Source organism: Anomalospiza imberbis, chromosome 13 (genome assembly GCF_031753505.1).
Source record: "Anomalospiza imberbis isolate Cuckoo-Finch-1a 21T00152 chromosome 13, ASM3175350v1, whole genome shotgun sequence".
In the NCBI taxonomy this organism is placed as follows: Eukaryota; Metazoa; Chordata; class Aves; order Passeriformes; family Viduidae; genus Anomalospiza; species Anomalospiza imberbis.
This window is the reverse complement of record NC_089693.1, coordinates 10,651,022-11,633,702: the sequence shown is the minus strand read 5'-3', so window position 1 is coordinate 11,633,702 and position 982,681 is coordinate 10,651,022. Positions and strand designations below refer to the sequence as shown.

General features: G+C 39.4%; 7 protein-coding genes and 10 long non-coding RNA genes across 56 annotated transcripts; 9 read left to right on the top strand and 8 right to left on the bottom strand.

The window, feature by feature from the left end:
- Positions 1-54,574: 54,574 nt before the first annotated feature.
- LOC137481939 (uncharacterized) lies at positions 54,575-178,121 on the top strand. 2 transcript variants are annotated; one of them, XR_011003786.1, is made up of 4 exons: positions 54,575-54,764; positions 102,203-102,304; positions 104,279-104,401; positions 177,976-178,121. It is a non-coding gene; the product is annotated as an uncharacterized lncRNA (long non-coding RNA). The 2 variants fall into 2 exon arrangements; XR_011003785.1 differs by lacking the exon at positions 177,976-178,121 and adding an exon at positions 107,909-109,677.
- A 30,402-nt stretch (positions 178,122-208,523) lies between these two features.
- LOC137481938 (uncharacterized) lies at positions 208,524-248,698 on the top strand. Its single transcript, XR_011003784.1, has 4 exons — positions 208,524-209,003; positions 225,442-225,599; positions 240,619-240,659; positions 248,196-248,698. It is a non-coding gene; the product is annotated as an uncharacterized lncRNA (long non-coding RNA).
- A 4,664-nt stretch (positions 248,699-253,362) lies between these two features.
- On the bottom strand, positions 253,363-711,365 carry LOC137481935 (uncharacterized). Of its 12 annotated transcripts, none has more exons than XR_011003772.1 (8): positions 711,324-711,365; positions 708,274-708,354; positions 674,054-674,129; positions 670,641-670,743; positions 600,287-600,573; positions 595,071-595,184; positions 593,578-593,723; positions 575,736-579,999 (listed from the first exon to the last, which is right to left on the bottom strand). It is a non-coding gene; the product is annotated as an uncharacterized lncRNA (long non-coding RNA). The 12 variants fall into 12 exon arrangements; XR_011003779.1 differs by having other exon boundaries at positions 593,578-593,701; XR_011003778.1 differs by lacking the exons at positions 600,287-600,573; positions 670,641-670,743; positions 674,054-674,129 and adding exons at positions 253,363-253,373; positions 575,515-575,697 and having other exon boundaries at positions 578,197-579,999.
- LOC137481932 (uncharacterized) lies at positions 269,932-282,448 on the bottom strand. Of its 2 annotated transcripts, none has more exons than XR_011003769.1 (3): positions 282,031-282,448; positions 278,947-279,085; positions 269,932-270,285 (listed from the first exon to the last, which is right to left on the bottom strand). It is a non-coding gene; the product is annotated as an uncharacterized lncRNA (long non-coding RNA). The 2 variants fall into 2 exon arrangements; XR_011003770.1 differs by lacking the exon at positions 269,932-270,285 and adding an exon at positions 276,458-278,567.
- On the top strand, positions 287,954-342,525 carry LOC137481931 (uncharacterized). Of its 2 annotated transcripts, none has more exons than XR_011003768.1 (3): positions 287,954-288,554; positions 288,734-288,819; positions 341,788-342,525. It is a non-coding gene; the product is annotated as an uncharacterized lncRNA (long non-coding RNA). The 2 variants fall into 2 exon arrangements; XR_011003767.1 differs by lacking the exon at positions 341,788-342,525 and adding an exon at positions 294,484-295,429 and having other exon boundaries at positions 287,955-288,554.
- Positions 345,028-364,019, top strand: LOC137481575 (uncharacterized). The gene is made up of 3 exons (XR_011003555.1): positions 345,028-345,103; positions 354,483-354,606; positions 363,857-364,019. It is a non-coding gene; the product is annotated as an uncharacterized lncRNA (long non-coding RNA).
- LOC137481937 (uncharacterized) lies at positions 571,410-575,446 on the bottom strand. The gene is made up of 2 exons (XR_011003783.1): positions 572,793-575,446; positions 571,410-572,694 (listed from the first exon to the last, which is right to left on the bottom strand). It is a non-coding gene; the product is annotated as an uncharacterized lncRNA (long non-coding RNA).
- SEMA6D (semaphorin 6D) lies at positions 575,542-588,126 on the top strand. Of its 9 annotated transcripts, none has more exons than XM_068203925.1 (18): positions 575,542-575,676; positions 576,057-576,168; positions 576,768-576,828; positions 576,942-577,004; positions 577,091-577,192; positions 577,413-577,503; positions 577,781-577,900; positions 578,347-578,435; positions 579,167-579,384; positions 579,493-579,624; positions 579,821-579,976; positions 580,058-580,231; positions 580,940-581,080; positions 581,182-581,259; positions 582,080-582,141; positions 582,487-582,543; positions 584,355-584,522; positions 586,614-588,126. In XM_068203925.1, the coding sequence occupies exons 1-18, from the start codon at positions 575,568-575,570 to the stop codon at positions 587,915-587,917; spliced, it is 3,237 nt and encodes a 1,078-aa protein (XP_068060026.1). In that variant the 5' UTR covers positions 575,542-575,567; the 3' UTR covers positions 587,918-588,126. The 9 variants fall into 9 exon arrangements, with proteins under 9 accessions (XP_068060026.1, XP_068060025.1, XP_068060028.1 ...); XM_068203924.1 differs by having other exon boundaries at positions 582,050-582,141; XM_068203927.1 differs by lacking the exon at positions 582,487-582,543.
- Positions 711,366-712,073: 708 nt separating the features above from the next.
- SLC24A5 (solute carrier family 24 member 5) lies at positions 712,074-720,142 on the top strand. 2 transcript variants are annotated; one of them, XR_011003763.1, is made up of 9 exons: positions 712,074-712,193; positions 712,451-712,630; positions 713,904-713,987; positions 714,075-714,178; positions 714,483-714,583; positions 715,350-715,633; positions 716,206-716,412; positions 717,988-718,155; positions 719,155-719,266. XR_011003763.1 is itself a non-coding variant. In XM_068203911.1 (9 exons), exons 1-9 carry the CDS (start codon positions 712,100-712,102, stop codon positions 720,125-720,127), a joined length of 1,479 nt encoding a protein of 492 aa, XP_068060012.1. In that variant the 5' UTR covers positions 712,074-712,099; the 3' UTR covers positions 720,128-720,142. The 2 variants fall into 2 exon arrangements, 1 of the variants encoding a protein (XP_068060012.1); XM_068203911.1 differs by lacking the exon at positions 717,988-718,155 and adding an exon at positions 719,805-720,142 and having other exon boundaries at positions 719,155-719,256.
- A 342-nt stretch (positions 720,143-720,484) lies between these two features.
- Positions 720,485-737,923, bottom strand: MYEF2 (myelin expression factor 2). 2 transcript variants are annotated; one of them, XM_068203921.1, is made up of 17 exons: positions 737,650-737,923; positions 732,857-733,086; positions 731,597-731,649; positions 730,321-730,328; positions 730,116-730,209; positions 729,060-729,251; positions 728,258-728,411; positions 727,805-727,854; positions 727,655-727,718; positions 727,403-727,504; positions 727,154-727,204; positions 727,010-727,078; positions 726,635-726,733; positions 724,336-724,407; positions 722,917-723,119; positions 722,762-722,813; positions 720,485-721,017 (listed from the first exon to the last, which is right to left on the bottom strand). In XM_068203921.1, the coding sequence occupies exons 1-17, from the start codon at positions 737,850-737,852 to the stop codon at positions 720,854-720,856; spliced, it is 1,860 nt and encodes a 619-aa protein (XP_068060022.1). In that variant the 5' UTR covers positions 737,853-737,923; the 3' UTR covers positions 720,485-720,853. The 2 variants fall into 2 exon arrangements, with proteins under 2 accessions (XP_068060022.1, XP_068060023.1); XM_068203922.1 differs by lacking the exon at positions 724,336-724,407.
- A 7,327-nt stretch (positions 737,924-745,250) lies between these two features.
- On the bottom strand, positions 745,251-745,867 carry LOC137481929 (uncharacterized). The gene is made up of 2 exons (XR_011003765.1): positions 745,702-745,867; positions 745,251-745,663 (listed from the first exon to the last, which is right to left on the bottom strand). It is a non-coding gene; the product is annotated as an uncharacterized lncRNA (long non-coding RNA).
- Positions 745,868-745,881: 14 nt separating this feature from the next.
- On the top strand, positions 745,882-751,286 carry CTXN2 (cortexin 2). Of its 6 annotated transcripts, none has more exons than XM_068203918.1 (3): positions 745,882-746,242; positions 749,498-749,578; positions 750,839-751,286. In XM_068203918.1, the coding sequence occupies exon 3, from the start codon at positions 750,893-750,895 to the stop codon at positions 751,139-751,141; it is 249 nt and encodes an 82-aa protein (XP_068060019.1). In that variant the 5' UTR covers positions 745,882-746,242; positions 749,498-749,578; positions 750,839-750,892; the 3' UTR covers positions 751,142-751,286. The 6 variants fall into 6 exon arrangements, with proteins under 6 accessions (XP_068060019.1, XP_068060017.1, XP_068060016.1 ...); XM_068203916.1 differs by lacking the exon at positions 749,498-749,578 and adding an exon at positions 748,979-749,034; XM_068203915.1 differs by lacking the exon at positions 749,498-749,578 and adding an exon at positions 746,823-746,951.
- A 1,927-nt stretch (positions 751,287-753,213) lies between these two features.
- On the top strand, positions 753,214-799,383 carry SLC12A1 (solute carrier family 12 member 1). 4 transcript variants are annotated; one of them, XM_068203904.1, is made up of 28 exons: positions 753,214-753,360; positions 755,184-755,780; positions 759,812-759,946; positions 760,146-760,221; positions 764,729-764,824; positions 765,445-765,540; positions 766,130-766,269; positions 766,727-766,837; positions 767,784-767,895; positions 768,383-768,510; positions 771,017-771,101; positions 773,052-773,203; positions 774,759-774,866; positions 775,619-775,742; positions 776,649-776,750; positions 778,609-778,764; positions 780,466-780,565; positions 780,651-780,762; positions 783,116-783,256; positions 785,059-785,165; positions 785,995-786,077; positions 788,252-788,395; positions 790,306-790,437; positions 790,671-790,782; positions 793,147-793,233; positions 795,379-795,514; positions 797,466-797,533; positions 798,277-799,383. In XM_068203904.1, exons 2-28 carry the CDS (start codon positions 755,370-755,372, stop codon positions 798,410-798,412), a joined length of 3,390 nt encoding a protein of 1,129 aa, XP_068060005.1. In that variant the 5' UTR covers positions 753,214-753,360; positions 755,184-755,369; the 3' UTR covers positions 798,413-799,383. The 4 variants fall into 4 exon arrangements, with proteins under 4 accessions (XP_068060005.1, XP_068060008.1, XP_068060007.1 ...); XM_068203905.1 differs by having other exon boundaries at positions 753,348-753,500; positions 755,181-755,780; XM_068203907.1 differs by lacking the exon at positions 764,729-764,824.
- Positions 757,840-795,466, bottom strand: LOC137481928 (uncharacterized). The gene is made up of 6 exons (XR_011003764.1): positions 795,343-795,466; positions 768,318-768,504; positions 766,659-766,814; positions 762,799-762,941; positions 759,659-759,866; positions 757,840-758,348 (listed from the first exon to the last, which is right to left on the bottom strand). It is a non-coding gene; the product is annotated as an uncharacterized lncRNA (long non-coding RNA).
- LOC137481930 (uncharacterized) lies at positions 798,767-804,306 on the bottom strand. Its single transcript, XR_011003766.1, has 2 exons — positions 802,140-804,306; positions 798,767-799,972 (listed from the first exon to the last, which is right to left on the bottom strand). It is a non-coding gene; the product is annotated as an uncharacterized lncRNA (long non-coding RNA).
- An 873-nt stretch (positions 804,307-805,179) lies between these two features.
- DUT (deoxyuridine triphosphatase) lies at positions 805,180-811,900 on the top strand. Of its 2 annotated transcripts, none has more exons than XM_068203913.1 (7): positions 805,180-805,316; positions 805,874-806,036; positions 807,481-807,572; positions 808,651-808,695; positions 810,086-810,160; positions 811,058-811,128; positions 811,556-811,900. In XM_068203913.1, exons 2-7 carry the CDS (start codon positions 805,876-805,878, stop codon positions 811,610-811,612), a joined length of 501 nt encoding a protein of 166 aa, XP_068060014.1. In that variant the 5' UTR covers positions 805,180-805,316; positions 805,874-805,875; the 3' UTR covers positions 811,613-811,900. The 2 variants fall into 2 exon arrangements, with proteins under 2 accessions (XP_068060014.1, XP_068060013.1); XM_068203912.1 differs by having other exon boundaries at positions 805,273-805,491.
- A 24,115-nt stretch (positions 811,901-836,015) lies between these two features.
- Positions 836,016-982,237, bottom strand: FBN1 (fibrillin 1). Of its 7 annotated transcripts, XR_011003760.1 has the most exons (67): positions 982,138-982,237; positions 981,448-981,719; positions 967,886-967,968; positions 966,908-967,006; positions 960,287-960,382; positions 958,652-958,747; positions 930,491-930,688; positions 927,104-927,229; positions 922,585-922,710; positions 918,688-918,846; positions 915,659-915,817; positions 914,183-914,323; positions 913,295-913,414; positions 909,769-909,894; positions 907,533-907,655; positions 900,995-901,117; positions 899,939-900,091; positions 898,655-898,708; positions 897,643-897,768; positions 895,687-895,812; positions 895,033-895,152; positions 893,974-894,111; positions 892,930-892,980; positions 890,270-890,395; positions 889,224-889,448; positions 887,930-888,055; positions 887,708-887,836; positions 887,132-887,257; positions 886,878-887,003; positions 886,013-886,135; positions 882,185-882,310; positions 881,254-881,379; positions 873,008-873,130; positions 872,338-872,460; positions 870,422-870,547; positions 868,752-868,874; positions 868,077-868,199; positions 867,036-867,200; positions 866,570-866,638; positions 866,328-866,453; positions 864,937-865,059; positions 864,668-864,826; positions 863,721-863,792; positions 861,359-861,484; positions 860,488-860,610; positions 857,564-857,689; positions 856,731-856,847; positions 856,259-856,387; positions 855,877-855,996; positions 855,303-855,428; positions 853,184-853,333; positions 851,750-851,815; positions 850,931-851,047; positions 850,452-850,571; positions 848,715-848,837; positions 848,158-848,289; positions 847,425-847,550; positions 846,978-847,036; positions 846,670-846,876; positions 845,955-846,080; positions 845,617-845,739; positions 844,574-844,690; positions 843,675-843,803; positions 842,737-842,856; positions 839,271-839,502; positions 838,032-838,206; positions 837,082-837,294 (listed from the first exon to the last, which is right to left on the bottom strand). XR_011003760.1 is itself a non-coding variant. In XM_068203898.1 (66 exons), exons 2-66 carry the CDS (start codon positions 981,612-981,614, stop codon positions 836,905-836,907), a joined length of 8,595 nt encoding a protein of 2,864 aa, XP_068059999.1. In that variant the 5' UTR covers positions 981,615-981,719; positions 982,138-982,237; the 3' UTR covers positions 836,016-836,904. The 7 variants fall into 7 exon arrangements, 6 of the variants coding, with proteins under 6 accessions (XP_068059999.1, XP_068060000.1, XP_068060001.1 ...); XM_068203898.1 differs by lacking the exon at positions 846,978-847,036 and having other exon boundaries at positions 836,016-837,294; XM_068203899.1 differs by lacking the exons at positions 846,978-847,036; positions 966,908-967,006; positions 967,886-967,968; positions 981,448-981,719; positions 982,138-982,237 and adding an exon at positions 963,095-963,179 and having other exon boundaries at positions 836,016-837,294.
- Between the last annotated feature and the right edge of the window lie 444 nt (positions 982,238-982,681).

Here is a 982,681-nt window from a genome sequence, read left to right as displayed (position 1 = left end):
CTCTTAATTTCAGAGGCAGATGTTTCTGTCCTTAAGGAGGAGATGAAAGGTGTTGCATGAATTTACAGAGCAAATTCCTATCCAGGAACTGGAGGACCCCAAAGGAAGATTCTGGTTATAAATTTCTAATGACTGTTTTCAAGCACAGCCAGGTCTTCAACATCAACAGTTTTACAACCATCACAGGAACAATGCTGCTCTGAAGGCTGAGAAAGGCTTGAATTTAAAACCCCTTCTGAGAGACTTGTGCCAAAATATTTTGGACTGACATTTGAAAAGCTTCTTATGAGTTTAGGTTTGCGTTGCTTTCTTGGTAGCTCTTGTACTGGGTATTTCTTCAACTTCAAGGTGCCATTTTTTGAATGCATCCCATGTTATTGGGAATCTGCAAGGGAGGAATTTTTCTCTTATGCTATTTTCTTTTAGCTTTCCATATGGTACCATTCTTGAATTTTCCTGGCACCTCTATATAGGCTATTTTTGAAACAACACGCAGATCTGCATGTTTACATTCTGTGGGCTTTTTGCCTAACACTTTCTGCAGGTACTTGAATGCATCCTTATCCAATATTTTCAATACTCACATGCTTTTGGTAAGACCTTAACTACCTGAAGGCTGTTGTAATGTTATCCATGCTTCCAAAGACTGTAGTATGGGTTTTTAAATTGAAGTAAAACCAACCAAGCTTGTAACATTAAAGCTGTCAGTTTTGTTTCCTTTGAACTGCTGATGCAAATAATGTGTGCAATCATGTGCATTTAGCTGCTGAAAGTCACTGTGAACCTCTTATTATATTCTTCTGTTTGCAGTATTAAAACCCAATAAAGGTTGTCTTTAAAGATATGTTTGCATTTGGAGGAAGGAGAGTAGAAAAAGTATCCACACTGCTTATTTGTTTCATTCTTTAGATGCTCAGCAGAGGCTTTGGAAATCAAACCTCATGTAGAGTACTTAGCTAGGTCTTCCAAAGTGCCCCCTGGAACATCTCACCATTTTCCTGTCTGTACAGGGAAGATATTGTGAAAAGCAGTGTGCAAAACGAAACTGAATTTTCCCCCTGTGCAACATGTCACAGTTAGGTGTAACTGAAGCGCTGTGTGCCAGTTGCTGGGGTTTAGTTTGGTTTTTTGAGGCTTTAATCATTAACTCTTAAGTATTCCTGTCTCTTGCATAAACACTCAAGCTCAACAATTGCTAATTAACCCAATGGCATTTTCTTGTGCTGAGCTCAACAGTGCAATTTATCTCTGTGGGCTGTGGCTTGGGTGGTGTGAATGTGTTTGCTGTGGGTAATTTGGAGACCACAAGTATTTTATTTGCTTTATGCATTTCCAGGCAGTCTGTCAGGACAGATATGAATCACTTGAAGTGAAGTAGTTATCAATATTTTATCTCATTATCATAACTCTGAGGCATCTCTTCAGCTCTGCTTAGTGTGGAAATTTATTTTGAGATGTTGAGGAAGTTTCTTATGGCTAATTGACTTTTAAAAAGCTGGGGATATAAACCAGACCACATAGGTAATAATAACTGGGGCTGTATGAAAGTCTGTTATTCTCCTCCATATCCTCCACCTCCCAATCAGGGTAAAAAGTTCAAAATACAAAGTCTTCTGGAAAATGGAAAATTAAAATAAAAAATATTTTTAAAATTCCATACACCCCCGATTTCAATTTGGCTGCCTTGCAGCTGGTCTTGCTTTAACACCTGCTCATAATTTGTGTCCATAGAAAAACCTTTGAAAGTTTCTTGCAATAGTACATAAAGAGCATTAATATTTAAGGTATATGCAGTATTTGAATAGTGGCATCTGTGGAGGATATCTTGAGAACAGAGTGCTATCTATATATTCAGTTGCTAAAATAAATAATGAATCATGTGAGGCTTCTAAGAGGTAGCAGCAAGTTTGACAGGTGATATGCAAACCTCTATTGACTTCATAGCTTCAAACTGGCAACTGAATTATTTGGGATTTGTATTACTTGTAATAAATAATGAAAAGCAAGTAACTGTTGACAATATTTTACAAATAGGATTTTATGAGCAACAACTCAGTTCTTTGTACCTTCTCTCCAGGGAATGTGAGAGGTCTGTAGAATTTCTAACTAGAAATGCAGAGACAGTTGAGGATTGCTGGGTCCTGTGTCAACATATTGGTGAGGAACATGTGGATTTTCTCTGGTCTTCAAACTGATCTGCAGGATGCTGCAGTACATGTAAAAGTGAAATTTACTTGACTCCTCATATTATAGCGTACTGAGAATCTTTAGGATTATTTTGGGATGTGAACTGTGTGTTCTGATCTTGCAGACAATGCTGAGATTGTAATAAAGATGTATGCTTGTGAAAGACATCCTCTTCTTCCTACAGCTGCACACAGGATATGAGAAATGAATGTAATGCTGGCCATGGTTAATTATGTTCTGCAACAAATACACTGAAAATGCACTCTGCTATTCAGTCGTATACCTTAGGGCAAAATAAAGGGCGAAATCTGGGCCTAAATAAGCAAATCATTTTTCTAGTGCATTGACTGCTGGGAAGAGTATAAGTTTTCTTAAATTTGTGTATATTTCCTTGAGATTTTGTTGTGGTTTCCTGGTTCATGTCCCACCCTCCCATCAGTTTCCCTTTTCCCCTTTCTGTCTCCCTAAACTCCTGAGTTCCCTAACTCAGTGTAAACAAATGCTGAAGTCCCTTGTATATATTGAGGAAATTCTGGACAGCATAGAGAAGATAATTTAATTAGGACCTCACTGGTGGTAAAACTGTGGTGAAAATATGTCACAGGAGAAAAATGGATGTCAGTACCTGCAGTTAGTGGAAGTGATGTTGTTAAAGAGAAGATTGATGTCACAAGGGCTGTGGCAGGGCAGTAAGTAGGGGACTAAGGTGGTAGCCATGGACAGGCTTTATTCACTGCACTCTTCATGTAACAGCTCTTCTCACAGAAGGGGCTCCTCTCGTTTTACCAGCCTAAAGCCCAGACCAGCTGTTTTTTTGTCTAAACTAGAATGGCTGAATTTGGGTTATCTGCTTTTGCCTGAAAAGCAAAGGGCAATGTTAATTCTGTAGTCGTTAAAGGAGAAATGAAAAAAACTCATCGCGTACCATACAGAGAGAAGCCGGACCTGAGCACTAATTACTCTCAAATGGTAGGTGCTGAGCACCTCTGACAGGTAGCAATGTGTCCATGTGTTGTTAGGGTGTGCACAGGAATAAATGAGTTAAATGGTGGTGATATTTGCCAGCAGCGTGATATGGAAATGCTGCCCACTGCATCACACAGATCTGCTACCATCTGTTCACAAAGATTTGCTACATTAAGAGAAGCAGAAAATGGTATCATTTTACTTATGTTAAAACTTGTGGAAAAACTTGCTTTTGTTTTTTCTCTGGATGTTTATTATCTCTGAATTCAGGTCAAGTGTCTTTATTTACAATACTTTGACATTCCATGGATATTGCAAATTTAGGTATTGCACAGCTAAGTAAATAATACCTTTTTTCTATATCTCATCAATATTGATTTTTTTTCTCAATTCTAGCAAATACATAATTGCAGAAATTAAGGCAGCAGGACAAGCGTTTGTTACGTGGATTGTAGAATACTTTTTATATCTTATTGATGAAGTAACCACGAGGGATCATTTCCGAATGACCTTGTAGTCATTGTTATCAGATAGTCTATATTTTGATTTTTAGTGTTAAGCAGATCAAATAGAATAATTACAATTGCTGCCATGTTTGTTACTAATGGGTGTTTGCCATTATTCTTGGCCAAACAACGTATTTAAAACATTTTTGTTTTGAGTACTGGCTGTGCAACCCTAGTACGTCTGTGGTGTGGTCTGTTTGTAGAGGGTCTCAGACTTAGTGTCAGACACTCTATTGCAAAAAGCTGTTTGGGCACCAGCTGTGCTGGGCTACTGAACTGTGCTAAAAGATCTCATGCACAGCGTGTGATATCTGTAGGAATTACATTCTGATATACAAATGCTCTCTGATTTTTCTCTATCCTAACACTTCTTTGTGCCTCATTAATTTGTTTTGAAGTCACCAGCTTCCACTTAGCTAAAGAATCTGTCAATATTTTGCTGGCAATGAGAAGAATAGTTGGTATGTCTTACCTGTTCTTTCTGGAGGTCCATGGAGCAGGAAACATCCAGGATGAATTTATGTCTGTTCCAACAGTTTTTTACTGGTAGCACCATGGTACAACTTGACTGTTCCTGAAAGCAGTGGATTAGGTAAACCTTGAATTTGGCCTGCTTTGTGTCAAAGAGTCAAAGTAATCCTCACAAGCTCAAAAGCAGCAGAATAGTTTCCATTTGGTTCTTGTATTGGGCCTGGTTCCAGCACAAAGATTAATTATTTCCATTATGTCTTGGTACTAAATAAATGCATATAATGTTGAAAAGGAAAGATGCTTAGGAGAGTTGGATCAGCACTGCAAATGATTGGATTGTTTGGTCTTGCCATTCCCAAGAAAGGCAGTAGATGTAAATCACCTGCTTTGCAGTCTATTTATTATGGTTTGTACAGCTTAATTTGATGCTTGGGTGCTTAGACCTCTAGCACCAGTGTAAATTCTCCATATGTGCAGTTGTACTAATGTAAAGAACCCAGATAAATTTACAGACCTGGCTGTTGAGTGGAATCTCTGTTCTGAAGAAAATGGAAACATTTTATTGAGAAATAAACCAGAACTACTATTAAACAGGAATTCAAAACCTCAAAGAAATATGAAATAATTATTTTTATTATTTTGAGTACTAGATGCTGAACTGTTTGGAATGTAATTTCCTTCCACCCCCAAAAGTGAGTAACTTAGGAAACCTGGGAGCTGATGCTGGAAAAGCACCAGGAATACTTTCCACTTCCAACTGCAGAGACTAAAATAAACTTTAATATTTTTTTAAATTCTTGAAAGATGTCTATGGGTTTATATGTTTTGCATTATAGAGCCCAAATGCCCAAGAGAATTATTATGTTATATGCATTTTTGTTCAGTCCTTTTACAATCCTGTTCACCTGGCAATACAATTTTTGGTGATAAAAGACGTATTTCCAATATATGTATAATTTATCAATGCATTTAAAAAACATATCTGCAATATGAGTCCATTTTGAAACTCTAGTCTCTTGACTGCTCCAACTACCAAGGAACAGAGTGGCTGAATGTTGCTGGCTTTTTCTCTTGTTTCCAGCTGAGTGAAACTGAACAGATGGGAGTGGGAGAAAAAATGACGAGCCAGTGCAGACAGTGTGAATAATTTGTTAGATTTTGCTGTGGTTTTTTTTTTTTTTTAAATTTTATTTTATTTTTTATTTGCAAGGACAGTGCATTTACTGCAAAAGGTCAGCAAAAATATGCAGGTGTGTTTGGAGTGTTGTTTTTCCATGCCTCATAAATTTCTTCAGTTGCTTCCTGGATGCAGAGGGAAGGGAAATAGTCTTTGCTACTGTATTTAGCAAGGGTTGTATCCACAGCCACCAGAGTTTCAGAGCTCTGCCAGATGGCATTAGCTGTGAGTGAGTTCTGTGATTTATTTGGTAAAATATTTGTCATGGCAACTGAGGAGCCTCTGACTCATTGGTCCAGTAGAGGTAGAAACCACCACTGGTCTCACCAGATGTGAGGCTGGACATAAGAAATGTCTCATGAAGCTTTTCAGACTGGTTACTTTGCTCAGTGAGATGTAATTGAAAATTCTTTTCACTTGTATTTCCATCTCAGGGTTCAGCAGGCCTTACAATTTCTATTTCAAAAACCTAATATGTCTCCTAAAAAAATCAAAACATTCACTAAATTATTTTTTATCTTATGATTATAGTAACTGATCAAAAGAGAATTTAACTTTCATTAAATCCTCTCCTCCCCTTATTTGAACAAGCAGTAGGAAGATTAGCCCAGGAATGGAATATCTAATAGAAGAATCAAAATGAAGGGGTGGAGGCTGGAAAAATGCTGGATTCTGTTCCTTTACTAACTCTTAGGGGATAAGATGTGCAAGGTGGTATTCTGACAATCTATGCTAGCCAAACAACCCACAAACCATCCTTTTTGTGTGCTTAGTTCTCAGTTATTCTGTTCTCAGACATTTATACTTCAGTTTCTAGGTTAGTGTCCCAAAATTCTCATCTGTCCCTCCTTGCTAGTAATTAGTAAGAAGCAATCTTGCAAAATAGATCAGAATAATTTCTGAAGGAATGCTTGGTAGCTTCCTTGGAAAAATGAGTAATCATCCTCAGAGGCAGCCTCACATAACGTGTTATGTTTCAGGAAGGACACACTGACAGAATGGATGTCTGGAGAGACACAACAGAAGCCTTTGACACATTTTATAAACTTTTTTAAATTAAAGGAAATATCTAGGGACATAGATGGCTGTAAACCCTCTCCCCTCCCATCCATAAAATGAAAGAGTACAAAACCCATAGAATATACAAGGCTCTTGCAACTTAAATAGTCAGAATCTCTGTTTAGGAATAGGGCTTCCAATGTTGAAAACTTCTTATTCTCAAGAGGGAGACAAGGTCTTCAGCTTTCTCTGTTAGTACCAGTGAGGCTTTTAGCTCTCTTTCTTTCCAGAACTATGTGGGTTTTGCTCTTTGGGAATGGATTGATGCCAGAGAACCTTCAGTTATGAAGTCTTTTTTCTAATCCCAGAGGATCTTCCTTCATCCACTAATGAAGAAAAATGTTTTTGGAATGCTATTCTCTACCAAAGCGATTCTTAGGACTTTAGTGGGTGTGCAGTGTACCACTTTGTTGTATTTGATTGACCTCTATCTGCTTACATCACTTTAGGATCATTCCCCATCTCATAGAAATGCCATTCAAGTATATATCTCTGTTTTCTTTATACATATGTAGGTATCTCTTCCTTTTTGATAGAAACATAACCAACATACTCTAATGGCTAATGAAAAACATAAGTATGGATGAAATTGCAGGATAACTTTGTTAACTTACCTGTGCTTTATTTTGACCAGAGTGCTTCTGTTTGTGTCATCCTGCAAGGTTTCCTGGAGTGAGGGCCATGTGCTGGATGTTGCAGTGGCAAGGCACTGTGTCAGGGGAAGCAGTAACATACAGAAATGGTTGATGTATGCATACTTTACATTTGTGTTGCTCTGACCCTATCGTGTTGCATGTCAGCCATCTGCTGTTAAAATGAAATCAGAGAATAGGAGAAGAAAGGGAAAGAAACGTTCTGTCTTCTGTCAGTCAGCATGTAGCTTTCATGTGGATGGGACTATGTTGGAATGATGTATGGAACAATGGAGCTGCTGGTGATGACGTAAAACTACACTGAGGTGTACTGTTGTGAGTGTAACTTTTTTTTATTTCTTGTGCTTAATGTATTCTAGAATGATTACGAAAAAGAAGTGAAAAATTAATTCATTTAAAATAATAATCTATTTTCAAGAATCAAAGAAATGGGTGATGCTCTACTTTTTTCAGACTGAAAAGATCAAAGAGAATAAAAATCAGAATTACTAATGAGAAAAGGAAGTGCTTAAACTGCAGTGATAAACTTGATCTCAGTAGTTTTATATTTGAAGTGATGTTTTCACAGGTGATCCTTCCAATACAGAATCAAAGGAGCTATTTAGTATTGCACTTGGAAAACTGAATGTTAAATACAGTTCTACTCTGGCAGAAACGGTATCCTTTTTTATAGTGAAAACACTTTTAAAAAGGTTGATTTTTTGTCCTGAGTGATTTATTATTTATTATGTGATTAGAAAGCTGGCAACCTGACACTTGAAAAAGCCCTTTCCTAAACCTGATGAAAGGAAATCTTTTTAATTAATTTGCTTTATTCAGGCTAAAATAGAGCTTTGCTAGTGGAAAGTTAAATTGCTGGCAGCATAAAATAAAGGAACTAGTTTATAGAACCTCACCTCTAAACCTCACTTACAGATCAACCCCACAGACATACAAAGCACAATGAATAGTTCTTGTCAGTGCTGGATTTTTGTATCAGTTGATAAAAAAATGATAACAAAGGATCTCTTGATTTTTACCCTGGGAGCACACTGGCTTTGTTGTTCTATTTGACATCAATTAATTAGGTTGTTCTGTTCTCAGAATGACTGCATAGAAACAGTTGCTTTCATGTATTGTTGTTCTGTGGCAGGATTTTGTTGCTCGCTAAATTGAATCATATTCAGTCAGAGTTGAGGCAGAGATAGTATTGATTCTCAGGAAAACACAGACCTCCTGAGAGTCTGTGCTCCCACTTAGTCATCTGCTTGAATTTAATGCTGGTCCTAAATACGTGGGTATTTTATGAAGGCTCGGGGATTGCCAAAGCATATGGCAGTAATTCCGCCAGAAAATAACGTGGGAAATGCAATGACACGCTGCGTTTTTTATAGAGCATTAGTGACACCCAGTGGTTATATTTGGTCATAGACTAATGGACTTTAAAAAGTTTATTCTAAACTTATAAGATCTTATAAAAACTGGAGGTCAGAGAACCCAAGGAAAAACTGTTTGTCTGTGGGTCGTTTTCTGGTATATATGCTGCTTGTACTTCAGGCTCCAAAGTTTAAGTAAGCTTAAATAATGAGAATGAAGGGGGGAAAGTGCACTTCAAATTTGTTATGAAATAATTCTCATTTTATCATGGGCTTAAAGACAATAGAGAAAGTAAAAATTTTGTGCTGTGAGAAATGAAATCCTTTTCCTTCTTCTTTCTTTTTCTTTCCTACCTCCCCTGTTTATCTGACATTATTATAAAATAATACACTGAATTAATGTGTGATTTATTCTTCTCTTCTGCTATGGCTTAGGTAGCTCTTTACAGAAAGCTTCTTTGTTGTTTTAGTCTATTTTCATTCCCCTTTTTCATTGCCCTCCATAACTGGTTTGCTAGGACTTGATTAGTAGTTTTGCAAATACATTTAGCAACTGATTAATGTTTGCAAGGTGTTTTGAAATTATAGGTCATAAATTGTTTGTCTTCTTGTGTCAACTCTTGCCTTATTCACAAGCAAAACCTGTTCCTGAAGCCAGTCTTACTAAGTTCCTTAGGATTAATTATTTTTATTCAACCTGTAGCAGGAGGTCTAAGCATTTGTACAAAACCTTAAAATTACTGTCCTAAATACAGGTGGTCACAAGGACAGTTATTCCAGCAGAGGATAGAGAAAGGCCAGACAGCAGGACTTTGTACCCCAGTAACACAAAGATGACGCATTCTTACTTGTACTCTTCTGGGCTTTGGAAAGTTGAAGGAAGAAAGGAAAGGATGATTTGGGGTGGGGGTGTGAGGTGGAAGGTAACCTAATTAATATTGAAATTTAGCTTCTGAGCCTATCTATGTCCAGCTGGGGGATGATGTAAACTTTAGGCTTTATGAGGGAAAGTCGGGTTCAGTTTCTTACTTTTAAATGCAACCTGTATAGCTCTAAATATGTCTGCTCCTGATGTGCAATGTGGTGATATCAGTGTTTCCCAAGCTTTCAGAATAAATACATTAAAGCCTAGAGACAGTATGGAGCCAGGCCAGTGCAGTGTGCACATGCTTGATTTGGTGGATCTAAGCTGTGCCTTCTTTCTCACTGAGAAAGGAAAATAAATCTTTTACTGGTGGGGGATAAGGAGTAGCTTTATGGAAGAGAGAGAATGTTTTCATTGATTTTCATCAGGATGAAATCCTCCTGTGTTTAGGGAACACTTGCCTAGCGGTATGCTAATCCCTTTTTAGGAGATGCTAAGGGCAATCTCACAGAGCATGGCTGCATTTTTCAGCATCTGTTTCACGAGAGATGATGTTATGAAGGGGCTGGTTTTCAGTCTTGGAATGGGCAGCAAAATGCACTGACCACAAAGTAGAAGGCCACTCAAATCTCAAAGTTTGTCTCTCAAGCACATAGTATCTATAGCCCTTACTGTCCATTTCTGTATAATATTGATCAATTTAGAACAGGTAATATTTCCATTCAGACAGGCTACTACCCTGCTTTATGATTGCAGAGGAGAAACCATGATATTGAGATGAGACCAGTGGGGGATTGATTTTTCTCATATCTGTCTAGCTTTTTCAAGACTTGAGCTGAAATATTCAAATATCATGTTTTTTTCAGATTCATACCTTTAAGTACAGAATATATTTATCATGTCTCCCAGAGAAATGAATAATACCAAGAGCTATTTAATCATGAGCATGGGGATTACTCTGCAGATTGCGGTGCTCTGACAGTGCCAGTCAACATGGAATAAGAAAAATTATTCTGGGAAACAAGGTGTCAGAGTTGCAGTTACTTACAAAGCAGTAAACATAGCCCATACTTTCCAAACAATACAGAGATATGAATAGAGAGAAGCAACACCATCTGTTCTTATTAATTAAATTTAGAAATGCAAAATTAAAATTCTAACTTGTAGTTATTTGTGATATCTGATAGATCTCACATATTATCAATACTGTGATCCTGCCTTGTCAGGGAGACTGGAATTAAGAATATTCTGAAGATGACTGAGTTATTTAATCCTCTTTCACTTTGAAAGAGCATGTCTTCAGTTAGGCTATCACAGCTGATAGACAGTCACAGTCCATCAACTCCAAACCTAAAACCTCTCAACCTTAAGTCTATTGTGTGTTTTAGCAGCTCTTGGTATAGTTGCACCATGTGTTTTGTTTTGCTGTCATGTAAAATCAAGCTGGTATCAGCTGCACTTGTGAAGGTGTGACATGTGTCTGTGTGTTCCAGCGAGGCAGTATCCACACAGGTGTGATGGAGTTTTCTTTCCCATAGAGATGGCCTTAGGCTATCAGCCTGGAGCTTACAAATGTGAGCACTCCTGTGCATGACAGGAATTTTAGTAAAAAAGATGGTGCTGTGTGGGAGATGGCTTAAAGACAAAAGATGAAGGAATGGAAGATCAAGGGCAACAACATGGCTGTGCACCTCAGCTGGATAAAGCAGTGATGCATTGCAGTGACACTACAGGAGTTTGTTGCTCCGTGTGATGTTTCTCAGTGTTACAAAGGCAAACAGTGCTCTGGTTGTGTACAAATTTCATCTGATTGCCAGATCTTTCAAGAGAGACCTTCCTATAATATAGAAATGAAATATCTGCCTGCTGTTGATCACTTGTTGTCACCAGAAGAGTATATGGATGTGTGGAGGCCCACCGCTTTTGTGGGACGAAATGTTTTTGCCTTATCCAATGGCTGAGTGCAGGTTTGTGCTGAGAGAGATCAGCTGCAAGGCAGACAGCTTGGACAGAAGCACAGGTCTCAGTTCAGGCAGCACAGACTTATTGCCATTAATGACATAACATGTTTGCTCTGCCTGATTGTGTGTGCAATTTCTAAGTTTAAATTGGATTTTAATGTCTCTAAATAAGAGCCTTTCTCTTCTCAAATCATGACTGATTAGAAAAATTTAAATAATCTGACAAGAGAATTTCTTCTTTTGCATGAAAAACCTTCAGCTGAGGAGATGTATTTAAAATTCTTGGCTAGTTTCAGCTATTTGGAAGGATGGAATGTGGGTAAGAGACTTTTGGTGACTGAATCCACACTCACAGAAGCCAATGGTAAGAAATACAAGAACATGAGTGTGAAAAGGAACAACTGTGAGGAGGAGCAGGAATCTTCAACAGCACCTCTGCAACAACTTTCTATTTAAAACTGAAACACATCTGAGTGGTGTAGTCTGAATAACTTCTTATAAGGAGCTTGTGGGTTATTTCAAGAATTTTTAGGCTCTACCGATATTTTAAGTCTTAACTAATGAGCACTCAGAACATAATTTTTAAGTGTTACTTTTTTTGGAGTCCAGTTCAGACATAGGCACCAGCCAGCAGAGATGAGGAAGCTGGTACCGAGGATCCAGTTTTCAAGCAGTGGTATCTTTCTGTAGGGAAGTGTTTACATTTCTTGGCACTAGCAGACAGATAAAGAAAATGGCTGAGGCAGTGAGGTGGGTTTTTTCTTTGGCCAGATTTCATTTTTGGATCTAGAGAATCTCTGAAAAATTTCAGCCCCATTCTTAAAAAAATTATGCATATAAGAATTGTGGTATGTAAATCAAATGGGTGGAGTTGTTCTGCTGGGTTGGAACAAATGCAACAGTCTTTTCAATTTGAGTTCTAAACAGCTTCTTGGTCTTGCATAGGACATTTCTATTTATTTCTGCCTTCAGATACACCAGACTCCAGTCCTTATTGTATGAAGGAGAAACACACGCATGCATGGAATGTGGATTGGCTACCTTTATTTGAAACTATTTTTCTTATTATCATTCTGAACTCAGAAGAATAAATCATATTGTCAAGGGGCAAGTTAGGTAACAATTACAGCATATTAAAGGGAGAAGAATGAAAAGCACACAATTCTTGATCGATCTTTAGGCTCACATATGCATTCAAATGTTCATTCATTATTCACAATTAATAGTTGCTCAATAATATTCAGTGGGAACAATTCAGGAAAAAATGGTTTAAACTAAGCAAAGTATTTCTTCATTACAAATAATATCATCCTTGGTTTCTGATGTATAGAAACTTTCACAACATAACAGTCACTGCTAGAGATTTCTTAAGTATTTATTTACATTTAATGCATATTTCTCAAAGTGAACCAGCATGCTGAGTTACAAAATTACAGCATAACTTACAAAATTATTATTTTTAAAAGAAATATTAGCACTTATAAAACACAGCAGTCATTTCAAAATACATATGCAGTGATGAAATTAAAAATAAAAATCAATCTCAAGATTTAGATGTGAAGTAGTCTTTAAAAAAAAGAATTCCAAAGCTGTTCATGCATACACAATCTCCTACTGGAGCTAATAATTATGCAATAAGCCCTACTGCTTGTTCTGAATTTCTTCTGTGCATGTTATGAAAAGAAAATATATGAGATTTAGTCAAGTGCATAGTCACAGATTTACCCAGCCTGGGAGTAGGAGCTGAGTGCACAGGTACTTTTATGGAGAAAAATATTTCCAGATTTGAAAATGTAACATAGAAACCAAAATGATGATGGTACTTACAATTTGGATAACTTTGATAGATATTCTGCTATTAAGTAACAGAGATTCAGCAAATAATTTGTCTTATTTGTATTGTATTTTAAAATATTTACTGAAACTCTTGAAAAGCACTTATTGGTAGAACAAAATCCATTAATTTGGTGTATTTTTATGGCACATTCCATTATATCTTACAATAGTATTAGGAAAAAGCTCAACTGCATTTTTGATATTGGACCTCAAGCCAAAGACTAATTAAATAAAAAAAGATTGATTAGCCATTTTATAGGATTCTTCTATACTTTAATTTTTGGCATCACTCCAGAAATTTTTAAAAGCTCTAAAAATTTTGTGTCACAAAAGCTGTAACTGAAATGCGCATTTGAATTATTACTTCTTTGAATTGCAGGGCAGCCACTATGACACTCCCTTGAGAAGAATCATACTTGCAATAGAGTGCTTATATAGGATTGCTAAATGGATTAAACTTCTAATAACTGATGGCTGGTTTTAGTCCTCCAAAAAAAGAATCCTTGGAAAAAGAGCCCCCGTTGAAGCGACCATCCCTTTTTAATTTGGAAGTCAACTGGCCATGCTTTAAGGTAAACCCTCTAAAAAAGGGGTGTCTACAGGAAATGTTCAGATTACTTGGATGGACTTCTGTTCTGTTTATACAATCTGAAAAAAGATTGATTTAGAGGAAAATTGATTTTATTTTTAAAAATGACGAAACTTGGATGCAATAGAGGGGAACAAGCTGAGCAGCGAAAAAGAAATGAAAATCATCAGTGTAGTTCAGCTGAAGAAGTAGCTTTTTGGGTTTGGGTTTTTTCTTGTGAAAACTGTTAGGTCAGTGTAGCTGACAGACCTTTTGTGGTGACTTAGAGGGAAATGTAGGCAATGCCTAGACTAGTCTTGTTTTCCAGGTACTGTTTCAAAGTACCCTATTTTTTTGGATTTATTCACATTTTTGTCAAAAACATGTGGCAATTTTGCCAAAGCACTAACTTTGTTTAATGAGTTTTGATTCCTGTTCTAATACCTTACTTGAGCAAATCTGAGGTCATTTGGAACAACAGAGACTGCCCTGAAGAGCAGCTATGGAAACTTCTTCTGGCATTTTAAAGTGGCAGAAAATACTGTATTTTCTTGTATTCTTTAAACAAAATTAGTAAAATTCTAACCTGCAAACTTCTGCATTTCATGGCTGGAACTTGCTCTGAAACAGCTCTGCAGAAGTATCCTCTGCTCAGAGGTGTCTGTTTTTAACATTGTGCAGCTGTGTGTGAAACTTGCAGGTAATTTATTTTCTATTCCTCTCTGGTTTGGTTTACTTTGCATGTTTCTGTTGATATTATCTCAGTTTTCAGATCTTCTTCATTAATTTTTTAGTTCCCCTACCTATTGTTTCTGAGTTGAATGAGTCTGTGAATACTTTTTCATTTTGTTTTGTTTCCTGTTTCCAGTCTATCATACATCCGTATTCATCAGTTTGAAACTCATGCTTAAGAGCCATTGCCTGGGCTGAGAAAGTACAAATTGCAAAGGTGCCAATATTCTTGGGTGTTCTCAGGTACTTCTCCAGTATTGCCTGTGTTTGTTCTGGTGGACCTTGTTTGTCAGTCTTCAGAACTGCTTACTTTGTGTTCCTTGTGAGGATCTTCCACTTGCAAGAGAAAACTAGTGATTCAGACCGGTTTAAAATGTAATTTTGTAGTGTTTAAAGGTTATTGCTAGAATAGAAGTATTTTTCTTTTAAGGCATCTGGAGCAGAGATGAGATTTTTTACCTGGCTTCAGCTGAACAGGATTTCTACACTAAATACTGTTTGTCATTCCCCATGGGTCCCCGTGGTCTGCAATAGAAAGCTGTCAGTATGGGCTGGCACACCCAGTCAGCCCATCCTGCCGGGCTCTTTGCTGCCATGGCCCGCGGCAGCTGAACCCAGCCCTGGTCAAGGGGCCAGGCAGGGAGTGCCAGCACTGACAAAGCCCAGCAGAATGGGCATGGGCTGAAGAGCACAGCACCTCGTACATGCTGGATGCTTCACAGACTGAGCAATGCTTGGGGGCACAAATAGATTTGGGCCCCCTGAGTAGGACAGTTTTGTCTTATTAATGGTTTTTGGGTTTATCCTGGGACCTGAGACCTGGGATTGTCACGAGACTTGTGGGATCCAGGTTGAATTTGTGTCTGACGTTTTTGTTTTTTGGTGAACAGCAGACAATATTGAGACTAGAGAAAAATGAAAATATTTGAAAATGCTAGTGTCTTAGGGCTGAAGTCCTCCTGCCCTTTTAACCTCTCAGCAAGAGACCTGGTAGAAGGTAGGCTTTATCTCAGCTGGCTGCATACCAGTGACCCATGGCAGCTAACCCAAGGATTTAAAGGACTAGAGAGCTGGAATGATAATACATTTTTCTCTTAGGTGTTTTGTTTTTTTTTTTTTTTTTTTGTTTTTTTTTTTTTTTTTTTTTTTTTTTTTTTTTTGTTTTGTTTTTTTTTGTTTTTTTTTTTTCCCTTCTGGGAAGAGTCATAACACAGGAGGGTGTCTGAATTGGGCCTTGCTAATTAAAAGCAATTCTCAGAATTTCATGGGGGACTACTCTTCCATTTAATAAGATCTTATCTTTTTGACTTGCAAGTAGGCTAGTCTTTTGTGAAGCTCATTGCAGTTTGTTATTTTCAGAAAATGGGTTCAATCATGATGCAATTTAGATAACTAAGTTGAAGACTGTCATCCTAAAGTGTGTTATGTAGCTATTAAACAAAATAAGTGCACATTTAAGGAATTGTTTTATGGTGTGTTGTTTTTTCCTTCTCTGATTGTTCTTCTGATGAGTTGAGTGAAATTTTGTGATTGTTTTTTGCAAGCATTGGAATGGTTGGAAATCTGGATGCACATCCAACTCAAATTCATCAATATCTGGATTTTGGCAGCAAACACTTCCAGCAGCATAGATGTGTCTTAAAAAATGAATGTATGCATATGCATTTCCTCTGTTAAGAGGTTTGCTTACGTGTGCTTACCCAGAACCTCTGTGCTTTCGTAAGTTAGGGAAGCCTCTTTGCAGTGTTAAATAGTGGCATGGGTTATGCTAGTTTTGAAATATTTCCACAGAGCAACTAATTCCACCCATCCTTCATCTTAGTAAACAGCTTTCTCCAATTTAGTTTCATTACTTACTGCACTTGTTACTTGCTCCAAACATCAGCTGGCACTTAAGCATTAGTTTCAGCTTTTATAGAAGCTAACATTAAGAGTTTTTCTAGTATGTGATTATGTGTGGAAGTTCTTAGAAAGTAACTGCATACCAACACATTTTTTTTACCACTGTGATTTAAAAAAAAGGGCTTATACAATTTTGCTGAAATACAGTATTCTTTCCCTTCTTTCTGAAAAAAAAAATCTGTCTGGAAGGAGACAATTTAACCATGAAAATTCAAGCATGATAATTTTTAAAGTTGTCATCAAGAGTTTCAGTAGCAACAGTTACAATCCCTTAACTTCAGATTGCAAGTCATTCACAAAAATGGAGCACTTACCCAAATAAATACATTATTGAGGCAATGCAGCATTCATTTTAAAAACACTGTGCTGTGTTTATATTAAAGTCTTTACCTCTCCCAGCAGGAGGAGTCAGAGAAGTATTTTATAATAATACTTAATCTTTATACGTTTTTAGATTGTGTAGTAGGATGGATTTTCCAGCAGAGGGAGAAGTATACTGTATTATCAGGAGCTGAGCTAGACTTTTGCTACCTTTAGTTTAATGAAAATTACTAATACTTTGCTTAGAAAACATTCTTATTTGTTCTGACTGCTGTTGTTTTGAAATGACAATATATCTTCCTGCCAAATTTGTTATCAGTAATTTTTATATAATCATAGTTTTGGTATTTTTTAAAATATAATTGAATAGCTACATGCCTGTTTCATAAGGGTTTTTTCCACATCCATAATAGTCTGGTTTAATGAGTTGTACTTCTCACTGATTGCAGTGTTAAATGTTTCTTAATTCTTAATTAAACTATGTTAAAATATGCATTAAGGGACATATGTGTGATAACATTGTTTGTCTGGTCATTATCAGAGCAATCTATGGATAACAGCTGTAAAAAACCCAAACCACCAAAACCCAGAGCTGTGTTGGAACAGTGTGCTATTGGAAGAGGAATGTGGGTGAAGAGTACAGCATGTTTCAGATGAAGAGCAAGGCCCTGGATGTGCCGGACTTGGTGTGTATGTTTTGTCATCACTGCTTCCTGTAGTGGCCTCGGATCTGTTCTTTTCTGTGCTGCTTGCTCTGTGAAGCACTTTATCCATGTTCTGTTACTGCTGGTTGGTGATTTGTCAGCAGTGTGTGGTTTAAATGATCTGTTTTAGTCTGTAGAGCAACTGTATGAAGCATTTTAGGTGCTATTTTATGAGAAAGAGTAGAGTCATCACCAAAGACTTCTCAGCAATAGAACATTCTGTTGCAGAACATGATAAATTTTGATCACTGCTGTCTCAGCAGTTTCAGCTTTGTTTAAGAGACTGTCAGAGAGAGAGAGGCTGATGGAGGCTATTTAAGCTTCAGTGAGACCGCTTTTACTCTCTGTAACAAAATTAACCAATATGGAAATAATTATTCTGCCATAACTACGTGTTCTGTCCTTCTTGTGAGAGTGGCCATGTTGAGCAGTGAAACTAACGGCACTGGGAATATTGCTGGATAACTTGTCCTCAGAGAGCAATTCATGTAACACTGTCAAATTACACAATGTCAGTGCAAGGTATTGAAGAACACATTACAGTGACAAATTAGAAGTGCAAGGTCCTTTAAATAATGTAGTTTCTTTGAAGGTGGAAACTCATTTCAGAGTAGCTCTTGGGATTCATGGGCTATTTGGGATTTATGAATATGGCAGATATTTTGCTTTTCGAGTCTGAGGGGACTGTAGCAAGGCTCTTGTTTATGTAAGATGAACTTGCCTATTCATACAAAATGGCAATTTATCCCACTGCCTCCTTTCTACAAGAAATTTGCATGTAACAACTGTTTAGGTAATTCCAGGCCTTTGCAGGGATATATCTTTGGCAGATACTGAGTATAGTAGCACTGACCAGGTATTCGATCTCTGTTAGGGGGCACTGAAAAATTTCCTAAAATCATATTGGGAGCTGGGATTGGGGAAAAGAAGATAAAAATCTGGATACATAAAAGGATTTAGGTGTCTGGTCATAAATTTTAAGTCCTTAGGGAAAAAAAAAATCTCATTTGCTTCCCAAGCTCAGTTTCAACAGTCTGCTTGAAACCCAGACAAAAACCATTTTTGTGAGTAAAACCCATGTTTCTCAGGCATCCTTGGTCATGCTTTAGTTCAGTGTTCTTGATAAAGTAAAACAGTCTGGTGCCTACTTTTAGTAGCATGTCATCATTTGGGCCCTTTGAGGCTTATTTCAAGGTATATTCTCAGACTAGACCTAACATATTGTGCTTCTCATTGTTTCAGAAATATTTTCCTGGGCAGTAATTTCCCTAGTGAGTAAGCATTTGCTACACACACACACTGCCCAAATTGGGAAGAAACTATAGTGCAACACTTCAACAATAATCTTGATTTTCAAAAGGTCTTACTGAGCACAGCTTGCCATGCTCAAGGCCTCTTTATATTGTCTTGTCATCCATAGATTACTGTTGTAACTATTTGTGCAGGAAAGCTGCTGTGACAGCCTTTGGCAAATGGGAGCAATGCTCAGAGTAAGTGCAGGTTAAGTAGAAGCTTTTAATTCTTTGGGCTCCATTTATTTTCCCTTGAAGTAGGTAGGTACTAGATTGAAGAGTCTCTTGGCCAGACCATGATCATCAAAAATTAAAGCAAAATGTCCTTGTAGATGTTATTGAGGTGTAATTGTGGGGGATTTGGTTATTAATCTCAAAGAAACTATTTAGGTAGAAATGATAGGAAAATCAAACTTGCAATAAGATGAGGAAAAGGTAAGGAAACCTAAGAGTTTATTTTAATGTTGCACCAGACCAGCAATATCTGAAGTTCAGCTGGAGGATATGTAGAGTACCAAAATCCCTTTCTCTTTGAATTCTTAGTGTTTGCAAACTTATTTCAGAAAAACGCCTGTATTGTTTTATGTAATGAAACAGCTGACTGAATTCTAATGACAACATCACCCTCAGTGTGTGGGCACCTCATATGATTGATAAAAGAAGTTGTACAGCTTTTTGGGTTCTGTATACTATATTCCAACAGTGTCTGGCAAAGTTCACTTGTGGGGAGTGGAGGTTTTTGTTAGTGAACAAGTATAAAATTGAAAGATTTAAAATTGCTTTAGTCAACAGCAGTGTTTTGTTTTATTTAATTGAAGTTTGGAACCTTGTTTAAAATACCAGATCAATTTAAATATTTGACATAATATTTTCATTCTTAGTCCATGCAGAATGTTTTTCTTTCTTTGGTCAAAAATATTTGATCTATTCTTGAGTAGTTTTGATTGACCTGAAGCTGGCTTTACCAGTGATTCTCTTTCTTTATGCAATGAGGATTTTTTCTGATTTTACTCAGCATTCTTATCAAGAGGATAGACTCATGCCGAGTCAAACTTGGCCTGAATGCTCTTTGGCAAGGCAGAGCAGAACCAGTCTGCGCTACTGTAAATTTAAAGGGAATGTAAAACAAAAGGTGAAGATAGTGAAATAGCAATCCTTTGAGGGAAGACAGGAGGAAAGGAAGGAAGTAAAGGGGAGATTTTAGCATCCTTAGTGCTTCCTTAAATATTTGGTAGGCTTTGCCAGGAAGCAGAAGTGGCCTGAATGCCTTGGTAGTACTTGAAGAAGATGGATAGCCCTGCCTCTCTGAACTCCTTCTCTTTTCTTCTCTGACCTCCAAGCTTTTATTTAAGCCCAGGAAGTCATGCCTGGGCTTGTTGAGCTCATCATTTGATCTCACAATCTCTCTCTTTCCTTACACACAGCTCCACTAAACCTGGAATAAAATCCTGGCTGCACTGCAAATGTTGGCATGCATGGCAGGAAGTTGTGTGTAAAGGTGTGACTGCATTGTCATTCTCTTACACCAGTGTGCTATGCGAGGGAAAAATACTGAGGTCAGGGTAAGGTTTTGCTGTTCTTTGTAAGGCTTTACCTGCTTTCCTCTTAATTTTCAGTATGTTGTCATTATTGGTATTGAAATTCTTATAATTCAGTTAATTTTTTACTGTTACTAATAAATTACTGTATCCAGATTTGCAGTTATGTCTGGGAATGTTGCTGCTCTTTCGTTTTGTAAATATTTTACTTTTTCTTTTTGCTGCTTTCATTTCTTGCACAATATAGAACAATCTGCAGCTATTTCCGCCTAGTCACACTGACTGCCAACCAATTAAACCCTGGCAGTTTTGTTCTAGTTAGCATCTGCATGTGTTTTCATGTTTTGTGTGCTTCATCTGTACATAAAAATCTGCACTGTAGCCTGATCTAGAATATTTTTTCTGTGTTTTGGCTGTTTAATTCATGGAGAGATACAATTTCCAGCTTGATCTGCTGTGAGATACAGCATTTGCGTTCTGAAGTCTTGGCTAAGAAGGCATAATGAACATTTAGTTAAATGTCCACCAGTCACATCAAATACTGCTCCAGAGAGGTTACATGTAGCCCTTGCTGTCTCTGTTATCAGGAGACACGAAGACCTCTGACATTGCCAGACTGTCTGACTGCCAGCTGGCAGTGCAGACCCATCACCTCAATTCAAGTGAACTTCAATGTGCTTTATTAATACTTTGTGCCTTCCCTGCTCTGTGAGTTTCATTATGTAACTGATTTCTCATCCTGCAAAATGAAAATGCACCCACAGGCACCTCCTTTTAAAAATGTACGTTATTGAGTAATTCTGTAAATAATCCCAGGAACAGTTTCCTCCTCTGTTAGTCCCATTCCTGTTCTCCCAGAGGGAAAGTGAAGGGTAGGGCTGCAGAATGGGGAAATGTGAATGGTTCCTTTGGCCAATGTGGCTGGACAGAAGGGCCTGCCACACTACCACCCAAAGCAATTGGGAATGAGAAAAGGCATTTTGTTGACTGCCCTTGGCTAGAACAGATGCTCCCCTGTTCCCTCTGGGAAAGATGCTGGGCTGAAGACCTTGTGAAGTCCGTGTTATTTTATTTTGACCTCATCCTCTGCTCTTGTGTGCTGGGTGATTCTTGACAGGACCACACGTGAACTGGAAAGGGCTCATGCCATGTGCTAGCCTATATTGACTTCTGAACAAATAAACAGGTCCTGATGTGATGCATTTGTGAGTACTTGGGACCAAAAGGATCCAATTTGTATATGTGTGGCTGTGGTGACTGAAATGTGTATTAATTTATCTGAATTCTCAGTTACAGCTATGTGGCAGCACAGAGCTCCAGGCAGGCTACATGCTCTGTAACCAGTTTAACAGCCCATTTTCTTGCACTAATTCTGCCCTTGCCTGATGCTCTTGGCAGCTGCAGAAACTGCACTCTAGGTATTTCCCAAGCTACCACATGTGCTGGCTATAGAAGGAGCTCTGTGCTAGCCAGGGATTCCCTCTGTTCTGCAGGAATGCTCAGGGATGAGAAGGTTGAGCACATTTCTAGCTGCTTTTTGCCATTTTGTAAAGAGTAAAACTCTTGGAACCAATTGAATCTTGTTCTCATGGGCTCTCATTGTCACATTGTTGTGAGCAGAGCAATTTTTCTTAGCCTAAATTCAAACTAGACAAGATTTTTACAGTGAGGGCAATGTAAGTTTTTCAGTAGAATTGCTTGATCATATTTTTAATGGGATATTTCACTTTTGCATATGGCTGAATAGGTATTAAAAGCTGGGAGGTAGTAAAGTATGAATGAAATAATTTTGACTGCAAGAGCTATGTTAGGGACAGACTATCAAATTGTATTCCTCGAGAAAAGGATTAACTTTGTGAGAAAATCTAGGTGTGGTCTCAGTGATAAAAATGTGTTTGCTGGTGCAAAACTTTATCAGTCACTCTTGCAAGTTTTCTCTGCTTAGTGTGCTGGATTACCTGAGCAAGAGCCTCTTTCTGCAGTTTCTTCATACAAGCTGTGACTATATTATATACATGGAACAGAAGGAAAGATATTTCAGAGAAGTTTAAAGATAAGAAAAACTTTTATTTTGGTATTTCCCTCACCGACCTAACACTTTAGGTTAGTGACCAAATTAGTACTAATCAGTTTTATAGCTCACTGGTTACCATTTGAAGTTGTCCATACCTTGCATATTACAAAATAAAGTTAAACTAATCTATATTTGAAATAGCAGCTATTGGGGTTTAGCTTGAATTGTCTCTGGAGTAATAACTTATTCCTTGGTACTTGTTGCAAAATGAACTCATATAGTTACCTATTCTTGCGAGTGCCCACTCCTTGTTTATCTGAGGGGGAATACCTCTGAATCGAACTGGATTGCTCTTTCTCGTGTTCCTAAGTGAGCATCTACAGAAGAGAAGAGAAACATGTGATGAATGAAGGAAAATTGTGTGATAGAGGTGAATAAAGATGAAAAACAAAGTTTGCTTATGACAAATGGACTGCTTCAGTTATTTCTCACTGGCATCTCAGAAAGAACAGATCTCCTGGGGCCTTGATTTTTCTCTTGGGCTTATATAGAGCTCACAGACTGGATGCTTAAGTAGTGTAAATCAGCATAGTGCTGCTGAAGATGAGAGATGTGGCTGAGGAACTGTTCTGGGAGGAATTATTCTGGTTCATATGTGCTGTAAGTAAGATGAAAATGATGTGTGCCTTTATTTAGATCAGGTCCTTGAACTAAGGGGTGGACAACAGATGAATAATGTTCTTAGTCATGCCTTCAGCATGATGCAAGTGATCAAAAGAGCAGAAACATGGAAATAGAAGCAGGCAATGAATGGGGTAGAATCACTAAGCAAGGAACATTTTGGTGAAGGCAATCAATACCTTAAGGTAAATTACAGTCAATGTAAAGGAACCAGAAGTGTAGGAAATACCTAACAGTGTTCTTAGTCTGATGGTATTGTATCTCTGAAGCAGCTGGTCTTTTGCTCATCCCAGAGCTTGTAATGTGACCTGCCTCTGTTGAAAAAAGGTTCCCTGTACAATTATGTATCACAAACCAATTTTCATATAACAAGATCTGCATTTCAAGTGCATCTGAAGGGGTAACTGTGCTGTTTGAATGTATTTAAATGATCCTTCATCTATAATTTATGTACATTGCTTGTGTCAGGTATGTATTGATTCCCATTCTATCGGGTGTCAGTTTACTCTCTCCAGAGAAGCACACAGCAGAGCAGAGAGCTGGTCCTTCCCTTGGAGCTCTATTACGCTGTAATGATTTGCAGTCATCCATACCACAGCAGCTGTGTAAGGTCACAGAACTCGGGACTGGAGCAGGCTGACCTGTGCAGTCTGGAGTTCAGCATCTCTGTGGAAATGCTTTGCTGTTTCTTTTTACATATCAGGGACACTCAGACATGGAGGGTATTTAGCTCCAGAAGTTCAGTTGCACATACCTGTGTTACTCGAAGATTTTAAATGTGGGCAGCTGCTCCTTGGAGTTATGGAGTCCAGTATATTCCCATATCTGGCTAGGCAGGTTTATGACCTGGATCATGTTTTTTAAAGAATCATAGCATGCGCATCCTTTCCACTCCCTTTCCCTGGTTAGTCACAAGGTATGAAATCAGCAGTCTTATATTGGGGGTTTTTCCTTCATTTTTCTTCATAAGCAGGAAAGGTTAAATATCTTCAAAATATTTTTTTAAACTTTTTTCAAAGTTGCTGTGTCTTTAGTTGTTACTACTTGGTCTTTTATATGCAGTAGCACTGATAGTTTAAATGAAGGGATTGAATGTGCAAAATTATATATAAATACAAAGCAAACCCCAGCTGATTAGCATTAAAGGGTTTATTATCTGGATAGAATGAAGGGCTGACATTGTAGGGACTCTCCCTGAAATGCCACAAATCAGTCTGTTGCCAGCTGCATGTAATTAATGCTATAAAATCCATACCTGTAGTGGACAACTGCAAGTAAAGTTTTCCCTGCATTGTTTTGAGTATTCATCACCTAAGGAACTGATTTTTCTGTGGTCATGTATGCCAAAATTGAAAGGGCATTATGACCAAAATTCTGGAGGCTGCAGTAGTTTACCACTACTGCCGTAGTTTACCACCAGGATGCAACATTTTGGATGGCTTTTTTATACTTTTTAGCGAAGCTAGATAAATATCTCTGGACTGTATGAGGCAGGTTTCTCTTGCAGTGGGGAGCTGTGCAGGTGATGCATTTTGCAGAGTTTAGCAGGACCTGTTACCCTGAGTGCAGCACTGCACTGATGCTCTCACACAGGCTGAGACTCTGCTATAATGTGTAGAAGTGCTGCTTGGATCAGCTCCCAAACAAATGGTTCCTTAACTCCCTGTCCTCACTGCTATGAATCCATTAAGAGTTTTTTCAGACTCAGCTTGTCAAGTAAGAAAAGCGGGTCTTGTCAGGCATTTGGGAGTGCTTTGTACTTTTCCATGGATGAATTTTTAGTATCTGAAGTGCTGAGTCATGCAACTTGGTAGATCAAGTTCAATTAGAGTTAATTTTGTTTTGCCTCCAGTCTTGACTGCAATCCTGAAAAAAAAAGCTTGGATTTAAAAAAATTTTCAAAACCATATCCAGAGGGAACAAATACCACTGATTAACTTAATAGGTGAATAAGCATCATTGCGCTACAGAAATATGCCTCTAAAGTGGGTTCTCAGTGCTAGAAATCCAAGGGAAGGAGCTTGAAAATGACAGGTATTTTCTCTGTGTGGTTTATTTGTAGACAATGCAGCAGTTGTAGGTTTTGAGTCTTTTTTTTTTATGGGGTTGTTGTTTGATTCTGGTAGTTCTTTTCATTGGGCTTTTTTTATTTTTATTAAGTATTTTCTAAAAGTAAGGGAAGCCTGAGTATTTCTATTCATTTCTTAGACATTTATTTATGCTTTGAATATTCAAAGTCAGGAAGACTGTTATTTAAAATGAAACAGAATCAGTGTAAGATGCTGGGTGTAGGAAAAGTGGGAAAATGCCAATTTTTGTTTGGTGCCATTTTTGATGTTTCTGAGACCCACATAATTCCCTGCAGCGTGCCAGCGAGGGCTGGTTGTGTGTTGAAGTTCCACTTCTAGCTGATGTCTCTGTGTTTTTCACCAGTCATGCTTGGACTTCCCTGGGCCTCTTTGGTAACCCAGCCAAGGTTGCCACACTCGGATTTGCCAGTGTCAGCCTGTGCTGTGCATGGGGAACCTGAACACTGAAATCACCCTTCTGGTGATAAATGCCATGGAACCATCACAGAAAAAGAGCTCTAACTTCCTCAATTTGCTCATTTGGTGGCTTCCTAAGACAAAGGGATGCCTGATATCTGGGTTTCAGGAGCTTCTAGGCAGGCATGCAGCAGGCGCATGTCCCATGCGCCCTGATAGAGGGTCTGGAAACATTAAGTAAAACAGAAAGACTGTTACAGGGTTATGTACCAAATTAAAATCTGGCTTCTGAGCTTAAGTTCTTTACTGCATCTAGCCCTCCATCTCCTGCAAACAGTATTTTATAAGCACTGGGACATGTTACAATTTCTTAATTTTCAGTACATTTTACCTTAACTTAGAGACTATCAAATTATTTCAGAGATAGGTTGTCTCTCCATCAAATATTTATTTGTTTTTTCCAGATATGATTGTAAATATCTGAATGATATAGAAATTTTTGTTTCTGGTACCCTATAATGAAGTATCACTTCTTGTTACTGTGCTCAACAAACCCTTTATTTCATGCCTGAACAACACCTGGAACAACTCGCATGAGAAATGCTAACACAGTTCTAACTTGTTTGAGATTTGCCCTTGACTTTTTGTTGTACATCTACAGGCATTTTCCTCTGCTTCAGGGAACTCAACCAAGTGGCTTTTGGAAAAAAAAGGGGTTGTTTTTCCCTTTCACACTAAGCTTTTGGGATAATATACCTTGTACTTGTGGAAATCCAGTGAAGAATTTCCTTTTTTGCTGCATAAGTTTTATCTGCAGCCTACCTGAGCAAAGACGTATGTTGATAATTTCTGGTATTTCTGCACCAGTAAACACCCTAGTTAAAGTTGCAAACAGTCTTTTATTAAAGCCCTCTTTTTATCCCATCAACTACATTTAAAAAAAATTCTGTCTCAAAACTGCCATCATTAGAATCACCTCAAAAGTTTTAAAGAAGGTTTCAATTAAATGCAGTTAGCTACTATGCAAGTGAGAGGAGAATAGAAAATTTCTATTACTTTTGTTTTGCACACAATCACTTGGTAATAGTTACTTATGTACTTCAACTGTGGTGAAGTCAGATTTACACATGCAGAGCTGTTAATCCTGTCAAAGCTTATAGTTGGATTTTCTTTCTTCCTATCAAAATAATTGAAAACTAAACTAACCTAAAATCCTATCAGGTTGTTTTCCTCCATTTTAGAAACATTGTTATGGGGTGGGAAATGTGTTCTTTCTATTGTATGGGTGGATTAGAAAGACATTCTGGAGTATATCAATTTATTTTTTTCAAGGTATTCTACTAAGTATTATTGGGACAGGACATCATATACCTTTTTATGTTTTCCATGATTTCCTGACATGTCAGTAGTATAGGTACAGGAGAAGATACACCTGGGATATTGCACTGGGATACATTATGTCCTTTTGCTGCCATTTCCTGACACAGAAAAAGACAAGCTATTGTATTTTAAAATTTTATTTATTTATTTTATCTGATATCCACGTCTTAGCACTCACTGTACAGCAACATCCTGTAATTAAAATCAAGATCTCACATTTGTATTTGTAATGACAAAATCTGATATTTTGACATTTGACTTGGGTTTTTTTTTTTTTTTATTTTATTTTCCTGAAAAGACTATGATTCATATTAAGCTTTGACTTTATTTTGGAAATGGCATATTTTTTCCAGACTTCAGTTTGGAAAATCATTCAGTTCTGTCTTCTTAAGGTGGGGAAGCAAAATAGGCAAGTTTTGATGAACTCTTTTTGTAGCACTAATCTGTAGATAAAAGGTATTCAGTACATTTTTTAATTACTTTAACCATAATACAGCTACAGAATCCTTGAACTTTACAAAGCTCACGCTAGTATTTAAACTTAAGTGTTTAAGTATTTAATTTAAGTGGTACATTACGAAGACAACAAGTGAAAGGTAGATTAACTACGTGGTTTTTTTAAAATGCTTTCCCTTCATTTTTAATATGAGATCAGTGTTGATGATAGTGGAGTATTCCATTTATCTGCTTTAAAATTAATACTATTTACATTATTTTAGGTATTGGGAGTTTTTAAGAAAGTGAGCTTGCTGTAAACTTTAAAACTTTTAGTTCACCTTGAATATTTTCTAATGCTTTTAATATACAATGTATACCTGAATAACAAATACACCCGCTTTTAAATCTGGCAATGTTTTCTATGGTGCCCAGATGTTTTTCTGCAGAAATGGCTTGGTATTCAAGGGAGTGAAGGAACCTTTGTGAATCTCTGCAACACATGACATGTACCTTGTTCTGGATAGTGGTAAACTGAGATGCCTCCTTCAGGTGCTGAATGTTGGATCTGTTTGCAGAGCAGATATTTTCCCTTTTCAGCACCTGTCTGCCTCTTTCTTTCTTTGATGTCACGGTCAGTCAGTATCTTCTATGATGGCAATTTTTCTTAATAATCTGAGCATGTTTCTGCATTTGGTTTTCAGTGCCCCAGACTCTCAAAACTCTTTTATTAGTTGCTGTCCTTGGGCTGGTAAATGACAGCAAATATTCCCTCTGTGTCCTTTCCTCAGTGCCAGCAGTGTGTTCCCCCACTGGCTGGGGGAATGTGCCCAAGCAGGCAGTGCCAGCCGTCCAGAGCCTCAGCTGGGGCTCCTGAGGGAGCAGGACTTGTCCTCCCTTGGTGCTGCTGCAGCCCTGAGGGACACAGGGACCGCTGGGTGCTTGACTGGCAAGGCACATCTTCTCAATGCCTCCATCAACCTGCCCAAAGTTACAGACACTGGGCCCTGCCCACACTGAACAAGCATGGTGTTGGTCCCCCTCTTACAAATAACAATTCTCTCGGTTCAGTTTGCATGTGTTCCTTCTTTTGCTTCAGAACTATGAGATGCATTGCTATTGGCAGTTTCATACATAATTCCTACTCTTCCTACCTTTTAGTGTTTCCTGATAAAATTTGACTCACAAAAGTAAAATTGTACTTTATTAAAGTATGACCTTCAAGAAACAAAAAAATCCCTATTTCAAGTACACCTAAACAGAAAGTGTTTTCCAGATGCAGTACATTTCTGCAGATCAGAGTCCACAGCTCTACAGCTGAAACAGCTGCCCCTTGGTGGCATTGGAGCAGGTGCTTCTCATCACTCAAAGCCAACCACTTGACATCTGATTTCCAGATCTCTTAAATGGATCCTTGTAACAGGCTATTTTGTGCAGTCCTGCTTATGTTCTTATCTTTTATTCACTGTTTTCAGGACATATATTAGTTTCCTCTTACAGAAAATAAAAAATTTGGATTTGAACGAGCTCATACAGCTTTTTAGGATGTTATAGGATGTATATGATATTTACATCAGGCTGCAACTTCTGAAGTTTATTTCTGTGGCTACAAATGATTATACTCATGGGGTGGGCATCTCAGCAGTGCTTACCTGCAAACCTTTAATTTCATCTGTCTGATTAGCACTGTTTATTTTTTCACCTGGCACCCTGTTACTTTTCAAGCTTTCACCTGTGTTTGTCCTCTGAGATGTCTCTAATTTCTCTCAATTTTCTTGACATCTACAGCAGGTGTCTTTAGCCTGAATGCTCCTCAACACCTGCTACCTTCTTGCTGATTCCCTTTTAATACATATCTCAACTGCTACATGTGGGGTGGGGAGAGTAAGGTAATTGTTTTTATGTTATGTGAAAATTTGTTGTGATATTTTTTTAATAGACAAGCTAATCTTCCAGTGGAAAAAGAATGGATTCCTTCCCCACCTCATTTTTGCTGGGTGTTTTTTTCTTTTTCTTTCCTGTCTATATGTGAAAAAACCCCAACACTTTTCAATTTTATCCTAGTAAATAAATGGGAAATGACCAATGAGAAATAATATGCTGAGAAAGGTTTTTTTCTTTTTTTTTTTTTTTAACTTTCTTCTGCAGGAATGAAATGCCACTATTATTTTGTTTTGCCTTTTCTTGTTTAAAAGATAAGATGTAAAATATACAGGTTTTTGAAATGCCTTTTCCCTTGCATTGCAGCAGATGAAGAAAGAAAACCTTGAGGCTTTGGTTTTCTATCTGCTTCACCAAAAATAAACAATACAGTTGTGTAACATTGGGAAGGTTATACTACCCTGAGATTCTGAATATATAGTTGTTCCTCTGTGAAACAATAAGATAGCAAAAGAAAGTTACTGCAGGTTCTAGATACGGCAGTAATGTTGTGTCAGTGGTGGCCTAGGATTTAAGAATTGCTATGTTCATAGGGACAGATAAAGTCTTTTATGAGATCAGCTAGAATATTCTCCTTTCCAGCCTCTCATGACTGCTCTAATAAAAGATAGCTTATTATTACAAGTCTCTAGACCTAGGCCTTTTTCCAGTTTTTTCGTCCATCAGCCTCTGTCATTCAACATGTGTCATGAACCCTTTCTCTCAGAGCAGTGATGACTCCCACGAATTTCAGTGAAAACTGTTTATGTCCAACACCTCTGAAAAGCAGTTCTGTCCCTTCTGTCCCAGGCTGATCACATAGAAGCCAAGAGCTCATTCTCCTCAGTTTGAGAAGAATTATGACATTCCTCCCCATTGGAAAGCTTCTGTCTCAGCAGAATTTCCCTCCCCACTCCCTGTGATACTCTCAAGCTCTGAATCTGCTTTTCTGAGACAGAGAATGGGGAAAGTCATTTCCCGGGTAAACTAGATCTGAAGTTAATTGTAATGATAGATTTATACAAATAATTGCATCTGTTTTCAGTTTATTTACTTTCAGAGCTCTGATTTCTGGGTCCTTTGGCTTTGGGGGCTGTGTGGCTTGTTTGAAGCTGGAGTATGGAAAAATAGCTGCAATCACAAAAAAGAATTTATTTTTTGCAAAAAAACCCTCTTGCATTCTAATAATTTGACACTTTTTGTTTTGTTCACCGAAGCCTGCAAAAATCCTTTGAATAGTAAATCTATAATTTGTGCCCATTCCCTTGTCTTTCAAAGTTAGCAGACATATAAGATAGTAGTTTCAACAATCAATGATGAGGGAGAATCATTAGAGATCTGTTCCTAAAGAATAACTTCATGGTATGTAAACTTTTTATGAAAACAAAAGCAAAATCAAAAACAAGCAAAAAAAAGAAAAGCAAAAGTTTTAGAACAAGCCAAGATTTCCTCCCCAGACCAAAGTTGGCAAGGGGGAGATGGACATCTTTTATTTTTATCTGACACAACCAGCTCTGTGCAGACCTTGCTACAGAGTTTTCTGAGCCCTCTGTTTTCTCACAGGGAATATTTTGATTCACAACAATAAATGTTCTACTAGTATGGTAGTAGAGAGAAATAAGGGGGAAAAGTATGGGAAATATCTGCTTCATAACAGTGTTGTAGTTTGAGCAACATGTCTGACTGGTATCCATGTGTTAAATAAACAATTTGTCTCCTGAATGTTTACAGAGAAGTAACGCGCCTGATTTATTTTGTGAAGCCACTGTGGTTGCTCTACCTTGTCATCAGAATCCTCATGGATATGCTATGCTAGGTCAAAAATGAAGAGTGTTTTTTGATGGATCTGGAAGGAAAACATAACAAACAAAAAACCCAAGTGTGTGATTTGCACTCTTGGAAGTTCTAAACTCTGAGAGATGTCATTTAAAAATATTTCCTGTTTTCTCTTACTTAGTCTCAATACGTCAGGCTCAGCTAAACGAAGAACTAAATTAAAACTGTCATTTCAGCTCATAAATAACAGATGTCTCACCCATTTAATTATTTATAGTCTTGAATCTTTTAAAAATGAAAATGGCTATACACATTTTTAATGTAGTTCTTGGTAATTTGCTGCATGAATGATAAGATTCCAGATAATCCCAGCTCACAAACATGAAAAATAAAACTTTGACTGACTCACTTATCTTATGTGACTGCTTCTTCAATCCCCTGTGACTTTTTTTAAATTAAAATTTAAGTGAAATCTAATCACAACAAAATGATGTTCATACACTTGCATTAATAATTTATCTGCTAGAGATCACAGTGAAGGTAGTATGGACATTAGAGATTCATTTGCTGCCTGAAAATCAATGCTTTCTCTTTTTCCTAAGATTTATCTTTTCATCTCTGTGAACTGTGTTTGGATGGTTCACAAGTCTGAAATAACAATGGTGAGAGAAATTAAGACTCTGCCAACATTAAAAAAACAATACTCTACCCCCAGGAAAACCACCAAACCCCACTCTCCTGCATTCTGTGGCTGATGATAAAATTAGGTCGCTTGCCTTAATGACTTCTTCTCCTTTTATGAACACAGCTAATCTAGTGAAAGATGAACTCAGTGGATTAACAAGGATCCCCTGGCAGAGCACAGTGTGCTGTGTGTGAACTGAGAGAGGAAACATATGGGTGTGGAGTGATTACAGAAAATGCAACCTGAGTGCTCTGGGGAAGGTGGGATTGCCAAGGACAGGAGAAAGATGTCAATGAGCTGAGGACAGCTGCTGGGCCTGGTTTGTGGATGTAAAAGGCAGCTTAGGTTTTGAACGTGAGTGACTGGAATATCCACATAAAGTGATTAAGACTTCCTAGGTGCTTAATCAGCTGAACCAATTTTGGTGAATAAATGCATAAAAGTGTTTCTATGCATGCCAGGTGTCAGAGCCAGAAAAATCAATATTTTGCAATGGATGCACCACCCATCCAAACTTGGCTTCCAGCTCAGTGTGTTTTGTAAATATTATGTCAACATGATACTGCATCACAAAAGAAAAATAATAAACTGGCATCCATTTTCTCAGCTGTAGGGAAATCTAGCTGGCTATTGTAATTGAAGAATGATGACTCAGGATTACAGATTTCTGTTCTTAGAAATGTTTGTGTAAGGATTGACAAAGGTAAGTAAAATAATGATTTAAAAAATCTGATTCAATTTGTGGCAGTGTCCCTTTAATGATGTTTTGTACCAGTGCAGAATTGCATATTGCAGGTTCTTACTAGACACTGCCCTTTGCAGCTTTCTAGAAAATATTTTCCATCATTTTGACATTTCATTTAAAATGAAATATAGAAGATATTAGAAATTCATGTTCATGACAGGTATTATTTGTTTGACTTTGAAATATACAGAGAACACACATTAATGCACAGTGACTGAAGTGTTACAGGGATGTGTGTCTGCATATTCATGGGACTCTTCTTTACTCCACAAGCAAGTGCTGTGGAATCAGAAGAAGACTGACCTTTTATAGAACTAAAAATATGTGTGTGCAACAATGAATAATTTAAAAAAAGGGCCAGCTGAAATGCCCTCCTTCCCTACATACGTGTGTATAACCAAGAAAGAATGTTGTTTTTTTCTTGCAAAGGTGCACAATTTCACCATGTTTTCTAAGTTGCTTTTGTTTATGCATTCAGCACAGAAATTCTTATTCAAACAGTTTTGCCATTTTGCCATACAGTTATATTTGCTCTTTTTGGAGTTCCTCATGGGGAATGTGAAGGTATTATACATCTGGGCTGGAAAATGGGTCATTTTAAGTTTATACTGAAGTGTAAGCTGAGGGTTACTAAAGTGGAAGTTTCTGTTGACTTTTACTTTTTAATTATTTGAGAAAGATTATTTGATTAGGAGTCCTCTTAACATGGCTCAAACTCTATTTCTTCTATACTAGAGAGGAAACAGGGACACTTTTCTTATTAAAATGCACTATGTACATATATGGTCAGAACAGCAAGTAAGTTGGTTGAAACTGTTAGGAGTGTGAAGGAGTTTTGATTGACAACCCCTGTTTGTTGACCAGAGGAAGAAAAAGCCTATTTGAATTTGAACTGACAGGTGCCTTTCTTTTTGGATTAAGTGCTCTGTGAACAGCTAGTCTACACACTTTTTGATTACCTGATCCACTCTTTCACAAATCCAACACATTGCAGGGTGGTGAGGGAGATATTTTCATCTTTCCCTTTCTTCATATCAAGCATTTCATAAAGGATATATTGTTACTGCGGAAAGTTATTTTGATTTATACAGCTTTTTCCTCAATTTGTCAACCATTTGTATTGAACCTTGAGCTCAGCTGAGTTTCACATTTAACACAATCACAAAATTTAGTATACAAATGTAAAGCTTTCATAATGCTGATCCTGAACTTATGCCTGTGAGTGCTGAACTGCGTGGCCTAGCATCCATGGTCTTTGTAAAACTTAGAGTGGGAAGTTTGTTTATGCAGCTGGAAGAATCACAGGCTTTCCTTCTGAGCTGAGGTTTTACTCCTTTTTCCTCCTGAAACTCTTGTCTGTTGAATGGGAAATTCTAATTGTAACTGATCAGCACTTAAAGAGAAAATCTGTTTTTCCTTAACTATTACTGTTAAACTCTTATTCTGTAACTTGACTTTGGAACTTTTTTAGTTGCCATAAAAGGTGCAAGACTAATTTATTGTATTGTATTGTTGAGGCAACTGTCTCAACCTGCTGACACTTCTTATTCTGTCCTAAAAATGTCTATTTAATCATAGTGCTTGCCATATTATTGATGAAGGCCAGATTTTTTTCTAGTCTGTGTATCCCTTTGCCTATGCAGTTATTGCAACTGCACATGAATATTGAAAAATGAGCTGAATCAATTATTAACTGCTTATGTGCAACCCCTAAATTTACAGTTTGGCAATACCCTGCTTTTGGTAATGCCTAGGTAACATTTGTTTGTGATGTGCATCATAGGAGAGACTGCATGAATTTATGCATGAACTGACATTACAAGGATGTAAAATCAAACAGGATTAATAAGTAGATATATATAACTGGGATATAATTTTTAAAATGTTTGATGGAGAAGGAGCAGGACTGTTTCCCAGCCTGACTGTTACCATCTGGAACTGATGTCTGTCTTTAGCTCTGACATATTTGTAGGGTCCCCAAGAACTGCTAAATAAAACAAAGAGTGGGTTGGGAAGGGACTGCATCTGTCTGGTATTCTGGTAGAAGTCAAAGATGGTAAATCTATTCTGCAAATCTGTGACAAACACCCATAGACCAAACCACTGGATTAAGTCAATAATCTCTTCTCAGTCTGACGCTTATAAATCTTGTGGGATTGTATTATTTTGTTCAAATTCAAATAGTATGTTTTCCAACTTTCCTTTGCTATTTTCCTGGTGACTTCAGTTTCTAGTTGCAGTTTTCACAGATTTTACACCTTGAAAGCCAGTGCTGGATTTTTTCTCAGGCAAAACGGTCTGTGATCAAGAGCAACTGATTATGTACTCTCCCTGCATGCATCAGCATGTTAATTATGTGAAATCTCACGAAGAATTACAGTCAATGCCAATCATTGTCTAGCTGAAGGTCAAATTTTACATTCCTCTACTGATGTCATCAATTTTTTTCTATAGTAATCTATAAACCATGTAAGGAAACCCTGGAATTAGAGTTGTTCTTAACAAAATGTATTTATGCTTTTGACTACTGTTTTGGCATGCAAAACCAGAGTTCTGTTCTTGTTCAGCATGCTATTTCTCTAATGTTTATTGATACCCGAGAAATGAAACACTCAGAAGAGCCCTGGGGCAAGGAGTGTTTAAAGCTGAAGAGTGATGCTCAGCTATTAGGCCTGTTTTGTGCAAGGCATTGCATTGGCTAGTGCAGAAGGATGTATCCCTGCTCAGAGCAATTCCCATGGCATTATTCACATTCATTTTGAATCTGCTTCTGCTTGAGCATCTGGATTGTGTCACCACTGCAGATGATGCTTTGAGGGATTAGTGCCACGTTTGTGCCCTAAAAGTCCCAGGAGCACACCTCACTGGCTCAAAAGAGATTGGCCAAAAAAGTGTGTTATTCAAATATCCCGACTCAGTGCTATGTGTTTAGTTTATATTTAACATGTCTAATTAATTGCTACCTAGCAATTGCTTTGTATTGGGCTCCCACATGAAGCAGTCATGTGTCTGGCAGATTGAGGCAGTCAACAAACACTTTAATAGGCTTGATCAATAGAAGGGTGTCTTTGTGGAAATAGCCACACAGTGTAGTGACGCACTGTTAACTCATGAAATGTTTGTCTAACTAAGCTTGTAGGAGACTTGGAAAGCCAAAAAATTGCACAATAATACCCCTACACTCCCAAAAGGAAAAGATCCTGGAGTATTCATTTCATATCAGTTTCCCTGCCCATGAAATGTCAAGGCAAGAGATTTTGAGAAGGCAGTTAAGCTGTATCATATATGTGATGTCTTCACATTAACTGTAGGTGGGTTATCTTACACTAATATTGTTTAATAGGGGGACTATAAATGTAGTATAGGAAGATTTCTGTTCTGTACTGTATTTCTATTCATTTTAAATACAAAACTGCTCTGTCCCCCACCCTTATTCCCTGTTATCACCTATTTAAGGACTAAACTTTCCCTTCCAGTTTCTAATATAATAATATATACCAGCGCTCAGAATACAAAGTAAGTAGTAAATCAATTTTGCACTCTTTTTCATAATGTTATAGTAACCTCTCTGTATCTACAGTGTAGAAATGTGCATTTTCCCTGGCAAAATGGATATGCTTTTATTTTGCTTCCTGTCCTGAAGTACAGCTGTGTACAATGGAGAGCTCACTTAAAGGGCTGGCTGGAAACGTTGTCCTAATGAGGTTAGGTAAGGCTTTGTGCCCTGAACATGGCTCTGCACATACAGGGACCTACACATTGGAGGGACTGCATTCAAAGCTGACAATCAGTTTTTGCAGTGGGATATGGCTAATTCAGAACTTGGAGAGTAGAGGTGAATAAAGATTGCTATGCAACATGTCTCAGTCAGAAATGGAATTTTAGTGCAGCTTTTGTCTTCCCTTGGATGAGATGTGGGTAAAGAACACTCTAATGACTTGACCAGTATTTCTCTAATAGATCATGGATGTATATTTTTGTGTTAGATGCCTTAATGTTGCTACTAAGGAAGAAGCTTGGTGTATTTGAAATATCCACTTTGAAATCACTCTTAATGGAAGAATGAAGTTTTATTATTTTTTACTTTTAGATAATTTTCAGCATGAGCTGGAAATAAATTTTCAAAAAATCCCAACACTGACCAAACCTGAAATCAGTTTGAATTACAACTGCTGTACTGATATATTGAAGTTGTAAGTTGGATAATTTTTCCATCCATGGTAGGTTTTATTCTCAGGTTTCAGTGTGCACTCAGTTGATTAGAGCATGGTGCTAACAGCATCAAGATGATGGATTCAATCCCTGTAAGGGCCATTCTCTTAAGTGTTGGACTCAATGATCCTTGAGGATCCCCTCCCACTCAGAATATTCTGTGATTCTGGGATCAGATTTGCAGTCACCAGCTCCCTTTATTAGAAGGGAAAGTGGTGTATTATGGGAGGTAAAATCCATCTGGAGGTACCATTTCACATTTGCTGACACATCCTCACAGTACCTGAGTACACCAGCAGTCATGCTCTAATAAACATTTTTCCTGTGCTCAGTAGTGGAAAGGAATGGATATTTTACTGAACAGTCAAGATTTCATGAAGAAGAGACATTTTCTTACAAATTATGTAAATACCAGATCTTAGGCTTCTTAAAGAGAATGTGGTAAAATACCTATGTATTTCTTATGACAGCAAACTCCACAGAAATACAGGTTCTGTTATGTGTCAGCAGCTGTGGCCAGATGGAACCCAACACTGTTTTCCTTCAATTTTATAATAGGATTTTACCTAAACAAAACATTTATACACTAATAGAGATTTCTCCTGATGTGATTTATGCCAATGTGCTTCTTAGCATTGAACTGATTTTCAGTGGAGAATCTTGCTTGTTAATATTTAATGCTGGTATGAAAGAAAGGCAGACATAGTATTTATCATTTATTAAATTGTATGGTCAAATTGATGCCATTCTAAGAGAGATGGCATTTCTCATTTAATTTCTTGATTTGCATAATTTAAATATAAAAAGTCAATGTGGTAAAGAGTGTGGTTCCTTAGTGTGGTCTCTTTTGGGACTTCTCTGTCCGGTGTCAGTCAGCAGGATGATGGATATGTCTGTAAAATCCAGAACTGGGAATTCAAGATTATGGATTTCTTTCAATTTAACCATTCCCAGGATTACATTGTACTTAGCCCAACTATCCTGGCTTCATGATTTGAAAAATTAGATTTGAATTCTTAATCTTTGTATGGAGACAGCGTTGTTGTAATAATTATTTTCTTAACTTGGGGAAATATCCCAGGTCACAACTGGAGGAACTCATATCTTTAAGAAAAGCAAAACAAAAGTAAATAGACAAAAAAGTTAAAAAATTACTGGATATGTGAAAACGTTCACTATGTGTTTCAATTTTAACCTGAATTTTGCAAATAATATTTGTGTAGTGAATTTGAATATGATAAAATCTAGTGCCCTATCTTGGCCAGAACAGACAAATATATTTTGCTGGATGAGATCAGGGAATTTTTCTACATATGATTTTCATTTTTCAATGCATGTAATAATGCTTATAGGAAGCTCTCATATATTTTTTGGTCTTTGAAAACATTCTTTAACTTTTATAAAGAGCCTACCTGGCTCATGAAGTTGATCTCAGCCAGTCAGGACCTCTGCATCCAGGCCAGGGAAAGCTGTGCAGCAGGAATCTGCAGCCTCATCCTGAACTAATCTTTTCTGAGTCCCCACCCTTAGAAAATTTACAGATTTTTCAAGCAGCTCTAAATTATCCACCTTGATCTGTGTCTAGAATGTTCACACTCGTTTGTGTCCTGGCACAGGTAATTTTGTTCTTAAGCAGTAACCTGTTCTTAAGCAGTGCAAACCTGCTTCACAATGGGCCAGACTTCAGATTCATATTAACTTTAGATTCATATTAAGCAGACTTTCGGTTTCGTGGTTTTTTTTTTTTTCCCTTTATTAAAGGGAATTGTCTAATCAGGGCATATCAATAAAGCATTTTGTATAAGCTTCTGGAAAAATCAAATTGTGAATATGTAATGAATAGACTTTTTCCCAGGATTAAGCAAATCGCAATAAAAGACTAAAAGACTGTTAGGAAAAAAAAATCAAAATGTAGAAGTGGAAACAGTCTATGCATAGTACTCCTTAAAGCAACTCAATAAGAGTTGAATTTTTTCGTAAGTTATTTCATCAAAAATTATTTTTTGTCAGAATTTAAAATTACTGCTTCTGTACTGTAATTGAGCATGCATATACCTTGTGGCTTTATAAGTATTCTTGTCAATTCAACTTCAAAGACAGTGATTATGGCAGATGGCAAATCAAAGGCTCTCAATGCTATTCCACATACACTCACAGAAGATGGGTAAGATGAGAAAAATATCACTAGGTCATACAAAAATTCTATCCAGTCCAGCAGTAGATTCTCACAGAAAAGTATTGGAAGACCCTTTTGAGAAAAGGGTCATTTTGCATTCTTACAGCAATCAATAGTTTAAGGACTTCGAAGTCAAAAGTTATATCCGAACTGTCATATCAAATCTCCAGGATAGACCTATCCTTCAGGAGTATGCCTAAACCTTTTTCAATACATTTATAGTTTAGCCCTTGCAACACCTGTGGCACAGATGCAATTTCTCACAGTTCAGTTGTATTTTTTGTAAAGAAATATTTCTCTTGGTATGTTCTTATATATACTTAATACCTGATAATGCCTCATAACCATAGTCCTGTTCATCCTCTCTGTGCCCATTTCCTTGCCCTGCTCCAGTGTGGGCCAGCCTGGCCCTTGACAGGGGACATGTGCTTTTAGCTGCTCAACCAACAGTGGTGAATATTTGGGCTTGGCTTTCATCCTTTTCTCTGTCCTCATAGATATACCTGTTGTTGCTGGGATGTGACACTGGTCTTCATTGGGATTACTAAGGATGAAGGTCTGAACATTCTGAGACTGAAAACAGTGCCTGTGATTTGCATATTGCTCAATATGCAGATTCTACTGCCTTAAAGACACTAAGCTGCATATTTGCACCATAAACACTGTGTGAGATTGTCCCCTGGGTCACTTCATCCCCACAGCCCAGCAGATCATTTTGACTGGACAGGCTTTCCCCTTAAGCATTTATTTTTGCAGATATGCAAGTTTTGCCTCCTAAGTCATTATTTTCCTTGAGGTTGCTCTCCTCACAGAGGAAATTATTTATGGCTGCAATAGCTTTGATAATTGTTAATGGCACATACTGCATTTATAAAGTGTTTTTTCCTCTCTCCCAAAACATTTTGGGATAAATTGTTCATAGTTCCAAAAGTCCCTACCATTCTCCCTGTGCCAGGAAGACTCAGGGAAGAATCAGTGTTTCTCAAAAGCAGCTTTGTGTGAAGCTGAGGATGAAACTGCGGATAATGTGCTCTTTCTAGTTCAGCTCTTCTGGATCACTATACAGATTTAAGCAGCTGCACAAAATCCTCACTCAATCCACTTTGGGTTTGACTCAAATCCTTCTAGAGAATGATTTCACAATTTAGATGATATTTAAAATCATCCTTACTCTGCCTTATTTCATCACATATTTGGTTTGGTTCAGTTTTTCCACCTCCAGACAGGTTCATTCCAGGAGAACACTGTCTCTGAAATGAAATCACCCAGTGCGGTCCAAGAATATTGATATCACAATGAGTTTCTATCTCAGTATTTAGCCAGAGGAGGATTATCCATTGAAGTGTAGATTGGTTTTTACTGCTGGCTTCAGCAGGAATGCTTCTGCTCTGCAGAGTTTTATTCCTTTCTAGAGTATTAGAAGGGAACTAAGTATGAGTCTGTCAAAATAATGCCACACAAGGAATATGTAGTAAATACCTGAGTGGACCTGTGCTCATCTTAATAATTCAAAACTTTCATGATATATTTCCATTTTATTGTTTCATATGATATGCCCCAACTTCTAATTAAAAATGTTTCATTTCTAGTACTTGGGGATAATATCTGAGATGTAAACAGACACTGACTTTGGTACATATTATTTAGAATTTCAATTTCAGTTTCATTGGATTTTTCTTTGTGTGTAGTTTGGGGTCTTTTTTTGTTGTTGTTTTCTTGTTTATAATTGCATAAATATCTTAATTCCATAAATTCATAATCCAGTCAATTTGAGAGACAGTTAAAGTTAACACATCTTTAAAGTTTCGAAAGTTGCAGATAAGAACTCTGTAATGCTATTGTGGCAGCATGGAATAAGGAGTGAATTAGGAAATCTGAATTTAAAATAAGCAAATTGCTCAGTATCTGTGCTTTGCTAGTGGGTAATTTGAAACATTACTTATTTATTGCCATAATAATTTATTAATTAAAATGTTATTTATTTATGACATATCCCTACATTTCCTAGGCAACTCATAAAATAAGACTGATATTTACTAAGAAGTGCTTATGTGCTTAGATTGCATAAAATTTCATATTGATAAATGGTAAAATATAATCTGTAAATCCAGGATTTTGGTGATGAATGATATAAAGCATAGGAAAATGCAAATTTTTTCTTAGTAGTGGAATTCTATTAATTTAACTTTGAATTTCTTCTTCATCTTGTTTTCTGGTTCTTATTTGATCTCTTTGGACATTTTTCTTAATTCAATACTTGAATCTCATCTTTACACTGTGCATTGCAGGGAAAAAGGACACTCATTTTTGTACTTGAAGCTAGAAATGACTTAAAAAATTGCTGCATATTTTAATGAAAAGTTAATTCAAATGACATTGTATTCAATACTTCTTAATCTTAGCACTTCAAGCACAAATTTGAGACAAAGAAAAAGTTGAAAAGCTGTCAGGTAAGGGTATTTTGCTTGGTTGGTTTTATTTCGTGTGGTTTTTTTGTTGTTTTTGTTTGTTTCAATTTTTTGGGGGGAGCATTCTCTAGTGTTTATTTTGGGCCAATGACTAGAAAAGTGAATGTAAATGGCTATGTGATTATCTCTTTGTATTTCAGTAAACACTGGGTTTTTTTTTTAAAGACAGCTTTGGTCCATTAAAATGAATGCTGTGAGAATTTACTTAACTTTACATGTTCACATTTTCAACTGATAAGAACACTGGGACTGCTAAAATCAGGCTTCCTTTCCTGTGGCTCAAATCTTATAACAACAGATCTCTGCCTTGATATTTAAATAATTCATTTTTTATATTTTAAAAATCACAGTAAAAATGCTGTTTGTTTTAAACTAAGGTTTCTAGTAAGAACCTAAGTTGTTTTTCAGAAGGCACAGTTTAAGTGTAGGTGAGAAGCAGAGGGAAATGGTAGGTGGCAGGTCAGAGTACCCTGTAGTTTTCAGTTAGGATGATCATTTAGAGGCTCTGGAACAAACCATATTATTTCTGCCTTGTTCAAAAATCTTTAATACAAATCTTTGCATTCCAGATAAATCCTTCAAATCTGATCAGTTTCTGTGTTTATAGATACACTGAAGGAATGTTCCATCTGAGCTACTCTTAAATGTTTAGGATGGCATTAATTACTGAATTCTATTGACTTTTAACTAGATTTCTATTTATCTTGAAGGGTGCTCAGGGTAAGAAAAACCTACAGCCTGTTTACAGAATGTTAAAGCTATGCTTAAATGACCCTAATGGTGATCTGTAAGTCTCAAACAGTGAGTTTTATTGTGTTATCATGTATAAATCTCCAATTTCCTTCAGATTGATAACCATGTAAGAATCTAAAATCTATCATTTTAAATTCATGTATGGCTACCTGATGATCTACTGGCTGAATCAAATCTTCCTGTTGGATGACATGGACAGCCCTTCATTTTGGTGAGACAGCTGGGAGGCCTGGGACCTTCAGCTGGGAGTGACCCAGTGCTTGCTCATAGCCCACAGCTTGGGCTGACACATTTGGTCACCTGGTCAGCTGGTGGGGACCTTCACTTCAGTCAATGCAGTTCATAGAAAACTTTGTGACTGGCCCTGGTAGGGGAACAGGAGACATTATTCTGGTTTTTGGGAAAGACTGGAGGATGGAGGTTGCTGAATCAGTTTTGGACTGTCCTTGGGTAGATTTGTGTTCATGATATGGCAATTGTTTGCATTATATTTTATCTGCTATGATAGTCAATAGCTTTAATTGTTTATTTTATTCAAATTAAATGATAAAACTAATTTAAATCCACAGAATCTGCCCCTGCTCTTTTTCTTTTCTAAAGTTAAATTGATCAAGAATCAAAGAGATACACAGTTAAATACAATCTTATACCAAAAGCTTTTGCAAATAGGTATTTGTTTCCATGACCAAAGTGGTTGCCTGAAGCCCAACACAATCATAATCTGAAATGAAAGAGTAGTTAGTTTCTTCCTTGCTGAGATGGGAATTCATTAACACTGTTAACAGACTTTGGTGCCTACTAACATTACTCTAAAATTATAAAATAACCCATGAATGTATGACATAATCTGATGTTAAAGGCATTCTAGTGAAAGGAAATTCTTCTTTAGGTTGTATCTTGTGAACAATTGACTATAATAAATTGATGTGTTGTATGTTGCATGGCTTTAAATATTGTAGCAGTATGAAATAAGTTGGAACTTGAATGAAGGAGAAGACAGAAAGGATAGAAAAATAATAGAATCACCCATGTCAGAGAGAGAAGGAATGTGCATTCAGTGTAGCTTTCTTAATATTTGACATAGATTTTGAATGTTTTCCAACATTTTTGCAGCTTCTAGCCACCTTATATTATTTACAATGTAGCACTTGATAGAGAATGCATTTAATAAATGAAATTCATTTAATCATTGACTATGCTAATGCCAAAACAAATCCACATTACGACTTATGAATCACAAACCCACTGGGATATATCAGTCTATCACTGCCACAAAAGTTCACAGAAAAGATGGCCTTTGTAAAGTGCCTTGAATGTTAATAAATCAGGCCCTAAATTTTACAAAGCCAGTGCAGTTGGAAATAAACATCATCCTTGACTGACATAGTTCTGTTCAGGCTAGGAAGTCAGTTCTCACCAAATGAGAATTTGACTGACTGAATGTTAGGTTTGTGATCTAACATCTCATCTGCTGCATTAAAAATGTTTACACTCTTGCCCTTCTGATGCTAGGATCTACCTGTGTATCTTTTCCTGATATAATTCCAGTCTTTAAATATTTATATGCAGGCTCAAATAATCTCTTTTTTTTTTTTTCCTAAAGATATTATGGAATCCTCCCCTGGCAATTTCTGAAACCAGTACTTGTTCTGGTCTTAAACAGCACTGGGGAAATTAAATAGAAGGAATGGGGTTCCTGTGTCTGATGTGCTGGGCTTGGTGTGCTGCTCCAGAGTGTGCCTGGGAAGAGGCTGATGGAGAAGAGTGGAAGAAATCCAGTGGGTCTTTCAAGGTATCAAAGAATTGCAGATACAAAAGAATGTAAGAATGTAATTCTCTTACATTCGTTTGTAAACCCCGTCCTCATAAGATGTAAAAGTCATTAAATGGCAGCATGATTCAGTGTTCTATGTTTTCAAAGCATGTTTCACTTTGATGTTATATCTGTGAACAGAATTGTTCCTTACTGCCAAAATCACAATGGTACTTCAGCTGTGCCAGTGCTGCCTGATGAGCTTGACCAAAGAATGCCCAGGGTGAGGGAACCCGCACCCCACATTGCACACTGAATTTCACACTGCAGAATTGTTTCCTGGTGGTTTTCAATCCTCCTTCCTACAATCGACATAGGATCAGAAAGTTGTTTTTAGAGGTGGTAATTTGGAGGTAAATTTAGAGGTGGTTTTTAGAGGGGGTTTCATCAAAGCCTTACAAGAATTTTTGTGTATTTAAAACCAGCTATCTTAATAATAGTGTATACTTTACTGGTGTTCTCGCAGCCATTCTTTTTTTTTTTTTTCCTTGATTGTACATTTTTGTGCTAGAATGACGACCCTGTCTGAGATGTAAATTAGATGCAAAGGAAACAAAATATAATTTCTGAATTCCTGACTAGCAAGCAGAGTGATAATGCAGAGGATAGAGAAGTTTTAAGGGCCATGACATTGAGAATCTTGGGCATCTGTCAGTACTTCACAGTGTCAGCTGGCAAGACTACAAATCGGAATGTTTTAGCTTTTGGTCCTGGATCTGGCCAGGACTGGGTGGTACAGGGGAATAAAATTAGCCAGCTTCTCCATGGGTAAGTCATGGTAGGATTAAAAAATATTTGGTCTTCCTGCTCTGTGTAAGGTTTTCTGTTGCAATCATCCCTGTTCAGTCTGAGTACAGAGCAGCCATGTGCTCATGGAGACCATACACTCTGCTCGCGGGTGACAAAAGTGCCTGATGAGAATGTGTGCGCTACTAAAATGCAAGATGTAATTAAAACACATCTGCCCTCACTGAAGTCATACAAAATGCAAAATAAAAGCTGCTAATGAAAACATTTTATCTTTATAATTGTTCATTCATGACCACAGACTAATGCAGCAGAGCCAGGGACAAGGGGCAAGATATAGGAAGACAGGATGATAACAAAAGTATTGAAAACCTTTTTTCCCCCCCTCTTCATTTCTGCACAGTAACACCACAAGGCTGGGCCTTGTTTATAGGAAGGAAGTAAGGTATTTTGCCATTTGAGCATAAATATGTTCAATTTCCCAGTTATTACAAAGTTGCCAACTGTTCTTTCTGGAAATACTCTGCTTGTTTTTATCTGCAAGACAGGCATTTTGAATGTTTCTGTCGGTGGTCATGCTGTGGTAACAAGATGCTTCCACCTCAAGGCACTCAGAGTTACCCACAGTAACCAATACCAGCATAATTACCCTGGAGACAATGCTTCCTTCTTTTTAGGCCCTGTACAAGGACAGAAAGGTGAACTGAGCTCTGCTTATCTCTGCTTTCTCACACAAATGAATGACATCTCTATGTGAGCAACAAAGGCAATGCTAAAATTGTTACAATTAATCAGTCATTCAATCTGTGCTGAAGGAGTGAAGGCAATTCAGAGGAAAAGGGAGAAAGCAGAATGTGCAGCTGTCAAGAACTGAGGACACAGATTTATTGAATGAACTCATCTAGGAATCACATGTATAGTAGAAATGTGCCCCACTGCATGAGAGGCAGTGTCTAAAGTTTTCCTGATCAGCAGTTACCACATAAGGAAGCTGCAACTGTTACTGGTTTTTGTCTTACCCTTGCAGCTTTGTTGTTGATCATTAATCTTCTGTATTATAAAGGGGCCTGAGTCAGGACATAATTTCAGCAGACACTTGTACAAACATGCACCACCTCCCTGCTTTTTTGTGGGAAGACTTTACCATTACTCTGAAATACAAAAGGGCTGGAAGGAATAGCCAGTAAGGAGCAGTTAGGGACTTGGGGATTATCTAGTTTAGAGAAATGAAGACTGAGGGGTGACCTCATTGCTCTCTACAGCTTCCTGGGGAGGGAAGGTAGAGAGGGAGACGCTGAGCATTTGGAGCCTACCACAAGCAAAATTCTGTTGTGGAAATTGCAAGTTACAGAGAACTACCATGCCCTTTGCTCTGAGTGGAGGTTTTGTAAATGTTGTTGTTGTTTTGTTTAAATTTAAAAATAATTGGCTCGATTTAAAATAATTTTTTTTGATTTATATCACTTTGGTGTTTTCAGTTTGTGTGCAGTGTTCTAGAACATTACTGTTTGTGTTTGAGTTCCTTTGTACTTGGCATATCCTAAGGGTGCACTCTCTCTCTGTAGGAAAGGAACATCCTACAGCATCACAAACATGCAGTAGGATGTCATTTGTCACCAATTCTTGGATGACTTCCAATATCACTTATCTGAATAGAATTATTCTAGGCTTTAAATCCTCTTTTTTTTTTTTTTTTTTTTTTTTTTTAAGGAAATAGGTTATTTTGTGTGGTCTCTAGCTATGCTGATCTGTTTGACTTTAGTATATTCCTCTGCCTAGGCAGACCTAACTTCACTTGCAGTGTGTTTGAGCTTGAGTGACAGAGGGCCCTGGTTTGAAGTGAATGTGGCTGTAGAGCAATGGCTTCATTCTGAGTGTTGCTGCCCTTACTGTGCATGGACAGCTGAGAGAGAGCTTATCAAAAAATTACGGCATCAGTGTTGTTGCATGGTTCCTGAACTGCCTTCAAACAAAACTTCTCATCCCATGGAGACTGAGGGGCTTCTTGTCTGTGTGGACTCTGAAAACAGCATCCCCCACTTTGCTGCTCGGGAGCTGGTGGACAGCCAGAACTGGTCCCTTTGCCATTGTGCCTTTGGAGGTGGCATCAGCTGACAGTGCTTCATAAATAGTACTCTGTGTTTAACAGCTGCCCAGGGGTCTGCTGAGGTTTTGAAATGAAGGATTGAAGGGCTCTCTCTAGAGGCTTTTACAAAAGAGATGAATGAGTAGTGAACAGTACTGGTGGGGCGGGGATTCTTGTACAAAGAAGCAAAGCTGGATCTGTAGCAGTCAAAGACTCAGATAATTGGTGACAGTGTGTCCTGTCCCTCATCTGCTTCTGCCAGAGTGCAGCTCGTGCTGTCATCTACTCGAGGCAGATTGCAGTGTCCTGGAAGTTTGACCAAGCTTCAAAGCTTTGACTATCACAGTGGAGAGCGTTGCCCTCGGCAGACATCCATTTCCTTCTAATGTGGAATACAGTCTGCAATGTTAGTTTGTTCTTTTTTACAGAGTTCTGGTCTGCAGACATGTTCTCTAAAGAAGTGCCATGAAGCATGATGATAGCTGCTGGCACAGCAAGAGAAAAGAGAGAGTTTAGACTAAACCCGTCAAATAAAACAATTTAGTAGAAAATCTTTATTGGTGTTTTTTAATTTATTAGAAGGAAAACACCGTGTCAGCTCTTTTAAAATTGTACTTTCAAAAGGGTGGCAGAAAACAGTATGGTATTTTTTCTGCAGGTTCTTTCAGAGTTGACTTTGAATAGATAAAATACATTTGTATTTTCATCGTTTAAATGTTGTTAAAATATGGGGCTGAAGTTTTGCAATCAATTTCTTATGCAGTGCTTTGAATGGGTGAGAAAGCATCCTAGATCAGTGTGATGGGTTATGGCTTCAAACCCCAAGGACCTGAGAGACTGGGTGAATAGTCTGTGCTACGTTCTGTGCTAAGATGCTGTCTGTCCTTGTGGTACCTCCTTTTTCCTTTTGAAGGATACCAGCTTAATATATGATATTCTGTACTCCTGAATTATTTAAAAACACACAATTATGTAGGCAAGGAAAATAATTCAGTCTGAATGTTAATTGCAAGAAAGTTCTGTTAGGTTGCCTGTTTGATGCTTTTTCATACTCCCTTTCAAAAGAGATAGTATGTATGAGAAGGGATCCACCTCAGATCCTGCTCTGGTGAGATGCTGCTCCAGAAAGGAGAGTCTTGGTTTTAAAGACCTTATGACTCCACAAGTTCTGTGGGTTTCAGCTTCTGTTGCTATGTTTGGGGTCCAAATCTCTATTTGGAGCTAGGAAAATGCTGTAAAGCCATGTGAACTGCTGTTCAGCCTGGCACAACTGAAAGCCAAAACTTTCTGCTTGCATCAGCCACACCCCATCTGTTTCTCCTTGCCACCTTCACCAGCTTTATCAGCCTAGATAAAATATGAAAAATCTCACCTTATTGCTCAACCATGGCAAGTTGAGGCTTTCTGAAAATTCAGACTTGTGTTTTTCTATCTAGATGGGTAGCTAGTTCTCATTTATGCCTCTGTAAACTTAAAAAGACCATAGAGTATTTAATTAGACTTTCCAATATGTTACTTCTATTTAAAGGAGAAGATTTGGGTAATGAGGGCTGTAAACCTGGGCAGAGAGGCATAATGCTAAATTTCAACACACCCACTGGTCCTTTGAGATTGCTTTTATCTTTATCTGAGTTCTAAGCTTTTCTTTTTTAATGATACCTGGAGATTCTCAATTTGCGATAACTTAAATAACCAGTTCATGTAAAGTAAAAAAAAAATAAAAAGCCAAACAATAATTTCATTGATAATCACTTAGCTGAAGATTATTAGTTGTCAATAATTTTGGGCCTAAATTTGTTGTACCTCAAAGACTATATTATACCTCAAAGACAAATATTATATAATTCAGACTTTTGAATCACAGGTTCTTCTGGAAATCTGAAGTAAAAATCAGACTATGAATTTGCAAGAAAATTTGAGTAATTCAGAGAATCCTGACATTGCTAACATTGAGTGCAAAAATACTAAGGACCTTATTGATTAAAATTCATATCAAATAGAGCGGGACTTTCTGATGTGACTGAGTGATTTTTATTACATGGGGGTTTTTCAAAGCATATCTTTCTTGTAGACAAGTAGCTCAATAAAATACATGATAGTAGGGCAAGTATCAGAAAGTTTCTATACTTTTCAGAGTGGTCATTTCAGTCTAAATGGTCAAGACCATTTCCATTGCATTCTGTGTATTTTTATTTCTGGATTTCATTGTCCTGCATTGAGAATGTCTGGAATCACAAAGATAATGACATTCAAGTAAATGTTGTTAAAGCACTTTAAGAGCTTCTGGTAAACTGATTTATATGCAGCAGCTGTGGGGTAAACTGCAGCAGTAATTGACCCCATTGCCCTTTTCTGGTTGTTCAAGGTGGAGTAATCTCAGGGGGACCTGTTCATCTCTGCCCCACAGTGCAAGATGACTGCAGAGTCATTGCAAGGAATTCGGGTTTAGGCTTATAAAGATTTGTCACTAGCCACTGGATATCACTGGGCTCAATAAAATCAACAAGCTTATAATTCCTCTGAACTATCTAACAGTAACCTAATTTAGAAATGCAAATAAGAAAAACATCTACCCTAACATTAAAAATGTCTTAAAATATTACAGATTCAAGTCACAGGAAAGAGTGCTGATCTTTGAAAGCTTGATGCCAATTATGTGCTTCACTGAATTAAAATGAACTCATATTATTAATAAAGACTCAAATGATCTAGTCTGCTAGTCCAACCTTTCATCACCTCATATTTTCATTAGAAACGAACTTTTCAATTACGAACTGTCTTCCAAAACTTAGTACTGAGTTCCAAAATTAAGTTTTCCAGACTGTGATTCAGTCACATGAACTTAAGTAATACAGAAGAATCTTGTAGCATTTGACACTGTTACATGTCCTTCTCTCTTGCTGCTTCATGGGTCTTTTCACATTAAGTGATCATCTTGTTCGGGCCACTGACAGTGAAAACTAAATCCAACTGTGCAGGGACCTTTAGAAGAATAAGGCTCAGAAATAATCCAGATATATACAAAGAATAACATCTGTCAAAAGCAATATTGAAATCTGAAAATTGAAATGCAGCTGTCAGCTCTTCTGATGACTGCCAGAAGCAATGAATGGAATGAAAAAATATTTGAGAATGCTTTGTGCTTTTTTTTCTAGTTTGAAGAACATTTCCTAATTGGAATATTTTATCCTAATAATCCTAAAGGAAATCCTGTTGATTAAGTTAAGAACATATGACATGTGAGCTATTCCTGGACTTAGAGGTATTCTTGTGCTGGGAATTGGTAGATGAGGTTTCTACAGCTAATTTTGTACTGGAATTTTTGTTCAATGTTGAACAAAATCTCTGAAAATTTATATAGATATTCAAGCACCTGCAACACTCCTCATTACTTTTACTGTCTATTTTTTATCAGAATACTTTAATATTACACACCAAACTTGGTGGGATTTGTCTTAGGTGGGTCAGATACTATTAATCTGGGAATTGTTTTAGTTATAACCAAACTGTAGAAAATAAAAATTCAGAAAGGTTGTCAACTAGTTATCACATACATTTACACCCACACCTGCTATGATGCTTAAGGAATCATAAAAAAGGAATGGAAATGTTGGAATGTTTTGCAAAGAGCTACTCAGTATCAAATAGCTCTGTAGAAACACTTGAATTTTCTCTCCCAAAGCAGTTTAAAACTGTGTTTGAGCTAAATAGATTTACTGTAAAATTAATGGTGATTTATAAAGGAGAAAACAAAGAAAACTTAATATGGTGTGTTCCTGGAAGTTTCTTTGAGCTGAGTTCATGTACACTCATGGAAGTCAAAATTTTTATTGAAAGCTTATTTTTTAAACTGAATGTTGTATTTTCATTTTAAAAAAAAAAGTAAAAAAATTGTCAGGAAACAGTAAAAGGCTTTGGAAAATAATCAAATATATATATACTTAAAAGGTAAGCCAAAAATACAAATGCTATTTGCCTCAGAGGAAAGTAGTAAGATTATCTAAATAATGAATATGATCAGAAGTTGGAGAAAGGAAGGAAAAAAAACCCCTAGAACAAAAGTTTTATCATTATATAATGATATTAAGTTGCAGGGTGTTTTGGTTGGGGGTGGAGGGGTACTGTAAGAGACACAGCTTCTGTGTCTCTTACTTCTCCAACCTCATTCCTAGATATCTCCTAGCTAGGAGTTCTTCAACAGAATTTTGTCTTCCTTCTCCTGGATTTTACTCAAGTCTCTCTGCCCAGCAGCCTGCTTGCTCACCATTTGTTCTCCTTCTTTCTTCTGGTCCAAGTTTTTTTGGGTCTCAATCTGTCTTTTCCCTAAACTTACACAGTTTCTTTTTCATTCCTCAAGCTCTTCTTCTTCCCAGTCTGTTCCCTGAAGGATCGGTGCTCTCCCTGGATGTTTGAGTTTGAGAGCTGCCTCTCGCGTGTTGCTTGGACTTAGTAAGGAAAGTATTGAAATAGCAGCAAAGACCTCTTGCCTTAGTTCAGATTGTTCAACTCAGACTTGGCACTGAGCTGTAACTGCAGAGAAAGACCTTCTCAGGCCCCTGGAGCATGTCCAGTACAGACAGAAAGGTTGGGAAATACAAGTCCAGGAAGTGCTGGCTGTGCACAGACCACAAGGCTTGAAGCTGGACTTTTTTGAGTGGCTTTTCATTGAAAGAGCCAAAGGCACAAGATCTCTGCCAATTTGGCAAGTCCTTATTCTAAAGCATGGGACTTTTTAAAGAAAGGTCTTCAGAATCTTTTGCTTTCTAAGCAAATGCTATTTCCCATTGCCTTTTTCTCAGGAATGGCTGCAGTATTTTGACTGAAATTTTCCAGGAAATTCAGGCTAGGGGAGACACATCACCCAGATGATTACAGCTTTCTCAGTGGTGCAAGTGATTGAGAAAAGGGTCTTTACTAGGGACACAGCATCAACATTAACTGAAATCTGTTCTGTCAGGGAAAGTTTTTTTCTGTTTTTCTCTGCAGGTGTTTATTTCTTAATTCTTCTACTTTTAGTACCTGTTCCTTAAAGCTTGTTATTCTCTTCATGTTTCAGTAAGCAAGCAGTGACATGAAAACACTTGACAGTCAAGTCTGACTCTCACAGTTGCATTTGAAACCCAGCAGAGGAAACTTTGTTATCAGAGTCTTTTCAAGCAAAAATTATTATTATCTGGGAGGAGCTCAGCTTGATTATTAGATTGCCAAGCTTTGTGCAAACCTGCTTACATTTGCAAGCCAACAAAATTGATGTGGAACACTGTGCTATATAACCAAGAACTGCATTTTTCCCAGTGTCTTTCAAGATAGATTTTTCCTGTTGTCTGTATTTCATTAAAAGCCAAATAACTGCCATTATTTATCAGTAATTTTAGAAAATGTTAAAGGTTATATTGGTGAAGATTTTTTTAATCTGAATTTTAGGTTTGTTTGTAGCACCTTTGTTCAGAATTGCTGCTTTCATGCTGGGAACACTTGAAATCACTCCTAGATACAGTTGCATTGAAAATATGTATGTATACATGTTTAAATTAGCATGTTTGTTTCTATTGTAATGAACACAACTGAGTACAGCAAGCTGGTGTGGCATGTGCTGTTCCACATGTGGCTGTGCAAAGCAGTCAGCGCTCCATTACCTGTGTGAAATATCTGGAACACTTTTATGGAAAGATATGAATTAGAATAAGTTTCTAAATCCCAATTATAAAGTTTTGGGTTTTTTTCTGTATAACCTGTTTTGTATTTCCCTGCACTTGAAATAGCAAGGAAGTCAGAGTAAGCACAAAGAATTTGGAGGCACAAGCAGGACTGAAAAATCCTTCATGTAAAAAGTACAGATTGAAGATTTGGCAATGGGGTACATGGGCATCTGTTCCTAGGCACAGCCTGGTGTTTAGGCATGGCTGACAGTGAGTGAGTTTGGTAATGCTTCTGGTCTGCAGTTTGTGTAGAGCCACCTAAAGAGGACCAGATCACCTGGCACTGATTGACACAATGTTTAACTGAGACATAGAGGAATGAGAGGATGTGGAGGCTGACTGACTTCCCCACAGGGTCCATATCCTTGAGCTTTTTGGTAGGTTTATATATTGAAGATAATGCACAAAGTTTTTCTATTCTATACTCCCTGTGTACCTAAATGAAGTGTTTTGTCATCCAGAATTATTACTAAAAGTTTGTTCCTCTACTTATTAGTTGTTACCTCATGAGAGGATCTGCTTTGTCCTGTCTTCATACTGGGTTTTCCTATTATCAAAATGCACCCTAACACCATTATAAATAGAAGATAGAGACTGAAAATGTAGTTTTTTCTATTATTTTTTTTTCAACTTTATAGCATGGTTTTCTAAAAGGATTAAGGTATTTGGTGACATTTACTGGATGTGGAAGGAGTTGGAACTGGTCAAAGATTTTAACAGAGGATGGGGAGCTAATGCATCATAAATTTTTTCATAATTTAAAGTATATAATTTTGGGCAAGTCCATCATATAATTTAAGGTCATGATGGCACCAACAGTTAAAATGCTTCAGTTCTTATTATTAAATTGTTTGAGCTTTAATAGCAAGTGGCTGTGATGCCAATTTCCAGATCTCCTGGGAAAGTGTGGTATGATTCAGGAATGTCAGTCACCCAGTGCCATCTTATTTATGCTATGGATATTTTTTTCTGAGTAGTAACACTTGTTTGGGATGGCCATGTGAATTACCCCTTAAGAAAAGACATAAAATATTTCTATCATTTATTTGCAGTTACTTGTACTAAAACATTTATTGTAGCATTCGCTATTTCAAAGGCACTAAATGGAAATATCTGGGGAAAAAAATCATTATTCACAAAAACTGTTTTTGGAGATGTTTATGGTCAATCAATATTTTTTTTTCTATATCATTTACATTAGAAATGAGTACATGCCTGGAAGATAAAATGTTGTGTAAATTCATGACTTCCCATAGCTGGCAGTGGAAAAAAGAGCATGTAAAGTTTGCAGCATCCCTCCTGCCTCCATTGGGAACTGCTTCTCCATATTGAGTTTTTTATTCTGGACTCATAACTCTGAGCTTCCAGACTGATTCTTTGGGTTGGAACTGCCAGCTGATGGGCAGGGAGAAGGGAGTTTATCCATCCATATGCAATATCAAGTAACATCCCAAGATGTCACCTATTTACATTTTGCTCAAATGCCATGATATTCTAAACAGTGGCCTGAAGAAGCGTGCTGAAATGGAGCCTTCTGCAACTTTGCAGGCATCTATCAATGGTTACTGCTGATAAATGACAGTGAAAAAAATGGCTTGATGAATTGCAACTTTTTCTCAGTGTAATACATTCTAAGATTTGCTGCTTCCTCTGATAAAGGTTTTTTTTCTGTGTATGCTTTGAGCTGAGTACAGGCACTCCCTTACTGCCCTGAAATGGGTGTTTATGGTTTGTGCAGGACAGGAAGGCCTTTTATCCTGGGCTATGAGCTCGTGGGCAAGGCCTTCTGAGAAAATTGTCAGTTTGTGACATGGGAAACTTTCCCGTGTGTGTTCATACCCTGATATACCCAACAAGATAAAATGCATTTTGTTTTACTGAGAGATAAGCACTTTCACCTGTTCATGAGCTGAAAACATGCACAATTACCATAGAATAAGTGATGCACATTAGTTTTCTCTTTAGCAAAGTGTGTATGTGTCTATTGTCTCTCTGATAAAATTGCTTCAGAATATAGTACTATCAGGCAATTATGGAACTAATATGGGAAAGAAAAGTTTCTCTTTAATCTTCATCAAATGGTATTTATACAACAAAGGGATATCAGTTCTAGATTTATTTTTGTAATGCTTTGAAGCATGAGGTTGCATGCTTTTTATTCAGTTCTTACTAATAAATTTGGGTTTCTCCTCATTATCCATAGATGTCTAACCTGTCTAGTGGCTGGTATGAATACCTGAAAGAAGAAAATTAAGAATTCTGTGTTCTTTCATGCTGATGAAACTCAATGAAATGAACACTCATCACTCATTCAAGCAAAATACAAAGTAAGAAGTAAATTTTTGAAAGTTCAAATGTAGTTAAAATTTCAAATCCTTTCTTTTACTTTTTTCTTTTTGCAGTATTTGCCATCTCTCTTAGAAATCCAAAGAGAACATATTGGTTATCAGGAAATGGATGAATCCATACCCTCCAGAGGCAGAGTTCAATTGGGGAAAAATTTCAAGATATGGAGAACAGATATCAATGAACATAAACAATACTGCTGTGAGAAGAGAGAGCTGGGACTACTCATGGCTCACATGAATTCTTACAGTAAGTACAGCTTGAAGGTTAAAGGGGCTCCTTTGGGCAGAAAAATCTTTGAATAATGTATTTTTAAACAAAATCATTTTCATAAGTGTTCAATCGGAATCTCAAAGCCAACTTGATCTGTGTAAAATTCAGCCAGAGGATATCCTAGAAAGTTCAAAGTGAGGCTTAATGCAATTGCACCTTGATGAAGAAACCTTTGGCATTTTTGTGGCTATCAGTATTTTAGGAGCAATATGACATTTAAATAAAATCATTAGGGAGGAAATGAACAGTGTGAATTATGAAATTCTTTGTTTTTTGGCAATACTGAAAAGCAGATGTGAAACACATGGCTGAGACAGATATTATGCAGACTTTTTGGGGGAATTTTAAAATTTAAATAAAAACAAATTCAACTTTTTTTGTGAAGGGCAAATCTTTAAAGAAATACAAATATGAGATGTTTTCTTTGAAACAAATAATACATTTAAAAATAAAATTTCTACTTAGAAATGTTAGAAATTACTTCAGCATTGTTTTGATATTTCCTTCTTTTTGTTTTGACTGGTCCACACTTTTTCAGTCAAATCACTGTCCAATGAGTGGGGTTTTTTTCCAAATTGGTTAAAGTCTGAATGAGACTTATTTTTACAGCTAGGCCTATGAGTCTTTATGATATGAACTCAAGTTGCAGCAGCTAAACATGATTTTGGTTTTTGTGAATTGGCATATGAGGGGCAGGTATACTGCTTATAATAAAAGTTTAAAAAAAAATTCCTGCTTTTCTAGAGCAATTATCCATACTCATAGTACAGATCTCTGCATTTCAGTTTGAAAAGCAGTGGCCTGTGACCTTTTACTCAGTAAGTGATTTAACCCTAATTTGTGGTTACAAACTTCTATTTATTTTAAAACCCCAGAATGACAAAACATCTGTTTTCAGCCACCTGAACACAGTGTTCTCTTTAACAATTTTCCATCAGGGCTGCTGTGATATGAAATCAGTGAGAACTCAGTAAGGTGTGACAATATGTGAGAAAGTCGCTGAGAGTAGAAAGTGCCAGATTAGTTGATTTCCTGTAGTATTTTGTATCACAACTGTGATTTGAAGGTCTAAAGGAATATTTGTTTTCCATCAGGTGCTCATGTTTTGTTTCCTATGCGATATCTGTTTGGTTTTTATAATCTATTTGCCTCTGCTATAAAGTGATTATGTATTTAGGACCTCAGGATAAACCAGTAATTATCCTGAAGGTGTCATTGACACTGAACTGTTATGAATACCCAAGACCTGTTATGGTAGGCACAGTGGATCATCTGCTGCCCTTTTTATTAAAGAACCCCAGGCTTTTTTATTGGCTTTTTAATAGTCATATATGTTTGGAGAACCCTTTTTGCCTCATGGTTAGAATTACGTTCTGCATTGTTATCTCTATCTTTTAATTATATCTCCTATGTGTGCTCTCCCGTACAACTGTAGCACTGCTCCTGCTTTAGACCCCCCTAGTGTACAAACATAGGACGATGCTTTTGGAAGGCAGTTACACCTTGGGAAATGCTAATGGACATCCTAAAGCAATTTGTGTCCTTTCTTGTGTGACAGAGATATTGATCAAATGCCTGGTGAGTTAAATGGTTGCAGCTTAATCGTGTAAACTTGTGCATTGAGGATTCTACTGCTGGGAGTCAGTGCTGTAATATTTCTCTACCCCGACTCAGAAATCAGAGTCCTGATTTCTGCCTATCTTCCAGCTGATTTTTCCAAGCTCTGTGCCATAGAACAATATGTAATTATGGAATACTTAAGAGATTTTGTTGCTGTATTTTTTCTGGCTGCTGTAGCTACAGTAGCCTGTACAGATTTGCCTTTCCCATCGTTTCTGTTAGCTGTTCTGAGAAGGGAGAAAACCTTCCTGCTGCTAAGCATGTTATCTGCAGAGTCGATCTATCTGAAGAGTTCTGAGAAAAAGCCAAATGACAATATGTCAGCTTTGCAGTTTTGGAGAAATTATCCCACATTACCTTGGCAGTGGTAATAGTTTACAATGTTCATGGGCTGTAATGGGCTGTTTGCCTTAAAGGGCTTTGACAGTTTTGCTGAACTTAACATGTACTCAGCTACGGGATGATCTTTCTTCACTACATCACTTGCCGTTTGAATAGGTCACATTTTGATAAGATGTGTTTGATTTACTGTGAAACTGCTGTATAAAACCTCCTTTTTGCTTACATATTTCTCAAAAGATTTACTGTATTATTCTGAGAGGAAATACCTAATTATTTGCTGCTGAAAGCCATGTAAGAACACCTCTCTATTTCTGAAATAGTTTAGTGATATCTACCACAGTAAGTTTACATCCAAAATGAATAATGCAGTGGAAAGTGATTTCATTTTATGGGTTTGTTGAGCTGGAGTCTAGCTTTGTCATAAGACAAAAAAATAAGTCGGAGCCTGGTGGAGGAGATGTGTGTTGGGGAGCTGTTGTCAGGGGCTTCTTTGACTCCATTATATCCAGGTGTGGAACTGAGCATTTGCTGGTGCCATTGATATCAGATCAAGCTGTATAGGTACTTCTAAACCTTTCAAACACAGGCCTCCTCAGAGAGTGCCTCTGAAATAGTTTCTTCTTACAATGATATTTCTTCCAATTACATATAGCAAAAGATAATATTTAGAAGAAAAAAACTGCTGCCATGATGGATGGAGCTTGCCTGTGCTCTTCTAACCAGCATCACCAGGTATGATTTGTAGAACTGCCAGAAGAACTGTTTTTGGTAAGAGTTGCACTGCAGAATGGTCTGGACTTTTCTGCAGGATTTGGATGTCTCTTACCGTTTTGTTCAGAGAGGAAGTGCTGGTTGTGTCAGGGCAGGCCAGCACAATGAGGTGATGAAACATCAGCACCATGTCTGTGATTTTAACACCTCTACCAGGATACTTGTATAGAGTTTAAGGCCTATAAAAGTTTGTGTAAAGAGAAAAAGCAAAATGAAGAAAATATCTTTAAGAACATCTACTGTCATGTAAAATTTCTCTTATGGTGGATATAAGGTTAATATAAGGCTCTTCACACATAAGCATTTGAAGCAAAGTTGTCTGAAGCTGTCATGACAACACTAAGCTCCAGAATGGCTCATTTTGTTTGCCATTTTGAAGATGATCTTAACTGGGCGCCACCATACTGTGATCATGAATGATGAAAAGTAATGCTGTGTGAACATACTGCACAAGAGAAGGTAATAAGTATTGTAATGCTTAAGGAAAGGTTAATGACGAAGGTAATGAAAAAGCTTTACAACAAAGAGTAAACTGTTTCCCTGAGTTGGAATCTAAAGCCCATGCATAGCTCCTTGGCTGTGTCTTTGGCTCTCCTCCAGTTGGCAGAGCCACTTGTGAATCGTAGCTCTTTGTTTTTAAATGTATATAAAGTCCATATCCCAACTCCTTTGTCTGCAAGCAGAGCAGTTGAGCAGATCAGCCCCATTGTCTGAGCATCTGACAATGCCCATAAAGTATTGTAAGAAAATGATGGTAATTCTATTCCACCTGTTGTTTGGCTCTAAAAGCGGAATTTTCTTAGAATGGGCCTTCAGCCATCCATGCTTATGTTTGAGAAATGGTAACAGACATTCTGTTTATCACTTGTGATAGCTGCCCATATGCCATGTGTGAGGTGTCAGGTGGAAGCATCCTTACTGCTCTGTATCATAGCAAGACACACCGTGAATTTCAACCTGGCTGAATTTAGAACCCACAGAGTATGTTCATTCAGCCAGAGGGCGTCCCATTAAGTGGCATAAGGAAAGTCTCTTTCAATTGCTAAAGACCTTTCGTGCTGTAATCCCTGCTGCTCTTGGGAATTGGATTTGGGAAGTTAAACCAAACCTTTTTCTGGCAGCTCTGTGACAATGCCTCCAGGGCTGCTAATGTATTAGGGAAAAATTCTGCCAAGCTTTCTACAATGTAACATTTTTGTTCATAAATATACCAGCTGGTTTTAATGACACTTGTGAGATATTGATGCAGAAAGTCAGGGTGGCAGCATCTTTGTTCATGGGTGGCAGCTCATGAACAGCTTTAATTCCAGCTGCTTAGAAAGGAACAAGAAACGTCTGAAGTTAGACATGAATCAAAGTTTTTGCAGTTAAATGAAACACCTGACTTTCCCTTCCACTTCCATGACATTCCTAGTGATCTGATATTTGCTGTACCAGGCAGATCATCCCTGTGAGCTGATGGGTGAATTCTTTATCTGTATGTCCATTCACAGTTCTGCAGCTGTTTCAGTTTCGGACACAACTAGTGTTGATATTTCCTCTTGATGAGCTGTTTTATTCCATATCAGTCTAGCACTTCCATAGTCATCAGGAGTCTCAGTAAGAGATAGCTGTTCCTTGATAAATAGTAAAGAACACATCAGCTGCTGGCATCTTGCTTTATCCTCTTGAATCATATAGGGAAAATTTTATATGTAGCAAACTTTAATTAATGAGTGTCTTTCCTGGGTTTATTATCCATTTCAACTTCCATAATAGGGCTGCATCTGAGTGAATGGCATATTTCCATTCTGAAAATGACTAGTGAGATTCATGTGTTTGCTTTCATTCCCTCTGTGTGTCTGCCTCTGCTCACCATTCTTTCATAACAAAGCTGTCCCCAGCTTGCTTTTTAGTGTTTCAGATTACATAAAGGTGCTGACATTCAACACAGATAGTACATTTGTTTATTTTTCAGTTTACTGAATGCATCTCCCAACATAAATTTCAGTAGGTGAAAAAGATAACAGAGAATATTGAGCATAACAGAAACAGTGCTACAGCAAGTGAGTTCACACAATCTCTTGTACCATAGCTAATGGGATGCCCTTGCAGATATGCTGATAAAAGGGCTGTTTTAAGTCCTGCCCTATTGTGCTACCACAAGCCATGCTGACTGCGGGGTGATGGCCTCCAAACTCTGCAGGCAAATGCTCAAAGGGCAAGGGCAAACCACAGTTACCTACTGCAGGGACTTGCAGCTGCAGCCATTGATTTCCTGGTGCACAAATGAGAAATGACATCAGATGAGCTTTGTGCTAGAGACTTGATTAAATTGAATGCTGCACCAGGCAGAAAGGATTACAGTGATGTTAGGTTTCTAAGAAAACGAAGCACGGAAGTCTAGGCTGTACCTCTGTCAGCTGAATCTGACAGCATTGGTCTGCCAGAAAAACTTCTGAAGGTAAAGACTCCAGTCTGATGTACTTTGTTTACATTGAGCTTATGGTTGTTTAAAATCTGGGTTTGGTGCTGCATATGTTTGGATAGAGCAATCCAACTGACTTCTGGTATTTCAGATCTTAACACTGATTTAGCTTCTTATTACATATGCACAATCCACCAAGTGCACATTCCTGTCTAGGTGCTGTAAATTAGCTACAGTATATGAATCTCAGCATGTAATGTGATAGCATTTTATTCATGTTGGAAGTAATGACTGCATTATGTATTTCTTGCCCAAAGAGAAATAGCGTGACTTCAGGCAACAGAAATTAACAGTATGAAGCATTATTATTTGTGATGTTGTTGATGTTTTAATTGCTGATCATTAATCTGTGTTCTTCAACTCCAGTGTTGGTGAAATTATAATTAGTCCAGTGTGTTTTGCTGAAATGTAGAAAACAATCAGTCTGCCACTAATGATAGGGCATGTGGGACTCTGGAACTGAGTATCAAGTCAGTACTTCTGTTCCACAGTGCATAATTTTTTAAAAATATTTATATATCTGGAGCAAAATGTACTTTTCACATAACTTACACTAACTTACACTATAATAACTTAATACAATACAATAACTTACACTAACTTACAGAATTGAAAAAATAATCAAACAAAACCTTGCATATTTTATTTATTTCCATCTAATTGCATAATGATGTAATTCCAGTACAGGGGAAAAAACTTTGGACATACATCTTTCTGGAAAAGTTAATAATGTCATAGTTGATCCTAAGCGTGGCCTTTACTCTCTCATATGCTTGCTTGCCTACTCAATTAGAAGTACATATACTCCACTTATTGTATTACTTTTTTTCAGGCAAAGATCAATTTAATCACAAGTTGACTGTCATCATAATACATGTGCACATAAGCATTCCTGAAATTTAAAACTGTGCATGTGTTTCAGGATTATTTATGTTGCCAATCCAAATGTAGCTTTGCTCTAACACCATATCACATTCACTTACATCACTGCAAAAGGACTTGAAAAACTGCAAATTTGTTGTATGCCTGTACAACTTGATCCATATGAAAGATGTTCACAGAGGAATATCAAAGGGCTATAAAGCAGCAGTTGTGATTTTGCATTGTCTGTAGTGGCTGGGCTTAGCCTCTGTAGGAAAGATGCTCCAGCAAACCAGGGTGTGACTGTAAACTTCCAAAAGTGAGTGGATAGAAATGCAAGTGTGGTAGATCCTTATTTTATCCAGTTCACCTGAAATCAACTGGAAACAGGTTTTAATTCAACAAAACAAAAGAGCTGTTCAGAGGTGACTGATGAGTGTCCCGCTGAGGGCTTTTCACACTGCAAATACAGCGCTTCAAGTGCACTGAGCTCACATTGCTACATTTTGCCTTTAAAGCATCTATAACCTGGTCTGGGTTGAGATGAAGTCAGTGAGATGTTGCCACCTGCTACAAGAGAGAGGCTTGAATCATTCTTTTAATGAGACGGGGTAACTCTCATTTGACAAAAATCTGTTTCTAAATAATTTATCCTGACTAGGAATCCATGCCCTTTCATTTAAAGAATAAACTTATTCCTTATTTAATACCAACTCTGTAACATTCCACTAAGCTACTTTCTCTGGAAAAAAAAATGTATTTTGGTTTAGCACAGAAGCAAACAAGTGTTTATGGAGAAACTATTTTGTGTATAAGTGTAAACCCAGATGTTTCCGCATTAATATCTATAATCTGTGAATGACATGCCTATTGCCACAAGACACATGAATGTCAAGCTCTAAATGACTTCTGCTTAGAAGTGTCAAGAGAGGGGAACAAATAGCCTTGGCTATTGTGTGACTTAGGAATTGTTAAAAGTTGCCCACTGTTGGTGTTAATCCATGCCAGCTGCAAAGATTGAGATGGGGTAGCTCTTCAAATGAAAATTGTTGTTGTAGCAAACCTTGACAGATGTATGTCTTTTGCTGATGTTGTGAAGACAACTCTCATTTCATTGATTCATTCAGTATTATGCTGATTAGAGCTCCTGCAGAACATCTACATAACCTAATCACTTCTTTCCTTCCTTGGCAAGTCCATTTTTTGTGTTTCTGTGAGATTACCCAGCTCCCTGAGTGCTGAACAGTGCCATTTCTCGGCAGGATGTGACATTGCTTTTAATAAGATACACTTCAAAGCATTGTGCCACACCACACCAAATATCACTTGAAAACAGCAGAAAACCTTTCACTTTCATTTCTTTGCTTTTCATTTTTTTACACCTTATCTTGGAAGCATTAAAGGCAACCAGCTTTTTGGCTTTCATGCCTGTCTGAAGATGTAAGTGCCACAATGCTAATGCCAAAATCACTAAAGAATCAGAATGAAAAAGTCCCTGAAAGGAGAAAGGGTGGGAGGGAAGCAGGAAAATGAGCAAAGAAGAAGATGAAAAGGGAGCACTGAGGAGAAAAACTATTTCTTAATTACACTATGAACTTTCTCTTGTGAATCTTGGATCTCACCCTAATTAAAGTAATTGGCATGTAGCAGTGTGATACAGATGGAATTCAGACACATTCTGTACTGGGCAAAGAGGCTTTAAATTTGCATTTGCTAGCTAGCTTGCAAAAAGCTCTTTTTTTTTTTTTTTTTTTTTTTTCTCTTCCATTATGTGCAAAAGGAAGAAGGGGATTACATGGCTGTTCAGAAAGAGAAGGCACGTGAATGCAAATATCTGAGTTTTTCTTTAGGCTCAGTAAGTTCACCTTGCATTCAGAAGGAGTTAGAGCTCCTGCAGGATGTTCCTTTGGTAAATCCTCAAAATATCTTAGACTATTTTGTTGTTCAGGGGAGCTTTTGCCTAGTCTGGAAGTGTTGAAATAAAATACCATGAAAAGGTCAAAATTTGACTGAAGTATAGTGCAGGACAAATAAAAGAACTTATTAATAACTAAACCTGCAGGAAACAAGAGCCATGACCCAACAAGTAAGAATAGGAGGACAAAATAAATCAAACTACAAATCCAAAGAACAACTTTGTTTGAAATTTGTGCTCATTAACATAAGATCCCTTCAAAGTCAGCTTATTCTGTGATTCTGTGAAAATACCCACCCACAGGTTGCCCTTACTTACAAAAACCTCTTCCTCATTGAGTGTGAGTGGCAAAATGTGTGCATTGTATCTTTAAACAGATGAGGTTGCAAAGACAATGACCAGAGCTTTAGGTTGTTACACATATGGGAAATATACAAATTTGTATTGTTCCAAGTGTGTAAAAATGGGCACCTGGCATAATGGAAGTGTGCTAGCTTTGTGGATCCTCCACTTAACACCCATCTCTGTGCAGATGTGAAATGAAATCAAATATCTCAGCTCTGTATGGACCAGCTTATTGCACAGGGTGGAAGAACCCTTATTTGGTACAGCAGAAGTAGACAGGAATAGCTGGGGACTAACATACTTAGGTCATCTCTGTCCATGAGTTAAACACAGAAATTGTGACCAAACCTACAGGACAGTTTCTTGGTAAAAGAGGATCATTCTCACAAGTGGCAGTACCCTTTTTCTTCCCCTTTTAACAACATTTAGGACAACGTGGTGATTCCTTTGAAAGGTGAGGAATTTGAATATGGGTTTGCTCCTTTAATTTCATCCTGTCACCTGTGCAGGGGCAGAAATGCCAGGAAGTGCACTCTTGTCTCCTGTCCTTGTCAGCTCTTCTGTATTTCCAAGCAAAGGAAACCTTAGCTTTTTCTTCTTCCACTGAGCCATTGTCAGTTTTTCATTTCCCTGAACCTGTTGTGAGATCAAAGGAAGGGGTCATTGGATGGAAGAGCTGCTGCAGTGCAAGCTCAGCAATGGAAAACCAGCAGAGTAGCACAGCTTCCCTGTGCTCAGTGACCCTTCTTCCAGAGGTGAGGTCAAAACACTTGACCCTGCCATAGATGTACAAAGCTGAAAGGAGAGCTTGCACTGGAGTGCCTCGAAGGAGGCTCAGCTCTCCACCCTTCTCACTAGGAGCTCTGCTGAAACCTAGGGCAGCTAACCAGGGGTTTAATTAAAATTACACTAATCTAACAAACTACAAATTCTGATTAAGAGGTAAAAACCTGTGTGTAAATCATTATTAAAATTATTCTCTCAGACACTGTTCCTTATTAAATGTTTTCTAGACTTTATTTTTGATGAAGCAGAACCAATGGTGATTAGTGGTAGAGGTCACACATGCTCTGTGCAAGTTTAGCATATTTCCTTGGTCTAATTCTTTGTTAAAACTGCAGATGGGTTTAAACTCAGTTGGAGCCAGGAAGATACAGACTCAGGTGTACTTTTGTGTGTTTTTTTTCTGGCATGAAACCGTATATACAGATGAGATTTTTCTTGTGGCCATGCTGCACATATTTTTGTAATTTCATTAAAAGGTGTCCATGGTTGGCACTAAAAATTGTTTTATTTTAAAAAGTTTGAAGTGAGTTGAACAGGTGCTCCTAGGATGCTCCATGCTACTTACAGGAAGTAGTTACTGACTTGATTTGTGATCTGCTGTTGCAGTGTGCCTTGGCTTGGGCATCTACAGAGGTAAGCAAATCACACTTACTGTGTGCAAAGTGAGTGTGTAACATCTGGTAGGCTAGGTCTTGTAGGTTTTGGAATGTTTGGATTTTTTGTTTTGTTGCTTTCAATGACACTGTTTTTATGGTACTTAGAGTTCTGAATCTAAGCAGAAAGCTGTGAGGTGAATAGATGGTGCTCTTGGTGCTTAGAGCACCATTTCCTGTTGTCCTTTTGTGTGTCTGACAGGTCTGGTATTTTACGGGGGGAAAAGTTATAATTTTTTTTTAAGTAAGGAAAATAAGTCCAATGAATCCTGCTAAAAGGCAGTGTCATACTGTTGTCATTAATGGCTCCCCCTGAGAAACTGGCAAATTGATAAATTAAGCTTTCCCTCTGTGACAGCCTTTCACACTCTCAAGATGTAGCCCTATTTTAGTCTTCAGCAGCAGTAAATCAATCTACTACAGAAATACTTTGCTTTTCCTACCCAGGTACAAAATGTATCTAGAGACTTGGTGTGTCAGTTCTCTGTGTTTAGCTCTAAGTCATTTTGGCAATCACAGGAGGCATAAATTTTGTATTTATGTTGAAATGCATCCCTAATTGAGATGTCTATATTGCTTCAAGCCTCTCTTCTTGAAAAGCAATTAATAAATTTCACACTAGAACACAGTCTTTTTTATTAAGACTCAATTAAGGAAGATATAATGAGGCCAAACTAGGTGAAGCTTTTAGTGTGTATTATACACAGCAGATCTTGAAAGATAGATACAAAGTCAAATCTCACTTTGAACCTGCTTTCATCTAGCAGCAGTAAAAATCCTATATGGTGCCTGTACCAGCAAGAAGTTCATAAATAAAAAAACTAAGCAAACTGAAATTACCATCCACAAGTATAAGATGAATTTTACTTATGTCCCCTATGAACATGGGAAACTGATCCTTCTGTTTCAAACTTTTTTATAAAAGCTGATGTCTTATTTCATTAACTATTACCAGTTACTAGTAAATTATTATAACTTGCCTGCATTGCCTTTTTTTAAATCTCCTCCATTTGCAAAGACTGTTTTAACAGTTGTTTAGCTAAATTGTCTTCATATAACTATCAAGATGTAGTATAGTTTCTCAACGTTGCTCTTGTTCTAAAGGGATTAATTCCTCCCTAAAATGTGGTCTTTTTGAAGACATGATATTGAACATTAGCCTAAGCATGAAAACAGGGGTGACATTGTCAGAAGCATAAAGAATCTGAGCCTACAGGACACTAGGTGCCAGAATAACTTGAAATTTTCAAAGGGCTTATGACTATGTGTTAGTTTATTGATCTTAGCATCATGGATGCAGTGATAATTATCACTGATTATAGTTCTTTGATAATCAATGAGAGACTTCAGGTGCAAAAGTTCTTGTATATATCAGTGCCTTAAAAGTATTTGAAGACAGGGTTCTTCATCTCTCTTATTTGAGGAAAAGGTAAAATCACATATGTTAAAAAAATTCTTTTGAAAATATGTAATGCATATGTACATTGCTAATAAGGATCACTGGAGTGAAACTAGGATAGCTGTAAATCCATTTTCAAGTATATAACAACAGAATTTCCTTTTAGGATACTATTAAAAGTAATTTAAAATAAATAAAAATATTAAGGAAAGTTCCAAAAAGTCTCAGTCAGTATAGTTAAATGAGTTTTGTTGATAAATACTTAAAGGGCTGTAGAAGGGGTAGGAAAAAATCATCACAGATTTCTGACAATATATAACAATCTATTTAGCAAGATTTGAAAGAAAGCACTTTGGCCAGATTCCTGAGGTACAGTGGTTTTGTCCTGTTTAATTACACATTTTAGAAAGTTTAATTATTTTCCCAAGCCCTAATTTGATATTGACTTGTTAGATCTCTTGATGACATATCCCAGTATCATGAGATTTTGGGCCATTTTTAGATAAGTGAACCCAGACTGAAGCAGTTCTTTCAAATACCATTATGGAAGAAGGACACTTTCCAAGATGATGTGTGTGGCTACAAAGAAAGAGGAAACCAGGATTTTGGAGTTTATCATTAAATAAACTTTGAATTTTCAAGTGTATGTTCATTTATTTGTTTGATTTAGCTAGACTTTAGTAAAAAAAAACAGGTCATTAGACCTTCACCCAGCGAGGCACTTGCACACATTTATAACTTTAAATACATGAGTAACTGGATTCAAATCATGGTCTTAAGTGCTTTGTTTGAGTGGGAATCCATTGATTGCTTTTTGGCACCAATCTCATTCTTTCTTTAAATGAAGTTAGCCAAGAAATTAGAAGCCTTAGTTCACTTCCTTGTTCAGAGAACAATGCCACATGTAGAGCTTTACTGACAGAGCTTTGGGAGGCTGAGCAAGACCTTTTTTATTGAAGAAAACAGTATTGTACATGACTTCTATTAATTAGTGCTTGGGCTGAAGATCCTTATGGTTTGCTCAGCTTGAACTGGTTCCAGACATCATCCCCTCAAAAAGAATACAGCCATTTAAGATTCTGATTTTCAACTTCAGTAGAGCAGTTACTCCTTATCTTTTGAGATTTCTTAAGGCTGTGGCTGGCAAACAGTCCTTATAAGTGCTTCTGGCTGCAAGTGTCAATAGTTTGCTTCATAACTGGGCCCAGGAAGTAATTTTGAGGCAGTTAGTGGCTTTTTAGTGTGGCAAAAATGGGCTGTTGTGGACAGGGGTTTATCCTGCCTTATACAACTTCCAGATTTTTGGACGGGTTGTGGTGGCAAGCTACCTCAGCTCCTCTACAGCAGAGATGTGTCTCATTCCAGGGAAGGTCATGCAGCCCTTCCTCTGTTCCAGAGATTTCCATCATGGTGAGACAGCCAGATTCCTTCAGCCTCTGAGCTCCACCCAGCTTCCACTCTGATCATCATTACCATAATGTCTCCTTTGGTGATTGCAGGAGGCAAGAGGTAGCTGCTATATCTGTGAGCTGCTTGGCTTCCTTTTCTGATATTCCCTCTTCACCTTTCTTTAAACAGCTTAGTTTAATTACCTAAATAGCTCATGTGAATCAGATTAGAGAATTTGAGAATCTTTCCATATGGCAGAATATCTGGGTTTGTTTTCTGGTATGATTAGACAGTTTTTCTCTGAATCATTTTCTGAAAAAAATTAAAGAAAAATATTCCTGGCCCACCTCATGATTCTCATTTTCAAGAATCCAGCTAAATACAGGAACTCATCCTGAGTTTACACTATTATTTTGCTTCACTTTCCTTCATTTTAAGACAGTGTTAGGGTTCCCCAGGAGCTGTGAGCATAGATTGGTTTGTGTCCCTTTGCTGTTCCTCAGCAGCCCAGCAGTGCCTCCTGCACATGTGCACAGGTGGGAGCTGTTGGCAAAGTGAGGGAGCCATTTTTCATTGCAGTACACATTGTGGAAGAAGAAATTTAGAATTATTTTTTAATATTTTTCTATTTTGAGGAAGATATAGAAAAAGCAATAATGGACAAGTAAAAAGAGCATTTTGTGTTGGAAGAACATTGGAATTCTTTCTGTGTGACTTAAAATTTCTTTGCTTATTTTACCACTTGTGGTTCTGAAGCTGAGAATCCAAAAGGCAGCTTTCTCAAGTTTCATTACAGGAAACTGTTTTAATGATTCTATATATTGTGTCTGTGATTATTCTCCTTTTTTCCCTTAGTAGTGCGTGCATCTCTTGACAGAATCTGCTCCTGTCTTGAGAATAAGCAGAAAATGGAGTGAAGATACAGTCTTTGATCTGAAAGACCAAGGTATCAGTTAAAAGACAGAAGCCCTTGTGGGTAAAATTTCCTCTGGGATACATTTCCAACAAGGGTAAGAACCCATGTGAGAAATGGATCCCAGGGGAAACTTGGAAATGTTTTAATAGCCAATTTCTGCTGATTTCCTAATGAAGATAATTTCTATTTAGATAGATGGTTTCACTAGACCACTGAAGAATGATTTTAAAGGATGTTTCCCATGAGAAGGTCACATTTATATCTTTAAATTAAACACATCATTAAAAGGTCTTGGCTGAATCAAGGCTAGGGAAACACAGGTGAGTGACTTCACATTCAGACCTGAATACTTATGAAGTAAAATGTGGGAGGCTTCTGAAGCTTTACTCCTAATTTTTCCATTTAGTGCCCTGGTTGGCAGATAACTAACTTCTCTTTCAAGATCATTGTTTTTTGAAATGTGGTAGCAACCTAGCTAAAGAAACTCCCCATGCTTACCAATCAGTTTCCCTTTTTTTTGTGTTTTGATTTTTTTTTTAATAGATCCAGAAATTTTTGCCAAAAATGTGCTCTTAAACAGACAAATGGGACAATACTGGGGCTAAAAAAGCTGTGCTCACTGAATGTATTTGCCAAATGAGTCAGGATAACATATTTGGAAGACAGGGATCAGTGCATTATTGGCCTGACTGGGGATTTATGCAGAAATGATTACAAACTGTAAAGAATGGGAGCTAGTGGGCATTGGAACTCTATAAGAGTTCAGTAAGTTGTGTAAAATCATGGCTATAACCCTTTATATTTCAATTAGTGGCTCACTCACTCTGAATGACTTGGATATTTACCTGCCTTCTCTGGCTGTTTTGGGGTAAACTGTGCACGTCTGCCTAAGCTGGAAGTTGAAACAGATTGATTTTGACTGGATAGAAAGAAAAACACATCTCATTTTGAGGGCAGTCAAACTTTGGGACCAGCTTCCTGGAAGATTGTGTAGTCCCAGATTGTGGGGATTCCTTGGAGTTTTCCAAACCTGGCTGGGAAAAAGCCTGAGAAGCCTGGTTTGAGTTTATAGTTAACCCTGCTTTCAGCAGGAGATTGGATTTGGGCCCTTCAGTGAGCTCTTTGCCAGCCAGAACAAACATGTAATATCTATAATTTGCATGTGCTCATGGTGAAGCAAATTCTCAGCCATGAGGATTTTGCATGAAAAGAATTAGGGTCAAAGATGAAACTCCAAAATCTTTACAGGTCAGATGTCATCATTTGTCTCTCTAGGTAGAGAGCTTAAGTGCTTTTTCTTGAATTGTTGTGCTGTGCCACACCATTTGATCTGTTGAAATGTTGTCTATAAAATATTTGCTGAAACCACCCCAGTACTAAGCCAGGAGACACAAGTTCGGTTCTGATACTTGTTCAAAGATGGAAAACATTAAGACTGAAGAGATTACTGGAGCTAAGATAATGATCTTTGGCTAATGAGATCTTAAGATACTCACAGAGGACTCTGCTAAGTAAGTTAAATTTGTCTGTAATTTCTTTCTTCCTTTTGAACATAGATGGAATCCCTGCTCAGTATATAAAACTGGCTTGGGGGGAAATAAAAAAGAAATAAAAAAAGAAAAGAAAAATCTTCTAAAAAAGTATCTTTGGCTAAGTTTGAGAGTTATGAAAAAATTACTTTCATTTATTTTCTGATTGGTTGTGGGGGTGGAAAGTAATTGCAGATATTTCAACAACAAGTTGCCATTTAGATTCTGGACACTAGACCAGCTGTTCAGTCCCACATCAAAATTGTGTTAGAAGGGGGCAGTCAATGTTATAAGTCACTCTGGGCTCTTATGTAGAAGAAACAACAAAAGAAAATATTTTTCCTTTTACCCCCTACTTCTCTTCCCTTCATGCTGCCTGCTGAGAGGTTTTTAAAAGCCTATCTCCATCACAGGCACATGGTTGGGTTTTACCTTTATCAGGCACAGAGGAGGCAGGCCAGCCTTTTGAAATTTCTCAGCAGTCAGCAAGAATAAAGTGGGCATCCTAGTGGTAGGAGTAATTTTCAGCTTCCTGACAACAATTGGCAGAATGCTGGGAAAAGCTATTAAAAATGAGGTTCGATCACCAAAGTCTATTTTGGCCTATATTTAATGAGATGTGTCAGCTAGAATTTACAGTAAGTGGCTAATTGTTAATAATGTGCCTGTCTAAGACCCTCTGTGACTTCAGCAGATCTGCACAATACAACCACATGTGCTTGCTACGTTTTTCTTTATTGGGCATTGCAGGTCAACTTATCACTGTAGTGAAGGAACAGGATGTGACAGGGAAAAAAGCATTGTTAACTCTATAAAAGTTTATTTATTATATATTACTGAATGTATTATATGGGTAAATTGCAACAAATAATTTCAAACTTTAAAATGAAGATGTGACCTTAATAAAGCACTGGTGTTTCATTTCCCTTCTTAATTATGCTCAGGATCAAGGGGATGTTTGTATTTAAGGCATTGAATGGCTTGGTTGCAAAGGTTTCTTACTGCTCTGGGCAAGTTACCATGTATTTTTGTGCTTTGTTTTTTAATCAGTATAAAACTTCTTTCCCCAGCAAAAGTGAAATACATATGCACACTGAAGTGGCTGAGGGATGGTCATAAGATCCTATAAAAAGGATTTATGACAAAATGACTTCATATGAACAAATCTAAACCTCACTTTCTTAATATTTTGAAAAATATGGTTTTGAAGATGGTTACATCTCTTAAATTAAAAAATGCCCAAGCTCCCCAAAAAGGAAAAAAACATTTAAGAGCATTTTGTGGGAACATGGCAGTCTGGGTGCCTTAGGCCAGCACTCAGTACATCCCACTGCAATGTGTGTGTAGAGCCAGTCTGGGCTGCTGTGCTAAGGCTGTCTCCTGACTGTGCCCTGCCCGCAGGGAACTTGCTGCCTGAGATATTCCATGCTTCCAGTTTGCTTCTAGAAGGATTCCAGAGCTTTCCTTTCCTTTCCTTTTGCTCTTGTCTGGTTCACAAAGGTTTTTTTTTTTAAAAAAACAGGCCTTGCTTAAATCCCTTCACCATCATAAATAAATTGGCTACTGTTTCTGTCTGTGCTTCTTGACAAACATCTTCCTCTTGTGAAAACAGAAACTGCATATAAAGATTATTTATTTCCCAATTTTCTTTATCAGGGTTTTGCAGTTTCTGATAATGAACACAACCTGGGAGACTGTTTTCCTCATGTTTCCAAAATGCATTCTGAGGGTCTAGTGTAGCTTTTATAATCCCATACATTGTAGCTAATGTCAGAAAGCAGAGTGTAAATGGTCTAATACAAGTAATAGGAATTGAGAAGGTAAATACACTATTTTTCATCTTTTAAAGAAACCAGACCTGTGTGTTAAAGGGGTTGGAGAACAGAGAGAACCTGTAGGAGCTTTTGTAATGGTACCTCATGGAAACACTGGTGGGCACTGGTCTAGCTCTGCATTTCTCCAGTAGGTACCCAGGCATTAAGGATGCTGGGAAATCACCAACTGTGTGAATAGGTTTATGGGGGCTCTGCAGGCCAAATAAAGTGCTTGGATTAAACACTGAGCTTGGCAGAGAGATGGCACATCTTTATAAAGAGCTGCACATGGAAATGGATCTTGGTAGTCGAACATGAGTTCCAGTACTTCAGTCACCTTTCTTGGATATATGGGATTTTTCTTGCTAGATTAGGTAATTTCTGAGCAATAAGCTTTTACCCCTCTTTCCACCTTCTGCAGCTACCATCTTCCTCTTAAATATGATGAGTTTATAAACCTAAGACAGGCAGAAGAAAGGAAAAGAGATATAAAAAGAGAAGCTGAAGGAAGGTGGCCAGTTTTGGAGCCAGTCTCCTGAGTGTCACTTGGCAGCTGTTCCAGTGGTCTGTCCCTTGCTGTTGATTTCCCAGCCCATGACATGAGAGGGCACAGGGGCCTTACAGTGCTCTGTAGAATAAAGCAAGAGACACAGTGGCATTGCTGCTTCTCTGTTACTCTCCTTGCAAGTGATACATTCTGAGCACTTTTTAGTACATTATTTACTTCCTTAATTTTATTCATTTTCTTATTGCAGGAATCCATTTAATTTTTTTAAACATCTGACTAAAATAATCAACCATCCTCCAGATTTAAAATCATAAAATTAAATTTGATTTCTTGGACTACCATACTATCTGGACTATCTGTTTCTTATCGCAGAAAAAGGTGTTCAGTTGTTTATTCAGTCAGCACCTGTCTTTAAAAAGTATTTTTGTTAGTTTATGAATGTCATTAGAGGAAATATCCAGGAATACTTTTCCACCCTTCTAAAGCATCTTTCTCAGCTTCGCAATTAATGCATTTTTGTAAAGCAGTCTAGATAGCATCCAAGAGATTGTGTTTCTTTTGAGCTAAAAAATGTCTTTGTATGTTTATTGTGTGAGAAAGGTCCACAAGAAGGTTCTGGTCAATTTAATGCCTTCTCAAAATAAATGTCTTCTTGGGAATATAATGAACCTCTCAACTCCAAGAGTAGTCAAACGAAAGAATTCTAGCAGAGATAATGGTAGCCTAAAGTGTTTTGGTTTTCTAACCTAGCAGCTGCTGCAGATAGGTGGATGTTCCACAAGGATCGCAAGAGTTTTAGACCCTAATAAATAGATTTATTTTTCAGAAGATCTGTTGTAATAGGCAAGGTTATTTGCTGTCTTAGCAGTTGGTACAACATCACATCACATGGTGGTGAACTAAGCAAGTGCATTTGAAATGCAGTTTAATGATATTGCCAGGACAAAAATCACATTGGCAGTATTTTCATAGGCTGAAATTTCTGTGGTGATTTTTTTTTAAGGTTTCTTTCCAGACAGCTAGTGTTGCAGCGTGCTCCTCTGATGGTGGTTAAACTCAAACTGCTTTTTAATTAATTGGAAAAATTTCTAATGATGCATATTGAAGCAGCATCCATGGTGTCAGTATGTCAGAGGGATGCCAGGAACCATTAGTAGAAGCTGATGATAGTCTTTCAGTTTTCCTTGTCAATTTTTTCTTGAAGAAATCAATAACAGGTATTACTCATATACCAAAAATATTAAATAGAGAGTATAGATGAGCTTTTTTTTGAGCCAAGATCATTTTAGTGTGAAGGATAACAAAATGTCATCTGCTTAAAGGAAAAGACAGTGATTCTCCTTAATAATGATTTCAAAATGTCTGATCCCTGTATTGCTGTCCAGTCATGTGAAACTGGGGCACACTTTTATTCTAAACTCCTGTGAATTTGTGGTGGATATCTGGCTAATTTCCAAGTCAAGCATGATTACAGTACTGCGCCTTCAATAAATTTCACAGAACTAATTTAGTCTTCAAAGGCATGAGGGGTTAAAGCTAGGTCAACTGACATCCTTCTTGCACAACAGTGTGTCTTCAGTTAATTACGTTGCATCTATATGTGTGTTCTGTGTTGTCATACTGACTAAACTAAGCCTAAAAATACTATAAAGGAAAACATGTAATTGATGAAGATGAATGCCCAGACTGCCAGCATGGCTTATGTAATAGCTTCTTGAAATGTATTAGTGAGGAGTTTCAGCTCAGAGCCCATTGTCCAATGCTGCAGCAGATCTGTCCTGCACACAGAATCTTACCAAATGTTAATAAAGATAATAATGTTTTTTCAGGCTAAGCTTGAAACCATTAGAATGTATCAATTCAGCTGAGTTAGATTTCTAACAGTAAGAAGTGTCTACAGAATTACATATTCATTATTTTACCACATCAAATGGGTTATAGCAGCAATCACAGAGCTTTTTGTTAGCAGTTAATCCAGTACATAGAGAGTTCTAAACTGTAACAGTGCTGCATCATTTAAATGACACTGTTGAGCCCTCTAGAAGTAGAATGAAATGTAATAAATTGTCTTGGTGATGATATAGAAAAGTAACAATATAGATATGGATGTATACATAGTAAAAATAAAGGCTTGCACTCCAGGCAAACCTGTGACACTGTTGGTTTCTTGTTTGTGTGAATCCTGTTCATGCTCATACTGGTCTGAATGTGCACAAACACAGCAGTGTCTGCTCGAGAGCATCAGATTAACTGTTCTCTCTACCCCTGTTTGTACTTTAGATAATCTGCTCAAAGCAATCATTAAGTGCTTGTTCAGGTATGAACAGGATCTCCTTTCACACCAGTGAACTCAGTTGTGTCCCTGAACATGTTTCTATTTATGTATTCATGTCACTGATCACCTGCTTTTCTACCTGATCAGTTCACAACCTCATTGCAGCACAGCTGCACGTTGTGGGACAGGACTCCAGAAAGTCTGCATGCCTAATCCTACCATTTCACCTTTCTGTGTTTGCCATCCTGGCTGTGGCTCTCTCCTGTGTACTTCATTGCCAGCAGTGGTCCTGCTGAGATTGTTATCCATCTTTGCTTTTCAGTCCTGCAGGATCATCCCAATGACAGCCAGGTGAGCACAGTCCTGGAGCAAGGACTGCAGGGCATATGATTCAGCAGCTGCAGTTTCCTCACCTGCAGAAAAACTGGAGTATATTGCAATGTTAAAATGAGATTAATATGATCCAGAATTTTTTTAACAGTATTTTGCTTCTGTAATGACCTGGACATTTCTTGTCAGAGCTTCAGATATTCCTGGTTAGAACCCCAAACACAGAGCTGCCTGCCTGTCACAACCCTGTTTACAAAGAAGGTGAATTTTAAACACAAGGAAATAGAAAAAAAATACCACACTAGAGAGGTCCAAGAATGGAAAATAAGTAAGACAAATAATAAAAGCTGTGTGTCAGATGATGCTGCATGGGATGTTGTTTTCCTTGGTGTTCTGGGAATGAAATTCAAAAGGCCTGTTTATCAGTGGATCCAGGGTTGCCCTCACAGCAGAAGACTTTGAATAGCTATGTCAGTCCAGTAAATACTGCTTGGTATTTCTAGTTTTGGGGGACATTTTTGTGTTAAGAACTCTTCTGGTGTAATGCAATGAGAAATTCTGGCCTTTTGGGGAAGGATTAGCTGATTCAGGGTAAAAGCCATATGAGGGGCTTGTCCAGGGGCTGTGCCCCTGCTCTGTGCTTGTCAGGCTGGATTGCAGCTGTGGGGCTTGGGGCAGAGCACTGCATTTGGCAGCACTGTATTTCTAGTTCTGTTTGTATTGCATGGCCTAAAGGATCCATCTAAAGCACTGAGTAGTGTCTCAGTATATTAATTCTAAGTTTCTTATGCTAATTTAATTATTTACTTGTAAGTAGATATTGTTTGAAATTCCATAGCTACAATTCATTAGCAGCCGCAAACCGATTATCACTGTGCATTAGCACATAATGAGCTATTTATTATTTAACAAAAATGTAGAACTATAAAATAGCCTATTAAAATATTTGTGCACATCTCTGTTTAGATATTTGATTAATGAAAAAGTCTCATAGACTAATAGAAATGAAAGAGCTATTTGATCATCCAGAGGTGCTTCCAACACTCAGTAGCACTAATAGGAATGTTCTGTAGACACTGAGATCTGGATGAGCCCATGTCCATGACATGAGCAGAGAGTACAAGTAGTGCTTCTGTTACTTCTCCCCAGAAATAGAGTCTGTGCCTGTATTTTGTTTTGAGATTGCACTCAGAAGAACAGAAAGAGGTGCACATTGAAACCAAGATAATGTTCAACATTACTTCAGTATCATAGATGATGTGTGAAGCCATTCATTTCATTTTTCTGTTATGAGATAAATGTTCTGCATCATAGAAATGAACATGCACATATTTTTGGCTGATTCTTTTTACTACAAATTCAGATTAAAGCTTTTGGTGCTTCAGTCCAAAAATAATCCTGCAAAAAAAAAATCCTAATAGCATAACTTTTTTGACATTGTCTAAACAAAGTTCTCATTTTGTTCATTCATTTTTTTTTCTGAAAATTTATTTTAACATTTATTACTTTATTTATTTCCTGTCTGCTGATATTTCTTCTTTCTGAATAATTGGCTTGAGCCAATAATGGAATGAGTGAGAACATTAAAATCCCTGATAGTTTGGAACAAGAACTTGCTTTGCTGTGGTAGGAGGAGCTGTGTCAATAAGCTACAGATGCTGAGTTAATGAGGATGTTTTTGTTAAGCAGGTGGGTGGTGGGAGGGGTTCTGCATACAAAACAAAGAGAGGACTGGGAAAGGCAGTGTGTAGGAGGGTGGTGGTTGGTGCTGAGTGTGATGTTGGTACTTGCTATTACTTTGGATTGAGTAATTTACCATTATGTGAGGGTTTTTTTGATAGTTTCATTAAGAAACCTATTTTTCTTTGGTTTTCATGTTGTAATGAGTGTGCTTTGGAGATGTATTTAGGAGACTATGATAAAGTAATTTGAAAATTCTAAAACGATTCTCAGTGGAAAGAATGGGCATTGAATGGAGCCTAGAGTGATGGAGTGATCCTTAAAATTGACACAAACATTGAATATTAATTGAACTTTGTTATCCAGGGAGCTTTGGTAGTCCAGATTTTAGGAGGAAATCCTGCTGAAGAGAATAGGGATGGTGAAGTTTCATTTGCTACTTCAAGAAAAGATGGTGACAAAGTTGTTGGTGCTATACCTTATAAAAGCTCTCCTGCTAATCTCCAGAAGGTCTTTAGTTGCTGATGACCTGAGGATGGCTACCTCCCTGAACCCAAAATGTAGGATTTAGTAACTGTAAGAAAGAAAAATGCAATATCTGCAATTAGTGTAATTATTTAAACAAAGAAGGAAGAAATTAATTTTACCTTAAGAGGCAGGGAATTTCTACTAAAGCATTCATATTTTGTAAGCTCTTTGGATTTACGTAAATTTGTAATTCATTTGGCTACCACAAGTGATGAGTGAGGCACAGACTATTTAGTCTGTATTTCCTGATAAAAGTCATTCCAGGAAGGGAAAGGGCTTTCATCCATCCAAGAGAAGGGATGCAATTTTAAAAACAAACAAAAATGTAACTGTCAGAACTCCAAGTGTTGGCTTTGATTTGTACATTGTAGTTCCAAATAAAAGACAAAGATGGGCTTTTTTTTTTAATACTTCTGCCTTGTCTCTTCATAAAACAAACAGATTTGTAGAAGAGCAATATTTGTACCAACAGCATACATTAAATAACCTTAAAACAAGAATGTATTTTGAGCTTTGAATAAGGAAACTGGTTGGATTCCTTGACTGTGCTTTTAACTCTGCTATTGAAGGGGGAAAATGTGCAGTTAGTCACCTCTTTGCCAGTTTCTTCTTAATCTATAATTAGACAATACTGTTACTAAATTTATGCTGTTGCAAACACCAAATATTTTTGGATTCTACTTGTTGGTTTAATGAGGTTTACTTGGCTAAATCAAAGATGGTAGAACAGTACATGGCTCTGATGGACTGCAGCTAGCTGAGCCTCCCACAGATTGTCACCTACCCTGAGAATATGCCTTTTAAAGGAAAATAATTTTCTTTTTTCTTCAAGAATTACAGACTATATAAAAGCAGTTTTGCAAAATTCATTCTCTACTGTGGGGGACAAGTCACATGAATGGATGCTTAGAAAGAAGCACAGATTAAAACATTCAGGATACCATTTCTGTAAACTATAATTTGGAAAGCTGCAAGCTGTGTTCTGTAATCAGTGAAATTATAAGCATGCAATTACTGTTTTCTTTATTAAGCTTATATTTCAAAATAGTGTTGCAAATCATCTTGTCACCAAATAATATCAACAACTCCTCCAACTCATCAGGACAGTGTTCAAATTCATTTCTGCCAAGGTCCTCTGGCAGACTTGTCTAGGGGAGTAGCCACAGGAAAAGTGGGACAGTGCAGAAATTGTATTACAATGTCCAGTGGTTATGAATTTGACCCATCATGGCAGGATGTGCAGATAAAATTATTCTTCAATTAGGCTGCAGTTATGCATCTTTCCCTGGGTCTGCCTGCAGTGGTTGAATATATTTGTTTTCACAGCACAGACTGGGAAAGCGCCTGAATCTGCCATAATCAGTGCCAGCTGCTGTAGCTCAGACCATCTTCAGTGGTGCACTTGGCTGATCATCACTGCTCTCTGCTGCCTCTTCAAACCTGCCTGCAAATCTTTGTGCTTGTGCTCCATAACGAGTTTCCACAAAAGTGATTTAGCAGATGCAGGGACTTTAATCTGTTTGATAAATTGGTTGACCTAACCTGAAGTAAATTAGAAAGTTGGTCTGCTTGCAAATTGAAAACAAGTTTGAAATAACACTTCTGTTCACAACCTGAGGGGTTGCATTCCTAAGAAAGATTTTTGTCCTCCAAGAAGTTATGTAGATCAAGCCTTAATAACCAGCACAAAATCTTCCTCAGATTCCCAGAGAAGCTGGCACCGAATAGTACCTTCGTGGGAATTCAGGGCTGATCAGAGGTTTTGTAATCACTGTCATGAGCAATTCTTTACTATCAGTCAAGAGATAAGGTTTAAGGCACTTCTAGAAATTAGTTATAAGATGTCCTGAGTTGAGCAACTAATAAATGAGACTCTTTAGGTTAATGAATGCTTTTAAATACTCGGGGGTTTGTATCCTCCGGAAAGACTGCAAGGCCTGCCAAGGCTGAGGCTGCTCCAGGATGCCTGGCATACACAGCACATGTAGTATTTCCTAATTATGCACACCAGAACTTGGACTAATGCTGCTTTTACCAAATGCCTATGTGGTTCGATTTTGTTAGCTGAAGCCTTTTAAGAATGCTATTGAAATCCTGATCTACAGGAGTCAGTGCTTTCAATTTCTTCCGCATACATTAGTCACTAGACTGTTGCTGCAAATTTCCAAAGGACGACTCTTATTCATATGCAAACTAAGTTAGGGGTTGAGGCATGAGAACATACCACTTCTTTTTGCATTGAACTTTCAGGCCTGAGAAATCCTAATGTGCACAAGAATATCTCGGAAGTGTTCCGAGCTGCACCCGCTGGGAGAATCAGTACTCGGAGATTCATCAGCAATAAACTCTTCTGCCATCACCATTTGCTTTAGAAGACTCATTTTAACCGAAAAGTGGCAGAGTTCCAAGTGGAGTTAAAATCTAAAGTAAAGTCACATATGTATAATGGTATGGTATTAAGGAAACCTAGAAAAGATTCCAATAGGTTTAATAATTTTAATGTTGTTCTGCCCTTCAACCCCAAATTATCATTTTCTCTTTAGATAAATGTGCTGCTGTTGTGAAGCAAATGAATATAGGTGTTTGCAGCCCTAGATAATATTTATCAGTTGGTGTACAGTAGGCAGCTTCTGGCTTTGAATGGCAGCAGTAACAATACTTGGTATTGCATCGAACTATTCACTGAAGAACTGTGATGATATAAATGCCGACTTTGAAATAAAGGGAAGAAGGAAATGTTGATGTGAATTTAAAAAGTGGATGGGTTTGCTGCCCTTCCAAGGTTTGTATTGCTGAGTAGGAATGACTTGTTTTAGTGTAATATTCACTTGAAAATATGTGTTTAGGCAAGTTTTGAAATTTTGGATGTATTGAGCAAGCGCTAGGCTCTGTCAACTTGTTCTCAGTTTTGTAAGGATATATTTATTTCTTTGGAAACTCTGTTTATGTTTAGATGTTGCATTGTCATGTTCTACCTGGCACCTGCTGTTACTCTTTTTTACTTAACTTCCCTTGCAGTTTGTGGGTTGGTGGTTGTGATTCTAAATAGGTGGGAGGATGATGAAAACAAGGCTCCCACAATCATTTAATTCAAATTGCTGGCTTTAGCAATCCCAACAGTCCTGTATCCTCGAATTTAGGTCTATTTTCAAGAATGCTACATGGCTTTCTAAGGCTTTCTAAGCTCTTGTTGATGTTTCATTAGAACACATTTCTCAAGTTCTGAATCTCTCCTTTGAAATAAGTTTCCATTGTTTATCATCTTTCATGAAAAATTTCAGATTATAGTATTTATAAATGTACAAACTGGACTCATTAAATTATATCTTTGATAGGTGTCAGAGGCATTTAAAAATATTAGTATGTCACTCAGGGTGGTTGCTTTGTGGTCAAGGCAAACATCTGTGCTTTGATTGTGTGCCTGCAAAATCCTGTTTGTTCTTAATTCTTGAGGATATTCACAAGAGCAACCAGACATTTTGAATGCTAATGAGATTGTGGCCTTAATTTAATGTCCTTCTCAAGCTCTGTCCTTAAAAATGGTTCTCAGACTTTTTTTCCTTTGTTCCTTGGTTGTTTCTGTCTTCTGTGTGTAATATAATCTTTGCCTGCTTTTTTTCAGAATGGAAATAATTCAGGATTTTTCCATTGTGACCATTTTTAGGTAGGGAGGCAAAAAAAGGATTTTTTTCTAAACAGGATTAGAAAATGTGCTCAGGTTTCTTGGTATTGAATTGTTATTGTAATATGTCTTTTTTAACTCAGTTAAAACCCTTTGAGAAATTAAGAAAGCACTCTTTCATAATAGATTTAGTCCTGAGATACCTTAGTTACATTACACAGTTTCTTTGTAAGTAAAAAATTATTTTAATTCAGCAAAAAATGGTGACACCACGAGTGCTTGAAAGCTGAAACTAGACAGGTTGAGGTTGGATGTTAAATATGAAATGTATATGGGAGAGGGGGCTACTGGAACATACAGCTGAAGCTCTGGGGTGTGGTGGATTCTCCACTGGTGTTTGCGAAGTTAAGATTGAAAATAATGTTTTAATCACATACAAGTTATTTGGCCCAGTGCAGGAATAACTGGCTGAAATGTAATGGTCTGTGAAACACACAAGGTCAATATGATCTTATGGATTTTTCTGGCTTTATATCCTGGAAATGAGAGTTGTAAAAATGTATTACTTCAAGTTCCTCTATATCAAAATAAGGTAACATTTTATTCTGTGTTTTGTTCAAAGTTGGAGTGGCTTTGCTTTTTTTCACCCCTCCCCTGCAGAGCCAGTACTGCTCTCAGATTCATATATCTGTAAGATGTGTATTGAACACAGAAGTAGCCCCAGGCCAGTAGCTTTTGTAATTTCTTCTGGGCCCTGGTGGTCCATACAGGAGGCAACTGAGACCTTAATAGACTTAACAGGCTTGACCCAAGCATGAAATGTAACTTCTGGCACCAAAGGCTTTATTAACCAGTGGATCATATAGTTAGAAACCTATACAAGCTACCATAAAATACCTGCTGGTATTTATTTCTGTTATTATGTTAGGTGTTGGTTTGAACCAGTAATCTAGAGAGAAAGTTCTTCTTCCATGCTTATCAAATCTTTGAGCAATGAAGTGACCCCTAGTAAAATGGTTTTCAGCCACTTCAAGGTTTTATGTATTGTTTACTGCTACTAACTTTCTCACTTTGAATGGAATAGACACTTACAAAATAATTGGTAGTAATTGTTGTACTGGTGTCAGTTTTAATAAACCATTCAAGTAGAAAATATTTTAAAGATTCAGCCATTTCCTATGTGTCACCAGATAAAAGTTTCACATCCTTCAGCACCTGGATCTTAGAGCTAGTACTTCTATTTTTCTTTCATGCTATATTTTTTTTTCTTGTTAATAATAGAGCTGTCATTTCTAATAAAATATGAAACAGCCATCCAGGGAAATAACCCTGGTAAGAGATAGAGCAGGCTGAAACACTAGACTGAATGAACACAAATGCTCAATAGCTTGGAATATAATTCTGTCATTAAATGGAACCTGTAGAAGGAGTAGGACCAAATGCACTGGAGTGAAAATGTTTTGCACTTCGGAGGCTCGTTCAGCTCCTCTTGGAACTGTTCTGGCTGTTGCCATCAAAACAGCCTTCTGAGATTTGAAGGAAGAAGTGCTGTCAAAAATCAGATGCAGTTAGGGAGATCCATAGAAACATGCACCAGAAATGGAGTTCTTTTGTGAGCCTCTCTACCAAAAGACTCACTTTGTCACCCACCTTTTTGAAGAAAAGGATGTCAAGTTCAATTGGAAGGTTTGCACACAAAGGGATCACAGGGAGGTCTATAGATTCTGTGTTTTCTTTGGTGTTTGTCATTGGGATGCAAGACAGAGGGAACAGTGCATTAGAGAGGCCTCCATACCCCTATTCTGCTTTTAATGAATGTTATCTATGTAGGAAAAATCTTTTCCATGTGGATCTGAGAACTGTATTCTCTCTATTCCAGCTCTGTGCTGTAAGGTTTGCTCACTAACTCAAGATATACCCCATCAGCCACATGGTGAATTGTTTCTCCTCTGTGTGTTTGTTTCCTCCATTCCAAAAGTGGAAATGAATATATTTCTTTTTTATCTTTGCAAAACACCGTGACAGTTCTGGATGGACAGAGCATTAGGAGACTTCAGTATCACTGTTATTGTAAACAATGTTGTTTCTTTGTCCCCAGATATTGAACGCAAGCATTTTTTTGGGGGGGTTTGAGTGGAAAAGTAAAACTGCCTATTTAAATGATAATTATGTTCTTCTCATCCTCCAAGTAACAGCTAAAATGTCAATGTTTTTCTCATTGAGCAGTCTGGTTGGCTAATGGACGATGTCTATTTGCAGTTAAAGCTATTTCAATGTTGACAATTAAGCATATATGTGGAGCAGGGTAATCAGTAGAATGCAGTTTTATCACCAATGTTAATTATCTAATATTTTCCAGCTTACAATTATGTGAAAATTCTTTAGGCATAAATGGAAATGAACCCATCAGTTACAATTTTTCTCAAGATAGCGGCTGACAGAACATTTGCTGCCCCACAAAAAATGGAAGCAAGAGCAAAATTAACAAACCAGTTGTTCAGGGTCTATAATATATAAATGTAGTCATATGTTACATGATGTGCATTCTTATCCTCATGGCAGAAAGCTTCCAAGTTGGAAGCTGGAATTGCTCATAGGAATTTTTCTTTTCAAGAGGTCTCTATATGCATCTATTTCTAAAATTTCTAAAGGAAGTGCTTTCAAAAGGAGCAGAACAAACCCTGATCTTGAATGTATATTATGAATGAGAACAAAATTGATCTAAAAGCTGTTGTTTACTAAAATAATTATTAGATCTTCACTACACCAGTGCCTAGGAGAGTATGTGTTGCCTTATACAGAAACAAGGCAAGTACTCTCTGGCACGTCTCCTGTATATTCCTAAACAACTTGGCCTTTTCATTTTATTTCTCATCAGCTGAATACTAATCTCAGTTACAGTCATTCCAATCAGACACTCTCAAGTGACCTTTAAATACTTAGGAGAGCCAATGAAGATTATTTGTTAACCTCCATCTTCCAAACTTGAATAAGCATCCTAAGTTAACAGGGAGTGGGAGAGACCATGAATAAGCAACATTTTTCAGGAAAATGTATCTTGGCAGTTCTACAAGCCCTGCTATCAATTTTTGTTTGTAAGTTTATCTTCAAATGAAAATGGAAGAAACTAAATTACTCTCTTAAAAAAAAAAAAAGCTGGGATTGGCAATGACTTTTAAAAAGCATTTAAGAAACTGAGGGACAAAAAGCTGAGCTCCAAAGGGAGGTGCAGGAGTTTAGACACTATATTCCAGTATATAAATATTTGGATTTTAATTTGATCCTATCTCAGCTTCCCTAAGTATTTAGGTTTCTTGAGCAAACTGCGAGAAATGGGCTTACTCTCAAGAAAAGTTCTAGGCAGGGAGCTCTTTCTGCTCCTGAAACCAATTTTAGGCACCACAGGTACAGGTCTTGCCCTCAGTGTGTGATGATGTAAGTTGAAATGTAAATATCTGAACTATGTTCCTCCAGTTTCAGAAGAGGGGGTTGAGATTACACAAAACTTGTGGCGGAAGGAATTAAGGCTGTTTTCTCTGATAATCCGCAGGTCAGGTTTAGCTCAATTTATGATTGATTTAGAAATTCCAGGATTTTCTGGGTATGGAACAGAGATATTACATCTGATACCAGTAACAAAGCAGGTTAAAGCTGCTATTGACTAGCAATGCCAACTGTTGATGTAGGTCATTATGCCACTCTGCCTGTGATCAAGGCAAGGAATTATATTTGCTGTGTTCACTGTGAGGCACTTAATGATTCTGAACAATCCTAGATGACTGAGCAGGCTGAACAGACAGTGATTCTCCAGTAGACATCAGGTATTGTTTTGTTTTGCTGGCAACTGTGAGAATCTGTTTTTACGTGTAAACTCTGAACAAGGGATGGACAGAAGCAAAATACCCATTCAGAGATGGTTTGGTTTTTTACCCTCTCCATCCTCACAGAAAGCACATTAGCAAACCTGGTCTCTGGAAGATAATGTGTTACCTTCACTTGAGGAATACTGACATGTACTATGCTCACCAAAGAAATCTCTCTGCCTTAACATGGAAATGAAGCTGATTCTTACAGAGTTTGAAGATCCTAATTTTGGTGGAGATGCTGTCAGTGTGGTACAGAACAGCATGGCCTTGCAGAGCTCTGGTGCTAACTAAGGTCGCTGACACATGAAATGGAGATTTGATGGAAGCATTCCTTGCAGTATCTCAGTCTAAAACTTGATAGTTTTAATTCCTTTAATCAAATTTTTAATCAAGTTACCATGTGGCCGCACTGTGACTGTAATTGCATATATGGATTTATATGCAGCATATTAAAAGCCTTTCAACAAAACCAATAATTTTAAATCTTTCTTTTCATAGAGGAATAGTCTTCCAGCTCTTTGCTATTACACAATTGTATGTAATTGCTTGTCAGTAGGTGTCTGCTTAGGAGATTTTTTGCCCTGATTCTAAGGAATCATTTAAAAAACAAGCCCACTCGTAATCTTATTTCTGCTGTAAAGAAGTATTAACAGTTCAGCACAAATTGAAAACACTTTGAATAACTTCTCACTTTTAACTTTCATATAAATTGACTCATCTTCTGGACACCAAACAGCTTTAATAGATAATGTAGTTGATGTTCCTGTAAGCATAGGCTTATCCCCACAGAATAGTTTTTTGTATTTCATGCATCCTCCCTTTAAATAACTCAAACGGTGGACACATTTCCTTCAGAGACTAATTTACAGGCCTAAAGATTTATTAAACAAGTCAGCTGTGGCTTATTGACTACTCTGAGTATTATCTGCACTGTGACAGCTCATAGGGCTTGTTGTGCTAGCCAGTCTGAAGCCATGTAGCAGAGCTGTTCTTTGTTTCCCTGAGCCAGGTGGGCTGTGAAACATCAGCTTTGTCCCTGGTGTGAGAGCTGTGCTGGGGGATGAGGCTGATGGCCACAGCTCTGTCCTGCCATGGTGCAGAGGAAGCTCTGCCTCCTCTCAGCACCTGGTGCTTTCTGCAGGGATGGCTCTGCTGCCCACACCACCTTTGCAAACAATAAAGTAATGCTTGGGCAGCTCTGCCAATACTGAGCACTTTTCTGGTTTCAGCCACTTTTTGGATTGTTTCCCCCCCCCCAGTATATTGAATTATCATTTTCAAGTCTCTCAGTTTTTTTCTGAAATATTGCTAGGTAACATGCCCATGATTACAAAGACAAAATTCTTCAAACTTTTAAATAATTCAAAGATAGATTTCCAGGTAATTTATTGCCTCTTTTGCTTTGGAACCTATGTGACTAATATGGCAGATAGTAGCAATCCAAAAGACTTAAGGAATCTTTTAAAACCAAAAATAAAAAGAGCCATAAATTTCACTACATTTGAGCAGCAGCAGGTACCTTATAGCAGTATTTCTAGTATCATATTATATAAATTTAATTATCTTAATACTGAAAGAAACATATTAAGCTTGGAGAGGCTCTGATTTCCATCAGTATCAGTTATAGAACATGGTGGTCAAATTAAGGTAAATAAATATGATTTTTATTTATAGGTTAGTATGATTTTATGAAGAAAAATACTAAACCATTAGTGCTATAAAATGAACCACAAATTTCAACAGGAATGTCAAAGTTCAAAGGAATTTAATGCATGTTGATTTGTTTGTAGACAGGTTGAAGTTTCTTCTACACAGAGATTTGTCCCTTGAAGTGCAAAATTTTTCAATACATCAGAAGAAAAAGGCAGTGAACAAAAATAGTTTGGGCTGTCTTCTTTGAAAAACAGTTCCTTAATCCCTTTTTGAGTTTTCAGCTCATGTTTTAGTCAGCAAAACAAACACACTGCTCAATGTTGTAGGCAGTGATAACACCAGGGTAAACAGAAGAAATGCTTTTATTAATGTGATCTAAGCATTTAATTGCCTTCCTTGTAGTTTAATCTTATCTTTTCACATTGAAGCAGTGCATATTGTACATTTCTGATCCTCAAAGGACAGCTATTCATATGGCATTGTAGAATAAGACATTATCACCAGAAACCTGACAGGCCTGTAATGTTGCTTGTCAGCTGAGGGGTTAGGAAGTTTGTTATAATTATGAAGGAGATGTACAAAAGATCATGATTTGCAAAAGGCAGTGCTGAATAGCATTTTATAATTAAAGAGAAGGGGTAAAGTCAAGATGTGCCATGAGTGCTAGGTAAGTGTCAGAATTCAGTAAGCCCCAAACCAGAGAGTTCAGCCTCCAAATGATATATTTACAATTAGCTTAAAATTAAAGAAACAGAGCTTTAAATTATGAGTTATAAAAGGACTCTAAGCTTAATCCACAACTTTGGAGCCATGTTTATGATAAGCAATGGTTCTCATGTTCAATTTAAAACCTTTCAGATTAGTTTTTCAGTCTCTGTACTTGCATATATTGAAGAACATCCATCAAACTAAGAAAAGAAGCTTGTTTTTTTGCTTTTTTGCAATAAAGCACTGGATGTTGTACAGAATTCAGGAAAAAAAGACACAGAAATGTGTAGGATTCAATTTTCACTCTGCCATTAGGCTATACACCTTCCCTTGGGATGTGCTGCAATTTAGGCTGCTGAAGCCCAGGAGCCAGGCTGCACTGCTGCACCCCTGTATAAACTCTCCCAAAATGTCCTGTCTCAAGATGCATGGCACTTGCTGATGTATTAGGTAACATGCATGCAGCTGCATGCATATGTCCTGAATTCATATGCCAATATGCAGAAAAATAGTTAAATAACTAAACAACATTTCTCTCTCCTCTTCAAAATTTGAAATAAGCTATAAGTATTCATTTTATATATTGTGAGCATATTTGTTTCGAACCACAATATCTTTGCCAATCCCCTAAGCACCATTTTTCAGTTTGTCTTAGAAATACTATGCTAGGCAGCTAAAAAAAATCTAAGAGAATTTAAATTATGTATGTCTTGGCCTCTTCATCTATAATTTTCATGCAAAGGCAAAATTGTATAGCACATTTATTTCAACTTAAATCTGCTACAGGCCAATATCTTAAATTTACACGACTGACAAAGTCTGTTTTAAATGTGTGTAACTAATTCATTTGACGTAACAGTAAACTTATATTGTTTAAGAACAGGAGCATGTCAGAGAAATTTCTGGAAAGCTTCTGATGTGTGACACTAAAGTTCAGAGAGAATCTTGTTTTTATCCTTTTACTATTTTTAACAAATAATTGAGAACTGGGATCTCCTTTTGCATCTTGAATTTCTAGGGTTTATTGCCTTAAAAAAATAATCAAGTGCAGAGATATCCTTAAATATTACTCTGTCTCCTCATAGCTGCTGAAGCCGACAATCAGTTTGCTTGTGTCATTTGTAACACCAACAATTTATCAGTATATTTTGGACTATTGCCTAAATTGTTCTGCATGATTATTCTTTTCCAGCAGATCTGCAGTTGGACTCTCATTAGCTTTGATAAAAGCAAATAATATAAAAGAATATGACTTTAGAACCATTAGGCAGGTTCCCCTTGAACTTTCTCAAGGCCAGGAACCTGCCCTGCTTTTCCTTTTTCAGATTTATGTGAGCATGGCACCCATCACTTTTAGGGGAATCACTTCTGATTTACAGTAATTGAAACCAGGCTTTAGGGTAGAATAATTGACTTGGTAACAATGTAAAACAATAAGCATCTGCTCTGATCCCTTCTGTGTAGATTTCTATATGATAAAAGCGAGCACTTGGGAAAGGTGAAGATGGTATTAATATTATTGTGTGTGTTTTTCTGTATGCTTTCTGCTTGGTTTTTGAACTTGAGGGGTCTATTGGGAAATTTAAGAACTCTTATCATTTACTCTAATAATAAATTCATCAAGACACAGCTCTTGTAATACTTCATTCTTGGTTTTGATTCAATTATTTTGACATTACTGAAATGAACCCAGAAACGTCTCTCCGCTGGGGAATAGAAAGGCAAAAAGAACAACGCAATAAAGATGCCATGAAGAAAGCTGTGTGAAGAGCCAAGTGATTCAAGAAACAGACAGGTAGAATGGTTCTCATTTCCTGCTGGCCCATCTCAGTATACTTCAACAAGTGAACCGTATTTTACCAGCAGTGTCTTTCACACAGCTACAGCAGTTTTGCTCTGATCAGTGATCCTTTGCCTTTTATTGAGCTGAGAATAAAGGATTTTGAAAACAGGTTGGAGGAAAGGAAAGCTGTGTGTTTCTTCAGGGAAAAATAATCTCAAAAACCACTCTGTCTTAGAGGATTACTGGAAAGGCCTGTCTGCTTTTACCTGCATTTCATGCCATTCAATGGAATGTAAAGAAATTATAGTGGAATGAGATAGGGATGACAAAAGAGTTGAGGGGAGGTGAGGATGTTTGGTCCCTTCTGAACGTGGGAGTGAAAAGCTTTGTATAACCTTTCACATGATTAATAGAATTAAGTTGTAATAATGCCATTATTAAGTACCAGTTCCTTGTAGTCTGTCTTCTGTTTGACATCACAGCCTTAGTTCAAATCCTAAATACGTTAATTTAACAGACAGATGATAGCCAGGGGAATTAGTTTGTGTAACAAAATAATCATCGGTACTTATTCCATCTTAGCAGAGAACAGAAGCTTTTGCTAATGATCTGAACAACTGACTCCATATTTAGATATTTAGATTGTGTTCTAATTTTATTGTGCATGGTCCATTGCAGCTTGGCTTCTTGGAGGAAAGAAAGTCTGCTGTAGCTCATCTGCATTTCCTATCTTTAGATTGTTGCATGATAATGAAAAGCTGTTAGTCAATTATGATATGGCACTGTAAATACATCTTGGGCTTTTCTTAGGTTAGTGGCAGAATTGCTCGCAGCAGGTTAGTTTTAGATTATTTATCCTGTGTTTTCAATTGGCTTATATTGGCTTTATTAGCTAGTTGTGACAACAGGCCTGGACTGCTTTAGGCACAGCTGCTGTACTGCCAGCATTCCTGGACACGTTGTCTTTCTTGATGAGAAATTCTGCTACCATGGGGATTTTCCATTTGACAATATTTGACCAGGATTTCTGAGAGTCTTGCAGCATGGTCCATGTATCTGTAGCCATAGTTTAGATGAAGTCTGGATGTCTTGGAGTTGTCTGGTTTGTGCTCAGGTGCCTTCTGCTGTCCATGGAGCACAGCTGGTGTCCTGTCAGCAGGACTGAGTGCACAGAGCAGCTGCTGTGCTGTGCTGGGGGCTCGATCCACCTGTACCCGAGCTGGGTGTGCAGGGCAGCTCTGCCACAGCCCAGACTGTGCCTTCACTGAACTATAGCCCACAGTGCACGAGAATGAATTTCCCAGGGGAATCTTGAGTTATTTCATAAACCACAATTTTGGGTTCTAATGTGTTTTGAAGTGCACATCTCATTATAAAAGCTGGTGGCTTCCTGGATCCTGTGAATTGTTAATCTGCATGGGTGAAAAGACAACTCTTCTCAGGTATGCTGTTATACTGAAATTAGGGTATCTAATATAATTATTTTTGCCTGCAGATAAATGATTGTTTAAAAAAAAATCAACATATTTAGAATTTTTCAAATGAATTAAAAATATGTTGACAAAAACTTAAGATTTTCTACTAGCCTGACTGTACTTCTAAAGGTAAGTTGGCCAGGGAAAGGAATATGTTTGAAAAACAACTGTAATTGAAAAGGCAGTACTGTCAGGGGTCTATAGCATGGTGAAAATTACCAAATTAGCAAAAAAATCTACATCCATGGAGAAAAATGCTTGCAATTTCAAACCTGTTATGTATAACTAAGAATATCTTGGCACTTTTGCCAAGCTGTTTAGTGGTGTTTTTATGGTTTTATGGTTGCTTTTTTTTTTTTTTTTTTTTTAACAGTGTTCAAGCTCTGAGATCTCAAATAGATAAAATTCTTTCTCTCTCCTATTCGTGTCATCTTTGTATCAGGTTAAGGTCACTTCAAAGACAGCCCCAGGGACCTTGCCTTGTGGCTCTATGCTCATAGAGCTGACCTATTGATAAGCAGGGGAGTTTGGTGCTTGGATGTGCCAGTCTGTGGTTTGACAGATTTTTACTCAGAACTGAGAATAAAAACAATACATGAAAACTGAGCTTTCATTTCTTTTGGGATTTGCTTCTTGTCTTATTTTGGAAAACTCCATTAAAAGCTTTTCTTGCACAAGATATACTGATGATACAGTTGGGTAAGTCAGATCTGAGTGCATCTAAAAACTATTCTGGAAAAAGTTATTCTGGCTGGCAGCTGAGAATTGTAAGAGTGATAGTGAGATATGGCTGGTGTCACAGCAAACCTACAGATGATCTACAGCAAATGCAAATGAACACGTGGAGGGAGCTGCTGTTTCATCACATGCCTGTGGTGAGAAGTGCCCTTGCCTGTGCAGCACTGTGTGGGGTGTGGAGACAACAGGAATCCCTGCCTGGATAGGAGTGATCTCAAATGACTGCAGATGGGACAAGACCTTTGCATTTCTTACCCAATAAAGGGTAGGTCCCCATGGCCCTGCAGCTGGGACGCTGAAGACTGCTAGGCATGTCCTGTGCTACATCAGTGACTGAGTGAGTGCCATTATGTATTTTAGGCTTGGCCAGTTTCTGGCAAAGCAGTTTAATTCCATATAACTTTCTATTGCTATTACTAATTTAACAACTGTTCTTATTATTTTTCAAATTAGGTACAAATAAAGAAGATTAACTTATTGCCGATTAATTTGTTGATGGTTTGTGTGAACCATCTATCAAGGTGGTTCCATCAAATCTGTGTGATTTCATAGATAACATCTGACCCAAAGATTTGCAAATATAACAAAACTGGAGACTTTTTTTGTATTCTGCTTTGCACTCTCAATCATATTCTTCCTCTCTGTTATACTTGAAAAAATTAGGATGTATAGAATCAGAAAGATTAATTATATTCCCTGACAGGTGCACAATTATTTTATGCAGGATAGTTGTGTGTGTGTGCATGTGTGGTGTAACTTTTTTCTCACTGGAGTAATTGCAGACAACACTAAAGTCTATAAATTATTCCAAAGCCAAATCCTGTTGTAAACAAGCTCATAAGATGTAGGAGCTTCTTAGATTATTTCTGTCCTTAGATGTTTAGCATAATGACTTGTTTCCAATGAACCATTACTTGTGCCTCTGGAGTTCCCATAGAGGAAATTAAGCATTAAATTTTAAGTGTTTTTTTTTTATTTTCCACCTGCCATCCTAATTACAATTTTCAAAGTTTGCTTCCAGTGACAATGGAAATGTAGATTAAAATAGAAAAATAGTTAAAATTAATAAAACTAAGGGCCATAACACCAAGCAGGAGTGGTTGGAACTGACGCAGTTATGGCTGAAACCCAGTGCCTGTGGCAGGGCAGGGCTGTAGTTTGGCTGAGCCTGTTGCTTGAATATGCATTATGTTTTCCCTGGTATACAGGTCAATTAGGATTTGGATTATCTTTTTCACTTACCTGGCTATTCTTCAGGTAACACAATTCTGTATAAATAATTTCAGTTTTTCTTTGTTTCTTGTAATACTTTGGAGCCCTAACTACTGTATCAATAATATGTTTTACTCCCTGAGCCCTGTGAACTATGATTGGTAATGGTTGAGTTTGTCAGTTCTCATGATCTTTTACAGAGAGAATGCCTTTGTTCCTTGAAATGAAGGCTAAACCTGTCCTTGCTTCACTGTAGTGTGGTGTCATGGTGAAATTTTATGCTGGATATTTGAAGCAATACGCAGATTTATTAGGGTACTTTTTTTTGCTTGGGTCTGAAGGATGGGCAAGATGAAGCAGAGATAAGCAGTTCCAAGTTCTGCTCTCTGCTGTTGGATTCTGTCCTGTAAGAATGTATTTTGGTGAAAGGCACACTCCTAATCAGACATTCCACGTGCAACAGTGAGCAGAACACCAGCAATCCTCCTGTTTCTCTCACTTCAGATCCATGGGGTGCTTTTAGATGACGGGTGATCCTCAGAACAGCTCTGTAAAACAGGAAATCACAGGTACCATTAGTCAGAAGCCAGGTGGAAACTGGGGCCCTGGGGCATCTGGTGCTGCAGCTGGGAATTCCATTTAAAGCAGGTTGTGCCTGTGGAGTTTTGCTTTCTGTGAAGTTAGGTGGGCCTTTTCCTCTTCAAGGAAGTAGTGGTTTTCCATGGATTTTTATTGGTCTCTTGAGACCTGGAGACATTGGAAAAAAGAAAAACCTGAAAAGTTCAATAAAATAATGGGAAACAAATAATCCAAATTTTCTCCTGTAAATTCTGAGGATGGAATATGTTTGAGGCCACTCAGGGATGTATAGAAAAGAAGTGTCCTTTAAAATGCAATTTTAATGTAATCACTTTTTTTCCCCTTTTCAATAAGTCAGCATTATTCCAGCAATCTCTGTGCTCCAGGCAGTAGCATGTAATCTGCCTTTCCAGATACATCTCTCAGTTCCCATCCAAGCTTCCTCTGGCGGAGCTGCAAGCACTGCTGGAGACTGGGCCAGGTGGCTTTAGTGAATGGAGAAATGCTCCAGGGAAAGGGACCCACCCTGTGTGCCCAGGGCACTGTGAGACTGCTTGAGATGTTCTTAAACCTTAATAGAGCCCAGGGCTCTCTTCTGAGGCTTTCTTTGTTTCTTCCTGTATTAGGTGCTGCAGAGGTAATTGAACAACAGTAAATTCATCTGAATATATTCTGGAATTGGTAGGCCTGTTTATAAAATGATTTTGCCCATTCTCCTGTGCCCACGTTTCAGGGGGACTTGGCAAACCTGCAGTTGAAGTGAACCGCATTTGCACTGTAGGTATTAATTTTAATATGCATGTCATGTTTGAAAGTGTCAGCAGAAAAGCCTGAATGATACTTGTTGCGTTGAAATCTGAAGTACATAATTGCTCCAGCTGACATGTATGAATGCACTTTCATTATCGTGTCAAGAGGACACTTTGTGCTTGCAAATGAACAATGTTTGGGGTTGGCAATAAAACGGGAAGCACTTGCTTAAATAAAGTTTATTACAGCTTTTAAGAAAAATGTAATTATGAAGTGTTCATACTGAATTAGAAAACTGGTTTTGAAGTGTTAAATTTAATATGAAATGGAGTTATGGATTAAAGGGGAAGAGTGCATGGTGCTGAGGGTTTACTAAAGTGAGCCCAATATAAATGTGAAATCATGCTATTTGATTTGCATGGCCACACAATATTCAGTGGGTGTGTGAGCTGGTTTCACAAAATAGTGACTGACAGACAACCTCCTGCACTTTCTTAAATCAGTTTGCTTAATTTAGTGACCGCAGGTGGAAAATACATATGTAAATGTAGAGATTCAATCTGAGAATTCAAGGTGAAGGGTCTAGTGTTTCATTAAAACTAACAGTACCACTAACCTTTACCTGCAGAAAAGATTCTCTGTTTAAGAACTAAAATGACCCAAGCACAACCAAAGAACCAACCAAAAAACAAAAATTACAAATCACCAAAACCATGTTTATTGGATAAGGATGAAAATCAGTAACATGGAAAGTTTCATTCAGTATGCAAACACCACCTTATCTTACAGGGAAGCTTAACAGGGATGGTGAGGCAAGGACTGTTATGTTGGGATGCTCATTAGAAGTTATTTGGAAACCTCTTATGTTCACTAGTACTGTTGGACCTCCGGCCTGTTTGTGGCTCTGTAGATATGACACATTACTAAATATGGATTTCTATGTCTAGTATAATAAAAAAAAAATATTGGGGTTCTAAGCACAGCTTTCCAGCTTGCACAAGGAAGACTCATCCAAGGCTGCTGTAAATTGCAAGGCAGCAGAGGTGGTACTCAAATTTATGAGCTGCTGGCTACCAGCCACTTGCCTGGTGTGTTTATTATGCAGAACATGGGAGTTAGGTATGATTCTGACCTGTGTGTTGCTCTGACTTTAAATCAAGAACTGGTGAATTATGGGTTGTAATCTCTGGAGAGGCACTGGATGAGTCCCCTGTGCAATCTGAAATGTCACCCTGCTGTGAGTTGGGCAGTGCAGGGAAATGTAGGACATGCAGCAAGTAGGAGAGGTAGTGGAGGATGTAGTCTCAGATGATGGTGAACAGCATCAACAGCAGCTGGCAGGAGCTGGAGATGCATTCATTCAGGGGCTGGAGGCTGAGTTTAGCCTGGGAAGCTGCAAAATTTATTGATTCCTCACCTGCACGAGACAGTGTCTGCCAGCAAGGTTGTGGTGGAGGCTCTGCTAGCCACTGAAAGCAGAAGCCCTGAGGGAGTGTGATGGAAGTAGTGTTGTTCACTGTGATAATTCCTCCCTGTGTGTACTTTTGCACAGCCCTGTGCTGCAGGAGTGAATCTGACTCACGTGGCATTCAGGAGTTCACAGGAACTTGTGGTTATTTAGTATTTCTAGTGGTTTGTAAAGATAAGATATTACTCTTAAGAGAATATTTTAACCTAAGTTTCCCAATTCCATGTTTTCCTTTGTTCTTTAGGAGATCTTTCAGAAACTCCATCTGTGCTACTGTGTTTAAAAGAGCATTCATTGTCCCAGCAGTGAGGGAGATTTTGCAGAAAGGAAGTAATAATTGAAGTCATATGAAAGCTTTGCTTTCCATCAACAGAGAGTCCAGATGCGTTTCCCTGCAGCTCCTGTTTTGTTTGCATTTAAAAATAGTGTGACTTTAGATGCATTTCTGCTGTATATTTTTTTTCTCTTTCTCTTTATTTCTTAGGAAAAGAAAATAAAATAAAGTCACTTTAAGTCTTTCCTCCTTTTGGACAGGAACTTCTCAATGAAATCTTTTGTTCTCCCCAGCTTCTCTCTACTGTTCTTTCTCTCAAGGTTTTGATAACCTCTTGGAGGGCTAGAGATGCTCATGTAAGCCTGTTCTGGCAAACCTTATGCCTGCAAAGTGAAGATTCTCATAAGAGAAGATTACTTGTGATGTCCCTGGAACTGTGTATCTTCCAATAGCTTCAAACTTGTTGGGCTCTGAGGGGTTGTAGAAAGGTAAGACACGGCTTGTAGCTGTCTGTGACCACCCTCCAGTTTTCAAGATGTTAAACTAACAATGAAAAATTCACATTCTTGTCTATTTGTCTGCTGTTTATTTCTGGAATGCCAAAGCATTGCTCTCTAGTGAGAGCTGTTTGTTGCACATCAGGAAAAAATTGTTGAAAATGACTTAAAAATTATTATGCCTTTTTTTTTTTTTTTCTTTTGTATTTAATTATGTGTGCAACTGAAGAAAGGCAATCCTCTCATACAGCTAGTTTTATTTCCCTGGCTGAATCATGCAGTAGCTGCAGAGATGGAAAATGCAATAATCCCCTTAATGGAATTTGGTGTTTATTGCTAAACATGTAATATTTTCCAAGATTGTGTATTGTGTAACTTGGATTGGTTGAAGCACAGTTGTGTAGCACTGGAGCTCTCTCTCCATCCTTAACTTGCAGGATATATGTGCAGTGCCTTGTCCCTGACATCTGAGATGCTATTTAAACTCTGGGGTTTAAGCACAGTGATGAGAAGTGAAGATGGATCTGCACTTAGTTCTCAGTACTATTGGTATTTTTAGATTAGATAGCACTTCTGTAAACTACTGGGGTTTGTGTGCATTGCAAACTATTCCATGTTAATTTAAAATAAGAGACAGTAGAATGGGCCTCTGTTGATGCAACAATAGCAGGTGTACTATTGTAAGACCAAGGAATTGGTAAAAAAAATCTATTGACCTTCTAATGTTCCTTCAGTCTGAAAGAAAAGCTGTCCCCACCAAGATATTGCACTGCTGTTTACAGGAAAGATTGAAGACTACTTGGAAATATAATAGTGATGGAAAAAGAGTGGCTGCAACACTAGGTATTAGCTTAATGCTTGTGTGTGCTTAATTATTTCATTATTAGCCCCTACTGTGCACTTGAAAGAGTGAGAGATTCATGGATAGAAGCTTTCACTTCCCACTAATGAAGAAAGATTATTAGTTTGCAAATTTTTTTTCAGTTTTCTGCACATAGACTTGTACAGAATAGGATAGATCTCACATGCAATTCTCCATTGGCAGAAAAGGGGGAGGGGAAATGAGTATTTTGCTTTGGGAGAAGAAACTTGGAGGACAACATCTCTATAGATGTGTATACAATCCGTTTTAGTTGCAAGAACACAATAGGAAAGCTTGACTAAATTGTGAGCATAACTAAATTTTAGCTGGTATGCTGTATGGATTTATTTACAAATTGATCAGGGGCTTGCAACTGATCCAGAGCGGCTCAATTCTTTATTATTTTAAAGTTTTTTTTTTACTATGTTTTAATAAGTTCTGTCCTGGCAAAAGCAGATCTGAAAATGTCAGTCATAACACAGCTTTTTGCCAAGTCACATGTGTACTGAGGTCTTTTAAGCACATCTCTATGGAAAAGATGATTTAAAAAGATTAATATTAAAATGGAACAAGTCATTTCCAAACAAGATTGTTTTGAGCAGGGAGCCAGGTAATTGCTATAGTTTCTTCCAAATTCCAGACAGAATGAGAGCACCATCATTTCATAGCTGTAGTGTTAGTCCTGGTCGTTTTACCCTCAGTAGCTTGTGTCCAGTACCAATGCACAGTTTGTGCAAAAGGGGATGTCTTGCTTTCTACAATGGATGACAGGTGTGGAATAATTATTTTCCAGTGTATTTTATTGTTTGGGGGAGGAGAGTTAATTTATGGAGGTTTTTTTGGTTTTCCTAATTTTATAAAATTATTATTACTCAGGTGTTTTGATTATTTTTATTTGGCTGCAAATGGAAGAACTAAAACATGCCAGATTTCTATTCCATCAAGAATATAAAACCATATAGATATCACTTTAGATTTTCACTACCACCTCCTCCCTCTTCCCCATTCAAAAAGCTTCGTATTTTAAAAATGTTAAATATTAGAAGATGATGATGATAAATTCTGAGCTATCCAACCTGAAGAAATACTTTAATTCCATATATAGGTTCTAATGTTCTTCTGGTCAGATTTTTCATAGTTGATCCATAACCCCAGTTAGCCTTGACCATCAATTCTCATATTGCACCACTGGACAATGTCAGCATCAATGAAACATGATAATAGTGGTCAGTGAAATTGATCTTTTGAATCTGGACAGAGCAAAGGAACAATGTGGGATGTGCTATAGTTATTGAGGTGGTCAGAGAGAAAGACGTTAAGTAGGAGGTATTAGAGTGTGCTTCAGTAACTGATCAAAAAAAAAATTAAAAAAAAAGAGAAAAAGAGGAAAGGAATAATTTCCAGATGTGAGAACTGCAGGAAAAAGGAAGCCAAAAGAAATCAGCTCTGCATGTTTGGGGGGATGGAGGTAAACAGGGATTTTTCAGTTTCAATTTTGGTGCATAAGAAGTTACCAGCCATGAGGCTGATGTGGCAAGCAGGTGATATTAGAGACTGAATGGGACAGGTGCAATGTAGAAAAGTGCATTATTAACTTAAAACAGTCACTGCACATTAAATCAATTACTGGTGACTGCTGGGCACATTTCCTCTCTTCTGTGCTGCCTGTCTAAAGCTGATACATCTTGTTTTTAAAGTGCACTTGCCTCCTTTGACTGTTATCATCATATTGGCTTAATATGTGTTGTAAAGTGACATTAGTGACAGCACTGCCAAATTAGGGAATTTTCTGTTTTAAAATACACATGTGATATATAAAGAAAGTATGACAAATGCTAGGTCCCTTTTTGATTGGGATTTTTGGGACAAAATGTGCTTTTGGGGTCATACACCAATTGATCTAAGTAAAACAAATTTTTTAAAAGTGTATGAGAGATATTGAAATTGTGTCTCAATGCTGATTGCTTTCTGTCAGAAATCTGCATGGTTTTCTCAAGGCTTTCTGTAGGGCCAAAAATGGGAATGTTCTTTGTCAATGGGATGGAAAAGATTAATAGGAAAAAAAGAAAAATTCAAGTAACTAGTGTTTATGAAATAAGAAGAATTACAGTTTCTGAAAAAATCATTTCATATTCAACTAGCATAAGATCAAATTCCAAGAGTTGAATAATATTGTGAATCAGAAAACAATAGGTCATGTTTTTGATCTTTTGTTTATTTATATGCAGAAAAGATGCCCTCTGACTTCAAAACTCCTTATTGCTTTCCTAACATTTTGTTTCATGTGGCATTTGAGCTACTGACCTAGTTAAAATGATGAGTTAAATTTGGTATATTGTAGGTTTTATTTCTAATTAGCTGGAATGTAATCACTCCTTGAACAAATCTCATCAAATGACTTGGGACTGAGTTGCATTTAGCTTGAACAAACAGAGAATAAATCTGTCTCTGATTTCATTAATTCATTTTGATCATCCCATTTACCTGAACTCAGTGCCAGTTTCTCATATTGAAGTATTCTTTAATTTCTGAGTGAAAGGCTGACCAGCTCAAGTGTGATGGAAAATAAAGCACTGAAGTCTGAAGTAGACACAGGTGGGAATTCTAAACTTCACCGCTGAAGTTTCTGGGTTAGAAAAACACTTGAGCTTAGTTGAGTCATTCCTGTCCCCCAGCCCCATATGTAGAGACCCCAGACTGTTATTTCAGTGTTTCCTCAAGTTACCACTGGGAACGAGGCCTCTGACACTTTACATGACTCTCAGCCTGATGGGTCAGAGTACAGTGGGAGATTTCTTCAGCCCTTTAAGGAAAAGTCTTCCATTTCCAGTGTCCCTTGCCCAGCCAGTGAATATCCTCATGGGGCAGTCAGATCCAGGCAGTTTGTAATCACAGCAGGGCATTTAACTGAGCACCAAACCCCAAAGGAACAACATCAGGGCCTTGGCTCAGCCAGAGCTGTTCAGCAGCGACAGAAGCACAGCCCCGTTAATGTTTGACTCGTGTTGCTGGCTCTGTTCTGCACTGTGGAAGTCCTGTCCCACTGCATGTATTTGTCTTAAGAGCACTTAGAAATTCTAACTGTACAAAGATGTGTCTCTGTTCTAGGGCTTTTGTGTGTGAGACTGCTTTGTCCTCACCAAATGAGTGAACAATTATGGTCTCCAAAGATGATTTAGAGAGAGATACAATATTAGATGAGATTGGAAATAATATATTGGTAGTGAAGGATATTGAATTACTCAGGTTGACTCCTGGAGTGTATTCCTGCATTTCTGCATAATGATTTTGGCCATTATAATGAAATAGTATATGAAGGGAATAAAAGATTGTCAATAAGGTATTTAAGCTTCCACTAGTGAATGTAAAATACTTAACATTTTACCATATAATACCAGCTAGGATGCTTCACCTTATCAAACTGCAATAGATTAGGAGAAAAACTGTTCCTTCAGTGTTGTATATCACCCCTAGGGTGAAGGTAGGGTTAAATTTCACTGTCTAATGCACATTTGTTCTCATCGTAAAGCTAATCTTGTAATTTCTCACAAGACTGGCAATCTTGGGAGAAATGAGCTAGTACTGAGGTTAAATTACCTCTTACCCTAAAGGAGGCAAAGGATATTCTTGGATGAATGGCTCAGCATGATACACATTATAGATAACTAAGGTGTTGCATAATGTAAGTCTTGGCTTTTGGCTGTGGAAAGAGCTTTAGGCCTGTTTCTAGTAGCATATCTGTCTGGAAAATAAGTCAAGGCTTTTTGGAATAATTCAGTTTTACTGAAAGTCTTTAAAATTGTACTATCTCATTTTATATTGTCTGTTGACTACTGATCTCAGAGTTTTCAGTGTTGGCTGGAGCTATTAATGCAGTCACTTGCTAGCAGAAAAATGTATAGTGCTGACTTTTTTGATGAAGTGTGCAGGATACTGGAATTTAAGTAGTGTGGGTTTTTTTTAATGTACATGACTATAAGCAGTAAAACACCTTTTTCTCAGCATAGCTATAGAGCGCTAAATTTTTGAAGACTTTATGTCAATGCTTACAGATTTAAAGACAAGAAAATGTAATGCTTTCAGCACTTTAATATTAATTATTGAAATGAATGAATCTAAGAAGAGGTAGATAGAACTCACATATTTGCTCAAAACAGATTTTGCAATCTGTTTTTGATTGTTTCCTGACAGCATTATTCTTCTTTTCTGAAACAGACTAAATTATAATAAAACATAAAGCCATAGAAGGAGTTGAAAAATAATCCTGGAATAACTTATTTAATGCTGGTTACACAATTAGTTTTATCTAATAATAAATTATTTTTCATCGTTTTCACCCATTCCACATGAGAGTAACAAGAAATGGTAAGCTCAGCAGAAAGTAGGGACATTATAATTTATGAGTGGTTATTAAAAGCATCAAGAAAGGGAAGTATTTAGAGGAAAAGTCTGGATTTAAGTGGCTATAAAGATTATTAATATAACATAACTGTGGCTCATAGTTCAAATAGCTGAGTGTTTCTTGAGTGTGCAATATCCCTTCATTTGCCAGTAGTGCAGAGTTAAGGGGAGAGATTCATTTTACTCAGTGCTCTTTGATATATCTGTGAAGAAATTAAAAAAAAAATCAGAACATTTTTTGGGTATGTTTTGATTGGAGGTTGAAGACACGGCACTCAAAATTGCAGAAAATTTAATACAGAGGCAAGATGAATGCAATAGGTAACCAGTGGAATTATAACTTTATAAAATGGGCTCTAACTGATAACAATGTTATGTTATGTTATGTTGTTGGCAGTCACAGATATGAACAACTTCTGTAGGAATGTGTAGAAGATTTCAATAAAAATAATGGTTTGTGGGATCAGGTAAATAAAGGAGCTGGGATATATTCATGAAATGTTATGAACTGGAAGGGACCCACAAGGATCATCAAAGCTCAGCTCTTTGAATCAGTTGAGTTTGATTTTAATCTCTTGTTTAGTTCTGAATCCCTTTTGGATTATCCCTAACTACAGATATAAATTAATATTGATGCTGATCTATGGTTTTATGTTGATGTGAGACTTGGATACCTCTTGAGAAGTCATAGAAAAAATAAATTAATTTCAGCAGGTAGTATTGAGATGAATTTTGGGACTAGTAACAAGCCATATAAAATTTAGAACTGATTTTTTTTATTAAGAAAAAAATAATTACAATGTTACTGAAATGACAGCAAATTCAGTGAAGAAGCTAAATAGATATTTGTGTGTGTACATTTACCCAGAAAAGAAGACAGAATAACTTATTTTAGACAAGAGAAAAGCTGTCAGTATGCATCTTCAGCAGCAGGAAAAAGGTCTTTAACAGAAGAATAGCCATTCAGCATATGAGGAAAGTGGCAAAATCCAAAGAGAGAGGAAGGGGAAGAAAACAGAAGGTTTCTGCCCTAAATCCTTCAGTGACCCCCATGCCCACTGAAGGAGGGGGAAAGGAGGGGGTGAAGGGAAGGTGAGGGTCACCCCCAAGTGCATTATTTCCTTCTGTGTACCTACTGAATGAAATTGACAGGCTGTCCTCTGTGATTTATTTTGTAATCATGTGCTTCTTAAGAGTAACTACTAACAACAGTAAATTATTAGCACGAGTTCCAGTGCAAATTACAAAATATCATTTACATTCTGAGATAGAATCATGAGCACCTGATTTTCCAACAGTATTCTGAGACTGAAGTAGACAGAGATGTGCGCTCACAGTCATTTTGATTGTATTTTTTAAAATATTTTATTTTAATCTGTGCTCTTTCTTCCTGTAGAGGGAGAGGTTGGCTTGTGTCATCTGTTACATGAGTGAAACTATGAATTTCAAACATCACTTCCAGCATCTGGACTTCGTACAGATGTGTGACATCTGAGCTAGGTAAAGAATACATTTAAATTACTTTCTTAATTGCTTTATTTAGGTGCTCAAAGCTATTAATAAAAATGGCTTAAGGATGAATTTTTGATACTATTTGAACAAAGAAAAATAGATATGGTTGGATGGTGTTAAGAGGTAATAATAACAACGATCATAACTCTGGAAAGTTCAAGAAATTATTGTCCTCAAGAAGAATAGGTTTTATGGAGATGCTGGCATCATTATTCTTATTTTGAGAGTTGTTTGTGTCATTATGTGCTGTTAATATGAGTAAGTGAAAACTCTTTCAGTAGCATCTCCACCTGTGCTGTGTCTGTTACCTGAAGAAATGGGTATGTGAACAAGCCACATTATCAAATTAGGAGTCAATTTCATGCTATTCCCACTTTTTCTCTTCCAGTTTTTGATAACTTCAGGGATGTTTCTGATTTCTGCCACCTGCAGCAGCAGCACTGGCAGCACAGGGAAATGCCAGGGACCCCTCATCACAATGTTCATGTCTTCAGACATGAGAAGGACCATTAAAGTTAAAACTCCTCTACACCCGCTTTAGACGTGTCACTTCTTGAACTGCCTGATATGGTGATTGCATGGGCAATTCAAAAATAGCTTCCCTACCCTGCAACCCCATTTCCAGAGGAGCCATGTTTTCAGAACACTTTCTCTTACTCTCTGCAAATCTCTGCCTTGCTCTCTAATTTAAAAAAGATATTCTTTGTGTCTGCCACCTCCCTGCTAAATGTAGATTGTGTGTCAGGGGGCTGACACACAAAAGGCCTCAATCTCTTAAGAAGCTGCCACCAGAACACCTAATAGACTGTCAGTTTGAATGTTTAAATGAGACACAGCAAGGGAAGGAATAATGCTTTTAACAAAAGAGTGGTGGGTAGACTAGGAAAAAAGCTCAGCTCCACTGACAAGGTGACTGGAAATGTAGTACTTGCAGTGGAATGGAGATATTGATGAAAGCATCAGTAACAGGTGAAAAATGGTGCTCAGACTTGGGCTGCTAATGGGGAATACAGCAAGCATTTATGGCTGTAGAGAGAAGCAGGTAAGGAGTCAGGTTAGGACTAGAAGATTGGCTCCTTTGTAGGATGCAGTTCTGTCATCTCCCCCTGTGACAAGTGGTACTTTTAAGCTACATCTCTGTATGTAATACAGATTTGGGCATAACTGAGCCCTGAAAATTAGTATTTGTACATCCTGTTTATGTTTTAAACCATTGCAGGTAGCTACATCTTTGAAACTATCCATGACATTATTTGGGTTAGGGATTCCAAACTGAATTCCTGCATGTCAGCAGCATCTCAAATTGCCTTGCTCACAAATGGAAAGCAGAAGGATAGAAATTGCAGGAGTTTTGCTCTGTGTTGTGCAAGTGATTCATTTGAACACTGCCACTATGAAAACTTATTTATTTTGGCACACGCTCTAACCAAAGACTCTTCTGCTTTCTTCAAGAAAGGTGTAAAGAAGATCTTGGTTCCTTCCTGTGACAGTAAAAAACTTCCTGTTTGGATTTGTTCTTTGTTTGGTTGTCTTCCATAAAAATGTGTCTGTCTTTCCAAAATTGAGTGATTCAAAAAAGAAGCCATTTCAAGTCAGTCAAGTCAGTCATAGTCTCTTTCTTCCTCCCTAGTCCTAACTAGGATCCACTCATGCCTTTGGCTACCTGTTTGCCAATAATTTTCCAATTAACAGGTGGCAAGCCCCACGTTGCTGGAGGTTATTAAATAAATGGCTTTCCAGATGGCTGTAATATTGTATCTTTAAATAAAATTACACAAGCTTAGTGTCAGCACCTTATTTATGGAATGCTTTTGGCTCCTGAACTGCTTGTTGAAAATGTTGTGAGCCATTTGGTCACTGAGAAGCAATTGTGTATTACTGTAGACAACAAGCTGTTTGCATTAATTAGCAGTCCAAGCATATTGCCAAATGGGGAATAACATGTCTTTGACATCTCTGCAGATCCTGGTAACTGAAGCAGTGCAAACTCATGGATTGTCTTTTGCTGCATGTTTATCGTGTGAACTTCCAGTCTGCCCATCTGCAAAACCACCAGGGACACAGCTAGGAGAAATAAAAGCTAAGGTAGGAGAATCAGTGTGTGAAGGTACAAGGAGTTTGTAAAATGTCATTGGTTTTTGCAGCAAAAGTAACTCCTGTGATCATTTCTAGTGGCTTCCAAACATGGGAAATGGTAAATGTTGTCTTGCTCACAGGTGCTATTTCACCAGCTAAGGAAGAGTGTAAGTTGCTCAGAGGTACCCTGAACCAGCCTTAGGGAAGCACAGTACAGCATGATAGAGGGGCAACCTTCTGAACACAGCACAGTAATCCACCTTGGATGAGGCCATGGACAGGCCAGATCTCATGGAATTAACCTCAGAAAGAATTCTAGCCATTCTCTGTCTCTCCCAATGCACTTTTGAAGGCATAGGAGTGAGGCAGCAATGCCTCTACATTTGGGTGTAGAAGGTGCCCTTGGCTGAACAGCTAGAAAGGATATACTTTTATCCTCTTTTGTTGGGTTTGGGAGGTTTTTGTTAAAAATAGTTGAAAGATCATGAAAAGATGGGAAAAACTGCAAGAGAGCAGGAACTTTGTTCCATGTGGAAAAAGAAGGGTGTAGATAAAAAAGATATCTCTATAGAGTTGACACTAAAAGTAATGCTGGGAGGGCTTTGCCCTTTGGCCAGTTATCTTGCACCTTCTCTTGAAAAATAATGTTCTACAATATCAACTGCATCCTAAATAGCAATTGTTGTGATAGACACTACGAAAACCTTAGTATTCCTGAAAACATAGTATCTCCTGTGTAGCACTGTTTTTTCTTCCTCAAGGCTTTTTGAAAATGTTCTCCTTAGTAGGAAAGTTTCATGTGAAAAAATAGGAGTAAAGAACCCAGAGTTGTCTGGACCCAGGGGCAGAATAGCCATGGGGAGAGTGGGAACTGTGTGTTTTAAATATTAGAACTCTAGCTCTTCACATTCCTCCTTGCTTGGGAGTCCCAGCTTGATTTTTGATGACCTCGGAAGTCTTTGTTGACAAAGGTGGTCAGGAAAAATAATTTTTTTTTTTTTTTTTTTTTTTTTTTAAGGAAAAATTACCTGCATGCTGCATCTAGTTGTCTTTTAAAATCAAATTACATGTGTAGGCATAAGGTGGTTTTAAGAATTACCTTCCTGGACCTAAGCTAATAAGTGCACGTGTCTCTGAAAACTCATTTGCTGCTGTGGTGGATTGAGATAATTTTCTCTATGTGTTTTGTAGTGCAAGTGATAAAACCAGTTTTGACTCCAGTGTGCAGATTTGTACCCCCTGAGCTAGGAAATGTGGGTGCTTGAAATCCAGCAGTGGTTCCTGCCTCTTTTGTCTTGTGTAGAGAGCAAAGGCACAATGGGAGAGAGGAAGGAAAAATACATTCAGGTGCAGGTCAGTGCTTTGCATTTTGACTTTTTGCAGGAATGCTTGTACTGGTAAATGCATTTTTTCATTTATCCTGTGCTTAAGAATTAGAGACATTTGCTACTAAAATGCCAGGTCCTCTGAGTTATTAAGCACAGTATAATGAACCCTTTGCAGAAAATAACTAGAATGTGATCTATGTCTGCAGAGGAAGGAAAGGAGCAAAACACATTAAAAAATAAATTAATGTAATTCAAAATAACCTTAGTTCCAGTGCACAGAAATTTATAATTGCACTGATCTTATTAAGCTGCTCTTCCAGAAGATGCTGCACATTCTGTGCAGAAGTACAGTATGGTGATGAGTGTCATTCAAAATTAGGATCTTTCATATTCAGAGGGTTTCACACGCACATTTGGCATGTACAGGTAGAGACATTTCAGTGAAGCAAGATATCATCTAGACAGGAACTCTTAACAAACAATTCCCACCTGAGGCTTGGGGGATGCAGTTTTCTAGTGCTTCTGGGTTTTGGCTTTTTTATTTCATTTTTTCTTCTCTAAGATGTACTGCTTTTTGTTTACTTTCAAAAGGCAGAGCATTGACATAATCTTTTAGGATCTCCTTCATACCTCCAGGGTTACACTGGAGGTCAGGGCTGCATTCTCAGCTCCTGGTGGCTTGATATGAATAAATTGATTTTGAAATAGCTAAATAAATTTCTGTGATAGGATAAGCAAAGATAAAGCATTTTCACCAAAGGGTTCAAAGCCAGCATAATTGGCTAATAAATAAATAAGAAAAATCTCTTTGCTGTCTTTCAGAATAGCATCTCTCACACAATGTTTTTCACAACTGTAGGGTTCCCTGGCCTTAGCCCTGTGTGACTTTAGTTACCCAGTTGAGATGTGTGAGTCCTTAGAGTTTCCAGGGGAAACTGATGTCCCGTGTGCTCCCCAAGGCAATGTGCCTGTGAGCAGGCAGCGTATGGTGATGGAGGCCATTTAATAGGGAATTGTCTGAGGGGACTTAGTGCCAGCAGTGCATGCACTTGGAAGAGGATCATGGATTCAGGCAGCTCTCTTGCCTGTGCAGGGAGATGTACAAAGCCCTGTGTAAGCTTGGAGTTCAAGCAGATTGGACAAGTGTGCAAGAGGCAACTGAGCGGCTCCTCGCTGCCGGGGCTGCAGCGTGAGAGAGGAGCTGCAGAGAAGGGCACTGGAGTGGCTGGCCTGGGTCTCAGCCCTGGCTGGGGCTGCTGGGTTGGGAGGAGCGGAGCAGTGGCAGCCTGGCCTTGGGTGTGAGGCAGCCCTGGGACATTTGTGTGCACGTCAGGATCAGCCTGTGTGCAGAGCTGCTGCTGCTGCAGACACTCTTCACGGGAACAGGCTGGAAGGAGAGTGCCATGCTGCCTGGGCAAAAGAGCCTCCAGCTGGGGCTTGACAAGAAGAGGTGTTTGGGGATTTTTTTTTGTTGTGTTAAAAATTTTTGCCTTCTGTTATTTTGCAAAACTCATTGGACATTTTCAGAATGACTTTATTTAGTCTATTTCTTCTGTATATTGACCTGAATTAAAGGGGGCAGAGAGTGAAAAAAATTATTTTAAAAAGCTCCCATAGTAAGTAAACTGGACTTTTAATTTTTGGTCAAAGCAAAATTTTTAGGTAGTGTTTCACTAAATTTGACTGCACTCCTTTTTTCTAAAGCCGTGTTTATTTGCATGGAGGCTGAGTTGTGAAAGGGGAAGGTGTGCCTGAGAATGAAATTGAGCAAGATGCTTTCAGCTTGTCTGGCTTTGATTACTTGTCAGGAGCAAGTGTTGCTCCGCTACTGAACCTGTTAGTGTTATGCAGTTCTGCTTTTCCTCAGAAAACTCCATCAGATGTATTTCCATGTCCCCTTGGATGAAAGCCCCAGAGCTAGGCAGGGGTGCCCCTGCTACCTCTTGTACTGTGAAGTGGTTGCAATTTTGCTTTTGAACCTGGAATAATATTTTAGTCTTGTATCAGTGTAGGGTATTAATCCCATATAAATCTTCTTGGTATGGCTCTTCAGCCATGAAGACTTAGCCTTAAAAATTTCATTTAATAGTTATTTCATTAAGACAATGCCTGCATACTTTTGTTCCCTCTTTGTTTTTCTTGTCACACTTCATTGAGGTGAAAACAATTTATTTGCTTCTCTTGCCAGGATATGTCAATCTGACAGTGAAAATAAGATGTCATTTTCAGTGTCTCATCTGATCAACAACATAGACAGCCATCAACAAAATATTTACATTTTCCAGTGATGATTATGGATGAGAATGCATAAATCAAGGTTGTTTTATATTTTATAATCTAAATTGACACATATGAATTGATTCTGAAGTTTCATTAGGACTAGAAAGTGCCAAAATGATTCAGTGAACTCTAAGAATAGCAATAACCATTGAAAACAGTCAATATCAGGGCTATTCCCCCTTTTATTAATTTTTTAAACCTGTTTTCAGCTCATTCTTGCCAGTAGCTCCCATTGATATTTGGTGTAAAAAAAGGTAAAATGTTCTGATTACTGTTTCTAATTTTTTGCTCATAATCTAAATTTCTGCATTAGGCATATTACCAGAGAGTTGCTAATAGGCAAAGTTAAATCTGCTTTTAGTTATCCATATTTTTTTACTGTCGAGCCCATTTATATATTATCTACAGTTTTGCATTTATCTGCAATTTCCAGTAAGCTAGGTCATGCTCTCCATTCTTTTATTTGATGTCTTCTTGCCTCCTAAATACTCTGAAAACTTTGGTTTGATACTATGTCTCTTAGATGTAAACTCTGCCAGATACTGAGTCACTAAACACTTGTGAGAACTTTGGTGATTGCAATGCTGTCAGCTGCCTTTAAACTTTTTGTGCGCTTTTATAATTATCTCATTTGTTCTCACAGGTGCTCTAATAGCCTTGGGTCCTTGTTTAATGACCTATACATATATAATTGTAGAATAGTCAAAAAGAACATAATAAAAGACAGTTAAATACCATATATATGTCTTAAAAATTCTTTAGGGATCATTCAGTCACTGCAACCCCTTGGGCACAGAAGCAAACAAGCTGCCTCATAAGCCAGCTCAGTTTTTCAACTGGGGAATGGAAGTTCTTTCCCACAATAGAAAAGAGCATTTTTCAAGTACAGCTGGTGTGATGGGGATGTGGTGCAGCAAACACAGACAGGAAGGAGAGGCCATCCATCATTTGACATGCTAGTCTCTTGGTCTTGCAGGGGTTATAGAAAAGCAAACCAAGGTATGGAAAAGCAATCATTTTATACATTAGAAGTGCCAGTTCAAATTTTACTTCTGTTATTTGTATTTTTACCTTCTATTTTGATGCTGGAGTGGAAAGTGTTGTGCAAATAGCCAGCTAAGACAGAACAGCAGCTCCTTGTTTCTGCTGCTGGGAAAGCCCAAATGATGCAGTTACACTTGTGCTGAATCCAGGAGCAATCCATGACATAGATGTAGGGTCTCACTCCAGGGTGACTTTAGTAATTCTTCTTAGGTGCTGTCATCTCTACTTTATATACCCAATGCAGTGGGCTGAGACTTCCATGGATTTGGAACAGTTTCATGGATGCAGATGTCCATCTGCATAATGGATCCATAAAGGATCCCAGCTTGGTTTCCTTGAATGTTTCTAATGTTTCTCAGAAAGGGCATAATCTCTATGCTCCCAGATGCTCTAAAATGTTTGACTGTTGTTTTAACACCTCTCCTAAACAGAGAACCTTTCCCACACTGGAAACTTAGAAAGCAAGTACATGGGACCTGGATCTGGTATTCCCAGTATCCAAATAAATAGTAACACACAGTGACCAGAAAAGTGCTAATTTCTGAAGGCAACAGGCTTGTAGACAGCATGAAATGAAGTATTAAACAATTTTTCAAGCTGGTGACCTTTTACAGTGGGGAGGGAGGATGTAAAACCTGACATTTTTTCACTGATCACCTTTCACAAGAATTAAGAAAACCCACCTTTAATCAGTGAGGGATAAATGCTCTTTTTTGGTTTTGAAATGTTCTACGATTGCACACACTAACTTAGAAAAATTGCTACAGACTCATAATGACAGGATTTATCTGAAATTATGTAAAATTGGTTTCAGTATTTTTTTAAAAAGAAGAGGTTTCATTGTCTTTAGGTAGGAGTGAGTTACTTCTCAGTGTGGGTAATTGTACCTGGTAGTCATTGGTAAGGAAAGAAAAAATGCCTCCAGTGTTTTTTGGTCCCAGTTCTCCCTTCCAGTATGCCCCCTCACTGCTTCCTTTTTCAGCCAGAGCTGTGTTAGCATGGAAACACAGTTACCAGGATGTCCAACATGTGTCAGTTTTATAAAGTGTAATTCATGAGCAATGCTGAAACCCAAGTTGTTGAAGGTCATAAACACAGGGAGCTAATATTCTTCAGGCAAATCCAAAGTTATTTTGATATAAGACAACTTCTGGCAGGTTACCTTCTGTCCTTCTGCAGTAAAATAATGGCTTTTGTCACTTGTTTTTAATTTCAAACTGATGTGCTGGAAGTATCTATTTCAAAGATGAAGGAAAAGTAAGACAAAAAGAGATTGTTACTTTCCCCAAATCAGTTTGATTTCTGTCATTACAAAACAATACCTTTCCAGCAGATGTCTTTGAACACCAGCCAGCACTATGACAGATAACTTATAGCTGCTGTGATTATTCATGCAGATATCAGCAGGTTATTCCAAAAGGGCTTTATTTCATATTGTTAAAGCTATTCTCTAAAAGAAACAGTAATCTTTCTGATGAGCATGGGGAACAATTTCTTCAATACCAGTCCAATTTATTTGGACCCTCTGATTGGAGCTTTCAGCTAGATCTCTAAGCACAGTATTAATTATTCATTAAGGTACTTGAAGGGAGAATATTTGCATAGCCATACTGCAAAATTGATGAGGCTTTGCCTATGAACCATAGGAATAGCTTTCAACCTAGTGCTAAAACTAGAGATGATGCTAATAAAATTATTTTTAAAAATTATCTAAAAAGCCAACAATAATTTGAACTTTCTCATAACCACAGAACATTTATTTTTATAGCACCCAGATGTCCTATTGAGAGATCATGAAAATATTCTTTCTACAGCTGGTCATGTGGGTATAGAATAAAAAAAAAATCCTCAAGAACCTTTGTATAATAAAAGGTCATAATGGGGATAATAGATAGTAAAAAGGGAGAAAGAGCTTTTCTGTGAGTGGGAGGAAAGAGTAAGGCTGACATTTAATGTACTTATCTCCACTTGGAAACACACAGACTGGGTTTATGGAAAATGGTAGTGTTCTGTCCTTAAATGGGTAGAGGGTCATCTGCTCACTCAAAGGTTGGGGTGCTCCTCTTTGTGTGTGCATGTTAAGGTGCAGTTACTTCTAAAATGGCAAAATAAAAAAAAATCAAAACCTTTAAATTCAAACTTTTAAAAAAACTGTAAAAACTGAAGAAGGTCTTGGTAACTGGGAAAGCTGCAAAGGGGCTGCACTGTGGCCAGGCTGCAGTTCCCACAGCTCTTCTGCAGATGAGGGAGCCCGGCTGGAACATGTTTAAGCTTTTAATCATCCCTTACTCCTTTCTCCCACACCTTGAGCTGTACAGGGGAGAAGCTCTTGCTTCACACCCCATAGAAAAATGGAGTGACTTCAGGAGCTTGTGCCTGAGTTTCAGGATTTTCTTTCACTTTGTGTGAAACACAGACTGCTTCTTACTCTCCAATCTGGCATCCTTTTTGGCAGGGAAGGAAGGAATGTTCCCAGTTTGGGAACTTAGGGCAGCAGTGCCATCAGTTTTGGTAAACATTGAACTGGAATTGGTTGTTTTGTCAAAAAGCAGGCTTACAGCCCGTGATTTAGATAGCTAAAACTCTGATAGGAGAGGTGGGTTTCCACTCACAAGGATGGAATAATGTTTGTGGGATTATCTTTCAGAAAGTACTGAGAGACATATAGGAAAAAATGACCACTTGCTGGAAATGGCAACAGGGAATCAAGAGCAATATAGTTCATTTTTTGTTCACTGCAAAATTTTAAAATTCTATTTCTAATCTTATTTCAACACCTTTGGAAAAATAGTAGATTTGCAACACTAAAACTATTTGAAAACTAGAATATGGTTTGGTTTCAATACAATTCTGCTGAATCTAAAAATGTTTGAATACACTGGAAAACTAATTTTAGTGTAGATTTACTGAGAAACCATTTTAATGTAAAGTGAAATACTGCCAAATCAAGTGCCTTTTAATCATAAAAATTAAATAAATTAAACAGAAAATAATATGCTTAGGTAATTTTGTAATTCAGCACACAAAGAAATTAAAATTATTCCTATTTGAGTGTCAAAGGGCTTTTTAACTGCCATTTGTTCTGTTTTAGGAGTCGCAGAGAAAATATACTTGTTGATGCACTGATGATACAAAGTTTGGAAATGTCTTAGAATGCCAAGATACAAAAGATACTGTAGGTAATGAAGCAGGTCATCTTTAATTTCAAGTCTTTTTCTTTTGAACATGAGTAAAATGTTTTTGGTCTCTCTGAAGGAATTTGGATGTTCAATTTGCATTGTAACTAAGGGTAATTCAGCATCCCAGTCTCCTGAGAATCTTTGAAAATATGATAACCTTACCTAAAATCTTACCTAAAATCTCATTTGCTTTGTTTTTACCTTTAAAAATTCTATACACAACCTGGGCATTATTAAAATGCCCTTTAAAATGAGCCTGAAAATATTGGGATTCCATTTTGAAACAGGCTGAATATAATTGAAGGTATTAGGAGAGGGAAAGACTGATATGAATGGCAGAAAAGGCATATGTGCTAGTCCTGTGCTGGAATAGGAGGCACTAACAATGGGATTGGAAAAATACAGTCTACATTATAAGAGAATATGAATTTCATCAGTATTCATAACATATGTTGATATTCCATCAGTGAAACGCTGCTGTAAGCATCAGGCCATTTGCATGCAGAGCAGTGCTCTCTTAAATAGGAAAATAAATGAGGAGTTAGTCCTGATACGGGAGTGTTTCAGACTATTTCCTTACATTGAAAATTCAGCAGCCTTGGTATGATTGCTGATTTCTAAATTTTTTAAGAGATAACCATGAGTTATAAGAAGTAACCACAGGTGAAATCAAAATAAATATTTCAAGGCAGTTTTGATAAGCATTTGGGACTTCATCTGAATGTAGTGCTAGACCTCAAAGTTGTTACAGCTCCTGCCCTCTTTTAGTTTCCCCCACTCATTTCTCTCAATGTAGTCTTTGGAAAACATTCCCCACAAGATATAGCACAGTCCACAATATCAAAAAACATTTTGGATTGCCTCTGCTTGGGTTGGACAACTTAAGCTGAATTTTCCTCTCTGATACACATCAATTAAAATGTACAAACCCCATTTTACTGCTGCTTGTACAATTAGTACTGCCTACACCTCTGTGCTTTTCCCAAAAGAAAATATTTTTTTTCCGCATTTCTTCATATTTATTTTGGTTTTGTGTGATTTTTTTGGTTGTTGTTTGGTTTTTTGTAGCTAAACCATACAGATATCTCAGAATGGGTGCAGATAGGGCAGAGTCATCCTTAGCTTGTCCTCAGTCACCATGTTAAGATTGATGACCAGTAGCTGAAGGCTGTGGCTGCTACACCTTCTAATAGTGCAGTTTTACATTCAGGCTGAGCTTAGCCTGCAGAGTTGGTTTCACCTATTGAATGAGCTCCAACCACTTTGACTGAAATTGAATCTGACATCAAGAGTCACCCAGTTGTCCATTAGGTAATAGGAAAGTGTGAACTGAGTTTGCCAGCGAGGAAAAGATACATGCCTACACATAGGTCTGTCCTTTAGGTTTAATAAAATGGGGTATCAGGACAAAATTCACCAGAGGTATCTAAAGACATGCCTGTAATAGTAGTGAGCAGCAATTTCAGTGCTCCCTTTTGACTGTGTAATAGAAAAAGCCATAAAACTGGTGTAATTTAACTGAGAAAAGAAATCTGTGCACTTTTGCACATTGTTGTTCATTCACTTAATAGAGTGCACCTAATGGGCAGCAGATGAGCTGAGGACATGAATATTATCCTTTAGTGAGACATTTTCTTGAAAATAATTCAGCTTCTGTTGAAATAGTGTCTATTTGCTTTAATATGTTTTTCCCTTGGGAAGTTTAAGTACATAACTTTTTAACTGGTGAAGTTAATGATTGTGTGTATGGAATGAAAGAGTTCTAAATTCTGTTATCAGCCCATGCAAAACAGGGATGATTTGACATGAGAACAATTGGATGTTTCTGTACAATTCTGTACTGTCTCTCCAAAGCCTTCACTCAGAACTGGACCTTCAGAAGAGGAAATATCCGCAATTATGGAAATAATGTGAATTTTGGAACATCCCATATTTTGTAGTCATGATTTGGTGAAATGTCAGTGTCCAGAAGGGTAAAAATTCTGGATCATAGAATCATTAAGACTGGAAAAACCCTCCAAGGCAGTCAAGTTCAACTTTTAACTGAAAACCACTATTTGCACTAAACTGTGTTTGTTCAGTGGGTATGGTGAAAGTGGACATGAAGAAGCCACAGAGCCTTGTCCTACCTGCCTGAGCAGGTTTGTCCTTCCATGTTTCTTCTGAATATATCTTTTCCAAAGACAGATCAATTCCCACAGTCCCTCAAAAGACCCCCACAAGAGTGTTCATACAACCAAACTTCAGAATATTGCTACTGCTTTAGTATATACATAATTTCCAAAATTAACTGTAGCCCAAGGTATGCTTCAAATCTAAATACTCATTTAAATCTAGCTTTCTCTGGGGCTCTACTGCCTCTTTGACATCACCTTCAAGTGTGGTTCAAATGTTTCATGTTTAAAAGTACTTTGATTTGAGGGAAAAACATGTGAAACTTTGGGAGGAAATACCTGCACTGAGCAGATTTCCTTTTTAAAACAAAAGATTTTCATTTAAATAAATCTGGAAGAAAATATGTCTGTGTAGACTGTACTCTCCTGTTTCTGCTAAGGATGTAGTGGTCATTACAATTAACAAATTCTTAGTAGCCAAAGACAGAGCAGCTAACCTCAGGAAATAGTGTGGTGTGTTTTCAGACAGATGCTTGGGAGTTGCTGGAAAAAATGAAAGGTTAAAACAGTTGGGTCTGCAGCTCCAACAGTCAGTGTTTCCTTCCAGATGACCTACACTTCCAAAACTACCCTATTTTCCCTTTTTCTTAGCAGAAGCTGAAGAAAAGCACACATTTTTTAACTGAATGTTCAAGAGAGCTTGGTTGTGATCTTTTAAATTAGTTTTTTCATCAAAAGAATCTGAGTTACATCCTGAAAGCATGTTCCCTTAATAACTGAATAATGGTGCTGCTCTGATGGCTTCTGCTGATGGCTGAATCTATCTTGATGTTGTTCCCAAAGCCAGTGCTGCTTTGGAACGTTCAGATAACACTTCCATGGCCAATTTACTTTATGCCATGATGCAGTATCGAGTTAAATAGGTTAATTATTTTCTTCTTTTATTGTTATTGCTTTACAACAAGTACTTATCAGTATTTGAACAGAAGGTTATTAAAAGTCACAAATGCAGCTAGGAGTCGAAATATAGGTGGGAAAATAATGATCTTCAGGAAGGGTTCTCTTGTCTTTCGTACCAACTGGTGCTCACAAATGCAGTTTATCTAAAAGTCATCTTTAATGCTGCTGACTCAAAGCTTGTCTATGTAGTTTGGTAGACATGCAGCAGCAGGATGATGATATTTCAAGAGACTTTTTCACTGGTCCTCAAAAAATGGTTAAGGCAGTGTCAGTTCTTTTATGTTCTTCAATCCACACTCTCTTTGCAAGTTATCTAAGCAATAATGGAGCCTTTATCTGTCAAGGTCATAGTAACCTCCCTAACATTAGAGTTGTGTACTTTCCAAGGTTACAGGACTCAGATTTTACATAGATCTCACAAAGCACTAATGCTGAAGTAGATTAATATTTTAGCTGCCATGGGAGATTATTCCTTATCCCTTAAATCTCTTTTATTCAAGCAAAATGACCATTATTATGATCTTACTCAGCTACTGGAAATTAGAAGGCATTATGAAGAAATAAACAGGACTTAGGAATAGTTTATGAATTTTACAATATCAGTTTGCTGTTAAAATAATAAACCCCAAATGGGAATTATGTGTGCTGTGCCTTTTGCAATATATATGTATTTTCAAAATTATATGTGAGTTGAAATAAATGAATATTTAAAAAAAGATATTTTTTTTAAAGTACAAGTAACAATTTTTCATTAAAATCTCACTATAAAACACATTGAGATTTATCTAGTCCAGTCTGTTCTGTTGAAGTTGTTTGATGTTCTATGAATAATAATCTCTGGAGTCATGTCTCTACTCACCTGCAGCACAGCTGAACTCCCAAAAGTCTTCACTTTTCTCTGTGGTCCAGTAAATATCTTATTAATTTCATTCTGTCAGAGATGATGGATCTGAGTTTGCTTTCTGTCTGGAGCATCAGAAGAAAAGGAACCTTTGTTATGAAGAGTTTGGAAATAGGGAGAATACAGAAAGGGGGTTCCAAAAGGCCTGCCTGCCTAATGGATCTGGCCCTACAGGGAAGCTGGATGGTGGATGACCTAACCTATGAGTACTGTTCTCATCCTTGGCGTGAGACAAGCAGTAGCCAACTTAGTTTTGAGCAGCCTCAGGCTCTGTGTGCTTGTTCAGTGGCTGAAATGTAAAGGATTTTATTGGCAGGCACTAAAGTGAAGCAAGTGTGTCCCCAGGATGTGACCAGGTGTCGCCCTGCTCTTTTAAAAGTTTTAAAGTTCTTTTAAAAGTTTTCTATGCCTTCTAATGTTTACATATTTCTGCTAGATTTCTCATGCACTGTTCATGTAAATAATGATTGTTTTACATGCTTCTTTGTGTGAGGAGAGAATTGATAGACTGTTAGTTTGACCAGTGTGGTTGAAGAGATAGCAATTTTATCCTCCAATCCACTGCCACTTTTAGAATTCTATATATTGCGAAGTCAGAAATAAGAGTTACTTCCTTTTATTCTTTTGATCTTAGTGTGAGTACATGAGTTATTTCGTGTCATAGTGCAACAACCAGGGTGTTTGAGGGGTTGAGTTCTGCTCTTGCACCTGAGCACTGCAGATGAGGACATGCAGTGTCTCTCCCGTGAAATAATGTGATTGGCTGCTAGGGGAAAATGTGTCAGGTTTGTAGTGCTTTGTCAGGGCTTGGTGGGCATGATACTGCCTGGGGTTATTTTCTGCAACTTGTCCTACTGCATCACATCTGGATGTGGTGTCTGAAAACATTGTTGTGGTGCCAGGAAGCTTCCCCCCACCCCGGCCTCAGATTCTGTGTGAACTTTTCTGGAAAGATATTCTGCCAAACAGTAATTAACACACATCAGCAAGTGTACTGGCTGCTGTGCTCGTTTCCCTGATTTCATAGGTCTGCTCCAAACCCCTGCAGGATGGTTGAAGTAGCTGCCTTTTGAGCCTGCCTCTTAGTATTAAACCTTAGTGGACTGACTTTGTGTTCAGTATGGCCTTCTCCTGGATAAATTCAATCTGTGGTAGAGGAAAGGCACATGCACAAAAAAGAGTCCTTGGGTGAAGCCAAGGCATGACTGTCTGTGTTAAGCCATCAGCTGATTTATCATGAATCACCTCCTTCCCTTTTCAGACAAAAACTTATCTGAGGGGTAAGCCCATTCTCTCATTTTTTAATTGTGTTAATTAAAAAAAAAAAAATTCTGGTAGCAAGAGAGCTACCACAGGTCTGAAATAATAAATGGGTTTTACATCCATTACCAGGTTAATCTAGAGTTTCTTGTCCTTATGTCCACACCAGCAAGTGCATATTGATTAGTGATGGTTTAAAAATTACTCAAGGAAAAGAAATCACATGGCATTTATAAATAGAACCATTTCTAGAAACTGTTTATTCTCCCCTTGTGCAGAATACATCCTGCATTGAAAATTCTGAGAAAAGCAGATGTGATCTGAACTGGATACTGGAAACAAATGCTAACCAAGAAGCAAAATAGTTAACGAGTAACACAAAGGTCCCAGCCTGCTTCCGTTCAAAAGGATAATGTTTTGTCTTCATTTTTGGGTAGCTTGTAGCTTTACTAACATTCTTTTTCTGGATATAATTTAGTATCTTTTCCTTGCCTAGAAAAAAGTTATGGCAGAATCTCTGATTGTTCATGAATTAGTGAAAAATACAGAGGCCCAAAGACACATTTTGATATTAGCCACTTGCCTTAAAGGTCCCCTCTCTACTCCTGCGTTAATCAATTTAGGATTGTGTCATGTCCTGTCCTGTCTCTCCATCACCCATCTCTGGCTGCAGATTCCTTTCCACTTCCCTTGCACTAGCTCAGTCTGTCAAACTGACAATCTGTGGGCAGTCCAAAAGTCAAACAAATAGAGAAAAACAATCTGTCAGCTATGATGCTACATCCTAAATGATTTGTATATTGTCTTCATCCCATCTACAGGAAATCTGCAGTTGCTCACACCTCATTCTTAATCAAAAAGGCAGAGAAACCTCCAGGTACTGGGTATCTGCCTTAGTCAGCATCTTTCTCCTTGCCTTGAAATCCTCTAGATGCAAAGCAGCCTCAGCATCATAACCTCAGGTGTGATTTGAACTGAGAGAAAGTTTTGGTCTGATAGTTCTGAAACACCATTCTGAACACAATAAGTGTATTTGACAGGATATGAGCCCTGAAATGCAACTGACAGTTGAATTTGTATCTTAAATATATATTGCTGAAATTTCTAATGGCACATCACCGTCTTGTGAGCCTGCAGTGCAACAACTGAGACATGGCTGGATCTGTCTGTAAGTTGCTATGCTGAGTGTGCCAAATGCCTACTTGGAATTAAGGGCCCTTTCATTTGGAGGCACTCCCTTAGTATTCTCAGCTTTGGTTGGGTTGGCATAAGAAATTTTTCACTGTCATTCTCACAGTAAATGAAAAATGAAATTTTAGTTTCTTACTGATCGAGGTGCACTGAAGGATGATCTGGGGAGTAACTAGCAGTGTGTGGGAAGTTTGCACAACTTCTAATTCTGCACAGAAGGATGCTCTGACTGTTAACAAAATTTGGAAAAAGAGCTCCTTTGCTGTTAAATTGCAACTTTTCATACATTTGTTCTTTCAAGAAAAAGGTAAAGGTAAAAAAAAAAAAAAAAAAATGTGTAGCTCAGTTCTTCATTAACTCAAAGGACACCATTGTAGCAGGTGAGGAGTAGACTGCCAGTCTGAATGTAATAGGGGCAGTTCTTAACTAAACTGGATGTTAGTGGTGAAGTCAAATGAGCCAGAAATGATGGTGTTGGAATTCTGAAGAAAAAAGTACATCAGAAGTTGAATGTATGAAACCCAAGAGTAGGACCTTGACAGTAATGAATGAAATGTGTGAGGAAAATATAAAGAAACAGGAAAGAGAGCTTTATTATAGCACCCTATTGGCTAAACTATATATATGGAGACTTGGTGTGATCACAAGAACAGAGTCTTTGGAACAGAGAGGGACAGGACTGGTAAGAGTGTCAAGAGAACACTCTCAGGGAAGCTTTTGTAAGAATGTAGGAGGGATTGAAATGAGTCTATTCACATTTCATTCTTTTAACAAGGGTGACAAGATCTTGAGAACTCATATAATGGGAGTTGAATGAGGAATATAGGGAAAAATCTAACTTCCTGGGAACACCGTAGTGGAACATTTGCCCCATCAATTATCTGAGTGCTGATTAATTAGGTACCATCATAGTTGTCATTTTTACCTCTGTACTGTGTTCTATTCGATAGATGAAAGAATAAAGGACAACCTTTAACCTTTATGCTAAGATGTTATAGGCTTTTTAAGAAGAATTTGATAAATGCCTCAGCATCCTGCCTATCTCAGATGTGTCAAGAAAATGGTTTTTTCATTGTGTTGATTATGAGTCCTTGTAATAGACACATTCATGCCTGGATATCTCAATGTTTAGTCTCTGATTTTTTTTTAGATTTTGTTTTTCTTTCTAAAACAGTAGGGATCTATTCTTGATTGTCCACAGATAAAAGAATTAAACACTATGCAGTCTGACCTCCCTCTCTAGGATACTCTGACTTCCAGAACAGTGCTTTCCTCTAGAGTGCACTTTAGATTGAGTAATGGAGAAATATCCCTTCATCCCGCAGCTGGAACTATGGCTCTTCATGACTTTGTAAGTCTCCAAGTGGTAGGAAAATGTGGTCTAACTGGTGGGCTGCTCACATCTTTGGCCATCTGGATGTGGGCAACAAACACAAACACTTTCTTAACAAAGTGATCATTGCCTTGAAGAACATTTTTGCCATTAAGATTTACAAACTAAATGTTTCTCAGTGAAAAGCAAAGAAATAATTTTATATATATTTCTGTATCTTTCACGACAATATTTGCATACAGACAATGTTTTATGATTAACATGCAGTTAGGAGATATAGTATCTGCATGAAATCTATATTTACAATAAATTTAAGATGAGCATCTCTGAATATTTCTTTCTGTGCATTAATTGATATATTTTCTTCATGTATATTAGGGAGGTTTTTCACTTGTGTGATCAAAATTTGCTGAACTGTGGTTTATAGCAGACAATTAACAGCTGTTAAATAGGATTATTGCAGGCTGTTATCTTCACATAGCATCGATTCAAATGCTAATTTCGCTCAATTTACTTCTCATAAGGCCACCCTACTGCCAGGTAGCTCTTCTTGTGATGAATGAAAAAATATATCTGGAAATAGTGTAACCTGTTTCAGCAGATTTCATGTCCTGGTTTGCAGCTCCTGGACACAGGTGAAAATTCACGAGTGGTGTGTGATGCTTGAAGAAGTGGCACAATCAGGCCTAGCCCAAATGAATTGTTACAAAACAACATTTTCTAGGGTTTTTTGTGATTATAAATAGAATTTTGGTAATGGAAATGAATAATACTTTTCACCTTTTGATTGTTTCCCCTCTTGAAGAATGTCATTCATGCTGGGGGATGTGGTAGAAGGAGTCACCTTTGGGTGGCTGATGTGTTATCTCACATCTGTGCACATCTGTCGATCTGTAGGTTAAAACTCAAATTACATCTTTTTTCATGCAAAGTTAAGTATTACTTCCCCCAACAACATTTTCCTCCTCTCATCTTTCTCATATGGCTTCACATTAGATGCTTCCCTCTTTACAGGTTAACTTCAGGATGCAATACATTCCTGAGCTTTGCTGTTGGATGATGTTGTCGTGGGAAGACAATATCCTCCTTCCTGCCCTTTACCATCTATTTCCCTGTCAGCCTTTGGCTGGCAGCAGCAATTATACATGTTGATCCAAGCAGACAGGAAAATGATGCCTTGGAAAGGCATTTCTGGTGAATTAGGTCCCTGCCTTTTGTCTTTGGGTAGTCACAACTCAGTCAACAAGAATGTGTGGTGCTTGGACACTGGGATTGTTTGGAACTGTAGGGGCTTAGACTGGCCCCTCAGACTCAGCTGGGAGGCTTCATCCTTAAGCTCTCCCTTGTCATTAAATCCTGTTTCACCTTTTTACAGCTGGTATGTGATCCCTTGGTACCCACACTGCAGCTTGGCCTTGGGTCTGTGGATGCTTCTGCACAGGAGAGTCCTGGGTGCTTTAAAGGAGTTTGCTTGTTCTGTGTAGAAATACCATACACAAACACTTCTTCCTATCTCTAATGCTCATGAAAACAGCAAGAGACTTAAACTGTTAGGTTTGAATTCTCTGCTGTTGTCCCTGTTGTTTGGCAAATCTTACCGTTTATGGATTAGTTAATGCTTTCAAATGTTGCATGAGGAGAATTTTAATTGCTCTCTGATTAGGAATGAAAGAAAGAAAAAGATTGTCTTATGCTTTCAGTTTTACTGTTGTCTCAACATGTCTTTCATATTTAAACAAAAATTGTATAAAGTAATAAGTTTATTGCTACTGCAGTGAAAGGACATGCAATAAAATAGCATATCTATTCCATTCACTCTAATTATTCATCTGATCAGCAACTTGGAATGTATATTCTATATACCTTGCATATTCTATAGTTAAATTTTAGATTTGGCTTTCCAATTAAATCCTTGACAACTATGTTAAGTGAAAATATTAAAAATAATTTAATTTTTCATAGTCCTGTGTAGGCCACAGATCCACAAACATACAGCAATAGTCTTTCATGTAATACTTCTCAGATTCTTCCTACATTTTATTTAAGTGGGTTACAACAGGGGAAAATAAGAGCCTATCCTGATAAAATAATAATACAATTCAAATGAAGTACCACTGGAAAGCTTCAGCCATCTCCAGTTTAAATAATCAATCATGTCAGTATCACATTTTCTTCATCAAATAGGCAGCAATGAGTTGTTCTTAATTACATCCAGACTTGTAACCTAGGAAAACAAATGGCTAAGGGTTTAGAATTGCTGTTAATGCTCAGAAGGACTAATTATGATAAAGGGTTTAAAACCTTCTGGTTTTCATATGGGTCAATATTTATAGTGGTCTTCTGCCAGCATGTCTTAGACTTGCATGACAGATGTTACAGTGTTCATCCATTTTCAGGACAATGATAAAGTAGAACATACATTGTTTTGTGGGTTTTAACAGTTAAGAACAGAAACATAACACGGGATGATGAATGGATGGCTGTCTGACCATTAACTACTGTAAAAGGAATCTACTCAATGAAGAACTTTGCATTAAGAAATTTTCTCACTTGCTCTGCAGAGTAACAAACAATTATGTTAAGTAAAAATTATTCTTAAGTAATCTCTATTTTAGAATACATAAATAATCATATGTTTTAGGACTGTGCCACTTGTTGGCCATAAGAGGTAGGTAAATCATTATTAAACTACCAATTTTCTGATAAATCAAGCCTGTTTTCTGTTCATGAAATATCCAAACTGACTTAGTGTTCATAATGATTTGAAACCACTTCCTTACCTCTGTGCTGATTGTAAGTATTTGCTTTTTTTAGAAACTATGTTTTGCTCATAACATGTTACAAAATGAGTTATGGTAAAGCTCACTTATTTTCCTCTGCTGGCAGAAGACAGAAACCTTTTACACTAATGAGGAGCGAAATTATTACTACTGACAGATAACCATATTTCTCTCAAAGTTCCCCACTCCTATCTGAAACCCAAAATGAAAAATAGCTACTCTCCAATATATTTGGAACCAAAACTCACATTGCACTCCTGGCAAAACAAATACGTCAAACTTCAGGTACAGCTGAAAAAAAACTTCAAGTGCAGAACTGACCAGAGGACTTGCAGATAATTAATCAGACTTGCTGTTAATTAATGTTTATTAATGTTCCCATTGAAGTAATCTGAACCCTAGCTTCAGAGAAATCTTTGCAAACAGAGCCTCTGGAGTGGCTTGTAGTCTGATGAAGTGTGTCTTGGGGATGACCAAAGTGCTGCAGAGACATTTGGCAAAGGCTGTGTTTGGAGCAGTAGGATGTGGCACTTATCCCATCTTGAGACATGCAAAAATAGCTAGTTTGGAATAGTTTGTTCTTGTGCCTTTTTGAGTGAAATCTTGCCCACAGTGGCTTTTGGAGCTCATTGCCAAATTCTATGAAAAATTGATAGTCTGGAGCCTGCCTTCATATATTTGTCCATCGGTCCCCTTGACTTAGTAGCCTTTGAAACTCTATCCTGTCTTAAAATGCAAATCAGACTTTATTACTGTCATAAGCAGATAAATTCTAGCAGCAAAGACCTGAAGAGAAAATACTGTGTGTTTTAGCATTACCAAAAGCTCTAAAATCTTTCTGAACCAATAGAGAAATGAATAAATACAGCTCCACAAAGTTATAGCTGCCTCTTCAATCTGCAAACTGACACTTTTCACTCAGAGAGGTAATGGAGATGCAGAGCAAATAAGCTTATGCTCAGTCCTGCATTCCATGGTGGCTGAGAGCTGGAGCTGTGCCACAGACAAAACAGGTGGGGGGTGAGGAGTCATCTTTTGATCTGCACTAATCAGCAGGGCAGCAATAGGATTCTGTCAGCAGTAATTGTAAGTGTAATTAGGAATGTTACATTCTGTGTCTGCATTGGGTGGGGCATGGCTCAGTGTGGAAATACCAACTGGAAATGTGGTGAGAGTACTGAGACACAGGGGAGAAACAATACTGGCAGTGAGGGCATCAGAAAAGTGATTTCAAATCTGGATTCATCTTATTTTCTGACCCACACAATAAAAATTTTTAAAAAAAAGAAGAAAAAAAAAAGGTAAAATCCAAGTTTTTAAATTATTAGTGTTTTCAGAACAGTGATTGCTTCTACTACATGTTCATACAGATCTAGAAAATGTCAGGGTCATGTTACTGTGATTTCAAAATGAGAAGTCATTCTTCATTAGAGACCCTAAACAGAATCCTTGAAAGGATGAATATTGCATGTTATAATGGTAGCTGGCAGAGCAGAGATTGAGGATGAAATTCCAATTTGGCTGACTTTATTGTCAAAGCTCTCGGTGATTTCAAGGTGGCCGAGATTTCAGCCTGCATATTTCAAAGCACCCTGAAGAACACCTCAGACTGTTATCACTAAATTGATAGTGGTGTTCATAGGTCCTGTTGGGGAAGGAAAGATACAGACAGAATTGCTTTTATTTGTGTTTATGTGATAAAAGTGTGTATTGTATAGATGAGTAATTACTAAGATTAATCAGTTTATCTTTGTTTCTTATACAAATGTTTCTTTTTCTGTGCATGAGAGTGCAGAATTCAAAATAGAAGTGAAATTAAATAAAAAAGGGCAAGATTTGACTGCAATCATAGTAAAAATACACCATAATTTATGAGCAACACATCTCTGTGCCACGTTCTGGGCCATTTGTATTGATATTCATTAATAAAGTGGAGTTGATATGGTAGTATAACAATCATGTAATATATATATTCAGGCTCATGCTTATTTTGAAAAAAGCCTATAAAAATAATGGAGCAGTAAAGAAGTATTTTTCTTGGTTAAAAATTTTATAATAACAGTATTTGTAAGTGGGTTTGTCTGGTTTTATGGCGTTTGGGAATGTTGGATATTGTGGAGACACTATGTTTTGGAAAACCTCCCTCTTTACCAGAAATTATTCTAAAAGCTAACCAACAGACACCTGCCCCCAACACATCCAGAAAATCTTATCAATATTCTTTATTTATTGTTCCTATGGCCCTTGTTATGTATGTGTTGTGCATCAGATTAGAGTCAGAAATGCAGACATGCCGTGTTCCTCCCCAGGGCTCTGCTTTCTGCAGACTGGAGGGTGCTGGAGCCAGGCAGTGCCTGCTGCAGTGTCTGTTGGTGCTGGGCTCACTCGAGGGGTTTTGCTTGTCAGCACTGGAAGGTATCACCACAGAACAGAGACCTCCAAAATTCTCTTTCCTCACGTGTTTTTTAGAAGCTACTTAATGTAAGCCAACAAGGCTTTAAATCACTATAACTTTTAAAAATTACTCACAGAGGTGTCTGACCTCTGGACAGCCCTTTGACTGGATTTTTTTTTTTTTTTGAGAGATAATGCAGAAGCCAGGATGGAATTTGAACTCTGAGCTATCATCTCATCAGCGTTCAGTATTGCTGTGATAGCACAGAGAAAGGAAATAATGTTAGAAAAACAGGAATTGGAAACCAGAATGCACTGAAACATGTTAAGCATAATTTGTAAGTAGTATTGTGGGTTTTTCTCTTCCTTCTGGCTGTATTCACACCCAATAAAGCAAATGCCATATGGGAGGATCAGCAGTGACTCACACGGCATTGTGCAGAGCTGGTTTGTGAGTGCCAGATGATGTATTTGCTATTTATGTAGTCAACAGACAGTTCTAGGAAGCTTCTAAAGTGGTTCAGAGACAAAGAATGATTTGTCACTGACAATCAGTGTCTTATGTAGCAGCTTCTAGCTGGGGCAAATGGACTAATCTCATTCATTCCTTTCCGAGTCTTAATAGTTTGTCTGGAAAGTTAGAGACTATTCTTACACATGGAGACCCTAGAAAAATAAACCAAAAGCTAGAATTACTCTCTTAGTAGTAAAAACAGGTAAAAAAAAAGATCATTAGGACAGGCTAGCAGTTCAGATGTCAGCACAAAAAATTCAAGCTTTAAATTCCTTCAAAATTTACAAAAAAATTTTATTCAAATATTATGATTTGAACCTTCCATCACCTGCATAATTGCTCAAATAACCAAGAACAGTCTAAAACTTAATGCTTGTTAAAAAAATCTACAGAACCACAAAAATAAAACAACAAAAAGCCCAAAACAAACCAAGCAAGGCCAAAATATTTATTTATATTGCTTCAGTGAAGTAGAGATATGTCTTTATGATGTCAATAGATTTTTAAAACTCAAACTTTCAATGGTTTTATGAATTTAAAATGCTCAGATTTTCAGTGTATAAAATTCTACTAGAGTTGGCAATTTTTTCTATTTTGTCTAATTTGCATCTTTAATGTTTGAAAGATAATTCACTGCTTTTAGAGAAAATTCATAATTTCCTTGCCTGTCATTCTCACTTTTCAGAGATGATGTTTTCAAAAATTGCACAGTAAGGAAAAAAGAAGGAAAAAAGTTAATTTAATTTTTGGTGTGTTCACAGAAATCTTTTGGACAGATCCAGCCAGATCGTTAATCTTCACTGATTATTGCTTTTAAATATTAGAAAAATGAAGCTTGTCCTTGTTTCTTGGAGAAAAATCACCCTCAATTTTTTTTTTTTTGGCTGTCACTCTTGTTCTGGTAGGTGAAACAGCTTTTTGTACTTTCACATGCTGGTATTTCAGTCTTCTCAGAGGGGTTTATGAGAAGCAGAATGTGTGATGTGGAGTTGGCTGGTAAAAGAGAAGAAAGAAAGACCCTAAGCCTTGTTTTAAATCTTGAAAATGTAGAAGTTTTCTGTCTCAGAATGGTCCATGCCAAAGCATCAACACTTTACTTTGCAAGTAATACAGTGCTACAGACCTCTTCTGAAATGAAGAAGTTTATCTGAGGAAGATCAGTGTACTAACTGGGGAAAAAATGGTACCTGAAATCTAAAGATTGAGGTTTAAAATGATAGCTGATTAAAAATAAATTAGTAGAGGATGGAATGTCTTCTTTTCTGAATGTTATGGTAGATTTTGGAAAACTTGAAAGCATTGCAGCTTTTGTGAAAGACTTTATAAATCTTGTAGTAGTGAGACTGGCCTAAATTTCTTCAAAAGTAATAACTCTGGTAGGGAAAAAAGAGAACAAGGGTTTTTATTGTCTTATACCTCTTCAGAAGTTCTCCCCCCACCAAAAAAAAAAAACAAAAAAACCAAAAAACAAACAAAACCAAAAAAACAACAACAATCTAACAATTGAATGGTCAACCTGAAATTGTTTTTCTTATAAAACCCTGCAAGTTTCTTTGCTTCTTGCTTCTTTAGGGTGGTCTGATTTTTCTAATCGTATGTGTTGAAGATGAGGATTCACCCTGAAACTGAAACCTCATAACTGTAAAGTTCTCCCCTCTGTGTGCCCTTGCCCTTTGTTAGGAACTTGTTTATCTGTCTGAGGGTCACAGGTGAGTTCCTCAAGAGCAACTGAAAACTTTCAGTGATGTTTTTTTTCCTTTGAGAAATCAATTATCCTCAAAGCTTCTTGGGATGCTGCCCTGTTCTGTCCAACTGGGAAAACTAATTTCCACAGCAAATTATGTGTCTGCTGATCTGCATTACATATTGGAAGGAGACTGCATGAGATTCTGCCCTTTAGGTGGATTGAATTTGTCTTTAATTTCTTGGGTTTTCTTCTTTTTCTGCGGTGTAATGATAGACCTTGCCTAAACTGATGAACTGCTGGTTCCTGGCCAAAAATTTAAAGTGCCAAGTGTATTTTCCACTAGGAGAGTTGATATTAGCTCATTAGCATCTTTCACAGCTGAAATAACACAGGAAGCCAATGTGAATCAAAGGTTCCCAGGGGGATAATTTCCTCCCACTGATTGGAGAGTGATGAAAACAAAGAATAAGAGGTTAGACTGCATCTAATTTCAAAAAGTGCCCTATTGGTGGGCAGAACATCTGAGATCACAAGACCATCATCCAAGTGTAGTCCATACAGACCTGGTCTGTGATAAACAGTGAAATCAGCCATTATAACAATATTACCATTCATTATTTTAATGCAGCTAATAATTTTCCCCCTATGGCCTTTTTTTGCCCTCTACATAAAATCCATACGTGTATTGTTAAATTTCTATTGATATTTGAATTGATGAGCACCCTCCTTGGCAGTTGCTTTGCAGCTGAACTGACAGCATGCACTGTCACCAGAGTCAGCACCACTGGGGTGGCTGGCTGATAAGCACAGCGAGCGTCTTCGTGTTTCAGGTTCCCGAATAAGGCTCTTCCTCCTATGGCGGGCCCTCTCTATCATACAGCATTTTTGGTACATTTCCTCAGCTGCTCAAATGCCTCTGATATCAGAGAAAAAGAAATAATTAAAGACTAAAATTCAGCACAACAGATGCACAAATGAATGTTGGGATGAATATAGCACGGGCTCAGAAGTTAACTGTCATCACTCCCCATTGCATTTTTTCTGTTCCATGTGCTGTGCACCTGTGGCTTGCAGACAATGGCTTTGATTGCACTATGGAAAACAGGCAGTCAAGTTAAAGCTGCTGCTGCCTGTTGCTGTGTCTTTGTTCTCTCCTGTGAGCTCCTTGTAAGTTTCTCTCCCCTTTTTTATTGCTATTATTTTTATATTACCTCTGTGTGGTCTTTTAATTATTATATTCATGCCCTTTGCTGCCACTTTTGAGATACTCTAAATGTAGTGAAGAGGAAAACCAAGGTTAAGTGAAGGCAATGTGGATTTCAGACAGAAGAAAACATATATTCAGCAATCTGTGAAGTACACAAATACAGGGCCAGTGTTGTACTGACTTGAGTCCACCAGGCAGCAGAAATAAATTAACAGCAGACTATCCCCTCCTCCAGATCCTATCATCAAAATTAAGTGAACACCTGCACTAAATAAAATTGGGCTGAACTAGTGTGAATATCCAATTCTGGGCTTGATTTACTGTTCCAATACTCCAGTTTTATGTTGGCATAAATTCCCTTTAATAGAGTTACATGGTTATGAATTGGGAGTAATGTGGTTGTGAATTAAGTAGTTCAGGTTCTTTCCTCTGATGTCAGGTCTTGTTTGCTTTGGAGTCTCAATACAGATGCTACTTTATGTCCTTTCTGATAGAAAACAGAGTTGGAGAAGTACAGTGGCAGACTACCTAATTTATGAGAAAAGTTTTTTGTGACATTTTCCATTGCTTTGTTTCTCTAGATTCTCACACCCATAGAAGATTTGGGTTAGAAGGGGCTTTAAAGATCCTCTCATTCCACACCCCCTGCCATGGACAGGGACACATTGCTTTGCTTCACAAGATTTTTCAGGTGTGTAGTGGGGTTTAAGGTCTATGGGAAGCTCAGTTTCTCTAACAGCTCCTCACCAATGGGCTCGGTGGATCCCCTGCAGCAGGGACAAACACCCAGAGGTGATGGTTCCTGTGGAGGGGCTGCCTTGGGCCTGCTGGGCACTGTCTCCTCATGCAGCCATTTGTACACAGCTCTTTCATGGACCATGATCCAAGATTACAGAGGGATTTGCACAGAATTCAGTATGAAACTAAAGCCATGGAGCATGGAGAGCATCTGCAGCACTGCACCCATAGCTCCTCTGCTCTTCCTCAATTTGCCTGGGTTTGGTGTGCTGAGAGCCCAGGATACCCCGTGGGAGAGAAAAGCCCATCTCAGACTCATTGGCTTGGAGATGTTAAAAGAGCTTGGGCTAATTGTTTTATAAGAATTCTTTTGTCCATCCTAATGATGAATTGTGTAATTTTGCATGTTGTCATACCCAGCCTAGCCACTTGGTCTATAGTACTCATCCTATTTTCCTTTCTTTTCTTCTCTGTGATAGAGCTAAGTGTTTTTTAAGGAGAGAAGTTTTAAAAATAGGGCAGTGGGAAAGATGCAAGGAGATATAGAAAGAGGCATGCAGCTGCAAGTAAAAATGCTACCAGATAAATAAGCTGAGACCCTCCCCCTAGTCCCTTGTCTTCTAGGGCTTAGTCTCAGGCCTTTTGAGGACTTCCATGGACTTCAGCAGGCATTGGGTTAAGCCCTTAATCCTTTATTTTAAACTTGGATTGACCCAGAGGGTTATTTAGTTTTTTTCAGGAATTCTGTCTGGTTTTTTATTTTCCTTTTTCCTTCCAGGTGCGGGGTAAATAATTTCTTCTTTTTTGGATTATCAGGACTACCTTATCCTCTCATTGAGTCATATGTTTATTGGTGATTTCTCTATTTATTATGAGTTGCACACTATCCTGGGCAACTTGTAGAAAGATAATACTTGGTTCCGAAAAAAAAAAAAACATCCCTCATTTCCTCCTTCTGTAGTTCACTTTTCTGTTATGGTTTGCATTCCTTTTTTTTTTTTTTTTTTTTTTTTAGCTACCTGCTCTATTATTAGCTTAAAAGTTCTTCAGCAAATTCTTGCTGTACTAGACTAGGAAAATTTTACTTAACCATCCTGTCAATAGCATTCAGCTTTTATTGATATTTCAGATGCTGGTAGACAGGATGCTGTAATAATCAGTCTGCCATGTCCCAGTAATCTTCTATTCAGAATTCCTCTTTTTCACACATACTGCTGACTCTATGTGCAGGTTTCTGTCGGTGCCTGTTGAATCAGACACAGTGAATTTTTAGGGTGAAAGATACCTTTCCTACAGATGTTATCTTTGTCCCTACATACCCAAATCTGTGTCCCATATTTGAAAAGCCTTGGAGTTCTTCCTTTGAAAAAAGTTTCTTGGTAGGATACATGTAAAAGCGCTTGAAGTTTTTAATGTGGAAAATTAAGTGTGAGGTTGGCAAAAATCAATTGAAAATCCAAACTTGTAGTAGAAATAGCATCAGGTGAATAGAATATATAAGAAAGTAACAAAAAATGATCTGACTTTTAGTTCTTAATACTTTGAAGCAAATTAAGATTTTGCTTAAAACAGATTTTATTTCAAATCTGGGCTTCACAATATAAAAATCTATGAAAATAAAGAGTTACTTTCATATTTTTTTACTTTATTGTGTGCACACAGAAATTTAAAGTATTCCAAAACTTTTAATAATTATTTAGACTTGATTTTGAGCTTTTTAAACAGATTCTTTAAAAATAGTAGATCACCCTTAGCTATTCCTGCTATTGATTAAGCTGGTATTGAAGGAATAAGGAGTAAAAGTATTGCACCCAGATTTGTGCAAAGCACTGATCAGAAGTGTGGCAGAGTCATTGACCACGGTGTTAAGTCAGAAGATTTTCTAAATACCAACATGTTACCAAAGTGATAAATGTGAGCAGCAAATGATATGAAGGCAATCTGACCTCTAATGAATGAGTTTAGTGGGGTAAATAAATAACTGCACAAGGTTTTGCTAGTCAGCCAGAGATGTTGGGAGCTGTAGAGACTGGACACTTTCAAAGACAGCTTTCATTTGTTCTGGGGCTCCAGCAGTTGTTCATTCCAGTTGCTGTGTGTATTTGTTCTTTATTTGAAGTTGATTCTTCCATTTATTTCTGCATTTGCTTCGCATCCTCCAGCTGTTACAGTCCTTGCTTTAGTCCTCTTTAAGGAGTCTTAAGTTAGGCAGTGGCAGCTGCTCACTCCTCGTTGGGGTTGCTTTGGGATCAGGGAGAGGTTCCTTATGCTGTCTATACAGCTCTGGCTTTCCTGGCAGGTACTTTGGCTTCTGTATTTCAGCCCCTTTGACCCTTTTGGCTGTACTAGGGAGGAGCAAAGGGAAAATGATTTCCAGAACCAAACTGGGCTCCGTAACAGGAAACTGTGTGCCTGTGTGCCCAGACATGCCAATATAAGATGGTTCTGACTTTGTGTCCAGACATTTTGGTTGTCTGTGAGACTGAGTTTTAAAAGAAGTACTGGGCTGTGTTGGCTTTATAATTTTAATAGCCAAGCAAAGCATACAGAGTATAAAGCTCATATCAAACTTCTGTTCTTGCCAACACAGTGTTGAGTGCAATAGTAGGAAGTGCAGAATAGTAGGAAGTAGGTATGGAGTTCCTTTATTCATTAACAGAAATAATTGGGGTCATCCTTGTATCAGCAGTATCCTTTCATCTAGTGAATGATTATGTACAAGTGAATTTGAAGTGACCTTATTCTTTAACACATAGATGCTTATGTGTGCTGGCTCTGGGACTCAGGTAGCTGCTGATGGGAACTGCAGCAATCTGCAATCGAGATGGGCATTTGGGCTTGAAATGTTACCCAAAATCGAGGTGTGATCTGTGAGCAGCAGCTGAAAGCTGGAATGGTGTCCCATGCGGGATTGTAGTTGAGGAGGTGTAATGAAACAGCCTTTGGTGCTACTCTTCATATGCTCTTTCTTGTCCATAACTAATGGACCTTACTGCTGGGAGCTGTCAGCCCTGAACACTTACTTACAGATAAACATAGTTTTTCTCCTAAAGAAAGAAGAGTGGTGAATGTAATGGAAATTTCGTCATTGTATAGCAAGTATTTAGAGTTTTAATTTCAACAATGCTGATTTAATGAAAATTGGCTCCTGCTGCTGGGAACTTGTTGAGGCCCTCCTTCTTGACTGCAGGTGGGTTTTAACTTGATGGTTTCAAAGCAGGCACTAATACAGACTGTCAATTTCTACTTAAAAGAAGATTGTTATCAGTCCCCTTGATACTTTCTTCCTGACAGCTAAACTTCTTCCTCAAAGAGGTTAGATATACATAACTAAGAAGTAAATACCCCAATGACACATCACAGTGCTTTACAAAAAATGGCAAAGAGAAGGAAAGGCTTAATCTACAATACACTAAAAATTATGTCCTTGAGCTGCATATTTTTGTCCCAGACAGAATGTCCAGGGAAGTGAACCGAGGAAATGTCACATAAGTTGCAATCTGCAGAAGGCAATGCCTTGACATAGCTGAAAAAAAATGCAGCTCTCAGTCTTGAAAATGTTGCTTTTGCCTAACACATCAGCAAAGCTGGGAGATGGGCCCCTGTTGTGATTTAACCTCAGCTAAGCACTCCTTTCCTCCCTCCTATGGGATGGGGTAGAGAATTAGAAGGGTAAGAATGAAAACCCTTGTGGGTTGAGATAAAACCAGTTTTAATAGGTAAAGAAATAGCCTCTCCCAGAAAAAAGGAGAAACAAGAAAAAAGGAAAACAAGAAATTCACTCACCACTTCCCATGGGCAGTCAAGTGTTCAGCCATCCCCGGGAGAGCAGGGCTCCACACACCTACTGGTGACATAGAAAGACAAACACCATCCCTCTGAGCATCCACCCTTCCTCCTCCTTCCCCAGCTTTACACACCGAGCCTGGCACCGCATGGTCTGGGACATCCCCTGGGGCAGCTGGGATCAGCTGTCCTGCCTGGGTCCCCTTCCAGCTTCTTGTGCATCCTCAGGGGTGGGGTGAGGGGAAGGAAAGGCCTTGGCTCTGTGCAAGCTCTGCTCAGCAGGAACTAAAACATCCCTGTGTCCTCAGCACTGTTCCCAGCACAAATGCAAAGCACAGCCCTTTATTGGCTACTGGGGAGAAAAAACCTCTACACCAGCCAAAACCAGCACAGCCTCCATTGACAAAACTGTTTTCTGTATTCTTATTTAAAAATGTAAACAGATTTATGGGAACAATATGAGACTATTAGAAGGTAAATCAAACAGGAAAAAATAGATTTATGTATAGGGAACTCCACCTTAATTTTCCACCACTTTGAAAATGTAGGTGGATGACTCGAGGCAGAGTGCTAATCCAGTCAGTGCTGATGGGAGATATCCTGTGCTGCTTTAGACCTTGAAGTTATCTGATTCAGACTCCCTCTGTTGTCAGTGGAAAGACATAGGCTTCTGACATAGTTCTTCTCTTCTAGTAGTAGGATAATATTGGTAGGAATTTTTCACCCATTTTTTGCTAATTATAATGATAAACTTTATATTAAATGTTGCTTCCTTGCCCTATGGAACATTAATATTTGCTAATATTTTTAGATGATGCCCTAATACCAGAAATGAAAATTGTCTTTGGCTAGTAGAGTTTTTACAGTATTTTAATAGTTCTGCAATGTCAGTGATGTCAGACCAGGGATGTCTCCCAGGGTTCACTTGTTGGCACATTTTCAGCTGGGGATGTTGGTCATGCCCAGTTCTGTACTTATCTGTGCTGTATATGCCATGATCTGCGGAGGCACAGCAAGAACATGAGCTGGATACTAACATGAGCTGAATCTTGCTGTTCACATGATAAGTCTTCTGCCCTCCTCCCCCCTCAGTTTCAATTTATAGTAAATTCATGTAATGTAAGACCATATAGAGCCTTGAAGAATGACTTAACCTGCCTGTTAAGTTAGAACCTAATTTTGTCTAAAATGGCATTTCACAATCTCATGGTATTCCCGAGGGACTCACATCTCAGTCTAATGTTTCACATTAATATCAATGTTTTCATAATTGTAGAACACCATTTTGTGCACTTCTGGTGAAAGATCATAATTATATGGACATCCTCAATTAACATAATTTTTTTCAAAGCCCTGTGAGCCATCCTCATTGTCATCTACATGGGATGGTTCTCTATGAGGTGCACATGCCTCCTTCACTTTCCAGTTTTGAAACCATGCAGCAAAGATTCATTTGTTGCTCACACACTGTCTAATCCTTTCCAAACTGGCAGGAAAAAGAATGATTCTTTATTCCTTTTGAACCTTTTCTAATTCCATAAACTTTAACTTAATTTTGAAATGTGTAGATGGCTTTAAAATATTGCAAACTCATGTTCATCTAATCCCAGAACAAACAATTTTAAAAATTTATCTGCCTACATGAATGGAATATAATCCCTAGAATATGTGTTGCTCTGCCTAGAAAATAGAGTGGGCATGTAACATCTCTAAACTAAGTTAGCTATTCAGTAAAAAGCAACCTTTGCAATCTTGTAAGCTGTATGAAAATGAGAAATGCTGAACCAAGAGGCAATCTATGTTCACACATCATGTTCTTAATCACATTTTTCTCAAATATGCATTGATGGCTTTTGTATTTAAAGCTACTACTGTTGTTTATTTTTCAATTTCTTCATTAATGCCAGTTTCATATGACATTAGGCAATAATTTGCTGAAGTACTGGCATATATTTTATTGCAAAATTGCAATCATGCTTGTCAATTATAAAACTGATTGCATTATATGTCCAAGTTACTTTTGCTTCATATAATTTGAAAGAAAAAGAGGGTCCCTAAATCTTCCTGCAGCAGAATAGCTGAAAAAATATTTCAATTATTCATTAGTCACACTAAGATTAATAGCACCCAGTCATTGACAAAATTCTGTCCTGTAACAACGTGCAATTGTTCATTACTGAAAAGGATGTAATTCTGAGAAACCCATCATTTGATTAATAAAGCTTTATTTGTGTGTCTTGAATCCAAGTTAGCAAGATTCTGCTCTGTACCTTAAAACCCTCCCAATGTGGTAAAAATATTTTACTGTGTATGCTGAGAATGATGTAATCATTCCAAAGAGAGGATCATTGTCCAGGTCATTCCATATGACTAATGTATGTGGTACATCACTATGATTTATGCTATGTTAGACAGAAAATCCAGTTTATAAAATGTTTTAGGATATTTTTAGTTAATTTATTTGAGAAGATTTAGCCGTTGTTCTTATTCTTTTAGTCTTGCTGTACAGGGCTCACAGCAGTGAATACTGAAACTGAGTTTTGTAACTTTTGAGTTTCAGAGCAGCATGAAAATTCCCAGTAATAAAAAACTGGGAGTCTTTACTCTGCGAGACTGTATTCCCCAGAAGGCACTGTCAAGGTTAGCTACAAGGCATCAGAGTGCTGGGCTCGGGTTTGAATGTTGTGTCAGGTCCCAGCCTATGGCTTTTTGGTAGCTGGTGAGTGGAATGAGGCAGACTCTGCTAATGGAGGCAGCACATGGGAAGGGGAGAAGAAAATGCTCCTGGTGGAAGCCAGCAGCAAAAATAGTCCCTATTTAAACGTGCTCTACTTATGCAGTAGATTAGTGGGCAAAGTTCAGAGCACAACACAGAGGAAAGGTTTGCAATGCAGAGCGCCCAGGTAACATACGTCAGAAGTGTCCCTAAAGTTGTATGGCTCTAGAATAGTCCTGTGAAAAACTGAAGCTTCAATTACAGGGCAAACACTTTGCTGGGAGAGGTCTTGTTCCATTCTGATATGTACCAGACCTAGAAAAGCAGCTGGAAGTGAATCAGGTGTCACCTTTCTTGGGCTCACCTACAGGTAACTTAGAACTTACAAACTGTGTTTTAAATTGCAGTTCTGTCTCTCAGAGAAGAGGCAGAGGATAATGGGAAGGATAACTCAAGCTTTCTTAAAGACTTACTGAGGAAAATATTTGAAGAGATGGATGTAATATGTTGAACTCAAAACCTGTGTCATTAATTCCTCTGTAGTGTTTAACATTACCCAATGTAGAAAGGGAAAACAGGCATTCTGGTCGGGATTTTGAACTAGAACTGGGATAGATCCTACTGGTTTGAGAAAGTATAATTATTTATGGCTGTGGTTTCTGTCTTGTAACTAGATGTTCTTCCCAACCTTGCCTGGGATTTTTTAGAAATGATGGGTTTTGTATTTACTAGCAGAACACCTGAGGTGGGCTTGTACTGAATGTGTTCCTTTTCTCAGGAGATCGATCCACAAGATAAAAAATAAAAAGGGAAACAAAAAACTTGCAGCTGTACATTTTTTGATGTGAAAGTTTTACAGGGAAACATGATGAGAGGACTTTTGCTCTGTGTCTTGGGTCAGCTGCAGACTAGTATTTGCAGATGAGTCTTCCTAAAGACTGTAAAAGGAAAAGAGAGTTCTGAGTGAGTGGTTATTATACACATGTTTACACAAAGTGTGGAAATTATCCTTGCAGTCTCAACTTTCCTACTGCTAACTTGCTGGTGGCAAAGCAAATGTTTCTCACAGGGTATTGCTTGGCTGTTTGCAAACAGCTTCTCCCAGAGACATTCCCAAGAGCATGTAGGTTGCTTGTACACCAGTGTCTTTCTCCAGAAGTCCTTGGCTCCTTTTTTAACTCCAACTCTTGCACACCCTATTTGAAAGTTTCATTTCTCCTGAGCGCCTGTCTGGTTTAATTATGATAATTAACTCTGCAACATGAGTTTCTCTATTTAATACTATTTAAAATATATCTTGAGTTATCTATAGCAGTAATGTCTAGTAACTGGCAACATGAGTTTCACTACAACACTAACACAAAAAATATTCACTGTATGTTAGGAGGAAGCTACTTTTGTGGACCTAAAATGATAGAAAACTGAGGGCATATCATATCATTATACCAAGACAGTACTATTAAAAGAGGGAAGTTAAAGTTTAAATACAATATCATGAAATATATTAAAAGTCTTAGGCTTTTGGGAAGTAGAGTAGGAAAGGATTTATCATTATTATCTAAATGAATAAAAATTTGAAGTTTCTCTGTATACTGGGAATTGAAGATTTTAGCTAGCCTTTTAACAGGAGATCTGGATTCTTTTCAAGTTTCCTTACTATTACAGCATCCTGTTTAATGTTCTGCTTTCCCTCTGTCCAAGATCAGGAAAATATCTCACTGTCTAGCTGGCACAGTGAGACATTTACTAGGATGGTGAGATATTTTACTAGAATAGTGAGCAATTAGGTGTGACAAATTAAGCTCTGCAAGTACTTTGAATTTCTCATGTGAAAGCTCCTATTGAAATATGGGCATTGTTTTTTTTTCTGAACAGGTGGGATAGAAGACTGCTTGAATTTTGAAGCTCTTTAGCAAGGAAAACCAGTTCTTAACAGCACCTTTTCTATCAGCTACTTGTTAGAAAGCTTGGAACAATAACCATATTATGGATTTTCTGTAGGACCCCTGATTTTAAGGGTGTATCATGTGATTTAAGCCTTCTGTTCTTGCTGTGTTCAGTCTCAGAAATAATGGCCTCTGTACCGTTTCCCTAAAGTCTGTATTAGAACAAAGTGTAATAACATCAGTGCTCAATTCAGAAGGTGGTAAGGCATCAGTGCCTGCAGCATTATTCACAGTATGAGCACTATATCTGGTGCTGACTGGCTCCTACTATATCACAAAGTGACAGCAAACTTGCTCGACTATGGTTGATCTAAAAAAGCTCTCTTGAGCAGAGTCCTACAGGAAAGCACAGAGAATTGTGGTTTGTGATTTATATTCACCCAGTTTGATGATCTATGTAACAATACTTCATCAGTTACTTTCAGGAGACAAAATATTTGTTGTTAAAATTATCTCACCTATTTTGAAGAAGTAGCAGGAAATGTGGTTACAGAATCTTTTCAAGATGTCTTAGCTCCCAAAATGGCTTATGGGGTAGGATTCCACTCACCAACTGCTCTTTTTGCATATATACTGGCATAATGCAAAGGGCAGACATGAAATCAAGGCTGCACTGAGATCCTTAGTCAGATATGAAGATGACACCTACTACAGTTGACATAAATACATATTATGACAAGCCCATTCTTGATCTTTCACAGTTTGTCCTTTTAAAGTATCACAAGGCTCCCCCAATTATCTCCCATGAAATCAGTAGAGTCTGACATTGATTTCCATGGGATCAGAGCAGGCACACATTATAAAGACTGTTTCATTCTGGTTGTGAAAGGAGCTGTTCTAAAACAAAGAGTGCATTTGTCTTCCCCTGTGTGTATGTCCCTGCAGCCCCAAAGCCTCTCCATTTTTTAGACTTGTGTGGAAGAGGAATTGGAGAGTGGGTTTAGCAGACCCCAGGAAAGTTGCTGGTGATTACTGTAAATTTTTGGCTTTTTTCAGGATGATACATTCTCACCATTACTGTGAGAACTGTCTCTGTCCTTTAGAGCAATGCAGTCTGCTTAAAATTGTCTGGTTCCTCGACAGTGTTCCAGCATCCATCAAAACTTCTATTGATTCTCTATATTTAAATTGGGTTTCGCCCATGAACAAGTCTACTATTTTCTAAAACATACTTAAGAGTTTATGTTCCAAGGTGGCAAGGAGATAAACCCTGATTCCTGATCTAGCTCCTTAGATTAATGGTGCCTTCAGCTCAACTGATGAACAAATACCAGACCATATAGAACCCAATCCCTTTCTGCCTTGTTTGTTTGTTGGGACTGTGGTAGAATCAAATCTGAATGATCCAGGGCAAATCAATTCATGACCGACGGTTTGAATTTTTGAAGGTTTCAAAATTACTTGAAACCTTGGACTCACAGTCCAAGACCTGGGATGCAGTTTGGCATGGCTGAGGAGTGAGGAAGCTGTTAAGGAGAACTACAAGAAGCAGCTGGAAGAGCTATAGGAATGTTTTCTCTCTTACACGAGTTAATTGAATGAGTTTATAGAAACCTTTTTCTTCCGTAGGAAAAAAAAATCCTCAAATACTCTAAAAAATGACATTTCTAATTTTCTTCAGTAAGAAACAATTGGTTCTGTGTGTGTTCGTGTCCCAGTAGTCCCAAAGTCTCTATAGACAGCCAGAAGATTTATATTTGAGTGAAAGCCAGTGCATCACACACAGGAGCTTGCAAAAGTACAGTAAACATCCTTCAAACAAATTCTCATGTGCCCTGACTACAAAGTAAATGAAAAGCAATACACAGGGTTGGAAAGAAACCACATTTCTAGGTTGGTTTCAATAGACTCTTAGTTTTCCTGGTGTATTAGTACTCACTCCGAGTCTGCTGCATCCTGCCTTCTCCCCCACAACACAGCTGAGCTGCACTTTGTCTACCACTGTGACATTTTATGGAAAACCAGCATATCAAGGTTTATCTTTAAAACAGTAAAAATAATAACGATTGGTACTTGTGTGAGGTCTGGTTAATTTAATATCTTTAAATTTAGTCAATAGCAACATAAAAATAACAGTTTTCTTGCCATGCTGAAGAAGCAGGAAAGAAAGTAGACTAAAGCAGAGTCCAGAGTGAGTTTAAATATGCTGAGCTATATCATGGCATTGATTTTTGAACAGAAATCCCCATTGAGTTCAGTGGGGATTTCTACTTAAAAATCAATGGTGCAAAACAACACCCTCAGATTAAGATAAAAAGATGGAGGATGATACTTAATTGGTGCCTCCTTGCTGGGATGGGTTTCCCCTATAGATGGAGTTGCTGCTCTTTTCATTAAACAATAGTAAAATCTGGAGGAACTTCTTGCAAGATGATTGTTATTCTATCCTATTCTTACTGCAAATCTTAACGTATATTAGATTTCATTAGTTCAATTAAAATGGACATAGACACATATTAAAGTTTTGGTTTTGTTTTTGTTTGGTTTTTTTTTTGGTTTTTTTTTTTTTTTTTTGGTTTTTTTTTGTTTTGTTTTTTTGGTTTTTTTTAAGATTTGAGGTAATGTCATGAATCTCTTTTGGAAGCTAGAGTGTCCTGCCTGGGAGGAGGGAGGACATAAGAGCATAGCCCATGCACTCTAAACACCTGATAGACTGAGGAAAAAGCTCAGACTTTTTCTGTGGTGTTTTCTGCAATTAGAGTCACTTCATACCCTTTAGTGAATATCTATTGGGATCTGTAGGGAGGCAGCACAGATGGGGAAATAAAGCACAGCATTGCTGCCTGACTTGCCTGTGTCCTTTCAGGAAAGGGATGGCAGTGGTGGTGGCTGAAAACTCTGTCCCCTTCTCCTTAGACAAGATCTGCAGCCTTCTCCTTGGAGGAATGCAGGGCTGCTTCTTCAGAGGACACATTTCATGTGGAGAAGAAAGATAGCCACAGCATTCATTTTAAGAAAGCTAATTGCAACTATTGTTGTTAAAAAGTGAATTAGATGATGAAAGGTCTTTCTAAAAATTCTACAATCATAAAGGGAAAAATAGGTTGTGTTTGAAGAAAAAAAGTTCCTGTAAATGACTGACAAGAAATGAGATAAAAGCCAACAGTAGAGTTTCAGGCAGAATTCTTATGACTTTTTGCCTATTCTTATCTGCTTGTGATTAAGGAAGCAATGGTGTTTTGAATTAGAGCTGCAATTCATCTTATTGGTCAACAGGCCAAACAAAAGTTTGGTGACTTATTGCCATTACAAGAAGCAGTTCTGGGCATTGCTCAGAAACAAAGATATTGTGGTAATGTAAATAAAAGAGAACTTAAAGATTCTGACAAAAATTTTGACTGGAGGGTGGTCCTGCTGAAACAGATTGTGTGATCTAACTACTCTTGACTTTAAAAAAAACCCCAGCAAATTACTGTTTTCCTGAAAAGAAATTACAACAAATTTGATGGGAATCATGCAGTTCTTATAATCCAGTGATGGACACTTTGAGACAAATTCACTGATTCTTGCATAGCCTAATCAGATCTACTCAAGGTTTATTTCCTTAAGCAATGTCAATTTTTTTCCTTAAAATAAAACATCTCACATAAAAAGGTGCCTGTCTCTGGTTTCTGCTACTTGAATGTAAAACCTCAAAATTTTTGTTTCCTGAAAAGACTAGGGCAAAGAAATCAGTGTTTATGTAAAACTTAACAAGAAATAGGTATAGGTAAAAATAAAGGTTTTTTATTTTCTCTTTCAGTCTTACCCATGTTCTCATGCTTGAAAGCTCCTGTACGGTGTATATAGAATTTAATTTATTAATACCAAGAAATGCATGTGTAAGATACTTTTTTGCTCTGAGGGCATCTTGACTTTCCTGTGAGCAGCTTTGCCTGAGGTGTCACTGTACTACAGGGACAAGCTGTCCTAGTCTTTGCCTGTGTGGTTTCATTTACATCATGTGCCATGTTTTGTATGATTTGTTTTTAACTGGTAATTGAAAAGGAACTCATTCAATGGGAGAAAAATGACTTCTTAACTATGCTGTTGACACTGGCTCAGATGCATCCCAGTTCAGCCTCAGTGAGGTGACTATTATTTGCCAGGTCTGCATATAGCTCAGCAGTGGCTGATGCAGCTGTGCCCATTTGGCACACAGGTTTTTAATTTTGTAATTGGTAGCTGGCCAATAACCACCCGTTCTGTACGTTTTTCTTGCAAATTGGTGGGGAAGGAGTGACCCACAGCTTCTGTATGTGCAAAGAACATGCAAGGATACGGGGGCTGTGTTCATCCCACTAGTAGCCTTCAGGATTACAGTGGGGGAGCAGATATGCAGTCAGGGAATAGGCAGGTGTAAGGGTTGGAATACTGGCCTGAGTTCTCTGTTTCCTCCTGTAAGGGGTTGCAGTGTTTGGTTTCTAGCAGCTGACTTCCAGTTGAAGAAACTGCAAAATATGATAGAACATTTTTGGGGTTTTAGTTTTTTTCAAGGTCCTTTGACAAGCCAGATGTTTTCCAGACGGTTTCCTTATGAAATTGCACAAAATGTCAAGAACAGAGGATTTGTGTACTTTAGGAAGTATAGTAAAATAAATTGAAGAGTGCCAAGGCTATTTTATGATATTATCCGAACAATGTGTTCTAGATCTGGTGTTTAGGACTTTGTCAGTCAGTGCTGGAGGTTGTTTCTGTCCAGAACAGGTCCCTAGAATGTGGTATAGACATTACAGAGTTTTTTTTCTCTGCTTCTGTAGACAAAAAAATTCTTACATCCTCATAGAGACATCTTTTCATCTTGCTGAATACCTCAGCAGGGCATCATTACTCACAGAAGGCTGCACTGGACATTAGGAGGCATTTTTTCATGGAAAGGGTTGTTAAACATGGAATGTGGTGGAGTCACAGTCTCTGGAGGTGTTCAGGAAGAGACTGGATGAGACACTCAGTGCTCTGGTCCAGTTGACAAAGTGGTGGTGATCAGTCAGAGGTTGGACTTGATGATCTCAGAGGTCTTTTCCAACCTAAATGATTCTGTGAGCATGAAAAATAGAAAAGGGTTACTTATGCAAGGCAGTTTGTTCCTCTCAGATGAGATGTGATGACTTGGAGTGTGTCTGAGGCTGCATCACTCCAAGAGTGAGCTTGGGCAATCCCTGTGTGCCAGAAGAAGGGGCACAACTGTGATGTGGCACAAAATATGCATCAAAAAATTTGATGAGTTGTCAGTAAGGGGCAAAGAGTCAAAATGTAGAGATCTGGATACCCCATCTTCTGCTGCAGTTTGTGTGTTAGAGAAAGATGTATATGTTTATGTTTCTAAGGCTGAGCACTGATTATCTTGTGATTGTTATTTATTGCTATTGTCAGGTTGGATTAATGTCTGAGGGTGCAGCATCTTTCCATCTTTTGTTTTATTGTAAAGAAAAGTTCCTCTAGTGACTTTGCTCTGTTCATTTTCTTTTCTTAGATTGCTGGTGCTCATAAAAAGACCTGAAGCTGTGAAAATGCTCTTTTTAAAGTTAATTCCATTCTGAGCCATTATGTCTTTTCAAGGCTCCTCAGCACTCAAGCCCCAGGTCACAGTGCAGTGATAAAAAATATGTATGTTCATAATTAGCTTATAAATAATGCAGTTTTCTCATTCAGACTTCATCCTTTCAACATGCCCATGGATTATTATTCTCTCTGCATTTTAAATTTCTTAGCACTCTGTGGCCCAATTTTTCTGCCATTTGGTGGGTTAATTCTCTGTTACAACATGCTCAAATCCCAAAGCAGTGGTGGGGAGTCTGGGCAGGCATCGTGTCTGGTCTTCATTTGTTTTTGTGTCATGAATGTAACAGATACATGATATGGTTCTTGTCTTCAGGTACGAGTTTGTGTAGCTGAAGTCTGAGCTGCTGATGTAGTTAGACTCATACTTCTCTATCTCAAAGGTTTTATAGTATAGATAGAACTAGATTGAGCTTGTTTGAGGCTGGGATGCTCTAATAGGTGGTTTAATAGAATTAAGAGTGTGAAAGGAGTCCAGAGTTCACATTAAATATTTGAACATAAAAATGAAAGCACCCTTCAGTTTCTTGGTAAACAACCTCCAGTGACTCTTAAAAACCTTGAAAGGTTAGCCCATTTGAGAGGAAAATATAAAAAACCAACCCAAACTTGACAATATTTATTAAAGAGATACCTTTCCTTTGACAGAAGTTTGCTGGCCAGCTTTAACAATTTGGAATTCTCAGTGGCTGCTGGTACCTTGCACAGAGAAAGAGAGAATACATGGCAAAATTCACCCTAATTAACACTCTGCATATATCTTTTGTTGAATGGGTGCTGTTGCTCACTGAACATGGACCACACTGTCATTTTCAATGGAGATTTCTGTGGCAAAAGGGCAGAGGGACAGAAAAAACTCCTTGATGAAATGCCTGTAGTTTTTTATTGTGCATCTTTCCAAAGGCAAAGCAATCAGAGGGATGGAGGAAAAAGGAAGAAATTGCTCTCAAAAGCAACAACTTGTAGTGTCTCTCTGCCTCCACTCCTCAATACCTCTGTTCCCCCAGGAAATCAGTATCATGGTGATCCACAAGCCATTTTATAAATACAGGAGCCCTCCTCATGCTCTGGTGTGTTTACAGAACTGGTGAATATCATTGCTAGTTCTCAGTCTCTTTTCAACGCTGAATTGCCTTTCTTTTCCTTTTGTGGAGCTAGAAAGGTTTGAGATCTAGGCTAGAGCAGGAATGCTGCTGCAGACTCAGGCCATTACTTGACTTTGAAGGGTTACAGAGCATGAGTTTGGAACCAGAAGACTGGAAAAGATGAAATGTAAAACCTCTCATGAAAATAAAAGGGGCAGACAGGGAAAGGAGCCCATAAGCAATGTCCTATTCCTGTTATTTAAGTATCTGAAGTAGAAAAATTGTTGAAAAACTGTTTGGATAAGATAACCACAGCATAGTTAACAAAGAAAAGTTCCTGGTCAAAATTAAGGGGGTGTAGGTAAAAATCCCATCTCGTGCTGCCTTGATTTGGTTTTATGCAGTAAACATAATGAATAATGATGTAATGAAAGACCCAAGTGATGGAGCAAGGACTAAGATTGAGATTTTCTGAAAAGAATCATCAGAGTGGGAGGAATAGCCAACACTTTGCAGGACAGAATTAAACCTCAAAATTGTCTTTGTTGAATAAAGGCTGGTCTGAAAAGGTAGGATGAAATTTCACAGGAATAAATTGTGCTGTGTTATCCAATTTACACAGAAGTAATCAACACAAGTAAAAGAGGAGAAGCTGCTAATTTTGGTGGATGTGTTGGTTTGGGTTGGGTTTTTTTTTTGTTTCTTTTGGAAAAAAAAGTGATGAGATTATGGTGGTTTATAAATTTTCAACCTCAATCAGAGGTCTTATACTTTTATAAAAAGATGGAACACAATTCTGGAATGAAAAAAGCATTTCTAAACCACACATTTCATGAGCCATGAAAGAAGAGACCGTAGCGATACTACACACTATAAGCCTTAGCTGTTGTCCAGCTTGGAGGAAAAAAAAAAAAAAGTTGAAAGTCATCTGAGGAAGATATAGTAATATTTATGTACATAAGGATTAGTGCAAAATGAAAAAGTTTATGTAGAATTTTGTGGTGATTTAAGTCTATTGCATAAAAAGCCATAGACTTAAATCAGAGCAAGATTCTTTAGGGAATGCTTCCTAAATCAAAGATAATGCACTCTTAGGGGAGTTTTGAAGTTTCACTTGTTGGAGTTCTCTAGGTAAAGGATGGGAAAGTGTTTTAGAAATGACAGAGGTGTAATGGATCCTGCCTTGGGCAGCACAGCCATCAGTGCTGTGCAGTGACCTCCCCAAGCCCCCTGGAGCTCTGGGCTGTTATGGTTTTATGTGGTGGTGTGGTGAGAAGTGTTTTGGTCAGAGCAGCTCATCCATTTCTCTAGGACAATCTGCATTGTTCAGAAAGCATGAAAATGTGCCTTATTCCAGCACTGGAATTACTAGCCAAGGGTTCATTGCATTGTTCAGTATAATCATCAGTGCTTTTGATAAAACATTTCATCTCTGAGTTCCTCTGAATTTATTATTATATGATGAAAGACCAGTTTGTGGCTTAATTCACAGATTAGACAGCACTCTGTAATGGAGTTCCTTCAATGTGTGAGTGACACTAATGTGTTTGCTGTGCTGGTGTAAATATTCATAGGGAGATTTTTTGCATTATCTAGTCTGTGCACAGAGTATATTGTGGTCTTGCAGAGATTTCATAGGGATAAACAGAGACTGAATGCTTCAGCAGTAGAAAGTGATGGTGAATAAGAAGTGAAAGCATTCCACTTTCTTTGGTGTGATAAAAAATACTTTAAAATTTTTCTCCGTTGTTTTGGATGATTTGAGGGTCTTTGTTAAAGTTTATTTAATCTTTAATTAAGTGACTAACTGCAAACATAAGATAAAAGCTTTCCTTTTTTTTACAGGGAGAATTCGTTCAATTCCATTCATACAATGGACAAAATGGATTAAAGTTAATGCAAATATTAAGTTGTTGAATTGTACAGGGAGGCAGAGTGAGATGGAGCTCCTAAAGTATGGCCACTATACACTGTAAGAAACTATTTCAGATTGCAGTGTTGACAGTTTAGACCTTTCAGTGAATTGCTGTTTCTGTGCAGGAGAAACACAGAATTGCTGTGCCTGTATTTGAATTGATGTTAAGGATTTGTGTGTTCCCAGGAAGTCCTGATTTTGGTGAAATAAAATCTGAAGCAGCAAAAATCAAAACTTCTCATCTCTGTAATCTCTGATTTAAAACTTTTATGTTTAGATGCATCAGGGCATTTTGGGGGACATTATGTAGTTAGCTTTTGGGCTTTTAGGCTTTTTTTTTTTTTTTTCCTTGCTGCTTATATGGGAAAAACCACTATTCTGCTCCATAGAACAACAAATGTTAAAGGTTGAAGTTCCCCTGGCTGCATGACTCCTTCCCCTGGCTGATGAGACAGGTCATTTCACAGGGTGCTTCCTTTAGGTAGAACTAAGAACAGTGATATCGGGGGGGGGGGGAACCCAATAACAAAGCCATGCTGGCTAGCCTTTGTGAACAGCAAATGTGCAGTAATTCTGTCTACAAGATGATATCTTACTGTCGAGGTCTTTGATCTGTCTTGGTATTTTAATTGCACTTTTTTATTTCTGAAATGGCTTTCACGGGCAGAAACCTCCATAGGAAGTTTTTTTGGTTTTTTTTTTTTTGGCCATCCTCAAAGGCTCTTTTGTCAATTTATTATCACAATAGCCAGATATGCACGTGGAGTAAATCAATGTAGGTTAACTTTTTAATGGGAAAGGCATTCTACATTTTTTGGCATCAGTCTGTATCTTTTTTTCAATTATAAAGTCTCTCACTGGGCTAAGCATTTGTCTGGTAGGTGTATGTATCAGTGACAACTTAATATTCAAAGGTCAGACTGCAAAGATCTGGTCAGTGTGATGGCATCTTTGCTCTTTAATAATCAGATGGGATGTCTGTGATCTCTTGAAGTGCTTCTTCTAGGTGGCAGTGTACCACTGCAGCAGTTAATTGCCTGTTAGCTTCTTGGATCAATGTAAAAGAGAGATGTGAAGATTTTTCCAAAGTCTCTTTTCTTTTTTTTCCTCCCAACACAGCTCTATTTGAACACTTTCCTCTGATTTATCCAAGAATAACCTGACTATGTGAAAGGAAACTTCAATACTCAATTTAGGCAGCTGCCTAGGAGTTTTTTTTCCTAGAGGCTGGTAAAGGAAAAGGGGAAATTTTGCCTGCTCTGCACTGGAGGTTGATGGTTATTCATTACATAGGGTCACTGAGAAGAGGTTTGGTTTCTCAGCTTCCCCCATGTGCCTTGGTGTTGTGCCTCCAGTGGGGTCAGTGATTCTGCATAATTTTTAAGCTGTTTCCTATGGGGGTCTGAATTAACTACTAATGTATTCTGCAAATATTTTGGAGTTAATGGAACCCTATAGGTGTGTTTCCCTGTCCACTCCATACTGCTTTTTTCTTGATTCCTCTCTCTTTTCCCTCACACATGGAATGATTCCATGTGCAGCTGCATTTGTTACCAGCTGAGATGAGCAAGCTTATTTGCTGGACTTTTAGAGCAGGCTTTACTAAACCACCCCTGACCTTAATGGCTATTACAGAAGTTATGTTTTAATGTTCAGACGTACCCTGTCTGAGGAATAATTTGTATGGATGCAAATTTCTGCCACTGTGGGTACAGTATGAGCTGCCCACAATTTGTATCTGGGGCATTGCACCCATTTTAGGTAGATATTGTAGAATCATAGAATAACTTGGGTTGGAAGGGACTTTAAAGCTCAACTTGTCCAGTGCCTCTGCTATAGGCAGGGTTGTCTTCAACTAGACCAGGTTACTCAGATCCCCATCCAACCTGACTTTGAATGTTTTCAGGGAAGGGGTCAAATCAAATCCACATCACATCCAGAGAGAAAACACCTCACTCCCTTCCCTTGTCCCCTGATGCAGTCACTCCGTCAGAGAAGGCCACTGTTTTGGTCAGGCAGGGCTTGCCTTTGGTGAAGCTGTGCAGTCACAAACCACCTCCCTGTCCTCCTTGTGCCTTAGCACAGCTCCAAGAGGATCTGTTCCGTGATGTTCCTGGGCACAGAGGTCAGGCTGACAGGTCAGAGGTTCCCAGTCCTCCTTTCTACCTTTTTTAAAAGCAGGTGCAGTTCCTTTTTTCAAGTCATCCGGGACTTCACCTGTCAGCTGTGACTTTTCAGATAGGGAGAGTGGCTTGGCAACTATATCAGCCAACTCCCTCAGAGCCCTGGGATGCATTTCAGGTCCCACAGATTTATGTATGTTCAGGTTCCCCAGGTGTCAGAAATCTGGACTAGTGGATGTAACTTAGCTAGCTGAGTTATAGCTCCCTGAAAAATCTAAGAACTGTGGGATCCCAACATTTCAGCATCTCTCATCTCTTTAAGTTCTTTCCTTGATATGAACTTGAATCTTAACATAAAAAAGAAATTTAAGAATTAATAAGAACAGTAAAAAATGTATTCAGGCTTCCATCTCTTTAAAGATTTTCTTCTGCCATGGTCACAATTCCCAGGAGGCAGAAAACAACAATACTTCAGACATCAACTTTCACCCTGTTGGGTTTTTTGGCCACAATCATGTCATAACATCCAGTGTAAATGTTGATGTTGATTTGGGAGAGTCCCAGTAGCTCACAGCTGTTCTACCCCCTGCAGAAGGAGGAGCTCTGAAATAGAAGAAATTAAACAGTGCAATTTGCTAGTTTGGGGATCTATTTTACCACTTCAACATTATGAGGAAAAAGTAATCTTGTGCTTGCAATTTTTCATTTTTCCCTTTTCACAAGCTGCCAGAATGCTATGACACACATAACAGTGGTCAGCATTGTAACAGAAGTTTTGCCAGGATGCCTTTGAATGCCTTTCCATCCTAGGTGACCATATATTTCCAAATAAATATGCCTCAAGGGAGAAGGAAGAATTTAAAATGAACCCAGTGTGTATGTAAGGATATGCTATGCTTATAAAAATAAAGTAACTTTTGGTTATCTTATCACTATGAAACTGATCAAGTACTTTCAGCAAAAGACTCCAGACACATCAATGTACCTATGTGAAAGCTTTTGAAAAATTAAGGCTGATGTGTTGACAGCTGTAATACCACTAGCTTTTAATCCTCGGTTTCTTTTTTCATTATTAGGGATTCCAGAACATGGGTAGGGGAAGATTAGGTTTATCCACTAACAATATAAAATCCTGTAATCCCTTGAAAGTTTAAAATCTTCCTTGGGCTGAAGAAGGAACACTTTATCAATATGTACAGCTATGGCCTCTTTAAAGGATAAAAAACACATCTCCTAACTTAAGGGAAGAAGAATCACTTTATATTGGCCTAAGGAAGTTCAGTTTTGAACCTGTGCTTCAATTCATGAGAAAGGCTTGATTGAAGCTGATATTATTATAGTGTTATTTTGATCCAGGGAAATACCTGGTTTTTGACTCATATATTGCTTCCTACCTGTTTCTTCCTAAGAGCTTTACAAGGGTCAGTGAATGCCATGGAACTCTTCTGTCAGATGTTGACTGGCTGTCACAGGGGCCTCTGTAGTCCTTACTAAATAACAACCCACAAAGGCACAAGAACCATCCAGAAACTTGGGAAGATGAATTTGATTGTCTCAGTGTTGTCTAAGTGATAGTTTCTTGCTTGTAAGAGTTAATCAAATGCACTTAAGCAAAAGGAACTTCTTTTGGAGTGCTGGAACCATGAGAACACGCCATGAAGATTTGCCACACAACCAACTCCAATGCCCAAACACCCATGTAAGGCAGTTGTCAGCTGGTTGCTCTCTCTTCTGGGGTGATGGCACACTCACAGGTTGACTCTGAGGGCACTGGTGAGTTTCTGTGACCTTTCAGAGACTGGCCAGGGAGGTGGGATCTGATCTTGAATCAGCTGGAACATGGAGGTAGGGCTAACTGGTGTTCCTGCTTAGAGTGGAGCTCAAATCGGCAGGGCTGTCAGGTCTCTAAAGTGGTGTTTCCTGGGAGATATGCTGTACTGAACCTCAGCTTGCCTGAAGCAGAGGAAAAGAAAAGTTTCTTAAATGGTTTTCCTCTTACCTTCTTTCAGTGAGAGTCCTGTCCACTGACATTTTGGGGTGATGTCCTGCTTTCTTTCCTAAACTGAAAGCCTTTTAATGTCTGCCTGCACTGCAAAAAAACTCTTCAAGGACCCTATGGGTCTCTAGCCTAGGTGTCTGTTTCAGTGCTCTCAGTTTTGGCCATTTCTGCTCTTCCAGGTCCATCCTTAGCACAGGCTGATTTTCTGTATGCCCTGCCCCTTCACCACCTGACCTGCTTGTGCTCTAGAATATCTCAAGGCAGTTCTACTGATGTTCTCTCTGAGAAGACAGAGTGCATCCTTCCCTGTCCTTTCCAAAGACAGAGCAGTCAGTTGCAGGTGACCAAGCAGCCTTCCTGCTGGTGACCAGACATCTGATTTTAAGACTGTGCAATACTGAAAGACTACACAGCAAAACCCGAATAAAAGGCACAGCAGGAGGCCTCTCCAGACTTTCGAATCCTGGTATTTCTCATTAGCCACCGTCCCTTGTTGCCTCTCATCACCATTCCCATCATCCTGCACCAGAGGAGCTTGTTGCTCACTGCTCCCATTGCTGGCTGGGCCCCTCATGGTGCTCCTACTGACTGCACTCATTGCTGGGCTCCCCCCTCTGCTTCCTCCATCAGCTGCTTCCATCCTGCTCTCTGCAGGGCTCTTTCCATCACTGTGAGGGCAGGGAATCTGCCTGCCCACTGCTCTTCTCCTGATGCACAGCCCCAGGAAGGTTCTGCAGAAAAAGTCCAGATTTCTTGTCATGAAGCAGAGGCTTTTAGGATGGAGCTTTTCTGATAAATCCCGTGACCTTTGCCACAGTTTATTTGTCACCAAGTTGCAAGATGCAGCATTAAATCCAACTGACTCCTTCCCCTGAAGCTCATCTGGCACCATTGAGCTTTTTTGCCTTGCACAATGTGATTACAAATGAAATCATTCCTTCAAATTCTCAGTTTAGACATTTCTGTCATGAAAGTCTCAAAATATGGTATATCAGTAGGAAAGTGCAATGCTCCTGTTAGTATTGTTTTCTTTTGTTTCTGCTAAAGGCCCAAAATTTTTCCTTTCCACACCCTCTACCCATTGGATTTGCTTTTCTTGCTAATATATTTGTTTTGCTCCAAGAGAAATAGAATAATTTGTCCAGTGAACATAGTTAACAGCCAAATACAGGAGAGATACCAAAGCTTATGACTCTTCAGCATCTCTTTTTAGCTGAAATACTCGGAGGCAGATCTCGGAAGCATTCATCAGTTTAATCCATACAGTGGGAAAGTGTAACTGGCAGCCAGTGCTGCTGGGACCCCAATGCCAGGCTGTATAAAACAAGAACAGGGAGCCATCAGCAGTCTGAGAGCCAAATACATCCCTTCCTGCAGCACAGCTGCTCAGCCCCTGTGCCCAAAGCTGGCTGAGCCCTCTTAGCTGCCTGCTGCTCTTGAACTGACCTTTATTTTTTACAGAAACCTGTTTGTCAGGTCAGTGTTCTGAAAAAGCTCTGATAACCTAATTTTGCTATCTGTTAGCTTTATTAAAGTTATCCCTCATGCTTTATAAACAAGAGCTGACCCTATTTATGCAATGTAGAATGCTAACTGAAGATTAACGGGGAATCCATGTTTAAAGCAGTTTTCCAGTGAGGAAGAAAAGGTATACACAGCCTGATTAGTGAAATGAACTTAATAATTATTTAAATATGGTTTCATTTTTAAAATGCAACTTTATATATCAGTTTCCAAAATGAGTTATCACATTTAAATGATCAAGCCCAAAGCATAGTTGTATGTTTTCTTAGCTTTGCCAATTTTCTTATTAGGAAAACAGTCTTAGGGGCAGGAGAGCCAAGGACATGTAATTCCCTCCATGGAACAATTTCCCTCTTGATTACTTATGAAGTTTAAACTGAGATTTTTCAGGAAAGCAAGTCAATCTTAATGCCTAATATAGGCTTCTAGAACAGGGGGATTAAAGTATTTACCTCAAACCTAGACTTACTGCAGCAATAAATTTATGTGCACATCAAAACTTAATTCTCTTATTCCCATGGATAAACATATGGTTATTTTGCTAAAACAATGCCCATACCATGAAAATGCTACTGCTTTGTGTGAGTTGAATTTTTTTTTCCTGTAACTTTCTGAGAAATTCAGGCTTTGGAGAAAAAAAAACCTTCTACAATTCTTTATCGCTGGGCTCCTACAAATAGAGGTGACATGTTTATACCTCTCTGCCTAAGGAGACTCTAGAAGCCTCATAGAATTCCATTGTACTTTTTGTGTTTGCATTTATCATCAAAGCAGCAATAGCTACAGACTGAGATGTCAGAGAAAATATAATGTCAGCTTACAAAGAAGTGTTATAATTTGTTTTGGAATCTGGACATTTTAATTTGTGTCAATATTCATTATATTCATAAACAAAACAATAGGGGGCTTTTCATGTTAGAGAAAACAATTATTTTATGGATTATAATTTAAATAGAAAAGTTTTCTTGTGCCCTAATACAAATTGTTGAATCTGTCTTTAGAAGTCAGTAATTTATCTTTTTTTCGAACCCGTATCATTTTTGAGACACATGGTCATATGATCCCGATAAATATCTCTTGGACTCTGTGGGACCATTTCCAATCACTGCACTGGGCAGTGAAACAATTTCATTTCAATCTCTGTGCTTTTCAGCCCATTGTTTCTTTTTTCAATACAGTGAATGAACCGTTCTCAGTTTCTCAGTAATAATGAGCCAAGGCTGCAAATGCTTATTTGCAAATGCACCTTCAGCCCTGGGAACAGCCCTGCTGAGCTCTGGGAGCTGGGTGTGCACTGACATCAGCGCCTGCACTGTCATTCCTGAGGGACTGGGACCATAGCTGTGGAAGTGGATCAGGAGAAAGTTATTTAGCAATCCCATTGCTTGGCTTTCTTCTCTGAAATACAGTACTAATGGCCAGTTCAGAAGAAAATTTCTGAGATAGCAACTAGAGAGAAAGGGAAATCACACTGCACATTAAATAAAGTTGAGCAGTAGAACTGTTCCAAGAATCCTCTTAAATGTATTTGGATCAAACTTGAAGTTTCAGTATGAACATCCTGAACTGTGTTCCCTGTAAGGCTCTGCCATCTACATTTTTAAAGCTTTGTAAATTTTCTCTGGTTCTACCCTCTTTGGAAAAAATAAACCATTTAGGTGCATAATAATTGTCTCAAAATAACACTCTGTGAATTAAAAAAGAGAAGGGTATCAATAGCTATTCCTTCAGCTTTTTAGAATCTTCAGACATTAGAAGTCTGGGTGAGACTGCAACCTGTACGTTGTCTTTGCTTTCCTGGGTATGGATACAAGAAAAAATATTCTTATGTAGTGCCCTTCACAGAGAAAATCATCACCAGAAGAATGGCTTCAGGCTTAGCAGGACTGTGCTACTGCAGATATTTCTAAATATATTGTCCTCTGAAAATCAGTATTTTCTCCAGTTCTACCTTTCCCAGTCTGGAAATAATAGGGTTGTGCCACTGATTCTGGCTCTTGAATAAAAACCTGAATAAAAAAATATTGCAATTTATATGGAATAATGATGTCTTTTTCTCTCTTTGTCGTTGTAAGTGATACTATAAACTCTACTGCCAAAAATGCTAGGCCTTGTGTACTGTTTAAAGTTCTGGCAAACAGATATTTCCTTGATTTCAGCTGCAGAGGAAATCCTCACTTATTTTCATTTCTTAATTTCTAGTTGTTCAACTTGGCAGGCATGACATTATTTTGATATAGATAGGATGTGATATATGTATGTATGTATATAAATATACATACGCAGATGCTTATGTGTGCATAAACCTTGTATAACCAGTTGTCTCTGAAAGTATCACTCCTCCTTTTAAATTTCCTGTGGTTTTCCTGTGACACTTTTGTGCAGGGAAACACACTTGTTATTTCTTTGCACACTGGTACACTGGTGTGCTGGGTGGGTACTGCCAGCAGTAGTCCCTTAGGGCTGTGACACACACACCCCTGTGCCAGCTGCCAACCTCATCACGTTCAGAAATCACCAGTCAAGTCCCAGAAAAAATTAGAATTACTTAAATATTATTGCCCTTCAGAGAAATCATGCATTTGTGGATCTCTTGCTTTGTCTGTTTCTTAACTGATGCATTTGTGGATCTATTGTATTGCCTGTGTCTTGTATTACTCAGTGCCCTGTTTTTGTAGCTTCTTCTTGCAACCAAGAGGCTGAGCAGCACCCTTCCCTCAGTCATTATCAGTGGTGGTTGGTGTTCTGTCCTGCTGGCTCCCAGCAGTGGAATTGGGGTGCAGGCACTGCCTGCCTTCCCTTCCCCTGCCCTGCCCTGTGATGTCCAGCTGAGCACACAAACTTGTGCTCCATTTTGCTGTAACTCAGTTTAGTGTTCTCTCCTTCAAGCAGTTTTGCTGCCACTGAAAGCCTTGGTGGTATTTGGTGGCATACACAGTTTGTGGGCATTTTCCAAATACAGGTGGAAAGGCCCTGGATGGCCTTCAAGCACTTGAGTCATAAGGCCAAGATTCGCAGTTCTCATGTCAAGAAATATTCTTGTCTTAGCTTGGGAAGAAGGCAGAGAGATATTTTTTAATTATCTTGCTTTTTTGTAGTTTATCCTAAGCAAATGTTTGAGCATCTGAGACATTTCTAATTTTGGTGAGTAATAATGTCAGTCTTTTTTGCTTCATTTGCTTTTCATGTGAGATTCTTGCCAGGCAAAAGTAAAATATGCAGGTTTCATTTACATTGAAAATTACTCTCTCATGGTTTAGGGGGAAAGAGAGTTATTTTTTTTTTTGACAGGTGTTCTTTTGTTGATGATGGTACATGCAGCCATAAAGTGGTGTTCTATGAGGCTTTTATGCTTTTCATAAGTGCACTGCTAGTCTTTAAAGACTGTAAATGTTAAAGACCTCTTCTCCAGAAGAGGAAAAAAATGAGTGTCTGTCATTGGGGAGAAAATGACCTATGATAGCAGAGTGCTTTGATTGTGCAAGTTTAAATCCTTGACAGATTCAATCATATGAGAAATATAAGAAGCAGCTATAGGTGAATTTTATAATCTTTTAAGGATGAGCATCTAAAAGTTGAGATTATTATCTGCTACTTCTTGACCTGTGAGTTTCGTAAGAGAAAACTTTACTAGTGTCACTTCAGGTAGTAATGCAAGAGAATTAGGATTTCAAGTATTTTTGAAGATATTTCAATGACTGACTGTGGCCAAAATAATTGAATGTTTTGTATCAGTATTTTAAATTTTGAGCTGTTTCAGATTTTGATGATGTTTGATTTGACTGGCTTGAATTTTGAGTTTTCCATGTTTATCACTTCTTTCAGAATGACAGATATTTGTATATATTTTTTTTTATTTTTAAAACACCAACCTGCCACATAGAATTTTTTTTCCTTCAACAGAATTTCCAAAAGTGAAAATTTTACACAACAAATATAGGGAAATCTTCAGTGATAGGAAGGAATTCAAGTATCTTTTAGGTGATTTTCCAGGTAATCATTACAGCATGTTTCACAGCTTCTGGAGTCCTCAAGTGTGTAGTTTTCTGGCTGTCAGATCTCAATACCAAGAACCAGCAAATGGGAGAAGAGAAATGTAAAATAAGCTAAAGAAGAATTTCAATGCACAGAGCTCTTCAGGAAGTTCACAAGCTCTGGAGAACCTTGATTGGCATGTGGATTGATTTTATGGGTAGGAAAAGTTTGATACTGGGTAACAGAGAAAATGCCAAGAAGATCTTTGACAAATGCAAATCCTTTGGGACTGGAACATGGGAGAGGAGATAGATCATGAAGTACTATCTGTATTTGTGCTTTAAAACTGTGAACTTTAGTCACTACCTATTGATTGCAGTGTTTTCAGTTCCCCTGTTGTGCTGCCATCAGCTGCTCACATCTTCCTGTATTATCCTGCTTGTCACATAAATTGTTTGATCTCTTCTTGTACTTTTGTCACAAAAGCTACTCTGAGCTGGACGGAACACGTGCAGTGATCTTGCCAAACTGTGTGTGTATGACAAGGCTGACGAGTGACAAGCTCACTTGATTTGGTCCCTGTGCAACACTACAGGGGTTGGCCTGGAGAAATTTATTGGATCTTAAAATGTTTCTGCTTTGATGATAAGCAGAGATGATAAGCAGACAGTTGTATCTGGATCTATAAGCTATAAACAAACAATTTTATTGGGTTCATAAAACTATTACCATTTTCTGTTGAAGAAGTGATGCTGGTTTGTGGTACTGAAATTAAGAATGGATAATGATGATGATGAAAAAATTACAGACCCACCCAAAGCCTGAAGCTCTGTTGTGATGTGAACTGCTTTGTCCTTTCACATGAAGGAAAGTCTTATACCCCAAATTACAGCCTTTTTTTTATGACCTTATGAAAAACATTTGATTTTTAGAAAAGAAATTGTGTTCAAATGGGTCTTATCAGCTACCACCAGGCTCTACTAATTTCCTTCATCTCTGTTCAGAAAACAAAACAGTAAAAGCTGAGTTGGCTTAGAAGCAAGAGAGGCTTCTCACCTCTAAATCAACTAAAGGGTGGGAGATGGGCACTTCCAGTGACTTGTAACACTACTCCTCTTTCAGCTATAAATGTCATGTCCTGCAGGTGTTTTGTGCTGTCAGTGCTCTTCAGTGCAGAAGCAAAGGACTAATATGGGGTGTTAAATCAGATTGCCCACGTGCTGTGGAAGCACAGGATTTGTCTGAACCAATACCTATGGTTTCACTCAGGATCTATAATCCTTAACTCACTGACTGGGTCTGAGTCTCTAATCCTGGCAACATTTAAGGCCACTGCATGTTTGTATTCTCAGGTTTTCTCTGTGTATTGTTTGAAACATTTCCATGATCTGTTGCTACCTAGTGTATCTAGAAGTTATTAATGATCAGCTGATTGTGGCAAACTGCTGGGTTTTATGCATTGTGTTCCACCTTATCAATGAGTTTTATGATTGTGCTCTCTGATCCCTCTCCAGCTCCTACTCTTGGGGAAAGGGATGCACCCACTGCATAAAGGCCTGGGGGAACACAGTAAAAGGCTTCAGGAGCTACAAAATGGAGTGGCACCCGTGGTGCTCAGGCAGTTTTTCTATACATGGATGCCAGGCATTTCACAGATAAAGGGTCTTTAGATAAAATCCTGAAAGGAGCCCTGATAGCTAGCACAGGCAGTGCTCAGGCAATAAAATGGACCTGGGTGAATCTCATTGCTGATTTCCAGTATTTTTGTAACAGACCACAAAGCAGAAGTTGCCTGTGAGGGGATTTTACCTCTGTAAATACCTTTTCCCACAATTTATTTCCATTTTAGTGTCCTGTTTAAGGATGAAGTGGCTTCTCTTAAGGATCTGATTTCAGGATGACTCGGGCTGTAACACTGTGTCTTCCTGCTTGTGCTTGACTGTTATTCTGAGACCTAACTGTTGGCCCTTGAGACACTGATATATTTAATTGGATTGTGAAACATGACAGAAGCTCATTTTTTAGACTTTAATCTTGGGAAGTTTCCAGTATGTACTCAGAGTTGTAATTCTCAGTAGTTCCAGAGGCCTAACAGATTCTAAGATCATTAACATTACGTTCTTTGTGGCAGAGGGTGTGACCATAAATTATGTTGGTATGAGCTTGAATAGAACTTTATGAGCTGAATTCTGCTGAGGCCCTCAAACCTTGTGCTGTTACAGTTGTAAGCAAGGATGCAAGAACTAATAGAAAGGAGGAATTTCAACACTAGTGCAATTTGTCAATAGGATCTGGTAGTTCAGTGGAATTAAAGCTCCCTCAAAATTACTTTTCGCTTTAATTTTGTTCAATGGCAGTTTAACCTTTTTTTTAATATTGTGGTTTTATTTATGCTAATTTTTTTTTTTGCCTGTGAAATGTTTGTAAGTCACATGACTTTCTGGTGATACTATGCACAAGTAAAAATATTTGTGCTCCTAATTGCTCTTTGAAAAATAGATCTTTCCTAGTCATGTGTACTATAAACATAATTTCCCTCTTCAGGACAGAGTCTGATTTCAGATTGTGTTTTCATAGAGGGTAAAGATTAGTGCCTCCTTTTTGGTGTTGCTCATATCCTTGCTCTATATTCTTTATTGTAACTGGTAGAAGATGCTTCTCAACGACTGAGTTCTGGAATTGTAAAATCAAGTTTACATAAGCTGAGGAATCAAAATGCCACTTCTACAGTCTTAGGAGTTAAACTGTGCATTTGCATTTGCCTTGACCCAGACCACTCATTCTGATGCCTAGTTTAGAAACTTTCAAAATCAGTTTGAAATCTTTTATTTATAGGCTCCATATGCTCCAGTCTCTTTTTAAAAATTATTTTCACTGAATTGCCATGATGAGAGGAATGTTTCTGAAAGACATCTCTTTGTTAGCTGCTCTGATGGCTGTTCTTCCTTGCTCTGCTGTATCAGCACCGAGTGGGCTGCAGAAGTCCATGTTTTGCCAGGTGCATTAGGCTGTTGTCAGACAGCTCCTCAGATCCACTGAACTCACACCACTCTGCAGGGCCAAATTAGATTTGTGTGAAATGGTAGCTGAGCCAGCAGCACTGTGCAGCTCCAAGTGACTACGTTAATTAGGAAGCAAACCATAAAGAGTAGAATCTCTGCAAGGAGAATGCTGGCATGCTAACTACATCTGTGGCAAATTGAATTAAGAGAAATCCCATTATCTTGCTTGGGATTCTGCTTTCTACTGACAACATGTGTCAGTGTTACTGCAGGTCAGTTACTGCAGAGATATTTCATTACTGTAAAAGGTTCTCTTAGAACAATGCATAGAGACAAAAACTAAACACAGCTCCTGTGAGTGATAGTAAGAATATTATTTGGAGTTGAACTAAAGAAGTAGTTTGGCTCTTTTCGTCTCTGTATTGCTCAGGTGAGGTGAGGTGACAGAGTCATCAAAGCAGATGGAATGTTCATAATTTTGATGCTGTATCTAAACACCTTTGCTGACATGCTGTTGCCAAGCTAATACCAGCATGCTCTTTCAGAGACAAGTATTTGTCATAGTACTTATAACTTTGTCTTGCTCTGGGGCTTGTTTTTAGCAGTTTGTAAAAATTTTCATATGAACCAATTATATTCAGCAGTATATGTATCTATTTTACAATCTTTCATGATTTTCTGCAAAGAATACAGAAACCATTACATTTTCAGTTCCATGAGTGAGCTAGAAGATTGAGAGTGAAGGACAGGCACACAAATAAAAGCACATGTAAAAGTTCCTTATGTACAACAATCCTAGGGTTAGGGATAAATAGAAGCAAACAGGAACATGGAGTTATCCCTCTGTGTCTCTGCTGAATTGGAATCATTGTTTCAGTTTGGTGGTAAACTGGGACAATAGAGTTGCATATTTAGCTAGGCTTTGGCACTGACTTTTTCCTATAGGGAATAAGAGACTGATTTGATTTTAAGTATGTAGTGTTGATGTCTTAAACATTAAGGATCATGTACTTTTTTTAACATTAAATGCATTAGAACCAAAATATCCTAATAGGGACATAAGCTTGGATATCAAGTACTTTGTCTCACTGAATTTTAATTAGGAATTTTCCTTAAAGATTTACCAATGAAAAAGAGCCTGATATACTATTTACATTTTTGTATAAAAATAACTAAGGAGTCTAGTAAACCAGTCATACTGTTTCAGATATCCTAACTTTTCAGACTGCTTCTTCCACAGAACATCTTCCACTGTATACCTTCTTCCACAGAACTTCAATTGAGTTCATGACATAAACTTCAGCATTACCTTCTGTTCTGATCCACATCTTAAATTCTATTCAAATGTGCTCTGGTGTTTTACTTCTTTCACTTTTGATTTAAAACGGAAAAAATATGATAATTTTAGAAGGGGAATGTATTCATCCATGAGAAAGCAAACCCTTTCCACTCTCCTGGTATGGGCTACCTACTGAATCAGTGTAGTAGGTACTACATTTCTTTTTTTAACTTCAACCCTAGAATGGAGTCACAACTTGGACAAACCTATCATCAGGATTCTCTAGCCATCATATATAGTGCCATTACATTTATTTCCCTTTATTTACAGGGAATATTTCAGTTTCACAAAAATACCAGACTGAGAGCACAAAAACCCATAACACCAGAACAAAGCCCCTCCTTTTAAGTCTGATTCTGAGGGATTAACTGTTAAAAACAAGGAGATGTAATAGCCAGGGATGTTTGCCAGTTGCTGTTATGCAGCAATCTCTTGGATGCATTGCTGTGCTGAGTACTGCACAGCATGTGTCATTCAGTAGTGTGGTACGTGACAGTGTTGGAGCTCTTTTCTTATCTTGACTGGGGTTCTTTTGGTTCCTACATCCATTTGATATTTGACTTTTGCTTAGACTGCTAATGATAAATGAAAATTGCTGTTACCAACTGTTCTGATTATAGCAATTTACCATCACCATTCTAAAAGTGAGAAAGTGACCAGTACCTGCTGCACTTCCCCAGGTGCACAGCCTTTGCCAGAGCAGAAGTGTGCTCTGCTCCCTGCACTTGTTCTGCAGTGCTGTGCGAAGGTCCCACTCTCAGGGCAGATGTGCAGCACAGCCAAGGAGAAAGATTCAGAGAATCAGAGATACCAGGTTGGAAGGGCATGGCAGGGATCATCTGGTTCAGCCTTTCCTGGTTGAACAAGATAACCCAGCACCCTCTTCAGCTAGGTCTCAAAAGTATCCAGTGTTAGGAATCTATCACTTCCCCAGGGAAATTATTCCAGCAGCTAATTGTCCTAGTTGTAAAAAAATGTTCCTTTCATGCCAGTTGTAATCTCCTCAGTAACCTGTACCCATTTACCCCTATTGCTTTGATAAAAAATAGCCCAGCAATGCACTTTTGTGTCCCAGCATGTGGAACCCACCCTTTGCAGCAACAGCAAGACAGGTTTTGGTTGTGGGCAGTAACTGTATGCTGCAGAGAGTCATTCTCTTAGTTGCTTTCTGGCTTTTAGGTGAATATCCTCTGATCCTGGAAATTTTTAGATTTAAGCTCCCAGAATTTAGGCTCTTTTTTTCCATATGCATTTACATAAGATTTTTAATTTCTTGGATTAATTTTCTTTTACTGCTAATAATGCCTCTTACTCAGCTATTAAAATCTGTTAGCTTAGTAGTCCTTTTTACCAGCAGATATAAATTTACTCTGAAACTCTAATACCATGCCTTTAAACAATGTTTGTGCCTCTTTGCAAGAATTTTGCTTTCAGCTATTTTCCTTAATAAGCCTTCTCTCCATTAAAAAACTTTTAAAGAGATGATTTGTTACTGACAAAGATGTTTTTTCTTTCTTCTTTTGGCTTTTCCATCTGCAGTGATGCTGAATATGATGCCATTTAGTTGTCATTATAGAGCTAATTTTCGTATTTAGTTTGTGAGCCATGTTTTTTTCACTGACTGGGACTAAACAATAAATATTTCTTCAAGACCTTCCCCTAATGGATCAGATTCTTCCTGTCATCAGTATCCCAGGTCCTCTAGACAGATGATGTCTTCTCTGAACCTTGTTTGCTCTATATACAATATTTAAAAACATAAAAACCCGTAAAATCCATCTCCTTTCAAATATTTGGATGGAATATTTCAAGAGAACATTCCGTCTGTGTGTTGACTGAGGTTGACTAAGATCTATCCTCATCTGAAAAGCCCTAAACACATCTAAAAATACATCTAAGCACAACATGCTTGTATCAGTTGCCGGACTATTATTAATGTCCCAAGTGATCTTTCACTAACCAGGGTTTCAGCTCCATGGACACCTGGAGCAGTGGCTGGGCCTCAGTCACTCAAGGGCAGCAGGTTCCTGCACTCTGGGCTGGGGCTGGAAAGAGCAGCTCCCTGCAGAGCCTGAGGAAGGCTCTGCTGGGGGGATAATCCCTGTGTTTGCACACCCAGGGCTCTGCCTTCCCCACAGGCTCTTGGTGCAGGAGCGTTCCTGGACACACAGACCCCTGGACTGGGGCACACGAGCGTCCTCCTCAAAGCACCGAGGGAAGGAGGAGAGGGGAGCCCCAGAAGGGAATGTATTTAAAAGAGCTCTGTAATACTTGCTTATATCAGCTAATGCTCAGTCTCGTGAAGCGCTGCTCTAAGTACTAGAAATGATATTAGACATGATGTATGCATGTATATGTGCAGGTTCAGAATAATCACCCTGGTACCTACAGGAAACCCAATTTCCCAAGACCAACCAGGAGTACTTTGTAAGTGGCAGGTGTCATAACCTTTGCACATCTGAACTATGTAAAGGTTAATTATATTCCACTCCACTGCAACTATGGTTACATTCATGGGACTTTGTGTTTAATGCTGCTTTCTAAATGATGTGTTACTGTAGAGATGAATTAATATGAATGCAGAACTAAAATTATTCACATCAATTACAGTAAGTTATTATACTTAAAAAGTAGAAATAAGAAACATATTTGTTATAAATTATTCTGAATAGAGTACTTTCTGGTTTGCAAATATTTCAACAAATGATCTTTATTTTCTGATAGTGCATGCTTTATTTTTTAAATATTTCCTTGCTTGTCTCAACAGCTAGTTTTTAGCATATGGATTGTGATCAGTAAACTTTGACTGTTTCTTACAGTCCAAACAGGTCCATGTCCTTCTTATGCCGGGACACCAGAGCTGGATGCAGCATTGCAAGTAGGGTTTCAGCAGAGCATAGGGGCAGAATCCACTCCCTCACCTGCAGTTCTCTGCTCTGAATGCAGCCCAGGACATGTTTGCCTCTCTGGGCTCTAGGTCATATTGAGCTTCTGGTCAACCAACACCCCCAAGTCCTTCTCCTCAAGGCTGTCCTTAATCCATTCTCTTTCCAGCATGTATTTGTGCTTTTTGTTTATGCTGTCTTTTATTGTAGCAACTGTCTCAAAAACCTCCCTGTTTGAGCATGTATTTTAGTGGTGCAGTGTGGAAAATCATGAAGGCAAAGGAGCAGCTACCTGTGGAGATAATGACCATGATAAAAAGGAACAGTACTTAGAGCAAAGACAGGTGCTATTGTTAGGTGTACGCGTGGCTCTGCCTTCCAGAATCTCTGTATGTGCTTTTCCCTAAGGAAAGGCTGTCTTTTGTCTTAGTCTCTGCATTGATAATTACCAGTCATCCAGTTATGTGATGTGAATATCAGAGCTCACTCCTGAGATCATGCTGCTACTACACGTTCACTTGGACAGTTAAATTACCACCGACTGGGTCATGACTACTGTAAGTTTTTGTGTATTAGGGAGAATAAATACACAGGCATGGAATGAGCAGAACTGGCTGGCAGCAGTGAGAGGCCTTGGAGCATCTGTACAGGGAGCAGCTGTTTGTGGCTTTGTTCATTTACAGTTCTGCTACTAAAATTCCCCCCTCTCTTTCTGTTGCTGATTGGAAAGAGTTATTGTTGCTAAGGTCATTACAGAATCATTGTGAGTGAGAATGGGAGCCAGGTCCAAGCCATCTAATTGTGTGTTAGTGCTGAAGAGATGAGCCCTGAGGCCCTGCTGAATCTGTACTTGGTTACCAAACAGCTGCTGGTATTCCCACTAGCTCCATGTGAAACCCTGCACAGGCCATGGAGCTTAGAGGAGTGATAGCTCTCAGGATGCAGGGTGCACCCTGGTACTTCTGCTGCAGTATTTCTGTTACTGACACTGCAGTGGGATCTGAACTGAAACCTAAACTAAAACAGGAAATCAGACTTAAAAAGAACAGACTTATTTCATAGCTTAGGGGCCAGCTTAAACTCAGAACTTTCCCTTATTCTGTGGTTGAATTTGTTAGATTTCTTGAAGGGTTGTGGTGACTGCTCCACTGCAAGCCATGCTTCCAAACTTTATGGAGTTTGCCCCTCAGCTTTCTTCACAGGCTTGTGTACTCCTCATGAACTCCTCATGAACACCGAATTTGTTAGAAAAAGCAATGTTCCCTTGTCAGAAAGTTACAATGTCAACAAATATTAAATCTTTCAAGTGTTGCTTTTCAAAGGCACGCCAGAGAGAATGAGGAGTGTTTAACAAAACCAAACAAGTTGTCAAACTGATATGAATCTTGAGAATTACACTTCCTGCCTTGAAATGGTGCATAGACTCTGCCAGGTGTTCTCTGCCCTGGTTTTGTTACCTACTCCGTCTAATTATGAAGGAATCTGAACTCAGTGGTAACACCACAGCATGAGACTCGGAGTCATCGTTCATCCTGTAACACTGAGGGAACAACTTTGACGTCAGCTTGCTTAGTCCTACATCCCGGATTCAGGAATATGTTCTCTCAGGATACCTTATGGCAAAAGAGTGTGCAGTTTGCCATTGTGCTGCAAAAACACATTCCTACTGATCTTCCAGCAGCATTATAAATTATGCAATCACTATGATGCAGTATCATCATCTGCCATGTCCTGTGTGGGATGCAGCTTGGATGCAATGAAACATTGCAGGTTTGCAATGGAGTAAGCAAGTGTAGACCCATAATGTGTTTAATTAGGTCATCTAAATCCCCAGTTCCCCTAAGTTTTCATAAATGAATTCACATCCTTTCTATAGTATATCAAAATTCATTCCTTTTGTTTTGATTACACCTCTCTTAGTCTAGGAGCAATGAAATAGATTTTTGCAGATATGAAAAAAGGCTTGAATGCAGTGAGTTTCTTTTGATTCAGAAAAATGTTAAACTGTCAAATCTCCAAAGGATCAAATTCTGATCTCAGCTGCTGTGGATTGCAACTTGTGCACCACCATTGGCTCCCCTGGATTTACTCCTGCCTTTCTCTGGTGTGCATGAGAACAGCTAGAGCATTTCTGTGTTCAGTGTGACTCTGTTGGGGTGGTTTGTGCAGTTTAAAATGGCTGATAGCTCCTGGCTCGCCATTCATTTTCTGTATCAGGCAATTCAGGATTCTGTGGCATTCTAGTCACGACATGTAACAGAACCCCAAAGACAGATTATGCAGTCACACCGATGAAAATTGATTACTAAGCACTCAATGAGTCATCTGCCTCAGGAAGTAACTACTTCAATCTATTATTGTCGATGTCCTGATGGGTCAACCAGGACGTGAAAAGGAATTTGCATTAAATTGATTTGAGTGTTTTTTCTAGAAATAACATCACTCAATCAAAGGAAACATTCAGACAGAGCTAGGAAGGCCTGACTGAATTTGATTTGGGAAGGCAAAGCAGAAAGGGATGAGCAGGCTGATTCAGATAAAAATATAAATGGGATTTAGAACACCATAAATCTGCCATTTCAGAATGAAGAGTTGGAACAATTCTTAACAATTTCTGCAATGCAGATTGTGCTGCACATTTTGGAAATCCTTTATTTGCTTATTGATCTGTGTGTGTACATATCTATATACACAGATCACCCAGTTATGTGAACAGTGTGTTTATGCAAATAGTGTGCTTAAATTTGCATTCACCATAACCAGTTGCCAGCAGGTAACAGAACAACATAGCCAGCTTCCAGTTCTCCCAGGTGACTTTGCTGTACTGAGCTCATCTGAAAACTGGAGAGTGGAATGTTTCTCTTCAAATATTTTTTCCTTCTCAGAGCTGAAGACCTTCCGAGTGAGCAGCACACCGCTCAATAGAATTCAATGAGAGATGAATCATAGTGAAATGTCACTTCCTTCTCATCAGTCTTAGTCTTAAAGTGATTCATCCTCTCTCCCTCATGCTTGTAATATGGGGTGGGTGTGCTGGCACCTGAAATTGGAGTGAGTTTCTGCTATCATGTTATTCCCAATAGCTTTGTATCTTCTTCCAAGATTACTACTCATCATTTGAGGGTCCAATTAAAACTTCACACTTTAGAGAACTTGCTCCTTACTGGATACATGATTTGTGAATTCTTCTCTTATTGATTTTTATACAGTCAGTCTTTATATCAATTCCAATAAGTTCTATCTGAATAATGATTTTGTGATTTGGCCTAAGAAATTACAGGAAGATCTTTTAATAAAATTAATATTGACTTGATTTGTTTCAGCTTTTGGCTTTCCACTCTGAGACATTTATAAGACTGTGATAGCTGAGGACATATATAATTATTATTGTTTCAGAGAGCCAGGACTCTTGGAAGTGTCTCAGTCTGGAACCCCCAAAACTGTGGGATTCACAATCACTGCCATAGTTGAAACTGCATTTAATAAATGAGGCTTAACCCTGAAGCAAGAAGGAAAAGGACAGGGAAGGATGTTGGAAAGGCATATGCTAATCCACTATTGAAACTGCACAAGAACCAGCTCAGTGGGCTGGATACAGGATGAGCAAAATCTCTGAGAGAATAGAGGAAGGACCACAATCACACTTTCCTCTGAATAATCTAGAAATGTTATCTCCTTCTTTAGTGGATTTATGCTTATCCTTCTCTGTCAAACAGATCCAAAAAAAGCAGAGAAACTACCCCATAAGAGAGGGGATTAGAGAGCTGCCCACTATTTCAATTCACTATTATTTGCACAAAAGACCAAATTATATCATATTTCTCAATACAAACCTGAAGAGCTTTTGAAAAGGATTTTACCCTCTGTATATGTTACATAACTAAATTGCAAGGTATTCCTGTCTGAGTTATGATGTACATATATTGAATATACAGAAATATGCACTTTATTGAACAAAACCCATATTACTTTAGCAGTCAGGAGCCTAGGAGGTAGTAAAAAGTGATCGTGCTGTTTCCAGATAAACACTTCTGCAGTAATATTCACATTTTTCTGACAAAACCAAAACATACCAATTGATGCCTTGATGGCATATATTGTTATTCAGTAAGGAAGAAAAAAGAAAGTGTAAATTTAAATGTGTTTCTTCTGTTCTTGCTTTATTTCACTCATCATTTGTTCTGGTAATAGAATAAATATTCTCTCCCCCTTTCTGACTGCAGGTGCTTATGTTTCTCCTTCAGGCAGTTAGTTGGTTGATATTGATGAAGATGCACCAGTAATAGAATCTTTATATTTTCTTCTAATTTACACATCTGTGAGATTAAGATTTAGTTCCAGGCATGTGCATGGAGAATTGGAGTAATATGTTTTGACAACACTGAACATATCCAACAGTAATTAATATTTGGGGATAAATGGAAACTCAATGTCAAGCTGCTCAGAATGTACGGTGGGCCAGAGATTACTGGGTAGTTCTGCAAAGATCAACATTGCTGCTATTAACTGCCATAGCTGCACGACTTTGACTTCATTTCCCCTAAACTATGACATGTTACATGAGCTGAAGTTCCTCTCTCTAATGGTGTAGCCAAATAGCTCATTCTGTAGTGTCCATTAGTTATAAATAGTAGTCATTCAAGGAAGATCCTAGAGAAAGCCTTGTAATTCCATTTTGTGCTAAGCATTTTACCAGTCTGTAACTGGAGACAGTGTCTGTCTGGCATTGTCTTACAAATGTTAAAAACAGCCTGTGAGCCTAAGAGCCCAATCACTGAATGGAGTTAACAGGATAATAATCACTTCTGAAACCTCCACCTGCATGGAGTAAATTTGGGGAAACAGGAAAATAAATAATAATGGTTCTTTCCTGCACTGGTGAGCTCAAAAGTGCATCTGCATTAATGTTTCAGTTTGGCTCAGAAGAAGAATCTCCTGAGTGTCCCTGTTTATCATGCTTAGGTTTGCCTTGGAGGATGGCCTTGGAGTGAACTCTGATTTCATTCCAATGAAACTGGACTGAAAAAGTGAAATGTACCTAGAAATGTACCTTATTCACTCCAAATGCTGATGAGCATTAAATCCATGGGACCAGCATAATCTAGCCAAAGTAAATCTCTGAAGCCTGTAGTGCGGAGTTGAATCCTCGGAGCTGTTCCACTCCACAGGAGCACTTCTGCTGGCCTGCAGTACCTGCTCATTGAGGGATCTCATGGGCCTGCACAGACACTTGTGTCCCAGTTCAGCAAAAGAATTGAGTACACGTCTACTGTTAAGATTTTTTTTTGATGTATGGTGGTTGATGGTTTAGGTTCCTGACAAGAATTAGAACGTACAAGAGGCAAAATGAAAAATGCTTAAATTTTACCAGAGAATGATAAGGGATCAAGATAGACAGTAATCTAAGACTGAGCACAAGCTCCAAGATGGAACATAGGCATTGATCTGTTCCTATAAATAACATGGATGAGAGGCCTGAAGTACCTTGAACATAACAGTAAAACTTTTAAATTATATCCCTGATCTTAAAAAAGAAAAGAAAAAAAGAAACACAAAAAATGACACGAAGAAAAATGTCGATGAATCTTCTTAATCCAAGAGGTAATATGATCAAAATGAATTTCAGGACAGCTAAGTCAGGCCAGAACATTACAAACAGCTTGAGTCTGACAGACTGAAATGCAAGTAGGTCAAGCAGGAGGACAGAGGTACAGGGAAGGGAGAGTCCTCTCTGAGATTTGAACTTGGAATTTTTATTTTCCTGTATTTCCTGAGTTTAAAAAGCTGATAATCAAGATAAAGTTTGGTTTGTGGGAGAATTTACAGCTAGTCAAATACCTCTGTAAAAGCATTGTCTTGCCACCTTTACACAAGAGTTCTGATACACCACAGGATCCTGTAAGTACTATGCTCTGCCCTCCTCAGCCAGAGATGGAAAAGGAGATAACTTCCCAAATTCAAGGAGGTTCACTTCTGCCACTGCAGTCTGTGTGAGAAGCCAACTGCCTTCAGTGCACGTGCCTCAGATCAGTCAGCATCTGAAAAGTCTGCTCTTGAGTAAAGCCAGAGTTCGGGGACAGCACGAAGACAGCCAGAACCGCTCTTTCCCACAAACAGTATTTTTTTAAAAAATCAGACTCTTGTAACTCATTTACTCTGAAATTCCTTTAAGATTCTGTCCAGCTTGTGCTTGTGGGAGCATAACCTCAATCACACCCCTCTGCCTGCACACTGTTATTGTGGCTGGCACATCCCTTAATGAAGAGAGCATGAAACTTGCACAATAACAAATCTATCACGTAAGAATTGATACTTCAAAATTATGCTCACTTGTATTTAAAATAATAAAGTTGCCCGTGGATAAGTGAAGATTGATAGCTGAAGATTGGCTGATAAATAACAAGAATTAATAATTTTATTATGATTATTTTTAAAAGAAGTAAGTGGTTGAGAAAGTGTCTGGCTCCAAGAAGGCAATTCTTCATTAAAAAATGGGCTACAAGGGTTTTTATGGCATATTCTTTGTGGAAAATTTAATTTCCCAGTTATCCAAACTGAAAACACAACTGAACCCAGCCAGAATAATCTCATGCACCATCTCTGCAGATCCTGTCCCAGTGAAGAGTCATAATTCTATTAGCAGATCTATTAGCATCAGAGTCAAAGAAATTGAAAAAAAGAAACTTGATCAATATCTAAAGTGTTAGGACTCAATGTATACAAATTGTTGAAGTTAGTTTTGTTGTGAAGAGTTTGAAAATGTTTGAACAGTATATTACTCAAAAAAAAAAAGAATTTATTGTTCCCTGACATAAGCAATGTAATTAGAAGAGCATAACCATGACTTTATAATGGCTAGAGTATGAGCTGGGATAGGAATGCTGATGAATTTTAAATTATGTAATTTGAAGCGAGCAAGCAGGAGTATGACTTTACATGATTCCTGAAATAAAACATTATTTAGATTGTGTCATTAAGTGTGCACAGGTTCTGTCCAGTCAAGTTAATAAAACCATCAGCTACCTGATGTCAGTAAGTGCATTGCATTTGTAATCAGAAATAAAAGAAAGCAGACAGGAGATATAAAATAGGATTATACAAACTATCCTAAATTTACTTGTCCTCTGGCCCCTATAAGAGTATGGTCAACCTTCATGTAGCCCCATATACAGTCCAGGACCTACTGGACCTCCTGGAAACTGCCACCAGGGGCAGGGGAGCAGAACAGGGCTGGCAGATCCTTAAGGAGATTTTCCAGAGTGCCAGAGCCCTCGATGCACAGGGGTAAGGAATTGGGCAGGAGGGCAAGTGGCCAGCATGGCTGGGCTGAGACCTGCTGGGCAAAAGGAAGGGTGAGGAGGAGGTGCACAGGCAGTGGGAGCGAGGACACGGATCCTGGGAGGAGCATAGGATGGACATGAGCTTCCAGGGGAAGTAAAGAGTAACAGGAAGGGCTTCTACAGCTGGGTTGGACAGAAAGGGAAAGTCAAGGAAAGCATGTGCCCCAACCCCTGCTCCATGGGCAACACTGGCAAACAGCAATGGAGGAAGTGAAGTCTGAGCTACAACTTCTGTGCCTGCACCGACTGCCTCTCCCTGAGCTTCCCTGAGGGTGGACGGACCACAGGGCAGGGACGGGAGGAGTCCCTCCTGCTGCCTGTGAAGATCAGGTTCACGACCTCCTGAGGAACCTGAGCATACAGAAATCTGTGGGGAGAAACACCTCAAAGTTCTGTGGGAATGAACTAATGGAGTTTCCAAGCCACTCTGCATGATATTTGAAAAATCATGGCAGTCAGGTGAAGTCTCTGGTGACTGGAAAAAAGGGAAACATTGCACCTCTTTGAAATGGGCAGAAAGAGCTACTGAACTCTGTGCCTGGGAAGATCATGGAACAGATCTTTCCAGAAGCTGTGCTAAGGCATAGATCCCTATTCTTGGCAGGAGGATTTAGAAGCCTAAGAAATAATACAATTTAAATACAAACAAAACAAATGCCTCAGACCAAATGCTCATTACTATTTATTTTTCATTAAGACACTATCAGCTCAAGAACTAATGCAAATTATTATGAAATTGTTCATATATTACCTCAGTTCCAAATAGCTAAAGTTTTTCCTATCAATTTATATAATGCCTTTTAACAGATTAAAGTTTTCTGAGATTTTTTGCTCCTATGGACCAAGTAACTGTCATATTGTGCTTTTGGGTTGTTTTTTTTTTTTTTCCCCACTCTCACCTTAATGCTAACTTATCAGGTTCAATATTGTCTTATATGTTCCATTTTCTGTTTCAGCAGCTCACAATTTTATATATTTTTTCAGGGGGGAATTCTGAAGTTCTAGGCAAGCTATTTTTTGCAGTTTTGTTCCCTAAAGTATGAGGAGCTTTATCCAATACCTCATTGTTATCTTACAGAATTATATTTTTTTTAACGACTGACCTGCGGCTGATAACGGGTAACAATTGCCAAGTTACATGAAAGTAGACAGTTTAATCTATTGGGGAGACCATTCCAAATTCAACAGGTCCCAGTAATTTGCTGTTTGTTGTTTCACAGAAAAACTATGAAAAATATCTTGCTACTAAATAATAGGTCTTCAAGGTCACTTTGTACTTCAGCAAGGAGTATAAAAAAATGATAAATTTTAGGTCTTATTAGAAGCAATACAGCAGTGCTTGGTACTGTCTTGATTTTAGAAGATGCATTTCCTATTAAAATCTAGAATATATGGCTCCAGTAAACATATGGAAGTAGTTAATTTACTCTCTTCATACAGAAAGAAATCTGTGAATGTCTCTAATGGATTCACTGCATTGTTTTAGAACAATCCCACAACTTTTTGGGAATACAGCTATTCTAGTAAATATTCTAGTAAGTAAACATTTACAGTAAATAAACATCTAGTATATTCCAATATATTGCTGTATTATTATAGTAAATAAACAACACAGGAATAATGGCCTTAATAGCTCCACGATAATGGAAGTAAAGGGAATACTCATTTAACCTTTCATAAAAATTTTCTTAAATTGTATATAAACCTTTCTTATATTAAGTTTTCCCTAAAAATAGGGGTTTTTTGCACTAAGTGTCCTCTGAAATGTCTGCTTTTTACAGCTCCCTTCAGCAATATTCTGTTCTGGCAATCATAGTCTGAAAATAATGCTTTGCTAACAGAGTTACTGAGGCAAGGAGCAGAAAGTGACCAGAGGGCATGACCAAGCCAAACTGCCCAAATGGCAAATCCATTCAGTCATTTTTAAATTAAATTATTAGAATCTTCCTTTGATTGTCTATAAAAAGAAAAAGTGGCACAAAGTTCCTTAACTGAAACGTTTCTGTGGAATATTCATTCCACTGCAGTTATAAATAGATTGCCCTGTGGGTTTCAGAGGATGCAGATGTCAGAAAGAAGAAGAGACCTGCAAGAGCTCTGAAATATAGGAAGAAATGAGATGTTTGTAACACTCTTGAGATTCATGGATACAAAAAAGAAGACACATATAGGTTAAAAAAAAAAAGGGGAGATGAAGCCAAACATTTTTAACATTTTAATATATGCATCTGCTTGAAATACTAAATTTTCCTTAATGTGAAATGGGCATTTTTCTGTGGTCTTACAATTTAAGGCTTTCTTATATAGTGCCTGTCTGCCTTGCAATATCTTCATGAGAAAAGCTCAAAGGAACGAGGCAAAACACAATATTGTCAAGGGAAGGGCAAAGTGGAGGAGTGGTGGTGATACTGTCACCACCCCCCGAATACTGGAAGAGATGAAAGCAGAGGTAAAGTCCCTGTCCTATACAGTTATCTTAAACATATCAGTAAAAATGGTTTACCTGCTATTTATGAGCTTGCAGGGCTACTTCTTGCAATGATTAATGGGAAGCAGCTGATTCCCTTTCCCTTCCAACCACTCATTAAGCATCTGAGGCAGATGAGAGTAAGTTTCTGCAAAGACATGGCTGTTAATAACCTCACAGCTTTCATCCCTTCAGGCTTAAAAATATTGTCTGCAACATTAAGAGGTAATCTTAAAATTTAAGTACAGGTATATGAGGTTTTGTTTTTACAAGCAAACCCTCTGGCTGTACACCCAGCTTCCTTCCTCTGGATGTGCAGGTTCAGAATTTTCAGAATTTTGTTCTGACTGTGTGGAGTTACTCATGTTTTACTTTTGAACAGGAACACTTGCAGTGTTCTCTAGGTAGTTAATGAAAAGTCATTAATACATATGGATATCAAGAGTTCAGGAGCTTGTTGTCAACTTGTGTGTGGGGGTAACTGATATTAAGAATAAAACATGGATATTATTTTCTCCTGTGATGTTGCTCTTAAAGAAATTATTTTGCTGTTTACTGGACAGATCTGAATTTGCCCAAATTTTGAAGGGTTTGGTTTGTGCTGGCAAAATATCAGGGTGAAGTTAGTTTTGATGGGTAAAATAAAATCCTTTGAAGGTTTTACTTCTGCTAAATGATCTTGTATTAATAAGGTGCTATGGCAGGTAATGCAACTTAATTATTTAAGCTGGGAAGCAAATTGTTCTTTCCTGGCTGGTTTCTTAAATATGCTTTCATCTCCTTCATGCTTCAGGTCAGGTAGTTTATATCTATATAGAATTCAGAGGGATGCTTTCCATTCTGCTGAAAAAGGTGCTTTGTGGCAGTCAGAAGAGGCAGTGGGAAATGGAAATGTACCAGTGTAGTTAATCTGTCTCAGCAGATTTGTTCAGGTAACATATGAGATTGTCAAATCCCTTGTCATCCTTTGGGCTAAAACACTTAATAGTTGAGTCTAGACCTATTAAGGTGATGGGGGAACTTTGGATTTCACAGTGTGGTGGTATGAATCCTGAGGGGAGGGAATATTTCCAGAGATGCCCAGGGGTTATGTGGAACAAAGGCAATGAATAAAGATATCAATATGTTGTTATTGAGCCGAAGTCCCTTAGCTTTTGTGTTCACTGAAACTTCACAGGAAAATCTCTTTCAGAGAAGCTCATGTTAATGTTGTGTCCCTTGATAAAGGCAGGGCATCTCCATAACCTGCAGCCTGGTGAGGCTGGGAGAGAGAAGTGTGCAGCAATGCTTTGCTCCCCTCTTGGTGGCTGTGCAGGCAATGGGTTTTTATCCAGCTTTGTGAGAGTGCATTGGTCACCTCTAGCTACAAGGCAATTTTGATAAATCAAAATTCAAAGAGAAACACTGTAAATCAGTTGATTTTACTGTTTGTGGTATGGCTCTGATGAAACAAGAATGATTCACACTTCATCTGCACCCTTGCATTTTAATATAGCATTTTATTGTAGATCTTGCTGATGGGTTTTCAGTAGCCAGTTGAAACTGACAGAGAATATTTTTAACTCTAGTGTGAGTGAAAAGGAAGAAATAGATGAGGACAAAAATTTATAAGTGGATGAGTTATCACATGTTCCTGAGGTTTTCTCTTCTCTGTTAGCAGTAACAAATATTTTATCAAGAGATATAATGCCTCTTTAGCATTAAGTCCTGTCAAAAACTTCTTAGTTTAATTTCTCTGTGGAATAAGACTAAAGATTATATGCAGTGGCAGTGTTAATGCATATGCCACAGGTAAAAATAGACTCTAGGTTATGCTGGTTAAGCACAGAGTGAAGTGGGAAAATTGTTATTCTCCTTCATTTATTTATTGAATATTTATTGATTGAAAATCAGTTATTTACTTGCTGAATATTCCTGGCAAACCTTTAAAAATCTATGGCTTCAAGGTTGCTGTTGCATTACTTTAAAAATAAACTCTTTTTTTTTTTTTAAATAGAAGAGAGATGCTCTTATTCATGTTTTCATGTCTAGAAGGTCTTTGAAACACATTGAGAAATTAACTAAGTACAGTGTGATTTAAGTCCTCTGCTGTGGTATTCCTTCTGCAACAAAAGCTTGAACAAATGAAATGTTAGAAAAGCGTTGTTGAAAAAAGAATGCTGGAGCTATCTCTGTACCCTGGAATTCACAGAATATGATATATTTATTCTGATTATTTGACAATCTCTGTGAAAGAGGATAGTGGCATCTTTCATAGCTCTATATTTTTGTCTTTACTTTTAATTTACTCTTGTTATTCCAGAGCCTTTCAATATCCTTATTTTCTTGTGGGTTATGAGATAACCCTGGACTAGGGTGGGATTCATGTGGCCAAAAGTAGCTGTCCAGATTCCATTCATAGTCAATAGGGTCATTAGGGGCAGGAGTTTGCCTCACCTGGGAGAGGACATGCAAAATATGGGAGGTGAATTGATCCTTTAAAAAGTGCAGATAAGTCCACGCTGAGCTGAGAAGAGCCCCTCTCTGATTAGCTGAGATGTCCCTGCCTGCCCAGCTCATGTCTAATGCTAAGGGAAACAAATCTTCACCCTGCTCAAGTGATAGCTCTGTTATCTTACTCTGGCAAGCTCTCTGAAAATGAACATCAGCCTAGTGTGGGTGGCCAGAAAAGGCTTTCTAGGGTGCATTGAAGGACAAGGATTTATTTCTGCCCTTTTCCTAGAATATGATTTTCACTCCATCTTCTGGCTGGTGATTGCTACACCTGGAAAAGGTTAATCCATATAGTTTAAGGTTATGTTGACTTTAAGAGTTTATTTTCAAACTTTGCAAAGAAATGAGAAATATGGTGCTATATTCCTTTAGCAATGCATTCTTGTTATCAAAAAGGATGAGGTACTCTTCTATTCCATTTTGTATTCTGTCTTGCATAGATCCACAATTCTAACCCTCTCCATGAAAAATCAGATCTCTTAGGAAAAGTGATTATTTAATTTGTGCTTTTCTTTCATTGTGCTGCCATCCCCTTTAAAATGCTGAAGATTTTAAATGGCATAAATTACTTAACTGGTATTGTAGAAGAAGAATAGGAAAAATATCAAGTTGCAGTGGGATTTGGAGTTTTTCTTTCTAAAGAACTGATTATAGATAATCCAAAAGTATGGTTGAACAGTCTTCATTAGAGTCTCTTAGCAATCTGAACTTAGGCAACAGACTTAAATTGTTTTCATCAGTTTAGGACTGTTAGTTGTTTTTAGCTCTTTTCTTTTGGCATCCATCTGTCAGTAACATTCTCCTTCTGGCTAGCCACAGCAAAGCACCATTATAATTTCATTATATGCTAGGACAGGGGGGAAAATAGAGTCTGTGGTACATATTTTTAAGATATCCTTCAAATCCTTGGTCCTTCTGATAGCCCTTATGTCAAATGTCAAACATATTTGTGTCTTGGGTACTGCAATGCAAGGATTATGGAATTGAAGGGGAGGAATTGAAGTTTTAACATATAATGATACCATAAATAAACATTCATTGATTGTTCAGGAAGAAAGATGAAGTTTTATCATGTATATCAAAGAGGACGTATTAGAAAATGAGGCAAGGAAATGAACTATTGGGAAAATGGAAATGCTGGTTGTTTATGGATATTTAGAACACCCTGCTCTGATGAGCAGAATGTAGCAAGAGATAGATACAGAGACTTCCGTTAGGTGTCTTATAGTTCTAATGATCAAAAGAAGAGTAGCCAAAGGTGCTGGCAATGCTGTTGTGCAGCCATGTGGCTCATGAGCTCCCCACCTACCTGCTGGAAAGGATTGCAGATTGCCCAGTATCTGCTTGAAACACTTTGCAGTCAGTTTTCAGAATTTCAGGAATAAAGAGTTAAAGGGAGGCTCGCGGATTGCATTTTGGTGGTTAAAGGTGAGCAGGTGAAATTGCAAAAGTAAAAGGTGGGGTTCATGAGAAAGTTTCTGAAATATTGACATTTCTGATACAGAAAAGGTGGGGAGAGATAAGAACAAAATTAAAATACTGGATTTAATAAAGGAATACTTAATAGCCTTGGGTTACTGCTATGGATACTGTGTGAGAATGAGAGAAAAGTCTTTCAAGAACTGGCAGTTCCCAAGAGACTTTCTAGCAAGGCCACAGACACGGACTGTCCTCATGAGAAGGTCAACCAAATCGTGAACTCTTCAATGATTTAAGCCACAAGGAGGAATTGCATAGAAAGTGGAAAGTAGGTCAAATGGCTAAGAATGACTGTCAAAGGGTACAAAAACTAAGTAAGGAAAATATGAGAAAAGTTAAGAAGAACTTATGACCCAGGAGCATAAAGTAGTAGAAGAAAACACTCTGCATGTGAATAGCAAGGAATCAGTTATTTTTGTCTGGGCAGGGAAGGTGGCAGGAACTGCCCAGAAGGTTGAAATCTACTTTTTACCTTAATTTTCAGCAAAATGTGTTTTAAACAGGTGATCAAAGCTAATATAAAACAATTCATTATTCTGACCTGATTTGCATGGATTTTGTCTAGTGGCTATTTTAAAGATCCTTTAGTTGGCAGACATTTTCTCTAGGGCATTTAGAGCACTGACTAGAAAATCTTGGAGCCGCTTGTGTGTGGAAACTTGGAGAGAGTGACTGAGGTGCCAGCAGCTACATGTAAAGTTCTGGAGCAGCTTTATGGAAAACAGAATGAAGGATCGTTTTCACATTATTGATGAGGATCTGCTTGGCTGCAGATTTGGATGCTTATTCCACCGGCAGAAATGAGTGGTTTTACTCCACTTCCCCCTGCTCCATCCTTTCTGTGCTGGGCAGGATGATACACAGCAATGATCTTTGGAGAAACTTCTTGTGATGTACCCTGTCTTAAAAGCTCGTGTAGTTACAGATCTACATCAGCCACAACGGGGCATGTTCAGAGCGTTTGGTATTTCTGGTGTTGGTTACCTACTGTCACAAGTTGTTCTTCCTAACACCTCCTGTCACAGCCTTTAAAGTCACTGACAAAAATATTCCATTTTTAGATTAAATTGTGCTTTTAAGGAGAGCATGTGGAGGCAAGAAGAATAAGCATGTAGGGGAAATGATGAATTTTAGCCTAATCATGAAAATAGGGAGAACTGGAGGTATTCAGATCTTACAGCACTGTGGGACTCCCCTGTCTCTAAATGTTTATTGGATTTTTTGCAAGGAAGCTTTTAGCAGGTGAATGCTGCCAATTTACATCAGCAGGCAGGCCATCCTTTTGTTCATGTGAATGCAAAGGTTGTTGTATGGATATAGGTGTTGATGTCTGAAGGCTTCTATTCCTTTCAAAAATAAAACCCAGACTCATCCCCAAAACTGTCACATTTCATGTATGTTTGGTTCTTTAGGATATTTTCATTATAAAATTCCCCCAAAGTATTCTGTTATCAAAATTAAATTGCATTTGATTGTCATCAGGTTGAGTCCTGAGGGAGAAACACCAATTCAAAAGTACCCTGTTAAAGCACTGTAATGGGTCTCTAACGTAGATCCTGCTGATTTTACCTACAATAACTCAAATTACATCTTTTATTGTTCTATCTAGCAAATGTTTTATGTAAAAAATGTTGCCTTTATATTGCTTTTTTAATTTAATTTGTTTTCATCTCTTAACCCTTAAGAGCTCCTGCCCCAGGAAGTAAACCTTGCTCACAGTCCCTTGACTGGCAGAGTGGTAAATGCAAATGTTTTTCCATTGAAGTCAGACCAGCTTATGTTTGTATATATCTATTGTCCATCTTTTTTCAGTGGTGTAGCTGAAATATAGACAAATAGTGAATAAAACATTTTTTTCTATAAGAATGTTAGTGAAGACTTCAGAATTAAAATAGCATTCTTGGCAACTGTCTTTTCCAGAAAACTATTTTGAGAATGAGTTACCAAGTGATAATTAGATATTGAAATGTGCCCAGTTTCACATTTCAGTGCTCCTTTCCAATTAGAATGGCATTAGAGTGAAAGTGTAGCTATATAATTGTATGAAGAATAGATCCAATTTTCTCAATGTCACTGCAATATCACCTTTCAGTAGTAATGGTACTGAATGATTACACATATCATTTAGTAATAGTATTTTACCCATTTCACAGTGGTATCTTTTTTATTAATTTTTTTTTTTAAGTGGACATGCGATCAGATTCTAAATGAGCATATAGAGAGGAGGCCATGCTATGTACAAATGTTTCAGTGCAAATGGTGCTGCATTCTGAGCTGCTGGCAGTGAGATGACACAGTGTCTGCTAACATGCAGCATCTGCAGGCAGAATGCACCTTAACTGGCTTTTTAATGGTCAAAAAAAGCAATTGCAAAAACGATCTTTGCAATGTCTTTGTGGTCTGCTGTTGTATGTAACTACAAAATGAGTTCTGACATAGGTTTAAGAATAAATAGTGCCATTAGCCTTGCTGGTTAGCAGGCATTTTGTATTCATCCTTCCCTCCTGGTCTCTATCGTTCCATCTTCCTGTGGAGCAAAGCAGGCTGCAAAATGGATAATCCCTGTGAGAAGGCAGTGCTACAGAACTCAAATCAATCATGCCAAATGCTACTAGAAATATTTCTTATAGGTCATGATTGGAAATTTATCCAGCAATTTCCATTTAAATGGCAGCTGCTAGAAGCAGACTGTATAGAAATACTGTGTTTAGGCTTTAAGGTCTGTCCCTTAGGACTCTGGGAAAACATGGGCTCTTTAGTTTAACTCCATAAATATTAGTCCAGCAGTGTATTGCACAGTTGAAGATACATTATCAGCTTAATCAGAGGCATCTGAGCAGGTTAAATGTGATGCAATGTTTGTTAGGTGGTACTTCCAAGATCTGGACAGCCAGAGATCTTTAACAGCTGCTACAGAAGCATATTGAGATTTAACTTTGTGCCTAAGCTTTTAGATAAGAGTTTTTCACATTTCTGTGGTATATATTTCTCTCTCTGGTCTCATCTCCTTGTCATGCCTTCTTTTTAAATGCCCAGATTTGCTTGAAGCAGTAACAGTCTCTAATTACGTGTGTGCTTGTTTCTAGAGCTGCCACGACCCTTCTGAATATGTTCTATCTCAGTGTTAATTCTTATTCTTCTATTGGATCTCAAATGCCACTGAAATAAGCCAGGTGTGAAGGTTGCCCTGGCTATACCTCAAATTTCTAAAATAATCCTTTGGCTAGTCCTGCATATGCTTTATTCATTTAAAAGTTCCCTGAAGTCATATCCTGTGTTATCAGTACAAAACAAATAGGCCATTTCTGGTAGCATTTTGATAAACCAAATTTTAAATTTAAAAAGGGTCATGTTACAGTTTTAAGTGAAGACTCCAAAAAGTGGCTTTTGCCTGTGTCTGATAGATTGTTTGAAAGGCCTAAGCATGCCTAATGGATCTTCAGGTGGTTCATTTCTAAAGATATCTGTAAATGATATGTCATTATTTTCTCTAATTATGAATGTAATAAACTAAGAGGATTCTGAAGGATGTTTTCAGAAAATAATGGTCCTCAGTTTTTGAGAAGCTGGAATAATTAAAAGATAATTCTTAGCTCTAGGGTGTAATGAGACAATAAAATTAGGCAGAAAAAAATGCTAATTTTTTCTTAAAATTACATTTTAAAAATCCAAGGTATTAAAATAAAATTAACACTCTGTGCAGCTGCTGTTTATACTTTACACAAGAGCAGATTGAGAGCAAAGATGTATTTATTGTCTAACCTCCATGAATTTTCTGCCTTTCCTATTGTGACTAGTGACTTGCTTTATCTATCTTTTTGGTTTGGGTTTTCTTTGTTGTAATTGTGATCATTACAAAGAAAAATGTAATTTATACAGTTGGAAGTATCAGCAGGGTTCTGACATCATTAATGTTTTATTTGCTTATGATATTGAGAAACAAAACATTTTCAAAGAAGATTGTACTCAGACTGTTGCAAATTAAAAAAGAAAATATTTTGATCATGGAAGTCTTCCACATTAGTGTCTAACTGAAACCTGGTATATGATTGTGCCAAATTCATATTAAATATTGCAGAGTACGAACATCAATTTTTATTCTTCTAGTACTGAAAAATTCTAATGGAGACCTTCTAGAGATTCCTTTTCTTTGTGGAAAAAAATTTGCCATTTGTTTCAGTCAGGGCAAACTTGGTACTTTGCCTCTTTGGAAATGCTATGTCAGAAGCAAGGACTTCAGCGTGTGTCATTGTGCTGCTGCCAGAAGTAAATCTTGTACTTATCATTGTAGACATCCTTGAATTCAGCAGCAAAAAGGACAGATGGCCAGTGAAGGGGACTGACTGACTTGAACAAGCTGAAACCTCTCAAGACTCTCTGTGTTGATTTGGTTTTTATTTTTATGGTCATATTTTCTGTCATTTGTGATGGAAATGAGGAATGCAATCCAGCCAGAATATAGTGATGTGTCACGGGCCACCAGAGTAATGGAGTTTACAGTACATAAATTGTCCTTCATGTAACAAGGGATTTTCCCAGATAAAGAATAGGTGTGGGTGTGTTATCAGGCTCTGCACACTGCTTTTGTTGTTTGCCAGAGTTAATACAGGCTTGGAAATTCTATTCATCAGCATTTGCCCCCAGTGGAGCCTGTCCAATATGCTTTACCTTAATGTATTCCAAACATCTGCATTCAAATAATTTATTCATAGACTGAAATCTCTAATCCCAGTCTGAGGTGCAGAAATGTTTACTTGGTCACCCTCACTCCGTTAATCTGGGACAGTGACAGGCAGGTCACACAGTGCTGTCCTTTCACATGAACTTTGGGAACAATGGCTTCTTAGTCATTTTCTCAAAGAGCAGGTAGAGGCAGCAGTCTGTGTGGATGTATTGAGAATCAGCTAATGGACAGAAAGTACCTGCTCCGACACATTAATTCCCTTCCCTGTCAGGCTGCATCATTGTAGAGTGTGCATGATGGGAAGCAAGGTCCCATCGCACTATGGCACCTGCTGCTTTTCCATCTGCCGAGCGCAATAGCTCCTTTGATTGCCCATTTTTCAGCCTAATGACTTTATTCCTTTTCTTTTTGCTAAGTTTTTACATTTTTATTGTTATTTTGATAGGCATGGTTTGTAGGTTTTTTTTAATTTCCTCTTCTCCAGTGGGCACTTGGAGCGTTGTTAAAAGAGTGACTAACAAAACAATATTCCAAACCTGTGCCCACATTCTGTGTGCCCCAAGTGTTGTGTTTCATAATTTATTCTGATAAAGTTGTCATGGTGATAATGTCTCTTGAGAATGAAAGTGCCATGTGCCTGGCTGATTACAGGAAACAGCTCAGATGGTACATAAACTGGTAAATATTGAACCCATGGGCAATAACATTAGCTGTATTTTGTCCATTTATTTATTTATTCAATGTAGCTCTGGTCAGCTTGATTATGGAAAGAGTGTGACAATTCATATTTTACTTTCTGTACACTTAGATTTATGAGGATGTGAGACAGGCTTCTGCTGTGGTTTTGGTTTTGTTTTTTTTAAATTCAGTGACATAAATGTTGGCAGAGATCCCTGAAATAGCCTTTGAATTCCATCTAAAGCTGTTGATTTGGCTGGATTAGTCAAAGAACCAGATCATTAATACATATCGAACATCTGTCAAAAATAGAACTTCCAATTAACAGATGTATCATCTGTAAATTGTGACTTCAGATTTTGTGTGAGAGAAGTGCCTATAGGATTCCTGATAAATGCTAATTTCATTAATTTCAAATATGAAGATAAAAGACACACATTTAATTATGATTCTCTTCCTTCAAGAAGAAAACAGAATAATGTGTTTTTCATTAAAAACATTGCTTGTGACAATATCAAAGCATACTAAGGTACTCCTTGGAGTTCTTCTGGGAAAAATCTTTCAGTAGTGAATTTTAAAATTACATATTCCAGCAGGGAATGTTTAGATTGTGATATGCTTTTTCTTTTTTTTTGTGCATTTGTTGTGTGGTGTAGTCTTCAATCTGCATTTGAGAAATGCCAGAGAATAGCGTACAATCTTTACACAAATGTGAGCTATAAATTAATGAAATATTGCAGTTCTTTGTGTGTTTTTCCATGATATTTTTGTTTGTTTCTGTTAAGTGATTTAGTAAGGCATCAGCTACATGTAAGTGTACAGACTTTGTGGGTGGGGGTCTGCTGCACCTGACTTCTACTGGAATTTTAAAACTATCTCTCACTTCTAATTGTAGATAGAGAATTTTTTAAATAGTCCTAAAGCACTTGGTGACTGAGCTTTACATAGTGCCCTTTAGACACCTTGGGAAGAAACTCTCCCTACAGACAGAAATTTAAGGCCTGACACCTAAATTTGAATGATGTATGTAAATGTTCTGGTGAGCGGTTTTAAACAAGGTCCATAACTTACCCACATCAAAATAGGATTATGCAGGGACATGGAACTGGTTTGAGATTCCCCTGAGCAGATGGGAAGTGGTATTAGAGTAGTGTTTTAACCCGTGCTGCGTGCGGGAGCCAGGAAGAGAACTGCTGGCCAAATGCAGAGGAGCTGGTGGCCTTGAGAACTGCTGGCCAAATGCAGAGGAGCTGGAGGCCTTGAGAACTGCTGGCCAAATGCAGAGGAGCTGGTGGCCTTGAGGACAACTGCTGGCCAAATGCAGAGGAGCTGGTGGCCTTGAGGACAACTGCTGGCCAAATGCAGAGGAGCTCTGCATGCAGAGGTGGCCTTTCAGGTGGTGGGGAGCAGCTCCTGAGCAGCCTGTTCACCATGGTGCCCCTCAGCGTGGAGGGGACGTGCAGGGAACATGGGTCACTCAGGGACACGACTGTGCAAGACCAGGCCTAGGCCTACACTTGCTTTTTGTGCGTGCTCAACAAAACAGAGCAGGACAACAGGTTTTCCAGGTAATTCCTGTCTAGCAGGGCAGCACAGGGATGCCATAGATGTGGCACTGGAATCTCTCAAGGTCATGTCACTATGAACACAAACTGAAGTATTGTGTGAAGCACGTCCCAGAGGCTGTGATTCCCTGTTTCTAGTAGATCCTGAATTTCTAGGAAGGGTCTAGATGGAGAACTTTCTGCATCTTTCATTGATAATGACCCGTCTCCTAGAAAGCAATAACTTCTTCGTTAGTATAAGATTTGTACCAGGGGCCCTGTCCCAGTCATGGTTGGAGCATGTATCTGTTTAGTGTGGCTTCTTGCCTGCAGGGCCTGCTGACAAGAGAGGGGTCTGGAATGCACAAAGCCAGCTGATCACTGAGATTTGCATCTCTGTGCACAGTTTTGGTTACGTAGACTGGATGTCCTGGGCTCTACCCACCTGTTTCTCTGTGGCTGAGTGACTGAGATGTCACAGCAATCACAGCACTAAGGCGTTCAGCGGTGCCTGCAGGATCATGAAACTGATGCGGAGCAGGAGGTGTCTGCCCTTGAACAGAAACACCCCGACTGTGCTCAGGGCTTAGAGCAACGCAGAGCTTCAGGAGACACATTTGCTGTGACACGACAGGTGGTGCCAGGCAGGCACATGCTCCTCATGCAGCGCCGTATCCTCGAGTGCTCTCACTCAGCTGCTGCACGATTCCTATAAATTCCAAGAGGAGCCAGCTCCCTACTACTGTTCCCATCGTTCTGAAAGCCTGCTCTAGGGAGGGCTGCTGCTCTGCAGCACAGATGTATCACACAACTAGCACAGAATGCCTTGTGTATGACTACACAGTTCAAATGCAAATTCTTTGGAACACTGTGGCAGGATTATATTGCAGAATTATCATGCGAAGATAATGAAGAAGAGAGGAGGAGCAAGGAACTGAATTTAGGAAACAGAAGGCTTCTATAGTAAATGTGAAATATGATTTCATAATAGGAATGTGAGGCTTAACCTTAAAAACTCTATCTGGTACCCATGTTTTCCTTTGTTATGAACATGGTTCTCAGTTCACTTCTTGACCACCAGCTCTGGCACTGGAGCACATACTTGGAACAGGCAATTCCCCCACTTTTACTGTGCAGAGCCAGGCTTTATAGCTGGCTCATATCCTCCGAAGTTGTCTCTTTCCCACATCTCATTCCCTGCTGAGTCAGGGGACTCACCTGACTGTATGTTTCAAATGCAAATTTCTAATCCCTAATATAAAGAAAAAAAAATTTATGATTTGGTGCATTATCATGAGAGGACCTGGGTATCATGGTTGCAAGGTAATCTCTGTCATGGGATGCAGAGCTTAGCACCTCTGCTGTGGGAGCCTGAAGAGCTGACAGACCCTTAGGCCTCTTGTTATTTCCCAGACTTCCTACTATACAGGCATGGAGCCTGGGAGGCTCAGTTTAACAATCTCTTAATTCTTCTTGCAAAAATTCACCATCATTCTGCTAGGACTGCGGGTGAAAGGCAGTTGTTCAGGATCCTGATTATAACTGTGTTTATGTTTTGTTTAAATTAATAAATTTCCCTTTTTAAAACCAAAATATTGGCTTCTATTGATAATTCACTTCTTAATCTATGGCGTAACTACAAATTTCTCCCTAGAAATTTGGAATTTCTATTTTGAAGATACCCATTTTTCAACAGTCCTTTCCTATCACTGGTCAGGTCAGTAAACCTTTCATGAATGGTAAGGTTTTTCATACATTTGGAATTTAAACAAATCCTCTCATTTTTTAATGTTCAAGGGAAGTCACATCTTCTGCCCTCCCAACATGTCTCTCAAACTCCCAGGGGAGTAGCATTATTCAACAGGGCTATTATTTCACCTGTGTCTGTGCAAGAACAAATTGATTCACAACCCTGAGCTACTGTACAAGAGGGGAAAATTAACTGCTTCTGCAAGTCATGAAATTGTTATAAAAAGCCCCCCAAAACTGGAAACTTATTTTAAAGTCAGTGTGAAAAGATTCAGTCCCTGACACTTCTCTGTTTCTTGTGAGAGCTTGCAGTATATTTAGCTCTTTGACAAGGTTATACATTACACCTAAAAGGAAAGGGGAAGGAAACACTCCACACTGCAGACAAAGCCTGGAATTATCTTTAATAGGTGAAAGACGGCTGTGACCCCAGCTCAGTGCTGTGATGGAGAGCTGCTGGTGTGACAGCTCCTTTCTGCACTCTCAGATACAATGAGACAGATGGAAGCAGCATGTCATTCTCCTACTTCCCATTCTGCAGGAATCAGAGACAGATTCAAACTTGGTAAAAGCAGAGTGAGATGCTTTCAACCTACTTTCAACTTGCAGCATTTGAAAGGCTCAAGTTTCTATGTTATCTGAACACCGTTGACAGGAAAATGAGAAAAGGGGGAAAAGCTGATATATTTCTTCCTACAAATGACTCAAAATGCTGGAGTTCACATATTTTTATTTTTGTGCTCAGTTTGTGAAAGTTTGAGGATAGCTCTGTGCACAGTTTTTCCAGAGAGAAAAGGACGAAGGGGAATAGTCATTGAAGATCCAGAAGATGTATGAAGTAAAAAAATACCAAATCCATCATTCTCTTTCAGCCTTTTTTTTTTTTAGGAAGGGTCTGTCGTCCATTGCAATCCCTTCCCACCTCTCCCAACTTTTAAATTCATTCTGCTGAAAGTCCTAAACAAGAACTATGATCAGTAAAATAGACTTGCCAAACAGGCTGGTCAAGCAAACAGCCCAGCTGCCAAAACACACCATCTAGATTTTTAAAGACCTGTGGCAAAGTTATCAACAGTTGTAAGAGCTCTGGTAACATGCTAATTAAAAAGCCATGAAATCAGTTTGGAACAGGTTATTATTAAAGGATCAGTAGATGTTAAAAATCAGTAAAAGTTTGATCAGTTTGAAAGTCAAGTCAGACAGTTTTGAGGGCTTAAATTTATTTTTAAGCAGAAATTAAATGGCCCAGTTACTGACGTGTATGTGACAATAGACTCAAAGAATCATAGACAGTGCTTAGTTACACACCACGTGTTTGGTTCTAGTGGCACCTCTCCCATGGGCTGGTTTATGAGCTGAGATTTTAGCCATCTGTAGTTTAAACCTTTTGGTCTTGAAGCTCTTACTTGGTGTTTGAATCAATTCAGTTGGTGGTGTAGGCTTGCACACAGTGTTTCTCAGAAAGTTTCTAGGTGATTTTGAAACCCAGAGCAGATGTCTCCATCCTCTAATAAGACATTTTGATTTTAAGTGGTCATAGCAACAAAATGCCCTCCTTGGCCTTTTAGAAGAATACCTCCATAGGAAAAGCATTTTAATTAAGAAAATACACTAATTAGCTACCACCTGAAGTGAAGATAGAAGTTTCACTTCATTAACAAGGCTGGGTGTGTTGGAGAAACTCACCTGGCAACAAGGGGACTAATTTTTCAGGTTCTTTTCAGTATTTCTCTTCCTGCAGAGAGAAGGCAATCTTAATTAAAACCTGTGAAAAACAGGGCATTTTTAGCTGTTAATTTACAGAAGTTTGAATAAGTGAAAAGAGGAAAAAGCACCTTTGGCAAATAGTGCATATAGGTGGCAAGCCTGCACATAGGAACAGGAGCTTTTTTATAAGCCTGAGAGAGGCTGTTGTACTGCTGGAACCACAGGGTCCTCCTGAGCTGAAGCCTGGGGTCAGTGGTGTTCATGAGTGTGTGTCCCCTGACCCAGACGTGGCCTTTAAACCCTTCCATCCCATACAATTTGTACTACAGACTATTTGCATGCCTGTCAGAAATCTGTGAAGCTAAACTCAGAATTTCATGGTCCCATGTGCAGTCTGTGCATACGTCTCAGGGCTTTTCTGCCTAATTCCAACATCCTTCTGCCTTTGCCCCCAGCTTTTTTTGTTGTTGTTGATTTCCAAGTATTTTCAGATATTCATGAAAGATGGAGGAAGAAAAGAAGTTTGTTTTCAGTGGTTGAAGCTTGATTTGTGGCCTTTGCTCTCTCAGTCTCATACTGGCTGCACACCCAGCCTGGGGCATGGCTCAAGCATGCCCTATTCAGCCCTCCTGCCTCCGAGGAGATCCAGTGCAGTGTGAGCTCATTCGGGGCCATTCTTTCATCTCAATAGCTCCATTTGGTGCCTGCTCCCACATCAACTTGAATTTTTTCACTTGTGTGGGTTTCAATAATTTGTGTTTGTGGGATTTCTCTGCCTCCCCCTTTTTTGTCAATTCGAAGTACTTGGTCGTCCTTGCCAGCCAAATGACCTCGTTCTGCTGCACGATGGGGGATTTTTGGTCCAGAGTCACCATGTTTTGACAGGACTTGCTGCTGGATTAGAAGGCCTGGCAGCATTTCAGCTTGTTAAGAAGCCTACTTTAAAATTTGCACTTTGTTAATGCTGAATTGAGGGATGGTCTTTAAATAGCTGTTTCCTGTTGCGGGTTATGAGAGTTATACAGACTGGAGATTTCTGGAGGAGCTCAGGAACAGCCAAGCAAGACCTTGGTTTGAGTCCATTACAAGCTTAGTGAACCTCAAGATTTGACAGTAGGAGAACCAAAATTCCTCTGTGTTCTACCCTACTTAAATTAATTACAAATCTTCCAAATTAACAATTTTCTAATAGGATATAGTGATGTTGTCGTTGATGTACATCTAACACAATCGTTTCCTTTTCCTCTCTTCATCAGTATTACTTTCAGAATTGGCAGCAATTTAGATGTCTGGAAAAAATATAAATAAGAACATCCTTATTATGTGGGTGACAACAGAGTCAGATGTTTTTGGCAATGCTATTTATAGTAAAGCTCATATAATTGTTCAATTAACATAAATACTTCATGCTGCTGGTCTGATATATTCTCTCTATTTAAAGAAGGAAAAATAGGAATTTTTTTAAGCATCAGTCAAATTAAGCCAGATGCATAGGCACTGCAGAAAAAACAGTGATGACATTTCTTTGTGCATTGTGGATTCTGTCTTCAGCAAATATCTGCTAGAGCCAAGTAGTGTGGCACTTTGGCCCCTAGCCAGCTAACCCTCAGTACTTCAAAATCAAGCACAAAATACACTTAGTAGTAGCATACAGCAACTTTTTCGTGGTTTCTATTGAAGGTGTTTAAATGATGTTTCTTGTAAATGCCATATCTGACTAGGTTGTAGAGCTCTTTTTGCTTCTAGAACTCTATTGATGCTTTAACTTCACCATTGTTCTGTATTTTAGGCTGGTGTAAAAATATTTTGCTGTACATTCATCTCAATTTGTGGCACAGTCATTGTGAGGAATGCTCTGAGCGATCCAATATTTAATGTTGTTAACATCCAAGTTGTTGTTCCTTTCTTTAAGGTACCTCAGAGTAGGTGGTAAGCAAGCAGGCTTTTCCCACTCTCCTCCATTGCTGAGAGGTGATTCTATGCACGTTTTTGCTTGTTCAGAGGGACAGGACTGCCTGCTGCTGCCTGTCTCCCTCTCAGCTGGGATCAGCCCTGCAGTTCAGGTGGGATCCTAAGGACTTTGTTGGCTGGTGTCATGTGCCAAACCCAGGAGCGCACACGTGTCATGGACAGCTGGGGCTGCTGGTGTCCGAGCAGCCCTGTCCTGAGGTGCTCCATCAGCACAAGCACTTCAAATGTCCTTGCAAGATCAGGATAGCCTTCCCTGGGATATCCTTGGAGCTCCCCAAAGCATTCACAGTAACACACACGCTTTGGAATGATACATGTCGATGATTCTTGGGAGAGCACAGTCTGTACTTGGTAAGAGTCTGTACAGCGATGCAAGTGCTGTGTGCTTTCTTCCTTCAGAAGAAGTTATGTACATCCCCATTCACAGGAATAAATAACCATTTTGAATAATTACCTAAGTATTAGAGTCAGGGCTGGCTGGGTGATACACTATGCCCTTAAATCAGCTGGTTTTACTTACCAGGCAATTGAAATCTTTTACAGTCATAAAATACAAAGCCTGTTTGAAATAAGCAAGTCACTGAATTTGCTTAGTCTCCACATGAGTAATTTTGTTTCACTGAAAATAATACAGCTTTGCTGGAAGCTCATGTTGGAATTTAGGAGAATATTAGCATAACTTGTTTGAAAAATATCCCTGCTCTTAACCTTATTTCTTCTCTCTGTTCTTGCCATTTCCATATCTTAGCATAAACACATGTGAGCACAATTTTTCAGTATTTTGAGTGAAGCAAGGTTTATGAGAGAGGTTAATATCTTTTATTTGCCTAACTGATATAGTTAGGGAAGATCAGATAGACTTTTTTGGCATACAGTCCCTCAGATCATTGGAGATAGTCTTGAGCTTCTGAAATCTTGTTTGTTTTCTTCTAAATATGTCATTCTAATAAAAAGATATTAAATATACCCACATACTTTGTTTAGAGCCTTAGACTCTAACGACATTATCATTTTAATACATCATAATTGTATATGAATAATACATTCTAGACAAATTATCCTCAGTTTTCTTGTAGAACATATTGTCTGGAAGGCAGACAAAGTGCAAACTAACCTAATTTATTCTCCCTCAGTGGAAAAGCAGTGCTATGTGCTAGGTAGATTCTTACCCAATTTTTTTTTTCTATAGCTAATAACCAGCCTATTTTCCCTATCTGGGAGAGTCTTCAGAACTTAAATAAAATTTAAGTATCCATTCAGAAATACCCTGGCTGGGGGTGCGTCATGATTCTCCAGTTGGCCCCAACTGTAAGATTTTTATCTCATAAAATGTCATATTGTGTTGTGTCATGAAACAAACCCCTGTCCACAATCAGCAAAGGAGGATTAAAGCTCCTTTGGTTGTGAACCACAGCCAAAGAGAGTGTGCAGCAAGATTCCAGCAGTGTCCAGTGCTTCTCAGCTAAAATGTGGCCAGAGGCAAAATCCACAGACACAGAGCTGTGGCTTAGGATCTGAGAACTATGACTTGGGGTAAAGCAGAAGCTACTGCATGTTTCCACTGCTAATAGCAAATTCCAAGACATGAATTAGTAAGTTATGTTAAGAAACTCATTAGTGGACTGTCATTACAAAATCATTATATGTTAAAAAAAATAGGTGCATATGCATCTATAAAGTAAACCTTTCCTCTTGGTGCACATACATGCTGGAAGTACATCAGTGGTGTAAGCAAAGTGGAATTAATTTTATAGGAACCTGAGAATTACTTCATCTGAGAGGGGTAGCACCTCATTTACCACCTGAAATGGTCACTGCTGGTGGCATCTCTTTGAGATGACACTGGTGAAGGTGTCTCTAGGGGAACAAGAGTGGAGGGGCCACTACTGCTGGGTGGAAGGAGCTCCAGATCCTGTCTCAGATCCAGACTGCCAGAGACAGGAGTGCCCATCCAGCTGGGTGTCAGGGTTATCAGCAGAGGTAGCTGAAGTCTCTTTGTCTTATCTGGATGTGCCAGCCATGCCCTTCCTCTCCAGCAGTAGTGCTGTGGTGCTTTACCAGGGCATTTACAAGGCTTGTAGGGACAAGGGGTATCATTTATTGATTGAGATTGCCTTGGCAGCTGCTCCCTTGTACTTTGCATTGCCTTCCTTCCTACTGCATCCTAGCTTGGAAGCTCCTAATGGGAAAAAAGTGGAATGGAGTGTGACAGCACACTAGAAAACAGGAAAGAAAGTAATTTTTGCCATAATACCTGCAGTTATTGGAAGATTAAATGAAAATCATCTTCCCTACTTCCAGGAAAACCCTACTTCCCTGGCTTCAGAGGATTTATCATTATTTCTAATGGCTCTTCTGCCCCAGAAAGAAAAAAAAAAAAGTAGTCAGAAAGTAGAATTCTTATTCTGAACAGGAAAGTGAAAAAAAGAAAAAAAAACATGTAGGGCAAAATCTGAAATTTTGTTTGGGGATAATTTGAAATGATACTTTCATTCAGGCATAGCAAAAAGTCTAAACAGAATCAAACAATACTGTCTGATTCAACTTCTAAAGCTGCATTCAGTTACAAGAAGTTGTAATCATAGCATTTCAGTCCTGTATTGCTAATCATAACCCACAAATACTTTAATGTTCTTTAAATATCAGATGAGTGAACTTCTCTTAATGAAAAGTTTCAGTGATTTGCCAATATGTTTCATGACAAAACCTTCTACAATTCCAAAATTCTTTAATTTTCTTTCTCGTGGAAGACCTTTCTTTCTAGAATTTTATCTACCTCTGTCTGCAATGTGATGGACTTCTGGCTCCAAATATTTTTGCATTATGCCCTAGTGAAGTGCTTTGAGAGATATTTGGGTGGTGTTTTTGCATCTCTGAGGTCTGGGTAGATCCAGTTTAAAGCCTGGATGATACTAAAAATTTATGGGCTGACTTTCAAAGCATTTTGAATTCAGTGGATTATGCTGATTTGATATTAGTTTAATTTGGTTTTGACTCAGTCTGGTTTTAGATTTGATCTCTGTATTTAAGATGCCCACTGCGTGCTCAGTGATTGGGATATATGTGAGCATCTAGGAATACCAACCCTAATCCAGCATGATGTGTAAGGACTTTTATAACTCTAAGAATATGAAGAATTCAGTTAAATTATCAGTGTTCCTATGGTCTAAGACATGGGGACATTTCAAATTAAACCCAAGGCCTTCAAGGAATAGAGAAAATGCACTGATAATGTTGGACTTTGATAAAAGGCAGAGGTTTTACTCAATTTTATCTATTTTATTCTGCCATTTTTCCTGTTTGCAAGATGTTTGCAAAGGTTTTTCTGAAGGTATGTACCATAGGCTGTTAGCTTTATCATCACTGTTCATGTAAATGCAATGATTTCTATCCTGATGTCACCACACTGACCTTTGCTCTGGTCACAGGAATGCTTTAATCATGAGGTCTAAGTGTGGTGTTAATAGAGACTTGGTAGCTTTTGTCTAAACAGTGCTTAGATTATTGACTGTTGTAAAATGGGACCATTTGAAAAGAGACTTCTCTTTTGGAGTGACTACTAAATTAAAACTCTTACAGAAAGAAGCATAAATGCACTTTTCTGTATTTGTCCAAGTCTTTTTGTGATGACAGCTGAAGGTAGAGTGAGCACCTCTCTCTCGAGATAGATTTGGTGTATTATGGGTGAGCCCAGTGAGCATTTTCCTCTCATTGCCTCAAATTTGCCATGATCATTTTGAGGCAGAAAACAGGCTTTTTTTAAATTCAAAAAGGTTCAACTGGTTGGACTGATTGCTGTAAGTAGAGTGATGTCATTGGGACAGTTTTAAATGGACACTGCCTCCTTAAATTCTATGGGAGAGTATTTGCAGGTTTGTAAGAACTGATGGTGCTGTACAATCATTTTATTTGGTGACTGGCTATATTAATTTGGGGACTCAGCTAGATGGTGATTCAGTTCAGGATCACTGTTAATCTAATGATTTTTATTGACTCCATTTCAATTCTGACCTTTACTTGTATCATCTAATTTAATTTTAGTAAAAGTTTACAGAAGAGACTGTAGCAATATATTAGATATTAAGTTCTCTCCTTTTTCAGCTTTTAAAAAAGCCTGTGAAAAACAGATAGAACCAGTTATTCTTCCAACTCAGCAGCTTGAATGAAAACTTCAAGGATCTAAACAAATGAGGCAAGGGATCTGAGGGCCACTTGGATTATTGTCACAGGATGTATAACTTGGTATACCTGGGTTATCAGATTAGAGACTTTCTGTCCAAATCCAGTGTGGTAGAAAATGCCTTCTGTAGCCACAGAGCTAAATCAGAACTGCTTAGGCTGTTATGGAATTATGGCAGTTTTAGAAGGATGTAAATCAGGTTTACAAAACTTATTTCCAGCTGTAATTACTTCATAAAACAGAGTGATACAGTACTGCACCTAGGCAACAATGCCAAACTAACAGGGCAGAATAAACACGCAAGAGAGAATGACACATAGGAGATAAGTAGGAATAATTTGTTTGCAGACTTTGTTTCATGATTCTGTAGCATATTTATCGTGTTAAAAGCAGAGGGATTTCAAAGCAGCAATTCTGGGCACTCCTCCAGAATTAAGTGCAGCTGTTTATGCCTTAAAATGAATTATTTTTCTTGTTTGTACTCTAATCATTCATTATTTGTAGATGCCACAAAACAATCCATGAAGCACTGACAGAACAAACATTATTCCCTGTAGAGTTTTTAGAAAATATTTATTGTATGTTTAAAGTTTGTATGAGGTAGTTCTATGACTTCAGCAGTACTGAAGGTGGAGAGGGCAGTAATGTGTGAATTCAAAGTCTTTTAGCACTATTAAAAATCAAAGCCTTATTTATTATTAAAATCACTTGGTTAACGTTTTCCCTTTTCTTCTGGCACATGTTACTGCTGGGATAAATCTATTAACTGTGGGCTGAGTCAGTGTGAATCTGTTGCACTGTGAGCCATGTCAAGTTAATATTTCAAAGAAAGATTTATTTCTGTCAGTATAATTGTACAAATACCTTCATCCATTTGATGCTCACTTGCCTGCCACTGGATCTTCACCTTGAGGATTTCAGGAGTGGGTTAGTTATTAATCAAGGGCAGTTGTGATCCTTGGCTACAATGAAATAATGCTCACAACAATCACTATGGTATTCAATTTAGTATTGTGAGCTTTGAGTAGCTTGAGTAAAAGCCCAAGACATCCACATTTTTACAAGCATTAATCCCAGAAAGTTGTATCAGACTTCTTGCCTGAAATATGTTAAAAAAATGGCTCAGGTAGGTCCTTGTGGGTCCAGCCAGTTCAAAAGACTGTACCAAACAAAAACAATGGGTCCCTCTTGATGACCAGTCTGGATTACATCAGCACCTCTGTCTTTGGTTGTTAGAGTAGGGTGTCTGTACCAGGGATATGAAACTCTCCTTGTAGAATCTTGTGGGACTGGCTGGCTGTATGATGCAAAGGATGAAAGCCCTCTCTTTTGTTTCCTGCTGCCTCTAGTTCTGTAAAAGCAGAGAGCAACAGGGGGAATAAACAGTCTGGTTATGTTGTGCCTGTTAAGATTTAGAGCTCTTTGTACTGGAAGAGAGAAGAAATTCACAGGCAAAAGGGCCAGAGCCTCTAGTGGGACAGGAACAGCTTAGCATTGTACAAGGAATGAAAATAGAAGAGGATGGTACGTGAATAAAACAGAAAAAAATCACGGGGAGAAGGAGGAAATATGTCCAGTAATAGAGAAATGTGTAAGAGAATAAGGGGGACAGCAGGAAAAGTCCTGTCTTCTACTTGACTGCCTGTGTTTTGAGTGCAGACTGCTTTCATGCAGTAAGGCCTTGGCATTTGGAATTAGAGTTCCAAAGGACTTAAAGGCAGCTCATATTTGAAAAGCTTTATTATGAACCCATTCCTTTTTTCCTATTCCAATTTTGATTATTTCAAAAGAGAGACTGATCTTGCTTTTCATTTGGGTATGAGACAAGCAGAAATTTTTCACTGGAGTAATCAGTTCATCAGTAGCACTGAAGGAACCTAATTCAGCTTCTACTTTTCAATGTAAATCGGGGAAGATGCAGATGAATCAAAATGAGTGTGAGAGAGGAATAAGAGCCTGAACTTTCTGCCCTTGAAGAGGCAAAGAGTGAGAGTGGCCTTGCCCTCACATCCCTGTCCGTGCCTAAACACAGGTGGCTTCCCTGTGAGGTGTAAGAGAATGACAGCCACTGGCCACATCTGGGTTTTTGGTTTGGTTCTTCTTTTGGTATTTTAGTTTCCTGAATCTGTTTTTAAGGGAAGGCTGGTGTTTGCTTTTGAAATGGGTAGCAAAAGGCTAAATTCCTTGCAAAGAACAAGGTGTGTGCTGAGGCAGAGCATGACTGATCCAAGAGAGGTAGCTCTGCTCCCCAGTACAAGCTGTGCCATATCTTGGTCCTTTAGGCTCTGCTGTGCAATGTCACAACTAGGACACATGTCCAAGGTGCTTTAATTTGTATCTCTTACTATTCAAGTAGATAATGCACCAAAGGGGAAACGTACCAAAATGATAAACAAGGGCAGACTGCATGTTTTCTGGAGAATTATTCCGTTAACAACCAGCATATTCAGCTTTGAAAATAAGCTTTGCACAGGGACAGCAACTGCCCCTGGGAATTTTCTTGCAGGTGAAACCGCCTTACTTTAGTATTGATTAAAATGTTGTTTAAGGCATTTTGGGAAAATGAGTATTCAGAGGACAGTTTAATAATTTAACCAGCCAGCTTAGTCCTCTCTATCCCTCACAAATTCCAAAAAAGAAATACCCATAAAATACAAGTCTGAGAAATGTCATTACAGCATTGGCTTATATAAATTGCTTGATGCAGCAATGTCAGTCTAAGGATGAGTGATTGCTCTGTAGATAAGTGTTTTCATGACTGAAATAAAGAGATGCTGGGGGCTGAAGCACCTGCAAAGTGATGGGTGGGTGGATTGAGGACTTAGATGCCAGCCTGAGTCTGGGACATGCCCAGGGATCATAAATGATGTTGCCATGTAAAGTGAAGGATTACAGCAGCACTCAACCTTTGCAGAACATGGACAGGATACCATTTATTGTAATAATTCTCATTAAAAATGTGTTTCTACTTTTCACCCACTATGAACATTAATGTGGGTGTAAAAATACAGCAAATTAACACACAAAGAAATGTAATTCAGAGCAGAGTCTGTGGGATGGGCAGTGCTGCTGCCTTGTGTCTACCCATAGCATAGAGCTACATTTGAATCCTGTGCTGATCCCATAACTATGAACCTATCAGCTTTCATAAGTGCTAGTTTCATTTAGAGGTAACTGCTTTTGAGGAAAAAGAAGAAAATGAGCCCTCAAAAGAAAGCCACTATCAATTCATTCAACTGATTGATTGAGATAGTAGCAATGTTCATCAAACACAAATACTGATTTTGTTTTCTGACAAGTTAAACGCTCAGAGACTGTGGATAATTCTGTTTATGCTTTAGTTTCAAATAAAGTACAATCCAGATAACGTCTATGAATCGAATTCTGGCCTCAGTCCACTCAAACTGGAGATATTCAGCAATCTAAGGAGAGCAATTAGAGGCATATGCTAGTGTGAGGGGAGATTTTGGCCAGGTACCTCTGTAGAACTATTTTTAAAAGTATCAAAGTGATTTAAATAATGTTCAACAGTGTTTAGGTAAGCTCATCCCATAGTTTCTTTACATACTCTTAAGGTTCCAAGCATGAAAGATAAAGCACAGAATGCCAATTTTACCTCTGAATTCTCTGATTTGGCTGCCAGGTGTCATAATGACCTGAACATCATTTAGGCTGAAAAGAGGGGAGTTTTGTGTATGTTAGTCTCTTGTGGCATTATATCATGCATTAGATACAACATTCTAGATGTGAAGCAATTTATCTATTTTTATAGAGGTGGTAGCATTAATTTTAGTGTTAGCCTTTGGTATGACATAAACTTTGTCTTCATTATTCTGAAATATAGTTGGAACCCTCCCCCTCCCCCCCCCCCCAAATCCATTTATGTTTTCAATTTGCTCTGAAATATTTTTCAACAACTCAGGTCAAGACCCAATTTCTGCAGCAATCTTCAATGTATTTTATTGTTCACCAGTGACTTGTACGTGATTAAGGAATCCATCAGGAAAATTCTCTTTTTATTCTTTCTGCAACATCTCTTTCCAATGTCTAACTTGCAGTATTTTTATTTTATTTCTTTAGTATTGGGCCTGAAATAAAATCTGAGGATGAAAAATTGATGCTTTACTTCATAAATCGGTAAGATCATTTCAAATACCTCCTTGGTAATTTGGCATTTTGTTACACAACACTATATTTCAATCTTATGCATGTGCAAAAACTCATTCAAATGTTTGCAATACAGTGTCTGCTGGAGTTGTAATAAGGCACTACTGTTTGTTTTCAAGCCTAAGAATCTTGCCAAAACTATTCAAGCTGGCAAACATCCAAGTGACCTGATTCACAAATTCATCTGTTCACAAATACACTTATTTAAAGAAATATATATATATATATATATATATATATATATATATATTTATGTCTGCATGTGCATGTCTCAAACACAGAAGCCAATCCATTTCTTGAGGCTTAAAATGGTATCCCATGGTATCCCCTTGTATCTCTGACACAAGGGATGGACTGTGTGCTAATTTCAACTGTCTTGACTGCATCGTACCCATTCAGTCCAAAGAAGTCTCACTGCAAGGTGATTGCACAGGAATCAGCCTTTACAGACCAGCTGCTGACTTGTTTGATGCTGTGAGCGAGCAGGAGTGTTTTTAGACTGATGCCCCAGTCGGGGTAATTATGATGGCAAAAGTTTTTTCATGGGCTAAGACCCAGCGCAAAGAGCTCAGGGAATTTATTTATGGGTAAGTTACTTTTAGAAGTAGCAGCAGTTCAGGAATTGAGGAACTGTAATTACTTGTTAAAGCAATTCGTATATTTTGGACCCCACTTAAGAGGTTGTTGAATCCTTGTGGATAAAGGCATGCCAGTTTGGGGGAAGGTGGTAGGCAAAGCAAGGAGGAAGCTGTGCCACACACAGCCAGAAACAAGGCACAGCATTGCCTTAGGAATGATGGCACCAGAGACATTCATCATCACCCTCTCTTTTCCAGGCTTCAGGGGATTTTATATGTTTATGACTTCATGGTGGCAGAATCAGTTTTAGCAGTCTTTTTCCTTTCCTTCTCATTTGGAGCTCTTGTTACCCAGGCACTCTCCAGCTGACTTCCAGCACTGGCATATCTCAGAGGGCCTGTGTTTCGCTCCGTGCTCCCAGGCTGATTCCTTCTCAAAACTGCGTATAATGCAAAGAGCTGGTACCAGCACAGCACTTATCAAGGTTAAGATGAAAAATCCCTTCTTGGGATTTCTCTGAGAATACACCAGGTGGTGCCACGGATGTTTGCTGAGACAGTGTGTAATTACTTTTCTTGTTCTGCCAGAAAAGCTTAAAAAGGCCACATGAGTTCTACTTTATCACTTGCCCCCCTCTTTTCACTCATGCTGCCTGTGACTCACTTGAATGCTGTTCTGGAAATGCCTCTGTGCTCTGTGGATGTGACCCCAATTACTCCTTCTTATTTTTTTCTCCTTTTCTTTCCCTCCCCAAATGCTACTGGTTGTCTTCTTTACATTTCCATTATGACTAAGAGAAATGACCCCCTGCCCTCCCCAATAACTCGATCCATGAATCTGCAATCTACATCTGATATTGAACATTTTGAGCCATATGGAACTGCTCTGTATCCTGTTGTCTGTTAATAGAACTGAGTTGACAAGATTAAAAATAGATCTGCCTTTTAAAGCAACAGTAGCTTAATTTTAAATGAAAAAGTAGTTTCCATTGATTCTGCCCTTATTGTGCTGGAGCCTCCTGATTCTATCCATGTCTAAATAAATGCAAGCAAAAGGTTCTTGTGAATAGTAATGTGTTTTCCACAGTTGCTCCTTGTCTTGCTGTCTTGTAGGGTCCCTTTCCAGCCTGCCATTGTCCCTCTTCTCTGCAGTGAAATGTGAAATTGCAGTCTTCTGCACCAGGGGTTTGAGTGGCTTGTGCTAAAGCAAGCACTGGAGTGTGTAATGGCAATGGCCATGGAAAAGGAGCCTTGGCAAACCTCCCTATGCAGGAGCCATGGGAGAAGGTCCTTGTAGGGCTGATGCTGGGAGTGAAGTTACAGTTTATGTCTAAGAAATATTTTGTCAGACTCAAGACTGCAGAGGACAGTTGTTGCCTTTTCAAAGTTCTTCACCAGGTGGGGTGAAGGTCATGTTCCTGTCACTGATCACTCCTTGACTGATGGTATAAATATCAATTAGATATCTTTCACAGTATACTTGCATGCATCTGGCCAAGTAGCTGTGACTTCCTCAAACAAAATGTCATCCATAACAGACTTGCCATATGCAGAATTTTTTTAGGCTAGAATTATACCTAATTGCAAAGGTATTCAGCAAGCACTGGTTTGAGTTAGCTTACATAAATGGTCTCAAGTTTCCAAATTGTTGTATGTGAGAAAGGTATTTAAGTTTCAAGACCAGTTAAAGTTTCTGATAAATAGCACTCTAATAGCAAGAAAGATCTGAAAAGACAATTGGGCAAAGGGCCATTCTCTCAGCACTCACTCACAAATGTTTAAGGACATTCCCTTATTTCTGTCTCTTTCTGGAACTTTCTATCTTTTCCAAATATGTCCATTGGGAGGAAAAGAAAACAGCAAAGCAAATCAACCCCAAACCCTGCTTTTGACTCTGCATCTTCTATTGTAAAGACCACAATGGTGCTCAGCGAGTTGAGTTCCCTTTAAAACTTTTCAGAAAGTCTTTTGGTGTGGTGTGAAAACAGCTGTGTAGTGTTTTTTCCTCAAGTCTTCTCTCTAACTCAGCTTTAAAACCTGTTTTCCTTGTGTTATTTACCCTTTCTCTGATTCTTTCTCAGCATTCTCTTCCACATGGGGCCTCTAACCAGGGATATTTACTTAGAAATCAAACTTTCAAATTCACAGACTCACAGAGGCTTTTAGCTTTAGTTTAAATGAGCTCACACATCCCTAACAAGAAATATTTTGTACTGGCATGTAAGCCTCATGCACTATTCAGCCTGGTGATGAGGACTAAAATAAAGTTTTAAAGTTTTATAAAACCAGCCCTGTAACCAGGACAAAATTCAGCAACACTCAGGATAGGGAGCAGCTGGAGCTACTGTCTGCTGCAGTAAACAGTGTAAAAGAGGTCTTAGCCTGTCCGTGAATCCATCCATAGTGGTAAAAATAGAAGTACACTGGCAGAAGAGAAGGAAAGGAGGTATTTAAGTGCTCATCATTACATGTGTCTGTACTGTCTGAGGCACAGAGGAGATGTCTGTGCTGCATTGGTGGCACTGTATATTTTCCCAGGTATATCTGCTCACCTGGCTGACAGCACAGAGTTAAATACAGGAGTGGTGTTGGGAAAGGGGAGCTGACAACCCATGGACAATGAAAAAGAAAGTAACTCTGAGGGGGATGGCAGCATCCTTGGAATAAACTGTCGGTGAGGTGATAGTGTTTGCATGTCGTGCTTTATGAAAAGGGATATGATATTCACTACATACTTTAATTTGGAATACAGAAGCTTGTTTAGAGAATAAGATCTGATTCTTTTGTCTCCTATGCTGCAAGTGTCCTTCTCAGATCACATAACAAGCTATTTCTTCAAGGAGCATTCCTTTTTCAGCACAAGTCTTGGAGCTCACCTGTCTCCTGGAAATCTTGGTCAGTTCACACCAAGAAATGGCAGTCACTGATCTCTGGGACAGATCTGTTCATGTGGAGCAGAAGGCTTGAGTTCAAAAGAGAAGCATGGCATGAAACTCCCTTGCCAAGGTGAGCTGTGCTGCTGCAGGTGGTGCTGCATGGAGTGGGTCTGACATTCCCTACCGTGCCCCAGGGACACAGTGCAGTGCAGGCTGCAGCACTCAGAGAGCTGGAGTGCTCATCAGGGCTGGGGAGCCGAGGCAGCAGCTTCTGCACAGTGTGTGACAGAGAAGCTCTTTCTTCAATTTGGGCAGAAGAGGCCAGGGACAGGCCACTCAGAGGGATCTGGCAAGTACTTGTTCCCAGATTCTGTGTTTATTTGCACAATAATATGTTTCAAAAGGTTTTTTTTTAATTTCTGAATGAGTTTCTAGTCCCAGGCAGTTGAGTTCCCTCTGTTAGCACGGTATAACAAAGTGAGGTACAACAGCTTCATCCAGAGAGAGATCAAATGAATGGGACGTGCCACCTGGGATTGCATAAGGTAAAATGGGAAGGTAGTGAGGCTTTAACTACAGCAGGCTGCTAAAAAAACCAGACAAAGGCCTCTAATATGAAAAAAGCACGGTGTGAAGGACCTCAGGTGCAGCATCCCCTCAGTCCTTGCACACAGATATTGTGTGCACTCCCAGGAGCAAAGACACGTTGCCTGTACACAAGAAGGGACATTGGAACTGGGACCTTTTATGGCTCATCACAGGAAACGTGACTCAGAGATATTGCTGCAGTATCAGACACATAGTTCCTTCTTTTGTGAGTTTTCTTATAAGCTGATATGATCTCATTTTGGTATTTTTAGTGTATTCTCTGCTCACAGGGCCAAGGGAGGAAAGAAGAAAACCTTCCTGTTGCACATACATTGGCATATAGATAAAGCCCCACATTCTTCAATCAGATTTTTGAAATTGGAATTTAGCTGCTGCTGTAGTTTAGCCTCAGGCTGGTAATTTGGTGCTTGATTTCTGTCACTGGGGTTCCTAATTGGAAAATGTACAGACGACAAAAGAGTCAGGAGGGAAGGGGTAGGGGTGGAAATGGATCACATTTTTACCAAATAACCAAGTCCTTCAGCACAAAAAATCAACCAAACTTTAAATATCCATTTATTCCCCTGAAGAGTGTAGAAGAGAAACAAAGTTATTAGACTCAGATGACAACGTCTCTAGAAAAGCATAAAATCTAATAACACTGCCTTTCCATCCAACCTCTCACACACATATCAGAGGAAAATGTCCCTTGCTAAATACAAAGAAAGTTCAGTTGGGCAGGGTTATTTATTTTCTTTTTAACACTGCCATTCCCACACATATGAGTATACTCGTTCTATCCATTCACATATCTATGTAGATACATCACTGATATGATTCACATAATTCACAGAGGCTCAGTACAAAAACTAAAGAATTTTCTCAATTTTGGCTCAGTTCTCAAAACTGAAAATGAGCCATACCAGGTCTTCCTACAAACTTTTTCTCTTGATATGCGTGGATGTCAGTAAGCTCTAAACATCTTTGGATGTTGTTAGAAGGCTGAAGGTTTTCCTTTCAGTCTGTGAAAGTTGTTTTCTGGAATAACATGCCCTTAGGAGCCCAGCATTATGTGAACAGGACTTCTGGGATGCAAGGAGGGAGGGCAATCCTGCCTAAGTGGTGTCTCACATTGTGCCCTTCAGGTGAGAAGCTTCTATCTGGGCTGCTTAACAGGCTGCAGGCAGCTTCTCTGGAGACCTGCTTTGTTGCTTGTGTTATTGTGGCCCTGAATTCCTCATCTCTCCAATGTGATGAAGCTGTTGCTGTGGCACAGGAGCAGCATCTCTGTGGGTGCATATGTATGGGTGATATTCTACATCTGCTTTAGCAAGGGGGGAATTGGTCCAACAGTATTCACCATCTAATAGAATATGTTAGTATTCTATTAATAGTGTAGTAAATCAGATTTTCATAATACACTGTTGTAAGCAGGTGCCTTTAAAATCCAAGTGTTGTGGTTTTTGTTGTATGTGTAAGCTTACTTAGAAACTTGTATTCTTTGAAAGGAATGCTTTTACTTAACCAGGAGTTATTGACTGCTTTGCAAAAATGTGTACTCTACAAAGCTTAAATTACATAATTGTTCAAGAAGGACTAGTACCTCCTGTGGCATCTTCAGTTAGAGGAAAGAGATTGTTGCATTAGTCATGACTTCTGAGGATGCTGATAAAGATAATTCTTTTCTAATGTATTGATATAACTCTCAATTGTTTCATATTAAACTGAGAAAACGGGAAGAGTTAGAAGATGGTACATGTTTTAATAGAAGCAATAATTCTACTTGAAGGCTTTTCTGGGTGCTGTGCTGGGGAAATGAAACCAATAGATCTCATTTTACAGAATGTAGCTGTATAGGAAGAAAAGGTCATAATCCTGGGCCTAATACTGTTAGTGATTTAAAGCTGATGTTAGTATTTTTCAATTTATTTTATGAATTTAAAATGGGGTCAAACATATGAATGTAACAATTATGGCAAACTACAAGAGATTTGTTTATATCATAATCCATAAGCTTATTAGCCTGCATGACTCAGCTGCTTTCTGCTGTCCACTTGTCTCTCAGTTTGCACCAGGTGTAGGTCCAGCTCACAATATTTCTTCCTGCTGCTGATTATTTGGTGCTGATGGGCTGTTAGCTATTATGGATACTCAGCTGTCTAACACATACTGCTTTCTTATCCAGGACCCTTGCTAAGTGAGTAGTAACAAGGTACTTTGAATGCTCATGAGCTGAACATTGTGGGTCAGCTTCTCCTTTAGTGCAAGGCACCTTTAGATCCATGGCATTGTAGAGCAGCCTTATTGAGGGCATAAAACATCCTGTGCCTTTTGAGGAACAGTGCCATGTGATTTCTCAGCGCACTTTCCTTTGTCATAAGCACTTTGCAGCCCGAGCCCGTTTTCCTTTATGTTGTGTCCTTTGGGGAAGTCTGAGGGGTGAAATCTCAGTGCAGGCCTGTGGCTGGAGCCTCTGAGGCTGGGAGCAGAGTGATCCCTGCCAAAGCTCATTAGCGCTGCCTGTCAGGAGGAGCTGTGTCACCAGCTTGTTGTAGCTGCTACAGGATCTGCACCCCTTTGAGCACTGTGCCAGCTAGCCAGGGTGCTCAATAAATAATACATTATTGGTTAAACTGCTAGTTGAGGAGATGCTTACAGCTTTTAATTAGTGTCTTCCATTACTCTTCTAATTAAAAAGGAGCCCAGAGCTTGATTACCATTTATAGGATACAAGAACTCAAAATACTGTAAATCCCTCAAATTATCATTATTTTCATGCAACTAAAGTTCTGTCCAGCTTAGAGAATTTGAAGTCATAGGTAAGTAAAATCATCACAACCAGTAACTGGAATGTTTTTGACTGAATATACCCTACACTCTGATTTTCACATTTTTCTCTATTCTCATTGAGCAAGACACTGCAGAGAACAATCTGAAAGGTGTGTTAAAATACCTGATGTGGTGGATGTAATTCCTTAAAGAAATCCTCTCCACTAACTGTGGAGCAGTGCTGTTGCATACCTTTCTACAGTTATAAGGCCATGTTGTCTAATTGTTTTCCATGAGAACAGAACTGAAGAACTCTCGACTTCAGATCCCTTGTCTATTCCTAGCCCATTTTGTGTCCTGGGAAAAACTCTGTCACTACAGTTTTACCTCAGAAAAATTAATAACTAATTAGCTCAATTTAAGAGGCTTTGCAGAAATTGCTGTGGTCTTTAAAAAAAAAAAAGCTAGAAAATAGAAGTGCTAAATGTTCTATAGTAGTATCTGCAATTGTGCTATAAGCTTAGGTAGGGAAAAAAAAAAAGAATAACCAGACCTTGTAATTCCTAATATCTGAGAAAGAGATTTCTTTTTAAATTTTTTGTTTTATATTCCCACATTTTTCTTTTGGTCCACCTTCTCCTCCCATGCCATTTATGGTCTACAGACATTTACATTATTTGATAGGTATACCATGTTCCTTCCCAAAGATTCTAGGAACCTCTTGTTGAAAAACACGTTGTGCTACCACTACAATATCTGTATCTCTTTCTGTGACTGAACAGAGGACTTTATTCTTCTGGAATATTAGTCTACTTCATTTCATAAGCATCAAAATGAAATGAATATTTGCAAAGGTCAAGTTACAGTATATGGCAGGAAAAACATGCCAAAAACAATTAAAATTACTAGGGCTGCATAAGAAAGTCACACACAGCACATATTGCTCACAGGTGCTCCATGTGAAGCCCAATCCAATAAATGTCAGTCCAGTCATTTACACTAGGAGAGTGCCAATCATGTAAAAAGAAAAAGAAGGACAGATGCTTTATGAGAAACAAACCAAATACAAATAAACTCAAAACTGATTATATTTTAAAAAATCACACTAAACAAGTATTAAAATGCTTGTGAACTACATTTGGGATTCTGTGAATATTTCGTCTACAATTGGGATTCAGTGAATGGTTTGTAAAGCAAGAGGCAAATAATTCTTAGTGCTTTCTAAGTCTTTTGTAGCCTCTCCTTCACAGTTCTGTTTATGTTTTTAATTTTATTTTAATCACACTGACTTTTTCCCCATGTTGTTTAAACTTTGGCTTTCAAAAGGCCAAAACATCCACAGAAGTGAGGTAAAGTTTAAGAATTTCATCTGGGGAGGAGGAGGTGTTTGTTTTTACTAAAGTGCTGAGGAGTTATGGTTCTATCATGCGTTCTGAAAACCTTACACACCCACGATTTTTTGGGAACTAGGGCTGGCTTTAAAATCTTCTAAAAAAGCGAGTTCAGTGGGCTTAGTGTTTATTGTAAACATTTCTGCCGTTAAAGCGATTGTCGCTGGCAAGAGAGAGCCAGGTTCATCTCCGCTCACCCTTGCCCTGGGCAAGTGCTGTCCGTGTGTGCTGCTGTCAGGGCTGGAGAGCCCAGCACAGGATGAGAACTGCCTGAGTTACATCCTGCTCGAGTGCAAGAGCTGGTAACTGTTAGATAAATGTTTCTGGAGTCACTTCTTTTTTTTTTTCCTTCCTTTCTTTCTTTTCTTTTAAATTAATGTTCTGCTTCCTATAAGCCAAAGATCTCAAAGAAGGCTATGGATTTTGGTCTGTTTTTGTTGGTTTTTTTTTTTTTTTTTTTAAACTGATATTTTCAGTAGTGCAATTTAATGCAAGGCACATGGATATAGGCACCTCTGAGTCCAGTCTACAGTGCTGCTGCCACTTGTGGCCTGCTGAGATTTCTGAAAAACTAGAATCAAATGCAGCTGAGCTGAACAAATTTTTAAAGGGAGGTCAAATGTGGATTCTATATTTTTTTATTCTATCCAAAATAAATGTAGGAGCTGTAAAGATTCTGAAATATGTAGACCTCAAGCTTGAAATTTTATACTCATAAAGACTACTACAGAGCAGGCAGCAATAAGAACTCACCAGATAAATTGTCTCAACTCTGACCAAAGAGACCACCCTTCTGGAGAAAAAACTAACTTGTGTTCCTAACTCGTTTAATCCCTTGCTTTTCTGCTGAAAGGGTTGACAAGGGACTCATTCTCACTAGCAACTGGGCTGAAGCCACACATTCATTTCATATATGCCATGAACAGGTCTGTGATACTAATGATTTTCAGACTTTATGAACTGGAGTTGGATCTGACCCTGTGACCTGGAGGTTAAAGGCTCCAAATCCAATTACTGAACCCCAGAAATACCAAGTCACTTTTGCTTAACCATTACCCCAGCACTGATGAAAAGAGTAGTGAGCTATTGTACTCAGCCAGGTAGACCAACACCATGAGGGTGAGTTGCTAGGATATGCCCCTTTCAGACAGCATATTGCATTTTTTCTCCTTTTCCAGACAGAGGATTCAACTTTCTTCAGAAAGAAGTGTTGAGCACTTGAGAAGGTTCCTGTGAACATAGAATCTACAATCCCATCCTTGGCACTGTGCTTATGTTAAGTATTTGAAAATACTGGGTGATTCCCAAGAGAGAGTGTGACGACTGCACATCGTTTATTCATGGCCTCTCTACGGCTGACATTTGATATTCAGGATTCAGGCTTAGCAGCTGGCTCATGCCACCTCTTGGCAGTCATCTTTTTGCCAGTGCTGCTGTGCTGTCACCACTGAGAGTGACACTCAGGCTGTGTGAATGGTGGCTGACAAAATTTAAATTTACAGGGCAAGAACAGGAGCAGTTCTGCTTCTGACTCATCCCTGGTGCCCCCGTCCTTGTTCGTGTGGCTCTGTGATGGCAAAGACCCATTTTATGGGCAAGGAAGACTTCAGTTGTAGGCATGTTCTGTAACAGTACTGAGCAAGGACATGTTTTGCTGGAACTAGACTTTAACTCACAATTTGGGAAGAGCAGAGAGAGTTAAATGGAAAAATTAAGAAAAACAAAGCAACTCAGGAAAAAGTAGAAGCTTAACAATAGCAGAACCAGTGAACTGAAATATCACTTTAATCTGTCTGAGGTGTTGAAAAATTTGTAGTTCAGTCACACTTTGTACATCGTTAGGGCTTTTCTTGAGCACCTCCTATAGACCTTTCATGTTGCTATAATATTTGAGATAGACTAATTTTTGCTAATTTTTTGCTATAATATTTGAGATAGATCATATTTTGAAGATAGACTAAAATCCCATCAAATTCACTAAGAATGTTTTACTGTTGTCACTGAGAGGCAATATTGTGCAAAATCAGCCTGAAGAGCCCAGTACTGGGTGCAGTCCTTCAAATGAAGCCTCACCAGTGCCAAGCAGAGAGAAAGGAGCTCCTCCCTTGGCTTCCCTCTGTGCTTTTCCAAAGGCTGCCAGGATTTGTGGCAAACTTGCTGAGGGTGTGCTTTGCAGGTCACTAATAAGATTGTTAGGCAATATTGATCTCTGGGATTCTTGCTTCCAGCTGAACATTCTTTAGCTGATCACAAGCATCCAGGCCTGGTCATTCAGCCAGTTTTCTCTTGAACTCACAGCACACTGGAACTGGAGAGGAATTGGACAAGGGACTGTTGGCTTATGTGATCTCAGAGTGGAAGGTATTCAGAATACAAAAGCTTTTTTTTTTTTTTTTCAGGAAGGGTTCCTTAACAAGATGAGCTCCCCAGAAGACTATAAAAACACAAACATTAAATTTTTGAACTCTGATAAATATCTAAAAATTAAATTCTATGGTTGTTGAGCACATTCTCTTTGCTGAGACATATAATGTAAATAGCAGTAATTATATTGCTATAAATAGTACTGTATTCAGTTTTGGTTTATAAAATAATTTTAGTCTCTCTGGACACAAGAAAGATTTGTGTGTTTACAATCAAATATTTTACTGCGTTCAAGTCTATGGAGTTGATGCTGTCCTTTATAGGCATTACTTCCCTTCACGTTTTCTGTGATTGCACAGACTGGGACATAGAATCACAGAATTGTTTAGTTTGGAAAATACCTTTAAAGTCATTGAGTCCAAGCATTAAGCCAGCCCTGCCAAGTCCACCAGTAAATAATGTCCCCAGGTGCCACATCTACAGGTCTTTTAACTACCTCATGTTCCCAGGAGCTGAGCAAGGGCTCTCATAGCAGCAAAATTGCAACAGATGTATGTAGCACTTGTCAGAACAGAGTGCTGTGTGATAGGCAGCACTGGTGTGAGCCAATTAAAGTAAACACATCTGAAATAATCTGCCACAACTGAGGAACTTCATTGTTGGCTCATTGTGAATATTACACACAGAATTACTGATTCTTACTTGATTTCTTGTGTTTTAAAAATAGTATGCTGCCTTTGGAAAGGCTCTTTGCTAAACAAACTAGAAAACAAAGCATGATCTTCTATTAATTATTTCCTAGACAAAACTGGGCCTAAATGCCCATTTGCAGAAGAGAAGGGGGTAAGTTTCATAGATGGTGTGTATATTTTACACTGAGATAAATTTCAAATGAAGAAATGAAAAAAAACCCAATATATTTGCTTTACAGAGCTACATGAGGGTGGAGTCTGTAACAGTAGGTGAACATATCTGGTTTGGTTTCTTGTTTTGGGAGTTTAATGTTAGATACATCCTAGAGACTTCTGGGGATTAAAAAAAAATTAAATTTTCGTGATGAAGGATTTTATGGCATTTCTGAATTATGAAATGTTCTCAGCCATTGCTGCAAGCTCAGGTAAACTTAACATCACCTCCTCAGCATGATTGGCTATTTCATTATGCAATAGAAAAACAGTGGAATTTGCTTAAGATTTAAAAAGAAAGCTTCATATGCAAGGGGCAATTTATGAGGATTTAAATGTCTCTAAAGGAAAGATTTGAACATGTATAGGAAAACATAGACACATTTTCTCTTTTACCATTTGTAGCTCTTCACGTATACACTGTAAATCTCCAGAGAAATATGTGCAGAATTTCATTCCAGAGAGGTGTACACTGTAGGTTAGTATTTTAGCTTTTGCCTGTGAGAAAAAGTGGAAAGAAAACTATTGCCTTCAAAAGGAATTGTGCTGCATTAATGACTTTAGTGTTCTTTCAAATACTGGTGCAAACAGTGAAAAGAAAAAATTGTATTTATTTTTTTGATATGTTCTCTCTAGACTAATATTAAAAAAAAAATCTACGTTAGTGATGTTTAAATTTTCATCACCAGGTGCCAGCTCATGTGTCTGTCTCCATTGTAATTTGCATGTTGAGGAGCAGTCTCGGTACCCAAGGCAGGTTTTAGTGGGCAAACTATTCCTAGGATCCAGTGGATCTTCAGGTTTGCACTGTGTCTACCCAGGCCACATCCACTGCCTCCCGTTGGACTTACCAGCACCAAGCACAATGATAACAGGTAGAGGGCAGAGGGGTCTCAGTTGGTCCCAGAGCATCAGGGTTTCTGTAATTTATACCAGATAGACAGGAAAATACACAACCTGTGTGAATCAGGGAAGCACAGGGTTAGCCTGAGGTCGTTCTTGTGCTGTTTATCCTTTCTCTTGCTTCCATTTCTGTACTGGAAGATGCTCGACTCTGTTATGAGCAACCCCTGTACTTTGCTTTAAACAACATGGAGACAAATGCACACTTGAATACCAAATTTCGTACAGCTGGACTGAAAAGTCAAACCTTTCTCCTCTGGCATGTAGAGTGCAGACTGAAAAATGCAAATGCAACCCAGTCTTTCTCTCTTCTCCAGTGGTGAGATACTGAGTCAGAGTGTCTAAACCCTGCTGGTGATAAGCTCTAAACTCCTGAGCATGAGTCAGGGGGTCACTGCTATGCTTTGTGATAGAGTCTCACTGATGAACAATTAACAAATCTTCTTTCATGCCCAGAAGTTTAAACACAGGATTACACATAACAAGATCACAGAAAAATCTCCACCCCCTCGGGTGTGAAATACCACCACTAGGAAATCCCAAACACTGGCATTTGAGAGTCTAAACCAGGAAAGACTGTTGGGTTTGATTAGATGCACATAGAGAAAGGGATGACCTGAGCTGGAAACCAGAATGATTCAAATGCCAATGTGGGATCCTTCTGCAGATGCTCTGTGATGCCAGAGCCCTGGGGAGGGCAGGTGGCTCCTGCAGGTTCAGCCTTTAGAGACATTGAATCTCTGTGAAATACAAGTAGTGGAGTTGTGGGATTAAGATTTGGAATCAAGGCTGAGATTGTCATTTTGTTAATATATTTGTTATACTTCAGGGGAAAAAAAGAGAGTTTTTTTTTTTTAGTATTAAACTACTGAATGTTGGAAAAGGCTACATAATTAGCATGGAATGCTCACAGAGAAATTAATCTGTACCTTTTTTTTCTCCTTCCTCTCCACTTTTGTACACATAGGTGATGAAAAAGCCTCCTTTAACTCTGCGTGAGCTGTGGGGTTTAAGGTGCTTAATTAAAACCAGTGTTTTGATGCTGTTGCACAGGCTACTTAATCAATTAGCTGTGTTTGCAAAGCACTTTTAAGGACTAATTATGACCAAATAAGAAGTGGATTTCTTTTATTAACCTTCAGAAATGGAGGATGCCAAGAGGAGAGGAGCCTTGTGTCAGAGCTCAGCAGACAGTTTCTGATCCTGTCTCACTGATTCAGGGCAGAGCCCTGACACAGAGGCAGGTTTACTGCAGAGCAGGGCAGCTACACACAGAGCAGCTGTCAGGCTTTGTGTTTGGGGGTGCGCTTGGTTTCTTCTGAGTGGACTTGGTTTGGTGTGGGTGGGATGGGACATCCATCTCACACTCCTGGGAGCTGGTTCAGGCACCTTGGGCTGTGGTCAGCTGTGTGTAGGATGTGCCATATAACATGGCAAGCAGATCTGGCAGGCTCCTCTCTATTTTCTCCTTTCTGGGAAGACACAGTAAAATTTTGTGGTGCATTAAATGCCACCTGATGGACACTGGAAAATATATTCTTAATTTAGGTGCTAATATCAACACTGCATGATGTCTCACACTGTGGAGAACATGTACCAAAGGAGTTTTGTTCTTAAAAACATCCCAGAATTAGATATTAAATCATTAAATTAAGGCCTAAAGATCCAATCCTGTCTTTGACTGATGCAACAGCAGAAAGCTGAATAGTGCTTCTGGTCCTAAATACTTATATTCTTTTCAGTGGGACTCCTTGGGAATTCAAGGACTCAGGTTTTTAATATTAATAGGCAGTTTTTTTGCTTTTGTGACAGTTAATAGGAAGTTTAACATCTGTCATATGCATCTACCGTGGTTGTTTAAGGCTTTGAGAAATAAAACCATAAAATAATACGGAAAGGACAATATACATTGTGGTGGAAATGAAGGTCTTGTGTTTCCATGTTGATACAATAAGGTTACGGAAGAACTATTCCAGTTAATAGTGCAAAAGCTTCTGCAGATAAGTGGACTGGTTGCTGTGATCTGTTACATCCCTTTGCACTATTTCAACTGCACCAAAGAGGAAGTAACTTTAGAGAAACACCTGGGAATATGATCTGAGTGCTTTGTTTTCTTATTCCCTAGACCTTTATAGTCTTCAGCATAGTAAATATAAAGTTATTCCCAGCATCTGAACAGCATGCTAGGGTTCTAATCAGCAATAATTTTGAGCAACTATGCCCCTTTTCTAGTTTACATCATGGTTTCATTTCAGCAAGCCATATTCAGATATTGACAATTTCCTTTTGAAACATTTTTATTTCAGTAATTCTACTGTTTCATGGGTGGAAGTGCTACTTAGTCCAAGCCTAGAGGCCTCTATTCTTCTGTTCATTAATAGTGTGCCTGGGGCTATTGCCTTCCCCATGAATATGAACTCAGTTTCTATTAATGGATATTGTACATGCTAGACAGTAATCACTTAGCAAAAATAACGTTAACTTGCAAAGCTGGTGTTTCTGTCTGGGTAAGCAGACACCCGCTACTTGTTTCATCTAATTGTCCTCTTAAGGAACCACAGATTTCCATTCTTGTGAAATCCACACATGCCAGATTTCAGCCTGAAACACAGTTTTACACACAGGTTACAAAGCCTTAGAGGAATATTCCCGTTGAGTACGGCACTGTGAATTGTGCTTATCTTGGATTTAAGTGCTGCTATTTATAAAAGTCTTGGTGTTAGATGCTTTCTTCCATTAAGACAGATGTAAAGCAAAAGTAGATGAATGGCTCAGAGAGAATCAGTCCCACAGGCTTTGAGAGGCTGGAAATGCACAAAAAGTCCTTGCACTGAAATTCAGCTGATTTGTTCCCATCTTATATATGAACTTGGAGAGTCCATAAAAGCACAGCTGATATTTGATCTCCTTATGGATCAGTTTGCTTTGTCATGGTCTCCTGCAATAACTTTGCTGAGGAGAATTTTAAAATCCTCTTCAGTATCTTCGATTGGACTTGTGATAATCAAGATTTTATACCGCCCTTGGAAAATGAGTATTTAGGACTCCCTGTCTTTCTTTGGAGGGAAAATGGGGTTTATACACTTTCAGGTGCTGGTCATCTTTTCTTTTTATTTTATTTTCCTTTTGGTGAAAAAATGGTGACTTCTGACACATAAGTTCATAGTAGTTTTTCTTTTCACTTTCTAGCTAGAAAAATGAAGCTATTGCCTTAGAATAGAAAAGGGATCTTTCCCCAAATCCTCTTGTCTAGAGGTCAAACAACAAAAATGTTTTAAAGCCATGAACGCTTTTAATGAACACACACAAAAAAGGGAAACATTGACTTCAACATTATACTTGTTACAGACACTGTTGTGGAAGATGTCTCAACTGAGCATCATCCAGTGGAAAAATATTTGTCAAATTTTGCAACTTTTTTCATGCCTTTGACCCTCCTCAGAGGTGCTCTACAATATCTAACATTTGAATTCTCTCCCATTTGTTTGAACAAGTGGCCCTCATTGGAATTCATTCAGTTAGCTTTTTAATGTGGCAATAGTGAAGAGAAAAAGCTTTTTAAAATGTCAGGGGATAATGTGAGAGGAGCAGTACCTGAAATTGCTCTTTAACTTATTGACTTTAAAAGCCATGTCATCTTGGGTAACAATTAAATAAAGAGCAGATGAGGTAAATAAATCAAATACTTTGAATACTTGCTATAGCCTCCTCTGCAGTCTATATATGATCAGCATTAACCCTTCACTCTGAATTCAAAGGAAATTGTAGGAAAGCCCAATGGCAAAAGATTCATCCTGAGATCAAATTAATAAAGAAGGGATAGTTGTTCAGAACTTGCTTATATCTCATCATGAGGAAAGACAAGGAAAGAAATCCAGACACAAATTGGCACAATTGAAGGACGTATGTTTCTGAAAGATTCCAAACTTCATACTTCCCTTTCATAGTATAGCAGTCAAACTTTGTGCTCAGGGAGAATTGTCTCTCTCATTAACCACAATTGCCAGTGCCTACCCTTAGACAGCACAGAATAACCAGGGCTATCTCCTAATACAAAGGTCTGTAGATAAACCCACTGTTCTTTGAAATAAAAAAAAAATATTATAATGCAGTACTTCTGAGGATAGTGCATTGTTGATTGGATTTGTCTCCAAATAGAAGGATATTTATTTGGAATTGCAGTTCTCTACTTTTTTTCATTCACAAAGTAGCTTGGTAAGAAACATGAAACTTCTGATTTTCTCTTTATAGAAAGCCAAAGACCTACCCCGGGAAGGCATTAATTAATTGTTTGCATCATTGATTCACTGCAATAAATGTGGTTTCTGATAGGCTTGTCTTTAGTGAAAACAGATTATCAGTTACTATAGGTAGGAAAACTGGCAGTGTCCTGCCATTTAAAGACCAGATGATTTCACTTCTTCTTCTACTAAGTTTTTATTAAAAACATAAAGTTGCAAACTGCTGTTATTTTTGTTCCAATCTAACTAGCAGCATTAATAACAGAGCCTCATTTACATGATCACTTGGTTACTGGCAATCTGTGCCTTGGAAAACTTGGACTCTGAACAGCACTAATTAACAGCAAAATGGAGCTGGAAATTAATTGGCATCAAACTAGGTGGAGAATAGAACTGTCTTGCAGTCCAGTTCCTGACTTGAAAATCTGTATGCACAGCAAATATTTCTCTCTTACCTAGGTTAGAATAAGATTTTCACCAGCAGTGTGGATTTTTCCTATTTTTAAGTTCTTATGAACTTTTTACTAACATTTTGATATTTAATAACCTTTAAGCATAGCCAGTAGTCTTTTCTATATTTGATTTTAAAGTATATTACAGTAATAAGAAGAAAAATGGCTGGGATCTATTTGTTCCTTTTAATTTCTCAAAAGTTCTGTTTGGTGTTTGTTTCTTTCCTGAACGTATGTTAGCATTAGGTTCAAGGCAAGGAAAGAAGCTGGAAATGCTGTGGTACATTTCTTAGATTGGAAGTGATATCTTTGAGGTTAATTTCAACCCAAAAAGCTGTGATGATCACTCCTAAAGGCAGTAAGGACTGATCTTTGTTGTTTACTGAGGCTGAAGATTTATCACAGAATTAATTAGTTCAAATTACTTTCTTGGGACACCTGGGAACTTATTTTCTAACCAACACTTCAGAGTCCTAGAAATGTATGGCTTGGCAGCTATTTGAAGTATGATTTCCATAGGGTTGGTTTGTGTCTTTTGCAATGTGATGTGGTCTGACATCTGCACTGGGGGACTGCTGGTGATAGAAAGATCAGGGCACTGAATTTAGGTGTTGCTTTCAGCCAGTGACCATCAGATCTAAATGGTTTTGGTTTTACTGGTTTGGGCATTTTTCAGACTTGTCTGGATCCTGCTATTTTGGTTGCTTCCTGTCACATCTGTTGAAGCCCCTTAACTGTGCTCTCTCCACAGCAAAAATGTATTGTTGGGAGACTGCCATAATTTTATGTAAAAGTAATTTTAATAAAATTCCTGAAGTGCAGCATTACTTTTCTGCTTCTTATAAAACCCCAATACTTTTGAGTTTCTTCATGTAAGCACAATTTGAAAAATAGTAGGAAATGGAATTATTAGGAAATTAGTTATAAATCTGGCAGCCTAATATAATCTTGTTTTAAAATTTATGGTATTTCCAGTGATCAAAAGGACTTTTAGCATTGCCTGGAGTGCTTCATTCATGGGGACTGATTGAGGAAGTAATTACAGGGAGTTACCTGTTCAATGCCGTCTGCAAAGACTAGATTAAAATTACATTTATAGACCAGAAATTGCTACCAAAAACAAAAGCTAGAGCTTATGAGGAGAAAATACTAAAAGTCAATCCACAATGTCAAGTATAACTTTCTGTGTTGTTTTGGGTTTTATTTGTATAGCCATTTATGTATAAAGTTATAAAAAATAGCAATGTATTTTCTCAGTATATCAGTATCTCAATATATTTCAACAGAAATCTTAGCTGCAGCACAATCCTGCCTGTTGTAAGGAAGGAGCTTCCAGTCTAAAGATTATTTTAAAAAATTTTAGCAGGTTTTTTTGATTCATGCCTTCTTAGAGAGCACATGTATCTCAAGGAGTGTGCTTTTGGGCAGCAGAAGGGAGAAATAGAATCAAGGTTATTGGAAACTAAAACAATGCACAAAAATTCTGTATCTTTATCCTCCTCAGCTCCTCGAGCACCGTGAGATCTTAGCTTTTCTCTCTTATCAGAGGCAGAGCTGGCACTGATGCCAGTAAGATTCAGCAGTAATCACCATTTATTTGAATATAGGGATTATTCAGGACCTGAGAGCAAAGGAGCTTAGTAGGGAAATCAGTATTCTGTGCCAGGTTGGTTTGGTGCAGACACACATCTGCTGAAGAAATAGGTATTATTTTATCCATTTAAACATAAAGCAAGCAGTTTTGAATGTCAGTCTTGCTTTTACAACAGAAATATCCACTCTTATCTGTATGTGGGTAAAATGGATATTTAAAAGAAAGAGAAGACCTTCTGGGATGTTGAGTCATCTGGATTTGCTGGGACTGATGAAATCACTCCTTTCCTGAGTACAAGAACTCTGCTCTCTTTATTGCATGAATGTTGCATGCAGCCAGGCACCTTAATGCAGCAATGGGCTGTTAAAAATGGTACTTCTGGAAAGGTAATTTTTTTTCCAAATCACTATGCTTTCACTGCGGGGAAAATTATTTATAATAAATACAGTCACCATAAATTTGTTTTTATAACCCCTTGTCTTCAGTCCAGAATAAATTAATCAGCATCATAACAGGCTAGGATATTGAGATTTATGGTCTGACTTTATCCCCAGTGTTCAGCCTCACACCAGGAGTGACTCAGATCAAAGTGTCCATCCTGTGAGTTAGAGAAGGTGGGGAGCCCCCTTCTCCCTTTCCATTATTAATCACACTGTGTTGCCTCTACCTGGAGAAAATCAGTCTCTTTACTGTGGTTGCTCTTATTCTTCCAGCATTCTTTCCATTGTGCTTCTGAACTTTTCCACTATGCCATGTCATTTTGTCTTTAAGGTGAAGGCCCTGTGATAAAAAATTGATAACCCTCAGCTTTCTCTACAAAGTAGCTCAGTAGTAGAAGTTTGAGGAGCACTGCTGGACTATACATCGTTGAATTCTTCCTACCTGTCAGCTGAAAGAATGTCAGTAGACCCAGTCCTTCAGTGCTTGTTTGACAGAAATCTTAGTCCCCTTTTGTTGTATCAAACAAGTTTTTCACTGATCTTCAAGAGCTGAAAACAGCAGAAAAATGACCTCCTAACCTGCCTGAAAGCAGATTGTTTTGGAGCTGCAGGATTGCTGGTGTTTAATTCTCCATGTTGAACCCTTTTTGTGACTCAGCTCCTTCCAGAAATTTAAGACTTCTGACATTTGGAAATTCTTTCCTTTTCCTTTTCCTTTTCCTTTTTTCCTTTTCCTTTTCCTTTTCCTTTTCCTTTTTTCCTTTTTTCCTTTTTTCCTTTTTTCCTTTTTTCCTTTTCCTTTTCCTTTTCCTTTTCCTTTTCCCTCTCCCTCTCCCTCTCCCTCTCCCTCTCCCTCTCCCTCTCCCTCTCCCTCTCCCTCTCCCTCTCCCTCTCCCTCTCCCTCTCCCTCTCCCTCTCCCTCTCCTCTCCTCTCCTCTCCTCTCCTCTCCTCTCCTCTCCTCTCCTCTCCTCTCCTCTCCTCTCCTCTCCTCTCCTCTCCTCTCCTCTCCTCTCCTCTCCTCTCCTCTCCTCTCCTCTCCTCTCCTCTCCTCTCCTCTCCTCTCCTCTCCTCTCCTCTCCTCTCCTCTCCTCTCCTCTCCTCTCCTCTCCTCTCCTCTCCTCTCCTCTCCTCTCCTCTCCTCTCCTCTCCTCTCCTTCCTTCTTTCCTTCTTTCTTTCTCTCTCTCTCTTTCTCTCTTTCTCTCTTTCTCCCTTCTTCCCTTCCCTACCTTCCCTTCCTTCCTTACCTTCTCTTTCTCCCTTCCATCTCTTAAACCAAGTTTTAGAGTTTGTTTTTGTTTTTAAATTGCAAAATTCCTTATAAAAGAGAGTGGTTATGAAGGTTTCCTTGTCCACAAAGAGGTGTGAAGAGAAACATTCTGTTACCTCTACATCAAACCTATCTGCTTTAATCTGAGTTAGCAGACATCTGAAGAGCAGAACAATTGATAAGGCTAAATTGCATTTGTGTTATTGTTATTAATTATATAATGCTAGCTGTCAGTTTTGAACAATGTAAAAGAACTTAGGGCAGTATAACAGCCCTAAAAAAGAGAAATTTGTTAGTTAAGAACCCTGGATGAATCTCTGCTCTGTAGCAATATTATCACCAATTTAGATTCATTACAGTGAACTGCAGGAAAATTATTCCTTTTTAGATTTCCTAATCCAGGTATTATAGTAAATATGGATATAACAGAGCCATCTTAAATTCTTCTTTTCTACTAATATCTAGATTTTTGTAATAAATCTGTCTTCTTGGCAAAGAATCAATAGTGCTAAACATACTTTTAATAATTAATGCATGCTTACACTGAAGCAAAAATATATAGATTTATAGGATTCTCTACCGTGGTGGAAATGCTGAGGTAATTTATTTATTCCTTCCTTTGAAAACCTGTGAAGTAGTAGGAGGAGTATTTTGGTTTCATAATCTGTTTAGCTCAGCCTACTCTACATGACCAAATCAACTGTGAGTGTGCCACTTGCTTTACATTTTCACTCCTTTCATAATTTTTTGGGGACCTTTGCAACTATCTTGATTAATACATCAAACCAAAGGTTGTGAGTGAATCTTTTGCTTGCTACCTGGAGTATGAGACATACTGACACAAAATGAGCTTTAGATTCAGATGGTTTATTAGTGCTTTTTTTTATTTTTGTGGTGAAAGTGAAGTAGCAAGATGAGTTGATGACAAAGAGACTCAATTGATCAAATTATCTTTCAACCAATGCTGGGCAAGAAGCTGACCCACAGATGAGAGTCACTGCTAATATGAATGTTAAGCCTTTCACTGTAAGTCACACAGAAGAAAATCCAGTGGGAAATAGACCTTCATGTACAGGACTGGAGTTAAGGTCTTTTAATTAAATTTAAATTTAAAGATTTTCATCCTCGTGGGAAAGGATATAATTAGCTAATTTCTGACAACTATTTGACCTGCAGATGCTGGGATCACCAGTCAGAGGAGTGCACTGAGAAGTACCACTAGATCATAATTATAAGATTTTTGGGAACTATTAATTATTCATGTGACATCTTGTTTACTAACTGCTGGGATAATAAGTTAGTAACAAGTATCAGCATCTTGTGTTATAATAAATATGTGTTTTAAATTGATGGTCAGACTCCAGAGCTGGCTTGAACTGAGTGGTTGTCATGTGCTGGGATCACTGTTACTGTCCTTGTAACTGGTACCAACATTCTGAAATAAAAAACCAGCTAAAATTAGTATAATTTTAATTAGTATAATTAGTATAAAGGAAGTAATGCAGTGAAGAAATATCTGCATTGACCTTAAGGAGACCCTAAATATAAGAATATGGCCAATACATCACTGGTTTTGCTTCTAACTTAAATGAAGTTAAATCAGAAGGGATTTTGGTCCCTGAGCTTTGTGCACCTGAGTCACATTCTAATTCAGTCTAGTTTAGAAAGAAGCCTTGTATTTAATTTCAAATTGTGTTCAGTGCACTCCATGATAATCTCTCAGTCCTTTCATGCTGTAGACATCACAGCTACTGATGTGGGCAGATGCCAAGAGCTACATCCCCAATTGCTGAACAGTTCTGACAGGATATTGATAAATAGATAGAGAAACCAAATACATGTCCCTCAGCACAGCAGGACAGTGTGTTCTCCTGTTTCTAGATTGAAGATTTGCTATCAAACTCATTAATTTGAATACACCTTCATCATGTCTTAGTAGGTGTCAGCTGCCATTTGGCCATCAGCAAAACTACAGGGCTGGCAAATTCATCCAGTGTGAAGGGAAAAGACCCCAAAGCCATTCTGAATTATTCTTGCAGGAAGTGCTCTATGGGAGTGGGAATCATAAAAGTTGTGCTCTATAGAAATTAAAATTGCTTTGCCTTCTCTGCACTGCCCACTTTAGAGACACAGAAAAGTACAGTGCACTCTGAGAATGCCAAAGGAAGTGCATTTGAAAGCAGGACATCTTCCAAGAAATCTAATGATTAATGTACTTGCTGTTGCTCTTGACTCCTTTGTGTGTTAGAAATGAGCTACATTTAAGCAAGTATACTGAGGATTTTATTCTAACTGCTCAAAAAAAAAAAAAGGAGGTAGTTTGTTTATTGAATAAATTTGCAGCTACTGTCATTTTAATCCTGAAAAATTGGTTTAGCAAAAACACCTGGTTTTTCCAATGTGCAGATATAGAATGTGAAGAAGCAATTACAGACACCTTCTTTCAGCAGGGATAATCTAAAAGTGAAGCCTCTTTTTGGACATCTTCTGAAGACAGAAACTTTACAAGACAAATTTGTTACCTTGTTTTGTTCTAAAATGCCTTGGTAAGGGCAGAAGTCACCTCATCTGGATTCCTAATCTGGTGAGAGTCTTTAAGCTGTCATAGTTAAAGTTTCTTTCTACCAAAAAACAGTTTATATATTTTTTTTTTCAAAAGTAGCTACCATTCAACCTCAAGTAGAAAACTGCAGCAGAACTGCAACTCTGAAGTGGCCCAGGCAGGCAGTGGCTGAGCTGTCAGACTCTGCTCCCTGACAGAACCAAGGGGTCTGCGCCCTCTTTGTCTGCTGGATGCCCCGACGGGTCGGGGGGATCAGTCACCAGCTGTGCTTTTACAGCCCCTCTGCCTCACCTGTCTGTAACTTTGGATGGTGAAGAGAAACCATCCTGTGGCTGTGCTGGTCCCTACTAGTGAGAATGCTACAGGCACCCAAAATAGGAGCATTCAAATCAGCCAGCATGAACAAATCTATGTTATTTTCCAAGCAAGAAAATCACTCAAGTTATGCTTTTTTGCCCCAAGCAAGAGATTAGTATAAAACACATATGCACATATACCTATATGCAGTTAAAGGATTGTTTTCAATCTCTGCCTCAGGGCCCAGATCAGCACATATTATCTGTGCATGAACATAATTTCCATTTAATTTGAGCAAGAACTGTGAAACAGATAACTTTTTTTGGTTAGTTGGCTTAGTTTTCATGCATTTGTACTACAGCAATTTCAGGGTCTGTAAACTTAGGGTAAAGCAATAGGAGGACTGGTGGGAGCAATTAACTCAGTACTATTGGCTTTTCTATGGCTAGACAGCGAACAAAACCAAACATTCATGTCTTTTCTGGGAGTTGAGAATAATGTACGTTGCTGGACAAAGTGCTAAAGGTTGTAATATAAACAAGACTCTAGTCTAGGTTTGACAGCTACGTTAAAATTGTAAAACATTAAAGATGCTACCTGTACATAATGTTCAAATGGTTTATGAAACTTCCAAGTCAGCTGGTAATGTTCAAATGTATAGTTTTCTCTTGCAAATGCAACCACAAGCAAATTCTGAACTGAAGGTTCTGAATAGTTTGCAAAAATGCATTGTAAATGAAGAATTTCTCTTTTCAAATACTCAGAACATGCATTTTTTTCCTGGTTTTGTGACTACTTCAGTCTTCCTGATACAGCATCCACCCACAGTGCTTTTCTTCTGAAGGGAACAAACAGCTGGCAAACACATGAATGTTATTCTGTTTAAAATTCTAGTTAAATTTAACCAGTTGCCTGTGCTCTCAGACAACTTCAGATGGAGAAACATAAGGCTACCGTACAGAGCTGATGCTGATTTTGAGGAGAAATTTTGAAAAAGAAGTGGTGATTATTTTTTAATTATTTGTAGTAGCTTTGTAATTTTCCCGCTAAAATAATGCCTCGAAGCTGCTGGCACTGTGGTAAAAAATGTACACATCAGTCATTTGAAATGCTTTCCAAACAGTAAGACACTGCTATTCGGAAAATAGAGCCACAAAACAGCTTAGTGATTTATCACAGAATCCTGGAATGGTTTGTGTTGGAAGGGGCCTTAAAGATCATCTAGTTCCAACCTCCCTGCCATGGGTAGGGACACCTTCCACTAGACCACTAGGTGAAACTTCATCTAAAGTCTCATTTCATATCTTAAATATCACTGACCTCTTCACTGCTGTGCCCTCACACTGGCCATGATGACTTTTGGCCAAACCACACAATCTTGGTTTAAGCAAAATTCTGTGCTATGTGACATGTGCCAGCACATGCACACTGCAGCACCCCTGGCTTTGATGTCTAGGGTCAAGAGAGGCTGTCTGTCTCATGGAACTCCAGCAGGACAGTAGGACCATGGGGGATGCAAGAAAGGCCAAGTGCACAGCATATCTTGCACCTGATGCTCGCTCTAGAAGGTGTTCGTGTGTCAGTGTAGGTTTAGGGCAGCGTCTCCTCTTTATTTCCAGAACTAGGGTGCAATGTGTGTACTAAACAGTGGGCATTTTCTGAGTAGGTGATTTTCTCAAACACACACTCCTCTTATCAATCAGGACATTTGGTAGAGAATTTGCTTTGATTTACAGAAAATTGAATAAATCTGAGCAATTCTTCAGTTGCTCTGAAGAGGAGGCTACTCCTGGTGTTTCTTAGAAGCCCTGTGAGTTAGTAGCTGTATGTGTTGTATTTTCTCAGTCCAGAAAACTATTAAATAGGCGGTATGTAATGTGGAATTACTCATAGTACTAGAGAATCAGAATGAAGAGAGATAGGCCTACCTTTATTAATTCAGGAAAAAAAAAAAAAAACAAATTGATGCAGTATTTAAACTAGAAAATTGCTATAATGACAAATGACAACCCTGTAGCCTGCAAAATCTGCTAATAAAGTGTCTGCTGTGGCTGTTATTAAAACTAAACTTATGATCCATGATTATCTAACCATTAAACAGGAGTGGGGGCGGGATATAAAATGGATATCTGTGTCAGATGATATTTCAATGCTGTGTGGACTGAGAAAATTATTCATCAAATTTGATTTCTGATGCCTCCCTTCTCTGAAGATTAGCCCCCTAAGGAGTTTACAGGCATTTAGAAAGATTCCTTCCTCCCTCCCTCCCTTTGTGTCCTTGTTCTCTTCAGTAATTACACTGTAAGCTTTCTTCACGTTTAATTTGTAGACTTTTAAAAATGGCTTCTGTAGAACAGCTGTGCCATGATGAGGTGTCTGACTGCAGAGCAGCTCTGCACTGCCAGGCAAGCATCTCTCCTATTTGTGTGGAATTATTCTTGTCCGGGTGAAATTTGCTGGACCTGTAACAGCAGTAGCATAGGTCTCTCCATCAGTCAGGTTGTGTGGATATTTGCAAACTTTTGCCTGAGTTACACCAGCTGAAATAAAGTTAAGCAAAAGGCACATTCAACTGAGGTAGTTGTTGGCACATTAGACTTTCTTTTTGATTGATGTGTGATACGTTTTTTGTTGTCAAGGAAATTGTTTACACCGTTTGACTAATGGGATGGATGGTCTGTTTGGGAGGGAAAACAGACACATATGGCAATGGAAAAAGCTCTTGTTTTGCTGGATTACTGCCCACATGCCAACAAAATGCTGCTTCAATTCCAACTTCCACTGGCTCCACTGTAGCCAACAGGAACTGAAAATTGTGAAAATGCTTATGGCAAGAGGGGAGCCTTACTCACTGAGACCAGCAAGCCACATGACTGCTGTGCATTCTGCTTTTATTCCTGCTCCTGGAATGGGGTGAAGATCAATATATGTTCTGTTAATTCGTGCATGGCTCCTCACCAGCTGATTTCTTTCTAGAGGCTGATGCTTTTCCCTGTTTTAGCAAATATCCCACTAGCAAAGGAATCCAGCACTGACCCTCAGATAATGAGGTTGCTAACATAAGATCAAATCCCTCGTCCACCAATGTCTGAAAAAGTGTCATGTTAAGTACTAATTGCACACTATGAAAATACTTTCAAGTGACAGGATAGGTAGATTTTCTGCATAGATCAGGGTTTGCTGGAATGCTTAATTAAAAAAAAATGCTGGAGAATGCTTTTTTTTCCCCCTCCCTGAATCAGGAAAAATCTTCTGTTGCCTGTCTTCGTGGCAGTGCCAGCTCTTTGCTGCTCTCAGCCTTCTTTTAGTAGGGCAAATAGGAGGCTGGAGAGGGTTCTCACCAAACCAGTTTTGTTCTGCTGCAGACTTTTATCTGCTGAGACCTGAGGTGGGTTGACAGCAAACCTGCGTAGTTTTGAGCATGTAACTTGGAGGAGAAGGTATCTGCATGTATTATACACCCTTAAACCATTTAGATTTATTCTCCAATTTCTGTATAGCAATCATTCAAATTACAGAGCAGAAGGTTTTGTGAATGATGTGCAAAGTACTACCAGGATTCTTTTAAAAATCTAACAGTCAATAAAGTATTCATGCTTTCTGGAATGAAGTTGGGCCTTTATATATCACTGATCCTTTTTTAATTTCATTTTAAATACCACTATCCTGATTCACTATGGAAGCATCTTCCATTTTCCATTGCTCTTCTGTTAAATATCCAAAGGGAGAATTTTCTGCTTACAGAAAAAGTAATTTCACAGATGACCACAATTGCTGAGGGCCAGATTCAAAAAATTATCTTCTCCTCCCTTTCTCCAAAATTTCCTGTCTTTTTTCATTAGCCATACACAGCAAGAGATGAAGCAAGCTGTATGAAATTTTGTAATTGGGTATCTCCCACTGAGGCCACATTAATATGTCATTAGACTAATATCTTTTACTGACACACTGATACAGTTTTCAGAACAGATCTGGAAACTTGACAATCTGGATATTGTATTTTAAAAGAATAAAATTACTTATAAATGTTTTATTTTAAAATGTCCTGATTTGCAGGGTGCCTTAAAATCTGGCTGAGAGCCTCCCATGTTATCACATCACTACAGAGAGCAGGTTGCCAAAGCTACAGTGAAGCTGTGGAGCTCTCAGAAGTCCAAGCAAAAACAGTACAAAGGTCTTGCACTCCAAGCCCTGCATTCCCTGCAAGTGGGGTGTCTGCAGCATGACTGCAGCACTGCATGGGGCAGACACTGCTTGCCTTGCATGGGGGCTTGCAGCCAGAAATATTTCACTTTCTGCTTAAAGTCATCAAGCAGCACATACTCCTGTATGAGGACAAAACCCAAAATTCAATCACCTTGTGTTAGTCCATTTGCAGCCCTTCTACCAGAAAGTGGACCACAGCTGTAGGGTGGGAACTGTGACTGTGTTGGATTTCTTTCCAGCAGAGGAATACTTGCTTTAAATCCTACATTAGTCAGAAGGGGTCTCAGAGCAGGAACATCAAGGTTTATATGTGGGGCTCATTTTTCACCAACAAATTTGAATGGGAAAATGGGAAAATTGGGGTAGATTTCTGTCTTTTGTTTTTGGGTTCGTTTTTTTTTTTTCTTTTAGATGAAGGGCAGATGAAGAGCCTCTGTTGCAGTGAACTCAGAGCAGAGACACTGTCTTCATTGTCTTGAAAAAATAAAACCAGAGAGAAGTACAAAGAGAATTTGAAGAGCCCTATGGTCCCAAAGGGCTGTCTGCCCCTTCTTTTAGCAGCTTTCAAGGTGAGTCGTGTTTGATTTCTTTTGGCATATCTTTATGCTGAAGAGCTGTGTCGCTGAGCCGCATTTAGCAGAGCGTGAGCACATGGAAGTTGCCTTTGGTACTTTACATATCTGTGTCTCCTTTCATCCCAGATTCTGTTAGTAAGATAAAAGGTCCTTGTAGGAGTTGATGCAGGATTAGGGCATATAGTGAGAATGGCACAGAGATCAGAAGCAGAGCTCTTTCAAGGCTAAATGGGCCACAGCAAAGACTACAAGCTAAACAAAACACAGGACTCGATCGAAAACATGTTAGTGGTCTCTCTCCTTTAAACTATGTCGATCTTCCCTGCTGCAACTGTGGCACTGTTTAGTTTTTTTTCTAGTGAGAATGAGAATTTAAAAAATCTATTTAAAGTGTTTAAGGAAGTGAATCTTACACCTGAAATAAATATGTTTTCACGAAGATTAATGTAGGCTTGTTCTGAGAAGTGAATTGGGTGAACAGAAAACAGACTGAGAATGCAGATACACTCTATGCCACTCATGAAATTTTATCCAGAGAGCTGCAGCCTGAAAATATTCACATAACTTTAAATTTCTGTTCCAGATTGTCATGAAGTATAAAGAGACTATTAGGGGAATGTTAAAATATTTGATTAAAGAAGGAAAATTGGGCATTTCAGAGATTAAAATTTACTGTATGTAATATCTTTCAGATAATTATCAAATCATTAATTCCAAAGTTCTTTGACCTGAATTTAGTTCTACAGCATGCATTATGATTCATTCATTATAAACTAATTGAGGAACAATTAATTGGTATTTGAAGGTATTAATTTTTTTGCTGTTGTTTAAATTCAGTTATTTTGTCCTATAACATAATAGATAAGAGGCAAAGAATATTGCTTTTTAATATTTTCTACAAATAAATTACAAAATTAATTGCTGGCTACACTTTAAATAAGAAGATGTCAATTACAAACCTTTATTTTGGAGGGTTATAAATCAGTTATACAAGTTCTCCCCAAACGCAATAAATTAATTAGCAGACATTGTCCTAGCAGACAAGCATGTTTATTTGCATCTTTAATTATCTCAGGAGTCTTAATCATTTAGCATTTTCTATGTGCCTTGAGACCCTTGAAGGATGGACACGGAAAAGTGCAAAGTTTTATTAATATTCTGTTTCATTCATTCATTTTAACTATATATGCCATGAGGCTATTTCAGCCAGTTGTGTGTGCTAGATCCCACAGTGTATCCATTAGCAAATTTCCATGGAAATTATTAAAGAATCATTTGAGAGCTGGTGATCACTTAATTTGAGAAGCAGAAAAGGTAAAAGCATCCCTTTAAGGGGAAAGATGAGCCACAGGACATAAAAACTGAAAGAAAGGATTTCTGTTATACACACCATAAACTTGAAAAGCCTGGTTAAAAATATATTCACATAAAGATAAGTATCTGTCTTTATAGATACCTCAGAGACAAAAATAAACACACCCAGATGGAAGCAACACACACCTCTAAATAGGGTCCATCATTTAGCGGTCATTTTGAATCACTGGATTCAACCACTTAAGGATATGCCAGTTCATATCATACCTGAGCTGCTAAATGGGGCTGTTAATCCCTTCTTCCTCTCCCCTGCCTCCATCTGTGTTCCTAGGCTTAATGTTAGCCTTGGGCTGAGCTTGCCATGCTTATTCCTGAAGTGCTATGGGCTGGTTCAGGAGCTAAAGACAGGAAGCAGTTTGGTTTGGGAGGGAAAGATTAATTTTCTACAGGTTTAGATACCTGAACCACCCCACAATGGGTCCAGGCAAGTACTGGAGCAGTCAGATGAACAGGAGAGGTGTGAAAGGACAACAGCTTAGTTCTAAAATCAGATTTTACTGTTGATTGAGACTTGTCCCTCTGCATTTGGTGGTGGGAGCCAGACCTTTCCAAAAAGTAGGGTGCACTCAGACTGTGTGCAAGTCCCCTTCTTCACTGACTACAGAGGAAGGATAAGGTGAAAACACTTCTTTAAAACTTAATGCCTAAAGTTAGATCATTCTAATTTAGGACAAACAAAATCTTGGTTAAATGAAGAATATGTCTTTTCATGGGGTTTTAGGATTCAAGTTAAAGAGGAATATGTCCATTTCTCTTGGGCTTTAAAGCAAAAAAAAAAAAAAAACCAAAAAACAAAAAACAAAACTTAAATGTTCATCAAGTTTGCTTTGAAAGCTATTTAAACGTCTGAATAAAAGGAAGATGTATTGTTATTTAGAGCTCCTTGGAAAATCTCCAAGCTTTAATTGCACTTCACTTTCATTTCAGCAAGAATGAATCTGAATGAAAGTGTCTCTGTCCTGTGGTGCTCTTTCATTCCCCATCTTAGTTCCTGCAAAAATAATGCTCTGCTGAAGCCAAGCTCAGCCAGGGCTGTAGATTTAGACATCTCTTTTGGCTCCTGGCTAGTTTTCTCTTGTTTTGAGACTAAATTAAAAGCACGTTTGAAAGTAGCAGTGTCAATTTTCCTAATTATCTGAAACGTGGAGACTATAAATACTACACTACCTATTAAACAAATACATTCAAGAACATTCAGTAGATGATACGCAGCCAAATTGACTTTTTACAGTGAATCCAGTGGTTTTCTCTGAAGTTTTCAGGCCAGATGATGTGGGCACACTGGGTGCAACATGCTGTTTCTGGGTATGTTGGACTTATGTTTGTGAACATTCACTGAAAATTGACTTTGTTTCCTGAGAACTTGCTGAACATGATCTCTGGAGTGTCTGTGCAAATGCTACAAGAATCAAAGAAAAAAATGAGCTGAAAGACAAGACAGCTCTGGAGAAACCCAGGTCTGGTTATCTTTTATGTGGGTAGTGAGAGGAGGACTCTTTCTCTACCCTGTGTCTAAGCACACTTGCTGAGATCTGTGGCAGTGCACTTTGAACTCAGCCATCAGCTTTCCCATGGGCACTTCTTAATTATATACACCTATGTGCTGAGCCATACATGTATTTTCATACAGTATCAGGAATTCCTCATCAGCTGAGTGAGGATATTATGAGCCAGGTTGTTTAGTACCTGCAGGCCACTCAGACTTTGGCTTACATTTAAACAGACATTAGGAAATTTAGGAACAGACTCTGGAGTCAGAGTCTGTGTACATTGTTATACTGGATCCTAGATGTAGGTAAAATTGCAAAGCAGGAGAAAATTGGGCATATCTATAGCTGTCATTTTAACTCATATAAAGAAAACAAAGAAGGACTTATAAAGAATGAGATTCTTTTTTCTCTATTAGTCTCTAATCCCAGTTATACTGCATTTGAATTTCACACACTTAAAGAATTTTAAAAGTTTTAAAATCAAATAAAGAAACTTATAAAAATCTGTAATGGAAACTTTCGGAATTTTCAAAAGCATAATATTTTCTGTGTCAGTAATAATACAGTGAAAATATCAGTAATAATCAGTATTCTATATGCCTGCTTTTAAAAGGGAACAGTACTATTACAGGTAATACACATTTGTACTGACAGTAGCCAGTCAACCAAATAGAAATGAGTCCATTCTTGTACTTTTTTTCTTCTGTTCTGTCAATGTCCAGTGACAAATCTTGCATATTTTTGCATGTTGGTGTGAGGTTGTACATGTACATATTTCATATGTGTGGAAAAGGAATCTAGGGAATAGTTCCCATTCCTTTTCAGGAAATGTTAAATGCATGGAGAGTTTGCAAGAAAACTGGACATTTCCATAGGACTTACCTTCAGAGAGGAAGGAGCAATCTCTGCTCTAATCTCTGTCCTCTAATGATCTGATATTGTCCAGTGCTGGCTGGCCCAGCTGTTGGTGGTTATGTTTTTGAACATCTGGACTTAATCTGCTCAGAGAAGTTTTTTGTGCGTTTTCATTGTGAGGAAGATGGAGTCTGCACCATTGACAAGCTGTGGGACTTGAGATTATAATTTTGGCAATTTTTATCTTCTATTTTTAGTAGTGTTGTTCAAGGTATTCTCACACATGTGAGGAAGTGTTGATGCTATTGGGCCTTAAACACTGTGTGCAGCTCCCTGCTAACCTTCTCAGGAAAATGATATATGGAATAAAGAATGGCTGCAGGGTTTTGGAAGCATGACCTATGAAAAAAAGCTGAAAGATTCTTTGCATTGGCAAAACAAAAGCTGAAGGGGCTTAGACTGCTCTCCTTGACAGCCATGAGGGTTGAACCTGAGGCTTCTCATGAAATTCAATATACACATCTTTGCATTGAGGTGCTGTGAGCCTACAGACCAGATTTATTCTATGAAACTTAATTTTGCAATTTGCTCATTACAGATTGAAAAAAGTCTCTAAGATGCGTTTATACTGCCAAATATTTCACAGAGATATTAGTGAATTCTTGAATTAAGAAATGTCTTCCATATGCCTCACAAAATTTAAATCTAAATACATAAACTGTCAATGTATATAGATTAAACAGATGTATTTTGATTTTCATTATGCAGTTGTTTTTCTAGGATTTTTTTTCTAATTCTGCTTGCTTCAAAACTAGTACTCTCATTCTTGATTTAGCATTCCTACACTTGATCACTGTTAAAACTTACTTATAAATGAGATGGATTTGCTGAAGTTTTATATAAAAGATACTTTTTTAACCCATGTAACACCTAATGTTTTCATCATCTCTAAATGAAGTAAATTCATCTTTTTGCAAAATCTAAATGCAAGGCTACAAAGTTGTATATAACAATTCTTTTATAAGCTGTGAATGCATTGTTCAGTTCATCTACATGCAGAGCTGGTAGTGGTAGTGGTATTCAAGAAGCATATGCGTGGGCTAATTGGATTTTCCATTTTACATTACTTCTTTGTTGAATATGTGCAGGCTTAAAAGATTCAGGGTAATAAAACCAGCATAATGCTACATGTATATGATTACCTCTGTCTTGTCAATGACTTAATCTCAGAGTTAATGTCATTTATTTTTCAGATGTGAGAATGAGTCATCATCTATCAAAATATTAAACTGATTCTCACGCTACAATATTGATTGGCAGAACTGAAACTGTCCTTAAAGTTGTTTTTTCGAGTTTAAAATTTAATGCAACAAGACCTAGTTGTGGGTAGTATATGGCTTTTTCTCCTGTGACATATTGTTGGAACAACTGGATGGGTGAGGGTAGCCAGGGAGTTTTTTTAAAAGTTGTCCTTTTTTTGCTGAACGCCTTAGTAGGAGAACATTAACAGTAGTTTGATTTTGGGATTCTCTTGTGAGACCACTGATTCACCTTATTTGTCTCTCTTAATGATGACACATTGTTAAGATGCACGAAAAATGGAGAAAAAACCCACTAAATATAAAAAAGAAAAACTGTCTATGAGGATTAAGGTAGATTGGGACATTTAGGCACTTATTTTTACTGAAATTCAGCAAGTGGGGCATAGATATCAGAATTTAGTGGAAACCTTTGAAACTGTGTCCCTCCTTTTCACGACCTCCCATTTTGAAGATACTGGAAGGATGAGAACTAGATACCAGCATAACAAAGAATCTTATCCAGCAGTGAAAAAAATGGGTGGAAAAACGTTGGTGTGGGAATAGAGGCATTTCCTCTGGGTAGAAACAGCAATAGGGCAAAGAAGCTGGATCTGCCCCTAACATCATCTGGAGTCTGGGAACAGGCCTACAGGATTTTCTGCATTTCTTCTGTACCTGTCGCCCTGTTTTCTTTCTGTTTTTGAAGGGGAGTTATTTACTTGTGGTATAAACATAGCTGGGTTTTATTGTGGTAAGGCTGTCAAGTATCACACCAGCAAAAGTCCAGAAAAATCCCCAAAAGGCCACCGCGAGCATTCGTGCAAGTAATCAACAGTGATAAATTTAGCATGGAACATTTGGTGGTGTAAGCTGCAGATTGAGAACAATGGATTTCTCCAGCTATGATAGTAGGGACTAGCTGCCCCCATCCACTAATTATCTATGGAAATGAGGGTTGGGACTTGCTAGCAGGATTAATTTCTTGGCAACTGCTGAAAATTACAGTGATTTTGAGAAAGTAGCAATCAAAGAAGATGATTGTACATGTTTGTTTGCCAAAAATAGCACAGCTAATACTTGGCTGAGTTTTGAAGTCTTGAGCAAAATGTATCCTCCCATATCAGTACTGCCTGAATGCTGAACAAGCAACATGAACACTATGGCATCCTGAGGTAGTAAAAGCATTCAGGAGACATTTGAAGATGTCAAAGCATCTGCTTTCCCCTCTTATTTTGTGAACTTGTGTTAGACAGAGGCTATGACATGGAGGTGGGCTTCTGTCTCTGTAGCCGTGATAGTCTTCCGGTGTTCCTGGAGATGGTCTGGAAAGGGGAGCAGAGCCAAGGGGAGCTGAACAGTAGAAATATTGCAGAGATTTGTTTCCCAGGACAGGCTTTCTATGCCAGATGATAAAGCAAGCCCATATTCTGTTCTTACATGTGGTAGAATTTTGTTAAGATTATGGAAAGGTTGGTGATTGTATTAATGGTTTCATTGATTCTAAATTTCACTCTATCAGTTTAAACAAAGGCTTAGTCATCCTGCTCACTGTCTAGAACTGCACTTTCTCCAGAAGATATCCAGCTTTACTAATTCAGGAAAAGGGAAATATTGGAAACAGAGTGAGAGTTGTTCAGGTCTTTGTAAGCCTGCTCCTCTGTGGAGGCTGCAGACTACAGGTCACTCCTCTGAGCTGGCAATTCCCAGGTTTTTCTCTTGCTGGTTTATCATTGCACAATTAGTCTAACTGCTTTTATGGAAGATTTGTGCAAAGCATACTCAGTCCTTTGTTTTATGGATAGTTGTTATTACAAACTGAAATAGCCTCAGGTTCTTAGTAGAAGTATATTTTAAAAAACAATGAAACTTGAAAAAGTCACAAATATTCATAGCTCCCTTAGCGATGATCTTGGAAAAATTTCAATATATCTTTATATTACACTGTACATCCTTTGAGTCAGACATCTCCATCACATGCAGACCACAGTATATTAGACAGCACACTGAATTCTGCATTAATGACTTTAAAATAGTCCTCACAACCCAGTATATTGCTTGAGCTGTGGGAACAGTTTTCTGCGAGGCTTACTGCCAAATCTTTCACTTTTGTTATTCTGGTGTGAAACTCTGGCAATTTAGTACAAGCCTGTACTAAAAGCTCACATTTGATATACTCACAAAGTGCAAAAATCAATGCATGAGCAGGCAGAGAAATACTAAAATGCCTGTAATCTGAAAGCAAGGCTACCTGCAATCCTATTTCATCAGTCTGCCTAAGTACCCAAAGTCAAGACGCTTATCTGACCCATCCAGACTTCCTGATGATGAAAATCTCACAAAAACAAAGGATTTCTGAGACTTTGTCATTTCAGTCATTCAGAAAATACAAGACATACTTGTGCATCTTTCATATTTCATCTTTTGCTGTCTGCAGACAAATCAGAAAATGAGAACACTGAGCAACTCCTAAAAAAAAAAAAGTAACCTTTCAAAAAAATTCTTAACATTTTGGCTCATGTCTAATGACAAAAATGAGGTAATTCTGTTCTTGCTTTTGACACAGCTGATTGATCCCTGCTGGGAGTGCATGTTCACACTTGCTTGCTTGATTAAGTAAGACATGAAAAGGATTCGGGGACCAAATTCCAGACAGGTGTAATTCTACTCAGATTGTGAGAATTTTTTACCCTAGAGATTTTTAGAGCTTTTCACAGTTCAAAATTAAGTGACCTTTCTGATTCCACTTTACAAATGTTTTGTAATGAAAACAGAATTGGTATGAAACTTCATTATTATAGAAAAGCATTTCATACTGTGACAACCCAGTTCCTTTCAGAATAAATGCAAAACATTGTCCAAATTGAATGGCAAAAATGCCTATTCCTGAAGGGGCTTCAGCCCTGAAATTTTCAGCTGTAGGGTGTTTCCTGATCTGCCTACCTCCCAATAGGTCTTTCACTTGTCAATACAAGTGTTTTGTCAACCTGTCATTTTACCAAGAGATATTCAATCTTTCACATTCCAATTTACATATATACTGCAGTGTTTAAAGAAATATTTTTCAAAATATGTGCGCCACTGAATCATCAAATATATTAACGACCACACTCAAAATGTACTCCACTTGCAGGGGAATTACTGGTTCTGACTGCTGTTCATGGCATAGAGATCTTTGAAATGATTGCTCACTCACAAAACGTCCTGGACTGCAGCAGCAGAGAGAAGCATGAGCACATGGTATGCTCCTCTGTTCTCCTCCTATCTCCCATCATGAGAACAAGTCCTTCTAACTAACTTCTTGCCACTTTTCATGAGCATCTCAGACTATGAAAGATTGCTAAAAGTGATCCACAACACAGTTAACAGATTGTCAGCTAGAACAGTCTCCTCAGTCTGAAACCCAGCTTCAAACAGAGAAAAAAGTTCCCAGATTTAATTTTCTCTTGTTTTGACATTTGTGTGTCCCTGCATGGTTTTAATGATACAAACTTTAAAACATTAACAGCCTAATGATATTAAAATGAAAGAATAGCTTGTAAAAAAAAGCTAAGCCTTAATAATATTAAAATGAAAGAATAGCTGGTGAAAAATAAGCTAAAAGAGTAAGTCTTGTTCCTATTTTTATTTTTGAGAGAAAGGTTCAAGCCAGGTCACAAAGATAAAGTGCCAGAACATTTACAAAAAATGACTCATCACATTGTGTCCTAAAATAAAACAGCATGCACTTCATGCCTCCTGACAGAAGTGTGTCCTGCAAATTTCCCAGGCTAGATTTATAGACATACCTTAAAGCCAAAGAAGCACTTGAGCTTCTATTTGCTGATCAAAACCAGGGCAGGGCTCTGTTTTCAGTTCAGCCGCCTCTAATCAGTGGAAGTTTAAAGGGCTTTTGAAAGACTGAACAAAGCACATGTGGCTAAGACGAAGCACTTGTCAACTCCAGGGAGTAATCCAGCCTTGCCAGCCTGAGCCAGTCTGTTCCTTGCATGACAGCCCAGGCACAGCTGCCAGCAAGGGCCGCTCAATTCACTGAGAAGTGTGGAGTCAGCTATGGCCAGAGTCAGGGAAGCGTGGTCCTTCCTGTCTGAGGTACCTGCTAGGAAGGACCTGTGCCATGGCCATGTTTAGTGCTCCAGATGGCAGTTCCCCATGGCATGGTGAGCTGCAAGCCCTTCACATTCATCCTGTCACCTATTTCTGGGTTATACATCTCTAGTAGTAATGTTTGCTTCAGCCAGTAAAAGCGACTTTCTGAATGATGCTGCAACTATTAACAAAGAAAGCATGGATGACTATTTCCTGTGCTTAATTTCATTCCAATATACTGTAACCAAGAACAGATTGCAGATACAGAAATTCCAGTGGTCAGACTTTCCAGAGCCAGTGTTGCTGTTCAGTTTAAATCTGTATCCTTCCTGCTCAGGCGTATGCATTTTTATTTACTGCTATACTTTTACCACTGGACCCCAGCCACTCTCAGTTCAGTGACTGTGATTAGATGTTCAGGGTTTTCTTCTGTCCTTGTGACTGACTATGTCTTCAGACCCTGCTCTAGAGATAAAAGTAAGAATTCTTCTATGCACTTTTCTATGATGCAGATCAACTGGCAAATAAAATTTCAGACCAAATTAATAAAGTTTGGCAGAGTAAAATGGTATTTGAAAATGTGGTTTAAAAATGTGAAACATAAAACAGCACATAATAATAGAGGGCACTACCATTTCCACCTGTGCTAAACTTCTGACTTTGAAATCTATTTAAAGTGACCTCACCTCTAGCCCATTCCAGTTTTGCCTGTTCCAGGATAGGTCAGCAGGGGTAACAGAACAGCAGCAGTGTTAAGGATTGCTAGATTGTTAAAGTCTAAGGATAACTCTGAATCAAACTGACAACTCATACATTAAGACATCTACCAACTAATTCCTAGAGCACCTGATGAGAAAAAATGCATGTTTTCAAATGAGTTATGACTGGGAAAGTGGATGTAGAACAGAAGCAGTAGTTGCACCTTTAAGTAGAGTTAGGCAGATGTATCCTTTGCTGTGAATGCTTGGCAGTGCCACCAAAATACAAAATTGTCTGCTGTGACTGTGGTGTGATGGAAGATGTTCTAAACATTGTCAGTAGTATGTAGAGATGTGTCAAATGCCAACTATGAAGAAAAAACGCATGTTTCATGCAACTGTACATAAATAAATGGGGAGCTTTAGTGCCTGTCTGTGCCTATACAGATGAGGAAGTTAATCCCTCCAGTCCAGGGAGGCTGCAGTTTAAAAGTCTTGCTGTTAATAGTGCAGCTTAGAGCACTTTGTTCTCCTGCCTTTTTGTCTGTGGTAATCCACCTCCAGAACAATATTATAGATCAGGCACTCTGAATCAATAATATTTGCATGCATTTATGTGTAGTTCATGCTAAGGAGAGTAACCCAGAGCTAATTAAGCTAAAACATCATTTGTACACTTGGCAGCTCTCTGTTAATTTTGAACAGTCCAGTACATAAAAGCACAAGGATCAAAAGATCTAGAACTGAAATAGTAAGGACAGCTGGTTTTTAAACTGAAAGACTGTAAAAGTCAAGTGCCTCATGAAAGCATTTGGGTTTCTATAAAGCTAAATGACAGATCTTACTAATACCCAAAAGCAGGCAATAAATTATCCACAATCAGATGATAGTTCTCAGATTTCTTTAGCAATATCTGAATACCTCCCATGTATTTAAAAGTCAAAATTATTCTTTTTCAGAACTGTAGGAAGAACAGCTTGATGGATATCTATTATTTATTTGATCACAAGTGAGAGCAAAGATCAGCCTCTATGCTAATCAGGTTTTCCTAGTCTGGAACAAGATAATTTTTCCCATCAGCTTGATTTATTTTATTTAAGATGCTCACACCAGGATACCAGATACCCACACCAAGCTGCAGCTTTATTTTATTTCCCTGTATAAAAAATGGCACAATCAACAGTGCTTTGAACAAGGGCATCTCATTAATTAAGTAAAATGCATTTACAATTATATAGGTTCTAGATTTGGGGGAAGGGGATGTACGCTGTGCCTGCATTTATACATGGTACACTTTCCTGTAAAGAGCCTCTCCTTATCACTTGAAGATATGTAGAACCTATTTGTATGTGAACGATTTAACCCTTCTGAACCTCATTTAAATTTTCTGTCACTCTGTAGACAGCTCACAGCTTTAGCTCTGTATTTCATACCTGTCCCGTGCTGCTCAAAATTGGTCTGTCTTCCAAGCCCCATTGCTGTCTGACCACCAGCTTGAACTGAACAGGGCTAAAACAGAGCTGTTAATCTTTCTCTCTGATCTACCTCCCTGTCATGTCCTTCAACACTGCAATCCTGCTTGCTACTTTAGGCCAGTAACTGGAACATCATACTTGTCCTGTAATGTTTTCTGTTCTTCACAGTCACATTATACCTGAATCCCACAAGGTTGGTTTGGGTCTTTTTAAAAAATCTTAGATCCTGCCCACAAAGCTGAAATGCTCATCCAGAAACTGTTCATCTCCTATCTTGATTACTGCAACATCCTTTTTACTGGCGTTGCAAATGCATTTTGCTCTGTCCACATTCATCTAGAACATTGCTGCCAAGACCATTTTACTAGCTTGCTGTTTTAACCATATCCTTTAAGGACAAATGCAGACAGTGGAGCTTAATTTGGCCAACACAGAATTCCCTTATATCTCATTTACACCAAATAAATGAAGGTACCTATTTTATTTGGCTCTATTTGACTTGCTTCCTTCTCCTAAAACATGCAGGACAGTGTGGATTCTCTTCTTGCACCTCTTTCTGCTTTCTAGAGGCTGGCTTGTAGTGGTTGAGCTCTTGTACTCCTTAAAGGAGAAACCAATGTGCTTTTCTCTGTTCTACTTATACATGAGCAGCACTGTCAGAGGGATTTCACAGAGCTGCTTCCTCGTTCTGCTTGGATACGTAAATCACCATCATCTGAACAAAAATAGATGTTGTTCATGTATGGTGCTGCCACTGATCAACCTGACAAATGTTAACTTTCTAAGCTTCTCTGCTCTGCCTGAGAACATCTTGACTCTTCCCTTAAACACAGATTGTGTTCTCCCTGGGGCAAGGGCTGTGTCTGAGACATGATTAATGGCACAAAGCACCCACTGGTGTCTACTGACTGCAACCAAAAAAAAATACATTGTGTTTGTATATTTGCTCCTATTTGGTGTCCTGTGACCTTCACTAGTGTTTTTAGAGTAACACTTCAGCAGGTACACACAGGAAAAAATGATCCTTTTCAACATATATGCTTGGAGGAATGTGCTTACAGTTAATAGATACAGTAGCCATCAATAATAAGGTGCATGTATGGACAGGTGAAGACAATATTTGGAAAGAGAAGAAAACCTATTTCTTTTAGTATGTATAAGAGTTCTCTAAATACCTTTATGATTTTCAGTATCAAATACAGTGACAGCAATTATTATGAATCTCAAGAAAACATTTTTTCATTATGAAGAAGAGAGAAGAGAGACAGAAAACTTAGATCTCTTGCCAGCATTCACTACAATCTTCAACTAATCGGATCTGGGGAAAAATCCAAAATTAATACTGTCAAACTGAGCAACAGATGTTGAAAGAGAATCAGGCACTGCAAGAAAATTGATGTGCCAATGAAAATTAGATAGACAGGAAATTCTCACTAAATAAAACCCAGCAGGTTACAGGGGCTCAAAAAAAAAAAAAAAAAATTAGATCATCTAGCCAGTTCATCTTTGTGTAACCATATTACTAGTGTTTTTCTTTTTTTTTTCACTTGTTATATTTGTGTAGCAAAAAGAAATGTGTATGCTGTTTTACCTTCCTGCAAAACACCTTTTCTCTGTTCACTCAAGACAGATTGGCTTCATCTTACTTGCAAGACTTTCTAGGTTGTGTTTTATCTTGTCAGCCCTTGCTTCTCTTCAGCAGCCATTGTTTGCCTTTGTATCTGGGCGCAGACAAAGAGGCTTCAGTTGATTATTTGCAAGAATGTGAAATAAATTTACATTCATCAGAGTAATGGGTTTCCATTTCCAGAGGCTAAGCCAAGGAACAGCTGAATTTAGAAGCAGACTTGTTTGTAGGGTGGCTACAGCAGCATCCATCTGTAAGTGGTTTTGCACAGCATAGGCACTTTTAGGGTATAGACTTTGTTATCCCTACATTGCTCAGACAAGAGCCCAAATATTGGAAGGTTGTCTGCAGATTTGGAGATTCTTTTGCCAGCTACAACTGCCAGGCCCCTCATTTAAGTCGGTAAAACACATGTGATTAGGTCAAATATTTTTGAGCCAAAAGCTCAACAAACATAATAATTTGAAAAGAAAAAAAAAAAAAAAAAGACTAATCTTCTGTGTCTTCTAACTCATCTGATGTTTTCTCTCAGATAGCAGCTGCTGCTTTAAGTTGCACACAGCATTATTATTTTTGTTTCCCTGGTTTGACTCATTTCTTTTGGAAAGAGATCTCTTAGCTTTTTTTTTGGCAAGCAGAAATCTGGCCTGACTGTGGATTTTTCTCCCACTCTCACTCACTCACACATGCTTTCCTTCCTTTGCTGCTTTTCCAGCTCTGTAGCTGTTCCTCCCTCTGTTGTACTTGCAACAAGCACAGGGGGTTCATGCATTAGCATTAGGAGGTACCTACAGTCTGACTGTGTCCTGATACCTATGTGCTGCCTCTGTTAACACTTCAACAAATAAAAGCAAGTTAAGAGATTATTTTGTTTTTAGGGATGTGGAAACTAACAAAAAAAAAAAAATCACTGTTTTGGTGTGTGTGTGCATACATGTGTGTGTTAGAACTGGAAAACTGGAACTGTGATGAACGGGAACATTTACTGGCTTTGGACTGGTGAAATACCTTAGCTGTGTGTAAGCCAAGCCCCTTACCAGATGGCAACACTTCAGCTGGCACGGATTAGGATAGGTAAGCAACATTGTGCAGACTATTGAGTTTCTGAGCTTTCCTGTCCTTGTTTAACTGATTTTTCTTTTTAATTTAATTTAACAAGTTTTCTCTTGTTTTCTTGGGATCTCTATGAGTATCTGTTGTGGTGGTGCAGACTGTGGTATGCCTTGCCAGAGATGGAGACAGGAATCCACACAGAACTGGGTACAGGTTTCCCTTGGAGGCAGAACAATGGAAGATCTCCATCAGGAGATCAGGAGTAGGGACTGTGCTGCTGCACCAGTAATTGCTTATCAGGGCAAGGAAACAGGGTGCTTTTCCTGTCTTAAGTCCTTTACATAGGTATTGTGCCAACAGCATCCTACTGTCTCTATCATCTGATAATTAGCTGCAAGTTTCCCTTCAATGCCAATCAATTCCCTGGAGATTCTGCAATATGCTAATCTCTTCTTCCCAGGTCCATCACTTCATTCCATGGCATTCAGAGCAACACTTAGACCAAGCTTCACATGAAAAGAAAGTAAAAATCACTAAGGAGAAATTAAACCCTGGGTTTGGAGTAAAGGACATCATGGGAGTAAGGAACAAGTAAGAACCAAGTCCACTGGGGTTCCAGAAAATGTTCACCAGAGGTCTTCTCAGTTCTTGTCCATCCCTTTGTCTCTAGGTTGCAGCAAAAGCAAACATAGCAGGTTTTATTAAAAAGGTGATACAACCCAATGGATCTCATAAAAATAAAGCAAACAAAATACCCTAGGAATTGTAATCTGATTTTCATATAATGTAGTCCCTTTAAGTTCTACTAATGTTGTGAAATTTTAGGCTCAGATCTGAGTTTTCTATTTTGATGAGTCTGGAACAGCAAGGGAAAGAGATGGATGTAAAAACGAAGAATCCCAGAGCAGCTGTAGGTACCCAAAAAGTAATGCAGACCAAAGTGGCTCATCCTGAAGACTCTTTGCTAAAAAATTGGACTCTGAAGTTGCTGTAAGGCTTGGAGAGTGGCAGGTTGAGAGGATGGTATTATTACTTTTTCTCTTCTTCATTACAGGGTGTTTTCTTGAATTGATTATAACCTAGTGTAGCTGCTGGGTAAGTTAATGAATTTAGTGCGGTAGGGGGAGGCACAATTTTTATGTATCCAACTTCAGATATGAAAACAGATTTGATATTCCTTGTCTGAGATTCAGGCCACTGAATGCAGAACAGAGCTGACTGGAAAAGCATATATTTTGCTTCAAGTGTTGCTTTGTGTTAAGGATGTACTTAACTCTCTTCCCAAACTGGTACTTCTCAGGTTTTATTAGCACTCTTAGCACCCTAAATAAGATTGGAGTAAAGAAAGGAAGGAAAATTTCTTTGACGAATATGTCAGCTAAATGTCTTTCTTTTTCCCTGAAGAAGGTTGTAATGTGGTTTTTTATCTGATCTGCAGAGGAACTGAAGTGATACATGAGCACTTAGCAATAAACATTTTTAATGGAGACCCCTATCCCCAGCTTAATTTCTGCCCTCAGTCATATTCCATTAATCAATACTAGTGATGTTCCTAGTGGTTCCATTGCACCCTGTGAACAATTTTGCTGCTTGGAATTAAGAAATGTGCCTTGGGTGCATTTTGATACTCAGATTTAATAACAGGGGATCCAATATTGATTTTAATGGGAAATGGTTTGTGTGAGTGTGTACATCTGTGTTTTTCTGTGCACCAGTTTCCCGTGCATGCAATAGTCCTGCTCCTGCCCAGGTTTCTGGCTGTTATAGGGCTGAAAGATCATCAGAAATGGTACAAACCATGGCAATAGTGATTAGAGGAAAGTGATTAACTGCCTAATATGATCTTGCTTTCCGACAAAAGATGTACAAGTTTCCCATATGTCACATTCAGAGTTACTCACACACAAGCAATTTCCACCAAGCATTCTTGGCAGCATGAACATTCACAAAATTTAGTTTGCAACACTATCTGTCATATGATAGTGCTACTTTTTGTTTGGTTGAGTTCAGGTCTTAAATCTGGGCTTCTGAGGCCAATATTTGTAGTTACTTGCAATTCCTTTTTTGAGTCAAATGCACCCATGGGCAAATGGGGAAGAGGAACCTTAAATGTGCAAATAAATCTGTGGACTTTGAATGGGCTTTCTGCTGGTAATATTTACAATTATTTGAAATTGTATAGTTAAATTTGATTTCCAGTGAATCGTGGTATTTCACCAGCAGCCAGAAAGAGACATTTCAAGCCATTTTTAGTGGGTCTACATAAACCATTAAGACTGCAGGGCTGTTCAGTCCTGGAAAACAGCCTTTGCATGGTGTCTTGCTTTCACCTAAACAGAACAAAGGGCTGTACATGGGTCCTAAGTTTTAACCGAGCTCTATGAAAACACAAGTGAAAAGTAATTTCAAAAAAATTCTTGAAGCTATTTCAGCAGTGTACTTAAGCATGTATTTTAAGAGTTTTTCTCAGACCATGCTAAATGGTCTGAGAAAAGCCACAGCCACAGAAATATTTATGAGTATGTGTACTTAGTCACTACTGTGGTTCCAGTGAGAATACGCATTTGACATTCACAGAAAATTCAGCCTGGATATTTCACAGGCTGATGAGTTGCAGTATTTAAGGAAACGTTAGGGGTTCTTAGGTTTAGAGGAAGCCAAATTAAGGAGGAAAACTAAAATGGTTGGTCAACTTTAATTTTTAATGGTTTGTAAGTTTCCGTACAATAAACACACCTCTTTTTTTTCGAAAATGAGGGCAGTTTATTACTTGGTATGTGTGATCCATGTGTTCTTAAGGTAACTTTCCATTGAACAATGTAGTTGTATTGGGACACTTTCACACAGTCCTTCAAAGCCTTGCTCACCAAAACATATCAGGTCAACACACCTTTTGAGTGGGTCAGGAAAATACCACTGCTTTTCTTTTCCCTTGTCTGCATGAAAGCAGTCAAGGACCACTGTACTGAAGCTGGTGATCTTTCACAGGAATATGGCCTTAGACCCTCTGCTTTCTGTGTAGGTTAATAGCAACCTCTTCCTGCAGGTAACAGCCATTTTATGTAAGGGCATTTTTTGTCATTAGTAACAAAACCAGACATTCAACAGCTATATCTATATGAATTATTTCATACTGCTCCTATAAAAAGTACTTAAATTAAAATATAGCGTGAATAACTGTTTGCTTTAATACTAATACCTTATATTTATTAAACATGTCTTTAGTTACCACACCTTCCTGTGACTTTTCTCAGCCATAAGCTTTCAGCAAAAAAGACTATAGCCATAATTTATGTACTCCCGTCATACAGATAAAGTGTTTGTGTTCAATTTAAAAACTATTTAAAAAATGATTTTACAATGAGGGTGAATAAATTGTTAGAATTTGCAGTATCACAGTACACATAAGATTTCTAAAAGGGCTATACTCAATATTAATAAAATTAAAGGAAGCCTTATTAAATCACAGAATCTCTAAAACTATGGATATAGAGTGCTGTCTTAAGCAGTATTTACAGATGCACTTTTGTATATAGACTGTGATAATGAAACTAATCCTAGATTTTTGGATAGTACATAGCACAAACTGACTTCTACGGAATCACATTTTGCCATTTGGCATGACACATTCGGAGCAAGTCATATGTATCCTGGGGCTCCCAGGTAACACTGGTTCTGTACGGTATTATGGCAGCAGCAGGAGCTGCCACTGAGAGGGATCTGCGCATGCTTGTCCATGGTGGAGAAACCAGGGACTGCCACCCCATCAGGACACAGCCAGGACCCACCCCTGTGGCCATGGGGGTGGGTACCCAGAGCACTCTGGTGGTTGATCACACTGACACCTGTATTTTACTGTAAGCTGTAAAAGCAACTAAACACTTCTCCACAACTCCTGTGAGTTGCAGAAGGTCTAATGTGTCAGTCTGGCAAGTGAATTTAGACGTAGAGAAACATCTTCCAAAATATAGACAATTAGGCACTGCAGCTGGTTACCTGGGGATGCTGCAGGGAATGAACCAACACAGGCTTTCAAGATCATGATGGACAAATTACTTTCAGGCATGGCATAAGAAGAGGTGGTCTTTAGATTTGGCCTAGGGTCAAGATTAGATCATTCTTAGAGAGTTTTGTTGGTTCTGTTCTGTGGGTTCTGGCCCAAGAAAGACAAGCACTCAGTTTACGCTGAAAGTCCACTTCCCTTTCTTCTTCTTCATTCACAGCTCTGCTAAATCAACATCTGTCTAGTTGGACAGATGAGTATTTACATATACACAAAAGGGACACAAAAGGATTTGGGCCCTCATATTGTAACCACATCTCACAAAAGTTAAAAGGGGAGCAGTGTACTAATGAGACTGATCGTCAGGAGACAAGGCAAATTAGAGCTGCTGAGATTGAAACTCGAGTCGGCAGAGCAGATCCAGTCTGGTCTGCTGCCAGCAGTAAAACAGGCCCCAGTCGGGGTCACCTTTTGTCCCCAGACCCAGAGGCACGTAGGAGAGGTGACCCTCTCCGGGAGAGGACGGGATCACAAAGCATCTGCTCTCCCTCACGCCATCTGGGCGGGCAGCGCTCCGGAGCTGGAGCCGCACGGCAGCTGCTGCCAGCGCTGCTGGCTCCTTCCTCCACCCGCGAGAGCATCCCTGCCGCCCCTCCCTGCCCTGCCCTGCCCGCGGCTGCAGCGAGCCCGTGGGCACTGGGGCACGCGAGGCACGGTCTGAGAAGTGCTTCTGTTCCGATCTGAGCTGTTGCTGCGCGGGGATCAGAGCGGCGATGAGCCGCTCCATCCCGCCGGGTCAGGAGGCGGCCCCGCTGCTCCCGCGCTGCCCGGTCGGGCTCCGCTGGCCCCGAGAGGCAGAGCTGCCACCGGAGAGGGCTCCAGACCCTCTTCCCCCTGGTCAGAGCAGGGAAAAAAGGCTGCACGATGAATTCTCAGGAGATGGAATGGCCTTGGCAAGTGACACAGGCTCTGTGACAGGCTCGAACAACCCGCAGAGCCCCCCTTTAGCTGGCCATGATGTGGAGTTTGGTCAGTGCCCCCCGGCGCTGGGTTTGAAGGGTGCCTTTGCCCCATTTGAAGGGAGACTTTGCCCGGTGTGAAGGACAGGCTGTGCCCGGGGTGAAGGACAGGCTGTGCCCGGTGTGAAGGACAGGCTGTGCCCGGTGTGAAGGACAGGCTTTGCCCGGGGTGAAGGACAGGCTGTGCCCGGTGTGAAGGACAGGCTGTGCCCGGTGTGAAGGACAGGCTTTGCCTGGTGTGAAGGACAGGCTGTGCCCGGGGTGAAGGACAGGTTGTGCCCGGGGTGAAGGACAGGCTGTGCCCGGGGTGAAGGACAGGCTTTGCCTGGTGTGAAGGACAGGCTGTGCCCGGTTTGAGGACAGGCTGTGCCCGGTGTGAAGGACAGGCTTTGCCCAGTGTGAAGGGTAGGCTTTGCCCGGTGTGAAGGGCAGGCTGTGCCCGGTGTGAAGGACAGGCTTTGTCCCATTTGAAGGGCAGGCTGTGCCCGGTGTGAAGGACAGGCTGTGCCCGGGGTGAAGGACAGGCTTTGACCGGTGTGAAGGACAGGCTGTGCCCGGTGTGAAGGACAGGCTTTGCCCGGTGTGAAGGACAGGCTTTGCCCGGTGTGAAGGACAGGCTGTGCCCGGTGTGAAGGACAGGCTTTGTCCCATTTGAAGGGCAGTCTTTGCCTGGTGTGAAGGACAGGCTGTGCCCGGTTTGAGGACAGGCTGTGCCCGGTGTGAAGGACAGGCTTTGCCCAGTGTGAAGGGTAGGCTTTGCCCGGTTTGAGAACAGGCTTTGCCTGCTACACCACCCGGGAGGTGGAAAGGGCACTGCCCGCAGCTCCAGGTGGCTCCTGGCAGCAGCCTTTTCTCCCCCTCTTCTGGAAGGCTCTCAGAAGCCCTTGGCCCCACCAGGGTAAACTGGTGACCCCCACAGTGTCAGGAAGGTGGTAAGCCTCCTGTCAGGTGGGCAGGGATGAATTAAAACTGCTTGCCATAGCAGTGGGTCACTGGGGAGGAAGATTTGGGCCAAGGACAGTGTTAAAGCCCAGGATTTTGGGGGCAGAGTTTCGGTAAAACAGGAACCACCTAAACCTTCAGCAAAATAATTCTTTGCTGCTGGTGGTCATCATTTTGCTTGCCATCATTGACAAAATACTTTGGAATAGGATGTGTTTACAGACTTTCTACCTGCACACTGAGCATCCTCAGCATTTCATAAGCTCCAACAACCTCTAAATATTTAGGTGCTTACACAAAGTATTTGACTTCTAGAAATGAGCTTCTGCTACTATTGGCCCTGTCTACTGAAGCAGAACAGGAAAACCCAAAGTCTGCAAAGGTAAAATTCAAGTTATTAATCTATTGGTTATGTTTCTCAGAATGAAGAAGTATGAATTACAATTATTTCATTTTTTTACATCTCTACCCTTGGCAATTGCTGATACATCTCTCCCAGTGAGGTCAAGCTGGGATCTTACAGGATTTCATGCAAATTAAATGACTGTAATTCTCAGAGTGTTGCTATTATCTAGAATCTATTCCTCATGTCACATACCTTTTGATTTTCCTAGCAAGTCCTTCTGTTATTTAGTGTGAACTATTTTTTCTTGCTGTAATTGGCAGTGATGACTACCTTGTACCAACTCTATATGTAGGTTTTATCTCCCCTCTCTTGTTTCTTGATGCCAGGGGGACTAACATGTGCCATGTTAGTTAATATTTTTTTTATAAAATCTCTTTTTCTTTTCAATCCTACTCCATGCAATTCCTATGACTGTCATGCTTCCCCTGTAGGTTTCTTGGTAACAAAATTGAAGTAATCATTTTTCTTGATGAATAGTAAATTCACAGATAGTTGAATATTGAGATCAAATTCTTACCAGTTTTAAATTGAATTCAGAGAATAGTTTAAACTGATTAGCATATGGAAAAGCTGAAATGTTTTAAAATAAGTATTTTGGCATTTAGAAGTTGGGTTTTAGTTGAAAAATGAGTGCAACTCAAGGTTTAAACAAAGCTTTTAATCACTGCAAAATATTAGGGCCAATGGAACACTTCATAAGGACTGCAAACAATTCTTCTGCCCACCCCAAAATGAGGGATCAGCTAGACTGGACACCATTCTGCAGGGGGAAGGTGCCATACATCACAGCAAAACAGAAAATCTGCAATGCTTGTCGTTGCTGTTTGCCAGGTGGTGTGGCTGGGGACAGGCTCCCCCCTCACCCTGTCTCAGTGTCTGATAGATTGTATAAGTCTGTTAATACTGTGTTGCAAAAGATACCCTACTTGACAGTGCATTTGAATGTTTGAAGGCATTTACACAGGAGCAAAATCAGGATAAAATGAAACTAAGTCTATTAAATTGGTTGGTGTTTTAGTCTTTTTCTCCAGGTAAAGATCCTTAGTGGTGTAATGTGGCTGCAACTCATTAGAGCCCAGCTACACAACTATTATGTTAAAGTATATTGAAGTCAGTGGAGTGATGCAGCTATGCTCTGGCAGAGGATCTGCTCTGCTTTTTGCCATCATTTGCTCTGCTGAGCTGAGTAAATATGGCAATTTCTTGGGTTGTCAGTAGGAAGGTCACTTTTACTCCTCAGTTCCTCTTCATCCACTCTAATTCAATCATTCAGTTCTAACTTTCAAACTTTTTCTCTTCAGATTTGACTCTATGGACAGTGAAGGGGAAGAAAAGTTCACCAGTACATGTAAAACATACATATGCCCATGGCAAATAAAGGAACTTCTGGTTATGTTGCCAAAAGCAAACAAGGCATGCATGCTGCTTCCAAGTTCAGACTCCCATGGTCCAGGTGCAGTCCAAAAAAGAGCTTCCTTCAGATCAAGACACAGCTTGCAGACAAGACCAAACCTCATGGTGACATGGAGAGCCACACTGTCTCTCCAAGGCTCCTTGTATGAGATTCAGTTGCCTAAATATAGGATTGCAGTGGTGTTTTCTCATCCCAGGCTGTGTGGATTTCCCCTGGGTCTTGTGCCATACTTGCTAGCTACATCCAGATGACTTGGATATTATAGGACATTTAAATAACATTTGATTTGAGGGTCCTTTTGTCCTTGAATATTAAGTCTTATGGTTCTGCAGGTTTTGGTGCAATATCCCCTCAGCTGTCTGTAATAGTCCTGTGATTTTCACACGTGCTTGCAATCATTTGTGCCCCTGACTTCAAAGCCCATGTGCTCTGCAGCCATCCCACTGCCTTTTCACTCACTCCCTTTGCATTCTGTACAGGGTGGAGTCTGTACAGCTGCAGGATGCTTGGCAATCTCCATCTGCTCAGCACAGAGAAGAAGCAGGCAGGTTAATCCCTTTCCTCCACTCCTTATTGTGCAATTAGGCCACTAAATAAGATCTGGTTTACTGATACCTGAAGAGGCTGTGATTTACTGGGTCTTGTAATAAATTTGCATTCATAAGGAGATAGCCAGAGGCAAGTCTGGAGTTTTAGCAGTGGCTAATTTGTAGCTTCACTCTTGGGATGGGAACAGAATTTTAAAAGTTCCCAATAATAAAGCAATTTGTTTAAAATCCCCAGTCCAAAAAACACGAATGCTTGCTTTAAAAAACTCTACAAAAAAAAAAAAAAATCCTCACTGTAGGGCCCATCCTTGATGTAATTGGAATCATTATCAGCATGGCTATAACTTACCCAGAGTGCCTCTGTGGGGGCTGTGCCTTTTGATGGGGTAGAGATAAGGCAGCTGGAGTGGTCCAAGGGCTGGAACAATGCTGGTTTCTGTGCCGCTGCTCCTTTTTGGTAAGAATTTTGCTTTTTGCTGTGAAATGTTCTGTGTTCAGGGCCAGACTGATTCCTTCTCATGTGGTATCCTATAAAAACCTGCTATACCAGGTAGAAATTAACAAATGAGTTGTAACTATCTTTGTACATTTTACAGGTTATAAATTGCAATATTATGTCATTCTGTTTTTAAAGTTCCATCTTGTCAAGCAGTGTTCTCTAGAATTATCTTGCATGTCTTCTAACAAATGCTGACTACGTCTGCTGTGTTTTAATTCTGTGCACTTCCAGTAGAGAACCTCAAATTGATCCATTGACTCGAAAGTGGATTTAGTGTCCGATTTGAAGTAGCTGCTTATTCAACTCTGGGACAAGAACAGTAATGACTGAAGGTTGTTATTGGTTGATGTTGCTGAGTGGTTTAAGTGAAATGAGGTTTTGGAGGATCAGTCAATTTTCCTGTGCACTGCTTTCCATGTAGCACTTGGCAGCCTTGCTGGCCCCTGCTAGAGCAGTGTTCAATGTACCATGGAAAATCACCCTCCTGGGTCAGGTGTGAGGAATATTGGCAAGATGGGGGTGGAGAGGGGAGCTGCATTGTTGTTGTTTGTATTTTAGCTGTTGTTTCTATGCCTGAAGTCCTTTAGCAAAAACCTCAAAGCATCACTCGGGAAGACTACATTAACATAAGGTATTTACAAACTGAAGGAACTCTCCTTCCATGGTTGTTTTAGAAGTGTTATCAATGGTGATATGTAAATAAGGAAGCAACCAGAAGAACAAGTAGCCCAGCTGACTTCAGTTAAATTGGAAGTATTACTAAAAAAATGGGGATGGAGCATAGTTAATGAAAGGAAAAGGACAAAATGGGTGAAAAAATAATGGTGATTTTAAGCAGCTGCAACAATACAGGCTAAAGAAATTTGCTTTTATTTTTTCTTTTTTGTTTGGCTAGTTTATTGGTTTTATAATGAATTACACAGAGATACAAGAGAGAAAACAACAGCAAAGGCCTGCAGTGAAATATTGTGGATATTTATAATGCTGTGGAAATGCACAAATGCTCAAATACATTGTCCCGTTCTGACTGCAGGTTCATGGCTATAACCTGGCTTATCTCCTTACATCTCACACCAATGAATTTAAGTCTGCAGAGGATAAAAATGGCTGTGCATTTTGCTCAAGCACATTTGCAATCCATCTTGTAAAATAAGAGAAAAACCCCTCTCAGCTATGGGAATACTCAACAATCTCGTTAATTTTCGTAAGTCTCCAGTGGGACATCATTTTCTTTTATCTTCTCACAAATGGCCTATAGAATCATATGCATCTTTTGCTGGTTTGGTATTGAGTGTGCTATAGTTATATATTATTTAACATTTTGGCCAAGTTTTGGTTTCATGAACAATTTATCTTCTACTGTGCATTTCTGCCCTTATGATTAATGAAGGTTACCAGCCTATGACTGCAAAGTGCCCTAGGTTCTCTCTCCTACCTAATCCTCTTTAAGTGGATTTTGGTCTAATTTTTCTATTCCTTCCTTTGAGCCAATAATTCTCCTCACAGGTGCTGAATAATGTCTTCATGCTGCATATTGCTCTGCTAGTGTCCATAGGGAAGCTACAAAGCTCACTGATGCTGTCATGCCCTGTATTTATTGTCAGGAATTCTGGTAATGCAAAGTGCCTGGGGTCAAAGGGGCTATGGCTTTTAGTTTATATTTACAGAAATTCTGCAGCTGTTCTGATTTATTGACTTTTGTGATCTGTTTAACCAATGAAGACATACTGAAACCATACAAGAAATGATAATTTTTTCAGTGTCATAGTGAACCTTTGCTAGTGTAGGGTGTTGTATAATAGCCTGTTATTCAGCTATTCCCAGTTTCCACAGGAAAAAATAATTAGTGTTTTAAGACTAACCTCCTTAGGCTCTTTCTTAATGGACTACACAAAGTATATTTGCCTTACTTTCACAGCTCAGATTAGTCAGAACAAAATAGCATCTACAGTAAGTATTTTATAACCTGTGAAGAATGATCCTGATGTGAGGCTCTTTGTTTTTCCAAGTGCAGATGTGGTTTTTAGCACTTTCTTGGTTGTAGTGTAGGTGGGTTTTTCTCTCCCTTTGATAGAGCTCTGCTGTTACCTTTGTCCCAGGATGTTTGCAGCTGCGTAGGGGATTTCCGTGAGATTCTCGTGTAAGTTTCTCCCAGAACGAAATAACAAACTGAGGCTAAACTGTAAAATTAGTGTGTAAACCAATTCAGCTGGGGCTTATTGGTTAAATGGTAGAAGAGAAACGTCCAGCTTATATTTCTCTGGAGTGAGCTTTTGCATCTCACTTAAAATGAATGAAACCACACTGATCTGTGCAGACTGAGAACTGGGCCTGTGCTTTATCTTGGGAGCTTCCCAGGCCTTGATGAGAGGAGCTGCCTTCTCTGTACGAGTCAGCTACAGGGGTTCATCGGTGTACGTGAGTCATCACTGCCGGAGTCCCAGGGTGATGGGGGTCCTTGGTTCAGCAGCCATTGCCTACAGCACCGACCATGGGCAGTGTAGCACTTTGCATCTCTCTGGTTTTGCTCTGCACTCCTTGTTTTTCTATCAACACATGCACGTGACACACCCCCATGCACTCATGTGCACATGCAGTGTGTGCCTGTTTCATGAGGCTGTAGGAAAATGACTCAGTTGTGGTTTAAAAGTAGGTGGAAATCCAAGCATCCACACAAACATCTGTCAGGCAGGTGTGGGAGTTGCAGCCTTTTCATAAGTAAGTTATTACTCTCTCACTTTTTTGAACAGCTTAATAAAAAAAATCCCATTCCACCTTGTGAGATGATGTTCAGAGCAGCACAGAGTTCTAATGGCTGATTTCAATAATAAAGACAACAGGGGACTAAAAGGTGCAGTGCAGGAAGCTGGGAAACACATTCCTTTCCCCAGAGGGTGTACTTAGCTCTGTGCCTTTGATCACTTGAGAAGTATCATTAGAGCACAAAATGGCAGGCACTAGGGTACATTATGGCAATTATAATGTGAGAGTTAAAAAAAAAAAATCAAAAGAAGTTTAGACTTATTTAGGAGTTTACTCCCATGAAGGTCTGATCACAGCTGAAGGATAAAATTCTCTAATAGATAAAATATAGATGCTCCAGTGGGACTATTCTTTGGATATTGACTCCCAACTTAGCTCTGGTACAGAACAGGTTATATTTACACGTTCAAGAAATCTAATCTGTGTACACACTTCACCATTACTTGCTATTTGTACTGCAGTAGCACCTGCAAGCCCTTGTTACTCAATGAGATCCCATTGTGCTAAGGACTGTAGAAATACAGAAGAAAAAAAACCACAGGCCAAGGGACAAAAAAGGCTCAGAAAGGCTTTAGACCATGAGGCTGCAACACAGTAGCTAGCCCATGGCAAATCAAAGTATTTGTCTTAATACCTTGCAAATAACTGTACAAATATTGCTGTGTCTTATTATCACATGCTGTTATGGAGTGGGTTTGTGTTCTGATTTATTAGTTCTAGAGAACAGAGGAATTCAAACAACAGTGCTTATTCTGAAGGGTTTTTAGTAGTGCCTTGACAACACAAAACCAGATTTTGCTCCACTATGACCTCGAAGAAACCATGTTTTCAGATAGAGGAGCTGCTCTAGGTTGGGGCAGCAGGCCACCGGAGGTAATATTTGCATACATCCCTGCAGTGTCCCAGGATTTAAGCTGACAGAAAAGGCCATACCCACTTTCTCCTTCCTGGGTGCAACATGCCTGTTCTAGTAATCAGGAGTCTGTCTGTTTGTAGATGTGAATAGGAACAGGAGCTAGGGATTTTCACACACCTTCAAGCTTTCTCTTCAGTGTTCTGAAAACATATTGTATGGTGTTAAGTAAAAAGTCTAGGTCACTAATAGAGAAAAATGCAAGACTAATATAAAACAAGACAACTGCAGACTCAGAGGGGCCTTGTGCTTTACCTATAAGATGTCTAGAGAAAACTGGCACAAGCACCAAACTAATGCAGCACTCTTGTGTCACCTGCATTCTCCTTGTCTGTACTGCACAAAATCCAATAATAAGCACAGCTTTTAAATATGCCTTTTACTGCCTCGGCACAAGCTGCATCGATTGTGCTCACATGCAACATCCATAACATAAAATACATCAGAGTTAAAATGAGAGAAATAACCCAATTTGCTTCTGCAGACGGTGAGTGGGGGGTGTTAAAGTTCCAATTGGGCACATATGGAACAAATCTTGTTGTAACATAGCAAAAGAAAGCATCTCAAAGAAACCATCTTATCATAATCATCAACCAAAACAGGCAGCCCACACAGCTTTGGCGTCTCAATTTTCTGCTCATTTTCTTTTGTCTGTATCAGATGTGTTGCCTATTTTCAGTAGTTCATAGATGTCTCACTGTGATAGGAGCTTGGAGAGCAGCAAGCACGTCCCATTTTCAGAGTTAGAATTGTTTCTCCTTTTACTGGTCCTCTCCCCTTCCCCTTTCTTTCTGCAGCCACTCAAACGTTGTGGAGTTGGTGGCATATACAGCTACATAATGCTTATCTTCTGGCTTACTCACTTGACTGAGAAGACTTCCTGCTGGAAAACTGTTAGCATTTCATAGGGAATGTCTGAAATGTGTTTCAATACTGGTACTCCATTTGCCAGAACTAGCTTCACCTCGTCTTCTTGCCACTTCTAAATGGCAAATATATGCAGTTGGTTGGTATATAAGAAATGTTATAGAAGAGGCTATTAGTTATGGAGGTATCACACACATCAGCACCTGATAAAGAAGCAGGAGACTGTGTTTTTCCAAAACAAGTCTCTCCAAACTTTTACTGTAATGACAAGTCACTTGCTTCTGTTTGCATTGTTTCTGCCTTTTATGAATGGGATATTTCTTTCTTTCTTTGCTTTTGTGCCCTAGTGTCTCTTAGTAATGTATTTGTTCCCATTACCCACAGCTTTTGGATTTTTGCCTTTTACGCATGAATGGTCTGAAATCTGCAGCCTCACTTCACACTGAGCTCCTGTTTTGGTGTCTAACTTACCATATGTTCCAGTGGGGAATTAATTGCTTCTGTATCTTTTTGGGCCTGCTGCTGAATGATTTGCCAAAGAGACACTGGAAAGTACAGTGAGCTATTTCTCCAAGCTCTTATCTCCTAACTGAAGGACTGGATCACACTTCACCACTCACAGTATCATAATAAGTTTTAATTTAGTAATGTTTTTGAAAGATCTTGTAAACCTCTTAGGAGCAGAGCTTTGAGAGTACGAAATATTAGTTTATTCATGAACTTCTAAAACCTTTCGTACTTTGAATTCATTTAAAAAAGAATCACAAGAGAGACAGAGAATGTAATAGAAGACAAAGTTGGACAATTGCAATCTCAATATTTTAATGTAATTAGGGAAAGAAAATAGATACTGGGAACATGGAGTCATTCATATGACAGTGTAAGAGTGAAAACAGACTGAGCAAAAATGGTAAGGATACCACAGTGCTGCCCTTACACAAATTCAGGTTATTTCCATCGGAAGTATTTTCATGTTAATTCTTTTTCCCTCACCAGATTTTAGAGGCATGAGACAAAAGGCCAAGGCAGTCAGGTAGCTTACTTCAATCTGGAAAAATATAACCTTTGCCATTAGCACCTTCTGCACTGGAATAATTGAAAGGAAATTGTATTGGAGCTCAGGACTGCTTGTTTTAGAGGACCAGAAGAGGACAAATAAAGATCATGGAAAAAGCCTGAAAAACCAGAGGTTTTAGGAAAACAGGAACCAAGAGTAAACACGTCCAACATCTTTGGAAGCTGGAGAGGGCATAGTCCTAAGTCTTGGGAAATGTTCTTCATCAGCATTTCTTACTTGAATATAGTTCACTATAACCTGCACTCTGAAAAGAGTTTTTCTGTCTCTCAAAAAACCCCAAATTTCAGGATGCTTTCTGTAACACAAAAGGAAACTGCAACAGGCCAGGGCATAGCTAGCTGCTGCCCTTCTTCAGCCATGGCAGGCTAAAAGTTTAAGAATTTTTCAGGAAAAAACTGTAAGTGGAATTGGCAGTACCTTGATTTTTTTAGAGACATTCTTTCTTTAAACCTAAGGGACTCCTCTTCAGTGTATGGAGCCGTGTGAAGCAGGCTGCTGCAGATTCTCATTTGGAGTACATTAGTACAGCCTGATTTCATGCTGGAATGCTCATTTGCAATAACTTCAGATAGGGTCTTCACTGTACTGAAATAAAATTGTGGGATTAAATTCAACCCTGGAGTAATATTTTTCAACATTTTTACATTTTGGGAGCCATCAAAAGTGAGTGAAGAATCATGAAGTGAAAAGCCAATTAAAAAAGCGTTTTTCAAGTATGAATGTCCCCACCTCACACCCTGGCATTGGCTCACTCCTAGCTAAGGAAAATACTGACTTCAAGGTCACTTTAGCACATACAGACTCCAGAAAATAATGCTAGATTACAGTTTCAGGCAGATTGGTACATTCTCCAATTTGCCAATTGTGCCTTGTCCTTTTCCAAGGTTGATATCATTGAGAAGTGTTTCTCTTAATTTATTAAAGGCTTTGCAATAGATCACTTTGCATTTCACTTTCAAATTACTAGCACTTGCCTGGAGTGATCTTCATGTCCATACTTGAAATGAAGCCTCTTGGCTTCATTTATGTCAGCAAAGTTGTACCTAATGTTGTCAGCATCATCAGAAAATGAGAAGTAATGACAATACTCATTTGTTATACTTTGTAATTTTAACTTTGATATCTAGAACGTCCTGCATCACTCGTCATGGAACAAAAGTATGCTCCTGGTATCATATGTGAGCAATGGCTTCTTTGACTAATAGCCATAATGGCAGAATGAATTTTCCTTGTGAAATGAGATGCCTGTGGTGGGAGCTCTGCCAACACACCAAATCGAGCGGGAGGGCTGAGTGCAGTGGAAACGGGTGTTCCATATGCTCGAGAGACTTTTGGAATCAGCCCAGCCTACATATGCTTCTGTTGGCAAGCTCTTGAATAGAAAGGAAGATATTGTCCTCACCCTACCTAACATACCTCCCACTCATTTGAAATGCTCATTTGCAAATGGAGGGCACACAAATCTGAGAATGATAATGGTACAATCCAGTCTTGCTACAGCTGGATAGGAGCAAAATAATGTAAAAATCATTGAGTAGATTTTTAAGCAGAAAATGTATTGATGTAAAACATGGTAAAAAAAGCATCTGAGATGTTCTCCTATCTGTGGAACAGAAAAATAAATTTTACCGTCACATTAAGGTTCACTAGCCAGTCCAGGCAACTGCAATTGGCTGAAAGATGCTTTGAAGAACAAAACACTTGAAACAATAACATCTTCCCCTGCTTTTCTGTGATTGCAGTGCAAAAGCTATAGTAGAAAATGGTGCAAATTAAGTTGAGGAAGAGGATAAAAAATACAGAGAGAGGATTTTAAGCATATTGCAGAGAGGAAATGGGAGATGTGGAATCCCTGGATAGAGGGATTTGCAGAGATTAAGCAGAGTGGTGGGTAGAGGAAGAGGTAATGGAGCAAACTTACTAAGTAAACAGGTTTTCCACCAGGATGCCATAGTGTCATGAAACAGGTGTAACTGTTCCATCTTCCTCCATTTTGAAGTTGTCTCATGAGTGCCAGGCATGCATAAATGTGTGCTTTGACCTTGATCTGAAAGTTCCCGCTTCTCCTTTCACATGGAGAAAGTGATTTTGTGAAAGAGCTGTGGGGACAATGGTGAATGGAAATTCAGTGAACAAAGCTATCTTGACCAAGAACTTGATCATTTCTCCTCCTCCTCTGCTGCCCTACTGCCTTGCTCATCACGTGCAGTGGAATGGCAGGAAGTTTTTCCAGTACCTGATTTGCAGCACAAGCCTTTCTGCTCTTACAGGTGTGTTCTCTGAAGCTTTTCAATGTTGACCTCAAGATGCAGAATGCAGTTGTTTTTCCCAGCTTCAGCAGTGGTGTTCCCTGCCACTGAAAACTTCCATTATATGTTCTTGCTCCCTGTTTTATTCTTGTGCCTTGTACCCATGACAAAGCCCCTTTCCCCTGCCTTCCTTACAGGAGTGTAATTGCCATTTACTAGGGGTTTGACAGAGTCCTGGGTTCTCTCTGGTAATCCTTCTCAAACCTTTAATTTATCCACCTCTTCTTTCCTACATGTCTTTGTAACTGCTTGGTAGTTAAATAGCAGGAGTGGGAAGAATATTACCACAAAGCCTATGCTGCAATTTCACATCTTTCAGTCTTTTGATGGTAATTCTGGGTGAATTTAAAAGAACCCCACCATTTGTGTGAAAAGAACATCAAAATATGTAATTTACTAAAAATATAATAATCTGGTGTCTTAATGGATATTTTAAGAAAATCTTTTAGTACAAAATTAGATTAACATATGAGGAGGACTACAGAGGGCAATTCCAATTATGAAAAGGCTTCAAAAATTGTTGTTATTGAAGGTTTGGGGAAACTTGAATCTTTGATATATCTTCAAAACTCTGTAATATTTATAGCACAAGTGACAATGTAAGGCACGAAAAGATCAGGGGAGAGGTCTGTAAATCAGATGAGTTTGCTTTAGATTTTCTTGGTGTGGGGAACAAAGTGATCTTCCAGTCACCCTGTGAACCCTTTCAGATATAAATAGTTGTGCTGGAAGAGTGATTTAGAGAAATACCATTAAATGTGTATGTATGTGTTTATGCCACCGGGCCTTGTGCCAGAAGTGCTCCAGGAGGGTTGTGCATTGTGTAAACCACCTTCAAAAACACTTACATTTTCCTTTAACAACTGTAATGAAAGGAATAAAGGTGCGTTTATTTGAAACAACTCAAAAATTGTTGTTTAACTGTTTTCATGGAAAAAAAATTGTTGATTTTTCTATGAAGACTTTTTTCCCCTTACAGTCCATTGGATTGTAGTAGAAACAATACAATTTGGTGCAACTAAAATGGCTCTGAGAAAGCAAAGAGCTACTTCTGTGAGTTTACTGCAATCAGCAGTGATTCTAGCTTTGAACCATCTCTAGTCCAATTGCTTTTGCTTTGTTTGGGTTTTTTATTTTTCTTTTATTCATACCTCTGTAATATTTAGGAGGTGGGGGAAATCTTGGGTTCCTGAGACTGGCCTCCTGTTCATAGCTGGGAGTGTGTGTGTGTGTATATATATATATATATATATATGTATGTATGTATATGCATATTTATGCCCGCATTCAGGCACATACACGTAAAGTCCTCCTACTCGCCACTGCCTCTTCCCTCTATTCTTTGCCCTTGTTTATGCTTTTCTTCAGAAACACAAAAATGAAACCATTTGGAGCTTCATAACTCTTCCACTCAGAAGCAGAAGGCCCTGGCCTGCTGTTCCTCCTCCTACCCACTGCCTGAGACTCCCCATTCTGGGAGTGAGACGTCCAAACATATGTCACACAACGCGGCACAAATACCATAGCAAACAGATTCTTCTGTGTGGGTGGCAAGTACAAAACCCAGCTTCTGGCAGCAAAACCCACTGCCTTAGTCCTCTGGAAAATGCTAAGGAAGAAAAATTGCACCAGGTGAGGGTAGCACCCAATAAAATGCAGGCCTGCCAGTTTTGCCTCCTGAGCAGGACTGAGGGATTCTTGTTGACTTTGGGTGTTTTCAAACCTCCTGAACCATTAGCAAATCTCACAGGATCTGCAAAACCAGTTCCAATCCATGCTGTATTTTTCTTCTTCTTTCCCTGAAACTATAAACTCTTGTGGTTTCCAAGGACAATTCAATATAAAGGAAAATAAAACTATCTAATGGGGGAGTTTTGTTGAATTGAAGGCAAAACCAAAAAAAAAAAAAAAAGGCTGGCATGAGTTTATGGCCTATGTATACATAGGATTTATACTGACAAGCAGACTTATCCCTGCTGGCATGAGTCCCAGAAACTACAGTGGCTGGCAGGTCTGCCCAGAAATGGATTGCACCAACAGTGTGAAATGCCTGTTCCCCCTTCTCCTGGGGAGAGCTCCAAACATGATAACTGCAGAGTAATGGGATTTGATGGAAGAAATTAAAAATTACGCTCTCTCAAGGGAGAGGATGGGAGATATTTGCAGGAGAAGATTCAAGCTGTCAAATCTTTTTCTTAATTTGAAAGTTTTCTTCACTGTTCTTTATAGTCTTTTTATGCTTTCTATCACCAATTTACATCCTATATGCTCATTGCTAATCTGTTTTCACACTTTACATCTGTTTTTTTTCCAGGTCCCTTCCAGGCACCCAAAGTCTCCTAACCCCAACAACAGCCCTGCTAGGAATTAGCTTTGTAGGCTATTACATCAGCAGGTTTAAAATGGATTAATGTTGTTAGGAATGGAAGACTTTTATCATAAGAAATTTCAGAGTATTCTTTTCTTTTTTTTTTTTTTCCCCTGGATGTCCAAAAGTATCATCTGGTTTTATAGGTTCAAATTGCATGTGGATTTCTTAGGTGCCATGTTAAAAAACCAAGAAAATCTAACTACTGTACTAAGCACTGTACAGGCTGCTAACTCTTTTTTTTTTAATCTTCTTTTCAGTTAAATTAGGAAAAAAATATCTTTAGTGGTAAAAAACTGAAAAATTATCATTTTAATAAAGTTGTGCCTTCAATACCTATCGTGTCAGTATACTCATACTAAGAGGCAGCATCAGACAGTACACCAGTGCTAGGTTTGCTCAGGTGAAATGCAGGGACCTTGTGCTGCTTCTCTGTGACTTTGGAATCACAGGATGTACAGGCTCAGTGCTCTCACCCTGCCCTGGGGCTTGGCTCTCCCCTCGAGTGCTCCCTGAAAGTCAGCAACACCTGTCTGAAAGGTCTGGTGGGCTGGCAAGGAGGCAGCACTGGTATCTTTCCCCTTCACACCTGTGTAGGAGTTTGCTCAGGCTTTAATTTTGTTCTATAAAAGTGAGGTGACTACACCAGCTCCTTATCAGAGGTGAATTTTGCAGCTGGTCCTCATCTACATGAAGTGAGGATCAAGAGGCTTAGGTGTGTGACTATGGGCTTTGAAGATTCTAGCAAAGGAGGAGAAAGTTCAATTGTAAGCACTAACATTTTTCTTTCTGCTTCCCACGCACTCTTCCCACCACACAGGTGTAGCATTTCAAGTAGCTTTTCAATAAATGACATGTTGTTCTTTCTTCTGTTTAGACTGAAGAAAAATAGTGTGAGGTCTCTTGTTTTTTGCTAGATTTTCAGTACTCAGTGATATTTCCAAAGTTCAGCACATAAGAAGAAGGTAGAATGAATTCTTTCAGGACTTGGAGAACTTGGAAATCTCTTACTGCCCTCTGTCAAGCTTGGCATTGTGTGTTCTGTCTTTCCTGCTGCCTTCTGTTTCAGACCTACCACAGCTGCTTCTGCAACCATGTGAAGCAGCTAAGAGTTTAAAGTTGAACAGGTGACAGTCATCTTTATTTACAGTTTTCAAATCAGAGCACAGATGATGATTCTTTGCAGGATATTAAAAAAGATCTCAGAATTGGAGTGGAATGTGAAGAGCAGGTCAGTCTCATTTCAAATCCATAAAGGCACCTTGCTAATCAAGAGGTGGTCCATGGATTGAAATATGTTACAAAGGAAAAAAAATAAAACAACCCAACCTGTTAACACTATCAAAGCTGAGCTCCAGGTTCCATTCCTTTCACAGGGCTGATACTCACAGGCCTTTGAGCAGCATTATTATTGAGTCTTAAATATGTGGTCTAGTCCTTTGTACTTGGAAAATTCCAAGGTTTTGTTTATTATCACCTGTCTGCTCTCTTGGTACTTGTTGAACTTGCCTGTTGCTACGAGAAAATAAATTATTTATTTGTGAGCTTTGTATATGCTGTAGTGAAAGGAATCTACATGCAGAAACTGTCTGAGAACAAATATTTTCTGAAGATGTAAAGCATTTGTATCTGTCAGTTGAGGCCATTCTTGATATCATTTTTGGTGAAAAAGGAGCTCTTTAGCTATGGTGAGAAATATCTGCTTCCTGGAAGTATTAATTTTACTCACAAGCTTTTACAGTAAGGAGTGAGTAAAAGGAATTGGAGAGCTCTGTCAGTCCTCTGTTATTTCTGTCCTATTTTTTAATCCATAATATTAGTTGTAACTTTTGATTGTTTTTAACTTCCAAACTGATCTGTGTTTTATATTTATTTTCACCTTTTTAGTTATTTTCTTAAATGATGTGTATTTGCTAACTGCCTTAGTCACTTGTGTGTCCTTTTGCCTGAATTGAATGACTTTGGCTCTTCAAATTTCTATCATGATTGAAAATTCAATTTTATTCCAAGGATCTCTATTCCTGAAGTTCTTGTTATGGTGAATTTTTAAGCAAGTAAAGTTATTCAATTCAAGTAAAGAAAAGAACAGTCAGTCAATTTATCTGTTTAATAGTTTCTCATATGAGTGATTATTCCTGGCTGTATAAAAATAAATTGCAAGACCCATGAAACTACATTCCTCTGAAATTAGGGTAACCTCTCCAAAAGCAATGATTAGATGATCATTTTCTTGGAATTAACTCCTTCCTCTTTAGTAGTACTGTTAGGAGATATGTGGAAGAATTTGATGTGCGAGGTGGATGTTCCAAAGCTGCCATTTCACTTAGAGCTGTGAAAATACTGGAGGGAAAAGTTTTCTTCTTCTATTAGATTTTCATCAAGCTTTCAGATGCTCTTATGCCCTTTTTGCTTATGTCTTACAAAAAATCATATTTTTCTAGATTTTCCTCTCCCTAGTTCCAAAGTTCATCACAGACCATGATGGAATGAGATCCTAGTCATGTTTGCTGATTGTCAGGAATGAGGGATTTAGGTCACTCAATCACTGTCAAAGGTATTAGCAGAAGCATTTTTTAACAGGAATTTGTAAAAGTGTGACTAAATTGGTTGACAAGGTTCACTCTGTTTGTTGCTTTTCTGTTGCTTCAAAGGATTCCTAATCTAAACTCAGGGCAATCTGTGGTCAGATTTCTACATGTTACCTTTTGTGATGTGTCAAATACACTTTTTCAACAGATCTTACCTATTTCCAGCTATGTTTGCCTTTCAATAATGTTTTTTTCTTTCTTTCCTTCTCTCTTGTTTTTCTATATTTGTCTCTGTATCCATGTTGTTTCAACTGCTGTTCTTTTTGCTTTCAAAAAAGTTTTGTTGTGTTTTTTCCCCCTGGAATTATTATTTAGCCCTTTGTGTACCTGAAAGAAAGCAAATTGTGTATCTATTCTTACTCACATCCAAAAGCAATTTATATGTATATGTACAATGTTTGAAAACTTCTGAAATTTAGCAACCAATAATTGTAGTTTGAATACACTCTACACATTTGAAAAAAGGCAGATTTGGTGCCTTCTCTTGCTTTCTTGAATTCATTGGTAGATTTACGATTGATCTAGAGGAGCATGAGCAAGAATTTTAATGCAATAAGATGGAATATAAAACAGAGGACAGGACTGACATGCATTCATTGCTCAGCCTAATTTTTCAATGGGGAAATATCTCAGACAAGCTTTCATAATTCTGAAATAATTATGATTTTTGTTGTTTGGAAAATTTCTATGGTTTGGTTTTTTGTTGTTGTTTTGGGTTTTGTGATGTTTAATTTTTAGTTTTGTTTTGCCTTTTTTTTTTAATAGAGATCCTTGTGATTAAACCTGGTCTATCAGCTCATTATTGCACCTCCTGGCACCACTGAGCAAATAGGCTGACACAGCACAGCTCCCTGCTGACCTCCCAGCAACGGCTGATTGACTTTGCAAGGATTTTTCATTTCAGAAACATTTGCAATTTCCTGAAATGACTCCAAAGAATCACATCATTTTATTTCATATTCGTGTTTGCTTGCATCAGTTATTTTGGGGGTAGGAGAGGAGGGGATTAAATTGTTTTATATAAATAAGCTGAGTGTATTTCATAGCAAGCAATGTTCTGACCCTGGCACTGTTGCCTTTCTACCCTTCTATATTGAAATAGGATTTCATTGTGCTTGGATATCTCAGGTTTCCTAGAATCCCACCTGTTCCATTTGTTTTGCTATGAAAAAGTATCATTATAGCTCACTTTATGCCTTTTGTTAAGAATTAGCACTACTGAAAATCAAAAATAAATATGTGATTGTTCACACAATTAAATAATTGCAGGTATTAACAATGAGTTGTCCACCCACAGGCTCAGCAGGTGCTGGAGCAGTTGGCTGGAAAATGGAGTATTTCTGGTACACAACCTGCAGATACTTTTGTTGTTTATTTTCTTTAGAATCTTGTTCACAAAAGAAATACAGTAAGAGGACTCTGAGCCCAGCTGGTTGAAATGTTTGAAAGATCTTAGAACTTCCCAAATTGTGACAAATTTGATATACATTCTTCCTCTTTTTCAAGGAAAAATGTTGTACAGAACCATGAAAAACACATTATAATCTGCAGTGGGCTTGGGCACAGAAGTGTCCAGTGTCCTGAAAAATTGGTCAGTTTGATTGAGGTACACTGAAAGAAAACCCAACATCAGAGGTTTAGTGGGTGTGAGACTGAAATAGAAGTTGGTTGCTCCTTCTGCCTCAGAGAGTGATCTCTGTTCTCCCTTTCCTCAGTAGCACCACAAACACGATCCTGGGAACATGTAATGAGTTTACATACTTCAGATGGAAAATAACATGAGAAAACGTGATTAGGAAAGGAATTTTTCTCTTCTCCCTTGTGGCTAAAAATTGTGACATCCTTGGGCATGTTCTTTCTAGTTCATCACTACAGGCAGTGAATCTTTATTTTCTGATCTGATTATCTTTCTTTGGGTGACAAGTGACCTGTCAATTTAAAGGTGCATTTTCTAGCTAGATGGACCTGTCATCAGACTAGAATTTCTTGTGTTGGATATGGCATTTCAACCTGAATTTCTGAGCTGAAATAATAGATACCTTGTAGTCATTAAATATGGTTGGAAGTACTTGGTTTCTGTAGACATAAGTGCTGCTGATAGCTTGGATTTAAGTGTTTCTTTTTGCAGAATTCTAGAGAGATAAAAAGAAGTATTCACTCCTTCATCTGTGGATCTGACAATTCCTTGATGCCATATCCCATAAAAATCCGTGTAAAGCACTTGCCCTTTGCAAACCTGACAGAAAGCTGGGCCCTGGCAGTAAGGGCATCAGAATGTCCATGTTGATGGGCTTGGCCAAGAGTGATAAAGGTCACACAGCAGACCAGAAGCAGAAAAGAGAATCCTGTGTCAATCTGAGGTTGGAATGAGAATTACTGCCTAGAGAAAAAATTAATGTGGACTTAAGCTGAACTGATTTCAGGTAAAGAAACATGACCGTTTATTAGTGTAGAGCCCAGGACAACAGAGTCTAACTGTGTGCTGTCCTTGCACCTGGACTATGACACATTATAATCCAGGCACTGTGGAAACCCAGCTGACAGTAGAACTTTTATCTTGCCGTATTCAAACCAAGGAAGTTATCTATGGCCATTATATCTGTACTGTATATTATACATATTGCCAGAAGTTATATAAGGTATTTTAATATACTGGAGTCAGCAAGAGCACAAGGAAAAGAGGCATTTTTCATTTATGATATTAAATCTTTGTGTATTCAGAGTCTATTAAATTGCATGGAACAAGTGAAGAGGAGTCCTGCTGCTCTTTATGACAAATCTCAGATCATTTGGTAGCACCAGGATTTCAGAAAACAGCCTCCAAGTATTCCACTGGTTGCTAGCAGTAGGGCTGAAGTAACTTTATCCAGGTTGGTTTGATTTTGGTTTGTTTTTTAACTTATAACCTCTTTTAAAAGATACTGATCTTGTCCTTTTTAGGACAAATGCAAAAAACACCAGTAAACTGTAAAAAACTTACACTGACAAGGGAATGCTTATGCCTTCAATCTGAACAGACATTCAGAAGAGCTTTGTTGGGTAACCTTACTAGAAAGCCAATATGTTCACATTACAGCACAACTAATCAGTGCAGCATGTTTTAAGATTTTTTAAAATAATATTGTGTCCAAAATCAATGTTTCATAGTGCAAACAAATGTGTTGTTTTTGTTTGGATTTTTGTGTGGTTTTTGAATGTGCTATATTGAGGGTTTCAAAAACAGAATGATCTAAACCAGGAGAGTTGACTCCATTTTACTGAAATGCAGGAACTGGATAAAATATTGAAAACTTAATGGTAATGGCAAAAGTCCTGAATTAATAGCTAGAGCATGAAAGCTGCCTGCCAGGATACATAAGAAATTTGGGGTCAGAGGATGAGTAAGAAGAGAGGGAGAAAAACACTGAAATGTTAGCAATAAAACAGCTTTTATGGGCAGGAGTAGAAATGCAGACTATGTTGGAAGCAGCTCAATCCTGTGTGTTCCAACTGCTCAAGTTCCAAATGTGTAATAATTTCTGTGACTAATTCTAAATACTTAATCAACCTTGCACACATATTCACAGTGAAGATCCAAGCAAGCAGAAGCACCATTTCCTCTGAGCAGCAGGCCAGATGAGCTTGGCATCTTGAATTTCTTCAGGAAGGGGTTTTGGGGTTTTACATGACTGGCAAAAGGACTGGTGTATGCAGGAAGGAATTTTACACAGAAGGAGAATATACTCGACTGATTATTCAGGTTTTATGACATTTGGCCAGGATGGAGTGTAAAGAACTGAGAAGGGTCCCTGAGACTAATGAGAAGCAAAAGCTAGAGTGTGTCCTATCCACTTTGTTGGACATGGTCTGGAGTCCCTTCTGGAGTCCCTGAAATCATGTCCTGGCAAGGGCTCTAACCACAGTACCACTGAATGGAAGAGGAAATCCTTCCCTGACTCCTTCTCAGTCTTCTTCAAGGCTGGTTTATGTGCTGCTGTGGCAAGAGGATTCAGGGCTTAGAATAACAGTTTGACACCAGTACCTCTCCAAGGCCTGCCTCTCCTTGTGCAGACAGGGAAGGATTTAGAGAAACTTCTCCCCCCAAAGCTCATTTTCTGCTCTGTAGCTGTGCTCAGCACGAGTTGGGCCTCAGGAATTCTCTTCTGGATTCACTGCACAGAGGGGCAGCACTCATCACCTGGCTCAGACCTCTGTGTCACACCATGGTGTGGGCCCATAAAGCTCTTAGGTGTTGCCCTGGCTGAAGTCTAACCCAGCTTTGGGATGCAGGTGTTCCTGTGCTTATAAAACTCTATCTCAGAACCACAAATAATGGTCACAGCAAGAAGGTCTGACTTGAAAGAAATAAATTGGCCAGTAATTATTTATAGAGAAATGCCACCTGAATATTAATTGGAATCAATGGCAATTACTGTGCTAGGAAGAAACAACTTAAGATTAAATCAATTATAGGTAGTGCCTTGAAGGAAGGACAGTGATATTTAATTTAAATTGTTTTAAAGGGTATTTCACAGTCCTAAGTCGTTTTTTCCATTAGGTTGTTTTAAACATTTTACATTGAAAATTGAATTGAATTTTCTCTTCAAAGGCAGAGAGTAAAAGGCATATTGGTTGCTTGTTGTTCCACAATCTAGGAATTACAGAACCCACACTTTACAGTTCTTTGCAAGTAAAAAAAAATATTTGTGGGCATGTCTACATGGTAAAAAACCATCAAAGACCTGTTTGTTTTTTGGTGGTGGGGTGATGTTGGTTTTTTTTCCACTCATGAATGACCTCTTTAGATCCAGTATCTACCAAAGTCTATATGGTCCCTTTATTTGTAATTTTTTATATTTAGAGCTGAAGTTTCTAAAGTTACATATCTTTGTTGTTGTTTAGCTTCTAAACATGGAAACCTGGAATATTTGCATCCAAAAATAGTTGCTTCAGGGTTTTATTTTTTTTTTTTTTTTTTTAAGGGGGAAGTAGTGGATGGAGCAATGTCCTGAAAGAGAACCATGTTCTATAATTGGTCTTGGTTTTGACTAGCTCCAGATTGGTTTTCAGCATGTGGAAAAAAAGGAGGGGATATTTTCAAAATGTGTTAACTACTGCCATCCCATGGTCCCTTTGCAGAGATTTTAACAGTACTTGCATAAGCTATATAGCATAATATAATCTTTCTCGAGATTCCCGTTTGTACTGATGGAAGAAATGGCCTTGTAGTAATAATTTCAAGGGAAATGTTTCCTGAATGATGTGGTGTGCATGTTGCTCAATATCTTGTGTTCCTTCTCTTTTAATGACAAACCTCTGCCTTCATTCTCTTCTGCATGGTTTAAAACATCTTGGCACATGTGCTTGCTTGGATCTTCACTGTGAATATGTGTGCAAGGTTGATTAAGTATTTAGAATTAGTCACAGAAATTATTACACATTTGGAACTTGAGCAGTACTTTCTCCAGCCCTGTGCTCAGACTGAACATTTTGGAACAATCTAATAGTGGCTGCCTTAGCAGAAACTGTACTGGGATGGTTTGACATTGACTGAAATTCTGATGTGGGAGGAGGGGAAGGAAGCTCCATGCAGACCTTGGTTCATGATTTGCAGCAGCTCAGCCTCCTCTGTGGGTTAATGTGCATGCAGCTGGTTGGAGGGCATCACATACTATCCAGGGCTTTGTCAGGTACAGCATTGTGTGGAGAAGGTTGGAAAACATCATCCCAAGTGCATCTTTTTCAGACTTGTTCTGCGCAGCACATCAATCTTCAGTAAAGTCACAGCAATCATTACACAGCAAAGCTATAATTACAGGTACCCTTTTTCTGAAGCTTTGCCCTTCCCTGGATGATGCTCATTTTGAACAGGTCAGCCCACGTGCTTGGGGGATCCCAGCAACTCAAGCTGCTTTATTGCTTGAATTACTTGTAGTTATTACTTAGGCTTTTGGTACTGTCTTGGTGTCAGTGTTGCACTTCAGAGGTTTAAAGTTTGCTTTGGAGCAGGTGCTGTGTTTCTGACATTTCCTGCCTTTGCTAGCAAGGTGAGGTAGGGAGGTAAGGATCCTCTCCTCAAACCCAGGGAGCCTTCAGCCAAGTATCACTGCAGGGCCACAGGAGCTCTGTGCACCATTAACCAGCAAAGCAGCTGCTTTGCCTAATGCAGACAAACTGGTGTTTGGGCTCTGATCATCTGCAGGACATGGACTGTGCAGACTAGTGCTCTGTAATTAGTTATTTATAGCAGTGCAGCAACACTGTATTGCTTTTGGCTGAATTCAGGGAAACAGTTTTCTTTTTTATTTAAGAAGGGAGAAAAAAAGGCTTTTCAGCTGTTTTTTACCTTCCTCCTTTTAGCTAAGCTTTAAAAAGATATTGCTTTTGATTTGCTCTCTGTAGAAAGTTTCTGTCATGTTTGTTAACACATGAAGAAATTAGTTTAAACAGTTTAAAGGCTTCTTAATTTATTAAATAGAAATGTCATTAATACATTTGGGAAAGTGCCTCCTTAGTTGTACTTTGAGGTAAAAATCTGTATAATGCCCAAATAATCAATTTAGACTTCAAGAAAGATTGAAGGCTACTTCTGGAGTTGAGAGCAGATTTTGCACTGGTGCAACCTCTAAGAACTGAGTCCTTCTGTAGTAGTAAAAGATCTGGTCTTTTTGTAACATCATGTACTTGGAGGTTTTCTGATTCACTTAAAATACTTTCTCAGGGATGGTGGGTGCCTAAATTTCATTGTTATTGCTGATTTAAACATTGCTTAAATGCATGCATAGTGTGGTATAGAGTATACATGAAAATTGCAATGACCTTTCTTTTAATAGGTTCAGCAAGGTGTTTATCAAACTTTCTCAGTAAACAGCAATTAGGTAACAAACCATTTCACAGAATAATATGTCATAAAACTCTTATTGCTATAAGTTTTGAAGATTTCCCCACACATTTGGTGCAACATTTGTAATGGGTCTGCATGGGGTTTGTATTTACTGTGTATAAGAAAAGTGATGTTTACTGCCTGCACAAGCCTCCAGAGAAACATTCTGTATAGCTCTAATTCAAACTACACCAGCTGGGCAGATAAATCATGGTGTAAAAATACATCATTTCTATTAGAAGATTTTGAAGAAATGAACAAAAGTAGGTATGCTTCCCTTCATGAATTTCCCCTAAAAATGCAGAATTTTCTATAATTAGTTTTGTTCTCTACAGAAACGGTCATTTAGTAGTAACACTATTAAACAAGTGAAACACAAATTACAAGTGACATTTATATGATCATAATCACTCCTTTCTGGCTGCCAGGAATATTTTTTTTCATAGAGGAACCTGCATTTTTGCAGATGGCATGAAAAAAAAATGAAGCTTGCAGAACACACCATTATTCCTGCGAGGCCGTCAGTTCGTTAGTTGAAGCAGCCAAGACTTGACGAGCTGCAACAGATCAGCAAATGGGAAATGAGCAGGAGTATAAATTCCCAGCAAACTGAATCATTAACATTTGCTGCCTGCGTCCTGGAAACACAGTAAATCAAAAGTGTCATGATATATCAAGACAAAATATCATTACTAATTGGGATTAATTTCCTGCTCTGGGATTGCTGACCTTTACTGAAAGAAAAAAACACCTGCTTGTTAACTCCTGTTACTTAATTTCTTTTTTGTTTTTCTTTGAGGATATAGTAAGATTTTAGGATACTAAAAAGTACCCTTCTTGTATTTTTCCTTTTTGGTGGACAAATATGATGTTTTCATTTAAGAAATAACCTTTTTATGGATGTGAGGGTGCAGAGGAAATATTGGATAACAAAGATGAGATTTTGTATTACCTTAAGCAATGTTAGATGGACTTTATTTCTTTCACTCATGAAATGGAGGAAGATCCACTGTAAGCTCCATTGAGCAATTGCTAGTGTTTCCCAAAATGTTCATTGATATTTTCAAAATTTTCTGAAGTGCTCTCATCTGAAAGTGTGCTGCAGCTGCAAAGCCAGCTCCTGTCTCTCCTCTGACTGGAGCAGGAGTGCCATGGAGGTGCTGGAAGGGCAGCTGGAGCCCACTGCAGTCCTCACCTGGCTGCCACAGAGTGTCCTGGGGACTCAGCCCACAGCCTGTGCATGCCTGAGGGAAGCATGAGTGTAGAACAGGCTCCCAAAAGTGTCAGTCCTCTGCCACCCCCCTCTGCCCCTACTGATACACTCATGTAAGGTGTCATGATTTGGGGTTGTTTTTAACTCCTTTGTGCTTAAGCAAGACAGAGGACATAAGAGACAAGCTGGACCTTGAAGAGGAAAGATGGGACTAGGCCAGGCTGATTGAGCACATTACTGATCTGAAAAGATGGATCAAGTGGCTGAGGAGAGGAACTGTGATACGTGTGTGTGGACAAGGGGTTGGGCTGCCCGGTATGTCCCAGCTGCATAGGAATATAGTTTGGATCCAAAATTGGCCCAACCCAATTGACCTGGTCTCTTTTGTGTACTCCATCCCTATTTGTGATAAGACACCAGGGGCAGTGGAGGGAGGAAAGTGTGGCGAGAAACCTGAGAATGGAGATGTCCTACCCCCACTGCACTCCAGATCCCGTTTCCTCTGTCTGCTGACCTGCTCAAGAGAGCTATGGGACTGCCACAGGCTTGACTATTCAGCTTTCCCACAACCCATTTTCCATCCTTGTGCTCATCTGTACTGCTCTGGTGTTGTCCCTAAAGCTGTTCTTGTGCTGGTTCTTTCTGAGGAGATAGTGCATAGTCAGTTAAACTGACAAAATAATCCTCTTGCTCTTGCCACCATTAGGAATTTTGGTGTTTGTTTCAGAGCGTAGTCACCATATGCTTGAATCCTTTCCTGCTGATGAGTTGCTCCCACGTCTCCCTTAATATGTCCCCAAGCTCTCACCAAATTGTAGTTCAGCATCTATTTATTCTGTCAGGTTCATGCATGTTCTTCATTAATTTCTGACGCTTGCTCTTTTGTAGTGATTTCTTGACTCTCCAACACAGACTAAATCATAATGTCTCTGTAAATACAGGACAATATGAAGTTATTATAGAGCTCCATTACTGTAATGGAAGTAGAGAATGGCACAGTTGTAATGTATTTCTCATGTGATTTATGTTTCTAATGCTGTAACCCCCTCCTTTGACTGTCTCCTAAACAATAGTAACACAAAAGGCTTTTGCCATTTTCTTCCATTTCTTTTGTTCTGAGGTCATTACTCCGTGTTTATGTCCAAAAAAGAGGCCTTGTTTTCCTGATATAAGTGAACCTCCTCCCCTTCCCCCCACCCCCTTTTTATTTTTCTATATAATGGTGGGAGAAGCTGCACTGTATGCAGAGATCAAACTAGCACACTATAAATTGATATCCCCAGGTTCTTGCATCACTCTGAGACAACATTACTGGAACTGTTATATCGACTACAATAATCCAAACATCCACACTGACACTAGAAAGGGAGAAAGGATAATGATCTATAAATAATTAAGAGAAAAAAAATCATTTGTTCTCTGTTAAATGCCCAGAGATAAGCTCCCATTTCAGCTGTAGACATGCGACTGCCAAAATTGATATGTTAGTGGGAGTTTTGCACAGAGGTCTCCTTGAAATAATAATCTCCTGGTCAGAGAAAAGGACTAAGACCAGCATTAGGATAAAGGTAAGGCCATAACATGGGGCCTTGTTTTAGCTAATGCCTCTGTGAGCTCTGATGTGAATTTCTCTGGCTCTGTCTCATGTTAGGTGAGTCCACAGTGGTGAATGCAGGAAATAAGAGTTCTCCCATGGCAGAAGTCAGATTGGGCCACTGCACATGCTGTTTTCCCACAGTTTCTTGGTAGCTCAGTGGAATGGGGGATCTTGGCTAAAAATGGAAAGACATATCAGAAATATGAGAGGGTACTATGACAATTTGAGGTTGCTTATAGAATTGGCCTGTTTGGCTTTGCCTTCAAAGGATGCAAAAATTTTGGACTGATACAGGGTCTTTTTCAAGTCTTCTCAAGTTGAGGAAGGCTGTACTTATGCAAGTGGTACATTCAAATGGGGGAAATAAGTTTATGAGGAAAATAGAAGTCTTCAAATTAAGTAGCGTGCCAGGAAAACAACAGCCTTTGCTGCATCTTAGACTGTGGTGTGAAAGATGTGGTGTGTGAGAGGATGACATTGCTGTTCATGGAAATTAGTGAGCTTATCACAATAGAAGATGAATATGAAGAAATCCTGTGCTTCTATCAATGACTAAATGGAGACAAAACAAAAAAAAATCCTCTTATTATAAAGTGCTGCATTATACTTATGTGACTCATTTGTTTGATGTCTGCATAGGATGGCATCACATGCATGATAAATGACCCATTTGCCTCTTGAGCTCAAGCTGACTTCATTATCAACACCAGTACAAGTACATACACAGTACAACATGAATTTAAAATTACAAAGCTGCTTTAGTTTCTGCAACTCAACCTAAAGTCCTCATTGCTTAGCTCCATGTTCAGTCACCTGCAGTGTCACCGTGTATTCAGAACTGCTCAGTGGCTCCCTCCAGACACACAGGCAAACCCTCCAGTGAGCTCTGCTTTGGTCTTGGGTTCAGACATGTGTAAATAGACAATACCAATGGAAAGACTTTTTCAAGTCACCTCGATAACACTTTAACTGAGCTGGTAGTACTCCACTGTATGTAACACAGATTGCTGCAGTGGATGGCTTACAACTCCTGGTTCTTCCAGTGGATCACTTCAAATCCATGCACACACATGCATATGAATACATTCACATTATTACAGTGCAGCAGGCTATTTAAAATCCTTGTCTGTTATGGACTTTTTCCTTTCACTCAAGCATAGCTATTGACACAAATAATTGCTTTTTCAACTGATTTCTGCTGTATCAAACAATGGCAGATGACAGCAGGTGAACACTGCTCTTGCCTGGGGAAGGTCTGGTTTAGCAGAGCCTTATCTGTCTGCTCTCATTTTGCCATATTCAACCTTCAAAAGTTCCTGCTTTAGAATAAATCTGTCCATTTTGGAGTCACCTGTCTGCTTGTCCTAATGTGCTAAGATGAGCTTTGTTTGCAGAGTAGTTCTGCTTTGGACCCCTTCAGTCTGCGTATAACCCTAATATTCTGGTCTTGAGATTCTGCTTTTGCATCTTGTCTCCTGTTGACCTCACTGCCCTCTTGCAACTACTGTGTTATTGTCAGGCCAGTGTTGGTTTAAGTCAGTCAGGAATTAATAACTTATGGAAAAAACATCTTTCATGTGTTGATTTAATGCATCTTCCTTTTCTAACTTGACACAGTGCAGAATTTCACATGGGCATCATTCTTGAAAGCTTCATGTCTTGAGATGAACTGGTTGGTTCATTGTTTTTCATAAATGGATCGGGATGCAATAAATCCATAAATAGGTCAGGCAGTACAGATCACTCATAGTGTTCCACACAAAAAACCCGGCCTTTTTTAATCAGGAGTAGAAACCCCTGAGAGGTGCCATGTGAATGTGCTGGAGAGTTGCAGGCATGAACTTGAGCTTTTAACCACCAAGGAAACATGTGTCTTTATATTTTCCATAAATGAAAAGAAATGCTACTTTTTCATTGTGACCTCTGTTATTAAGGAAATAACCCCTATGAAAAACATGTGAATTCAGCTGAATGGTTTGAAAAGCAGCAATGAAAATGCAAGTATTGCTGATTGTAAAAATGAAACAGAACTATAGAAACTGTATTGTTTTTCTGTTTTCCCTAATCCTTTTTTAATAAACTCCCATACTTTTACCTGAGGGTGGTGAGGCCCTGGCACAGGTTGTCCAGAGAAGCTGTGGCTGCCCCTGGATTCCAGGAAGTGTTCAAAGCTAGGTTGGATAGGGCTTGGAGCAACCTGGGCTGGTGGAAGGTGTCCCTGCCCACAGCAGGGGTTTGGTACTGGATGGTCTTTAAGGTTCATTCCAACCCAAACAATTCCATGATTCTATAAGAAGCCTTGATAAATAGTTTTACCAACAAAATGTAAATATTTTTTAGTCATTACTCTTTTAACAAAATGGCCAATCTAAGAAAGTACAAATGGATTTTTTTCTGGGATGACTGAGTATGTGGTGCAGTGCAGTGTGCAGGCAGCAGCCTCCTACAAATGGAATGAATTCACATTTAAGACTTAAGCTATAACTATGAATGATTATGTGGTTCTCAACGGTAAAAATCAGCTGGTGCCACATGCAGCATGCATCTTGTCTCCTTGCTGAAATGGAAAACTTTTTTTTTCCCAGTGACATGCTGCAGAGAAAAACATGTAAAATTTCAAGAGTTTTCCTGAGCACTGAGTTCCCCAGCTTGCTTAAAGGTGATGAAATAATTAGCTGAATACTGAGAAAGACTTTACCAATAATTACATTCACTGAACAGTCAGCATAAATTACTCTTGATTTTCTTGGAATGTTTTCTGGAAAATCTCTTTAAAAATAAAAAAAATTAAATCCTCTGCCTAAGATTCTTTCAATTTTTATATGTTTTTGTCTGTTTGTTTTTTGCTGTAGGTTTTCTGTTTGGTTTTGGGGTTTTTTTTGTGCAGATGAAGAAATGTCTGCTTTCTTTAGAAGACTGGGGTTTGTCTTGCCCTCTCTTACAGGGTTGCATATGGCTCCCTTTGTAAATTGTATTCAAAGGAAGAATTCTCCTGGCAAGCATTTTGCACCTCCAGCTGTCACCACAAATACTGTGGAGTCATTCATAAAACAGTTCATGAATGAATCTAGGGGACTATCGTCTATCCTCACATTCACAGCAGATAAGCACCAGGAAATGGAATCAGGTTCATCTACTGAAACTTCCCAAAGGTTCCCCACGGTGGCACATTCTCTCTGTTAGAAAAGAAGCTTTTTTTTTTATTTCCTTGATTATCTTTATGTATATAAAATTAGTCAATCCATAGAGAATATGAAGTCAGGGGCAAAATGTGTGTCTAAATCTCAGAGTTGATCATGTTTGTAAATAGGTAATTTTTAATATATTCCAATAACTTTTAAGACTACTTCTGAACACAATATGGTACAGATATGCATTTATCCACAGCATCTATCAGTATCTAAGTCAGTTGTTATATTATTTTATTTGCAGTGTATCCTCACAGTCTTAAGAGATGCTCTATTGAACTCACCGAAACTCACACCAAACCTTGATTTCCTTCTTTGAAAATGCAAAGTTGTCATTCGTTTTTTAATTGCTTTCGGTGAAGCGACAACAAAGGGAAAGGGCAGGTGTTAACAAAAGGGAATGTGCTATAGAACAAGATTTTCTTCTTGCAGAATCTTGCCACGATGCTTTTGACAGTGCTTTTGTTTCAAGCACAAAGCTTTGCCAGGAAGATGCAAGAGATCTGATGATATGTTTGTGGCAGACCTTTTGTTTCTGCAGCTGGATCCCAGTTAGAGCATATTCATTTTATCTCAAATAATGAGAAGTAATTTTTATATCACTATCTACTTCAGGAGTGAGCTAACTTGAAGATGTATTAGTAATCCCTGGCCTTTAAAGGAAACGTCTAAATTTTTGTCAACAGACTGATATTGCAAAGATTTTCAGAAGTAGCCAATCAATTTCATCAAAGCAGTTTATGTATGTGCAGACAGTGCTTTCTGTTCAGTGGAATTAAATACGTGCTGAAATGGCCAGAAATATATTCTTCTTCATTGGTTATAGGAAAACATGCTGGGAAAAAATGATGAGGAGGTAGGTTGAAGGGGATTTGGGCTGATGTTTTGTTTTGGAGATTTTTTGGGGTTTTTTGGGGGTGTGTGTGTTTGTTTAAAATAACCAAGGTTGTTCCAAATCTGTGAAAAAATGAAATTGTGGTTCATCCTAAACATCAAAAGCATTTCAGGTCCACATCTTCCTGATTTTGAGTAGCAGTTGGTAGAGGGGCTGAATTACTTTGCTGATGTCTATAACATATTAGATTTTCCTGCAATTTGAAAGCTTTACCTGGAACTTATATTCACAAATCCTATTGCACAAGGAGTTTGACAGCAAGTTTCCATTACATTCTGTGGTAACCATATGGCAAAGCTTTACACAACTGGGTGCAAATTTATTCATTTTTCCATGCTGATCTCTAAAGACCTGACTTTTCTAATTGTTTGATGCATTCAGGTGTGGCAATTCTGGTCTGTAGAAATACTCAGTTTCCAAAGGGAAAAGCTCAGGTATGGCATGTTGTTAATGGAGCTCCAGCACCTCTCAGTGCTGTGGCTTTCACTGGTAAAGCCATTGCTTGTTTAGGACCTGCTGCTGCTTTTGCTCTGAGGCTTCCATTTGCTTGTAAAGTTTCTCTGTCACAGCACATACAGTGGTGAATGGCAGGCTTCAGTAACTTCTGATCCCCTGGAAACTGAAGAGTCACTCCTGGCTTAGTAAATTTGTGGAAGTTTTACCATTATTTTAGCTGAATTGGAAGTACCTTTTTGTTCTTACAAATGAAAATGAACCAAAAAGTAAGAAAGCAAGATTGGATAATGTGCTGCTGTTGCTGCTGGACAACATGATAATCTTTATGGTGAAAGTACATTTTGAAATAGTCAGAAGACTCTCCTTCTCTTCAGGAAGTGCAGTGTAGACCCATCATTTTGTCTTTTGTTCTATATTGTCCTTATATCAGGTAATGAGCTCTAATTATTGTTATTGCCTTCAAATGGGGCATAATTTCATACACCATAGAAAACAGTAAATTACAATTCTCTTCAGGTTTTGGGATATTCATGATGCATTTTTATCAGTCATGGCTTATTTGAGGGACATTATTTTTGCAAATGTCTTTAACACTGGAATATTTAATAATAATTTACCTTTGTAACTCTCATATGTTTGCTCATTCTATCAGATATACAAGCATGCATTTTAAAGAGGGCAATGTTCATAAAATAATTGCCTGCTTTTGCCACAATATTTAATGGACTTCTCTGAAAGTTTGGCTCATGGTACTTACTAAGAAATTGATTAAGAGGACTATCCAAGTTTCGAAGTTGAATTTCTTAGCTCAGCTGCTTGAGTATCTTCACAGGAATAGAATATTTGAAGTTATTGGTGCTAAACAAAAAACTCTTCAGAGGACTTTTAGGTAAGGCAACAATATCAAGAATGGAACAAATATGGCCACATCCACCACTGGCTTCTGTCTGTGTAGAAAATGGTGAATGCAGGGTGCCCAGAAAACGGGAAGGGCATCCAGGAGGGGAGAACTAGAGAATAATCACTGATTTCTGCAGAAACAAGACATAAAAGGAAAAAACAAAGTTATTTTACATTTCCTAGAGTGATATTAATGCAGAAGAAATCTGTTCTTCAGGCTCTAGAGTAGATAAATGGTATATTATTGATAAAAGGGATGTATTTTTAATTTGTTGGAAGAGGTTTTTGTGCCCTGGTGTGCTTTTCATTGAGTGTGTTAATTTTTCATTATCATTATATGTGTAGCTCTTGTGGTACCAAGGGGGAGTATTTTCTACTTTGATTTCTGAGCAAATGAGAATGGAGAATGATGCTGCAAATAGTCAATGAGATGTGAAGGATTCGGGTTCCCCAAAGGCAACCTCATTAATAGTGAATCCAAAATGGAGAGAAAAGTAACTTGGAAACCACCCCCTCAAGAGGTGACTGCTTGGGGTGGCTGGCTGCTGCTGCACTGGTTGTGCTGTGGTTCCAGACTCTCCTGTCTGATGTGAATAAATCTCCCTCTACTCCCACAATCCCAGCAGTGTAGGCTGTTAGATATTTATAAATGTTTTACATTTTCCTAGTTAAATACTCATAATCCAGTATCTTAAAATAGTGTTCCTTTCTAAAATCCTAAAACAGTTTCATTTTAATATCTGCCTTCTCACAGGGAGGCCAGTATCCTGTTGCACTCAATTTATCATATTTGTGAGAAGATTCCTTTATCTCTCCTGTTCTCGGAGTTAAGAGAAGGTCAACATTTTAAAAGACTTACCATTCTGGTCATTGGCTTGACTCAAGGCATGAAAAATTTCTGATTTCCTGCGAGTCAGATTAAAATCTCAGAACTTCATACAAACTCACAGATGAGCTTAATATTTTGGCATACATTTGAGTACGTTTTTAAGGTTTTTGGGGAAATGTATTTGGAAGATGACCATTTCCTGAAGTCTACCAAGGAATGGAGCTGATGCTAAGCCACCTGTGTTATTACCAGCTCTTTAGGAACATTTTTCACCATATCCTTCATTGTCTTTTGTGTGTGTGTGTGTGTGAAAAATGTACCAGGGACCCAAATGGAACCCACACTGAGCAGTTATAATCAGTGGTCTTGTAGTTAAATTGATAATTGCTGTGGAGAACTCTAAATGTTTTTTAATGGAACTATCTTGCTATGAATTTAAAATTTGTATTTAGCTCCTGTAATTCCCAGAGCTCAGATTTTCTAATGAACTAACACTTAATGTAAAGATAAATTCTCATCACAAAACACAGCTCATAACTGTTTAAGTTCAGTTTATGGTGTGTTGATTGGCTAAAGCCAAGTTAATTGAAAGTAATTACAAATAGACAATTTGCAAACTGCAGAAAAGAAAATCACAGTGAAAAATTAAGCCTCTATGGTACAATTCAGTGAGTCTTATGGCTGGAAAAAAGAAACTGTAATACAAACGTAAATCCTCAACTGCAATGTTTTTCCCACTGTTATTATTTGAAAAATAGATGTAAACTGATACAACACTTTCTACTGAACAGCTGGTCCTATTGCCACTAAATCTCTCTTGCTTTCTAGACTTGTCCTAAATGTGATTCCACACTCTGCACCCAAAACTCCTGCTGAAAAAGCACAAAACTTTAAAAAGAAAGTGTCTTTCTATGTGATTGCATTAATATCACCTTGGGCTCATGGCGTTGTTTATTTAAGGAAGCTTTTTGGGATAGCTGATTCAGAGAGTGTTTGGATTGGGAAAGGTGATGAGCATTTATCTCACAGTGCAAACAGGCTCAGGGTTGTTTATCCATTATAGGATTGGGCTGTTCAGAGGGAACCAAGCAGGATGAGAAACGTGTCTTGGCATTGTTTCTGTGCACAGCTTGGGAGAGAGCAGGGTCTGGTGGTTATGGAGTGACACTGGAAATCAGGGAATGTGTAGTCTGTCATGAACCCAGGAGGAGAATTTTGGCAGATTGCATCATTTCTCACCTTAGCTAAACCTGAGAGCCTTAAATTTTAGGTTCCTCATTAATGGGATTGCCTCTGTCTGTTGCTAAGCTGGTCAGATACCCATGACTTGGATTAGGCTGGAGTCTCTGGGAATTTTGTAAAGTAAATAATGTGACTGAGGAAGTATTAAAGAAGACTCTTGTCATGTTCTAGAAGTTCATGAAACTCCAGACATAGCCTCAGTGTGATAAAAAGAATATGGTATGGGGCAAGTAAACCAGTGGCGTAAGGGTTGATGTAGACGCCAATAGTTTCATTATGTATATACTTACTCTACAAAGTGGTTTCAAATGAGCTTTCTACCCACTCACCTTTTATGCTGACTGTCAAAACATCAATGTGAACTTGAACTTCATAAGACTTACATGAAATCTCATGAGCCCTTGCCTTATCTTACTCCTTTCATCAAAAGTCATCATAACTAAAGAGAAACTTCATTAACAGGCACCAACTACATGCAACTACTTGGATGTCTACAGCACTGCACAGTGCCATCCTTTTCCTATGAGAAGGACACCTTCCAATTTCATCCGTTGGCTTTGCTATCACACAGGTCCTGAAGTGTTGGCTTCCTTCCATGCTGTTCCCAGGAACATTCCTGATTCTAAAAGAAGCAATATTATTCTACAAGAATAATACAAAAATCTAGAAGCAGCCCTTTAACTGCTAACCTATCATTCTGACATTAAAGAAAACAACTTTACATTTGGAAGAGCTCCCTCAGTGGGCTCTGCATGTCTGGAATTGATAGAGATAGAAAACCGATGGATTTTGCAGGCTATAAAACAGTGGTTTTTACAAATGCATTTGGCTTATATCTGCAGTGAGCCCAGAGCCACAGATATTCTGTAGGTGAGATCAGACCTCTAATTGCAACTGCAGAGTGCTAATGGAGAGCTTTGGGAAGATTTGCAACCCACCCTGAGTTCATCTGAAAGTCTTATTTATAGATTTCCACATCTGAGGCTCTGCATCACCCTTCCCTTTGCCAGCTCTATCACTCTGTTGCTGCCACACTACCTTTCCCTGCTATCCTCATATGCAAACAAAATTGAACTCCCAAGAAAAAGAATTTTGGACTTTATAGACCCTAATTCAAACCACACTGTATAAATCAGTGAGTTGTATGTATAGCTTTAGATTTAATTTATTTTCATTTTTCTTCCTTCTTGCAGGCATTAGAGGGTTTGTGTAGCCCCTCTGTCAACCAGTAATTTAAAGGCAAAAATCCAAACACTGCACTACTGAATATTTCAAAAGCTTTGTATTGCAGACTTTCTAAAAAAAAAAAGAGTTTTACAAGAAAATTGCACAGTATGAGGAAATCATGTAATTTCTGAAGTGTAAAAACTGATTTTCAAAAACGCAGATAAAAATAGAGAGCTGGATCTGCCTAGCTGTGCTTGACCCCATTAACCTGGGAGCTGGCAAACCAAGTGTGTCCAAGAATACACAGCTTATTCCTAAATTGAAATCAGATTCTCATCAAACTCGGTGAGGATACTTTTATAAGTAAAAGAGCTGAAGAATCTCTCATAGGTGATAATTTCTTCCATATATTTGCCATCTTTTCCTCTTTATGTGATAACTTCTTGTATGTTGTTTCAATCATGCTGGTAGAACTTAGTCTTCTGTTTCATCAAATCGAGGCTATTTTTAGTTTGCTGGGAAATATTGCAGCAATTTTCTCTTTAAGAAACTTCCCTTGAGCAGCTGAAGTTCATGATAAATGGAGGGCTTAAAACTACTGATGTTTCTTAATGCATAGCATAGACAATCATTAGATGTAGAGATGGTCAAGTTTATTTTTGGACTGAAGATAAATTTCCTGCAAAATGTAAAATTTGTAGGTTGGTGCTTTTTTTGGGTAGGGCAGGGGGTACTATTAGTAATAATTTTTCTTGAAAATGATATTTCACTAAGAGCACATTCCCATTTCCTATCTTACTTTAGGACACATTGGCATTGAAATCATGTGCATGTGGCACCTGCAGGCAGATGTGGTTTGTGAAGCTCATTCTGGGTTCCTTGCTGGTTTAGTTCTTCCAGCCCATCCCAGGTGACCAAGAGACATGGCCATGCAGCCAGGTCAGGTGCCACTGAGCACTTGTTTGAGGTTTGCCTTGCTGAACTTTTACAGAACAAACACTCAAGCACAGATGACCCAGGACCCAAGCATGGAAGAATTACATTTAAAGAAAAATCTGAAGGTGGCTCAGCTCTTTAGGATTCTGGGGCTAAGGATTATCTGAATCATAGTCATTATTGCAGCATGCTAGAAAATGCAATTTAACTATAGTCTAATTTGAAGGGAAATACCATACACTTCTAGCCTACACAAGAGCAATCAGTATTTTGGCATAGCTTTTTCATTTTTCTACTTGTTCCTCAGAACCTTCTACTTTCCCCTCAGCCCTTTCCCCAGAAAAAGAGCAGATAACATGAGCATTCTACCTAATCCAAAAGAAAAACTGTACTAGAATATTGAAATGTACCATGATGCAAAATTTTTTAGTTTCATCAAGCTCTGTGATAAGCATGTTGAAAATAAATATTGTTGGGCAAGATATTTGGCTACCTTTAGTATTAGTTTGCATCACCAAAACACACATTTCAAAAAAAGCCGTGGTTGTTATGAGGACTTTGACAATAGCTCACTTTCAGGAAAGTTGAGTGATGTACATTAAAGGATGGTAAGAGGCATTTTACACCATCTAGAGATTAAAAGTGTGAGTTTAAAGCATCAATCTGCAAATAAAGCCATCTAATAGCAAGTAAAATGAGAGAGGTGATAAGAGTGTCATGATTCATGGCATGAGCCAACTGCATTATGAATGATCAATGAACATTATCATCAGAACAATGTCATAGTCTTACAATTATGGTGCATCGTAAATGCAAATATAATTGCTTTGTATGTAATGAAATACAAAAGCCACATTTAAATAATAATGTTAAGGTTGTGATCCAAACTGGCAAAACCTTGAATAGTCAGCTAAGTTGACATGATCTCATCTTAACCTTTTCACTGCTGTCAGAGCAGAAATGGGGTTAGAGAAAGTGTGTTTCTGAAATATCAGAATTTGCTGATGATATTGGAAAAGCCTGTTTTTTCTTAGCAGATGGGAGGCTAAAGCAAATAGATATAATTTCTTCTCCTCTATTTTGAGGTCATCTTATTGATTTTGCAGTTGCTTCTGTGTGACTGAGAGGTGAGCCAAGTTGTGGTACAGTTGATTATTATGGTGGTGGGGAAGAGGCTGCAAGAATTACAGTCCAGTAACAGAACCAACAATAAAAGAAATGGTAGCAGATGCCAAGAATCACTGTGTACATCCACTGAGTTTCTGTTTCATTCATCATTCCAGTGCAGATGTCATACTGCTAGAAGCTGATAAAGGGATATTTTAATCTGTCCCTCATTTACTCCAAGGGTGCACTCCTGTACTGGAGTATGCACACTCTGCAATCCAGGTGCTTTGCCATGCTACTTCAGTGGGGAAGGAGTAGGGCTGCATTTTCATACCACTGGTTTAAAAAGCCACTTACATGTTTCTAATATTAGCTTGTGTAAATAACCCCAGCTTGGAGAGGGACACACAATCAACTGAGCCGTCTAGGCATATTCCATTCCTTTTGTTTAAGGAGCAAAAAGAAGTAAGGAACACAGCACCGATGAAATCTTGGCATCAGCCAAGCTGATTTTCAGAGGGTCAGGAATTCACATCAAGAATCCTTCCTTAATGGTTTCCTCTAGTGCTGACATCACAATGTCACCTTGTAAACCTTCACAGTGTGATTCTCAGCATTCCTCATGTTGCTGTGCATTCCTCTTTCCTTGTTTACCCTGATATTTTGATATAGGCATAAAGTAATATTCCATTTTAAGGTAGAAGTACATGTATTTAGGAGCTCTGAATGTTATCATGGTGTACAGTGGCCTGATTTCTTGATGCAGCATGTTATTAAAAAAGGTCAAAATGCCTCATCTGGTTGGGGGACTGGCAACTGCTGCATCCATACCATTCAGCAGGAGAATGATGATGTCATAGTTCAGAACATGTATTTTGACAGATTGTACAGAACTGTGGCATTACAAAGTTTTCATCTGCCATAAATGGCTCCAAATACATAAACATCATAGTTAGTGTCCACTCATTGCTATGGGTTTTAATAGCAATGTTTTCTCAATTTACGTGTAAATATTTACAGACCTAGTGAAGGGCCAAAACAATAAATTTATCAGGAATTCTCATTAATGTTCTGCACACAGGGATCTTAAAAAATGCACAAGATCTATGATCACCTGATGCCCTACAAGGACACATCAGTGTAATTTTCCTGTGCAGCCAGAAGAATGCTGCCTGTTAGAAATATGGTTAATAAAAACAAAAAAATGCAGAGCTGTGATGGCTGGGCTGCTTTTCATGGCAGTATGTTAAGTTGTCTAAAAGTCTCCATTAAACTTTGCATGAAAACCCTTGACCCTTTATTATTATTAAGACTTACTGGATTTTCAGCATGTCAATGACCAAGCTGGAAAGAGCAGTTAAGTTAGAATAAGGCCTTGCATGAGGATAATACCTCTATCTATAAAGTACAAGGAAATTAGACTGCATATGGTAATGAAGTGCTTGACCCTTCTAGTTCTTCGGTTTCCCTAAGTTTTTAATGCTGATATTAATAAAAGCATTGTCATTACCAGGAATATTTTATTTCTAGGCAACTTTGGTTTGGTTTAGAATGTATTCTTAAAATGTTAAAAAGTTTTCATTGCTGTAAATATACTCTAATCATGTAATTTATACATCTCCTGATATGTAATTCCTGTTGCTAACTCTTCCTTAAATTGGGAAGGTGTGATACAAAGTTAGTTGTCTGTGACAGGGGTCTGGCAACAAATAGAGAGAGATGAAAATTCCATAAATCTTTGCTGCTTGTCCTAAAAAAATCGTGGGCTGAAATTGGTAGGTATTTAAAAACCAGACATGGGTTAGGATTGTTTTATGGGACAATGGCTTCAGTTTCTACATCAGAGCATTTTAGGATGATCAGATTCTTCTTGGGTGAAACTTCTGAGAGACATAGACACGAGTAAGGCTGGAGTTACACTTAAAGACTTAATAGCCTACAGATGATACAGTCATGGTGTCCATAAAAACAGTTACTGCAGATCAATGAAAAATAAGAAGTCTCAGCATATTGAGTCACCAGATCTGCAAGATACAAAGCATGGGACTAGAAAGATCTCCTGCATTTTCCTGTTCTGCCTACTAGTCAGTTGTTAAGAAATCCATATTTGTATTAAGCTCTACCTGAAAACTAATGAGCTTTTGCATATTCCTCTTATTGGATTGTTCAGCAATGGGGGTGTCACATCTCTGATACTGTCTTCTAATTTTTAAGTTACATGTTTGCAAGCAATTTAAATCTACTTACAGTTCTACCAGCATTTCCTTCTCAGATCAAATAGTTCTACTTCTTTAGCAGTTTCAATCCCTAGTGTATTTACAGAATATTATTATTTCCTTATCTTTCTAATTTGCTAGAGTCTCATTAAGACCACGTTGACTTATCTGAGGCAGCTGTAGAACCAGAACCAGAATAATTCCAGGGTGTGAAGCCCCAGTTATTGCAGCTCTGCTGCTTTCAGTGCCCACGTTAGCACAGTGTTGTGCCCCGATAGGTGATGTGTATGACGTGATGACCACATGTATAAGAGTGCACCTTTGGGAAACTTCATGTGACATGGCTATTATTTATGTCATGTTCATGTTATAATGCACCTTAGATGTGGGGAGGTTTCAGGCATTCAGGAACAGACACTGTTGTCAGGACACTCACAGTCTTCTGTCCTGATCCTGAGTAAAATGAAATAGTTTCTCTCCTAGTGCTGGCTGATTCCTGCAGGAACCCGGGAGGACACGGATTTTCACCTTGGAAATATGCACTGAAGGGCAGATGCATAGAAAGCCTGGAATATTAGCAATAGAAGCAAAAATAGCCAAGGAAATTTTGCACAAATGAACTCAATTTTCTTAAGGTTTTGAAAGAGACTTTTGAGAGGGCAACTGTATAAAAAATTATTTCAGATAAGAGGAAGAGGAAATGTAGCAGAAAGAATGATTGTGGTAGAATTATTTTCAGTTTTTCATAAGTTATATGAGTAAATGAAACCAAAAGTTCTTCATTCATACATCATATACATCACCTGCATCTCTCACTCCTAATTGGTAGCAGATAGATGTGTGTGTACACATATTGGTTTTGATTACTTCTCATGCACAGTGCCTGAATTGTAGACCCCAGTCAAGCAATATCTGTTCATTTTTTTTTCTGTCAACACCTATTTCTTTCTACCATCTCTTTCCTTCAAAGATGAAAATTTACATGAAAAATAGAGGTTAGGGAAGATAGAATTCAATCAACACAGTAATTCCCAGTAGCAATAAAGCATTTTGTGGTTGCTCTGTCCTTGATATATAACTATCATTTAACAAAGATTTTTTTGCATGGAAACTTGCTTATCTCTAATAAAGGAGAAGAAAATGCAGACTCGATTTTCAGTGGCCCCCAGGATGAGCTTTGTGCAGCTCCCTGGACTCACAAGAAAAGGCTAAGCTTTTATGAAACCACAAGACTCACAGAGGTTGGGGTTACAGTTGTACTGTCTAAGTGCAAGTTCTAGGAGGTGCATTTCTCTTACTCCTGTGAGTCTGTAGCTTGTGACCAAAAGCCCCATATTTAGAAACACATCTGAAGCCCATTTGGAAGATCTGTATGCATTTCACTGTACTGAATTCCTCCAAACACTGGAGGTTTACCTACAGTGTGCCTCTACTTTCATGTCATGTTATTTGTATGATGTGGAACTGATCCTTGTGCATTTATCTGGGAATGTTTTCAGCACTCTTTTTTTCTTTAACACCACCACAAAGGAAGTATAAGTTAGTAGGTTTTTTTTTCCTAGCAAATCCACAGCTAGTGTGGAAATGTCAGCTGAGTTTAGCATGTGCATCTTGGGAACACAAAGCAATTTGCAAAGACTACAAGTGAGCTTGTATTTTGAATGTAGCTTCTGGGGATGCATCCAAGTGCAAGTTTAGATCAACTATTCAATATCCCTTTTCCCTGCTTCAAACTGAGCTGAGCACCAAGCATGTCTGTCTGCCACCTTCTCACCCACCACAGAGAAGCAGATATTGCTGATAGACTTGTGGTCAGGTTTTTTCTTGTTTTGGTCACATATTTTGTGTGTATCATATGATTTACAGTCTGTCCTGATGCTTGACTATGGAAGCATCACTGCAGAAAGCTTTTAAATTACATATGAACTGCAAAATTGGTCTGTATAGGACAAGTGTATGTAAGTGCACAAAGGCAGATATTCACCATCGACTTCACAAAGCTTAAGCTTTTTGGTGGGGGTGGTTTCTTTCAGGGGGTGTGGGCTTTGATTTTGTTTTGTTTGGGTGGTGGTTTTTTTTTTTTTGTTTTGTGTTTTTTTTTTTTTTTTTTGGTTGTTTGTTTCTTTCTTTGTTTTTGGGGATTTTTTTGGATCTGAGCAGATTTCAGCAAGGTGAGCCCCAAATATTCCTGAAAACCCTTTTCAAGCTGTTTACCTTGAAGGATCAACCTGTTGATGCTTCTTCAGGAAAATGCACATTTCTCCTATCCTAGGCTATCCTCATTCTTTCTTGCTTTTTCAACTTCATCAGGATGACTTGGCCAGAATCAAAACAAGTTAGCTATCTTTGGGGTGGGAGAATCCCAGACAATAAAGTGCTATGATTTGGGAGGGGGAGGGGTGTGGTTTTCACATACTTCTTGCTGCTTAAATCCTGGTTTTCACTTTTCAAGAAGCATTGGGATGTTCTTATTCAACAGTTGTTCCAGAACGGGAAACATCCTTTCTCCCCAGGGCTGGAGAGAGAAAGGTTTTGGTGCTTACAGTGCTGCTGTAGGGAGGTACCTGGGAGAAGTAAAAGGGCTGTTCCTCAGTGTTCAATACTAAGGAGTAAAAAGGGCTTTAACCATTTCAAGTTCCCTATAACAGAAGCACTGCTGCACTTCCCCAAGGACCTGTGATTCAGATCATAAACCTGTAGTGCCACTTTATAAATCATTCACAAAATATGCACTGTGATTCATTCCTTTCCTTATGGAGAGTATTATGAGAGAATATAAAATAAATGCATTTTTAATAGGGGCTGAAAGCAGAGCATTGTCTCTTTGGGAGAGGCCAGAGTACCAAAGTAAAACTGCTTGACTGTGTGTTAATTAAACTGGCCCACCTCCTTTGTCTCTACTTCCCTTTTACCTGTTCATGGATAATTGGCTTCTGGGAGTAGAAAATTAAATTGGAAACTAGTGAACATTGTGAGGGATAGAAAAAAAAATTGTGTCCAAACACATGGAAGTAGGAGGAGAGAGAGAGAGAGATGCCATTTTCATATGTATTTGTATGGTTTCTTGTGATTTTTTTCTTCCTTTACTTTGGTCTTCTTTGTAACTGTTCCAAAGACTATGAGACAGGCTATTCTCCAGGTGTTCTGGGTTCTGTTGTAGTCAAGAATTTTCACAAAGAAGCCAGATTTTCAGCCTAGAGAGATTTAGGTGACTTAAAGTAAATCTGACCTAAAAGTATTTAAAAGATTTTTATCTAACCTCAACCTATAAATCTCTCTAACTTTCATCTTTGCCTCCCACACTCTGTGTTGTGAGCTTCTACACAGCCTATCTCCTGCTTCACTTGCCTTTGGGATTCAGCATCCTAAAGGTCATGGTTTTGTGGCTATGCTTTGGTCACTTAAATGCAATAAGTTGTACCCACAGCTATTTATGCCCAAAATTTCCCTGGTTTCAGAAATTCAGGCCCCAAACCTGAGTCAGAGTCCAAATTACTCTGTTTATGATTCTGCATCCCCTTGAGTATGATTGTTCTTTAATCTTAGATAAATTTCAGGTCATGGCTCTGAACAATCGTTCCATGACTGAGTGAAGGACTCTTCTTCCTTGGCATTGCTGTACATCAGATACAGCAGTTGTATCTAAAAAGCCATTATTTTGTATACTAGACTTAGAGTCACTAAAGTAGTGAATTACCAGAGCCTCTGCCTCTGAAAACCAGCTGGTTGTGGCAGGTGTCTAGACACACAGAAGTTTTATCTATGTATGATTTCTATCTCTTTATTATTTGAACTAGCATCTATATTACTCTGTTGGATTGCTGTATGACTTTCTCTGATTTTGGATGCTTTTATTATTATTTTCTTTCAAGGTAATTTCCATGAAAAGAAATATTAAGTTCTATGATCATGATGTGTTATTTGTGATTTCCACTCTGCATTATATTCTGCATTTTATATCCTAACACAGTCCCAAATCTGTATATTTAGTGCCTGATCTAAAGGCAGTTCAAACCTGTGAAAGTCTCCATGGAACTGGGATTCACATAAGGCATTCACAATGCTGCTAAAAGATACTGCCTGATTGAAGGTGTCTGTGAGCAGTAATTACTGAGGAGGAATTGTGGCTGAGGGCTGGGCAGAAACACCTGGGGCTCATCTGGAGCTAAGGAACATTTGTCACCTATTGTGGAGAAGGTCTGTCCTCCCCAAGATACAGGTAGACAGACTTCAGTGTTTGATGCAGTCTTTGAAATTGTGTAGCAGATTTTTGTAAATGCACAAAGTTCTGAACTAAATGAGCAAGAGTTTACTTGGCACTGTGACTGCTGGGCTCTTTTGTGAGCTGCTAAATAGAACTGGTTTTATCTGTCCCCATTTTTGATGCCAATGTGTTTTGAGCATTTGCAAACAATTTTTCTGTTACAAAAGCTGCTGAGGAGAGATGAGTGAGGGGGAAGGGTGGTATCTGAGGGGGTGCTGAATTGTCATGAGACTGTAGCAAGCACACAGGCCACAGGTGTTCTTAATATCATCAGCACTGAAACAGTTAACAGTGTGGGGGTGGGGGACCTCAGGGTTTCAGTTTACAAATATTTAGAAAAACAGGCTATTCTCTGCTTCCCAGGGCTATCACTTCAAGCAGGCTATGAAGAAGAAAGCTGAGTGAGTTTACATGTCTTTCATGTTTCTGAGATTGCTCTTAGAGCTACAGGATCTGGAATATGCCTAAAATAAATAAGTAGTTTTGTGGAATGATTTGTGGCACGGAATGAAGTTTGCCCACAAATTCCAGTGAATAGAATGAAGCAATACAACTCTCTTAATCCTGGTTTCATTCACAGTGTCACTTCCATGGGCCCTGGGATTGTGTCACAGTGAGTACAAAAGATGCTCTTCCATGGAGCCAATTTTTCCTCGTACCTGAAAGGTACCTGCTTTTATTGTCCTGTACTCCGTGGCTTATGAAATAACTCAAGGGAACAGCTACATAAACACTACAATCAGAGACTGGGAATGAAGGAATAGCCTTTCAACCCCCTGTGAAGGATTTACAGGGTGAGGCAGCCTTTAGGAACTTAGGTTGGAAGGGAGCTCGGCTTGTCCAGTCACCTTGCACTGCGACAAGGGCAAGTGCTGCTAGACCTTCCCTTGAGAAGGTTTTGGGAGCAAACATTCACTCCTGTCAGACTGCAAGAGCCAATAAAGCATTGGAATAACAAAAAACTACCTTTAGGATGCTATCTACATCCCTCACTCCTTAGTATGAAGCCAGTATTTTAACGGGGTATCTTGAATTTGTATCAACTTTGCAAAATCTGATTCTTCTGAGTTTTTCCTAATTCTCAGTAGATTGATTGGTAAAGCAAAGTCTAAGTAGTAGGCAATGCAAGTAAAATAAATAAGTAAAAAATATTAAATTTTAAAATGTATGGAAAATCCATCAGAATTCTCTGACTGCTACCGCCATTGCCCCTTGTCTTTCCAGTGCAAGACTTTCTTTACCTGACTGGAAAACCTGTCTTTGGTTTGATCCAGAAGAATTGTAAAACAAGTTATAAGAAGCAGGCAAAAGACCTGTAAAACTAGTTTTACTTCCAAAATAGGGCAAGTGCTATTCATTAAACTCTATCAGCAAACTGATGAAGCAGCTACTTTGCAAAATAGCAAGAATGTGTAAGTTGAGAAGACAGGTGGTATAGGAGAAAATATTTTATTCCTGAAGTTTATTTGCCCAAAGAATTTAGGATAGCTAGTTTAAACAAAGTAAAAATCACTAGGAAGTAGCAGTCATTCTATTTTACAGAAAGAAGGAGATAAGGAATGGGACTGTTCTGTCAGTAAATAAAATCAGCTGGCAATTGAATTTAAGAGGATCGGTTTTAGAGATACTGATTTAATTCCTTACTGATATATATGTATCTATCTATCTATATGTATATATGTGGAAGAGCTTGGGGGAGTCTAATTTGTTTGTTTTATTCTAGCTGACCAGTTTTTTGAAAAAGAAATTCCTTTCTTTTTTTGAGGGGTAGATTTTTTTTGTGTAGGTCGGCAGTTTTTTTCATAGATAGTCTTATTTTTTAAAAAAAATAGGTTTTGTATATTCTTATACACATTCTTTCTATATCAGTGAGATATAAATGAAAAAAAAAAATTCTTTTAAAGCACTTCTGTTTTGCATCTTTGCATAAAAGCAAAAGCAAAGATAATAAAATCAGAATAGAAGCATGTTCTACCCAGCCTATCCTGATGCAATTAATAATTAAGAACAAATGGCTTGTAAAATACCTACCAGTATGGTTAAAATGCTAGGAAAAGGTTGCTGTAAGAATAATTGCTTTTTGTTTAATGTAACCAAAAACCAAATCCGTGGTTCAATATCTTTTGTGTTGTATGTTTTCTGTTTTTAAAATTAATGTGACATAAGGCATTCTTTATGCTAATGTTATAGCTCCTTGGACGAGTTTAACACCATTATCTTCTTTAATGAATAATTCATTCCCTGTTGAAAACTTAACTATATCATTTTTACAGTGTGTAAATGAAACTTTGAAGTGCAATTTAACGTTAAAGAACTTCAGATTGTAGAAAATTCTTGTAAATCAGGAAAAAGTGCTGTGCAAGGAATTCTGTCGTGTACTGAACTGTAAGCATGTTGTGATGAGCATGTTTGCAATTTTTAATTTTGCTGCTTTATTTAAAATGTTTTGGAAAGGGTTCCTGACTGGTTTTACTTTATTGGTATTTCATACACTTTTAGTTATGTCTTCTTTTTAAAAATAAAAATACTATCTGTAAGCGCAGCAAAGCTCAAATCCTCATTGTTCCTAATAATTCAGGAAGAACCTCTGGGGGAAGGTGGTAAAATGGGAGCAATACTCTTGTTTCCCACACTAGATTCTTGCCTTCATGTAAGAAAACCTCTGACAGTCTCAGTTCTTGGTGCAAGTGAGAGCAAAGCTGGATCCTAGGAACTTTTCATATTTCTTTTTTATTCCAATAGTCTCCCCTGCCTAGGTAGGCAGTGGCTGAAATTTCATGTGGGGTTCTTTGTCTGTGGTGATCTCTACATATTAGCTGGAACATTAGCTATGACATCACAATTTTTTAATTAATGTGAGTAGGGGATAAGTAAAATGGGGCATGATAATGCTCAAGAATCATTGGCCAGTTAATCAAAATATTATGTTGACCCTGAAACTTGGTCACAGTACCTGATAATTGATTTCAAGTTTCATGAGAAATATTCAATTAATAGGTGAGTCCCACACTGTCTTCTTAATGCTGGAATGTGCATGTTCATGTGTGTGCATCGCTCTTGAATTCAATTACAGGCTCTGTGGATTTTATTCCATATAAGTACATTCATATTAATTTCAAAATTCTGGTATCTGATGGAAAATTGTACTGGGTCATCGAGGTTGTTAGATTACTGTATCCAAGGAAAGCCAGTTAACTGCAATATGGATTTATATCCATGTAACAGGGCCTTGTTTCCTGATGCTCATTGACTGTCACCTGTAGCGAGACAGGATTGATTGCTGTGCTCTGTCAATAACGTGACTGAATGGGGCACTGCAGGGCTGGGGGATCAGACAGGAGTCCTCCTGGGTGAGAGGGTAAATGATATAACAGGGCACTGTTTCAAGAGAGGCATTTTCCATGCACTAATTTCATCCTAAGCCAGGTCTATTTTGAAAGTTTTCTGGTATCTCTAAATCAAATCTGGGGATGCATCTTACTGTGTAAGTTGTTTTTATTCTCAGTGGAGTACTGCCTTCTGGGTACTGGGGAGCAGCATATTCTTCTTCTTCCTAGGGGAGCATATTATCAGCTTTATTTTTATTATGTCCTTGCAGCAGATTTTCATTTTAGACATTTTAAGACTGAGAGCTGCAATATTTTATAAAACCCTACTTAGCAAGCACGTTTCTGGTTTTCAGTTTGTTTGGATTTTTTTCCCCTTTCTTTACCCTCCCCTTCCTTTTTCCATGGTGTCAGATCTTGTGGGTCAAAGGAATCTAAGGAGGGTTTATTGTATGTCAGAGAGCAGAAAGGAAACAGGTACCTAATTTATTTATTTATTTGTTGTATTTCTTTTCCCAGTGTTAACATAAGTGGTGATGTCCTGAAGCAGGTACCTGTCCAGATCTGTGTTATTTTACTGCCTTGCATGCTCTCCTCAGACACTCCTTGTGGCTCTGCTGTTGCTGGCTAAAGATAAATCATTTGTCAGGGATTTTATCCACAGAGAAGAGCGAGGCTGGGGCAGGGGGAGGTATGAATCATAGCACTTTGTGTAATATGCTATCCCTCTGAACATATCTGCTGTGGACACAAAACAGTATTTCTTCAAATGAAAAATAAATCCTGTAGTATTATAGGTGCCTAACAATGGCAATTCAGCAGGCTTGGCTTGACATCCAGATTTGTGGTATTTTTGTTTTATTTCCATGAGCTATCATTACTGAAAGCTGTGCGCTTGTCCATCTGCACATTAGGAAACATGTGAGCATTTTCATCTTCCTCTCAAGTCAATCGTTTAATATAAGAAACGCTTTATGTTTTTCTAACAACTTTGGATTGTACAAAACATTGAAATAATCAGAGTTTATCCTCCTTTTCAATCCAGAGTTCATGCTCCTGTCTCCTCCTTTATCTTGCTTTCTCTTTTTTAGTCAAATAAAATCTTTTGAAGTTGAGCACATAGAAAAATTCATTTTTACCTTGAATAGCACAAGCATTCATCAACATCAACTGTTACTTTGGAGATTAGATTTGTCATTAAGAGGAATAATCCCTATAATACTCCTATTCATCAGGTAACAGTTAAATGTAGAGAATGTGTGCAATGTATTCCATGGTCCTGGCAATTTTATTAGAATGTTGTATAGAACTTGGGTAGGTCGAGTGAAAAAAATAATTAGCACCCCTTTTTTCTCTTTGACATTATACAGTTTAAGATGTTCAAATGTAATATACAATGTCTCTTCAATAGCTGCATTTTCCATACCATTACTGGGCATTTTCTGGTCTCTAAGATGTATTTGGCTTTCTTTATTTAGAGGATTTACTGATCTGTGATGTCTCACTGTTTTCTTCAAATATAAGCTAAGGCTGTACAAATTTGTGATTATAGAAGGTAATTATTCTGTCATTGTTTTGATACCAAAAATATGCATTCACTTGAAAATAGAGGTGTCATTTTCTCTGTGCTGAAGAATTCTGCTTTAATAAGATGGGCTGTATAACATCTGCCTGCAAACTACAGGAGAATGGTGGTATTCAGTGAGTTGAGGTAAATGCATACTGATGCAGAACAAGCACAGGTTAATGTGAGCTGCAGCAGCCAAACAGCAAGACTGTGCATAAATTGTTAGAAGATCTGGCTTGAGGCACTGTGTAGTCTGGAGGGGAATGAGATTTTTGTGTGCAAGCTGCTCATCTGTGCCTGATAACTTCTGAATTTGTTGGTCAGTTTTGACCAATGCTGGAGGAAGAGCCAGTTTCAAAGGCCATCAGGTTCTTACACAGGTCCTGAAAAGCAGCAGCAGAATAGAAGAGGGACCTGCCAATGGAAGCTCCCTCCAAAGGGGGCTGGCAGGTGTCGGACACTGTGGGTGGTGCAGCCGCCACCGCCCGGCCTCCTGCTCTGCCAGGACAAGCCAAAGGAGCCTTGGCACGGGAGATGCTGTGCACAACGCAGTGGGAAGCTCCAGGGGAAGAGGAGTGTGAGATACACATCCACAGGGAAAGAGGGAATGCCAGTACCAATGCTTATTTGTTTTATTGTACAGGCTGCACATTAAGCATGGGCAAATATCTTGGTCAAGCTTGAACCCAGAGCTGAACAGCAGCAAAGCTGTGAGAGAAGGGCTGCACATTGCACATGAGCAACCTGGGAGTGTCACAAGGAGTTTCACACAGGTTAAATCCTCCTGGAGTTCCAGTTAAACACGAAAGAATTACATGTAAGAAGGACTAGTGCAACAATAGCAATCCTTGTAACTGGAAAGGAAGGTGGCTGAATCAAAACTCAGCCCTGTTTACTGAGGAATAAGAGCATTCTTTATAAAGTATTAATTTGAGACCAGTCTAAAAAACAGAGGGGAGAGAGATCATGTAATTATACAAACACAGCTAAATTAAAGGTGAAGAAACATGTATTTCAACCCCCTGTAGAGCAGTGATCATCGTGAAATAGGAAGGGCAGGGAGGAGGAGCCAATACTAAAATGGAACTTAGTCTTGGGACTTGGAGAGTAGAAGTTTCATATCTGGTGAGCAGTAAGAAAAAAAAGAAAGTGTTAGTTTTCTCGTTTTCCTTATATTTTTGCCTCACGGCTGCTGATGGTATATTGCTGTTTGACTGAATACCTTCTAGCTGAAAAGTAATCTTTCACTGTTGATTTATAAGAAGAATTTAATTGAAAAAAAGTTGGCAAGGTGACTCAGTGGATGGAGACAGATTCATCTGTTATGCTCTGATGCAAGTCCTGGCAGAACTAGTTACATTATCATTATCTTTCTGGTGTCAAACAGCCAGTGTTCAGATTTTTTGACCTTAGTGGTATTTTTTTTTATTTTTAGAGAGTTATGTATGGCTTGTTGATTGAGTTCAACAGCAGGGAAGGCAGCAGTGATCAGTTTTGCCCTAACTGAGAATCATTGCAGTCAATGGGAATTTCTGTAAGAGGTTTCCAGGGACAATCTGCCAGCCAAAAGGCAAATGCAGAACTAAATTATCATAGAAAATTGCAGCAAACCTAATTAAGCTAGGTTTGTGGAGAGAGACATTGGTTTTAACCACATGAATATCTATTATCTGCAGTCACTAAAGATGCTTACAGCACAGCCAACTCCAGCAAATCATGCAGGACAGAGCTAAAATCTGCAAGGACTCTCTCTCGTGTGCCTCCGTATGGTAAAAGGTGTTTAATATGAATCCTTAAGACAACGAGGTTTTGTGGCATTTGAAAAATGCTCCCATATGCTCATGGTGAGGACCAATATGGCTACAAAAAGCCTGTGCAGTGGGGATGACACAGCAATCTGCTCCCTCCAACGGGCACTTTGCAGCACAGAAAAGAAAGATCGGGGAAGTATTTCCTGAGCCACTGCAGAATGCAAAATATTGTTCCTTCAGGAACTGGTATGTAACACACTGAGAATCCCATACACCATTTATCACGGGCTCTCTCTGCTAGAAAGGGAAGACAATAAAATCCCACTGTAATATTTTCATGGAGGTGGATGCCATAAGAGACAATGTGACCTTATGCTAATCAGAGACTCTATCAGTGTTGCACAGTCTCAACCAGACTCTTCACTGAGTGAAGAATTGATTCTCTTTTGCCCCTTTTCCTTTTCCCTGTGGCTAGGATTAGCATCACTATTGATTAATGATCATTATGAAAACACTGTCCAGAGACCCCTGTGAAGATCAGAGCTCTATTGCTAAGGGCTTTTCTGTCCTGAGGATTTTACAGATGGTGTAAAATTGTCTTCATTCTTATTACAAGCTGATCTATATGCTGTTGTGCAGTCAAGACTGGTTGTCAGCCATTCTTGTAGTGTTTTTCCCAATATATTTATCCTGATCTAGAGAATTGCAATCTTATAGCATCTGCAAAAACTCTAATGTACTGATAAAGGTGATCAGTTGGGAAACTCTGCTGCAGCCTAAATAACACCAAAAATGGAAGATTACCTGAGTTCTATGATTCTATGAAACCTAAACACCTACTATTTGTTAATTTCTAACTTGCTTAGAACTTTTGGAAAGAGGGAGAAAGGAGAGCTGGAAAAGATTAATGGGCATCCCTCTGACTTCCTGATTTATTGTTTTTCACAGGCCTGTGTATTAATGGCTCTGAAAGCCATTGCCCTGCCTAGTAATCACAAGAGGACAGCACAGTCTGGTCCAGTTCTAGGTTTGTTAAGCTGAGAGCTGGGAAGGAGGGGCACTAAACTTAGTACTGAAGTGCTCATATGACTTTCACAAGTTTTACAGGAGTACGTCTTAGGCTGGTCACATTAAGAGTTTCTAGAGTGATCATTTTCTTCTTTTTTTTTACATTACACACGTATTTTGGAGACGAGAGTGTCATTCCCAGAGCTATTACTCTTGGCCAAAAAAAACCTACAAAATTTTGTGGACCTAGACTCAATGAAAATGTTTACAAAATGGTAATTGCAGCCACATGTTGAAGGAGTTGAAGTTACCCATTGTGTCCCACAATGAAGATCTTTCTGTCCCTTGTATCTATGCAAAGCAAAGTTAATAAGTCAGCATAGCCCTGTCAAAGCTTCTAGTGTCTTGAGCAGCCATAGTTCAGGTCAAAATATAATACACACAATGTGCTGACCAAAGAAAATATCTACATTGTCTACCCCCTCCCACATTCATTCTTGTTTCATTGTTAAGGATTGCACCATAACTTCATTCTTCTTTTAATTCAGACATAAATTGCTATAAAAGATTCATGTAATTTTAACAAGCCTATATTGTTGGAGCATAGCCTTGAATTTACAGTGCACTTTACAAAAGTATGTGATTCTGACAGTTTAGAGGGTTTTGTTTTTTGTAAAATGTATGGTCACATGAAAATATTTTAGCCTCTTAATATAGCATCAATATATACATATGTGAATGTAGCCACCTAAATACTAGATGTGCAGAGAAATTTATTCGTACGGAAGCGGGAGAACTAGAGGTCTTTTCATGGTCTGACTCCTAAAAATGTGTTAATACAGGATATTACAATACTTAAAATAATTCAAGTGACCTAAAGTGATCATTGAGTCCAACTGCCTGACCACTCCATGACTGCCCCTAAGGTAAAGTGTATTATTTAGTGCATTGTCCAAATGCCTCTTGAATGCTGACAGGCTTGGGGAATGGATAACCTCCCTAGGAAGCTTGTTGCTGTGTTTGAGCACCCTCTTGGTAAAGTAATATTTCCTAATGTCCAGTCTAAACCTCTCCTGATGCAGCTTTGAACCATTCCTTTGTGGCCTGTCACACCAGGGAGAAGAGCTCAGCACCTCTTTATCCCATCTGCTCCTCAGAAAGCTGCAGAGAACAGCAAGGTCACTCTTCAGCTTCCTTTTCTCCAAACGACACAAAAGACAAAGCTTGCAGGGAATTCCAGTAAAAAGCTTCTATGTGCCAGCTAATGTTTAATAAATACAATTAGTTCTTTAAACATAAGTGGGGGGGAAAGACAGCTCATGAGGTCCCACAGGGAGAGGCCCATGACAAGAATAACCAAAGGTCTGTTACACTTGCTGCTGAGGGCAAATCTGCCCTGTAGTGCTCAAGCTGACTGATGAGATAAGGTGATTTTGGCTTCCTGAAGGGTTTTATCTCAGCTGAAATCCACCATCTCTATCAGGACTTTGTCTTAAATACAAGGCCAGTATAAACACACTGTCACATTGAACACAATAGCTGTTAAAAAGGAATCAAACACTTTTTTTAAAGGAACTCAAGTCATTATATCTATACTTGCTGAGTAGGAGACTTGACAGTACAAGCAACTTAAGAGGAAACATGTAAAAGGCAGTAATTATAGGTCAGTTTTCTGAAGGCTACCTGGAAAATACACAAAGTAGATGGCAGTCATACTGTTACTAAATATTAGGGGCTTTTTTCATAATAAGGCTCCTCTACTTTAAAAAAACAAACAAACAAAAAAAAACCCACCACAACAACCTCTCAAACTATAACTCTAAAATACAAGAGTAGACAGAAAGTGATGACCTTTGAGAAGTATATAGAACTCCAAAGAGATTTGAAAGGATAGATGCTACAAGATGATTTGAATTTATGTCAAACACAAGAACAAGTGGTATGAACTAAAGCCAAGGAAGAGTCAAATCCTAGAGGAATGCTAATACAGTGTGTCTGTGCACAGTGCAGCCATGCTGCATTAAAAATAAGGCAATCATATGAATAGTCATTGCAAGAAATAGGCAAATGTCTAGGTAAACAACATAATTGTGGGATGTAGCAATTAGCTTCACAATGCAGCGATACTGAGGAGGATTGATGGCTGCTTCTGATTTCATAATTGTCCTGCAGTTTGTATATTTAGATTAACTGTATTTCTGTTAAGCAAGAACTGCTCTTCCTGCTAGGAGACATTGCCATATGTGCAGTACTGGAAGAAGCAATAGTGTGTGTTTGTGCTGTTTAATAAAACCCCAACCTTCATCCATGTGCTACTGTTGGGTAGAACCTGAGCACGTGTAAAACTCTCTTTGCAGAATGTACTCACAATTGCTGCTCCTCCAGTGCATTCATTGCTGCACTAGACTTCTTTATTGCAGCTTATTGAACTGAGGTTAAAAGCCCCCTGCAAATTCTCTACCCCATCCATGTTATGCTGAATGCAGGAGAGAAAGCTGGGTAACTCCCTAGGTAACCTGGGAGCTTTTAGGAAGAACTCATTTCCAGTAGACTTGCAGTGACCCCAGAGTTCCCCTCACTTACAATGTCTGTCTCCACTGTCTCTCCCACTTCCTTCCTCAGGATCACGGGGCACTGCAGAGCTCAGTGGAACTTTGTGTGACATTATAGATGCCTTCTCCGTGTGTCCTTGGTTTGTGCAGGGACAGGGTGACAGACTACAGGCCCACTGGGGACATTTTGGATTACTACATTTCTAACAAATTAAAATCAAAGCAATGATGAAGATCTTTCAAGAAACATGATAATTTCCAAAGACTGACTGTGCTAGTAAAAACACCTTGCAAAACAAATCACTTTTCATGGCATAGACTGTCCGGTTTAATGATTAATTTGCACTAAACATCTCATTAATAGCACAGATTGTTTTGCCAATGCTTCTGAACAAATATAATTGGAAAATTTATCAAAAATTCCTTAATGTATTTAGTGCTGCAAAAGACAAAATAGAGAAATTAATAGCAATAGCTAATGATTTATTTGCATATTATAGTGTACTCTTTTGTGGCTGGGATCAGATCTATATGATCTCTAGATCTATATAGCTTGCCAGTTCCAGCAGTGGGTTTTCTCCTAGCAGTGTTTTGTTCTACCCACTGTTCTACATGAAACAAGTCTTTTACTCATTCTTAGAGCTGAAAGAAGTTGGTAACACTCCCATTATCTCAAGGAATGCATAAGGAAGCTGAGTAAGGGAACTAGCTAGTGCCCAAAGCAGAGCCCTGCTCCTCTAGTGAGGTAGCTCAGGAAGCCAGCTCTGACTTGGGCAGCTGTCTGAGCCACACTTCTGGCCTTGAAGTATGAATGGAGGAGCATCACACCCACCAGAGTGCCACAGAGCTGGGCACCAGGGTGTGGTTGGTGTGCTCACCTGGCATTGGTATGCTCACCTGGCATCACAAGTGCTCCTGCATCTGTCCATTTGGAGCTGGAGGTACCTGTGCTCTGTGTTGGATTACACACCACAGATGAGCCCCCAGGAGCTGTTTCAAATCTTGCTGTTCCTCCAAAAAAGCCTGTGACCTTCAGAAGTATCTCATTTCTGTTTGCCTTGGTTTTGTATCAGCAAATAGGGCTCAATATCTTTATTTGATGGCTTTCCTGGTTTATGTGGTTTAAGTTCTGTGGGATAGGGATGGTCTCTGGGTGCATAATGTACAGAACTCTGCAGGAAGACATGCAATTTGAGGTCACTGGCTTCTATAGTAGGATGCATAATTTTACTCAATAATATACTTAATGGAAGAAAATTATTATTAAGACTTTTGTAGATTGTAACTTTTGGGAATTGTTCTAAAAATAACGCAACAGTGACTGCACCAGTTAATCAAGTTGACCTGATATTTTACAGAGTTGAAGACACACTTCATTATGCCAGAGAACTAATATAAACAGCCTATCTGTTAGTGCAGCCAGCTGAAAGTTCACAGAGATTCCAATTCTGAAGTGACAGCAGTGGGATTCAAGCACATCCAGAAGTGCAGTGTAAATAGAGGTGGATGCTTTGGGCTTACATTTTTAACTGTGGTTATTAGCTCAGAGGCAGATAATGAGATGACTAGGTATTCATGCAGCTTTCTTCTGGAGATCTCTAGGATCAGATATTAATCTTCAGACAATATAAGGTAGTCAAAATGGTGTTTTCTCTTTTTGATCAGTATTAGAAATTTAGGAGATGCCTGAGCTGCTATTAAATCTCTACATCTGTAACTGGACAGAGAATAGGATCTCAGCTGGTTTATGAGGTTAACTACTGCAGATAGCTTTACCAGTTACAAACACATTATTCTATACTCCTATTTGACAACTAGTACATCTATGCAATTTTCATATCTTATTCTCCTTGCTGAAGAGCATTTTACATTGTAGTTTTCCTGCTAGCCAGAGACATCATGGGAGTCTCTTACATGTTCAGCACCACAGCTTAGATATAGGTAAGGAGGATTCTAAATTGATAGCAATCTCTGCAGCTGCTTTAAAATCAATGGCCTGTCTAAGATGATGCACATCAGTTCAAGTTCTAGCCTCAATGCATTTTCTGACATAGTTTTGACATGTTGTCATTGGAAATATTTTCCCAGTAATTATATTTTACAGCACTTATGCCACAAAGGTGCTGATGATTTTATAAAGTAACTTTGGAAGTTCAGGCATCATCAGAGCAATACTTGAATGGTTTTGACAACTTTATGGGGGTTTATTAACAAGCCAGCCTGTGGTGTTCCTCTTTATCTACAGCCTATGAGACTTTATATTTTGTGCTATAGAAAGAGATTTTATCATTGAATCTGCTTCTCACAAGAACAGATGATTCCTTATTTATGGATGGTATATAACTTACTAGCATCCCTGTGTCAGGTTAGGAGCCAGAGGCCATCTTATTGGAATGCCACAGTAGAAAACCATAACTTGGGTAGAATCCTTGATATTGTACCTCAATAGTGAACTTGGGAACAGAAGTCACAGGGCTGCCTGCAGGTAGAAGAATATCTCTTGAGAGCAGTCACCAATAAAACACCAGTCCAGGCTGGAGCACAGTATGAGGTCAGTAAGGCATCCCTTTTTCCTCAAAATTCAGACAAAAGAACAGAGAGGCCTCTATTTGCATGAAAATTCATTAAATGCTGGACATAATTTAACAAAGACTTGTCCACAAAGTATGTTTGTCACTCAGTGTGCTAAACAAATAATAGTTATAACAATTAACTATTCTCATTGCTATTTCTGTGTAGCAATATCAGAATAAAAAAACAAACCCTTGCCTCTTGAAAAATCATAAATACACAAAAGAAAACCATTTCCTCTAAACTGCAGAGAGATTTTTCAGCCTTATCTTTGCTGGACATTCTCCAGGTCCTTCAAATGATTGATCCCTCTTTGCAAAAACAATAACCAAAAGGGTTTTGCATAAAAGCTGGAAAGACACTTTTACTTAATTAGAAAAGAGGGAATAATTTTCCCCCAAAAAGGACCAGGAGTCTTGGTTTTCTTTAATTTCATTGTGCCACCTTCCATGCCTTGGTTCTGCTCATTATACAGATAAGGCTGGGAGAAGAATTCAATGCTGACATTTTGCAGTCAGACTTGGGTTCTGCTTTTGCAGTCAAGCTGTCTTTGCAAGGGTGAAATTCAATTTGCCATGCATTTTCTAACACTATAGGAAAAGTAGCATGAATTCCATATTTTTTTTTTTTAAATAGGAGATCTTGAACTTAATTGAAATTGAGTGCTACAGGGATTGGCTAGATTTTCTTGCAGTTTTTGATGCTGCGACTGCAGATTTTGCACGTGGTTAAATTGTTGTACGTGAAATGTGAGGTGGGTGGTGCTTCCAGGGGGAGTGGGTGGCACTGTAGACTCTATTAATGGTGTCCAGTGAAATGCATATTTTGCCACATTTCTCTGGAGAATTGTGCTGATGCCCTCCTTCATTATAGCAGCCGCAGTGACCCCAGCTGTCTGTGGTTGTTTCCAGATGTTGATCTCAGAATATAGGAAATAAAACACCCATACTTAATGTTATACCTTTGCTTAAACATGGCAGTGCAACAGAATTTTCTCATCAATGACTTTATTGGAGGAGAAAAAAGAAAGATGGCGTACATCATTAAGACCTACTAGTTAGAATTTAGGCCTTACAGAGGCTCTGCATAATTATTCATTTAGTTACATTTATCTGTCTGGAAGTGTCTTTTTTCCAGTTGACCAATATGCACCTTTAATATCCATCCTTCTTCCTTCTTCTTTTAATGAAATGTATTTATTAAATCTTTACTCCAGGTGATTCTTTAAACTTATAGTATGAGGGGAATAGAGAATATTTCACAGTGATATTTTATTGCACTTGTTCCTTAAAACGTTCAAGCCTGTTATATTGCTCAACCCCCCGGGTGTAGAACATGAACTCCTGAGGTTGAATAGAATGATTCACTTGTTTCACTATGAATTCAAAGTGGATATGAAGCATAAATCCCCTTTTTCCCTCTGTAATATAGTAGCCATGAATCACAATGTCACGCTGAGTCGATCATAATCTTAACACTTCACGCCTCAGACAACAACTTGATTTGTCAAGAGAACAGGCCTGCAAGCTGCCAATAGCATTGATTCCCATTGGAAAGGAAAGGATAATTAAGTCCTCAGTGAGCTAATTTCTTTTCTTTTATAAAAATAACATTTACTTCTATTTTTTAAGTAAACAGAAATGAGAAATACTACATATGGATAGAATCAGTTAAGTGTTTGCTTTCCCCCAATAACTAATATGAGTTTTTGTCCCATTTTCATCTGATAAAAACTTCTTGGGATCATTTTAATTCGCCATACAATAGCACATTGTGCTACATCTCAATTAGGGAAGCTAAAATTAATTACATGCAATCTGCATGCTGACTGGCCTGCAACAGGATGCCACCATTGCTGGCATGCAAGTGTGAAACTGTCTGCCTCTGAGCTTGGTGATGGGCATGAATAATCCTTGTGTTTTGTTGGAATTCTAGTCTTTTGCAGTGAGGTAATGAACAAAATGTGCTTTGAGCCTAATGAGGCTCATGTGTCCTAAACTTGCACAAAGGTCATCACACATATTTTTAATATCCTGTGATATGTTTCCCATATGGAGATGTGGTACATGAATAGATTGGTCTGTTACAAGAAAAAAAATCTGTTGTTTCTTGAGGAGGAAGGATGCTTTGATGCTTCTATTTCCACTGCTTGTGAATTTAGGCAACAAGTGGAGGCCTCTTTTTGGTGCAGGGAAAAAACTTATACAAATAAATATCTTGCTAGCATGCAGATTGTTATTTGCCTGTGCCTATGAATATTTACATTAAAATTAGATTTGGTTCTAGCATTTGTATCCCCAAGGTGCTTGGGAATTTATGAAACACATATTAGTTCATGCACATAGCCTGGATAAACCCATTGATCAGACTGTAATAGATCCTTCAAATATTTTTCCTTTTCATTGTAGAAGAGAACAGCCAGTATTCATCCATCAGGGCCAAATCACTCCATCCTTCTTACTTGCTAAGTTTCCTGTTTGGCAGCACAACAGAAAAAGAAAAGCACAGAATTCCCAGACATAAGGTTGGAAGGTTCAATGTAGTCATCAAGTCTAATTTCCTATAATCGTAAGTAATATAGCAGAAGACTCCTAGATTACCAGGGTCCCTGCTTGCTGTAGCCATAAAGCACTCCCCAGCATCCTGGAACAAGCTGCTCTTACAATAAATGCTCAGGATAGTTGTCAAGCTGGAAAACATTCTCTGAACTTCAGTAATACAGAGCAATCTGCATCTCCTCCTTCTGTGGCTCACATGTATTATAGCTGGAATACTCTCTGCTACACCCTTTTATGATCTTTCCTGGGGTGGGCATTTCCTCCTCTGTGGCAGAGGCAAGGAACAGTTTGTAACTTTTTCATCTCTGGGCATCATACAGTCCCAAGAGAAGCGATGTAAAGTGTTCTTTGTATTTGTTCCAGCTCCTCTCCTAGCAGCAGAAAGTACAAACCTAGAGAGGCCCTCATTTGCAGCCTGACAGCAGAGCCCAACTTACTTGGTTCAGCATGGTTATTAAAAAAATTCTGGTCATTTAGGGCTTAATCCTTCCCTTCCTACTGCACTGAAATTGGATATAGGTTACGGTATCATGTAAACGAATAAGCTTTTATCCTCCTAGTCATTTTACTTTCTTCCTAGAGCTCTATCTCTTAACAACCACAACCTGGTTTTCCTATTACACATTCTAGAGTTGCTGGGATACATGCCATTCATAAGTCCCCTGAAACAAACTGGAGTTTTTTGGCATTGATCAAGCTTAATGTGGTCCAATTGTACTTGCCTTTTTTTGAAGTATTTGCTTGGGTTGCATTGCTAAGATACCATGTCTTTGTGCCCTCTTTTCTGCTCCTCTGGAACAGAATGCAAACAGGTTCTTTGACTATGGCTGCTTTTCCACTAATATATTATCTGTATTTGTTTTGGTTTTTTCCCTTAAAAGCTAAAAATTTCCCCAGCAACCCAGGTGCTATTCAAATTAAGCTGTATACAAATCATGCTTGGATGGGGAATTGAAGTGGAAATTTATTTTGACATCTGTTTAAATTTTCTCGGATTTTGTTTGTGGCTAAAAGCATTTTAAAAATCTGTCCAAAAAAAAAAAAAAAAACAAAACCTAAAAAACTCATCATCCTCTACGCATCTGTAGCTCTGTGGAAAAGCAACATAAGTTAAACCGAATTGATGAACTATGACCACCATGTGTTTGATTGGTGTTAGGAAGCTATAAAATGTAATTGTAAATGCTATCTACCTGTTACCAAGTCAGAATCACTTTATTCTTACATAGCAAATTATTTCTAGCAATGTGTCCTTACTCTTCCTACCCATCTGAGCGATGAGTGTGCTCTTTTGGACAGGGTACCCTCTTAAATACATTCTTATAAGGCACCAAAGGCAGTTTGGCACTGGTTCTGGGTGGTCCTCAGAGCATAAGTGCATGTATTATGTATGGATTGTCCAGCACAGGAGCTTAGTTCCCTGCTAGAAGTGGTTTGATGATTTTATATTACTAATAAAAAATAATATGGGATTGAACATCTTCTCTTAGTCATTTACATAGAACGTGCAGTACCTGGATCACTCATAGACATCTGCCATTCTTAGAGGGATGTATAACATCAGCTACAGTGACATATGTCAGAGAATGGGAGGAGAAACAGAAGTTAAAATCCAAACATCTTAATTATTCTCAGTTCTATTAAATCTCCCTGTTAACCTCAGATTTACTCCTGTCTTCTAATAGTCCTTCTAAGATCTTTGCAGTTCCTTCAGCAACTACAGACATTAACTTTACTAAAAGACCTGCTATTTTCTCCAAATTGTTTCATTACTGCTGTAACTGACTAAAAGCTTACGTAAAAATTCCACTTGCCTCAGTGATGTCACCCTGAGTGAGCTGGGGGAGGAGTAGCCCAAAATACATTAGAAAAACTGCATCTGAGAACTGATTTCCCTTTTGGGTCACTTTACAAAGGATATGAACACCATGGTGGACAATATGACCCTTAGCAACTTTTGAAAGATATTTTCAAGCAATATGTACAAAGTGTTTTACGCAAAAGACATCTTTTATTTATTAGTTGACAACTGCAAGTGTTGTTTTTTGTTTTTCATTTAGTGTCTCTGAATTTCAACTAAGGCAGAGATCAGAACATGAGTAACTCCAGCTAAAAAGCACTTAATAATAATCAAGTTCACATCTTATATAAAGATTTTTTCCCCCCATAGTTCATCATCTCTCTATGGAAAATAACAGGACCTTGAAGAGAGATGTGTTTGAATTTGGGACACAGAATTCTCATCTGATGTTTTGACTTGTTTGTGTAATGTCACAGACATTTTTAGGTTGTCTTCTGGGAAAAAGCTATATAAGCTTATTCAGTGCAAAAGTTCAATGAACATTAGTATGCAAGAACACATCTGAATTACATGGAAGTTGCCCTTCAGTATCTATGCTTGTCTAATGTTGTTTTGGACTATGAAAACGTCCACATTTGCTCCAAGTATAATTTTAGCTAAAATGATATTTCTTCTTTTTCCCCTCAACAAGACAACCAGCATTTTGTCACTTAGGCAAAGGATATCATGGAATTCTACCACACAATGTAACAGTATAGTTCTTATCAATGACACTATATTGACTCCCTTGACATATATTTTTAATATTATTTTTACTTATTTTCACCTGGGAAAACTGCTTTTTGCTGATAGAAGGAACTCCCAATAGACGACATGACAGTAAACCAGTAAAACCTAAATATACTAGAAACCCAAATATGGTATTGTAAATGATAAGCTTCTTTGCAGCTTACATCAGCTAGAAGTGTGTGGAGTCACCAAGGAATGCAAAAAGGCATAGAGTACTGCAAATCCCTCCAGTTCAACCCTTCCTGAGTTTTCCCTTGGTCAGGCAAAAAACTTTAGCAAGTAGCTAAGTGGATTTGTCTGAAAAGTCTGAAAGATCATGGAAGCACAGTACCCACAACTGTCATGCTAACCTGGATAAAGGTATTCTTTGGCTATCATTATCCTGTATTTGAGTGGGTTCCAGAGAGGAAAGAATAACAGGCCAGAGAAGATACTACATGAAAATGCAGGAAAGAACATTTAAAGCTGAGCATTCATGATGGGATACACAGTTTCCAGGTTTTTCACCATTTTGATTGCATTTGACTCTTGGTTTATGGAACCTTGGGTAGATACTGGAATAAAAGAACTTCACAGAAAGCCCAAAAGCTGGGGAAATTAGGATTTGGTTGAAGGAGTTGTTTCCATATCAGTCTCATTCAATAGCTTTCTACAACCAGAGCACAGTATGTGCACAGAATACCCAGGTAATCCTTTAGGAGGGTCCATTTGCAGTGTCTTCATTCTTCATTGTGTTTAGTTTTATTTACCCAGAGTAAACTGCTTTTGCCTTTTTGCATGCCATTGTTCTTTCTCTGAGGGGTCAGTCTGACTTCAGAGGGAGCTTTAGCTCAGTGAAATCTGCAAATGCCATTTCTGAAATCCCTGCATTCCTTCCCAATCTTCTCATGCAGAACAAATGAATTTGCTTTGTCTTAACAACCATATGTCAATATGAATAAATATGTAGCAGAGGAGAAGATGCCACAGCAAGCCACCCCTAGACATGAAAATCAGAATTCCACCTTTGAGAGCAAGGACTGATCTTTAATGAGATGTCCTCACAGAGCTTATGCATGCCAGGATTGTGGCCCACACAGAGTGATGTATGGGCATTAAAATTCCACCACCCATCTACACTCCTGAGCACTTCTGAGACTCTGTAGAACACAATTTCCTGGCATGTTTCCAAGGCATTAATACCATAGAGTCAGCATCTCTGACAATAAGTATAGTGGTCCTCTTTTCCCATAAAAATAGTCAAGGTGATTTAATGATGTTCAAAGTTCTGCTGAGGACAAGGAAGATATAAAAGTCATACATGGCCCATTTCCTAAACTTTGGAGTAGAACATAAATTCAGACTGATAAAAATGGTCCCAGTTCCTCTTTTAAATCTCAGGTTACTCTATACATTCTGCTCAGTGAGTTTGGATTTGCATTGGTGCAATTGACAACAGAGTATAAAATGCAGGTGAAAGGAGACAAAATTATATAAAATGTGATTTTTAAGCTTCCTTTAAAAGATTTCTGATGGAGGTGACTTTGAATGAATTCTTATAAACACATTTTGTCACAGGAGTAAAGCTCTAGTATGGTAAAGACTTTGATTCTGGAACTTAAAAACCACTTTAGTCTGTCAGTTGCTGTTTATCTGACTAGTCTTTACTTATGCAACACGTAGACATTTTCAGCTGTTTGGATTGCTCAAACAGAGGGTACCTCAGGACCAGATGTAGATTCTTATATTTGTGAGAGAATCTTTACAGCCAGAAAAGTCAATTGCATTTTTTTTTCTCTGTAACAAGATAGATAACCACTGGTAGTAAGTAGGGGTTTAGTTCAGTATCAAAACATGAAGAGAATCTTCATTTTGAGCAATGTGAATTACAGTATTAATTCAATTAAAAGAACATTATGGAACAGCATTTTACAATTTTCCCTCTATCTCTATTAAATATGCTTGAATGATAAACCAGATTGTGCTCTCAATCCAGATTTCTACCTGAGTAACTCCATTGACATCCATGAAATTGCTCCCAATTTGAATCAGAGCCAACAAGATCAAAGGAAGATTAAAAGCTTTCTTACAGGCAGTTTTATCCTGTATTTGGTGAGCTTATTGTTTTGTTATGGCTCTATTAGAGTAAGCTTGTTACCTATTTCAGTTTTAGTTTGTGCACTTCAGAGCCAGGGCTGCCTTGTGCTTCTCTCAGAGTACCACCAGCACTGTCTGCATCACCCATTCCTGAAAGCAAATTTGCCAGGTGAAATATTGCCCTCAGAGTCAGAACAAACACTGCAGATGATTGTTCTGCAAAGTAGATGTGGCAAGAAATTGCCTCATGGCCTGTGTTTGTACAGTACCTGCTGCAGCAGCTCTCTGTGCACAAACGGGGTCCCAAAGTTTCTCATAGTTTCTATAATGACTGCTAATTGCCAAAGAAGAAATTACTCAAATGAAAAAAGAACATATTTCCTAGGCTGCATTAAGGCTGTTGGAATCTCCAAACATGCTGAATTTTGAATGGGGGCAAAAGCCAGGTTTCCCATGAAACAAATTTTGAAAGAAATCTATTTCATGTCTATGTTATGCAAAATGTTTCTCCCTTTTTCTGCAAGAACGGTCACCAGCCTTTATTTTCCCTTCAGAATGTTTTCTCAAGATGTACATGAACCTGGAGGAGAACAAGTGTGGCAAGAGTAGGTTTGCCCAAAAAAAACTTTTCTGGTGGTTCAAAAGCTCAGTCAGTTTAAATGATATATATGCAGAACAATCTGAGTGAGGATGTTTAAATATTCCTGTGATGGACAAGTGTCTGAAATGGAATTATACTGTTTATTTCATAATGAATGACTGCAAGTTTTCATTAGTTTAACTAAAAGGGCAGGTTATATTTTGATAGCTTGATAGAACTCACTGACTTGTGAGTTTTTGTAGTGCAATTATTTTTGTCAGACTATTTTCTGCTTTGATGAAATGAATTATTACTTTTTAAAGTTCATTCATGAAAATGCATGGGTGCTTTTCACAGTTAAATTTATTAGACTATTTTCTTCAGACCAGACACTTCCTTTAATTATATTTTAGAGGCAACTGTATTTAAACCAGACCATCCATATTGGTCTTATCCCAACAGATATGTAAAGAAGCTCATCCAATTATCCTACTGTGATTATAACAGTGAAGTATTAGAGGCTACATATTGTTCTTCTGTTTTTCTAGGCAGCATAAAGAATATAATATTTTTATTATATTCTTTATAATAAAAAGGAGCAAAAATATAACATTTTTGGGGGGAGTGAAAAAAAAACCAGAAATTTTTAATTTGTTGTCTTTTGAGAACTACATATAGTCAGGGATAGAAAGTGTTTGAGAAGGAAACAGCTTGAAGAGGAAAGAAAATGCAGCCAGGCTTCTCTGAGGGAAACAGTTATTCATCTGTCTGAGGAACCCAGAGAGTTGCAAGGGGGTAGCCTGGGCAAAACCTTGAGCAGAATGAGACAAAGATCTGAGTTATACAAATGAGAGAAGAAGAATGAAATTGTAAAAGGAATTGCACCTTTTTTCCAAGATGATAAAATAAAAAAGTTACTGTTTTCATTAGAACACAGACCTCTGCTGTATTGGATGTAATGTGCTTGTATCAGCTTACCCAAATCTTTCAAAAATGCAATGCAGTTTTGTTTAGCATTTGTGTAGCAGCCAAAATTATTTTTGTAATTTTTTCTTTCCTAGCACTCATAACACTTCACTGAATAGAATAATCCTAAGAGCTATCACTGAAATAAATCAAGCCCTTTGATTTAATGCTAAAGTTCAAAATCATCCAGTTCCAGTCTCTACTTCCAGACACCATTGCCATCCATTCAAGTGAAGCAATATGATTTAGAGATGATGCTGCCACCTTCTCAGTACATCAGCGCATTTGGAGCAGGTCCTTGAGGTTACACTGCTGTTGATGTGGCATTTTCACCGATGTCTAATCTAATAGAAAGATCCATCCTACCATGTGTTTTTTATTGAAGCTGCAGCCGGTGCATGCACAGAGTGTCATTTTTCATGGTAGAGACCCATGGATCTGAGAGACTACTTGAAATTAAAATTCACTCTCCAGGACTGTGAGAAAAAACAACAACAAAAAAAAATCTTTGTAAAATGGGATGATTTAAAAAAAAATAAAAAGCTGATCCACTCAGCAGCAAAAGTTTATGTTGACCTTAAGTCTGTGAAATGTGACATCAATTTTACATTGGTGTAAGAGGGGTCAGAACCAGGTCCCAGTACATAATAGTGACAGACTCATTTATGCAAGTTAAAGTTGGATCTTTGCTAAAATTGTCACAGGATCAAATGGAATAAGGAAGAACCTGGGGATGTTTTTTTTGATAGGATGTCAAAGTCTAAATTCTTCATCACTGACACTGATTGGAGAGGAACAAGAAACTCCTTTTTCTTGTCTGCCATCCACCCCGAGGCAGGAGCGTTCTAGACCATTGTCTGCAAAAAGGAGAAATCAGGCTCTGCACATAGTTAACTTGATGATGTTTTGATTGTCTAAAGGAAATAGCTTGTTTTGGAAACAGCCTCCAAGAGGCTATTAGCATTTTTAATTACACAGATTCTGTTTAGTGCCACCCTATTTCCACTTCCCATTCTTCTCATCCTCTTTATTCCCTTGTGTGGAAATAGCATCTTGTTCTGCTCAGATGCATTGTTAACTCTACTACTACTGCCCAGAATTAGTCTCTATCCTTGGTCTTTCTGCCAGTTTTGTTACAAAAATACAAGTCTGTGCCACACTTTCATCAAAATGATCTCTAAATGGACATATAGGTGCATTTATTTTCTCTTTCCTCACCACTGTCATCTACTGTCCAACTAATGTGTTGTCTTGAGAATGAAAATAAAACGCTTGGTTCACTTGTTTTGTTCCAAATGTTTGTGCGTGCAGCTGGTGATGGTTCTCCACTTTCTAACTCCGGGTAGGCTGCCATTAATGTCCTGTCATTGTGACACCTCATTAGAATTCCTTTTTTCAAGCATTGCAATGATGTTGGAAACCAGAGAACAAGAGTCATTCTGCCGATATGGTTGATAAACCTGCATTATTGTGTCATGGACAAATTACTGAATCAATCTAAGAAAAAGGGTAAAAAGATTAGGGGGAAAGTTTGTATGGACTTAATCAGCTTTCTTCATGTCAGTGGGCATCTCTGAGATGTTTGCGCTTGTGCAGATATGTTGTAAAGAGGGATATACCAAATTCTGCTGTAACTGGTATCCCACAGGGCACATGTAGCAGTTCCGGGAATGGAGCAGGCAGCTGTGTGGTTGTGAACATGTCCCAGGAGAACAGAATTTCCCTTCTCCATTTTCTCTTCTTTCGTATTTTCTTCCCACAGATCAGTGGTGCATTACTTGCAGTGCATCTGAAAGAAGCACAGGATTCCTGGGTGCTGAGTAGAGCTTTTTTTTCTCCACTGTTGTTATCCTGTCTCTGTTGGGATAAATCCTGAGTTGCATTAGTCATTACTGGACATGAAAAGAGTTGACTCTTGCCCCAGTGTTTAAGATCCCAGAATGATGACAGGCATTTTAGGAAGGTGGATAATAAAAAAGAGTAAAACAGATCTGAGTGGTTAGAAATCAAGAGAAAGACAAGCTGTGACCAGTGATGTTAAGACTGTCCTGGTACACAGGTTTTTAGAAGCATCTAGGCATTTGGAAACTGTAGACATCCTTGGGAATCAGCAGTTTCAATACCCAAACTCTTAATTCTACAGTGAATTCTTTCAACATTGAGGAGGGAGCATTTTTCTCAGGATAATATTTTTTTTTCTTTTTGTGGGATGTTTCTGTTCTCAAAGCTTTCTACAAAAATGCCTGTGCTTTCAGTTCATCAGACTGAAGCTGTAAGAAGGTAAATTCAACTGGGTAAAGAGGCAGATGCAACTTAAACTGCCTTTCCTGTGACAGCCCTTTCAGATATCCCTTTCCAGCTATTGCACAGAAGCACACCTCAGTGCACCATGAGCCTGTGTGTTTATAACAGTCAGAGGAGAAGCCTTTGGTAGTGCCATAACTGGAAACAGATGTTAACTGCAGACAGACACTGAAGAAAATGAACAAGAAGTGCTCTGCAAGCTGATAATTTGAAGGCTTAGTTTGCTATGGGCATTCATCTGTGCATCAGTGGTGATCATCGATTCTGGTCCAAGGTTTTACTCAATTCCTGAAAATGTAAGGAGACTACATCAGCATCTGAAAGTGCTTCCAAGCAGTCTTCCAGATGTAGGAATAAATTACTATTAAAATGGCCTGTTTTCATGCTGCACAAAGTACCTCAAGCCAGCTTACATTTCACGAAGATTATTCATCCCAAGTTAATAATGGAGGCAGTGAGTAAAGAAAAAAAAAAGAGGCAATTCTGTGAAATACTGATGATAATGGAATTAGATACCTGTAGTCAGGTAAAAGAAAACATATAAATGAATGCCAGCCTTCAGGAGTCTATTGTTTACAGTGCGTGCCGTATATTTAAAAGGTTCATTTAGATGCAGTAATGGGCTTGTTTTCTGGATCTGTCTCAAGATGGCAGAGTAAGAGTAATTACTCACCACAAGAAAAAAAAATGCTATGCAAAAGATTTCTAGAATAATAGAAACAGCATTTTGCCAGGATAAAAACAAACTTGTTCATCTGTATCTAATAAGATTGGTTTAAAATGATAGTGTTTCAAATTATAAAGAACTCAAGTGAATATGTGCATACATCTGTTTTCTTTAAGGGGAAGTTTGTGATTTAAAATATTCAAAATGCATTCCAAATCTGGATCCCAGGAGTCACTGGCACAACTCACAACGCATTAGGAAATGGGCAAAACTTGGAAGGCTTTCAGTTGGGTTTCACTTCAGATAAGTCTGCAAAAGTCTGGAGGCCTGCAGTTGATGCTGTTAAAAAGTTTGCATTTGGGAAAACTCTGATTCAGCAAAACACCATATTCAGCAAAATATTTCAAGTTAAACACAATTTTATTTGTTTTGCCAAAAAGAAAGAGGCTTAATCAGGTGCTTATGAGTTTTTCTCGACAAATGCCCAGGTTGCTATGTAATGCATTCTGAATATACAATCACAGTTTCCCCTCATCTATAGCAGGAAAGAAATGCAGTTACATAAAGTACATTTCTGAAAAAATAAATTGCATTCTGTGTTGAATTTTGAAAGCAACTTGTACAATGATGATGCTCTCTATTGTTGTAAGGGACCTCTCAAATATCTTTGGATTGAAGAATCTGGGCCATTGTTTTCTTTCAGTACAGCTCTTGTTTTTATTGAAGTATTTGTCAATCTCCTCTCAAATCTGCCTTCTTAATGATGCAGTTTTAGTGTAATGAGTCAGGGTGCTACTGAAATATGCTCTGTTCTTTGTTGTTCTCAGTCTTTTTGAAGAAATGCAATGGTAACAGTGGTTCTAATATACTTGACAAGGTGATAAAATTGTGCCCCTAGGTATCCTGCATTTATAAACTCAGGAATAAAACTGCCAGTCACATCACTGGGATTTTTTTTTTTTTGACTGTAACTAAGAGATTAATTTTTCCTATGTTTTTAACATTGGGTATCTTTATTTAACCTTAAGACTTCAACTTGCTCTTTCAGATCTTGCTCTCTTTTTTTTCCCCATTTTGATTAATGTTTTCAAAACGAAGTCAGCCAAATTTGTGTCGCAACAATTATGTCTTCTTACTTGCCATCTCTGTTTAAAAATGTTGTTGCATCTGGATGAAATTTAGCTCAATAAGCAAATAATTTCTTAAGCCTTCAAAGTGACTTAGTTACTGACTTAGAGAACATAAAGTATTTCCAGCATTTGTGCCACCATAGTTTAAAAAAACTTGAAGATCAGGAGATATCTCTCTCTTGAGAAATCAATGCATTTTTGTTTTAAAATAAATATGTATTTATCATCCCTTCTTTAATAGTAAATCTTTAAAAAAAATGTTTATTGAGTATCATTTCCTATAGTTTTCTTTCTGAGACTAAAGCCTGGCTATTACTGTAATGTATTTATTAAAATGTTTAAATATTTAATGCATTCTTCATCAGCATAATAACTACTATTTTAATTCATGTGCATCATTAGCAGAAAAAAACACTTCATTCTACTGGAAAATACTATACGCCCACAGGAACTAGATCTACTTAATTACTAAAGAATAAGCTCCACCTGGAAGATCTGTCTTCCCAGTTCATTTTAAAATAAGTCTCCAGATAATCTCTGAAACAGTCTCTTTAAACACACTAAGGTTTCTATGGTTATTAGAAGTAATTTTGTTGCAAAACCAGGGGAATTTTATTTAGCGTGGTGGAGGAAGCAATGTCATTATTAGTTGATTAGTGTGAACAATCTTTGACAATATGTAGTACCAGCTATGGTTTCAACCACTGACACCTCATTATTCTGATTGCAGTTTGATTTGCAATGTTAAGAGGCAACAGGAAAAAGCAATCATCCAAATCTACCTCTATCAGCTGAGAACAATGGAGGGAGTGTGTGTGCTTCACGGTATTCTAGAAATTTCCTTCCCACAAGAAAATAAAACCCGTTAATTGACAAATGACTGACACTGTTTACTAATTAGCAGGCACGCTGCCACGTTTCTAACACACCCCATTGTGTGCTCTGCTGTGTCAGGATTTGGTAACGAGATTACAAGTGCGGTCTTGTACATGTTCTATTCTCCTGAAGCAGATGATTTTTAGAGCAAAGGTGGCAGGACTCAAGGGGTTACAAATCACTCATTCTGTGATTTGGATATGGCATTAAATGAAGTATAAGATCCTTTAGGCCAGACTGCTCAGTCCACATGGGAATGTGGGTGGCACGACCCTGTTAGCACCACCCTTTGTCTGGTGGTCACTGGGAGCTGGCTGTGCCCTGTGCTAGGGCACAGCAGTGGCACTAATCATCTGTGGGCCCTGTGCAAAAGGAAGGCATTTTATTTCACTGCTGTTTCCACTGGTGCATTGTCAGGAGTGAATCACAGGTTATCATCTCTGTTAGCAGGACGAGATAAAAGGCTGCCTGTGCTGCTCTGTGGAGGGAACTGCCTCACAGAGGGAAAGTAGAGCAGACACATGGGGCAGGTCATGCAAACACTGCTTCTGGTTTCTTGGCTATTTGGGACTAGGCTTTAATCCTGTGATTTTATATGTTTGATGTAGTCGTGCTGTATGGCACCAGTGTATTTCACGGTGGCATTTGAAAGAAAGTAAACCAGTTTACATTGCATGCTTCTATGTGTACTTATTTGTCAGCCCACGGGGCAGGAAGATCTATGTTTTTCTTGGGTCATTACAGTCAATGCTTCTCACATTAGCTTTCCCCTTAAAAGTCCCCTGCGCTCTAGGGGATGTAAACAGACCTGTTTAGAGCTCAGTTCTCTAAAAGCTGTTCTGAGGTTTTATTTTAACCCAGGAGGACATTTTTGCAAAATGAAAATTCTCTGAAGTCATGCTAATTTGGATACTAATTTAGTGATTAATAAATGCCTCCATCGCTTGTCTTTCCCTCTTCAAAGAGCACTGATTTAGATGCTGTTTAATACTTGTTTAATGTGTTTGCCATCATTGAAACAAGTAATTAGAGCACGTGGTACAATCAGTAGCCAAGCAATAGACTCTTTATTAGTAATCTTGGGGGAAAAGGGGAATGAGGACATGGTGCTTGTATTACTGTCTGTACTAATTTGGACTTAGGAAAATCAGCATCTGTTCAACCTATATGTATTGGCAGGAGCTAAAACTGAGCTCAGAAACAGAGTGGTAGCTTAGCATTAGAGATTCTGCCTCTTTGACTTTCAGTAAGGACAAGGAGACTGTTAAAAGATGTGATGTTAAAATGACAAGCCATGCCTCTCAGCTTTGAAAACTGTTTACTGGGGTAAAGTCCCCTCTCTATTGTGTAGCAGGATTGTCAAGGTACTCCATTAAATTAAACAGACTCCCTCTGCCCTGAGCTGCCAAAAAAAGCAAGAGCATCTTTTGGACACAGTTCTAAATCAGATAGACCTAAAGCCCTGTTTTCACAAGTGCCTCCTGGATTCATAGGATACCTGTAGGCTGGGGATGCACTTTCAATTAGATATCAAATGCAAATTTTCAAATGCATCTAGTTCTCACACTGGAACTGGACTGTTGGTAGTAATAGCAGCAAAATACAAGGATTTAGATAATCAGCTAAGTTAGTTATTCATTCTCTGAATTCTATTGATTAGAAGGTACTTGAGAGAATGAAAGATATTGAAGTATATACTGTGTAATTCACAGTGCTAGCCTGATTCACAGTCTTAGCCAACACTGGAAAATGAATGCTTATTATTTTGACCATTGATAAAAGAAGTTGCACATGGAATTATCTTTAGAATTTAAAGACAAAATGGGAAGAACTGTATTGTTTAATTTGCTGCATATGATGCAGAAGACCACCAAAGCTGCTGCCAGCAGCTGCCTGCCAGCGGGCCTGTGCTGCGTGCTGAGAGGCCGGGCTTCCTCTGACAGCAGCACAGCTCTGTCACATTTGATGTCAAGCCAAGCTGGATCCTGCCTGAAAACTCCTGGTGTCTTTGAATATCTGTTGTTCTTACAGAACTGTATTGGGCAAAGGAGAAGGACAGGAGCTTAACTATTTGTTCCTGGTGGTTAGTGATTTAATACAGAAGCATGGAGAGTCTTCTCTTCCCCCAGCACCCACCACCACTCTGGACTGTTTTCTCCAGCTTCAGGTTGATTAAATGATCTTTCTGACAATGCTACACTGTGTGGCTGCTTTATTAATGAACTAGTTTGAGCTCTACTGACAAACTTTACTCAATAATCTCATAATTATTTGGACTTATTTCTATGTTGTGAGGAGTACTTAAGAGTAGCAATTCTGGCTGACTGACAGTGACATTCTACCCATATCCAATGTTCTCTTCTTCTTTTATTTATGATCATAAATTCTCTTTTAGAAGAAGATTTCCCACTCTGTGCATTTCTACAGAATTACTGCATTTCTGAGGTGGTAGAGTGCTCTGGTTTCCAAATTCCCATGTCATAATGACACCTGAAGAGTATTGTAATCACTCACGCACCACTGCCTGTTGTAGCTCATTGCTTAAATACAGTGTATGGATTTAAAAGGATGTAGAAAACAAAACCTGGTGTGTGGCTGGGTCCAAATACAGTTTACTGGTTGAAATTGACTCAGTACACTCAGATGATGGCCCTTGAAAGGCAGGAGAAAGAAACTCGCATCAATCTGAAGGCAGAAAATAAGAAAACATGTCAGTGAATGCACTCATGCTCTGCTGAGTGGAGTACAGACACACAGTGAGGTCTGGGTGACTCCCCTGGGACACCCAGGAGCCCATGGAGTGCTACAGAGCCGCAGGTACTCAGCTCTGGAGGTTCAGAGTCTTGTAGCAATCCTGGTTCTTTTTATTGCATTTGAAAAATAAAAGTAGAGATTTATTTTCTTTTCTTTTTTTCAAATGACATTGAATCCACTTGGAGTCCCACATCCCTTTTTAAAAAATATTTTTCTTTTGTCTGTGCAGCTTTGCTAACATTTTTGGGGTTTTACAATATCATGGGCTTTAGGGGCTCTGGGATTTTGCCAATGCATGCTGCTAGCTGCTGCAAGACAAGAGGGGTTTTCAGGAAGGGTTTTCTTTGGCAGCTCAGGCCAGTAGAGTGACTTAAGTGATTAAGCTCATTGCAACTGGGGACTCTAACACCTGGAGTAGTACAGTGACTATGTTTAAAGAGAGAGAAAAAAAACCAACCACTGCCACACAGCCCTCCCCCACAAGAAAAAAAAAAAAAAAAAAAAAAGAAAATAAACGACCAAACACCAAAAAACAAAGTGCTTAATCAAATTTCAGGTGAACCTGAGTTAATTTATTTGTTTAGGTGGACCTGGAAGCTTGGCAAGTTCTTTGGTTTGGGTTGAAACTAAGCCAAACTTCAGGTTTTACTGGGCAGTAACCCTGGCGATCAGAAGATATACACATGGAGACAAACCTCCCATTGTGAGGCCACACAGACCTGTCCCTAAAAAGCTGTATTTGGATAAAGGCAAGAGCATGGCTTGCTGTAATTCCTCCTTTTCCCCAGCCCATTTCTGTGGCTGAAGCATTTGGGCCTGTAGGAGTTTTGCTCTCTGCCCGGTGCTGGCAGCCAGATTTCTTTCTAGGAAATGGCCACATTAGCCCCAGCCCAAGCTATCCCACCTGGGAAGTACCTCCAGTGCTTCTGCTACTGTCAGCACCAGTGGGGAAACTGTAAGGGGATGTCACAGACCTCCATGCTGTTCATCCTTAGGCAGCCCCAGTCAGGCTCCAGGGAGCACCCACTGATTCAGCCCTGGGAGCCTGAGCAGGACTCAGGATGGGCACAGAGTTGTGCTGACTTTGAGCATGAGTCGGATTTTATTGCCTGTCAGGTCAGTTTTTGTGGCTTTGATATGTCTTATTCAGACTTTTTATTCTGTACATATTTTATGACTATAAAAGAAGTCTGAGCATGTAGTTGTATTTTTTGCTGGATCTGAGCAGGCATTCCCAGAAACCTGGTAATTGTGGCAACATGGATTTTTGAAATGCAGACCATCAGAACTACCAAACATGCCCTGGAACAGAGAATCACTACAGTATTGTTACATGTAGTATTGAGCTTTTTTTTTTTTTTTAATAAACTACTTTTTTTTGTTGATCTATATAGTACTTAATCAAATTCAGGGAAAAAGGTGAAGCATTGATCACACATTACTGATCATGTCATCTGCTGATGTTTCCTGAGATTTCACTTCTGCATACTAATAAAGTCCACTTGGAATTAGCATGTTCAAGTGGATGTGAAATAGGTTCAGCACACTCATGTTTGGAAAGAATAACAAAATGTCTTACTGTCAGGGAAGCCCACGCTGTGGAGCAGGAGTCAGAGGTTGCCATGTTTGCTATTCTGTATGAGTAATAAGTAGCTGGTTAGGTATGTTACAACTGAAATGTGAAATGCCAGTTTTTATTAGTGAAAAACAGAGTGCAGGACGAGTGATGAAGACTGGCTTGGTGGGTGTTCAGAGAGGCTGCTGGTGCTCAGAGCAGGAATCCAACTGAGGGATGTGCACTGGCTCCAGAATTTGTAATTTGGAGGGGGAGGAGAAATGCAGAATGAAACCTTGCAACAAAGAGAGGGAAGAACATTAAAAGAGTTATTAAATCACAAATAAAGGATATAATTCACAGCCCATTGAAATCAGCGGGCATTATCTCATCTCAGTGGGTGCTGGATTAGGCCTCAAAAGGGTTGAAGCAACCCAGTGTTTGTCAAGCAAATTTCCATTAGTAGCAGGGTATGAGAGCTATGGTGTTCAAAATAAGAGTGTTTTGGAGTGAGCCAAAGCACAGCCACAGCCACGTGATCTTGGTCAGTCTCCTTCAGTCCATCTCAGCTTGCTCAGAGTTCAGAACAAACCATGCCAGTTCTGACAGGACCCAGCATGGACAGAGCACAGAGGTGGTCCTACCCAACTGTTTCTTGGAGCTGTGAATGTCCAAAAGGATTCTTAGGCTTTAAAGCTGAAAATCATTAGAAAACCAAAGTGATACATGGCAACAGGGAAACACTTTCAGCAGAGAAAACTCAGATGTGCCTGGTGAGAGATTCAATAAAAAGCTTTCAGGCAAAGCTTACCCTGAGCCTGTTCTGACCTTGCTGAGGACAAAAGAATGAGCCCTCTCCTCCATCTTTGTTTTTTTTGTCTCTGAATGTCCACTTTTTTTCTGGATTGCAAAAATTCTGACATCTCTTTGGCGAGACCTTTGTAGACCTTTGGATGCCTCAGGAAGTTTCTGCCTATCAGTGACTTTTCCAGCCACCTCTGGGGCTGTGTTTAGCAGTCCCGTCTGAGTTTCCTAGGAGCAGTCTCAGTCTTTCTTGTGCTCAAGGTTTCTTGTATATTGGCTCTTTTCCTTTCACAGCCTAGCCTGCCCTGTACTCCAGAAGGATCTCCAAAGACAAGTATTCCTAATTTCTCTTCAGTAAAATTTTCTGTCATCCCTTCCTCCAGGCAGCTTCTCCTGACCCAGACTAGATCAGGGAGCAGGAAGTTTGGGCTTTTTGTCCCGACCAATCTTTCTAGCAGAATTTGCTTTGCACGGTGACAAACTCCCTTGTGAACAAAGAGATCAGAGGTAAGCCTCAGACCAAGCTGTCCCATTGACAGACATGTGAAGGCTGCGTTGGGTGGCACACAGGATGTGTGACAGGCAGTGGAGAAGTAGAACTGTGTTCCTGTGCACCCCTTGACAGGACACACCTTGTCAGCACAGGCAGGTGTGTGTAGAGACCTTTGTCAGTAGAACCCAGGGATGTGCTTTTCCTGTGTTACAAATTGTGTATCATGATTGGAAGCACAGAGCCGTTCCCAGATTAGTGATAATCCCTTGTGGTGGTTTTGTTTCTGTGCTGCAAGTGCCAATAGATCTCGCACCCAGCTGTGTCATTACTGTCTGTCATCTGCATACAAGTGTCTTGCCACAGGTGATAGACATTGTTGATCCTAATGTCTTTCAAATGTTGAAGCTAGAGAAATGGAATATCTATGAGAAACGATCTGTGGTGAAATTTCATTTTTTACAAGAAAGATTGTTTCCTTTTCTGCTCTGGGCAAGTTTATGACGGTTGCCATGTGTCTTTAATGCATACTGTGTGTACAAGCATCTCTACAGCACTCATGCTGACCAACAGAGCAGTGCTATGAGCAATGAAAAAATGCAATTTCTCTTAGCTCTGTTAAGTAGTGTCTATTCCAGATCTGCCTGCAAGAGTTGCCTGCAGCCAGCTGCCATCTCAGAGTAATGTATGTACCACCGCCCTTGGATCTTGCAGAGCAGTCTTATATTTACCTCTCACTGTTCTCATTTCAGAGGCAGTGTTTTTGCAATTGGTACAGAGATAACAAAATACAATGGATTGCTGATCTCGGATCAGCATTCTTGGAAGAACTGCTGTGATGAGTCAGCAATCTGAGGGCAGACAGCATCCTTGGATCAGAGACCAGGCCAGGCCACAGAGTAATACAATAATCCTAATTGCAATCTATGCCACTTTCTGATGAGTTACAAAGTTGTCTGCTTTTGAATATGTCATCATATAGAGCATGTACGACTCACAGCTAAGATACTAAACATGGTATGCATGTATAGCTGGCGCTGAAAGTGCAATTTGCTGATGTGAACTTGTAGATTTGCTTCCAGATCAGATAAAAGCAAATGAGCAATGACCTTTTGAGGATGTAGAGAGGGAGGAAAGAGTCTCACTAGGCTTCATCAGTTTCTAAGAGAAAGGAAATAATGAGTTTGAGGTGAAATAAATTATTTTTACAACTGTCCTGGAGTAAGTATGCAGAGGGAGTGCACAGAGTTGGAGCTCCACCACTGCCAGTGTTCTGACAGCTATATGACTAAATGAGATCAGCTCCCACCGAACAGAACATCGGAAAGAGTTCAGGGATTGCTTAAGATAAAACGAATGGCAAAGAAATGAAGTACAGGAGCTTCCTTATTCTGAGGTGTGGTAGGCAGAGAAACCCCATTATTTTCTAATAGCATTTTACACCTCTCCCTCACCATTTTGAAACTTATTGGAACTGTTCATATAGTTCAAAAAATGCCCTTTTTGGTTGTCTTGGGTGGGACATCCATCTGATTTACTTTGCTGCATGCAAGTTAGTCAAAAGAACCAGGACAGATGGCTCATGGTATTTTCAGCAGATATTTAGTTTCTTCTCTGCTGCTATATTTCTTTTGAAGGAGATAGTTTAAAAAGAAAAAAAATGTTGCTAGTCTACAGGTCTGAGAACAGAACCCACAGGTACCCCTGTCTTTAATCATTCAGCATGCTCATAAATATTTCACTGAAAGTAGGGAGAAATTAATCGTTTCACAGATGGGTTCAAGCATGTGTTAAGTATTCAAGAGCTTTCAGATGAGATCTAACACATCTAAATGCAATTTCATCCATGTCTTTCTACTCTGCACTGAACAGCTCATTGCCCTGTTCTTTATTTGGCCTTGTAGTTGAATTAGCAACCACAGGACAAATCCATATGAAGAGGTGAAATTTTTAGATCCTATTCAAGTAGCATGAGTTGCATTTCAGTAAGTTTCACAGGTTGACTCATACACTGAAACTTTCAGCTGTGTTTTTTCATGTAGTTTTAGTCCTTGAAAATCCTTTGGTTACAGCTCAGATTTCTCTTTAAGTAGCAGAATGAGTGCAGTCATTCTGGTTGCCTGTGTAGTCTCCTTTCTTGGAGGACATGTCCTTGTACTATAACTCTTCTCTGCTTGCCAGGCCTAGACAAGGTGGCTCTGCTGAAAAGCTGTCACTACAGATCGTCATTGACTTCAGCAGAGGGATGACTTTTCTCCCCTTTGTCATTTCCATAATGGGATTACGAAGATGCACAGAGTTGCAGTGTTCCAGGAGACCAGATAGCTGGACTAGAGTCAGGGCCCTCCACGGGTGTGCTGTGCACTTTGGTTTAATAATTGCCATAGTATTTTTAATTAGGATGGAGCACCATATCCCTGTGAAACCACAGAAAACATCTTGAGGGTGTAGTGGGTTTCAGCTGATGTCTGGTGGTTATTCTTACTCAAATTCTTCCAGTCTGGGAAAGAAAATTTGTAGAGGATTATGGTATCTCTAGTTTTATTTAGCTAGAACATCTCTGTGCAAGAAATTACTTATTTGAGTTACTTAACAGGAGTTACTTAACACCATTTCTTTTATTTTTTTTTCTTTTGGCAAGGAGAAGTGTAAGTAGTCCACAGACCAAACTATAGGGGCTACTAATATTGCTGAACTGTTTTGACCTCACTTAACTGGGTGTGGGTGAGAACAATGTGTGGAGACAGCACATCCAGTGTTTGGCTTGTTCTGCTGCTTTTTTTTTAGGGTTCTTTAACTATTTTGCAGAGAAAAGGTCCCTTATGACAAAAACCCTTTAGCTTTCAAACAAAAAAACCTGGCATAGGAACTAATGCACTGGATGCTTCTCTGAGATGGCCAGATCCCCCCAGGAATGAAAGTGTAAGTCAGCCTTCTTCCCCCGAAGTCACATCAGCTGAGAACAGCATGTCACCTCAGTGCTCTGTGTTGGACAAACCCTTTCCCCTTTGCTCCCTCACTGCAGCACAGCTCAAGGCCCACGTGTCCCCAGGGACATGGCCCTTTTACTTCCAGTAATGCTGCTTTGAAGCTCTTTTCAAGGCTGTCCTAAACTCCGAGGGCTATAGTACTGCCTGTTTTGGGGACACAGTGCAGAAATGATGTGTTTTGAATTACATGACTACCATCACAGAGACGAGGGACATGGCTGACTCAGAGATGTGAAGTGGCATATTTGTTCAACTGAGCTTTTGAGGGAAAAGCAGCCACTAGGGTGCATGTCTGACATACTTGGACTGTCTAGGTCTACCTTGTACTAGAGAGGTCAGTATCAACTACAGGACAAAGTGGTGTGCTTAGGACAGTTAACCTATAGAACACCTACAGGACAGAACAGGGCCCAGTGGCCATGCTCATTACAGCTCTTAACATGTTTAGAAGAACAGGGCACCATTTCCTGTCTATCTGAAAGCTGAAAGCAATGGAAAGGCACCCCTTGTCCCACAACACACACACACACACACACACACACACACACACACACGTGTGCTACATTTCACACCGGGGAATGAGTTATCTCTGCAGAAATGAAACACCTAAGCATTGACAGTTCCATGCCAGCAGCCTTTCAGAAGTGCCTCTTTGCTATCTGTAGTCATTGCGCTTGGTCTGAACGTGGCAGAGCTGCCAAAAGCCTCAGAAGAACTTTATCAGCATCCTACTGGAGTTGTCTCAGGATTTTAGTGTGATCAGATTTTATTAAAGCAGCGCCTCCTGCATTTGTTTCCCTTAATGTTTTACTCTTCAAAGTAATAAATACAGATGGATGTTCTGGACTCTCTTGTAAAGAACAACAACCAAAAAAACCCTGTACAATAAAAGCCCACCTTTTAAATAGAGAAACTATAAAAGGGCTCTACTTTCCAAGTATTATTTAATGGAAATGAAGAGAGCGTAAGATGAGCTACATTGGAAAAGCAATAACAGCCGAGTTGCTGTACATGACATCTAATTCTGTATCAATTGATTTACCTGTTATTGATATACTATGGTATTTATATACCATGTCCCCAAAAATGAAACATTAGGTATGGCAGGTTGCTCCTCCTTGCTGAACACCAGTGTGATTAGAGTCTTTGCTCTTGTTTGATTACTTTGCTAATAGAATAGTCTAAGCTGAATTTTTTACCCTTAATTTGGGAGTATCTGTAAAAATGAGGATCATCTGCATAGCTGGCTAATGAGCCAGGTAGCACATGGCAGTAGCTTTGTAGAGAAGCTGTGATAAATCTTGTATTGCTTGAGGGGACTGTGTTTCAATCTGTGTGTGTATTTCAACTAGGGGCCTCAAAAGCACTTGGCCTTCTCTCCCTGAAGTTGCTGAAAGCTGTTAGGTGACCACTGAAAACAACTGCTAAACATCTCTCACCCTTCTCCTGTAAATGGCAGATGGGAAACTGCATGGCTGAGGCGAGTTTTGGTACTGGGTCACTGGTGAAAATATGATTCAGGTCCTTTAGAACAGACAAGTCATTGGTGTGCAACAGCTTTCCAGCAGGTTTTGGTCTCATTCTGGTATCTAATGGACAAAGAAATCCTGCCAAGTGCTACGACTGGTTCTCCTCTTGGCAGTCAGTGCAAAGAAGCAGAGATTGTAAAGGAATGAACAAGCATGAAGCTTAAATCTCTCTCTGTGCTGGGTTATTGTGAAGGTGAAGCTAAGGCACATTACTAGGCAGCAGGAGGGCAGCCTGGCTTACTGCAGATTCTGCTTTGCAAATAAACAGTGACATCTACTTCTCACAGTGTCCCACTGCTACCCCTCACACGTACCAGGGTCACTCACTGTTTAAGTGTAAGAAATGCTGTTATTTCGTTGTTCTCTCACATATTCCCACCTGTGCTACAAGAGTACTCAAAGTCATTTCTCCTGCAAGTTGAAGTTGCATGCCCACAGCAGAAGCAAATGCAGCTCTGGTTTAAGTGCACAGCATGTGCAGTCAGGGAACTTTGACCATATCACTACTGTGCACATCGCATTCCCTTCACGTGACTGTACATTTCAGAAACTTATTTTTTGCTGATCCAAACTTAAGGCTGCAGTACCATGGGCTTCATTACAAAAGCACAGGTAGATTTTAGCCTTGCCTACACTGTTCAGCAGCCAGCACTCATGGGGAAATTACAGACTATTGTGTTCAGCTGTGTAGATGCTGTGCAACGTTTCAGAGCTTACTAAGGACTATTTTTTTTCGATTCAGGAGAGAAAATAGTTTACATTGGTATGTTCTATCAAATTCAAGCTGACACAGTCACTCTATAAGAAACATCCATATATTCTATATATTTATGACCAAATGTTTCAACCACCACAACCAGAAAATGTAAAATAATTCACTTAAAAGACAACAAATCTGGAAGGTGTTTCAGCTCTGTGCTGGCAGAAGTTACTGGAGATTATGTATGGACATGCACAGTTAGCAGTGCTGCTGTTCTAACAAAGAGAAAAGAAAGGGCCTTTAAATAGACTGCAATACTTGGATAAGCTAGAAAGCTGAAAAGCAGCAAACAAACAAAGAAACCCAAACTTTTTTTTTTTTTTTTTTTTTTTAACAATGGATTCAAAATATCAGGGCGAAACACATCACTGGTCCTGTGGAGAGGCCAAGGTTTGATGCAAGGAACACAAAGCAGCTTTCAGGGTGGCACTCAAATTTTCTCGTGCAGATTTTTTCTTTGTCTGGTGTAAAAATTACAGATGCTGTCTGCTGTCCCCTGCACATCCTTAATTTCCTTGCAGACACCTGGCACACTTCACCATGCCTTTACATACACCTTTCCCACTCAGTGCTGCACTGAATTTCTGTCTCTGTATCTTCATTAGGTATGTTGACAAATATCAATAATGTGCAAATATTTAAAAAAAAAAAAAAAAGGACCTACCCAAAGCTGACCTGAACAATGTTAAACCATTCTAATTGTCTCTTAATTAGGGCTGTGTTTTCTAAAAAATAGTTATATTAATACACTACTTAGTGGGGGTTCAGTTGTATTAGCATGAATTTAATCTTTACTCTGCAGGAATAAGCAACACTTTTATGGTTTGGGTTTTTGGTTTTTTTTTTTTTTTTTTTTTTTTTTTTTTTTTTATTTATTTTTAATATACCAATAGAGGGAGATACATAGCTCTGATTGTATGGATGTATTGAGGCAGCCCGGGAGGTGTGTTTGTGTAAGGCTGAAATCCACAAAGGCAACTAAATATCAAAGATTTAAATGGAAGCCCAATGTCTAATAGCTGTGGTAGCATCCAAATCAGCTGTAAATGCTTGTGATCTTGTGCAGCACCTGAAAAGTTGTGAAAATCACCACAAGCAAGAAACAATTGAGGTTGTGACAGTTTCAGAAAATTATTACAAAGACACTTTATGTATCCTTTTGCTATCAACAGCGCACATGCTTTGTGCTTTGCAGCATGTCATCAAATGCTTCAGTTAATTACTCACTAATTATAACACTGTTGAATGGCTACACTGTGGCAACCATATAATTATGGAGCATAAAGTACTGAGCAGTTGCAAGGCTGAGCATATTGACTGATTACAATAAATCTCCTGCTTATTGTTGATATTTTTCACCTGCTTAACAATTGTAATGTTTGCCTATCATACCCTCAAACTCAGAGCCGTATATGAAGTGTTAGTAGCCGAAGTTAATTAAAGTGGAAAGCAGGAAAGCTGTGCTGAAATGGTAGTGTATGATGACAAATACGTGCTGAAACACAAGACCTGGAAATGGCCCTTCGCAAAAGCCAGGGCACAGCATTCTTCTCACACCCATCATGCAACTCCCTCACAGAAAGAGGGAAAAGGAGAAAAGAGGTAACTGATGTATTAAAAATACAATGAGGTGAGTCAGAATCTCAGGGCAGCTCACAGAGGTGGAGAGGGAGTTTCAGCTTGCGTGTGCTTCCAGGTTTCCAACATCACCAGAGGGAGAAGGCATTGAAAGAGCTGCTGGAAATGCTGCCAGCTAATGAGCCCTGCAGGGACTCCCCTGGCACGCTGGGGCTGGCTGGAGCACCACGTGCCCCCGCAGTACCAGCGGGTTCCCCAGCTCGGGCTGGTAGGGAGCAGATGATGCACAGCTGGCTCAGGTTATACTTCCCAAACAGACTCTTACATCACAGGAAATGTTAAGTAACCATCTTAGGGCAGTTGCCTGGGCTGCTTTATACTTGCTGGTACAAAGTGTAACTAAAGATCTTCATCTACTCTTTTTATGTTTAAGGGAAGACACAAACACACACGAAAATCCAGCCCTGGGATCATGTGCATTCCACAAATCATTTTTGCTGGCCCCTCAAAATACATTGATGTTCAGGATCTGGGGAAGTATGTACTAAGCTGTCCTTGCCACTCATATCTTGCGCTAGAGCCAAGAACAAGATACAAAGCTGTTCAGCAAAAGACACTGATTCATTAAAACTCAATGAAAGCCTAGCTTGCTCATGCTGCTATGAGTAGTTATTGCTGTGTTGTCAGAATGGAATGGTAAAGCAGGAAATGCCTGATCAAAGAGTTTTCCACTTCATATTTGGGAAAGTGAGTCACTCCACACTGCTGTGGTTCTTGTTCTCTCCAGTGGCACCTGCCATACAAATGTGCACTTGGAGGAAGGCTCAGTGATTGTCATCTGCAGAGCATTGAAGTGCTACAAAGCCAACTTTTCACTTGCAAGTGAGCAGGAAGTTCTTTCCACAAAGACAAACCTTTCTTAAATCATGCTGCTACTTCCTTCCCTGTGAATAGAGGCTGCCTCTTGGAGCAGCCTTGTCTTTCTCTAGATTTAAGGCTCTGAAAGTTGACAAGAAACCTAAAGGATCTGTGTGAGCTAATAGCATAAAGGACTCTCAATACACTTTGGAACTTCTGTATTTATTGTTGGTGTTCATTATCAAAAAGAAAGAAATGTTTTAGCAAAATATGATAAATTAATGCCATATAGAAAACTGCAACAATTACTGAGTCTGGATTTGGACTACATTAGGAAGAAGATAATTGCTGGTGTAATTACACACAACTCCAGACAGTGGTGTGTCTGACCCATGGTCATTTTTATGCCCATACTAAAATATCAATAATATCCTGCAATAGAATGTCACTCTGTTTACCTCCCTAGATCCTCTCAGCATTGTTACAGCTGATAATGCATCTGCAGTCTGCACATTTTTCTCAGTGTTTGTTTTGGAAGTGTTCCATTCTTCAGTCATCATATAAACTTTGGCTTAGGTGATAGCCTGGACCTGGAAGAGTTTCAGGACACAACAATGGGGGGCATTTACTGATTTTCAATGCCTGTTGAGAACAATAGACTGGTAAGTTCTTCTGTGGATGATATATGTAAAGTGTGTGGCTGTTTGCCAGCATATTCAGTATATATAAAGAAGCAAGTTACTAAAAAGGGGACTCCAGAGAGACAGAAAGACTGTTCATACTTTATTCCTGCCATAGTCCTGGTCTCTCCTTTATCTTTTTATTGTTTCTGAATTCAGTAAAGTCTATTGTATTGTTGTAACTGGGCCTAATTGTAGCCAATCTGTCATGAATTCTCTGATATTTGTGCATCTTTGAGCTTTTTTTACTAATTCAAGGCAGCATTTCCTTTGAAATTCCAAAATAATTTGTCCCTAGGATAATTTTATTGCATTCATTTCTTTGACATCCACAGGGTCTCACCAGAGAAAGGGTTGGCTCTGTTCTTTTTAGTGTGTCTCTTAGGGAAATATGAGTCATGGCTTTTAAAACTCCTTTTGTTTCATGAAGATGTTACTTTTAGAATATTGACAAGACGAGTCCTGGTTACCCGCTGGAAACAAGAAAGGATGAACAGTTCTCCCTTTACCATTCTTGTGTTTTCAGATTTTGAGCATTTTAGAAGGGCTGGTATGAATCTTGCTTCTCCTCCCTCACAACTCTTTTTGATCCTTAGAAGCTCTTGAAAACACAAGTTCTCAGACAATCTCTCTAGTCTTGGGAGCAGGGATTTGTAGGCAAAAAACATTCATGGTTTGTCTTTGCAGAATGAAGTGCAGGGAGATGTGTTTCAGATCATGAGCCGCAGTGGAAACTGCAGCATTGCAGCCCTGCACAGACCCATGAGGAGTGCTAGAGATAGCGTCTTCATTGAGTAGAAGGTCAAGTCACACTTGGAAAACACCACAAAATTGCAGGGGATCAGTCCAGCACTGCTGCAGCAAATAGGAGCTTTGTGGTTTATTCATATAATGTGCAGAAGAAAAAGAACCCTGGACCAAAACACTGCTTCTGGTTCCCCTTCCATGAAATGTGAGTATCACTCAAGTGTTGCTATGAGCTGTGAAAAGCTCAGCAGTCTGACTTTTGCTAGTTGTAGAATTCAGAGAAGGTGACTCTTTTTGTCAAGGAGCCAGAGGCGTATGTGATGTAAATCTGCTGTTCCACTGATTTCAGGAGAACCCAACAGGCTTGTGCTGCATCAACAAATCTGATGGGAAATAATCGACAAATGATATTAATCAATTTAACCACTAAAAAGCCAGAGCAGCATGCAAAACTCACAGTGAAACCTATGCAAACCATAAGCACATAGCTTTGAGGGAATTGCTGAGGCTAACTGTGAAAAGTGAACTTAAAGCATTAGAAAGGTGGTGGGTGGATCTGCTGTGGGTGCTGAAAGTTCACCAGGGCCCTGCTCTTCACTCAGGCCCCTTTCGCACTGAAGGTGGAGTTCTGGGGAACAAGAGGAGCTAGACTAGAGGAATGAGGTTCTTTTCAGGTCAGGAGAGGAGCGATTGTCTTTGTAAAGACATTTTCCTTTCACCGTGCCAAGGATCAGTTGCTAATTTAAAAGAAAGAACATTTCCCTCTTTGAAAGGGACCAAACAGCAGCTCTGTTTCCTCTGTCTAAGTGTGGTGGTGTGCAGGGGTAGGCAGGTGACAAACAGGCAGCCTGTGCCTGAGCAGCCCTGCTGCTAAAGGCACACGCGGGGCCGAGCCCGTGTCAGAGCTGCAGAGAGCAAATGTTGGCTGCACATGCTCCCTTAGTCCCATCATCGGCTTGTGATGAGCAGGAGAAAAGGAGCTGCTTTGTGGCACGGCTACTAGCGCTAACTCACAGTGTCATTCACGAAGGAAATTTAATCTCGCCTTTGCAATTTGATTCAGACTTATCCATTAATCATTTTTTTCCTGCACAGATATTGCTGCGCGCCGAGTGTGGCTGCAGGCGCTGGGCCGGGCCTGCGGGCAGAGCGAGCGCTGGCAGTGGCCGTGCGGGCCCGGAGCACTGAGGCAGCCATTCCCTCAGTCCGGCCGAGCTCTGTCAAACAGGCTGATAAAAACTGAAAAACACGGCTCCCCCGAGCCTGTACCAGAGAGGAATCAGCTCACAGCCTTTCCCCAGCCACTGCTCCTGGGAGAGAGACCAGCACCGTGCAGGGGCCTCCCCATCCAGGCAGAGGCCAGAGGTGGCTCTGACAGGGCAGGACAGGCAAAAGTGGTCACGAAGACAAGCAGGGTTTGGGTCTCCGTTATTGCAGGCAGCAACAACAGGGGATGGTTTATCCCTGACCTCACACGCACAGTAGCACTGGCACAGGACACATTTCTCTCCACACGTGGCTGGGGCTGCCAGGGAACTTGCCAGGGTGAAGCAGAAATCAAAGCCAGCTTCACCTGCTGGGAGCTGTGTGCAGCAAGGCCTCCAGCCTGGAGGGCTGGACCAGCTTTTACCCTCTTGGAAGTGGCTGACTGAGGGGGTATAATGCTACAGCAGCGTGGATTTTCTTTTATTTTAGCAATGAACAGAATTTCTGATGTCTAAAAGTAAAACTGGGGACAAGATGAGTAATTTTTTTAAAGGTCAGGGTTTTTTTTCCAATAACATGTTTTCACCTTTCTTTATTGGTGAAACACTTTTTATGATCACACAAACCTCTGTTAACAGAAGAATAAGTAAACTCACTGGGTTAACTGAAATATTATTTTTCTACCTCAAACAAAATAGTGGTTTTTTGGTTTTAATTTACCTGGAATCTTATATTTTTTCATAGAAAAAATGGCCTAAAAGGAAATCTGAAATTATTTTGAACTGAACTCATTTTCTCAGCTTTTCCTTTCTCTTATCTTTGTTTTTTGTTCACATGCTTTCCTCTTTACTGACTCTTTCCTTAAATTCACTCCATGTTTGTATTAGATTTTTGCCCAGAGTTGCACAACACAAGCAGAGCTGGTTCTCTGACCTGCCCAGAGACTTTTGATACCATGGGTATTCTTTAATGAGACTTATGTCTGCCTGTTGACCCATCTGGGCTCTGACTGAGCTGCTACAACAGGGCCTTAGGGCAATGATGAAATAGGCATAGGATGCTAATCCACATCCTCTGCCACTTTTCACCATGTGCATTGCAGATCAAATCCAAACCCAGCTTTTTTCTACCCTGAAATTCAAACAAAACAGCAATGCTGCTATTGTAGGGTTCTGTTTTTGTGTTTTCCTTCCTAACAAAGCAAGAATGGGAAATATATTTGCCTTTAAACTTGTTATCAGTTTGACACTTAAAATACTGTTTACTAACTTATGATAAAAGCTGTTGATTTGGTTCTTTCAGGAAGATCTAAATTACTAATGACCAAAAGATACACTAGAGAAATTGCTGTCATTGTCTGCAGTTTTCCTCTTGTTCTTTAAATTTGCAAAATTGTTTTTCAAATTTCTGCCAATGAAAACAATATCAAACTGGTTGAGACATAACTGTGTGGAGAGCAAAGCCTCTTACAATAGGAAAGGGGGAAAAAAACATAATAGATGACTGGGCTGCCTTCTTTCATTTTTTGACCTTTAATTGAAAGATTGAAGATAAGTAGTTCCTGGGAGAAAGCAAAAGGCTGATTCACTTACCCTGTAGCTTTGAGTGGAAAAGCTTCCTGGAAGCTTTGCTATATATTATGAATCATCCTCTTGTCATTCCAAGAAGTTCATAGACAAGTAAAATGTTAGAAATGGATTGGAAGTCGAGTGATGGGCAGTAAGGCCTAAGTGAGAGGTTAAAGGTCTCAAGATAATACATTCAGGCATCCCTCAGGACATTTTTGTAAAACTGACGTTTCTGACCTCAGGGATCCTTGTCTTCATGTATTAGGATTCACTGCTCTCTTAGAATAATGCCATTTTGAAAAGTTCACTTGCTTTATATGAAGTTTTAAAAACGAAGACTGAGTTTTCTTTCAAGGAAATCAGATGGAGTCATCACTGCTTCATGCTTATGGGACTGTAGAGCATGTGGGGTTGACTGACTGCCATTTCAAACCCTGAAACATAAATGAAATCAGATATAAAACAGATTTGATCACAGTAAGCACAAAGGAATCAATTATTAAATCCTCGAGGGTGTCACAGTATACTATAGGTGGAAGAGAATAAGCTTTGGCATTTCAGGAGACAGAATGAGGTAGGAAGAGTAGCAAATCCTCTGCTTGGGATGGGAATCAAGTGTTTCACAGTATGGCAAGAATTCAATTGACCTTGAAAGCGCATGAGCCCCTTATTCTTTTTCAGAACCACATCCTCTCAGGATACTTATTAGGACATCTAATCCTCACTGTTGACGTAAGAGTTTGTTACATATTCTTTCTAAAATGTAACTTTAAGATATGTTTTTAATCAAGCCGGTAACTCAGTGACCATATCTTAAGCTAACTACTGAAAAATTGTGTGCCAGGGCACCAATGTTGCTATGTTCAATCCTTTTCTGCCCTCATATGTATGCAAACTGGGGAATGCTGCATGTTCTGTAGCTGTTCACTTTTAACCAGCGGTGTCAGGATGAGCACACCTTTTGCTCTGCTGTAATCTCTTCCATAATACACATGTGACCAATGTGCAGTGCTTCCAAATCTCTATGTGGTCAGTGCCACAAACCCTAGTACTCTGCAATGAGGGATGAGGAAGAGCTCTCCCAATGGCAAAAATACCCCGATGTTTTAATGCTTTTCTGAAAGGCTTGATATTTAGGACTGGCATGATGGTACAGCTTCACTGATGTGTTCCCAATTCACATGGGAGCTGAAACAGACTGTTTCAGAAACAGTGATGTTTCTTAGTTTGAGTGTCCTGGTTTCAGCTGGCACAGAGTTTATTCTGTTCTCAGTAGCTGGTACAGTGCTGTGTTTGGGATGCAGTTTGGGGATGATGTTGGTGTTAGCTGCTGCTGGGCAGAGTTTACTCTGAGCCCTGGATGTTCTGGTGTCTCGTGCTCTGCCCATGCAGGGCTGTGCAATAAATGGGGAGGGAGCACAGCCAGGACAGCTGATCCAAACTGGCCAAGGGGACATTCCATGCTGGGAATATAAACTGGGAGGAGCTGGCCAGGAGCAGCTGATGGCTGCTTGGCAATGAGATGGGCGTTGGTCAAGGGGTGGAGAGCAACTATTGTCCATCGCTTGTTTTTCTTGGGGTTTATTTTCTCTCTCTGTGTCATGTTCATTACAGTTATTATTATTGTTGTTATTTTAGGATTATTTATTAGTATTGTTAGGATTCTTGTATTTTACTTTGTTTCAATTAATAAACTGTTCTTACCTCAACCCTTGAGCTCTTTTTTTAGTTCTTCTGATTCTCTCCCCCAACCCACTGCAGGGGGGAGACAGACAGTAGCTGTGGTACTTCATTGCCATGTGGGGCTAAACCATAACCCTGAGCATTTAAAATTATTGCAGCTTGGAATTTGAAATAAACACTTCATTGGGATGAATACAGTGGGGAAGAGTGAATGCTTCTGTGCCTTTTTCTGCTGATATTGTTTAGCTGGAGACAGTTTTCTGCAAGACTGGATTACCAGGGCAAGAGTGCATTGATTTACATCCTGAAGGTTATCTTTCTAGTGAGAACAGGCACAACAGTGTGTGTGTCTGTTTTTATAACTGTAGATTTTGAGAAGAAATATATGCTAAAATAAAACAAGAGTTGAGGAGGAATAGCACTGTGTGGATTTCTAAATAGTGAACTTTAATACTGGAGGAGAGAGGGTTTTATATTCTGGTTGACTTTTCTGTGCTCCTGCTCACATGCTGGCATGCATCACAATAATGTATTTTCACCCTTGCATTTTGCTTTAGCTATTGACTCATTGACTTGTTTGTTGGTAGAAGACAGGCAGCTGAACGAATCCCAGGAGGGGGTGACCAGATTTTTTGATCAATAATGGTGCAGTACCTCAGACCCCTCTATGAGGAATGCCATTTGATTTGATTTGTATAGTGAAGAGTTAATATTATATTATCTAAAGTGCTTTTTAGGATTGATTTATATACTGCTACTTTCACATTAATTGGGAAGTATCTATTGTTATCTCTCTAAAGGTCAGCTTCTCCTTTGCTTACTCACACGAGTAATGTAATTGATGGCACTGCATCTGCTCAGGAGAATAAGGAGATCCTGATTTGATGCCATGTTGAATGGAAATAACTCCACTAAGTCTGAATGTAGATGCTGAAGAATACTATAACTTCAGAGAAATACACTTTATCTCTTACATATCTCAGCATAATTTTCTTTCTTATTTTGTCTGACTAGAATACCATCAAGAGTAAATTTGAGCTCTTTTAGAAATAGTTTTCAAATTTACTCATAAGGAGATAATCCTGGACAGGTTCAAATCCTCTACCAAATATTCTGTTCTGGTTATCATCTGCTTAGAGCAGGACTGGACAAGCAGTTACTTGGGAGTTATTCTAGCTCTGGATTCTTCCTTTGCTGTGCCAGTTGTACCATCACAGTGGAGTAACTCGGAAATGGCATTTCTACATCACTCAGCATTATTCATGTTTTGTTGTTCAACAGAGAAGGAAAATTAAGCTAGGAGTTTTAAAAGTACATATATAAAGAAGGATGTAAAAGGATTGCTTATTGGAACTTATATTAGGTCTTTCCCTGTACTCACACTTCTGAAAATCATCCTATAATTCTTCCTCCCTGTCGTTCTTCTGAAGTGAGTGATGACCATATGCTTCTTTTTTGTTCAATTATTTTTGACAGTGTTTATTTCTGACATATTAACCAATGCTTTTAGTCAAAATTATCTCAAAGGACTTGGAATTAACATTTTAATAAGATATAATCTGCTTCCATTCATAACTTTTGGCTTTTAAATTATAACACATGCAATACTTTAGTGCTGAATAATTTGAGGGATTCTACAAAATGTAGAGATAATTGAAATGAGGATTTAAACTTGGATTATTGAAAGGAGGATTAAATTCAATCTGTGAACAGCTTGAAATGTTTTATGTTAATGCAATCACAAAAATTCTGTCAGATTTAGATTGTAGAGAACACAGCTCATTCAGAAGGAAGAAATAGATACTTTTTCCTGTATATTTGAAATATATTTAAACCATAAAGCGGGGAAAGGAGGCTATTCACAAATATGGAACTACAGGAAAACAAAGTTTAGAGATTTAGGAACTCGTGTACCCATCAACAGAGTTTTTTCAATTACAAAAAAATAAGGCTAAAAAGTACCTTTATACATCTTTTAGTTCATCTTTGGGCTTCAAAGCAGGATGTGCAGCATACACAGAATTCTGTCAGTCCTGGCAGATGTTTATTTACCTAACTTCATGCTTTGGATTTTCAAAAGTAAGGCCCTTGTGGTCCCCCCAGACAAGCTATTTCCAAGCTTTATTATTTTTTATACCAAGAAAAAAAATCGTCCCACAATTATACACCCTGTTTATGTGGACCCAAACTTTGTTTTGCCTTCTTCCTGGCAACTGTCATTTGTGTTCTTCAAGACTGTTCTCAGTGTCAAACATCCTCTCCCCTCATCATTTCTGCCTGTGGGTTTGCCCTCCCAAATTCCCTGTTGTAGGTTACGTTCCCTGTGTGGATTTCTGGTATTATCCAGGTAGCAGCTGTTTTTTTTATTTTTTTGCTGTATGATACAGTTCACTCATGCTCACTTCATAATCTGTTATCTTATTTTTTTGCTCTCCTCAGACCTGCCTCTAGCATACCTGCAGGCCTTCCTGCTTAGGTGTCATCTGCATCAGAAAGCATTTCTCCCTGAAAAATCCTTGAATAGAGCCAGACCCATGATAGAACACAGCTTCTTCCCGTCTTCCTCCCCTTGAAGGAAATAGACGATTTTTTGAAACAATTTATTCTTGCAAAATCCATGTCGTCTGCTACCTACCTTATTGTTATCTTTCAGATGCTTGCAAATAATGTTATTCATTCCTATTTTTTTTTATTCCCCCAGGAGCTGGAGTTAAGCTATCTATCTATCCAATAAAATTTTCAAGCTACTCTTTTCATCCCTTTCTGTATTAGGACTGGATTTATCATTCTAGTAAACCCTTGTCTCTCCAAGTTCCCATAATTACTTCTGAGATTTTTTTCAGCTTGTTCTCTGCATATTTTATGATGAAATCATCAGGTCTAGACTGTTTGAATCACCTTAGTTATCAAAATATTCTCTAACCTTTTAATCCTCCTTTTTCTCCGAGATATTATCCTTTTTTTGGCATTTAAGACACCTGACTTCTACTCGTGGTTGGCTCACCCTGTTAGTTCAGGAGGTGCAGACCCCTCTTCCAGGTCCCTGAATATTTCCCTCACGCAGTCTTGCTACCGCAGAGCTGGGGAGGTTCTGAGGATTCTGCAGCAGAAGTTTCCCGTGCCCCACCCGGCTCTGAGGACTCTGTGAGCTGCAGAGCAGGAGGTGTCTCTGCTCCAGGGCGGCTCTGTGGATCTGCCTGGCCCTGGAGTGGCAGGCTCAGCCCACACACTGGTGCCACCACAGCTCGGGGACAGCACTGGGGACAAGCCTTCCCTGAAGGGCTGCTCTACTTCTGCAGGCAATGCAGTCCTGGCTATTCTGTTTTCTTTGAGGGACTTCCACATGCCTCAGTACAGAAGCAGAATTTTTAACTTAGGTATGTTTCATTATTGCGTTTTCTTCCTGTAACACACCTCGGTAGCTTGTGATCTGTGTACTGATCATAGATCATGGCTAGTGGGGATGTGGAGAGGCATCCTAACCAAACCCCTGTGCAGGGACAGAAGTAAAAATTGAAGTGCTTCTGATGGATTTTTGCCTTATCTGTTCCTACAAACTATGCGACCCTCCTAAGTAGTTCTTTCAGTGTCCTGGTAGCTGGGAAGGGTTTGCTTGTGTGCTCTAAATAATTCTTGTTGCATTGTAAGCTGTTTATTTTCTGTGCTGTCCTGTCCTGTCCTAGTGGAAAAGCTGAGAAGTTTATTATCATTCTCTCTGTGGAAATTGCGAATGTAGTGGCAGATTGCTGTCTCATGTCCAGGCAAGGTGTTCTTCAATATTTACACCATTTCCCTTGAAATGTGTTTTAAACATGTTGAGGACAGAGAATAGCTTGTTCAATTTTGGAGCTGACAGAATGTGAAATCATCTATTGATTCTGTTATTAACCTAAAATATGTTTGATCAGCTTTTCTTGCTTTTCACAGCACAATCCTCCATAATGCTACACTTTATTTTTTATTACGTTTTGATATTGTCACAGGTACAAGTTTAAACAGGATCAAAACAGAACCTATGGAAGAATCAAATATCAAAGCAAATATTTGATTTTTGTGTAGTTTCCAGAATACAAAATTATTCCCCAATGTGAGCAGACACAATTCTTTGGAATTAATGGGGATATGCAGAGTTATCATGAGTCTGAGCAGGCTTTTCACAGCAGTATTGGTTCTGCATGTGCCAGTAATATTCAGGGAAAATATACAACATATTTAGGACACATATAGGTGGTTCCATGTTAATGTTGTCATAATAGAACATAAACTGAGGCTGGTGGATTAATAAGAAGTACCAGATTTCTGTTTACAAGATTAATCAAGAAAACATATAGTTATAAACCAATTTGTAGAGCATCAGCATTGCAGGATTCTCCAGAATGTGGGGTAGATAAACAGTTTAACAAGACACATGTGCAAGCTTCAAGCTGTGACTGCAACCCACAAGGTCGACCAAAATAAGGAAATATTGGGATAAACAGAATTACATCTCAAAATTTATAGATTGATGGGGTGAAAGGAAGAATAATAGCAAACAAGAGCATAATTCATCAGAAACCAGCATCAGATACTGATCCTTCACCCAGCAAAGGGTAAAACCTGAGGCTAGAGGGCTCAGCCAGGGGAGCTGATATTTCCATATAGTTTCATCTTCCCACAGTTATAAATATGAGCACTCTCAGTGGTATCAATGCCTTGCAGAAAACTGTGCCTCTGAAAAAGAAAGAGGAGGAACAGGTAACAAAGGAGATGATGGTGGAACAGGCTCCATCAGCATCAGACTTGCAAAGCTGATGCATTTCACCTGGCATGAATTCTGTATTGAGGCTAAATTCACTCTGAAAGTTCCTTCTCTCTCAAAAGGCAGAGTGGACACATGTTTTGTGTTTGCATAATATCCATGAAATTTTAGATTTTATTATATTTGACTTTTTCTAACTGCATGACAAGCTGGATGTAGCACTGCACACCTGTGCAGAGCACCTTGTCAGGTCCTGCCTAGGCACGCCCCTTGAGGTGGCTTCTAATAAAAATCCATAACTCTCTGCATCAAGTGCTGTGTGAAGTCACACACATTCCAGCATGTTAGGGCTTAGTAGTAATGTTGGAATTAAAAATGAAAGGTATAAGAAATGTAGTTCTTGTTATAATTAGAGTGAAACTGGAGCTTACTTAAATACTTTTGTCAAGTGTCAGCATTTGAATTTTTTGCAAGATATATGTCTTTATGGAGTGAATAGAATATCTATACTTCTCAGTATACTAAAATACTGAGTTTTCTTTCCTATTGTTTTTCCTCTGGGTAATATCAATCAGACTACAGGATGTGATCAGAGGTTGCTGTTAGTACATAGCATCTCAAGCAGATGCAAAAGGTGGCACAAAAGATCTCAGCAATAACTATCACATGTAAACTCTGCTGGGCCTCCATAGCAGGAGAAACTTGCAAGATCCTTTTTGTAATACTGTGCATATAAGAGCATCCCCAAAACTTGCACATGGAAGAAGATCTTTGTGGGAAAAAGGACATAGCCATTGGCATATTTGAGGTAATTGAAATCAATGACCAAATGCTTGTTAAAAGTTAGTTATTAATATTTATGCTGAGAATTTCAAAGGAGCCTAAGGGAAATGTATGCTCCTGACTCATTGAAATTCACCAGGAGCTGAGTGCCTAACTCCCTTAGGTCCTGCTGAAAATCCCAGCCTTAATCTCAGTGTGACAATCTGATTTTGATGTTTTACAAACCATACTACCAATAATAAGGATATGTTGAGGAAGCTGGGAAAACATTGTGAGTGCTTATATTTAGTGCCTTTAAACAATTATGTCAAAATAAAGGGCTTTAGTTGAAAATTTGTGAAGTAAAGCAATTTCCAGCTGAAAGCCTCATGGCATAGGCTTCAGTCTGTGTTAGTGATGTAAACACATGCATTAAACTTTGCAATGGATTTTATGAAACTTAATGGGCAAATTTTTATTGTGCTCTAATACCATGTTTAAACTATCCTTGTTTCTTTGTTTTTCTTTGCCTACAGCTAGAAATAAATTTGACATGCCATATTATTACATTGTCCTAGTTCACTGTAAGTTTATAACATGACCTAAAACTAGAGCCTTTATGTGAAATTTCTGGCAAAAATTATATTCTCTCATGCCTTCTGCTCAGAATGATATATAAAATGCACCCGATCATTTTAAAAATAAGTTGATGGCATATTTTTTATCATATTTATTTCTAATGTGGTTGCAACTGTGAATCTCCAACTAAGACCAGTCAGCTCTGTTCTTCAGACTCACAGTAGCACTGAGAGCAAATACAAACAGGTATTGGTAAGGTATCAATGGCTGCTTTTGTTCAAACACTCTAAGATCTGTGTGACTATAAAAATTCTCAATACTCCTGCACTTCTACTGGCATCAAGCTGATTGCAGAAGTATAACCAAAGAAAAAAGCTTCATTACACTGATATTTCTGTCAGCCTGACTTCATAATCCCAAACTACTTTATTTATAAGACACCCAAGGATAGAAATAATTTAATATTTCAGCATGTATTTCAGCTGCCTTCCCAAAAATGGAGTAACCCACAAATCCCAGTTCTTTTTACATAACTGGAAATTTTACCAGTCTTTACTGTTGAAACAGGTGAAGGATTCCTCATGGCACCAGAAACCTCCCCACCTTTAGTAACTTGGCTTCTTCCACATCATTGTTCTTGTAAACTATCAGCTTAAACCACAGGTCAAGTGTGCTTATAGACTCATAAAAATGTCCTGTAAAAAAGAAACTGATTGCTAATCAGTGAACTATTGTAGTTAAGCTACACTGTGTTATAATACTGGAGTAGGATCATTTCCATCTTTCAAACAGTATTTTCACTGTGATGTTTCTTTCAGATGAAAGATGAATTTTGAACCTCAAGAGCTGTAGAAAAGCTAAGACAAAATATGTAAAATTCACATTAGCAAGCTGTTAATTTTTAGAAGCATAAATGGTAAGGTGACCAGACAGATGTAAACACCACACCAGTGAGGGATGAACCATTTTATCTCTCTTGTATGTGCTGAACAACAGGGCTGCACAAAGGCCCACAGACTCATGGACAGTTTGGCTCCAGTGCCATCTGTGTGGTAAATAATATTTGGAATACTCAGCGATATCACACTTCAGTGTCCTGCTGAAACCAGCAGATTCCTTGCTTCCTTAAAGAAACACTTATTGAAATAGACCTTAATCTTCTTCTTCCGTTATTATGGAGGGTCTCAGTGCTTCTCTCATGGTGTTCTTTGAGACTGTGTTCACTGAAGGCAAGATGTTACTGGCATAGCTCAAGGTCCACTTGGCTCAATTAGTTGCAGGATTTTAGTATTCTTCTGTCAGGTAACAAGCAGAGCTGGTTGAACTTCTTTCCATGAATGTAGGAAAATATAGGAAAAAATAATCAAACTGAAGAAAATTGTCAACTTTTTTTGTCAGCGCTTCTCCCCCCGCCCTCCTTGATTAATTACGACACTCTTGTTTTCCAAATTTGAAAGTTTAAAGGAAAAAAAATCCAAAATTTTGTATCATTCCATTCTATTGTGGTTTTGGCTACTCTGCCCAAGGCATGAGAACACAAGATTTAATAGAGACCACAAATGATAGCATTGGTTAACTGGCTTCAGGAGCTTCCTTCAGCTTCTCCTTCGAAGAGAAAATCTCTGGCAATTACAGATCCCACTGTGAAGTACTAGCCCCACTGAAGGCTCCAGGAAACTCAGTTGCCCTTACTAGTAACAGAGTTTACCAATCTATTTTTATGATAAATATGCCCCAAAGCTGTATACATGCAGGTTTTCTTTACAAACTTTTTAAAGCTATTTCCTTACAAACTTTTAAAAGCTGACTATTGAACAATTCATTATCCAAGGTGTGGAGAGCCTGGTGAGCATTACCAATCCTGTTAACACCATTGTGAGGAACACATGTGCAGCAGGAGTCATCTGACAACAGGCAACAGGGCAAACCCTCCTTAGAAATTCACCCAAGTGTCATCTTTGGTTTGCAAGTGGAATGGCACCTTTGTCTTCAGAAACGTGTCAAGTGTCACTGCCTGAATCATCAAGCTGAGCCTTGTCGTGCCGTTTACACAAGCCTGATTGTGCTGTACTAATCTACAGGCTTTGGAACTGCTTCCTTTGCTAAATCCAGCTGAAGGCTGAAAAGTGCTTGATAAATCCTTAGGGTGCTTTAATTTTGAAGAATTCTTTTGCAACCGAGACAAACAGGATTAGTACATGAGGCCTTCCATAAGGGAGCTCTGAGTCTCCCTTTCACTCATAGAGCATCCCTTGCTATTTTTTTCTCCCATTGATACCTCTTGATCAGAAAGGTAAAAAGATCAATAGGTTTGTAACAGCGTATTTTTAGCCATAATGAAATATCTTTTGAACTCTGTATTACAAGACTGTGATTCAGAGCTTTCTAATTTAGCTATAAAGTATGTTCTGGGCAACATTTTCTGATAGGAAAGTGTGCTGAAGTCAGTGGAATGCTTTCCAATAATTTCCAGAGGCTCTGGATCAGGTTTTAAAATTTTATCCTGTTTTTATTTTTTTTTCCTATGGTGATGTGGCTCCAGCTGCATCACTAAATATGTTCTACTATTTTAAAAAAATTACCAATAAACCAAAGCTTTCATGATCACTGTAATTAAGGGTTTAGAGATTGTTTGGCTCTCACAAGTGTTTTAAATTACTATTTTCAAAATGAAATCTTGAAAACTGCTGAAGGCTAAGCAGTCTGTGGTCCTTTGGCAGGTATGTGCATAAGTGGCTTTTACTCTCCATTTACTGAGATTACTGACAACCACCTCTCCTTATATTCAGAGGAGAAGCAGACTCTACTCTGGCATCTGAGAGGTGTGAGCAGGATGAAAAATCAAGGCCTTTTACTCTCCATGCCTTCCAAATGTAAATGTGTTGTGACCCAGTTTGCAAAAGCAATGGAGAACCATCCTGGATGCTGTACGTTGTCTGCAAAGCTGAGAGGGATTGTGCTGCCAGGGAAAGTGCCTGGCAGGTTACCTGGAAAGTTAGCTCATTCCTTTTGGAAGGGTTTTAAGTCCATCAGAAAGAATTCTATACTAGGACATGGAAATACAAGTGACTGAATCACAAAAAAAAAAAAAAAAAAAAAAATCTGATCTCTGCTCAGCCTGGCTCCTTTTGAAAGGCAGTCTGCCCATTTGGGTTGAGCTGAGCACTTGCTTACCCCTGCAGCCTGTCTGGAAAGACATACAAGGTGTTCAAAATGAAGACATGAGCAGAACACATGAGCACACACTGACAACACCAAACTCAGGTGTGATCAATAAGCTGGTGTGCTCTGAGATTGGTATGGCTGCTCCCAATCCTTGTGTCAAGCATTGCTCTAGAAAGTGTGAGACTGTTTCCCGTGCTCTTTTCAAGCTGAGGAAGATCAAAGCCTCATTGCTGAAGGAAACACTGTCACACCCACACCTGGGCTCTGTCCAAAGTTAGGGTGCCCTTCACCCCTTAGGTGAGATTTGGGCTGGTGCATAGCCATCTTTCATAGGATCAGGCCCAGAGAAACCAGAGGTAAATAACGTGGTGTATGCGAGCAGAACACTCACCCTGCTGAGAGCAGCTCAGGTACCAAAAGCAGCATAGCGATGATGCTTCTCAGCAGAGCAGTTGATTGCAGGTGGGCTTGAGTGGCCCTTTCTCCTACCATGGAATAGATATTCATAGAGAAAAGCAAGGCTTCAGAAATAATTCTCTTCAGAAACAATTTAGCAAACCCTATTCCCTCCCTTAGGTGTCTTGTTCCTCACTTCTCTGTCTCCAGGGAATTCCCTTCGCAGCCATGATTAGGGAATTCTGCTGCCAGGGTTAACTGCCTCTGGGCCTCACTCGCCTGTGTGGTCTCTGGCAAGCAGTGCTTTGTGAGTAACAGCAAATGCTTTGGCTTGCAACGTTTTTCAAATCATGTTTAGCTCAGAGGAAAAGCATCTTTGACAGCTCTGCAAACTCAGTCTTGAGATACAATAGACTTTTACATCGCTGCAGTTTAAAAAGTTAATAGCATATGGTTTAAAAGCTGCCTACCTAGATAGTAACATGACAGATTTTAAGCAGCTTTAAGCCTCTAAAGTAAACAATGCTAATACTAAAAAAAAATGTTATTTCAAGTTCTTTCCTTCCTTTTTTTTTTTTTTTTTTCTATTTTGTAAGGGGAAACCCTGCAAACATGTCAAATGTGTATCTTTCCCGTCACTTCATAGAAAAGCAGCAAAACATACAGAAGAAAAGCCTTTCTCTCTGGCAGATTTCCCAAATGTACTTTGAGTTACCAACCACATTTAAGAGGCTGCTGGAGCTTCTTTGTACAGTGAGAAAGTGCTGAAACAGAAAAAGCATTGAGCAGAATATGCAATGACTTTGTCACAATTATGGGCATCAAACACAGGGTTTTCAGACACAATCCTTTATCCTGCAGATGTTTCAGCTCAGTGTGTTGATCAGCACATTGCCCTGGGAAATTGCCTTGCTGATCAAAAAGTGTCTGTGTGTGCTCCCCTTGCACATATGTAGCTTAGTCTCTTCAGGACAACCACTAGTTTCAATATTCAGGAGATAGCAAAATTGTAGACAAATAGTGGAAACACTCCACTGGTGCACCTTGACTCATTAGAAATGCTGCATCTGTAGTAAGCAAAAATATTCTCCATCACAACTAAGATTCAGCACTTAGGATGTGTATAGGAACACAACCTTTGCCTCTTTGTTTAATGCTCTCCTTTGGGAAACAAATGCCTTTTGAGATATCAGGAAATGCAAGCTCAGTCATGGTAACATTTAGTTTTCCTTTCAACCTGCTGTGTATAAAATCTGCCAGTGAGTGAGAATTTTCTTGGTAGTATAGACCTGAGGTCAAATGCTTTCCTGTTATTATCTCTTTTGTTTAGTTGAAGTCATATCAGAAGAAAATTTAATTTTAACTCTTTTTTTTTTTTTTTTTTTTTTTTTTTTTTTTTTTTTTGCTAGAACTGTGCCTGAAATAACTTTCCTTTTTCACAAAGCTGATCAGTGGATTTGTGCTTCTCCTTTGGCAGATACCTTGTGCTGCTTTGCAACTGAATTTTGAAGATGTCAAGGGCCAGGACACTCCTGTGAACTTCACTGACAGCTGGATGGACTTGGCAGAGAGAACCCATCTGATAGGTAGACACTCAGAAATGGAGTTTCCATTGTGTTCTGATAGTGCCAAGACTCCAAACCACAGGCTGTTCCCCCATTAGTTTAATGATTAAGAGCTGAACATTTGGATCTGGGCTCACCCACTTAACACTCTGGGTATTTACCCAAGCTATCAAGTTGATTGTTTAGCAAGTCACAGCTCTAGGAAAGGTTTGTTTGGCAGGCAGGATTGTCAGTCACAACTACCTCTCTCCCCCATTCCATGTCCTCCTCCATGCTGGCAGCTCAGGCTAGAGCCTAACACTAGTGAGAAGACTCCACATTCACAGTGTGTCAGGGGAACCAGATTTGTGGCAAAGAAACACAGGGAGGAACATAGGCTGGACTGTCTCTTGTGGACAGGGGAACAGTGACTCTGTACTTCCCTCATCAGCAAAGAACAAGAAAGGATTGTATTCTTCTCCCCAGTGTCCTCACCTAATGTCCTTCCAACCCAGCTGAGCCAAACCAGAGGGAAAATTAAAGAAGTAAAATATTCTGTGCCTTGCAAAAGGGAATAGGAAAGTGTAATTCTTCAACCTGCTGTTTCATAAAGAAGCAACATGTGTCCATAATTCAATCTAGTTCTCCCTTGTTAGCTCTACAAAGCATTTGAACTTTCATTCAGAAATTGGATTTGGTAGATCTGATGGGTTTTACTGTGGACCAGAAGGGAAGTTCATTAGAAAAATTGCAAGCCTGAGTCCTTTTTACCTCAGAACAAGCTTTTGGATTTTGCTAATCAGATACATTTGTCATTTGCATTGAGGATAAACATTTAACAAGTAATCTGCTCTCGGAGGAACGTGATTTACTGCTGCAGTCTGGGTTTGTGCTATTAATAACAATAATAATGTTTGGCACCAGTATAGCCAGTTCAAGCAGAGGATAGGATAGATTTCCCAAGCTCCGGCTGGCTCAGTGTGGTTTTCCGTGTCCTGATGGGAAGAATTTGCCAGAAACAGGATTGTTGGGATCAAAAGGATGTGGAAAAGCAAGAGCAGAGTCTTATGCAAGTTTGTCACTTTGTTTAAGAGTGACGTTTGACATGATTTCTTCCATTTCATTTCTCTCAGATGGATTTAATTTAAGACTGAGATTTTCAGAGTAGTGCTATGAAAATATTTCATTTTTGAAGTTAATTTTGGGTAGGATTCTGAATAAATTGTGTTGAAATTTTTCTCATCAACATTTTCTTGAAGTAAATTAAGCATTTGTTAAGGTCATGGTTGTTTGGCATTGTATTTTTTGTTTAGAAGTTGTTTTTCTTCAAAAGCAAAATTTGTTTTCGTTACAAAAATGAAAACTTGTAAACTTAAAATATTTAGTTTGGTTGTAAAATTCCACCCCACCCCACCCCACCCCCCAAACACACATACTCTAATAATCAAAATTTTGTTGTATTCAAACAACAAAACTTGCAGTATTTTCAGGGAGGTAGGAAGGAAGATCCAAGAAAGGAATTTCCAGAAACCTCTGGTATCTGTGCATGTTTTCCTCTCTTGCAAAACCGTCTTTAGTTCAGATATATTCCTATATGCAGTGAAAATAATTCCTTCCAGGTCCATATCTGCACTTCTGGGTTGCTGTTCACTTTTTCAGCAGTTGGGACACAAAGAATCAATAACTTCCTTTCCAACTCAGTTATTACAGAGTCTGGACAAGATTAGGAGCTGTTTGACTGACAGCAGAGCAACTTTGCCATTAAACAAATGTGAATCCTTCCCATACATGAGTGCCCTTCTCCCAACGAGGAGGAGCAGCCACTCAGGGCCTTGTGCACTGGTGTAGTTTCCTTCTTATGGCTGATTGCTTAAATAGTGTAGCCGAGACCTGCATGGCCCTGCTGGTGCAACGTGATAGGTCTCAGAGGGCAGCAAAGGTTACTTGCCATTTTGATGATTTTATTCTGTTTGATTCCCAGCTTTTCAAAGCTGCAGCCTAGCCCATTGCTGAAATCTTTCTGAGAGCTGTGTCATCTCAAAGAACTGTCACCAACATTTTATTCATATATTTCCTTTTATATTGAAGAATTGTTTTTCTTTCAGGAGTGCCTGTTTGGAATGAAAATACTATTTTTGTAATTACTTGAGTGTTTTTCATTTTGGGCGAATACAAAGTTTAGACTCTCTTTTCATCCTTTATTTTGCAACCTCTGTAATATATTTGATTGATAGATTTTATTACTATGGTTACTCCAATTTTACACAGCAGATTTTATTTGTGAGAGTAGCATCCTGCTCTGTCCTCATTCAGCCTATTTGGTTTGTCATTGTTTACTGGGGAGAGGGAGAGGAAGATGTTCCACTGCTTTCCTTGAAGACAAGCTTGGCACAAATAAGGAGCTTCTCACATCTGTAAATCCACTGTGTTTTGTACTGCTACCTTACAGAGAGAAGAATCTTATATACTGAAGTACAAAGAAATTTCACTGTCTACAAGAGTTCAGAAATCACAATCACACAGAGAGCTTCCATCTTATTACATGGAGCTTTTTCTTTCTTTTCCCTTAATTTTTATTAAAAAAAAAAGATTTTGCAGTACAAGTCGCAGTGATTTACTTGCATGCTGCAGGCTGATTTAGGATGCTTATTCAATCAGTCTGCTTCTAATGATACTAGAAATACTATAATGGATGGAACATTCCTGTCTGCACTAAATTGGATTAGGTGGTTTACTAATGTAATACTGGTGAGCCAAATCAGCCTGTGATGCCATGGGGATTAATCTATAGGGAATACTTGATCTCTCATGCCCATGTGCTAGTTGAAGTGCAGTCATATCTTTTGATTTAATAATCCATTTTTGTATTTCCCAACAGTATAGGTGTATTTGAACAGGATGAGCTAATTGGTAGAATTAGCCTTTTTAAATGAAACTTCATAACTTGCTGCTAAATAGAAGAATAATAAGTACTTCAGTCTTAAAAGATTTGGCTGCTGTTTATGCAATTTCTTCTGAATAGTTTAAATGCTGAGGACCACACAAGGATATAGAGTGCTCTGTTAAGAGACAAAACTAAAAATTCTGATTTATCTTGGAAAATATTATTTTTTATTTACTGAACTGAGCAGTCACAAAATGTACATATCCCTATAAGTCCAATATATTAGATCTGCTTTTATTCTCATCATCACATGCTTTGTTTAAACGTTAAACCTTGATAAACAAACATTTACAGATTGACGATCAAATAAATTATGGCAAAATAGGTTGAGGAACAAAGAAAAAATACACAGCGCCATGTTCTTGGTGTCACTTGCTGGTCCTGTAGTGTTTGCTGAGGTGTTCACTCAGATCTGTCTAAAATTTGGCTGGCAGATAGCTTGTGCAGGGAGCAGAGAGGCACAGGGACGGGGAGAACTGCAGAATTGCAAAGCAAAGACTTCCTCTCTGTGTCAGTGTGTGCAACTTCGTGCACCTGTACAAACTGATGGCTTTTACCAAAGTGAATGTAAAGTGTCTGCATTATGCCCAAGTAACTTTGCTGTTAAATAAGTCATCCTACACCAAATGAATTCCACTGTAAAGTTGTGATCGATTTTGTGGGCAGACAGGAAGTATTTTGGTTCAATTAATAAATAAATGCATATATATGATACGTGTATTTCCCAGGTATAATTGCCTTAATTCAAATAGCCATGACATAATGTATAGAGACCTGGAACAAAATCTTTCCCCTTAAGCCCTATGACTTAGCTGCTTCCATGGCTAATATTTCAGACTTCCAAACAAATTATATAATCATGAAACAGTACCTACCATGACATGAAAATACATAATTTTCCCCACCAAATTATACATGCCACACATCTAAGACAGACACATCTTTCCCTTTTCCAGAGCTGTGACAGATCCTAAATTGAATATCCTGACTAACACCTGGGTTTGGCACACTTCCTATATTCCATAACACAGCTGGAATGACAGGATTTCCAGTTACATGTTTTGAAGTATGCGCCATGTAGAAGCATGTGTTTCTAATCTTGGCTATGCAAAAAATATCAGACCCTAAAATAATTACATGCATTGAAAACAGGAAAAATATTTCAGATATTTTTAATGGTTTAAAAAATTGTTATTACTGACATCTTTACACAGTAAATAAGCAAATCTATTTGAAAAGTGCTGTGACAAACAGTACTATGAAAGCATTAAAGTTTCTACAATATTGTCTGAAAATATGTTTCAAGAACCAGCATAAACAGAAATCATGAGACTATTTGCTATTCTGTATCAGATGTTTTGGACAACTTATGCAATCTCTGTGCAGCTAGATATCAACATATCAGTCAGTACAATCACCAGTGCATCATTCTCCATTAGAAACTGTCTCTTCATTCTCTGGATCACTGGTAATTAGAGTGGGCTTTCAGGCCTATTGCTTCACATGATGATTTACCAGATATATCAGACAACATAAGAGCATATTGTTTAGCTTTGCAGCTGTTTTTGGTGGATGTTTGATCCTTTGCCACTGAAACTTGTCCTTCTAAAGACATCTGCAAACATTACTGTATCAGCTGAAGTATTTCTGCAGGCTGGAGTTGCCTTATCCTTCTTTAAACCAGTTGTCTTCAGCTGACCTCTTTAAAATAGAATATTTCTCACTGGCACTGAGTCATCTTGATGATGTACCTCATCCCTTTAGGTGAAAGTCTGGTCTCACTACAACATTCTGCATCCCTCTTTCTCACTTTGTCTTGGTTTGTGGGCCAGAATCCCACTATGTGCTAGTCTGTGTGTATGAGGAGGCATAACAATAAGTCAATACTTTTAGAAGTTATTTCCCATGGCTCAGTTGATCAATCATTATTTTTTTCCAGCAGGGAGCTTTCTGATGGATGTGGACAGCTGGGTTTTGACTTAGGCTACTAGCTATAAAGCATTTCTAGCAAAGGGAAGACACTTGTGGTGATAAATCAAGTTTAGGAGAACTGGCATGCATGATTTAGTGTGTTTGTATGCTACTGGCATGACGGGACACCTTTTCAAATACCATGGCTTGAATTGTGCACAAGTATTTCCGTGCAGGAGCAAAGACTGAGCTTCATGTTTAAGCAGAGCTTTACTTTTGTCTGTGCATGAACACTTGCCGACTGCTCTGTGTTGAGGAGGTGCATCTGAGATGTTGCTACACTGGAAATCTGACACTGAAGGATATCCTTCATATGTGACGTGTGAGTGTTGCTGTTATGCTGCAAATTTTAGCAGAGTCTGTCAGTTTAGAAGAAGAGTGAAGTTAGAAATAATTTTATTACTTAAAATTTACTAAACATGCCAGATGCAATCATGAAATTAATATGTTTGACTTAACTATTGAATAATGAAAAATAGTCTAAATAATAGAAATAGAGTGATGTTATGTATTGGAGTATCTAAGCATGTTTTACCTATTGGCATAATCACTGCATTGTGCAAACATTCCTGGGCACACAACCTTTGTAGCATAACTATATCTAGCCCCAGGAGTCTGTACTCCTGGAGTCTCAGTACTTAAAAACTGCTGAATAAAATTTCAAAACCTACCGATATAATTATCTATCCCATGTATAGTGACTACATACATTAAATGAATGCATTTATTCAGGATGTCATGTACTGATTTGCAAGTAATAATGACTTTGAAAGGAACTGAAAATAACAGGAAAAAGTGCTAGAGTAGTTTTAAATGCCCAACAACATTAAGACCTCATTGGTTCAGTGACTGGAACACATTCGTCTGTATCTAATAATTCCAAAAAGCTATTATTCTGAGGGGCTTTTTTTTACAATTTTAAGTTCTAATCATCCAGCTTATGTCAAGCTCAAAATGAAAGATCAGCAGGTTTTGAACAGTGATAGAAATTTTGTACATTTCTGATTTCAAACAATACTAACAGCAGTAGAAATAAAGACATAGTCATTACACAGCTATAAATATATAAAAAACATTTATTTTGAATTCAGGATTCATTTCCCTGTGAACTGTCCTACACAGTTTAAGACCATACCATAAATCTATCCCTGATATTTTCCACAGCAGTTTAAAATTATGAGAAAACAGGCTTTGAAACCTTTGCTCACCCATGTATGCACATAAATCTCTCCTGGCTTTCCTCACTGTCAGGCAATTATAACTTGTAACTGCTTCCAGAGACGCCTGACTTTCCTGATGAAGAGCTATAATAATAAATTGTTCCAATAAACATGATGACACTCAGAGCCACATAAAGGTAGTCAATTAAGAGCAACAAACAAGCAGTGCTTCACCACCACTATAACCCAGCCTGTGCCACCTCTGAGAATGTTATGTTGTGTGCTCAGCACACCCTGCCTTGTGCAAGAGAAGGAAAACTGTAGGATGATGGTGATGGCTTAGAACGGCACAGAAATAATCTTCTGTGTTTGTATTCCCCCGCTTTGTACTCCTTGACTTTCAGAAGCGACCATTTCATAAAAATCGTATTTGCTTTCCTTTGATTTACAATTATTGAAATTTTAATAAGGATTGTGCAGCGACTCCAGACATCACATATTGTCAGTGAGAAATTATAACTTTATTGCAGCACACACTGACAGCCAACTCATAAAAATGAATGACATTCTATATCATAACATCTCGTAGGCTGTTCAGAATGTTAATAGCTCACTTCATCTTTCTTTAGCATAATGAGGCAGACAGTGTACCAATATTCAACGTGAAAATGAAGATTAGGAAAATTTGAATTGAAGCAAGAAAGTAGCATTTAGCAAAGGTTCAGGCAACATTCTGATAAAAAGTTTCAATTAAAGTACTCTTAGGGAACCTTTTATCACTTGGAGCAAGGCTTTGTTACCAAATACCAACACTTACTACAAAAAATATCATTTTAAAATGGCTTTTAAAATGCTGCTTTGAAACAGATCTATAGTCTTTCTCTTCTCCCATACAGTACTCTATTTTTCTGTAGACTCAATTGTATAGGGTTGGATTGGTTTTGAATAATCTATTTTTTCTACAGCAGATCAAGATAAAAATGGAAACAATATTTAGTAGAGATATTTTTACTACTTTTATTAGCAGTTCCACATGTACCTACTCAAATATGGGCAAAACTGTCCAATTACTTATCCAAATCTGCCATTATTGTTAATCAGAAACTCTGTAGTCACTGAGAGCCATGGTTAAGATACCTATAGACCTACTACATCAACTATGAACACATTTCTCAATAGTGTGAACCTGAATCAGCCAACTGTTTATGAATAAAATTATCCAGCAAAATAATGCACCTAAAGTTGCTGCTACGAGTTTTAATTTTGGTGATGATCAAAGAAAAACTCTTACTTTAGCTTTTTAAGGGCTCCTTCTTTATCTCTAAGTATATCAAAATTAAAGAAATTTGAAGTTTTGGAGAATTCCTTAACCAAAATATTTATCTTTTCTTTTTCAAAGTACATGCACTTTTGAAAGAGTCTTATGGCTCTACTTTCTTAGTGCAGTGCCTGAGGCAAATGTACCCCTGGACGAGGAAATATAGTTGTATCAGTTGGAAGGGGAATCATCCCGTGGTGTGGATAGAGAACAGTAGATTGATATTCCTTCTAAGAACAAGATGGCAGATATGGTCCCTAATCACTCAGGAGGGGATTTTCTGTGGACTGTGAAAAATGTCAGATCTGTACAATGTTTCATCCATCTCAGAGATATTTGTGATTATCAGCTTACTTTGGGGTCCACCATCACTAGCGGTGCAGGTTGTTGGTGCTCAAGGGCACCAGTCCCAGCCAGACTGGGACTGCCAAAGAGAGCCCTCTGCTGCTGAAAGTGGCCATGGGTCCAGGACAAAACTGTATTTTAATAAAATCCCAATGATAAAGGGGATAACTTAATCTTCAGGATTGTTTTTTACCATCATTCAAACCAAAAAGTAATTTCTTTGGAGCATTCCCCTAGTGTCCAACACCTGCAATGCTGTCACTGAAGTACATGAAATAACAGGAACGTCCTGGAAGCACTACTAAAGACACATCCAATTTTCAGCCAATTTAATTGAATTTTCTATCCCCGTTCCAAGTACAAAGAAATTAGCACTGTATGTTCCAGCTAAAAGAGACACTCCTCGTAATGCATGCTCTCCATGGAGATCTGTCTGCTCAAATTTAACGCTCCTCCTCTGTTTGTCTGAGCTGCTTTGGCTACTGCTTTTTTCACGCTTTTGATTTTGAACTGTTATTCCTTTGGCATACTTTTCAGCTCATGCCCTTTGGGTTTTCTATCACAACCAACTATTCATTTTGATTTGTTACTGAATGACCTAAGCTGATTCCTGATTTGATTCTTCACTCATTAGCACTTTTCATTATAGGTGATTTTGAAATTTATTCTGATATTTTGAAACATCCACTCTTACAAAGGTTTAATGATTTGTTGTATCACCTCAGTTTATCACATTATGTTAATTTCCCTTCTTGCAGAATGGACCATACATTAGAATTGAGTAGGTTACTTAATCTTCATCACAGTAATATACTATTCTTTTTTTCCTTCATATTTATTTTCTCTGTAAAATATTTATTTTCTTCTGTAATATTTATTCATATATTTATTTCATATTTATTTTCTTCTGTAAAACTGAAGATTTCTCTCTCTTTCCTTGCTTGACCTCTGGTACTTACCAGCTGCCCAGGGCTCAGTGGTACATTTAAATCAATGACCCTGCATGAAGACAGCTCTCAGAGCCAGGCAAAGCCCCTTCTTTCTCCCCTCTGGTTGTCTCCTCTGTGTCTCCTCCTTCCCTCAGCAGTATGGGATTCCTGCTCAAATTTCCTTTCCCTTAATTCATTTGGTTCAATATACTGCCGAGCACACAGTGCTTATATTGATATTTATTGGGTTTTTTTCCCCTCCCCCCACAAAATTAAGATTTACTTCTTTGTGTTTCTTTAAATAAAAAAGGTTAGACTACTTTGCTGTCTTTTGGTGATTTGCCTTGTTTTCAGTGTACTGTATCCATTCCTGAGGCTATCAACCTCTGCTGAATATTTCTTTGCACTCAAGGTCAGTTCCCAGCTTGCTAGAACACAAGTGCAATTACGTTTGGAATTAAGAAAGCTTGGCTAGTCTGGTTAAATGCAGTGATTCTTAATCCAATCTATATCAATTCCTTTTATTTCACTGGCAGTTGAGAAGGTGGTAGTGAAATAGCTTTTGCAGCAACTTCATATATTTGATTTTATCAGTAAGTCTTGGTTTCCACATCTGATTGCTCATTGGAAAAGCTCAGAAGTAATTCCTAAATCTAGTGAGTTTAATTTATCCCTGTGTCATAAGTAAGTTCAGCTTGGCACTAGGGGTCTGGTGCAGATAATGCTACTTTAAAGGTTATCTGGCTTTCTGCAGGGTTTTGGAAGCTCAGCTGCAGTGGAAAGTAACCAGAATGCAGCCATTGTCTGGCAATGTCCTGGGCACCAACAGATTTACTGGAGGAAGTACAGAGGGAGCCATACACATCAGCTGATGACAGGTGGGGATTGGCTCCCAGGTTGATGGAATCACATCTCACACCTGCAGTGTGGATGTGCTGTTTATTTCACCTGCTGGCAGGCAGGGACTGTCTCCTGGCTTGACAGAATCAGCTCTCACTCTTGCAATACAAATATACTGTAAAGCAGGATTTGTTTGGGAAAAAAACTTGCACACATGGGAGGGCTTCATGTGCCTGGTTATTTTATTTGATTGCCTTGAATTCATGAGAGTTCGATTGTGTAAATCTGGTGCAAGCTGAGTAAAATTTTATGGATTGTCTCATTTTGCACCAAATCACAGAGTAGCTGGTAGTAGGCAGCCAAACAATTGCTCTACCTGATGTCTCTATTTTCCATTTATCAAATTTCTTTTTTATGATTCAGGTACCTGTGGTCTTTTTCCTCCTCACTTGAGATTTGGACTGGTTTATCAAATTTTGGTTTTCTGTCTTCTGCTAATATTTAGCTCCTGCCATTTCTCTGAGAAATTATTACTGCAACTGCTGAATGCCATTTGTGGTCACAACAGCATAGTAACATTATTCATATACATCATCTGTGGTGTCACTGGCATGCAGAAAATACATAAATACTCTTTCCAGGCTTCACAATCTTGAAAAATAATTGATGCTTTGCATAATTATCTGATAGATACCTACAGATAGATGGCTTCATATTCCTTTACACCCTCTAATTTCTATAGTTCTGTTCATGATCACTTGGGTTTAGTGCATATGAAGCCCTGCTTCCTGGGAAGTGGCTGGACATTGCCTGCTGATGAGAAGTAGAGAATAAATCTTTTGTTTTCATTTGCTTTCACACATGACCTTTGCTTTTGCTTTATTAAACTGCCTTTATCTTGACTCACAAGGGGTTTTTTTCCATATTATTTTCTCCCCCCAGTCCTGCTGTGGAGGGGAGTGATAGAGTGGCTTGGTGGGCACCTGGCATCCAGCCAAGGTCAGCCCACCAAACAAGGATATATTTCTAACTCTTATTTTAGAAACGTGGTATTGTGCTGTTACCCTCGAAAGCATTGACTAAAACTTCAGTTATGTACCTTACTTGTCTCTTTCCTCCCCTGTTCAATGAGGTCAAAGCTCTCCATGTTTCTGTTAAAAAGAACATTTAAGTACAGAGGGAAAAGGACTTTCTAGTAATTTTAAAGATACAATTTTATTTAGAAAAAAAATCAGAGAAACATTTGGCATGGTATATGCTGATCAAGTATGTCTGTGCTTTAATATAGCATATCAAGAAGGAAAATGGGAGTTGCAGGATAATTGCATAAAATCCGTAATAAATGTCCATACTGAATATGTTGTCTGGAAGAACTTCATGATAACTTTCTTGATTGTTAAACAGCTTGAACAGAACTGAGACCAACTCAAGGAAGGTCTTTGTCTGTCCATGTCTGTTTGCTCAGGGGTAAACAGGAATAAGAATAGTTTCTTCCTCAATATGGTGTTCCAGATCTCAGTTAACATGCTTTCATTGTCTCAGCAATAAAATGTTTTGTCCTGTTGATCTAAATCCACTGTAAAAGTTGCACATGGGCAACAGCAGAATTAGACTCTATGGTATTATTAGAGGCCTAATAATCATAACTCAAATCATAGTTAATTTAAATTAGGGCATTAAATTTACAAAATAAAAATATGGAGCCTCTTTTGTCCATAATTTGAGAAGGGGCGATGCGAGAAATGTGAGATTAAACAGTTGCTAAATTATTATCAACTAACAAATGCAAACCTTGTCATACTGACAAAGCATTAAGTAGCCTGGAACTATTAAATTACAGTTTTCAAAATGTTTGTGAGATAGGAAAAAAAAAGCTTTTCTGGGTAATTGCAAGAGAATTTATATCACTCCTTTTAAGATAGACCCAGTGAGAAAATACACTGATCTTCAGTCTGCAGATGTGAGTGTTGTTATAACTCTAGTGTTGTAAAATATGTGCTTTTGATTCATGACATATATTCAGTGTTTCTTCCATATAGTTCTGGGGCTAATTTGATTTAAAACACTATTATCTGAATGGAGCATGTCCTAAAAAGCAGAACTTAATGGATGTTAAATATTGACTTTTCAATTGGAAGGATATATTCATTATACAGCTGGAGTTAGCCTATCTTAAATGTTCGTAAAAAAAAAGAGAATCAAAAAGCTATAGAATCAGTCTTGAAAAGTACCCGTCTTTATATCAGTAATGATCTTCTGACTCTGCTTTTTATTACTTCTACTGCTGTCAACTATCTGATGTTAGAAGCTCTCTTTCCTTTATGGCTTAAATAATGTTAGAGACTCATTTAAAATTGTTGTGCACAATAAACTGTTCTGATAACTGCTGTTATAGGTTTTCTGTAGGTGGTCTCACATATTCTAATTTTCTGATAACCAAAAAATGGCCTTGAAATATTTTTCCTCTCTCTTTATTTAAAACTTCCTAGGTTATATGGAACTTACATTGCTCAGTAATCAAATCCCTTTTCTTTCTTCTTTTTTAAATCCAGTTTTCACACAGGACACTTTAAAAACTTGTTGGGCTAGTTATTTATATTTATTAAATTCCACTTGGCTTAGCAGGCAGAGTAGCAAAGGAGAGTATAATCCAGTGTTAGAACTCCTCACATCCCAAGTTCTCTGCAGGCCAGAGCAGGACAGATGCTCAGGACAGCCTGCTCAGTACAGAGCAGTAGCCGGTGTGGAGACCTCTCAGGCCCTGCCTCTGCTGGCCTCTGTCATTCCCAGTGCACATCTGTTTGCAGATGGGGAATCCAACAATCCAGCTATCCTGGCTTTGTCTCTGCTGGATTTTCTGGCTGTCTCTGTGTTGCAATGCATATGGGACTCAACCAAGACCAGGTGTTATGTCCATTCTATATATTTCCTGCACTGTCAAACCTATACAAGTTTTAATTTTTGCTCCAGTTCAGGTCATTCTTTGGCTGGGGTGATCACAGTTCATATTTAGTTCTGACTGGAGGAAAAAATACTGTCTGAGACCAGGGGTTTTATTTGATTCCCAAACTTACTTCTGTTCTAACCACCACCTATTGTGTCCATCCTTCTTTCACTGAACTAATAAATATTTATAAAGTGTAAGACTGGCAACTGTCCCATGTGGCTGATTAGGGTACTTACCTGGAATATTACCCCTGCTCCACATAATGCAAAGCAGAGGCATGGTCTGGGTCTCATCTAAGTGCCTCAGCCACACAGCTATTTACTACTTGGAGTTTTCCTGTTATTGTTTCCAGGGCACACATTCCACACCAAACTTCAGACATTGTTTTAGTGAAAGTATAGCCTACCAAAGATCCTTGACCAGGTTTAACCTTTAGCCACAACAGTGCCTGAATATTCAGGAACCCTTCTACCATTGCAAATGGGCATGTCTTGCATGATGAGAGTAATTGCAACCCTTGATAAATCCCTACAGAAGTGCTTTTCCTACAGTCATTATTTTTATCCTACCTTCAGTGGGCCTGAGGCTGTGACCTTCTGTTCAGAATCTTTTCTGGAAGAAATTAGAAATTGAAAAAAATCAAGGTTTGATTAAAATGTAGAGCTGAGTCACTTCAGATAACACACATCCCTAACAGTCACTTCCCTTGGCATCATATCAGCTTTAGTCAGGTCAGGGTGGGGAGAGGTGGAGGAACCCTTTGGGAGGGTGAGTTTTTTAGTTATGTGAACCAGCAGCTATATTTCTGATGTCTTAGATACCAGTTTTCAGCTTAGTGGAGCTGAAAGTTTTTATTTTAACAGCTTTCCACTCTACTTAGCTTCTTGCCAAGTCATAAAATCTAAGGTACTGCAATATTTAGTCTATTCGTGTCCATATAGAGAGTTTATACTTGCAATACCCAAAATAAAGGTGGCTCTGCATGACTCCTGTTTAAGCAGACGCTTGAGGATCCCTGCAATAAGTGCAAGAAGGATCATCCATCGTGTAACTGCTTCAGAAGGTGTAATGCATTTCTTTCCTACATCCAGGCATCTTTAAATGCTGATTATTCCTGACTGTCAGTATGGCCTGTTGTTGCCACAGGTATTGTGTATAATTGAGAACATCCATCAAATATCTCTCAATTCTAGCACAGTACTACCCCTGATCAAGATTAAAACTGGGTGACAAAAGGAAAATTGTGATGCAGCACTTTATCACTGCAACATTTTTTTGGATTTAAGTTGATTAGAGCATTTCAGAGTAATCTATTTGCTTTATCAGTAATTACCATCATAATAGAAAAAATAGCTTAAAAACAACATTCATTTCATTGAGATGAACTCTCTCTACAAAACAATTTGACATTTCTCCAAAATATTCTTGTAAATTTCTTTAATTCGTTGGACGTTCAAAAATTTTTACCTTTTTCAGATTCAGGAAGAAAGGAAAGTTCATAATATTGACATATCCTTTTTAGGAATTGTACAGTTGAAATTCTCTGGTGAAGAACTTTATTAACATATTTTGGATGACTGAAAATTGTGGCAGAGATATCACAGAAAGAATGAAGCTGTTCAGCACAGTTTGTGATTTGTATGAGAGGGTCTGCTTGGGGACCTGGCACTTTCTGTAGAGATTTAACAGCTCTAAGGATTGATATAATGTTGGACACAGGAATCACAGGACTAAGCCAGAGGCAAAAGCAGGAACCAGGAGGAATAGGCTGAACAGACAGGAATGGCAACACCTTTGATGTCTGAAAAGAAAGGAACAAGTTCCTTATCCAATAGAAGTGGGAATACATTTAAATAGAAAATAGCAAATAGAAATTGTTAAAAAAATGTCCTATATGGTACAAGCACAAAAAACCCCACTCTCATTTTAAACCCCATACATCTGTGTGTAGTGAATCTGCTAGAAGTTTTGCTTTCCTTTTTAGAAAAAAGCAAGCAACAACAAAATGAATAGCTCAAAATAACTGCATCTTTACAGTTACTTGCAAAACAGTAAAGAATAACCTCAAGAATATTCATTTTGATGGTTTTTGCCTCTTAGGTAGACTCAGGTGGTTTAAACAAGCCCAGGAACAGGCAACCAGTATTATAAACTCCTTGTGTTTGTATGGTATTTCTCCCTAAGTGCTTGTGTACTATTGCTAAATAAACTGTGCTTTAAGAATGTTACTGATCCCTTCTCCACACTGCTCACAGAGCTCCAGAGAGAAGGATTACAGCACATTTTAAATGTGATTCTGTAATCCAGGATATATCTGCATTACCAGGAATATTCATACTGGTTTTATTTTACTGTTTTTACTGACTCAAATAGACACTTCCAGCAACATAGCCAGGAGACCATAAGTTTAACATAATTTGGGGGAAAATAAAGCTAAACAGTTTGAAAAGGGAGACAGAACCCCATCCTGGGAGAAACTGTGGAATAAGAACTGATTCTTCGGGGACAGTGGGGAGAGGATTACAGTTATGCAGTGGCTGTGGAATTTTTTCTTTTTAAACATTGCTGTATTTCAGTTTTTGTAAAGTAGATGACTTTTTTCAAAGTAGTTGCTGAAATTTTATCTTGATTTGATTGTGTCTGGGTTTCTTTTATTTGTGAATATTCCAACATCCAGCCTTTGATGTTACCTTTGAGCAGAGCCTTATCAAGTCCTGAAAATAGCTTCACAGATGAAATTTTTTTTCTATTGTATTAGCCTGGTTTGAAAAGAACCTAATTGACCTGCTATAATAAAAGATTTGACTTTAAAGTTTGATCCCAGCTTACAAGGGTTTGCATCTCTTGGTTCTGCCTTTTGAACACTTAAACAGGAGACATTTTTCAGTTTCTAAAAGCCTTTCAGCTCATCCACATATATGGACAGTACCTAATGGACCCTACCCATTTATTCATTGGTCTCCACAGCTGTGAAATGTGATTCTTTTTACATTTTACAACTTCAAAATGCTTTCTATTTTTAGGTCAAAATGAAAAATCCATTTGTCTTATTTAGCTTTTTAAATATTTATTTTATGGTATTTCACATTCTTTCTGCTTTTACCCTGGGGCATTTCTTCAAAACTCATTTTAAAATGTGCACATGATTGATTTGGTTTTTGAGACAGGCAACAGGAACCAGGTTTCACTTCCTCTGAAACTGTAGAAAAGTGATGGGTCCTTATTAGAGAAAGGGACTATTTCATTTGCCTTGTAAGGAAGAAGAAAAGCTGTGCTGAAAAGAATTATCATAATGGAACATGAAAAAAAGTAGGCTGAATTCTTTTTTGGATGTGCTGGCTCTGCAAGGTGAGAATCTGGCCCAAGAATTTTTGTGTAGTCTGTAACCTGAGAGAAGCATGAAAAGTAAAGCCAACATTTTATTGTCCATAGATCTCACCGCCCCAATGGAGAAATATGATGATTTCTTATTGAGAAGCAGAAATAGAGTCTGTATTTGCAATGTCTCTCCTATTTCCACTCCACAGGTCTGCATAATCGAACATGTCAGGTCAAAGGATGGAAAATTTTCTTTCTGGAGGAAGGCAGTGATTGAACTGCTGAAGGCTGATTCTGCTGGCAGTGCTCAGGTGCAGGGGTTCCTGCTCTCTTACACAGACCTATTGATGAGAACTGGAGCTCTGCACTTTACAGATGCTGGGCTGGGGCTGAACAACCCGGCTCCGTGTTTATGCGGTCAAAATTCTCACATCAGTTAATGGGAATTGTGTGAGAACAAGAATTTAGTAAAAAGAGAGAATGGCAGGATTTGGACCTGTACCAAATGCTTAGGAAAAGGCTGTGCTTCCTGCCCTCTCAGTTAGAAGTTGGGTGTTGTGAAGCAGTCAGTAATGCCAAGACAGTTGGCAAGTGAGCAAAACCAAAATAATAGAATTAAAGGAGAGAAGGACTTCTTGCAATTAAAATTGCATGTACTGGCATTTCTAGTATGTGGCAGAGATCCTGCACATTTTACTCCTGAGTAACAAAGAACAGAGCTGTGTATGTCACCATGGAAATGTAAATGGAGTTCTTTTGACAAACAGAGAAATGTATGCCATTCCTTTATGCTCAGATGAACTGCTCATAGTGGGATGCAAGGGAAGAATGGGATGTCTGTTACAGAAAAGATATGAACATGCAATTGTAGTACCTTGTTCTACGTTCTGTTAGATTTTCATTAGGAGCTTAAAACATTGAAGGAGAAAAAAAGAGAGTGATTTTTTTTTCCTACTTAATTATTTAATACAGCATTTATAGCAGGCAGTAAAAAAATAATAGTGATCAAACACATGGCAAAGAGCACAGAGGTAAAAGTGTAGATTTGTACACTATGCTGCTTCTGCCTGGGATGTCTAGCTGCTTCTTTTTCCTTAAAAAAAGGATGGATATTTATGAATGAAAGGAAATTTCAAAAGGGGCAGGAAGCTTTGTTACAATATTATGAATCTGATTGAAGATTTTTTTTGTTTAGTTTTTATGATCAACAGATGTTTGGGAATTTTTGTTCTAATTCTGACTGCATCATTCTTTCCTTGCTTGGGACATGAGAATGTATAGAGTGCACGTTAAAAAATTAACAACAACCTATACTTGGAGTTCAAGAATTCATAACTTCTCTAATATTCTGAATGTATCAGCTTATAATTTTGCTCTGTTCCATTTGGAACAGAGAGCTAGGTAAATAATATCAAATATTTTCTGAGTTTTATGTTGTTGCTTTAACATAAGTTTGTGCTTGATTTCACCAAATACTTCTGAGTTCAACTCCCACAATGAGTCTGAGAACTCAGTGTCTGGCTCAGATGTTTGGATATTTGAACTAGAAATGTTTTCGGAGATCAGGAAAGGGAGATGGAGTTGCCAAGCCAGTTGCTCTAAAGTCAAACCATAAAGGCAAAGAAAACAGAGAAGGATTTAAATCCAAACACTCTATTTACCTGTTTACCCCTCTTGGAGTTATGTTTTGTGACTATCATAAGATGAAATAACTTTAAAATCTTCAGCAAGCCAATAAACTTTGCAGTATTCTGTTTTCTCCTTCGGAATAAGGATGAGGTTTCTGCAACTCAGAAAGGAAAAATTTAATGTCATCTGTTGTTCCTTTAAATTTGCTTATTTTAATTTATTTCTAATAGAAACCAACCTGTCACTTTTTTAACCCATCTTCCTGATTTAAAATAATTTATTCAGAGCAGTAATGATGCTTCACCCAGCTTGTTTTGGATATGGAATCTTAACTATTCTCGAGGAAATTTGTCATATAGACATAGAGTGCTCTTTGTAAGTTACAGAAGATATTTTTTGAGTAAAGATAATGGAAAAAATTAATGGAAATCATGAGCAATCTGAAGATTTTCTAATAACAGAAAAGGTCAGTAAATTAGTAATTGCCTGTGAAATATAATCATAATACTGCCTAGTGACTAAATTGGCTTATTAAAATATGCTCAGGAGTGACGATTAAAATATTATTTATGCATTATGAATTAAGAATCTTTTTTTTAATTTGGAAGAAATTAATATTTAGGAAAATTATGAAAAAAGCAGGGTATTCAAAGATAATAATAATCATATCATTTCTGTAGATATCAGGTGAAAAAAAAAGTAAGCTAAGATGATGTTCTTTGTTTCCTTGGTACTAAAATGCAACTGATTTTAAAATTAAAATGATGCCAGACAGCAACACTTCACATTCACTTGGAACAGAAAATACCCAGCTGACCATTCAGGATTGCTGTAGGGAGGCAGAATATTGGGCAGTCAGAGTGAAAACAGTGCTGGAGAAAGGACCATAGTAGAATGTGTCTTCATTTCTCACAAGGTATCTATTTTTCCCTCAAAAGTTAATGTTTCTTTAAAAGTTGGTATTCCCCATCCAGGCTAATAATCCTTCAGGATAACTTCAAGGTACTTGTTTCCCAATACCTTCTGAAGGATCTAGTACCACTTTCTCCTTTCTGACCACCATGTCTCATCACCTGGATCTCACCTTGATTCCTGCTGAATAACAGCATTTTGATGACTGCAGCTTCCTCCTCCCCCACCACATCTGTGTACGCTGATAAATATTGTACTCCTTGCTCTTATCCTTTGGGCTTGTTTTAAGGGAGAAGTTACCTAAGACTGGTTTGTTACATCTTCATGCAGTGTTTAACTATGAAGGAAGTACAGTGCTCTCTTCCTCCATTGCCTCCAGTGACTTGTTTGCCAATCAGTGCAAAGCTCTGCGCTGAACCTGGTGTTCTGGGAAATGTCTCATTGCACAACTTTTTCTGATCTGCTCCATTTTCTGTTTGCAGGGATGTGGATGCTGGGGGGTGGTTACAGCAGGAGAAGGAAGAACAAGTATGTAAATTTGAGGAGATATATTTGCAGGCCTTTACATGGAGCAGTTGCAATCAGTTGTTTTAAAGAACACCCCAGTTATGCAGGCATCCCAGGGGAGCTGCTTTGCCTTGCATTGTGCACCCCAGAAAAAAGAAAGCTCTTCATCTCAAGTTCTTCTTTTAATGACATCTACAATTCAGCACAAAGCACACTACAAAATTAATAGCATTCTGCAGTGATTGTTCTAACCCAAGGGGTTCAAACTACCCTGCATGCCCATAGCATGACCTTAAAGTCTCCATGCTGTTTGAATTGTCTCAGGAGCCTAATTTGAGCTACTCAGTTCATAAACCCCATCTTGAACCAAAACTGGATGAATATATGAAACTGATAGTTTTAACATTGCTTTTGCTCTCTCTGTGGCTACAATAGACATATTTGCTTTGTTTTATCGTTGAATTATGCAGCCATCTGCCCCACCTTGTGCTGAGTTTAACAGTGGGAAGATGAAGAGAGCTGGTGTGCATTTAGGAATAGGGGAACAGGCTTGCGAAAAATCTTAAGGGGGATGTGTGAGCAACAAGTGTGCCTCCTGCTTTTAGGATTTGTTACTGCAAGGACATAAAACTCACAGCATTAGGTTTATGGTATTTTGATGCTATAGTGAGTGACTTGGGAATAAGAGGATTAAAAGACAACAGGCAGTAGGAGACTTGTAGCTTTTAACTCTTCCTAAAATGGTGATGAAGAGCTGGATACAGAAAAATTAGATTTAAATTCTTCCTTGTGCAGTTTATGAGATAATGCCATTCACTATATTTAATAATAGATCTACTTCTGTTGTATAGATTTTTACTTAAGGATTTGGTAAATCTCTAAATCGACCACGACAGCATACAATTCTTTACTGTCTGCAGACAGAGGCTGTGATCCAGGCCACAGGTACCACAGGAGCTGGCCAGGAGCTCATGGATGCTGGGCATCCCTTCCAGCAGGGAAGGAGCACGTAGGAAACAGTCACACATTTAGTTTATTCTAACAGGACAGAATAAAAGTTCATAATGCCTCTTGGTGTGACCTGGTGAAGGGAAGTTTTAGCACAGTTCCTCTTATTTTCAGCTCTTTTTTTTTTTTTTTTTTTTGGCAAAGCTTTTCTGCTTTGCCTCACTGCTGAGGTCAGATTTGGATGTCTGCTTTTCATTTATCTTTACTGAATTCCACAGATGCTTTCACTTTTTGCAAAAGACAGGTACCTGTCAGGTAAGGACTGGTTGAGTAGGTCTCCAAAAAGATGAATTAAACCTGGGGCATCTGGTGCATACAGAGGCACACCACCAGTTTTAAAGGGGATGTGACACTTGGTTATATGAACTCTGTTCTACCAGGGGTCTAAAATGAGCTTCTGGCTGTAAACAGCCTTTGAGCAGAGACAAGAAAATGAGTCCATATGAGCCCAGAATTGCTGCAGGTGCATAAATGCCCTAATTTGAGATACAATTCTGTATCGTAATCATCAAAATTGAGTAAAAATGTATTTTTTGGTTGCCTAGAACAGAGATGGTAAATGGTGTTTCTTGTGTTCCAGGGGGATTACTCACATAGAAATAATATGTCAAAGATTGGGCTTAGATTAAAAGGATTTTAAGCATAACAGAGCAGTCATCCCCAGCTCTCTGTGAAACTGGTAGTTTCAACATAGTTCCTGGGATACTCTTGTCATATCATAAAAATTAATGGAGTTTATACTAGCTGCATTTCAGCTGTCAGATTCATCAGGGAAATAGTGATTTGCAAACTGAAGCAGTGCTTGGTCCAGAATGGAGAGAGCTCCTGACCCAGTGTGGGCTCAGGTCATGGATCCCTAAGGGAAATCTCACACTGCAAACTTTGACTGCAAGTTTGGTGTCCATGTACAGAAAGGTGGAGCTTTTGGGGCTGTCAGTCAGACACCATTCACAAGGAAAGACTTCATTTCAGAAAGGGAGAGAGGAACCTGCCCAGCACAGTCTGGTTTGGAAGGCCAAAGAGAGGAGCCAGTTTTGTGCATTGTCTGCTATGCAAGGATACCGTGAAAGAATCAGTGGCTTGGCTTTCTGTTAATGCTGAGGAAGGTGGCATTATCATATGAGTCTCAGCAAGTTTGGCATGGGTTCTTTTTTTCAAATATGAATCCCAGTTGTACTGTATTCAAAAGAAATAGCAAGACAGCCTGTATTTCAAAACACCACTTTCAGCTAAAGTCTCACTCTAGGCAGAGTAAAAGAGAGGACTCCGTAATGAAGAGGAAATTACAGAGATGGAAGAATTCGAGCTTTCTCCAAAACCTTTGTTAAAAAGACTCAACTTACAAAGCTGTCTGTATCAGTTTTGATAACATGGCTCTTGAGGACATCTAAAATCTCATTAAATATATGAGGGTCCAGAACAGAAATGTTCAAGAGAAAAACTAGAGCAGATTTCTCTAGGAAGCACAAAAGGAAAATTCTAACATAATCTTTTTAATTTTCTAAAGAAAAGTTTTAGCTATCTTGATAAAATGAACAGCCATCCTTGTAGGAGACCTGCTGTGCATAGAATTGTTGCTATTATTATTAATATTAGTAATAATATTATTACTATGGTAATATTGCTAATAATATTTGTAATAGTATTATAATATTACCAATATTATTTGGTAATATTAATTTATTATTAATATTACTAATAATAACATTAGCAATAATATTACTGGCAATAATATTATTAATTTGGATAATAATAATTACCAGAAAATCAGGTATTGATCTGAATTAATATTGATGAAGCTAGACATAAAAGTTATACTACTAAGAATAACCTTTTACCCAACATTTTCTGGAACATCAGAAAAAGCTCATGAATCAAATGAAGACTTTGAATTTCAAAACACGATATTACTGCAAAAATAGAGCACAGGCAATTCTCTCTTTGCTGTGTTCTCTGAATGGGAGTTCCTACATTTGTAGGCTGCCCTTCAGCAGGGTGAGATGCAGCACAAGCACACATCTCATTTCCCAGCCTGTTCCTACCCAGTATCAGAAACATCATGTTCAGCACTACCTTTGCTGGTCTAGACAGGTCAGTGAATGACAATTCAGCAAGCTAGAAAATCCTCAGTGAAGTAGACAGATGGAGAGCTTATCACAGAAAAATTACATTAAAAGATTCCAATTCACCAAGTCTTTTTTCCCATGTGCTCAAACATCTGGAATACAGAAGAGCTTTCTCTGTGTATGTATGTAGCCAGACAGAATGTTGTACTGACTTCTACCTACTAGAAATTGGTATATCATTTCTTGTATTTAGATGCCCAAGGGAAACACTACATTCAGGAGCTGACAGGTACCAAGGATCTACAAAGATTTATAAAGAAGAGCTTGAAAAATGTGTGAAAATTATGTAAAAAAAGGAATAATATATAATAAACTGATTCTGTTCTGATCTACATCTGTGTACACCTGAGTTAATTTATGGCAATCATAGCAGAATTCTAGATTTGTATTTTGACTAAGTTTGATTAATGCAGCAGATACTGATCTTTCTATAAAGTTCTAAACCTTCCTTTTACAAGTTATTAAAGAACCAAAAATTCTATATGTTATTCACCAAGTGATGCTAATGTTGCTACCTTTCAAAGGTTTTTTAACTAATTTTCCAGTATAAAGTACTGATTCACAGAGAATCGCTAATAAAACTGAAAATACAGCACGGAATTCTTTTATGATGCCAGCACTACCTAGCAGTGGTCTTCACAAAAAAATATTCTTGTCTGATAAAAGATTCCACTACTAAATTAATTCATAAAATTAAGATTGAACAATTTTCTTGAATCTCTTCTACTTTCTGGAGGGGTCATGACTGCACTAATGAAGGTTAAATAGACTGAGGAATGATCGGTAGAATATCTGTGGGAGACCTCAGAAATGTGTAGCTTATAGAAAAAGCATTATAGCACCTACCACGTCATCTGTCATATCAGGTGAAAAAAATCTTCCTTCAATTCCCCAGGCATTTCAAAGATAATTACTCTAAATACAACGGGTGAAGAATCCTATTAGTTACGAGTCAAGTATTCAAGCTCATTTTTTTCCCTCCTTCTGTTTTATAATATTTGGCTGGTTTTTCACCATCACTTTTTAAAATGTACAACTGTGTCGAGTCCTATATTGAAATTACAGTTGAAACTGAAGCCACAGGAACATATAAGACATGCAGTGCCCCAGGTCAGTTTGCTATGCATGAGCAGGACAGCAGGCAAGGAGCCTTCTCCTGCCAGAGGCTGGTCCATGCCCCACCTGCATCCTCTGGTAAAGATCAGTGCTAGAACTCCCTGAGCAGACAATGGAAAGTAAAAAACTTTGATGTGTCCTTGTATTTATAAAGGACAGATATAAGGACACATTACAGACTTGTCCAGACATGAACTGAGGAAGGACATGTTGTGTATTGTGAAAATATTTCAGCAAATATGGAGACATCCCATGAGAATTTAAGACTGGGCATGTTGACTGTGTGCAGAGTACAGTTAGCTTAGTAGTGAGATGTCTGCATCTGAAGGGAAAGAATAATTCATGATTGCCATCTCTTTGCAAGTTAAAAGTTAATACCAAAGCTATACATTTTGCTATTTTTGCTGTGGCTGTGAACCTACAAAATTTGCTTTGTATTAATGGAAAATCCCATGACAGACTAGCAAAAGACTTGACTGTGGCTGGAGGAGATTGACTTCGTGCAGAAAAAATATCTGTCAGGGAACCAAACTAAAACATGAGGTTTGTTCATGAAGAAAGGATCCTTGTCTATGTTGGCATGAAGCTGGTGAGGTGTAAGTACATAGGATGAGCACAAGAAATGCTCGTCAATCCTGGGAACCTGGGATTACTCACTGTATTTCCACTGCTCATGTATATGGTGATTTGTTGTTTAAATGACTTTTCTGGCCAGTATACATGTCTCCCAAATGGGAGAATGCCAAAAAGTGCTTGAATTCAGGTGGACAGAGTGCATAGTTGGGTTCAACAGTTTCTCAGCAGTTGTGACATTTCTTCCCAGAAGAGACAGCTGGCTAGGAGACAGGTCTGAAAGCTCAGAAAGGAAGCATGTCCAGCTAACTGCATATCCTTAACAGTCTCTTCATGGGCTCTCTGCAGTGTGTGTCCAGCCTGAGTGCATATCTTCAAGTCCTAAATCCTGTTACACCTGAGATTTTCATCAGATTAAAGAAAACCCAATGTCTCTTTTGCTCAGAGCAATTGTGGGCCCAAACTTCTATAAGAGACTGACTGATGATGATTCTTTTCTCTGTTGGTAGGAAAGTCATAGACATTAAACCACTATCAACCTTTAGGTCAATTTGTGAGGGAAGACACACAAAATCAGTCAAAAAGGGCAGTCAAGCAACTTGAAATCACTGATGCCAAATCAAAACCCTTCAAACTCAGATGTTGAGCGAAATAGTCACATTGGAAGGCAACATGCCTTAGCAGTCATATTAGTAACAAAGAATTCAAGAGGAAACATATTAAAAATAGGAAATATGTTTGTAGCAGAAAATAGAAAGGTAGCAAAATATGAAAAAGTGAAAGTCATGCAGCAGTATAACAAGAGTGAGAGTTTTAAACTCCATTGCAGTCTTGCTGCTAACATATGGCTGGAGAGCTGGAGCTACTCAAAATGTAAAATTAGACACCCTAGAGACTAAATGTCTAGAAGAGATTCTGATTCTAGATAAATACACCTTTAATCAACATGAAGAGATAAGAAATCAAAATCAGCAGCCAGCAGCCTGTCTCCATCAGTATGGAGAGCACACTTGGTAGATGCAGTGTACTTCAGGTGCCAGGACACAAACACTCACCCAGAGCTGTCATAGACTGACCAGTGTCACAAAAAGAGGCCATGCAAGAAAGCCCTTGGAAAACCCATTAGCAAGCAGGAGGCATTAGCAAGGCAGTCACAGCTCTGTAAGGGCACTTGGACACAGCAGCAAATGGCAGCAGGAGAAAAGACTGTTTCTGAGCCATTCACTTACATTGGCAAGGAGTTACTGAGGCAAAGGGAGCAATCATTAGAAGTGACCACATCCTTAGGTCAAAATAGCTGATTCCTTGATGAACTCAAGCAAGCAGAATCTTCTGCTAAAACTTTGAAGTCTCTGGCACTCTCAGCTAATCAAATCTACCTAATAACATCTTCATCATTTGTAATATTATTTTTGCCAGAGAACAGAATTTGTCAGAAATCTCTAATGCTTTAATTGTATACAGGAGAATAGCAGAGAAGGGTTCAGTGTGTCCCAGTCTACTTGTTACAAATGTCTCTCACGTCTTTGACACACCAGCAATCTGTATGAAAAATGTAAAATATTATCTTCCAATGTTTTGAAAGTTGGAGGGATGAGAGGAGCTGTAGGGGAAGCTGTGGCAGGAGGGTGGTGTAGAGGAAGATCATTGGCTTCAGCAGAATGGATGTTATACATTTGCTAACGGTTTGGACCCCTGGTCGCAGGTTACAGAGAGAGCGCAGAGGCTGTAATCACAAAAGAGAGCGCTTCCTTTGAATTTGAGTGCCCTTCATCTCTTTCATCCAACATATTTTCAGTTTCTTCATTAGATGTACATAAAGCTCGTAGTGAAAGGCTCAGTTGCTTTTAAAAGCTTTGCTAAGCAATTCTGCTTTGGAAAAAATAACCTGTGAAGTAAATAAATAAATAAACCCGACAAACGTGTTTTTCCACAACTCTGCAGAACTGCACATCACCTGCTGGCACTTCTGAATTCAGTGTGCTGCATATCTAATTGTTTTTGCTCTCCTGTATTTTGTTCCCTTTCAAAAGCTTTTCCTACTTCAATTGGTAAAACATCTTGTGGGCAATTCCTCTGCTTGCAGCCTTGCCTGGCACATTGTTTTTCCTTCACAAATGTTATAAGGAAATAGAGAATGACTGTCTGGGATGATATAGGTTCTTTTGTTGCTATTACTTGTGGACAGACTTGTGTTGTAAACAGGCTATCACCTGTTTTCTTCTGAAAATGAAAAAGCAGTTTCTTGTTTTTTATAAAATGCATGCAACATCTAATTATTTTTGCTTGTATACACTCATTTACATAATAAACCATATAGAACCACATACTGAAATCTTAACCAAAATCCTCAGTAACCCATTAAGACTTTGTGTGTGTTTAATAGTATTTTCATTATTTGGAAAGGGAGGGGGTGTAGAGTGTCACACTGTGATACCAAAGTCAAGAAATCCTGCAAATCATTCACACTCAGTTTTGGAGTGACATCTCTTTTGTAGCACTGTCCATGCCCTCTCAGATCAACTCTTCTCAAATCTTACAACTTTGGTGTTGGTACCATGGAGTTGTTCTCTTGCAGATGGGTTGGGCAGTATTGCTTCCAGCATTTATGCATGTATTTCTCCTAGAGGATTTGGAGTTTGACACACATTGGCCTGTAGAGACTAAGAGGGTGTACTACACCTCCAGCTCTGCAAAATCAGTGGGATCTGTTGTAGAACGTTTAAAGGTTTGTTGATAAATTTTGGAATCTGGAGTTTTCACTCTTCACTCTTTCACTCTCTATCTCAATGCACAAACCATGTTTAAAAAATGTTGCTACCTTCTGCTCCATCAAAACATTGCAAACTCTTTCTATACTGTTTCAGCAAAGTATTTGTCATATTAAGAGCTGTAAGACATTTGTGCCTCAAACACCATTCTGCCTTGATCGAGGAGGTATCAACAATTTAATTAACAATCAGTCACAAACACAGAAAAAGAAAAAAAGGGAGGAATGCAGTGCGGTACTCAAGGCCGAGCACAGATAAATGGAGTTTAATAATCTCTGGAGCCTCTCTGGGCACTTTGAAGGATTTTAGAGAAGGCCATATGTGAGTGTTAAATTGGCTTCAACAAATCAAAATTATCTATAGCAAAATTTGATTTTTAAATCTGTTTTTTAATCCAAAGCACTCAAATTTCAAATAAAACAAGTGGAAAAGAAACTGTCATTTTTAGGACAGAAAGCTGTTTTTTTCATAGAAAGTAACTGCTTCCTACATGTTTTTCTGAAACAGTTACTCTCCAATTAAAAAGATTGTCAATAATGATTCATAATCTAACAGTTAAGCCAAATTCTCTTCTTCATTTAAATTCTGAGGTGGTGCAGTATTATTCTGACCAGGTATGAGCCTCAAACCTCTTCAAAAAAACACTTTACAAAGAAAGATAAGTTTGGTTCACGTCAAGTGACTAGATTTCATCAATTCTTTTCCCTCCTTGGGGATAAAAGGACCTGTGGTTTTTAGCTTTTTTAGCTCCAGTGGCTAATTCTCTGAGTTCACCCCTACTCTCTCACCTTCTGTGAGTTTCCATGTCTCAATATTCACTGCAGTGTATGAGGAGTGGCTGAGGGAGCTGGGGGGCTCAGCCCAGGAGGCTCAGGGGAGTCCTTTTCACTCTCTACAACCACCTGAGAGGTGGGGGTCGGTCTCTTTTCCCAAGGAACAAATGATAGGATGAGAAGAAATGACCTGAAGTTGCACCAGGAGAGGTTCAGATGGGACATTAGGGAAAAGAGTCTTCACTGAAAGGGTTGTCCAGCATTTGAACAGGCTGTCCAGGCAAATGGTGGAGTCACCATCCCTGAAGGTATAAAAATGTCATGTACATGTGGCACTTAGGGACATGGTTCAGTTGTGGACTTGGCAGTGCTGAGTTAATGGATGGACTCAATGATCTCAGAGGTCTTTTCCAACATATACAACTCCATGATTCTGTGAGTCCACCCTAAATTAATTCCAACAAGGTAACTGGTTAATTATGTATTTCTAACCAAACACTTGTGCCATTTTAGAGGAGTATTTTTCCCATGGTGCTCGTAAGTTGCAAAGATAGTTAGCACTAGGCAATTACTGTTTTGAAGAATAGATGTTGTCACCATTAAAAGTGGGTACTTAGAACATATAGTAGCAGTGTCACATTCATCACAGCATCTAAGAGACAGGATGCTGAAATGCAGTGAGAAGGCTGTTAATGCAGAAATGTTTTAAAACTGCCATCAGATCTCTTGTAGTCAATACTGGTACTTTACATAAAAATTGCCTGCACTCATGAAAAGGTAACTTGTCTGAGCTTGAATCATTGGAGAACAATCAAATATGATAAATGATTGCCAGCTGCTGCCATTTTCAAAGTAGAGACAAAGAGCTGAGATAATACAGCTGAGACAATTCACAGGAATTTCAAAGGAGCAACCCCTTCAAGTATTGTGTCATCCCTGACACTCAGTCAATGTAAATGATACCTTTTTTTATAGGCAGTAACAGGTTTATTTTCAATACACCCAAAACCTTCTGTCTATATTTAGTAGACACCACCTATATTGAAAAACAGCATTATATATCCAACTTGTCCATAATTATTATTTAGAATGCTCATTATAGAGACTGACATAAAATATTATCAGACCATCTCTAGTGAGCAATTGAAGTTGTTGGTGACTGTGTTCATGGTCAAGGGTACAGAGCATTATTACAAAATGATGCCTGACTGAACTTCAAATTCAATGCATTAGCAGAGTAGGTACATGAACCAAAGGATAATTTTTATTTTATAATAAAAAGTTGTTATAAATATTGTATGTGTTTATATTCAGGAAATTTCCATGAACTTACATGCAGCAGGGCAAAAATATACCTATTTTTTTTGAGAAGAAAGGAAACACCTGTTTGGGGACCAATTAAGAACTTCATAGAACTATCAGTCCTAATTACTAAATAGCTACAGGATTCTCATTTAAGCAAAATCAACCATACTTGAAAACTAAACTTAGAATGTAAATGATGCAATCATTCATAATTCATTCTGCCAAGCACACAAAAGCAGAGCCTGCAGTAGGCTGTTTTTATATCTTTTGTGCAGATTAATACAGCCTATACTAGATTTTAAAAAGCTGTTAAAGAGAAACAGATCTTCTAAGGGTACTATTTTTTATCCAGCATTTTATTACTAATCTTAAGCTTAAATACATCTGCTTTAGAGGAAAGACTTAGCAGAAAAGGTAAAGTTATAAACAGTCTCTGTTTGAAAAGAGCATTCTACATTTCCTGCTCAACAGAAATATTAGCTGCTCGTCAAAGAATGTTGTATGGCCATTTGCAAGACTCATGCTTGCTTGTAACTGTTCAGTTAAATCTTAAATCTGGCCGTAGATAATATCTACTGCCCATACATTAGTGGAATCAATGATCCAAGGTAATCCAAGGATAATTTCTCAGGCAAGCTAACTGAGGGCAGGACCTCAAGATCTCAGGTGCAGCTACAGCTCTCCTGGGGACAAAGAGTAGACTTTAAATATCAATCCTTGGTTTGCAGGTCTCAGCCCTTTTGCAGGCTAGAACGACCACACAAATTAGTTGTCCAAGCTCAGGTTACTGTTGCTGTTACCCTTATCAATGGAAACTCACTAGAACAGGTGAATATCAACTCATCTTACATGGCATTTTTATGTGAAATCACTTTCTGCACACAAATAAATACCACCCTATGCACACATAAATATTATCCCCACAGAAAGCTGGTTACTTAGTACAACACATTGCAAAGCAACAATTTATAGTTGTTTAGACAATAACAACAACAATAATAACAATAAATAAAATATATAGGTTTATAGTGTTATTCACTTATCAAAGTGCAGATTTTAGCTGAAGCTGAGCAGTTCAGTCTGTGGTGTTTCTGTGTACCTGAACTAAATACTTTCTAAGCTACTATTAATCCTATGAGTAGCTTGGGAAAGAATTTGCAGTATAAATTATATTTATAAAATTTAGTTTGCAATTGCTTGAACCAATTGTGAAATTCTCTTTGCCGTCACATTCTTTATCAATTATTGTGAAGAGATAAAACTGAGCCTACTCATTGATCACAAATACTTTGCTGATATTGTAAATATATATAAATATAATGTATTCCTGTACATATAATAATTTTATATTCCACCTCTGTGATTTATCACTTCACAAAATATTATTAAATTCCCTGTGCCTTAACCTTTCTTTGACAAAAAATATTATGCTCCTTCAAAATCCATTTCCACAGCCATTCCTAGCAATCAAACATTATACAATATAACCTCTCCCTAATTTCTGTCTTACTCTACAGGATATACAGTTTCATGAAGCCAATAAAATTCCTCTGGATTCCACACTATCTCACCACTGGGACTCTGTTTCTCCCGTGGGGACAGTGTCCAAGCAGGGGTCGATGGGATCCATGCTGGGCTGGCAGTCTCAGTGATCCATGTGAGTATAGCACTCACGGGGATGGCTGGGTACACACTATCCTGAACAAACTCTTCACCATTAAAGCTGATTTAGGTCCTTCTGTTAACTATTGTTTACTCCTGATTGTCCAGCTTCAGTCTGGTAATATCATGTATTGCTTCCCTCTTTTTATTTGCACTGGTAAATCATATTAAATGGGGCTTTCTGCAGATGGTCACTGTGTGAGTACATCTTTGGATGAAGATGGATGGTAAGAAAGGAAGTTTGAAATTGCAGCAAACCATGGATTCTTGTCCCTCCTGTCATACTGAATACCTATATATTCACTCAAGCTTTTACTTGAGTTGAGGTTTATGGAGAGTTGAATTCCCTAGAGTGTTTGCTGAGATTTTTAATTTAACGCTCATTACTTCAAGAAACACAATGCATTTGCATTTACAGGGCAGGAAAATAAATGTTTAAATGGAACTTAATCCCATATTTTGAAAAGCTGCAATTTATTTGAACTCTCTTACTGCTCACTTTGGATTTCATTAAAGAATGATGGCATAAAAAAATAGGAAGCCACAGTATTCTTTCATAATTTGAAAATACAACATTACAGGTAATCGAATATAATTGTCCAGAGATTTAAGGAAGTGTTTCCACAGACAATAATTTATCTAACAAGAAAGAAAACCCCATTGTACACTCAGAAGGGTTAAAGGTGAGGAAGTGGGAATATAAGTTATGCTATGCAATCAAATTCTTGACATAATTGCATTTGTCTTTGTGTTTTGTGTGCAAAAACCACATTAAAACACGTTCTAAGAGTAGTATTTACTTTAAAGAAATCTTTCTGCACATGTATTAGGAAACATGAAAGAAACTATGTAAAAGTTCAAGCCTTCAGCATGTTTAACCATTTATGAGTAGTTTATGAATATTTTATTAACTATTGCTTGAAAGAACAACAAAAGTGCTGCTTGCGAATTCAGAGAAAGTAAGTGATCTTTAGTTTAATGATTTAACACATATAAGCTCTATGAAATGTGTTTGTTGCTATGGTACACATGCATTTCTCTGACAGAATAGATGGGAAGGTAACAGGATGCACATGGCATTCTTTTCTGTGAAGAATTTCATTCCTTTCGGACCATTTTGACTCTGACTTTCTTCTTCTACAGGCTTAGTTTCCTCCCTTCACTCTTTTTTACTGAATAGTATTCTTTGCTCTAGGAAAAAATGCACCCAGCAATTGAATCATCCCCTTTTTAAAAGTGAACAACCTTGTGATGCACTTTTTTAAAGTATCTGTTGCCTTTACAGTAGTTGAACTGTGACATATTTTGAAAGATTCTGAAAAAATATTGCATTTCTGTGGGAAATGTTTCATGGATGCAAGAGCTGTACTGAAAATTGAGCTCAAATTCCAGCTATACAGGGTATTTTTACCTCTTTGTATATCAAACACTATATAATATAACCCTCTCCCTAATTTCTGTCTTACTCTACAGGATATACACTTTCATGGGCCATTCATCATAATAATAACTAACTGTGAAATAGTGATTGTTATTTTGGCTATGATTGTTCTAAAATGTCAGGTAAGTGTAACAGAATGTGCTTTCTGTGTAGACTCTGAAACAAATTCTCAGTAAAGGAGGCAAAACTGAAACATCAAATCATTTGTATGATTAACACTAAAATCTGATTGGAATCTAAGAGATATAATATTGATAGGAAACTATCAGAGAGGATGACATGTAATAGGATATTTAAATATAGATACAACTCAGAAGAGAAGAAGCTGAGGATATAATAGATGCATGTGTTAGCTAGGACAAGGAATTATGAAGAATGATACTTGAGACACTGAAATGGCAAGTGTAGCTCGAAGGTTCAAGTTAATGTTTCTATTGGTGATGCCAATTTCTATTTCCTGATGCCAATAAGAAGAAGTAATGAGGAAATGCATATTTAAATTACAGGCCTAAGAAATCAGCCATTCTCCATTAAAAGTATGGAGATCCTAAGAGTTTCTACTTAGATTAGATTGTCTGTGAGACAATCTGTTTCCTGGTTAAAGCAGAGGAGGTTTTGTTTGGTTTGTACTACTATAAAGACAAAAACATAGGCAGTGCAAAAATAAAGTCATCTAAATTTTGCAGGAAAAAGATCATGTAAAAAAAAAAAACCCACAATGTAAAACAGATACAGTACCACCAAAAGAAGTCCAGGTAGAAGGACTGGGACAGAGACATAAAGACTAATTCAGTGCAACTCCAGTCAAGAGAAAGAAAATAGAAATATCAGTGAGGCAAAACTAAGGACTTCATATACCACTGCAGTAACCATCAAAAAAAAAAAAAAAAAAAAAAAAAAAAAAAAAAAAAAGCGAGAATTCCAAGGAATAAGAAGCTATCTGCCATATGACTTGAATTGCTTCACAAGCTCTTGATTTAAATGCTCTGCAGGAAAAAAAGGCTGCTATATTTGCAATTGAGTTATTAGATCACAAACCAATTCAATTTCTGCTGAATCATGGGACCAGATGCAATATGAGCCTCAGAAATATTGATAATATTACAAATATTACACTAGAGAAATGTAGCTGAGAGCTGGTGATACTCAGTATATGCACTATGAGTCCTGTAAGCAGAAATAAGCTGTTAATAAGAAATCTGTGAAACAAGCAACATTATCTCTCAGCATCTGTAACAGCTGACAGGCAGGAATACCTTAGTGAGCAACACTGTAGCATAAAGAGCAATTTGCCCAACAAGTGCCATCAAAAGTACTTCAAACTGAAATATCAAGGACAGCAGCATTGATAGGAATCCTCCTCTTCCAGCAGCCCTAGGAAAACAACTGAAGAAGAAATAAGCATATCTCCTAAGGGGTTACATGTCAGAGCAGCACGGTATGGATCTGCCTCCAAACAGCACTGACAAAGCCTTTTAGTAAACTAGACATTGGCATTGGCTTAGAAACTCTTAATAGTGAAGAAGAACATTTCTCACAAACAACCTCTGAGGGTTCTTGCCAATATTCAAGAGTCACTATATTGTGGTAAATTATACAGGCTTTCCTGTCTTCTGACAGTCTTCATCTTGTAGTAAGTACCTCCAAAGCCAAGTGACTATGGATGCTTCCAGGAAGCATTCTAGTTTACACTGCACTTGGTATAAACTGAGGCATTAAGATCAGAGCAGATAAACCTTTTATTTTAGGAAATTGAAAGGGCAAGGAAAAAGTAATGCAGTGCTATGACATCAAATTACAGTACTGCTAGCTAAGAAAAGGGAGAACACAAGGCTGAGTGGAGAAAAGCTGGTAATAAGCTTCCCTACTTTGGACAATTTCTTTGTGCATCCAAACCTTAAGAAAGCTACCAGGAGAAGTTATCACCACAAGAGTCAGAAACACCTTAGACCTCTGGGCTTAGTTCCCTTTCTTGTTAGTGACTCACATCCACATTCCCATATTTGGGACCAGTGTTCTCCACCAGGCTGCAAAGCAGGGTTCCTCCTGCCTCGCTCGCTGGAGCACTGTTGAACTCCATGTGGAAATAAATATTGGTTGAGAAGTATGAGCAGGACTTTAGTCTCCTGGTTTTTACCAGAGAGGAGACTCTGATCTAATTCCTCCTTTAGTTAATGTTATTTGTACATATTGAAAAACTATTGGCAGGAAAATAATCTTATTTTCTCTTTCTTTGCACCCCCAAATAACTTAACAACTTAGTAGATGACAATGAGAGTTGAAATTCACTCAGGCAGAGAACGGAATGTGATCTGAATCTCCTTCATGCTTCAAAATTTAGCCTTTAAGATAGTAGAAAATGGAAGATTGATGAAAATTACCCATTTGTGAATCTTTTCCTGAAAAGACACCAAAAAACTATTCAGCAAAGGTAATCCAAATCTGTTAAGTATTTGAGGGGACTAAGTGAAGTTGCATCTTTGTTGAATTTAGTGCATGGAAAAAAAATCACCCACCATTTATCTACAATTCTGTTTAAGGGGAACTAAGCATAAATTCCAGGCAATTTAATAACTGATTTTATAAGACAGATGCATGCTTGCAAATTGAAGCAGGTATTGTCAAGAAGAAGCAAGAGAGGGGGAGCATTCTCTTTTCCAGTAATGAATGTTCAACTGAGATCATGTATGGGACAGAAAGGGAAGTGCAAAGAGTACAGTGATTGACAGTGAATAGAGATTTCTGCCCCATGTGGTCACAGTGTAATTGTACAAAGGAGGCTGCACGATACAAATACACAGGCAGACCTGGCTCCAGGACATTCACACAAGTATTGTAATCAGAAAACTGAAAGGTGCTACTGTCTGCCAAAGTGCCCTGTTCAGGCAGTGTTGCACTGCAGTGAAATGGGATGATTTCCTGCCAAACGGGCATTTCAGCGTAAGAAATCTGACCGCTGTACCCTCAATGCCTTCTGCAGAGTCAGTGGGAAAGGCAGCCAAGAGCTGGGCGGTGATGGCAGGACGGACAGAAGAGGAGCCCTGTGGCAGTGCTGGACCGTCCCAGCACACAGAGGTTTGTGACAGCCTGAGCCGGAGCTGCTGTGCTCCGAACAGGATTGTCTGTCTCCTCCCCAGCGCCTGACGGCCCCGCCAGCCCGCCTGGCCACTCCAGCGCTGTCCTCCTCCACGGGGCAGGGGACACAATGAGGGGAAAACGTCATGGATCGAGATAAAACCAAGAAGATCACTGACCAGTTGCCGCCATAGGCAAAATTGATTTGGGAAAAATTAATTTAATTTATTGCCAATTTAAAATAGAGTCGGAATAAAGTTAAAAACACTCCGTCGTCGTCGTCGTCGTCGTCGTCCCGACCCCTTTCCCCTCGGCGGAGCCTTCACTGCCTCACCCTGATCCTTCTACCTCCTCCTGCCCTGAGCTTCCGTGAGGGGCTCATCCCTGCCCTGGCGGCGCCGCTGGGAGCCAGCCGGGACTGGCCGAGTTCAGCCGGGACAGCCCCGCTCGCCTCACGGGCCGCCCCGCACCTGGAGAGGGACACCCGGGACGGGGCAAGGTGCGCAGGGCAGCCGGACAAGGAAAGCACAGCCGGGGCAGGGCCCAGCGGTGCCAGGGCTGCGTGGGGGAGCCGGGCTCCTTCCCACTCGGCAGCCACCCGAGCACTGCCACCAGGTCACTCCTCCTGGCTCGGTCTGGTTCGTCGTCACAGTGACAATGAAATTAGATGCAGTTGCAAAATTATGGCCGACAGTGAATGCCTCCGAAAACCAAAGACAGAACAGGGACTCTGAGTGCTTCAGCTCGTTCAGAAAAGTAGGAAGAAATGGGGTTTGGAAACCTGAAAAACGCCACCAAGAATTAAAGCAGCAAAAATACTGAGGCAAATGCCCCACACAAGTAATCCCCCAGTGTCAGACTGACACACGGGTTTCCATGGCAGAGTGAGAGAATGGCTGAGCGGGACAGGCTGTCCCTCAGGTGGGCTCCGGGCAGGCAGGGCTCAGCAGAACAAGTGACAGAGGCTGTGGCACTGGACCTGCACCTGGCACTGATAGAAAAGGAAGGAAAGAGGGTTTCAGAGAAGATATCAAAGCCAGCTGCCTTGCTTATGGCTATAAGCCAAGCTGCTGTTGCAGAATCTGATAAAATTTGCACTACAGGACTGTGACCAAAAAAAAAAAAAAAAAAAAAAACAAAAAACCAAAAAAACCAACACCAACCAACCAAAAACCCAGTATGTAATAGTGTCCTCATCCCCACACAAGTATCACTTTCCCGTATAGCAAACTTATTACTTATTTGGAGAGGAGCCTGTACCTGGAGAAGGGTTTGATGTTTTCTTTAATATATTATGCTTGAAGATAAACTGCAAAATAGTTTCTCATCTCTATGCTTTAGTTTCCACTATTTTCCAAAGAGAATATCTGTTTTCTGAACTCAGGTTAGGACTAACCAAAAGATTTTTATTTTTCAGTAAAAATGAGAGTGAAGCATTCAGATTAGACATTAGGTTGCAACTCCACGAATGCTGGCCTTTAATAAACAATAGCAAAAAACCCCAAACCGAAAACCAAAACTCAGAGGCTGCAAAGAAATTAGCTTAGATTTTTTTTTTTTTTTTCAAATTCAAAGCCAGCTATCTCTGGTGTTGGCTGAGGGAGTGTTCTGAAAAGTAAGCGATGCAAAATCTGCAACGACACAAACCCAAACCGAAAAGAAAGATTTCCGTTTCATACCAAAGTCAAGACCTGGGGCTTTTGTTGGAGAAATTGGAGCCCGTCGGGAGTGACCCTGAGCTGTGTGCTCTAACTGTGCTGCAGGTGTTAACGAGGAGCGGAGGCGCTCTCCGAACGGCGGTGCCTCGCCCGGACGGGACCAGGCAGTCCCCGGGAGCCAGGTGAGCCCAGGGAATCAGCCCGAGTGCCACGGGAAAGTTCGCCGGGGTGCAGAGCAGGAAAAGTGGCAGAGTTACTGTGCAGAGGACAGTCTCCGCTTGCCACCTTTCCCCGCAGCTGAGTCAAATTACTTCTGCATTGATCGCTGCGGAGCGTTCGCAGCGCAGCTGGGGCCGGGCGGGAGGTGGCTGGGGCAGATGCCAGGTTGCCCAGACGCGGCCGCGCAGCCCTCCAGGGATACGGGAGAGCAGCCCGGGGGAGCGGGCCCGCCTCACGGCCGGGGCTGCGGGGTCAGCGCGGGCTCGCGGAGGCGCCGCAGGGCCGCGGGCAGGTGCGCGGGGCGGGCGGGGCCCGCGGACAATGGGCGGGGGCGGGCGCAGGTGCGGGGCGGGGCGGCGGGGCGGGCCGGGGCGCGGAGCGCGGCCGCGCGGGGCGGGGCGGGCCGGGCTCCAGCCGCGCCGCCGAGTCCGCCGCGCCGCCAGCCGCGCCCGGAGCCGCGCAGTGCCCGCCGGCCGCCGCCGCACCCGCGTAAGTCCGTCCCTCCGTCCCTCCGGCGCGGCCGCGCCTGCCCGCGGTGCCGCTGCCCGGCGCGGAGCGGCGGTGCCGGGGGATGCCGGGCGCTGCGCGGAGCTGCGCCGGGCGGGTCTCGCCGCCCGCCCATTGTCTGCGGCTTCCCGAGCCTGGGGGCGAGGTGGGGCCGAGCTGGGCCGGGGCTTGGGGAGGGGGGCGGCTCGGAGCCTCTGCCGGGGTGATTCCACGGGTGTTTTCGCCGGCCCCGAGCCGAGGGACTGCCGCCGGGCTACGTGTGTCTGTCCGCCCGGCACTTGGGGCGATTGCGAGCTCGGCACTGCCGGGGCGGCCGTTCCCGTTAATTCTTCTCAGGTGTTTCTTTTTTCCAGTTTTGCTCCCAGCTGGAGCCTCAGACCTTTTTACTCTTGGAGTGAGGAAGGGTTTATTTATTTTAAATGATACTTCTTCTCGGTTGTCTTGGAGCAGAAGCGCCCGTGCTGGTACAGGTCTCTCTGCGCAGCATTCATGAATCCCCTTTGCCATCGTAAGACATGTGCATCTCGAGTAATCAGTGAGATGTATGAGGCGAATGAATATTCTCTGACAGGGACTCGCCGAGCACCGGCACCTGCGAGCATCCTCTCCTCTTACAAGTCTGTATGTGTCCTGATCACTTTGTTTGCTGCACCCACAAAGGTGTTTTTCTTTAGCTGTGCAAGGTGGCAATGATTCAAAATCTGTCATGTAAGAAGTGGTACAGCTCGTGACACCAAACTGCTTGCGTGCATCAGGTGGTGCTGGGTGCTAATCTCAGTGGACCGACCGAATGTAGTGCCTGCCTTGAATGCTTTTGTTTGATGATCCTTGGTGGACTTGCTATGTGCATTAGTCTGTTGAGGCTTAGAGTTTCCTTGCCCTCGGGAGCAACACATCCTGTGAACACCTCTGTCTAACGTAGAGTTTGATTTCAAAGGGAAGCCCATAATGTGGAACTGGCGTTGTGATTACGGAAACTTACTATATATTTTCCTTAAAGAAACAAGAAACATTATAGTGGTTTAAAAAAAATTAATACAAGGTTTTTACAGGAATAAAATGCTTGCATTATCCCTCAATATAGCCATTTAGTCTCTCTCTACAACAGTAGCAATTTGTTTTAATTTTCTATTTTTATTTCTCTTTCTGTAATGATTTTCTCTTGATTCAGTTCCTATTCTTTCCTGTCACTGTGGATGTTGGTCCCTGATCCAATTCTTAACAGCATTTGTAACTACAGTTTATGCCCTCATCTCAAGGAAAAGAAAAAACCCAATCTTATAGGCAGCACCCCTGTTAATTTCACAACTTTGAATCTGTAAGATTTTCTTTTACCTTTATTGGTTTTTTTTGTGTTCTCTTTCAAATGTTAATATAACTTGGCCCATTTCAGGCAGGTCTTGATTGAGAAACTGACATAAAAATACACTGACTCCCTTTAATGACCATTTTTATTACTGCCATTGTGTGTTCCCCAGTGTGACGTGAGTTGTAAGTCTCGAGATCTCTTCTCCCCTTGTATTATTCCTCTTCACCAAAATATTTAGCCACCAGGAAGCCCATTTTTCACATAAGTCAAATTTGGTTAAATATGGTGCTAAAATACATAGAATTGCTATGGTGTCTTTCTTTCCCTAAGAAAAACAAGAAAGAAGTTAGGATGTGTATAAGGAAAGGTTTAATACACAGTGGAGAACCAGAGATTTCTTTGGAAAAGAGCCTTTACCAATCTTTATTGAATTTGCTCGTCTGCATGAAGAAAAGAACTGTTGTTTTGTTATCTAGCAGCTGTAGGAAGATTGACAGCTGCAAATTGCAAATCTATGAAGGATCTCCCCATGACACAATTTTTAGTTCATTTAGATCGTTATCCTACACATCTTGTCATTTGCAAAATTATATAAACAAGACCAGTAAGTTTGTGGAGAAGATGTAAATGCAGTGAATATACTGTAAAGATTTTGAAGCTCTTTGGGATAATTAGCAGAGGCTTGCCTGAAATATGACATTACTACAGTAAATTTAATTCAAATAGGAACACACCATTGAAAAAATTATATTGAAGAAAAGAATTACATATTTCAAAACATGCTAGCTCTGTCAGAAGAACATTAAGTGTAGTAGTCTTTTTGTTAAGATAAAGAGAACATCACTGATGTTGTGGCGTGCTTTGCATTTCTAAATAGAATCTAATGAATTACAAACATTCATTATGCTACAAGCAATTGCTGAAACTTCTCAGCACCCCAAAATAGAGATTTATTTATGTGCTCATATTTGCATGTTTTCTGATTATGGTGTCATTGTAAAAATAGAAATAAAAAATAAAAAAAACCCCTATTGTTCTGAAATGAGTTGTCTCCTAGCTCCAGATCTTTGATTGGTCTTCCTCTGTCTTGGAAATTTATGTTTAAATACCTCAGTGTGTTCAGTTTATGGAACTTTCTGTTGGTAAGTGTGGGAGAGCTACAGGAGGGGTCTGAGAGCATTCTTTGTTGGATCCTGGAAGAGTTAAGGGCATATAATCTGCAGCAGCAGAAGGTCAGGTTTACCAAACATCTGAGAAAGAAGGTAGCTGAAATTTTCAAAGGTCAAAAAGAGCAATGTGCTAAATTTAAAGGACATCTTGCATAAATATCACTTTTCTTAACATCTTAAAATGTGAAAAAAATATTTCTTGGTCTGTGTTTTTATCTAAATGTTTAACAACTCAGTCTTTCTTAAACATGGTATTTGTAACACGGTTACTGTTTTTCTAATGCTGCTTCCTTTTTTGTGGGCTCAAGAATGAGCCAGTGGAAAGGGTCTGTATTTATAGGCCCAAACCAATTTAGAGCTTTTGAATGCCTCAGTTCATGGCTATACTTGGCACTGTACACTGTGGACTGTCACTTTCCACAAATGGATTTCTTTGAAACATGTGGGTCTTTGGAGTTCAGTTTCATCCCACCTCCTCCTGAGTGCCAGGAGAGCACAGCAGAGGTGGTGGCCACAGCCAGGGATGGATGGAGTGGAGCCCCTCATGTGTCCCCTTGTGCTCTGGCACTGGGGCTGCCATGCTGAGGGTTGAGACAAAACTGGGTGGTTCCTTTGGGGATGTGGATGGAGTGGGAGGATCACATTCTCTGCTGTTCACAAGGAGAGGTACTGAAAATTTATTATTGAATTCTGCTGCTCTTTACAACTGGTTTTAATTTATTTTTAAATACTGTCTCTTAAACCTTTATCTTGGGAATTAATTCCTGCCTTGGCACTGCATTTCTAAATTAACTCAAACCCAAGTGGATTCAAAATGCAGGAGACCCTTTTATAAATGACAGTGTTAATGACAGGTGATGAAACATGGGCTGGAGAATACATAGCAATTTATCTGTTGGTTTTCTGTGCCATACATTCATTATTCCTGATACTCCAGGTGATTCTCCTGGAACACATTATGGTGAAACAGAAAATTGCAAAAGTGCACATCTGCAGGAACTCTAGGTCTTAAAGCCAGTCCTAGGTTTGATCTGAAGTAAGCAAGTATAGTTGGTCCCTCAAGGAAGTGCTTAATGCTCATCTCTTTTCCAGACAAGGATACAGTCAGTAAGCATGGCAGGTACAGGAAGTTTTAAGGGAGAAAAGTCTGTGTCTCAAATTATGTTGATATTGTGGATACATTAATTGTGAACTAATGTAAATGGTGTCCAGAAAATCAGACAAATCTTCAACATAATTATTACTCAAAGTAAGAGAAGGGAAAAGAAATATGAAGTATTTTTGAAGGCTGATACTGGGTAATGTCTCACAGCTAAAAATGAATGTTATTCAGTGAGAGAATGAGGGAGGGGTTTTGGGAGAGTTTTTTTTATTGGTGGTATAAAACAACTATTTCTTTCCTTGTAAGCTGAAGGTCATCTGACTTTATCATACAATTCAGATATTTGAGACTAGCCTTCTTTGGCAAGGAAGAGTCATTGTTTTTCTCAGTGCATTCTGCTCCTGTGGCAGGCCTGCAAACGCAGTAAGTGCTTATGCTGCTGTTAGACAAGGGTCTGCTTCTTTAGCTTAAGTAGGAAAAATCTCAGCTTGGAAGAGAAGCTTTTGAGTCCTTTCTTCCAGAGCAGGAGGAGTTCCTATCAGTTTTGCAGTAGTACTTTTAAGCAGCTTCAATTACATATTCTTAACTTTGTTTCACTAGCAGGAGATCCCCTTTCAGTATCTCTGACCTTTTTTCGGTGAGGTTAGCTTAGCTTCTGCTAAATCCATCCTGCCTGTTCTGCTAGGTTGTAATTCATTTTACAAAGTCCACTTTTACCTTTATTTTGTGACTTCTGGTTTTGATCATATTCCTTCAATTCTCAGAAATATTTTGTATTCCTTAATCCTTATGTTTCCTGCTGATACACCACTTCTGGCTCTTTTAGTCCATCCAAAGAACCCAATTCCTTGTACTCCAACTGTTTGGTTTGTTCACTAGCTCTAAGGTCTCTTTACACCTACAACTTTTTCTTCCACTTCAAAGCTAGTCATGACAATGTGACATATTTTCTGTATCCAGCTGTAGCATGTTTCTGAACTGGTATGTTTCTGAACTTGAATTTTCATGCCACTAACACTGCACGTGAAGTTTTCTCAGTGGAGAGGGTTCATCCTGACAAATAGTGTTACTACGAAGGCAGGTGATACATCCATGTTCTTGAAAACAGCAGAATTGCATCCTGAGGGTGAGAGCAGAACCATTGCACAGAATGGCTGAGACATGTGATCCTAATTTTCTTTGTTAAAAGGTAACTGACTAACTGCTGATGAATTCTGTTTGCTTCTAAACCAAAAAGAGCCGTGTTCTTGAGTCAATAGCCTTGTTCCTTTTCCTTGCTACGCTTTCAAGGTTCAAAACTTTGATACCAATTCCCTTCTACAGAGCTTAGTTTTGGTCTACAATGTGTTACAAGTCTCTTTGGGAGAGACTGAAGTACAGATCTTGGCTGTTTTTGTAGTTGCTCTAAAAAGGAGTAGTCCAGCCCTGCACCTCTTCCTGACTAGTAATGTCTTGCTTGTTCATAATGGGAAATACTATTGCAATTCCAATACTGACCAAATTTTTTAAAATCTCCTTTAAAAATGTTTTAACCTCATTTCTTTGTTTATGTGTGGTAAGGAAAAGAGTGAGTTCTTCACATATAATGAAAATGCACAGTAGAGAATTGGACATAACCAACCTGAAAATGTCAGATCATAAAGTTCAGCATCTTTGAATTGGGGTTGAGGTGAGGGACACCCACTTATACTTTGTCATTTCAAGTAAGTATTACTTTTTTCACTTTCCCGTAATCAAAGAGCAGGTGAATGAACCTGTCTGGAGCTGTAAAATTAAAAAGAAAAATTGTCTTCAGAAGGATTGGAAATCAACCATTTATTTCACAAAGCAAAAGATCAAGATGAGACTTTTCAGCTATAAACGAGAAATTACATAAACATTATTAGCATGAAAACGTGTGTTTATAGTGTGAATTCTAATGTGGTAATAAATACCTTTTTGTTTCATAAAATAACATAAAAAGTGAAAAATCCCAGCATATAAATGGTAGTCAAAAAGTCAAGTATCCAAATCCAGATTTTTTCTAAACTAAAACTTAATGTTTTCTAGGCAGTCTCCTTAGATATCTCACTCCTTTTATGGCAATGAGTCGAATCTTTTTCCTGTTTGAAAATGGACAAACTCCACTCTTTCTCCAAATTGCTTGAGGAGAAAAGCTTTTCCTGCTCATTGCCTGGATAGCTCCACCAAATTTAAAAAAAACCCAAACAACCAAATAAATCTGGGGAGGGTTTTTCCATGTCCCGGAATATGTAAAATAAAATGTGTTGAACACATGCTGAATTTCCAGAGAAAACAGCTGTTTAAATCTAAACTCAATGGAGAATTTCCCACACTTACAAAGTAGCAAGTTTTTCTTCTTCCATGAGAAGCATGAGTCTCTATCATGAGGACACATTAAGAATTATTTTGTTTTGATCAAATGTCAAGTCTTTTCACCAATACAGGAAAGCCTTCAGATTTTACAAGGAAAACATTACTTGTCCCTGTTAAGGCATTCCCATTTCGTCTTAACAAATTACATGCAGCAAACTAAAGCCCTTGCTTTATCGTACATCACTGATGAATAATTTATTTTAAAAACACGAGAAAGGGAAAGAAAAAGCCTTTATGTAAAATCCATGTAATGACATTTGGAGCAGGAAATGTTGGGCAACTTTGGGCAGGCTCACAGCTCCTGTCCTGTCTTGGGCAGACCATGGGTAGACTGGAATCTTCTGTGTGCAGATCCCCAGGCCTGCAGGGATGTGTCTGTGCTTGAAAGCCAGCTAAGTAAGAAAAGCAGTGTGAATTAACACAACTGGAGCACTCCACTGCTACAAGGACTCCTGCATAGTTTGAGATTTCCCACGTTATACTTCTGCACACGGTGTCCCTGCGAGTGACTTTGTCTTGGAGGATGGAGCTGTACACTGAAACCATTACGCTGTGGGCATGGAGCTGGCATGTCTACAAGTGCATGGGTTAGGGGGAGAAATTATCTGGTGATGATGGCAGCAGAGATTTCCATAGCAATCCAGCCCAGGATGACTGCCTTACTCACAATGGTGATGGATGGGTGCAGAGTGGAAGGGATTGGTACGAGTGAAGGTATTTATTGGCTTGAAAGTAAGCTGGAGTGAAGATAAAATGCAGTTAAATCTGAGAGCACTGCAGTCTGAGAAGTAACACTGCTCTGCAACCACACTACCTTGTAGAAATGGTCATACACATGGTTCAGCTCATGCTCTGTCAGTATGGAATTTCTGAAAATGGAAATTATTTCCAAAAGGGGATTTACCTTGTTAGGCTTTCAGTTGTTTAAAAGAGTTTTGTAGTGTAACTTTGGATGTGATGAGAGGAAATACATAATTTTCATGGGGCTTTTTGCTTTATTGAAACTGTAAATGTAGAGCTCTTCTTCCTTGTGCATTATTTCAGTGTGCTCTGAGCATCTACCAGACATACTCATTGAGAAATTGTTGGAAATGTTTTCACCACTTTGTTTTCTGGCAGACAGTTGTAATCCAGTTTGTCAAATGAATTTTCTTGATTGCCTTGCAGCATATGCAAAGTACTTAAAATTGTTGTAATTGCGTCTGAAGAGTTGGGGTGGGGGGAGAGAACAACACAAAAGAAAACAAGCAAAAATCCAGCTTTCTATTATTATGTAAGTATAAAAGAAAATTGTACTGTATAAAGGCAGCAGAAAAAAATACAACAGGGGTAATATAATGACAGCAATCAAATCCTTCAGAATTCTGTAAAGTGATTGGTCAGGGCTGGGGGTAACACAGATTGCTGTGTAAAACATTGAACAAACTAAACTTAGACTGTCAAATGCATTTACTGTCTAACTTTCATTCAAATATAAATATTTTAGTTGTCAGTTCTGCAGGACTCTTCCATGTGGGGGATCTTGCTGAGGTTCAGGGGTATCCCTCTGCCTCCAAATCTACTGTTCAAAACTGCTATAATCAATTTCACTTCCACTACTGTGATATTTAATGTATTTTAGAATGCTTATAAGCAATTATTATCTCTGTCTTTCTGCAGAATTTACACTTACACTGAGTTTGTTGCCCACTCCGAAGGAGGGAAAAATGTTTTTTATGTGTTATGATGATGTTTGGGTTATAGGTAGTCTGGGTTTTTTTTCTTCTATGTTAACTTACATTTTTCTTACCAAAATCATGCTTACAATATTTGTCAGGAATCCATGGAGGGCAGAGGTATAAACTCTTAGCAAACAGACAGGGCTTCATAGTGAAGTGATAAAACACTTTGCAAGATTCATGGTATGAATTAAGCTTCTAGTTGATTAGCTTTTGCAGCAATTTTTCCAACCACTCAAGAAAGGCCAGTGTGTGGTACAATAAATCCAGAGATCTTAGAGCTGATGTTCCTGTATCTTAGCCTCTTGCTTTCTAAAATGCCAGCAGTCCTTGTAAATCAGGAGGTTCTGCTTGGTATTCTGGGCAGTGTGCCTTTGGAGCCAGGCTGGAGGGAGCACCATGATTGTTGCCTTTTGGCTGAAACCCTCAAGAGTTTTCTGGAGAAAGCAGTGTGGGAAAAGACCTTCTCGATTTGTTGCCAGGAGGTGTCACTGCAGCTCAGGAGTAACTATTTCATCCCTTGAGACCCGTTTTTGTGGTGTCAGGGTCTCCTGAGTGCTGGTGCCATGGGGCGCAGCAAGGCCTGGCTCTTTATCGCAGCACTGAAACTGTGCGGATTATTAATTGACATATAGACAAGTAAAGAGAAGATGCTGCTGTGTACTAAGTGTGTTGCTCCCCAGAAAGGCCCTTGCTGCATCCATAGTGAATATGCAGTGCTGTGGTACTGGGGCCTCCTGCCTTTGGGAATTTGTGTGTACTTGGGGCTACCTGGGGCAGCTGTTTGTGCTGCCCTGGTCCCGTTCACCTCTCAGGGCTGTAGCAGAACTTCAGCAGTCACTGATCAAATCTGTCCTGCTGGACTGAGCATGGCAAGATATCTGGTGAAAATGTCAGGCTGAAGAAGATGGGGCCATGAGTAGTTTTGGGAATGGTATCCTTGAATGCTACTGATAGCAATCTTTCAAAACAATTTAAATAATTTATTTTAATGCATGAGGAGCTTTTTATTAACAATCAGTTTTGCACAGCATATTATATGTATTTTATACAGCCTGCTAATGAGCTGAAGACTTGTTAATTATATGTGTGTGGAATGGCATAGCTGCTGAATTATGCACATTATTTTTCTTTACAATGGAGCCTTCCTCTTAACTGTATCCGTGCTGCTTGAAATGTGCACCTCTAGCTGCTGATACAAACTCCTCTACTGTCACTTCTTTATTGTAAATCTTCAGGTTTTGGTGATATGAAGGATTAGTCTGAAAGGTGGAAGAGTTGGTTAGGCAACAAGACGATCTACTGTTTAAAAGCAGCTTCCTGTGCTGCATAAAGCAGCTGTTGGGAATTTTATATCCCCTGAAATAAAAGAAAAAAGTTTGATAAAGGAGTATAAAATCTGTAATGGTTCACTTAATTTTCTTTCTTCATCTGTCTGGTCTGTAATTCATTACAGTTTTCCTATTAAATGTTGTCTTCTTGAGGTGGAAAACAAAAATAAAAACCACTCCAGGCAAAACTCAACTACAAAAACTGAGATTATAGGTGATATTTACAGCAAAATATTTTGTAAGACCAGATCAGTGTTGTGAGAATTGGAATATACATAAAGATAGGTGCCCTGTTTCCTGAATTTATGTTTACAAAATTTATAAAATGTAGTGGCAAATCTGATCAGCTTTTTCTTACCTTGGTAAAATACAGAACACCACAAAAATATGCAATGCTGGTGATACCAGTAACTTACTGAACAACACATTTTTATGTAAACTTTGTGTCTAGTATAGAATTTAAATCATTACGTGGAAGTAAGATTTTCAAAATCCCTCTGTCTTTTACAATGAATTATTCATATTAATGAACACTCATATCTAGCTCAGTCTGTTGAATGAGAATGATGTTTCGTTTGCATGTACTGGAGGTCACGCTCGTAGATCTTGGGGAAACATGGAACCTTTGCTTTTGCCAAGAGCTTTAACCCTCACACATATTTACACTCTGGAGCTGCTAAAGTCTGGCCACGGAGTGCTCTACAGTGTGGTGTGTCCTGGAAGCCTCCACCCGTGAGAGATGGGCAAAGAAACTGAGACCCTGGAAAGAAACTGAGACCCTGGATGGAAAACTTGGAAAATGCTGTGAGCTGGATGTTAGTCACCTCTGTCTCTTCTTCTCATGGTGCTTCCAGGTTTCATTCTGACACTCAGTGTGGTGGTTTGGACTTAGCAGCCTTGAGCTGATGGAGATCAGGATGTGTTGGCAGCTTTTTCAAGTCAGTGTTGGACTACCCAAATTACTGGGCTGTGTCCTGAGGGGTGGGCTTTGTGGGCTGCTGAGGAAACACTCCTGCATTTGTGCAGGTGCTGTTGGGAAGCAGGGGGAGTCTGAATCAGGATTTCTGTCATGTTGAAAGTCCTGAACTTTAACAGTGTCATGATTGCAGCAGGACTGATGGGCGGAAAGTCTGAATTGCTTTTCAGTAGCAAACATTGATGGCATTTTTGTGTTTGTTTTTGAAAGAAACACCCAAAAAACAAACAAACAAAACACACACACAAAAAAAAAAAAACAACCTCCAAAAAACAACCCAGACAAAAACCACCCCAACAAAAACCTCTCAGTTTCCAGTTTAAAAAAGGTTGGGCTCCTTAATTTTTTTTTTCTTTATGATGATAATTGTGTTGTAAAAATCCAAATTTGTGCAAGTGGGTAGCAAAAAGTAATTTTGCTGAAGATTGCTGAAACTTTGTGGGGAATGGAGAAGGGAAGAAAAGCAAAGCCATAGGAGTAATATTAATACATTTAATGAAAGGAAATACAGCTTAATTTATTGTCGTGCATTTTTGAGGTTTTAGATGAGGGAGTTGTATATGGCTAAAATAGGCTGAAGAAGATTAGTAGTCCACCTTGATCACAGACCCAGTCTACATGAAAATCAGTACTGCCTTCAACAAACAAAATATTTGTAAAACTTTCACCTAAAGAACTGGTAAGTAGTTGTTCATGAGAGCAGCATTACTGAGCTTCAGGCTGAGCATCTTCTACATTTTCCTCTAGTTATGGGGATAGTTTTATGATTCACAAGCTGCATTCTGGGTATGTCCATCTTGGACATGTACTCTTGGGGAGAGGAACAGGTGCAAGGAAAAGCCTCCTAAATTAGCCTGAAGGTTTCTTCAGTCTTTGCTATTGTTTATACGGGGATTTCGGGAGATATTATTTGTTGTGCTAATGTCAGCTTGTTTCAAACAAGCTGTGGAATGACTGTTAGACAGATTATGAGCCTTAAAGGATTATATACATCCTTCATCTAGGTGCTGCTGCAATATAAGCACAGTAACAATAATCAGCTTAGTTAAGTTCAGACAGGTAGTCTAAAGGGAAAAGTTCATTTTCCCTCCATCCTCAACAGTGGAACATACGATTATATAGAAAACTAGAGAAATTTCTTAGGGCTGTTTTCAAGTCTTATATTCTAGGGAGCCAGGGTTGCTTTGGTTTCCTGGGTATTCTTTTAACACAGTGATTTTGTGACATCATAACATGGCATGGACATGAAGAACTTCCATTTCCTTATCTGCTTTGTAAAGTGGTATATCACGGCAAGATGGTGAGTGGATTTCCCTTCCTAGCCAGCTGATGACCTTGCACTCATTCAACTTTTGGTAATCAATCAAATAGCTAGTTTTGTTTTTCGGGGTTTTTTTCCTTTGCTGTACACAATATTGATTTTTCTCTTCCTGCTTTGGAAATGTAGTACCTTTGTAAGTGAAGAGAATTTTTCTGTCCGTGGTGTGGAAAGCCATGGGAGCATCTTTCAGGAGAGCTGAGCTGTGACTCTGGGCAGCTCCATGGCTTCCTCCCTTGGGTGAGCTGCCTGCTCCAGACCCGAGGGGTGCTCAGGGTTATCTCATGTGGAACATCTTTGTAGTTAAGGCTGAGGGTTAGCTCCAAAATAACTCCTAACCACTGCACCTTTCCCAGTATCTTGGGACTTCTGCTTCAACAAGACACATTCTGTTTTTCTCAAGTTGCTAATGTCTAAATTAGCTTATCTTGGAAATAAACTCCTTGCTTTGCGTATGTAAATGCCAAATTAAAGGGACATACCAAGTGTTTTTATACCTAGAGATAACTGTAAAACCAGGAAAAGGATATGGAGCTGTGCAATTATTTGTGAGGATTCCGAGACTGAAGGAGTTATTTTTGAGGATTCCGAGACTGAAGGAGTTATTTTTAAGCATTTCATTACAGGGCTTAATGCCAAACTTGGTAGGTTAATGTCAATTGTTCACAACCAGTTTGGAGTACAATTTATTGTACTGTCTTGGAGAAAATTCATGTGATCAAGAAAGTGTCTGAGGTAATTGTTTCTGTTGTGATTTAGAAATATTTTCTTTCCAACAGCCTTCCTTTGGGTGCTTTCTGTGATTGGTATGAAACCATGTTAGCTTTTATTTAGGGAAAAGGTATTTCCTCTAAGAACATTTATGGCAAAATATAGTAAAAGTAAACACACAAAAGAGGCACAGTTTTAAGACTCTGAAATAAAGCCATAGAAATTTTGGTTAATTGAAGGAATTCAGAATGCCTTTTTTGCTTTTGTTTAGAGTTTATTGGGGGGGGTGTTTACTTTGGGTTTTGGTTTGTTTGGGGTTTTTGGTTGGTTTTTTTTTGATTGTTGTTTGGGTTTTTTGGGGTTCTTTTGGTTGATTTTTAAATAATGATTTAAAACTAGCATAAAAAATTACATGGAAATCCCTTGACCTACAGCTCAAAAAAATTGGAGGCAGTAGGTGCTGTAAAATAGGCACATTTCGTGGATTTGTTTGGGACAACCTTTAGAAGACTATTCAAGTCTGAATATTAAACTTCACATAAGTAAATTTCAAAGTAAAAGCCCAGGAAGAATTTGTATTATGTTATAAGAAACCCTTTTGTATGCATGAAGACTCTAGATATGGAAAAACGATTATTTGCTATAGTATTCTGAGCTCATTTTTTCATTTCACCAGGATGAGATGAAAGTACATTTGGGATGGTAGATTTTCAGACTCTTTGTCATTATCTTGTTTTTGATTCTTTATGGATTGTCCAGATAAAAGTGTCAACATAGTGCTTTATTGCAGAGAGCATCAATATGTAAAAAATGCAGGGAGAAAAAAAAAAAATCTTTTTTTTCCCTGTGCTGTGCCAAAAATAAATTGTGAGAGAAATGAGCAAGAAACTGATTCCACTTGAATTGTGGTTGAAGAAGGGCATTTCATCCTTCTCTCTCATGCAAATCCAGTTTGATTTTTTTGGAAATGCTATTACCCTCCAAAATCTGTTCTAGCTTTCCTCATTGCAATAGCTTTTGCTTATAATAATGCACAACATACTGTATCCTTTTGGCACAGATTGATCTGGGGGAGCAGAGTGGAAACATACATTAGTGAGACAATGTAAAGATTTCACACTCCTGCTGCTTCTGTACTGCTTGTGTTTGAGATAAATGACAGACTCCAGGACACCAATTCTCCCCCTCGTTCGCACTTTCTCTAGACACCGAGGAAAAGATTCAGGAGCCTAAACATAGATATCTAATGCCATTTTAAAGGCTTTGGGTACCTGAGACATCTGTCAGGGCTAGCAGGTGTGACAGATGACTTAATGCCTTTTTAGCAGCGGTTGAGAGCCAGGGTGGGATGCCCTCAGGCATCTAAAATAGCACCAAATGTCTTCCTTTAGGTACCTGCATGGCTCCTGAATGCTCTGCTGTGAAATGAAGTGGAGCAGGTAAAAATGGTTTAAACAATTGTATGGGCATATTTGTATGTGGTTAACCTGGGTATGGAAGTGAAAGTGATAAAAGTGAGATTTATCTAATTTTTCTTTTGTATCAATTTAAATTCCTTTAAAACTTGCTTGTAGTACAACCTCTATGCAAATTTGCACTTGTACAACAAGTGAGGCAGGGACTTTGTTTTTTAAATGATCAGTTACAAAGCTCTAGATAATCCCTCCTATTAAGCTTGTTGTGTTTTGAACTACAAAGGTTGCTGCTTGCAAGCTAACGAGTGTCAAACTCCAATCACTGGATCAGGCAGGTTTCCAGCAGTTTGAACAGAAAATGACTGTTCCCATCCAGCTGGTGCCAGTGTGGAGGTGAGGCTGCGGTTTGTGGAGTGCAGGGCTGTGATCAGGCAGAGCCTTTGACCAGGTGTGTGCTTGTGGTGAAGCTGTGCCACGAGCGGTGGCCTTTGTGCAGTGCCCTCACTCTCCTGGGCCGTACCTGCCCCTGCTGTGCCCTCCCCTTGTCACAGGCAGGGACAGGGAGAGCTGAGACTGAAGTTCTCTCTGCAGCAGAGGTGCACTGAGGAACCTGCCCCCACCTCACAGACCATGCTCTGGATGTGCTGTTAGTTCAGAAGTTAATGCAGCATCTCTTATTTTGAGGTGTGTGGTAGCTGGGCAATGCAGATGCTTAAATAAATTCAGTAAATTCTAAATGACGTGTTCTGGAAGCAGTAGTTACCCATTGAGCTCTGTGATCAAAAAGCAGTGTTTTGGTATTATATTGGGTGTTAGCATTCTCTGTAGTCAATGTGTAGTTAAACAATGAGGCACAACAGGCATTAATCCATTTTAAATGTACGCCTGTCATGATGTCAGAGGTGTCGTTGGGGATGTGCTGAAGAGTGTGGTAGTGTAACTACCTCAGTGGTACAATAGTCTTTCACGAATTCATTTCTGGGGGCATCACATTGCTGCTATGAAACAGAAATTTAAATAAATAAATGAAATCCTCAGGGAGTTGCTCTGCAGTTTATAGGGGATTTGAACTGACGTTTGGCCTCCCTGCTGCTGCATTCTGTTTCCATGAGTGTTTGCTTTGTTCATGTCCATGTGAACATGACGTGAATGAACTTCGTTCATTCCAGTGTGCCATGATGCCATCTACCAGAGCTACCAAAGCTGCAGAGCACACACACAACTGCACTCGGTGATCCAAGCAACTTTTCCAATATGTGCTATCCATAATTTATTCAAAGCAAAGCCAGAAATAATTTGTACTTTAAAAACAGCTTGAGTGGTGAAAACCAGAATGCAGTGCAAGTCATTTTCTTCTTTTTAATAGCACTTGACACTTTCCAGTATGGAACATCTACCTAAGAGTGCATTATTGCAAAGTACAGGAGGAGCAAACAAAAATAGGAGCAGACTTGTTTCTTGGGTTTTTTGGTTTTGTTGGCCTTATATACAATCACAGTACAAGATGTTTTTATTTTAAAATATGGAAGTGTATATATTCATAGGTTTTAACATCTGTTCATTTCTAATTGTTTTCTTACCAGCTATTCTTAAATGTTTCAGAGAAAACCCAAAGGCTTATTAAAATTTTAGTGAGAAAGCTTATTTTTTAGGGCATACAAGATGTTACCTCTAAAGAAATATTAGTGAATTACTCCTTTCCCTTGACTTTAATGACTTTATAATTATACTTTTTCTTAAAGGAAATCTACACAGGTTCACTGTTTTTCACCTTCACTGGATAAAAGCTGATCTTGCCCTGGAATGTGGACAGATGAGGAAAACCATTGTAACCATTAGTTATGACTGCTTCTGTGCAGAAATTGTTTTTAACTTGATTTTACTTTGAGAAGGAAAACAAAAAAAATCATCCACATCCCACCATGTTTTGGTTGCTCTGTGTGTGGTGATCAGCTGGAGGACAGTGACCTAGAGCATTTTCATAGGCTGGAAGCATGACTGCAAAATCAACATGTTAAAAATAATGTGGTGTTAAGAAATGGCACAATTAAGAAGCAGGCAAGAATGTATTCATTTTGTTTCCTTGTGAAGTAATATCTTGCCAGGTATGCACTTGAGAAGGGTCTTTTCTGCTAGGGCCACTGAAAATTTTTCTTGTTGTCTTTATTGTGAGGTATGATCTGTTTCTTTGAGCTATTTAGAATATTTCTTTTATTTGGCTATTTGCACATGAATACGAAATACAGAAAAAGCCTTTGGTTTACCTTATAGAGTGGGGTCTTTTTCTGACATCTGGGATTTTAATGCTAAAATCTTATTTTTCTCTTATCTCTGCTTTTGATGGTTTCAAAGGAGACTGGGGAAGGGGATCCCCTTGTGGAACTGGCTTGATAGTGTCTCTTACAAGCTGCATGTGATCCTGTGAAGCCACAGTGATTTCTCTTCCTGCTTTTGTACTATAGTGCTGCAGCACCTAATAAATGTGTTTAAAAAATAAAAGCAAAGCAGCCAGCAGTACTGTGACAATCATAAGGGTGAAGGAAAGATAGGAATTTTCACGTTAAATCTAACATCAAACAGAAGTGTCTAAAAATTTGCAATATCTCATAATAAAGGGCTGATCCAAAATAGAACAAAATTTATTCCTTATCCTTTCCTGAAGTTTAGGTATTTATATATCTGAAGTTTAGGTTTTTATATATCATCTGTAAATTTATGATATTCAGCTAAAAAATGCTGTCTTACTATTTATTTATTTAGTTATCTAATTCTTAGTCCACAGCTTTAGTATACCAGGCCTTGTTCATGCCCTATGGAAACTCAATATTACTGGCCTTTAAAGCCTTCTTCCTTGCCTCTGATCATTTCATTGCCCATCCCTGGACCTCCTCAATGTTTTCTGGTGGTGACTCGTCTAATTGCATTATTGTATTTTCAATGTTTGTTCTTCTCCATATGCTAATACCTTTTCCCTGTGTGTTTGCAGTTCAGATTGAAGCTAATGTGTAAGCAGGACTGTGCAGGGATAGTTCTAGCAAATGGCACTGAACCTCCTTTAAAACATGGGTTAAAAACCATCTGCAGCAACCTCTGCTGCCTTTCATACCTTCCTTGCTCTGTCTTCCTTCTGACTTCAGCTAGGACCCAAAACCACCTCCAGTGCAGAAGGAGGGAGCTAATTCTTGTCCTGGCTGCTAGACCCTGGGGGTGTCACTGGCAATTCCAAGCCCACCTCAGTGCACTTTGGCAGCCCCAGCTGGTGTGCTGCCTAGGAACTGTTGAGGAAATTTCCTGGCCTGGATTCTCTGCTTCCTCCTGCTCATAAACCCATTGTGAGTCACATCAAGGACTTTAAAGTGTGGAAAACGGGCATGTGCAAAATATTTTCTTTTTCCTTGTTCATATCTCCGAACTGGCTTAACTGCAGGGGTCATGCTAGGGGAGGGCTGAATAAGCTCCCTGATAGCAGGCAGTTGTTAAAGCTGGCTGGTTTTGTCCAGCTGCAGCCAAAGAGCAGTCCACATTGTTCCCTCTGAAGTGCCCTGCCTTGTGCTTGAGCTTATTAATTTGCTATACAAGTTTGTTTTACAATTTACCATGTCTTCTACAGAGACAGGGCAATTCATTATGTCACTCTGCCGTCACCTCTTTGTGCCTTGGTAACCACACTGGGATACTTAGGAAGGGAAAGACCTCATGGTACATTTGCTGAGGGTCTGGATAGTAAACCAGAAAACTAATTAGGTTAAGAACTGCATGTTTTCACTCACTAACTCAATTCACTTGTGGGTTTATCAAGTTTTGTTTTGTCTTTCCTTCACTTTTTCCAGAACAAGAAAATTCAGTTGGTCCTGCTTCTTCAGCGAAGTTTAAACCTTTCAAATCCTCTCTGAGCTGCACAAGTAGCAGAATTAATGCGTATAAAACTTAAAATACTTTGTCTTTCAGGATAAGAGAAACAAGATAGGTGGCAGAGTTTTATTATAGACTCTACCAGAGACCCGATTAAAGCCTGCCAAATCTTTGTCTGCAGAAACCCTTTGGAAGGCTAAGCAGTCAAATCAGTTTTATAGGAACCTTATACCCCACATTTCAGTAAATGCTTTTTTGTAACTGTTGTGTATAAAGTGAATTCAAAATAATTGCCAAAATAAAGTGGCCACTGTAGCATATATACTGATGCATGTCAAATGAATCCTTTAAACTGTTCGAGGGCTATTAAAATTGTTCTTTGCTTTCTGGGTCGGATATTTCTCTCAGGGAAAAAAAAATCAAGGCCTGAAATGTATTGAGTGTAATTAGCTGCAGCTTGCAGTGCCAGCTCTTCGGTGTTCTTCAGCAAGCTCTAATTCATTTCCCCCACACCTGATGATACTGCAGGTGCTGAAGGAACCTAGGAGCTTACGCATCACTAAGTGCTTGAGTGGTAAGAGGTTTTGAAAGATTTAAAAAAAGGAAATGTAACAGGAGAAAGTAACTCCTGATGATCTTTATAAATATAGATACAGGCATCCTACACAATCCATCCTGTAGTATTCTGACATATAACTGTAGAATGAATAACTTGGCCTATGAGTGTATATGAAGTAATTCTTCTTGTGACATGATTCTGCTCTGACTATAAATGATTTTAAGATGCAAGAGACTATGCATTATTCCTGCTGTAAATATAAAATTATTATTAACTGTTGGATCTTCCTATATTGACAGACATACTGCTATTCAGCAGTTTCATTTTATTATGCATGTAAATGTGTATACAAACAAGAAAAATCTGAATCATAATTGTGAATCCATATGCTAGAGACCTTCTTCTGTGTTTGTCATTGCAATTTTATTGAAGTAGAAGACAAAAAAGCTCTTTCACCTTTGAGTGTAAATCTTATGTATGGTGAGCAATTCTGTCTGAACTGTGTTTTATTTTGTACATGCATATACACATAATACCCATCTCATGGAGAAAAGGGGTGGGGTCACATTGTAAGCACAAAAGAAACTCTTACTTCTTCCATGTGGCAGGAATGGATATTAAGGGAGGGAAAACCATATTTGAAGTAGAGGAATAAATATTCTGTTCTTCTAACTTAGTGCACAGAACTGACCTTTCTCATAAATACTTGACTCACTGCAGAAATTGCTTATGTGGTGCCCACAGGGCCTCTGTAACACATACACTGCTAAATGAGGGGGAAAATTCAATGGTCAATGGATAACACCATGGACGGGCTAGAAAGGTAATAATTTTTGCATGTGCAGGTGTTGAATTTTTCTCAGACTTCCTTAGTAGTTACTGGTCTGCCAAAGACTTAATACAAAGAGTTTAGATCCTAGACTAAAATATGGAAATTGTAGTCATACACTTTGCATGCAATCAGTAAATGCCTTTCAACACTTGCTCTGTTGCTGAAAGCAAGTGTGCAGCTCTAACTGCTGCTTAGAGATTACATTCAGCAAAAGTAAGGAAGCACATTCCCAGGGGAAGGCAGCTGAATACAGAGGGGTGTGTACAGGTGTATTTTAAGGTCAGTGGTTATCTGTGCAGGGCACTGCATGGCATCCAGACTGTGGCACACTTCAGGTCCTCCTTTAGGAAGGAATTATACAGTAAACATTAAGGTACTGTGTGAAGATGGCAGATCAAAGTTGTTATTGACATAGGCAGAATCCCACAGACACATCCATTGTGAGCTGTGGTTTTGAGGCTTGGTGTTAACTCTGAAAGGAGCGAACAAAGCCAGATGAGCAGAAAGCAGGGCGGCACATGAAATTGATTTTTGACAAGTGAAAAACTGCTCACACTGGAAGAGCTCCATGTACACATTTCTTCTTTCTTTCCAGTCTCACATACTGCAGTGCTCCACCATCAGCTCTCTTTCAGGTGATAAATCATTTTGAGGTCTCATCTACTTACTGACTTCTCATGTATGTGGAATAAGGTGGCAGAATCTATCCCTGGTAAACCTAATTATATCTCTGTGACTGTGAGAAATCAGCTCTTTGTCTCAGAAAAGATTGCCTGTATCTAACACAACCTTACAAAGCCACAGAAAACCTGGGGAGAGGGGGGGGAAGAAGGGATCATGCCAGAAGCACAGTGCTGCCATTTTAAGGAATTTGCCTATCCACATAAGAAGGGAAAAGCACTGGCTAATCTCAATGTTTGTGTCTCCTCTGTGTTCTCACAGGAACTGGGAAGCATTCAGATATTCTCAGATATCAGATAGTCAATCTATCATTAAATGTGTCCTATTCTAAGGAAATGTTCACCAAATATGAATTTCAGGAATTTTTGTCTTCATTGAAACAAGGCTTCACATGTCATAAATCACTTTGACAGTATTTGCTAAATAATTGTATGCTGTAGAAATAGCATACATTTCAAAAATCTGAGTTGAGAGCTTGCCTTTAAGGAGAATGACAAACTGACTTCAATTGGGTCATTTTTCACATGGAATCTCTAGGGTGCTAGAACAGGAGAAAAAATAGTTTTTAGGGAAAAAAGCCCCTACCTGAATGAAGTACTGAATTTGAAACTGATGGTGACCCAGTCTTAGTGTTCGAACAATTGTTAGAATTCTTTGTTAAATTTTCTTGTGTTTTTAGAGGGTTTTTTTTCCTCTTCATTATTTGCCTTTGGCTTGCCAGTTCATTGCATTGAATGTAGTCTGATGGAATCATGTAACTTTTATGTTTGGCTTATTAATTAAAATTAGAGTTAAAATACAACTGCTCAGATCATAAATCATTAGAATGGATTTTTTTTTTCATTTATCAAGAGGTGGCTTTATCTTTTGCATGTCCCTTATCTGGCAGTTGTCCTCATGCTCCCACTGTCAGTCATCAGAGGTGTGATCTTTAGTCTGCTCTTGTGGAAGAGAATTCTTACATTTAAGAGGCAAAATGAACTGGTTAATATCGTCAAAACATTTGTCAATTTCTCAAATTAGGTGCAAAATAAAAGAGGTATTTGCTAAGCAGATCTACTAATAGGAGCTATATTAATAATGAAAGGTAATTTAAAAGCATGACTGCACAAGCAGAACAAGGCTTTGAAAAGGTCCAAACATATGCCTGTGACTGAATAAACCCATTAATTCCTTACACATTTCCATTCTTATTCCAGGCAATCAAAATGAAAATATGCAACTCTTTAATAGCAACACTTTAGTGTAGCAAAGGAAAATGTGTTATATGCAGGATATCACAGTGCATATGTGGTTGCCTATAAAAAGTCATACAGACTGGCAACACGTTATTTTCCTCATCAGAAAAAAAAAGCATGGATTCTTATGGAGGATGCTTTGCTAACAGAACTTCCCTTACTGATGATGTTTTAGTTGCATCATGCTCAATGTTTAGCAAATCAAAGTTAATAATTTACAAATCATGGCAAACACACCACCTTGCTGATTTATGATGTGCAACAGGGAAAGAGAAATAAACTACTGAAACATTGTAGCTTTTGTCCTACTGTGGGTCCAGCTAGTCTTGCATGCTTTTAAATGTCCTTGTATAACGTTGGAGGAGTCACTCAAATATATAAATATTTACTTGAGCGGTGCTGCTGTGATGTGTTGATTTGCAACAATTTTTGTTTTTAATCTTTGTATAGGAGTTCTGTCAGTAGTCAGTAGACCTGAAAGGACGGATCTTGCTTAACAAAGAACTGATGGACTGTTCTGGCTGGATTTGCAACGAGTAGGGTTAGATAACAGGTCCTGTAAGTGATCCCTAACCTTTCACTGTCCATCTCTGACCTGCTTTAACTGAACCAAGAACTTATGACTATCACTAAACAACTCTGCATGACTGGAGTTTGTGTTGCTGTTCTCTTTCCCAGCTATTCTCTGTGTAAGAAAGGGCAAAAGTCCAGTACAGGTCTTATTGATGGGCATAGCAGTTTTACAAATGAAAGGGAATTCTTCCCTTGAGATCCTCTGCCACCAATGCTGAAATATGTGATAGAGGAACTTGCCTGAATATTTGGTAGATGTGAATACCTTTGGTATGATGAGGAGACATGGGGACAGAAAATAGAGAACAAGAAGGACTATTTCAAGGGGAGAAATGAGGAATAGGAGAGAAAAGAAGACATAAGGAAAAGAATAGAAAGGTTACAATTGAGGAAGGAAAAAAAGGTGATAATGAGAAGAGATACACTTTTTAAAGAATTGTATGAAAAATTCTACACTGAAACCTGTAAAAGGAAGGAAGGCAAGAAAAAAGAGAAATTGAAAGAGAATGGCTATTTCAGTCTCTTGAGCTAATAACTTCTCAACCACTGCATTTAAAAGAATTCCTTTTTAAATTCAAGGAAATTAGAGAATACATCAAAAAGAAATGCTGTGAAAATGGCTGACAGCAATCAGGAAATTCAGAGTTAATGCCAGCACTATCTCTACTGGCTGTTGTACTGCTTTATTGCTGGGGTGGCTCACACTTGTTGTCCTAATCTTTAATACAAGATGTATTGTGCTTCCTATCAGAAAAAGGACACACTACCCAAATTGGTACACCCATTACTTCTCTTATCACCCCCTGTTTAGACTTTGCTTCAGGTAATTTTAAATGAGAATTTCTGAAATCTTGAAATTAAACTTTAGTTATTAGACATGATCCTTCAGACCTTGTGTAGGGAGCAACTCCCCCTCATTCTGAGTTAGATAAATGCTTCCCTGCATATATAATAGAGCAGCCCTGAATGAATTCACATTTGCTTTTGCCTCAGGAAGAACAGCAAGGTTAGGCAGGTGACTCTTAAGTAAGATCCTTTGCCTACTGACATTATTTTTAAACACTTCTTCCTCAGGCTGTGGCAATGTGTACTAAATAAACAAACATCACACCTAGCAAAGCACACGCAGCCACAGAGGTGAGTCCCAGGTGGCTGAGAGCTGTGTGTGTGAATTATTTATTTGGGGAAGGGTCTTGATAGTGTTATCCTGTCACCAGTTTTCTCAAACTACTAGTGTTTGGGTACTCAGTGACGGAAATGGTTAGTATCTAGCTTATTTTTAAACAATTACAATTAAAATCAGTAAAATTCACTGTTACACTGTGTCTGAACCATCAGAAAAACCCCCAAGAATGGAATAAACTGCTGCCTTTCCAGGCGGCTGTATTGGTTGTCCTTAAGTCATATCCCAGACATTTTTGCCTGGAAAAGCATAATGTTTTTAATGGTAAAAGTGCTAATTTCTTGTCTGATCAAACAGATATGCTAACTGGTGGAGTACTCAGCCTCTTCCAATGGCCAGTTTCATTGCTTACTTGCAATAAACAGAATACAGTTAGGTACATAACCACACATAGCAAACAACTTTTGTTAAAGAAGTGAACTACCTTGATTCCAGCTTTAGCTGCATAGATAATATTATCTGTATCTATCAAATTATCTGCAGGATGTGTGTCTTTATTTTTCTATAGACGCCAAAGCAGTTAATATAATTTACCTACTGCTTTTACAGCAAAAGAGAAGTTCCATATGATAACTGCGGTGTTCTCATTCTGAAGCCAATCCATTAAACTGTGGGAGAAAGCCTGTCAGGAAGGTCACTTGGAGGAAGGAACCAATGTTGGCCAGTTCTGGCTTATGTTACTAAGGGGCTCAGATATGAAAATGGAGCAGAAATTACTTGGGAGTCTAAGGGGATTGATTATTCCATTGACTGTGCCTTTCATGTTTTATGTTTTGTGCTGTAAATATTTATGGCTCTCATATTTTGTTTGTTGTTTTGAAACATAATGAGTTTTTGTAGCATAAGCAACCTCCCTGCTCTGCCAGCCCAAAAAAGAGACAGTGAGTGCAATGGAAGTGTCAGGAGAAGCCTGGCATGGCTATGATGTGACACTTTGTCTAGTACATTGCCATATTATTCCTGCAGAAGTTTGCTAATTAGTCATTAAACTAAAGATACCCCTACAATCTTGTCCAAAATGTCACAATCTTGTCCAAAATGTCACATGGATAGCATTGATTCAGAACCAACAGAAAAAAATGATAATTTTTTTCATGCTGTCTGCATAATATTGTATCATTTTATGTGGTGCCTTTCAGTCCCTGAATGGTATGTGCCCATTTTAGCGAGTGCCACGAGCTGGCTTTGGAGAGGGGAAACAGCCCTAGGGCTTGCATGCTGGAATGACAGACCCTTGTGCAGCCAGGGCTGCTGTGCAACTCCCTATTCTTCATGTGCTGATGATGTTCTTACAGTCCTTGCTAGATTGGGTGCAAGGTTTGTGTGGGGAAGTGACTGGGACAATACGCTGGCTGTGCTTGTATTAGAAGTTGATGGTGCATATGTCACACTGTTTTCTGTGCTTTAATGTTATTAAACCCCTCTAAAGGAGCAAAGAAGTAGAGCTTAGGAGGCAGGGGCACCCATGTACCAGCCCTGTGAACTACCTGCAGAGACCTGGGCTGACTGAAGTCATTGAAATGGGGACTCAGTAGCAGATGCATGGTGTCCACACTTAGTGGAATTTCTGGTTTTAGTGCTGTTGTTAACTGAATTAAAAGCCTGGTAACTTGCTGCAAGCTACAGATGTTTTTAGTTTGCCCAAGGGGACAGACCTGTGAAGAGTGGCCAGTGTAATCCCTAGAGAGATGTTAACTATTCTTAATTATTTGGCTGTCGCTTAGAGAGCACTGAGACCCATTGGGCCCCTCTGTGTGACAGGGCGTGCAGGGGGCTCGTGTGGACATCCAGGAGGTTCCTCTGTCCACAGAGCTCTGACCCAGCCCCCTCCAGTGTGAGCCAGCCCCAGTTTCAGGGCCACAGTGGAAGAGAACTGAACTTCCTCAGTCACCTCAGCAAGGTGTAACATTTGGCAGAGTTTTGTGTACTTTTTTTTCCAGGAGAACTCACCTTTGAAGATCCTGTCTCTCACTGTAAAGTTCAGCTGTTCCCTCAGTTGGGTCATTACAGTGCTTGGCTGGGTGGCTGTATTTATGAGTTGTGTTGGGTTTTTTTAACAAAAGTGAAACACCACCAAAAAAATACTCCAACAAACCCAGAACAATGCAAAAAACTCCCTTCAGTTGTCACCAGTTTTTAATATTTCAAATTTTTAAATGGGGGTTCTTTACCCTAAACCAGCAAGCAGTTATTGTGTGTTTATCCATGTTTTGTTTTTGAAAAATGAATGTTGTAAAAAGTTCGGTGGTGCATAGACCTATTTTAGGAGTGGGGAAAACACTGGCAGTGAAACCAATTTCATAAGCCAAGCCAGCACATTTAATCAAAAGTTTATTTGAAGATAGTTTAAGATGTCTAATTTTTTTGTAGGCAGGAAAAAAACAATATATAGAAAGGGTACCTTAATTTGGAAAGGGGCAAAAAAAGTTCACATCTGAAAGAGAGCTTTTTTGTTATTGTGGTGGGTTTCTTGTTTTTATATAAGTAGGTCTGATTAACAATTAAAATGATACATTGATAGATGCAGTGAATTTTGTAGGTTGTGGTGATGTTGGTTTGGAAGCATGTGCTTGAGAAAGTAATTGAAAATGCTGAAAAGGTATTGTAATTGAAAAGAAAGTCCTAGGCTTTGTACACTACCTAAGGATCACTTTTTCATGCCCTTGTAGGTCACAGCAGAGGAACCATTGTGTTACTCAATATGAGGCTCAATATAGTTTAATTGGAAAGCAGATACTTTGGTTATTAGACTCGTAATTGAATTAAATGAAGGTCAGATTTAAATAGCTAATGGCCTTTCTGACTTAAAACTCAGATGAGTGAATGGTAGTAGCAGTAAACTCTTCTAAGTGATGCTGGTAGTAGCAGTACCTCTCTTAAATAAAAAGTTATTTGAATGTGAAAATCTTAAAATCGAGGAAGATCTAAGTGGAATTATAAGCTCTTTAATGTTCTCTTGGCCTTATTGAGCAATTGAGAAACAAGTTTGTAGCAGCCAAGAACTCTTACAGTAACTAGAAGTGACTGGGAAGTTGAAACAGATCATCCCAGAGGCAAAGATGGAAAAAATCAGCCCCTATGGAGAAGACTTGGAAGTGATCAGGGTTTTGTGGGAAATGCATTTCTCTAAGAAAACCAAAATTTTCATTTCAAACCTGGTTTGTTCTTTCCTTTTTGCTTATATCCAGATAAGATGCTGCCTCTTCATTGATTTGACCTATGGGGAGAAGTCGAGCTGTAAGTGACATTTTGAGAAAAGTTGGATCCTAAAAACTGCTTATGTGAGTGACTGGCTGTTGTGTGCAGGGTCTTTACAGAGATGTTGAGATCTGCTGTTGTGGAAAAATTGTGCAGTAATGTATGATGCAGTGTATTTCTCAGTGCTGTGTGTATGCTCTGTGTGGTGCCTGGGAGATGGACATTAGGCTCTGTGGGAGCTTCAGCATCACCTTCAGGGAGAGCAGGGTATCAGGATTTGTGCATAATCATTTCACAATTTATCCAAAGGCTCGGGCAGGCATTTGGGCACCTGATTTCAGCACAAGGCTCTGGAATGGGAAGCTTGCAATGCATGTCTGATATTCCTTTCAAAGGCTTTTTAAGTGATGTGGTATGCTCTTTACATGATTACTTCTGGGCCTCAACCAACAGACATTAATATGTGGAAAAGCTCCCAGTGACTTTGATTAGGGCTGGCTTAGTCACACACTGAACACTTCATTGCTGTCTGATGCAAGGCCTAAGTGAGAGGTACTTTATAGCTACCACAGGTAAACAAATATTATTGAATGCTTTATTTATAAGTAGGAAGTACAGTTGTCTGTATAATTCTTATTATTTTGCCCTGTTATTTACTAATAAATAAAATAAACTTTCATTTAAACTGTTGAGTAGGTACACCAAGGCTGTACTTTAATATAACACGAGAGTGATGTTGCCTGATTTGAATTTTTAGAGATGGAGCCCCAAGGCAATTTTTTTGTTTTGTTTTGACTGTCTTTATATTAGATTTATGAAAGGTAGAATGTGTGTAGCTCTGGGTGGTTCTAAAAATGAACTTTTCATTACTTGCATAATTTGTCTTACTGATGCTTCTTTTTTTGTATTAAAATATTAAAGAATTATACTAACTTGTAGTGAAATGGAATAGAATGCTAATTTAGAGGACTTCCCTTCGTACTCTGAGCTAAGTCTGGGACATGCCTTTTGGATTCTGTAATGCCTTCCTCAATTACATTTTGCAAGAAAAAGGAGACTTGTCCCACAGCATATGACAGTTGAACAGACTGTGGGGCTGTATGCATGTTAAATTCTTGTTAACATTAATCAGAAATACATGTGCACACTGAAATTAATAAACCAGCTGATATTTCCTCAGATACCTCACAGAAATGCCTCTAACTCCTGCACACAGTACCCATTCCTCCAAAGGGTGCATTCATGTGGAATTCGGGAGTTGGATGTGATGATGAAAGAAAATGTGGGTACAGAATGCAAAGATGAGAGCAGCATGACCAAGGCAAAAAGCAAGCAAAGTAATTTTTGCTGCAGAGTTATTAATGAATAAGCTCAGAAAGGGCATAAACCCACCAGGAAGAGAAATGATGTAATGTGGAAGTCCAAGCCCAAATTTTTAATTAGTGAATGAGAAATAGCATGTGGTAGATGTTGCATTAAACTTGTATGTGACTTGGTTTAGAAAGTTTTTGGCTGATAGTGTTGGTTAGATTTTGTCATTTGGGGTAAGGAGGATAGGTTTTCCCTCTTTTTAGATGAAAGGATCTAGAGGTGGGTAGTTTATCTGTGACCCCTTGGGTCTGGTATGGCAACCTCAGCCCCGAGTGCAGACATAACTACACAGACAAGGTACAGAAGAGGAAAGAGGTCTCAAAGGTCATAAGGTTCTTGTGAAGGGCATCCTGAAGAGAATTAGAGAGGTAGAGAGAGAATCAGGAGAAAGCAGGGCTGAAAAAGGGAAAAGACACTGAGCAGAGTCTGATCTGTGTTTTTAAGCTGGATCTGAGGGTGAAGGAGAAGGTGGAATATTGAATGTTACTAAGCTTTTTGCTAGAAATTAAGTTATACTTCCAGGAAGAGCTGCATGTGTTAGAAGGCAAAAGAGCAGGACAGATGTGACATGGTGGGGGAAGTGGCATGGGGATGGCAGTGACATTGAGGAGGAAGAGTTACTGGAGCAAACAGGGGATGAAGTATGAAAAGTGATGAAAAACTTACATTTTTATGTAAGTTGATGCTGAAGAGATGAAAGGCAACAAAGAATGACATAAGGAAAGTCAGCTTCTAGGCATATATTGTCTGAAGAAATCATTAGATACAGAGGAGAAAATAATGAGAAAATGATACCAAAAAGAGGAGAAAATGGTTAAAACCAAAAAGAACTAGCATAAAGAAGTCTAGGATTACAAGCATACAATTCTGCCAGGGCAGAGAACAAGAGTATTTTAACGAGGAAGATTTCAGAGCTGAAGGATAAAAACATTTGTAGTTATAGATGTCAAGTTGGTCGGTTCTCTCCTGCCAGGAATGCCCGCAGCAGGACATAATAGTCAAGAAAGCAAATGTTGTGCATGAACTGTGCCTGTTGGTTGGAAAACCAGGCCTCTCATCTGTAGGGAATTAAGAGAGAGCTGTGGTTAGGAGTAGAGCCTGGAGGAAACCAGAGGTTCACAGAAATAGACCTGAAGAAAAATAGGAAAGGGAATATTTGGAACAGAAGAGAAGTCAGCATTGTGCATAAGCTGGAAGTAGTTACACAGATAAGTATGAAAGAGGGGCAACTGGGAAACATTTTGGATATTAAGAAAATTGTGGGTATTTTGTCAGAGTCTTTCCAATTTGGGGACAAGTTACGTGTTAACAAACACCAAAAAAATGAAACGTAAAATTGGAACTGCTTTTATGGGATGAAAAAAAAAGGAGTTGTGTATTATAGTGAAAGTGTATTTATTTAGTACCTTTTGGCTATATAAAATTGGTTTTGGACTGGTTTTAGGATTCTTCATAAAACAAAGACTTATTAAATTTACTTGGCAGCTGTGCAGTAAGGTAAAAATGAAATAAGCTGTGCTTGGTTGAGTTTTTCTTTTTTTTTTGCTTTCCTTTCAAACAGCCTTTGGCAGTTTTCCAGTTTTTATTTTAAGCAGATTAGACCCAAAAACAGTGATTACATTTAACATCTTTGGAAACTTTTGATCATATTTAGCTATCATGAGTTGTAGGGGGCAGTGTCCTGGAGTCCAGTTTGTGACCTAATTCAGTGTAGGTTTAGTGAACGAGCTCTGCTGTCTGGGTTAGCTGGGGTAATTAGGGCCCTGAGAGGTGGCACAGTTTCTCTTTTATCCTGTGACATGGGGACTGTGCTGTACTGAGGAGTGTTAATGAGAAGGGGACTGTGCTGACTGAATTATTGCTGTTGAGCCTCACAAACTAAATTAATAGAAATCTAAATAATAGTTTTTTGAAATGTCACTCTACAGGGATTTTAAATATGAATGGCTGCATTGACAGGTCAAAAAATTTTTTCCTGAACTTTTATTTTTAGGAATAAATAGTCATTTCCACCTGTTACTTTAATGAAGAAATTCAGATTTAAACATTTTTTGTTCATTTGCAAGGATTGGCAAAGCAATTTTCTATATATAGTATTCAAAATATGATGCCACCCTCTCCAGTAGGTGTAGCATTAAGTAAATAAAAATATTTGTATGCTGACCTGCCATTCTTGATGGTAACATTGGAAAAATGAAGTAAATATATATGGACCTTACAAATACAGACCAGTGTTTTCAGAAGAACAAAGGCAGTAGGGTTAAGAGAAATTAGCTTATAAAAGGTACTTGGTGGTGATTTTCAGTATTGCTATCTATGTAAAACCATCCTTTTTTGCAGAGTTTTGGATTCCTTCTTGAATTTTGAATGTTGAAGTATTTTCCATCCTCAATAAATTTTATTCTAGAGCTTGACTTCTTTTTTCTTTTTAACTTTGACTATTTGAGCATAGTTTAATTTTGTATACCTATGAGATTCTGCAGAAAATTTAAATTTCTTTCCTTTTACTGGAATCTTAGCTCAAACCTCACATAAGTTACATGTTCTGCTTCATTTGCCATCTGACTGAAAAAGAAACATTTCATCTGGGCTTTTTGTTGTTTTGTGGTGGGTTTTTTCCCCCTCTTTTATGAAAGACTCAGATTTTAGTACCAGTGCCCATGCTGCCTGTGTTGGCTGAAGGCTGTAGACTGCAGCAGTGGACTGCACTTCAGATCTGACTTGTTAAGTGAATGCTTTCTTTAAATGCAGCCTTGTAACTTCTTTGATGTTAAAAAGTGAAACTTCTGGAGAAGTGCTTCAAGTGGAGAGGTCATTGTTCAGCTGGAACTAAGCTAATTCTTTGTGATCATAAAGATGATGTGTGGAGTTTCTGACTTTCACTGGTTTGTTCCTGAATCTTTTCACAAATGCACTAAGGGCAGGCTATTTTACTTTGCTGTTAATTTTATCATTATTTTCATGTTCTCTTTTGAAAAGTTTCTGTTACTGCTGTAAATTGCTTTATTCATAATAATTATGTTGTTATGTTGAACTTTTCAAGGAAAATCTGTTCATCTTCAAATTGAAATACAGTTTTCAATTTGTTTACAAAAGAGGAAAATTCACTGAGCACTTGAGACAAATACTGGTGGTGACTCAAGGAGATTTTTGTGAAAGTTGATTAGGTCTGTGCTTAAAAACAACAGTTTGTTGCTTATGTATTAGAAATTCTAAAACATGGTACTTGGGCAAATTGAATAGCTGCTTGCAAGATGAAAATAGATAAAACAGAGTCTTACATTGCTACAACATTTAAATAAAATCGTGTTTATTCTGTGATGTTCTATGCATTATGGCCTGAACCTTTAAATATTTGTGCCTATAAATAACTGTTTATTTGAGTAAGTGTTCCAATTTGTATATATATATTATCAAGAAAAGATTCTTGCTTCTTAAAAAAAAGCTTTACAGAATCATTGTGCAGATATTATTATCTTTTTCTAAGTCTTTTATTTCTCTAATCATTAAAATATCATGTAGTATGTGACCTATCTTAACAAGCACTAGATGTATTGGATTCTGGCGTTTTCAAGGGTAAATGTTTTCCACCTGTGTGTGAGCATCCCTCACCCTGGGAGAGATTTATCACAGGACAAGTTCAAAACTTTGTAACTTGATTTTTTGTACACTTGGCTATTTTGTTCTAGTGCTTAAAATGCAAGGGGCAAATATAAAGGCAGGCTCACTGAATAATTGCCTCCAGCTCCTGAAGGAAGTAATTCTGAAGACTAACTAAAACAAGAAAGGGGTTTTAGGACTGAGTAACACTTCAAATAGCCTATAATTCAGAAAGGCTACCTGTGAGGAAGGAGCAGATGTCATGAAAGGGAGGCAAAAAAAAAAAAACCTGAGTGTGCCACTAGCAGCTGGGAGAGTGATGAAGTACTAAATTGTTCCAAAACATTTGAAGACAGAGCTGTAGTATACCTTAGTGCCATAATGCCTCTATATGTATGCAGCTGTCATAGGAAAAATTATGGATGACCTATTAAAAGTGAGAGAGCTCAGAGAATGCCCAGCAGAAATCCATCTAGAAATGCAGACAGTGAAGAAACCATCATGTGGAAATTGCCTGATCTAAGGGAGATTAAAGAACAATGTTTGTTTGGTTTTTTGGTTTTTTTTTTTTTTCCAAAGGAATCAAGATTTGTTTTTCTCACTATGTATGACTCACTATGTCCCTTATGCAGGGAAGGAGGTGAACTTTAGTTCCAACAAAGATACATAGTCCAGAATGCTCACAACTGGGCTCTTTCTCCTCACCCAGTTATCAGCTGGCTGTGTCCAGCTGAGCGACAAGGACACAACCAACAAAAAATGTTATGGGCCTGGGACTGCAGTGCTCAGAAAAACTGACACATTTATCTAAAACTGTGTAGAAAAGCACTGTCCTTCCAAACATGCCAGTCACTTCTGGCCTCTGGAGTTTTAAAGTTTTAAGGGATGAAATTAACTCAAGGCAATATTGTTGATTGGCTCTCATGTTACTCTAAATGCAAAAGCCTCAAAATTGTGTTCACAGTGTTGGTTGGTACAGTAACGCCAATGTAGAGTAAAAAGGTTTTACACTGAGGAAGGAGTGTCTGCAAATAGATTCCTGTTGAGCAAGTCTCCCCTCCCACAGATGTATTTTTCACTCTGTTCATGAGTTGGGCAGAGGGAGGCTGTTATGTACAGCTGTCATTATGCCAGGTGGTCCTGGGCTTGTGCCACAGACTCAGACCTCGCTGGTCTCTCTCTGAGTAGATGTTGGCAGCTGCTTTGCCTCTCAGAATCACCTGTAAATCTCTTTCATCTCAGTTCATGGCTCTATTGGTGTTGAAGACAATGGGGGTCCAGTTGCATCACTGGGGATGAAGCTGCAGCTCAGACAACTGAGGGCCCTGTGGGTCTGCAAAATCTGATGAGACTGGAAGAGACTAATTTGATTTCCCTGCTTTAGTTTCATTTTGAGATCTAGCAATGAGTGGATGGGGGAAGGAGGTTGGGGCATAGCTATGGGCAGGGGGAGATCACCTTGTTACCTGGTTATATTATATATATAAAATATATATTTCCAAGGGACAGGACACATGAAGCCAGGCAGGGCTGGTTTTATAACACAGAAAGCTCAGTAGCTGCGTAGCCACATAATACTTAAGTGTAATTAATTGGAATTTGAGATAGTGAATAGAAAATAATCTGAGTGAAAAATTTTAAGTATAAAACCATTTATGTGTCTCTATAGTTTACAGCAACATATGAAATCCAGAGCTGTATGCAATATTTTAGTGATAATGTTCTTTTAGAACAGAATAATATATTGCTGTGGTATTATATTATCAAAATGCAAGACTTTTGAAAGGAAACAGTACCTTTTGTTTAAAAGATGAGTAAATACCTACACAAACTTTCATGATGTACAACCTATAAACCTGGAATAGACAATTATCCTTACAGTGTTTTTTTTAGCACCTTCATTTTTCTATTAAGAGACATGAACGTAGTAAATTCTAAAGAGGATGGATGATGAGAAAAGGGGAGGAAACTGAAAATACTAAAACGTGTTTTCTTTTTTGTTCCCATGGTAGTAATGAGAAATCTAGTAAATAGTAAGAAATGGGAGGCACTATAGTCACATAATCAAGGTTCACAAGTCATGAGCAAACATCTCAAACTCATTGATAGAAACCTTTTTTTTTTTCTTCTGAGTTCTCCAGGGTCTCAGTCTACACAGTTTTTAGGGTGGTTTTTAACATTCTGGGGCACTGCTGCTGGTCATCCTGCACATCTCTGTGGGAGCAGAAGGGGATGGGGGACACTGGACCCTCTAGGCTTGTGGCAGCTACTCTCACCAACACAAGTGAGCATGCAGGGGGTGAGGTGTCTGCACGACGGGAGCTCCCTCCCCAGGTGACAAAACCCTTTCAGAGCTGCCTGTGACCTGCAGGGGACACTTGGTGACATACTGCCTATCCAGGTGCTCTGTGGTGGCAGTGTGACAAGGCTCAGGCTGGGATCCACGTGGGGACTGTGTGTGGTTCAGGCTCCAGACTCTCCAGACCAACTCTGTGATGTGTAACCATACAATCAAACTTAGCTGCAGTTGGAAACTTGTGTTAGTTCATGCCCTCATATTTGTCCTGAGAGATTCACTGCAATGTATCCTACATTAAGATTTTCAGCTAAATAATGTTGATAAATACTGTTGGAATTGGTTCAGGGGCAGAATTGGTTGAGCAGTGAACAGTGAAAAGAGAGCCCTGTGCCTTGAACCATGAGGGGTAAAACTAAATCAGAGCAATCCCTCAGGTCCCCAGCATGTGAATGGAATTACAGAAGTAGCAAAACAGTATTTTTCAATGTAATTATTTTATTTACTTCCAGAGCACAGATTTCTAAGCAGAAATGAATTTAAAAGCAAAAAAAAAAAAAAAAAAAAAAAAAAAAAGAAAATTCTTGCTGTGGAAGCAGAGCTGTATTTTACCTTCCAAGAAAGGCAGACATATTCTGGTGCTGTGGAAACATAAAGGCTACTTCTATAAAACTAACTACCACATGAGTATGTAATCTTTGAAGGCTGCATTTACTTTGATTAAAGAACAAATGCTGCACATCCATAATTTTATTTAATGCAGTTTTGATTGCTTTGGGTCATTTATCTTTGGCAATAAAAGTAAAGTTGATCAGTGAAGCCAAGAAACAACAGGTTTTTTGGTTTGATCAGCATGAAAGCTTTGTTATGGGCAACAGATTTAAAAATAATTCCAGGAGGTGGGATGAATCTGGAGTAATTACACAAGTGTGTCATCTGTGTGATTTAATAATATTCAGGTAAACCAAAGAGGAAAAGTAGTTTATTGTCACAGATTATGTTGCAGCTTTGTTCTTGTAATACAGAACTGGAAAGAAACAGGACTCCTCATCTGAATAGCTGTGTATTCTCTAAAAAATCTCTGCTTTTATATTGCAGTGTATTAGTTAACAAAAGCAATCATGCAAAACCAGAGTACATTAATGCAGCCAGATAATTTCTTATTGTGTACAGCTGTACAGGAAACAAATACAAAGTTAATGTTTAAATTTATCAGATATTTTCCATTAACTTTCTATTTAACAAATTATCAGATACTGTGTGTAATATCCAATCTCCAGAAGTCTTAATGATCATGGATGTGCACAGTAAGAGATTAGCATAAAATTAGCACTGATGCAGCTATTAAAGAATCTCGAAAGATTGTGATATCCTGGTATATAAATTGGGCTGCAGAATACATCTGAGCTTTGTCAAAACCCCCAGGCTAGCTGAGTTCAAAAATACTTCTTTTCCCCTGGGGTGCAGTCCCTATGCTCCTTCCCCCTGTTTATTACTTTGTACTAATCTTCAAATTCACAGAATAATTTTTAAAGCTGTAGGGGGCCTGCTTCCAGCTGGTGCATCTGTTAGGATCAAACCTGAGAAAGGAGGCAAATTGCTGAGTGAGTCTTGGGCTTCTAAGTGTTTTCATTTCCATATTTGCTTTTTTAGCACAGTGCTTGGGGTGGGAGTTCGGGGGTGTCCTTGGTTTTTTGGGGGTTTTGTTGTTGTTGTGTTTGGGTTTTTTTAAACTTTCTGAAGTTTGCACTTTCTGGGACGGGTGCAGCAATCTCACTGTATATCATGTCAGGGTGTCTATATTATGGCTTCACATCGTCTGGTACTTACTGTAAATCAGTCTTTTTAATTATATTGTGATAATGTCCCATTTCCAGTCATTTTCTTCAACCCTGCTCTTATCAGAGGGTCACACTGAATTGCAGCTTTTTAGCCTATTTCATCTCTCTACTGAATGCTTCAATTTTTAAGATATCTAACAGGGCTCTCAGGGAACCAAGCATATTTTTAAAAGGATCTCTTAGCCCTGTAGGGAATATTGTCACTAAAATGAAATATTTCCAACATGAAGCAAACTCTTTAAATAGTCTGAAATTAATTCTGAATCTTTTCAACACCAGAATTTGGGATGATGTGTTTTCTTTCATATTCCTCCTCCATCTCTTCAAACTGGCTCGTTTGTCCCTTTTGGATACAACTTCCTTCTACTTGCAAAGCAGTAATTATCCTAATTACGCTTCAGCATTTAAAGCCATCTCTGGAAGATGATTTACAAGAATTACATAAGAGATCTATATACAATGACACACTTGCTTGTTTGGCCTGAAGCATTTTATGTTTTCCAGCTTAATCAGAATTCTTATGATGAGTAGAGAAGTTCTAATGAATTTCTGCATGAGTTTGTGCCTGAAGATGCTTTCAAAATTGTACTTTTTTTCTCTCTGAACAGCTGAAGTAGTAAAGCAATGCTTTATTACTGTGACTTGCTCTAAGGTGTTGTGACTATTTGAGATCACAGTTTCCACCACTGTGTGCAACAGTTTCCAGTAGCTGAAAAGGTAAAAATGAGCATAGACTGAGTGGAAGCTAGAAATAGTATCAAGAACAACAGGCATATTGATGCACTCTGTGAACCAACACGTGATTCTTGTTCAAAGTGCAAAATTTAAAGAAAATATGAACACAAGATAATCTACAAAAACACTGAAGTTTTTCTACCTCTGCTTTTGATATCTCACAGCTGAAGCTTGGGACATAAATTTGGTCCTCTGGGTGATGGTAGAGGAAACAACAGTGGATTTTTTTTTATGAGGACCCTATGGCAGCATTTGGTTCTCCTGTCTATTTATTTATCAGATATAGTTATCAGATCAGCTGAAAATGAGTGGTGGGGCAAGATATGGCAGTAATTTGATTATGTCCATTTGGAGTTTTGCAGTTCTACCCAAGATTAATCTCAACTTTATTCTGCATTGTTATTTTGGAAAATTGGCCATTGACAGACAACATACATAGTGAACTGATAGTGCAAGATAACACAGTGATGAGAGTCATGATCCAGTGAGCTTGAATTCATCCTGAAAAGCCCACAGGAACATGGCATTATGGCTGATGGTTTAAATTAGCAGCCTGGTTCAAAAGACTCCCATCACAGATAGAATGCTTTCAGTGGAAAATGTGTTCTAAGTAATTTTCTGAGCTTCCAAACTCTAATCCCTATAACATTTCTGAGGTGCAGTGCTTGCTTACAGTGCAGTACTAAAAACACAATCTTCAGAAGCTGGTTTTTCTTCACTCTACAGAAGTCTCACAGGAAAATTGAGAATTTATTCCAATCCCATTTGGCTTACTACATCTCTATATACACTACTAAAAGTATGAAGTATCAACATAGAGGGGTTTAATATACATTTAAAATTGATTATAGAATCATCCAGGAGCTTCGCTTCTTGTAGCTTTTGCATCTGCCTCTAAAATAGCAATGGGAATGTGGTTCAGTACAGAAAATCTGGTGGCTTCTTGGGGTAAAACTGTTACAGCAGAAGTGCTTGTAATGAAGAGGAAAGTAATTGAGTCATCTACCATAACATATTCTACTTTCAAAATGTTGAGGTTATGATGATGCAGTCTTGTCCTAGACAACATTTAAGTTTTTTCTTGGGATGAGACAGGCTGTGCCAAGCTGTTCTATTAGGTGAGATTCCCTGCTCAAAGTATGTGTTACTGCTAACACAGGGAATGACTTATAAAAAAATAAATGAGTGGCTGATGCTTTCTTAAAATATAGCATCAGATATTAAAACTTTCTTGCAGGGCAGGTTTTTTGAACAGACATTTCAAGTGAATTTATGAAACTACAAAAATGCTTCAGCTGCTGACCAAGCAACTGGAAAGGTTCACCTGTGCTTCAGTGGTGGTTCACATGCCATTATTCCTATGACCTTAAGTTACTGGGTAGGGACACTTCAGAAACCTCAGTGTGGCAAAATTGGGGTATTGACTGAATTCCACTGCTGGATATTCCTACACCAGGGAAGGATTTTGTTATTACTTCTCAAATTATATTACTGCCTTTTCATAAAAGTCTGCAAAGTAATTGTGATGTAAATGACCATACAGATTTCATGGATCTGGACTTCATTTGGACTCATCTCATGTTTTGAGAGGCAGAATGTAAAAGGAGGACTTCTGTCTATATGCATACTAATGAATACTAAATTGTTTTGGGAAAGAATTAGGTCTTCTGATTATTGTGCCATGTTGTTCAAGTCAAATATGACCTCAGAAGCTTAGCAACCAAATTATTTTCCAATGCTTGCTCTTTAGACTGCTTTGATGTTCATGCATAATGTTTTCCTAGGTGGGTCAAAGTTTCTTGTATTGTGGGAAAAATGGGCAAAAAGTAATTAATTTTTAGATTATGCTTTTATTTGGGAATGTGAATGTGAAGGAGATTGTGTGGCTTAAAGCTCAGCTAGTGGTCAGCATAATAGAAGGTGAAATGTGATATTGACCAAGGAAAAGTTTTGCAAATTAAAGTAGTTTCAACTGCTCATAGAGATTACAGGAGATTATCTGTAATCACTCAAGGGGAAAAAATAGCCTCGTGGAAAGGTTAAATAGATGTATCTTTGAAGCAGAACATGGTGGTCAGGAAAGTTCATAACATTGGATAAACCTAGAGAATGGGGTTTTGGAAAATAAATCTGAAAATACTGCAGCTCTGTATTTGGAATCAATTGTCTACCACAGTTTTAAATCTTGTATTCAGTTCTGTTGAGCTGTTCTAAAAATGATATTGCAAAGAAGATAAGGATTGGTGGGTTGGTATTCACTGCTGTAGCATATCATTGTATCAAAAAGCTTAGCAGGATTCAAGAAAGGATTAAACATTTCCTCTAAAAATGAGAACATCCATGTTTATGAAAAATAGGGTAAAAATTTGTTGGAAATATGTCCTGAAGCTGTAGGGCTGAGAAGTCATTCACTGACTGGAAGTAAACAGAAAGCAATTTCTGTTAGGCTAGTTTCCTGATTGGAAAACCAGTTTCCCTTGCATTTGCTGGAGCTGCAGTGCTGGGAAGTAGCATTGTAAACAAAATATAAATGTTGTTTAGCATAGCACAGGGGCTCTGTAGCTCTCTCTAGTGTATGAGAGATGTACATGTGTGACAGAATTGTGACAAAAAATACACTACCCTGACTGCAGATGTTACATGTTTACATTTTTAAAACAGACAAATGGAAGCTTGAATTCTTCCTGGAAGAGATTATCAGCCCAATCCAAGGAATTCATGAAGGAACTCAGATTTCCCAGTGGGTTTTGACATCTCTTGCTGAGGGTACCAGTGTTACTAGCACTATAGCTGGACATAAACTTTAGGAAACAAAATTCAACAAAAAAAAATGTCAACATGAAATCACACAGCCCAGATCCTAGTGAGATTTTTTTTTTAATTGCATCTTTCATTTCTGTAAAATTTTCCGGAAAATCTTTCCCCTTGTTCTCTATTTTGCCACTATTTTTATTATTTGTTAGATTTAAGTGTTTATACTTATACAATATGTGGGATTTTTAGTTCAGCAGCAAAACTTTAGCTGCATGTGGCTACTAAAGGTAGGAAAAAAAATGGCACCAGTGAACAGAATATTTCTGCTTGAGACTGTGTGCACTCATTAATAACTGAGCCTCCAGGAGGGAGTGGAGATACTTTATTTGCTTACACTTTTCCTGTTTTCTTTCTGTAACAAACTACCTGTATTAAAGATTTTATCACTTAACATTGCATATGAAGGGAGTGTGATTGCCTAAATCATATTTTATAGTGGTTTTGTTCATCATACTCATTCTAATTCAGTGAAACCCTGTTTTTGCTGAATTAGCTTTCCTGGAAACAATAAGTAATATTCCCTGTCAATCACCTGGCAGGAGGTGTTTCCAAGAGTGCTGATTAAGCAACACATGGAACTAGAGCCTGCAGGAATCACTTAAAACCAAAAAAAAACAAACAACAACTCAATAAGAACATTTTATGAAAATTCTTTTGGTGGGTTTGGGAACCTGAAGTGTGAACAGCAAGGATGGTAATGCTTGAAAGCATAAGAGAAATAAGATAGGAATGGAGAGAATAAATTGAATTTTTTCTCTTCAATTTACTCTTACCTTGTACGAGTCTTTTTGAGTCAAATGTTGAAGTTTTCCATTTCCTGTAGAAACTGTTATGGATTTATGTTGTTGCTTTTTTTCTATTAACGATATTGTCATTTTTCTAGAAGTCTGTCAGTCTATCCTGATAACATCACAGGTTGATGCCCTACCAGAAATCTATGATGTAGAATTTTTGTAACTTACTTTATTAAATGCAAATATGCAAGCCATGGAAAAGGAGGAAGCTTCAAATGCTAAAGACACTTATGTATTCCCAATATCCAGTTTCCAAGAATTGCTTCTAAATATAGAGCATAACAGAGAAAACTTCTCTAACACCAATTTTACATTAATAATAATAATTAACAAAAAACCAAACAAGTAAATAAAAGCAGCCATTTGTCCTTGTAGAATCCAAAAACTCACACTGTTGGAGAACTCATTGACCTGTGCATAATTGCACATTTTTAATCCCTTAAGACCAAGATTATGCTCAATGTGATATTAAATAAGGACAGCTGTATGGAGCCCTACTAGAAAATTGCATCTAAATTATTCAGTATTGTAGCCATGCTTATCTTCTTTCAAAGAGACAGGTAAGATCCTGATTATACAAATTTCTTAGTGCTTTGTGCCAACTACCTTTACCTCTTTATCTTTAAGACATGTTTTTGTGTTGCCCTCAAATTACTCTCAGACATAAACCCACACTGAAATATTTTATCAGTCATATTTTGTCTCTGTGCCATTGCTGCTCAAATAGTTTGAAGTGCTGCTCAGTGTTGGCAAGGGTCTCCGATGAAGAAAGCAGTGGAAAGGAGCCCAAACCAAGAATTCCCAGGGTGGGAGGGAGATCATGTCGGTGCCAGAAGCAGGGACAGGGCCCTCCTTGTGGCAAACTCAGGTTGGTGCTGAAACCTCTCAGAAGAAGGCAGTAGTTAGCACAATTTGCAGCAGGCAAAGGCCACTGACACAGCAGGTAAGAGACAAAGCCTTTTCCACAGTTCTCTCTTGTCAGGAACCAGAAGGGCTTGATTTCATGAGCTGGGCAGCTGGAGCTGACAAGACTGAATTTCTTGGGAATAAGTAAGCCAAGAACTTGTCATAATCACAGAAGGGTTTGGGTTGGAAGAGACCTTACAGAGTGCCTAGTTCAACCCCCTGCCATGGGCAGAGATACCTTTCACTGGAGCAGGTTCCTCAAAACCCCATCCCACTTAGTCTTCAATGTTTCCAGGGGTGGAACAGCCGTAATTCCTCTGGGTAATTTGTTCCAGTGCCTTACCACCCTCAGAGTAAATTGGAACTCCTAATATCTAATCTAAACCTGCCCTCTGTCAGTTTAAAGTCCCCCAGCTTGCTGGCCACACTCCTTGGGATGCAGTCCAGGACATGTTTGGATCCCTGGCCTGTGGGTGCACATTGCCAGGTCATGTTGAGCTTCTTATTCGCTGCCACCCCCATGTCCTTCTCCAGAGGGCTGCCTTCAATCCATTCTCCACCCAGACTGTGTCTGGGCTTGGGACTGCCCCAGCCCAGCTGCGTATATAATATATACTACATTGGTGTTTTCTTCAGCAGTTTAATGGAATGTGTTTTCTCAGCATCATGCTGAAGTGGCATACTTCAGAAGTAAAAATGCTGGGGTCTTTGAGGCTTGTGAAATTGTAGGCTAGGGCTTTTTTTTTAATCCCAAAAGTTTGGAAAATACCAAAATTCTGAAGGTTTTATTTGGACATCTGAAGTTTCTACTAAGTAGAGCCTTTGATTGCTAGGAGGGTCAGTGCTGTGGAACATACCTGTGCTCAGCACACCTACACCTGTCTGAGGAGGGGCTTGGTGTCTGTGGTGCTGAGAATCCCTGGGGTTTAAAATGCTCATTTGTCAAGCAAAGTGTAGCAGAGCTCCAGACAATGCAAATCCACAAGCCACAACTGCACCTGCTATTCATTCAAGGTGTAATTAATGAGAGTTTGGAAAATCAGTAGTGTATTAGATTTCAAAATTAAATTAATAATGGTGTATTACCTGTGTATGAAATCAGAGGAAACAAGGAGCATCTTTTGATGAATAAACATCTGAGGCTTTCATTTTCTGCCCTTCTTACAAAACTAATGCCTTTTCCAGGTTTAAATTTGCAATATCAAATAAGTTGCAATTGCTAGAAGTCCAGGCTATTTAAAAAGTATTCAATTAAATCTGGTAAAATTATTAGAGTGAACAAGATTTATTTTTTAAAAAGTTTATATGTAATGACTGCATTGCTTGCTCTTGCACAGAGAGACTTACTCCCTGTGCAAGAGTATACATCAATCATCTCTTTCTGCTTCCTTGGAGGAGAAGAATAATGGGTGCTTTGGGTTTTTTGTGGAAAAATCAGAATGGTTTCTCACTCCTTGGGTAAAGAAGAGCTGCTGCCAGCTTTGTGATAGATTTGGCCTTAAATGGATAAAGACCCTTGGCTTTTTATTGGGAACTGAGGGAGCCCAGAATTAGCCTCTAAACCAGGTCCTGATACTGAGTGATAGATGATTCTGTCTGGAGTGCCTACAGCTTCTCCTATCCTTTCCCTGCAGTGACAGAGAGAACATTAATTTTCTGTAAGTGTGTTGCTACAAATATGACTTTAATATAATTTTCAGATGTTTGACTAAAACCCTAATGTCTTCCAATAATTCTGTTCTATAATCCTGTGTCACTGATGATTGTAGACAGTGACAAATGCCAGATCATGCCTGATGGTTGTCTCCTGCCTCCAGTTACCTTACTGGTTTGGATAATGTAATATTCTTTGTTAGGCTGTTCTAAGTTCATTATCCTTCATAGAACAGCAGCACAGGGGCTTGATGGATGGGTGAGTGCACAAGCAGATCCAGAGAGCTGCAAACCACCATGGAAGGAGGGACAAGAGCTGGAGGCAGTGCCCACTGCAGCTGAAGGTACAAATGAACATGTGCTTTTGGCTTAAATGGGCATGGTTTTCCCCCAAAACATTACATTGCAGAAGCCAATTGTTTGGTGCTTTTTCCCATTCCTTTCCTCTTTGCTTGCTTACTACACAGATATCTTGGTATTGCCCTTCTGCTGCAACATAGGCTCCATTTCCTTTACTTCCACTTCCATCCCTGAAATCCAAGTCATGAACCCTGGGCCTTTGTAGAGTCCTGATGTCCCCTCAGTATCCAAAGTTGCCCTTGCATTTCTTCTCCATTCTGTGTTTCAACCTGTGCTTTGTCTGCCTTTTACTCAGTGTCTGTAGCTGGCAAAGTAAATGTAGAGGAGGGTAGAATTACAGTGAGAAAGTTTATCTGCTGTGATTCTTCTACTTTGTTTAGCATCCCTGCTGAAGAAAAAGACTCAGAAGTGCTACATTTGTGGCATTAAATGGTGTCCCAGATACCAAGAGAGTACTCATGTAGTCTCTGATTAGGTTCTACCAGTATAATTGAATTTGGATTTGCAGGAAATTTTGAAGGTTTTCAGGAATTGTAGCTGGAATTAAATTGCTTTGAACATTAGGGGTACAAGCAAGTGCAGTGACCATTTGCCATTATAAAAAGCCTTTATAAGCAGTACAGCATCAGAGAGGCACTGCATCGTGAAGAAACATTAAGGGGAACAGACTTTCAAATGCAATTGCCACTAATTTCTTAGCTAGTGGGCAGAAAAATCACTGGAACTAAATTTCTATGTGTTCATACTTAAATTTTGAAGTCAGCAGCCACTGTGATCTTATTACTTCAGAGAATTTAATAGTAAATTTTGTTTTGATTTTTGACTGAAGAAAATGTACTTGAATTAGTAAGGAATGCTGTGCATTTCAATGTCTGTGAAGAGGAAAGAAATGCTGTTTAGTTACTGGCTTGTGAAGATTTGCTGTGTTTCTCTAATTATTGAAATAGTTTTGCTGTTGACCTCTATAAATCTTTGACTCTTCTGTATGTAGACTGAGATATCTAAACCAAACTCTTAAAGTAGGTTGGGTTTTGGGATGTTTTCTGGTGGGTTTTTTATTTGGTTGCTTGTTTGTTTGGGGTGGAATTTTTTTTGTTTGTTGTTGGTTTTTTAACTTTTTTTCTTTTTTTTTTTTTTTTTATTTTTTTGGGAGGGTGTTGATTGGTTGATTGGTTTGGTTTGTTGGTTGTTGGGGTTTGGTTTCATTTTAAGAATATGCCCTGAATCTGCCAGAGTCCTTTCAACCTGATTTTAAATGGGTATTGTCAGAACACCCTTGATCTTGGCCGGGTAGGTTTTCACTTTGCATCCTCTCATAGCTGTGTGATAAGAGACAAGAGGGGGAAGTGTCTTGTCCAGTGGGCCAAAAGGCTTGTATGGTAGCAGGAAGGTAGCAGGAAAAGTTGAGAAGTGGTGTTGCTGAACTCAGGACTTGCTTCCTACAGAAATTGCTTTTAGCCTTTGCTGCAACCTTTTCCGGGTTGCTTTTTCTGCACCTCTCTTTAGACAACATTAGCTGTGAGAGAGGGGGTTCAGACCAATATTGCCACCAAGGGCATGGCTGTGGTGCAAGAGCAGGGAATAACAGAATTTACAGAGGGCCAGATTCACTCTAAAGTTATTTAAAGCTGAGAATAGAGTTCATGTTGTTTGCAGACATCTTTTCTGTCAGTGGCAATCTCTCTCTCTCTCTCTCGGTCTCTCTCTTTCCCCTCCTCTCACCCCCAGCCCTGGGGAGTCAAAAGGGGATTTACTGGCCCTGGCCAGAAGAAGTCAGAGCAGCTCTGAGGATTGACAGGTGTCACAGTGCTTTGCACTGGGTCAGAATGCAGTAAAGATTGCAGTTCATTAACAAAATGAGTTCATGAACAAAATTAGAAAGAAGGAAACAGGTAATCAACTTTCTAGTAAGGAAGGAGTGTTTTCCTACTATAGCTAAGCACTGACAAAAGAGGATGATGGCATTATTTCCAAGAATTCCTATAATTATTTCAAGCTTTATGGCTTTGTACTTTAGTGATAGGTGGTGGCTCTTTTCTAGCTATCATTGGCCTTTCTCATTGGGAATAGTAGAATTGAAACTGAGTTTGTATTTATCTGAAAGTGCAATGTCTTTTTGTTTTGGTCTTGTGACATTTGTCTTGCCACTGCATTTGTTGTACCATGGTGTCATGAGATTGAAGAAGTCCATCACCTTGATCTTTACTGTTATTCTAACACTGGTCTTGATATCTCTGATTGCTTTATAGACATTGTTTTCTTGGCATAGGGCTGCTCCCAGAAAAATGGAACAATATGCTATGGTTGAATACGGGTTTGAATCCCATAATTTCCATGAGCTGGCAAACAATAGCCCCTTGCAGACTGAGATGCATAATTTAAATCAAAACACATCTTCTGTAGAATTGACACATACTGTGTTAAGGACTGCAGCTGATAATCTTCCACAAGACAATCCTGGTGACTGTATGAATGTGTGTGCTAATGCTGGCACTGTTCTTCTGCTGAACCGTGGCATTTTATTCATGGAATCCTATTGCTTTTATTTGAATAGTTTGATGAATAAGGGAGGAAAAGAGCTTTCTTCAGAAGGACTAAGATGGCAGCATCAAGAACAAGGATTAAGCAATGCTGCTTCAGGGAGGAGCATTAGACCTTAATATTTGTGTTATTGCCACTGAGGTATCTTAGGCTAAATTCTCAAAGGTTTGCAAAGGGTTTAACCACACATGCCATTCAAATCAAGGGAGTCACGGAGCTAAAACCCCATGTAATGTTCCATGAATGTATCTCCTGGGTGTTAATTTCATCATCTAAAATATATAGCATAATGGATAGTTGCTGCATGAATACGAAGTTTTAGGTCCCTCTAGGGACTCTGCTAACAGCACAAACCATGAGAGTGTATCTGAGTTGTTTATGAACAGAAGCAGAGTCCCAAGAGTGAGACACAGCTATAAATTCACTGCAGTCTGTGCCTATCTATTGTTATTTGTAATAACTGAGAGAGCAGTTTTGCTCTAAAACTACTTCCTTTAAGAGTTTTAACTGAGAAGCTCTGCTTGAAAATCACTCCTGATAGTTGCAGAGCTTTGCTGGAGAAAAGACTCCATTTTCTCTATCAGTGTTTGTGGATTGTATCACACTTTCATTTTGTACTCAACATGGTTATTTAGTCAATTCATGTGAATGTGTCATTGCAAATGAGTTTAAGAATGCATTTTATTACTGGACCTTATTTGGTAATAGATAGTCTATTAAGACAATTACATGTTTCATTAAAATGTGGTGTTAACACATAAGGTATACGGACGTGCTTAAGAGACTTTACACAACTCAAATGTTGTGTTGGGTGGTTTTTTGCTAAGAAAGAAGAGATGAAATGTCTGATGAATTGTTGGAGTGTTCAGTTCCTCCCTTTTTCTAACACCAAACGCAGGTTAGGCCCAGTCAAAGCAAAGGTACAGCACAATGTGGAGGAGAAATTTCATTTTCAACCTTGGAATTTACCATAGTATATTACTGACAAGTGTTTTTATGGAAACAGAATTTTTATAAGGTCTGATTTTTATTAAAATGGCCAAATGGTGCTGTAGCTGTCATTAGAGTGACCTAAATAGTAGCATATTATTACTTTTGGTTGGTATATTTATATATTTTAAAAATATGTCTTTATTTAAACAGTATGCTTGTTTAAATTCTCATAATGCTGGCTGACAGGCATACCTATGCAGATATGGTTTATTCTGGGGCTGTGGGCAGGGACTAGGCAACACTGACTGCCTCTGTGAAACATTAGATTGAAAAGTTAGGAAAACAAGGGCTCCTAGTAGCAAAGAAAGCTGATAATACTTGTGACAACACAAGTATCTTGAGTCCCTCAGAGAAAAAACCAGGAAATTTCACACATTGCTTCTGTATTTGATAAGGAAAAGGCTCGGATCATTATTCTTGTCCTGTAATTTTTGGCTCCAACCTAAAATAATTTACCACTTCTTGCATTTGACAGAATTTTGGGGAGTTAAAAGTACTGGTGGAAGGTTTTATTTGGTGCCTATAGGACAGTCTTGTCCAGCATAATTCTGCTGATAAACCATTTGAACACCAGGGTGTGGTAAGCGCATTTCTCTCTCTCTCAGGATTTTTCATAGAGGTGCACAGAGAGAAAGAAAGAGAAAACAATTTCTATTTCTGCTCCTTGTTTTTCCTATGTGGAATATGTTTGGAGAATTGTTTACCTGCAGTTATTGCTTGATTGGATTCTGGTGAGGATTGTTTGAGCCTGACGGCCAATCCAATCCACCTGTGTCTGGACTTTTGCGAACAGGGTCACAAGTTGTTAGTAGTTAGATATGGTAGTTAGAAAAGTAGGTATGTAGTTTTAGTATCTTCCTTTATAGACCATATTAATGTATTATAGCATAGTTATAATAAAGAAATCATTCAGCCTTCTGAACTGATGTTGGACATCATCATTTCTTCCCATTGGGTTCACCTGCATTTTACAATACCAGGGTTTGTTCTCTTGCTCATTCTGGACCTGTTTTGTTTGGGTTTGCTTTGTTGTTTCCTTTGCTGCCAGAGGTCTGACAGCACTGCCTGCTCACTGCCCCTGCTGTGTGGGACTGTTTCACCTGAGGGACTTACAAAAGAAAATGGGCAGAGTAAATTCCCATAGTGTACTTAGTGAAACTAAAAGCAAACAAACAAAAACCCTTGGAAAATGTCAACAAGAACCCCAAACCTACCAAATTTGCAGAATTTTTTGAGTTTAAGTGGGATCATACTGGGGTTTTTTTAACAAAGAAATGTAGTTATCATGGCCCTGTCGTCAAAAAAGAGGAAGCTTTAAATTCATTCTAGGTCAGGAGCAATGGAAAATTTTTGTGGTTTAGAATAGATATGATTATATCTGGACTTGAATTTCATCAAATTTTTTTTGTAAAATGTATTTCTGCAGTAACTCTAGGAATTAAGTTGCAACTCCATGGATTTGCTGGCTATCAAAACAAACCTTCTGTTCCTCAGAAGCAGCATTGTAGGAAAAAAATAATAAATGCGTCTGTTCTTGTTTCCTGGCAGTTGGTTTTGAAAACAATGGAACCCATTTCAGTTCATCTCCCTGTTGTTTCTTAAATAAGAGTTATTCTCCTGAAATAAGCAAGTGGCCCTAAAACAGTATCATTAAAAAACTTCATTTGGATTGCTATGTTTAGCTTGAGGGACAGGGATTTTCTTAAAGAGGCTTCTGTGACAATACCACAGTTGAGAAGATGATGTTGGTAACAGCTCTTCTGAGCAATTTACTTGACTGCGCATACAGCGGTTCCTGTTTTGTCCTCCTGTGAAGAACGGGGTATAAAAAAAGTGTAAAAATGGTGATTGATAAGGACATACATACACATTGCAGTCAAAAATATGTGCAACAAAGTTTCATATCTACAGAGCGTTTCAGACCGTATAGAAAATCAGTAAAGTAAAAAATGTGGCAGGTTTTTCCTTCGGTTTTTCAGGCCAGAATCCTCCTCTGCAAATCCAAGTGCCCAAGCAGCCAGGACAGGAGTTGTTCTTTATATCTTGGCTCAGTCTTGCCTAGGATCTGACTTTTCGAAAATTCAGTTATTCAAAGGAGGCAGCTCAAACCATTCTAAAACTAAAGATGCAGTCAGAAAAAAAAAAAAAACATTCAAGGCAACTGAAGGTTTCCCATTCACTCCAGAGCTTGTTAGCTTGGGCTGCATGCACTTGGCACACTGCCTTTATCAAACCCCAAAGGCAAGTAAATTTCCTGAACTTCTAGAAACCACATGATCTTTAAAAAGTATTGCTTCTTTTCAGCTATGCAGTACATCTGCATTTTTAATGCTCTATTAGTGTGTCCTTACCTGCTGGCTCTTGTACAGGAAGCCTTCAGTGAAGGCCACCATCATATTTTTAAAATATGCATGTCTTGAGAATCTCCTCCATTGAAGTCAAGCTCCCTCATTCCTATGAATGATATGTGATACTAGAAAACATTTGTGTGTAACGATGTGTTAGAATAAAAAATCTAGTCAAAAAGCCAAGTTATACTTGTTTTTCTCAGTAGCCCTATGTTTGGATGAAAGCTGAACTGTTCACAAGAGAGCCAGGAAGGGTGCAGTGTCTCTGATCCTGAAAAAGCAGCAGCAGTGGCTGCCAGGCCCCTCCCTGGCTGCAGTGCCCACCCTGCAGCCACCACAGGATGAGTGACCCAGGGCTGCAGCAGGAGTTCCAAAGGAAGCACCACTTGCCCACCCCGTGCCTGGGCTGATCAGTATGGAATGAGGTTTAGTTGCGTTTTGTTCTTCTATGTAATCATGAAAAGCAGTCTTGTGTTTCTTTTCACAAACAAAAGAAATCCTTCAGTATCTCTAGTATGTGAGGGAGGAAGTGTCTGCTCAGTTCTATGAACTTCTGCAAAGTTTGGAAACTGGGCAAAGCGAATAAATTGGATCCTTGGGTTGATGACTGTAAGACCTGTGAAACCAAACGTATGCAAGTGATGTGTGACACTAATTTCATCTCTTAACCACTGCACTCAGATTTACTTCTTTTAATTTAGGCCATTAGCACAGTGAGAAAGGTTAAGCTGACTATTCTGAATAACAGGTCTCAAGAACATGTGTTCCAAAGGCTATTTGAAAGTCCACAAAATGTGCCTTAAAGGAGTCAATTCATAAAATATTATTTGGTCTGTTTCCATGGGATTCTTGAAGTATTTCCCACTGATAACCATTCTTTGTTTACAGTTTCTAAGACAGTTTTCACTCTCTTGGAGTTTTTCCACAGTCTTCTGTGCTTGTATTTTTAAATAAGTCCTGTCCCATTTCCCCTGCAGTTCCCTGCAGGGAAAGTTTGTATCTCTCAGCATACAGTGATTTCTGACCTTAAAAAAAAATCAATCCTGATTATTTTGAATTGCCTTTTTTAAAAAAAAAAAATTGATTGCTATTGCATAACCTTTCTTTTGCACAAACAATTTTGCACAAATTGTTGAGTAGGTTATTGAAAGCTTAAAATAGTATTCAGTACAATGACAGTACAGTGATTGGTGTGAAGCAGGAAATGAGATTGTACAGCAGAACTAAATAGGGGTGGAGCATTTGCCAATATTCACAATTTTGGTTCATCACACTTGTAAAAAAATATTATCTGCTCTACTGCTCCTTTCTTTCACATGACACTAAAATCTTAAAAGAGGTAAATAACTGTGGGGTTTGTTTTGTCTAAAACAGACAGCAGTGCACATCATTAATAATGACAGAACCTAAATGGACATATAGACAAATGACAGAAAGGGGAATTTTTGGGAGCCATATCTGAGCCTGGGAGCTCATTTCTGCAAGAGGAACTTGTTCTGGAAATCTGAGGTATTTCTGTAGTTTTGTAACCAACTGAATAGGAAAGCTACATTTGAGGAAAACTATAGTTTAATCCAGCAATATGTAAATAATGATTCGTAGCATTCTGTGATCTCTCTGAAGTGATTTTTTTATCTCCTCTTAGACAATCTTTTTTAATGTAAAGAACATAACTAATATGCAATCATACCTTGAACATAGAATAAGCAAAAGAACACACATCTAAAAATTATGCTTTCTTTTACCAAAAGGACACAGAAAGATTTACCCCAAATATGTTATTTTTTACCTAAGTGTTGACTGTTAGCATAATGTTATTTACCCAGGAGATATCTTGTATGGTTGTCGTCTGATATAAAGGCAGATAGCAGTTATAGTTCGAAATGGCTGCCTGCCATTCTGCTTAAAAGAAGAACTTGTGTTATTTTTCTAAAGGGCTTAAAATCCACATTGAACAAACCTCTAAAGCTGGCAGCAACAGTGTAGGAAAGAGAAACCAAATAGGTTTATTTAAGAGTTTAATCTGCCTAAAATGTGTGTGTCCAATTGTCCATCCCCTTGGAATGAAAAGGCTCAGAAAGCAGGTTCTGAATTCATTCCCAGTTTATCATCAAGATTCTGCACATCCCTGAAAACCTATTTAAGCTAAGAAATAGCAGGAATGAAAGCAAAGTTAGAACTGATTAAAGATGGCAAAGGTTTAGATTTTCCCATGTAGAGTACCTGAGTACTCTTCTTTCATGCAGAAATAATCTCAAATATGTGTAAGATGTGATAAAGAGTGAGTTTGTGATAAGGCAGACATTTGGAGAGAACAAAATCTCAAGATTTCTGATATTAATATGAGTAAAGAATTAAGTCTCTTTTGCCATATCTATTAATTTTATGATTTACTGCACTCTCTTTTCCCTTCCCTAGTTATTCTGGAACAAAAGGAAAATAATGTTTTTTGTCAGCGATTGTTTTCCCACATTGAACAGTATCTCACTCTGTGAAATTGTCATATTGAAATTAGAATCTAGGCTGAAAAATATGCAGCGTGAGCAAGCCTGGAAAAAAAAATCTATTTTTATACTTATTCTAATCAGTTAAAGAAGTATGACTTAATTGCTGGTCCATTGATCATAGACAGCCCAGTCCATGAGCAACAAATTCACTGCATTACTGTGCTTGCAAAAATTAATCCCATTTCTGTAAGGAGGGAAACTGTGGAAATGGAAGTAAACAATGGGAAGTCAAAGCTTAGGCTGATTGTTGCTTGGCTGTAAATGCAGGCCACTGTATGAAATGATCCAAAGTTTTTTGTTGCATAGACTAAAAAAAACAATGACCTGAAGTATGCCTGCTCTTGAAATGTCTAGACATTGCAATATTATTTGAGAATGAAGAATAAAAGTCATAAGCTTAAAAAATTGCTCATGTCACAGGGCATTGTTGGTCTAAATGCTGACATTTATTTCTGGTCAATTATTTTTGACCCATAAGTTCTGGCTTGTGTAGCAGTTTGGTATCTCAGGATGCTCCATTAGCATTCCAGCCCAGAGCACACTTTGGAAGTGGCTCTGCCAGCCCTTCTCCGTGTGCTTTCCCTGCTGACAGGGCAGCTGTCAAGTGGAAAGTGAACACCTTTTGCCTGCTACCACTCAGAGGATGCACTGCAGGTGGAGACCTTGTACCTTCCAGCTGCTGGCTGCTCTGTGGTCCAGGGGACCAGGATAGGACGACTCAAGTGCAACAACGCAGAATAGATGATTTGTAGAAATTTGGTTCTCACCCCAAATTCCAGTGCCTGCAGCTCCAGTTTCCGTGGTTAGACTGTACTTTCTCGGATTGCACTTCCATGACTCCGGGTGCACTCCAGGTTTGTTCCGGAGCTGTCTCCTCCTTGGAACACACAGCCTCCCAGGAAGGCCATAATGGAAGAACAAACAGGAGTAAATCCCCGTGGTCGTGTCTGTGAATTGAATACTTGAGGTTTCATATTTCTCTAGAGCTTAGAAAATAAAAAAGCAGAAAGAAAGCTTTTATTAGAACAGATTTGATTTGGATGAAAATTCAACTTAGTCATAATAAACAGTTTTGTTGGACCTTTTATATCAATCCATCCAGTTACATGCCAAGGTAAATGATACTCAGATACTGTAGTTTCATACTGATTGCTCTCACAATTAAAGGAAGACCAGAACTTGTATAGTGTTTCCTTTAACTATTTGAGTCTTACTAGGAAGACAGTGATTTGAATGAATTGCCCTGATTTAGGCAGTTCCCTGGCTTTCATAATGGGGGCATATTTGGTTGCTTGGTTACCCATTTGAGATGACTGTATTTTAGATAATCACTGATGGATATGTAACCCAGAAAGTGAGTGAGCAGCATGATGCAGATTTTCAACCGGACACAAATGTAAAAATAGATCTGTGCTAGCAGAAGAGAGATTGCAATAGATAGATGTAATTTACCTAGTTCTCCACACTTGCTGAACACATTTGCACACCATTTGTATGTGCCACTTTTTTGTTGCTCTTGCATCTTTAGGCTGAAAGACAGTGGAAATCACAGAAGTGTGTGCTTTAGATCAGTGGGAATGGTGATAATGGATACCCCATATAATGCTGAGAGAAGAACTTGAGAAAGTGCATAGAGAAATTGGGCTCTTGTAGCTGATTAGACATCCATTTATGCTGAAGTCTGCAGCGGCTCAACCAATCTTTATTTTGTAAGGAAAAGTTAATTTGTTTATAAAACATGAGAAGTGCAATCTTGAGTATGTGAAATAAGATTCATTAAAATGTTGTTTCTGATGAGAGGTGCCAGCTGCTGACTTGACATGGGGCACCAGTTTAAAATTAAGCCTGCCTAGAAGTGAAGCCATGCTGTACAATAGAGTGACATGGGGGGTTTAAATGTCTCACCTCTGTTTAATTATTTTGATTTTTTTTTTTAATCCAAACTTACAAAAAACAAGTACTGCTTTTGCTGTTCAAAGGGAGTTTCCACAGAGATGAATCAGAAGAGTTAAGGAGAAGGGCATAGATAGTGCAGGTGACAGTTTTCAACTGCTTCTACACCATTAAACCTCAGAACACACCAGTGTGGTCAACACTTGTGACAGTGGCTCTTTTTTCCCCTGAGTCTTGAAGGTCTGAGTGGGTCTTCAACCAGCAAAGAAAACTTCTCTTTGATGGCTGAAAAGAAGTGCATAAAAAGGCAGAGGAAGAGCAATTTAAAACAAACTCGGAAAAAATACGATTGTCTTAAAGACAAAATTTTAGAGATATCTTCAGATATCCATACCTTCTGTATCTGTCCCATTAAAAGTCCATTGATATTTAAATAGTTTAAACCTTGTGTTATTTTAATCTGAAACTGATTTAATTTATTTAAATTTTAAGCTGAGATGCAGATATCATTGCTTTCTGCCCAGAAATACTGATCCTGAATAATTGAGGAGGCAGAAGAACAATTTCCAATGCTTTTGTGAGGGCTGGCTGGTTGTAGGAGCAGCTCTTATGTTCTCCATACAGCTCCAAGTCTTACTTTGTCAGCAGTGTCTTTCTGTGACAACATCTCACATAAGATACTGTGCATTGGAAAGATTTTGCCATTTGATGACGACTAACAGCCATTTATAGGTAAACAAAAATGGATATAAAAGGGAAAATAGGATAAGAATATTTGTAGTTGTTAGCATTTTAAATTTTTGCAAGGGAGGGTCGCCAGAGTGTGGCAGATAACCCAGCAATGACTAAAGGTTAGTGTTCTGCAGTATTTTCAGAAGGGAAGGTTGGAAAAGGCTTGTTTTCTTACAATTCTAATATACATTATTCCCCAACTTATCAGATTTTTTTTCTGTTCTTTTCCTCCAGATGTGAACTGTTTGCATTCCAGCATTTGAGCTTTTAGGCTATACTCTGTTTTTAAGCTCTTGCATCAAAGCTGCAAGAGCTCATAATTCCATGCTTGGACTTTTTCTTGAGCAGTTTAAGATTTTATTTTATTTTTAAGAAAGCGGAAGTTCTCATTTAGTCAGTTACTTCCAGGATATTGCTATTTCAGGAAAGAACTAAGTACTCAGACTAGGCAATCAGAAACTAGAAACTAGAATTTAACAATTTGAAGTCCAGTTATCCCAAAATCTGTGAAGTAGTATTCTGGAACAGGATGAAACATCATCATTCCAGGGATGGTCTAATGTAATGTGATATATGAGGCAATAGCACTAGATCAAAAGTGGAGTGTATATTCCTGTGAACATGAAGTTCTTGAACTGATTCAGGTGTGTCCAGCTGGACTGTGTCACCCTCTGGGACTGAGGAGCAATGTTTGGATAGTTGATGTCCACATTCCATTTCATGAAAGGGTGAAACCTAAGGTGGTAAAAGCTGGAGATGAACACAGCCAGCACAGTTCGGGTGCCTGAATCTTTGTGATGTACCTCTCTTATGTTCATCTCTTTTTCTTTCTTGTTTAAAAGCATGTAATTATCCACTCTCCTTGCTGACTTGTGATACCTGGTTTTCCTTTCAGCCTGTACCTTGGTAGGAAGAGATTTCTACTAAAAACACATCTCTCTAGTCATTAGAAACCCCACTGCCATATAGCAGCTCTTCAGTGTTTTAACTGCAATAGTACTTTGCCTTATGGGTCTTTGTATTGATTTTCCTTGTGGGAAATTTAACCCCATCATTCAAGAGTAAATAGTGGAATCAGCTGTTTACAGAGTGAAACAACAACTTTTTCAACACTAGAAAGGGCAGCCTATGTTGTGGCTGGCCTCTTGCTAGTTTTATTGATGGAGTTTTGGGGAGCTGTTATGTACAGACATCAGGGCCAAGAAACCCGATGGCTTTGCCAGTGTGTCCGATGTGCTCTGCATTCCCTGCGTGACCTGCAGAACAGACGGCACTGGGTGGAGCTGCCTCTGGGGCAGGTGGCACCCTGCTCCTGGCAAACAGACTTTGGTTACAACCCTGTGTGTCTGGACAAATGCACATGTTCATTTTACTCTTATTTAGGATGCAAACTTCTGATCTGTAATTTTGAACCTGTTCTTTGTATCTTAGTATCATTACATGACTAATTCAGCCCCACAAGTCAGATTTGGGACAAGGAGGTCCTGAAATTCTTAGGCCAGCAAATTCCCACTGATTATAGTAGAGCTGCACTTTTCTGGCCTTTCACAGAATTAGGTTGCTCTTGGTTTCGTTCTTATTTATTGGAAGTTACCTATATAAAAACTTCCAACTTTTAACTATTTTGCCTTTTTGTATTGTGGCAGAACATTTAACAGATGTCATTTCTTCTTCATAGCAGTGTGGTAACACACATATGCCATCGTTTCCTAGTAAAGGAATATTAGTATATTTATATACGTGTGGTATTAGATGGAGTGGTTTTGTTTTAGCAAAAGCACACTTCAGTTTTGCCTTAAACTCTTATCTGACTTTAAAGCCTGAATTTACCCATCATTCAAGTCATCATGGAAGAGACTTTACCTAGGATTTGAGTCCTTTGGGCTTTATAAAAATAGGATTATAGAACATCTGGCTGCACAGTAGGAATATTTCACTCTGAAGTACAAAAAATAAAGCTACAAAAGATAAAGAGAAAAACATTCCTGGCAAGAAATTAACCTTTTCTTTATGTTTCTTGTATCCATCAAATACTGGCCTCTTACAGATGGAAGGCAAGGAGACAACGAAAGAAAAATTGAGAGAATTAAAGGGCCACATCATATCATTAATACTTTGGCAGTTTTGACAGCCATGAGTAGCAATGAAAAACACTGCTGTTTCAAAGCCTGAAATAAATAGGGAGCTTGGTACCTTCTCCAAGTCAGGTCCTCAGTTCAAACTCACAGAAAGTGAACACTCCACTCCCTTACTTGATGATGATATACTTAAGAACAGAAAATTAAGAAGATAAAAGGTGTTATGAAATAATACATGGAGAATGTATTTTTTTATAGTCTGTGACTTCTATTAACTGAGAGGTTTTTAAATTAAATTTAAACAAAAAGCCTGACTTTCAGGAATCATTTGTTCACATCTTTAACAAATGTTTTTACTCTCCTATTTCTGTCTTTTGGTAATCATAAAGATATCGCAAAAAATATGAGGTTTGCTTTCTTTCCATTAACATCGTCTCAATACAAGAGTAACTTGTCATGACAGTTGTTGCCTGCATAAAATAATAGCTGTTGTTTGGGATATTATTTAAATATTAATTATGTGGCAATGGGGCCATGAAAGTAAATTTAAAAATAATTTCTTAATCCCAAGATAAAAAACAATAGCTAGGTATATTAGTTCTACAAAAAGTTAACTAGATAATATATTTTATAATTAAAAAAATATTTTGTACCTCAGAGTTGCATTGCCTTATATCTGATCAAGAAAAATAAACTTGCAAATGAGATATTGTTAAGGTAATATAGCCTAAGAATATGATATAACAAATCCATTAAGTGTGTCATGATTTAAATAATTATTTTTTTGTAAAAAAGGGGCAATTCAGTTTTAGGAAAAAAAAAATCAAAACAAACCATCCTCAAACAAACCAACCAAACCCCTAAACCTTTAAGTACCCTTTGTACTCATATCTCTACAAAGCTGAGCTCCACAGCCCAGTCTAAAGAGGTGTTGGCTTGAGAGTAATGCAGGCATTAGCTCCTTGGTACATTTTACTTGTCCTTTGGGATGGCAATCGCGAGGTTTAACTGGTACATGTATTTAAATTCCCATTCTTTGCTTTGCTTGCAGGCAGGCCACTGGTTGTGCTATTTCCACCGTTGACTTTCAAGCCACTTCTGGTTGCTTGTGCAGCAAAGAGAGTGAAATGCTGTAACTCACTCTGATAACACAAGGCAGCTCCTCTTCTTGTAGAAGTCAGCATTTTCCATGTTAAAGCATGGCAGAAGTGCAGTATTAGATAAGCATTTGCCTTGAGTTGCTGGAGCTCCAGAGGCTATGATCAATTATTACTTCTGTTTTTAAAGCCAATTCCTCTGGAATCAGGTCCGCTCAGCATTTGTGCCTATGCAGTGCTGGCTGCTTTAATGATTGTCTGCTTGGGGTGAAGGGAGATTAGAAGCTCTCAGCAGGCACTTGTACAGTGTTCTCCAGTGCCTTCCCTTTTGTAAGAGGGATCTGAAGCTGGGATCTGTCACTTTCCCATGTTAATGTTTCACTGGCTTCAGGGGAGGAGGAATGTGTTTCCCAGTTTTGTGTTGACAGCACTAATATACATCAAATGTTTCAATTAAATAAGTTAAAACAGTCCTGGGCCTTTGTCTCATGGCCGATGACATGCTTTTGGCTCGTTACCTCTGAACACAACGAGACCCATTACTTCCAGGAACAGGAATCTTGGAAGCTTGATATCCAGCTTTCCTGCACTAGTGTGTTTGCTGCCCAGCTGCTTGGGCATCGTTCAGTGTAACAGGAAGATGGCAGAGGATCTCAGCAGAACCTGTGTTCCTCTTTGCAGAGTGATGCTACAGTGGTACGGAGTGAGACATAAGCAAAATGCCTTGCTTGTTTTAAGCAAGCCACCATTATTCCTAGAACAGATAGGATCTTTTGAAATTATAAGGAATTTTATGTAATTTCTTTAAAATTATTTTATTATCTTTTCAGTATATTAAAGATTTGCTAAGGAAAGACTGAATTTTTTGTAATAGGTGTAATATCTTCTTAATGAATTTCCTTGCCTTATGTTTTAATTTTCCATGATGGTTCACCCACACTACTTAAAGAGCAAATCAAAAACTGCTGTTGTGATTTTAAATTCTTTTCAATTGCAGTTGGAAAGGTAGATTTTTCCTTAATACTAAAAGATAGCAATTATCATGAAATGAGGTTCAGACTGCATCTTGCTGATGATTACAGAGATCACACTGCATTTTAATGCAAGCATAAAGTAAGCATATTAGAACCTTTTTTTTTTTTTTACTTATGTCTTAAATATACTAAATCTTTGGGGTTTTTTTTAAGATGGGCAGTTTATGTTTTTAAGTTTTTTCTTGTTAGAGGCAGTAAAAAAATATTAAATATTTATTGTACACATCGACCTGGATATGTGTGAGATACATATCACACCAGAAGGGTTTGTGATACATCAATACAGTGATGAAAAAAAAATACTGGGTTTTCATTATTCACTCTATAGTATTTATTTTCTACATTGAATATCATTATAGTCTTACCTCTTCTAATACTTGTCTGCCAGGGAGGGCTTTGTGGAATAGGTGAGGGCACAGCCATTTCCCAGCTGAATGCTCTTGTACCTGCTGAGCTGCTGTGTGTGAAGGGGATTTACTGTACACAGGGATTGTCATGCAGGTTGGTAATTTACAGTGCATGAAAAAATTATACGTTCCCCATTAGCTACTTAATAAAGCCATGCTTAGGATTGTTTTTAACTATTTATATTACAGCAGCTCACAGAAGTATCCAAATTACCCAGAAAATGGTTTAAGATTGTAGTAAAATGCAACCCTTACTCCTAGTCCCATAGAAGTTAAATGAGTTGTAAATATAGGCAGGACACAAAGACATCATATGAGTTGTTCACAGGTATATGGGAAGCATCGGAAGTGTCCAGTAAAAGGATTTTGGTTTCCTGTAGTACAGGAATGCAGTGCTGTGTGCAGGCTGCTCTTTGCACTCAATGCAGACAACACAGCCTTGGCTTGTTTTGTGTGCCCACAGTTCTTTCCACAGCCTTGTGAAAGCATCTGTCTGCAGTTCTCTGTCTCTCCTTCTACCCTCGTGACCTGTGAACCAATGGGCCAGTTGTGGGGACAAGAAGCAAAAGAAGTGGAGCATTTTGGGATAAGTTAGTTCTTCAGTTGGGTAAAAGAGATACTCTGTGACACAAAGTGAAAAGCTATGGAAGGAATTCCTACTCAAAGGACAGGTCTCTGTTTCATAGGATTCGTGCCCTGACTTACGGGAGGGATCAATCAGCAGTTGAACTTTACCAGGCAGCTAAAAGCTGAAGACATAAGTCTGCAGAAAACCAGATTGCCCTAGCTGAAATGCTCCAAACTTCTCTTCATTTTAAAGCAAACTCTATGTGTGTATTATGGACTTCTTATTTCAACCAGATCCTTACGTAGTACCTGAAAGGAAGCCTGGGCAAAGATGTATTTCAGATGATGCAGGTCCAACTCTCCCATTTCCTGGAAAAGTGACCAGGGCACAAGCTGTATCATAATGTTGCATGTAAGGAGAAGGGGAAGTTTCATCCTGTGGAGTTCATGAGAACTACAAGAAGAGAAACATGGAACCATGTAGCATGCAACAAAGAGGAAAAGGGCATATGAACTTACCTTAAAAAATTACTCAAAAGCCTGGTAATCCACCCAAAGTGACCTGTTCTGCAGCCCCTGTTTTAAAGAATATATAGCCTTCTAGAACAGAGCCACTGTTTCATGTTTCTACAGGGGAAAATATTCCAGTGATGAGGATATATTAAACATTGCTTAGTTCTGTGCTGGGACAAAATCTCACCACCATGCTGAAGTGCACTGGAGTCAAGTGAACATTTTCCAGGAAAAATATCTGTCACATAATTTAGAGACCTATAAATTGGAACTGCTCAGTAAAATAACCAAGGAGTCTCTTAATGCCCAACTTGTGTTCCTGCATTCATTTTTTCCAGTTTCTGTATTAATCTAGTTAAGTGAATATCCCAAAGAACTATTCTACTCACTAACAGAATATTAATAGGGAAAATGTATGTGAATAAGCAGGTAATAAAAGCATGGACTCTAGAGAAGCTTCTTGCAGACAACCATCTAAATTATCATTAATTCCCCCACCATTTCTGTTTTAAGTATTTGTCAGGAAAGGCTTCATCATCATATAATTGTGTTCAAATTATTTATTTTTATCCTCTGCTGTTATTTGCAATTAAATTCTAAAGAGAACAGACGTTACTGTTCAAGGGCTGAGTGCTAATCTTGTACTTAAAAGGACTTTTTTCCTTGGCAATTGAGTAAGCTCAGCCAGACATAGAATGCTGTAAAATTTCCAGAGCATCCACTCTATGCCACAGTTTTTATATTACTCTGATTTTATGGGTTTCAAACTTTAAAATGATGGGTTTTACATCAAAGAAATTGCACAATGCAGAGGGATACAGAATGCTAGAAAGAACCTGCTGCAAAAAATACATGTTGCAGTGCTGATACCACAAGTTTGCTAAATATTGGGGAAAGATCTGTTTATATATCAGGTAGGTATGTCAGTCCCTTGTAGTGTTCTTTCTAATCTCTTAATCAAAACTTTTAGTAGTCATAGCAGTGCAACATTTCCAGCCTGGCTGCAATAGGCATCACATCATGGTATATGTATCTTCCACAGTCGGGTCAGAATCAATTTATGAATGTATTACTTTAGCCTTCTCTTTTGTCTCCTGTGGAGGCACTCTGCTGTTGTATCTGTGGCCATCCATAATTACGTAGGCTGCTGTTTCTGGTTCAGTTGAAGTATCATTAACAGGTATTCTGGAAGTGCCTAAAAAGAGGATCCAATCTTTCCTGCAGCCTCTTTACAGTTAGAGATTTTCATCTAACATGGACCCAAGCAAAAAATTTTGAGAGTAAATAAGTTGCTGCTAAGAAAGAATTTTTGTGATCCCTCTGTTTCTAACCGACTTAGATCTGCTATATTTAGAAGCATTCTGTGGTATTTGTGTCTGTCTGTTTCTTGAGGCTTTGGCTCTGCAGGGAGTTACTCAATAACAACAATTTCTGAGTGCTGATTGCAATCTAAACATTTTGGTTAACTTAGGACATCTCTGAAAGAGTAGTATTAGGCTATAGGTATCAGTTAGGGAAGAGGAGGAGACAGTGGTACCATCTTTTATTCTCTGCAGAAGAAAAAGGGTAGCCTTGTAATTTAGAAGACAGAAATTTTCAGAACATCAAGACTCCAGCATCTAATTCTATGACTGTTTAAATGTTTTGTACAAAAAACAAGTGCCTTTCAGAGAGCAGCTGAAGGGGGAAAAAGTTCATTCCTCTCTATTATCCTAACATGATGTTTCAGCTTGTCTCTAGCTCTGTCCCAAGTTAGGAAAGAAGGGATTTTTTGGATGGGTTTTCTCCGTCAAGCATGATTGACATGAGCACTAGCTTAAAAAAATAATGCATCCAGTATTATGAAAGGCACCTCAACTGTCATGGGAGGCTAAAAAAGCTGGCTTGAGAAGTCCCACTCTACCCCATAAGCAGTGCAAAGACATTTTGCACCATTGCCAGAGCTGTGTTTTCAGTTCTCTGGACTGACCTGTACTGGGACAATCCCAGCACAAGTGGAATGCTCTGCAGGCTGCGTTAGTTGCTCTGAGCTTGCTTTTGCTCCTCGAAGTGCAGACTGTCAGGCCTGCTGGCTGCCTGTGGGACCCTGAGAGCTGATGGCATGTTCACAGCTCAGAGCTGTGCTGACCTTCTGCTGTGCCTGCTCAGCCCAGCTGCAGGGCAGCGCTCTGTTTAGAAGGGGTGCATGAGTATTCTTGTTGAAACTCAGCTGGTGTCTCTCCTTGTTACAAATATTTATTGTTACTAATGTTGCCAATACTTATTATGGATATTTTTGTTTAATTCATGAACATAACTGTAAGTTGTTAATGTAGAAATGTAAGCTGATAAAGCTCTCAGATGAACATGTTTAGGTTGCAAGCAAACTTTTTTTTCATTCTGAGGACGTGAGAGATGCACAAATCCTGTTGTTTCAGAAGTGATGCCAGATCCCTAGATAATGTCTGCCCGCAAGAAATGTGCGATACATCTGAGCAGGATAACAACAAAGTGCAGCAGAGATAAAGATGTGACGTTGTTTGAAAGGGATATCCAGTATCATTTTCTAAAAGACTAGATAACATTAGCTTCAAGCCAAACACAAAAGATAGCAATCTTTTTTAAAAGAGGTGACCATATGTTTAACAGCTGATCAATTTGCTACAATACAAAGAATTAGTAGGAGGAAATTAGGAAAAGTAGGGGAGCTTTGTTGGCTAATCCATGTTCTTTTTATGCGCCTTTCTAATTCAGTTCTCCATTTTATATTACTCTTTATTTCCAATTTTTTGCTCGTTACTGCACTGTTACCTTTATTTCAATTTCATTAATTCATTTTGATCTTGAGCACAGTTGGTTGCAAACTGCTGTCTCTCTGTTACAAATTGATTTGTCCTTTAAAAAAGGGAGACAGACAGAAATGTCAGACTTGTTTCACAACGGGAATGTTGAATGTAAGACTTGGCTCCAATACAGTGTCCACCCAGTGGTTCTATGAATAAGTGTTTATAGATTGTACTGAGCTTTCTAGCCAACTCCTAGTGTCTCCTATAATTGCTACTGTAGGAAACAAAAATGTTCGTCTGAAAAACCAAACTCTTCATTTAAGCTGTGCAGAACTATTATTCTGCTTTATGTGTAGTTTTCTAAAGGACTATAAACTTATTTGTTTAAAGAATGCAGAAATACAGGATTGACTCACTACAGATTTCTTTCAACTTCAGTGATGGTTGACAATATGGCTCTGGTTTACTTGACTTCTTTTAGGGCCTTTCTGGTTTTTACTATTTTGATGGGGGTTGAAAGAAGTAGTCCATGTACTGATCTTGGTATTTTGTGAGTGTCTTCTCTTAATTGTTGGTTCTACTCCAAAACCTTCTATCGTTGTGTCTACATACATTTTTTCCATTGTATATCCTGTTGTTTAAAACTGTAAAGAAAATTAGTTTAGAAGAAATGGAAATAAATAATCTGAGAAAAATCCTCACTATATTGACAAAAGTAATGATTTGCAGCAGGCAAAGTAGCCAGGAACAGCTGTAAAATGTCTCTCTAAAGGGCAGTGGAAGAATGTGCAGAAGTACATACTTGTGTCTGGCATATGGGATCATGCAAGTAATGAATGATGGGGTTTTTGTTGTTATTTGCATTAAGCAAATGCACATGAATTAGTCCATATAGCTTTAGCTTGATTGATATTGGTAATTGCTCTCTGAATGTATTAATAGGGGCCATATGCTAAATCTATCACTAGCTTAAAGTCATAATCTCTAAGTAAAACTGTTACTAAATGCTACAGTGACAAGAGTAATTAAAAACTCTGAGATACATGTTGTAGAAACTGTCATTGTTCTACAGTGCCACTCTGCTTTTTAAATAAGGCGGGTCCTATCTAAACACAAAAAAGCTATACAGCAAAAAAAGAGGGAAAATAAGGAAAAATTGTATACCACCTGCTGATGTGTGAATTGGATAGCATTGCAGGAAATGACATGTGTTAAGTTACTCTGATGATAGAAGGAAGAAAAGTTAGAAAGTAAAAGATTTATTTCAAAACACTGAATTAGAACATAGCATGTGTTCAATGTGAAACACAAAAGCTGAATTCAATATAGTATTGGCCACTGTCACTTAAAGTTTGAACAAATTCAATGGCTCTAAAATTTAGGCATGAAGTAATAGAACATATTGCTATAATGTATGCAAAGAATTAAAGATTATACTTTATTATATTTATATTCCTTGTCTGAAAGCCTTTCAGCCTTAAAGCCCATTTGTATAGGAGCATGTGTGCAGTAATGTGTGTGCTTGTGCATGAAAATATAATCAGAGTTTTCAAAAGCTCCATGGACATTGCACTTGTGGCTTTATATGCAAGCATTAGGTACAGATTTTTGTACTGCTTATACACAGGAAGGTAATTTTTTAACTTTACCCTTTGCATGTGCTATTCAGCAAAAAATGGAAGGAGAATTCCAGAAGCTAATGTACTCATTTGTGTAATGCAATTCCCTCTATATTTATGATCCTTTAATTGAGGCATATTGCTGTGTATCCAAAATGTCAAACTGCTATTTTATATTAGAAATATTAGTCGCAAATCTTGGCAGTTAGTGATATCTCATCACTAAAGGAGGCAGCCTTGGTCATAGGAAAATGTCTTTCCAAAAGTCTGTTTTGCTAAGAATTTGTCAATGTGAAATTTTAGAGTGTGGGGGTGGTGGGATGACACAGGACAAAAACAGAAGTTCAAATCTGGATTTGCTCAGGAAGAATGCATTTAGTGTCCAAAAAGTTCCAAGTGTTCTTTCAAGAATGAGCAAAGAATTGGCTTAAAAACTCCTTTAACTCGGGTCTGAACTGACAGCTGGAACTGATAAGAAATTAACAACAAACCTTGTAATAATGGAAAAAGTTATAGTAATCAATATAAAGAATTCATAAAAGAGAAAGTTGAAATGGAAAGGTAGAGTTATCAGGAGAAAAAATATAATTGATATGGCTACAAAAATGGGTCACTTAGGAAAAGGTTACATCCTAGCTGTAATTCTGCCTGTTAGTCAACAGGAGTTGCAAGATCACCAATAAAGTACTAAGAATGCAGTGTACTTTTACTATTTATTTTCTGTCCTGGGAAGGATGCAGGACAATGTACTCATTACATTAAGAATAGTTTGAAGTCATTTAGTAACCAGTAAAAATATTAACCATGATTTAGATCTAGGTAATTTATATAATATCCATGGTTCTGCTATTTGAATGCTCTGTCTAGTACAGAAGCTCAAATTTATGTGCTGTGACAATTCAAAAAAGGTGCTGAAAAGAAAGATAAGATGGTTGTAGTATTTCCTCTCCACAAGAAAGACTCTTTATTCCATGTAGTTATCTCATCCAGGAAGTAAAATCATAGCAAGAATCATCAGTTGGAAACTGAAACATAATAAATTCAAATGAGAAATCAAACAGAAGATGAATCAATCAATCAGTGGTGCTGATTAACCTTGAACAAACCTCAGTGAGTGCAGAGGTTTTCCAGTTCTTGGCAAGCTGTGGTCAGGACTAGGTGCATTTTTGGAAAGTCACACACAAGTTTTTAAGCTCAATACTGGAGCAACTAGTGACCTGTGGTATATAAGGCCTTGTAAATGCCTCTGACTTAAAACATTGCAATTTATTAATCTTGGAGAGGGGGAAAGGAAGTTGAAAATCAGTTTTGGTCGCTGAAAGACAATAGGCAAAAGCCAAGATGTTTCTCTGCTGTAGGGAGGCAGCAGGTGAGGCTGGCACAGGGGCCTGGGGATGGCAGCCAAGGGGCCGTGCCCAGCTGGCACTGCAAGGACAGAAGCAGCTGGCTTTTCGAGGGGTGTTCTTCAGGAGCTTTTCTCTTAGTGGCTGTTCCTCAGGGCTGTCCTGCTCTCCTCTGGCTGCACCTCTGAGCATACTGAGAGTACTGCTGCTCTTGTGCATAGTCAGAGTTGTGGAAAACTTTAAAACAAACATCTGCCAGCAACACATCATTTCCTGTGGTTGTCCTAGCCATGAATTTTTTACGTTGCTCTGGCTTCCCTCACGCACATTGGTACGCTCTGATCATGCTGCTTCCCTCCCCTCTTATTCACTGGTCCAGGTTAGCTTTAATGTAGAGACCAGCTTGCACTGCTGATCACTGAGTATTTTTTTTCCCCCCTAAACTGTATGGAAAGATTAGGTCAAGTTGCTCCTCTTGTGCTGGCTAGTTGTGCTCAGTATGTGACATTCCTCTACAGTTGTTCTGATTGTGCCACGTCCTACTTCATTCCTTAGACTCTGCAGAGCCAGATTTCAATAGTCTCCTTTTCCTCTGCCTTGTTTCATTCAGACAAGCAGATCTGCCCATCATCCAAAGGGTAAGCATTGACATATCTAGAGCAGTGGTAATCGGGCTTTTTACTGCTGTCAGCAGCTCGGATCATCCAACACTCTTGTGCTGTGCACCCAGCAATGAGAAAATGGGGAAACCACAGAAATACAGCTGTGTTCCAAGTAACTCTTGTTTACCACTGTGTATAAACATGCATGGCTTTTCTATTTAGATATGCTGTCTCTCTCTCTCTCCAGTATTCTGGTGGTTTCTACAGCATATCACAGGAAAAGACTTTAAATTGTGCAACTAAAACTAATTTTTGAGTTCAAACACATGAAATGATCCAAAGTGATGATTATTTGTTACAAATCTATATATATACAAATATATTTTTGCTATTTTTGCAGGGTTTTGTTTTGTTTTGTTTTAACTCCAAATTAAATTTTTTGAGGCATTTGCACTAAAAGGTCTGGGGAAAAAAAGAAATCTCTGACTGAATTCTAGTTCTTCTGGCAAAAGTGGCAAATAAGATACTCTCCAGCCCATTGAGCTCAACGATTTCATGCTTAACCCACAAAATAGAATGAAAATATAGGCTAAGAGTCTGGGAAATGGAATTTACAGAGACTCTGTGAAAAAGTCTGGGATGGGTAGGGCAGGGTTTAGTTTGGGTTTTTTTTTTCCTTCTCCTTGGGAGCTTGTATTTTGGAAGAAAAGATGGATGGAGAGAATGGGGTCATGGGGAATGCATAGCCCTCTGAAGTATTGTACTCATAGCATGAGGGAGTGTAAAGGCTGCTCAATAAACAGAAGAATTTGGGAAACACCTAAAGAAATAAACAACTGAGCAGCAGGTATACCACAACAATAACAACATTGCTGTCCCTGGGAAATGGAAAAGCAAATTGTAATTTTGACAACACAAAAAATAATGAAATACTGACTCCAGAAATGGGTGGGGCTTTGTGGTTGGTTGGGGTTTTGTGGGGTGAGGAGAGGAGGAGATGGAGTGGTGGTACAGAAAATATTAGACAATTGTGAATCATTCACAGGTTAATGTGAGTCCACCCATTTTACTGATGACTTGAAAAAGCTGTTGCATGTGGAGGCTTTTATTGAGGAGATTACAAAACTGTTGTATCCTACACAATGTCCATATTTCCTTTTGTAACTGGCAGAACACATAGGGTCCTGCATGACAATACTCAGCTCAGGAGGGGGCCTGTGCATCCTAATTTTCTTTAGTACAGTAATGATCCAGTCTGAGATAAGAACTCGTGTTTAGCAATTCTGATTTAATTTACAACTCAGCTAGAATATAATTATTTTCTGATTATACTTCGAATTTTGTAATAAAAGATAGGTTTTGAAGTTTGTCGGAAGAGGAAATACTCAAAACCTTTTGTAGTCAACATTTTTTTCTAGAAAACTGATTTTTCTGCTAATACAGAGTAAATGATGATTTTTTTTGAGTTTTATTTACCTTAATGTCAGAATTTATTTCAAGCTGAATGTAGGTAAGAGCTAATTACAAATTTTAAACCATAATGCCCACACAAGAGTTTTGTTAATTTGTACTGATGACTGAAAGATTTTCAAATTAGCTTGTAAATATTATTAGAAACAACACCAAATTATCATAAAAGGTCAATGCTTTCATCGCCAAAGACTGCACGGGATTTGGATATTTATTATGAAGCTAATGTATTAGCAAATATAGAAAATAAAGACTTATGAGACATCAGTTTAGCACCATGTTGCTGCTCCAAGCAGTTCTTATATTCCTGTACCTCTACTAGTGCATCTTTCAGATGGCTTTTTCTCTTGTGTCGTTGCCAGCAATATCTCTGAGGGGAATCATGCAGGAAATGTGGGAGACCAAGGATGGGGCTGGGGGGGCACAGAGGGGCTGTCACCAGGCTGGAGTGGAGAGTATGGAGTGTGTGGGAGCAGAACCATCAGACAAGTGTTAAAGGCAGAGCTCGCCTTTGTCTGGTGGTTTGAAATAGAGTCAGGGACTCCCAGAGATAAAAGCAAACGCTTTTGCATCTGACAAGCCACACTTAGGTGCACTAACAACATGTCTTTGTGAATTGGTGCTGAGGGAGGCTTGTGAGATGTGATAATGGTTTCCTCCAGCCCTTTCCCCTTCTTGGTCCAACTGAGTGCGCTGGCCACCCTGCAGTGCAATACCTCGTTGCAGAAACTCAGAGGTGACTTTATTCACAAGGATGAAATTCACCCTTGGGCATCACCAAGTGGAATTTGAGACTTTTCTTCACAGAAATGAACTTAACCCTGGAGGAATAGCAGCTTCACAGATGATGCCAAACTTCATTTTTTTTTCAGACCACACAGTTTTTCTGGGGAAGCAACATGGTTAGAAATGGAGGAGTGACAGCAACAACCTATGGGCATGGTTATTGCATGAGAAAATAGTTAACAGTGTTGCTATTTACATGAACTACAACTTCCTGATGACTCAATAACATATCCCCATAGCTAATTAATAAATATTTTGAAGATTATTACGATGTTGTCACTTACAGGCTTCTAACAGCTCCCTAGGGATAGGACAGCTAGTTAGATCAGCAGATCTTCCTCAATTAGGCCCCAATTTCACATCAGAATTAGAGCTTCTGTGTTGAAGATATTAAATATTAATTTTGATCCATGTAAGGGGTGAATCCCTAGTCTGCCTGGGCTTCCTGTTGATTTGCATGGAAAAATTGTAAGGATTAGAGAGAAATCTTGCAGAAATACTTACGTGTGCAACGGTGTGCCATTCAGGCAAGCATCTCAAATGTCTTCATTTGTCTTCTTGTTAGAGAAACTTGATTAAAATTTTCAGTACAGAACTTTGAGTCAAATAAAAAAGTTGATTTATTAAGTATGTCTTTACATATTTTAGTGAAATTAATGGGAAGAAAATATTGTTACCTATGTTTGAATATGTTACTCTTTTAAAATAATGTTAATTTTCAAACAAGAAGTGGAGTAGTAAGACACGTGGTGTTAGAAGTTAGTAGATGCTAGAAGTACCTTTCATTTTGGTAATGCAAGCCTTTTCCTGTTCCTCCATTTAAAATGGTTGAATTAGATTACTGATGTCTCTCAAAGGATACTTAATCTAATTGGGAAAGAGCTTCTCTCCTCCCAAAAGGACCTGATAGGGTTGTCCCATCTGCCATGTATTATTTGCATTAGCAAAGAGAGCTTCTAGTACTACTTAATGAGAAAGGATAATGGAATCATATATATTAATGGCCAAAGCCTGAGTAAGAGCTGATGCCCCCGAAACAAGTTCTGAGTGTGTCCTTTGGGAAGCATTTTCTGCACAGATGTTTTTATTAAATGTATGTGGAAAATGTACCAGGCAATACCACTCCCAGCATTAACATGTTCGTGTGCTCTTGTCATGTAGTAAAGGCAAGGTCCTCAGACCCATGGCATCCATAGCCTACAGCTTGTACCAGTTTCATTAAAGGCTAGATCAGATCTCCATGTATATCATAAATCATAGCTTTCCACTTGGTTACAGCAACATGAGTTTTAATAGGTTTCTCTAACTAAAGCAAGTTGCTAAGCCATACCCAATCGAATTTGCTACTGAATGCACCTCTCCTCCTTAGAGTTTCTAATGGTTAATTTAAGAAACAGGGAGTTGTATTTGTAACTCTAATTTGCTTTGTTTCAGCTTCTAGCAACTAGATCTTATTATCCTTTGCCTCTTGGTATTAAAGCACCTCTTTGTAACAAGTATTTTCTCAGTTATGGTCACCAATCTTCTTTTGCATACAGTTAACAGATAAAGCTCTTGAAATAGTGGAGGCCTAAAAACCTCTCCAGTCTTCAAAACATTTCTCTTGTTTTCTTTCGTGATTCTTGGTAACTTAGGGTTTCTTAACAATTTATTGATTCCTCATCTTAAAGGAGAAAAAAAATCTAATCCTTTAATATATGTGAGAGTGCCCCTGTGCAGAAAGTACTCTGATGACAAATATAGTTGTGAAGTTTGTCCAAAACCATACTACTGCTCTCACTTCATGATTTGCAGTAGCTGCCAAGATTTCCTTTTCAGTTCATCCTTCAGCCCTTCAGGGATGAGGGCTGGGTGAAATAGGGCACACCTTTTTTCTCCCCCTTAGCTTTGTTTCCTAGTCCAACATGTGACACCTCATTTTCACTGCCTTGCAAATGCTGCATGCATCTGTTTCTTTGTGTAGCAAATCTCAAGGTTTACATAAGTAAATAGCTTTCAGCACTCTTGAAGCCACAACAATGTACAAACATGTTTGAAATTGTTGAACTAAAAATTATATTTGACTGCCTGCTGGGAATAAAGATTTCAGGGACTGAAAATTTTATTAATGATTTCAGTGTAACATCATACCGAGATGGTTAGGCTGACAGGTTAACCATGTATGTTGAAGTTTTGGGGCCTTGTTTTTAGTATGAGCTTCTCCTGAATGAGTTTGAACCACACTGCATTGCCTTCATTCATCTGCAAAAATGGTGGAGAACCAAGGTAGTCTGTGAGCAGGAAATTGTGAGATATCCCAGACTCCTCAAATAGTTTATTTTCATAAAGGGATTATTAAAGACATGATTCTTACTCAAAACCTGGTGTGGTTTTATTTGGCAGTGTAAATACATCTTCATACTTGTACATGGGGAAAAATATTCTAGAAACTATACGTGTAAAAATACAATATCACTGCCATTAAAGTTTTCTTACTGGGGGAAATATCCACTGCTAATCTGATGATGGCACATGTCCATTTTCCTCCTGCCTTTCCACTATCTAGCTGTTGGTTTTTTTATCTGACACAGCTAATTTAAGAGATGATCCCTTTAATGGTGCTCAGAAGGCACATGTCACATATGGGGCACTACAAGGTGTAACATAATAATGATAATCAGTCCCAGAACTGAACTGATGTGATAGTAAACATGAAGCCTCTAGATTCCCACTTCCTCTAAAACCTGTCAGTTATCTTTAAGTAGAAGAGCTGGACTGTAAAAAGAACATAAAAAGAGCTTCATGTGATAGCTGCAAAATGGAAATAAATGCCTGGCTATTAAAAAGAATAGATGCCTATTTTCCAAATTATTTCAAGGATATGAAAAAAAAACAATAAAACCTGTTTACAAGTCCACTTTAGCAAGCCTCTAATTTAGACTCATGGTTCTTTATCAGTGCCATATGTATGTAAACACATGCAAATATTACCCATATTATGATTTTGCTGGTAATTCTTTTCAGTTATTATTTAATTATACATAGTCCTTAAACACTTGTAAAAATAAGATCTTTGAAAAAAAATAGAATGGTTTCAGAAGGAATAAATACTGTTCTGCGAGTTCAACCTTTAACGTAATGTGCAAACCATTGGATTAAAAGCAGTGGATATCACAGGTCAACTGCACTCACTAATCACTGCCTCAGCAAAAGAGATTGACTTTGTTGCTAGCTGGCTGCAGTAAGAATAGTAAATCACTTCATAGTCTTTATATTTATTCAGTTCACAGCTTGATCACCACTGTTTCACCTTTCCTCTGAAAAGCAGTAATGCTCTCTGCTTTGTCCAGGAAATAGAAATTGTTCGTGGAATCTCCTCACTATTTGTTTTAAGTGAATGAGCAATACAGCTTATGCCCACTGGTTCCTGAAATGAAGCACTGTCATAGCATGAATATTTCTGTTGAAAATTGGAAGGAGGTATTTTTGCTTGGGTTTTTTTAGACAGCCTCTGACAGACAATTGTGCTGCTTTATGCATTACAGTTTCTGTACTTTGTTATCTGTGAAGTCTGCCATAATATAACTTTGCAGGTAGAGCTGCAGGCAGGCATCTTCTGAAGGATGAGCCTCCTGGGATACTGATTGTATTACCATGCTAAACAAAATTGCTGTAACAAAAATGTTTAGCCAAATCTGTATAGAAAAGGGTAACGTTCATTCAAATACATTTTCAAAGGGAATCTTCTGAAATGGACAAAGTACCTAAATATGCCTTTGAAGTAACTATATATGCAGATGTAAGATGAAAAATAAATGTTTGTTGACATACTGCTTCAAGCTGTACAGTTTTAATTTTATTAAGAATGAAAGTGATGTGTTAAATACTTGCACAAATGTGTCTTTGTGCCAAAAACTCAAGTCTTTATGTCTAGAGCCAGATTTGGAAAGATAGATTTGGAGAAAAAATTGAGTCTATAGCAAAGAACTGCTATGCTGAGGCTGTGGGATTGAGTGTTTCTGTGGAAGGTACATGGAGATGTGGGCATATCCTTCTGGGAGCAAATACCCTTCTCCATTGACGTCACTGGTTTGGGCTGTCTTAAAAAAGCAAAGGGCTGCATCAAATATGAGCTACATGCAGGTCTGCAAAACCAAGCCGTGTAGTAGGTAGTGTGTCTAGATAAAAATAAGTAATTTGCTGCTTTTATGGTGGGTGTTTCTTCTCTAACTGTTGACCTAATAAGTTCTACGTATAATTCAGTGTGATTATCAACATGTGGTTATGTGAGCTGACTCCCTTGTAAAGAGGGAGAAATGGTTTCCGTTTAGAAGTATTCTAGTTCACAAAATGGGGTTTGGAAGATGCTGAATCCTTGCCTGAGTGCATATTTCAGATCCTGTTAACAGCAAAACATGCTGCTATTAAACTATGAAATTCAAGGGGTTTGCTAGTCCTTTGTAAATCAGTGGCAAGAAAAAATGAAAGTACAAAAAATTATTGTTAATTTAAGCTGGAGTTTCCAAAGCTATGTCACACATGCAGTTGCATTTAAACGAGTATGTTCTACACATGCAATTAAGTTGGTTGGGGTGCAGCTAATGAAATACAAGCATTGCTTTTCACGTGCTCATGAGCATTCAGACTTTAATATAATGTTATGCTTAAGGCGTGGTCTTCAAATATGGGAGTGATGTTACTGTCTGTTAGTCTCAAACACAGGAAAACATGATATTGCTTTATTGATAAGATAAAGACATCTTAAATCAGATGTAATAAAAGCTTTTCAATTAGCTATTATTTTAAATGATAAATTGTAGCATATCACTGTTACAAAATAAGTAAGTAATAGTCATTTATTAATCTGTCATGTGTCATTATTTTGGGGGGTTTGTGCTTTTTGATAAAATGTACCTTTTCAGTAATTTTGCTTTGTGTAGAGGTTTCTCTGCCTTGATAGTTTAGCGTATTTCCATCATTCTGAATGACTGGGCTGGGAGTCACATTAAATTTGTGCATTTGATAGTGAGAAGGTGTGAAGTTTGCATCCTTTTGGAACAGAGGCTAGGTAGCAATAGCAGTGAAACAAGCTGCATTATGGTAGAAAGGGACAATTTTTGTAAAACTGGGGACAGTTACATTTTGGAAAAGACTACTAATATTTGACTGGAAGAGAATACAGCTTCCAATAGGTCCAGGGGTGTCTGACCTGGGGTATCAGCTGCTTGATGCTGACTGAGACAACATAACAGAAAACATGGGCATTTACCACATGCATCAGTAGTAAATGAATCAAATGGAGGAATCAATTTATGTGGCAATGAATAAACATTTATATATGCCCTTATGGAGATAGAGATAAATATGTTTATAATTAAATGTTTTTTTAAGAATTATGTGGGGCACATCATGCTATAATGCATATTCAGACTGGGATTCCTACACTTTCTTGGGGATCATGGATAACTCCAGCCTAATAAAAGCAAGTCCAAGGAGAAAGAGCTATCCATGCAGGACAGAGGCAGACCTGCACATTCCTCTCTTCTGTGGTCCTGGGCTTCTCTCCTGCAGGGTGTAGGACTGCAGGGGCAGAAAAGAGCTATTGTGTGAAACCCTGCACCTCACCCATGTTCTGTCTTTATGGGGGAGTCCAGATATTCTTGCTTTAAGTCTGTCTCTGAAAGCCACTCCCTTTTTCTTGGGGCCATTACAATAACAGCCAGTAACTAAAGGGAAACAGGGCACTCTACTCTTTGGGTGGGAGGGAAAACTAATCTATAAAATGTTTCCATGGTAGTGGTTTTCTATCTGTCTTCCAGACCCTCAGAATATTAGTTTAGTAATAGTTACTATCTGCTTCTACTTCTTCTTTCTCCAACTAATGTGCATTACAAATGTTCAGTTATCCACCTGGGCTCAATGGAGCTTTATATACCATATGTACTTCTGTTAAAGTCTGAAACTATTTTTATATTACTTCAGGTTTTCAATTAACCTTGCTTCCACATATTTCACAGCATTAAAAGCATTTTAGTGTTAAACAGAACTCACATCTCCTCACACCTCCTCTCCTTCCCTCATAAGACATTAAAATGCAGCTTTTCTATACTGTATGAAACCTTGTGACAGCTGAGTTATGTAACCAATTTGATATTGGATTTACATTATTTTGAGGAAATAACACCAGTAGTGGTTTTCCAGTGTTTCACTCCACTGTTAGATGTACTAGTAGACATTGCTACACCAAGCTGCATTTCTTCTTAGTTAAGCATGAACATCATTTCAATGTGGATAGATGCAGCTTTTTGATGTATGCATATACATCTGAAGAATTTTAAAATTATTATTACTATTTTGGAAAATTCTGTTAAGTTCAATGTGTTTACATGGAAATAGATACAGAGTAGATTCATGAAGGAGAGGAAAAATAGTGAAAAATCTCATGCTAAACTGTTATATGTTTGGTGCTACTGGATTTCTTCTGTTGTGTCGTGGAAATAGTTTGCACAGATTAATGATGTGTAAATTAATGAGTATTTTATGATAATCTATTCAGTCAAGTTAAAGTGTAAAATTAAGCATTGGGTTCCTGCAGAATTTTTAGGGCATTACCAGTTCAAGCATTAGTTTCTTATCTCTAAAGTTTTGTGAGTGTCAATGTTTGCTTGAGAATAATGTTCCTCTTGCTAAGGTCTTTCTCTTTGTTGTACTGGATACCATCTGTGACACACTCCTCAGCAAGCTGGAGTCATGACTACCATCACAGATACTTGTGATTTACAATACAAGTTTCATTTTTAGGGAAACATCAATTATGTCCTCTCAGCTGATTTTTTCCCTCTAAACATGCATTTGGATGTCACTTGAAGATGTCTTTTTTAAAGCTTTTTCACTTGAATTTTTTGACCATTTTTCTCATTGTCGCTCCTTTAGTCTCAACTCCTGACTTTGCCAAAACAGTGTAAAATTTCATCTGAATCCTTAGTATGAAAATATTTTCATTTAAAAAATATCTATTCTCAATGTCTTACAGTAGTTTACTTTCACTAAGCTTTCTGGACCACTAGTACCACTGTTATCCCCAAGTTCTCTTTGCTTCCCAGGACTATAAATTTGCCTCATAGAAATCACAGCATTAGCTTTCCCAGACATTGTATCATCCATTTGTTTGACAATATTTTGAGGGGTTCACTGCTGCCTCTGCTCAAAACTCTGTGCTGAAAACCATCTGCATTGCCAGAAATGTGTTATGCATCTTTCTAGCCTTAGAATGGCTTGAGCATGAAAAGTATGGAAATTGAGCCCAAACCACCAACTCTTCATGTCCTCACACTGAAATATGTCCCATGAATATGAAATATTTCATATGCTTTTCCTCAAAGTACAAATCATGGTATTTTTCTGAGATAAAAAGCATAGTGGAACAAATATGCCCTCGGTGTCATGTCTGAATATAAACCAGGTATTCAGAGACCTTTTGTGGATCTGCAGTCATTTTTGAAGTGCTGGAACTTCATGGTATATTAAATTCATCCACTTGTGAAGTTCTTATCAAGTTCTATTCACCTGTGACAAATACATGAGTGTTTTAAATAAAGACCCACTTACTATATGGTCTAGCAAGGGTGGAATATGACCAGCAAGCCATTGTCTCTCCTCCTTCTTGCCCAAAAGCAAGTGATGTTCTTGAACTGATTGAGTTCAATTTCTGCCTTCTCTCTGAATCTGTCAAAGCCACCAAGACCACTGTTCCTATAGATATTTCCAGCAGAGAAACTCTGTGACCAAGCCGACTCCCTCCATGGCAGAGACACTCTTTTTTCTCATTTCTATCAGTTGCCTACCTACTGTAACTGAAATCTTCACCAGAGCCCTAAAATCCTCTTCAGCACCTTTGACTCATTCTTCAAAGCTTCTTCTCCCACCACAAATTCTTTTTCTCAGGAGGATCTTGACAATTTTTCCCTGTGAGAACTGATAAACAAATGATCTTCATAACTGCTCCCTTCATTGGCTGCTCTGTTTCTGAAACAGTCCTCTAGCCTGTCACAAGTTATAAAGTTTTCTAACTGCTGTCCTCTGCTCACTCTCTTTATGCTTTTTCCCATCCAATCCCTTTTTTCCTTCAATCTGTCACTCTCTTCTTTCCCTTTTGTTACAAATTTTCAAGCTTGCCTTAGCCTTTCACTTATTCAAAATATCCCAGTGTTTACCCAGCTTGTTCGAAGAGGCTCTCATCCCTGAATGCATGGAGCAAGCTACAGTCATTTCCATCCAATTCCCACTCTTCGTAGTCAATGGGAACTGCTCAGACCAGTCTGCAGTAACTTTCTGCAGTCTAATCAGAGTGGGTACTCCACCTCTGACCCTGTGAATCAATCAGCTGTTTTAACTTCAGCAATCACACTGCAATGCTTTCCTCTTTTGGCTTCCATAGCACTCCTCTTTCCTCCATGTGCTCCTTGGTCAATTTGCCTTCTCACATCTCCAGTTGTGGAGACTACAGGGAAGCCAAAGATTACCTTACACAACTCAAATAATGATGTTAGAAAAGTAATTTTCTTAGTTTCTTCTCTATTTTTGGCCGTATTGTTTACTGACCATGGGAATCAGGTGATTCTCCCATTTTTTTCAGCAGCTCATTCGTCCCTTCTCCACTTAGTGTCAATTTCCTCCTCAACTCTTGTTTTTAAGGCAGCACCTTTGTGCTTTCTCTGGAACACTTCAGATGCTTCTGCAAAGCTGGTTCTTCAAATTTCGCCTCAAAATGTGCCTTTACCAGGTTCCCTGAAGAAAGTCCTGCCTGTCATAATGGCTATTAGCTTGGTTTTTTTCCCTCTTACTTCATACTGACCTATTGCCTTTTGTCCTCAATCCACTCTACACATTCTGAGGAGTGTTTCCACTGTGCATTTAGCAAGGGCTGATGCTGTGGAGTCCTGCTCCGTGGGTAGAACTCAGAGGTTCTGTGGTAAAGAGCAGTGGAGGAACAGTAAAGGCCAGGAGCAGTTGAAGTCGTGGCTATATCTCTGCAGAATGGGCCTGGCACACTATTTTAACAGTTAATATTTTTGGCAAAAATATAGATATGGAAACTATGTCCATGTCCAGATGTGCATACAGAGAGCTGCCAAAACAGAGTAATATGCACTGTAACATGCTGTTTTCATATGTATGAAGAGATGCGAGTCCTTACCTTGGAAAAAGTGAAATGCTGAATAAACTCTGGGATCAGCAGCTATGGTTCTGGGGTGCTTAACCAGCTAAGTCATTCCCTCCAGCACCCTTTCGTTGTAATCCCCCTCCAAAGATATTAAAAATACAGAAACCTTGGCCAGGTTGTGGTCAATCTAATTTATAAAACATTTTCTGGATATTAAAAGCTAGGGCAATGCACTTTTAGCTTTTAAATTGTGTTAAGTATACTGAAAACTCCCTGAAAGAATCTTTCATTGAACATTATTGTATAAAGATTTGAAGATTAAAGTGTCTAGATTAAAGATTAATGTGAAATGCACTGGGATATTGCTTGATGTATAAGGAGCTATATAGTATATTTATACATTTTTCAAAACTGCCTGGGGGAATTAGACACCCAGTTCCCTACATGTCTTTGAAAATCTCCCTCTAAGGAATTTGTTGTTACATATGAAAATGGTCATATTTTCATTGGGAGCTTGAGTCAAAGAGGAAAGGAGAGATGTGGAGACCCTCTGTATTCATCTAGGGCTTGATGATGGCTCCTTACAGTTTTTTTATCATTTTGAATTTGCTCTGTCATTGTAGAGACAACTTGGATTTGAGTGTTATGAGATCATAAAACTGGTCGGATCCAAGAACATTGCACCACCTGCCTATTTCTTGTTATCAATCCCACTTCTTCTTTGCTCTCACTTCAAGATAGTTTCCATGTTCTCCTAAACAGAAGTAATTTAAACCATGCAAACATTAATGAAACAAATGTATACATGTACATATCTGTATTTACAGTAACATATGCAAATTTATGCAAAAATAATTATGTTATGCATGTATTTTTTTTTAATAATCCTTTTGCTGGAGTTTTTCTCCGTCTATTTTTTTGTCAAGAAACAGAAATAATTTAATTAAAGAAACCTTCCACATATGGTAGAAATTACAAGTTTTCTTGTTCCTGAAGTGCTGCAATACAAATAAGCTGTTAAATGCCAACTCTGAATGTTATTTTTCAGATGTTAAGAGAGATAGTCCTGTACTAAAACTATTAGGAGGCAAATTTATTTGAACTTCAAAACCCCTTTGATCTGAAAGGAAAATGAACTGCATATGAGTTGTACGCTTCGTTAATTTAGGGTTGGCCAATTCTGTGCATTTTTGTTTGTTTGCTTTTTTCCGGGAGGCATCCTTCTATTGAAGTTTATTAAAACTAATGCTTCAATACAATGTTACTTTTTTCTGGTAAAGTATGTTTTCATGCTTTCATGAAAGGACAGTTTTTCTTCAGAAAGTACCCTCTGAGAATCAGTATTCAGGTTCACAGGCACTTGAAAAGCCAATGTGCAGGTGTGTTGCATTCACAGCTATTGTAGTGGTCTTATCATTAAACCTGCAGTAGGCATTTATAAAGTGAGGCTTTCACGGGTACTGGCTAAGTGTGATTAAGAATAATCATCTGTCTGATGAATATTTTCCTCTGACTTTTGGCAGGCTAACCCATCTGAAGTTGTGCCAGAGTTTACAGGAACACTGATGCCAGCAATTTAAGGATCTTCACATTTGGTCTCAGTGGTAAGTTCTAAAAATGCCATAGAATTCCATGTAAGAATTTTATTCCTATGGAATATTCTATTCCATGTTAGAATATTACTGGTGTCTTTTATGTTACATTACAATTGAATCTGTGTGAAAAATGAAGCACTTCCCCTTGACCAATACAACAATAGAGAGATAATAAGAACATATATTGATCTGTGAGAGATTGAGCTCAGGAGCTCAGGACACAAGTTCTGAGCAATTTTCCTCAGTTTAAAATCAAAAGGGTTTTTTTATTGTCCTCTCTACTAATGTAACTGCTCTCAGAAGGTTTGACATTGTATATTTTGGAGAATGCAACCATTGGGCAGACTCCAAAGAAAAAGTAAAATGCACAAAAAGGAAATCCAGTGGCTTCTTCTTGCTGAAAACAAAGCAATAAGTTGTAAAATTACAAATTATTTTTCTCTTCTAATGCATTCTCTGTTGTAATTAGTCTGATTCATCAAACCTTGAGTCAGATTTTCAAATACTGCTATGGAGAAATTTGTAGGGAGACATAATCTGTCTGCATCTTGAAGCACAGAAATCCTGCTGCAGAGATGGTTCCCCAGGTTTTGTAAAAGAAGGGGAAGAGAGGGTAGCTGCATCCTGCTGTACTTTTGTGTCATTTGGAATAGACCTTCTACAGTAGCTGGGTAGAGTGGAATAATTCTTTAACTGGAACTCCAATTAGTGCCTAAGTGCTCAGCTTTTTCAGGAAGAAATGCCTAATTTTAGATTATATTATTTGTAATAATATTGTCGGTCAAAATGATTCTCCCTGTTATGCCATATACCTCGTGGAGTGTTTTGGGCCCTGGCGAGGTGGGAGGCGTGGGAAGTCACCCAACTGCATGTGACACTCCTGCACACAGCAGCCACTCAGGGCCACTGCTGGAGGCAGGGCCTGGCCAGCCCTTGGACTCACCTTGGCCAGTCGTGCTCATGCTGCTTTTAGGTCACTGTAATACAGATGTCAAGTACCAGCACTTCCAAGTCCTTACAGTTACACGCTATTGAAGTATATATTTTTTTTGAATTAGATTACAATGTAAAAGCAAGAACTTTTCTGACATAGAAATATTCCTCTAGCATTACCAATAACCAAATACTTCAATAAAATCACTGCTTCAGTTTAAAGATGAATTCAACAACAATAGCAGTCCTATTCAGTCATGTTCTATTCATATAAAAATGAGCATAATGCTGTGTTATCATGAATCCTCAAGACAGATTACACTTCATTATTGCTGGGTGACTTTTATAATGTGGGAATGTGATTCTAATAAAGGACAGTATCTCCCTCAGAGCATACTGTTCTAGCAATGTTCTTTATTAGAAATAAAAGAATACAGCATTCATATCATGTTTCTTGATCACATAACCAGTGTGCAGAACAACAAATTATCAAGGCAGTTTTCTAAGGAAATGATATGATCCTAACAACACTATTCTTAACTTTTCAAATTGTTATTTGCCATTACTAAAATCTGTAAGTGCTGTGACTTAGAGAGTTGAAAGTCAATGCTGTTCTGACAGACAGAATTCATGAAAGCCAGAAGTGACTCAACTAAACTACTAGATCTTTTTCCCCTGAAAAAAAGCAAGACAGTAATGACCTATCATAGGAAAATAAGAGAGCTGCATTTGTTGTCTCTTAGCTGAGGCAAATGAAAGTCCATTATAAGTCATCTGAATCCCAGCCCTGTGACAAAACTCCCATTCACTTCAGCAAGAGCCACTCGGGTAATGGACATTTAAGGACTAAGAACCATAACCGGGTTAGATAAAGTCCTTTAGGATCTAGGAGAAAAATTTGGCGGACTAGAAAGACATAGAGGGGGAGAGAGAGAGGAACTTGCATGTTCATGTTATCTGTAAATACACAGCATACGCCTTGGAAGGAGCAATGACCTTCAGAGCATACAGATGACCAGCTCGCTTGTTGAACTCTTATGGAGTTTAAAAATAGTTCAGTATTCTCTGCAATTAAAGGAAAGTGTGTATATGAACGTCTGTTAAATTAGAAAAAAAACAGTGTTCCTTCTTCCTGCCTTTCTTTATTTGACCATCCCTTTACACTTCATTTTGGCCTTTATATGGGTTTTCTGTTCATAGTTTATTATATTTTCTTGAGGCAAGAAAGATTTTCAATCAGAAGTTGATGAATGTCCATATTAAATTGGATCCCTTTTTTAATTAAGTTCATCTAAATTTAATTTTGCAGTTTTACTTCAGTAAACTCATCTGACTCCAGATGTTGAATGTGATTTTTCTATTCCTTCTCTCACATAAAAGATTTGTAAATCTTTTTTTGTAAAAGATTTATGACTTAGAGAGGCATTTCTGAGCACTTTTGAGTGTTTTCAGCATATGTTTTATGATTGGCTGGTACACATGACCAAATAGCATCCAAAAATACCACTCTGCACCTAGGCCTTCTTTCAGTAGAGTGTTACTTTTATTACTTGTATTTTAAACAAATAATCAGCTTTTTAAAAAGCATTACCAATGCATTTTAAGTTATAAGGGGATATTGAGTTCTACAAATATTTCAAAAGTGAAAGAGTAGTCTTCAGAAGCTACAGAATTCCATAAGAAAAAAATGTAAGAATGACTCACTTTGATTAAAGGAAATTCCTAACAGTCTGGAGGGGTGGGTTTGGACCCTTTTCTCTCATTACAACTGTAGTGGTAAATTGTTTGGAGCATGTTATTTGGACTTTTTAAGCATGGGAAACATATACTGAAGTGCCTATTGGTCTTGAATATTTATGATTTACTATTTTTTTAAGATTTACTCATTTCACTAACAAGAGCAAAGGCATTGCAGATTTAACTGTCACTGCATACTTTTCATATTCTGTCATGGCTTCTGGATCAGTGTGAATGGCTCTAATTTTAAGAATTGCCCCGAATCTGCTCCTTAAATCTGGACATATCTAATAACTGTGTATGTGACACATACAAGGCATTGTATCATGAAGGCTCTGCTTCTCATCAAAGAAGCAAATACCCCAATTAAACTTTCAGATAATACTAAAAAGAGAATAGTCCAATTGTAAACAAAAGGGTGGTTGTATTTTTTTTTTTCCTTCAAAATGAAATCATTTTCCTTGAGATTTTTTCTGGTGTAAGCTTCTTGACATAATAATTTGAAATATTTATCCATGAAGTCAATAAATCCAGTTTTGAACATTTGTGTCAGTTCAAGGTTCATGGGATGCAAACTGCTGGGGGTATGATTGGCAATGTGCTGCTCCAGGTTTGCTTGGAGGCTTCTTCAGAGCGAGTGGAGTTCCCAAAACCAAGCAGCAGCAATGCTAATATGAATCAACTTCTCTAGTTTCTCCTTTCATATTCCTCCAAGCCTCCATAATAGTACTTGGCAGTGACTAAAGGATTTGAGGAGGTGTTGTTATTGCTGTAGTCTGTGTGTTAGGGAAGGGAAGGGGTGAGTGACCAGCTGGGAGATGTCAGTGGCAAGTCTGTAGAGATGTGTCTCTAATGATTTTCCATAGAGTGGGGGAAGTCAGTTGCAGGGAGCTTCTCAGTCAGAGCAAGACCATAAACCCTGGAAATTTGGCTCTTCTTTTGTACTCAGATCGTGTCTTTCTGGTGAAAAAAAATGACCTTCTAGTGAAAATCTCACTTCTGTGAGTGTTAGGTTTCAGCATCTTTCTCATAATGCATTTTACTACCTTTATATTAATTCATCTGTGATTCCTAAAAGGGCTTTTCTCCATTCATCAATAGCAGGTGTGATTTGCTCATTTTTTTAGCAGGAGAAAGAAACATAACAATCCTCCATTGGGTGAAATGCTTCTGAGCTTGAAAGGCTTCATGTGTGAGTCTGGATGGGACCCAAAGAAGGAACCACTTAGAAATTACAAAATGACACATTTTATGTTTTTGTTAAATTGTCGAGATTTTCTGTATATTTGCCGAGATTGTAACCATACAGGGTGTTTCAAAGACACTACAGAAGGGGATGTTAAACCTCCATGGAGTTAAGAATTCCTAATGACTGCCTGCCAATGCGGCTGAATCCTGCAGGGTAAAGGGGGGAATGCCTACCATGTAAATATAAAGGGGGTTATTTAGGAGACCCAGTGAGCTGTGAATTATTGCCTAGGTTGTCACAAAAAAAAAAAAAGGAAAATGAGTTGTGAAGAGGAAGGAACGTGTACTGAGTTCTGAATAGCTTTATAAGACTTTTTCTGAGATAGATGGGGGAACTTATATACACTCTCTGCAAAAAGAGATATCTGTTCTGTCAGATTGCAGATGCGTCAGCCACCCAGATTACTGTGAAAAACCCATTAAAGAAACAAAAATGGGTTATTTTTATGCCTGAAAAATGCAAGAATCAGAAGGAAATAATATTAGTTCAATAGTTGAATTTAAGGTCTTTTTGGATGTGGTTTTTGGTGAAGTCAGGGAGAATGTTTCCGCTGCATTTAGTAGGACCTGGCCTGGGCCCTTGGAGATTAAAGAGTTAAGAGCTGGATTGATAGCAGAGGCTTCCAAGCCTGGTTGTGTTGTGCATCATTAGCACAAAATAATTGAAATTATAAATTTAGAAATACTTCTAAAAATTTTCACTTAATGTGCTGAAGCTCATAATCTGTATCCCAAATGGATAGTCTGAAAATCTACACTGTGCACTTTTATAATATTACATATCTGCAAATATTTAATATTTTAATGGGAAAAATTTCATCTAAATTTTGAAACTCATCTTTCTTCACTTCAAGCACTTTGCCACAATTGAGGCAGAAGACCCTAGCGAAGTAAAGCTAAACAGGACATTGTATTTACTATACAAAACTCATACAATCTCTGTAGTTTTTGTTCCACTATATTATAACAGGAACTTAATTACCCTCAGCGTTGTATCTGTTTAAATGGAGCCTGTGGGTTTATAAGTATGGTGACAGAAAGAGCATATGAAATGAAAGAAACTTATGTCAACTGTGTTAAGTTTTTGCAGCTAGTTTCTTTAGGCAGATCTGGCTAGGAAAAATGCTTTGGTTTTCAAAATATAAACTTTCTTAAATTTTTTTAAAATCGCACTTTCAGTAGAATAAATAAAATTTTATGCAAACAAAGGCTGAATAAAAGAGGAAGGCTAAGACCACAGAATTCTAAGGAAAGGGTATTTCTCAAGGAGTTGATTTTTTTCAAGAGAAAGAGGTTTGATATTTTACTGCTGAAAATGAACAGCTGAAATTAACAGAAAAAGTAAATGGTTTTTTATCTACATTTGAAGGTGGAGTAGAATTCTTCAGATCTCTCAGTAATTGTTGTTAAGAGCTTTCCCTTCTGAGCTGAGTGGTTCTAAATTAAATTATTTGTTTTTCAATATGAATAAGATTTTGTTATCAGTTAGCTTACATATAATCAACTTTAACACAGTTTTAGAATGAGATGAACCATGTCAGAGTATTTCCCAAGATGAGAAATGAATAGCCGATGAACTTCATTCTTCCAAGATAAAAAAGAATGCATTGCTTTAACATTTATTCTTGGTGATTCTGTTAAGTAGGGTGTTGGTTCTTGTTATATGTTCACCAATATACTGACACTTCTTGTAAGTCTATTAGTAGTGAAATATCCCCAAATACCTTTAAGGACTTTTCCAACAGAGGTTTTATCAACAGAACTGTTGGAGAACATCAAAATGTAATTAAAGGCAACAAATTAGGCCAGCCAGAAAAGAAAATTTGGTTTTGAACAAAACCAATGGTTTTGGAACGTGAAGTATGCATATATATTTGAACCATTGCCTAATTTTTCCTAGGTTTCACCTGGCAAAGGTAAATGTGAAACTGTAGTCTGAAAGTAAACCCAGGCCCCAGGGAGAAGGGAGAGATTTTTGGTAGTAAGACAAAGTGAGGTAGTGCAGGGGATTTGGCATCGAGCTGAGTTCTATTTCCTCCAAATAGACTGTGAGATGACAGCCCAACCTCCAGGAGACATCTTGGAAGGGTCTGCAGGCAACTGTTTGGGTGCCTTCCATGAAGTGAGGGTTAGTCCTTTCTCGTTAAAGAAATATAAAATAGGGTGTTTGGAAAAGAGTACAATATAAAGGCAGGTCACTAAGAATCTTACATGACACTGGTGCTTTGTGGATATATGTTACATGTGCAGGTAAGATCACTTCAGAAACAATTCCCCTTTTTACCAAGGTCTGAGCTAATAGCTGATTGGATTTCCACATTATGGAGTGATGGGAGGATACTGTATTCCATAAAAATTGAGTCATTCTTCATTCATGAGAATTACCAGTATACAGTACAATCAACCCATTAATAAGTTTCTTTATTTTCTGTTTTACTAAATGTTCATAGTCAAAGTGCAAACAATAAGTAGTAATTTAAAACAAACAAACAAAAAAACTCAAAAAAAAACAAACAAACAAACAAAAAAAACCCACAAAAACCCTACTGGTCCTTCAGTTGTATCTGTTACATGCTAGTGCAGAATTACTAATGAGAACATGTTTAGGTATAAATAAATCTTTTATCCTCATTATAACGCCACTGTGTTCCTACAGTGAAGTCATCCACACAGAGCTGATTATGTGTTGAAAGCCTCAATAGCCTCTTTTATTTATAATAAATATTGCATACTAATGTTAACAATGTCATTGTGCAGTGTCTCAATAGAGAATTATGACTTCATGTAATGTTAGCTTGATGTCTCTCCTCTCCTGTAATGGAGTCAATTTTCTTTACAGAGGAGATGAGAATCACTTTTTCACAAATCTTGTAACAAATATTCTGTGTACCTACTGTGTTAACCCAATATTAAGGTGGCACAATGAAGCTCAAAGACAGGAACCACAGAGTTGAAGTTTAGTGCTTAATTTTAATTTACCCCTGTTGTGTGCACTGATACGCTCTTTGAAGTTAAAAGTCTCTATTTCCCCCCCAGATACTTGAAATGTGAATTACTATATTTTTAGGTGTAATTCCACAAATAGGTGTGTGGAATATTCCTAAAATGTGTGTGACTGTAAATAACAGAATCATAAACTTGATTTTGTGGCACACAGCTCATGCAAAGACAGGATGAGATCTATTTATATTAATGAGCAAAGAGTAAGGCAATCTTCCATCAGCTACCAGAGACAAACAGCACACTGGGGAATAAGGACCCATCTCAGGCAGCACTTAGGCACATGCTCAGCCTCAATTATGGCATCAAAAGGACTTCAGAAAAATCTTAAACTGTGGAGAAAAATAAACTTATGCATTGGCATTAAAACTCATATAATAAAACAAAATACTGAGTAAACGATAGCACAGTCCTTTGATGCATGTATAGAGATATTGTGTAATATTAACATAACACAATTGGATGCTTAGCTCCTGAATGCCTTCAAAATAATTTATCTGAGTGCTCGTGAGGGAAGTTCAGGCTAAGATGAAAAGCATAAATCCACCTAGCAGCTAACAAATAATTCACATTAACTGAGGACATGTGCAGAATGCAGGATTTTATGATAACTAGAGGTCAGAATATTACAGCTCTTGTGAAAATAACAGCTCATATTAGTGCAAGTCTGCAACTTAACATAAACAATAAAATTAAACAACAGCTAGCCTGAAACAAATTTCAAATAGAAACAGAATCCTTTTTAGTGGAATAGGATCTGGTAGGAAACCAATTCTATCATCCCAGTTTTTCACATCTGTACAAAAAATAGATGTCACACTGCACAGACCAGTGCAAGTACTGAAAATACAGAGGTATTTCATGCAGAGAAAAGAATGTTTGATATTTGAGAGACTTATTTCCCACTTAAACTAAACTCATGTCTATATTTTCATTAGAATATCACTTCTAACTGCAGTATAATGATGGGCTCGTGTGTGCACAAAGGAAATTGGTTAGGAATTACCTGATATTTTTGCCTGTAGTCAGGGAAGTGACAAGAGCACAAGACTGAAATGAGTGTGAAAGGAGGGGAGCAGTGAACAGATGCAGTTCCAGCTCATTGACAAAGGAACATTTCAGGGGAGGTGTTAGATGCTTTTGGTGCTCTGGTAGCACGGATGTGTTTACTGGTGGAATTCATTACCTCTGTGGTGTTAGCTCAGCTAAAAACAATGGACTTCTTAAAATTAACTCCAAAAAGACAGGCCTTTGACTTCGTGCAGGGCTCTCTGTAGGATCCGTGGAGTCCTAAACATTTGTATTACTTCTGATTCAATGTTGTGACCCTTTACTTGAGTGGGGACTGTTCAGCTGGCCAGTCCCAGCATCTGTTCACAGCGCTTCGGGGCTCTGCCCTCGCTGCAGGAGGGCTCAGGCACAACAGTCCTGGAGTTTTGGTATGGGGTAAATAACCTGACAAACGAGAGGCTCGGCCATTTTCACAACATAAAAAAATTCCAGAGGGATTGTCCTTCAAACTTTACAAATACCTGCTGAATCATGCAACAGCACAGCACAAAAGCTACAGCTTTTGAGAATTTAAAAATGAGTGAAAATGGGGATTTTTGCTGAGATCGTATTTCCAGTTTATGGGATGCATTTCTAACTGGACTTCCGCCTCTTATAACAAACAGGGGCCAAAAGTTCCCTCTGAGTGAGGGAGTTCCCCATTTCTGCAGGTTCCCTCTGGCCATGTTGGTAGACATGCATGGAGGAAGCTCCATGAAAAGGCCCAGAGCTCTGGCCACTGCTGGAGGCCACTGAAGGATGGTCATTCTCTCCCCTCTCCCACCCAGAAGTGATGCTAGGCACACATTACAGCCTCTGCAGTGAGAGCCACACATCAAAGGAGTCCTTGTAAACGATAATTGACTTCATGTTCAATTATATGGCCAAAAATTGCCTGAAAATCAGTGTTCCAAAAAAAAAAAACCAAAAAAAACCAAAAAAACCCCCCAAAAAACTAGTTCAAATTTTGCTCTCACTATACTCATTACAAAAATCCCCAAAAAACTGTCTCTTGAATAAATAAGCCTCTACTTAGATGAATAAATGAGCAATATTTAGATTCCAGTTCAATGTGTAGGAGAAATTTGGCAAATCTAATGTTTTCAAATCAATTTGGTATGTGTTATGAGAATAATGCCAATGGAAAGTTGCTTTTTTAATTTTTCTTCTTAAAAAATGTAAAGGAGAAAGAAGAAAGTTGGCTTTGATAAACAGAAAAACAGTGCTTTAAATAGCTAGAGCAGTGATAAGGCAAAGAGCTTCTAAATAGATGAGGTGTGAAAGGTTGTTTTTTTTTTAAACTCTAAATGAAAGTTCTGTATTCATCAGAACAGCTTTAAATTTTGTGAAACAGGACAGCAATATATTTTACAGTTTTGAGCAAGGAAGCAGAGGCTTGCCATATTAGAATATGTTAAACATCTCTGCAAAGACAAATATCAATATATAAAGCACTTTCACCTTGACTATAGAAATTCTATAAGATAGAAGTAATTTTGATTTTGCCAGATTAAAAGGACACTGGAATCTGGAGTTTGATAGAATTGTTCTGTTGGCTGGGAGGTTTGCCTTTCAGTTGTGTTTGATGTGATATTCGATTCATTTTGCCAGAATATTTTATACCAAGTTTAATTGCTATTAAATCTTTTATATTGCAGAGATTTTTGTCAACAGACACATAAGATTTGAGTTTTAAGTGGAGTTAATCATTGAACTCAGAGAAGGGAAACACTAGGGGAGTTCTCTTGTGCAAACAAACCACCATGCAAGCTTCATCCATTTCTATAATTATTACCCCATTTTCAGAATAGTGTAGGTAAAATATCAAATCTGTCTCTCCCTCTGATCTCTATTCATATGTCTTGTAAAACCTATTAGAAGAAGCAGATAATTAAAATAGAAAAAGCAATGTATTTGCTACAGCTACTTGTGTATTGAGTCTTTTGAAGTTTGCTTTAAGCAATTATATCTGAGCTCTTCTTTCAGAAGCCTAAGAAATAACATAGGATTTTCTAAGATATTTTTGTTTTCTGACTCTTTCAATTCTTTGTAAATACTATCTAACATTATAAGGAGAGATTAAATGTTAATTCATGTAGCCTTTGAAAAACAAATTTTAAAAGGAAAAAGGATTTCCATAGAAAAAAAGTAGTGTCCTGCCTTTTTCCCTGTAGCCTCCAGCATGTCCAAAACAGTGAGTTTTTAAAATAGTCTTTTTAATTGGTGTTTGTGGTTTCATTTTACTATTTGATTTGCACTGTAAATGTGGGCATCTCTTAAATGGTAAATATATATATTGCATCTCTTCAAAGGTAAATATATATTGCAGAGGTGTGGTTCAGTGTTTTTGTTATTACTGTGCACTCAGGAGTGTGTAATCCCTGAGCACAGATTAGCCGTGTAATGGAAGCTCCTGATATTTGCAGCCATTTGGCAAGTGATCCCTTCCCATACTAGAGAGGAGAAGTAAGGGCAAAGCTGCACATGGGTTGTACTGAGTAATGTTTAGCAGATTTTCCTGTGGTATTACTGAAACTCTAGCGTATAATTCTTAAAGCAAGATCTACGCTCCATCACCAAAAGCAGTGAGGTGTGGTAGTCAATTGTGGTTGGGATGTGGGAGAGAAAATCTGTGGCCCAGTCCAAGATAAGAAATAGATCATAGCCTGACAGGAGGGCAGCTCTTGCTACCTAATGAAGCTACAGTTCCTAATGAGCTTGTCCTCCTGAACCATTGAGGATAATGGATCTATGCAATTCTGGAGTCCTTTCCCTATTTCACAGAGCCCAGGCCCAACTGGGAGGCACTATGACATTTAAGGATGACTGCCATTTTCCATTGCTGACACTTCAGTTAAAATGATTTGTCCTTGTGTTTCTTATTTTCCATAGTAATCACTGCCATAACTCTGTGTCCAGTGGCATTTGACTGTGAAAGTGACACCCACACCAGGGAATATGTCTGGGAAAGAAGCAGACAACATGGCAACTGTTGCTAAAGTAGCATCATCCCTGGTGGGTCTCTAGCCCTCTACCCCAAACATGGAAAAAAACTTACAGCATGGACCAAAGATTCAACCTGCTCAGGCCCTGCAGTTCACCAGGCCACTGCTGGTGTGGATTTGGTATGAATAAATTGTTAGGTAGTGGTCCTGTCTTCCTTAACACCCGTCTGATCAGGAGTGCCAGGTGGGATCTCAGGTATCCTTTAGGACTGGTGGTAGAGTACAACAGTACATGCTGTTGTTCATTGCCTTTCTTTGGGTAGGCTGATGGCTCCTTGATACAATTGGCTTGGCAGCACAGCACAAAAGTCACAGTATGGATGCCACAGGTCTTACAGGAACTGCTCTTTGGATGCTGCATAAGAGTTTTACAGGAACTCTAATCTGGCAGCACCCAAAAGTATTAGTTTTCCCCAGTACTCGCTTCGGCTGCTGCTGTTCCTGCTGAGACTATAACCAGCACCAAAACCTGACAGAGCCTGCACCTGCCAGCTCACCATGCAGCAGAGAGGAAGGTCAGGCAAGGAGTAATCCCAGTAAGACATTGTTTAAAAAAATTCTGTGCCACTTGTGCAGCTCCCTGGATATGACAGAAAACACTCAACAGTGACTCTTCCAAAAAAAAAAAATACAATTCCATTTCATGTTATTTTAAGGAAGATGATGAGACTATCTTAAACTTTTGGAATGTCTATAAAAGAGTATAAATAACAGCTCTCTGAGCTGTTTTAAGTCTATTAAAATTTGTATTAATCACACAGATTTCTTTAACAAACAAACAAAAAAAAATCCTTCCAGCAGAGAAACTTCTGTTGCAAGTACTCAAAAATAGATCCCTGCACTGAAATTTCCAAATTGGAAATTTTATTTCCATCATGATATTTTTTTTTTCCATCAGAGGAAACTTAATAATTAGACTCAGTGCTAACCTGTAAGTGCAGTACATGGTGTGGGAAGGTGGCTCTTCCAATGCAGTGCGTGACTCCAGGAGATGGAGCTGAAGAGCAGCAGGATGAAGGAGATCACCGTGACTCATCAGCCCACCCACAGACAGGAGCGGTGCCTTGCGTGTGCCCTGGGGCTTTAGTTTAAATTTAAAGTATTTCTTCTGAGGAAGCTCCCCATGGAACCCCGCATCCTAGATCGCTTTGTTGTGCACAGAACCACTGCTTGTGTGGCCCATGGTAAAGAGCAGAACCTGTGTATTTTTAAGATAAAGGAGAAACACAGTCCAGTTTATTACTCAGTCCAACTAGCAGCTGTTTTGGGGACAGTACAAGGACAGACATAAGGAGGATGATGTTGACAATATGGTCAGTTTTATCCAGGGACACATTTTTTCCAGGAACATGATGTGGTCTTCAAACACTTGCTTTAGTCCAGCTGCTGACAATCCTGGGGTACAGAGACTTCATGTAGCCAAGGCTTCTTCACCTGTCATTGGTGTGGAAGGAGACATTTGTGAATGTAAATCCCTGGATTCAAGTCTTGAGAAGCCTAAACAATCCAGGAGTGACTGGATCTTGCACCCCTGTGAGTTCCCAGAAATTAAGGCTTGAGTCTATCACCAGGAGCTCTTACTGTTCTTTTAATTTTTGCCTGTATCATGACATCCAGATGTCCAGCAGATACAGTAGTGCCGTGCTGGCTTTGATAGGTAAGGAATATTTTTCTTAACAGAAGTGGAAACAGCTGCTCTGTAATGGTTCTGAGTTACCTTGAAACATGAGCAGAGAAAATGCAATGTGTCTCTTGCCTACAAAGTCCCTCTGAGGCTTTAATTTTCAATCAAAAGGTTTTACTCTCCAAAAATTACTCCTCACTTAAAAAGAGGAAGGATGCCCTTTGCTGCTTTTGCCTAGAGCCCAATATCTTCTGACATTCCATGGCAGCTGTAGCAACGCTCTTCTTAATGCAAAGAACATCTGGGCTGCCTGCAATTCTGGGAGAGAAGTGTCAAAAGTGTCACAGACATCCTTGAGCAAAGAAGGATCTTCACTTTTATTACACAGAAGTGTCAGAAACAGCATTATTGAACATCAGGTTGCAATTTGGCAAGCAGAATGTAAGTCTGAATAGATGTGACAAAACCCCTTCTACGAAATTGCTACTTAGTGTTATTTTTTCATCGTTTAAAATTAGCATTTAAAGGAAAAGCACAAATGGGAGCCCTCTAGGTAACCCTGACAATGACAGATCCCAGCATTCCTTTTTTTTTTTGCTTACTTCACAACCTCATTGCTGTCCATTGAGTGACTGAAATTGATTAGATCATTGTCATCATCAGTGAAATGCACTGCATTGATCCAGCCTCACTCACAAAGCCAGCTCATGTGACAGCTAATTTGACATAATTGAAAGTTCCAGCTCCAGAAGGTCACCAAGCTAGACTCAGTTATCATTTTATCCTTGGAACAGGGTCAGCTGTCCTGAGAAATACGATGGCTTTTTGTCACACTCTTAATTGTTTCTCCATGGTTTGTATACGGTAAACCCAAGCTTTCATACTTTGATTGAATTTTTATGGTGGACAGAAGATAATTATCACCTCTTAATGCTAAATAATTTTTAAAGTCAGATTGAGCTCTTTGTTTCTTAGTCAAGTACAATTCTACTAAGAAAAGCTTTAGATAAGGACAAATAAAAGTCTTTAGATAGGGATGGCAGTGCGAGACACATCATGAAGTACTTAGCTTCCCAAGGAAAATATGGCACTAGTTAAAAGTTTGTTGGAACAGTGTTGAACGTAATGTTCCTTTCTTTGTTGCCACATCACTCTTTCCCACCTTCCCCTCTTTTCCCATTTTCTGCTGTTCTCTTCTGGAATTTGCTGCAGTTGAGATGTCAGGCTGAACCACGTCTGAGGCTGTGGAGTTGAGTAAACTCAGAGGTCACGCACAGAGAACAGAGGAGTTGCAGAAGGACCTGCAGACAGGCATCGAGCCTGGCTTGTCAGCATCTGAGCACTGCCAAGTGGTGCAGCAAAACTCCTCTGAACAGGGTCCACGTTCCTGGTGAAAGGTTGTGCCTTCAGGAAAATGGCCATTGGGCCATTTGCTCCATGCTTTAAGATACACACCAAAATCCCACACCACTTTCAAAGATGTCTGGTTTATGTAAGCAGTGCAGTATGAAAATGCTTGTGTAAAAATTCTTTCTCCTAAAGAGAAACACCGAATGTTTGGAAAAAATTGTTTCTTTTTACTCAACAGAATTCAGGGGGCAAAGCTAGGAATTTAAGTAGGTCTTACAATCTGTGTCATTGTTTTGTTGGCCCTTTGCTCAGAATCAAATTAGCAACTAATCCTTTAGTTCTTTCCTTGTATTTGCTGTGAAAAAATTGGCATATCCCAATAGCGCCCATTGCTTCCCATTCCAAATGCAGGTCAAAATGCCAGCTTTCTAACAGTGAATGTCATGTATAATTTTTCATAGAAAAGAAAGTGCTTGATAAAATCTCTGCAACTGTTTCTTCTTGTTTTGTTATTCACATTAGGGTTTTATGTGTTCTCAGGCTTTGCTGGTTCCTCGGGTTTTTGGTAGTGTTTGTTTGGTGGATTGGGCTTTTTTAATGGAAGCTTACCTTTGGTCATCTGTAAAGCAAGCAGAAAAGGAGAGGCAGCAAGGTGCTAAAATCTGAATAAATAAAGGGAAAGACAGGTGTGGTACTGTTGTGGGACAGAGGCTTGACACAACTTTTTGTGATGAATTATTGTATCATAATTTCTGAGTTGTTCAAAGATGATTTGTGGGGAAGGATTTTCATAAACCGAGCAACAAAGAATTAATACAAGTTTGGCAATACAACATTTTTAATGATGATTAACAGAACAGTGAGTTAAGATACCTGGTTTATAGAAAGACATAGAAAGTAAATATATCTTTATAGAATTTTTCTTTCAAAAATCTTGTATTTTGACGTATGCATAGAAACAGGACGTACATCCATATTAAATACCTAACTCTCCAAAAATACAGGTCTAATGCAGGCCAAAGGTAAATGACAAGCAATAATTGTTTTATCTTTTGTAAGTCTTTCAAAAGTTTCATTCTAGCAGCTTTTAGAACATAACTTGCAATTGACAAATCCCACTGGGCTGCTATTTATAGTATCTTAATTTTCAAAGAAAGCAAATCAGGCAACTGTTTTTAACATGAATAATATTGCTCCCAGCACTCTGTCTCCAGCCCACACATTGTGTTTTTTGGCATGATCGTGGCAATTAAAAAAAATAAACAGCTCCTTTTAATTTTTTTATACAGCCAATGCTGACACAGCTGGCAGAGAAACTCAGTGAAAGGTAAACATTCTGCTCAAAATACAATCTAACATATTGTTGTATTTAGTTGTTAAAATGTAATTTTCCTGAAAGAATATTTTTAAAGCAAGTTCTGTTTTTTTTTTTTTAATAGAATTTTTAGTATATTGAAATTTGATTACAAGAAAGGTTGTTAGTCTTTTAAAGCAATAGCACTTGTGACATTGGATATTTCAGTCAATGGCTTATTGAATTTTTAAAAATATTCTTAACAAAAATCAAGAACAAAAATTAGGTATGATTCTTCATCCTTCAGCAGAATATAATAGTCTGAGCTAGTAAAATCAATTTCTTTTAATAAAATTCTGTCAAATGAGAAAGTTGAATAATAAATGTCTTCAACTATTTAAAGGGAAGAAAAATTCTAACAGAATTAAGAATAATTTCTGATTTGCTTCAACAACAACAAAAGATTGTCTAGTTCCTTATGGTCTCATGCTCATAATCTGACCTGATTACTGTGAGCATGTATGAAGTGAGATTATGGAATGATAAATATTTCACTAGAGAAAACACACGAACATATTTCTTTTAGGCAAGGGTCATAGGTAAGTAATTATCTGTCACACATGCCCAGAAGTTCTCAATATACTTTTATTTTTGTGTGATTCCTTCTGGTTAGGATGCTGTAGTTCAACATTTTAGTGCCTGTGAGGCCAATGCAGAGGCAGCCCAGCAGAGCTGGGCTCGTGGGACTCGTGTGCTCTGCAAGGCTCAGGAGGATTCTGAGCAAGAGCCGGGTGGGTCCTGTGTGTTGCAAAAGCCACCTCTGCCCCAAAGCCTGACCTGCTGCTCTTGGGACAGCCCCGTGGGAGGGGTGCATAAACAAACAAGTGCAGGGGGCACCCAGGGTGAGGGCTGGGGAAACTCGAGGGTTTGTTGTGGCTGCATGCACAGCAGCTCAGCACTTACTGAAACTCCTGGTTTGCTCACCTGAGGAGTAAGAACAGGAGATGTGCTTTGTGCTACCTGGGCTGTGGGACTGTGTCTCTCCCAAGCCGCCAGAGTGGCCACCATTATCTGGTGTTCCTGTCAGCTTGCATTCAATTGTTTTTAAAAGGAGTTTTTTTAAAGGTCCACCTTTTCCTCTCACTGATTACCAATATATCCTTGGTATCAGGATTTTCTAACTCCCAGTTGTTTCTTCTTCTCTCAGACTGAATGGTAAAATGAGCAGGTGTGCTGCAAAAGAGGTATCTGCTTTTTATAATCTGTAAATTGCCTTCTGGGTACAAAGTTGGAGTATATGGATTTAAGCTTATAAGAGCAACTGAACAGTCATTTGTAATGTGTATAACATGAGGTGAAGAGAAGCATTTAAAGTCTAGAGCGACCTTCAGTAGAGAAGAAAATTGTCTGGTGACTGCTATTGTTGATCTTGGAATGTGTTTCAGATGTTAGGTGTGGACTTTATATCACCCTCGGGGCACTTAATAACAACTAAACAAGCATTAACTGCTGAAGTCAGTGGAGTTTTATCAGTGTGAATCCAGGGGCATTGTTGTCTTTGTCTTGTCTCAAAATAAGTTCAAAATAATGGTGCAGAAAAATAAGTGGAAAAGAAACATTCTGAGGTGTGCTTGTCCAGTTGTTCCATCCTGTTACACCAGCACATTTGTGACCACGATAATTGTGAACTAAACTTGTCCTGACTAGGAAAAATGTAATGCAAAACACTTCAATTAAAAAAAAAAATCTTTCTAGTGAAAATACAATTCAAAGAGGAAGAGAATTTTTACATGGTTGGTGCTAATCCTGGAATATTTGTCAGCTAGGCTTTCAGCAACCTGCATGTTCTGTGTTCGTGGAGAACATCATACCTGGCTTAGTACCATAAAAGTAACAAAAGCCCAGGAACATGATGCATTTGGTTCATAGAAGACTCAGCTGCCCTGATCTGATTCTCATATAATAAAAGATGTTTCAATACAACCTAAACTGTTTGAATGTGGGTATCTAGGGGCACCCCCACATCAGGTTTTCTATCGATTCCTAATCTGAGTAGATGTGCCCCACACAGCTGTCCCAGTGCTGATGCTGGTGCACTTGAGAAGAGTTGCTGTTCTTACTAAGTTTCAGAGCAACCTCTTTGCCAAATGCAAAACCCAAACACTAGGACTAATAAAGTGAACTGTGTTGTATGCTACAGACCCTCCAGGAGCAGAACAGCTGGAAGTTTGATGTGCCCCGGTCTGCTGGCGACAGCACCTTTGGCCAGGCTTTCAGAGCCATTGATACCTGTTTGTCTGCTCTCTGCTGATGTTCTTAGCAGCACAACAGGCTGCACACTGGGAAAGGTCGCCTGTGCTGGGTATAGTCCTGTGAGCAGATCAGCAGCTCTACCTCCTCCCTGATACTTCCCCGTGAGCAGGCTGGAGCTCCCTGCAGGGCTGCCCACGATGGACAGCAGGCTGTGCTTTTCAAGTCTAGCCCAAAACCAATAGGAAAGGATGTCTTATGCAATGAAAAAAATGAAATATTTTGTAATATACAGCAGTCTGATGATGATTATTATGGACTCTGTATCAGACCCACGTGATATGAAGTTGTTGATGTTAAACACAAAAATATCAGAGATAATTTTACATCCATTCAAAACAAAAGGGGAGGGGGGAACAAAAAAGGGAACAAGCAAGGGATTGATATTTGTTTAATAGAAAAAGACAGCATCTGTAGGGAGAAAATTATAATTCTAGGGTTTTTTTAAGACTATTAAAAAGAATAAAGAATAAAAATAGGGAGAGCTGGAAAAAGCAATAAAATCCATAAACATTAATTCATGCCCAGTTTTTTTGAAGTATATGACATTTTTTTCCACAAATCCACTAACAGGGTTCTAAATATGAGTGAGAATAGCAAATTGCTTTTTCCATCTCTTGGATCTATAGCTTCACCTCTACACTTGAATGAAAACATTAACCATGAGGCAGATACTTATTTCTTTTGTTTATGCTCAGCCTCAGGAATTTTTCAGCTGAAATCAATAATTAAAATGTTTAATATCCATGATAAGTGTTATAAATGCAACTTTGTTAAACATAGATGATACATACATACATACACATATATATTTTCATATATATATATATATATATATATATCTTGGATAACTGAGATATTTATGGCCCGATTTTTTTTAACTAAGTAATAGAATTTCAGAGGAGAGTCAATGTTTAACTTCATATTTGCTCAGTTTATGCTTTATTTACTGAGGATATTCAAACAGTGTGGTATCTTTTTATTTTCTTTCCATAATAGAAAGCAATAATTTGTTCTTAAGAAAAACAGATTCACATAGGCTTTATTTCAGGTGCTATAGAAAGCATGGGATTTAGTGTACAGTATGTAAAAGATCATAGAAGAAATTATTGCAGGAAGTAGAACTCTTGATGCAATGAGAATTTTGAATATCCATCTCTGATTAGTAAAATATAACACAATACCTGTCTGAGATTACCTATGTAGTTTTAGAGATGCATATGGAGCAAGATTTGGGTGTCTATTTGAAAAGAGAGAATGAGAGTTTGAGTCCATGTTTTGGATAAAAGAGGGATCATGGGCCCCTGCACAGTCCTCTGCCACAGAGGGGCAAAGGTTCAACAGACCCCACCTCTGTTCCAGTTCTTCCCATGGCTCTCTGCCCAGGAGCAGTACTATTGGTAAGGAATGAAAAGATGGTTCTTAATTGTTAGGCTCTTGGCATTGTAACTCTGAATAGAGTGAAGTAGACCTAAAGCTTCTGGAAGCTGGAACACCTGTATTTTTAGACACCCACAGAAATATTGATCTGGTGGGACTTGATTTTTTCAGCTTTCCCTTAACAATTCCATGATACCAATTACTTTTTCATGATGAAACAAAAAACAGTTTCCTCTTGTGGTTTTCTCTGAGTGTGTCTATCTCTGAAGTGGAGCTGCACATCCAGCTGCTGAGGTGCTGGCCCAGGGTGCCACTGCTCCTGCTGCTCTCCTTTGTGTCCAGCAGCAGTCTCTTAGTGAGAGTCAGTGGACTCTGCTGGGTTCTCCCTCCCAGCCACAGGACCTAAGTCACAAAGCAAAATCATCCAAAATGCTGTGTTGCACCCTTGCTCTTCTCCTTACACCAGTTGTTCTAGCATGGGGTTCTTTATCCTCACATGATCATTATTTTAACTCTATAGCTTTTCAAGTAAAATGCCTTAGTTTAATGAACATATGAAAAACTCTTCTTCTCTGAATATCTCCTTAAAGAAATGTCTGCTGTGATACCATGAGAAGTCACACACAGAGACAGCAGGGGTTCTGTGATAGCCAAAATGAAAGACGAAGATTTTTGTTAAAACCTTTCAGATTATTTTAGAATCATTAAACTGTGAAATAGCTATTTTGTTAGCTTACAATTTCTTCTATATATAACATTTATTCCTCTTCATCATCCCTTGTATTTGCTTCTCATAGCTATTTGTTGTATCCTGCTTCCTATGAAAGTGCAAACGCTGAATAAGCCTCAAATCTTCTTGCTCACTGACCTAGCACAGTAAAGCCAACACAACATCCCCATCACTGCAAACAGTAATCAGCTCTCCCAAAGAAGGCAAAGGTAAGCAATGCCCTTCTCAGTGTGAACAGTCACCAGGCACCTGGGTGTGGTTTGTGCTGTCATGCAACATATTCCTTAGGAATCACATTCTGTGAACGAGACTTTATTATGCATTTCTTAGAATAAAGCAATTAGCCTGTAAACCAAATTAATGTATCCACATTTTAAAAGGGAACTATTTATTTGAGTTTAAACACTCTGGTTTTTGTTTCCAAGAGTGGTGAAAATCAAGTAATAGGAAAGCCATTATTATCTATCTGGCATAATAAACACTAGCAACAAATTTCTAAAGTCCCTCCAGAGTGAGCAGCTATGTGCCCTCCATTTTGTTCTCATTTATGGCAGTGCTAGTACCAACAAAATCCTTACAGTCCTTTGAGTCTGATTCCTCTGAGTTGTGATCAGAGCTGGGCTTTTTGTTATTATTGATACTAACCTGACCTTACTAACCAAGGTTTCTGACTGACAAGAGGCTCTTCCAAGTTTTGCAAAGGACTGAAGGACTGGATGTCCACTGTACTTCTGCAGTCCAAGGCACTCTAGTTGTGGAGCAACAAGGTTAGGATTTTTGTGTGTTTTTTCACCTAATTGTTAAAATAGTTATCCAGAATGAAGAAAAAAATATTTATACTGTATGGAAACTGTGAGATGAGTGCAATTTTAGATACTTCTCCCCTCTTTTTTATGTCAGCTATGTCAGGGTTAGTGTAGCGAAGGGAAGTGCAAGGCTGATAGACTCAGCTGTATTTCCAGAATACTGGATACATTGTATGCAGCCTGGCATACAAGCAAAAACATTGCAAAAGCAAACACAAGCAAAATTCTAACAATAATTAATAATTCTATGCTAAAGGACAAAGGCTGGTGTCTGGTGAAACTACAAGATAAGAAGGATACTGAGCTCCTGCTCTGCCAGATGGAGAGAAGATGGGTTTGAATATGCCATGGCTTTCCTCACTTGGCTTGGAAAGTGCAATTCTGTGTGTGAAACAGCCAGCTTGCCTGTGCCTTCCCATGCCAGAGTCTCTTTTGACCCTGTTCAAAAAGGAAAACATTTATTAAATGAGAAATAGAAGGTAGGACCTCAAAAATATGGCCAAATATATGTTAGTCTAAGTATATAATGAGTATGAGAGGAACTCATCAGCATAAAAAAGATCCTTTTTTTGTTTTCTAGATTCAGTACAGACCCTGGAAAAGGGAAGGTTAATCCTTAACATGGATGCCTGGTTTTGGGATACTGTGGTAGGAAGTAGCTCCTTCCAGCCTAATTTCATCTAGGTTAGCCCGCAGGGACCTCTGTGCCTGTAGAGCTGGACTATTTCTCATCCAGAAAAACTCAGTAAAGGGGAAGGTGTTCCATACAGGGCACTGGTCAGGACTGGGACTTTTCATTACTACAGTAATACAATTAATCCATTATATGGAGTCTTTGAAAGAAAAATGTTTGACTGTATGGAGCAAGTAATGGTGTTTGATGTACCTCCAAAGGGGTAGTCAGCGGGTGAGCCTTGCAAAACTCAGCTGCTTTTCTCAGCAAGTTTCTGCCTTGTAAATTGTGCCTTTGTTTTTTGTGTATGTGGGCTCTGATGCCTTCGATTTCCCTTTGATGTATGAATGAATCCAGGGCTTCACAACAAAACTCAAACTGGACCTGGAAAAGCACAGAGGGATAGAAGAAAGAAGGGGAATGGAAAAGGTTCTTTTAAATATCCACACTACTAAAGTTGGTGAAATGGTCTGTGTACAGACAGGATGATTGTGTATTTGCTCTTTGTGGCCATTTAGGGTGGTTGAGGTTTGTGGGTGTACTTGAGGTTGGATGGGTGGGTTTTTTCGTTTGCTATCACCTATGTGTATGAGCAGTGGCAACACAAAACAGTAAAAATTATGACCAGTGACTCAGTGACCAGAAATGTCTGATTTGTACTGTCTGAAGCTGTGCAGATACAGAGCATGAGTGACAACAGAGAGCTGTAAGAGTTCAGAGGCAGAATTTATGTGCTTTCATCTGCCAAGTCACTCAATGCAGCAGCTAATTCAGGTGATTACAGTAACCTAATCTTGGATGAACTGCAAGAGAAATGGGCTGAAGACCAGGCTGCCATGGCCTGTGTATGGCAGGAGCAATCTGTCCTCTCCTGATGGGGAAGAAGGATGCCTCTTTGCTTGCACCTGTGCATCCCCTGGCTCCTGATCTCTGACGGTCTTTTAACTGTCTGGTTATCCCATAAGGAAATGGAAAAGAGGGGCTATGTCCTCTCTTGCCATTGCATGTCTCTGTGAGGGAGGTGGGGCTGTTCCCTGGGCTCAGTCTGGCAAGGCCACACAGGACAGTGTTCAGGACAAGCTGCCCTTCTCCATTAGGTTTCAGAATTGTGAAACAGAGCCCAGCTGTACTGGCCTTCAGTTTGTCTAATAAAGTTGTGTACTATAAATGGATTGGCCAGTTGTGACTGGAGCCACAATCCTCAGAGAACCATTCAACAAATCTGGTTTGAGTTTCAAGTTGCAGTGAAATATGAAACGAGGTGGGTTTCATGGGGTTTCAGGTTTTGTTGAAAATGTTTCAACCAGCTCTAGTCAGTAGCTGTTGCTTTTTCAGTTTCCTCCCTCTAACATGTCTCTGGTATTTCTAGTTGAATATGCCTCAGATTAAGTGTTAACAGGAAAAGGGTTGGAAATACAGCCCCTAAGTATGACTCAACTCACAGGCAACTCAGAAAGGGTGCAGAGGATGCCCCTTTCCTTATTAAACCTCTTTTGGTCCCCTTTCTTGTGGAACCTTACCAAAATTTCATGTTTGTGTGGAGATTTTTGGCCTGTTTCACTAGCTGTGATAATAGCACTGTAGATCACTCCTAACTGGCTGGGGCAAGTGGAAAAGGAGCCCTGCAGATTCAGTTTGGCAAGTGCACAGGAGACCTGGAGAAGCAGTCAGATTCCCAGCTGGCTCCCGGCGCGCTCAGCCGGGAGCGCGGTCTGCGTGCTGCCTGCCGCGGAGCCGCGAGCAGGGAGGCGCTCGCTGCCCAGCTGGCAGGGCCTGCAGGAGTGGCTGCTTTCCGTTTGGCTGCCCAGGTTGAGCGAGAGGCCAAGAAATGAGGTTCAGTTCCCATTAGTCTGTCTGGTTCTTGATTTGCTTCCTTTAGTTAAAAGAGGCAGAGAATACTGATGATGTTTTGCCAGGCACAGGATTGAAGCTGAGTGGCATGGAAGAATAGAGACTTAAATAAGCACAGCTCGCTGTCTCCACTTGCTTTTGTCAGTTCGTGTAACAACCTTGCTGCCAGCAACCTTCCTTGCAAAAGAGAGGAAAAATCCAGGGTCACTGGGAGGTGATTGTGCAGTTCTACATTTGATACTTAAGCTTGTTTTAAATTATTACAGAACTATTTAAATTGGTATAAATGCATTGTTAGCCTAAGCAGTGATGTTTTAAATATTTAGAAAAAGATCGCTAATTTAGTGATTCCTTCCCAGGTATATTGGAAAATATATTTAGTAGTTCATGTGTTAAAAGGTTATTTAAATACATCACAGACAACTGAAGTTTCATCTCCTCTGAAGGCATATTTGTACTATATGAATTCTTTTTCATACACAGCAATTATGAGAGGGACAACAAGAGATCTTCTGTTAATGTGTGGCTAGCGCCACTGTAAAACCTGATTTTTAATTTTTTCCCCTCATTGACTTTAGTTATTCCTTTGGAATTTGTGGTCTGTTTTTAAAAATCATTCCTGATTTCTGTGCCAGCCTTCATTGGAGTTTGTAATAACATACTGTAATTTAGGCAGCTCTGAGAAGGTCCTACGTGTAAAGTTATCTGTGTAGCGCCTGCATGGTCAGAATCCAAGACAGCCCCAATTTCACTGAGTGCAAGATATTCATATTTTAAAATGACTTCAGATCCATGATTCAGTAAAAACCAGCAGAACCTGGACTTCAGGGCTCCCTGCACTGCAGGCTGTAGCACATCTGTTGCCTCACTTGTAACTGTGCTAATAGCCAAGACTCTGGGAGCACATACTTCATCTGAGAAGCTCCCAAAGCCTTTGGAAGGTATGAATGAGCAGCCTGGGCTGAAGTTTGTGCTTGTGCAGTTCCCTCTTGGTACCTGAATTGGCCACTGCGTTTCATCCAGGACATTCACAGGTGCAGCTTCACATTTACATCTGGTCCCAGTGTAGAGACACCATGAGATGCTTTAGAGTTTTACTGTCTATTTTTTCAGATAAAACCCATCCACACACATAGCCAGTCATCTTTTTTTGAATCCCCTTTATAGCCAGGATACTTTGAAAGCAGTCTCCCAGCCTCATCACACCCCAGCCATATCCAGGGCCATGAATGGACTCACAGATGTAGTGACTTAATGGGGAACTATCACCAGGTCTGTCTAGGGAAATGTGTGTATCTAAGGATGTCTCCAAGGTGCAACACAGAATTCCAGGAAGATGGAATCCAAGCTGGTTCAGGTACTGCAAACAGCATGACCAGCTTTCTCTGGCAGTCCCTCTGGAGTCCATGTTATTCCAGGCCTGTGGGTCCTGAGTTGCCTTCTGGCCCTCATTCTGGGGGATGAGTCACTGGTGAGAAGCTGAGACTGTTCTTCAAACCCCAGTGTCTTGAAGCAGCTGATCAAGGAAAGCTGCTCCTGGTCCAAGTAGGAGGAGTATTGCAGAGAGCTTCAAAACATAGTGCTGGATGTGACTAAGCAGAACCAACAGATAGGTAATGTACTCACATTCTCTCTCTCTCTACTAAGTTATGTGTAGAATAATGAGGGTAAACTACAGTCCAAAAAACACACTCTCAAGCCTTCATGGACCCTCATCAGTATGATTTTATTAAAACACACAACATCCATGAGGAGCATGAGCAACCTGCCCTTTGAAAGCACTTGAAAACCTTTTTTCAGGAAGCCAGCTCCAATGACATTTGAGGAGAGAAGAATACATTACCCTGTGCTCTCTCACTGGGAGCCAAACACAAACACAACACAAACACGGCCCAAGAAATTCAAGAGGAATTCGTTCCAGGTTCACACTTTGCATCCCAAGCTGGACTCCCCCGCTGCCTTGGGGAAAGTGGGTTTCTAAAGCTCAGCACGTTCTCAGTGTACAGCTCACTCGCAGAAGAAAACATGTATTTGCCTTTACTGTTGTAAAGTTCCACTTTTTCCATAATCAGTTTTAATCATAGTACTTATAAGTTGTTTCATTTTACTTTTTTTTTAATAACAGTTGATTGCCATGTTATATAGGCAATAACCTATAAACTGGAATTGCTTTACACTCATAAAGGCTTAAAATAGCAAGTCTGATTGGTTTATTAAAAAGTGATAAAAAACAGACAATGCCCCATGCTGAGACTTCGTACACCACCTTTCAATTCTATAGTACATCTTTATAGCTGTGTTATAAACCCTTCATAAATGGGTTTTGTAGTAAAAGTGCTGACACAACTTTAACTATAGAATCTTGAACAGCAGCAATGTAATAAAAGATCAAACTGTAATGCTAGATTATAAAGAATCATGATATGCAAAACAGAGCAAAAGGTTTACAGTAGTAATGGATTCTAATGCAAAGATACTAAATATTGATGGAAGAAATAATCTGAAAAAGTTTTAAACCAGCCTTTGGAACATTTCTCATTTGACTTTAGTCAAATGAGGGGCTGTTAGTGTGCATTGTTTGGGTCCAGAGAATGGCTGAAGCTCATTTCACTCTGGTGGGTTTGTTTTGCCCCATTTTGGCAAGAACAGTTGACTGTGCATGAAGGACACTCGGTTTGCACTGCAGAAGGAATCACTAAACTGGTGACCTGAGAGAAATGTGCTTCTTTGAGGGGTCTTTAGTGAAACAAATCAGGTGTAAGACATTCCTGCAGCAATACAAGCTGGTTGCTGTCTATCCGTGTTCCTGACAGCAGCTAAAACAGCATCCAAGTCAATAGCAGTTGTTTGTGTTTCAAGAAAATCCTTCTGGGGTAGCATATGCCAAACAAATTTTTACTATTGCCTCTTATTTGTCAGATTAAAGGTCTGTGAATTAGTGGGATTCATGAGGAAAATTATGACTTCAGCCAAAGGAAGATATCTAGCAATTGTGTATTGTAATGGAAATGGTTGGGGGGCACTTGTGGAAGCGTTCAGACTATGTCAAGTCACTTTGTTGTTGTTCAGCTTGGATGTACCTGTAACATAGTTTACCTCGTGCAACTGAAAATCAATTTGTCCTCTTCAATTCTAAGCTACCTCTCAAATTAAGCGCTATAAAACATTTCAAATAGAACAAAGAAAGCTGGCTGAAATAGTATTTCATCTTCTGAAATAAGGGTTTGTCAAAGCCAGTCGCTTTACACGTGGCCAAGGAGAACAGTGCTCATTTGAAAGGCTATTGAGAATCTGAGAGCTCATAAGTTCAAGTCCATCTGCTGCAGACTTCATGCACTGCTAGCTATTACAGTAGCTTGACAATAATCTCAGCATCATCTTTTATTCCGGTCACAAAGGGCTGTCAAAAACCAAATAGTAAGAATTACTATAAACAGCAATGATTCAGTCTCTGTGGCAATGGCTCTCTATATTCTAGCAGTGTAATCTACTGCTCTACCCTTAAATTGGATATAGCATATGAAGTCCGTCAGCCATGCAGAAAGTGAAAATGTATATTGTCAAGGCCTTTGCTGTCTGTGAAACTGCTGATGAAGAGTCACAAAAGGAGTTTTAAATGCCCTAGAAGAAATTTCAAGTAACATTAAAGTCACAAATAGCAAATTTGACAACTCCCTCTGGACCAAGAAACCGCCTTCAAAAGTTTTATATTAGCTTCATGCATCATTGTTATAATTTATTAATGTACAGTTTTTAGTTTTTCAGAGTGCATGGCTGGGGAATGGTAACTGTAACTTCTTTTTCATGATAAACAGCTGTTGAAAGATTTGCCAATATTCTCTCCTCTTATAATTCAAAAATGCATGCATTGCTTTTCATATTTCTGCTTCCCCAAAAGCATAATAAGATACTATATTTATTATTTAATCGATGAAACCTGTTCTCTGTGGATATTACTGCATTGTTTAGTTTGCTAATGTGCATAGTTGCACCTAATCTATTAAAAATCAGATATCATGGCTGCATTAGGGCATACACTGTGTGAATGCCATCTTTAAGGCTTTGGCTTTTTCAGTATTCAGTAATTCTCTGGCAATTCCTATTCATCTTTGATTACAATCTCAGGAGCCTGGAAGAAAGAAACAAAATTGATAGGCAGTAAAAATACAGAATTTTGAAAAGGTCACCTGCTAGCAGGATTAAAACTTTGAATCCACCTGCTCATTATAAAGAATGTACCAAACTCAAAATGGCATAACTTGAATCTGTTCTTGCAGCAGCAATTGGTTTATGTGACTACCAAATGTCATTTACTATTCTTATGGCAGTCTGTGTGCAGAGAAATTTCTGCCCTGGCTGGGTATTGATTATGCCAACAGCTGATGCATGTGCTGTTCTAAGGAAGGATATTTTAGATGATTGTCCAGCCCCTGTAGCTGCTGAAATTCTTAATTCAGGTCTGTTCCTGCCCCCTCCAAGTGCAGTGTCTGTCATGCTGGTTTGCATCCAAGTTTCTCCATGACCCATATGACTCTTATTTCCAGAACTCATAGTCTGTCCTTGATCTTTTGTTCATCTCTGTGTATCATGACAACTGAAAGACCATGGTGTTGTTTCTATGAAATATATGAGCATTATGGGATCTTTAATTTAACCATGCAACAAAACTCAGCTCTGGTAATATTTGCCATATTCCTTCAAAAGGAAAGTGTTGTTCAGTTAGAGGCCTGACTGAAGTACTTTAGAAGTCAATTAAAGGTAATGATCTTCTTAATATTTATTATAGTCAAATTTTTCATTTGACCTTAAGCAACTCTCAGGGTAGATTCAGGTAAATGGTAAGGGGGAAATCTACAATTTCCTATTAAATTACACCCAAAGTATTGCAAAGGCAAGATAGCACATGTGCTAGATTATTCCTTCTAAACTCAATGACAAATTCTTGACTTTATTTCATCTTTTGTGTCCCAGTTATTATGAACAATCTCTTTTTTGGTAATAGTTATTTGAAATCCTTATCTCTGTTGCTGAAATAGAGTGCTGTAACTGGCAACAGTTGATCCATGGTACAGTGTGATTTAGTTACTGATACAGAAATGTAACACTTTTCTGCTTCCTTGCATCACTGCACATAACACTTTCTGCTTCCTCTTGTGCCTCCCTCAAGGATGGATTCTTGTGCTCCTGTAACCCTTTACTAGTGTAAGGAAGTTCAGGAGGTAGCCCTAAGGATTCCGCATTACAAACCCTGGGTTTTGTCTACAAGCTCACATTGTCCTAAAAATGGAGTGAAATTTATCTGTATCGGAGGAGGGTTAGAGAAGAAGTCTTCAAAAGATAATTGAAGGAGAAGTGGAGTCACTGTGCAAGGAAAGGTGAAGTGGGAATGTGTGTGAAATACAAAGAGTGACAAATACTTTTCATTCTTTATGGTCTTGTTTTATATACCTTTCATTTCATGATACCATTACAAAAAAAAAAGGAAGGTGGAACAACCCCCACTTTTGGGCTTTGACACTAAGTCATTGTTCTGTAAAAGCAGTTATCTAATATTCCTGGCCCCAGGCTGTTCCAGCACATATCATTACACTGATAGTGGAGAACAAGGATAGAAGTCATTTTAGCTTCCCTTCTGCCATAAATGAAGCAATTCTAAATGTTTCAAAATGTTTGCCCAGTACCTTAGATCAGCACAGTAACCACAGCTATCTTAATAATTCCTCAGGGACAGATAAACTAAGGACACAAGGTAATGTTTGCTGTGTAGGCATTTAGGCAATGGTAAGTTATGATAAAATAAATATTGTATTTTTCAGTGTTTTCATGGCACTGGCCTCGGGAATTGCTGTGCACCCTGCAAATCCATCCTCTACCATTAGGAATATACAGTCAAGACATGCTGGCATTTCTAGCCAGAGTTCATGTTCTGTTTACACTGGCCCAGTTTTGAGGTAATCCTGTTGATTTTACGGGACCAATTGCGATTTAAACTGAATGGATCTTCCAGGAGCTTTTCTTCACATCAGGGATTGGAAATGTGGCAAAATATCCTTTAGATCTGCCTGGATGTTGCATCCATTAACACTCCCTAACGCAGCAAGTCTTGAGTTTACTGAGAGATTAAAGTGAGACAGTGGAAGAAAAATACCAGTTGAACTTTATCATGACTTCTTTAGGACTGTGTCTTGGTTGGTGACTACCCAATCTGAACATAGCATAAAGGTCATAAAGGCTTTTAATTACATTTCTGTAAAGCATCCTACTCCAAAGGGGTTTCTCCTGACACTCCAGCTGTGTAAGAAATTCTCTTTGTTTTCTTGAGGATATGGGTAGATCACAGAGAAGCCAGTAGAGATACACAACTGAATTAGGACTGTTTGGTATTTTGCTTTCCATGTGTTCTGTCTGTTTATTTTCTTGGACCTCATCACTTTCTTTCTAGCCTATGTCACTATTTTAGAGGGACAGGAAGCACAGTCTGCTTTGATTTGAGCTCCATTCTGCCTTTATTTTAGAAATTGCTACATAACAAGGGATACAAAAGAAATGAAGGCCATAATCTGTTCACAGTCGCAAATTAAGTAAAATGACTGAAATTTTTCGTATAAAAGAAAAGTGGCTTTGACCCTATTGTGAAGTAGTAAAAAATTACAGGAAGTAATGAGAAGTTTCACATGTTTAGATGGATACCTTGACCTTTTACCTGTAAGAGTCAAGAAAAAAAAAGTTGCATAAAATCTATTTTATTGAAAACAGGATGACAATCTGGACTCAATTGGCATGAATTCTGTGATCTATAAAGTGAATTATTCCTTTACTGCTGAAAGAGCACCTGACCCTGTTTCCTTATTTCACCTCCCACCACCCTCCACCCACTTGCCAAGGCAGACAATGCATAGCTCACACCTCCACGTAACTGGAGATACAGAAGATGCCAGGAATGCCCTTAGTGAATTTCTGAAACCACTTTGTATCTGCCACTTTCTAATCTGTGTATCCTTGTGTTATGATTGCAGAACAAATAATTAAGCGCACTACTTGGTATTGTGATAGTGCTTTGAATTTAAGTATTTTAAAAAATAACAAGTAGCGCTCTGAAGTTCTCCTGTGGTTCACTCCATGTTTTGTTTTGCCCTCCCATTAAAATCACCTTTGCTGATTATTTGGCATTAATTTTCTTCTCATCTGCAGTGCTCTCTCTGTTTTCTTGCTGCTGTTCTCATTGTTTGTCGTGTTCACTGTGGTGGCTCCTCTGTGGGGCTGCCCCAGGTGGTCAGAGCTGCTGTATTCTGGCAGTGCGAGTGTGCAGATGGACAGCGAGCTCCTTGGGAGGGCTGGGATGAACTGTGGGATGTCACAGGCAGATCTGGGCACCTTTTGATCCAAGGTTACCTGGTGTCCAGGCTCAGGGCATTGGAAAGCAGAATAAAGATTTACATAATATGAGCAAGCACTCTCAAAATAATGATAGTTCTAGGGGAGATGAGCTTTCTCAGAGAATTCCTTTTTCCATTCAGCTTCTCAGTCCTGCCTGGTTGAAGTCCAGCCACTCATATGGAATGAATATGTCTGGCCAGGAATAGTTGCACACAGCTGGAAATTGGTTCATTTTTTCTCACCTACTTTCTAAAAGTTTCATGCTGATAAAGAATAACCTAGGGAGAATCCTGGGCCAGGTGAGGGCTTTGAAGGTCAAGAAACAGATGCTTGGGAAGAACCCTCATTAAATACAAATGGAGCAAAACTTTTCAGTGAATCAAATCAAAAGCCCATGGAAACATCAGGGACAAATTAATGGTGCAACATATACAATAACTGCCTCTTTACACATGTGACACAGTTCACAGCACAACAGCCAGCATCCTGTTCAATGAACCCAGTGTTCAGTAAGAAGCCTTAGAATAGCCCTGGTCTTAGCTTTCCACATTAAGAATTTTGTTTGGAGTGGGCAGCTGAATCCATACACATATTTATGCCCTTTTTTTAGCTTTGTATCAACACTGCAGACAAGATGGAGACTGACCATGCCACTTGAAGGAGGTTTGCAGAGTGACTCACTGTTTTATTTCTAATTTGGTAGTGTATCATTTTCTCTCCACCTGCACTAGGGTTCTATTGTAAGCAGCTGAAATGATTGCTTGAATAAGCAGGATAATGTCAGATTTCCCAGACTAATTCATTGAAATTTGCAGCACAATCTTGATCCTGGAGCATGAATCATGCAACAGAAAATATAATCTCTCCTAACTAAATTATTTTTCTAAGAACTAAGAAATTATTTTTCTAAGTGATCCAGAAGAGCATTGCCCAATTACCCGACCATAGGCCTTCTGTGGTTACATCTCATGGTCTCACCACCATGTAGGCAAAAAGCTGAGCCAGTAAGTGTGGCTTCAAAAGCTGTGTGATTTTAGAGCGCATTGTTCCTTTCCTGTGGTTTCATTCTAGGTGAGTGCACATGAGCAATTACAGTTCTTTCAGTAGATAATTGGCTTTAATGGTATTCTTAGTTGTAATTATGAAGCAGCACTTTGACTGCTCGTACAATGGCTGTAGGTGCAGTAGTGTCAAGAATCCCCTAATCTGGCTGTAAAGCAATTCTTTCAAGATAAGCTTTAATGCTCACCATGCCTGTACATCATTTTCCTGTCTTCTGCCATGTGAAAGAAAATCAAAACTATTTGTTCATCTTAAACGAATGTAGTTCTCATGTTGGTTTACAGTATACAGTACTGTGACTGTTACTGATTTACTGCATTTCAAGTGCCTGGTGTGGTAGGTGTGAATCACAGAAAGTACTGACAGCTCGTTAGAACTGGGCCTGTGCTTTGGGTTTACCAGGCCTTTGCAGGAGAAGATACAAATAATACAAAGTGAAAACACTTATTTTTTGTCTTACCCTGAATAATGCCCAAAATTATATCCCTTCTTATTATTTCCAGTTGTTTTACACAAAGGCTGTTATATTTAAGGCCAGAATATGTGGAGCATATGTTAAGCTATTTATAGATTTACAATTACCTCATCAGACAGAATCAGGCAGATGGTAAACATTACTACTAGGCATAAGTACATTTAGAATCAGACATTTAAATAAATTCAGAGCTGTCTCAAGCTTATTTAAAGGGTTTTATCTCTTAAGCCATTTGAGGTGTCTGGTTTTGCTGAGTATATTTGTATCACATTCAGATATCAGGCTGTATGACAAACAGCCTATAGATAGCCATAGCAATCAGATTATATTAATTCTTGTTATTTGAATGTGACATGGCCAATTGAGCTAGTAAGCCAAATTAATTTGAAAATAAAGAGAATAAAATGTTTAGATTGAAAATGATAATGGCTGACTTCTTTTATGGTGTTGAAAGAGTATACATGCTTCAGGGAACATCAATTAGTGTCTCTCTAAAGCTGAAAGATGGCATATAGAGATTAAAAAACTGAGAAAGATACATGCCAGAAGGCCAAATTATAATCTTTCAACTTCAAAACCCCAGGCTATAGTTGTTTTTCACATAAATCTTGCAGAAGAACAAAAATAAGAGTTCAAACTAGATCTGAGAATTGAGTGAGCATTTTAGTTGAATGTGATTAAAGTTCCCCCAGATTGCTTAAAAATGTTTGCATTCTTCAAGGTTGATATTTTTTTAAATATATGTACAGTTAAATTTTGTTGACAGATGAAACCAGAAGTCAGAAAAGCAGATTTTGTCATTTGAATTGAGTTACCTGGGTTTGGGCATTCTTTTTCTATCTGTCAGGGCTCTGTGTTTCTTCAGAACTCCTCATCTGATGCACTGTGATGCAGATCTGTTAGATTGCTTTTTCTTTGGGTGGCAGGAAAAGAATGCAATGGTCCAAATTCTATCCTTTATTACTACAGTGCTAATCCAGAACACTGCAGTGAAAGTCAAAGCAATTCCTTCAGAACAGCTGCATTGTAGCTGAAAACAGAATTTGGCCTGAGGTCTCTTCAAGACACAGTCTGGGCCAGGGGCCCAAAAATACAATAAAAACCAGAGGAAATACAAAATTATGTATCCAGAAATGAGCTCTCTTAAGGTAGATAGTATCCCCCCAGATGCTGGCTGCAGGAAGGGGATGTGTGGCTTCCACGTCAGCACTGGGTAACATCCTCACGTCTGAGCAGCTCGTGAGACAGCAGGAGTAAAGTCCTGGCCAGTGGGAAATTGCTGCTGCCGTGGGGCACACTCACAGGCTGCGGGGAGGGAGCCCTTCCAGCAGGGACAAGATCTCAAAGCTTGTCCAAGGTGCCTGTTCCAGCCCTAGCCCTGGCCAGACCGGTGAGCTGCTGACAGCTACTGGCATTTTTTTAAAGCATCAACTGGATTAATCTACAAAGTGCCCTGAAGCACTGCCCTTGGGCACCAGTAACAGGGCAGGGCTGTGGGAGCCTGCACAGAGCCCACAGTGCTCCTCCAGGCTGCCAGTGCTGGGGGCAGGGAAAAAGGTGAGCACAACCTTCACCTCCATGGAAGAGTTCATGCAGTTAATCCTGTCTGTGCTATCACACACAGCCCTCTTCATCAGCCTTAGGTAAGTATTTCTTACTGGTAGCTGATCTGTAAAATGAATATCCACTAGGACATGCCCACAGGCTGGAGCTATACCTCACTGATCAGTCAAATCATCCAGCCTTTTGAGATACCCTCTGGATTTTTTCAGTTCTCAACTTCACTGTTAAGTTCAGGATGCACTCCACTCTCTACTTGGAGGGTAATTGTTTGTACATGTCTATCTTCAAGTATTTTCTGAGGCTCTAGGTACTCTTTGAAAGGTCTCATCAGTATCCCGGAATTATAAGGCTCAGAGTAGTTTTGCACACCAAGAAGAAAAGAAGCAGTGATGTATTTGCAAGCATTTCTAAGATGATTATGGTAATTTGCCATGCTATCTACCACATAACTGCTAGGGTGTTGGATTTTTTTTCCAATTTGTCCTGTAACTTTGTTCCAGAACCTAAGCTTTTTCTGTAACTCTAAACCTTCAGCTTTTACAATGTAAAAAGAAATCTTTGAAACACTAAATTTATCTAAATGTGTAAGGGGATAGTGAGCGTTGTTGTGATAGCACAGGGATTCAGAAGGGTGATGAGGAAGACAAGCATGAGTGGGGACACTGCTCTGTGACAACAGCCTCTGCACCTTACTGTGGATACCTGCAGAACATTGTCATTATCGCTGAGAGCCACAGAACAGCTCACATTGGAGGGGACCTGGAGAGATCATCTGGTCCAACCTTTTGTGGCAAAGGGAACCTAAAAGAAATTTTCTGGCACCCTGTCCAATCACGTCTTGAAATTCTCCAGTGACAGGAACTCGACCTGTCCTGGGGAGGTTGTTTCCATAAAAGATTGCTCTCACTGTAAAAAATTTATTTCTTACATCAAGATTAAATAGCTTTTAATTATATATTGGTAGAGACTGCACAGGACACACAGCCATCCTAGACAGCCTGTGGACATTGAACAGCAGATACATATTACCATCCCTCTTCCTGCATATTATGAGATAACTCACAAGATACCTTTATTTGGTCCATGAGTGTGTTAAATCCTAGACAGAATTGAGTCTGAATACAAATAATCTTCATACTGCAGCAAGTGATAAATATGAATTGTTTGTTCAGCACTGTCTTATCTGTCAAACTCTATTGTTAAAAATACAAAGTAGAGCTAGTGTGGGGCTCACTAATGTGTTTAAATGTTATACTTGATTTCATTAAATATACTTGCAGGTCTGTCTTTGAATATATAGAATTGTCTGGAGGTTTTAGACCTTTTTATTCCATATAGCATTAACATGCTAGCCCTAATCTCTCCTGCCAAAAATGAAGAATGAACATTCTTTAGGAGAAATTGACTGCTTGTGGCTTGGATCATGTACTGTTCACTGTGTACAAAAGACCTGTACATGTGGCACTTGGGGACATGGTTTAGTGGTGGATTTGGCAATGCTAGGTTAACAGTTGGACTCTGTGATCTTAAAGGTCTTTTCCAACCTGAATAATTCCATGATTCCTTAACTCTTATTGTAGCTGTCTCAATCCTCATTTCTTGTTGTTTGAAATTAATTCTGGTCTTGTATTGCTGTACTTTAAAACTTTATCTTCAGCTTCCATTGCCTTTTTAATAACTGAAACCATATCAGGAGGGTGTGTGGGGGGGGGAAGTAAAAAAATAATTGAACTTGCAGATAAAAGAAGCTTACCTCTAAAATCTCCCTGATAGTAGAGATAAATCATGGTGAAATAGAAAGCTTAGTATAGTCTTGCTAATTTTAAATGAATTAATACTGCATGTAGTCAAACCCTGAACATTTGGGTTTGTGGTCACACTGTAGTGTGATCAATAGTATCACCATACTGATATGCAGAAAACATAATTTACAGAGTCATGTTTTTTCATGGTCAATTTATTTCTGATAAGAATTCTGCTTTTTCTTTGCTGGTAAGGAAGTTCTTGCTAAATAACCAAACCATCATTTCTTCATTAATGTAAATATAATACGCTTCACTTTAGAAAAAGCTGGTCAGTATTATTCAGTCTTGCTTTAGGAAGTTGTCAAAATAATTGCTAAATGTAAGTTAATAATTTTGGTCCTTGATGTGTTTAGCCTGTTTCTCATTAGTTGCTCTAATTTGTTTTTATGTAGTTAAGAGCAGGCTGCTTTGATCTGAGATTGCTCTATTTCATTCAGTATCTTTAACTTCTAATGAGTGTAATTTCAGTGATAAAAATGGTTCCTAGCAGAAGTGTTGTTTCAAAGTCTTTATAAGGAAATTAAGGAATTTACTGTTTGTGAAGAGAGCTAATTGTAGGGTCATTTTGAATCTGGAAGAGAAAGGGTGGAAGTTACTGAGTTATCAGCAAACCAGCAAGGGCCCTTTTATCTGAGCTTTTGAATAAGAACTCTGAAGAGAAAGGAAACTTTCTGATTATAGATCCAAAAGTTTTCTGAGGAATACAAAAAAACTATGTATGGAGAAACTGAAGGAAACATTTGTGTTTTGTCAAATAATTATGAATACTTCAAGTAGTGTAGCTTCTGGATTGCATTCAATACAATATAGACTTGAAATGTTCAAAACCAATAACTGTTTTCAAAGGAGTTCAGCTCATTTCTAGGTCCTTAAGTGAGTGGAAAGTTTGGAAATCTGGCTAGTGGTGTCACACTGAGAACTTCAAGTGGTTAAATGCTTTGAAAGTCTGTCCTTAAACTTGTGCCAAATGGGAGGTGAGCCCTTTTGATAATTTGGCCCAGAGTTTTGTAGTTAAAAGATTGGTTGCAAATCCATTTGGAAAAGTGGCCTTTAATGAATTTCCTAAACTTTATTCCCATCTTTTCTCTGTTACCAAATGCAGTGGTAGGAACAGGAAGCTTTCTCTAATGCTAAGATTCATAACTAGTCTGTTGAAAAAAGTTCTGGGGTTTCTTTCAGGTTTTTTACAAGATATACAGTGGAAATGAACTGTTCTTGTACGGGAAGCAGTAAGAAGCTGTGGGTTTTTTTTTTTTCCACAATTATACAGGCTCCATGCAGAGCATAAAACATAAATCAGGAGAAGAGTTTGCATATTTTGTATGTCAGCTGCAGACATGTGCAAGAACAATTTACAGAAATTCTAGGACATGAAGCCAGAAAATATACCTTTTGTCTCCAGCAAAAGTGTTTGATTTTAAATGAAAATTGGTGAGAAGAGATGAAAGAACAAAAGAGCTGTGAGCAATCTCTTTGCACTCTGTCTGCCACAGAATCTAGGGAAAGTCCCTGGGGATACAAAAAGATATGAAATGTCTTCTGTACTATGCACAGTTGCTGCTGAAATTCTTGGTGCTATCTTTTTGCCAAAAAGGTCTCCTATGATAAAAGTGACTTATTTGCTGTATTCACCAAAAGTAAGGTTGCTTGACACTGGCAGGAGAAGGCTGGTGCTGTGCCCCGGAGGAGCCTCACAGATGAGTTACATTGTGCCTATGTAATAGAACAGGGATGTCTCAGCTGTGTGCTGACAAATGGAACATGGCATACACATCAGTTTGGAGTGAAAAAAGCCTGTTGCCATTTTGGCTTTAGATGTAATAACTCATTGTGCTAGTACAAACCAAATGTCTTCCGTGATAATCCAACCTGCCCTACTTTTCAAGGCTGGATGGTAACTTCAGACTCTCAGCAGGGCTTTCTCTTGAATATATTCCTGTTTATCTAGATATCACTGATGATACCAGAGTCATCAAAAAAGGGAAATATTCAGCCTGCCATAAGGAAAAGTATGTGACAGGAACATATCTTGCAATAGGGAGATTTCACAGCTGGGAAAAGCTGAGCACTGTTCCCAGAGGCAGGGCTCCTTGCAGAGGCCTGGAGATGGCAAGGCTGCTGCTCCATGTCCCAGTAAGCTGCACATGCAGCAATAAATTGTGCCCTAGGATGGCTGATTCTGTTAATTGGGATTGGCAGGCACAATGGGGCTATGATCACAGTCACATTAAAATGATGCATACTGACTGGGCTGAAAAAACACCCACATCAGGACATGCCCCTAGTGACATTCCTCATTTTTAAGGATATCTGAGAGGACACCACTAAATGTTTCCTGTGTTTCCTTCATGATTACTAAATAAGCTAATTAGAAATGTTAGATGTAGGCTATTTTATTGCTAGGGATTTAACAGCACCTGCAAATAATTGTGTGAATAGAGGCATGTGTTGGCCTGCCATATGTTTACAGTAAACAGAACCTTTGCAGAAATGTACAATTACTGAATTCTAAATTGATAAAGAATTAATGGCTATATTTAAAATGGTCATCAAGGAAAACATAGATTGGTTTTGGGACTCAGTGTTTATGTACTTTATTCTGGGAGGAAAGCTGAAATGTCATGATGGTTAGAAGAGGTCTCCACATGAGAGGTTTTCCAGTGCATTTTTTTGTTAAAACTCAAGCTAGTGGGTGACACCACAAGCAGATGTATCTGTAGAATTTCTAAAAGTGTGGAAATTACAGCACCAAGGTCATGACTGCATGGTGGTTCAGGAAAGGGGAAGCTGGAAACCTCTGAAGCTAGCCTTGCCTGTGGAAACACTGTCACATAGGGCCTACTCTGAGGCTCAAGCAAAATGCATTTTGACATTTGAAAAAATGCACATTCCACTAAACAGAAATCCAAACTCTCTACTAATGCATCTTGCTCAAAAGAATACAATTCACATAGATAAAACCAGTAACATTACAGATCATTTGGACTGTAAGGTAAAAACAGCTGATATATCTTGATATTTAGGTAAGTATCATCCAGCTATTTAGCTGTGGGTCCACACTGTGTTACAGGCTTCCTCCACAGGAAAAAAAAAGTGTTATTAATAGATCAGTGCCATTTCATTATTGTTTCATGACAAGTGCAGAAATTTGCAAGTTCTCCAGTGGTGGCAGGTTCTGCCACAGCCCCTCACTGCATGGTCACACAGTGACTCAAACAACTACACAACACTTATGCTTACTCTTACTTCACTCTTTAGAGAAATGTCAGCACCTGCTGAAATGTTCAGTTATCCCTAAAATTAGTCTTTGATGACTATGGCAGCACTCAGGGCTTCACAAAGAAGCCACCATTGCACATCTGACTGCTCACAGCAGACGATGAGTTGGACACAAGATGGGCTCCAATGGCAGCTGGTACTTGCAGGTCACCACAGACCTTTGGACCCAGCTCCATTCTCACAGCCAAGATCCAAGTGTCATTCTGGGCATAAAGGTGCCCAAAGATGGGTCAGGATTACAAGGCTGGCACCTGAGGGTGTGGAGTGTCTGTGGTCTCAGAGGCCATCTGTCAGCCAAGCTGTGGAACCTGGGATCCTTCAACAGGCCCTCAGTTGAGCCCCAGCACATACAGTTCTTCCAGTTCACACTCAGAATATTCTGAGTTGGAAGGGATCCACAAGGATCATCAAGTCCAGCTCTTCAGTGAATGGCCCATGTAGGGATCAAGCCCACTGCCTTGCCATCATTAGCACTCTGTCCAACCAGCTGAGCTAATCCCAGGGTCCAACATGGCCACAAGAAAGGGAGAATCTGGGCTTCTGTAACACAACATTAATGTGCTAATGTTCATTCAAGGATTGCAGTTGCACCGCAGAATAAATTAGACTACATTGTGAACTGATCTCATGGCTAATTTCAAGCACATGAGTAATGCCAGTGAAGATATCAGTGCTTTGCAGAATGGGATTCTTGAAAAAGTTTGGATTTCTGGGAAAGTTTCTGCTGTTTTTTTCTGTAAAGTTAGCTAGATTCACTGAGGCAAGAGCAATGGAGCAAGTGTAACTTATGCCAAGTAAGGGCAGCAGTGTATATTGCACAGTCACAATGTGATCTTTAAACACTAGAGCAATTAAATCGGGGCTGAAAATCAAGATGTTCCCATCTCTCCCTCTTCCAAAGTAGATAATTCAAAAGAAGGCAATTGGTTTTGCTTCTGCCTTTCTCCAGGCTATGGCCAAGCATAGAAAATTTTAGCATAAAAGGACTTTTGAAGGTCTTTTAGAATGTGTGAAGTCACAAGGTAGAATGAAAGTGTTGCCTCAGCCGTAACTTTCAAGTCTTTATTAAGTTACATCTTGAATTTCTTTTTAATTTCTGTTAACTGTAAAGTGTCAACATTGAAGTTTTAAATTATAAATAAAATGTTTGGTTTGACATATTTAATACGATCTCATATCAACAGCCTGTCTGAATTGTTAATAGTTACCATAGCAACTTCAAAATTTTTTCTCAGCTATTATTTTCAGCCTTTGGTCACATCATTTTAAGTTTGGTTTCTGTGATAGCATAGCTTAGTTGCAAATTTATTCATACCATTCTTTTTTTTTAAAGGGCTACCCATTTCCTGCAGAACTGTCAAAGTTTCTAGCAGTTGAAAGCAAACTTGCTGTTGCTTTTACAGAACTACACAGGCAGTGGCTAAAATAATGGTTTGGGACTAGGGAAGAAGTGAGCTGAGTCTGTGGTTGATAAACTGGCTGGTGGTTAACTCTTGATAACCTTGAAAATGTTCCAAGTCTGAACTGTGGCATTATCAGATTTAGCCTTTAATGTCTGTAGATTCCAATTTTCCATCTATAAATACTTAAGGAAACATAAATCCTTGTATTTACAACTGCTTCCCCCCCTATTCCTGCTCACTGCTTTGTGTGTTAAACAGAATATTTCAGAGAAAGTATCACATACCCACCTCATGTGGTCCTTACTTCAATCACCTCTCTGGGTCCCTCTTTATGTTTCCATCAATCCAAGCTCCAGCTACCCAAGATACATTTTTCTTTTCTCTCCTTGACATTTCAAGGCAGTTGAGATACTTTTTGAAATTCAGGAGTAATTGTCACAGTTCAACAGAGGAGATTTTGCAGTAGTAAAAAACCATATTTGAAATGGTTTTGCTAAACTCCATTTGTCTCAGAGTATTTGCTTCATGCCATTTGAGAAACATCCAATTAGTAGGCCTCTAAGGGATGTGCCATAGTCAAGATTTCTTTTTCTGAGCATTGAGGTATTTTTGAAGGGTTGGGGTTGGATTTTTGTTTAGATTTTTTTTAATGTAGTAGGTGAAGGCAGTGGTTCTTTTGATATTTGTTTTTGGTGGAATATTATTGGCAGTTATGCTGCATTGATTGAATAAGGAAAGGTTTAATTATTAATCTGTGAGATTCACATATTTTTCTTTGGAGACATGCCAACTATGAATGGATGTCTGTAACTAAAAGTGAATATGTGAAGCAAATAAATGGCACAGTCAGTGAGCTTTACTTGCTGTTTCACCTCAGATGATCCTTTGGCTCTGTTCCACTCCTTGGGGTGACAGCACACTTCATCCCTTTTGTCCTGCTATTTTTCAAATCTCACACACCCCCAAATGTTTTAGTACTTACATCTAAGACATTCTTTATGCATACTACTTCTGGCATGTCCCACTAGTTCCCTTTGTATTAATTTTACTTTTGTCTTTGATTTGATGTCCTTGTCTCTGTGCCTGTTGTCTTCCAGTAATGACCAACATCCATTCACCACTCACCTATCCCACCCACTTTCTCAAATATTTTTTTGCTGATAGACAAAATTATTACAATGTGGATATATAAAATCTTCCAACTCAGCCACATGGATAATTTTATTCTAATGATCCCAGGTTCTTTAAATCTTTGACCTAGCAATGTTTAAGTATTTTTATGTTGTAATGTATGGAATCCACAAATAGCTAGAAATACATTATATTTTCTTTGTGTTTTTTCTCTGCATATTTATCAACACAGTGGTATCTTTTTCAGTCTTAAACTAGGATTAAATCTCCTAATAAGCAGCAATAGCCTGCACATTGTGCTGTCCCTAAGATGCAGAAATAGTAAGAAATAGAAATGCTTTCAATGCACCTTCTCTGCTATATACAATAGCAAACATTTTCATTCTTTTTTAATGCTCCTAGAAGCATGTGAAGGCAACTCAAATGTTGGGCGTTGAGTGCTGGACCTGTTAGCACATGTTGCAGTAAACTTTGATTGGTTAGCTGGATTTTACTGGCATCCCACTGACACAACAGATAAAACAAAAAGCAGAATGGGCCCCACTTCACCCAGATTACCAGGACTGAAAGAACACTCAGGTGCTGCTTCTTAGAAGGGCTGGGTGCTGGAGGGGAAAAGCCCGGAATGACCTTGAACTGCATTGCTTGTTGCTTGCTGATTCTGTTCCTTCCCTGGCACGAATCCATCTCGGCATCATTGCAGTCCTCCAGAGGGTGCTGCTATGAATACAGGCAGAAAAGAGCCAAGTGTGAGGTACAGAAAAAGGGAAACCTTTGACCAAAACAAAGAGCAAAAATGTGATGGGTGCTATGGGTACTACTGGAACTGCTCTACAATTTCAGTTTAAGTCCTGCCACAAACATAATTTTCTACTGCTCTTCCAAAAGTGTTGGAAAAAAAAAAAACAACATAGCCTTTAAATAGCTAAATGTTACATCTGCAAATCATCTGTGGAAATAATCTGTCTGTGTTTTAAAATGGAGAAGTATTACCCACGTCTGTTTCAAGAGCACAGGTTTTAAACTGTTTTACTCTGCAGCTGTATTCTCCTAGTCCCCCAGAAGAAGAGCCAAGTGTGAAATGAGACAAATGAACAGAGTTAGGTTTGCATGTATTCTGCAAAGTGCTGCTTTGAGTATAGACATGGAAGGGTATCTGAGTATTTTAACAGATCTGATCTTCTTCCTGAATATCTTCACTCTTACAGCTGCTTTCCCTCTAAAATCCTCACATAAGAAATACTTTCCATGTCTGTTTCTTTCTGCACCCTCACAAGCCCTTTAAGGGCTTTGTTGATTAAAAGACTATGCAGTAATTACTTTTGTTGCTACAGTACTGTGATAGGTGAGACTAGGTTTAGCTCCCATACAGATTCACTACAGAAAGGTACTGTTCATATTCGAGGACATTTTCAAGATTATTTTCCAAGTGTAAAATCCCACAGAGCTCTATGTATCAAGTCTTGTAATTTTGTGTCTTAAAATAGCTTTGACCAAAAAAAAAAAAAAAAATTGTCATAGATCAGCTGGCCTGCATCACGCAGGAGAGGACTATCAACAGCCTGTTCTCCCCTGCCCCTTGTTAAAATAAAAACACAGGGTAGGGTAGCAAGAACAGCCTCAGCTGCAGACCCAGCCACAGAAATGGCTGAGCAAAGACAGAGTGCTGGGGAGCCACCAGTGAGTTCCCTCTGCTGTCCTGGCCCAGGAGGGGTGTGACAGCCCTGGCCTGCCGCCCTTTCCCAAGAGCTTCTGTGCCACATGAGCCCTGCTGCTCTGTGCAGTGTCACTGGCCAGACGTGACATCCTGCACACGAGGTCACCACAAAGTGCTTGGGAACCTAAAGGCAGTGGGATGGTTTGTGTGCTTGGGTGGGAGGGATGAGGGCAGCCTGCGGGCTGGCTCTTGTTCAGATCTGCCTGCATTGCAGTCATTTCTTTGAGCGATAAAGAGAAGTTCACATGTTGCAATTCCAACTCATCCATAAATACTCTCAGGCCAGTGCCAGTCAGCATCCATGGCTTCCCAAAGGTGAATTTGCACGCAGCAGTCATTTAAGCACTAACACGTTGCTGACATTGCTGTGGTGCTGTGCTGCCTTTGGGCTTCTCACCCTTCTCCCCAGGGGACAAACCCAGTGCACAGCTGGTGCTGGGTCTCGGGAGCTCAGGCAGGGCATGAAGCTGTGTGTGCAGGGCTGCACGTCCCACCTGCAGGCTGCATGGTGGCACAGCCTGGCACAGCTCCAGGGGCCTCCTGGCCGTGCCCAGGACAGCTCCCACAGAACTGTAAAGTTGTAAAGTTTCCAGTGTGCAGGTGGGGCTGGCAGTTCCCCCTGTGCATCAGTTTATTTTGATCTGAAATAAAAAAGAGGTGTAGGAAATTGATTTGCAAATTAAGGTAAATCAACCTGGCTTGCTACACTATCTATCATTTTTGTGAATAAAGTGGACATATATTGATTTACATTGTATCTTCTGAAAGCTCTTCACCGCTCAGAACTCTGTATGTGACTGGATAGTCAGTGTCCTGTTCTTGACATAAGTTCTTCTTCAGACTTTTCATATCTTGTTGTGTTGCTGATTGCCTTCTGTCATATCCTTTCATGTTACATCAATTCCTATGCCAGTGTGGCTGAAGGTCAACAAAATAACATTACATAGTGGTAAAACCAGGAGGCAAATAGGCCTGTCTTTGGATGAAATATTGTACCTTCTATCAGCTCAGATAGCGCACAGTCAATCCCAGTTTAAGGCAGATAGTTAGGATTCTGTTATCTGCTAAAAGTGGGTAATTTTCTCTAACCTTGAACCATCCATGGGGACTGAATACCTGTCCTTTCTATCTCTAATTTGTGCACTGCAGATGTGGCCAGTAGTTTTGTACATTTTTCCCCCACCATGAAAAATAAAGGAAAAATAGTTATTGCATAACAATCATCATTGCACCTCCTCAGCTCCCCAGGAAGGGACTGAGCACGTGTGCAGTACAGCCCAGGCAGCATGAAGAAACCTTGGTGTAAGGGAGAGAGACTCTGTCCCTTTCTGCCAGCAAAAGAACAGGAAATTGGACAAAATGGTTATCATAAATGCATGCTGACAATGGAAAACAGTTTGCAATGATGCTTCCACCATTAGGCCTCATTCAAGAGCAGTCTGTAACACAAAAGTCATTTTGGATGATTGCTTACTTATTTTTCTGCTCTGTGTACATTAGCCAGAATTTTTAATATGTATGTGGTGTGTTCTTTGGGGTTGGGTTGTTTTTGCTTAGTTTGAGGAGGGTTTTTTGGGGAGAAAAGGGAGTTTTGCTATTTTTCTACTGAGGATGATCCTTGTGGGTCCCTTCCAACTCAGCATGTTCTGTGATTTTGTAAAATAATGCAAACAAGTCTAATGGAGTTGTTGAAGGTACACATAGGACCCTGTAGATAAGAGCCCCCAGCCCAACAACGTTGAACACCACACCTTCAGGAGTCAGATTATTTTCAAACTTAGTAAAATGTAATTTCTTTTCCCCTCAGCCAAAACAGACTTCACAGAAACCTCCCACTCCACATGCAGTCCCTCAGCCTTTGTAGGAACCACCTGATCTCTTCCCACCTGGGCATGATAATTGAAGAGAGCTGGCTGGCCCCAAGCCCTGTGGCTCTTTATGAGGGAGACCACCCTCAATACTCATACTTTTTTTCAAAACAACTTACATTTTTTGGAAAAGGAAGAAACTCTTAAATGAAAGATGGCAAACACTGTAAAAATACCAAGTTCCAAAAACATGTCTGTATTTTTAGGAGCTGTAAGATATTCACAGATGGTTTTTTGGAAAGTAGACGTGCATAGCACCTGTGCATATTCATGTAGATGCAGGCACAACTGCTTGATGGTACTGGTGGGATTCCCGTGAGGAGTCATCAGGTGAAAGCCACAGGAGTTGTATAATCCTCCTGGTGTTTCAGGCATATAAATGCAGACCTACTCACCTCTTTCCATTTTGTACTGCTCTAATAATAATGTCATAAAAGTTTCAGAGAGATGGAGTCCAAATTAAGAAAATTTGATGGCCTGTCCCCCTCCCTTTCTGACTCTTCTTAGCACTGTCTTTCATGGCACCAAAATGAATTGGGAATGCTGCTTTTAGCTTCTAAGGGCACAATATCAGCCTCGTTTTCTAACCTAGTGATTTTCCCATTTCAACCTTGGCACTCTCCTTCTTTTATGGAAATTCATCCCTATGAAGGAAAAAGGCACCAAACTATTCTATAATTATATACAGAAATTATAGAAACAATTGTACTTAAAAAACTCTCAAGAGGGGTTCTGATCCTGGTAATACTCTGTTAAAACACCCAGGAATCCAAGAAAAGGACAGGTTTAACAAGGCCATTTGTTAAGTCTAAGAGAAAAAGAAAAGGCAACTAAAAGAGAGCATCCAAAAGTCAGTTGAAATCACTTCCAAAGTTCAAAGAAGACAGGAGGTCAGTAGTCAAAAAAATGACATTTTGGCTGTAAAAAGACTTTATTACACCTTGCTTCTGTATCACATGAGGAATGATAAAGGTTCCTTTCAATGGGAATGTCAGGTTTGCTTGTCTCTCTCCTTTTTTCACCTTGCTTTAAGTGTATCTCTGCTGATTCTTCCATGGAGGGGCCTTGAGTTGTCCCTGATTACTAAAGAGATATAACTTTGCCTCACATAATTTCTTTTCTGGACTGTGAATCCAGAAGACCTTGAGGGTATGCATGAAGATGAAAAGATTTATCCCATCCTTGCTCCCCTTTTCCATAAGGCCTTAGGAAGGTGTCAGAGAGCACACTTCATTGGGGTGTCTGCCACAGCAGCATTTGCTAACAACAAACCAGAGACAGAGATCCCCAGATAACCCACACTGGAATATCTTGGTTATTTTTACTGGCAAAGTCAACAACAGCCAGTTGTTCCTTTTCCTTTTTTTCTTTTTCTTTCCTAAAGGAAATTAAATGTAAAAGATACATTAGCACAGCTTTAAAGCTGAGATTTAGACATGTTTTCCAGTGTTATGATTCCCACAGCAATTGTAATTCAACTTCACTGCACATTCTACTGCAAGGCATAAAAATTAACATCACACTGTACACAGCAGAATATATTACCACAGCACTCAAAAATACTGTAGCAATTTGAGAACAGCATTAGGTTCTGTCCTCCAAGCTCTTGAATGAGTGTGTAACTTTCAGCATTAATACAGAAGTTACTTGGTTTTGGCTTGTGCTTACAGTCCACAGTCCCAGGTTAGGAAGATTTTGTACTTACATGTAACTTGCAGCACATGATTTTTGATTGGGTTTTTTTGTTTCTTAGGGATTACTCAAGTGCTTAAAATCACATGCCAGCTTAAATACCAACCTTCTGAGACCAAGACTATTTCCACTCAGGGGTTATTTGAGCAGCTGTTTATATCTTTTGGATCTCTTGCTTTTCAAGCAAAAATTTCCCATCCTTGGTGAGTCTTTTTTAGTTGCATTTTAAAATTAATTATAATAAAGTTTCAGGAAAAAATAGTTTATTGTTTTTTGAGAATGAGGTGAAGCATAAAGGACACTTTCTCCATTATAAAAATTGCATGGGACTGTTAATGAACAACACAAAAGCCACAGCAGTTGGGCTAGGAAGCTTAAATTTGGCAGGTGTTTGGGGGAAGAGGTGCCTTCAACTGTTCTAGTAAAAGTTTAATTTGCTTTGCTGAGCACTTGGAAACCATTGCTCAGTCACACTTGGAAGTCCTTTAGCAGCAGCCTTCTCTCTCTGCTGATGTTCCCAAAGCAAATGGCCTCCATGGCCAGTGAAAAACAAGTCCATTAATGGCTTAGGTATGATAAATTTATGTACTGGAAGAAGTAGAGATGCGTGTCATTGCACCCACTTTTTCTGCTTCTTCAGCTCTCCCTCTCTTAATCTACTGTGGAATCAGACCTTATGCTAAGTATGATTTTATACAGCCACGCCTGGCATGTTTCTCTTACTAAAGGGCATAAAATATTGGCAAGTCAAAGTTTCTTGAGATTTGAGCCACTACTTTACTGCTCTAGCAGACAGAACTTGAAAGTTCTGTTTTATTCTGTATCAATTGTGTGGTAACTCAGAAGCTTACAACTACAGCTATAGTTGTAGGCAGTTTGTAGACCATTACTGATTTTGTATTTGACGCACAGAATATGGAAGGCTAGGTTTTTAGAGCAGAGCTTATTATTGCAGCATGTGGAGACAGCTGGTGCTCTGCTGAGAGGACTGCTGGTTTCTGCATCTTTTATTAGCACAGAATACATACTGTAGCCAGAAACACCTTTGCCTGGACTAACTTCATTTGTTTTTCTGGCCTCTTCCTCCTTGAAGTGTATGAATATCCTGGGGAATGTGCACACATGGCAGCGAGGACAGCTGTACGTGTGAGGAGCACTTGGTTGTTCGTCCTGCTGTCTGTCCCAGCAGTGCTGCTGGTGACGGAGCCGTGCGGAGCCGGAGCCTCATTGACCCTCTGAGGGGTTCTCCTCTGCCTCAGACATGGATCAGCCTCCTGGGGCAGCACGGGGCACCTCAGAGCCTGGCTGGGACAGGGACTGTGAGCACACCCCCTGAGAAACCACCTCCAGACCAAACCAGGATGGAGCACAAGCGATTCCACAGAGAATCTTATTACAGTAGATCCAGGACCCTGGAAACACAAAGTGTGGGAATTGTTAGATCTTAGGACAAGATGACATGAACCCTTTCCCATTTGGAATAGTGGCTTCCTCTGTCATAATCATCTGCAAGCAAATAATTCAAATATTTCTTCATGCATTGTTTGTAATTAGAACATTTAATATTAAAATAGTGAAGTGAAAATAATCCAGTTTTCCATTATATTTCTCTGCAAAAATGAGGAGGAAAAGGCAAAGGATGTCAGCAGTATTTTAGTCTCCCAGTGAACCTACAGATTGCAGAGTTCACGAACAGATGAACGAATAGTGCTTTTCCACAGTGGAATACAATGCTTTTGGAATTACAATAGCATATGAATTTAATATCTCTAAGAATAACACATTTTCATTACTGTTTGGATGCAGAGAACCAGAATTTTTCAGAAAAGGCTGAGAATGTGCCAGTAAAAAAAGAACAGGCTCACAAGGAGGTTTGTAGAGCTACAGGCAGTCTCCTCTGGAGACTCCTCAGAGCTTGCTCCTGACAATAGTAAATATGATATGATTAAATAGATGCCAGTTTGAACCCTGTTGAGGCTAATAAAGGTAAATAATTATTGTGATTTGGGTTTTCCAGGCTTATCTGCAGCAGGCAACCCCCAGCCTCCTGTGCCAAACATCTGTTTCAAGAGCCAGGTGCTCGGAGACCTCCGAGTGCTCATTGCTGGGGAAGAGCCAAGCGTGGAAGGAAAAGCTTCCCAAGGAAGCTCCCACTGAAGCATTCTCATTGCAAAGACAGGAAGGATCTGGGTTTCATTCAGCTTTCCAGGGGATAAAATCAGAATGGATAATTACAGTCAGGCGAAATATCTGTGGGTCCAGGTCAGAATAATTTACATCTTAAAACTTACTTTTTCTAATTCTTCTGCTATCTCTCATATCTGCCTTGACTGAAAGAAAAATGTTCAATCACTGCATCCCAGATTTGGAAAGAAATCCAGTTCTGGAGATGTTTGAGCAAGCCAAATCATCTAAGAAAATAATTGTGATATTTATACTTTTGTCATGATTTTTTTTCACATTTCTGATATTCAAATTATTGTTTCCATTATTGTTCCCCTCTCCAAACTAGTATCAGGAAACAACATTGTCCAAAAAGTCACATGGAGTTAAATTTGCATCTCCACAGTATCTCAAGGAAAGCTGATGAACCAGTCTTTCATGTGTTTTGGTGCTGTTACAAGTCAGGTACTCACAGGCATCTACTCTTAATATACTTCTGTAGTTTAGGCATTAAATTCTACTCGTACCTCTGTGTTATACAGAGAAGCTTTTTTAACATCATTTCCAGTTTGAAGGGATTCCATCTGAAAGATTTCTTCTAGCAGCATTTATACTGTAAGTCAGTGTTTATTCTGTGGTGCTCTAAAATGCATTGGTATATACAGATTTTTCAAATTTGTATTTCTTATTACTGTTGAAAGTGAAGTAAGTGGGGCAGACTCAGAATCATTAGATTTAGGGAGTTTTCAATATTCAGATAAAACAGCTGAATTCTTCAGCAGATTATTATAATAATAAATTCAGTTTTATGGAACATCTGTGCCCAAAGGCCTCTTCAAAAGCACATTTAAAATGTTAGCATATTGCAATCTCTTCTGCTTCTCATCACATTGCTTTGAATTGGGAAAGAACTGCCCACAAAATACTCCTGCAAAAATGTCACAACACTCAGTTTACTGGAAAAAATAATAAGGTAAAATACTAATGGTTGAAATATATATGATTACAGAAGATTCTTTGTTTCCATATAAACAACACACTATCAATGTAAACTGCCCAAAAATATTGCTAATGTAGGCTCAAGGTTGTGATGTAATGCTCTTGCCCTGTGAGAGCAGGACATCTGGCTGGAGAGCAAGTGGGACAAGAGCACTGATCTTTCCCTTCTGTTTGGCATTTCTGAGACTGCATCTGGAACATTGCAGCTGCTTTGGGTGCCTGAGGACAGCCAGAGTCCGGTGGGGAGCCAAGATAGGACAGTCAGGGGTTGAGCATACAATGAATGGAGGAGCTTGGTTTGTTTGACCTGGAGAAGGCTGAGGAGGGGGTGTAATCAGTGTTACACTGCCTAAAGAAAGGGCTACAGAGCACATGGAGCCAGAAACCACCCAAAGTGCACACTGAAAAGACAAGAAGCTGTAAACACAAGTTGCAGCAAGAGAAATTTTAGTTTGGCATAAGGAAATAATTGTCACTGTGAGAGCAGGGAGCAGGCTGCCCAGAGAGGCTGTAGGATCTCTTGTTTGGAGGTTTTTAAAACACAGCTGGGCAAATCCTTGAGAAACACGATACAACTTTGAAGTTAGACTTGCTTTGAACAAGAGTTTGGACTTGATTATGATCTTCAGTGGCCCCTTCTAACCTCACTTTTTCTTTTCTGTGGTTCAGTTCAGCTAAGGTACAAAGTGACCCCCATAGCTGTTTACCTATAGATGTAAACCCAAAAGAGGCTCCAAACTCAGCCAGGAATTTGTTCTACTGCTAAATACCCACCTAAGCTGCCACAGCACTACTGTTGGAAATGCCTGTACCCTAAGTGATCTCATATGTGCTTTGTTACATTTAAGACAAGTTTATACACTTTCTGTCAGGAAAAAAATGAGATAAATATTCTATGATAGTGCCTCTACATTGCCAACATTTCTAATTGAGTGGGTGATGTTGGCTTTAATCAAAATAGGATTTGTGGAGTCTTTGGGATAAAAAGGGTAATTAAGTCTTGATGGGCCTCATAGATTGACTTACAAATCCCAACTCATCTTACCAGTATATCTTGTCATCCTACAGAAATAAACATGTAGAGCTCTCATTCTGATCTGGCAGCATTTGACACTGGCCTTGCAATAGGGTAAATAGCTGCAGTGGCAGGGGGTTATGAGTTAGACTCCCAGTATTTTTTGATGGACTGGAGTTATATAGAGCCATTAAATAAATTATCTCAAGAGATTCTAATTCACTGAAACATCCTTTATGTTAGAATATAGCTAGGTGAAACTATTGCTTCAAATTTTTTAGTGTTCACTTAGCTACTTCATCCAGTAAATCCCTAATAAAGTAATCACAATGTGATATGCACAAGGAGATAAAACACTGCCATCCTAAGCACAGCAAAGAACCAAGATGTCTGAAACTATTACTCTAAAACTATTATTCAGTGGAAGGCAGGAGGAGAGTGGGGATTTGTATTTTTGTGTTTTTTTTTTTTTTTAATAGCACGTGTGGCAGCCTTTTATGAAGCAATATTTTACCTTCCACTGCAGGACACAATGTTTTCAAACATCCAGATGAAAGCAAACAGGGCCTGAGGATCTGCTGCCTCACTTACGAAATCAGTTTTAGACATGTAGATAAGCTCTTTCTTGCAAAGAAAGGCATGCCTACTGCCTCATTAAATATAGCTGGGATAAGCTCTGCATTCACTGACTAAAGCACAGCAGAATGCCAAATGGAGTCTAATCACAGTGCATTCCAATTTATAGAAGAGATGAGCCAGCGACTTGAGGTTGCCCTCATCAAGGAGTGCTGATATTGTTGTTAAATCATATTTACTCATCTCTGACATTATAATCTGAAATATTTTTTTCTCTGTTTTTTTGTGAAGGGAATCAGATATGGTTTGAACGTCCTTACCAGTTTTAATTGTGCTTCCTTGCTGAAAATTGAGCCCATGGGTCTCTGATTATAAACCAAAACAGTGGCTCTGGGAACTAGGAAAGGTTTGTGCTTTAACTGCACAGTTATTCACTATGTTTAGCTAACACAAGGCATGTGCATGTGTGCACACCATTGAAGGGTACGAATGAAAGGGAAATGTCTATAAGCAAAGTGCTGGTAAGGACCAGAAATGTGACACCCATCTCTGACTTTTTTTTTTTGTCCTGGTGTGGTATTACCAGTCACCTAAATTTGTCAGTTCATAGATGGTCCCTGTAGCCACGGATATTGAGAGCACAGAATACCTCCTGATGGGTCGTGACAGGCTGTCAGTTTTCCTGTAGGAAAACTTGATTAATCTATTTTTACATGGCACATTATGTTTGCATTAGCATGAGCTGTTAGGCAGGCTATGTTGTTACTGCCCTCTTGAGCTATTACTCAACCATATATTTAGTGCATTTTACATGCAAACTTTTTCAGCTTGAGCTTTACCTTTCGTTTAAAAGGTCATGAGTTCATTTCCCAGTGAGAATGACTTTTCAACCCACTTACCTGAAATACAGTGTTGCCATTTTTAGCAGCACTGCAATGTTCATTCCACCCTAGAGGAAATCATCTCGGAAAAGCAGCTAGGAGTAAAACAAAGAGCTGACCTTACCATATTCAGCTTTGTAGGAGCTTACCTGGTATCTGTGTAAATGGTCCCTATAGCCACAGCTATTGAGAGCACCGAATACCTCCTAATGGGTCACGACAGGCTGTCAGGCTTCCAGTAGGATGCTAATTGATTATCCAGCCTTCAGACTCACAATATGTTCATCCAAAGCCCAGCATTCTACCTTTTTGCGTGGAACACTTTTCAGTCACACCGTGCTGGGTTTTATGGCTTCAGAGCCAGAAAACAGACCAAGGTGCATTTCAGGGTTTTTAAAAAGTATATATTATTTGAACCTAAATTACGTGTTTTTGCAGTCAGCTACTGTGAAACTAATTATAAGGAGTCTATATGCATTCAGTTCTGGTTCTTTAAACATGCAAATAGCTCTCTTGTCATTATTATGGTTCAGTGAATAGGAACAGAGGCAAGGAGGGAGTTTAGCTATTGATTTTTGCAGGGCAGGAACTTCACTACAGAGCTCTCACTTTTCTGACTTGTGTGGAAATTGTGTAAGACCATCATAGTAATTATTCTCATCTCTGCTATTTCAGCAATGTTTAAACCTGGGCTTCAGGTTCCCTAATTGCAAAATGGGGATGGTGATCTGTGCCTTGTGCTGAAGAGGGTTTAGGACCAATGGGTGATTTTTGCATACGTGCCAGTGGTTACTGCTTAGGTGAACAAGGTGAGCAGGATCTGAATTACTCACTGTGAAATACCAGATTGTTGTATTCTCTGACTTGCTAATTCTTAGTAGTGTGGTACTAAGGCTGTCTCTCACCATATACAATCAAAAGAAGCTGCAAATTATAGTCATCATAGTAGCCACAATTAACTGAAATCAATTTGCATGTTTTTCTGAGAATTTCTTCTTGGGATTTTTATTTTCAGCAGCACCCAGATTTATAATTAATTTCACAAACCTGGCATGGACCAGAGTGCACACAGAATTATTACTGGTCTCTAAATAGGGAAGCAGCCAGTGGGAACTAAAACCTATCCCTGGCTGAATCCTGCACCCTGGGTCTGCTTCCTCAGCTGACCCCTTGCATTTTTCAAGTGTTGGATTTTCCAGTGTGAATTTACTCAAGTGAGAATTACTGACCCAGTAATACCCATTATTGGAAGTGAATTGAGAACCTTCAGTCATGCTAGAGAGAGAACTGGCATACCAAAATGTCATTTGTCTGCCTGGAAAAAATATTTCATACAAAAAGACCTATATTTTAAAATATGTCTTGTAAACTATGTATTTGTAGTGTTGACTGTCACTTTTCTTGAAATACAAAAGGATGTAGCTCTGTTTCTCCATCAGGGGGTAAAGAGCCTTCCCTTCCCCTTTGCGCAGGGAGGCAGAGAGCAGTGAGCCCTCCCTGGTTCCCTCAGACCAGGACTGGCTGCTGGAGCACAGGGAAGCTGTCTGGAGTATCTGCCTGCAGGCCCAGGGCAGAGCAGGCCATGCTAGAAATTAGGGCTTTGTAACTGGCTGAGTACCAAAGTGCACAAGCACAGGACAAGTGCTGATTTGAAACAGGGTAGAAATGTTAAATTACACACACCCTTAAGGACTGAGAGTTCTGAGGGACCATTTTTTCCTGTGCATCAGGCTAAAGGAAAGTGGAAGCTTTGTGATAAATATACAATAAAGAATACTAGTTAAACCTGAATTATAAGGTCACGTGGCCATTCTTTGAATCCATATTACTAAATGTTCTCATCTTAGTCTTTTGCATCTGTTTATGTCAGCTCTGAGCTATTGCCTGAAGAAAGCCTGATGGGACATGACACTTGTTCATGTCACCTGGTAATGCACTCTGAAAGGGACCCTGATTTTTTTAATGTGTTAAACTTGGAGATTGTTAATTGCAAAGTTTTACTGGTGTATTATTTTGCTGCTAGTTGCAGCTGTAACAAAAGCATCCAAGATTTTATGGCTAGTACAGTTCAGCTTTAAATTTATATATCCTATAAATGCCATAATATTGTTATTTTAATCTGTAAATCAGGTTTGTCATGGACTACATATTAAAAATGGCTCCTGTGTCCAATATAACTCCTAGCAGCCCGAATTTTGGTGGATAAGTGTTGATTTTAAAAGGACTCTTATGCCCTGAGCTCATCATACTCCTGACTGACACAGAGCAGCCATATTGTGGAAGATCAAGAGGGAAAACTAATTCTGTTAGTGAAATATTTATTCTTGGCAGGCATTGAAAGTTTGCTGGATTTTCAGTTCTATCATTCCCCAGAACCAAGACATCAGTCTTCTTTTTTAAAGCTGGAACAAGTGAGAGTGATGGGACCAACCCAGGCAGTTCTGTGCTATTTGATGAAACTCCTCCACAAGGAACTGTGAGCCTGGGGGTATGCCATAAGCACTGCCCATGCTGGCCAGTTACAGCCCAGCTCCACTCTGAAAGGTCAAAGCAGAGCTCTAAGCCCAGAGAAATTAGCTTTATTCTGAGGCTGGCGCTGCTATCTCAGCATTGTGCTAACATTGGTGTGAAGCCTCGAGAGCAGAGCTGGCCTGAGTGCAGCCAGCCTGCAGTGTGGAGAGTGCTAAGCTGAGCAGAGTGGTGTTCCACAGAAAGATGGAAAAAACAGCCTTGGTAATTTCATATGAACTTGGGTCAGTGAAGGGTCAAAACTTGCAGAGCAGGAGCCACACAACACAGGGACCTCCTATGGCAGAGCTCATAAGGCAGAGTATGAAAATTCACCCTCTACTTGCAGGAGCAAGGCCCAGGTGAAGACATCTGGATACCAAAAGCTGGGAAGGATCTAGGGAACAGAGGTTAGCTCAGATATTACAAGCTGCCTCTAAGCTTTGGCTCCCACAGTGGGTGAATATGTTGGCCATGTGTTGGGAGATGGCACCTAACAAAGTGTGACACTGGGGACCTGAGAGAGAGGAGGCTGCAGGAAAGACAGGAAAGGGGCAGGTGCAGTGAGGATGTGTGTTTGCTGCTATGTCATTTGGCTTGCCTGTCCTGGAGAGTGTGACATCCCGGAGCTGCTGGATAAGATGTCATCTTATCTAACAAAAGCAATGGGAAACATCACAGCCTGCACCAAGGGGACAGTACTGCTGGAGCAGAGCAAATGTGTTTGTTTTTGCCATCAGATCTAGGTGAATATATCAACAGTTGTTAAGTGTCTTTTAGTTGTTCCCATGAGTATTCGAAGATTCTCCTGAATTAATTTTGCATAGTATCTGTTCAGAAGAGGAGGTTACTTAGAGAAACAGGCTGGTTCCTGGTGAGTTGGAGTGAATTAAAAGAAACATTGCTGCTCACAGGTATGAGCTGATCATGTGCTTTCAAAACTTTCAGGGAGTCATGTATTTTGGAAAACTTTAGCCTGTCTTTTCATGTTATTGATGCTGCCCCTTTTCCAATCTCTTTACTAAAAACCTATCCCACCCGGTCGGACAAGGAGCTTTACATTTTTGGGGCTTTTCAAAGGAAAAGAAAAAATTACTTTCCAGCCAATATTTTTTTGGATAAGATTTATGGAAATGGAAATGCTCTCATTTCCCTGCAAAAGGGGATACTGGAGAACAAAAAGTAGTGTAACTTTCCCTTGATTTCCCAAGTTGTGCATGGCCTTAGTTACCAAGGAAAAGTTCCACTTAGTCTGACGGTTTCCTTCCCTAGAAGGACAAAGAAGGTGTTTTGCAGTTGCTGATGAATGTTGCTCTGGTCACAGCTGAATAGAGCACGACACCATTCATTTGAGTAGCGAAGCTAATCCTGTTATTCAGGACAAGGCTCCTTCATCACTTGGGCTGAAGGAAGATTCTCCAGACCTTGGTTCCTCTCCCACACATACTCACAGAACTGGGGCAGCAGCAGCAGCCCTGGCACCTGACCTGAGCCAGGTGCTGCTGCCTTTGCCCATAAGTGATTCAGTGAGAAGCAGTGGGCATGAGACCATCTTCCCTTCTGCAGGTCTTATTAGTTATTTTCCATTCAGGCACTAAAGAAAAAAAAAAGTATTTCTTCTGATATAATTTCGTTGATTTTCCAGTTCAGATACAATTTCAGCAGCATTGAATGCAAAATAGTAGCGCCTTTGGACTACCCTGTTAGTGGGAAGGAAACCAAACCCCTGTTCCTAATGTAGGACAGGTTTTAGATGTTTCAAACTAGAAAAGAACTTGAGTTACCTCTTTGTAACACATTGAAGAATAAAAATCTGTGCATTTCCAGTAGCCTGCTTTTGCAAAGGTTCTGATCATACGGTGTGGTGGCAATAAAACAGATTGTGCCCTGCCTGTGCACCCAAATCTCAAATGCTTAATGATTGTTTTGCGTTCTGATGCCAGCATTCCTTAATGCAGAAATTCTTCTCCTGCATCCAGATTTCAGAGCAGGATGTAGGACATGATAGATATGCTATTAACTATTTATACAGTAATTTCCCCTTTAACATCTGAGTGCAAAACATGCAGATCTATCATGTGGTAGTCAGTGAAAAATTTGAATGGGCACATGTGGTGCTTGGCCAGAGAAGAGAGCGAGAGGGAGTGTGAGTGCCAAACCCCAAATGTGTGCCTGCTGGCTCTCAGTGTGAGGAGCATGTCACCTGCACTGCTCTGCTCTGCAGGCAGCACGGTCACATCCTGCTCCCTTTGACTTAAGTATGATTAACAAGGGCAAGGTTTGCCCTCTGAACTGCAGAAACCCATGTGCAGTAGTCTTTTAAAAAGTCTTCTCGTATCTGCATTTGTGGATAATTTTGGTATTTTAACACTGTAAATTTCTGTGCTCCATTACTGGAAGATGTGTCTGACCTTAGCCCTCTAATTGTGCAGTAATTAGCATCTAAATGCCATGCAGAACTCCCTGCAAATCAACCAATTGGAATATTAATTCTTTATCTAAATATATCCTCTTAAAAAAAAAGAATTGGAGAAGTGCAAACTCAGTCAGTAGAAAACTGTTTTCTCTGCATCTGGTATTTCTGTGCAGTGAGGGTGTTTTTATTTCAAGTGTATCCATAGACACAGGAAAGTGTCTCTGAAAGTGAGTGGATCTCGTGCCTCTCTCCAGTGTCATGGGTTTAGGCCTAGAGCCCCAAATACTTTTATTCCATATATACTGACTCCAAGCAAGAAAATCAAAATGTGAATCAAGTCAGATCTTAGATTCCATTATTATTGGCCATAACCACGTGGCACATCACAAGTCTTCTGAACATAGTAGAGCATGTGTGGTGGCACCGCTCTTTGTGACAGGTTACAGTCACAAGTACTAATCTCCCAGGACATATCCAGGTGATGAGTAATAAAACCAGGACCTCCTCATCTCACAGCTCATGGAAATGCAGCCAAGGTAGTCCTTCCCACTACCTACCCATGAGCTAGAGGAGCTCTCACCTGGTGGGTGGCATGGCCCTTCACATGGTCCAGATTCAAAGAATACCATGGCTGTGATGTTTTAGTACTGAAATAATGTTATGAACAGAGAATTAAAATTTTTTCCTTTTAGCTTTTTATTTTTAAAAAGACAAACTTTTCAACTGTTCACTAAAACTATCAAAAATGTTCAAAAGGCATGGACATAGGGGAAAAAAAAATTAACCACAAAGGGGAGTCAGCCTCAGAACAGATAGTGCCTAAGGGAATTTTCTTCACTGAGTGCAAGGTTAATTCTAAAAATCTAGACTTGGAAATTGAGAGAAAAACCCACAAATGTCAACCTGTAAATAAGAATATTCTTTCCTATTTTGGGCTATTTTATCAGGAGGCACGCCTAATATTCATTACTACTTATGTAACACGCAAACACGCACACCCCACTCCAAAGCTGTGCAAGCTGATCTGTATGTACATTATGATAATCAGCAAGGTTTGGGAACTCTGGTCACTTTAATAATGTGATTTTATTTAATATATGCAAGAATGAAAGCTTTATGTTGTCAGTAGCAAAACATGAAATACTATATGAATTAGGAAAAATCCAATAACAAACAGCAGGATGCTCCATGCATACATATCACTGTTGTGGTTATGAGCAAATACAAGACTGTACATGATTAACCACAATTTATCCTTACTATAAACTCAGCAGACAGATGTAGAAGACATACTATAATTGCATACACATTTCCTCCCAGAGCTTAAAACCAATAAAAATATGGTAATTTTGTATAACTTAAGACACATTCTTTACCACTTTTAAATAAATAATAGGGGTTTTAACATGCTTCCATTGTTTTGTTTTTGCAGTTTTTTAAATAGACTGTGTTTTGAATGCTGGTATGTGATGAATTAGAAACAATATTACCTACAGGAGACTGATATTGCTGTAAAGATTTTCTCAGTTAAACTTAGCAACATATAAGGGGTTTATTCTACATAGTCCCAGCTATTTTAACACTTCATAGTTTCTCTAGTATTCAGAGTTTTGACTGTGGTGGTGTTTTTGCATCATATTTTGCCATCTCTGGATAGGGTATTTTCAATTGCACAACCTGTCTTTGAATAAAGGCAAAACAAATGTCCAACCCAAAATCAGCCTCCTGATCTCAGAAAGTGGATACAAATTTTGACAGTTATTAAAACTATGGAAATATCAATTGTTTCAGTGTTATTTTAAACTAAACATTTCTATACGGACTCCAGAAGTGTTATAAAAGTATATCTAAATATACTGTTAATTGCATCAAAATAGTGCATCCATCTGTGAGTTTTGTTCTAAGCTTGCTGAGCGAGTTGAAAATACAGAATGTGATCTGCAAACCAAGCAAGTTACTAAGTAGCTGTGGAAAACCTATCTAAAGTTGGTTTGCTGAAGTTTCCTGTTGCAGCTCTGACTGTAGCCAAATGAAACTATTCCAGGACGGTCTCAACAAATTCACTGTTTACAAGACAAGTGATTATAAGAACTTGACCCTCTTGCCTCTCCTTTCCTGCTTCCAATTTCCCTGAAGATTTCTTTCCCTGGGTAAGGTAAGCACCTCTTGAATATTCATTGCCCGGGCCAGTGCAGATGAGAAACTTTCCTCAGCCATCCATGTCTTTCTGCTGTGCCAAAAAGGATCTCTTCACAGGGCGTCAGTGGGAGGCTTCTGGAGTCCACAAAGTTACTCCATTTGTTTGTGTTTGTGAACTGGGGATCCAAACAAATAAAATTGAATGTAGTTGCTGAATACTCAGATCTTTAGCTGGAGAAAGCTAGTTTTTGTCTTTAGTTTTCCAGTCTGATTAATCCTTTTATAAAAGTGAAAGCTGCTAACCTCTGTAGCTGGATCACATGGCAGCGCTCTTTTGTCGGCCCCTCTAATGCCGCAGTGCACCTTCAGGAAAGCCAGTTCTTCCGGGAGGGTTCAAGCAGGTTTCCTCCACAGATCACTGTAATGGTGTGTTTTAATTATGGTTTGCCATGCACTTCAGACACTCCAGCAGGACTGCCTAATTAACAAGGTTGTTCAGCTTTCACATAGTATCAATCAACTAGTTGCTGAAAATGTCTTGATCTCATATTCTGAGATTAAAGTATAAACGAAGGACACTTTGCTCCATTGTTACTAAACTAAGGCATTACCATCTGGTTTGCAAATGTGATATTAAAATCTCTGGAAATGTCTGAGGCCCCAGCTCAACGAATCAGTAAGCACATGCTTACCTTTGAAAACGCAAGTAGAGCCATTTATTTCAATGGAATCACATGCGTAAGGTTGAATGTATGCTTAAGCATTTTCTTTTAATCAGGATTTCATAGACTCATTTTGAAATAACAAACTTTTCAAAATAGACAGCAGTGAATTAACCTATGTGTATCATTCGGGAAATCATAGCTTAAATAAATTAAATATCCCAAATAGCTTGTATCATATAAGGCTCAGTAACGGTGCCTGAAAAGATAATGTAAGTTTATTTCAAAAGTATTCCACTGTGTTTTGTATTTTCAGTCAAACTGTTAAAAAGGTAATTGCAAATCATACATAAAAAAATGAGAATGAAGAAAATGGTCATTATTAGAAATATTTTTATCCAGAATATATGATATCCAAACATTTACTTTTAATATCTGTTTGGAACAGTAAAATGCTGCTGAGGATTGTTATTATACTAGCGATTGATGGTTGAAGTGGATTCAAACTAGGTTTTAGCTGAACTATAAAACTTACCTCTCCCTTTTCCCCTCCCAATTTGCTACATTATTCGGAAAGTTCTGATTTGTGAAATAGTCACAGATTATTTCCTCCAAAATCTGGGGACAGTGTGTGCCACCAGCCCCAAGAGGCAGCACACTGGATCCAGGGGAGTGCGATGATGCAGGTAATCAGTGCAGCTCTCACCACTCAGCTGTGGTGCTGTAATGTGCCCCTGCCCTTTCCCTGGCACAGCTCCCCCTCCTCAGTGGTCCTTGCTGGGCACGTGGAGCCCTCCTGTGATCCCGAGTGCTGCCCTGGGCCAGCACAGCAGCAGCAGAGGCAGCAGCCTCCTGCAAGGACCACCCACCCTCCCCCGGCGAAGCATCCCAAGGAGGGCACATGCAGTGGAGACAGATGGTGCTCCTCTCGCTGCAGTGCCATCCCTTGGCTCTTGCAGAGAAGAGTGTCATGGAAACCTGGATTTCAGTGCTGGGAGCTCCAGTCCACCTCTCTGCAAAGAGCAGGACCTCTCCCCCACGAACGAGCCACTTCAGTTCTGTTGTGGTGGCCTACGTGTAGGCTTAAGTGGTGCTGAGGGACAGATTTTACTCATAAAATCATAAATGGATTTCATTAAACCTACACAGTCTTTAATATATCAGACATAGTTGAGCCTCAGGAGTTTAAAAAAAAAGAGGAAGGAAAATAAGAGAAAAAGTTATATTAGTTCATTCCCCTCAGTCCTCTCTCCCCCAAACATGAATCATAGATGTTTCTATGCACTGAAAAATAAACAAGATTAGAATAAGAGCTGCATAAAAAACAAGGTGAAGTGGCCTTCCTGGGAAAGAGATGTTGTTAATACGTGTATATAGATGCAGTTTGAAATCAGCAATAACGTTTTTAAACCTAATTAAAGAAATACATAATCCTTCCTCAAGGAAAGCGAAAACAAGAATCAACAACCAGAGAAGGCTGAGTATTCAGTGAAGCAGAACAGAATATTGTCTTTAATAGTTTCACTGGCTTTGAAAATAAGTGTTTCAGCATCCTCTTACTTTCAGACACACTTTTTCCCTTTAGTTACATTCATTGTTGATATCTTCAAACCTAAATCAAAGGTCAAATGCATACTATTTCCTTTTTCTTAGTCCTTGCTCTTTGAACTAGTTTTTACAGACACAGCATGTTTCCATATTACATTGGCTTTTAAAAAAATAAGGAATTATTCCTACATTTAATGCATGGTTTGAAAGGACAACTTTTTTTGTAGTAAACACTGATACGTTATTAATGTTCTGCACATGAATATTGGAGCAAGTACTGGCAAATGTAATGTGCTGTATAGTTAGTAACTGTTTAGGTTAAAAAACCTCTTCTGTTTCTATAGCATGGCTATCTTGAAAAACCATGTAGCTGTAAAGCTTTGTGGATTAATGCCTTTGAATCAGCCAAACTGCTTCAGATTAACAATTCTTTTAGCCGGTGCCATATTTTTTTTTATTCTATATAATAAAAACATGATTAGCACAGAAGTACCATGCTCTCCAGAACCTGTTTGTAATTGGGAGAATCTGTAGTGTGTGTCCTACAGTCCATCTCACGCTGAAGACTGAGGTGTAATTACAGTGCAGGCAATCTCATCTCTACTAATTACAGCTGTCACCATTGATCCAGTTAACCAGGATAACAAACTGCTGAGCCAGAGCTGACAGAGCTTTCTCCCTAAACCCAGATTGCTGTTTAAGAGGGGGTTTTGTGGTTTTTGAGAATTTCTGATTGTCGAAACACTAGTGCTTGAAAAAGTAGATAAAAAATATTGTGGATTATGGATTAGAAAACAGAAAGTACAATCCGATTTTACTTCATCCTCAGGATTGGGGCACCTCGCATCCTCAATTGGGGCATCTCACCTTGCAAGGCAAACAATGAAAATGAAGGCAACCCCTTACATAAATGAGTTGGGTGTAGCAAGGGGCAGGACTGCTTGCTGCTGTGCAGCTCAGGGACGTGCCTGGTCCCCACAAGGGCAGTGCAGTGCAGAGAAGGAGGCACTGCCTGCCAGAGGGCACATCTGCAGAGTGTGGAGACGGGGGGGCAGGGAGCCCCAAGCCTGTCAGACCTGCAGCCTGGGGTCCCTTGCAGCTAAGGTCTTTCCCAGTGCAGCTGCAGTGCAGATATTACCTCTCTCTTTTCCCTCTCTGCAGTCTGATTTCTTAAAGTTGATTTTAAGTACTCATCAGTACACCGCAGTCTAAATTGTTTAAAGAGGAAGACAAACCTCAGTCTGTAAATCTGGAAGTCAGAGTCCTAAAGTATAAGTTTTAAGCTTGGTGGAAAATAAAACCCAGAAGTCTTCTCAGTTATGACCAGGAAAGGAAATAGTTCCTTTTCAAAAAGATATTAATATTTTTCAGAAGTTTAATAACAAGAGTACAACTTCCTCCACTATACTGCAGTACAATTGTTTCCTTTCTGTGCTGTAACTCAAAGGCAGCTGAAAACTTCCCTATAGGCAGCTACTGCTACAGATCCCACTGTGTTACAAACTTGCCTTGCACCATGTTGGCTGTTATGCTCCAGATTTAGGATGACAAATTTTGTGTAACTGGGTAACAGTGCCATCACAGGGGCCCATAGTGAGTTCACTGGGACCACTTGAGGAGTAAAGCACTCTTCAGTGGGTTTAGACTAAATTTTTCTTAACACAGAAGAATTTTGCATTCTTTGTATCAGGCACTTTTCCAATCCCAACGTGGACTGTTAGAATATAACATGCTTAGGCTGCCTGACTTAGTGTAAAAACAAGTCATGAAGATGTAAGTGAGCAAGTAGCTTTTTTCAGAAGTCTCCAAAGTATTGCTATGGTAGGCTAAAGGCTGCAGTTTTGTGTTTCCGTGTCTCTGGCTTTTTAGGAAAAAATACAGGGTTTGAGAAGATTTTCTCTTTTAAGAATTTTTCCTAGTTTCCAAAACTACATCTTGAGAGAGGCTTGGAACAATTTAATCTTTTCCTCACACAGTTTTATCTAGATCTTACTAAACCAAAACCTTACTAAACCACTCTAAGATATAGAGAATGGGCGTTATACCAGTGTTATCAATGAGAGTGACAACTGTAAACTCTGAAGCCAGAAAGTTACAAAATAGTTCATCATCAGGCTTAACACATACCAGGAAACTTCTTTCCAAAATGTCATCAGAAGAAAACAGAAGAAAGTGGCAGATCCAAAATTTGTCAGAACAGCATCCCTGACCATAGTGATAGCAAGACAAAAAATACTGTAGGTAGATGGTTGCCTTAGAGAATGCCTCAGAAAAACAAATTTTGGAACACATTGGCTATGGAGAAATTTACCTTTCCATGAACAAAGATATAAATTTATTCAGTATGCTGTAAGACAGAACGAATCCACACAACCAAAGTCCCCAGCATCTTTCACTCCTCACTAAAGCAATATATAGGCACCTTATGTGCAGTACTTTGCCTTTACTTGTATTTATAGCCCCATTGAAGAAAAAAGTCTATTGGATGTACTCACTGTGGGACCATATATACTCCAGCATCTGAGCAGGATATAAAATTATCCACCAGATGCAGTGACTGGCTGTGCACTATGCAGTCATCTCTGTGTAATACAAAAAAAAAAAAATATATATATATATATATATATATAAAAAAAGAATTGTGAAGCCATGTCCCATCAATAATACAAGCTATTGTAAAAGGGCTGTAAACTGAGAGAACAGCTTGTTGGTTTGGTCTTTGGTTTTGTTTTGTTTCTTCAGTGAATGTGTTTGTCCAAGAAAAACCTTGCAGTGAATCAGTGTTGTGGTGGTAGCTGTATTTTAAGAAATGTTTCCTAGCTTTTCAATGTGCAGCACAATGAGCAGCTGGGTTTAATAAAGAGGTGTTTTAACATCCGTTCAAATCTTTTTGGTTTTCTACCTTTGTATACAGAAGACTTGTAATAAGGACACTTTAGAGGTGTGATTGCTGTAAACTGTGCAGCCTTTCCTTGCCCTGTTTGACCCTTTGCTGTGCTGCTGTAGCATCAGTCAGAGGGTCTTGAAGCCTTTGGGGAACACTGATTAATTTTGCCAGAGGAGAAGGATGGCAGCTGGTAAGAGCCAGTTCTGCTTCCATGCATGCCAGCAGTAGAACGCCCATTGACTTCAGCAGAAATGGAGGCATGCTTATCAGGAGAGAGTATCTTCTTCCAAAGAGAAGAAAACAGTTGCATGAACTTGCTCCCTTTCTCAAAAAGCTGTACACAGCACAGTGATAGATAGGGTCAAAAAATCACATGTGGAGGATGTGACAACCCAGGGCTGAGCCTGTGCTAGTGTTGTAGTTTAACCACCATCTCTTGGTGGACACAGGACACTTCTAGCTGGCTTTATTTCCTCTGCTTTAGATTCTCTTTCTTTTAACTGGGCTAACCCTGTTAAGTGATACAATTGTCATGTGCTTGAGTGTTTACAAATGCACCTGCAGCTTGGACTTTTTCAGGTACATTCAGTGTTCTACATAATGTTTGTGGAGCACAGCTACCACATTAAACTGCCTCTGCAATGCCATGCTCCACTGTGCATGTTTCTGGCTGTATGGCTTAGTGTGCATGTTTTATTGATATTCAGAATGAGATCTGTAAACATCTTAACAAATTCTGGAAGGGAGGGGGGGAAAATATGGTCCAGTATCTCTTTGTTTAGGTTTTCATTTGAAAAAAAATCTACAACTTTCCTTTTTCCCAAAATATAGATCCATATCCTCTGTAAAAAAATACTGTCTTTCCCTGTTCTGCACAGCTCATTAGCACTTCCATCCATACACTTATTTCTGGTGCCATTTATTTTTTCTGATATCATATTATGCAAATGTAATACACAGCCTTGGTGTATAAATAAGAAGCCTTCCTTAGCACTTATTTCTTTTTTCAAGCTCTACAAAGTGTATTTCACAAGCACAGTTGCTCTAAAACAATTGCATAAATTGGGTAACAGATTAAAAATATGTGTGAGAAGAAAATCCCCAAACAGTTAATCTTAAAGGTCACAGACTAAAGTAGTTTAACTTCATAAAATGGGATCCTGAGTCCTGAAGGCTGGCCAGGAGAACCTTGGAATGTCTTATGTGAGGAGAGGTGAAAATCTTTGCATGTCTAATGGCATATTTATGACTAGACAAGCTCTAAGGATGTCTGTGGTTGGTTTTTTGTAATCCTAAACACATCTGTTTTGTTAATTGGAAAGAGCTTTTAATGAAACTGAATGGTGGGTGCTTTTTAAGTAACCCAATTCAATAACTACATCCTTGCTTGAAAGCTGAAGCAAAAACTGCTGCTTTTCCCAATAGTGTACATATTTGGAAACAATTGTTCAGTTTTATACATTTATCAGACATGTCAAAATTAGAGCTGGATTTTTCTGCTTGTGTCTAGCCTGGAAAGAATATATTTAAATGTCAGTCTCAGCTGACACAAAACATTTTGCGTGACCTAAGAGAAAGAACTTGATTTTCTAAGAGAGTTGTTTATGGGTTTTTCATCCCAAAAACCAAATGGGTCTGTCAGTTTCAAAATGCAATGTTATTTTGGAACAAAAAGTCAAAATATTTCACCTAGAAAATGTCAATGAATAACATTTATACTTCTCTGAATTTACTCTTTTGGCCGAACTGTTTTACAACATGATCTGACCTTCTGAATAGTTTCATTCCCTCTGAGACTGCATATCTGTAAATTTTATGTACCCTGAAAATATTTTCAACCCCCTCTACTTAACATGCAGGTACTGCTGAGATCTGTATTAGCTTCAGTATCACTCTGCAAAGGTGGTATCACATCTTCAGGTGGTGAGGTCTGCCCCAGGCTATGACCAAGGGCAATCCCTGGGACAGGTTGTCTGTAGCCAGGCAGGATCAGGCCAGGTCAGGGTCTCTTGCTCTCAGAATTCATGTGCCAGCTTGCTCTGCAACTCTGATCCTCTTATCTCCCCACAAAGTTTTGCTTTCCCTCATATCTACACATATCTAGGGCCTTATCCTGGAAGTTCTTGCTTGTGCCAGTAAATTTCATTGCCAGGAGATTCCTCTGAAGGCAAGGAACTGTTCCCAATGTGACCAGGAATGGGCAGGAGCAAGCCTACAACCCATGCACAAACACCCTTGCACTGTATTTGTATATGTTCATCTTTTACAGTGCTAAAGAAGCTGTGCTGGTAAAGCCCATTTTCCTTGAAGATTGTCAGTCTTAATAATAACTAAGCAACTAGAACAAAGCCATCATGAATTCTAATGTATTTGAACATATGGCCCTAGGACCTGTTATTACCATATCAGTCAGATAAAGGAGTGGGAGAGTGGTTGCAACAGCACAGAAGGAAAAATGTTAACACAGCAAAAGGACTCTTTTAATTTTAAGGAAATATTCAGTCTGTGAATTTAGTTTCCAACTTTAAAAAGTCTTGTGGATAGTATCAATTTCTTTCAATTCTTACTCAAATACTGTTTTTCATTATTGTTGAAGTATTTATTTTCTGTTTAAAATTGAGGTTTTTTTGTAAATTTGCCTTTAGAGGGAAGGGTGTTTGAAATACTGTATTTACTCATTGTTCATGGTAGGCTAGGGAGGCAAGTAAAATAATCTCAAGCAAAAAGTAAATTCAGGTCAGAGTCCATTTCCAAGGCACATCTAAAAAGCTAATCAGTTCTTTTAGTCTCTGTCCTCCAGCTCTGAAATGTATATCAGCAGCAAATGTACAGCTCCCAGGTCCCCAAACAGCAATCAGCTGATCCTGCCAGTTGCATATGTGTGAGAGAGAGAGGGAAATGTGTGAAACCATTTAATTATATGTATCTGGAGCAAGAACTGGACCTGGGGCTGCCACGAGCTTAATGAGAGGTTTAATCAAGTTTGGCTGTAACTCAAGATCCTCTAGAATTCCCAACCATCTCAGACATGGATAATGTGACATTTTCATGTTAATCCATTGTAGGCATAATAGTATGTACAGAATTTTTGAGGAAGCAAAAAGTGTATTAAATAGATGTATACAACTTGCTGTAGGCATGAATGCCTGGCAGCAGGTTAGGGAGTCGGGATAAAAGGTCTGGTTGAGTTTCCTGAATGCAGATGGTACAGAGCCAGGATGGATGGTAGTGTCTTGTGATGAACTACTACTACCATGTTCCAAAGCATTGCACCATCTGGATTGTGATAATTTCAAAATTTCATGGTTTATATGTCATTAAAACATTTTTAAAGCTTTACTTGGGTTTTATACCAATCTTTCTGCTAGGTTTACAGCTGAGCAAATACAGAAACATTTGGATAATTGTTTTTAATACTTGCATTAGCCTGCATCAGCTTTCTTTAAAAGGATTTCTCTTTGAAAATGTTCCAGTGTCTCCTTTCTTTACACAGATACCCACATAAATCAGTTTGCTCAAGATAGATTTATCCTGTATAGAGGACCATCACAAAGTCTGCATCATTTAAGTATTGTGTTTGTCTTTGAAATAGACCTGAAGTGACATCTAAATGCAGCTTAAGAGATGTGCAGGCTTTGAGATGAACATCCTCACAAGGAGAAGTGGAAGGGCAGGTACCAATCTCTTCTCTGTGGTGACCAGTGACAGGACTCAAAGAAACAACACGAAGCTGAGTCAGGAGAGGTTTAGGTTAGGTCAGGAGAAGGTTTTTCACCCAGCAAGTGGCTGAGCACTGGAACAGCCTCCCGAAGGAAGTGGTCACAGCACCAAGCCTGAGAGAGTTTAAAAAGCATTTGGACAACACTCTCAGACACATTATGTCCTGAGACTGTGTGGGACTGTCCTACATAGGGGCAGGAGTTGGATTCAATGATCCTGATTGTTCCCTTACAACTCAGTATATTCTGTGATTCTATACCCACCTGTATTTTATCCAGTTTGATGTTTAAGAATTCAGGTAGAGCAGAGCAGAAAGTAGATTATTCTCTGATTCACTGGTAAAATTGAGAAACTTAGGGTAGTCATTTTGACCAATGACAGACTCTTTATATGAAGGCTACAGTAGCAATCCAGGAATGTTTAAGGGTCTGTGCCCATCTGGAAGGATGCATTTAGGACATTAATATTAATAAAATTGAGTGATAAGAAAATTTCTGCATTGTACAACCAAGAGCAAAGAGCAAGCTGTGTGGTTTTAATTGTTTTCTATTATTTCTAAGTTCTAAGTCTATTTTAGCTTCTGCTAAAGGAGAGGATGAGGAAGGAGCCTGGGAAGAGCTGAAGTAGTTCTTGCATTAGATCTGTTTTCCAACAGCTCCAGCATGAAGGAGCGTTGATGGTGGATTCTGGTTCTGGGTTTGCCATGCTCACTGGGACTGGCATCACCCTGCCTTGTGCAGCATAGCCACATGTCATTAGGAAGTGTAACTTTTGCACTGAAATGTACTCACTCAGTCACAGCTTCTGTCAATAGCATTTTCAGTGCTACCTTTTATCAACGGGATTTAGGTTTACACAGTAAGGAATATGATTTTAGCTTGGAAATGAAAAAATAATAGAGTTTTTCCTACTATACTCAGGGTTACACTGAACATCTAAGCACTTTCTTCTGTTAAGGTTTAGTCAAATAGGTTTCACAACAGGCTAAATCTCACTCTAGGAAAGACCTTAAGGCTACAAGCCTGATTTTTTGGTTCTGACTCAATTTTGCAGTTAAATCTTACTGCAATGCAATGTCCATTGGTTTTGCTGAGCTTTTTTTTTTCCTTCGACATCTCCTTTTGTAATGTATGTTTGTGACTTTATGATGTTTTAAGGAAACATTTCTCATTACCCTCAAAAAAGGCAGGCAGAAAGTACTGTGTAATGCTGAATATGAGCAAGCTTAATACTAACTGGAATGTAGAAAAAAGAAAGAGATGAACGCCTTCATGAAAATTTGTCAACACCTTGAGACTGGAATATCCCAAAGACTTGCTAAAAACTCACCACATACAAGTATAGAATTACTTGCCAAAAGCTTCTGAATAAAGCAAAACAAGCCATAAAATATTCACTGGCAGATCGCAAACAGAATGAGAGGCTAAATTTGTGCACTATAAATTCACTATAATTTGTTTACTCAGCTTCAGCCAGTTTATAGGTTATGCTGGAAATCTGCCAGGTCCTGGTACAGCTGAGGCTCAGTAATTCAAGAAGAAACCTTGTTACTGCTTATGATAAGAGGTTCTGAGTGCTCCTCATGATGGAAAGTCAAAGGAAATGAAAGTAGATTGATATGCTGCACACTGAATTTCAGTGCTGCTTGTGGGCAGTCAGGTCAGAACATGTCACTGGATGTGTGCCACCAGTAGGGCTTGGGGGCCAGGCTGAGGGGCGGTGCCCTGTGCCAAACACCAATGTCCAGGAAAGAACAGTGATACCCACACTGAAAACACAGAAACAAGGAATGGCCTAGGATGTTTCCAAGAGGATTGTTACAGGGCCTCATGGCCTGAGAGAGCTATGGCCACCAACTGTTGAGAAATTTCTCTTTATGCCCTTGAATCATGCCCAGCTTCTGCATGTGCTGGAGAGCAGATTGCTGGTAATGCAGCAGAGGGCAGCAATGGAAAATGACCCTTGGAGATTCCATGCTCTGTGTATTTTGCAAACAATAAATAGGCACAGGGTAAATAAATCATAAAAAGACCAGAGCAGAACAAACCCTAAATAGATCCTCTAGGAGTAATCCTACAAAACCAGAACATTCAGGCAATGGTACAACTTAGAAATTACCAGAGTAAATATTCTTTTCTTCTTATCCTTAGCCATAAGCAAATCTTCTACTAAAAGAGTGGGGGCCACAAATCAAATTGCCTCTGGGGCCCTTGGAAGCCCGATGGTTCAGTATCATGCTAGTGCATGAGAAATACTGTGTGGAAAAGATTGTTCACTTTCCATTGTCTATGCAAGAAATATGAAGAGAGCATTTTCATAGCAGCGAGAAACAGAAATCCAGTATTCAACATCTGTGCACAGTAACAATTGAAAAGGGTGTTAACACAGATGACCAGCTGATACAGCCTCTGTCCTTCTGATGGGTTTAGCTGCCACTTGCTGAGGAGCAACCTCAGCATTCTTGCCATGCCCTTAAAAATCCAATATTTTTCAATGAGACAATGTCCCTTGGTTATTGAAAATAAATTAAGTTTATTCTATCAATCTGATACATTTTAATCCGATAAAATTTTAAAAACACTTCTGTGGCTAACACCCAGGTTTTTAGGGTTAAACAATTTTCAGCGAGTCAGCTAAGAGTAATCTACTACAATCAGAGCTCTGGATAATGGCTATATTTCAGACATACATTATGTGCATTTTAAGCACATAAGTGTTAAAAAACAAAGTTGAAATAGCCTTCTTGTGAACTGTGCTAATACAGAATGAGAAGGATAGCCTAACTGTGAAACTTGAATAAAGGAGGAAAAGAGATCATTGAAAAAACTTAATTCTGAAATGGTGAGTGTGCATGAGGAACACAGGAAGACAGAATTATTACTGTGTCCGAGCTCTTTGTGCCCTGCAGAAGCAAAGAGGGTAATTTGGATCCATTTTCATTTACCAGTCATGCCTTTTGAAGTGATGGAGTTTGGCAAGGGTGTTTATGACTTGTTTAACAATTACTAAATGAGCCTTTCTGTTAAAAAATCAAGCTGACTGTGAGTCAGTAACATCTCAGATGCTACTGCTGGTTGATTGTATTAGATTGAATGATGTCTTGAGACTTGCATGGCCCTCAGAGAACTGTCATTTACAGTATTTAATGTTTATTCAATGAATAAAGATAATGCTGAGCTAGAAAACAGTAAGCAAAAAAAAAAAATCCTGGGTGATTATAAAGATAAGTGTGTCAGTATTTGATTTGGAGAGGTCTGATCTGTCTGCTCAGACATGCAGTGGAGATTTACACTTCCTTCCCAAATGTTCTTTTGGAGATATTTACTGTACCTACAGCAGACTTTGCTGAAATCACATTCTGGAGGATACACGTAATGTGATTTGAAATCAATAAGATAACTCCAGTGCTTCATTTTAAAGATGAAACTGTGAATTTTAAACAAATTCTAAGTAAAATGCACTCACACTGCAAATATTTCATAAATCATTCCCCAGTTTTATCTTGACTGAATGGCAACTTGTTAGCACCAGTATTTCTCAACATATTTGTTTCATAACCATATAAATGACAGAGGAAAACGATGCTTGTTAAATATACACATTGATATTTTTTACTTTCTTTTGCTTCTTGAGGTAATCTTAAAATACATGCTTCACCTTCAAATGTGACAGCTGTTTTGTTTTGTTTTTCTTTGAGAGCTTCAACCCATATTAGATTAGTCAGTCTTTGGTGTTCTGCAGAAGCTGTCTGTATTCCAGGCTGCTAAAACAAAGAATATTTTGTATCTGGCATATTAAAGCCAGCATATTATAAAATCAAGCACCGTATCATCTTTACAATATAAAACGTGTGAATCATTTATACGTTTTTGCTGTCAAATGTTGTTTGACAATCATCGCATGATAATGAAATGTATAATTAATAATAAAAATGCCAACATCTGTTAGATTGCTATTACAGACTGATTCTAAGTGTACTACTTGGAATATGTCATCATTAACTTAATTAATATTAAAATCCTTTAAATACAATTTGTTTTCATTAGTTTCTAATTTAGGAAGATACAAGGCATACAGAGTAGGTTCTGTTTTTTCACTTTGTCAATAACCAAACTTCACAAATGCTTTTCAAACTGTTAAATTAATGTAAATGTCCTATTAGCAGATGAATCCAGTTAGATGAATGTTGGGTGATTGACTCAGTCTTTGCCTTAGCCAGGTTCGTCTTTTTATGGGACCCTCTCTCTGGGGGACGTTGTTTTGCCTGATGTCCTGCCCAGTAACCTCTTTAATTGTTCTTTTTGCTGTCAAAATCAGACATGTTTAGGTGCTCATTCCACTCCTACTGCAATATGCAGGCCCTTGAGCTAATATTATGCAGTTATACAATGCATGTTTATAGCCCTGAGACATTCTCCTGCTCATTGAAGAGAAAAGGTTCCCCTGGAGGTCTGATCAGCAACTGAATGGAAAAAAAAAACTCCCCATGAATGTATGTATGTGTATATATATATATATATGCACTTACCTGTGTATGTGTGTATCTATTTACTACATTAACACTTGCCAGAAGAATTACTGGGCACTTGGAAGATTGTGTGGTGAACGAACAGAGGCTGTTCTAGAGAAGAAATTCACATTTCTTCTATCTTGCCATCTGCAGGGAAGGTCTTATCTGTGGGACAAACTGTGAGGGACTGCAGAAAAACAACCTATAAAGCAAGCCTGCCTATCTTTTAACATGCAAATTAAAGTCATCCTCCAGTAGTCTGAGGGCAGTCTAGGGATTTGCTGAGGCCATCTGAAAGCTGCAAAGCTGCTCAGTAATGGGGGTGAAAACATCTGGCCATGGATGAAGATCTCCCTGAAACATCCCATTCTTCTGGTCACAGCTGAACTGGGAGGCGTTTTTTAATTTTTGTGCTTGGAGTCTGATGGTTGTGTGTGTCCCTACCATCTTTCTCTGAAAAGCTACTAAGGCTATTGAAAGCAGTAGATCCACATAGACACATTTAATTTTGATTTAGGAAACTGATATCTAAATGTTTGTGATGATTGATAATTATGTTTAAATAATCCCTACATTTTTGCAACAGTGGATGTTGCAAATGTTCATAGGAACAATGCATAAAGCAGAGACTGACCACATTGACCACTTGATATGCAATTAAAGCTGTCCACAAAAAGTGTCCAGATCTCCATTTTCTGCCTGGGAAGAGATCAAGCTGGAATAAGTGAGAAACTACTTTTTTTTCACTTTTTTTCCTTTTCCTCTTCATTGAGTTCTTCATCCACCACTTTTTAGTGAATGCAATAGAAATCCGTTATTACTGTTTTTGTGGAGTTACAATAAATAATTCATGAGTTGGAATTAACAGATTGTGAAAATACGCTAGTTAGGAAAAGAAAAAAAAGAAAAAAAGAAAAACCAGCATTTATGCTGACCACAAGGATAAGACAGTTTTCTTCAGTTCACAGTGATGTTAAGGAAATTAAAATCATCAGTGAGGCTTTGTACATAATTTAACAAGAGCAATGCCATATTTCAATATGAGCTGTAATACTTCAGCCTCCTGTAGTACCTTTGCTTTTGTAGCACCCTTCCATCTGCAGGAGAAAGAGGCAGGCACCTTCTCAAATGAAACTTTCCAAGCTAAGCTGGTTCACTTTGATTGGCATAAATTTGGGGAGCTCCCAGGTGCAGCTGAGCTGGCTGACCTGAAGGAGCCTCCAGGAGGGGGAAAGGAGTGACTTTGTGATATGTGCCGAGGGCACCCATCTCTTCCACCAGGACTGGGCTCTATTTCTGTAAAATCCCTTCAGCTAGATGGATCAGCCCAATGCCTATGGCTGAAGTTAGGTGAGTCACACCTCTTGTCTTCATCACTCAAGGGAAGAGTGACTAATTTCTCCTAACCACACTCGGGAGCCAACAGAAGTTTAAGACACAAGTAATTTGTTACAGCTTTAGTGAACAATAAAGCAAGCAAAAATAAGCCAACACTAAAAGCAAACAATAGAAAGGGATGCGAGCAGGAGGTTGCTCCGAGGCTCTGTTTTCATGTGAACAGCTTCCCTGTTGTATGATCTGTGTGGAGCAGTAGGATGGAATAATATTTTCAGGCAGGCTATTAGCAGTGGGTCAGAGATTTGGGGTTGGTTCTACTCCAGAAATTTTTAATAGTGAATTGTCATTCAGCTCTGGATATAAAGACTGCCTGAGTCAATGATTATTGAAGCTATTTACTTTAATGAACTTCGGACTGGATTTTTATGTGAAAATCTGGAGAAGAAAAAATAGTTTTTTGCATTTAGTTAGTTTTTTCCATCCTGATTTTTAAAAAGTCACAGTTCTGGGCTCACATCCTCTATGGACTCCAGCCTTCTGTTCCAACCCGACTGCAAGAAGTGCTCCAGTGTGCCAGTGGAGCTGCTGTGACAGTGCCTCCCTCCTTCCTCTCAGGCAAAGCAAGTCCTTGCTGTGCAAAATGTGCAGACTTGGGGGTTAGAGGTGTGGGTTGACTGTTGAAGAAGCTTAGCTGGTTGATCAGAGTAAGCCATTACCTCTGGAACCAGGAGTGGAAGCTTACCCATGACTAAGTGACCAGACCAGAAGCAAGCTGAGGATGTGTGAGGATGTGTGATTCCCCCTGTGCCTAACCCTGTTAGTCCCTTTTCCCTCAGCCTCCCCTTCCATCAGTTTATTCAACAGGAGCAGCTTGGTATGCAGCAGTTGATATTGGCATTGCTGCTGTTACAGTATATGTGTGCTTTCATTTAAAAAAATGAGAAACTAAGAAATTTGTAAAATCTCTGATCTCACTAAACACATTTTTGACATATTTGAATATATTACCCTTTAAATAGTTCAGCCAATAAGTATGCTCTAAAGTATTTTCTAAATAAAGATGAGCACCCTTTAGCTGGCCACATGTTTTATGCAGAGGAGATCAATAGTATTTACTAGTCTGCAAAAACTAGATAAATACAGTATTCTGCAAGCAGTGTGCTGGGTCTGCACACTGATACCACTGAAACCAAAATTAAAATGTACTGATTTTAGTGGGAACAAATTTCAGCTTTGATAAACAGAAATAAGGACAAAGCCAAATCAGTTAGGTATTCATCAAAGAATTTTATAACACTTATTGTAAAGGAAACAAAATATTCCTGCCACAACTGGTCTATAGTAAGTGTAATATACTAATGCAAATATAATATTTGCATTGGCTCATGTATCCACTTTGTTTCACACATACAAGAATTGCATATGCCTAATAATCTGTGCTTTTAGCATGAGAGAAGCTGGGTGTGGTCTGGCTTCTTTCTTGCAGAAGTGAATCTCTCCACTGCACTTCTTCCACTGTCATTATTATTTGTCTATCTAATTCCCATCATAAAAAATGCAAGCAAAAGGGCCTCTGATTTCTGCATTCTGTGTACAGAACTGTGTGCCCTCTACCCTTTCCCTAGTCCAGGTAAGATTGTTATCTTAGATAGTATTGTTTAATCAGTGATTGAAATGTAAACAAATCCCATTTTCCCTTTGTGCTGGTAATGGTTATAGTGCATCTTTGCAGCCTGCCTGGGCTTTAGAAGACAATGAATAGTTTCTGTGCAGAGGGTGAAGTCTTGCACTTTGAGCATGTACCATTAGCTGTGTGAGGGTATTTTATAAAGCATCCACAAGGTTTGAAGGAGAGAGCCCATCACATGGGGGACTGCAACCAAACAGGTTTCATTTCTGGGTGTTTTGCAAACCTCCTCAAATCCTCAGATTTCAGTTTTGTGGCAGTTCCAGAGTACTTGTATTATCATTTTATTGAAAATAAAATAAAACAGTAATACAAGCACTCATTCAGTTCTATGATTAGATATTCTCTCCATACATTCTCAAATAACAGGAAAAGTTCAGTGTTCAGATGTAATCAAATGAAAGCATGCATTTACTAAGAATTCTGAAGCTCTCAGAGGTTTTGCTAAGGAAATAAACATTCAGGTGAGAAGGGCAAAGTGGACAACCATGTTATTTACATATCTGAATTGCTTATTGAGACCAGATTTGATCAGTGCTTGTGAAATACAAACCATTGTAGCTCTTTAGCTCTTCCCTGATCATAGCAATTCCCAACCAATGGTGTAGAATAAAACATACCAATGGGCTGGCAGCTAAAATTAATAATTTTGAGAGTTGCTTCACCCTGTAGATAATTTCTGTAAGATTTTCAGATTTGTCTCCCTTGGAGGCAGGTTTGTATCATGACTTTGGTTCTCCAGCTAAAAGCTATACAATATTAAAATAAAAGGACCCTAGGTGACCCATTCCCACTCTTGGAATGCCCCATCACCCTATTGCCTTCTTTCCCTCCCAAAGTAGATGTAGCTCATATATTTCTAATGCTGAATGTATTCAAAATTATGACAGCAGTTTTCTAGGGCTTTTAGGATTACCTCTGCTCTGAAAGGAGTCAGATCACATGCTTAAGTGGCAAAGGTTCAGCTGTTTTGGGAGATGACACCAAGTCCTACAGAGAGGTGAATATGAACATAATCAAGCAAAGAATATGTACCTCGGTGAGATACACCAGTGCCAAAGTTTCTGTCTGGCATCAGCAACATGTTTTGCCCCTCAGTATCTGGACTCAATGAATGAATCTTAATTCATCCGGTAACTGAAAGAAGCCTCTGATCAAATTTTGAAAACCACAAGCCAGTAACAGCTGTGTGGGTAGATGAGAGGTCGGATGTGCATCAGAGTAAGACTTCCTGGGTGTTTTGATATTTCATAACAAAAGCAGCAAGTGTAACAAACCACATCAAACTCGTACTCTTGAACCAATTAAAAACATCAGCAAGTCATCTGTGCACTGAAGTCCATAAAGGTTAGTGAGATGAATTATTTCCTCCTTAAGGACCACCACGAAGTAGGGGAAACTGGTCAGTCTTCCTAAACAGGACACATAGTATTTTCTGCATGTCTGAGTTGGCATGGCAGCATGGAGCTGAAAGCAGAGGCAGGAAAAAAGGAGTAAAGAGTGTCAGTATTCATCACTGTGGATTTATTTATATCTTGTTAGTCCAGTGCACACTTTTCACTTGAAGGCGGTATTAACCGAGGGACGTATTCATCATCTCCTTTGTTTGACATAAGATATAAATCTGGTCTAAAGATTGCTTAAAGGAAATTATTTTTGAGGATTGTGTAAAAACCGTATTGGTTTGGTTTTCATCAAGGCTGCAGTTCTGGCCACAAATAGCTTAGCAGAGCACCATTTAATTGGGCTGTAACTGGCAGCACGTTACACTGCCCTTGCTCCAAAGCTGCGTCTCGGGCCACTCTCTCCCGATTCTGTCACACACATTTAGCTCGTGATGGCTGCTCAAAGAGCAGATAAAGCAGTTAGCACCACTGTATTTATTTTTTGAGTCTAAACTTTGTGCTTACAGTTTTCCTTGAGAGAGTAATATTTTCTATGTAAAGTATTCTTTACAATGTATTGGAATTTAACTACAGAGATATATACCTTCATAAGTGCAAGCTATTAAAACAATTTACTAGTATGTCAACAAGTACCGATATGTACATAAAACCAGAATAATTTGGTTTGTTTTAATGCACTGAGCCAATCCAGCAGTGTGCTGTCAAGTGCTATTGAGAATCACTTTGCACTAACAGGATGACATGACTGGAATCACATTCACTGCACATCTTAGTTCTATTGAATGATGCAGAGCTGAAATGAATGACTGACACTTTGTGAATAAAAGAATAAAGCAATTGTGCCATTCACACTGCATTAAGGGTGAAAATTTACTTTCATTATATTGGGTGTTAAGATTCACTATGTTAGAGTTCATTAAAGTAAATGGGAGAAGGGGACTCAGTGAATAATTAACAATAAGTCATTTATCAAGGAAATCTAGTTTTTCCTTCTGTTTGTAGAAAATCCATAAATAAATCACAGCTGCTTAAGAAGTGTTTGCTATGCAAACTTATTTTTTAAATTTTTTTCCCCCAATTCTTAGCTGTTTGGATTGATTGTAATTTCTTTGTGAGGCTATAAGGCACTTGCTAGTCATATAGCAGTGATTAGCTAGTTTGTCAGAAAGGTACATGATTAGCTGTCTCCCTCCTACTCAGATGTGTTTGCCTACTTCTCTAGAGCAAATACCAGCACATGAACATGCAAATGCAAATTTTTTTCCTCATCACAATCTCAACAATGACACTTTGAAGGCTATTTGCTATGAATGCTGGTGCAAAAAAAGTGCCATTTCTTGAATTTCTGTGGAATGTAAACAAAAAATCTGATGTACAAGTAAATCAATTTGACATAATGTCAATATTTGCAAAGTACTTCTACAATATTTCACTTTCTTTACAAAGTTGTATCTCTGCATATTCAAATTTGAAAGAAATTAGACAAATAAGCCAAAGAGTCAAAAATAATTAGTCTGACATACAAAATAAGCATCAAATAGCAAACATCTGCATTACAATGTACGGTGCTTTGTTACAAAAGGCATATTTTGAATACAGAGACCGTGACAATATTTTTGCCAAATCTTTTTTGTGTTTATGGCTCCACTGAAGTAATTTTGCCATTAAGTGCAGTGAGATCAGCATGTTACCCAAAACAATTGACCACTGTCCTTTCTAACAGCCCAGTGCACATTTTTCTGCAGGCTTCCTCCTTCAAATGATAGGATCCCTCATGCCACCAATTTAACTTTCCTCTAGAAGTAAGTGCCAGTATCTGGTTGAGATCAGTGGATTAAAAGCTTTACACGAGTGCTGAGAATTATTATTATCTTAGTTATCACTATTTTTCAGAAGTATTCCCCAGGACTGGAGACCTGGGGCCTCTAGATTGCAGGGTCAGACAATGCTGAGTGCCTGACACTATAATAACAAGAGAATTCATTCAAATACAAATGGTGGTTTTCTCCCACTAGTTCTGATAGCTGTCAGGTAAAGGAAAGATGTCAAAGGATGCGTGTGGGAGGAGATCTATCTACAACCCAAAGCCATCCATAAAGTCAATAAAATTAATTCCTCATTCATAGCTTATAGAGAAAAAGATGCATTTGCAGTAAAATATAGGTATTGAATCCCATTAGCAAAATAGCACATCTCTTACACTTAAGTATATATAAAGCCCTCTTTGAAGCCCTTTTCAGAGCTCATGTTGCCAGCAGTTATGCCTGAAGTCTTTCATGTGACAAACTTGCCTGCACACCTGGCAAGGCAGCGGGCTGTGCTCCCTGATGGGTGTGGATTGGGTTACCGGGGGGCACTGCCAGGAAAGTCTCAGAAGGGGTGGCTGAATTATTTTTTAAGAAGAAAAGCTTCAAATGGAAAGTGTAACCCAATGCTTTCTAAATGTGGAGACATGCTTAAAGAGCAGTGCTATTTAGTTTCTCTCTACTTTGGAGAAATTTAAATCCTTGGTAAATAAATCCTGCTCTTCAAGTACTGAACAAATGAAATTGCCTGATTAAAATTTAGAAGAGCTCCTGCTGCATGTTCCAAAAGCAGGAGGGATGACAAGAGAGTCAGACTTGCTAAAAGAGAGCAAAAGCTTAGCCTCTAGCCCACAGAGCTAAATTCTGTCCTTGGGTCAACTCAGTGGAGCTGGGATAGCCTGGGTGTAAGCTGAGAGCAGAGCCTCACCTTCCTGGAGGAAGATCACAGCCAAAGTGAAGACACTCCTGTATAGAAACAGCTGCTTTCAGAATAAAAGTCTTCCTCAGTTTGAAGCCTACAGGCATGACAAGCACAGGCTTAGCAAAAATAGACAAGGGGAGAAAGACTGCAAAACAGAAGATTATAGGAATTTCTTTAAAGCACCTAATGTACGTAGAAAAATTCTTTCATGTTGGTGTGCAGTTGTGATCTCTAGGCACAGGTGTGAGCACAAACACATTCCCCTGCAGTGGAGGCTGCCAGCACGGGAGAGCAGCTCTAACTGTTCATGCTGCTGAAATGCTCTTCGAAAGCACGTGGCTGGGACATGCTCTCATAATATTTGTGCACGGGTATGATCAGGTCTGTGGCCAGAGAAGCAGCGGGGATGTGGTAGGGCTCATCTGCCCTCTTTCAACAAACAGTTTGGTTTAGGGTTTCTTTTTTTCAAAGAAAAGTGTCAATCAAGCAAAAGCAATCCCCATCCAGCAATTCTGTTCACTCTGATGAGTCACTGGACCAGAGACTCAAACCTGCATCATCAACACCAAAGGCGAATGCTCAAACTTGCTGGGTTGTAGGATCCATCTCTCATTAAATTGAATAATATTTAATTATTCCTAAAAGTTGGAACAGCTCAAGAGTAACAGAAAAATCTCCTGTCGAGTGAACAGCTCCTAGTAGTCAGAAGAGGTTTGTGGGATGTAAAAGTTCATGTTTTGAGTTCTTGCTTTGACCCATCCTGAGCAAATTTGAGACCATGAGGTGAAAGATCCTAACCATGAACTTACTGGGTAACTCATTGTCAGGCCTTCTCTCTACTCTTCTAAAACTGAGAGAAGATGTAGTTCCTCCTCATATAGCAGAGAATAATTGGGAATCTCCCTCCCAAATACTTGATAGAAAACCTTTTATGCTGCCCTTGCTCCAGGTAGGAGCACAAGTACATATTTCTACGAGGTACAAGGAGGTCCTTTAGGTGCAGGGTAGCTTGGACAAACACAAGATCCCATCTTGCAGAAACCACATTTACACATCTGTGAGGAACCCAGCCTTGCGTGGAAAGCTCAGAAAATGGCTTCTATAGTATTTGTTTCATCTTTTAAGCCAAGTAGGGCGTTACCTTTACCCAGTAAGATCTTTTCACCCCATTTCATGTCCCATTCTACCTTCTGTAGCAATTTTCTTCATTATTTTATCTGCTGTCATTGTTCAAGATGAGATTAGTTGGGAATTAAAGCCAGGGAAGAAGATGCAGATGTATGTAACAGTGGTACAAGACACATGCAAACTAAACCCATTCTGCATCCTCTTATGGCCCTTAAAGACTATTGAAAAAGGGCCAAGAGAGGTCCCACAAGACTGAGGGGCCTTCAGTGTATTGTTCATGTTTTTCCCACAGATAATTTGGAAGAAATACAGTGTATTTTGCATGCCCCCAAAGTAAAATTACAACCAGCTGATAGAACTATCTCAGCAGCAATGAGAGTCAACTCAGAAAGGCAGGTTTTGTTGCCAAATAACACAGATTGTTTATAATGAATATAAACAATTACACTGCTGACCAGATTCCCAGTACACTTCCATCTACAGAATATACAAAATACTGCTCTGGCACTGGTCTCTCAAATATTTGCCATATATTGAGCACTTTCAATGAATGAAATTCAGTGGAAATGACAAAGAGGGAATTCCACACCACACTGTTCTCATTCCCCAGCATTTTTCATTCTACATAGTTATTTTTGCCTTTCATATTACAATCCTCCAAAACAAAATGCTTCTTGATGCACCATGATCTCCCCCTAATTCTTTGATCCCACATTGATTTTCCTTGTCTTCTCATGTAACAGGTTTAATATGTGGCACAGACTAGAAGACAAGGGGAATTGTTGTGGTAACTCTTGCAAGTTTCTTTCTTACCTCTTTCTGTGTCACATCTTGATGCAGATCTTGACAACATGACTTGTCTTTCCAAAGATGAGACCAAATGTAAATTGGTGATGGTACAGAAAAAAGGCTTTCTATTGTAGCATACAACAGGTGGACTGAGCCTGAACACTGCCAAGCATTTATCTGAAAGCAGAAACTTCAGAGGTTTCTAGTGCACTGTAAAATTTTAAACCCTCCTATGGGACAGTATTGAGGGAACTAAAGTATTCCCAACAAACAAGAAAAATCTTGCAAAAGAAAACTCTTTCCAAAGACTTGGTGATAGAAATACATTACATATGATGTTAACACAGGTAATTTGCAAGGAAGTTCCATAAATCATAATTTCAATGGGTCATGAACTTCAGACTGTGTATTCAACTCAGCAATTTCATTAGAGCAGAATAACCTTATTTCCATACAAAAAGCAGTCATGGTGCTAATTCTGAGGTAACAAATTGTCCTTTTGTTTCAAAACTTATTAGTGCTGTCACTGACAGATACAGGGAAGAAAAAGGAACCAAAACAACTGAGAAAAGCTGGCATTTTCAATGTTGTCCACAGAGGGGAAGTTGGAGAATGATGAAGACCACAGCACACTCATTGCAGTTTTCTGTTGGAAAGAAATGTGTTTTTCTGGCAGAAGATAAGTTGCTTTAGTTATTACTGGAGTCAAAAGCAAACTCTGTGTATACCAGTCTGAAGAACAACTTCTAGCAACTGCTTACAGATCTCAGTACTGTAGTCCCACATCTTTGGGGCTTTTTTCCCATAGAAAGCCACTAGTGCCCAAAATGTTTTTCTTGTAAGAAACAAGAATTACTGTTACACATTGGAAAAAAAAAAAGGTGGTTTTGTCAAACCACTCCCACCAACTTTATCATGAGTGTTAGGAAGACATCTGGATTGAAGCTGCATCTGTCTTTCCAGAAAGCTGCACCTGTGATGCTGCCCCATCACCTCATTGCTACCCCTCTCCTTGCCCATTCCCACCTGGCACCCCTCTGGGGTCAGGCAGTCAGCAGCAGGCTTTGAATTTCTGACTCTCATCTCAGCTAAACTCACTCTTAATACTGAACTCACTCTTAATAGTTTCAGTTTTACTGAGTTCAGTAGTGAACTTACTAAAGCTCATGACATTGACTATCAAAACCAGGGCTGGACCTGTGATGCTGTGATTAAAGTTCTGGGTTAAAATACAAACTCCCTTGAAAACAATGAACTGCCATATAATATTAGGTGCTAACCAACCAGACAAGTTATTTTCTGGCTTCCTATAAAACTGCAGGGCCTTGAGCATAGCAAATATGAGAAAAATAATGATAGAGTATGATACATTTGAGTCTGGCCTTGAAAATCTGCAGTTACTGCAGCTGTGGGTGCCTTACACTAACTACATCCTGTTTATAAACAGCCAGCATAAAAATGTCACTTTTCTGATTTGAAGCCATTTGCTGTAGCCAAATATGCATTTCATGATAACAAAAGTGTCTCAGCCAGTTAGAACTCGTTTCTCTCCCCTCAAATAAACAGCAGTCAGCTTGCCATTGGCGGCGGTGGCTCAGTTTGTGTGTGCAGCTCCTGCTCTGAATATGCAGATCTCCCCACTCTCATTAGTTCCTGAAGTGCCTCTGTTCACCCTTCCTGCTGGAGTTGGTATTTCTGAGCTGTTTGGATGACAATATCACAGCTAAAGACAAAGATAGCTTTAAAATGTATATAAAAGCATTAAAACATACTATGTCACAAATCAAAGTGACTGTTGAACACTAATGAGAAATACTAAGAAAGAGTGGTAGGAAAACAGCTCTTGCAGACGGAGGGACCTTATCTGTGAGGATTGGATAAAGCAGGATCTTGTCCCATGCCAGTAAACCTGGTGGGAGTGTGTTTGCAGGGCTAGGTCTGAGCATGGCATGTCTCAGAAATGAAGTTTATTCAATGTATATGCTCTTGCTCTCAATATAATAGTCTGCCTTCCCAGCACTGGCTGGTGCTATACTTTCGATGTTGTTCTAGTTTATTTTTTAATAAAAGAGAGTTTAGCATCGTGTTTTAAAATTAAATTTAAAAAAAAATGTTTTTGTTATTAGGAAAACCCTGAATCAGCAACTCCTTGTAGGCTTATACGCAAGCGGCATGAGCAGGTTTGTGAAGGGTGTGTACATGCTGATCATGCAGAGACTTACATCTGAGTGTAACCCATCTCTCCCTCCCCTTGCCCAGTAGTCTCAGAAAAGTGGTTGTGAAACCACAATATCAGTTAACAAACCCTTACTATGGTTAAGGCATCACTGCTTTACTTTTCCCAGCTACCAATTGAGTGTCAGAAATTTCCCCACATTTATTCAGCAGAATGGTCGCCAAGACTTCTCCCTGTTTTTCTGCTAGGCTGTTATGGCTTCAAAACTACATGAGGTTTAAATAGTTCAGCAGGTGGTTAAGCTGCCTGCCTGCTTTTGCCCAGAGAGCACAGGGAAGAGGCACGTGCTGTGTTCTGCCAGCAGTTATGGGGAGCAGTTGCTTGGCAGAGGGGCAGTAAAAAGCAGCTGGGCCTGGAAATGAGCAGCAGCACGTGGGAAGGAATGTGTGTGCTCAGCCTGAGCCTGGGCCTGCCCTGGTGCTGGCAGACTCCTCTGCCCCAGCAGAACCTCAGTGCTGCACACTTTGGGAAGTCTTCTGGCTCATCTCATCACAGGACTGGAAGCTCTGGTCTCAATCGGGAAAACTGCTCAGAGTGTGTCAGTGGTCCTTGAGTGCATGTTCATGGCTTAGCCACCTGCAGAGGGAAGGGAACATCCAGGGACTCAGCTAAGCCACAGGACTTCGCACTGAAGCAGCTGCCGAAGGCTCACACACCCTGCTCCATCCACGCCTTGGTGGGACACAGTGTCTGACAAGCAGGTGGAAACAAACAGCTCGAGGAAACCACTGCATCTGCTTTGTTAAGTGAGCATGTGTCTGAGCCCTGAATCCATCTTTCAATCAAGTCTTTAATAGGAAAATGTAATCCTGAAAATTATATTTCTGAGCAGGACCCAGTAAGGAATAGATGGACATTTAGGTATGATTTAGAGTGAAATCAAACCAAAATATTGAAAGTGGTGTTAAAAGGTCCCATGGTGCTGAAAGCAATCACAGTTACACCAATCAATTATGAAGTTTGAAAGTGGCCAATCTCCTTGGCTAGTTTGACACTTGCAAGGTTGAGTCTATCCTGAACAAAGAAAATCAACAGTAAACCAAAGAAAAATTATGGGGAAACAGGTATCCAGTGTTTACATTTCCATCCCTTGCACTGGGCTATGATAAGGGAGAGACTAGAAAAATAGGGATTGTAAAATACAATCTTATCTTGCTACTCCCCTTTTAAGATTGATGAGTTATAAAAGCAATTATCCAGAAATGTTTTTAAAACTTGTCAAATACATTATTTGACAAATATATTAATAAATCATGTATCTAGTAACAAACTGCATGAGCTCTGAAAACTACCTTATCATTTTAAAGCAACTTGAAAATCTCATTTCATCCATTGATGAATCACCTGCCCACATTAGCAATAAACTGGCACAAGTAGGACAGAGACATTTTTATCTTTCAAATCATATGAAGTGCATTTCAGGATACTTTGCTAAATTTAAGCAAAGGCAAAAAAAAGGTACACATGCATGTGTTTTGAGATAGTGGAGGCACACACATAGATTTGGGGAAATTCTCTACACCTGTGAAACTGCCACTCTGGTTTCTCTGCAGGGAGTGGTGGAGGTCCAAAGCTGAATCTCTCTCAAATGATCCCCAGCCCACCTGCAGCTTCTGAACTGGGAAAAATCCCACTTAGTCCATTAGACACCCAGAAAAAGAAGTTACTATAGGTCAAAGTTTACATTTTTATCAGCAACTTCAGTCTCAAGCAGGCAGGTAGCTCCATGCAGACAGCTCATGCCAAGAATCTGTGTCACCTCCAGTATAACCCAATAAATGCCCTTTAGGAAAGGGCCCTTCCTCCTCCCATCTAGGTGGCACACCTTGTGGTTGAGAAGCTCACTGCCCTCTCACTCCCCTTCTTCCCTCTGGCTGAGGTCTTGTCAACAGCTGAATTTGATAAAAATGAGAAATTTAAAATCCATATTTATTTAACCTTTTGTGTAATTGCAAAAGTGCTTTCCCTGCACATTTCACTGGCAGTGGCTTTCAGACCTGGTGGATGCTTCATCTGGCAACTCTTTTTTTGCCTCATACACTGCTCACAATGCATTGTCCCTAAATTGGGTTGAAATAAAATGAACAGAACCAATCCAATTCTCCAAGGTTATGGACTCCTCTCTGTGTACTGGACTGTAGCACCAGGTTGCTTTGCACTGCCAGGGGATGTACATTGTGTGCTTGGTCTGGTGCCTGTGCAGCATGTACTGAGCTCCTGCTGGCTCCTCAGGGAGCTCCTCAGCTGTGGCCAAACCCAGCTTCACCCGGTACTGCTCCAAAAGAAAAGTTAAGTTCTCGGTTCCTTGCAGTCTGAAATGTAGCCATGCATGGCACATCTCCAAATCATGGTCAGTTCGTGCTGCTCCTGTTATCCACCATGAGAAAGCTCATCATGTGTTGTGCTTTTTTTCTGCCATGTACTCCCTGACATCTACAGATGAGATGGCTGCAAGTATGATGTCTTGGTGAGGGAGAAACAGTTCAGAGGGCCACAGTGGTTATCACAAAAGTTTCATCTGGAAAAGATTTGGACTAGTAAGAAGGGAAAGAAAAAAGAAAAAGTCCTTTATTCAAAATTAAATACCCAAAAGCATGGTTTTTGGTGAAGAGATGAGTGGGAACCCACTACTTAGTTTCTCAGAAGTTTGTGCAAAATAGAAGTGTTGCCTGCTGGATCATTTTCTCCATTTCACAGACAGAATGTCAGGTCTTAGCTGAAAAAGGAACACAAATCTTCACATCTTGAACAACTGGTACACATTCTCTTGCTTTTTCCTGAGCATTGTTCCAGCTCATCTCTAGTCATTTACAAGAAGCCATACTATATATTAATAGACAACTTGGCCTTGGAATTTATTTTGCAGGTTGTGTTATTGCCTCATAAACACAGATTCTTTAAATTATCATCAAAATACATCACCATAAAATTACTGAAGCAACAGAAGAAAAAACTTACAGTACTGCTACACCAAATTCTATTTCAAGTATTGTGCTGCTCTTCTGTGAAATTCAGTGTTCTTGCAGAGATCTAACAGCTTTGCCATATTCTTTCACTGATGTAGGTAGTCCAAAAGAAGCAATCACACCTTTAGCAAAAGCTGATTTAATTTCCATGGGACTGTGGGCTCCAATCTGCTAGGACCATCTTAACTCTTTTTAGTGCAGCCAGCACTAACTGCTGTTCTCTGCTACTTTTCACCTTAGACAGACATTTATGGCTGAGTAAAGTGGCTGTAATTTATATCTGAGCAAAGCAGGTCTCTTGATTTGGAGCATTTTCCATGGGCGTAAGTGACAAGCCCAAGGCAGCAGCAAATCCAGCCCGGGAGATACAGCTAGTCCTCTTCAGGGAGCTGGGAAATGAAACTCTGATTATTGTGATCTGTACTGGGTAGATGTTGCAGGCTGTGTGACACTTTGCAGGAGAGGAGAAGGTTGGTTTTGCTGAGCCATACAGAGCCTCATTTCCCACACCCGGCATGTGAAGGGAACACCAGGAAGGGATTCCTGTGCTTCCCCAGGTGGGAGCATTTCCACAAGACTTCCTGCACCTCACTTTGAGAAGGGCTTCGGGAACCTCCCAGATGCGCAGACACAGATGATGTTAGGATAGGATCACTGTGATTCTCGGTAAATAAACTCTTGGGAAATGGCAGTACCCAATTAGATGGCAATAAAGATTTTGTTGTTTCAGTTTTATGCATATTTTAAGACAAAATCTGTGATGAACTGCATTGTGTATGCTTGCACCAAAATAAAGAGGGTAGCACAGCATATAAATAAGTTTAGCATTAGACCGGTATGTTTTTCCAATTATGACTCACTAACAGAATTTTACAGCAATTTGATTACAATTTTACTGCATGGAGGACTCTTTTGCATCTGTTTCACTGATATCAACCTTTTAAATTTTATTTAATTTGTATTGGTTTTTCCTGCACTTTCATAAGCAGGCATCACACATCTGAGCACACACAAAAATGATTACTTAAGTGATGATTTTAAAAAATGGATGTACATTAGCACATAAATGATTAATTCCTTTTTGTGAGTACAAGCATCCAGGCTATGGTTGAGTAAAATATTGATGGTACAAAGGAAATGAGCTGTTTCTTAATTTAGTTTTGTTCTGGTAATGTGTAACTAATGTTGTTCCCTTCTAGCAGTATGCATTTAGTGACCCTTTTAAATTTTAATACCTAGTGATAGCTAAACTAATAGTTTCATGGGACATATAAGATGAGATTTTGAAAAGATGCAGGTAGAGTTTACATGCTTTAATTTGAGACTCTGTAAGACATATAACACAAACAGGCACTACAGAAGAACCCAGATAAAGTCCACACACAGGCTGGCATTTCACTAGAGAGAAGAGGCTTTTTTTGTACAAGGCACATTGAAAGGTAGAGACTTCATTGTCATATTGGTCTCACGAGGCTGTGGCATATGCATCCCAGTTCATCGAGGCCTGATGCTCTTGTGAGGCACTTGAGAGTGTGGGGATTTCTGAGGCTGGAACAGCATGAGACTGCAGAACTGCTCTTTCCACCTGACACGCGGGCACCTGTTTACTCTAAATGTAGGGGGACTTGAGCACTGAGATTAACCTCTGCTGGACTCCTGCAGCTCCACTCAGAGGTACCTACATTGTAGTTTTTCACTTTTCCACAGTCCTTGAGGTCTTTCTGGAAGTTTTTGACTTGATTACAGCACCCTGAGGTGTTTTCCCACATATTTGCTACTAAATGCCAGTGGGGAGAAAGGCAGTGAAAGCCAAGTGCTGCTCACGTGGTCCTGCCCACACCTTCATTGCAGAGCATGGCAGGCCAGGCTCACCCATCCCAAACTTAAACCTGCTGCCAGTGGAACAGAGCAGGATGGGCTGCAAATCAAATAGAAACCTTTCAAATACTGCATAGATGTGTGTGAGCAGCAAGGTGTGTAAGGACACAGGTTAAGGTAGAGCACAGCTCCAGGCTTTGACTTGCTCAGATGGGAATACAACCTTGTTACTCAAGGTTGATATCCAGACTGGATTGCTGGCACTGCCTACCCCCTGCCCATCTGCTGGAATGGCACTTTGCCCACAGTGTGGTGACATGCCAGGTTTCATCTGAAGTAGGTGTCTTCTAACAATGGGTTTAGAAAGCAGCCTGTTGAAGACAACAACTGACACTTCTTTCTTCAGTAGGCTATTTTTGGAGTGGGAACACTTGCTGGCAGCAAGTGCAAAGGGCCTAAATCAGTTTCTGCTAGTCAGTTGCAAAAAAGAAAAATCTCATTTGCTACAGAAGGTTTGGACTAAAAAGTAAAGTGATTGCTTCCATTTGCTCTTGTGGGCTTCACATGGGAGTGTTTATTGTGGATACTTAATCCTGCTTTACCAAACTGCATGGCAATTTGCAGGTGAGAAGGGGAAAAGAGGAAGAGGAATAATGTATCGCTTTTGAGACAAGAAAGGGTGCTGCTTTGTTTAACTTTAAGCCATGATCCTTTGATATTTTCCACTGCTGCAATGGATATTATATGGTAATCCTGCCAGGACATTTTATATGTGAGGAAGAGTTTGAGGGTTGGCTCCCCAGGATGACATTTGAAAAGTACAGTTCACATTTTTTTTGTTTTGGCATCTGAAAGAACAGAGGGATCTTCACTCAGTCCCAAAAAAAAAAAAAAAAATCAACAGGCTCTCTGTCATCAGACCTGTTTGAGAGGTTTTTGAAGATCCCAGGGAAAACACAGACTTAGTCACTGTCAAAAGTTCATGAAGGGGTGTAGATCAGAGAGCAAGTTAATGCATGCAGTTCTCCTGAGTGCCATTCTGGATACAGGATGCCTGAAACGTGGGCAGGGTGTAAAACCACATGGCTTTAAGAGCAGCCCAGATGGCCAGCAGCCCCAGGAACACATGCACACGTGCTATCCTGATCCTTCTAGGAAGGATTTTGAATCTAAATTGTCAGCCTGACATCAGTGCCATGACATTACTGATGGGCAGGACTGATAGATGATTCGCTTTGCAGAGAGCTCCTCAACTGGGTCTGTAGTAAGAAGTCATATGGCCTCTTCTGACATGTCCAAAGCTCATCTGAGCTTGAGTCCTGGCAGTGTGATGTGATGGGAGTCCAAGGCTGACCATGGCCCTAATCTGCTCTCCAAATCCCCAGTCAGCTGGCTGAGCAGTGGGCAGTCTGCTTTCTCCCCCTTTACAGTCTCCCCCGACTCTGGCTCCACTCCCTTCCTCCCCTGGCAGTGCAGGGGACTGGCCAGGTGGCAGGGAGCCTGCTAAGCCTGTGCCTTATGCAGCTGGTCTCCACATATGGAGACTGTTTCTGCATGGTCTGGCTACACCACAGGTGGAGACCTTTCCATCCCTCTCTGGTTTGGTGCGGAGCTCTTGGCCTGGTGCACATACATGGGTAATAATGGCAGGGAGAGGAATCACCAACTAGGCATTCTCTGCAGCATGCAAAGTACATGCACAAAATAGACAATCACTGAGATTCTTCTGAACGTGGGAAGCTATTCAGGCAGCATCTGAAGTACTCAGATAAAATATTCAAGTCTGAAACAGCTTTTGATAAGAAAGCTGAGAATAACCTGTAGTTATCTTTGGCCACTGGACAGTAGAGACTTTATTATAAAATTATGTATTTGCTATAGCATGACTGCTAAATCCTGGCACCTATTATGCAACTAATTTTAAAAAAAGTCAAATCTATAAAAGGAGCTGGAAAACTTTGACTGGAACCACAAATACTGTTTCTTCCATTGCTTCCCAAGTAGTGAACCGCTTTTCATGCCCTCCTCTTCCCCACAAAGACAGAGAAGAGAGGAGATACGTAGCTAACAGCGACAGCAGCTACGACTGCATCACTCCAAGCAGCAGAGGGAACAGAGTGCCTGCAGCAGTCTCTGTGATTTGCCAAGAATGGAGATGTCACAGCTTACTCTTTTTTCCAGCTATGTCAGAGAATAGTGTTGGCATTCCTACCTGAGCCTGTTTTTCCAAGTCAAGCACCATCCAGAGTATTTAGTTATAACTTGATTATTACTGGCTGTTGCTTTGTTGTATGTTTTTGCAATGTTAATCCTTCCAGTATGTGATGCAAATAGGAGATTTTGTAGGATAGACTAGGTGCCATGGCTAATTTATATTGCCTTGGATCCAAAGTGCTTTCTACACTTTTGACCCCACACACCCCCCTCTCCTAGACCAAGCCTCCTCCCTTGACAGCTCCTTTGCATGACTGTTTCCTGCATGAGTTGTCACAGACAATGGTATTTCCCCAGACTCTGTGGAGCTTTGCATCACTCAAGATTAGTGGGCTGACATGCACAGTCATACAAGCAGCTGGCATACTGTGATCAGTGAGACAATGTGGGGCTGAAATGGGCCACCTATCTCATTGTCACCTACTGTCACCTCAAAGGTGAAAATGCGTCATCTTGCATTCTCCAAAGGAAAGCAGTAGGATATGTCCCTGGATCAGTGACTTCTAGACACTGTGCACATTTCAAATGTTGATGGGGGAAGGAGCAACAGTAACTCCAAAGGATCAAACAATCTGCACTCACTTCTGCCTCTTACTATAGAGAATAGTAGAATAGACAACATATAGAGAGAATATATAATATATAGAGAATAGTAACTGTGTGTGCTCACCTTCCGTAAGTGGAAATTTTTCTTCTGCACAAACATGCAAAGCACAGAACAGAGGAAAGGAAACGTTTCATGGATGGCTCTTTTACTAGCTAGCTACTCAACAGAAAGGATTTTGCAGCCCACAGCCAGCACACAAGAAGGAACTCTGAGGTACATCAAAGCTAGAAGTAATTTTTTTCAAACAAACAGTAATGTTAGATAAGGCCATAAGTGTCAAAAGACTAATTAAAGGTAATCACCTGTGTCTCAAGAACAGAATATCCTGGGCTGAAGTCAGATACTGAGATGTTGAGGGGCACACACTGAACAGAAACTCAGGGTAATATGCCAAAGGCAGCAGCTCCTGTCATTACTGATTGTGTGTGGGCCATGGACTTTCTTGTGTGTGTCACAGAGGTAAAAGTAGAGTTTGATCATCTTTCTTCTAACCTAGGATAAGAGGCTACCCTCTTACTGGATAGGAATGCCATATGGTAAGGCTTTATTTCAGAATTCATTCAGATACAAATTTGCAAGCAGTTTGTTTACCTTTCTATTCTTAGTAATTAATGGTATTAACTATTTTCTAAGCACCCTCCCTACCTCATCCAAGGATAATGTCTGTCTGATCCTTTACAACTGTTTCACTGTCACCCAAATGAGGCAGGCTTTTGGCTCCTGAGTCAGTGTTAGGCTGGACAGCTGCTGAGCTGTGACAGCCCAAGGAGCTACCTCAGGCTTGCCCAAGGGGGATTCAGACTGTACTAAATTACATTCTTAGAGACTTATTTAAGGCCTTAATCCGTGGAGTTATATTTGGTGGGCCAGTGAAGGAGAAAGGTTTATGTGTGTCTGTGTGTGTCTGTCTGCACATGCACACATGTCCAATTACTTGTTTTCTGTAATTTTAAAACCTCCATGACTATAAAATGTCATCAGCTGCTACCTGTGGACTCACCTTTGTGTAGGATGTGATTGTTTGTGTACAAAGTCAAGCCAATTCATGTTGGATTTTATGGCCTCTGGAATGAGTAACATGATACAGATCTATAGATAAACTGATCTGCTGGTATTTATAACCAGTGAGCAATTGCTTCATCCCTTTGCAAGTTTTGAGATGTGACAGTTACAGTAGAAAGTAGCTTTACTGTAGTTCTGAGCTGTTTGAGAACATGTATGATTGGCTACATTTCTATGGGAATATTTGATTTACCTTAAAGAAACATCCATCATGTCTTTGGCCATTCTTAGTGATAGGGAGTAATTCTTCTTCTTCTTGGTCAAGTCATAAAACACTTAGAATTCTGAGCCCAGTGAAATAAATAGACAGATAAAATCATCTGCTCTCATCCTACATTATCTTGTAATTTACACATAAAAAAACAGTGAAATAATGGAATGTCTTCAGGCCCGTTCCTGTTCTGAAGGTCAATGGGTCTCCACAGGACAACAGGGACTCATCACACAGAATCAATTACAGGATTAGGTAATCCCCTAAAACGGGACTGAAGAGTGATTTTGTGTAACAGAAGTTGCTATACATAATATATAAATAGGTAACATTAAGTGTCTTGTCATCTTGTGATTATATGCCATAAACACAGATTTGTTACTAATACATCTTTTCATCTGTCTATGCCTGGAAAAGTCAGCACATTTTACTACTAGTGAAGAAAAGTGTAGGTTAACACTGTGATGGTGTATCTGTACTGAGTAGCAGTATGACAAATGAAATTTTGGAAATTAAAATTGTAGGCTGTGAGGAAGATCACCTATTAATCTTGGAAGTGTGCCATTAAATCTAATTACAGTATTTTGATGATATTACCTTAGATGTTTTGAATTAATTCCCCATCAAAAGATGGATGCTGTAATACACCAAACTGAAAAGCTAATAATTGTACAGAAAATGGAGTTTGTTTTGCTTTCAATCATTCCTGCAGACATTTAGAGTGCTGAGGGGAGTGAGCAATACCAGGGCTCTATACCTGGACCCAAAGGGCAGCATGGCAGTGCCTTCAGCTTGGCTTTGGTGTTGCCAGCTCTCTGCCCTGTACAGCTGTCCCTTGCTGGGGTTATTTTACAAGATGATTCTTTTGCAAGGACCAGGAATTAATCATGTTTTACTATTGCAGTGATCTTTGTGTGAAAGTGCCATGGCCAGAACCACTGGCCTGAAAGAGTTGCCTTTTCAAGGTTAAGCCTGATGAGGAGCTTACAGGCAGGAAAGACCAGTTTTACAGCACTGTGCCCAGTTACATTGATTGCTTGAATCCCTTTTACTGGCTTTGACGTACAGTCATCCAGATTTCACTCTAGGCACATTTCAAGTTGTAAAATACATGGGACAACACATTGCAAACATTGTGTCTATGTCTCTTCTGTCTTTGCTGACATAGGATTCTCTCCACAGCCTCAGCAGAGGAGGAATTTCTGGCTTTCCACTGTCTCAGGTTCTTCTGCACAGGATCCTGCAGGATCCCTGCTGGCTGACCCATGCAGTGTACCGACAAAGCTTTAAAAAAATTGTTTTCCAATTATTTTTATTCATTACTGGCACATCTCCTCTGCCTCCTCAGAATACAGATGGGGGAGTGGGAGAGCCAACACATGGAATTTCAGCTGGACCTTTGCCTGAGAGCAGCTATTAGATTTATCACTTAAATATTCAATATAGAGATTGTTCTGTGGGCTTCTCAAGGCAAACTGATGTCAGATGATGGTGGGTGGTCATGAATAACAGTGTGAACCCATTTCTTACATCAGCCAGAAAGCTAAATCACAGGAATGAAAGCACATGCACATGCTGGTGCTTTACAGAGACAGGACAAAGTTGCCAAGTTGGGGTGCACAGCCCAGCGTCAGTATTGGCAAAAAAATTATCACTACACCTTCAAGTGACAGGCATACAGCATGAGATTTCTGCACATTCCTCTAAATGAGGAGGAAGATTAGAAAAATATTAAAAAGGGAACGATGACGTTGCTAATGGTTGGACTCAATGATCTTAAAGGTCTTTTCTAACCTAAATGATTCTATGTTAAAGTGAATTCTTGACAGTCAGAAATACTTTAAACACGACTCTCGATACAGAACCCAAGGAGATGCTATAAAAAAGTGTTGGAATTGTTGTCTCTCCTCCCAATATTTTACGAAATGGTAATTGCTTAAAAGCACCTCCTATAATTTTCTGACAGCTGTCAAGGGTGAAAAGAGGGGTCTTCCATCATTTGGAAAATATGAGAAAATTATCTTCTCTCTTTTAAGCATTATAAAGAACTACCCTCATGTGATACCTTGGATACTGTTTACAGGGTAAATTCATTACATCTTTTCTTAAACTTACCCCTATTTGAATAATACTTGACTTATGAACAATTATTTGTCTGTATCAACACAGCACAGGCTTGTTATGTTAGCAATTTGCTATTTTTAGCCACTTGGTGTAAATCATGAGCAACAATGTTCTGAAATGTCTTACTTCTGACTTGCATTGATACGGCTACAAGCTCAGGACTCAAAGAAGGAAAATGGTTGGCTCAGCTTTATTGCTTTGCCAGCCAAACACTGGGATTTTCACCGATATTCCCCCTGGCAACAAGGTTTAGGATGATTGAACAGGGATATGATTTGAATGCACTCGAGCCAGTTTAAAGACCCATCTTCTCGGGATCTAAACCATGGGGAATGGGGAAGAATAGGGCAATACCTAAAAAAATGCCCTTAAAAAAAGGGCAATACCTTCAGAAGGGGTTCATGGAGATGGGGTGCTAAAGCCAGGAATGGTTGGCATCCCTCTAAGAGAGGTGAGCATTAGGAAACATGGAATTCTGCATTGTACAGGCTGACACCATAATGAGTTATCAGTTTCAGCTTATGTGGCTTTAACCCTGTTCTGGTCATGAGCTGTGAGGCATTATAGCTTGATCTTCCTATTTTCAACATTTATGTTCTTAAAAGTCCGAAGGAGAGAATTCTTCACCAATCGATAGAGATAAAAAGCCTGTTTTTCTTGGAAATTGTCCTACATTTATTCACGTATTATACATGCCTGCCCTGCCCTGTGCAATGGCTCCCAGGATATTGAGAAGACAAGAAGACACATAAAACCAGAGCTGCATGAAAATAACTTTTCTAGGTTGTTAATACGAACAACTATTATCAGGCAGACAAATGTTTACCCTTTCTATGGGAGCATTACTCATTGAATAGCACCTTAAATTGTCCAACTAATTTTATTCACTCATAATAAATAAATTCTATTCTCTTTTACTATCCAACTTAATTACAGTAAAGGTAAGTCATAACATTGCACTTTGCAATTTAGATTTAAGGATAGTGAATATAAAAACTGCATGTCTACTTCATCAGGAATTATGTATCGATCCATATTAAATTACCTACCAGTTCCTCTACGCAATGCCTTGCACTAGGCAGATGTCTGTATGCACTGGCAAAAAGAAGGGAGGAAGAAAACATTTAGCTAAAACAAAATGAGTCTTAGGGTATAACATCATCACTTCTTGGCATGGCTATGATTTGACCATCCCCCTGTAAATGACATTTGCTATTTTTATTGGAAATGACACAGCTTAAATGAACATGTCCTCAAAATGTAAGTTTGATATTTCATTCAGAAGCCATTGTGTCCGTGCATTTGCATGCTGAGTCACTGATGGAGCTCTGGCTCAGCCAGGGGGAAACCATCAATTCCATTTCCCTCAGTACTTGGTATTTCCTAGGGATGTGCCATTTAAGCTAACTTTTCCTGAGCTACCATGATCTGAAGGTGTTTTCCCAAACTTGCAAACTGCCCTGCACTGTGTACACTGGCACTTCCTCACCAAATCACCATGTGGCTGAACTGGTGATGTCAATCAACACACCTACTTGCTGAAATCAGTGCAGCTTGGGTTATAAACCCAGTGGAGGCATTCAAACAGAATGAAATGTCTGATTTAAAAACCATTTAATATTATCTACACTTAATGAATTAAAAAATCAGTATGTTATTCTGACAGAGTGTGCTTCTGTTGCCAGTATGTAAATTTTTAACACTTTGCTTATATTTTCAAATTCATGAACAAGAGTTGCTCAAGTCTGTAAAGCACTTAGAGGGTGAAAAGTCCTTTGGACAGTAGGAATCATCCATACACCCTACCCATGAGACCAGGTCGGTCTGTTACCACCTGGGACACAGGGACAGTCTCATTGAAGCCAAAGGTGGTCCTCGGGCATTCCTAGCTCTTGGGCTGACAGTCCATTTTATTCTGCCTCTGTACTTTCAGATTCTGCTGATGTGTTTCTTTGGCAAATCAATCATTCTAGGGGTAATTAACATTTAAAAGCCAGGTTTCTTTTAATTCCATTAGTATATTTGTGACAAGAAATGGGTTGGCAGAATCCAAAGGTTAAGAGTTACAATGAAGAACAAGTTTTAGGATAAATGAAAGTTAAGGCCTAAAATAGCCTGACAATACCCCATTAATCTGCTCACTATTGACACAATAGTGGTCTGTTGTGTCAATGAGGATTTAAGAAGCTTTGCAGCACATGTTACTGATAGTTTATCATATCAATAGGAGCCTGCATATATTTGTGTTTAAAAACCTGTGGCTGTGTAATTCCCCGACTGCACACATATTGTAAATGCACATACTTTAAATCGTTCCATAAAGTGGTTTCTAGCCAGGCAGCAAATTTTGAAATTATAATAAACTACCATATTTAAGTGTAGACACAAGATATTAGTCTTGGCTGTACCAAAATCCTCTAAAATGCTGTACTTCTAGCTGAAACCCTTTGCCCTACGGGAATGCGATCTGATTCTCAGCATTGTGTCACCTGCCTAATTGAAGCAGAAGGAGATTTAAACCATATTAATCTTTCATCCTGATATATGGAAACCTTGAGTCAGTTTGTGGCTTGGAGGTATGGGCAGGGAAGAAAGGTCCCTTCCCACAGGCTGCCCTTCTCAGAGCAGAGCGGAGCATGCAGCCACAGCCGAACCAGTGCTGAGGGCTTGGCATCCGACACCCCCACGGCAGGGACAGCAGAACAACATTGAGGAGTAATTTCTACATGGCAGTCAAAAAGGGGTGTATTGAATGAAAAATGAGTGGTTCTTCCAATGCTGCAGTCTTCCTGGCTGGCACTACCATCAGGAGTTTCAAAAGCCAAGGAGCAAATCCCACATTTTTAATGCCCTGGTGTGGGTAGCCTGCACCTAGGCACCCATCCATACCCACCATAAATCCCCACACAGTGGGTCTGCTCCGGGTGTCTCACTTCCAGTGCAAAGGCCACAGAGCTATTCTGTGAAACAAATCCTTCTTTGGGAAGCACTTTCAGCTTTGTTCTCCTGAGGTTGTGATTCAATTCCTAACCAAGCGAGGAGTCTCTATCGCAGCACTTTCATGCGCTGTGCAAATTTTGATGCTTTTCAGATTAGGGCTGTTCATGAAAAAGAGAAAATAATGTCCTTACACCTTTAACCAGGCAGCAGCTCCTGGGGTGCCACATAGCTGTGCTGTGTTCGCTGTGAGGAAGCCCATAATGATCTTGCCTTTAGCCTGTCACCACTAGGAAACATCAGAGAGAGACAGCCAAGGGGGACTGAGTTGCCAAAAACGTCCTATTCCCATGGCTGGGAGATTTTGTTGGCACCATCTCTAAAGAGAATTTACTATGGGCCAAATCCTGGCGCCCTTACTTAGATGAATCAGTTCTCAAGAGGCAACGCTCCCGCTGTGAGTGGTGCGTGCGTAAAAACCTGCCAGATCAGCCCAAAATACTGCTTGGGAGTATCAAGTGCTTCTCTTCCAGAGGGGTAGGAGCGCTGTGGGAAGCAACCAGCCCAAGGCTGTAGAGACAGTGCTGAGCTAAGGGGCAGGAATTTGGGAACTGCACGTGAAGGAAGGATATATTCCCCAGCAAAAATCTCTGAATGTCTTTTACTTGGAATTTTTCTTATTTCCCATAAAACAAACACAGATGAAACAGTCTGGCAAGTAATCCTTTATTTTTTTTTTTTTTTCCTTACAGGGGCATCCAAAATACTCCATGGTACTTTAAGCCTTAATTAATTTATCTTTCATGTGAAGAAAAATGAATTAGTGACAGCTATTTCCTGGACTTCATTTCTGGGATTAAACCCTTTGTTTCTGGAATATCTGAGGGGATTTTGGACAGGCATTTAAAAATATGTCATTTCAAGGACATCGCCCCCAGCACCACACGCGAAGTACTCGTCTGCAAAATCGAGTCTCGTTAGCCCGCAAAATTGCATTGCTCGCAATGACTTTTTCTTCCCAAATAGAAATGAAAATTTCTGTCTTAAGAAGCGAAGGTGGCGTCGACGATGAACAAAACAAATTCTCGATGGCTTCGCCCCAGCTGTTTACCTCCGCGGCCTCGGGGCGGGGGCAGGTTTGCCGAGGCGGGCTGGGAGGGGTAAAACTACGGGCGAAGTTTGCCGGAGCTCCGCGCCGCCGGCCGGGGCCGGGGCCGGGGCCGGTGTCGGGGCGGCGCCCGGCGCTGCCCGCGGCGGGGGAGGCGGAGGCGGGGGGGCAGCGGCCGGGGCGGTGCCGGTCCGCCCCCGCCCCGCCATGGCGCGACTCGCCGAGCTCCGCCGGCGGCCGCGGGCCGCGCTCCCGCTGCGGTGAGACCGAAAAGTTGTCCGCGGTAGCGGCGGGGCGCGGGCCGGGGGCCGCCGCGGTGCTGGCGGAGGGACGGGCGAGAATAAATCCATTCGCGGGAGGTGGAGGCAGGGGTGGGCTCTGCCGGGCGCGCCTCCCCCGCGCCGCCCCGGCTCCCAGCGCAGCGCCGGGATGGGGCGCCCGGCGGGGGACGGCGGGCGGAGCGGGCCCCGCCGGCGGGCGGCGGCCGCGGGCAGCGGCGCGGCGGCTGCAGGTACCGGGGAGAGCGGCGGGAGCGCGGCGGCGCTGCCGAGCGGAGCGGGCGGGAGCCGGCGCCGGCCGCAGACGGGGCAGCCGAAGCGGAGCTGTCGGGTTTATCCCCGGCGAAGTCGCCCCGGGGCGCTTGGGGTGAGTTGGGGCTGGCGCCGCGTCGGGGGCCGGCCCGGCCCGGGGCTCGGCGCTGCCGGCGGGGCGGGCAGCCTGGCGAGGCGTGATTTACGGGCTCCCCGGCAGCAGCCGGGCGCTGGGAGGCAGAGGGAGCCGCGTTTCCAGCTCCCCATCAATAATGGATGGAAACAAATACTGGAGTCAGTTCTGAATTATCCCCGTGCCGCGGCAGGGGCAGCTCCGCGCCCGCCCTGCTGCCGAAAACAATGCTCAGGTGCGGAACGGGGAAACTTTTTTTTTCTGGGGGGTGGGGGCGTTTCATCACTGCAGAAACCGATACAGCTGCTTTCAAGGAGTAATTAGGAAGCCTTTAGAAATTAGAAAGCCTTCTTTATTATTTATAAGGATAAATGGAAATGAAAGGTCACACTGATATATCTAGGTGGCTATTACGCCTGTGTTTTAAAGGGCCGTGGGGTGGTTGTGGAATTTTTTTTTTATGGTTGTTGTGTTTTATCTTGTGAGTTGAAAAATGCGATTAACTGCTTTAGGTTGATGTTTTGAAAAAATTGTAGTTCCGTTGGAAATCCCACTTGTTAGCATGAATATGGCTAGTTTTAAATTAGTGGGTTTCTGCCAGTCTCTCAGTTATTTCTTACTTCTGGTCAAGATTATGTCTGTAGCACAGGCATTAGCCTGTGAGTAATTTGAGCAAAATTCAGCCCTCAGTGTGTAAAGTCATTTGTATTTGTGTGTGGCTTAGAATACATTTACTTTTGAGCATAGCAGCAGCAATGATGGTTCATAATGCTCACATATGTGGCACTTGCTGTACAGATGGTATTGTAGCTTATCCATGTACACACACACACACGCTTCACACATAATGTGCAGGAATTACAGCAAACTTCCTCCAGAATACTGTTCAGTGCTCTGTAAATGTGTGGCATTTTTTCCCCTGGTTATTTCCTTTGGGGGAAAAAAAAGCATGCATCTTTATTGGGATACCTTTGTGCTTCAAGTTGTTGGTCTTACTAATGTTCCCTAAATATTATTTGAAGAAACTGCTTCCTACTGTCTTAGAGGCGTTTACTGGTGGTCTGTTGCTCTCACATACAAATACTTTCACAGAGAATTTTCTGAGGTTCTCTCCTTTTTCCAAGTCCAACAGGAAGCTCATTGTAAAGCTTTGCAATTACTTTTGTGGCAAAAGAGAATAGACGTTTTTTCCTGCTTTATTCACGCTATAAAATTCGGTGTACCTCTAAAGTCTACTTCAGTTCCTTTCAGTAAATTAAGCTGTATGGAATCATGTTTAATGTTGTAAGTGACAGGCATATTTTGTTATGTTGGCAGATATTGTATAAACATTTACTCTGGCTTAGATAAAAACAAATTGCCAGCTTAGTGCTCTGATTTCTTCTCTATATAATTATAAACTTCAGCAGTTTTTGTGTTAACTAATATAAAGTTCAGGGTTTTTTTTTTTAAATTGGGAAGGAAAAGTTTGTAGTAAGAATTTATTAGGATTCTGAATTATGTAGCTCAGATTTGTTTTCAGAAAGGCAGCCAAAAAAGTATAACCCAGAGGCTCTACGTTGGTTTATTTAACCAGCTTCTCACTTTCATCTGCACCTTTAGTTACAGTGAACCTTCCTCCCCCATATCCTGCAGTCTGTCACTACCTGCTCTCCTTTATGGTGAGATGCAACAGAGATAACATCATTTTCTAAATGTGCTTTGTGTGATGCAGGAGTGTGTGCCAGGAATACAGTGATGGCCCTGTCAGAGCTCCACAAACCAGCTGTGTGGCTGCGGGTTTTCCCCCCAGCCTCTCGTGCCCTTTGAGCTGGACCATCTGAACGTTTCTGGGAATGGCTGAGCTGAGCTGACTGTTAGAGCAGATATTTTAGCCCTTGGAGCCACCATAACTTTGCTGTCTATTTGTGAAGAGCACATTTGGATAGAATGCTTAATTATAGATGCAATTCACTCAAGGTTGATCTTTGATCCAATCAGTCCCGTCATGAGAGGGGTGTGAAGGAGAAGTCCACCATGGAAGTTCAGTTCAAAGTGTATGTTAGGCATTTGTAATAATGTGTCTTCTGGTCTTACTACAGCTGATCACATTCAGGTTTCAGTTCTGTTTTTTTATGGGTATTAAATTCTTTCAAAATATTAGAGCACTTAACAGAGGACTCAGTATCCCCTGAAGTCAGGTGTAGCCATTTAGATGGACAGAAAGCCATTGAAATGTTGAAATGCTATGTTTGTTTGTCCTTCTGAAAAATAAAAAGCAATTTGAAATCAGAAATCAAGTGGAGATCAGGGGTGAATATGGTCAGTTTTCATCAGGTGTAGAAAAGTGATATGACTGAGACTGTTTCAGTTCTAGTCTTTTTTGGTAAAACAAAGGAAACCGGTACTTCAACAGCTTCTGTTCCTGTATAAGCTTATGTGGAGGTTACTTACATTGCAGTCTCTGATATTTTTCAAGTCTCAGACTGTGTGTTTGCTAACTGAACAGAGGAGATGATCGTAGATTACGTACTGATATGTTAAACATACCTCTAATTCCAGATTGATAAAATCAGATACTTTTCCACTTGATAAAGTAACAATTTGCTCCACAAGTAATTAAGAAAAGATGGAATAAGGCATATTACTGGCATTGGGTAGTACAAGTTATTTTCAGTCTTAGCAACTCTGTATGTAATTAAAACAGTTCAAATGTTGCTTTCGTCAAAACTGCTGCTCGAACAGATGATCCCTTCTTATGCACCCGATAAGCTACTGCAGTTACTGTTAAAATCCATCTAAGCCATTTTATTAAGCTGTTATTTGTTCTGTGAATAGCTGCCAGCCCTGAGTTCAAAAGAAAGTGGGTTCCGATTTGTTCCCGTGTCACATGGAAGAGGTGTGCAGTGAGAACAGTGTTACTGCTCTTTCGGGGCTGTTTGTGGAGCTCTGTGTGTTGTCTGCCATAGCCTGCTTTCCCTCGTTGTGGCTTGACAGTAATTACAGTACAGCTAATATCAGAAGTTGGTTCCGCTTATTCAGACAGGACAACTGTTAAATTGTCCCACTTCCAAAGTCAAATGTTTGTGTTAACCACAGAGATCAAATCTGTAGTGCATATATACAGCTTATGAGTAGTACTGATTTCCCTAACTTTTCTTTTCCATTCGACTTTTGTTAACTAACCCAGATTAGCATTTTAACAACCCTGAAGTGAACTTCTGCCATTCTCCCTGCTTGGACAGTGTGTGTAGACCATCCATCATCCTGTCCTTGGCCACAACAGGCTACTGGCTCCATAACCATTTGGAGCTACACAGAAACCACCCGACTGTGAACAGCACAGCTGGCTACAGCAATTTTTTCTTCCACGCCACTGGCAGCATTGTTTGGCTATGGTAACTAAAGTTAACATCCAGAACGTGAAGTTTCTTTCATTCTGGCGCCCCTGCCCAGCCCCACTGCAGCTCGGTGTGCACACCTGCAGAAGGAAGGGCTGCAGAATAGCTGGGAAGAGTGAGGCAACCGCTGGACTCTTGCTTTTCAAGGCTCCAGTTTGGAAACAGCAACCTGTTGTTTGGAGTGGGATGGCATTAACTCTGTCCATACTCGAGAGGGAGTTTCTGGCTGCATCCTGTGTGTGCTCAGTGTGCAGATCGGGGTGAGCTTGGGAAGCGCCAGCTACAGAAACAGAACTTGCCACTTTAACTTAGCCACACAAACTGCCAAGGAGCACAGAAAGAAATGGAGAATTTCGGCTGTGTATTTCACACATTCTTGTAGAAGCCTTTTTAGTTCCACAACGGAAACCATGTGATTTCACAGGATCTGTGCCCAGACTCTAATACTTGCTACAGATGCTTTCCTTGGTTTGTTTTGCAGATCTGTGAATGCAATAGGAAAGAAGTTGTTGCAGGATTTGTTGTTTTAATTCTGACGTGTACTTTGAATGGCAGGTAACCAGCAGGTGAATGTACTTGTGACTCTATGCTAATTTTACTTGTTGAGATTTTTGCATAATTTAAATAAATTGGCTTAGCATGGCTGTCTGTCATGTGTGAGACACTGCTTTCTTGCTAGAAGAGAACTTTTGCTTTCAAGAGCAAAGGAGGTCAAGAGGTATTAGTGGGAAGGGAGGGGCTTGGTGGGAGCGGAGGAGCAAAGAAGTGGTGGTGGAAGAGGAGGAGCAAGGAGCTCAGGCAAGCAAGTGACATTTGTTCTGTCCAGAATGGTTACAAACCTTGTAAACGAAATCAGTCCCTGGACAGCTTTGATTTATATTCTCACACAGCAGATTGGCCTTGGTCTGCCTGCCCTTGGTAACATAACAGAGGTCGTATTTGCACACAGAGACTCTCCGTGCAAAAAGGCTTGTTGTTGCCGTTATTTATTTTTTTAAACTGTTACATCTAAGAGCCAAATTGCAGCCCAGTTTCTAATTGGATAGGCACTGGGAAAACACAGAATGAAAGGGATGGATCCTGTTCCCACGGTGGATGGTTTAGAAGAAGAGATGGCAGATGGGTACAGTCGGGCAGTGGCCTCCAGAAGCAGGAGAGCCGTGTTGACCTGCATAATCAGCAGCTGTGCTGGTGCACAAGCCACCTAAACATAGCTGAGCTGCGTGTGTCAGGGACAGGGGGCACACGCTTTGGCATCAGAGGCAAAGGGGAGCTTTGAAGAGGGCCTGGGATGAGAATGAGGAGTTAACTGGCAGATGCCTGCTGGGGGGCTCTTCAAGTGTGTGAGGGACAGCGGGGAGGCAAGCGCAGAGTTCCTCGGAAGAGATGAGAGCTTATCAGCTGGTCACTCAGCTCAGCTGTTACTGCAGCAATAGGCTTTTCTTAATGTGTCCTACGTAGTTCATCTTTATTTTATCAAATGCTCATGGCAGCTGGGACTGCTTTCTCAAGCAGTGGTAAAGTACCAGCTCACACCTATGTTGGGTAGGGCCTTCCTCAGAGTTTTATTGTGGTATGAATAAAAAGGTATTTCCCTCAAGTGCTGCTGCCTGGCTTCCCAGGCGCGTGTAGGGGTGCTGCTGGTGGGCAGGGACTGCAGCACCAGCGCAAAGTGTTGCTGCTATTTCTGTGTCTGTCATGACAGATGCACTTTGAGGTTGAAAGAAAGTCTTCACACTTGTATGTCAAGCCCTTATTTATGCTGTGCCTCCATTTAGGTGCCCCTTCCCATGTTGTCTGAACCCCTATGTGTCCAATCGGGCTGTGTAACAGTTGTGTTTTGGGAGACCACAGAGAAGAAAAATGTGTATTTAATTAAAAAAAAAAAAAAACCTTCCAAGTATAGTTAAGGCTGCAGTATTGAAATTTTAGATGGCACCTGAATGTAGCCCAGCGTGAGGGAGCGTGGCTGTGCCTGTTGGTGTGATGGTAGCCAAAGCAAGAAAGGGCTGTGTAGGCAGTGTGTGTTTCCTGAGCAGTGCAGTCCCAGGAGTGAAATACCAGAGCACTGCCTGGTGGGTCAGTGCCCTGTGGAAACAGCTTGAACCAGCCAACCTGGAAGGCAGGAGAGGGCCCTCTGGCTCTTCAATGGTTGCCCAAGAGCCAGCTTTGGCACCCCTTGCAAATATAGCTCTTTTGTGTATTGCCACCTGGGGACCAGTGCTGAAGAGAAAGGAACAGATAACAGAGGAAAAGCAGTAGTGGGAAAGCTGTCAACAGTGTGTGAACAATGTCCCCAGGTGCCTCATGAAAGGAGTAATAAGGGAGGGGGAAATAATCTTGCAGAGTTGAATGGTTTCCTTCAATTTGCAAACTTCTCTCTGTGACAGTTTCTTTAACCCAGCACGTGTTTATCAAAGATTAACACCGAAAAGCCAGCAATTTGTTTTTGCTCAGTAAATCATATTTTCTTCATAAAGTAAATGCCATGTGGATATTTTTAGCATTATGTAGTTTTTTTTTTTCCTTGATGATAACCTCAGACAAAAATAATCAAATCTCATGCTTTGGGGATTAATCTGATTTCCTGCAAGGGTATGGATAGAATTTTTTTTTTGTCTTGCATAGCACTATACAGGTTTTACTGTGAGAGTGGATTATGGCTTTTCCTCCCCCCAAAGCATCAGATTTTCATCCTCACCAAAAACATAACAAACACTGCTCATGGCTGAACAGTGGTCTTCAGCAGCAAGCTGTGCCAGCACAAATCTAAGTATTTGGTGCAGATGGGTAAGAAAAATAGACCTGCAGATGTAAATAGTGTGGGGGGTAGGTATGATTATCTTGTCATGTTGTTACACTAGCTAACATTACTAGTGACAACCCAAGGATTTAAGGAAACATTGTAATTGTACTGGGGATCTGGGGAGGCCAATGTGGAAGAGACAATGGGACAGGCTGTAATGGAAAGCTTTAGAGCCCTAAGTCTCATTCCCTCATTTGGCACAAATTTCCTTCTGACCTTGATTCAAGCACTTGCAGTCCATGTGTTACTGATTTGAATTTTTTTTTTTAATTTTACTCTGAAAGGTCTGATCTGTGACTTCTCTGTGGCTCACAAGTCAAAATGCCAAAGTATTGTGATGCAAATATTTCCCTGTCTTGCAAGAGTGAATGTTATCATGAGGCAATGGAGCCCAAGTAAAACAGAGAGGAGGGGGAGCTGGTGCCCAGCATGGCTGCATCCAGTTGCAAACACTGCCATGGATATGGCACTGCCCACTTTGCTCTGTGGAAAGTGGGCGGTTCTGTGGTGCAGAGTTCCCCAAATCAACACAGGGATGTGCCCAAGCTTGGGACCCAGAGCAGGGAGAGCCATGGCTACACATTCCACCAGTCTTGTCTCCAGCTCCAGACTGGCAACAAATAGGTGTAGTGTACCTTAGTGCATTCATATCAGTTTAATAACTTCAGCAGACTGCAGGGCCAGGGATCAGCCAGATCAAATGCTGCACTAATACATCTGATTTCTAAATAAATAAAAATAAATATTTCACCATTACTCTGAGTTTCTGGTAAGCCAGGTCCCTCCAAGAGACCCTCAGCACAGGCACCTCTCAAAGCGTGTCCCGGTCCCTCTGACCATCCCCCAGGTCCCACAGCATGAGCACCGGTGTTCCCCCCTCCCCTGTGAATATGTATATACATACTTTTACAAATACACACTTGGAGACTACAAAGGCAGCAAATGTGATAATGTGATCCAACTGTTCAGTGCTAGGCTAGAAAGAAGTATTTTTCTGCCATTATGTGAAAATTTAGCGTGACTGGAACAGAGTCTGCATTTGATTAGGCAATTTAAGAAATGGAACAGACTTCATACTATAGGGCAGCACTGCAAAACAATTGCTCGGAACATGTTCTAAAATTGGTTTGCTTTCACCAGATTTCCATGTGTTTCTGCACGACATCTCAAATGAAAGTATGAGCAGTCACGTGGCAAGTGACAACATTTTGGTATTTTGGTAAATAAAAGCAGCAGTTTAAACAATTACTCCAAATCCTGAGAAGACTTTGAGATAAAGAAAAAAAACCAAACTAAAACCAGGAAAACAAAACTCTCTATTTACTGTAAGCCTGGGAAAGACATTTCATAACACATCCTTTTACTGGCATAGTTAATCTTTAATCCTAACAAGATAATAGTAATTGTTAACTTTGAGCTCAAGGTTCCTCCAGGTTTTCATGCCTGTGTTTTGTACATGTAATTGATGGTGCCCAGGAAAGGGGCAGAGCACACGCTTTGCATATACAAGTAGGTAACTGGGTGGCCAGCTACCAGATTTGTCTGTGCAGAAAAAGCAAGGCTAGTTAAAAACACGTTGTTGCCCAGGCTCTGTAGGCAGTATTCCTGCAGGCAAGGCTGGCTGACCGTTCCAGCCCTGAGAATGGCACACAGAGGATCCCAGCACAGTGTTTATGATCTCTCATGTGCTTCTTGCCTGTTGAGTCCTCTCCTGTCTGTCCCTTTGCATTTTCCGCAGCCATTTACCTTCTCTCTGAAGTGAGAGCAGTGACATGCAGCAGCCTTTTCCCCAGCAGCAGCAACTCAAGCCAGCAGTGCTCCAGCAAAGCACAGTGATGAGATGCTGGAGGGATGTTTGTAGCAGGGGAGAGTGGTGGGTGGAAAGAAGTGATGCTTTCTGGAGTGAGCTTGACAGCAACATTGTCGGAGGCACAGCCTGTTGAACAGCAGATGTGCCCTTTCCATAGTGCAAATCCCTTTTCCCTCCCTCTGCCCTGCTTGTTGGTGCATATTCCTTCCCCCAAACCTCCCTTCCATTTCAAAACATCCCATTCACTTCATCCAGTAGGCAAGCCCTGACCTCCTGGGCTCCAGCCAGGACTCAGATGGGCAGCACTTATCTCGGATCGGGGCTGCAGCCCTGCTCAGGGGGAAGGCTGCTTAGACTGCTTTCTGCAGGGCTGGCAGACAGCAGGCCCGGGGTGCTGCCAGCAACTCCCCTGGCTGTGGCGTCAGCTGGACTTGTGCAAGTTGTGCCTGAGACCTTCATTACTCCTCACCTGCAAGTACTGGTTTATACCTGTCTCAGAGTTACCTTATCAGATGATGCCTAATCATGCTGAAATGAGTGGCAGTTTTGCTATGTAAATCATGTTCTGCAGGCTTCCAGGAAGAACACTTGACTTCCTTCACTTACAGCACTGACCCACACTTGTAGCCAACCCTCCTAGAGGGAGGAAAAGTGATACTTTGGTCTAGGTTTTAGGCTTTTGTTCCAGGCCAAGGGGGGCAGTTTGGGTGTTACTGAACCTGCATCCAAGCCTGTGTGTACTTCAGGAGGTAATTAGGTCTTTGCCATTATGGTATAAGGGTTCTCCCTAGTTTTCAGGATAAAGTATTTTGGTCTAAAACACATTAATCAAAAGCATCAGACACCTCTGACACAACTGGGAGCTGGATGTGCTCAGGACTTTACCCTGATGAGCCACAGCTGCTCTCCCCAGCAGGGTGGCTTTGCTTTTCTGGGGTTGGGGTCCGGGCAGGGCTAGGAGTTCCTGCTACCCGAGCTGTCCATGGCCAGGAATTAATGGAGGATCAGTGCCGAGTATGGAACAAAGGTCACTGTACTGACATTCTCTGCACCAGTCCATGGACACCTCCACAGATAAATTCAGTATATCCTAGGGCAGTCCCAGTTGGGCATGAGCAGTCTGAATTAATGAAATGCAGGTCTGCTAAAATGGTGGATCCAGAGCACTGCTTAAGTTAAAGCACCTTGCATTCCATCACTGATAGCCCAGCCCTGGCAAGCTTGCAGGAAAGCATGTCCCGCAGGAGGTTTGCAAAACAGAACAGATTTGGCCATAGATGTGAGCTGAATCAGGTGCAGGACTTTCATGTCACCCTTGTAAGAGAAGGTAGTTAACATTCAGTCTCAAAAATTAACTTAAAATGACTATAATTGAGGCAATCACTTACAGTTTGCTTAGCATTTTATTTCCTTTCCTGCTGAAACTATCTCATGTTCAAGTAAATTTCTGATCACAGGAGAATTTAGTCCTCAAAGTGCTTCTAATCAACCACTAAACACTTGCATCATTAAAAGTCACCCCAGCCATTTTGCAAGTTCTGTCAACTCGTTCTAGAGCAAGAGGGGTGCGCTTGCTGCAACGTTCAAAGCCTGCAAACAACTGAAGTGTAGCTGGCAGTGCCATAAGCCAATTAAGATGAAAGCTGTGATACTCACTGGTAGGGTTTCATCACTTTAATATTAAACTATCTTTTTTTACTTAGGCATAGATCAAGAGGTGTTAATGCAGAATCCTTAAAAGAAGTCAAGTATTATCTTAAAATAACAGACCTGTTATTTGCACTTTCATGCTCAATTAATATCTCAGCTCTAAATATCCTAATTTTTTTCCTCAGAGCTGCAGATTTAAAGTTGTTATAAAAAGTAAGGATGGCTGCATACTGCAAGTTTACATTTGGATGTACGTTTATAGGAGAGAAATAGTTTTTATTACCTATCCATTCATACAAAATCATGTCTTATGTTCCTGAAAGGGACTACAAGAATTAAGTACCTTTCTTTCATTATAGCCACAAATATTTTCCTGTGTTATTTGATAATTAGCTGAAACAATCTATCACCAAATTCCGCAACATGGATTTATCACATCATAGAGACTCTCTAAGATTTGAATGTACTGTAAACCTCTGTGTCAGGCATTGCCTTCAGGAACTTTATTGAAGTCAGACTTCATTAGAAGAAACACATACTGGAATGACATTTAAAAGAATTATAAATAAAATCACACTTGCATTGATGCTGGCTGTTGTATCCCTGTTTTGGGAGGACTTACCACGCTATAGTGCAATTGCATCACTGGAAAACCTATGTATAGATATGACCTAAAATGGGAATCTAATCCCCTGCCTTTCATATCATAAATACTGATACAGATTTTTAAGGCAAATGTTGCATTCCATGTGGAATACTTTCTGGCTTGTAAGCAAATGATTCATCATACACATTTCACACAGTAAGACATTGGGAAAAAAAAAGACCAAGACAAAAAAATAGAGATAGGAAAAAGAATTGTTGGCTCCTCCTTTAGAGTTTGAATCCCCTGGGCCATGCTGGTCTTATATTCTGACTCAGATGGTACAAAAAGGCTCCATTTTCATATTTTGATTACTAAAACACCCTTTTGCCTGGCTCCCCCAGAGTGTGGCTCTGCTCTGGAGTTATTTTATTCCAGTCACAGCAGGGATTAGGTGCTATTCTGGGTGAATGTTCTGGTGCATCGGTGGTTGCCAATGTGTACATTTCTACAAGTCTAAGGCGCCCCTGAAGGCAGCCTGTACCACCTTCATATGTTTTCTTCTGAATGTTTTATCTTCTGAAAGGCTTGACCTGGGTGACAAACCGAAACTGAGCAACACTCTCCCTTTCTGTACTCTGCACTCATTGGTGAGCTGTAGTCTCTCTGCAGCTGGCTCAAGAAGTTGAACTCCCACCTGGCAGCAGTTACCATCAGCAAGTAAACTCAGGTGCAAATCCTTAGCCCCCTTAAGCAGAGTCACTGCCAGCAGGCTTTTCACTTCATGGAGCCCAGAACTTGAACCCTTTTCAGGTAGTGTTTTTTAACTGCTGTTAAAACTGCTGTAGACCACAAGTGATTTGTACATCAAAAAATAATCCCTGAGGCTTCAGTAAACAAGATTTTTAATGTTTGCATCCAAAAAAAAAGGGGGAGAGGTGCTAAACACAAGTAAGCTCCCATTCAGCCTTTATTTGGGTGCAGGTGGAATCTGTGACTTGCTCTAGCCTGGCCAGTAGATCTTTGTTGCTTGAGTGTTCTTCTGGTTGAAGAGCTTCAAGGCACTGCTTTGGCCAAGGGCTCAGTGCCTGAAGCCACTGTCCAGGGGTGCCCTGTGCCCCTCAGCAGGACTTGTCCCAGGTGCTCACTGGAAGTTGCTGGGTTTTGCACAAGATCAGCTTTGTTCTGCATCAGGGACTGAAGTCTCAGCTGTAGGCCCTGAGAAACTTGTTGAACATCTGTGAACAAGCAGCAGTAAAAGATTTTTTGTTCTGGCTTAACTTTTATTATAAGAGTGTTTCATGCTCAAAATTTCAGAAGGTACCATCTGAGAAAGATACTAGTCAGTGCCTTTGCACTAATTAGTGCCCTCAGGGAGCCACTTGCATGCAGGAAGAAACAGAGGAAGGACAGCAGGGATTTCCTGATTTGTCTCAAGTCCAGTTAGCTGGGATTGTGGGAAACCACATCAACATAAATTGACTTAAGCTCAGCGTATTACTAATCAATTCTGCCTGTCCCCCCATAACATTATGTCCAACTTGGACTTCCAAGCACAGAGGGGATCCTTGGTCTCACCTAACAGCCCGAGTCTGGTGGAGGAAGAAGGTGATGCAGTCATTTACTCAGCTTTTATTATTGCAACCCTATCTTCCATTCCTTGCCAAACTCTCCACAAGTGAGCTAACTTTTAGGATGTATCTTTTGTTCTGGCCTGTCGTGAACTTGAGCCTGGATTTACTGTACTGCACTCCTGCCTGTGCTTAGCATTTTGGGAAGCATTTATCATGGTAAGAAGATTTTTAGGAATTTTTTTTTTTCAGTAAGTAGAAAATATTGCATCAGTCTGGTTTGAAGCCATTTTATATGTTGCTTCTCCCCAGCTGGCTGAATGCCCTTTCCCTTCCCCCTTCTCTTTTACGTGGCAGTGCACGGAAAGATGATTGATGGAGCGTCACCAGCACGTTGTCAAAGGCTGGAATAGATTAATGGGCAAGAAACACCAGCCTGTTCCCCTTCATGTGTGATTGTTTGAAGGCAGGCTCATATTTTACCAGGAATTATATCCTGCTTCTCTGGATTCCCCCAATCAGGAATTGAAGGATGGGATTTCTATCTGAGATTGAAAGGTGGCAGCCACAAAGAGCCAGTTTATTACTTGGGACAACTGCCTGCCTCCCATCTGACCAACAGCATCTCCCTGAGGCCTGTTTCAGGCAGGTTGCTCGCCTCCTTAACAAGGTGGATTTTTGCCACCAGTTAACATTTACACCTCTAGTTCTTTCTCCTTGCAGACACAACTCATTATGGCATAGGCCACGTGGAGCTCTGATCTGTAACCCAGTTTTCACCTGAGGGACACTGGTCAGTGTGCCTGTGCTGCAGGGAAGGAGCACATCTGACCCCAAGCAGCTCAGAACCTTTTAAAAGGCCTTGTGGTTGTTGGCTTGGGCCACAAAGTCAGCCTTGATCTGTGCCTCAATTCCCCAGCTGCAAAACAAGGATAGCAATATGGTAATTTCCAACATTGCACTTGACATGGATTGTTTTCTAGCAGAAATGCTAGGAATGCAATTTATAAGAGAAATTAGTCAAAGACTGGGCAAGGGAAAATAATCAAACCGAGAGTATTCATGTTTTCTGCATTTTCTTGAAGGTAGACATTGCCAGCATTTCATAATCAGCTATTTCAGGCCTAACAGATATTTCAGCATTGTTATTTGTAGTCCCCAGAAGTGGCCTCCACTAAGAGGTTTGAATGTGGCAGGAATTACGTCTTTCACACCGGTCTATCTGTGTCTACCAGAAGGCTACACCTGGCTGTCATAAACCCCTGCTCCAAGGGCTAGATGGAGCCCATTTTTCTGATTATCCAGGAAACAGCTGTTCTTCCCAGTTTATTCTCTCTTCAGTGGTTCTGATCTCACGCCTGTGTCCAACCAGATAAAAGCTGCATTTAAGAGCCTCTTGAAGCAGGTGCCTTTTCTTTTCATATGTAACTGGAAAGCACAGCTACTGTTAATATTCTTTTAGTAATTTTGCAAGCAAAATAATAAAGAAATCTGTACTTGTTGCCTGGCTGGTGAGAACTGATTACCTGTGGTTTGCTGATCCAGTGCAGCTCTCTGTCTGCTTTTCTGTCTTGTTGTGACAAAGGTCTATGCTTCATGTCACTATTTTCTTTGACAGAGATTTGCGGCAGATGATGTTTAGTTAGAAAAGATAGCTGAACGAAACTATTCCTGCCCTGTATGTTCTTGGGGTTCATCTCTGGAGTATCCTGAGATGTTTGGGGAATGTGAGTTTGTTTCTGCTCTGGATGCAGCCTCTGGGGAAACACATTCTCTGGATTTACATTTACAAAACTTAGCATTCTTTTAGGGAGTTTGATACCCTGCCTGAAATCTGAATCTGTTTGAGAGAATTGATACTTTGTTTACCTGGCAATTCAGTTGTTTCCTGTTTGCTTTTGTGACAGTTTGCTGCATATTGGCCACGATAATCATGACCTAAAATCAAGTTGCAATTGTGACCGAAAAATAAAAATCAATTGCCCTTTTTTCTGCAGCCATTTCCTGGAGTCCAGAAATCAGTATCTGCCTCTGTAAGGCAGGTTACATGGAAGTTTTGTAATTGTGGCTCCAGTCAGTTCTTCCCAGATGGAACACTGGAAGAAAAAGGGAACTTCCTATTACATGCCCTTTCTTGGTACAGGTGGAATTTGTACAGTTTGCAAGTTGTGTGCAGTTTGAAGCCAGGCCAGGGTCTCTTTGAGTCATGATGTGGGCCACAAGCAGCCTCATCTTCTATGCTGACTGCTCCCAGCCTAAATGTCTGGGAGAACTTCTTGCTCTTTGGCAATTTGTATTAATTTGTTCTCCATGAAAACAAGGCTTCAGGGAAGACTTTTACTAAGCACCTTATAGATGTTACTGTGCACCAACTCAACATGCAGTTTATGTGTCTCCTCTTTCACTGGAAAAGGAGTGGGCTGGATATTTGGAGCCTGCTTTTCCTTACAAAAAGCCCAAAAAAAAAAAAAAGATTGTGTAAGCATTAACGATTTGTTATTGTGTCTGGGAGCCACAGTGCTGCAGGACTTTGCTCTAATGGTGCTTTCACAAGAAAGAACTAATTTGACTAACTTTATTAATTCCAGTTTGTTTTAAGTTTGCTCATTAGTAATTTAACGCAAGATGCTTCAGCTGAAGAGGCCATGTCAGGACAAGGAAGAGCAGAGGGAAAGTGCCAGGAATCATTAGTGTTTATTAACCACTGCACTCATCAATCTTGACTAAGAGCACAGCCCATTCGTTCTGGACTGGTGGTCTGAGATACAGAAATATCATTAACAGTGGAAAATGCTTCTTTCCAGGTCAGCCTGCAATGGGCAGGAATCCAGACAACACCCCCACCCCCAAATGTTCAGCTGGTCTCCTCACAGTCCAGCCCAAACTGACAGCTCAGCAGCCTCTGGAAGGAGGAAGCCCTGCCCTTAGCCAGCCATAGTATCAATTAACAAATACAGCATTTTCGTCCCCCATAAGCATTACTGACAGGTTAAGTGTTTTTAAGAAGGGGTTTTTTAATTGCTTTCCAAATTATTAAATGATTAGTTCTTTTGTGCTTTGCTGGATCAGGTCTGGCACTTTGTGTTGGCAACATACTCTTCTCACTGAAAGTCTTGAAACATTAAAATGGAAAGGTTTCTCTTTTTTTTCTGTTTAGACAAAGCATTTAATAACAAATTTCAGCAACTGCAAGGCACTGAGCTGATGACTCAGAGCTCTGACCTGTGAGTCGGGGCTGAATGAATGCATCCAAAAGGTTGGAAGAGGGAATAATACTACATTTGCCAGGTTTCTAATGAGAAATATGACCCCTGCCCAGTCCACTTGCACTCATTAAGGATCACATTTCACTTTGAGATGTGTTTTCTTGCATCCTACCCAAATTGCAACTTGAGTGGTTACATTCTGCTCACTAAAATATCCCTGTGGTTTAATTGAAGAAGTTAGGTTTCCCTTCCCCTCTTAAAAGCTTTGTTGTATAATGTTGTGGTGCTGTCATGATCTGTGCTGTCTGATCTACAGAGCACACACACACAACCCCCGGGTGAAAGCCTCTGAAGCCTTTGACAGTAGGAAATAGAATAAGAGGGAAGTGGCATCTTGGGAAGGTGGTTCAGCATTGCATCCCCATTTGAGTCTCTTGCCACCCTTATGAAGTGTGTGACAGTGCTATCACACTGCAGGGCAGCATTTTGCATTTACTTTGCAAATGTGTTAGTCACTGCAAAGGCAGAGCATCAGGTGCCTGCCCCTGGGCATCAGGTCTGTGACAATGGGCACATTGGACTGAGCACTGTGATGGCACAGCCTGGAAACAAGCAATGTCATTAAAACACAGCATGGATGTTCAGACACATTGTGTGTGTCATGATGTTTTGTGGATGAGATTTAGGTACTTTATGGGAAAAGGGTTTGTATTGGATGACATTCGGTGATTGAGGGGATGGAAAGAGATTGCAGTTTAATTAAAATTCTAATCCCAAGTTTGACAATTTTTCTTGCCAGGTCAGCAGCCTCTATGTCCTATTTCTGATTCTGTGGGCTGAATTAAATGGGCTGACAGTCGTCAGCTTCTTTGGAAATGCCTGTAAATCCAGCTAAAAATTAGCAAACATCAATATGTTTCAGAGCAGCTTCGAGCAGGGCTGTGTCACACAGCAGTTTCCCATCAGTGTCCCCTGCTGCCGGTGCTCAAATCCGAACTAAACCCCTCTTGTGCAGCAGGAAGTGGCGCCGGTGTCCCCTCACCGCTGTGTCCCTGTTGGCAGGTAGTTGAGCAGTGCTGTCACCTGTGCCCAGCCATGAGGCTCCCCGTGCTCTGTGCCTTGGTGACGCTGCTGAGCCTGTCCCGCTGCCGGGCCGTCAGCTTCCCCGAAGACGAGGACCCCATTAACGTCGTGGACTACCACTGTAAGTAATCCGCATGAAGTGCTGCTAAACACCAGGGAAAAAGTTCTAACGTTGATTACTTTCTTTTCCTTTGCCCCCCCCCTCCAAGGGAAATTTTTAAAAAATCTGATTCCTTTCAAATTGAAATGTGTTTACTGGCTTTGTATCTTTAATAGAACACTTAATCATTTTCTTAAAAAAGCAATCAGAAATACAGCAATAACTTCAGGAAAAAGAACATTTGCTGACATTAGCCATCTTTTCCTCATTTATATTCAAGACATTACTCAAGGAATTTAGTTTAAACCCTTCTACACCTAGTATATACAGCTAATCAATGCCATATATTGATTTTTAGCTCTATAATCCTGAGTGATGGTGTAGCCCATTTTTACTTGCAGATTCAAGGCAATATCCAGTATTTAGAGGACGCCCTTCAGGCAATGAATCTCAGCACAGACTGGACTTCCAACTAATGCTGAAAATTCGAGACACACTCTATATCACTGGCAGGTAATTTTCCTTCGCTCAGTTCATTAGATTAAAATTCTTTTCTCTTCCTTTTGCATTTATGTGAAAAATTAATTTAGAAAAATGTGCAGAATATGGTAAAAATTAGAACTGGGGCAGAATTTCCCAGAGAAATATACCATATCTATGGCCAGTGCATGAAAATTGGATTTGAAGGCTGCAGTTACTGTAGTTAAGCTTAAACCAATGATCAAATGCTCTTTTCCCTCTTTTATATTACTGCCCTGCCTGATAAAAACCTCTCCTGATCATTTTAAACTTGGACTGACACATCAGGGCTGTAGGACGTGAGGATAACACGTTTGCATATTTACAGCCCAGGTCAGTCCTCAGCAGAATGGGCAGACAGGGATGATCAGCTGGACGCTGCAGGTGCTATCTTAGGACCACACCAATAAAAATCAAAGCCACCCCGTGTTACATATGAACAACCTTCTCCCATTTATGTTAAACACAGAAAATCCATAAGCATTTAATATAAGTTGTTGGTCAAACATAACATTCTGAAAATAGACTTAGCTTATCAAATAAAGAGGCACAGAATTAATGAATTTACTTCTGTCTTTTTACTTTGCAAACAGGGACCAGGTTTACACTGTAAATTTAAATGAAGTTCCAAAATCAGAAGTTATCCCAAGCAAGGTGAGTAGATGCCTGCCGGAAAGGGACACGTGTTTTCTTTCGTTTTACTGGGATGTTTTAAGAATTTGCTGTGACAAGGAATTAAAATGTTCCTTTCTGGTCTGCTTTAACAGAAATTAACATGGAGATCAAAGCAGCAGGACAGAGAGAACTGTGCTATGAAAGGCAAACATAAAGTAAGTTTAGCACATTATAGAGAAATGACACTAGTATTTATTATATACATGGAGTTTGTGATTAATATATCTTACTCTCTTTTCAGGATGAATGCCATAACTTCATTAAAGTCTTTGTTCCAAGAAATGATGAGATGGTGTTTGTCTGTGGAACAAATGCATTTAACCCTATGTGCAGATACTATCGGGTAAGAGTACTGAAGATGTCATTAATCTGTTACTGGTTTTGCTTGCACTGGTTATGCCATAGCAAATACATCCAGTGTGCCTGGAGAGTGCTTCAAGGTGAAATAAAAACAGACAGAAGCCAGTGTGCTGAATTAAGTTTTGTGGAAAGACAATGTTTTGCTTTTGTGCCAGTGCACAAAATAGAAATGACACTATCACCCATTTATTTTTCTTCTCTAGTTGAATACATTAGAGTATGATGGGGAGGAAATTAGTGGTTTGGCAAGATGCCCATTTGATGCCAGACAAACCAATGTCGCCCTCTTTGCTGGTAAGAATTTTTACTTGTAATGAGTCTAAATGATTAATGACACCAAAGGAGACAGAGAGCTTTTAAAGCAAGCACAGGAAAGCTAAAGGTGTCATGGTGCCCCTGCTCTTAAATTTTTTAAAGGGCCTCCAAAGGATTAGAAGCTGACCTGTTAATAAATAGGTTACAGCAGTCTGGGGAAGTGTGACAGTAAAGAAATGGGGAAAAATACAGGCTAGTCAGAATTCTCTAGATTATTAAAGGCCTCTTAATACCATGTTTTCAACTTCCATTTTAGATGGAAAATTGTATTCGGCAACAGTAGCAGATTTCCTGGCAAGTGATGCTGTTATTTATCGCAGCATGGGGGATGGATCTGCCTTAAGAACAATAAAGTATGACTCCAAATGGATAAAAGGTAATTTGGGGAGTATTTTCCCATACACATGGCAAATATAATTTCAGTGGCACAGAAGGTTAGATTATTCACAGTCAGCCTGGTTTACACATATGCTACAATGTCAGCATATATGAGGTTTCAGAATATTAAGAAGATGCATAATGAAAAAAAAACAGACAAAATTTTTGTTGAATTCTTCAACAAATGAATTTGCAGTAACAAAATACCTTAGTTGATATACAGTTTCTGTGGGGCCTTGTTACAGTCCATTAGCCAATGCTAAAGACTTCAAGTTCATTTAAACTCCAGTGCACTTGTATTTGGACATCCTAAAGTATCTGGAAGACTGGAGCTCACCTTGGCTGGTTTGGACCTGGGGAGGAGCTGCCAAGTCTCACAGTGTCACTGTCGTGTACCCCCCTCAGCAGTTCTTTGAAGTAACTTCTCCTTGCTTTTTCTTACAGAACCACACTTCCTCCATGCCATAGAATACGGGAACTATGTTTATTTCTTCTTCAGAGAAATTGCTGTAGAGCACAACACTTTAGGCAAGGTCAGTATCGTCACCGTGAGCGTTGAGTCACGGCAGAAGGAGCTCATCCTAAAGCAGCATCAGGAACGAGCACAGTTCATAATATGAAGAAGGACCTAGGACAAAGCTTGCAGTTTTACCACGGTTATAATTTACAGAGAGAGGAGAAAAAGAGAACTAGAGCAGTGCATTCTTCAACCAAAAAGCTGTTTCTGTTCTCCAGGCCTCGCTGTTAGTGAGCTCACTACAGGTGTCTTTCAGTGTGCTGTTGCCTTAACTCTTATGCCAAGTACTGGAAAAGCTGAGGGTGTTTTCATGCTTATTAAAGAAACAAAAGAAAACAACACAAAAGGAGAGCTTCAAAGAAGTTTCTCTAATGTCCCTGAATATTGAATAATTCAGTCATGCCAGTACAGAGTATAATACTCATGCCTCACCATGGAAGGATATTCTACAATAAATTATTAAATCCCTTACACATGGTTAATTAAAGTCTTTAAATCTCACTAACAATATGATTTTGAAGGTGAAAAGGGTGGGAGCAAACTGTGGAGATGCATTTGCTTGGTGATACATTAAGATGCCTGTGCACTGCAAGCTGAACACCATTTGCTTTCATCTTCTCTGTGCAGATAAATGGCAGCTTCCTGTTAACATTATCTTGGTGTTTTATTAAGAGCTCAGAAGCAAGCACTGTTTCCCTTGCATCTCTCATGCCTCTCTCCCTTTTTCCTTCTTTTTTCCTTTCACAGGCTGTGTATTCCCGTGTGGCACGCATCTGCAAAAATGACATGGGGGGCTCCCAAAGGGTCCTGGAGAAGCACTGGACATCCTTTCTGAAAGCTCGGCTCAACTGCTCAGTTCCTGGGGATTCATTCTTCTACTTTGATGTTCTGCAGTCTATCACAGACATAATAGAAATCAATGGAGTGCCCACCGTTGTGGGTGTATTCACCACACAGCTCAACAGGTAAGAGATGAGCAACCTTTCATCAAAGGCAGGTCTTGGGTTCTCTTTTACACTGAGATTGGTGCCATTGTAATCTGAGTTATTGAAACTGTTTTTTGAATTTTACAGCATCCCTGGTTCAGCAGTGTGTGCTTTTAGCATGGATGACATTGAGAAAGTCTTCAAAGGGAGATTTAAAGAACAAAAGACTCCTGACTCTGTTTGGACAGCTGTACCTGAAGACAAAGTACCAAAGCCAAGGTAAGAGGTTCTTACTCGTGTTGTCATAACATTGTCCCTGTAAAGAGCTACCTTAAATCAGCTGCACTCTTGAGTGCCTTGCTGGGTAAAACCCAAAGCAGAGCTTGATGCTTCAGCCATAAGGATGCTCATTAACCGGCTGCCTTCTCTCATTAACCAAAATATCAAGAGGAAAACAATATTGTTCTCATTTCAGACCTGGCTGCTGTGCAAAACATGGCCTAGCAGAGGCTTACAAAACCTCCATTGATTTCCCAGACGAAACGCTCTCCTTCATCAAATCTCATCCATTGATGGACTCAGCTGTTCCCTCAGTCACTGAGGAGCCCTGGTTTACCAAAACACGTGTCAGGTATGACAGTTCAAAAGTAACACCTGTGAAAAGGAAAACAGGACAACTTGCTGTTAATGATGTGCCTTCCGGTCTTGCTAGATACAGATTGACAGCAATTGCTGTAGACCACGCTGCTGGACCCTACCAGAACTACACAGTCATATTTGTTGGCTCTGAAGCAGGAGTAGTACTTAAAATCTTGGCAAAGACCAGGCCTTTTTCTTTGAATGACAGCATATTACTGGAAGAGATTGAAGCATATAATCATGCAAAGTAAGTATTACCAGCTCTTCATCTAGTCCTTGGTACCTAGCTAAAAAAGATTATGGTAAACTAGCTCATTACCACCAACATCACCACTTGTTTGTCATTTCATCGTGTTCCTCATGTTGAATAACCTGAAAGTATTTGGTCACTTGCCATTTTGCATGGGTTGAATGAACAACTTAATTCCATTCCAGTGACGTCAGTGACATGGTCTAACTCTCCCACAAATACTTCTGAAACGTCAGAAGTACCTGGTGATGTTAAAAAGAAATTATCTGTGCTTATCTTGAGGGTTGCTCAAGAGTGGCTGATAGTGTATAACCTGTATCTGATCATTTTAAACTTGCTTATTTCTTGGCACAAAGAATTTGGGGGTGGAAACATTCCAATTAGACTCTACAGCCATCCAATACAGGATTCCTCCTCTCTTCTATCATGATACTTATGCTGACTGAGAGAACAAAGAAAATGGACTTGGATTTTTCTTTTCTACATAGTTCAGTGAACTTCTCACCTAGCTGTTAGCAGGAGCCAGAAGCCAGCATTTGATAACTCAGAGGTTTGTTTAGCAATGTCTCAGCAAAGAGTAGTAGGTTACATTTATGCGTGTGGAAAGTTTCTGTTCTGTAGCTACACAGACAATAAATAAAATATTTACTGTACAGAGTACTACAGACACTAAAGCAGTGGCCTGCCCTTGTTTTTGCTGACCAGGTGTAATGCAGAAAGCGAGGAGGACAGAAGAGTCATTTCCCTCCAGCTGGACAGAGACCACCATGCTCTGTTCGTGGCATTCTCCAGCTGCGTCGTTAGAATTCCCCTGAGTCGGTGTGAGCGTCACGGGTCATGTAAAAAGTACGGCTCCATTCCTGAACCCCCCTTTAAAGCAAGGGCACCAACATTTCCTAGGAAGGAAGTAAAAAATGCATGATTTTCTGGGGTTTTTCTCTTGCAAGGGCATGTATTGCTTCACGGGACCCTTACTGTGGCTGGTTAGACCATGAGGCGTGTGGAAGAGTGACACCAGGCATGCTGTAAGTACTCCTTTTCAAGTTAGCCCATCATCTCTAAATATGCTTTACATGAGCTCATGCCCTGTGCCTCTTCCCTTGCACACAGTTATAAAATCTCTGTTTTTTTAAGATTTTTTTTCAGTGCACTGTATATGTAAGAGAACAGAATGCTAAGTCTGGCCTAATTCTGGACTCTCTGGGTGAAGACTTGCTTTCAGTGGGAGTTTTAGATGTGTAGGAGGACAGGCAGACCTGTAGGAAGAGCAGTTGGAAGCAGGAGAGCAAGCAATTGCAGCATGCAAACCTGAGCAGCTCCAAGAGGACAGGACACAGTATCTCCTCCCAGGCATGCTCATGGTCAGGGCACAGGCAATTGCAAATATGAAAGCACAGGATTCACAGTGGGAAGAGCAAGGTTGTGCCTCTGTAGTGGAGCTGGGGTGTTATATATGCATACCAAAGGCATTTTGCACAAATCAAGTCTGTAATATATGGTGCACTAGCAGCTGTATCTTAAAAAGAGGCCTTTGTAGCAGGCCAGTGCAAACATTAACTGGTATAATTGGCTGGTTGTATCTAAACCCAAGAGCATGCCCAATGGAGAAGACATTAAGTAGTTGTTAAAAAATGGGATTATTTTTCTTCTATTTCCTGGCATAAGCACACAGAGATAGTTTTAAAGCTGGACTATCCTGTACATTTTGTACAATCCTTTGGGCCATATACTGGTTGTTGTGTATGTTTCCATGTGCTGCTTCCAGAAAAAAAAAAAAATCTCCATTTGTATCCTTACTAATACTGTTAATTGCAGGTTCTCTTTGTTTGTTTCACACAACCACAGCACTGGAGGATATGTACAAGATGTTGAATACGGCAACACAGCACAGCTTGGGGACTGCCATGGTAAGACACAGTCACTGCTGCTCCTTTGGAATGTCTCACCATAGTCTGTGGCCACACCTCACTGTGGATGTTAAATTTCTGATGAGCTTTTCAGTAACGTGGTGAACACATCACCTGGTGTTACTGTGAATGTTCACAAAGCTGAGCTTTTTAGTCCTGGGTGGCAGAGTTTTTTCTCTTTCCTTCACCACTTTACAGCTATTTGGGGTCTACAGCAAAGTATTGAAGAATTTATTTTTTGTAACCAGTGGTATTTTAGTTTTTATTTTCCATTACTCAGGTTTGAGATCTTTTGCTTTCTTTTTGTTACTTTTTACTGATTACTTGTTCCTTTAATTCTTTTAGAAATTTTGCCTACTACAGCTACACCAGATTACAAAATATTTGGCGACCCAACATCTGGTTAGTTTTTTTTAATTTTTTTGAATTAATGACCTTTACTTTCCTTCAGTTCAGCATTTTCAGCCCTTTTTTCCCTCCTTTTGCACAGTTGGCAATCCTCCATTTTTGTGCTTTTACTCATGTTCCCACTGATGGTAAAGATAGTCAGACTCTTCTCACTCAGCACTTCACCCTGTGTAGCCGCATGTTAACAGCTCATTATTTATTGAGACATCTTTTATTAAAGAGCCTGATTAACATAGATGACATCTTCACTGCACGAAGTCCACTAAGCTTTACTCTTGATCCCCAGCCATGCGTTTGTGAATGCCCCTCTTGGTCATCTCTAGTAGATGAATGGCAGAACTTCATCATCTTCTTCCTTACCTCTCCTTGTCTCTTTTCCTTCTTTCCCAGCAAGCTTTTAGCACAAATACACATTTTCTAAAATGTGTATTTCTTTATTTTTGAAATGCTTTAAGTAGTTTATGCTAATGGAAAAAAATTTAACATCACGAACTGTGTAGCTGAATGAGAAATTATGTAGACAAAAGTGGCTTAGAAAAAATGTTGTGCATTGTTGTCAGATGGACTTTTGCATCCTTTTCTCCTCCAGTGATTTTTCTAATACGGTGTTCACCACCAGCCCCTGGTGTTCAGGGACACCCAGTGCTCTTCTGTTGAACTCAAGAGCAGAACCTGTGTTGACTTCAACAGGAGCAAGACTCAGGCCTTACTTTCCAGGCTTTGCTTTTGGAACTTGGGTCTTTGCTTTCAAACCAAGGGCACATTTCTGACTGACAAATAGGACAATAATCTGTTTGTATTTTAAATTTGTAAGAGTGCAACAGGAACATTATTTGTGGTTTGTTTTTTGACATTTTCACTTCTGTAACTTGACAAGAAGTAACGTTCGAGACAAATATTTTCCAGATCTATTTACCCACAATGCAAGTTAGACTCACTTAAGGAAACAAAACAAAACTGTCACACAGAAATGCTGCCTGGCTTTATGAGTGTTTATCAACTGAATTTTCAAAGTGATATTTTATGGCACAGATACAATTGAACCTTATTTTCAAGTCCTGAATGAGTGTGCTTTTGAAGTACATTTCACAAGTCTGATCTCGAGCCATAGACTTTCCTGCCTAAACCTGCTGGGACAGTGAACACAAAATACTCAAGGGTGCAAATGAGACTGGACTGTAAACCCAATTTTATGAGTTTCCTCCTCTGTGCATTTTCATGTAGGCTGTGATGGGTCTGTTCAGCAAACATATTACAGAGGAGCCAGAATCTCTGCAGGATTGTTCCTTAGGAACCATTACAAAAGAGGGGTTAAAAACATTCCTTTTATCCCCACCTGCAGAAATGGCTCATTCAGCAGTTCCTGGTATACCATAATAGCAGTAATGGAGCTGATCTGGTTTCTCAGGCATAACCTGTCATGAGTGTGCATCGTTCCAAGTAACTTCTTTTTTTTTAAAGATGTTTAAAAGGCAGCCAAGTATGTTGTCTCCAGTGAAGAATATAGCAATTAAGTAGACTAAGTTGTGCTTTTCACCCCCACAGTTGCTTACTTTAACTTTTGCACTGCTTTCACAGTTGACTTCTCTGGCTTTTTGGCTAGCAGCTGTTGAAGTGTAAATGTACTATTTTCATACTTCCAGTTTTCAAGTAATTGATTTTAATCAGCCATCTGTACTTCTGCAGTGTTTAGGGGGGGGGGGGTCACATTTTGCTCTGACATGTAACTCCCATAAAATACTGTGTCCAGCTATAGCTTAGATGTGCCATGAAACACATTAATAAAAATCTGTTTGCCACCACAGACATGGAGTTCTCCTCAGCTTCCATTACCACAATGGCAAGTATCCCAGTTATATCACCTAAAGTGATTGGTTCCTGGAAACCTAAAGTGACTGGCTCTCGGAAATTTGTAGTTCAAGATGACCCAAACACTTCTGATTATTCTGATCCATTATCAGGTGTCCCAAAGGGTAAGGCCTTACCAGGGAATACATTGCAGCTGAATGGAAACCTGATAGTCTCAGCATTGTCTAAGGCTTAAGTTAAATGTAACAGCTATGATTTTTGGGCTCTATTTTACACCCATTTCCTGTGAATATGCAGACAGTGCAATCATGTTTTTCATACCTACTTATCCCATGGACAAAGTGCTACCTAGAGCTTATAATGGGAAACACAGATACTACACTCAGCTTTTTAATCCTGGAGTGGGCCAAAACTCCCATTGAAATCAATGGCAGTTCTGGATACATTAAAATATTACCTTCTGCACCTCTGTTAAATCTTAAACTGTTTAAGCAGTAACTTAAACACTGGCTTAGACTGTTAGTCCTCATGAATGGTTGCTTATGTTTTGGGTTTTTTTCATTTGGGTTGGGGGTGGTGGCAGTAAAACAGAACACAAAGCAGAGCTCCATGAGACATCCATGTGTTAAATGGGGCATATCCCAACCTCTGCTTGCCTGGAATATTGTCTTGAACAAGGGTCAGAGTAAAAAAGTGCTCTTTAATTTTTATCCTCTGGATATGAGCATCAGTTTAGAGATGATCTCAGTACCTAGTGAGACATCCAGAGGTTTTAAGCTGAACACAAGAAACCTATTCTGCCTGCAGTTCATCTTTCTCTAGCCATTCTTTCAGCTAAGTGAGCCTTTGATTAGGCTCTTATGGCAACTTAGACTTCAATAGGACTACTGCAGTCAACCACAAGATTGAGAAGCTTCCAATTCCCCTAACCAAAATTTAACACAAGTCTCAGTACATAGCACAGCAAAGTGACAGACATGTTTGCACAATTCTGTATTTACTGAAAAAATCTCACCAGCCAAAAACCATTTCTGTTTTATTACCATTCACCAAAGCATATCAGGTTTCCTATCAGCCATTATGGCCGTGCATTTGTCATTTTAATTTGTCGCAGTTATTTTCTGTTTGCTTTAAGTTTTTATTTAAGTTTTTATTATCATCTGCTCTTGGTTCTCAGTCACATTTTGTGTCATAGCTATTAGTGAACTTTACTCATGTTTTCGTTCTGCTTCTGCACAGTGCCATTAAATCCTGTAACCCTGAACATTAACAATATTCAAAGGCCTTGCCTCTAACAAAAAGTGGCTCTGTTCCTTCCCTCTTGCTCTTTCATGTTAACATCTCTTGGGATAGCAACAGAATTACTTTCATTAAAAACTAACATTGTCTTAGCTGCAAGATGTCTGTGGTTGCTTTAAAAAAATCTAAAAAAAAAATCAAAGGGAGCTTGTTAATACCCAAATAAAAAAATTAATCAAATATTCAATTTCTTGGTCTAAGCTAAAAGTTTCTAAGTTTTAACATTCTCTAATAATTTAACCTAAGTTGTTTTTATAATGTTATGCAAATATTTATGTTTGTTATTGGTAAAAAATAAAAATCAGTGCTCTAACAGGATCACATTATCTTCAAACTTGGACATGTATAATGAGTGCAGGTGTGCCACTCAAGGACTAGCAGCCTGGGAGTGGAGTAGTTTACAAGTTTTCTACTGTATTCCATTAGTGTGGCTGTAGCAATGCAGTATATATGTTACCCATTTTTACACAATATTTGCATAATCTTGTATCTCCTTTGATACAGATTTATGAGTTGGGCAGGAAAGTGAGAGAGAAATCCATCCATGAGTTATTAATTGCTGTCTGGCCAGTAGGACCTTCTAACCTCAATTTTCCAGCAGAAATCATTAATGTTAATAACATAAGGCCCCTATTTGTGAGCCTTAAAGGAAATTTGGGGACAGGCTAAACAAAACATAAGGAGAGAAGCTGTGACAAACATTCCTCATTATCAGAGAAAATGGACAGTCTTCATTTAGTCTTGTCAGTGTACATACAGTCATTTTATAATTTCTATAAAATTATTTGCATTCACCAGTGGAGCAGATTGCAGGATCCTACTGAGTTACACCAACACCACAGCCAGAGCACTTAAAAACACTTAATAGACACTTCCACGAGGAAGGGTGCTTTCTTCTGAAATGTGTCAGTATGAAATACCTGTTGATTTGTGATATCCTGCCTGTCTTTTTGCAGGTGTGAGGTGGGAAGTACAATCAGGAGAGTCCAACCAAATGGTACATATGAATGTCCTAATCACTTGTGTCTTTGCCGCTTTTGTCCTGGGAGCCTTTATTGCGGGAGTGGCCGTGTACTGTTACCGGGATATGTTTGTGCGGAAGTCCAGGAAAATACACAAAGATGCAGAATCGGCTCAGTCCTGCACTGACTCCAGTGGGAGCTTTGCCAAACTGAATGGGCTGTTTGACAGTCCTGTCAAGGAGTATCAGCAGAACATTGATTCACCCAAACTGTACACAAACCTGCTGACCAGCAGAAAGGAGTTGCCTCCAAACGGTGATACCAAGTCCATGATGATGGACCACAGGGGACAGCCTCCAGAATTAGCTGCACTTCCAACTCCAGAATCTACTCCAGTTCTTCAACAAAAGACTCTGCAGGCTATGAAAAGTCAGTCGGACAAAGCGCATGGTAACCTCAATGCTTCGCGAAAGGAAACCCCACTAAAAAGCCCTCAGTTTTTTCCTTCTAGTCCTCCACCCCACTCTCCTCTAAGTCATGGACATATTCCCAGTGCTATTGTTCTTCCCAATGCTACCCATGACTACAACACATCTTTCTCAAATTCTAATGCACACAAGGCAGACAAAAAGATGCAACATATTGATCATCCACTTACAAAATCATCCAGCAAAAGAGACCACAGGAGATCTGTTGATTCCAGGAACACCCTGAATGATTTTCTGAAACACTTAAATGAAACTACTAATAATCCCAAAGCAATTATGGGAGATATTCAAGTGGCCCACCAGACTTTAATGCTGGATCCAATGGGCAATATGTCTGAGATCCCACCTAAGGTTCCCAACAGGGAGGCATCTTTATACTCTCCTCCATCAACTCTGCCAAGAAACAGTCCCACAAAACGAGTGGATGTTCCCACCACTCCTGCAGTACCAATGACCTCTTTGGAAAGGCAGAGGGGTTATCATAAAAATTCTTCACAGAGGCACTCAATATCTGCCCTTCCGAAAAATTTGAACTCACCAAATGGTGTTTTGTTATCCAGACAGCCAAGTATTAATCGTGGGGGGTACATGGCTCCCACAGCAGGCACTAAGATGGACTACATGCAAGGGACGCCTGTCACGGTTCACCTCCAGCCTTCCTTGTCCAGGCAAAGCAGCTACACGAGCAATGGCACCCTGCCTCGCACAGGAATAAAGAGGACACCCTCCCTAAAACCCGACGTGCCACCAAAACCCTCATTCGTCCCTCAGACAACGTCAGTCAGACCACTGAACAAATACAGCTACTAGGACATGTCTGTGCTAAAATGAGTGTGGCACTGACCTGTACAGGTTGTGAAATGATGTTGTGGTAGGCACTTAAGGCAGAGACTTGCTTGTTACTAAGGAGAACAAAGTGGCCAAAGAAACTGTCTTTACTTGAGCAACATCTGTGTCTTGCCACATGTAGCTGTAGCAAGACTTCGTGTACTTGCTACAAGCAAACACAAAAAAAACAAAGGAAAGTGCTGGTCATTACATTTCTTTTGTTTGGAGCTAAGGAGACATGTAGCACAATGGGGTGGGGGCTACGTTACTGTTCTAAATAGCTAAACAACAGTTGTTGGGAAAAAATCAGTAAGCAAATACTTGAAAAAATGGGTTCCATTTTAGACTGCCATTAAGTGTGGTCATTCCCATTAAATGTGAACATTTTACTATGTATGCATTCACCTTGCCTCTTGCACAAATGTCAGAAAATGGTAATGTCTCAATGAATAGCTGGGTTAATAATCAATTTGCTGGAATTAAGTCTCTGGCCCAACTGTAGCATTATTTTTTTCTCTCCATGTGTGTGGCATTTTGTTTTTGCCACAGATAAAGCTGTGCGTGTGTGTGGATGTGTGTGTGTACTGTACACACTAGGATGTACTTAGATTCCCATTGCATCTTTTATGCTATGGAATTGTTTACATTGAGCATGACTGAACAAACAGATGACTCTGCCTTCTGCAGCCCGCTGGGCTCAGCTCGGAGCCAGCTACGGATGAACTGCGCATCTCTGACAGCCTTCTGAGGGGAACGCCTGGATGAAAGAGTCACCCAGTCAAAGAGTGCAGATATGTTTAATTCTTCATAACTGTTATGCTGCTATTGATTCAGAGCTGTGCATTTCAAATCTAGTGTTTTGGGCTGGAACGGGGGAGTTTTACTGTGTTTCCACAGTGCCTCCATCCAAAACCTGGCCACTGTGAACTTGAGCCCCTGTACTTCTCACTGAGGGCAGCTAATAGTCAGTTCACTTGGCAAATGCCTGTGTAACTGGAGAAGGTCACGTTTTTGTTGCATTTAATAACGCCCTACACACTGATAGACTCTTGTCAATAAAAAAGGAGAAACATTAATTGGCCTGGCAGAAGCAGTCTGTGAAAACTCAACAGTAGTGCAATCAATTTGTTTTTGTTGTGTAAAGTAAGGTTTGTTTTTTTCCAAAGTCATGCAGGTAATGACAATATTCTGTAAATATTATGTGTGAGTTTACCTGAATCTGTGCATTTTGTGCCTTATTCATGCAAATGATAAAAGTACTAAAAAAAAAAAAAAAATTAAATCTGTCAAGTGTTCTCACTATAGCACATATCTCCCGAGTGCCAGTTGTAAAACCTCTCAACAGCACCCGAAAAAAAAAAAAGAAAAGATAAAACGCAAGAATAATTAATGGTAACTAAAGGCAGCCTACAATCCAAGAAGACAGCAGCATTAAATCACCTTACCATGATAAACATTCCACTCCAGCTCTCTGAAGGATCAAACAGTTATAATGTGAAATCAAATGAGGTTTCTAGGGTAATGGAACACCTGCTAAAGTTGTGTAAGCTATTTAGTAGGGTTTACAGTATCCACTTGCAGCTGATGTTCAACACAGATGGCTATTTTAGCTTGCAAACTACACACTACCACATTGTTTATTGAACATAACTATAGAAATAACCATGGCAGAGGAATATTCATGAATTAGCGGGACAAACAACTGCAACGGGTTTCAGAGACGGTGGAGATTTATATTATGTGTTCAAAGGGGAGAAAAGGTTAGTCACTAAGAACTGGATCTCTGTTACAGAACAAAGAACAAAGGATAGAAGTAGTCATTTTTTTCTTGTAAGGCTGTAAGGGACATTTATTTCCTGAGACCTCTGGATCCAAAAATCAATGATCTTTCTTCCTAAACACTTCTGTCTTGCAACTAAAACACTACAGATTAATAACTATTAAAATGTATTCAGTTGTCAGAAGACACAAACTGATCCGAATTCACTTTACAAATATTAATACAGACTTGTGTGACCCGGAAGATAAATGTATGTGAACCCTGATAACCTCCTGTAACATTGTGCTGCCTTGTAGATGGTAATGTGAGTTCTCTCAGTATTTATGTTGAAATTTCTAACATTCAACCTAGTCCTTATTCTGTTAATTTAATAATAAAAGATGCTTTATCCATTTGTGCAAAGGTAAACGCAGATTGTATCTTTTTTAATGGTACGGCATAAAAAAAGTAACCCTTAAATGAAGCTGCTCTATTACTATAGAGTACTTTAACATGTATAGATATCTTGTAAACTTGTATTGTGGATGTGTAAATAATACGTTCTTTGGGTTTTTAACACCGCATGTAAAGTCAAAATAAAATATTCCCATGTACTGAGTGTGTAATTTCATTCTTAGTGCAGATGTGTTATGGGATTACTGTAGGGGAAGATCTCTGCTTGCCTTCAGCAGCTCTGCGAGGAGGGCGCAGAGCCCTCGGCCGCTCCCTGGCCTGCGGGACTTGCAGAGGTGGGGTGACACACCCCAGGGTCCTGTGTGTCCTCTCCAGCCACACTGAGCTCTGTGTCCCTGGGGCAGAGTCTGGGTCTGTCGGTGACTTTCAGCCTCCTGAGGCAAATACAAAAATCAGAGTAACCAGCATGTGGTGTCGGGGCTGCCCACACAACACCAACACCATGCGCTGAAGCTGATCCCTGGAGCTCCATCCAGGTTTCAGCTGGGCTCTAGTTCCTGCAAACCTTTCTTATTAAGGTCAAAAAATACCAATTTTGTGCAAATACAGTACAGTTTTGAAAGAAGGTAGTGTGTTCCTTCTACAATGTAGATTACAAAAGGTAGAGCTAATTCCTGGCCAAATTAATTACTGACTTACATAGCAGGACATTCCTAAATACTTATTAATGCTTAATAATTGAAACTCACATTTCAGGCAGACAGTTAAAGCCCAACAGAAAAATAGATGCTGTATATTTAGTATGTGCCAACATCCCACACAATTTTAAAATAAGGTAATTTAGTATCAGAAAACAAATATAACATTCTTTTAATTAAAAGTTGATTTTTGATAGTGGGTATAAACGATTTTTTACAAGATTATGCTGTCAAGGTATTAATCATTTGAAATTGCTGTGCATGTTATAACACTACAATAGTATCTAGTTGTATCTTACAAAAAAAATTCTGAAGGAAAAAGAAATATGGTGCTTAAAAAGTTCCAAGGCTATAATGGCGCTATATATTTTCTAGTACCAAAGAAAATTTCTATTTTTTTATTAGTATGGGGTTTTCTTCATTGAATGTCTTCATTTATGAAATGAAGCATCAAACCCATACAGCTCTCACAACATGCTGCTTTAAAATTAACTCTGCCTTTGACACCAGTGTCAGCCAGTGTGGCTAAAAGCTTTCCCTCTGGAGGGGCTGTGCCTACCTGAGTCATCTTCAGCCAGGCATTAAAGGTCATCATGAGAAAATTACAAATAGCTGTTTTAGTGATGTTTAAATGTGCATCTGCAGCACAAACCAGGGATATTTTTTGTTCAGAAAATGCCTCTATTTTATCTAAAATGTGTCAAGTGATCATTTTCTGGGGTTCCATGGTTTGGTCTGTATTGAACCAGCCTTTCCTTAACCAATAATGTGGTGGCTGGATGGGTGTAGCCAGACCATTATCCCCCAATATGCTCTGTATGCTACATGGTGCATGCAAACACCATGTTTTATTTATTTATTTTTATTTTTAAATAAAATAAATAAATATTAAGAATTTGTTAAAAAAATAAGTACAAGAAAACTCACCCTTTACTAATAGAGATGACTTGTATCCAATGATGATGCCAAAGCAGTCACCTACAGAAGCCCCATTCTGAAAGGGAACTTCAGCAGTAAGAAAAAGCTTAGCAAGAAAATGGAGTTTTCTCCTCCAATGCTTTCCTGGGTCAGCCAGTTGGCTTTAAACACCCTAAGGTCTCTTGTGAAGAAAAATCCAAAGCCACAGGTGGTAAAGGAGCACATGAAGGGTGCTTGATGTGCCCAGGGTCACCCCTGCAAGGGGAGATCCCCGCACTGTGGGATGTGGGGCAGGGCAGCTGTGGACACGGGAGGGAAGAGGAGAGGCTCCTGCTCAGCTCTGCCTTGCTTTGGGTTTTGTAGAAAAGAATAGTTTTGAACAGAACACAGGCAAAACACCAAAGGGCTGCAGGCCTGTGCTAGTGAGATGATTGCAAGAAAACCAATTTGTAAAGCTGTGAGTAGTTATCTCTATGATTGCACTGCCAGAACAAACCTATGGCCTTTTAAATTGGGGTCTTAAAGTAATCATAGTAGTTAGAAAAATCAGGATGCCTCTGTCTTAGTGCTGTCTTGCTAATGAATCACTCTGTGACCCTGGGAAGATTATGCAGGGTTTATGCTGTAAAGGCTCCTCAGAATGCAGTGGGTTTAGTGCAGCTGTTGTGATCTGTACGGTTTTCTTCTTAATGCTTCCTTCTTTCTCTGTGATTCTGAGCACTAGCAAGGACATCCTGCAGGTAAATAAAGGGAAAGAGAAATACCTTCCCATCTGGGAAAGGTTAGTATTAGCAGGAGTAGGGAAGAGTTGGTTGGTATTTCCCCAGGTGCCTATTAATTTCATGGTATGGAAAAATATTTTTGAAAAATTGATCACGACAAAATACCTCATAAATGCAGCATCTGGACTTCAGCTGGGATGTGCAAGCTTTTCATATAAAAAGTACTACCAGGAGACCAACATACCAAGACTGCATTTGTTGTTCAAATGTCATCATATCACAGTATGAAAAAGCAAGAAAGCAAAGGATTTGGGAGGAAGAAAAGCCACATTAAATATTTAATTAGATTCAGCTTTGCTCAGAGAAGTAGAGGATCTCGCCTTTTTATTCAACCCTGCTAAAGTTCAGCTGGTGTGAGGACCTGACTCTGGTCCAACCATTGCTGCCTGCTTGCAAACACTTCCACAGGCATATTGCATTGGCCTGACACACATCTGAAATTATAATCTGTCCCAAGCTCTCAACTGAGAAACTGTTTCTACTCTGCCTGAAACAAAATTTATTGGAAGCTCTGATTTTATTAGTGCATTCTGAATTCATCTGAGGGCCTGATTTATGGTCTCCTCACTTGCTTTTCTCTGACAGTCACTAATAACTTTTCTGAGCTCTTCCCATTAAAATTGTAACTACATCCCAGCCTGTGTCCTACAGTGAAGGCTGCTGACCAGACCACAGATGCTAGAGGGTCCCCATGTTTAGGTAAGGATTGAGAATTCCTTGGGCTGCAATGGTGGCACTGCATCCTTCCCTACCAGACTGGTGCCTCTGCCTTTCATGTCAGCCAGAAAGAGTGTTGCTTAAGCTACTGTAAGGGTAGGGGAGGAGAAGAAAATCTACCACATAGACAAGCTGTCCTGGCCATTTTCAGTAATGATCCCCTTTTGTCAACATAAAAGGAATTTTATGACAGAAAAACGTAATGGCTAAAAAAATAAATCCCAACCCCAAACCGACCTGCACGCATCTTGCTGTCTTTGAGAATGAGAAGCTGTTTTCCAGGGCAGAGTCCCACTGCACAAAAATGAGCAAAAAATACCAGTTCTCAATGAAGGCCCTTCTGTAGGATCATACCTGGCTGTAATAGCTGTTTTGTAACTTTTTCCAGTAGCTGACCTTAGCCATTGGCAGAGGCAGACCATGAGCTCAGTGGTTTGCTTCTGCAGCAGTATTGACAGCCTCTAACATATGTCTGTTCCTGCAGAGAAATGGACAGCTGCCTAGTAAGAGAAGAAAGGTGGCAACTGGCTTTTAATTTGAGTCACTTTAAGCACAGGGTTATTTCTAAAATCTTTTATTTACAATACTGGCCTCACATGAGGAAAAAATAATCAGAAACAGATCAGAGCAGATGAATCATAAAAGCAATGCATAAGCTAGCTGCTCCTTCCTTTTCTGTGCACTGAATATCCATGTGATTACTCTGATTTCCTCAGGAATACATGTTGGTCAATTAACAGCTTGAGATGTTTTTTTCTGTTAGAGACTAATGGCAAATTTTTATGATCAGGCCGTGTTGCATAACTATGAATGGCCATTAGTCACAGGTTATCGTGCCTGGACAACAATTAGGTGAGAGAGAAGCACTTCCAATATTAATGTGGCATGTGAGAATTGATTTCTGTGAAAGCTTGTGCATGCAGCTCTAACATTCCATCTCTGTCACTGCTGCTTGGGTGAAATACTGCCTCCATCGAGGGAGATGGCAGAGCTGCTTGGGGCCAGGCCTTTGCCCTCACTCACTCAGACGTCCCCAGAAAGCAATTCTTAAGGAGGTGTGAGCAAGGCCAAAGCAAAGCGGGATGCACATCTGCAGGAAAGCATTTGCAGCCCCCAAGATCATCTCTGGCCACAAGTGTTTGATAGGGATCAAGGCTCCAGGGTAAGAAAAATGTCGCTGTAGGAATTACCTTCTTTTTCTGGTTGTTGGAGAGTTTTGCAGCAGGTACTGTCACAGGAACTGAACAGGCTTGCTTGGGTCAGCTGACATTTTGTGTGTGGAATCCTCTTGCCATCCCTGGACCACCGTGTGTGTGGCTGCAAGTCTGCTTTTAAATTCGCTAGCAAATCCCATCAAATATTGGACTCAACTGGGACATAAGGTGCCAAATGCTGAGCTTCCAGGCACAAGAGAAAAGCCAGGTGAAGGTACCCAGAGAGCTCATTGAGACTGCTGGGAGGGCACTCCTGGTGCTAACAAAGCAGAAGGCGGCATCTTGAGTTTGTTTCAGTTCTGATTTGCCAGTAGAATGGTAAATCAGGCACATCTAAATATAAAAATCACAAAATCACAGAATGATTGAGGTTGGATGGGACCTCTGAGATCATCTGTTTCAAGCCCCCCTGCTTAAGCAGGGTCACCTGGAGCTACTTAAACATTCAAGAAATCACTGACCTGAGCTAGGACCCTGGACTGAATAACAGTAAAAATGATAATTCACCCTTAAAACCCTTAAAAGAAGAACTTTCAGATTAGGCAGGTCTTCTAGCAGACAGGTGAAGTCTTCCTTCTACCTAGACTGAGGGGAGTTTAGCTATTCAACTACTCTTTTTATTGCAGCACTTACTTGTCTTTGACAAGCATAGAGTGCACATCTCAAACAGCCCTTCTCTGTTCAGATCCCAGAGGATATCTGCCGATCCTAATGCACAGCGCACCGTTCTCCGTGCGAGCCTTTCATCTGAAATGACATCACGATCAAAGGCAAGGTTATACAGAGTGCAACACACTGAGAAAGTCATGTGATATTTCAGAGCTGCTTCATTACTGGGACGAGAGTTCAGAAAGTACTCGAAAATGACATTTTACTATACATGATATGTTCCATATTACAAGCATTCCTTGCTAGTCCCTGCTGCTTCAGTTAAACTGCAGTACTTGGTAAAAGACTGGATTTGCTCTTCCACAGGAACCAAACTCCAGGTAGAATTACTCCCCATACTCTGAGGGAGGGGATACATCTCAAAAGGCTCTAATACAAAAGGTATTCTAGACCAAGAGGGACAAAATATCACATAGGACACAAAGCAAGATCAGTTGTCAAAAATATACTTTTTGTCACATTTCAGATGAAAACCATTTAGAAACCTGTCATCTCAACTTGATGGCGGGAGGGAGGAGAAAATGTTTGCCCTGAAACTGGTTGACAGAATGAACAGCTTTTTGATGTTGGCTTCTAATAAAATCTTGCACAAATGCCACCCAGCTAACAATGTCAGCAGTTTCTATCTCAATCCAGTACTGGAGCTTTTACTCTCCTCCTTGTGTTATCTGAAACACAGTCTAACTTGCTTTACACAGAACAATAACTAACCTGTCATGAAGCTGCACTTTACTATTTTAGTAGTGGTTTGGTTTTTCATAAACTCCTTCCAATGAAGGCTTCTCTCCTGAACTGCTCCTTTGTAGGATACTCCAGCATCACTTCCCTCTGCTTCAGATGCAAAGTGAAGTCAGGATCAGAGGAGCTCAGCTTCAAAATGGCAGACTTCACCTTCGTTGTGCCACCCAGTCTCACACCCAAGCTTGTCACAGCATGAATGACAAGGCAGAACCTTCTCCAGGATGGTTCCCTATTAAGTCCTTCCTATCAAGCATGAGCTCCTTCATCTCATCAGTGTAACTCAAGTATTGACATTTGTCTCTCTGAAAATTTCCCCAGATCTCCATCAAACACCCATAAGTAGCTTGTCCATAACAGGGTCAGGGAGAGAAGTGAGGCAACAGACCCAAACTGGGGGTCTGAAAGCAAGTTTGGAAAACTGACAGAAACCAGCAGAGGATACATGTCTAAATGCCACTCATGCCTTTGAAAATCCCCTCAGCTGTTAGGCCTATTTAATACTTGCTCTCTGTTCAGACATTAACAAAGACGCCGGCTCTGATGTGTAACATTCACCCTGTAGACATGGGGAAGACCCATGGCATCACTGGACAAGACACCAAATCCCCTAATCCCAGCCCTACAGACACTGACTAGCTAATGCCTCCTGATGACAACAGAATTTCAACCAATAACCACAGATTTACAAAGCCCCTAATATATTTTTTAAGAATTTCTCTACTATTCAAGGTTACAGAATCTGTTTCCATTTTGGGGGCTACTTTCCTCGCTGGGTTTTTCTGCTGTCATGGCTGTTGTTTTAAAATAAAGCAATTCTGGAATACTAATAAGTCTATGTGAATTCTTTTCCCCCTAAGATTATTACAAACGTTGACATTAAATGTACTAGCCTGAACTCAGTTTCTGTCTGATTTAATATATTTATGCCAGCCAACCAGCAAGTATTTTTTTTTTAATTAACCCTGGAGGTTAAATGGAAGTTTACTAAAATGAGAATATGTTAAATGAATAATTTCTCTTGCCTTCTTTCAGGAAGTCTCTCTCTTACCCCAATAATCAGTTCAGCTGCAAAGAGATCAATAAGGTCTTTCAATTCAATGAGTAGAAGGCATACATTAAAAGGTTGGTAACAAACCTGATATACTGGAGAAGATATTTCAGCTTTTATGGGGTTTTTTGACACTAAATCTATCTGCTAAAAATTCTCGAGAAAAGGTTACTGCCCATACACTAATATTGCCAAATAGCATAATTTGTTAGCACTGCTTGGGAAGATATCCTGGCATTTATCCACAGACACAAGTCTTGTCTGTTAAATCCTCATTACAGAAGAGAACACACTTTTAATCTTAAAGCATAAAACAGCTTCAGAAGCCAACCATAGTTGGCTCTTCCCATGCCATAAATGAGCACAGCAGGTTACACTTTCCTAGACTGTAAAATCCCAGTTGAAATCTGCCCTTCCCATGAAGGAGACTCCCACCTAACAGCTCACCAGGCATGGTGTGTGCAGCCCAATACCCTGCACACACCCCCATGACACTTCTATTAGGGACCCATCTCTACACAGGAACTGGGTATTGCTCACCCCAGGAGTGGTCACTCACTACAGTTCAGTGCAGATCATGCTTGTGAGCTAAGGTTAAATCCACCATGATTTAGTGTCAGTCTCACTGAAGGACATGGAACAGTATAAAATCCTTCAGTTGTATCCTCTTTTGGGCTGTAATTATACCGATATCTTTAGATCATTAAATGTACCCATCATCATACGTCTATCGATCTCAAGCCAAACATGCAGGCTCCCAGGGAGAAGGAGTGAGTTTTTAAGAGAGCTGAACTGGAACAAGAACTCAATGACAGCATCCATGCAGAGCAGCAGAGCTGAGCTATGCAGCTCCCAGCAGAGCAGCCAGCATGTTTACATCCACTGCAGGAGGATGTGTTCTGAGAATTTCATGCCGCAGAATCCTCTCCGTGGATTTAAATCCTCAGAGACACAGAAGTCTTGGTTTATTCCTGATACTTCAGTAAAACAGAAATCACCTGGCAGATGCTTCTAGTCATGTTTGACAGGAATTTACTATCACTGGTTCAGTTCTCATCACAGTCTTGAGCTCTCCTCAGTGGCCCCATTTAGTTCTTGTTAAGTAAACACAACTAGCACTCAGGAAAGTGCTCAAAGTAAAGCACTTTATATGAGGTGCCTGACTGAAATAAGCATTTCAATTAGATTCATTAAGTAAGTTATTACTTGCTAATTGAATAGCAACAGACTGCTAAGGATCACTTACTGAGGTCTAATAAGTATGTAAGAGTGAAATCTACTCTTCATGTAATTCCATCAGCAATAAACTAGTATAATTAGCTTCTTACTAACAAACTTAAATTGTGGGGAATGTTGAGGCAGATAATTGGCACTTAGAAAGATACCTATAGCAAGTTAGTGGGGTATCAATTAACATACTTATGAAATGTCAGTTTAAACTCTGAACAAATAATTTATACCAATGAGCTTGGGTTACTTACTGAAAAGCTATTTAAATGCTTAAACTTTCATGTTCAGAAAAAAAATTAAGTCCTCTCACTGCTCTTTTTAAAAAATTATTACATATACTTCATTTCCAGGTGCATAACCTATGAATTATCTTCAATAACCATCAGTAAGGACTCTGGGGGTGCTGGCTATGAATCCTGACATGTGAGTGGTTCAAGGACCTGTTTTCCCAGGCTGCTGTCTGCTCAGGAGCATGCTTGCCTTTCACCCCTCACTCTCTCACACCATCTGAAGCCTATTTAGCAATCTATTTTCACAAAACCGTGCTTCTAAATGAGTGTTAATCACCTAGAAAGAGCTAATCCCTGGTCCCTGCACTTTAAGACTTAACCATCATAGGACCTCACCTTAGTTTGATCAAATTAGGGTTCATACCCCATGACTGTGAAGTCTCATTTTATTACATAAAGAATCTGAGGCACCAAAGCAGCAACTTTTGTCGAGAGATGACATGGAAAGACCTCATGGGATCAATTCCTTCCCCAGGAGCTATTAGATAAAGTCTATGACATTTGGACCAACCAACATGAGTGAGAGTACAACAAACATAGTAATTGTCTGGTCAGGAGAAGCAGCAACAGAACCAACAGTTATGCCTCTAGCCCTGTGACCTTACCACAGCTCCATGTTTTCCTATAGACATTCTCCAGATGTTCTAGAAATTCTTTATCTTCATGTTAGAAATTTAAATCTCTCTGCTCTCTGATTTAATATGCAGTTTGGCTGCAGGAAATGAAGCATTTTGCAATGGCACAGTGTGTATGGAGCACTGCTGTTTGTATGCAAAGTCTGAGCCCTCAAACCTGACAGAGGCCTTGGGAAGAAGGCAAGAAACTCCCACTTCAGGGAGCAAGGGCAACTCGTGGTGGCAGAGGTTTTGGACTGGAGCCTCAGTGCAGGTGTCTGCCTGCAGTGAAGGTGGAGGCAGAGGCACGGAGGCAGGAGGATGCCAGGGCAGAAACCAGGCAGGAGAACTGAGGACAGCAGGCAAGAGTCCCCAGCTGAGCACACCAAGGTGCGGAGCAGACAAGGTGGAAGGGAAGGGGAATACAGGACTGGGGGCTGAGCCTGGGTGAGGAGGACAGGAGGGCCAGGAAGCAGGAAGTTATTGGCAAAGGTGGTAGTACTTGCCATTTAAAGGGTATCTGTGCAAACCAATTTTAGAAACTTCTATTTTAAATTGGGTTCACCCCTCCCCCTTCCCCACATACAGAAACACACACTGATCCATCATCTATTTTAAAAAATTGTCAGCATATCCTCGACAGCTAGCTGTGATTTTTTTTTTTCAGCTATGCTAGCAAAAGCCCTAATGTAGACACAGATATAATATGAGCAAAAGGGAAAAAAAAAACTTTATTTTTGCCAATACAGCTTCTTTTGCTCAGGCAACTGATACAAGGTGTTTTTTTTTTTTTTTTTTTCCTAGTGTAAGCTTCTGCACTCTGAGTGATTGCACTGTCAGTGCAGCTGTGCACTAGGTTCAAAAAAGGTGTCCACAAGACCTTAAATTGTGCTGGGGAAAGGACAGCACCCAGCACTGTGAAATCCTGTCAGTGCCTGGAGCTCATAGGTAAGGATGAAATAAAAATACAAAATAATCCAGAATTTCAAGTCCACCATTCCCAAGCTCCAGAGTAATGGCAGCTAAATTTTCCTCATTTCCCAATCTTCCCAAGAAGCAGCTTCAGCCCAGTGCAGCACTGCAGGTAATCAATGCCTTCTTAGAGTAAATTATATCCTAAAACTTAGAGCTGGTTCAGTGTCCAGAAGCTGAGAAGTATGAGAAGGAATTTTCTGTTTTGTATGAATGGAACAAAACTTAAGCATCTAGAGGGAAAGGCAATCTCAAATTATAAATAATGCAGAAACTCCAACATACCTTTTAAAGCCTCAGTCCCTTTATAATTTAATGTTTGAAATGCTATGCTATTCCTTTGGAAGCTTTTCTCTCTCCACTGCTGATGATGGTCCATCTTCTTAGACACTTGAATAATGTCTCTCTTCCTCTTGTAACACCTTTTTTGACTGCTGCTCATGCATAGTAATGCTAATAATCTTGCAGCTTTCAGCAACATTTTTCTTCCTTTAAATGAAAGCCTGGTTTTATGCAGGGCTGTTTTGTTCAGTACCTTGTCTCCTGCATGCCCCTTTCACTGCACAGGGTACCTGTGTACATACAAATGTCTATTTACTGCTGCCCATTATGAGCTGTTCATGTTCCATTTAGCAGCACGCAGGAGAATGGGACTAATTGATTACCTATATTGTATAAATTTTGGCAAAGCATAAATGATACAGTCAAGATTAGCTTGCCATTATATTCACTATTTTCCAAATCTCTATGTAAGCATAATCCCTCCCAAAAGAACTTATACCATCATTAACTAGGGACCTTGTGCATGTGAAATGGACTTGATACCCAGCAAATTATACAGCAGATAATACCATGTGCAGTCAAGTAGAAGGATATATTTTATACTTCCTGACAACCACAGAGTTTTACAGTTCTCTCCTTAGAGAAGATGAATTCAGATCCTATCATCTCCTAAATGTAATAACGTAAATATAGACAATAGATAAGTATTAAGCTCATTTGTCAAGGGGAACTAGGCAATTCACCTCAGGTCATGAAGCAAGAAAGGACAAGAAAAGCAAACAGAATCCAAAATTTAACTGTTAGTCCAGTCCTATAACTGGTGGGGACCGCACTAATGTGCTTTGTGCTTCTAAGTTATTTTTAAGCACCTTCTCAGCCATCATTAAATGTTAAAAGGATCTTGTATCTTTTGGAAAGGGTGCAGTTGAAGATCCTGGCTATTTCCAAAGCTTCCTGAAATAGAAATCCTCACGTGTAAATGGCCAGTATAGAATTACAACTGCATTTTATATAAATAATTCTGGTAGGAAACCTGGAGTAAAATCATTCTAATGACTTTGATACAAGTGCACAGTTGGTCTGTGAACTTGCAGCCAGTGCAAAGAGTAATCACATTAATCTGAACACTATTCCAATGGCAGCTGACAACGAAATGAACACCAAAGTAGTCAGCTCCGGCCTCTCCTGCTTATTTAACCAATGTTCCTGCTGCACTTAATATTATCACTGTAAAATCCAGAGAGAACCCTTCTCCTTAAATATAGTCTGGAGACAAAGTCGAAGGCTGCATTCTCAGAAACAGTCACACACTATTAAAACAGAAGAAGCAAATTATAAACAAGAGCTTAGAATAAAGGTGAAAAACTCAGACACCTTCAGAACACTGAACATGATTACAGCAAGTGCCATCATTCGCTTTCCCTTTGAGTCGGTGTTAACAAGTAAAGCATTTTACTTGTCTTTGTTTACCAGGAGAACATAAATACTGCATAAACTACATCTTCTTGCCAACTAAGCTTTGTCTGCAGGATGGCAGTTTGTTCTAACTATGCTTACACTTTCAAAGAGTTGAAAGCTGAGTGGCTGAGCAGGAAAAATGTAGAATGTGAAATGCATTCTTCATTAAATAAGTATTTGAGAAACCTTAAATAACTCAGCTGGAGATTGCCCAAAGGTCTGCAAGGCTCATCAGGATCTATCTCCAACAAGTATTTCATGAAACACCTGAATTTGGAGCCTAGATCCTAGCCTAAATAGAGGCTTCCTAGGGGATTTGGAGTCACCCTTCCTAGGAAGAGGATTACAAAAGCTCTCAGGTCTTTCTGAGGTGCAAATGCACTACTAGAGAATCCAACAGTGCCCTGCCTAGGCTTTCTGTGCGTTCTGGCTTCCCTAATTTTTCCCAGAGAAGCTCCTCTTCCTCGTGTACAGAGTGGCTGCCCAGAGCTCTGCAGGCTCCCTTCAAGGAGCCAGCTGCCCCATGCCTTGATGCACTAACACCAAAGCAGCTGGGATCCTGGTGAAATCTTCCTATTCTGGGAACAGCATTGCCAGGCAGGGCTGTATAAACACTCACAGTGCCTACAAGCTTCACAGGGCCACACAGCTAGTATGGAATAATTTTATACACAAGAGCTTCAAGATGGCTCTGAATGCCAGCTCAGCCACAGCACTGAGTGGGCTCCTCGTGGATATTCTTGCAGAGCAAACATCGAGTGACAACAGGGGAAGGTTCTTGCATTATTGTGTGCTATTTCATGGGGATAGAAAAAAAGCCCCATCTGTCCCACCAGGCAGGCAGGGGGGTTTCAGCCAATTCAGCATGAGCTGATCTAAACTCAACTGTTTCAATGTGCCTATGATTGGCTGGTTCTGCCTCCAGAGCTGCAAGCTGGCTGGAGATCTGCTATTAGGACCTATGGATTGAGAGGAAGGAGGAATAGTTTCTATTGGGTTTGAGCAAAGATGGAGCTGGGCTTATGAAAGAAATTATATCAGAATTTGTCTGTCAATCAACCCAAGGATGAAATGCCCTGAGTGTATTTGTCTTGCTTGAACAAACTAATTCTGATTTCCCATTTCCCATGGAAGCAAAACAAAAGAAATTATACGCCTAAGCATGGCTCTTCTATCTAATACAAACTGAGCTGTACTTCACAGATTGCTGGATGAAAAATTAGCATCAAGTACCAATATGCAGCGTGTAACATCTGGAAAAAAATTATAGAGCCATCCTCATTATATTTTAGAAGAGAAGAGAAAACTGTAAATTGTAGAAGGTAAAAGAAGAAATTCTAACAGATTGCACATTGTCAGGCACTCTATTTCTGGCTGTGGAAAATCTGATAATAAAGCACACTATCACCTCATAGTTCAGATATCAGCAGAAACAAGGCAGCCCCCATGGAGAGCTTCCATGCAATATGGGCTTTCAAAATGGCAGTTCCCCACAGGTAAGAAGCAGTCTGGATGCTTTGGAGAAAGTCTGAAAATGTTTAAAGGATCAAGGTATAGCCTTGAATAAGATATTCTTTTTTTGTATCTTTGGGGGACATTTTCCTTGTTTTGTGCATTACATAAAAGAGAGTGAGGACACTTTACTTATAATAATATCCTCGACAAGCATATATTCTTAGGAGAATAAAGCAAGGATGATTAGAAAGCAAAAACAAAGGAGACAGGAGGAATTCTAGGGACAAAATGTTCTTGACTGGCTGTGGAGAAAAAAAAATTCAAGAGCTGCAAAACAGCAGCCCCTGTTATTTGCAAACACGTACCAAGGAGGCTGAGAATAGATCCAATGACAGCTGCAGCCTAATTGATAGGAGACTCGCCTAACAGGTTGTCAGACTGCTGCGTGGCTTCAGTCCAGGCCACGCTGCTGGAGGCGCAATGTTAGAAATACTGACAAACGTTTACTAAAAATAAATAAAAAAATATTCCAGGGCAAAGGGAAATATGGCTCCAAGTGACTACTTGCAAAATTGTGTTAGATCTCTAGGAAAGAGGAAAGTAAGCGGCAAAACGTGTGAGAGTCCCCTCAGGGCCTGCAGGACAGAGCAGGCAGCCTGCCAAGGCACTCCAGGATTGTGCTGCCTGTCAGGAACGTTGGCTCTGGGTGTGCTGAGAGCAGCTCTCCACAGAGGCAACAAAAATAACCACCAGATCAGCAAAGAGCACAATCAAGAGAGTTGACTGGCTGCAAAAGAAAATTATATTAGATGTATAAAGATGGATCTGTTTAATGGTAGGAAGGAAACCACAGGGCCAGTCTTCGAGCTTTTTTTTTACTTACCAGGAAAAGGATGTATGGTTGCCTTGGCCAGTAGGAATGGGAAAAACTATGAGAGAGTTGAAAATGAGTTAGGTGGGCCCTCAGCCCATCTCATGCAACACACAGCCAGTCACATTTGGGAGTGTTTGAATGCATTCAGCTACATGCTAGGACAGAAAACTTGAAAGAATCCTCGGTCTTGAGCTCCCAAGGCAGCAAGGCATCCAAGCAAGCTGCAGAGCAGAGAGGTGAACAAGAGAAAGCTAAAGCAGAAGGAGGAGGGGGGAAAGTGAGAAGCCACATGGATGAAAGCCTGCTAGGACTGTGAAGGCTGCTCTCTTTGATGGAGATCCAACCTTGGTAAAGCTGAGACTATGTGGGAGGAAAACAATCTTCTGAAGGTAACACCTCACATTTAAGAGGCACCTAGGGCAGGAATATTGCTGTGTATCTGTGCACAGAGGAACAGTGGGACGTGAGTACGCAGTCCCTCTGGATTTACTAGGACTACTGATCAGACAAGTAAAGTCGATGCCTGAAGAGAACTGGGAAAAACAGCACTGGCTGAGTTCTCCATCTCTTCTCATTGTCTTGGGATTACTGCATTTGACACTTCTCTGTTAATCTCTGGTGATAATCAGCAAATTAACACATTCAGAATTCATTCCAAAAAAAAAAAAAAACAAACTTCATTAATTTCTATAGAAAGGAACTTGGGACCAAGCACTTCCTTTACTTGGTCATACCCTGATATTAATTTCTGTCTCTGAGAATGTCCAAAAATATTGTGAAATACCCATAAACAATGTTATGCAGAACTAACCAAGTAATTTGAAATAACAATAAACTCAAAAACCTCCCCATCTTCATACACTACAAAAGAAAGGCAAAATGCAGCCAGGAATCATTTGCTGCTTTCTCCTTTATGGAAATTGACATTAGGTCTTTATCATCCCTGAATTTAAGCTCAGAAGGCACTGAGTTTTTCCACAGCAACATACAGAGATCTAACAGAGGGCCACCATGAAAATCAGTGGAGAAGCCATATGGCTAACAACTCTCCAGGGTACGTTCCATATATACTCCTCAGCACTGAACAAATCCCTAGGTAGCTAAGGAGAACAAGAAAATTACTCACAAGTCAGGGCAGTCTGGATGAGGGGAGCTCACTGCAGCCAAGGCTGCTGCTACATGACAGTGAGGCACTGGCAGAAATGGGCTTCAGAGGTAGGTTTCTGCAGAAATCTGAAATCCCAGCCTTCTCATCACAATATTCCCCTGAAGAGCAACTGCTAGGAGACTCCTTCTCCTTTACTACATACGTTCAGAAACTGTTTCCAGTATGGAAAATAGCAAATTACAAACAAGAAACTTAGAGCAAGAATCATGAAACAAAGTTACTAATAAATGGGGCCAAAATTCTCGAAAATTTTATGCTTGGCGGATGCCTGTGCACATACAAATACCCAGTTTATGCATGCTGACAGATCAGAAGACTGATAATTACAGCAGGAGGTGAGCCTATTTGCAAGCTTCACAACCAAATCACCTCTGGATTGTGCACGTTCTGAGAGTCTCAAATTAAGAAAAGGAAATCACACAAAACTTTGCTACACATTCACAGCCCCAAATCTGGCTTAATCTATTAGTTACCTCCTCTGCTGTTAACTTTAATGAAAACCCAGTCCCTCAGGCATGGGGAATATAAAGTTCTGCATCATAAGGCCTAGTACTCAGTACAGTCCAAGGTGCTGTGTGGGAGAGAAGACTGTAGACAGAACCACTATTTCTGTATTGTTTATGAAATAGGCTCCCTGAAGAGTATCCTTGCATCACATTACTGCAAGAATGATATTACAGCTTTTGCTGGAAAACAAGCATCTCGATTTTTCACATGAAGTTTTTTCCCCCCTTATAAAAGCTTCCAACTTGGACTGGGTGAAATTTAGAAGCATGATCCCCTTATTGACCTTAATAGAAACAAGAGTGAGCTCTATAATAAGCTTTTATTTTAAGGCAGACAGGCTCTTTTGTACTGTGGTTTTGTAACTTCACTAGACCTTAGAAAGCATTAACTTGTTTTGAATTCACAACACTACTCCTTAAATAGTGGACTCTCACCCCAGAGAGTAAGGATGCTGGAACACTGACCTCCCGCATCCAGGGACTTTGATCATGAGTTTGCATCCCAGAACTGAAGGTCAGGTTTAGATCTCAGCCCAGTATATGAGCACATAGTGGGAGTGAGGAGTTATTTTCTAGGGCACATGAGTCAAATGCTCCATGCTGATAGAGAAAATGGTATGGTTACTGAATGTAAAGGAGTTACTATTTCTTTACAGCCAGCCCACTTCAACAGAAACCTCTGCAGGAAATAATGTGGAACACCTTCTTACTGAGCAAACTACTGAAAAATCTTGTTTATTGACAGGGAGCAAGAGATGTGAGATAGCAGAGCACAGGAATATGCAAATACAGTTTGGAGTTTTACCATAAAAACATCTTTCTGCTTTTAAATGGAGCAAACTGTATTTAGTCCATTTCCCCAGACAGTACAATCAGAATTTTTGAAATGCCATTAATTATTCATAAATTGCATCTCTGTCATCCCAAAAAAGCCCATCTAGCCACAGTGCTCAAAATTCAAAAAAGGGCCGCACATGTCAGAAGGGGATCCAAAGCCCCATGCACCAAACTGCCAGAGCACAGATATGCACATTTGAAGCTCCATCCCTTGTTAGAGCATGAATCCTGGGCAAAGCTGCAGGAATCTTCAGCAGGGCTTCAACACTCAAAGTGACTACAGTGACACTGTATAGTTTTTTTGAGCTTTCAGGCACTCACCTGAGCTCCTGCTATGCTACAACCAACCAGCATTTGATTCACCTTTCACCTAAAGAAAAGTGTTTTCTACTCTGCTTTCAGTAGTGTAGTTTATAATTAATTCATAACTCAAGTGATTTGAGTTTCAGTTACCATTATTCAAGGCTGACATACAGCAGGGATTTGCACCACAGGTCAAGGCCATTTGTTGACCATTCCTGACACTCTCCAACATAGCAACAGAACTGCTCAGGAACATACTCTTTACAATTTGAGAACTGCAATCTCTGACTATGTTCCTTCAGCAGGTTCACACTTTCCTTTGGCCATGACAGTAAAACTCATCTCTGTGGGATACTACCCAGGACAAAACTGTGCAAAGAACTCCCCAGAGCCACAGTGCCTTACAGCCCCACTGTCTGTGCTAAACGTATTTCTAGTATTAAATCCAAATCCCAGCATAGATGACAAGAGAACAAAAAAATCCAACTCCCTACTTTAAGCACCCTAAACAGCCCTCTGTAGCCCAAGTGACTGTTGTTGGGAGGTAATAGATGATACTATTCACAACAGACAATGATTTCAGGTACTATTTGGAGAAAGGGCAAAAACATTATACAGCAGAGCACTGCTGCCATATCCTACAAGATCATTAGCACAGCATTCTACCTTTGTCCTTTAGCACTTTTAGGATCAATTCCACAGGTTTTACTAAAGCAAACAGACCATAAAACTAAGCCCACATCAAGTTCTTACTCACTATCATAAACATTTCCAGGTACATGCACTTTCTTCCACCAGAAAGGAAGAAGCCCTGTACTACCAGGGACACCCCAACCAGCAAACCACCCTCTCTGCACACCACTGAAGTGGCCTCAAAGAAGGCACTGGGAAATGCTGGATCAGAGCCTTTCTTCATTCTTCCACAGTCCTGTATGCAGTGACTAAAAGTTGTATATTGCCCATCAATGTTTTGGCACTGTAGGGTTGGAGTCAAGCAGCTTTTGTTTGGCTACTGTTCACAACCCCCCAATTAGTGGTTTTCTTAATCATGTGAATAACAGCTGTTTTGTCAAGGAGCATTTTTTAATCACTATCAGTTCAAATAAAGATTTGCTAATACTTCAAGTCATACAAAACTGGCAGGTCACAACTGTTTCAGGGCAATCTTTTATACTTACTGCTATCAGAAAGGATGCTTTACCTGAATTGTTGGTATTGGAACTCTTACTGTTTAAAATATTCAGCAAGGAACTGTCTTCCTCACAGGTGCTGCAACACCAGAGATTACATGTTGGTTAATAAACTTCAACTGCCACATAGGAAGATTAAGCATATGTACTAAACATAATTTGTCCAGCTTTGGTCTTATAAAGTACACCTAACAGCCCATTAATGATCAAGTTGTCACTATTATTATTTACTGAAAGCAAACACCTTGTCATTGTACAAAGGGAAATAAGATCTACTCCTTGCCCCACTAAGTTAGAAAGATTCAATCACTTGGCTTCAATGAAGAACTCAAATGGGCTAATGAACAAGTGAGTGACACTTGCCATAGACCATGCAAGAAACCATTCAGTAGCAGAAAGGTGCCTTGGTAAGTTGTAAGGCTATAAAAACAGAGGTGTAACCTTCAATGCACATTAATCCTAACCAGTTAGACTTAACCTGACAGTAAGTACCAAGCACTAACAATACAAGAAGCCTGAAACTGTGAGAAGGCAGACAAGCCCTTACCAGTCTGCCTGGTCCAGCTTCCTGGCTTCAAACTCCACCCCTGAAAGCCTTTGTGATGGCCCAGGTTGACTGACTTTGAGAGGAGTGCTGGTGGCTTAGGCAGACATTAGATTGCAGGTGAACAGTAGCAATGGCCACAACTACCTAGGTCCCAACAGGATCACCAGCTATTGTTTTTGCTAGGCCCTGTTTCATCAGGATTATTGTGTAAAGGAACAGCATAGAGGGTTAGCAAAGGAAAGACAACCAAGAAATTCAGGTCCTTTCTGCATGACCTCAGCAACATTCTCTGCCCTGCGTGTGTTTTAGTCCCTCACTGGTAAACAAGGGCCAACCTGAAGGACAAAAGTGCTGTGTGATAACCCAGTGAGCAATCTGTCATTTTGAAGGTGTCTAACAGATTGTATGTTATACATTGTAACATATCCATTTTAACGTGCTAAGTTCAATTTTGTTTCAAATGTCTATGTTTTTTACTGTCTAGCATAACAATATTATTATGGGTCACCCCTTTACCACATGGATATATTCCATCATTCTATACTACAGTAGTAACTTTCTGTGTACAGTATGACAATTATGACTATGTTTCCCAGAAAAATTCCCGAAGAACAAAAATCTGTTAATTATTGAAATTATTTTCTCCATGTGTGTCAATTCACTTAATCCTGTGTACAGCTCAGCAAGCTTTAATCCTTCTGCGTATTTCCAATTCAGTTATATCACCCTTTTAGCTACTGCATTTGCTCTTAATAGAAATTTTCCCTTGTGGCTCATTTATATTCAAGAGACTATGCAGGTCACCCAGTGCAAATATTTTTGGATCATTGGCAATGTCATTGTCCAGAATCATATTCACTCTATTTCCTCCATTCCCAGAATGAATTTACTAGGTATGGGATGCTGGAAAAAAGCTCTTGTTCTCATTTCATATTTTACTGAAGAAGCAAAAGAGAAAATAAATGAAGTCTGATTTGCATGAAATCATGCATTCTGTACCTTAGTGTTGAACAAGAACACAGGCATTCTTTGAGTTATTTCATGTCTGTTTTCTATATTTAATTAATCTCCTTCTCATCTTCTGTTAAATTAAGGGAATGATACATTAAGTTATCAATAACTTAACATCTTCCACTTCATCTGGCTACTAACCCCACCCTAACAACACTGCCTTCCTTCAAGCTGGAGATGCAGCATTTGTCTCTCAGTACTCACAATCCTTAACAACCAAATGCAATTTAACCTGTTGAAAAATCCACAGAAAGAGGGAAAACAGGGAAGCTCATCCTCCCTGTTGGCTTTCCAGTGGAGAGCAACAATGCATTTATATTCTGCAGCTCCTGCTTCAGAGGACATTGTGCTCCTTTGCTCTCTGGTGCACTTTGATCCCCCAGGCTGAGCAGTGCCTTCTCAGCCACTTCCAAACTCTGCTGCAGAGATAGCCCCAGACAAGCCTGTCTCCTGGAACTGCCAAGTGACAGATCAAAGCCAGAAAATTGCCCTTGTTTCCAGTGCTGCTTCTGCAGTTAACACTTTGCGCTCTCCCTGCCAGGCACTTGAGAGGCCTCTCTGGCTCCTCCAAGTAAAACCTGGAGCCTGAAATCCTGTGGGTGTGAGAGACAGCCCCAAACATACCCCTAAAGGCCCAACAATCAGATGATGTGCCAAGTTACATGAAATTATCTCCCTTGTTTCTCTTAAAAGAGACAAAGGAAATGAAAGCCGAGCTGGAAGCAAGGCTGTGTGTACCCCCTATTCCTTATCCGGCCCCTTCTAGACATTATTTACAGCAGCACTGGAAGTGCTGGAGTCTGCCTTTTAGAGCTCACTGAAGAAGGCAGTGGGAACCCTTCCAACAATTCTGTGGCCTTGCTGAAAATTGCTGAGGTTTGGTCTGCACTCCTTTAAGGCTGCAGTGAGAGTATGAGTGGTGGGACACAAGCTAAGCTGAAACTGCTGTTGAAGGAAGGGGTAGGGGAAAGAGACACAACACCAAACTATTCTCAAAGTTGAGAAAATAATAATTAAAAAAAAAAAAAAAAACACCAAACACCTTCCAAGCATTTTTCTTCAACTTTAAAGAGCAGCTGCAGCTGGAGTGGTGCCCAAACTGTGCAGACTCACACAGGAGACACAGGCTGAACATCACAATAACTTCGGGTATTGATGGTTTTAAGACCTGAGGAGCCGGAAGATAGTGTTGCCTTTTCCAGCCTCTTAACCCTCAAGCTGCTGCAGAGGCCAAGGAATACCTACTGCCACAAGAGGCACAGGTTTAATCCTCGCACAGCCAGCTCAGCCCTTCATCTTGCACAGACAGATAACTTGAAAATCCCACAATTCATTGAGCATAGGCTGTCGTGACACAGCATTAAAAACAGACTGCAATGGCTTTGCAGCATTTTTCTAAGTGTGTCAATTTGCCATAGCACTCCCTGTCTCTCCATTCTTTTGTAGCATGCTGGATGAGATGGCTGCCATTACTGCCATGTGCCAAATTTCTGTGACCTATCAGAATTAAAACAGCTGCATAAACATAAAATGACAGATAATCACAAGTGCCTGCAATCTTCAGATAAAAGCAGCACACAGAATAACAGAACTTTTTTTAAATAATATGATTTTGATTTAAAAATGCAGCTTATTTTCCCCTGACACCGCTGCTCAGATGGACAAACTTTACTCAAAGGCAATCTGTTTATTGTGGGTACATATCTGTCCATGCTTTTATTTAAAGAATACTTTGCTCTGCCTGAGTATCATGATTTCACATCTCCCGTATTAAAAGAGGGGTTGCCTGGTACCACTCTTACCCTGGTGTGAGGGAGAATCCTCAAAAATGGCCATGCAGGAGGAGCAGCACTGCAAATCTCCAGCTAGCACAACCTTCAGCAGCAGATGTATTTGAGGGGCATGTTAATTAAATCACTCCAAGCAAGGACAGAATGACATGATGCTGTGCTGTCACCCAAAGCCTCTTACACCCTAGTGAACCAGGTATCCCTAGGACAAGCACTGCTTTTGCGGGTTTCAGTTTGATATATATTTTCCTACTGCAGTCAGACCAACACAAACAGCATTTCCTGTATTACTCCCGCTGCTTGAAGGATGGTGTGGAAACTTCATCTCATTTTCCGGATATGTAGGGAGAGAAACAAGGAGGTGAATATCTAGAGAGCTGGCAGAAGTGCAGTAAGAGGAACTAAAAGCAAGCCTAGGGAAAAGAAAGCAAAAGTAGACTGAATGCCCCGAACTTGCACAGTGGTCAGTAAACTGAATCAGGTACTGTGGGAGAAGGGGAGTTAAAACAGCTTTGTGTGGTAAACACATCCAATGCAAGTCCCCAAAAGAAGGAGATCTTCTAGGGGTGGCTTTTTTTTCCCGATTCCAAGGGAACCAGCAGAGCTCAGCAGGATAGGGCAGCAAGGAAGCAAAGAGATTAGTAGAAACTGAACAAAGCAAAAGGACAGGGGGTGAGGGGGTGGAAGAGAAGGATACAAATGAGGAAGGGAATATTATTTTGTAGAGAAATACAGTACTTTTCTGGGTCACAGCCAATCTGAACTTACCTTAAACTCCTATTTCCCATTCTCTCCCAGCTGGAGAGATAATTGCCTGACTCTAGAAATATATTAGTCATTTTTATGTCTATGATCTCCAATGCCAGCACAAGGAGTGCTGTTATACAAAGCCATGCCTCACCATAGGCTACAAGTACAGAACAGGACCCCCTTCCCCTCCTGTATCTGAGATCAGTGTCTAAGAAAAGCACAGGAAACATCAGGAATTCCCAAGGATCAATGGGGTAAGATCTTCCAATGGTTTCAGGCATATATATTGTATTCCTTCCCCAAGACTTTCATATGCAGCCTGATTTATTAGCCTTAGTCAGCATTCTGTCTTGTACACCTGCCAGAAAAGCACAGTAGGATGAAACATCTGGTAAATTTGTTCCCATTCTATTATGAGATATCTTCAATTCAAGTTTTAGTGAAAAGTAAACAAGTAATTGTCTTTAAAAAGTGCTTTGCTTTGCTGTCAGAAAACCCTGGCAATCAGCAGTAGGCATTAGTCCTCTTTTCAGGGCTGTCAAGGGAGAATAGCTCCCATTGTGAACCACTCTGGACCAGGCAGAAGATCATGTGTATCACTGCTAGTTCAGTGACATTTGACTTGTTCACCAGTGTCTGCTGCAGCGGTGCCATCCAGTGACATTTGCTTACACTTTAGGAGCACCTGGGGACGCACAGAGCACACAGAACACAGCAGGCTTCTCCTCCCTGCAAGGCAGGGTGCTGAGGAACCTCCCAGCTCAGCTCTGAACTGACTCCAGATCTGGTGCAATTTGACAATGTGCAGGTTCAAGCCTCCCTAGAAACAGCTTGGGGGTTTCTGACAGTACACCACGGTGCCTTGCAAGTGTCACCAAATGCAGGCTGTGGTGATAAACAGGTACAGCCTATTGAGCTCCAGGCAAGAAAAGGAGGTACTTAACAAATGCTTCTGTATTCCTCCATGCTGGCTCCACGTGTATGCAAACCCATTGGTCCCACATTATCCTTCCATATAAGGCAGAGGCCAGAGGCCATTTTTTCAGTCTCTAAATTGGAACAACACCTATAGAGAACCTGCTCTTCGTTTCTGCAGGTGAATTCCAGCTCTCTTCAGTCACTTGGGCTGTTTGTGGAGAGAGGTGAATGTCCCCCACCAAAGGAGTTTTTAGTGGTAGTTTAATTCCTAAAGAGAATCATTCCCCTCTTATGGTCAGCAACTTTAGTAAGTGGCTGTGCTGCAGGAAATAAATGTATTGGTGGATCAAACTACAGCACTTGACTGTATTGATCCACAGGGGATATTTTTTAATTGGTAAGGAGCCCTTCTAGAGCCATCTGACTTTCCTACATACCTATGGCGCATGGTATATTTGAGACAGATTTAGCTACAAAAGACCAAATCAAAAAGACAGTGAACACATTAGAGATCATTACAGAAAAGAGAACTGCATTAAGAATTAGTCCATCTGTATAGGAGCAGATACATACATTCATGGCAGGTTGTGCACTGAATGATGGTATAGCAGAGAATATGCTTATCTGTGCAATCCACACAACACACTGTCTGCAGTCAACACATTCCTACGTGCGCTGGCATGAGCCATTCGAAACTGATTTTCCATTAATGCCAGTTCTCATGTTACACCATGCCAGGGTGCTGGAGCTTGGACACTGAATGAGGCAATCCCTGCCACCCTCTTTGGCTCAGGGTAACTTTGGGACAACACAAAGTACTTGGAGTAAAACAAGATAAGACATACAGTGAAAAAACAAACCAATTAGAAGTGCCGTCGGAGCTGGAATTTCTCTGGGAATGTGTGATACAACTGGAGAAGGTTTAAAAGTGCTGCAGACAGTAATGTGTCTGCCAAAAAGAAAGCAGCTGTTAGAGAAGGGAACTTTTTTGGGTCAGGGCTAGTCATAAAGAAGATGACATTTTTTGCAGTTCTCATTTAATCTGGGCAAAGAAGGCTGAGTGGGGAGAGGTGACAGAGACAGGAGCAGAGCTGCAACCGTGGAAGATTAAAACATTTCAGAGTTGTGTTTAGAAACAGTCTGCAAAAGAGGCTTCTGTCAACAGAGAGAAATTTTGGACCAGTCGAATAACAGCACCAGTAAGGGGTGCTTCTGAGAAATCCTCTTGAACCTGCCAAGAAGAGGAGTTCAGTCAGTCCAGACCACAACTGATGGGGAGAGGACAGTCCTCTTCTGTTGCAGGCAGGAAAGAGAATGAAGAACGAGACTGGAAGAGAAAAGGTGCAAGGAACCCATAGCTGGAGCTGAGTGAAAAAACAACACATGAAGCTACAGACAATGCCTATCATTTGGAGAAGAGGCACAAGAATGTGAAGGAGCTCATTTGAATGGGATCACAGCATGGATATTGCAGGAGTGCCAGAAACAGTGACTTCAGCAATGAAAGAACCACCACAGATACAAAGCAAATGGGTAAAAAACCCTCCCATTTACCAAGCAGGACCCTTCACTAATCCCCACTGTGGGAGGATGTGAATTGTATGCTTGAATAAATAACGAACTGGGAAAGAAAGAATATGTGATAAATAGTACCATGGAGAAAAGTACAGACCAAGGGTAAAACACATGCCAAGGTCCTGGTCTCAACAGAGTGAACCAAATGTGGACAGAGGGGAGCAGAGCAGCTGGGGATGCAGTGTGGGGCAGGCTAACTGCTGGGCTGGCAGAGCTCTGCCGGAAACCAGGGACAAAAGCAGGGAGGAGGAGGAGGGATGAGACAGATAACAAAGCTATTGTAGACTGTTTCTATGGGGAAGAGCCAGGACTGGAGGAACCTTGGTCAGCCAGTACACTAAATAGATGTGAAAAGTTTTACTTCTCCAGTGAAGTGTGTAACTAAAGTCACCACAATGATAACATAAGGTAGGATTAAAATACTGTCTCTTTCATATTCTGGTGAATTGTGTTTTGAATTAAGTTGTTCTCCCTACCACAAAGAAAAATTCTTTTTGTATAAGAAAGTAATGTAGCATTTGCTGCATCTGCAAGTAATGTGTCCTGATCATCATGTTTGGAGGAAGCAGACAGTAGCTCCCTGCAAATCTGCAACATGGATAAAGAGCACTTTCGAAATGTTAGAATTACACAAAGGGTTATTGCCTTGTTCAAGACAGCATCATTCCGCTCTGCCAAGCCATGCTAACAGAGCAGATCAGACCTGTCACCTACTTGCCCATTCTGATATGGCAAGGGACAGCTGCAATCACACTGCCCCGGGCACGCTGCAGGAGCCTCTCTCTCCCTGTACCTCTTCCTCACCTTTCTGCCCTGCTAGGAAGAAAAGGCCATGAAGTAAACTAGAAGTACAAGCTGTAAGAAGTCTCCCTGCCAGGACTGCCAGAATTCAGCCCAATCCAATGGGTCAGCAGAAATCCAACTTATTCCAGGCTCAGAGACTCTAGGAAAGAGCAGCAGGGATAAGGATAGGGACACAGCGTGGGTAGTGAATAAATGAGAGAGGTTTGTGAACAGTGATGTGGAACAGCTTTTTTTCTGTGAGTCCCATCAATGTGGGAGCCACCTCCACACTCCAGTTGTCATACTGGGCTCTAGCAAGCAACTTTTTTGTTACTTTTTCTAGCTGCTATCTCAACAGAACATTGTTTTCATTACTTTCCCTATAATTACACTTTATTCTAATCAATAAAGTTAATGATGAATGATCAAGAAAATACAGCAGAGAAGAGAGGAGAAAGCTGGTTTTTTGCTCCGAGTGGGCTCTGATAATCAATGGCAAACTGTTTAGAAGCCCAGTCCCAGCCATCAGAAAGCAACCCCTCAGCCACTCCACCCTCTTGTTCCCTTTGCCACCCTCAGCTTGGGCCAGCCTCTGGTGTTGGGCTGCATGGGTAGTGACAAGGAAAGTGGGAGGCAGGATAGAGAATGGAAGAGATAGACAAGCTCCATATTTAATCTTCTCTGTTCCTTGTAAAGCTACCATTGCCTTGCTCTTCAACATTTTCCCCCTCTTCTCCATGGCTTAGAAACAATAACATCTGAACAACACCAAAAAAAATGTAATGCTTTAGGGATATAATCAATATAAATTAATGGATTTTTTTTTTTTTTTTTTTTGCCCTAGGGAAGCACAGGCTCCATATTTCCTTCTGTCTTTTCTTGCAGCTCCCAGGCCTTTTGTCCTGTGGCAAAAACTTCCCATTGAAGTGCATGGCATTTTCTGGGCACTATATCTTCAGTATATTCTTTTCAGCAGTGTATTTTTTTTGATAGTCACTTGAATAATCAGCAGTCAGTGTTAGAATACAGCATTGTACATTGACACCCATAAGCCCCAGGAAGCACCAGAAGATGAAGAGGGAAGCCTGCAGTTCTTCCTGGCCTCATTTTCTTTCCTAGAGAACTGGTTCTTTCTTTCCTACATACAACTACCCCACACAGTTAAGGCCAGCCCTAGTTATCTACATCCAGCTCTTGTTCCCATCCCTAATATCATACAACTGGACCATGGGGGCTGTTTAGGCCAGTAAGGGAATAACATGAGCTTCTAAAATTGTCCCAGAATGAGTCATTTGCACAACAGCACTCTGTATTTCAAACCTGAACCTCTCTTTAGATGTCGCAGTACTTAAAAAGGCATGTAGAAATTTTTCTTTTTTAGGTCTAAGTTGATTTTTTAAATGTTACCACAGGGCTAGTAAAGAATCTGGCTGCTTTAGGTCCTACCCTTTGAATACCAGGATGCATTTTGTAAATAATTTAACATGACAGCAGAAATTAAGGAAGGAAACACAGAGCCAAGTCAGAAGGAAGGAAAGACTGTTCTTTTATCACAGCTGAAACCATTTACTTTTGTTACATGTACTTATATGATTTCTTAAGTTCTCAGCTCTTTTAATGTTAATTCAAGCTTGCTGTTTCTTGCTGACAGCCAGCCATATGTGACCTGCTGTTCTTTATAAACATAACACACCGTGCAAGATGATTATGTGGTTGCAGACAATGGGTTTTTTCCTCTCCTGCAAGACTAAATTCTATCATCCTGAACCACTGGCTTTCTGCCTCCTCTCCTCTCCTGCTCTGAATTTGCAGCATCAGAGGCTGAGATGTAAAAGATTTTTCAGTGAGAAGCGCATCTTATTGGAGACTTCTTCTGCTTCCCTGTAGTTTCAACCTGTCCTCTTCCAAGAGTACAGCTGTTTAACCAAAAGTTAAACTGAAAACCAGGAGAGGGGATAATCCCACCTGAGACCAAGTAATGGCTTTCACAGGGTTTGTGGAAGTACCATCATCCTTCTTTAATCTCCCTATCTGGTAAGCAAGAGGACTTTTGAATGCCTCAAAACCTGCTCAATTAGCTGCATTGTTGGAAAGTCTGCTTGTGGCCCACTGTGGCAGGGTTGAAAAGAATAAAATCACAAAAAGAAGCCATATTGGCATTTTTAACTCAGGAATTTCTGGTTTTGTGATTGAGTTCTGCAAACACATACAGAGGCCTGATCAGGAGAGACACAAAAACTTCAGACAAGACACTGCACACATACCAAGCAGAAGCTGACCCAGAAATCACAGGGATGGGGTTAAGGCTGAAACAGAGTGAAACAAGGCCATGTGGAAGCTCTGTCTTACCATAGGCAATAAGTGCACTCAATCAAAGCATCTCAGAAAGAGAGGGAGAAGGAGAACAAGCAGGCTTTTTTGGGAAAAAAAAAAAAACTCTACAAGCAAACTGTGAGTTTGCCATGAAGGAATCTGGGGGAGTATCCCAGATAATTACATTGCTCCTGTTTCACAGGGAAGCAAGTGCTGTAGTTTAGCTTTAAACATGATCATGGTTTCACTGAGGACAAGCACCACCAAGGGTCTACTGCTTGCTGAAACCCTGCCAACCCTTCTGAAGTTGTTCCTTTTAGATATACAATGCACACCAAACCTTCGCTATTTCCTTTCTCATAGGTTTTTTTCCTTGGACTTGGAAAAGCCAAAAATTGACTGGAGCATTGTGTGGTTCAGCGGATTTACAAGAATAAAAGCCATCCAGTGAAGTAAAATACAGGAAAAATAGACACCAAAAGAAAAATTAATGCATGTGTAACTAAAAGTTATGAAAGGTGTATGAGAAAAGGGACATGATATCAATAAGTGAGCAAGTGCTGGAATAAAACTAAAAGAATAAAATCTGGCTAGGAAAGGCTGAAAGGAAGAGTAGAAAATATTTTCAAGGAATAAAGACAAATAAGAATTTTTCAAGTACATAAGACACAAAATGTTAGTGGGGTTCTAAGAGAGTACTGGGGTTATTTAGTAAGAGATGAAAAAGATTGCAGAAAAATGAAATCTTTACCAAGTGTTCATAAGAAAGGATGTAGGACTGAAGTAGGAGAGAGAATTACTTTTTCCATGAGAGAGGAAAAATGCTCAAAGAACTCTAGGCACAAATAGAAGGAATAAATAAATTACAGCTCTGCATAGAACAGACAGTCCCCCTGCCAATCATAGGTAAGGCAAGAAGGTCTCCTAAGAGTGAATTTTAAATATCTTCTGTGAGAGCCGAGAACAGAAGAAAAATGGATTCCTATTATATTCATCCATTGCACTCATTTGTCCAACATGAAACAGAAATCTGTACAACCTTCCAATCTTAGGTACTTTGAGAGCACAGATCATCCTCAAGAAACTATAGTTATGCTATTTAAGTCCCTCTTATGCTGCAGTGGTCAGATAGGGAAAGACTGGTTTTGTGTCTAGCCCTTAACTTGTATACAATTTCATACTTTATATTTAGCTTTTGAAAACTAAGTGTATTGGCATAGGGTTGCTGTATTATAGCATTTTAGGGAACACTAAAGAAGTAATAAATATTGTCAGATACTGATCCTTTCTCCTTAAAGTGTTTTTGCTCAAACTTGACTTTTCTTTCTGCCATATCTCTATGCTTTCTGTTAGAACACAAGGTGACCTTTCCATGCTTAATTATCTGAACAAAATACACAGAACAATAATGCCAAAAATGCCCCTTGTGCATTCAACTACATTTGCAGATCTTTGAAATAATCTAACCTAATCTCTTCTTTTTCAGGTTAGGGTGAATGTAGTGTGAAATAACCAAACGAGTAAACAAGGGAAGGGAGGATGGACAAACACATGTTGACAAATATAGGCCAAGCGATAGAGTCTGTGTGTGAATACACAGGAAACTGCTCCCCTGCAGAGTTTGACTCTGTTCTGAAACAGACACTTAATAGCGCTTTGCCTTTATATAGAAATGTTCATACAAGCATCTAAAGGCATCTTTCAAACAGTCACATGCAGCACAGTGTGGCAATCAGAAACTACCAAGAATAATCATTTTATGGAAGAGTGAATTGATTTGTATAGTCTGGATGATTTATCCTCCTTCTTCACAAAAAAAAAAAAAAAAAAAGGTCAGTGAAGAAGCTGGGAGTACAACATGGAAACCACTACTCATGAGGCTCTAATTATCATCTTTGCTCTGTGTTCTTCAGCCTTGCAGACTGACAACACTGCATAGTGTGAATTCCCCACTCTGCACTTGGGAAGTATGTGCTTCCTTCACAGGAGCACACCTCTACCTGAACACTGCTTGGAGCACACATTGATGTATTTTTGCTAGCAGGAACTGAAGCCCCACACACTCACCTCACTACATGTAATTTGTGGCACATTCAACTGACCTCTGGTACTTGAACTTCTCACCTACTGTTCATGTGATGAGGCTATTTCACATGACTGGCAGCATAGCTGTGCTGGCACAGCCGAAAATGGGGCTCCAAATCCATTCTTGCAGGAAGAAGTGAAATTGCAGGTACCCTGAAGTCCAGTTGGGCACAACTATGCCACGCTGGAATAGGAGAAACAGGAGCTAGTACCATGTCTTATCCATGGACAACTTCCAGAGCTCCCCCAGGATCAGGTTCTGAGAGAGATGTGTGCCTTGGGGCTCTCAGCTAGATGAAGTGTTAGGTAACAGCTCAATGTATCATGCAGCTCTCCACGCAGAGGCCTTAGAAAACTCTTCAGTTGGCTGGAAGCACAGTAAAGCTCAGGCATACGACACAAAAATGTTAGAACCTATTTCTATATGAAGAGGTACTTAAGTAGTTCAGCCAATTAGACTACTTGATTGGCTGTCATTCCAAACACTTCCATTTTGCACACAGGGTGCCTCATGCATGAATGAACTGAACATGGCATTTGAAGGCTTTGCTTCTTGTCAGTGCTTGTATGTTTCTTTGTGGAATATTCTTGTGCATATTAATTTCCCTAACATTTTTCTGTAAATGCTCAGGGCATCTAATAAATTAAATTACTGTTTATTTAGTTACTGCTTGGTTATTTAAGAACTTAAGACAAACATATGTAGTGACCTGAACTTGAATTACAGAATTCCTCATTTGCAGTTCAGCTATCAAGACAGAATAGTTCAGCTTCTCTTCACAGTCCTCTAGCCTGTCCAAGTGGACTCAGAAGCAATTGAGATAATTCAAATGGAGACACCCCCAGGGTGTCACATGAATTTAGAGAGAATTGAGAAATAAGAGGAACCTTTAATCCAGGAGAAAAATGTCCCTTAGGCAAAAATTTCACTAGGTACTAGAGACTTGTGGGATTATCCCTTTCCTCCACAAATGATGCAGTTCAGTCTTCAGCTCCTTACTGTACAAGCAGTCCTAGAAGCTTTTGTACACCTGCTCTCTTTCCTGCATGCTAGAATTAAGATGCTCTTAATTATGCAAATAATTTATCTTGTCTTTCACTAGAATACTGCTAAGCATTTATACAAAATCCTTCACTAAACTCACTCGTGACACATTCAGAGGTTGGCACTCACCATCTCTCTTTCCTGGATGACAAGAGGCATGGAAAGAACAGACCTAGATTAGGAATTACTTCTTGAGTTTTCATGCTGGATTCAAAATAAGAAAGGTTGTCTTCTCACTTTTAAGGTGTCTGGATTCACACAAACCTTTGCCATCTCACAGGGAAAAGTAATTTAGCCTGAGGTACCCAAATTTCCAGGAGAGTCCTTGGGTACAATTCTGCATACACAGGTGTACACAGACCTCTATTTCTGCTCCACAGTGCCTGGATAACAGCCTAACACAATTTAAACACCAGTTCACAGCAGGTTGATCTAGTACACCTCACCCTACCACAGCACTAGTTCTGTGAACTTCTGAGTGATGTCCCAGCTAATGGCTTAGCAACTCATATGAACTCTTGCTTTCCACTCTGACTGGAATAACCGTCTTGAAATAATTAATTATTTCAGGAGAACATAATGATACTCATTGACATATTTACTAGACATATTTACTAGTCCTTTAGGACCTGCATTACTCCAGTAATAAATCTCTCCAGTAATAAATCTCTTCGATCAACCAATGTCAGATTATCTACAGAGGTTTAAGAATAATTAGTCTGATTTACCTTTACGTTTCTTCATTTCTAAGCTGATTTAAAAAATTGCTTCAGTGCTACTACAATCCCAGAGATGGAACAAGGTTGAACTCTGCTTTGCAAGAAATCTGGAATAATACAGTATTTTGGGAGGACTGGTAAGGAAAAATGTCCAGTCAGTGGGGCCAGGATTTAAGTGGTCCTTATTTGTGTCTCATGCTCTTTGAAGGGTCAGAATCTCACAGAATTGCAGAGGACCTCCAGAAACCACCTCCTGCCCTCCTGCATGGTGGGACCAGTGCACCTCTGACTTTCTTGACAGATGTTTGTCCAATCTGTTCAACAGTGCTCCAAATGAGCCAAGGACTTGGTCCTTGCCTTTATCTCAATCCCCAAGATAAGTGAGAAATCAGGCATGTTTTCTGTATATGTCAGAGAAATTAAAAACGCAATGGATTTTCATATCAGACTGTTGAGCACTAATTACAACAGTGTTTTCCAGCAAACCAGTGATTGTAGGCTAATTTTCTGTTATGAAACAGAAACCAGGGTTAATGAGGCTAATTGTGTCTACCAGTGTTTCAAACAAAAAGGAAGCCAACTCAATTTTGAAGCAAGTTCTTTGTCAGGAACAAATTGAGGAAAATTGCTACAGTTGTACCAGCATTTCCTAAAATTGCCTAGTACCATGCCTGGGAAACCAACACTATAGAGCACAAGCTAGTGGCACAGAAAATGAAGCTTATTAGACAGTAAGTATATTGAGTTTCACATGCATGGCTGTGTGACATACCGTGATGGTTGAGCTGTTGAAAGCAATGCAACAGGGAGTCAATAAGAGAATGAGTGACCCTCATTCCAGCTTTACTGAGGCACTACAAGGAGAAATCAAAGTATGTAGTAATATATGTCAGAAAAACAAAATCTTCAAGTTCTATGTCTCATCTGCAACTGATTAATTAATTACACAAGCTGGACTGGTAAAAAATGAATGCATTGCCCGGCAAAGCAAAATTCACCAGCAGAAGTCCTTTAAAAAATAATCAGTTTAACCTCTTTTGCTATGAGCTGATAATTGTATTAACTACTCAGAAGAACTGACTGACTTCAGTGACAAAAGACATAAACAATATATACAGCATAGTACAAACTGGTGCTGCTGGGGAAACCTCATCAAATGCACCTCAGCATTAGTGCCCCTGCTATTCCCTTCCCAGTCCTTGTTGAATCCCCAGCCAGGCCAACCAGCAGTGCTTTGAGTTTGTGATGTAACCAACTGGAACTAAAATGCAGCCACATTCATTTGCACTCCAGACTGGTGCCCAAATCAAACCAGTGTGTGCTAGAAAGAATATGAAGGCTTTCAGCTACAAAACATGCAGGCACAATGCCTGCAATTTGACCTTACTGCAAAATTCAGGCTGTCTTGCTCCTATATGTGCTGAAGGCAGAAGCATCCTGGGATTTACAGGAGAGCCTTACTCTGCAGCAGGAGACCTTATGTGGGTGAGATCTAAAGAAAATCCACATCTATACATATGGCTGTGCAAAGAGGAGCTCCTTAGGATGACAGTGCATAATAAAAAATTATGCACAGCAAGGACAAAAAACAGGAAAACAGGCAAGTGGAAGAGGTCCTGTGGGGAAAAATGTGTCACTAAGGAAAGAAAAGAATTAATGTTACAATACATCAACATAAGAGAGAATAAAAAACATATGGAAGAAAGGGAGAATCTTAAAGATTAAGCACAAATAAGGAGACATAGTCATTAAAAAAAGAAACAAAAACGGGCATAACATTAAGGTCAGTAAAGGTCACCAGATCCTTGAACTACATTTCCTATCTGAAAATAATTTCTGGGGAAAGGTGGCAAGAGAAAGGAAAGAAAGTCTCGAGACAGGAGTGGGAAGCACCTGGCTGAGATCTCGACTTTTATGGTGCAAAGCCCATTTGATGTCACTCAGTTTAAAGTTACAGCCAGCGGCTACCCAGCTCCAGTGGCTTCCTGATCTGGGGCCTTTTGCATTCTGTAAGGTGCTCCCTGGAATTGAAGCTTCTCTTTAGAAAAGTGATGTCTGCAGCCCTTCTGGTGTGCCAAGATATAGCCTTCACTATGTAAATCAGTGCTGTGCTGTCTTGCTGAATCTGCAGCCTGAGGTATGAACATCTCCCATTCATCTTAGTGGGATATTAACCTCAAAGCTTCATTGTAGCTCTCCAGATGTTAACACTATATTAAAAAAGTTGTTTAATATACAAATGCTGGGTTTAAGTCATTCACATTTGTACAGCATTTGTGTAGGAGAACTGGATTTTACTTTGATTTTGCATCTGAAAAATAGAACAAAATAAATACCTGAATTTCCAGTCACTGGTCATTCTGCAAATCAGCTTTATTTTGGTTTAGAGATGCAGGGAGGGGCTTAGGCTGAATGACTGCTGTTTTTCCTATTTATCATCTCCAGCTGACATGTGATTCTTCTGTTTGCTTCCAGAACTTCAAATCCTTCTCCTAAAGCTGGTGTTCATACCACTTGGGTTTACAAACCTTTCAATTCACTTTTCTGCACCAGCTTCTACACTCTTTAGTCATGCTTTTGGCTCCTCAGAAGACCTCAGCAAGGACATGGAAAGACCAGCTCAATGATGAGGTAGCATGGGACCATCAGGAGGTACCAGCTGCCCTTTGCTCTCACTGTCCAGCTGCATGGGCAGACAGATCCAGCACTGGAGCAAGGCAAATGCTCCATCTTGCAGTGCCCACAAGGGGTGAAAACCAAGCTTCTAGAAATGGCAGGTAGCTACAAATGCTGTGTACTCACGTGTCAAGTGGAATCACTTCAAATTTTGGAAATTGCCAATAACCACCCTGAAAAACCTTTAAAAGCCTCGCAGTTAAGCAGCCAACACCTCTGGTCTCTGAGTTCCCCATTAGCTCTAGGAAATTGTAGGTAAGAGCCTTAACCAGAAACCACTATCAAGCCCCCACACTTTGGCCTTGAATAAAGACTTCAGTACTTGGCTTACTACCAGAAGTGAATGCACATCCATCAAAAAATAGATCAAAAGACAAATGAAACTGCCTGCTCAGATAAAGCCCTTTTCAAAAAGTTACAAGGGGGAGGGGAGGGCCAAGCGAGAGGATGCAAAGAAATGTCTGTTGAAAGATAAAATAAGCAAGATACTGTGATGAAGAAAGTGAACAATGAAACAGAATCCAGTACAGAGAGATCAAGTGAAAGAAAACCACATTACTATTTACAGTAAAGATCACTCATCTAACATGTAAAATTAGAAATTCACACACTAAGATAAAAGTGACCAGTGAACACTGTTGTAATCAAAAATAATACAGCATTGTATATATTTAAAAAAAACCCCTAACACTCTCCAAAAATAGGAATAATGGGTCTCATTAATAGAGTCTTCATCTGAACTAAACAAGTTCCCTTTATTCACACTGCAATTTTTCCTAGCCTGCCAAAAGAAACCCTCTCGAGAAGTCGTCACAGTGCAGCCCCCCACACACACACATCTGGGCCCCGATGAAGTTCAGTTGCAGACAAGACAATGATACCCAAAGAAACCCATTCACATTGCAAAGACTTTAATTTTCACATGAGTTTGCGTTGCTTGGGCTATATCTGAAAGAACAGTACAGCACTTGGATTTTTCTCTTTGTGCAAAACAATGGCTCACAACACTTCAGCAATCCACTCGGTGCACACACATCTTTGGCTGAAACACAAATGTTCAGTGAATATATGGGACAACACACTACAGTGGAAAATCCTGAAGAGCAAGGAGTACTGAGAGAAGGTAATAATTTATCAGGACAATTTGGAAGACGTAAAATATCTGCTTAGGAAAGTGTCTGTTTTTCTTTAAAAAAGAAAATGAAACAAAAATTAAAACCAACCAACCAAAACCACAAACAAAAACCCAAAAGAAAAAAAAAAAAACCACACACACAAAAAACACCACAAAGACCCCAAAAGAAACAACAAATAAACCCCCAAACATCTTTTAGCAATGAAAGCAAGTGCTTTTGTCTTGGTTTCTTGGAATTTTAATGATAGTCTGTTATTACCAGCATGCCAGTATCCCAAGCAGACACAAGTCAGAGACAATTGCTACTTGGAACTTGTAATTGAGTAGAGAATCACACTTCCACACAGGTGACAAGCAAGATGGTTTGTAACCAGACAGAGTCCCATGAGACTCACCAAAAATTCAGCCATGAAAGCAAGCAAATCTGTGAAAGGCGACATAATCAGATTGCAGCTATATTATCATAACACAAGAAAACTACAACTGACTATGTTATTTACTATTCTTTCCAAATCTGATAATATGCTAACAGTACCTTGTACTTAACAAGGTACTCCCAAGGGCATCCACAACCGCTGACATTGCACCATTCAATCTCTGCCTAGTGAAATTATGCTGGAAAGGCCATAACCTACTGAGCTGGGTTGCTTCTGGTCTCCCTGGGCTGTAAGTCTACCAGAAACAGTGTGATCTGGAAAGCTGTCACTGAGCAGCTGCCAACTCTTCCTGTTGTGTTACAAAGGACAATAAATATTGTTACATGGCCTGAGATTTATCCTCATTATGTCTCTTAGGTGCCATTTTATGCTACAAGGAAAAACACTTGTTGAGTAAAAGGATTGAAAAAGAAGATGACATAAAATACCTCATCTGTGGATTTTAATTTGACTTTACTATGCAGGGTTTCCATGTTTGAGGTTTTTTTAACATAAGCAGCCAAGTGTTCTGCAGATTCATCTGTGGGGCAAAGAGAGATCTCACTGGTGAGCACCTCTGAAAAGCTAAGTTAAGAAGCTAAGTTGTGTCCTACAGGTTTCATATTTTAGGCTTATTAGCAAAGAAAAGAAGTGCCAATAAATCTCTTCATTGTTGTCATCTACATCTTTATCTTTTTCTTAAGTCAGCAGTACTTTTAATCTAAACCTTTTTTTTTTTATTCTCCCAAAGTGGTAAGTAATAATTACATAACTAGTGCAAATCAGAGGCAAATATAAGACAGGAACAGATGTCTAAAACTTTCAAAATATATTTTTATATTGTCCAATCAAACATATAGTATACCCCAGGCATTCTTATTATTATCATTCACCAGCAGCCATCTCAGCAAATATTCACTGAATTCACACCTTAAAAAAAAAAACAAAAGAGAGAGAGAGAGGAGAGATGCAGACAGATGGAATACATCAGTAAGTCAGGAAAACAACTATCTAACCTTGAGTCAAACTTTTTTTTACAGGAAACAAAAAAAGGGATTTCTTACTTTCTGAAACAGTTTACAACATACTAGCAATTATTAGAAACCTTCCTGCACAACAAGTCTTTATAAACATTTTCTTCACATCCGAAAGTCTGCAAGAAACCTGTGGTAGAGAAATGGTAAGGATGGAGAACAATAAACAATATATGAAGAAGGGCATGGCAGTTTTATATGCTGTCCTAATGAAAACATGCTACAGAATTGAGTAGCAAACACCTGAAGTTGCATATATGCTCCAAGAAATATCACAAAATCCAGATAGCAACATCTGAAGATAATGCAACTTTCTTACTGAAGTCAACAATACTTTTACCATTAACATCACCAGGAAGACTAGGGCCAATAAATTACCATGGATGCTCCTGAGGAAGGACAGCACTTGCCTGTAGTGGTCTGGATGAGCACTCTAAAAGAAGACCTTTTTCTTCCAAATAACCTGACCTAAAAAGTTCAAAACAGCATTTCATAGGACAGGAAATAAAACTCTAAGTCATTAAAATACCTATCTTCAAAGGACAAAAATAAGATTCTCCTTATGTTCTTCAGAACAGAAAAAAACCATACATTTAAACAGAAAAATATTTAAGTCACTTTCACTGGTTTAAGTTTTTTGCCATCCTGCTGAAACATCCCTCAATGTTGTTCTGAATTTGCCTATACAATATGACTTTAAATTAGCATATGATCACTCACCAAAGACGTCAAGTGCATTATCAAGACGAGCCAAGTATGAAATAATATGGAGGGAAAAATATTTCAAAGAAGACACAAACTGACCTAGTTTCACAGCCTGTTGTTCCAGATTATCAGGATTTCACTAATGATTGCATTTGTTTCATCTTGTCAGAATGACTTGCAGCTTATGAAGTGCATTGATCTACTGGTGAGAATTAATTGTAGAACCCAGTGACTTCTGTCAAAGTAATATACTTCGTTAAAACCTTTCTGTTGTACATCTTTGTTGGTGTCTCCAAAATTAAAATTCAAAGTTAGCAAAAGCAGAACTCCCTAGGAATCTCAAACATCAACTGAATGCAACAATTCTTTCTCATTTTGTATTCCACTCTAAACCCAAGGTCAGTTAACAAAATATATTCTGTGAATAAAAGCATAATTATTGGTGTAATTTGCAGTGCAAATGAAAGAAAATCATTACTGCCTAATTAACAGTACATATGTCAAGAAATCAGTAAGAAAAATACTTAGAAATAAAATAATAATATTTTTTAATTATAGAAGCTTTTTATCTTCTGCTCTGAACAGAAACCTCAAGCCCTGTTTGTTGCCTAATTTCTTTTATAAATCATTCACTCCAAATTGTGGACATTTTCCATAGCAGACATTTAAATCTCAAGAAGGATTAGTGCACTAAAGAGGAGCTTCATTAATCATTCTCTATTCCTTGAAGCCAATTTTAAACTATGGCTTCTTGATAAAGAAAACATTTTTTTACTACCAAGTTTTGCATGAGAGCTTTCAATAAAAACTCCTCTAGGATGCTGCGACACTTCTAGAACTCTGTTTTTTAAATTACTACTTTCTAACAGAACACTTACAAATGGAGATATTCCATGAGTGTGAAGCTCTTGATGAAGGCAGAACTACACTCAGTTGTCAACAAACCACACAGTCATTGAGAGGGTCAGCTTCCCAAATTAAGGTAATTCTGATCACTGGCTTTTTCAAAATAAAAATAACAATAAACACAGCTGTAATATTATGACACAAAAAGGATTACAGGATGTGGCCCTGTAGGCTCTCAGGTAGAGGAATACTGTCTGCCAATAATTTTGTAGCAAAGATAGTATAATCAGGGTAAAACAAATTTTGGACCTATCCCAGAAGTGAGAAAATTCAAATAAGAGTTTCCAAGTAAAGAAATACAGTTATGCAGTTGATTTGAGAACTTTTTTAAAAATAATATTTTCAGCAATTGTTTTAAGTATCACAGAAGTTGCTTATATGTAGTGACATATGACTTTAAAATGAAGACTTCCCAAAAACAAAGTTCTAGACTAAGCTGATCTAATAAAAGCCACAAGTTAGAGAAAGATGTCACAATGATTAAATTCCAGTAGAATTGTATCAGCAAACAGGTGTTATTGAAGATAGTTTATCCCCATCAGTGTACAAGTCAGTAAAGGCTTGCTTTCCTATCTCATGTCCTAGGGACTCCACCAGCACTGAGCACCATGGTGACCCTTCCATTCCCCCATGCAGGTAAATGTTTGGGTTTGACTTTTTTTTTTGGTTCCCCAATCAATAATATCAAAAGCTTATAGGCAAAGCGAAGAAAACAGAGACAAGAGAAAGCACAATATAACAGTTCTGTAAGAAAACAAAGCCTGTTAAAAATCACCCACCCAACCTCACCATAACAGATGTGACATGCCACAAAGCAAGGGGAGAGCACAGACTGAGGGACAGCAGATTGCAAACTGGTCTGAAGAGGCAATATTCCCTGGGTGAAACCACAGGGTGGCTGTGGATCGTTAAAGCCTTGTCTAGAGATATTGAACTCTTCAGAGGACAGACACAGCATTAGGAATAATTAACTGCATTAACATTCACTACACTGCCAAGCATTGTTCATCCCCTAGTAGAATGAACTTTGGGTTTTGCCTTGATTAGCCGCCACAATCAAGGAAAACATGTCTGAAATTTGCAGACAATTTTCATGCTTGAGGAGAGAGCACTGTCTTATTCTGCAGCACAAGTGCTGTATTATCCTTCACTTCTACAGAAGAAGATGTCAGTATGAGACACACTATATGTGACAATTTAAATGCATGCCCTAGGGCTTAAATCAGCACAGTGCCAAAGTCTAGAGATACTCTCAATCACAGACTGACTGACCTCAACTGCAAGCCGCAGAAAATGGACTACATTTCCCAAATTCTGAACTGGACAAGGCCTCTTTATAAAAGGTCCTGGGAAGAAGCTCATTTCTCTTCTTAAATTGCATTGTCTGTCAACAACTACTCTCAAGCCTGAAAGTAAACAGAAAATTTCCTTGCTTAATTCCATTGGTTTTCTTTTAATAAAAAATATGTTGTTTAACAATTTTTTAATTGTCTCCATTCAAACAAGGAGATAATGTACTATATGGTTTCTGAGTCAAGCAAGCACAAGAAGGGAATTCAAGCTTCTCCAAGAGACTTTGAGGGGTGGGGATGGATAGACATATGTATTTTTCCACAAAAATTGGAACTACAATTACAGGATTGGAGTGGAGCGGGATGGAGCTCCCTGAGAAGCAGCAGTCCACCCCAGTGACGGATGCTCACCCCTGCTGCAGTGCAGACCCACTTTTCATGTCGGCTGTTTGCTTGGACTGCAGACTGCTTCTCTACCAGCATTGCTATTGCAGTTAGGTATGCAGTCTGGAGCAGCAGCGTGATGTCTCCCAACACAGAAACAGCACAATACTGATAGAAAAAATGGCTTTAAAGCGTCATCACAGCTTATTCTCCTCACATGAGCTCCTTAAGGGTGGGATCACTACACAAACACACAGTGTTATTAAGGGGTTACAAGCTTCTTCACACACTTACAGCTATATAGTTACTGCAATATGCTCCAGCTATTCTTGCTGAAGAACCAGGTGGTGTCTTTCCAAAGCAAAGCCTTCCGAACTCAGTCAGTCATCCATCTCACACTCTCAGATGGCTGTAATCAAATACTGCTCATTTTGCTGTGCATTTAAAAGGAGCTCAGATAAACTCTTTACTATGTTCTCTTCACATTTGCACTTGCCTGGACCTCAAAGAGCAAATCCATACCTCCCATGTTATTTCTGTCAGAGGCGTCACATCACTTCCAACGTGCCAGTGAATGTGTTGATATCTGAATTCCATGGCTATTCCCACTGTGGGCTCTCCCTTTGCTGCCATTTAACATGTAGTTCTAGTCAGTTAAGGAACATGGTCTGGGGCCAGCAGAAGAAAACTTCTCATCATTAATCTGCTACTGTCAGCTCTTCATGTATGAAATTAGCACAACACAGGGAACTACTCTAGAGGAGAGCTCTTTGCCTTAGAAACAACAAACAGCTCTGGATATAAAACATATAAATATGCACAAATCTGTACACATTTTTCAACACAGATGAAATCCGTTTAGAACTAACCATCTAACCCACTAACCATGGGCTGGGGGGTCTGTAGATCAGAACTCACGGAGCATCTTGGCAGCATTCTGCTTTTGCAAACCCTCAAATCTGGTTCTCACACATGTGCCCATCTCACCAAGCATTGCAGGGACTGTATGAAATTCTGCATTCTGCCCATTCCGCCCAAAAACTTCCACAATGGACCATGTTGTCTGTGGCTGTACAGCTATGTGAACTGTTGGGGGCTGTGTCCTACACACAGTGATGATACAAAGCCAAAGTGCTCAGCACCTTCCAGAAGAGAGGCATTACAATTCCATCATTTTATGGCAGTGCCGACAGACTTGGCCAACTCCATGAGCAGGCACACCAGCTACTCCGAGACAAACGGGCTGCCTGCATTGCATTCCTCCTGTTCTCGCCAGCCTCTGTCTATCATCTGTTTTCCATTTCAGCCCTCTACCTCCCATTCTTTTAACATATCTGGAGGGTTGAAAAGTATCTGCTGGCTTCCTGGTCTCTGCTGCTGGAAGCAGAGTTGATTTTGTTACTTGTTCCAGAGAGCAGGCCAGAAGCCGACAGCCAAGAAGAGCATCAAGCCAAGAGGTGGAGTTTTAAGGGGTTCATGGGTTGTTTTTTAACTTCTTGTAATCTCTGCCTTCTGCCTTGAGATTTTCCAAGCATATCCAGAGCCAAGAGGCCTGGCCATGACATGTGCTCAAGGTTAGGCCACATGGTCATGATCACAGGCTGCTGTGGATCACTGAGCTGGGAATGACGCCCTCCTTCCTGCCCTCACTGCTGCCCTGATTCAGTTAAAAAATTAATTTATTTTAATTCAAATAATGCAAATTCCTACATGATGCTCTCAATTTAGTCTAATAGTTTACTTAGATTTATCCCACTAGCACCTAACCAATTAAATCAAAATAAGCCATTTTTGTGCTTAAATCAGTGCTTAGGTTTAACTAATCCAGAGCTGGTTTGTCTTTCCAAAAGTGTGGAATAACAAAGAGCATATGAAGGCATGCAGAGAGTATTAGCTCGGACTGTGAAATACAACATTAATCTGCCACCCCCGGACCCTGTGCTGCATGGCCAATATGTCAAACATTTTCACTCTGCTTAGCTCAAGCACATTTTTTGCACTGTGCTCTTTGTCAAAACCATTCAAATAGTTCTCTGCCAGTAAAAGTCACAACATTTTCCTGCCCCAACGTTGCTCCCTCCACACTTTTCTCCTTGGCACCAGCCATTAAGGAAAATTTAAATGAAAAATATCGACAAGATTTCATTGTTTTTAAGCACACACAAAAAGAAACTTCATCTGCTTTTTCCCTTCTTTGAGGGGGAATGTAGTGCCTGCAGATTTGCAGTTCCAACTTTGTCTTCAAGTCACACCTGAAAAACTGAAAACTTGCTTTTATGTGGGTTTTAAGAGAACAACTTCAGAGCTTCTCAAGAACAGTTTAACTGAATTTCAGCAGTCCTACATGTGAACAATTTTGCGAAGAGCTTTGGGATCCTTCAGCAGAGGAAATGCTCTGCAAATGGACAACATTTATCATTTGTACAATGCACACACAAACACAAAACTGACAGAAAATATCTCTTATCTCTAAGGCCGGGCAATATCCACTTCTGAAGCACAGCTTGTCACAGCTGCTCCTCAGCCCACTCTACTGCCTCCTACCACAGTGAGAGAGGTAGCCTGGGCAGGAGGGGTGAGTTTAAGCTTCATCTTTTGGCTGGAAAGTACTTATTTTAATATCACTGAGCGCAAGAGGCACAAGAAAAAGGAACCAGCATTGTTTGATACCTTTTCGGTGTGAGGAAGAATGGCAGCAATGCCCTGGAGGGATCACGCCTGGATCCCTGCATATGAAAAACACCTCAGCAAGCTACAGGATGAAGAGGCCAGAACCTCGGGGCAGCCTATGAACATTAGACATTTTAAATGGCAAATAAAGGAAGGGAAGTATGAAAATATGACCAGTTATTTGGGAAGTGGGTTTGTAATGAGTTGTTTGAGAATTTGATGTTTTGGAGAAAGGAGAGGGAACATGTCTAACCCTATTTGGAAGTGCAATGAAAATCTTCATCCTCTGTCTCTTCCATATGTAGTCCCATGTTATTTCTGGAACATTTTTCCAGAAATATTTGTGTTTATTCCTCTTCTAGACTTAATTCTATGACACGTCTGCAAAGTTGTGCTGATTTCAGTGGGACATTACAAAGGTGGGGGAGATGTGCTATTAGAGTTTGCTGTGGTGCAAAGTTTTAGTAATTATTTGCTCTATTGACACTCTACATAGTAATTTCTAAATCCATCATGCAAGTCATTCTACAAAGAATTTACAGTTGCAGAGACATTCATTTCTTTAGACCTTTAACACTCTACTTTGCAGAGGGACTTGAACTCTAACAGGAGTTTCTTGAACTCTGTCAATACTTCCTGTTCTCAGTCTTAGAGTGCATGGTATCAGTAACTTCAAAAAGGAGGGAAATAAAGTAATGAGGGAAAAGCTATAAGAAATATTTCCCTGGAAATAAAGTAATGAGGGAAAAGCTATAAGAAATATTTCCCTGTTCATGCCTCCTCTTCCCCCCCTCCAAGTTTTTATTTTGTCTCTCTTAACTGAAACATCCCATTTCTCTCAGGAAGTTTTTTGTCCTTTTGTACCATTTTCCCCAAATTGAAAGCATATCACAGCAGCTCAAGTGGCTCTGCCTTGCATGCTGCCCTACAGCTTCTGGCCTTGGAATAACTTCCAACTAGCCATGATTTATCTGGCTGGTCAGAGGTTACTGTACACAGAAATGCAATTCTTTCCTCATACTTGCTCTAGCCTACTTTGGCAACTCCAGGTGTCATCAGCAATCTGCTGTATGCCATTTTGTGGCCTTTCCTCCAGTATTTTATTCAACTGATAGCCCTTTTGCTGAGCAACACTGCCTAGAAAGAACTAGAGCCCTTTTCTCTGTATATATTTAATTAGTTTAACTGCTGATTTATATGCTAAAGAATTGAAAATTCATTTACAATAGTTCTGTCCTTGCAATGCTCCCAGTGCCTTGCTTCATCTTGACATTTGAAAAAAATGTCTTTTTATTCCTGACTGCATTCAGGTCTGGGTTGATGCTCTTCTCCAGAAATTAGTGTTCAGAATTACCTGGCTGCTCCATGGTTTCCCAGTTTTGAGCTACATTAAATACCATTAAGGTTTTACATCAAGCTTTCTGAGTTGTGTGTTTTGATGACCCTCTTAAGCCTGGTCACTGACAATCTCAAAACCTCATTAATTCCAGCAAAATAAATGAATTTTCCCATGCTCCTGATAATGTTTTAAATAGAAAGCAGGAAAACTGTATCAAAAAAGCCTTTACTTTCTTTGCAAATCTGTTGCTATGTTGTTTTATCTCTTCTTCTGTTTTTAGATCAGCTCCACAATGATCCACAGTGACCCAGATCGGATTATTGCTGACATCCACTTCTTGCTTGTTAAACCTGGGGGAAAGTCTGCATCACAGCTACGTTTAGTCTAGCATCAGAGAAAATACATGTAATTTTCTTTCTTTTTAGTTACTTTTTTAGAATATTGGCAGTGACTAGGACAAATTATGATCCTTTACTTCAGGTTATTAGGTAATGGCAATGCTACTCTTTCTGCTATAAATTTTTGCAAATACTTCCATCAGCAGCCCACAGTTTTAATTTAACAGCAATAGAGAAAACCAAACGGACATAAGAGACAAAGTAGCTTTCATGAAATAATTTTAATTACTAAAGTCTTGAGGATTTGAGATCATAGAAAATAAAATTTTACCCACAAACACTGCTACTGGACTAACTTTAGCCTAGACCTGTGCTCCTGGAGAGAATGGGAGTTTTTCGTTATCTTCAATGTAAACACAATCAAACTCAGTAAAGCCAAGAATGCAGCATTGATCTATGATCAGAAGGGCAATTCAGAGTAAGGAAAGGCACAAAGGTACATCCTGTAAAGGAAGAAGATATAGCTTCCATTTTTCTTACTAGGTGTTCTAAGGTGCTCTAAAGCCTGATTTATGGCACTCAAGATTTACAGCACTCGAAAATCCTGTGTACCCATATACTTTCTTCTTTTCTTAATCTGAGTCTTTTTTGCTCCTATTTGAAATAAAAATGATGTTTGACTATAATCTGCAGCAAATCCACGTGCCAGCATTCATCAAATTAGGCCACTATGTATACTGCTAGCTTATTTTTAAAATGTTTCCAGCTTGGGCTGCCTGGGGTTTTCACCAAAGCAGATACACAGATACAGCTTTATAAGGCTAATTTTTAAGCACCAAGGATTGAAAATATTGGTCTAACAAAAAGTCAAGAATAATAACGCCTGTCAGTTAGAGCTGGCTGATTAAGAATGAAGGTGGCACTAAGAAGTCAGCCCGTGATCACATTAAAGAACATGATCCTGTTATAGAAGCACATGACAAAAGAAACAGAAGCAGGCTCTGAGAACTGCTAAACCATTGAAGGAACAAGACAATTCTAGCTCTGAATATTTTTTTTTAGTATTTAAATTTAAGCAATTAATTTTTAGGCATGTTTTAAAATGACAAAAAACATCTCCCAAGATGACAAGAAGAGTTTTCTCAGTATCCCTAGGAAAACAACAGAGAAAACTCACATAGTTTTGGGCACAAATTTGCAGAGGGTCAAAGCATCAAGCAAGAAGATGAACAAATGAAATGTTATAAAACTGATTAACTTCATATAGGCCAAACATGTACATTAACTGCTTTGCTAAAAGTTATATCAATACTGAGCAATACCTTCAGCAACAAATCTGCTCTGAAATGTGTATGAACAGCCCTCTATACACAAACTCCCACTGAATTCACTGACAGGCAGTGCTCACATCACATGGTCACGCTCCTGTGGTTATAGAGGGCCAGGGGGGCTGCAACGCCTTTCAGTAGATTAGCTGCAGACCCATCCTAAACTGGTTGGTACCTTCATTACTGACCCTCACAGAGACACTGGCCCTGTTTGTGCCCCTCTTCTTTCTCTCTGTTGGCTTTGGTTGTTAACTTGAACACTCACAGCTCAGACCGCCTGAGGAAGCTGAGGCAGTTCCACACAACACACAATCCCAAACTTTTGCTGTGTTCACTGGTAATAACTTTAGATTAACATTAAGCACATGATACATTGGCTCACATTACATTACTTCTACTGTAGCATGTCACGTTATGTCAGCCAAGGTCAAGATTCAGTGTGACATGATATGATCTAACACGGTGCAGGGTTATTGCCTCCTGAGTTAGGAATCTCAGGCTAAGAATCAGAAATAGAATGAGCAGATGCACATAACAGATCACTTTATAATACTCCTGGGAAAAAAGAATCATTTAATGCATTGCAAATTTTGCCAGTATCCTCCCTCTTGGATTCATCTGAACCTCCAAACTACCATGATACGTCTCTTTCTTTTCTCTTCTTATTTCTTTTTTAAAGTAAGACATGAGGCTTGTTGAGTCAATCAGACTGACACTTGGACCTCACCACAGGAAGAATTTCAAATAATTCAGTGAACTTCACAAGCTCTGATCACTCTGCTAGCACTTTCTGCTCTCACAGACTTCAGTGACCCCCACTTCATGAATAATGTGAGTGGTAGTGCTGCAGGTCCCAGAGGATTCTGATTCCACTGAGCAACGTGGGGTTTTGGCCTGCAGGGTGACAAGCTGTAGGAAGGAAATGTTTGGCTGTATCCAAAAAGGGGAAAATTTTAAAAGAACTGCTAAGTCTTCTGGAGTTTTAACTTGTTTTCACACACTGTGGAGCTTCCAAGTCACAATCTCTGCTCCCTCCTCTCTTACACCCACAAAACTGTATCTGTACTTCAAAGACCGAAAGATACCAAAGTTAAACTCAGCCATATGAGTCAAAGGGCTGGTTAGATTCAATTCTGCTACATGGCAATAACCTCCCTGATTTTATTCATGCAATCACTATAAGCACAGCCAATATGTGCAGTGTAAGGATGGTAATTTTCAGCTTTACATATGCAAAAGCTATCCACATTCCAAGAGACTAAAGACAGGAAATTTTCATGTAAGGGTAAACCTTTAGTTTTCAATTAGACATAATAAACTTGTAAAAACTACAACAGAGTTATCAATGGCCACTGAGATAATTTTATATCTGGCAAAACAAAAAAGCAGAGCTTCAAGAGCCCATCCTGTCTCTGATATAACACAAGGATGTATCATTTTTAGAACAAAGGCTAAGCTAATCACAGCTGACTTCAGATTTCTCTATTTTTTGTTCACCTTTGTAAACATGAAGGTAATGTTTTTCTTTTTAGTATTCTGTGACAACAGAAAACACAAGCATTATTTTATTAACCTTTAAATGCAATTTGGTTGCTCTTTCCATTTCAGCTCTGGAGCTTTGATGTCTGAGTGACATTGGATATACCTTAAGGGCTTAAAAAAAAGTTCAATAGTCTTCATAGCCTCAGCATAAAATACAGAATAAGAAGAGAAAATAAATAAATAAGTAAATACACACATATTTCCCTCTTTTATGACTTTGAAAAGCTGCAGCTGTCATTTGGTTCCTCGCTCTTTCCTCAGGCTAGAGATCATCTGATCAGATAGGAATGAGCATAGAAGAGTCCTTAGATTGGATACAGAGAAGCTGATATTTTTACCTAGTCAGTCATCTCAGTGACAAAAAAAAAAATCAAAAAAATAGACAACTCCTCAGATATATCCAGGGAACTGCTCCCCAGACTCATCAACACTTACCTGCACCAATTGACTCCCATTTCTGTGCAGTCTCCAGAATCCAGAAAAAAAAAAAAACAATCTTGAACCTTAATCTTCAAAATTTTTGTACCAAGGTTTAAAAATCTCAAACCTTCAACCATCACCATGGAATCTTGAACCACTTTCCCAAGACTGAGTCAATTTGGGTAAAAAAATTGACCCAAAATCAATGAAAACATCAATTCAGGCCAGAAAAATTAATCCTTGGAGTAAAACATAAGGCACTGTTCATTATTTTGAGACACCTTCAGCACCACAGTTCCAAACCTTTAAAACAACCGGGTAGTACAGAAAACAGATGGTAGGTTTAGAGCCCTGTTGACAACAGGCTCTTCTAGCACTGCACAAAATAAGCTGGATTCTTGACCATTTCAACATCTGAGCCCCTAACAGAAATGCCAAAAAAAAAAAAAAAAAAAAAAAACTAAAAAACCCAAAATTTTCAATTCAGAAGTGGGATTGACTGTGCAATAGTCAAGAGGAGACACTGGTTTCTACTAATATCAGTTTTGACGAATTCTGTGACCTGTGTCTTGATGGAAAACATGATCTCTGCCACCCTAACCCTAAGCCTCAGCATAACTCCTCATATGGGTGGACAGACCCATTGCTTTCACAAAAGCAATAACACTTTCCCTTCCAGCACATCACCTCCTTCTACCAAAGCTCTCTCTGGAGGGCTCTTTACACAGTGCAGTAAAGATAAAAATGTCTAAATTTTTTTGCTTAACTCACAATCTTATGAAGAACTGCCCAATGTTTTGAACAAACTTAATATGGCTTGTTATTGTTGTGAATTAAGGCTTGATAAGGACTGTGAAGATGCCTCTTGGATCTTACAGTGTCTTGGAGTTTTGTTTTATTTCCTGTATTTCTGATATTCAAAACAGAGCTTACACTTAGAACATACCATTGCATGCAGCTCTACAGAAAATAAGTAAATAAAAACCTGATCATGCCCTGACAATGGTTACTCAGTTCATTTTCACAAATAGGACAAGCTCCCGAAATGGGAACAGCAGAGCAGCATAAGCCGGGATGGCAGGTGTCACTACTGAAGTGACAAATCATCTCTACTTGATCTTTAAAACAAGGTTGCATCACTAGTTTAAAACATGAAACTGAACTCTGCTTCAGAAACAAGCAGGTGAGCTTGTACCAGATTACCTGATTGCACTGACCCTCCTTTTGTTTGCATTGTACTGAAATAAAAATAAGAATCACACCCTTATCAAAACAAATGGAGCCAAGTTACATATTGCTTGTACCACTCTGTCATTTGTCAGTGAGCAAAGGCAGAAAGCAAAGCAGCAGGGTGATGTAGTGACTATAACTAATGTTGCTAAATATCACAACATTTTTAGCAAGTCTGGCTTCTCTCCTCAGTAAACAAGAGACAGTCAACTGAGCTTGGTGACAATGAAGAAAAATCTGCTTCTTTGTGGAGGTGGGTGTATTTCACTGCCAGAATTATGGAAGATCCAGTATCAGTGAGATATTCTGATTGAAGCTAAAGGCAATCCTATCCTAAAAGCTGATAAATTCCCAAGCATATACCCAGGCAAAAGTTAATGTAAAGGACAGTTCAATTTCTTGCAAGGGATTATAGAGAAGAAATGGACATTTATATTTCAATTCCACAATAATATTCACAGCAAGTCTTTGCTCTCCTGAAAATAAATCTGACACTTTTTTTTCCCCCCAAGGCTTCCACCATACCTAAGCAGGCTGTGATTTTTAAAGCTACTGAACCTCTAGTATAATTTTATAAAAATCGTGACTAAAAATTACTATTCAGGAAAACCACAGAGCTACAAGAACTCAGATTAAAATAAAAATGGGAGAAGATCCAGTAAAGGAAAACTGTAACAAAGAGGCAAAAGAGCCAAAACCACTGACCATCCAGCAGGGAGAAATCACAGTGGTTGGCATTACCTGCACTGTTAATTAGGTAGGGCAGTTGTCAGTACAGGAACATTACTGTTAAGTGCCTACCTGAACAACTCAGCATGCTTAAAACATTCAAAATCCATTTCAGTTTGAATTAAGAGCATTTTTTAACCTACAGTAGGTTTCAAGATGGAATGAGTAACCATGGTACACTTCACCTGTAAATAGAATTTTTTGTCTCTTATACCACATACCCTAAATCTCTGTATTTTCTCAACTGTCAATCTTCATTATAAAAATTCCCATTCAAGCTGAATAACTGTCTTCTAAGACCTCATCTGCTCATGGCATTGATTCCCCAGTTGAAGCCAGATCTCTGCTGGAGATGTCATCTGCACACCCAGCTGCAATGTCCTCTGCAAGGGATTACAACTTTAGGTAGGGGACTGGAAGATGATAGAGATGCAGCTAAGGAACGGATAATTTCTTTCCATGTGAATGCCCCAAGCACATGGACAGTAAGCATGGAGAAACACAGATCACAAAAGGTAGTATATGCAGGAGGATTTTAAAATAGATTTCGGGGTTCAAAACTGCCATGGAAATGAACAACCTTTAAATAAAATGCTTGGTATAACATACCTCACTGCTGGCAAAATTTAAATTTGGGGTTTTAGGCTACAGGGAGAGAAAATAGAAGAAAAAAGAGATTGTGCATTATTCAGATGGAACTACTCTTGATGTCAGCTTGGATGAGGTTATTGACAAATACATAAAGATATTTTAGTCGTGGGGAAGTTGGGACCTGTGCTGTCTTTCCAGTCGAAAATTGTACTAAGAAATTTTTATATTGGTTTGACTGATATTTGGTATAATGATCTTCAAAGCAGTAAACCCATTCTTAATCAAGTCTGCTGAAGTAAAGTACATGTTGTCAGAGGATGCTGCAAGGCAGCAACAACCTCTGGGTTATTTCACCTAATGAGGACTGTCCCACAGCAGGGCCAAGCCTTACAGCGTTGCAGCGTTCTGATCTGCCAGGAGAACCATCCTGCTGGCCTTGAAGGGAAAAGCTGAAGCAGTGCCATGAACAAGCCTTAGCTTGATAAAGGGGGGAGAGATAGGGGATTCCAAGAATTGGATTAGCTTTTACTAGAATCCTTTCATATCACCAGGATAGATGTATACGCAGAAAAACAGAAATAGGGTAAACTGTGCCAAAAAGCATCATGCCTTAGTAGCAATCTGCACTGTAAACTTGACAGTCCTGCTTCATCATATGTTTTCCTATTCCAGGATCATTAAATAGTAATTGTTCTGCTCGGCTTCCTGTTTTGAAAAATGCTGCTTTTTGCTCTGCCTTTGTAACATCTTAAGTCATTTAAGTTTTAATACTCTCACAATGAATGGCTGTGAGAAGGAACCTTGCTGAACTGTATAAATTTATTTCAGGGCTTGAAGATGCTATTATTTATATTAGTTCATAATTATTGAAGCAGTCACTTCCAGATGCCTCAGAATGCCCCCATGAAAAAGGGAAGTACTAAAAGGAAAATTTTCAAAGGATTTAAAGCTTCTATTGTGGTTGTTGGATTTAAGTGGCTAAAGAAAAAGCAGAGAGCTCTTTCAAGAATGTGACCATGAATGACTTGTTCTCATGGATTTCTGTGTCAGAACTGAGAACAGGCCACACATCCACAGCAGTGAAAGCCCTACCTTTAAAACTCAGCTTACAACTCAAGTAAGGTAGAGAACAGCAATAACAATTTGCAGCATCCCAGTATTTTACTTTCGCAGGATACAGGTTCCTTTTCCAAGTTCAAAAATGTCAAGCAAGGGCATACATATTCAGGTGAGGGCAACACTTTAATTAATAAAAAACAAAATATGTGAAGTAGGAAAATGAGAGATAGGAGATTGTAAGAAAATGACACAATAGAATTAAACCTGAGCAAGCAAGATATAATTCTGATAAGACAGGGAGGCAAAAGAAAGTGTAAGTAAGTATCCTTATGAGGAAAGCATTTTTCTCAGCCACTTTACTATTCAAATATTCTCTATGTCACATGTTCTGGTGCTATAAAGCAGGGTCCCTGATCTGTGGTACTCTTTCCTACTGAACTCCACTGTGGAAATAAAGGTGTGTACTTCTGCTGCACTTGACAAAACAAGGCTTTTGATAAACACAATGCAGCAAAAAAAAATCAAAGAATCAGGCACAGAAACAGGAGGGCAATGACTGCATTATGTCCTCAGTACCCTGTGGGTTGCTCAGCCAGTGTTTCAGAAACACCACCAGAGCAGAAACCAGCAAACTAAGACATTCTTCACTGTCATCACACGCAGGAAGTTTATAACCACCTTGCAGCATTCATAACTGTGCTGCTTTGTAGCTGTTTTCTCCAAGCAATATTGGGCAATGAGCACACGTCAGCATGCCTCACCTCCAGCCAGGGAGTGACCATCAGTCCACCCAGGGCAAGCTGTATGCCTACTGACACATTTATTGCTGACTTTGGCAGGGGTTTGAGTCCCCACTCACAAGCTCAACAGAGTCAAGCTGGACTTGCTGCCAAGAGGGCTGTTTCAGCAGTGTCAGTGGAGACATCTGATTGCTGGACAAATGTCCCGCATTTGACAGAAAGCTGCCTGCTGATCTGCTGCTCACTCCAATCCTCTGCTTCTGACTGAAGATTTTGCTGCATTCCAACCTACAAGTTTTTATTAAAAAGGCAGAAATTCCCAAAGCCCTCTTTGGGGATTCCCTCAAAGCCTCTGGTTTCTCAGTGGTGGGTCTATAGCAAGAAGGGGTCCACAAACTGCAGAGGGAAGTATAAAATCTGCTATCACAGCTGCCCTGCACTCAGCAGTGGGGTTGAAATCTGTAAAAGAGGGCTCATGAGTAGGACCTAAGGCTGAACAGTCTGGAATAAGATGTATTTGAAAGAACCTATACAGCAAAGGAAAGGGTATGTTCAGATCACTCCAGGTATTGCTTCAAATCTCATAGAAATTAACTGCAGCACCTGTGCAGAACTTCTCTGAACATCCATAAACCCCTCAGGAGCGTCCAGAACAGGGTAATTACCTCAAAATTTGGAAATCCTGTCTTTCAGCATGAAGGTCACTAACATTGTGCAACCTTATTTTCTGCAGAGTGTGTTTAAGAGTCTTTAGTAAGACAAAAAAGCTAGGTCATATATTCTCACATCAGCATGTTCACACTCACAGAGACAAGGGAAACTTGCTAAAAGCCTGCACAGTGAGAACCTCTCTGCCAAAAGGATATTCCCCCAGAGGCGGGGCATGTCACACCTGGATTCTCTGCAGCTGCCCTAACACCCTTCGGTCAGCCCATCCTTCCCTTAGTTTGGAATTCAGCAATTCTGGCCACATTTCTCCAGAATTCTTGGGTTTTGGGCATCCTTCTCCAGGTTCCAACAGGAGGGGGACTGCAGGGACCCCCAGGAGGGAAGGGTGGGGCTGCCCTGGCTGGGCACAACCAGTGCCAGCCTGTTCCCACTGTGGGGTACAGCCAAGTCCCCAGAGATGCTGGTGCAGCCTCTGTGGAATGTGTTTAAGAGCAGGCAGAGCCCCACAGGCAGTGGGTGTGAGGAACAGTCCTACTCACTCTGGGGCCAAGGGAAACAGGGCAGGAGATGCTCCAGGTACTGGAGCAGGGATTCCCCGGTACCCCTGAGGAGCAGGGGGACCCTGGCAGACTGCAGCCCATCGGGGTTAGTTTCTCACCAACCAATTCTGTTTTAATTGGTGACAGATGAAATTAATTTTCCCCAAGTCAAGCATGTTCTGCCCATCAGGGTAACTGGAAGTGGCCTCCCTGGGTTTATCGCACCACAATAAGATTTTACATCTTATTGAGGAGGTAAGTGGGGGTGTGGGGGACATGTTAACCCACCACACCATGTTTAGTAATTCCCATGGAGATACTTAATATATTGCTGAGAGCAAAATGTGAAAGTGTCATTGTTCCCACTCAGAAATAAAATTAATTCTAAGCTTTTATTCCTGGAAACCCCAGTTCTGTCAGTGGCATTACAGCAAACATGACCTCCCTACCTCTGTACAGTTCTTGCTACATGTAAAATATCCAGAAGAACGAAAGCAAAATGAACTATTTAAGCAGAGAATTCGACTAAATTGTGCGAAGATACAGATGCAAGAAAATCCCCTTACTTGGTATTAAGGCTCCTAAAATGAAGTCAATGCCTCTTATTCTAATTGCTAATTGCCAATAGTGTGCTTTCTCACCAGTATATCTAGTTGTTTAAAATACAGTCTCAGTCCTGGTCTAATGACAGAAGACTGCCCCAGTAAGCAATTTCACTCAGAGTGACTTGGACACTGGACATTCATTTGCAATTACAAGTCAAAGTTAACTGCTAGAGATGAGCCAGCAGAAAACACCTTCTAAAGGAACAGCAAAACTGTGAATTTTTTTTTTTTTTCAGAATACACTCTGTCTTGATAAGTGTTCTCAGACAAGCAAGACTTCCATACCTCCCTCACCTCCCTTGGGTCATGCATCCCACTGGAGGTGAAAGAAGGCAATGAGGTCCCTCACCTCCCAGGAGAAAAAAGTGGAAGAGGAAGGACCAGGGGCTGCAGAACAGCCCTGAAGGGAAGCTGTGGTGCAAGGTGATTAGAACTGCTACACAGAGGAGCAGTTCTAGGTGAGGTAAAACTGCTCCTCACCTCACCACTCTTTCCATCCCCTCCCCACACCGGCAGGAAGGGCTGCACAAGCCAAAACAGCTGACCATCGCCTCCACATCCCCAGGCAGACTTGACAGGTAGCTACAGGCTGATGAATTAGGCAGTGGCCTGTTCTTCCAAGGCCCAGAGCTGGCACTGGCCTCTTGGAAAGCAAGTACAGACACCTGAGTATGAGCAATTAAAATGATGCAATACATGGCACGTATCTGTCAGAAATAACCTAGCAATTGGGTTGCTGGCACACCATGCTGCAGATAAGGCAGTGCTGATAATACTTGAAGTTCTATGTCTCTCATTGAGATGTTTGCCACAATGCTATTTATTCTCTGCTCTTAAATCTGTATGCTCTCTTAGCTTTAACAACTGATTGCAGGATAAGACTCTGATTTGCCAAATCCAGAAATAATGCAGCTTGTTTGAAGATGCATTTTCCTGGGTTTTTTTCTCATTAATCTTGGAAGTTATGCAATAATATTAAAAACTGAGCCATCACAAAGAGCACAGCAAGGTACACCAGAGAAAGAGTAACAACCTGGATAGTCCCCTTCACAAGTTGTTTCAATGACTTATCTTGCACACAAAGAATATTCACATATTTAAACACCATTGTAGGTTCTGACAGAAGGCAAGAAGTTCGGTGGAGGGCTCTCCCCACGTTGCTTGTGCAGTGACGTACTGATGGAGACGAGGGGTTGAGCAAGTGCAGCACCTGGCTGAACAGGACAGGCAGGTGCTGCTGCAGGTACAGCTGCGCTGTGTGACGTGGGGTAGGCAGCTCTTCCTCCACCAGGCCTGTCTGCACAGCACAAGGTGGGGCCGAGCAGAGAAACATGACTCAGTCTCTACATAACTCATTCACAGCTATCTTAGATCCTAAAAACAACAGTCATGTTAACGTGGTGCTCCTGCCTGGGCATGGCAAACCAGTCTTCCCAAATATTGCACAAGGTAGCTGTTCCTCTGTTCCACAAAACCCAGTCATATGAACAGATCTTCTCACTCTCTTACTGTGCCTTGTCAGTTTAAGTCTGAAGCACCTTCAGAGAAGGTCCACTGGACTGGTTAATAGTGCCACATCCCAGCCTCAGGACTGTCAGCTGGAAGACACTGCATGAGGATCTCTCAGGGTCAGTATGGTTAAAGTAACATGACCCAGAAGTTACAAAATGTTGAAAATCTTGCAATTGTAAAAAAAGCATTAAAAGCTCAGATCTACACATGAATGGAAAATTATGCATCAAACAAGCAGGTAGCTGTAGATGTTCCTATGTGCCATATAACAAGTGCTTGATTTCTGATACAGCAATCCCTGTAAAAATAAGATATCGGTTCCCTGAGGTCATATTTACTAGTGTTCCCTTCAACTAAAACACCCACAACAGTTAATTTTGGAAACAAGTTATCTGTATTTGGTGTCCTACTAGTATTCCACACATTGAAATCTTGGCAATACCTCCCAGTCAAACACATCTACAGGTCTTACCCAGAAAAATTGTTCTTATGCACACAAGACTTACTCATGTTCAGTAGTCACACGGATTGGAACAGCATATGTACATGAGTTAGGATTTGCAAGAAAGGATCTTGAATGGTGATGGAGCAGTCACTACATTCATAGCAAATTAAATACATTTGAAAAGGTGTATTTATGGTTAGGTTTAGACTAATAATACAATAGATTTTCAATGAAAGCATATATTTTAATTATCAAAGAGCTTTTGGAGAGGATATAGTAATCATAGAAATTCTGTACTTTGATATATCACATGCTGTCAGGATGGTTTTTTTGCTTTTTCTTTGCCTAGATCAACCAACTACATACCATGCCTTGAGCAAGAAGTAGCCATTGAACTGATCACTCCTTAAATTTCAATTCCTAGTCACACTTAATAACTGTCTATCCCTAAATCCCTGCAAGGGACAGGAGAGTATCACAATGATACAGAGCTCACATCAATTTCTATGACACTGACTTGGGTACTGCTGGCATTAGAAACACTCCACTTTCAGATTGTGAGCCTACAAGCCCAGAGTACAGTTTAAGGAATAGAAGAAATATTAAGCAAAACTAGGGAACTGGGACTCTGCTTCTTATTCTTTTTTTTCTTTTTTCTTTTTTTTTAATCTGACTTCAAACACAACTATCCGGTATTTTTAAAGGTACAGATAACAAGAAACTGATAAAGAAGCATCACTGCTAGATGCACTCAATACTTACGCTTCAAGTGTTTCCTCAGATTCTGCAGATTTTAGTCAATCTAGTCACATGCATGCACAACTGAGTTTTGGCTCCTTCCAAAAGGTATCAAATTTAACACTGTACAGCTTGGAAGCAGTCTTTAAAGTATTTTATAAAAATTGTTTATTGGAAAAACTGAGTGACCCTTCCATATTCCTGAGCAGTGGACTCTTTGGTCAGGAGAAAGTGGTGACTTTCAACATAATTTTCTCCCTACCAGTTTATAAAGAAATCACTCATTAATTATGAAAAAAATTTATCAACTAAAGTAGAAACTACTCCTCTAACATGATAACAGTGACTTTGCTACAAAAAGGAACAGCGAGTCAAGTGTGTCCAGAGAGTGCTGGACTGTCTTCAAAGAAGTTTGTTGGCAGCTTGAAGGCTGCTGAACATTATGATTTTAATACAGCTGCATTATCTTGTTCACATTAATAAACACATGTGTGGGAAGGTTCAACTCTCTGCATGGCAAAGTAGTTCTACCTCTTTGGTTTCCAATGGGACATTGTTTTAGGCTTAGTCCTGAAAGGGGATCAAAGTTGGTGAAAGCCTCTGAGTGGGCGTTCAGTGCTGCTGCTGGGCTGTGCTTCCAGATGCTGTTGCAGAGAAAAGGCATCTTGCAAAGAATTGACACTTTATTTCATTGATGTCATTCATAATCCTTTTTAACAGATAAAAATTATGGGCTGTCTGGTTCTCAAACACAACATCATCCAATTTGCATGGTCCAGGTCCTCTTCTGCAATGAATGATGGGCTTAGTAAGTGATATTTACCAGTCCATCATGTCACTGCACTGCATTTAATATACACTGAACCTTCAGAAAGGCAGTGTGGAATTAATTCTCAGAAGCAATCAACATTCATTTGACTCTTTTCCTATTTCTTCTGCATCTCCAACTTCAGTGATTTCACATCAAGAGAAATAAGCAAACCCTTGAGCACTCTCAGCAAACATCAAAATGTGAATTGCAGAAATACATAGGGAGATTGCCAAAGGCACCAAATGGCAGCTAGAAATTTAATTTTCACTGATAAACCATGATCCAGAAGTCAGCAAGCATGGGATAACTTTGCTGGCATTTTTATTTTTGGAAGTCTCCCCCTATGGCCACTTACATGTGTCTACAATCGTGCATTGTAAAACCAAATGCCAGTCTAAAGCACACACCCCATACAGAGACACACAGAGACTCACAACACAGATCAAATGCTTGTTTTGCCCTCCAGGAGTCTCAAGAGCCTTCAACTACTGAAATTAACCCCTGTCCTTCAGTGCACCCGAGCCTATGGCTTTACAGCATTCCACAGCATCTAAGACAACACAACTATTTATGTTCCTGCACATACTGAGGTTTTTAGAAAGACCACATCAGAATCCACATCATAACCATTCCTCTTGACAACAGGAGTGTATCAGGAACACTTGCAATCCATAACAAAGAAACCATCACAACTCGTCTGATGTTGACATCTGCCTGAAGGATCTGCAGACCCTATATTGCTCTGAAAGTGACATTTATATAGATAAATACGTGTCTAACTTTTGCTTGTTTGTACACACACAGGTAATATATGCACTCTACTCCCACATAAAGACTTCCTTCTGAAACCAAAATATTATAATTGCCATTTTACTGTCAGTGGAGCGGTATACAAACTCTAGTCCAAGGCACTGCCTGCAGCTGCCCTGAGCAGCTTTTGCCCCAGGTACCTGCAGTAGAGCCCTGACACCACCTAAGCTCTGGGAGTCACAGGGTGGTTGCCATCCTGTCCACAGGTAATTCCCCAAGCAGGTGGCAGGGAAGACAGGCAGTGCACTCCCCTGTGCAATACAGATATCGACACCTCCCACAGAAGAGAACTCTTAAAGCAATTTGTTAGAAATAATCAGTGCTTCATTTACATCATTTCAGAGCACAATTAAGCCTGAAAGCACAGCTACCCAGCTCCAAGACTCCTGGCTCAGCAATGTCACCAAGTGCTCCTGGGTTTCCCCTGCCCCATCAGCCCAAATGAACCGACAAGGGGTTCAAAGCCCTGCGAGCCATAAGAGAGCGGGAAATCACAGAGCTTGGGAATCATGGCTCTAACACTTCCAGTTGTGTGGCATGCTGCCCAGAAGACCTCAAAGTACCCATGGTGTATGCCAGGTCTTTGGGGATCTCCAGAGGCAACCAGCATGTCAAGGCTATCCCAGAGCCACAGACCTCACAGCTTGCCAGGAGCCATGAAGTCAGGCATGAAGCCTGTCAGAATCCATCCCATGTCTTTGTAGAAAGTCACTAAAAAATGATGTTTCTGCAAAATATATTTTGGTATCAATGAATCTGCCCTTTCTGATGGAAAATTGTTTTGGCAGAAAGTTTCCAGCTAGCTCCAGTCTGTCCCTTAGGCAGGTTAAAATTTAGAGGAACTGCTCCACTGTAGTCCAAAGTTCTTGTCTAAAATTATTTACGTAATTAACTTACACTTCTTCACAAATATCAAACTTCTACTGAAACACTCAAAAGACACTATTTCCTTGTAAATGAGGAAGCAGACTGGACCTGCATTTCCTTATCCATGATCACATTTGTGTTTTATCTGCAAGCCCTTGCGCTCTAATATTTTCCTTTTCTTTGTCCCAACTACAAGTTCTTTGAGGCAGGGCCTCCTAACAAGCAGCATGTGCTCTCATGAAAGCAACAAGTTCACATCAGTATCAACCCTGGCATTTTCTTTTTCAGAAGAATGACCTCAGCAATGCATTTCCAGAGTGACTCTTTCCTTCAGAACCAATCAGTTGCAAGAGCATAATACTACCAATAAATTTAAGAGCATTTTTCATAGAAAATACTTCCTTTTAAGATTCACACAGAAAATTCTCTCATGTAAGGATCTGGGCTCTTTTAAAATACTATTGGAACAGAATGAAGTATATAAATTTCACTAGTATAACATTTCTCCCTAAAATAAGGTGTTGCTTATTAAACATGAAATTGATGGTTTCTCGGTCTCACTGTTGTACTGCCACTGACTGGATTTTGCATCTTTTCAATAAATGACACAGACATTGAATCACCACCAGGTAGGAAAACTCCCCCCTAAAATGTTTAAGAACAAATCGGGAGGGACATTTTCTTTTTGTTCAAATGAAAATCTTAGAAAATATTCTGAGCCCTGATTTTTCCATATAAAAAACATCTAATGCATTAAGTAACATCACAGGATATTGCTGCAAAACTTACATCACAAGCCCAAGCTACATAAACCAGCTGTAAAGCTTTTAATTTGTCTGAAGAGATAATTAAGCAGGATCAAGCATACTCAGGTGTTACAACTCAACAAAGGAGTTGGGCAATTCTCCCTTTGACAAAAGAGCTGCACTAACCAGTATCACTTTCGTCTCAAGTGATCCAATATGCAATAGCTACTGCAGCAATAATTAATTTTGCCCACGTTTTTGAAATGCTTAGAATTTTAAAATAGAACAATGATATTTTTAGAATTTTATTATAATTTTATTTTAGAATTTCAGAAAACCTTGTTGTGCTTTACCTAAATCGCACACAAGTATTTACCATCAATTCAAGTCCATGTATATTTCTTTTGATGCAACTTGTTCATGCATATTACCTGAAATTTGACTTCTGATTCCAACTTTCTTCTAAATTGAACTGGAAAGCATTATTTTTTTATGCTAAAATATTCATAGTTCAAAAAGTTGGATTAATAAGTATTTTATAGCCTCAGTAACCTCTTTCAAATACTTCATAAGCAGGAAGAACCTAACCTAATAAAAGCAGACTTTGCAACCTACTGCAGAATCTGAGCTAAAATGCACTGAAGTGAGTTACAAAAAATTCATTTGACTCTCAGAATTTCAGGTGAGGACTCAGTAAATGACCTAGCAAAGATAGTGATCACAGCATCCTAGCTCCCTATGCTTTTTAAATTTCATGTTAGCTGCTGCATAGTTTCACAAGTTGATGAAAATCTTTTTCCATCCATTGAGACTTTCAATCCATAAAGAGAATCTGACTGGGTCTGGAATAACAGGATCCCAATAGTTTCAGATACTCCATGGCCTGAATTTAGCTGAAGTCTCCAGCAAGACCTGAAAAGCCACATTCTTGCCACCCTCTGACAGAAACTTCTAGGTTGCCATACACCTACAAGTGTTGTTCCTTGTTCAGAATGGGCTCTGTATTATGTACCATAAAGAACTGACATCACACTAACAGATGTTCATTAAATTGCATGCACTGTGACTTTATCACGTACAGCAAAAGCTGGTTCAGGGTTCATCCAAAATCACTGGCAATTAGCATCTGCAGAAACCTCCCATCTCTGTGTCTTTTGTCTTCTAGTCTGATAGTGAATTTTGTTTCTACTTCATATTCAATCCCTGATTTAAGTATATTTGACAGATTAGTAATATCCATATATTACACATAATGGTATATCACTACCTATATATTTAAGAACTAACTAGCTCCCATCCTTACCACCTTAGCGTTGAAAGATGTGCGATTTTAACAACGGTTAAAAGCTGACAAGCTGCCATCACTGCTTGCTGCATAGCCTGACAGAGCTTTCCCAAGTCCTTCCATTCCCCACCTGTAGCTTGTGCCTGCCTCTTGCCACATCCTCACTTGAGCTTGTACACCACCTGACACAGAGACCAATAGTCAATAACCAGGGCTCTTTGATACTGCTAACCTCCAAACAAATTAACAGCATAACATTGCATTGATGCACGAGGTTCTTTATAGGGAAATGAATTTACAATTTGTTTCTATTTTTATTTTAAACTGCTTGGTAAAATATTTGTCAAATGCATAATTTTCTTAGGAAGCAGTTTGATGAAACACTGAGTTAGCTACTGATTACAAACCACAATATCCCAAGTGGTGTGAAACTTGGAATACCCTTAGTGCTACATATAAGGGGAACCTTCAAGCTTAGCCACAAAAAGAAACCTCGCCTTTTTCTGAGCTATATCAAAACAAAATTTGCAAAGTACATAAGGATCATAGTCATAATGCAAGTAAACACTTCACTGCCTCAAAGTCATAGTTTTCAAATACTCAAACTGAATAAGTATTCCAAAGAGTAAGACAAAACATGCAGCAACAATGTTATAAGAACAATAAATAAAACTCTGGTCATTGTAGGTCAAGAAAAATGCTGCTAGCTGTGGTACTGCATAATGAAAGTAAAGATACTGTGTTAGAGGAATTAGAGTTCTTAATGATTCTAAAATCTATACAGCAGCACAGGTAGCTAAGAGCTTTTCACTGAATTTAGTGACTGAAAAATTTGATCCTCCATTTAATTTGATTTAAAGCTCTAGAAACAGAGCAATTGTGTGTGCAACTATTTCCAACCTTTTGTTTTGATCAGTTTTCAGCACTTGTTACAACAGTATCTACTTCACAACTACAGTTTAGTCACTGACTTGTAAAAAGAAGAAATTTAATTAAAAATGCCAATTTTAAAAGAGCACAAGAACGGTCCATTGAAAGTTTGATTATATGGGTCATAGGTGCCATTACTGACACTTTCCTGTTGTTAAACAGGTTACATGGAGCAACTTCCTGCCTTTACATGAAAAACACTAATCAGCCACTTTTACTGATTGATGAAACAGGGGCAGATGTTTTGAAGGCAGCAGAAAACACAAAGGTGCACATGGAAATTCAGTTATTTTAGTCTACTGAGATCTACTGTTGCACTTTGTGTTTGTTTTCTGAGAATTTGACATCTCTTGTACTAGCCAATACATGCTCACTTCTGCAGTGTCCTGGATCTGTTTTCCTGGCTGAGAATTTGACAGCTGTACAATTATTTCTAAAGTAGAACAAGAAAACACACCGATTATTGCCATCATCTTGCTTTATGAAATTCAGTGTCTGTACGACACTACATAGCTGCTATTCTTCCATGTCAGCTGCTTTCTGGAACTTCAATTTGGCAATGAAAACACAGAAGATAGGCCTTAGGTTAACACACAAGAAAAAGTCTTGATAATAATCTGAAAGACTTATTTTTTCCATCCAGACAAAAGGAACTCAAGATGAGCTTTTTTTCTAGAAATGAGGCTGATGTGATGACAGCCCAGCAGATTTCTCAGTAATCTTAATGTTCCAACCGACCTTCTGATTTCTAGGTGATTAGTGGTGATGACCCTTCAAAGACAATTTGACCAAAAATAGTCTTTGAAGCCTCTTTCCTATTTCTCATTAATTGTTCCACATCAGTTCTTGGAACAACTACCACTAGTATCTCTCTCAATCTCACATTTCTTCACTTCCTTCCATCCATTTTCCTCCATTTTCTTAATTAAAAAAATAAAGATGTTTTGTGCATTGTTTTATTACTAGTTTTCTGTCCTCTGCAGTGATTTTTCTCTCCCTCCCTGCCACATCCTTGGAGTCTCTCTCACTCCAACTCAAGAGGAGCTGCATGTTGCAACTGGTGAAACTCTGATGTGGTTAAATGCTGTGCCAAGGGCTCTGGAGAGAAGAATAGACGCTGAGACTGGCAGGAAGAGGGAAGCTGGATAATATTCAAGAAGCTGACTACTGTTTTGTTCAGAAGAGAGAAGAATTGATTTCAGAGTAATCATCAGCTATGTGGCTTTTCCCAGGTCCAATCCCCAGCCCCTCAAAAAAAAAAAAAAAAAAAAAAAAAAAAAAAAAAAAAAAAGGATATTTGCATGGTGTTTCTAATCCACAGGTCTCATAATGAATGTCATCACCCCTTTACCCAGGATAAAGCCCAAGTCACAGAAAGGTTGGGTGATTTTCCTATCCAGTAAGGGAAGGGCAGAGTCCTGGCTAAGATCTGGTTCCCACTCATGCAGTGACTCCGCAAGGTCCCTACAAGTCTTCTCTGCTCATGACAGCCCAGAACAAAGATCTCCACAGCAAAACCAGGGTAGCACAAAGCTCCAGCACAAGCTGAGTGTCTCAGCCATCACCCCACTTCTCAGTGGCCTGGCAGCCCTACCTGACAGGCAGCCTGTAACACAGCCCTGAAATGCCGAGCCAGCTCAGGCACCAGCGGCACAAACCAGCGGGGAAGAAGGCAAAGGCAGCCAGGCTTCTCACTGCATGACGCCAGCCCTCCAGCTGGGCTGCACCTCTTTGGTCTGAAATCTCCAGGAACACACACCTGAGCCCTGTGCTGCTGGGTGACACTGCTGCCCACATGTCAACCCACTAATTTCAGACCAATCCTGGTGAACGCACAGGCTTTAATGTGGAAGTTTCCCACATATACTGTAGGGAAAAGATAAGAAACTGCAACAAACAAACAGATTTCCCAACTCACCAGGGAGACTCTTTTCTAAAGGATTATTCAGGAACTGTCACCAGTTTACTGGCTGCCTCTATCAGTCTTAAATGTGCATGATTACTTTGTTTAGTTTTGCTGACATTTGTGAAGGGTTTCTTTGTGCAATCTTTTGTGTCTGCTTTAAATAAACACTCTTCCTGTGCTTGTTGCAGCATGCTTGGATTCAGCAAGATGTCTATCACTTAATAACCAAATGAAAAGTTTAATCACCCAAAAGCTAGCTTTCAACCTGCAGTTAAGAAAACAGAAAAGCTAAGGGTGTTCTATATGCATTTTTCTTTCTATTTCTTCTGTTATCACATTTGCTAGTCCAAGCAAGTTTGATGTTGTGTATTTAGGCCCGTAAATATCAGCTTAGCACGTGGAAACAAGAACATTTATTCTTATTTTGCAGTAAGAATCAGTGCAATAAAAAAAAAAAAACACTCACTGTATTCCTTCAAAAATAGTTTTTTTTTTTCCACACTAATCACTGAGAATGTATGAAACAGAAATATACTCTAATAGCTTGTTGAGCACATTGACTGCAGAAAATTGGGCAACCATGACATGGAAACCAAACAGGAAAATACAAGTCATGCCAAGGTGTCATTTTTACAAAGTGACTTTAAAAAAAGAAAACCAAAAGAAAAAAAAAAAACAGGAAGACAAGTTAATGTCCCAATATGGGACAATAAAGCTATGTTAAAAACACTTGCCATTACCAGCCATCTGCTCTCTGCAATTTGGGGGTAATTTTTATGTACAGCTGACAGCTTTGCATCATCTTTCCTCACTTGTGAAGGATTGTCTCTGCCTCTAGTGTACAAAACCTCTGAGAAGCTGGACCTGTCCACTGCATTGTGGTTCTCAATAAGCTTGTGCTGCTAAAAAACACACAGCATTCTGCACTGGATTTCCAAACAGAAATCAAACATAAGGTTTGGGGGAAAATGTATATCTATATATGCTAATAATATTCCAGCTCTCTCTAATAATATTCTGCTCATGTCAGCATTGCCTGTAAAAATCAAGAGGCAAAATGTGCTCACTGCCCTTGACATATTGTGATGGTAAGAAAAATCCAGACTGCTTTCTCACTGTTCTCTGAGTACAAGGGTAAATCTCTGCTTAAGCCTATCTTTCTTGATCAGAACGTCTCTGGTGACCTTATGCCTTTTTCTCCTGTTTGAACTTGTCTCTTCAGAATATTTAGTAAATACATTTCATGTTCATACCTAAAGTAAAGCTACCTTCTTTTGTTTTGTTATGTGTTAGAAGTTCTAAAATACACATGCACAACAAATGGCAGGGTCACACTTCACTCATCTGCAATTCTTGCAAAGAATAGTTATGCAAGCAAAGTGCAGAAAAAAATGAAAATTCTATTAACATTCAAATCATACTCTACCATTTCCATTCTTCAGATCTGATATAATTTTAATATACATTAGGAATAAGACCAGGAAAAAAAAGAAACTGAAGCAGCTAAAAATGATTTGTCTATTGCCTTGTAGTGCTCCCTTTGATACACAAGAAATGGTGATAAGATTCTTCCAACAAACCCAAATCAATTCCTTACCTACATCCCACCCACCAAACACCCTGTAAACAGTGGGCACATGTACAGAGTGTCTAACACTGGACTACACAAATTAGTGAAAACCCCTGCAACATCAAGAATTGTTGATGGGGCTACACTCAATATTATTTAATTCCATGTTTGAAACATTTCAAAGTTAAGGAGTTGGTTTTCATTCACTTGAGAAAAAAAAAAAAAAAAAAAAAAAAAAAAAAAAAAAAAGGACCATTTTCAGAGGTATCCTTCTTCAGGGTCAAGTTACAAGCAGCTTCAGCTGAACTGAATTTTCTTCAGCTTGTAGCAACCCACTGAAGGGAGCCAAATTATCATACTGGTTTTGTTTCATGACCTCAATTTCCTTATACTTGGGGCTGACCCAAACCCAGAAATATAACAACGGAAAGATATGCAATTTTTACTTGATTTGGTTCCAAATCAGTATCAGGATCTGGTATTTTTCTTCTGTGTCATACCTGAACCTTGGTGCAGATGACCTAAGAGGAAGTTTCAGGAAAGAATTCCCCATGCAAACTGGGAGCCTGATGTTCAACAACAGTGAAGCAGACATGGCATTAATGCCTGAAGAGATCCAGTTAAACTGCAGCACACACCTTAGACCTGAACCTTTCTTAGGTTGTTTTTGTTTTGCTATAAAAACAGCCATTCCTCTGGTACAATCCATCACACACCTCACCACTGGACTGCATTGCCAAGGTATTGTAAATACTCCCAAGTCCATGAGAACATCACTCCATAAGGTCCTTTTTGAGAATATTTTACCCTCCTAACTCTGCATTGTTCATAAGAATCAGCCTCACCAAGGTTCAATCATTCAGGTAGGCCCTAATTCCCTTACCCCTTTTCTAGGTGTTCTGCAGCAGCTGCTTTCATAGGCTGAGATTATCATCAGATAATCACATTTCTGCCTCTCAGCATGACATTCTGCAGCTCCCAGGTGCTACTAAACCACATCCATCATTTAGTATCCATGCTGAATTTTCATAGCTCCCGCATTGTACATGATCACAGAACCTGCAGCACCCCTGCAGTCACTCTGCAGTTTCTCAGTGTTTTCCTCATATGGCTGAGCTACATGCAAGTAAATTCCAGTTAGTGGGACTGAGCACCATCACAGGGACTACTCTGTATTGTCACATGCCATCTTTCAGTTTAGATTTACGGGTGATTCCAGCCTGGGTGCTTTTCCCTACCTGACCAGTATGGCTGGGGCCTCTGTTGGGCTGATCCCACAGTCAGTGCTGTCCTCCTTGTCAATGTGCTGAATGCTAACTGCTGAATCTCAGTCTCTGCACTGTTGTGCTTGGGGTATCTTCCACAGGACCTAAAGTAAAAATAGCATAATTGATGTTACATTTTTTTGCTGTCTCCTCCCCAGCTCTATTTTTTTCAAACAGCCACTCACCTTAGGACCACCTTTCTGCAGCTCATTTCCCTTCCTGTCCTGTCTTTCCCAAATACTATAGCTCACTTCCTATAGTTTTGTTTCCTTTGAAACATTTTGATTCAGAACAAAAGGAAATTTGTGCTTTGCATGTCTGTAGGCACAGAATCATGCATGTGTTTCACATTATACTGCTATGAATATTTATTTAGTCATCCATTCCAGCAATCCATATACCTTACTTCCTTAAGTCTCTTATTAATGATCCACTAGAACTGAACAACGCACTACTTTTCACTGATGAAAATTACGTATTGTGTTTTAGAGTATCATTCAATTCCTGTCTCCCACTCAAATCAGAAACATTAGAAACTATTTTTTACCAGATTTGCAGCACATGGAAAATTTCAAATGTCTTTGCAAAGCCTAAGATGAGGAGTACAGCTGGTACAGGCAAACTATTTGGAATTTGCTAAAATCTTATCAGCTAAGCTTTGATTCTGTAGACTAAAACAGATCTAAAGTCCATTGAACCCACACAGAATACCTTCTGCAGCTTCAGATAACCAAGTCCTATTTTACCCCTTCCTATATAGAACTATAAATCTATGAATGACTGAATTGGGTTAAAAAAACTAACCTCAACCCACGTCTTCCCCAGAATTCATCTCAGAGTTTACATGCCTATTTTTCCTGAGATTTTCCTACTGCTTCTTCCTGTGGGGCCTGTAAACACACTTCAGGAAAGAAGCTTGCCAGGATATAAGAGAAATCTCACGAGAAATTCTGTTGTTGGTTCATTTCCAGGAAAATTCTTTGAACTCAAGACATACAAGTAAATTTCTCCAAACTGGGGACACAATACCTACAATATCTCTAAGAGCCACAGTGATTGCTTCCTGAAAGCTGCTCTTAATAGTCTCATTTCTCAAACCCCACTTGGACGTGGAAACTTCATTTCCAGACTGAGTAGCACAGTCATAATCAAAACTTAATCTAAAATAGTGAATTTAAGTTTTACAGAATGCTGCAGATAGCTTGCTTGGAATTTAAGAAAATTAGGGGATGAAAAACCTGTACTGTTTCTCCTTCCCTTATTTTCTTGGGTTCAAGACCCAGGTGTTTGTGGGTGTAACAGAAACTGGTTGTTCTGCTTGGGCCCAAGTCTGTGATTCCACAAACATTTCTTTAGCAACACCATTAACCCAATTAGCTGCTGTTCAAGGAGAAAAGCAAATCTCCTGTGAATGTGTATGGGGGCAAACAAAGATCTCAGAAGAACCACCACACTAAAAAGGGAGCACCTCAGCATACTCAATGAGAAACTGTGTAGTAGTAGCAAAAAGAGAAAGGAAGATGACAGGAAGGCACCTGAAATGCAGGAAACATTTCCTCAGAACTGAAACCAAAGTTAAATATCTCTGTCTGATTATGATCCACAGCTTAGAATGCTGTTGCAATACAGAATGTCATTTTCCCTCTCAACAAAACCTACCTAAAAAGAAAATAAAATACTGCCAACATTGAAATGGATCATTGCATAAAATCCCCAAGTAGTAACAACCACTCGAGTTTCCCTAATCCCTATACCAACACACTATCCATTCCTGCATACTCCTATTTTGCCTAACAAATTAGACTATACACAGACATTTTTTCTGAATCTAGCTGCCTCCTAGGAGGGGTTACTGCCCTCCTCACCATCACCACTTTGATGCTTACAGTGCAGGTGATGCCTGAGACCAAGTAGAAAATACTCACACAGCCAGCTCTCCTACCCTGACCAGCAGCTCTACTGTCTTCCCTAGTGCAGAGACAGCCCAGAGCCCAGCAGTCCCACTGCACATGCGACAATCAGCCAAAGTAGGCTTCTCAGGGGACACAGACGGAGGAATCCACTTCTGATCCTGTTTGGATACATCCTGGGCAATGGACTGCTCTGATTTGGAGCTTTCTAAGTGTTCACAGTGCATTACAAGCAGCTCAGGAATATTATTACTAAAAACATATTCATGAAACTGAGGCAACTCTAGGGCCAGGTAGTAACTGAGCTAGATCAGAATTTCTTTAATTTAAATCAAAATTTAGTTTAAATCTAGTTCTAAACTGACACTTTATCCTCATTTGAGTAAGTTAAGATAAATGCTTCCTTGTTTAGTATTCTTAAGCTATTTGCATACAATAGCTACTAAATAATTCAGGAGATTGATTTGTAAAAGATGAAGGCTTTACAAAAGGCTGGAAATAGAATTTCTGGAAAACACTTCAGAGTACCCTAGTTCTGCTATTGAGCCTCAAGTGCTTTTAGTTATTACTATGCAAGGATTTTCATTTCTAATCTTAATACATAATTATATTATATATATAATATATATAATTATATGATTATATATATTATATATATTATATATTATATATATATTATATTATATATATGTATAATTATATAATCATACTAATCTTTCAGAACACATCCCTTGGACACACACACACATTCATAGTACACCATTAGGCAAACAAATGCACGTTTTCCCACCTATTAAGCATTTCCCTTGATTTTAATAGGCAATTTTTGCCCAGTTGCTAGCCAGAAGTAAAGTCCATCATCTTACTTTCATCAGTTGTAACAGAGCATTCCCACTCAGTAAAATTAACATCTGACCTAATGCCCACTGAACACAAAGGAAGAAACATTCTGATTTCACTGGGTGGGGAAACGAGCAGATAGCAAAGTGATGTGCAGCTATTTGTTGACTAAATCCTAGCAGCTTGAAATGCATATAGTTTACTTCAGGGGTTAATTTTATACTGACTTATAGAAGGTTAAATTGTTGACACAATCAAAGAAAGGCAGCATATCCACATCAACAAAATCACCCAATTTCTGATTTATGACCTATAAATTAGTGTGGACAAAGCGTTTCCTGATTGAAGACTAAAATGCCACCCTTTTACATTCTCTTTTAACTTTTTCAAATGTCTTTTTGTTGGTTTCCAGTGAGGTAACTGTTGAGTTCAGCAGGTCAGAGAACCAAATGAAGTCGCCAATTTAACCCCACATACTGCAGCCCACAGCCACAAAGATACCATTTCTGCAACTGAAATCTGTTAGCGAGCAGTTCAGCGCAGCTTCACAGGACCCCTGCTCTTGGGTGTCTGTAACTTGCATCTTTGCAGTGTAGCAATCATATTTCCACAATAAAACTTGTAGGGGTAATTTGATTTTACACTGCCAGCCAGCACTTCATTGCTAGTACTTATGATGCATTACATATTTGTCTGAGAACATTAGCACTCAGGTAATTAACTCTTCTGCTGGGTGTCCAGTTTATGCCCTTCACTGAAAACACTGCTCCCACAGAGGCATGCCTTGCATGTAAGCAAATCTGATCCCTAAATCTCTTATGTGGTCAGTCAATTAAAATCTAGGTTTGTAGCAGTTAAATGAATTCCTTTTCCTCTCAATATTTTCTTCTTTTTTTGGCACTTTCTAGCAAAACAGTTCACATACAATCACTCGAAGGCTGGAAAGTGGGCTTGGCAGAAGGAGCCAAGGCTCAGCATGGCTCCAGTCAAGACAAATGGCTGAATTATTGTGACGTTAGTAAACAGGTAATTAGCTTTGCATGTCATTGTTCACCACCTCAAGCTCATTACTGAAGTCTTACAACACTCTCTTTAAAAATTCAGACCTGTTTGACCTGCTACCAGCTATAGTGCATTTCAAGTACTCATGGATAAAGTGCAGTTTTCTCAGACTGAAGACACCTGCTCCCAGCAGGAACACTACTTATGAACTGCCAAGTCTTTTGTTACAGGACCTTGAGAAGCAATGATCTTTCCATCTGGAATAACCAGCATCAACTTGGCTGCAACCACTGTAAAGCAATCTTTGAATATTTATTACCACATGAAGTACACAGAGCTCTAAAAGCAGTATGTACACAAATGCAAAAAGGGAGAAGACTGCTCCTGATAAATTTTGCTGTTTGCAACACAAGTGTTTCAAATTCATTTTCTTTCAAAACTGGCTGCTAGTAACAACTTTCAGTTCTTTTTTCTCTACCACCAGATCTACCAGGGTGAAGCTCAACCCTGAATAAATAATTTATTTCACAGCTGACGCATTTAACTCAATGTATCTCCTCTTTCTGTTACTCTTCTCAATTTTTTGTCAATGATTGTTCATCTTAGAGTGGATAATTCATGCTACTAATTCATGAGGCTCTGTCCTTGTCTTCCCCCACAAGGCCCCAGCATGGCACACTGCTTTAGGCTCCACTCCACCAATGCTGTTTCAAGCTGCCCCTGCACCCTTTCTTTTGCAAGCTTTGCAGAGGAGTCTATACTGCACTATTCCTTTTTTCTTAGTCTTTAGCTCAACCTCATTTCTTCAGCTATTCATCCTCCTGGATAGTGGACTATGTTCCTCAGTTTACTTCTGATCAACAGCTGTGATTAATCCATTCTGATACAAGAAAAGCACTGGATAATTCTCCCCTTGTCATCTTTATTTTGTGAGGGTACAAGTGGTAATTAAATTTTAGCACTGTGGTCATTAAAAAATCCAGTAAAAGCAGTCTAGGGCTTGGCTGAAGGTATCATAGAATTTAGGTTTATTCCCTGCATTTTCTTTGCTTCATTGCTTTCCACAAGGGCAATGAAAAGCCTGATCAGAAGCTCAGTGCTCCTCAGACTTCCAAAGTCAGTTTAATTCAACAACACATTCCTTGCTATCTTCTCTGCCCTTAAGAGAACTCAATGAGCAAAGTCCATTCTGCAGCACTTAATCATATAGATGTAAATGTTGCATTTAGAATTTGGAGCCCATTGTGAGCCTATTTTTCTTGAGCTGTTATTTTAAAATGCGCTTTAAATCAATTTTGCAGTAAACATGGGGTTTGTTCCAATAACAACCATTTTTCTCCTGATTAGTAAATTACTGTTGTTTCCAATGTTTCATTCTAACTACTACTTGCTCAGAGTCATAGGAAAACAGAGCACTTAGTCAAGACAAACTTCCCTTTATTTCCATCTCAGCAAAGCGAGGTCTAGACTACTTTCAGAAAAACAGTTTTCAGCTGACAAAGTGAAAAATGTTGCATAACAGCAAACTTATAACATGGTAAGAAAGTTTTAATAGAAGGATTACTACTTGCTGTTGTAACTAGTTTAAAAGTCCTTTAAGACTCTCTGCTAAGAACAGATGATTATATTTGCAGTATTTATGTAATTTCTATTGGCTGGCTGTGTAATAATTTATGAAAGTTGTGACACAACAGTGCTTTAATACAGATTAAACTATATTGAGAGAGGAAAAATACAACAAAATGCCAGTGTGCTGCACAGAATACGAATCCCAGGATCATCTAGAATTTTAAAACAATTCTGTTGGAAAATACAAATTGTCTTTTTCCAACCACTGAACAACGTCTCTCAAGCACATGTTTTTCTATGTGGATATGCATTCAATGTGTCTCTTTGCATGAGGTTATCTGTATTGTCAGACCCCCATTATACAGGCTTAGGAAAAGAAGCAAGTCATTCATGTCACCTTCATCCAGAGACAACACATATCCTAAATGTTATATCCTGGTGCATTAGGCATTGGCCACATGTCTTGAAAATGTTATCAATGCTATTTGGATACATTTCTATTTGTTTAGCTGGGCAATCATAATGCAAGTATTGGAGGAAGTGGAAGGTTTTCACTTTTTAATTCATGGCAGAACTGTCCAAAACAACTTCAAAGAGTCCATACAAAATTACTCTGATTGTAGCAGGGTATTGCAGTAAGGAAAAAAATGTGAAGTCTGTGACAAGCTAGAGCAGATCTCTTTACACTGACACTGCTCCCATCCACAAGCCTGGTAGTTACTGGAAATAGTTTTCTCATGAAGAATTTTTATTTAGGCTAGTAATTGGAGGATAAGTTAGATTTTATTTGGGTTTGAGGCTGGTCAAGGACTTTGATGTCCAGGAAATCCATTAGCAGATCAGTAAACTGGTAAGAAGTAAAACATAAAAGCAGCTAACGACAAAGATTTCACATCTTCATACCTGTTGATGCACACAAAAATGTACCTGCAAGCACTAAACCCTGTAGATCTGTCTTTTACATTTGCAAAGTTTCCATTTTAATTAATATCAACTGTAACCATATGGGAAACTAGGCATAATAACAGTAATTAAGGATTTGGCCTCTTAAAACACATCAGATGCACACACAAGGGCAAAATCCAATTTGGAGAATATATGGAGCATTCAAGGGTCGATATGGAGATAGCCTATCTAGGCTACCTAAATAAACAGGCAAATCAACCCTATTTAACACTGAAAGTGTTTTTCTTGAGATCTCAAGAGGATTTCCAATTATTCACAAATGACTAACCGTGCACTCCTTTCCCAGAATTATAAACAAGTCACCAGAAAATAGCAAGTTTGACAAAATTGTCCAACAGCCCATTAACTGTACAACTGTGCTAAATAGCCAGAGACAAGTCTAAATCTGCCAGAACCACTGTCTCTCGAGTCTGCCAAGGGGATAGATGTTTCAGCTGCAGAGTATCCATTTGCAGCTTGCCACCATCTGGACCCTGGAAACTGAGCACTCAGGTGATGGGCTGGCATGATCCAGCTCAGGAGTGACCTTCCTGTTCTTAGGAAAACCTTTAAAGTTAAGGATGGTGTTACTGAAAGGAAGTCAGGCTTGCTTGCTTGAGACGAATATTTGAATTCACAAAAACCCAATTTTACCTGTATTCCTTCAAAAATCTGTTTAGCATGTAATTCTAAAGATTTACTAAACATATCAACAGCTTTAGTTTTTGTGAGGCCCAGCAACTGGAATTCTTCATATATTCAGATTTACACCTCACCTCAACTGACTTTAAGTTTATTCACCCAAATTTCACAACATGCAGATGCAAACAGATAATTGGAAGAGTCTTGTCAATAGTTATATGAAATTAGACTGGGCACATGGGGATCACCTGAATGCAATTAAGAAGGATGTGGCACAGTGGTGCAGCAAACATTTATTTGAGTTTCAAACCTTTACAAAAAAGCATAACAAATTGGTCAAGTAGTCTCTTCCTCTTAAAGCTTTGTTTTCTGCAAGTGTGGAAGGGGAAAAAACACCCCACAATCTTGATTTTTTGGAAGAAAATATAGTACTGCATGCTTTGAGTTAAAGCAATATATGGAAGAGAAAGAAGGGGACACAATGACTAAAGCCCATTGGAAGAAAAATTACTATAAAGGAATTTTTGCCAAAAAAATACACTAATAAGTTTTTTACCAAATGTACTTGTTTGTACTACCTTTATACAAACAGGTTTATAAGGCCGTGCTTGCCTCCTTTTTGGATTGGCCGAATACAAATGCTTCTTTAGATCAGGACTGCACTCTTCAAGCATAGAACTCTGTGAAGCTTACTCCTTTTGTAATACCCCTAGAGAAAACTAACATAGAGAATATTGTTTTGAGGTTATGTTTGAGCACACTCTAACTTGTGAGCCTGCAAACTGTTTTTTGTTCATCTAGTGTAAGATGATTTATAATCAATTACAGTTCTTATGTCAAAGGCTCCCAGTTGTCTTCAAACCATCAGATCCAGAGCCATCACCACCAGCAGCAGGCATGCTTAGAGTTGTACTTTTCAAGTCATGTGAAATCAACCTGTCTGTATTGGTTATCTCCTGAAAAAGCACTGTTCAGTCTTCTTTGAGGCTCATGCTTGACCCTGACACAAATGAAAAAAGAATGGTTCTGTTACACCAGAAGTTTCTTCTCAAACTATCAGACAGGTCGCACATAACATCCCTGATCTCTGCTCTGGAGGAAGCATACACAAATGTGGGTCAGGCATGCAGATTCAGATTGCTAGTTATAGTAATATTATCTCAGGTTCACTCCATTGAGCACTGCAGGTTTAAGAATTGCCTTTGGAGTTCTAGAGCTGTTTCTGTATTTGAATTGACTCATTTACAAACTTAAGACTATTGAGCATTCTTTAACCACCAAATTTCATTAACCACTCCTCTGATGATGCCTTTCTACTCACTAACAAAATCTTAAATTAAAGTTTTTAGGAACCAATAACATCTCCAAATTTCTGGAAATGGGCCATGGTCTTAAGAAGGGCTAAGCACAAGATCCTGAGCCAGATGATAGGCACTTGCACAACTGGCACATTTAGATTAAACCTCTTCCTGACTATAAGAAGCAATTTTTTATTTATCAGCAAATGTTACGCAGTGATTGAAAAGAAAAGAAACTACCCTTTAGGGCCCTTTGGCTTTCCTCTAAAGACACATTATCAATGTCTTTAATTATCACACTGGTAGGAAAACTTGGTGAAATATTTAAAAGGTAGCAGGAGGAAAACATGTGTTACACTCATTTAGGACCACTTGAAAACAGATTATTCTGAAGATGGAAAGAGAACCATTGGACATTTAAATAATTAATCTCAGCAAATATATTAAATGCAAAACAGTGAAACATTTTGACTGATTCAGCACAATTAGCTTTCACGGCTTCAAATTTCCTATTGCTAAATTGACATTTGCAGGAATTTCAGCATAGCACAGTGTAACTCACTAGTCAGTCATGTGCCCCAGGCACAGGTAGAATTAAGATACAAACAGCCTGGTGACAGCCTGGCTATGATAACTAGATAGAAATCATGCAAACAGAACTTCTATTATGTCCATCTCTCTGAGCAGCTCCCCTATTTATAAAATATTAAACCCTGGACATTTATTTTAGTTAAGATTTACAAGTCATCTGCCATATTGTTGAGCACTAATAGGTTTCTATGGCTGAAAAGCAGAGAGCATAATTTCTCAAGCTTCACTGTTTGCTGGAAGACAAGAAAATTAGGAGCAATACAATGGTTAAGACTGCTCCTACCAGTGTCTTTATCAGAGCAGGAAGCCAGGATGAGAAGTAAATTTTGCTGGTTCAGATGAGCTGCACCAATTCCCTGATGCATAGAGCATAAAGAGCCAAAAGCAGGCAAATGCACAAGGTCAAAAGTAATAAAAGCAGCTTCTTAAAAGCTACTCATCTCTCTATGCTTGATTTTCATTTTCCTTTTTTTTGGGGGGGAGGGTAGGGGGGATGAAGCATCTGTATAAAACATCTATTTTTGTTTCTTTACATGTAAGTGATACCAGCCAGTTACTGCAATCTCAGCTCAGCCAAGCTGAGTAAGGTTAAAGAAGGGAGCCTCTTCCAAAGACATTGCTGCTGCAAGAGCTCCACACAGTCTGGTAAGCAGCACTTTTTTTGTCAAGAATATAACAGCTTAAAATGCATGGGTTTGTGGTGTTTATTGCTGACAAACAGGCAGTTGCAATTCTTCTATATGAAACATTATTTAACCTGCATCCCAGCAAATTGCCTGTCCCTGGTGCTGCAGTTTTTCACATAAGCCCTAAAGGCATTTCTGAGCCTTTGAGCTCAGACCCCAATTCTCATGGTACATCATGTGGGGAAAAGAAGCTACACCTCCCAGTCTCCTGCCAGGACCCAGCTGATGATTACTTTCTCTCTGACTACATTCTTCCAGTATTTTAACATTGTGCTTTCCCATTTTGATTACTATAACATTTTGTTTTGTTTCACTGCTTTGTCAAACAGTTTTCTACCTTGACAGAGCTGCTATAATCTATATATAGATTGCATATTGATTCCTGTAGTACTTGATGATCCTTCAGGCAGAAGGTTACCACAATATAAGGTTCCTCCTTCTGTCCTTTAAAGTAACCTTTAAAAAAGGCAGAGCTCAGTTCAGTCCAGATGTTTATCCAAACTATTCTAAATCTCTAACGCCTGAAAAAAAAAAAAAAAAAAAAAAGAAGGAACAGGTTTTTTGGGAGACTTCCAGTACCACTTAATACCAATTCAGACAAACTACCATATCATCCTGTCACTGTAATCACATGGGATGCTAATAACATCTACCACCATTTCTGTAGAATTTTATAAAGAGGAATCACCACAACAACCCTTTGCAGTATTATCCTCATTTTATTATTGAGGAAAGAGTGTGTTTGCTTTTACATTATACCATGAAGTGACCTGCTCTTTCAATCTAAAAAGAACAGCAATGAAACATGCAGAAACAATTACGGTAACTTCCCCTGCTTTTGTTTGGTGAAATGCTGTTTAAATATTTAGATCCTGAAAATTCTTTTACCATCATAGAATGTTGTTAAAAAAGCAAGCCTCTGAATAATGAAAGTGACACTCTCTTTTGACTCTGCTCTGACTTAGCAGCAATATTTCAATTTATTGCAATTTTGATCATGGTAGAAAAGTCAGGTGAATGAAAAAATAAAGACACCTGTCACTGCTCACTATTTTCTCATGCAGCCTTGAATGTGCTATCCTATCATTTAGGTAAGGCATCAACTTCTTGAAATCACAACAGTTCTCCATAGGAAAATAACAAGGTATGTATTCACTATGTACATATCACAGACTGCAATATAGTCCATTATCTACTGAAACACTGCCTAGTTCCTGCTTTCCATGAAAGGCCAGTGGGGTTGAAAAATCTAGAAGTTGTTTTTATTTTGGGCAGTTGTTTCAGGGAGTTTTGTAGTTTTTGAAAAACCTCAGCTTTCATGACTAACGTCACAGGTACAAGAGAGCCTTGGGGAAAGCATGGTATGAAAAATATTTTTGAATCTCTATCAGAATTCTGAAGGACCTAAGCCCAAGAGATACTGTGTTAACTTCACTAATCACAGAAGCCAGAAAAAAAAAACAAAAAGAAATGTTTAGCATCATTTTGGACTCACTTCCAAATTATTATTTATGTGTCATATAACTGTATATAACCTGGAAAAAAGAATTATACAGTAGAATAGTCTCTGCAGAATTAATTAAGTACCAGCTTGGCTCTGCTTCACATTTCAGCAAAGTCATCTAAGGAAAAGTTGTTGACAAAAAATCCAACACAATTCCAACTTCTGACTCCCAGGGGTCACAACCTGGGAGCTATCCCAAAATATTGCAGCACAGGTTTCATAGTAACTACACTCCAAATTGTACAAGACATAAATCTTTCCATATTAACAAAACATATCTTTCTGTCAAACACTGATGGAACCATCATGGGTCCACAGTATCATTGCTGAGTTGGGATTTTCCAGTGAAAAGCCCTCCAGTTAAGACCATTCTGAGATTTGACCTTCTGGAAGAAAACAATTCACAGGAAATGGGTCACCACATCCAAATTCTGCCCTCTGTAGCAAATTGGAGAGGGATCAAAGAAGATTTTCATTATACCAGTTCTGTAGCTGGATAGAGAAATTAGTGTCATGGTATATACCTAAGTGTAAATGTAAAAGAAATTGCATCTTCACCTGTATTTTATCAAAAAGTCATATTTCAGAATTAATTCACATGACACTTAATAATGGCACTGAATATTGTATCACACCATGTTAAAAAATGAAGTATAATTAACACAGAATCAAATAATGTGAGATTTTCCCATTGATGCTTCTATTTCATTTGCCAATTTTGAAGCAGCAACTTTGAGACCAAAACACAGCTAAAGTGTGGTCATCTCGGCTTCATCTAAGGGTCTGACTCATTCTCACATTTCAATAATCATAGCAAGAATAGCTCTTTCCCCCTTTCCCTTGACTTTGCAGAAGACAGACCTTATCAAAATTAAGCACTTTCACACTAAAACATGTGGTTTGTGTATTCTTTGTTTTGATGTGAGAGATGTTTCTATGCTTAATTAGCAAAAGAGGCTTAGGTGAATTCTAGATATTAAAAGAGAGGCAGAAAAGTTAAAGCTGGCAAGATGGGAAAGACAGAATTTGATAGCTTCATTAGTAGAATTACATGATTGAGTGGCACAGGGCAGCAAAGAACTAGATTCCTTCAAGGAGTCTGGTCCAGTTCCTACTTTGCATCCTTGTGATAAAACACTGATGCTGAGAGAATAAAAAATTACAGATGGGAACTGAAAAGGGCTGGGACAGGAAGACTGTGGGATACTGAAGTGTTATTCTCCCCAAACCTTTATTCTTTTGATCACCAAAGCATTACATCTTCTGCTCTATTTTATGCGTGATATATAGGAACTAGACATGAACAGTGATGTTCAAATAACCACAGCTAATAACTACATTCATCCTGCAAGGATTATCAGCGTGCATACATATTGCTGTTCCTGGAGGGTACTGCGATCTTTGAAGAGTCAAGATAGAGAAGTTGAAGATAAGCCTAGCAGATTTGCTAGTTTTAGTAGATAAATAATGATTCTCCCTGCTAAAGATAACTAGGAATTAATCAATGGTATTGTTTGTTACTGCTTTCTAGCCTGAATGAGATCATGACAAGCTGTATCTAGCCCCATGGAGTCCCACAATTGGGCATCTTCGTGGTGAACAGAAGCACCAATTGTGAGGAGACCAGGGTCTGCAGCTCCATTTTCAATAGGGAGTCATTAAGGTGCCTAGAGGAGTCAGCTTTTTACAGCTGTACTAACACTACAGAAGAGTTTCATCTTGCCAAGCACCTTTGCACTCACCTCACCACCACAGAGAGAAATTAGTACCTCTTAGTTTATTTTCTGCTCTAGAAGAGATACAAATAATCAGTATATGTAGAAAAAGAAAAATGCCTTGCAAACACAGAATTAAATAAGCCCTCAAAAACTGTATATCGTATTGTGTTAACTTCCATGACAATTCTTTGTGGCAGGATATATCCTCATGCGTAATGTACTTTCTAAAACTAGCCAGGGGTATTATTTCAATTTCTAGAAAGGGCAGTTGATATTGATGAGAATCAGTGCTGTTTAGCAGAGGAGACAGCAGCACTGATCCACATATTTTAACAAGGATGCATGCACATGCAGGATAATTCCAGTAATTCACATCAAAGTTATACGCATAAGAGGTGTGGAACAGGGCAGATGATGGTAATTGAACATGAAGACTACAGCAAAACATTTTTGTAGTGTGTTTGAAGACGTTAGAATAAGAGGCTTTAAACACATGGATGATGAGTGAGCTCCTATTTTAATCACCCTCCAAAGGATTCTACAGTCCATGTCTGAAGCCAAATTCCAAATCTGTTACAGCCTAGACTGAATTGCATTAGACAAAAAAGCCCTCTATGCACAACCAGTGTTTTGTCACACTCCACTCAGCTTCCTAGAAGGCATGGCACTTGAATTTTGCTGGCTGAATCTGTCATTGTCACAAATGTACTGCTGCTTCCTCATAGCATGAACAATGTATTTTGATCTCATATGTTACTATGAAGGAAGATGAATCAGCATCCAAAATTTTGACATTTCTTAATTTCACCTTACAGAAGAAAAGCTGTAGAGTATTATGAATCCTCTGCACAAGAAAAGGGTACTGTTCACATTCCTTTAGAGAAAAGATTTAGTGTGTAGGATACAAACCCTGATAGAGGTATAGAGAACACACATGGGCCTCATTTTCCAGTGCAATGGACAAACCTAAAGAAGCAGTCTGATACTGCTGCCGAGATAAGCAGCAGTTACTGGACAGCAGCCAGCAGATAAAGCCACAGTATTATCCAAAGCAATATTGCCAGTGTCATTCTGGAACAGTAACTTTACCTACCACCAGTAGAGAAACACAGTAGATTCAATACCTCTCTAGGTGCTTCATGCACTGCAAGGCTGCTCTAATTGTGTAGCTGTAAATCCTCCATGAAAGGGAAACCCTGGGCACGGAAAGCCAATTCAAGAGACATTGGGCACCTGCTTCCATCCCTGTCTTGGTTGATTTGGCTTATTGTGAGTAGTCATGTGAGAATTTTTCCACCCCCTCTGTAGTACACTCAGTCCTCTTCCAGACTTTGATTTAAACACCAAGGAATGGGGTACAGAAGAAATTACCCTGTGCCTTTACTAGAGGATGCTCCTTATGAGAGTGTGTCCCAATGGCACAAGTGTTATGTACTCTTCCTCAAGACAAGCTACATATTTGATATTTTAGTGACAAAGCAGCCAATTTTTATTAGTATTTAATGTAGTTAGATTTTTAAAAAAATCCTCAGTCCTCTCTCTCTATTTTGTAGAACTAATTCTCTCGCTATCCTGATTTATCCCACTGTTTTACTATTGCTCTGTTGGCTTTTTTATCTTGCTGGAACAAATTTAAGACTCTTTTTATTTAATTGCTCTTATTAATATTCATATATTAATGCAACACATTTATTATTCAAGTTGAAAACAGTGTCTGTCTTCTAACAGCCTAAATTCAGAGAATGAAGATCCTAAGGAAATCAGAATGACATTGTTAAAAGTCAAGACATTACTTGTTTTGTTTCCAGCTATCTTGGAGCTTTTTCAGGTCCAAAAGCATTACATGTATTTGAACAGGAGTAGAAATGATGCACAGTTTTCTCAATACACACTAATTGCTCTTTCTTGCCAAGTTGCCAGTACGACATTTCAGTGAGCACTTCTCCAAGTCCCTGCTTCTACCTTCAAACGGACCTTAGACTTTGGAAGTCTGACAACAGGGTGGATTAAAACACATGGAGAAAAACTGACCCAAAACCAAAGGAAAAAGTCATGTTTAAAGCAAATGGACAAAGAACAAGCGAGTCTGACAGAGATATCAGAAAAGTCCTGCCTCACATTTACTGGTAGAAAAGCAGAACGTTGACCTTAAAAAAGGAGTGGGAAGCTCTTGGTTTTAATTTTCAGTTTCCCAATGACACTGGGATGCTGGGCACAGGCACCACATCCCATAAAACAGGAAGATGCTGCCACCTGCAGGTGAGAGTCCCCGGAAGGCCCCAAATCACAGCCCTGGGACCCCACCACGGGCACGGACCCCGCGGCTGCCATAGACCCACAGCTACGTGGTATCTGCCAGAGAGATGCTTCATCCTCTTTCTTAGTCTAGTGTTCAAAGAGCAATACAGGCACATAAATCAGCATCTTCTGCACAAAATAAGAAGTTTTGCTTTGTAGTCTTTAGAGAGCAAAGATCCACTGCAGGAAATACAAGACCTCTTTCAAATCCTCACCACGTGACACTTCCACCTCCATGATGCAAAGATTAAAATAAGTTGTTCTTGTAAATAAGCCCATGAATCCTCATCTAACGTCAAATCAACATTCACAGAGGCTCAAATACCTCTCATGGCTGTACTTTAAGCTTGCAAGTTATGGAAATTTGTAGGTTTTAGCTTTATGATGCTTATTCTTAGTCCTAAAGGTGGGTCTATAAGCATAGTTCTTTATAACAAGAGCTCAGGAAAGAGTAAACTGGGAAATTATTTAAGTAGAGGCTGAAAACAATACAAAAATTGGCACTACAGAGGAAGAAAGTAGTCTATATAAAGATGGCTCACACAGATTTTGGAGTTTGGCATATAACTTCCATATTCAAAGAATATATTTAGAAGGCCTCTATTTTACAGAGCGCTCAGTGAAACATGGAAAGTCTCACCTTTTGAGTCCAATAGTTTACAAGTTTATATTCCTATTACCATGCAATACTAGTATTAAAAAAAACCCCATAACAAAACAAGGAATCTTGGGGGGGGGGGGGGGGGAAACAATTTCTTTTATCAGAGCCTTTTTCTCTGAACAGTGTATTTGGCTTATTTTTTTTTTCTTTTTTAATTAGAGTGTAAATATTGTATTATGTTTATTCAATAATACTCCCATCAGCATGCTAAACAGCACAACTTTTTGACTAGGGACACAGTAAACCTACAAAGTCTGCCAAAGTTTACTCCCTTAAGGCATTAGGGAGTCTCTTGAAAGTATCTGTGTTTTGAACTGCCCTGGCTCCTGTGGGTTGTGACTGATTAACTGATACTTTACATAACACTAGCAACCATCACCACAAAGAAAATAAAACAAGTAATCTACAAATGCGGGGGGGCACCTTCTTCTTGCATTGCCTGTTGCAAACTAACCCATCAGATTATTCCATCCTGTGTAAATAGCTATGGAGCTAGGACAGCCACTGGAACCTCGTCTGCTTCAATAGCCAAATCTGGCATTCCAAGTCTTCATTTTAAGAAGGCAAAAAACTTAGCCTAGTCCTAAATTTTACAGAGGCAGACTCCTGAAGTTGAATGAGACCTACCCGCGAAGGCACTCTGAACTTTACAAGCACTCCAGAAATTAATAGCATTCACAGCACTACTGCAGAGAGATGGACACGTGGAGCAGCTTGTTTGCCTGCATGCTGATTTGGGCAAATGGCAGCCAGCTCTACCTCAAATCCTGCAGACTCTTACAGCATCCTTCAGATGCACTCCCTGGACAGTCTGCACAAATGCCAGGACATCAGCTGTGTATCAGATTGCATCATGCTCCCTTTGTGTTCACATGTTTCAGTTCACAACTGCAAAAGCTGAAGTAACATTCTATAAAATACATTTTTTGTACTCTGCTTATGAAAATATCTGACACTAATAGACAACTGCCACCCACATGCAGCACACTAGGGATTTCCGTAGCTAAAAGCATGTCATGCACCAACTTGAATAAAGCACTAATGCTTGTTCCTTGTGGCTATAATAATTCACACCTTCTGTATTAGACACTGCAAACTACCTAAAACATAATCATGCCAGTGGGCTACATATGCAAATTACACCTTGCTGGGCAACAAGATTAAGCCCAGAACAGTTGTGGGTGTTTTACACCCATAAACAACACCTGTATCTCTCTGCATATATCCAGATTCAGACAAATGCATCAGTGCTATTAGTACATTAGAAATGTGAATGTATGCATTGCAGTAGGGTAAAAACAGACACTTTGTTGATTCTCACCAAACTGATTACTGGCAGGTAACCTGGATTAAGTAAAGCCAACAGTTACAGTACCACAAAGTCAAAGACGAATCAGCCTTGATGCAGAGAAACGCAAAACACTAAAATTTAGGATAACAAATTCTGCCTTTTAAATTTCATTGATAGCTTTCTTAATTTAAACTCACCTATGCTGTGTTGGAGCAAAACAGCAGCCTGCACAACAGGAATACTGAAAACAACTTACAGATTTGGGGAAGAATATTCCTACTTGGATGCCATTCTCTTGATCTTGTCCAGCTGAGCAGAGCTGGAAAGTGGCTCTGCAAATGTAATGCAAGAAAGTGAATAAATTCATCTCAAAAAATATAAAAATACAACACTATTACATTGGTACATTATTATTATTATTATTACTTTCCCCCATATGTAACAAGCAATTTATTCTATTTTCAATCTGGAGGATTTCTTTCCAATTATTGGAAGACAAAATGAAAAAATACAGGTCCTGATATTGTTCACAGCTCTATGCAGACAGACCACTGAATCTGCATGAGTATCCTGCCAAAAACAACAATCAAAAAGTCTGTCACAAAGAGTAAAACCAGCTTTGACTTATTCTGAGTCTGAGCTGGGATGGCTGGGACAAGTTCGTCTCAAAAGACATCCGTGTATATTCACCTAGGTTTAGATCTGCAGCAGAACTAAACAACCCCCGCCACAAAAAATGCACAGCCACTCCCCAGTCTCTCAAAGAAAGGGGGGTGGGGGGTGAAAAGAAAGATATTTTCTTTTGCTCCCATTTCAACACACATCACATATTCAGACAGACTAGAAGAGTTCATCGCTGTTCTAATTAATTGCTGTGCATCACTGAGTGCTTTCATCCTTTGTGACAAACGGTAGAAAGAAAACATTTTTGCTTGCCTATTACGGCACCTGCTGTAGCCAGAAATCAATTCCTCTTGAACCAATAGCCAGTAAGTGTGTCATCTAAAGCTCACACAAGCTTAGCCATTCCTTCTTTGTCAGATCAGTGAGACTAAATATCAAAATGTCTTTACTCTGTCTATCACTTATTAGCATTTAATAGCATGAGACCATCCAAGTGCTGTTATTGTACTTAAAAGATGGCATCAGCATGACCTATCATTCTAAGTTTACCACCCCATCCCCAACTAAGCAGCAAAGAGGGTGTTTGATCATGACTGTCCAAGATTCAGTCTCTTCCTTACAGATTGACATCTTCTGAAGTATAAAATCAGAACACCTCCATTCATCCAAGTCTTGGCAGTTAGAAAGTCTCAGCAAATAGCAAAGTCACGTTGAGAAGCAAAACCTACCCGACACTAAATTTTATGGCATCAGAGGCCTCTCAAATTGTGGAAGATCTGCACAAAGAGATAGCCCTGGACTTCACAAGCACTGCAGCAGCCCAGAACACAAACCAAGGCACAGCACAAACCTCACATCTCTGGGGAGATGCCCAGGTGCTCACATGCCAAACTGGATGAGCAGCAGCTCCTCTGACATTTTTCAAGATGCATTCAGAGACCTGCACCCAAGCTAAACAACAGCAGCTTAGAGCTACAGGTGCTTTCCTTGGACAATTTGCACAAATGCCAATGGATCTGCTACTGAAGAGTCAGGTCATGCAAAGGAAGCAATGCTATCCTGGTTTAGATTGCTTCAATATTTAATCAGTACTGATTGCCCTTATAAGTCTCATAGATAAATGGCCAGAAACTGAACACAGTATTTTCAGCTCTGGATGAAGCTGGGGGTGCGTGAAGCATTCCTACATTCTTTTTCTCTATACCATACTATCAGTTGCTAAATTTGAGAATTCCTTATCACTCACACGCAACAGATTTCTGCTCATGCCTCCTCACTGTATAATGGGATCAAAGACGACTTATCTGAATTATCCCACAATTGTAATTGAAAATCTCTCTGCTCTGTATGCGCATTTTGCAACATGACTCCAAGTTTCAATAGATTTGTCCATAATGCCCATTTCAGCTGATAAATGATTCAATGCTTGGGGAAGAGGGAGTGGCAAAAAGACTGAAACTTACTGCTTTAATACTGGGATCATGTCTTAAGGCTTAAATTGTCTTCTATTTGGCAATATGAAGAAAGTAAAAACCTGATTTTGCCACATTTTTCAGTGGCCAGAACTAACAGAGCAGATGAAATCACAGCAATACAAAGCACCTCTGCAGTGGTGCAAGTGGAACTATTATTCACTTCATGGCAGTAAAATGGGGTAAAACAGCCCCTAATCTGCCCTTGGGTAAAAGGCAGGGAAGTGATACCAAGAAATCTCCTGCTAGATATAATAGGTCCCAAGAGGAAATTATATGAGTCTTATCTTAAACTCAGCTGAACCATAAAATGGTCAGAAAGCAGACCTGAACAGAAGACAGATTCTGTAACTAAGCTGCTTGTTATGAAATTCTATTACAAAATTTCAGTAGCAATTTCTGTGTCAATATTTTACAAAATAAAGAGTTAGAAAGAGGCAAAAAAAAATGTAACTCAATTAGGATCAGAGAAAAGCAGCTACTGAAATAAGGTACTCTTCACTTATTCCTTTCTGTAGCCCAATCTTTATTAAAGACTTTTTTATAAGTTTAGGATTTCAAAAATCAAGTTCAAGTATCTCATTATCAGTAGCTTTATGCTGATTACATTCACACCAATTCTGGGAAAGAAAAATAGTTTTACACAGTTTTCAGAATTTCTTTGCACAAATCTGTTCAAGGGTCTCACATATATGAGTACCCTCTGATACAATGTCCTGTTGGCGATCCAGTGGCAGGTCACATGGACTAATAATGTCCCTTTTTTTCTCCCATGCAAGCTAAATCTTGCAGGTTAGATTTCAGCAGGGGAGATTTTTAGATCAAGGATATACTAGGTCTCCTTTCATGTAAAAAGTAGAGTTGGGATTTTATGATAAAAGCATTATAGTGGCTTCCCTTCCTGCTGCCCTTATGCCATCTACCAAGCAATCTTCAAATATGTTCAAGTGAAGACAACTTTGCATAAAGAGCTTAAATTAAATGAAGCTCTCTACCCCAGAATATATGTATACACACACATACACACACTATATGACCCACATTTAATTTTTTATTTTTGGTTCATAGTGTTGAAAAGAAAATCTCTTCTGATGCAGCCAAATGAGAAGCAGAAGAATTAGCTAGTACAAGATCTGTCAATAAATATACACTTTGAGAAATGGTATCCTAGTTCATAGCAGATTTATAGTTCTTATATCAAGTTTCCAAAGTTCATCTGAATCTCCAATACAGGGAATTTCAATGTATCAGTAAATCTTTTAAGCCAGGAAGAAAACTCACTCAAAGAAGCAATGTCCCTTATCAGTGGAAGAAGTGATAAATCTGAAATAATATATAATTCATGATGACACATATCAAGACATTACAGCAAACACTGTCACAAGACCTATTTATGGCATTGCTTTGCTAAGCATATTCCCTACAGAACTATCTCTTTTCTTATTCTGAGCCAAACAACTGCTTTGATAATGCACATCTTTTCAGAGCTGGGTAAAAAAAGCAAATCTAATTCAGCACCAATTTCTCATGATAGAAACTAGTAGCCCTTAGCCAGCAACATATAGAAGTAAATGAAAATTTAAGTGCAGATCAAAAAGAAATGTGACATGGTATGGCTACTTTAAAAAATTCATGACCTCAGACATCAAACTATCCATTGTCTAAAACATGCTAATACAAATGATAAACTGTCCTTGGCTGGGGAACAAAGGTTTAGTTTAGTTCCTTCACATCTTTCTCAGTCTGTATTGTTTAAAATATTTGTGGATTCACAAGCTCTGTAGAAATGCAGATTCTTCTCAAATCTCTCTGATATGGTTCACCGTTCTGAAATTCAGAATCTGGAAATACTCTGCAATTTTTAGCTAGAACTTGCAACAACCTCGGGAACAAGGTCACCACCAGACAATCTTGGGAAGTGCATTAAATTTAGTGACTACAGATGACATGACTGGCATAAAATATCACATGAGTCAGTATCACAATCCTTGAACAGTAAAAATAGCTTTTAAATAGTTTAACTATCACTCAACAAAACTACCTGGGATAATGTAGAGTTTGAAAAGAGGCATAGTTGTATATCTGGAAAAACAAAAGAAACCATTTCCCTGCAAAGGCCATCACTGGAGTTCACCTTCAAATTAATAACCAAGTAATGGGAAAAAAAAAAAAAAAAGCCAAAACCCCAAAGTATCTTTGCTAGCACAAATGTTTCCTTAAGAATCCACAGGAGAGACAATGCTCTCGAGACACAGAGCAGGGAGGCATATATTTCCCTAGCCACCTCCACACCATCAGGCATTAGCCAAACAATATACCTACAGTGGCTTGTAAATCAGGGTTAAACTAAGAGCCCAAAAACTGGCACAGATGTTGCACACAAGTTTCACACTATTTAGCTAATTACGGGGTTTTTTCTCTCATCTTTTTAAGTGAGTCATACAGCATAATATCATTTCAAATGTTAATATATTTGGTTTGAAGAGAGAAAATTATTCCAAATCTGGCTGTGCTGCAATCAAAGGATCACCGTGCTCTGAACAGCAGCATATGTGCTGTCTACAAAGTCTGTTCAGACCAACCTGCGAGATACCAGGACATTAGAAGAAGAAAGAGAACACTTACATACTGGACAGGATTACAGTTTAATGATATGGTGTCCAATATAATTTTTTAAAAGACAAAGAAAGTGCCAGGGTGGGTGTAGACTGGTGGAACAAAGAAACAAACATGCAGGAAACAAGGTTTATAGAGAATTCAGACAAGAAGAAGAATAAACCCAGTAATATATGTACTTGGGTAAACACCACAGTAGTTATATTGAGGTGGTGAAAGTGCAATAATGTCTACTAATGAAGTGGAACAATAATTTTATGCATGCATACATTTGATATATAAAGATGTACACACATATATACTTGTTCAGTTTAGTTAGGTTAAGGGCTGATTGAATTTGACAACGCTTCTCATCTTTTCCTCCATCCCCCCACCCCCACAAAAAGAAGCACATGAAAAGATAAATCCCCAAAGCCATGCTGCAAACAAAAAAAAGCAGGCCAGCAATTCCACATGCCTTGAGCTATGTCATACTACCCCTGAAAAGGTGAATTTTCACCCATTTTCTTCCCAAAGGCATATAGCAAAGAATATCACAACCTCTTCAATTAGGAAAAAAAAGGGTAGCAGTCACTGGCAACTCTCTTTTGATAGGAATGGAAGGCCTGATATGCCAGTCAGACCCGATCCACAGACAGGAGTATCCCTGGTGCCCAGGAAAGGAACAGCAATCACAAAGAAAATGCCCAGCAGGTATGGCCCATTGACTACTGTTTTTTCAGGCAGAAATGAGACTCCAGGAAGAAGTCTACAGATAATCAAGAGGAACTTCAGGAGCACAAGTTGTGTTCTCTACTGTGCTGCCAGTTGAAGGGAATGATGGGGCAAGAAACAAGAAAATCATGCAGATGAATACCTGGCTTCGAGACTGCAGCTACCAGCAGAATTTTGGGGGGTTTGATCATAGTTCTGGTTATACAACACCAAACCTGCTGGCAACAAACAGGATTCCCCTGTCTCAAAGGGGAAAAAATAACCCCATGCACCAGTATAGGCTGGGGGCCAGCCTGCTGGAAAACAGCTCTCTAGAGAGGGACCTGGGAGTCCTGGTGGATAATAAGTGTCCCTGAGCCAGCAGTATGTCCTTGTGACAATGAAGGCCAGTGGTATTCTGACATGCATTGCCAGGAGGTCAACCAACATGATTCTACCCCTCTAGATTAGCTCAGTTGATTAGAGCAGGGTGCTAATTACACCAAGGTTGTGGATTCAATCCCCTTAGAGGCCATTCACTTAAGAGCTAGACTTTATGATCCTTATAAGTCCCTTTCAATTCAGAATATTCTGTCATCTCTAACTACTCAGCCATGGTGAGGCCAGTTCTGGGCTCATCAGCATAGGAGAGACATGGAGCTCCTGAAGCAGGTCCAGCAGAGGGCAACAAAGATAATTAAAGGACTGAAGCATCTCTCTCACTGGGACAGCTTGAAAGAGTCGGGTCTGTTCAACCTTGAAAAGAGATGACTGAGATAGGACCTCATCAACCCACACAAGTACCTGAAGGGAGGATGTCAAGAAATGGAATCAGGCTCTTCTTTGGTGCTGCTAAGCAGCAGGACAAGAGGCAATGGGCAGAAACTGGTGGACAGTAAGTTCCACCTGAATATGAAGAGGAACTTCTTTACTGTGCAGTGACCATACACTGGAATAGATTGCTCAGAAAGATTGTGGAGTCTCCCTCAGTGGAGATAGTCTATAAGTGTCTGGATACAATCCTGTGCCACGTGCTTTAGAACAACCCCACTTGATCAGGGAGGTTGGACCAGGTGACCCACAGTGGTCCCTTTCAACGTGAATTATTCTGTGATTCTGTGATATGTAAAACAGCTTAATTCACAAACCTGCATTCAACTGAACATCTCTGTTCCTTGATGCCCTGGGCTGCCTTGATGACCTCTGCAGTGAGGAAACTAAAGCTTTGCAATATCCGCTGTAATCCAGTGCAGTTTCCCCTTAAACTTCATGAAAGCCTGATCATTTCTGGCAGGCTCCTCTGACACATCTCCTCTGACTAGCATAGCCCACATTGATTTTTTTTTTCCTACAATAAATTAATAAAATTGAAAAATCTTTGTCATCTCAATAGATCAAGCTGCAGTTCTGGGGCAACATGAGAAGAGCCTCAGCACAAAGTTTTAATCACCAACTGATTTCCTACATTTAAATTCAGTATACGTAAACTAGGCACAGCTATTAGGTGGTCCAAACTTGGCCTTTAATCAGTCAAGTGATCCTGTTTTCCATCTTTATAGTGGCCTTCCAGACAAAAGGTAAAAACAGTCCATTAGTAAGTATGGATCGTTTAGGTTCTGTGATAATGGGGGTTGTATAATAAAGCTAAGATAAGAAGAGGCTAAGACATATAGCAGTAATGAAATTGCCTACCTCATTCACAAACAGAAAAAGCTCTCAGTTAAGTATATCAGATAGCTCCCACTAAAACCAATACATTTTGTAGTAAAATGAGTACAACTCATCCCCTTCCATTCCCAGGTGTTCAACGTTTTAAACTCATACAAAATTACCTGTATCAATATAGCTTACTCTACTTCTGCCCATGAAGCATGAATAAGGGGGAATCTTAAACTATAAAACCAAGAATCAGACTAGAAAAACTTGTGTAAATCAGCCCATAACCAACCCTAGAGCAGAAGGGAAAGAATCTGCCACTTTCTCCAGCTAATCTTAATATGTGAAGGAGGAATTCACCTTACTTTCTTCTTTCTTAGCTGAACAATAAAAGAAAATAAAGTATTCCTGAAAAAAATGTTTTCTATATTCAAGCTGGTTTATGTCATGGTAGGAATTTTAAGTATGAAACTTTTCATTGACATATTACAGAATAAAAGGAACCAGAAAATAAGGAAGAAATATTCCTGTGGCATCTATAGGAACAGAGGACCATGTAACAGATGGAAAGGGAATCAGCTCCAAACACTGAGTAACCTTTTCTGTCACCAGACCCAGAAACAAAACTTGCCATAATTAGAGGGTTCTGGACAGCAAAAAAAATTAGTGCACTAAGAAATAGAATATTATTGGTAGCAATAATTTCAGTACAAGGACAACATCTGATTTTGCTGATTTTCTTTCTCGGAAGCATTATTCTATTCTTTTTCTTAGTGATTAAACACAGTCCAGAGAATCACTTCACAAATTACTCCTGTTCTTTAGAAAAAAAACAGCAAATACTCTCTTGACTTCGAGCCAACAGAGGACTGATTTCTTACATACATGGGTGTGTTTAGATTATTTAGTATGCACATATGGATTGAAACTTTGGAGATCTTTATTTTATAAAGCAGTAAAATATCATTAAGAATGTTTACTTAATGTCTTGCTTTAAAACAACACTTTCACAACTTTTAATATTACAACAACTGTTCAGAAAATCCATGGAAAACTGGGAAGTGCTGGAAATTTCTGAGAGCTCTTATAACTGTTTATAACAAAAAAATCATCCTTTCATGCAAAGCATCAGGTGGAATGGCTTGATGACAGGACATTTGATGTGTTATCCACTAATGCTTTTTTAAAATCCAGATAGGTTTCATATGACAATGATTTTACTGAGTTTAAAACTGAATGTATTCCCCATCTCTTCTCTCTCTAAAAAAAAACGTCAACTGAACATATAAGAACTTCAGAATAATTTGCTTAAGATAAAAGAACATCACTGCTGAAATTGCTATGACAGACTTGAAATATAATCCTCTAAACCAGCTTAATTTTCAGCAAACTTTGTGCAGATGCTACATAGATGACACATTACTTACACTATCATAAAAATGATAAAAGACCCACAATGGAGGCATTCCAAGTAACAATAACAAGAGATCGCCTTCACTAAAGGCGAGAGACTTTTCATTTTTAGACAGTTATTTACATGCAAGGGAAGGTAAGCTAAACAAAACTAAGAACTAAATAAAAATAAAATAGTTATAAGTAACACACTAAAAATTGCCAGAAGTTCAAGAAATTTTCCTGTAGCTTCCTCAACATGGGATGCTTCTCTTTTTGATTTGCTTGTCCCTCTGATACAATAGGACTGCACTAATTCCAAGTGCTAAGGACTGGGAGGCCAATTGCAAATTACCAGACCTTGCAAATTAGCAAGTAAGCAAACAAACCCTATTAAAAAGCCCAGTCAAGGGTATCACAGCACATAATTTACTTTGTTCATTTGATTTTCCAAAGTGCAATTTAGTCTTCTAACATTCCACAGCCTACCACTGAGAGTAGTGGCCAGAAAAAGCACAAAAGCCCCCACCATCATGTTTGTTTATTAGGTTTTTCAATCCTGTCCTCTCAGCCTGTTTGAAGAGCTAAGACTTTGCTCCTAGACGCAATTCAGAAGAATAAAAATCACTGTGGCACCACTACTGTGTGCTGGAATCTGCACATGTGTTGCAGCTACACTGAATGTCTACAGATGATTATGGTCCCTTCCAGTCTACAAGAAGGTATCAAGTGCCCTGTTCAATCAACAGCAATCAGTATTTGTCACAAATAATTAATTATTTATAAAGCAGAAGTAACCACAAAGAGTTTAGACTAAACTATGTCAGTATAACATATCTGTTGCTTAATTCTGATGGTGACTATTAAAAGGCTGGTTGCAGACAGTCTGTAGCAGAACAGACAGGGTAGAGTCACAGTATTAATGGTTTAGCTGCGCCTCTCCTGATCTGATGGCAGCATAAACATAAAGGTAACTAGAAACACTTCTGCATGCAGTCATTAAAACTGCTGAGAGCTGGGGCAGTGCCACACAGGGGATTGTGAGAACTATCAAGTTCAAAGTTTTGCAAGGCTAGAGACATTTTCACAGTATGGATATTGCTTCAAGGATTTAATCTGTACATTTAATTCAGGTCTTTTTGTTCTTTTTTTTCCTTCCAGTTTTCTGCTGATTTTTTTATAGTAAGAAGCTCTGACATAGGGTACAATTTCCAGGTTGACGTGTGTGTCAGCAAAAGGGCTTGTACTGATCAGCTCTGACTGCAGGCATGTATGTATCCACAGTGGGCTAAAGTGTGCCTTAAGGCACAGCCATACTACCTCAAACTAAATAGGACCTACCTCAGATCCAGCAGGAGTTCCCCAGTCCTCATGACAGTTCATTTTCTGCAACTTCAAGTGCACATGAAAACTGTAATTTTTTTTTTTTTTTTAATTTCTTGAACCCTTAAACCTGCAGGCTTCTAGGCTTTCTTATTCCTCAGAAGGCCACAACATTTCAAAAGATGAACCATGTTTTCTTCTTAAAACGCACTCAGGAACTCTACCTGGACTTTAGCAACGAAACAATATTGAGCTAGACTTCCCACCTTGCCACAGCCCTCTGAACTACATTGTGTTTTCATGCAGCTGTAAGGGGAAACTACAGCCTCTGGGTACTATGGTAATATAAATTGACATCACATCTATTTACTGTCCACAATATTTAAAATATATAAATACGTATTTAAGAAAATCCAAACAGGGATTCCACTTCATAAGGGAGAAATTAAATTATAACCAGCAGCTTATGAACTTTGCAATCAGTAATAAGCAATAAGGCAGAGATGCACTCCTGGAGAAAGTCTTAAAATTAACATGGTTTGTTATTCCAATTTAATTGGGTCAGATTCTTGGCTGACATAAGGTAATACAGCTGTAATTACCTAAATTAATCTATGGAAATGGGCATAGCTTCAGCCATTCCAGTGCCATAAGGGGTCCATTATATGGGTTAACTCAGTTCTTTTTTATGACACCTGCCTGAGGAGGATATGTATTAATTCCTTCATTAAGCCCAAATCTTATCCCAGAGTCTGACTTGCATGTGAGAGGTATTGCAGCCTGGAAAAACAAAGGATTTCTGCCACTTCCCCACTTTGCAGAGTGCACTGCTTGCAGCACTGAATGCTCATATCACAGAAAGCAAAAGAAGCAGCAAGGAAATCCCACCCTAATCCTCTCTTTTCTCTCATCATGCTCCACGTGTTATTCACGCACCTTCTGCCAGTCAGTCCTGAAGAAAGACGGCAGTCTGTCCCAAAAGGGGGCTGGACAGAACAAAACGTGAGTTCCTGGCAGCTCATGAGCTGCCTGGCAGCCGTGGCTGCTCTGCGATTGCCCAGATCCCTTCTCAGGGGCCGCCTGTGACAGACACTCCTATTTAGCCACTTGTGCAAAGATCCCAGGCTTTACTACACACCTGGACTTGCTTTGAGAGCTGGCTATCAATACCACCTTGGAAGAAGCTGTGCTGCAAAGGGACATTCAGGATGTACAGCAGCTTTGAGCTCCTCGGCGCCACAGCCAAGGCAGGACAAGTGGGGTGCAGACAGCTCAGTTTTGTTCAGCTCATACAGAAAATTGAGTCAGGTTTAAGGAGTGAGATGGTTATTTTTGGAGCAGGTGCCAGGATGATAGTGCAGGTCCTGTCTCTATGCTACAGCCTGACCTGTGGGTCTATCTCTGCAGCAGTATATTCATCCAACACGATAACAATACTGAAGTCAACCAGGGAAAGTTTTTAAAATATATATTGGATTCCTGATATCCTTGAGGAAATTATTTTGACCTTATATTGCTGAAAGTTCTCCCACAGTCATACTGACAGAGCTCCTCTGTGGCATATAAGTTTATTAGAAAAAATGCCTGTTGCAGATTTTCTGATCAGAACCTAGTAATGCAAGTCAGAGGCTCTGTTCAGCTGATTCAGTGATAGCTCTCTTCAGTAGGGAGAAATTACTTTTGTGTAAGAAGCAATACCCAGCTTGTTTCAAACCTCAGCCTCTGGCAAATCTGTCATAGCAGGAGACATTCCCTGTTTCTTTGACAGATTGGCCTGCGGCTGAAAGTTAATCTAACATGTCAGAAAAAGTATACAGTAGGTAAAGAAAAAAGCCAAAGCTAACCCTCTCAGCATTTTATGTCAGGGCATACTTGAAACAAACACTCATTTATAGACAGTAAAATATTGTTCTAACTCTTCAAATTAAAAGAAAATGGAGGCAAAAAATATGCTAGCAATAAGAAATTAAGCTTACAGAATTAATGGAACAGAATCTACAGCGACCTACATCAGGGATAAAAAAATACCACCACCAGCTGACATCCAAGACTGGGTTTTTGCTACTACAGATCAATTTTCTTTCTCGTCATCACTCTGCGTGCCAAATTAATAACTGGTTTCAATTATCCTAATGGATAAAACCATTAATTTTGGCTACAAAATTAAAAATTTTAATTTTTACAATTAAAAATCCCAATTGCCAATACTATCAATGTGTAATTTTGTTCTTGTCACTGTTTCATATATCCCTACAGTCAGCTGCCCAAGTTTGCTTCAGTTTCTCTATTTTTTCTTGCTGATAAAATCTCTGAAGTTGCATAAAATAGCATTCTCAGAAATGCACAACATGTAAACACACTGAAGCTTTTGCTTTAAACTCAACCCCAGATCTTAAGCAAAGTTAATAGGATTGCTGCTGGCTAGTACTAATCTTGGAAAGCCAAAGTAAGCCAGAACTACATTCTCTGTGGGAAATGTAGTTTTATCAGAAGTCTAAATACTTTGCAAGAGTAGTTCAATGACTTAACTCCTTGATGAGTACTGAAGCAATAAATTTTTGATGGTTTTTTCCCCAGTGATATGATTTTCAGTTGTACCAAACTGTTAAGATTATATTTATGAGTTTACATTCATAAAATGAAAATACTGAACATCTCAAAAATTACTTTCCATTCAGTGAAAACTTTATAGATGGGGAAGAGGGTTGGAGAGAAGAGGGGTCTGACACCAAATGAAAACACATTTAGCAGAGCAAGATTTTCCCAGGGGTTTAAATTTCCAGGCAGACACATCCAAATCATTAAAACAAGATGAAATTTTGCTGCTTATTGCTATTCTAAACATGTAAGGAAAATTTCATTAAAACTTCACATGTTGCCAACTTTCTTAGGCAAAGTAACACTCCTGGTTCCTCTGTACAGTGTTTATATTAAATGGTGAATAGTGTGAGAAAAAAGTGTGATACAGTTTAATCTCTGTAGCACTTTTAGAAGCCAAAAAGAATACAAAGAATGAAGCAATTCAACAACCCATCTAAAAGTTGTGTTAAGGCTCTGAATGCCCTTTGCCAGAGTCACCTGAAGCATAATTTTCCACTTTTCAGGTCTTTAACATCCTATTCCAATACTGTGACAGTTTTTTCCTAATCCAATAATGCCAAAATAAGGGCAATCGTTAAAGCAAAGCCTGTTTTGCACCAGACATCCTTTGACATTTGGGTTATTTTCTGTTTCCCTGTGCTCTGCGGTGGAAGGTGCAGTGGGAGGCCAGCCCACGGCTCCAGCCCTGCTCCCTGCAGGGTACAGCGCAGTTCAGATGCGGCTCACGCGCTCCGCACAAATCACCGCGCTGGAACTACAGAAGCAGCAGGCCTGGGCTGTGTCTGGAGGGAGGCAGCAGAGCCTCGCCGAGAGAGGAAGTAACCACAAATGTAAAGGGCAGCAGGAAATACAGGGAGCATCGAGAGGGGAAGGCACCATCCGAAGCCCCTTTACTGCTTTGTCCCCCCTTGCATCTCCTGGCTTGGTGGCACTCCAGTTCCTACTGATCTCATGTGACGGAATGGCTGCCTGCCCCACCAGCTGGCCCTGGCTCCTTGTCCTAGGTTGAAGAAAAACTGGAAAATGAAGGAAGCGATTGAGAGGCCTCCCAGAAACAGGGAATCAGAAGTGTGTAACAACATTCTGCTGCAGGACACCTTCTCTCCCAGCCAGACCTATTGACCACAGCAATCTCTGTCCTGCCACTATCTCTTAGGGGTTCTGCAACAGTGTATTGATTGGGCACCTCCCATTGTGTTTACAAGAACCAAATAAGTTAGGGCAAGGAGAAAGGAAGGAAGTGAAAAATGTTTGAGAACCACTCTCAATCATTTCTATAATTACTGAAAAATCCTGAATGAAACGATTTACAAGTTCTGCTCCAGTACATCTTTTCTATCTCAAAGAATGACTTAATGGATGGTTGAAAACATTAAACCCTAAGCATTGTTCTTTTTATAATGTATGTTTTGAAAAATTGACCAGGCTCATATTAATCTAACAGCAGCTTTCCAGCCTGATAACTTCATAATGGACATCTTGGCCTTTCAAGAGTTTTCCTTTTAATCCCTCAGTGAGTATAAATGTGCTATTGCAGGTAAACTACCAGCCTTGACTAGAAGGAGGTTCCACATCATGTTGTCCTGCTAGCAAACTGATTCTCCTAACAAATGCACCAATCTTCATCCTTCCCATTATGATTTTTCAAGGGGTTATTTGTGACAGCAGGCATGAAGGATCACATTTGCTTTTGTGTGTATTTTGTTGCCCCACAATTTTGGGAGAAGTTAAAACAACAAAGAAAAGCCCATGAGATTTCTTTTTCAGACAAAAAAAAAAGATAAATACAAGTATTAAGAGTTACCCATCAGTGCGGTTACCCTAATAGTCATGGAATGAGTTCCACCTGCATACAATGTGAAACACATTTCACAAGCTAAGCTTTAAGAGAGAAAATTTCAGACTTTAATAGTATGGAACATCAAGTTCAGTTCCTCTTTTAGGTGAGTTCTTCTGTGATACATTTGAAGCACTGCTATGACAGATTATTTGAATGAGTCTATATCATAACAGGGATTTCTCAAACTTCATTTCATACAATTGTTTAAAATAATCACTGAATGCTTCATATTCTGAGCATGACAGCCACAAAATTTGACAGTCATCAACAAGCAACAGAATCATATTGTCAGCTAATCATCACTGCCAAATTTCAGCATCACAGCAATGAAAATACAGGTGCTCATGTGGACAGGACCAGACACGATCTACCAGGCTGAAGCCTTTGCTGCTCTGCACATGTACCTTCACTGCAGTGTACTGCAGTCATCTAGGTGGAAACCACTGCAGAGACAGGCATGAAAGGTGTATGAAGTACAGAGGTTTGGTTTCATGAAAGCTTGTGAGCTTTCAACTCTTCAGCTTTCTGCCAAGGCTGAATGGAAATTTATGAGACAACTTCCCATAAAATTACTACAACTCAATTTATATGTCTGCGTTTCACTTTGGTTATATGCTGTTCATGCACAAAAAGAGCCTTAAAATGAAAAGCTGCTTTCAATTTAGAAGAAGAAAAAATTTTAAATGGAGGCGAAAAAAAAAAAAAAAGAAAGCAACTTTCTATCTATTCCCAAACAGTAAAATGGGAGTGACCTCACCAGACATTCCCAATTTTTTTCAAAACCAACGTCCCTAATCAACCTAATTTGGCAAGATATTCTGTTTCATACAAAGTACTTGCTCCCAAAAAACTTGCTTCTCTCTGAGCTGGGACTAGAATTGGCAGGCTTGCTGCTCCCCAGAAAGAAGGCCTGATGCACTATACTCATGAACACTGAAGCTGTTGGTTACTGAAGAGATTACTTGAACTACATAAACCCAAGTGATCAAAATGAAATTGAAACAAGACCCTCCAGCTAAAAGTTTGGTCCAGACATGAGTGTTGACTGTGCAGCCCTCCTGCCACCCAGGGAGCTTCCAACCACTGCACCAGAGGAAAAGAGATGTTGGACAGGGAGCTACACCATGTTTACAAATGTAGTAACACAAGAATGTCTCTCAAAGAAGTAACCATTGAATAGAACCTCAAAAACCTAGTATTTTAAATGCTAATCTTCTACTTAGGAACAGACTCTGGTCCAGACCAGAGTCTCTGGTAGTTTACAAAACAGTTATCATTTTACACATCAGACATACACACAATCTATTTACTGTCCCACTTCCCCATGTGAGCCAAAGGGACTAAAATAAACTTCACAAAAATCCTTGCCCTTTCATTCAGAAATAACAGCTTCATAGACTGCTTCCAGCTGCAAAAGTAAGACAGACTGGCATCAACAGAAGAAAAAAACATTATCCCTTGGGATAGTGTTCCCAAACACTCTCCGCAAAAATCTTTTTCTTCTAAAGGCTTCCTTTTGGGATGAAAAAGTCCAAGGCTTTGTCCTCTGCAGGCTGGCATTTACAGCAAGAGCAGATGAGCTCATATGAGGAGTCCTTTGATTCTGGGAGAACAGTTGCAGTGCTGTCAGCACAGTACATGTGACTTCGCATGTGTCTGGATAAGAAGGGAGCAACAGATGAGAAGGAGAGATCATTGCAATAGGGAAAGGATCCAGTTTCTAGTCTGAATGCACAGAAGGTGTCACAGTGCAGCTTGCCCTCTGTCTCAACACTTTTTTATTTTGGTTTCTAACATCACAGGCTAAATCAATTTCCCCCTTCTGGACCAGAGCTGGAAGAAAAGCTTAAGTAAAATGTCTTTGTCATAAAGGATATTACTCCCCGCAGTGCCAGATGGGTCTACAGGCATGCAATTCATCCAATATTGGGAGGTGAATATGGGGCTAGCAAAACCATTTTCTCACTACTCTCTTAAGCCTTTTTTGCTTTTGCTATCCCAAGCTGTGGTTCATGGTTTCAGGCTTTTCCCATACTGCAAGATTTAAAATCCTGAGTAAGGAATACAGGACAGGAAGGAAGGAACAACACATGCTGAAGTATATTAACCTAAATTACCTTTCAAAATTAAATCATTAAACAGGGCCACTCTGCAAACACTCTCAATCAAAAGTAAAGTATTAACATACTCATGAAGGGAGCTTGATCAAATTACAACTACTTGGATTCTGAATAAGCAATGAACTAGAGTTGCATGAGCTGAACAGTCCATAACAAGCAGCTGACACTGGTAACAATATCCAGAGGAAGTGGGGGAGATTTTGCAACACAGGTGGGCATTCAGGACACAGTATGGATCCACACACAAGTGGTCTGCACCACACAGAATCTGATCAGAGGAACCTGTCAGTTTTAGGGTCACAGCCTCTAGAGAGAACAGAGCAGGTGCTGACTGCAAACTGTCCCTAAGACTCTGGTCGGGGCTGAAACAGAGAGCAGGAATAATTTCATCCAGGTATGGGGTGCAGGAGCAGGGTGAAATTGCATGGGTTAAACCAACCAGTGTTACTGATTTGTGACTCAATCTTCAAGGTACATAGCTTTTAGCCTCCACTTCAGGCAATTTAGAAAGAGAGAGGGAGTTTGCAGAACTTCATGACAGTTAGGAACAGGTCATTTAAGACCATATCTCTGATTAATTGTGACCTTTTCCTTAGCTGCACAATTCCCTTACTATTGAGAGAGTAGACACAATTCCTTTGCCTGAGTTTGTTTTGTCCAGCTTAAGGGTTTATTGTCATTATTGCATTACTACTGTCTGCAGAAGGTAGAACACCTCTACCTGGGGAAGCATGAAGTCTCAGCATTATCAAAGAACCTCATCTGAACACATGAAAAAACTGTGCTGAATACTTGATTATAAGCAGAGTAGCTTAACACCCTTCCCAGGAAACAGCCTTCATTACCTACAAAGTCTAGAAAATGAAGGGGATAAATAAAGGAAATAAATAAAGTAAAACTATTCTTTGAGAACTGGCACACCTAGGGAAATACCAACAGAGTTACCGTGGGAAGACAACAGTGGGCTAGGCTTAGATTCTGCCTGGGAGGTGTTTCTGCATGTCTGAGCTGATGCATTGCTGTTAGAGAAAACACACATCCCTTACAGGTAATTGCCCTCATCTGAATGAATTTTCTGCTCCTCTTTGGTAGTCAAAATACATTTACCTCAGTTATATTTTCACTATTTCCTTGCAATTTTGGAGAACTGATGCACATCCTGTTTAAGCCCCGTTGCTTGCGAGTGGTCAGAAGATCAGAAGGCTCCCAATTAATCCATGCAGTTTTGCACAGCTATAACATGGTACTCATGACATGCAGGGCCCCATCACAAACTTACCCTGCTCACACACAATACCATGACAAGGGGGAAGGCCAGCAGAACAGAGGTAGTTAAGAGCAGGCTACCCCAGCTAAAAGAGTCACTTCTTTTGCCTACAAGCCTCCTCCAAGTTATCCCAGGAAGCTGGCCAGATTGATTACCCTGGCAGCCCATGGGTAAGAAGCCTTTGCCTTGAAAAACTGAGTTGAATTATGAAACACTCTCTCTCTTGTCAAAGGTGCCAGGCTTGAAAAAGAATGCTGCCGCACAACCTTACCTTCATTCAGCTGCTATGCTTTCAGTTGTACTAGTTTTGGATGCAGCCTATTGCACCATGTTAGCAGACTGCTGTTGGAGGGCAAATGCACAGCTGTAGGAGGAGAATTACAAAACTCACCCAATCCTAGCCTTCTAGAGGACATCCAGAATATGGATACTGTTTTAATCACAGATAAATAAATGCATTTGTCACCATCCTTCCACTTTTTATGAATCACTGAAGTAGAGAAATCAGCCAGAATCCTGCTTTCACAAGGTCCAAAGCTGAAAGAATTCTTGTGAATCTCAAATCCTGCCAGATAGGAGAATCCAAGGGACCACACAATGCACACTGGATAGTATTGAGGTTACTGTTAAATCAACAAGCTTCTGGGCAGGCAGAATTTTTTCAGTGACACAGTCCAGTGTTCATTTCTGGAAGCATTCTTTGAGTATTGAGCAGAAAGGACTATAATTTCTTTACAGTGCAAAAGCTGTGCTTTCTTTGGGTACCTAAAGTGCTAAATAACCTTGCAAATATCTGAGGCAGCACAGCACCACCCAAGTGACTTACCATGATAGTGATTGTTTCTCTACAACTGCACAGCACACAGGCAGGAACTAGAGTTGCTTTAAGGTGTACCTCACTGTTCCAACCCTTTGTTCTAACACTAGAATTCACAAAACACCACACACACTGCTGTGTGAAACACATGGGTGTGGATCAGTGTGATCTAAAAGGGAATTGTTCTAAGGTGCTGAACTGTGAAATGGAGTGGCTGTGTTCCCCTACACCAATTCTGTTGCAGGAAGGCAACCTCTAGCAGAGGGAAAATAACAAATTACTGCAGGGCAATGATATCAAAAATGCTGCAGCTGTTTGTTTGGGCAAAAAGAAGCCAAGGCAATCAGCCTTGTTTCAGCAAAAAGCAGTGTTTGATGAGACCTAGTAGTGGGCACTTCAGACCACAGAGGAAGATTGAATCCAACCACACCAAGAAAGAGAAGTATTAAACAAAATCAGAGAAATTTAGTGTTCAAGAAGCAGCTTGGATGAGAGGAGATTTACTTGAAGGCAGTAACCTGCAAGTCTACCATTGATAAAAGCATTAAACAGCTTCCAAGGTTGTCTTCCTAGACATGGAAGAGGATTGCTGCTGGGGACATACGGACCACTTCCCATGGTTATTTTCCGCACCTTTTAGGAATGTTTTCCTTTGTCTATCTGAATTCATTTTCACAAAGTACTTGACATCTTGGCATAAACTTTATATACTTAGTTTAGTCCTTGCTAATTACATAGCACCTCAGCAACTGATTGCACACTAGCCAAATAAATTCAGAAAATACTTATCTCAGTAAGACATTGTTTGCAGCAATCCAATTAATAAAACTTTAAATCAATGCTTTAAAACAATAAAATTATACTTTTCTCACTGCTCTGAAGTTGTAGGCAACTTAATTAAGACTATCTTGTTAAAGGATGAGCAAAATTCTCTGCCAGAAAGGAGGCTTAAAGGTGGGTGGAAGAATGAACATGATATACAAGAAAGGCAGTACTCGTCTTTTGGCTACCTACAATGAAAGGTGGCTCCATGGAGTAACACAAACTTCCTAGGAAAAAGAAGTTGTCTTCTAAGGACAAAAATTTTTTCCATGCCAGAAACATCCTCTCAGGAAGTCCTGTTTAATAAAATTGCAAATGTAGTAAAATCCCCTACTGTCTTTCTGATGGGGCAATGAAAGTCTCAAGTCATCAAGGACAGTCATCAAAAAACAGCCGTCACAGTGACTGTCAACTGTCAAGGCTCGAGTTAAAATAGCCTTTTATCTCAAAACTTGAGTCAATCTTGACAAAAGTTTACCAAAAGACTCAAAAATACATATCCTCTTTGGAATAATGGGAATAAAACAAAACTAAACCAGCCAAAAGTCACCAGGCCAAGCCACAAGCCAAGCACCACAAGAGAGGCCAAGCTAAGCACAATGAACCCCAACTTCAACACTTACAACAGTCAGGCATGACCATCATCAATACTACACAGCTTCAACAATAACTGAAGCATTTGGTACCAACCCACCACACAAGGAGTCCACTGATCTTGTGTGAAAGAGACAGAAGCAGTGAAAATATGAGATAAGATGAAGAAACTCATTAAATACTCAGCTAAGTACAACAGTTTAAAATAAGATAAAGTTATGGGATTACATGATCTTTTGTTTTTAAACACCCTTTTAAGAACATAGTAAACATTTATATTCACCTGTCACCATCAAATTTCTTTACCATTCTATATATTACACCTATATTTAGGCAAATCTCTCTTTCATGTGGGATAATTTAGAAATAAGGTAGGCATATGCAACAAATTCTAATAAAAAATACACCTTAACATGACTAAGAAATACACAAAATGTGGACCTGGCTGTACAACACACAGCTTCAGAATTCCTCACAAAGCCTGAATGAGCTCAACCACCAACCCTCCTGCATCATATTACAGGACTGAGGCCCATTTTAAAATTCTCTTAACAAAACAGCCTGTAGCATAATCTTAAGCAAAACCAAGATGAAAACTGAATTAATGGCTGAATAACACAAGTACTTTTTTAGGCAGAAAAAAGGCAAGGCTTAGTTACATATCACTTCAAAATAATGGTGGAATGAAATGAAATTATGATATCTGTCACCCCTGAGCCATCTGAGCTGGTTTCAGAAATGAATACCAGTAGGAGAACTAGTTCTCTGAACTGTTTAGCCACTGATAACTAATCTCTTGTTTACTGTCCTTTCTCCCCCTCACTCTCTTAAATCTGGACTTCAGAGAATGCACATTAAATGATTTAACAGACCTCAGTGCTGTTTTCTCCCACAACACTTTAAAATAAGTAGCATATCAAGAACTTAAAAAGAAATGTTGTACAGTAAAAAAATGGCATTTATTCTCTATTAATAGAAGTGTTTCTGTCCAGTTCAGAATTACTTTCCGAATATTAAAATACTTGATACCGTATTAGAGATTATTTGAGAAAATAACACATATGTTTATAAGTGCTACGGATTCAGCTGGTGTTTTAAAACAAAACAGTAAGCGTTTCTAAGTAAATTATCATTTGTCTATAGTACTCAGTATATAGAATTTCAGAGGGAATATTTGAAACATTGAAAACAGACTGGAATTTACAGTTACTAAGCTCAATACCAAACAGCTTCCATTTAAAACAAACTCCACCACATATGACACAAAAGCTTTAAAGCTGTTTTCCCCTGCTTGGATATCCAAGTCTCTGGGACCACAGAGCAATTCAAGGTTTTCAGACTTAGGAGAAACCTTGTAACAGAGATTGTTCCCTCAAACATCCACAACTACCATGTAGGTAACTGAATGCCCTGGTACCACTTTGGCCTTTTGTCCAACCTTACAGAAGAAGAGACTTGTCCTTATTCTACTGCAAATACTAATTCACATTCCGCAGGCAACGGAAACCAAACAACATAATTCTGTAATATGCAACTTACCAAGGCTGCACATACTTTCAAAGCCAGATTCTGAGAATATTATGGTTTTGATAGATTTAAAGATATCAACAGTCATTAAAACTTTTATTGCAAGAGAAAACAAATAAAGCAAAATAAAGCAAAACAGTTACTTACCAATACTAATGACTGCTTCTGCATTAACAAATTAATTACCTTTAGGACCAAGAAAGGGTATTAAGCAAGTTCTGTCACATATCCACTGCACTGGTCAAATGGGAATTAGCAACACTTAGTCATCCACATCTGAAGTAGAATTTTTTTTTCCAAAGGTAAAACCCACAATCTAAACAAACTATGGTCGCATTTTAGGTAAGAGTACTGCTGCTGCTATTTCTGCCACGAGATTCAATCAGTTCTTAGCCACTTATATCACTGAGGAGTCAAATAAGATGATAGCAAGCAATGCTTTCCTGGACATGTAATTAACAAAGCCCTGGTCCATCTAATTCACAAATGCAGAGTACACAGAACAGAATGTGTGTGAAAGAGAGGGAGGGAGAGAATTAATTATAAATGCATCTAATTTGGCTATAATACAAGCTGCACATGTGGATTGAGAAGAGTCCATGGCCCCCAGTGTGTAAGCTGTCGCCAAATTGCATTTTGCTAATATTTCATATTTGTAGCCAGCAAATTAAGCCAGCCAAAGTGCCTCCTACCCAGGTAGCTATGCTGTGTTTAGATATCAGTTAGACAGCTACAGCTTGGTTTTGCTTAATATGGTTTCTCTTAAAATTTCGACAGCTGACTGAATGCTCTAGCAGCTTTTAGTCAAATTATAGCAAAGTTTCAATTTTCATCTTAAACCCTGCAGAAAGGAATGTAATCATATTATGCTAATAAGTAACCAGTGCTTTCAAGGTCAACAGAGGAAAGAGGTCATAAAATTGTACAAATTAAAAATATAAAGAAAAGTCTTAAGCAGGCACAAGTTCTAATTTATTTCACATTGATGCTTCACACTGGTGGTCAAATAAATGCTGTTTTGCTTTCGTTTTTGCCATTCATTTTGATATCCTGAGGTATTGTAACCAGCAGGAGGAAAACATTAGCTGTGATGGAACATTTACTTTCTGAGAGCTCTTAAATTCACCAAATGTCCTCACTGTATATTTGGATATGTAATGGTAGAGATATACCTGAAGCAGACAGAAACCTCAGAAAAACATCACAACCTTACAATCTACTCAACCAAGCTAATTTCCTGAGAACAAAATATTTAAGAGTATCTAGCCATGACTGTTTCTATCTGAAACAGGGTATTATGGTAGTAAGTATCATTTACACACATAGGTAAATTGCTAGATCCACAATGACCTAGCAACCTAAGTATTTTATTACTAAAGTAGATTATGTTCCTTCAGAACCTGATAAAAAATCAGCTGCAAACATGCAGGACCTATCACTTCAGTTAGAGGCAGAATAATTACAAATGTTGATAAGCACAGCTCCTGAATAATAGCCACTCCTCTTGCACCTGAGATTCATCTGCATTTGGATATGACTCCGAAGCATCTGGATTTTTCTTGACAGCTTTGAGATTAGGAACTAGAAGGTCACCAGGATTTGGTTTGTAAAATGTTCTCTCATTCCATATTTTAATTATATTTCATATTCAGTGCAACAAGAGAAAATCAAAGTAAGGTACTCAAATGCATGAATGATCTGGTTTGTTTTTGTTTGTTGTTTTTTTTTTTTTTGTTTTGTTTTTTTTTTTTTTTTTTTTTGCCTGTAACTGTATGGATACAGCTATCATCAACATACATTTTTCCTTTAAAATGTTAACAATAAGTATCATTTGCACACCATTTTTGCATGCACTCCAGTAGGGAACACAGAATGAGGCAGCATGTGACAGAAGCAAGCTCTAGGGAGACAGGGTCACTCCATTAATAAATCCACATGGACTGCAACAGATGCCATCTCCTGTCTCAGCCATTAGAAAACACTTGATTATTTGCTCCTGTTTTGTTTGCCATGTACAGAATAATCAAGAAAATGACTTCTCAAGTAACACATCTTTAGAACGTTATGATTTTTTTACTCCTACACAGAACATTGACACTGTCCTTGTTTTAAAGGCTATAGATATGGGAGGAATTAGCTAAACTCATCCTGCCAGCAGTAGCAGAGGCAGCAATGTGCACTTGTTTATCACACTGCCCTCTGTGCTTTTCATACTGTCTCCAGACAGCTGTGAAGTATCCACCTGCAGACAGACAGACACACAGCATGGATCTGTGCAGCACTTGTCAAACAAAACACACAAGGAAATGGTGGTGAGCTACTGAAAGGCAAGGGAGAAACCTAACTGTTCAGGAGTAAACACAATGATACACATGTGCCTGGAACAAACCGCAAGTGGCTACCACCCAGCACTGCTTCAGAGACCCATTTCCCACCATTCAACTGCCAAGCAAAGGCCACCAATAGCACAAACCCTAGAAATCACATGTAGAACAGTCACAAAGAGCAGTAGGAATTAGTTTTCATCTCCCTCCAAGTTATCACAGGTCTTCAATACAGAAAACTATTCCCATCTTGCAAAAATCCAAGTAGACTAATAACATTCACCATACACTGTTGCTTTAGCTGTTGGAAGTCTCTACTCCCACCCCTGTATTTTCAAGACATGCTTGGCATGACTGCTCAACCAGATCTGGCTGAAGATCTTAACAGGCTCATTCTGTGTGAGTACCAGCTGAACAGAAATTGCAGCCACAGCACTCAGCCAAGCATGTCATGCCCATTACACAGAGCTTGCTATGTTAAACCAGACAAGATTGCAATAACCTTGGGCTTTTAAGACAACAAATACTAATCATCAGCTGACACCAGCAAGTCCTGTTCTCTAGTGAAGAGTTTTTACTTTTGTACGTGTCACCTCAAGAATCATCACATTTTTAATTGCTTCAAACATTGCAGTGATGGTGCCAAGGACTCTTATCTTGAACATGTAAATCACTGGTCTTGCTATGAAATAACATCACAAGGAAATGTTGCTAACCATGGCTAAACACTACCCACAGTACACCTGTCAGACAGAAAAATAATTTCATTTTTTATATGAAGAACCAATTTATTGAGGAGAAAAAAGTAAACTGTAGAGCTTTATTGCTACCATAATCATTTTCTGTTATCTGATTCTTTCCTGACTGACTGCACACACAACTGCCTATAAACATCAATGGGAAGTACATAACGACAACTTGGGGAGGGGAGAAATAACCTTCACCAATCTTCCCAACAGCTTTTTGAATTACCCTCTTCTCCCTCAGCTTTGGATAATATATGTGGACATAAGTTATCTGAAAAATAGCTGTAGCCTTTAAACTCTTAAGGTGTAAGCTGGTATATATTTCCTTATAGCAAATTATGCTACCTCATTTAACTTGTTTTTAAACTAACACATATTGAAGCCAACAAATATTACGAAGAGGGCAGGTGATGTAGTTGATGACATTAATAGGCATTAGGGAATTGCACAACATAAGGAAAGCAAAAGTGCTTTATTTTCAACAGTTTGCACCCAACGACAAACACCTGGATAAGAGATTCTCTTAACTCTGGCAAAAAAAAAAAAAAAAAAAAAAAAAAAACACACCACCAAAAACAATAACAACAAACAAACACAAAAAATCCCAGTCCAAAAGAAGCAAATAAGGTAGCATCAAAAAATGTGTAAAAACACAGAAATTAAAGAGGGTGTTTGGCCTTTGTTGCACAGATGCTCAGGGTGTCAGGTGCTAGTTATGGAAGGTAAAAACACGTATGGGACACTGACTCTAACAGCTCAGAGATGATACACAAGGGCAACCACATCACTCAAAAATTATTCCCCAGTAGGTACCATTTCAGACTGATAACATAGCCACTATAAACCTCTTTCAGAATTAGCTCTCTCTATTGTTTCTCAATTCCAATACAAATAAAAATTACACTGTTTTCTATCCCTATGGCTGATGTGGGTTTCACATAGGTCCAACACTTGACAAGTGACAAAGTGGGAAATAGCTTCATCACATAGGTCCAACACTTCACAAGACATGAAAAAGTGGGAAATAGCTTCATCACTTCATGAACATTTTATATAGCTCAGCTTAACTGTTTGAGACAGATAGATTTCTGTAGGCAAGATCAAAGAGGGGTGTAGGAGGAATCTGACAGGAAAGAAAAACTATGAGCTAAAGAAGGAGCAACCCAACAAACATTCAAAGTACAAGAGAGAAGCTATTAGCTGTGAAGAGACAATCTGCCTGCAGGCAGCAGTTACGTGCTTTGCCCAGGGCTAAGGGAAGAGATACGAGATAAGTAAGTAAACAAACACATTGGTCCATTGAAGAAAGGGATGAGCAGGGCCAACATATTGACACTTTCAGAGAATGCAGCTGTCAGCAACCAATCCAACCTGTCAGACCTGGAGTCAGCTGGCAAGAAACACCACAAAGAGCGGTCAACAAAGCAGTAAATGCAGAAAGGCCCTTCTTTTTTAGTATTGGGTGAAGAAATAACATTCTAGGCATTGCATAGATAAATCCTACTGGGCAAAACTGCTCCAGCCACAAAAGGCAAGGCACCTAGGCAGATGAGAGAGAGAGAGTCTGACACATGCAAGAGCATATCAGCACTAAAGGCAGCATCATAACAGAACATCAGCAAGCAGGCTTGAGAGCCAGAGGCAGCCCAGCCATGCAGAGCAGAGTTCAGGTACAGCCAGCCCATGTGAAATATCACCCTCATGCCAGCCCAGGCCACAGTACATCTCATGAGCTGATCAGGAAACAAACCAGGGTCAGAGGCACACAGCTGTGGAACTCTCTCCATATGGCCCATGAGAAACAATAATCTCATTTCTCACTGATTTCCAAGGAGGTACAAGAAGAAGCATACAGGTATAAACTACACTCTTCCCTACCTGCTTGCCTTAAACAATGAAAATCACTTAATGCAACGACCACTTCATGCCTCCCTTAGCACAGAAGCAACATGATGATTTCTACCTTATGCACAGGATCAGCCAAAAACATCCTAGAAAACCCTGGAGCTCTTCCCAGTGCAATGCAGGTTGATTATGCTCAAGATGGTCAAATATTTAGCCAATTTTATTTGTATTCAAGCTTCCATAATACAAATTTTGTAAAAGAAAGTGTTCTTTTCTCACAAAATATATATATATATATAAAGTTCTATTGGAATACACTTCCTTGCCATGTGCCTCACTTACCATGCTTTTTGCTGCTGGGCCAAATGCCAGAACAGTTCTGTTTTCCAGATTCCAACCTTGGTTTTCTCTGGATGAATCCTGGAATGAGCAGACTGACAAAGGACAATGCAGTTAAACCCTCTAAGTGAAACAAAGGTCAAAACATGGCATGGCAGCAGGTTTCCTGCTCCACCAGCAGTAGTAGGAAGGCTATAACATGTTCTGCATAGGTAACAGTTGCAGTTTATATCCACACACACATTTGCAAGCACTGTCCCAGTAATATGATGAACAGGACATGCAGTTCCTCTCAGTGAGCCATGCTTTGAAAGTTGTCTTCTCTGAACAGCTGGAGGAATGCTGCTCTCCCAGTGCTCAAACAGGCCATGAAACCAAAGACTTACTGACAGCCTGGAAGAAGCTCTGTTGCAGTACTACACAACAGAGTCAGTTTCTTACATGCCATTTACAGTTCCATGTTGCAGGAGATTTTTATCCTGTCAACTTAATAATGCAATACAAGGCAGAGGAGAGCTTTAGTTATAACTACCAAAATATAAAATTCTACCACAGATAGTGCTGGGAAGATAAAGTCTCTTCTCACAGACTAGAAGTGACAGCTTTGCATTAGAAAGCCGCAGTAGATATTCAAAAGCTCCAGGAAAACCTGTAGTAAAGGCACCAAAAATCAAAGTGCAGCTGCTCTTTTTACTGTTTAAATCATTATATATTAGCAACAAATCTTGTTGTTGGCCAACACTCAGAAATGGCATATGGCCAATAAAAGGTTCAGTGGAGTTTTCCATCTGTCACTGGAATCAGCTATGGCTCCAGCTCATACATAGTAAGTTTAGTGTCATAATTATTTGTGTACTAGATGTCAGCCACTCAGTCTAACATAATCATTTGACTACACAATTTGCTAAATATACTGCCCAAGCAAACACACCATAACCACGGAACTGCAGCCCAAGAGAGGCATTTACAGGGTGTAAGGCCAGAACTAACCAGAAATAAGCCTGCATGCAGAGGGGGTTGGCTTGCCACAATGAGCTATGCAAATCCAAACACACCAGTGGATCCTCTTGTTGTGTATCAGAGACAATAAGAGGCACCGTGCTCTCAATAAAATCAAAAGTCAAACACCAGAAAGAAACCAAGTCAGTGAGTGGATGACTGCAAGTGGACACAACATGGTTTTTTGTAGCTCTGCTTGCTCCTTACAGAATCTAAGCATATGGATTTACTTTGCGCTCTCCACAGTCCTGCCAGCACAAGAAGGCTGACAGACTAAGCTTTAAACTATTTTGTTTCAGTGTAGTTTCAGGAAATACCTTAGTAAGAGTATTGTCTGAGGTTTTTTAAATTCCTTCTACAGCATTTTCCATTTGTTTTCAACAGCTATGGAATGACATTTTTTCTCCCTCCCCACATAGCATTTCAATGCTATGGATCCTGCATTGATAGGTCTTTAGGGCTGTATTTAGATCTGGATTTTCTAGACACTGGGATTTGTATTTCCATCAGCCAAGAGTCACAGTCTGCTTGTTCCCAGATCTGGGTGCAGGCACAGGCAGATTTCTATTTTTTTTAGTTCAGACAGAAAAATCTGTAGTACTCCCAAATGCAGAGCTTTAACAAAGTGGGGGATGTGGGAGCAGGGAGAAGTGTTCTAAGCTGTGCTGGAAGTCAAATGCAAGAACATTTTTGTTTGTGCAAGTTTGCAACTGTACTCTCTCTTCCCTAAGCTCTACATCTGCTCCAAGAGGACTGCCAAAGTATTTTAGAGCTACTGGATCTGACCTGTGGCTGGCTTTTAACATTTAGAACCTGGGAAGGTGGGGGCATGGTAAAGAGGGATTCACTGAAACCATTTAGAATATTTAATAATCCCTTTGCAGTTTGGTCAGAATTGGCACAACTTTACAGCAGTAAGCTGATTTGCACAGACACGGCCTCATGGATCTAACAGATGCTAACAGCTCACAAGAACAATTTTCTGCCGCAAAAAAGGTCCTATCCATAGTGTTGTTTTGCTCTAAATGGGGTGGAAACTAGAAACCAATTATTAAAAAAAAAAAAAAAACCAAACACCTCAAATAATGAGAATAACTTAAATGCTCAACTCAGTTGCTGAAACATTAGTTACCTTCATCAGAAGTGGAGCCTTAGAGTAACCAAGACACTCTGTGAAGCTAGCAGCCATAGCAGGACCTATTTCAGAGCAGCAGGGGGAAAGCTGAGGATACTCTTGAGCATCCAAAGGTCAAACATTCACAATTATGGAACCAGACTGGCGTTTATAACATTTTCAAATTCTTGGACAGTAGAAAATCCCACTAAGCAGATTCAGTATTCAATATCTCAGGGATGATTAAATGGAATTTTTTAAAAGTCTGTTTATGTTTATATAATTTTCTTTATTGCTTCAACATTGAAAGAATATTTAAATTAGAAAGCACTTGAAAAAAAATGTTTTCAAGAGGAGATTTTAAAAGCCTTAAGTCCTCTATTGCCAATTGTTTCTCCTGTCTTAAAGTTTACAGATTGCACTAGTTATCTTACCAAGAGCATCAACTCATTAGACAGGACATAAATGAGAATTTGGAAAAAAAAAATCAGTTTCCTCTAACTAGAAAATGACCAGTTTTGATTCCAAGACCAATTCACAGGAAAATCCAAGAGTCCATCAAAAGCCATTCCTTGTCCCAAGTGATTTTGACTTGGCTTCAGTGGGCACAAACACCAGAAAAGTACAATGAGAGGCTTCACACAGTCTTAACCCAGCTCATGTTCTTCAAACACTAAAAAAATCAAGATGTATTTCCAGCTGAAAGTGTGGAGACAGTTCACAAAGCTGAAGCTCTCATGACTGCTCCTCTTCAAAGAAATTGAAAAAATGGCAAAAAAAGTCCATTTACCTACAAATTTCTCAGCATGGCAGGTGAAATCCAGCAGCAACAGACTCACGAAAGCAAAATATTAGCTCAACATTTATGAAAACCTCTGAGCCAGCTGTTCTCATTCAAATTGAGAGTGAAGAGAGTCAAAGGTGGGCATAATGGATAAGAGCCAAAGCATCTGAAAGTAGGTCCACTGGATTCACGATTCTGCAGTAGTTACTAACAGAGTAACAATGGAGTATTCAATTTCTAGCTGATTTGCTTATATCCCCACTATTTTTTAAGCCCAGCTGGTGGCTTTCAGCCTGTTATGCTGAATCAGCTATTAATTCAGGCAAACTCTAGCTGAGAAATCTTTGCAATGGATGGGAACATCCAAAAATCATCCAGGAAAAGGTAAGTCATAGCTGTTTGTAAAAACTTACTATGAGTAAACTAGTCAGTACTAAAAGAGCTTACTTGGATAGCAGAAAGAGAACACCAGCAGGAGACCTGGGTGCCATTTCCATCCCCTGCTTACAAGAAAAATGGTCCATGAAGGAAGTTATATAAACTTGCATATACTATGTACATTGTTTCCATGGTCACTGATTATGTTTATCAGTGACAAATTACTACAATGAAATTATGTTTCTGGTGGCCAGGGAACAGATGTATAAGCTAGAAGCTTTTAGATTTCATGATATGTGAGAATATGAGATTTCCGTTTTAGCAACAGAAGGATATAATAATTTTTGTATCCTGAGGGAAAAAGTTTCAGCTCTACCATATCAATTCTTCTGTCAGCAGAACATGATTCTTGTGAAAGATACAGTATTATCTATATATTCTGTGCTAGTAATTAAGGCACCAATATGTTCATTTTTTAAGGTCTGATAGAAACTTAAAAGTTGCCTTAGAATATTGAAAACATTATGTTCCAACATATACAGCAATGACAGAATTACTATTAAATGCATGAGGTTTTAAATATTCTCCATTTCATAGTGGAGCTTTTTAAAGCTAGCATTGTGAAGGAATCAGTAGGAACTCGGCAGAAGTTTATGTCAGGTTTAAAGACACTCAGTCCTTTGACAAAACACAAACTGCATTTCTGGTGATATCTCATGAGGAAACAGAATAGGGGTTGCACCAAAGCTCTCTAAAGAGACACACTCTGAGAGATTGCAATTATTCTATCTTTTAATTGTCTGCACTGCTCAGTTTGAGCAGTAATAGTTCTGTCATCTCCTCTGCATAAGCACAGAATTGATTTTGTTCCTTTGTCCTCATGTAAAGATTACAGTATTTCCAAAGGAAAGGCAGACATCTGAACATATGCAGAACTTTATATTTAGTCAGGATATAATCTGCATGAACCCTACCCAAAATATAAACTGGGAGAACTGATTTACCAAGAAGTTACAGCTGAATTTCAGCCAGTTTTCATAAACTCCAGGTTCACAGAGCTATCTATCTAGACTATCCTTTTGCCATACAGCTGTTCATTTATGTTTTAGCAGAAGGTTGTTCTCTACAGTTTGATGCCCCAAACACCCCCCTTCATTGCAGAACAGGCTCATACTCCGCTGTCCAGCCAGGTTGCAACAAAGACCTCTGCCCTGAGAAAACTGTTCTCCACTCTTATTTTCTCCTCCTCAGCAAAAGCACATCCAAAAAGCAACCAAGCTGATTTTTTCCCTGTCAGCCTCACCCCTAAGGCTGCACAGGAGTGAAGGAAGGAAGAAAGAATTTACATTAACATCTCACAATACACACAAAATAACAAAGGTGTAGCACCACAGTTACTGCACCAGAAACTGAAGGTGCTTTAAAAGGAGAGAAGTCACCTTTAGACTGAGACAGTAACATAACCCAACACACGCAAGTAGAATTTTGCAACACACTGCCTTGTAGCAATCCATTTCTAAACAGAGAAACTTCCTCAAATCAACAACATCTATTACACTGTAAATAGTGTTAGTACATGCTGATGTTACCTGGTGAAACAACTTGGTAGCCTATAAGATAGAATTGAATGTGTCCCCTTCCTAGTACGTCAATAATAATTATTTTTCTAATGCTTGTTCAGTTATAGGAATACATGAAAAGAAGCAATTGCATTGGAGAAAACATGATTTGATGTTGTTTATACAGACACTTATGTACTGAGAGTTTATTTTATCTCCTGAGATATCACTAGGATTACAGAACTTGCAGGCAATAACCATAAGAATAATATTTTTAATCATAAGAATAATAATTTCCATTTTATATAAGTAGAATATAAATTCCTAAGTACTTGCAAATTCAAGGTCAGCTGAAAGTTGCCAGAGCAGCTAGATTGTTTCATTAGAAGTGCCATCAAAACCAGCAAAACTTAACAAACTCAGCAGATGCACTGAGACCACAGAGGCTGTGAGACACAGCCTGCAACACACATCTTGCTCTCCAAAATGCTTCAAGAGAGGTACACTGAAAGGACAGCAGGTAGCAGATGAAGCCAAGCCTCAAGACAGCCAGAGCAAGGACTGAAGTAAAAAATTTCAGAGCAAACATAGGTTTCAAAGAGTGGAAAAAACAAGCTTATACGCCAGTGTATGTACAAGCACAACAATTGGTTGAAGTGTTTGTGCCAACAGGAGGAGGAAAGAAAGCAAGCGGAAGCAAAAGTCTCTGAGAAACCAGAACTCCTTGGTGCACACAACTGGCAGAAAACAGCAGCTTAGAAATTGCAGGCAAGGAAGGAATTTTCTGCTCTGTTTTTCTTTTGTCCACAGAAACAAGATTTTCCATAGTTGAGGGAGGGGAGGAAAATAAAACACCAATGAAGAAAAAACCCACCCAAGATGTTAGCAAAGAAATCCATTACTCACTCATTGCCAGTATCTACTCCCATTTATGTGTTGTGGTGTATTTACCTGACCCCCTGGCATAACAGTGTAGAAATAGAAGTGAATGTGTATTCGGGCTATTCATAAATTCCTGGAGGGACAGAACAGAGCAACCTGAAGTGATCATGGTGCAATATTACTATTATCCATAGGATGCCCCTCACAAGCCTCATTGTTTTGCTCCATTCTTTGGCCATCCTGCATTCAAACACCTGACTTAAGTGCTTGACGCAGGCTGGCTCCATTTGAAATCTTCTTAGACTGTGTGCAATCTTTCGAGCTTCACAGCCGTAAGATGTTCTAAAGGCACTATTGAGACACAAAACAAGAGCTATATAAAGAAGCTTCTCTACAGCATTATTACTGGCTAGCAATAGCCCTACTCTCTTGGTAAACGTAGGTATTTATATATAAGTGTAGCAAGCCTTTGTGGCAAGATTTTCTGTTGTGATCAAGCTAGTTAACCATCATCAGTTTCCTGATATCACGAACACTGACATTCACAATACATTCCAATTGACTCAATGAGAACTTGTAACCAAAGGAAAGCAGTTAACATGGAGGAGCACTCAAATAATACTCACATTTCTCCAATTCTAACTTAAATCTCAAAAACATTTAATCTGAGACATGTTTCATTTTCAGTTTGAGAGATTCCTTCCATATCCTAAACAGATGAACAAACCAGCTGGTGAGCAAGCTAAGACCATGAGAACTGCTGTAGAACTTTACCATACCAGCAGCAGATGAAGTGATAGAGGTCTTTGGGCCTCAAGGTGGAATGTGCAATTTTGTACACTTTAATTGCTGGAAAAAATAGAAATCCCCAGGCACCAAATTGAACAGATTCAATTTTCTTCAACTAAAAATACTACACCCTCCTTTAAGCAGGCATTCCCTTGAACCTGAATTCATTTGACAACCAACAAGCAAAAACATTCTGCTAAGGAGTTTTTAGCTTTTTTGTCATTGTGGGTACCCATAAAATACACCTTTATCTGGCTATGAGTCACACTGTCACAGATGATGCCTGTACTCCACAGCATGCATGAAAAATATTCCACAACGGCAATCCCCACAGAAAAACAGTCTCAACAGCTCCCCACCCTCACCTTAATTATGTCATCTGAATGCTTCCATGGGCCACATGCGAAAAATATCCATGTTGCTCACATTCTTCGGAAAGCAGGCAGACAGCACTACTGAAAAGCTGGAAGCTCCCTGCATTTAGCTCACATGTAATTAACACAGTAGTCTAATTATGGACCACCTAAAAACATACAGTGTTCACAACTTCACAGCTTAGAGTCAACAAAAACTATTCATCACATGTACAAGGTCACAACACAAAGGCAAGCAGACCTAGAATAAATTTGATTCACACCAGCCACCACAAAACATTCCTCAGCTCAGCAGCTTTCCTGGTTGTCACCAGGGATTGCAGTTGAGTTGTATCTTCTAGTGGTCTTGAGATACACCCAGCAAGAGCATTTGGATCTTGGAGCTAAGGGTCAGAAATCAAATCCTTCCCTTTGACGCTGTTCTAAAACCATGAATGAACCTATCACCCCTTTCTTAAGTCATGAGATTAGCTTGAAAATAGTATTGTCATGTGCTTATTTGCCTCCAGCATTAGATGCTCAGATTCCCATTTTCAAGCTTTCTTTACAACTACTCGTTTGAAAAAAAGAGAAAGGAATGATTCTTGTGTGATTAATGTACATCAAGCTGATGCTTTAAGAAAAACAGCAGCCATCATGAGAGTTGGCAACTCTCAAATTGGTGGTTATGAAAGAAAGAATATTAAACAGCTATCATCAATCTATCCAGACCCAGGAAGTGAGCCATGAAATGCTGACAAAGGGGGATATCTGATCTGACAATGACGGTATATTTATCTTTTAAATGAAGAATAATGGAGTTACACTGAAGAGACTCATTTTAACTTTGCAATAGTATTTATCTCATCACCTTAGGGTGGTATCTGAGTACCTCAGGGTCAGAGAATTTATTCTATCAGCTCTTTTAAAGGCCACCATTTTACACTCCAGAGATGTCAGAGGAGCTACACAAACAGAAGAAGGGAGTGTGGAAACTGACCTTCTGAACAGCCCTAGTGCAGCCTCCCATCGGCAGCAGTGGGCCCAGCAGTCAGTGCCCTGCTCATCCTCAACTTCTTTTCTGCCAAATGGGGATACCAGCAGTTTCTCACAACCATGCTGAGGTTTGGGGCATGTTTTGAGGATGAAAACATCTTCACTTACTTTGTTTCCCAGCACATTAGGCCTTGTGACTGGGAACATAGGTGGTGTGTACATGCACAGGCTGTCACACAAGAAAAGCACAGCTGTGCACAGGCTCTACATCCTGGGGCAGAAGCCACAACACTGAGGGACAGCTAACACCAAGCTGCCCTCATATCAGCCCTGGGGCTGTCTGAGCACCCTCATCCAAACTCAGACCAGAGTATTCTTATATAGACCTCTACCAAAAAAAAAGAAAAAAAAGAAAAAAAAAAAAAAAAAAAAACCCCAAACAAACCCCAAAAACCAAACAAGGCAAGGATGATCTGTTTAAATCACTGTGATTAAAACAGTAAGTTGCAGCTTGAGTTACAGGAAAGATTGGAAGTGTGTTTATAATTAAGGAAGCCAGAGAAACTCAAGATTCCTGCACAGGTGTGATCCCCTATACCTAAGTTAACCCCACATTCCTTACAAGGATCTATGCCACCCTTTCCTTCTCCCAAAAAGACTGGACCCCACACCACACAATAATACCTTTTGGTTGTTATTTTAAGCTAGCCACAATTTCATCATGGCTTCCCTTGTCCCTTTTATCTAAGGACTGATCCTACCAACAAGGACTAATGCTTCCCTTAAGTTCTGATAAACTCACCTGCTTTTTTCCCCTCAATATCCATAGTCTGTCTGCTCAAATTGTGAAAAAAGTAGAAGAAAAAAACTTCCAAACAATCATAAGCAAGCTCCCTGCTTATAGAAAAGCTCCTTGGTCTTGTACTGAAGTCCCACTCTCCTCATAAGAAAATGAGTACCTGTTCTGTGGAGATGTCACAGCTGATCTCAATTAACATTTTCACAGGTGAGAACCTGTGCCCTAAATTGCACCATAAGAATAACATTTGTGACTCAGCTGGAGCTGCAGCTCTAGACAGCCCAACCTCCTTTTGCTTTGTTGGGCAGCAAACCAGCTCCCTGTCCTCAGCTGTGTGGGACATTCAGGTGCATTGCAGCCAGTTCACATCAGATTATGATCACTGGGAAAGGAGCTGCAGCTGCTGTAGTTTGATGCTCCCTTACCCTTTCTGAGGCCTGTGCTCAGGCAGCCATACCAGCCTTTCAGCACGTCCCTGGTGGAACATTACTCTGTGTTCAAGCTCTAGCAAACAGTTGCCCATCTCTCTCCTTCAGAAGCTCTGAAAAATGTATTTATTCATTATTTTTACTACCAGAGAGTAGAAATTTACCTTAATAGCAGCCAAAAAATGCAGAAGCACACATCGAATCTGCACTAATATTTGACCAACCTCAGCTTCACAGAATGCTCTCTCACACTGCAATAGCTCAGACCTGGCACCCAGCAATGCTGAGGCAAAGCCTCCTCTGGCTGCCTGTGTTTCTGTGCTGGGTCAAGCACGCAGACCGGCAGCACGTGGTTCCTCATGCTGGGACACCGGGGGCGGGGGGGTTTCTGTTTGTTGCTCTCTCCAGGGGTGTTCTTGGCAAGGAGGGTGCGAGTGCAGCACCATCACTCAATAATTTCTCAGCAAACTAAGTGGACTTAAGCCTTCAGTAAAATCAAAGCTCTGTCTTTGCTTCAGCTATGCATGGAGAGGGGGTGACTGTAGAAAGGAATTAGAGCTTGAGCACAGAGTAAAAGCAGAGCAAAACCTTCAAATCCTGAAATCACATGACTGAGCTTTCCTAACCATGCAGCAAACATGTTGCTGTACCACAGAGCTCATTCCTCCCAGAACGGCAGGCTTATAAGTACTCTAAAGCAATTAAAGAAAAAAGCACACCAGCAAAAAAAAAAAACTACTTTGAAATGAAGCAGCTGATATTAAAAAAGTGTGCTGGAGTTTTAAGAGTAAGCCAATGGTACATTTCAAGGATGAGAAGCAGTGGCAAGGAAGCCACTTACCTTGATAACAAAACCCCTTCTGTTGACCTGTGTAAGGAAAGAGCCACCAGTAATTTAGACAGGGAATTTTGTACTGTTTTCTCTGGTGGAAAGTGGGATTCAGAAGAAAATCCTTAAATCTTTCCAGACCAAAATGATCTATTTTTTTCCTGTAAAGCAGGAGAAGCAGCATCTTCTCTGCAGCAGACTGATTTTCAGAGAGCACACAGAACTCATTTGTGAAGGTTAGTTGACACCCCTAAAAATCTATTAAAATCATTCTTGTCTACACAGGGATCAGAAATGGGCAAAAGCAATTGCCAGGCAATTATTTTCATTGTTCATGCTATAATAGCGGTTGTATGATTATGTTTGATTCAATACAAAGGGAAAACACACACTTTTTCACCTTATCTCTGGTATAGAGTGGAGTTGATCACATATTAGCCAAACCATGGATGCAAGGAACCTGAGGCGTTTAGAGGGATTAGATGCAATGAAGCAAAACGATCTGTTACCGTTTGCACTTCTTGCTCACAAATGTGAGCATCAGCCCTGCACCTCACAAATAAGTAATAAAACAGACATCCCAAAACTCCATTTGGTATCACGAGGTTGCAAATGTTTCTGGGGACACGTCTGCAAGTGATACTAGGGAAACAACTCTCTTCCTGAGAAACCAGTGACTGCAGAAGGGGCAGGGGTGATGACTTTACTAAGCTTCAAGACTGCATTTTACTCTTTAATCTTCAGTTATACACATGACTTCATTGTGGAAAGGTCACCGGACAAAGGAGTTCAGTGACTTGGTCTGAAGAAAGGAACTGTGTGTGTGTGTCTCAGCTTTGCTCTTGCAAACCATTCATGTAACGGGCATGGCCATCTGCCCCGGTGAAGGGTAAGCCCAGTGCTCACACAGCCTGGCACAGAAATCCTGGGAATCGGTGGGAATAAGCAGAAATTGTCACAGCAGAACAAAAGGTATTGAGGAGTAAGCTTAAATTCACCTTCTGCGTCCCCAGACATCACAAAGCACCTGGGTATCGCGGTCAGCACCTTGCACCAAGGCCGAACACGCCATGGCCAAAACCTTCGCTCTCCCCCAAACACGAGGCAGGACGGGGCGAGGGCCGGAGCGCAGCTCCCTGTGGGCCCCTCGGACACGGCTCGGGCTCGGAGGCGCTGCCCACAGACCCCCGGGCCCCTCGCTGCCGGCGCCGAGCGGCGCAGCGCGGAGAGAGAGGGGCGGTAGGACCGCTGCGGGACGGGGCGAGCCCCTGAGGGGCGGTGGAATTCGGGGGCGGCGGGAGCCCCGCGGGACGGGGCGAGCCCCTGAGGGGCGGTGGAATTCGGGGGCGGCGGGAGACCCGCGGGACGGGGCGAGCCCCTGAGGGGCGGTGGAATTCGGGGGCGGCGGGAGCCCCGCGGGACGGGGCGAGCTCCTGAGGGGCGGCGGGAGCCCCGCGGGACGGGGCGAGCTCCTGAGGGGCGGTGGAATTCGGGGGCGGCGGGAGACCCGCGGGACGGGGCGAGCCCCTGAGGGGCGGTGGAATTCGGGGGCGGCGGGAGCCCCGCGGGACGGGGCGAGCCCCTGAGGGGCGGCGGGAGCCCCGCGGCACGGGGCGAGCTCCTGAGGGGCGGTGGAATTCGGGGGCGGCGGGAGACCCGCGGGACGGGGCGAGCCCCTGGGGGGGGAAGGGGGGGCGCGGCCCCACGTGACGCTCGCGCTGGGGCCGCCCGCGCTGGGGCCGCTCGCGCTGGGGCCGCTCGCGCAGTCCGGGCGATGCGGGCGGGCGCGCGGCGGCGCGCGGCGCTGGTGCTGCTGGCGGCGCTCGCGGCCTGGGGAGCGCGGGCGCAGCGCCCCGGGGACCCCGCGGGTACGTGGGGACCGGGAGGGGACCGGGAGGGGACCGGGGACACCGGGAGGGCACCGGGGTCCGCTCGAGCGCTGCACAGCCCGTCCCGCGGGCGCCTCTGCCCCGCCGCGGGTGTGCGGCGCTCCGGTGGCATCGCTGCAGCGGTCCTTGCTGTGCTAAAGAGAGAAATCCACCGGAGCTCGAATCCGCAGACGTCCCGGGGCCTGAGGAAAGGGAAGAATGTCAGGATGTGTAACGCTTTTGCACTCAATTTTCAGAAAACGGGACGCGTTGCGTCCTCTCGTCTTCATCGGAGTTTCCCGAAGGATTTTTCACACCGCAGGAGAGGAAGGATGGAGGAATCGTTATCTACTTCATAATTATACTGTACATGTTTTTGGCCGTGTCCATTGTGTGCGATGATTACTTCCTACCTTCCCTAGAGATCATCAGTGAATGTAAGTCACGTCCTGATCTTTTTCCTGTAAAACTGATAAGCTTGGCATAAAGCTTTCTCTTTTAAAAAGCTTCACAGTGCTCTGAAAGAAAACTGAACAAGTTTCACTTTCCATGCACAGATGTGTCCATACAATATTTAATTTGATACACAGGATCAATATTTTACTGAAAAAACCTAGTGATTATACTGCACATGTATTCATTTAATACTTGATTTCTTTCTGCCTGGAGGAAAGTCTTAAGATTCCTCAGTATTAACTAAACTGACAATTTAACTTTGAGTTGCACAGTACTATGTCCAGGAAACTACTAGTAAAAGAAAAAAATTAAGAGGGATGGTGATGTGTGAAACCAAAACTCTTCCTAGGGTTTGTTTTTCTTTAAAAGTAGTGATGAGCTACTGCTAACATATTAAAGGTATGACACAGGAGGGACAGGAATTCTACGGTTACCACGGTTCTAAGAAATCTAATCAACCTTAAACAATTCCCTTGGCTTCAGCAGACCACTGAAGTAAAAAGATGATCTTGGCAAGGAGTTCAAATTTTTGTTGCCAAGAATTAACAAAATTCCCTAGGGAAACTCATCCCTGAACTGGAAAACCCCCTCTAAATCAGAACACTTACAGCAAATGTAAGCTTATACACTGCCATAAGAGCTGGTGTTTTGTTTATTGATGATAAATAAGCATTTGTCAGACTTTTGCTGTGGTCAAACATCCCTGTAATTGGTGTGCAGGACTCAATCCACAGAGTGAGTTACAGTCCAGAAAGTCCATTTGCAAGAACAAAAATCTCACTTCTCTTAAGCAACACACAGGCTCTTATACTGTCCATACAAAATTTGATTTTAGGATCACAGCACTGGTCTGAATTTAACTACTGTTTCCGGTATGTGAAGACACAGTAGTACAGATTTCCCTGGAAGATAGACAGACTTGATATGGATCATATAACAATATCACACTACAGTCCATGGAATTTCCCCACAATTATTACCAATAGGAAATACAGTTAAATCCTGCATACAAATGCTGATTTTAAAAGAGATTTAAACTAATTTCTGTAATGAAGTTAGAAATAAACTAGCCCAATAGATCAGACTTTTCAATATATTACTTTATGAATTTCATATAAATGCATTGACTGTATGAAAATAAACTTTAATCTACTAAACTGTAGTAGTAGCTAACATTATGTACTAGTGAGAGTAAAGGGTATAGGCTACTGAAGTAACAATTTTTTTTAAGCAATTCTTTTGTTCTGTCCTCAGGCCTTGGCCTCTCACAGGATGTAGCTGGAGCAACTTTTATGGCTGCTGGAAGCTCTGCTCCAGAGCTTGTCACTGCTTTTCTAGGTAAAAGATGTGTTTTGACTCCTTATAACTTAGAATTTTTTTCCTTGCATGCCAAACTGAAACATACCAGAGTCATTTTCCTTACAGGAGCTTTTGTGACAAAGGGAGATATCGGCGTCAGCACCATCCTTGGATCAGCAATATATAATCTTCTTGGTATTTCTGCAGCTTGTGGGCTGTTTTCCAGTGTGGTACGTATCAGCTTTGATAGTTCTGCTCCTAAGAGCCAAATGGTTATCCAACAAAAGCCAAGAGAGACTTACTATGACAACTGCCAAGTTTATTATTTAGTAGCAAAACCAGCATGTAATCAGTTTTAAGATAAGTTGCTATGAAAGTTTTTAAAAACACTAACTTGTTAAATATCATACTTAAGTCATTCCTAAGAATCTTTAATTTTTACATAATATAGAAACGACATATTGATGCAGCATTTACAGCACTTAGTGAAAGTATTACAGAGAGGTTTAAGAAAAGTACATGACTGATCTGCAGGTTTCGAGGCTATCCTGTTGGCCGCTGTTCAGAGACTGTCTGGCATATACCATCAGTGCAGCAGCGGTCCTTGCGATGATATCTGACAACAGAATTTACTGGTAAGAGCACAAGTAGTGTTGAATTCCTGTTGACTAGAGATTTGTGAGACAGTGTTTTGAAAAAGAAATGAAAATCCCCAAGCCCCAGACTTCAAGTAGCCTGAACTGCTGTTCACTAACAGAAATAAACATCCTGTTGGCTTTAAAAAACTTAAAAAGTCACAACGCTTGTAAAGATTATTACCTAAACATTCAAACTCTGCATATTTATGAAGTTTGACCTGCATAGGTTTGTCTGTACTGACTTCACAATTTCTATCACAACTGTTCTGACACAGCAATTAGTGTTCAGCATTTACTCCTTTTAAGCTTTTCCTTTCATAGCAGCATTGTTCAGAAAAACATTTGTCTGCCATAAGGAGATAATGAGTTTCTGATGTTTTAACTCCTCCATCAACACTTAAACTCCTGTTACCTCAACAAGACAGTCAGGTCCAGCATTAAGTCTCTTGAAGTTTATAATTTAAGCATCACATGAAGACTCAATTTTGCAAATATCAGGAAAATGTTCAATCAGTAAGATCCCCTGAAAAAACATGCAGCTGTACAATACATAAACAAGATTCTGCAGAGGAGGAGAGTTAATCAAACTGCTGAAAGACATGGGGACACTCACAAATGTCCATGACATTAGCCATACAATTGCAAATAGATGCTTTTGTGTGTTCTCCTTTTGCTATTCATGCAAATTTTCTCTCTCTCTTCTTATGCCAACAATTGGGTTATTTTATACTACATGTTATATAAAATTTATTTTTCATTCTAGGTATGAAAGTGCATCCCTATTATTGATATATGGGTGTTATGTTCTAGTACTGTGTTTTGACATTAAAATCAACCAATACCTCATGAAAAAGTTCAGTCCCTGCTGTACGTGTTTTACAAAAGCTATGGAAGAGAACGCAGAGCAGCAGCCTCTGGTTGGGTGGAAGGATGAGAGTGGACCTCTAATTCGTCAACAGTCAAGAACAGACAGTGGAATTTTTCAAGATGAGCTGGACTACTCTCAACTTTCAACAAGCTTACATGGGCTCAATGAAATCTCTGAAGGTACAGGTATTACTACAGCTGTCTCTAGCCCTCCACATGCCTGTCTGCATCAGTTCTGATCAAGAGCAAATTCTCAGACAGTATTAAGATTTTGTTCACGAAAGAACTTCAGCCTAGTATTTAAGTAAATCATTATTCTAACTTGGAATATAAGATTGAGCAAAATCAGAGTGATGGTTTTCACAGGAAGTTAGTTGCTAGAGGAATGGAAGGATAGTTGCTCATTTGTGTCATAGCAGAACTTTTGTCTTTGCTGTGTGTATTTGAGACTTCTCAGCAACACTGCCTGTAAAATGCACTATCATCTGCAAGCCATACAGGTACTGTTTCCTTATGACAGTTGCAGGTTCATAGCCCAAAATATGCATAATATCAAAAGTAAAGGGATAGCTGTGATGTGGTCACAGGTCATTTTTCCTCTTAGGCAAAAAACAGCAGTTGGTACTTACTTGGTACTTACTTCATTGGAAAATGCTATGACCAAACCCTTATAAAGAAAGTAATTTTTCATCCACCTTAGTAATGGATTCAAATGTAATGCTACAATTTAAGAGTTACTTTTTCTTCAACAGATCATCCAAATGTCTTCACCATGCCTGAAGCAGATATGAAGAGAATTTTGTGGGTGTTATCCCTTCCTATCATCACACTACTCTATTTAACTATACCAGATTGCAGAAGACAGTTTTGGAGGAACTGGTTCATGGTGACATTTTTAATTTCAGCAGCATGGATTTCTGCAATAACTTATGTTCTTGTATGGATGGTAACAATAGCAGGTAGGTACCTAAAGTGGAGTTACTATACCAGTCAAGAATCACTGAAAAAGTTGTGTGGTTTCCCTGTGAGGTTTCCCTTTAATAGACTGTGCTGTAAAAAAAAACACAAGAAAAACAACAGAAACTTATGTTTGACTGCTTAGTTTGCCACCCTCTTCTATTCAATGATGAAACATTTTAGAGTTTAGCTGCTTCCCACTGCTTACCATTACTTGATGCAGCTACAAAAAACCCTATTTTTAAAAACAGAGTATCACTAAATTGCTTCATTAAGCAAAACAATTAGACACACAGCAATTAACTTGTCATGCTGAAGGCTGACAAACATGAAATCCCCTAAGACTGAAATTAGAGGTCAAAGTTTTTGGAAAAAAATCTGTAATTTTTATACCTGTGTTTTTCACAAACGTTATAGTAAGAGATTTGGCACTAAATTAACTGCCAAAAAAGGTCTCAAATGTGTTTATTAAACATTCTCAGAGTGTATATATGTGGACCTCTTACAAATCTGCATCATAAAGTGGGGCAGTACAAGGATTGCTTTTAAGTGAGAGAAGGGATACGAACTTATATGTAAAAACCATCTCCTAAAAGTACTTTGAGATATTGAAGGTCTCCTCATTTCATTGTTTCTTTCTCCAGTCAGCTTGAAAGACATCCAGTTTTCATATTTAAGAACAAGCAGAAAAAACTAAAACTCTACAGAAATTTTTCAAAGCTTGCCATTTTCACATTATAGCTCACTAATCCTACTTAAGCCTTCTACTTGTTCAGTTATTAATAACTCCTTGTTCAGTGCAGAAGCAGACCTACACATTCAGTAAACCTTTGAGAAATTACTAGTAGATCGCTGGACATTACACCCACCACATTAACCCCACGGTTAAATAATTTTCCACTTGTACCCAAAGAGCAAGGGTTCACTGTCTGGATGCTAGAAGCCTTTGAAACAGGATTCAAGTCAACATTATTGCTGTTCTACAAGACAAAGCATCAATTCATATGAAAGTAGGTATGGTGGAGATTCAGAGAGTATATTAGTTCACTTTCAAGAGTCATCACAGGTAGTACTGGGGTCTTTGGCCCACTACTACTAGGTAAATTATATTCTATTCACATGTTAAAACACTACAAGTTGAACACACAATATATTCAAGTCCAGGCTCTCATGAAGGTTTAGAACTCAAAGGTTCTATCATTGCATAATCAGCCTATCAGAATGTCACAAAAGTATCATAGCTGGGCACTAAACTGGGATGGTCAAGAACAAACCTAATTTAGTATATCCTTCTGTTGCTGGCAAAGAAAATTCAACTACTTATAGCAACACATTGCTACTGATACACAAAATTAACAAAAGCCTAAGAAAATAAGACTTTTATGTCTTAATGGTCAGTTGCCAGAAAATAAACCACTACACATTAAATAGAAGATAAATCTATCTCATAAAATGAAAAATTAGCTTCTCCTGAGTTTATATTCTGCCTTATAACCTTCAGAGGGATTGAAACTAATGTTGGGTACATAAGGCTGGTTCATTCATATTTCACCTTGGTTTGAACCCTTATTTTCCAGCCTGGAGGGTTTATAAAAGCTGATTTGTTGGTCCCTCATCCTACAAATCTATTAGAAGTGATGGAAGGATAAAGAGAGTACAAATTCTACAACAGGATCATGTTAGTTCCTCTGAAATCAACAAACAGTTTCAAACATAAATTTACTAGGCTGCTCTAGACTAAGCTGGTAAGTAATAGACAAGCATAGTCAATAAGCACTTACCTAGCTCAGTGTACTGCCTCTTATTTAAATAAAACTGCTCTTATTAAGTATGTCAAAATATTTCATGTAAGAACTCAGATTTCAACAATAAAAAATATTAAGATACTTTTTAGTGAACAAAAATGCTTAAGAAAAATTAATTACTTTGTATCTTGACTAAAGGTATCAAATACTTCAGCATATTGATGCTTCTGAATGATACAACTCCTAAAACAGTTTTGAAGAATCCCTGTATTTTAAGTTAGAAATTAATATGGTTCAGGACATTTGGGGCTAAGAAAAACAGAGATTAGGGAAAAACAAGCTGCCCTTCTAATAAGAGTTTAAAACTTTTCTTTTAATTTAAAGGAGTATTTCCCTTAAGGAACTCACACTTCTAAGGGGTTACTTGTACTTACAAGTCGTATAAAAATTCTGCACTTTAATTCTTCCAAATCACTTTCTAATTGGAGTGAAATGGTAAAGGCATGTAGTTGAAATAGTATTCTCATAATATCTTAATGACTGTCCTTCCCAAGAAAATTCGTGTGCTTTTTCCCCACCCCCTGAGGGGATTAAGAAGAATAAGAGTTATTGCTTCATGAGATTTTTGAACATTAACAAGGAGATGCCCAAAACTGTAAGAGACTATAGTATTTCCTAGAAGTTGAGGGGGGAAAAAAGGAGTAGTAATTTGTCAGATATTTAAACTTGTACTTTATCTGTAAGAAAAAAATCATAATTGCTACTGTCTTGACCACTGCAGACTTGAAGAACAAAGAAAGGATATTTGTTGTTACTCTTCGTTTTACTGCTTTGTGGTTCAGTCACCTCACATGTAGTTAAGTTAGCTGATACATTCCATATGAAATTACTGTATGAGTACTGATTCTTACTCCAGCAAACAAAGTGCAAAGCACTATCTGTGGATGAACCCTAACTAAAACCGCACTTGCATTTTCTACCCTTATTTCTCAACTGCAGGTGAAACGCTGGGAATCCCAGAGTCAGTCATGGGTCTCACATTACTTGCAGCAGGAACAAGTGTACCAGATACAGTTGCAAGTGTGCTGGTGGCTCGAAAAGGTAAAGATTTTAGTATTTAGGCTAATGCCAATGGATGTGTTTAAAAGGTACTACAAAAAGAAAGAATTCTAATCAACATTTTGATAAATTCAAGGAGTAACCTCAAAATCCATGCTCCAGATTCTAGAGCTTAAGTTTACTAAACACAAATAAATAGCTTACCTGAAAAAGCTGCGGCTCAGACATTTAAAAACTTCTCAGAGTATCTCAGAGAAGTATTCTAGATTTGTTTCTTTGTTGTTGATTACGTATTACAGTTTTACTGCAGAACACAACTGTAGGTCTCAGTATTTTAAACATAACTGGACTTTCTAATAGCCTGTCTAGCTTGATTTTAAGTGCAACTGTGCAGATGCTGGTGATTTAGGGAGACTTTTTATGGTTGTGGTACCCATATTCTGTAGAATCGTGACTATAGTTCTTCCAATGCAAAATCTGAAAAGGGTGCTCTGTGAGAAACTGAGGGCTGGCAGTCTGTTCCTCCAAAACAGTTTGGCAATTTCATGCAATACAATTAAGCCAATTTACTTGTATTTCTTCTTTTACAGGAAATGGAGATATGGCAATGTCTAACATTGTAGGATCCAATGTATTTGATATGCTCTGTTTGGGAATACCCTGGTTTATAAAAACTGCCTTCATAAATACATCAGGACCCATAGAAGTGAACAGCAATGGTCTGACATACACAGCCATTTCTCTTATCTGTTCTGTTGGTTTTATTTTTCTGGCAGTTCACCTGAATGGCTGGAAAATAGATAAAAAACTGGGAACTATTTGTCTTGTCCTGTACTTAGTATTTACTGTATTATCAATTTTATATGAACTTGGCATCATAGGAAACAATCCTACAAGGGTCTGTGGTAACTAGTTTTAATCATTGATTTATGCTGATGAAAAAAATAAAAGCAGGAGAAAAAGATCAGTTTCTTCATTTAGTCAAAATAAAATTTAAAAAACCAACTCCAAACTCCCATTGGGCTCTAAATCTTATATACAGAACTAAGTCATGTCATTAAAGTAATATTAATTAGAACAAAAATATCACAGCCTAATTGGAGCCCTTTCTTTTAGAGTCAAGAATTGCAGTATGACTACAACACACATATAAAACCAAAATTCTGAAAAAGACGTCTACTTCTTACATTACAATGGTGATACACACATTTGGCGGGGAAAAAAAAAAGATCAGAAAACACTAAATAAATCCCACTATGCAATCTGGAGATTAACAGAGAAAATGGCTTATTTTATTAAAAACAGTATAACCATTCATTTAAACTGAATGACTAGAGACACTTGGCCTAATTTTCCAAAGGCACTGAGCATCCAAAGCATCCCCGGTCTATAGGGACCTGCAGGTGCTCAGTTCCTCTAAAAAAACAACAAAAATCAGGCGAATTGTCTTTAAAAACCAAACATAGTAAGATTCAGTTAACAAGTATCACAGTATATTAAACACTATACTGTTAAAGGCTGGTGGGATTTAAAAGTTCCTTTTTACAGCTTTTGTAAGCATACAATGTTACTAAAAATGACTTACTAAGACAGAGAAGCTAAACAGACATAGGAATGTTCCTGAACACACAGTTTTAAATTATGCATTGCGATCCAAGCGGACATCAATTTCTCTGCCACTGATTTTTATGCCGTTCATTATCCTACAGGCCTTTTCAGCAGATTCTGGTGAGTCAAATCTGACTGTTCCACAGCCCTTTGATTTTCCATTCTCCATTTTTATTTCTGCAAACATTACATGACCTGAATAAATAAGTTAAACAGCAGTTATTTCAAGTCCTCAGTGTACTAACAACTTAAAGAACTCAGAAGTAATAAAAACACATTTTAAAGTATAATTTAGGGGAACATATGAAATTGGCACTTTCAGCCTAATGGCACATTCACTCATTCAGGCAAAGTGACACAAGTCAAAAGAGCAAAAAAGAATCCAAATCCAGATCCGCTATCTCCAGTCTTGCCTGCATCTGACCTCAAGTTTTGAAACCCAAGTGCCCTGTAAGACTCAGGGTTAAGGTTTGTGTTTCATACTGACAGAAGTGTGAGTACTGATATGCATTAACCGAACTGTAGCTTAATACAGTCCACCATGTTCATCACAAAAACATACCAAGCAATAGTCACAACCAAACCATTTTGGTAAGAAGCTGCAGAGCAAAATTAAAGCCTTTAAAGCAATAAAGTCACCCGGCTGGGAGAGGTGGAAAAGTAGCATGCACTATCCAATTCCTGCTGAGTTTCCTTGAGGTTGGACACTCAACTCATAAGGCAGTATTTTTATAGAGATGTACCTCTGAGAATGTTCAGTTCCCTGGAGCTAATGAGTTTTTGCTTATGGTATGTTGTAGCACACCCCTCCTGAGCCCCTGAATGTCACTAGGAAGAAAAACTTGTCCCTGAAATACAAAGCCTTTTATTTTTAAAAATCATGTAAGACTGTCCTTTCACTGAAAGAAATCAAACACTGGGAAACAGTCTTTGTTTTTCCTTATGATACTGACATGAACACAATCTGTTGCTTATAATTCTTAAAAGCAACTGAACATAATTACTACATCTATTAGCTGACAGAGATAATGAAAAAAAAAATTCTGAACTACCTGAAAGTTGCCCAGGAGGTTAAGACTTAAAAAAAAAAAGAAAGAACCTGTTGTGCTATATCCTCCATCTACTAAGAAAACATCAACACCTTGTAATTTTTCATAATTCAACTGCAAGGTCTTATTTATATCAAATCTGCAAACAGCTGTATGATGACTTTCTTAGCCGTCAGTAGTATGTTTTAAATTATTTATCTTTTCTGTCTATCCAAAATAAGAAGTCATCCTATAATTCAGTTAAAGCTCTCCATTCTGAAAATGTGTTTTCAAAACATGTCATGTATTTTGATACCCAAGCTTTACTTTTCACTTATTTCTGTGAAAAGACCAACTTTTCTGAATTAGATAAAACCAATTATTGAATATTTGCAGCAAACCTTTATTTCTTAAGATAAAGGGGAACATTACAGCCTGCAAATATGTTAATCAGGATGATCTATATATATAAAACTTGTAATGCTACACTGGCAAAATTACTAACTCTGATTTGATGCAGCACCATTTCTAAAGTAATGCATGACCTGGACAGATCCAGGATCCTGCACATATTTAACTCATAAGAAACACTATATTATATACTTTTACTGACCAGGGAATATGTCAGAAAAAGAAAAAAAATCAAAGAGTAATTTTGTTAAAGGAACAGGTTAAAGTTTATAGCAAGTGAGCACTCAGAGCCAACACAGCCCATACTGTATTTTGGCCTTGTGTTCTGTCATGCCTAAAAATTATTTATATAACTCAAGAAAGCTGGGTGAAACAAGAAAAATTAAGCCAGCCACACACTTCTTCAGAGTCAGACAACAGTCTTCCTGTTGTTATCTAATAAACACCACATAACACATGAAGTCCATGGAGATGAACAGGGGTAAGGTTCATATACATACCACATTGACTGAATTTCTCCTTTAGCTTCTGCCAGGTCAAGTCAAAAGGAAGCTAAAATAAAGTATTATAACAAAATATTACAATGAGAATAAGAGCATGCAATCAAACATACACACAAAATAAGCTTGTGGTTTCTATATATTTAATTGCTTACATTTCTCACAAATATCTGGTTGCCTTTAGAGCCTAATCTCTCTCTCATGCCACCTCCCATGGGGCCAGGCACAAATCCTCGATCGATGTCCATGTTCCTGTCCAGGCCTCCACCCATGGCTGGTCCCATTCGATCAAAACCAGAACCCATCCGATCCATTCCCATTCCTCCAGCCATATTGTTCATACCACCCATTCCACCACCTACACAAAGAAATGGAGGATAAAATAAAATTTCCTTTTAGTAATAAACACACAAGTATAAATAAAGTTCTTGTGTCAAGAGAAGAATAACTTTATTAAAACTGCTGTAATATAAACTGTAACTTTTATACATGCAGTGATTTACTGAAGAGCATGGCTAGTATTTTAAGACAAAGTATTACACAAGATATAGAGTGTCATTTCTAAAATAGTAAAACCAAACCTGCATCAAGCTATTAGTCACACCATTTAATGTAGCAAAATGTTGAACACAAGAATTCAAAGTCTGTCTTGTTTAATTAAAAAAAAATACGATACCCTTTACCAAAAAGATCAAATAAATAACTGTGGTAATACTTAGATATAGGACAATTTGACCAGATATACAATTGTTTATTGGGCTTCCTGCATTTATATTCAGCTTAACTTAATGCAGCCATACCCACACCTAATAACAAAATCTTCTAGAGAAGGATTTTTTTTTTGCCAAGAACAAAAGTTACTGCAAGTACTGTAAAGAGCATGGACTTTATTATGTGTCATGGTTTAAACCGCGATAAAAAGTACATACATGGAATAAAATGTATTAATATATTTATATAAGTAACTAAGAGCAATAGCATTCAAATACTATAATATTTCTGGATTCATAATTAAAAATTAATGTACAGTAAAATGATCAAGATCATTCATGAGGGACCCTCTCTTTAAGCCTGATATCTTCTAAGATTGGCATTAGCAAGATTTTAGTTTCTCATCTGCTCTAGCCTGAGGAACTCAGAGTTGCTGCAATACAAACTCAGTACTGGAGCTTTGCACAAAATTAAACTGGGGGATAATCTGAAATTCAAGGCTGATTTTTTATTTCAATGGTGACAGATTACTGAGGTTCAGCTTCATGAAGTTTACTCAAATAACTCTGCCTGTCTTTTTTTCTGAAACACAAGTTTATTTTAATGACTTCTCCCTCCAAACTAGAAGTTGAAACCATTCCAAATCTAAGATTAAGGTAAAGACTGTTTTAGCTAGTTTTCCTCTGAACTTTTACCTCAACAAAACAGCTTTGAAAAGTGTTAGACTTGTCACATGCAACAGAGTACTACTTCCCTCAACAGCAAGACACTACGCTACAGCAAATTCCTCTGATACAAGTAAGTGTACACTGTATTGTTACATTGCCTATGCATTTATGTTCTATTGAAACAAGTTAACCTACTCATTCCAGATCTTACTGGGCCCATGCTAGGTGCTCCCATTCCTCCTGCAAAAACACCAATCATTGCACCACCTAAACAGAGAAAAATAATGAAGTGACATACACTGAAACCACCAGTTAGTGAAAAAAACAAAGCACACACTAATGAAGTGCACTGTTCTCAATGTTAGCTGGCAGTATTTTTCTATAAGGGCACTTTAACGTGTGCCTTTACTACACAAACTGAATAGGAACACCTTGTAAGTAAAGTTAGTTTCTCCCTTTCTGCTATAGGATTTAAGCTACTCTGATTTCTTTCTAGCTTCTCTCCCCAATAACAGCCTGCCAGCAGCACAAACATGGTAAAACTAAATGGGCCATTTCCCACATCAGGAAAAACAACCTCAAAATTCAAGGCTTCATCTTATATGAACTTGATAGTATAAAAAAATCAACAATTCTGCTGCAAATCAAACATCCTCAATTCCACTCTGATGCTGTAGCCCAATCAAAGACGCCTTCCTTGATTTCAAGGTTACTAAAAGCAAATACCTTCACAGTATTTCTTTTTAAGATACCATTAACCTAAATAACAGGAGGACATCAGAGCCTTCCCTGATCAAACACAGCATCTATTAAAAGTCCCTACAGTTTCCTTCCATTATTTAAGATTAAGCTGGGAATCTCTAATCTTGGTTCTCAGGACACTATTCAAATGGGCAGATCTGATAGATTGTAAATTGAAACTTGCTGGATCTACTGAATGAAAGGCACCCACATCAGTTTCTCACAGTAGTTCATGAATTATTAAACCAACATGTTACCAGAAGACTCAGAAGCCTACTGCTTGCAGAAACATTTATAACTTAAGTGGCCTTGCATTTTCACTCAGGAAACAGATGTTTATGCAAGTAGCCAGAGCGAAATCATACACTTGATTTCTAAGACATTCATTCCAAGGCATTAAGACTAGCTCAATGGACAAGTTTATTATGTTCTTACCACTTCTACACAATTATCAGTATTGAAGAGAAGCACACAACAGTTACCCTTTGCTATGACTTGCCTCTACTAATAAATTTTTTTTTAAGAATCAACTTTTAGACCAGATGAACTTTATGCTCTTAGGAGTTCTCTTTCAAGGAGGTGAATTAAGGGAATGGAAAAGTACAAGAAACAGGGAAGAGGAAGAACAGCTGTCTCCTATAATGCATTTTGTGTTCAGTTTCAGGCCCCTTACAACAAGAAAGACATAGAGGTGCTGGAGTGTGTCCAGAAAAGGGCAACACTGTTGATCAAGGCTCTGGAGCGCAAGCCTTTTGAAGAATGGCTGAGAGAGCTGGGATGCTCAGCCTGGAGAGGAAGAGACTCAGGGAGGACCTTTCTGCTCTCTGTAACTATCTGAAAGGAGGTTGCAGAGACATGGGGTCAGTCTCTTCTACCAAGTAATAAAGCAACAGAACAGGAGGAAACAGTCTCAAGTTAAACCAGGGAGGTTTTGATTGGATATTAGGAAAACATGCTTCACAGGAAGAATTGTCAATCATACGAACAGGCTGACCAATGAAGTGGTGGCGTCACCATCCCTGACGGGATTTAAAAGACGTGTACACGTGGCTTTTGGTAACCTGGTTTAGTGGTGGACTTGTCAGCGTTGGGTTAAAGGCTGGACTCAGTGATCTTTTCCAGCCTAAGAGATTCTGTGATTCATCCAGGTAACAGCATAGTAGCAAAGGGCAAGAAGGCTCTATTTTTGAGCTCTTCCACACCTTTGAAGATGGAAGAGTAACTAATTTGAGGGAGCCCCACTGCCAACAAGACATCATCTATAAAGAAAATAATGCTGGCTCAGTTACAGAAGAGACCAATAAATACCATTCTGAGCTATAGGAGCTCAGAAGGCAGGACAAAAACTGAGGACACCAAAATTCAACACTCCTGTCCAATGCTACCTGATCTTCAGTAGAAACAATATTACACCAAAGAGGTGTAATATTTGCCAAACAGACTCATGGAAGCTACAAAGGCTGTACATGGACACCTTGTAAGGATTAACAGAAGCATATACTTCAACACTTCAAAGATTTAATACCCTACAAAATATACAGTATGAAGGTAAATGCTTTCCTCCAACAGCTATTCCATTCATATTTTACAGAGGGGAAAAAACCCTCCACACCTGAAACCCTGTAATGAACATTCAGACTGCATCCTTACAGTAACGACTGGGGGAGAAGAAAAGAAGATGACCAGATGAAACCTCTTCTTCTAGCAAAATTCTTCCAATACTATGTCACAGAAAATTTAACAGTTACCATACCCATTCTTCCAAAAGACTCTCCAAAACCACGGTTCAATGCCATGTCACCACGACCAAATTCTCTTTCCATATTTGCTCCCATTCCACCACGGAACATTTCTGTAAAGAACAAAGCAAAAAAACAGGATTCTGTTATTTACATTTAAGTTGATGCTCCTACAACACTTGTTTCACAGCTGCTTGTTTACATAGAAGTGAGTCTAATGCACAAGTCAGAGGCACCTGTTACACGCTCAACTCTCCTGCCAGTTCCTAGGCCTCCACTCATGCGACTACTTCCTTTGAACTCATGTGTATTACCCATCCCTAAATGGAGAGCTTTTAATGAATAAATATTAGCAAACTAGTAGATGCACAGGAACGGTGTTCAACTACCTCCCATTCGGTTGACTCCAAATCCTCCCATGTTAGGCATTCCTTCCATTCCACGAAATCCAGGAAGTCCTGCAAAATAAGGAAAAGTGTTTTCTATACAGTATTGAAGAAATATTTAATGCAAAAAAACTTCATTGCACGTACCGCCTCCCATTCTACTCATTCCACCAAATCCTGGGCCGTCTATTCCCATACCTTTAAACCAAAAAGATAAACAACACTTAGTACACCCTATTGGATTTTTAGAAAGTCAGACAGAGTTAAAGTCTCTAAAGCACACTACACAAAGCTTGCTTTGTCAAAAGACTGTAATTTTTGCAAACATAGAAATGACAATTTTAAACTTTAAAAATTTTAAACTACCTCTGTGTAACTTAAAGAATATGGATTTACCTCCCGGACCCATGCTCCCCATTGCACCACCCATGCTCAGCTGTGTTGCACTGATGGGCTGTCCACCTGGTCCAAGTCCCATACCAATGCCACCAAGACCACCTCAAAAACAAAAAAAAAGTAAGTATGATCAGAAGAGAGACTTTCCTCTGTATCACAGAGACCACACTAAGCAAAAGTATTACTAAACTTTGTGAGAACATTGATCACCATACACTAAGTGCAAGGAGTAGAAAACTGAGAGGCACTCACGAGGTAGTTGTGAGCTTTTGCTGTCCACAACACGGAAGTCTTCATGAGGCACTGATTTGTCATCCTGATAAAAAACAAGGATGTTATGCTATGATCTTTTCAATGTTTTGGCAGAGACATATAAAATAGAAAGAAATGAAAGCAACTCACCATTTTTACATGCATGGGTCTATCAAACAGGAACTGTCCATTGAACATAGCTGAAGAAATTCAAGTCAAGGAGTCTTAAGAAGGCAATTTAACTGTTTCTGAAGAATCAATGTAATAACTTATTATATTTCTGTACAATTATTGTGAGTCTTGTCTTTCCCTACCTTATCTTTAGAAACCAAATTCAAGGGCCAGAAGATGCAATACATGCTGTTCAGAACATCAGTTTCACAATTGTCATGCTGCCAGGTATTTTAATTTTGTTCAACATCATGAGGAACTTTTACAATTTAGTAGTAAATTCAGGCATTACAAATGTAATCTGCACAGTATTACACTCTAGTCCCTCTATCGTAGCTACAAGGCAAATAAGCACCATTTGTAAAACTATGCTGTCAGAACCATTAAAGACTAATCAATATATGATTCATTATTTTTCATAACCAAGGATACATATTGCTTGAACAGCTTCAATTGCTTGTTCAAAGGTAACTGTCCCCATTCCTCGACTCTTGCCGTCTTTATCTTCTTTGATGTCTGCCCGCTTCACAGTTCCAGCAATGCTGAATACCTCCTTCAGTTTCTTCCAGCCAACTTTGAAATCAAGCTTAAACACAGAAATACATCAGTGATTTCAGTGCACATCTCTGTTCTGCTATTACATTTGTAAGAGATTTTCTGCATTGCTGTTAACTCCTCATTGACAAAATGTTGATAATTGTAAATAGTTGAGATTTTGTAATATACACACACTGTGTCAAAGTCCAAAAAGTCACCAATTGTACATGTATATACAATACATACATGTATTTTACATTAATGAATATACTACCACTGGGTTGGTTCTTGAGAAGAGCAGCTGTAATTCTGCAAGACCTCAAATAAATACAGTAGTCTTTTGTGCTAATAAAGAACTTGAACCACTGTATTTGTTGAAATTTTATTGTGTTAGTCTAAAGTAACTAGCAAGATAAACTGAAGTTACTGATGTATATATTTAATAAAAAAGAAATGCGATTGTAAATAGTGAAAAGATGTATAAAATATTTTTGAATCAACAGATGACTGCAATAATTAGAAGTGCATGTCAGCCTCAAGAGTTTAATGTATCTTTCCATGTCCAAAATCTGAAGACAAACCCAACATTTTCAACTGAATATTCTAGCTGTGAACTATTTCCAACCTCCTCTTTATATTAAATCTCAACTACATGAAGATCAAACACCAAAGTTATAAAATCCTGTTTAAAGCTTACATTGGCAACAAAAATCGTGGATCCAAGCCTGCCTGCTTGCAAATTACTGATAACCTCAGGAGGAATGTTTGGATTATTGAGAATAGAAGGTGGTAAATTCATCATTCCAGGTGCCACATCAGGTCCATGTCCTCCTGGAAACTGCCCTCCTCCCCGCTGCAGTGCCCTACGAGCATGTTCCCCCTCAGGATCCTGAAACAGGGGCACAAACAAAGCCACTTAACCATCAACAACTGGACTGGCAACAAACAAAATGGTACTACTTGAAATTCTGCATAAACCCATGAAAATTATCAACTAACAAATACGCTTGTCCATGTCAGAGGGATCATGAACCGAATTAGCATGGAGACCTAATTCCCTCACCTCTAGAGGTGGGTCCTTTCAGATGAGGGCTGAGGCATATTGGCAAAGCACTTGTTGAGGAAGCGTGCACTGCCACTTCACATGCTGTACCTAGCCTATGGACAAGTAGAAAAGATTTCAAGCTAAAGGACTGTCAGTCTAGCACTTTCTTCCAAGAACTGAACGAATTTAATTAGGTGGTGGTTTTGTATTATTTATTAATACCATTATTAAAATTGTAACAGGACAGGAAGAACTGCATCAGACACCATCATATACTACAGCACTACAGTAGAAATGTTGACATTATTTCACTTTCCAGACATCACAACTTCTCTGTTTCCAGCCCCATTTTTGCACATATGTAGTGATCTAATAATTAGCTCATTCTGTGTCATATTTTGAAGCAGATAAGCAGTGTAAACATAAATTACCTAGGTTGGAAAAAACCTAAGGTAAGAATATGTAGTAAAGTTGTTTTAACAAAAAACAGCATTAGATTATTTTGACTTTAGGACATGCTTTTTGTCAGTTTACTCGGCATAGTATCCAACCTTTTGCAAGCGAACAGGTAGTTCAGCCCATTAAGAAAATTTCACATAAAATGAAACTGGAAATTGCACATCTAAGATTCTCAAAACCCTCTATGGTCATCTCAGTAGCTTTAGTATCTTCATTATTTCAAATTGAAAACAGCAGCAATAAACATACCTCTTTAATATTCAGTGGTCTTCCACTAAGATCATATTTGTTCATAGTGTCTAATGCCTTCTTAACAAATTCTTCATCTTTGAATTCAACCACACTTAGAAAGAGATCAAAACATTTAGAGTATTAAAATAAAGTTTAACATGCCAAAACTAATAGAATGTTTGAATAGCAGTGTGCTTCTACACACATAAAAAAAGAAACTTACCCACAACCCTATATCCAGGAGATTTGTCATCATATGTAAAGAGAAAACAAGCAAGAAAAAAAAGAAGTCAGTCAGCACATATGACAGAGCAATGAAGATTCCAGTTAAAGATCCCAGCTCACTGTTAAGTAACTATACAAGTTATTTTCAGCTTCAAAATCCATAATATATGCTCTTTAGTGGTAGCCAATCTGAATTTCTCCTACTTTCTCAGCATACATACCGTTCATATACAAGAGAATACATTGAGTATGCTCTTTGAGTCAAACCAGAATTGGAAAAATGCCACACAGATCCATATAAGGACAACTGGGAAGAGGAAGTGGGAGGAAAGGGTGGAAAGAAAATAACCCCAAAACATAACCAAAAACCAATCAAGACACTCGTCATTAAAAGTTGTCCACTAACTACAAAATTAAAATCTACCTACATCAAGTACACCACTACAATGAAAAAGCAGTCTGTATACCTCTTCAGTACTACAACATAATTGAGAAATTACCTTATAAGAAAATACCCTTATTGACTGCACCAGCATCCTTCTAATCAAGCAAAGAGTTGAGGATTTCTTAAAGCATAGCAGAGCTGACAGTATGTTTTAGTTTTAACAAGTATTAAAGAAAGCAATTTGCAACAATTGATACAACCTCAGTTAAGACTCAAACCTGCATTTCTCACGTTCTCACTGCAGGCTTGGAGCTGCTATTGGCCAAACTTTTGACTATTGTTAAGATGACAGAGGAGCTTTAACAATCTTCACTATTAGTGCCTCATTGCAGGCACTCTGTTGGCTACCAACCATCTCCATCCATTTAGTTTTAAGAAAGTAAATACATTAAGCCAGTGTTTAAAAGTACCAATCCTGCAAAGCTGTGAAATCAGGCACTTCACCCAGTATATTCTTAGCTAACATTTTAAACTTACTGGCCCCAAGAAGAGCATACTACACTAAAAAAAATTTAAATAAAATGATTGGTTTATTGAACATCCTTAATATGAAACAGATTTGTACCAAGACAAAGGTGTTGGCTAAAAAGAAGAATTAAGTAAAAGCCATTTGTTAACATTTACAGAAGTACTTTGTCCCTTACAACCAACTAGTGTGAGTTGCATGAAGGTGTCAGACTACTTCTAATACAGAATCCTCAAGGCTACCTTAATGAAAATCAGTGTAAAAATGAAACTTACTTTCCAATAACTGGTACAGGTATTATACAAAAATAAAACTGCTGAGGAACTTTTAAACCTCTAGCAGATTGTTGCCCACGGCACTTACCCTTGATTTTCCTTCAGCATCCTTAAACAGCTCCACGTATGTAACCTCACCAACTACATAAGACATACAAAGGGAAAATACCAAGAGACAATGCATTTAAACACCAGTATCTTTCTTTACTGTGCCCCTGTGCACAAGTCTACAGAGAATCACCTATTATTCACCAACAATCAAAACCAGACCAACCATACCTCCTGTCAATGTCTATATAATTTAGCTAGTTTTCAGAAATATGCAGCAGCCACATTCTCAAAAGCTAAAAACAAACAACTATATTTAACCTAATTCATACTACAGATCATATTTTGGCCAGTATGATATAGTTGGTGAACAAATTCAGATATACACAGTCCCTTAACCTAACAAATGAAACGTCAACGTTCACTGAAAAGTGTTACATTTATCATCCTACTCACAACACCTGTTTTAAGGTGACTTTCTACCTGAATATCTTCAATCAAAAGTTTGCCTTCAATAATAACCAAATTTACACATCAAATATTTCACAGCAAGCGACTTACTTTCTAAAGTAGGAAGTTTAAGTAAATAAACCAATCAAATAGTCACGTCACCTTACAACAGATAAGCCAGCAGTTACAGATGGGGGTCTGGCATTTTTCACAGCCTAAAAGCCAAGTGTGCTTTGCATTACTTTTGAAGAATCAATTTTTCAAGGAAAACACAGAACTAACTTTTTACAAAATCCATATATTATCATTATTTTACCCCAAATTTAAAATAAAATGTTTGGGGTAGTCAGGTTTCTCTATCAGAACTGCAACAATAGGAACAAGCTTTTAATACAAAGCTCCAGACAAACAGTCATGGCAGTAATGACAATGCAGACAAAATTAATGCCACAGCCAGATTCCACCAAAGAAATACAAAACAACTTTTGAAAGACATCCCTTATTATTCAGGTTAACACACTTCATGTGTTGCTTAAATACAAAAGCCCTTAGAGAAAAATAAATCTACAAGAACTACAACTAGACAAAACACAATCTCTTTAAGAACTCATGAGGTCATGCATATACTCTCTACTATCACACCAGAATGGCAGAAGATTGTGAGCACTTCATTTACCCAGCCTACCCTGCAATGCAATTGTCTCGGATGAAAGAGGGGAAGGGAGATAGATGTACCAAGTACAGGCCAAAACAAAAAAGTCAAATCAAATCTGTGTGGCTCAAAGGACACATCAGTTGCATTTAATCCCTACTGGTTTCTGTGTGAAGTGTATTACAAGGAGTGAGTTACCTTTCTCTCTCATCAGGTCTTTAATAGCTTGCCATTTCATGTCATATGGGATGTTGCTAATAAAAACTCTGTTGCGATTAACAGCCTTCTTGTCTCCAGAGCCTGCATTCTTCTCCTTTGCATAGGGGTGGAATTTATTCTTGTTTCCAAGAGAAGGGATTGCCTTTGCTTTTCCAACAAACTTTTCTTTCACAGGTGCTTTCCCTTCTTTTGCTGTCTCATCATTATCCCTACATTAAAAAACAAAAATCCAAACAAAAACACTGTTAGTCTTGTGTTGGATCATTAGACTACCCCACTTCCTACCTAGATAACTGAGTATTTCCTATTTCCTATGCTGGAAATTGGAAATACTGGAAAATTGGAACTCCCAGGATGTCAAATGCTGCTTTTCAAATTAGGGAAAATAAATTTGTGCTATCCGAGTAATTCCAATATACACTGCTTTATCAAGAACAAAAAAAGTTCCAATACTAAGTAAAGAAAGTACATCTTACTTACATTCCATTTCACATTATCACAGCATCCTAAAATGGTTGGGGTGGCAAGGGACCTTAAAGATCTTTTAATTCCAAGCCCCCTGCCATGGGCAGGGACACCTTGTACTAGATCACCTTACTCAGGGCTTCATCCAACTTTTAACACTTCCAGGGATGGGGCATCCACAACTCTGGGCAACCTGTGCCAGCACATCCTCTCTGTCAAGACTCAGAAAGATGGAACTATGAAACTACTACAAAGACCAAAACAGAAAGAGTGAAAAATGACCTCTAGTACCCGTGCCTTGGTGCTTTGGTAATTTTCATACCTCACTTGGACAAGTTACAGGATATTCACCACAGAAGTGGGAGTAGAAACAGTCTAAGCTTGGGAGTTGAAACAGCTCCGGATGCTTAATTCAATGGAATAATAATATATCAAAATCAACTCCAATAGGTTTTATATCAAATTATGGTTTATCTACCCCATAAATTAATTTTATTCACCATTTGTGCCAGACTACTGTTAGACAGAAATTAAAATTCAACTAAGAACAAGAAATATTTTTTCAGTTTCACTGCTTAACACTAATAGAATTTGAAAACTTGCTAAATGCATAGGAAACAGCTGTATTAAGCCATGCTATGAGTCTAATTATCCACTAAAAACAACAAAGCAGATACCTGGCCCTCAGTCTTTCAAAACTTCACCAATAGCACTGAAATCCTCCTTTTAAAATATTTTTATTTTTAGATGAAAATGCAAGAAAATTGGCTGCTTTTCTTTTACAGCAGTCCAAATCTCAACTTCAGTAAGACCATACATTTTCAACAGAATTAGAAGAAGTATCTGTAACTCTTCAGCACTCCTGATATTGTTATTATCACAAGGTCGTTTGGCATGCTAACAGAGGCTCAAGGAGCCTGAATCGTTACTTTTAAAAAGGAGAACTGCTGAACTGAAAGAATCCACTGAATGAAGCCACACAAATGCGATCCACTAAAGAGATGCTACTTAGCATCTTCAACTACACATCACTGTCTATTTAAAGAGAAATTTTAAAAGTACTTCTACAGAAACATGTATTTTAAAAAGCCAGAATTAGTATCTTGAGTTAGAACAATTAGAAGGTGATGTCCAACAGGACTGACAGAAGTGAATGATTGTGAACACTCCTTCTTAAATTACATCACTATCTTTACTATATTTCCCACATTTCAGAAGGTTTAGTTTTTATCTCAGAGACACTTTGGAAGGTTTCAGGCATTTCAGTTTTACAACCACAACATATGGCAAAACCAGTGATTTTGATTAACTGACAAGTTTTCAGCTCTGCACAGTTAACAAAACAGTGAGTAAGTGGCAGTCCTGCACTCAAAAGCACATGCAAGGAGCTTTTCATGAAGCTAAATGTATTATCTACTCAAGCCAGGGCACTTTTCAGGGAGGAGTACATTCAAATACATCCATGTTTCTCCCCTGACTTTTTCCCCAATTTTGTAATACTCACATGGTATTAACTTCACAGCCCTTGTGTTTATATATGGATTAAGAGTGGATTAGCAACTGGGAAATGCATGGATACTCCCCTGGGGCAAGTATTTGTAAAATTTAAAACATCTCAAGTCAACAATACGTTATCTGGTTCAAGCTTTCTCCAATGCCCCTCTGCATCATCCCTCCTCCACACCATCCTGTCTGTGTGACAACATAATTCTTGTGTGGCTGTGTAGTGAAGTGAAATGAAGGGAACAATGCAGGAACTGGAGGGATTCAAAGGAGGAGGCAAAGAGCAGAGTATCAAGTCTTCAGTCAGATCAGTTCCTTCCAATCCAACCCCATCTGCAAATGCAAAATTCCTGCCCAACAAGACTCCTAGTAAAAATCTGAGTTCTTCCTTAAATTTTAGGATTAGAGCAATGGATTCTCTTCAGCCTATTAAGCTCTTTCCTGCTTAAAGGATTATGAAACAGCCCCTTGGTGCTCAGTGTAGTGCACAGGATGAGACAGGTCTCCAAATATGGAATCCAGAGGCTCTGCAAGACCTGGCTGTACAAATCAGTAGAGAGCACAGAAGATATAAGCCTGGCATAAACTCCTAAATCTGGGAAACAAAGCGACACTGCACTTGGTCTGGGAATCACAGCCAGGCTGCTGAAAATAGAGGATTAATTAATGAAACAATCCTTCTTGCAAAACTCATCTGCCAAAACCAACACAGGCCAGTGACCAGGCCAGAGGCAGAATCCTTTTACAATTCTTACCCTCCTCCTTGAATATTAACGATAATTTCAATCATAAATACATTCAGAGCAATGTCACATTACTCACCTACAGGCCACAGAAAAGACAGACTCAGAAATTATAAACTGACATTTTCATGGGGGAAAACAATAATAATTTCTCATCTTTATCTTTTGTATGAGCTACACATTTCACACATTAAATTAATATTTGCCTGAGAAATCACAGACCATCACCGTTCCTAGGACTGGAAAATGATGTCTACTATTAGTTCTTAAAAAAAAAAAAGTGCATATGCTCATTGAATTGAAAGACCAATTATACCTTTTGAAAAAAAAAAAAAAAAAGCTTTTGAACAATCCATAAAGTTCTGAAGACAAAAGACAAGCTTTCCACATGCAAAACTAGAAGCCTATAAATAATAGCACAAGATACATCAACATGAAAGCCCTAAAACTTGAATTTTTAAAAGAAACTTCTACTCCTCCTCACAAGTGTCCAAAATAAGATAAGCAGACAGAAATGGAAGAAGTTCACAACATGTGATTTCAAACCACATGGATCACTTTAGCTTCGTTGTGCTGAACAGTTCCACTGCCCAAGACAAAAAACTTAGGGAAGTGTGCAAACTGAGTCAGGATTCCTCTCCAGTTTAATGAATGCTAAGCAAACCAGGTCAGTAGAATCCTTTTTTTTAAGTAATACATTTCACCCACAGACTGACAGCTTAATCCTTTGTACACGCGTTTGGGGGAAGATTAGAAACTGTATGAGAAAGAATAAGATTTGAATCTCTGCTACCAAGAACCCTCCATTACTTTCAAACCTCAAGTTGCAACTTCTACCAGGCAGAATGACTGCGATTTTTCATTTGCTTGTGAGGTTTTGGAGGGAAAAGAAGATACTGTTGACAGGAGTGATACAGAGAAAATACCTCATTTCAACAGTAGCAACCTCAAAAGGCAATAAAATTTATACGCTTAAAAAGGGCAAAAAGGGTGACAATCATCCTGTGAAAATTTAATTCCAATGTGTGCAGTTTGGAAGCTGAGGAACAGATTAGGGGGAAAAAATCCACAAATTCCATGTTACAGTAAAGTGGAATTTATAGCTTGTAAACTGAACTAAATTTTACAGGGAGTCAAGTAAAGGCATGAAGTACATATTTATTCCTCCAGCTTTATAGTGAAGATGATCCCACATGCATTTTTTAAAAATACAACAGTATCAGGGCAGGGCTGTTTAGAACATGTCAAAACTTCACAGACGCCAGCAGCTTTGATGTACTGTAACAGTAAGTCTACTGTAAATGTATTTTCCCTCCAAGATCTGAATGAGATTGGAAGAGATATTGAAATTCCAACCATCTGAGGCCAAAATCTAGTTCATTAAAAGAGTGACAACCCTCCAAGCCTGACATCAAGAACAACCACGCACACAAAGTTGTTCATGGTATTGTTCCAGAGAGCTGGTATTTCCAGCTCCCTTATACTAAGTTCCTTTCAGACCTACTATACAAGGCACAATTTTACATACTCCGTGCTTGAAAATGTTACAGTTTCCAAGAAAGCTTCATGTATGCATGTGCGGGGTTTGTTTTTAGAAAGCAAATTACTACACTGTCATACCATTCTCACGTAAACAAAGACTAGCTCAACAGCTTTACAAATAAAATCGTTTTGGCAAGAAGTGGAAACGTAAACGGCACCAGAAGCGATGCGGAACACTCCTGGAAGGGTATCCCGTGGGAACCGGTCCGCCAGGCACCAGAGCCCGGGGCTCGGAGCCCAGTCCTGCCCTGCGGGGCGGCCTCGCACCGCCCAGCCCTCAGCGGCCGCTGAGCAGAGCCGCCGCCTGCCCCGTGCCCAGGCCGCGGCCTCCCCGAGCTCCCGGGGCGGGAGGGCCCACCGAGTCTCGGCCCCGGCCCCGGCCCCGGGCCCGGCCCCGGCCCCGGCCGTGCCCCGACTCTGCGGAGGAGGAGCCATGGGGACGGGGGGGTCCAGCCACCTCCTCCCGCCGCCCCCCCGGCCGCGCTGCCCCCGCCGCCGCCCGGCCCTGCCCTCACACACATTTTGACGCCATTTGCGCTGCCCGCGCCGCCACCGGGTGCCGCGGCCGCCGCCGCCGCCTCCTCATCCTGCGGCGGCTGTTGCGGCGGCTGTTGTTGCGGTGCCGGCTGCTGCTGTTGCTGCGGCGGTGGCTGTGGCGCCTGGCCGGCCGCCTCCTCGGCTCGGCGCGGCGCGGCCGCCTCCGCCCTGTCGCTCTCCGCCATGTCGCGCCGGGCCGCGGCCCAGCGACCGCCGGTTTGAAACGGGCCCCGACCGCCTCGGCCTCGCCGCGCCGCGCCGCGCCAAGCCTCGCGAGAGCGCCGCGCGCGGCCGGGGGAGGGCACGCGCGGCGAGGCTTTGTGCGTTGCCATGGCGCCGCGGGGTCGGGCGCGGCCGGCGCTGCCTCACGACAGCCGCCCTCGCTGAGCCCCTGAAACAGTCGCAGAAACAATTCGGTGGGGAAAGACCTCTGAGATCTTCAAGTCCACCCTTTAATATAGCACTGCTAAGTACACCACACAGCCAAGTACCCAATTGGCTCGTCTTAACGTCTTTTAAATCCCTCCTGCAATGGTGAGTCCACCACTTCCCCGTGCAGCCTGTGCCAGTGATGGACAACCCGTTCTGTGAAGAAATTTTTTCCTAATATCCGACCTAAAGTTCCTCTGGTGCAAGTTCAGGCCATTTCCTATCACCCTATCACTTGTTTCATGGAAGAAGAGACCGACTCCCACCTGGCTACATCCTCCATTCAGGCACTCGAAAGCAATAATGTCCCTCCTGAGCCTCCTTTTCTCCGGGCTGAACACTCCTTCAAAGGCTCCTTACAAGAGTCATGCTCCAGACCCTTGATCAGCTGCCCTTCTCTGGACACACTCCTGCACTTCAATGTCCTTCTCGCTGTGGAGGGCCCAAAACCGAACACAGGATTCATTTTGCAACCTCACCAGTGTGAGTAGAGGGGGGAGATCACTATTCTAGTCCTGCTGGCCACACCATTTCTGATTAAAAATATCTTGTATGGTCTTTTTCCAAACACTTCAGTACCCCTCTACATTAATAAGATCCCCACATTCATCGTGAACTGAAGGCTCCCAAATTCTGAAGGACTTGGACACAAAATTAACCCTTAATCTGTGTTGAGACAGCTCAGAGCAAATATAGAATCACAGAATGCGCTAGTGGGAAAGGGACTCATCAGGATCATCCAGTCCAACTCCTGGCCCTGCACAAAACATCCCAAGAGTCACACCGTGTGCCCAAGAACATTGTCCAAACACTTCTGGAACTTTCTCAGGCTTGGTGCTGTGACCACTTCCCCAGGGAGGGTGTTTCAGTGCTTAACCACCCTCTGGGTGAAAAACCTTCTCCTGATCCAACCTAAACCTCTCCTGACTCAGCTTTGTGTTGTTTCCTCCAGTCCTGTCACTGGTCACCAGAGAGAAGAGATCAGTAGCTGTGCTTCTGCTTCGCCTTGTGACAATGTTGAAGATCCCAATGAGGTGTCCCCTCTGTCTCCTCCAGTCAAGTGACCTCAGTCGCTCCTCCAGACACTCCACCATCTTTGTTGCCTCCTTTGGACACTCTTTAATAAGCAATATTTTTAAAAGAAGAAAAAAGCATTTATCATTTGGACAAAGTTTAATAATTTTACTAACAACAAGTACAAAAGCCTTTCTAAAGAGGTAACTATCTATTATATAAGGAAAGCCCTTCAGTCCTCTGCAATGAGTTTAGATTGGTGGCTTCTGGTTACTAACCCACAGACCTGTATTAATGTGGCTTTTGGAAGTAAACTCCTTATGAGCTGCTGGGACTCTCTTTTGTCTGTCCTCATGACTGTCATAGCAGGTGTTGGTAACGTGAGATTTTGGAGAAAGCACTCAAAGCTACTGCAAAATACGTCCATTCCAGATGAAGGTAGAAAGGCATGTCCAGAGGTCTGATAAGAGATGTAATTCTGTTCACATATTAACCATAATAAGATAAATATCTTGGTGTTTGCAATAATAATCACAGCTAGAATAGTTAATGTTTACGTGATATTGCTGTCATTACATTTTACAGCTCTCACTTCTTCAGGATGAAGGGGAGTAATTCCCACGTTCAGGTTACCAGAGCCTCTGTTTGATTGTGCTTTGCACAGAGCATCTCAAGTGCTGGAATCCTGTACTCCCTAAAGCAGTATTAGGGCACCAGGCAGCTGACACTGAATTCCTGTGCTGATGGGCCTGTGGATATAACAGGAGTTGCTGACTTTCTTACACACAATTTGCCTACTTGTTCTGAGTAATCTACTGGTTCTGTCAATTGCTGCCTCCCCATGTTTGTGAGCCTTTAGGGCCCGTGGGTCTGGCTGAGGTGAAGTCAGTTTTCCCCAGAGCAGCCCTCAGTGCTGTGCTCTGTACTGGTAGCTGGAAAGGAGTTGGTAGCACGTTGGTGTTTGCTGGGACAGCATCACAGCTGTATGTCCAACATTCCCCTCTCACCAGTAGGCTGAGGGTGGGCAAGATCTTGGGACAGGACATAGCCAGGACAGCTGACCCAAACTACCCAAAGGGATATTTCCACATCATATGACATCTGCACAGCAATAAAAGCCAAGAAAAAGGTGAGGAAAGGGTGAGGAGAGAGGGCGTTTGTTATTACATTTTTCTTGCAGAGCAACTGCTATGTGCACTGCTTCCCAGGAAGTGGCTGGACATTACCTACTGATGGGAAACAGAATAAATCTGTTTTCCTTGGCTTCCATAAACAGTCTTTGCTTTACTCAACTGCCTTTATGTTGATCCATGAGTTTTTTCCATTTTGTTTTCTCCCACCGCATTCTGCTGAAGACTGCTAGAGCAACTTAGTGGGCATCTGATCGCCAGCCAAGATCCAGCCACCACAGCCCAGTGTACAGAGTTTTGTACCAGTAAACTCCGCTGTCACAGGATGGGTTTTGCAATAAATACTCAGAACTGCACAATCCATACACATCCAAAGATGAAGAGGTGTTTTGTATTAAGGCTGCACTGGGGCATAGTCTGGCTAAAAGCCTGGAGGAGTTGTAGTAGCTTTGCCCTGTCTCCCTCACACCACAACTCCAATTTAGAGCATTCTGTTCAGCTCAGTTGCCTGTGTCAGGATTTTTATGGGAGTCTTCCCGCCTATAAGTCTCATACACAATCACTGAGTATTTCTGTCTTCAGAGAACAATAATAAAAATGGGAGAGTAATGCCACAAAGAGCTGTTATGGACCTGACAGGGGTGAACTGGAATTGAAAAGTAGAATATCTTTGGTCTACAAAACTGTGTTTAAAAATGTTTTTTTTCCTAGGAAGACTCTTGAGTATAAAATGATTGATTTTTTTTTTTCTTAAATCTGCTTACCATAGTTAAGTGAAAAAAAGGAAACCATTGTCTTTCCATGCTATTTCCTGTGCTGAGAAAGTCTTCTTTGTTACACACTACTGGGCCCTCCTGAGAATATTTAAAAATTATCTTTTGATATACAGGCTTCCAACATCTCTTCTGCCTCTGTTCATGTTCTTACAGGAGACAGACAAGATTTCTGAGGAATGTTCCTATTAAAAGGGGGATCCTTCATTTAGTACAACACTGTTACAAGTGTTCTTGATCTGCTGTCCTAACAAATTCCTCTTATAATTCTCTAACATAAATAATGTTTCACAGTTATAGGTAGAGTGTATGGCATAATGGCTGTACAGTCTAGGCAAGCACAGAGTTGACAGTACTAATTTACACACAGAGTTGAGGATAATGGAATATTATTACTCTTCTTGCATATATATGTAAACATAAGCAACTGTAAAGGAACTACTATTGAAAGTGTCTTGTACAAGTATTTTACTGAGGTAAAATAATTATGTGTATTTGAAGTATGAGCATTATTTTCAAAACAGTAACTCTCTAGTAAATTCAAGTTTCAAGTCCTCAGTGACAAACAAGGCATAGCTCCCAATATGCTAATGAACAAATATGCATCATCATCCTTTTAGAAGAGACCACTTTAATTCATCTTTTGTTTATCTCAATTTTTTTTTTAATTTTGTTTCGGGTGAAGTTGTGATCAAAAGCAGTTCATCAATACTTTTATCAGGTGGAACTTGTGAGAAAAATTCTATGTTCCTGAAAGTCAGTTTGTATGGAACTTCATAAAATGGGAACTTTGAGCCTCATAGCTTTTAAATCCATTTGACATTTCTTTTGTAAATGACTGATTTCAGTTCTCACCTGTATGATGCCTGCATCGTGGATATGTCACGTATAATTCTTCTTCTCTTGTTTGCCATGGTACCTAAATGTGCTTAGCATTTTTTAGACCCTGTCCCTTCTCCAGGAAGGACCAAGTACAGCTGGAGAAGGGTTCCTTTAGCAAGATATTTGCTTTGTAAATATTTTTTTTACTTTCATACCTTATTTAAAGATTCCTTTTTGCACAGACACAAGTATTTTCAGACCAGTCTGCACTGCCTAAGGCTGCACGCAACCTGCACTGCTTTATTTTATGCAAAAAAATTTAAATTAACCCTATTCTGCAACTCTTTTGCATACTTACAGTGGACCTATAATAAAGCAAATACTATCTTCCCCAAAGGCTCTCTTTGCATTTAAGCATTATCTTTCTGGGCTGAGAAACAACATGGTATCAGTCACACAGGAGACCTGCTCTACTTGATCTGCAGGGACCTACTTCTTTGTCCCCCATGGTAGGCTTACATCTCCCTAAGTCTCATAAAATTTGTTTTCATTGTTGTGCAACCCTTGACCACAGCTTGAGTCTCAGTCTTAATCACCTATACCCCTAAAAGGCTGTATAAGACCAGACTTTTGGCAGCACTTTTACTGGTCCTAGATGGAAACAATTCACATTATCCCTCTTCCCCCAGACGTTACTCTAGCTGCTGAATTACGAAGGAAAAAACTGAGCAACCTGCTTTTTTGTTGGTCCTTCTTCCAATTGTCAGGCTGAGTGCCCCTAAAGTACCGACCACCTCTGCCTTTCAAGTGAGGCAGCAAACACCTCCCTCCCGCAGGTCTAAAGGGAGCTCATCCTTCCCTTTGCCCTGTCCCTAGCTGGCCGGGGGCTCGCCCCAGTGCCGGGGTGGAAGAGCTGGAGATGCACCGGGGTCCATTTGCCTCCTCATGGACGAACTCTCCCGTCCCACCCACACAAGGTGGCACTGTTGGTTTTCACTGTATTCATGCACTTTTCCACCTTCCCCAACACTGACACTGATTGAACTTAAAGGGGGTGATTTTCAACCTTCTTCAGTCTCTGAATGCCTGCGCTTTTCCTAATTGAAGAGTGGGACTAGTCAGACATTTAACTCGGGGAGGCTGCTTTGTAGGTCTTGTTTTTCTACCTCATTCCCAAGGTCACCAAAGCAGTGCCCTACAGACCCACAGGGCTGTAGACTCTATATTGCTGGTAAAGTCAGTGTTTACTAAAAGCACAGCCTTTGAACAAGCGCAAATAGAAATTCAGATCTTTTAAGACTATGTAAAAAACCATAGTAGAATAGAAATATTTATTCTTTTAAAAATGCTAAATACCTTGAATTAAATTACATAAAATAATTCCAAGTTGCAACCATGATTAAGACATAAATTAATATATAATCCACCCGCTTTTGTGGTGCGCCTCTATTACTGCTTTTATCTTCCCTATATACTATTGCTTTCTGATTATGCATATTCTCAAAAAACATGCTTAAATTTGCTTAGGAGGGGAGTTTCAACTTCATCTGTTTCTTCTGTGCACAATATTCTTCACTGACTCTGACACTTCAGCCCATTTAAAATTTCTAGCAATTGAAGGGAGAGTTTGCTTGCAAAGGAACATGAAAGAGCTGTTTAAAGCTAAGCTGAAAAGCAAGTTACAAGATAGTTAATTATCCCTCAAAACAGTTACATTTTCTTGACACCTATACCACTCAAGTGATCTTTAAACATTACAAGTATTGACCAGCTAATAGTTCTAAGACTTCCACGTTGCCTTTCACTCACTGGCACCCACTTGGCTTTAAGTGTCTTGCCCAACCTTAAATTAGGCCAGTTGAATTTGCCAACTCAACATAACAAATTACTAGATGATTCTAAAATCTCTATTTGTGATCAAGGGCTCTCCTTTGAGGAAACACAGCACTCCCTAAATAAGGATCAAATCAACAGCAAATATGATTGAAGTCAGATGAAAGTGATAGTAACTGTTAGTTGAACACAAAAGATGGATCTTGATAAAGAAATTGAAAGCAAAGAGTAGCGAATGGTCCCTTGGTTCATATATCCAGAATGAGTCACATACACTGCTCCTCATTTGCCTTACCAAAAAATCACTTCTCCCATGCAAAAGAAAAACTTGTGAATTCCAAGAGAAAAAGAAACAAAATGCAGAAAAATATTGTTTTCTGTCATTTTTTCCACTTTTAAATATACCATCTTGAACAGAAAAACAGTGTTACTTTTCTGCTGACAACTGGTAGATGAAGAAGGATACTCATTCCCTATTGCTGGCTGCCAGTTTCTTTTCCAGTTTCAATTCCAGAAAAGTGGATCTTCAATAAATAAAGTCAGAAGTCTTCCGAATAGAACATGAGTGTCAGATTCCTAGAAATAAACACACAATTTCAGCAACTTTTACCATGCCAGAGTACAAGAGGGACAATTATTTCAGTGTTTAAAAAAAATTCTTTAAGTTCAATCCCCTAAGAATAACAAGACAAAAGGATAATGTATCTATAAGGAGTAATATCCCACAAGTAAACCTTTTCCAGGAAAATGGTAGTGAAAGGCCCAGCATCCATGCCTAGAATCTGGCAGAAGAGGCAAGACACACCCCCTCAGAATGTGTTTCTATTGTCAGTGCTGTCCCTCACTCCCAGCCACAGCAGTCAGAGTGGTCCTGGCTACTCCCCGAGTCATATTTCCAATAAGGTTCTCCAAGTATAGCAGTACTCAGCAATTATTAGGAATCCCTGGATTTCTGTCACTCTCCCTTAACAATTATGCTAGGTTGACGAGGCACTCTGAAATTCTGAGACCTCCCAAAATTTCAAACTACAGTTTTCTGTCTAGTGAGGGACCTTCATGGGGCCCCCAAGTAAATCAGGGACAGGGCTAAAAAAGAAAACTAGAGCTCTTTAGGAACAGTAGGGGTTCCATATACATATTCTGAAAACACAGTCATACTATTTAAAACTATCTATTTATAAAGTCTTCATGGGTCTTTAAATATGAGAGGCACTTCAAAAATTAGCTTGATTTACAGACATTGTTTATCACATGACTAATCACGCAGCATTAGAAAATCAAACCAATAACCATTAGCGAGTACATAGTTAACCATCAGTTTAACCATTCGTTTTAACAGCAGGAGAAAGCTGTATTTTGACTCAGTGCTTGGAAGTTCACTGCAGTCACAGCAGAGGAATCGGGCATTAAAATGGCAGGCAAGGCAAAACCCTTTTTTTCCCCAGATCATTTCAAGAAGGTTTAACCTATCATAGTGTTATTGCATGTAGCAAGAAACAGGAGAACAAAATCTGTTAGTAGGTCTACAGCTGTCTCATAAGTCTCGTGATGCATGACAGTGTGATACAGTCCTGTTCCACTGACCCTCGTACATCCCTGCAGGGGTGTATTCACCCAGATGATTTACAAATATGGAATCGCTATCATTTGAAACAGATTTGTGATTTATTAATGCAATATATACAGATCCAGCTTTGGGAAAATGAATCTTCTTTCCTAATCCAACCTAAACACCTGCTGTTGTGGCAAATAGAAACCTCACTAATATACAACCAGCATCAGCTAAACGCAGCTAAGGAAAGGATATAAAGCTAGGTCTATGCTTTAATCGTTATTACTATTAGAGCTGCTGGGAGGACGCGAGGCCACGCTGCGGGCACAGCCTAAGAGGCTTTCGTCTCAGCACGCCCCACTGAGACGAGCGTGTGAAACCCTGCCCGCTGTTTCACGGCGAGCAGCGGCCCCGCCGCACCCAGCGCGGCTCCACAGGTCCTGCTCGGCGCCGGCGGCGGGGTCGCGCCTCTCGGCGGTACCGGGGCCCGGGAGGGATGCAGCCCCTCCTGCGGATACCGCATCGCCGTCCTCCAACACTGCAGAGACCACCCGGCCTTCGAGGCCCCGGTACCCGGCCTGGGCGGCGGTAGCGGAGCGGAGGAGGGAGGGCTGCTCCCGCCCCGCTCTGCAGCGGCCCCGGCCCGGCCCTTACCGATGCACCGCACGTAGTGTTTTGCAGGAAGTTTCCACGCTCCTGGGTTTAATCCGCGAAAAGCGGGGCTGGAGAAGAGCGCGGCTGAATAGCGATGGAAAGGGGCGGGCGAAGAGGAGGAGGAGGAGGCGGTAGCAGCAGCGGCCGTGTTTAATTTTTTAATTAGGGCGGTTTGAGCATCTCCCGGCGGGGTTGCATCGCCGGGCGGCGAGGGGAGCCCGGGCGAGCAGCCCCCGCCGCCCGGGACCACCCCGTGCCCCGAGCCGTCGGGACTCCAACCCGGGCTTTCGACAGCTGGCGCGGCGGGCCGGAGGCGCGGAGAGCTCCGCGCTCCGCCACCATGGGCAGCGCGGGCGCGGAGGACAAGGGTTCGTAGCGCGGGCGGCGCGGCGGGGCCGGCGGGCGGGGCGCGGGGCTGACCTTGCGGCGCCGCCCGGCTCGGCCGCGCTCCGGCGAGGGCAGGGAGGGACGGAGGGAGGCACCCGGGGCGGCGGAGGGAGCAGGGCAGGGTAAACGCCTCAATCTGCCTTCCCCGGGGTAGCGGGGACGGTGAAAGCGAAGGCTGGGCGCGCCATCCTACAGCAACAATTGCTTTGCAGGTGCTCGGTCTCTCAGCCTCCATACCCTGGGAAGCAGGCAACACTTTTCCACATTGCCAAGTTAAGGATGATGCTAGTAAATATTTTATTTTCCTGCACCCCTATGTTATCCAAATCTAGACCACGTATATGAATTCACAACACAGAAGCTCTTGTCCAATGAAGACTCCAGGCTCATATATTTGCTACAGATAAAATCTTATTTTGCAATTCATTCCCTGTTGGAAGGCTGAAAGTGTCACAGCTCCGCTGCTGCTTCTTTGCAGGGGAATACTGTTTATGTGGAAAAGTGTTGCTTGCATCCTGAGTTTCCATGCTGCAAAAACACTGTGTGGGGCTCTCTTTGCAGAGCTGTAAGCCATGCCTTCATTTGCTGAGCATCCATGTCCTGGCCATCCTACTACCTTCATCTCCCTAAATGTCTTAGAACCCATGCCCTAAAGATACAGTGTTCTCCCCAGCAATTTAGAGAATACAGGCACGCAGTGAGCACATGAGCATGACAAGTCGGCTGTGTGGTCACAGTGCTCCTTTTGCAGCATTTCTGGCCCTGTGTTACTAACTCAGGTAGCTCAGACTCTTCAGAAAATTCCATATTCATGCTGATTTCTATTTCTAGTCTATTTTATAGGACTTCTCCATTGTTAATCTTTTTATCTTGCTACTTTCTATTATCAATTTCCATTTCTGGAATACAATTTTGTTTCCCTGAACAGATAGTTAAGGGCAAATGAGGTGCTTCCAATGCTCCCAGAGAATGCCTGTTTATATGTCCCTTTCCAAGTTAGGTTTGCTGTTACTCAAGCACAAGCTCAGGACTGAAGTTATTCAAACTTTCAGAATAACTACATCCATGAACCAGCAGCTGCGCTGTAGACATCCAAGAAGAGAACAGATGGTCACTAATGTGGTCAATTTTGTTACAAACTGTCATTTAGGAAGTGAGTTTTTATGCACCTGAGGCTTAGTCATGCCAAGAGGATGAATGCTCCCAGCTTGAGATCCTGTAAAGATACTAGTTTCCTGCGTACTGAGCCACTAGAAAAAAATCCTGTAGGGGGTTCTGTGAGAGAAGGACTGAAAGCCAGAACCCCAGGAAGATTATCCTGCTTACTTTCTTGATCTTCTTAAATCTCTCTGTAAAGGCTAGGTCAAAAAAAAATGACACTCTGTCACCCCAAACCACCAAATAGCTGAGGCTGGGATCTTCAATCCACACCAAACACTGGCAGAGTTGGGCTGGTGATTCTGCTAGAGAATAAGAATCTTGACATCTTCCTTCCAGCTGCCTCACAATACCTAGTGCCCGTGGTGTTCCCCTTCATCCCCCCATAGGTGCAGCCAGCACCCCCAGCTCATACCTCCATTTTTCTTAGGTCTGAATTAAGGTGTTTTCCTCATTCCTATTTTCTTGAGAATTCTGATTGTTTTTTCTGGCCTCAGAAGGACTTCCAGTGGCCTTCTTTTATTTCATAGCAGGATGTTAAGGAGCCTTTCTTTTTGCCGGTGTTTATATGGGTAAGGAGTCAAAGGAGGAGAAGAATCCTGACCTGTAAAAAAAAGATCGAGCTCTGTCTGGGGCTAGCCCCCACAAAATGGCTCTGCAGATTATAAATGATACAATGCCTGTCCCCATGATGCTGTCCTAAAGGCTATCTTTGAGGATTTTGGGATCCAGGCCAGGTTAGTTAGCATTCAGAATCTTCTGACTCAGGACTTTGACAGATACACTGCAGCAAATGAAAAGGTATCTGACTAAAAGGGAGAGGACATCCAACCTGTGTGCAGCACTAAAATGTGAAACCAATAAAAGGTACAAGACACCATGGGTTTGGGGATACATAATTAGAACAAAATTTCCTGTGAACTTTAAGGCTTCAATTACAGCTTCTGAAATTCAGGACAGGGAACAGAAGAACACAAAGCTGCACATTAGAGTTTCCCAGAACCAATCCCACCCCCAGGCAAAATACAGTTTTCTCCTGCAGCTTTTTCAGGCAAACTTTTTTTAAGTAAGTCTAAGATATCAATTTCTCCACATTTCAGCATCAATCAAGCTTTGCACAGAGATTTGTCCCATAATGTCTCCTGACAAGCACATAATGTACAAACAAATCTCATCTAATTCCAGTGTGTAAACTGCAAAATTACTAAGACTGGAAGTCATATTTTTGGAAAATTACTCTGTGGTGAAGAAATGTTATGTCAAACACAAACCTATTTGTCTGGACTCAGCTCAAATTCAGGGTTCTCCACGGCCAGCCTACCCCTAACATTCTTCTCAATGTCTTTCAAGAGAGCAACTTTGGGGATTTTTGGGTCTGGCTTTTCCAGGTAGTGACTATGTATCATTTTCCTGTATAAGCCTTGCTTTTAATTTTTATAACCCAGTATCCTAGGACTTTTGGAAAGTACTTTTTTTTTTCCTTGACTGGCTTTTGCTCAAACCAACTGACTTTTAACAGAAATTTGTGATATTGAACTTTCTGTATTTTTTTTCTGCAGAAGTTCAGACTTACTAGAAAAATTGGAAGTATGCCCAATGAAAATCCATATAGCAGGTGGGCTTTACCTATGATGTATTTTCAGAAAATAAATATTGCTTGTTGTTGACATTATTTCTAATTCCTATAGGCTGTATCTGGATCTTTCTTCCAGCTTAGCAGGAATTAAAACAGCATGACCCAAAGAGCAGAATATATTTCAAAACAAGGAAGGATCTCATACACAGGTCTATAGAATAAACAGAACATTGGTTGTTATGCTCTGGTTAATGTGAAAAGACTAACAGGAAACATTATATAATATCTACTGTACTGAGCTCTATTGCAAAAAAAGGATATATTTGTGTTTTGCCCCTTTGCTCCTTGTTCTAAAATTTTTGTTCTTTAGGATAATAGTCAAAAACACCACAAATTTTGAAGTAAGAAAGGAGATACCAAACAAGATAAAAGTTCTGTCCATTTCTGTCTGCTTGGTAATACCAAAAGTTATTTTTACTTTTTATGTCGTTTTTACTTGTAGGCTGACTCAGAGTATGGCTCCTCTCAGCCATGGCTGCAGTAGAGATACTGGAACTCCCTTTAACCTGGCTGAGCAGTGCAGGTACCTGAAGCAGTGTAGCCATGGCAGCACAGAGCTCTGAGTGGCCTAATTACTCTGCCAAGAAATAAATGGATACTGGCAATTCCCTGGGGAAAAAGAGGTTGAATTGTTAACAAAAAGAGTTTCCCCTGAGGCACATTCATTAAATAGGAGTTAGCAAGAGCCAGAAAACCTCAAGTTCTAACCTTAGAATAAAAATGTCTTTGTCCTTTGGCACTTTTGATGTCCCAGCCTTCCAATTCTCCCACTGTCTATAGATACTAAAGAAAGATGTGATTCCAAGACTTGATGGAAAACCTAACAAAAAGCAAATGATCCCCACCCCCAACTAAAATCTATAGGTAAGATCTCCTTAAAAGGACAAATACAAGAAGTTTCTCCTTTCTGGAAGCATGCAGAACTCTCCTGGTGGCAGCAGTGGTGTAGAGCTTCTTGAGCATCCTGCTTCCCTAGGACACACGTCAGGGTCAGTCCCCAAGCAACGCGAGGAGCACAGGCAGATCTCCTGTTTACTGTGCCTGTGAAAATGGCAGGGTATGTATGGGGAAGACCAAGGAGAAGAAAGAAATGAGAGCAAGATTTATGGGAAAGGAATTTAATTCTGTTATCTATTCGTCCACCAGTCTTTGCTCATACACAAAAGTGGACAAGTATAGAGCAAGGTGAAGGGTTTTTAGCAATCTGCTCATTTTCTTACAAGCTCAAAATGCACCCAACGTTTTTTTCTGAAACTGGAGCCCAAGACTTCAGTAAAATTGCACACACAGTCTTTTATTTTACAAGTTGGATCTATTTAAGTAGACTCTGAGCTAAATCAAATGAATAAAATCCATATTATTTAGCTGATATTGCCTTTGAGGTCAATGCAAGTTTAACTAGTTTAAGCACAGAGATGTAAAGCCATTTCAGGAAACATACTAGGTGTTTCTGCATGATGAGACTTTAGAGAGTAATGCTACTTCACAGTCTGTAGACTTGTTTCCAGACTGACAAAATGTTGTTTGTGACAACTGAAATTTCTGTTTTGAGGAGACAGAAGGCCAGAAAATTGTGAGTCTGCTGTCTCAAAACAGAGGCCAGTAAGTGAATGGTGTGTAGAGGCTAATAGTTGCAATTTTATCACATTAATTTAAATGTGAAAAAGCAACAGGACACTTCTAAAATCCAAGCTGGTTTTCATTTTCAAATGTTTATACGTTACAGCTCAGATATATGCACCCCATTTAGAGCTAACCACACTGATTTGACATTTCTATGCAGGCAAAGAAGCAATAGAGGTGAAAATCCCTCAGAGCCACCAGGATGTGATGCCCAATGATGAGCAGTAATTACTGCAGCAACACTTCAGCCAGTATGAGTGTCAACGAAATGTCTGTCTTCCCTCTGACTTTAGAACAAAAAACTGGCTTTGCCTTTGTGGGGATTTTGTGTGTTTTCTTGGGACTTTTAATTATCAGATGCTTCAAAATCTTGCTAGACCCCTACAGCAGTATGCCTTCTTCCACGTGGGAAGATGAAGTTGAGGGGTTGGATAAAGGAACATTTGAATATGCTCTTGCATGAAAACTCACAGAATATCCTGCCTTAAATTTGATGTTGATTTCATTTTGGAAACCAACTGTTGTTACATTTGTTATACATACCTGCATTTTGGAGATATGTTGGTGGCATCCATTTTGTTAAATAAATATTTGTTGCAAACTCAAAAGGTACTTCATGTTGCTTTTATTTGATGAACAGCAGAATGGTAGGTAAGAAATGGCTAACAGCAAACAAATACACAAAAAATCACTTGAAAGTTACCATGGCCAGTATTTTAAGGATCAGATGATATCTGGCTCTTCACAGAAGGATCTCATGTCTACTGTGTCTCATGACAGGCTGAAGAAAAAGACAGGCTCATGAATGGTGAATGTTTAAGTGGTAGCCCCCTGCCCTTCTCATCCAACACAATTTTCTGAAACTCAGTGTCTGTACTTGTACACTGAGGATAAAATAGTGGAGGACAACAAATGGTTGTGGCTTAGAGGAGGTGCTTGCAGGAGGTGTGTGTTTTATTCCACTTGGTTACAGGAGATGATTCACTTTGAAGTGGAACTTAAGCTGTCTGCTTAACAGCTCCCATCAGTAATTACACCAGCCTGGCAAGGCCACAGCAGACACAATCATGCTGCTTACCCATTTTTACCCAGCCCTCAAGGAGGGATGGGGTCCAGAGCTCTGTACACTCCAGCACTCTCCACAGCTGGTTCTTCAGCTTGTGCTCCTGCAGTTGTGCACAATGTATGATCTGGACTGTCACTGATGAACTGGTCATGGGAGATCCTATCAAAGCAGAAGTGGAAGAGCGAAAGCAGAGATTCAAATCTGGATATTCAAGGTCACCCTCATACACACAGCTGTTTAGCAAGTGTGACAGTACTTGACAGAAATTCAATTCCGGTTTTAAGAAGGCTGGCATTAGAATTTTAGGCACTGTCACTTTTGCTAAACAGATCTGTTTGCAGTGAGGAGCTAAGACAAGGGGATCAGTTACAGCAGTTGTTTTCTTTTTCCTGTATTCTGAAAAATACATGTTATTCCTTTTGCCTGATATACTAGGCAGAGGCAGACAGTGGAACAGCAGACCTCAAGTAAAATACTCGATTGTACAGAGAAGAACATTAATCTCCTGTCTGAAAAATACAAGAGATGAACAGCCAATATTAATCTACACTGGTCCATTTAAATTATAAAACATAAAAAAAATTGTGAATGTAGGGGCTTTCAACTGCTTCAGATTATACATAAGAAAAAATTCCAGACCCTCAGTGATTCAGTATATTGCATTTATCCCAGTTACTTTAGCCATAAAATCCAAGGTAGGGATCAGTACAATGGTTCATGTGATCTGTTATTGCTGGATAGGATCATCCACTGCAGAGACCTGACACTGCCATTTTTTTATGTACATCTAATCAGCACAGCTGAGCTCGGGGCTGTCAGGTTAGAGTGCTGAAGGTACTTAAGTTATCTGGGTTAAATATAGTTATCACTAAACTACACAGCAAACACTGCAAACGTATCCAAAGAACGCCAATATTGTTTTATTATTTTTGTTTTTGACCTAATCTATTGCTGGAAGCAAATGATCTAATTCCCTTCTAATTACAAAGCTTCATCATTTCCTGCCTGCTCTTTTCTTAATGACAAAAAGACTAGGAAGTCAGCCTTCCCAGAAACAATACAGAGAACATAAGTTTTCAAAGGCTTCTTAAATATACAGAGTAAAACTTTAAATAGAGTCAGGAGTAAATAGTTTAAAACTGCATGTAGGACAAGAGGACCCCCCAAAGAATGATCCCACTGACTTCACTGAATCTTCCGCATAAATTGCACTGAGCAGATCCTGTCCTGAACTCTTGTTATCTGCATGACTATATATGCAGAACTGAAAGATAGAGAGAGTATGATCTGTGCAGAATCAGGCATAGCAGGGAGGGAAATGGAGATAACAAAAGTATTTTCAGGCCCCCTTAGAAATTTCACAATGCCATAAACCCAGTAATTGTAATGGATAGGTACATTTGCTGGTTAAAAGTTAACAAGCTAGAATGCCTTTCTAAATCACCATCTAGAAATGTTTTGAAAGAGAGGGATTGGATAGTCTACTCAGTGTATTAAACAGGAGAAAAATCTGGCCAATAAGGCAAAGTCTGTAATGCCTCAAAGAGAGGGTCACACTATATGCATGAATAAAAGAGACAGATTGTCCTTCCCTAAAAACACAGATTGAATGGTAAGTTAAATTACCCTGAATAAGGTAGACTTGATTATATATGCATAATGCTGGAAAACTAAATACAAACTTAATGGCAAATAACAGGGATCTCTGGAAATACACTATGAAAATCTAAGTATCATTTTCAAGAACAGCAGAAAGGTAAGAGATTTTACTTTTCCTAGCAAAACACTAATATGGAAATAAGACAGTGAAATGACAAAATAATTTTACTTGGTAGCAAACATTTCATTGTCATCAAAGAATCAGGATTTCATTCAGTCATGGAGATGGAAACAAACATTGTTTCACTGACCTTAATGACAGAAGATTTGTCTTTGCTCCTTCATGCCTGAAGATTAAACACTTCTTTGCAACTTTAAAAGGCTGAAGGAAGCAGAATATTATGATCATAAATGTTTAATAATAATAATAACAACAATAATAATAACAATAATACAAAGGCAGTAGAAGTAAAATAAACTAAATAAAGTAATATGTTGCTGTGAGGCTTATATAACAGTAAGCAAGAAAACTAACATAAATATGCAGAGTGACAAAGAGGTGTCTCAGCAGAGAGGTGACAGCAGAATATTACCTGTTGCTGATGGAAGAAATAAGAAAATATGCTTCAGCTGTAACTCATACTGAAGATGGAAGGTATCTGATTACCAGCTCTTCAAATTATAATTTGGATATGTGATTTTAGAGAAAATTTACATTGCTGAGCTATAAATATTGATGCCATATTTTATCTTTCAGTGCCAAAGGGCCAAATCATTGAGAAATTTGAATTGAAAAAATCTTAGGGGTTCATCTAGTCCAACCTCTTGCAAAAATATGGAACTTTTAAAAAAAAGTCTGTAATGGGCTTATTTTTCCAGATTTTCAAGTCATATATTTGTTTATAAGATATAGTTTGTTTCTAAAACTTTCTGCTTTTACAAATGCTTGTGGAGTTTCAATGTCTAAGCATGCTCTGGTTTAGTGCTTTTGAACAAGCTGGGCTCCTACTGAATTATACAAGTCTGTACAACCACATTCCCTTATCTCCTTAGAAATATGTTTCAAGACAAATGATTGCCATCATTTCAATAGCTCATTTCAGGGCTTTCTAAGCCATACTTTAAATTGCTGCAGAGGTACTTAACCCACTAGAGGCCTTAAATATACATACCCCTCTTCTCTTGGCATTTTTGTTTGCTTGTGTGTTTTCTTTGAGGAGGTCTGTGTGGGAAAGAGGAGGTGAGAAGCAGATTATACAGCTGAGTGTTCACCTCTCTTTGGGCTGCCACTCAGGGGGACCTGGACAGGCCAGAGGAATGGGCCAGCAGGAATCTCATTACATTCAACAAGGACAAATACAAATCTTGTACCTCAAAGAGATTTAACATCTGCACCGTATAGGGAGCAACTCTCCTGGAAGGGACTGGGGGAGCAGGCTACAGAGGAGTGAGCCCCATGCTATCCATGTGTTAATTGCATGATCATGTTCCAAGCTTGTGTACACGGATGCTCACCATGTCACCCTGATCTTCTGTGGGTTTTCATAAAACAGATTGAAACTAGAGGAGTTCTTGGCCCATTTAACAGCTCAGGCCTTAACCTCCTCTGGAGCTTGTACCAAAATACTGCTGGTTTGGTTAGAGGGTCAAGTGCATCAATCACAGATGGAACATCTCCACAAGCTCTGTCTTTTCTTCAACTATATTTTTACTCAACAAGTCATAGGATGACAGTCTCATGGATACTTGGCGAGGCAGGGGAGAGGGGAGAGCTTGTGGTGGAAAACTTATCTAACCATCCAAGATAATAGAAATAGTTTATTTCTATCTTTTATAGCAGTAAACCAGCAGCCAACATCAGGAAGACTGCTTAGAGATTCAAGAGAAAATTCTCAGCCCTTCATTACTTGAGAAGCAAAGACCTGATATGCAACAGCACTAAACCCTTTGCTGTATCTGCAACTGTGTGGCTGCAGCCACAGAATAGTACACGGATCAGTGACCTAAGTCTGTAGCATCCCTGAAGATGTCAATGAACAATGCACCAAATGTATTCTTGGATCCAAATGCAAATCGGTTTCAAGTTAACATAATTAATGAAGACAATGACAACAATGAAACAACCCAGGAGGATGTGGGCTCTGACCCGCCACATTACGAAGAAACATCTTTCACTGATGAAACACATAACAGACTAAGAATCAGTTATAGACCAGGAAAAAGAGAATTATATGACAATTTCCGGCAAAATGGGGAGAAAACAGAAGCTAGCTTGCATCCTTATGATACTCACAGTAAAATGTATTATCTACAAACTTTTGGCCATAACACAATGGACCCAGTTCCCAAAATTGATTATTATAGAAACACTGGCAGCGTCAGTGGGAATAAGATCAGCAGACCAAGCTTATTAGAAATTCATGAACAACTGGCAAAGGTAAGTGAAAAGGAAAGATATAATTTTTCTCTATTCCATTTCCAGACTGTTAATCCTGTTTATTAATAAGAGAAAGTCCTTAAATTCATGGACCTTGCCCAAGAGAAAAAGTACAAGTAACTAGTTACCATAGTTCCTTTGGTAGCTGCAGTTTGTTCTCTGCTCCGTACCCTGCTCAAAGAAAAGATTTTTATTAAAACGTAATTACAATGTACTTGATAAGCTGAAAAACATAGCTTCATCTTGTCTAAAAGTATGGATCTAACAAATCTCTTCTGTTTCACATAAGAGTTAGGATGGCAGATGGTGAATGTCAATTCATACTTTAACCAAGCTACACAATTCACACTTATTCTAAACTTGAATTTTACATCAATGCATACTAATTTTGACAGATTCCTCCATTTTACTCATAAACCAATATAAGTATTATAAAAAAAATTATGTGAAACAAATGCAATTTCAGTTAATCAGATATCCAGAGCACTACCTGTTTGTTGCTGTAACAAACCCAAACAGCAAGAAAGAATCAAGAACGAGGGTGTTGAGGAATAGCAGACAACACTTCCCAGGTGCTAATTCAGTTAACAAATCTGAAGCTAATATGCACTTATCAGGGCAGGGTTGGAAAGAGAAATATCATTGCTATAGTTAAATTGAGACTAAAAGTGTCAATATGCAGCAAAACCTCCTGTTCTTTTGTTGAGTTAGACAATTGTGAAATGAGAAAACTTGAGAGAAAACAAGCTCTCACCCCCATTCTGCTCAGTTCTTCCTACTTCTGAGGCCTGAATAATTTGGACAAGCTTCTGATTTTTGAATGCTTGTCCAGATCTTGTTCAGTCTTCTGTTCTCTGGCAATTCCTCTTTCCTATGGAGGGTTAATATAAAGCAATGAAATCAAGAAAAAATATAGCCATTAGTAAATTAGGACCTGATTTTTTAGGATCTTATTAGGGCAGCTTTCTAGTTTTGGCCTGACTTTTATTAAGCTTTATTTAAATTAAGCTTTCCATACCATATGCCTGTGTAAAATGGCTTAAAAGGACAAACATTTCCAAAGATGAAAACAAAGCAGATACGAAAGGGGAAACATACTAATTTTGTATCCCTACTCGTTTGTAGATGTACAAACTGCTACTCAAAGGACTAAACACATTTCCATGCTCAGAAGAAATATCATCTTATAGAAATAATTTACTTCAGTAGTGGCCAGAAAGGAGTAAAACTGTATCTTGGCTTTGAACATAATGCTGAATGAACATGTACTGAACATCAGCACAATAAAGGATTTTCAGTTTTGATGGTAACCAGAAAATTCTGAGTTTTTTACTGTTGTATCTCTCAATGGTTTGTATATTTTAAACAAAAGATAATATTTTTAGGTTTTTTTTTTAAGGCTTTCACTTAAAGATGATTAAAAAGGCAGATTACATCACAGAGTAAAATGAAGAGAAAATTGTTTCACATGTTGGGACTGTAAGTAAAAAGAGAGAAAAGCATAATCTAACTTAGAGATTTCCAGACTTTTTCCTGTATCCATCTTACAGAAAGATAATCTTATGCCTTTCAAAATAGGAAGGTGAATGTCATAGGTAATGGGATTTTTGTTACACTGGCAGCCAGCTGTGCCCTTTTGTGGGTTGTGGCCCTGTCTGGGAGCACAACCACAGCTCTGGAACAAACGATGCCCCATTAGCATGGCTGGAGCCCATTCCTGCCTGTCCCATGATCTCACTTGCTGACCTTGGACAAATCACTTCTGTCTGCAGAGCTTTAGCTGGAGAATAAACAAACACGAAGTCACCAAATACAAGCTTAGTAGGAAAGAGAATGGAGATGTCTGAGAAGGCAGAGCTCTCTCAGGAGGCACAGGCTGTGCGTGCGCTGGATGGGGCCCCAGCCCCCGGCAAGGAGGGGAGGAGAAGCCACATTGAGTGTGGACAGGAGTCACTGTAACAGCCCAGGGTGCACTTTTGAAGCAGATGCTTTATTCCTTTTTTACTGAAACACTAAAATCTGGGTTTACCACACTATACCCCCAAGGCAATCCCACCCCCTTGCCCCGGCTTTGAAACTCAAGTTTTTGAAGACAACTTGTTCTGTCAGAGCCCATTGCAAGATTCTGATAAGAAGTGGCGTATGTTTGACTTCAGATTGCTAAACATCACATAAGCATTCCCATTGTGCTTTGATGCTGGGCTTAACATCAGAAGATAAATATTAATATTTAATACATTTTTTAACATGTAATTTTTCAAATGTCAGAATGTAAGACAGGCTGAAAGGAACTTCAAATATCTAGTTTCCACACTGCTGGACTCAAATGTGTGTCATCTTTTAGCAAGACGTGTCAGCTTTTGCACACATTAAAGCCAATTAAATCCCTAAAAAATAGTCTAAGTGCTATTTCACAGCTGATGGATGGTGATAATTACTTGGGCTTAATATTTACCCTACATAAGAAGTAATCTAACCTTTCTTCCTCTTGGTTGTTCTCCACACTTGTTATGGAGATTTGATGAGCTCATCATCTTTAGCCTCAGGAGAGATGAAGACTAAGCCATTCTGAAACAAGGAAAGGAAAATGTTTGGGTTAGTTTTTTGGGGTTTTTTTAAAGCAGTTAAGTTTTTATTTTAGTAGCATTTCAAAATGTTCTGTCACTTTTATTCCACATCCTTATGCATGAGTAGCACAGGTACAACTGCTTGGTAAATAACCAATCATTCACTAAAGCACACCAATTTAAAATGCATTTATGGAAGGTTTAAGGCCATAATTTATGATAATGGCACAGAGAGGACAAATTAATTCAAACTACAGAGGAAACAACTTGTTTCAAGTACAAAGACCAAGGCCTTTTAATTTTTTGTCTTTGAAATTCTAACCACTGTAGCAAAAGCCTGTCATATTATTCTGCTAATTTTCCTTCATTGACTTCAATCATTTACTGTATTTTGAGCAAACACAGACATTATTATTTCAGGGTAGGAACTGTCAAAATTATCTAAGTATCTCAAAGGAGCTCAGTCACAGGCTTTCAACAGATCTTGTATTCCCACTTTTCTTAGGGCCAGCAGGGAAATAAGCACCAAGTTTAGCCCATGTTAAAACATATTATCCAATCACTTATTTTTCAATTGTGAGCACAGTCCAGGATTTACCATGTCAGAGGCATTCTAAAACCAATTCCTCACAGAAACAGTGAGAGCTCTGAATGAAAAAAATTAAAATTAAATTAAAAGACAATTACAATGAGTACAAATCTCAGCACCATGAGTAATTCCTATTCAAGCCACAAGAAACATATCATGCGGCTAAATTGCCTCGAAGATTCTGGGGCAAGAGAGCTGAAGAGATAAAATACACATTTATGTCTGTAACTGATGTGAACAATCTAAAATTCTGGGCTACTTACTCTGGTTGTACCATAAATATGGCAATTTCTAATCCTATCTACTATGGTAATTGTGGCTAAGCCATAGAAAAGATTATTCCATTTTTACATTTCCCTGGTGTTTCTCTAATTGTTTTCATGACTATGTTACCCATCTGCTGCTGCAGTTATGTTTGTACTTCATTCAATGGGAAACACTAGATTTCATCAAAGAATTTAACCACGCTGCACTCAATTAGGTCTTTTTTCAATGTTTGCAATTATCCCCATTTCTACACTTAGTGTTATTCATAAATTGTTGCAAGACCATGCAGAGGCCAACCACAAGACCCTCATTATATCAGATGCTCTACTAACATGTCAAAACAACATATATGTGGAATAGCTTACAATAAAACCAGGGTAGTATCAGATCAGGTAATAATTTATTTACTCTGCTTAAGTGATTCTTTCATCTCCTCCCCTTGTTAGCAAGCCCACCTGCTGATGCCTGATGTGAGCAGAATATTGCTCTCTACTCCAGTGACTGTAAAATGTGATCTTTGGAATTCTTTTTTATTATGTCTCCCTTATGCAGCCAGGTATCCTCTGCCTGGCCCACAAAATGTATTTGTTTTCTGTGTGATCCTCCAGAACATTGCTGTGAGCACCGGCTCAGTCGAGAGAGTGGCAAATGGAGAAAGCACCGCTGGAGATGAGACAGCAGGCAGCAAGGACGAAGAAAACAAAACAGGATTTGTCAAGTTTGGATGGGTGAAGGGTGTGCTGGTGAGAAACTTACCTACATTTCTAAAAAAAATAATTAAAAGAAAATAAAATCAGTTATTTTACACTTAAGTCTTTGAAGAATTAAGAGAGGGAGGCAGACTTCAGGGATGTTTGGGGTGAAATGCACTTTATCACCCTTCTGGTTTTAAACATTACTTTCAACCTTGAACTAATGCAGTAATTTTTCTTTAAAACCTAGGTAAGATGCATGCTTAATATTTGGGGTGTGATGCTCTTTATTCGACTTTCCTGGATTGTAGGTCAAGCAGGAATTGGTATGTATCTTATTCAATATCATTTTCAACAGTGAAAGGGATAAAGAGGATAAACTATACATGATCATGATTAATATATAATCTGAGATGTGCATTTGCATGTTGAACTGAATAATGTTTTCAAATGCTTGCCAGGGTAAAAGACATTAATCCTCCAAACTATTGGAACTTTCCAGACTCACAGCCAAATTACTGCTTAGAGGCATAGATCTGTTAACTATGCATATGATCATCACATTTGAATATTTCTGAGCTTTAGTGAAATTTGTATTTAGATCCTGTAACAGATGTAAACTTTATGACTCGGGCCAATATCTAATATGTGCGTACAGAGTTAACCTTTAAGAGTTCACACTTTGCTTATCTGTGAAACCCAAACCTTGTCATCTACATATTATAAACAACGCTTCTTCACACCTCCGCCAAGATGAAAGCAGAACTGGAAGGAGGTCTCATCTCATCAGGATTTTGTTATTTTTAACTACAGAACAGCACTTGATACTAGTGTACTATGAAAGACTAAGTTTTAAAAACTCTGCTACAGCTTTCACATAAATGAAATAAGTACATTTCATTGTGTGCTGTATCTTTGCTTCTTCATTGTGCAATTTAACTAATCCAAATTCCCGATCCCTGGCAGACTGGGCCCCGAGGCCTCCATCCAGAATATTGCAGAGTGTTCAGTGAAACCAGTGAGAGAGGGAAGTGCTCCCAACACTGCTAGAGCAGCTCAGCTGCAATGTCCCACAGCTGGGTGCTGCAACTCCCTTTTCAGAGCTACTGCTCTGGGGAAGCACAGAAACCTGAGCTGCCACGGCAGTGTCCCTCTGCGATCCCTGATCATACAATTAGACCAAAGGGACCCTGATCTTTGACTGGCACCCAGATGTTATAAAAAACAGCAAAGGCAGGATGGCAAGTAGTCCAGTTTGGATGTTCACAGAATGGAAATATTCAGTTATATTAAGGGCTGTCAGCTCTGCTGGACTTGAATAAAAAGTCAGCGCTCAAAATCAAATTGAATATAACAATCATTTATGTCCTTGTCAATTGAAGTGAAATGAAACATCTCCAAAATTTTGCATGGTTGAAGTCTCATTTCCAATAAAAAGTAGTAACTTCATAGAAGTTTCACTTGAGCAAGACCAAGCTTTTAATAAAAAATTAACAAATGAAACACTTATTAAGAAAAAAAATCACAAACTTACAGAGACACAAATAGGAAAAGAAAAAACAGCCCAACAATAAAAGATCTAGAACTAAGCGGAAGAACTTAACTACTTCTGCAGAGCTCCATGCCTGGCTCCAGCACTGTGCCTGACAAAAGAGTGCTTTCTGATTTTATGATGCATACCAAATGAGCACATACAGCCCAGGGCACTCATAACTATATGCCTTGCCATGAAAATTCTGCATCTTAATATTGCCAAGACTTTGCTCTAGGGTTTCATGCAAAATTAGTTTTTAAGGGCAGTTTAGTAACTTATTGAGATCATCAAGAAGTATTACTTTGTTTTGAGGTGTGAGAATAGCCATAGGCAAGAGTAATTCATTTTGGAACAACTTACTTAGGAGCCATATGCCTGGTTTTCAATCTAAACTTTAATCAGATTTTAACATTAATTTGCACCAACATCAGTTACAACTTTTCTGCTTTCAGTTTTAATTTTACCATTTTAACTTATTGATAAGCAGGCTCTTCTTTCTTACAGTTTATTGCTCTGCTGTTGCTTTTTAAAATTGCATGTGCTATGCAAGGGGTTACTTTTACTTTTGAAAATGAGACGTCAAATTCCATTTGAATAATTTCTCAATGCATTTTTGGAATGCCTTATAAGCAATAAGCTTTAAGTCCCCAGCCAAGCTGCTTAAGGAGAACAGTGATGGAAGCTCATCATCACCAAGGCTCAGGGATTTCACTGGGTACTGCTCCTAACATGGAAATTAAATGAGACAGTTAAACCACCATCTGGGCACCATTTGCATCCCCATCATTAGAGGGCCAAAGAGAGACAACCCAATTATTTCCATACTCTTATAGGCTGTCTTGGGCAAAAGCTCCTACAGGGGAAACAATAGGATTCTGCAAGGTTCTCTGGCTATCATCAGCTAGGAAAAAAAAGGGGACAGTATGGTTCTAACAAGATTCCAGGTCCAAAACTAGTCTGCTATTTCCACCTAGTATCTTGGGACTCTCTGAAATCTGTATTTGTGCCTGTACATGGAATGGTTAAACAAAGGCAAGGAAAACCAAGTTTATGCTACCTGCAAATCTGGCCCCAAACATTAAAATTATGTTGCATTACATTATATTACAATGGTGTTTTGGTTGAGACACTTCATTTTATGCATTTTTCTTCTTAAATGCTAAAATATTTTTTTTTAATTATCATTAAAGCATTCCCATGAAGATGTTACATCAGATTAGCAAAATATCTGACCCTATATATCACATACATGTTAACAATATGAATTGTGAAATGCAATAGAACATCCCTGAAAAGTATACTTAGGATGCTTACAATATACTTAGCAAATAATTTTAAAACTGCTTTGAGAATTATGTGTCTAACTTACTCAATTTAAGAGTTAACAGCTCTTGAAGTCTGTCCACTTCTCAGACAAAAAATTTGCATGGTTGAACAATATCCTTCTAAGCCCATCCTGCGCAATGGTAGCTGACCAAAAGGAATGACCATTTGGAATTTTTTTATACAGACCTGCGCATAAAACACTTGCATGACTAGTTTTAGTAAGAGTTCAGAAATCAGTAAGAGAAACATGATTTATTAGAGGTTCAAATCACTTTAAATATCCTACACTATGCTATATATCATTTATGGTTCACACATTACATTGTTTATCTTAAAGGATAAACAAAATGATATGTGATAACATGGCTATAATTTAAGCAGCAAAGAACATTAATTCAGGTACTAGATGTCTATAACCATCCAGTATGAACTGAACTCAGGAATCTGATCTATAAGTCAGATGGTAGTAATACAGCAGATAAATCAATAAGTTTGTAGTACTTCTAGCTCAATATCAATTGTAGGATTTAAGATTCAATTTGGATGAGCCCTGGCCAATAAATACAGCTACAAGCAATGTATATTCTCCAGTTCCACACTGAATGCCTATCTACCCTATGGAAACAAGACAGATATTGCATAAGCCCTAGCAAGTTCAGATAAAACTAAGAACTGCTTCCATGCTTGGCACCAAATTGTAATTCTTTATTTTTTTCTCCTGGTTTTCTCCCTCCCTTCTCATAGATAGAAATGAGAATAAAAGCAATAAAGTTGAGAGAAAAATATTATATTATTTCTTTACCTGACTTGAAACAAAAAGGAGATCTGGAACTACAGAGACAAACTCCTCTAGGTAGTGCCATAAATGTAACAGCAATAGCTGCAGTTGTACCTTGGGAGGTGCAGTTTGTACATATTTTACTGGGCAGATAGTCTAGCCCATGTAATCCAAAGAGGCTGTGGGATCTTTATCCATGGAGGTTTTCAAGGCCCAGCTAGCCAAGGTCATCATTGATTTAATCCTGTGTTGGCAGTAGTTCTGCTATGACTGGGAGGTTGAGCTACAGACCTTCCGAAATCACTTCAAACCAAAGCTTCTATGACTCTAACTCGTACAAAGCACATTCTGCTCATATAATTTCTAGCAGTTTTACAAAGTTGAAAGAAACCCAGACATATAGCCAAAGACTGGAAACATTCTCAGATTTCAGTCTTACACTGAAACCCAGTTACCTATAACTAATCACCTATCACTGATATTCTGATATTTGATTATCATTGTGATATCAGCTAAAAAAAGAAAAATATTCTAAGTTCTCTATGATCACACATTACAGGTCACCTGTTAAAGTAAATGGCATCTAAAAAGCAGTATTTCCATTTTCAAGTGTTTGTTTTGTGTTAACATAAAACTACTTTTTGCAGGGAAAGAGGCAGAGAGCAGAGAAAAGCCCAGCATTTGATAGTTTAACAAGTGAGGATGTAGAAGGCTCCCACTCAGGTCTTGTCCCTCTGCCTGACAGACTCTTTGTCCTCATGCACTGTGAATCTATACAGTCAGTCTTCCTCTGATTCAACATTTAATTAACTGATGAAACACAACAGCACTATTACAAGAGCTCTGGTTCATGTGCCTATCTCTTCATTTAAACATCCAGGATGAGTGTTAAAGGTAGATATAAGCATCCATGTCAAGGGATGCCTATTTGTTTATTTCCTCCATCCTTTGGAAATCATAAGAATTCCTGGAGAGGGTACTCCTATCAGAAAGAATCACTGCTTGAAGACTGATGGGAATAATTTACTATCATGACATGGACCTCATGAAAATGTTCTGCAAGCTGCAAGTGGTCAACAAACCATCTTTTCAGTTTATTGCTCTGATTCTGGCCTGAAAATTCAATTTAAAGAAAGAATGATTTGTAGGAAACATGGAACATGAGTAAAATATTTTATCTTCTTGTTACTGACAGGTCTTGGAGTAATCATAATTCTTCTCGCCACGATGGTAACCTCAATTACTGGGTTGTCAACTTCTGCAATAGCAACTAATGGGTTTGTCCGTGGAGGTAAAAATCTTAGGGTTACTAATGCTTTCAAGCTCCAGAAGGTATTTATGCATTATTTTCCTATGAGACAAACCAGAGGGACCATAAACCAAAGGGCACATCTAGTGGAACTGGAAGGTAACAATTCTAGCCACCTCTCATCACAATTTCAGGCGTTTGAGCTGTCACTTCTAATAAAGCACGGATTTCAGTTCAGTCTGAGAAGTACATTTCAGATGTTCCTGCCAACTGCTGAGCAAGGGATGGTTCTGGCTTTTCATGGAGTTCTTTCACCTTTCAGCTGGTCTTTCCTATTCAGAGCATTCCAGGTTGGACATTCTTCAACAAACTGAGCACGAGACATATCTTCCTGTCATTTTGAAGACTGATGCAGATCAGTGGATATCTTCTTTTTAACACTCCTTAAATTTCAGCCCCTCCTTGGAAGACGGGTAAATAATATGGCTGTAAAACTCCATATCAGGTATTTTGTGAAACAAAGTTTTGGTGCATTTCAGAGCCTTTAAGTTTTAACTGGTCTGGTCTAAGCCCTGTGGAAAATGGAAAGTTCTTACTGCATCCCTAAAGCAGAACAGGTACTGGAACACACTTGCATATACTTTCTTTTTCGGATCTTTCAGGTCTTGGAATCATAGTTATTGCTCTGAGTGTAGTAGTAACAACATTGACAGGTATCTCCATGTCTGCCATTTGCACTAATGGAGTAGTAAGAGGAGGTAAGTGAATAAGATCTCATGAAAGATACAAAAATCTGCAGATTTGAATTAAAAAAAATAAGTGGAATTGAGATAACTGTGTTATAAGCAAAGAAGTCATATGTATATTTGCAGTGATTTCTCCCAGTGGATCAACAGCAAATTGAAATGTGTATAGATTAATTTCAAAAAACATTAAAGATTCACTGCATCACTATGATTAGGAACTTAAACAATGTACCACAGAACGTGACCTTTCATGTTAACATTGGGATAGATCCATGTAAGTTAGAACCTTTTTGGAAGTGAAGTTCTCTCTTCCTTTGTGGTACTATATCATGTGTCATGAAAAATTATAATAAGGTCCACTTTTGCATACTAATATGCATTAAAAAGATTTCTGGGATAGAAAGGCATACCGAAAAGCCTGAAGGCAGAACCGGTATAAAGCACATTGTTTTTTTGCAGTGTCCCCTATTAACGTAGGGCAAAGATTGATTATATTTGTGAGATAAAAAGCAAAGATTTCTTCAGTAACAGTTATGTGGGAGGGAAAAAAGGCAAAAGCTGAGTATTTAGTTGTGCTGAAATAACGATAATTTGTCTGCAGGTGGAGCATACTATCTTATCTCTAGAAGTCTGGGCCCAGAGTTTGGTGGATCTATAGGACTTATCTTCGCATTTGCGAATGCAGTGGCAGTTGCCATGTATGTAGTTGGATTTGCTGAAACAGTTGTAGAACTTCTTAAGGTAAATATAGATGTTTCATGTATATTATGAAATTGGCTCAGTTTTGTTTTGTGTGGCTTTTCTTTTTTTTGGGGGGGAGTGGTGATGGTGGTGTTTGTTTTACATAATGTATTTGCAAACGTAGTGATATGTTTTTGTTAAGGCTTGAGGGCCATCTTTAGCAGGGAAGAAGCTGGTCTGTCTAAATATGCCAGAGAGTGCTTCTTCATTACTTCTACCTTTTGAATATATTTCATACATTTCTTGACAAGAATCTCAAAATCAGAATAGGAACAGACATCCCATTAGCCAAATAACCCCAAATGCAAAAAGCCAGCTGGAACATGACATTCAAACACTTGGTCTAACAAAGCTCTGAAACATTGACAGCTTACTGCTTTCTATTTCACCTTGTTACTTGATCCCACCAGTAGAGCAGAGAAAGACTGGTTCTCATAACATTTCTAACCACTTTCAGGAGAGTGATACACTGATGGTAGATGAGTCCAACGACATCAGAATCATAGGGACCATCACTGTGGTGTGTCTTCTTGGCATCTCTGTTGCTGGCATGGAATGGGAAGCAAAGGTAAACTTTTAAAAGAATATAAACCCAAGCAGTATATTAACCTGCTTCACAGCATTAGTGTGTGAGGAATGCTATTCAACAGATGTAATTTTCAGAAGCACTCAGTTTCAGTTTATGCTTAATCTTTCTAAAAGCAATAGCAGTTTAATCATTACATTCAATGAAAGCAAAATTACTCTAAACTCTTCCTTGAACATAGATTTAAAAGCAAAGAGTAAGTTTGGGTTTTGCAGACAACTCAGTTATATTCATTTTTATAATTCATGGCATCATTTAGAGCCTTGACTACGCACCCCTTTTGTCCTTAGTTTTGATGCAACTTGATAGAATAAACAGTAGCAAAAAAATATGGTGTTATCACTGTACTCTCTCAAGCCCTACTCAGCAGAAGAGCTCTATTTGTTACCCATTCTTTAATCTCTAATGATTTCTACTATTCCTTCACCTGTAAAAAAGGTCAGAATGCAAATTCAAATGGAAATACTTTAGAGAGTGGAATACAGCTATTGAAATCAGGTCCAGAAATCAGGTTCAACAGTACCCTTGTTTTTGCTGTGATGGTGACTAGAACAACTTGTAAAAGAGATCAGAAAACAATTTGATATTATAAGCTTTGAAGTGACAACTCCCTGCAACTAAAAAAAAATATAATAATATAAAAATGTCTTATACTTGATACTAATGCATTAGCTGTTCCATTTTGCCTTTTCTTGTAAGGAAGCTAACCTAAAATTAACTTATAACTCTATATTTCATTACTCCCTTAGTAAAAAGCATCTGCTGTAGTCATTAGCTGACTCAGCTATCTTGACTCCTGGTATTTTCAAAAACTATAGAAATTAATAACCTGTTATATAGGGAACAGATACAAATAACTTACTATATAGCCATCTCCACAGCAACAAAGTTAAAAACAACCGGACAATCTCTTTTTTTCTATTAATAGGCTCAAGTTATTCTTCTAATTGTTCTCCTTGTTGCCATTGCAAATTTCTTTATTGGAACGGTCATTCCTACCAACACTGAGAAGAAGGCAAGAGGCTTTTTTAATTATCAAGGTAAGCAACCTTACTATCTATCATAAAATTATGCCTGCATTCTTTTAACTTAATAGTAAGCTAAGGATTCCACTGAAAAATGTCACAAGATCAGAATATTCTGCCCAAGTTTAAGTGAGCTTGCAAACAAAGGGAATGGATTTAATCTCTAATTTTGCATCTTCTCTGCTGCTGCAGCTGACAGCACAGTAAGATGCAGCTTGAGTCATTTATACATCAGTAGAGCACAGGCAAACTTTAACACAGAGCTAAGAGCAAGTGCTGCAGTGACACTTCTGTCACTTCAGCATGTATCTGCAGCTCTGAGATGCAGACAAGCACATCCTTCTGGGGAGCAGACTAAGGAAATCAAATTCACTTTGCTTGTGATGTGAGACTGATTCAAACCCAGTTGTCCAGATCTGAAAGACTGGCTTACTCACCTCCTTCATTAAGTAACTTTGGAATCAAATCCTGTTGTTATATTTCATTCTCACTCTATTTTCAGCATCAATATTTGCAGAAAACTTTGGACCAGATTTCAGAAGTGGAGAAGGATTTTTTTCAGTGTTTGCCATTTTTTTCCCAGCTGCCACTGGCATTCTTGCAGGAGCCAATATCTCAGGAGATCTGAAAGTATGTATTTCATGAACTTCATAATATTAGCCATAGGTTGGAAAAATAACAAGAAAACAAATCATGAATCAATACTCTATTCAGTTTTAAATCATGTCTTAATTTGGGAAGCAAAGCTCTCTCTTTTAAGTACCTGCTTTATTATTTAAAAACATCAATTCTCAAATCCTCTTGTAATGCATTATGGGTATTTACAGAAATTACTGTAGCCAGATTTGGGTTGCTATATCATTTAAAAGCATGTTTCAAGAACCTGTAATAATATATCATTAGCAGTCCATTAGCAGCACATGCTACAAGAGAAATTACATGTGTATCTCTTGGAGCTCATATTTTGTAAACATCAGTCCAAACATCATCCCAAAAAGCATATCTGAAAAGCTCATGTTTGTACTCACAAGAATGAGTGAAGATGTCAGTTCTCCATTCTCCTCTTGCAGTATAGCAGTTATAGGAGATGGAATTTCCAGTATCTAAACATACAGATAAATTAAAGGCAGGAATTTAGTTTTGAGTGCTCTCTAGTTTTTATGACAAAAACACTCGAAAAAACAACCAAATTAAAGAATAAAAGTCACCAACAAGACATGGCTCATAGCTTGATGACTCCACCATGTCAAATGAAGTTATTTGGCCTTATCCTATAAATCCATTGCCTTGCAGACCTTAAAGGATTCAACCAAAGGTCTTCTATTTCTGTACTGGCACAGCAGTCACAAGTTCACCAGATCCTACCACCCCTGAGAGCCAATTCTCTTTCCCTTCCTCACCCTGAGCTGCATGCTTCAGATCCTTTGTTTTCAGAGGACTGCTTTTCAAGCCGAGCACAGAGAAAAAACGCAGAAACCGAGCCACTGATAGCGTCAGTGACATTCCATTTTTAATTAAAAAAACAAAAACCATTGTACTTCTGCCCAGTGAGACTGCACCAGCCTCACACAACCTCCATCCTTTTATCAAACAAAAATAATTCTTTTGCCATATATGGTGCTCTGTCTGCATGGCAGACTCCCAAAGCAGCAGCACTTCTTTCATCAGCTGTTTGAAACAGTCTGAGCAGACCTAGGGAAGCAGTTCCCCCATTGGATCTCTGCAATCATTTCAGTCTCACAATAAGTGGACTTCTGTAATCAAGTCCTCCAGGCAGCAGATTCCCCATTGAGCATGTTTAGATGCATTAGACAAGTCTAATTAAATTAACCAGCCTCTCCAGAATCTAAAACACAAGCTAAGGAGTGTTTAAAAAGTGTAACATTTACCAAACTTTCTTTAGAATTTGTAGCAAACACCTTTGTCCATGCTCCTGCAGCCACTACACACTCGTGTCCTACTCCAGAGCCTACTTATAGGGACAGCTTCCTAGTGACTTCTACTGACTTCAGTGGGGTTTAGCCCCCAAAGTGCTAACAGCATAGTAAATATGGGTTTAAACTTTAAAAACATAAAACATGAAAGTTGTTAAGTTGTAAGAAGCTTTAACTTCTGTAACGTTACAGAGTTTAAGATAACCACAAGATTCCACAAAAATAATTACCTAAAACATGCACATCAGAATGGCATAAAGTCACCGTGGTCTGAGTGCAAAGGCTCTTATATGCAACAGAAGTAACTCCACAATTATTTTCAGCTCCATAAATCCTTACCTTGTTTAAAAACTATATTAATTACTAATACAGTTACGCAATTCATGTATGCTTCACAATAAACGCCAAATTTGTATTTTGGTCTTTTACCCTGCAACAAGAGTCTGTGACTTCAAATGCATTCAACAAACCTTTGATTTAAAAAAACCACGCTAAACCAACTTAAGAAGAAAATTCATAAAAAATTCCTCCTAGCAGAAACAAACAGACTAAATGGTAAGATTATCTAGCATTAAAAATCCCTTTAAAATGTACAGTGCAGATCTTTGGACTCTTACTTACAGTTGCATTATCAAAGCTGATACTGTTGTGAGCCAGTCCGTAAGCATTATAACACAGCCTCATTAAATTACCTAAAGTCAAAACAGTGGAAGAAAGTAGTTGTTTTGAAGACCCAACTAACAATTACTGGTTGCAAAGCACAGAAGTACTGGATTCTGTACAGGGTGACTACACCTGTCTTACCAATTAACCAAAAACGGTCCCATCTTGTCATCCACAAGGGTGTGATAGGTCAGTAACTATTCACCCACTACATCATTAAACATTAAAATAAAGACAATTGCAATGTAAAGAGAGTTTGGAGCTCAAGAAACACAGACCTCAGGACACTTCTTTTGCTGTAAATGTGAGCTCTGCTCCTGCAGAATATCCTTCCTATGTGCAGGGTAGGAGTGCTGCATCACAGGAGCACTGCTGTGCCTGCATGCTGGGACCAGAAATGTTGGCTCAGGTCAGAGTGATAAAAATCTGCTCTCTAGGGTATCTTCATACCACAGTGTGGCAGAACTCCCAGCATGCAAATGCAATCAGGCTGCAGCACACAAACTCACAGTGCTTCTCGTGTCACTGCTTTGTTTAAGGACCCACAAAGTGCCATACCCCAGGGGACAATGCTGGCCATTCTGATCACCACAATTGCTTACATTGCTGTTGCAATATGTGCAGGTAAGTACAGAACCCCTGCTTCACTTGTATAGTTAAGTTTGAAAGCCTGGCATGCAAATGAATTATTAGCCTCACTGCTTTTTCATGCCATGGATTTATTATGTAGAGAGACAGTAGTTTTGATTTTACTGTATGTCAAAACAGTGGTTTAAAAAAAGCAGCAATCAGTAGAAACAAAAGTCCTCATTTGGCAGCTGGACCTTCAGGTAACTTGTATGGTTATTTTTACATAAGATTCAGTGACAAAGACCACCAGCATATAGTATCCATGAGCATAATAAAGATCAAAGGAACCTCTGATCAATCTGCTGATCTTTTGCTCCTGGTTCACATTGAAATTTCACATGGTTTCTGCTTGTCTTCTTACTGAACACTCATGAGAGTCACAGGAAGAGGGTAACACACATTTTGTACATTATAAGTCAAAGACAAATTAGTTGCCTGTCTCAAAGGAACTACACAACTACATGTTCTACAGCAGTGGGCCGTGAGGTAACAAAATGGGCATGGGTGAAAAGGAGGCCTGTACTGAAGCCATGAACTGTGTTGGAGGATTATGCAGGTAAATTCTCATTACAAGCATAGAATAAATATCTGGTAAAAAAAAAAATCCATTTCTATTTAATAGTATTGTAAGAAAGAGTTGTAAGCTACAGACTTATAAGCAAATACCTCAATATCATAAGAAAGCCCTGCAGAGAACTCCCTTTTCTGGGAGATAACCCTCAAGTCTTCTTAACTTCTGTGGTTCTTGAACTTTATGCATAAGGCAGAATACTTGACTCAAGCCTCAGCTCAGGTCATTGCATTATTTGGATCAAATTTCACCCTGCAATTAAAACTGAAGTAGGCATTCTTCACTTTCTTTTATAAATTCACTTTACATTATAAATTGTTGTTATTTGAGAACATTGCTCTGCTCTCACAAGCAGTAGCTGTATTTCAGCTTTAGAGCTCTGCATTTCTTAGTGCAATAATTCTTTTTTATTTCTTTTTTTCCACATTTGCATGTTAGTTTCCTAAAGAGCCAATGGGTATTTTGGAATGATTTCTTAATGTTTTGGACAAATTTGAAGATACAATATAAATTTACATTTTGGCCACTAAAGATATTAATATCAACACTCCAACTTCATACGCTTCTCACTTCTGTTGGTGTCCTGGTTTAGGGCAAATTTGGGAGGAAACTTCCAAGGGGGTCTCTAAAATGCAGATTTAAGTGGCCCCTCTCCCAGGTGGTTTGGGAAAAGATTTATTTGGAGAAAACTGGAAAAAACCCCATTAATTTAACAAGCAAAGTATTCACAAGCATAAAAAGTGAATAATATTAAACAATAAAACTTCATGGGTGTAGCTCAGCTCACTCAGTCTCTTATCAGTCCCTCCTGTGCTGTAAATGCCACGTCCCAGGCCCCTGTGGGCCACAGGTGCAAGCTCCCGGTGTTTTTCTGGGTTTTCAGTCCAGAGCAGGTTTGAACAGTTCCAAGAAAAAGAAAAGCCACAGTTTGGGAACTTCTCCGCCTCATCTAGCTAAAAACTAAATAAAAGCAAAGGAGAGCTCTGTCCTGCTGTCCATGCTGCAGACAACAGAGTCTGTGAGAAGGAATGCAGGGGAGCAAGGGCAGCTTCCAAAAAGAAACTCTGTGCTTCTCTCCCCCTTCACTCTCGGAGCCAGTCTTGAAGGTGCAGAACTTAGTATTCAGCATAAACAGAACAGAAGATTGGGGATACAAAGTCAGCCTAGGACATAAGCAAATAAAAAAAGACAACACCATGAGAAACTCAGTTGTACACGAAAGTAAATCCCTGCCCAACACGAAATGTTGTTCTTTGGGATGAGTCTAAGGCAGCAGTTGTACAAAAAGCAGGCAATTTAGGAGTCAAAGCGTGGCAAGAACATTCTTTCAATGTCATAAGGAAGAAAATAACAATATATCATTTTTTCCACAGCCTCCTGTGTTGTAAGAGATGCTACTGGGAACGTCAATGATACAATTGTACCTGGAATGAGCTGCAATGGATCATCTGCCTGTGGCCTAGGCTATGATTTTTCCAGATGTGCAAGTCAGCCATGTGATTATGGGCTGATGAATAATTTTCAGGTTTTAGTGATATAATATGTGTTAGCATATATTAGCATAATAAGCAATACAGGAATACATAAGCACAAACATGCAAAACCATTATTTGCAGACAACTACAACAGGACAACCACTTTTATCTAAAAAAGTAAACTACAGGAATGATGACAGACAAAAATCCCCTGCATTGCATGTTTACCTTCACACTGCCCATGACTATCCTTCCTAACACTCTGGTAAGGCCTTTATCTCCTCTTTTAACTAGTACCATGCAGCAGTATATGTTGTAACATCTTCAACCTGAAAGCCCAGACTTAAGAGAGACCTCAGGAACTGTTAGATGAGGAACTCACCTCACTGCTCTTGACACATGGATGTGATTTTACCTCAGGGGTGCTGTGGCCACAGTTAAAGGGTTGTGTCACAGTACAAAAACCAGAGTTCTGACTTCTTTAAAAAAGTATCCAAAAATAGTAGAGCAAAAAATCAAGTGGGAAATAATGGATTCTTTCTCCTAGGCCAGAGACTGTCTGCCATTTTTATTCTTCAAAATAAAGCTTAGGCTAAAGCATCAAAGTAAAGCAGTTCTGCAGCCTGACAACCACAGGTCCCAGATATCTGTTCAGCCCCTGTGCTTCACGGCCAGTGAGAAGAATTCACCACCCACCTGCACACACTTTCAACAAGTCATTTGTCGCTTTTAAAAGTCACTCGCTTTCTTCCCAGCTGGCTCTGCTAAATGACAGGGCTGGGTAACCACCTTGAAAGGGATACACTGTCCCTTTCATAGACTACTTTCCCTTCCTTCCTTGATCATTTACCATCCTTACTCCCACCTCAGCTCAGCTGCATACACTCAGGGCACCCCTTAAAATCAGTGATGTCCCTACAGCCAGCCAAACCTTCACTTCTTGCATTTACACCTGTCATAAAACGGTATGACTACATCTGACAAATCTTCAGGATTCACCAGTTTGTTTCCTGAATTACTGCCCACACACCACCAAACACATCCATCCATCTTTTAGTTTCCTTGACTGGTGCTTTTCAACAACCCTTTCCCTTCAGCAGTTCCTGAGGCCAGCCTGGCGCTTCTGGCCTGACAGTGACCATCACTGCTGTTTGCAGCACTGAAGTTATGTCAGCACCATCAGGCATTTTCCCTCATTTTTAGCCATATTAAATAGTCAAGGGAAAAAAAAAACAAACAAAATAAAGTACCTCCAACCACATTTCATACATTGGTGCTTTTTCCTGCCATTTCCATTTTCTTGTCTGCTACAAGCTGACTATTTACTCATCAAGTAGAGGCTGTTACTTACAGCAATCAGTTAGTAAAGGCAGTGAGGAAATCTCAGAGTACTCATCTGCCCCAGCAGACAGCTGCATTTTTGAATAAAAATTTGGCTTTGCCTCCATTGCTTTTAACTAAACCAGAAATAAAAGTACAGTTTGTAGCAGATTAAATTTTGAACCATGAAAAGCAAAGACACATAGAGCACTTGAATGGGTTTGTCATTAAAAAGTGCATCCAAATGCAAGCCTATTCTTTTTATGTGCATTTTTTTTCCTAAAGGTGATGAGCATGGTGTCTGGCTTTGGTCCTCTCATCACAGCTGGCATCTTCTCAGCTACTCTGTCATCAGCTCTAGCATCTCTTGTCAGCGCACCCAAAGTTTTCCAGGTAAAATTAAAGTAACCATTTCCTTATACTTCAGAGACAAAGTTGAACAGCATGGCAAATGTAATGTATATTTAAGCAACACTGACACTTTGGCAGGAAGAGGCAGGGAAAACAATATGTAGAATGTTTTTCAGCAGGAAAAGACAGGTCTTATCATCATACAAGGGTGACAGTGTTCCTTTGGTCAGAGCTCAGCTCTGCTGCAGGAGCAGGGGATACTCATGTGCCTGTCATAAATAGCTTCAAGGGTACTTTCAGGACCACTTCTGTCTTCTTACAAAAAGCTGCCCTGTAAGCACAGGAGACACAGGAGCCCTCAGGTCCATAAGATTCAGGTGCTGTCAGGTGTACTCTTAACAGGCTGTCCAGAAGCTGTCTGGGCAGCAGAAACGTGGACAGACTGGGAGCAGAGGGCATGGGAGAGATAAGCTGTACAAATTACATCAAGCCACTGACTTATACTTCAGCTTCTCCCAGTTTAGACTCTATTTAGCTATTTAATTACCTTTTTCTTTTAAAGCACTGAATAAGCATTAAATGCCTGTGATTCTATTTCCCATGATACAATATCATAGTACCACATTGCCTTATTACCTTGTTTAAAACTTCACATGCCACAACAGTTGATGTACTTAAAGCACTAAGATTTAACTTTTGTTTAGCAAAAGCCTAGCATGCTGCCACTCACAGACAGTGACTTCTGGTGCAAGAAAATGCTGTTTAATAGAGTTATGTGCTGATTTTCTTATCAGGCTCTTTGCAAGGACAACGTCTACAAAGGGCTAGAATTCTTTGCCAAAGGATATGGAAAAAACAACGAGCCTATCAGGGGATATGTCCTCACTTTTGTGATCGCCATGGCCTTCATTTTGATTGGTTTGTATAACCTTACACAGCTGCTATAGTGTCATGTTCTGAAATTATACAAACTGATACTATAATACAATCAGTAGCTGTGGTTTGGAAAATTCCCAGTGGGGTAAGCTCTGACATAAGCATACTCCAAGTCCTAGCAGGAATTCCACTATTCCTAATGAAGGCAAAAAAGAAACTAGCAGGGATTCCAGTGACGTACCACCACCACCGCCTCACTTTCCAAGATGCAGAGTAGCTGCAACTCCTGTTCACTCTGCTGGAAGACAGCAGTGCTTAGAACTCTGTCAGATAAGGCAAAGTCACAATCTTTGAAAATTATTTCCCAGTTTATACTGCACAGAGCTCTGAGGTAATTGATATAATTAGAAAGCCTATTCTGCCCAAGCCTTTCTCACAGTCAGCTCCAAAGCAAATCCCAGTTTACCAGCACTGGTGAAAGAAAACCCCAGCTACCACATTTAGTGGTGCAGGGATTATTATCAATTTTTCCAAGATTTGAAATTCACTGTCTCACTCTAAGTAAACAAGATGTCTAGTAGAGAATTCAGATTCCAACTAAGTGGTAACTACAAATATTCTTTTTTTTAATGCATCCATACTGTCAATTATGTATTTCAAATTCTGAACTTTACATCAGATCTACATCATTAAGAGACAGTATGCTGAATCACAGTATCAAGTATAACACTGCACAACACATAATGCTATTAAAATCAGGGTTAACAGATATAATTCATATAAATGAAGGTAGTTCAAGGTGGCCTTAAATTAGCAAGACAGGAAAATACCCAAACTCTCCCTGGATGATAAATGCAGAAAATGTTCAGATTTAATACATCATTAGGAAACAGCTAGCCAACAGTCCAGGAAACTGGTGCCTGTCTGACTTGTGTATGTGTCTTGCAGCTGAACTGAATACCATTGCTCCCATCATCTCCAATTTCTTCCTGGCTTCATATGCTTTGATTAATTTCTCCTGCTTCCATGCCTCATATGCAAAATCTCCAGGTGAGTCTGCCTTCAGCAGTGATTTAAATATGGGTTTTACAGTCTGATCTCTGGAAGACTTAGACTGTATATCAGAGAAAATTGCAGTATGTGTAAAGTATCTAAGTTATGTGATCTGATGTTTTATTGAATATGATGGCATTTTATTTATCTCCAAAAGATAAAAATAATGGCTCTAAATCCTTACAATGCCTACAGTTGTATAGGATGAGAAGAGCTTTGGTGCATCCCACTGGAGGAAAAAAAAAAATCTCCTCAGGTGGTATTTTTTTCCCCTCAGTATTAAAAAACATGTGGGTAAAAGCTTATGCCAACTCTGGCCAATGAAGCAAGCAAGGTACAGTGGGGAGTCTTCACTCCCTTCTCCAAACCTACAGCAAAATGTACAGGGAGATTCCTAAGCACAGTAACAGTGCTACAAGAGATACTGCCTGGAGGGGAACATGCAGAGCAAGAGCAGGTCCATCAAACAGCACCAGTACAGCTCTGCTGTGCCTAGAAGCAGAATTGTAAAGCACAATTGTGAAGCACAATGAGGTCCTGTTCAGGGGTAACTTGAGATCCTCCCTCTACATTTGCAGCAAAGGAACATTCTGGCTGTCAGATTCATGCATTGCCACAGCAGAATGATTCTCACCATCTCATGAATGAAGGGGTGACACCTTCAGGAATAAAGTCAATCAGCTGAACAACACTGGTTTGGCACACAGGAAAGACAATTTCCTGCTTTATGAATTAATTATTCAACTCAAGGAGCAAGGAATACATTTTTGATTTTCAGTGTGAAGAAACTGCAGTAGTGACATAAATGCCTGCATCAACTTCCTTCCTATAGATCTGCACAGTGCCATTTGTTTAGAGGGCAGAAAAGATGAGCACTTCTGCTAATTACCTGCACAGATGAACAAATGCAGATCTGCTCTGTGCAGCCTTGGTGCTGAGTGACAATTACCTCTACAGCTTCCATCTGCCTACATCTGACTCTTCTCTGCCACTACTTAACATTTCAGACAGAACTGCAGCCATTTTTCTTTTCTCATTTCCTCCAGTTAATTTCTGCCAATTCACAATGATAGATTAAAATAATTGCAAGGCTACAGAACAGAAAATTTCTTCCCAGCAGGTCCTTCCCATTCCCTCATTATAAAGATGATCCAAGATAGGGTTGCTCAGCCTCTTGTATCTTCTGCGTTTTTTCCCTCTCCAAACTCGGCTCTGTAGAACACCTGGCAGAGACCTGCAAACCATGAAGGCTCAGTGTTTGCCTCATCATTTTAATTGGTAGCATGGGATGGAATCAGTACTGCAGCTGAAAAGCAGCAGGAATAATATCTTTTTAAAGTCAGTTGCAGATTATTATTTTTTTCTGCCACAAGGCCAGGCAATTTCCAAATTTAAGACAGGTGCACTTACAGTATTGGGATAAACACTCCTCTCAGCAAGTGTTCAGCTACCAATAATAAGTTCTGTGTATATGCATCAAAAGTACACAATCATCAATTACCTGGAGTTACAGGTAATCTCCTTCTGATGTTCTGAAATATCCTGAACCAATAAACTTGAATTTCACAAAAATACATATAAACAGAATAGCTACTTAAAGCCAGGCTGAACAAAGCAGTAGGAAAGATAGCAGAAGAATACCTGTAAGACCAGTATTCTATAAATTTAAACCTACATCAGCCAACACCTCAAAGTATCTGTACATACTGTGCCTAAGAATTTACAGATCTCTCCCAACCCTTCAGACAGAGCCTGAAACAAACTGTACATGGGATTTTATTAAAAAAAAAAAAAGGATCACCATTTTATCAATATATTTTATGCTCTTCCAATTTCTTCAATTCTCTTTAAACAGGTTGGAGGCCTGCATTCAGATATTATAACATGTGGGTGTCACTTTTTGGAGCCCTGCTGTGCTGTGGGGTCATGTTTGTCATCAACTGGTGGGCAGCGCTCATCACTTATGCCATTGAGCTCTTCCTATATATTTATGTAACATATAAGAAGCCAGGTAAGGCCAAACCCCACTATTATTACATGTACATGTGCTGCTAGAGTGGATTTTAAAGGAATTAACTCTGCTAACGGAACTAGAAATTATTTTTCTCTGCTATCTTTATTTAGAGGGAGGTCTGAAGCATCCCGTTAAACTCCACTTTATATAATACAGATTAAGTTGATAGCCTGGTGACTGCCTGTTTAACAAGCAGCTCAAGTGTGGTTCAGGGTTTTCTGTAAACATTCTAGCAGATTGGTGTATTCCCACCACATCTTTATGACATTTGGGCTTTTAGTTGAGTTGCACTCCTAATTTTTTTCCACCCACGCACAAAACCTTACCTGAATTTTGCAGTGCTCTTAAGCTGACTCATGCAGGGTCCTCACTCAAAATGTAAACCTGCTGCCCATTATACAACAAAAATGCAAGCTGAATTACTTATGAATTGATCATCCTCCAGCACCTCCCTACAATTCCCCCGTAAATCAAGACAGATGGGCCCACTTTACTGCTGGAAAAAACCACTTAGTAGCTCAGCAAATCACAGGAGCTGTCCTCAAAAACCTGTATGCTGTACAAGCCAGACAGTCTGGCTATTCATATCCAGGACAAAACTAACCAAGGTCCAGATTTAGGTGCTAACCACCTGAATTACTTCTGCAGCAGAAAACATAAAACAAAACCAAAAAAAAAAAAAAAAAGGCATGGCTCCCAGCAACAGATGTACTTTTATTGGCGTTATCTTGGGACAGCAACACCTGGTCTGAGATTGTGTTATTGTTTCTCTTGCTGTTGTCTGTCCTCCCTTTCTGTGCTCTCTCACACTCAGTGGGATGGTCTGTGCTTCTGTCCCTGTAAATGTATCATCAGCTGCAGGAAAGCACACCCATCTCCAGACAGTTGTCAAAAGCATTTCAGGATTTCTACACTTTCCTTGAACATTGCCAGTGTCCCTGATGCAAAGTAGCACCTTAAAGCTGAGTTAAATTCACTGAAGCTGCTGTACAAAAGCCCTCTGTCTCCTGCTAAGAGAGTGACTTTTGTTCAGCAGTAATTCACCAGCAACTGGAGTGTTCAGAAAAAACTAATATTCCTGAGAAAAGGTGACTTAACACAAACCTCCACTTAGTTGCACTTAATATTGGCTTTGTATCTTGGCATAAAAGGACTTGATCTGTATTCACGTAGATCTCAAAGTGTAGAAAGACATTTCTTATAGATCTGCACTGACCAAACAGCTGTACAATAATAAGAAAGTAAGTATATGCCAAAATGGGGTTTGGAGACCAATTTTTGGCCTATAACAATAGAGCAAACAGGCACTAGCAGTGTTCCTTCCTACTAGTTTCATTTGCTCCCCCTGAAATTCCACACCACATACATGACTCAGGGCTGTCCATTTTCTAAACGGGAGAAGGACACAAAGTTAATGTAATAAATAATAGTTTAATTAAATAATAGTAAGCAGGGGAAGAACATTCCCTACAACATTTAAATAAAGAATAAAACTATTTACTTGCATGGGGTTTTCTGCATCACACAAGCCAAACCAATTCCTTCTATTAGGAAGCACAAATATCAACAGATCTGTATCTATGAAGTACAAGAGAATATACTCTGCTCTTCATAGAGAACACCATTGCTCATTTTTACAACAGAATGTAGGACAAAGCCAGTGGTTTAATATATATTATTTATCTTTATTATATGCAGAGGTAAACTGGGGCTCCTCTACTCAGGCTCTGTACTTTGTTAATGCCTTAGACAGCGCTCTGGCATTAACAACAGTGGAAGACCACGTTAAAAACTTCAGGTAAGATTTCTAGTGAACAGTAGAATGGCTTGTCCTAAAATCTGTACATCAACCAATTATAGACAACCTCTTTTTTCCCCATCAGACCCCAGTGCCTAGCATTAACAGGAGCTCCTATGGTCAGGCCTGCTCTGCTGGACATCACCCACGCCTTCACAAAGAACAACGGGCTGTGTATCTGCTGTGAAGTGTACACGGTAAGGGAACTCGCCCCAGTCTGCACACCCAGCACCCGTGGGGGCTGCAGGTCTCTGTTACACATCCCACTCTCACCCAGCACACGGTGTTCCCACTGGTGCTGACCGGCAGCTGTGCACACCAACAAAGAGATTTGCACTGAGAATGAATTTCGTCATAATTCTTGACACGAAAGCTATTGACTGATACAAAGCCACTGAGATGCATTTTAAAGTTCATAGTCAGCGAACCAAAAAATGTTTTGGAGGAAAAAAAATATTACAAGGAAATATTTTAGGCTTAGAAAAGAAGAAAACTCCTAAACCACACAAACCACAAAACCTGAAGTTTGAGTTAGGGTTTGGCAAGTAATTCAGCGCTCTTTGCAGTGGTTCCTCCAAAACCGTTACAATGCTAATTTTGAGGATAAAGGTGCTCTTCTGAGATCTAAAGAGAGGAGCAAAGCAAATTTCTAGATATAAATACACAGCAAATGATGTATCTTAGAGGATGAAAATCTAGTCTCTCATCAGGACAGAAGAAAAATAGATAGGTGTGTAGGGAGAAAATGTATTTTAAATATTACAGTTCCTTTTTAATTTTGAGAGGGAAAAAAACCAAAACAGCTCATGGCACTAAATGGGGCTGCAGAATCTAGAAAATAGTCAGTCCAGCCAAGACAATTTATTCCTCTACAGCAGTAAAGGAATAATTCATTTGACACTGCCACATTGCAGAAACAGAGTATGGAAGATGCACATGTGATTCTTCCCAAATCAAATGAATCTATAAAAAATGAATGGCCCTAATTCTTCCCTACTATAATTATTGTTATATTTCCCACTACATTCATTAAGCATAGAACAAATCACAAGAAGATCCTGAGACTATGCAGCTTCCTAAAGTTAAGTTTCAGCAAGTTTTCTGAATTCTTAGGTATGTTTCTCTAATATTAGTACTTTCTATGGGGAACTGAGATTTCATTCCTGTCTATACAAAAAAAAACCCCAAACAGTCTTTTGTTAATATAAGCTTTGTAATTGTTTAGGGGGGCGCTTTCTAATTATTTCTTCAGCAACTTAAATTAAATTTATTTCCTTGGTAATAAAAGTATGACAAAATGAACCTTTAAGAACTGCAAAAATGTGGTAAAAAGCAGATGATAAAATTCACAATCACATTGAAGAGCAGCCTCCAATAAATACCACAACAAATACAGCAAGACTATTCAGCCATAAATGTAACGCCCAGCACATTCTGCCTCAAAAGCTGACATACTGTTAGCAATGCATAAAGGTTTGAAACACCATGCCAGAGAGAACAGCTTCCATTCTTTTCTTCCAAAAGGCAGCAAGAAACTTTCCAGGAACATGGTGATACACAGCTCAGAAATGGACAAAATAAAGATCTCAACAGAGCATAAAGATGATTTAAGTTTACTTGTCTCTTGGGTTATGGCTGCATGTTGGCTTGAACAGGCTGAGCTTCTAGTAAAAGGGACTATTTCTGCTTTTATTCGCTGCCTTCATGTAAAATACTTTTTCAAGGTTAGTCCTCAGTCTGCAAATTCTGGACTCCTTGTACAACTGCACAAACATTCCACAGGTGCAAAGGAGGAGCAGGGGAGGTCACAGGCAGGCTGGCACCTGGGAGGGGGTGGGTCTGGCCCCTTGGCCAGCAGAAACATATTGTGCAAGCCAGTTGCAAAATCACATTCAGGTGCTTTCCTTTAAGAGACAGGGAAGAAGGGCAAAGCTTGGTTTTTTTGCCCTCCTTACTCACAATGAAACTTCAAGCTTATTGTTCAAGTTATTATTCCCAGCTCTTCACACATCCAGCATCAAATCCTTCTGAAGTTAATCGATGCTTTGTGACATGGATATGCACATGGATTTTTTTCCCATTAAATTACCAGATGACCACTGAAAGAAAACTGGCAACAAAGGCATTTGCATCTTTAATTGCATTGTATCAACTCTTTTCTCTTATGTCAGTAGACAGGAACTTAACCATGTATACTTAGATCTGCTGAGACTCTTTTACAGAGTCAAGCCAGGGAGGGACTTTATTCACTCTGAGATGCTTTATTATACCTTAGATGTTTTTTAAGATGTTACAATCCACAGTGCTCCTTCCTTCTGTCAGAATCACTGCATTTAAGTAGCATTAACAGCCTCAGCCCTCTCAAACAGAATGTGAATAATGTTTGCAGCACAGATATTTTCAAAGGGCTGAATCTCTGTGGACCCTTTTTGGAAAGGTATTTTTCTGACTCTCTCCATTTGCTCCACAGCAGACTAGGTAACTCCTTCAAAATCACTGTGTGATGTACAATACAAAGCTTTCATAATAAAATTTTACTGTATCATGCAGGGACCACGCAAGCTGTGTGTTAAGGAGATGAACAGTGGCATGGAAAAAAAGCAGGCCTGGCTCACAAAGAACAAAAGAAAAGCCTTTTATGCAGCAGTGGCAGCTGACAGCTTCAGAGATGGAGTCAAAAGTCTACTTCAAGTAAGCTTCTTGTTTACAGAACACACAGGAGAGTGTACATCAAAGCATCCTTTTATCTGAGACATGACTATTACCTTGTGAAGAAGCTCTACATATATATGGGTAATGTTATAGACAGTAGGGGCATTCTAGGAGTCCATGTAAATTATATTACAGATTATTTCATAAAGATCTAGTTCTGGGCTATGGAACTATGAGACAAGGCAGACTGATTCTCTCCTAAATGAACAAGACACTATTATGAAAAAAGAGAAACATCTACAGGGCAACATATGAATGTCTATGCAGCTGACACTTGATACACTTCAAATCAATTCTATTGTTTGGTATTATGCAGCATGTTAAGTATCTGAGAATGTTTTGGCAATAAATGAAAACTGAAAATGTGTAATATACATTTTCTGCAAATAGCAAGAAGGTAATTTAAATAAAAGTCTGCAATATTTTTCTATTACTCTAAGAATGCAGGAGATAATTTCCAACAGTCCATTTAAAACGGCCATAATGAAGGCAGAGACACTCTTTTCAGTTTTCCATCTCCTTTCCTCTCTCACATATATGAATATTTAAACATATAGGTACTGAGGCAAAATGTAGAGAAAATTCATATCCTTTGCACAAAATACACTGAAAAGACATCAGTGCCAACTGAGACAGTAGGGAGCCAACTAAAATACTCCGGGTAAGTCACCCACTGGTGTCCTACCAGGGCTCTTTGTACACTTGCTGAATGGACAGTACAATTGAGCATGATGAAATGCTATTAATAAAGATCCCTTTGTTCTGTAAAAGCCTCACAAAGACACTTCATCTTATACATTGCCTCAGTAAGAGATCTTTCTAATGTTTTTGAGAACTGCTACAGTCTGATTTCTTCCTTTCCATTACTACTTAAGCACTATTGACAAAGTCAACTACTGGACCCCAAATAATTCTCTTCCAGCAAACAGAAGGATAACCATATCATTATTGCTACCTAAGGACATGTGCAACAACTGCTGATTTCAACACAAACAGTGCTACTCAAAAAACCCACCAAGGTTCCAAGAGTTTTTACCTATTTTCTGTTTGCTAGTAGTAAACAGTTGGCAAGTGTAACAACTTTACAAGCTGGTGTTTTGTGTGTCTCCACCTAAAGGTTCCCAATACACTGAATATTTAGATTTCTATAAACACTAGGTTAGCTGAATCTAGATCTGACTTCCCTTGTCAAGATTTTAGCATCCAGAACCAGTTTTGAAGGCAAACTAATATCTCAACAAAGCATTTCTTTTTCCTGTTTATAAACCATAATTTTATCTACAAAGTATGCTCAGTTGATTTTGGATAATCTTTTGAAAAGAACACAGCAAATGAAACAGCAACAGTTTCCAAATTGAAGGCAAAAAAAATATTCTTAGGAGCCTATGCCTTCTCTGTGTATCTGAGATGTTTTAAGAGACTACAGACCCATTTCATCTACTGAGTATTCCAAAGCTGATAAAAGCTTTATGACATTATATTTGAATGAACATACAAACAGTTCTTGAACTCCCTCTTGATTCCAAGTTATTGAACCATTTTAATGAGAGCATGTCAGAAGAAATGCAAATGAATGCTAATTTAGCAAAACTACACTTCTGTCATCTAAAATAATTTATAGTTGGAATGATTTAAAGCTAATCTTTCTGCTTTCTGCATGGGTATGAGCATGAAGGGCATTTATGAAATGTAATCTAGTTGTGTCTCCAGAACATTACTCCAGTTATTTTGTGCCATTACTTTTCATTTACAGTAAAGCATGCATGTTTTAATATTGGCAGGCCTCAGGCTTGGGTAGAATGAAGCCAAACACCCTGGTGGTCGGATTTAAGAAGGACTGGAGAAGTGCACCTGCCACTCAAGTTGAGAACTATGTGGGCATTATACAGTAAGTCAGCTCGGTACCTCTTTTTTCACTCCTCTTAGACTAGATGAATGTAGCATTTCCATAGAGAATCTGGTGTGTAGAAACAATGCAAGGACATAGGTACAAACTTGGGCTCACACATCCTAGCTCTGTGGCTGAAGTTATTGCCCATCAAAAAAGGCTCATGGGCTTCCCATACCTTGCAGGAACTGCTTGGCAAACAGCTGGCACCATCAGATCTGATGTGGCTTTACAATGCTAAAGAAGCTGCACTGCTGTCAGCAGTTGTTTTGCATTTTCCCATTTTTAGTGGGCAGGAGCTCAGAGAAAAACAACTCTAATGTACATACTAAGGGAATAAGAGAACGTAATGGAATTCTTCTTTTAAGCCCAGGAGACAGAGGAAGAGCTTTGCTTCAAATCTCACGTGTGCCTAAGGCTCAGCAGCTCAGTGGGTTGGGATTTAGCTAGGAAACAGTCATTTTAGAACAGGCTTCTCATAGATGCTTGCTCAAAATTCACTTGTAAAGCTGAAGCAAGTGACAGAGCAACAAAACCCACCTCAGCTTTGTTATTTCCTCAGAGAAGGAGGAAAAAATTACCCTATAGCAACCTAGTTCCTAAAAAAGTGCTGTCTGAAAGACCCATTTCAGGAATAGCTGATCTGTTCCCATGTCCAATCAAACCTTTTTTTAAATGAGGGAAGGTAAGTACTACAAATCTATCTGGGACAATTCCTTCTGCAATTTTACCTAGTTTGTCCTCTCTATGAACACTTTAACTGATGTTTTCAAAATAGCTTTCCTCATCAACATGCACAGTGTAAATCATGTTTACTCTTTCTTTCCAGCGATGCCTTTGATTTTGAGCTCGGCGTAATTATCATCAGAATTAGCCAAGGATTTGATATATCTCAGGTCCTTCAGGTTCAAGGTACGTCGTGACTCGACAGCTGAATCTCTCTGCTGGTTAGATGCAGAGCATAAGGAGGACTCTGACACTCATGAAAGAGTCACCATCTGCTTTCTAGAATAGTTCCTATACTCAGAACTTCCACAGTTCGTCCTTGCTTGTGCAGTTTAAATCCTGCCTGAAATCCTTGCTGATCACTGGCAGCGACAGGAGTCCAGGCCCGACACCTCAAGGGGCTTTGCACACCAGAGAGCTCGACTGCCAGAGCAGCTCCAGCACAGGCACACACTAAAGCAATAAGGGCCCATTGTGCCACAGCCACCAGTTACCCTGCGGCCGTCCTCCGACCTGGTACCTCAGGGACAGCTGCACTTTTGGTACCATCTCTGTGGAACTCTGAGTCCCACAGAGTTCCCACCCATACAAAAATCTGAAATCCGCAGGAAACGCCAGGTCTCTCTCCCCCCTTTTTGTTCATTCTTCCTTAGCTTAGCAGTGCATATCTCAGGGGGAGAGGGCAACCCTTCCACCGCACCACCACCATTTCGGGAGACGCGCCTCTGGGGGCAGAGGCAGAACGACTCCCTGGATTTCCAGCAGGACAGCTCTCCGCCAGCCCGGTTCGCCCCGGAGCAGCCGGGCCGGGCCGGGCCGGGCCGGGCCCGGCGCTCCCGCTGAGGCGGGCCCGCGGCTCTCTGCTGCCGCCTGCTGCCCGCCCGCCGCCATGGCGGGACCAGGCAGGGCGGCGAGCCCCCCGAGGGGAAGGAGCCTCCCCGCAGGACGGAAAGGAGCCGGCGGCTCCTTCGGCAACAAGGGCAGATGAGCACGCACTCTGCACCGGCGGCTTGATGTGCTCGGAGACCCACGGGGCAAAACTACCGGGACTCGGAAAATATTCCAACATAATCAACCTTTTCTTCACCCCCTGGTGATTTCTGAGAGGTATCTGCCTGTCTCTGCTTGATGCGAGTCAGGAACTGAGTGCTCAAAATATAGTCATTGGAACACCTGTAAAAATACAGTGAAAACCAACTCCGTGATCTTACAAATGAGCAAATGTTCTCCAAGTGTTATGAAAGTGTTATGACACAAGGAGTCAAAGAATTAAGGGGGAGCCTCAAATACAAAGAAATGTTTTGAGGCAGATACAGAGTAATTGTAGTGGAAAACAATGATCATTGTGTTCTCTTATACTTGGTACAGCATTCTGTTCAATAGAAAAACTGAAATTTTAGTTTTGCTTTTAACTTTAGCTTGTAGCTATCACCATGTCTAATAATCAGAAGTATGTGACTGTCGTTGGTTAAAAAAAATAAAAGAAAGTATAATCTTTCTGCTGGCAACAGAGAGTGCTAACAGAGCTAATAGTACCTAGCTAGCAAGGGTTTATTCTACTTTTTTAACACCATGTCTTAAGTGAACTTACCTCATATTTAGTTAATGTATTATTCAAACAAAAGATCTCCTTATGAAAAAAGTTTTCTGCAGGCAAATGCCTGTATCATATTAATTAGTGTCTCATCATAATATATTCCACAATAACACATGGTACCTTTTTCTCAGCAAAAGTCTAATATTGCTAAGATTAAATTGTTCTTCTGTATTACTAAGTTTACAGAATTGACTAGCTAAATCTTACATCTTTGCAACTAATGCTTTAAAAAAACATGAAAAATGCATCTGCATTGAGAATGATATTCAGAATCCTTATGTATTTCTGAGAATCTCAAAGTACAAACCATGAGACTTCATTCTAAGAAAAGAGACCCACAGGCTAGAACTAAATACCTCAGCTTCCTCAGTGTAGAAAAACAGCTTTCTGAATGTCTTTTCAAATACTTGGCTAAAGAAACCAACTAAGTATCCACAAACAACTCAATAAATAATACCTCATGCAACTATAAAATGTCATAGCAATGAATTTGATTTGGAAGAGACAATCTGAGAGCACCTGGCACACCACAGTGCTGTAGGAACAGGCATCCCAAGCTAGGGCTTCCAGAGGTGAACTCAGCTTCCTTCTCCCTACTGGTTCACAAAGAAAGAGCATTTTAAAAGAAATTTTCATACCAGGAGCTTTACATTGTCTACAAAGTACCACAACACAAATTACATCATCACCATTAGCTCAGTAAGGGATTTAATTTAAAAGACAGCAATGTGTTACCAGTTCTCTTATTTTTTCTAATATACAGAGGAATTAGAGAAGCTGGAGCAGGAGAGATTGGCACTTGAAGCCACCATTAAAGAAAATGATTTTGAAGAAGGAAAAAGGGGCATCTGTGGATTCTTCAAAAAAGCCAGCACATTGAATATTTCAAAACACGAAACAAAGAAGGGTAAGTTCCAAAATGACAACTTATCCCCAACCCTTCAATGCTTCACACTTTTATCAATATGCAAACTGAAATTTGCTCCAAACCAAAAACTCCTGAGCCACACAGTAGCCCCTGGAACAGAACCTCCCTGTGCAAACCGTGGTGGCCACAGCCCCATAACGCAGCACAGTGACATCCTCTGCTCACAGGACATGCTGTCTCCAGCACAACCATTTCCCCTCACTTGCTAGATAAACTTCTCAGCTCAGCTTATGTTCACTTCTACCTGACAAAAACAGAACATGGCTATTAAAGTTTGAGGAATTCAGATCAAGTTGGTTCAGGGGTTTAGGGGTTGTTTTTGTCTTTTTAACAAAATGTTTTAAGCTTTTAAACAGAGGCCTTTTTTCCTCCTCTCTAAAGAAAACAGGAACAATATGCACAATATGCAGGGAACAAGCATTATTACTTTACTTAAACACACACACAAACTCAGTACACAGCTGAAAAACAGGTAAAAATAGCACAACTGCTCTATAGTCTAAGTATAATTTCATAAAAATGCACAAGTGAAGGTGGTAAAAGTACTGAAAGAACATATACAGCAGACTGTCAAATAACTGACACATTAATGTGTAGGTTATGAAGTCAATATTGCATTTCAGATATAGTGAAATGATACAGACCCAATTTAAGGTCTCATTTCACAACTGCTAGGCTGTAATGATAATGACCCACCTGAAGCCATGCTTGTACACAGACATGTATTTTGAGAGTTTTTACCTGCAGAGACAATTGCATCTGGCTGTGCATGCAACTCCTGCAGGTGCCAGGAAGATCTACAGACTGGGAACATAAAATGCCATTATTCTTCAGTTGATTTTGTTTCAGTAGAACATGTATTTATGAAAAGTCCACCAAGACTGTGTACCCCTGTTTCAACTTCCCTTTTTGATTTAGTTGAGAAATGCATAAAGTAAATACATATTAAACATTTTGGCTCTCTGTATTAGATAGATGATGTTAATAAATAGCCCCTAATAAATGACCCCATCTCTCTGTTTTGTTTTTATGTTCATACTCCCTAGAGTTGTTCCATCTCCCAGCAGAGATGCTAGACCCGTAGAGGAAAGCCAATAGCTTCTTTGAAACTACCCTGTACACACTCCAGAAACACAGGAAAACCAAACAAAGCATTTTCAGAACCTAGCAGATCAGAGTGAAGCCTCTAAAGAAGCCTGTTTTTTCCACTTAGAATACTGCTCTGACACCATCCCTTTGAAATCATTGAAAGAGAAGCAGTAATAAAGCCAGAGGCTTCAAAAGGTGGAATGAGAGAAGGTATTGTTAGTACAGAGCCAAGACTGTATCTTTTACAGCCAGCCAAGCAAACAGCAAGAACCAAAATTTATTTCCAATTATCAGTGACCATGTCAGCATAGGGAAACAGCCACATGTGCTTGTGTTTTCTAACCTGCAGCTTCACCTATGCCACCCCTGCACCCCATCAGCTCATTTCATCCACTCTGAATGCACCTTTCAGGGAGCTCTGTATTTTACAAGACAGCTGAGCTTGTAAATGATGCAAAATGACACATTTACTTCTAAAATCTATCAGATATTTCCCAGTTGCTTTTTAAGCCCCCAGTGAATTTTACATTAACTAAAAAGAGACAGAACAAATAATCAGGTAACCTTTTTCAGAATGTTATAGTCTAGTGACAATATGTTACACAAGCTTTGGTTTGTGTGTATGAGAAAATTAGAAGACCAAAGCATCTAATCTGTACCTTCTTTTTCAGATTTAAAGGGTAGAAATTATGTCAGAAACAATTTATTTTCCTGAAGCTTTCCTTCCATTTGTCTCCCTAAAGCTACTTATTGCCTCACTTATCAGACATCCTTCCACATTTTTTTCTTTCTCATTACAGAGAGCACCATTAACACCATGCAGTCAATGCACGTGGGTGAGTTCAATCAGAGGCTGCTAGAAGCCAGCACTCAATTTAAAAAGAAGCAAGGAAAAGGTACAATTGACATTTGGTGGCTGTTCGATGATGGAGGTAAGGAATTTGAGTAAGAATCACAGGGGGAGAGAGCTTTATTTTACCAAATACAAAAACAGAGTTGGGAAGTTGCATAAAACTGGTTTTTATTAAGCTTACATGAACAACTTTATGTCAGGCTTAAATGTTTTCAAATTAACTTACATCCAATACTGCTGAAGTGAAAGATGGAATTTTTACCATACAATGCACTAATTTGATATTCTTTCCAATTTTCTATGTTCTTCCAGGTCTAACAATCCTAATTCCTTACATTCTAACTATCAGGAAGAAGTGGAAGAATTGTAAGTTAAGGATCTTCACTGGAGGAAAAGTCAATAGGATTGAAGAAGAAAAACTAGTGTAAATATGATTTTATTTGTCTCACTTGTTTAAAGAATTAGACTTGATGCTGAATATGCATATACAGCAGGAAGGTGGGAAATTTTCAGCACAACTGGTTTGTTATACTGTGGGCAGCATGAAAAAAAATGTACTTGATGGAAAGGTGTTAAGCTTATGGCATAGCCCTTAAGGTTCTGCAAATGGTGATTACCAAAGGAAACTCGCATCCAGCACTTTTTCCACATTAATAGTTCATATTCCCTTCTCTGAGAAGAGCAGTCTGCACTCTGTAATGAGAATATAATTACTTTTATGGAATTTACAGGACATTGTCCAGGTAACAGGAAGTGAAATTGCACATGAAGCTCTCACATGCAAATAGCATAGACAGATAACTCACATAAATGTGATTAACTGTGGTAAAATATAAAGAAGTTAAAGAGCAAGTTAATCAACTCTAAGGCCAAGTTGATTTTACTCAGTGTTTTAAAGAAAGTCTAGATTTCGTAATCATCATTTGCCTTTGAGCAAATGAAAGGTACTAATACAAATTTATTCTTATCACCACTGGATGTAGGACCTTTCCTTCCTAAGCACTTTCCACATTACAGGCACAGCCATTTCAGCACCAGTGGAAGCAGCTCAATTTGGGATGAAAGTCAGTGACTGCTTAACAAAGAGCAGAAGCACCATGCAGAGAGTTAAAAACATCTCCAGCCAAAACTCCAGGAGCCAGCAAATGAGAGAGGTGCAAAGACAGGAGTTAGAATCACCAGCTTCACTAGGATTACAACACAGTGTCTTGGAAAGGCAGCTGCCACAGGATGCTCCTTAAGGAAAAGAGAACGCATAGAGCAAACTTTACTGTGGTTGCATGCATTTTAAACAGTACCCCAAAGTTAATGTACCTCTGCAGAAGAGATTCCCAAATGTTTGTACAAACTATCCTTATAATTAGGTAAAAAAGCCCTAGAGCTGCTCAAGGACCTGCTGGGAAGTGTTCTCTGCCCCCTGTCCAGAGTCTGCCCAGTCTTGGCTGCTCAGGACTGCAAACAAGCTCCTGAACCTGAACCCTCTAGTCCCTTGATTTTGCTGGAAGTAGGAAGTTTTGACACCAAATGGGATTTGTCAGAACACGACAGTTTCCTCAGAGGCAGTTCTGACACCTGCATACACTGCTTGTCCCACACAGGCCCGAGTAAACAGCACGGTCACAGCTGACAAAGACCCAGCTTGTCCCCAAGAAAACAGTATGTGTCTGTATTGCTACCTAAACACCAGCCTTCCTCAAAACATGGCCTACCTGCCACATGCAAAAGCCTTCAAAGAGACAAATCTGGGCTGGGTGGTTCCTCCATTCCTTAGGTAGATCTAATACAAAATTGTCCAATTACAATTTCAGCCACATATTTCAAATTCAGAAGTCAAATTTAACTGGATTTTTACTAGCATGTAAATTCCCCAAATATTAAAACCTTTTCATAGAAGTTGAGATTTTGCTCTTTATCATGTTCAAAACAGGGATTGCCACCAGGGACATCAAGATTTATACAAGCTGAATGTTATTTTTATATAAATACATTAAAAAGAAAGAGTAAACTCTCAGGTCATAAACAAATATATATTTCTACCGTGGTTTGCTCCTAGGAACTCTCTGACCTTTTCAAAATCCAAAGCTTACATGCCAAAAATAGAAACAAAAGAGGAGCTGGGAGAAGGAGGTGTGGATAAGAACCACAAGATCCCAACCATTGTTTAAACCAGGGCAAAACTGACCTAATTAAACCTCTCTATCCTCAGCACAACCACACAAAAAACTATAAACTATTCCTTCTGCCAAGTGGGGCAGAAAAGCAAACTATTTTTTAATGAACATGTGTAAAGACAACATGTGAGTGGATCAATATAAATTCATAAGTGAAAAATATTAAGATTCTTTAAGTATTGGACCTTCTGGACCAAATTTTCACCAACACATGCACTACCAAACTCCATCCACAGCATTCTGACAGCAACAGAGTAACAGAAGCCTTCTGTAAATATTGGAGACTTCTGACCTACTGTATATTGAATATTCTTCCTTTATAACTCAGGCCTTTGGGAATACTTAAAATACCATTGTTTTTCCAAAATGTAAACATCCTACCCTCTGTCTGCTATTAATTTCTTTTTATTTTGTGATTTCCATGAATCATCAGTTAAATGAATTATGCTACAGCAATCACATTAATCCAGTTCTGTAATTGGAAATTGAAACACTAAAGCATTTAAAGCAATTTGTCATATAGATATAAAATGCAGTTGTCTAACTCATTTACAAGTGTTCTTTGATATAAGGCACTCCAAAGTACAGTGATAAAGCATTCTCTCTCTTGTTTTCAGGATGGCTTCACTCCTAAGCAAATTCAGAATAAAATTTGCTGATATTAATATCATTTGTGATATCAATATAAAGCCCAACAAAGAGAGGTAAGAATAATTATCAAAACCCACTATTTAGCAGCCAACCTTTATCTAGAGCTTATTTCTTTCATGTTGAAAATTAAAAGGAAAAAACCCAACAAAGCACAACACAGAACATAACACTGACACTTCATTGTAATAATTTTCTAAGTACCAAAAGCAGGAAAAAGAAAAGAACCTTTTAACAATCACAGCTTAAAGGGTCAAAACCATATGTAGTCTTTTTCTTTATAACATAAAGATCAATTAGACACCATACTTATGAGCCACTAAATTCAACAGACATTTTATGATGACTTCTTATATTTATTTAGGCTGCAATAGACTCCAGTCAGTCACAATTCACCTGTAAATTTTCCATGACTGTCAATTCAGCCTTCTGGGTTTTACAATAAATTCATAACATTTTTGTGGTCAAACACAAGCATACTTCCTCTCTCCCATTAGGTCAATATTATAATGCTCCCCTATCACTCAGATATAATGAAGGCTTAATAGTTTTAAAAATTAACTTATCTACATAATTAACACTCTTAAGCAGAGGTTGGGAAGTTGGTAAAACAATGTTCAAAAAGCTCCACCTCCAACTGTGTTAGCTAAATTTAAAAAACAAATCAAAAAAGTCCTTGCTTTCTTAAGCATATCTCCATAGAAATAATCTGTTTGTTCTGCTTATGGTAGAAAAAAAGTATACAGCAGGCTGTTCAGGGGATAACTGAATCCTAAATTCAATTCACAGTATTGTGCTTAGTCTTAAAACTGAAAATGTGCCCACCTTACCATACTCTCTGCCATCCCATCCCTTACTCCAACCAATGCCTTTCCTCTAGCTTCAAGTGCAATCCCAGATTAGGCTCTTCATCCTTCTGTTTCATTATCATCACCATGTCCTGTTTCTACACACACACAGAACTTTGCAAAAACAATATAGGATTCAACAGAGTTTCTATGGACCACTGGAGATTTTGACTGAAGAAATGCAGCTAAAGAATATAAAGGTTTTCTAACTAGATACCTAAAGTCCCCTTTTAGTGCCCTCTTGATCTCTCTGGTAAAGTGTAAAGAACTGTGCAATACATATCTTGTTTTTCCTCCAGTACAATGCAGTGATTTTACATAAATAAAAGCTATCAAAAAGAATATCTGGCATTAACATAAAAAAACCCCACACATTTGCTGCATCAGCACTATCTGTACTGAACAAGTGAGTTATATGCCAGACACTTCCTAGACAGACCACTGGATCTCTCTTCCAGCTGGCACCCCATCTATTTCATTAATAATAAGAGGATTATCACTATTTTACATACTGAAACAGACAGTAAGGATGCTGACACACTGACAACTTAGCAACAGCAACACTAAATGCTGCATATCACAGCCTTTAACCCATCTTTTGGCTTCCTGGCCATACAGCCAAGGCCAGCCTGTGCCCAGTCTGCCACTTCACAACAAGACCTGTCAGCACCAAGTGCTCAGGGAAATACACTCACATCCATACAAAAGAAACTCCATGAGGTCTCTGTGGCATAGTAGAAATTTTCAACAATGGGCAAGCAAGGAAGTACTAAAGGACAATAAGGTTCTCCAGATGAAAACATTCAAAAGTTCAAGAAACAACTTGAAATTTAGAGAAAATCTGAACACAATTCTGAGTCCACATATAGCAAAAACAGCTACAACGTTTCCTTCTGCCCCTTGTCACAGGAATTTGTATTACCTGTTTATCCATTGCATTAAAACCATATCATTGAGGTGATTGGTCCAGCTAGTGCTGAAACAATAATACAATGTTCTGTATTCACAAGACCCATATTCATTGTTAATATTCATAACCAATATACTGCAGTTTGCAGTTACTGTAAAACTCATTTTGGTATTTTTGCTAGAACCAGGACACCACAGCAAATTCTCTGCTAAATGCAGTGTTTAATTATCCTCAAATAACCTTTTAATTCTTCTCAGATAACCCAAACATACAGAACTGGCACAGATATAACTTGGGGCACCATGTAGCAAAGAATAGTGAAAGATTCTGCATGTTTTTCAGCTATAATTATTATCAGCGAGGCCCGTCATACACAGTGACTGTAAAATAAGTTAGTGAGTTCATACCCTGCAGCAAGGCCTCCTTTGTAATTCCTGTTTCAGCTGGAAATTCTTTGAAGAGATGATTGAACCATATCGCCTCCATGAAAGCTGCAAAGATATAACAACTGCTGAGAAATTAAAGCGAGAGGCTCCATGGAAAATTACAGATGCAGAGCTGGAAGCATTCAAGGAGAAGGTAAAGCCTTGCCTACCTCTTTACATATGCACCTTTTCTTACCCTCCAGATGTTTGAAGCGATTAGTAAGAAAAAGTGAAATACCAGATATAGCATTAGAAACATGATATGTACAAACCTGTATTTGATATTTACAGATTGGATTTATATTGTAAACACTGCAGAGGTGTGTTAAGATTGCATTACTGAACTCTCTCAGACCTTGGCATGTTTACACACTATTTTCTAGGCTGATGAGAAGCTCTGCCCACATCAAAGCCAGCCAGATGAAAACCACCTCTGAACCAGAAGCCACAGTTAGTGCACTGAGCCTGAGCTAATTGGGTCTGCTGAGGTTTATTAAATGGCTCCACTGTTTTGGAGCTTGAATCTCTTAAAAGGTGCAGTTCCAAACATTCACCACTTTGGGCAATTTAGAACTGCATCCAGACACTTCAGCTAAACTAGAAATTTCTCCAAAGCAGGGTTGAGCATGAATTCTTACCTCAGAGGCAGAGTGAAGACTAAACCAGTCTACCATGCAGAAGGTCTCCTGCAGTTCAGAGGAACTTCAAGGCTGATGCTGGCTGATCCACTGGGTGCATTACAGCCCAGTCTGCTCTTTATATTTGTTGGAAAAATACCTTTTCCCCAATGTACCACCAGGCTCCATCAGGCCAGTGAAAAAAGGATGCAAACTCTTTCACCGTTAAGAGACCAGTTCACCTGTAACTCACAGATAACCTAGCAATTTTAGTTATTGTTCCTGTGTAATTACCCTGAGTACTGGGAGTTTAATTATCTCCACTTTATGGTGCTGGTAACTTCCTCAACAGAGCAAGGATGAGCTCAGAGCTGCCAGAAGTCACAGCCTGACATATTAACATAAGCAGAAATCAATAATACTTAAAGATAACACACAACACTACTGACTGCAGCAGCTGGGAAGCAGACTGACTGCTCACTGTACCACCCTCATCATGGAGCTGATAATCAGCATAAGGTTATATGGTCAGCTATGGGCAGAAAACCTTAGAATTAGTCTCGCCTCAAATTATCAAAAAGTGAGAAGCAGAGCCCTTAAAACACCTCAGTGTACCTCAGTATAAAAGACAACAGGAATATAATCACAGACACTTGCATGCAGAACTAGTGAGGATAAAACAGAAAAAAAAATGTGATTAAGCTTGGTCTTGTCTAGGTCACTAATTAAGGAACAGAAAAATTCCTCAAAAGTTGGAGAGAGACAGCAATATGAAAATGCCAAATTACTCTGTAAAACAAGAACAACAGAATTTTAGCTTACACATCCGGAAAGACATGCCCCTTACCTTCAGAAGTAGAGCAGTTCTGGGAATTTTACAGAGGACATTAGAACACATTTACAATTCAACAGATAAACCTGGCAGCACAGATAAAGGGTGATGTTATAGGATGATTCTCATGAGGTAACAGCTGGCTACATTATGAGGGTTCTTACCTATATAACATGTGCAAGAACAGTGACATTTCCATAAAGAAGGAAAGTTTAAGATCTGAATGGAGAAAAATCTGCTTTTTACTTTCTCCAGGGAAAGAGAAAATAATTTACAAAATCAGTTAAGATACATCTATCTTACATAAACCTGCCCTGGTGTCTTGTTCCCTATGACTTGTGGTTAAGCCATAAAACTATTGAGGGCTTGAGCTCAATCATAAAGTTCAGTACAAAAATAATCCCTATCCCCAGGAAACCTTACATGGGGTGAACCATTAGAGGGGTCCTAATATAACTACACCAATCAAAACGTGTGGCTTAGCCTCATATTTTGCCATGGCTGAGACTCTGGACCCCAGAGCAGACCTGGCTTCCAGTGCTGCCAAAGCAACAGCAGAAAATCTTGCAGGCAAAGGTGAGTGTAGAAGTCCATAAGGCACCAGAGCTGAGGATCACTGACCTGATATTTTTCTTTTCCTGTTGTGTTTTAACCAGAGTTATCGCCAAGTCCGTCTGAATGAACTCTTACAAGAGCACTCGAGAGCAGCCAACCTCATTGTCCTGTGAGTTGCAAGATTTTTGATTCAAAGAATAATGTGTAATGGGATTCTGAACTGGAGCTACAGAAACCCTTGTGTTAATTCACTGAGCACAAAGTAATCTTTTAAGTACCTTCTGGAGGACTTGCATCTGGACTGATGCTTCTCTGGGACTGCACTGAGTATGAATCTTTCCTTGTGATGAAGCAATTGTATAAAGGAAGAGAGGCCACCAATAAAATTACCAAAAAAGGCCCTTGCCAGAATCTATTTTTATTTACAGACATTTTTTATGCACAGCTCCAATAAATTAGCTTACACTTGTGATGCACAGATAAACCTCTACAGTTCTATTAATTCAGTCTCAAAAAAAGGGATGGTCATATAATGCTTACCACAAATTGACCCAAATTTTAAAATTCCCATCTCACAGCATCTGCAGATCAGAAAATAGGCTGATGGACTACAAAATTGTGCATGTGTTCCCTTTTTATCCTTTTTTTTAAAAATCGTACTATGTGTGAGTTTTATGACCCCAAAAATATTCTTTACCAGTTTAATTCTACAATCAAAAGCAGTTCACATCCAGTACAGTCAGGTGAGCAAGGGTTTGCAAATTAAGGCCTAATGATATGAAAACAATCTTGTAGAGTAATTATATCAGAGTTGTATATGAACAGTGATGTTTTCTGCTTAGTATTTAATGAGAAGCCTGGGCTACCCCTGCCTTCATAATGATAATTTTATTTTTCCCTCTGCCCAAACAGGAGCCTCCCTGTAGCAAGAAAAGGAGCAGTGTCTGATTACCTGTACATGGCTTGGCTAGAAATTCTCTCCAAGAACCTTCCTCCAGTCTTAATAGTCAGAGGCAACCACAAAAATGTACTGACTTTCTATTCTTAGAAAAACATCAGTGCCTGGAATATGCCATGCTTGATTCCAATAGCTATGTTTTTAATGGCAATGGTTCATCAAAGACACACTCACTTAATGCAAGTCTAAAATTATAATATTTGACTGATTTTTTTTCAAAAATCCAAAGCAAAGAATTAGAAAAAAAAATGTAATGGTCCCTGCTGGTGTTACTCTCCAGTACAGGCAAAAGAAGGAAAATCTACCTATATGTCATATGAGACAGCAAATATTTTGAGCACACAAAGAAGAAATTTTTCTGATTTTATAAAGTATTAAAAGGTTTTTGATATTTATCCTAGAAAGCAAAAATTAACTGCAATAAAACAGAAAGGATTAAATCTCTAAATATTTTTTTCAAACTGCACTATCAATAATTGCTAATGGGCACAGAGTAGGATTAAAATGAAATGCACCAACTTGTGAGACAAAAACATGTATGGCATCCATCAGGTGTAACTCATGAACTGACAGAATGCAAGTAGAACACATGCAATGATTTTTGACTGTAATATTGCCAAATTAAGACCTATGCCTACAGCAGATGCTTTTAACTAAAATGTTCTGCTAATTTAAATTAATTCAAACACTTCCAATTTAGTCACAAAAAAAAATAGATATATAAAATATGGACTTTATTACAAGACTTGATAATGCATTTTCAAGCTCTGACATGCAATGGAACATGTGATTGAAATAATTAAATGTTGTAAGTAAATTTCACCAAAAAAAATTAGTAAAACACTAAATATTCTGACAATTTTTGCTATGTATTTTAGGGTTAATAAAATCTGACATTATACACTGGGATAATAAGTATAGTGATTTATGTGATTAGAAAACAAAAACTCATTAGGTGAGTAGAATGCCTGACTTTTGATTTATAGAAAAGATTTCTCTCTTCTTTGACTTCCTAAATAATATTAATTATACACCAACTTAAAATAAAGGCAATTCATTAAGTTGTGTAATTTTTCTATTTTCTATTCTGCAATGTTATGGTACTTTATAATTTCAGCTGTCAAGAAAAACAGCTTCTCTTTTTAATGGGTAAAGCTATATCCTATGTGTAAGCACAATTTAAATTAAAGATCATCAAGGAACATTTATTTATTTTCTGTAGTCCTGCAACTCCTTTGCAGAGATCAACCAACATGAAAGCCAGGGAATCCTGAATTTCACTAAATGTATATTTTAAAGCAAGCCCCAGCTTCCATCTTGATTGAATTATTAGAATTTAACTTGTAGTGGATTTAGCACTCCATCTCCAAAAATGACAAATATTTAATGTTCTTATTTTTTCTGAGTTCAACAGCAGCAATTCAGCAGAACATGGTATTGTGGCCCAGTAATCTATGCTTTATTTTCTCTATCTATTAAAGGCAGGATATTAAATATTGATATTTTCTCATTATGTTCTTCCTTTGCTTCTCACACATTTACAATCAGGCTGAAGGATCATTTTACAATCTAACTGCATTACACAGAAGTTTCCTCCATATGCCAAACTTCCTGCACAACTCTGAGCAAACCAAAGCTCACATTCTGCACCTGCAGAACAAGACTATTCTCATCCTCCACAGTGATGTCAGCAGTGGTACAGGAGCTTGCTGCATGCTGCCAGGTCCTTGCAGCTCCTTGTAGAATTGTAATGGTCACCATGCTCTCCACCTCACACAGATACAATCTGAATGGCACCCAGCCAAAGCCAAGCTTTCAGAGAGGCTCCACTTAGGCTTTGTGGGTTTCATATCACAACCTACACAAGGACCTGGAGGGATTCTACACCTCTGTTAAGCCCTTTAATTATGCATATGACTGGGGATTGTTTCTTAAATATTCCCAAGTACTGTAATTCTCAACCTGTAGGGAACATGGACCCTAACTGTTCTGGGGACCCTAAGCAGATCCAAAAAGAGAATGAGCACAAAATGAATCAGCAATGGCCACTTTAAACACTACTCACACTTCTCTCTCACAAACACACTGCTGTGGGCATTGCAATAATAAATCATAAGAAATACCTTTCTAAATAAATAGTCATAAAAAACAAAGTACTAACATACACATTTCTATAAAATTGCATGCTTGTACTACAGTGACTAATTAGAAGCTGTACTCACACAACACTGTAATAGCATAAACTCAGGATGCAACAGCACTTAACTACCTGAAGGTGTTATGTCCACAAATTCACAAGAAATTTAAACAAAGTATTTTCCTAGCAGCTTCTACTCTCTGTTCCTCACCATGTTTTCTGAATGTTTGTGGACCAATTTGGAGAGCATATTAATTATAAACTATCTTAAATTGCACCTTAGATGGCAAAGGTTTGTTAGTTCACCTACCTCATTTCCAGCTCTGTTGCAGTTCAGACAGCCACAACACACAGAGTAACACCTCACCACTTCAGAAGGCTGCAAGCATCTGCCCTTTCTTGTTCTTTATCCCCACCTTTCATACCCTCATGGTTCTTGCACTGCACCTGTGTGCCCTCTGTTCCCTTTGTGGTTGGTCAGTGCCCCTGGGCACTCCATGGCTCATTGCTGTCAATGCTGCTCACCTGCTTCTCACAGCTGTGCCCACTGGGGATGAGGCTCAGCCAGCCCCGCTCCCAGTCACCCCAAACTGTGTGCCACAACACAGCCCCACTGCCAGTCACCCCAAACTGTGTGCCACAACACAGCCCCACTCCAATCACCCCAAACTGTGTGCCACAACACAGCCCCACTCCAGTCACCCCAAACTGTGTGCCACAACACAGCCCCACTCCAATCACCCCAAACTGTGTGCCACAACACAGCCCCGCTCCAGTCACCCCAAACTGTGTGCCACAACACAGCCCCACTGCCAGTCACCCCAAACTGTGTGCCACAACACAGCCCCACTCCAGTCACCTCAAACTGTGTGCCACAACACAGCCCCGCTGCAGTCACCCCAAACTGTGTGCCACAACACAGCCCCGCTCCAGTCACCCCAAACTGTGTGCCATAACACAGCCCCGCTCCAATCATCCCAAACTGTGTGCCACAACACAGCCCCGCTCCAGTCACCCCAAACTGTGTGCCACAACACAGCCCCGCTCGAGTCACCCCAAACTGTGTGCCACAACACAGCCCCGCTCCAATCATCCCAAACTGTGTGCCACAACACAGCCCCGCTCCAGTCACCCCAAACTGTGTGCCACAACACAGCCCCACTCCAGTCACCCCAAACTGTGTGCCACAACACAGCCCCACTCCCAGTCACCCCAAACTGTGTGCCACAACACAGCCCCGCTCCAGTCACCCCAAACTGTGTGCCACAACACAGCCCCGCTGCAGTCACCTCAAACTGTGTGCGTACACAGTTCTTTATATAAGTTATGCATAAAGCAACTGCTGAATTTTAATCATCAAGTTAGTAACTAAATTAATTACATGTCTGACATCTCTAGGAAAAAATACAGCTCTAATGCTGTCTAGCACATTTTTAGATGATATCACACTACCAATTCTGCAAGTTTATATAGTTTAGGCTGGATTTGGTCAGTCACGATAAAAGCAAGCATGGGTAAAGTGACCAGGGACATTTATGTGTGAAAATACCATTGCTATAAAGCAAAGACAAAGAATATTTTGAATTTTGTTCAAAAGCCTAGGCATTCTGCACAGCTAAGCTTGTGCCTAAGGGCCTTTTAAAATTATCCACTATTGCTCCTCTCATCAGTGAATCTTACCTCTCTCTCCTAATGTTAGTGGAGCTCCAACAGGTATCACAGAAGGCATTTCATCATAGTTCAGAGACTACACATTCCTTACATCTTTTTACAATCACTGGCAAGTTGCCCATCTTGGTCACATACCCCTAAAGTACAGTCCAGGCAATGCTGTCCAGAACAGTATTCTTCCAACGTGTTTTTCACTAGATCACAACAGAGGTGCTTTTTGAGGGGATTGTTTATTTTATTTTTAAATCAGCTACCCAACAATACCAGTAGAAAGGCTACCTAACCAAAAAGGCATTGCATTGTGAGGATTAACAACTGTAACTACACTGCAAAAAGCAAGTTGTTATCCTGCTTCACACTCGAAGGAGTTTCCACTCAATCTTTATCATCACAAAGTACAAAGCTCCAGCATAGGAAATTTCATCAGTCTTAAATCTCAGCAATTTCCATTACATCTTTGAAACGTCCTACCAAAGGCTTTCCTGACTAAGCAATACTAATCCTCAGAAAACCTAGACAATTCTCATTTTTTCTCTCTTTTTCTCTAATTCCATATGGGATTTCAAGATCTTTTTGGCAAAAGCAGTTTCAGCACCTGATCAGTAGTTTACAAGCCAGAGACATCAACAGGTAAAGGAATCTGCACTGCAGTTGTACATATGGGGCAAACGGCTACAAGCAGTCTTAGCTACTACTGACTCATTTAACTCCCCTTAGCTGTTTGTCACCTCCCTTCAGACAGAGGTCCCTGACCTGTCAGCAAAGCTGGGGGAACAGAATGTGAGTAACTCTCAGTATTTTCAGCTTGAATTTCAAGGGTCTCTCTCAAACTTCTTCCTCTGGTGGTTTGGTGTCATTGGACTTCAAGGAAGTGAGTGTGGATCACTCCACGATCCTGCTCTGTCTCCCTTGTCTCCCTGCTCTGTCTCCCTGTCTCTCCAACTCTTGGCAGCAGAACAAAAACCTTCAGTGCTGCAGCTCCTTGCTTAATGAGTGACTCATCACTCAAGTTACAGATGAGGAAAGTCAAGGTTTCGCAGATGCTGTGCTTCAGCAGAGGTCAGGCCACTGCTCAAACATCTGCTCATGCTGGTACCTAGGGCACAGCCCCCTGGCAGCTGTGTGGGCCACCGAGACCCTGTGGCCAGCACGGCTGAGGGAACACCTCACACTGGCCTCGGCTCTGCAAGGAAAAATGGAAAAAAACAAACACAGCAAGCTGCAGCTCACATTCTCCACAAACAAGTGCAATATCCCACAGTCATGCCATTGGCTGGAATTTCATCAGAGGAAATTAGGTTTCAAACAAAATCAAACACACTAAGGTTGTCTGGAACAGAGTAAAAAGCAATGGCAAAATTCCACAACCCCCATGCTGTGCTGCAAACATGCAATCAAAAATAGCGTTTTATTATAAACAGACAACATCATAACAGCCTTTTTAAATTGCAAACCTTAATCATTATGAAAAAGATAGCTGTGATAAGTAAGAATGGGGTGGGAAATCGTTGTTTTAAAGCCAGGGTTTTCTTCTAACAAAAATCCTCATTTTAACACCAAAACTTCAATGGGGAGAATTTTGTGGCTATTACCCCGAAAGAGGCTCTGTTTCTTTCTGTGTACAACAAAGCAACCTCCACTCCTGCCGTCAGTCCAGGCAAAAAGGCAGATGATTTCGGTTTATCCAGTATTGTTTTTCAAAGTTGGGAGGAAATGCCCGATGGAGAGCAGCACTAATCAGCGATCAGGAATGCTGGAAGGTTTACTGACTCTACAGAGCAAGCAACACATTCCCAGAACCAAGGTAAACTTGGTTTTAGACTTCCAGCATAAGGCTGGGGGCTTCCCCCTTGTAAAGATCTGGAAAAAAACAGGTGTCACTCAGCTGAGTTCTTTCTCCTTAATATTTTTGGACGAGTCCTCCTCTCTATTATTCATGGGCTTCCAGGCTATCTCAAGCAGAGTTTAGAACCCAACCTGCCTCACCAAGTCTGGCCATTCATAAAATTGATCCTTTTCTACGCTATAATGGAGGATGAAGTTGTAAATTCCATAAAGTCCAGCTTGTATAAATAAACATTTACAATTAGATATTAGTTTGATACAATTTCAATTCCTATTAACTTCAATTTTTGGATAGCTTACATCAGAAGCCATAAAATATTTTCAGTAGTTTTTTCACATGGGTCTGTGTTACACATATATTCTCCTCCAAACAGCTCATACTATTTAGACTGAAAATACTGAACAGGAATAAAAGCCCACACTGGGACAGTCTTAAAAATACCTTTTGCAACTGAACTGCAATGTGTAGAAAAGGTTTCACTGCCATCTGGCTGCATTTAGAAAATGTAACGTAGCAAGGAGACAATCACATACACTTAAAGAGTTTGAAACAAAAATCACAAAGACTAGTTGTTTGACAAAATCTAGACCAGCAAAAAGTCTGTAGCTATTATGCAGAGTCAAATAACTCCATTAGCCTCACCAGGGACAGTTTTGAAACTATGAATCCAATGGATAGTCTTTTCAGGCCATAGCAGAGCCATGGGGGAATTCAGGAAATTCCCTACTCCTAGGGATATAGATATATCCTGTAGAATATACCTATATACAGATAGATATGTAGAGAGAAAGACATAGATATAGGAAAAATAGGGGGGAAATTACATCATAAATCGAATGGCAAGATGGCTGAGAGTATTAAAGACAATGAAATAATCTTCTGCTTCAAGACAGAACAGGGCAGGCCTAGCACTGATAGATTTTCCCATCCACCTCGTCGTCAAGAACTGTTCTCTCGTAAGGCCACTTCTGTGGTGGCTTGACCATTTCTGAAGGAGTCTCTTTCTGCCTCTACTCTGTGCAACGTGCTCTAAGAAGATCTGCTTTAACAGCAAGATTAGACGGATGTTCCCCAGAGGTCCCGCTCAGCCCCAACCACTCCGTGACTGGACAGGGGTCCGTGTCGCGGACAGGGCAGAGCGCCGCCCCGGCTGAGCGGCGCGGAACAAGGCCGGCCCCGGGGCTCCTGAGGGCTCCGCCCGCCCGCCCGTGCAGCCACAATCGCGTCCCCCGGCAACGCCGCGCGGCCCGCGGGGTCCGCCCCCAGCCTGCGGCAGCGCCGCCGCCACATCCCGAGGGGCGCCGCGGGCCGGGCTGCTGCCCGAGGGGCTGCGCCGGCAGGTAGAGCCCGGGCAGGGGGAGAACGGAGCGCCGGCGCCTCCGCCCGCGCCCCATGAGCCGTGCGGACCGCGGCGGGGAGCGCCGGGCGAGCGGTCCATGGCGCGCTTCCCACACGGCGGCGGCGGCGCTATGTTGGCCCGGTGCCTCCGGTGGCTCCGGCACCCCTGCGGGCGCTGTAAGGAGGGCTGGGGGAGTTGCGGGGAAGCACACACTGCCCAACCCGCAGCCCTCGGGGGCTTTGGGGCATACACGCTCCCCAGCCGCACCGCGGAACCGCTCGGGGGCCGCCGGCTGTGACGCAGCGGCCGCGATTTGGGGCGATGGGCGAGCCCCGCCTGCCACACGGGGCGGGACCCCCGGCGCGGGCGCGGGGTGCCCCGGAGGAGCTGGGCGAGCCCATTCTCACCGAGGGGGGAACGGGGTTGCGCCGCGCGCGGAGAGGCCGCGGACGGGCCGGTTTCCCCCCCTGCTCCCGCCCCCATGGGCCGCGCCGGGGCTTGGCGGGTTTTTGGCGGGCGGGCGGCCGTCCCCTCACCGCGTCTCTCCCGCTCCCTCAGCCATGCCCGCCTCCGAGGCCGTGCCGCAGCCGTCCCCCAGCAAGAGGCAGAAGGGCTCGGGGCCTGGAGAGGCCTCCGCACGGCTGCGCTTCACCAAGCTGTCCGAGAACGCCTTCGCCCCCTCCAGGGGCTCCGCGCGGGCTGCGGGCTACGATCTGTACAGGTGAGGGAGGGTGAGGGTACGGCACCCGCCGCGGCAGCCCGCGCTCGATGCCGCCCCTCTCGGCGCGCCCTGGGCAGGGGGCTCCGGCGGCTGAGAGGGCCCTCGTGGCCTCCTGCCGAGCTGAGCCCCCGGACAGTCTCTCTGGCCATGCAGGAGAGGAGGCCAGGGCCGATGTAGTCATAGCTTCCTTGATCCTCCATCCCTGATCATTTTCGGGTATCTGTGTTATAGCCATGTTATAGCATTGATTTCATCAGGCACAGATGCAGCCGTCGGCTAAAAGTCAGGCTTGACAGAGCATCCAGAATTGCTGTTGGTGCTCACATTGGCCAGGTTGCGTTCCTGTTGAAAAAATGGTAGCGCACTTGTGCTTTTCTGCTTTCCTCTTGGCCCCGGGGTTGCTGCCTGCCGAAGGGCCTTGCAGCATTTTTATAGGGCTCCTAGCTGGAAACCGCGTGAGATGATGTACAGACTCAGGCTTTGGTTTGTTTGAGTTAATAATGACCCTTATTCATTGGCCTCCACTATGTTCAGGAATACCTGTAGCTGGGCTTGTGGTTGTTTGCACAGTGCTTCTGTGATTAAGTCACTAGTTTTGAACGAGTGAACTTTGCTGCCGCCACTTCTAACTTACCTTCTTTAGTATTACGTAGAATAACCAGCCCTTTTCTTCCTTCACCTCTCTGACTTCTTTCCTGAAGATCTACTGCACCACACTTTACCCTTTTTTCTTTTTATCCCTTTCATCTCACTAGGTTTGTTTTTGTTCTTGTTCCAATGTTGCACTGTAGACCTGGAAAATTCTGTTTTGTAGAAAACCTTTCAGTGCTTCCCAGCATTTAAAAAACAGTTCTTCATCAAGGTCAAGACATGACAAGTATTGTCACTACTGCTTTTCATTAGGACTCCAGTTGGGTAGCTTCAGCAAGCTCTTAAAATCTCTGTAGTTCAGAGTTTCCAGGAGACTCATGTGAATCATGAACTGTCAGACTGCTCAGGAAAAAAAACATTGTTGCCTAAAAGTTTACTTAATAGATTATTATTTTTGACTACCACTGGTTTATTTGCTGTAGAAAGCTTAATCAGATTGTATTATTCATAAAGTTTTTGCTATTGCACAAAAAAATGTGCAACCATGTTCACCTAATGATTACTTTAAACTTGTATTTTTTTATATTGTACTAATTAAAGACCATTTGAAAGGAGTGTGCTGTTCAAATGACACTTCTGGAATCTTGCCATCTGATGGATGTTGCCATCAGAATGGCAACATCTTGTGTTTATGATCTGCATTAAATTTCACAAATCTGTAAATATTTGTTGTTTAAATCTCATGGTATAAATTCCCTGGCAGATTAATTCTGGGTAATTTAGTACCTTAAGTTACAGTAAAGAATTTTTTTAAAATATTCTATAGAAACTAGTGTTTCTTTCTTTAATGTAGTGCCTATGATTGTGTGATACCACCCATGGAAAAGGCTGTGGTGAAAACAGACATTCAAATAGCACTTCCTTCTGGATGCTATGGCCGAGTAGGTGAGTACACAGCTGTCAAAAGGCTGCAGAGTCATTCTAGAACAGGTTTGACACCATCTTCACATTTAGATTCTGCCTAAAGCTTTCACAATTAGTCAACACAAAAAAGAGATGTCACGTGGCTGTGGGATTTACTAAATCTTGTAGTATTTTCCTGTTACCTGTTGTCAGATACGTTTGAGGTTTGGTGTATGTTGGGTGACCAAAGGATGATCAGCAAAAATGCCTGTACTCTACATACAACTTCATAGGCTCCACAGTAGTTCATTTTTTGTATGCAGTTTCAGAATTCCAGTCACAAAGACTAATAGGTATTGGACACAGAGAAAATGCATCCCTGGTTGTTTAAAAATTAACCCCAGAGCACCAGTGTAGTAGAATTTGATTACATATTGTGATAGAATAGGTGAGAGAACCTGTACTATATATTCTGTTTATTTTGTGCATTCTTTATCTGAATTATGTATAAATTCTTAAAGTAAAAAAGCAATAGCCACTCCAGGGGAAGAAAATGATCAGAATTTGCTGTGTCCTTTTATGTAAAAGAACACATGCATGTCTCTTATCCCAAGGAAAATTTTAAAGATCATATCATTTTTAGTTCCTCATCCCAGTAGACTAAGGTAAGTAAAAACCCAAATCCCCACACATAATTTCTCTGTGTATAATACTGCTAAGGAAATTCCTTGCCAGGTATTGTTTGCCTTCATAACTTAAATGGATTGACCTAATATTCTTCTGAGATGATGCTGAACCAGTGGTAGTCACCAAAAATAAACCAAGATTAGACAGTCTGTCTGCTCCAGTTGCCTCCCTTGGAGAAACCTACTCTGCAATTGCAGGCCAAATAAAGATACGTTTCCATTACTTAGAAATTGCAACTTTTTTGTAGCCTGTTGCAGTTGTTATTCTGTTTAATATATATGTAAACTGTTACAGTAATTTCTGTAATATGTTTATTTTAAAAAGACTGTGGAAACAATTGTCATTGCCAAGACTCTGTGCAAACACATTGTATAACCTATAAATACTGTCTTTTAAAAGAAATAAATTGTAATACTTAAAAAATCTTTTCTAGCACCACGTTCTGGTTTAGCTGCAAAGCACTTCATAGATGTTGGAGGTAAGCTTTTTGTTCTTTTTATTAAGACTTGGTAAGTATTGCTCACAGAAGCGCCTTCGTTTCACACTGTAATGTGCAAATAAATGATGGTTTCTTGGGAAATCTGGCAAAAGGAGATACCTGGGTAACACCTGAAAGAGACAGGTCATCATAATTATGTTAAAACTTTGTTAATTATAAAAAAAAAATTACTTATTTTTTTATATAATAACTGTATCATACTTCTGTAGGCAGTGCCTGCCATAGAAGTTACTTTGTGGCTTAGGCATTACAGATGCTTCTACATGCTGGTTTCTCAATTTTTTCAACCAGCAAGTTAACTTGAGAATTGCAGGTTTTTCTAAATTTGCAAAAGTCAGGGGATACTCCCAGTGTTACAAGCACCTTAATTAGGAAGCTGTTCAGAAATGCCATTGGATTAACCCAAAACATTACATGAGAGCTGTGTAAATACCTTTTCCACACTGGAACTAGTGCAGAGATTGCAGGATAACTGGGGATCATTTGCACTACAATTTTTTCAAAAGCTGAAGGAACTACTTTAAAAAATAGGTTTTTATTCTTAAATGTGCATTTTGTGGTTCAACATTAAAACTTCAAGGTACACTCATACTACAGTTTCCTCTGGTGTTAGTAATCTCTAATTACATTGTATAAGCTGGGGAATGTCTTGGAATGGCATTTCATTTTAGTATTTAAATTATTTCTGCACGTAGACTTCAAAATACATACTTGGGACCACAGGGAGGCCCAAACTCATGTTTTCTACTGGAAATACATTTCCTCTATCTGAGACAAAAACTCTAAAGAAGCAGAATATAATTGCTCCGAATGTGCACTGGTAGCCTGTCTTCTGAACTATGTAGTTAATACAGTCACACAAAACACAGGAGTAAGCTAGTTTTATAGTCTTGGTACTAGAATACAGCTGTATGACAGTCATTTCCTTACAGCTCTGATTCTGTTACCTTGCCAGAGGCACAGGATTTGGATCTGTGCAAATCCATAGCTCTCAAATGAAATGTTAGAGTTAAGAACAGATTTCTGCTTGACACTGAACGAGCTGAAGTTAGCGGAACAAATGGGGCCTGAATTTAGTCCAGCTGTCTTGATTTCAGAAAAGGTATTGCTACTAAAATGAGTAGTACAGTGGTAAAGCACTTTTTGACATGTGATGGTGTTTTTTCAGTTCCTTTTGCAAGACTGATTAGCATTTTTAAATGTCTCAGTATTTACATGTATTTTGTTAGTTTAGTTGTGCATCAGAAGTATAAAGGATGTCATTATGAGATACTGTAATCATTTATTAATCTAAACCTTATCTAATCTAGTCATTTCATACACTGACATTTACTAACTGGGTATCTCTCAAAATTCTTTCTCATGACAGCTGGTGTTATTGATGAGGATTACAGGGGAAATGTTGGCGTGGTACTGTTCAACTTTGGCAAGGAGACATTTGAAGGTAAGTGTTAAGCCTGGCAGAGCCTATTTTCAGCCATCTGACTGAGAACAAGAAACTAATTTTTTTTTTAATTTATGCAGAGGTAGAACTAGCTGGGAACATCTTTCTTCTCTCAGTTAACAAAAACACAACTATTTCAAAATGTCCTCTCAGGGGAACATGTAAAGATTCTACTCATAGCTAATTAAACCGCATGCAAAAAAACTGCTCCCAGAACCACCACACCACCAGAAAAGCAAACCAAAACATCCCTATTTAGCTAAGCTTTAGATTCACAAGCTGTACTGAAATGCAACTTTTATTAAGTTACTACCTTTCTCTGAAAAAAAAAAAATTATCTGAGCAATTTGAGAAAAACTTTCTCCAGAATCTGGGAAACATGAGTAATAAAGACAGGATTTTCCCTTTATTACACTTTCTTTCTGCAAAAAGTCAGTTTTAAGTTTCAGTGCCCAGTCGCAAGAGATGTGCTTTTGTGGCCTCTTCTGCATCTTCACATCACAAGCTGCTTATGGAAGTTCTGTGAGCCAGATTAGTTATTAGTGAGAAACTCGGTTTTCCTTGTATCAGTTTGCCTTTTCCCCCCAAATTCATGGGTCCAGCTGTCTCTCCCTCTCTGCAGTACTTATACATAATGAACTTAAGATGCCAGAGAATGGCAGCAGGAATGAATGGAAAGGCCTTGAGCTGGTACAGCTGCTGACAGTCACCAGCGAAGGACCAAACAAAAGTTTATCTTAACCTGTATTTTTATGGGTCTGTTAACATCTGCTTAGATAGGTTTCTAATAAGTGTTTTCACTTTTAGTATATTCTGATATTCTTTAAAGGAGATTGTCTAAAGTCTATATTCATTGTTCACTTTTTTGAAGGAACTAATGTTTTAACTTCTCTGCAGTTAAAAAAGGGGATAGAATTGCCCAGCTCATTTGTGAACGCATTTATTATCCTGAGCTAGAAGAAGTTGAAGTAAGTTGCCAAAAGAAAATATTTCTGCTTTTCCAATGGTTATTAGTTTAAGATACTTGTATATAAGAGGAAATTTATTATATAGATAAATACTTGGCTAAAATTACTTTCAGTGGTAAAATTGCATAGCAGCACTACTACCTGAATGAAGGTGTTGATTCTTTGTACATACTTGCATAGATTTTTATTTTTCTTTTTTGGTAAGTTTTCAGAGTTTTTGAGGAACAGTTCAGTATATACTAGAAATGGTTGTCTCACAAGCATTTGTTTAAGCTTGTACAAAAGATATTCTAAAGAGTCTTGCATACATTTTTTTGTTTCTTAATTATAGCTCTTGTTACAAGTAAATGGTAGACAATATCTCTTGTATAGAAACAAAAGGCAAGTTAAGGCACTAAATCAGCTTATCATAATTGATGTCTTTCAGGCTCTGGATGATACAGAACGTGGTGAAGGTGGCTTTGGCTCTACTGGAAAGAACTGAAAATTACTTGAATATGCTTTCTGGTTTTGTTTTTTTGTTATAATATTTCTAAATTTTCATCTGAATTAGAAGTAGGATTTTTGGAGTACATAAAAATATTTCAAGTTTTATTGAGACTTCTCCCTATCTATCCTCCAGTGAATTTGTCTGCATAATGAGGAAATATGCATGACTGGCTTGACTTACTAGTTGAAGTATTATTTTCTCTTTCACGATGTTTGGTCCTCAGCAATAAGAACGCATTGTTTATGTGGCAATTATAGTGTAATAAATGAAAAAATAACTTAATGATGTACTTTATTTTACTCACCTAAACTACAACAGACAATTGTTCCCTTCCCAGATTTTTTAGACTTCTGAAAGCTATCTTCAGCATGGTTCAGGATTTCATACTAAGAGATTATTTCATACAGCATCAGTGACAGCATCAATAGGACTTCCCACTTTGACACCAAAATCACAATAAGACAAAGATATTTAATATTGCATCTTTTACAACCTGTACAAATACTTGTGTTTCTATTCAAAGCTAAAGTTCTGACTTTGATCTTTAGCTCATCTTCAAGTGGCAAATTTTTCAGCTCTCTTCTATTAAAAGAAAAAGCAATACAGAGTTTGAGTTAAATAAGACAACTCATCTGGAAATAACTTTTGTGTAGTAAGTAAGAGCTATGAATTACACTTTTGGAATATTTGTTACAAATTTATCAATATGTTACTATATGGAAGAAAATATCCGAATTATTGAAGCAGTGCACAATTTGTTTTTTTAAGTTCACTTTTGTCCAGTTAACAGAATTTTTTTTTAATCTATCCTAGACCTGATCCAATAAGTGTGGAATTTCTTAAATGGCTCTCTAACTTTTAGGTGAAAGAACATGCAAAGAGAAGAGAAGAAACAAAAAAGGAAAGAAAAGTGACTATTTTCCCACTTTACATAAAAGAATTAAAAAAGGCTCTGAAGCTCTCAAACACTTTCTTCCTGCAGCTGTCTGTACTTTAAGATTTTCTTATCTGGAAGACCACAGGTAGGAAACACCGTGCTTTAAGTTTTAGGAATGGAAAGGTGCGCCCTTTTGGTATTATTTCATGTTCTTGTCTAGAACTATTTTTAGTGAAGCAGGCCCAAAACACTATACATTTTATACATTTTATCCTGCCCACCCCTGCAAGGAGCTGGAAAATAACAGTGTAACAGCATTCAGATCCCTTCAGGGAAGGGATAGGCATTACTCTGGCTTGGCAGTGCCAAAACGAAGTAGATTCTCCTTTGTCTAGGGTAGAAGCCTTTTCCTCTAAGCGCATGACACGCTGATCAGTCGGTTTGCTGTTGCTCCTTACCCCTCATCGCAGTGCTGTACTTGGATCTGTACACCCAGACAGACCATCAGGAGCAGGCACACCCTGCAAAAGGCCACTGTAAGCAAGGAGCACATCATACCAGTGCACTCTAAATGAACTGGGAAAGCTGAGCTTGACACTAATTTTATTCAATTCTGTAAGGAACTTAAAGGCTATTTAAATGTGTTAAAATCTATGATCCTTTAGTGAAAAGCTGTTTCATCTTCCTGGACTGTAAGTCAAGAGAAAGTTTTGCTGCAATTTTTAGTTTCCACCTCCCAAAGCAAAAACCCAGCAGGGGTTCCACTAACGCAAGTCCTTTTTTTAAAAAGATGCTACAAGAGATCTCACTTGGAACAGCAACCTACAAGGAAGAAGGTAGAGTTCAGGTGATACTCATTATTTGTTGTACCTGATGGAAACTGATCTGATTTCCATTTTTGAAAATAATGCTAATACTACAGATTTTGAGATAAGTATTTGCTAAAAAAACCCCACAATCTCAGGAGCTATCTCAGACTTAAGAGGAAAAATCAAATTTACATATACATGTCTGCACTAACTTGTCAACATTAAAACCATTATCTGTCATTACCAGAAAAGGCTCACTTGTTTTGAAAATCCGTGTGGTGGAGATTCTTTCCATTGTTTCTCAGTACTTCTCTAGAGAAGCATGTGGTGAGTTTTAGATTGCTGCAAGGCCCTTCCCTGTAAGGACCTTGGGAATGTTTATCTGAAATGAGGAACGCTTTCAAACTTACCTCTACACTGAGCTCCTCTGTGTGCACCAAGCCATTGCACATGGGTAAGGAATTCTGGTAATTCCTGTTAGAGTATTAGGGTTTGCTTTTCTTCAATAGAAGTAGCAAATCTATGAAAGACAAATATTTTTACCCAGGCAACAAGAGTTACCAATGTACTGAAAGTTCTAGAGTTGATACTGCTACTGCAGATCAAGGCCTGCGTTTGAAACTTGTAGAAACTTTGTACTGGGAGTGAGTAGAGGCTTCTTAAAACAGCATTTGCTACTTTATTGTTCAAACCAAGCTATCTAGATATTTTTTATTTATAGTCCCATAATTTTGTTAATATGAAAAACAATACCCTCCCAATTATTTTCATGTTCCCTTTTTCCTATAATATCTACGTTACAAAAGTATATTATCTTGGTATCTGGCAAGAGAGAGGGGACTGGGAAACAATCTCTTTTTCATTACTTTATTACATTACCTAGTTGTAAATTAGTTTTGTAATTCAGTGACATACTGCCTAAGTGTGTCATTGAGTGCACATGCTTCAGCTCAGGCAAGTTCGTTCAAAAGTTACCCAACAGTGTGCACAGGGGTCACTTCTTTGTAGACAGATTCATGTCTCCAGAGCCTGCCACTGGGGTGTGATCCCCAGGGCTCGCTGCTGGTACGAAACCGAACAGATGTAAAGCTATTTCCAAAGTAACAAAATGAAAATCACTTGAAGTAAAAATTACATTGGACTATTCTCCACTACCACTGACCAGATCCAGGCAAAGCTACTCATTCAACTACTCACGTCGGCGAGAGGAGTTACCTAAAGCTTGAAGAACAATCTTGTGGAACATCCTCTGTGTAAATGAAACATGAAGCCTTTATAAATTAAAAGTAATTTGTTGGGAATTCTTATCTATAGCAGAAAAGAACATTTTCCTGCAAGGAAAGGAGGACATTATTGACTAACAATCTACTTCCTGTTTTTTTAGAAATGGATTTGACTTGTTACAGGGATAGAGAAAATCTGGCCTTTCACCCCAGGTGAATTTGGAAAAAAGTTGAGAAGCTTAGCCCCAGATTCACCTTCATGGTTTGATTTCTGAGATCTGAGAGGGTTCTAGTTTTGATTTCAGCTGCAATATTTACAATAATGTCTATGTCCTTAGAAAGGCAGAGGATCATAAGCTGATGAGGGTTTTGAAGGAACATGGGATTCCTATACAATTCCTACCACTTGAACTCTCCACTTTTGGACAAAAATCTTAAAACAAAAATTATGGCAGTAATACCACTGCTACCATTGATCTTTAGTTCTTTCTTTCCCCCGGAGCATTAACTTGGTGTTTAGTAGTTGAGAATTTAGGCACTGCTTCCTCAGCTCAGCTACTGTTATGACTCTATGACATGGCAGGCTTTTTTTTTTTTAATCTATATAATGTTTTCTAGATCAGCCACTAGATGGCACTTAAAGTTTGCTTTATTTTACACTTCTTTTTCAGAGGTATTTTTCAAAGCTCTGTTCATCTATAATTAAGAGTTGATGACTCCCACTGGGACTATGTTGGTGGAAAGAAAGATGCAGCAATATTTGAGTGAAAGCAGGCAAAAGTATAACCATTAAAGGGGGAACAATGACAATAATTTAAATAAGATTTGGGTGGTTGCAGTGTTTGCATAATCCCTCCTGGCATGCAAGAGCAGTAGAGAAGCCTGTGGCTTTTCTCTCCTGCTGCGTTTCAACAAAAATGGAAAATTGTAATGAACAGCAACATTTTTCCTATCTTCCGTATTCACTGTGTTCTTACTCTCTCTTCCTCCATCCCTTTAAGTGGAATGCAGACTATTTAAGGATTGCATTGTAATGAAAGTAATGTATAGCCTGGTAAACTCTGATTTTCCAAATCAGATGCTTCTGGCTGCAATTTCAGGACATAAATTAAAACTTACTTAATACAAGTTAACTCATTAAGGGTGGGTGATATATAATAACCTGAATTACATAAATTAAGGATCCCTAGTTTCTGTATTGATTGCTGCTCCTGTAATAACATAGTTTGGAGTCTTGTATTTGTCTTCTTCCTAGCCTTCTAATTTTTTTTTTTTTAATAACTGTAATTGTATTTTGGCTTAAAGATAGTTAAATAAGTTTTGGTATAAAGTAAACTTCTATGACCCTGCCTATTTCCTGTCCTGTCAAACCTTTCCTTGTAAGAATAACAGTGTCCTTTTATTTGGTGGAGTGTAGCATGATGTTTTTGGCAGGCCCAACATTTTTGACTTGCATAAATTTGTGACCTCAAGTGCAAGAAAAGTGAATGCTTGCTTCAGTACCTCATGGTTTTTGCCTAAAAAGAAAAGTGTCCACATGGCTAAGCATTACAATTTCTGAAGGAAAATTATCAGCACACTTATTCCACCTGATTGCACATGACTGCGCTTCCAAAGAAAAGAACCAGAAATAAAAATAGGTATTTTGCACCTAGTTATGTAAGTTACTGAAAGCCTGAAAATATAGGGCAGACTGTACTGCCTTACTGGTTTCTAGAATTGGCACACATGGCATTTCCCTCACTAACAGCTATTTGGCAGTCGCTGCCTCAGTGAGGATGTGATTCTGCAAAGTGTAAATTCGGGTCTACTGCTGGGCAAAGAATGTCATTGCATGGTTAAAGGTTGCAGGATCAAGTCTGAAGTGAATTTACGTAATTATTTTCTTAAACTTTCTCTCCATTAACTGTGTGGTTATTTAGCTCTTTACCCCTGAAGTGATGCTTTTCCCCTACTCAGAACACAGCAAGAAAGTCTTTTACCCTGCCAAGTCTGAAAACCCAACAGATTAATTTTATAATTCAAGAGCTCTCATCCAGAAAGTAACTACTGTATTTTAACATGTAAAGTATGTTTAAACAAACACATGTGAGCTGTGTATGCCTACTTACTTGTTTCCCCTTAGATTTTGATGGGGTTTTTTTCATTGTCACAAAAATTTTATATTAACCTTCTGCATTTTAGAGAATATTTGTATAGTATAATTCATAACAAGAGTTTTGTATCAATCAATACTGCTCATAGCCTTGAACTGAAGAAAGTTACCTTTTGTCTACTATTGTTTGTAGCAAAGGAATTCATTTGCTTTCATTTTGTAAAAGGAAAATGAAAAACAAACAGACATGAATGTAGCATCCTTGGCCAGATTCTTTTAACATGAGTACTTTTGTTTATGGATTCCTACTGTGAAAGGTTGTCTCTAAGTGTCCAAGACAAAATAACTATGTGTCCTTGTTGGAAGGAAACATCTTTCCTTTGCAGCTAAACTAATTGTGCCATGTCTGGCAAACATGGTAGTTAGCCAGTGCTGTCTTGCTAATACACCTCAGTCCTGATGACAGCCTTCCCACCTACTTAGCTTAAACCCTGTTCACTGCCAAATTCCAGGGACCCTTCCTTAGGGTGCAGGAGAGCAGCAAGGAATCCCACTTGTCAGGTTTTCCCAGCAGCAAACACAAAAACACCGGTCTCACTATTCCACATAGGAGTTACTGCTGGCAGCAACCCAAGCTGATCAACATTACAGGTAGTTCAAGCCATTTAAATTCTGCAACATTTTTTTTTCATCCTATATATGATGCTGTATCTTAGCAACATATATAGGCTAGAGCAGTCAAAGAAAAGTAGGTGTTTTATTAGGGGAGAAAGTATATTCCAGTCCTGTTCTTATCTTTCTTCTCAACTTGCATTTAAGTCGTTAGTAACGTGAGAAAACTGGAAAAGGAGCTGTGACGACAACAACAGGAAATTATGGATTCATCGAGAACTTATTGCTCTCCCTGGACATGAAGAGCAGGTGACTGAGAGCTCCACTCATCTTGGTGAGGGTTATTTTGTTTAGGATGAGATTTTTTTGCCTGGTTAATTCGGTTTTAGTACTAATCATATCAATTAAGCAACTAAAAGTTCTCCAGGAGAAACTGGATAGAACTCACTGCCTGGAAGACTGACACCAGATGTAAAGCCAAAATGCTGCACCAGGGAGACAGCAAGGTACTGGGTTTTTTTGTTGAAAATAATTCTTTATTGTACACTTTGTTATCAGTTTATAGCCAAGAAAGGCTTTAAGAGTGGCTTTTAAGAGGGCCTCATATTTCTGAAAGCCTGACAGATGTTGTGTCCTGCCCTAGGTCACCTGCAAAGAGCCCCCAGACTGCTGTTCATAACTTTCCCAAATGGCAGCTGAGTAAGACTGACTAATAGTCAAAACAGGCAAGCTTTCACTATTGTATCTTGAGCAGGCTGGAGGTCTGCTGTGTGGGAGAAAGAAGCCTCTGTTTGCATTTACTTTTTATTTGGATGACCTTTGAGATGCTTAGCATTTATGGGACAGCCTGGACTGAGCAGAAAAACACTCAGGCACTTACAGGTAGTTTGGATCCTACAATAGGATTTTTAATTTTTCAATTCTGTCTGCTCCTGGCCACCTGCTTGCCAACAGAACCTGCCTATTTATTTTTACATCATTATTTTCTGCTAATAAAGTTGATTTTAAAACTATGAGAACCTCAACTAATAGCAATAATAACAAATTGGACTCTACCCCCTCCTCCTGAAGTTTGCTATTCAAATGTACAGAACTAATGTCCAAGGCATGGCTGGATATTTATTACAGCATGCAAATGATCACTGATTCCAGAGCTGCATACAAGCTAAATGAGAAATTATTACTCATTTGCAATTATTCCAGGAAATCTTGAGTAGCTGCCAAAATAATAGAACAGCTGGATGAGAAGAGTGATAGGATCAGTTTAAGCTGGCACTGAGGCTAAAGAAACTCATGCAAAGTCACAGCCATGGTTGTCTGGAAGACTCAGCTTTATCCCACTGTGGAGCCGGTGCACAATAACGTGCATTGTTACGTGCTAGCAACATCTGCCCAGAAAACGGGCTACTCCTCCAGTCTCCACTGGAGAACACCAAGTGCCTCTAGAGCCACAGATCGGCAAAAACAACACTGCATCAAAATCAGAACCGTGATAGGTTTGTTAATCAAGACAGTCTTGTTGATACTAACCCAGGTTAGAAATTATATAAGTGGAGTTTATTACAAATACTGTGACTGCACAAATAGAGTAGAAGTGGAGAAAGCTATGGCTAAAGTCCTATTTTATGATGCCTTAGGGATCTCCCTGGATAAATCCTTTCCTCCTCATGCTGTTGCTCATTGATCTCTACTGTCTGGACTACCACACTTTCATCTCTGGGTGTGCTATAAGCTAGCAGGCAATGGTAGGAGTGATTAAATAGGAGGTTGAAAATTAATGTGTAACTTGCTCACTTCTAATGAACAACAGAGAAATAATTTTAGCTGTATTTAACTGGTACAAAAGAAAAGTACTTAAAAGGTAGGCATTAGAATCAAAAATTACACCTAAGAGCAAAGCTCCTGGCTTAGCACTATAAAGCACATGCCAATAGTCCAGGGAAAACTCTTTTCTTAAACTCCATCATAGGTCCATTAAAAGTTGCCTCTTCTGCTGATAAAAGTGCATTCCATGGTCTCACTGGTCTGTGCATATTCCCAAAATCTAGTGCTGTTGCTGGCAAAGCTTTATTATATTCCTACATTACATAGAGCACTGTGCAAATGCTAAACAAAAGAAAATTATGTCCAACTGCTAACAAAGACTTACCCTTTCCCACAGCCAAAGTAGCAGTCAGACAAAGGCTTCCTCTGAATCCTTGCTCATTGTGTGAAGCACAATTCAAACAATCACCAAATGGTATTAATCATGGCCTTCCACAGCTCTGTAACTAATATCTTTAAAGTTATCCTGCATGGTAAATATAATTTTCAGCAGCTGAGAACTGTGAAACCAATACAGCCCTCATCAGAATGCTAAGGGTATTGGCATTGCTTTAAAACTATCTCCATACTCAAACCATTTCTATGCACAGACATCTTCAAGAAAAGTCAGAGAATTGCATGTTTTAATAGCTATGGAAGTACATTATTCCCTCTGAAAAAAATATTAGGGTTCATGTTTGATAATGTCCAATACTCAAGGTCAAAAAGAGCATTTATATATTTGAGCAGCATTGCTTTGCATGAGATCAAGATGCCAGAAGGTTATACTTGATCAACAGTAGGTACCCAAGGGATTTGAATGAAAACATTTGGAGGTATTTAATCAATAGCTGTCAAGATTCCTCTGTCTATAAATGCAGTTGGTTTTAGTAAACATGTGTTGAATGGTTTTAATTCACCTAAGGAAAATATGTTGGAATTATGGGTTTTTATGTGTTTCTGGGACATGAGCTCACAAATTACCAAAGAACTTTGGCACAATTAAAAGGAGTGAGAGTTAGACAGACACTTCAAACATTTATAAGGGCAAATTTTGAATGTTTGCCAAGTGAAATGCAATTAATCAGGGTCTCTGCACTATTTTCTACTGAGAGATGACAAAAATCTGTCTAAGGAATAATTACCGAAAGAGACAACTGTGGGGTGGGACACAGCATTGGCCTCATATGATCTGCATACTATAAGTCATTAATACAGAATTACATCTGAGATACAGTATAGTCATAAGACTGAGGGACCTTCTCTCAGAGTTCCTTTTCTCCATCAAAATGAAACATAGAATGCTTCTATTATTCCAGAGGCTCAAAGTTCTTAAGGGCAAGAACTAGTCAGCTGTGTCATACCCTCCCTAGGGATGTGGAAACCCCTCTAGCTTGATGCAGACAAAGAAAGGAAAAAAGCATAGCACCAAGGACAGCCCAGCATTGGCTGGTAGGTTGAGTAGATGACCTGACAGGTCTTTTCCATCTATAATTTTCTTCTGTGGCTTTGACACTGAAGGCCCTGTGGACATCCACAGTGGTCTTGCTTTCCTGGAAGCCATAATAAAGATCTGGTTTGGAACTCAGAAATACAACTAATACCATTGAGCATATTATTCTAGTGTGGCGTGAGAGGCAAAAATAATGCCAGTGGGAACATGCCCCATCATGCTAGTTGGGTTTATTCTGGCTTTTAACACCAGGATTCCCTGATACACTTGCATCAATGTATTCTAATAGCAATGGTTGTCAGCATGCTGCTTACTTTAGTGCAGAAAAACCCTGGTGCATAACCAGTTATTGTTCTGTTTACCCAAGCATTTGGATTTATAAGCTCACATGTCTGGCCTGGTCCCGAGACTTTGGTTCATTAGGAGATGCAGAAACTAATCTAGATAGCCTCCCTCAGCAATAAACGTGTCAGTATTTCTTCTCTACTCTTCACCTAGTCTGTGCCTACCAGAAGCCTCTTCTCTATAGCATATCCACTTGTAAAATTGGTACAAGCACACAAAAGCCTCTTTTATCAGGTTTATTCATCAGTCCAAAGACCAGACTTTCTACTTTACCCTGCTGCCACTGGAATTACTTAAGGGGCAAACACAGTTCCAGTTCTGCCTCAGAGTACAGCAGGAAGATTCGCAATCTCTCTTGTCACCCAAAACCTGGTCACTTGCTTCTCCACGGCAGATACACCATAATCCCCTAAGGCAGAACCGGTTTGTGAGCCGTTTCTTTTGGTCCCTGGAGCCGAGTTCCTCAGCCAGCAGTCAGATTTTCAATGGTTTGCAAAGCCGAAAGATATTTTGCCAATACCTTGACTAGATGAAATAGGGTAGCATGTAGCCTACAGCAATCCAGATCTGAATCTACAAATCTGGCCTTTGGAGGACTGGTGGAACCAGAGGAATATTCTGACTCAGCTGGAGCAGCTTCTCAGATCTGAAGGAAACTTTGCCCAGTGGGAACTCACAGCAGGTCACAGCTCAGTTTCTCATGAGATTGGCCACATCTGTTCTCTTTTATGCAAGAGAAACACTTCATTAGGGCCCTATGTAACCTTCTGTTGGGCAATACTGGGCACTCCTGGTTTCATCAAAAGATGAATCAGTGGGTTCCATTATTGCTTCATACCTCAACAGTAAAGTTTTGGGTGGGTTCTTGGACAAGAATCTTGGCTCTGAGAGACATGTTTGATATTGTAGCCTTGGACACAACCATACAATAATTCAAGCACTTCTTACAAAGCGCATGTGTTTACTTACATCAATAAGCATAAAATGAAAGCCAACATTTTTGCTATTGTATAAAATAGAATACCTCAACACTATTGTATCTCTTGGAGTTCAGGGGGACCTACACAGACAAACATACCCCTGCTATGTGACTTAGGAAAATATCTTAAAATCCAGACCTTTCCATGTGCTGCAGAATGACCCTGTGGAAAAACCTCTTCCAGAATTGAAAGCTGACTGTAAGGTCCAACACAGGCCAGTATCCCTGATATTCAGTGAATAATACTGCACACATATGGAAGGCAGAATAGAATCTGGCACTTAGTAACATTTAAGTTGCTCATTTTAAAGGCCATGTTGGTATCTTTTTGAATGTTTCTTATGAATTTAACAGTTTATTTCTTGGCTCTATCACAATCCAGTTTACTCTCCAGAGTAAATTTGAAGTCTGAATGCAGCAGCATTCTATTACCAATCAGTCACTCACTACAGAGAAAAGTTCTTGGTGCTGAAATAGTTTTGTTTGTTCCCATTCTTACCCTAATGTAATATTGCTGCTATATGTTGTGTTCCAGAAAGCTGAGACACCAGAGACTGTGGCTTCGCAGCTCTCTCTTTCCGCTAAATGTCTCACACAGATGACACACCCTAGCACTGCTGGGCCTGAGCTTGGGAACATCTGCCTGTTCCAAAACCCAGAGTTCCCACATAACTACATAATTCGCTGCTATCGAGTTACTGGGCTAGCCACAAATTGACTAATGCAATAGTCATCAAGGATCAGGAGGTTGGAGCATGAGTGCTTGAATTTCAGGGGAGGATGATTTTGTCCTTTAGTATCACAAACACTTTATCAACACACAAATGAAGAAAATGCCCCATCTGCCAGCCATGAACAGTACAAAAAGAAAAGGGAATCTACATACAGCCTTTAATTTGCAGTGATGTACCCTAGACAGGGCCTTTCAAAATCTCCAGCTGTGGGGAGAGCACCTGGGCCTTGGCACTGGACAGCTTTGCTTGCCTTACTGTGACTGAGGAATATCATTCTCACAATGGATATCACTCTCTCTCCCTTAGTCTTTTCAGCATACAAACTAAACAGCAACAGCAGTCAAGAGCAATTCATTTTCCCCCACATACCTCACTGATAAAATAAAATTTCCTGAAAAATCCTCTCAGTCTTAACAAACCAAATTAGTCTTTCTAAGCGAGAAGGATCTTCTGAGTTGCTCCTTAAACTTAAGCTTCACGTGACTCTTTGGTTATTTCTCACAGTCTTTTAGCAACCAAACTAGCCCATAACCCACAAAGAGAGACTATAACAACAGGTTAGATTAAATGAAAACTGAACTTGCTACTTCAGTAGTTTAAAATACTGAACACTCTGATCATGTTCTCTTCACCAACCCAGCAGTGCTACAAACACTCAGGAAACAGGGCAATGAGAAGAGTCTGTAATTATTGGCTGCAGCTGTTTGCACCAGCCAGTCTCCTATCTTTAATTGCCAGTGTCACAGAATCATAGAATGCTTTGAGTTAGAAAGAACCTAAATATTACCTAGTTCAAACCCCCTACCACGGGCAAAGACACCTTCCACTAGACTAGGCTGTTCAGTGCCTCATCCAGAACTCCTCGGGCAATGGTATATACACCAGCATGAGTATCTGGTGATGATCTGCAAATGACTGCAGAATAAAAGTCTGTATTCATTGATGGGAAACTAATAGGGAGGGTTCATTCAAAGTCTGTCTGTGCTCTACTAGAGCTGCCATCTACTCTGTAGTAATCTGCTTTATGAAAAGAGTTTTCTAAATGTTAAACCACAAAATCTAAGCTAGAAAGTTATTTTACAATAGACCTTCCTTCTCTGGATATCCCAATACCAGCAATCGTTCATATAATTTGATTTGCATAGTAATCAGTGATTAATGTAGTCCTAGAACTTTTTTTTCTCCAGCTAGCTGTTGCATTCACTACATTATTTTATCTTTTTCATATGAAAATGCTTATGATTTAATCTAGAATGAATTTATTGAGTCTGTAACCAAAACTCATCTTAGTGGTATATATAAAAAAATAAGTTTGGAAGAGGCAATTATTTAACAACATCAGACTGCCACTCTGGGACAGAGAGGTTTTTATTGCTTCAGGTGAGCAAATAAACACATTAAGCTTCCCAAATAAGGCAGCGACAATAGAACTACAAAGGTTTCATGTACTTACTGTGGACTTCATAGAATATGTTTCTTTCTTTTTATTCCCTCACTGTATTACAGTTTGCCATTACCTCTTCTGAGCTACCGCCAAGACACATTTCATATGCATGTTTATAAACCATTTAGTTATCTGAGCTTCTCAAGCTTCCAGTGCCATAAGCACAGCTCACCTTTTCCCACCCATGTATATATCCACCAATGCTAACTGTTCTGTCTTAATCTCTTGAAGAGATTTTGAAACAAAAAAGTCAAAGCAAGTCCTAGAATAGGTTGTAGACAGACTCCTTCTGCCAGCTCTGCAAAAGAGAATAAGCAAATGCTATTGTTTTGTGCTTATACCTGAAAATGCAGTACAGAATTAATAGATCAGTTTATATTCCTATAACTCCTGAAAAGAAAATTGTCTTCATGCCACCTGCTTCTTCTGGCCTGAAGGAACCAGGTCCTGAGGAAAGGTGTGAAGGAATTCACATGCTAAGCTGAGTGGCATAGTTTTGGGAACTGTTTCATTCTTTAGAGCACTGATTCTTATGCCATATACTGTCAGCAATCACAGAAATTACTGTAAAAATCAGAAGAAAACTCTGTACAGTCAAGGGAGCAAAAGGGAAAATAAAAATAATGGACTGATTTTCAGAATCCAACTTGATATGTATTTGGCTCTAAGTAAAAACCTCTATGGTATCACACCACAAAGTGGTTGAAGGATTTTTTAAGAGATATTTACAGCATTTTAGAGGGGGAAAATAAGTAAGAAACAATTTTTCTAATTAGTTTCTATAAAGAAAGAGAAGAGTACAAAGAAACCTCTCATATAGCATTGAGATTGTGTCAAGTCCTTGCTCCACTGTAGAACTTTTTCCACAGTGACAATAAGCCATGAGCTAACCCTAATACTCACTGTTGCTTTCTCTGTATATGTATTTAAATGTCTTCCAATAAAAGTGCAAAGCCCAAAGTCACTGGTCAGCATCAGCCAGACTGAAGCAAGAGCTAAATGTCAACCAGCTGCTGAGCTCATAAATACCTTTCAGGAAAGAAGGCAGAGAAGGAGAGGCTGGATTAGTTGCCACTCAAATGAAAACAAGCAGGATGAGCTTCACCTGTATCAGACTGCAGCAAATAGGAAGGAGCTGCTACTGAATGTCCTTGTGGGAAATATACCTGACTGAATCTTGGCTCTTCCTAGACATGAAAGTCTTGCCTTTAGGGTGCCAGACTGCTCTTATTTCAGATTTGAACTGCCACCCCAATATTAGTGTTGAAAGAGCTCCATATATCAGAAATCTCACAGCACAGTTTAGAGATGAGCTCACCTGTGATCAGTGGGAGGGCAACTCTAAAGCAGCTGTCAAAGAAAAGAACATTGTTTAAATCAAAAATTTGGGAAAACTTTTCAGTCAGACTAGCAAATAGTAAGGTATGGGAGAGTTGGCAAAACCAGAAACCAATGGAATAGTTCTTATATAACAGCAATTAACTTCTTTAGTTGATCTTGTTAATTCACTCAGGTAGATGGTAAAATATTGTCACTAGAGGTTGTATGCAGGGGTGAAAGTGTAAGAGCAGGAGGCAGTTAAATGGTTGTAAAAGGGGTGGGCAAAATATGACACAATGCCAAGTTCAACTAAATAAACTGCCAGAATTTATAGCTGGATAAAATATGTTAAGTTATGGGTCATTTGAGTTCTCAAGTGACAGGTCAGATCTGTGGAGTGGCGAGCACAGCAGAATTATTGAAATAAGCATTGGCAAACTTGTCTGCCCTTATGTTTAATAACGTTTAATTTTATAAGCAGTTTTAGATGATAGCAAGTGGCTGTTCAGTCAATTAAATGCACACAGAGTGACTCTGGAGGCTGCATTATGGCACCGGGTTGAGGCATTATTGGGTGGGTGGGACATCTCTCCATCTCCATACATTAAAATTTTTATTTGTGTGTTACTTATGCTCTGACCCTCTGGGAGCTCAGAGCAGAACTCCAGTGACCTATGAAATTCTGCTTCTGAGCCAAAGTATCTGCACAGCACCTATCTCACACCTAGGCCTGTCAGTACTGTCAAAGTGATGTTCTCATATCTATCTAAGCACATCCATCTGAACAGGACACAGGCTCAGCTAAGGAAGCACCAGGGCTATTCTCTGCTCTTTGTCTTCCTTTCCTCTGTTGGAGCTGAGGATGGCTGTGTTGAACATGGGTGACATCCCAGGGGCACTTTGAGGATTCAGGGTAAAATCTTGTTCCAGAGAAATCAATGGAAGCTTTGCCATTGACTTTGGTGGGGCCGGACTTCATTCATAAAGCGTTGACTGTTTTAATAGATTTACCAGCCCTGCAGGCAGCCCATGCAGAAGTGTAATAGATCTTGCACTCTTGCTTCTAGAAATGAATCCCCTGGCTCAGGCCAAGGTCTGCAGAGAACAGCTTCCCTGTGCCAAGACTTTCATCTGGGAAACCTACCAAGCCAGTATTGCACTGTAAGTTTGCAGCTCAGTGGGACTGACTTGTGCCTCCACCACAGAAGCATAACCATACGTGCTGCCCAGCTCTGAGAAAAGCCGAACATCCCATGGAGGTGTCGCCCAGGTGCTTCTGCCTCTCAGTGGGCTGGGCCCTCAAGCAATAGCAGCAAGGGTGGACTTTGCCAGTTTGCACCATGGCCAAGCTGGCCCTCAGCAGCCTCAGCACAAAGCTGGCCAAAGCCACCATCCAAGCCAGCAGCTGCACAAGCAAAGGGATGGAGCCTGGCTTGTTATAGGGCCAGGCCCCTGCTGCAGTAGCCAGCAGTGACCCTGTGCTAAAGCTGCAGAGAGGACTGTGGTCTGAGTGCTGCCTGCCATGTGTACTGCCCTGACACAATGGTCACTTCTTTAAAAAAGAAAAAAAAGGAGAGAGGGAATCCTGCTCCATTGTCCTGCTGCAAGTGGAAAAGGGCTGAACTAATTCAAACCAAACTCCGAACAGAAACTCCTCCCAGGCGGAGACATTTTTCTGTCAAGTTTCAGCCCTGGGAGAATTTTTACAGCTGAGCAATAAATTCTTGGAACAGAGGTTAAGGCCCTCACTAGCTCCAGGCTTTTAATACAAGAAGCAGCACAGAGCAATGGGTACTCAATGTGTAGGAATGTGTCAGACTGAAGGGAGGCTGGATGTACTGGGGAAAAGAAGGGGTTAATTACCATAATTGCCCAACAAACCTTTCCTAATATTGTCACTTTTTACTCAGAAGTTACAATTTCTGTTACTATAGAAGCAAGATGTTGATACTGGATTCATTTTCTGGGTTTTATTCCTTTTTGTCATTTTTCCCATGAACTAATAAGCCACAGTGGATTTGAAAGTATGAGCAAATGTGAACACTTTACAAAGCACTTTTATGTTCTATTGACATTTTCTTCCCACCCTAATAATTTAGAGCTGTTAACATAAAAAAAAATAAGATGATCATACTTCCCATCACTTTCATTTCCCATGTTTATGAAGGAAGAATTGTGAGTAATTTCCCATAGTTATTGTTTGCAGCACAACACATGGTCTCAATTACTGGGATAAGAAACATAGAGAGGGTATTGGTGAGGATAAATGATTTATCTGTGCATTTCATTCAAAATTCATTTTCTATGCCATAGTTTATATTACTTTGATCAACATCATCTTGTTTGACTTTATAAACATAATTCAACGATTCTGAGCAGGAGCCTGGGTCACGAGAGATCAGTTTGCTGACATATTTCTGAAGCAGTGAAGCATAAGCAGAGTGATCCTCCACCAAACCTACTTTCTGGTAAAGGTATCTACCCAAGAAGGGCAGATCTGGACAAATCTAGAGTACAGAAACATAAAGTAACCTCTGGATTTGACTTTTGTATTTTCTTTCTGGCACTTGGGAGTCCTTCACACACCTTTGCGCTACTGCCTTGAAAATGCCTTTTCTGCATTAATGACCTGAGTGCAGGCCCATGGCTGAAGTCTCTGCATGGGAGCTGTCTCCAGGCAGCTCTGTGACAGCCTCGGAGCTCGGCTCCTGCTGCTCAAGGAGAGACAGGTACCATTGGCATGTGACTGTGCTTAACCAGCACATGCCATAAAGAGGCAGCTTTAGCACAGAACACAGCAGCTCAGATGTGGCAGAATAAGTGGATTTATCATTCAGGGCTTGATTGTTGCAGTAGATTTGAAGAGTGTGTCTGGTGCAGACGGGCTGGTGGCACTGCTGAGACGGGCAGCAAATGATGCAGATTTAATTGCAGATTTTGCAGGGTGGGGGTTCAGCTGACACCAAAGACAGCATTATTTTCTTATGAGCACCGTCTTTCCAGCTGGTGCTCAAAGACAATGTTCAGCTGCTTCTCTTGTAGGACTGCTCTTTGTTAGACATCGTGCAGGACATGAGATATGTAATGCTTAGGGGGTTGATGGGGAGGTGCCCCAGCATAAATCCTTTACCAATTCTCTATTTTTTAAATAAATTCCAGGCTGGTCTGTGGGGAACTCAAGATTGTGCTGTTTGTTAGCACAAATGAGCCCGACACAAATAGTTGGTCTTTTTGACCAGAGGGTTGTGCAACTTGCTGGACTTGGCCTTCAACCCAGGCCTGGCAGCCACACTGGGACCCACAATTTCCTCCCATGGTTTTATCTGTGCTGCAGAAAACACTTTTGTTCCCAGGATATTTTGGGATATAGGAGTGTGGAGTTTGCCTGTGTATGGGTCACAACATGATCTTCAGTAAATTCAGTCTCCTAAATGACATAATCATATTATAGGGCAAGTGTATAACAGACAAATTCACACAGAGCTGGCTTTGTTGAAGAGTAAACTTCTGAATTACAGTTCTGGTTCCTTACCCTTGCTCTGAGCACATGTGTAGTGGATTTTCTCAGCCTTTTTTTCTCCCTTCCATTTCTGGGTGCTGCTTTCAGTCTTAAATCATGAAACACACAGATAATAAATGGTTTAAAGATAAAGATCAGGTCATTTCAGGACATCCAGCCATCCTTCACTGAAACTTTTCCATGGCATACAGCAGCTCTCGTGGTTCGAGACTCCACCTGGGATTCTCCAGAACTGGCCTTACTTGTATCATGCCAGAGCTGTACCCCAACAGTAGAAACTGTTGCTGGTCTAAGACACAGCAGCATCTCACTTCTGTGGAGCTTTGATGTAAGAGTTCTACTAACAGAGGATCTCTGAGCTTTCCATCCTTTGCTGTTGCTTCATGTCCCCAGTGCTGTGAGGACACTGAGATCTTGAAAAGCTACTGGGACGTCTTTCTGGAAGCATATTTGAAAAATGGAGGCAAAAATATAGCAAAAAGCTTTCTGCGAAGGATGTTCATGCCTTTGGCAAATACAATTTAAACATATGGAGTGGGAAATCTGTTAAATTCTGTCTTGATCACTTACCTTTTTGTTTTCAATTCAGTACTTAAGGAATTATCTTTAAGGGCTTATTAATCTGCACATAATACCTGCTAAAGTCTCATTATGATCTCAACCTGATGAGCCTTCCTGGGGTTTTTCTGTTTGGTTCATTTGGTAACTTCTTACCAGCCAAAGACCTGTGTACTGCTTTGCAGTCATTCCTAAAGTGCTGCTTGGCTCAGGAGCATCAGCCCCAGCGGAGGCTTTGCATTAAGGCTGGCAGCCTTGTGCAGCTGAATTAGCACAAAGGCAGAAGGCTGGTGATGCATGTCAGAAAGTCGGAGCAGCTGCCCTGCAGAGCCAGTGCTACTGTGTTGTTCATTCCCCTCCTCCTCTCTTCCAGTTTCCTGTTGTTTCAGCTTTGCACTGATGTGAATACAGACTGGTCCCTTCATATTCCTTGTCTGCTCTGCACTGACACCTTCCTCCTCTCTTCCTGCCCATCGCTTCTATCACAGATTTCTCAAAGCAGCAGCAACTTGTGCTATCACCTTCTTCTCTGGACCCACCACTTACATTCCCCAGTTCATATTCTGCCTGATTGTTGACTCCAGATCCTGCTCAAATATTTTCCATCTACAGTTTATGTTTGATGCAAAATGAATCTTGTGATAAAGGCATTTAATGATGATAGATTTTTTTAATTTAAAAAGCCAACTTTGTATCAGAAGATTCCTTTAAAATTATGGAATGAATCTAAAGAAGTCTGCATTGACAAGTGGTTTTAGCTCTTTTCAATCTTTAAGGTATCTGTGCTATGGCAGAACTGGCAGCACTGAGAAGCTGAGACCCACAATCATGTTGGGCACCTCTCAACCAAGAGAACTGTTACCACATCACTGTGAATCTCAGCATTTCAGATAGGAAGTCCATTTTCCCACTATATGCCTGAATGAGAGCCATGTTTAAATGCAATGTGAGGATAGGGACCACTGGTGTCATCTCCTGAACTTGTTCATTCCTTTGTTAGCTGAATTTACCCCTCAAAATGCAAACATACATTATGGACTGGATCTTTGTTGCATAAGCCAAACTCAAAGTCAGCACATTCCAGGCTTGGAAATTGCACATGCAACTTCAAATTAAGAACCTGGAGAAGGCTTAATTATTTGGATGGTTTAGTGGAGCAGCACAACCCAAACCAGACAATGCACAGCATCACCTGCAGTGGGAGAACAGATCTCAGTGCTGGTACTCAGTGCAGTGCGGGGCTTGGGGCTCCCACACTGCAAACCAGCTTCTGCATGATTTGTCTTGAGACTCATCTCTTTGCTCTGGTTGGTTTATTTTTATGGTCTAAACTCAAAACCAAAGTGAAACTCAGCCAAAGTGCCAAGATTTCCTGGTTACTGGTTGAAACCAAGCAAAAAGTCCATAATTGATATGGTTTCAACCTAAAACCATAAATCATTTTTTATTCACCTAAAGTTCATTCCAAATTTACTCAAAACTTGGCCTAGATTTGCCTGAAACTTAGTCTATTATTGCTTGAAACTGAGCCCAGCTTCAGAGAGGTTCATGAACCTCCACAAACCTGGCCCAAGTCTTGAGTTTGTAATGAAACCCAAAACCAGGGGAGTTTCACCTGATTTGGGTTGGGTTGTAGACATTTCTCACGGCTCTAGTATTTATTATGATTATAATAACAACACATTTATACAGAGCTGCAAGCACACAGAGGAGTCCAGACAGCTCTCCTACCTGTCCAAGCTCACCAGCTCAATCATGTGCTGAACTGGAACTACAGTCAAACTCAGCCCCAGATGAGCTGATTAAAAAAATAATTTCTCCTGGGTTGTCAAAGACCAAAAAAAAAAAAAAAAAAAAATCACCCTGAAGCATTTCACACAGAAATTACAAGGATAAAGAATCAACGTCCAAGCAGTAGCCCTGTTTTCTGGGCAGCCTGAGAGATATGCCAGGCAGGCTGGCAGAGCCCAGGTCCTGCTCACCAGGTCAGCAGTGTCACTTTTGATTATCTCCACGCAGCCTGCTGGCCTCACCCAGAATCTTTTTTTGCAGTAAATTACCAACAACTGACACTGGTTTGCTTGTTTTGCTTGTTTTGTTTTTTTTGTTTTTTTTAACTGGTGCAGCTGCACCTGCAGTGGCAGCATCCTGGGTGGGGTACCTATGGGAAGAGACTCTCCAGAGGCTCTGTGCTAGGGCACGGGGTCATGCTCCTGGCTTTCTGAAGAGTGTGGGCAATGGCCAGGGCTCCAGCAGGCTCCATCTGAGATGCATTTTAGGGAAGAGGGACAGTTACCATGGCTTTATGCCAGCTGGGGCTGTCATGGCTGATGAGCCCTGTGGCTTCTTGTCCTCCTCTCCAGAGACACCTCAGGACTTTGGAGTTACTCCTGGCAGAATGGCCATTGCCTGTGAGCTCTCCCAAACCAAAACATCTGGTTCTCAGTTCCTGTCCTGTAAAATAAGGATGACAAACACATCCCAACCTCACAAGGGTGTAGCAAGGAACATCCTACGGCCCTGGGAGCCATAGAGAAGCTCATAAACAAACAAACCTGCAGATGTGAGAGCCAAGCCAGGCTGGGCCGACGCTGCTGCCACGTGCAAGGGAAAGGTCCAGCCCAAGAAAGGGGAAAAGCCCTTCCTCGTACTTAACAAAGACTTCTCACAGCGTGGCTTTGGCCTGGAAGCACCGAGATACAGTATCTGTCCAGACTCTACAGACAAAACCACCTACATTTCTCTGTGCACATATGGCACGTGTCTAAGCAGGCTGAGGACTCAGCTGTGCACCAACAAGCAGCAATGGCACGCTGGACTGGCTGGCACCAGCACAGGGCTGCAGCCCAGCTTTGCCAGCACACTCCCACTGGTCAGGCAGCCTGGGCCTCCACAGACACTTCCTGTCATACGGCAGAGTAGAAATACAAAGGAGAGCCCAAAATACAAAAATAAACACTTTGTTGACCTCTCTGGCCCCAAGGTTCCTCTCCTGAACTCAATGGGAAGCTCACAACTGAGAAATTGGCTTGGGCGTGATATTCCTCAAAAGCATTTGTTAGGAGGGTGTGAAATACTTGGCAAGTTTTAAGGACAACAGAAGTAGATTGCTGGAATTTGTCAGAGCTGAAGTCAATGACATCTTCAACATTTTTGCTGCACAGAAAGAGGGTCTCATCTTCAGGCAAACGAGAGCACACAGCCCGCTCCAGAGGCATCGGATTTCAACGTCTCCAAGAGCAGCACCAGCCTTGTTGAAGTGCTCACTGAATAGGGCTGCAAACAGAACCCTGCTGCCGACACCTCCACCAGCCTGGCACCAGCAGTGCCTCTGCCTGCTCTGTGAGCAGCCTGAGCATGTCCTGCTCTGTGAGGACAGCTGCTGCTCCTTGCAGCACCTGCCTGGGGACCTGCAAGGGACAACTCAGAAGCACAAAGCACCAGGGCTTGTGCAGGACCAGCACATGTGAGTGAAGCAGAACATGCATTGGAGTGCTTTGGGCCACTGAAATACTGCAGCATTCTGCCCTCTCCCTATTTCTTTCCCTCTGGTTCCTACTGCAACCTCTACAATCATTCACATTTTCATAGGTGTAAATGATGGCATATTTTGCCCCAAATCACACCGGTCTGCTTGCCCTGTCTTAAGTTTTCATAGCATCCCGAACCAGCACGATCCCGCTGGTTAATGTGACATCCCAGACCTGTGGTGCCGTTGGGGTTTGCACACAGAGCCCTCCAGGCAGCTCTGTGTAACCACAGGAGCTCACACAGGGGCTGCACAGGTCTCTGCAGGCATCCAACTTGCTCAGGCCACAGGCAACAACTAGAAGCTCTGGGATTTTCTGAACACAAGGGTTTTAGCCAAGTGCTAGTCTGCCAAGATTGTGATAACATGAGGGCTTACTCTGGGCAACTGCTCTGGTAGGACATTGCCAACCCAGATTTACTGGATTAATCTGGTGTACATCATATCTTGGCTTTAGCTTCTGGCCACTCCTGCAAGCAGAAAAGCTGCAAGATTTGCTCTGCGGACAGACTCAAGCAGACAAGATGCTGGGTTCAGATGTCCCAGTTTTTTGAAGCTGGTGTGACCCATTAGCTCCTGTCCTACCTGGCACAGGGCAGCTGGGGGGCACTGAGAGGGGTGCACAGCTCCTGCAGCTCCAGCCTCATCCAATGCTGAACTCTGGCTTCCCTTCTGTAACTGAAAAGACAAGATTTTCTCATCACAGTAAAGTAAGAGGAGCTCTCTCCTCTTTATCTGGTGCCTAGTCAGAAAGTAGCAGCGCAATGTAAGCTGTTAACCTCACTAATTTGGGCAGAGTCCATCAGATCCACAAGAGTACTGTGAGGCTTTAATGGTTCAAGTGGCCATTCCTTCACAGCCAACATCAATTTGTAAAAGTGGTGAGAAAGCTTTTACAATGCCAGCGCCACCACCTCCAGCTTGGCCTAGAGCAGCAGGTTTGGTGCCTTGTGATGCACTTACCTGTTGTGGTGCTGCTGGCAGAGACTGGCAGTGCCAAACCTGGGCCCAGGAATGCACAGGCAGCTGCTGGACACGAACCATGACGTCTTGCTCTCCAAACAGCTCAAGCCTGTCTGCGCTGAGGAGTCTTGACCTGATCAGCTCTTCCAAGCACGAAGCTGAACTTGAATCACAGCGTAGAATATTTATCTTAGAGAAAACCTGAGTATGACCTTCAAGACCTGCCATAAGAAAGCAAATACTTGGGCTTCTTTGAAAGTCAGCTTAAAAGAGAGACTGTGGAAACAGTGGTGTTCTGCCAAAATACACGTGGGCTGACAAGTTTACAAGATACTGTTACAACACACAATAAGAGAATGATTTGCTGTGTACAGTAACAAGCCATCTTTGTTAAAATCTGTTAACCAAAAATTATATTTATTATCCATGCAATCACCTATGCAGAGTCAAATGCACAATCGTAGTGGAGGGAAGCCACACTTATTTCAAATAATTAAGCATTTTACTAATTCCTTGAATCTGAAAAATATCCTTTAATTTCAAAAGGATACACATTTAGAAAGACCTCTACTTCAGTCTGTCTAGTGCTTAGAGTCATTCTGGGGTCCCACTATCAATGAAATACAGCAGATTATTTCAAAATCACACTGCAAGTTACAAACCACTTTTTAATTGCAGGTTGCATGCAATGTTATTGTGCAACCTTTGTGCTTGAGACACCAAGGAAGCTGCAGAAATTCACACTAATGGAAATAATCATACACATACAGCAACTGAAACCAAGAAACAAAAATTATATATCAGTTAAAGGACATTACTGCAAAGAGACAGATGACTAATGTACAAAAAAAGTGGATTTTTATGTGCAGATTGGTACAGCACAACTTTGTTTTACATTTTAAAATGTCTAAAAGAGCTACTGTCAAGACTTCTTGTTTCTGAAGCATAGCAAAGGCAATTTGCAGAACGGTGTGGACAACACTGGGGCTGCTGGAACACAGTCAAAGAACCTTTGGCATCATAACGTGTTACATGGAGCTGAAGTGTAAACCAACTCTACTGGACAGACTCCTGACAGCTCCTTCTGAAATTGTCCTCAGCTCCTCTCAGTGTTTAGGGGCTGAGAAAAAATACTTGAATGGTACACTTACCTATAAACTATACAATCATGCACACTGGCACTAAAACTCATTCCCAACCTGCTGATATGGGAGTGCCATTTACAACTGTAAAGTTCTGATTATATCTCACCACAGTTATGCAACATAAGGAAAAATGCACTGTTCAACATTTTGGCACTCTAATAAATAAAATCAAGACATGGTCTATTAAAAATATCAAAGTAATCCTGTGCACAAGCTTCTTGTTTATATATTTATATTTGTTATGCAGAAGAAATCACAGAGAGCGGTAATACAATTTGGGGTGAATTATAGGAGTACATTTCCCTTCCAAAGCTATTATAGCTCAATATATGTTCCCTCTATCAACTACAGTGCTGTCCCAGCAGCAGTTTCAGCCCTTCTTTCTTCCAGATTGTATAGCATCACACCTCAGTACAATGTTCTGCCGCTGCTGCTAAAAGATACACCATGGCATTTGCATATACAAGAAGATCCACATCACGGAATAATTCACTTGATATTAAAACCCATCTAAAGCTTGTGACGGTTTCTGGTATTGGATTATTCCTCTTTTATCAGTCTTGGGTTATATGACAGTAACTGTTGAAGTGGGGGTAAAAGAAAGGAATATCTTAAGGCAGTTTTAGCAAACAATAGTGGTTTTTTCACACTTAACTGTGTTTTCTGTATAATGATTTAACATCCACTTCTGCATGTTTTGGCTATCAGATTACTTTTTGACCGGACTACTCGGGTCAAGTCATTGGAAATGCTCTCGCTTCCTTTCTGGAACCACACAGTAACTTGAGAGAAGTCCACTGCTATTAAGATTTGTGAAGGTTTCTGTACTTCTTCTGTTCTTTCTTTGCATGAAGAATGAACAGCAGCAGCTCCCTCAAGGAGGAATCACCTGGACGCACAGACAGATACAAAGACAACCCTACTGACAACTCCTGAAGTATAAAAATGCAGTTTATCACACTTTTAGCAAAAACACAAGGCCACAAAATAAACTAAAAAAAAGAACTGTTTTATTGTGACATTTATGACATTGAACCCTTGTTGATATGAATGACTATGGGTACTCTTGACATGTTACAATATGTCATGGTGTAGGATGGCACTGATTGTCATCTGACTTTTGAGAATGTTTAATGGTCCCTACTGACCTCAGTGCATTTTGGCAAGTCACAGAAACTTTATCATCAGGTTTGTGTATACAGTTAACAAGTAGTTGGTCTTATAAGCACCATTACAAACCCTCACATTAAGGGTATTATTAATCTAGTTTACAAATGCTTCATTGATAAAAATAGCATGATTACAGTATACACACACTTAATTTACATGTAATGTATTATAGGCATAACTGAGATAAACTACTGAGCTAACTTTGGTTGATTGAAGTATTTAGACTGAATAATGGCAATTTTGGCTTCTAAGTTGTGTAAATATTACAGTGCATTTATAAATCTAGGTTGAAAATTTACTAGCACCAAATGGATATCATAAATGGCTGACCTAGTAAGTTGTAGTTGGAGAAGCGAAGTTTAAGAATTACAAAAATAGAGCTGTCCATCAGTTGAAAGCACATTCTTGTACCTCTGCTGAAATGATGATGTGTCTCAGCATCGGTGGCCAACTTCCAATGATAAAAGTCCCAGTTTTCAAGATTCAACATATCAAGGTAGCTCAGCTACACGTAAAAGCCTGAGAAAGTGGTAGTTTTGAGCTCATGTATTCATCCTGTACCTTGTTTATGTAATAATATGATAGTGCTTGTTCATATCAATGTAGTCATGTAAGATTGTACCTGTGATATGGAGAATCTGATTGGGAGGAATATTCAGTCCTACCTATCTATCTTTGGTTTAATTATTTGGTCTTTGGTTGATGAATTAATGAAGCAATATCTGAATTTTCATTTTCAGGTTATCTCCCAGCTCACCACTGAGGTAGTCTTTGTCATGTTTCGCTTCAAGCTGGTTAAGTTCCTTCTTTTTATAGAGTGGAATACTACTGATTTGTAATGAATAATTTCCAGGCAGTGGCTTCTTCTTTGTGAAATGAAGGTAACTTATCCCGTCCTTCTTATTGATTCTAAAGAAACCATCTTCATTTCCGGAGTCAATTAAATATCGGTTATGGTTTGTCAGTGTTGTGAGGGCAGGGAGCAGCTCCAGGATGCGATCTTTGTTACTGAGATCCGAGATGTTGATGGAGAAGACCGCTGCTTTCTCAATATCCCAGCTGGCGAGACTGATTGGCGGCTCCAGCTCTTTCTGATCCTGCACAAGAACAAAGGATGTCAGCTGGCTTTGTCAGAGAGCAGTTCACATGTGCCTGTGTGTGTTTCTTGCCCAGGTCATTCATTACTAATTAGACAATTTTAAAAAGGAGGTTCTCTAACATCATCTGTCAAATGCACTCTTAGGGGCCTAGGACTCCTCAGGATGAAGTACAGAGCTTGTCACCACTGCTGTGTGGGTTAGAGGAGCCTGAGACACGTGCTGCAAGTTTCTGTGCACGCGCCTTGCTACCAGACAGGTGAAGCCCCTCCATGCTGGGAGCCTGTGACCAGCCTCCTGCAAAGAGAGCAAACAAGGCACTCTCCTCCTCTCTGCCAGGGGAGCCACAGGCTGAGAGAACAGCTGTGAAGGAGAGCTGGGTCTGTGAGGGAGCCACAGCATTTCAATGGGGATTTTCTGCTTTGCAAGATTCTTTTGGGTTAAGCATGGAGCCAGGGCAGCCTGCAGGTGCAGCAGAGTGCTGGAAAAGCAGCCTCACCCTTCACCTCTGACTGGGTGGTAACATTTCAGACAGCAGCTGTAACATTTTCATTTGGAAAGCAAGGGAAGCTGTACATCACTTCAGAGACAGAAACACTACCTGACATCCAAAACCAGCTTTGCTCTACTTTAGGGTGTAGATTTTTCCTGAGGGATTGTCTCTTGACACACGTCCGTCTGAGTCCAGCTTTCACAAGACAGCCACAAACTTTTTCCCCCCAGAAAGGGTCAATTACCTCTGCTTCACTTGCAGTTTCATTAGTGCTCCTGCGCTTCCTTCCTCTCTTGGGATAGCCATTGATTTTACATTCATAGCAAGCTTCTGGAGAGAGGGAATTGTCATCTACTTCTCCACTGAGTGAAAGCTCTTGTCCTTGACCTCTGCCTAGCCCCACTCCAGAAACACAGTGTCTGAGGAAGGAAGAAATTCAAAATTAACTCCAGCGAGACATAGATCTTATCAAAAGCTGCATTTGGGGGACTGTAAGTACAAATAATTAAGCAAAGTACAAATTATTAAGCAATTATGTTGCATTCATTTCCTAGGAAAAATTTCTGCTAAAGTCAACAGACAAAATTCTCACTGAATCACAATGAGGCCACTCTTTATTTCAAGAATCTGTTTTCATGGGTTTTTGCCCAAGAGAGACCTGCCAATATTTAACAGTCTTAAAAACACAGGCTTAAGCTTCGAGTTGTTGTTAGCAATTTCTGTTATCCAGCCTGGAACACATTTAAAGAGACCAATTTTCAACAACTGCTGAAAAATCTGGAGAGCGAGGTCTTTCATAATGCATCCCAAAGCTTTTAGTCACTTACAAACTTTAAACCACAATCTTCCTGCTTTCCATTTGGGTTGTTTGGTCCTATATGTTGTACAGCCCTAACATGCCCACTGGGGCAAGGGAAAATTGGTTTTCTTGATAAAGCATACATTTATTTAAAAAAAATACTAATTTGAAACTCAGAAGAATATGGAACATACAAGAACCTAAGAGCATACAGAGCTGTTATTCCAACCAGCAGGTGAAACTTCTTGTATAAGGTAGTTTTTTTTTGCAGGTGGTAGGGGGTGTTATTATTGATGTTTGTTTTATTCCTCTTTAAGGAGACAAGTGAATCACAGCAAGGAGTGTGAGCTCCCAAGCGCCAAGCTCAGAGGACTTGGCAGACTGCTGGGGTGTGCAGGAGAGGTCAAAGCAGTAGCTTAAAACAGAGGATTGAACCCGGTAGCCCTGACCAAATTTCAGTTCCAAGCATTAAACCCTTCCCTTTCCATGGTTACCTTTCCCCACTCTCCCCTCCCCACTCCAATCTCCAAAATCAATAGGTGCATCCAACTCTTGAGCACCTTCCCAACCCTATCCCTCTTTAATTGCTGACAGTCCCCCTCTGTTTCTGCTGCTCCCCACTGCTAAGAAAGGAGTGGACTATGTCCCCTTGGTATCTGTTAATTTAAAATGAGAATCCCTTACCCTTGTCCTATTCTGAAGTAACCAGGTGGACATCCACAGACGTAGCCACCTTCAGTGTTTGAACAACCATAACTGCATGGGGCTTGTGCAGAACCGCATTCATTGATATCTTGGCAACCTCCACTAAACTGCTCATACTGAAATCCAGTAGGGCACATACATTTATAGCTTCCCAAAGTATTGTGGCAGGATGCTCCTCCACAAATGTGTGCACTGAGACATTCGTTTTCATCTGGAAAAAAAGCAGAATAGACCATGTTAACTTTTACCCAGGTACAACCCAGCCTACCCCTTGTACAGGCCATGCTTGGCTGAATGTGCAGCCACCTCAGATGGACACAGGCAACTGGGCTTGTCCTCCCCCTTGCCTGGGGCAGTGGTCCTTGGGAGATGACTACAACCACACAACAGCAACACTGGGGCTACTCTACAGAAGATGTTTCATGCCATGTCAGGTCATGCTCTGGAAAGCAGCAAAACAGAGAAGATAGCTTTTTTTCCTAGAAATAACTGAGAAGAATAAAACATTGTACAGCCTGGTCAAGTAATCCCCTGTTCATAGTGCTATCAACATGAAAGGAAAAAGAGTAAGGAATCAAGTTCTGACACTTTTTCCAGGCATTGAAAATACCTCCCTACACACTTACATTTAAATATTCGACATAGGTAAAATATGGGAAGTAGTAAAGTAAAAATAAAAGCAGCTATAGATAAAAAAGACTGCTATATTCTGAACCAGTTATTTTCCAAACTTCCTAAGGGTGGCACTGTAGGAGTTTCAGGTCAGTTCAGGCTTATTTACTGAAAATGGCTACTTTTTGAAATTAAGCTAGTCTGATTTTTGATGTCTGATGTGGCAAATTGCTTCAAAAAGTTATGAATGTTATTGTTCCCCATTTTCTGTGATAAATGTATATGTACATTGCAGGGTGTGCACATATAAGAAACTCCATTTGGGAAGTACAGAGCAGCATCTCTGACCTCAGCATCCAGGTTACAGGAGAATAAGTAATAAGTCAGAGCATTACTGTCTTTTTCCTAACAATGTGGCTCTTTGTTCTTTGTTTAAAAGCAATGTCTTTTCTTCTTGCAGCCTGATTCACAATGTGAATGTGGTGTGGAAGTGCCTGGGCAGGGGATGCAGTCACAGACAGCACAAGACATGGGAGGAACCAAAGCATTCTTCAGTGATTATCTAAATGTGTTGCAGCAACATAAAAAATCCCTGAACGATTCATTAAATAGGCTAAAAAACACACAAACTGTTTGCAGAGTTGGGATTGCCAAGGAATATGAAGGAATTGTCACGGAAAAACCCAGTACATGGATTCTTCCCCTGTGGTACACCCAGGAGATCCAGATAAGTATCTTAAGAATATACAGTTACAGGCAGTACAACGTGAATATGTGGACACCACAAGGTATTAAAACCTGGGGCTGAATCCTTTGTTCCCAGAGCCTGTAAGGGTTTGCCATTAACTCAGAGAGATATTTCAGTGTTTCTCACACCTCAGAGCAACTATACCAACATCATAAATGCTTTTTTGGGCCACAGGAAGTTACTGCACCAAGAGCAGATATGCTCACTTCACCATGCTCCACAGTGGCAAGAAAGGGGACACTAGTGACACTCATATTTTGGGTGAGTGTCAGAAAAAAAAATATGAAGAAAAAGAAAAACAATTTTGGGACCCTCAGACTGCACAAGCTGTACTGTCAGGCACCGGCCTTGCTCTCCTGTGCTCTGTAACACACAGCTCTGTCATGCTCAGCTTCAGCAGGAAGGAGAAATGCCATGAGGACACAGGGGCCCAGATCTCCTTTCCTGCAGCTTTGGATTTCTGCCTGGACCACCCCATGTCCAAGAAGGTGGAAGTACCAGCTGAGTCTTGCACCAGGTGTGGCCCTCAAGAAATTTCCCTGGTGAATTTTCTAGTGGACCAGTATTTTTGGTGCCAAGGCTGGCACCTTTCTGTCAGTGGGGCAAATACTCAGTGCTTGTGCGTTTTGAAACTGGCATTCCCTGTATAAATCTAAACAGTAGTCAATGGCCTCAAAAGCTAGAGTATCAGTGTACACCTGGTTTGGAAATACACTTAGTTAAATGTTTTCACCCAGGAAGACCTGGAAACAGCCAAGATGTTTCACAAAACTCAACATTGCACTTTTTCAGATTCTGCCGTGTTCTCCAGCAGCCAGACATGACAGTGCTGCAATCTTGGGGGATTTTTATCCTCCTGCAGATTAAATTTGAATTTAACCCTAAACTCTGCTAATTGAATTAACATTCAAAACCCCCATATGTTTGTGTTCCCTCCTTGTCCCTAGTATGTTACAGGCATAGAGCGCTAGAGCAAAACAAATGTCACAGCAAGGACTGTGTGTAATGTCAGGAGGTTTGGTAAGCACAGTTAAAAGCAGAGACCTCCCTGGAGCACCACAGTGACAACAAGGCAAGGCTTTTCTATCTTTTTGAGAGCAAAGAAAGCCAAACACAAAGCTATGAAGCTCTTTGTTCTCAACGAGGCCATCAACACATCTCTGGGTATCCACACAAGACCAGCTTGCACGAAGCCCATTAAATGTGATGGAAAGTGCACATAACTGTCACTAGAGGAAAAATGATTCCTGTTTCTCTTGTTTGAATATGCTGCATACTACCCTGCTGACACAGAGGATTTTCCCATGACTGCTGCACAGGCAGCCCCATCCATGAGGGCTCAGAGACTTGGTATAGCTACAGAGCTTAGATGGGGAAGAAGGAGGCATTTAATTCACCAGTGTATTTACTTATAAACTTACGAGCACCAGCATTTGTTAATTATAACCAGAACTGATCTGTAAGCACTCACTCTAAACTGTACCCTAAAGCTTCAAGGAAGAATCTCTAGACAGACAGCTGCAGGTTTGCTCAAATATAACAAATTGTTAATTCTGTAACAATTACAGAAGAGGAAGGACTTAATCACAGCAGCCTTCCTATATGTGTTTTAAGAATGACAAAAGCACAGATCAAGTAGTATTTTAATGGAATTTGAGATTGCTGGAGCCAGAAATCGAATTTTATGATTTAACAATCCAAAGTTGTGGTTCTGAGAGTGCCAGGCTAAAGCCACCATCCACTCTTAGACAAGACCTTTGTCCAAGCAGAGACCATTGCAGAGCTGAGTAAGATTTCCTTTGTTCAGACCACAAAATACATGAACAACACAAGTTTCCTCAAAGTCAACCTAACCTCTAGCACCATCAGGGAGAGCTTTGTGCTTAAATACTTATTGAACCAGGACATGGGTGCGTTTCATATCCACTCTGCCTTCAGAAGACCACACTTGTAATGAAACTCTGCTGAACTTAGCAAATTATAATCAGAAAAGAAAGTATGGCAAACTGCACCACTGCCCTTCACTTCTTGCTGCTAACTAATGTAACAAGCATTCTAATGTATGAATTTACAAAAGTGACTTGCCAACACATTGGTTCCACTGGTAATGCTGGAGATATCCTTGTGGGCAGCTGCACCTGTATCCTCCAATTATATTTTGGCAGCCATGCTGACACCGGTGGTTGCCATCACATTCATCAACATCTAAAAGGGTGAAACACACTCTTGAGTTTTGGCAGAGAAGCTCAAATTATGCTGTATTTGGAAAACATGTTACAAATAATCACATATATTCATTTATCATACATATATAATATATTTCAGGATCTTCCAAAAACCTGACCACTACGGGCGTTTCGGGTTTGGATTTGTGGCTCCACAGCAAGTAATATAGGGCTGAAAACTATGGAAAGCTCTCACATTCAACAAAAATTTTCAGTTTTTGCATTCTGCTGTGGAGCAGACAGGAGAAAGCCATTTGTATATGGGATCCCTAATGACTTCCTAAGGGTCCCAGCTCCACAGCAGACAGACCCTTGCTTTTACCTGCGCATCCAACCCAAAAATCCCAGGACACCTCTTTTCAAAACAACCCAAACTCTGTCCCAGGAGAAGGCTCTAAGGACCCAGAGGAATAAGTCTGCAGCCCTTGAACTCTCTCTTTAGCAGGTCACCTTGGAGAGGCAAAACTTCCTGTCATTGAATCCCTCAAAAATCCATGCATGATTCAAAAGAGGTTCACTGAACTTACAACACTTAAACTAAAACATTCCAGGCTACATCTCCTCAGAAAATATCTGTCCAGCTCTTTAGAAGCTCACAACATATCCATTTTTTTCTGGCCCATGGAGAGAAATAGTGCCTTGTTGCTACATTTCTGTACTCTCCCCTCACTTCAACCTACACATGCTTGCTTCTGCAGATTTTGGTGCTTACTCCATAGGTCCTTCCTTGGGTGACAGTATGAAAGAAGATTAAGGAAGCAAGAGAAGGCCAAGTTAAATGCACTGTGTTGTACCCACCTTCACAGCTCTGCCCAGTTTGATCAAGTGAGAAGCCACGTTGACACTCACAAACAAAACTTCCTGGTGTATTCTGGCAAATGCCCTTTGCCCCACAGAGATTGATCTCAGTAGCACACTCGTTGTTGTCTGAGGGAAAGCGAAGCTCAGTGTTAGTTTGTAGTTATCATTTCAAAGGTGATGTTTTGGCCATGCTAATGATGGAAGGTTTGTGGCAGGAGATAAAGGCACATCAGTAACACAGGTGTACCACTGCCCTCCCAGGTTCTCACTTTGCATTACAGGACAGTTTACACTGCCTTCTTCTGAATTTGGAAACACAAAAGTAATAGGAAGGGAAACTTTCTTTTCTTCACCAAAAATATGAAGTTTGATGTTTTGGTCTCCAAACACCTCCAATTTCACACCAATACCACGGGATCATCAAACTGACACAGAAAGAGGATCCAGCTTGCAGAGCAGAAAGTGTGTTGTGCAGGAGGAAGCAGTTTAGTTTAACATTTCCATGTACCCAATGGGTATGTGATCAGAGACAACTGCAGAAATGTGTATTTCATAGCTGTTTCAAGAAGCCTTGACATGATGTCAGTGAGCTACAAAAAGAAAAATATAACTATATTTTGCTCAATGCTGAAGAAAGGGTAAGGCAAGAATTAAAAAGTGGTGTTTGTACTGGCTGGTTCTTGAAAGTGCAAACCTCGAAGACAGGTTATGAAAGCAAGGGAAAGTAGGAGGAAGGGGCCTCTTTGCAGCCCTCTCTGGTGGGATTAGGATCAGAATCCGGCCTATGTTTCCATTTGGTTCCTCAGGAAGATGATTTTACTTCCTTGCTAGTTTGCTTTTGGAGTAAGGGTCAATAATAATTCCCAAATCTATGTTTACCTTCCCCTGTCACCTACCAATGCAGGCTGTGTGGTGCTGAGTGAATCCAGGAGGACATTTGCAAGTGAATCCCCCAATAGTGTTGACACAAAGGAACTGGCAGTTGTGCTGCTTTGTTGCACATTCATCAAGATCTAAAAAAACCAAGAAAACATCTTTCAATTGTATTCCCTGGACTCAGAAATAAGTGAATGCAAATAAATAACAGCAAATAAAGCCCTTTGAATTTACATATCACTTTACACACTGGTTCCCAGTTCCTCTTACATGAAGCCCCATATTTAATGAATGGGCCTTTGGAGCTCCAGAGTGTCCATGCTAACGCTGAATTGCAGACACCACTCTCATTTGTCTGAAAGTTTCTGTGATGTAATAAATGTCTGCTCAGCCAATAAAAAGAAGTCACCATCTTCATGAGATCTGGCAGACTTGAATACGGCCTTGCACTGAAGCACACTATTACTCCAAAAGAAATATTGAAATGCTAGCAACAAAGTACACTGTCATTCTGCATGCCAGATTTGGAATTGCTGCTCTAATTTGTGTGGTTTTAATAAAATCTTCGTTACCAAGACACATTAATGTATGGAATTCTAAAGAATATTCCAAAAATCTCTCCTGCACTGCTGTGTCTTATCCAGTATGCTGCAAAAGCAGTAGGTAAAAATTCTCTTAATGCTGGGGACTGCACTGCAAACCACGGTCACCTTTGCATCCAGTAAGATTCATTTATCATTGAATGATATGGATTAAACCATGATATGGCTTCAACAAGCCATTATTTTGGCTTACCAAAATAAGAACAATCATATATATTATTAATTACAAAATCTTTTAAGATCAGCTGCCATCAACCTGCAAAAATTCCTGTCGATCTGTTGTCCATCCAAATTAACAAGGAATTAACTGAAATACCAGCTCCATCCTGTGCAGGCCACTTCCACTGTCTTTAGTGGAAATACTCATATGAATCAAGGTGACAGATCTGCATAATTTAAATGTCCTTGCAATTATTTCTGTCTGTGAAACACAGTTTCTGCAGTAAATTCTTGATTTTTACCTTTGCAGCTTCTCCCATCTTCTTGCAGGATGTATCCTTTTGGACATGAACACTGGTAGCTCCCCTCTGTGTTTTTGCAGATGAAATTGCAAGGTTTTGGAGACTCATTGCATTCATCCAGATCTACAAGAAGCAAAACCAGATACCTCAGTGCTGGTAATCAAGATTTGTGATAATGTTTTACAAAATGTTCAGGATAGATCAGAAGGAAATCCAAATCCCCAAAGCATTGACAAGTGACATTTTATTTTCTCATTTTTCAAAATATTTCTATTTCTTTCTTCAAGTCCTCTCTTAGTAACAGACTTCATAAACAAACACCACAATGTAAAACCTACCAATGCAAAGAGTGCCAGTGACATCTGTAGTATAGCCCAGATTGCAAAGACAATGGTAAGTTCCCCTCTCATTGATGCACTCCCCGTTGCGGCAGACGTCATGAATAACCTTGCATTCATCAATATCTGCAATTAAACAAGGGTTAGTTTCAATGCAACAAAACTGGTTTTGTACAGCTTCAATAGATTCTTGTGACCTGACACAGAGAAACCCACACCATACATAAAATAATTACATAAAATAGTGAAACATTGCACAGATCTAAAGATAAATAATAAGTGGAAAAATACAGAATGGAGCATTAATCTTTCTTATGCAATGAACAAGCTGTAAGTGAAGGGAACAACTGAAGCTGATCATGTATCAGCCTTCACAAATCAAACATCCCTTTGCCTTCATGTACACAAATAGCTCTCAACATGTGCCTGCAACACACTCAAATGTGAGATGCAAATTCCCATTGGAGTGCATGTCAGTCAACCAGGACACAAAGCAAGTATCTGCCAAGATGGGATGGATGCCTCATCATCCAGGGCCTTTGGCTGTGCACCTTCTTCCCAAAGGACTAAACTCGGTCAACATGAAAAATATCAGAAAATTTCAGCTGATATCCAAAACATGTAGGACATGACAGTCTTCAAATATGGAAAAAAGAGAGTTTATAATTTATCACCTAATTTGGCCTTGTCTAAGAGATCATTTAATGAAAAGTACCTGCTCCACTGGATGTGTATCCTCGGCCATGAGGGCAAAGCTTCTTGAAGGCCACGGTGCCTGGGAAGGGACAGACCTCACAGTTCTGCCCCCAGCCTCGGCCACCGTCACAGCAGCATTCAGACTTGGTGACAGCGTTCCTGTTGCTCGATCCGATTTGGCACATACTTTGTAAGACTTCAGTGAAACAGTAGCCCTCCCTGTTGTCTGGAAGACAAATTGTGCATCACAAAAAACCCTGATGGTGAATTCCAGAGGGTCGTGAGATGTTGGGAATTCAGAAATATAATAGAAAGGGCATACTTCACCCTGAGACTGTGGAACTGAGAGTGAAAGACTACCAGCAGTAAGAACGAGAGAATGACATCTAAGGGAAACAAAGACAAGAAATTTAGCAAAAGGCAGAAGACAAGAAGCTTCAATATGCTTATAAAAAGGTATGTTTCTGTTTGAAACTAGAGAAAAAGGACTGGCTGAAAATCAGGACCAAAGAAATGTCAGAGCAGTTCCTGGCTGACTGAAACCATGGAACAGTCAGCTTTCACAGCAAGTCACCCCAGCTGGACAGACTGAAGCAGGGGTATGGTGAGCATAGGAATAAGGAACTTGCAGGAGGACACATAGATACAAGGGCCTCTTCCTAAAGGCATGTAAATTCAAGAGTGTGTTTTCTTACCATACATTTTTAAGTTTAATTTCAGCCCTCACTGCTGCTATGCAAGTGACAGCTCATTCAGGTGTAAATTGGGACTTACCAAGGCACTCGTCCTGGGTGTCGCTGACCGTGAATCCCTCGTTGCACTCACACCTGTAACTCCCCACTGTGTTCACACAACGGCCGTTCTCGCAGAGCCCAGGTTTGGTCTGACATTCATTCTCATCTGCATTTTTGAAATTTTAGGACAAAAATCAAGTCCATTATTAGATTAATGTAGGTAAAAGGTTGGTATGGAACTCTTATGCTGTGCATTTGGCCGGGTTAGACTTCAATTTTTTTCTTTTTCTTATATTTTAAAGTTTATTGTTTTCAATTTTCAGAGGAAAGATGGCCATCTAGCTCACAACTGTTATATACATTATATCTGCAGTACATTCCTCACTGGTTTTCAAAATTTTTCATAGTTACAGCTGCAGTTCTGAATGCCATCCAAGGTTTAAAAAAATTCAGATCTACTCTCATTCATGCTAGCACAGATAAACAAGCCTACAGCAACCAACCCAAATCCTCACCTTCTTCCCTCAGAGCATTCAGCAGCAGCAGCAGTACAAACTGATTATAATGACACCCACACCCAGATTTTCCACTTACTACCCACAGATGTGTACATCTGAACAGCAAAACCAAATGTGTACAGCACCAATTGATCCATTACACAAGAAGTTGTGCAATTCTTCCCCTGAGTTTCTTAACACTTCGTTAAATCCACAATTTTAATCCTGCTGAGGAACCATGTATTTCAAGAGCTTCAACACTTCAGAGTCACTTACCTATACAGCCTTCCCCGTCTGGTCTGCGCTGATAACCAGGCCCACAGATACACATATAGGTGCCAATTAGGTTTTTGCATTCCATCTGCTTTGAGTCACAGTCATGAATTCCTTCTTCACACTCATTCTGATCTAAAACACAAGGTTTAGACTTCATTATATAGAGACATGATCCTGGAAATTCACAATAGTAAATTCTGACTTTGGAATCTCTTATCATAATCAAATCCTACCCATACATTTATTGTTCTAAACCAACCATAAATATACTAGCCTTGAGAAAATTGATTTCTCCCAAATGCCCATTTTTAGGGCAAGACAAAACCGTATCATCTGATATGACCTCACTTTAGGCAGTTGTATAAATTTACTGGCAGGACAGGCCTAGTACAATCAAGTGCATAATGCAAATCATAGAATTTCATCCCAAATTCTTTCTGACTCAGTTACTTCCTGGGATTAAAACTCTGGCCCAATAGTGCAGTGAGTCAGAGCCCTGCCCCTGCAGGAACTGAAATCATTATCTCACAACTGTGAGAGCCTGGTAGGAGCTTTACCTCTGCACATTCTCCGGTCCTCCCGCAGAACGTACCCCCCGGGGCACTTGCACTCGTAGGATCCAAAGGTGTTCACGCAGCGGAAAGCGCAGAGCAGAGGGTTCTGAATGCACTCATTCACGTCTGGATTTGGGGCGACAAAGAGCGTGGGGGGAGGGAAACACTTGTGTGAAACTCAGCAGACTTGAGTGCACAGGCTTTAGGTACAGGCAATACCACAGATCCCAGTTTACTGAGGACTAGATTTTAATAGCTGGGGACCCTTGGTTCTACTCTTCATGGATTTCTGTAGAGAAGCAGGCACCAGACATGCCAGGATGTTTGCACAGCTACCTGAAGTTTCAATAAGTTCAACAGCAAGCAGCCAATGGAAATAATTTCCAGATACATGCTGCCAAAATACTTGCTCAGTTAAAACTAGATCTTTTCCACACCTAGGTTCATTTTTTTCTGATTGGTTATTTAAATTCTACATGCACTAATTCAGCTTCTTCATAAACTGAATTCCATAAAACAATATCCTTACTAGAAACGTTATTTTGAAGTGCATTTACATACAAAATGCCTGGACTACTTGAGTAATTACTGCTATATAGTGACGCTTTTGCACTCAGCTAGCTCCTCCTCTGCAATTTGAGCTTTTACCCAAATTCCACAGAGAAGCAAATGAAGCTCTAACTATATGTAAAAATAATGCAATCTGATGCAAAAATAGAAGCGTTCTTTTGCATGGGCTCGCAAAGAAATAGATTGTGGCAGACAATTTAGGAACAGCTGTGTCAAGTCAGAGGACAGTGTCAGAACGTCCTAGGACATTCTCCTCTCCCTGGCTGTAACAGAAGGAGATGAATATTTAAAACCTTATACCATGTATGCAGAGATCTTTCCCCTGATGCAGCCTCTCAGTTTAAGGACTTCCACAGCCAAAAGCCACAACCAAACTATCAAGCTTAATTTCCACTGATGGATTCCCCCACAAATTTGTATAATCTCTTTCTGGGTCAATTTATACTTGTGGCCTTGCTAATATTCTGTAGCAAAGGTTTCCACAACTTAAAAAAGTACCATGCATATAAAAATATTTGCTTTGGTTTGTCTAACATGGTCCCTCTATTTTTGGTACCTTTACCACTTGTGGCTTTATAAAATCATATATCTCTTCAACCACATTTTCCACACTGAAAAATTCTAATTTATATTTCTTCTATACCTCTGATCTTCCTTACTTCTCTTCATGCATTTTCAAATTTTAATTTTGAAATGAGACACCAAAGCAGGAAAAATATTCAACCTAGGGGTACCATGGTAATTGTTGAGTACTGTATTTGTATTTTCTCCTTTGTTCCCTGTTTCTTTCCTAACTCACTCAAGCAGCCCATTTCCTATCTTCATCATGCACAGTGAATCTCTTCCCTCAAGGAGATAGGCAAAACCCACACACACAGTAAGCAGCACTTCTGGGAACTGTTCTGAAGAGACTGCACCCCAACATGTTCCTCTCTGGGCAGTCCCTTAGTAGATACCACCTGAAAGTCTGTCCACCCCGGCTCCAGTCAGAAAAACATACTACAGTTCAAGGTGGATACAGGAAGAAGGAGCCCATTTTCCCTTTTCAGATAAAGAGGTATCATTCCAAGTGTCCATATTTTATTTTTAAAGCTGCTTTAGTCCCCTCAGCTGTTTTCAAAATCAGGGAACACAATTACAACAACAGTCCTTAGCACACAGGAGTCTCACCTTCACAGGTCATCATTGGCCCAGGCTCAAATCCTTCTACACAGGTGCATTCAAAGCCTCCTATCACATTCCTGCAAGTTCCATTTCCACATGGGTTTCCAACAGCACATTCATCAGTATCTGCAAGTAGTTAGACCAAGGCAAGAATACATGGTTATACTCAACTAAAATGATAAAAAATCCATGTTGTTGATGTACAACCAGAAAAATAGAAAATGCAAGAACTCACTTTAAGTACTGAATTAGAACCACAGACTCCGAAAATAATTTGGGATTTGTAGAGGCTATCTGCGTTAAACACTCAGCCAGAGCAGGGCCAATGTGGAGCAGATTGCTCAGGCCCTGCCCTGGCAGGTTTTAAGCACGAGCAGAGATAAAGACTCCAAAATGTTAGAATAAAACAACCCCACTGCTCCTTAATGCCATACTTAGCAACTCAGGAGAATCTTTACAATGGAAGCTGGAACAGCTGTACTTACCCACACATTCTGCTCCTTGTAGGATGTAACCATATGGACATTCACAGCGGAAAGACCCATCTGTGTTGATACACTGCCCAAATTTACAGTTATCAGGATCAAGGCACTCATCCACATCTTAACCAGAAATACAAACAACACAGTAAGTGCAACTGGCTTCATGTGCTTTTAGACTTCTCTCAAAGAACAAATGTTCTGGCAAGAAATATTTCTGAGATCACAAAAAATACTAATATTTAAATTCTGACATATTAGGATTAGGGCACAGAATTTGTTCTGCAGGCCAGCTTTCAGAATGCAGAAAAGAAACTGATTCTAAATGTCAGATATAAACCTCTCTGACTGGGGCTACAGGGGAAGCAGCAGATATGAAAAGCAGTAGTCATCCAGTGCTCCTTAAATGCAAACTTTTGCCAATAAGGCTGAAGTGCTGTTTGTCTTGGGAGAGAACAGAATGTACTGAAGGGATCTGGGAAACCGTGGTTTGCACTTCTGGAGGATTAAAACCATTTACTGTAAACAGGCTACACATATTGTATAAGAAAAGACAAGTATGCTACGTGACACTAGATCCATTCCCTAGATCCTACATAAGTTTCCTAGCTCAAAGGAAGTTCAGTTTCCGATATGTGAGGTAGCCAAGCTGGAATTTGAAATCAGTATGAAAAATTGGGGAAGATAAAAGGTATAGAAGTTTCCACACTTCATGGCTTTGGGAAATAGTTGCAGAGGTGTTATTCTCAATTGAAATGGAGAATGGCTTCTGGGTGGTAAAGGGACACTGATGTAAAAGTGGCGCTGTGCAGTTCAGGCACTTACCCAGCCTTGCGTCACCAGGTCCAACAAGGATGCCAATTCCAAATGGACAAATCTGTCTGAATGCCTCTGAAAAAAACCCCATAAAAATCAAACCATATGTTAAATTCTATCTTGGCAATCAGCATTCTGCACAAACTACCTGTAACCACTGCCACCAGTTCATCCTCCTCATGTTCAGGTCCAGAAAAAAAGTATGCTAATACATAAACTTATCATCTTATATTACATTCATGCAAAAACTGCATGTTTGCTTTACATTTCATCTGATCTCCTGTATGCTTATGTACCAAATCCTGTGAATAATTAGCAGTATTTAACTTCCTTAAGAAACAAAGTAATGCAGCATTTCTATTTTAGAAGTATCAGTAGTAGTGACTGCATTTTTTCTGTTGTAAAAATAAAATTTCCTTTATTTTCTGAAGAAGGCATAATTTAATCCAGACTCAGCTATCTTAAAGCTATTTCTTTTTTTAAATATGAGAAAAGGGGCTTTGATATCCTTTGAGAAAGTTTGGACAGTGAAAAATACATATGCTGACACTTCAAGGAAATGCTGCAACATAAGCTGTGCCTTTCAACTGACTTTGGTTCACATGGTCCATGTCAATGGAATGAAACATGCACAGGCAATAGGCCTAGGAGGAATATTGCAACTGGCACTCTTCTAATTCCCTTTTCTAACCTCAGCTTTTGTGAGGATTTTCTGCAAAAAATCTACATGACTAATGAATGAAATGAACTGCAATCATGTATTGCTGAAGCCAGTAATGCTGTTAACCGCATTTGTCAGCACGAATTACAGTCCGTTCAGCAAATTGCACCACGATGCTACAGAGGCCTGTTGAGTTGCTTGATGTCGAGTTACTCAGTCTTAAAAAGGATACTAACAAAGGAAAGTGTTTCTTTAGCAATGGTCCAGGCAGGCTTTCCTTCCTCAAGGCCTGTATTTATTTATGCCCTGCTATTTTTGAAAGTCAGTCACATCGATAAGATTGCAAGTTTACATTTTCTTAATAACAAAATTCAGATGCAGATCCAGTTTAACTGTTTGGGGTTTTATTTTAATTAGATTTCATGCTTGTGGCACCTCTTTCTATACCTATTTACAATTATAAGAATTCTATTTTTGTCTTGTAGGACTTGCTACTCAGAGCCTATCAAGGACCTACTTGCTGTTTTCCATTTTCTGTATGTGATACCTCCATAGCAAAATAGCCAGCATCTAAACACTGTAACAAATCTCTAAGCAAAGAAGGAATATGCTTGATATCTGACTATCCAAGGGACGTGGTTTTTCAGACTGCAATGGCATCTACTTTACAGAGACCTATAACACTTACTTTTAGAAAACTATTTTTCAAAATTCCTTCTAATAAGAATCCCAATCTCCTTTCTGCTCAGAGAGCAAGTATGGTAAGCTAGTCAATAACCCACCATCTGCTTCCTCTGGGCAGAGCTCACAGGGATCTCCCCATCCCTGCCCTTTTAAGGCACAGCAACACTCTTGTTTGGAGTGGTTTCGGGACTTCGGCACAGAACACTTCCCATCTTCAAACTTGGTAAAGCAGTAGCTCACTCTCAGATCTGCATAGAGAAAAAAACTTGTTATGAGCAGTTAGAGCAACCTCGGCACAATTTTCACTTAGAGGTGTTAACTGCAAAATTACAGGATACACACCACCAAAACACCCAACTTCCATCTAGCTCTGTTAATAGGGACCATCATTGTCTCTGACTTGAAGATTTGGATAAGATTGTCTCCGGAAGATTTGAATAAGGAGGGAAGCTCCCTACCTCAGTAAAGAAAAGCTATGGAACAGTTTCCTACTTCAGTCATGGAAAAGCAAGGGTTTTCTCTTTGGTCCAGCAGAAATGGAAGGACTGTACTGTCCTCTTATCCTCACTCCTCTTTCAAAAAATGGAATATTGCCTCATGAATTTATATTCTATTACTGATAAGAATCACTCAAGTCAAGAGATTTTCATCAACTTGCAATGACAATATTGTGTAGTGCTAAAATGAGAGGCAATTTTCATCAGCCCTTTCCTTCCTCATTCTTCTGGAGGTACAGACAAACAAAGCAAACTCTCCCTGTGGCACCAGGTTTTATTCCCTGAAGCTGGGTAACCAGGATGCTGGACAGAACTGAGATCACAGAGCACAAGCATCCAGCAGGCAGGGAGCTGGCAGCTCTCTGTGCTGGCAGGGAGACAGCAGCAGGGCAGTTCTGGAAGCAGCTGCTCATTCAGTTTTCCGGCTGCAGCATCAATGCTGGGCAATGTCCAGGTTTTAACAAAGTCCTAGGTAATGGGAAGTTTTAAACAAAACTTTGCTTGGCCTGAGATATTTGAAAAAAGAACAGTCCTCTTTTAGGACATAGAGAGAAGCCCTTTTGAAATTCATATACAAATGTGCACTTTCCTCTAATATCGTGTGGAACAGTGGCCTATGTTAAAAAAGTAGAAGATTGGGCCGCATTCTTTTTTAGGATTTTGTTTCTTGGTGGGTTTTTGTGATTTTTTTTCTTCTTACCTGAAGAGAAGAAAACCCTCAGACTGAAGAAACTTCATTTATACGAGCTACATAAACACAGCTAAAACACGCCTTCTTGATGTTGAGTGAAGTAACTGCCAAACTGCATGGTGGTTTGAAGACTTGGATGAATGTTTACTGCAGGTTGGATTCATTTTTACCAAAACCACAATTTCATTTAGCCCACTGTGAAGGGAAGAACTCACTATGGTGTCAACAAGCATCAGTGCTCTGTGCCAAGCAAAACTACAGAGGTCCTTATAAAGGTCTTACTCATCAGTGGTTCCAACTGTGCACAGTGTATAAGACATTTAATGCTGTATCTATTTAATAATTTCCAAAGCCTTTAAAGTAACTCACTCCCTAATTTTTTGTTCTGGTTCTTTATACACAAAATAAACTAACCTGTGGCTTTTAATTACTAGATATTCAGCTTTTAACATCTCATCTGTTTAGGCTCTGAACTGTGTATGCAGTAATCTGGAAGCTAAATGACACTTCAGATTTCCCTAAGCAGATGGGTAATTTTTGTCCACACAACATTGTTTGCCAATTTTTTCCAAAAATCTTTTTTCCACCCACGTTTGCAGAGAGGATCAGCATATAACAAGTGTTATATGAGTATGGTAAGTGCTAAGGAGAGCCTTAAAACCGGAAATACTGCCTTGAGTCTCCTGCCTGCATTCATGCTCCATCTCTGTGTCTTGTTGCTGTCTACAAAGAGTCCAGGTAGCCCCAACATTTCTTCCAGGGGTACAAGAAAGGACAACGTAATTTTTTTGCTTAACCTGGTGCATTTAACATTAACTTCACTCCTTTTATTGCAGTGCTCTGTTTAATGAAAAACAGATGTTAGGGCAAGACAGAACCTGGCCCCAGCTACAGAATTATCATGTTTTCCCTATGAAAAACACTGTTTGAGTCCAGAGCTTTCTTGCTGTATTAGAAACAGATCTCTAAAAAGGCTTTTATGAAACAGCAAACAAATTTTGAAATGCCAGAAAATAGGAATGAACTTACCTTGGCATCGCCTTCCTGTGGAAGACAATACAAAGCCTTCTGGACACAGACATTTGAAACTGCCTGGAGTGTTGCTGCATGTGCCCAGGGCACAAATTTCTGGCTGTTCCACACACTCATCAATGTCTGTAGGAAAAGTAATTAAAGAGATGAAAAATAATAACATTTACACTGGCAGCTGTACTACATAAAGGGCAATTTTACATCATCACTGATATCTATCATATTTGACAAACAAAAAAGCCCAAAAAAAGAACAGAAAGAGGAAGCAGTAACCCAAGTGCAAAATCCACAGTTAGTTTTCAAATCCTCAGGCAGTGAGCAAACTTCAGCAATGTACCACCAAGGAAATAGCCTGGGATTACATTTTTCTAGGGTTCAGAGCAAGTACTTCTGGTTCAAACAAGTGCTGGTGAGACCTTTTCTAGGAAGTGACAGACTTGCTAGTGGCTACAGTTCAGACCTGTACACTGCCACAAAAGACTAAACATTACTCACATTTAAATGAAAAGGAAATAGGTAACAATTGTGAGCAGCTAAGAAAGAGACAAAAGAAGGATTGTTTTGTACACACCTTCACATTTGTCATTCTGCAGGATGTATCCAGGAGGACAGATACATCTGAATGAGCCATCCAAGTTCTGGCATGTGCCTGGTGAACATTTTCCAGGCTCCAGTGCACACTCATTGATATCTAGAAAAAAAGAAAGACAATTTATTTCAGGTAATTGCTGTTATCCCAATAAATCTCTGACTGATGCCACTTTAATTTTGATTCCATCAAACTGAAGGTGGAACTCTCCAGGAGCGAGAGGAGTCATCTTCTTGTTCTCTTGTCAGTGTCCTTCTGCTAGGTACAATGATGGCAGTGTGACAGTTCTCTCTGCTACCGTTTCACTAAGCATATCTGCTCAAGCTTTGCTGCACTTTTTTCAACCCTAAAAGAAAGCACTCACCAACACAAGTCCTTCCATCCAGAGCCACCTCATAGCCATCATTGCAGAGACACTGGAAGGACCCAATGGTGTTCACACACTGACCATTTCTGCAGAGCATTCCATTTCCACTTGCACACTCATCCACATCTAGGACAAATAACATTGAAAGATGTCAGAAGCATCAGCAACAATGGAAACTGGGTAAGTGAGATTTCTGTTTCCACTATATCAACAAAGTAACTGATAACACAGTCCCGTTTCAAAAGCAAGTGAGAGGAAATTACTGTATTATAAAATTGTCAGAGCAGGAGTAGAACCCAAATGTTCCTGTATCTTGGGCCAACATTCAAGTGGCTCTAGAAAAGTGAGCAGTGCATAATCAAAGGGGCCTTTTGAGACTGACAAAATAGGGTTACTTGGTGGTACTTATGGTACTTTTATTAGAAGTAGAAAGCCTTGGGAACACATGCCTGTGCTCAGCACTCCTTACCTATGCAGTCGTTGTTGTGTGAGAGGATGAAGCCCAGGTTGCAGCGGCAGTTGAAGGAGCCAATGGTGTTCCTGCAGGTTCCGTTGCCACAGGCATCTCTCTCGCACTCATTAATATCTACAAAGGAACAGCAGAGAAATAACCCACGGCCAACATGCTGAACAGAAGGGAAAAGGATTGTCATATCTCTCAAAAAGAAGATTTTACATGCATTTACACACTTGATATTAATATCTACAAAAATAATCAAGGGTCCAACAATCATTTACTTTACTTTGGCTCCTATATCACCCTTCCCAAAGCAAGGGTAAGCTACCTTTAATTGTAAGCATTCTGAAATCTCAATTTGTTCATACAACACACAACTGACAGCTGTGAACAGGTTAAATACAAAATCTCCTTGTTAATGAAGATGACTGCTTCTGAAAAAGGTTTTTTTCTGGCAAAAATCTACCCTTCATTCACTCTATTAACAAGTAGGCTATATATAACTGCTGCATTGCAATATTAATCTATTAAATTTCTTGCCTAAAGGAATAAATGAGACAAGATGCTCCAGAAAATTCTAAGATGAATGAAATTTTCTTCAAAAATGAAAGTATTAGCAGTTCATTAGACAGGGTATGTAATTTCAAAGGTTCACTCTACTTTAATGAGATGGTTTTCATTCAGTATCAGCTTTTTATCATCTCTAATAGCTAATTTTGCACCTTTGTCTGGTGGTAAATGGTTCACAATCTCAGATAGTGTAATGCAACTCCTTATTACAGAGAGGATAGACTTAGTAACTATTTTAATGGGAGCCTAGTTTCAGTTTAATTTGATATACTTGCCTATACACATTGTCCTGTCATCATTGGTTTTGAATCCATTGTGACAAATGCAGTAGAAACTTCCAACAGTGTCAATACACTGCCCATGGCTGCAGATATTGGGAATTTCTTGGCATTCATTCCGATCTGAAAACAAAGAGGTGCAGTGAAAGTTAAGGCTTCTAAAGGACAAGGCTGGAAAGATGCATTAGCAGCAACCAAGACAGTATCCAGTGCATGGCCTAACTTAAAATAGTGTTTTTAATTTATTAATGACAAAAACATTACCAAGTAAATCCCAGAAAAGGGGCTTATTTGCATGTAAATTACCTCTGCCAGTATTTGTGGATCTGAAAAAAAATTAGCATAAAAATTATATTTAGCAACCTAAAATTCTTGCTGGAGGTAAAGCATATCATCATGGCTTTGAAAAGCAGAATTAATGACACAAGATTTGAAAGCGTCTGAGTCTGAGGGCTCTATATTGACTGGAGGAGATATGAAAGAGGCATATGAAATACAGTTTGCATTCTTCTCATGAAAGCAGCTACTTGCATTTAGCCACATTTGACTGTAGCACACATTGCGTGGTCAACTCATGGAAATCAACAGAACAGAAAGGGGAATGAACACCACATTTTCTCACTAGGCTTAGAGAGAGATAAAGGCACTGGATTTATCAACTCATCATGCAGAGAGAAAACAGGCACACATACACGTGTTGCAGCATCCATGAAATGTGGTGATCCTATAAACTGGACAGAGCTCAAACAGCAAGAGGAGCGACTGCTATATGGAGTCGGGATATGTTGTATAACTCGGCAGAGAAGGAGGTGAGCTCTCCTACCAGCATGTGATTGCTGCCTTACAAAAGCAGGGCATCTCTTATACTTGTTCAATAGCCAACTGCTTCCTGCTACTCTTGTTAGAAATGCTTTCAGGCAGATCCCAGGATTCTATCAATAGTAAATGAAATAAAATGAAAATGTTTGCTCTCTGGCATAGTTTTTTCTATGACAAATGAGAAACATCAAATGAGGTGTTTCTGTTGACCTCATCACCACCAAGAGCTGGTTTGATTCATTATACTTTCTTTCCTTCCTATGCTGCAGCTCCAAAATATGAGAACTGAGGTGCTGCCATGAGCTTGTATTAAAATTGATTAGGCTCTAGTGCTCAGTAATTTTATTTTCTATTCAATCTAAGCCAAGCAGAGACACAGTTTCTCAGCAAACCATCCCCAGGTCGTTGCAAAAGTAAGAGTCAAGTTGTTCCTAATTGCAAAGAACTTAATGTACTGAAATTCATTTCCTGCCTCTCTTCTGCACTGTACTTGGCACAGGGACAATCATGGATAATCCCAACAGCCCCATGCCCAGGACCTCTGTACATCCCATGGGGCCGTGAGTAACTCTGGATGGGTGTGCACTGAGGACCAAGCTCTCCCAAACTGATGATAGCACTGCTAATCACAGTTTGAAGGAGGCAGAAGGAAAGACAACGCTGTCTTAAGAACTCCCAATCTTCAGCTCAGGAGAGCAGAGACAGAAGAAAATCTATGACTCTGATGCTTTGTGGGCAAATGAATAGTCATGTGAAAAACTAATTTATAAGAAAAACTGTTTAGTTTACCACAATAGAGAGCACCAGAAGAACGCTATCTTCAAGGTAAGATAAATGTAGTACTCCTAGTACTAGTGGCTGTGATATATTGGGTCTGACTCAATAGCACATAAACTACAGGGTTGTGACAGTTTTCCATGCAGTAGCATGGCTGATCCAATACTGCAAGGTGCTTACCCCTCTCTGCTCCCAGCAGAGTGATTGGGAATTTCCTTCCTTTGCTGGATCACGTACTTTATCAACCACTTTTATTTTTACTCTAATTGTGTAACTTTTATTTTCACCACATATAAAATAAGAGCAAAATACAGGGAAGTATTGCTATTTGTGCCAATTCATCTTTGGAATTGTAACCCATATCAGAACCTTCCCTTGCTCTTCCTGTACTCCTGTAATGAACCCTTAACAACAACAATTACATTAGGAACATATTGAATATTTACATGTGCCACTGCATAGCTTAACAAAGCAAAGTTTTAGTTCTCATAGTAGTGTTCTGATTTCCCCTACACCCTTTTCCCACAAGGGTCACATGAAACAATGAAGAACTGCACTGCAGGGAAAAGTGCACTTCCTAAAACTCAAGTACTGAGAAGCAAAAACACAAGGATAATGTTACTAGCTTCCATTGTAATTCTTATTTTGTTCAGAAATGCATATAGTATATAACATTTACAGCAGCTTGTCCCACTGCAGTCATTAAAATCTCAGCAATTCTTCAAGTAAGTAAGATAACTTAAATGCCTCTCTGGACTAAGATATTGTAAGAAAAAGCAAATAGATTAGAAAACTTCAGTCCCACTCAGTGAGTATTTAAAAATAATGTTATGGGCCCTGTTTAAATCTGTATCAAAGTTAAGAAATTCAACAATAAGCTTTTCAAGTTAGTTATTGCATACAGGCAAGCAGATAAGTTTACCTTATCAAGAGAGGCTCCAGCAGCAAGCAGGATTTATAAAAATACAAGTGGAAAATAAATTGCTAAAACCCATATAGAAAATCATAATGAAAATCAGAAAATACAGAAAGGTAGTGCATCAAATGGTCTTCCCTTCCTAGACATGACAAAGGCTAAAGAAAAATGCTTGCATTTGGTGGGATAAAGTGAAAGACAAACACCTACTTAGGTTCTTAACTCCCACTTACACATGCATGGGTTGGGCCTGGAATTACCTCAGTGTTTATGGGATGCCCTGAAAGACTTTAAGAGAAGAGTTCTCAAAGCTCAGATCATCTCCTGAAATACCAACTTTCTGGAGAGAAGAGAGGTTTTTTCAAGCCCTTGAAACCCCCTCATGCCTGCAGCCCTCCCGGGCACTCACCAGTGCAGCGCCCCGTGGACGTGAACCTGTAGCCGGGTTTGCAGTCGCAGCGGTAGCTCCCAGCTGTGTTCACACACTCTGCATTTTGCTGGCAAACTGGTCCGTTCTGGCATTCATCAATATCTGTCAAGACAATGAGGAATTTGAGTTTTATAGTAAGCTGGCAGTGAAAAGATGGCATACATTTTTTTAACATACTGGTAATTAGTAGCTTTCAATGTAAACACCATCATAAAGCTTTAGGCAAAAAAATTTTGATCAATTTTCCTTACTTTAGGTGCTGCAAAAGGAGAACTTTATCTTCCCAGAAATGTAATTGGTTTTCACTTAGAAGCAACACACAGAAGAAGCTTTTGCTTAAAGCTCTCAATGCCTTGCCTGCAGCACCCATTGTTGTCAGCAGTCATAACACACAGCAGAGAATGACAGCAACTCATATGCTACCTTCAGTTTCTTCATTAAACTAATACAATGTTAATGAATGTTTAAACTAGAAATAAACAACCATCTGTTTATATTTTTTACAAAAATATTTGTTCCATTAGAAAAAATATTCTGGAATTTAAAAAAAAAAGTGCACATGATCTGACTCAATACTACTATTTTCTTCTTGGCTTTACTGTCAAATGTGAAAAACAATCCCATTACTTCCTAGGACAGCTGATTCATGTGCCTTCAAGGCCTTAGATGTCTGACAGAAAATGTGGTATTTTCTATGCAAAAGAATTCAAAATGTCTGAAGTAGCTCAGACTTATTACACTGACAGAAGTATTTTCTCCTCATTAAGGATGCCTTCAAGGCTCTGATTCGGCAGTGTCTGAGTTGCCAGCTGGTGAAACACCATTCCTCTGAAAGAGAGGAGCACTCTACCTTCACAGATCAGGAGCTTGTCATTGTAGAAGAAGCCCACGGGACACTCGCATCGGAAGCTGCCAACCATGTTTATACAGATCCCATTTTCACACACTCCAGGAATCTCTCTGCATTCATCAATATCTGCAAGAATAATTTTTTTTTCTAAATATTTGTACTGAGAACTTCATGGAATCTTCTGCTACAGAGCATGTCCTTATGCATTTACCCTTTAAGATAATTATCCAGCATATAATGCAAGCATCAGAATGTTCCCAACTGAACAGTGAGCGAGTCATTCCAAACTGGGGAAATTTAGGTATTTCCTGTTTTCTCGGGTTCTGACTCTTCTCTGTACTGAAGGTATATTCTGCTACAGAGGAATACAGAGGAAGGCACGTCCTTCCTCATGTCTCCCACCCACAGCCCTGCTGAACCTCATCACCTTCCCAAGTGCCACAGTGGGGTTGTTGGGAAGAGCCAAACAGAGAGACAATGGAACTGTCTCTGGTTTAATACTGGAGAGCACGGCTGAATGCAAACACTCATCAGAATTAGTTTTGCACTATTTTACCCGAGTTAATCTGAAAAGACTTTCAGGGTCTTATGTAACAGTTTGAAAGTGCCAATAACAGGTAACATCTGAAGTGCTGCCAACATGCTATTAATTAGATTGATTAAGCCAGGCAGCCAGGGCTTGCCAATGCTTTACATACACCCCACTTAAGTAACTGATTTTGGCAGGAAAAAACCCAGCTGCTATTACAATTATATGTCTTGCCTATTGGGTCCTTACGCACCTTAATATTCTGACATGAGAGAGTTCAGAGACTCCACCAAAGCCTCTGCCTTCAGTAAACATTGACATATGCACTGAGGTACAGAGTCATAGAATATAGTGGGAAATTGTAAGCTGATAGGAGTTTCCATCAGATAATGTGGTTTTGTTTAGTTTGGTTTTTGGTGGTTTTTTGTTTGTTTCTTTTGTTTTGCTACTGGATCCAACCCCTAAATTTCTACATTGGATTCTGTAATTTTGAGTCCTCTCATATACAGGATGAGTAAAAACAGAATTATTTCTGTTTCTGGAGTAACTATATAGAACTTTAATCCAAACAGAGAGTAACATCATTGGACTGCAGGCAAATATTAGAGGGTACCAGAGCACTGCCCCTGCAGAGGGCTCTCCCTTGATCCTGTGCCTGCAGGTGTATGGGACATGAGTAAGCCCTGTGCAAAGCAGCAGGCTGAGTGCTCCAGCCTCGATCCCAAAGCAGCAGGGAGAGCTGTGATTTGCACAGCTGTGAGAAGCTGTGTGTGCATGTCTCAGCACAGGCTGCACACACTGGCTGTGCTGCTGGGCTCCGTGGGACAGCCCTTCTGTTTCCATTGGCTCCTGCCCTGCACAGCTCCGTGCTGTGGCAGCACACACAGAGCAGCCTGCAATACCCCTGCACACGTATAAAACACTGCAGCTGCAGCTTCTACCTGTGCATGTCAGCAACATCCAGGGGCTCCCTGCTGATGCTGATGACGGGCCCAATTAGCTGAGCAGACTCTGCAACAATCTGGACTAATGCTAATAGCTAGAAGGGTAAACTTTGCTTCCAAGAAATGACCTCGTAAATAATAAATATTGTGCATTTCTGTAACCTCTTTAAAAATTACATTCCCCACTTTACTAGAAATATTTTCATCTAACTAGCTAAACACTGCATCACAGTAACAGCTTCATGCTAAAGCATCTGATTACTGCCTATAGGCCATCACTGTTTGTTACAGGGTATATTATCTGCTTTTCTTTTGCATCTTAGTGTAAATGAAAACAAAAGGGAGTCCCATTAGGGATTTACTCAATTCCTTGTCCTAAAATTCCTCCTCTCTCCCTCTTTTTGTTTTGCAATTTGTTACTCACGATTCAAATGTGACACACAATAACATATGTGAGAAATATTCCAGCTGAGCAGAAAAAAGGATTTTTGTGTCAAACCAATACCCAGGGGGACTGATGTGAAATGTCAGACTAAATCTTGCTTTAGTTTGAAGGAAAGACTCCCAGTTCCTCTCAGACCAAATGCTGGTTGGCCTTACTCCCAGACCTCTCATTCCCAGTATCTGTGCCCTGCTCATGTAGCCCTGATTACAGTTTCTTTGGAGCTCTGTGTTGCCTTGATTACAAGCAGCAACTGTCACTGCTGCCAGCTAGGAGTAGCCAGTTTGCACTTAAGTTGGAGTTAAACAGAGGGTTGAACTCCATTACACTGTTTAATTGTTATTCCTCACATGAAAAAAAAAATAACAAAACTGGGAAAACAAACCTCCCCTCTTCCCTGGGCAGAGGTAGCATGGAATTTAGTTCAAGACATAAATTATAGCTCACCGACTGGTAATCCTGTATAAATGTCAATGAAGAAGCCAGGCCTTTGACTTCCACAGAGTGTGGAGAATTCATCTGCAATGGGAAAGCAAAGCAGTGATTACAGTATTTGGAATTAATCAACAGTCAAAAATTCATCTTATGCTCTGGCCTAGAAAGTTCTTTTTCTACTCTTTCAGAACGTGCAGGGCACACAGAGGTAGGCAGCCCCTTTCCCAAACTCACCATGTGAGTTCCCTTGGGTTCTCATTCAGCTGGGATCACATGCTAATTTTGCTCTGCTTATGCCTATCACTGTGCATTACAGTGTTTGCATACAATTTCAGATCTGACTCATAAAAATCTGAACTACAAGATGGAAGAATCAAGTGTCTAGGAAGTTGCTTTAGAAGCAAACCACCTCAAACCAGAGTGGGATGTCCTGCAGTCTTACCCAGTGTGGAAGAGTCATGTATGCCCATGCAATTAGCAGAGACATTCCTACATCTTACATTTGGCTGCTCAACACAGATCATTCTCAGGGCACACCAAGGTATCTCTGCAAGCCCCTGGCCTGCACAAAGGCCCTTCATGGCAAACAGCAATCGAGGCAGAGCAGACCAGACCCCGTATTTGTTGGAGCAATACCCATAAAGCCTTGGTCAGTGCCTCAACACTGGATCAACAAGCACTTGCAAAGAGATGGATTAACTGATATAGAGCATGAAGTCCCTGAGACAGTGAAACTGGCACAAGGTAGGCACAACACAGCAGCAGGGACATAAACCACTCCACATATGCCTTCATCCTGACTAGGGCTGGTCATCTCCAGGACGAAGAGGCAACTAATCCCTTCATTTTAGACACATAAGAGTAGAAAAAGACATAGCATCTCTTATGGTGTTACACTCAGTAATAGTAATTATGATGTTACCAAGGCCTTCAGATAGCTTTGCAATGCACAAATGTACCTGTGCTTGGGATAGGACACTGTTCACAAGGCTTATTCCATGCACGTCCAATGTTGTAGGAACAGCAGCACATTTTCTTGGTCATATTGAAGAGCAGCTCACCATCACAGGTTTGATTGTCAGCATAGTAATTTCTATAACACAGACTTCTTCTCATATCTGTGAAAATTAAGAAAACCTCAGGCCAATGCAGTAGGCAACTCCTAGGGAAGATGATCACCCTGGCCCAATGCACTAAGATAAAGCTTTAGAGAAACCCCAGCACATACCCATGCAGTTGTTTCCTCCATTGACTTGCATGTAGTCAGGAGGGCAGATGCAGGTGTAGTTCCCAACAGTATTGTAACACGTGCCAGGCCCACAAATGCCAGGTGTCTCACACTCATTCACATCTAGAAGAGAACAATCAGGCAGAGAGTGAGTGGCCACAGAAGCTTTCTTGTTGTGCTTTTGAGAACAAAAATGTCTCAGTAATGTGTGAGGTAGGAAAGTACTGGTGGAGAAGAGCTGAAGGGGCTCTGAGGAAGGTCACGGTTGAGCGAAGCCACACAGAAAAGGAAGTAGCAGCACAGGTGGCCATGGAAAGCCCAGCTGTGATGCAAAGATGGGAATTCTGATGTCTGGAAAGCTCAGAAACAGCAATTTGGCTTTTAATTCTGTTACACAAAAATAGTATTTGAGCATCTCCTCCATTCTGGACTCTCAGATCTGGAAAAGAACCAAAGTGGTTCCCTGTGGAGTTCCGACTGAGCATTGCCTGACTGGGGAAAGTGAGCCACTTTCCCAACACAAGATGTCATATTTACTTCATCAAGAGACAAAGTTTTGTCTAAAAAAATCTAACCAAAACCAAACTCAACACCATCTCCAAAACACCTCAGTTCCCAAAAGTTCAAAAATATTTCCCTAGCCTTAAAATTTTAGAGTATCGTTGACACACCACTCAGTATCTGTCAGGCTACCTAAGCATAATGTGGATGAAGCACTTTGGTTCAGCCTTAATTTAGGGTCTGAATGTTTTTTATTTCTGCAGTGTTTCACACTTCATAGGCACTACATTAACGTTATTAACAATCTGGAAGATCAAAGACAGCCTGGACAACAGGAAATTTTAGAACTTGATGGGTTGCTTAAGATTTTATATGCAGTACACCTTGAGAGCAGCACATAATGTGACACATACTTCTGATTGTGCTGTGGAAAGGAAAACGTTTTGCAGTACAAACAATATTTTCAGTTGATGACTGGATCAGCAGGAGTGAAAAAAGCAGTGGAAAAATACATGGACACATCAGTCCACCAGATTCATGGGGAAAGTTTGTTCTTTTATCTGACTGCTTATTCATTGCCCATTACCAAACAGCTATTTTTTATAGCAAGTAACCAAATTATGTCTAACTTATAGAAAAAATTGTTGCATTTTCAGGTTTTCATCAAAATATGATCATTAAAAAAAACTTGCATATATTTCCGCATGGTCAAGAAGGAATTTTCACACTCTTAATGTAAGATTTCAAGCTGTTCAATTTTCCCATCCTATAGCTTTACACTTCTTAGTCTGGTTGTGCTCCTTTTCAAGGAAAGATTAATTCTCTGCATATTGATCTGTCATTATTTCTAAAGAATACAGCAGAAGACCAGTTAAGTGAAAGCTCCATACCATCACACACTCGAGTCTCTTCATTCAAGTAGTACCCTGATGGACACTGACACTGGAAGCTACCAAATGTATTAATACATTTTCCTCCTTGGCAAAGTCCAGGCAGCTCTTGACATTCATCAATATCTGTCCAAACAAACACATAAACATTTTATTAATGTTTTTGATGAAAAAAAAAAAAAGACCTCACTACAGAGTTTCACAATTTCAGACATGTAAATATAGGAAATTGCAAACATTACCTTCTAATATAACTGTAATAGGGTTTGGTCTGAATCCTTCCCCTCCAGGGCAAAGAACCTTATATTCAGCTGAAAACAAAACAGATTTATGAGCATATGATAGTAGAAACATTTTTAGCACAATTGTTTTTGAAAATGGATGACATTATTACAGACAATTTAAATGTAAGTTTACAAACTAACCAGCTAGAGATGTTAGATTTTACTCTGTAACATTATCTGTCATTCTATTTCATAAATAGTTCAGTACTTTTCAGTGCAATAGGAAACTTTCTCAGAAGAGTTAATAATATTCTGACTAAATAATCTTTCTGAAAGATTAGTGAAGTTTTTTGTGAAGACCAGTGGAAGCCAGTCCCTTGCATGTCACACAATAAATGCACACCAGTATTTCAGCTATCTGGCTAAATCAGGAAAAAACCCACCAAACACATTGCTGTGTTTAAGCCAGGAAATGCAGACTTACTTGTGTTCACCAGCGGGCAGTGCTCACAGGGAACGCCCCAGGCTTTGCCCAGGGAGCAGCAACAGGAGGCCTTGGAAACACCCACTCCAATCTCATTGCTGCAGAAGGTGCCACCATTATCTCCCCGAGTTTTGATGTCCAGGTAACAGTTGCCAGATCGTGTATCTAATCACAATGCACATAATGACAAACACATCTTAGGAGAGAGCAAAACACAGCACATCCTCTCAGGGTGAGGGACACCTACAGATGGCTCCCATTTCTAGCAGGACACCAAAGCAAGTAAGTTGTGTTGCTCAGGGGGACCCAGCATCTCCCACTTAGGTAGGTTGCTGGTGCCCCATTCCTTGGCTTTTTTGGACTTTTCACAAAGCAGGAAATTTACTTATCAAGTCCAAGGGCATGTCAGCTAGCCTTTTTCTCATCTTCACTCACATTTGCCCTCACATTTGTATATCTTTCCAGTTCCAGATATCCATTGCTTTCTCCTCTACTCAAGGTTTATGAGCAGGAAAGCATTTACTAAATGTTAGGAATTTCAAACACACTAAAATTTGAGAAGCATCCCTACACCCTCTTAAACAAACAGAACCAAAAAATATTAGGATTACTAAGCAGTTGGAGCCTAATACAGGAGCATTTCCATTGGTCATGAAGCTGCACCTAGCCAAGTGCACTCAGCGCTCCAAGAGCATGGGTGGCTTCATGCCACAGCTTCATTTGCCTGCCATCTTGGGGCCAGCTGGATGTGGACTTAAGTTTGTTGAATTTTAAAATTGTCTCCTGCTTGCTGTAAATTGTGGACAGCTCTAACAAGCCCCAAGGGGTTGGTTCTGGCAGTGGGGCACTGCTGGCATGCTGCATCAACTCTGGACATGCTCCTGCTGCCCTATTACAGCTTCTAAGCCAGGGGCAGTGAGATGGGAATTGAAGAGCCTGATCAAGCCCTTTCCCATGACCTGGGACTTTATTTCTAAGCAGTCAGCTTGGAGCCCCTCTGTGGAATTTCCCTTGTAAACAGCACAGGGAGTGGTCCCTTACCAACACATCCAACGCGGGTGGGATTCAGCTCGAAATCAGGAGGGCACTCACAGGTGTAACTACCAGCAGTGTTGATACAAGTGCCACTAATGCAGGTTGTAGGGTCTGCACATTCATTAACATCTGCAAGAAAAAGACAGCACGTGGTAAGCAAATACTCAAGGACATTCAAAACTGTTGATACATCAGGTACCATATGCTGACCATCACAAATCCATTAGTTAGGAGATAGTGGTCTCCAGAAAGCTCTAAAAAATAAACAGGCATTTTAGAAGAACAGCAGTCTGAGATGAATTCATCATTTCATTGCAAAAAGAAAAAAAGTATTTTTCCTGAAAAAATCAATTTATGAACAAGATTCACATAAAGTACTAAAAAAAACTTAAGGGAAAAATACAAGACAAGGCCATAGCTTACCATCCAGTACTGCTCAAGTCACAATACATCTCTGCCAGAGGGATTCTCTGATTTGTTTTTCCTCTTAAGGGGATATCAGAGGTGGACAAAAAAAAGTAAAGAAGAGCATAAAAAAGGTATGGTGAATCCTATGTTATACAGTATGGAACTCTCTATTTTCCTATATCCAGTTTGATTTGTACCTTCTTAGAAGATTCTCCTAAGGAGCTGACTATGGCACTGACAGAAGATTAAAAGGCATGTTGTTCAAAGTTTTACCTGTGCAGTTACCACCACTTCTGTCCAACTCGTAGCCCACTTCACACTCGCATCGGAAGAGTCCAGGGAGGTTATGACAAGTACCGTAGACACAGATGTTAGGAAGTGAGCACTCATCAATATCTGATTAAGGAACAGGAGGGGAAAAATATGAGGTTTCCTGATCTTCTTGAGACATAGAGAACTGCAAACATTTTCAGCAGCATGGATCTGGACGACAACAGTTTCTGCACATCGTGTAAGACAAGAAAAAGTAACATGGAAGATTTATGTTGGAGCCTAAGGAATCTAATCCATAACAATTTTTTTGAGAAAAAGGCTCCTTCCAATATCTCTGGAAGCTATGCCAGAAACTATCCTAGCTTATTAGTGGGCTAATCTGACAAGTAGCAATATTAAACATAGCAGAAGATATGCCTTAATAAAATGAAGTTTATTATAAATCAGCATTCATCCGCAGGAAGCTGGACACCAGCAAAAGAAAAGTCTGTGCCCAAAGGTGAACTTCATGTTCATCTTTGGCTTCCTGCATTTGACAGATCTAAAGTCTGGCAAGCAGACACTTCTGTGTCTTTTCGCCAAATCACTGAGTCTGAACCAGTATTTACCGAATGCCACATGCACTGCACAAAGAACAACTAATTTGATACAATAAAAAAGTGTGTGTTTACAAAGGACCTTAAAATACTGCACTTAGTGTACACATCTGAGACATGAAGGCAAGTCTGTTTTAGCAACAGGAACTAGCCTCTAAAAAAGCTATTTAAACTCAGCTAAAAGGTTTGAAAATAAATTGTTTCATGAAAAATTATGAAACCTAATATTGGTTTCGTTTAAAGAAAAACTCACTCTCAAAGTATTTCACTCAGTAGATTTCTAAAAAATACACAGAACACTTTTCAAGGGGAAAAATCCTCTTTAAAACGATGTACTTATGAACTCCATTAAATACCAGTTGTCATGAGTTAGTACTATGTCAGATGATAGGGCTGCATCTTCTTGACTGACTTAACTGATCAGTGTTATAACAAATGAGGATTTCAAATGTTCAAATCAAATATATGACCTTAATCACATTGGTAACATGTTTATTATTTGATTGTTTTGAATTTTGCATATGCAAAGCTCTTATGAATGAATTGTAAACTGTTAACTGACAGCTCACTTTGGAAACTAAACAAATAGTCATACAGGATTTTTTTTTTTGGTGTAGTCATACAGATTTTCTGCAAGGCTTCACACTCTGCACCTCACAGAAGCCCTCAAAGCATATGCATTATATTGGCTACCAAATCACTGCATTTCAGCTTCATACATACCAATGTGAAGTAACAACTTTTTCTGTTTAACTGTTTTGAATAAAATGAAGAACTGGACATCAATGATCAAGAAGAAATGGCAGCTTTCAGTGCCATTTGGATCACCAATCGGACCCCAGAATAATATATCATAAGATAGGCTTTGAAAAGCTGTTCTCTTTATATACAGCATGTAGATGAACACATCTACACACATAATAAATGTGTGAAGTGCAAAAAAGCAAATACTATTTAAAAAATTCATGCAGTTCTCAGTAGAACCACAACAGCAAACAATTGTAAAAAAATGGAACATAAAATAGTATTAAGGCAGAATCTGTTGAGTGTTGTTTAAAGCTTTCAAAGAATTACCTTCACATGCTTTCCCATCTACACTTGGCAAAAATCCCATATCACATTCACAGCGATACCCTCCAGGGGCATTGAGGCACTGCCCATTTTCACAGAGATTCAAGTTTTCTGAGCATTCATCGAGGTCTGTAAAAGGAAGGGATATTGCAAGTTAGCAGTAAAGATGGTTTTCTCACCAACATTTGAGCTGAAGCATTTAGTGTTCCAAGCATTTTAATTATTCTATCTGAACATGTGCAGAAGAAACTGCAATCTAGTTCTGTGCAGAGGATACTACTTGTAACAGGCTCTGTATATTGCTGACATGTTGCAGATACAATTTCTAACCAGAAAAAGGAAAATCAGAAAGGCATAGACTTTTAGAGTAGCTCCAGTTAACAACTGGAGGCAGTCACAGGGTCAAATTTAGACTCAGAATGAGCACGTGAAATTTATTATAGTTATTCTTTCTACTACAGCGAAGCCTAGAGGCAGTAATTGGAAAAAAAAGAGGTTTACTATGCAGTGAGCAAACACATGGTAATAGGCAGTTCTCCATGCCAAACATTAAAACACTGACAAAAAGTGGCATGAAAAGAACTTCATCAAAACTGAACTGTAGGTTAACTGCTGATGAGAGAAGCAGCCTTCCTACTGGACTGCACTCACCTTCAGATAGATCATGGCCCTTACTCTCGAGCTGAAATGTTATACATCACAAAAACACCTCCTTATTGCAACAGAGTCTGGCTGGCAGCATGAGTTTTGAGAAGTCCGTAGCTGGTAAATCAAAAATCACCTACCAGGGAGAATACTGCACACTGCACACTTTGGCAGAGGGCTTACAGAACATCTGAGTGTTCTAGTTTGAGTCCCAGACACCTCTTGAATTCACAAACAATAAAGTATCCAAATAGAAAAAAAGTTCTACTGAATGCAGAAATTCTGTAAGCACTCCATCTGAAGGGTGTAGCTTACAGACTCCTGGAAATCATCATACAGGAAATTAACAAAGAGTACTGGGTTAGGAAGGCCACTGAGGAAGCTGAATCAGATTCAAGATGAAATTATACTAAGAGAATTAAACAGAATTCCAAGGTCTGATTAGAATTTGGAATTATTCAAATCCAGCCCTAAACCTGATAATCCAGATTTTCAGATGCTCTAAAAACCTACTGCAGTTGATAGAGTGCTGCTGATTTACACCAGCTGAAAACCTGGCCCACTAGCTCTGTCACGTGGCTCTGCTCCAAACAGCGAGCATCCCCAGCCACACTGCAATGCTCAGTGCAAGAGCAGGCTCCTCTGACTAAGCACACATGAGCTAATCTGTTCTTCAAAGCAGAAGACTGAAGTGTGGGTGGGGAACATCTCTCTAGCAAAGTTTTATAGTCTCATTTACAGTTTATAAAATGAAGTTTCAGAAGCAGCTACTTCATTCATTCTACATGCCAGCACTGCATCCTGACACCAGCTCTCAGGATGATGGAGTGAAGCAGACAGACATCACACACTCACTTGTGGAAAGGACAAACATTTTTAGGGAATTTTGTGAGGTAATTTTGATGTATATGCCCTATTATTTAAGTATTAAGGTGAGCAGCCAATGGACTAGTTTACTAACTAGCCAAATTACACAATCAAGCATTGTTTTAATAATTTTGTCACTCATTTAAACTAACAAGAAAAGCTCAATGAAAAATTGCATTTTATCAAGGGAAAAAAGTTATTGAGTTAGACTATGTATAATATATTGCTTTTAAGCTATGGCAACCTAGGTGAAGGAGAAGACAATTAATGATGACATATTAATGAAAATTTCAAATGTTTAAAAGCTGTTTTTGTGTATTGGATCATAGACTAACTTAGGTTGCACAGTACCAGCGGAGCTCATCCTTTCTCTCCTCAGACAGCTCTGAGTATTCTGAATACTGTACCTGTACAAGTGAAACCATCCCCAGTGTAACCTTCTTTACACAGGCAGCGGTAAGAGCCCATCGTATTCTTGCAGTCAGCATGTGGGCTGCACATGTGGGTTCCATTGGAGCACTCATCCAGATCTTTAAAATAATAAAAAAGGGGGAAAAACATCAGTTCAAAACCCATACATTAATACAAAGTTTAAATAGTGTACGGCACACAGAAGCTCCACTTTAAATAATCTTCCATAATAAAACTCATACATACGTGTGGTCATCTGACTGAAAAAGTGGAAACAGCTTATTTGCAGCCCATCAAAGAAATTTGACAAGGTAACGGTGACTGAGGAAGCTCCAGGGCACTCAGTCCTAAGGCCTGTACCTTGTTTTCAAGGGGAGCACCAGGAGGCCCCTAACTGCCTCCCATCAGCTGCCCTCAAGCACAAATCATCTCTCTCTATGGTCCAGTCTGTTCTCATCATTTCACAAGCCAAACATGAGACAATGCTTATTTCACAGATACCATGGTGAAGAACTTGTCGTCCAACAGATCATGTCAAATCAACCTAAAAAGTTCAATAACCATTTGCCTTCTCATTTTATAGGTGTGGGGTTACTTTTTTCAGAATTGCCAGAACCCCACTGTGGTTAGACCTTACAAATAAGTAGAAATGCATAAGACTCTCACCTGTGCACTTGATACCATCTCCAATCCAGCCAGGGCTGCAGCTACATTTGAAGCTTCCTGCTGTGTTTGTACATATGGCGTGTCTGTCACAGTTATGGGCTCCAATTTCACACTCATTGATATCTGTAAACAGAGATGTTTGAGGAGCTCATAGAACACACTTTCTCATATCCAGACAACTGACACTACAATTTCTCAAGAAAGACAAGGTAAATGTGAAAGCAAGCCTGCATTCTTTACAACATGATATTTATAAAGAAATGTGAGGACAAAATCACAACAAAGAAAAGCAAAGGAAAGCAAAGGAGCATGTAGCACATTTCAAACACGCTGCCCCACTACCTGTTCTTCTGATAGGCACATAAAGCAGTGCTGCTGCAGCTCACTCCAAAGCGTATTTGATAAGGAAGACAGTACCTCAGAAGACAGCCTTCCCAGAGTGCCCATCCTGCAGAGATGGGCAGGGTCTGTAGACAAGGACTACATTGGTGGCTCCACATTGCAGAGTTTGCTAAAAAGTGTCAAAAGAAACTCTGCTGCCCAGGGACCCCTGGAATGCAGCACTCCCACAGCCCCCACATATCTGCAGGGATGCTGATGAATGCCAGCCAGGCACCAGCAGCTGGCTGTCCCTAGGATTGTCCCCAGGCAGGGAATGAAGCAGGTTCTGCTTGGCCAGAGGCTGTGTGCAAGGTGGGAGACAGGCTGTACCACTGTATTTACCAAGACAGCTGAGGAGCTCATCAGGCAGGCAGTTTATTAGGAACACAGGAAACCTAACACAGTGGGAAGAAGTCAGCATCCTTGGAGACATCAGGCAGCAAGTCATCCAATCTTCCACATACATGGTCATGCTAGCACATTCTATTTCAGTACTTGCTATTTTCACATTATTTTCATTTTTGGGCACTCTCTGCCAATGTCAAAATGTATAGACTGCAAAACCCAAACTGAACTCCATTCTTCCTTCTCTTCTCACCAAACATTATTAATGCTCCATATAAGTAGTTGGAGAATGTATAAACTAAAAGGCAAAGTTTCCAGAATTTACTACTGGTAACTGAAACAAAACTGGCAGATTTTTTTTTGCCTATCTGAGCTTTGGATTTTACAGTATTTTCTGTAACTGAGCTATTGAACTGCACTTTACCTCCATGCAGGATGTAACCTACCTAGAGTTCACATCAAACCACTTAAAACTGATACCCATTTTTTAGCCCTCCCAGGTGTCTTTGATGTTGCTGTAAGCCAAATCATCCTCCCTATGTAAAACAGCTGATGGAAAGGGAAAACAAGCTCACAACTGTACATGATTCTACAGACAAAAACCCAGCTCAGACCCTTCTCAAGAAGATGATTAAGAAAAGGCATCAGCCATCAAATATGTAACAACCTTTGGGATTTCCAGCCCCAAAATCACAGACTTGAATTTCCCTATGATTTTACCTGCAAACAATTAGCTCTTTAAAGAAGGTGTGGTTGTGGAGCTAATGCAGAAAGTGTCCAGGTATCACCTTAACCACTTCCTCCTTTACAACACTTTCTTAGGTTTGTCTGTTCACACTTCTCTAGACAAAAGGCCGTGTCCTTTCACTATGCCTTGTACACATATATTGCCTTTTCACAAAGGCAACACACGACTTCAAAAAGAAGACAACTTCTGTCTATTATCCTAAAAGTAAATACTCAAGACCAGAAAACACCCAAAATAACTGCTGGCTGGGAGGGACAGGGTGTTTCTTTGGTGAGTTTTGTGATTGATGGGGTTTTTTGTTGTTGAGATTTTTGGGATTTTTTTTGTGATTTGCTTTTTGGGTTTTTGTTTGTTTGTTTGTTTGTTTGGGGTTTTTGTTTGTTTGTTTGTTTTGTGGGTTGGCTTTTAATGTTTTGGAGTTTTTTTAGTCTGTTGAAGTGGAATTTAATCCAATCTTACTTTTCTGAGTCTCTTTCTAAGCGAGGCATTTCTTTGACTCAAAACCCCAGACATGAGAATTCCCATAATCTGAATGCTGACATCTTGATATGAATCTAAATCTGTCAGCTGGAATCTAACATTAATGAATGTTAACTCCACCAACAGGCCTGAAAACATGCAAATGGACACTTACTTTTTAAAATTTAAAAAAAAGGGTCAGGAGCGAATAATCTCGGAGCAGTTTTGCCTTTAGCATGTGCAGAAACTCATGAAGATAACATCACCCTAAACAGGAAACTCGCGCCTGTCAAAAAATCTTAAGGGTGGCCTGAAAAAAATGCAACTCATTTTGGCTTAGGGAAAGACTGGAAGGAATTTAGAGAGGTCAGCTACAGTATACACTGACATAAAAAAGCTGAGGCAAACACTCTATATTTTAACCTTTATATGATTTTAAACCCCAAACTGTTAAACCACTGCTCACATTAAGATTCCACTGTATTTGATTATTTGATGCTTTGAAACATACAATCACAAGTTTCCTTATACCCTGCAGAGCACAACAAAACACAAAAAACCCCATCACCAGTAGAGAAGTTTCTGCCAGGAATTTTTTTAAACCACCAGCAAACACAAACAGAAACTTGCACAGAAACTTGCATGCAACAGCTACACCGCAATGAAGTCATGCTCAGGCTCAAATTTAAGAAAAGTCAAGCCAAACTTTCCATTCTAAATAAAGTGACTGTGGACTCCATCCCACCACACACCGACCCACTGACACATTGTACCTGAGAACCCCCACTAACACCTCCCAGCAGAACAGCAGCACCACAACACTGGGCCCTTGCAGTGGACACTTGTTCCCCATCAGCTGTTTGATACACACTCTAAAAAGCTTAGAATCTTCTTTGGAATGAAAGCTACAAGTATACATCTATACCCAAATACAGGTATTTATAATGGGATCAACTTTCTCAGGCATCAGCCACTGAAATGTCATTCCACTCGCTTTGAATAAAATAATAAAAAAAAACTTTTCTCCAGTAAAAATTTTCAACAGATTTCAATACTTTTTTGCCTGGGTAAAGATCAAATAAGGAATGCAAATTGTATTCTCTAATACCATCTTTAAAGGGACATTGCCGGGCTTATATCCATGATTCATGGAAAGTTTTTTCAGATACTTAAATGAAAGCTGATTGAGGCATATAAAATACCATCACTGGCTTCATCCCAGATTTTACTTCTTTTTCCGTGTTTAACTCAGATGTTGTTTTTCTATAATCCCTATTCTCTCCTTTCATTGCACAGCTGAGTTGTAAGTCTACATTTATTACATTGCAATTATTTCCAAGGCAAAAGAGATCTCAGACCAAGCATGGTTCTGTGTAAATGGTGCACTGAAATCAATGGAATTTATGCCTTCTTATACTGGAGCTTAATATGGATTTATGTTGCCATAAGTATTGAATTATGGCTTCACAGAATGAAACAGAAAGAAGTTGAGCTCTGTAGGGGAAAAATTACCTCAATATCTTTAATAAAAGCATGAGTCCAGCCTGTTCTGTCTGCATGGCAGTACAAACAGTACTATACTCTTCAAATACTCCAGCTATTTTCATTTAATTGTCTGAAGACAAAGTAATTACTCGGTCTAAGTAACGATATCGTGACCCAAAGAGCACCCACGAGGACACTACTGAAGTCAGGGTTTCACACAATGATGGCCTATTCCCACTGACTTCATGGGGATTTTCACTAAAGAGTAAAGGAGTGAGTCACTGATTTATATCAACCTTCTCCTTCTGCCTCCAGCATGAGTCCATGACAAGCCAAGGAAAATAAAGACATTCCAGTCGGAGACTGACACTGCATCCTCAGCCGGTCCCACTGTGCCCCAGTGCTGCTGCACACATGTTCTCAGCTTTGCAATTGCACAACTCCCATTTATACTAAGAGAGTTGTCTGCCTACAACAGATGAGAATACGCACAATAAATAACATGCAGGTCTGACATCATAACAATCCTAAGCACTCTGGGGAAAAAACCTGTCAGTCACCCTATTTTGTTGGCTCCTTCAGTTCCCTTCTTTGGACAAATATTTTTTCTGTCAAGCCTTTGGCAGTTAATAAAGTGTCTCTCCCATTAATCACAGTGGCACAAATTTTTAGGGCTCTCAACGTATGTGCAGCAAAAATACACATCATATGTACCCTGTCACCCTTTGCACTATGCTTGCGAAATGTGGCAACCAAAGGAAAGAAACTGCTGGCCAATATCTGCACAACACATCCTTACCCAGTCTGGAAGTGGATCATTGAAGTTGGCCAGAGAGGAGGATGGGAATAAGTCACAGTTTCCTCACCTATACTCTAGAAACCTTCCTTTGCATTTGAACAGAATGAGAGTGCACATTAACTGAAGAAAATTCACATGTTCATTGCTGGGCATGAAATCCTCTTGGTACTCTCTGTACCATTTTCTGTTAAGTTTCATTGGGCTTCAATAGTCTATAGGGATCCTTAACAAACTGTAAATTTAATTCAGACTCCACCTATAAATCAGTACTGTTTGTCAGGAATTATGCAAATCCCTTAAGCATTTTCTGACTTTTACATTTTTTGGCAGTCTCTGCATATCTGTGCATTTTATCGCACTGACGTTTCACTGGTATTTCGAGCCTGGGTCCAGTTCCCCAAGGGCCAGTCGTCTGGTGGAAGTCACAAGGCATTTCCTCCCCTTGGGTTGCTGCCCATGTAATCGGGTAGGAAAAATGAAGGCTTTTTAGAGGGAAAAGACTGTGAATTTCAACTTGGTGTTCATACTTGTAGAAAAATATATGGAAAAATTCCCCTATTCTGATCTTCCTATATGCAAAATTGTTTTCTCTTTTGGAATCACTCTCAGATTTTATTCAGCATATTGTACTCTTGGAGTTTCACATGGGACAGTTCAGCTCTTGCCTGCTATCCATCCTTACATCATCAGCACACTGATGATGTACAGCACAGCATGTTATTGCTGGACAAATGCCTGTTGCCAGTACACTCCTCCTGTAATACCCCCCTTTGGTGGGCAGGATTTCATTATCATCTTCTGGTATTTGGCCTGACACAGCCAGCTCCCAGATTCATGATGGCAAACATATGCTTCACTGGTACCCGAACTCTCTTGTGCCATCAAGCCTGAAACACAATGTATTATTAATGGCCAGAAGCCACTAATAATGGAGAGGAAAGTACATTATACAAGTCACAAAATATTATGGCTCTATTTCTGAGGGCAAATGACAGGCTCACCTCTTCCTTTCCCCGTCTCAGATGTCTGACCTCTCTAGAACCAAGTTCCTGTCAGCCATGCAGGTATGCAGCATGCACTCACTCCTCCTGTATCCACTAATGCCGTCATCACTGGAAGACGTTCAACACCAAACTCTCCAAGCTCACAGCCCACACCAAGGCTGCAGCTGAATACCTTCCACTAGCCTTCCTCCACATGGCAACAGCATGGCCCTGCAGAGTCAGAGCCTGGTCTCAGCCTTCCAACTCCTTGAGCCTGCTGTGGAGAAATCCAGCTGACTTGTAACATTTATTTTTGATCTGTTGGCTATGTTGGGAAATTACTGCCCAAGCTCACCTCTTTCAGTTTGACTGTGTGAAGAGCACTCTAAGCATGTGCAAGCCCCTCTCCACCAAGAACAACCAGGGGGGCTGTGCACACAGCCATAACTGCAAGGATGGATGGGGGAGAGTCAGAGAAGAATTTGTTTCTCTATGAAAATATCTGAGCAAGTTTAAGGCTCTACATCAACAGTGAAACACTGCAGATTTACAGGCTGTAATTCAGAGTGGTGATGAATCACAAAATACAAATGCAAGTTCCAAAGCAGGATTTCATTTCTGCACAAGTACACGTATTCTTTATTGACAGAAAAAGTAGAGACAAGGTGTATGTCATAAAGCTGGGTGATCTGGAACTGGGATAGGGGAAAACACAGCAATCTTCTTTCAAGTGGCTGCATAACATTGCCTGCCTAGGAAAATCTAAAATGAACTGTTCTAAGCCTGTATTATCACAGTTTGCCTTGTGAATGGAAATTAAACCATTCACAGTACTTGATGTTGGAAAGCTGCATCTACAACCTGTACTCTTGCGTAGTATTTTAAAAATCGTATTTTTGTTACTAAACTCTGTCCAGATTCTTACTGAGAACCATGGAGAGGGGACAACTAGGGCAACTAACATCTGTGTGGGACGGGAATGTAAGTCAGTGGGTGGATTCTGAATACTGTTAAATGATTGGGGAGAAAAAAACAAGTTTATTTGTTAAAATGGAATCACTCAGTAATGACAAGGGAGCTGAAATATTTAGACAAAACTGGAATAGAACCCAAAGGACATGATTTAGTTGTTCTCATAAAACAGAGGATCTCCCATTCAAAGTGCTGTACATGTTTTCATAAGTTTTTTTTCCATGGGAATTCCTAAAAACTGTGGATGCTTTAGATCTGTCTGTAAGACAAGAACTGAATTCTGGGGTCAAGGTGCTGTTGGCAAAGTCCTTCCAGAAGAAATATTGAAGGATGCTCTCATGCTCTGCAGTACCTGAGCCTGGGAACTTCAACTCTGCTCTAATACTGTGCAAACAAGAAATGGGGAATTCAAAGTTCTCCAGCAGTAAATCAGACATTTTTAAAAACAGAATGTGAGAACCTGCACAATGTAATCACTATGGGATCTGCATCCTCAGCTTTTTCATTATGAAACCAATCTAGAAATTTTCTGCTCTGCTTCCTACTTCATTATTTAAATTTAAAAAAGAATCATTATTTGAGTATGATCCCATGGCAGCTGTATCAGCAATACTGATACTTCACCTTTTCATCTTAGACCACTGGGCTCTTTCAAATTACTGAGCCCCTCTATAGTATCTGTTGGAATTAAGGTGTTCTGGTGTTTTTCCTCATGAGTGCCAGCCTCTCTGAAATACTGGCATGCAGACAAAAGCAGCAGGAAAGGTTAAAAATGTGTAAGGAGGTGGGAAGAGCCTTCATGACAGACAGCGTCCATCCACAGGTCAGGGCTGGGCTGGGACCAGGACAGAGGGATTTCCTGGCGCCTCCTTTAACAAAAAAATATTGCCTGGGACATTTGCCACTACCTTGAATCACGTGAAGCCAAAATGGTGGCTATTTCCAGGCACTTCTCCAGAAGCCATACCTCAGATTCCTCTCCTGCCTCCATGACCTTTCTCTGTCTTTTGCCTTCAACTCACTGCTTCATCCTCCCTGCCTGCCCCTTAGGCTGCGACTGATAGCAGCACCATGTGTAACTGATCAGCGTGAGGGTTTTCAGGTCTAGAGTTCTGAAAATCTTCATATACTTTAGCACAGAAACAAAGAACACTGAAATGTTGGTCTACAGAGTACAATCAGGGATTTCTTGGATTTAGATCAGTTCATACGTATGTCAAAGGCAGCTGTTACTAATGCACAATTATTCATCCATAGCCCAATATGCAAAATACAACTCCTGCTCTCAGACTTTTCTGTGAGAGCTGTAAAAACCAGCTTTATATATATGGGGCACTTAAAAAAAATATTATTAAATCTGTACAATAAGGGCAGACTAAGAATAAAAGTGTGTCTCAAAGATACTGCCAGAAATGTGTTTACCCTAAGTCTACATTAAAAATTATATTAAACATATGTTTGCATTCGTATCTGGGCAAAGCCTAAGATGCTCAACACCTTGGCTTGAGACACCAGCACTTGGATTATTAATATCATGCCCTCAGAGCCTGTATATTTGAATCTCATTTCTGTTTGCTGGCAATACATGAAATAAAGCAAATTCTGATTCAGCTGATCGAATGTAGTTGTGTAACTGTATTGTCGACACTTTGCAAAAACTGAAAATATATTTTAGCACATATTTCAAGCCATCTGTGTTTGCCAAATAATACTTTGAACAGATACATGTTATTTGCTTGCATAGTATACAATTAACTAACCCAAATGCACTGAGGTCCTCAGGAGTTTGTCAAGTTACAGAGAATGGCATTTGCTGTTCTCTTAGATGAACAACTGTGCAGTAACACACCCAGTTTTGATCCCAAGCTTTGCTCCACTCATTTCAGCAGAAGCAGCATCAGGCTGAATGCTATACCACTGAAGTTTAGCTGAACATAAGCTCAGCAAATTTGGAAGAGAGGTAAAATAAGAGCACAAGTAAATGAAAAGAAGCACAGTGAGAGGAGGTTCTAAACACCAGAAAAGCAGACTCATGAGTAGAGGTAAAAAATAATAATTAAGCTTTAAAACTTACCTGTGCAACCAGTTGTGCCTTTCTTGCCCGAATATCCCATATCACAGTGACAGATAAATGAGCCTTTTGTATTCTCACAGGTTCCACTCAGGCAGATGTTTGGATGCAGATCACACTCATTAACATCTAAAAAACCCCATGAATTACGATTAAATATAATTCTTAGAAAGTAACTGGAAAAATCTCTTTAGATATGAATTCTGATAGAAACACAGGTCTAGATATGCAAAGAAAAAGCTGCTTATAGTAGTTATTCCTTACCTAGCATACAAGCATACATTTTGAGATCTGGGGTAACAGTGTTATATTACCTTATCTGCATTAACATACCTTTAATGCCAGCTGTTCCTAAACATAGACACTAAGGTGCAGTACATTATCCAAAGAATAACTATGATTTTTGGTAATTCCTACATATATGTGTCTGTATACATTTATATATGCATGCATTGTCTAGTTTTCTCAGACATTTATCTCAAAATACACTCAAGATTTTCAATTAAAATGTGAAAATGTGGTTTTGGAGATATGCTGTTTCACAACTCCGTTCTACCAAGGTACAACACTTCCACATAATTTTTTCTCAGAGACAAGTTTAAATCAGCACTGGTGATTTATCTTGCTAGAAATTTTCCACAGCATCATCCACTTGCTTTCTGCAGGCACTCTTTTATCTAAGTTGCATAAAAACCTCATTGGAAGAGGACCCAAAGATGCAATACTACAGATTATGTTTGCACCCCAGTCTACAGGGATATACAGATTACATTTGCACTTGTGCAACAGGGCTCGTTCCATGGTCAGGTGACCAAAATTAGGAAATAAGAGCAATACTCCTCAAATATCATTGTCTGTCTACTTGGAAAGAGCACCTTAATAAATATTTTTTTCAGTGTTTAATGCAGATTGGAAGATATGTACTTTCACTTACCTATACAAGTCTTCATGTCTTCAGATGCCATGAATCCATCATAGCAAAGACACCTGTATTCTCCTGGGATGTTTGTACACTGGCCTCCATCACAGATGTTAGGATTGTCTTCACACTCATCAATATCTACAGGGGAAAATCAGATTAAAATATGTTACCTTTATCCAATGCAATGAACCATCATCATGGCAAGTAAACATTTTAATTCTCTGATAAACATGGTGAAGATTGAATCCTTGTAAAAAAACTGAGCAGTACATTGCAAAATTGTCCTGATGAGTAAGCTCCTTCTCTCCAGCTAAAGTCAGTGGCAAAATATTCCCTTCTGACTCAAGTGGGAGGAACAGGAACCAACTTTTCCTTCAGAAAAAAGAGCTCCAACAGAACCTTTGTCACACCACAAGGCCACATATAACTGGGCATTCTTGGATACAATCCATCATTGCTGAAATCAATGGAAGCTCTGAAGTCAAATTCAGTGACAAAAATATCAAACTTTACAGATCTTAAAAAAGCCATCATACATGCAAAGTACCTCTACAGATCTCAAGGGTGGTGACAAATTGGAAACAGTTCAACTCGTAATGAGAATAATTACAGCACATACATTTATTTCACTACAAGATTTTTATGGTCTTATTTAGTATTTCAACTGACTGGCCAGGCCAGCCATATAGTTATGTCTTCTAGGATGAAAAGCTGTTTACTCAACTGATAACTGATAAAATTGCCATCACTGATTGCAGCCAAGCCGCAGAAGCAGATACATTATTATATTAAGGCAACCATGCTAAGTTCTGGAATCTTTCAGAGCCCCTGGGGTTATGCTAGTGTTCCTTGTAGAAATCCCTACAATCTTCCTGTGTCAGCACCAACACAGACCAGCAAGAGCAAAAATCAGAATCTCTGCCTAGTGATACCATGGGAAAAAAACCAGCACAAAAAGGACAAGATTCAGGAATCTTCTCCAAGAGAAAGGGTGTAACTCATTATCAGAGCAGTCTATTGTGGATTGCAGTAATTATGCAGCTGCAGAAAATGAACTCACATTAATTTAAAATATTATGTTCATTATTCTGCTGTATTTCTAGCAGCTAGTGCTTGTATGGATACACAACTTCTACAAGGAATAAGGCTGACCAGTCCCTGTTTATCTTAACAAGCAAATAATGTTGACATGGACATTAGCCTGAAAATGTTAATTTGGAATGGAATTTGAATTAACATGCAAATTTAAGCTCTAGAAATGGGAATAATAATGACAGAAATAAAGAACTTTATTTACAAACCTGCCACTGTACTGATTTCACAGTTGGGGGAAAATCAGCTGACAAAGAACCTGTTGTTCCTCCTAATTGAGCTGATTATTTATGCATAACCTCACCAATTCAAACATGACCTACTACTGAACTGCAGAGCATTCTTACCAGGTCAATTATCAGCAAATATATTCTGTGATGGCTTCCAGCTTTGTGTGATGTTAAAGATAAAAGACATGTTCACACACAGAGAAAACTGAAAATGTAAAATAGGTGTTTCAAAACTGAAGGTCACAGTCCTACTTTATCTTGTACCATGCACAAACATCTAACAGCGTAAAACCAGGTATTTAGTGCCATGAAAGCAAATTCACAAATTATTTTTATTCTTCTTAGTTTAGGTAGAGGTAAAACTTTAGTATGTGAATTTTGAATATGCACCAAATGTTTACATATGTAAATAATATCTTTTCAAGAGAAGGAAGCAGTGTTTTCAATACTAATAGGGTAGTGAAGGTGACCCCTCACATCTCTGGATATTTTCTTAGATTTGACTTGACATCCAAAGATGTCTGGTGTTCCTGCTATTTAAACCTTTTTATGTGTGGCTATTGCACTCAAGTCCTTACTAGAAGAGAGGATGAAAATGAATAGCTAATAGTTATTACAGCTGGTCTGTGAAGGAAATTCTATTTTTCAGAGTAAAGGTTGGATATATAGAAAAAGATATGTAGAAATTCACAACTAAAGTAAGATCTGGCTACAAAGTTCTATGGACGTGTTCGGGGTCAGGTTAACGTGTAGACAAACCACAGAGAATCCATCCCCTCCCCACAGAAAAAGGCAGATGCTTGCATTTTGACTTTGAGACTAGAAAGATGATAGTTTCCTATTCCAAGGTTTTTAGTTTAATATGCAGGAAGGTGCTGTAAATGATCTGTTCTGGTTTTGGGTTTAGAGATGTGTTTGGGTGGCAAAGGATAAGGGGGAGTAAAGACAGAACTGTTTCTAGCTAGCAGACTTGGGATCTCAAAGACTGTCCAAGTGCATATTTGGGTCATTTGGTCCAAGTCAAATAAAGAAGATGAAAACAGAAAAGTGGCTCAGAGACTCTGCTCCCTCTGCCCCTCCCTTCCCTCTCATGTCACTCTAATCCTCTCACTGGGTTTACATTCTGGCTGAGGCACAATTTTGATCAACTGGTTTTATTTTTGCATTAAAAAAGTGCCCCAAACACCAATGTTTGGGCAAGTTTTTGTAAAAGCTTGCCTTTTCTAGAAACTTGAGCTAAAGCAAACTACTTCTAATCTAAATATTTTAGGTTTTCAGGGCCAATCAGTCTGCACTTTTTCTAGTTGAATTCTTTCTTTGAATGAGGGTCTGATACTTGCTGAAGGCTGGCTACTTTACATCTTTCTGACAGAGCAAGCCACAATGTGGAGGAAAATTACATTTTGCTGTGCTTTAGGGCTCTTTTATCTTCTGGAATGGTAGTGAGTGGCCTCAGGGTAATTGAGACCCTGGTTCAAGGTCTATAAATATTTACAAATTCTAAATGTGAGCTCTCTAATAATCCAGTATAGAAAACTCTCCATGTGTTCAACTATAAAGGCAATTCTATTCCAAGGGATTAACCCTGTTATAATTCTCATGCTCTTCAAGAACCTCTTGGATGGAATTGGCAAACAGCTGGCAAATATTCACATGCCTCATCAGGCCAGTGGCTGTGAAGCAAGAAGTAAGAGAAAAGTAGGGTAGAATCATCTTTCCAGTAACCTATGTGGTAATCACCAAGTACAATTCACTTCCTGGGATTATGACTCCCAGGCTCCCAAAGGAGAACACCCAGCCATAAAAGTGCTCTGAAAATTTTCTCACAAACTCTTCTAAGAGTGCAAAACACCTGTTTCCTAAGAAAGATTCATATTATTCAGACTTCATTTTCTCTACAAGTCATTCAGCTCTGAATTAATGCAGCATACTTGCACTTCAATATACAAATAATTAAAATTAGGAATTTTCTTGCTTGCTTAAGAGCAGATACCTCAAAATGACAGAACAGAGCAATCACCTTCTTTTCTAGCATCTCTGTCTATCCTCTCTCCAATATAACCATACAATACACGTGTACAGCATCTTGGCTTCTCTTAGCGATAATTTTTTTAATGGTCATCAAACTTGTTTTGGATTTGGATCTACTACAATACCTTAAGGGGGAAAAATTTCTCTCCTACTCAAAAAAGTAGAGATTTTTGTTATTAAAATCAGAATCAACTGCTCTCATCTCCATCCATCCCGACCATCCTACCCACCGTCGCTCTTACAATCTACCTGTACACTTCCTGAAATTATCAAGAACCAAATCCCTTCAAAGCACTTCTTTCTCCACTTGCCCAATTCTGATACTTGGAGGTACTTATTTTTCTTTTAGAAAAAGAACTTCACTTTCCATTTATTTTCTTTTTTTAATAGTATATTTGTTACAATAGCTTTAACCTTAAAAGAAAGGTTCATTTTAAGCTATTGAAATAAGCCCTTTAAGCAGAAAAGTTCCCAAAATCTCCCTTACCAGTGCATGTCCTGTGGTCTGGCATGAGTGCAAAGCCTTGTTTACAGCTACATTCATAGCTGCCCTCTGAGTTTGTACAGAAGTCCTCACAGCCACCATTCATTATTTTGCACTCATCAATATCTAAAAAGGAGAAAATTACAGTTAAAATCCACAATACCTTTTACTTTAAAGCACATTTCAAGGAAACACTTAAAGTCAGCTTTCCAGTACACCATCAATCCAGAATCTACACTTTGTTTCCACACTAACATTCAAGTGTTTGCAAAGGTAGGCACTGGGAAGGATTCAGGCAAACCAGGGATGGAAACACTGCATAAACAAACACTTCTGTGCTTCTCCTTCTACATATTGAAATAGCACTGAGTTACCACAGGACCATGAGGGCAACAAAGTTTTTGTAAGATTCAACGTAAAAAATTACTTGGCAAAATTAAAGCCAGTGGATTTTTCCATGGCACAGCAGAAGGAATGTATGCAAATGAACCACATGATTCTATTTCATGGTCTAGCAGAAATGATGATTTTTAATTAAATATATAACTAATCTAACAAGTTACTCACTCTTAATCATCGAAGTCTGAAGTCTTGGGGCATTTAAAATAGTATGTGATTTTATGCATCATGATTGATTTACTAGAGAAAATAAGCTGTTACTCAGCTAAGTGTAGCACTGCCATAACTTCATTCAGTTCTCTCAAAAACAGATGTGCATGTTTTGGAGATTTTGCATACTATTTTGACAAACTGTAATGGATTTTTTCATTCATGGTTAAAAATTACTTTATATATCTACTAAACTGAAACAACTCTGTGTGTTTTATCTTCCCTGTTTGCTAGAGCTCCATGCAGATTTTGTCCTTACCAATACAGTATAGCTTGTCTTGTGTGGACTGATATCCAGGGTTGCAAGCACACTGATACTTTCCAATGAGGTTGACACAACGGCCATTTCGGCACAGGTTGGTGCTCAGCTCACATTCATTAATGTCTGTTGCAAAAGAAAAAGAGGAACACATTTTCATCCTGAAAATGGTACTAAAGCAAATGCTGTAAATGCACAGCACAAGAGAGGTACAAAATGCTGTGCACAATCTTGATTTTGCCTGCATGTCTCACCTACACACGCAGAGATATTTGGTGATATCTGATGGCCTGGAGGGCAATCACACCGAAAACTTCCCTCTGTGTTGATGCAGGTGCCACCTCGGCAGAGAAGAGGATTGCGCTGACACTCATCAATATCTGTGGGGAGAAAGGAGGTGCATGAGTGCAGGACCAGCACATCCCTCACCACAGCCCCTCACCTATCACAGCATTATCTGCCTTGATCAACCCTGCAGCCTGTCCTAGAGCCAGTCATCCCCTGCACCATAATGTGGTTAGAAAAAGAAAATAAACTCAAAAAGGCTTCTTCTAAATTTTCATTTACCTTAACTTCAAAGTTCAGGATGGTGTCCCAGTTAGCAAGATGGGGATTGTGGGGATAAATTTAGCATCCTAAAATCCTGTCCCTTGCTTATATATGCTTTGACAACTTGCAGAAGCAGCAAGTTAGCTTTAGCTAGGCTCACAAAATAAGAGAGACCAAAACCCAAGCACAATTAAACCTTAAAAAAAAACCCCAAAGAAACCATGCATAGCATACTAGCACATCATATAGTACTGCACATCTAAGGTCTATAAAAAACATACCCATGCAGTTTTTCATCATCATAAATCCACTTTCATAGCCTTCAAAACATTCACACTTGAAGTCTCCAGGAGTATTGACACACATGCCTTGGCCACAAAGATCAGGAGAGATGCGGCATTCATCGATATCTGTAAGACAAAACACATTCACAGGGTTTTCAAATGAGTTCAGTTTTCTCTTTTCAATTCACAGCTATGAGAGAGACATCCATGCAGTTTTACCTGTGCAGTTCCTCTCTTCAGAATCGAGGGCAAATCCACTGTCACATCTACACTTAAAACTGCCAATGGTATTTCTGCATTTTCCATGGGTACAAAGGCTGGGGAACATCTTGCATTCATTGATGTCTGAAAATGAGATAGTGTGGACATATGACGTGACCATTGCATACAAAAACAGTGCACAAAAGAGCAATGATGACATCTGAGCTCATCCTTTTTCATGGCAGGGACCCCTCCTTGTGGGAAAATTAAACCATGCTACATAAACTGATTCTGATTTCCCCTTAACCAACAGTGTAGAGAGATACTCTGTGCTGGAATTTCCAAAAACACTTTCTGATACAGAACAGGGTATTAGTCTACCCTTTGTCCTGCAGCTCAGGAAGATTTCAGCGGACAGAGGATGAAGGCAAAGACAGCTTTCAAAAAAAGCACTCCATCTTCTGATTTCTGAGAAAAAAATGTGACTTCCATGAGTCACAGAAAAAATAATGAGCATAAGTAAAAGCACATGTCACTTTCTTTATGGTTAATTAATGGCTTAGTAACTGTTTATAAAACAAGGCTGAAACTAACAACAGCAATTGTCATTCATATATATATATATATATATATTCCCCTCATTTCAGACTTCATAATGTTTAGTTTTTGGGTAACTTCTGACATTGTCCAGCTTAACCTCACTGGTAATCCTGGAAAGACAGCTTTCAGCACATGATGCTGGGATGTCACTGTGTGATTCCCATTTAATGCTGGAAGTTTACCAACAAGAGTCATAACACAACTAGGTTTACTGTAAATAAAATTTTCTGATTTGAGCCATCATCCTGGAAGCTATTTCCTCTACTTCTCCAAGTAGTTTCACAAGAAATTCCCAAAATTATTCACCATTTCTTTATTGCTTCACATTAGAATTAAAGTTATTGCACCCTTCACAAGTAAGGATTGCTCTTTCATTACATCCAAAGCTGACTGCCCAGTTTGTTCCAGTTCTTGTACTATTAGATGCCAAGAGACGAAGTCAGGCATAATTTAACCTCTCTAGTGACACAAATTCTGTGTTCTGAGGCTGCAGTATTATATGGTATTTAATGGTCTCTAACACAAACTAAATTCTCCTGTATTTTATTTAGACTTCAGTTGCAATGAAATCTATCTGGATTTTCAAACGTGTCTTAGGGTGAGTGAAGTGCCTATCACCGGAATTTTCAAACCCAGGGGAGGTGTCTGATGGAAGAGTATAAGTAGCAGTCATCAGGATTTGCTGGCAATTAACCACAAATGGATCACATACCTTTAGAGAAAGGCTTCCCACTTATTTCTATCTTCGTAGAGAAGCCAGGTCCCCTTGGGCAAAGAGTTTCAAACTCAGGAGTTCCCCTGAGAGGACACTCCTCGCACTCGTAGCCCCAGGCTGCCCCCACGGAGCAGCAGCAGGCGTCCATGCGGTGCCGGCCTGGGATCTGGGACGTGCACTGCTCGTCCTCGTGCTGCAGGTAGCAACTCTCCAAGCGAATGTCTGTTGGGCAATTTAACAACATGTTGAGAAAGAAAGAGAAAATTTACTTCACTGCCAAGGAATTTTTTTTCCAAAATCCCTTCACAGGACAGCTCACTCCACGTTTTTGTGGACTCGCAGGAGCATACCAAGCTCACGGCATAATTCCCAACAGCAAAATATTAACACTAAACTCAGAAATTAACAGTTGAAGTAAGTTTAAAGCACCACTTTGAAAAATGGTGTTCAGCACTTGAAGTAAATTTTGGATCAGAAAAGGATTTTAAACATTCATCTTGCTATACTTATATAAAGCCTTTTAATTACTGCAAGCTATATACAAGCCTTTTTATTACATACAAGCTATGCCTTGTTCAGAGGCAAATCTTGGGCATTATTGTCATAAATGGACAAAGGTGCTTTGGGTGGACAGCATACAAAACTTGGATATTCTGTTGCACACTGCATCAAGGTGCATGGTGTGGCCAAGTCCCACTCCACAATGGTGCGGCCTCCACTATTCCAGCCTTCGTGGAAAGTGGTTTCAGTGGGGCTGCAGATGAAAGTGCTAGGAGCATGGATGATCTACAGGGATTTGTCAAATGAACAATCTGGAACTAAATCACAGTTATTCACTAGCTATCAGATGGGGATGGGCTTTAGCTATACCATTGGAATCTGTTCTTATTCCAGATGAACTAAGTTCATGTCCCTGACTAATTCAGTTTGAAAAATGGGCAAAAATAATTTTCCTTTCTTGTTAGAAAACACACCGTGCAACCACTGGTCACTGCATAGCTCTGCTTTTCACTTGTAGACCTGTACACGGAATTCACACCTACCAAGACAAGTCCGTCCAGAAGCATCTAAAGTCATTCCATTGGGGCACTGGCAAACAAATGATCCCAAAGTATTGACACACTGCCCATTTGTACAGACTCCAGGAAACACCTCACATTCATTAACATCTATTAGAGAAAAAAAGGAAGTGAGTAAGAGTAATCACTAGCATGCTAACCATGGACAAATTAGCAAAAATATTAAAAAATAACATTGTAATGTTTTTAGGATAAAATAAAAAATGACAGCAGTCTACATGGCCTGAAAAAACTCAAAACATTTACAACTCCCAAAGTAAGTCAGCTAGATCCAATTAATTACAGAAAACTGCTGACAATCAGAAATAATACATGCTGCTATTAGCTATTCCTACATATATTGAAATTAAATTCAAAAGTAACAGAAAAGGGAGGGGTGTTTAAAAACTATATGCATTTTCATACTCACTGTGGGCCAGATATTTGAAGCAAATGGACAAAGAAAGACCAAAATAAGTGAAAAATGACATTATGCATTATTCCAACTAGATTCAGTATTTTTTTAAGATTTTTGAATATTTTCTCTATCTGCATGTCTGGAAACTACAACACCATTTGAAATTTGGCTGTATGGCCTTGTCAGCAATTAACAACTTTATATATATTAAAATGATCTTACAACTACACACAGAGTTAAATTCATTAAGTAAAAACAGTATTTCTATATTTAAAAGGCAAATTTAGCACTTTTTGGTAAGGAAAAATTGATTATATGCATTAGCTTGGCTTGAGCTTAAATAAATGTTTAGTAATCTAAGTGTGAGGTCCTCCCACCCATGTCCTTTGTGGAAAGCATATGCTTCACAACTGCCTTTGGGAAAAACTTCCAGCATTAAACATGCTCCAAGATGAAGCGTGACAATTTTAAGGACAGGAGAGGATAAGAACAAGAAATGGAAAAAGAATGACTGGCAATCTGTAGATGAATACTCATGTATAGAGTAACCAAGAAGTGGGAAGGTTGGGCTGGTTAGGCCTCCAGACAAAATTCCTGGTGCAGAGACTGCATCTCTCAAACCTCACGGAGCACGACGGAGGATAAACGCTGGGGGGGCAAATCAGTGGCCTCTGCCCTTGAACAGATACTGTAAATTGACTGGAAGGTATGAAGTAAAGCCAGTGGATTATGAGAAACCACAGAAACACTGTTCACAGCCTGTGAGCAATAGTGCAGCTGACAACTCCAGGGCTCACCCGTAAACGAGAGGAATGCTGCCAATTTAGTTTGCTTATTTCCTTGCACAAGATCTATTACTCATTTTACATAGGTTGTGTATGGGAGAACTGACTATCACCTTTTGGGAACTAAACTTACTCCTGTCTCTAACTTGCCAATAAATTTCCTAGAGACCTTTCCCTGTCTTGAAAAATGCTTACATTGGTTGAAAACCAAGTGAGGCTTCAGTAAGGTTACAAGGAAGGAAAACTACTCTGAAAAACCTGGGGCTATCCAGGTCCCATAGAAACAAGAAAGATTAAAGCATGTAATAAATGTAATCCAATGCGCTGGTAAAGGAAATGCTGAAAACAGTTATGTCTGTATCTTGGAAGGATAAACTTTCCATCCCAGCAGTGTTGAAAATGTTCTAAGACTTTCCTTGTGAAGAGAGATAGGTGGGCCCACTTTTTTTTTCTTTTCTTTTCTTTCACTTACACAGTCCACAAAGTGTTGCTGAGGTCAGATAAGTTATGTACAGTGGGTCTGCAGCACAGACGTGCCAAGGCATTCAGTCATCATTTGGAAAGCAAAGAGTATGTGTGAGGGTGTTCCTCTTTTCTTTTTTTTTTTTTTTTAAAGGGAAAAAAAACAATGTTTCTTTATGGAAGCTACATATGGGAGTAATTTTTAAAAAATATTTTAACTGCAGTGTCATGTCAGATGTTGTCAGTCAGGATGACCCACAGCAGTTTGAGACTCTCTGAGCTTCTGCGTATTATGTAAATATGCAGTACTTTTCCAGGGGTTCAAATCAATTCAAATAGAGATGAAATAGGGTGGGAGCTTCAATTCTCACAGAATAGTACAGAGCCATCTCATACCAAGCAGAAAACTACACATTTAAAATATTAATCTTTTCTTTAACCCGAGTATAACTGTGTCCTGATGTTTTTTGTTTGTTTATTTTAGGACAGCAAAAATATGTTTTGGAATGTGTAAGATTTCATATAATGTCATATGGGAGAAAGCCAAGGTTTGGGGAAAAAGAAAAAGAAAACTAATGTGAACTACAATCTTTGAACACTCTTTTTCTAAAGCATAGTAATGGCTTATCATACCACTGTATTACTTATGCCATGTTTTTGTAGTACATATGAGACACATAATTTGTAAAAACAGGTTACTTAGTTAACAGCATTTGAAGAGAGAGAGCCACCTCCTTATCCTCTTTGGCATTGTATTTGCAAGCATGTGGTTTGAGATAAAGTGTGAGAAGTGTGAGTATGCAGGAATGTTAAACAAACTGAAACCAAATTCATCCCTGACATAACTCTAAAGTAGCTAATAGAACAACACAAGGTAAGAACTTGGCATAGTGTTCCTCTATGATAAATTAGGCACTTAAATCAAAACACTGGCATTTTTTAATTCAAGCTCTGATTTATGTTAAGGCAACAATAAATACCTTCACACAACGTTCCTCTTATTCTTGAATATCCCTTTTGACATATTGGGTCTGTAAAACAAACAGAAGTGAAGTTTCAGAATACTACAGTCCAAAACTCCCCATTAATTTATTGTGCAAAACTGATCATGTGAAACATTATCTAGTTTACTGCTATGAGACGTCTGAGTGCTTAGACAGAATCCCAGTATTTTCTGAAATAATAAAGAGATAAGATGGGGCAACTACATAAACTATATAGTGTCAGCCTTTATCCTCTTTTGCTTCCCATGTGTCTCAGCTAGCTAGCCTAAAAGTGGTTATGATTTCTGTTTCATTTGAACCAATTAATTCATTTCACTTGATCACAGCACATTACAACCCTATTTACCATGGATGAATGAGGATGAATTCTGTTAAGATACACAGAATGAAATTAACCAAAGATTTAAGCAAACTAGCAGCTTTCAGGATATAGAAATAACAACCCACACACATTTCTGCATTCATCAGCTCATCCCTGGGCTCCTAGCTCATCCCACAGTTCAGTGAAATTATCAAATGAATATGCAGCAACCTCAACCCATTTTTTCACCAACTGTATGATTCTCCAGGTCATCAGTTAATCTACAGAGTATAATAACAAGGGCTACTCCCTCTCCTCCCTTCGTTACCACACCAAAGATCCATTTGTTGCGAACATTTCCTTGGGATCTCTGGGGAACATGCATTTATTGCTACATCATTAAGAACTCCAGATCACTAATTATGACAATCCATGCTGAAGTAAGCCTGCCAGTTACAGACTGTAGGTGTGGTCCCTTCCCTTCAGCACTTAAACTTGTAAAATATGTACAGTAAAATCCAGTTAGAACCTTCTATAGCTACATGCTACCTCTCAAATATTAAGACTTCTTTTTTCTGGGACTGAATAAGGAATGACTGCTTGATAACAGAACAAATAAAGTTATTTGTCTAGCCTGTGCCCAACTTCTAGGACAATAATCTTGACCAACCTTAGAGGAAGAAAAATCCAAGGTTCCTGAGGAAAATTAACAGCATTACCTCGTTCACATGGTGTACATGGGCTTCCCCAAGCAGCACCTAGTGAGGAACAGCACTGGGACTTCAGAGTTGCTCCATTGATATTTATTTCACACCTTCCATTGACTATGTTCTGCCAACAGGTACCCTTGACAGTTTCTGTTTGGAAAGAACCAATATATTTTCATGCAGATTCTCTAGAATTATGCATTACTGTATTTACAAACACATGTGCATTTAACCATGAAAAAGAATCATCTTTTCATTATAATTTACCACATCAGAATCTCTTAATTTAACCTTCTCTATGCTGGACTATAGCCTGATATAATCCCAGCACAAAGTTCTTGCAAATCCTTGTTTATGCTTACTGTCCTTACCAGGGAATATGTCAATACCATTCAACATCCGAGTCCCTGTACTGATTATGACTCAGATTAGGGGCACATGCAGAAGAACAGAGTAGATATGAACCCTTGCTACATCTTCCATTACCTTACTAGATCCCCCAGTCTGGATATTTTCCCATATAGGGCAGTGGCAGGAGACAGCTAAGGATCAGACAGCTGTAGTCCTAAAGTTTTCCTCACTGACTAGAAAACAGCTATAAGTTGCTGTCCCAGCAAAACAGGCAAGAAAGGAAATTACGAGCCCACAGAGTATCTGAGTCACAGCATTGTCCATGGATGCCCTTGAGCTGGCTTGGACTGTGCATAACTTGTTCATGCTCCATCTCAAATACAAAATTCTTTCCAGAGAGCAGATCCTAATTAGAACATGTTCACTTTATTACGGGAGATAAGGAGGTGAGCACAGACCTGAAGTACTGATCATAGAATTTCTGTGTTGGTTAAAAAAATTTTCACCTCTCTTTCAAATTTGACATGGAAGCAAGCTCCCAAGTGCACTTTATGCCTCCATAGTAATGGTGAAAAAAAAGCACTTTAAAACATTTTTTTCTGTTATGTTTCCCACTAAATTAATCTACCCAAGTTATTTTAAAGCATTTTCTTAACCTGGTGTACAATGTTTGCATGTCACTGGACATTTTTAACCAGCAAACATAAAATGAATAATTACCTATGCAGATGGTTCTGGTTGGATCCAAAGTACTTTCAGGAGAACATTCACAAACAAAAGAACCTGGTGTGTTTTTGCACACTCCATTAACACAGGGGTTAGATTCGCATTCATCAATATCTAGAAAAGAAACGCACTGCTATTAGTGCCAGAAAACATTAACAAAAATACATATGGCTCTTTTCAGTTTAGGAAAAAGGGGATGAAGCTTTCCTCATTACCAATCTTGCTGATATTCCCCTCTTCTGTTATGACCCCCCTCACAACAGACTAGCAGTGCATGTGTCCCAAAGACACACTAACGCATTAGAACTGTTTGTGGCTCAAAAAGGGTTCAAACTAGGGGCCCTTTGGCTCTGTTCCTCACACGATAGATTTGTAAAGCTTGGCTCTTCTCACCCTTGGCACAGTGTGGGCTCACTGGTAGTAGTAAATAGTGAGAGTAAATGCAGGCTATTCCATGAGGTTATCTAATCATTTCATTTTAGCTTGTCCCTCCCTCCTCATTCTCCTACTTTCCCACTGACATTATTCATTGTGATTTTTTTTTAGTTTTACAAATTATACCTTCATGAAGGTTCAAAGTATTTCTGGCACAATCTGAGTACAATCCATATGAATAAAACTAGGATGAAATGGTGCGTTACCAATTACCTTCACACGTTTTTAAATCAGGAGTGTATACAAATCCTTTTGGACAGGTGCAGGTGAAACTTCCAGGGGTATTTCTGCATTGCCCATTGTCACAAAGTAGCATGTTCAGTGCACATTCATCAATATCTACAATGAAAACAAATAACTTTTTAAGAAATAAAACATTTCTGGAATAGAAGTCAGGACAGAATTTCACTCCCAACAGCCACTTTTCAGAAGAGACAAATAGGGCAGGGGGATGTGGAATATGAATACTGGATTCTTTTTGTAGACAAGAGGTTTGCACAAGAGCTTTTACTTTCTTTCCTCATATATTCATGGTATGTGACAGCCACGCCACAGTTCAAAATAAACCTGGGATTCACACTTTCATCCTGTCTTTATTGTGGATTAGGTCTATGCAGTCTCTGAGTCACTGCACAGCAGCACCCACAGTCAAGAAAGAAAGAAGGAGAGGATTGGTTTGCAAAGGTTTTTGCTGAGCATCTTGGTCTTTAAATCACCATTTTTTCCAAGCTGGCTCTGAACTTAGATGTTATAGTTAACAAGGCTAATGTAAGTCTACACTTGCTTCAGAGATGAAAAATTTAAATAGACTTGCTAGTGCTAAATTTAAGAAACCTGAGGAAATCATTGGAAGAACTGCGGTCATTAGGGAGAAGTTGCAAGAAGGTGGCAATGGGCCATGAATAGCAGGTGAAGACCAGGAGAGACCCAAAGAGCAGACAGGAACAATTGGCTACGTCAGAGAGGCCTAGAAAGTGTTGAGAGAAGTTGGGAAGATTCAGAGGGTCAGCGCAGCAGCTGGGAACAGCAAAAGTGCTAGGGAAAGAAGGGAGACTTGCAGAATAAAACAGACCATGTGGGAAGCTTCACAGGAGTTCAGAAAAATTGAGAGAGGGCCAGGTGGAACATTACAGGAGAATGGGAAACAGCTGTGATGGAGCATGGTTGTGGGCTCAACAGGGTGGGCTGGGGAGCATCTGGAAAACTCACAGATGGATTGGGAGAAGAGAAGAGATGCCATCAGCTACAAGCAAACACTGGAATAGGACATGGATAATTAAAGCCAAAGAAGCAAAAGGGAAAATGGGATGAATTACAGTATGATTTTTATCTAAGAAAGAGCAATTCTTTTTTTTTTTTTTAAGATAATGGATAGTTTAGACTGGGATAACACCCATGAGTTAAGTTATTTAGGTTTAAGTAGAGAATACAGAACCCAAATAAAATTATTATGTAAGCTGGAGATAATAGAAAGGAATTTAAGAATTTTAAGGTGGTTCCAGAGCTGGATGAAGGAGAGATTACAGTAGGATATATTAAAAAAGAGAATAATCACAATGAAGTGAGGATATTAGAAATGCTTTCAGGGATCAGACTTGGGACTGTTCCTATAAAATATTCATTTTAATGCAGAAGTAAAAAATTAATTGAATCAAAAATTGTAGACAACATTAAGCTGGAAGCTATTACCATTACAGGGAATCAGGCAAGGCTAAATTAATCTTGACAACATGAACAAGAAAAATAAGATGAAATATAATCACCAACATTCAAAACTTTGCAATTAGGGACCAGTAACAATAACATGCTAGAAACCAGAACTCATCAGCTGAAGGCTAGTGAGCAAACTCTGGATGTAAGTCTCAATTAGAGGCTGACTTTGATCCCACAGTATAACATGTATTTGAGAAAAGACTAATGCACACTAGAATCAGTTTAGGCAGGATATTCCAAGGGGAAATGGAGAATTTCTGGCACAACTATACAAGGCACCAGTCAGACTTCATCAGAACACTATACACTGGTCAGATCAGCCATTTTCAGGAGAGGGCTGCAGCCTCTATTTTTATGAAAATAATGAAAGTATAGATTTGAATAGTTTAGCTGACAGAGTTTGAGACAGGATATGATGATTCTTTATAAATACTTTGAGGATAAGACATTTCATACCAATGCAGTTTTTCCCAGTTGAGTCTACTTCATATCCAGGGTCACAATAACATTTGTACGTTCCATGCAGGTTTTCGCACCTTCCATTTGGACAGAGATCAGGATCCAATAAGCACTCATTAATATCTACATAAAGGTAAAAAACCCAAACATCAGAGCAGTAGTTGTTGAGGGTGTGTTGGGGTTAATTCTCCAAACTAGAAAAAGACAGTTCCAATATCATTTAACATTGGCAATTCCATATTTATAATTATGTAGCTCTGATTGGGAAATTCACACCTAAATATTCACACTCAAGAGAAAAAAGCATCTCTTTATCATTAATTTATCTCTAGCCCATGGTCATTTAGGAAACTTTCAACTGTAGGGAAGAACTGGGATATTAAACTGGGGATCAGAGCTTAGATTTAGAGAAAGAAGCCCACGTACTAATACTCCCTGTATCTCCTGATTCATAGCATTTCCAGATGGCATGACTTGCCAAAGCATTAATATCCCCCCTTTCTGAGTGCTTTTCCCTATCTACTGCCAGCAAATCTACTAGTGAGCACTGGCTGATTTAAGAGTTTGCAGTTTCACAGTTCTATGATTACAAAGCTTTCATTGTAATAATTTCCTTCTTCTCTGCAGTTAAACAAACACTGGCCTATTTTGACAGATGAAAACATGAGTAAGCTCAATGGTCAATATGGCTTTATTCTTCAGGATGATTTCACCTGAAATATGTAAATATGAGTTACATATAAAGTCATGTAGGTAATGACACTTCTCATAAATTTGTCATTATTTTATAATGACACTTACATATACTCCATGATGTAAACCAGAGAAGCCCCACTGGTGAAATGGCATGATCCTGAAACTACATGCTCCATTCATTTCACCCTAAGCCTGTCTCCCATTCTCTTCTGTCACCATCCCCACCAGCACGGCTAACAAATTAAGGATATCAAGGTAACACTTTCAGACAAAAGTGCTATATATAAGTTTGAATTGCATTAGGTGATCTTACCATTTCCTCCTGCAGTCATGCCAGTTCCACTGCTACACAGAGCCTGATATTCAGCTGGAAAAAATATAAAAAAACTTATTGGAATATTCTTTCTCAGCTCATTGCTTTCAGCATCACCATTTACAGTATGGTAATTAATTATTCGAAAGAAGTAACATGCCTTCCAATTCTTCTGAAAACATTAATAACCTCACAGTATTCTGAACCTGTAAAGCATTTTAGCAGATTCAGGGTCTGAATCTGCTTATGAAAATGGATGAGTAAAAACTTCACATGATGAACTGTGGCATTTAAGGACAGACATAAACTTCATGCTGGTCCTCCTACACAAACGAACCATAACATATTCACAGCAAGATTCTCCAGAACTTTATGCCCAAGTCCTTGCCCAAGGTGCATGTTCAATGAGACCAGGAAACAGAATATTATTTTCCTATAAATCTGCCCCATATTTAACTCCATTTAGCAGGAGTGTCTTCATGAGTTCACAGTACATCAAGGATATCTTATCAAATGGTATACTTTGCTTATGTGCAACAACAAATTTGCTAAGTAACAAGAAACACATAATAAAGTGAGGTTTCAAACCAGCTCCCTGCAGTCAGTCACCTCCATGAAACCAAGGTCTTTTTAATTTACTGGCTTCACAGCAAGGACTGTGTCAGCAGAGTCTTGTTGGAAGAATTTTCCTAAAAGACTTCTGCCCATTGAAATGGTTAGGATTGCTTTCTTGCCAGAGAGAAGTTATGTCCCAGACAACTTCACTTGGTGGGGATTTCAGTGACAGACTCAAGTATTTGCAAGAAACTGAACTGGACATTTGTCTATGCATTGACTACCCAAGGTACTGAATAAGCTACTTCAGATAACTTGAAGGATATAGGAGTCATGCAGCAAACACGTGACTAGCAGGTATGCCTTACGGATTTGGGTCTATGAATTAACCAAATTATTTCCATTAATAACTTGGGTTAAAATTTATAATTTTTGTTATCTACATCTACCAAAATATGGTTTGTTGTCTGAAAATGTCCCCTTTGTTTTTAATCAGCATAACAAATCTGGGGCCAGATATTGTAACTTACTCTTGCTTTAAAAAATTATCTTCTGCAGTCTTAAAACTTATAAAAATAAAAGATTGCTCAAAATATGTAACGTATTATACCATAATGTAATCTCCTGATTTAAGTTGTGAAGTTAATATAAAACTTTCTTCTACCTTTCTAAAAATAGTGGATGAACAGAATTTGTAAATTAGAAGATTTACCAGTGAACATGCCATACCTGAGTTTTGTGCTGGGCAGGGCTGGCAAGGCTCTCCAAAGGCATAGTCAGTGCTGGCACAGCAGCATTCTGACTTTGTAACTGCACCCGTTAATGGTCTCACACACTGTCCTCTCTTGTAGCCACCATAGCATGTGCTTCGCATATGTGTATCTGGGGGAAGAAATCTCTCTTAATCCTGCCATAGCCAACTATCCTACCATAAATTATAACAAGTATTAAATGTAGCTTGGGTGTCATAAACACCATAAAATAGCTGTCAAAACAAAGTCTCTTTCACTATTTCCCTCTGCTTTCCAGCCACCTATACATACCACCTACTAGGGACAAGAAATTTTTCTTCCTCGCACTCCCAAGAATTAAGGCATACACTTAGTCATTGTATTTAATGACTTGACATGCATTGGTGAACCACTAGGCAAACAATAAATTCTTAACTTTGAACTAGTGAGAAGCTGTGGGGAAAATGGACAAAGTCTTTGCTCTTTCTTTGCTTGTAAAAAGCCCAAGGAAAAGTCACTAATGCTATTCTGGTACACAAGACTTCTTATGTTTATGTTTTCAGGTCCAGGGGTGATTTTTCTCTTTCTTTAAGAACTGCCCCATAAATAGCTTTCACACATATTAGTATTTTATAATCAAACACTGAGCTTGTACAGAAATGGGCAGAAAATTGGGCACATCCCATGTTTAAAAAAACATGAGAGAGTAATTACATCTTTAAGCTTAGTGACAAGTGAAGAATTTTATAATAACAGAAACAGGGCAAATTCTCACCTACTCAGAACTGATGCAGCACTAGCCACTTCTACTCTGTATAGTCTACCTGACCTTGTGATTTGACCCACACTTTTTTTCTCTTTAAATAAAAAGGAAATGAAAACAGAGCAAAATGGGCTATTACAGTAAACATTATAAAGCTATTATTACCCACTATAACTACTACCCACCATTCCATGAAAAAAATGGTAAATTCTACATTCAAACTTGATCTGTCCATCAGACTAGCACTAATACCTTAACTTTGGTTAACTGTGACTCCATTAGGTTTCTTACCAACACAGACACGTCCATCCAGTCCTACTGCAAGGCCAGGGAAGCATTCACATCTGAAAGAGCCATCAGTGTTCACACAGCGCCCGTTCATGCATATTCCATCTGTCTCACACTCATTGATGTCTGTTGGAGAACAGAATGAGCTTTATTAGAAGTTAAACTACACAGTGTTCGATGCCTGGCTGAATCTTGTATTTGTGCAGCTTATTTTCAATGTATCCTATAGAAAAATATCAAGGGTAAATGGAAAGCAGTTCAAGTAAAGATTTTTAAGGAATAACGATGAATTCATTCTTTGAAATAGAATAAGAAAATGCCAAATTCAGAAAAAATAAGCAGAACAAAATTATTTTGCTCTTCTTGGAGAATAAAAGGGACTACATTTTCCTAACTTGTTCCCAAGAGGTACATGTTCCAATTTAAGGGTCATTCAGGCAAAATCATAATTGGAGGAAGGAGGAAACTGTGGCTGCTAAGACAAAGGACTTGTGTAGTATATAACAGGACATTCCCTTTCCGTATTAACAGTTCATGCTGTAAGAAATCAGTGCAAATAGCAAATTGAATCTTTCACCCATCCACAAGGTGCCTTCACAGGGCCACCAAAGAATTTCCTTTCCTCCTGCTGCACATCTGAATCTCCCCATTAAGCCCATGCCTGCAGTCCTTGTGTCTCTGGTGATCTGCATGACATTGGGTTTTCCTATCAGATGCTCATTACAGCCCATTTTATAAACTTTCAATGAACAGAGTGCACTCCAGCCTTGAAAGGAATTCATTAATGATTTGAGTGAGCCCTGAGCAATTGCCCGGCACAAGCCACCATCTTTGCCCAACAATGGCACACTGGACAATAAGGCCCATGGCAATGAAACACAGGAATGAAAATTTATAATATTAAACTATCACACAGAGATGATAAACTAGTAAAAAAACTATATAGGCTACGTATTCTGATAATAGTAAGATCATTCTCTAGATGTAGAGAGCATACTATCATTTTAGAAATTATAAAGAGGAGTGTTATAAATATTGTTTGGAAGTATGTATAACCTTTATAAAATAATCACTTCATAACAATTCTACATGCTATATACAAGAGACAGTGTGTGTGACAATTTCCTTTTTTCTAACCTTAAAAGGGCAAATTGAGAGTGAAACACCTCTGTGTTTTACTTAGTTTGTGTTGTTTGGCATAAAAAACGGCTTGTATGATCCAAGATTCCTTCTTCAAACTGCATTTTAAAATAAAAGCTATATTTAAGTACATGGGCTCAAATAATTTTTACTTCATCCTACAATCTTTTGTTCTGTTTCAGACAAATCTTAGATGTTTTTCCCACTTTAAATTTAGTCCTTACTCAGTGCAGGTAAAAATGGAGTTGGGATTCAAAATGAGCCCATGCTATTTAATGGTGTAGACCGTTATTTTGGTGAACAACACTGAACTCCTATAACAGATTCTCCTACAAGCAAAAAAAAAAAAAAAAACCCAAAAAAACCACCCTTCCTTTTTAATGGTTATTTCTAGAAACAGAAAGGCAAAATTACTTCTTTCCCATTTCCTGTAGTTCATTTTTTAAAAAAAGTTTTGTAACCTAGTAAAGGGAGAAATGTGTCATCTATTTTCTTTTGTACTGATTTACAAATGTGTTGGAAATACCACTATAGAATTTTTAAAGGTAAAGTGGGTCACTTAAAATGGTGCAAGTCAGCTGAAAACCTGTTTCCTGTAAAGATGGGCAAAAAGCCTCTGCTTTTATCAGGCCTGAGATTCCACGGAGTAAATCAACTTCACCCACAGGAATAAAGTCCTAATTTCTAACCTTGAGAATGCTCCGCTGTCTTCTGTGTTAAAGTCACCATTTGGACGACTTAAAATATATTCAACCTGGTTCTGGAAAACCAACTAATGGATTCATTCTCCATGTTCAATGAGTTTTGCCTTTTCTGCTTAGCTTGCTTAGTAGTGCTAGCTGGGTACACAAAGTCCTCTAATTTTAAGCAGGAAAAATTTACTCAGACTACTAAACTACCATTTTCAATTGCCTTGCAATGACTTTTAATTTGGGGAATTCCTGTTGATCTAAAGATGAAACAATGTATAGAACAGAAATAATGCTTCGAATTTCTGCATGCCTGACATGTGTTTCTGAAAAATCAAGCAAATCATCATTGAAAGAAGCTAATGGTGAATAAATTTAGCATGTCTTGTATTTCAGGGAATATACAAGACTACGGTGTAACATTATTTTTTGGCATGTTATTTCAGAAAGTCTAAGTGGAATTTTTTACCAGACAGCCAAGCAATATGCCCTGTACTTATACTTAAATTCCAGTTTTATGGAACTAAGTGTTAATTACATTAGCCTCATCTTTGGGTTAGAAGACCTTCCTAACAGCTGAAAACTCAGCTTGGAGGACGTCAAATAAGACAGTTATAGAAGCAATGAGTTGCACTTTTCCATTCCTTTGTCAATCCCCTAGTTCTGCAAAAACACATGCGCAATTCCCTATCAAAACTACTCAGGCAGGAAACTAATTTGCTGCAGAAACGTCCATTCGTGTAAACACTCCCTGCACATCCAAGCATGACCTTAGAGTTTTGTAGCAATGGGAAACAAAGATACACAGACCTCCTTCTTGCTTGCTCCAAAGAGTATCACTTATTGCAACAAACCAAGCCTTCTTATGCTCCAAACTTCACCCAAACAGGCACACGCTGGCTGCCTGCCACTGCGGTGTGGCTGTTCACGTGTCCTTTTACCAAACCAGCTCTCTGATCCCATGGTGTCCACGCATCTCGCCAACCAACCACTGCCCTATGCACAAGGTGACCACACACCAGCCATGAAACCAAGTCTCTGGTTATATAACCTGTTCTTTACCTTGCTGTTAGCTGAACCTTTCCCAGAGTACTTCCTATTGCTCACCAGAAATGAACAGAATTTCTTATCTCCCACATCTTCCCCTTCTTTGTTCAATCAATAAAAACACAGCAAAAACAACTATGCCACTGACAAAGAGACTCACAGCATAGGAAAACAAAAAGACAGTGTCCAATATCCCCAGGAAGAGAGTTGCTTTTTCTGCATTTGGAAATAAATGGCTACTGTTACGAAGTTCACGTGGCCTGGGCTCGGGGGCTGTGCTGTTCAGGCAGGAGGGAGTCCATTGGCTGGAAATGCTGACTTTGACGTTTCTGAGTGTATTTCTGGAAGCATGGAGCAGGGAATAACTTAAGAAAGTCAGCAGGAACATAACAATATGACGGTGAGTGCAGTGAGACACAAGGCCTCTATTGGCAGGCTGCCTCTGCAAGCTTTCAGGCACAGCCATGTTCCTGGCAGCCCTACCCTGCTCCTGCTTTGGCCACAAGGGCTGGATGGTGATTAGGGCATTTTTCCTCTCACTGGGATTTGTCTTGGATGTGATCAATGTTTGTCCAGATGAGCAGGTGACCACTTTGGACCTGTTGGTGATGGAACATATGCGTACCTTCTCCCCTAGGTTAGTAAATCAGCTGGGCCTTGCTATTGCACACCCAATTGTGGATCCCTAAATAAAACTTTTGGAAATTGGTTCAACACACAAATCTTCAGAGCAGTATCACTCTGCCAGGGATCAAAATTGATGATCTGCAGTCATAAAATTTAGTGTAAAATTGCATTATCTAAATGTTCTTGAGGAGCCATATTCCTCTTTTTTATTTTTTGATAACATGCACTTCCCTGACTATGAACAGTAAAACAATGCATCTAATAAAACAGTAAGCGCACATCAAGCAAAAATAAGTAAGGTAATACATCATCAACTGCCTAAATACTTTACCATCACCCAAGGTCTGCAATCACTGGGGAGCCTCATTTCACAGTAAGCACCTGAAGGACCTTGCCCAGGAAAGTTTTCCAAGTTTACCTCGAAAAGGGGGTCCAGCTTTTATAAGACCATATCAGCAAGTCAAAGTGACTTAATAACATTTTTAGTGCAGAAACACCTGGGTCTGTTGGCATACTTCCCAACCAGCCAGGACCAGGGCTTGGCCAGAGCCTAGGCCTTGACAGGAAGGGTTTCCCTAAAGTACCCTTTAAGCAAACCTCTACCTATATCAGTTGGGAAAGCTTCTTAAAATTATACATTTCTTGCAGACAAGTAGCTAAATAATCAATGGTAACATGAACAACCTAGGAACAACCAAAGGAATGCATATACGTAACATCTAATAATTATCTTACAGCTAAATCCCTTTATAAAACTCTCTGTATTAACATTATGGTATATGGAATCACTAATCATATTAACTACTTCTTGTGTAAAACTCTCTAAAGCCAACACTGCTGCACAAAGTCCACCCTGCTGAGTGGAACCACCTGCCTGAATCATTGTATATATCCGTTTACGATCTTCCTGTCACCTATCTCCACCCATGATCCTCTTGCCATGCAACAACCGCCCTCACTGCACAATCTATCAAAAAAAAGCATTACATGCATCAAAATAAGGCTATAGCACACAAGAGTTTGTTGGTGTTAAAGGCAAGCAAGCAACACCTCTGCAACAACTTGTCCAAAGGCAAAAAGAAAAAAAAATCTCTGTCACAAAATCTGCCAACACTGTGCGAAAAGCATCTGAATTCTGCCAAGAGACAACAGCCTGGCACACAGACAAACACAAATTACAACTCCCATCCATGATACCCGAAAGAGACATTATCAACTACAAGCTAAATTATTTTATCTGGACAACAAATGCACTGAACAAGCTCTCTGATCCCGTGGTGTCCACGTGTCTTGCCAACCAATCACTGCCTCATCACCAGGCAACCACACCCAGCCATACAATTTGTTCTCTGGTTATATGAGCTGGTTTTTGCCTCACTATTAGCTGAACATTTCCCAGAGTGTTTTCTGTTGCTCACCAGAAGTGAACAGGATCTCTTATCTTGCACAGAGTTTTAGCTTGTGTAAGATTTTAATGTATGCATTTGACAAACAAATTTGGGATATGCAGTGTCAACAATGAGTGTTTCACAGACTTGCAGTTCTGTAGGACATAAGTTATTTACTTTGCACATTTGGCATGTCAAAGGACTCAATAAGGACAAACATTAAAATATAGAGAAGACATTAAAAATCAAACTTTTAAAAATTTAGTAACATGACTGGAGAAAGCTGTGCTCCTCTAACTGCTGAAGACCTGGTAATTGTTTCATGATACTTTGGGCAAATGGAAGAAAGGAGATACATATGAAGACGATAAAAAGTGTAATTTGGGTGTCCAGGTTTCAAAATCTGGTTTGATTTTGATCCAGTAACAACTTTAACACGTAATAAATGTTTGCATGCTCATTCATAAAGAACAAGGCTTAGTGTAAGTGCGAAAAGCAGTGGGAGAAATCCTTCTTTTTACTAAAAGATTTGTTCCAACTTTCAGTAGGAATCAGTTGAGTTCTCTGCAATTTTGGATAATTATTCAAATATTCCTCCTTTGATGCAGAGAAGTAACATTTCTCTAGGGCCAGAAACCCCTTTTTGACAGAATCCAAACTCCTAGTCGGGAAGAGGCTGAACATCATAACAAGAGGTCGAACATCCTTGTGTTTTAAGTAGTCATAGTTACCATCTTCTTGGGTGGTATTTCAGGGCACAGATTGATGTAATTGTAGATTTTTTTTTTTTTTAAATACCAAAAGATACTCAAGGCAAAAATCAAGAGAAGCATTCGGTCTCGGCTGAGCTTCCATCCATGAGTCAAATCCTTGTTAATGACACAGAGAGCAGCCAGTGATCTCTGGGAACACAACTGGCTGATGTGCCATTACCTGATGCGCATTGAAGTCACACTGACATCCCACACACAGATCAGCTGAAAAACAAGCTTTGGCAAAGCACACACATACCACATGGAAATCAGGTAAGAACTGAAATAAATGCCATTGCTCTAAGTGTGTGAAGGCTGCAGCCAACACAGCCAGCAGCTGTTAGGCTAAGGAGACATTTGTGTGGTAACGCACAATAGTTCATTTGCACCCATGCCACAAATGGAAAAGACAATCTTGCTGTGATGCTCATGTCTGCATCTTGGTCAGACCAAGTGCAGGGCACTCCTCAGAGATGCTGTATTGTCTAGGAACACCCAGACAGGAATGGGAGAAAAGCCCAAAAAAGGCAATAAGCCAGGATGTTTGGGTGGCTGAAGGCAGAATACTTTCAAAAGCCAAACACAAAATGTGAGATATACTGGAACCAATCTGCATAAGACACCATAGGCAAAAAACCCAGAGTTTAACTAGGTCAGATTATGCAGTCCTTGTTCAAAGACTATTTCCCACTGGCTGGTTGGGGTGGTTGCTCAACAATGTGGAGAAGACTGAGTACTGTCTTGCACAATGACAATTCCAGCTGATTAAAAAAGCATATCTGCTGAGAACTCTGCCCCATACCTCTTGTTCCCAAGAATCACAAATAAGGTTATTCCTGAAGCTACCCAGAGAGACAGGACTCACAAGTTTTGGGAACCCATAATTTATTGTGCTTACCTGTGCAATAGCGTCCATCAGATGCTAACTGGAATCCTGGTTTACAAATGCATTTAAAACTGCCATCTTCATTGATGCACATCCCATTGAGGCAAATGTTCCTGATGCTGCATTCATCCATATCTGAAAATGTACACGATAGGCATAATGCTCATAATGTTTAAGCATAAGAACTGTTACTGGTTATACCCAAAAGATAAACCTTAATTTTTTTCTTAGTTGTCAGAGCTATAATGATAATCAGAAACATATGATGGGACATACTGCACTGTCCTAGAGGATGTGTCAAACCAATGACTCCATTCTTCATAATGAATCATTAACATAAAAAGGAATGAATCCAAAAAAATCAAAGAGAACAAAAAAACGGATGAGAAACTGGGCAGCTTAAGAACTTCCAGTTGGTAAAAGTCATCAAAAAGTGAGAATAGATGTAATTAAAGAGTGTTTGACATCTTAATCTAAATAGAAGTTAGGTTAGAAGCAGCCTCCTGTTTGGAATGTAAATACAATTTTATGTTACTAAGAAGACCTGAAGGGAAAGGAGCGAACATTTGGGTTTGGAGTGAAAACTTTTACAACCTCCAATGGAGAAGTCTAAGATTTATGGTATGGGAGAATTTCCAGCACTGTGCTCAAGCATAAATTCTGTGGGCACTGCCATCCTCAACTTCAATTTAAAATAAAACCTGCCCCTTTCAGCATGACAGGCCATACAAAAGGGTACTTACTAATTACAGCTTCGTGAAAGCATTATTCATCCTCTAAGCTAATGGGATATCATGGAGGATTCAAATAGGAAAAGGTGGAGGTCTCAGACACTGTTATTCTAACTCTGCACAGTTACTCACAAAATGGGAAAGGAAAAAAAAAGGCAAGTACAGAGAATTCTGTTCTTGATTTGAGTAAGCTTTTATATCCTCTCAGTCTTTACTTCGTCCTGGCACAGATGAAATCAGTTTCGGATGTTACATCCAAAAAAAATCAGTAGTATTTACCAGTTTCATCTAAAGAACTACACACAGTTACATTAAGGTATGGCACAATGCCATGGTCTTTACTGATTAGTGTGTGTGCATACAACTCAATGCATTACAATGCCAGAGATGAAACTGTTTCATAAGTGGATGCAACAGACATTCTGGCAGCACATGCAATGGAATTAAAAATGTTTTACCAGACTGCTGATGTCCTGGTTTTTATTACCATTAGCACATGGTATTTGGTGGGAAAGGAAGAAATCAGAATAGAGAGTTTTTTCCTGAATAGTCTAATTTCCAAATATATTTAGTCAATGTACTTCCATAATAAGATATTTTAAAAGCAGCTTATGGTGCTAAACTGTATCAAAAAAAGAGTCAGGAAAAATAGAGTCTTAAAATGTCTGTCTCTACCAAGGATTAACAGAATCACTACTAGCACATAAAATCACTGGATCATAATGACATTACAATATATTCAGAATTGTGCTATTTTCCTTAATATTGCAGCTGTCTTGGACAGAAATTACACTTCTAGACATAGTGTGTTTTCTTTTTACTTACAGGCTAAGTCAGACAAAAATAATTTATGATTTAAAAAAAAAGTCATGTATCTATCCCAACGAGGAATTTTGGCATTAAGTCTTTGAGCTGATTCACTGAGATAATATTCTGCCAAAAATGTTTCTAAGAACAGTGCTTGAAATTCTTTTAACGTATGAATAGATCATTGGGAACCCTCCCAAGGACCTTGGGAAGCATGATAAAGAACATTCTTCTTTTTTCCCCTTTACTAAAGGTCTGGGAGGTAGGAACACATCAATTATGTTTACAAATTTTTGTTAAAACAATTTTTATAGGTCAGACCAGCCTGCATCTACATAAACCACATTGCTAGTCACCCAGTAAGATCCCATAAAGCATGCTGTTAAGCACACAGTAAAATCAGGCAACATGTGACTTGTGCTATGTTTTAAAATGTACCACTCCCATCAAAGAAACTGCATTTTGTGATAGTGGTATGTGCTATTTCTCCTGCTGGACAGACATCCCGTTGAGGATTGCCAAGCCAAGGCTCCAGAACTGGCTGCAAAAAACATTTTATTTGCCCTCCCAGATATGGCAAAAGGTATTTGGATATCTGACTCCTTTTTCCTTTCCTTCCCCCCCACCAGGGGTCCTTTTCTTTTTCATTTATGTGAATAACCTCTTGCAACTGTAATTACTGATATGGAATAACTTCAGAAAAGTCTTACCTTCACAGTTTTTCCCATCAGCTGCCACTTGAAAGCCAGCATTACACACACAGTGAAAACTGCCATCTGTATTTATGCATCGTCCATTATTACAGATACGACCATTCTGTAAGCATTCATCGATGTCTGAAAGCCAACCAGAAAGAAAAATAATATTTTGGGAGATTCCTTTTTAATACTCAACAGGATTTTTTTCCCATTTGCCCTTCCCGCAGGTTTTTAAACCTCCATGAAAACTGTATTACCTGAAAAATTATTGATATTTTGATTTTCATAACTGAACATTATGGGGGTGGAAAATGTTTGTCAGCTTGAAATTTCAAGTTGCTGTGAAAGCATTTCAGTGAACACTACCCTGCAGCATTCTCAAACAAGAATCACAATTTCTGCGGGTTTTTTTTAATTTTTTGCTCATCATTAAAATATTTTTACTGAACTTTAATTTAACAGTACCTAACTACTTAAGGAAAGATGTGGGAAAGTGTGTCTTTTGCTGCTGCTTTGTAAAATAACAGGAAAGTTCAAGACTTTCCCATCTCAGAAGAATTTCTCCTGCTTACTTTGTATTTGAAACATCAGATCCTCATTCCCCTCTCTCTGCAGGAGGTGCTTGGCAAGTGGTTTGGAGGACCTGAAGAGTGATATCACACGAGGCTGGCAGCTCTCCCTCTCCTCCAAAGGAGGGGAGAGGAGATGCTGAGACAGACTGTCTAGACATTTTTCAGATTGCTCAGTATTCTCCATCAAGGCCTGGACCATCTCCCAGAGATTCCTGCACACAGGGGACTCTGCTCACAGAGATCACAACCAGCCCATGCAGACCTGTCTACTATGCACGCACGCTTCCCAAATACCCTGGGGGTGCCCTTCCCTGAGCCCTGTCTGTGAAAAAGCATTACTGCACTTCAGGAAGAAGTGGAGCACAGGGTGTCCTCCCAAATGCCCCTGCTCTCTGGACACTTAGGCCAGGGGAGCTGATACCTCTTGACATTGTGAACCTGTATTTGCCTTCTTAGCAGCATGCTAGTTCTGTGAAGAGTCTAAGAAATCCCTGAAAATCACTGTTTTGCAAACAAGCAACCGTGCCAGCAGAGGCACGAGCTGCTCTGTGACCACTCACTGCAGCAGCAGCTTGCAGCCCTCCACCAAAAGTGTACAGGCTTGATAAACCTCATTTGATAAACAAGCATCATCAAGCAGCAATGCATAAATGTGAGTTTCCTCTCTGCTCAGTCCCTTTTCACCCCACTTTTCTGACCCTTGATTGCATCCATGTCTGGCTTCAGCTACTCCACCAGCTTTCTTCCTTAGGACAGGCAGAAATGCCTCAGCATCTCAAGGCCTTTTAATTTTTAGAGCTCGTTTGGTTTCGTATTTTTATGCATCTGATGCCATTTAAATGTATTGAAAATTACTACTGAACCTCATTGTTCTTTACATACATACAGCTAATCAGAGTCCCACTACTAGTCCGACATATTTCTAATTTTCAAATGAAATAACATCACCATTTTTCCTCCTCAGAGAAACTTGCAAAACATCAAAGTCCCCTCTCTTAATGAAATATCCAAAAATGCTGTCATCTCCCTGTAAGACCTGACCTCCTCTCATCAGAAATATTGAGCAGATTATAGTAAGCACTTAGCTGTTACAGTACACAGTCATAGCAAATCATCGTAAAATTTCACCTTATTTGAGGTCCATTTCATATCCTCTCTTCTGCAATTGAGAAGCATTTTTTGTTCAAATCATTAATCATAATGTGACTTTATTCACCTATGTCTCCAATGAAGATATTAATTCAGCCAAGCTCATACTAGAATTATAAGGGATCCTAAGAATGGATGAATTGGTAGCTTGCAATACAGATTGCAATGTTTAGTCACCAATCAGCCATCATGCAGAAGAAACCCTCCCATGGAACCTCAGAGCAAGGAATAAACAAACATCTGGTCATTATGGAGATATTTTCAAGAGCTTGAGAGACTTTGTAAGGAACACATTTCCAACAGCACGTCAGCACAGACATATTTGTGCATGCAAAAAAATAAAATCTCAACATCCAATTCAGCAAATGCCGATTTGGCAGGCACCAGTGCTATATGTACATTTTGCCAAATGCACTCCACCAGCCTTTTTCTTTTCCCTATACTGGCCCTAAAAATTCCTTTAGAAAACCAAGATGCTGCACATCGCAGCACTTTCTGCTCTGGCTGTCAAGCAGGCGCAGCTCCCATAGACTGAAAAGGAACTGCTAAGTGACCACACTTAAATGCCATTAAGCTACTGGGCTTCTGACAACCATGTGTTTGTGTAATGAATCAGTCAAATTAAAAGTGTGTGACAAAAATGACTCATGAGTAAATTCATCACAGCTGAGACTCCCCTTCAGCACTCCCTCACCACCAGTCAGCTGAACTATGAAGATGCTTCTGCAACACGGCTGCTTGGCAGCAATTAGGTCAAATACTCCCCAGCAACAGGCAGCAGTGGTGCTGGCTCTGCATGTCTTCCTGGACCAGAGAGCGAGCTTCTGTACCACAAACACATTTCTGATTCACAAAAGGAAGGAAAGAAATGCACACTAACACAGGTAACTTTCTTCTGGCTTTTTAGAAACTTTCTGCTTTAGACTGAGTGCACAGTCTGCACCCTGCACCCAGTGCAGGAAGCAAAATATGAAGACAAGCTGTGACTCTGAGCATTCAAACATCCTGTTTCATTTAGATGCTTCATTTCTTATGGAATATCAAAGCAATCATTTATTGTTCTGCCAGAAATCTCTCATCATGCCTTAATTATAAAGGACTGCATTCATCTACCTTTACAGTTGAATCCCTACCCCAGTGTGGGAGTCATAAAACCCTAAGAGGCTTGGTTGACCGCTGAGGAGCTATGTGGTCCCACTCCCATAGGAAGACAGGATGAAGATCATCAGGACTACAGTTGAGTCAGATCTTCAGAATAACTGTAATGAGGATTCTAAGGCTTCCCCATCTAGACTTTCCCTACTTTTTTTTTTTCACTACCTTTCCATATCTAAGTTTTCATTGCTGTAATTTATGTTTAGCTGTTTCTCTGGCAGTGAGCAGAGACAACACACAGGCAGTGTAACCTTATATTTACCCGCTGGAAGTTTTATCTTTCCCCCCAGCTTCCTTAGTCTTTTATACATAAAGTGTTTCTCCAGTGAAGGGATGCTTAATTGTCCTTTAGATCTTCAACCAGCAAAACAAAGTAGACTTAATGTTAAAAAAAAACCAGAAAGACCCCAAAAAACCAAGAAAATATGTATTTTCTATTTCAAAGTCAAAAATAGTGCCAAGATCCTTGTAGCACAAGACAAAATCCCTTTTTTCGTAACCCAGTCAGTGAACAGCCAGCTCCAGCAGGTCAGTCATTTTTACTGCCATATCTGAATTTTTTTTTTTAACTCCCATATTTAACCCATCTGTTAAATTTTGCTTGAGAACTGTTTTCCCTCCTGATACGTAGACAATAGCAGACGTGGCTGTATGCCCATTACCTCGGCACTCCGTTCTGGTGGCCGTGCTCTGATACCCAACACGACACTGGCAGATGTAGGATCCTTGTGTGTTCACACAGTCTCCACCAACACATGGATTCCTTTCACATTCATCAATATCTGTGGAACGTAGACAATACAATTTTATTACCACACTGGCTGACTGTTATTTTTGCCTGCAGGGGTATTTTGTCATTTTGTACTTGGAGAAATAGTGCCCTTCAGTCCCTAAGAAAAGGGGATATCACTGAGATCCCAACAAAAGACCCCATGTTTTAAGATAAACAGGATTTGGGAAAAATGAATTTTCAGTAAAATACTGCATGTGTGAGAGGTAGAGGCCTTAATCCTATATCTCCACATTCCCAGCTCCACTGAAGATTTTGACAGAACCAAAATCTTGCCTGTAAGAGACAGTTAATCCTTGCTTCTATCGTTGAGCTCTTGCTGAGTTCCAAGCTTAAAAGTCTCAAGAGCCCAACAAGATACTTCATGAGCTTAAAAAGGACTTGTAAATTCTACTAAGCCTAAGTTTATGATATTTTTTTAACAATCGGTCATTGCATACTCAAAAAGCTGGTAGCATTTTAAATAGATCATTTTCAATAAATAATAAACACATTATTGTCATGGGTTAGTAAAATAAGAAATCCTTGCTTCTATATAATTTTGTTACAGGATTTGTTAAATACTGTTTTAAAGGCAAAATTGTTGTAAAAATAAGTTTGCCATTGAAATCAATCAGTTTGTCAAAGTCTCTTTACTGGGGTTTTTTTTGGAGGTGGGGCTCTTCTATTTAAGAACTCAGTTATTACATTGTGTGGAGAAGAATGTTTATTTCTCTAAAATGAAATTCCCCTCTGTGATTTACAGCAGAAAACCACATACCAAGGCATTCCTCTCTACCATGCAGTTGGAATCCTTTGTTGCACTCGCAGCGGTAGCTTCCAGGAGTGGGAATACAACGTCCATTTCGGCAGAGATGTCGGAATGCTTGGCAATAGTCAGTTAAGTTCACCGGCAAGATTGCTGAAATAACAACAGTTGGAACAATATTTTAATAGTTCATCATAATAGCTTCTGATAATCTACAACTTGAGCAGGATTTTCGATTAAAAATCAGCAATTACCTTCCATTGTAATGTGAATTACATAGTGGAATGGGAGAGAGAAATGGCACTTTGACTCTTATGAGATTTGTTTGAAAACAGCTAACAACCCTAGAAATTTTCACTGAGACAAGTCTGGTTGTGTTTTCATCTTTTGTCCTGTCAAAGAGGAACATGTCTGCTCATACCTACAGGTAAAGTGGGTGTGTGGCACTGCAGGGACTCTCCTAAAAGCCTGAAGTAGCAAAGAGCAGGCAGACTGGTTCATTATTTTCGCTTTGCCAGACAGCAGTGAGGAGGGCAGGGATAACCCTGGGAATATGCCTATACTGTCTTTGGCAGGCAGGCGTGAGCTGGCTCTGTCCCTGCTACCAGCTGACCAGAAGCTGTGCAGCTACGTCAGTGCAGTGTCAGCCTGAGCTAAAATAATTTGCCTCTTAGGCCTATTAGCTCAGCTTGGTGCTGAACCAAGACTAAATAGTTTCAGCTGGTGCCAGTGCAAGCAGAGACTGCTTGCATCTGCACAGAGCATAGGCAAAATCAGCTTATGTTTACTTGCAAAAGAGTATGTGGCTATGCCAAATGATTTCAGGTGGCACATGCCTCCTCCAGACCACATGGGCATGTAGTAAATTCTCTGAGCAAAGACAGAAAAAGGGCTATATTATATTGGTATGTTACTCTGTATTGGTAGTCTGCTCTGGCTACCCTCTTACTTTAGCGAAAATTAACCCATCCATGTGTATCACTAAAATAGTTCTTTCTGTGCACTGAGTCAGTCTCAGTGTCCAGCAGAGTACAGCAGAATTTTGATCAGTACATTTCCTACCTGGCCAAGTGCAAGTGAGGAAAACAACCTGAAAGAAGTTGCTTTCTCTCAGACAAGCTCTTAAATGTAAATATCTTTCACAACCTAGTCAAAGAGCTATTCATACTCTTCAGTGCTGACATGCAGCAAAGTTCACAACAGGCTTAAAATAACACTAATGTAACTACTACAATACGGGAGCCACAGTACAGACAATGAGAATGTAATTTTTGAAACCTATCTTATCAGGGAAAACACTATAGGTATCTTGCCACAAGGTACATAGTAGGCAGGCTCTGATTAAAAGGATATCCAGAGCCTCATGTCCACATATAGTAAGTAAAAGACACCAACAGCTGGAGGGAGCACACTGCTCCTGAGAAATGCATGTTTTTAAAGAAGCTGAATGCACATGGTGCAAGGAAAGGTTATTTCTTTCTCTCTTACGATGAACTGGTGGAGCCCGAGATGGATAGATGATTTCTGGATGTGGAGGAGGGTAAACATCAGGAATGAGTGGCGGAGGGATGATGTCAGGACGGGCTGGAGGAAGGTCAGGTCTTGCTGGCAGCATAGCAGCTACTGTGCACAATTTACGATATTCGTCTGAAACATGAAAACATGAATGCTGTTTTAGACTCTTGCAGCCTGTTCCATTTAATCCAACACTCCCCCTTTTTGCAGTGTTTCAGATTAGCAAGAACAAACCTTAAATAATCTGGAAAACGTGAGCCTATATGTTTTCTTCATAGCACCAAGCTTTGCTCTCTGAATTGAGTCATTAATCCACAGAATCTCAACACTACTTGTCAGAAGACTGCCAGTAAAAAGGTAACAGAACTGATATTCTGGACATGAAATTGAACAGTGAGGCAGGGACCTGATCCTAATCTACTTAGTTTTTTTTCAAGCAAAAATCTTTGGTGAACTCAGTGTGAAGTTTACCTAAAGGAGGACTTCTGGATTTGATCCCAAGTTAATTTAATAGAAAGCTTGCCACAGAGTTAGAAAAATACTGAACAGGGAAAAAAGCCCAGTTTCAACTGGGTTTCTGAAAAGGCAACCTCCTAAAACAAAGAAATACAAATATAAGCAATGAGGCAAAACCAATTAGAGAATGAATACACTAACACTATTTCCCTGTGAAAATTAAGTTTGCCAATAAAAGCAGAAACCAAATAAGGTGCAGTCTAAGCAGTGTAGCCAAAGAGAAACCAAGTCAAATCCACAGAAATTCATCCTTTTCCAGGTGATGGGAAAATGATCTATTTTGCTGTAAGCACAGTCTATGGCCAGTGTGTTGCATTCTCCTATTCTTTAGCTCTAATAGTGGCATCTGCCCTACTGCCCCACTTTTCCTCTTGCCCATGACTCTTTTGTCTTCGGGAAGTCTGGGTTTGGAACTTGCAATCCAAAAAATGCACACAGAGTATCACAATTAAAGACCACATTCCAGCTGACCTAATTCATGTTCACAATTTGTGTGCACACAAGTAATTATTTGTGCAGCCAATATCTTTGAATTTCAAAATTTAAAGTCTGTGGAACAACAGGGAAGAGGAATTACATAATGGGAAAAAAATCTAGATTAATGAATTCCTGAAACAATATGAAAAATGAGAACAGAAAAATAAAGTAAATGTTAGGAGAACTAAGCTGGATAGTTCAGCCTTCAACACTTTCATCATATTTGTTTCCACCTGTAAAACACATTAGAAGCTCTTCCTGAATCACAGAGGATTTGTTAAACAAACATCATAGCCTAAAGTTCTGCTTTTCCTGATTATGATGTTTGCATTTATTTAATGCTGTTGGGTGATCGGTTTGTTTCATGTGTCACTGCATTTTACTCTATTGTTCCTTTTAGTCTTTAAATAGTGTCAATGGTAAACCCTGTTATTCCACATAAACAATTCCCACCATAATATAAAAATTACAGTGCAAGCCTTTTTTATTACAACTTTAATTTCCATGTGTAATTTCTAGCAATTCTGTAGCTACTGTTTTGTAGTAGCAACTGGGTCTGCTGCCCACATTTAAAATGCAACTACTTGGTTACATTATGCAGCTAGTGCTCATATTGCAGTAAATTTCCACTTCAGAGTTAAAGATGCTTTGGGCCACTGACAGCTGTAAATTCCTTGTCTTGCTTTCTCAGGATACACTAAGTAAGGAATACCTGAACTTGATTAAATAATGACAGCAGTACCTTAAATGCATGTAAAGCTCTTCAAAGAATTTCAAAGCACTTTTAAAAAAGAGTAATTTATAGTCTCAATATATAACTCAGGTCAGAAGTAAAACCAAAAAAGAAGTGGCATGTAACCATGATCTGGAAGACCTTGCATGGATTTATGAGTCAGGAAGCCCTGGGTTCTAGCTCCTTCTCCATGACGTCTCAGTCTGCAGCTTTGGCCAAATTACTTTACTTTTCCACCAAGTTTACTCACCAGTTAGATATGAATAATTAGAAAGTATTGAAGAAAGCGAGAACTGTGTTAAGACTAAAAAATTTCTCCTTGTCTTCGTATTTCAAATGGTTATCAATAGAGTGTACTAGGTTTTTAGCATTGCTCTAGCCAGTTTTCAAGTTTTAACATGTTTAAATGTTATTAATAAGACAGTGACAGAAACAGGAAGTCTTCCAACAGTTCTGATTGTAGATTTCTGCTCCAGTATTACGCAGTTTCACTCAAAGGATTAAAAACAAGAATAATAAGAACTCCCATATATGAACTCTGACAATTTCTTCAGAGTTACACTGCTATAGTGTTACAATCCCGTTCCTCCAAAAACTCTGCACCTCCCTCAACCTCCTCCCATGAATTCTTAAATTTCTTGTATTCTCCTTTTCTAAAGGATTTTATTAGGTCTCCAGTCCTAAACAATCTGAAAATCAGCTTCCCTCCAGTCCCTCATACTTAGTTTAACAATCTTCACCATCACCATCTTCTCTCAATTCAAGTGATACATTATCTGAGGATCTCAATACACAAGGAGGCAATAAAGAATTTTCGTAGCAGAGAGCAATCATCTTCTGTGTCAAATTTCAGGAAATATATGGCACTTCAGAAAGCTTGTCATGAGGAAGGAAATCCCGGTTTCCCAATGATAATGCAAATTCAGAGGGAATAGGGATGTATTAGAAGGGTCTAGAAGAAGTAACTTGATCTTGAAGAGGATGTTGAAAACAAATTTGAAGCAGGTAAGGTCAGAGTAACTTGACTACAAAACACTAATTAGCAACAAATAATTCTTTCAGTCTGCTTGCCCTCCTGGAGGTCCTGAGCACGCTTCCATATAGGGGGCTTTGCTCGAGCAGGGGCTTGGACTAAACAATCTGCCAAGGTGCCCTCCAGCCTTAACCATTCTGTGTAGTTCTTTAATGAAAACACTACAGATAAAGACCAAACAAAAAGAAATCACTGCTAATTCAGTGTTCAGCCATGCTGACAAGAGCTCAGGTGGGTCCGTACCGGTGGATCGGATGGGGCACATTTCTGGAGCGGTGGCGGGAGCGGACGCCCAGCAGCGGCCGCTGTCACAGCAGCATTGCATCTTGGACAGGGGCTGCGGCAGCTGATTGCCACAGCGCCCGTTGCTCAGCGTGGAGAAGCAGAATCCAGGGCGCACGTCTGCCAAGAGAAGGAAACGGATGGGTGACTGTCAGTTCAATGAGGAACGTGGCTTTCACAAAAGGGAAAGGTCCCATTTTTCTGGAGTGATTTGCATTATCAATGGCATAGCCCTTGCAACATTACAAGAATCAGAAAAACAAAAAAATCTAGACAATATTTGGGCTGCTTTGGACTCAAGTGTAACCAGTGAGAAAGCTGCAGTGAAATATGGAGCAGCAATGCATTAACGGATGCAAAAATGCAGTAAAAACATATATTCAGTATATAACAAAATATGCTTCCATGGCCCTAAAAAAATTGCAGTGTCATCTTTATTAAAGATAGAACCATATCAATTAAGTCTTGATTTGAAAGCACTGATGCACGGCAATAAATTCACAGCATTGCAATTCACAAAGCATTAGTTCATTTTTCATTAGTCATGGCTTCCCCAGCTGAAGTATGTAGTGATTTGACAAGATATAGTCTTGCAGGTAAGAAAGTGCAACAGAGTTTTAACTGGTGTAATCACACTGCTTATGGAGATCTGTTGGCTTCCTGTCTGAAAAGGATCAGCTTGTATCATACAAAGAATGTCCTGTACCCTGATTTTATATACTCAGCTCTGTGCAATGTTGTTAGAGATAGCTCAGCTTAGAGAAGGACAAGAAAATGTGGATGGGACTAAAAAAAAATCATTAAAAATAATCTTGTGATACCACTGAAGTTTTAAGGAATTGTTTCACAATATGTCACATCATGCCAAACTCAATATAAGCTGTAATGTGATTTGACGCTGCAAGATAAACCAGACCAAGTTTGTTGCTAAAATACACAAATAGTTGCTGTCAAAATGTAGTGGAAAAAGTTGCAGATCTAGTCTTAAAACAGGAGACATCATTCCCTAAAGAAACAGTACCTCAATTATCCAGGGCATGGTGGATTCATCTGTCTAGTACCAGTGCTTTCCAGAATTCACTAGCTACACAAGTGGATATAAAAAAATCAGGGGAGTTTCTTACTGTTTTGAGGAAACTGACATATAGTGATATGTTGTGAGAATCTGTGACAGCTCTGCCTTTGATTAGCTGGTACCCTAAACATGGATATTACTGACAATACAGCTAAAAGAGTCAGTTGGCCTTTATCTCCAAACTTTATTTAGATCACTCATACTATCATATGATGGAAACCTGAAAAAGAGAACAAAAAAATCAGGTTTCAGTTCTAATACTGGTTCTCCATTTTCTCCTGGTGCCCAGCTAAACTGCTACACACATTTACTCCTTCATCTACCCTCTTAAAAATCAAATAGAACTCCTTGGAGTTGAAACTGTTCTCCAGTACCCCTGGAGAGATATTCAGTTGTTTGGTGTGATGGTGGGGTGGATGGGAAGAAGGAAGTAATCTAACTGACCTAATCATCATCTTTTGTAATTCATCCTTCTCCATTTTGGTCAGTACCAAGTTTTGAAATATTTAAAAGCATTAATGGAAAGTGGAAAAGGAATCTACATGGAATCTGTGCAAGTACACAATGAGCCATGAAGAGATAAGCACACAGCAAACAGCTTTATCTACCTACAATTATAAGAGTGTGTCCAAAAGCCACATAATTTTCAGAAAAAAAGCCAGTAATTTTATGAGAAAAATATCAAATCTTTTCATATTTCTAATCAGAAGGTATTATTTTCACTTTCCCCTGCCTTTCCTTTTCTGTTCCAAATGGTAAAAACACACAAATCAGGACAAGAACAGCAGGAAATAACTTTTATCTGTTTCAGTTTTTACTATTTATTGTTTTTACTAAAAAATTATAGTCTTCTGAAATGGCAAAAAATCACCACGAGAATAAATTTCAATAAAAACGTGTCTCTCAAAAAGAAAAAATGTAAAAAGAGGCCATCAGAAAGTAACACAGACCACAAATTTATGTCAGTTGGAAGTATGGGCCAGCAACTTTCTTCACTGCACTCTTCATGCATTTGGGATGAGATGCCCTGCTCTTGTTTCTGCTCTTCAGCTCTAGGAGATAATATCTTTGCTTTGTCTATTCTTATTTTTAAGATTTTTAATAATGGAGCTCCTGGTGCATCCTTTGGATATCTGGCCCCAGTGCTGCTGAGCTGGAGTCCCCTAAGGGATACATTTCTCAGAAGCATTTCCTCCTCTCTAACAGAATAGACACATTCAGCTAATGCTTTTCACTTAAGACAGGCATGTTACAATTAAATCAAGAGTACATGTTTTGCCCAGCACTAACACAGATCTGGGCTCTGTCCCTGTGAATATGGCAAGTATGAGTCTGCAAATTAGACAAGAATCCAAAATATCTGCAGACAATTGATAGTGCTTCCCATTTTGCCTTGAAGACAAAGCCAAAATTTCAATGATGGCTCATAGTCTGACATATTATTTATTATACCTTGTCACCATTTAAAACTCCAATTCTTTAGCTGAATTACTTCAGCCTACAAATACAGGGAGTAAAAATGCTGAGAAACTGCAGGAATATGACATGGGTGTGCATGTTGGGCAGCCCTGACAAAGCAGTGACTATAAAAAGTAAAAAGCAAATGCAAGTTGTGCATCTCTAGAAAATTTTTTTACGGAAAGGTAAATCTTGCTCACAAATATTACGTACAGGCAGCAATCAATGATTTGATGATCCGTAGCAATTTAGAAGCTATTAATCTGAAGCAATAAAAGCAACTCCCATTGGTATTTTAAGTGTACAGTATGGATCAAATCTACAGAAAAGCTATTCTTGATAATGAAAGAATAGCAGTTTATTTCTTAAAGCCTGCAGAAATTTAATGGCACCATTCCAAATTAACCATAACCCAAACTACTTGCAGGTCTCTTGGGAAACTTAGTATTATTTGGTACTGATCTCTGCGAACTTTGGGATTCTTTCCAATTTTTTTCCAAAATTATTTCCTACTAAAGGTACTAAACAGGATGTTGTCTTGGTTCCTAGTGCTGGCACTGTATAAGAACCTTTAAATAAATATGCTAAATCTGAGGAAATAAACCTTTCATTTGATTTTTGCTCAAAATTCAGCACTGGCACTGAAAAAATAAATTACTGCACAAAAATGAGAAAAAAACCAATTAATTAACTACTAGACCTGCCTCAGAGCAGGCTGTATGCTTCCCAGAAGCATTAACTCCTGACACTGTTCTTTCAGAGCTTTGGCACTCCAGTGGCAGTCATTTCATTCACAAAGCTCTCTGGTTCCCAGTCCAGCCTTTGGAAGATGGGCTCTGCTCTACTACAGTGAAAGCCAGAGAGAACAGCTCTGCCAAATCATCAACGTCATAAAAGCACATAAAAATATCCCATACTTGGTTTATCACATTAGTTCCTTTAATGACAAAGGCCTGCATTAGGGTTATAACAGTTGGAATGCAAATTTGCTTTTCCAAATGAGTGCTGAATATAAACTAGACTAAATTAAAGACAAGCATGAGAGCAACAATACCAAGAAGATCTTTAAACAAGTTCTAAGGCAACAAATATAACATAACAGAAAAGCTACAATAAAAAAATAAAAGAGGTCTCAAAGAAGAGCAAAAAAAGAATTATCTTGCAAATGGAAAACTCATTTCAGAATGCATATACAGGCATGTGATATACTTCTACATAAAAGAAGGATTTCAAGTTCACAAGTTGAAATATGTTTCTGACACATTATTGATATTAATGAATTTTTGTAACACCTACTGTCCTATTGTTCACAGGATTCTACTCACCTATGCATTTTAAGCCATCAGGAGCTGTATAAAACCCTGGAGGACATTTGCAGAAGTAACTGCTAACTGTGTTTGAACACTCTCCTCCATCACAAATTCCAGGAATGGTGCTACATTCATCAATATCTTTTAGACAAAAAGAGATGCAGAGGCAGGTTAGCTAAATTAGTTTTGGCACATGAAAAGGTATTTTATTATTAGTTGTAATAATCAAATTAAAGGCACAATCAGTAGTTCTTAATTAGCATCTTTCATTAGGCATCTTATAAACAGAAATGAAACAGAATCTAAAAAAATATTGCATCTGCAAATTGAAAATACAGTATCTTTAAACTGTAAAAGTTTTACTGCTTAATACGGATGGATGAACATCTTAAAACTGCAGAAATGTATTACCTCTAAGGAAATTGTAACTCATCCAGTCTGAATTCTGCATACTAGAATTAAGAAAACTGTTTTGGGACCAGAGTGCAAACACTGTAATGACCACAGTGATCGGGAGCTTAACCATTATCTCCAGCAGCACAGCCTCTCCTGGTACCACACTGAGGCACTGGCTCAGTACAAACTCACAGGGACATGTACCACCTACTGAACTGCCTGTCCTTAATGCACTCGGGTTTGCCTTGGAAATACCCCACTCAAAAGCACTGAGCAGCTGGGTAGTGTTCAACTAATGCAAACTGACAGGATTACAGCTCAGACCAGGATGACTGCAGGCAACAAAAATTATCTTTCTGACTTTCTCCACTAAATCAATGTTCAGAAGTTTCAACAGGTTTCTAGAGTGTAACCAAAATATCTACTGCAGAAGCCAGGCAGTGTCCATAATTCTCCCTACATTTTGTCAGTGATTTTAAAATAAAGTTTCCATATCATGATTGTCTTCACTAACAAATCTCAATCCATATACTAAATCATAGATATGATGTAGAAAAATTTTCAAAGTCTACAGGAAAAAAACCTAACAAATTCTTACAACTCATCATACCTGCACAGAGGGAACTTGAAGGGTTTCTTCCACAGCTAGTTTATATAATCTACAGCTATATGAATAACAACCTATGTCAGCCCCAAGTGTTCCTTAATTACCACCAGTAGCCTGCCTGTGATGTGCAGTTACTTGCCCCTTGGTTTCCAGTGACTGTCTTAACAATGCAGCTGTATCTAATTAGCACTGCCCTCATCTCCTAGGAACCTGGAGTTCTGCTGAGCTTAAAAACAGCTCACTCTTTTCCATGGTACCTACAAGAGGAATCAGCCAAACAGAGCAGAAAAGAAGTTTATTCTCTAGACTGATCAATGACATCTGCTTGTCACAGCCATCTACAATCACCCAGCTTCTCTCCTGACAGGGAGCATCCAGTTAGAAATAACGGCATCACAGGACTCTACCCAATCTCTCCTCTAGAGATCTATAAAAACACAGACACATGACTGTAATAATGATTTCACCAACCACAAAAATTTCTGAGATGAAATACTGCAACACCACCCAACACACCAAGGCAAGGAGTGAATAATACCTTAGTCATTAAAAAGGACTGCAAGAGTTTAATGTAACGCCTAAATTGGAATTTGGCCCCAACACATGGGGGAACACCCAAAGTCCCACAGGACCATTAATGAGCATTTTAGCAAGTAGAAAGGATCTCAGTTCTATTTCTTATGTGAAGACAGTAATATAAAAACTAACAACTCCTGGTCTCCTAGGTAAAGCATGGGATGCTGTAATATTTTTGTGGCCCCTTGCCTTTGCAGAAAAGTAGCGAAGGGACTAGGAAGGCACACAGATAGCCCAAGTTTGCAGACTCAGCCATCCTAAGTGGAGCGGGGCCCTGGGTCCCCTGTGCACACATTCTTCACAGCATCTTGCTAGTTGTCCTGATGTGGGTCACATTCCTCACTTGGGTGTGTGAGAGGGGTGTGACCTTTTTTTCACTGCTACTTGGAGGATGTTGCCAAAGACTCAAGTCCAAGTGCCCTGGGAGCACTGCTAAGAGGCTTCTGGCTTCTGCTCCAAGATTATACACCACAGGAGTCCCACAAGTCTCAGTGACAAAAAATGTGGAAATTGAATTTTGGTCTGAATAAAGTCCTTAATTAACAGAGAAAAATGCAATCGTAAATGGATCCGATTCAAGCATTTTCTGACTCAAATTCACCAATGTTTATCTTAAAGTCAGTGTTGACACTGTTTATATAGAGTCTGACCTTTTTAAAAGCAAAATCATCACTCTTTATTTTAGGGTTGAGCCTAACCCAAACAGTATTTCACTATTTATATTAGTGTTGACATCCATATAAGCAACATTGTGTTGTTAAGTATGCAAGTTTTACAAAGGTAAGTATATTTAATCTAGTTGCAGACTTAAATGTCACTCCAGGAAAAACTACTCCCCCAGTCACCACAAAAAATAGAATTTACCTCCACATTATAATGCAAATGGAAAATAAATGGTTATATCAAACAGTGAAATCATGTAAATAAAGATTTCCACAAGCTATGCTAACAAAGAGAACCTTGGCCAACCCCCCTCTTTTCCCATCTTGTTGATTCTCTACCTGTCCTTGACGATTGCTATTATGATCTTACTTTAATGGAGACCCCCTGAAAAAAACAGTACTGTAATTCACCAGGTAGCTCCCAGTTGAACTAAATCAATCACCAAGACCATGGTACAGCTGCTAGGAGTCCTACTTGTTAAATACAAAGCTAAACCAAGCAAACAATCAGATGTTTTTCATTATGTTAATTACAGTTAATTACTGTAAACCAAACAATTTGTCTTACATTGTCTTATAAAATTCAAAAGATAATTTAGAAAGAACAGGATGGATAGGCTGCTGTTGCATGATCATGCTTTTAAATGTTGTGTCTTTATCTTATTTCATGCCACCAGTGTAAAGGTGGTACTTTTTATTCTTTGAATTGTATTAATACCTACACAGCTTTAACTAAAATTGCTTGGTACATACAATATGAAGATGTACTAAAAGAAACTCTCTGTCTGCAGAGATTCAAATATCAATAGGTATGAATTTTAAGAAGGAAAAATTCATCTAATCTTTGCAGCCAGGTGATCACTGAAAAGGGATTTCACAAATGGGGTGGTAAATTTGTGGCAGGTTTGGGAACACAGCAACCTACACCAGGTTCTTGAGCCCAGTTTCTTGACTGTTAGCAAGTGTAGGCTCTTAGGGTGGTCGTTGTTTGGGGTTTTTTGTTGTTCGGTTGTTGGTTGCGGTTTGTTTTTAAAATGATTCAGCAATTGAAAAATACCATCAAAATGTTTATGAGATGCAGCTTACAGCTCTCAGCTTTTCATGTACTAATACTTAACAAAGCACATGTTCAGTCTCTCCTATTCATCACATTCTTGGTACTTCATCCACAGAAGAAAACACTTGCAATGTTGTTCTATTCTAAATGTAGGTTACATTCTGCCAAAATCATTGGCAGGCAATATGTAAACAATCCTGTGTACAAGCTCTTCTGAAATCGCTCTCCCTAACCTGCAAATAAATTATAAAGTTTTGCCTAAAATAGTGATTTTTCTTTTGAAAGAGTAATTCCTAATTCTTCCAAAATGACTGAAAAGTTTTGAGTGCTTCTTAAAGGGCACTTGATGCAAAGGATAGTGAATGCACACCTTTCTCTCACAAATACTTTGATTGTAGTGAAAAAGTTGGCATTCCAAAATCACTAGCCAGTTATGAAACTTATCTACTCAAGTTAATTTTAGTCTAATGACTGAAAGTAGAATCAGTTGCAAGAGTTTAAATATTATCTGGACTTCACTGTAAATACAAATCAATAATATGCAACTAACACATTTTAGTACTAAGTTCCTTATCTACTCAAAATTCTCTTAAAGCAAAGGTGACATCTATGCTTGATTATTATATTAGAAAAAAATGCTATCAAATCACAGTAAAAAAATAGCATGATTCCATAATCACACTGCAAATTTCCACACCAATATCTAACACCTGCGCCCAAGTTAGGATGACTAGTAAGTGAAGAGAAAATGTTTGTCCTTCTGTAACATATGCAACTGTAAGGCGGAGTTTAGAACACAATCCAGCAGTCTTCACACAGCAGTGTCAAATTCTCACTCATGTTAAATACACTTCAACTGAGTAGGTAGGAATGTATTGAACCTTGCAGTCATATACACTTTTTGGTCAAAGGATCCACAAGGAAACGTGCCTCGGGCATTTCTAAAGCAACATATCAATCAGAAAGTATTTTTAATGTTTTAATGTTTAGTGGTAGATGTACCTTCAAGTATGAAATGTTACGTGAATAAAAAGGCTGTAAAAGTTGCAGGGTCAATATTTAACATTCTCTGGTTTGGGAGAAAGCACCCCTATTTGTATGTGTTGTGAATAATGCTACCTGCATGCTCAAGGCAAAAGAGACAGTAAGTCTGTTACAAACTGTTAAACAAAGTTGGTCCCCCAAAAGAAGACACTCCCCCTTCTACTTTCAGAAGAAAGTTCTAGAATTTCTTACCGTCACATTTTTGTGTTACTTCATTAAACTTGTGTCCAGCTGGGCATTTGCACTCAAAAGATCCAACAGTATTAATGCAATTTCCCCCTTGACAGATCCCAGGGATGGCTTGGCATTCATCCACATCTGTGATATAAAAAAGGAAAAAAACACCCACTTTTATTTCATTTCTCAAGAACAGCCATAATAATTTGTCTACACAGAAATGAAATATGCCTAAATCCGTTCTTCACCCATCATAATATTATGATACTTGCTTGGGAAGGCAGACACTAATTTTGTAATTACTCTATGCAAAGTATGATTAAGTACAGTACTCTAAATATTTTCTGCAAGAAATCACATGGTTATTATTGTTACAGACATTAAATATCTAACTGCTATTGCTTTGTTTTTCCAAAACATCTGGGGAATGGTGTGCAGAAAACACAGCCTGCCAGAACTCAAATTTCTTTGAAGTGTCTAAAGCTGGTCACCCAAAATCACTTGCCCCCTTGAAAATCTTGGCAATTCCATACAGTGCTTAGGCCACCAGCATAGAGGAGCAGTTGCAGTGTGCATGGAGGGGCCCTCATGGAGGGGCACAGTAACTGCAGAGTCATTTCTGATGGAAATTATTAACTTGACACTCCAGCAAGATCAGCACCAATGACATTAGACTGTGGTTAAGATTTGACTCAAAGAGTTTCATAGCCATAATTAATGTCTCAGGAGGAATTATTAATGACCTACTTACACATAAATTTGAGGGGTTTTTCCCTATTATTTTTCTTTCTTTGATTTTCATTTTTTCACCGAGGAAAATGAAACAACAAAGATGATATCACAGGTTAGGTAGTAAGCTCAAGGCAAACATTTTCAAGAGGCCCCAGTTTGTGGCCTCACAATTATTTTAGCACAACAACATGTGTGTCGTCACTTAGCTGCAGAAGTGTTGCTATGGCTTAATAACAGCTACAGAAAGGCTAAAGGAGTCGGAGGAGTGGCACTGCAATAGGACACTGGGGAAGTCTGGCTCACAGTCCCCAGGGGCTGCCCTGTCTCTGCTGCTCAGGAATTCCTTCAGGAGCACAGAGCACTCTGCTCTCCGATTCCCCCATCTCCTCAGGAGAACCAGCTGCTGCCGCTAAAAACTGGTTGCATGAGTTCTTGGGCTTCACACTAACACAGGTTTCGATGCAGGGACACAAGCTGAAGGAGATGATGCCTTCAAATCTCTCTCTGTAAATCCCAGAGAGACCGCTGCAATGTGTCTGAAAAAGTCAAGTATTATGTCTGTACAAAAGGCTAAGAGGTAATTTTCCTGGAAGCCACAAGTAAGAAGTCTCAGGAACACCAAGGAGCATATCTGCACCACATGGCAAAGCATTCTGTAAAGATCCCTGGGTGAAGCAGTCCAGGGCCGGGGGGCAGCAGCAGCGGCAGAGCAGAGCTGTCCCGGAGGGAACCGCTGTGCTGGGAGGTCACAGAAGGAGCACAGCCTCAGCAGCCTCGACTCAGCCACAGAGCTGCTGGGACTCGAGCTACAGCAATGGGCTGTGCTTTAGCAACAGCAATCAGCCAGACTTCATGGCACTGTACTGACTTTAAAACCTCAAAAACTAAAGAAACAGAAGTCATGCCTCTGAGTCACGATGTCTGTTTCAAAATCTCACCTTTTGGTTTTATTTTTCTTCTTTGTATCTTTAAAAATCTCAGCTGTGATATTAATTTAAGTTTCAGCCAAAGTCAAACTTTGGGCAGTGATATTCTATTTACTTTTGAAAATAACCTTGCCCGCCCTCACTATTTCTTTATTTTTTTTTTTACTTCTCCACACAATTATAATGATTTCTTTTTCTCTTCAGAGAACACGGATTTTATTTAACCTGTTTTCCTTTATTTAGATTGAGTATGGATGTGAAATCCCTGAAGTATCTTCAGTCTGAATGGATGTTACCTGATTTCAAAAGGATTTAGTACAATTGTATGAAACATAAAGCTAATATGTTTCATAATAAAGCCATAAAAGATCTGTTGAAATTACAAACACAATACTTAAGAAGGGAAAACTGGAAAACACAAGTCAAACATACTGGGCCAAAACTGTGTTGGCACCACATACAGATCAGCATCAATGTAGCTGCTTGCTAAGAAATGTGCAGTAAGCAGAAGTATCCTTATTCCAAACTGCACAAACCCACTGGAGAGCTCACTGCAGCTTTCCCATGGCACAAACAAGTGGGATATAACTAGGTGTGGCATAACTTCAGGGGTGTGGGCCACATATTTATGTACATAAGCTTTCAAAAGTGTCCAGAACCTCGGTTCAGAGATTCCTGCACAATTTAGTCCTGACCTTTACAGTGAGAGGGGGAACAGAATGACTGAGGTCAAAATATGGGCACTTCATGCAGTGCACACAACCACGTTGTCTATCCTGAAGTTCATCCTGTCTGTCTGCAGGCACCAGCCATGACTTGGCCTGCGACAGAGGCTATCTACATTTTTAATGCAACAAAGTGCCTTGAAGTCCCTTCATAGGAATTTCATGATTATATAGAATTACTCATAGATTTATAATCTTTATCTTCCCTATTTTCAGAAATATTGTAAATTATTAGAAAATGTTAGACAGATTGAAATAAATTGGCCCCAAAGATATGGTGCTGGGAATGTATAATCCACATTAGTTTAATACATAGTTGCCCCTGTTAACTTTCTCCTGTTTCCTGTCAGACATCCAGACAATAAAAGAATTTATACAGCTGGAAGTATTAGAATAAAAGCCAAAAGCAGTGTAAGGACTTTCTATGGTAATGCATGCTTTGAAAGAAGTAAGCAACATCTGGGTGGATTTTATGATTTGAAACAAATGCAAATGCATTTCCAAAATTGTATAAAATATATAATAAGGCATTACAAATGGCACGACAGGCACTTTTTTCCAGGTCAAAGCAGTGAAGATCAAGAGATAAGACATCCAAGGTGAATCCAAGTTACACAACTTTTAGCTAAAAAATCTCACACTGGGTAACTGAGGCATTATTGCCACAGATTGATGTTTGCGTGTTTTGAGTGCTCTCTGAAAGAGAACAAATTCCTCCACAGAATGATCGAGTGGTACACTCAGAAAAACACCATTACAGAACCAAGGGAAAGCACTGCTGGCAGTAAGAAATTCATTAAGATGCTGACTGCTCTCACATGACCTGAGTTACTAATGTACTCACTCGAACATCAGGCACTCACTGAATCATGAAGTAATGCATCTGACAGTGTTTTTCCATTCTTCACACATATAGCTGAGAATGGCTTAGGACAGGTTATTCACAGGAGTGTAACTCAATTAAGATTAATCCAGTAACAATTTCAGCAGCTTTTGGGGAAGCTTTGCTGGTAACTTACCTTGACAGGCCCCCGTTCGAATATTTGGAATGAAGCCTCGGCGGCAGGGATGCGGCTGGGCAGGACACATTTCACAGGGATGGCCCCACGCTCTCCCAACAGTTGCACAGCACAGGGTTTTTGTGCAGACAATTCCACTGAGCTGGCCCTGGCACATCTGGTTGGTTACCAAAGTGAAGCAAGGGCCGGTCCTGTAATCTGTGCCAAAAACAGGAAACCTGATCAGCATCACTATAGAAATACACAACAAAACTCTTAATAAAGCAAAACAACAGCACATTTAGGCAAATTTTCACACAAATTGCCCACCAACCTAACAATTTATCTTAGAAGTGTTCTACAGAGGATTTTTTCTCTCCCTTTAATTCAAATCCACTGAAAACAAACTGTGACTATTTTATTAGGAATGTTATATGTGTAGGTACCCTTTGCTTCTTTGTTTAACCACTCATAATATTCTTCCAAGGGTCTTTTCATCTGTTTCTTTTTAAATATTCAGTGCTTTATTTAAAAGAATACTGATAAAAGAGTTAGGGTATGTTTATTTCCACAAGCTGGATGGTTGTTCTCAAATGAGGCTCAAGGGAAGTGAATACAGACTACAGGAAGTTTTCTGAGGACCGTTCACTGCTATTCAGGCATATGCTGTACCAGATAAGTGGGCAAGCCTTGCCTACAGCTGAATGGAGGGCATGTGGAACACATCTGCTTTGATTTGTTTATGGTAGGACAGGCCACAACCAACAGACAGAATCAAACTAAGATGTTAATAAAAAAACAGTAGGCTTCATTTTGTTCCACCCTCCAAGGGCAAAAACCAAACAGCGGTAGTGCCAACTCCTGCTGTCTCCTGTACATCCGGGGTGCGCACTCCAGTTAATTCTGCACAACCAACTCTAAAATGCATTTTTTGTTATGGTGCACCAGGATAGAGTCCAGCCTCCTGTAAGCAAAGCCAGCAAATTATGAACCTGTTGTTTCTTTGTACTGAAGTAGATACCAGATCCCTCAGCCAAGGTCACTAAGTAATCCACACTGCCTTAGAGTCATCTCATTATAAATTCCTCCAATTTTCTGCCACATCCAAACTTTGTTAACAGTAATATGTTTTCACTAAACCATTGTTAAAAAGTGTTAAATAGGACAGAAATGAGAATGCATGTGTTTCCCATCTGCTCCATCTCCCCACACAAGATGCACCCTGAAGCCTATCATTTAATAAATCTTCCTGCCAACCAGAGATGGCGTGTCGATACGCTGTAATTCTGATAATTCATCAAGCCATTCTGATACAATTAATAAAATGGCTTACAGAAATCCTGTAAGGCAAACAGTAATGCTGTATTGCTACTGTTATCTTCATCAATCTCCATCAATTCATCATCTTCAACGTTTGATGGTATCAGAAAGGATATTGAGTTAGATCAAAGGACCTTTCTCTAATGAACTCATACTAAGTGACACTAACTACCATTTATTCTTCATTAACTATGTATCACTCCAATAACTGCAGTTCTATCTTTTTTTCTGTTTTAACACAACTATAATCATTCAGATAATCTCTTTTCCTTTTAAAATACTGGATCAACAAAAATTTTCTTTCAGCCTCTGGAAATTTGTCTTGTATATCCAGCTCCATTGAGAATTAACCTGTGAGAACCAACTAGCTATTTTCAGGCTCCCCAGTTAGCTGGACTAGCTGTATAAAAATATGTAAATCCAATTCCTACTATTTAATTTCAGCCTTAAAGGCTATCCAATGTCAAGTATAAAATTCCTGTCCTATCCCCTCCAAACAGTACAGCTACATTTACCAAACACTTCTCCTACCCTTCTCTAGCAATTCCATCAGTCTGATCATAAAATGAGTCAGAATCTCTGATATCTCTCTTGCCCTTGATTAATTAATCCCTTATCATCATCTTAACTTTCTTTGGCTTTGTATTTCTTATTGCATCCCTTCATTTCCCATATGAATTTTCCATACTACAGCTTCTATTAAGTTTTTCCCTAAATTAATACAAATATAAAACGATCAATTATACCTGTCAAATAAAAAAAATATTTCCCAGATTGATTTTTCATCCTTGATCAAAACAAGAATATATGCTTTACTCTATGCAAAACTCCCAATGTTGTAACTCCAAATTTAAAACAAGAGACGACAATTTCTTTAGAAATGCCATAGTTTTGTGTTGGCAACAAGAAATCTTCTGAGTACGTCCCCAGAATAAAATCCCCCATTGTAGATTGTTCCTCTGCTGTTTATATATAGATGGGTTAAAAAGGAGTCATTTTGCTCTCCGTTGCAGTGGGAGCACGCGTCAGACAGTAGTGAATAACTCATCCTGTGTTTTATGGTAGGATATGAATGGATCAGCATTTACAATTGTTTTCTTTCAAGCTATAAACGACTTAGCAGTGGCTAATATGTCTTAGAAATATGGTGAACCCAGAAGTTAACTTCATAATCATGCAAATCTTTCCACAAGGTCTCAGTAACAAGACATGGGTTGAATATGCACTCAAAACCAAGCACGTCCAGCTCCTATTTGTTATTAATCAAGTTCATAACACTTCGGTATGGAGAATTACAGACTCAATTTTCACCAAATACTTTGCCTTGATAAATTCTATTCCTAATAGTCAGTTTTCTTCTAAATACAGCTTCCCTTCTATTTTCTCAAATACAGTCTTCCACATTTTCACAACTAAGATTTTTTTCTTCTCTATTCTTAAAAGAAAATTCTAAAGGTCAGAAAATCCATGTGAAAAAGATCATTTGAATGTACACGCCAGCCTAAGGCCACAGAGAAATCCACACATCAATTCATTTTTTCATACAGCGGCCAAATAGAAAAAACTTTAAAACGGAAGTGTTTTAAATAGTGAGTTTAAGATTTTTTTACTTATTACAAGATGAAGCCTTACGAGAAGAAATTGAGATTCTACAAACACAGTGACAAAATGTAAAGAGGATATGAGCTTAAAACCCAAATCCTTATTTTGTAGCATCAAAGTTTCTTTATACATTCATGTCATTTGTGATTATTCAAACTACTTCAATAAGTAAAGCTCAAACAGAAGGTACCAGTGAGCAGGCAGGAGCTGGAAAGAGAGAAAGAAGGAAAATATACTCAGAAAAGCTATTACACAATTTGTATGGGTTGTTTTTTTTTTTTTTTTTCCCAAGGATAACTTCAACTTAACTGAAGAATGTCAAGGCTTGAAATTATTTTTACTAAAATTATTTAAGATATGTGACTGGTAATTCAAATCTTTTGAGTCACTTCAAATCTTTTGAGTCACTGCAAATTTCAGCACGTGCAAGCAGCCCTCAGTAAGGCAGTAGCCACCATTATCTAACAATTTTATCTGCTTCTTGACATACTTCTTAGCTATTTTGATAAGGAATAATACTACAGGGAGCTTCAGACAACTCAGAAGATGGTAGAAACTGTAAAACCGCATTAAGTACATTTAGTGGCAAGAAGAGCAGGAGGGCAATAGAATGACACTGGTTTATACCACGCAATAGTTCAGCCCATTAATTCCACAGGAAAGAATCAATTTGCATTTTGATCTAGAGCTCATTCCTGTTTCAGTCAGAACCATCAAATCATTTTAGTTATCTTCTCAAAAGATCCTTCTTATTCCTAAAAGCAGCAGAGAGGCTGCTCAAATAGGTAGTCCTGGCAGGCTTTGATCAAAACCAAGAAGAGCAATAAGTAATGATATTTGTTCCAAGTAATTCTGGACAGCACCAAAGAGACTAAAAGCACCAGGACAGTGCAAGACTTCTGACACTAGACACACATCTTAAGCTCCTAGTTCACAATAACTTCTGCTTAGTTTCAAGCACAATAGTTTTTAACATAAAAATAAAATTCAAAAACGTTGAGGACTAATGGAACCTGGATTAAACAATTATGCTACTGCAAGGAGACTGGATAAAATTTGGTCCCTCTGTCCTCTAGGATTCACTATAAATATTCTAAAAAGAGTTCTTGATGGTTTAAATTAACAGCCTGATTTTAAAAAACTGATAACCACCTGTTAAAGGAGGTTGACAGACTCCTTCACCTCTCTTAAAATAAATGAAAATTGAGTGAGTGCAAAGGTCAAAGCAAGAGACTGTAGCAAGCCAGCATTTATCTGACCACGATCAAGATCTCATTACAGAAAACAGGAAAATGCCACCTCTTACCATCACAGAAAAATGGCTAAGGATAAAATGAGTGGTGTTTTTCCAGCTCTCCACACACAGCATGCACAGTTCACACAGTACCGGGCTGCAGCACTGCCTGAGCAGCAAATCCAGTTCCTCCGAGCTGTTAGCACCTCACAGGGGAGAATTCAGCATGAACCCCCAAATGCAGCCAAGACTGCTGTGTAACTGAAACTCCCCTCGGCAACACAAACCAGCAACTTCCCTTTCTTGAGTACAGGGAGAAAGGGAAAGGGAAAGAAAGAAATATTCCATTATCATACAAATAATGAAAGAAAGGTCAGAAAGGGCTCTAAGGCAAGTGAAGTACCTTAAAGCTGATCATTAGTACAACTTATTTTCCTGCCTAGCAGCACTTTTGTTTCTGCTGTTTGAAGGCTTGTTTGGGTTTTTTCACCAGCTGGGGGTAAAAGAGGGACATTGGAAGAGAGACTCTACAGGGCAGAAACACCATCTCATCTCTGCAAGTGGCTCAGCGCTGCCCAGGTGTGACCCACTGCACTTGGCAGCCTGATCCACTGCTCAGCCCCATGTCAGGAAAGGGAGTCACAGTCGCTTGTACCTGAGAATGCTCCTTTGGAACCTGATCCCACACAGCCAGAAAATACACAAACAACTATACTGTCAATGGAAAAACACAGTGTCCATCACTGTACGCTTCACCGTACTTCAGTCATTTCACTCTCTTCAGAGAAGGTAGCAGAACACTTGAAGATGATGGAGAAAACCACAGAGTGCCTCATTTCTGAAGGCAGAATGTGCTGCATCTGAAATGCGAACTTTTGCAGTAAAATCCAAAGAATTGCAGAGAGTCTTGGCACTGACAGAAGAAAACAGCATGACCAAGCTGACTGTAGCAGTGAGCATCACCATAGCAGAGAGTTACAGAACACAGAGGTTTAGCACTTCAGGCTTAATTTCAAAATCAAAGAGATTCTAGATGTTTTCAGCCATACTAAAATCTCCTGAATTTAGAGGACAGAGAGAACAAACAAAAGGCTCTACATACATGAACCTCATGAAAAACTAATGCAAACCTCTGTGTGTCACAGTACAAAGAAAACAGGGAAGAGCAATAAGCTTGTAACTCCATCTTCACTTGCAAAATTTTCCTGTCAGTCACTTGTAGACTTGAAATTATATTGATCATGAAATGATGTTTTGCATACAAGACCTTACAACTTTTAACTTCTAATCAGAAAAGTGAATGGGACCATGGGATAACTATCATTTACTTCCATCTTTTCTAATAGGGGACAGCCTCACATCTCAGTTCAGACCAAATCAAAACCAGAGCCCAACACATTCCCAAGTTAGTTCAATAAACTGACTTCCAACTATTTAAAAACTCAGACACAATAATGCTCTGTCCACAGGTGACACTGAAAGGCCAGTTGATAAATGCATCCAATCACAACACACTTTTCTTTCCACACAGACCATTTCCTTAAATAATTACTCACTGTTAAGCACTCCCTGTCCTCTCCTCCCCCCAGCCAGACACCATTACTCACCCCAGTCAGATCCCAATGTGTCATCATTGGAAAGTACATGGCAAAGATATCAGAGGGTGTTCAGAAGGAAAGAAAACAAAACTCTGTAAATATTTAAAAACTTATTTCCTATGATGTCTGACACTTCTTACCAATGAGGTTTGGTAGGTTTGGACGTGGTATGTGAAGAAATTATCACATGCCACTTCTGTCTGCTCCCTTCCAGTGCCAGAGATGGTTTCACATATAAGCAAGACCATTTCCCAGCTGCTTCAGTGCACAGTGCAGCACTGAGCTCAAATAGCTGAGATTTAACACTGGCTAGTGCTAAGATGTCACTGGAACTAGGGGCTCGGAGTGCAAGCATTCAGGCACTGTTTCTGGCAGGGATATAAACCTGGCAGCAGAAATGTCTCAAACTACTACAGCTGTGCTGCGGACAGATCACAGCTCCAAGCTGCTTCTCATTATTTTCACAAGAGTAAAAAATATCCAAGGAAGAGTATCTAACACTGGTACCATAACTCTTTATTCTGTATTAGGCAGCCAAAAAGTTAGTTACTGCCTCATACAACCCAACCCCAGGAATATTACCCTTTAATTCCTGAATCTGATGACCCCATTTCTTCATGTCTTCCTCACCTTTGCTTGTTGCAAATTGTTCTCATATATTGACTTGCTGGCACACTTCAGCTTAAATTTATTTTCCATTCCGTAAGCTGGTTCACAAATCCATTTCTGCACAGATGATCTGTTTAACACGTCTATCTAGCAAATATTATCTAGTCTTCCTAGGATACTGGTTAAAGAACAGGACTTTGAATTAATAGCTCATTAATAATATGAGACGAACATTATCACTTACATTTGATGCACAGAAAAATTCAGGCTGACTATTTTATAAAGTATTTTGGCAATCTATTTTCCAGAACAAATATACAACTATTTTTATGCCAATTTTGTTCTTGCAACTGACCCAGTTCTCAAAGCCTGTAGCTGAAAAGTAATAACATTACAGTAATAAAATAAAAAAATAGTGTTCAAAAATTATTATTACAGAATTGGAGTGATTTGTTGCACACATTTTAATCCAACATGCAGACTAAGCATTTCACCAAAATCAAAGCCTTAGCTCTGTTGTTCCCAATTATGTGCAGCAGCAATCCAAATACAGAAAATTGTTACCACATTTTATTATTTTCCATGATGAAGAAAACAGTAAGCAATACAGCTAAATGTAGAATAACTTCTCATTTCTGAATTCAGTTACCTGACAAACTCTAGCCTACCCTATTTTGTTGTATAAGCTGCAAAGGACCATGTTTTTGCAAATTTTCATTTTTCCAATTTCTTTCACAGGCTAGCAACAATTAAATAAAATTCTGACTTGATTTTCATCTCCATTTCTGCTAAAAAGTAACTAGCTTTGGTGACATATTTATTGTCAAGATGAGATGATTATTAAGGAGAATGAATTCTACTACAGAGCTTTGCATGTTTCACTTAAAAAGAACAAGCTGGCTGAAGTTTATCACTATTTTTTCAAAAGTGTTCTTAGGAGTGCCACGTTATAGAAACTCTCTTAACATACCACTAAGTATTAACTATTAACTAGCATGGTAAAGACAAAGCTAGTAGATGAGCTCTGGATGGTTTTTTTCCCTTTGGTTTCAAAAGACACTAAAGTAACTAAGACTATCCAAACGTAGTGCAAACTGTTTAAGAAAAATACATCCTAATGACTTACAGAATATTACATAGAGCAGCATCCAAAGAGAGGGAAAATGCTTTCAGACAATGCAATGTACAATTTAAAGAGATACTGCTCACATTTACAAAGGAGATGGAGTGGTACAATACACTAGAACTAACCTTTTATTTTCTAAAATCTAAATGGTCCCCGGCAGTGCCATGAAACAAAATGCAATTGCAGAGCACTAGAATGGAACTCAGTCCAGAACTGAAAACTGGTTATAAATAAAAAGGGGAGATGAGAGGGAGAGAGGGAACTGGTTTTCATTGCTCAAGCTTAGTGAAAGACAACAGGAGTAAACATAGAGCAGGAATGGAGAGAAGTCGCATTGCATTCGGTGTAGGAAGGCAGTGAATGAAATAATGATGGCTTAAGTGTTGCAATGATACGTTAACTTACTGATAACATACACAAATAGCTTTTTTGGTCCTAACAGAACTCTGAACTTCCGGCAGCTCTTTAACAAGGTGATTAGAACAATCAGTATTTTTTACTTCTTTTTAACAGGAACCATCAAACTTGCATGAAGCAAATTCCCTCTTTCCCATAATCCAAAAAGATCAGCACTCCTGAGACATTATAATGGTGGAAACCTTCCACTGAAAGAAAGGAAGGGGCAAACAGATTGTATCCTTGTAAAGACTCTTCTCCACATGGCAGACAGCTCCCTGGCCAAACTTCTTCAACCAGTCACTCACTCAGGTTTTTGTATTCTTATACATATATGTATTTTTGTGATATGATCTTAGTGATGACAGATTTGATATGATGTAAATAATTTTTTTTACTAGCCTAAAGACTTTGGAGTAACTAATACTATTCTTCTTGCGTAAGGCTGTAACACAGAGTTTTATATTTTACACAGCCAGCGAAAAAGACATGAAAAATATTTGGAAAACAGTGAAAACACAGAGTATTTTATTTTCACAGAAATATTTTAACAATTATTTCACTTCATGGTTGCACAATAACCCACAAAAAAAATCTCAGGAAGCATTAAAAATGTAAGTCAATAACATACAAAAATTACTTCAGACACTAATACCTCATCTCTAACTCTATGGTGAAACACATCAACTATCTAAATGAAATACCATGCAACCCTCTGTGTTACAGGATCAGATTCCTTCCTCAATGAAACTGTGGCATCACTCTGTGTGTACACCAGTGTAATCATGACCAGAATCTTGATCATTTTGCATAACCACATATATGGGATTTGCATTAAGACTGTGTTCCAAAAATAAACACAGCAATAACATGCACTATTTAACTCTGAATAAGCCTCAGGTGTCTCTGTTGAAAGGTTACAGAATACATACCATAACTCTAGAATTATCACATGTATTTAATTTCTGTTACTAGAAGTAAAAAACCAAGAAATAAATGATCCAATCTTGATTCACCAGTTTTCAACTAAGCAAGTGTAATTTCATTAAATATATATTATACCCATCAATATGAAGTACATGAGATGCAAATACATGTGCTTCATTACTCATTGTTTAAGGCCTTCTGTCATTCCTGTCTTCATTGACCACTCGGTTGAAGGAGCCTTCTCTTTGCTTAGCACTGATGGGTGGATGTCCCCCAGCCTCAGTAAAGGACCGGCCTCAGGTGACTGAGGACCCTCACATCTTTAAGACTACAGAAAGTATTTATGACAATTGTCAATTAAACTCTTTTTAAAACCACATCCAAAGTCTGATATTCCCAAGCAGTGAGAGAGTACAGAATAATATCTTAAAATGGGAAGGATGGGGAGGAGAAGGGATATTAATCCACAGACAATTCTCAACCTGAGGGTCAAGCTCTCTTCTTACTTGCATGCAGGTAAGAGAAGAGCAAAAGGTCTTTACTGACTCCTGTTAGTGATGTCATGAAGAGCACTTTTGGCTCTTTAACTTAAGTTAGTAATTAATCAAGAAGAACTGCAAGTTTTTCTAAAAGACTTGGAATTACCATGAATACTCTAGATAACTATTGGAAAAGTTTCATACATTTACTGAAAGTGTAAGCAACTCCACATTCTTAGCGTATTGTTTAACACTTTTTAAGTTTTTAATAGCAGCTGTGCTGATGCCTTTGGCCTTTTCTCACTCATCACACTTGCTCTGTATACACTATTTTAGTCTAACAGATACTGCAAATCTATTTTTACCTCAGCACTGGAAACTGGCATCTCTTCTACTTGTTGAATGTCAGGTCCTAAGTTTTCATTTGCCTCCACATGTGAGACAAATCATTACAACTTGGAAACAGTCACCAGCCTGGGTGTCTTCAACAGGAACATTCAAGATCTAGGACTACAATCCTAGCAGGTTTTTTTTCCTCTGTTAGATAGAACTGCTTTGTTTTGTGGGTGCCCAGACATGATATCCAGCATGAAGCCCAGGTCCCAGTTACAAGGGAAAGGTTAGACTGACTGACTTTGATGAGAGGACAATCATTCAGTGGGGGAATCCCATTGCCTTTGACTGCATGAACACTCCCTCACATAGAAAACAGCCAGTGTTTGGGGGGGTGTTGGGGAAGAGAGACCCACCCACCTTCAGAGGCCTCAATAGCTGGGCCACAGTGGTTCAACCAAAAGTGACACACTCCAGTTGTATTTTACTAATTACAAGGAATAGTATCAGAATCCTGGAAACTGCCATGTGTACTGAATGGTCCATTACATTTATCATTATTTTGAATAATTTTGCATTTATTTTAGAAAACAGCGTTTCTCTCACTTCATGCTGCATAAATCCCATCAAAGCTGATGGGTTTTTTTCCATGACAATCACTGAAATTTATCTGTGTAAATGCTCACAACATCTGGAATTAATGGTTTCAAATAATGGAGGTCACGAAGTGGCCCAGAATATATAACTAGATAAGTAATTTTTATTTGGGGGATGTGGGTGAAATGGGAGAAAGGACTCGGGGGTTCAGCAAACAAGCCAGGTGTCTGTGAATAAGTAGTGTACTGAGGGGAACAAACACTCTGGCCTGTTCTTTGTAGACTACAACACACTAATGCTGATTTCATGCCCAAAATGGGAGATCCCAGTTGAAGAAGGGGGATGGTTACATATGTACATATATTCAATCTTAGTTGCACTTCTTTCATCCTCCTCCATTCAGGGTACAGATTCTAGCTGAAGTTTTGTTACACTCCATCTACACAGAGATCCTCCAAAAGATAAGCAAATACTCAACATAATAGGAATCACTCAGATTTAGGTCAGCAAACTGCAAGCCTCACTAACTCTCAACACAGGAATACTTAACCTTTGCGTAACACTGGAGCGTTAGCCTGTCATGCGACCCGAGCCTCCCTCTCTGAGCTTACGCCGCACGGTGCAGCACCCTGCACAGCCTGGCAGAGCTACACATCACTGCTAATGCATCATGATGGATGAGTAGCACCAGAATGTAAAACATGAAAATCAGAGAGCCACAGACAACAGAAATCCTTTAAACACATTTTCCGTTCTTAAAAAAATCATTAAAATGCATCGAACGTAAGTACAGTCTTTATCAATTTAACTATGTTATTTATTGATAAAATAATAATTTATGTAAATTTTACAAAGCCTTTAAAAGTTTGCTTCTGTTTACAGATAAAAGTATCCACAGAAACTGCTGCTGATCCAGATGCCTGTCTAATACATAATACTTCACAGCCTTACAAAACGCTGTGTATTAAAGGTTGGAAACTGCTTTTTGGCCTACTTTCTACACTGACATACTGAAAATGAGGGAGAGTCTTGTGGTTGAGACACTTGGCTGGGACTGAGATGACCTGGGTTCAGTTTCAGACTCTGCTGCAGACTCCCAGTACATCCTTACACAAGTGACTTAATCTCCCTGTATTTTAGCTCCCCACATGGAACTTGGGGCTGCCAATATTTCTGGATGCTGGTGGGGCTTTTTCCTATTTAGACTACTCAGGCTCTGGGATGCAGACTTGTATGTTTTCTGAATGATAAAGGGAGCCTCAAGCTGAATTCAGGCCTCTTAGCATTACTCTAATAAAATGAGAAAAGATCTTTCATGTAAAGTCTTTGGTGTTATGATTCTTCAAAGTTTTATGTTGGTTGGGTTTGGGTGTTTTTCTTCTTTGGAGGAGGCATGGTTGTGGTGTTTTATGGAGGTTTTTAATGTTCAATTAATTGTCAGTTTCCAGTAAAAGATGAGAGGAATTTGCTCCTGAGATTTTCTGTACTAATGCAACAGCAGCAGAAGACATTCCATGGAGGAACTCATGCACAATCTAATAGGTCATCTAATTAATTTTCCAACTCAATACATGCTATGAACTTTTTTTCTTCAGAAATATATCTATACACATGTGTAAAAGCAACTCAAAAACTTTTAAAAGGAGAGAAGGACTGATGATATACACTTCAAGGAAATGGGCTGCTACATGGGAGCAATGCCCTCTCACACGGAATTCATATTTCTGTCATGAAGGGAGAAAACACATATGGGGGGCATAAGAGTGTTTTCCCATTGACAAGGATGTGAGGTTACCATTAGGGACTGACTTGTTAATCAGTATTAGAGTAATTTATGCTATCAGGTTACCCCACAACTAGGGAGAATAAAAACATGTGGAGAGAAAAAGACACATTTAAAAAATAGGTTTGAATCAAATAGGTACAAAAAATGTAGATATTTACAGGGGGTTTAACCCCATATTACATCAGATGTGCTACAGCATCTAACAGGTATCTGTTTCTCTAATCCTAACTCAGATAAAACTTCAATCAGCATCACTGTATCTGAATAAGGACTCTAGATCAAAGATTGAAAGAAGCACGAGAAGAATGGCCAGGCCAATTTTTTGTCTTCTCTCACAGGGTTTTACAGCAGCAAATTTTCAACTGCCATGAATTTTCTCTGCACTTCCTTTCCCATCATTGTGATCATCCACAAGTCCTTATTCCACACTAAAATAATGAAGTATTTGTGGGACCAGAGTTGTAATTGTGATGTCTGGATTAAAACAGTGAGCTGTGACATTTCTAAGAGTCCTAAGGGAGATGACAGTGAGTTACAGAGAATACACAGACACTTGATAATCCACAATTATGGGGGAAAAAGGCAGAGAAGCACAATAAAGTGCTTCCGTTGGGGTTTTACTATGGGCGTTTCTATGGAAGCATAGACTAGATTGATAAAGAACTTATAAAAATATCCATAGTAGATAAAAAGTAACAAATATTACAGTTTCTCCAACCTGTAACATAAAACAGTGTTCGGTTAGTAACTGTTTCAAACAATGTGGCTGCTAGATCAGATGAACAGACAGGGGAGAGACGGCAAGCTCTGGAAAAGATACATATTGCTTGTAGGTAGGGGAAAGCCAGAGAAAAATGCCTTCAGGGAACAAGTGTGAAGGAAACAAGGATACAAAGAAGCAAAACAGCAAAAGAGCAGAGGGACGAAAAACAGGAAGGCAGCAAAGACAGGATGGATCAAAGCAAATCTAAGAAATGAGTGGGAGGCACAGAGACAAGGAGAGATAAACAGTGGGAGCCAGCAGACACCATGTGTGAGAAGGGGAGAAAAGGAAAGCAAAGGGAAAGAAAAGGCTGGCCAGCCCGAGAGCTTCACCAGCCGACCAGGAGAGGGAGGTTTGTCAGGACAGGCCGGCCAGCTACCTAGGTAGAAGTGGGGGCCAGAGACCCTACTAGCAGCCAGGCAGCCAAAGCCATCCAGGAGAGGAATTCCTGTATGGAGCAGGGTGAGCACAATCCCAGCTGCACCTGGGTGACCCGCAGCAAGCACCACGCGTGGCAGGGGAATGGGCAGGAGCAGCACCCAGCCCTGTGCTCCAAGACCAGCAGTGAGCAAGAAGCAAAAAGATGCCTGAGAACATCCCAGAGATAGAGTGAACATCTCACTGACACATTTGGCGATGCACTCTGAAATACTATCCACTAGGATCACTGGGTGGCCAAATATGAATAAACAATGACTACACAAATTGCAGCTATTAACCATCCCTTTTCCCAAAAGGCTTTTTCCTCACATTTGTAGAGCTGATATGCGTATTTGTTTTCTACTTTGATATTTTCAAGATGACAAAGTACAAATGATGTACCCTGATATCATTTATATAGTTAAATGTCATAATCCTAAATCAAGAAAAACAAACACCAGGACAGTGATAAATAAGAATACTAGATAAAAAAGGCGTTACAAACCACATGAAGAATGGCTTAATCTAGCAGTGACCACATACTGCTTATCTGTTCAATTAGGCATCTCCTATCTACCAATCTCAAAGAAATATAATTAACTATACTGAATAAGAAAAACATTGGAAGCTGTTACTAAAGGATTTCTACTAGATAGTAAAAACTTGTGCTATCTTCTGAAATATTTTTACACTAAAAGAACAATAATTGAACAACTGAGTGGATTAGAATAAACCATTACAAGGTCTGTGTTCCTATCTTCAGAGTTAAAATTTATTTTTTAAAAAAAGAGCAGTAAGGTGTGTGTGTGTGTGTGTGTGTGTGTGTGTGTGTACGTATAGATATGAAAATTATTTCTGAGAAGACCAAGCTTCATTTCACAGTCAAAACAGACTGTTAAGTGCATCCTGATCATTTTTTCTCCCCAACAAGTTTTCCTGGTGTAACTCAGCATCATACAAAGCAAATACTCAAATTAATGGGTGATCCTGTCAAGGAATCAGGACTCAGCGAATGATCAGAAGTGAAGTAATCCAAGTGTAGGCAGTGTCTCAATGTTTACCTTACCTTTCTGAGTATAGGACCTGCTCCACACCACCAAAACTCCTGAGTATGTTTTTCCTTTTAACTTCACTGGGCTTTGAATGAAGTATCAAGCCATCAGGAAGCCAGTGATTCATTAAACTCCCTTACCCTCAAACCAAAAGAGATTCGTGGCTGAGACAGATAATATTTTAGGTATTAAAAGTCAAATTCTGTTTGGGACCTAGTGCAAGGAGCAGTACATGCCAGGCAGCACCCTGGCGTTCCCACATGGGTGAGTGGAGGGAGGGGGAGGGAAGCAGGAGGGAAGAGGGAGCACCCTTCTACTGCTGGGGAGCAGTGAGGAGTTATGAGGGGGAAGCATACAGAGTGCAGCATAACATAGTTTAAAGTTCCTCTCTGGGAGCTCTGGGATCTGCCTAAGCTGCAGGGTTTAGCAATTGCAGTGCCAATTTAAATTTGTGCCTAAAAACATAGGAAATATTTTCTTTTAATTTTTAGTAGAATGGGTACATTTAACAATCCAGGTGGCCATCAATATATATGCGATTCACTTCCAGCAACATTAGTGCAACAGACTGTTCTGTGTGTTGTCTGAAGTTTCAGCTGCTTGTAAAGCAGCACTGTGGGAAAACTTTTAGGTGGCTTAAAAAAAATTCTTGTAAAATAGTAGAAAGCTCATAATTTAAGACACTTCAGTGGAAGAGAAAACTTCCTCCTGATTATCAGAAATATTTTGCACTACATCCAAAAGGCAAGTAGGACTTCCTCCAGGAATAATGTCTTTTATCCACATCATTCTTGTCAGGAAAGTGTCTGAATATCTGTTTTAATAATTAAGTTTCAGGTTTCACCCACACTTGTGATAAATAACATTCACAGAAGAAAAATGTTTTTAGAGCATCAAATAGTTTAGTCTTATAAGATAAAATAAGCTTGTTGTGGTTAAACTACCCTTACATAAGAATATTTTATTAGTGTCTGAATATACTATAAGCTTAAATTATAAAGATATTTAGCCCACACATTTAAAATTAGATAACCACTTGATTGGAACTCTTGCCTGGCAGCATCCTGATCTCTTTCTTCCTCCCATTTTATTTAATTAGTAACTTGAAATTGGATCAGCAACTTTTCAACAGCTGACTAAAAGCCCCATTCACAAAAGTGATCTTGGTTATTTTTCACATGAGCATCAGGCTGCCCCTCTGCAGGGCAGTAATTCTGCTGTGATCTCATTCCACTTGGAAGAGGTGTGGAGAATCACTGGCACCTTGGGTACTGCATCTGCATCAACATCCCCCACTGCAAAGCACACACAATACTGACTATTTGAATAAAAACAACAAACAAAAAAAAACAACCAACAAAAAAGGACACAAGGACATCATCTCCGGAAAAAAGGAAGGTCCAAAACTCTTCCACATCTGCTCAAATTTGAGCATAACCTAAATCCTACTAAAATGCAAACATATCCTTTAGATTTAAAAGGGCTACTTATGCTTCATCAGAGGCTATTGGAAGACACATAGACAAATTTGCCTAGGTGTTAATCAATGTTCATTAACATACTTGCATTCTAAAAGTGCTTTAGAAATGAAAATACCACAAGAAAGACTGTATGTGGCATGTAAGCCCAAGAGGAAAAGAACAGTATATTATAAAACTGAAAGAGGCTGTACTGATTTTCTTTGCTATTTACTCTAGCAGAGTATTTCTCACTCATCAGCTTGAAATCCCTAGCTGCAGTTAAATAAATACCATTCAATATAATGGTATTTTCTATCCACTATAACCACAATCTTCACTAAAACATATTCATATTTGTGGCTTATGCATTTAAGCATTTTCAACTTTTATCCAAAATTACTGATTGATAGTATTGTGTGGTAGCACAGCACAGATCTAATTGCTTTCTCAATAACCTTATTGAAATCTGGCTGACAAGATTTGATCAGGTCTCTCTGACTCCTGATTCAAAGTCCACTTAGGTCTTTGGGCATCCTTTTATTTTATGTAAGTAGGTTTTGGATCACTTCAAGAGTGACCCTGAAGCTTCATCCAGGCTTCACCTCTCTGAACAATGTCAATACTTCTACCTTTACGTTTAAAGTACTGCGTGAATGTCTGAATATAAAACTAATATATAGGCACATGTGTGTGTGTGTGTGAGAGAGTGTGTGAAATGCAGGTATAATCTACCCTCTGGACATAGCAAAACAGGCTGTAGAATAAACACAAGCCATTCCCTGCAGGGTTTTGGCAATAGTTTACACTAAGTGGCAAATCATTACTGCTTTAGATATTTCTTGAAATGCCAGTCATCTTGAGCTCTTCTGGTATTTCCTGGGATGCAATGGGCAGTTGCCTAGAAATTTTGTATGTGGTATTTGATGCCGAATCACTGCGTAACATTTTATAAGATTACCTGAATATTTATGAACAAAGAATAAAAGTTATATATGCATATGCACAAACCCCATCTAATTAGTTTAAATATTTTCAGATACTAAAAAAACTCAATTCTCATATCAAGAATTCCTTCAGCAGACAAACACGAAGCAGTCTCTCAGTAGTGGGAGACGTTAAAAGGAGCTCCTGTAAGCTGTACTCTAGGCAACTCCCACTGAAGTGTCAAGACTACCTGAAGTCTTCTCAGTAAGTCTCTCCTCCATTATGCTGAATTCAAAGGAAGTGTATTTATTCATTCATTTATTTCACAGAGGACCAGGATACCAGTCCTAATATGTCTGAGGGATAGTCGAATCATAGATGCAAAGGCTTGCTGCTGCTGCAGAGTAACAAAGAGAAATTCCTCCCAGCTTGAACTGAAACGGACATCAACAACGTAGGCTGCAGGAAGTTGTTATTTCTACTCAAAATTCTAAACAGCTGTTTTCAAGGCAGATTAAAAGATTTTTCAATGTTTGGATTCAACTCAAGAGCTTTATCTAATGCATACTTTGTATTTGAGTATTTGTTGAATTAGAAATTTAATAGAGCAGCTGAGTATTTTAAAATCTTTTGGAAGATGTGAAAAAGGGATGTGAACTCTAGCACACCCTGTAAAACATAAATTTCTTACCAAAAGAATATGTTATTCATGTGCTCTGTACATTAGGTCAATTATTACTCACTTTCTTTGGAGAACCACCAAGTGCCTCCACCCTTTATAACAGAGCACTGTAATCAACTGTAGTAAGAATAGCAGAATTATTTTAATACACACCGGTGGCTCAGGCCTGAGCTCAAGAAGGCTTGAACAGTAAGAGACTAAGAAGGATTTGCCATCATCTTTTCTTTTTAAGAGGGAAAGAAATTAATGTTTCCTTGTACACCTTTGTAAATAATTTCAATTGCACATAAATAGTGAACAATTTATAAAAAGGAATGCTTTAAATTTGGCCTCCAATTTAAACACTTCTGTTATTTAATGACAAATTCCATAAACAATCTGATACTAAAACTTCTTCCACAGCACGTCTTTCATTTCCGCTAACCCAATTTAACCTCTCATCTGCCTTGCACTCAGCAGCTGTACAAAACACTTTTTTTGTACTTGACATCAGCAAGTGACTGAACTGTTAGTGCTAGATTCAAAATGCCTTCTAAAACCATGACTTTTGTATTGAATTTGGAACCAGGTTTGATACAACTTGTACTGTTATTTTAATATAGTATCACCTTTCATTAAACCATATCTTCTTGGGTTCCTGCTGGGACCTGAGAACTGAAATAGCACAAGGTTTAATGCATGGCACTTCATTTTGTCCAGCCTGGCTCAGGCCAAGAGAAGCATTTCAAATTATTTAGATAACCACACAGATTAAATACCCAGCAAGATAGCTTGCTAAGTCATTCATCATTTGCCATTCCTGGCCTGTGCTTGTGTCTAGCAATGTTTTCACTAGAAGAGCCATTCAGATGAATGGAATGCACATCTCCACTGAGTCTCCCCTGCCCAAGCAGCAGTCTAAAAACTTCTCAACCTGCCTCCAATGCTCTTTTCCCCAGATATGTGAAAACTGGCTCAATCCTCTCTGTCATCATCTTCTTGCCTATCTTCCCTTCTCAACTGTATCTCTTGCTTTCGCTTTATGAGCCCTATAATTCTACCAAATTTCAGTGTATTAAAACATTATCATCTCCTTACTTCAATCCCTCAAAAAGTTCACAAATCGTCCTCTTATTACTCTTTAACCCCCTCAACTCAAGAACCAAGTAGCTGGAATTAGTTCACACCACGGGATGCAATTCAATTTCAAACATAGTATCTGCATCATTAAGCTATATCTTACCTTAAAGGTTACTGGAGCCAAAGTAACTTAACATCAACTCTCCTTTCACAGAATCCTTTCACAGAGGTGGATCACTCACCTCTTTTCTCACTGCAGATCTTTTGGCCTTTGAAGCCTGTGGCTTGGAAGTAATTTTTGACCCTGTGGCTTCTTCCGAAGTCTGTATTAATCCAACTGTAAAGCTGCCATACTTGCATTTTACAAATTTCTCCAAGTTACCACCCATAGTGTCCCACCAGGACATGGAGATTCTCATAAAGGCTTTCATCATATCCCAGCAGGACAATTATACTTCACTGGTTGCTGGTTTTACTATTGCCTCTTTTAAACATTTGAAGTCCAAGTAGTGTTCTGTCACTGTACTGCTCAACTGAGCTAGGACATCTGGACAATCCAGACAAGAGACCAGTCCAATGGCCCTTGAAGAAACAGTTCAGGTGTGTCCCACTTTAAGAGTCACCTTAATTGCACTTTAAAGACAGCACACTCTTTCCACTGTATGTTTATCACTTTTTCTTGCTGTAGTTCTCAAAAACATAAGCTAACAGGAGCTGTTGAGGTCCTAAAATCTCCCATCACTGAGGTACCCACCTGCTTCCTAAATCAGGTGAAATATTCAAGTACCTAATAGGTCTCCCCATCTTTTTGTGTTAAGTGACAAGCAGGTAACTACAATTATTGTCAAGTGCAAACAGGAAAACTCTCCTGACAGTGTGTCTGTAGTTACTAGTATTACTTGGATTTAAAACCATTCCCTATTCCTCACCCCACGAACCGCTATAGTTTTGTCAGCTTATTCTTTATTTTTAAACTAACTGTTCCATTTTTAAATTTTTATTAGGCAAGTACATTAGATGTCATCAGCATAACATGTGCTTTCATTTCACAGCACTCAATCAATCACTGCCACAGGAAAAACACTCTCTAGATAACAGAACACACAAATAAGAAAATAACGCAGAAGATCTGGAATTATAAACACTTGGACAATGTTAGCACTGGACTTTCATTAAATAGCTAATAGGTCTGAATGGTACAGCTGGAGGTGTTACAAATCACAGACTAACACATATTTTAGCACATTTTCCACAGTCCTGGACAATCTGCTCCAACTGATCCCGTTTGAGCAGGGGACTTGGACTAGGTGATCTGAAGAGGTCCCCCCCTAAGCAATTCTGTAAGTTGAAATACAGTTAGAAATTACCCTCTCACCTTGTAAATCTTACAGTTCTGTTTTTTAAAAGAATGTAAATGCATTGTTTGATAGGCAGGAGTTACCCCACTAACCAGCAGATATGGTATTTTTGTGTGCTGCCTGTTTTTGCCTGAGATAAACTGATTTTCCAAACCTTGCTGAAAATTCAGCTATCAATAGATTCAATGGACCAATTGTAAGTAATGGGACTGAGACAAAATGACCTACAGCAAAAGCTGAGGACTTAATCTTGAGACCAAAGAGTACTATGAGGTCCCTGTGCATACAGAAATAAGAAAAATGGTAAGTCTTGTAAAATATCACTGAACTTATGACCACTGCAATGCCAGCAAGGATGGCTCTGGCTTTGTCCCATGGTGTGTGCAGCGGTGCAGGATGAAATCATCAGCCACCACTTCCCCAAGGAGGCAACAACTGTGAGCATACAGGTTTCTCCTCAGCTCCTGCTTCCCTATGACTGTCAACACCTCTGTGTCAGAAGAAAAAGCCCTAGAGGGTCACAGAAGACCATTCATTCCAAGGAGTAAGGAGCAAATGGGGACAGTACCGAACACCTGGCAATCATTGGGTAAACTTTGCAAAAAACATAAACATTGAGGACAGGATCATTATAAAACATGACTGAGATGACTTAGTGAGCCAGGCTTACTCGAGTTAAATGCTTTTTAAAAACTGAGGCACACAGTAAGTTAAACATGCAGGGACAAGTATAACAGTGCAGAGACCACTCTTTCAGAATGGGAGACCTATAATCTGAATTACACCACCATGGAAAGAAATGAAGACTATGGCACAGCAGACTCAGTTCCATTAACCTAGCTGTGCTAGTTTAGCTTGGGTAACGCCTGCAACAGATACAAAGTAAACGTGTAACACCACAATCAAAACTCAGGTGCTTAAAAAGGTTTACATTTCTTAAAATATAAACCCATGTGTATGTATGTGTAAACACACATGCACTTTTAATAATTTTCATGCTTTTTTAAAACTACATATCCATAGCCTTTGCACACCTTCCTACAGGGAAGGGAAATACTGAATCTTTGTTTCTTTATGTAGAAAAGTTTCACCTTTTTTCCAAAAGAAGTTTCTTGTGGATAAAGAGTGCAAAGCCAGGCTCTGTTTTACAGCGTAGCAGAATTTGGAGAGTGATATTTCTCTCAGGGCTCCTTTCTTTTCAGACCTTATTTAGGCCTCTTTTCTTTTCCTACAGCATTTCTCTAAAATGCCAAACTGTACAAGCTATCATGAAAAAAAAAAAATAAAAACTACTCAGTCATTATTCATGAACCTCTGAAGGGCAACTGGAAGTGAGAATGTGCCTGTCCTTACAACTGCTCTTACACAGTTGTTTCCCACAATTTTTTGCAGCTTTTATGCTGATACAGGGTAGATATCTTTCTAAATCTAACAGCTTACTTTAGAAAAGTTTTGTTTTTACAGAGATTTCAACAGTTCTATTACAAATAGGTAGCAAAAAAATTTACATGTGTCAGAACAGTTACACTCACTACTTTGAGCACCTCTCTTTAAGATGCATTTTCATTAGCATTTTGCAGCTGACCTACATAAAAGAATTGTTTTACTTGGAAATGCCTTCATCAGTTTATCCTTTCATTAGGTTAGATCTATGTTTTAAGAGGTTTCTTTTCTTTGTTAGAACTGGACATCAAGAAAGTTTTAGATCACTTGTAAAAACAAAGAAAATAAAGTAAATCATAAACTCAACTGAGGCATCATGCATACTGATACTTGCTTCTCTGGCAACTCTTAACAAAAATTCTCAGCTTACCAGCCCAAGAAGAAAAAAAGCTATGAATGGGCGATTCACAAGGAAAACATTTGTTTTCACTGTAACAAATGAGGATTTCAGGTAGTGGTGCTTTCTTATATCAAAATATATTGCAGCCCAGAAAAGGAGTAATTTTCTCCATAAACAGCTAAATAAGCATTGTTAGGTAAGTTCTCAGCTGCATTTACTCATTCCCTTTATTTTGTCTGACTCTGGGAATCACCATTTCAAAGGCACCTTTTCTTTGGAAATTTCCATGAGAAATCAGTTGTGGTCAGCTATTTTATTTTTTACAAGTTTTGGCTGAAATTAGAAAAATGGGCCTGATAAAATGGTACTAAGAGGGGAACACCGGCCCTAAGATACACATTCTGAAGGCCTCAAATGTAACACCATGCTACAATGACAACCAATATCAATAAAAGCTGATTCAATCTTTCAGCACACATACACAAAAAAAAATTATTCTTGTGATATAACACATGAGAGGGATTCTTTCCAATTCTCCCTGGAACACTGCAGAACACAGATCTGGCAGTGCAGGCCAGTCAGGGAAGCTACAGCTTTCAGCTGTCGGCACTGTGTATATAGAAGTTATAGCTGTATGATCTGCATGTAACATCCCATAATCTCTCCATGTAGGTAAATTCTATAAAGCCTCTCCTCCACAGGCCTCCACTCTTCATTCTCAAGACACTACAAGGCAGACAGCAAGAACCACATGCAGGCAAAGCCAGCACAAGGTCCAGCCCGGCTGCAGTGAGAGCTGAACCCAGTTTTTTGCACAGCAAACAGGAGCCAGAAGCTGCCAGCAAAGCTGGAGGCAGGAGTCAGGTTCAACAACAAAGCTGTTTGCAGTACCAGAAGAATGATCTAGTGACTCTTCTGTAAGTCCTTTCAATGTCCTACATACAAGAACCAAATCTTACAGATGTAGCTATTTCATTCAAATGCTTTTATGATAATTTATACCAAATACAGACTCCACAATTTGTGATTAAATTTGTATGCATCTCCACTGCTACAACTAAAATCAAAACAATGCAAAGTCCAAACAATACTGCACATCTAAAGGTCAGTGTCCTTAGCAGCCAATCAAGAAAGCATGGAAATATAAAAAGGTCTGCCAAATAGCTGAATGAAAACTTTAGATTTGTTTGAGTGAAATCAAAACTCAATTTGGAACAAAATGTAAATGTTCAGCTTTGTGTACAAAAGTTGGAGCCCTCACATCTCACAAGAGACCTAAGCCATATGTACTTAATCATTTATGGATCTTGACTAAGCTTATAAGCATATATCTGAAGCAACATTTCAAAACTGGCTATATGATATTTTAAGACACACAAAGCATACAGCAAGCAACACAGGACCAGTTATGGGGTGAACATGAAAGGACCAGAACAATGGATAAAAGCCTTCCTATACATAAGATCCCTAAAAATGCTTTTTGGCATCAAATAACAGACTGAGTCCTGAGTTCTGATCCAGAGATCTATTGATTATGTTGCTAAGTATTACAAGCCACCTAAACCACACACAATCATTCTGTAGAGGCTGACTTCTCAACCAAAAAGTTGCATCCTCAATTTTAAAAATTAAAAAACTCATCGACTTCTCTCAGCTTCTTTTTTAGAAAGGATAACCCAAAGGAATTTTTACTCTAAAACTGAAACACATCAAAGGTGACAACATATACTGAAATTATTTTCAAGTCAGTAAAACATCATTCTGTAACTAAATATATTGTTCTGCAGTCTGAAGCCATTTTTCGTTACTTTTCGGGGTGGGGGGGGAGGGGGAAATGTGTGCAAGAGCCCTTATTGCAGGCCCTCAAGTTTAGCCATCCTTCAGTTTGCTGCTATAACATTATACATGCATGCATTCATGTTACAGGGCTGCAGAAATTACATGTCTATGTCAACAGATGTGTTTCTTGGAAGAAAGCAACAGAAATCAAGTTTATTCAAATGTTTGCCAGCTACCATATGCTGCAATACTACTTTAAATGCAACATAAGGCTTTGGGAACATACTTTTACTGCTATCTACACTTTGTTATTTACTTTCCATTTAGACTAAATACCAGAGACGGGGCACACTAAGGGGTGCAGTGTCCTCTTTGTAAAAACATTCTACCCGTTGTAGTATTTAGAAAGAAAAAAAAAATATACAGAGCCCTACATTACTCTTGACCACTTTCAGCGGCTGCACTTTCATAGGGAGGCTCCAGGAAAGATATTTTTACATATGGCATTAATTCTGGGAACTTTTAATAATGGCCAAATATAATTAAAAATTATGCAAAAATTCCTGCCATGAAGAGAGCAGTACAGAAACGACTCTGTTTGAAGAAAAAGCAATCATTTGCTCATATTCTGAGTCCATAAAAAAACAAAACATACGTGGTACGTTTTTAATATTTGAACTACATCAGGCCCAATTCTGCTCCTATGCGAAGCGACTGGCAAAACTCCAGAATGCAGCAGGATTGAGCCCCTGATGTTGTCACAAGCATTCAAATAAACAAACAGGTCTGTAACACATTCTAAGCTTCCACTGTGTTCCTCTAAATGAATCCAGACAGAAAAAGAAAAGCACGTTTCATTGCATTTCTGCAATACAAGGATAACGACAATGCACAACTTTCTATTATATAGAATTCAGCCTCTTAAAGTATTATCACCCAAATGTCTAAAGAGAAGCAGTTTGAAAGAGTCATGAAAACCTTTGTGCACAAATTTGTGGACAGCTCTACCAAATCTGTTTTTTTTCTCCCTGAGCTCCTAACATCAATTTTTCTCTGGACTTTCATAAAGTGCTAGATACAGGGATGTTTTCACATGACCCAAACATGGACATCTCCCACAGCCAGCTAAATCCCCTAGGCTCTTTTACAGACAATAGAAAGAGCTGTCAATGTTCTGAATCATCCTCAGGGGAACATAAGCTAAGTCTCTGCTCTCAGTCTCTTCAGCAACTCTAAAAGAAACTGCAAAATCTGTAACTCACTCAAGTTATTCAGCATTAACAGTAAAATGGCATAAGGATGGCATCTAGTTTTTAACCAGTGGGAGAAATTTGGCTTTGTCCACATCTTCATTTTCTGCTATCTGTGATTTCATCACATAATACAACTGATAAACTGAAAGCTGAGCGCATCTCTCAGATCTTAACTAACTCTGAAAGCTTGGGCCAAAATCCAGCAAGGCCCTTAAGCACTTGCATAATTTTAAGCATATTGACATCTTGGGTTTGAACTTAAAAGCATGTCAAAGCCCATCAATGAACCACTGCCAGAGAACTCAGCACCTTCCTAAAAGAAGTCCCTGAAGTTTAATTTTTAACTGGGGCAATATCTGTGTAATATTTTCCCTCCTGGGCTATGTACTTTAAATGTGTCTTAAATGGCTGTAGGAAGCAATCCCAACTCTGCTACACTTTTACTATTGAGTTTATGTCAAGTCCACCCTTTTGAACACTACTCCACAGAAAAGCCAGGTCTGTTATTTTATGACACAGATGCATATACTTGACAGTATGTCCAGGCAGCTTCTCCTGCTCTGGAAAGGAGCCAAATACTACACACAACAGCTCAGGAGTTAATGATACAGGTGCACCAGGATAAAGTTATCGATCCAGCTCTGGTGAAGCCTGTCTCACCAGTGACATGGCATACACTCCCCAGGACATGAAGAGGAACTCCACTGATAAAAGTGAATCTCAAAATTCCTTATGCTCATGTTTACAGTGTTTTACACTAAGATTAAGACTTCTGAGATGTACAAAAAAGTGATTTGTGTGCCAAAACGGTCCAAGACTGGCCGCTACCCTCTCAAAGAATGACTGAATAAATACATACACTCATGCCACAGATTTGATGGCATTTGTTAGACTTTGAAAGCAGTGGGTCTTTCACGAGATAAAGCCCTTGACCTACACAGAAGTCCTGCAGATCTTCATTAACAATCACATGGTCAACATTTACTGAGGTAATGTATGGAAAAACTACTTAAAACAGTAGACATTGTTTTAGAACAGAACTACACAACTTGTCTCTGTAGCTAAGAAACTGGATCTAATTTTGTTCCAACCACCTACAACATTTAAAATGTTTTCCCTATCAGATTATTAGAAGAACCCCACGTGTTTGGTTGCCTCGACATTTTATTCAAATCAGTTCTGAATTATGACATATGCAGCAAAGGCTGGAATATTCTTTGGTGTGTGACATATGTGCCACAAACACTCTTTGACTGTTACTGTTAGTTGATGCTTGTAGAGAAAAGCACTGGGTGATACACAGCAGTAAATTACTTCCATAACTGTTAGTTTGTGGGATGGCATAACCTAGAAGTCAAATCACAGCCAAGCAGATGGAGAATGTGTATGCCACAAAACTGTAGCACTTCACATTACATTTATATCCAGAAATGGTGTTTTCAAAACAATCTGCTTCTCTTGCTTCTGCCAGAAATGGCATAGTTTAAGACACTATTTCTCTTGAGTATTTTCCTTCCCCCCCCAGCCCCCATGCACGAGATGCTTTGGTTTTGTTGTTTCGTTTCCTCCCCTCTTTCCTTTCTTTCTAATAAACACACTCTTTTACTCTACAAGGCATGAATCTTGTCAATTTACTGGCTAACATCCATTCACATGTACATCAGAAGCCCACCAGGGAGTGTCAAATCCACAGAACTTTCCAAAGCTAGATTCAAAATATGGACCTCTTACTTAGCTGACAGCTGTGTAAAATCATATGCAGCCAGACAACTCCCCAGTGACCACACAGGTGCATGTGCTGAACAAGGCAAGTTATTCTAAGACCAAGATTAGTTTATACTTGAAAAGTTATCTTCAGAAAAAGTTTTTCTCGTGGCATAATGTGATTTTGAGACCAAAAACCACCACACCCTTTTTAGAGGAGGGGAACATATTAGCTCAGCTAGGTAGAGAGGCTGCAGGAAATCTGTGAAAGCAGCCAAATTTCAGAGGTTTTCTGGGAAGATATGACAGTCATTTGGCCTCAACACAGCAAGTGAGCATTAACCAGGAATACTACAGCTCATTAATGTCTATTTTCTCTTTTATTGATAACTATAAAATCAAACACGTGTTTTAAGTAAAAACTGCCTATGGACAAGGCATGTAAGTTACAGATTTCCACCTCAATTGTGCTCAATAGCATGTATGTAATTTCAGGACAGCTTGACTTGGCTCAACTGGCTCTGTGCCACCAGTTTCTCATTCCACCTACCACCAGGAAGGAGCCCTGAGGGACAGGACTGAAGCTGTTACCAGGATTCAGCCTAGAAACTCGCCCTAATGATGTGGAGTCAAACTGATCTCAGATCAGGCAACACAGAACAATCTTCTTCTGAACTTATACTTTACACCTCCTCACCAGACTGAAGGCTCAAAAACTTCACCCATGAAGAACAAGCAGTAACTGCTCGCAATTCCAAGTCTTTGCATTAATATTCCATGGATTCTCACCTATAAACATTTATTCTCTTCAAACTTAGGAACTTTAACCTAATTGCGCAATCCTCTCACTCCTCTCTCCAGCAATGAGATCCCATGATTCAGAACTGAGCTACTTTTCAATCCTTGGAAAAATCTCACCATTGGTTTGAGCTACTTTTATAAAATCTGAGTGGACAACTGGCACAACTTCACACAGTGTTAACACAGCAATTTTATCTGCTGTAGGGAGTGGTGGAAATACCTGATTCATCAGTTTAAGCACAGGAAAACATAAGCTTTGGTCCCCTCAGAGTTGTTTTTCTGTATCACCCACCTATGCTGCCACATAAAAAAGTCAACTGTTACTCCTCCAAGTGCAGCACTGACAGCAGAGATCATCTGACACATTCATTGGCAGAAATTTCATGTGCTAAACACATCCTCTACATGAAAGCCCAAAATCAGGTTTTTAATGTCTATTCTGTCCCAGGTTCACAGAGATGTAACACAACCTATTATATGAACAGAATGTATGAATTTCCAACTACACAGACCCACTGCTCTGACAAATGAAAATATTTTATTTGCATTTTTATAAAACTCAGCAGGATTATACCTAAACATTGTCCACTGTACTGCTCACAAATGAAATGTTAAATTGGTTTAATAACCCTGAAAAAAATCCACATACCATATAAGGCAGTTGGTATCACTGTGTTTTCATTTGAAGATTATCACTATGGATATGCAACTAAAAAGCTAAATTAAAAACAATAAATCTGTACAAAATGGAAAAGAGAATTGAATAAACTCTGCAAAAGAAAACATAACAAAGACAGAGGCAAGATGCTACTTAGCACGTATATCAAATTCAAAGACCTTTTCTGATGACTTAGAATCTGAAGTTTGAGCAAAAGCACACAAACACTTTCATTTGCCACCCTTCCACTGGAGTGTTTTCATCACAAAAAAGTAAACAGTTACGTCTGTGTTTCATCCTGGCCTCTATCCTTATGAAGTTCACATACTTCTAAAAATGCTTATAATTTATTTTCTGCCTTGCGACCAACAAAAACAAACACAACCAATTCAGCTATAGAACACAATAGGTAATGGCCCAACAGCCCTACTGCTGGAGGTGTTGGAACATAATTATTCCCACTGATTTAGGGCACGTACCTCTCTCACACTGCGGTCCAGTAAAGCCATACGTGCAAGCACATCGGTTCGGAGCTACGCATCTCCCTCCATTTAGACATCCATTTTCACAGACAGCTGTATCAAAGGGAAGGCAAGAGTAATCTTTACTGAGCTGTTTTCAGAAACCCATGAAGGTATGTACTTGGCCAATTTAGATAAACTGGTAAAAATGGTAAACATACCAAACTCTTTTCCTAGACTCTACTTTACAACCTTTTACTTCTTCCTGGCCTCATCAGTACCATAATCTCAGCTTTTCAAGGGAGCATAACACAAATACAAGAACAACCACAGCTTTTCTGACCTCTCAGAGCTTTTCTCTTTGTGATAGCTAGACAATCCCATAACTTCAAAATAATATCTCTTTCAAACTTGTAACAAACAAATACTGATAGAGATTGTAGAGAGAAGACGCAGAGGAATATTTCATCTCTAAATCTTCAAATGTATCCTTCTGTAATAATCCAGTATTTGTTCCTTCTGTAATAATCCAGTATTAAAAGGCTGTTTGCTGGTGTTAAATAAATAAAGCTATTAACTAGGATAGCAAAATTTAATCAGTATCTATTCCATCTTAATTCAAGACACTTTTCCTCTGTATCATGTAGTCACTAGCTTCAGAAGTCAATTTTTTAATAAGAAACTCCAAAAGCAATTCTTCTCAGAAATAATCAGAAAATACAACACACACACGAAAAAGGAGATTTTAAATACAATTTGATGTTCATTGAGTAATGTTATTCTTTGTTCCGTTTCACATTCACTTCAGTAGAAAGATTTCCATTTATCCTCTTTTATCCACTTGATATTTCACAGTGAAGGCAGGAATACAATTCTTAATCCTTTCACCATGTGATCCTCCTCCAGATTATTAGGGTAAATTCCTGGTCCCACTGAAGTTCATGTAAAGAGTGCCATTGATTTTGACAGAGCACAAAAGGTTTTCATTAAATGAGTTAAACACAGTTTCTGTGTCAGACCAGTATTTCACTAGATAGCAATGTGACAGCCTCAGTTAAAAGCAGTGTCTACATCCTTATTTGAGTTACTTCACAGCATTCCAGCCAAGAAGAACAAGAGAGCACCAGAGTCAGTTTGGGAGAGATTTCAAGCAGCAGATCCAGGAATGCTTTTGACTAAGGACTGATTGAGGAAATAAAAAAAATCTGTATATCAACTCTAATAAGAAAACATCAAAATCCCTCAAGCGTACTAGCTAGTTCTGATGCAAACACTGAAATAAAAACAAGACTTTTTATTAAAAACCCTAATTTTATATATAAAATGAAAACTGAATCCCATTTAAAATTTAGATAAATGAGCCACTGCTCTAGTGGGTGAGAAGTCCTGGAGGTCAATGGGAATTATGGCAGTGTGAGAACTACAGGATCAAGTTATATCCAATTATTATGAAGTCACATGATGTTTATTTTCAGTCTTGAACCGTAAGAATTCACTCAGCATTCATTACAAAGTCATGTATTTTTCTGTAAAATTCCACTATATCTGATCAAAAACAAGCTCAACAGCAGCTGAATTTTAGTGCTAAACAGTGTCCAACCCACACGTCACAGAATCACTTAACAGCATCTACATTCCTAGGAGTGTACTTACGCTGTCCACAGTGAGTTCCTGTGTATCCCTTCTGACAGAGGCAATGGTCATCACTGCAGCTACCTCCATTCATGCACCGGATGTTACAGTGTTGGACTTGAAAGGAAAAAAGATTTTCCTCTGTTAAATCAAACCAGTCAGAAACACTTTACTGTTTGCTAAAGGTAAATATTTACTTTTACTTTTTTTTTTTTTTTTAGGGATTGATTCTGTGAACCAGAAAGTTTTAGAAGTCAACAATGCACATTTTAGGACACATATAGAAAAGGGCACTACAGAACACAATATAGATTTAGAGTTCCTAAGGAATATAGGACACGGTGCATGACGCACCGTCTCATTCAAATGAAGTCAAAGGCATTTCATATGCGCATAAATCTTCAACATTTCTTTCCTAGTTTGTAATTATGAGAAAAAGCCTTCAATAAGAGAAAAGTACTAAACTTCTGGCAGACAGCACCATTAGAAAGGGAGTCTTATCATCTGAGAAGTGGGGGACGGAAGTATTGAAGGGAAGCTCCTGAAGACTGCCCTGTTCTGCTAACACATGCAACACAACAAGCTGACCTGGCCAAGTAGGATTTCTTGCATGAAAAGGAGAAATAACAGTTATTTCTTTCTGTATGCCAACTGTGGGCTCACCCCACCAGTAGAGCTGCTGTGCTTGGGAGTTGCAGAGCTCACAGACAGCCCTTCCCCAGAGCCAACAACCTTCCCCTCCCTAGGGAGCAACAGCACTCTCTCCTCAGCTGCAGCCCCACCACTTATAATGCTTAACAGGCAGCTTAAGCCCCATGCCAGCAAAACATAATGTCTCTGAGTAATTTTTCTAGTAATAAGGGCAAATATATCTCTTAACTAGATGTTGGGAGCAACTAAAAGTATGTCAGACTCTTCATAAGGCACACAGAAGTGGGCAGGTCTCCCAACAAAGCGAAGTCCTTCCTGCTGTCCAACACAGCTGTGAACTGCGGCCTGCACTCCAGTAAGCAGCTGGGAAATGGTTTTCCTCTTAACAGGAACCACATGAAAGGCTCCTCCCCAGATAGGATTACAGTCTGATCAGCAGTTCAGTAGATTGTAGATGGAGCACTGGATACCTACACCATGCTCTCTGAAACGCTCAGGACTGAAAAATGGAAATTGCACGTCCCGTCAGAGCCTGCAGCTAACAGGTGCCATGCCAAACACCAAATTTTTCATCTCACACAAAACCCTTAGGCATCATTTGGCTTTTAACAGTTCAGAAGTATGTGAATATAATTTTTTTTTTCAAGTAGAAATGATAATTTTAACTGTACTGCCTTCTATAACAATGATTCCACAAAACAGAAACAAAATATACAACAGAAAAAGAATTTAAAGTAAGCTAGCATTTAAAACACTAGTAACCTTAATTCTTCAATTATAAAAGCAAAAACTATGTATTACATTTCTTATGTGTCTAATAGTCATTATACATCTTTGTTCTGCTTTGGATGTACTTCAGTACTTCAAGCAACAAAAATGTACCAACATTCCTCAATAAAAAGTAAAATTGTCTGCAAATGCAGAGTGAATATCTGGTGAAGATTTTTGGACAATGTCCTAAGTAGGTCAGAAAAAGGTGTGTATAGTTACTTTAAAATGTGTAGTTCAACTAGCTTTATACAATCTTAGAAAAACAGAGGGGATTACAAAAAGCATAGGAAATGATATCATCTGTCAAGCAGGGAAGGAACTTAAAAACCACAAACTGATTTCAATTAGAGCAAGCTATGCCAAGAGCTAATTTCCATTCCCACATGAAGACCAAAGCCATTTAAGTAGTTTGAACTACATTTGAGATTAAAAGGTTAACAGTAGCTTAAATTATGATTTTCATATTATCTGTTCATGTATAAATAAAGTATATTTCCTCATTTTGGGATACACAAACAAAGTTTCCATAACTCGTCTTACTATTTCTTAAAATAACTTTTCCAAGGTAAAATACATCTTCCTCCTTTTAAAACTAAAATCATTATGGGAGACTGCTGGGGCACCCAGTCATCCCTACTTAAACAAGCCATTTAAGTCAGTGAGCTTTCTAGCCTATTACCAGGCAGGAGGATCACTGACATACAGTCAGTAAACTAATTACTTATTTTCTGCCCTCTTTTGTGGGAATATTGGAAAGAGTACTTCCAAAATCATACAGACTATTCTGTAATATTATCCTTCCAAAAGTTTACAGAAACACATTCAAAGGCTGTCTGGAGCTCAGATGATGATGTTAAAAATGCATTTTTGAAAACTAGCATATTAATGCAGGTCCAGGTTCTCCTTTCTCAGCTATATCAACAATTCCATTAATGTCAGTGGAGATATTCTGGTAAATGAAACAACCTGTTCCAAGATATCACACTGACAGAGACTCAAAGAAAAAGCACAGGTATTCCTATAAGGCTGGTAAATCAATGCACACAGCTTTGCCTTATCTTGGCATGCACAGGAAATGTTAACATTAATAAATGGTTGCTTTTAATCAATTATTGTTCCTTTTCACATCCAGTTTGTAAACAGTCTGCACTGGAAATGTCTGAAGTCAAAACAGGAATAACTGCAGGAACACAACTTTATAAATCTGCAAAAGAGCCAGCAAGACCATACAAATCCACACAGGCTTTGCGTGTGGGCGAAAGTTGTGTTTTTTATCAAAGTGCTGCCCTCTTAAGCATAACAATTCCTGCCTTTTTAAATAAATACCAAGCAAAACTGAGTAAAGACCTCATCACACCCAGAGCACCACCACAAGCACAACCACTCATGAAATGTGCAGGAGCTCACCAAGCAGACGAAAGGTAGCACACGTGCTGTCTACTCTGCGATCCCACACTAAGAAACGCGAGGTGGGAGGGTCTGCAGCCCTCAGGTGGGAAAAGCAGCGGCGCCGCTGGCCCGGCAGCCGAGGCGGCAGCGCAGCCAGCGGGCACCGCGGGAGAGACCGGCTCTCGCCTCTGTGCCACTGCCGAGGAAACGCTCCCAGCCCCGGCCGTGCATGACGCAGGGCTCTGCCTGCCAGGAGCTGTAAACAAGGAATGACGGCCGCATCGCATCCCAGATGCTCAGCGTGCTTTCTCTGTCAAGTGACTGACTCAGGAGAGAGATGGCAGCTAGCGCCACGGCGGGACACGAGCCTGCTGCCCCACAGCCCTGCACAAGGCATAGACACAATGCGCAGTACCCTCGAAAACTCCGGGAACATTCGAAATTCAAGACCTTACACCACCTCTGACGGTAGCAGAATGTAAGGCATGGGGCTGAGCTCCAGGTTTTACTGCCATTGAGCAGACGCCTCCCACAGCACCCGAGGAGTGGGGTCCCAGGGCACGGAGCCAAGGCCCAGGCTCAGCCCCGCTCCACGGGCGGTCTCGGAGGAAGACTCCGGGCAGGAAGTCTGAGGAGGAGCTCAGTCCTCGGCTGTGCCTCTGATGCTGCAGGCCCTGCTCTGGACATGGACACTCCATGTCTCCACAGCCATCACCCCGAGCACCCACCACAGCTGCCTCTGTCTCAGCTCCCTTCCTTCAGGGACAGCCCCATCAGCAAATGCCTTCCCTGTTTCAGCCAGCCAAAACCATTCTGACTACAGAAGCAAAAGCAGGGCTCAGCTCAGAGCCAGACCTGACCCATAACCCTGGGGGCAGCCTCACACCCTCCTCCTTGTTTGGCCCCTGCTCCCACAGGGGCAGCGCGGCAGCTCTAACACGTGGCAGGATCACAGAGCATGAATGCAGCACTGAGAAGGGCCATGCTGCAGCAGCGACCAGGACACAGCAGCCACAGCCCGGGTGCCGTGGGGACAGCAGTGAAGCGGCTGCCAGCGCAGAGCTGGCAGAGCACGGAGCACAGGACATCCCCCGCAGCACGGAGCGTTGCACATCCACACACCGGTGCACCTGCAGTGTCAGAGCAACGCACATCACAGCCAGCAGCAGGGAGGCCTCCACACTTGGCACTCTTATCTGCAAGCCTGCTGTAAGCACACCCAAAAATTCTCTAATTACACAGCAATAACCACTCCTCAGCCAGTAAGTTTACTGATGCCACTAAAATCCCTGCTGGGAAAACCACTGGTTGATCTTTTCAACCACAAATCAGATTCCTAAAGCTGACTCTTAACCAGAAAAGTCCCAGCAACTGACCTGCATGAGAATCAAACTTGGAGGCTTTGTTTTGCTCTTGAATCCACATGCTTTCCAGTCCACATTAAATATTTTATTTCAACAGACAACCAGAGTATAAGTGTCACTGCCAATTCAGTTTCTGTCTGTGGATGTACCTGCTAGAAAATCCATGCCCACTACTGATTGTTTAAGTACTAAAGACACACATAGCTTAAAATATCCAAAGGACATTTCATGTATCAGAAGCTATACACTTAATTCTGAGAGATCATGACATTTTCACTCATATTTGCTATTTTTATTTTGCATGTGACAAACATGTACCATTTATATTTGATTTTTAATTATTTAATTAGATTTTTTCTTATTTTAAAAACATATAATTAAAATAAGGTTTAATGAATGCATATTCTGACAAAATATTAACTGTTACCAAAGGTAGTTGACAGTAACCATTTGGTGTTGAACAGTACTTTTTATGTTTACTTTGTTTTCTAATTGCAGATCTAAGTCATTGTGGCCTATTGTGTAAATACATATTCATGGATTTTGTCTACAGTGCCAACAGCACAAATGATTTACATAAACTACGTTCTGTAAGTACTAATGATGTGGTAAATCATAAAAATATTACACATGAGTGCACAGAAGCAGTGGAGTCTCTTTTCTCTACAACTTATCAGACACTTTTGCTTTTAGAATTGGTATGTTTTAATAAATAAAGGGGATGTAACCACATACACAAAATGTATCTTACATTACTGCAGAAATTGAACAACTCCAATGGAGGCTAAAACTATGAAGATCAATGGTAGAATATTTCAGAAAAAGAACTAAAAGAAGAATCAAAAACTTTACCCTATTTCTCTTCTGAGTCTTGACTCATAAAAGACTCCAGTGGGGCCAAAGAAAAAATGAGGTAAGGCTCACTTGTTCCTGCCAAAGGTGCCAAAACATGTAACAGACACAGGGATGTATGTCTCCTTCTGTGCCCCGAAGGGTACTTGGGAGAAGCTCATACCTTCCTTTACTGGCTTACAGGACTAAGCATAAGCACCTGGTAAAACACTAGCTGCAAAGCCAGGCAGGAGCACACCACCACACACATTTGTGCAGCACTTTGCACCCTTCCCTCCCTCCAGTACGCTCTAGGAACTCCATAGCTCCACATCTTCCTCATGCTGCCCTCTCCCTAACATACACCACAGAAGCATGAGATGGGATGAACTACAAAGAACTATGTTTACCATTTTAGTACATGCCATTCCATTACATTCTGCAATTGTTAATGCTTTTCCACTGTTATTGCATAAAAAGGATGCTAAAACCACAAACTGAAATGGTCAGTTATGTGGGAAACTCTTATCAACCAGGAAAGCAAAAAATGGCAAAGTAAAAAATAAGAAGCAAAGCAGACCACACACTGAGTCTCAAAAGATATTCAGAACTAAAAGGATAACCACTTTGCATAATATTAGAGATCTCAGCTGAGTGCATCCCCCACTGACTTCTGTTAATATGTTGTTCAGATAGCTACAGGCATTTGTGGGAACCAGTCTCCCCCAAAATTCTTTCCAGAAACTTCACATCATAAAAAAATCTGAATCATGTACATTCTAAGAGACAAGAACCACGTTCAAATGAGAATACAAAGTACTTTACAGTTGGCATTTCAGATATGAATCCTACTCTATATCAAACACTCAACTCATGTTTAGCCATTGAGTTCTCTGTTCATTGAATGAAATCAATTTTACTCATTTTTCCCTGGCTCTGGGAAACCTTCCTTGAAAATCTGAAATACAAACATTTCTAGGAAAAGTCATTTGTCTGAAAAGTTTCATTTTCAAAGAATCTTTGTTTTTCTGATGAAAAGCTGTTCCACTTAAAAACGTGAGCAACTCTGTACCTCTAGTACCTACAGAAGTGTCACCTGAAGAAAGCAGTATTAGATTCAGAAGATATGTACTGAGCCTGGCAAGGAAACGCTCTAAAGCTTGTAGGCCTAGGTATTAGCATACAGCATACATAGTGTCTGGTTTATAATCCTTGAAATCTGAAGGAAATACCAAAGCATGCCAAGATCAGCCAATTGTCAAGAGTTATCTCTCTATCATTACAACTTTTGTCATATACATGCTCATGTCTACAAGTGAACAGAGATAAGGTATTTTCCAGAAAACAAGGAGGACTAGAATTAGTGTTACGAAGTGGCAAATGCAAATAGCTTCTAATAAGACTGATTTGGGTTTGATTTGCCCAAAAAAAAAAAAAAGAAGTGTCTCTAAAAGCCCATCTCTGAGTCATTCTTCAATTTCATCATAGAAAGCTACACTTCCCTTGCTGTGGTAAAAGTATGTCTGGTGACTCAGAGGTTATTTGTCTTAAATACTGACCACTGAATTATTTAACATATCTTAGTATCTTCACAGACTCAAAAGAGTAATATCAGACACACAGAAGAAATACTTACTTGATTTTGAACCACAGGAGGGGGCTATCTGACCATTTGGGCATGTGCACATGTTTGGTCTAGAGCAAAATCCATCCCCACAGGAATGTCTGCAGATTGCTATTAAGAAAACATAAATGCCTTTAAAATATGTCTCAAAACCCTCAAACACATAAAAAAACACCTGATAGAAAATTCAGTACCATAACATAAATACCCACAAACTCATTAAACCGCATACAACAGATCCCAAAACAGTTCCTCCTGTTCATCTGCATCTTTACAGGGAGCAGCTAAGACCTAGACCTTCACCATCTGCTATGAAAAGGTCTGGGAACATGCCACAGGCCACACTATGGGGAGATTTCCTTGGAAAAGTGAAACTGTTGTCCATTTTACCAGACCTTCTCCAAGGAAGAATGGCACTGAGGCAGCTACATAATGCTTCCTTTATTTCTGCACCACACACAGACAAGAGCAGTAATTCCCATCTGACAGCATGCTGCTGCAGGATCTCTGGAGAGAGTCTTATCAGCCTTGGGTACACTGTTCTACTACACATGAATATGCATACAGCACTATGATGTATGCATATATTTATATCCCTACATATATATTTCAGGAATATGGTCCAAAGAAGTGGAGAAAATGCATTTGCTGGGCTGATGCTGTTGCCCCCTTCCATTAACTTAAATAGATTAACATAGTCCACTCATTCCCGAGAGTTCACACACCCCTTGGAACCCTTTACTACAGACTTAAACAGAACATGTGGATGAGATTAATCCTTTGTTAAATATTGGTATCACATCACTGTGTTGTAGCCCATGAAACTTTCTATATTAGCTTAATATAGTTTAACTGGTAAAGCAATCATGTACAGCTGCTATTGAAAACATACAGAAACACATTTCAGTTCTGGTATACAATTAAAACCACCCTGAGACACAGAAGGACAAAGACAAACATCACTCATAACACATAATTAGATTAACTTACGGACTATGCATTGGTTTCCACCAGGTAACGTTTTCCATCCAGGGCAGCAGTAGGCATTGTAACGTGATCCACACACATTTGGTCTGGAAAAAAATAAAAAGGATAAGGATGAATTCTTATTTTTTACTCAGAAATATGTTTTAGAAGTAGAGACGTAAAATGGAAAAGGTAAATCACTGCAATATACATTTCAATAATTAAATTTAGAAGTGTTGTATGTTTTTGGCCTATAGTTGTTGGGGTTTTAGGAAACATACACTTCTATAAGTTAAAGATTACATTACAAGCACAAAATCGAATCAGTAACATCTGAACAACAGGAATAGAATGGAGAAACCTTGTCTCACAACACTCCGTATCTGAAGAAGTAACCATGCAGGTTTTTTGAGCAAAACTCACACTTAAATAAAAAAAAGAGCATCCAGCATCATTAATAACCACGAATTAAATCTAGTGCTCTTTGAGTGGGAATTTTTAATTTTCCTGTTGCTTTCTTTTCTTTACTCTAAAGCACTATTACTGTTCCCTATTTTTTCCATGAACAAAACTATGTATGTGTGAGTGAAACATGCCAACAAGAACATTAGCCAAATAAATGAGTCAAAATATGTTAATTCTTCATTAGGAAAAATTACTTACTACCAAAACTAATCAAGGATGTGGGTGTATGTAGTGATAAAGTCCTATGAAATGAGTATGAAGGGCCTACTGCCCTCCTCAAATGATGTATCCACAGGAATTTTTCTTTCCAACCTATTCCTCTCATCCATATTAACCCTCTCAAATAACTTTATTACTAGAGTTTATGACAACTGAAAGTTGACAGGACATGACACTATTCCTATCATGATTTTATTGATAAAAATAGAAAAGTTGGAATTATTCTATGTCCCTCATACATAGAGGGACAATAGATTTTTTTTAAATCTATCTTGTCCTATTTATTTGATGCATCTTTCCATGCAAATAAAGCTAGTAAGAATACTTTCAAGAATGGGAACATGTGCCTTCTTTTGTTTTACACTTAAAAAAAAATCTTAGCAGAGGAAAATTTTAAAACCTTTGTTAATATTGTGAGCAATTACTCAATAGATTAATGCAGCTAGAACCAGCTAGAAACTTCCTAGGAACTGCTATACTAAAATATTGTATACAGATTAGAGACAGATTTAAATGTTTACTGTTTTAAGAAGTGTTCTCTATTATTATTTTGTCCTTGGTCTTTCAGAAAGTTCTTCATTGCTAGTATTGCAATGTCTAAGTAAACAATAGTTACTTCATATGGTGAGGCCACTTAAACAATCTCGATATATACAAACATTTCTTTATGCACGTTTTCTAACTAACAAAAGTTATATACTCTATTTATTTAGGGATATGCAGTACTAATGCAATTTCAAGTATTCTGATTACACCAGTTTCAGTGACACCATGGCCAGAAACTACTTAAGTCAAAGCAAGCACTACCATTACCTTCCACTGGTTCTGGATAATTACAAAGTAGTAACTGAGGTGAATGTGAGCAACACATTGGACTTGTTGCAGGGTCCTTTTCCCTTCCTGCAACTGGTGTTACAGACTCAAAATCTTATTCATTTAATTCCAATGTATCCAGTTTTAGTAATGTCAGCTACTTCCCTGCAGGGCTATAACCATGTAACTTTCCTAGAGTTCCCTGTTCATCAATGCCAAATGTTGCTCCACAATCATCTGCCAAGTAAGACTGGCAAGCAGACAAGTGAGATTGCTTTTCACCTTCCCCAGTCAGAAGAAATAATGGAACTTATTAAGACAGACAGAATGGGTTTGCTGCTACCTGTTACAACCTATGGGCATAAAGCACCCATTTCCGCTTCCAGCTGCTGAGGATCTATAGAAGGCTGACCATAAAGTGATGTTTATGTAGTCTGTCAAATTTCAGTCTCAGCAAGTATGTGGCTTTGGGGACCATCTGGTCCACGTTAAGAGTCAGAAGCAGATTTCTGCGTCACAGAGAAACCTGGTTTTAAAAATCTTTTTCCAAAATGGGACTCTGGAAAACCTAGATGTGCCAGCAACCATGAAGTCAGAGACCCTGAGAGCCTTGAAGCTGTCCGCAGGGCAGGCTAAGCCACACAGCCAGGAGCCTCCAACTCCTGTACAGTGTGCTTAGGTTTGAAAGAAAAAAAAAGTCATCAAACTGTACTTCCATGGAACAGTTTGAGCCTGACAAGTGCATTTTCCAGTGGAACACTTTTTCGTCAGAAAGCTGCTGTCTAGCTTATAAAAGAAACCTATATTAAAGTCTGAATGTTGCTTCTTTGAGACAGAGGGGGTGTTCTTAAATCGTGCATATTTGTAAAATGACTTTGAAAATAATTAATTTTGAAGGTTAAATTAATTGATATTTATGAGGCGATTAGACACTATAGCAATAAATCCCCATAAATAAAGTATTCAAGGCAATAAAAAATAATTTACCTCATGTAAAATTATGGAATCCATCAATCAAATTGTAAAGGCTCTATCATGGCACTTACTTTGAACAGTTACCCACTGTGTGTTAAATAGAGCATATTTTCCTGCTGATATTATAAGCTATGAATACTAAAGAAGTGTTTTGTATTCTTATAAAACTGTTTTCCTGAACAGCACTAGAAAAAGAATTCAGTTATAAAATCTGATTTGTAATGATAAAACAAGCAAAAACATGTCTATATACCCTGAAACTGCCTACAGCACCTTCCTTTCACTCCAAAGCCCAGAGAAGGAATAGAGAATCTCAGAACAAAGCCATTACCATTGAAATGTAAAAAAAAAAAAAATCCTCTATTTTATTTTAGAAACACTTAATGAACTTGTAAAGTATAAAAGTATTTCTGTAATGGCATGGTGCTGAGAGACAGGATGGCTGATGCCCAGATTTTCATCAAAGATGTCCAAATTAAACAAGATATTATGTCTTTGATTAATGATATGCAAGTAGAAATTCAGTAGCAAAGTGAGCTGAATTATCAAAAGACATTAGACATGAGTCATCAACTAGAAAAATCCTGGAACAGCAGAGCGAAAAAGGTTTATCTGGAAACTCTGCTAACTAACACCTGAGAGTGGCAGTTTTGCACAGATATTGACAGCACCTGCATGCACCAAACCAGAAGACATTCTTTCCAGAAACAGCCCCAGGGGCCCTGCCCCCGTTACCAAGTAAAGGGTGGGTCCCTTCCCAGCCTGTGGGGAATGAGCGGGCAGAGCGGCAGCATCGGCTCCTTGGGATGCATCACTGCCTCCAGCCGGCACAGCCTCTCAAATAAAAGGTTCCTTTCTCCACAGGGCAATACTGATGTCACCCACGGAAAGGACAGACTGCATCTGTCCCTCCCATGCTTCCAGAGCCCTGGCTCAGCAGGGATGCGTGGCTGCCCGGCTGCCCCGACCTGCAGCCATTACCCAGGCACTGCGGGTGGATTGGCAGAGTGGGAACACAGAGGTAAAAACAGAGAAGCAAACCATGTTAAGCTTGGCAGAGTCTTCTTATCGGCTATAACCAGGCAGCAAGGGTACATGACAGCCAGAGAAGTGAGGGGGACTTTCAAACACCCTGTGTGAAGCCGGCAGCAGCGAACACCCAGCCCGGGAATGGCAGGGACAGCTCTGGCATTGGGGCTGTCCTCTCCGGGGTCCCGGCACAGCCCCGTGCTGCAGCCTGCCGGGGGGAGGGCTCGTTCTCTACATCCCCACTCTGCCCTCCCTGTGACCCCTCGAGGAAATTACAGTCCTCTCCGGAAGAAAGCATTGCCCATCTGCAACTCCCATGGGAGGAAGAGTTTCTGGCACTGCTGTGAGCGAGGCTTCAGGCAGAAATTTTGTCAGCAGCACTGCCATGCACCGGCCAACGCTGGCGTAATCTGCGCTGAATCAAACCCAAAGCACGGGTCTCAAATAAATTAGACAGAGACCAGACAGAGTGGGAGAGAGCAGCTGAGAGAGCAAGAGAAACAGCTGACCACCAGTTAGAGAGCTGGGACGCAGGGATACTGGGAAGGGTCTCTCATCGCTCCCTCAACTCGTTTTTCCTCTCCCTAGGAAAACATACGGGGATTCTTCCTTGCAAGAGAACGTTTCATGAACAACTTCTATTAACTATTTGGCTGCAGTGGTTAGCATATGTCCCAGTTTTCTGGCAGAAAAATACAATTTAAAGCAATATCATCAGCCAGCAGTTGTTTTTAGAGAATGCTTTGTCTATTTTCCTTCTTATGTGGGTAACTCTGGTAGCTGCTAAAACTGTACCCAGACCTATTTGCTGATCATTTCCACATAAAATTGGAATGATGTTTCCATGCTTGCACTGGGCAGTTAAAAAGAATGACAAACTGCACCTGAGGCTGGTCTTAAAAATCTGCTTGTTAAGGCTCCAGAATGTGACGATGAATAGCTTTTACTAGTAGGTTTCAAGAGACACAAAATCAGATCTATACCTTTTGCTGTAAACCAGCTTTATGTACCTACTAAACATCTCAGTGTCTCAGAATAAATACTAAATGCACAGACTGGAGCAGCTCGGCTGACTCCACTGGAGTTTTACTCAGCTTTCCCACAGAATCAAGAACTTCTATCGCCAGATATAGTCCAAACTTTAGTGGACGCAGCAATGAGCAACCTGATTTAAGTTCACCCTGCTCTGAGTGGGGGTTGGACCACATGGCCTTCCAAGATCCCTCCTCACTTAAATGACACAAGCCAAGTATGCATAAATTAGAGGTCGGTATCTAAAGCACCTCCTTTAGCTGTGCTGGCACCTACCCCCTCCTCCAAGGAGCAGCAAGCAAAGCAGAACTGGGAAGGGAAGATCTGGTTCCTGAAGCTATTTATTTCAATCATATAAAAGAAAACCCTACCAAAGTATGCTATACTCTGTAACAAACACAAAATTTAACTTCTATCATACTATAAAGAATAAGCATGCACTTTTAAGCAAAATATGTTTTTTACATACAAAGGATTGCATCTGATGTACTCATTTTTACAGTGCAATAAGCAAGCCTGTGCCGTGCAGAGAGCCTAATATGATAACTGTTTCTCACTCTGACAGTAAGGATACCGCTGTCCCAGAATCCTGGCTCAGTTCGACTAAAAAAATAACACGCTGAGCAGCTCTACGGGTTTCTCTGGCTCTGGCCAGAAGTTCAAAATGACATGCAAGTTTCCTGCAGCAACACTGAACACTTTTCTAACCCTAACCTCCGTCACACTGTGACAGCTAAATGCAGCAATCCAACAACAGCATTGACATTAAGAGAATTCTTCCGCAATTGCTCCGCAATCCAACCCTGTCTTTTGCAGGACACGCTCATCTAACCTGACAGCCAGGCATTGTTCTCATTCATAGCCAGGGACAGACTCGTTTCTGGCATGTATTCCTTCATTGTTCCACTTGAGAATGTCAACGGGTCCAGTTCAAAACCCATCTACATGGCTGTATAAGACCCGTAAAGTACATCACCACAAGAAACTGTCTGCCGGGCCAGACAAGTGAGTGGATAAAGAGGAAAGATCCATCAGGTACTTTCTTAAAACACACACAAAAAAAAACAAACGAAAAATATATATTCAGAGAACAAGAAGTCTTTTCTGTCTGGTAGCATTAAAAACATCCCATGGGAAATGGATGTAACTGTGGGCTAAGGCAACACTTAGCAGTCCAGATGTCACTTCCAGAACAGGAGGGGAAAAGGGAGACATCATTTCACACCTCCAGGTCTACTCCCCACACTGACCATGTACCCACTAATGGTTACTGAGGGGGCAAACCTCTAAGAGTTTCCCAAGGGAAAGCACCCAGGGAGCTCAGGATTTCCACCAGCCCGTGCCCAAGCTGAGCAGCAGCACAGGCTGGTGTGGGGCACGCTGGCCAGGCAAACCCAAGGCCAGCCAGCCCCTTGTGAGGCTTCCCTGGAGGCTGCAGGTTGTGCTGGTACCACCCACCATCCCCCATGGAGGACACCCAATCCTTCAGGGAGTCTCCTACACCTGACACTTGCACCAATATTGTCAGAGAACGACGCCCTTAGGCGTTAAGCAATACTATTAATTTATGTAGTGGGCTTAGGCTTCAGTAGCCTTAGGCTACTGAAGATTTATTTTAGGTAAGTTATCAGTATTTCTCCTCCTTTCACTACAAACTATTCTACCCTTTGTCTCTCTCCTTGCTGGGACAGTGACTCCACGTTTTCAAAAGGCCAATTACCTGCTCATCTGCCTTAAGGAAACAGGGAAACCCTGTTTTAGTTACATTGTCCCTAGCAGACACTGGTAATTTACTCTGTACACAAGGAAAAGAAAAAGATGGAATATTAGCGGGAAAAACAAGAAAAGAGAGAGGAAAATAATGTTCCTGAAAGGAAACAAATTTTAGTTTGAAACCTCAGCTGAACATCACTGGATATTCTGATGTCCTCCAGCAAAATATGAGAGGGAAGCTTGAAAATGAGGATGAAAATGATTATGACTGTAGACAAAAGAACTGTGGCTTTCATTTGGTATTTCTGAGGCTATAATGGTCATGAATCATTTCATAAAATGAGAAGTAGAAAGGAAAACAACAGATTCTCCAGCAAGTCAACATCGAAATTATTTTTCCAGATAAAAGCTAGACCCCCTTCATACTTCAGTGAAGATCTATAAGCAAAACCAGAAGGCAGAGGTTTTAATTTAACAGGCAGTATTTTACATCCCAATGTACCTTCCAAAGAAGAGCCTGACTTTACTGAACTGTCACAAAAACCCCAAAAGATTGTCCTCATGCCTTTATCTGCACACCAGCCTTAGCACGAATGAGGCTGTTCAGTAGGTCTGAAATCCTTTTTAAAAGATTAAACAAATAAAACTAGGTGGGAAAGTGAGAATGGATGAGAAAACAACCAAAGGAGAAATGTAAGATTGAAAAGCTACAAATGTATTTCCCAGCACAGTGCAATTGTTAATCAGAAACACTCCAGACCACAATTGCTCCATTCTACAAAAATATTTACTGAGTCCGGGGAGCAAGACCAAAGTGAAAGACATGCCTCTATATCCTCTTCATCTTTAGGGTTCAGCAGGGAGATGGAGAAGGAGATGGGAGTCACTCTCATTGCAAAACAAAAAAGTTAATGATTAATTTCTTACTATTTTCATATGTGAACATTCAAAGATCTCATGGTCCTAAAATCTTATTTAAGTAGAGATGGCCTCCTATTACCCAGTGTCTACCACATTTTTACCAAGAGGAAATTTTCCTAGTGATCTATACAGCTAAATATTTGGGGTCTTTCATTTTGGGTAACACTATTCTAACAATCACAGGTTGCTCAGTCCATGAACATATTTAAAGTGACCCTTGTCAAAAACTGTATTGAAGCTCATACACTAAACATTCAAGTTTGCAGCATGGAAGAGGAATGACAAAGACTGTCCTAAGTGAGCAGCAATGCTGAGCAACACACCACAGGAAAGGAAAATAAACATACAGAGAAACAAAAGCTGTAATCTTATTTGATAAGGACAACTGTAAGTGAAGCTGACAGGACTGTTCCTGCCAAGCTCTGACCCAGAGATCCTCCCTTTGCTCCCATATCAACTGAGAGCAGCCCTTTGCTTACTTCAAGTCTGCATTCTCAAGCCCAGCACAGCCCCAAAGGTTCAGACACCAGTGTGAAGCTGCACATAGAGCAGAACTTAACCAGTGAGCAAGGGAAACAGACCCAGGTGATACAGAATCTGATTAACAGCTGGTGGAACCACTACTGAACACAAAATGTATCCTGTCCTGGCTCACAACAGGGGAGAAGTCTACTTTTATAAAACTTAAGTAGGGTCTTGACTGAGGAAAAGGGTAGCTATGCCTAGCCAGAGTTTCTTCAGTCTCCTTGAAACAACTCTCTCAGGAAACCTGCACTGCAAACTGCACATTACTGCACCCTGCTCCAACAGGACACACTTTCTGCAGGCGCTGTTCTTTCCCCAACTCTTTATGCCTCCAGTTTCTAAAGACAGCATATCCCTGTCAATAAAAGTTCAATTAAACACTAACAAACTGAGATCAGAAAGTCACCACCACACATAAGATTAGACAACTGCACACCAAATCCACAGAAGAAAAGTATTACTTGGAACACAAAGAAATAAACAAAGTACTATCCATGACATCTCTTGTGTCTGAGTAAGGGCTATGGGATTAATCTGTTTCTAACCTGCCAAGCAATTATGTCGTAGCAACAATCAGCCTTTAAGGACCCCTCAGGATGTACCTTCTTGCAGTGGTTTAGTGGACACAAAGTGACAGCCCTGATGTGAAACACACAAAGCCCACCACAGGCCAGCTGTGACTGGTCCTGCAGCATCTGGGGCAGTGTAGCAGGCCAGCATGATACAACCAAGAGCTAAGCAGACAAAAATGAATAGACAGATAAATGAGGGGAAGAAAGGAAAAGAATTACATTCAGTCTTGCCTTCCTGATGTTCAACATGTCATCTTGGCACAGTGGTGCTGGGTGACAGGAAACCTGCTTCATCTTAGTTTCCCAGGCTGATTTAACAACATTTCCAAAAACAATCTTGTTTCATACAGTACGTCAAGAATGCTGCTACACTGCTGATTGTAGCCTTTTTCCTCTGCTTGCTCTATTTATAACCCATTACCATCAAATGGAAGAAATTAATTATCTAATGTATTTTAGGAGAAGCACATGGCACTTCAAAACCATTTGTGTCCCGTGACAATATAATATGAGAAAGATCACAGAGAGGAAGACTGGCTAAGCTGTCAGAAACAGAATCACATGTGCCTCAGAGCCTCCCACTGAAAGGGAAACTACAATAGTATTCACCAAGAGTTTTAACCACAGGTTGCACTGGCATGCCCAAAATGAATAAAGTCCTAATTCTGCCTTACAAACTACACAGGCCTAGAAGTCTCTCCCCAAAACTGATAAACCAGAATTCGGATTAAGGCTGTGCCCTCTAAAGAGATGGTGTCCAAATAACACAATTCAGATATCTAAATGGAGACTACAAGAACTACAAAGCCCTGAAGATTATTTACTTTTTACTGTTTTTCTCCTGCTCCACAAAGTCACACATACATCAAATCACATCACACCAAAACAGAGGAAACATATATATGAGGCACAGTGCCAATATCTCTGAACTCATTTCACTCCAGAACTAGATTTCCAAGGATCATGTAATACCAAAAGAACAGTACCACAACCATTGGCAAATATATTCAGAGAGGTGCAGAATATTAACACTACGTGCAGTTGCCAAAGACTTCAGTTTCCACACAAGGATATGCTGGAATAGAAGTTCTTCATCCTCCATGTAAGCTTTACCCCACAGGCGCAGAGGACTGGAAGGAGGCCAGCCATGCCACCTGGAAGCCAGGTGAGTGCTCCAGCACATGGGGTATTACAGCAACTTGCATGTATTTTTAATTAAGTTTTTTATTTCCAAGTATTCAGGCTGCCTCCCGCTTGCAGAGTAGCATTGACAAGGTGTTGCACCAGCAGCTGCCCAGAGGTGTGTAGGCCACAAGTGGCAAGAAAAATCTTTGAGGTTTTTCACTATAAACAAATATTTACCAGTACAGAAAGTCTGCTTTCCTTCAGCAGGCTTTTAGCGGTAAAGATTGGTTTAAAACGAAAACCAGAAGCCCTAATTATATAGATGAACACTAGAATTAAGTTATAGATTAATAAGATTATTCTATTTCAGGGAACACTGATGCACAAAAACAGTCAACTCCAACCAAGTTTATTCAGGGAAGTGTATCAGTAAACCTGTGGTCTTCATTTGAGATACCCAAAAGATACTGGTCCAAAAAGCTCAATCCCCTGTTGAATACCTTTAATCCAAGAATTTTATGAATCCTTTTGGAGCCAACTATTCTGTTCCCCAATATTCACTATAATTTCAACTTAATAAAAACAAAAAAATTAAATAATTCTTGCACAAATACATTTTATTAGTCTCCTAACTAGAAACATGTCAGAATTCAGCTATCTTGAAGAAATTTCAGTTCTTTCAAAATTCCTGCTGTTTGTTAAGCAAATAATTGCTTTCTTTGGTCATTATATAGAGAAGAGACTGATAAACAAGACAAACATTGCTTAAAATGTTATTAGGAACTGAGTGATACTCATTAGTGTTTGAAGTCTTCTAGCATCCTCAGAAAATGAGGGATCTTAATTAATGCTAAGATCTTTGGGTACAAATTCAGAAAAATACTAATCAAAACACCAGTATTTTTTTTTTTTTTTGCTTTATATTTAAATGATTGAACCATATAGGAATGGTTGTCTTCAAGTATATATTGTTTGGAAAGAACTTCCTGTTCATGGCCAGTTTTGTAGAGTTTATTTCTTACAGAAGTTGACACTGCATTTTTGGGTGTTTAAGGGGTAGCAGGATAATGGTTTGATGCCCTATAGCTCAATACAGTAACATCTGTGATAAGTTCTGGGGATCTGGAGAAGTGTCTCACTAGCAGCTTATTATTTTAACTTACTGAATCAGAACGGATTCCAGCAACATTTCCATGACCACATAATCTAGTTATGTTTTTTAATAATTACTGTCTTTATTCTGATTGCTTTCTGATCACTTAGAGACATCAGGCACCAGCACGTAAATATACATTGAATTAGGCCAAACACAGATGGCATTAAAAGGACTTCACCTTTAATGCCTCCAAAGCAGGATTGATTCAAACTATATAAGCAGCAAGTGTAATGTCTTAAAATGAGAACCTAAGAGGCACTTCCAAGTAATTTATAATTATTAAAATTAAAATATGCTTCTAGAATCACATTATACATTTGGACAGCTCATTGCCATAAACAATGAGGCAAAGGTCACACAGATGAAAGCAAACATCTCCTGCCAACAGCTTGCAGTAAAAAATGCAGTCAACAGCTTGCAGTAAAAAATGTTTAGTAGGAAAAATCATGAGAACTGAAACAGATCTTAAGCTTCTTCATTTTAACATGCAAGACCAGTATGCACACACAGAATAACCTCAATACTTTCAAATGCTGTAAGACTTCCAATAGTCATTATAATCAAACACATAAAATGACTGAAGAGTAAAAGAGTTTTCTTTAAAAAAGTATCTCCATGTGCCTTACAATCAGAGCAAGAGTTCATTTCAAAATGAAAAGAAAGTCTTAGTCAACTGTAATAACATGAAAATAAAGTTTCCCAGCATCTGTTATGACTTGTATTACAATTAAGAGATTCCCAAATGTATTTGTACTGATGAGCAAGTTAAAAAATACTATGTCTTCTTGTAAAATCATATTTTTAGTGCTTTAGTCCTCCAGTTACAATGAATAATGTATATACAGTTCCTATACATTCAAAATATGTTTTCCATCTGTCCTTCCAAATTTGTTCCGACCTTGTCTGTTAGAATGACAATTCTTTTTTTTCACATTGTACAGTACAGTACCACACCTAAGAAACTGCTCACAATTTCTAAACTGGAAATATCCAGCAGGATTCACCCAATAATGATCAAAATTACTGTCCTCCAAGCAATTAGGGAACGCTATATTCAGCCTCAAATCAGGGTTACAAAAGAAGGTCTAACAAGAAACCAAACTAATAATTTGTTTTGTCTTTTTCTCAGTTCATCTGGCAAATTATTACTTCCTTGTTAAGAATCTGCTTCCCAGGGGCACTCATTCACATTGGTAATATTCCAAAAACTGACCAAGATACAAAATAACTAAAATTTATGTAGACACTATCTCTAGATTTGCAGATTACTAAGCAGATATATAACTCATAGATAACATACGATAAAAGGAAGAATTATTGCAAAGGATATAAAAGATGGCAGGCTTCTGTTAAGTATAAGAATCAATTCATAAGATTAAACACTTACCGTAACCCATTTTAGATTCCAAAAATAATTAACACTTGAAATATCATCCCTGGATGCACTATGTCTAAACAGCATAGTTTAAAGTGACATTTACACACACCAAAGAAATTTTATCCTCAGCTAACATGCCTCTAACTTCCACCAAGTCAGCACAGTGTGCTAGATGGCATATTCTGTGCCACTGAGCAAAAGATTGTGTTTATCAGTTTGATATTATCTCAGAATCCTGTAACAACAAAGGTTACTAAAACACCCTAAAGAATACAGGCACTTTCTAAAAAATGTTTTTTCTTATCATCTTTTCTTGCTTGCAATTAGTCCCTCAAACTTTACTGTACATCTTTCTCACCTCCCAGATTTTGTCACATCTACTCTGGATCTGCTTTGTCCAACTATTTCTTTTGTGACAAGGTATAAGGAAATGATATAAAAGAGTCTGATTCTACAAAATCAGATCCATGAAAAATGAACCTGACAGCTTGCATCCATTTTTGCAGCATGCAAACCTGAAAACATAAACCTTTTTCAATCAGGCAAGCATTAAAAAAGCCAAGATTGTAAATCCAAATATAGGTAAAAAATACTATAGAACTACGAGGAAGTTAGAAAGAAATTAAAGCATATTCATCAAGGCCTCTAACAATAAAGTTGTAATAGCTTCTTTTTGAGAAAATGGGGGCAAAATAAGCAAATAGCTTGCATCTCTTACAGAAGCCTAACTATTTTAATACAATTTTTGTTACATTTGTCTTCTATCTGACAACAGAAAAAAAAAGGCTATGTGCTGAAAAGGCACACTGGATCACCTGAGAAAGGAAACTTCTTTTTTATTACTTCATTACAAACTTTTCACCTTTAGTGAACTAGATTTTCAATTGCACATGCACGCAATGCCTTTCAGCTGACTTCACAACTATTTTTGCATTGGAAAGGTGTTCCATTAGAATGGGGAAAAGTTTGCCTGACAGAGATTTAGCCTTTAAAAAATCCTCTCTCCTAAGCATGTACCACAATGTTTCTTAAGAAATTAAACTCTTGTATTCTTGGGCTCACTCATACTAGTACTAGATAGCTAGATAGCCTATATGTGAGCAAGATGGGTGGGTATCACAAAAGGCTCAAGGTGAAGATGAGAGAGGACAGCTGATGAAACGGGCATGCTGTGCGCTCCAGGCATCACCGTTACTCTGCTTTTATGCAAAGCAGAAGGGCGGGATGGAGGAGGAATGCACAAGCCCGCAGTGTGCCTTTATCTAAGGCCTTCCTAGAAGATAAATTAGCAACCTCCGCGCTGCTGCGGCTCATCCCCACGCAGCATCGCCCACCCAGCGGTGAAGTACGGCTGCAGGTCGCCGAGGACCCAGCAGCCCGTCCGGCGGGGGGGCTGGGAGGGTGGCGGGGCTCCGCGCCCCGAGCCCTGGCGCTGCCCTGCGGTGCTGCAGGCGGCGTCCGGCGGCCCCCAGCCCAAACCGCTCCTCGTATGGGCAGCCCCAAGGGGGCTCGGGGAGCTCTCGCACGCCCAGAGCTCCACCGTCAAGGGCTTCTGGCTATGGGTACACACACAAACGCACACACACACGCAGGCAGATGCGTGCCGCCTGCCCGGCCCGCGCCGCGGCACCCCGGGAGGGGCCGGGGCCGGCCCCGCACCTACCCTTTGAGCGCGTCGTGCCCGCCGCCGTGCCCTCGCCTCTTGGCCCGGCTGGACCGGCTCTCCTTGGCGCTCACCCCCTCGGTGTGCCCGGCGGCGGCGGCACCAGCCTGGGACGCCCACAGCACGGCAACTCCCAGGGCAATCCCCAGCAGCCGCCCCCGCCACATCGCGTCCCCCGAGCCCCCGGGCTGCGAGCGGCCGCTGCCTCCTCTCCGCCGCCGAAGACTGCCGGTCCTCGCCGCCCTGTCTCCGACCAGCCTCTCCAATGCGAGCTGCGAGGGAAGAAATGGGGAGGAAGGGGAGTTAGGGACCGAGGAAAAGCGGCCGCGGCCACCCCGCGCCCCCCGCCGCCTGCCCCCGCGCCCCGGCGCCGCCGGCCCCCGGCCAGCCCGGCGCTATCGCGCCCGCGAGAGGCGGCGGCCGCGGGGGACGGCGAGGGGCTGCCCGGCGCCGCTCGGGCTCTGCCTTCCCTCCAGCAGCATCCGCGGGGCTCCCGCACCCGCCGCGAACAGACCGCGGCCGCCACCACCGCTCCCGAAGCCGCTGCGGGGCTGGAAGCGTCCCCTGGGCACGAACCCTCCCGGCTCCCGAGCCGGGCACCGCCAGAGCCGCAGCGGCCAGAGCGCCGCGGGCAGGAGCCCCGCGCCCAGCCCGCCCGCCCCGGGAGAAGCCGCTGCGAGGGGCGCGCACCCGCTGGAGCCGCCGCCGCCGGCTGCCGTTCCCGCTGCTGTTCCAGCTGCGGCCGCTGCACCCGCCGCTAATCCAGCTGCGGTTCCAGCTGCCCCCTCCCTCCTCCTCCTCCTCCTTTTTCCCCTCCTCTCCCCCCCCCCCCCTCCTCTTCAAGTATCGCCCGCCCAACCCTTTCTCGCGAGAGAGAGGGGAATAAAAATGTTCCCCCCACCCCCGAGCCGCCAACCCGGGGCTCCCGGCGGTGCCCGGGCAGCTCCTGGCCAGCCGTGCCGTGGGTCACCTGCGGCCGGCCCGGGGCTGGCGGGATGCTCGGCCCCGAGAGGCTCTCCGGGAGCCGCGGGAAGGGTGCAGTGCTGCCCGGGAGGACGCGGCGCTGCCGCTCCGCCGCTCCGGAGGCAGCTGCAGCCAGGCAGCGCTGCCAGCTCGGGTTACCCCGCGGGTCCCCGGCTCACACGGCGGCAGAGGCATCAGCGCCTGGGCTAGCCTTAGTGCTGCGCCAAGTGTGTCATACAGGAGTGGGGGGAACCGAAGGCAGTGCACGCCT

Bases quoted from the DNA above. Each gene is read 5' to 3' on its own strand.
- SLC12A1 (XM_068203904.1), top strand. From the start codon at position 755,370: ATGTCAATGAACAATGCACCAAATGTATTCTTGGATCCAAATGCAAAT. The intron at 773,204-774,758 runs GTTTTAGTGATA...TTTTTCCTAAAG, and splicing joins GGCTGATGAATAATTTTCAG to GTGATGAGCATGGTGTCTGG. The intron at 780,763-783,115 runs GTAAGGGAACTC...TGTATCATGCAG, and splicing joins TCTGCTGTGAAGTGTACACG to GGACCACGCAAGCTGTGTGT.
- SEMA6D (XM_068203924.1), top strand. From the start codon at position 575,568: ATGAGGCTCCCCGTGCTCTGTGCCTTGGTGACGCTGCTGAGCCTGTCC. The intron at 577,193-577,412 runs GTAAGAGTACTG...TTTCTTCTCTAG, and splicing joins CTATGTGCAGATACTATCGG to TTGAATACATTAGAGTATGA. The intron at 582,142-582,486 runs GTAAGACACAGT...TAATTCTTTTAG, and splicing joins ACAGCTTGGGGACTGCCATG to AAATTTTGCCTACTACAGCT.
- FBN1 (XM_068203898.1), bottom strand. From the start codon at position 981,614: ATGTGGCGGGGGCGGCTGCTGGGGATTGCCCTGGGAGTTGCCGTGCTG. The intron at 907,656-909,768 runs GTAAGACTTTTC...GTACATTTTCAG, and splicing joins TGATGGGAAAAACTGTGAAG to ATATGGATGAATGCAGCATC. The intron at 881,380-882,184 runs GTAAGTGAAAGT...GGGGTTTTTTAG, and splicing joins AGACATGAAGACTTGTATAG to ATGTTAATGAGTGTGATCTG.
- CTXN2 (XM_068203918.1), top strand. From the start codon at position 750,893: ATGATGAGCAGTAATTACTGCAGCAACACTTCAGCCAGTATGAGTGTC.
- SLC24A5 (XM_068203911.1), top strand. From the start codon at position 712,100: ATGCGGGCGGGCGCGCGGCGGCGCGCGGCGCTGGTGCTGCTGGCGGCG. The intron at 712,631-713,903 runs GTAAGTCACGTC...TTCTGTCCTCAG, and splicing joins CCTAGAGATCATCAGTGAAT to GCCTTGGCCTCTCACAGGAT. The intron at 714,584-715,349 runs GTAAGAGCACAA...TTTTCATTCTAG, and splicing joins TCTGACAACAGAATTTACTG to GTATGAAAGTGCATCCCTAT.
- MYEF2 (XM_068203921.1), bottom strand. From the start codon at position 737,852: ATGGCGGAGAGCGACAGGGCGGAGGCGGCCGCGCCGCGCCGAGCCGAG. The intron at 727,205-727,402 runs GTAAATCCATAT...TTTGGTTTAAAG, and splicing joins GGGGAGCATGGGTCCGGGAG to GTATGGGAATAGACGGCCCA. The intron at 721,018-722,761 runs GTATGTATATGA...TTATTTATTCAG, and splicing joins GGAGAAATTCAGTCAATGTG to GTCATGTAATGTTTGCAGAA.
- DUT (XM_068203912.1), top strand. From the start codon at position 805,413: ATGGCGCGCTTCCCACACGGCGGCGGCGGCGCTATGTTGGCCCGGTGC. The intron at 806,037-807,480 runs GTGAGGGAGGGT...TCTTTAATGTAG, and splicing joins GCGGGCTACGATCTGTACAG to TGCCTATGATTGTGTGATAC. The intron at 811,129-811,555 runs GTAAGTTGCCAA...GATGTCTTTCAG, and splicing joins CTGAGCTAGAAGAAGTTGAA to GCTCTGGATGATACAGAACG.